Source organism: Myotis yumanensis, unplaced genomic scaffold (genome assembly GCF_028538775.1).
Source record: "Myotis yumanensis isolate MYYU_CA2020_CCGP unplaced genomic scaffold, mMyoYum1.0.hap1 SCAF_2, whole genome shotgun sequence".
Classification (NCBI taxonomy): domain Eukaryota; kingdom Metazoa; phylum Chordata; class Mammalia; order Chiroptera; family Vespertilionidae; genus Myotis; species Myotis yumanensis.
In genome coordinates, this window is record NW_027223753.1 from 75,845,048 (window position 1) to 76,876,018 (window position 1,030,971).

The 1,030,971-nt window shown below is 40.0% G+C and overlaps 3 protein-coding genes, 1 long non-coding RNA gene, 1 other non-coding gene and 4 pseudogenes across 9 annotated transcripts; 5 read left to right on the forward strand and 4 right to left on the reverse strand.

The window, feature by feature from the left end:
- Nucleotides 1-62,352: 62,352 nt before the first annotated feature.
- CDKAL1 (CDK5 regulatory subunit associated protein 1 like 1) lies at nucleotides 62,353-705,606 on the reverse strand. Of its 4 annotated transcripts, none has more exons than XM_070405653.1 (16): nucleotides 705,533-705,606; nucleotides 704,695-704,738; nucleotides 684,737-684,906; nucleotides 683,528-683,640; nucleotides 610,682-610,766; nucleotides 532,858-532,954; nucleotides 515,344-515,392; nucleotides 489,418-489,538; nucleotides 424,236-424,339; nucleotides 328,587-328,753; nucleotides 283,470-283,615; nucleotides 225,797-225,977; nucleotides 187,067-187,129; nucleotides 95,834-95,917; nucleotides 92,882-93,046; nucleotides 62,353-62,912 (listed from the first exon to the last, which is right to left on the reverse strand). In XM_070405653.1, the coding sequence occupies exons 3-16, from the start codon at nucleotides 684,904-684,906 to the stop codon at nucleotides 62,739-62,741; spliced, it is 1,719 nt and encodes a 572-aa protein (XP_070261754.1). In that variant the 5' UTR covers nucleotides 704,695-704,738; nucleotides 705,533-705,606; the 3' UTR covers nucleotides 62,353-62,738. The 4 variants fall into 4 exon arrangements, with proteins under 4 accessions (XP_070261754.1, XP_070261752.1, XP_070261753.1 ...); XM_070405651.1 differs by having other exon boundaries at nucleotides 684,737-684,909; XM_070405652.1 differs by lacking the exon at nucleotides 705,533-705,606 and adding an exon at nucleotides 705,510-705,527 and having other exon boundaries at nucleotides 684,737-684,909.
- LOC139004399 (small ribosomal subunit protein eS1-like) lies at nucleotides 346,390-348,303 on the forward strand (annotated as a pseudogene).
- Nucleotides 566,544-566,649, forward strand: LOC139004567 (U6 spliceosomal RNA). The gene has a single exon (XR_011470441.1). It is a non-coding gene; the product is annotated as a U6 spliceosomal RNA (small nuclear RNA).
- On the forward strand, nucleotides 586,632-587,316 carry LOC139001909 (large ribosomal subunit protein eL15-like; annotated as a pseudogene).
- Nucleotides 679,624-680,812, forward strand: LOC139001910 (voltage-dependent anion-selective channel protein 2 pseudogene; annotated as a pseudogene).
- Nucleotides 705,607-705,739: 133 nt separating the features above from the next.
- Nucleotides 705,740-775,523, forward strand: LOC139003593 (uncharacterized). Its single transcript, XR_011470271.1, has 3 exons — nucleotides 705,740-705,821; nucleotides 714,111-714,259; nucleotides 775,355-775,523. It is a non-coding gene; the product is annotated as an uncharacterized lncRNA (long non-coding RNA).
- On the reverse strand, nucleotides 766,470-850,375 carry E2F3 (E2F transcription factor 3). Of its 2 annotated transcripts, none has more exons than XM_070405654.1 (7): nucleotides 849,786-850,375; nucleotides 779,543-779,654; nucleotides 778,119-778,338; nucleotides 776,938-777,096; nucleotides 773,422-773,536; nucleotides 772,018-772,153; nucleotides 766,470-770,031 (listed from the first exon to the last, which is right to left on the reverse strand). In XM_070405654.1, the coding sequence occupies exons 1-7, from the start codon at nucleotides 850,179-850,181 to the stop codon at nucleotides 769,769-769,771; spliced, it is 1,401 nt and encodes a 466-aa protein (XP_070261755.1). In that variant the 5' UTR covers nucleotides 850,182-850,375; the 3' UTR covers nucleotides 766,470-769,768. The 2 variants fall into 2 exon arrangements, with proteins under 2 accessions (XP_070261755.1, XP_070261756.1); XM_070405655.1 differs by lacking the exon at nucleotides 849,786-850,375 and adding an exon at nucleotides 848,589-848,607 and having other exon boundaries at nucleotides 778,119-778,320.
- Nucleotides 850,376-889,930: 39,555 nt separating this feature from the next.
- LOC139004714 (U2 spliceosomal RNA) lies at nucleotides 889,931-890,098 on the reverse strand (annotated as a pseudogene).
- Nucleotides 890,099-970,079: 79,981 nt separating this feature from the next.
- Nucleotides 970,080-971,398, reverse strand: LOC139001911 (EF-hand calcium-binding domain-containing protein 3-like). The gene is given in 3 exon segments (XM_070403418.1): nucleotides 970,080-970,148; nucleotides 970,150-971,376; nucleotides 971,378-971,398. Coding segments are annotated over 3 exon segments (1,317 nt in total).
- Nucleotides 971,399-1,030,971: the final 59,573 nt, after the last annotated feature.

The window sequence follows — 1,030,971 nt, forward strand, 5'->3', positions numbered from 1 at the left end:
TAAATGTTCCAATTCATAAACATGGTTATCTCCCTATTTATTTAGACCTTCTTAGTTATCAATGTTTTTCAATTTTCAGTGTTATCAATGTTTTGCCCTTCTTTTGTTAATTTTTTTATAAGTATTTTATGTGCGTTTTTCATGAGTTTTAGGTGAATACCAAAATTTATTTCTGTTGTTGATTTCTACATTGATTCTGTTATGGTTTAAGGGTTTCAATCCTTTTAAATGCATTAAGATTTGTCTTATGGCATAACATATAGTCTGTCCTGGAAACTATTCCTTTTGTACTTAAAAAGAATATATATTATGCTACTGTTAGGTATAGTGTTCTATAAATGTCATTTTATTCAATTTAAGAAAAGTTTTACAATGTCATTCATGTCTTCTTATCTTTACTGATTCTATATTTAGTTATTCTCTCAATTATTGAAAGGGAAGTTTTGAAATCCCCATCTCATATTGTTGAATTTGACATTTCTCCTTTCCTTCTGTCAGATTTTGGTTCATATATTTTGGAAGCACTGGTATGCTTGTATCTTCATGTATTGATTCTTTCATCATTGTAAAATGTCCCTCTCTGTGTCTAATAATACTTTTTGACTAAAGTCTATTTATTCTGATCTATATTATAAAAGGCCGGTGGCCGTAATGACATAACGACCAAACGACAGGTCACCAGGAGGTGCATTGATGGGTCTCACAGCGGAGCAGGTCTGGGGCCTCCCTCGATTTCGCTCGCTGGGCCTCTAGTATTAATATAACCACTCAAGCTCTATTATGGTTACTATTTGCATGGTATAGTTTTTCTATCTTTTCACATTCAGTTTATTTGTCCTTAGACCCTAAAGTGTATTTGTTGCAGACAGCATTTTACTAGATCTTGCTTCTTATCCATTCCAGCAATCTCTGCCTATTTTTTCCATTCTTTTTTGCCCACCCGCCCCTCCCCGTTTCTCTTTTACTACTTTATTTTGTGTTAAATATATATTTTGTAGTGTGCTAATTTAATTTCTCTTTATTTCTTATCTCTCTTTTTAAGTCTGTTTTCTTAATGACTACTCTAGGGGTTACAATATGAATCTTAAAAATAACAATCTACTTAAGTTTGAATCTGACTTATTTCTGATAAAATACAAACATTTTGCTTCAATAGCTCCATTTCTTCCTCCTCCTTCATATTACTGTTGCCACACATATCACATGTACAGTAAGTCCTCACCTAATGTCATTGATGACTTTAAGCAAAATGATGTATAATAAAACCAATTTTACCATAGGCTAACTGATACCCTACAGTATCTTATCAATGTCATAACACAATGACATTGAATGAAACAATGTTATTAGAGGACCTGCTGTATGCATATCATAAACCCAGTAATTCAGTGAATAATTATTGCTTTATACAATGGTAAATGTGCTTTGAAGAACTAAAGTTAAATTTATATAATCTTTTATATTTAACCATATATTTGTCATTTCTAACCTTTAGTTTTATTTTCTTTCCCTATATTTCTTATCTCAACCTTCTCATATATTTTTCTCAAAGTAGTTCAGCCACAGGAAAACATGGTGATACCACAGAAAATATCCTACTGTTTCACATTCTTCTGTTTTGAGAGTAACTTACTACAACGCATGAACCTCACCCTTGAATAGTTGCTGGTTTATTCCTTCCCAGACATATTCTTGGCAATCCTATTTGCTGTACAGTTCTAAAATCTAGATGCCTCCTTTTACCTCTCCATGAGCTGGTTCATTTGCTAGATGTAATTACTTGGAATATTATTCCTAGATACAGTATTTTTGAATTGAAGGGGTTAGCTAAAGGATACCTTTCTAGCCTGCAGCAATTGACTCCAGACTTAAATCAACCTTCACACCATCCTGGAAAAACAATTCCTTCTTCATTCAAACTGTTTCAACGAAGATAATTAATTGAACTCTTTGACTTCTAAGTTCACATTCCAAAAAGAACAGTAAAATAATTATTCTTGGACCTGTTAAAACATGACTAAATATTTTATTAAGATATAATTATAGGACATCACTAAGAAAATATTTCAATATGTCATGTTTGTTTAATTATATGTATAAACTGATGTATGCAATTACTTCCTAAACATAAACACATATTCTCTTTTTATGTTTGTTTTGTTCTTGCTGTTTCTGCTGGTAGTTTGGAGGCTCTTAAAATACTTCCCATATAGCTTCTCACTATTTAAAAACAGGGATATAATGTTATAGGTATGAGATCTGTGACAGTAGGATTTGCTTAAGTCACAGTGGAAGAAAGGAAGGAAGGAAGGAAGGAAGGAAGGAAGGAAGGAAGGAAGGAAGGAAGGAAGGAAGGAAGGAAGGGAGGGAGGGAGGGAGGGAGGGAGGGAGGGAGGGAGGGAGGGAAGGAGGGAAGGAAGGAGAAAGGAAAGAAGAAAGGAGAGAGAGATAAAGGTTGGGAAAGAGAGAGATGGAGGAAGAAGAAGGAAAGAAAGAAAACAGAAAATATAAGGTAAGAAATGCTAGTGAGAGTTATCTATATTATAAAAAAAATAAACTGTGTCTGAGTCCCTTGATTGATCTAATCATTACCTGAGAGAGCAAAACCTGGGAACCTTGAAGAGAAGAAAGTATGGAGAATGGAATTCAGAGGAAAGTTTAAAGAAATTGTATATTAGTCGGCAAGGTGCTTTAATTAAAAAAGGTAAAAAAGACATTCTTCTCCCTCTGAACAAAAGGTCCATTGAAATGGACACTAATGATGTCTTCAGGAAAATAGAAAGGGTTTGACGCGGAAAATAACTAACATCCTACAGAGTAATATTTTGTTATTGGCGAACAGAAAGCAATAGTTCAGGATTTATCAAGCTTATCAGTTCCACCTAATTAAGAATATAGCCAGAGGATATAGTAAACAAAACTCTCATAACTCACTTCGGAGCTCCTGGCCCCAGCGAAATCTAATATCCTTCTTGAATTGTTCTTGGTGGTCTCTGCTCATCTTGACCTTCTTCCGAAAGGCAGCCACATGGAAACACTCTGCTCTGTTAAGGCCAAGGATGGAATTATTTAGAGATCACATTCATGTCAATGACAGATTCTGTGTCCAACCACCACATTGCTAGAGGATGCATGAAATTTGTATGTGAGTCTTTAAAGGGATAGGTCTATAGAATCTGGAGGAGGATAATTAAAGAATTTCTATTTCAATTGCTGCCACCAACTCCACTCCATTTGATTCCAAATGAAGCCCCGCATTTCCCCAGAAACCCTCTCCTCTCAACTTAGAAGATGTTCTAGTGTGAAAATTACACGTTCATCAGGGTGCTTGGGTGAAGGTCAAGAAATGTTCTCTAAAGCTAAAATTAAAAACAGTGGAAACAGTTGACAAATGAAAATTCAAAGATTCTCAGGCTCCTTACTTCTCTTCATCTTCTACCCTTGCCCCAAATTCTCTATCTTTCCCTTTGACAGTCACTTCTTATCCCTTTTGTCTATGGTCAGAGATGAGAGTGTTGTGTCCCTCCCAAATCCACATGTTGAAGCCCTTAACGCCCAATGTGATGGCGTTTGGAGATGGAGCCTTTGAGAGAGAATTAGGACTAGATGAGGTCATGAGGGTGGGGCCCCCATGATGAGAATGGTATTCTTATAAGAAAAGGGGAAACCAGATTACCCCCTCCCTCTCCACCATGACACACAGTGAAAAGGTGGCCATCTGCAAGCCAGAAGGAGAGCTTTCACCAGAACCCGACCATGCTGGCACCCTGATCTGACTTCCCGCTTCCAGAACTGAGAGAAATAAATGTCAGTTAAGTCCTCCAGTCTGTGAATTCTGTTATGGAAGTCCAAGCAGACGAAGAAAGAGAGATGCCCTTAAGGAGAAATGGTCATCCTCAGACCATATCATCCTCGGGCCATAGCTATATGTCATATTGAGATAAAGGTGACCAGAGGAGCCAGCAGCCAAAGGAGCCAGGCAAGATGAGTCATGCAGGCAAGACATCTCTGCCAAGAGTGGATATGACTGGAAGGGCCAGGTGGATAAGTGAATTGGAGGCAGGAAATCTACTTCTCCACACTTGATCTTAGCCAAAAGGCCGAGAAGCGATGAAATCTACTTCTCAAAGGAAGCATGCCGAAACCGGTTTGGCTCAGTGGATAGAGCGTCGGCCTGCGGACTGAAAGGTCCCAGGTTCGATTCCGGTCAAGGGCATGTACCTGGGTTGCGGGCACATCCCCACTGGGAGATGTGCAGGAGGCAGCTGATCGATGTTTCTCTCTCATCGATGTTTCTAACTCTCTATCTCTCTCCCTTCTTCTCTGTAAAAAATCAATAAAATATATTTAAAAAAAAAAAAAAGGAAGCAAATGCAGGGAGGTCAGGGATGGGAAAACTGGTGAAGGGACCAAGAAGTACAAATTGCCAGTTAATAAAATAGTCATGAGGATGTAAAGTACAGCATAAGGAATATAGTCAGTAATATTGTAATAACCATGTATGCCGTCAGACGGGGACTAGACTTATTAGGGTGATTACTTCATAAGGTATATCAATGTCTAATCACTGTGTTGGAATCTAAATTAATATAATAATGTATGTCAACTATAGTTTAAAAACACATGTTAAGGGAACCCACACAAAAAGAAGAAGTGAATGCGGCAGGGAGTAAGCAAATGCTGGGATGTCAGTGGTTACACTTTGACCAAGAACTCAAAGAACCAGAGAAAGGGACCCAGAAGAGGGGAGAATTAGAGATAGACACTGACTTGCCATAGAAGTTGTTCATACTCAAAACATCCTGGACCTGCCTCTGGACAAGGTTGTCAGGGCCCTGTACCCTACAGTGTGGAATCCTCTACAATGTCTTCGCATCGTAAGTAGTCTAATAAACGATTCCTGGGGGTGGGTCTTGCCCTATGAGGTGGTGATAACCTGGAATCATAAAGTCTAGAAACTCAAAGGGAAGAGAAATGAGAGAGATCACTGAACCATCCTTAGTCATGCAGATGAGGAAATTGATGCCCCAAAAGAATAAATGATATCCCCCCACCCCGAATTACACAATTAAGAGTTACAAAACTGGTTAAATGACAGAACTTAATGCCCACTTCAGCATTTCACATACTACCTCATGATATCTTCCCGTACATAGTGTCTGGGGACTATTACACATCACTTTGGCTTAGAATTCAGCCTGCTCGCCAGGCACTATCTTGCATCATAGAATAATTCCTTAATGGAGAAGCACCTTGGGGCTAGATTATGAAAGATCTAGATGAAAGTTTATGGAATTGAAATTTGTCCTGTAGATCAAGTTCTTTTGTAAAGATTTTTTTTAAATTAATTTCAGAGAGGAAAGGAGAGATAGAAACATCAATGCTGAGGGAGAATCATTAATTGGCTGCTTCCTGCATGCCCCTACTGGGAATCCAGCCAATAATCCAGGCATGTGCCCTGATTGGGAATCAAACCGTGACCTCCTGGTTCATGGGTCAACACCCAACCACTGAGCTACTCCAGCTGGGCAGATCAAGTTCTTTATATGAAAATGTTAAAGGCCCCTAAAAGTTATAAGTAAAGAGTGTACACGTGTGTGTGCATGCATACACATTTGCCAGGGAAAAACTTTTAAAAAAAAAATCAGTCTCATATATGTAAAGAACTACCATTGTAGGAAAAGGGGAGTTCTTTTTTTTATTTTTTTTAAGGGGAGTTCTTAAAGAAAAACTTGAAGCTGGAGAATGTCATGACCTAGAATCTTTTTTCCTGGATTACAAAGAAGTTGGGATTCTGCTTCTCAAGTAATACTTTTTAACAGCCATCCTTACTTACTTTTCAAGAATCTGAGAACTTTTTGTCCCTTTCACCCTCTCAAAACAATAAATATTACCTAACTAAGTGTTAGAAACTCTGTGTGAGCAGATACTTCTAGGAATTCTTCCTGACTGGAGCCATACTGTCAAGATGAGGAGTCCCATTCTCAGGCCCCAGTGTGCCGAGGAACTTGCTCTGGGCAGGCAGAGGGGACAGCAGAGTTCAGATTTCACCTGATGTTCTGAGAAACCACACTCCAGGGACTGGTTGCTTGCTACCTGTCATCTGAATTTTCACCATGTGTGACAGGAAAGTTTCCTGTTCCTAGTTCATCTGCAAAGCTTGCCCTCAGCACAATTTACAAGTAGGAGAAGTTTGCCTTCCTTAGTCTCTGTGGCCTTTCTGGCTGCAGGCTTTTAAAAATTGAGTCTGACAGCTAAGTAGTTTGTGGTCTTCGAATCATACTGCTTTTCTCACTATAAAATCCTCCTTTTAACCAAGCCCTTTCCTCCTGCTTTATTGACATCTCCTGCTCCTCCTCTCTGTCATTTACATGCAGAGAAGTAGATTCCCCATCAGGTCTGGGATATTTGTGCCTTTGGAAATTTACATCAATGTGTTTCCTTTCCCAAGGGGGCCGAGGCTAAATTTATCTCTAGATGTAGAATAAAAATCTTTATCAGGAGGTAATATTGTCAATGAACTATTTGGAGAGGTGGGACATTTTCTGAGTGCTTAAAATCATACCGGAGGGTCTGCCTCTAGGAAAAAGCTGTCTTGCCCAGATGCACCTGTTCACTGAACTACCGGGAATTTTCCTGTAACAAAAAACAATGTTTGGAAGGAAAGCGGGGAACCATAACTCTAAAAGAGTTACACAGCAATCACCACAGAATCTCCTCAAGTACATATTTTAAATCTGTTGACAATCCTTCTCTAAGTACTAGTGTGTATAGATGATGAATCAGTCTACTTAGCACTATTAAAAGGCTGAAGAAGAAAATTTCAGTTCTATAAGAAAATGTTTATTAAAAAATGCAGATGTTGCTTGGCTCACAGTTCCAACCAGGCATGTAGAAGATCATTTTACACCAGGACTCCCACAAGGAACCCTCAAGAGCCAGGACTCGCAGGGCCATTTTTCATACAAGCAGAGAATTGTTTTAAATCCCTTCCACACAATTTGCAGAAGTCCTGCTAATGTGAACCATACTCGTTTGAGTTCAGTAAATAGCAAACATAAAACAACTAAGCCTCTTCAAAAACATTATTCCTTCACTAACCTTGAATACCATTTCAAACCCTGGAGAAGCCCAAAGCCAAGCCCCAGATAATTCTCCTTGATCACTGGGGAATGCTAGACTTCACCTTGATTGTTTTTTTTAAAAGTGGCAGTCTTCTGCCACCCCCAATTTAAATCTGACATGGTTATTCCCATGTTACTTTCTCCTGGCCAGAGAGTATGGCCAAGTTTTCTGTTTTTCTGAAGGCTGAACTAGTATGGCTTACAAAAATTCAGTTCGATGAAGGACTTCAAATCACTTTGTATGTCTTACTGTAGATTTCTGACATTGTAATAAAAACATAATGTTTCTGTGAAATCTAATTTTGACAAACTAGTTACAAGCAGCAGGCATTATCAAACAGGGAATTCCCTCATTCAAATAGACCATTTGCCCATTTTTGGCACTTTGGAAAAATCCTCAATGGAATTGAGTTTTTCCAGTTTTCCTCTACATCCATTGATCTGCTGTGTGACGTGCAAAGGCCCTCTCCATTAAAAGCTTTAAACTCCATTATCTTGACAAAGGCCTCAGAAGGCTGCCCTTCCCTCGGGGAAGTAGAAAGACATTCTAAAATGGTCTTGTGTGTTGTTGGATTCAAGATGGCAGAGTAGACATGATTGTGGGCCCTTCTCTTGAAAATAATCTCTAAAACCACCCCAAACAAGAAAGATGTGGAAAGACACGTCTGCTTACTGAGACTGGAGGACATCTGTTGCAGAAACAACCGTGCAAAAAGACAGAAGGAAACAGAGGAATGGGGAGTACTTCACAGTGGAGGGTGAATTCAAACTTAATGTTGATAGGGATGATCATGCTAAGCAATAAGCCATTTTGCAGGTGAGAAACCCAGGAAAGTTCAGGTTTTGAAGACATCAGTTTCAGCATGAAGGAGGTACACGTGAGACAGGAGATAAATGCAGGAAACTTTCTGGAGTTCTGTGTGGAAAACAAGCTGACCCTGATCTTCTCAATCTCTATTGAGGAAAAACTCCTAAATGGAGAAAACTGCAAACAAGTACTCTTCCCCCCACAAAGAAACCTCAGAGGAAATAAAAACAATGCAGAAAGCAGACGAAAACTTCAAGATGAAACAAGAAAAATATTCTGTTTAATAATTATCATAATTGGCATTTAAGAGCTCCTGGAAGTTAAAAATATGAGAGTCAAATGTAAATTCAATAAAGTAATTGGAAAGATAAAGCCGACTTTAAAAAAATGTTAAAGATGAACAATAGGAAGAAAAGGCAAGATAATAAAGGGTTAGACAAAAATGTCCAAAACCTCCCTGACTGGTTTGGCTCAGTGGATAGAGTGTCGGCCTGCGGACTGAAGGGTCCCAAGTTCCATTCCGGTCAAGGGCATGTACCTTGGTTGCAGGCTCATACCCAGTGGGAGGTGTGCAGGAGGCAGCTGATCGATGCTTCTCTCTCATCGATGTTTCTAACTCTCTATCCCTCTCCCTTCCTCTCTGTGAAAAATCAATAAAATATATTTTTAAAAATGTCCAAAACCCAAATAATAAGAGTTCCAGAAAAAGAAAACATTGGGAGAACATTATATTAACACAAGAAAAATAATCTAGACCTGAGGTAAATAAAGCTGAATCTTCAAGTTCAAAATGTCCGTCGAGTGAACATTTTTAAAAATGACCTATATCAAGATACATTATCATATTTCAGAACACTAGAAACAAAGAACAGACCTAAACCCTCAGAGAGGGAACCTAGGATACCTGTAAAAGACTCAGAGCAGCATTGGGCACAGTGTTAGTCTGCTCAGGCTGCCACAAAAAATCCACTGACTGAGTGACTTAAATAATAGAAACTTATTTTCTCACAGTTCTGGAGGCTAAAAGTCCAAGATCAGCATGCTAGCATGGCCAGGTTCCTGTGAGAGCTCTCTTCCTGGCTTACAGACAGCCACCTTTTTGCTGTGCCCCCACTCCTTCTGGGCATGTGGAGAAAAAGAGTTCTCTCTCTCTCTCTCTCTCCCTCCCCACCCACCCTCAGGACTTGTCTAACTAAGAGCCATGTCTCCAAGTACAGGCATGTTTGAGTGTAGTGCTTCCACATATGAATTCTGGACAATTTAGTCTATAGCAGGCATCTCAACAGCAACATTAAAAGCTAGAAGATAATGGAGAAATGCAAAGGGAACATTAGGCAGATAATTCCTCACAATTGTGTTCAATGGAGACTGCAGTTTACAAAATATGGCAGATGTCCACCACCCACAAATTTACATAAAATAGTAACAAAGCCTTCCTACAAGGCTTTAATTTTGTTAAAAAGTGATGTGATTAAAGTGAGAGGGGAGAGAAGAGAAGAGGAGGAGAGGTATAAGAGCTAAAATACTATGTATCAAGAAAGGAGCTCAGTAATTTCTAAAATTGATTGATCAGGTATAACTTTATAGGTTGTGGCAGATATACTCTAAGCAGCAGTTCTCAACCTGTGGGTCTCGACCCCTTATCTGACATCCTGCATATCAGATATTTACATTACGATTCATAACAGTAGCAAAATTACAGTTATGAAGTAGCAACGAAAATAATTTTATGGTTGGGGGTCACCACAACATGAGGAACTGTATTAAAGGGTCGAGGCATTAGGAAGGTCGAGAACCACTTAGAGTCTAAGGTGACCTCAGTACTCATGTCCTTGTATACTCTCCTCCCCTTAAGGGTGGGTGAAAACTGACTTGCAGATGTAGTGAAGGTCACAGATTAGTTTATTTCAAGGTAAACAAAAGGGAGATTATCCTTGTGATATAGAATAAACAGGTGAAAGTCTTTAAAGAGAGATATTCTGGTGAAAGAAGTGAGAGGACCAGGTGGCAAAGAACACTGAGTAACCTTCAGGAGCTGAGAACAGGCCACGGCTGACAGCCAGCAAAAAAAAAAAAAACCAACAACAACCAAAAAACACCAAGGTACCTCAGTCCTACAACATTAAGGAACTGAAATTAACCAATAAGCACATGAGCTTGGAAGAGAATCCTGAGATCAAGAATGCAATTCAACTTAGCTGACATTTTGGTTGCCCTGAACCAAGGACACAGTGAAGCTGGACTCCTGACCTGCAGAAGTAATGAGCTAAGAAATGCATGCTAGGTTAATCCATTAAGTTTGCAGCAACTTATTATGCAGTGGTAGAGTTGGTCCTGGAATGAGTTAAGACTTTGGGGCTGTTGGGAAGAAATGAATGTATTTTGCATGTGATAAGGATATGGATTTAGGGCAGACAGGGTCAGAATGCTATGAACTGAATGTTTCACCCTCCTCATTCCTATACTGAAGCTCTAACTCCCAGTATGGCTGTATTTGGAGATGGGAGTCTCTAAGGAAGTAATTAAGGTTAAATGAGGTCATAAGGGTGGGGCCCTGATCCATCAGGATTAGTGTCCTTATAAGAAGAGATACCAAAGAGCTCACTTTCTCTCCAGGAGTGTGCAGGAACCAAGGAAAGGGCATGTGAAAACACAGCGAGAAGGCAGCTGTCTGAAAGCCCTGGAGAAAGTCCTCACCAGAATCTGAATTGACCAGAACTTTGACCTTAAACTTCTAGCCTCCAGGACTGTGAGAAAATACTAAATATCTCTGGTTTAAGTCACCAGTCTATGGTATTTTGTTATGGCAGCCCAAGACGATTAACACATAGTCCCATGCTCAAGTGTGTTTTGTAGTTGAATATAATAATTTTAAGTTCATTCTAGTTAGTTAAATTTAAGAAATGCTTTTAAAAGAGGAAATACACTTGGCTTCATGGAAGCGAGCAAAGAAAACAAGATCTCCCCTAATATAATACAGGAGTACCACTTAAAATTGCTATTGCTAAGTGAATACACATGTATCGAGAAAAGAGCTAAAATAGGGACAAGAGCTCAACAAAGCAATTATCTGATAAGGATGTGCACTAACAGTTTCACACAAGGATGCTGATTGTGGCATTACTTATCATGGCAAAAAACTGGAGACAAGCTAAATGTCCAATAATTAGATTAGTTAGACAAAATATGTCACAGCCATACAATGAAATACTATGCAGTCATTTAAAAATCAGTTTTAGAAGAATAAATAACACCTTAAGAAAACATTAACAATATTGTTAAGGGGGAAATGTCCCAAAACAGTATGAGCAATACAATTCCAATTGGGAGTGTGTATATTTCTGAATAATATATGTCAAAATGCCAATGGTTATCTCTAAGTGTTAGAATTAGAAGTAGTTTTAGTCTCTTTTAGGGCTTTTCTGCAAGTTCTAAATAGTCTACCATAAACATTTCTGCTTTTGTACTGCATATGTATATATGTTTTTATGTGGAGCCCACATTATGATAATTTGCTATCATAAGTTGTCAGATAATTTGACAAGTCAGTTCCTATATTTTAATACGGCAGATAAATCCTGATTTCACGGTTCTATCCAGCACAGTCCTTTCTTCTGGTAGATGAGAAGTGCCAGTGGGCACTAAATCTTGCTAATCACAAAAGCAAAGGGAGTGGTGGTCACAAGCGATGCAATGGAAAGAGCAGGAATCCATGCTGGGGCTGCACTAAACTGCCCACCAAGTCCATCCTACTGTGAATTGCTTCTAAGGCTGGAAAGTATGTTAACACACAGAAAATTGTTCCAGTGTGAACCCCCTTGTTCTTTCAGGGAAACCTAAGGGTTTGGGCAATGCTTTCTTCCCATGATTTAAATGAAATTCCCAAAGAAGAGAAAAGTATACCCCGGCTTTCCCAGCCTTCCTGATCCCTCATCCCATTTCTTCTTGTTCCTTCTCCTTACAGCCAAGGGCTGACTTCACTGAAAGAAGAATAGCAAGTGGCTAAAGAGCTGTCTATAAGGAAGGTAGTTCCCAGGAGTTGGTAAAACTGTGAAACTGTAACAATAATAACCCATTTGTTTTTAAATTTTATCTCACCAGTGTTAGCTGAAACTATTCCAATAACCACAGATTTGACTCATTAATTCACAGTTATTTAAAAAATTTGATACTACTTTAATACCTATTGAAAACCATCTAGCCCCATGGTCGGCAAACCACGGCTCGCGAGCCACATGCGGCTCTTTGGCCCCTTGAGTGTGGCTCTTCCACAAAATACCACGTGTGGGCGTGCATGTACAGTGCGATTGAAACTTCGTGGCCTATGGGCCGAAGTCGGTATTTTGTGGAAGAGCCACACTCAAGGGGCCAAAGAGCCGCATGTGGCTTGCGAGCATCAGTTTGCCGACCACTGAGTCCTGTTAAGAAGGGTAGGTAAGTAGTATAGACAGTAACCAATAAGCCTGCAGTCAACTGGAAGTGGTGTGTTTATCTCACAAACAAGGAAGGTGAGGGTGCTGTACTAGTGATACCGGAAAGCTTCTGTGTGAACCATCAAATAAATGATGTCTGTCTCTAGACCTTCTCACTTCCCAGTGTCCCCCTGCCACCCGCATTGGGACTATTTCTTTCCAATCCATCTGGAGACCAAGAATCCTACCACAGGACTGCCTGGCAAATAATCCAGGAGATGGGGATATGGGAGTGCTCAGTGTCTCTCAACTCAGGTAGCTCCAGGAATAATCCTGATGAGGAAGGCAATCTTCCCTGCTCCTCACCCCCACCTCCAGCTCAACTGCCCCTCTCGCTTTCTCACCCCCAGTCACCTCTTACAAAGCAGCAACCTTAACTAACCTTGCAGAGCACCTGTCCTCAGATGTAGGATAGACTGTTACGTTGAGGTGCAGAAGAGGGTCATGAGCAGCCCTTCAACAAGCTCTGTGCTCACAGCCCTCTCAACCACAGCAGCATATATCCCCGCAGCAAACCTCAAGGGAGAGAGGAGGAGCATGCCCGCCCACCCCCCTCAGAAGAAGGCTTCAGAATACAGAGACCAGACATGTGTAGCTGGCAAGCATGTTGCATTGATCTAACGTCTATTGACAGAAACTCCAAAAGCAAAGCTCAATAAAATTGGTTTAGCTGGTGGGGATACACAGAGGATAAAGTAAAAAAGTATTATATGGGTTTGAAAAGGTTGACAAATACAGCAGCATTGCAACTCAAATTGAACAAAAGAAAATCTAATAACTCATAGGGAATAAAATCATAACACACACTGAGCAATCATTTAATAGCAATGTTGTATCTTTCTGTAAACCTTCAGTGATACCACTGGGTATAAGAACTCCAGGTAACATCTTCACAGCTCCCCAGTTCTGAATGCTTCTCTCTGGGGACTCAGTGGGGCTGAGCCCCTTTATTTGTTTATTTTTGAACATGGAAAAACATTGAATGGTGTGATGGGTTGAATTGTTTCCTTCCAGAGATATGCTGAAGTCCTAACACCCAGTACCTCAGATTGTAATCATCTTTAGCAGTAGGGCCACTGCAGATGTCATAAGGTTAGAATGAGGTCCCATTGGGGTATCATGGGACTTTAATCCAAAATGACAGGTGTCTCTGTAAGACAAGAAGAGACATGGACTCACAAACACACAGAGGAGAAGCCATGTGACTCCAGAGGCAGGGACGGAAGTGCTGCATCTGTAAGCCAAGGAACAGCAAGGTCTATCAGAAGCTGAGGAAGACGCCTTCCCCAGAGCCTGCAGAGAGCATGGCATTGCCAACTCCCGGCCTCTGATGTCCAGCCTTAGAACTGTGAGACAATGCATTTCTGCTGTTTTAAGCCACCCAGTTTGTGGTTTTAGGAAACTAATAACAAATGGTAAAAAAAAACTTATAAGCAACTTTTCTCCAACAATTTATAATTAATGCAATCCATCCATCATGCAATTACTCTGAGAATTATGAGGAATAACGGCAGCTGGTGAGCTTCCTGTGCAAAAAGTATAAATGAGGCAAGTGTTCCATTTTCAGAAATAAGAGTAGTGAGATCCTCTGGTGATGATGTTCAAACAGATGGATGCCCACTCAGCAGAGATGCTGGAAACGATTTAAGATTTTTCTATGAAGAGCTGGACTCTAGAAACTCCCTGAAATGTCTCACCAACTTCTATGTCTCTGTCCAGGAACTCCCCCCACAAGAGGTGTGCAGAACCCAGGTGGAATCAGCCCAAACCTTTCTGGTCATGTCTCAAAGAAAAATACAAATGTTTGGCAGGTCGTGCCAAAAAGCCTGGCATATGCCTTAGTCATTTATATCATTTCCACCTGGAAAATATTCTAGGCCTCCGACATAGATCTTTTCCAAATGAACAGTCGTGGATTGTGCACTTGCCATGTTCCAGATTCCGTGTTAGTTTCCTTTCACACTAATAGTCATGTTTAATATATGCATTTACTCCAGGATGTGCTGTGTTATCATGAGCAAGGTACTATGATAATAACCTTCCTCGAAAGACAATGCAGCTTCCCTCGAAAGCCATCCTGCATAGGTAGATAAATTATGCTCAGGTTCGTGAATCGCTTCGACTTTGACCCACATGGATGTTCACTTGCAGACACGAGCCAACCTGGGATCTTATCCTAATGACTGCAGAGGGAGGCCAGGGAGAAGTTCCAATACCAGAAATTGGAGTGGTGCTGGCAGACCACATCTGGGACCTGCAGTGGTGGAGGATGCAGGACATTATTATTCAATCTCCCTCATGTAGACTTTCCAGCAAGTACCATGCAAACAGATGCTGTGCGGAATACACAGTGATTTAATTAAGGGCATGGGCTGTTTTTCTAAAAGGAAAAGCTATTATTATCCATTTTAATTGTAACTGCTTGGCTTGTGTAGGACATTTTAAGAATTTCTTACAAAATCAGAAGATACACAGGATTTTTTATAAAACTATAGACAGTATAAAGAATCATGCAATTACTAACACCTGTGTTCCCACTTCCCCAGTTTAACAAGCAGCTGGCATTTTCTCCTCCTCTGATGTAACTGCCAGGGTTTTAGCAGGATCCTGAAAAGAGACTCTACTGTAAGTCTCCAAATATACTAGTACAAGGCTGAGTTGACTAAAACTGGCCAAAGCCTGTGGAAACTATAGAACAAAATGTGTCTCCATTCTTCTCGTCTGTGATACCTACCTACCCTCAGAAGTTCCCAAATCACAAGGTTTAAACACAAGGCTTCTGATGACTTAGCAGAACAGCCTTCGTCCTCATGTGACTACGGGTTAGAGACCCCTCTGTCCACCCACCCAACCTCTCTGAGATCCATGGCCAGGTGCTCTGCCTGTGGGTTCTCCCATCCTGCATTCCATCCCCTTCTCCAAGCTCAGCAGTACCAAGTGTAGAAGTAATCCTGGGAGTAAAGGTGAAACACTGGAGTAACAGAAGCCTCAAACCCAGGGCATGTCTCCTGGGTGCTGATCATTTACATGCCTGAAGTAGAATCATTCATGAATACTGACAACATTCTAGCCAGAATGGCACGGGAACAGAGCTCCACATACACCCTAAGAGAGCTCCTGGACTGGGACCTCCCAAAAGGCTCTATAATCATGCTACTGGGACCAACTTTCCCCCATTGGAGCTGCAGCCTGCCAATGCTAGGACCAGTAAAAATATTCTATAGCATTCAGTAGTTACATTTTCTCAGGATAATCACCTCTTTCAAATACCTTTCTGTCTGTTGAACATTCTAGAAGATAAAGATAAATCATGAATCTTTGCTTTCAGAAAAAGGAGTCTATTCCTGTGATCTGATGACTAAGAAAGTACTCTGTTTTATGTTTAATTTGAAATGATCAATATTACTAATATGGTCATCTATTAATTGGTCATAGATACTTAAAATACTTTTCGTTAATGTTGCTGATGTTACAACATTTAACCTGTGTCCATTAACTGATGATGGATAAATAAAATGTGGTATATCCATATAATGGAATATTATTCAGTCATTAAAAGGGAATGAAATACTGATAGGAGCAGAGACAAAAGGCCATATGTTATATGATTCCATTTATATGATATGTACTAAATAGACAAACCCCTAAAGAGAGAAAGCAGATTAGTGGTTTCCAGGTGCTGACAGAAGGAATGGGGAGTGCCTGCTTAATGGGTTAGGGGTTTCCTCTTGGAGTGATGAAAAGTTCTGATTTAGATGGTGGTAATGGTCACACACACATTATGACTGTACCGAATGCTACAAAATTGCATACTTTAAGATGGCTTAAATAGTCAATTTTACATTACAATAAAAAAAGATTTAACCTCTGGGTTTCCATTTCCTCAACCATATTTTTAGATCTATGTTCTTTGGTATGTTACAGGAAATATATAATAAACTTTTAAATGAGAATATTTGCAAATGGAAATGTGCATGTAAGTGGAATATAAGAACCACCACACTGAGCACACACTCACGGCTGAAACTGTCCCTGACACCCAGCTACTGGGACGAGACAGTAAAGGTGACAGCTGCACTCCCCTCGCCTGACAATCCCCTCCACTTCTCTCGTTCTCTCCACCTCCACACCCAGCGAAAAACAGGTCCGAAGTTAAATTGCTAGTCACAGCTTGCATCAAACACTATTTAGAAGCACAAATAGCGCTTGTTCCTAATGTATTCTAGGGACTTGATATGCTGAGAGCACAGGATGATTTTTTCACACAATTCAATTCTTTAGGGTCTGTCTTCGAGACTATTTTGTTGGCTTAAAATACACCATTGCTCAAGCATTGTGAAGTCTGCTGGAGTGCCTGGTGGAGAAAGAAGGGCAATTTAGTTCACTGTGCTGAGATTTGTCTTTTCTTTAAATCACTTAAATTTCAAACTACATCTTTTACTTCTTTCAACAACAGCAAGCCTTAGCATCTCACTTGCTTCTCTGTTCCTAGGAATGAAGACTAGAAACCTTAATACAAAACATTAACTCAACTGAGCTGGCCGGGGAGAGGAATAGATCTTCGAAACTGCAGTGGCAAGATCTTGTCTGAGTTTCCTCAAGTCACAATACAGCACAGCAATTATTATATTGAACAAGTCATAAATATATCTACGCAGAAAGCAATGGTGGCAGCTCCTCAAATAGATGACTTAAGGAACCACTCACTCAGCTGATGGGCCCTGGTGCTAAAGGTCAAAATAATAGGTTAAATTAGAAAGAAGGGCCCAGATGCAGAGCAATCACTGACACCTCAGAATTGCTTATTAGAGCTGCAACGGCTCTTATTTCACATGCAAAGAAAAATACATTAGCAACCAGATGGTGGATTTTTTCCTGCTGGACTTCCTAGGGTTTCCAAAGACTCTCGCCTAAATTAGTTCACTTTCTCTGGCCAGCCTAATAAGGTTTCAGCTAGCTGACAAGTCTGAGTACTAGGAAAAATGGACCCCAACAGATAAGCACAACTATTTATTGGTTTTAATAGGACCAGAGGAGAAAGAAAAAGAAAGAACAGCTTAGACTTTAATATAGTTGATACCTTTGAATCTCATTTTCTTAACCCCTGAAAACATAAAATCCTAGGTCTGGGAGGGATATCAGAGGTCAGCTGTTCAACATGCTGGATTTGTTATCTGCTGCTATGCAACAAATTATTCCATAACGTAGTGGCTTGAAATGGAAGACTTTATTATCTCACAGCTTCTGTAGGTCAGGAATCCAGGTGCAGTTTACCTGGCTCCTCTGCCTCTCACAGGCTGTAATCCCAGTATTGGCCAGGGCTGCAGTCATCTGAAGGCTGGAGTGGGGAAGGATCTGCTTCCACATCCACTCCAGACATTGTTGGCAGGAGTCCGTTCCCCCTGGGCTGCTGGGCTATTGGACCGAGGGTCTCAATTCCTCCTGAGCTGTTGGCCATAGGTCTTACTCCATTCCTCACCACATGAGCCTCTCTATCTACAAGTTCACAATATGGCAGTGGACCTCACCAAGCAAGCAAAGGAGAGGGCAAGGGAGGAAGTGTGAACCAAACAGAAGTCACATTCTTTTGCAAACTAATATCAGAAGCAACATCCCATTTTTTCTATTTATTAGAAGTCACCAGGTCCATCTCACACTTAAGAGGAGCAAATTGCACAGGACATGCATCCTAAGAGGTGGAGTCGGTAGTGCTGTCTCAGAGGCTGCCTGCCACCTGTGAGCACCAGATAGTTCTATCTTCTCCGCAGAATCCTTGCCGGCCTATGCTTTAACTGCTGCCACAAGGAGCTAACACACTGTCTCTTGGGGTGCTCACCTCATTTTCTATTTCAAAATCTGAACTACTTAAACAGTTCTAATAGTTAACTGGCTTGCCACTGCTTGGACCCCGAGATTCCATTAAATCCCCAGACACTGTTAAGAGACACTTGAGTTCAGATATTTGTAGAGGAGAGGTTTAGAAATGGTCATTTGGATGATGAGATCAGATCTGGGAAGAGAAGCCATTCAGTTATAAGGGGAAGTGCTCACACAACCATTATCGGCAATCTCTAGCCCCTCGAGTATTAGGGGCAGCTGGGTAAGGGGAGGGCAAGCACCACACAAGCCCCACAGCCAAGTCCCCCCTAACCAGCCGTGTGCTGGATTTTCCAGACCACTTTGCAGATGCATACAGGTCTGTCTCTTTTGTCTTAAAGCTCCTGGGGATGCTTAACTCTGGACTGTGCTGTCCTTACAGAGCTTCTCAGGAAGGGTGCCAAGAACAGTTGCCTGGTTCCGAAGCACCCCAGAGCAATCTGCAAAAGACAGGGAGACAGCTCTGGGGATGAGTGGGGTAAGGACTTCCAATCAATCAGAAAAGAAAAAAGCCAAAGGAGCACAACCTGAGGGCACAGTCACATGGTAAGCCTCAGAGGCCTTGATTTCCCAAGAGGATGGGTTGCTGTCCAGGATGGGTAGACAAGTGTACATGTGGAGTGGAGACAGGCAGCTGGAAGGGCAATAGGGGTTAAGGGGCCTGTGCTCCAAATGCATCCTATTCATCCCATTTCAAAGGTCCTATTAATATTTTTTTTTGTCACACAGACACATTTAAAATGAAGAATACACGTGGGAGATGGGTCAGGGTGGGTAGGAGAGGGAAGACTAAAGAGAATCTCATCATGAGCTTATTTCTTATTCCATCTCTTGGATGTTGTCAAAATTCTGTGAACTGCATCCTGAGGCCTAAATGAGTGGACAGTAACATGACTCATTAGTTAAGAGTGTGTGTGGCTAAAATCTAACAAACTTTTAAAAATTCATCTAATGAGTTAGTAAGAATTGATTCAGGTAGACAAGGGTTTGAGATGGAAAACTGTAGGACTTGTAACCGAGGAGCAGTTAAAATACCACCTGAGTCAAACCGCTGGAAAGATTATTTTCGATCAGAACAATGTAAGATGGTTGTTTGTGGATGTGCTAACTGGTTTCTGCCAGTTTTACTTTTTAGTGTCTCTCTCTGCCATTAACACTCTTCTCAGGAGTGAACCATGACCTGACCGCTCCACTCTGTGTAGTTGTCCTGAGCTGCTGGGGTGACGGTCAGCACCCCCCATGGGGGTTCAATTTTTGTGTTTGGCTGAATCATAAGGATAAGTAACAAGAACCACTCTGGTGGTTGTCCCCATACCCTGTAGCACATTCATGGTGCTCATTTGGTCTCAAATGCTGAGTCACCAGTAGACAATGATCACAAATCCCACCCAGTGTTAGAAATACCATCACAGGACTGCTGAGGGCGCACAAGGGTGTGTTTCTTCAAGATATTCGGTTGGGAACCTGTCAGCTTTTGCTCTTTAGAGACATAAATGGTAGTGTGTGCAGGGATATAACAAACGTGAACCCAAACTTGCACTCAGACTCCGGTGGTGCTTTTCAGCAAATCTAAAGTTGTTTGGGAGTACAGAATGATTTGCAAATAAACCTAAGTTAACACATGAGCTGTAGGCTGAGTTTTCTAGAACCCAAGGGGCCTCCAGGCCAGCCAACTGTCATCTCCAGTCAAAAGGGCCAATCTACATTCATACCATCCACCCTGCAGAGCAGGTCTGCAATAGAGGTCAAAAATTCAAAATCAGAAAATTGTGTTTCAAGTTTGAATTTAAAGGAAAATTAAGGTGCCTTCCACCAGTCCAATGTTCACTCGTCTACAACTTCAATATTTCTTTTATGGGCACTATACTCTGGTTCACAAGCAACTAATGAAAATAAAGCATTTTATACTTTGTGAAAAAAATATTTGCTTTTTAAATGAAAAACCTATCAGCAAACAAGGAGCAGGGGGTCACAGATTGGTTTCTTCATGTTTTTCCTACTAGAAGAAAGTGCATGGTGGGCTTCTCCAAATGGGGGCCAAATAAATCCTCCACGTGGTTCGTCAGCTGGTTTCTCGTGCAGTTCGAGATTATAATAAAATCAATCTATGCTTCTGTCCCTGCCTGACTTAGTCAGTTACTAATTGCAATTGACTAAACACCAGGCATCGACTCACACATGTCAAGACTCATTTTTATCACCATCTTGGATCTATTGTGTTCTACAGAGAAGCACGCCGGGAAATGTCCAATGAGTCACCAAAACATGGCAGACCTGAGGTCGATCTCATGATCCAGTATATGAAGCCAGATGGTCTGAGGGCCAAGGGACAGGAGCAGGGAGCTGAGGTCAAGCAGGCGCTGCAGGATGAATGAATGAGGTCACTGAGTCTGGTCACTGTGACTAAATGTTTTTAGTGATGAGTGAGCACAGCTCGTTTGAAGAGCCAGAATTGGGCCATTTATGGGGCGGGGAGGTGTTAAAACAGGTTTGATCTCACACATCGGCCAACCACACAAACCCTCTGAATATCTTCATTTCTGATGTTTCTGGTCTTTCTAATTCCCATCATTGCTGTTCATTGCTTTGGGGGATGAGGGAAGGAGGGGTAGGAGACAATCTAACCACATGACTATCAAACAGGATCTTCTTGAGAAACTGGCATGGAGAGAAGTTAAGTATCTTGGCAAAGAATCTTCCGTATTTAAAAGGCAGACAACAAATAGACCCCAGGACTTCTGATTCCTAATCCCATGCTTTTTCCAAGGATATCTAACTATCTTTGTATGCACATTTTTAAGATACGTTGTCCTAACGTGTTCTTTCCATTGCCTTTCAGTGACAAATGTGAGATTGTGTCATTTAGGAGCATCTACAAAACTAGGTCCAAGAAACACTGCTAAGTAGCGTTCTATGTACCAGGGACTATTTGAAGACCTAGAAAGACAAAGGCAACTAAGAGATTGTCCTTGTGATCAAGAAGCTTGCTCTGAGGGGCAAGACACCCCTTAACCAGCCCCTGCATGAAGATACATTTTCATATGTTCTCCACAGCATCCAGTTTCCCTTGGCTTCTCTTGAACTGCCATGTTGTTAACCCTTCCACTACAGGAAGTCTAGTTTTTTATGAGCTTAGTATCTTTTCCTCAACCCCTTCCCCTCCCCAGCTCACATAGAAGGGCACTGGGCCCAACCAACAACCTTTGTCTCAAATCTCTGCAAGAGGGAAGTGGCTGTTAGCAGAGCCTGTCCCTGTCCCCATGAATCCGCTAGGACAGATTTCTTCTCTCAACACTGTATTTATTACCGGGGCGTGAAACACAAATCTGCAGATGCCTTTTCCACTTGCCTGCTGTTGAGAGCCTGCTCAATAATTTAGCGCTCTCTCCCTTAAGGACATTTGGTTTCTGTTGGCTATTGCATAAGACCGTGCAGATGAGTTCTGAGGTCTCCTGGATCCCTCCCACCCTCACTGCCTCCCTTGCAGTTGTCTTTTGCAAGTGTTGGTTTGCAGCTGCAGGAGCAGCAAGCAGCTCCTTAACTCTTGGGCAGCAACAACCATTACTGCTCTTTCACAGACAGTCCTATTCTCTCTCCCCATTCGATTATCACAGCAAATTGATGGTTACTTAAAAACAACAACAACAAAAAAAAAACCTGTCACAATAGGAGGCCAAACACTGGCAACAGATAAAACAAAAGGAGGCACCAAGCTCTTTAATTAAGGTTCAGGAAGGCATGTGGATCTAGCTTTCAGTTACCCTGCTGTGCCTCTGCCTGATTAGCTGCAATGCATCTGCTCGGTTTCCTGGTATCCATCTGCACTGCTAGAGAGCAATGTATTCGGCCGCCCTGATTCTCAATAAGATGGCTCAAAGGCATCAGCTGTAGATAGAATAATGGTTATGCATGTCGACACAGTGTTTCTTGCTGTGTTGACATGCAAGATCACTCCACCTTACACGTACCTGGGAGTAACCCATATGCACACAGATGGCCCAAGTAGAATGCTTACTCCCAGGCAATCTAAAGTCTGAGGATGACTCATTTTGCTGCTATAGGGTTGAAAGCTGGAAATATGCCTCATCACACCCTTCTTCATAAGCCCCACCTATCTGTTCTTCAATGACTCAGGCCACAGAATCCCTCCTTTAATAGATTAAAAGGACCATGAAAATTTGGATCTTTCTGCACATGACAACATAAGGGACTTCTCATTTCAAGGTGTCATGAACGTGCGTCTGTGTGTACAAGGATTCTTTCTCACCAGGAAAAGAGCAGCCCAGACTGAAGCGGCCACGAGTCGGCGCCGTTTGGACAGAGCGTGCTGCGCAGTGAAAGTGACGTTGGCCCTGTGTGATTTTAGTTTCCCCAAAATGCTTATTTGCCTTGTCTGTAAAAATTCATTAGCACTATGTGGATCCTAAAATTCTTTACTAATGTGCCATTCTGTGATTCAATTACACTGATCCCATAAACTCGGGTCCATAGGATTTGAGTCAGCTAAGCTGACCCCTATACAGAAAAACTCAGACATCTGAAACTTGAAAATATTTTCCTAAAACTGGTAAAATCTAAATAAAGTCTAGAGTGTAGTTAATAGTATTGTATCAGTGTTGGCTTGTTAGGATTGACAGATGTCCGATAATAATATAAGATGTTACCATTAGAGGGAACTGGGTAAGGGGTGTATAGGAACTTTCTGTATTATCTTTGCAACTTTTCTATAATTGTTCCAAAATAAAAATTTATTTTAAAATTAAAAAATATATATTTTCTTCAGGTGAGTGTAAATACAAGCAACATTTAGTTTAAACTGGATGTTACAACGTAACATCTTGCGAGCCACCAGCTTTCAGAATAGATAAGGTAAGAGAGAGACATGGGTGAAAATTCTGCAGCAACCATGAATTAATGCCCATTCTCATTGGATCAATTCGTCACAGCCTGAACACGTTGCCTTTCCACTGTCTTAGGAAGGACCTCGGCCGCAGAAGAATTTCTCGTTCTTTGGAGAATTCCAGATTGCATGCCTTGAATTAGGAGGACAGTGATTAGTATAAAATGCCAGGGATAAGATAAACTGCAGGAGGAATTTCCCTTCTACAAAGCAACCAAACCAGGAAACCTAGATGCAAAGCTTTATAAAAATCTGAGAGCTTATTGGCAAGCATGGACCAAGAATTGCTTGTCACTGCATGCTAGATTTCCTACTACTTGTTCACACCAGCATATCAATTAGGGTTCAATTTGGTGCAATTATCACCAGCCAAGCCCCCCCGCTCCCACCCCCGCCTCACTTAACCACCTTATAGAACTCATAGTGGTAGCTCCAAAAGAGACTTAGAAATGGCCTGACCCATTCTCCTCCTGAGGCCCAGAGGTAGGTTTTCAATTAAAGGAGGACACACAGGCAGAAGTACTTTGAATACATTGCTGCATGATTATAAGGTATAATTACGAATAATATCATGACCAGCCACTTGTCCAAGATCACCCAGCTGCTTAGACCATAGAAGATTCTAAACTCCAAAGAGCCTGCCTGGGTCTGTGTAATTTAATTATGGACGGGACTGAAGCCCACATGAGGAAGTGTTTAATCAATAGGCAACCCATTGCAGTGCGGATGCTTTAATCCCAAGCCAGCGCAGGCTCACTTTCTTCTTTGGCAAGAGGGCAGCCCGAAGAGAGAGCATTTGTTTACCAGTTTGCAAAGGGAGCACAGAGAAGCCTGCATTTAGTCCTGGGGGATGATAATGTAAGTGTGATAAGCTACTGTGTCACATCAATTTAAAAGTAATTTTTCTGAATTAAGAGAAAATTGAGTGGGGAAAATGCTTCCTTTTGGAAATGTAATTCCCAGCTGAGTATTTATGCTGGTACTCTTCACAAGTATGCAAGCAATAAGCTGCTTCGTGGGCCAGCGACATCAACCAGGACAGGGAGAAGTCAATCTTAAGGCAGTCATCTTCCCCCTGGTCTTACCCTTCTCCTCACCCTGCCCCCACGCCTCCTGATCTCACCAAAACCCAAGCCATCTCCTTTAAAAACAGATAGGCATAAAATAATCAAGTTCCATGCTGAATATCAACAAAATCCATGGTGATGAATGGGAATAAGAAGAACATTTCATTTCATATTTAAAATGTTAAATTGGGTGCTTATAATTCCCCTGATTTAGCTTTTTTAATTAAAAAATTCAAGCTTTACTCAACATTTGCATATTCATGCCTCTATAATGTGCACTGATTGCATTAAAGGCGGAGAAAAAGCATGTAAGTGCAGCACAAATCTAGTTACTCATCAAGTGCACCATCTATGTATGCATAGATAAATATTTCCAAACAAATTAGCATACACCCGGCACAGGTGCTCTGGCCCCACAGCTCTGCCAGCTATTTCAGTCCTACTTTTCCGTCCATCAAGTTTCAAAAGCCAGAGCATCAGTTTAGAAATTTTATAATTTGTAGAATTAGTGGGTCCCTTTGCCAAAGTCACTGATCAGTGACTAACTTCTACCAGCAATAGCCAGGGGTGGGCGGTGGGGGGGGAACATTCAACAGCACACTTTATTAAAAAACAAGAGGGCAGCTTCCATCAGTCAACAAGACCTCCAACAGGTTGTGGTTGTTAGTCATAGAAGGGACAGCCCCCCTGACTGAGGAGTAAATATCACTGACCAGGCATGGGAGACACTTTTAATAGCCCACCAATAGCCAGTCCCCTCTGGCTTCTTGATGAAATAATTATGACTACGTTTGAAGGTACGGTGTGCCCAGCTCTTAGAAGTAGGCCATGTTTTGTCTAGCCAGAGGTAAAAAAAACAAAACAAAACAAAACAAAACAAAACAAAACTACCCCTGGGCCAAATCTAGCTCCACCACCGGATTTTATAAATAGAATTTTATTAGAACATAAACATGTCCACTCATTTACCTGTTGTCTATGGCTGCTTTCACAGTCCAAGAACAGATTTAAGTAGCTGCAACAGAGACTATATGGCCTGCAAAGCCTTAAATACTTAACTACCTGGCCCTTTACAAAAAGCATTTGCCAAACCTGGCCCAAGCCAACTGCAGCCAACTTCCCAGCCTCCCTTGCAGCTAGGAAGATGTTACCAAGGGCTACTCTGGGATACAGAATAAATAATATATATAGTCATTGAAATAAGAATCATGAAAAAGGATCAGATTTGGGGAGTGAAGTACAGGAGGGAAGATGTAAGTGCAGGACATTTGAATATATGATTTGAGGTACTTTTGGGGAAGCCAAGTAAACACTTCAGTATTCAAGTCTAGATGGAAGACCTCTAAGGTCAACTGCTTCTTTAACTTCAATTCAAACAGACTCTTCTTGCATCTTACTCCTTGTAAATTGATAACTTTAATAAATCCCCTTGACCACTACTTCCTTATAACTCCATCATAACTTTGTTTCTATGGCACTAGCATATCCTGGTTCTATTACCACCTCTCTCACTGATCCTCCTCTCTTTTGCCTTCCCACATTTGTCCTTCACTCCCTAAATTGGGAAATTCCTTCAGTATTTATCATCAAGTTTTTTTACTTCCCTCAATATTGTCTCACTGAACATTTTTTCATCAGTCTCATAACTTTCAAGTATACAGCTCCCAAGTTGGCATTTCTAGCCAAGGCTTTTCTCTAGCTCTTGGCCCATTGTTACCTATTGGGAATCCCCAAATAGGTGCCATGTTGGCAAATCAAGCTCTATGTACTTAAAATATTTATGTCTCTTTTCCCCAAACAGAGAAAAGGCATGGAGTGGGAATTACTTGTTTTGAGTCCTGATTTTGAGCCTTACTAGCTGTGTGACCTTTAGCAAATTTCTTCATTTCTCTGAACCACAGTTTCATCATTTCCATGTAATTCAAAAGAGGTACAAAGTCCCATTCATGGGTGTACACAAGAAGAAACTGCTGATTTGGAATAAATGGTGAGGGAAAGCTGGGAAGGCTTTGAGGAGATGATAGTATTTGAGCTTGGAAAGTATGGAAACTTCAGGGATGCATGTCCTTGTTTTACAGGGCCCATGTAATTTAAATATGAGAGTATGCATGGTGAGCACACTCTGGCTTGTGGCCTCCTGCTGGGGAGGAGAGAAGAACTGAAAACCATCTTTGCTTTTGTTCTATGCTCCCAGCTGCATTGCACACTGGCTCCGTTCCAGCCTCTGCACCAGTGTCCATGGCCTGTGGTAACTGGTGTGTATCAGACTCCCTTTATCCTCTGGCTGTTCCTAAAACCTGGGGTTCCCAGTTAGCTCAGATTTGATCTCAGGTTTGCATCTGTTTTTCTTAGGTTTTAACTTCTCTGATTTAAAAAAAAAAACAAACCACCAACAAGAACAACTGTAAATGAGCTTTACAGAGAGGCAGACATTTAGAGTGGGTTTGCATCCAGTAAATCCGAGAATACAGACAAAGCAATGGGAACAACTCTCAGAGGTGTGCACCTAGGCAGCGGCCAGGACGCTGTACCCTGGCCCTTCCCTGCGGTGGTGCAGCTCCTGCTGCTCACCCTGAGACACCACGCTGAAAAGGTAATGGAAATGAGCTTATCTGGCCTCGTTTCTGTTTTCTATACCACATTTCTACTTAGTATTTACTGAAGAGCTTTGTGCTTCCACATCTGACCTGAGATGAATCCTGTACTAAAGAAAGCCTTTTCTGACTTCACAGGCACTTCATGGCCAGATTCGGAATACTTTATTCATCCCCCTTTAAAAATCTTTTCAAGGGGGCTATCATTTCAGAGACCTGTGATGTGGTCTATCTATTCCTCCTCCTCATAAACATGATCGGAGAAAGAACAAGCTCAGAGAAAGAAAAAACAAACAATTGCCAAGCCAGTGGAGTTCTGAGAAGCAGAAAATAGAGATGGAATTCCTTGTCACTCTCGCTGGACTGATGCTTTAGGACTGGGAGCTGCCCAGGAAGATTTCGTTAATGCAGAAGCCAAACTCCTCCACCAGAGTCTTAGGGCAGAGTTCTTTCTTTGTAGCGATGAGTAGATAGCTCTGCCAGTTAGTGTGGGGCCGCAAGCCTGGCATTTGAACAGAAAGGGAGGCCAATCCTAAATGAAATCAAACTGTGAATAAAGGAGGATTAAAATAAAAATTGACAGCATCGCTCACAGAGCTAGTGCATGGCTCGGCTGCCTGAAAGTTGCTGCCATGATACGTCTTGGAGATGAGACAAGAAAAATTGCCTAGTTGGCGATTGGCGGAGGAGGTTGCGAGAAGCGTGTTTGTCTGCACTTTGTCGTGCCTATGACGCTGGGTAGGTAAGAGGGGCTGGTGAGAATGCTGACAGGCTGATAAGTTTCTTTGAAAACAGCCTGTAAAGGCTGCCAGGAATGCAGGAAGCTTAATGTTACAATCCAAAAGCTCTACTCCTCATGCTTTACGAACTCAGCAAGATGATTTTAAAATAACTATTTCAGAAAAGACATTGGATTAGAAATCTGGAACTCTGAGCTCCAACCCTGCCTCTAAATAATTTGTTGCATGACCTTGACTAAATGCTTCACTTCTCCAGACCCATGTGTTTAAAAGGGCATTTTCTGCTTGGAGGGGAGAGGACAGGAGGTGGTAGGAATTGAGGAAGGAAGCAAGTCTCATCTCTTCCTGAGATCCTGGGCCTAGGCTGGGAGGCCTGGGGCCCAGAGAACAGAGAAACGCAGAGCAGGACTCAGCCAACATGCTCCAAAGAGGTGTTAGCTTATTGCTCATCATCTCAGCTGAAAGAGTTCTACCTTCAGTGGGTTGAATAGTGGCTTTCCGAAAGATATGTCCAAGTTCTAAGCACTAGAACTTGTTAATGTGATCATCTTTAGAGGAAAGATCTTTGCAGATATAGACCAAGGATCTCAAGATCAGATTATCCTGGACTTGGCTTGGTTTTTATAAGAAAAAAGCAGACGGCAGTTTGAGACATTCACACACACAGGAGAGAAGGCCACGTGGAGACAGAGGGAGAGACTGGATTCTGTAACCCTGAGCCAAAGAACACCTGGAGCTCCAGGAGCTGGAACAGGTGTGGAAGGTGCACCCGTAGAGACTACAAAGAGAGTGCAGCCCTGCCAACACCACTTCAGACTTTTGGCCACCAGAACTAAGAGAGACTAAGTTTCTGCTATTTTAAGCCACATAATTTGCAGTGATTTGCCCCAGCAGACCCAGGAAACTAAAATTACATCCTTGTGTACAGGACAGCCTAGCATCCCTTTAAAAAGACTTCCTTCCCTTAAAGTCTTGAAGATGTTCCTTTAAACCACCTCTGAGCCCCAATTCAAACATGGGTATAGGGTTGGGATGTCTCTCTAACCCAATCCAATGCCATGTTATTCCAAAAAAGAAGAGAACTCACTGCTTTTGTTCAACTCTTAGATGAACACCAGATGGCAGAGGTGCTTGAAGCTGTTTGGCGATGGCGTTGGGAGAAGACAGCTTTCCCGCAGGTACTTCCTGGAAGAAGATGAGAGTTATGCCGACAGGACAGGAAAGGCCAGTAAGGAGTTGTTGGCAATGGGTCATTTTGGTGTGAGGGCCAGCACAGGCCCATGTTATATAATTAAAACTGCCACTTTATGACCAATTATGAGGGTGCTGTAGGACTCCCTATAGGTCAGTGTTACTACCCGTCCTTCACGTGGGTGTGAGATTCATCGAGTCTCATTCATGACTTTGATTCATTAATGCAACACATATTTTCTGAGCCCCTATGGTTGGCCCTGCCTAACTAATGCTGACCACCCCACAGGCTCACCCAGTTGCCCCCTGTTGCCCATGATATGATCTACAAAAGTACTTGACAAGTATGTGACAGTAGTAGGGGAAATGAGTGTAGCCCTAGCGTAACTTGAAGTTAACTGGTTGATCAGAGATGGGAGAGAGAGAGAGAGAGAGAGAGAGAGAGAAAGAGAGAGAAAGAGAGACTGCAGTGTGAAGTTGCAAATAAAGATGTTTCAATTTGTCAGAAAGCTGAGATGATTATTGATGTAAATTACCCACTAGGCTTTCATTACTGAACTTATTCTCTGTGTATCAGGACCAAGAGAACTTCTGCAGAGACCTTCATTCAGGTAGAACGATTTTTATAGAAAGTTCTCAGGAGAGAGTACTGAGAGGACTCACATGTGGGTCACAATTTCATTGAACTTAAATAGTTTGGGAAAAGGGAACTACAGAGATATTTTTAGAGGCATTTTCCTTCACCATAGAAACAAGTTATTGCAATGTTTTATGTCGATTATATATCAATAAAGCTGGAAAAGGAATAACATTAGTCTCATTCATGAGGGCTCTGTCCTTGTGGCCTAATTGCCTCCACAAAGCCCCACATCCAAATGCCATCAGCATATGAATCTTGGGGGCCACATTCAAACCCTAGCAGTGAGCAAGACTGAAAACAGAGGAATTACAAAGACCCTGAAATATGTCTGGCATAAGGACCCATCTTGTCTGGGTGTCAATAGTGCCAATCTGTGGTATGCCATCTGTAGATGGAAGGCTGTTTGCTAAGCCACACGGGGTTAAGGAAGAATGAAGCACCAGCCACAAAGCCCTTTCCTTGATATATCCTCCATACAATGCCTTGTCCCACATTAGCCTGACAATTGAGTTCTAGAAAAATAAACAAAGTGCTAAGTCCTCTGTTGCTAAGCCTCCTGTCTCAACAGTCTGGTCATTTATGTATGACCAGACTTCCTGCTATTCCTCCTGCTAGCCCCTCCCACTAATTCTCAATGGGTACCCTAAGCTGGGCCTTCCCTTATCTTTTATGTAAACAGACTTGAAGGGTAATAAAAGAAAGATGTTGGCTTTTATGGCTCATAAAGCTGCTCGCAGATAGCCAACTTAGCGCCATTAACTGTATAGTTTAACACGTCTTTCACACCTCGGCCAACTTAAATTTCAATAGCCAATGATGAACCTAAAAGAGGCTGTAATGTGAAGAGGCACGCTTGTAAGTCATAGGTTTGTGTCCCACACCCGAAACCTGACACCTTTTGAAAATGACAAGGGTCGCCTTTTGAGTGTCACCACAGAAGAGCCCTGGAGATTTGTGTCTTCCGAGGTGCAATGAAACTGTGAGGCTGACAGAAAATCCCTCTTGGCCTCTGTTTATTCATTTGTAAAATAATAGGGTTGGAATAGTTGGCCATCCAGTACTTTCTGACTCTTACACACTATGATTCTGCTAGTACTGGAGCTTCCATGGGGTTACCAATCCTTTCCAAATCCAGATGAAGGAGGGGAATTGGCCCAAATACTCCAGCCTACGTTTTGACTTGATGCAATGGGGCTTGACAGATAATTGACTCATTCCAGCCCCAATGGGTCCTGCCTCATCTTCCAGAGACTTCTCTTCTAACCATCTTTAAGCACGACTACCTCTCCAACACAGCCACATGACCTTTCCACAGGGCTGGTGCCCCAGAGCTACAGGCCTGAGAGTCAGCCCTGCTCTGCCCACACACCATCAGCTCCCACAGCCCATTCACTGCCCCTCTCTTCATCTTTCTGCACCAGCTGCACGGGCTTCTGACACCCGCTGGGCCCCCAAACACACCTTTTACTCAGCATGTCTGTACAAAGATTATTATTCCCACTCCACCTTCTGCCCACATTTGGACAGAGGAGAAAGGAATGAACCCCATTGGGGCGAACACTGGTGGCCCCTGTTTCTATACCCTGCTCATCCCTCCAGAAGAGAAGAGTCTCATAGCTGACTGGGAAGATGGTGGCCCTGGTGGGAGGTGTCATTATGGTTCCGGAGGAAGAAGGAGGCAGCCTTCCCCACCCCGCTCTCCCCCATGTCACCCCCCGACTGTGAGGATGGCAGAGAGCTGCTTCCCTTCTGGGTCCCTGAGCTCCTCACTCTGGTGCAGGGTAGAGGGTATGGCTTCTAGAAGCATCCGCAGGAGCCCACAGTTCTCTCCTCCACCCTCTGGCTCATCTGCTGATGGGCATTTAGGCTGTTTCTAGATCTTAGCTATGGTGAATTGTGCTGCTATGAACATAGGGTTGCATATATCCTTTCTGATTGGTGTTTCTAGTTTCTTGGGATATATTCCTAGAAGTGGGATCACTAGGTCAAATGGGAGTTCCATTTTTAGTTTTTTGAGGAAACTCCATACTGTTCTCCACAGTGGCTGCACCAATATGCATTCCCACCAGCAGTGCACGAGGGTTCCGTTTCTCCGAATCCTCGCCAGCACTTGTCGTTTGTTGATTTGTGATGATAGCCATTCTGACAGGTGTGAGATGGTACCTCGTTGTTGTTTTGATTTGCATCTCTCAGATGATTATAGACTTTGAGCATGTTTTCATATGTCTCACAAAACAACAAGAAAGCCCACTGCATGGGAGAACATTTGCCAATGTTATCTCCAATAAGGGTTTAATCTCCAACATTTACAGGGAACTCATACAACTTAACAAAAGGAAGATAAACAACACAATCAAAAAATGGGCGATGGACCTAAATAGATACTTTTCAAAAGAGGACATAAGGAAGGCCAAGACATATGAAAACATGATCACTTTTCCAAATCTTAGCGGACATTGATTATTCAAGCAATGAATATAAAGATGGTACCACAATGATACAAAGAGAAGTTATTTTTCTCAAAGAGAAAGCTCTGTGCTGGTAGCTGCTGCCCACAGATACTCAGCACTGTGAAAACTGCGCACAGACAGGTGGCTACCGTGCTCCCCGGGATGGAGCACACCTGCCTCGGTCCCACTCGCTCTCCCTAGCAGCTGAGGATAAGCCACGTTCGTGCATTCAGTTCCTACTTAGCCAGGGCCTGGCCTGACTCCCTGTATTTCATGGCTGATGAAATGACTAGCTCATCTCTAGGAGTAAATGTGGAGGAAGAGTTATCAGATAGAAATACTTTGAAAAATTAGGAAGTGAGGTAACACTTCCTCAGATTTCTTTTCCCTCCTCCCTCTCCTTTCTTCAAACACTGCAAGTAAGGAAGCCCTTAAGGTGAGACGTAGTTTCAAATGCCAGCTCTGTTACTTACTCACTTGTGAGCTCAGTCAAGTTACTTTATTCCTCTAAACCTGTTGTTTCTCTTTAAAATGGGCTGTTCTACAAATTAGATAATGGGTAGAAAGGGCCTAGAATAGCATCTATACAAAATAAGTTCTTCAAACATAGTGCCTATTAATATAACAAACTTGCCATGCTACTCTAATCTCTAAAACCTTTGATGAATTCCAAGAAGGGCCAGTGTACATATACAGTGTGTCAGGGGACATTTTTGGGAATTATCCAGGAAACTCCCTCTTTAGATTTGGTTGCAACTTGACTCTGACAGCCAGATCTATGTTCTCAATGTAAAAATGTCCTTTCCTAGTAATTATCAGTGAGTCTCCAGCTTTATTATCTTATTCATCTTTGCTGGAAAACTGACTGTGTTTCCCCAAAGTGACCTTAGCTTAGCCTATCCCTAACACAAGTGTTTGGGCCAATGGTCAAGCTCTAGAAACGCTTTAAAAGTATTTAAAATCACTAACAAATCCTCTGAAATGACATATTCTGCCATAGATGAAATCATCCAGCTCAAATCTACATGAAGCAATAATTTTAATTTCTATTCATTATCAGTGAGTGGACAAAATAATCTCATATTTGTCCTGACCTCTTTTTAAATTCAAAGCCTGCAGGTTGCGAACACAACATGCTCTCTCACCCTTCCAGAAATGGCAGGATACCAGGACCACAGACAGGATTCATCGAAAACAAAATCCCTTGTTAGAGTTTGAACAACGCACAGACCATCCCTGGGAAGAAAACTCATTAAATCCAGAAGGGCCGCTCCCTCACCCTCCCCACAGCACCCTCATACCCCACTGCCCACAATTAAAATGTGCAAATCTCGCCCAGCTGCTGAGAGGGCCCTCACACAGAGAGGGGATGGAAGATGTAAAAATGCTGAAGGTTGGAAAATTCCTCACAAAGTCCTTCACAAATCTACGTCAATTACTGGTATTTTACAAGCCTGTAGGGATGAAATTATTCCTCTTTCTTAATCGTTGTCTTTGAACAGCTTCCTCTCTGTGGTTTGTCTACGGGGCCAAGTGATTTGAACTCCAAAATTCCAGCTGTTAAGAGCAAGCAGGGCTGCCACATTGCTCCCAGCCCAGCACCAAGGAGCTTTCTGCTAAGACGAAGGCTTGCCCTGATAGAGTGGTTCCAAGTCTTGGCTGCACGTGGAATCACCTTGCGGGTGTTAAAAACTACTGACGGCTAGGTCTTACTTGCAGAACAGTGGTTTCCAAACTTTGCTACATGTTAGACCAGTGATGGCGAACCTTTTGAGCTCGGCGCGTCAGCATTTTGAAAAACCCTAACTTAACTCTGGTGCTGTGTCACATATAGAAATTTTTTGATATTTGCAACCATAGTAAAACGAAGATTTATATTTTTGATATTTATTTTATATATTTAAATGTCATTTAACAAAGAAAAATCAACCAAAAAAATGAGTTCTCATGCCACCTCTGACACGCGTGTCATAGGTTCACCATCACTGTATTTAGACTAATCTGGGGAGCTTTTAAGAGTCCTAAGGCCAAGGTTTCACCCCAGACCAATGACGTTTTCCCCGGAGGTGTCACCGAGTATTCTTCACCTGCCCCCCTCCCCTAGCCCCCAAGATAGAAATCAAGAGAGGAGGCTAAACAGATGCAAAAGAAGGGGATTGCTGAAACAAAGTGGAGGGAAAGGAGACAAGGAGAGAGTTTGATGCATCACTAACAAAGAAAGAATATGGCTCCGAGTGCTGCCGGGGTCTGGCTTACCTAGGGCTCCGTTCTTCGAGCAGGTGCAGAGTAGATTTCTCTGCTTCCCAGGTTCCCTGTGAGCTGGTATCCACCATGCATGCACGAGTGGAGCTCTTTGGGGCATGCCTGAAGAGAAACTTTTAACTTATCCAGGAAAGGCTCAAAAAATAAAATAAAATAAAATAAATAAAAAGCATTCCCCTCCCCTTAAGAGAGGCCAACCTGTCTCAGTATCTGTATTTCTTAAATGTTTTTCTCCGGTGGTTCCCTGGTGCAGCCAGTTGAGAACCAGTGTGCTACAGATTCTGATGGGAATGTCAGGGTGTGAGCTGGCAGTGAGATTTTTAAAGTTCCCTAGGAGATTCCCATGGGCTGAGCCCTGCCCTTTTGAAGCCCTGAGCAGTGGGATCAAACAAGGATGAAGGAGATGCGTCCATCAAGGACACGCTCATACGAAGGGATTCTGTAAAAGGACTTAGATACAATCTTGGCATCCACTGCTAGTTGCCTGCATCATATACACGCTTCTCTTTATTGTTTACTAATAGAATACCAATTTTGTTCTGGTGACAATATGCCCAGTTTTAAAACACCACATTTCCCAGCTTTTTTCAGCTATGAGTCAACATGAAAAACTTCTGACCAATGAGTTGAATGGAGGTCCGAGAGCGAGGGTTCTGGAAAGACTCCCTAAAAGGAGCAAACTCAATTGGAGGTGCTTTGGCCTTTGGCCTTCGCCTTATTCCTGCCTGAAGCACAAATGGGAGGCTGGAGATTAGATAGCCATCTCACAACTTCCCAAGAGGGCACAACGAGCACACGCTAAGGATGTTGGAGCAGAAAGCTAGAAAGGATCTGGGGTTCTGCAGCCATAGAGAGCCACCACCCAGCCTATCTACAGACTTCTTGTATGTGAGACAATTACCCCCAAATTCGTTTAAGCTCTCCACCATTCATATTTCTGTACCGGATGATATACCGTCCAAAGAAGAAAGGAGCAAGATAGGAGAAGAAGGTAGCCACAGCAAAAGTAACAAGGGATTTGAGGTGAAAAGTGTGAATTAAAAACAAAGAGGGAAGAGACAGAGGTAGTCTGGCAGAGAACACGTGTCTTTGAAGGATAATGCCATTACTTGGAAATGTCATTACTTTCTTCATCTTGGTTTGTCACTTGTTAGTCCCATGACTCTTTGTAGTTTTCTTGAATTTGACTGCTTGTCAATTTTCATGGCTCTAGAATTAAGGACTGTGCCATTTATTATATGCATATGTATAATAATATATAGATGCAAAACAAGTAAAGCCATTGGTTTTCTAACATTTTTGAGCACAGAACATTTTCTTTAATCCCTATGCCTGAATAGTAGTTTGTAGAATTTTCCTTTTTTAAATTAATCCTCACCCACAGATATGTTTTATTGATTTGGGAGAGAGAGAGAGAGAGAGAGAGAGAGAGAGAAACATCCATCAGTTGCCTCCTGGGGGGCATTCCAACTGGGGGTTAAACCCACTACGTAGGTATGTGCCCTGACTGGGAATCGAACCCACCACCTTTTGGTGTAGGAGACAACACTCCAACCAATGACCAACTGACAAGGCTACAATATTATTGGCTATATTCCCTATGCTATACTTTACATTCCCATGACTATTTTGCAACAACCCATCTATACCGCTCAGTTCCTTCACCATTTTCTCCCATCCCCTCCCCTCTGGCAACCATCAGTCTGTTCTCTGTATCTATAAGTCTGTTTCTGTTTTGTTTGTTCATTTACATTGATCTTTAGTGGAGTCATCTTTTTTGTATAAACCACATCCATAACCCTATATTCAATTTCCTGCTTCTGTTTCTTTAATGAGGAGTGAGAATTAGATCAGTTGTGAAGAAATCTGGGTGCAAGGTCCTTCTACCCTTGAACAACTTTTTCCTCTATTATAAGAATCACCATCTTTGTTAGCAACTCACTTTTACCATGTCTTTACAAAGCATTCAACTTAGTTTCCACTGAAATCACAAGCACACCTTGCCTTCTTTCAAAATCACATTTCACTTCCCTAATTTGATTTAAGTGAATTACATAGTTATGATAAGTAAAATGTCATTTGGGGACAACTCACCCACGTATTAGGAGCAGAAGTCGCAGCCTCTCGCGCACATACAATGTCCGCTGTTCCATGGCGCTGGGGGAAGGAGAGCTGGCCAGCGGTGTCTGCTCAGTGGGGGCTTGCTATGGGAGCTGCTACCGAGCTTCCCAGTTTGGATATGTGTATTTTGATAAGTGGTGTTTATTGCGTTGGGACTTTGTGTTCCATGTGTTTCCTTCTCTTTTGATGTTTTAAATTTTTGCCTCAGTGTACAGATGATAGAATGATTTGTACTGTAATTGCTTAGAGTGTGCAGACTGGGAAACTGGGCAGGGCTGGGAGAGCTCTGCTGTCTGCTGAGCGGTCCAGTGTTTCCCAGCATTTACCTGCATGATCTGTTATGTGTCACAGCACCAGAGCCTTATGGGAATTGCTATCTAGACAGGCTAAAGGGAACACTATGGGCTTTTGTGAGTCTGGGTGATCTGTGAAATAGGACTATTCTCTCTCATTGGCTACTATGATTTTTGCTAATAGAATGTTTGCCATTTCCCATGCATACTCGATAATAAGTCTCAATAAGAAGTTTTCCTGGTGCTGAGAGTTCTCCTCCCTTTGTGTTGTTTGGGGTGTGAGAGGTGAGAGAAGGAGGGCTGTGTGTGGGTCACCTTCATATTGATTCACTTTGCAGAGCTCATGAATTCTGCTGTGCTCTATGAGACCAGAACAATTCTGAGTTGTTTCTCTGTTTTTAAGAAATCCATTAAAACAGCAACGAGATGCCATGATACAACTATTAGAATGGCTAAATTCCAAAATAAAACAAAACAAAAACCACCCTGATAATACCAATCACAGGGGATAATGAGGAGCAACAGGAACTTTCTTTCATTGCTGGTGGGAATGTAAATGGCACAGCCCCTTGGCAAATAGTTTGACAGTTTTCACAAAACTAAACATACTCATATACACAGGGTATAATAGTCGACACATACATTTCCTTGCTCTCTATGATCCAGAAATTGTGCTCCTTGGATCACCCAATGAGTTCAAAACTTAAATCCATGTGAAAACCTGTATGAAAGTATTTATAGCACCCTAACATGTAATTGCCAAAATCTGGAAGCAAACAAGATGTTCTTTAATAGGTAAATGTATAAACAAACTGTGGTATATCCATACAATGAAATATTATTCAGTGATTTAAAAAACAAAAAGACATGGGTAAACTTAAATGCTTATTGCAAAGCGAGAGAAGCCAGTCTGAGAGGCTACATATTATGTGATTTCAATTTTATAACATTCTAGAAGAAACATATAGAGATGACAAGCAGATCAGCGGTTGCCAGGGGTTCAGGAAGTAGAGGTCAGGGTTGAACAGATGAAGCATAGGGATTTTTAGGGCAGTGAAGCTATTTTGTATAATATTGTAACATTGAAGACATAAAACATTAAGCATTTTGACAAAGCTTGTAGAAAGATACAGCACAAATAGTAAACCTTAATGAATGCAAATTTAAGAAAATCATTCTGGAACTCAGAGAATGCAAAAGTAGGATGCAAGAGTGACAGAAAGGAATCTGAGTGCATCCCAAATGTATGAAGCAATCTCACTGAAGGTGTTGGTGGAGTAATTAGGGAGTTCCTACCTGATTAACTTTAGAAATGAGTGGATTCTTTAAGACTAAGTTTATGGGAACTCTACCAAAGAGCTGAACTCTGGTTGATAAAGTGGCTTCCCACAGGGGCACAGGCTAACAATTCTGCTACTGCTGTAAATGTATTCTGGAACTGGACAGTTAAGTTAATGGATAGCTCATAGATGGTGGGAGCCAGGTTTCTCACTGCTAGAGTGAGAATTTACATATAAGCAAGGAAAGGAGGCTGGGATAATGCATGTGGTAATAGTTTAGAGTTGAAGACAAGAGTATGAACTCATACTTTTTAGTTTAATTTAGACACAGATTATTGCATATGGAATATCTGTAGAAATTCATATATACAAGGTATAATAGTCTACACATGTATTTCCTTGCTCTGTCAGCTGAGAGAGTCTAAAAGCAATGATAGCTCAATAGCAAGGAACAGACTCAGCACCTAGATCTCGGTTTTAAATACCATTCTCCAAGGAAAGAAACTAGGGCTCCTTGGAGAAATGGCTGGTTCAAGGCTGGTTCGAGGCCTGGGGCAAGAAATATACACAATGAGCCTGGAGCACCTTGTAGTCCCACAAGGTGCCGCAATCTGAGCAAGAAAGTAAGTTAAATAGTATTGGGTTTTTGCCCCAAATATAAAGTAAGTATCCATGAGCCCATACTGAATAAATAAATAAATGGAGAGAAAGAATTCCAGAAGAAGAACCCCAAGTTATTCATGCAGATACTCTGCTCTCACGCAGTTGGGGTGTGACTGCCTCTATTTTACTGTGGGCTGTGCACAGTGGGGCTGTGCACAGTGACTTCCTTCCAAAGATGCCCTTCATCCCAGGGATGGAAGCCCCCTGGTTGGTTAACACATCATCGGAATGACCTCCAGCTGAGCTGGCCAACGTTGGCCAAATGTGGAGAGGGTGAAATCTGTTTTTGTCTTTTCCACTGGGCTTCTAGGACACCCTTCAGCAGAACAGAGGGGTTTCTCTCATCACGGAGCTGATAAAACTCCATCACATCAGGGAGGTGATTCTATCTTGTAGTAGGGGCCGCCAGCATTCAAACTGCCTGAGGAGCTTGCTAAATACGGTGAATGTTTCTGGGCTGCATCCCATACCTCCTCAGTTAGATGGATGGGGGTCGGAGAGAGTGGAGGGGAGTCAGGGGCACAGGGGCCAGGAATCTGCATTTTAAAAAAGTATCAGGTTATTTCTATCATTGGTATTAAAGCTTGAGAGGACAGCTATAGAAATTGGCTATATCGCTACCACATCAATAAAATGTTAAATTTAAGAGAGGATATATTGCCCTAACCGGTTTGGCTCGGTGGATAAAGCGTCGGTCTGCGGACTGAAGGGTCCCAGGTTCGATTCCGGTCAGGGGCATGTACCTTGGTTGCGGGCACATCCCCAGTGGGGGGTGTGCAGGAGGCAGCTGATCAATGTTTCTCTCTCATTGATGTTTCTAACTCTCTATCCCTCTCCCTTCTGCTCTGTAAAAAATCAATAAAATATATATTTTTTAAAAAAGAGAGGATATAAACAACATCACAGGGGAAAATATCAGTCTATTTCAGAATGGGGACATTCTACAACACACCTCACCTGATTTCTTTCACTAGACAATGACATAGATAAAAGGAAGAGAGATGAAAACTGACTTTAAGGACACTTCCAATATAAATGAATTCAACACCATGGATCTTGTTTGGATCCTGATGCACACAGATCAGAGGCAAGACATGATCTTAAGACTATTGTGGAAAAGTAAACATAGACTATTGGCTAACACCAAATAGTGTTAATTTTGTTAAGGGGGTTATGTAAGAAGATGCTGCTCCCTATTTTTAGTTGTACACTTAAGATTTTTGGGGGGAAATTGCATGATATCTGGTAATGGTTTTAAAATGCTCCAGCAAAAATTTAAAAGTGGAGCAGTCAGTGTGGGGAAATAGATGAAACAGGTGTGGTGGAAGGTTGATGGCTATTGAAATGGGTAGTAGGTACATGGGGTTTGTTGTATTCTAAGCTTCCAATTATGTTTGCAAACTTTTAAAGCAAATTGTTATGAGGATCTAAGGAAATGGAAATGCAACAGAATCAGTTGCCAAAGGTGGACTTCTAGGAAGGAAAGCAGCTTGACAGTGCTTCAAAAAGTTAAACAGGATCAGCATATGACCCAGCAATTTCACTCTTATGTACATACCCAAAATACTGACACCAGGGACTCAAACAAATACATGCACACTCATAACAGAACTAGTCACAATAGCCAAAAGAGATAAACAGCTCAAATATCCATCAACAGATAGATGAATAAACAAAGTGTGGCAGATACATACATTATTATTATTATACATTAATATTATTATTAATATTATTCAGCCATAAAAGTTATGAAGTTCTGGTACATGTTTCAACATGGATTGAAAACATTATGCTAGCCTGGCCGATGTGGTCAGTAGTTGAGTGTCAACCTATGAACTAGGAGGTCACAGTTCGATTCCCGGTCAAGGCACATGCCGGGGTTGCAGGCTTGATCCCCAGTAGGGAGCGTGCAGGAAGCAGACAATTGATGGTTCTTTCTCATTATTGATGTTTCTCTCTCTCTCTCTCCCTCTCTCTCTCTCTTCCTTTCCGAAATCAATACAAGTTTTTTTTTTTTTAAAGAAAACATTATGATAAGTGAAATAAACCAGACACAAAAGGACAAAGATTGTACAATTTCACTGATATGGGGCATGTAGAATGGGCAAATTTATAGAGACAGAAGGTAGGCTAGAAGTTACTAGCGGCTGGGGAAGAGAGAATGAAAATTCATCGCTCAATGGGTACAGAGTTTCTGTCTCTGTGATGAAAAGTTTTGGAAGGACAGGTGGTGGTTGTACAACAGTGATGTACTAAATGCCACTGAAATGTTTCATTTAATGGTTAATTTTATAAAATAGTTACTTTTACATTTATGTGTATTTCACCTCAACTAAAAGGTGAATACTAGCCAGCTCGAGGAGGAAAGATTTTGAGGGGCAATGTCAGGGTCCCTCCCACGACCTCTTGCAAGCATCCGGTGAACTGCAGCTCTAAATTTAGCTACTCTCTCCATGACCAATGGAAATGGTGTATGAACAAGGGAAAATGTAACAATGACTCCTTGCACTCATAGGACCCTGTGTTTTATAAGCCTGCACAACATTTTACCAACACGAGCTTCTTTGATTCCTTGGAGGGAAATTTTGCGTGTGATTAAATTAACTCAGGTCCAGAGTCCTTACTCAGGAAATACTCCTGTTGAGGATTAATTGAATTAAACCCAGAGAATCAGACTGAATTTTAATACATTGTAGAGTCTCATTGACACCATTATGCTGTTTAACAATTAGATCTGTCAGATAGTGGCATAGGGGTAGCAAGAACTGTCAGCATAAATGCCTTCCCCAATACAACTAAGGCCTCGTCAACGTCCGGAGAATGTCTTGACACTAAGTCGGCTAAAAAGACATTGAAAAATAAAAGGTGCTCTACCTCTGTGCTCACTGAAACCCCTGGCCCACATCTCTGCCTGGTGTTAAGGGATAATTCTACATAAAAGATGGATCCAAAGATTACATTCCATCGATAACTTAATTTCAGTCATTTCTTTGTCATTGTATGCAATTTTGCAGGACAACTTTATTATCTTTTCCCCCTTCTAAATCTAATTTTTATTCAATGTCCCAAATTATTTGCATAATTATTTCCCCCTGGATTCACTTTGCGGTCAGAGTGTGGATAATAGCAGTGAGAATGGTACTTTCTCAGGGGTTGGCTGTCGTTGGTAACCTGGGGTGTCTGAGCTGTTGGAGCGTGCCGACAGGTGACCACATGAGCTAGATGGAAAGGTTGTCTAAGAAATTTAACATTCTCATCATCTGAATCCTCCTTAGTCCCTGGAATACTGAGATAGTCATTCTAAAGCTAGCCTTGGATTTGGGGCAGTAGATGATCTTTTTATTAAATAGTTTGTTTGTTTTTCTAATGTAGCTGAAACAGATTCACTATTCCCAGCATGGACATGGGTTTAGTGAGGAAATTATAGAAAAACTCGTTCATAAAAAAAAAAAGGCTAAATGGGAAAATAAGATAATAAAATCACACAGTGTGATATGGTAACTATAGAGAAAAGACCTACTTTATAATTTTCCTCTGGAAAATTGGTCAGAGTGAAACCAGCCCGGTATAATCAATTGCACAATATGAAAATGAATGAGAAAAAAAGAAGAAGAAGAAAATGAGTGAGAAGCTTCAGCGTCCAGGCCTGTGCCGCAGAGCTGGGCACGTAGAGGGAGGGAATGAACCCGGATCCGGGGGAGAGTCTCCTGCCTGCCCCCTCAAGGCCCCGGACCAGTAAGAAATTCGGGAGTGGAACGGGCGTTCCTGCTTACTACCAACTCTCACTCGTAGGTGCTGCACATTTCTTCATCAGGAAGAAAGAAAATGCGTTTGCTCAGGTGTTTTCATGTGTCAACTCACATCAGGGTCCAGGGAGTTCAGTTAAAGAAAAACTCCACGGGGCTGACACACGTCTCTGCTAGATGACATCTCTCCCTAATTTCAAATGCGAGAATGAGGCCACCGGAAACGGAACAGGCTGTCTGATGGACACTGACCAGGCCCTACATGCAGGCGGGTGGGCAGCTGGTGAGGAAGGTGGGCTGAGCCCGCAGCGGAGGGGAAGGCTCGCTCTGGGGCAAGTTGGCTTTGATGCCACCACCTTTTCTCTGACTCCTCTTTTTTTGGTTTTGGTTTTTAACTGACTCCTGTAAACCTCAAGTCCAGAGACTTCTTCAAGCAGTGCTAAGTGGAATTTGTTAACATTTTTTAAAATGGCAATCTTCTTTGTATGGAAAGTGATAGAGATTTTCCATTTGTGATATAAAGTGTTGTTTTAAAATAGATGAATTTAAGTTTCCAAAGTGGTTGGGTGAAAGCAAACTATTTTTTTTTTTTTTTTCGAGAGAGAGAGAGAGAGAGAGAGAGAGAGAGATTTGTTGTTCCATTTATTTATGCATTCATTGGTCGATTCTTGTATGTGCCCCGACCAGGGATTGAACATAAAACCTTGATGTATCAGGATGGCGTTCTAACCAACTGAGCTACCGGGCCAGGGCGAACTATTAAGTAAGCAATTCTGTGATGGTGCTTGGCTGTGAGACAAAGCCTGCTTGTCCATCACGGCTGATACCAAATCAGCAGCACTGAGCCATCACCGCCCTGCAAGGGGCGTGTTAGGAGCCCCAGTTGACAGAAAAGGAAGCTGACTCTTCGGGTTAAATTCTGTTGTGAAAGATCACTCAGCGAGAGAAGCCAGCATCGGGGTCAGATCTAGCGCCCGAAGCTCTGTGCTCTGCTGCATATAGCACATGGCGCCCGGGGCCTTCCCTGCAGAGCGGGGCTGCCCCGTCCGCGCTGAGGGCCGGGCACTGCCCTCTGTGTCCTCCAGGTTAGAGCTCGGGCGTTTCCCGCTTCCTTCTCTCCTCATTTGGTGCCTACAAGAGCTAGGACCCGTTCTCATGATCTCCATCCCCCGCCTGAACACCTCTTCCTCCCGGACCCGACGTCACCTCCATCATTAAGGAAACACCCGCCTCCCACAACCCAGTGCTGTAACAGGATTTGCTGGGGGGGGGAGGCGGTACCTGCTGATCTCAGAGCGAGTTAAAATATAGCAGAGGGTCCCAGTTTTAAAGTTGCCAGACCTCTGCAACCACGAGGAGGAACTCCATTTGCAGCCGGGCCCCAGCCAGAGATTAGCAGCTTGCAATCACGCTGACAGCGTCAGTAGTTCTATTGCATACCACGGGGACCTCTAATTTCAGCCTGTGAAATCGTAATTGCTTCTCAAGGAGGAGCGGGGAATCCTGGGTAATGGCCACCACCGGGCTCCGTGTCAGCGTTGCCAGTGGCTGCCACATCAGATTTTTCTTGCTGTTACTCAAAAATCACTCCCGCTTTCCATATGGGCAGTGGAACTGGGGAGAGAAAGTAAATTAACAGAAACTGTCAGCGGCTCGGAAGAGCCCAGACATCAGTGTGACAGAGGTGGGCGACCTCCCATCAAAAAAGGTAACTTTTCCTCTTTTTTTTTTTTTCTCGTTAAGATAAAGAGTTTCACAAACAAATTTCATTACTTAGGGTATGCAGCTAAATGATGTCATTATTAAGCAAAAAAAAAAAAAAATGATCTGGTTCATGGCACGATAAGATTAAAAGCTGCCAATTCCTATTCATTCTTTCCTGGAAAGAGTTGGGGGTGTGGGGGTGGGTGGTGGAAAGTGGCCCGAAAGAGTAATTAAAATAATGAAGATCGCAAGTCCATGCCAGGTTGATGTTCCCAGTGGATTAAAATTACCTGCTATCAAAGTTAAACTGTCTGAGAAATTGCTTCCTGCTATGTTTGGAATAAAGAGAATTTGGAGCTACCGCATCTGATCACAAAACATGTAGAGATGAGAAAAGTATCTGCAAAGGAAAGGACCCCCGCCACCTGCCACCTGCAGAGAGGGGACTTTCTGACAAGTACTAAGTGGTTCTGAAATTATTTTTTTTCTACTGAGGGTCCGAAAGGAAAGAGAAGGGGCTAAATATAATTGCTTAAGAAAATACAGTTGTTGTTGTTTTAAACAGAGACATTTCAGACTGGGGTTTTACATATCCTCAATTGACATTTTTGGGGCAAATTTCATGTATCAGAAATTTCACGTCATCTCTCCCCCAATCCTCTCCCCCCGTCTCCCCAGGACTCGGGCCCATCTCTCACCTGGCTGAACCCAGGCCTCTGTTGGCAACCTGGTTTATAGCCCTTGCTTGCCCCATAATCTCATGACACCTGCCCCTCTCAATGCACTTAGTATGCTTTGCCTCCATCTTCTCTGGACTCCCCTTCCCGTAGAACGCTTCCATGGACCTGTGCGGTCTGGTGAGATGCCCTTGCTACGCTCTGATAATTCCCTGCGTTCCCTGCCTTGAGTACCTGTGTTACCATTGCCTCCAATGTCCGTCTTGTCAATTTATTTTAAATCCCAATGCCAAGCACAGTGTTTGGCACATAGCAAGTGCTTACCAAACATGCACCGAGTGTCTCTCCTCTTCAAAAGTCTCGGCCAGAGTCCTCCAGGACTTGCTACGCCCAGTGCCCTCACACGACCTTGAGCACCTCCTAACTGCTGAGCTACCTATGTTCACTGACTCAGTGCATCTGCTGATGCCCTGGCCATGCCCTCGTCCGCCTGCTGACCCCGTGGTATGTGCATGGCACACCCCACAGACTCTAGCTGAGAGCAGTAAAGCAAACTGGTGAAGAGCACAGGGTTCTAGAACCACAGGCCTGGGTTATCATCTTGACCTTGGACAAGACACCTCTCTCTGCCTTCGTTTCCTCCTCTAGAATAATGGTTCTTTCTCCAGGGAGGCTATGAGGGTTAGAGAAGCTCACCTGTTTAAAGCGCTTGGGAAAGTCCCTGGCTCTCTGTAGATGGCAGCTGCTGTGAGGAGGGCGAGATGGTGGGTCACCAGGAGCGGAGGACGTAACTATTTGCTGTTGCTGTTACTACTACAGCATCAACAGTATGTTTGGCTGCTGCTTCAGTTGGCCTTGACTCTTGTGCCGACCCAATCAACCTTCACACATGGTTTCTAAAACCGACAATGGCGAATCACCGTGACTTCAGCTCGCTCGGAAGTGGTCATCCAGGACCCGCTCCGTGTTTCTGTTCTTTTCCGGGTCCTCCCATCATCTCCATTCCTGGGTTTTAGCATTGGCTCCCTGTTTCTGCTCTAACCACGGAATACACACACCAATACCACGGCCTAGACCTGCCTTCTCCTTGCCTCAGACAGTGCTTCCTGCTCCAGTCACAGCCCCAAATCTTAACCCAACTAGTAAGTGTTGAGAAAGTGTCCCCACTGATAGAGGATGAGCTAGGATGTCTTATCTTTCAATGCTGTATAGAATGAAAGGCACCATGGATGCTAGCAGAATTAGGGAGTGAGATGACCAGCCCTGAGACACTGGGCAGTCCCGGCCCTGGGGGCTGTTGGTGACAGCGGGGGGGGGGGGGGGGGGGGGAGGGGGGGGCGGGGAGAAGGGGGGGTTGGGTTCACAGCCTGCTGCACTGAGCGACCACAGCAGCTGCAGGGAGTCCTGCCCAGTCAGAGGTTCCAAACCCGGTGGAGAGTAAATGGGGCCATAGGGTCAGTCAAAGGGGGAGAAGAGGAAGGTGTGCACTGTCCTGGGCGTGGAGGAGGCAGGGATCCCAGATCTGGTGCCTAAAATCAAGAGCAATGATCACCACATTGCAAAACACAACACAGTTGTAAGAAGATCTATAAACTCAGGAGTGTAAGGAATGTGAATTTTTGTGAGAACCCCACTGAAGTTTCTGTATCTAGCTCAGCTTTTTCTAACCGCATGCCAGTAGGGAGGTAGTCAATCTGGGTCAATTCCATCCCGCACCAGCACTGCCTTCTCTTTGGGGTTTGGACTAAGAACTCAGGAGACGGAGGCAGCTGCAAGGACACCTCAGCCTAGCTGGCACCTGGCGGCACAGGCCTTGTCTTAATGTGAGGGGAGCCTCGGGAGCTGCACAGAGTTAGGATACAGTTCTGGACACAGGTCTCCACCCCAAAGCATCTCCACACCACGGAGAACAGTTGGGATCCTTGTTTAGAAATGCTGCAAACTAGAGCGATAGCTTTAGAACATCACTCAACTCTTCCTAACCTGTTTCTCCATCTACAACATCAGAGGGTTCACCCTCCCGGTCTCTTTGAGCCCCTCTTGCTCTTGTTCTAGGCTGACCCGTAGGGCTTGTCGCCCCTGCCTTTTCAGCTGAGCTCTGGTCCCAGGTGAAGAGGAGAGACACACATTGATTCCCCTCTGACCAGCACTGAGGAAGAGCAGTCTATCTATGCAACCTCCTCAGATCTCAACTCAAATAGCAAATGTCATTGTAGGAAAGTTTAGACTCCCTGACACATTCCCGAGAAACAGGCTGCTTAGGATTGATTACCAGAAGGCAGCCGGTGGTGACTTTCTGGGAATTTATATTTGTGACTTCAATGTTGGGCCACCACAGGTTTTGCTTTTAATATTAATTGGAGTTACTGCCATTCCTCAGATAGATTGCTTGACTTTGCCACATAGCAGGAGGGAAAGCTGCTGTTAAATCACTCCCCCCCACACACCACTTTCCTTTGTATGTCTGAAGGCATTAAAAATATTTTTCAAACTGAAATACAACAGTTTTAGCTGCTGAACTTATAGCTTGTGTAATTCTTACTGCCCAAGGCAAGCTGGTTTGATAAGATTAAATTTTTTAGATTGGCATCTAACCAACTTTTACTTTGTGTAAGATTGTTTTGGAACTTTGAACCTTTCTGATATCAAATATCTGGAGGATGTTGTGTTAGAGGGAAAAAGAGAAGAGGGTCTTAATTGGAAGCCCGAGAATCTTACCCTACATGGATGGGGTTAGGGATCTTAAACTTAGGAGGAATGTGTGAGAAGGGAAACTGTTAGAGAATCAGAGATAGAAAAGATATGGAACCATGAAAACTGAGAAGTGGCCAAGGGCAACAGCCACAGCCAACTTTCCTTTGAAAGTTTGCAGATCACTCTCTTCAGTGACACAAAACCCAACCCATCTTGAATGTTTCTCCTTTTAAAAGTATATTTCAGAGGGAAGGGGGTGGATAGGAAGAGATTAGCGACTGAACTTATATGCATGTATATGCATAGCCCATGGACAGACAATAGTGCCAGGGGAAGGGGAGGGAGTGAGGTGGAGGGGCTAAAGGGGTGGGCATCTGTAATACTTTCAACAATAAAGATAAAATTTTTAAAAAGTATATATTTTTTATTTATTTATTTATTTATTTATTTATTTATTTATTATCAGAAACACCTTTAAGTTTGAAAAGCTGTCAAGCTCACCATGGCAGATACAACTTTTTTTTTTTTTTTACATTTTTTCTTTTTTCTTATTCTTTTAAAAAAAATATTATAATAAGTATTACAAACGGTATTACATATGTGTCCTTCCCCCCCACACCCGCCCTTGACAATCCCCTGCCCTCCCTTACCCCGCAGTGTCTTATGTCCATTAGTTATGCTTATATGCATGCATTCAAGTCCTTCGGTTGAACTCTTACTCCCCTCCCTTCTGCCCTCCAACCCTCTCTGGCCTTCCCACTGCAGTTTGACAATCAGTTTGAGGCAGCTCTGCCTCTGTATCTATTATTGTTCAAAAGTTTGTAATGGTCTTTATTATCCATGAATGAGTGAGATCATGTGGTATTTTTCCTTCATTGACTGGCTTATTTCACTTAGCATAATGCTCTCCAGTTCCATCCATGCTTTTGCAAATGGTAAGAGTTCCTTCTTTTTTACAGCAGCATAGTATTCCATCGTGTAGATGTACCACAGTTTTCTAATCCATTCATCTACTGATGGGCACTTAGGCTGTTTCCAGATCTTAGCTATGGTGAATTGTGCTGCTATGAACATCTGGGTGCATATATCCTTTCTAATTGGTGTTTCTGGTTTCTTGGGATATATTCCTAGAAGTGGGATTACAGGGTCAAATGGGAGTTCCATTTCCAGCTTTTTGAGGAAACTCCATACTGTCTTCCATAGTGGTTGCACCAGTCTGCATTCCCACCAGCAGTGCACAAGTGTTCCTTTTTCTCCACTTCCTCTCCAGCACTTGTCGTTTGTTGATTTGTTGATGATGGCCATTCTGACAGGTGTGAGATGGTACCTCATTGTTGTTTTGATTTGCATCTCTCGGATGATTAGTGACTTTGAGCATGTTTTCATATGTCTCTTGGCTTTCTGGATGTCCTCTTTTGAAAGGTGTCTATTTAGATCCTTTGCCCATTTTTTGATTGGATTGTTTATCTTCTTTTTGTTAAGTTGTATGAGTTCCCTATAAATTTTGGAGATTAGGCCCTTATCAGATATGACGTTGGCAAATATGTTTTCCCACGAGGTGGGTTTTCTTGTTGTTTTGTTGATGGTTTCTTTTTCTGTGCAGAAGCTTTTTATTTTGATGTAGTCCCATTTGTTCATTTTCTCTTTAGTTTCAACTGCCCTAGGAGCTGTATCAGTGAAGAAATTGCTTTGGCATATGTCTGAGATTTTGTTGCCTTTGGATTCTTCTAGAATTTTTATGGTTTCCTGTCATACATTTAAGTCCTTTATCCATTTTGAGTTTATTCTTGTGTATGGTGTAAGTTGGTGGTCTAATTTCATTTTCTTGCATGTATCTGTCCAATTTTCCCAACACCATTTATTGAAGAGACTATCTTGGCTCCATTGTATGTTCTTGCCTCCTTTGTCAAATATTAATTGAGCATATTGGTTCGGGCTAATTTCTGGACTCTCTATTCTATTTCACTGATCTATATGTCTGTTCTTGTGCCAGTACCAGGCAGTTTTGAGAACAGTGGCTTTGTAATACAGCTTGATATCTGGCATTGAGATCCCACCTACTTTGTTCTTTCTCAGGATCGCTGCAGCTATTCGGGGTCTTTTTTTATTCCAGATGAATTTTTGGAGAGTTCGTTCTAGATCTTTGAAGTAGGCCATTGGTATTTTAATGGGAAGTGCGTTGAATTTATAGATTGCTTTGGGTAGTATGGACATTTTAATGATGTTGATTCTACCAATCCAAGAACATGGTATGTTCTTCCATCTGTTTATGTCTTCCTCTATCTCTTTTTTCAACGTCCTGTAGTTTTCTGAGTAGAGGTCTTTAACCTCTTTAGTTAAATTTATTCCTAGGTATCTTAATTTTTTTGGTGCGATGGTAAATGGGATTGTTTTTATAATCTCTCTTTCTGCAAGTTCACTATTGGTGTATAGAAATGCCTCAGATTTCTTGGGGTTAATTTTGTATCCTGCTACATTGCCAAATTCATGTATTAAGTCTAGTAGTTTTTTGATGGAGTCTCTAGGGTTTTGTATGTATAATATCATGTCGTCTGCAAATAAGGACAGTTTCACTTCCTCTTTTCCGATTTGGATGCCTTTTATTTCTTCTTCTTGTCTAATTGCAATGGCTAATACTTCCAGGACTATGTTGAACAGGAGTGGTGAGAGTGGGCATCCCTGTCTTGTTCCTGTTCTTAGGGGAAATGGTGTTAGTTTTTGTCCATTGAGTATGATGTTGGCTGTGAGCTAAAAAGTATATTTTAAAAGATCCTTTACTCTCTCTAGATGGGAGCAGACTCCATAAGCTCCATCTTTGGGTTATGTTTGACTCTGATTTTACCCTTGGATATGGGACCCAATGAGACAGGATATTGACTGTCCTCCATTGTTTCCCGGGTGAGAGACTAGGCTATGTCAGGTTTACTTACTGGGGCTCAAAACATAATGTTGAGACCAAATTAAAGTCTGGCTTTTCTGGTCTTGTAGGCATGACAAGTTTTAACACCTCAATGAGCCAATAGTCAGGACGTTAGAGTTGTCCTGTGAAGTTTGGAGTCGAGGATAGTGGATCATGAATCAGTTCTTGAGCAGCAGAAGCCCTCCCCTTTCATCTCAACCAGGGAAGGTGGCAGAAATCACACTGGCTAAAAAACACCAAAATAAATAAATAATCAAACAAACAAATCCACAAAATAAACCCACCAACGGACATTAAAAACAAAAAGCTGGTAGCATCTGCTCTCTAAGATCAGGCCTGGGATAATTATCCCTGGTGGCTTTTTGGTTAAGTTTCAAAACCATTCATCAAGAATAGAGCACACCAATTCTTTTTTTTTTTTTTTTTTTTGAGCATACCAATTCTTAACTGAACAGGTGTATTAATAGAATCTGAGATACAGGAGATCAAAGTCAGAAAGCTGAGCCACTCATTTGAATTGCAGCCGATAAGCAGGGAAGGTAGCAGGTGCAGGGGGATGGAGGGTTGCTAGGTCCCCAGAATCTACTCAGTGTGAACGTGACAAAGCAAAGATTAAGGATCAAAGATGCTGAACTATATAGATAGGAGCTTGACTCCTACTGAAGCACTTTCTTAATTAAAGTAATGATGGGGATCCACACATCGGGTCTTAGTTATGTTACAGCAACAACTGTAAAACAAACCCTCAGTATCGGCAATACTCGTGTCAGTAACAAAATGACAAAAACCACCACCAGCTGGCTACGCTGAGGCTTGCTAACAGCTCTCCCGGAAATGGACAGATTTACAAGCTTGGCAGCATTTAAAAACTCAGATGCAAGGGCAGAGATTTAACTCTCCCGGAAACTTGCTTCACGGTTCCCGAGAAAGTGATTACTACATTGTATGTTTCCAAAAGTGTCAGTTTAGGGGAAGGTGAGGGGAGCCCCTGGGTCTGGAGCATCAAAAGGAGAAGAGCCATCTCCACAGAGTCACTGCTTATCTTTCCAGGCAGGAACCTCTTCAGGGCCTGAGGAGTTAAGAAGCCTCTTTAGAACAATAAAGAAAGTCTCCATTCCTCAGAGTGGCATCAAAACCTTTCACAATATGGCCTGAGCTTATTTCTTAGTCTAATTTCCAGTTACTTCTCTTATAGATCCTTCACTCTAGCTACACTGTTCCTCAAATCCACCATGCAGCCCTGACCAGTTTGGCTCAGTGGCTAGAGTGTCGGCCTGTGGACTGAAGAGTCCCAGGTTCAATTCCGGTCAAGGGCATGTACCTTGGTTGCGGGCACATCCCCAGTAGGGGGTGTGCAGGAGGCAGCTGATCCATGTTTCTCTCTCATGGATGTTTCTAACTCTCTATCCCTCTCCCTTCCTCTCTGTAAAAAATCTATAAAATATATTTTTAAAAAATCCACCATGCAATTCTATACTATACTATAATGACTTTTTTATTTTGGTAAAATATGCATAACATAACATTTATCATCTTAACCATTTGGAAGTATAAAGTACAGTAGCATCAAATACATTTACAATGTTATGTAACCATCACCATTATCTATACATAAAACCTTTTTATCATATCTAACATAAACTGTACCCATTAAAAAAATAACTACCCCGTTCCTCCTCCTCAGCTCCAGGTAACCCCTATTCTACTTTCTCTCTCTGTAAACTTGTCTATTCTAGGTACCTCATACAGGAGGTATCATTCCATATTTGTCTTTCTATGTATGGCATATTTTATGAAGCATAGTGTTTTCAAAATTCATCCACATTGTAGCATGTACCAGAGCTTCACTCCTTTTTAAGGCTGAGTAATATTCTATTGTAAATATGTACTACACTTTATATATGCATTCTTCCATAAATTGACATTTAGGTTGTTTCCACCTTGTGGCTATTGTGAATAATGCTGCTGTGAATGTTGGTGTACAGATGTCCATTCAAGTCCCTTCCTGCTTGCTTGCTTGCTTCCTTCCTTCCTTCCTTCCTTCCTTCCTTCCTTCCTTCCTTTCTTCCTTTCTTTCTTTTGTGGTATATAACTAGGAGTAAAATTGCTGAGCCATATGGTAGGCTTAAATTTTGAAGAACTGCCAAACTATTTTCCACAGTGGCTGCACCGTTTTACATTTTCACCAACAATGTATAAGGGTTCCAACTTCACATCCTCGTCAACATCTATTTCTGTTACATTCTGATTTTTATTTATGGCAGACATCCTAATGGGTGTGAAGTAATATCTCACTGTGATTTGATTTGCATGTCCCAAATGAATAATAATGTTGAGCATCTTTTCATATGCTTTTTGGCCATGTGTGTATCTTTGAAGAAATGTCTAATAAAGTCCTTTAGACATTTTTAAATTGGCTCGTTTGTTTTTGGGTTGTGGAGTTATAAGAGTCCTTTATATGGGTGGGCTAAGTGGGCTTACAGTTGTGAGCATGCAAAACACAGAGTTAATTCTTGTATTATTTATTAACTATTGAATTGTTTTCCATACAAATAACTGCAAACCTTTTGCCCACTCCTGTATATTCTGATATTAATCTCTTGTTAGAGATACAAATTGCAAATATTTTCTTGCATTATGTATTTTTGCTTTCTTGAGGTTGTCCTTTCTACACAAAGTCCTTAATTTTAATGAAGTTCCATTTATTTATATTTTTCTTTTGCTGCCTGTACTTTTGGTGTCACATCTATGAAATTGTTGTCAAATCCAATGTTGTGAACACTTTCCACAATGTTTTCTTCTAAGAGGTTTATAATTTTAGATCTCAAGTTTACTTAGGTATTTTATCTATTTCAAGTTAATTTTTATGTGATGTAAGGTAAGGGTCCAACTTTATCTTTTTGTAAGTGGATATCCAGTTTTCCCAACACTATTAGTTAAAAAGACTGTCTTTTTGCTTTGAATAGTCTTGGTTTGGCATTGTTTGACCCAGTGGTCCCACTTCTAGGAATGTATCTTAAGACTACTGAAACACCAATCAGAAATAATATATGCACCCCTATGTTGGTAGCAGCATTATTTACAATAGCTAAAATCTAGAAACAGCCTGAGTTCCATCTGTAAATGAGTGAATAAAAAAAGATAAGGTACATTTACATGGTGGAATACTATGCAGCTGTAAAAAAGAAGGATCATTTACCTTTTGAGACAGCATGGAGAGGTCTGGAGAATATTATGCTAAGCAAAATAAGCAGTCAGAGAAAGACAAATACCACATGATCTCACTTATCTGTGAAATCCAATGAACAAAATAAATTGACTAACAAAATAGGTCTAGAGACATAGGTCTAGACTGATGAATCTCAGAGGAAAAGGGGAAGGGGGCGAGGGAAGAGATTAACCAAAGAACTTATATATATACTAGAGGCCCGGTGCACAAAAATTTGTGCACTCAGGGAGGGGGGGTCCCTCAGCCCGGCCTGTGCCCTCTCGCAGTCTGGGACCCCTCAGGAGATAACGACCTGCTGGCTTAGGCCTGCTCCCAGGTGGCAGAGGGCAGGCCGAATCCCTAGGTGCAGCCCCTGGTCAGGCTCAGAGCAGGGCCGATTGGGGAGTTGGGGCGCTGCCCCTTGTCATGCACAGAGCAGGGCAGATCGGGAGGTTGTGATGCCACCCTCAGTCACGCTCAGGGTAGGGCCAATTGGGGGGTTGGGGCGCCGCCCCTTGTCATGCACAGAGCAGGGCGGATTGGGAGGTTGCGATGCCACCCATAGTCACGATCAGGGTAGGGCCAATTGGAGGGTTGGGGCACCGCCCCCTGTCACACTCAAGACAGGGTTGATGGGGAGGTGGCGGCGCCACTCCCTGTCACTCACAGAGCAGGGCCGATCAGGGGTTTGGGGCTCCGCACCCTGTCACACACAGAGCAGGGTCGATCAGGGGGTTGAGGAGCTCCCCCCTGTCACTCACAGAGTAGGGCCGATAGGGGAGTTGGGGCACTGCCCCCTGTCACACACAGAGCAGGGTGGATCAGGAGGTTGGGGCACTGCCCTCTATCACCCACAGAGCAAGGCCGATCAGGGGGTTGGGGCTCCACACCCTGTCACACACAGAGCCGCAGGGCGATCAGGGGGTTGGGGAGCTCCCCCCTATCAGGCACAGAGCAGGGCTGATCAGAGGGTTGGGGTGCCTTCCCCTGTCACGAACAGAGCAGGGCGGATAAGGAGGTTGTGGCCCCGCCCCCTGTCACACACAGAGCCACAGGGCAATCAGGGGGTTTGGGCGCTGCCTCCTGTCACGCTGATCCCCGTGCCGGGAGGCCTCGCGGCTCCTCTGATCCCAGAGCTGGGAGGCCTTGTGGCTCCGCTGATCCCCGTGCCGGGAGGCATATTACCCTTTTACTATATAGGATAGAGGTCTGGTGCACAGGTGGGGGCTGGCTGGTTTGCCCTGAAGGGTGTCCTGGATCAGGGTGGGGGTCCCGCTTGGGTGCCTGGCCAGCCTGGGTGAGGGGCTGATGGCTGTTTGCAGCTGGTCACACACCCTTCAGGGTGGGGGTCCCCACTGAGGTGCCTGGCCAGTCTGGCTGAGGGCCATTTTCAGGCTGGTGGGTGACTGAAGCTCCCAACTGCTCCTTTTTTTCTTTTTTCTTTTTTTTTATTCTGGGCCAGCTTTAGCTCTGAGGCTTGGCTCCAGTTCTGAGGCCTCGGCTGCTGAAAACAGGTATCTGGTTTGTTTGGGTTCTATAATCAAAACACTGTTTCAACTCCAGCTCTGAGATCCCGGCTGGCTGAAAGCAGGTTTCTGGGGTTTTGTTTAGCTTCTATATTTGTAACAATGTTTCAAACTGCAAGCTCAGAGGCCAGCAGCGGCAGGCGGGGAACGTTGGCTTCCTCCATCACTGGAGCAAGCAAGCCTCCTCTTTGCTTCAGTGCCTGGCTGCCGGCCGCCATCTTGGCTGGCAGTTAATTTGCATATCGCCCTGATTAGCCAATGGGAAGGGTAGCGGAGGTATGGCTAATTACCAAGTTTCTCTTTTATTAGATAGGATATGCATAACCCATGGACACAGACAATAGTGCAGTGAAGGCCTAGGGTGGGGTGGGAGCTGGGTGAAAGGGGTAATGGGGAGGAAATGGGGGGCATTTGTAATACTCTCAACAATAAAGATAAATATTTTTTAAAATGAAAAAAATAAAATGATTATATGTGAATATTTATTTCTGGAATTTCTATTCTTTTCTGTTAGTCTTTATGTCTATTCTTATGCCGGTACCACATTGTTTTAATTATTGTAGTCTTGTACATTTTGACCTTGGGAAGTGTTTGGGAGCCTTTCCACTTTCTTCTATTTTGGGTCCCTTGCGATTCCATATAAATTTGAGGGTTGGCTTTTCCACTTTTGTGGAAAAGGCTGTTTCAATAGAGATTGTGTTGAATCAGTAGTTTGCGTTGGGTAGTATCGACATTTTAACAATGTTAAGTCTTCCTATCCATGAACATGAGACACCTTTTTATTTAAGTATTTTAAAATTTCTTTAACCAAGATTTTGTAATTTTGAGCATATGAGTCTTTCAGTCCTTTTGTTAGCCTTATTCCTCAATATTAATTATTTTAGATGGTATTGTAAATAAAATTGCTTTCTGAAATTTTTTTGATTGTTCATTTTTTTGATCAGTTCACACACCTGATTTTTGTGTGTTGATCTTATAATCAATTTTGCTGAATTTATTAGCTTTAGTAGCTTTCTTATGAGTTCTTTGTAACTGGGTCTCTCTCAGACCATGCCATCTGCAAGTATAATTTTACTTCATTTCCAATTTGGATGCCTTTTATTTCTTTTTCTTGGTTAAAAGTTCTCACTAGAATTTTCAATATAATGTCAAATAGTAGCAGTAAGAGCAAGCATCTTTGCCTTGTTCCTGATCTTAGGGAATAAACATCCAGCCTCTCACTTCTTGAATATGGTATTAGCTGTGGGTTTTTCATAAATACCCTTTATTGTGTTGAGGAATTTCCCCTCTGTTCCTATTTTATTTTTCATGAAAGGTTGTTTGATTTTGTCAAATGCCTTTGCTGTATCAATTGAGGTAATCACACTTTCCCCCCTTCATTCTATCAATGTGTTTGTATTATGTTGGTTTTATGTTGAACCAGCCTTGAATTCCTGTGATAAATCCCACTTGGTCATGGTTGATAATTATTTTAATATGCTTTTGAAATCAATTTGCTAATAATTTGTTATGTATTTTTCATTTACGCTCATATAGAATATTTGGTTTCTAATTTTTTCTTGTAGTACCAGTATATTTATCTGGCTCTGATATCAGGCCTAATAGAATGAGTTAGGAAGTGTCCCTCCCTCTTCAATTTTTTGAGAGTTTGAAAAGGACTGATGTTTATTATTCTTTAAATGTTTTGCAGAATTCACCTGGAAGCCATCTGTTCCAGGACTTTTCTTTGTTCATACTGTTTAGGGAAAAGTCTAGTGTTTAAGGGAAGAAGGTCTTGCTGCAAGGCATTTTCTTAAAAGGACCAAGCTCGACAAAAGAATTTTCCTGGGGATCCCTACCAATACACCTAGTTTAATGTTATGCTTCACTCACCAGATATGGTTAAATTACTTCTGGTAATTTCAAAACAAATTACACCTCTAAGAGTAGAGATTATCACACAAATTCCTCCTGTAAGGGCAAAGATTCACAGGATTGCAAGAGGAATTACTTTCAGGATTGTCACCACAGACATTCCAAAGTGACTCTTTGCGGGAGATAACACTCAACTTAAGATGGAGCTGCAGATTATAATTAGGCTCTTTACTTATGTGAATGGTATGTTTTAGTTCACAAAGGTGAAGTCCAAGTAAAATGAGTCATAAATGAACAACATGCTTTATAGCTACAGTATTTGAAAAGCTTTTGGTCTGTTTAAAAACCACATGCATTTTATTCCTCTTCATGGAAATTGGGGGTAAAAACAGAAGTTAAGAGCTTAAACCTTGGAATCAGACAGTCTGGGATAACATCTATAGTTGTTATGATTAATTAGACATATTAAAAGCAGATGAGATAAACCCAAAAGTAAAATTCCTAGCTCTTTAGGCCTCTAACTTGAACTTTTCCTTTACTTTGATCTAAGTTTTTTTCATATATATATATATATATATATATATATATATATATTCATATATTTATTTGTTCTGGGCACTTTCCTCATCAGTACACATAAATGCATTCAGATGCCCATAAACTAGGAAGACCATAGAGACCAAATGAAACCCTTTGATTTAACTACTACACAGTCCACAGTTGGGGTATTTTGGCTATAGAACTCTAGGAAATAGTACTGGTAGGAAGTAATTGACAGAAAACTAATGAAGAATAATAATGTCTGCATTTCCTTTTACCCCCAAGGCAGGATGGGGGAGGGCATGACTTCTAGGCCTGCCTATTAATCTATTTGCTCTTTTCATCTTTGGGCATGGAAAACCTCCTTCTTGATCTAAGATCGGCCACCCAAATCTGCTCTATGCCATTCATTAATTTGGTCTCCTCAAATACAGCTGCAATCTATTTTCTTTGAATTTTTCTTCCTTTGCTGCATTTGTTAGAATTAGACTCTAAGTCCTTGAAGCAGGAATCTTTTTATTTCATATATATAATTCTTTTTGGTAGTCATGTGCTAATATCAGAATTTAAAACACCTAACTTTATTTGTAGAATTGGTTTCCAGGCTTAAATGGCTAAAGTAAATATGAAAAGGGGAGAAATGATGTGTGCCAAAGACACAGGACTTGACATATGATAAGCTGATTTAGTCTTCCAACGATCCTGCAATGGAATCATGCCCTTATTTTACAGATGAGAAAGAGAAAGTGGCCTGGCTGCCATTGAAACCAAACCTTTGCTGATGTCAAAAATCTCATGCTTTTTCCCTATCTACCTCAAATTTGTATTGGAAACAACTGAAATATGAATCCAGTTGAATCAGGTCCTTAGCGCCTTCACAGTTCCTTAACCCAAATTTATGGTTTGAACACCATAAAAACCAAGCTCTGTGGTAAGGCAAGTACAAATTTATCAAAGTTTGGCATGAATTCTCTAAATTAGGTTGTATCATAAAGTAGAAGTTCTCAAGTTTTCTTGATTCATGGCACCCCAAGGCCAAAACAGCTACCCATTCTGTTCATTAAGTAGGCAGGCCCTAACAACTTAATTAATATGTATGTCCTCTTATCTCATAAAAAGTTTTAAAAAGTAATACATGTAATTTGAAAAAAATATTTTATTTCAGTCTAAAATTGTCATTACTTATTAATAGAAACTGTGCATCTGTTGGGCCCTGCACAACTCTCAAATCTTGGAATAAGATCACCTTCATGTCTTGTTCCACATCCATTTTCACTTGATACATCAAAGCAACTGCTGAAAATCCACTCACAAACACAGGGCATCAACAAAAAATGTTGTGAATTCTAATGTTGAAATTATGAACTATTTTGAGCTAGTAGTAGTTTGCATGAATCTAACAGATGTTGCTGTGCTGATCTTGAACATTTAAGATATCGATGGCATTCCTGTGAGTGCACTGCAGCACCCTCGGGTGCCTCGGGTGCCTCGGGTGCCAAGCAAGTCTTAAGAATATCTTTTTTCTTTTCCTTTTTCTTCTTTCCTGCCCTTCTCTTCTTTTCTCCATTTTTTTCTAGTTTAATAATTATAAAACCTCTTGAAGCTCCATTTATAACTCAAATTCTCTCTTCATGACATAATATATACTGAAATTTCAACCAGAAATGAAGTCAGTAGAAAAGCATATGTTTTGACTGAACAACATATGGAAATCTGATGTTTGTAGACACATTTTCCCAGCAAAAAAGTTTTTAGAAAAGAATTCTTTACATTCTCCTATTGACTATCTCACATTTGATAAAGAAGACAGAAAGAAAAAGGGAGGGAGAGGGAAAGTGAGAAGGGAAGGGAGGGAGGGAGGGAGGAAGGCAAAACTTGATTAATAAATCTTTATTAAGTGCATTCAGTACACACACATTCTTGGAGCAACACAACACTGAGAGAAGGACAGAGCTGCCCAGAATCCAGGCATCCACACAGTCCCTCCCAGATACAGCTCTGTTGGTTCAGTCAAGCTCAGGTGGAAGACAGGGTACAGGGGAGCAGAACGAGTGGACAGTGTAGAAACATGGGCTTTAGAGTCAGGCTGTGTTCAAGTTCTGTCTCTATAACTTAGTAGCTCTGAGTCCCTTGGAAGTTACTTAATCTTGTGAATTTTAGATTTTTTTTTTCAGTAAAATAGGAATAATAATACTTATCCCAAAGTTGTTTTTTATTTGGGACTGATTAACACTTGTAAAGTGCACTTCATAATATCTGGCACATTTAAGGGCTAGATAGTTTTCAATATTATTATTACTACTAGAGGCTGGTGCACAAAATTTGTGCATGGGGTAGGGGGGTCTCTCAGCCCATCCTGCACCCTCTCCAATCCTGGACCCCTCGGGGTATGTCTGACTGCTGCAGAGATCGGGCCTAAACCGGCAGCCGGACATCCCTCTCACAATCCAGGACCACTGGCTCCTAACCGCTCACCTGCCTGCCTGCCTGATCACCTTCAACTGCTCTCCCTGGCAGGCCTGATCACTACTCTCCCCAGCCGGCCTGATTGCCCCCAACTGCTCTTCCCCGCCGGCCTGTTGGCCCCTAACTGCTCTCCTCCACTGCTGGCCTGATTGCTCCTAACCACCTCTGCCTCGGCTCCCACCACCGTGGCTTTGTCCGGAAGTATGTATGGAAGACATCTGGTCTAATTAGCATGTTACCCTTTTATTAGTATAGATAGGGCCAACCCACAGGTAGGAGAAGGCAGAGGTAAGGTCTGCCAAAAAATGGCAAGGGTACAGAGAGAAGTAGTAGTGGGGAGAATGGTGGAGTTCATGTCAATAAATGGATTGCATCCAGAACTCTGCTGGTGGGAATGTAAATTGGTACAACCAACCAAGAAAACCACTTGACAGTATTTACTAAAGCTGAGCATATGCATATGACCCAACTAAGCAATCTGAGTTCTGGATATATGTTCAGCACACAAGTGATTACACATGTGCACCAAAACACAAGTTTAGAGCAGCACTATTCATGATAGCCGGAAAATTAGAAACAACCCACCTGTAGGATGGCTAAATACAATGTGGTATGTTCATACAGTAGAATTCTATTCAGCAACGCAAGTGATACTGCTACATACAACAACCTGGATGCAACTCACAAGTAATGTTGGGTAATGGCAGACAGGGAATAGTACATGCTTATGGTGCCATTTATATAAAGTTCATGAACAGGGACCCCCCTACCCCATACCATACAATCTATGGTATTATAAATATGGGTAATGGTTACCTTTTTGGGGCAGAATTAGTGTCTGGGAAGGTGCATGGGGAGTCTACTGGGGCTGGTTATGTGTATTTACTTTTTGAAAATCCATCAAGCTGTCCCCTATGATTTATGTACATTTTCATCTGTATGTTTTCCTCTAAGAGTTTACCGTTAGAAACAAAATGGGCCAAAGTACTGAAAAATATTTTGCTGTAGATTGAATGTTTGTGTTCCCCCACCCCCAATTCATATGTTGAAACCCAAGTCCCAATATGATGGTGGGAGGTGGGGCCTTCAGGTGGTGATTAGGTCATGTGGGTGGAACCCTCCTGAATGGGGTTAGTCCCTTTATAAGAAGAGACCCAGAGAGCTCCCCTGCCCCTTCCACCATGTGCAGATGCAGCCAGAAAACAGCATCCATGAATCACAATGCACCACATCTGCTGGCACCTTGATCCTGGATTTCCCAGCCTCCAGAACTGTGAGAAATATCTACTATTTATAAGCCACCCACTCTATGGCATTATTATAGCAGCCTGAGACAGACCTCTTTATAACTTTCCTTTTAGACAGAGAGGGCCACGAAGAAAGGAAGGAAGGAAGGAAGGAAGGAAGGAAGGAAGGAAGGAAGGAAGGAAGGGAGGGAGGGAGGGAGGGAGGGAGGGAGGGAGGGAGGGAGGGAGGGAGGGAGGGGTTACAAAAGGATTTTGACCCTAAGAGAAAACATGAAAAGACAATGTGAGGCACAACAGCAGCTATATTTACAAAGTGCAGGTCAACTGTCCTATGGTGACGGACTCTGTATGAATCAGGATAGGCTAGGTTATAACTCCCAAATCTCAGTGGCTTAACACAACTGAGCGCCTTCTTGTTCTACACACGCTGACAGGGACTCTGCTCCTCAGGCTTACTTGGGGACCCCACCTGAAGGGGACTTCATCTTGGCAGGCATATTAAATTAATTGGGGTGACATTGGTCAATAGGAGCATATAGGTTTCAGATGTGGATCTCTGTGTTACAAGATCTGTATACTGCACCGTGTGCCCACCACCCAAAGTCAAATCTTCTGTCACTGTCACCACATATTAGGCCCCCTACACTCCCCACCCCCCAAGACTTTGTTTTTTAAATGTGATTTCTTCTTAGACTCACATATCAGTTTCGGGAGAAATGTGCAAACTCACCAACTGATGACATAATTAAATCTTAATTCGGATTCCTTACAAGACACATAAAAGGCTGAAACATTTTGTGATAAAGGGAAGAGCTGAACAAGGGTGTGGGTTTAAAGAGGAAAAATGTCCTATGGTAACCACAGGGCACCTGATTTCCCTGTGCTGATACAATCCAAATAGGTTCTTCAAATTCTGATGATTTCTTATTACGCCAATTCCTTTCATTATGAAAGAAGCCACTTCCTTCAGTAAAGGCCAACGATGGCAGGTAGAAATAAACCTCTGATGCAATCAAGCAAAAATGCCCGAAAAGGGGCACAGTGTGAACCGGACTAATCCCGTTTTTGAAAGTGCATGGGCGCTAAGGAACTGGTACTTCCTCACTTCTCCCCCGCTGCTGAGAGTCCTTTCAGTGGCAGAGTCGTCCACCACCCCCCTCCCCCACACATTCCGAAAGGATTGAAGGTCCAAAAGTAGGCTTTGCTATAAACTTTTCAGGAACACATCTGCTGCGAGAAATAAGATGTCTGTAGCATCAGGACTCCGGACAAAGCATAAAGAAGGAGATGCATTTAAAAATGTTTATTCAAGGTTGAAAAGTCTTCCCACATGAGGAAGAGGTGACCAGGCCCACTCCTGTATGTCAGGTTCTGACCTGAAGATTGACGATTTAAAGACGATGCAGCCACTTGCATTTCTTGCTAAAAATAAACCAAAAGGAGCTTAATGTGAAAGACAGGCTACGGCAGCTGTTATGAAGTTTGAGCTCAAATAACCAGTGGGCCCCACTCCACGTGAGACAGGGTGAGCTTCATCAAAAAGTGTGGCTAAAAGGCGGCCAGGAGGCCAGTATAAATGACTGCCCTTTGAGAACTGATGTGGTTGCTTCCTGTTCACTGAAGACTTTAATTAGGAATTTATTCTTCTTCGCAGATGCTTCATTTAGTTGTGTTTTAATTATAGAGCTTGACAAAAAGAGCCAAAAGAAGAGCAAAGAGGGCGAGGCCCACAGACACCGTCAGTGCTCCGTCCTGACGGAGGCTTCGCAGCCACAGCTCCACTCTGGAACCCACAGAGTCGCGCTGGGACATGGAGCTCAGGGGACCCCCACGCCTGCTTCTGAATTCCTAGAAAGAGAGAGACACAGGAGAAAATAATTTTAAAATGCAAAGGAAGCCCCATTATGCTATCAATCAAGTAATGGGTCCCAAGAAGGAACTTTAAAAAAACAAAAACAAAAAAACACACATTGAGATATAACTGACATATAATCTTGTCTTAGTTTCAGGTGTACAGCCTAATGCTCGAAGTCTGTATACACCGTGAATGACCACCACTGTAAGACCACTTAACATCTATCACCATGCCGAGTCATACATTTATTTGTCTTGTGATGAGAAGTTTCAGTGCATATATCCTTTTGAGTTAGTGTTTTTGAATATTTGGAAATATTCCTATAAGTGGAATAGCTGGATCACATAGTAGTTCTATTTTGAATTTTGTAAGGAACTTCCATACCTCTTTCCACAGTGGCTGGACCAATTTACATTCCTACCAACAGTGCACAAGGGTTCCCTTATCCACATCCTTGCCAACACTTACGTCTTGTCTTTTTAAGAATAGTGATTCTGACAGGTGTAAGGTGATACCTTCCTGTTGTCTGATTTGCATTTCCCTGAGGATAGTGATGTTGAGCATCGTTTTATGTACCTGCTAGCCATCTATATGTCTTCTTTGGAAAAATGTCTATTCGGAGCCTCTGTTCATTTTTTTTTTTTTTTGCTATTGAATTGTATGAGTTCTTTATGTATTTTGGATATTAACCCCTTATTAGATATCAGATATATAATTTGCAAATATTTTCTCCCATTTAGTACGTTGCCTTTTCATTTTGTTGATGTGTTACAGTAGAACCAAGTATATAAACCAAAAAAAACTTTCATGTTCAGAAACTGTAGGGATCAGATTTCAATCAATTAAAGATAAATGAAGACAGTGGAGAAAGCTTAGTCTGGTTAGATGGTAACAAAAGTCCATCTCTAATTATTGCCCCTTCTCTAACAGTTACATACTTATTGTTGGGGAAGGGAAAGACAGGCTTTTTACCCTGAGCACATGTAACACCCACAGGCACAACTGGGACCAGTTCTAGGAATCCTAAGTGCCTGGGCTCTGGGCTTTAACTCGAACCCTAACCCTACCCCAACCCTAACCCTTATCCTCTCTTTGCTGCCATACAAAATCACCTGTAAAATGGAGATGCTGTTAGTATTTGCACATCAATGGGTTGTATGGGAATCAAATGAGAGAGTGTCTTAAACATTTAAAACTCAAATAAGGTATCTTGTGGTTCTCATGGAATATGTAAACTGCAGACATTCCTTTAACACAATTGCAAAGTCACTATTTTATTTGTTTTTCAAATGTGATTCATTGATTTAAGCTATATTTGTCCCTTAAACATACCATCAGGAGGCACACAGCATAATGAATGAGCAGACCAGAAACTGAGCCCAAGTTCAGACCTTCATCAGCCTTGTGACCTTGGGCAAGTGGTTTAAACTCTCTAACCCTAACCAGCTCCTCTGTGAAGTAAGGAGACCAATATGTACCTTAAGATGTTGTTGAAAGGCTCAGAAATGACATGCCCAGAGCCCAGGCAGAGAACCTGGAATATAGGTTTAAAATATACTTTTATTGATTTCAGAGAGGGAGAGAGAGATAAACATCAGTGATGAGAATCATTGATTGGCTGCCTCCTGCACACCCCACAATGGGGATTGTGCCCTGAACGGGAATCGAACCATGACCTCCTGGTTCATAGGTCAATGCTCAACCACTGAGCCATGCTGGCCAGCATATAGGTTTAAATTAAGGGCTGCTATTTTTTACATTCCAGTAGTGTGGCTTGGAAAACACTTGCACCACAGCACTCATCAATAGTCCCAACATGACAACGCCCTGTCCTGGGTACCACCCTCATAGCACTCGCCCACAGGGAGAAGCTATGCCCACTGGGAAGTCAGCACCTCTTATTCCCAGCCCCTCAGTGAGTGAACCTTCTGGAAAGGCGCTTTATGAAACCATCTGATGTGAGAAGGGGAGACTGGGTTCCACAAGCTATGAAGTGGGATTCAACTCTCAGATGTGCTAGGGTCCACTTTTATCTGCTTTTTCTTCAATATCTAATATTATGGTAATGCTGTTGTCAAGGAAACTACAAAGGAAAGAAAAATGTCACTGTAACCCCATAACTCTACCTAAAACACTTTGCCCCAGTTCTGTGCCCTACCTGAACCAGCCACCTCCCCTCTACTCACTATCTGCCCTCTGCCTTCTGTTCTTATGTTCTTGAAGGACACCCCAGCAGGAAAGCTGCCCTCCACTGGTGCACAGCAGGAAGGGTTAGGTGCACCCCTCTCGGGCTGAGCGTCCCGTTGGCTGGCTCCCATCACGGCACCTATCAACAGTAGTGCAAGGCCTGTCTCTTGCTGTCTCCTGCATGATCCCGAGTGTGCTCCTGAAAGGGGGGCTGGCTTGGCTCTCCCATGGATGCCCAGGGCCCGGCATGGGGGGAGGGGACAGGTGAATTGAAAGGATATTCCTTGGAGATATATATATATATATATATATATATATATATATATATATATACACACACACACATATATAAATAGTCTTTCCATATGAATTGCCATTTACCTATTCTTGTATTTCTTATTAGACTGTAAGGTAAATGGGACAAAGAATCAAATATCACCAGTGCTACATACACAGTATAAATATAAAACAGCATCATTGGAGGGAGACAACAATTTACTAGCAGAGAAGTAGCAAACTAACACGCTTTGTATTGCTACTCTAACACATTGCCACAAACCCCAGGTCTGCCATTTGGCTTCTAGGACAATCCCAACTTTAAGTACTCACCCAGTTTCCCCCACTTTCAAGGCCACTAGCACTGGCTTTTTGATAAGTACCCTGACGATTTCCATTGGACCCCATGTATAATCTCAAGATCTTTAACTTAAACACATCCTCAAAATCCCTTTTGCCAGGTAGGGTAACCTTCACAGGTTCCCAGGATTAGGACATGAACATCTCGGGGGTACATCACTGCCTGCTACTCATGGCACATGTGATCCCCAAATGATCTCGTTATCCCACCAGAAAGTGTGCTCAGTTCAGCAGAGCTGTACCAGCCGCACAAAAGAACGCTTTCCAACAGAAGCCTAACGCTCTACATGTTTACACGGCAGGGTGCACGGGGCCCCCCTACCCCTGGTGACTGTATGGCTAGTGACCCTGAAGCTTCCTGGTGGAGGAAGAGGGGGCCTCCAGCGCTGGGCTTCTGCTAAATCCTTTTCCTTTCTCTGAGCTCATGTAGGCCGTCCCAGGTAGCTGCTTGCTGAGCAAATGGTCCTCCAGGGCCACACGTATTTGTCCTACTCATAGCTCTTTCATCCAAAAGAAACAGGGACCTGAAGGAGAGGGCACCTAGGAGATGGTGGATCAATGTTCTCTGAAGGGATATTTGCATTTCTACTTTTTCCTTTGCGTTCCAGTTACAATCTCATACAGTTGCAAGTATCCTTCTCTGGGAGCTGGATGGGCTTGGCCTTCCAATGGAAGAAATTCGTGCTGTTCAGAAGAGGCTTCTCCCGCAGTTCCTCCTCCTTCTCATAAAAACTATTTGCATATTGTTGCCCTGGCCAATTTTTCTCAGTGGTTGGAGCGTTGGTCCTCAGACTGAAGGGTTACACGTTTGATTCCCAGTCAAGGGCATGTACTAGTACCTAGGTGCAGGCTTGATCCCTAGCCCCGGTCAGGGTGTGTACAAGAGGCAACCAATCAATGTGTCTCTCTCACATCGATGTTTTTCTCTGTCTCTCCCCCTCCCTTCCATTCTCTTTAAAAGTCAATGGGGGGAAATATCCTCAAGTGAGAATTAACAAAAATAAATAAATAAATAAAAATGTTTGCATATTATAATATGTACTAGAGGCCCGGTGCACGGATTCGTGCACCCGTGGGGTCCCTCAGCCTGGCCTGTGCCCTTGCGCAATCTGGGACCCCTTGGGGGATATCGGACTGCTGGTTTCGGCCCGATCCTGGGAATCAGGCCAAAACTGAAAGTCCGAATCCCCCGAGTGATGTAGTAGTGTGTGAAGCCGGGCGGCCCGGGGAGGAGCCTGAGCCTGGGATGGACAGATGCACCGTGCAGCTCCCACTCATCCCGGCCCTGCTGCGCCTGCCGCTGCCATCCTTCCTAGCAATGCTGCGGAGGCAGGAGAGGCTTGCATCGCTGCAGCTGCGCTTGGCAGCTGTGAGGCCGGTGTCTGGCACCCTCAAGTCAGCTGAGCAGTGTGCCTGCTGTGGGAGCACACTGACCACCAGGGGCAGCTCCTGCATTGAGCATCTGCCCCCTGGTGGTCAGTGTGCGTCAAAGCAACCAGTCGACTGGTCTTTTGGTCGCTTAGGCATATATATACATAAGGCATATATATATATATACTAGAGGCCCGGTGCACAAAAATTTGTGCACTCGGGGGGGGAAGGGGATTAATCAGCCCATCCTGTGCCCTCTCCCAGTCTGGGACCCCTCGGGAGATAATGACCTGCTGGCTTAGGCCTGCTCCCGGGTGGCAGAGGGCAGGCCCAATCCCTGGATGCAGCCCCTGGTCGGGCTCAGAGCAGGGCCGATTGGAGAGTTGGGGTGCCGCCCCCTGATACGCACAGAACAGGGCCCATCAGGGGGGTTGGGGCTCCATACCCTGTCACACACAGAGCAGGGCCCAACAGGGGGTTGAGGAGCTCCCCCCTCTCACTCACAGAGTAGGGCCAACAGGGGAGTTGGGGCACCGCCCCCTGTCACAGAGCAGGGCGGATCAGAGGGTTGGGGCACTGCCCCCTGTCATGCACAGAGCAGGGCCCATCAGGGGGGTTGAGGCTCCATACCCTATCACCCACAGAGCAGGGCCCATCAGGGGGTTGGGGAGCTCACCCCTGTCACACACAGAGCAGGGACCATCAGGGGGTTGAGGAGCTCCCCTCTGTCACTCACAGAGTAGGGCCAATAGGGAAGTTGGGGCACCGCCCCCTGTCACACACACAGCAGGGCGGATCAGGGGGTTGGGACGCCACCCTCTATCACCCACAGAGCAGGGCCGATCAGGGGGTTTGGGTGCTGCCCCCTGTCACGCCGATCCGGTGCCAGGAGGCCTCGCGGCTCCGCTGATCCCGGTGCTGGGAGGCATATTACCCTTTTACTATATAGGATAGAGGCCTGGGGGCCGGCTGGTTTGCCCTGAAGGGTGTCCTGGATCAGGGTGGGGGTCCCCACTGGGGTGCCTGGCCAGCCTGGATGAGGGGATGATGGCTGTTTGCAGCTGGTCACACACCCTTCAGGGTGGGGGTCCCCACTGGGGTGCCTGGCCAGTCTGGGTGAGGGGCTGAGGGCTTCTTTCAGGCTGGCGGTTGTTGACTGAAGCTCCCAACGGCTCCTTTTTTTTATTTTATTCTGGGCCAGCTTTAGCTCTGGCTCTAGCTCTGAGAGCAGGTATCTGGTTTGTTTCGGTTCTATAATCGAAACAATGTATAACTTCAGCTCTGAGATCCCAGCCTATATTTGTTAGAATGTTTCAAACTGCCAGCTCAGAGGCCGGCAAGTCAGGCGGGGAACGTTGCAGTCTGCAGTCACTGGAGCAAGCAAGCCTCATGTTCGCTTCCAGCTGCCTGGCTGCCGGCCGCCATCTTGGCTGACAGTTAATTTGCATAAGGATATGCTGATTAGCCAATGGGAAGGGTAGCGGTCGTACGCCAATTACCATGTTTCTCTTTTATTAGTGTAGATATATATATATACTAGAGGCCCGTTGCAGGAAGATTCCTGCAAGAATAGGGCTTCCTGCGGCTGGAGCAAAGCAGAGAAGGGAGCAAAACCCGCTGAGTCGGGCTTCGATCCCGCTCCCCGCCACGCGGCTGGTTTGTTTCCCCTCCCACTCCCCGGCGCCCGGTTGGGTTTCCCTCCTGCTCCGCCACCCAGCTGGGTTTCCCTCCTGCCTCCGACGCCTCTACTTTGCTCCCTTCTGTAGCGCTTTGCTCCCAGCCAGTATATGCAAATTAACCGCCATCTTGGTTGGGTTAATTTGCATATAGTCACTCTGATTGGCTGGTGGGCATGGCTTAAGGCATAGCGAAAGTACGGTCAATTTGCATGTTTGTCTTTTATTAGTGTGTGTATATATATATATATAGAGAGAGAGAGAGAGAAAGAGAGGGGGGGGGGAGGCCCAGTGCACAAAATTAGTGCACTGGGCAGGGGGATGTCCCTCAGCCCAGCCTGCACCCTCTCCAATCTGGGAACCCTTGGGGGATGTCCGACTGCCGGACATCCCTCTCACAATCCAGGACTGCTGGCTCCCAACCACTCGCCTGCCTACCTGCCTGATTGCCCCTAACCACTTCTGCCTGCCAGCCTGATCACCCCCTAAAAATTCCCCTGCCAGCCTCATCAATGCCTAACTGCTCCCCTGCCAGCCTGATTGGCCCCAACTGCCCTCCCCTGCAGGCCTGATCTCGCCCCCAATTGCCCTCCCCTGCCGGCCTGATCTCGCCCCCAACTGCCCTCCCCTGCCGCCCTGGTTACCCCCAACTGCCCTCTCCTGCCAGCCTGATCTTGCTCCCAACGGCCCTCCCCTGCCTTCCTGATCTCTCCCCTAACTGTCCTACCCTGCCGGCCTGATTGCCCCTAACTGCTTCATCACCCCTAACTGCCCTCCCCTGCCAGCCTGATCGCCCCTAACGGCCTCTGTCTCAGCCCCCACTACCATGGCTTTGTCCAGAAGGAAGCTTGATGTCCAGAAGATGGCCGGTTGACCTGGTCTAATTAGCATATTACCCTTTTATTAGTGTAGATAGATTATATAGGATAGGATTGCTTAAATAGGGGGGGCGGGGGAGGCCTTTTTCAGCAGGAGGAGATGCTCTTGGCAGACAAAAACACATAATCCCTATATCTGGACTGATAGCCAGCCATATGCACTATACTGCCAAAGTGGTCATTAAAAAATTGAACTGCTTTCTTATACCTTATACCAAACAGCTGTTGCCCTTAAAACCCCTCCTCAGCCCCCATGTTAGGTTCTGCCTTCGCAGTTCACCCAGATTAGGTTCTGATTGGTCGGTTTCTATGCCAGACAGCATCTCTGGGCCTATCTCTGGGCCTGATCAAAGAGGCAGGGCTGATTAGCAGACCCCAAGGAGGCCTAGAGAGAAACCGAGACATGGCTGCTGGGGAAGCCCGGAGAGAAAGAGAGAGGCAATAGCTGATCAACGGCTGCCACAGAGGCTGCAGATCAGACCCTGCCTCTCTCTCTGCAGTTCTGTCTCCAGGCCTGATCCGCAGCCCCCTCGGCAGTCAGTGCTGGATCACTGTGCCAGCACCAGATGCAGTCAGTCCTGGGTCACCACGGCAACCCAGCACTGACTTCGGGTGTTTGGTCGAGCCTTCGGTCGTTACGGACCCTGGCTCTTTATATATAAGATTAAGGCCACAGAACCAGAAGCATAAGGATCCAGTAAGAAAAGTGGAGGACAGGCTCTATGCAAAAATTCTAAGTAGCATATTTATGGACACACCATGTGCCCACAGTGCTCTAAATACTCTACATCCCTCTCTCCTTTATACCACCCAACCTCCTAGGGAGATAGTTCACATGAACAAATCCCAACTTTAAGTACTCACCCAGTTTAGAGATAGTAGGAATAAATGGTGAAGTGGATGAGAGGCTGGGCCTTAATCATGCTAAGGTTAGCCTTGGTAGTAACCTATCATTGATAATGCAATATAAAGAAATAAGAAAAATCATGGCAGTACCTAATTATTAAAATGACTATCAAGATCAAGACCAAACAGACATCCCCCTTTCTCTGCTACACAACCTCAGGAAGGCAATGGTGTTATTTTGTGTTTCTCTACAGAAGGACTGTCCAGGAGAGCCAGCCTCAGGTCGGGCGCACTCTGCACACCTGCCTTGCAGTTCTGAGCCTTGTTGAGAGTTTGCAAATGTGACCTGTAGATGGCACATTCCCGAGTATTCTCTGAACATACGCACACATACGTGATCTGCTCGCATTAGAACATGTTGCAAAATGTGTTTTAATGAGGAACAGTTGGTCTGGTTCTGCTCAAATAAAAGATATCTCTGTAAGAGAGTTGCCACCTGTCTTCCCATCTTGCAGTGCAGCTTCTAAATGAGCTCTTCTGTCCCCGACACCTGCAGGTGTCACAGGGCCCTGAAATCATAGGCCATGTGCCAGCTCCCTTCCTGAAATTGACAGGCAACCTCGGTCCTGTGCTCGGTGTCACTGCCAGAGAGCAAGCACCGAGGGGAGTGAGGGTGCCAAGCTACCTTTCTCCACTATTCTTTAAATATGCCTCAAATTGGGACCATCTTAATATCATATAACCAGGATTGCCTAATTATCTCCAAACCGAAGATGTTAGTATTTCCTAGCTTTTATAGTCTATGTAAATAATGTCCTATGCATTGTCCATGAGCATTACTGGTACGCTGGCATTTAATGGCCACAGCAATTAAACGTGGAATCAATTACATGTTTTCATTTGTTTTGAGAGGGCATTTACATTTTAAAACCTCTGTCACAGAGTTACATGATGACAGCACCGTATTGTCAAGCCCTTCTGTATCACTTTTGGGCATGAGCAATTATAAATCAGACATTATCCTTATGTAATTTTTCCTCCCCCTCTCACCTCAAATGCATAATTGCTGTCATTAGAAAGGCAAAGAAAATATTTTAAACTGGAACACACATACATACATACACACGCACATCACTATAACCTTGATTTTTTATCTTATTTTGGTGATAGCACAGTAAACACAAGGCTTTGCTAATAAGGCCAGACATGAATTATTAAACTATCTACCGTATGATCAAATGCATTTCAGATTACATTCTGAATAATTTTGCCTTGACGTTCACCAAAGGAAAAGATCTGACGTGCCCTCCATGAGCCTCTCTTTCAGAGTGCCCAACCCTCTGACTCCAACTGCACCAAATAGAAAAAAGAAATAATTATATCAAGCACCAAAGCTCGCATCAGCCTGTCACTTAATTATGGCTTTATATAAGACCTCGCTTCATCCGACTCACATATGAAAACAACTCAGCTCCCCATGTTTTTTACTGGATTCAAAATATTTCTCATGTATAAAATTTTCTCATGGCTCAGAGGCACTGTTAGAGCTTGAAGTAGAATCTAACAGCGATGAAGAGAAATAATTAGATGGCTCATAACTCAAGATAAATTAGAGTTTAGGATCTTTATTTTTAACAAAGCCTGGACATATGGCCTGTGCAGGAAATCTATCAAAACCAAATATGTGATCAATGAGAGGAAGTTTTCTTAAAATGTACATTATGCGGTGTAGCATACTATCAGAAAAGAACCTCAAAATCTCCTGATTTTGAAAGATTTACTTTAAATACAAAGTTACCTTCGTATCCAAAAGCTATCTTGATCACAATTGCATTTTACACTGCAAAATATAACACCTCCTAAGGTAAGCTTCCCTAATGCAAACTGCTGCGTGAGTCCCAGGTAACAAGGAGTGGACAAAGGTGGCCACTCAGCATTTGCGATGCCTTCCTAACCCTCTAGCTGTGGGAGTCTATCTGAATACCCTCAGTTTCTTTGAAGTTCTTAATCTTTAACTTAGCACCAATGTGCATTCAAATGAGCTTACATATTCCTAATTTTTGACTTGTTACATTGATGAAAATAAGGGGGATGTTGCAGGACAAAAGAATCAGATCTAGAATTAATAACATGGTATAGAAATCTTTGCCAACAGTACTGCAAGTACTGCATTGTCATTTGTTTATACATAACTTCTCTAGTTCTACAAAAAATGAGAGGTTGCAAGCTTTGCCAAAGGTATGCTATCAGAGATCTGGAATCTTAGCTGGAAATACATTTATTTTTATTTCTTTATTGTTACTAAATATTTTTTTCCCAAAAGAGGAGGTTTTCTTATTAGCCATACTTAAGAAAATTATTCTAGAACTTATGTAGGTCTCTCTTTTGCCAACTAAGTATCAGCCATAGATGTATAGATGCGTATAGACACACACACACACACACACACACACACACACACACACACACACAACCTTAAAATAAAGAAGGAACCAGGAGGCTCACATAGAACTATGCAGTTTCTAATTGCAATGTTCATACAGTGCCAGAAATCTGAACTCATCTATTCCAAATTATTGGCTGGAGCTAGGCATTAGTACAAACTAAAGCTGCTCCACAGGTGTGACAAAGCTGAAAGAAGAAAGAAAAAGTTAACCGGGTCAAGATGCTCTACTGATGATGAAGTCCTTTTAATAATCTCTTCAACCACAACTAAAACCATCCTCCTTCCATGGAGTGTACACAGGAAGCTGTGAACTAGGATGCTGAGGAACATAACAATTGCGTGTATTAAAGTTAATCTTTAAGTAATCAATTCAACTCAAAATAATTACTCCTAAGAATTTCTTTCAACTAGGTAACCATGAAAGTGTGTTGGCAGATGTTTGTGCTTTAAATGAAAAAGAAGCCATGCTGTTAACAGCTATTACAATGCAACCCTCTCATCCTGTTCCAAGTACCATTTTCAATGACACCGGAGATATGGTTTTAGCATCATTGAGCTCCATGAACTGCATAAAATGAATAAAGGAGATGGCAGGTACTTTGTTTTGTCTTAAAGAGTCTCATAAATGATGAGCTAACATGTAAAAATGTTTCCTATAATACACCATGATATTCAGTTTGGAAAATTGTCATAAACTAGTTAAGAACATGGCACATTCTAACTATAATTACACTGAACTCAGTCACCTGGAGAATGTTCACATCTCTACCTTTTTTCCTATCACTTCCAAAGTTCCATTATGTGTACTTCCAAAAATCCACTCCAAGGAATGCCTGTTTTCTCTTTCTATTTTTATTTTGAATACGGACAGTTTTTAAAAAGAAAGAACAACAATCCTATGAAAGTCACTTAAAATAACTGGAAGATTAATATTAAGAAACTTAATAATTTATATGACTAAAAAAGTGTGGTGGGCAGCCTCTAAAACAGCCCCCAATGATCCCTACCTCCTGATATTCACGTACTTGTGTAATACCTTTCCCTTGACTATGGGCTAAGCTTACTGACATGCTTCTAATTAACACTTGACATAAATGATGGGGTGTCACTCCTGAAATTAGGTTACAAAAAAACTGTGGCTTCTCTCTTCCTCACTCTGTTTGCTTGCTCTGTGGGAAGCCAGCTGCCAAGTGTGGGCTGCCCTAAGCGGAGCCCCCATGAGAAGTCACAGAGGGAGACCTCTGATCAACAGCCAACAAAGGACCAAGACCTTGATTTAATAACCCATGAGAGACAGAATGTTGGCATCAACTCACAGATGGACTCAGAAGCATGCCCTTCCCCAGCTGAGCTCTCAGCTGAGACAGCACCCCTGGCTGACACCCTGACTGCAACTTCATGACAGGCATCAATCCAGAGCACCCAGCTAAGCAGTATCCAGATTTCTGACTCACTGAAGCTCTCGGATAATAAATGTTTATTGTTTTAAGCTGCTAAATTTTGAGGTAATTTGTTATACAGCAAGACATAACTAACAAAAAATATGCCAGGTAGAGGGCTAGACACTGATTCACATGTAAGTTTAAACATTATTTATAACAGAGGCATTGCAGACCAGGGAAAGATAGGCTTTCAATAAAATTTTCTGGATCAATTCATTATACACTCATAAAACAATGAATTTAGCCCCTACCTACCATGCTTAAAAATCTATTACAGATAGATTGATTTCTTACCTAGCAAAGGCAAAACTGGAAAAATTTAGAAGATAATATGGGCTGAAAATCTGTCTAATCCACAAGGATAGGAAAATAGTTCTTAAATCACAAAAATACACACAGTCCTATGGCCACCAAAAAGAAGTTAAAATACAAGCCAGAAACTGGGAGAAGACATTTGTTTCACATATAGCTGATTTTATATAAAGAAATCCTAATAATCAATAAGATGGTGTCAATTCAATAGAAGGAAAATGAGCAAAAGATTTACACAGACTCTTTATTGAAGAGGAAATCTGAATAAATATATAAAGAAACCAATCAATATATTAAAATGTGTCCAACCTCATTCATAATTAAGAGAAAAACAAGTTAAAAACACAGTGAGATAACAATTCTCCACCAGGTTGGCAAAAAGTAAGAAGTCTACCAATGTAAGTGTGGATGAGAATGCAGAGGCAACCAGACCACGCCAACACCGCTGCGGGTGGGGATCTAAATAAACTAACATAACCATCTTGGGAAACAGTGGGGCAGTATCTGGTAAAGTGGGAGTGGTGCACACCTGACAATCCCACAATCCCACTTTTGGGTGTGTCACCAAGACTACACGGAAGCCATTGCAAGTACGGGTCAATCTCAAGTCCCCATCATGGCTGATGGGATTTGAGTTAGAAGCTCTACCATGGTTTAGAGTAGAGAGGGAGGTGGGGGAGGGTCTGGTCAAAGGTAGAATGAAGTAGCCCTGGGATGTGAGGCTCAAGCTGTGGGGCCGGGGCTTCCTGAGAACATTAGCTTTCCAAGCTGTTGCCCTAATAACCGGTTTCTTTTTTAATATGGGTCCCAGTAACTAACCTACCTCTTCTCCTTTAACACTTCTCCTTTTCTTTCAATTCCTAAGGTGTTCCTCACCACCTTTAAAAAGATTACTGGCCAACGTGGAAAATAGATGGGACATAAAGGGCCACTCAGTTGCCAATAACACATCTCATTTTTCACTTGGGTTATATGGGATAAGATCAGTTCCTGTATTCATTTCCTAAGGTTGCTGTAACAAATTACCACAAACCCAGTGGCTTAAAACAACACAAACTTACCATGTTACAATTGTGGAGCTCAGCAGCCTGAAAGGGGTCTCACTGGACTACCATGAAATGAGGTGCCGTCCTCCTTCTGGAGGCTCTAGGGGAGATCCACTTCCTTGCCTTTTCCAGCTTGCATTCCTTGCTCCTGACCCTCGCGCCCCCCTCCCCACCCTTTCCATGGCCATAAGTCAGAAATCTCTTCACTCTGACCTCTGATTCTCCTGCTGCCCTCTACTTTTAAGGACTATCTTGATTACACTGGGCCCACGTGGATAATCTCCTTAATCTAAGGTCAACTGATTAGCAAATTTAATTCCATGTACAACATAACCCCTGGGTCACCATGGAACCTAGCACATTCACAGGTTCTGGGAACTAGACGTGGACATCTTGGGGGCTGTTTTCCTGCTTACCACAGGCCCCAAGGGTGATAATGTTGAGTTGAGCCATGGGGTACACACATCTCAGAGAACAACACCATACTCTAGCGTACTTAATGTTTCCCAATAGAGGACCATGAGAAAACCCCTTAACTTCTACTAACTTTCACATTTTGGATTCCTTATGTGAAAATGAGGTTTTTGTTTTTTTTCTAAAAACTAGATCCAACCCTTCTAGTTCTACGACTCAATATCTAAAAATAAGACATTGAGTTGTAGAGCTGGAGTGACTGGATCTAAGGCTCAAGCAGATGTGAATACTTGTGGGGCTACAGAAAGAGGGTGGAGAGATGTGCAGCCCACAAGCAAAAAAGCCAGGATTTCACAGCGTGTGGCAGAATGAATATATTCATGGTCCCAGTTCTTCAGACTGCCTGTGTCTGTGCCTTCTATCACATAGCTATGTAATGCTCTCCCTGGTCTTGACCATGTGACTTACTTTGGCCAGTGGGATGCAATAAAAAATAATGCATGCTGTGAAACTGAGCATTTCTGTGTGTTGTTCTTCTTCCTCTAACTTCACCATGAGAACATGCCCAATAGCCTGTTATAGGATGAGATCCATGGTGCAGGACAGACTCATCCAAGTCATCCTCGCTGAGGCCAGCTAGATCTGTCAGCGGAAGTACTGGGCATGTCAGCCAGCCCACCAAGATGAGAAGAGCTGCTCAGATACCCTACAGCTGACTGCAGACACATGAGTGAGCCTCGTCGAGATTAGCTGAACTCTACTAAGGTTTTGTGGTTGTCTGTCACGAGGCATTTATAGTATAGCTAACTGATAACATAGAATGACAAGATATTCGGCCTTCCACTCCTTTTTAGTAAGAGATGTACATATGTCTCCAGCACAAATACATTCACTCAATGGACATTTACTAAATATCTGCTCCATGCCAGGCACTGTTCTAGACATTAAGGGCAAAGAAGTTAATGAAGCACAACATACCAGCCCTCATGGATGGGCTTCCATTTTAATAACTGGAGACAAGGAAACACATACATATTTGATGTGTCTGATGATGAGCTGTATCATGGAGAAAAATAGCGTATGAATAGGGGTACTAGGCTGTGACAGATGATGGGGGTGGCATTTTACAGAGGGTTACTCAGGAAGGTCTCACTGATAAGGCAGTCTTTCAGCAGAGACCTGCATGAAGGAGACAGCAGACATGTCACACAGGCATCTGAGAGAAGCACCTTCTAAGTAGAGGGACTAGCAAGGGGAAAGTTCCTCTTGAGGGAGGGTACCTGGTGTGTTTAATTCAAGGAGCAGCATGAAGGCCAGTGTGGCTAGTCCAGCGTATTTCAGGGGGAGATGGTCAATGAAGCAATGAGGGGTCAGGACACTAGGTCTCATGGGCCATTTCAGGACACTGGCTTCCACTCTGAGCATGAGTGGAAAACCCCACAGGTTTTTCTTTTTAATTTTTTATTGTGTTCAGATATATGTAACATAAAATATATTGTTTTTGTAATTTTTAAGTGCACAATTCAGTGGCAGTAATTACAGTCCTCATGTTGTAGAGCCATCATCACTGTCGATTCTTAACATTTTTTTAACACTTCAAACAGAAACACTGTAACCAGTAAGAAATAACTCCTCATCTCCAAACTTAGCCCCTGACAAGCTCTAATCTACTTCCTGTTTCTATGAATTTGCCTATTCCAGATCTTCCATATAAGTGAAATCATAAATATTTGTCCTTTTTTTGTGTCTGGCTTATTTAACTTAGCATAATGTTTTCAAGGTTCATCCATGTGGTTGAATTATGTATCAGAATTTCATTCCTTTTTATGGATGAATGAAATTCTACTGTATGTATATATCATATATTATGTACTCATTGGTTGATAGACACTTGGGTTGTTTCTACCTTTTGATTATTATGAATAATGCTGCTATGGACATTAGTATACTAGTACAAGTACCCATTTGAATGCCTGTTTCAATTTTTTGGGTACATGTGCTGGGTCATATGGAATCCTTGATGGGTGTGAGCTGAAGAGAGACATGATCTGATCTACATGGGCAGGAACAGGGAGACTGATTAGGTAGGTTGTGTTTATTTTCAGATAATATAGAAAAGAAAAAATCACCTCCTCAAGAATATTTAAAAGAAAAAGATCTGTAGCAAATAATGCTACCGTGCTCCATAGATGCCCTGTGGTTGTTTAGAGGAACTAGCCTCTTCTGAGGGATAACAGAAAAGACAAAGCAACTCAGTCAATCAAAAAGGGGAACTTAATCACAATCACAAAGTATTCATTTTAGGCAACTAGACTTCACAAATGCTGTTGCTGGTTATAAATGTGCCTGAAAAGACCAGTGACCAGTCCTCTTCTCGCGGTGTATATGTGATGTGGGTAGAACCCATGCCCATAGACGTGATATTACCAGTACCTTGATTCACTAGGCCTAGATAAAACTTCACAGGCTATCACCATGCCACCAATTTCACACCACATATTCACTGATCCCTTCCTATATGCCAGGTACTGCTCTGAATGTTTTCCATGCTTTATCTCACTTCACTGTCAAGATCACTCTATCAAATAGATTCGATTCGATTGCCCCTAATTTATAAAGATAGTGACCAGCCAATGACCCCAGTTAGTAAGGGATAGAAGCAAAATTCCAAATCCACACAGCATGACCCCCAAGCTCCTGTGCTCAAGGGGAAACTTGATTCTTTTGAAATGGATGTTTGCAAGAAAGAAGTCCTTGGAGCCAGGGCCTCTAGGAGAAAAGGCCGATGATGATAAAATATACTTGCAATAGTCTTTGCTTTTCTGGCCCCTGAATTTCTTGCAAGTGGTGGCAAATGTGAAAGGCACTGCATCCTGTTTTTATAGATTGACTTCCTACCAGGTAACTGTCAACTTGACATATGGCTTGAATATTTACGTTTCTCAGTAATTTTGTAGAATTGTACTGAGGAGACAGAGGGACAGGAGAAAATTTGTTTCTCCAAGGCCCTTTAAATTTAAAACACTGAAACTATGTTAGAAAACAAAGATATTCATGGTTCTATTATTTTAGGCACAACTCAAAGTCAATACCCTGAATATGACAGGAGAAACATGCTATCACTTTCATCACGAGAAAGTAAAAGGAAAGAAAACTAAAATTTATGGTTAGAAGCATGCCCGGCTGTAAAGTACACATCCTTACAGTTCCCATGAAAAGAATTTAAATTTGCAAGATTACTATCAGTTTAAAACGGGGCTTTTGCAATCTGCTTATCGAGATGTCAAATGACTTCAAAGAGCAGGTTGGGTGGCTTGCCTACAACGATTTTAGCTCTTGAAAAATATTTTAATTTCCTAGGTTGAAGTAACAGAAGATTTTAACCTATTTTTGTATTCTCAACTTTCTAGCCTCTGGTTGAGAAACCATCTCATACACTCTGCATACCATTGAAAGCCAAGTTCATTCAACAAATATGTACTGAGCACCACATCTGAGCCTGGAGCTGGTGATGAAACAAACAGGTAGCCCTACTCTTATGAGCTTTTCTTCACTGTTACACTCGGGCTCAAAAACTTTCCAACATGCACGGTAGAAACTTCTAGTATTCATTCTTATGTTCTTATTCATACAGGAGTATGTATTTCCCAAGTTCTTGAAATTAGGTGGGTCCATGTGAATAGTTCTGGCCAATGGATGTGAAAAGAAATACCACATGCCATTCCAGTACCGAGGTGATGAAAAGCCTGGTTCTTTAGCAATTCCCTTCTTGCAGTCAACCTGGGGCCCGGAGCGACTGTATGGAACAGACAGTCTCCGATTCCAAACTGCCCACTAAATGCTACAGATGTGCTGTAGTATGAGCAGGAAATAAACCTTTGTTATGTCAAGCCTGAGATTTCAGAGCTATTTGGTTATTGCACGACATTTTAAAAGCTGGGCCCTAACTTATCACGGACTAATACATGTGTTTTATTGTCTAATGCAGTGGTCGGCAAACTTCGGCCCCTTGAGTGTGGCTCTTCCACAAAATACCATGTGCAGGCGCGCACGTACAGTGTGATTGAAACTTCGTGGCCACACTCAAGGGGCCAAAGAGCCGAATGTGGCTCATGAGCTGCAGTTTGCCGACCACTGGTCTAAAGTATTAGCTATACGTTTTCTATTTGACTTCAACATCCAAAGGCTCCGCTCTTTAGAGAACATGATTTTCCACTGCCTTCCCATTTGCTGAGGGATGCCCAAATAAAGTCAGATTTATTCCTATGCATTGTGTCACTTTGTGAACAATTACTTTCTCATTGAGAAAAATGTCCTTCTTATTTGCCTGATTACCCTCAAAGTCCAGTTCTAATCTCGCCACGTCCATGAAACTTTCTGTAGTAGAAATTGTTTGCTCTCTCCACACAGACAGTTCTCCACAGAATGAACATAGATTCCGAGGAACATTTCCCATCCTCCTTTGTCCCTGAGGGTGCAAACTTGAGACCCAGGTTCCATATTCAGATGCAACACATGTGAGACACTGATTATGAAGCAAGATCCATGAGGAAGCAGACAGGGCTTGGGACCTCTGCTTGCTAGGCAGGGGGCAGAGGTAACATCTCCTACCAGCAGCCTCTATGTGGTTATGGGTATTATTTTCTGAAAAACTCAGAGAGTCTACTTCACAGCCCTTCTAACAATTCTGTGAACTATCTAGTACCTCTTTTTAAACCCCTTCTGTTTAAACTCACTGAACTGTTCTCTGTTGTCTGTAAAGAATGTGGACACATACATTTCCTGAGACCACAAGCATTCAGAGGTCGCCTATCTTCCAATCGCTTATGATCTGATGTCATCTAATTTGGCACTTGATATATTATAGATTTTGTTTCATACACACCTATCTTTTCTCCCCAGCCAGACTGGCATATCCTTGAGGGCAAGAATCACATCCCAGGCCACCTGTATCCCAGGCCACCTGTATCCCAGGCCGCCTGTATCCTAGGCCGCCTGTGCTTAGCACAGCACTGGCCCTACTTTAGGAAATTGATGGGATGACCATATAATTCATCATCCAAACTAGGACACTTTGGGGAGTGGAAAAAAGGGCACTGTTATTAATTAGATCAGGACAAAGGGTATAAACCAGTCCTGTCCTGGACAAACCAAGACACACTGCCATACCTGGCATTATAATTTTTGACTGAGTGAAAATGAAAGACATTTGAAGGAAAAGTAATATAGTAAAAATCAGGCATGAAAGACACCTGGCACCTGGTTACATCATCACAGGGATAACATTCTCCTGGAGTATCCCTAGACCCAGCCACCAGGACACCGGCTCAGATGACCGTTCAGGTCTGGAGGTTTTGAAATATGGCGTTGCTTTTCATAAGGAAGCTTTTTCCATTTGGCGCTTTTATGATGAAGAATAACTTTTGTTTCCAATAAATTCGTTTAGATTTGGTAAAAATCACCCATAAAACTAACTACAAGAGCAATTATGCTGCACAGGGTGGCTACTGAACCTACATAAGACCCTCTCTCTAAACCCAATCCCTCTTAAAAGTGTCACAATTACCAGAAGAACATCCAGACTAAAATCTCCTCAACAGTCAAGAATCGCTTTCATTATTTCTATCTCCAATATTTAGTCTAGTGCCTAGAAAATATTAGGTTGAATAAATGCTGACACTAATTGTAGGAAGCCAGGCATTACCTGCATGCTGTATGTGTCAGCAATTCAGGCTCAGGTGGCCTGATTCTCTTCTCTTGCCCTCAGCCCTTCCTTACTCTGGGCATCTGATCATGCCTTTGTGCGGCTTGCTATTCCTTCTATCCCCACCACCCCCCAATGTGGGCAGAGCACAGAGAGGCGGGAAGATGCCTCTTTGTGAGTGTGCACAGCAATGTAATGAATACTTCATGTGTTCTAGGTGCCTTCCCCCAGGCTAGAATAAAAAGTTGAGACAATACAGGTAGAAAGCCTTAAAACTAAGCACATAGTAGAGGCTCACTAAATGTAGCTATTATCATCCCCTCTAAGATGCCTCTTTGTGAGTGTGCACAGCAATGTAATGAATACTTCATGTGTTCTAGGTGCCTTCCCCCAGGCTAGAATAAAAAGTTGAGACAATACAGGTAGAAAGCCTTAAAACTAAGCACATAGTAGAGGCTCACTAAATGTAGCTATTATTATCAAGTCAGAATTAGTTCCTAGGTGCAGGCAATTCCCCTCACCAAGCCTCAGCTACGAGTCTCAGGAGGAGGGAAATTATCATCAGTGATTGTACAATTAGTGAGGGAAGTGAAATGAAAGCTAATTGTTTAGCATCAGCTAGCTCTGCTGATACTTTGGATGGCACTCAAATTGCTACATGAAAGGTACTGCAAACATAGCAAACACGTTTTGAACTGACATAATCATACTAGTTCGGCTGTAATGCCCAATTAAAACATAGCTCAGCAGCACAGAACAAAAGCTATGCATCTAGACTGTGAAACCCAAATATTTCCTAATGGGCCTACAAAAGAGACTAATTAGATACAATATGAAATAAATGCACTAAATGTACTGTGGTATTAATTGTTGGTGACACTACTTTAACATATGGGCAGTGAAGAAGAAAAAGACACTAGGAAAACTGCTTGGGATTGGAGCCAGTATTTTTGGGGTGGGAGGAAAATAGGAAGGAACACACCCTCATTTTCGCTAACACGGTTAGCTGATCTGTTTGAAATTAGATCCACTTTCAACTGTTTTAACTTAATTATTAAGCCATTTCTTAACCTCATGGATGCAGTTTTCATGTGCTTTCAAATCTGGCCCTGAACTAATAGACCCTTTCACTTCAATGGTTTTGGAAATGAACGTGAGATGGAGAGGAAAGCATTTTAACGGTGTTTTTCTAAGGGTCAAAGCTCTGAAAATATAGTATAGCCTGTACATAAAACTCAGCACACCTGCATATCCTGCTGGCCTTTGTCTGGTAATGAGGCGAACCATGCCACCCTGGCAGACTTGTGCTTCCTTTCCGAGCGCAGTGGGCTGTGCTGGTGCTGAGCTATCTAACTGCTCAAGTGAATCCATCATTAGGATCAAAGTCCCATAGATGAGGAACAGGAGGCAGCCAGGCACCCCAGGGCGCCTTCCTTTCTTTGTGAGGAACAGAAAGATAGGCCCAGCTCTCATTCTACAATAACTCTCTTAAAAAGGGGCATAAAGCATAAGAGGAAGAAATGTCTGTCAGAAGAACAGCCAAGGCTGTAAGGTTGTTCTTGAGTCTCTGTTACTGTGTCACTCTCATTATGTGGAGGAACCTCCTAAGATGGCCTGTTTCACCTGACATTCTGTAGGAAATCATGGCTGACAATTGTAGCATTTGAATAAGGGGTTGTACAGTTTTTACCTTCATTGCTTACAGTAAAACAACACCTTAACATATATCAAAAATTAATAATGATAATATTAGTAGTAGCCAACAATTATTCACTGCTAAGCCATTTCCATGTAAATCCTACAAAGTAGGTAGTATCATCCCTATTTACAGAAGAGAGAACAGGGTGAGAGAGATTGAGTAACTTGCCCAAGGTCATATTTCTTGTAAGTGTTGAAACAAGTATTCAAACCCAGAAAATCAGAACCTAGAATCCATGTTCTTTTTTCATAAATATTTTTATTGATTTCAGAGAGAAAGAGAGATAGAAACATCAATGATGAGAGACAATCACTGACCAGCTGCCTCCTGCATGCCCCCTATCCGGGGGTTGAGGTGGGGAGGGAATCACGCACAGCCCAACCACTGAGCCACACCATCCAGGTTAGAATCCATGTTCTTAAGTGCTATATTACTCTACAGAGTGAAAACCAATGAAAGCAAAGTATTTTTTAAAGTAAAGAAAAAAATCAAAATAAAAGCCAGGAAATCACTGGTTTTTAAAGCTATACTTATTGAACCCCTTCATCAAGTATTAATACAACAACTTTGCACCAGGCACTTTGTCCACATTATCTAATTTAATCCTCTGTGAAAAGTTATGTCCATTTCACAAATGAAGAATCTGTGATTCAATAAGTCATCTGTGCAACATCACAGGAATTGTTATTGCAATTTGAACCCAAAGCTGACAGACTCCAAATCTTGAGCTCTTTGCACAAAGCCATCCTACTTCTTCTTTCTTAAAAGCAATTCTTTATTACTAGAAATAAATTCAAAAAGAGAAAAACTTTGGAGTAAAACTGACTACTTATAAGTTTAGAATTGGGTGAGAATTTTCTTTTCTTTTTTTTTGTCTCTTTCTACCAGGCACAAAATAGCTCTGACCTTTTAAGTACTGATTTTAGAAATTGTAGTACTCAAGTGATTTGTTAGAACATGGGCCATACAAGGAGAAAGAACACCAGGAGTGAAATGAGTCAGGCTTTATGAATGGTCAGTGTTCCTGTTCTCTCGTTTTCCTCAGGCAGACATGCAGCTCGAGTAGCACTTGTAACAGAACACAGAGAAGGTTCCTCCACATAATGAGAGTGACAAAGTAACAGACTCAAGAACAACCTTGCAGCATTGGCTGTAAGATGATTAATACTGTCCATTCTCTCGTCATTTTAATTTTCTTCTCTCTCTCTTTTTTTGTGTGTGTATACCTGGTATAAGCTTATTTTGGTATATAAAAGAAAACTACCATCCAGGTCTGATCAAATAAGACTCTTGCAATTCAAAAGGCAAGGGGTATAGGCCTGGACTTAAAAACCCAGGCTAACCTCACACTCATCAGGATGGCTACTACCAAAACCAACAAATAAAACCCACCAGAAAATAACAAGTGTTGGCAAGAATGTGGAGGAATTGGAACCCTTGTGTACTGTTTGTGGGAATATGAAAATTGTACAGCCACTGTGGGAAATAGTATGGTGGTTCCTAAAATAAAATAAAAATTGTAACTACCAAATGATCTAGTAGTTTCACTTCTGGTTATGTACCCAAAAGAATTGAAAGCAGGATCTCAAAGAGATATTTGTAGAACCACATTCATACGAGCATTATTACTAAGAGCCAAAAGGTGAAGGAACCCCAGTGTTCACTGACAGATAAATGGATAAACACAATGTGGCATATACAGACAATGGAGTATTACTCAGCCTTTGTAAGGAAGGAAATTCTGAAAAGTGCTACAACACAGATGAACTTTAAGAAAGTTAAGCTAAGTGAAAAAGCCAGTCAGAAAAAGACAAATACTGTATGATTCCTCTCATATGAGGTATCCAGAATAGGGGCTGGGAGAGGGGTGAATGGGGAGCTATTTAATGGGTACAAAGTTTCAGTTTTGCAGGATGAAAAAGTTATGGAGAGGGTTGCACACCAGTGTGAATGTTCTTAACATTCCTAAACTGTACACTTAAAAATGCAATGTTGCCCTAACCGGTTTGGCTCAGTGGATAGAGCGTTGGCCTGCGGACTCAAGGGTCCCGGGTTCAATTCCAGCCAAGGGCATGTACCTTGGTTGTGGGCACATACCCAGTAGGGAGTGTGCAGGAGGCAGGTAATCGATGTTTCTCTCTCATCGATGTTTCTAACTCTCTATCCCTCTCCCTTCCTCTCTGTGAAAAATCAATAAAATATATTTTTAAAAACTGTGATGTTATGTATATTTTATCACAATTCAAAAATAAAAACACAAGCTTGAAAGTTGCTAAGACCTGGATATAAATCCTGGCTTGCCTTTCCTACCTTCTAATTTTGTGACTCTGGATAAGTTATTTATTGAGTTACTAATGCTCAGATTCCTCATTTGTGAAATAGAGATAATAGTACCATCCTCATAGGGTTATGAGGGTGACATGAGAGCATGCATGCAGATATTTAGCGTAGTACTTAGCCCGTAATAAGAACCACATAAGTGGCGTTGAGTCATAGCAGTAGGCTTGGGGTATGTAGCCAATGGCAGAGTGGTACTGAGGGAGGAAAAAATCCCTTGCTATCTCTCAAGAGGTCACATGAGGAGGGAAATCCCCCTTGGGTTTGGCTCTCAGCCTTGAAAGCTCAGAAACTAAAATGCACCCACAGAAGAGGCCACATTGATAGGACATAGAAAACCAACTTATTAACAACACACTTAGGGCTGAACGACCGTTCTCTTCCTGCAAGCAGATTTGCGTAGGAAAGCAAATTATGATTAGAAGGTTGCCTGGTAAGCATGAACTCAACAAAGGGAAGTAAATGCAAGAAAGCTCTAATGGCACCAGGCTAAGGTAAATGAATGCCATCATTTCCAAACTGAAATGGTCTTCAGACTTTTTGAAGTCAATTGGCAAAGGTGTCCTCTCTTCTGGGCTGCAGGTGATCGCTGCCAATGTGAGCTTCTGGACCTTCTTTGTTTTGCTTACATGACTGACCACTCCTACTTTCAAATGTCCTAAATGTTGCAGTCAATTCTTGCAGGCCCAGGGGCTAATTAATTCTGTCTTTTCTTTGATCAAAAAGATGTTGGATCTCATACAGGGCAATATTATTCATCTCAAATACTAGAGCAATATAGACTTTCATGTATTTTGTTTAATAGCCTAATAAAAATCATTAAAAATATTCACTGAGTTTCTATATACTGCCAGGCAGTAACCATCAAAATATATTGTTCAGTGAAATAGCAAAAGTATGTACAATTTATCTCAGAAGGAGGTGAAAAACATATGTACATGTATTTATTTATATTGTTAAAACAAACCATTGAGAGAATAAACTGAAAACTAAAACCAAAAAATGCTTAAATAGATAAGGGAGGTAACCAGGTGGAGAGGGAACAGTAGAAGTAGAAGGTAGACTCCTCAGAACATACCTTTGTAGATTTAAATTTGTAAAAGATTTTACATAATTATGAAACAAATTTAATTTTAAAAATTCTAAAAATCGGAAACAAAGCAAAACAAATGATCCTAACTGTGTATTGCTTTGTTGGTATAACCATAGGGAGAGGAACAATCTCAGATGACTTTAAAACCATTATTTGCCTATACATCCTTGGAGGGATAAACCCTAAGAACAAAAACAACTTTGAAACCACTATGACAGTTTGAAGTATTTTTAGCAATCACATATTGGTGGTCATATTGGTATGGTTATTATGAGACAGTTATATGAGTATTACAAGATAAAGCAAGTGAGTGATTAAGTTACATTATTGGGAACTGGGATTTTCAATGTGAAAGAAGAAATTACAGATGTAAGACAGAAACTTCCTGAAGATGACTTGGATGACAGCATGAATTGGGGGGAAAAAGAGGATATTATCAACTATCAGAGACTTCAGGACCTACATCAAAAGTATTGAGGAACCAATCTGATGCGCCTCCACTGTCTAAAAATGCAACCATTTGAGCACCAATTACCAATATAATAACAGAAATGGATAAAAACACATAAAATATACAGAAACCTATACGTTCATAGTGACACTCAAAAAACCTTCACTGGTTAGTGTTGGAAGATGCTAGACAATCAACTCAACTTTTGAAAACTGGTAAATAGAGAGAAAGAATCAAGCTCTTTCCTCACCATTCCTTTAGGAACTGTACATCACGGTGAACAAAAATTGTAAGAGAAAGTTAGTCTTCATAGCAGTACGTTTAGCTAATACATGAGGAAGGAATGACAGAATCGGGATGCCACTAGTTGCAACCCCTCGTGCCTTAATGAATCTCGGCCAACCACTAACACCATAAAGGGAGACAACCAGACATTGTCATATGCCACATAATGGAAATGCACAGCATCATATGGAATAATCTTGTAAAAAACTCCAATCTGAATCTGATTAAGCCTCAAATATAACAACTTATTTGTAAAACAAACAGGCAACGCAGAACCCCGTTAAACTGTATGGGAGGATGCAATTAGCAAATTCCACACTGTGAGAAATGCCACAGTACAAACAACCTGGTTTCCTCCACAAATAAACTGCAATTCAAGAAGGGAAACAAGAGAGCAGACAGATTAAAAATGACTTCGAAGACACACCAAGTAATTGCAATGAATGGGGCTTATTTGCATCCTGATTCAAATAAACTGTTTTAAAAAACTGCAAAACTTGAATATTGCTGGATAAAGAATTAATGTTAATTATTTTTAGATGTAATAATACATTGTGGCTATGTTTTTATTAAGGGAAACCTCATTTCTTAGAGATATTTTCTGATATATTTAGATGAAATGAAGTGATAAATGAGATTTCCTGGAAAATAGCCGGGAGGATGGGCTGAATAAGAGCACAGGTGACATAAGATCAGCTATGAGTCGACAATTATTAAAAGTGGATGACGGCTGAGATCCTTGTATTATTCTCTCTACTTTTGTATACGCTTGAAAATTTTAAGAATAGAACATTTCCATAATAGAGATAAAAAAAATTCACTGATCCCAATCTTTGATAATGGTCATGGATTTGGTACAATTGATGTTAGGCCCTGATTACACATAGGTTTTCTTTAGATGAAATGAATGACTGGATAGAATAACAATTTTCTAAGGGAACTTCGGTTATATATAAAGATCATCATGTTGAACAGGCTATTTTATCACAAATTTAGGTTCTACGAGAAAGCATGGTAAAGATATCAATGCTCTTAACATCTTCAAACTGTGTTTTTCTCAAGGTTCCTATTCCTCTGACACCTTTCACTAATAAATTCCTGCCCCACTCCCCCGACACCCACCAACACCCACCCACATCCACATACAGCTTTTGCCTATCTCCACCACCATTTTTATAATAACCTTCTTAAGAATTACTGCTTCCCATTCCCTTCTTCCTCCTAAGTCTCCTGACAGTTTCCAGACAAAAGTTTTTGACCTATCCTTTCTTTGATTTTTATGCATATTTAAAATATTTTATTGATTTTTAGAGAAAGAGGAAAGGAGAAAGAGAGAGAAACACTGATCATCTGCCTCCTGCATACCCCTACCCGGGATTGAACCAGCAACCCGGGCATGTGCCCTGACCTGGAATCAAACCGGCAACCTTTCGGTGCACAGCACAACACCCAACCAACTGAGCCACACCCACCAGGGCTCTCTGATTTATATGTAGCCCTTTGAACTCTATGAGCCGTCCATTGGATAACTTTTATATAACCTTTTTCTAAAATGAATTATCCTTAAAAGATACTTATTCAGAAATGTTCCCTATCAGGTTGGAGGTGGCATTTTCGCTCCCATCTTCCCTACTGTTATTCAGACTAATTTCATCTATTTTTCCTATTCTCTCCTTCTTCTATTCCTCCATTCCTCTACCCAAACTGAAAAGAAGAACAGTAATAATCATAAAAAGATGTCACTATGTATTGTTTCCACTAGAATATCATTTCTTAGAGGGCAGCAACCTTTTGACTTTATTATGGCTTTCTTTTTCCATCATGTTCTGGGCAACTATTATTATTTGGAAATACAAGGTCTGTTTTCTATTAATATTTATAGAATCTAAAGTCCTGCCACAGGGTAGGCATTCAATCCATTTTTATCAAATGCAATATTTCAATCACAGAATCTCAGAGACAACTGAGGTTCAGGGAACCTGTGAGATGTGCGAAAGGTCACAAAAAACCGTTACAGCAAATGCGAGGATTCTATAGTCCGGAGCTCGTGACCCGCCCGGGCTGGGCTTCTCCCCCATCTGCTAGTCTCACCATCTGATGAAAAACATCACAGGGCCTAAAGTCAGACTAAAGAAGCCCAACGTAGCAGGGACTAAATACTTAAAGATTAATCATAACATTCCCAATTAAGAAAATGCATTTACTAAGGAAAATAATTTGTAACACAATATTTTGCTTTAGGTGCTTTGGCCTCTCCAGAATTCTTTACGACGTGTGTAGGGAAGGTTATCATACCAGAAAACTCAGGCAAGCCTAGAAAATTCAGAAAGACAGAAATTCAGCTGGGATTGGTTTTCAAGCGCTGAGTAGATGATCCTCACAGAGAAATTCACTCCCTCTCCTGCCTCTGCATACCATGTTCAGGGTAAAATAATGAACAAAACCGATTATGTCAGAACCAGGTCATCTGCAGAGTCTGTTCTTTCCAGATAGGACTAGGTGTGAGGGAAAGGGACAATGACCACTTAGTAACTCCTGACCACGTTCCAGGAATAGGATTTGGTGGCTTATACACACAACTGAATGTATTCCTTTCAACAACCCCATGAGAGAGACATCATCATCCCACTTAACAGACTAACGCTCAGGAGCCACGTGCCTCGGGTCCACTGGCAAGTCTAGATGCAAACCCAGGTCCAGCTGAGCCTAAGGCCATGCTCCATCCACACGGTTAAGCTGGTTCTTTTCATCCAAGAGTGCCAGCACCTTTATCAAGTTCAAAGAGCCCCAAAATGTCTGAGACATGATTATAACCTCTACTACCTACTTCTCAAGCCTACAAAAACAGAATCTGTTCTCTTCTTGCTTAATTTACTTTAATTCCTATCATCAGCCAAAACATTTTAACATCAGGACAAATTCACTGAAGAAGGCTTTTAGACCCTGAGTTTGGCATATTTTTAAAGTCTTTAAAGTTGACAAATAATGAAGCATAAAGCTATGTTCCTTAATTTATATGAAGTCACACATGGTGATAACGGACTTGCCTGGTATTTCCCTTAATGTTAGCACCCAATTCAATATTCCTGACCCTGGGGCCTCATGCACACTGTAAGGCCATTCCCAGGCCTCTTCTGGACCATCTCAGCTCAGAGGAGGGCCAGTGGCAGCAGTGCTGACAGCACCATTGCACAGGCGGGAGGTGGAAGAGTAGAATAGAAAAGGCTGCCCCATGGAATTTAAGTAGGGCTACTCTTCTAGAGAGGAACACAATAGTAAAAAAAAAACGAATAAAATGGTACTGCTTTTCCTGATTTCTGTATTATTAATGATGATGTCTTAAAACTCCATCCTTTTTAATAGGCATACATGAAAGAGTTAAATCAGGCAGGGCCCTTGGAATAATAATTTGCCGTCTATTACCATTTGTTGTGATCTTTTTTTTATTGTAGCAATTTAAAATCAAGCTTGTAAAACACACTGTGTAGAACAACAAAAGATAAGCCAATTTTCTTTAAGCATTTCTGATGTAAAAGCCACATTTCTAGCAATATCATTTAAATGCTGGGTTTCACTGTTCCCTCTTGGCCATCCACCCCAACTCCAAGTATGATTTCTTTTCAAAATAACAGCAAACATTAGTGGTTATGCTTATCGAGTTTTCCAGTTCACTCCTGGCCGAGCAGGATGACACACTTGGCAGGGTCCGGACAAAGGCGAGTCTGCGTCATTCTGTTATCAGTCACATGCGATGCACACAGTTCTCACATGTACTTGTCAAGCTCCTGAGGGGTCACTCAGATTGGGACACCAGAGTGTGTCACATTCTAAGTGAGAGTATAGATAATGGTACCCTCTTTGTCCCTACTCTCAAAGTCTAATTAACATACCTGGCAGTATATTTTGAGGGAAAAGATAATACATATATTAAAACAATTTTGGAATTATATGGCCAGATAAATACCACTTATCTTTTTTCCGTACATGAAGTCATTGCTATATACTTTTCTTGGAGTGTTTAACAATTGTGCTAGAGAAAGGACATCAAATGATGCTTAGAAATGTGATACACATTTTCATTTCACACTCCATCAGCTTTTACAACTGTAGCTCAATGAAATGTAAGAGAGAGCTTGGCAAACAGCCATATTTACCAAGGTATAAAATAGTGGTCAGGTTACTGTTTTATAGAAATAAAAAAAAGTTTCGTTTTCAGTCCACATGACTAAAGCAGATATTCAGCTAACACCCTAGAGCAGTGATTTTCAACCCGCGTGCCATCTCAGGTACTGTAGAATTTTTAAAACATGCAATACCTGACTATTTAGTCAGGGCACTGACCTCTTTTCCCTTAGATTGTCAAATAAAAAATTGACAACAGTCTGCCCGGCCAGCATGTCTCGGTGGTTGAGCAATGATCTATGAACCAGGAGGTCATAGTTCGATTCCTGGGCAGGGCACATGCCCGGGTTCCAGGCAGCCAATCAACGATTCTCTCTCTCATTATTGATGTTTCTTTCTCTCTCTCCCTCTCCCTTCCTTTCTGAAATCAATACAAATATATTTAAAAAATTATACCTATTTTTTGCGAGGTTGACATAAAATATGTTTTTTGTGCCCCACAGGATTTTAGTAATTAGTTTATGTGTGCCATGAGATGAAAAAGGTTGAAAATTGCTGCCTGAGAGAAAGGCACCATAAGCACATATACTGACATGGTTTAGTGCCTGTTTAACTAAAGGTTTTACTATATTATAACGAGTTTCATAAAGAAAGAAACTATGTCTTCCCTCAGCCGGTTCCACTCAGGATTTACTGACACAGACACACCGGATCTGACCATCTTTGGTGTTATATCTTTCACTTGAAAATAAATGGCATTTGCCTTCTGCATCTAGACCAGAAGCAGAAACAGCTTATTCCCTTAACAGGCAGAGAAGGAAAAAAAAAAAAAAAGCTAAAGGCATCAGCAGAACTGCATCTTTCCATTTCAGATTTCAATCTGCGGGAAAGGACTGCAGCCTCCTGCAGGCACAGAGAGGGGGCTGTGAATTACAGAGCCACGGAGCCACGGTCTGCACCCTGCGCCTCCCCAGCTGCTTCTTACTGGCAGGGTGGAGGGGAGCACCTTTTACTCACCGCGGTCAAGCCTGAGACTTCTCCTTTGGCTAATGGTTTGCTGATGGATGGTGTGTAGACTTTGGCGTCTGCTACTGGCTGCCCTTTCATAAAATGCTTTCCGGATTCATAAATGTCCACTTCGACCATTTTCCCCATGAATGTGGGGTTCTTTGGCACTAAAACCTTAAAAAAAGGTTCAGAAGGCTCAATTTTAAAATAAACTTTTAATTTTAGAGCAGTTTTAAATTTATAGAATTGCTGCAAAGGGAGCACAGAGTTCCTGTATAGCCCATACTCAGTTTCCCCAGGAAAACACTGCACACCAGTCTGCCAGACTTGTCACAGTGAATGAGCCATTATTAGTGTCTGACTATTAAGTAAAGTCCCACTTTATTCAGAATTCCTCAGCTGTCAACTAATGTCCTTTTCTATTCTGAGATCCACCCCAAGTGGGCTCTATCTTCCAGCTGCTCCAGGACCTGGGTGGGGACCTGGGGGGAAGGGCTGGCACTCTGGGAGGAGCTGCTGCAGACAGCCTCCTGCATTGCAGGACGCCTGCTGTCCTCAGGCATGTGGGAGGCAGACCTGGGAAATCCCAGCAGGCAGCCAGTCACTTTTGGACAGGCCTTTGATATTCTGCTCTTGGCTGTCCCATGCAATGAGGGAAACCAAGACAACGCTGATGAAAGCCCCCTACTTTTAATACCTTCCAAGTTAGCTATCAAAGTTCTGGTTTGAGCAGACACTTCAAATAAAGGCCTGCATGTTTGTGTGCATGTATATGTGTGCGTGCGTGCACGAGCGTGTGTTTTGGGGAACGAGAAAGAACACTTAAAAGCAACCTTTTCAATATTCTAAACATGGGTAACACGGAGGTAAATAGCTCCTCTAACTGGATACCATTCAGTTCTATTGCTCTGTAATAAAACGCGTGTATTTGCGAGCTCTAACTCCACATAGAACCAGCTACTTTGGAAGGGTACTCTGGCTGGTTCACAGGAAACTGTCCTATGGTCTCTTTCTACTAGATTTCGGGTAAAAGCACTTGTTTATCTCGAGCAAATCTCTCCCCTGCTTTGGGACTTAGAGGTAGTCTGTATGCATTATGTCTCCCTCTATTTTAAGACTAGCTACTGGCCAATCTTTTAAAGTTGGGATCCAGAATAAAGAGACTAATTCTAACCCAGCAAGACTTTGATATCTTGATGCAATCTTTCCTTCTGGAACTCATCTCAGTAGGAAAATAATTCCTGTGAAATCTCTGGAACTTAGTTGTAGAGACAAAAAGGTCAGAGGAGGCAGAGGCTGCACAGCCGGTTTCTCAGAGGCCGCGGTGGATCTCGGTCCTTCTGAGTCTGATTTTCATGACCACGGAGTCCACCGCTTCATCAAAGTGTAGCAAGGTCACCTGGGTGGCGAGTTACTCACGGTAAGCAGACGGACTAAGAGGGCTTTAGTATCAGAATATGAAAGCCCTTTTAAATCAACTTTTATAAGACGAGAAAATCTCCAGAGTAAACTATCCTGGGGAGATCTGGTGTGATTCTGGGGGAAAATAACTCCCCTTGATCTGCTGCCTTGATCTGAATGAAGGGCTCAGTGTTTTTCCCCCTCCGGTTTTAATAATTGGAAAAAGCCCGGCTGCTTTAAATTGGAGGAAACAGCTAATGAGGCATGCCATTGCCTTTAAAATGAAGGGGGAAAAAGTTCCCCGCTGAGGCAGAAACCCAGATGGCAAGAGAAAGGAGAGGGAAGAGGCAATGAAAACACAATCAAGCTCCTCCCCAGGCTGAGCAGAGAGAGGGCCTGGGTAGGAAAGCCGCCCTCTGGAGTCAATTAATGAGATGGAAAGTGGGGAGAGACTCAGCTCAAACACGAGTGGTGGAAATCCTTCCTCCACAGGTACCGGACAGGGCTTGTTTAGTCTGGGTCTGGAAAAGCTCCCCACCTTTCCTGAGGACCCAGGCCTGTCTGAGATGGCTCCTGGTGGCACATCGGTGCCCGAGGCCTCTTAGCTACTGCCTCCCCGCTCACAGGCGCAGTGGGCTGCCTTTGACTGTCCCCTGCATGACTTGCCCACAGTGGTCTTAAGAGCCTTCCCAAGCTCTCTAATTCTGGCCATGACCCATAGAAAAAAAAGATCCACTTCTCTTTGATCTTGAAAGTTAGTACAATCCAGGATGACCCATGAAATCCCTGTCCCCATGCAAGTCCCCCTCCTGAGAGGGCATATCCCATCTCCATATCCGGATGCCCCTCAAGGAGGCATGCTGTTTCCTTCCGTCACTTTCCAATGGCTTTACCTCCTGGGCAAGTGGAGTCCCAAATGCTGAGGCAGAATCTGGCTACTGGGGAGGCAAGGGAGGCTTGCTGGGAAAGAGCCCTTGGGGTTGGGTTTGGAGAAAATTCTCAAAGTCAAGTCATTTTGACCCTTACACTGCTCTCCTCACACAATCGGAGTTGAATCCAAGGAACAGACTCTTGTTCCTTTGCTCCCAGCATTTTTATCAAGGTGGGAGTTATAAAAACAAATTCTAAAACTAAACAGAACTAAAAAACCAACCAACCATGAAACCTGCATGAGTGCCTTGACAGTGAGAGGAAATCCCTGCCCTTCCCCGCTGATGTCGCCGGTGCAGACATCCTTCCTGCCTCTGGACAGGACTCTGCCAGGCTGTGGGGATGCTGGCAGGGACAGCTGCCTGTTCCAAACTCCCCAAAGCCTAAGGCTGGCCCCCGCAAAGACTAGTGAGGACTGAAATACATGTATTCCTTTATAAAGAATGTTCTGCAGACTAAGCCACGAAGATAAGGCCCATGCCAGTCCGCCTAGCTGGATGCTATAAAATGCCTTGCTGCACAAGATTCTACAACCCTCCCCACTTTTAAGTTCCTTTTGCTTAAGCAGACTTACTTTCGGAACTCTTTTTCATTTTGGAGAAAATTTAAGAACACAGAAATATCTCTTACCTGCTCATAGAATCGATTGTGTGCAACATAAAACTTGGAATCAAAGGATTCTTCTGTTACTAGCACTTGTTGTCTTTCACCAATCTGGGAAGAGGAGAAAAAAGGAATGATATGGGCAAACACCTAAGAATTCAAAACAAATGCCAGCCCAGTAAGTAGCATCCTCTTGAATTTAAAGTAGGCTCTAAATTGCTAGTTACTTAACAGGTAATAAAAGAATCACCCATTCAAATTTCCTGAAAGACTTTATTAACTATTTGGTAATAAAAATGAGCCCAGTATGAAATCTTATATTCTTAACTATGAAACAAAACTTGATTTTATTTCCTCCTTCAGCATAAGATAATTAAGGCTTCTAAGACTTACAAATATCTTCTAAATATCACTTTGTTTCTTGAAACAAGGCTGCAAAACAAGCCAGAACAAGCTGCTTCTAATCCAAATTCATGAAAATATTTTGGCAATATGAAAGAGTAGTAATAAACATTAATTTGAGTTATGGGGAATATAACACTAAAGAAAATGCTTCCAAAAACTAGTCATTAAGAGCTTGCATCTAAACATTTCACATACTATTCTGAAATTACTAATTAATTCACACAGCTATTTATTTGTCATATACATTTTCTCTGTCACAAGCAACCGTCTCCTCTATGTTGCAGCCATGACCCCATATTCATATTTTTTAAGAGAAATACAGCAAAAATAGGGGACTGTTAATTCTCTACAGGATCAACCTATATGTATCTATATTTATTATCTAAGCATGCATTTTCAGTAACCAAGAAGTTAAATCAGACAAAATATGGGATAAAGAAATGTGACTTCTAAAATATTCTACCATTTCTAAGTTTATCCCACTGTGAAATGTAACATTTAAAGTATCAATTACTGATTTTTACAAGGTTGTCAAAATGTCTGATGTAGCAAATATTGGATGACTGTATTGAATGACTGTGCCCGGAACTACATTTGCCTTTGTTACTTGGTAAATATGACCCTCCATATTAAAGCACGCTGGCATGAAGATTTAAAAAAGCAATCCCCAGTTTCATAGGTAGGGACTTGCCAACACATTCAGGCAATTCCCATTTAGGAAACATAAACACAGCTGCACTAAATAGACCACCAATACAATTTAAAAACACACCCTCTTCTATGTACAATGCCAATACCTAAATGCACCGTAATTTACTATTTTTTTTTACTATCTCATTCAAAAGGTAACCTCCTAAGTCAAAGATTGTAAGGTTTCTAGCATGATACTTATCAAAGACTTAGTTCACTTTCTGAAAATTAGTAATAGTTCCTGCAACACTAATTTCTTTTAAAAATCAGATGGCAACAAAAGTAAGTTCCTGCAACTTCTACTTTGAGCTTTATTAAAAAAAAAAACACAACCTGATGAATACTGGGTTTCACTGAAGTATATTTTTCTGTAAAAAAAACCTTAGAATGTTTGCATACATTTCACAGTGTGAGTTGCTTATAAGTTAGGATAAGTGTCTCTCGATGGTTCTTAAGGAAATTTGCAATTACACTCCATGTAACATTAAGTTTTCAGGAAATTAGTCTAACAATAATATGGGATAGTAGAGACACTGAAACTGTATGGTGGTTCTTTCCTCTTGTTAGAGTGAATGTGGTCATCGTTTTGGGGCTGTCCTATTTTATCTGGACATAATGATGATAATATACATATACACAGAGTTAGAAGACTTGCCATGTTTATACAGTAGAGTGCAGGGCTTTCGATCAACCATCAGAGAACTATTTGTAGGTGAGTATTTAACTATTATTTGCCAAAGGGATTCAGGAAAACTGCTACGTGCAGTCATTTATAGTGGCAAACAACTCTCCAGTCACCCTTTTTGTCCGCTCAGCTATGGATATTTCATCTCACTGGTGAGGCTCTTAAAATTCCTCAGAGAATACTGGGCAAAAATGAGCATAAGAAAGCTAAGGCCTTGATCAAAAGCTGCTACAATCTATCCCCACCCCCTAAAATACCAACAAAAACTAATACACGTCCTCAATATTTTTGTAAGGATAAAGTTTCAATGAAATGAATATAAAATACAACCTTTAAGATAATCAGCTATTTCAAATAACCTTAAAACAACAATGATGTTAAGGAAGGGAACTCTGGAAGATGTAACTTTGCCTTAGTGACAGTGAGGAATCTTAGGGCTAAGAACATGTATAATAAACCTCACTTTTTTTTTTTAATGAGCTATCTCCCCTTATACTTTCCAACTGTTTTCTCCTTTAACCTCGTGTGGTTAAAGAACTGCATTTAACAAGAGTGAGGATGGTCATCCAGCTTTGCCTACCAATGTCTCTGTTATCTAGCAAGAAATCCCAGTCTAAGAGGAAAAAGGCAGGGTATCCGAAGAAAAAAAGGCCACATATATCCTAAGACAACAGGACAACAAGCACCCATCCATGTATTATGCTAATGACTGAGATAATCCCCTAGAAGTGATCAGAACAGTCTGTTTTACAGATAATGATGGAGATGAGCTGTGTCTCACATGACCTTCTGATATTTCCCTGGGAAGGAGCTTCTATGGCTACCTCACTACCATTGATAGAACCTTCTCTACCAACTGGATCCACTGACAGAAATGCAAGTTTACACCACGGGCTTAAAACAAACCTTTTTCAGAACAAGATAACAAAAAGAATGCTGTGTAATTTTTAAAATGAACCAACTCCTACAAATGTATAAAGTTGAAAATGATGTTTTTATGAACTTTGTGACTAATAGCAAAATATGACTGTTCAGCAGAGATGATTAAGATAAAAGTGGAATTGTAAACCTAAAAAATGGTCTAGAAGGTGGCTTTAAGGTAACCAGAATAGTCAAGGCCAGGGAGAAAGGGGAAGAAGGAACATACCTCAATGTAATGAAGGTTATATGTGACAAACCCACAGCTGTATCATACTCAATAGGCAAAAACTACAAGCATTTCTCTTAAGATCAGGAACAAGACAGTACTGGAAGTACTAGCCACAGCAATCAGACAAGAAGAGGAAATACAAGGCATCCAAATTGGAAAGGAAGAAGTAAAACTGTCAAATTTGCAGATGACACGATATTGTATATAGAGAATCCTAAAGATTCCACCCCCCCCCCCAAAAAAATACTAGAACTGATAAGTGAATTCAGTAAAGTAGCAGGATACAAAATTAATATCCAGAAATCATTTGCATTTTTTACACTAATAATGAACTATCAGAAAGGAAAACTAAGAAAACAATTCCATTCACAACTGATTAAAACCAATACCTAGGAATAAATTTAGCCAAGGGGGTAAAAGGCTTGTACTTGCAAAATTATAACACACTGAAGAAAGAAATTAAAGAAGATACAAATAAGTGGAAGAATTCACATCATTAAAATGTGCAAACTACCCAAAGCAATCTACAAATTCAACGTAATTCCTATCAAGACATCAATGGCATATTTCACAGAACTAGAACAATATTACAAAAATTTATATAGAACCACAAAAAAGCTAACTAGCCATGGCAATCTTGAGAAAGAAGAATAAAATTGGAGGAATCATGCTATCTGGTATCAAACTATACTATACGACCATTGTAATCAAAACAGCATGGTACTGGCATAAAAACAGATATATAGATCAATGGAATACAATAGGGGTGCTTGAAATAAACCCACAACTTTATGGTCAATTAATATTTGACAAAGGAGGCAAAAACATACAATGGGGTAAAGATAGTCTATTCAATAAATGGTGTTGAGAAAATCTGACAGATACATGCAAAAAATTGAAACTAGACGACCTTCTTACAGCATACACAAGAATACACTTAAAATGGATTAATGACTTAAATGTTAAACCATAAAAATCCTAGAAGAAAAAAAACATAGGCAGCAAAATCTCAGACATTACTGGTAGCATTATTTTTTCTGATATATCATCTTGGGCAAGAGAAACAAAAGAAAAAGTAAACAAATGGAACTACATCAAACTAAAAAATTTTTGCGCAGCAAAGGAAACCATGAACAAAATTAAAAGACAAGCCAATGAATGGGAGAACATATTTGCCAATGATAAATCTGATAAAGGGTTAATATCCAAAGAACTTATAAAACTCAATACCAAAAAACCAAACAATCCAATTAAAATATGAGCAAAAGACCTAAGTAGACAATTCTTCAAAGAGGACATACAGATGGCCAAGAGACATATGAAAAGAGCTCAGTGTCACCAATCATCAGAGAAATGCAAATTAAAATGACAGTGAGATATGTCCTCATTGGGAGGAGGGTTCTGGGCTGGGTGAAAAAGGTGAAGGGATTAAGTAATGAAAAAACAACTCATAGACAAAGACAATAGTATGATGAGTACCAGAGGGAAAGCGGGGTAAGGGAGGTTGAAAAGAGTATAGGGAGGATAAATGGTGCTGGAAGGAGACTTGACTTGGGGTGCTAAACACACAATACAATACCCCCACCCCCCTCCCCCAAAGAAAGGAAGAAAGGGGAAAGTGATGAGGCAGGAGAAGGAATGGCCAGAAGCAGAAATGCATAGTTCTAGCGGAAACTGAGGGAGAAGAAGTGTTATTCAAAACACCCTATTCCACATATTTGAATTGGACAGAAGAGTGGGAAGACTCAGGGTTTGGGGAGATTATTTTTAAGATAAAAAAGATTTGACTACATTTTGGGCCTTCACATTCCTCATCCAAAAAGTGAGTTTGGTAGAAGTGACATGCCGGTGGAGAGAGGAGAGTAGGACTGAACCGGAAGTGGGTTATAATATTTAAAGGACCTCTCAGTTCCAAAACTGTAAGTCATCGTTGATGGCAGATCTGTAGGTTAGGGGCTGGTGTTCTCGCAAGGTTTCAGATAAGGAAATACTTTAAATCCAGACTCCTTTTTCTGACAGTAAATGTATGCTTAAAGCCCTCCGTAAATTGCAGCTAATTTCTTGCTGCCCTTAAAGTAACAACATAATCCTTAATACCCATCAAGAAACCTGAACCTAAAGAAGCCTGTCAAAATCTTTCCAATGAGAGAGAGAGACACTGATTTTGTTACTCCACTTATTTATGGATTTATTGGTTGCTTCTTGTATGTGCCCTGAGTGGGGATCGAACCCTCAACATTGGCCTTTCAGAACAATGCTCTAACCAACTGAGCTACTCGGCCAGGGCACCCTTTTCCTTTTGATTTGCTTTAGAGATATATAATTTATAGTTGACAGCTTAAAATGCCTATTTAATTTCTACAACATTAAAGAGCTTGGGGTGGGAATACAACCCTCCTGCTATAGTATTTCTAATGGTACACTCAGTTTCCACTGGCAAAATTTGACCTTCAGGACATCAGTCAGGACTTGTGAAAAGTGGCTGTCTGTCCTCGTGCCTGCTTTCACAAGCTAGGCATACTCTCCTACACTCATCAAATGTCAGTGGAGAAAGCAATGTTTCCTAGGATGTGCAGAACTTCAGTTAGTCCATCTAAAACTGACTTTAAAAGACATTTCATGAAAATGAATTATAAAAATAGTCTTTTAAAACCACCCATCCATTTCACAGAATGGGTCACTGAAGTGAGGGAAGGTGCAGGACCCCGCCACCCCTGGTCCCACATTACTGGTGACTTGGAGTTCCTGGGAACTGGGGCCTGGCTATGAAAAAAGGAGGTGGTACAACTTTCTACGACTTGCTGAAAAAGTATGAGGAAAGCTCTTAAGCGTTTCTTTAAGCCACAAAGGCAGAAAATAAAGACACTAGTTCCCTAACTTGACAAAGAAGGTAAAAACCTGAAGGGGGCTTTGCACTGTCTGATTTCACGGGGGGGAAACTGAGGTCCCACAAAATGTGGAGATTCGCACAGAGGCAGAGAGAAGAAAAGGAAGTCTGGGGCGATTCCCTCTACTTGAGCCTTCTATTTAACTGCTAGCTGTAGAGAACATACAACATCATGGATCTAATTCTGCAGCACATGACTTTTCTTTGAGTAGAGAAACATCTGTGACAAACAAAAAGCAATGTTTTTTTAAATTCAATTTTTGGGTAGATTTTTCAGTACTATTACATAATCAGCTAAGCTGTGTTATTTGTGTCACATCTCTGCTTAAATTTTCCCGAGTGTCTGAAGTTGTGAGAAACATCACTAACCATATGGCAGATAACACACACAAAACACATTAGCGTTAAAAAGCAGTGGTTTCCAACAGAATTTGGTCCCTGAATGAATGCTCATTCAAGTACACTCTACTTCTCCATTTGTCCTAAAACAAACAGTATTCAGCATGGCTATATAAGGATTTCAAGAGAGAAACTAAAAAGAATTGCTTCAAGACAAGCAAACAATACCAAAATTAAACAAAAACATTACAGTATCTGGGCCTTCACTTCTAACCCAGTAAGAAATGTTACTGGTATAAATACTCCTTGGACAGGAAGAAACAAAAAGTTTATTTTAAAGTTACATATGACTTAATATATAAACTTTACTTCAAATTTACTTTTCTCTACTATTCCCCCCTTTTCACTTTTGTTTTCCTTTAAACAGAAAAGCTGAGACGTGGTTTTGGAAAATAATTTCAATTCAATTTCTACTCTGAATGGTTAGATGAGGTTAGAGTTCAATATTTCAGTATAACTGCCCAGGGTATCTGAAAAACATTCACAAAGGACAGATATATATTTGAGAACTAGTGTAAGAGAAATATTTATTTCTTCAAAACACTTATAAGAAGGTAAAGAAATTATTTGCTTCCCATGAAAAGTTTCTAGCAATTAATTTTTCTGTCCAATTGCCTGAGGGAAAAATGGAGATTAAAACACACATATCAAAAAGCTCTCATAATTATTTACATCAAGTTCCTAATAAACTTGAATTCTATCTCTGTTTATCCTACAATACAAGATATTCTGACATGCTACTTCTGTATAATCCTAAGAAAGATATCCCTTTTCCTTTTCAAAAATTGTTTATTGATTGATTTGAGAGAGAGAGAGAAAGAGAGGGAGAGAGAGAGAGAGAGAGAGAGAGAGATGTGTGCTTTTTTTATTGCAGGTAATAAAAAACAATTTTTCTACCTGACTGGTTTCTGAATACATGACTTTGGGAAATAACAAATGTCCTTTAGTTCCAGTCAAATTAGTTTTTTATTTTTATTTCCCTCCCAAAGCTGCATGGAACATGTTAAACACAAGGCTGTGACCTTAAACTCTGAAATAATATTTCTAGTGTCTGTGCAAGAGCCTGCCCTCACATACACCTTTAGACTAATTACTGCAGTGTAATGTTGCCAGTGAACTACCGTAATTACACTCGGAAAAAAGTATGGTCTTGTTCTTTCCTGGCTAATGAAAATGATAACCTTTCCATTTTGATCCATCATTCACAGCAGGCAGAGCACGTGATGCAGGGTCTCCAGGGTATACAGTCATTTTCCTGACTGTTTATGTACACTTCTGTTTTCTGGCCCTGCAAAGCTAGAATTAAAGAACCAGCACACTTATGCTAAAAACAGTCAACAGTAATAATAGCAATAACATTAAAATTTAATATCCTTACTCCACAATGCGATTCAATAATGAAACAGGGCCATGACACAGGAATGTGTGTCAAAAATGATGATAGCTCAGAAAACAAGTAATGAGACTCGTAGGCCATCGTACTCAAAATGCTTGCCATTAGTTTACTGCTCTAGTTAAGGATTTTTGAGAGATGTTGGACAGTTTATTGTCAAAGTGGCTGGCCTTGTATGTGACTTTTAAACTATGTCAGAAAATACATTCTATTAGATTTTTAAATAGATTTTAAACAGTATCTTCTGTGTTAAACCACCTTCTTCAGCTTTACTTATTAATACAATTAAATACATTCCAAATGGAAAGAATGTTCCTTTAAGTATTTAGCCTATATGTATTTATTAATTGCCAGGAGCATCTTAGTGGCCCTATTATTACTTCCTCATATTTCAGAAATAACGTAAACATGAAGGACAACTGAAAAATAATTTGGCTTTTTAAAGTCCTTCCACCCAAAGCAATGACATGAGATATAAAGACCAGAGCCAAGGTGGTTCAGTTGGATCGAGTCAGACTATGACATTTCTTCTGACAACAGCCAGGTGTGCTGTTTTCTTCAAACACCGGCTAATATTTTTTCTAGCCATGTGCTCAACCCAGTCAGAGAAAGACAACCCAAGGGAGTCTCTTCCCAGTTGGAGGCAAAATCCCATCCTTAATGATAAAACTATTCCATCTGCTGGCTGAGAGCTGACGGTAAAGCACAGGAACAGTGCTTTGTTGGTCTGGCTGCAATAATTCTTAACAGCAAGTTATATGACAAAGGCCAACCTGATCCCTTTTCAGCATCAGAGACCTATAGCTGAGTGCTGACTGAATGTCCAGTTCAAAAAACAGAAACTCTGAGCCACCTGCTTGGACATTTTTGGTATTCCAGAACATTCTAAGGGCTACCTACATGGCTTTGGTGGAATTTTAAAAAATCCTGGTAAGAATACATTACATGAGGTCTACTCTCTCTTAACAAACCCAAGCAAGTTGCCCTTCCTTATCACAGGCCTGGTGCAAGTATGTTAGAGCTATTTTTTCCACACCAGGGAAAATCTAGGCAGTATAGGCAAGTGCTCAACCTTATAACTATCCAAAGTGCTATGGGCAGTAGTATCATCTATGAGAGCCTAATTATGGAATGGCTAAGTGGGGCCAATGTGGGACTACATGTGGAACCCTTTTTTACTAAAAGCTCAATTTTGAGATTGAACAACTGTCTCCATCACTCCCACCTTCCTGGTCTTTTTCTCATTGGTCTCCATCAGTCATTCCTCAGAAGCATGTGCCAATCTCCTTTCATGAGCTTCTCAACAAGGCACAAAGGTGACCACGTACAGCTCAGAACGACTGACAGACTGCCTTCCTGGAAAGCGTGTTTAGAATTTTTGTTTCACTGATGACACAATAAATGAGCTAGATTACAAAGAGACAGACAACTGACTTTTAGAGATTTAGTGTTCATGTAATCTGGTAACATAAAGAATTAGTTGCCAATTCTCCTCAACCTTTGCTCAAAGCTCTCATTCCAACAGCACTGGGAGATGATTGCTGAGAGCCAGGTACCTGCAGTCTCCTACACACCAAACACTTCATCAAAACAGTAGAAGAACCCAAAGAAAGATTCAGACATTCGGAAGAAAGAAGGTGTGGGTGTGGTGAGGACACTCCAGTTTTCTTTGTGGGGAAAGAAGGCTCCTTTTCAAACATTAAATTATAGAAGAGGATGGATCAGTTGCAGCTCACCCAGCCTCTAAATGTGAATTTTTTGGAACCATGAATTCAGAGCTGGCAAGGGTGGAGGAATTAATAAGTCATTAAGTTGGAAAGCTTCATTTTACAGATGAGGAGACCAAGGCCCGTTAGAGATTAAGTGATGTGGTCAAAGTCACACAACTCATGGATTTTATCCTGACATTGGTTTTTGAGCAAGTGCATTACTGATTGACTCTAAGTTTGCACCATCTAGTGCAGTGGCCATTAGCAACACGTGGCTGTTGAGCACTTAAAATGTGGCAAATCCCAGTGGAGATGAGCTGCAAAATACTCTCCAGTGTGAAACACACACCAGATTTCAAAAAGTTAACATGAATAAAAGAATGAGAACTATTTATTAATTTTATTTTGATACACATTGAAATATTTTTGATACATTGGGTTAAATACAGTATATTATTAAAATTAATGTCACTTCTTTCTTTTCACCTTTTTAGTGTAGCTACCAGAAAACTTTAAAAAAAAAAAGCTGTGGTTCACACTATATTTCTATTGGACAGGCTGCTCTAAAACATTACTATCTAGATTTAACAGAAACTTTCCATTTCATTATTTAGAAGGAATCATATTTATCATTTAAAAATACTTTTAACTTATCACCATCTACTCTTAATTGCAATGATCATGTAAATGAAACACTTTAATTTTAGGAAAGAATGCATAAATGTCTATAAATTGTAAAGGCAGGAATTTTGAATTGCTAAATTTTTCTTTTTGACCTTTAAATTATTGCTTCCATCTTTCTGGTTGACCACAGCCTCCCCAAAAGCTAAGCCATGACAAAATGCTTGTTATTTTTAGGAAAATCTAGGCACCCAATGAGAGGATATCTAAATTTTCCAATCTGTCATTTCCCATTCTGTATAGCTACAAAAGCAACCATATAAAAAGCAATGTTATTTGGACTAAACACGCAGAAATCGATCATTCTCAAATTCATTTTTTTCAAAAGCCCCAAAAGGATGTCCAAAACACGTACCGCCATTGGTAAGATAAATCTTTCATTATCAACCCTGTTACCAAAGAACTCAGCATAGATGCGAGCAATAAATAACACATGCAGTACACACCATCTTTCAACCATTTGCCAGTCGGGATTGAGGCTGAGGAAGAAGAAAGGATTAAGCCGAAATCAAAGACAGCCCAGCTCTAAGGGCGTCTAATTAGCATAACAAAAGACACTGCCACAGTCTTTGGGCAGTGGGCAATACATCTCATTAAGAAGACTGAATAACAATTATTCTCTCGGCTCCCTCTCCCCACCCCCACACTTCTTGGCTCAGCTCTGGGAGACCCTGAGAGCTCAGCTTGAGAGCTTCTGCTTTATTGGCCTGGCATTCAGGCTGCAGGCTGAAGAGCCCACTTGTGTTCCTGTGCACCTGCATCTCAAAGCTTGATCCCGATTTCCTCTCCTGCTGAGAAAATGTAGCTTCTTCAAGCACACACAAGTCCTGCTATGCAGTTTATAGGTATATAATATTGAGAAATGGCAATGATGACCTACATAAAGGAATATGAGTTCCCCCTAAAATGTCTTTATTTAAAGAAAATTGATCTATTTGCTTCTCTTTATCTATTCTGTTTTTCCCTTTTAACATTACTTCAGTCTCAGAGTTAATGAAGCTAAATTAAAATTCTATGAAATTTTATTGTACCCAGTAATTAGCTGTGAGCACATGCATGCACAAACGCATGCACACACACACAGAGACACACACATACATACACACATGATGCAATTTACTGGTAATGGGAGTAAGTGTGATTCAGTCTTATCCTCTCTCCCTATTTCCTCTTGATGCGAGACAATTGAAAAAACATGGAACTCAACAAAAGAAAATTGAGGTTGCAGGTAAACATGTGGGCAGTTTTCATATAAATTTTAACCAAGAATAAAAGAACATTCTTCTAGAGTGATTACTAAGGAAGATGAAAGCTTCCAGTAATCCTCTGCACTTTTCCATATCAATCCACTTTGGGGGAAGGACTGACTGAGAGGGCAGGGGAGAGAAACGGATGAAGTTATTTAATCCAAACAATTTCCAATTCTGCACGATATTCTTTGGTCAGTAACAAAAGGAATCTAGTTATGAGGGCTGCTTTGATATTTTTTAAAACCCTCTTCTGCCAAACACAATATCACATAGCCTCCTTAAACCTGAAGACTGCCAGGTCTGCAAGCTGCTCTAGGAAAGTTTGTTTATTACAGATGTAGACGGGAACCTCTGCAATGGTTACTGAGACTAAATGCAAAAAACGAGCCAACTCACTTGAGTAGCTGGGGAAACCTACTGAACCTGTTTAGGAAGCCTGGATTTTCCAAACTGCTGTAAAGTTACAGCACTGCAGGAACGTAGAGACCTTGAGAATATTCGAGTCTTTAACATTATAGACTGGAGGCCTAGTGTGAGACATTGTAATGCTGTACACACTCTGCATGTAGCATTATACAATTAAAATAAAACTCGGGACATCACCCAAATCCTAAAAGCCTTTCTCTATGTGGCGACCTACTCAGAATTTAAAAGCCAGCCGGTTTCTGCCTTCCATCCTACAAGTAGAGGGATTTCCTTTTCATCCTCTCTCCTAGTGAATTTCTCCTGTTTAACAGATAAATCACACTGTAATTTTTAAAAAAATTCTTGCCTATTTCCACCCTAAAGTTTTACCAACAGTAGTATCCAGATGTAACACATTAATAGAAACTCTATTCTGCATACACTGCATTATATTTTAAAACACACTAATTTTGATAAGAATGCCCAGTCAGTGACAGACCTTTCAGGCTATGGCCTTCTATTTTACATAAGGGCTTCTGGGTCCTTTGGTGCAGGCTCCTTCCCTTTAAGACAGAACCTCAGCCCATAGAAGAGCTTGAAGAGCATTAATTAGGGGGTCAAGATGCCTTCAGTTCATCTCTGCCACTAACTAGCTCTTTGACTCCGAGCAAATCATTTCACTTTGGGGCCCCAGTTTCCTCATTTGAAATCAATAACGTATAAGGCCACTTGAGACTCACACGTCCTGTGTTTCTACATTAAGTGTTCCATCCGGAGGCAGGGCCAGCAGGGTGTCCTGCAGCGCGCACTGGCCCCATGGGGAAGGGAGGGTCTGCTGCCAGCGGCTGTGGTGTCCCAAGGACAGGCCAGGCCTGTCACTGTCTCATCACCACTGGTCCTGCCTTTCATTCCGGACCTGCCACGGTCTGGGATTAATGATGGCTGCTGAGTGCAAGGATGAATGAAAGAAGGAATAGAGCAACATTTCAGGGATTCAGTTTACCTGTCTGAAAGAAATAATTAAAATAATCGCCAGGCTTGAATCTGGAGTTGTCTTCAGATTATAACCCCGCATTCCGGAGTCAGTGTAGGTACTGGGAAAGCTTGACTACTGTTGGTAAAGACAGCTGAGAGCACTCCTACTATCAGGGGTAAACTTCAAAATTTCACGCATCTTCCATTTACTCAGAAGCTAGCGCTGTGAGCTGAAGCACATTCCTACTGGATATCTTGATTCAAGTAGTCAGGGGAAAATTTTAATTTCAAGTAGAAAACTGTCTTGGGGCTCTATCTAATTACTGCTTCAGAACTGTTAGAAAGCAACACTGGATGGATATGAGTACAGACCAGGCCGTTGCTAACCAGCTAACAAAGTGGAGGCTGTGGGAGGAATGTGGCCGGGCGTGGGGAGCATGCTCAGCAGTCCTGCTGGGCTGCGCTGTCCCTGGAGGAATCTTGCCTGAAAAGCAGAGATAACTCTTGTATTCCCTTTTCAAAGCCATGACTCAAAAGGGTTTCAGAGAAGTAAGACAAAGCATATTTAATGGGGAGAAAGGAGGAAAATGGCCAATATTGATAAACCTACAATTCATTTTTCAGTAGCTATTGGAAAGATGAATCATGCTGGAAAAAAAAGCCTGAGCCGCTTCTTGTCATTCCTAAAATATGATCCTGCGCCTGCCTGAAAGAGTTAAGGGTGTATAAATATTTATCATTCTTCTTTCAGAAAGATAAGAAAAATTCCTTTTGCATACATGAATTTCAGATTCCTGAGCAAGCATTAGGATATGGTCAGGGGCCCATCATCTTAATGAGGATATGATAATATGTGTGTGTGTGTGTGTGTGTGTGTGTGTGTGTGTTTAAACTTGCTTATATGTGATTAAAAAAAAATCAAACCCTACAGATTTTGATTTTATACTTAGGCACACACAGACCCAAGAACAGTTACTGCTTTTGGAAGCATACTGATGGGATGGATGACAGGAACCAGTGGGACCAGGGTGAAAGGTTCATTGAGAGTGATAAATAGGATATGCTTTTCCTTAATGTTTTGCAATTGCATATTCAATACTGCAGGCCAGTGAATATGCATTTTAACTGCATTTTTAAGAGAGCTTCCAGATTTTAATTACAGATTAAACAGTTATTTGTAAATCAGTACCGCTTCATTAGCATATCAGAATCACAATAAACAATGATTCTCTGTCACCAACCGTACATAGGACAGTGTGAATTTAAGAACAGTCCATGGCCTGGCACTACAGCAGGGCAAAACATCATACCCTAAATATTTTTAAGGGAAATATTTTACCCTAAAATATCATACCCTAAAATATTTTAAGGGAAACATTCTAGATGAAAGCTCACAATATTCTAAATTCTATGAGACTAGAGATTTTATTTCTTTTATTTGTAGCTATATCCCTAGTGCTGAACACCATGCCTGACTCACAGATTTTTCAATAAAGATTTGTTGAATAGCCGAAACCAGTTTGGCTCAGTGGATGGAGCGTCGGCCTGCGGACTGAAGGGTCCCGGGTTCGATTCCGGTCAAGGGCATGTACCTGGGTTGCGGGCACATCCCCAGTAGGAGATGTGCAGGAGGCAGCTGATCGATGTTTCTCTCTCATCGATGTTTCTAACTCTCTATCTCTCTCCCTTCCTCTCTGTAAAAAAATCAATAAAATATATTAAAAAAAAAAAGATTTGTTGAATAAATGAATGAAACAACCAGCCTTTTTACAAGCATATAGTTATATTTTTGTACTTATATGATCATGCATTGATATTTTTTGACAAATTGCCAAATTGGAATAAAATCATCAGTGAGGATATTTTCAAAGGATTTAATTTTGTAATTTCTTCTAAGGGACCTAGAAGAAATGCATTTTTTTTTGTTACCACCTTCATAACAAACAGTAGCTGTAATAACCTTATTTCACATAGTAATTCGTTTATTTGTTTTTACCAAAGACTAAGTTTTAGAGCAGTTTTAAGTTCACAACAAACGGGAGAGGAGGGTGCAGAGATTTCCCATATTCCTCTTGCCCCTGCGCATGCCCAGCCTCCCCCACTGCGTCTCAACGTAGGTTCATTAACGGTAACAAATGTACCACTCTGGTGAGGGATGTTGATAATAGTCGCTTGTTTTTCATCTCCACAGATACTTTTGTTATTCTCACCTTATAGATGAAGAACACAGAGAATTTAGGTAACTTGCTCCCGGCTACTTTGTGAGTTTGACATGGCTCCCGGGAGCCCAGCTCCTAGCCGTGTTTTCTGCAGCATGCAGGGCTGCGCTACCTCTTTCCTACTTATTTTGTGTCTGGTATAAAGCACAAAACAAGCTCCTAAGAGAAAAAAAGGAGCAGTATGATAACCACACAACACAGTTAAGCAGGAAAATATAGGAAATGGAAAAGGAATTTTCATTATCATCATTCACTAATCAATAGAGGAAGAAGGAAAAGAATTAAAATCTTTTCCCAAAATAGCCACCTAGAGTTCTCTGCTTTGTGTTAGATTACAACATATCAAATATAGAACTGCTAATGTCAAACTGCAGATTAAGAAAACTGTCTTAAAAAATCAGCTTATGTTTTTTTGTGAGCTGATTTCTAAACTGACTTCATAATATGAAGATGCACTGGACTTTCACAGAAACTAGGAGATTTGGGGGAAAAGAAAGTCAGGTGTGTGGTACATGCTTGTTTACCAAATCACAGAAGACAAAACCATGGGAGGTTTTTAAAAGATGCACTTGTTCCCTTTATGGGAACACACAAGCTGAATAAAAATTCATAAAGCAAAATTGAGAGCCCCACGGACCATTCACAACCAGGCAAAAATTACTTGGGAAGAAGTTTTAAATCCAAAATGAAAATCCAGTTTCCTTAACAGTTATTTCAGGATGGTTGAGGGTTTCTAGAAATCAGTGCAAGATTAGATAATTGCAACTGGGACCAGACAGCTAACTTCTGCTTGCTTCTAACAACTTTTGGAGTGGTAAAGACCTAGCTTGACCAAGCTATTGGTGTATTCCAGTTGATATATTCTTTGGTATCACAAGGACTAGCAAGTGTTATAAAACTTAAAGGCTGCAAATTTACTGTTTCAAATAATGGTAGTGGTGGGAAGGATTCATAAGAAAGGCCAAGCAAAAAATTCAAGCAACAGATGGAGAAAATTTGATTCTACTATTTATTTCTATTAACCATAGTGGCTATGAGCACAGGCATCCCTACCACTACTTTGTTTCTGTGATAAAATGGTTTACTTATTCTTCACCAAATACTGTATGGGGTAGGTACTGACTTATCTTCACTCCATAGATAAGAAAACTAAAACCCACTGAGTACTCTTAGCTAACGTTACATAGTTTATAACAATGAGGTTGAGTGATTTCATTTAAAATAAATTCTAAAGTTCAGAGTGACAGACATCTGTTACTTGAAGTATACATAGACAGACTTGTATAGCAAATTAAAAATGCTGTTTTATGAACCTGGCTGGTTTTGCTCAATGGTTAGATTGTCAGCCTGCATACCAAAGGGACTAGGGTTCGATTCCAAGTCTACGATATGCACCTGGGATGTAGGTTTGATCTCTGGCTTCAGCTGGGGCATGTGTGGGAGGCAACCAGTTGATGCGTCTCTATCGCATCCATGTTTCTCTCTCTCTCCCTCTCCCTCCCTCCCTTCCACTCTCTCTAAAAAAGTCAGTGCAAAAAATATCCTCGAGTGAGCATTAACAACAACAACAACAACTTGTTGTTTTTTGAAGTTGATTGTTAATAGCTTAAATATTCAGTCACAAAATTTTGTTTGTTTTAAATAAATACAAAGATATATTATTATGAATAAGTGATTATTTCCAAATTCTTGAGCTTGCCAGAAAGACAGTTGGTAAAAAAAAAAAGCATGAAATGAATTTAATGCTAAGCATATTAAAATACATCCCTCAACCCCAGCATTTCCTAGAAAACACAAGGGAAATGTCCCTGAGGAATACTTGCCCCCAACTAAGCATCTTTGTTGAGCATTATTCTTGAGGTTAAATAAGGCCCCACACTGATACACTGACTATTAACAAGCAAACTCATGATAATGAATTGTTGAGTCAGGGCAACTGGAAAGCCTATTGCAAGTGATGTTTCCATTATGGCCCTATTTGTCCCCACGCCTCACTTCATAGTAGCAGCACATTCAGGTTTGCTCCACTTTTAGTGGAGCTCCAACATAAAGGGTGAAGGATTTACAAAGAAACAATAGGCACTGGCTTTGTGCAAGAATTTTATCTTATAAAAGATCCTTAAATGTATATACCCTGTCATATTGTTTAGAATGATGATAAGAAATGTAGTTTCATGACTATTTCCTTTTCTCTCATCTTACTCTTTCCCAGCACACCACCCTGGCCTTGGGTGCTGCTATATGACTGTCACTTGAATCTCCATTTCTCATCCTCTCTACTGCCCTATGCTTGCGACACTGGCCTATACTATCCTTTAAATCGCATTTTCTTATTTAGTTGACAGAGCAAAATACTGAAGGCTGATAAAACAGGTTGAGTGCAAGTGAGATTCTGACTTTTATTTACACAAACTATTCACTTTTTCCATCTATGAAACAGGAAAAGCATATATCTAATTACCTTAGAATTAGAGAAACATATATAAAATATCAACTAAAGTACTATAGAATACATTTAAAAATTTTACTTCTCACATTGGTTAATTCACCATTTCTGGTTAGGTTGCTAGGCTTTGATACTTTTTAAATATAAAAAATAAACTATTACTCTAGCCCTGGCCAGGAGCCTCAGTTGGTTGGAGCATCGACCCATATACCAAAAGGTCAAGGGTTCCATTCCAGGTCAGGCACGTGCCCAAGTCAGGGAACCTATAGGAGGCAGCATATCAATGTTCTCTCACATCTCTCTCCCTTTCTCCCCTCCCTCTCTCTCTCCCTCTCACCTTCCTTCCCTCACCTGGGTGAGGATTAAAAAATAAAAATAAACTATTACTCTATGTATTTTCATTATCTTTTTGGAAAATCATCAAATATATCTGTAAATGATGATTCTTCAATTTCCTTATACAAAAATGATGGAGTAGATCCGACAGTCATTTTTGAGACAATGTATCTTCTTGCTAAAAAAAAAAAATCAGTTGAAAACCTTAAGTACTACCTAGACAGGTTGATGAGCATATGATACTCTTTAAATCAAGCTCTCATTTTGTAAATCAAGTGCCCTGGTTTTGTTCAAAACACCTGCTGTCCTCATGTATTCATTTTAATTGTTAATAGAAAGAGGGAGAAAAATCATATAAATTGAAGTTTTCAAACAGAATTAGGCTGTTAAATCAAATCTATGAAAAATTCATAATCATTACAAACTAGAACCAGTTCTTTTATATACTTGGTAACAGACATATTCTCTACAAAATGAAGTGTTTGTGTATGTGTGTATGGGTGATGTTCAATTTATCAAAAAATAATTATCATGATATATAAAAGTATCATAAAAATGGAAATAAGCCAGTATATTAAAGTAGAAGGGAAGAGACCTAACTTTAAAAACAAATGCAGTATTTTATAGATCTTCATTTTATTCAAGTCTACCTAAATTAACTGAGAATACCAAAATATCTAAAAAGGCATATTTCAGTATGATTCTAATTTAAGGAGAACCGGTGCTTATGTAAATAACTTAAATGAAGAGTTGTGGATTTTAAATCATAATTCTCTAATAGTCAGGGGACTGAGCCTTGCTTTCCAGGAATGAACCCCACCCTGTGAAGACTTTTCAGACTTAGGGGCAGAAGACCCTTCACCGCAGCTGTCTGTGCCTAAGACTTCACATCTAGTGCACGCGCCATCCTTCAAGTACAGGCAGCTACCTACACATATGAATTCAAAGCAATGTTTTCACTCCTTTCTTTAGACTATAATTTACCAAAACAAAACAGCCCAAGCCTATTAAAAATTTCACCACTGGGGACATGAGTTGTGTATTTAGCATGTTTGCCATATCTGCACGTTGTGTTAAATGCCAGCCTTTCGCTGCTCTGTTTCACTCTTTGGCCTTGCAACAGAAACCCCAACTTCATTACCACAGACGCAATACACAATCTTCAATTTTAAATCAATTAATATATAGAAAAACGGTCCTCTCTTTTAGAAGTATTTTACATGCATGAAAAACCCAAATCAAAGCTTTACACTTTTAATGCTCCTCTTATCACGGAGTCTGAAGTGAAATACACATCCATTCCATCTAAAGATGCATGCTATTCATTTCTTTTTTTCTTTTTTTTACTTAAATATCTATAGCAAGCGCTCTGCAAATATTGCTAGCTCAATGCTCAAAACAACCGCATGCAAGCAAGGACTTCTTCATAGGAGTCTGAGGCCCAGCGATGCCAACCCCTTGGCCACGGTCCCACAGCTGGGAGGTGACAGGCATAGTCGGAGTTCAAACCCCGCAGTCTGGCTCCAGAATCTGAGCTACTATGCTACATACCTCTTCAACCTTAAAGTCAAGTTACAGTTTTAAAGTGATGTTACAAGTGCTTAATTAATCTAAGCAAGTTGTTAACTACCATGCAATCTGCTATGGAGTTAAAGTGGTCCCTTTTTCATTAAAAGAACTTTGCTAAACCAATATGAAATCTTCACAACTTTAAGAGAAAAGTCAAATGATACCTTTAAAGTCACCAAGGGATCTTACAGCATGGATGGACCTGGAGAGCATTACGCTAAGTGAAATAAGCCAGTCAGAGAAAGACGAGTACAATATGATTTCACTCATATGTGGAATCAAATGAACAAAATGAACTGACAAGTAAAATAGAGGCAGATTCACAGATAGAGATCAGGCAGACAGCTGTCCAGGGAGTGGAGGGATTGAGCAAAAAAGAAAATAAAACAGAAAAAACTCAAGGACATAGTCAACAGTGTGGTGATTGTGGGGTGTGGGGTGTGGGTGGAGGAGGGTATAGGGGGTATAGATGATGATGGAAGGAGACTTGACTTGGGATGGTGAACACACAGTACAGTGTACAGGTGAAGTGTTGTGGAATTGTGCACCTGAAACCAGTGTCATCCCAGTAAAGTCCATAAAAAAAAAAGTCACCAAGAGACCAAAGAGACTATGTGGCTAAATGATAACTTTACTATTCCTTTATTTATTAGTAATTCTAAACCTGTCAAGTTTTTAAAATGGATAATCAGTGCCCAATAAAAGATACATATAACCATGCAGCTTTTGAGAATGAAAAAAATAAAATAGATTAAGTCTATGGAGGAAAATGTAGAGGCTAATTACAGTAGTGCCCCATCCTTCATTTGTGGTTTTGCTTTCTGTGGTTTTAGTTATCTGTGGTCAACCATGGCCTGAAAATATTAAATGAAAGTTTTCAGAAACAAACAATAAGTTTTAAAGCAAGCACCATTCTGAGTAGCATGATGAGATCCTGAGCCTTTCCGCTTCATCCCCACTGGAATGTGAATTACCCCTTTGCCAATGTCTCCACAAAGTATACTCTCCCTGACCCTTAGTTACTTAGGGGCAGTCTTAGTTATGAGAGAGCGAGACAACATTCACATAAATGTTATTATAGTACATTGTTATAACTGTTCTATTTTATACTCAGTTATTGTTAATTTTTTACTGTGTCTAATTTATAAATTAAATTTTATCGTAAGTATGTATGTATAGGAAAAAAACATAATGTATATATGATTCAGTACTATCCGCAATTTCAGGCGTTCACTGGGAGTCTTGGAACCATGTCCTGTGGATAAGGGGGGACTACTGTATACCCTAAACCGAAGCTATATGGTCACTGCAGTTGGACACTGAATTTGTCTCTGAGCTTTCTGAAAGTCAAGCAAAAAAACTAGCATGGTTGCCTACTAGTAGATGAGCTCCATTGCTTCAAAAATGGGAGGTGTAAGGCCTCATCTGTAAGGAAAACTTAATAAAACAAATAGATTTATCATTTTAGTAAATTTATACTTTTAGTAAAGATTAGTAAATAGATCTTACAGTCAGGAAATCCATCTTATCACCTGTGCCTAGGAAAGTGCTTTGTATCAAGGAGCTGCCCAACAAATGTCCTCTAAAATACAATGCAAAAATATATTGCCACATGAGAGTAATTTTTGGTTGTGTAACAACAGTTTCAGGGCCACCATCAATGCTCGACTGGATTAACAGCCAATTGTAATGGAATTCTTGCCTCTATTTTATGTCTCTCTAGTCCATTTCCCATAATACATCTAGAGAGAGATTTTAAAAACTCAAGTCTGGTCATGTCATGTCTCCACTTAAAACACCACAATAATTCCCCATGGCTCTCAGGGGAAAGTTGCCACATAAAGCCCTACTTTATTATTATTTTTAAGTTAGCATACAGGAGGCTATATAATGAATATGTCAAAATTTACTTAACTTCTTTCCCATTAATAGACATTTGGCTTGTTTCCAATTTTTGGCTATTAACAATAACAATCTCTTTGGACACATGGGTAAGCATGTGTCTAAATAGAATTACTTAGGTCGAAGGAAGGATATTTATTTATGATTTTCATATATACAACTAAATTGCCCTCCAAAATGGCTTTATCAATTTATATGTTCCCACTTAGCACGTGAGGGTTTTCTTTCCTACTCTCATCAACACTGTATATTATCAGTGGGAAAAAAACTTTGCCAACAGACAAGATGAATAAATATTTTTGTAATTTTAATTTTCCTAATTGCCAGTGAGATGGAACACCTTTCATGTTTATTGAGTGCCTTTGCCATTTTTCTCTTTAGTTACAATTACTGAATTACAATTATTGCAAATATTTTTTCCTGGTATGTTGGTTATCTTTGAACTTTGTTTATCATGACATTCATTATATTGAAGTGTTTACTGTTTGGCAGTAAAATTTATCAAAAGCCCTATAGGGCTTTTGATTAAGATGATATTGACCACAGAATAATATAGGGAGAATTGACATTATCATTATATTAAGTGTCCTATCTGAGAATGTGTTATGGTTTGTAATTTCAATATATCTTTTATATTCTTCAAAAAATAATCAGTTTCATTAAGATCTTAAACATTTCTTGTTAAATTTATTTGTAGGTATATATTTGCTTTGTTTCTACTGTGAATGATATTTTTCTATTATATTTATCTATCATTTACCTTAAAACTTATTTACTTTAGTTATCTCTCAGTCAGGAAAACAAATAAATATATTCTGTATATTTAAAAAACCAGAGAGGGATAGTAGGAAACAATTTAGAAATGTGTTTAATCTTTTTATAACTAAAGTGTAATAGTATTGAAGAAAGAAGGGAGGCTAGAGTTAAAAGAGGCTAATTTATAATTTTGATTTTAAAAAATTCCAGAGAATGACACTGTCTAGTTTTTAAAGAAAACAGCCTAAGGGTGTTCCAGGTCTAGCTTCTTACTTGTCATCTTTATATTTTCTAAAATCTTAAAAAAGCAAAGTGGTTATACAACTTTCTTTAATTGCTAGTTTAGCTTTAAACAGTCTTCGCTGTCAAAATAATTCTTTATCAGGTCTCATCAGGGATCCCCAAACGAAGCTATATTCAGCTTGTTTGGTTTAGCTTCTCCCCAAGAATAGCTCAGACATTCCTGCAGCTAAACCAAGTTCTATATGCTATCAGATAAACTGTGCAAGTGGTTTTTTTTCAGTGTGTTTTTTGTTGTTGTTGTTTGCTTGTATGTTTTTTAAGAACAGTATAATGAACCTAATTTGATAGTACTTAGTTTCAACAATTAACTCATGGCTAATATTGCTTCATGTATTAGCACCTCTTACCTCCCCAGATTTTTTTCTTTTTACCTTTCGATGCCCTTCACTCATCTGTCCCACCGCGCCCACCCCTGCTTCTGGCACCCACCATTGCACTTGGCTGCAATGAACATGCGTGTATCTTTTCAAATTACTGTTTTCATTTTCATCAGATAAATAACCAGAAGTGGGATTGCTGGATCATATAGTAGTTCTATTTTTTACTTTTTGAGGAACCTCCATATTGCTTACCATAGTGATTGCACCAATTTACATCTCTACCAACAGTGCACAAGCTTCTCTTTACTCTCTACATCATCACCAACACGTATTTTTCGATGATAGCCATTCTGACAGGTGTAAGGTGACACCTTACTGTGGTTTTGATTTGCATTTCCCTGGTGATTGAGCATCTTTTCATGTATCTGGTTAGCCATCTCTATGTCTTCTTTGGAAAAATGTCTAGATCTTCTGTCCATTTAAAAAATTAGATTGTTTGTCTTTTGCTGTTGAGATGTATGAGTTCTTTCGATTATTTTGTATTAGCCCCTTATCAGATATATGATTTGCAAATATTTTCTCCCATTCAGTAGTTGCCATGGTATTTTGCTGATGGTTCCTGTGCTGTGCAGGAGCATTTTAGTTTGCTATGGTCCCACTTTTTTTATTTTTGCTTTATCTTTTGGTGTCAGATAAAAAATATCATTGCCAAGACCTCTGCCAAGGAGTTTCCCACCTATATTTTCTTCTAGGAGTTTCATGATATCAGGTCTTCTAGTCTTTAATCCATTTTGAGTTAATCTTTATGTATGGTGTAGGAGAGTTATCCAGTTTTCCCAATACAATTTATTGAAGAGACCGTCCTTTCCCCATTGCATACTATTGGCTCCTGTGATATAAATTAACTGGTGGGTTTATTTCTGGGCTGTCTATTCTGATCCATTGATCTATGTGTCTATTTTTATGTTAGTATTGCTTTAATTACTACAGCTTTGTAATATGGTTTAAAACCAGGGAGCATGATGCCTCCAGCTTTATTCTTCTTTCTCAAGATAGCTTTGGCTATTCAGGATCTTTAATGGTTCCATATAAATTTTAGGATTATTTGTTCTATTACTGTGAAAAGTACCTTTGGAATTTTGATAGAGACTGCACTGAATATGTAGATTACTATGGATAGTATGGGTATTTTAACAAGATTGATTTTTCCAATCCATAAGCATAGAATATCTCTCCTTTTATTTCTTATTTAATTTCTTTCATTAATGTCTTATAGTTTTTAATATAGATGATCCCTGACTTATAATAGTTTGACTTAGAATTTTCAACTTTACAGTGGTGTGAAAGTGATATGAATTCAGTAGAAACCGTACTTTGATTCTGAATTGTGATCTTTTATGGGGCTAGCAGAATGTGGTACAATAGTCTCTCGTGATGCTGGGCAGGGGCAGTGAGCTGCAGATCCCAGTCAGCTACTTTATAGCCGAAGGTTAAAACGGTGTATCCATTGTGTTAGATGATTTTGCCCAACTGTACACTAATTTAAGTGATTGAGCACATATAAGGTAGGCTAGGCTAAGCTATTATGTACCGTAGTTTGACTTGCCATACTTTCACCTTATGATGCGTTTATTGGGACACAACCACATCGTAAATTGAGAAGCACCTTTCACTTTCTCAGTTAAATTTATTCCTACAATATAGTATTCTTTTTGATGCAACTGTAGATGGGATTATTGTCTTAATTATTTTTTCTGAGAGTTCATTATTAGTGTATAGAAACACAACAGATATTCATGCATGGATTGCATCCTGTGACCACTATATTTGATTATTAGTTTTTACAGTTTTTGATGGAATATTTAGGAATATATATTATATATATATATGTATGCATGTGTACATATATTTACTAGTAGCCCTGCGTACAAATCCGTGTGTGAATAGCTCACTGCTGCTTGCCTCAGCTGGCAACCCTGCCCACCACCGCTGGTAGCTCTCCGCTACTCATAGCTCACTGCCCCACCCTCCTGTAGCTCTCCGCCTGCTACCCTGCCTTCCTGTAGTTCTCCCCACTCTCAGCTCACTGCCCTGCTCTCCTATAGCTCTCTGCTGCTTATAGATCGGTCGTGATGTTATGGCATCCTGATTAATTTGCATATTCTCCTATTATTATATTAGATCAGTTGTTCTCAACCTTCTGGCCCTTTAAATACAGTTCCTCATGTTGTGACCCAACCATAAAATTATTTTCGTTGCTACTTCATAACTGTAATGTTGCTACTGTTATGAATCATAATGTAAATATCTGATATGCAGGATGGTCTTAGGCGACCCCTGTGAAAGGGTCATTCGACCGCCAAAGGGGTCGCGACCCTCAGGTTGAGAACTGCTGTATTAGATAATCATGTAATCAGTGAATAGTGACAATTTTACTCCTTCCTTTTTCATTTGAATGCCTTTTATTTATATTTCTTGCCTGACTTCTCAGGCAAAGTCTTCCAGTACTATGCTGAGTAATAGCGGCAAGAGAGGCACTTCCTTGATTTGTTCCTGATCTTAGACAAAAAGCTTTCAGCATTTCATTATTGAGTATGATGTTAGCTGTGGGCTTGTTATATATGGTCTTTATTATATTGTGGTATCTTCTCTCTACTCCCACTTTGTTGAGAGTTTTTATCATAAATGATTGTTGAATACTGTCAAATGCTTATCCTGCATCTATTGAAAGTTCATATAATTTTTATCCTCCATTTCGTTAATGTGGTATATATCTCATTGACTTATTTGTGAATGTTGAACCATCCTTATATCCCTGGAATAAATTCTACTTGAAAATAGTATATGATCCTTTTAAATGTATTATTGAGTTTGATTTACTAATATTTTGTTGAGGATTTTTATGTCTATGTTCATTAGGAATACTGGCCTATAATTGTCTTTTCTTATGGCATCCTTTTCTAGTTTTGGTATCAGAATAATGATGGCCTCATGAATGGATTTGAAAGAGTGATCTCCTCTTCTATTTTATGGAAGAGCTTGCGAAGGATTGGTATTAATTCTTTGAATGTGTAGTAGAATCCACCAGTGAAGCCATCTGGTCCTGTACTTTGGTCTTTTTGGAGTTTTTTGATTACTGATTCAATCTCCTACTAGCAATCTGTCTGTTCAGATTTTCTATTTTATCATTTAAAGTGTCATTTTCTGTTTAGTTTTGATGGGATCTTGGAGCTGGATTGTAATCAGTTGCCTTGTTAGTTTTTTAGTTACTTCTCTTATATTTCCAATACTTGTTTGTATACTTGTCTGTATTATTGACTAGACTAAAATTTTCATGACAAAGGAGACTAGTTCTACCTTTTCACTGTCATAGTCCCACTACCTGGCACAGCTCTTGGAACACAGTGGGAAACCAATAAATATTTGTTGAACTGAATGGAATTAAAATGTAAATCCAGGTTTCACTTTTCATATATGGGTATCAATGCATGTTCATTTCTTTCTACAATGGTCAAACTTCTTAAAGGAATTAACTTAGGATTCTACAATCCCAAAACTTAATGATTACCCTAAGAAAACACACATACACAAATTAAAAACCCTTTCCTCAATAATTAGTGGATCAAAGATAAAAGAAAAACTCCAAATAAGTTAACTTAAAAATAAAAAATATCAGAACACTACACATTTGACATAGAATAACCAATATTCACGTTATCAATTGGAAAATTAAGAACAACAATGCCAACACAGCCACACTCTAAGAGATGCAGAAGAAAAAATACAATTGAAAACAGAAATAGAGCCTGGCTGGTGTGGCTCAGTGGCTGAGTGTCGACCTATGAACCAGAAGGAGATAGTTTGATTCTGGTCAGGGCACCTGACTGGGTTGTGGGCCTGATCCCCAGTGTGGGGTGTGCAGGAGGCAGCCCATCAATAATTCTCTCGCATCATTGATGTTTCTATCTCTTCCTCCCTCTCCATCCCTCTCTGAAATCAATAAAAATATATTAAAAAAAACAGAAATAGAAAGTACAAAAAGAGGAACAATTAAAGAGCATATTTGTGGGGTTCACAAAAACGAAACACAACAAATCAATACTGACAAAACTTGAGTAAAACCAATCAAGAAAAAAGAAAAATAACAGACAAAATGAGGAATGGAAGTGGTATGCTAATAACAAAGGAAATATTATATACAACTCTATGCTAAAAATGAGAAAAAGAAAATCAATGAAATGGGTAGTTATTGTAGAGATGTATTATAAACAATAAAATAAAAACCAAAATGCATACAAGGAATTGAAAAGGTTATAAAACAAATAAAAATAAAAACCAAAATGCATACAAGGAATTGAAAAGGTTATAAAACAATTTCCTCTTAAAAGGTTCTAGGCAAGAAGCTTCTTAGCAGTGAACTCATTTAAACTTTAAAGAAATAGAAAACCTCATGCGACAGAAACCGATCCAGAGCATAGAAAAAATAGTGCAAATTCTCCCATTAGGTTTTAGGAAGCCAGCATTACTATGACTGGAAAAATATGAATAATAAAGACAAAGGTTTCTTAATCTCAAAGTGGTGTAATTTCATGGGTAAGAGAGAACAGGTTGTGGAGTGCGAATCTCTGCTTTCTTAATCACTAGCTATACCACTTTCCTCGGGGAAGCTCTGGATGGTGAGGATTAAATGACATAATTCATGTAAAGCATTTAGCATCATCTGAGCAACAATATTTGAAGAGGAGGACTGTCCACAGTTTCCTTAAAATATGTAACAGTTGCACTGTGCCAGTATGCTCACTTTTCAGAGGGGAAGGGTCATGGCTTCCCTGAGATTCTTAAGTAAATCACGGCCCCCAAGGTTAAGACCCCACTGCCATACACTGACCTTACCTCCGAGTGCAGATGCAGAACCAAAGGCTAATGGAACATAAGGAAAATAACTACAACAGCAACAACATGGAAAGGATCATTCATCAATACAAAAAAACTAATCTTTGAGACTGAAGGCTACTCTGGGTGAGTGTACACTGGGCAGCTTTTCTAGAAAGCAATTTGTTGAATCTATCAGGAACCCGTAATCTAATAATATCTGTACTCTTTAACCTAATAATTGTGCTTCCAGGAATACATCTTAAGGGAATGGCCACTGAGACAAAAAATGTGTATAGATGCTCATTATGGGGCAATTTATAATAACAAAACAGAAACAATCTGAATGTCCAACGACAGAGAGATAGTTAACAAAATGATGCATCCATTCAATGGTGTAGTATGTAGCCATTAAATGCAGGTTTTTTGACAACTTCAATGACACAAAACAATGCTCACAATGTTTTTTTAAAGTAAGTTAACCAGTACATGCAGTATAATGCCAGCATTGTAGAATAAAATACATGAACATAGCAACATAGTGTAAAGGAAGGAAATACATGAAAAAGTGCATAATGGTTAACTCTGGGTGGTGACCTTATGAGTGATACATAATCCTATATAATAAAAGGCTAATATGCAAATCGACCAAACGGTGGAATGACCGGTTACTATGACGTGCACTGACCACCAGGGGGGCAGACCCTCAATGCAGGAGCTGTCCCCTAGTGGTCAGTGCACTCCTACAGGGGGAGCACCGCTTAGCCAGAAGCCGGGCTCACGGCTAGCGAGTGCAGTGGTGGTGGTGGGAGTCTTTCTTGCCTCCGCAGCAGCAGTAAGGATAACCAACTGACAGCTTAGGGCTCCCAGACTGCGAGAGGGTGCAGGTTGGGTTGAGGGACCCCACTCCCCCAAGTGCACAAATTTCGTGCACCATGCCTCTAGTATAATATAACATAATACAATATAATATAATACATTATAATTATGTATCTTTTATGTATTTTATAAAGTAATATATCTTTTTTCTCAGATATCCTAAAATGAGCATTTTAAAAACAATCATGTAGAAGATATTTTAAAAATCTTACTAATAAAGGTGGGTAATTGAAAGGCTCCTCAGAACCACTGCTCTCCACATTGTAATTTCTGCTTATAACACTGTTTCACCTTTCTGTTTAGTATTAAGGTAACTTACAAGTACTGACGATCAATGACAGAGCTGTAAACAGACTAGCACTTTACAAGCACTCTACAACTAAGTGGTGCCGTCCAGCAATGTAATGTTTTGGGAGGTTAGGCTACTATCTTTCTCAGCCTCTGGAAATGGCATGAAGTTTTCCCTACCTTCCATATGAAAAGAGCAGTGAGAAACGTTCATTGCACCAATAACATTTTTAGAAACAGTGTCAGATTTTTTATTCCAAATTTTATAAAGGGAGAATACCTTAAAAAAATCATTAGGTAGATCATACATATGAAATAAAAAGACTAATTTCCCCTTAAACTCCATTATTGCATGATGTTACATGACTTTCCCAGTCAACCACTCCATCTTCTGATACAGTAAAATATGGTCCAGGTGATCATGTTGGGTGGCATGCTTTAGGCATCTTATCAGACTGAGCTGAAGACAGCACACACTAAACTTCACTACATATGCCACGGATCATTACTGTCTTCACTATTACTTCGCTTGTCTCACTGGTAGGCATGAATTCATCTACATTCATCAAAAATTTGATGGCTTTTCTATCATTTCTCGTCATCCTGTCAGAAAACTGACAAATCCACCGAGGGTTACACTGGTCAGTAAATATCATTTTTAAATTACACAGGTTTTCAGTGGGGACACAGGTGCACAGCATTTGTAATATCTGCTTAGCTCTGTTACTGTTGTGAGGTGGACTTTCTAAAATATGCTGTGTTTTTTAATGTCCAACTGGTAGACCATCTTATTTTGCTTCTTCCATATTCCTTTCATCTGAATAAGATTTTCCTGCTACTTTCTCTAAAAAAATAACTTCTTCCTTCCCTGCGCATGAATGCTCACGTCTTCACTGCCCGCGAACTTTGTCTTGTAACACAAGAGGCCTATCAACATTAAATCAGCTCCTGGCGTGGGCAGAAAATAATACACTTGCATATTTATGTTTTGGTGCAGGAGGATATTTATAAAGATCGAGGAGAAAGAGGTGTATGAAAAAGAGAGAGGGAATAATAAGCAAGATAGAGAATTACAGAAAAATATTGAAGTGCCATTGGTTTGGAGATAAACATATTACCTAAAATAAAACTGTTAAAAGCCTGTTATTAACCTGGGCTATGGGTACATTAAAAATTGTTTTTATAGCTTTTTGAATTGATTTTCAGAATATTTCCTTTCGCTCTTGAAAATAGATTGAATGCTTTTTATTTTGCAATCACCCCTATCAATTCCTCCCAATTGTGGAATATTACTTTCTGATTTGTAAAACAACAGCTCTGAGTCCAAGGATATATCCAATTACAGATGAAAATTTTTCCTCATGTGTAGCTATGTCAGTTAAGTATCAAATGTTCTTCCCAGTAGTGAATCAAAATGAATCTCTGTAGCTTCCATGTTACCTGCAGAGCACCTGCTCAAATGAGTTGTTTTTCCAGGCTGGTTGATGTTTTAGGACCCTGATGAAGATCCCTTGTTGCTTTAATCCAGTGGTTCTCAACCTTGGCTGCACATTAGAATCACCTAGGAATCTTTTTAAAATCCTGATTTCTGGGCCTCATCCTCCGGAAATTCTGTTTCTTTGTTACTAATGTTATGGCCTCACCCCATAAGAAAGAAACAGAATTTCCAGAGGATGAGGCCCAGAAATCAGGATTTTAAAAAGATTCCCAGGTGATTCTAATGTGCAGCCAAGGTTGAGAACCACTGCTTTAATCTCTAATGCTCTGTCCACACTGATGGAGCAGCTGGAGCGCCCAGATGTGACCTGCCTGGAATCTGGTTCTCGCCAGGAGTAGAAAGCTGAGTTCATCGGTGATGGAAGTTGTCTATCGCCTTTCCAAGGGATACACTGATTCGCGGACTTCACTTTCTGCTTCTGTACTCAAGTCACTAGTCAGTATGCCCCTTGGAGTCAACTGCAATCTTTGGCCACATACAGGATCCCCAAACACACCCTGGAACAGAACCTCATCATCTCTCAGGCTTGCTGTCAAACAAGGATGCTCTGCCAACTCTGCAGCCATTTGAAATCTAGTCTACTTTCTTGGGTATGCGTGTCTTGAGTCTATTTATCGGCAGGCAACAGTTTCAAGGGTTTCTAAAGACATCTGTAGAATTAAATGAATGAAGGCCTCAGAGGCTTAGACATATATTCTGACATCAGCGTGCAGGCCCTTGTGTCTCCTTGAGAAATGCTTATGAAGCCTCATGGTAAACACATTTTATTCAATTACATAAAATGGGATCTATGACAATCCTAATTCACTTCAATGGCAATGAAGAATATGTTAGACAAGGTGCTGTCAAGTTGCCATCATGTGTAATGTACTTAGAATTTTGGTCACTTAATTAATTTACAAGCTTTGCAGTAGTCACCTGAGAGTGGGTATTCTCATTGTGTCAAAGGAAGGTCACAGAATTTATTTTTATTTTCACCCTTCCCTTGGCAACTATTAGCTAGTTCTCTATGTCTATGGGTCTGTTTCTATTTTGTTTTACATATATTTTAGATTCCACATATAGGTGAAATCATACGGTATTCGTCTTTCTCTTATTTCACTCAGCATTATACCTTCTAGGTCATCCATGTTGTTGCAAATGGCAGAATGTCATTCCTTTCTATTGCTGAATAATAATCCATTGTATATATGTGCCACATCTTCTTTATCCATTTATCTATTGATGGACATTTAGGTTGCTTCCATATCTTAGTTATTACTAGTAGTGCTGTGATGAACATAGGAGTGCATATATGTTTTAGAACTAGTGTTCTTTTCCTCCCAATAAATACCCAGAGGTGGAATTAATTGCTGGATCACACAGAAGTTCTATTTTTAAATTTTTGAGGAAATCTCCATTCTGTTTTCCATAATGGCTGAACTAATTTACAACCCCACCAACAGTGTGCTTGGGTTCCCTTTTCTCTACATCCTTGCCAACACTTGTAATTTGTTGATTTATTAATGATAGCCATTCTGACAGGTGTGAAGTGATATCTCATTGTGCTTTTGATTTGCATTTCCTTGATGATTAGTCATGATGAGCATCTTTTCATATGTCTTTTGGCCATCTTTTTTTGTGTGTCCTCTTTGGAGAAAAGTCTCTTTAGGTCCTCTGCTCATTTTTTATTGGATTATATTTCTTTTGGTGTTAAGTTTCATGAGTTCCTTATGTATTATGGGTATTAATCCCTTATCAGATGTATCATTTATAAATACCTTTTCCCATTCACTTGTTGTCTTTTGTTTTGTTGATAGTTCAGAGTGTATATTGTTGACCACAATGAGGCCAAAAGTTCTTAAATAATCCTGGTGACACAGACAAAATGATAAAGTTGAGTAGCTATTGCTAGAAAAGGTCCTCATGTCTATTGTCAGCTAGTTGTTGTCTTTGTTTCTAAGGTAACTAAATATTTTCTGGTTTTTATTATCTAGCCCTTCCATGGTTCATATGAATCAGTCACGGTTACTTTTGGAGGAACTGTCATTAAAAGTCATTAAGTCAATCAACTATCCACTTTGACAGTGCATTTGGCAGAAACATTTTAGAAAAGCAAGCCGAAAATTAAAATTTAACAGCAAGGCTACTCAAACTCCTTCTTACCTGGCTTAAAAACACCACAAAATGAAGTCCAAATTCAAAAGCATTAGAGGGTAAACAAAAAGCTTAACATAGCCCATGTTAGACACGCAGCTTGTGCAGCCATGGCGCCTACGCTGCTCTTCTGATTTCACGTCACTCTCACCTATATTCGCATGTGTTCCTCACGACAACTATCGGAAGTATTATCTCCGGAGTACAGACAAGAAACCGAGGCTCCCGGAGCTGAAGCAACTGCAAGTCTCCCAGCAGTTTGGGCTTCCCGTTTCCCACTTTCACACCCACCCTCCTACTGCACAAGCACTGACGGAGATATAACCCGATGTTCAGGAGCAGTGCCCAAGGCAAAGTGGGGTACAATGTATTTAGTAGCTCCTCCCAGTTGAAAAAATCCAAGTTCCAAATACCTTGCAGTAGGTCTAAAATTTTCCCTTTCAAGAAAAATTTCCAATTCTGCTCTCTTTGATTAATCTAATAAGAGCGAAGCCTTTGTCCATAAAGGCTTTCAATACAGGCATACCTCATTTTATTGCCGTTTGCTTTACTGCACCCCGCAAGTGCTGCGTTTTTTACAAACGGAAAGCAAGCACCTCCACCAGCAAAAAGATTACAACTCACTTTATCACAGCGCCTGAAACCAAACCTGCAATATCTCTGAGGTGCACCTGCATCTAAATCTGAGAGGAGCATGACATGCCTGTGTTAATGTTTGATTGGGTTGACGACTAGTGCCCCAAAGGACCTGGCCTATCAAAAAGGTTTTAAAGCAATCAGCCTTAACAAGTCTGCAGGTAGTATCCCCTCCCCCCCACTCCCGAAGGCCCACTTCATTTCTTGCCTGGCATGCTCTAGTGCAGGGGTGGGCAAACTTTTTGACTCGAGGGCCACAATGGGTTCTTAAACTGGACCGGAGGGCCGGAACAAAAGCATGGATGGAGTGCTTGTGTGAACTAATATAAATTCAAAGTAAACATCATTACATAAAAGGGTACGGTCTTTTTTTTTTTTTAGTTTTATTCATTTCAAAAGGGCCAAATCCGGCCCGCGGGCCGTAGTTTGCCCACGGCTGCTCTAGTGTCTATGTTGTCCTCATTCTCTCCCTATCTTTCCCTTTTTCAGCCTGGACACTGGTAGGAGGCTATTCTTTACAAATCTACTTGCCTGACACCTTTTAATGGGTCCTCTGCCACCCACGGGATAAAGTCCGAATCCCATCTGCTTGCACATATCTCACCTCTTTTTACTCTGCTATGTGATACCTCCTTGGGGCAACACTGAAGAAGTACACGAAGTTCTCTGAACACACATCTCTCTCATACATCTGTGCGCCCACATCTGGACTCCTTTTTCCTAATTCAATTATAGGGCCAACTCCCAATAACAGTGTCAGGTAGATCTGCACTAGGCACTGGACAATGCGGGCCTCCTCATGGAACAAAGTGGAAGGAAGGGAAAATGAGGTTATCCTTGCTGCGGCCAAAGCTGCGGTCAGCTACTTTGTAACGAGATTTTAGTCAGGAAGGTGGTCTGTTCCTCTGAAGAGATGCTTGGGGAGGAGGAGAAAGTCATAGCTTCCACCCTGATTAACCCCAGGGGAGCTGTCCACGCCTTTCCTTTCAGTTCCATCTTCAGTGTGTGCTAAGGTCCTGAGGATGAATAAGCCAGATGCCTTACCTGGTAGCACTTTCTAGGGTCAGCAATGCAACAGACCGAGGAGAGAGATTCTCTCCAACACAATGTGCTTATGATGCTGATGAGAGCAGCAAGCCCGGAGACAGGGCAGAGACGGGCACACTGACGGGGGGCTGGGGGATGCGCACACATTTCAGGGATGAGCACAAGTTAATCAGGTTTATAAGGTGGGGGGCTGGTTCAAGCAGAAAAAAGCCTGAAAGAGGACAGGGCACTGTGATTTCATCTTAGATGCTGAGGATTTTTTGTCTCCATATTTATGAATATAAACTTCTGGGTTTACACGATACCATCGTGGCTTTTACCTGGCTAGTACTTTTAGAAATGAATGCCATCAAGCCAGTTTAGCTCCAGGATAGGGGATGGTAGGAGATGATGATGGAAAGTAGACAGGGGCCAGCTCCTGGCCTTTGTGTGTTACAGTGAAGGCTCTGGAGCTGTGTTAGTAGCTAATGGTGGGTGCTGCCGAGGGTAAGATGTGGTTACAGCTGTGTTCTGGTGAGATCATGGTTCCTAGACTTTTGGATTCTGAACACTAGTAAAATGGGGGTGGTGGTGGAGGCAAGGTAAAGCTGTTTTTTTCTTTTAAAATACCCAGTTTGTGTATAAGATTAACACTTTTTATTTTACAAGTAGGGGCATACTGCTTTGAAATTTTAGTATCTATGATCACAGTCACTTTATAATAGGGAAGGATATTAAAAAAGAATCTTTTATATAGCAAATTTAAACTTACTGTATTGTATTGCCCTTATTTTTAGGCCAGATTGCTGAAAACGTCATCCTGGTCCAGCTGGCATGTAATAGTCCAATTGTTGGGCCCACTGGGATAGATCATTCTGGGATATAATTTACACAGAGCTTCAGGGGCAAGACTGGGGGCAGGGAGCCCAATTAATAATTAAAATGACAGCATTAGCCCTAGCTAGTTTGGCTCAGTGGATAAAGCGTCGGCCTATGGACTGAAGGGTCCCAGGTTTGATTCCGGTCAAGGGTACATGTCTGGATTGTGGGTTCAATCCCCAGTAGATGGTGTTCAGGAAGCAGCCAATCAATGATTCTCTCTCACCATTGATGTTTCTATCTCTCTCTCCCTTTCCCTTCCTCTCTGAAATTATATATATAAAAGATTTTTTAAAATGATAGCATTATTTTAAGACTACAAAGTTTAGATAAGATTTGCTTAGAACTCAATTCCATAAACCCTTTTCTGATTTTCCTCCAAATGTCTGTGGTTTAGGAGCCTCCACACGTGGAGAGTGGCCACAGTGTTTGGACAGGTTCAAGCCTCGGACTAATGAGAGGGCACAGTCCTCTCATGGCCACGTGCAAGTCCCAGCTTGGAGGGCAGAACCCTCCCAGCCCAATTATAGCCAAAAGCCATAGTTGTAAGCTTGAACCTATGGTCCCAACACGTGGTCCCACGTGCCTGAGTGATGTGGGCTTGACAGAGTTCAGGTGCATGTAATTGAGTAGGCTCGAAACCCACGAGAATGTTGTAAACAGCTTGACCACACCCTTACTTTGCCTCGTGGAATCTGTCTATAAAATAAAGACACGGCTTGTAGTCCGTGGCGCTCTCTCTCCATCCAGGAGCAGCATCCCACCCAGACCCAGCTTTCTTCTCTTGTCTGTCTTTTCTCCATCCTTCACCGCCCCCTCTCAGGGTCACTGAACCTGGCTGAGCTGGCGTGGCACATAAGGCGCCCTGGGGCTGAGTATGCCATGGCCATGCCAGCTCACCACATCCACGGAATAAGGATTTTGGCTAACTGGTTAGAGAGCCCTTGAAAGAGAATGGAAATGACAAGGGCATAAAAGAGACACACAAACAAAAGGGGAGAAGCAGCAATTGAACTGAAGATAGTAAAGCTACTCCATCCCCCAACTATGGAGATTCTCTCTGTGGCCCCAGATTGATGTCTGTTTTGAATTATTGTGAAGCCTAAGAGGCTAGGACCCAGCTTATGAGACCAGTAATGAACACCAGGCCTCTGCATCACTGAGAGGTATCAAGTAGAGCAGGGTATTAACCAACCCCCAGGAAGGGGCTGACACACCTAGAGCCCCGAAACCACCACTCATTTCATCCATCTCAGGAGAAGCAACCTTCTCCCACGGCAGCCCTGAGCAGAGTCTGGGAGGTGAAAAGACCATTTGGTACTTCATACAGCAGGCATGACTTTAAAGCCAAATTCTGAGTGCTGTGAGGTGACATCCTGGCAGCGTTCTGTGTGTGAGGTAAATGCGCCCGGGCGGATTAGAACACATGGGTTCAGGTGTGATGCTAGTAAATGAGATATCAACTCAGCCTTAGTCCAGGTCCTTAAGAGCAAACAAGAGGCAGAGAAACTACAAATTTGATGCTAAGCCTGCCTGCGCCAGGTGGTTTTTGTTTTTATTTTCAACATTGGGACAAAATCTCCATTCACTGGAATCCATCCAACTCAAACCTGCGCCTCAGCAAATTGTGGAATGAGCCTCACAGTGTTGGGCCCCATGAACCCTTTTTCCATCAAAGGCACAGCTTTCAGTACTAGGGTCTCTTAAACTTAAAAACATTGCTTCTGTTGGGGAAATGCTCATTTTTATGACCCCAACGAGATGAAGCTTTATGGAGAAATAGGAGTCAATGTGGAGAGAAGATGGAGGTGTAGCCTATCTGTTGTCCTGACAACCACACCACCAGGAAATACTACTGGATATTCCTAGACTTTGGGAGAAAGCAGTAAATTAAAGCCCATAATCAGGGATATTTTTAAAGGCAAAATGTCAAGGAATTTTGTGTTGTCAGTAAAGTTCAATACCTTATAGTATCCATAAACAGAAGTACCAAACAAATTAATATTCACACAAAAAAGATTCTAAAGAATCAAAGATACTGTACTCACTAATACATTTCAGGCAGAATTTTAAAAACAAAGCTTAAAATGGAAAGGACGCCCTGTTTGACCAGAAGACAGCTGTCCAATGTTACAAACCATCCAGAACCCACCACTGAGGCCTGGAACTGTCGTAATATGTTTCCTGAGTCAATAATCAAATTGAAAACCTTTCTAAGATTTAATTTGATCTGGCAAATTGGTCACTTACGTTTTCGGAGTTTGAAACCAATCTCTCCCTTCTTACCCAGGCATATCTCAACCTCAAACTTCTACTTCCTGCAATTAACACTGTTTCAAGAAAATATTAGTACAAATAAACTCATAGAAGCAGTGTCTGCATTACTCATTAAAAGCCTCGTGACAGGCACGATAGATCCTAGCATGCAAGCGCTGAATTAATGAAAATGGCACTTCGTACTCTTCATCCAAACATGCCTTTCCTTAGCACCGTAGTTTAACTTCTTTCCAAATGTAGCTTTTAGTAGAAAATGTCAACAGTTATGAGCCCTTTGAGATTTAAAATCTGAAACTCAAATTATCAAGCCTTAATAGAAGCCTAATAAATTCCTCTATGTGTTATATTATGTCTGCTTAATTACTCCAAGCCCATAAAGGAAGCAATGCAGAGGCAGAGCCTACATGGTAGCTTTACAGAAGAGTGATTTTTGAGACTCTTTCCTCTAAAATTCATTTTTATGTGTGCACTTAAAAACATAGATTCAGAAACATTATAAATCTGAAACATAGATCACGCCTATAAATGTATTCAATGGATAAATTCTTTCGGGAGGCTAAAAGTGATTAAAACCACCAAAAAAGTTCTTTATCGCAAACATTATATTATCAGTTCAGTGGGCATCTCTTTATTATTGCTAACAGTTTATCTCTTACACTGATCGGAAAGAGACACAACTTACTTGTTGAAATTACCATTCCAATACTGTTTCTACGGAACATAAATAATCTTTTAATGAAGCATGGAGTCACTGTTACTTAGAAAATGGTCTTTGCTTATCTGCTGCTGTTTAGAAAAAAAAATAGCAAGTAACATTATTTTTATTCTGATAATGTTAATCTTAAATAGTATCTTTGGAGGGGAAGCAAAAAATGTTCCCTTGTCAAGCACACAAGGAGGAGGGGCCCATCTATATATATAAAAAGCTAAGTGACCGACCCTATGTACATCCGACTGTCTGACTGACTGACCGGCCAGTACATATGACTTGCACTGGCAATTTAAAAATAAATGTTGACTCGCACATGCACGATACATGTAAAGCTCTTGCTGGCACCTATCGCACGCATGTTTCAATCTGTCATTGTTGATCGTGAATTTGGTTGTTCTTTTTTTAAAAGAATATATTTCTTTATTGATTTCAGATAGGAAGGAAGAGGGAGAGAGAGAAATAGAAACATCAATGATGAGAGAGAATCATTGATTGGCTGCCTCCTGCACGCCTCCTACTGGGGACCAAGCCCACAACCCCGGCATGTACCCTTGGCCAGAATTGAACCTGGGACCCTTCAGTCTGCAGGCTGACGCTCTATCTACTGAGCCCAACTAGTTAGGGCTGAATTTGGTTGTTTTCGTTGACATTCTGAAGCTGAAAGAAAGCAGAGTCCTTGACAGGATATGTCTCAAGACCAACTATTGGCACAATGTACCTCTGAAGCTCTGCGATGACTATTAATAAATCACAAGGACAAACTTTAGACAGAGTAGGAATATTTCTACCTGAACCTGTTTTCACAGATGGTCAGTTATATGTTGCTTTCTCTCGAGTTTGAAGAGCGTGTGACATTGAAATGGAAGTTGTAAATACTTCATCACAAGGGAAATTAGTCAAGCACTCTGAAAGTGTTTTTACTATTAATGTGGTATACAGAGAGGTAGTAGAATAAGTTTAATCAATTTATCAGTCATTGTTTTTATCAATGTTGTTTTTTATATCATGTTTTTGTTGTTTTTATATCATGTCTTTGTTGTTATTTTTATTTATCAATCAATTTATATATTATTTTCATATACATTTTGCCATTTTTCATTCATCTCTGATACTTCTATTATAGAGAAAGGGCAAATAGCAATATTAAAATATTTCTTCTAATTAACTTCCTTTCAATGTGCATGAATCTGTGCAATGGGCCACTAGTACAATATAAGGCTGCCATAATGTCTGTACCTCAGAGGAGCAGGGTACTTACTCTGGACTGACATGGAAGGTCAGCCTGGCATCACCAGGAGATCATTTTCCCGTACACTTTGACCCTACCTTCACCGCACCTCCAGCAAACAAAAAGGGCTTCCTGTGTTATGATCAACTCTTATTTTTCTTAATATGCATTTTATAATTTTTCAGTAGCTAGTTTCTTGACTGAGTTGGCCACTTATAAAGTAAAAATGTGTTCTAAAATTATAGTAAATAAAAATCACTTTTTCCATCAAAAGACAAAAGATAGAATGAAAACAAAAAGGTAGGAAACTCAGATGCCATTTCTTTTCTTTAAAATTGAATTTATTGGAGTGACAATTACTCCATCCAGGTTTCAAGTGTACAACTCAACAAAACACCATCTGCACACTGCACTGTGTGCCCATAGCCCAAAGCAAAGTCTCTTTGTGTCCCCATGTATCCCCCCGTTGCCCACCTCCACCCATCCCCTTTCCCTCTGGCTATCACCACACTGTTGTCTGTGTCAAACGCAATTTCAAAGCCAAAAAATTCCTATTGATCTTTCTCTGAAACTTTCATACTGGGTAGATGTGGTTTAAAGTGGACTGCACAAGTATTGACAGACCATGAATATGCTACACACACTGCCCAAATCAGCAAGGTGCTTCCTTAGAGAACTATCACAAGTGGACAAAAGCAAAAGGTGATCCCAAATCACAAATCCTAAATACATCTGGTGCCTCGTTTTGTGGGTTTTTTGTTTTTGTTTTTGTGTGTGTGTTTTTTTTTACATCTTTTGTTATGGAAATATGTGTTATTTAAAATAATCAGGCTTATTGCAAAGATCTTTTTCAAGGGTAGCCAGGGAGTCAATAATCTTCCCCTTTAGTCTCTTAAGTATCCTCACACCCAACCACAGCTGGTGGAACCAGAGGGAAGGTTTTGAATCCCAAACCCTGCCTGTAGCAGGTGTCTACACTGAAGACCACAAAACAAATGCACAAAGGTAAGATCTTCACAGAGCGTAATAAAGAGAACTAGGTGTCACTGCTAAGAGTGAATATCTGTGAGGACTGTATAAACCGCTGAGGACATGCTTTCATAAAATGGAATATATTACAGATATGCACTAGGCTGGGCTCTGCTGATGTCATGGTGAGTAGAACCAGATATGGTCCCTGTCCTGATGAAACTAGTCTAATGAGGGAGATGAACCATGATCCAGTGATCACACAAATGTAAACTGGTAATTTCAATGTGTGTTAAATGAATGTCACTTGCTGCTATGGGAGTGCACATGTGCTGATTTGGCCTAGTCAGAGAAGCCCGGAAAAGGTTCTCTGAAAAGCTCTGGGGGTGAGATATGCAAAGTGACCAGGAGCTAACGGGGTAGAGAGGGTGTGAGGGAACAGAATAAGGCCAGGTGTACCTGGAGCAGAAAGAGCAAGAGGGAGTGTGGGAGTCAGCCTCACACAAGGAAGGGTTTTGCCTTTTCCCCAAAAGAATGGAAAGCCATTGAAGAGTTTTAAGAAGAGAAATGATATAATTATAGTTGTTGGCATAAAGACCATTCTAGCTGCCCTTTGGCAAACATATCTCAGAGGGAAACAACAATGAATGCTTAGGAGCCAGTGAGAAGGTGATGGCTATACAGTAGGCAAGAGCAGAGGGGCCAGAGTTGATTCGAAATAGAAACATACAAGGATTTCCTAGTCTGTAATCAGTGGGGTGTTTCACTATTAGCAGATACTCTCTTATACACTGAAAAAGAGAAGCGGCATTCTATCCTAGAAATGAAACCATCTTTTGCCCTGTTGACCTTTTCCCTGGAAAGACAAATCATATGTAATTATATATACATGACGATAATTATCTAAAACTAAAATACATAATTAGATACACAGATGTAAAGGTTAAAAGTTGAAGATTTAAGAAATTAAATGGGAAATTCATGTGCATGTTTAGTTATTCTGGACTGAGTTTTAAAGGATACAATATTTCTACTTATCTAAATTAAATCACTCAGATTATAGGCCACATACTTGTAGTTAGTGATGAAATTCACACTAAGTTCCCAGATCTAACCTGTCAACACTTCTAGGAATGCTAACATACATGATTTGCATGTAGTTATTCATGTCTCAAAAGAAGAGAAATGGAAACATGTAAGCAACTAACATACGACAGTGCACACGGCAGTGGTCCAGGAAGGGAAACGGTGGGGCACAAACCCAGCCCAGACTTTAGGGGAGAAGTTCTCTGGTGCCTGCAGTTATCTGGCTCATAGCCTTCATCGCCATCCTCTGAGCTGAGCCCCCGAGGAAAGCAGGAACAGCATATCAGATCCCTGCAGATGCTGAAAGCTGAAGGCGGCGGAGAGGAAAGCTTTGACGTCTGTCACTGGAATGACAGGACAAAATGGACTGCAATAAACAACAGTGTGAGCAGGATAATTTGATACAGTGGGACCTTAAGCTTCTCCAGATGCTGAGCTCAGCTTGGGACGTGAGATAAGAAGACAGCATTTACCCTCTTGAATAAAGTAAGGGTGGGTAAGAGCAGGAAAAAAGAAACCTCCTCGTGTAAATAGAAACCAGTTCACTCACATGCATGCCCTCAGATACACACATCAACTCACATATGGGATAACAGAATACATACAGTACTCACATATGTTACAAACACATGTAAAACATCATACTTATACATATGTATAAAATATAACTTTTCTGCTGGTCTAATGTTAAATGAGGAAGGCCAGAAAGAAAAACAAGTGCTTGTGAGGAATCTTACTGTAGAAACAGCACTAGACCAATATTGAGCTCACTTAATATCATATTGCTCTACAACTATTACAAATAGAATGCCTCTGAATAACATTTCTTTCCCAAATAAACAAGCACATGCAGACACAGATTTTGACTGTGAAGATTTAATTCACAACAGAAGGATGTTGCTTATGGAGTGAGAAGTGAAATCACAGTCCCCCTGGGCACATCCAGGTGCCTGCCAGTTTTCTGTAACGAGGCTGAGTGATGTGCTCACATTCCTCAAAGACTGTTTTGTCCCAATAAAGCGAGCATAGGTGACTGGTGGATGTCACAATGAAACAGAAGCGCCACCACAATACTGAACTCACAAAGCAGCTTGCTTTCCTGGTGAAGATTCTGACCTAGCTTTTCTTTACTTAAGTCAAAAATTTACGATAAACAAAACAAGACACCAACACACGCATATGATTTTGTAATTATAAGATATATTGTGCTTGCATAATCAAGAACAATGAGAACAGACCATCTTAAGAACAAGCGCTAACATTTATTAGCTATTATGTTACTGTAAAAGGCATTAAGCTGGAGACGCTACATTTATCTTAAGACCCTGCAAGGTGATTGTTATTAGCCTCATTTAACAAGACTAGCTCAGAGCACGGAAGCAGAATTTGTCCAAGGTCACAGAGCTTGCAAGTGATAGAGCAGGGATCAAGCTCATATCTGTTGAATTCTGCTCAGCTCAAAAGCCCATCTCTTCCCACCCCACCCACTGTCTTTCAAAATATTACTGCAGAAACAAAGAACCATGTTCAGAAAAAAAAATCCATAAACACATACCAAGAGCCAATGGGATACATGACTAAAATGCATTGAGTCCCATGCTGAAAAACCCACCCAGGCAGACAGGAGACCTTCCCCTTGGCAGAGCTTATAAGGCCTCCAGGATTCTGTTTTCTAGAACCTTCTTCATTGGGCTTGATACTTTTAGAAGATTCCATGCCAAGGCAACCACAAAGGCATGCCTACCAATCTTGCTGCCCAGGATCCTGGGATCTCTCTGAACCTTTCCAGCTATTTGAACTCTATTAATCCCAGCATACAAATTCCTTTGTGGCTGCTACTCTTAACTGATGAGCCATCTCTTTACAAAGACATTAAATGCTTTACAAATTTTCAAAAACTGAGAAAGGCACAAAAAAAGAATATAAAATCACCAGGGAATCACTTAGAGATCATTACTGTGGTATATATTTTTTCTAAGCAAATGTATAATTTTAAAAAATACAATTGAATATCATATATACATCTTATCTTATAAAACTTTTGAAATTTTTTAAATATCAATGAACATTTCCTATCATTAAATATTCTTCTATGCCATGCTTTTCAGGGGCTGATTGGCATTATATCCATAGGAATGTAGCATATTTATCTAAATCATCACCTGTTATTGGATATTTAGTTTGTTTTGAACATTTTTGTATTGGACATCCTGCAATAAACATCCTCATAGATTTGTTTTTACCCAGATTCATGGCTGTTTCTTTATAATATACTAGAGGCCCAGTGCATGAAATTCATGCACTTGGGGAGTATCTCAGTCTGGCCTGTGCCCTCTCGTAGTCTGGGACCCCTGGGGGATGTCCACCTGCCAGCTTAGGCTCAATCCCCCCAGGTGGCGGACATCCCTCTCGCAGTCCGGGACCCCTTACTCCTTACCTTCTGCCTGCAGTGGAGGTGGGAGAGGCTCCTGCCACTGCTGCTGCACTTGCCAGTCGTGAGCCCGGCTTCTGGCTGAGTGGCACTCGCCCTGTGGGAGCGCACTGACCACCAGGGTGCAGCTCCTGCATTGAGCGTCTGCTCCCTGGTGGTCAGTGCACGCCATAGCAACCGGTTGTTCTGCCATTCAGTCGATTTGCATATTAGGGTTTTATTATATACTAGAAGCTCAGTGCATGAAATTCATGCATGGGTAGCGGCTGCCAGCTGGGGCCTCCCTTCCCCAGCTGCTGGCCAGGCCTTCCTTCATTCCGCACCACCCCCTGGTGGTCAACACACGTCATAGCGAGCAATCGAACTCCTGGTTGGTCGAACTCCTGAGGGGACACTTTGCATATTAGGCTTTTATATATAGAGAGAGGATTCCTCCACACATTTGCAAGTCCTTGATACATGCTGCCAGGCTGCCTTTTCACAGATTTTATGAAATTTCATTCCTAGCAAGAGTAATAAGTACTAATGCATGTGAAATGTGTCTCTTGAATACAATAATCACCAACTTGCAAAGTAACTTATAAGTGAATTAACCCAATCAACAAATACTTATTAACCTTATAAATGTGCCAGATTCTGGGGGGATAGCAAGCAGGTACAGTCCTTGCTCTTACAGAGCTTTCTTTGTATTAAGACAGAAAATGAAGGGAGTAATAATAATAAATTGTTCAAAATGCAAACATGGGGCATCATGTCATCATGGGACATCATGAGAATGACTAGGCTGGAACAGTATCCAGAGGTGGAACTGCAAATCTTGGGACTGATGAGGGTCTTTGGGACTGATGAGTGTCTTGGGCAAGGTCATGCTTTTCCGTGAGCTCCTCAATCTAAGTGCTGCCACCACAACATTCCGCTTACCTCCTACATTTGTTTCTAGCTTGAGTGGAAGTAAAACGGAATAGAGCTGACCCTTGAACAACAGCATTGAACTGGGTCCACTTATGTTCGGATTTTTTTCAACAAATACAGTAAACGTATTTTCTCATGTTTATGATTTTCTTAATAACACCTTCTGTTCTCTAATTTATTTTATTCAAAGAATACGCTATGTAATACCTATAACATACAAAATATATGTTAATTTTCTGTTTATACTATCAGTAAGGGTTCTAGTCAACAGTAGGGTATTAGAAGTTAAGTGTTTGGGTAGTCAAAAGTTATACGTGAATTTTTGACTATGCAGGGGTCAGTGCTCCTTACCACAATGTTCAAGGGTCAAGTGTATTTTATTTAAAAAGGCCCCTCCCAACTATAAAAGAAATTACTACTAAATATAAGTTCTTCAAGTTAACTCCCACCCTTCATACACACATATACACAATGATTAAAACCAGAACAATTCTGTAAAATAAAGCAATTACTTAGGAAAAATATTTTTCTAGATGATTATGCAGATTTGAATTATAGTGTTTTTCATAACTAAATTTCTAGATATTATAATCAATATGGTACATAATTCTTAGGAACATAAATGGCTACCAAAAGTGCTCAGCAGTAAGTGGCCTAAAGAATTTAAAAGGAAGCAATCAAAACGCAAAGTAATTGCATTATCAACATAACATCATCCCTGCATTTTGGTATTTTACACAGTATAGAATTTAGTAACCACTGAAGCTCATCTCTACATAGTAAGCCACTTTTCCATTTCATGTAGACAAGACCCAAAAACTTTAACAATTATATCTAATGAGTATATAGTTACACCGTTGTCTTAGAAACAGCACTACGTTTTTCTTTCTCAAATGTATGAGGATATGAAAATATATCAGGACTTGATAAAATTCTGGTCCTTATTAGGTGTTATAAAGAAGGAATACTTAAATCAATTTTTATTTCTTAGAATGAGTTTTACATGTATAATTTCTTTGTAATTAAGTTGTAAGCATATATATAAAAAAGCAAACCCAAATCTATCCTATATGTTTGCATGAGTATAGGTAATGTATGGCATTTATCCAGTGCTCACTACATGATTTTTTAATATCTTCACATGTGTTAATTCATTTCATTATTAAGACAAACCATTGAAAAATATATTTCCATTTAATGGATGAGAAAACTTAAGCACAAAGCAATAACGTATCAACCCTTTTCCAAGGGTACACAGCTAGTAAAAGGCAGAGCTGAGAATCAAAGCCAGGAATGAATACATATGAAATTCAGGTGTCATCTGGGGTCTCCCTGCCCTGTTAGCTCTAAGCTCCAACCTTCCACATCTTATCCAATGAAAAAGTTCAGTGCGCTTCTTGCCCTGGTAGGTGTGGCTCAGTTGGTTGGGTGTCATCCCGTGCACCGAAGAGTTGCTGGTTAGATTCCCATTGCAGGCTTGATCCTGGGGTGGGGGAGGGTGCAGGAGGCGGCCAATCAATGCTTCTCTCTCACATCAATGTGTCTCTCTCTCCCTCTCCCTTCCTCTCTCTAAAAATCAATAAAATATTCTTTAAAAGGAAAAAAAAGTTCAGTGCCCTTCTCCAAATGACTTTAAATATCTAGGGTACTTGCATTCTCAATGTCATATCTAGCTCCTAACTTACCGTCTTCTGACTTTCTTTTTAAATTAAGTGCGGGTGGAAAACATGCAAACTGAGTATCAATTCCCTCCATTTCTCCCCTCTTTTATCACCCTTTCTCTCTTTTATACTAAAAGAATTTCCTTTATTATTCTACTAGAGACCCAGTGCATGAAAATTCATGCACTGGAGGGGGTGGTCCCTCAGCCCGGCCTGCCCTCTCTCACAATCCAGAAGCCCTCAGGGGTGGGAGGCGACCCAGTGATCAGGGGAAGATGATGCCCTCATCACACCTCTGCTGCTGCCACTGCTGGCAGCGCAAGCCTCGGCCGGCCCTGGTTACCTGAGCCTCGGGCGGCCCTGGGCAGCTGGGCAGCCGCCATCCAAGGCTTGCCAGCGCCATGGGCTGGCCCTGGGCGGCTGGGGGGCTGAGGGGACTGGGGGGCTGAGAGGACTGGGCACCACCATCTTGTGGCTGTGGGCGCCACCATCTTTGAGGGTGGGGCAGTCATTTAGCATATTCCCTCCTTATTGGCTGTGGGTGCCGCCATCTTTGAGGGCATGGTAGTCAATTAGCATATTCCCTCCTTATTAGCTGTGGGCTCCACCATCTCTGAGGGCAGGGCAGCAATTAGTATATTCCCTCCTTATTGGCTCTGGGCGCTGCCATCTCTGAGGGCGGGACAGTCATTTAGCATATTCCCTCCTTATTGGCTGTGGGCACCACCATCTTTGCGACAGCGTGAGGGTCATTTAGCATATTCCCTATTTATTAGATAGGAGGATTGCAGAGCAGTAGGTTCTATCTTTCATGGCATTCTAAGTCATGGCCTCAGGTTCTACTTCCTTTTTTAAGAGGATTTCTGTTGCTAGCTAAGAGAATATCTTTCTCCCCATACTGCACACAAATATGGATGTGAGATGACCTATATTAACATTGATATAAAATATTGCTACAGATGATCATGCAGCTGCCATAATAGAACAAATCTGACATATACTCACTGAATGATCAGAATAGAGACATAGGCAATCCAAGTTCAAATGACATTAGGTTAATTCATTAAAGGTTTAAATAAATCCATACAGGAGTAATTATTTTTCTTTGTATTTGAGAATCCGTGGTTAGAAATGAGACTGTTTAATGATGAAACGAAATCACATACCTTCACCCTGCCAATGAGGCTGTCAATGTATGTATATAACAAGTGCTAGAAAGTCATGTCAAAACACTATTAGAAAAAGCAGGTAGGGATATAATTGGAGGCATATATAAATTACTAAATCATGTGTATCTAATACATATAAAAATGCATTTTCAAAACATCACCTACTCTGGCACAGCAAATATAAATTATTCACATGCCTTTCTACACTAGGGGGGAATTAAAAGGAGTTGGAGAAAGAAATAATTCAGAAATAAATTTTAGAAAATGAAACAATGTTTCATAAATTACTGATGTCCTAAGAGTCAAACAAAAATGTTTCTTGAGCAATGTTCTGCAAGGCCAACTAGATGGCAGTGTGTCCGGACCCCTGGAGCTGGGCAGTGCCCAGCCCGAGTGGCCGTGTGAGCTGGTCTCTGTTGAGGGTACTCTGTCAGATGACCATGAAAGATAAAACGTTTTTGCAAACCAGCCTTTTCCTTCAAAATGTCTTCACAGTAACTGAAGAACAACTGCATTAAGCATTATGAAATATATATATATATACACACATATATATATGTATATATAAAACTTACTTCATAATTTGGGGCAGGAAATAATTAAAAGTTCAAAATGAGCAGTCTAGCTGGTGTGGGCTCTAAGAAGGGCATACACGGTTGCACCTTGAGAGCAAGGACTGTCATTAGTAGTCATCATGCCCCTGATTTTGACTTACTAAATGTTTGCTGAATGAACATTTGTGGAGGTGATAGGCCAGGTTACCTGTTGAATAAGTCTGGCAGGTGCCAGCTTATTAAGAGAAGGAAATCCATCTTATTCAAGAGTATACCCTTATTACTTGGCTCGATGCTTGGTACCTATTGAGTGCTCAGTTCATGGTTAGCAATTTTATAGAAATGAGAGAAGACAGCAGATCAAAGTGGAAACTATTACTACGCCCATCTGAAAGCAAGAAGAAGGGAGTCCCAGAAAAGGGGAGACATCACAACTACTGGGGACAACTGAAAGCCTTGAGGCCTGACTGAGAGTTGAGGGGAAGGAAGAGCTTCCTGAAGGTAGAGAGCAGCCTCTTCTGGGACAGGAAGGAAGGAAAAGATCATGAACGAAGCACAGAATTATTTGTTAGGGGAAAGAAAAGAACATCAAATAAGTCACAGATGAAAATGATAATGAAAATCATCTCACTTAATGAAAATGAAAATACCCATTTACAAAGCACAGGGGCAACTGTCAGCAAAGACTACCCCTATTCCTCAACAGGAGCGAGGATGAAGTGAGTAGGACCTGGACTTTGGGAATGGCAAGGGCTGCAAATAATCAGGGTGTGTGTTTGGGGTGTGAGCGGCATGCTAGGGAGAGCTGGGAAGTTAAAAAATATTATTAGATAGGAACCATATTTCTCAAACCAATGCTTTGATTGTTCAATAATTTTATCAAGAACTGTGCTAGGCACTGTGGAGGATTTAGAGAAATTTAAGATAAAGCCGTTGTCCCTGAAAAGTTAAATTACAACCCAGAGACACTTCATGGTAGAATGTGAATATATGAGAAAAAAAAAAGTGGAAGAGATAAAGGCAAAACATTCCATAACGAGAACTATATTCTTTCATTGTTATTTCTCTTATATTAAATTATAATAATTATTTGCTCTACTTTTTCTTATTGTTTATTTTGTTGTTTACAGTTCACAGAGTCATTTTCTGGCTTTCATAAAGGAAGTTATTTTGGTATTTCAGTTCTTTGTTTTGTGAAAAAACGGCTTCTCCTCAAGGTTTACTGAACAAAACAGATCACAAAGCTCTGGCGAAGCCCAGGGTGGCTTCGTAGGTAGACAGACTAGACTCTCTTTAGAAACATTCTTTGTGCAAATGCAGGACTGCTCCCCGGAGTCACCCAACCAACACAAACTGTTATTACCACCCATCCACACCGAGCTGGCCCTGAGAGGGTTAAACTAAAAATCAAGTTATTGTTGCTTCTCTTTTGGTTTAGTACAGCCTTTCCGTAATTCTCTAGAGCTAGGCAGCTGACAGCATGGATTTTTATTGAAGAAATGCTGTGACATTTGTTCTAAATGTCACATTTCTCCCCCACAAACTAAAAATAGCACGTCACCATACCCCTACCCCTAATAAAATTGTTGGCTTGGAAATGACATTGATAAGCAAAATGAAGCATATAACCTTTTCTACCCTTCTCTATAAATGTTTTATTTATTCCTGAGTAACATTTGGTATCTTTTGTAGGCTGAGATCAAAGGGACAAATCAGTTAATTTCACCACTGAAGTTGTCTTTACAGTATGGAATTGTCACTTTTAAAGCATGTTCCAGGCAGGCACTGCTGTCATTTGAGCAGTGATCTAGTGACTGACAGAAAGTGTGTGTAGAAATAATGTGTGCTCTCATAGTAATGTGACATTTTATGAGCAGTTTGACTGTTTTCATTACTCTGATTTCAGGCTGGTGAAGAGCAAGCTAGAAAGCCAGCGATGGAATATGGAAGGCCTGTCAGGATGAAGTTGATAGGACAACCTTGAAATCAGGCTGCTGTATTTAATAAGACGGTGGCAATTATCTGAAAGCACTTTAAATATTAAGTTGACTTGAATGCTTAATCTGATCAATCCCAAGGTCACTGGTTTTATTGACAAGAGTGGCTACCTGACACGAAGAGCCGTTTCAAGCAAACTTTATGGATGCTTTGGGTACACTTGCCGTCATTATCCAACTAGGTTTTGCTTTAAGGGTGAAGATTTAGTTACCAGGTAACTTTCACCGCAACAAACTTTATCTCTGAACTGTTCTGTTCAGTCATGGGATGCTGTTAGAAAGAATGCATTGCTGGCAAACACAGCAACGTTCTCTGAGGAATCGCCAGGAATTTTGCTTTCTAGTATGGCAAATAAGGAATACCTGTGTACCTTGCTTCTGAATACCCAACACTCACTCAATGCACGCTGTTTGGTAAATGTGCAGTTAATGTGGGGATTCTACAGATCCTCACTACTCATTTGAACTGGGATGTTCAGGACATGTATCTATTTGGTGACACACAATTTGGAATCCCCAAATTACTTCAAGATTGGTAGATAGAATGGACTCACTTAAAGAGTGAATTTAGCCAAGTTCCCAGTATTTTAATCTTTACACAGCTTCCTTACTGAAGTGTACACAGTCACTTTCAGGAAGGCCTGAAGGTGTCATTCTAAATTTTCAATTACATTTATTGGCCTAAATTAGGGCTGCAGCTATAAACTATAAGGTTTCTTGGGAACTTGAGAGTTCACAAAGTAAGGTTTAGAATGTATAGTCAACAAAATTGCAAATGTCAAAGACTGCTATCTAAAAATTATTGCATCCAGGTAAGTTGAGTGCTATTTCCACTGTATAATACCAAAATAATGTTACTAGTATATAAATACCACTTGAAAATATTTTTTTGTAAGCAAATTACTACATTTCTGTAACTCCTAATTCCCTGAATGCTTAATTACACTGTAAGCTCCTCAAGGGAAGCTTCTGGCCTAAATGTTTGTATCCCTAAGCACCCAGCATGTAGCAGGCACACAATATATGCTGCTATTTCCTTCACAATACTAAAGCTAATGTCTCTTATAATTACAGATGTAAGTAAAACTTCATCCTAGTAATCTAGTACTTAATTAAAATTTTAGTCTTCATTTCACATAGTTTATTATTTTTTATTCATGGATGGTAATCTTTTCCATCTGAAAAGTAGATGTACTTACTTTTGGTCAATAGTCTGCAGCTTGCATCGTGTCCTGCCACCCCACCCTACCCCATCCCCTCAATAATATTTTCTATTTCTGTATTTTTATCAGTATAGCACCACACTTTGAAATGACAATCAAATGCTTCAAAAATTGCAGTTGCATCAAAAAGAATAAAATTTCCAGGAATAAATTTAACTAAAGAGATGAAAGACCTGTACTCTGGAAACTATAAAACAATGATGAAAGAAATTAAAGAAGACACAAATAAATTGAAGGATAGATCATGCTCATTTACTGGAAGAATTAACATTGTTAAAATGTCCATACTACCCAAAGCAATCTACAGATTCACTGCAATCCCTATCAAAATACCAAAGCCATTTTTCACAGAACTAAAGTAAATAATCTTAAAATTTATAGGGAACCACAAAAGACCCTGAAGAGCTAAAGCGATCTTGAGAAAGATGAACAAAGTTTGAGGTATCATGCTCTCAGATTTCAAACTATATTACAAAGCAATAGTAATCAAAATAGACACATAAATCAATGAAATATAATAGAGAGCCCAGGAATAAACTCATGTTTATATAGTCAATTAATCTACAACAAAGGAGACAATAATATACAATAAATGGTGTTGGGAAACTGAACAGGAATGTGCAAAGAAAAAAAGAAAAAGAAAAAGACTGGACCACTTCCTTATACCATATAAAAAATAAACTCAAATGAATTAAAGATTTAAATTTAAGACCACAAACCATAAAACTCCTAAAAGAAAACATGGAAGTAAACTCTTTGACATTAGTCTTAGCAATAGTTTTTGGCTATCCCCTCAGGAAAGGGCAATAAAAGCACAAATAAATAAATGGAACTACATCAAACTGAAAAGCTTTTGCATAGTGAAGAAAACTATCAACAGAATGAAAAGACAACCTACTGAATAGGAAAAGATAATTGCAAATAAAAAACTCATATAATTCAATGTCAAAAATATAAACAATCTGATTAAAAAATGGGCAGTAAACTTAGATAGACATTTCTCTAAATAAGATAAACAGATGGCCATGAAAAGATGCTCAAAATCACTAATCATCAGGGAAATGCAAATCAAAACCACAATGAGATAGCACATAGCACCTGTCAGAGTGGCTCTGATAAGACAAGGAGTGAATATAAGAGAACCCTCATACACTACTATTGGGATTGCAAACTGGTACAGCCACTGGAAAACAGTATGGAGGTTCTTAAAAAAATTAAAAATGGAACTACCATACAACTCAGCAATTTCCACTTCTGGTTATCTGAAGAAAACAAAAACACTAATTCAAAAAGACACATGCCCATGTTAAACACAGTATTATTTACAATAGCCAAGATATGAAAGCAACCCAGGCGTTGCCTTTACCTGAGGGGACATCAATAGACAAATGTATAAAGAACATGTGGTACATATAATCAGTGGAATATTACCTAGCCATAAAAAAATGAATTCTTGCCATTTCAACCTCATAGATGGACCTAGACGGGAACTATACTAAATGAAATAAGTCAGATAAACAAAGATATATGCCCTCATTTATATGTGGAATCTAAAAACAACAAGGACAAATGAACAAATAAAAGGAAACAGAATCAGATACAAGAACAAACTGATGGTTGCCGGAGGGGAGGTGGGTAAGGGGATGGATGAGAAACGTGAAGGGGATTAAGAGGTACAAATTTCTGGTTATAAAGTAAATAAGTGATGTGGATGTAACATATAGCACAGGGAATATAAGCAATAATATTATAATAACTATGTGTGGTGACAGATGGTTGGTTACTGGACTTATCATGGTGATCACTTTGTAAGGTATATAAATGTCAAATCATGCGGTACACCTGAAACTAATATAATATTGCATGTCAACTACACTTTAATTTAAAAAATATATGAATTAAATCGCTCAAAAATCAGAAACTCAAGCCAATAAACTCCTAAGTCAAAAGGAATGCCCTGAAAACAAGCAAACACACTGACCATTCTCTCCAGTTTTGAAAACATAATCAGTGTACTTTTAAAAAGCCCGAAGTAGTTTTAAAAAAACAAACAAAACCCTGTAATTATTTTAAAGGTACAAATAATTTGTTTAAAACTTCAGTGTTTTGTATGTCCTGTGCATTGTTCAGGACATACAAAACACTGAAAAACAGGTGCTTCTGAATCTCACAAAATAATTACATACCCTATATATATTTTGTATATATGAATGAGATTATTGAGGTATGAAACTAGCTGGTGGTTGTATATTCTATTAATTCAGATTATCTTAAAAAAAGAGACAGAGAATGAATGAAGACTATGTTCCCATGTAAATGTAGCTACAACGTAGGGCACAAAAGGGCAACACCACGTCCGCAGTGGTGAAGTCTGGAATTGCTCATGGCCCCTCAGTTAAGGTACAGTCTTTTCCTTGGGTTCATTCATAAACACTCTGATCTTCTTGTCTGCCTTCCCATCCCCCTCCAAAGCAAAACATTTATTAACTGAAGCTTCCAACTGTGACAGAAATTACAGTCATGTTAATGGTACAGATGGTGTAAGAAATGCAATCTGAAAACATGATTAGAAAACTCAGGAGCTAGGTAACCCAAGTTCATCTCGGATATGGCTGACCAGACCTCTATGAGGAAGGAAATAGACATTTTTGGATAATTAGTTTGCTTTTATCCATCCCTGTAATTAGAACATGCTTTTTCCCCTTCTTAATCCTAAAACAGTCATTAGATTTAATAAACCTTTCTAGATTGCCACAAATGAGAAAATGAATTAGTTAAAAAGCAAGCATTAAGCTGGTATTAGCAATATGATTGTAACATTATGTGAATAAAAATGTTTTGTTTAATTATTCAAGATTAAATATATTGTTTTATTACTTGTTACAAAAGAATATACAGATTTTTTCCTTCTTCCTTATGTTGGTTCATAAGGTAGTAAAATATTAATGCTGTCTCCACAGATTACATCCCACCAAATGGAAGTGATTATTAATCATTCTTTCAAAAGAAAAAAATCAACCCTAATTAGCTTCTTCTCAAGTCAAAATAGAGTCAGAATCCCACAAGACTGAAGGAGAAAGGGTGGTTGCAGGGTACTAACTGGGAAGCTTGGCTATATAACTTTCAAGGCTCCTGTGAATTGGCTCTGGAAACAGACCTGCAGGTGAGCCTTTGTTATTCTTATTATTCTAACTTCTAAGCCTTTGCGTGATGGTATGATTTCTCAGGGAATCCAGTATGGACTCCTAACTCCACAGGCCTCATTAATCCCGTCACACTCTACTGCCAATATGGTTAGAAAACCAGTTACTCACAAGATGCTACTGCTCAGATGATTAAAAGTGAAAAACATTTTTTAAAAATATTCTCATTGGTTTCATGGAAGAAGGGAGAGGGGAAGAGAGATAGAAACATCAATGATGAAAGAGAATCATTGATCGGCTGTCTCCTGCACACCCCCCACTGGGGATGAAGCCCACAACCCGGGCATGTGCCCTGACCAGGAATAGAACCGTGATCTCCAGGTTCATAGGTTGATGCTCTACTATTGAGCCATGCTGGCCAGGCTAAAATCATTTTTTAAAAGTGAAACCAATCTATATATATAAAAGGCTAATTCGCAAAGTGTCCCCTCAGGAGTTCGACCGGGAGCTCGATCGCTCGCTATGATGTGTGCTGACCACCAGGGGGGCGACACGGAATGAAGGCAGCCGGAAGGCCCTGATCAGCCCTGATCTCCGGCCAGGCCTAGGGACCCTATCCGTGCATGAATTTCATGCACTGGGCCTCCAGTATAATATAAAGCTGAGGATCCAAGCTTTCCAGTCTTTCATCATGTTGAACATTCTCTGTGCTAAATAAAGTTACTCTTTGTTGTATGCCAAGAAGCATTTCAATAAAATGACTTCATGAATTAAAAAAAATAACCCAAGTTGGACCTCATTTGGATCTTGTGATACACTTACAGCAAAACACTATCATTGGACTATCATTGGATGGTAGGTTCTAGGGCATCTGTGTTTCCTCCCACCACCCGCAGCCCGTGCTGCTACAGCAGCAATGGGTCATGGCCTCCAGGGCCCCTGCTGCTGCCTGGCTTCCAAAAGAGCAGATTCTGGCATGAATCAGATAGGAAAGTGCAAAGGAGAGGTTTACTTTGATCATCCTGCAGAGGGAGGCCCAGGCCACCGGCCATCAGGGTGATCGATCAATCTGGGGGCTCCATGATTGCCCCAAAGAGGGAGGCCCAGGTCACTGTCTGGTGGGCTGCAGCAGGTGGGCTGGGCTTCCCTCTGCGGGGGCATGGGGTGATCCATTGCGGATCCCCAGCTGGTGGGCAGGGCCTACCTCTTTGGGGCAATCAATAGCGGAGCCCCGTGATCGATCGCCCTAAAGAGGAAGGCCCAGGCTACCCAGCAGCAGCGCTATGGTGGGTGGGTGGGGCCTACCACTTTGGTGCGATTGATTGCAGGGCTCCTGGACTGTGAGAGGGCACAGGCTGGGCTGAGGGACCCCCCAACCCCAAGAGCACGAATTTCGTGCACCAGGCATCTAGTAAAGAATAACAAACAAATAAACAAACAAACAAAATAATGTCTTAGAGAAATCAGTCTATCTCAGGAATACACTAGAGGCTCTAGAAATGAATGTACATATTTCACTCCTCACTCCAACATTGATAAGGTTAAGAGGGAAGGAAACCGAGTCCAGTTGGGTCATCCCACATTTGTTTTGAGCTGGACCTACCTTGGAATCTGTGGAATACACTAGAAAGGTTAGGAACAGACATCGAAAACATTTTTCCCTCCGGACTATGGGACATAAAATAAATTTTTGGTAATATTTATGGAAGAATGATGCTCTGTGGAGCTATTAGTTGGTCAAGTCAGCCATGTTATTATTTTAAGTTCAGAGTAGGGAAAAAGCCCAAGACCCAGCAAGTCCATGCTGGAGCTCAGGCAAAGGCCTGGTCCCTGAGCCCCAAAGCCCTATCTGAGGATACATTTTCTTTTATGAGGCAACAGTACTGCATACCGTTCAGACCCCTTAGGATTGCAAAAGGACACAACAGGATACCAGCAGTTTAGAAGTGACCATCTCTAAGCCAATTTCCATGTGCATTTATTTGAATAAAATGTTGCATAGCCTTTAGGAAATATCACTCTTGATGTTGTCTAGTGCCAAACACTGCACCATAGGATCAGCCACAGATCAGCCATGGTTTTAGGTAGACACTCAGCTTCCGGGGCTGTGGCTGCCACATTGCAAAATGAAGTGGTTAGATAAGATGACCTCTATGAGTCTGTAAATGACTTGATTTCACTCTATTTCCTAATATCACACATCACAAATCTGATTTACTGTTCTTGGTTGAGATTAACTTCGAATGCTCCCTAAAAAGAAGCTGGGAATTAAGTTAAGAATAAACTGCTTCTTTATAAATGAGGTGGAATAAAAAAGGCGTGTGTCAAGATGGATGCTTGACCTGAAGGTTAATAGAGAATTCCAGTTTTCTGGGATGTTGCTAACACAGCTTCACAGGAGACAAAAAAAAACAAACAAAAAAAAAACCCAAAACAAAATAAACAAACAAAAAAAACAACACACACACGCAAAAAAGAAACAAAAACACAACCTCTTCCTCACAATAACATTACAAAAATTTTGGAATTTTTTTTTAAAGGAGTTACTACAAAGGAGTCACATTTATTTATTCTAAATGTGAAAAGATCAGCTTAGTAAATAAAACATTTACATTATTACTTTAAAATTTTTATAGGCTTTCTGCTCTTCATCATTAAGAACAAACATGAACATCTGCACACTTTCAGCACTTAGGATGCTGTTCTGAGAGCACATGTGACTGTCCGGAAGGAAGGAGAGGCCGGGAAGCCTGGGCATGCCGACGAGCTGCCTCCCTGCCGGGCAGACCTGCCAGAAGCTCGGGGAGACATCAAAATCCTGCAGCTCCAGGTACCCTGACCTGACCACCTAGCAAAACGGGAGAACTCACTTTGGACATTTGATGAAGTTGAAGCCACCTTGTGTAAATCTCAGATGTAGAACAAATAAGAATGGTTCAAAGAGGACATCTTGGAAAACATGTGCAGTTATGGCATTCTCCTGTCTGCCTCCTCACCCCAGTCCCAGCTTGCCTGGTCTCATTTCCTTCATTTTCAAGAACGAACAGGTGATTCAGTATGAACGGCCCCATTGCAGAATCCATTCCCAGTGCGTGATATGAGGCTTCCTGCTACAGTACTGTACACACCACACGGTAGTCGCTTTCAAGACTGTTGTTGATAAATGTGTGTGCCTTTCCTCTAGTGAAGGGAAAATCTAACATTTGCTTGCTTCAGTCCATGTCATTTGACCTTCCCAATTCTATAGGCTTAGTAGGACAAAAATTATAATTGTATGCTCATTATCCCAGATCAGAACACTGAGGATCAAGGAAATTAAACATGCTCAAGAGAACATAGCTTGGCAGTAAGAAGATTCAGATGGAAAGTGCTTTGCATTAAGTACTGTACCAATGGAAGTCATTAATATGTTGATTTTGGCATATCTCTATAAATCGAGACAAAATTTAAAACTTCACTATAAAATGGTACTTTAGACTTTTCTGAATACAATATGCCCATTTTGGTGTTTTTCACCTTCAAACTCCCTTCTCTTAACCACAAAGGAGGACATGCTGCTCCTTTATCCCTGAACAGCAGGGGTTCGCAGGGTGAAGTGCACTGTTCTGTGACCTGAGCTGTTCCAGACAGGCTGTCACTGGGCGCTCAGCACAGAGCAGCAAGATATACAATCACTCTGCTGCCCGGGTCCCCAGAGACACGGGGCTAGAGAATTATGGCGCTGAGAAACGGTGTTTGGTACAATCAATAGTCTTTCAGGTTGACTTAATGTGGAAGGAAAACAGTATGAAACAATTATGCCGCACATGAGCACTGTGTGTAAGAGTGCATAGTTGATCATTTTTATGGTCTAATAAAAATGGATTTGCTTTTGTTTATACATCAGGAAACTGAAACACCTAACACAGACTGGCAGTTGGTTAGCAAGACCCAGCTAAAAAATAAAACCCGAACAAATTTTAAAAATAAAATATCAATTTCTAATTTAAATAACATCGAGCCAATTTTGTTTAAAAATAAACAAACACGAAGTTTTTGTTTGAGGCTGTTAGTTACCTTCATTTTCTTTCAGTGGAAAAATTAGTGGAAGAGCTTTTGTCGTGAAAAGCTAATATTAAAGGTTATATGGTCCTGCTTTTCATAGATGAGATTTATTATTAGTATTACAGATACATTTGCTTTGATGAGTCAACACTCAAATAGAAAAGAAAAAAACCCCTACAAAACAGAGAAATGTGGACAGAAAAACAAACTTTTTGAAATTTACTATGGTGTATTTTTAACTTTCCTAATTCAGGGTATACTGACCTATACTTGGTTGCTTTTATTTTTGACCTAGCAACATCATGTTTTCAGCTTCTAAGAAATAAAATATGATTAAATGAAATATAAACTTACAGATATGTTTCACCATCTGAGAATAAGGATTAAGCTGAGTCAGCAAATTAATTATGTTCCCTACATTTTGAACCTGATGGAGTGATTAGTTGGCTACATGCTGCATAGATCATGCATTCTTCTCTGTAACAAGGCAAATTAGAAATTTATGCTTCTATTCCAAACAAAACAGACAGGCTGTCTGGCAGGAGTTTTTTTCTACATTAGTTATAACTCCTGCAAGTAAAGCTTAGGAGTTTCATCACGTGGCACAAACAATCTTTAGGAGAGTCAAATTGTTTCTTATTTAACAGTCAATAAATGCACTATTCTCATTATCACCTCTAACTTCTTGTAATAATTTTGTAAAAATAATGTTTCCATGCTTGAATTAGCACAAACTCGTTCACATTCATTCTTTTAAGTTGCCCTGCTACAATCTGTATTTGCCTTTTCTCCTAAAGCATTCTTTTTGTATTCTTCCCTCTCTTTTGGTTCAAACTATCAACCCAATGGCTCATCTCTAAATCTTCATCATGCCTGGCACAATGTTCCTTATATCCGAGGTGTGTTGGCTACTGCCTCCCATAGCTGGCTCAGCGGCTGCCAATGAGGGTCCCCCTACTAAGAACCCAGTGGCTTCATTTAGGTGGATAGTACATTGGTGGCCACCAGCTCACCATGAGGTTGGTGCTAGAACTGGTTGTGCTACCACAAACCCTGCTGCTGAAAGTGGAAACTGGGCACCCCAGTATCTGTGGAGTCCCAACTCTCCGAAAACTCCTGACAGGCTGGCTTCATCCACACAAGTAGATATTTTTGGGTTATTTTTGCTTGGCACTGTAGCTCAGGGCAGGTGAGAACTGCAGTTCTGTCTTACTTAGAACTCTAGGTACTCAGAAAGGACCTTCATTCTAACTACCTTCTCTTTCTCAAGTTAGCCATTCCCTTGCGAGGAGCGGAGAACAGGAAGGGGAGGAGCAGCAGTACATTCTCGCTTCCTCAGCACCCAGCCTGGAGTCTGGTGGGAAAGGAACTCATCACCATACAAAGATTGCCCACACCAGGGATGCTCAGACTACCTGTGGTAAAGACCAGCTTTATAAACAATGTATCCTCCTTCTGCTCTCCCTTCCCTTCCCTTCCCTTCCCTTCCCTTCCCTTCCCTTCCCTTCCCTTCCCTTCCCTTCCCTTCTCTTCCCTTCCCTTTCCTTCCTTTACTTCCTTTCCTTTCCAAAAAGTGATTCAGATGCACCAGTAACCAATCCTATATAATAAAAGCGTAGTATGCAAATTGTCCCCTTGACTGGGGACAATTGTCCGAGAGTTTGACCAGGGGGCAGGGCTGGCCAGGAGAAGAGAGGAAGGCCCTGGCAGTGGCAGATGGCTGGCAGCCAGCAGCCGGCAGCTGCTAGGAACCCTACCAGTGCATGAATTTCATGCACCGGACCTCTAGTTTACTTATAAAATACAATAAAAATTAGTCACTAGAAAAATGAAATGAAAAAGACAAAGTATAAGCCCCAATAAGGTTCAAGAGACATAAAATTATTCTGTCAAATTCCTAAATGCTCACTCCAGCTCCTGTAGTCACTTTATTGGAGATCAATACGTTTGTGGACTGACTGTGTCTGAGGACCATGCTTAGAACAGCTCTGGCAGGGCCCCTCCTGCTGACATGTCCCAGGGAGTGAACCAGCCCGAGCTAGCCCACTCTGAGGGGAATTATCTACCCTTGCACAGGGTTCCTCCCCATCCACAGTGCCAGGCTTGCTGACATCCTAGCATGCCTCATGCCAAGGCTCTTCCTGGTTATGAAAAGAACACAATAAATATTTGCTGAAAGAACTAATTCCTGTCTGAAAATGTCACTGGTTCATCCAACCAAAAAATAATTTATTCAGTGCTCAGTATGTGTCAGGCACTGGGAGAGTTCCTGGGACACCCACCTTGTTCTTAGGTAGCTCCTAGTTTAGTGAAAGAGACAGAAAGCACACAATTAACCAAAAGCACATAAAGGTGCCACTTATCCCCGTCTGAGTTTGTAAGGAGCTAAGGCTCCTTGGAGGCGACGGGGCCTGAGCTGAGTCCTGAAGGATGAGGAGACGTTCACTAGGAGGAAAGAGCAGGACAAGAGTAGAGGAAACATAACCTACAAAGAGAAAGACATAGACAGAGTGTAGCATGATCAAGAATCAAGAAGCTCTGTAAAGCTTAAATACAAAGGGAAGACAGGGAGTGGTGAATATGAGGTTTGAGTTGTAGGAAAGGCAAAGGTTTCAAGAAACGTATTGTTTCTTAGCAAGGTTACCAGTAGTACCGTGAACACAACCATCTTTTTGTGAAGGACTGTGCAACATTTAGGATGTTTAGCATCTCTGGTCCCAGGCACACTGTGACGGTAACAGTAACCCTGGTTGAGAACCTTGAGTAGATGGATGATTTTGTAAAAAAATGGACAAGTCTCTTAGAAAGAAACTGTGGTATCAATTTGCCTAAATTAAAGTGCTATCCCGTGCAGAGAAAACCACATCAGCCATGTCCAAGGAATTTCCAAAGAAAATCACATCAGACTCCTAGTGTTTACATCTGGCTTCTACATAAGTAATTTGTAAGTGACTTTACCATAAATTCAATTCCACTCAGCAAGTATTTACTTAGAACCTATTAAAAATGTCAACTTCTAGCCTCGTTTCCTTTAAGGCCACTTGAAAATATAAGACATAGTCTCTACCCATGAGAAATTTATAACCTAGTTGCTAAAACATAATTAAGCAAACACACAAGGCTGTATATAACACAGGGTGACAGTGTATTACTCACATGCTTCATGGAAACATTTAGTAATTATGCGGATTCCTCTTTTTTCCTTTTCCTTGATTTGTCATATCTGACCCACATCCACTATCAGAAGAGTTCAACGAAGAAACATAGTCAGAAGAAAGCTGAGATGACCAACAATCACCTATGAGTCTTCCTAGTCTCTCTTTTATTAGGGATTCTGTAGAAAATACTATTTTAATGTACTTGAGAGAAACAAAGATATTCCTACTTGAAATATATACTCTAATAAATAATAAGATTTTCACTTACTTTCATATGTTTTCTATAAGTGAAGATGTTAAGGAAAGTCACAATAATACAGACTGTTGAATCTCAGAGGGAAGGTGGGGGTGGGTGGGTGGGTGGGAAGAGATTAACCAACGAACTTGTATGCGTATATGCATAACCCATGGACACAGACAATAGTGTGTTGAAGGCCTGGGGAGGGGGACAGAAGGCAAGGGCCCACTAGAAGAGGTTAATGGGGAAAAAAAGGAGACATATATAATACTTTTAATAATAAATATTTTAAAAAATAATAATGATTTTGCACTGAAGGTGCCAGTTGTTTTTCTCCAGCTACATTAGTCTTTCTTAAGCTATGTCGATGACCAGCTGTTACCACATCTGGTAACTGGGTTGTAGGTGCCATCCTCTGCTCTGCCCCCATCCCCTTCCTTGGTGACACGGTGCATTTTATAGGACCATGTGGGCAAAAGTGTAAAGGACTTCTGCTTAAGCAAGAACAGTTCCCAGTGACCTGTGTAACATACACATATGCTCAGATAAGGATCTCTTTGCTGGGGTCACAAGTCATCAAAAGTTGCATCTCAAAGGGGAAAAAAGCCAATTCTCAGTCATAATTTTCAGGGATGCTATACATCGACAAGTTCCAGAAAGTCTGTTAGAAAATGGGAAGTTTCACTAAGATATGGGATCAATAATTAGCAGTGAATACTTTGGCTGAAATCCTGGTCTCTTCTGTTAGAATGAAAAGAGCCTGGGAGATACTCATCTTGACCTTTTTCAATAATTTATACCTTGTAATGGATGTGTTTATCACATTCTTTTCTGAAAGCTGGCTTGACTGTGGATGACTGGAGACAGCAAGGGGCTGTGGGGTTCATAAGCAACGAAAAGGTCATGAAAAGGGAAAGGGAGGAGCTGGCTGCTAGCAGAGGCAAACTTCACAATTTTCCCAAGGGTTGGGCCTGACTTGCAATTTATGTATAAAAATGGGCCTGGCCGACTGAGCTAATCTATGATGTGTGTTTCCATTATAATGTATTTTTCTCAACTGCCTGGAAAGAGGTGAGAAATAATACACAAACATACAGGGTGGGACAAAAGTAGGTTTACAGTTGTTCGTATGGAAAATAATACAATGATTAATAAATCATAAATAAATAGTAAGCCCTGTGTTCCAAGTGATCACAACTGTAAAATGACTTTTGCCCCACCCTGTATTTAATAATTTAATATTTCCAAGTATCTAGACTACTGAGCATATTAAATTGTAATTGTTTAGAAGGAAGGAAAAAGAAATGGGTAAGATATTTTATGAGTACTTACAATGAATCAGTTTTCAGAGGTTTATTTCTCACAAAAAAAAGACATACAATTTTCCCTATTTGAGGTGACAAATATGAGGGTCAAATAGATTAGGAAATGTGCCCAAGTTTCACAGCTGGTGAATGAGAGAGTGCACACTGCAAGCCAGGCTCACTTGCACTGCAAAGCATTTGCTCACTTGCAAAGCAAAGTATATACACCACGCTGCCTACATGTTGTAGCAAATCTGGATTACAGAAATGTTAGAAATTAAGTTTTGTTTGTTAAAGGATGTGCATTTAGAAAGCTTTAGGCTGTGACTGTCTGTGGTTGAAATGATAAAGTCATGGTTTCCCCCAAAACTCTCTCTCTCTCTCACACACACACACACACACACACACACACACACACGCCCTGATAATGTTGGTTATTATGGCATATGGCTGAGCCACTGAATTTATTTGGAGAAATCATTTTCTTGTGCACAACAAAATATAGATGGCAAAATCTATTTATCCAGATCTGTTGGTGTTGAAGGCCACAAGCATCATTTGAAACACAAATATGACCCTACTAATATGTGGGAATGAATTGTTTTTTTCTAATTTTAAATATATAAAACAGCAATAAAAAACTGAAATGAGAGAGAAAGGAGGAAGGAGGAAACTCTGAGTATGAGGCATATGTGTATGTTACAGAGAGCTTCTCTAGAAATGTTTATAAATAATAGAGGTAGAATGCAAGTTGAATAGTTGTGATATTAAGACTTTCCACTCTTGGGAAAAATATGGACACCATGGTCTGTAAATTATTTGATTCCGACAAGCATCCTCCTACCTCTTCTAACATTTAGGTATATTGACCATGCAAGAGGCTTGAATGTTATCATTCCGTGTTTCTGCCATATGAAGTTAACAAGCTTAAACAAGCATTCACACTGTCATTTTACCCTGTGTATAGATTCATTTAATGAAGAATTGTAATGAAATAACTGTTTTAGAAAAGAAATCCAATTCATATTTGTACATGTGTTTTATAAAAAAAACACCTAAATCATAAAAATACTCTTCCAAAAGATAAGGATCTCATATATTTAGAAGAAGATTTTAGCCTTTTTATCATTTCAAGGCTTCTTCATGCTTTAATCACCTTTTGGAAACTGTAACAGGCTGTGGGAAAGGAAGTGAAGGAAGAGGAGTTCCTTTCTTCAAACCATGAATCTGCCTTTGGCTAAAAGGCTAAGTAGAGACCGTACATAATAAAATTAACTTATAACTAGTAACACACAGGTTGACCAACCTCATGAAACATAAATCGCTTTTTTAGCAAGAACAGTATCTTCAACCTGAAAATAATTGCAGCATACAAGGTTAACCATGGAAGGAGGAATTCTGAGAAGCACACTTTTGCTCCCCATTATAAATGTGATGAGTCTTGGTGACCCTTTGTTCACATTAATGCTGACAAAGTCTACATAATGCATGACTGTCCCATCCTCCAGCCCCTCCTGATAGGGTTTCCTGCTTTTATTCCCACCAGCATATCCTACAGCTCTGGATGTGGGGCAGGCCACATTAGTACGGGGGTGGTGGTGGTGGTGAATGGCAAAGGCAGACATCAGTCTGGACTATCCATAACCTTGGATGCCTTTGGGAAGAGCAGAGGGCAAATAATTTATTGCAGTAGAGGAGAGAGAGCTAGGAAGTAATTTCTCAGTAGTATCTTTATGATCTGAGATAGAGTCAAAAGCAATCAGACATGAGAGTGCAGTCCTATTAAGGAAAAAGCACTGGACATTATTTGGACAGGTATGTGCTCTGTTTCCTGGTTGTAATTTAAGCCAGATGTGAAACCCAACACGGTGCGTTGGGACCATTATGCTCTTGGTGAACTGGCACAAGGGTCACAGCAATGTAGACAAACCTCTAAACACGGGTTTAGGGAGGGAAATGTGGGCATTTTTAGGTCTCAGGGGAATGAGAAATACCATTTTCTGAGACAAGTAATAAGTGAGTCTTGGTTCCTACAACTGATTCCAGGCACGAGGCTAGCACCGAATTCCTTCTGCTTTCAAAGTTCCAAATGGCCTTCAGTTAAACTTTTATAATGTGATTCCTTTAAAATATATTTATGCTTTGCTACTAATACCATTCCCAATAACACAGTAGTTAATAATAATGGTGTTAGTGGCATTACGCGATACTGTTAAAATTAAAATTAGCTGCTCACCTCCATCCTCCCCAGCACACTGCGGGGGCACTGAAGCACAGGACCCAACAATATGTTATTCTTTGTCTTCCTGGTGCCTTGCACACAGTGACTGAATAAACAAATGCGAGTTTTATAAAATTTCATGCAATCACTACTGAGTCTCATTTGTAATGCTGGTATGAGGGGAGACCTACTGCTTACAGACCAAAACCTGCTCTATGATACCAGCTACCGTGTACGGAGGACATCTGATCCCACCTAAAGTCAGAGTGAACACAAAACACAGCCTAGGGTGCAAGTTACTTTACGGATGTGGAGAACCATACGTATGTCTGGTTGTCCTTCAGATAAGCTGGCAACATTAAAAAGTGCTTAAAATTCAGTCATGATGTAAACGTTCATATATTCATGATAATGCAAAAACATAATAGCGTAGATTCAGTAAAATGTTACACATTTTGAAATCTCTTGTGTTTTCATATTTCCATATTTGAAAGAGGTCTCTTTGGCATTGGGGGAGCTGACTGCATTTTGCATCCAAGTCTAACCAGGACCGTGGAGGAAGGGAAAGCTGTCTAGTTTGCTAACTTGCCCATCTGTTCGTGCCCTCCCTTCTGCATGGCACAGTTCTCCAATCAAAGTGAAGCACTGGCCTTTGAAAGCTGTCTTTCTGGCAGGCCTCCCTGCACTAATACATGTTTTGGTTTAAAATTCCTCCCCCTTTCAGTCCTGTCCGAGCTTCAGGATGAATGTCCTTAATTTTCAAGAAGCTCAGTCCAATAGTTTATATGTTGCTCGAAGACAGAAATTAAATTATGTTGTATTTCACTGGCATATGGTCCTTTACAGGGGAAAAAAATAGTTTTCAGCCACTGCTGTAAACTCCAGAGGGAACTTATGCAAGAAGAGGAGCTTAGGCACCAGGAAACGCATGTGTTCATCATTTCCCTGGTTCTTCAATTTACGGCGGCACAGGAAGAGAATGTATCACTGTGCAAACTCTTATGAGTATAACAGATGAATTTCAGGAAAGTTTAATCAACGAAAATGACAGTACGTATATTTTTATAGCATCTCAAAGTTTATAACACATGCACGTTATCTCATTTGACCCTCCCAACTAAATGCAGTTGGAGCAGGGATAATCTCCATTTTCAAGATAAGAAGCCAGATTTGAGATATTTCTTTTTCAGATAGGAGTCTCGCTAATACCATATATCTTAGAAAGAGGGTTAATCTGGAAAGAGGCCAGCCAGTTTGAACCCATTTTCAATAGCATCCAGCTGGTTGAGTGGCAGAGCCAAGACGTGAACCCTGCCTTACCATACACAGCAAAATCAGTGCAGCTCACAGAGCCCTAGAATTACACCCACAGTCTCCTTGGCCACACGCCTGTGTAGTGTAGAGTTCCTAGTCTCTAGTTTGTCAATGCAGTGTTCTTGCAGGAAGTGTATTTTTAAAAAATCAATTAATAGAGTGAACTAAGCCATAATGGGATCTAGTTTATTAGAGGAAACAGCTAAAAATAGCTTTAAAATAAAAATAATGGATGGGCTGAATACTTAATTTTACTGATTTTACTCCTAAGATGACTTTTCCATTTTTATTTCTTAAACTCTTGAGATGTCAGATTGTACACATATAGTTGCTATTGGTATTGTTCATAGTGCTTATGTGACTAAACCTCAGTGACATCACATTTCAGATAGAAGCTGTAGCTTACTGATTTCTCAACAAAAGCTATGATCACCTGCCCCATTTCCCAGGCATTATTTCACGATGGATCACTGCTGCAGTGTGGATTACACTGTGCGCTCTGCAGCACACAAGCACTAATCTCCATTTATTCTGCAACAGTAAAATTCATTAAAATGCATGCTTTGAAATTGGGACCCATACAAGAAGATGTAACCACTGAGGAATATGTGCTGTTACGACAAAACATAATTAATAAAGCGTAAAACGTGTGTTATGAAGTTATGGTTTTAATGTGCTACCTGAAGAAATACACTCTAGCAATTTTGTACAAGGTAACCTCCCTTGTACAATTTAAACCCGTACCCCTCCCTCCTCTAAGTACTGAAGGGTTATGATTAATGCACACTAAATCTCGTTCAACTGGAAAAGGTCCTAGCAAATTTCCAAAAGCAGATTGAAGCTACTGATACATATGATGGTCCTATACCTGGAGCAAACTTGGTTTGACTTGTGAATTCCTATCCTGCCTCTCCTGGCCTCTCTCTTTTCCTTTCTGGACCTTATTACACAGCAGGGGAGAGAGTGTGTCAAAGTGGGCCCAGCCGAGGAGCACAAAAGAGCAGGGCCACATACACCCCAGAGACCCCAGCAAACGGATGACCTACATTTGAGGCAAGTGGTTCACATGAGAAAAAGTGAGTCTGTGCTGCAGCTTGCATTTAACCTGTATTTTAAACGGCAATTAGAGAATAAAGCAAATACGGGTAAGTATTACGGACATACATCACTCTAAATTCATGAGACATCAGCCAAACTATATATGTTCATGTAAATGTGCACATGGTCTTCTTTCTCTTAATTCCTCAATCTTCGTAAACAAATGTACTAGGGGGAGGTTAGCACAAGTGAAAACAGCATTAATGGGCCGCATATTAATATTTATGTTTTACTATATAAAGACCTTGCATACATTATGACTCTGTTCTGCAGGCTGAATGAATAACTAATGCTACATTATGTATGGGCACATATTAAACAGACATGTCTACACTTTCTTAGTTCAGGATATGATTAATGCAGCCTATCAGAAGCCAGATGGTGCAGAACCAGAACCATCAATCAAAGTGAAAAGACCACTGCATGCTATCCACAATGAGGTTCTCACAAATGGAGATTCTGTTCACAGACCCTCACTGGTAATAGGCAGAAAACGCCAAGAACATAGCTGCACTGTCCCCCTGGGATGGAAAGTCGTGGCTCGGGCGTGGCTAGATAGAAAACCTGGCGCAGGAACACTCATGGCTGGAGCCCCAAGCTGCAGAGCTGGGGAAGCATGGACAAACCAAACAGCCTGTTCTTAAGATTAAAAAAAAGAAGAATTAGAAGCTTTTTAATTATTTTAAAATAATGTTTGCACTGATGGCAGGATCTGTCAAACAGAACCCATTTCCCATTTGATTTAGGATGGGACAGTGCCACGTAGTAACCAAGCAGCTGCCACTGTCTGCCCGACACGTGAGCTGGCGTCTCGCTTCTCTCGCACAGGCTTTATTATAAATAACCCCAAATGCTTCGGTGTTACTTTGCAGCCTTTCTCCACAGATCCGTGGGAAACAAGTTTAGTCTCTGTTATGTTTAATACTAATGACTAATTTCGGGGCGGTTGTAGGGAGAAAGGTGGTCAAAAGTGTTTCCTGCTCCTTTAATAGCTTTACATAAAAATAACTACAGAAACACAAGGTGCTTTGTCTTTGTAAATGGATCATGTGTGTTTAGAAAATGTTAAATAATCCACATAAGCTGTAGGACCTCAAAACATTAAAACAAATGTATAAGTTCAAAATCGCAACAGCCACTGAAATACCATTTCAAAATTCTAATTTTGTGGTGTTTTGGGAGGTAGACAGCTGTGCGGGTATGGAGAAAATTCCAGGAAATACAAACTTCTTCCTGAAGAGTTATAGTACAGCAAAATGAAATACTTAAATAATACATTAAAAACCACAAATATAAAAGGCTAATGAAAATGAAAACATTTGGAAAACCTAAATGTGTTATCAAAAGATATTCCTGCTTTAAGGTAAAAATTATATTATGAACCTCAAAACTTGGCATATGAGATAATTTGGAATGAGAACAGCCTACATTTAAAAAAAAATTTTTGTAGTGCTAATGAAAAAAGAAGTGACTATGCATATTGCTATAGATAACACTGTAAGTAGAATGGTTGAGTTTAAGAAAAAATTTTAAATTTTGGTATTTCTTTCTACATTATTATATTATTTTAAAATAGGAATGACATCCTAACATATTTTAAAATTTTATTACCATCTCTTCTTTAATAATGTGACCATTTTCCACATTGTATAATTTCTACCAAATATATATTTATCACTTGGGTATTATTCCACTGCATTATTATGGTTTACTTATATAAGTAATTTCATTATTGGTGGACATTTAAATTTTTTCCTCTCCTATTATTAATAATAATACAGTGAAATTTTGGTGAAAAGTGTTATTTCTGTCTTTAAGGTTATTTCCGTCCAATAGATTTCCAGAAGCTCAATTGCTGAGCTTAATGATATTAACTTTAAGACTCTCAAATTTATATTCTCACCACTTATATCCTCACCTAACACTTAACTAAAATTAGTCTCAATGAAAAAATATTTAGAAATTTTATAGATGAAAGTAACACTTTATTGCAATTTAAATTTGTATTATTTTAATTACCAGCTAGGTTAAGAATTTTTCTGTGGTTAAACAGCTACCTTTCCTTTTTATAGTCTTATTGATATCTAATATATGTCATCTTACCTATTCATAAAAAGAATCACAAAGTACTCCTCCTTGAAAAACTACATTTCTCTAATTATTTGAAAATAATAAACTATATTTCTTAAAATTATTTAAAAATAAATATTTTCCCTAATTCAGATCTTGCATACATTATGACTGCTCTGTAGTCTGAATGAATAACTAATGCTACATTATGTATGGGCACATATTAAGCAGACATGGCTACACTCTCTTAGATCAGGATATGATTAATGCAGTTTCAGGTCTCCCTTGAAACTACTCAAATCAGTGAAAATTTAACATAAATAACTAAATGCTCTAAGCTAAGCAGTGCTAGAATAGCCACCTAGTTTTTATGCCCACCCACCCCCCAAGCTCCAAGTGTTAGGAATGTTAAATGACAGCTTTCTCAGTACTCCCTCCCATGAAATGTATCCCTGTCTTACTTTCTCCAAAACTTTGATATTGGGTGGTTAGCATGAAGTTCCTTTTGACTTGTTTATGCTGACTTTTCTGACAGATATGTAACAATATGGACCACACCACAGTAATGAAGAGGCCTTGTAGGAAAGAAAAGTTGTGATCAAAACACAAGACCACACGATCAAAATGGCCGAACAAGAAAGTGGAAATTAACTGACACAGAAACTATATATCTTTCTAGAACTAGATGTAATTCAGACAAATATCCAATAAGGCAGCACCTGTCATGAAGAACTGGTATATCCAAAAATTTTAAGCAAGCAATACAGTAAAATAATTAATAAAAATTATTGTTGTTATAATTATCAGAGCCAACCAGATTTTGAAAAATCCAGAGTCATCCAAATTTACTCTGGCCCAGCCATAGCCTTTTAAAAAGAAAGTAATATTTACTTCTTTTATTCCTTTCTATGGAAACTGTATTAAATAAAAGGTAGATAACTCAGAAGCACAAATACATAACATTGGCTGACTACAGTGCTTTGTGACTGCCCTTTAAACTCTGGCATATCATAAGCACTATTCTGAGTCATTACTTAGTCTTTTAGTCCCACTGGGGCAGTCCATGCAGAGGGAAACCAGGGCTGAGGACTACAGCACTGCTGTCAAAAGAGAAGCCAGTTCACTCCCCCTGGCAAGTCCCTTCTGTCTAGGCCAGGGGTGGGCAAACTTTTTGACTCGAGGGCCACAATGGGTTCTTAAACTGGACCGGAGGGCCGGAACAAAAGCATGGATGGAGTGTTTGTGTGAACTAATATAAATTCAAAGTAAACATCATTACATAAAAGGGTACGGTCTTTTTATTTTATTTTAGTTTTATTCATTTCAAACGGGCCGGATCCGGCCCGCGGGCCGTAGTTTGCCCACGGCTGGTCTAGGCACTGCTGGTCTCTGTCATACCTTCCTCTCACCACGATGTTTCTCCAACCCCAGCTACTTTTCCTTTGGTTGCTGACTATGGAGAGGTCTGCCAGGCAGCAAAGGAGCCCAGCCTGGCCAATTCTGTGGCTTTCGGTCAATAGACCCAGCAGGTGTATATAACCACAAGCAGTGCTGTACTATGCTGTCCACTGTAACTGCTCCCGTGGTCTGCATGTGTGGACTCTGATAAGAGCCAACCAAGTCACCCGGAAATTCATGTTTAGGTGAGCGGGTCAAGTTCCAATCAATCTCAGAGGTTTAAAACGTTAAATTCAGCCTGGCCAGTGTGGCTCAGTTGTAGAGCGTTGACCCATGAACTGAGAGGTCACTGGTTCAATTCCCAGTCAGGGCACATGCCCGGCTTGCAGGCTCCATCCCCAGTGAGAGCATGCAGGAGGAAGCCGATCAATGATGGATATATCTCTCTCATGGATGTATCTATTTCTCTATAGCTTCCTCTCTCTCTAAAAATCAATGAAAACATTTTAAAATGTCAAGTTCAGGGTGCTAAAAGGTGGAGTGTACTGGAGTTTTCATTCCCAGAATAATCTACACTAATAAAAGACAAAGATGCTAATTGACTGTACCTTTGCTATGCCGAAGCCACACCCACCAGCCAATCAGAGCGACTATATGCAAATTAACCCAACCAAGATGGCGGCCAGCAGCCACGGAGCTGGAGCAAGCAGGAGACTTGGTTGCCCCAGCGATGGAGAAAGCCAAGCTTCCTGCCTGCCCTGGCTGGCTGTGGCCTCCACAAAAGGCAACAAAGTTTCAATCATAGAAGCTAAATAAATCCCAGATACCTGCTTCTAGCCAGCCTCCACTGGGAGCTTGGGTGGCTGTGGGCTGTGGCCAGCCTGCAAACAGCCATCAGCCCCTCACTCAGGCTGGCCAGGCACCCAAGTGGGGACCCCTACCCTGAAGGGGCTGTGGCCAGCCTGCAAACAGCCATCAGCCCCTCACCCAGACTGGCCAGGGACCCCAGCAGGACCCTCCACCATGAAGGGGGTGTGGCCAGCCTGAAAATGGCCCTCAGCCCCTCACCCAGGTTGGCCAGGCACCACAGTAGGGACCCCTACCCTGAAGGGGCTGTGGCCAGTCTGAAAACGGCCCTCAGCCCCTCACCCAGGCTGGCCAGGCACCCCAGCGGGACCCCCACCCTGATCTGGGACACCTTTCAGGGCAAACCAGCCAGTCCCCACCCATGCACCAGGCCTCTATCCTATATAATAAAAGGGTAATATGCAAATTGACCCTAACAGCAGAGCGACTGGGAATGACTGGTCACTATGACACACACTGACCACCAAGAGGCAGACACTCAATGCAGGAGCTGCCCCCTGGTGGTTAGTGTGCTCCCACAGGGGGAGCTCTGCTCAGCCACAAGCCAGGCTGAGGGCTGCCAGTACAGCGGTGGTGGTGGGAGCCTCTCCCGCCTCCTCAGCAGCGCTAAGGATGTCTGACTGCAGCTTAGGCCTGCTCCGGCTGGCAAGTGAACTTCCCCTGAGGATTCCCGGGCTGCCAGAGAGATGTCTGACTGCCAACTTAGGCCCAATCCCCCAGGGAGTGGGCCTAAGCCAGCAGGTGGTCATTCCCCAAGGGGTCCCAGACTGCAAGAGGGCACAGGCCAGGCTGAGGGACCCTCCCGAGTGTACAAATTTTTGTGCACTGGGCCTCTAGTTGTAAATAAAATTAGAGTACAAATACAGTGGAATCTCAGTTCTCAAACTTAATTTGTTCCAGAAGTTGTTCAAGAAGTGATTTGTTTGAAAACTGAGTAATTTTTCCCCATTAGAAAGTTAAGTGAATTAATCCATTCTAGAGCCCCAAATGATTCCCTGTTTTAACCTTTCTCAATTGCCTATCGTTGTTTAGTGATCATTTTCTTTTTCTAAAAAATATATCTTATTGATTTTTTTACAGAGAGGAAGGGAGAAGGATAGAGAGTTAGAAACATTGATGAGAGAGAAACATTGATCAGCTGCCTCCTGCACACCCCCTACTGGGGATGTGCCCGCAACCAAGGTACATACCCTTGATGGGAATCGAACCTGGGACCTTTCAGTCTGCAGACCAACGCTCTATCCACTGAGCCAAACTGGTTAGGGCATAGTGATCACTTTAACACCCTTACCAACATCAGCACTCTTGATGGCCTCTTTATGTTTTAAAATTGTGCTGCCCTAGCCGGTTTAGCTCAGTGGATAGAATGTCAGCCTGTGGACTAAAGGGTCTCTCCTGGGTCTGATTCTGGTCAAGGGCATGTACCTTGTTTGTAGGCTCCTTCTGGGACCAGGCCCTGGTTAGGGGCTCGTGTAGGAGGCAACCAATAGATGTGTTTCTCTCACATAGATGTTTCTCTCTGTCTTTCCCTCTCTCTTCCACTCTCCCTAAAAATCAATGGAAAAATATCCTTGGGTGAGGATTAACAAAACAAAACAAAACAAAACAAAATATTGTACTAATCATCAATTTAGTCATGTCATACTTGGTAACCAGATCAGACATGTGAACACCTCTATGATACTGTACAATTATTTCTTTTTAAAGTTCTATTTTTCTCACTACTTTCCTATTTTTCTCACTGTTATCATTAACCTTTGAGGACCCATGGTGACTTACTGTATATATTTAATATAATAATAAGAGCAACAAAAGCAAAAAACATGAAAATATTCACAGCACAATTTCCTGAGATTTTTAACAACACGAGGTTTAGTGGTAAACTGACTCATACTCATGCATTCTCTCCTTTGTTTGTTGCCTGAGAGTCTCGTGACTGATCATACAAGCATCAGCACAAAAGAATTGTTGGGTGAAGAACCGAAATTTGGTTGGACAACTGAGACCAGCAATGCCCTCCCCCTCGCCCCGCCCACCGTTAACAATTTAATGGAGAACTGAATTGTTCCAGATGGAAGATGTTCGAGAACCAGGTTTGACTGTATTCAAAATCAACAATAGTTACAAAAAATTAAATAAATAAACAATGACACCCCCCCTCCGCAAAACAAAACAAAACAAAAAACAACACAGAAAAAAATATCTTGTGGTGAAGGTTAGGAATCAGAAAATCTGACTTTGAGGTTCAGTTGTATTATTAATTTAGACAACTGCCTGTGGAACTTAACTTCTGTGAGCTCAGGTTTCCACATCTAAATTGAAAAAAAGAAACTGTCATAAGCTGACCTTACATTCCCCTCAGTGCTAACTTTTAATTATTCTAAATATCTATCCTATTACTTTGATTATTTAAGGGACAAATGTAAAAACCTATCTTCTCCAACTTACTAGTATGTAAAATATCCTAGGTAATCTTATTTTGGGTTATGGCAGTGATGGCGAACCTTTTGAGCTCGGTGTGTTAGCATTTTGAAAAACCCTAACTTAATTCTGGTGCCGTGTCACATATAGAAATTTTTTGATATTTGCAACTATAGTAAAACAAAGATTTATATTTTTGATATTTATTTTATATATTTAAATGCCATTTAACAAAGAAAAATCAACCAAAAAAATGAGTTCGCGTGTCACCTCTGACAAGCATGTCATAGGTTCGCCATCACTGGTTTAGAGTCATCAGTATAATTATTCTACTTTTTCTGCAGAGTTAGAATTTAAAGACAGTTTCCTGCAGGACAATACTGTTTATGTAAGGAAATGACTACACCCCATCAACACCCCATAGTCTACGATATGCTAATGAGTCCACACACATCTAAGTAGAATTGGAAGGTGCAGGTGCTGTCAGTGAAAGTGTGAATAAGGTTTGCTCTGGCTTCACACATTAGTTACCTTTATGACCCTCCCTGGCACATGTTTTTCACCGTCATGATAACTTGGAGTGCCTTGGTGCCATTCTAAAGTGACACTTTTAAAAAAATAAATAACAGAAAAATGTAATCAGCTCAGAGAAAAGCAGGGCAATATTTTCATTTTTCTCCTTTAGATTTCCATCAGGTTAGATTTTTATCAAGTTGAGGGACCTTGATGATACTTTCTATTATCTAATCACATGCGTGCTTTAGTCACAAAATGACCTCCCTGCTGATATTCTTTTACAGAAACACAATTATAGTAGTAAATGTTTATTGATGGAATTTTTAATAATAACTGTTATAACAACTAACATTTATTAAGCACTTACTAAATGCAGAACACTGTACCAATCTCTTCAACATACATTCTCTCTCTTATTCCTTATAATAACCACATGGGGAGGGAACTACTTTCTATCTCCATTTTAGAGATGAGAAAGCTGAGCTCAGAGAAGTTTAAGCAAATCACCTACAATACACAGCTAATAAACGACACATTAAAACCCAAGCTAGAGTGCTTCTCTATTGAAAACTATCCAAAATCGTTGCAAAGCTTATTGGGTTTTGTAAGTTTTATGGTACGATGGGCCATTATGCTGTTCAATGCCCCTTAACAGAGAGATTGATGAGACATAGTCTATTTTGAGATTTGCCTTAAGAAAAGGCAAGTCCTTTTGAATGATACACTTTCCCTTATTACAGAATGAAAGCTGTGCATTTAGCTGCTTATCTATTTGCCTCTGCTTCCCAGGAGCCGGGGCTGTTATTCTCAGCTGGAGTAGTGACTCATCTTGCGAGCAAACAACAGAGCTCTTCTTATTTTGCCCTAAAACATCTTACTGTGGACTTTTTATATAAGCCACTCTGAGGCTTCAGACAAAAACAAAACTAAAAACAAAGCTTCTTTTAAATCATGAAGGCAATGTGTTAGTAAAACAGAATTACATTTTAACTGTAATATTTTCTTTGGTCTGGAAAACTCAACCGGATGAGGTAATGGAAAAAAATAACAAGTGTGTCTTTTATTATAGGTTTTAACATATATAATCTCATGTGATACAGTGACTCCATGAGATACATAAGACAGGCATTATTTATATCTGCATCTAGCAGATAATAAAATAAGTGATCAGAGAAAATAACTTTATCTAAAGTTAAGTGACAAAACAATAATCTGAAGACAGTTCTTCAGACTCTATTATACCATACTTCTAATGCTTAGTGGTTACATTTCATTATTTGTGAAAAAAATAAACATAAATTCAATGACAGTGATTTCTTAGATTGCTTATAAAAATAGAACATATTATGATTACTTTTTTGCATTCACTTCACTAGAGATTCAAATGTTCCAATATGACACAGCCATTTTAATATATATATATATACATATATATATATTATACACACACAGACATGTATGGCACTTCAAATTAAATATATATTGCTCAAATGTTGATGAAATTCTACAAACGGTAACAGTATGATAGCATGCATCCTTGTAAACATTTGTCTGTCCTTTCTGCATTCCTTCTTCACTCCTGGGGACTCACCAGCCCAGCAGCCCTCACACTCTAGCCAGTGTGGTCTGAGTGGGTTACTGCACACCCAGCATATGGGATGAGAGCCCTGACTGGCTTAAATCAATAACATATTAAGTCCCAACCCGGGGAAGTGCACACAACCTGAGCCAGTCAGGTTGGACCTTCCAGGACAGTGGACTTCTCTCTTCTGTATCCTGGCTAGTATGGTGCGTGAAGAGGGGACACTGCAGCAGTCTTTGCTAACACCAAGGAGGGGAGCCTGAGAAGAGCTGACACAGCAAAGCTTGCCAAGTGACATGGCAGAGAGCGCTGCTGATGACTCCACCGGAGTCCTGACTGCAGCCGTGCTTAATGCAAAATCTACCTTGACAGTTCAATTAAGGAGGCCAATAAATTACAAATATAAATGATCTTTTTAAGCCAGCATGAGTTGGGTTATTCACAACAGAGCCCTAAATAAAATATCTAATGAGTCCATTAGAATCCTTAGGGATATGTCACATTACCAGATTAAGTATAATATGGGTAAAACTAGAATTCAAAATGGTATACTCAAGTCTGCCACTGGAGCAATATAAGCAGAAGACCAATTCATGAGGGGGCTGTGTGTGTGTGTGTACATGCATGAAGTACAGGTAAGGGTGAGGAAAGAAGAGGACTGAGGAAATTGAGAAAGGTTTAGAAAAACTGCCAGGAGAAAAGGGACAAGGAGCTGACTACAGATGCAAAAAAAGGATTAGGGATGAGGGCTCAGCTGAGATGGAAGTGCACAAATTTAAAATGAAGCCCATTTGCTCATTTAAAATATTTGGAAGCAATGCAACACACACACACACACACACACACACGCACACACACATTGTGCAGACATGTGGGACCCATGCAGGATATTTTAAACCACCCCCAGCAATTCCAAAGTTTGTGTGAACCTCTGGTAGAGAAGCGGCCGCTCCATTAGGAGGAGCCTGCACACTCTTCAGATAGCTGCAAATCATTCTCCTTAATTTTATGTAAATGTAATGTAACTGGCAATGGAAAAGATGCATTCAATCAGAAATACAGAAATCCTGTGGAACCACTGCTTGTCCACACGAGCCTTTTAATTTCCCATGTGTGCATGGGGTATAGAAAATGTTTCAGAGATACGTATCCAAGAGCACCTGTATAAAGGGCCAGACCTTAAACAATATCACGTTCACTCCTTAAATTAACTTTTATTGAACATCTCTGCGTCAGCCCCTGGACTAGTCCTCAGAGCTATAGACCTGCCCCTGTCCTTACCTACACAATCCCTGTCCTTCAAACATCCAGTCATCCAGGGGGGCAGAAAGGCAAGGAGGCCGGGGAGCACAGGAAAGGGACACCTAACCCTGGAGCGGGTGGGGAGTACAGGAAGACAGGGATGGCTTCCCCAAGGGAGTGGCTGCCTCTCAGGTCTGAAGAGGAAAGATGAAACAGGTGAATGAAATAACAGAGGCTTCCAGAAACAGGAAACAGCCTGTACGCAGACACGGAGCACAAAGAGCGTGCAGCATGTGGGAAAGGCATCTCCTTCGGTAAGCTGGAGTACAAGGTAAAAGAAAGGAGCTCCTACCATACAGGGCCTTATCTGCCGTGCTGGGGCTTTCTTCGGTGGGTACCTGAGGGTGGTGGAAGTATTTTACGCAGGGGATTCACACACTCTGAATTGCATTTTATAATTATCCCCCTCAGAGCATGAGAGAATGACTTGGGGGTTGGGAGGACAGTGAAAATGGAAATAGGAAAACCAGCTGGTGACAGAGGAAGAAATCCAGGAGAGAACTGCCAAAGGCCTGCATAAGGCAAGTGAGATGGAGACAACAAGTCACCTCCAGAGAAGTCAGGAGCAGACTGAGAAATACTTGACCATCAAAAGCAGTGGGAAAAGGGAGGGAGGAGTCCAGGATGACGTTCTGATTTGCAGCTGGAAGGGTCCTCAATGTCCTCAGTGCAGAGCCTATGTGTTGGGGAGGGGGTGGAGCAGACAGGGAGGACGAGTTTCATACCGCACACAGGGGACTGAGGTGCCGCCCAAAAGTTAATGCCTGGGAGCGTGTTGCATGTATGTGCTGGATGCACAGGAGCACCTGTGGGCCCTGAGGAACCGAACACTATTGTGAATGGGGAACAGCAACATCAAAGAGACCCAATGAGGAGAATCCTGGAGGGAGAGACCAGCGAGGGGGCCAGAAAGCTTGGTAGTGAGTAATATATTAACATGCATGCATTACTATTAACCTATTACCCATTATTATAAAATTATATACTTGAGTATCTTACAAACCTTGAGGAGAGTTTTAAATACATGTCTGTTACATATTCAAAGTTTATTATGAATACTTAATTTGAAAAAGATTTTTCATCCATGAGTTAAGACCATTTGTCTTTATTTAGAAATGAGTACATTTGCAAATTATAACTGAAGTGAAGACTGGTGAATGTTTAAACCTATCAAAGTACAAGAGGGATCACTAATCAGACCTGAAGTGGTAGCAGCTGCCGATCCTCTGGGGCACGGGTGTAGTGATAGCCTGGCAGCATTCTAACCTGTTGTTCTCTAGCCTCACTGCAGACTGCGAGAGTACTTCCGTAGGCCATATTAGGTTTGTCACTATTTTCGTAGCAAACTTTCAGTGCTGACCTTAAGTTCTTCGTATCAGTAAGGGGTGAGTGACTGTAAAGTCAGATAAACTCATGGACAAAGGGTAGCTACATGAACTCAAAGACCAAATTATTTGATTTTTGTGGTCATTTCTAACAACTGAATGGCTACACTCAAACAAGAAACATAAATTAAAACTATAAGAAGATCCCTTTCCCCTACCAGGAAAGGATTTGAAAGGCAGGGAGGTGTGGGGAACAGCACTGTTTTACACGCTGATGGGAGGGGGCATCAGAGCATCCGGCCTAGTGGGCATCTGGCACTTCTGATCATGACTTAAAATGCACGCACCGTAATCCAGCCATTCTACTTTGAGAAATGTATCCTATGGTTAATATTTATGCAGGCACAACATGGCATGTCTGTGAGATTATACACTGCAGCTCTGCCTGTAAGATCAAAGGTCAGAAGCCACCCAAAGACCCAACAGGAAGAGTCTAGTTAAATAAAGATGGCAAACATCTGCTATGGAACATACACATCTGTTTAAAACAAACAGAACAAGGTGGTTCTTTAGGTCCAGATTCATAGTATCTCTAAAATACACCATAAAGTGAAAAAGAAACAGAAGAGTTTGTAGTATGTGAACATTTGAATTAAAAAGCATAAATCTATATAAAAACACACATGTAGGTATGTGTGAGTGTGTATGAAAAAAATAACTCTTGAGGTATATACAAACCAGAACCAGGGCTTGCCTCTCAAAAGAGGAGCAGGGTCTGTAAGGGAGGGTTAGGATGGAGTCTGTCTTAGAATACGGCATTAAGTGCAGGCATTACCCATTTTATAATTAAAACCCCAAAACAAACTTAGTACACCTCCCATAGCTGTGGTCATTACACTGGAACATTGCAACTATGAAATGACATGGACAGAGCCCAAACTGGGAATTGAAGTACTGGATTTCAACCCTGCATTTGCTGTGGGATAATGGGCAAGTTCTTTATATAGTTAGGGTATGCAGATCAAAAGAAAAGTAAAACACACTTCATATATACAACACATTAAATCCTAGGCCATAATTGAGGGTTTTTTTCCCTAGAGGGGGAGAAACACACAAATAAGATAGGATTCCCTCCTAAAGACATTCACAGTGTCACAGGATGGAGTGAATATGTCAATAATAAATATATAACAGCAAAATAATTGCAGTATTTGTTGCCATCTTGCCCTACTGCCTCCTGGATTATATGGTGTCTTATCCCAGTTATTGTGCCTCTCCCCTAGGAAAAAATACACGTTTCCTGAATGGACCTGAATTCTGAGAGCAAAAGTCAAGTCATAGACATACGCTTGCCATTTGGTAGCAGAGAACAATTCTCTGTGTGCATCAGAAGGTGAAATTAAACTGGGTCTTAGAGGATGACAATTGGGATGGGGAGAGCGGTAAGTTACGTGAGCTCTGAGGGCCTTCCCAGCTCTATGGTTTAAGACTGGGAGAGGGAATGGACGAACCCAGTGTGAGCTTTATATCACTGTCTCCAAAGGAGGGGAAGCAGAAACAAAAGGTACCAGGTAGAAGACCCTAAGAATTAAACCCACAGGCAGAAACATAATAGAGTGTATAAAGCAAGAACATCTAAGAAATTGTGCAGAGAAATGCAAAAGGAAGTGGAATAGTAATAAATATGACTACAAAGAATGGAAGATCATCCATCTGGTGGGAAGATAATCAGCTGGTGTTGAGACAAACCGAAAAAGCAATAGAAAGTAAGTGCCCCTGTAGGAGGCAGGGCCAAGCCAAACAACCTCCACTACATCAACTTAAATGTTGCTTTAAGTTAAATTAGAAAACGAGTGTTGATAAGAAGTAAAAAGTGAGAAAAGACAAACAAGCAGCTTTAAAACGATCCCCGCCCAAAAAAGTCTACACTGAATTAGAGGGATTTCTGGTTTATGCATAGCAGCTGTATTATTATACTTTACAGTAATTAAAAGTGAAAGTCTCCCTTCTTACCCATGTGTTCCATATAATAATTGTATTAAATTAAAAAAAAACAAAACTTGAGTTTTTAAAACTCCTTTATTTTCATTTGACACATGTGGATTTAAAATACCTCTGGAATTCTGAAAGGCACCCAAAGGTAGAGTGTTAAATAATGGAAAATATTAACAACCATAAAAAGAAGCTGGTAACTTATTTTCTTCCCAGATGCTAAAACTCTCTCCCTTTCCAATTTCAAGGGAAGAGTGTTAATGCGCACATTTAAAAAGCACAATAGATGCTAACTGGAATCACGTCTTCTTAATCTTGCACAAAAACCCTAGAGAGAATGAATTATTGGCCCATGGAAATACTTTCATTTCACTATTCTTTGTCAGGAGAATTGTGGAAATTGTGCAAGTCAGAGTCTGTATGGAAGGCTGGTAATCATGTGAGATGACAGGGAGACTGGAGCTTTTCAGCTGCCTTCATAATGTGCTGAGGAAGACACAGGCCAGGCCTGGGAGCCCGTCCTCAGTCTGCATCAGCCCACACTCCACCAATCACAGGACTCCCGACAGCCTTAAACTGGAGCCCAGAGCTGGAGAAGAGAAACGGCAGTAATAGCTTCCTCATTCCTAATGGATGCCTCCATTATGTGCTTTAAGCACCACCAGCACGACTGTTCTCAGCGCATCTCAATAAAAATAACTTCAGCTACACACAAGTCATGAATTATATTTTATGATAATGTGCTGCCGAGAAACAAAGTGTATTTTTCAGGGGGAACATAAAAATTCTTCTTGCTTGAAGATAAGGTATGGGCACTTTTTAATTTAACTGCTTGGTGCCTTCCAAGCAACTCTCCTGACAGACTCCCTAGGTGAAAATGCTATCATCAGATTTTAGAGAACCAAAGTCAAATGAGTAAATTGTTTCATCTTTTCAAGTGAAATAGGAAATGTCTGAAGAACTACATCTGACAGGTGTCAGCCTTGGACGGGAGGCCAGGCACACTATATCAGGATGGAGGGAGGCCTAGGAACCAACTGTCTCAGGTCCTTCACATTAAACACAGCAGAAGATTTAAGATAATTTTTTATTTCTCTCCATTTTGGCTGTTTTCCTTTTCATCTTTCTGTCTCAATGCACCCAAGTGAAATATGTAGTAGACATATAACTAGGGTTGCCAGATGATAACAAGACATCGGTTACACATGGATTTCAGATAAATGAATAAATTTTTAGTATAAATATGTCACACATGTTGTAGTGATCATATATTAAAACAAAATATTATTTACCTGAAATTCAAACTGAACTGGGTGTCTTGTATTTTTCTTTGCTCACTAACATATCAAGTGGATTGTATTCCAGGCAAATCTGTTGTCCCAATGGGGATGGGAAGGGTTGGTCCGTGGTAGTGTACATAAGTGGGGAGACACAGGAAATGGGCATGAGTATGGTGATACATTTCAACTGGGTGCAAAGATTTATAACAGAGGATGAGCAGGGGGAGGCATTCGCCTAGGGGAGGTGGTGCCTACATGTTCTCTGGTCTTGGTTCCATGCAGGTCCTCTGCTCTCTCTGCTGGGCTCTTCCTCATCCCAGGGAGTTTCGTAGCGGCAGTGTATCACCACTAACAGTAGGAACTGAGACATTTTTAGATTTGATTAATACTTTGAAAATACAGTAACTGCCATGTCTATGTAGATCTTCTTTGACTATTTTTAAATCAGTGCTTTTATACTAAACTAGAGGCCCGGTACATGAAATTCATGCGGGGGTGGGGGGGTGGGGAGATATGGGTCTCCGGATATCTCATTCAGCCCGGCCTGCAATGACACCAGTGTCCCTCGCACTGGGCTCCCATTGCTGGGGCGCTGCCACCAGTGTCCCGCATCGGCCACTATGGTGCCGCAATCTTTATGGTGGAGTGACAGTTAATTTACATTACTCTTTTATTAGATAGGGTGTTTGCAAAGGATTTGATCATGAGCTTTGCTTTCCCCTATTCCTAATATTCCTGGGAGTGCCTGGGTGGGGAGGAGGAGGGGAGAGAAAATGCTACTAGATAGGACATTCTTAAATAATCACCTGGCAAACGTTCTGTCTTCTGTCATGACCCCACCTGCCCGTAAAGAGAAGTTCCAGATGCTCCCTGGTGTCCTGTTGAATGGAACACGGCAGGTTTCTCCCTGTTTCTAGCCTGCCTGATGCTACTTTCTCATTTCTAGGTATCGTGACTTCGGCTGGTTCTCTCCTCAACAATTCTCTGTGCTTTAGGTTTTAGGTTCAGAGTCACCCTATTCCTCTGGCATGAGCACACCCTGTTGTGTTGGTAAAAGGAGTCCAATCCTTTGGCTGGAACCATGGTGCCACCAACATACCCCACACCCACCCCACTGAGGGGCTGGGGAGGAAAGCCAGTTAGACCGGGCTCTGTTCGAAGCCCAGTGCCCAGCCGTGCCTGATCTTCATTCATTAGTCTCTGATGATATTAGCCTTGATGTCCAGCTTAAATCAATCGAGTTTCCTCTGCCCCAGGCTGGTGGTGAATGAAGCAAGTGGGAGAAGAGTGGAGGTGAGGGGGGACATTTTTAGGATAAGCTTAGCTGCTTAATTATCTGCTTTACAGGCAGGTCATTCAGTGAATCCTCAGTGCTCTTCCCCTATTGCTGTCCTCTGTCTCTCCTTATTCCTTTTCACATACTGTTTCTATTTCTACCAAATGTTCGCCTACTTAGAATGAGAGTTGAGGTTAGACAAGAGAGGCAGGGTAAGAAGGCCACTTCAGCCCTGAGCCTGAGGCGTGTTGGTTAGTCCTCCTTTGGTTAGAGCATCTTATGCTGCGGGTATTTAGTTCCATGTGGCACAGAAGTGGTGGGCATAGGCTCTGGAGTTACACATCTCTATAACTTGTCAGGTGTGTGACCTTGAGCAGTTACTTAATCTCTCCATGTCTCAGTTTCTTTATCTGTAAAATGGGAGATAATAAGAGTACTCGTCTTATAGGTTGGTATAAAGCTTAATCAGTCACGTGTGCATGTAAAGCTTTGGGGATGGTGCCAGTTACACGGTGTGCTTTAAACATGTGAAGAGTAACAACAACAATAACAATAATAATAATCCAGTTGGATTCAATTCTCCTTGTCAATCCTCAGGGTAACTGGCAGAGCCAAATTCTGGCATCTATGGGTCTCCGGATATCTCATTTTAACAACACTAAAATCTCTGCCATTTACACATCCATCTAATACCACCCATCCCTGCAGTTATAGTAACAAAATAAATTAAACTAACATGTAAAAATGTTTAATTTTTAGAACAATGTCACGGTGGAAGGAAAAGAGAAAAAGATAAATATAATATCAAAGTTAGGCTCACAAAACATGATCTGCTACTGAACTTGAATCACAAGCGGAGGAGTGTTAAAAACTGAGGACAAAGCTTTGGGTCAGGTTGGCAGAGGCCGGGAAGCACAAGGTGGTTACAGATCTTGACTGGGGAGCTGAGTCTGCACCTTCTGTGACAACTGCAAGGTCACCCTGAGAAACAAGGTGCTCTAACAAATGAAAGCAAAGTTTTTGCACCCAGAGCTCCTTTATTTAGTTCGTCCTTTATTTTGAGGCTGAGTTATCCATTTGGCTTTAGAGCGGAGTTGATGGCGACAATAAATGGGTTTAGTATTCACTAAAGTGCTCACTTCCCGAGCATGGTTTTAGTATGACATGTAAAAATGTAACAGGAAGGGAACTCAATCAATTAGACATTTATCCAATCGTTCCCGATATTTAGCAACATCCCTAAAATTACTTTTTAAACATTTTTTCGTCTTTGCCAAAGATGGGGAATAGAGTTAAGTGCACAAATGGCTTTGGACAATCTGCTGCCGAGGACTGTTTTAAGCATGGCGTAAACATGCCAAATCAATAACTGGTTTCTTTATCTGCATGTGCCATGAAAATCTGGCTATCATAGAGTGCCGGATCCATTAAAAACTGAATTTGCTATTTCCAGACAGCAGATAGCTCAAAGCTCAACAGGGCCAGCAGGCAACAATCCAAATTCCCATCTCCTCTCTAGAACAACTCAAAGCACTCTGTTGCTACATTATGTTATTCAAAGCCCAGGAGATAATGAAGGCTTGACAATGCTGCGGCTGCCTCAGGATTGAGTCAAATGGCCATTATTCTTCAAACATAAAGAGCTGGGTAAAGTGACTTTTATCTTAAATCGCCAGACAAATCTGATTAATGGAGAAATGTAAATCAATACATGGTTTCCAAAATAAAACTGTTCTTTTCCCTTTAGGTATGATATATGTATTTATGAAACAATGTCACAGAGACTATTAGGCTCTTAGAAAAGAAAGGACAGTGGTAGAAACCAAGACTTCCCCACCCCCTAGACTTTTGAAATAGATTTTTGCTATGTATGCTTCTGTCCAAACAAAGCTGCAGAGAAGGTTCTGTTTTTTTTTTGTTTTTGTTTTGTTTTTGTTTTTTTTTACTGTATATCACTGTATACTAGTGGATATGAATTCCCAGACATGTTTGTATTAATAACAGTTCTTAAGGTAGTCTTAAATGTGTAGATTATGGAAATACATATGAATTTTTTTGTATTTTAATGTTGCAATCGAAATGCATATACTGTTACCTTAACTTACTATTATTCCATTCCAGTTATGCCTAGAATAATCTATTTTTTAAAAAATATGTTTTTATTGATTTTAGCAAGAGAGAAAAGGAGAAGGAAAAAGAGAGAGAAATATCTATGTGAGAGAGAAACATTGATTGGCTGCCTCCCACATACAACCATACTGGGGATCGAGCTAACAACCTGGGAATGTGTCTAGACCGAGAGTCGAACTGGCCACCTTTCAGTGCACAGGATGATGCTCAACCAACAGAGCCACACCAGCCAGGGAAATGCTTGGAGTAATCTTAAAGATAAAAATACTTTATAGTAATTCTCAAAAACATCAATATCTTTACAGTATCTAATTATATAATGAACTAGAGGCCCAGTGCACAAAAAATTCATGCACTCGGGAGGAGTCCCTCAGCCCAGCCTGTGCCCACTTGCAGTCCAGGACCCCTCAGGGGATGTCTGCCTGTGGCAGTCGGACATCCCTCTCGCAGTTCGGGAGCCCTCACTCCTTACTGCCCGCCTGCTCGCTGCTCCTTAGCGCTGCCCTGGAGGCGGGAGAGGCTCCTGCTACTGCCATTGCACTCACCAGACATGAGCCTGGCTTCCGGCTGAGCAGCGCTCCCTCTATGGGAGCGCACTGACCACCAGGAGGCAGCCCCTGCATTGAGCATCTGCCCCTGGTGGTCAGTGTGCGTCATAGCGACTGGTCATTCTGCCGTTTGGTCAATTTGCATATTAGACTTTTATTATATAGGATAATATGGTAGAATATTGATTTTACTCTCCTCATCTTTTATGCTCAGACACACTTTTTGTCCTTTACCCAACTACCAACACATGTTCAACCACTCTTTCACTATTTCTCGCTTATTAAACCACTCTCCATAGTAATACTTCATTTATCCAGCTGTTCCTAAGAGAATTTTCAAGATAAACTTTATTCTTAAAATATTGATGTTTGTAAAAGTAGGTTATACACATCTCTACTATTTTAAAATAAAACATCTGTTTCTTGATGCAATTTAGGCCAATTATTTTACCCTGGAACTACTAAAATGTATAGGGATATTTGGGTATCTGGGTCCAAATTAAGTGGTTGTGGGCAGCTGCACTTCTAGAGTTCCTCTGTTAATGACTTACAGTTTTTATGGCCTTGGCCTTGCCTTCATTTAGCATGCTGCCACTTCTTAATGGAGCTCTGACTTCTTGAAGCAATAACCACTCTCTTTTTAACTGCTGCTAGGGTTGACTGTGGTTTGGGAAACCAGGCATCTTTGTTTGTTAGGACTGTTTTTGTAAAAAAGTGGGCTGTTTGTAGATGGGGGACTAAAGAAGTAATGAAGTGGGGAAGGAGAATTAAACAATAATTTTGCCAGGCTGGGTCCAGGCTAGCTTATCTGAAGGTTCTGAGCTGAGATTACTGCATAAAAGACCCCAGTTGAGTAAAGTACTCATGTTCCTTTTCTATCTTACTCATCGGCTAACTAATCAAGTGTCTTCATACATAGCTGTTTGTTTTTTTGACACATATGAATTTGTTTACAGTTCAACTGATATATGTCTATGCATGTAGAAAGTTTATTAAAATGAGACTAGTCATCAAAAGAAAAAGAAAAGCTTACTTCACCAATACATGAGCTGTATAATAATGTTGCTTCTCATGTGTGTCCACTGATATATATCTTTAAGAGTGGAAAATTATTAAAATAACAATAGTCACTAAAAGAAAATAAGAAGCCCTCTTCACACAATACAGAAACTATAACAGTGACAACCTGTTAAGGACTCACTCACCTTTAATAGTCTAGGACCGTGGTTGGCAAACTGCGGTTCCCGAGCCACATGCGGCTTTTTGGCCCCTTGAGTGTGGCTCTTCCTAAGCCTTGGGAGTACCCTAATTAAGTTAATAACAATGTACCTACCTATATAGTTTAAGTTAAAAAAATTTGGCTCTCAAAAGAAATTTCAATCGTTGTACTGTTGATATTGGGCTCTGTTGACTAATGAGTTTGCCGACCACTGGTCTAGGATATGTGCATTCATACAGGTTAACTGTGTTTAGGATCTTAGTCAACTGTGCACATGTTAAGAACCACTGTAAACCCAAACAGAATTTTGGAACTTTTTCTTTCCAAGCATTTTCATATTTTATAATAGCTTTCTACATGAGCAGATTATTAACACCTGTGTTTGGCTAATAAATCTAGATTTCCCCCTAAACACATAATTCTGATAAAATCTAACAAGAAAGAAAAGAAAGGAAGGAAATAAGAAAGAAACATCTTTTATATGCATAGCAATATTTTCTTTAAGCCAAAGACAGAAAGCACTCGCTAATTCGCATAGCTTCCATAAAATTGTTCTAATTATACCCTACTCTACTTACCTCTGACTTATCCAAAGAAAAACTCAACTCCAAGCTGGCTTTCTGTGACCTCGAAGGCCTGTGACCCTGAACCTTTCCTGGTAGTCAGTATGATGTGTTTCCAGAAATTACAAGCTATGTTTATTATGATTCTTAAAATAACAGAAGAAATACATGAACAAAATACCATCAGATTACCTCCTTTTTTGAATTCCCTTTACCAATGTTACCATTTATTAGGACAGATAAATAGGAATTAGCTTTGGTGAAAGCCTTTCTGCATTGGTCTATATTATAAGAACTCCTGAAAAATATATATATTTTTAAATAGACACAGAATCAGAGATTATAGTCCGGAATGAAATTCTTCCAGTCTACAGGAAAATTTGTCTTGGAGTATAAAAAAAATGAATCAGGTATTTCCCTTGAGGCTCATTCTGAGTGCACATTTTGTTCTAAGCTTTGTTTGCTTTTTGCAACAGTATTTAAGAGAAAACCAACTGACCATTTACAACCCAAACAATGGCTTTAGAGCAGCACCATTAAGGACCGCACCTGGCCAGACTCAAACAACACGTCTGTTTAACCTGGTGACTTTCCTGTGTCTGGGGTCAGGCAGGAGCAATCTTGGTTGGGGGGAAGGAAAGAAGAGCAAATATAACTGACTGACTGAGAACAAAACAGTTGCACCAACTATACTTTGTAATTACAACTGTTTCAACAGTTGTTAGTAGGCAAGGCTGTCATTTAAGTGACCCACTATAATTTGGGACAAAGCCCCCGGAAATTATGGCACTTCAGAACAGGAGTGCATTTCTGAGTTTACTGAGCATAACACGCCCACTGAAATGCGGCGTAGTCCTTCTTTGGTACACATTTACATCAAGGGAAACATTAGTAATAAAAGGAATTTAGCTAGAGAGGAAAAGAATATCATAACATTCACGTTTGGGAGCAGACCATAGTTTATTTTACTTTTGCATCTTTTTCATTATGTACTATTTCAATCATATAGAAAATATACAGGAAATAGAACCATTAGCCCACAAACCCATCATTCAGTTTCAATAATCAACATTTGGCCAATCTTATTTTACTCTATCCTACCCACTCCCCTCCTTGAATTCCTTTTGAAAACAAATCCAACACAGCCTATATTTTATTTTATAAAAGCTTTAATTTACGATTTATGTACATATTTAACCTAAAGATCACTCCACAAATTATATTAAGCATGGCAAGTTTTAACCAACTTTAACTATCCCTTTAAGTATTTTACACTAAAACCTATCTGCCTAGAAAACGAATTTGTTTGAATATAATTGGTTAATTAAAATGATAAAGTAACTTGAATCATAACCCTCTATTATTTTATTTATGGGGGGTTGGGGGGGGGAGAAAGAAACATTCTGAGGTTGAGAAATAGTGCATGTCATGCAGTCCCTGTGATTTTCATCTTTGTGGACACTGATCAACAAGAGACAAGGTTAAAAGTAATACAGCTGGACTTGTCTGGATGGAGCTTAGAAAAATGGGAGGAGGCTACTGAGGGGCAGGAGAGCTGCCTAGCAGGAAACTTTTCCCTTTTCCTTCACCACACAGACAGAATTAATCAGAATGCCAATAGGCCAAACCTTGGAAGCTTCAAAAATCACTCATAGGCAGTCCAGTTACTTATAATAATTTATTACAGATCTTAAAGCAAAGATCAAAAGGAACTCCATCTAGCATTTATATTCAATTCCTCGTTGCCTGATGACTAATTTGTAGAGGAATGAAGTCTTCACAAGGGAAGCCAAAATAATCTGAGGTGACTTTGATACAATGCCACAAAGGATATGAAGAGGAAGCCGGTAGAAGCTGCAAATGGCCAAGTTCCATTAAGAGTTCTAATAAAAGAATAATGGAATTTCCCTTAACTATGAATTAAAAAATGTTAGAAGTGGGCAAAATTTAGACAAGTCAGGCAAAACATTTGTCACAGCCTTTTGTTGTTAAATGTTAACTTTAGCCACTGTTGCATTTATGTTCATTACATGGCTTCATCTAAAAAAATGCAACTTTCCCATCAGAAATCTGGCCAATCACATTCCTTTTGCTTTTGTATATTACTTATCAGCCTGCACCTTCCACCTGCATTGTCAGATACTATGTGCTCTCTCAACCTCTTTCAAACAAATGGCCATATTCTGTGAACTGATTGATTTAACTTCAAAAAAGCAACTTGAAATGATATAATTTTTAGTCACGTATATAGCTATGGTCACGTGGAGGAGCATAAACATCTCTTTTAAAAATTTTTGGTGCTTAAGTCAAATTGGTCATGATAGAAACACTAGAAGCTATTGAAATCCTTTCAACTTCTATGAACAACTGGCATGATTTTCCCCTCCTGAATCCAGACATCTTCATATTCTGAGCTGAGGAAAGTAGTTTTCACACTACTTATTTTGGCTAGTTAAAAAATCCCCAACACATGTCTCCCTGTAAATTCATAGATAAAGATTTAAGTTTATATTAGCAATTCGACTGTGCAAATTTTTTGTTTGCTTCTGAAGTCACCTCAAATTGACAGATTTACTGGAATCTTACGTGATAAAGAAGTTTTACACAACTCTCAGAAATCTCACAATGTATTTCCCTATGAAGATGTGATATTGAGCATTTTCTTTAAAAACAGTCATACGTGTGTTTTTTAAAAAAGAGTCTGTATCTTTTACAAATATAGTGAAATACTTATAAGTAAAAAGATGGCTGGGAATTCTTCAAATACAGGCAGTGGAGAGCTGGGGTTTTAAAGAATCAGAGCTGGCCATGGGCACATAAAGCTGTGGGACGGATGCGTAGGGGTCCCTACACAATTTGGTCTTCTGTGTAGCAAAACTATTGGCAGTGGATATTTCACATATAATGCTATGCACTGTTTTTCGTTAGGGTTTTTATTCGGAAAATAGCTTTCCATCAGGAGCAATGGAGAACCAAGAATTGGCAGTTAATATTTCAACTATCTGTACCAATCAAAAAGCCAAGTCCATCACGACATTATTTGGTAAGAAAAGAAAAAAAACAACCAAACAAAGAAACACCCCAAAACCTATCTTTGCAGTCTTTGAGATTTCAGTGACAATATGTAACTAGATTTTAATGTGAATAAAATACAATTATTTTAGCTCAAAATACACATTTTCTGGTTTCTTTTAAAGGCATAGAGTTGGAAATTAAGATAGAAATAGAAATGGAACTGGTAAGTATACTTTAAAATCACTACATACCAGGGGACATTGTGCCATACATTCAGAAAGACTTCTCTACCACCCAATACGCTAATCACATGCATCTCTTACCTTATGATCATACGGACTGTAAGAGTGAAATACCCGAGAAAGATCTTTTGTTCTTTGCTTTTTCTGTGGAAGAAAACACAGACATCTGAGTTGATAGGTGGCAAAACATACATGTGCATATGTACCTATATGTATATCTACCTCTCTGCATTTATTTCTCTGTCTCTCTATCTGCATTAAGATAATGTGTATTGAGATATTCTCCCTTGTGCAAGGTGAGGGGCTCCAGTGTCAACATGGGACATGTGGATGAAATTAGAAACCAAAGCCACTTGATGGTTATGTGGGTCATTGTCACAGGCCAGCCAGGCCACTTCTTAGAAGGTTGCATAATTACAACATTAAGCATCAAAAACTCTATTTATAGACACATAACTTAGAGACTAAAATGAAAAAAAAAAAAAAGGAAAGAAACCTCTGAATTTCATTGTAATATAAATTGCTGTTACTCTAAATCGGGCACTTCATTGTCTATTTAAACAATATACCTCCTTCAGGCCCCAGGTCACAGCTTGGGTCTGTCACTGTTATCTAGTTCAGGTGCCTTGCATGGTTTTCTCATTAATTTAACAAATATTTATTGAGTGCCTGAAATTGGAACTTTTTTCTTGCAATTCATTTCAATTTTTAAATATAATGATGAGCTTTGCACAAATATCTGCCAGACTGAGAATGAAAGTTTTTGTTTTTTCTTAATCCTCACCCAAGGCTATATAATTTTCCTACTGATTTTTAAAAAGACTGGAAAAGATGGAGGGGGGGGGGGAGAGAGAGAGAGAGAGAGAGAGAGAGAGAGATGAAAGAGACACATGGATGAGTTGCCCACTGCACATGCCCCGACCCAGGCTGGGATTGGGCCTGCAACCCAGGTACATACCCTTCCCCAGGAATCCTTGGGCCAACGCTCTAACCACTGAACAACTGGCCAGGGCATGAGAGTGGAAGGTTGTTTTTTTAAAAAATATATTTCATTGTTTTTTTACAGAGAGGAAGGGAAAGGTATAGAGAGAAACATCAATCAGCTGCCTCCTGCACACCCCCTATTGTGGATGTGCCCGCAACCAAGGTTCATGCCCTTGAATGGAATCGAACCTAGGACCCTTCAGTCCGCAGGCCGACGCTCTACCCACTGAGCAAAACCGGTTAGGGTGAGTGGAAGATATTTAAAGGATAAATTATGAAAATCCAGTTGCAGAATCAAACAGTATGCATGTTTATTACATTAATAGATACAGCCATACTGCTCCCTTCCCCAAAACACCGTAATTTGCCTTCTCACCCAGAGTGAGTGGAAATTACAGCTTAAGTTGGAACTTCTTAATTTCTTTTTTCCATTTAAAGGTTGTAACATTTCTAAATTTATAGAACAGATAAAACATTTTTAAAACAGATATTGAACATCTCCACAGGTGCCTATTATAGAATTTATTTCTTGTACATCATAGAGTTAGAAACTACCACATACTAACATTCCGTCATGAGATTGACCAGTTTGCCCTTAATTCTATCCCTGTGTTGCTTCTGGTTCTACTTTGTTGATTTTAATCCCACTACCAGGTAAATGAGTTCTATCTTCACTTGCCTGGAACCCATTTCCTAGGAAAGTATTTCCTTCCTTTAAATTCCAGTGTCTACCTGAGCGTGTCTGTGATCCCTCCCCAATGCCAGGGAACTAAGGAGATCTCCTAGGTTCCACAGGATCTGCTGCAACCCTTGGCTAAGTATTCAAGTCTGCTATTAATTAAGACCTTGTATCAGAGTCATTTGTACACACTCACAGTTTTCCCATAGATTAGTTTCCCTATTTCAGAACTGTCTTTGGAGCCACAACTCCCCTTGGCAGTCTGTCAAATCACTTGGCCTTGTTTCCACATTCTGAGACCCACTGAGAGTTATCCTCCCTGCCGCTCAGCCAGAATTCCCACCTCCTCTGGTCTATCTCTCAGCTGTGCTTATGACCATCAAACTCTAAAGTAATTTAACAGTCCTTTTCCCCAGACAGCAGAGATGGATCTCTAACTGATCGGAAACAGTCCTTTGGCTCTAGGAGCTCTGGAATCTGTTCTGAACAGGTCACTTGCCACCAAAGTTTTCATTAGTTTATAATTTTCCCTTTCATTCCCATATATCCACTTAGTTGGTATAACAGTTCTTGGCTTATATTTTAATCAGGAGAAAAATGATGGATACTAACACTTCCTTTGGTAAGAAACTTAATTAAAACATGGGAATTTTTTTTTTTTTTTTCAGAAAGGAAATTATGCTAGAGAAGATAAACTAGGGAGCAAAGCAGTCTTAAACTTAGGCCGTGTCCCCAGGTCTGTTCAGTCCCAGAGATGGTTGAGCTACCAGCTTGAGTTGGCAATGGGTATGGAACATTCGGAGTTTGTTTTGTGTGCCTTTGTTTGTGGGTTTTGAACCTATTTAGATAGCTAAAGATGCATTTTATTATAAGCTACCTCAAATTATTTTTGGAAGGAAATGGGGTATAAATGATAAATAAACGCACTATTCAGGTTAGCCCCCAAAGAAGCCAGAGAGGAAAGAATGTTCTTCTTTCTGACAACAATATATTATATACAAATACAGTGAAGTCTTGGCTCTGACTATTGAAGGCTGTATGTATTAGTCCAGCTTACTGAAAATTAGTGCTCTTTTTCCTGTGATGTTAGAGTCATATAGCCCAGTGGCATATCTTCTGGGATCCAGAAGAGGAGTTGACAAATGATGGACCATGGGCCAATCCAGCTCACCACCTGTTTCTGTAAACATAGTTTTATTGATACATAGCCACAGACATTCAGTTATGTATTATCTATGAACTAGAGGCCTGGTGCATGAATTCATGCACCAGCGGGGTCCCTCGGCCTGGCCTGCGGGATCGGGCCAAAACCGCCTCTCCGACATCCTCCGGGGGTTCCCGGATTGCAAGAGGGCGCAGGCCAGGCTGAGGGACCCACCAGTGCACGATCGGGGCCAGGGAAGGATGCAGAAGGTTGGCCAGTGGGAAGAGACCATGGGAGGGCTCCAGGGTGTGTCCGGCCTGTCTCGCTCAGTCCTGATTGGCTGGACCCCAGCAGCAAGCTAACCTACTGGTTGGAGCATCTGCCCCCTGGTGGTCAGTGCACGTCAAGCAACTGGTCAACAGGTCGACTGTCTGCCCCCTGGTGGTCAGTGCATGTCATAGTGAGCAGTTGAACGGCCTTAGCATATTATTAGCATATTACTCTTTGATTGGTTGAATGGACGAACAGACGACCGGACACTTAGCATATTAGGCTTTTATTATATAGGATGCTTTCATTCTACCACAGCAGAATTGAGTGGTTACAACAGAGATTGTATGACTCATAAATGCTAAAGTATTTACTATCTAGCCCCTTACAGGAAAAGTTAGCCATCCCTGATCTTGAATGTCTATCTTTGATCATGTCTATGTCTGCTGGTAAGCTCCCCAAACCAAATGAACAACCAATTATCCAGTAAAATTCCTTGTTCTTTTTAATTGCTTAATGAAGACAGTTCAAGAAAGAATCAAAACCTATATCCTGACACATCAAGATAAACAACCAGCAAAATAACCATTAGCTGTCTTGTTTTCAGGATTTTACCTTCTGAGCATTCTATGTTCAGACAGAAAACATAAGTTGGCTGGTGTCTACAGCATGCTGAAATAGACAGGGAACTTTAAGAGCCCTCTGTATTCACATTTCAACTGCTGATGACAGATACTCTGAAAGGAGACCCTTTACTAAGTTCTAGCACTAAAGCCATGTAGAGGGTTTCATGTACAAATAACTATAGAGTGTGACCATTATTGCCAGTGAGTCAGTTTCTCATATGAAGACAATGTTAAGTTTACTATGCTACAAAATAGGCTTGTTGAGCCTTGCTAGTTTTAACTGAAACCAAAAGCTGAGCCAAAAACAGAATAATTAGGTATTTTCCTATTGCATCATAGAGTGTGTCTAAATTACCTCCCACTTTTTAGCCTGTTAAAACAAACAGCTCAGTCATGCAACCACCTGTTAATTCTCCAAGTGTTTAAAAAGTAAACATGTTAAACAAGTTGTGTGATGAACCTGTAACGAGGGTGGCCAAAGTACAGTGAGTACATCAGACATCCCTCCCAGAGCTGTCTGAGGCACCTTCAAGTCACCTTGATCATCAATCCCCAGGCCACAGAGATGAGAACTTTTATTAAAAAAGTAACTACATGCCAAGTCCTGAAGTTACGTGGGTTGCAGTTTGGTTTAACAGATGAGGCAGTATGCAAATTTGGTGAAACTTCTAGATTTCTGACAAGCTAACCCTCTGCAGATCTCCATCCTACAAGTACTTCCTCAATTGCTTTTGTACTTCACTCTTCAAGGACAGAGCACACGGCTGACCCCTTCTATACCCATGCTTATACTCCTTTTCAGACAAACCTAAACAAAACTAAAGGCCCCAATCAATGGAGCAGTTCTAATAGTTCAGGGTTCCAGACAATGTAATCATTTTACTTTTAATCAAAGGTATGCATATCTCAGATCTGAAAAAGGCTCTGCATGTGATGAGAATAGACACTTTGAAGATGAGGTTATACCATCAATTAAATTGTAACAATATCCTCCAATTTAACTTCTCCTGGTTCCCCAAACTAATTCAATGCTTTCTGTGCTCATTCTCTACTTGTAGATTAAAACTTTCTCAAATAAAATAGTATTGTAAGGCAAAACAATAACACTATGGACTTCATTTCTACATATGGATTTTCAAAAAGTGATAAAACCTACATATGAGCTTTCAGAGAGTTTGATATGCTTACACTATATTATTATAATAAAATATAAAGGTTTCAGCAAGCCTTCATCATACTTGGTGGTAAGCAGCCAAAATAGCAGGATTGAGTTTCATTGTACTAACTTCCAGTTTTCTGCTGCACATGTCAGAGGCATGGAAGTCACCATTCTGTCCCAACAACAAGTGACAAACTGAACAGCCTGAAAAGCAACAGCTCTTCCTGGATCCAGGAGTGAGGGGCAGGCACAGGGAAAACTGCAGGCCCAGCCCTGGAGACTAACAGGTGAATGCAGGGAATGTAGCTGCCTGGAGCAGAGATGCAGGATGAAGCTGCCGCCGGAACCAGTGTTCAGGTGGGAAAACCTGAACTGCAGTTAAGGGAATGCTGGAGCTCAGTGCAGACAGCTCAGGAAGTGAAGAACTCCAGGAGAACCCAGTTGTTGGGGAGGCGAGGGAAAAAGGGGCACAATATTGTGAAATTTATCTGCAGGAGCTCAACCAGGTTCCCATAGTAAATATTAAAGAAAAATTCCTGGGCTTCCTTCTGGCAGAGGGAGGGGGAAAAGGAAGCATTCTGAAATATACCAGAGTCCTCTGTTCTTCTTAACAAGGCCTGCCCTCAGGTGTATAATAATCAGAACAGAACTGACCTGGGGAAGGGAAATCCTGAACTGCAGCCCAACCAACCCCCCTGTCCCAGCTAAGGCTGGGGGAGGGAAAACCTGAGGAGCGCTTGCTAAGATCACAATCCAGAGGCACAGGCTCTTTAAAGGACTGAGATCTAGTCACAGGAATAGAGAGAAGGCTTCCTCTACCCTCCACTCACCACCACATTGCTCACCTCACCACCACATTGCTCAAAACTAATTTATAGCAGTTCCTTTCAACCAGAATATCATGTCTAGCTATCAAGAAAAAGTACAAGGTGTAACAAAAGGCAAAAAACACAATTTGAAGAGACAGGGCAAGTATCAGAACCAGACATGGCAGAGATGTTGGAATTATCTGACTGGAAATTTAAAACAATTATGATTAATATGCTAAGGGCTCTAATGGATAAAGCAGACAACAGGCAGGAACAGATGGGCAGTGTAAGCACAGAGATGGAAATCCTAAGAAAGACCCTCCCTGCCCCTCTCCCTGAAAGCTATAGCTAAAAAAAACCTAACAGACACGATAAATGCCTTTACGGGCTTATTCGTAAAAGCCAGAAAACCTTAAGAGGTAACTGAAGTAACTACCAAGGACGTGAGCTGATACTCAGGTAGGTCTGAGTTTGCTTGTGGCGTCTTCTATTATACTTCCTGCAGGGGCAGGCTCCAGGTGTCAGGGGACAGGCATTGCTTGCCCCGTTAAGTTCTGTTTAGAGGGAACATACTATACCGTAGCTTACTGAAGAGTTCAGTTTTTGACAAAAGCCAAAATAAAAGAATTGAGTATGTAGACAGATTATGCATCTATATAAACTGTAAGAAAGTAGCGTGAGTACAGGCACACAGAGACAGGGAGGAAAGGTGGGAGCTTTGTTGAATCAAAGAAATGATTAAATGAGTAGTGCACATGATGCAAAATATATGACAGTTTCATCAAAATGATCAAATTTGTGTTTCAGAAAGAGCTTCCTACTGGTATTAGAGACGAAGCGTGGAAACAAGGCTAGAGGCCGAAGATGGTGTGAGAGGATGCTGCAGTGGTTCAGAAAAAATAAAAACACACCACATTAAGCTCGGGGCAAGGAAGGCAGGTGGGATGGGTGAGAGAAGCAGCTGGGAGGTAGGATGGACAGCACTTGGTGACCAACTGGACAGGCACACAGGGAGGGAAGAGCAGAGGAAGGCACCACGATTTCTGGCTGAGATTTCACAGGGGAGAAAAGTACCCTGTGCTGATGGAAGGAACCTAAAGAAATCAGATTTGAGGACTGGTCTGAGGAGGGGAATTCAGTTTTGAATATAATGAGTGTGAGGTGGCTGCTGTGAAACATTTGGAGAGAGAATGAGAAGGAAGGTAGAGAGAAGGGGAGGGATGGTGCTAGAAGAGAGACGTGGATCTATTTGTATAATTAAAAGCAGGAGCGGGGATATGATCACCCAGGAGGCAGATACAGTGAATGAGATAAGAAGAGAAGACAGAGGTTAAATCCAAGCAAATAGCAGCTCTCTGACCTTGGGCCAGGTGTCTGCTCCGGTATCTTCATAGGTAAAATGAGGCCGTTGGATTAGGCCAGTAGTGCTCAGCTCTGGTTGCAGGTTAGAATCAGTAGGGCATCTTTAAAATATACCAGTCCTAGTCCCCGGTGGCACTGATTTAACGGGCAAGTCCATTATTTAAATGCTCTTGTGTTTTCCATGAGGCTGAGTGGCCAAGAGGATTCCTAAGTTCTCTTCCCATGTCAACCTTTATTGTTCTGGATGGGAACCCACGCCTTTTAGCTCCTGCCATCCTAGATTCTGAATTCTATCAGGCATTTTCCTTCTCAATCTCTGCTTTATGTGTGAAGCTTTGCCTTATTTCCTAACCTCTTCCTCTGCTCAAAAATGGACTCTGAGCAGGAATTCCTCTGGGGCACCCGGGGGCGTTGGCTGAAGAGAACGGCTGCTGTTATCTATGTAGCTCCCTACTTGGTGAGTGCTTCTGAAAAATAAATGGAAAGCTAATTTAATAAGCCTGCACCTTTATTTTGTTATCAATGTCTAAAACATCAGAAGCTTAATTAAAAGCACTTGACATTATCGGCACTCAATCACAACCCTGCTCGTATAGTGTGAATATTTGGGTTGTGTCCCTGCGGTGATAATGATTCAACATCACCGAGAGAAGGAAGAACAGGTCCCTGGAATTAAAACAAACTTCAAGATTTAGAAATCAATTTAAAAAGTCAATGATGTGAAATATGTTTGGTGATCAAATAACCAAAAATATTTGGGAAAGCAGACAAACCCTTCAAAATTTCATCTGCTTTTGCGTTATAAGGCACATGCACCATGTACTTTCACGTTCTCTGGGAAAGAACTGAGGATGGTAGACAAAACTTTGGAAAGTCTGCTCTAACTCTACACATGTTTACACCTCTTCCTTTCTAGTAAGATCTGCGAGATAACGGAAACGACCATACTTGCTGCTGACTCGGATTGTGGTCTTGAATCTCCTTTCCCCTCCAGTTACAGCAAACTCAAGGAGAGTTAGCAGGCTCTTTATTTTCTCAAATCTGCACTGGAGGGGAGTGAGGTGGGGGGTAGTGAGTGTGGTATGAAAGCATTTCTTAGAGGACATTAAAACAGCAGAATTCTAAGAGTGGAAGTTAGAAAACAGATAAAGTGAATCTGTTCTCCCAACTATAATGGTTTTCACATAAAATAAAGAAGGCAAAGTGGAAATGTACCACTTGTTCTCAAACACGGCGGACATCAGTGGGAGACACTTCTTTGCAGCCTTCTGGTTTCTAAAATCACCGTAGTGGCGTTGAAGGTGTACAATCAGCCTCTCATTTTCACAGTGGGGGTGGCAGGTCCCTAACCAGGCAACACAAGCTGCAAGGAAATGCAAAAAGGAAATTCTGCCTGCATTCATTCAGGGACAGCCCATAAGGGCAACGTAGGCAGCCTATCTTCCTATATCAAACTCCCCTTGTTGTCTTAAAGAGAGCATTTGTTTGCAAGGAAAGGTCATTTTTTGGCGACAAAGGCAAGGCTGCCACAAGAAAGGAAGGAGACTTAACTACTTGGTAGCAACAGATGTTGCTAAAATGAATAGCCTTCACAAAAAGTTAGAAAAGAAGCAGCCTTTCAATATAAAACAGAACCCTGCAAAGTGAAAAGACAAAGTCCACGGTACCGAGTACTAGATGTGCACAATGGTTCATCCCAAGTTCCTTTGTGTGACAACTTTGGGGTGCTCGGAAGTCGCACACAAGAACAAGAGTTGCTATAAATATCAAGTCAGTATCACTTATTTCTCACTCTGCCCTTATAACGGGCCACAAAAGAGAGTTAGCACTACTTCTCATCTGGATTATGGTAGTAATATTTTTTTTCCCCTGAACTACCTGGGTTCAATTTTTACCCTCTACAGTAAGAGCTGGCAAAATTGACCTGTGGGCCAATTACAGCTGGCCACCTCTTTTTTTATATATTCTGTTATTTGTTTTTTACATTTTTAAATGGCTGGGGGCGGGGGGGAACCAAACCAAAAGAACAAGATTTACTGGTGACATGTGAAAATGATATGAATTTCAACTTCTGTAAAGTTTACTGGAATATAGCCATGCTCACTGCTTCATGCATTGTCTGCGGCTGCTTTTGTGCCACTGTGGCCGAGCTGAATGACTGCAACAGGAACAGCATGGCCTGTGAAGCCAGAGGTATGGACTATCTGGCCCTTTACACCACGAGTTTTCCAGCCCCTGCTCTAAACCTTTGGTGTGCAACTCTGGCTGCACATTGAAATCGCCTTGTGATTTAAATAATAATCATGTCTGGGTTCCACTCACATCGATTCTAATTTAATTGATCTGTGCTGCAGCCTCGGATTTGAAATTCTTAAAAATCTTTGCAGGTGATGCTAAAGGGAAGCGAGGGTTTAGAAGCATTGTTTAACCGAGGCTCTGTGCTGAGGCCAGAGTTTCTAGTGCGTGGTCATCCAATGTCATGCTCCTCTTTTAAAGCCTTCAAGGGTTCCCTAATACTCAGAGGATCAAATTTTAGGTACTGCATTAGGGCTTGGCCACATTTCCCCACTAACACCAAAGGCAACATCTTGTTCCTAGCAGATCCTGTGTTTTCTTGAGGCCACATCTTGCCAATGCTATCTCCTTTGCCTGGCATGCCTTCCCAACCATCTTCAAGTATTAAATTCATTCTGAAGAGCCCGGTCAGAGATCACCTCTTTCATGATGGATCCCCCAAACAGAAAGAACTTTTTGACTGTGTATTTATACAGAACTCTACTGTTTTCACAGTGTGCCAACCCTCTTTTGAGGGCAGAAACCACATCCTGGTCATCTGGGTGGCACCTCCTCCCTCCACAACACTGTATTACAGTGCCTTGCAAATGGGAGCTGTTCGAGAAATGCTGACATCCCCTTGATCCCTCAACATTTTGGATTTACCTTCATCAAACCTTCTGATCCTTCAAACTATCCACCAAGTCACCTTTCCCTCCAAACTCTCAGTTTATGACACACTTCAGCTCTAGTAACCTCCATTTCCCTATTTTTGTCCTTCCTTCTCCCTACAGGCTCTTGCTACCCACCCTATGTTAATCCAGTCCTGTGCCCTGAGGCATTTGGACACCTTCTGTGCACTGAGGCCACCTCAGCATTCCTTGGTCACTCCTCCCTTATTAGTCAGCTGGTGTTCTGATTCCTCCTATGTTTTTCTGTCCCTGTCCTCAGCCTCTATATCTAAAATCTATTCTCCAAGCTCTAAAACTTAGTTATTAATTGAATGACACATTCATTCATTTGACGAAATTACTGCCCATCATGCTGCAGGGACCATGCTCTGCCCTGGTGAGATGGAAAGCAGGTCACTGGACTCAACAGACCTTACAGTCAATCTGGTGGCAAGAATAAATTACTGTACGGGTGGGCAAAATTAGGTTTACAGTTGTGAGTATGGGACACGGAGTTTATTCTTGTATTATTATTAATTACTAGAGGCCGGATGCACAAAATTTGTGCACGGGTAGGGTCCCTAGGCCTGGCAGGCGATCAGGGCCGATCTGTGGGGTGACCGGCAGGGCAATTGGGGGCCCTCCACTGGCACCTGCCTTGGCTGGCTTGGGGCCTGTGAGCTGGGGGAAGCTCCTGTGTTGAGCATCTGCCCCCTGGTGATCAGTGCGTGTCATGGCAACTGGTCGTTCCACCAGTTATTCCACTGTTTGGTCAATTTGCATATTAGGCTTTTATTATATAGGACTGTATCATTTTCCATACAAACTACTGTAAACCTATTTTTGCCCCATCCTGTACTTAACCAGGTACCAGCACACACTAAGTACTCAAATGTTTATTGAATAAATTCTTAAAACTCTGGGTATTAACCTATGGTATTAATGCTGCTCACTAAGTGGTTGTGTCAATGAGTGACCTGTTTATGATTCTTACACAGATAACTAAATCAAATACAACTTTATGCTAAAATTATTTTTATAACTAGAATTGGTATTTTAAGATGATAATTGTAATAACTCCAGAAATTGAAACTTGTTTCCCATAGGGTTCTGCTTTTGCATCAATTTCTATTTTATGCATAATTTTTTTTTACATATCTGCTCCCTCATAAAGCTTTCTGAGAAGTTATGTACAGGATAGGGGCATGACAACATTCAGTATCTTTTGGGGGATGGAAGAATACCAGGAAAGAACAAAATCAATAGCTATAGATCATGGGTTATCCTTAGCTTTAAAATCAATGAGTAAAGATAATAATAACCAGTAGCAGTTTAGAATGTAGTCAGATTCCTGATTTGCTGTCCAAATACTAGACACTAGGTTTTATGACATATAAACCCCCAACAGCATAAGAATAAACATGTTCTCCTCCCTTTAGTTACTTTGAAGCTAAGAAGTTTGACAAAGCAAAACAAACAGGTTTTAATCTAATTCCTGTTATATTGTCTTTCTCATAATTGTAGTACATCTAGACCAACTCATAGACACAAGTATTACCCATGCATGAAGAGGTTTCACTTTTATTTCTCAAATTTAAAACATTTCTTTAACATATGACAACATAACTGTTTTCACAGTGATATTTTCAAAAGATTAGCAGTTACTGTGTTAAAACTCAAATTTTCTTCTCTCTAGGTGCTGCAGTTTTTATTTTTGTCTTCAAAGTCTTACTGTGCTATAAATTATTTGAAACTAGGGAGAGGCTTGAAACAAGTGGTTTTCTTTACCTTTTCCTACTTGCTTAATAGTCATGTCTGATACCTGTAAATTATTTTAGTAAGTTTAATTTTTACAATTAAACAAAAATCAAAAGTAGGAAGTCATATTAGAGACATAACTATGAGAGTAATATTTTGCAAGTGGATAAAATAAATGCAGTGTGGGGTTTTCTAATTAGTACCCTGGACTTATATGTGTTTCTGCATTGTTATTAATACTTCTCTTTCTCTTACATATAGAGAGAGATGGGAATATGCCTTTACTGAATCTAACATTCAGTGAGAATGAGTTTGGCACTCAACATTGCGAAAGACAGGGTTGTGCAGGCTGGATCTGCACGAACTCTGTTAGCACTCGGAGCCTCATACCAGCTTCCAGAGGCTAATCTACAGAGCCCTCAAGGGGAAAGAACGAAGAAAGAATGGAGAAAACGAAATTTCTCTGACCCACAGATAAGCTGCTATAGAGTTCTAAAAACTGATCAAAACCAATGCATCTCCTTCATGGCTGCGAATAACCCCTGGTGTCACCCCATTTGAAGAGAAGCTCGAAAATTGTTCTGTGCCAGTTATTGCTGCATCTCTAGATAAGCCCACAACTCGTTTTTATTATGATTCCACGACTGGGACCTGGAAGGTCAGACGTGACAATGTAGGCTTGATAACTCTCCTACTTTCTACATCTAATTTAGCACCTACTGTAAAAAATCATTTCTATCAGCAATGCAACCATCACTGATATCTCTCTCCGTCCCATCACACCAATAATAAGAGTCTAAAATTCATTTCAGGGGTGGCTGGGCTTTTTGACCTATCTTCTCCTCAAGCACTATGTCAAAAACAGACTTATTTTCGTTCCATATATTAAACATACACATTTCCTTTTTCATCTTTGGCCTTTATGATAAAGGAGTCTTTATTTGATAACCAGAAGACAATTTAATATACAGCTCAATCTTCTCCACTCGCCCTTCCTCATGTCACTGCAGACATCGCTCGATTCTTTTTTATGTTGTAGGGCAAGTTTACTACACAGAGGATGAAAATTTCTGAGTTTGGCTCAAAGCCAGCAATCTGTGCAGCAACTGGCAGGAAGGGGACAGGAACGCACGTGTGGGATGTGGGGGGAGGGATGGTGGTTGAGGGCCTAGGAAATTAGAAAAAGGGCAGGCAGGAGGAACACGGATAGCTGAGGTTTCCCCTGTGCCCATTCCAACACCTCAGACAACTCTACTTATTTATAATTCATGTTACAGAAGAGCTTTCAGAGAAATTAACCCATGTTCACGAAGTAGAGAAAAAAATGCACCAAGTATAGATATCATATGACAGGCCTGGACACTCTAACGAATGAGAAAATAGGTAGGCCTTCTTGGGGGCTAAAGTACTGCTACCCCACCATCCAGGCTCTCCATTCTATGGAGGTCTATGCCCATCTAATTCCTGAGAGGGCTGTCCATCAGCCCTGGGATCCTGCCCTCACAGCCCCGTCAATCTTCCTCTCCCCTCCCATCCCCTTCCCTCCCATCCCCTCCCCTCCCTTCCCTTCCCCTCCCCTCCCCTCCCATCTCCTCCCCTCCCTTCCCTTCCCTTCCCGCTTTAGCAGTGAAGAGCTAAGCATCTTATTGTGTATGTTGTATGCTTTCTGCTTTAAATTGGGAGAAGAGCCTAAGGTATTTAAAAAAGACCTGTAGGTTTAACATACATGCAAAATGATAAGTGTCTTAGAAAAAGCTGAATACACCACCTGACCGTGATCATATTAAAGGAATTATGCTAAAAGTAACTTGAATCAATGTCAACATCCAAACATTTTTTGACATTTATATAGTGCTTCACATTTTCAAAGTGTTCATAACTATAGTTTAATGATAAGCATTCATCCATTCACTCAAAGATTTACTGAATGTCTGCGCTATACATTTTATTAGCAATTACAGTTGACCCTCGAACAATGTGGATTTGAACGTGCTTTAACACAAGTTATTTTTTAAAAAAGCCCTACTTTTTATTTTCTTAAACGGAAACATCAAATAATGGGTTCTGAACCTTTCGTGGGATTAAAATCCCATAAAAACCAATGAGTCCCTCCCCCAGGAAACACATTTGTATAGAGTCCAGCCGTGGGCAAACTACGGCCCACGGGCTGCAGCCCGTTTGAAATGAATAAAACTAAAAAAAAAAAAAAGACCGTACCCTTTTATGTAATGATGTTTACTTTGAATTTATATTAGTTCACACAAACATTCCATCCATGCTTTTGTTCCGGCCCTCCGGTCCAGTTTAAGAACCCATTGTGGCCCTCGAGTCAAAAAGTTTGCCCAGCCCTGGATAGACTCTTCCACTGTCCGCACAACCCCAGCTGGTTGCCAGAGCCTTGGAAACCTATGGATGGGCTGAACCAGGTGCAGAAACTCCTGGGTAGCTTTACATTCCTTCAAGACTCTCCTCAAGCCTGCGGATTTGGGAACATTCATCTTAGCACTTAATGAATTTACAAAGAATGCTGGTTACTCTTTTTTGTTTTTATCCTTTTAAAAGTATTAAAAAAAAAACCAACAACCCTAAATGCTACAATTTTAATTCCCAGCAGCGCCATATGTAGTCAGGATGCATAAAGCATATCATTTGACACTCTGTAATCATATTGTTGAGACTGAGTAACATATTCCAATCCTAGCCAAAAACAGTGTTGTAGAGCCACGCATTAATGAAAGAAATTAGTAAGCAGTAACACAGTCCCTAACCTTTAAACAAGTTATACTCTATATCTTGCTCTTAGGTTGGTTGTTTGGAATCAGGCTGCACTTCTTTCACTATAAATAATGACTATATTCTGATAGAACTTACATTCTCCCAAAACCCCAACCAATAAAAAAAAATGCAACCAATTATTTAATCTAGATCATGTGTGTTCCTTCAACTGTACTTAAGTACCATTTATGAACTGCTTTCATGAATCCTTTTCCAGTTTCATGTCACATGGCGTTAATCTGTAGCATTCTCTTTTGTTCTGCCCCAGATTTCTATGAGCACAGGTTCTGGAAGTACTATCTTGGTTCTTGACCTGTTTTTCTCTCTCAGGTTTATATGAAGCATATACACTAATCAGATATTCAAGTTCTCATGAATAAGCCAACTTCTCAAAGTTAGTGTGTTTTCCAGCTTCTTCTGCAATTAAGTGGTCAGCCTATAGTTAATCTTTTATTCCCTTCCACAAGCACTCATTGTTGGAATCTGCTGTCTACAAGGAAATGTCCTAAAATGGCTGTCCTACTGTGGACAGGAAGTAGGCCAGTCAGGTGACACTAATCACTGTGCACATGGATCCTACGAAGGGCCAGGGATGGCTTTAGGATATCTATGTACGCAAAAAACATATTACCATTTGGGGGAAAATTAGGTTTTAGCTTGAGAGTGCGTGTGTGTGTGTGATAAATATTATATACATACAAAAATCAGATTCTTATAAAAAGGTTAAGAAGCACTGGCCTAGATTAGGGATAAATGAAGGTCTCTTATAAACTACTCATTTTGTGTCCATGGAAGCTAACATTCTTTAAGTATTTGGTGTGTTGGGAGGACCGGCTTAGCACTCTGTGGGAGGGAGCAGACAGTAACAAGTAGTGGTTTCCTAGCCTGCTCACTCCACCACGCAAACCAAAAGACCTGAGGAGACCTGGGCGCCCCTCTCCAAAACGCAGTGCATCAAGCATATCCTTCGGGGCTCTGAAGCCCCATTTCAGGTAGCTTCTCACAGAGCTAGTTACAAGCCGCATACAGTCCCGCTCCCTTGAAGCGTTCTAATAAAAAGTGGTCCCCATCTCAATTAATGAGCAAGAGAGTCAGAAGGCCAGAGGTTCAGAATACCATCCCAATCAATGCCTGACGCATACATCTTTCCTGAAAAGGATTTTTGAGGACAATGACTTCCAGGTCTAGCAAGATAGTTAAGAATTAAAGATGAGTGACTATGATATTCTTAAACATTTGTAAATTTCCTCAAAGTTTTCGTTCTTTTCTACTCCTGTTTCCAATAGAGATTAGCCAAAAAATCAAAGTGAAAAAGGACTTTGGGCACAGCAAGGAAGAGCTAAAACCCTACACCTTATTTGTAGCCAGTCTTGAAATGAAAAAACAAAACAAAACATGGGGACTGTTGGGAAAGCAAAGTGGAATGCTTGGGAGCAGGCTAGACCCTAAACACTTACAGACACCCCTTCAAACAGCTGGAACAGGACTGGTGTTTGCCAATGGTGCCCTGTGTGTTCACCCCTTTTGGCCCAACCATGGATGAAACACTGGGGAAATCATTTTACCTCACCAAACCTCAGTGAGCACAGATTTCTACATCTTTAAAGTTGCCATGCTGGTTAAAGCATTTTGCCTTTAAATGAATAAAATTTTGGCTCTAAAATTCTACACATTTAAAATAGGAATTGAGGATTCTGTATTTTAATGAAGGCTCTTACAGCTTTATTTTAGGCACTGCTTTCCTTTCTCCTTTGCCACCATAGTTTATTATAGACAGAGTAGCTAGGAGTCAGAGTATAGACACAGAATGCTCGATTTTAGCTCGGAACTCCACCACTGGCTGTGTGATGGAGCAGTTATTTACACTCTTTGTGTTTTAGTTTCCTCTAGTGTAAAATGGGCATAAGAATAATTATTATCCAGGGCTGTTATTAAGATTAAATGAATCAATATATCTGAAGCACCAAGAGAATGCCGGGCACCTGGTGAGTACTACATATGGTGGAAACTACAGCTCCATCGAGTCGACACGTCACAGGAGTCTTCCCTCCAAGTCCCTCACTCATTCTTTCCCGCAGTCTCTCATATCTGCCATCAGTGCGTAGACCTCTTGACCTCATGGACACACTATTTTTACCCTCTCAGTTCCTGCCTGCACCTTCTTCTACTTTGATGCATCCTTCACACTGTTCCAATTTCATCTTCCTAAAATACTACTGAAATTGTGTCACTCTAGAAGAGACAGCTCAACAGTGGATGCTGCCTACGGAGTACAGTAATATGCTTCCGGTGGCTCAGCGTGTGGTCATTATCTAGGAACAGGCCCAAGGGCTAATGAGGTTGTGAGTCCTGATGTGATTACAGAGTCCATATTCCCCTGACTGGCCCCAAACCACCTGATAAAGGTCTTTCCCATTATTCACTGCGAACCCTGCATCTCAGAAGAGTGAAACTTCTTCACATTTTCTAGAAACCATCCTATTTTTCATACAGTGAAAAGCTAAGCTTTTTAAAAGTTCCTTTTTTGGACAGTGGCCTTGACCGTCTCACTCATGAGCCTCTAAGTTTTACAGCCCTTTGTGTCACTCTTACAGCATTGGAAACACACTGCCATTTATATCATCTTTTTCTTCCTTCCTGGAGTACCTGCTGAGAGTAAGGAACACTTAGGAGTCATCCTGACACATCGTGGTGTAGCAGCCAGTCCCGGCCCTTGCATAGAGGGGCTGATCTGATACTAGGTAAATTAATTAATGTTATCCTAACTGTAGTTTTAACTATGATTTTTAACATTGCAGTAGTTCTGATTTCCAAAATGATCAAGAGACTTAAATTGCTCCCCAAAACCATGTTTTTGGTCCTTATGGGCACCAGGATTTCTGTGGTTATAAACGCAGGTGAGACGTGCTAGCTGAGTCTTCTTCCAACTTCCAATCTACCCCGTATTGCCTCTAACAGAAGATAAAATAAAATTAAACTACTTCACGGTGGTCTTTAATTTCCTTGATGGGATAGCAAATTATCTATTTGGAAAAACTTTTAAACCTTGAGGGAACACACTGATTTTCATTTTAATAACATTTCACTGATCTCCATTAACTTGGTAGGAAGAATGAGGAGGGCAGCTCCTTGCGGCCTCTGGCTCCTGGGGATCTCTGACACTTAACATCAGCTACTGGGAGGAGATCATCAATTACTGCTTTGCATTAACTTTGTAATGGCCTAGTGATACCAATAATGTTTTTGTGTTAGATTCCAAAACCAACTGCAATTTACACGTGGACTTCCTCCTCCATAATTTTTATATTTGTTTGTCCTAAAGTAACAAGTTCAAAGCTCCCAGAAAGTAGTTTGAGAGGCTACTTTGTGGTGTTCCCAGATAATAAAGGTTAAGAGGAAAGGCAGTATAAGAATATAGACTGCATGGAAAATATTTTTTACTCCAATAGTGTGCCTTGATACTGAGTAATATCCAGATAGAGTTGGTGAGGATCATAGTGTTTTAGAATAAATATTAAGTTCATGATCTATGAATTACTCCTAAAATTAGATATTTCATCCATGAGTTTTCCTAGCTGCTCTTGACACAACACAAGTTTTTGATCTGCATACTTTTTGAAGATGAAACTTCTACATGTACTACCTGCTGTGTAAATATTACAGGGACTTCAGTGAAATAAATTTCTGCCTTTCCAATTTCAGTTTCCCATGTCACTGCACTCAATTTAAAGTATCTTATTTAAAAATATATAGTCTAAGAATGAAAAACTGTTAAGATAATTCAAAGATTTAGAATAGATTAAAACAAAGATATAAAAAATCATTTAGGCTATGTAGTTGTGTCAGTTTAAGCCATCATAAAATTGAAAATGTCAACTAAATCACTAAGATTTTTGAGTTTTCAAGGCCTATGTTTTCTTTCTTCTATGATCCAATTAAATACTTGGGATTAAAAGTTATGCTAAAAATGGATAACTATACAGTGGAGAAACCAGATAATGCCTTAACCAAATGATAAAAATTAACATCACCAATAAGGGGCAAAAGTGCATGTGCCTCCAGATGTGGTATCATTTATTTAGTTTCCCAGGGAAAAGCATATAATATAAATCAAATCATAAAAACTAAAGCCCAAATTAAGGGTCATTTCATAAAATAACTGGCCAGTATTCTCAAAAAATGTCAATATATCATGAAAGATAAAGCTCAGGTGAAGATTCTGTACTTCTCAGACCATCTTGGGAGAGCGAGGAATTGTTGCTGTGGGTTTGACAGCCAGATTTTGGAAGCAAGGCAAGTGTAAGAAATTGAACTTGTACAGGTTGTCAAAAAAAATAAAAGGGCTCGCTCCCCCATCCAAGGAGCAGCAACCACGCGAGCAGCCCGAACTGTCCGAGGAGCAGCAGCTGCACGAGCAGTCTGCCCACGTCTGAGGAGCGGCAGCCCCGTGCAGCCCACTCCCATCCAAGGAGCAGCAGCTGTGCACAGCCCGCACCCTGCATCAGTCCGAGGAGCAGCAGCTGCGCAAGCAACTTGCACTTGTACAAGCAGCAGCAGCCGCACGAGCAGCCTGCCCAATCTGAGAAGCAGCAGCTGTGTGAGCAGCCCGCCCCCATCTGAGGAGCAGCAGTTCTGCAAGCAGCCCGTCCCCACTCGAGGAGCAGCAGCAGCCCAACCCAGTCTGAAGAGCAGCAGCCACATGAGCAGACCGCCCATGTCCGAGGAGCGGCAGCCCTGCGCAGCCCACACCGGTCCGAGGAGCAGACCCACACACAGCCTGCACCTGGCCGACGAGCAGCAGTCGGGTGAGTGGCCCACCCCCGACTGAGGAGCAGCAGCCTTGCAATCAACCTGCCCCTGTCCAAGGAGCAGTAGCCTCACAAGTAGCCCGCCCCATGAGAGGAACAAGAGCAGCGTGCAGCCAGCCCCCATCCAAGGAACAGCAGCCACATGAGCAGTCTGCCCTAGTTCAAGGAGTAGCAACTGCGTGCAGCCTGCCCCCATCCAAGGAACAGCAGCCTCGCGATCAGCACACCCTCTGTCTGAGGAACAGCAGCTGTGTGAGAAGCCTCTCCCCACCAGCCAGAGGAGCCACCACGGCTGTGAACAGCACCCACCAGAGGAGCTGCTGCCAACTGAGGAGCAGCTGCTATCGCAACCGCCCAAGGAGCCACTGCACCCCAAGGGGCAGCCCCTGAACAATTCAACGTCTAGATCTGTCAGTGAGATCAAACATGGGTAGACAAAGAAACCTCCAAAGGAAAGCAAAGGAGGCATTTCCAGAAAAGCAGCTGAGTAAAACAGAGGCATGCAATATGTCAGAAAAAGAATTCAGAATAAGGGTCCTAGAGTGCATAAACTGATTGGAGGAAAAAATCAACTATTTATGTAAGAATCAAGAAGAAATGGGTGAAAAAAATCAATAACTTATGTAAGAATCAAGAAGAAATAAAGAGTGATATAGCTGCAATAAAAAACACCATGGAAAGTTTCAACAGTAGACTAGGAGAAGCGGAGGACTGAATTAGTGAATTAGAAGACAGGGAAACAAAACACACCCAAACTGAACTGCAACTGGAGAAACAAATAAATGACAGGAGGAGAGCCTAAGGGAGCTTTGGGACAACATGAAACGAAGCAACATACGAATAATAGGGGTGCCAGAACAACAGGAAGAGGAAAAAGGCTTAGAAAACCTATTTAAAGAAATACTGTCCGAAAACTTCCCTGAGGTGGGGAAGAAAAAAGTCACACAAGCACAGAGAGTCCCAAACAAGATGAACCTGAAAAGACCCACACCAAGACACATCATAATTACGATGGCAAATGTTCAGGACAAAGAGATAATCTTAAAGGCTGCAAGAGAGAGACAGAAAGTTACATTCAAGCAATTTCCCATTAGATTATCAAATGATTTTTCAAGAGAAACACATCAGGCTAGAAAAGAATGGATGGAAATTTACAAATTGATGCAAAGCAAGGGACTGAATCCAAGAATACTCTATTCAGCAAGGCTATCATTCAGAATTGAAGGGGAAATAAGGAGCTTCACAGAAAAAAAAAAAAAAAAGGCTAAGGGAGTTTATCACCACCAAACCAACAATGCAAGAAATGCTAAAGGGACTGGTGTAAAAAGAAGAAATAAAAAGGTAAGAAAGAACTTAGGCACAAAAAATAAAAATGGCTACAAACAAGTACTTTTCAATAATAACTTTACATATAAATGGACTAAATGCTCCAATCAAAAGACATCAAGTGGCTGAATGGATAAAAAAACATGACCCATATATATGCTGTCTACAAGAAAACCACATCAGAACAAGGGACTCACACAGACTGAAAGTGAAGGGATGGAAAAATATCTTTCAGGCAAATGGAAATGAAAAAAAAGCTGGGGTAGCAATACTTATATTGGACAAAATAGACCTCAAAGTGAAGGCCATAACAAGAGATAAGGAAGGCCACTTCACAATAGTAAAGGGATCGATACAACAAGAGGATATAACCTTGATAAACATATATGCACCCAATGCAGGAGCACACAAATACATAAAAAAACTCCTGGAAGATATCAAGGGAGAGATCAACAACTATACAATCATAGTAGGGGACTTTAATACACCACTGACATCACTGGATAAATCCTCTCGACAAAAAATCAGCAAAGAAACAGCAATCCTAAAAGACTCACTAGATCAGATGGACTTAATTGACATCTTCAGAATATTTCACCCCAAAGCCGCAGAATATACATTCTTCTCAAGTGCACATGGGACATTTTCAAAAATAGACCACATATTGGGTCACAAACAAAGTCTCCCCAAATTTAAGATGATTGAAATCATACCAAGCATCTTCTCAGACCACAATGGCATAATATTAGAAATAAACTACAATAAAAACAATCCAAAACACTCAAACATTGGAAGCTGAACAGCATGTTATTAAATATTGATTGGGTTACCAATGAGATCAAAGAAGAAATTAAAAACATCCTGGAAACTAATGATAATGAAAACACAACAATCCAAAACCTATGGGACATGATGAAAGCAGTCCTGAGAGGGAAGTTTATAGCTCTACAGGCCTACCTCAGAAAACAAGAAAAAATGGTAGTAAATCATCTAACTCTACAACTCAAAGAATTAGAAAGAGAGCAACAAGAAAACCCCAGAGTGAGCAGAAGGAAGGAGGTAATAAAGATCAGAGTAGAAATAAATTACATAGAGACAAAAAAAAAACAACAAAAAAAACAATACAAGAGATCAATGAAACCAAGAGCTGGTTCTTTGAATAAATAAACAAGACTGATGAACCTCTAGCCAGGCTCACCAAGAAGCAAAGAGAGAGGACCCAAATAAACAAAATCAGAAATGATAGAGGCGAAATAACAACAGACCCCACAGAAATACAAAGGATTGTTAAAAAAAATACTATGAACAACTCTATTCCAACAAACTAGACAACCTAGAGGAAATTGACATATTCCTAGAAAAATACAACATTCCAAAACTCAATAAAGAAGAATCTAAAAATCTCAATAGGCCAATAACTATGGAAGAAATTGAAGCAGTAATCAAAAAGCTTCCAGCAAAAAAAAAAGACCGGGGCCAGATGGCTTCACAGGGGAGTTTTACCAAACACTCAAGGATGAACTAAAACCCATCCTCCTCAGACTATTCCAAAAAATTCAAGACGAAGGAACACTTCCAAGCTCATTCTATGAAGCCAGTATCACCCTAATACCAAAACCAGATAAAGACAACACAAGGAAAGAGAATTATAGGCCAATATCTCTCATGAATATAGATGCCAAAATCCTCAACAAATTCCTAGCAAATCAGATCCAGCAGTGCATCAGAAAGATCATACACCATAACCAAGTAAGATTTATCACAGGGATGCAAGGATGGTACAATATCCACAAATCAATAAACATGATACATCACATTAACAAATTGCAAGAAATAAACCACAGTCATATCAATTGATGTAGAAAAAGCATTTGACAAAATCCAACACCCATTTCTGATAAAAACTCTCAGCAAGGTGGGAATAGAAGGATCATACCTCAACATAATAAAAGCCATATGTTACAAATCCACAGCCAACATCATACTCAATGGACAAAAAACTAAAACCATTTTCCCTAAGAGCAGGAACAAGACAGGGATGCCCACTTTCACCACTCCTGTTTGACATAGTTCTGGAAGTGCTAGCCATAGCAATTAGACAAGAAGAAGAAATAAAAGGCATCCAAATTGGAAAAAAAAAGAAGTAAAACTGTCCTTACTCGCAGATGGCATGATATTGTACATAAAAAACCCTAAAGACTCCATCAAAAAACTATTAGACTTAATAAATGAATTCGGCAATGTAGCAGGATACAAAATTAACGCCAAGAAATCTATGGCATTTCTATACACCAATAGTGAACTTACAGAAAGACAGACTAAAAAAGCAATCCCATTTACCATCACACCAAAAAATTAAGATACCTAGGAATAAACTTAACTAAAGAGGTAAAAGACCTCTACTCAGAAAATTACAGGACAATGAAAAAGAGATAGAGCAAGACATAAAGAGATGGGAGAACATACCATGTTCATGGATTGGTAGCATAAACATCATTAAAATGTCCATACTACCCAAAGCAATCTATAAATTCAACACACTTCCCATTAAAATACCAACGGCATATTTCACAGACCTAGAACGAACTCTCCAAAAATTCATCTGGAATAAAAAAAGACCCCGAATAGCTGCAGCGATCCTGAGAAAGAAGAACAAAGTAGGTGGGATCTCAATACCAGATATCAAGCTGTATTACAAAGCCACTCATCTCAAAACTGCCTGGTACTGGCACAAGAACAGTCATATAGGTCAATGGAATAGAATAGAAAACCCAGAAATGGACCCGAACCAATATGCTCAATTAATATTTGACAAAGGAGGCAAGAGCATACAATGGAGTCAAGACAATCTCTTCAATAAATAGTGTTGGGAAAATTGGAAAGATACATGCAAAAAAATGAAACTAGACCACCGATTTACACCATACACAAAAATAAAGTCAAAATGGATAAAGGACTTAAATGTAAGATGGGAAACCATAAAAATACTAGAAGAATCCAAAGGCAACAAAATCTCAGACATATGCCAAAGCAATTTCTTCACCGATACAGCTCCTAGGGCATTGGAAACTAAAGAGAAAATAAACAAATGGGACTACATCAAAATAAAAAGCTTCTGCACAGCAAAAGAAACCATCAACAAAACAACAAGAAAGCCTACTGCATGGGAGAACATACTGCCAACGTTATCACCGATAAGGGTTTAATCTCCAACATTTATAGTGAACTCATACAACTTAACAAAAGGAAGATAAACAATCCAATCAAAAAATGGGTAAAGGACCTAAATAGACACTTTTCAAAAGAGGACATTCAGAAAGCCAAGAGACATATGAAAGCATGCTCAAAGTCACTAATCATCTGAGAGATGCAAATCAAAACAACAATGAGGTACCATCTCACACCTGTCAGAATGGCTATCATCAACAAATCCACAAAAGACAAGTGCTGGAGAGGAAGTGGAGAAAAAGGAACACTCGTGCACTGCTGGTGGGAATGCAGACTGGTGCAGCCAGTACGAAAGACAGTATGGAGCTTCCTCAAAAAGTTAAAAATGGAACTCCCATTTGACCCTGTGATCCAACTTCTAGGAATATATCCCAAGAAACCAGGAACACCAATCAGAAAGGATACATGCACCCCTATATTCATAGCAGCACAATTTACAATTGCTAAGATCTGGAAACAGCCTAAGTGCCCATCAGCAGATGAATGGATTAGAAAACTGTGGTACATCTACACAATGGAATACTATGCTGCTGTAAAAAAGAAGGAATTCTTACCATTTGCAACAACATGGATGGAACTGGAGAGCATTATGCTAAGTGAAATAAGCTAGTCAATGAAAGAAAAATACCACATGATCTCACTCATTTATGGATAATTAAGACCATTATAAACTGATGAACAAAAATAGATACAGAGGCAGAGCAACATCGAACAGACTGTCAAACTACAGCGGGAAGGCTGGGGCGGGTTGGGGGGGCGGGGCTGGTAAGAGATCAACCGAAGGACTTGTATGCATGCATAGAAGCATAACCAATGGACACAAGACACTGGGGGATAGGGGAGATCAGGGGAAGGTCAAGGGGAGGAAAAAAAGGAGACATATGTAATACTCTTTGTAATACTTTAAGCAATAAAACAAAATTTAAAAAAATAAATAAATAAAAGGGCTCAGAAAAGCAAAAAAAAAAAAAAAAAAAAAAAAAGAAAAAGAAAAGATAAAACTCAGGAATGTCCAGATAGAGAGAGAGATATAACAATTAAATATAAGACCTGATCCTGAGCTGAGTCCAATATAAAAACACACACACACACAAAAACAATAGCTATAAAGGACACTGTCGGAACTCTTGACAAAATTGGAAAGAACTGTTGATTGGGTAAAGCACTGTATCAATGATAAATCTTCTGAATTTGACAACAATATTGTGGTTACATAAGATACTCATTCTTAGGAAAGTGCACACTAAATGTTAAATCTCTGTAATCTGTATTTCTGTAATCTACACTGAAATTGTGCAGGGGAAAAATATCTATGTATAAGTCTGTCTGTCTATCTTTTGAGAAAGAGCAAATTAAGCAAAACATTAAAAACTGATAAATTTTAGTAAAGGCTTTACTGGAGATATACTATTTTTACAACTTTCCTATAAGTTTAAAATCATTTTTGGGGTTGAGGTAGGCGTAGGCTAGAAGAGGGTCAATGGGGGAAAAGGGGGACATATGTATTACTTTCAATAATAAAGTTTTTTTTTTAAAAAATGGTTAAGATGGTAATAAATAAATGGATAAATAAATAAATATCTGGGAGGGGGAGGAAGAAGTTCAAAAAAATTTCTAGGGCCTATAAAACATCACTGCTATAATAGAAAAACAACTTTGGAAACCAACAGTTTTTTGATCATAAAGTTCTAGAATTATTTTGAATTTCTGGGATAAATGTCTGTTCTACTGTTTATATGAGTGTGGAGCAGAGGAAGAATGGAGTCTAAGTCTCAGGCATCTAACTTAGTCATGTAACCTTGGGCAAATGTACTTCTTTGAGGCTCAGTGAAAATATTAGCAGATACCTGGAAGAATAACATGAGACAAAGCACATGAAAAAGAACAGACTATGCTTGCTTCTGGCACATGTTAACTTTCAAACAATGGAAGCTTCATTTTCCTGCCCTTATAAACTTCTAATCTTATGTACCACTTCTATAAAGGTACTTTTATTATGAGTAGCAAAAATAAAGCATCAAGATATTCATCTTAGATATAAGATTTCAGATAGAACATAATTAATAGAGTACATTTTATTATTATCCATTTAAATGCTTATCTGATTATATTTGACTTGTTAGTCCTTAATTATAAAATAAATAAGAGGCAAGAGTTTAGAAAAGTGTCATGTTAAATATTACTAAATATATTATGTTGGCCTAAATACACATTTAACAGTAGCTCTAATACTTGGAACTATAAGTCCCTTGGAAGGTAATAAACATGGAGTAATTAATGAATCATATTTATAGAAAAAATAGCAGAAGATCAAAAAATAAGATACAGCATTATAAGGTTCTTTATCTTTAGAAGTAGCTCCAAGAGTCTTCTCATGTCTCAAGTTGTTATTAAAGTAATAAAAAGTGAGTTCAAATTGAATATTTTGAATTGAATACAATTTTAATAAACCAAGTTCATAAGAAAGATATATAAGAATTAAGTAAATCCTTGCAATTTTTCTTAAACTTATATAAAACAAGGCATGTAATCACTACTGAAAAAAATTAGATTGAAATATAATAAAGATGACTTGCCAAGGAATGGAATTTATATTCTCTTTATTTAATATAAATTCACTCAGTCCTTCTCAACCCTAGTACCCATCACCATTCACCATCAGAGAGAATAACTTATAACCACACCTATTCCTACTGTTTTGATAATTATACATTTATAAAAGAAACAGGATAAAAAATTGACAAAAGGAAAGCAAAAAAATTAAATAATCATAAGAAACAAGCTGAGTGTAGTTTTTCTACATGATTTTTAAAAAGATTTTCTATGGGCTGACTATGAAGTACAAATTAAGACTGCAACCATTGAACTGAAAGCTCTCATCATATCTGACTCTTTGCTGTCCTAAAGTTGGTTTATTTTAGAACACTTGAAATACTAAGATTCCCAAGACAAACCATGATCCCAAAATATAGTCAACCCTGATTTTTTTCTTTCAGTAACTTATAATTAACAGAATAATCACATGAAAGGGCTCTAGATATCAACAAAAATCTGTGTTTTCCTTTTCTTATCTTTACCATCCTGAACAGAAACCAATCCCACAAAACCAAGGCTCCATCCTGCAGTTACAGCCTACACATGTCTAGTACACGTCTTGTCCTGTGGGTCTGACTACATGAAGCTGATTTATGTGATAATGGAATTCAGTTCATCAACGTCACTTCAGGACTTAATAAAAAGTTAGGCAGTGCTCAATGGCAGCAGACAAGAGGTCAGATTCAGAAGGCGGGGAACTAGGGGGTCAGTAAGGGTTGGGGTTTTCTGAAGGAGTGATTCAGGCTGAAAAGATTCAGGAGGGTGCTCTTAAAAAAAAAAGTCACTCTGGCAATGAAAATGGAAGAGGTCTCTCAGGCAACACCTCTCTCCTGTGCTGTCCACTAGGCCCTGTGCACAGGTCGCAGGGTGGTGAGGTCCTGCATCAGCCATATCATGCATACTGTTTATGCCCCCAGGAGCACTTCCTTCTTAGAAAGAGCACTTATTTTCTTTCATGAGATTCTGATAAGATACTCTGCTTCTGGTTACTCCAAATAAATTACAATTTTTAAATTCTCTAACATTCCAGGTTCAAGTTGGTAGACAATCAAAGGGCTTGACAGTACTGGCAAGGCCAACACATTATCGACATTGAACTTCCCTCTGCACAGCTGAGACTTAACAATTCTTGTCATTTTCATTCTTCAAAGCTCCAAATGATAACACCCCCCCCCACCCCTTTCCTTCAGTCTTTTAGAGTGAGAGCAGGACAAAAGGGAATTTCCCTACTCAAAAAGATAAAAGAAAAAAGAATGATCCAGCTTCTTCCAATGTTCCCAAATCCAGACTTTTCTACAGGTGTGTGCGCGCGGGAGCACACACACACACACACACACACAGTTGATAAGCTTATCTTATGGTGCTTAGAAAAACAGAAACACAAAGAAAGATAAAGAGGCTACAAGGAAAAAGCTAATTCTGTAACTGCCTGTAGACACCGTTTGGGCAGAGATAAAGGAGAGCAGACAAGGGCAGGGGTCTGGAGGGGCTGGCATTTCTCCCTTGAAGTACAAGTGACCCCAGGCTGGTCCAGGAGCAATCTCATGGCCATCAGGAAACAGAACATCAACAGCACCAGGAGGAGCAAAGGCAGAGACAAGCTGTAATGCCCTGAATGTCAGGCATGGTTAAGGTCCTTATAAAATGTCCACCAAAACTTGACCTGTGAGCCCAGAGTCCATCACAAGCCAATTAAGTGACCTTCTGTCAAGTAAATACTCTCCACTGAACACAGAAGCACTTTGCTGACATGGACAAGGCCTGGGACTTAGAGTAATTAAGTCCAAAAGAAGAGTATTTATTGAAGGTCTCACAAATAAGTCACCTGTTAGTCTCCACACCTGTCTTGCACCATCTCCTTTTGGGGCTTTCTGACTTTTTATTCCCACTCCACCCCACCCAGAATGAGTTTTCAAAACAAACACATGATCACTGCTATTCAGTAGCTTCCTCCATCCCACAGGACAGTATAAAGCTATTTAACTTAGAAGGGCATCTTATTCTAGGCTTTGCCTACAGCTCCTGACAATAACCTACACCTGCAGGTTGCCCCCCACCCCAGTAAAATCAAGCAAAAACTGCAACATATCTTACTGCCCCAAATATCATGCATTTTATGTTCCATGTTCTCTTTATTCTCAGGTTTCTTCCCACGCTGATCCCTCTAGGAAACTGGAGGTAGAGAAGATAAACACAAAGGCACGTGGGGAACCATATGCAGCCAGGTGTTGTGGGTGCATCGAATGTGTTAGAAGGAGTGGCAGGATCTAAGAGTGGAGAAGGAGGCAGGAACGTTTCTCTGTGATCTTAAGCAAGGTATTCATTACTCTTAGCCTCTGCTTCCTCATGGGCAAAACGACTATAATAGTGGTGCTTACTTCACAAAGTTGTGAGAATGAAATTAGGTAATAGATATGAAGTGCTCAGAAAATGTCTAACATACACTGATTGCTAAATAAATGTTAATTGTTATTGTTATTTTTGTTGTGTCATTATTAGGATTAGGGCTACAGATTATTGGGCCTGCGGTGGCATCAAGCATAAGCTTTCACAGACCCAGGAATGACCATGTGTCATCGAGTGGCACAGCAAACTCTGAGTGGCATACAGGGCTGAAAGCTCAATTACCTTAGCTGTATCAAAAAGCCAGACAATGCTCTCAGATCAAATACTCCACAGTTAGTGTACTAGTTTCCTATTGTTGCAATAAAGATTATCACTAACTTAGTGGCTTAAAACAACACAAACTTGTTTTCTTACAGTTTTAAAGGTCAGACATCTGAAATGCATTTTATGGTCAAAAATCAAGGTATGGCAGGGCTGCACTCCCTTCTTAGGCTCCCAGGGAGAACCTGTTCCTTGCCCTTTCCAGTTTCTAGAGGCCTACCTGCATTCTTTTTAGTCTTCCCCCCAGGATATAGTTTCCCCCTCTAGGTATGTGCCCTGACTGGGAAGTGAACACACAACCTTTTGGTGTATGAACAGCACTCCAACCACTGAGCAATCTGGCCGGGCAGCTGCCTGCAGTCTTTACTCACATTCCTATCCTTGATCTCTGTTTCCGTCCTGACAAGTCCTCCCTCTAATTTAAAACCTCCTGCGTCCCTCTTCTGAGAACTTTCGTGATTACCTTGAGGCCAACCAGATAATTCATTATAATCCCCCCATTTCAAATGGCTTTAACTTAATCATATCTGCACAGTCCTTTTTACTATGTAAGGTAGCACATTCACAGGCTTTGAGATTAGGACATAGAAATCTTTGGGGGCCCATATTCTCTCCACCACTGAGGGTCTCATTGCTGCCATTTTCAGTCCCCATCAACAACAAATTTAACTAGGTTACAGAATTCCTAGTTCATATTCCAGAAAAAAAAGTGAGTAAAGTGATTAAACAAAAGTCAGCAGATTTATAATAGAGTAAAAGGTGAAAAAATTGGAAAGTTTAGATAACATATTTAGGCCAATGATATAGAAAAACAAAAAACAAATTAAATTCAATTCTCCATTTGTCAAATGAACACCACCTATATTAAAACTCATCAACCAAAAAAATGAGTTCGCGTGTCATCTCTGACATGCGTGTCATAGGTTCACCATCACTGCTCTAGATTATACTCTAGTTCTTACTTCCCTGCTGTTACTACAGTCATCTGAAAGACTGTTATATGATCTGCTGAAATCTACATACAAAACTATGGTCAGAAAAAACAAACAAACAACAACAACAAAAAACTCCATCAAAAATAAAAATAAGAAGAGAAATGATATGTCCTGAAATGAGGAATTAAAAAGACTAACTGGAGGGACTATATACAATTAATTGCATAAGATTCACAAAATATTCATTCTAAAAGAGAAGTCAAAATAAAAAAAAGATATTGAGAAAAGGGGGCTTCCCAAAAGGTGTGTTTGGGAATCAATCTAGAATAAAATGTCCTGACAATCTAGCAGGGGTCCTCAAACTTTTTAAACAGGGGGCCAGTTCACTGTCCCTTAGACCGTTGGAGGGCCGGACTATAGTTTAAAAAAAAACTATGAACAAATTCCTATGCACACTGCACATATCTTATTTTGAAGTAAAAAAACAAAATGGGAACAAATACAATATTTGTATTTGCATGTGGCCTGCGGGCCGTAGTTTGAGGACCCCTGATAGAGTATAAAACTCTTGAAAATATTTTTTTCCTCTCCCCCAAAGACAAAAAGTTTAGTTTGAAAATCAGGGACTGTGTAAATAATATAATTATGTTATCTAGTAAAGTGTCAGGATTTCTTCCTTTAAGGCAAATTATACACTAAAATACTGAGTTGTTAAACTTTAGAATCGTGCTCAGAAACAACAAAAAGGTTCAAAAACATTTAGAGAGAGCAGCAAAGTTCTTTTTATATAGTATGTTTCTCTATTTTACTTTTTAAAATAAAGTGTGTCCTGGACTCACAGGTAGCTAGATTTGGGAGAGCCATTATATAAATAAGCTTCTGATTGCCATTTAAGAACATTCCTGATTCAACATCTATTCCAAGTGGTCACCTTGCCTTCATTTGAATACCTCTAACAAAAATTCATTTCTTCACAGGGAAGACTACTGTGGACAGTTTCAGCGAAAATGCCTGTATCTATCTGCCCCAAGGATGGCCCTCCAGCCCTCTCAGGAACACAACCCCCCTTTCCTCAGGGTTGAGGCAGGAAGTACTATTGTGGCCTCATTATCTTTAGGATAAATAGCCTAGAAATTGCAAGTAAGCGTGTCATGATTTTTTCATGCTGACATCTGTTTAAAGTTATTATTTTTACACTCTGTTTCCAAGACTTAAGATGAGCAAGCAGGTGGAGTTAATATCACAATTTTACATTTTAGACCGATATGAACATTCCAACAGCCACTCTCCTTGTCTAAAGACATTTTCTTCAAGTCATGGATCTCTTACAATAAAGATTTCATCATGCTATTATTTTTCATCAACATTTTCTTAAAAACAAAGTCAGAAGAGATAAGGATCAAAAAACTTTTTAAACTTAAGGACATTTTCTAGGCAGATTAAGAATCTTAACCACAATTTAAAAATACTATTGGAATTATTTATGATTAATGAAGACTAATGAAGGAAGACTCAATGGAATAGAAAATATAAACATGCAAATTTGACCCGTCAATTAAGTCAAAGGCCACTCTCATCTGGTTTAGGTGATTCACTATTAAATCGCTTATGTAAATAATCTTGCAAAAGCTAAGAAAAAATAAATTTTAGTTTATCCTGTTCATGAAAATATATTGCCTAATTTATTTTCATTATAAATTTAAGAAAGCTATAACTCTTTTTTAGCAGGATTAGCAAAAAATCTACTCCGCCCATCTATGTTAGTGTCAAACTCAACTGAATGATGCTTTATCCATTTGGTGATTTAAATGATTATGAAAAACACATACGTTAGTTCATTTACCAGAGCTCTACTATAAAACATTAAATATAATGAAATTATGTATATTAATACTAGTATTTATGTAAAAGTAGTTATAAAGAAAGGAAAAAGTATATTGCAATTATTTCATGTAATTCATATGGGACACATTTTTTTGGGGCGGGGGGCTTGATTTTAGTAGAAATAAAATATATCTAAGGAAACAATATATTTCCACTAAGAGGCATTCTAAAGCCAGAATAAAAAGCTGTTGTTTGAAAGAAAATGGTATTGGGCTCTTCTTCTAATAATGGGTTAGATGCTACTTTCATTGTTGATTTTGTTGGGCAAGGAACTGGGAAATATATTAGATAAGAAAGAATTGCTACCCATTTGGTTCCAATGCTTTATTTTGGTGAAGTCTAGTTGCTAAGCAGCTTCATAATCTACCTGAGACAGTTAGCCAGTATTAATATTTTATAAATTTAGGAGAACAAAGAAGACCAAATGCATATTACATATCCTCTTTCATGGCAGCTCTATAGTTTATTATTAATGCTTGTTTCTTTATTTAAGGTTCAAAATATTACAAAGATAAAATTCTTCCAGGCTTCAGTTTTTACCTTGAGCCTAATTACAGAAATGAGAGAGTACTATGGATTGAATTGTATCTCCCCAAAAAGAAATATATTAAAGTCTTACCTCCATATCTCAAAATGTGACCTTATTTGGAAACAAGGTCACTGCAGATGTAACAAGTTAAGATGAGGAGTAGGGTGGGTCCCTAATGTAATATGACTGGGGTTCTTACAAGAACACAGCCATGTGAAGACAGAGAAACATAGGGACACCCTGTGACAATGAAGGCAGAGATTGGAATTATGCAGCTGCAAGCGAAAGACAAAGATTACCAGCAAACCACACAGGTTGGAAGAGGCAAGGAAGGACTCCTGTTCATGGTGCAGAGGAAGCAGGGGCCTGCCTTTGGAATTCCAGTCTCAAAAACTATGAGACAATACATTTGTGTTGTTTTAAAATGAAATGAGCTATCAAGCCATGTAAAGACATAGGAATATTACTCAAATGCCTATTACTAAGTGAAATAAGCCAGTATGAAAAGAATACATACTGTATGATTCCAACTATATGATACTCTGGAAAAGGCAAGACTATAGAGACAGTAAAAATATCAGTGGTTTCCAGGTGTTATGGAAGAGGGAGGGATGAACAGGTGAAACACAGAGGGCTCTTAGAGCAGTGAAGGTATTCTATATGGTACTATAAATAGTGGGTACATGTCATTACACATTTGTCCAAACCTATAGAATGTGCAACACCAAAAGTGAAATGTAATGTAAATTATGGGCTTTGGGTGATAATGATGTGTCAGTGTAGGTTCATTAATGTAACAAATGGACCACTCTGAGGTGGGATGATACTGGGAAGGCTGAACGTGTGTGTGAGTCGGGAATATATGGAAACTCTATGTACTTCCTGCTCAGTTTTGTTGTCAACTTAACACAGCTCTAAAATATAAAATCCAAAAAAAGAAATAAAGAAGGTTCCACTATGCCAGGACTGGGTGTCTAAAGTCTAAACATGTAAGGAAGATGCTAAGGGCTATGTTTACAAGATAAAAGACTAGAACAACAACAAAGCATCTGCAGCTGATTCAAGGAGATGAGCTCTGCTCTGCTTCTGGCCAAGGCAAACTAGCTTGTGTCAGACCAAAATCTTGCCAAAAACAATAAGAAAAGGTGAATCGAATTTATAATATGTACTGTTTGAACATCAAAAATCACGAAGGCAGTGATGACCTGAGGGACCAAGATCCATTACCTCAACACTTGGAGCCACTCTTCCCTTCCAGGAACTCATTAATTTGTAAGTAGTTGCTGGGAGGCTGAGTAGCCATGCAAAAGCTAAGAGGCTGGAAAACTATGCAGAGGCTTCCGCATTCTTATGAGCCCAGGGAGACAAAAATTAGTATTGAAGACCCACCATAAAGAAAGGCCCTGGTTCCCACTACAGAAGAGCTCTACTCAGTGGTATGTAGGATCCAGCTTATACCACCTGACTGTGTGCATCTCTTCCCAGTTCCATGTCTAGGGATGGCAGACGGGTAGTTTGAAACTGATACAGTGGAAGTGTTTATACCACGGAAATTGGCAAATGCTACAACTCGGAACACTTCCTACTGAGAGTCAGTTTTAAACACCAGCATACCACAGGCTGCATTAAAAAGGTAAGGCAAACCAGAAATAAACCAATCCTATGTACTACTATTTGTAATACCTTAAACAATAAAATAAATTTTAAGAAAAAAGAAATAAACCAATCCTGAGACAGACTGAGAAACAGTTCCAAAGGTCAATCTCAGACAAATTAAAGTAACCAGTCTTTACCTTAGAGCCTGGTAGAAGCAAAATTAAATCCTCCTAGAAGATTATAGTCTAGGAAACCAAGATGGCGGTATAGGTAAACACCGGAGTTTGCTGCCTTGAACAACCACTTCAAAAATACAACTAAAAGATGGAACGGACATCATCCAGAACCACAGGAAAGCTGGCTGAGTGGAAGTTCTACAACTAGGAGGAAAGAGAAAAGCATACTGAGGCTCAGAGGAGGCGCAGTGCTAAAGTAAAATACTAAGGTTCGGAGTGCATGCAGAGCGGGCTGGCGGCTGAGGGCTCGGTTGTCGTTTTCAATCGGGAGGGAGTCTCAGGCTCTGAGCTCCAGTTCTGGGCAAGTCTCTAGGGACCCAGACTCATACGGGAGAAGCGGGACTGTCTGGCATCGCTCAGAACCCTAGGGCAGCTTTCTCTCCGTGGGTCTTGCAGCGACTACTGGGACACTGAGAAGCAGAGCCTCTGAGGGCAAGACTGAGAGCAGCCATAATTGCTAACCCCATCCTGTTGATCCCGTGGGACCCACCCCGCCCAAGCCCTGCAGGGAGGCTTTTGCTGGATAGCCTCAGGCAAAGGCTAGATTAGCACCTCCCTAGAGATCCAGGAGCCAGGAAGCCCAGAGGTCAGAGTGGGACCATCCAGCTTGCAGCTCCATGGAACCATAAAAGACACACTCAGGGGGCAGACTCAGTGAGCACCAAAGCCCCATCGAAGCAAGTCTAGCCCCAGAGGGGTATCTCCAGCACAGAAGTTCTCCCACCGCAGACACAGCTGATTCTCACAGCCAACTGGCCTGAAGGTCAATTCCTCACAGTGATAACTATAACAATCAAAGCTTAACCACAACAAGACTGTGCACAAAGCCCACAAGGAGGTGCACCAAGAGTGTCTACCTCAGGTAATTGGGACACTTAGCACAGAAAGGCACTCTATCGACACAGTGAAGCATAAAAAATGCCGAGACAAAGAAACAGGACACAAAGACAGAATTGGAGGAAAGCAAACTGTTGGATACAGAGTTCAAAACCACACTTTTAAGGTCTTTAAAGAACTGTTTAGAAGTTGCCGATAAATTGAGTAAGGCCCTCGAAAAGACTGGTGAGACCGCCGATAAATGTAGTGAGATCCTCAAGAAATCTAATGAGACCCTCGATGTAGTGATAAAGGACTAACTAGAAATTAAGCATACACCGACTGAAATAAAGAATATTCTACAGACTCCCAACAGCAGACCAGAGGGTCGCAAGGATCAAGTCAAAGATTTGAAATACGAAGAAGCAAAAAACACCCAACCGGAAAAGCAAAATGAAAAAAGAATCCGAAAATATGAAGATAGTGTAAGGAGCCTCTGGGACAGCTTCAAGCGTACCAACATCCGAATTATAGGGGTGCCAGAAGATGAGAGAGAGCAAGATATTGAAAACCTATTTGAAGAAATAATGACAGAAAACTTCCCCTACCTGGTGAAAGGAATAGACTTCCAAGTCCAGGAAGCGCAGAGAACCCCAAACAAAAGGAATTCAAAGAGGACCACACTAAGACACATCATAATTAAAATGCCAAGAGCAAAAGACAAAGAGAGAATCCTAAAAGCAGCAAGAGAAAGAAAATCAGTTACCTACAAGGGAGTACCCATACGACTGTCAGCTGATTTCTCAACAGAAACTTTGCAGGCCAGAAGGGAATGGCAAGAAATATTCAAAGTGATGAATACCAAGAACCTACAACCAAGACTACTTTATCCAGCAAAGCTATCATTCAGAAGTGAAGGCCAGATAAAGAGCTTCACAGATAAGAAAAAGCTAAAGGAGTTCATCACCACCAAACCAGTATTATATGAAATGCTGAAAGGTATCCTGTAAGAAGAGGAAGAAGAAGAAAAAGGTAAAGATACAAATTATGAACAACAAATACACATCTATCAACAAGTGAATCTAAAAATCAAGTGAATAAATAATCTGATGAACTGGTGATTGTAATAGAATCAGGGACATAGAAAGGGAATGGACTGACTATTCTTGGGGGGGGAGGGAGAATGGGGTGTGGGGGTGAGTGAAGAGATTAGACAACAATCGTGCACCTATGGATGAGGACAGTGGGTGGGGAGTGAGGTCAGAGGGTGGGGTTGGAACTGGGTGGAGGGGAGTTATGGTGGAAAAAAAAAGAGTAACTAATGTAATAATCTGAACAATAAAGATTTAATAAAAAAAAAGAAGTTTTTTTTTTTTAAAAAAAAAGAAGATTATAGTCTAGATCAGCGGTTCTCAACCTGTGGGTCGTGACCCCTTTGGGGGTCGAACGACCCTTTCACAAGGGTCGCCTAAGACCATCAGAAAACATATTTATAATTACATATTGTTTTGTGATTAATCACTATGCTTTAATTATGTTCAATTTGTAACAACGAAATTGGGGTCACCACAACATGAGGAACTGTATTAAAGGGTTGTGGCATTAGGAAGGTTTAGAACCACTGGTCTAGATGCTATAGTTTTTTAAATTTATTTTATTTATTTATTATTAATCCTCACCTGAGGATATATTTTTATTGATTTTTTATAAAGAGAGAAAGAGAGAGAGAAACATCAATTGGTTGCCTACAGAACTCGCCCTCTGACCTGGATCAGGAATCAAACCCAAACCTGGATATCCAGACCAGGAAAGAAACCCACAACCCTTTGGTATATAGGGTGACCTTCCAATCAACTGAGCCACACTGACCAGGGCCCTATAATTTTTTTTTAAATGAAAAATGCTCATCACTTACTAAAAATAATCAGATGCATAGAAAGGGAAGACAACTGGTCAAAGTCAAGGAAAAAAAAAAAGAGAAACCAAGACAAGGCCTACATACTGGAGAATTCAGAATGAACTTTAAGATAACTAAGTAATATATTAAAAAATACAAAAGAAAATATGAGGATTTCATTAGAAATCTCAAACCAATGAACAAGAATCAAGTTATAATTATAGAAGTTAAAAATAGACTAAAGTTTGAGATTTTATAGATAGTTTGACAGCAGGTTAAAAACAGATAAACAGGCAATTAGTGAACTACAACAGTACTTCACAAACTTCGATGTATACATAAGTCACTGGAGATTCAGATTATGATCAGCAATAGGATGAATAAATTGGGATTTACATGCAATGGAATACTATATAGCCATGAAAATGGAAAGACAGCTACTTGTAAAAATACAAGGTATCCATAAAAATGTATACACACTTTAACAGCTGATAACTCAAAGTTTCATTGCTTTTCAGATTTAACTTATTTAAAATAATGGGTGAGACCAGACTAAGCTTTGAACAAAGAAAATTTATTCACTAGACTTTTTTATAGGAATACATAAAAGATAAGAGTTTATGGTACAAAACCAGCAACAGTTGACAATTGAGGGCACACAAATACTGAATGAAATGATTCTTGATGTTTGCAATTCCATTGCTTTGCATTATCAGCAGTGACTGGACCAGGACAGTCATCAGTTTGAAAACAGGTGTTGAGAAAAATAAATTATTCATTTCTGTAGATTCTTTTAAATTTTGAAAATGAAGTGCATGTTAATAAACACTGACTTTATAATGATTCAAAGTATGTATACAATTTTTGGGAAACCCTGTATTTTTTATCCTTGTATACAAGGAAACTTGTAAAATAAAAATGAAGAAAAGTTTGAGAAAACAAAGAATGATACTGACTTCTGTTTTACTGGGAAAAAAGACACACACACACACATATACATATATACATATGCATATAAACAATAAGCTTTGGGTTATACTTTTTAGTATTTATTCATGAAAGAATTTGAAGAAAATTAATGGCAGGGCACAATATTTTTTAGTTATTAGAAACAAAGTAGAAAATTTTCAGTTAAAAAATTCTACTTCCTCTTAAGGCTCTACGTTTTTCCATGTTTAGCTACAGAACGTAGAAACTAAATATTTGTTTGAGACTATTACTTTCTCGGGCATTCTGGGAAACAGTTTGCCTTTACTGGATCTCAAACTTTTTTACATTTATTTTAAGTCATCTTACTGTACTATATCTATGATCATGTAAGAATAAAATTATATTGTTTTATTGCAAAAGCAACACATACCTGAGATAGATAGATAGGTAGATAGTAAACATCAAATCTATACCATGGAAAACATAGGAAAACCGTAAGCATATTATGAAAGGGTCTCTTAAAAAGTAGTGAAAATATGATGTCTTCTTTGCTCACAGATATTTAAATGTTGCCTGATTTTGAAACAACCAAGACTTTATTTTATAAACACAGGCAAATACTACTAGTTAAAATGTTCCTTCCCAGTGTCACCAGAACCTTATTCTTCAAAAGAAAAAGAGGTGACACTTTAGTTGCCTAAGGTCATTTAACTTACCTAAGGTCCCCACCCTGACTCCAACTTGGAAAATTCTCCATCTTTTATAACGTAAGCCAAGTGTGCTAAGATAGGCAACACAGATGCATTTTTATAGCTATTGGCTAAATACAATACCTTACAGAAAACGATCTTACCACTTGTGCTGGAACTTGTTCCATTTTTGCAGCAGGAGTTCCTGGTCTTGGGTAAAACTGGTTAATAAAGAGGCTTGGAAATTTGTACTCTTCAACAAGTTTCACTGTTTCTTGAAAATCTTGATCTGTTTCTCCAGGAAAACCACAGATAATATCTGTAGCAATAGTTATTCCAGGAACTCTAAAAAATAATGAGACAAAAATGTAAAAACTCTATTGCAATCTATAATTATTGTACTTCCCTAATATTTTAAATACCATTGTTCCTTTTAGAATTAAATTTTACTTTCAGGAAAGAGATATTTGCAAATACTTTTAAAAGAGTCCTAAATACTAAGAATTTATGAAAAACAGTGGACCCCTGTCATCTGCAAGAGATACCCATTTTTAATTTTTTAAGATGTTTCTTTGTTTTCTATTTTAAGATACTTATTCTACTATTTCTAGATTTACTTATTTTAATGTAATATTTACTGACTTCTCTATTAAGATAAATGATGATTTAGCTCTTTAAACTACTCTATCCTTCCCTTCACTATACAATCATGCACAATTTTTGGTGAAATTAATAGTATTTTCATTGGTATAACTGCAAAGATATTGTTCATTGCAGAGCCAACTGGTATACTATCATGAAGTTTCTTTTGTCACAATATTGAATTTTTCATAAAGTTAATAGTTGTCTCTTTTTAAAATTTTTCCCCAATATTCTAAATATTCTATGTATCTATGCTAATGTTTCCAGAAGCTCCATCAAGTCTATCAAAAACCAATACTATTTTCTAAACATTCAATATCTATAATAATAAAAGCATAATATGCAAATTGACCGAACAGCTGAACCACCGTCCAGATGACCTTCCAGATGAAGCCAGGGCTGCGAGGGCCGAGACGGTCGCTGGGGCTGCTGCCTCGGCCCAAGGCAGCCAGGGCTGCAAAGGCCTACTCTTGCACTAACTTCGTGCATCAGGCCTCTAGTATTATATAATTGACCAGTTCAATTCCACCCCCCTGTCCCCTCTAGAAATGCCACTCTTACTTTCTTCAAGTGTGTGTTGCATTCATAATAAAGCAGCTGTAATACTTGAATGTTACTCCTTGGTCTCCTTTTTTCAATCTAGTTTTTTTCCTGGATCCCATGTCCTCTTAATTCTTTATTATTCTATTCTCCATAATTTTGCAGAAGCATTCTTTCAGAAGTGTCATTAAAAAAGAGAGCTAACAAAATTTTGTTACTGTCCTAGGATGCCTGAACTCTCAATTCATGACTGATCATGGCTATACATAGCACTCCAAAATGAAAAGTATTAGCCACCTGAATTTCATAATCTTCTCCCCTCCCTTTTTTTTTAAGCTGGCAAGGTTGATAAGGTGTCCAGATTTACTCTGAGGCACACTTCTTCATTTGTGCCCCACTCTCTTTTTGAAAGCTTTTAGGATATTAAAGTCATTCTTATTGATTTTAAATTTTATAATAGACCTTGCGTTAGGTATTTAAGTTTTTGTAAAGGATAAAATCTAGAGAGTCATGTTCTTTAGGTCTATGTTTTTTTTTAAATCATTTCTTCTTTCTTTTTTTAAAAAAATATATTTTTGTTGATTTCAGAGAGGAAGGGAGAGGGAAAGAGAGACAGAAACATCAATGATGAGAGAGAATAATTCATTGGCTGCCTCCTTCATGATCCCTAGTGGGGATAGAGCCTGCAACCTGGGCATGTGGCCTGACAGGGCATTGACCTCCTGGTTCATAGGCTGACACTCAACCACTGAGCAACACTGGCTGGGTTAAAGTCATTTTTTTCTGTCTCTGGGATGCCTCTCCTTCAAATGTTGAAACTGGTGAATTGAGTCTCTAAGCTTTTCCACTGCCATTTTCAATCTTTGTCCTTTTATTCCACTTTCTGGAAGATTTAGTTGATTTTATCTTCCAACTCTCCTATTGAAAAAATTTTTATTGAATATCTTATTTTAATTTCTCTCCTTCTCCAAGTTTCCTTTTCAAAGCATAGTGATTTCATTTTAGAGTTGCAACATATTTTCTTTTTTCTGAGGATACCCAAATTATTTTTTACAGTTTTCCCTCAGCTCAATGCAATTATGTCTATTTCCTCCAGGTTTATTTTTTTATTTATTTTTTGTCCCTCTCAAAAAAAAAGATATTGTTCATTGCAGAGCCAACTGAAGGCTTTCCATCAATAAACAATTTTTGTTATCCTTTTTTATTTAAAAGTAAATCACTAAACACTTTCCATTATAGAGTGGTTAGGTAAACAAGCTGCCTTTGCTTTTGATAGGTCTAATATTAGCATCCTAAAAATCATTCTTCTGTGGCTATTGAGTTTCTCAAGTATGCTACAATAGTTTATTGTATACTGACAGTATAAGAACAACAAAATAACATTAACAGCATTCAAAACAGAATCAATAAAACAATAGGAAAAATTTCAAATCACAGAATACCTAGCTATAAAGATTGTTCTACCACCTAAATGCAGTTCTATAAGAATGAATAGGACAGCTTATCTCATCAAGATATATTAAATATTTGGGGGCATAAGTGAGAACAAAAGAATGTAACAAGGGAAAAAAAATCAAATTACTGGATGCCTAATACAAGTAGCTTCATTATTCCATACCTAGTTTGTATAATCCTTTAAAGCCTGTGTGGAAGAAGAATGATAAATTTATTTTAAAAAATATTTTCTTGATTCCTTAGTCTCATTTAGCTATTTGGCTGAACTTTAATCAATAAGATAAGTTACAAAGACAGGAACTTTTCTCTGTGATGATAAATAGAAAAAGATACAATAGGCATAGAGAAAAATAAAATGGTATATTAAAAAACAATTTTTATTTTATTGTAATATAAAAACATATTTTCTTCATTAAGGGTGATTATTAAAATTATGTTGGAAAGTCATAAAAACATGCTTTTACAGTAAGCTACAGATAGTAAGACCATTTCCTATACTTATTAAAGCATGTGGAATAGAAAAATTATGTCCATTGCTTCAATTAGCTAATTTTTACACTTATAACTACTCCTAAACAAAGGTAAAAGTAATGGATCACATTAGAAATGACAGAGAAGAGTCTATCTCTCCTAGGAAATTAAAAAAAAATCTTAGAAACTGTCTGTGAAATACTGCAGACACAAATACAATTCCTTATTGTCCTAGGCTGTGAATTAGAATGAACTTGGCACTAGATTATGGGGTATTCCCACAGGAAAGTACCTTACTGATTTTTCCCCACCCCCCAATCCTTCTTGATCCAGGATAGTTGAGCTCAGTATTATGCAACACCTGCTTACTTTGGCTTCAAGGCCCACAGTGAAAAAGGAAAGACAAACCTTTGCACTAGTCATCATAAATGTTAAGGAAGGAAATGTCCAATGCGTGGATATATTTGATAATCTACACAACAAGTTGACTGATAACAGGGGAGGGAGCAGACCACCATGAATTAGTGAAAGACCTATGTTAGTCAGAACTTAAAACTAAAAGTAGTTTAATTGGTTTAAAGTTTATAAGAATATAAACTGATTGCCTATAAAATGTTTTCAAAGTAGAAACTGCATTTTAATATTTGATGAGGCTCATTTATACATTAATTTTATATCTGCAAATGACGCTATATATGCTCTTAAAAATAATTCAGTTCCTTAACTGAACCAACAACAAAAAGCACCTCATAATTACAGTGTTAATTTGCTCAGTAAATAATTCTCTACAGTATATGAGAAAATCAAATTTTGTAGTGAACCAAGTTCTAAATTACATATGATTTAAGTGCTAAGAGGAAATCATATGAGGTGTAAAAAACAATATTAATCCAAATATTTATTATGCTAATTATGACTAAATGCTGTTTTTGAGAAGCCTTGAATTTTCAAAATATTAAAAATATTAAAATGCATTTCCATGAATTTATTAAAACTGTGAGTCTAATGAATATAATTACTAGGTATTATGTGTTTTTAAAATTTAAAAGACCTTCTATATCTATATTTTCATAGTAGCATTAGAGAATAATTCTGAAAGAAGAATATAGAAATGTTTAATTATATTAAAGATAGACATTTTGACCCATTATTGTTTCTGACTTACACAAGCTATTTACTGGCAAAATGGGTTCATTAAATTACTTGGAAATGGAATTAATGAAAAAGATTCAAATTATGCATCTGCCTTGGCAGAAGCAGTGCTATGTATGATCAGTTACGAAATCTATCAGGACATGTGAGGAGAGTACTACCTATTTGCTGGTCTGACACTAGGATTTTTAAAAGCCCCAATATTTTTAGACTTATTTACCTTGATTAAAACTACATATATCCTATATTATATTTGAAATACTATTAAATGTAGTACTTTAATTCGTCTCAAGATTTTCACTTGCAATTTGGTGTTACACTGGCAAAAATAGGAAAAAGGTTGATTCGAGTTCATTCTTTAGATAAAAAAATCATTAGCTTCAAATTCCACATGTGAAAAAACTAAAAATAACATATATTCTATTACCTCAGAAAAAGAATCAGACCTATTAAAATTATTAGGCATAAGCTAAACACATGGTTGAAAAATATATTTTAGTTCTATGGATATTAATTCCAGGACAATTACTCAATACTTCCAGGAAAAGCAAACTAGACCGAAGCAGGGGAAAAAATATCTTGAACTGAATGGAAATCAATATATCTAAATATATGGGATTCAGCTGAAGCAGTGTTTAGAGAGAAATTTATAGATTTAAATGTCTGTGTTAAATAATCTAAGCTTCCACCTCAAGAAGCTAAAAAAAAAAAAAAAAAAAAAAAAAGAGCAAAGTAGGACAAAGAAAGGAAATAAGGTATAAGAAGTCAATAAAATAGAAAATAGAGAACAAGATGCCTCTTTATAAAACAACAACAAAATTACTAAACTACTAGCTAGACTGAGAAGAAAAAGAAGACACAAATTACCAACTTCAGGTATAAAGGAGACAGCACTACAGTCAGGATCAACACTAAAAGTATACTAAAATTAACTAACCATATATATGGGTGTTTACTATTATTTTGGGGCTCTCTATTCTATTCCATTGATCTATGTGTCTATTTTCTTTCCAGTACCATATTGTTTTGAATACTATAGCTTTCTAGTATAGTTTGAAATCAGGGAGCATGATGCTCCACTTTTGCTCTTTCTCAAGACTGCTTTGATCAGACAGAGAAAATTTAGGATTATGTTCTAGTTCTATGAAACAATTCATAGATATTTTGATGGGGACTGCATTGAATCTGTGGGTTGCATTGGGGATTATGGACATTTTAACAATATTACTTCTTTCAATTTATGAAAATGATCTATCTATCCATTTATTCATATCGTCTTTAATTTGCAGCCACTGTGGAAAACAGTATGGAGGTTCCTTAAAAAATAAAAAACAGAACTACCACAAAATCCTCCAATTCTACTTCTGGGTATTTATCCAAAGAAAACAAAAACACTAATTTGAAGAGATATATGCACCCCAATATTCAGTGCAGTATTATTTACAATAGTAAATATATGGAAGCAACCTAAGTGCCCATGAATAGATGAGTGGATAAAGATGATGTGGCATATATTGCACATCTATAGTCACCCATAGATATGCCTTGTGGAACGCAGATTATTTTAAGCTAAAGGCAACTGAGACCCTGTGGGCTCAAGAGAAACTTCTGCCCCTCTATAATTACTCAGAAGAATTTAAATTAGAGGTCTCGTCCATAATAAGAGATTATCAGAGAGAACCTTTTTTGACTTATCTATAGGGCAGGGCAAACTACTAATTATTGAATATTTGCTCTTCTAATCATCCTGAAAAGATCTTCTTCCTCTCTCATCCCCCAAGGTGCCTTACCTCATCCTTAGCTCAGAATGCCATACATACCTCATTTTAACTTACTGTACCTGAACCTCTTATATGTGGCATCTCTGACTCTCTCTTTTATGTGAGGTTCCCATACATATATATGAAATGAAATTTGGTTATTCTCTCTTGTTAATCTGTCTCATGTAGATTTAATTATTAGATGAGCTGATAAAACCTTCAAGGGTAGAAAAATGTTTTCTTTTCTCACACAATACGTTCAATGGAATATTATTCAGCCGTTAAAAAGAAGAAAATCCTGCCATTTGCAACAACATGGATACATCTAGAGCAGGGGTGGGCAAACTTTTTGACTCGAGGGCCACAATGGGTTCTTAAACTGGACCGGAGGGCCGGAACAAAAGCATGGATGGAGTGTTTGTGTGAACTAATATAAATTCAAAGTAAACATCATTACATAAAAGGGTACGGTCTTTTTTTTTTTTTTTTTTTTTTTAGTTTTATTCATTTCAAACGGGCTGGATCCGGCCCACGGGCCGTAGTTTGCCCATGGCTGAAGAGGGTATTATGCTAAGTGAATTAAGTTAGAGAAAGACACATGTGGTATGATTTCACTTATAAGTAGAATCAAAAAGTAAATAAACATACAAAACAAAACAGAAACCTATTCATAGATACAGGAAACAAACTGGTGGTTATCAGAGTGGGGAGAGGTTAGAGGGTGGGTAAAATGGGTGAAGGGGATTAAGAGATATAAACATCCGGTTACAAAATAAGTCATAGAGATATAATGTACAACATAAGGAATATAATTAATAATATTGTAGTAACTTTGTAAGGTGACAGATTGTAATTAAATTTATTGTGGGGATCATTTCATAATGTATATAAATATTGAATCACTATGATGAACACCTGAAACTAATAGGATTTTATACTTCAACTAGAGGCCTGGTGCACGAATTCGTGCATGGGTAGGATCCCTCGGCCTGGCTGGTGATCAGACTGATTGGGGCCGATTGGGACCGGCCAGCTGGGGGGAGGGACCGTGGGAGGTTGGCCGGCCATGAGAGGTTGGATGTGGGAGTGCACTGACAACCTGCTGGCCTGGGGAGGGACCACGGGAGCTTGGCTGTGGGAGTGTACTGACCACCAGGGGGCAGCTCCTACATTGAGCATCTGCCCCCTGGTGGTTAGTGCGTTGTCCTAGTGACCAGTAGACCGGTCATTTGGTCAACTGGTCGTAACAGTCGCTTAGGCTTTTATATATATAGATTATATGTCCAAAGAGATACTAAGGGTAATGGGCTAATTATTTGAAAGACATAAATTATAACAAGTGACTCAAGAAGAAATAGAAAATTTGATTAGTTATTTATCTATTACAAAAATTGAATTTGTAATTAAAAAATCTTGCCAACAAAAGAAAACACAGAACAACCCAGGCCCACCCAGATGGCTTCCCTGGTGAATTCTATGAAACATTTAACAAAGAATAAAACTAGTTCTACAGAAACCATTTCAAAGATAGATGAGAAAGGGACTAATTTTATGAGTCCAGCAGTAGCCTATAGGAAAACAAGAGAAAGAAATTAAAAATAAATTCTAGACTAATATCCATTATGAACACAGAGACAAAATTTCTTAACAAAATATTAGCAAACTGAACCCAGAAACATATAAAGATGACTGCATATCTCAACCAAGTTTTTAATCACAGGAACACAAGGTTGGTTTGATATACAAATATCGATTAATGCAATAAATCATATTAAAAGAATGGACTATTCTTAATAGATACAGAAAGCTAGGTTAACAATTCCAATGCCCATTTATGATAAAAATTCTCATGATAAAAAACAAGGAATAGGAGGAAATTACCTCAACCTGATAAAGGGTCTACAGCTATTATCACACTTATTGGTGAAAGACTGAATGTGTCCCCACTAAGATTTCTGTATCTTTTCAATTTGTCATATCACTGGAGGTTTTTCTCAGAGTAGGTGAGTGAGAAAAAAAATATAAATTTAAGGAGAAAGAACAGGACATTTTTGAATACATTTAAGACAATTTTCAGCAGTTTTAAATTTATTTTCATAATTTTATGAAAAATTCTCTTAAGGATATTAGGCTGAAAACAGAAAAAGCACTAAAACATTTAGGTAAGGTTGAAAAACCCTCCCTCCCTCCACCCATCCATTTATGTCTCTAACTGTGGTATTCACTGTCTACCTAGAATTACTGAAAACTCCCCTCTGGAAATCATGAGAGGGTGGTATATATTTATACTATACATTTAAGGTAGCCATGCTTAAGATGAATACAGATTAAAGAAACAAACAAAAAAATGCCAATGCCAAGAATGCCCTTTCTTTATGTCAATCTAGGGTTTCTTTTCTTAGAGTCCGTGGACTCCCTAAAATTGCATCTAAAATTGTATGTATATATTTCAGAAAGAAGTGACCATTGTTTCATTCTGATTTGTAAAGCCTTCGGTGACCCAAATAAGAGTAGGAAACATTTCTGTGACTGCTTTTGAATCAGCTATATATATATATTAGGAAAAAATGGAAAATAGGCAATATTTGACACAGTCTGTGTATTAGAGAAAGTTCATCTAACCAATGTGAGTGAAATTATCATCATGAGCCCAGCCGGCATGGCTCAGTGGTTGAGTGTCAACCTATGAACCAGGAGCTCATGGTTCAATTCCCAGTCAGGGCACATGCCCAGGTTGCCGGCTTGATCCCCAGTGTGGGCCGCACAGAAGGCAGCCGGTCAATGATTCTCTCTCATCATTGATGTTTCTATGTCTCTCTCTCCCCCTCTCCTTTCCTCTCTGAAATCAATAAAAATATATTTTTAAAAAATTATTATCATGGCAAGGGTAGATTTAATAGAATCTGAAAGTTGAGTCATATGATATTCTTGTTTTATTTGTTGGTTTTGGGGGTTGTTTTGGTGTGTGTTTTTTTTCAAATAAAAAATGGTCAGGTATCATCAATTTCATAAATTTTAACCTAATACAAAATCAGTAATATAAAATGAGTCCCACTCTGTCCATTACTTGAGAGAGAGAAAAACTGGTGTTATTCTTGCTGTCTCTTAGTCTCACACGCATATATGTACAGCAGGTAATATGGGGCTAGAAGTCTCAAAAGTCCATTTGGTTCCTTTGGCAGTGGCTTCCCATTAGGTCCCATTAGGAGATCAAAAGGTGAGAGCAGAAAGAAGCTGATGGGGTCTGGAAGTGGTTACCTTCTGTTTCTGAGGCAGCAATACCACAATCCTTGCTCCTAGATTCCAGTAACACAACCTCTTGTTTTTGTCCCCTTAGCCCGAGTGGCAGTGACTGCTTTCAGCAGTTATTATTCTCTGGTTACCTCAACTCTCAATCTTTACTTTTAAAAATAGTCTATATAGTAAATTTCCTATATTAAATAACATCTGGTAGAAATACCACACATAGCTTTTCTTCCTAACAGGACACTAATCAAAACAATCAACTTCACCAGTGCACACATTTACTACCTTAAAGAGATCACATTTACACAGACCAAATTCTTTTAGAATAAAGTAATAAAATTGGAAATAAATGGTAAAAAGATAGCTTAAAAAAAAACCCCAACACTATTTGTTTGGAAGCTAAATACAATAAGAATACAAATGTATTCCTACAAATGAATAGCCATGATCTTTTTCAAAGTAGAACTCAAATTTCTGACCTTTTGAGAGAAATTTAAAAGGAATTATTTTCAAATAGTAACCAAAATCTACTTCCTAACATAAAATTCACTTATTAACTTTAAGTGATATTTATAATCAAAGATAGCTTTTCAAGGCCTCTTCATGAAAAAAATTTAGTAGCAATTAGTTTTTAAAACTATTCCCTCTCTTTAAAAGTAATAAAATGGTTTTTATTAAGCTAAAAAAATCCAGATGACCTATTTAGTTTAAATTTGGTACAATTTTACATTTTTGAAGTAAAAAATTAGTATGTATGGGACAGGGAGAGAAGAATATGGATAAAATGTAAAAAGATTTGCTAAAGCTTTGGAAATTTCTGGATATCCTGAGAAACCAGAATTTAAAATGGCAAAAAAATAAATAATTGTTACATACATGTAGTAAAAACTGGTCAAGTATATGGGAAACATGTTTCTAAAATGCAAAAAGAAAAGTGGTTGTCAAATAAGCCAAAAATAAGAGAGGGGACCAACCAGAAGCAGATACTACCAGAGAATGTGGTGGTGTCATCCATTACATTCCTAAACCTGCTATAAACCCAAAATATACAGTTTGACTTTAAGAAAAAATCAAAAGAATTATCACTATTAAAAATTAAATAAATACTATGTAGAGTGTTTTTTAACCTATAACACTATGCTTGTATTCCACAGCGAATATTTGGAAATAAGCACAAAGCCTTACATAAGACCAAATATATTGCTTTAAAGATTAAATATAAGCATACTGAATAATATTGTTATAACATTTAAAAAGAAACCATATTAAAAGTCACAGAATTTTTGCACATCTGTTATTAAGATCATTTTATGATATTGCTGGTTAAAGTGAAGGTATTTACTATCTATGGTACTGTTAACATAATTCTTATATGAGTTTTTCTGTTTCTATGGTAACATGAATTATAAGGTTCAATGAAGCCAGATTCAGTAATGTGTAGTTTTCTGTTATTCAAGGTGAAAAGGAAATGAAACATTTCTAACATTCATAAACTGCAGCAAATGCCTGAATTCCATTTAGCGATAAGACGATAATTACTAAAGTAATTAGAATTCTTCCTGGATGGAATTATTTTGCACACAGTGGAAATTTAGACTTGGGAATGAAAGCAGGGGCCAGAGTATATTCAGCATCAGTAATTAATTACAACCAAAACGAATATGCTATTCTGATACCTTGGAACAGACTATACCTTCTGTCTATTTTTGCTACAATATGAAAGAAACTGGTCCCCCACCCCCATCCCTTAAGTCAAAAATATAGAGTGGGTGAAATCATTTTATTCAAAAGAAAATCCAATTACAGAAATAATCAACTTTTCCCTCTTGCTTTATTTTTTTTTTCATATTTGAAAGGGCATTCACATTAGCAGAACCAATTAAATGAATATCAGGACAGGGCAAAAACTACAAACTTGGACAAGTTTCCTAATCTTTTAAAATTAAACTCTGGGGAAAAAAAAAACACTTATGGAAATTTTAGAGACTCAAAACCAGATCATAGCATTCTTTAAAGGGACAGCATAATTGGAAGGTAACTAAACATCAGGTCTCAGGAAGAATAATTATAAAGTTGTTCAATCATAATGCCTCTAATATCCAGTCCACTACAAGTAAGAAATTAGGCAATTTTTACTTTTAATGGGAGTGTTGTCATCATCAAGATATGGTAGTCAGAGGCATTACATTTCGTATCTTACGCTATCCTAAGATGTAATGTGTATAGTCACTGTAGACATAATGTTGAAAAAAAATACACATGCAGAAAGAGCATGCGAGTATGGGAGTGCCTGCCCCAGAAACCGTCAAATCAAAACGCAGAATTATTCACAATTACTTTCTTTATTCCTTATTAGTTGAACGCATGTGTTATTTAAATTCAGTTTAGGCTAAAAACTAGATCAAGGGTTGGCAAACTATGGCTTTTGGGCCAAATTCAGCCATTGCCTCTTTTAGTAAATAAAGTTTTATTGGAACACAGCCACACCCATTCATTTATATAGTGGCTATGCTGCTTTGGCTGTAAGAGCAGAGTTAAATAATTATGAGAGTTGCAACAGAGATTGTTTACACAAAGCCAAAAACATTTATTATCTTCAGAGAATCTAACAAAGTGGGCCCATTACTGAGTTTTGTTAAGTACTCCCAAGGACACCGAACTGAGTTTGAGGGGACAGTGGCATATGATGCTCTCCAAAACGTAGCCCTAAATCAACCTTCCCATTGTCACAGAATTCTCATTCATATGATTCAAATCAGAATACTTCCTCCCTGAGCAAACCATGGTCCACAATCTATTAGCGCCTATCCACACTATTCATCCCCCGTGGCCACCTTTCTGATGAAAATTTTCCTGATTTTCTCTCCGTATCTCAACTCATTCAAGTTCTTCCTTTACACCTCTGATGATGGCCCTATGTCCTGCTGGCACCTTTCACATTTGTCTGTCTTAAGCCTCCTAGTAAATCACAAATGCCTGATGGATTAGGGTGGGGCCATATTCATATGCTTACACTGCAGCAATGAGGTGACAGCCTCACAGCTAGTGGAGGCTCAGCAAAGGTGCTTATTGAATTGAAGGTGACGAGCAAGGGAGAACCGGGAAACCGATAGGGGCAGTGAATAAATGAACAATAAGGCAATAGACCTGATTCACACCTTCTAATGATTAATCCCTGTGTTGACTAATACAAGTATCAGCATTCTACTTTCAAGTCCAAGAAGTGCGCTTGTGGCCCTAATCTGTCTGGCAGGGGAAGAGCAGGGTGACCCGAGGCTCTGTGACAGGCTTCTCTCTGGGCTAAAGGCCGCTGGGCTGGCTTGTCGTGCTTACAATGAGGGTATCACTTCTCAAATGAGTACTTAAAAATAAAATTGTATTAGTTAAGTTTTTTTTTCATCTTAAGTTCATTTATTTAGAAAAATTAAAACACTGACACAGGGAGAATAATTATTTTAAATAACCTGAGGTCCTTTGCAGCTTTCAATTTAATTGGGGGAAAGGGGTTTAAACTGGAATCCTTGAAATTGAAGCAAGAGTTATGAGACTCAAAGAGGAGTTTTCATTCCAATTTTTCATTACAGTTGCTCTCTTCTACTTTTGAAGATAGGTCCCATCATTCAAAAACTGCTTATTAACTGGATGGTATGTTCTTGGCAACCTTCTAGCTAGTCAACATCTATGAGGGCAGCTATGGCAGACAGGCAGCAAGTGGCCCGGAGTCCTTTCCATACGAAACCTCATGCAACATGTGTGTTCATTAGACACGGCAGCCTTTATGTGAAGGGCCTGTCACTTTTTATGACACTGCCTGTTGGATCCCCTTTTGGCCCAAATCTCTACCTCTGAGAGGGGGATTCTGTTGTGTCTCACCCACGCCTGGCTGGCCTGTCAGCTGGGACAACAGCCACACAGCACTGCCTGAGACCTGCAAACACTCCCAGGCTCTTCCTGAATGTGAGGAGCCCAATTAGTTCTTGCCACACAGCAGTCCCTGGAGGCCGCCTGCTTCTGACACAGCTGGCTCGGCAACACTGGGACGCTGGGCATTGCTTTCATGCTGGTGGTGGCTGATCCTAAACCAAGAACAAAGCCACCACATCAGGAATCATCAGGACGCTACAGCAACCCCCAAAGTCATCGTTTATGGAAGGAAACAAGTGAAACAGTCACACGTGAACTAGCTCAGTATCGGGTTGATACTGTGGTATTTTCTGCCACCAGCCTCTGTGAACCTCCCTGAGAGCTCACCCTGTGCTAGACACACTTTCAAGTGCTCTTCATATACTGACACATGTACCCCCGAGGCAGCTAATGAGACAAGTACTATTTTCTCCATTTTATAGATGCGGCAGGGAAAGCACAGAGAGAGTACGTACCTATCCTAAGGTCACACAGCAATAAACAGTAGAGTCTGGATCTGAATCCTAATTGTCTGGTTTCAGAGTCTGTGATCTTACATGCCTCCCACTGACGAGGACAGTGTGTATCAAGTATATACACACTTGCTCCCAAAAGGCCTCTGTTTTTAGACATAAGAATATCAGGCGTCATCGTGAAGCCACTAGTTTGAGACACTCATTTAGAAGCATGAGTGTCATCTCATGATTCCACAACTACTAAATAACAGAAAGACCCACGTCACACGATCTTTTCAGCCATTCCTCAGTTGTTTGATGATTCCTCTTTGTTAAAGGACAAGGACACTGGGATTAGGTCATTTGTCCACGGTTACAGAGATGGTGAACAGGAGAGGAAGCAGGGGTTGTGTGTTCTGACTCCTCATGCTTTACTCATGTGCTTCTCCTTTTATCCAAGGAAAAGAAATGCAGGAAAAAATCCTCACCAGATACCACAGGAGAGCTCAGATCTTATCACACACATTCTCACTGGTGCCAAAATTACAGAAAGAGAGATAGGATCCCCTGAGACTAGAAACATTAATAGACATAACTAGCCCTTGGCTCAGAGAGGCAGTGAGAAAACAAAAAATCTTGTTAATTTTTAACACTTCACTTCATGTCCCCCACCATGCAAGGTCTAGGAAGTAGTCCTGATTACATCATTGTCAGCAAACAAATCGCAGGAATTTAGATAACTATGTGCTGCTTGACACCGAATCCTGGGCAGTTCACAGCCTGGCACAAAAACCAAAGTATCTCTGTCTTTCACATAATTCAGATCCAATTAATGGCTATAGAGACCCACAAAGACACACATGCTGATATTCTTTTTTCTATGCTATTTCACAGACATCAAAACAGCCCTGCGAGGAGGGGGTGAAATGTCTACTGTGCAGAGGTTCAGAAAGGTGAAGTATTTGCACAGAGGAAACAGAATTTGAACACTCGCCACTGCCTCTCAAACTTGCTAAACTGAGTTAATTCCTAAGCACAACAGCCCATTCAAGAGGGCTATGATTTAGAGAGAAACACAGGACAAATATCTGTCTGTGACCACCAATGTATAGCAAGTGTGTACATGTGTGATGCTGTCTACTAGATAGGCATCAAGGTACTAAGTTCTACGAGATGAAAGCCTGAATTAAAAACAATTTGAATCAACTCAACCAATGATAACTGAATACCTACAAGTAAGGGTACAAGAAACAGAATCAGAGTATACCGTGGTTTGCACAGAATTTACAGCCACCAGTGGAGGTAAACAATGACAGGCTCAATAGCATACAAAGGTGAAGGTGGCCCTAGCCATTTTGACGCATTAGATAGAGCATCGGATCCTGGACTGAAGGATCCCAGGTCCAATTCCAATCAAGGTTAGGTACCTCAGTTGCAGGCTCGATCCATGGCCAAGGCCCATGTGGGAGACAACCAATCAATGTGTCTCTCTCTCTCATATAGATGTTTATCTCTCTGTCTCTCCCCCTCCCTTCCATTCTTGCTAAAAATCAATGGAAAAATATCCTCTGGTGAGGATTAACAAAACAGCAACAACAAAAAGGTAAAAGGTGGGATAAGAGGGGGTGGTGGAAGAAATGGGACTATGAGCCTTAGAGAAGATGAAACTAGGAAAAACACCTTACGGGGAGTGGGAGGTGAGGAGAGAAAAGACACACACAAAAAAGCTGCAAAGGTTTGTGGACATGACAAGATACAGAGCTGCAGGTTGCCACCTCCTCATGGAGAATCTGCTGAAATTAACTGCAACAAAGTGTAACATCACTAGAATTTATATTCCACTTCAGTCTAAGTGTGTAGCTCCAATCACAGCAACTGCTTCCTTTAGCAAACAGCTTTAACAAAATCAATTTCTGATCAAAAAAGAAAATGAAGAAACCCCAGGTGGTAAAATACAAGTAACGACTATTTCATCAGAGCTGAAGTCCAAGACACAGGGCTACGTTGTCCATGACAACAGGCTTCCTGCACAAAGCCACCTCCTGATGACAAAGGCACATGGTCCAGGCAGCCCTGAATAAGAGTTGTTCTTAATTGCGTGATGATCCTTTTATAAAATGTGTATATAAATAAGGAAAATCACAAGAAAAAATGACACCAAGAGAGCCAAATGCAGAGGCAGGTACTACCACTAAAGCAAGGATGATGAATGGAATAGTTTTCAGATGTATGAAAGGGCAAAGCAAATCGAGAAATTGTGGACATGACAGACTCTTAAGAGATCTTAACATGCTCTATGAAAGGGGGGAGGGCAGTCTGCATGTGGCTCTAGGAGTCCTGCCCAGGAAGCATCCACAGGACAGTAAAAACAGGATGAATAAAGAACCACTAGCATACACATCTGGGGGCTGAAAGAATCTTATTTTTTTAAAAATATATTTTTATTGATTTCAGAGAAGAAGGGAGAGGAAGAGAGAGATAGAAACATTAATGAATGAAAGAGAATCATTGATTGGCTGTCTCCTGCACACCCCACGCTGGGGATTGAGCCCGCACCCGGGCATGTGCCCTGACCGGGAATCGAACCGTGACCTCTTGGTTCATAGGTTGACACTCAACCACTGAGCCATTCTGGCCGGGCTGCAGGAATCTTAATGTTCACATAGCTCACCCCTATATTGAAATAATTTTTGGAAAATGTGGAGAGAGAAGTCACTTTGGGCTTTGATGTCTTCCCAAGGAAAATTCAATTCAATCAACATTATTAATGAACTTGATAAGCAATATAATCAATATGTTATTTAGTAAATATCATAGAAGGTAGGCCTCTATGCCCTAGTACTACGCTATATGAAGAGTTAGATGCTACACCTGCCCTCAAAGTCCGCAGAGATAAATCAGGTATTCACCACTAGTGGCAGAATATTAGCAGTTACAGAAAACACTTACATAGCATATTGCACCAGGCAAGACTCTAAGTGCTTTCCATATATTAACTCATTTAATTCTCAAATATTCCTGTCAGACACTCCTATCATCTCCATTTTACAGATGAGGACACTGAAGCTGAGAAAGGTTAAATACCTTCCACCAGGTCACAGTTAGCTAGGAGTCCCCCTTATCTGTGGTTTCACATTCCGTGGTTTCAGTTACCCACAAATTGTGTGCCATTATGAGCAGCATGATCAAGTCTCACATCACCCCGTTCCATCCCACCCAGGACCTGAACCATCTTCAGTTCAGCATCTCCACACTGTAGGTGCTCCCCGCCTGTTAGTCACTTAGTAGCCTCCTTGGTTATCAGATCATCTGACGTGGAATCCCAGTGCTTGTGTTCAGGTAACCTACGCTGTGAGAGTAGTGCTGCTGGATATGCCAAAGAGAAACTGCAAAGTGCTTCCTTTCAGTGAAAAGTGAGTACAGTACAATATGGTATTGTGAGAGAGACCACCTTCACATAACTGTGATTACAGTATATTGTTATATTTGTCTTATATTATTACTAGAGGCCTGATGCATGAAATTTGTGCAAGAGTAGGCTTTCCTCCCCCCAGCTGCCGGCACCGGTTTCCCTCTGGCACCTGGGACCCGGGTTTCCCTCCGACTGTTGGCAGGCACCCAGGACCCAGGCTTCCTTCACAGCCCTGGCTTTGTCCGGAAGGTCGTCCAGAAGAATGTCTGGTCTAACTAGCATATTACATCTTTATTATTATAGATTGTTGTTAATCTCTTATTGTGCCTCATATACAAATTAAATTTTGTTATGAATATGTATTTAGGAAAAACGACAGATGTAGAGGGTTCGGTACTATCTGCTGTTTCGGGTATTCGCGGGGTATCTTGGAGCATTCCCCCATGATAAAAGGGGTACTCTTGTGTCAGAACTATTATGTGAACCCAGATTTGTTGGTCCCAAATCCTGAGCTCTTCACTCAGCGTTCCTATCTCTTGATAAATAACTATAATGAAGGCCCGATGAATAAGTGCTCCATGAGCATTGTGAATGAATCCCATGGTAATGCAGTGCAGAGGGGAAAGATACACAGGAAGCCTTCAGGAAAGGGCATATGAACTCACACAACAGAGGCAAACAGTGTAGGGCAGTGTTATCCAATAAGAACACAATGTGAGCGACATGTCGTTTTAAGGTTTTTAGTCGTTACATTAAAAAAAGAAACAAATGAAATGAACAATATTTTCTTTAACCAGATGTACACAAATGGTATCGTTTCAGCAGGTAATCAATATAAAAATTAATGATATGTATTTTATTTTATTTTATTTATTGTCTAAAGTTTTACATATGTCTCCTTTTTCCCCAATTGACACCCCCCCCCCCACTCAGCCATTCCCACCCCAGGGAAGCCCCCACTGCCCCAGTATCTGTGTCCATTGGTTAAGCTAATATGTATGCATACAAGTCCTTTGGTTGCTCTGTAACCACCCCCGTCCTCCCCTGCCATTTGTCTCTGGATCTATTCTTGTTCATCAAATTATGTTAATCATTATATCCCACATATGAGTGAGATCATGTGATATTTATCTTTCTCCAACTGGCTTATTTTGCTTAATATAATGCTCTCCAGTTTCGTCCATGTTGTTGCAAGTGATAAAAGTTTCTTCTTTTTTTATGGCAGCATAGTATTCCATTGTGTAGACATACCAGTATTTTTGTGTTTTTTTTTTGTTCAAAGTGTTACAAATAGTATTACATATGTCTTTTTTTTTCTCTCCAATTGACCTTCCCCCAGCCTCTCCTACCCCCCGGCACATGTCCTCACCCCCCTCACAGTGTCTTGCGTCCACTGGTTATGCTTATATGCATGCATACAGGTCCGTCGGTTGATCTCTTACCCCCCACCCCTCAACTCTCCCCAGCCTTCACACTGTAGTTTGGCAGTCTGTTCAATGGCTCTGTATCTATTTTTGTTCATCAGTTTATAATGTTTTTTTTATTATCCATAAATGAGTGAGATCATGTGGTATTTTTCTTTCACCGACTGTCTTCACTTAGCATAATGCTCTCCAGTTCCATCCATGCTGTTGCAAATGGTAAGAATTCCTTCGTTTTTATAGCAGCGTAGTATTCCATTGTGTAGATGTACCACAGTTTTCTAATCTACTCATCTGCTGATGGGCACTTAGGTTGTTTCCAAATCTTAGCTATTGTAAATTGAGCTGCTATGAACACAGGGGTGCATATATCCTTTATGACTGGTGTTTCTGTTTTCTTGGGATATATTCCTAGAAGTGGTATTACTGGGTCAAATGGCAGTTCCATTTTTAATTTTTTGAGGAAAACGCCATACTATTTTCCACAATGGCTGCACCAGTCTGCATTCCCACCAGCAGTGAAGGAGGGTTCCTTTTTCTTTGCATCCTCTCCAGCATTTGTCATTTGTTGATTCGTTGATGATAGCCATTCTGACAGGTGTGAGGTGGTACCTCATTGTTGTTTTGATTTGCATCTCTTGGATGATTAGTGACTTTGAGCATGATTTCATATGTCTCTTGGCTTTCTGAATGTCTTCTTTTGAAAAGTGTCTATTTAGGTCCTTTGTCCACATTTTTTTAATCCACTATCTGCTGATGGGCACTTAGGTTATTTCCAAATCTTAGTATTGTAAATTGTGTTGCTATGAACATAGGGATGCATACATCCTTTCTGATTGGTGTTTCTGGTTTCTTGGGATATATTCCTAGAAGTGGGATTACTGGGTCAAATGGGAGTTCCATTTTTAACTTTTCGATGAAACTCCATACTGTCTTCCACAGTGGCTGCACCAGTCTGCCTTCCTATCAGCAGTGCATGAGGGTTCCTTTTTCTCCACATCCTCGCCAGCACTTGTCCTTTGTTGATTTGTTGATGTTTGCCATTTTGACAGGTGTGAGGTGGTACCTTAGTGTTGTTTTGATTTGCATCTCTCGGATGATTAGTGACTTTGAGCATGTTTTCTTGGCTTTCTGAATGTCCTCTTCCAAAAAGTGTCTATTTAGGTCCTTTGCCCATTTTATGGATTAGATCGTTTATCTTTCTTTTGTTAAGTTGTATGAATTCTCTGTAAATTTTGGAGATTAAACCCTTATCTGAAATATCATTGGCAAATATGTTCTCCCATGCAGTGGGCTTTCTTGTTGTTTTGTTGATGGTTTCTTTAGCTGTGCAGAAGCTTTTTTTGGCACATCTCAATGTGAAGTTGCTACAGAAGACAGATGTGGCTCCTGTATTGGACAGCACAGACATGGACAGAATGCGAATAAACACTCTCAACAGAAGGAAAAACAAGAGCAAAGGCATTCAGGCAGAAAAGAAACAAGCAGCAAACACCACAGGTTGGGGTATGCATGAAAGGGTAGGTTGGAACTTCCAGTTCAAAAGGAGGTTAGGGCCAGCATGGGGAGTGTGGCAAGGAGGACTACCAAAGGTTCTTGTGGGGAGCGACATCTTTAAAACTGTGCACCAGTAAGAGGACCCTGGCAACATTTAGTTGAGAGAGAAATGACACAGAGGTGACAGAGCACAGGTAAGGATAGCCCAGGACCCTGAATATACTATGTTTTTTCCTATACACACATACCTACAATTATGATCAACTAGAACAGCAAGAGGGGATAGAATGGGCAGTGGTGTAAGAGATGGTAGAATCAGTGGAACTGTGAGAGATGAGGTGACTGACCTGAGTGGCAGGTGGGGGTGGAAGGGAGTGGAGACAGTGAAGAAAGGGAATCAATACGAATCTGGGGTGTTCAGCCTGGAAGGGGAGTGAGGCCATTCATCCAGACATTTCACAGAGGATCAGTGTCACTGTACAAGTGCTCGCTGCATAACTGGTGAACTCTAAGTACAATGAGGGCAGGACCATGTTACATCTAGTTTTTCTCTCCTGAGTGCACAGTGAGGTTCTAAGAAAGCATTTGCTAAGTGAAATAAGCCAGTCAGAAAAAGACAAATGTCATATGATCTCACTTATATGTGGCATCTAATGAACAGGGGGCTGGATGAAAAAAAAATAGTGAAGGGATTAAGCAAAACACACACACACACACGCACACACACACACACAGAAAACAGACACAGACAACAGTATAGTGATAGCCAGAGGGATGCGGGTATGGCGGTAAATGGAGGTGGGCAAAGTGCAGATAAAAGGGGATGAAAGAGACTTTACTTTGAGCGATGGGTTCACGATGCAGTGTGCAGATGGTGTTTAATTGAATTGTACAGTTGAAACCTGCATGGTTTTATAAACCAATGGCACCCCAATAAATTCAATTTAAAAAAAAGAAAAGTATTTGTTAGCAGAGGAGCAGGGATAGGGGTGAATGGTGGTATTGGTAGTGGAGGAGGATGGGTGGGAAATGAGTTTACAGTTAAAAGACAAGCAAAAGTACCAAGTGATAAGAAAAGTTGGGGAGGAAGCTGCAGCTGATTCAAGTGGATTAGGAATTGCACTTTGACTCTACATTGTCCCTGATAGTTAAATATATTAAATGGATAAAAATAGTGCAGAACAGGAATAAAAGGAAAACACTTTCACTAGAAAGCAAATTGCACTCTAGATGAGTTTATTTAAAACTAAAATCATGTTATGTATATAGTTTATTGTATTAAAATCAGTTTTACTGATGAACATGAAACAAAAAAGAAACATGTCTTTGCACACTTTCTATATTAATGTGATATTTACAAGTCTGTATATTACTAACCATAAAAATTATAACCGAGAAATACATAAAACATCAACTCCCTATTCATCAAAAAATAAAAATGCTACAAAAACCTTTATCAAATTACTCCATGGACAAATAAAATATAATAGGCAATTATTGGATGTTAAAGTATTTTTTTTTAAATCAGAAATACCAAGAAAAATACGATTTTCAAAGTAATAGTGAAAAATCTAAGATAGGAAGATAACAATACAAAAACTGTACTTTATTAAATTTGAAATTCAGTTTAAAGAAGTTACATGATTTTAAGCTTGAGTTTTTTATTCAAACCTTCTGTTTCAATTACTTCTTACAAATTTCAATCTGCTGCTGGTGTGCGCATTTCCAATAACTACAACAGCATGAGATGCCACACTAGCAGGACACCTGCTAACATCTTTTATTCATGTACGTGTTCCCAGTGCAAAGCAATTATATTATTTCAAATATTTTAAAATGTTTTCTATTACTGCCTAACATAACTGCAGGTTACCTCACAAATCATCACTTTCCCTTTGCACTCCCTCTGTCTAAATCTTCTGAAAAAAAGGCTTAATTTGTGGTGTTGTTTGTAGAAGTCAATAATAGCTCACAAGTAATCTGTCTGGTTTACACGAATCTGATTGTAGACATGAGAATATAGCTGCCTATCAAATGCAAGAAAAAGGCGTGCATATATAGATTGTGTTTCTGATCCTTGATTTAGCTCGTTGGAACTGGTTCCCAGTGCTATAAATTCTGGAGAAGAAAATAAGTGTAAAAACTAGTTATTACAGCTCTGAAACCCTGCAACAGTCACTGGTCACCCATCTAGGGCTCATCACACAGGCAACTTCAGTCTTGTCAGCTTCTCTGCTACAGGTGTGGCTAAAGGTGCACAGGGGGCGGGCTGCTTGAAAAAGAGAGGGGTGTGAACCACTAGGGAAAGAGCAATGCATGTTTGTGCCATATTTCTCTATATTCGCTGAAAGGACAATCATATTTTAAAAATATATATTTTATTGATTTTTTACAGAGAGGAAGGGAGAGGGATAGAGAGTTAGAAACATCGATGAGAGAGAAACATCGATCAGCTGCCTCTTGCACACCCCCTACTGGGGATGTGCCACAACCAAGGTACATGCCCTTGACCGGAATTGAACCTGGGACTCTTGAGTCTGCAGGCTGACACTCTATCCACTGAGCCAAACCAGTTAGGGCAAGGACAATCATTAAGGTGCAGCTCACAACTGAAAATGGCAAATCTGAGGCAATGAGTTTCTGCATATTAATTTTAGGTCACTGTAGTATGATTCTATTATGTCATTTATTCTCAGTACAAGTACTTGGGGGGAAAAGGGTTGCATTGGAGATTAATAAAGAGATCTTACTTTAGGCATTGAAATAATGACCCCAAAGATTAAGAATATTTTTAATACATATAAAACTATTCATTGACATATGCCTTTTAGTGAAGCCATTCAAGGTATTTAAAACTATTATTTACATGACTTCTAAAGTATTAATTGTAGCTAATATCTAATTGTTAGTTGCCTATTATGTACTCTATCCCTTTCTCCTTTAACTTTCTCAGTAATGGTGACTACTCAACATAAAAATAGTTTTAACCTCCACTTGACTGAGAGACATTCATGTAAAAGAGAACAATCTCACATGAAGCGTTATCATAGGGGACAGGTCATCAGACCATTATTGTGCTATGACTAAGAAATGAGTGACTTAAGACAAAAAGCTCGATATCCTTAAACTTCATTTCTATTCATTCTCTAATAAATACCATCTGGTGTGTACTTTAGGGATATAATAATACCCATCAAAAACTCCATCGCATTATGAGAACCGGCACCAAGTTGATCTGAAATGCATATTTGAACAGATGTGTTTAAATTACATCTCCATCTATCCACATGCATAAATTCAGAGCAAGTGTGTGTTGATTTAAAATGCATAAAAAAGGGATTTGGAGATGCATCAAAAGTGAACAGCATCTCAATGGATCAAGGCTCACATTACAAAAGGTCATTACTAAAAATAAAGTTTGCATTTATTAAGGTTTGCACCAGGAGGCTGTTCATGAGAACTGACTTAATGTTTGCAGCACAAAATCAGCCACTGAAACTACACTAATTTTTTACAAGTCCTCCATGTAAAACATTAAAACTGTCATGCATGAACAGGAAAAAATGGAATAGCAGACATCACAACAGAGAAAATTATATGGTGTGTCTACTGAGTGACATTGGTTGATATGACTCAGTCCCCCATTTCAACCATATTTTGCATTTCTCTAGGAAAAAATATCTGAGTGATTTCTGTTGTCACAATACTGTTCTGACTCCATTTTTTGCAGATATGCTTTAAGAAGTTAAAATTAAGTAAATACTTTTGGAATTACGAAGTTCATCAGTGTTTAGCAAGAAATTAAATATACAAAAATCCAAGTACAAAGGTACAGACCTTAAATGTTCTCTATATTCCACAAGTTGCTAATTTCTATGCAGATTTTTCACTATTATTATAAACCTTATTGGTGAGCTGCTGAGAGTAGAGCCTGTTGTCCATTAGGTTAACAGTATAAAAAGAAGAAAACTAATTGCTGAGCAAAATTCTTGGTTATTAATATCATCAACAAATATTTAATTAATTCATACTATCTTATATGATACACATGTATAAGCAGCTTCTGTAGACTTGGCTCTCGATGAAGAAGTTGAAGAATAAATGTATAACACTCATTCATGAATATTCATTCTTAGGTAGTTCTATTACCGAAACCAGTTAATATTTCCTTTATTCATAGGGGAGGGAAATGAGGATTTAAGGTAAAACAGATAGAGGACAAGCTGTGTATACCAACCATCTTTCAAGTTAACGTTTAAGGCTTTATGATATGCTGGGGTGGTTTACTAAAAAAAGGAATGACCATTTCCAAAGGAACTTCAGATTTGTACAAAAAAGAGATCTCTGAAGCGCAAGAGGAACGCCAGCTTTTTCTGAGTATATCTAGTTACTTAAAGGTATAGATTTATAGTTGTTCTTACTGATAGATCCAGAAAATTCACTGAAGCTTAAATCAATTAACGAGGGGTAGCAGTGAGAGTAGCCATTCATGTCCTCTTGGCCCTGCATTCTATGGAAAGCTAACCTCTACAGATGCTCCACATCTCACACGACAGTCCAGCCCAACTGCACCTCCATTCTCTTCTTTGAAGCCCCATGCTTTCTAGCCTGACTTTTTAAGCAAAACAACTTCAGATTTAATTATTACAGATGGGGTTTTTCCTTACAATTTTTTAATATTTTTCCAATAAAAGACAGTGAGGCCAAGCAAACAAATAAAAAAAATGAAAAGAATAAAACAAACAAACCAAAAACATACACACCAAAAAAAAAAAAAAATGCACACAATGTTCCAGAAGATACATTGTCAGCATTTATGAGTGACAAGCAAGTAAGGCCCATCATAATCTAACTCTAGTTCCTCTCCTCCCACTACCTTCTTCTCAATGTTCTACCAACAGTGAGTTGAGGACAGTGGGACCAACATCAACAGTCAATTAGAAAACACTTCAATAATACTGTAATAACTACGCATGATGCCAGTTGAGTACTGGAAATATAAGGGAAACACTTTGTAAAGGAAATGATCATATTTTAAAATCCATTAAACTGTGTGGTTGAGGAGCTTCCACTAACCTTCAATTAGAAGTGATCAAAGACAAATACTGAGAGAAGAATCTAATAGAATTCTATAAATGCCTTCCAAGTGATAAATATGTTCAATTAGAACCAATACACTGGTATGAATTGATATCTATATTTGGTATTATGTATCTGGATGAAAAGACATTTTCCAAAAAGAAATACATGAAATCTCATTACATATCAGCAATGACAAATGAACATTAGTAATTGACTCTGATGATAGGGAATATTAAACTTTGAACCCAGTAAGTGAAATGTTGTCCAAATAAAGTAATTCCATTATTCTTATTAGTAGAACTATATTTTAAATATTATACTACATTATTATTATATTTTGAATTTCATCCGTGAGAAATTTGTTTTCCAGATAGATAGATAGTAGATAGATAATTCTTGATTTTGTTTCTTGGCCTACAAAGTCTAAAATACTATTTGGCTCTTGACCAAAAAAGCTTGCTGATCCCTAGACTATATGCTTCTCTAATGACCCCAAATAGTTTAAAATATATAAAACAAGGAAAGTTTTCCTCTCAAATATGAATTATGCTCAAATCAAAATCTATGGCTACTATATAATTTTTTTAAATAGTAGAGTTCAGAGTACAGGAACTAGGCAAGATGTGCCTAAGGGGTTGCCTGTGCTTTATCCTGAATAATTCTATAAAGAGAATTTCAGTGGATTTTAAACAAGCCCAGTCTCCAATCATGGGTCTGAGAATCTTGCCATTGAGAACTCAACTCTTGAGGCCATAAATAATGTTAATTAAATATATGCTCCTGTTATTGCCTAAGATAGCTGTTGATAAATATGCTGAAATAAAATGCATACTGAATCACAACCACAAACATCAACATGCACAAACATTTCAAGAATGAATATTTTAATATGAAAAGTTCTTAATATGCTATTTAAATTTTGTTCTATTTCACTAAAATGCAGTAAAAGACATTGTCTTTATACATGACATGTAGGCACTTCACCACATTGTAAAACTTATAGACTAAAAGATTTTAAAAGTAATTGAGTTTACAATTCACAAATAAAATTCCTAAAATAAATTTTTGTACCCTGTGGTACCTTTGTTTAGGTAGGAAAAATGTCATACATGAATTGCTCATATTTGATTTCATTATATTTATCAAGTCAACCCAAAATTGGTTATTTTAAAAATAACAACAAAAATAATTTGCTGAGATTAGATTACCCATTTTTTGCTTGGATGAACAAACAGCTGTACTAAACTAACCCTATGTTCACATGTACATGTCTTTCATGTGTTGAACTTGAAGGCAGTTTGTGTTGGCCTGATAACAAAACAGATGTTTTCCTTAGTGATTTGGCTAGCTTTATTAGGTCTTGGGATCAGCTACGTGTATGCTTTAAAAAACTGTATTCAATCTGTAAAATAAAACCCATCAGACTAGCTCATCCACGAGCTGATGTAATTGGCCACTATTTGCAATTAAACAGGTGTAATTCCACACACTGATTTTTATTTTAAATTTTTTAAAATTAAAAATACTTAGAGGATGTCATGATCTCCAGAGATATGACAGTGATGGCTTAAAGGTACAGCTGGGGACTCACAAGAGTCAGAGCTGCAAAGCCAACAAGTGGTGACAGAAGATAACACTGGCTCCTTAACTAAGAAGACAGAGACCATCTGGCAACACTAGAATTTTGTCTGCATCCACACATTTCAATATAGTTTGATTTAATTTTCAGTATCTCCCTCCGAGATTCTGAGGAACACATCTGCTGCTTTCTCCATAACTTGCTCTAGATTCCATTTTTCTAGAACCCTTTATGGACTTTCTTGTCCGTAATGCTTCTTTTTCTAGGACACTGCCGTATCTTCCCTTGCAAGTCAGGCTTACCTATATACTAAGGGGCAAGACAACCTTGCCTGTCTTGCCTAAGTCCTCCATCCCCTTCCAAATATTTTTTCCTCTTCCCTTCCCTTCCAGACTTTTAGAAGAACAGTCTCTTTCTGCTGCTTATGCTTCCTTGTTATTAACTTCCTGGTAAGCCCTCTATAACCTGGCTCTTGCCCCACACAGTGATGAAATTCTGATCTCATCACTGGCAAATCCACACATTTTCTTTTCTGTCCTAATTCCACTTGACTTACATACTGTACTTGACACTATTAATCATCCTTTCCATACTTTTCATTTGACAAATGATGTGATGGGGTGAGTTTAAAGTCCATGGGTTAAATAAAACTAGGAGTAGAAAGAGGACCTAAGGAAGATGGGACTTACAGGGGTCTAATAGCACGGGCAGTGTGTGAATTGTTTATCCCCCAAACACAGACACTGTTGCGTGAAAGTGGGTGCTATAAGTAAATATGCTAGGACAACAGGTTAAATCAGGATGATCCTGGGCAAACAAAACCAAAAAAAAAAAAGGTCACCCTAGATCAGTGATGGCGAACCTATGACACGCGTGTCAGAGGTGACACGCGAACTCATTTTTTTTGGTTGATTTTTCTTTGTTAAGTGGCATTTAAGTATATAAAATAAATATCAAAAATATAAGTCTTTGTTTTACTATGGTTGCAAATATCAAAAAATTTCTATATGTAATACAGCACCAGAGTTAAGTTAGGGTTTTTCAAAATGCTGACATGCTGAGCTCAAAAGGTTTGCCATCACTGTCCTAGATAAAGGAGGAATAAAAGGCTAGATGACTCCATACTTTGGGAAACCTTGGGACATTAAAGCATTTTCCAAATAGTGTTCAAAAGCCACGCAAATAATACACTGGAAGAGATTGGGCCTTGGTGTGGATATAAAAGCACAGTATTTAAAGGAGTTGTTCAACCTCTAAAGCATGAGGCTGACTTACATATGTACCACTTACAGTTATGGGAATAATCAACTTCATTGGGTTCCACCACCCTCACCCCCAATTCTGACTTCTATCCAAGATGGTGTTTTCCACCCTATATTCTAATGTAACCTAAGACAAAGCACAAAGCAGAGCGTGGTAGGCAGAATTCTAACATGGTCCCCAAATTCCCAGCCCCTGGTGGGCAGATACCTTCTTTAGGTACTCAACCAAACATTACTAGGTGTTTCTGTGAAGAGATCTTGCAGCTATAATTAAGATGCCAAATCAACTGACCTTATGATGTGATTATCCTGAGGGGCCTGACCTAATTAGGAAAGTGCTCTGGCTGGCCTGGAAGAAAGCAAACGTGCGTGCTGTAAACTGGGTAGCTCAAGGAGCTGAAAATGGTGCCAAGACAAGTTAGCAGGATATGAGGACCTCTCATACAATGGCCGGGAAATGAATTTTATCAGTAACCAGTAAGGTTCGAAGCAGATCCCAGGCCCCTAATGAGAACACAGCCTTCTGCCAATATCTGGATTTCAGCCTAGTGACAGCCCACAATGAGGACCCAGCCACACTGCGCCAGACTGTGAGGTGATACATTTGTGCTATTTTAATCCATTAAGTTTGTGGTAATTTGTTACACAGTAATAGAAAATGAATACACAAAGAATGAGAAGAGGGAAGTACTGGACATCCACCACTACTCCTGCTAGCATTAATGAAAAGAGAATGGGCCATAAGAGTAATTAAATCAACTCTTCTCCCAATTAAGAACACCCCAGAGAAGGAGGAACTGAGTGGCTGTAATGAAAGACCTACTTTTCAATGTGCCCCTGTATGATTTTTGAACTTTTTCCCTATGTGCATGCATTCCCTATTATAAAATCTACACTAATGAAAGATAAACATGCAAATTGACCGTGCCTTCACTACGTCTTAAGCCACGCCCACCAGCCAATCAGAGTGACTATATGCAAATTAACCCAACCAAGATGGTGGCTGGCAGCCACAGAGCTGAAGTGAGCAGGAGGCTTGGTTGCTCCAGTGATGGAGGAAGCCAAGCTTCCCAGCCGGCTCTGAGCTCCACTGAAGACAACAAAGTTTCAATTATAGAAGTTAAATAAACCCCAGATACCTGCTTTCAGCTGGCCGTGGCCATAGAGCTAGAGCGAGCAGGAGCCGGCTCTGAGCTCCACTGAAGGCAACAAAGTTTCAATTATAGAAGGTAAATAAATCCCAGAATAAAAAAAAAGAAAAAAAGGAGAGGCTGGGAGCTTCCATTGCCAGGGGGCTTGGCCAGCCTGAAAATGGCCCTCAACCCCTCACCCAGACTGGCCAGGCACCCCAGTGGGGACCCCCACCCTGAAGGGGGTGTGACCAGCTGCAAACACCCATCAGCCCCTCACCCAGGCTGGCCAGACACCCCAGCAGGACCCCCACCCTGATCCGGGACACCCTTCAGAGCAAACCAGCCGGCCCCCACCCGTGCACCAGGCCTCTATCCTATATAATAAAAAGGTAATATGCAAACTGACCCTAACAGCAGAACCACTGGGAATGACTGGTCACTATGACACACACTGACCACCAAGAGGCAGACACTCAATGCAGGAGCTGCCCCCTGGTTGTCAGTGCGCTCCCACAGGGGGAGCTCTGCTCAGTCACAAACCAGGCTGATGGATACCAGTACAGCGGTGGTGGTGGGAGCCTCTCCTGCCTCCTCAGCAGCGCTAAGGATGTCTGACTGCAGCTTAGGCCTGCTCCCGCTGGCAAGTGGACTTGCCCTGAGGGCTCCCGGGCTGCCAGAGTGATGTTTGACTGCCAGCTTAGGCCCAATTCCCCAGGGAGCAGGCCTAAACCAGCAGGTGGTCATCCCCCAAGGGGTCCCAGACTGTAAGAAGGCACAGGCCAGGCTGAGGGAACCCCCACCCCCGAGTGCACAAATTTTTGTGCACCGGGCCTCTAGTAAATGAAAATAAAATTCATCATGATATGTCAGCACAAAATTTCAGGGGAGCATCAGAAGAAGGGGTTTATTGGAAAACTGATGGTTATACTGTCACACAACCTTGAATTAGGACAACCAAGCTGTTAGACTTCCCGGAGCAAGGACGATGGGCCAGGTGCAGAAACTCACCAGGGCAGAAAGCTCTGGATGCCTAGCAAGGGGGAAAACTGGGAAAACAAGAACCTCACCACCAGGTACCTATCTTCTCCTAGCATATCACTGAACATGAGGTTTGGACCATGGATCTTTCATATTGCTTGTCAGGCGGTTTATACCCCCTGACCTTTCCCTCCATAAAGATAACATCTAGGCCACAGTTGTATTTCAGCTCCAGGCCCAGAAAAGCAGCAAAACCAGACAAGTGGTACCATGGCTGTCTCAGGACCAGCTACATTGATTAATGACACCCTGCCCTGGCACCGACCAAACAGCGGAGACCACGACCCTAAAAGAGCACACCTGGAATACTGATGAACATCTTGTGAGATTCCCCTCCCACCCTCGCCCGAGACCTCCTCCTAAGATTTCCACCTGCAAGAAAGAGATATATACACACAGGTCAAAGGACCCAGTGTGCTCTCCCTCCAAGGAGCACACCCTTGCTATTCTCCCACAGAAACATATCCCCCAACCTCTAAGGGACCCTTTGAGACTTGCAACCAGGGGAGCAATGGGCAGTGGCAGCTCATCACTGGCTTCCTCCTGAACCTGTCTCTAAGGCCCCCTTTTCTCCATGTAGCCCTTCCTTTTGGTAATCCACTCCCATCCCCCTTTCCTTAAATGAATTCAATTTTTCTTATATAGTCATCTGAGATGGCTATTCAGCCTGCTGGTGGCACACCACCATGGTAACCTTTCACATCCTACATGCCATACCCTAAGGGGCAAACCCTAATAGCAGTTTTGAAGAAAATCTCCAAGGAAACAGTGCTTCCCCATGACCATCTCCATCACCTTGACTCCTAACACTTTCTCCTACTTTTACTTTTATCTTATCTCCCTTTTCTCTCTTATTCATTCAGAGAGTGAGCAACATTATTTAAAAAAAAGAGTTAGTGACAACAAGTTAGATGTTGGATACAGGAAACAAGAAGAATAGCATTAAGCTCAGTATGTACAAATTTTAACTTGTGGCAACTTTAAAAACATAAGTACAGTGAAGAGAAATAATAGAGCCTTACAGTAGTGAGGTTGGCTTGAGGAAGGGAACATAAATTCTGTCATAGCTGAATTTGAAGCATCAATGGGATATCCAGAACAAAAAGTATAGTAGGCACTTGGTAACTAGCTATATGATCTGGAGCCTCTATAAGCCTCAGTCTAAAACTGAGGACAATACCTAACTAGCTGAATGCTGGCAGATGAAATGAGATTAACATCTATTCAGTTTTAAGATACAGCCCAGCACAGAGCCAACCTTTAAATAGGAACTATTATTACTATTGGAAATGTGGCAGGTGAGTCAGAGTCAGACAAAAGACCTATAGGAGTTTCTTTCCATAGTGCAGACGAGATATTTTATTGACACACTCCTGGGTTTACCATCATCACAGTGACTCCATCCTGCCCAGATCCACTGGTTCACACCAGCTTCCTTCAGAGTCCCTACTCTGCGACCTGTCCCCAATTCCTGTGTTTAGTCCACTTGTATTTCTTCCTCTCTTGGCCCTTATTCAGCACCCAACGCCTAGTTGTCTCCATCTCAGAATGATGGGCCCCATTGATTTCAAAACATTGCCAACACTGGCCACTCCAGAACCTGGCACGGCCCCTCCCCTCACTTCCCTGCCCATCAGGTATGAAGGAAGAGTGACAATTCTTAGGCAGGAAGGATACAGAAACTGCCAGAATATAACTGCATTCAGAGCTTGATGAAAAAGAAAACACTGATGAACAGCAAAGCGGTTTAATGAGATTACATAATATGCCTCATTTAGTAAGGTTAAGGCAGGCTCCCACAGACACACTGAGCAATCTGGAGGGGAAAGTGGGTGCTGGTGGTAGGGCCATACCTGGGTGTGGGTGGAGTAGAGGTAAAAGAATGCCAAAGCTGTTATGAGCGAACATCACTAACAGAAAAACATGGAGTCCAAGCCAAGTGGAAGCCAGAAGATTCGAGAATTAGGAGAGCTCACTAAAGAGTTACAGACAAAATAATGTATAAATTCATGTCCAGTAACAGATCAAGAGGTCTCTTGAAATGAAACCATTTTCTCTGATAACATTTTAGGACAACAGGTCTATCTGGTTTCACACATGGGCCGTCTTCACTTTTCTCCACAATCAATTCCTGGAAAATGCATGTCAGCCTTTTCTCAAAGGAATAATAGTCATTGGTTGCTGCCCTTTTGGTTGTCACTCAGCATTAAGTAAATTACAGATAATACGAAGAATATATCATAAAAGCAAAGATATGATAATAAACATGCACAACAATTTAAAACAGCAAAACTGTTCCAAGTTATTAAAATTCTAGAATTTTAGAGCAAAAGTGAACATTAGATTTTGTTTAGTCTAATCCTCTCAGTCAAAACAAGAGACTCAAATTGAAACTACAAAGATTAAACCCGTTTTCCCAATTCAACACAAACATATTTCTTGACTCCCAGTCAAATAAATGCCTTCACAGCTTATTTCAAAATCCCATAAAATGAGCAAAATTATACAACATATTTTTAACATATAGGAATATACAATTTACTTGCAGTAAATCTACAAAACAAAAAATACAACTATACTGTATCATAGTTTTATATTACATGTGTGAATAATTAATTTTAACTTGCTTCTATGTTCTCCACTTCAAAAAAGTAAAGTTAGAGAGAGAAAACAATCCAAATGTTGAAGAATGAGGAATAACTAAACAAAGACTGAAATATAAATTTAATAAAATATTATATAATGTCTAAAAATGATAAGTATATGAACAACCTTGGATCACAGCAATGTTTTTTTATTCAAAATAATGAGACAGAAATGAATACAAATTAATAGGTGTTAAGTTGTAAATTCGGAGAATATAAGTAGTTGGATTTACCTTCATTGTATTCTTTTATTCTATAAAGTCATGTGCAATGTCCACATAAACCAACAAAAAGCAAACAGATGAATAAGTGGTCAGGGAAGTTTGGAATGAAGCTTTCTTTCTCTTGATAGATTTCTTTGCAACTAGAAATAGGAACAGGGGTTTATAAAATCACCTGACCATTTATTTCAAAGGGAATTTTTAGAGCATTCAAATATTCAAAGAATTTCTAAAAACTTTAACTTCCAGGCCTAGCAAAAATAGTTTTTTTTGTTCATCTTCATTTCATTGCTCACACCTTCCTACCCTCAATAAACAAACAAATCAAAATCTATGTCTCCAAAAAGAGAAACAAGTCAGAAGGGGTGGCCTGAAACTTCTAGAGGAAGAACAAAAATAGGAATATTCATTCATCTTTGCATTTCTTTAAAACTTGCTTAAATTTATAATAAAAATAAAGCTAGACCGAATCAAAACATAAAACTAGAGCAGACATGTACACCTTTAAGAGAAATTGAACTGAGAACACTAAAAAACATAGAGTGTGCTTAATCAGAAAAAAAGTATGCCTATTAATTACACTGAAAAAAGATACTATCCTACCCCATTTTTATAATCTAAAAAGCAAAAAGAATTTTGGAGAGGGGAATGGAAGGGTGGCTGATTGCAGAGGCGACAATGAACTGAATTTTAAAATGATTTCTTACACATAACTTTATAAGGATTAAAGTCATATCAGACAATTGGATTTTTTAAAGCCTGTGGATCTATCTTTCATTGGCAACAAAATACAACCCTATTCTATGTATTGTTCAGATAATACAATATCAAACTTTCTGCTATCCAATATTTATCGAAAACCTAGTCAAATAGCAGAGCACTGGTTGAAGGATGTACAGGCCACCCATTCCGCTATGGCCTAAGCTTATGGTTGTATTAAGCCGCACAGGGAGAAGACTACTTCTGAACTGTGGTTTGGTGTTCTCTCACTTATACTGAGGAGGAAAGGAAAACAACTCCCGTATGGTCACTAATGAGGACATGGTATGTTACAAGAAGGGTCTCATGCAGAGTTTTTGCTTTAGTCTCAATACTAAGCATAAATAGCTGTGTCTCTGAGGACAGACATTTTGAATTCCACAGACTTTGTATAAATCATGGACCTGACAATATTTCCCCCTTTGCATTAGCATCTAGAAAGCCTGTGGTCAACCAAGCAGCCCAAGTGTAATAAGCATTTGAGACTGGAGGGCATGGCTCTTTGACGGTAACCTTACCATTAGCATCATCTGGGTTTTCCTACATGATTTTTCTCCTTTCTCTGGATTTCTTCAACTACATTTTAAACATTTCGGCATGAGCATGTTTCTCTGTAAACTACTAAATTCCTGAGTGCAGGTATAAAGAAATAAGTTATTTTAATGCTTAAAAAACACACTTATGTTACCTATCAAACTGTCTATACTTTGTCCCAGGAAAGAAAATTGCTTCCCAATGTTTACACTTTTATTGTTTCATCTCTGAAGTTAATCCCCACAGTCAAGTATAACCTAGCAGACATAAACATAAGAAAATATGTACATCTTATTATTTTCTTGGCTAAAATATAACTGCCAAGTCTTGTTATTTTACTATATTTATTACATATTTATTTTAAAAATCACATATAAGGAAATGCCACAAATGAAAATTCATGAAACATTCTTCAAATGAGGACAATTTCCCCTCATGTGAAGACACGATGTAAACCAAAGAAAACAATCACACCTCTCCGCCTCGCTGTCACAGCCCGTGAGAAACTGGCGTGCCCGTGAGAGAGGGACACAGGCGAAAAGGAGGAGGAGCCCTGGTGGATTTGCTCCCATTCCGCCATGGAGGAGCTAAATGGAGATGATCTCTGGTGAATAAAAACACATCGTGCCAGTCTGTTTATTGTTGCTATCCTCATGAAAATGTGCACTCTGTTCTAATACAGATAAACACTAAACTGGAAACTAAAATATAAACCAGTGAAATTTTAGCAGACATTCTCTAGGAGACAAAATTCTCCTCATTAGGAAAATGGAACCATCTAGAACTGAGAAGCAAATCATTCCATTGATTTGGAGACTTTCAACATTATCAGAGGAAGGAGAATAAGGAATGAAGTTCGATAAGGGTAAGGAAGAAGAAAATCTCTTGACGTATGTACTTAAAGGATTGGGCTTTCTGGCTTTATATACCAAAAACGAATGTGCTGAAAGAACACAAAGGCAACTCTTATCAACACACTGCCCTCAAAGTTTCCTGAGACTCAGAGCCAGGTACAAACAGGAGGGTGTGAGGTAACAGTCACCTTGGAACGCCCTCCGAGGTTCAGTTTCCTCCTAGGACCTCACCATTCAATTTAGGTGTCCTCTCATGGACCCACTGAAACAAGCATACGATGCATGGGCTTTCAATCACCTCAGAGTAAATACACTTAAACTGGTATCCAGGGGTGACAAGTTTCCATTTGTGTGTGTGTCTAAATTTTAAATTGCTACTGCTTATTTTCAAAGGCTAATGGTAGAAAAAAAATGAGTTATGAATTGAGAAATATTTACCTTCAATCTTACAAAAAAACTTCACATTAAACAAACTGCTGTTTTGCTGTATTTATCATTATGCTTTCAACCTTAGATCACTCTTCCAAGCAGTATTTAAGCTGAATGATCTCATCAAAAGGTAACAAGAATGATTAATGCTGATGCAATGTAATTCCTGCCCTGTCCTAGCCTAAAATATATGAACTCCCAATGAAAACCATGAAGTGCTATATAGATGTGGGGTATGATAAAGTGAATACTAATGCATTTCTAATTAAGTATCACGAACAAAACTTGAAATGAACAGAAATTACATACAGCACACAGCATATTGGCAGCTCCCTCCGGCATGTGGCTAGAAAACCAGTGATGAGCAGGCCTGGTATAAAGAACTGAAGCCTGAGCTTAGTCAGAAAGGGGTCCCAGCCAGGCTGTGAGGCTGCAGTGAGCTGGAGGAGGTGGGAAATGACCAGAGGGGCCGTCCTGTGCCCTCCTCACACAAAAGAAACACAGTGTACTGGTAATGGTTTAGAGGTAAGCCAGCTGACCCAAACTGGTATCAAGTCTGAGTATGAGTCAAGCTCTCTTGACAACTTAAATCAACAGTTTGGGTGCGGTCAACCCGCCACTTACCTGAGTTCCCGCCACTCTATTGTTTAGAATTAACTGAACCTGATTAATCTCCCAGGACTCTGGGCAGCAGCCAGGCCATGCCAGTATTGAAGATAACTGAACCCCTGTAAATAATGCTCAAAAATACATCTGACCTGAAACTGTGGAATAACTACAGCCAATATTTTTATGTATTTATTCTTAAACAAAAAAGTGAAACAAGACAATGTTTTATACTATCCAAAGGCCAGAGAACTGATTCTGATTTTAAATGCAACTAAATTCTATCCTGGGAACCTACTAAAAAGGAGGCACTGCTGGGAGTGAGTGCCATTCCATAGACTGGTAGCTTCTCCAAAGTGCCCTGGTGGGTCCATTATAAAAACATACAACTTCTGCTCAGGGGCAACCGGTGCTGAAATTTCTCCCTGAACAAAAATAGTTTGCATATTGGCCCTTTAGAGTTCCTAACAGATTCTCTGTTATTTCTTCTTTTTCTTTAAGACATTAAAGACCCCAGCCAAATGCAAATTTTTTAGAAAAGAAGTTTTCTGGCATTATCAACCAACAATACTTCAAGAGGAATGAGTTCATACAAAATTAACCACCAGTGACAATGGCTGTGAGGTCTTCCAGGAAAGCAAAGGTTTACAAGGAGGAGGGTAGACTGAACTGTTTAGAGGACTGGCTCTACTGGGGGTTGAATTAGGGTGCGGAGTGAATACAGGAAAATGTCTAGAAATGGTGATGTGAACTCTGGTCCTGAAAAAATGTCTATTTATGACCCAGTTGATAGCACCATTCTTAGAAACATTAGTGGACCTTGATCAACATGTAACTGATGCATAATCACTCTGTTTGCTCAATCTTTTAGATGAGTCCTGCCAACTACTAGTAAACTATAATTTTAACCTAAGAGGACATTTTATAAAATTTTATGGAAAGAAAATAAAACAGAAAAATATTTTCAATGTGTTTTTCTTCACCTAAACTGATTTTTTTTTTTGGTGTATTTTATATTAAACTAGAGGCCTGGTGCACGAAATTTGTGCACGGGTTGGGGGTGTCCCTCATCCCAGCCTGCATCCTCTCCAATCTGGGACCCCCTCGGGGTTTAAAACAGCAGTTGGATATCCCTCTCACAATTCAGGACTGCTGGCTCCCAACCGCTCCCTGCCTGCCTGCCTGCCTGATTGCCCCTAACTGCTTCTGCCTGCCAGCCTGATCACCCCTTAACTACTCCCCTGCCAGCCTGATCGACACCTAACTGCTCCCCTGCTGGCCCAATTGCCACCAACTGCCCTCCCCTGCCAGCCTGGTCACTCCCAAATGCCCTCCCCTGCCAGCTTGGTTGTCATTAACTGCCCTCCCCTGCCGGCCTGGTCCCCTCCCCCGACTACCCTCCCCTGCAGGCCTGATCACCCACAATTGCCCTCCCCTGCCGGCCATCTGGTGACCACATGGCAGCAGCCATCTTGTGCGAGGGTGTGATAGTCAATTTGCATATCACCTCTTTATTATATAGGATTGCCTGTGCATTGGTTTCTACCTATCATGCACCAAGTTTTTTATTTTTTATTTGTTAGGTTTCACTGACTGTGTTCTGCATTGAAAGTAGCAGCAATCATCTAATGAGTGCTTACCAAGCAATTTTCTAAGCCTATCATAATTTCTACCATCTAATTTAATTCTCACAACAACCTTTAAATAAGGGTATTATTATCTTCACTTTACAGAAAAGAAAAACCAAGGTCAAAGAGGGTAAGTAATTTGGTCAATATTACAAAAATACTAATAGATGGGATTTAAATTGGTTTATTTGACCCTACACCTGTGCTCTCAATTACTGGGCTAAATTAAAATTCTGTCATCAATATTCTGAGTCTGATTACTCCTACACAAAAGTTCTTGCTTGGCAGAAAATTATGACAGCACCTCATCTGAATATCTTACCCAAAGTGGCTGGATTCTTAAGAAACTCATCTTCAGCATTCTTTCGCATTGGCTTTAAATTTTTTAAAATTATTTATTGCATTTATTGGGGTTACATTGGTTAATAAAACTGTATAGGTTCAAGGTGTACGATTCTGTATAGTATTGTGTTCATCACCCCCAAGTCATGTCTCTTTTCATCACCATTTATTCTCCCTTTACCCTCTCCTGCCCCCCACCTCCATTTCAACCATACTGTTGTATGTCTATGAGGGTTGATTTTTTCCCCCCTGAATCTCTTCACCTTTTTTCTAACATCATAATGTCTGTGAATCTGCTAAAGTTCTTTTCTGTCAAAACAGCAAAAACTAGTTAAAGCTATGAGGCTATTTCTTCTTCTTTCTTAATATGTTCTTACTGATTTCAGAGAGAGGAAGGGCAAGGGAAAGATAGAAACATCAAAACATCTATCGGAGCTTCCTGTACCACCCCCTGCTGGGGATGAAGCCTCCAATGGGGCATGTGCCCTGACCCAGAATCGAACTGGCAACCTCTTGGTACATGGGGTGACACTCAACTTGCTGAGCCACACTGGCCAGGCAAGGCTATTTCTAATATAACCAACTTATATAATTATCTCTGACATTTTGAGAGAAGCAACTTACATATTTCTAACATTTTGAAACAATGAGCCTTGTATGGTAGCCGAGGAGTATCAAGGAAAACTAGACTGACCTGGCCATTAAGTGTATGTGAAATAAATTTTTAAAAAATTAACTTCTCTGGGCTTTGGTTGAAAATGAGGAAAGGCAGACTATGATTTTGAAACTGCCTTCTAACTTCATATCTTCATGATAACATTAATTAAACTGGCAAAAAACACACATTTAATCCCTTAATTTTTCTTTCTTTTCTTTTGGAGGAAAGATGGGGGAGAAAAGAAAAGAGAAAGATTAGCACACAGCTTCTAAAACTTGGGATATTGGTGTTAGAGAAGCATTTTTACTTTGGAGATAAAATATTTATTGGGTAAAGAAGAAAAGAAAATGAGCTAATGGCCACTGTAAAAATACAATACTTTGAAAAAAGGTAAAAATTAAGCTAAAAGCAACTTTTAAGATTCTTTCCTCAATGCTAGTTGAAACAAGAAAATTACATGGCCATACTGTTATTTAGCATCTCCTAGTGGCCTGCTGGCATATGAAACATTTTGCAGGATGGACTTAAATAGGTTATGTTTTGCCTACTGCTGTATGGATGATGATTCCTATGTATATTAAATTAATTGCGTAAGGAAAATAAAAAACAAAAGAACTCCCTGTAATACCCAGTGCTCAAGACACAACAGCAGAACCACAAGCTGCTGCTATAACTGAGTGACTTCTAAGGCTTCAAGAAAAAAGGTAATATTTAAATTTCATATATCTTATCATAGCCCAAACCACTAATATTTATGTTATATGGCCTCCAGTCTACTTTAAATGCAAAACAAAACTCCTTTAGGAACTCTAATTCTACACTCAGCACCTGACACAGCAATAGAAAGAATACCACCTGGGATCCTCATTAGGGAAAACTTTCATAGTGTTGCAACAAATGGCCGCCCGTAAAAATAGTTTCTTTTAAAAATAGGAAAGAAAAGAAAAAACTCAATGATGAGGCAACAGAAACCAATTTGTTAAAAACAACAACAACAACAACAACAAAAACACCCAACATGATGTATGTGACAGATGACAAAGCAAAGAGATGAAATAAAGTGAGCTTGGTAAACCTGCCGTTTGCCACTAAGAAGAACCCAGTTTATACGTGGATATAACTTCATTTCAATGCTGTGAGGAACTGCAGAATGGAAAGAGTTCACTTCCTACCTTCACAAAGAAAAACCTCACCACAGTAAGTAACAAAAAGTATAATGACTGGAAACAAAGAAATAATGTAGGCACTTACATTATTTAATTTTAGGCCCTTAAAGATTTGCTTGACCTAAGAGTTAATCTGTATGAAAAGCACCCAATATCATAATATTCCCAAAAGAGTACACAATTCTTACATTTTATATCTAAATGTAACTTTTATTACTTATAAAGAAGCTTATTCCAATACTTAGCATATGGTAATTTCATTTTTATAAGAATACATTTTATTAAGGCAAGATGAAATAAACACCAGTAAAAATTGTAATATATACATATATATTTTTTAAAGATCATTTTTGGTTTTTAATACTTTGTTTTAGGTAATTAGCACCAAATTACTTTGTGTGGAATCAACTTTATTTTTCTCAGCAGCTCTTATAGCAAAACACAGAAATATAAAACCCTGTCTTGAAACATACAGTGTGGAGCCTGTCTGCATATCCCTTGGCTTGATATTATTTCTAGAAAAATAATCTTGGGCTCTATGTCTAGCTGTCCCTGAAGAGGCAAATATCCCAGCAATTTGCTGAAGGAGGAAACCACTCTGCCCTTGCTGCTGGTGCACTGAAGACTGCCTGGCTTACCCAAGGGAGGCGTTCAGAGAAAGCAGACTCCTGTTTGACCCCTGCTGGCAATCAATTTATGGCCTCAAGCACAGAGCTTGATAGCCCTTGCAATTCTATATTAGCTTTTGTAACTCTTGATATTATTCTTATTCATATAAATGTCAAATTCCTCTTGGTAACCCCGACCTAAAAGTGTTCATAACCTTAGTTTACACCTTTAAAACATCTCAGAAATAGAGGGATTAAATTAAATTTTATATTTTTTAAATTAAACACCCAAGAAAGGGAATTAAAAAGAACAGATTTTGCTGCTAAATATAGGATAGCATGCTGTGTGAAGGTCGATCATTTAGGAAAGAGAGAATAGCTTGGAAGAACAGCTATCTTACAACAGTAACAATGAAATCCCTGTCTTTCAGTGAGGATGGTCAGAGGTGAAGAATTAGACAAACTAGAGCTAGAAAGGAAGCTGACTTTCCAAGGCTATTTTTACACAATACAATCACTGTGCTAAAACATGGTGCATGTAGGTGTGAGGCTGGCTGTATGCACTGAACCAAGCCACAGGGATAGTCATTGTTGCCGCTTCCCCAGTCCTGCTGCTGTCGGGTGCTAATACAGCCTAAGGACTGGAAAGAGGGGGTGGTGCTGGGTAACAGGGCCCTGGCTCCCTTGACCTAGGACTAATCTCTGCCCAAGTCAGCAGTCTTTGGGTCTTTCCCATGAGCTTTTCTACCAGAGGATCCTGAAATCTGCATGTCCTATGACAACAACAGAAATCCTTCATTCAACAAAGATGGAATGGGTTTATGTTTTAGGCGCTGTAATAGGTGAAGATACACACATGAAAAGACTCATGAAGTTACATGGGGGAGGGTGAATCTCTGGAGGGAGACATATACAGAAACACAGAGCAGTGTGGTAAGTACCACCATGGAGATAGACTGTAAGGAAGTTAGGTAAGGTACTTTACACAGCTCCTGCCAGCTGGTACAAATCAGGGAGGTAGATGGTGTAACTGCTGTTGTTATTTTTTCATGTACTGAAGGTACTGGGGAGCTAGGGAGGAATCTGATCAAAGAAATACAAGGTTTGTATTTTAAAAAGAACATTTCTGGCACTGAAGGGTGGATTGAAGGGAATGAGCCTACAGTTAGGGAAGGGATTTAGGTAGAATTCAAGAGAACCTTCTCAACGAGGCAGAGACAGTGGGGATGAGGAGGCAGACCTGATCCATTGGTAGATCAAATTCATGGAACCTGGTGGCAGATTGGATTGGGTGGGTGAAGGTTAGAAATCAGTCCAAAAAACTGCTTCTGATTTGGTTAGATGGGTAATGGGGTCTTTTACTAAGATAAAAAGGAGGGCAGGAAGAATAAGTGGGAAAGGTGAGGACTGGGCTTGAAGAACGCACAGATGGAGACTTCTCATTCAACAGCCAGATAGATCAGATATCTGTATGTGAGGGGAGAGGGTGGGAAAGGAGGGAAGGAAGGAGGGAGGAAGGGAAAGACTGAAACTGATTCAAGGAGGTGGGGGTTGGCTAATGTAAGAAAAAAAAAAAAAAAAAAAGGAAGACTGCCTGGAGTCCACCATTAGGAATTTAACAGTAGTCATGATGAAGGAGAGTGAGCAGAAACTAGATTACAGCTGACCAAGAAAGGATGGAAAGTGGAGAAGGTGGGACAGGCAGCAGGGGTCATACTTTAGAGAAAATGGGCCACAAGGAGGAATGAAGTGCAGTTGTAACAGAGCAAGGTAAGGATTTCTGGAGGACAGAGATAACTGGAAAATAGAAAAGGAAAGGCTAAGCAAAGGAAAATACCAGCATTTTTTAGTTAGACTGGAATTAAAATAGTTTAGCTCACTTTTTATTTTACAGATGAGGACACTGAGGGACTGCTAAATCACAGTCTGCCATTACAATTAGAAGCTGCAGCAAAAACATCTGAATTTCCCATTCTAAGAAATACTTGCTAATAGGTGGAACTACGGTAGCCAATAAACATATAAAGTTAAAAACCATCTCTAAGAAGTCATAAAAATAATGTCTTAACAAAGAAGTAATAAATGACTATGTTGTATCTTTCCTTTTAGGTTTAATGAGATAATTTTTTATTAAAAAAATTTACTTATTCAATCTAACTTCTCATTTATAAAGGTAACTGGCAAAAAGAAAAAATGTCTTAAAAGGTTTTAACAAATTTAAATAGGTAAATAGATGTTCCAATATGAATGTTACCAGGGACAGAAATATGTTTCTATGTGTTACAGAATAAAAAGCAGGCTTTGAATTCCAAATCCACCACATATATACCTTCTCTGATCTTTAGTTTCTCAACCTAAAACACAGGACTAGCAACACACCCTCTGGAGGGTTTCTGTGAGAACTGAATAAAATTATGAATTTAAAAGCACCTAACAGCAAAAAAAGGCACTCTATTTAGAGCAGTGCTTCTTGAGTAACCAGTTTTCCCTCCAATTCATTATGGACTGACATTTCTGAAACAGGACTGAAGTGAATTTCTAAAAAACACACCATAAATTGATGTTTTGGAAATGTCAAATAATTTTGTTGTACACTGACAGCAAAGAGTGTACAGGCATGTGGTCTCTGAGCCAGTGTTGGGGTAGCACTCATTAGAGCAGAGTGTGCGTGATATGACAGCCTGCAGAACGCACTGGAGTATGCACCAGGCAGCCTACTACCTATGCACCTTCAGGTCTCTGTGTCTTAGTTGTCTCTCATGTAAAGTATCAATGAAACCTGTCTTCTAGAGTCACTGTAAGGATTCAATGAGTTTAGTAGTATATATATAAACCTATCTGAAGAGTGACTGGGGCATTGTAAGTGTGCAATAAATATTAGTAATCAATATAGTTATTATTTGAGGGCAGTGAGTATTAATATACAGTAAGTCCTCATTTAACACCATGGATAGGTTCTTGGAAACCACACCTTAAGTGAAACAATATATAACAAAACCAATTCTACCCTAGGCTAATTGATAGAAACAAGAGTTAGGTTCATGGGCATAATTCTGGTCACAAAAACATCGCCAATCTTTTAGTAGAGACCTAAAACACTTCTAATATTAAACACTGAACTAAATGTGAGCTTTAAGACATTTGAGAAGGGTTAATAAAAACAAGTCAGACAAAGATTTTCCAACCTGCTTATTCAGTTCAGGGTCTTGCTGGGCAGAGCCTCTCCCAGCAGCTCAGAGTGTAAGATGCCCACCCCACCCCCACCCCCATTTCTCACTGCAGGGCCACTCCCACCCACACCCATACCCACACCCACACCCACACCCACACTCACACCCACACCCACAGAACCATGTGAACATGCCAATTCACCGAACTGTGCATGTTTGGGATGTGGGAGGAAACTGGAGCACCTGAGAAAACCCACATAGACATGGGAAGAATATTCACACTCCACAGGGACAGTGGCCTCTGCTGGGAATCGTTATTTTTTTCTTCATCAATGTTATAAACGTAACTAGTGGCCCAGTATACGAATCCGTGCACACAGAAAGCAAATTAATTAGAATAAATATTTTAATATCGCTATTTGCCCTTTCTCTATACTAGAAGTGTCAACCAAATTCATGATCGACAATGACAGATCGAAACACACACGTGCGATTGGTGCCAGCAAGAGCTTTATATGTATCGTGCATGCGTGAGTCAACTTGGCCTTTTATATCTTATATAATAAAGAGGTAACATACAGATTGACCGTCATGCCCACACAAGATGGCGGCACCCACGGGGGTGGGGGGCAGGCCTGGCGCCTGCCACTGGAGTCCCTTCAGCCCTGCCGGAGGCCTCGGGTCCTCTTGCACCCCTACTGACTGACAGCTCTCCAAGACTCCTCCAACAAGCTGCCCATCCCTCTCTTCCTCCCTCCCCTGAAGCTGAAGCCCAACTGTGGTGTCCAACAAATTGGAAGTTATAACTCATGTCGTTGAGAGTATGCTCCATTCGTCAGCTGGGGCCGACCGCGCCACGTGCATGCTGCTGGAGTCCCCTCAGCCCCACTGGGGGCCTCGGGTCCTCCTGCACCCCCCCATTGACTGAGGCTCAGGCAAGCAGGGCCGGCCGAGGCCCAGGTAACCAGGGCCGGTCGAGGCTTGAGTTGCTGGTAGTAGCAGCAGCAGAGGTGTGATGGGGGCATTGCCTTCCCCTGATTGCCGGGTCACCTCCTGCTCCTGAGGGCTCCCGGACTGTGAAAGGGGACAGGCCGGGCTGAGGGACGCCCCCTCCAGTGCATGAATTTTCAGTCCCAGGCCTCTAGTATATACGTGTGTGTGTGTGTGTGTGTGTGTGTGTGTGTGTGTGTGTGTGTATATATATATATATATAGAGAGAGAGAGAGAGAGAGAGAGAGAATAAACTTGCTTAATTAGACTTGCTTTCTGATGTAAACTTTTTCCAGCCCAGTAAAGCACCTCAAATTCTCTTTCAGGTAATTATAAGCAACATAGCAGTAAATATCAACATGAAGCAGATTATTATTGTAGATCACGCAGGGAGAACAAAGGGTAAAATATTTAACTGCAACAGTGTTTGACTATATTCTGCACAGCGAGAAAACCTGGAGTCATTTTCAAGGTCCACCATTTCTTCTTTTCAGTCGGGTCAAGTTTCTAAACTTTCTAAATCTCCATTTTCTGGCTAATGAAAAGAAAATAGGATTCTACCAAGTCTCCTATCTACCTAATCCAGGACTTCTGTGAGAATCAAATGAGATGAGGCATGGGAAAACACTTCACAGACATTTAGTTACAGTGTGAAATATTTCCACCTGGCTATAAAGCAAGTAGTGTTCCTGGGCTGAAGAAACTCCTGGGCTCGTCACTAGGGAGAGGAAGCTGGGCATTGCTACGTGATGCCATTACCCAGGCGAACATTTAGCATATTAGCCTTTTATATATAGATGACATTATTCAAGGACCTGCTGTACACACAAAAAGTCATAATTCTAAGGCTATTTTATGCTAATGCTGTTTTTTTATTAGTATATTTTGGGATTTCAAATTTATTTTAGCCTATAGAAAGAGAAAACATACTTATATTATTCATGTACAAGAAATACTATTTTTGCCGAAACCGGTTTGGCTCAGTGGATAGAGCGTTGGCCTGCAGACTGAAGGGTCCCAGGTTCGATTCCAGTCAAGGGCATGTACCTGGGTTGTGGGCACATCCCCAGTGGGAGATGTGCAGGAGGCAGCTGATCGATGTTTCTCTCTCATCGATGTTTCTAACTCTCTATCTCTCTCCCTTCCTCTCTGTAAAAAATCAATAAAATATATTTAAAAAAAAGAAATACTATTTTAAAATTCATTACAATTTAAGCAACAGTTTTTCTTAAACTCCCTATGTACCAGGATTATGCCTTTTTTACAAGTATAAAAACACTCTTAAATTTTTAAAATTTTTAATTGCATCATGATTCTTAAAAGTACAAATTATTTAAAAGAGAGAAATAAAAAAATGAAATCAAATTAGAACAGTGGATAAGAATTAGAACAAATTGGACAATGAGAAAAAATTTTCTGGAAAAAACCCTCAAAAGAATAATATATTTTTCAAGATGCAATTAAAAGATTCAATCACAACAAATAAGCGAAAAGTATATAAAAAAAGATTCATTATTGAACAGTGGAGTGAAAATGGCATTTTCCAAGGAGTTTGATGCTTGGTCTTATTTACACGATTAGACCAAAAACAATTAGTCTAATAAATAAGGGAAGAGAAGTCTGTTCACTTTAAAGGCTTTTTTAACAAGAAACTACTGATTCCACTCAGAAAAATAAATTAGTTTATAAGGAGAAAATTCTTTTAAGAATTTAAGACACAAATTAAAGGAGAAGCGTATCATGCAAGTAACCCCATGCCAATCAGAGGAAATACTGGGTTGGAAATAAGCCTGCACAGACAAAAGATAAACATGAGCTATTTCTGTTCCTACGTGAAAACAGTAATTCTGGCAGCAAGCCAACTGCAATGTACTGGGCATCTTGAGTTGGAAATGGTGGCAGAAGAAATATATGTAAGAACTTGTCTCTATTTTTTAATGTAGTGTGATGGAATCAGGGGGGATGGGAGGATCAGCTGTAAGAAAGGACTTACCCTGAGGCTGAGGCAACTGCTACATACACACCACAGAAAGAAAATCAAGAACAAAACAAAAAAATTGAGGTAACACTGATTCTTGTTTGATATTAGAAAAAAATAAAATCTAGGAGTTAAATTTCTTTGTCTTTCATAAAATGGTATTTTCTGATAACTGTTCAAAATAGACAACCAATAATATGCCAAAATACTGTTTTAGTTTGTGAGATTGTTTTAGTAGAAATAATTCGTTTTACAAAATGAAAACATCACCAGCAAAAAAAAAAAAAAAAAAAATAAGAAAAAGAGTATAAATTGGCTTGTGTGCAAAACCAGGTATGACACCTAAGAGAAAACAACTAGGTACTTAGGAGCAGATGCTTAGAGGGGATTATAAATTCAATTCTTTATAGGAGTAGCTATCAAATGGTAACATCAAAACTTTTAAAAAGCTTTTGTATATTTATGTACATAAAAGTTATAGTTTGGTTTGTCTTCAAGTGACAGAAATAAAAAGAATGGCATAAAGAAAGTAGAAGTTTATTTTTCAGTAGTGTAAGTGAAGTCCAGATCAGGAAGGAGAGCTGCTTTAGGCATATCAGGGATGCAAGGCGCAGCTTTCATCGTGTGCAAGGTGGCCTATGTGAGCGCCAGCCATCAAGTTTGCATTCCAGTCTGTAGGAAGGTGAAGGGCAATGAAGGGTATGTATTCCTCCCCTTTAAATACTTTCTGCAAATCACACCTGTCACTTTGATTACATCCAATTGGTCAGAACCTAGCCACATGTCAAAGTTAGCTGAAAGAAAGGCTAAGCAAGGTAGTCTTTAGTTTGAGTGGCCTGTGCCCATCTGAAAACAAACGGTGCTGCTGAAAATGAAGGGAGGTGGGTTGGAGGGGGACAACTCGTAGTCTCTGCCACAGTCTCTGTTGTGTGGTGATGCCGACCGCTACATGCAGGATTTACCATTTGCCTAAGAGGGATAACCCAAGCCTATCCTCTTAACCTGTCCTGTTGTCCATCCATGACCTCAACTGAATGCACTGGCCTTTTCAGGTCTAAACGTGGCTTTAAGAGGACTGATGGCTATAAACTGAAGGGCAGTCCCAAGTTCCCAATTTAAAACAGAGTATATATGAGATAGTTAGAATTTTTGAAACTTCCATTTGAGAAACGGGAGAATGGGAAACCCACATAAGCGACTACTGGATAGGAATTTCAAGACCTGCTTTGTAGGAGGCATGAAGACTTTCTGCCCTGGCACGGAGGAGTTCTTACCATACTGATGAGCCCTGACTTTCCTGAGTGGGTGAAACTCTCCAGTGCACTGTTTTCCATTGCCCCTGTCCTCTATGGCCCCTCATGGCCAGGCATTAAGGGACATGCTCTTCTAAGAGGGTTCCATGACTGCTTCCTTCTGGTGCTGATCTGAGGCCTGGAACTTGCTTTAAGAGTTGTAGCCACAGGTTATGCAGACAATCCTGGTGAATTTTAGGCAACCCAATTCCCTTAAAATCTTAGTATGCTCCCACTCTATTTCTTATCAGTTTCATGTAGAATGTAGTAAAAATTCATGTCTGGACATAGTTTTGAACTTGAGGACTCTATCTTTTATCACTGTCCTCTGTCCTCTGTTCTATCCACCACCCATACTGCCTCTGAATTTACTCTTGACCTCCTTGAGGCCATATAAAACACTCTTAATCCCATCACTGCCAGAAAACTGCAACCGTGTATGAGGGGGAACAGATTCTACCTTCTCCAGTGGCTGTGGCATTGTAGCCAATGCTTGTAATTGTTTTACTTGGCTTTTGCAAGCCTGCAAACCTCAAAATTACAGGGGTCTCAATCAAATTAGGTTGTAATTAGATTGTAATTCACAAACAGAGATTGATTTTCTTAGCAAAGTTTGTTTTTTTAAATCTCAGTGTGCAATTGGCTAGCCCTTGTCTGAGTTCCTTGTTGCTAAGATCACTAAGGAACCAGCTGATATTTAACATTCTGAATTTTTGGTGACACTTCTGCTACAGACTTAGTTAACACTTGGTCTATCTTCCAAGATTCAGCAGGTGACAATTTGATCAAATAAATTACTAACGTATAATATTAATTAGCTTCATAACCTGCAATGAGTCCTTCCTACCTGCTGCCCAACTAAACTAGTTCTGTACTTTTAGGTCCTATCACATGTAGTACTCCACATAGGATCAAACCAGTATTTCTTTCTTATCCATGGAAAGCCTATAATAAACATTTATGCTCCTCCCACCCCAATAAGTATGTCAATCACTAAAAGACAGTTACCAAGTTTTACTAATCTCTTAATATTCTATACCTAACAATGCCTATATAGTCTATAAGCAACAAATATTGAGTAAATGTAAGACTTTGGCTCCTTTGAAATTCATATTAATTCACAGTGATTTTGAGGGGTCTTATTTCCAGAATTCAAGTTGGTCAGATCTTAATAGTCTGAGATTCAATCTTTAAAGACAATGATGGGGAAGGAAGGGAAATGAGGGAGAAATACTTTCAACAATAAAGATAAATTAAAAATAAAAAAACAATTATGGGTACATTACCCAATTTTCCTCACTGTTTGATGCTGACTTAGTTATAATACCTTTCAGATATTACTGCAAAGTCTAGTAGAACATTCAAATCACATGCACTACACCTGCTCCCTTGAGTTCTTCCTGGTTCAGGAACATAAGGTCCTAGATGTAATAATGCAGATTCAGTAAATGTCCCTCAGAGAATAATGTTGAGTACAGGAGGCAAGAGTGACCAATAACTGACTCACTCCTTGTGCCAGCAGCAAGTGATAAAATGAATCAGTGCTAGGGGTTGAGGCTTTTAGAAGCAGGAGGTTGGGCTGAGGAATTAATATATTTGGCTCTAGGAAAGAAAGATAAACAGGAGGCAGAAATGAGGACTTACAAAGGTTTAGAAACACAGCCGATTATGTAGGATAATAGCTTTGCAACATATAATAGCCAGAAATACAACACTTTTATTTTAAAACGTGTACTTGTACACACACTTCTCACAGAAACTGCAGTTCACAGTTAAAGACGTTGGTACAGATAAACTACTCATTACTTCTATTTGTAGTTTTTCACCATGTGGTCATGTTCAAAAACAGCTTTCTATCACCCCCTTACCCAGTGCCTCTCCACCTGCATGGAAAGTGAGAGAAGAAAACAAGTGACACTGACTATAGGAAGATACATTAAAATTTAAGAGAAAGTACGTATAATTTAAAATTTCCTATAGAACTATTTTTAATTGGAAAAGTATGATCATCCCTAATATTTCCAAATATCACTCTATCTGGAAGGCTAAATGCCTTAATAGCAATTAATAAAGTTCGGTGGTTACCAGGCTGGTGCTTGAATCTGAACTGTTCCAGTTAATAGGCAGTGATTGCACAAGTCACTAAGCTCTACGTGCCTTCACTTTCTCGCCTATAAAATGGGGTAATAATATCTCCTTTTTAGTATGTGCTATTGTGAAAATTAGCACATCCATGTAAAGTACTGACCATATTACATTCAACATATTATATACTCAATACATGTTACCTAATAAATACTGTTAGCTATTAACCAGCAGGGATTCACAGAACACAGACTCTAAGAAGACAGAGTATTATGTTTCATTAAAGGTAATATATCAGCTTCTCTGCAAAGAGCAAGGGATTTTCTTGATTACGAAAAGAGGACTTTAATTAAAACAGACTGAGAAATACTGTTCTAAGCCTTAATTTTATTGGCTCCAGAGTAAGTGGCATTCGTTGAACAAGTACATACTATCCTGCCTCTTGCTCTTGTGTCCCTCGATACTGTGGATACAGGATGGTGATGGGTACAAAAGGGGATCTATCCCTCGATGCTGTGTATCCAGGAATTGAGGAGCACAAACCCAGCACTGTGCTAAAAACTGGGGATGCAGCAGTCAACAGAGATCCATGGAGACTTGCTCTGATCTGAGACATCACTACATCTCAACAGCCTTTGACCACTTACAGTACTTGGGAAAGTAATCCAACAATACTTTTCATAAAACCCAGAGCACCTAGCCCCATGTCTACTTACAGGAGGCAACTCTAGTTGACATTTGACCCTTACCATTTTCATTTTCCTAAAACTGCCAATGTCATTTGGCTTTTGTAGTGTCATTTCTTCTTGGATATCCTCCTATGTTGGCCTGACCATGCCTCTTTAACCTCTGCCACAGGATCCTTTCTCCTTTTCCATCACTCCAATGTTGGTGATTCCTAGACTTCTGTTCCTAGCCTTCCACTTTATTTCTTCTGGATGATCGCATCAACACAGCTTTATCTACTACAGAAATGCTGGCTACTCCCAAGCATTTATCCCTCAATCTTCAGCTCCCTCCTGGGCTCTTGACCCAGTTTTTCTACAGCTTAGGGGCCCTCTCCTCAATTTTCTACACAAGCATTTCAAATTCAATACATCCATAAGTAAACTCATTACCACTTCCACCCAAATTCCTCCTTGTTCTCATTCTCCTATCTGGGTTAAGTACATCATCTTCTACTATGGCTTGAGCTAAGACACCAGGGAGCCATCTTTGACACTCATGTCTATGTTCCTCATCCTTCCTTCCAAGATCATAGTGAAAATTCTATCTCCTCAACATTGTTGAGTCCATATTATTGTTTCCATCGCTAGAGCAACATGCCTTAGATTAGCATAACAGTACAGCACATTGGTTCAGTATTGACTGGCTCAGGAATCATATGGCCTGAGTTTTCATCAAGGTTCTATCACTAACTGCACGGCCACGGGGAAATTGCTGACATCCTTGAGCTTTAAGGTGTAAATAAACTAATATATGCAATGCTGTCACAGCAGTGCTTGGCAGGAAAGTAAAACTAAAAATATTAGCCATTGATTTTATTACTATTACCATATTATTATTGGTATTTTACTGTCCCACTTATTACAGTGCTGGGCACAAAACTGATAAATGAAAAAAAAGAAAAAAGAAAAAAAGAATCACTGCCCGGCTGGGGTGGCTCAGTGGGTGAGCATCGACCTATGAATGAGGAGGTCAGGGTTCAATTCCCAGTTGGGGCACATGCCCAGGTTGTGGGTTCAATCCCAGTGTGGGGTGTGCTGGAGCAGCTGATTGATGATTCTCTCTCATAACTGATGATTCTATCTCTCCATCTCCCTTCCTCTCTGAAATCAATAAAAATATTTATAATAACAAAAGGGTAAAATGCTAATTAGACCAGACATCCTTCCTTCCGGATGAAGCCACAGCAGGTGGGGGCCACCGCAGAGGCAGCAGAGGCTCCCAGCCTCAGTGGTGGCAGGTGGGGGGCTGGGGCCAAGGCCCTTGCACGAATTTCGTGCATTAGGCCTCTAGTATATATTTAAAGAGAATCATTAATATGTATTACAAGAATTGGTAGGAAAATTGTTATAGAGCAGAAACCGAGCATCTAGTCCCATTACACATTAAAACAGTCTGGGCTTTTTACCCAGTCTTTTTCAGCATTGTGAATCCTGACATTTTTTTATAGGAGCAAATTAAAAAAACTCACATTACATATTTGGCTAGGTTTTTGTGACAATATCATGACAATACGTTAGTCCCCCAGAGTAGGAAAAGCACTCTGAACGGAAAAATGCTTACCATTAGTACATGACTTCATAGATAGAAGGTTTGACCCTTATGTTTACAACCAATGTTGAGGTAGAGAAAGATGTACAAATGGTTAAAGGAACATAGCGTCTCAGTTTCTGAAAGAAATAACACAATCATACTATACAGGAAGGATATAAAATAGAAGGAGATTAGGAATGATGAGATTTCTCTCTTGACCAGACTAGAAGAAAAACAGAGAAATCAATAGAAAATTTACTTGTCTTCACACTACTGAATCAAATTTGGGGTAATCCCAAAATCATAAGGAATTTAGCAGATAATGTCAAAATCTTCCAAATATAAATGTAACATGTTGCAAAAGAAAAAACGCCATTTTTTTCTGTTGTATAAGTGTTCCAATGATATGTATTAATTCTCCTGAAAAAACTGAAAAGTAGCAAGGGACAGAAGGGAAAATAAAAGAACTTCACTACCTCAGAAAGAAATATAAGAAAAGATAAAACAGTGAACAAGATCTTAGGGACACCCAAAATAACAACATAGAGATATTAGAAGTGATGAAATAAAGCCAGAAAATATCTTTGAGGGAAGTATTTTCCCTAATTATTTTGGAGGTGGTTATTTGGTGAACAAAAACCCATCTGGGAATGCATCTGAAAGAAACCTTAATTATCTAATCCTTGCTCAATCATTCTTTTTAAATTTCAATTTCTTTTTCTTCTTTCTTCACAAATATTGCTACTCGTGTCTCCAAGACACAGGACTAAAACAAGATAGAAGAAAAAAACAGAATAAAATACAACTTGAACATAACTTGTCTTTTATCAGATTGTGTTCCAGGACACATGGGTGATGGGGACTAATGAAAGGAAGAAAAATAACTCAGGATGTTAATGATTTCGCGTCCTTTTCTGCAGATAGACTGGGAAAGTATGTCATAAGATAGGCTGGACAACATGAGCTAAGTCAGTGACTCACTTACAGAAGTCATCCTGCCAAGTGACCTAGCCCCTTGGCCTTGGGCCTCTTCACCGTCTGAGTACACAGTGGACAGGTCAGAGAACAAACCTTTCTCCGCAGGGCTGCTACTTCCCTCTAGTTCTCCCCACGAAAAGATCCCCCTCTCCCTCAGTGCTCGTTTGTTATTGGTTGTTGCACTTCACTAGGAAATCTCTGGGTACAATAAACTCAAGGGTATGCGAATAGACGCCGTGATGCTAAAAGGGTTAATATTCTATCCACTGTAGATTGTACATTAACAATGACATTGGCAAATCCTGAGCTGGATAATGTCATGGAATTAGAAGCCAACACACAGATGCTACAGTAAGGTGTAACTTTCCCTCTATGCTACTTGCAGGTAAAAACATAGTGCCCATGAATTCACAGTGTAGTTACTGAGTGAGGGAGATGGATCTGGTCTCTCAAGTTTAAGGTCTAGTTAACACAGACCAAAGGCCACACTGGACTTCCAACAAAACGATGTGTGTAAACAGTTAGGTCCGAATAGATAAACTGTTCCATTTCTTGTCATTCTTACATACTGCTTTCCCACAGTCCTGTGTGGATCTGTAGACTTGGAGATCTTTTACTTAGCATTAGAACATATAGTGAGAGAACTCTGCATGTTGTCATTTTTTAACATATGTGAATATATGGTTTATTTTGGAGAGTAATTGTGTAAAGACAATACTGCTCCACCGAGGTGGACAAATATGGTCTATGTCCAAGGCCCCAAGGTCCTGGGAACCCAAATTACATCATCCTGACCATATCAAAGTGAAAATTCCTCTCACTGGGAAATAACTCTTTCAAAATTACACAAGAAAATAAAAATAATTCAAGCTTTTTACTCTTTTTATTCCAGTTATATGCTTAAAAGATCAAAGAAGAGGCAGTTAAGTGGCAGGTAATTAAAAAAATAAATTTCTGAGGTATTTATTAAAAATTATAAAAACATATAAATCTAAAACTAGAATTGCACCTCTTGCTTTGTTTTAGGTAGGTTTTTTTTTTCATATCCCTACAAATCCCCTTATATATTTCCAGAAATCATCTTATCCACTTAAATAAAAACAGCAAATTTCTTAGTTAATTTTCTGACTGGATTAATGAATCTGAATAGCATAATTTAAGTCATATGATTGTCTGCTCTGGACTGCTGTCTTAAATTAGTGTATTAAGTAATTTAGACACTTTTCTTTGCAAAGGTTGCACGATTTAATAAACTCCCATAGGCCTCAACATGTGCCAGCTCTGCTAGGTTATCTCCAATCCAGCTGCTGTTATGATAACAGTTGCCAACTTTCAAACAAATGAAGGGAATAATGAATCAGCTTCAAGTTGGCTCGTATGTAAACTTATATTGCTCCCAGTAATAACTCGGGCCAATTTCAACTATAAAGAAAATTAATTAAAAAGATTTCACCTCCACTGTTTGAGAAACATGGCACCAGGCATGCTGCTGAATTAGCGTTTATGAGCCCGCGGCTTCAGGGAAACTCCCATAGTTTGGATTTTAGTCTTAAGTGCTACAAGTTTTTTTTAAGACTGGATTTTTTGAGGAAACAGATTAGAAAATACCTGGTCCTTAATTCATAACATGAATATTTAAGAAGCCTCACACTGCTGAGAAAAATAAGGGCTTATCACAAAAAAAGGCTTGAAAGACTTCTGAGGAGGAAAGAGGTTGAGCTCCATTTATACAGGAGGGAGAGCACCCCTCACCTGGCTGTAGGCCAGGCCCGCTGCAGGGCACAGTGTTAAGCATAAAACAGGGCGACATGTGAGTGCTGGACCCTTTTTCTAAGAAGGACAATACTGTATTGAATTTCAATAAACTGGACAAAACAATTTTTGTGCTGGAGCTGTTATCCCAACTAGTGGTTCTATAGAACCACTGAAACTCTGGTGTTTCCAATTAGCACTAATCTGTTTGGCATAAAGCTGTATTCTTACAGAAAGAAATAAGTGGAATATCAGACCAGAGGTCTGTTTAAAATATGCAATTTATTTCTAAATGTCCATTCTAGTTGAAAATTATTCCCTGGGTGGGTTCACTTCCTCGAGAGGACAGGGAAGCTCTTTCACTAGCAAGCAAAGCTGGATGATAGTGTCCTCACAGGAGTGAGGGTGTGTTACAAGCAACAACGGGGTGGACTGAACTAAATATACAGTTTTATGGCTGATGAACTGTATAAAACTAGTCAAGGATTAGCATATTGGTAGTGATAATATGATTTCTTATTTTTTTCCCCCAAAGGGTCCCAGTAATTATTCTGTCATCAGCTCTCTATATCAGATATATTTTATTGGCTGCATGCTACAGTCTTTCAATACATCTTATAGATTATAAAATTACAACTAAGTGTGAAATTGTATACCATGATTGCTTCTGCCCTCACTGCACATACATAATACAGAGTTGAAAGAAAAAAAAAAAGCCCCCTTGGGGATGTTAAGTGGTTAGACCATACTCTACAATTCCAGTGATTCACAGCACTTGAAACTGAAACCGTGGATCAATGGGTGTAGGATGGGTGTCTTCTCTAGGCATCTCCAATATCCTCTCCTGGGATCGTTAGAGCTGGAAACACTGGAGATGCCTAAGTGGAGTACTTGGTTCTAAGATCTTCCAGCCAGTTGAAATGGTTCAAGAAAAGCTCCATGTATGCCTCAGGGTAACTTGGAATCCAAAGAAAGGACTACAAGCTTAGCCCATGAATAAAACTATTTTCTAATACTTTGACGTGATCATCATTGACCTCTATATAGCTCATGGATGCTATTGAAACTGTTCAAGATGCAACAAATTTAACAGGTCCATCTTTGGAGCAACATAAAAGGCTAGAACTTGTTGTGAAATTGTTGCCCAGTGAAGTAGCCACAGTAGTTCCCCAAACAACTGAGTCAGCACTCGCCCAAATGGAGGTAAAAGAGAGGTGCTGATTCCTTAACCTCACTGAATCATATGAATACAACAAACCATTTGGAAAGTGTTCTAGTCTATTCTGCACAACAGGATGCATGTCTGCACTTGGCAAAACCTTGTGCAACAGGTATGAATTGTGCACATTATTTACTACTGCTCTGGTAAGCAAGAGGCAAGAAATGTCACAGGTGCAAGGATTTTTTTTTTCAATTTCAAAAACATTCTATTCACTGGTGCTGTTGTGCCCAAAAGGACTCTTACACGAAACAAGTTTACCTATAATAAGCAGGAATAAATGTAAAAATGAGATACAGGCCAACAACAGACAGATCTAATATAAAAATCCTATTCTTTAGCCTTGACCTCAGTTCTGTTCAAGATCAGAAAGTATGAGAGGCGCTAGAGATCAGTCATTCTTCCATATTCTAACTTTGGAGGTTGTATATACTTAGTGATCATTATTCTGGAATCCTAGAATATATATACCTTCTACTCACTGGATTGAATATTCAAACAATTAGCTGTATTTGTCTGAATGCACACTAAGTGTCTTTATTTCAGGTGGTTAGAATAATCAAGAAATGATTTGAGGCTAAAAATATTAGACAGACACATGAAGGAAGGAAGGAAGGAGAAAGAAAACAGAAGCAAAAGATTTTAAAAGATGTGTTTGTAGTCAGGATAAGTGACTAATGGACGATGGAAAAAATAATTGCTTGCAATTTATATAAAACCATCGTAACCATAAAATACATGGTACAAAGGTACATAATTATAAACAAGAAGATGGAAATAAAAGTTGTCTTAATTAAGAAAAACAACAGAAGAAAAAAATATGAAGAAAATTATGGAAAGTAGGAAGATGCATGCCACAAATATGCCAGATAAATGACATATCCCCAGAGGGAGAACAATGCCCTCCACTTGAGAAAGTTCTATGACCTTGGCTGGCACTGCTGTCTCCTTGTACAATCACAGAAGGCATTCAATGTTGGTGATGATGAGGAGGAGTTTTGAAGAATATAATCATGGACTGCAAGTGGTTTTGTGGAAACAAAATGATCATTCATGCCTGAGATTGTGTAAAATGCCTTAATTTTGGTCAACAACAATTTGAACTTTAAAAAAATAGAATCCCCAAACCTCCTTATAAATTCACAATTCTTCAAGTAAAGCACAGGGCTAGCATGTAAAAGCAAAGGCGTTCCAGAGACTCTTCAAGAAATGCTACTTAGTAGAAAATTATTGATTGTGTAGTGACATGATGTGGCCTACCTCCATGTCAAAACCAGCCTGCAAATTCAAAAAGCCACATGAAAGGAGATTTTAAGTAGAGCAAAGCATAAAGCAGTTTTCCTCTAGTGGGTCAGGTATAAAAATGATCACAATACACATTACCTAGGAAGCACTAGCAATCCTACACAAATTAACACTATTTGATGTACAGATGGAAGGTGGAGAGAAAGCAAAAAACCACATCAAGGTGCCTAAGGATGCAAAGGCTCTGAAAGCTTCAAAAGTCTCACCTTTTCTCTGGTGCCTTTAATTGTGGCTACAATAAGTGCATTTTGCCACATGCTTTTAAAAGAAAAAAAAGAAATGGTCATTTTCTTAAGTGCTAAGAGACTTACTTCTCTTTCAGAAAATCCACCACTCTCCTGAAGTCAGCCACGCAGTATTCTCTCTTCATTGCCATGAGCACGGCGTCCGAGGCGGACTGCACCGGTATGTGCAGGAAAGCATACACACGGGGGTGATTAAGGACTTTCGCCATCTCCTTTAAAAATAGGGAAGGAGAAAACATTAATCACCTTAACATATCAGGGAATGGTTTCCCTCAGATCAGCACTCACAAGTGGAAGCAAATAAACACAGCTGAACACAGACGAGTCATGTAGGCTCTCAAAGTGAATGTCACCTGCGGTGTGCTCTGATGACATTTAGGAATTTAATATTCCTTTTGGATGGTTCCACTTCAGAGTTATTTCCTCACATGCACCATTTCTCTTAGGTGACAAAACAGAGATAAACTCATGTAATGCCTAAAGTGTAAAAATAATTTTGATATTTCAAAATAAACACTTCTCCTTTGCCTCATAGCAGCTTTATATTCTGCCTGTTGTATTAGCAGGAGAAACAGCAATACAGGGGTGGTTTAATAGCAAAAGTAGGTTTACAGTTGTGAGTATGTGAAACAAGTTTATTTTATTCCTGTATTATTATTAACTAGAGGCCCAGTGCACAAAATTTGTGCATGGGGGGCGGTCCCTCAGCCCGGCCTGCAACCTCTCCAATCTGGGACCCCTCAGGGGATGTCCGGCATTTGGACAACCCTCTTGCAATCCAGGACCACTGGCTCCTAACCATTCACCTGCCTGCCTGTCTGATCACCCCTAACTGCCTCTGCCTGCTGGCCTGATCGTCCCTAATCGCCTCTTGCCTCAGCCCCCACCACCATCGTGGCTTTGTCCAGAAGGACGTCTGGAAGATGCCAGGTCTAATTAGCATATTACCCTTTTATTAGTATAGATTACTGTATCATTTTCCAGATGAACAACTGTAAACCTGCTTTTGCCCCATACTGTATTTAAGACAAACAGTTGGTGCCATATAATCCTGTGTACTTGAATAAAGTTTCCAAATTCAGGACACATCAACACTTTATTTTTTTAAACAATGAAGGAGAAAAATTAATCTATAACTCACCTGTTTCTTTTCTAGCTAGTTAATGAACACATTTTGTGAGAATTTACTATGCAAAAGGCAGAGAACCAGACAATTACCCTTGCCCTAGTCACTACTGACATCTGCCTTTTAAAATGCCACCAAGTTTCAGCGAAGAGAAATAAGGGGAGAACAGGATGAAGAATTTATCTTGCAAAGTTAAGGAGAGCAAATTCGAGTGAAACAAATTAGAAAACCCAGAGATTGTTTTAAAATTTCTCCAAGGATACAAAGGGAGGAGGAAAAGGAGTAATGAAAGGAAAGTTGTAATATAACCGTCTCTGCAAACAATGAGAAATATGGCTGATTTAGCCCAACTCCACTGTTCCAAGCAGTGTCCTCATCAATGGGAGGACAGGAAAGGAGGTGGAGGTGAAGGGGAAAAGGAGGGATGGAGGGAGGGAGAGGACAAAAAGAATGCAAAGAATCCAATAGAGATACAAATGTTAAGAAAGGACCTTCTTTTTAATAACTTGCATGTGTCCAATGGTTTTCAGTTCTCAAAGTCCTGTACTTTGATATGTTATTTCATTTTACCCTTAGAACAATATTTTGAGGGACTTTATGGAGCCAAAGAGTCAGCTAATTCCATATGGTCATCTCCTAGTTATTCAGGGGTAAGTCATGCATATATATCAAGCATGCCCTCTGTTTCTCCATTTTCTTTCCATTGACTATGAAAATTGGCATTTTTACCAAAGTGGAAGAGCTATTAAATCAGTCACCTTCTTGGTAGCAGCTTAGTTGTTTTAAAAAATCTGTTTGGCTAAGAAATTCAAATAACCAGACAATATTACTCATGGATATCCTTTATCTACCTTCACTACCAGACTTTATATATATGTATAAATGCCTCACTATATTTGGTTACTATTTGTTTAATTTATTGGAACTGGAGTTGAAGAATTTATTTAGCAGAAAAATAACTGATCAACATATTATCAGAAACTTCCCTTCGCAGAACTGTTACAATCCTTGGCTGGATATTTAGTCAGCAGGCCTTAGGGTAACACCGATCATGATGTACCCTATAGTAACTATGTTGGCCTTCTGCTATGGTTCTCTGCCTTTCACGTACTTCACACCTGAATATCAACATTCCCAAATAGTGGGGGGAAAACAAAACAAAAAACTTGAGAAATAAAATTTCACTCTCAATATCTATGCCTTGGTTTTCTCATCTGTAAAATGGAAAATAGTGGTAATCTCTACCTCAGAGGGCTACTGGACTACTGTGAAAATAAAATAATCCAGTATATGCTTATATGTAACACTTAATATATAAATGATCTAATCTTGCCCTAGATGGTTTGGCTCAGTGGATAGAGCATCACTTGGGGACTGTGGGGACTGAAGGGTCCTGGGTTCAATTCCGGTCAAGGCACAAACCTTGGTTGCAGGCTCCTCCCTAGCCTGGGCCCTGGTCAGGGTGTGCGTAGGAAGAAACCAATCGATGTATTTCTCTCACATCAATGTTTCTCTCTGTTTTTCCCTCTCTCTTCCACTCTCTCTAAAAGTCAATGGAGAAATATCCTTGGGTGAGGAGTAAAACAAACTAAAAATGATCTAATCTTCTTATTTCTTGGAGCGTATGTAAAATTCATGGGAACACATTTTCATACAGATTAATGGAAACCCATCAATAAGTAGAACAGCTTTTCAATAAGCTAGTTCCCTTAAATAGTAAGTGAAGGAGAGGTCATTTGTATTGATCTACATAAAATAAATTTGAAGGGTGTACCCAGCAAACATGACCACAACCAGAAAGGGTAGTATAGTTTCTCTAGAAAGACACAGGGTGGCCTACGGCTATGAACAGGAACTCATTGGAGGAAGCCTGCCCTCTCACAGTATGACCATTTACAAACTACACCGTTAATAGGAAACAAGGAGGGTGAATGTGGTGGGTTTCCCCTTTGGATCTCAAAATAAGACTTCCCACTCATAACTTTATAATGGTAGGCACCAGAACAGAAAATAAAAATAAACTTTCCCTTCATTAAAGCCTATATTTTACCTACTAAAAGAATCATGACTGAACATAATGTACCTGAAAGAAACAATATTTTTGTTTTGTTTTTTCTTCTATCCTGATCTCATTCAGCACTGTTGGTTCCAGATAACCTTTAATCTCTTCACCTGTCCAAATTCTTTTGTTTGTAGGTTCAGCTTATAGCTAAGGTTCTTTCACACAAGGGATGACTTTTCCTCTGTGATTCCTCTCATATAAGAGGATGACTTTTCCTTTGGGATTCCTCTCATGCAAGGGATGCCTTCTCCTCTGTGATTCCTCCTGTGTAACCTGTTCCTAGAGCAGCCATGGGCAAACTACGGCCCACGGGCCGGATCTGGCCCGTTTGAAATGAATAAAACTAAAAAAAAAAAAAAAAAAAAAAAAAAGACCGTACCCTTTTATGTAATGATGTTTACTTTGAATTTATATTAGTTCACACAAACACTCCATCCATGCTTTTGTTCCGGCCCTCCGGTCCAGTTTAAGAACCCATTGTGGCCCTCGAGTCAAAAAGTTTGCCCACCCCTGTCCTAGAGTTACTAAGAGCTCCCTTGCTTCTGCTCTGCAGTATGATTGATTTCTAAGATGGAGCAGGGGTTATGCTTTCGTCCTCTCTCTGGATCTCTATAATGGGTGGGACTGTGTCAAGTGCAACCCCAAACTTATAAGATATATAGGTTAGAACCACATAAGTATACATAGAGAGAGGTCTAAAATATAATTGCTATTTGATAGGACGACAAATTTTCAATTAGTAATTGGCTAAAGCAGGTAAACAAGCACATATCCAAGCCAGTAAATAAGCATGCAATCAGCCTGTCTTGATTTTTGGAATAAGTTAAAAATCATATGTAAATATACAAGTCAATGTATACATAAGTAAAACTCAGACACTTTATTGGTTCTATTTCTAAAAGGAGCTTCAGATTGGATTCACAGTGTACTATCGTATGAAAATGATATATGGGGTCCAGGTTCATCAGAAAGAAAGGGGCACTTAGTTCAAGTGTGGCTAACAGAAGAATGGCAGCCCTGAGCAACCTGAGCTCTGACCTGGGCGAGAGAGTCTGAGTACACAGATAAGTGTGCATGCAAACAGCATCTATTTTAATATAAAGACATTTATAATTTAAGGGTTGATGTATCAAGGCTGCTTAGAATACAGATGGTGACCATTTTCTATGTAGGGACCAGAGAATGGCTAACCAGATTACCAAAATAGTAGTGTTTCTACCTGGTGCTTTTACATGGAGCTCTCCTATTACAAACTAGTAACGATCTCAAGATTTGCCACATTTTTATAAACTTAAAAAGCAAAGAAAAAATAACGAATTAAATGAAAACAGGCTTAATTTTAAAAAGCAACCCTGTGTATGGGGACATTTTTCTTTAAATGTTAAGTTTCATTTTTATTGCCCTCATCAAATTAATCATATTTGACCTAGCTTCGAATACGAACACTACCAGCTTAACAAAGTCCCTCAGTGTGTGAGAGTTATAAAATATATTAATACTTGCATTCAGATGTCTCTGCATTCACATTGATAATTACCAATCAGAAAGCCCTCTCAGATGATAGCTTTGTTAGGAAGTATATGCATATTTAAAATGCTGAACTTTAAATATAAAATGCTCTCATGTTGTTTTCAAGAAACCTAAGGTACATGACTAAGAAAGAAAGTACTTCAAAAAACAGAAACATCATTACCTTTAAGCATTTTAAAAATAGCTTGAGATAAAATTTGCATATCATAAAATTCACCCATAAAAAGTATTCAATTAAATTAAACTACATTTACAGGATGACACAACCCTTACCACAATCTAATTTTAGAATATTTTCATTCCCCCAAAACAAACCCTGTAGCCCCTCGCAGTCTCTTATAGATGTCCCTCAGTCTACAATTCCTTTCTCCCAGCCCTAAACAACCAACCACTAGTTTACTTTCTAGCTCTATAAAGTGCTATTCTGGACATTTCATATAAATAGAATCATACAATATGTCTTTTGTATCTGGCTTCTTTTACTTATAATGTTTTCAAGGGTCACCCATGTTAAACTATGTAATTTATTTTTTTTCAATTAAATAGAACAGGATTTTAGAATTTATTAAATATGGCATTTCATGCAAAACTATTAGCTTGATTAGAAGAATGGGGGTAAGGCTATAAATGAAAAAGTCTCATGGTTCCCATTGTTTTTTGTTTTATTGTGGTAAAATATATGTAACATAAAATTCACCATTTTGATTGTTTTGGGGTATATAATTCAGTGACATTAAGTACATACAGAAGTTGTGCAATCACCACTACCATTCATATCCAGAACTTTTTCATCATCCCAAATTGAAACTCTCTATCCATTAAACAATAACTCCCAACGCCTGCTTCTTCTTAGCTCTTTACTTTCTGTCTCTCTGAATGTCGCTATTCTAGGTACCTCCTATAAATGAAGTCATACAATATTTATCCTTTTGTGTCTGGCTTATTTCACTTAGCGTGTTTTCAAAGTTCATCCCTGCTGTAGCAATATTATTATTTTAAATATCACTTTTCCAGGCAGTTGGTAGGCAGTTCTATTCTCAATGCCAGAGCACTTACACTTCTATTAGCACTTATTTCCCCATCCTGCAATTTCACTGTACATGCTCATATCCCAAGGGTATACTTGTCTGTCTGTCTCTCCCCATTTCATTGATCAATGCCTTGTCCTTAAAATACTTAAATTATATAGTTGAATGAATGAATGACTGCAAGACCCAATCACTTACTCAACATAGAGGAAGTTCTACAAAGACTTCTAGCTAAAGGTCTAAGTAGCACAAAATGCTTGTGCTCCAGGACATCCTATTGCTGGAGACACTTTCAACACTCCCAGAGTCATACAAGTCAAGATAAAGTAAGTCATATTTCAACCATTATTTCATTAATGACACTGCAACCGCCACTAAGTGAATTGCCAACACCTACATTTACTCTGAGCAATCTAAAAATATATGATTAGTGGCATCAGGAAGTGAATTAGGAGCATGAGAAGAGAGTATTTCCAATCCTATGTTCCAAATGAAAAGGGTTAGATATTGTGAACAGAAGCCAATTTAAAGGTCTATAACTTTATTATAACAGAAAATTCACTTCCAAACTGCAAAGAGTTAACATTTTCAGTTATCTGCATTAAAGTAAGTTGAGACAAATGTTATATTAGCTTTCACAGAAATGCTAAAAGGATTTCGATGTTTCTTTACCATCATCACTTCACCTCAGTGTCAGAGTCAATAAGCAGACACTATATTATGAAGATAAAAGTACACATTAATACTAATGTCCAAATCCTAAGAGTTGTAATTATACACACATTTATTTTCATCTGATATTATTCGTTTTAGTTTTAAATTCTGAGTCTGCTCAGCTAAGGCCAGGAAATCAGGAGAGTTTCTGTACCTGCTTATTATGGTCATAGTTACATGAATCTATACATGCAAAAACTCATGAAACTGAACACACATAAAAGAGTCAACTTTACTGTCTTAATTTTAAAATGAAAGGGAAAACAGTAACATTGGTGGTGACTCAAACATTATATAATATGAGCACGTACATGTATAGTAAACATATAGTTGCCTTTTTTCTCATTAAAAAAAAAAAAAAGAATGAATCTACCAAACACTAAAAGAACAAATTAAAAAAAAAAAAAAACCCATACACTTCCAATTACCTGGTCAATTTAATGGGGAAAGTACAACCCAGTTAGACTAAGCATTCAGCTCAGATAATTCTGTTGGCTTCTCTTAAACATTGTATAATTAAGGAATCTAATGGAAAGGCAGATAATTAAGATTTATTTTAAAATACTTAAAAATAAAATACTTAACTCATTTATCTATTGTATGATTATCCACAATGAGGTTAGTTTTTGATAACTTTTTTTTCATGTGTTAGGCAGTACACAGTAGAAAAATGTTCTAGTACTGTAACTGCCCTAATTAGGGTTGTTTGGTATGTAAAATTATGCAGCTAAGCAAATATTTATTAAACATTAAACTATGTTTCTGGGATTGGGAATACAAAGAGATCAACTTCCTCTGCATTTTATAAACATGCAAACATTCTGTGGGGCAATTTCTATATATCTCTCCTGACCCCTCACTTGATGATCTAGGATATTTTTATTCTTTCAGTGGTAGCCTGTATCAATGTTTGCCAACTATTCTGGTTTATCTTCTTGTGGGAGTGTTAGAATCACTGCCACCTTATACTCAGGAGTAGCTGTGTGACATGCAACAGCCAATGAAATGTGGGCAGAAGTGACAGTCTCTATTTCTGGGCAGAAGGTTTAAAGCCTGTGGTTCTCCATGTCTCTTTTCCTCCCTCTTCCACAGTCTAGGTTCTGAAGTGGAGACAACTTAAACAGAGCTTCAACCAACCCATGACAGATATGTGGCATGAGCAAGACATACATTATTGTTGTCATAGCCACTGAGAATTTTAAGATCACTTGCTATCCAGCATAACCTAAGGCATTCTACAAATTCATTGTCCGTTTATGGAAGATGAAACTAACTTTCACAGGCGTTGAAAACACTATGTGCAATGAAGGGCAATAAGTGGAGTAACTGGATTAGAACCTATGTCTATCAGACTGCAGCGTCCTTTTTCTTAACCAACTTTCAATAAATACTGGAAGGAAATGCATGTTGATTACAAAGAACAGGGAGGAAGAAATTTACTCTTATATGGACAACAGGAGGTTCCACCCCAAATGGTATTAAATTCTAAATGATAAAAAATTTCCAGGCAAACTACAACAGGCTACACATAACATACCCTAGTATGTGAGATACAAGACTGTATATTTTGTAAAATAAACCAGTGACCTGTCATATCAGTTCTGACCTTTTTTTGCCTAATAATATCAATTATATATAGAATGAGAAAAACTAATCATAATTAAGACAGTCACTATCAAAAGAAAAATTCATTGCTCTCACTGTCGCCTTGGAACAATTACATTATAAAATTATATCTGATACTATCTAGTGGGTTTAGAAAAAGTGAGATGATTTTCAAAGAACAAAATATTAAGCTAATAATATTTCCTGACAATACATCTTTCAATGCAAGCTCAATTTCTTGAAAAATAAAAGAAAACCTTTCTTCTAAGCAGGTCCCAAATTTCCCAGGCACTTACTCTCAAGGGGCTCATAATGCTGCCATATTAACATAACAGGAGAAAAAAATCTGAATATGAAAACAACAAACAAAGGAGAACCAGAGATAAAAATCATCAAAACATCTGAGAATCACTCCTGAAGAAGTTATTACTATTAGAGCAATGTTGTCCCTGGAGCTAAAATGAGAGTGGGAAAAACAGACATGAAAGAAATGTCTTTGTTCAAAAAGAACATAAAATGAGAATAAAATTAAAAGGGGCGGAAAAAGGATGGGCTATTCTTTCCCCACTCCCAAATTCATTGTTATGAAGGAATTCTTAAAAGCCCTTTAAGAATTTGGTCTTAAAAGCATGGACCATAAGCAGTCATTTAATTAGAAAGATTATTTCAGGAACCACCAAAGCTCCCAGCGCTTTCCAAATCACATTAGTGGTGCAATAGTAATAGTAATCCTATATAATAAAAGCGTAATATTCTAAGTGTCCGGTTGTCCAGTCATCCATTCAATCAATCAAAGTGTAATATGCTAAGATATGCTAAGACTGCTCAACCGCTCTCTATGATGTGCACTGACCACTAGGGGGTAGATGCTCTGACTGGTATGTTAGCTTGCTGCTGGGGTCTGGCCGATTGGGACTGAGCGAGATGGGGCCGGACACACCCTGGGGCCCTCTCACGGTCCCTCCCCGGCTGGCCAACCTCCCACATCCCTCCCTAGTCCTGATCATGCACCGGTGGGATCCCTCGGCCCAGCCTGCACCCTCCCACTATCCAGGACCCCTCGAGAGATGTCGGAGAGCCGGTTTCAGCCCTGCAAGACCCCACTCGTGCACAAATTCATGCACCGGGCCTCTAGTAATAACTAATAATAATGAGAGGTTAGCATCCTTATGTGTTAGACACTGCTGCGTCGTACTCATTATTTCACTTAAATTCCTAAACAAAGCTAGGAAGTAGTTTTGTTATTGTCATAAAAAGCTAGTTAATATTAATATAGGAAGAGAACAAAGGGGAGGCCAGGCATTATAAGCATGGTCATCTGGGCAGCTTTGCCAGGAAGCTACAGCCAACCACTGGTCCATTCCCTGCAGATCACTGAGGGGAGGTGTCCAACAAAGGGGACATGGGCACATATGCGGTGAAGTCAGGGTGAAGTAGGGAAGGTACTAGTATGTCAGTCTGGCCTGGGGAACAATGAATTGGCTAGGGGGTGGACCCCATCAGAAGCTTGCAAAGGAAGTTCCAGGTTGAAATCACCAAAGAATACCCTCTCTCTTGTTGTTCACTCTTGTATTCTCTTGCTCTGTGACCTGCACATACCTGTTCTCTCCATAGGTATATGGCATTAAGCAGCCACATGGTACATGACTGTGCAGACCTCACACACAATGGACTGTAGCTGGTAACATGAACTAAAGTTACCCAGATGCTGGACTGGACTTTAATATGAAGCAGAAACTGGGCAGTGGCCTTAATTCTGGCCCTGCTGCAGACAAGATTGGACTTCTTCCATGGTCAGACAGACAGAGATGGGACCTTGGAGGGAAACCACCTTAATTTTACATTACTAAAACTTTCTTTTTTTTTTTTTTTTTTTTAAATATATTTTATTGATTTTTTACAGAGAGGAAGGGAGAGAGATAGAGAGTTAGAAACATCGATGAGAGAGAAACATCGACCAGCTGCCTCCTGCACATCTCCCACTGGGGATGTGCCCGCAACCCAGGTACATGCCCTTGACGGGAATCGAACCTGGGACCTTTTGGTCCGCAGGCCGACGCTCTATCCACTGAGCTAAACCGGTTTCGGCAATTTTACATTACTAAAACTTTCCACAAAAGCCCATCCTCCCGTGGGGGCCTCAGGAAATTCTTTTCCTTGCGGCACCCCAAGAATTCCACTTCCACTGATAACAGTTTTACTCTCAGACTCCGAGAAGGTAACTACCTTACCCAAGGCACAATGGTAGAACTGAAATGTAAACATAGTCACCTTGACTCTGGAAAGGTACCAGAATATGCCACCCTAAAATATGCCTCACTGGCTTATGAATCATTTTGAGCTAAAGGCCATTGGGAACCAACAGGCCCAGAAAAAGCTTTAAAAACAGGGCTTGTTTTCCTTCTGTAAAAAATAATAATAATAGTATTTAAAAATGGAATTTTTGGGTAAAGATGAATATATGAAAATTCCAAATTAGAAATGGGGGAGGGGGGTACTTTTTACAACTCTTACCAATGATGAAGTCAAGACTAAGTCTGCATGACAAACCTTAATAAACATTCTTGTTTACCATGTTCTTCCTGGTCACCTTCCTGTAACTTGTCTCCCTGACCTTAAAGCCTCAAGTGCCTTTTTTTTTGTTTTAGAATAAAATGGTATATGAACCCAAGTTCAAAACACCACTTTATGTTACTGATATCTGGGTGCAATCGCTGTGTGATGCACATGTCAAAAATCTCCAGCTTTTCTCTTATTAATCTGTTTTGATCAGTCTAATTTACAGAATCCCACCTGGAGAACGTAAGAAAGGTAGAAGAAATTTTTTTTCTTCCTGACACTGCTCCATCAACGTGTCAAACAACAGCATCCTCCTCCTGAAACCTAAAGTCATTCCTGAGGAACTGCACAAACTAGTTCACGTGAGATTTACAACCGATCATTCTGGGAGCAGGGTTGGAAAGAAGCAGCAGAGAATAGTTTCCCCAAAAGAAGACATAAACAAACAAACAAATAAGTATCAAGCACAATTTAAAATTTTGCTAGTTTTCAAAATTCCCCTTATGGTGGATTTATTATAAATGTGTGGATTTTTTCAAATGTCTCAAAATGCATGAATTGTAAGGCTTTTTTTTACTTTACTTGAAATTAGAAAATAAATTAATAGGATCTCTGCAGTCTTTTGCCACTGAAAACTATGGATTTTCAATTTTTATATGGCAACAAAGAGGGACATATTGACTCCTTCTACTTTAATTGTTTCCACTTGGTAAAGTTGGCTTCACATGTCAGTTCTTTAATTGGAACTGAAATTAAAACATTACTGCACGGTAGGCTAGTTTGCCTAAGAACACCTTGTCAGAATATTTCTGAGATTCTAACCTGCTGCTTTTTAAACACTATGACTTCAAGGTTATAGGATTAGGTACTCAGCTAGCATGTAAAGCGAGATCAGGAAAAATTTCCAGTTGATGAGCCAAATTTACATTTTAGGACTTGAGCTACTTTTAAAACGTTCTGCTATTTTTTAATCAAATGAAAGTTAGAATTACATGCAAAATATGTGGCCTCTACAAATACAAAAATCTGTTGCAATTTTTGTGTGCACAATTCTGTCTAATATAACAGAATCAATCATTTATACATAAGTGTTTTCAGATCTTAAATTTTTCCATTTTATAAGACTGAAAGATTTTTTTTAAAAGATAGCAGAGTAGGCTTTGAACTTCATCTTTCCAATTATCAGATGTGTTATACATTATTAATGCTTGATGCTAACCTCACATCAGAACTGGATAAAGACAGGTCTAAATAATAATGATTAAGAAAATATGTACCATATTAGATGCTAAGAATTTCCTTCTGTCTTAGGTATGAAAAATGACTTCAAAATCAAACATTGTCTTTTAAGTATTTCCAAATTAGCTACAGATTGAGAATAGTAAAAATAGGTAGGAAAAGAAAGAATGTGTCAAAGCTGAGTTGAACAAAATGTGCAATATGCTGAAGTGAACCAGGACGGAGGGTGTGGGTAATCATGAATAGCTCTCTATATAATGTGTGGCTTGTTTCTTTTGTCCCATCCTCACAGGACACTAATTAAGCTCTCCAAAGAATTAAACAAATGGGCACAGTTTATAGAGAGTATCTAAAAAAAAATTGGGTACTATTCTGAAACGGTGTCCCTGAAGAAATGGTATCAAGGAGTGGGAGAAGATAGTCCGGATGAGGAAATGTATTCCAAGTACAGAGGCTGCTCTGAGTAAAATTAATACTCTGAAATGTCTTCAGCTGAGTGAAATGATGAAAGAAAAATCCAATCCTTTAAAGGTATAAAAATTATATATTAAAACTACTCATTAAAGTGTAAAACAGCCCTAGCTGGTTTGGCTCAGTGGATAGAGCTTTGGCCTGCAAACTGAAGGGTCCTTGGTTTGATTCCGGTCAAAGAGCACATGCCCGGGTTGTGGGCTCGATCCCCAGTAGGACGCGTGCAGGAGGAAGTCAACCAATGATTCTCTCTCATTATTGATGTTTCTATCTCTCCCTCTCCCTTTCTCTCTAAAATCAATATATTTTTTAAAAGTGTAAAATAAATGAGATACTCCCATTTGGATGTTTAACTTTTTTTCCCTTACTAAACTATAGAATGACTGTCTATAATCAATGAATACACACACACACATATAAACAAACTCAGTATGGTTGAATGAAAAAAGCAAATGTGGTAATACAATGGAATATTATTCAGCCATAAAAAAGAATAAATTCCTGCCATTTGCAAGAACCTGGATAGAGCTTCAGGATATAATGCTAAGTGAAATAAGTCAATTATAGAAAGACAAATATTGTATGATCTTACTTAAATGTGGACCTAAAACAAAACAAGAAAAAATCAAACTCACAGGTACAGAGAACAGATTGGTGGTTGCCAGATGAAGTGGTATGGGAAGTGGGCAAATGGGTGAAGATGGTCAAAGATAAAAACTTCCAGTTATGAAATAAGTAAGTCCTGGGATTGTAATGTATAGCATACAGACTAGAGTTAAGAACACTATTGTGCATATTTGAAAGAGGCTAAAAGAATAGATCTTAAAGTCCTCATCGCAAGAAAAATAAATTTATAAATATGTGTGGTGAGGTATGTTAACTAGACATTGTGGTAATCATACTATATAATAAAAAGCCAATATGGAAATCAACCAAACAGCAGAACAAATGGTCGCGATGACGCGCACTGACTACCAGGGGCAGACGCTAAACTCAGGAGCTGCCCCCGGGTGGTCAGTGTGCTCTCACAGGGGGAACACCACTCAGCCAGAAATCCTGAGCCAGGCTCACGGGTGGTGAGCGCAGCGGTGGTGGCGGAAGCTTCTCCTGCCTCCGTGGCAGCACTAAGGATGTCCGACTGATGGCCCTAAGCCATCAGTCGGACATCCCCCAAGGGCTCCCAGACTGCAAGAAGACACAGGCTGGGCTGAGGGACCCACCCTGAGTGCACGAATTTCATGCCCTGGGTCTCTAATCTCTCTATATAAAAGCCTAAGTGACCGTTCGACCGATAGCTATGACGCGCACTGACCACAGGGGGCAGATGCTCAACGCACAGTCATGGAAACATGGAAAAGACTGATGAATCTGAGGGAAAGGGGAGGAAGGAGAGTGGGAAGAGATTAACCAAAGATCTTATATGCATACTAGAGGCCTAGTACACTGATTCGTGCACTGGTGGGGTCCCTCGGCCTGGCCTGCGGGGATCAGGCCAAAACCAGCCTGCTGCATGGATTTGTGCACCGGTGGGGGGTCCCTTGTCCTGGCTGTGGGGATCGGGCCAAAACCAGCCTGGTGGTGCACCGGTTGGGTCCCTTGGCCTGGTCTGCGGGGATTGGGCCGAAACTGGCAGTCTGACATCCCCCAAGGGGTCCCAGATTGTGAGAGGGTGCAGACCAGGCCGAGGGACCCCACCAGTGCACGAATCCATGCACCAAGCCTCAAGTTTAAAAATATATACAAATACAAAATTATTATGTTATACACCTGAAACTAATATAATGTGATATCAATTAAAAAATATAAACTCAGTATTTCTTTGCCAAAGTACTGTAATCATTTTCTGATTAGTTACAGAGTTTTAAAAATCTCTCACTTACTCATGATTTAGTAGCTACGTGCTTCTTATTTTAGTTAACCCTCAGAAGCCTCTGATATTTTGCCAAAACTACCTCCTGAATGTAACTTTGCACTGCCCAGGTCACATGCTTCTTTTTTACAAACCACAGGGTAGATGTGGGTCTTTGAGGGGGAGTAGAATATTCCTGGAAGTATATAGACTAGCAGGCAAGGGTCATTTAAAAAAGAATTCATTTCCAGATCTTCAATTTCCATTTGTACTCTTTCCTAAAATTGATGTATCTGTGGTAAAAGGCTTCATGGTGAGTATTCTTTCACACTCCCTCTCACCTTCACCAAACAAATAATTACTGAAGCTGCCCTTTACAAAGCAACTTTATATTCCCATGCCTGTCACCCTCACCTTCCATTCCATTAAAGATTCCATGTAAAATAAATGTTTATATGTATGCTTAATAAACATTCTTACTATTTTGATAATATCTACACTAATAAAAGAGAAACATGGTAATTAGCGTACGACCGCTACCCTTCCCATTGGCTAATCAGCATATCCTTATGCAAATTAACTGTCAGCCAAGATGGCGGCCGGCAGCCAGGCAGCTGGAAGCGAACATGAGGCTTGCTTGCTCCAGTGACTGCAGACTCCAACGTTCCCTGCCTGACTTGCCGGCCTCTGAGCTGCAACTCTAAGAAACTTTGTAACAAATATAGAAGCTAAACAAAACCCCAGAAACCAGCTTTCAGCCGGCCAGGATCTCAGAGCTGGAGTTATACATTGTTTCGATTATAGAACGCAATCAGCAGCGGAAGCCTCAGAGCTAGAGCCAGAGCTAAAGCTGGCCCAGAATAAAAAAAGAAAAAAAAAGAAAAAAAGGAGCGGTTGGGAGCATCAGTCAACAACCACCAGCCTGAAAGCAGCCCTCAGCCTCTCATCCAGACTGGCCAGGCACCCCAGTGGGGACCCCCACCCTGATCCAGGACACCCTTCAGGGCAAACCAGCTGGCCCCCAGGCCTCTATCCTATATAGTAAAAGGGTAATATGCCTCCCAGCACCGGGATCAGTGGAGCCACGAGGCCTCCTGGCACCGGATCAGCGTGACAGGGGGCAGCGCCCAAACCTCCTGATTGCCCTGCAGCTGTGTGTGTGACAGGGTGCGGCGCCCCCCCCCCCTCCCCCCCCGACAGGCCCTGCTCTGTGTGTGACAGGGTAGAGCCATAACCTCCCCATTGGCCCTGCCCTGAGTGTGACAGTGGCGGCGCCCCAACCCCAGATCAGCCCTGCTCTGTGGGTGATAGAGGGCGGCGCCCCAACCCCCTGATCCCTGCCCTGCTCTGTGTGTGACAGGGGGCGGTGCCCTAACTCCCCTATCAGCCCTACTCTGTGCCTGACAGGGGGCAGTGCCCAACCCCCTGATGGGCCCTGCTCTGTGCGTGAAAGGGTAGAGCCATAACCTCCCCATCGGCCCTGCCCTGAGTGTGACAGTGGCAGCACTCCAACCCCCTGATCGGCCCTGCTCTGTGGGTGATAGAGGGCAGCGCCCCAACCCCCTGATCCGCCCTGCTCTGTGTGTGACAGGGGGCGGTGTCCTAACTCCCCAATCGGCCCTACTCTGTGCGTGACAGGGGGGAGCTCCTCAACCCCCTGATCGGCCCTGCTCTGTGCGTGACAGGGAGCAGTGCCCCAACCCCGATTGGCCCTGCTCTGTGCATGACAGGGGGTGGCGCCGCAACCTTCCCATCGACCCTGCCTTGAGTGTGACAGGGGGTGGTGCCCCAACCCCCCAATCGGCCCTACCCTGAGCATGACTGAGGGTGGCATCGCAACCTCCCGATCCGCCCTGCTCTGTGCATGACAGGGGGCGGTGCCCCAACTCCCCAATCAGCCCTGCTCTGAGCCCGACCAGGGGCTGCACCTAGAGATTGTGCCTGCCCTCTGCCACCCAGGAGCAGGCCTAAGCCAGCAGGTTGTTATCTCCCGAGGGGTCCCAGACTGCAAGAGGGCACAGGCCGGGCTGAGGGACCCCCCCTCCCCCCCACCGAGTGCACACATTTTTGTGCACCGGGCCTCTAGTCTATATATATATAAAAACCTAAGTGACCGTTCAACCGGTTGCTATGACACGCACTGACCACCAGGGCGAAGATGCTCAACACAGGAGATGTCCCCTGGTGGTCAGTGTGCTCCCACAGCGGGAGCGCTGCTCAGCTGAGCGATGGGCACCAGACGCTGGGCTCATGGCTGGCAAAGCACCACTACAGCGGCATGAACTTCTCCCGCAGACACTCCCTCTGCGCACCCCTCCCTCACCTGGACCGGGACCAGGATCAGTACCGGCATCAGGACTGACTGAGTACGAGTCCATGGCTTCTTCTTGGTCATGGGCGCACCGGTATTGCCCTAGGACAGGCACGCAGAGACCTCAGCGGAGTGGCAGTGAGCCTATCAAGTGGCTGGGGCTGGGATGAGCAGGAGTGGCACGGTGCCCAGCCTGGGCTCAGGCTCCTCCCTGGCTGCCTGCCACTTCTTGCCCTACTACATCCCTTGGGGGATGTTGGACTGCTGGTTTCGGCCCAATCCCTGCAGGCTACACTGAAGGACCCCACTGGTGCACGATTCCGTGCACTCGGCCTCTAGTAAATAATAATTCAATAAAAAGCACTTTTAAAAATAGTTACCAGCCAGTGTTGCTCAGTGGTTGTGTGTCAACCCATGAACCAGGAGGTGGAGGTTTGATTCCCAGGTCAGGGCACATGCTTGGGTTGCAAGCTCAATATCCATTAGGGAGCATGCAAGAGGCTGCTGATTGATGATTCTCTCTCATCACTGATGTTTCTATCTCTCTCCCCATGTCCCTTCCTCACTCTGAAATCAATAAAAACATATAAAATATTTTTTTAAAAGTGGTCATAATATTGTTTTTCAATGTCAATAAAAATGTATAAAGTGGCACATGTCTTCAAATATTATTTTGGGGTAACACCAAGCAAAAGTTTAATACTACTCACTGGTCTACCACACAAAGTTCCAACACCTCAGCCTGGCACTGTTGCTCCTAGAATTCAGGCTTTCCAATCTTGTTTCCCATTAATGGCTTTCCTCCCTCTTATCATTTACCAATTCCAAGGAAATATATTTCCACTTAAAAGAGACCTATTGTTTGCCCAGCCAGGCTTAGACTTTCACCCTAATGCCATCCTCAGCCTAGAATGCAGCTCCCCACTCTAAGCTACCACTGCCTACTACACCCATCCGCACCGCAATCATTAATTCTACCTGTGTTCTCCAATGTACACAAAGAACTAATCATTTCTTTCTGATTCCATTTACAGTGCCTTGTACCTCTACTAGGCAATTATAACATTCTACATCTTAATTAATACCACCCCCCATTCCCTCACTACATTGTACATAAAAAATATCTGGTATCTTTTTGTTGAATTGAATTGAAAAAAGCTCATTTCACTGAGAGCCAATGTATTTAAATGAGACAAAGAGTCAGCATTCACAATTCTCATTTTGGGATTTTTAATGACCTGGTATGTGCGTCCAGGTAAACCTCAACTTTAGATAGTTTATACCTAAATTTCTGCAATTTAAGCTTGAAAACCATACCCCTATTTTTTCAAGTGTAGAGCTGATAATTTTTGGTAAATTTGTATAGTAGTACAACTATCAACAAAATTCAAATTTCAAAGTTATTTCTTAAAAATTGAGATATAACTGACATATAACAATATATTAATTTATTTTTTTTTTTATTTTTTATTTTTTTTTTTATTTTTCGCTTAAAGTATTACAAAGGGTATTACATAAGTGTCCTTTCCCCCCCCCCCCCCGCCCTTGACAAACCCCTACCTTCCCTTACCCCCCAGTGTCTTATGTCCATTAGTTATGCTTATATGCATGCATACAAGTCCTTCGGTTGATCTCTTACTCCCCTCCCTCCTGCCCCCCAACTCTCTCTGGCCTTCCCACTGCAGTTTGACAATCAGTTTGAGGCAGCTCTGCCTCTGTATCTATTATTGTTCAAAAGTTTGTAATGGTCTTTATTATCCATGAATGAGTGAGATCATGTGGTATTTTTCCTTCATTGACTGGCTTGTTTCACTTAGCATTATGCTCTCCAGTTCCATCCATGATGTTGCAAATGGTAGGAGTTCCTTCTTTTTAACAGCAGCATAGTATTCCATCGTGTAGATGTACCACAGTTTTCTAATCCATTCATCTACTGATGGGCACTTAGGCTGTTTCCAGATCTTAGCTATGGTGAATTGTGCTGCTATGAACATCTGGTTACATATATCCTTTCTGATAGGTGTTTCTGGTTTCTTGGGATATATTCCTAGTAGTGGGATCACAGGGTCAAATGGGAGTTCCATTTCCAATTTTTTGAGGAACCTCCATACTGCCTTCCATAGTGGCTGCACCAGTCTGCATTCCCACCAGCAGTGCACAAGTGTTCCTTTTTCTCCACATCCTCTCCAGCACTTGTCGTTTGTTGATTTGTTGATGATGGCCATTCTGACAGGTGTGAGATGGTACCTCATTGTTGTTTTGATTTGCATCTCTCGGATGATTAGTGACTTTGAGCATGTTTTCATATGCCTCTTGGCTTTCTGAATGTCCTCTTTTGAAAGGTGTCTATTTAGATCCTTTGCCCATTTTTTGATTGGATTGTTTATCTTCTTTTTGTTAAGTTGTATGAGTTCCCTATAAATTTTGGAGATTAAGCCCTTATCAGATATGACGTTGGCAAATATGTTTTCCCAAGAGGTGGGTTTTCTTGTTGTTTTGTTGATGGTTTCTTTTGCTGTGCAGAAGCTTTTTATTTTGATGTAGTCCCATTTGTTCAGTTTCTCTTTAGTTTCAACTGCCCTAGGAGCTGTATCAGTGAAGAAATTGTTTTGGCATAAGTCTGAGATTTTGTTGCCTTTGTATTCTTCTAGAATTTTTATGGTTTCCTGTCATACATTTAAGTCCTTTATCCATTTTGAGTTTATTCTTGTGTATGGTGTAAGTTGGTGGTCTAGTTTCATTTTCTTGCATATATCTATCCAATTTTCCCAACACCATTTATTGAAGAGACTATCTTGGCTCCATTGTATGTTCATGCCTCCTTTGTCAAAAATTAATTGAGCATATTGGTTCGGGCTAATTTCTGGACTCTCTATTCTATTCCACTGGTCTATATGTCTGTTCTTGTGCCAGTACCAGGCAGTTTTGAGAACAGTGGCTTTGTAATACAGTTTGATATCTGGCATTGAGATCCCACCTACTTTGTTCTTTCTCAGGATCGCTGCAGCTATTCGGGGTCTTTTTTTATTCCAGATGAATTTTTGGAGAGTTCGTTCTAGATCTTTGAAGAAGGCCATTGGTATTTTAATGGGAAGTGCGTTGAATGTATAGATTGCTTTGGGTAGTATGGACATTTTAATGATGTTGATTCTACCAATCCAAGAACATGGTATGTTCTTCCATCTGTTTATGTCTTCCTCTATCTCTTTTTTCAACGTCCTGTAGTTTTCTGAGTAGAGGTCTTTAACCTCTTTAGTTAAGTTTATTCCTAGGTATCTTAATTTTTTTGGTGCGATGGTAAATGGGATTGTTTTTCTAATCTCTCTTTCTGAAAGTTCACTATTGGTGTATAGAAATGCCTCAGATTTCTTGGGGTTAATTTTGTATCCTGCTACATTGCCAAATTCATGTATTAAGTCTAGTAGCTTTTTCATGGAGTCTCTAGGGTTTTGTATGTATAATATCATGTCATCTGCAAATAAGGACAGTTTTACTTCCTCTTTTCCAATTTGGATGCCTTTTATTTCTTCTTCTTGTCTAATTGCAATGGCTAATACTTCCAGTACTATGTTGAACAGGAGTGGTGAGAGTGGGCATCCCTGTCTTGTTCCTGTTCTTAGGGGAAATGGTGTTAGTTTTTGTCCATTGAGTATGATGTTGGCTGTGGGCCTGTCATATATGGCTTTTATTATGTTGAGGTATGATCCTTCTATTCCCACCTTTCTGAGAGTTTTTATCAAAAATGGGTGTTGGATTTTGTCGAATGCTTTTTCTGCATCAATTGATATGACCATGTGGTTTTTTTCTTTCAATTTGTTTATGTGATGTATCACATTTATTGATTTACGGATGTTGTACCATCCTTGCATCTCTGGGATAAATCCTACTTGGTCATGGTGTATGATCCTTCTGATGTACTGCTGGATCCGATTTGCTAAGATTTTGTTGAGGATTTTGGCATCTATGTTCATGAGGGATATTGGCCTGTAATGCTCTTTCATTGTGATGTCTTTACCTGGTTTTGGTATTAGGGTGATGCTGGCTTCATAGAATGAGCTTGGAAGTGTTCCTTCCTCTTGAATTTTTTGTAGTAGTCTGAGGAGGGTAGGTTTTAGTTCTTCCTTGAATGTTTGGTAGAACTCCCCTGTGAAGCCGTCTGGCCCTGGGCTTTTGTTTGCTGGAAGCTTTCTGATGACTGCTTCAATTTCTTCCATAGTTATTGGCCTATTGAGGTTTTTAGATTCTTCCTGATTGAGTTTTGGAATGTTGTATTTTTCTAGAATTTGTCCATTTCCTCCAGGTTGTCTAGTTTGTTGGAGTAGAGTTGCCCGTAGTATTGTTTAACAATCATTTGTATTTCTGTGGGGTCTGTTGTTATTTCGCCTCTATCATTTCTGATTTGGTTTATTTGGGACCTTTCTCTTTGCTTCTTGGTGAGCCTGGCGAGGGGTTTGTCAATCTTGTTTATCCTTTCAAAGAACCAGCTCTTGGTTTCATTGATTTTCTGTATTGTTTTTTTGGTCTCTATGTCATTGATTTCTGCTCTAATCTTTATTATCTCCTTCCTTCTGCTCACTCTGGGGTTTTCTTGTTGCTCTCTTTCTAATTCTTTGAGTTGTAGAGTTAGATGATTAACTACCATTTTTTCTTGTTTTTTGAGATAGGCCTGTAGAGCTATAAACTTCCCTCTCAGGACTGCTTTCATTGTGTCCCAGAGGTTTTGGATTGTTGTGTTTTCATTGTCATTAGTGTCCAGGATGTTTTTAATTTCTTCTTTGATGTCATCGGTAACCCAATCAATATTTAATAACATGCTATTCAGCTTCCAAGTGTTTGAGTATTTTGGGTTGTTTTTATTGTAGTTTATTTCTAACATTATGCCATCGTGGTCTGAGAAGATGCTTTTTATGATCTCAATCTTCTTGAATTTGTGGAGACTTTGCTTGTGACCCAATATGTGGTCTATTTTTGAATATGTCCCATGAGCACCTGAGAGGAATGTATATTCCGCAGCTGTGGGGTGTAGAGTTCTGAAGATGTCAATTAAGTCCATCTGATCTAGTGAGTCATTTAGGATTGCTGTTTCTTTGCTGATTGTTTGTCTAGCGGATTTATCCAGTGATGTCAGTGGTGTATTAAAGTCCCCTACTATGATTGTGTTATTGTCGATATCTCCCCTGATATCTTCCAGAAGTTTTCTTATGTATGTGGGTGCTCCTGCATTGGGTGCATATATGTTTACCAGGGTTATATCTTCTTGTTGTATTGATCCCTTTAGTATTATGAAGTGGCCTTCCTTATCTCTGGTTATGGCCTTCACTTTGAGATGTATTTTGTCAGATATAAGTATTGCTACCCCAGCTTTCTTTTCCTTTCCATTTGCGTGAAAGATATTTTTCCATCCCTTCACTTTGAGTCTGTGTGAGTCCTTTCCAATGAGGTGGGTCTCTTGTAGACAGCAGATGTATGGGTCATGTTTTTTTATCCATTCAGCCACTCGATGTCTTTTATTTGGAGCATTTAGTCCATTTACATTTAAAGTTATTATTGAAAGGTACTTGTTTGTAGCCATTTCTTTTTTTGTGTGTGTGTGTGGCTGATTTCTTTCTGAGCTTGATATTTCTTCTTTTACACCAGTCCCTTTAGCATTTCTTGCATGGCTGGCTTGGTGGTGATAAACTCCCTTAGCCCTTTTTTGTCTGTGAAGCTTCTTATTTCCCCTTCAATTTTGAATGATAGCCTTGCTGGATAGAGTATTCTTGGATTCAGTCCTTTGCTTTGCATCACTTTGTAGATTTCCGTCCATTCTTTTCTGGCCTGATGTGTTTCTGTTGAGAAATCATTTGATAATCGAATGGGAGATCCCTTGTATGTTACTTTCCGCCTCTCTCTTGCAGCCTGTAAGATTCTCTCTTTATCCTGAACATTTGCCATGGTAATTATGATGTGTCTTGGTGTGGGTCTTTTCGGGTTCACCTTGTTTGGGACTCTCTGGGCTTGTGTGACTTTTTTCTTCCCCACCTCAGGGAAGTTTTCTGATATTATTTCTTCGAATAGGTTTTCTAATCCATGTTCATCTTTCTGTTGTTCTGGCACCCCTATTATTCGTATGTTGCTTCGTTTCATGTTGTCCCAAAGTTCCCTTAGGCTCTCCTCCTGTCTTTTAATTTTTTTCTCCATTTGCAGTACAGTTTGAGTGGTTTTGCTTCCTTGTCTTCTAATTCACTGATTCGGTCCTCCGCTTCTCCCAGTCTACTGTTGATACTTTCAATGGTGTTTTTTATTGCAGCTATGTCGCTCTTCATTTCTTCTTGGGACTTACTTAAGTTGTTGATTTTTTCATCTGTTTCTTCTAGCTTCTTGCATACGTAGTTGAGTTTTTCATCTGTTTCTTCTTGCTTCTTGAACATCCGGTGCATGTACTCTAGGAACCTTATTCTGAATTCTTTTTCCGTCATGTTGCATATCTCTGTCTCACTTAGCTGCTTTTCTGGCGAGTCCTCCTTTTCTTTCCTTTGGGGGTTTCTTTGTCTACCCATGTTTGATCTCACTGACATTGCTTGTTGTTGAATCGTTCAGTGGCTGGACCCTGGGTGGCAGTGGCTGCTCCCTGGGTGGCAGTGGCTCCTCGGTCTGTGGTTGCTCCTTGGGCGGTTGTGGTAGCAGCGGCTCCTCTGTTGATAGCAGAGCCTCTGATGGGTGCTGTTCACAGTTGTGGTGGCTCTTCTGGCTGGTGGAGGGTGGCTTCAGACTCAGCAACTGTTCCCCAGGCAGAGCGTGTGGTGATCAGGAGGCCGCTGTTGCTTGAATATTTCCGTGGAGGGGTGCAGGTCTCCCCTTGGCTCTTGCAGTCGCGCTGTTTGCGAATCGTTGCCTCCGGGTCAGTAGCCGATCTCTGGATGCCGGTGAACGCTGCCTGAGATGGCGCGGTCTCGCCGCTGCGCTGGCGCCCAGGGGGAGGTTTCAGCCTCAATCTCTAACCATCCGCATTTTTTAGGAGTTTTCTGTCTTTCCTGGCTGCAGACTGTCTCTCAGCTGAACCTCCCCAGCTTGATCGGGCCGATTGTTACCCGTTTCAGCTGCTCGCCCCTATCTGGTCCGGGACAAAGCACCAACACGTCTGTCTAAGCCTCCGCCATTTTTCACAATATATTAATTTAATATAATAAGACTAAAGGCCCGGTGCACGAATTCGTGCACAGGTGGGGTCCAGCTGTCCTGTCCCAATCAGGGCCAATCGGGGGTGGGGCTGGCAGGGGGGAGGGGCTGCAGTTGATTGGCCAGCTGGCCCTGCCCCCTGGTTGAACTTCCAGTTGAGGGGGCAATTTGCATATTAGCTTTTTATTATATAGGCTAATAATTTGATATTTGAATATATTGCAAAATGATTGCCATAGTCCAATGAACATCCCTCACCACAAATAGTGAGAAATTTTAAGATCTACTCTCTTAGCAGCTTTCTAATATACAATATGGTGTTGTTAACTATAGTCTCCATGCTGTACATTATATCCTCAGAACTTATTCATTTTATAACAGGAAGTTTGTAACTTTGACCACCTTTACCTATTTTGCTCGCCCCCAAAAGCCCACCTGTGGTAACCAAATCTGTTCTCTCTATAAGCTCTTTCCCTCCCCCGCCCCCCAGTAATCCCACATATAAATGAGATCATATAGTATTTGTCCTTTTCTGCCTGATTTATTGTATGCAGCATAATACCCTCTACACCCATCCAGGTTGTCAAAAATGGCAAGATTCCTTCTTTTATATGGCTAACTAGTATTTCATTAGATATATATACCACATCCCCTTTACCCATTTATCCACCGATGGACATCTTAACATTTTATACAAAAAAATTTTAATGAAAGGTTAACCAAAATAATTTATCATAATTTGTAAATATGAAAGACTAATTATGAGTACTCCTAAATTATTGTAGCCTAAAATCAAAACCCTTAAGATAAATAAGATACTAACTAGGAAATTATATAACAAAGCAAATTAGTTGAGGAGTGAAGGATATTGCTCAAACACTATGGAAGTCTAGTCCTTGAACTTATCTTAGCTTCCTGCCAAATAAGATTTTCTAAACAAATAAAATATATAAATATTTAAAATATTTACTACTTTTGTCTCTACAACCTACAACAACCAATAATAAAATGATTACATTCACTTTAATTTTTTAATGAACACTAAAATATGTAACATGACAGAGAAACACCCATTGCCTACTTCAAAAAGAATCTGTACTTATAATAGAGTAATATGCAAATTGGTCAGGATACCATCATGTAATTACTGATCAGCAGGAGAGCCGGGCAGCAAACTACATGCGGTGGACAGCTGTAAGCAGCGGTGGGTGGGGCAGCCAGCTGAGGCAAGCAGCAGCGAGCTACTCACGCATGGATTTGTGCGCAGGGCCACTAGTCCTATATAATAAAAGCCTAATATGCCAAGTGTCCAGTCCACCAGTCAGCTGTTCAACCAATCAAAGTGTAGTATGCTAATTATATGCTAAGGCCACTCAACCGCTCGCTATGATGTGCACTGACCACCAGGGGACAGAAGTTGACCAGTCGCTATGATGTACACTGACCACCAGGGGACAGACGATCCAACCGGTAGGTTAGCTTGCTGCTGGAGTCGCCCAATCTGGACTGAGCTAGACGGGCTGGACACGCCCTGGAGCCCTCCTGCGGCCCTTTCCCGACTGGCCAACCTCCCACGTTCCTCCTTGGTCCCAATCATGCACTGGTGGGGTCCTTGGGCCTGGCCTGTGCCCTCTTGCAATCTGGGACCCCTCAGGGGATGTCAGAGGGCCTGATCCCGCAGGCCAGGGTGAGGGACACCACTGGTGCATGAATTTGTGCACTGGGCCTCTAGTATACTATATTTCATCATTCAGTAATAAAACTATTAACTAACATCTATTTCCTTTTTATATTTTCACAAAGCATTTTGCATTACCAGAAAATTATATATTCTGCAATAAGAAGACATACAATATAGGGCCTCCTGTAGTCCCATCTGGATGTAATAAAGGAATCAAATTTTGAAATGGCAAGACTGTGAAAGGAAACTTCTACCTTTAATCATAACAGAAACAGCTGATTGCCCTTTTTCCTACACTGTGGCACCTACTAATAAATGTAAGAAAAACACCAGCCACATGTGAAACTCTGAATCAGTGCAGGATCTGAAGAGCCACAAACTGGCTGAATTTGTTTCAAGCTGACTACAAAAACCATTCCAAAGTTGAACCTTTGCAACATTATATGTGGAATGTCCTTTAGGATTTTGATTACGTAGTGGCAGAGTAACCACATCTGTGATACATTACAAAATCAAAGTAGTTGCCAGTGAAGTTTCAGTATTTTACTTTTTAAGAACATAATATTTTTGGTTTAGTAAATCCTATATTGTATCCATAGTATAAAATTTAGACTCACTTCATGTCTTTGAATCTGTAACTACTTATTTTTCTTTGGAATAAATTAATTTATTAATTAGACATGTAAGGAAGTAAGACATATTAATTAAATTTAAATGCCTTCTTTAAAAAATCGCAGAAGAAAAACTTGGAAAGAAGCTAAAAGAAATACAGATTAAACTCCCCTCCCACCAATGCTCGGTTCAGACAAAGATTTAGAAGGACCACATGACTCACCCCAGGTCACAGTTATACAGCACTAGAATTAGGGTTAGAACCCAGGTCTTCAGAGTAACAGAACAGTGCCCTCTTAAACCCAACACATAAGAATTTATAATAAAATCTTTTCCTTATAGAATTAACTAAATTATACCAGAATGCATTGTAACAGAATATGTGGTTCAATTATTCAATCTGCCATCATAAAAACACATCTAACATAAATAAAACCTCTATATTCTGAACTCTTTCATTCTCTTGAATAGCCATTACATCAACTACCCATTGGAAAAACTGACTCACAATCAATCCCAAACACTTCCCTTTCTCAGGAGAATATTATAACTGGGTCATCTGTTGAAGGGTATTTACTACTTCACATTCAAAAGTCTATTTAAGAGAATCTCTCACACAAGACTGGCAATTTTATTAAAGCCAGACATATGCCTACCCTATGGCCCAGCAATTCCACTCCTAAAAATATACCCCAGAGAAATGACTATACATGTCCACAAAAGGACACACATGATAATGTTCACGTAAGCTTTCCTCATAATAATTGAAATTTGGAAATCATCCTAATGTTTACCAGGAGAATGGCTGAACAAACAAAAGAACAGAAGCGAATTCCCAATAAACAGAACAAAGTGGATGACTCTCACAGACATTCTGTTGGGCAAAAGACAAGACAGCAGCACTACACCAGAGTCCCAGGTGAACACTGGCTACCTCCAGCTCTACCCACAGTCTTTGGTTGCCTGTGTGCCCCTCTCCTACCATAGCTTTGGAAAGTCTCACTTGTACCATGAGATCCACTTCACGGCCTCACTAGATAGCTTCCTCCTTCCCTGTGAGGAGTCGGGACTTCAGTTTGCTCTATTAATCATGAGATTTCTGATGAGAAAATATTTAAAAGTTGGAAAGCTCTAACCAAAAGACACCTTCGCATAGAAAATAACAAACAGATTCTGTACTTTCTGATGTGATGCAGTTTATATAAAATTCCAAAATCCTTATATAATAACAATAATAATAGCTAGTAACCACTGAGCACCACCTATGTGCCAGGTACTATTCTAAGCATTCTACATATATTACTTCATTATCCTACCAATGTTACTCTATTCCAGGCTAAAACAAAATCTTAAATTAGTATTATAGAGCATTGGCCCATGGACTAAAGGGTCATGGGTTTGATTCTAGTCAAGGGCTCATACCTCAGTTGCAGGCTTGATCCTCGCCCCGGTCAGGGCTCGTGCGGGAGGCAACCAATCAATGTGTCTCTCTCACATTGATATTATTCTCTCTCTGTATCTTCCCATTTCTTTCACACTCTAAAAATCAATTGAAAAATAACTTCGGGTGAGGATTAACAACAACAAAATAGGCCCTGGCTGGGCCAGGGTGGTTCAGTGGTTGAGCATCAACCCATGAACCAGGAAGTCACAGTTCGATTCCCAGTCAAAGCACATGCCCAGGTTGCCGGCTCAATCCCTGTAGGGGATGTGCAGGAGGCAGCCGATCAATGATTCTCTCTCTCCCTCTCCCCTCCTCTTTTAAATCCACAACAAAATTTTTTTTTAAATGGCCATGACAATCAGAAATGCCCAGTTGTGTTTTCATGATTCTTTTTAAAGTTCTAAAATCAAGAATGCTTTCTTAAGACAAAAGAGGCCCAATAAGATATGTCACACTGAGATCCATGTATTAACTCACTGATAAAATGTACCTGAAAGTGAGGAAATAAACGGAAGTGAAGGTAGGCTAGGTTTATGGTAAGAGCAAGAGGAACAGAAGTTATTGTTTATCCTGCTTTCTTTTGAAAACTTCTTTCTAGATATAGTAAGGACTCTGAGAGAGAGAGAGACACAAGAAACTGATTGGCTTCCACTGATAAAACAGTATACAAAGAAAGAGTAGCTGGTGCCTAGGAGACTTACAAAGGCAAAGAGAGTGCACCAAGCCCAGAATGATGGAGGGTGATGCTACAGGGATGTGTTTGAGGCCTCCTGGAGTCAGCCACCAACATGATCTCCAATTGCTCTCCAGAGCCATAGGTGGGAAACAAGAAGAGTCTATATGCAGAACAATCTTTCCTTGAACAACGGAGAGATCTTTGCAAAAGGGTTTTCTGTAAATTTCACTTTTATACTGCACCATTTACAATATGAAAAGCATTCGCAAGTGTGGAGGGCCATGATTTCCAAAAGAAATGTGATTCTCTCAAGTGTTGGGTAGAAGATACAAGTCAAGCAAGTGATTCCCTGTGCTCCCAATAGAAATAGAAAGGCTTTCTGTTCCAGGGCTCTCTGACACAGGGTTATATAATGTGATACAACAACTGTCAATCTAAGATTTCACACCAAATACCAGATCATGAAATAGCACAACAATTTTTTGAAAAGTATTTTTTTATTTTTATTTTAAGTTCTAAGTCACATCAAGTAAAATGAGTTTGGAAAGATTTTAAAAGGCTCAGAATTAGAGTTCAAATGGAAAATTTAAAAACTCTCTCATTCAGCTCAATCTCTTCAAAATGGTGTTCCCTTTTCAGAAAAACTCAGATGTGGAGGGAATGATCATGAGTCAACAAATTTGCCAGATTAATGACAAAACTGATTCAGACTTAGGTCTTTTATTTCTATGAACACTTCATGACTCATTCAGTTAGAAGGATAACAAATAAAAACACCATAAAGATATTTTTAACAAAAATGTTGGTAATAAAACTGAAGCACTTTAAAATCTGTATTTCTTTCATGATAGTAAAACAAATTTACTGCAGAATTTGAAATGACTCTTTAATTCCAGGAATTAAATATTCTTGCAATAACAATATTTTTGAGTAGTTTAATGCAAATTTTAGAGTTTATAACTGTTAATTGCAAGTTTGGTAACTTTTTAATTTAGTAAAACAGCATCAACAGCAAACACCTACTTCCTGAATAACAAATGCCTAATCTACTGATGTACAAAGACTATACAGATAATAGAACACAGCACAGTAAAGGGGATATCATCTATCAAGAAAACAAGAATTTTTATGATCTCAGACCAATAGCAGCATCAACAACATAAAAGATAGTAATCAGGGAAGTTGAATTATCCATCAGAATAGAAATGACAAAATAATATTTAATATGGTTTTGAATTTTTCAAAATCAGTTAAAAGACACAGGAAGGCAACTATTATCTTCTATGTGGTGCCCAGAGCTTTGAGTATCTAATGAGGCAGACATTTTAGTTCATAAATACCTGTGCTTTCTGTGAGGGTGATGTTTGTGATAGGTCACTGAGAGACTCAATTAATAGTGATCTTTTGATCTTTTGCTGTCCATCTCTGCTAATGACATGAGCTCTTCCTCAAAAGCTTTATGAGGGCAGATGGCTCATAAGTGACTGATGGCACCTTTGACATGGAACACAAAAATTCAGCAAGAAAACTGACTCAACCCCACACTAATGACCTGACATATAGAGGCAGCTCATTTCAAGGCACAGATAACCTTTACTGTCCTGGCTGGCGTGACTCAGTTGGTTGGGCATCACCCCATGTACCAAAAGGTTGCTGGTTTGATTCCTGTTCAGGACACGTGCCTGGATTGCAGGCTTGATCCCATGTATGAGGTGTGCAGGAGGCAGCCAATAGATGGTCTGCTCTCACATCAATGTTTCTCTTTCTCTCTCTTTTTCTCTCCCCCCGCTTCCTCTCCTTCTAAAAAATTCAATTTTAAAAAATCCTTAAAACATAATATTTACTAGCTTCAGCAGGAATGGCAGAATAATGATCTAAGAAAATCTCCTCCTCCATAAGAGCAATGAGGTCAGTGACAAAAATGGTTAGAATCAATTTTTTCAGAACTCTGAATATTAACTAAAGGCTTGCAGCAATCTGGAGAGCATTTTTTAAAATGGAGGATCTAAGGACAGTGGGCTCTGTGTCATTTCAAACCTGCCCTTTTCTCACCTCTCACTCACCAGTTCTCTGGTAGCCTTAAAAACCAACAGCCTCCAATTATGGTGAAAATCAACAACCTGGCAGCCACTGGAGAGGGCAGAAGGGGGTTGGAGCTCCCTCTGGGCCCCAGTCTTAGAAAACTGGCATTATTTGACCTGGTTCCATGCAAGACTTCACACATGGGGCTTGCTTGTTTAACTTGACCTGGCACCCAATGAGAACAGCTTTTTCCCCAGGAGTAATTGTCAAAAATAATCAGCTGTAATTGTTTAACATCATGGCCGCCTGAGGCTATGAATAACAGGGCAAATAATAAGCAAACAAAAAGCTTACAGAGAAAAGCTAAGGAATGTGATGTCCAGAGGGGGCTTTGAAAAACACAGCCATATCCCTGGAAATCTAGATGGCCTTGTGTATACTTAGGGCTGTGTGTATATCCAGGTTGTACACATGCTGTGTAAAGACCTGAGCCCTTGGCTTTCACCTCTGGCTAAACCTAAGGTTTTGCACAAGCAAGAAGTGAAGGTAAGGATAGAGTGTAAGCAACCTGGCTGAGCATTGAAGGCACGCTCCAATATGTGCCTAGGGCAAAGACTGAGAAACCTATTGGTTCCAGCCATTGAAGGAAATCTCTGTCCCATCATTAGCTGACCACTAAGCTATTTGTATAAGACTTCACTGGCCACATATAACAAAGACTACAGATTTTACTGAACTAAGAAAAGTCACTGATTAAACAACAAACAAAACCCTGAAGAGGGAGAAGTATCTGATTTCCAGAGCTGCCATGTTATATTCAAAGGTATATTCAATGGTCTAGTTTTCAACAAAAAATTATAAAACGCAGTCAATAGAAACTGTCATGGCAAAAGCTCAGATATTGGACTGATCAGACAACATCTTTATGTCGTCATTTTAAATATGTCTAAAGAAATAAAGAAAACCATGCTTAAAGAATGAAAGGAAAGCATAAAAGTGATGTCTCATCCAATAAAGACTATCAATGAGATAGAAATTAGAAAATAACCAGATAATAATTCTAGTATAAAAAGTACAAGAATTAAAATTTAAAAATTCACTAGATGGGCTGAGCAAAAGATGTAGGCAGGAAGAACAGAGTCAATAACCTTGAAGGCAGGTCAATTGAGGTTACTTGGTCTGAGGAACAGAAACAAAAAAGAATGAATAAAAATGAACAGTATATCAGAAAGCTGTGGGACACCATAAAGTATAACAACATACATATAATGTGTACTCCAGAAGGAGAGGAAAGAAAAAGGCAGAAAAAATATTTGAAGAATAGCCAAAACTCACAAATATAAAGAAAAACATTAATCTACATACATCCCAGAAGCTCTATGGACTCTACGTAGGATAAACTGAAAGAGATCTACATCTAGACATTTCACAATCAAACTGTTGAAAGACAAAGAAAAAATCCTGATAGCAACAAGAGAGAAGCAGTGTATCATGTGTCCTCAATAACATCAACAGTTTGTTTTTCATCAGAAATCAGAGAGGCCAGAAGGCAGTAGGATAACATACAGAGATGCCTCATTTTATTGGTCTTTGCTTTTTTAGACCTCAGAAGTTGACTTCTTTTAAAAAATAAATTAAAGGCAAAATCCATCACCAGCAAAAAGAGTATGTCTCACCTTAATGTGATACTTGCTTTATTGGGATAGTCTACAACCAAACATGCAAAATCTTTGATATTTCCAAAAAAAAACGTATTATTTTAAATAGGGTCTTTGTAGGTGTAATAAAGTTTAAATGAGGTCATGCTGAATTAGGTTGGGCCCTAATCCAATCCAATTATTCATATCCTTATAAGAAGAGAAAGTCTGAACCCAGAGACAGAAAAACAAACAAAAAAAACACCAAAAAAATAGCAACAACATATGAAAACTAAAACAGAGATTGCAGTCATGTGTCCATCAGCAAAGAATGCCAAAGATGGCCAGCAACCATCAGAAGCTAGGAGAGAAAAATTGAACAGGTTCTTCTTAGAGCCTCAAGAAAGGAACTACCCTAGCCAACAATGTGATTTTGGACCTCTGGCCTCCAAAACTGTGAAAGAACAAATTTCTGTTTGTTACTTTAAGCCCCTTGGTTTGTGGTACTTTGTTAGAGCCACCTGAGAAAACAAGTATAGAGGCAGTGATAGAGGAATAAAGAAACAAAAGTAACTAGGATCCGTAGAAGTAGAAAAAAATGAAGGCTGAAAATATAGTAGCAGATCAATTAAGAGATTAATGTCTGAAATTTCAATTGATCAAAATGTAGGCTGATATTCCATATGACACTATAATAACAACTTATATAAAAGTTACTTTTATCTATTTTAACATGTAACTCTAAAAGTTAATTATTTGTTGCCATATATTAGAGACAGACTTATCCACAATATTTTCTCTAATCAAACAATGCTTTCTATATAGCAAAATTTTTACAGTGTTTTTAAAAACATACAAATACATGTTATAAAAAGAGAGAGAATAGAATTTCCACCACCCTCCAAATAATGAGTAATTGGAGAACTTTCTATATTACTCTTAACAGCTCACTTTTCTCTGGCCCACATGTAGCACCTTCTGATGCTAACAATGATTTACAGGCCCTGGTGGGGTAGCTCATTTGGTTAGAACGTCATTCCAATATGACAAGGTTGCAAGTTAGATCCCTGGTCAGGGCACATACAAGAATCAACCAATGGATGCATAAATAAGTAGAAAAACAAATCGTTGTCTCTCTCTCTCTCTCTCTCTCTCTCTCTCTCTCTCTCTCTCTCTCTCCTTTTCTCTCTGTCTTTAAAATCAATCAAAATTTTTTTAAAAAGATTTAGTATACATGGTCCATTCATGCCCATTATATTCTATTCAATAATTCTTCTACAACTCATGCAAATAAAGGAGTTTTTAACAATATTTTAAAACATTTATGTTTCCCAGTTAGGATATAATCATTTCCTGTTAAATGACATTAAAGAATTCTGAACTTAAATTTTGAAACCTTAACATCTTCAGTGGATTATTTTTATGGCGGGCAAAGGAAGCTGTGGGGGAAAGGACAGATGCACATTGTGCCTGAAAACAGCAAACAATTTAGTAGGTTAGAAATGAATAGAAGCAAACTAAGAAACTGCACTTTACTTTCTGAAAAACATGCAGAATGTACCTCAACTATTCTATGAACCATTAACTTCATTACCAACCTTTCTGTTCTACACCATGAATCACCTGAAAATTCCATTACGGACCTGATATAAAATATGAGAATTTCATTTTACTAAGTGCTGAATTAGCAAGTGCCTCCGGTAACCCTTCATAGGCTATCAGAGCAAAGAAATCAATACAGAAACAATCCTAGAATCGGAAGAAAAGTGTAAAGGAAACTATGCTGATTGCCTCATGTGTTAGCCATCCTCTGTGCTTATGAAGGAAAGTCAAAGGCAGCTTTTCAATGCCTTGAGCAGAACTGACTTCCTAAATTAACGAGAAAGATAAAACCCACAGCTGGTGTACTGTGGAGTCTGAACTATACTAATTTTGACAGGTGACACCGAAACCTTCTCAGTCACTCCTGTAAAAAAATGAAGGATTCAGGGGAATGGCAAGGTGAAATGCCTTTTAAGATGAAAATTAAGCCACATACATATCTAATGCCCTCCTTTATAAACAGAAATGCACCCTAGAATTCAACAAGATGAAATAGGAATATTTGTATGCCACAGCTGGGATATGTAAATTTCCAGACTTCTCAAGTATTCTAGAATTACATTAGAATTACATACGTGTGTGTGTGTGTGTGTGTGTGTGTTCTGCTTTGTTAAAAAATATATATACACAGAGAGACATGGCTCCAGATATTTGACTATGACATCAGTTTCTTTAGATATTTTTTACTGATTTCAGAGAGGAAGGGAGAAGGAGAGAGAGATAGAAACATCAATGATGAGAGAGAATCATCGATCAGCTGCTTCCTGCACACACACACACTCGGGGATCAAAACCATACTTGGGCATGTGCCCTGACCAAGAACCAAATAGTGACCTCCTGTTTCATAGGTCGATGCTCAACACTGAGCCATACTGGCCGCACTGACATTGGTTTCTTTATAAAGCACTTGCAGAGTCTTTTTCACTCATCATCTTGACACACGTTTTATCTCTCTGTGTTTTTCCTCTCAGAAAAATGACCATCTCTTTTAGGAATGAATATCCATATGTCACTGGATTTCATGAACAATATTCAATAACTTAGGTCAATGGCAAGAGAAAAAAATTATATTAGTGATTAAGAAATTCAGACAGTTTTTTTTTTTACCACAAAGTGGACTAAAATACTCTACGATAACCAAAGGTGATTTAACCATTTATATTCTTGCACAGTTAGTAATTTAGAAATTGGAACTGAGAGTACAATGAAGCCCACAGGGTAGGTCCCTGTATAAATTATTGATGGTCATATAAAAAATATTCTTAAAAGGCATTTTCCATTGTGCTCCCCAGGAAGACAGAGGTACTCAATATGTTCAACGTGAGACCCATTAATCCACAAAATAATTCATTTACCCTGAAAACATATCTGGGATGATAAAAATAAAGTTCCTGATGAAGCGGAGACTGTGTCTGTGAGGGCAGCAACAACGAGTAATCTCTTGAGATTGAGTCTATCTCTTTATGATTTCTATTCTGGGTCCTATGGCCTGCATGTAATCAGGAGGCTTTGAGGCTCAGAAATAAGAAGTAATAAGTCAGAGAGAGACACATGACATGTGATCTCACTTATATGTGGAATCTAATGAACAAAATAAACTGACAAAGTAGAAACAGAGGTATGGATACATGGAACAGACCGATAGCTTTCAGAAGGTATGGGGGTTGGGTGGCTGGATGAAAGAAGGTGAAGGAATTAGCCAAAAAACATGTACAAATAACACAACATGTATACATAGACAACATGGTGGTGATAGCTAGAGGGAAAAGTGGTGGGGCCTGGGTGGAGGTGGGCAAAGGGAGAAAATGGGGACAGAAAGACTTTGCTTAGGGTGATGGGTGCACGATGCAGTGTACGGATGATGTTTCATTGAGTTGCACACTTGAAATTTGTAAGGTCACCCCAATAAATTCAATTAAAAAAAAGAAGCAATAAACTTTGTAAATTTTTCTGAGGGCTGCTGAGTTCAAGAACAGTTTAGGCTTTTTGAGCAAAGCTAGGGTTGGGGCTGAACAAATGAACAAGTAAGTAAGGATTAAAGGAGCGAACAGACTGCAGAGTTGGAATGGGGGCCGGAGCCTGCAAGCATGCTTATGAAGAGCAGCATGTTAATTTCATCTTTTATCACAAATAGTCAAGTCATTGGACAAACAGGGCTGGGCATTTCTTCCATCCTTATCTTAGCTTCCAGAGGAGCTGCTCCCGGATCTCAGAATTAGGCTCCCAGTTAAGCCTGAGAAACTTTTTATTATGGATATGGATATCCTTTTAATACTTGATGAAGGGTTTCTCCCCCGAATTTTCAGAAAGGTACAAACTTTGGTTTCCAGTTTCAGAGGTTCACTTGAAATCTATTCAGAAATGCCAGGTTAAGAATTAAGTAAAGTGCTAATGATTATAATCAGCAAGAAACCCGGTGCCAACAGTCTGATCAAAAGATACACTGACATATCCCAAAAGCTCTATGTGGACGGAAGAAATAAAGCATTTTTCCTTTCCGTTTCCTTGCTCAACATAAATCATCTAGCATTTCCTTCTATGCATCAAAGCGGGGAAATAGTTTGTATACAGCAACACAAAATCAGTTTGCATATTTTACTATTATTCTGGAAAGTATAAACCTTAAGGGGAAAAAATGAAAGACCCCATGCGAACCACTGACTTCAGTTTGGAAATGCTATATTGCTTTGATGAAACATAAGCACAGCAGGGACAGAGTTTGTTCTTATTTTAAAACTATGAGGCATTTTTTAGGTCTGCCAAGCCAAACATACTATTAATGATCATAAATAACCATGCAGCAAAAGTCCTTGACAGATATTATTGTCTTTTGCCCGATAAATTAATTTTGCTAAATATACACTTAGGTTACAGTATAAGGTCAATTAACTAGAAGTAAACATACAAAAATCAAGGCTAGTGAGAAACTGATTTGTTGTAGTTATTACAAGACTGCCCAACCAAAAACAGATGGAACATTTAAAATATCACTATTTATGGTTAACCTTATATAAAACACACACACACACACACACACACACACACACACATAGTATAAATATACTTAATATAAATCTTGTAGAAAACTACATATTTTAATTCACGCTAAATAAAATATAGTATAATACTACTGTGAATGTTTTTAATATGTTTTTTTTTTAACTTCAGAGAGAAGAAGGGAGAGGAAGAGAGCAACATCAAAGAAAGAAATATCAATCGGCTGCCTCCTGTACGCCCCCTACTGGGGATTGAGCCCACAACCGGGGCATGTATCCGGACCTGGCATCAAACCTGGATCACCAGGTGCATGGGACGATGCTCAACCAAATGAGCCACACCAGTTGGGGTCAATGCAAATATAAGTGTCAATATTTTTCAACCATATTTTACAGGGTAATGTAAATTTAAAAATAAACAATTTGCTTTATTCATAATTTGAAATAAAAGTCCTTAATAACAAGCATTTGCGCTCCAGATTAAGCAACTTGTTTCTGTGTACCTGGTTGTTCATTACACACTGAAGCTCTGACAAGATTTTAAGACATACAGGAATCTTAAAGGGAAATAACAGCTATTTTCAATTATTCAATCACAGGGAAAATCCGAATAGCTTAGAGAAATAAAATCCTCAGATACTTCCCATATGCCTTACTGGTCAACAGCTTCACTATCTTTTTCTTACTATCCAATACTAAAAGCAAGACAAGAAGCCTGGTTTTCACTTCTCCTCCTTGACCATTCACTGCTGACTTTTCTGATGGAGATTATAGAAAGCAGTGAACACTAAGAAGCAGAGCAATGAAGAAGCTACGGGCCTAGATAACCTACAACTTTGATAATCATACGATGAACTCAGCTGCTCTAGGTAGTCTGAAAGATAATCTCTACCACTGATACTTTAGCAGAGCAAATAAATAAAACGCATCCCTTAGTCACAGAAGTGTGACTCAAAATTGAGAAACACTTATGACAACCATCCACAAATTCCTCCCAAACTAGATCTTCAGCACAGATATGAGGATACTTCACTATAAAAGTATGCAGTCAAGAAATAGCTAAAGTTAGAGCTACCGTATCATTTAATATACATTTAGTAAGTGCACATTATCACAGGCACTGAAATGTGGAGATGACCAAGACAGTCTCTCCCCAAGATGACCACAGTTTTGTTGAATGTACATGTAAGTAAGTGATCATGGCTCCCCATGAGGAGTGCAGCAGTGATATCTGGGACAGAGTGAAAAAGCAGGAAAGGAATCTGGGAGCATCTGGGAAGGCTTCATGGAAGAAATGGTGTAATAGAAACATTTTAGAGACAGATGAGATTAGAAACAATTCAGCTGCTACCTATTTATGTAATTTGGCCAATTATCAAAGCTTTCTAAGACAAGGCTTCTTAATCAACAAAATGAGGATAATAATATCTCTGCAGCTAGTTTATTATATGAAGGGAAAGAGATATTGTGTGTAAAGCAATCAACATGGTTTCTTGATTATAATAAGCACTCAATATATTGTACTGATATTATTATTGTTGTTGTTGTTGTTGTTCAGTCTTGAAGAAAGTTGCCAGTGAAGTCTGGTGCCCAGTTAGCAATAGCCATTGTATCACTGTCACTGGCCTCATCACACCTTGTTGGGTTCATGTGTATTATAATCAGTCTCAATTAAACCTCAGCTATGTGCTACCTACAACTGGGAGGGGAATACTAAGCAATGTCATTTCAAGAGTAGTCAAATTCATAAGCCATCTACTTTCTAAAAGGTCAGAGATCATTGAAGAAAAGTATGCCAGGGTTTTTACCTTAGTTATATCATTAGGAAGGCAAACACAAAGGGAAAATATCTCTTATTTGCCACTAAATGACAATTATATTAGCCTATACACTTAATAGCAATTATTAGTATATCTGATTAACACATTATTACCAACTGTTAACATGTGGAATGAGAAAAAGTTGAAGTAAAACTTTCAGGAGTATAAAATGGCAAAAAAAAAAAAAAACCCACAAAAAAACCACCACCACCACACACACACACACACACACACACACACACACACACACACAAACACACATGGCATCATCAGGGTACTAAAGGGAGGAGAGCTGAGATGTGATAGAAGAAACATCCTAAGGACCTGGATTTCATGCTAAAGAGCTTACCTTTAGCCTGTGGGTAATAGAGAGGCTTTAAGATGAGACAAACTATTTTAATCTATTATTTTACCTACTAGAGGCCCCGTGCATGGATTCATGCATTGGTGGGGTCCCTGGGCCTAGCCTGTGGGTATGGGGTGAAACCAGCTCTCCTACATCCCCTGAGGGGTCCCTGATTGCAAGAGGGTGCAGGCCAGGCAGAGAGACCCCATAGGTGCATGGATCCAGGCCTCTAGTATGCATATAAGATCTTTGGTTAATCTCTTCCTGCCCTTCCCCCACCCCCTTTCTTCTGAGATTCATCAGTTTGTTCCATGTTTCCATGCCTGTGCCCTGGGCGTCTGCTCCCTGGTGGTCAGTGTGCGTCATAGCTACCGATGAAAAGGTCAAGCAGTCTAACAGTTGCTTAGGCTTTTAGATACATAGATTGCTTCTACTTTATACCCAAATTTAATAAGTGTTACATAAGCTCATTATTATGTCTCTTCAATTCCAGGGAGTTTTTCATATTTGCTTGATATATCTCTTTGTCAGCTATGTAGTCATTTAAAATGAATCCCATGTTGTTACACACAGTGATATGTTAACAATAGGTTTTGTAGATGTTCCTGACACTTGACTACTTGCCTGCCTGTTAGGGAGTAAGAATTCTCTCTCCCTTCCATTTATTCACTACACATTTATTTAAGACCTACTATATAATATGCCACATATAATATTAGACTCTTGATAAAACCTTAAAAGTGCATCCTATAATGCTGGGGTCCAATCCCAGCAGGTCCAGGGGTCCCCAAAGGTGTGGACGGAGTCGGCGAAGAAGGAATGGCACAGGGTCAGCGTTCAGTTGATCAGCATAGCGAGGTTCTCCCTCCAGGATCTCAAGCCAGGAACTCCAGCCGAGTTCTGGTCAGGATCTCCAGCGAAGTTCGGGTCTCCAGCGAAGTTCTGGTCTCCAGCGAAGTTCTGGTTAGGATCTCTAGCCAGGTTCTATAGCCATGTTCTCTTGCTAGGTTCTCCATCCAGCTTCTCCAGCCAGGTTCTCCAGCCAGGTTCTAGCCAGGTTCGGTTGCCATGTTCTGTCTAGGTTCTCCAGCCGAGATCTGTAGCCAGGTTCTGTCCAGGATCTTTTGCCATGTTCTCTCGCTAGGTTCTGTCTCTAGGTTCTGTCTAGGATCTCCAGCCAAGTCCTGTCTCTTGGTTCTCTCTCTAGGTTCTCTTTTAAAAACTTATGCTCTACATTCGGCATCGCACATACTACAGGAATACCTTACAATCCTCAAGGCCAAGCAATAGTAGAAAGGGCTCACCAAACTTTAAAAACACAAATTAAAAAATTACAAGAAAATGAGTTTAAATATTCCTCTCCTCATCATGTTCTACAACATACTCTATTTGTAATTAATATACTAAATGTAGATTCTGAGGGAAATTCCCCGATGTACAGGCATTGGAACCCTGATCTAACTAAACCTAAAGTCCTCGTCAAATGGAGAGACTTGCTTACAGGAGCCTGGAAGGGACCTGATGTACTTTTAACCCGGGGGAGAGGATATGCTTGTATATTTCCACAGGACACAGACTCACCTGTGTGGATTCCAGACCGTCTAGTCCGACCTTATGTCTCACCGCCCTCCATCTCCGCCTCAACCTAGCACACCTGACCAGTGCCCGTCTGCAGCAGATGTGCAGCCCTGAGCTGGAACAATCTGTCCATTAGGAGGATCACATGTGCCTCCATATGTCCCAGCTTGGCCCCACATCTTCTTTCCTTTTTCCTTTTTTTTTTTTTTAAATCTAACTACTTGTTTGCTGGTTTTTCAGCCTTTCTCCTTCCCTCCTGAACACAGCCTTTTCTAGAATCTCCCTACTCTACTGTTCCAGGAAGGACACCTCCCTTTTATGCCGTGACTAGCGGTGTCTGGTATATGTCCCATACATGGAGTTGTCTTGTGCCAAGAGCCTGACATCCTGGGCTGAGAAAGCCCTGTCCCAGGACTCTCCTTTTTCCTGTATTGGCCCCTCTGACCCTTGTGTCAAGAGGGACCCTCTTCTTACAATCCAATTGCCCACAGCTGTTGCCTGAGTTCTCTGTTAATGCTGAGGTCACGGTGACTGGTACCATGGATATGTCTCTCGCCCAATGGAGTGAGCTGGGCTCTCTCTGGAGAAGAAATCTGGGTTCCCCAAGATATGTGATCAATGCCGGGACCCCGCCAGCAGGCGAGGGGATCCAAAGGCAGTTGCTGGGCATGGAGGCCAGAGGGACATAGACTACCAAGGAGACAGAACTGAACCTCACATTACCCTGCTTGGCCCCGGAGCTTGGCTGGTTAGTCAAAGACGGGTAAGATTCCTCAGGGAGGAACAACCTAAGACAGGCACAGTCACAGAGGGGCCAGTAGGAGAGAACTTGGGGTTCAACAGAGGTGGGGCACAGATCCTCACCCCCCCAATGGTGCAGGGGCTTGAACACTCGCCCCTTCTGAGGAAGGTCTCCTTCCCCCATGGCTGCTTCTCGCTTCCCATGTCCAGCCCAGATAGGGACCCAGATAACGAATAGAGACTTGGCCCAGTTCAGATCGGGAACAGAAAGAGACTTGGTCCAGCTGAGATCAGTACCTAGATAAGAGACCTGGCTGACAGCAGCTTCCCTCTCACTGCAACAGGACTTGTCTCCCATTTCTACCTTGGACCACAGGGAAAGGGGCAGATGAAGGAAAGGGCTGTGTCAGGATGCTGCCTTCTTCCCTTTCTTCTCCTTCTTTTTTCTAAACACTTCCATGCCTTGTAGTTCTTTTGCTTTCTTTTCTTTTTCTCTCTACTACCCTCCATCCTCCATAACAGCTGACCCAGAGGACACAGCTTACTCCTCCTTGGACACCGACACCACCATCAAGCACGGCCCTGATGGACCCTTTGATGCAGCGCTTCCACTCGCTGACACGTCAGGAAGCCCGTCGCCAGTGATGCCGCCCGCTAGCCAGACCAACAAGGACAACCAAACCAACAACTTGAGGACAGCTGAAATCTCTTGACTGAAGAGGCCGGCAACCTCCTAAGGAACAGGGCTCCTTGTGCGCTCCATCCACTATGTTTATAGCTATGCTTGTTGTCATTGCTTGCCAGTCTTCTTCCAAGTCTTAAACAGCCCAATCTGAGAGGTGGCCGCTGATTTGCATGTGCTATCATTTAAAAAATAAAAAAGGGGGAATTTGCCGGAAGCCGGTCCATCCTTGCTGCTTGACACAGTCGCTGAAGGAAAGAAACATCTGCACAGCATATGTTTCAATGGACCTGGCATATATAGCATACTGTTCTTAATATGTTTGCTCCCTTTAGTGCCATGTGTTTTAACCAAGGTCACCTCTCGGAGAAAGGTTGTTTCCCCAGGTGGGGATCTTTCCCTGAGGTTAGGGAGGGGATAAAACCCCTTAATTAAGTGCCAGGCAGGTAGTTAAGCTACATAATCTTTACTCCCTGGAATGGAGATAAGAAACGCCCTAACCTTTGTAATAGAATTGACAGGATTAAAATCGGCTGGTATAAATACGAATGTAACAAGACAATAATCATCAGATCCTGATCAGTTCCTAACCAGAACTCCGACCAGAACTTTGGCTGGAGATCCTGGCTAGAGGTCCTGACTAGGCTGCTGATCAACTGAAGGCTGTCTTCGTGTCATTCCTTCTTCGCCGACTCCGTCCACACCTTTGGGGACCCCTGGACCCGCTGGGATTGGACCCCAGCACTATAATATGCATATAACTATAGTATGCATTTTCTGTTCCTATAAAGATGTAACAATGTGTATTATCAACAGATCTATTTTTTCTACACTACTCTTAAAACGGTGATAGAAACTGGTATTTTTCTTTAAATGATTACACCTTTAAACTGTTCAATAAAAAAAAGAAAGTAAGCTGGTAAAAGGGTTTTAAAAACATCTCAAGAGTCAGGTGAATGGGAAGGGAACAGAATGAAGCAGGAAAACAGCCCAGTGAAGTGCCCTATAATTAACGTCTGAGCATGAAGCATCTTCCAGAAACACCAATGTAATTCTCAAGGAAGCCTCCCTGTAAGGGCATTAAAGCACCAGTAGTTATTTCAAAAGTGGGTTTCTTCTTTCTTCCCTACAGGTCAACATAATCACCACCTGTCACTCACTGGTGTTATTTTATTTTTTTGTTTTGTTTTCATCTTGTCTCCTTTTTTTTTCTTTTCTTATTGGTGAACTCTCTTCAGCGCTTTTTAGATAAGCCGGGTAATTTCTTTAGAGTGGTCTAAGCTTAGCAAGAGGAAAACGAGGAAATATAATGTATTGGTGGTGCAAGCCCAGGTTCATCAGGCTGGGCTCCCTTCCCTAACGTCCTTGCTCGATGGGAAGCCGGTGAAGCCTCTGGTGACTGGTGACCTGCCCCATCAGGTAGAATGTGTCTGTGAACATGGAAAACTCTGGGCTCTTCCACTCTGAGGAGGAGAACACCAAGGTGGGAAGGTTTCCTCAAAGCTCTGACTTCCCATTGGTGGACACTGGGAAGTCAGCTTCGCTTGTTTCATTTTCATTTGTCTCCTTTGGATAGCTTTCTCCCTAGGTGTGGCACACGGAACTGCTTATAAAGTACACAAGAATGGGTGGCTTTTTTTGGACAAACTCTCACCCTTGGAGCTCATTTACTTTGTCATCTTCTGTTGCCTCTTCTGGCCAGAATGTTAAGGCCTCACAATTTATTTTATGAAGAAGGCTCTTCTTTTGTTCTTTCGTTTATTCACTCATTTATTGAACCATTCCTGGGCAGGGTAGAACCAGAGATTGATACGACAAGGCCCTTGACCCAGGCAAATGACAACATACGAGGAAAGGCCAACGTTATAAATATCTTACAGCAAGAATTTAAAAAAGGGTAACGTCACGGCAATCAGAGCTGATCATTCTAACCACAGTCCATGAATTAAACATCTGGTGTTTTTCCAGGTAAAATGTAAGGCTGTAGTTATCATCTTCTGTTGATTTTTAAGACACTCTCCTGAAGCATCTATCCAGAGGTCAACAACTAGCACTACTTTAGATGCTGAGCTATAAATATGCTATCGGTTTCTGCAATCTTGCAATTAATTAAAGTGCTGGATTTACTCCAAGAGGTATTTGGTTAGTCATCTCAGAGCCAATAAACAATGTTCCCCCTGTGTTTACTCCTTACCTGAACTTCTCTGATGAGGTACTATGGTTCCCTTGATCCTTGACAAAAACTGTTTATTGACTATGTAATGGCAGGGCTTAATTCCCTTCCTTTCCACCACAGATCTAGCTCATGTCTTGGTTTTCATGAAGCATGTTTCATATCTACTGCAAACACAGCAAGACTGCAGTAGTCTCAGCATATTTGATTCTTACAGATAATTACTTGCTTTTTCAAGTGTTGAATCAAAGAGTTAAGTTAAAATTGACATGCCTGTGACTTATTTGAAAATAGCAAATTATATTTGCCCTACATTGTCCAAAGTACCAAAGTTAACGTATAAATTGCACACCTTTACTTAAAAATCTGGCTAGGAACATGTAAACAGCAAAACTGAAATTGCTAAATTTCTTCATGACAATTTATAATTAACAATCAGGTTGCTAGCAACTGTTTTCAGAATATCTAAAATCCGCTGTTGATAATCAGAGAGGCTTTTCAGCAACAACCTTAACAAGTATGGGTCTCAAATCAAATCAACAGAAACAATCTTTGAATATTCATTTGCATTTATGCATTAAATTTCAGCACCTACACTAGCTTTTAAATTAGGGAAATGTTATTTTTCTGCATAAACTAACTGCAAAAATTAAAATATGATTAAAAATATGTGACTTGTGTTTATACTTTGCACATGACTTTCCAACAGCAATTATTAAATTTCTTATCCATAACTTTAGGCCTAATAGAATTATTTTATTCACTACATTAGTCATGGATCCTAGCATGTGCCTTTTCATTGAATGATTGCTTCCTGTCCATATTAATTGCTCATGTATCGTGGCATTTGTCATCAGGAACCACAGCTACTTGTGCACACGTCGTTTTCTAGTTTGACAGTAAGCAACTTGAAGGGAGGCATCCTGATCCATGAAGGTATAAAAATGAAACCAGGTCTCTCACTTTATCACAACTCCCTTTTTCACAGTGATTACAAGAGAAGCAAATGGAAGACCACCAACTCCATGTCTCTTTGACGCTACTCACCCCTAACTGTCTCCTGACAAAGGGATGAAATTCCTAACACCCTCAGACTTACAGTACAGTATCCGTACTGACAGGGCTAAGAGTTGTAACATAGGCAATGTGGGGTTCGCTGTTGGCTGCAAAATTAATGCAATGTATTAGCAGCCCTGAACTAGACAAGGGTTCTAAATGGAGGAATTGAGGCAAATTTAAAAAATGGAAAACTGAAGGGCTGCAAAAAAGAAACCAAGGCCTGTGACAAGTGCTGGAAAAGCCAGGCAACAGTAATTAACGGGGAGGAAGCAAAACAAGATGTGCAGAATGACAAAGAAGGGGACTTGACATTCTCAATTCATCCTTGGAAACGTGGGACCACACACACAAAAAATGAGAAAGTGGTTTTAAATGAAGCTCATGTGATAATGCCGAGGCTGCCACACTGTCTGGGTTGATTTTTGTCGGTGTCGGCATGGAAATGGGGTGCTTTTCCTTACCTCCAGATGCTCTAAAATATAGGGCGGATTTGTCATGCCCAGCCTCAGCATTGCTCCCTCAGGAATCACTTCAACCAGCTTCCACAGCAGTGTGGGGAGATCAGTGCCAATATCTCTGCCATAAGCCCCCGTGTCTTCACTGGTCAACCATATCTCGCAAACACCCTCTGTGAATCAAAGGAGATAATGAACAAATCTGTTGCAGAGCTGTTTCCTTCATCATACAGCTGCTCACTCTTTTTAATGCACTATTTCTCAGCATTATTATGCAGGCAGTCTGGGTATTCAGTTGCAGGGGAAAAAAGCAGCTTATCCCATGGTAGCACTGGCTTATTAAGTTCATTTTATGAACACCGGAGAGTTACAACAATGCTGTAAATTATCAGCGCGTCCTATGGAGTGATTAACATTCACAGCCAATCAGTTCAACCCTGTTTCCTCCAAAGCACTTTGATCAAGACTAAGGCTGCAGTCCCATCACAGAGAAAACCTACTTTATTGAACAACAGAAGCCCCAGAACTGAACAGTCGCTCTACAGAATAGGTACTATCAGCAGTTACCTCACTAATCAGCCTGTCACCAACCCAAGGAAAAATGTCAAGTGTGGTTAAGGTTTAGCTCACAAATTATTAATTATGAGGCATCCATTTCTCCTGTAGTAACTATTCTAATTTGACTTCTTTAGTCAATTAAGAACAGAATGCAGGGCTTTGTTCAAAGAAGTTGGTTGCTGTATAAGTATTTGTGTCGGAAAACCTGCTTACTGACAGGTTGCATCCTATTTCCCATCCATGGGACCTCAGGCAGGAAAATGTCTCCATGTTTTGTTGCTGTTGTTGTTGTAAACAATCCTGACTTCAAATAACACAACCTACATTAACTTTCTTCTAAAAATCGAAAGGAAATACTTTTGGATAACCTAGTATTAAATAAAATGAATAAAACAGAGTTAGCAAGAGTTCCCCAGGTTTGCATGGCACACAGAGTGCTTCTGAATGCACATTCAATTAAAGGATTAGCCTATTTGAAAAGGCTAAATGATTCACAAGTCTCAACAAACAATAAAATGGGCCTGTGAAATGTGTTCACGCTGAAGTGATTTGTTGCTTCTGAAGAACCTCAACACACGCACAAGGCACACAAAGAAAGACCACAGCCTCAACCAGAAGTATACGTTTCTGGTAAGAATCTTAAAATTATAATTTTAAATCGTTTTTAGTTGATGGAACAGAAGAGTTTCAAACATACATTAAATATTCCTAGCCAAGAGAGACAACAAATAAAACACATGGCTTTTATGTGAATGTAAACTGAAAACTAACAGAATATAGGAGCAAAAAGCAAAGAACTTCCCTTCCTTAATGTGTTCCACAGAGGGAGAAACATACATGAAGTTAAGATCTCCAATCACTAAGAGATGTAGTTATTAATCAAAAAACTAGCCAACCCACACAAAAACATGTTCCCTTTTCCCCACTTGTCTTTCTGAGACATGCACATCCTCACCCACACCTAAACAACACAGGAAATACAAGGATAGAAATAGGATTTTCGTTTCCTGAAATTAAAGAAACAACTATCACAGAAAACAGGATATAACAAAACATAAAAGCTCCATTTAAGAAGCTGTCGATGTTTGTAGTATTGGAAAAGCAGTGGTGTTATGAATATATGGGTTTTCTTAAATTAAATTAAATAATAGTTCCAGAAAGTAATACACCTTTGTTTCGTTTTACTCATATAATAAAGAAAATGTATCCTCAGAAGAAACAGTCTAACATGTGTATAGGTTCCCTGTGTAGTCTTATAATTTTATAAATATTCTTTGTCCATGGAGTAAATACTGTTCTATTTTTTTAAAAAAACGGATTGCAATTAATGGCAACATCTTTACTTGAATATTACATATGCCATCAGACACTGGACTCATACAACCTTTTTTCTTTTAAATCTTATCACAAAATCCACTCCAGGAAAAGAGATGGCTAAGTAACAACATAAACAGATTTTAAAACACTCTGAAAGAGGTTATAAAAACAGGACATTATCCATGATTTTCCAGTTACTGGCATTTGAGCAACACAATATGAATATTTTAAAATGAACAGAATAATTTTAATTTATAATTTTTCCATCCAAATGGTTCCACGTTACGCCTTATGTAGAGCGAGCAAGTTCCTGGAACAGTGCCTTGCTGTTGCTAGATGAATATAGAAGGGGAAAAATCACTATGAATAGGAATGGAAATAACATCCAAGCAGAAACAGCAGCCAGCTCTCAAGCTGCATAGGTGGGGACCAATAGCCCCCTGGTGGGCTGAAACTTCAAATTAAATCACATAAAGAGGAAGCAGCTGTAACACTAAATCAGCAACAACAGGAATAATGGTCTTGATGTCTCCAAGATCAAGGCTGCTAAAGTGCTCTATATAATAGCAACCTGGCTTAAAACACAATGAAATGGGAGAACGTGTGCAAAATGTGAAACCCGTGGACTTAGGGAGAACTGTGCCTGGCCAATTCAATCCAAAAATTTGTCAAAGATGATTTTGCTCTTAATCAATGTGAGAGAGTACAGATTTTGTAAGGTTATATTTCAAGCATGAATGCTAATGAGAGCTGATCCCTCAAATACTTAGGATAGAGAGAGTCATTTCACACTAAAGGTGAAGCTAAATATGGAACCCCATCTGACATCCTTTTCCCTGGGAAGTCTTGTGATTACTCACAGGGCAAGCAGTTCCTGTCAGGTCAGCTTGCATATGAATTCACCAGGGAAACCGAAGGCTGGAGTCTGTAATCACTAATGGATATGGGGACACATGCATGCTTCTATCTGCACACTTAATTGGCTATACTGTGGACAGAAGTGCTTGCCTAAACAGCTTCATTCCTTAAGGACTTCAGTTATGAGCTCTATTCCTTCGCACATTCATTTCTTTATTCATCCATCAGACATTTATTAGGCCGTTACCTACTATGTGCCCTGCAGCAATTCCAGCTCATGACAGATATGGATTCATCATTAAACTTCTGTGATCTAAGATTGGCTGTTATCCAGGAGCTGGCAAGGGGACAGTGACAGACAACCTGGGGACTTCACATACATCACTAATGGAGATGGTGGAGGGGGGTGGGTATTGAAGAACACAGTCTTAGAAACCAAAATGAAGGGCGAGCTGGAAGTGGATATGACATCAGCCCCAATGAGTTAGGCCCCGTCTGCAATATAATGTGGACTTTGATTAATACATGTCAGAAAAACAAACACATGGAAATGAAAAAGAGAAGCAAGCAGGAAGAACTGAGATAAGAGAAGTGAATGCCCAGTAAAACCTCCCATGCCTGTAAAAATAAATATATGCCAAAAAAAGAGAGAAAGTAATGGCTGGAAAAAGTGGGAGACAAAAATTAGCTTTTAAAGCATCCAAGGGGAAATTTTTACTTTTTCCTAAAATTGTTCATCTGCCTGCATTTTGTTCATTTTCCTTAAATTGTTCAGTCTCTGACTTCTAAGGAACCTTAGGTTCATCTGATCCTTTATCCTTTTGTTGTGTTAATTTTGGTAAAAGAAAAGCAAATACTCTGAAGAAATGAAATGCATCTTGCAAGGTAAAAAAACAACAACACAAAAAGCCTTTAAAAAGTTTACTTATTAGGATCAGTTATCATTTTACCCATGAATTTACTGATCAGCCTAGAGTTGAAACACATAGCTATTTCCCCCTGAACAGAGAGCAACCTCAACAGCTGGATTCTGATCTTTGCTCCATAGTAATTTGAGATGACAGAGGATGGAAAAGTAGGAGACATAAAATACAATTTTCTCAACAAAATAGTCTCACAACAAAGAAAATCCTTTTTGAAAAATCAAGCTTTGCCAAAACTCAATTTCAAAAGATCATGATTCACTATAATTTCCCTGTGTATGAGCTTCATTGTAATAAATTAAAATACTGGTAAAGACTGATTTCATCTGGTCCAAGGAGTGATATTTTCCTAGTAGCTCTTGCTCTATCATGGGGGAAAATTTCTACCATAATAAGTTGCTTCAAATGTTTCATCATGAGTAGAGTCTAAAAATAAAGATTACAAAAATATGAAAACTATAAATTATGATTAATGGGATCAATCATTAAAGAACACTAGATGGCAAGAAAATTACATCAACTAAACATAATTAAAGAAAAACACCCCCAAATCTGTTAAACCTTTCTTCCTCAGAAGATGTGTTGCCCCCTTCTCCTGTCTTTTGCTCCGCCTGCCCCCTGCCCTCCCCTTTCTCCTCTCAATTCCACCTACTATTCCTTCTCCACCACCCCAGTACAGTCTTTATGCTCCATTTTCTTCAAAGGCCAATAAGGAACATAAATTAAACATACATTATGTTATATTTATGCATGTGCATTAAATTTTCAGCTCTTAATTCCTGATGCTTTTTTTAAAGGGTCACAGTGCATATTAACTAGATTTTTATAGGCTCATTCTTCTTAAAAATAATCTTAGAAAATTCAGAAATAAATATGACCCTCTGTTTAAACACTTCAAAGGTCATGAAAATTTATTCAATGGAGATGTTTCAAATAATAATATCTATTTATAGGCAGCTTCTAGTTATATAGCTTATTTATTTAATAGCAAATTAGACAATGGTCCCTTCTAATCCTATTACTAGATATCAAGAGTTTTATGTTTTCCTGTCAGATAAAAAAGGATTTAAATGACAATTTAATTAAAGATTGCCTCTTAAGAGGACCAACTAGGGCTATCTTATACATATATAACAATGACATATCACTGATAAAACCCAATTAATAGGCCACCATATGAGATAATTATTCATTACCTAATTCTTCAATTATATCATGTTTACACTATTTCTACAAATTTGAAAGAATTATTAGTGACCCGAAGTATTTTTCTCTCTAATGTTTTCTTTTGAACAATGTTGAATTTAGAGGAAAGTTTCAAGAGTCCAACATGAATAGCCATCCCTCCTTCACTCGGACTCATGTATAGCATTTTGTCACATTTGTGAGCACTCAATCTCTCCACACTCACAAGCACATGGTATTTTGTATGTTCTTCCCCCCTGAACGCTTTGAGAATTAGTTGTAGACATGATAGCACTTTAAATCTAAATAAATCAGTGCATATATCTTCTAAGATTAGGAACATTCTCACCCATAATCACAATATAATTACTGTTCTTGACTATCTTTGAACAACACTTTCACTGTAGTCAGACTGACTCAATTTTATTTCCTTGTGCAATTCACTTAGGCAATGAGGAAATAATCCTGTTAGGCAATGAGAAAATGAATTTTCTTTAGACAATATGGAAATGCAGCTTGAATTTTGCAAGGTGTGTCCCATGGTCTCCTTTAACTTCTGCACAAGATGAATGTAGAAGTTACCCTACAGGACTAGCTGGAGAGCACAGCAAATGAACACAAGTCTCTTTTTATTTAGAAGTAAGACTTCCCAATTACAGATAAATTCAGAAAGAGCAATCACTCATAAAATAATTAAACTTTAAAATTATCCTTTTTATTGCTTTAATAACAAGAGTTAACAAAGAGACAGAATTTCCAGAGCATCTGACATCTGTGATTATAGTGATACAAAGAAACAAACTTGTTGGCATAATTGATAATGTTGTAACTAAACAAAAACAACCTGTTTAAATTATTTCTTTTGAAAGGTCATAATTAGGAAGAATATTGTTTATTTCCATGCTTCTACAAGAATTTGGAAATAATGGAAAACAAAACAAACACCACAAAAGGAAGACACACTTTCTGGAAACAAGGCGTCTGATTCTTCAGCGTCCAAAATCTGCAACAAGCCTCGATGAGGCAGATTATCCTGAACACCACAGTGTGTTGGTTCCATACATGGGAGAAATACAGACAATGGCGTCTATGAATGGGCCCTCTGATGTTTCAGCAGGATGCGGGAAGAGATGATATTTTGTCTTTTAAAAAATCACAAGCTCAACTACCAACAGACCCAGCATTACAGATACAAAAGGACGTAGGAAGAAGAAAAAAGAAAATAGCTGGAAACTTGCAGCGCAGTGCCTTTTCCTCAGAAAAGATAAATATTGTTGATCATGGCAATTATAGTAATTTATCTAGATTCCAAGACTAACTTAGAGAGATATAGAATAGTTTAGAGGGTAAAGAAGCTAAGGGTTTTGCATTGTTTGAGCCACTGAACTCAACTACAGAATAAAGAACAAACAGAACTTAAATATTAAAAGAACACATTACTTTAATTAATGACTAACACTTTATGATCCTAAAGATCTTTCTCAAAAGTGAACTCCACAAAACCTACAGTCAAATATGACCTGAAAATCTTAGTTCTGATTAGGGAAATTTAACTTTGAACATAAAACTTGTAAATAATTATTGCAAGTATTTAAACAGCAAATACAGTTTTCAACTTTTACATTATATTCTCATGTTCAGTTGGAAGGTGCATCATAGATATAGTTTAGTTGTTCTAATACAAAGAAAACATCATTCATTCATTTGTTATTACTTTGTGCCAGTATTTGTTATTACTTTGTGCCAGATATGTTCTAGGTCTTGGAGACAAGGTGTCAGCTCTCGTGAAATTTATTCAAGTTAGAGAGACAATAAACTAAGATAAATAATATAGATCAAGTAAAAATAAGTGCTAATAAAATTTTTTAAAGCGGGATAAAAGGAATGAGTAATAAAGTGGTTGAGAAAGGACACTGCTATTTTTGACACATTATAATCGAGGAAGACTCACAACAGCATGACACCTGAATGAACCAAGGTAGTAAGCCACAAAGATCAGTATGAGAAGGAGGAGCGCTGGAAGCAGAGGGAATATAAGTACAAAGATGCAGCATGAGCCTGATTATAGTTCCCACGAAACCACAAAGAGGTCATTGTGGTTGGGATGAGGTGAGCAAGAGGTGAAAAAGAATTATAAGATGGGAGCCAGTGGTGACAAAAGTTGTTGCAAGAGGGCAGAGCTTTATGAGAACAAGAATTACATGTTGACAACCTAGTCACTGTCATATGTGATGCATATGCAATATGTATATTATATTTACTAGTGAAAGCTCTCAAAACTCCATGTTTTAAGATACTCTCATGCTTAAGCTCAAGAATATTTAATACAGTTTTAGAATCCTCAAAGCACTACATTTGGTATATAAGAAGGAACAGAAAAAGAAATAACAGAACATAAAATTGTCCAGTCTTTCTAAAATAAATTCATTTCTTTCACTCTTTTTTGAAGGGGAATATATTACAATTGACTAAAATGAGTGAAACAAGACTAACAAATTTAAGTAGAAACAAGTAAAAGAAATCCGAGACCATTAAACATTTATGCTTTCTAGTTGGTAGCACCAATAGGGAACTGAAGTGGTACCAGTCTTTTATACCTCCTCCTTTTACTTCTTCCTTCTTTACACCCAACAGAACTTAAGTACTATTCTTGGGCCCCAACTTCTCACTTAGCATCAATTAAGTTGACATCCAAAAAACTAACATTTGCAACAAACTCAAAGAGTCTTTGAAGAGGTTGAACCACTGCTATACCTTCTGAAGGAAGGACAAATAGGAATAAGTAAGATAGAAACCTCTTATGAGGCAGGAAGAGGAAATAAAAAGTCATTAAAGTTCATTGAAGAAAAAGGTATCTCACCCTCAAGGATCTACTATGCACGCATCAACTGACTATAATAATAGACAGAATAATTCAGAACAGTTTTACTCCTTTTAACTACTATAATTGGCAACTGACCCAAAAGTAGGTTAGTTAAAATAGTCTTGTAAGGATAACCTGTGCCCTTTAAAAGTTTGGAAGTCTTATGAAGATGGTAGTTGTGCCTTGACAAAAATTAGAATAATCAGAATAGAAAGTTCTGATACATACCTTAGATATCAATAATTTAATAATCAGCTCCTTCTTCAATTTAAAATTTCTGTGAACAAAGCACTACAAACACTTGTAGGTTGTATTAATAAAAGGTGATTTTAATATTGATTACAATAGAATAACATATACCAATAACCAACTCTGTAACTTGGTTACCCAGCTATGGTAATCAAAATTATATGTACCAACAGGTTTGTTTCTGAGGAGGAATGTGTAATATCCAGTAAAAATTATGGACTCTGGCCATGTTAATGACAACACAAAATTTTAATTAAAAGGAAATATTGTGAGGACTTCCATTTCTGCATACAAAGGATTAACTGTTACAGAAATTGCCTTAATGCTGTAAACAACTAGAAAATTTGACTAAATATATAGGAAGCCATGAGACAGGAATAACAGGCAGTGCAGGGCTGTGATTTTTTAGAGAAGCAAACAAGGTGAGTCCTATGATTGCCCATTTTACTACCTGGAGGCATTTTCTAAGGCCACAGTGCAGAAGAGAGGAACCAAACAGAGCCTGATGATCTTGCTAAGTTGAGGAGATAGAGATTGTAGTACAAAAAGCTATAATTTACAGGATTAAATATCTAAGAGGCAAAAGTTGCACAGAGATGAGCAGAGGGTTCCACCCATTTTTAGTTGAGTACTATCTGGGCATGCATAAGAGGAAACTAAATCCCATGGCTGATGAAAGAATCACAGGAAAGTAGTGGACCAAACAATTCCTAAAAGTCATACAGGACCACGAGTTTGTTTTTCTTCAAGACAAGAGAAAGACGTAGAATACATGAGTCATTAGACAGAGTCCTTAGGAGTGTATATGCCTTAGTGGTGGAGGGAAATTCATGTTAAACTAGAAGCTTCTCTGAACACATACTAACAGATCTTACAAGAAAGCCTCAAAAAAAAAAATCAAACTAATTTCAAATAACTCTATAACAGAACAAAGTCTAAAACTCTTTAAAGGAACAAAACAAAATCCAATGTTCAACAAGATAAAATTCAAAATGCCTGCCATCCAAACAACACTTCACAGGCATTCAGACAAGAAAGAAAATATTGACTATGGTTATGATCAGGAGAAAATTCAATCAGTCGGAACAGAGTCATAAGTGACAGAAATGATGAAATTAGCAGAAAAGGATATCAAAAGAGGTACTGTAAATGTGGTCCATGTGTTCATAAAATATGAATGTGATGAGAAAAGAAATAGATGTTTGAAAAAAGACACCATTCAGGAGATAAAATTAAAGACCCAGTAATAGAAATTATCCAAAATGAAGCAAAGAAAGAAAGAATACTGAGAATAAGAATGAACAGAGAAGAATAATATCAAGCCAACCAACACATGCTTTAGATTCCCTAAAATAATGGTTGAATTTTCCAAATTTGATAAAAACTATAAACCATAAATTCAAGGAAATCAAACTCAGTAGAATAAACAAAAATAAAACTACCTCCAAACACATTATACACAAATGGCTTTTTTTAAAAAAAGCAATAAAGAGAAAATTTTAAAAGCAATTGGGGTGGAGAAGACATTGTACACAGGCACAAAGATAAGAATAACAGAAACTTCTTGTGAGAAACTATGCAAACCAGAATGGAATGGAGAGACATCCTGAAAACACTGAAAAACTGTCCTAGAACTTTGTATTCCATGAAAATAGGAAAATAGCTATTCAATTTGAGGGGAAAATAAAAAAGTGAGACAAACAAAACAGAGATTTCTTACTGACAGATCACTACTGTAAATAATAAGGAAGAAAAGTCTTTAAATACAAGAAAACGTATTCTAGATGGGAGAAGGGGGGAAGCACTAGATGATACAAAAAGGGAAGAGCAAGACCAGAAATGTTAAATGTGTGGGTATATATAAAAGCTATTTTTTCTCACTTTTTATCTCTTTAAAATATATTAACTATTTTAGGCAAAAACCAACAACAATAACAATATACTTGGGGGTATACAATTTATTCAAAAAATTGACAATAGTATAAAGAATATGAGGAAGGAGGAAATGAAAGTATACAACTATAAGATTAAGTTACTGTTATTTGAAGGTGGGTTGTAATAAGTTAAGCATGTATATTTAAACCCCAGAGCAACTATGAATGCACGCATGAATGAATGAATGAATCAGTCAATAAAACAGAGAGGTATAGCTAACAAGGCAATAGTGAAGACAAAATGGAATCACAATACTCAATCTGGAAGAAGGGAGAAAAAGAGGAGAGAATAAGCAATGAAATGCTGGGAATTATAATGAATCACTAACTCTAGAGCAGACAGGAAGTGGAATAGAATCATAGAGGCTTCAACATTATCTTTAATTCTTTTTTTATTAAAAAAAAAGTCTGAATTAAATGTGATAAAATATTAGTTCTTAATACAGTTGGTAAATTTTTTAAATGATGCTGGTTTCTATAGATTTTTATATTTTGAAAACATACTTTAAAATTTGAATGACAATAATTCCTGTAATTAAATAAATATTGGTAAAGTCTCTCTTTTTTATTTTAGAAAGAAGCTAAATCAACCAATGAAGTCTGTGTGTTTTAAAATAAGTGGTTCTTGCCCTGCTGGTGTGGCTCAGTGGTTGAGCATCGACCTACAGACCAGGAGGTCACGATTTGATTCCCAGTCAGGGCACATGCCTGGGTGGTAGGCTTGATTCCCAGCAGCGGCCATGCAGGAGGTAGCCAATCAATAATTATTTCTCATCATTGATGTTTCTGTCTTTCTCTCCCTCTCCCTTCCTCTCTGAAATCAATAAAGAAATATATTTAAAATAAGTGGTTCTATAAGAGTAATTAAGTGCAATGACCTTTATTAAATTTTGTTATGTGAGGCTAATCTAGATAGCTGATATTAGGTATTTAAAAGTAGAATGCTAATTCTCCTCTGGCCTGAGGGAAAAACAATGACATTTAAAAATAACTGTGGTACATCTACACAATGGAATACTATGCTGTGGTAAAAAAGAAGGAATTCTTACCATTTGCAACAGCATGGATGGAACTGGAGAGCATTATGCTAAGCGAAATAAGCCAGAGAAAGATAAATATCACATGATCTCACTCATTTGTGGAATATAATGAACATAAACTGATGAACAAAAACAGATCCAGAGACAGAGAAGCATCGATCAGACCATCAAACCTCAGAGGATAGGTAGGGGAGGATTGGGGAGGGGGAGAGATCAAACCAAAGGACTTGTATGCATGCATATAAGCCTAACCAATGAACACAGATACCAGGGGGGCGAGGGCATGAATGGGGGGGGAGAGGGGGCAATGAGGGGATAAGGACACATATGTAATAACTTAATCAATAAAGAAAAAAAATTAAATAAATAAATAAAACACACACAAAAAAAACTCAAAGAGGGAAAATTATTATTTCTTACCATCAATAATTCAACTTTTCAAAGAAAGAGAAAATAGAGTTGGTTGTGACACTGAGGAAAACAATAAACCAATAGCTCTGTTGCCTTGCCTTTTCCATTGCCTCCATTATTCCAACTCAGGGCTCTCAATTAGGAACCAGATACAACGTAAGACTTTAATAATTCTCCACCTGAGAGTGAATTAAGGCTATTTTTCTCTCTCTTCATTGTCTATCAGCAGACCACTCACTACAGTTCACTAAAAATAGATTACACTAGATCTTTTTTGTTTTTGGTAGTACAACGAACACAATGCACTTTAGGGTAATTAATCAATGTAATACTTGAATAACAAATACAAGATAATTTTAAGAATCAAAACTTTCTAGCCAGAAAATGTCAAAATACTTTATTACTTCGTTTTACAAACATAGACTTGAAGATTAGAAAGGTTAAACAACTTGTCCAAAGTTATACAATAACTAATAGCAGAACAAGGATAAGATTTAATCTCTTCCAAAAAAGGAACTCCAACAAAACTCTTTGATGTCAATTTAATGGCCCAAAAAGAACACCTATAATACTGTGGCAGTCCTTATGGCAAAAAGAGAACTACCAACCAAAATTTCAAGATAGAATTCTTTCGTAGCATTAGAAAGAAAACCAAAACAATGCACAAATAACATGTGAGATGCATTAAGAATAAAAAACTTCATTATCCTATATAATAAAGAGGTAATATGAAAATTAACCCTCATGTCCTCACAAGATGGCTGCCTACAGCTAGGCCGGCAGGGGGGTTAGTGAGGGACGACCAAACAACTGAACGAGCAGGCTGCGTGGGGTGACCAGGCCGGCGGAGGGGCCATGAGGGGCGACCAGGCTGGCAGGGGTGGGCAGTTGAGGGTGACCAGGCTGGCAGGGGGAACAGTAAGAGGTAACCAGGCCGGCGGGGGGGGGGGGGGGGGGAGGGTAAGGGGCGACCAGGCCGGCAGGGGGGGAAGTTGGGGGTGATCAGGCTGGGAGGGGGCTGTGAGGGGCGACTAGGCCAGCAGGGAGGGGGCAGTTGGGGGTGACCAGACTGGTATGGGGGGAAGTTAGGGGCGACCAGACCGGCAGAGGGGGGAAGTTTGGGGCGACCAGGCCAGCAGGGGGTTCAGTAAGGGGTGACCAGCCAGGCAGGCAGGTGAGCGATTAGGAGCCAGAGGTCCAGGATTGTGAGAGGGATGTCTGACTGCTGGGGATCGGGCCTAAACCGGCAGTTGGACATCCCCTGAGGGGTCCTGGATTGGAGAGGGTGCAGGCTGGGCTGAGGGGACCCCCACCCCGTGCACAAACTTCATGCACCGGGCCTCTGGTCCAATATAATAGCCACAAGCACATGTGGCGACTGAGCACTTAAAATGTGATTAGTCCCAATTGAGATGTTCTATAAAGGACACAGATTTTAAAGACTGAGTATGAAAGAAGAAAATAAATATCAAGATTTTTATATTGAATATAAGTTGAAATGATTATATTTTAAAATCTTAGAAAATAAACTGAACCTGTATTTTTTTACTTAATGTGGCTACTAGAAAGTTTTAAATTACACACACGGCCCACGTATTTTATTTTTAAAAAAATATATTTTATTGATTTTTTCCAGAGAGGAAAGGAGAGGGATAGAGAGTTAGAAACATTGATGAGAGAGAAACATCGACCAGATGCCTCCTGCACACCCCCTACTGGGGATGTGCCTGCAACCAAGGTACATGCCCTTGACCGGAATTGAACCTTGGACCCTTCAGTCCACAGGCCGACGCTCTATCCACTGAGCCAAACAGGTTAGGGCTGGCCCACATATTTTTATTGGATAGCACTGTAATCCTATCTAATAAAGCATTAATATGCAAATTGACCATCACTCCAACACACAAGATGGCCGCCCCCATGTGGATACAAGATGGCCAGCAGGGGAGGGCAGTTGCGGGGGGACCAGGCCAGCAGGGAGGGCAGTTGGAGGCGACCAGCCCTGCAGGGGAGGGCAGTTGTGGGTGATCAGGCCTGCAGGGGAGGGCAGTTGGTGGGAACCAGCCCTGCAGGGGAGGGCAGTTGGGGGGGACGAGGCCCACAGAGGAGGGCAGTTGGGGGGACCAGCCCTTCAGGGGAGGGCAGTTGTGGGGGAATCAGGCCAGCAGGGGAGGGCAGTTAGGGGTGACCAGGCTGGCAGGGGAGGGCAGTTAGGGGCTATCAGGCCAGCAGGGGAGGGCAGTTGTGGGTGACCAGGCCCACCGGGATTAGGTCTAAATGGGCAGTCTGACATCCCTCGAGGGGTCGCAGATTGGAGAGAGTGCAGGCTGGGCTGAGGGACACCCCCCGCCCCCCCCCCCCCCCCCCCCGCATGAATTTCATCCACTGGGCCTCTAGTATAGACTATAGAACTGTCTGAGATGAAGAACTGAAAGAACTAGCATAAACTTTAAGTCAAATTGTACTTTCTTCTAAATAATTAATCAAGAGAAACTGAAAATTCTTTAAATAACATGATTGACAAATGTAAGATGCTTTATCTTATACACTTTATACTTTAACATCAGGCAAACCCAATTGAGAAAGGACCTATAAAACAACTGTCCGGTCCACTTCAAAAATATCCCAGTTACATACACAAAGGAAGACAGTGGTCCTGTCCCAGATTGGAGGTGAAGAGACTGAGGAGACAAGATAACTAACTGTAATATGGGATCCTGGACTGCCTCCTGGACCAGAGAAAGGATATTATGGAAGAATGGATGAAATCTGAATAGGGTCTGTAGGTTACATAATAGTATTATATCAATGCTAATTTTTCTGACATTGATCATTGTACTATGGTCGTATAATAGATTAACATTTGAAATAGTTGGATAAAGGGTAAATGTGAATTCTTTGTATTATTTTTGCGACATTTTTGTAAGTCTGGACTTATTTCAAAATATAAGTTAAAAAGAAAGACCAAGGCAGGGCACTGGTTACCAGGACAAGAGACAGCGCTGCATATGTGAAACCTTTGCTTCCTGTGAAGTTTAAGTAGGGCAGGCCCAGGCTTATGTCTAATGCAAATCAATAACCTATTTCCCTCAACACTGAGTAGAGCTTCCTGATTTAAAGTAGCGATTACCAGGGTGCTTCTAAACATTATCAACTTATTGTAAAAATCCACCAAATGAATGCATGCTTCTGAAAATAAACTTCAAACACTACATAAACACAAATATTATATGCATATTTGCAATTAGAAAGTGAAAGACTGCCTTTTGCAACATGTCACAGTGCTGCTGTTCTCATCACCAAGCAGTATTTGTTAAGTAGTCACCACCAACCCCTACATGAAGTTTCCCAAGGCACATATACACAAAACTGAACACAGAGCTATGAAAGAGAAATAAAGAAACTAAATGTACAGAAAAGATTTGAGGTAACTATTCACAAAATAGGCAAATATGACCCTAAGGAGTAGGCCAGGGAGATGTGAAAACGATTTCATCAGCAGGCTATGGGCAAGAATATGTTTTTGAGGCATTAAGCTTAAATATAATAAAGACACAGTACATTGCATCTGTACTTATTATGCATATATGCACTAATATAAAGCTGAAACAATAGGATGAGGTGTAGTGGTGTAAAGGAATCGACATAACATTTATATCTGAAAAAGAGAAGCCATTCACCGGCAGGGAACTCAGTCTTCTACAGAATAGGGCCGGGAAGCAGGTCTAGTGTGCGGCTAGAAAAGTCCAGTTCTGCACAACACACAGGGCAGCTTTAACTGCTGGAACAAAAACAGTGGGATGAATGAGGGGGAAATTATCTGGCTTCCCAATCAATATATTACAAATTAGCCTTAGAAAACCATGCCTTTTATCAGTTACCACTTAGAAGACCAAAGTTAAGATATATTCATGATCAATTGTATCTTTTTAAAAGTCATTACCAATAAGCAATGATGTTATATACTTAAACTTAATAAAAAGTATGTATGACACAGAATTAAAGGTGTTTCGTTTTTTTTAAATCCAATGGCTTTATAGTATGCCTTGATGGTCAGAAGACAGTCTCTCTATCCAACTAAGCATATGAGAAAGGAAAATTCACAAATGAAGATAATCTGCAGAATATGATCTCAATTAACTTTTAGTCATCATATTACTCATAGTAATTCTACAAATATTATCTAATTGAATCCATGTGTGTTATTCTGAGAAGAAGACATCCCAGAAACACACTGTCTAGTGTTGTGTAGCAGCAGAAGCAACTTGCATTTAAAAAAACAAAACAAGCAGCAGCGTAGTATTCCATTGTGTAGATGTACCAGTTTTTTAATCCACTCATCTGCTGATGGGCACTTAGGCTGTTTCCAAATCTTAGCTATTGTAAATTGTGCTGCTATGAACATAGGGATGCATATGTCCTTTCTGACTGGTGTTTCTGATTTCTTGGGATATATTCCTAGAAGTGGGATCACTGGGTCAAAAGGGAGTTCCGTTTTTAGTTTTTTGAGGAAACTCCATACTGTTCTCCACAATGGCTGCACCAGTCTGCATTCCCACCAGCAGTGCACATACCATTTGCAACAGCATGGATGGAACTGGACAGCATTGTGCTAAGTGAAATAAACCAGTCAGAGAAAGATAAATATCACATGATCTCACTCATTTGTGGATTATAAGGAACAACATAAACTGATGAACAAAAATAGATCCAGAGACGGAGAAGCATCGATCAGACCGTCAAACCTCAGAGGCAAGGTAGGGGAGGGTGGGGGTAAAGGGGAGAGATCAAACCAAAGGACTTGTATGCATGCATATAAGCCTAACCAATGGACACAGATACCAGGGGGGTGAGGGCATGAGTGGGGGTGAGGGGGTGGAGAGGGAAATGGGGGGATAAGGACACATATGTAATACCTTAATGAATAAAAAAAAAGAATTCCATTTTTTAAAAAAAGCAAACAAAGAACATGTTTTGAATGGGTGTCTACATCAAAATTCTACTCTCACCACGAGATGAAACATCTCTAGCCCTAACTCTAGAAATGCCGGTGAGACCTGCTACTGTGTGTCAAGTAGTCACAGCCATGCCTAGAACCACAATGCTGTCCCATACTGAGACTCCGAAACTCTGAAAGCTATGTATTTATTTTACCCGTGTCACTGGGAATAGCCAGTTTTTAATCCACTTACTGATTGTTGGTTTTTTTTCAGACTACTGTGACCAGTACCACAGTCCATATAATGTTTTGAACACTACTAGCATTCAGTAAATAACAACCAGCTTTACTATTAAAAGTAAATTTAAAAACAAGCAATAAATCTAGACTATGGAAATCTCCATTGACCATAGAACTGCTGTCAGTGACACTAAAAGCTATTTACATAAAAGGCCCTCAAATTACAAAATATGCAAATTATCTTTATGCAAGAAATGTATCAAATATTCTAAGATTCAGAGTGCTTAAAAATATTCACCCAACTGGGATGATTTCAGATTAAAGAAAATAAGGACTGTGTAATTATATACACTTACCTTGACAAATAGAAAGCAATCTGTGATTAGAACATAGCAATTAGTTACAAAATGCTTCACATGGATTTAATTACCCATCAGTCTACATGTAGCTTAATTACTTTTATCTCATTGCATCAGTAAAAGATTTCTGCCTGAGGCAACTGCCAGTCATATATTTATAAGGCTTCTAGACTTTACAGTGAATACATTATAACATGCAGGCAAATGTGCTAAAGTTACAGTTGCAGAGGCATTCTTCATTTTGAGTCTCTGGTTTTATCCATAAATATCTCATTGCTTTCCTAGAGTCCACTATCATCTAGCTTTCACAGTGACGGTGTCACCTATATGGCTAAATAACATTGTTGACATAAACATCACCTCTGTTTATCCTAATCTTGTAAGAGCTAGAAGGAAAGACCTTTAAAACCAAAACAATTATTTTATTGCCCTGGAGCAAAGGGTACTATATTCTCATGGGTAAGGTAAACACTGAAATTCAGAAAGGAGATGAGCCCTTTTCAGACAGCTGTAAGTTCAGAAAGACGGTAGGTTAACCGGATGGATGTTCAGTGATTCAGAGTGGGAATTTTTCTCTCCTTAGGAAGACAACTCCATAGTCTTAAAATTCAGCCACCCAAGGTTTGATTCCTAGCTCCTTTGGGAAGTTATTTAATTGACCTGAGAATAAATAATGACCATCTTAATTTAACATAATTGCTAAATTCAATAACACAAAAAATACAGCTAATGGAGGATGGCTCATAGCAAATCCTACATAATAAAAGGTGAATATGCAAATCGACCAAATGGCAGAACTACCGGTTGCTATGACACCCACTCACCACCAGGGGGCAGATGCTCAATGCAGGAACTGTTCCCTGGTGGTCAGGGTGCTCCCATGGGGGAGCACCGCTCAGCTAGAAGCCGGGCTCAGGGCTGGCGAGTGCAGCGATGGTGGCAGGTGCCTCTCCTGCCTCTGAGGCAGCGCTAAGGATGTCCGACTAACGGCTTAGGCCTGTTCCCTTAGTCAGACATTCCCCGAGGGCTCCTGGACTTCCAAAGGGATATCTGACTGCCAGCGTAGGCCCAATCCCCCAGGGAGCAGGCCTAAGCTGTCAATCGGACATCCCCTGAGGCATCCTGGACTGCGAGAGGGCGCAGGCTGGGTTGAGGGATCCACCCGAGTGCACGAATTTGTGTGCATTGGGCCTCTAGTATAAAATAAAAATTAAAAGAGTTTGCTGGGTTCCTCCAGAAGGGGCCTGTGAGGATTACTTGATTTCATCAGAAAAAGGGGTTCTTTGGATGGAGCTCAGTAGAAAATACTCTCCCTCCATTTTTCTTTAGAGAAACACTTTTGGTGTTGATTGGGAAATTAGATTCTCTAAGAAGTGAGAGTTTTGGCATTAGGGGAATCTGACTTCATCCTACTTAAACCATTTTTAAAAACCCTTCTGTAAAATAGGCAGGTCTCTGAGCCAGGTGGCGTTGTGTCAACTGAGCTTACAGAGATCTATGGAGCGTTCCTTTAGGGCTCATAAGTCATCAGGAGTCTCTCTGGAATTTTTTTACCCAAACCAGAGTTGCTTTTGTTTCTGTTCAATATAAACAGAATTGATAAGAAAAAGAGTCTCAAGTAGTACTGTGCTTAAGAATCACCTAGAAAGCATTTAAAAAGTCAGGTGAGAGGCAGGGTGGGCAAGATTCTAATAAAGCATTCTGCAGTGATATCCAAGACTGTGTAACCTGGTCATACTGATAACGACACTAAGAGAAACGCTAGGTGAGGGCTCACGAAAATGTATGGCAACAAGTTAAACATATTTAACTATTAAAATCCTAAAACAAAAACAAAAAAAACCAGAAAATATTTTTACACCTTAAAAATTTGTCAAATTCCTCCTTGAATTTAGTTAACACTCACATTATGATTTTGAGCTCCCCAATTACTGATCCCCCAAAGGAGTACAGGTTCCACATTCTTATAAAGAGCTTGCAAATGACTCAAGTATCACAGGAACACGAGGAACCGAAGTCACACCTGATGGTCTCAAGGGTCCAGCTTTTGAGGTGAGCCTAGCTAATCTGCAGAATGATGAATTTGCACTTAGAAAACTCAAGCTAATTACTGAGGATGTTTAGGGCAAAAATTGCCTGACTAATTCCCACGGCATGGATCTTACGGTGACAAGATGTGCTCCATGGTCAAAATATGGCAGACCATGCCCTGACCAGTGTAGCTCAGTTGGCTAGAGCATCATCCTGTGCACCGAAGGGTCATGGGTTTGATTCCTGGCGAGGGTACATACCCAGGTTGTGGGTTCAATCACCAGTCAGGGCACATATGGTAGGCAACAGATGGAGGTTTCTCACATTGACGTTTCTCTCTCTCTCCCTTCCTCTCTCTTCCAAATTAATGAAAACATATAATCAGGTAAAGATTTTTTAAAAAGGCACACCATGATTGAAGCTCATGTTGAAGTCAAGACTACCAATGGTTTATTTGCTTTGTCTATTCTGTGTTGATTTTACTAAAAAATACAACAATATGATTCGGAAGACATCTTAGGCTCAGCGTTAACAGGTCCGCCAAATGCATAAGATGATGGGAATCATGACTGAGAGGTGCAAACAAAATGATTCCAGTTAGCAGTGGGAAGATATAGGAAGGCTGGCCGATCTATTTATCTAATCCATGTTTTTGTTAAAAAGGTCAAAATGCTGAAGAAGTCCAAGTCTGAACTGGGAAAACTCATGGAACTTCAAGGTGAAGGTAGCAGTTCTGGAAAAGCTAATGGGGATGAAGCAGGTGCCAATGCTGAGTGAACTGATGGATATGAGCCCCCAGCCCAAGAATCTGTTTAAAATTCAGATACAATGATGACAAATAAAAAACCTACTTGCAATTATGTTTTATTCATGTAGATGCCTCCAGCTCTTCACACAAAGACTATATAGCACATAATAAATACTCAATTAATATTTGCTAAAGGAAGGAAAGGGATGGGGCAGGAAGGAGGGAAATGCTTCAAATGTTTAACCTAGGCAAAGCCAAATTATTTTCAAAAAATATTTTTCTACTGTTCTTGTAGGTAGGAAATCATTTTTCAGAAAGTTTTCTAAATATAATCAAATGCCACAGACAGATACCACCACACATTTTCAGAAAGAACGTACTTGCTCTTTCATCCCTTTCTGTAGCTTGTCCCAGTAGTTCACACCCAGCTACAGAACAGCTTTGTCTGCAGAGGGCCAGCTGCCAGACCAGGGTTGGCCTCTCACTGGCCAGCGACAATGAGCACAGTAATGGCTCTTGGGCCTTGTCTGTAAAATGGCCATAGTGACACTGGATGGTTCCAATTCAATGACAGGAAATTTTCCACTGAAAAAACAACAACATAGGACCTGATACCTGGCACAAGGGCAATTACCACACACACTTACTTCTCTAACTTGAAGTCGCTCCAAAGATTAACTACAACTAGAACGATATTAAATATACATCAATAAATGTATGAACAGAATGGTGGCTCATGTAAGAGAAAGCTTTCGAGTCAGCTTGGTTAGAATTCTCGCTCCACCATCCATTAGCTAGGTCGCCGTGGGGGAGTTACCTACATCTCTGAGCTTAGGTTTTCTCAGCCGTAAGATGAAGACAATCATTCCATACCTCAGAGGGCTGATGAAATAAGAGAACCCATACAAAGCAGTTCCCACTCTGCCTGGCACACAGTAAACAACAAACACTAGCAACTGTTACTATTTTGCCAGACACCAAAGTAACAATGAGGAGATATGGATCCATCCCAGGTCTCAACATGGATTTTTTTGTTTGTTTTTTTGCTGGAGCAGGCACCGTTGCTTTTGGAAATTGGAAATAACAGTATGTGTAGTAAGACATTAGAGTTACTCTGGAATTTCCATTTGGAGAAGAAAACTACTTCTGTGATAGTAAAGTTACAATAAAAAGGATAATTGTGGCATAGCCTGTTCAGACCTATATGCAGAAATTGCCCCGTTTGCAAATGGGAACTACCCAAGCACAGAAATAGAGCTTGATGCAGGGCTTTAAAAACAATAAAGTTAATTAAAAGAAAAAAAAAATACTTTTTATAGAGTTCAAAAACAAGTTAATTTTTTTCTCAAATTCACGTTTATAGTGTTAACAGTCAAGGAGTTAAAAAGTAATGAAATAAATGCTTAAAACCACTTCAACCAATTTCTATTATAAGAAGCTTTCTGAGTCTGCTTTTTAACTCATTAAGTGTTTTTCAAGTTAGGTTTGTTGTCTCAATGCAGCTTTTCGTGGTGATTTTTGTCAAGAAAGAAGTCCAAAAGTCACTTACACTTTTGATTTGGAAAATCTAAATCATCTTGATGAATTTTTTTTCTTATAAGCCAACATTATGAAGATGAGTTAAAATTAAAGAAAAATAAAAAATATAGTTTAAGTATTAAAACAAGTACTAAAATCATAAACCAGGAGCTAACACCCTTTAAAAGAACCACTGTGCCAAATCCCTGAGCCTTTTTCCTTTAAATTTTTTGGGGTCGAAGGCGGAGACGTTGACGTGAATTGGCTTTCGGATGGTGTGCAGAACGGGGCCATCAGCAGCCCATCTGCCAGTGGCGAGAACACACCTGCCACTGACCTCGGATGTGGACAGGGGCAGATCTTCAGGGTTGGTGCCAGCCAACAAAAATTAAACATAAAAAAACTCAGCCCAGGTACCGCTTCCTACACACACACACACACACACACACACACACACACACATACACACACTTTTGACAATTATGAATGGGAAAGAAAAAGCCACACATAAAGCAAAAATCACTGCTACGAACATCAAAATACAGAAAGATTATTAAAGATTAAACAGGAAATATCCCAGTTGGCATTCCTTTCGGAGTGCCTTCCCTTTACAAGCATCTCCATCTCACTGCCTTCTTGCCTCCATTTCTTTCCCTACTACTGCTCTTGTTTGGGGAGCCATTTCTGCTCTTCTGGGTTCTCCTTTCCATTTTCTCCTCCACTGTGCTGCACTAGAGACTGCTTTCATTGCCACAGAGGCTAGTCTTTATTACCAGGAAAGTGGGATAGTACCTTTATATGCCCCCTCCCCGGAGAAGACCTGAAGTACCCCCAAAGAAAACCCAGCAAATGAGTGGCTGCATACATTAAAGCCATCTGTTGTCACCATCTGCCCAGGAAAGTTATCCCACTAAGCCTGGCCCTTGAAGTGATGATCCTCTCTATGTCTACTGGGAACCCTCCATATTGTCTGGAACTGTCAGGGTTTATTCTAACAAATGTTAGGAGAAGGAGAGGCTGCATTTCCACTGTATAGTGTTAAAACTGGGCAGGGGGAGGAGGCATTGCTTTCACTTACAAGATGGAATGAATATCGACTGGCTTCTATAAATAATTTCTTCAAGTGAAGATGGAACTCAAAACAATATTCCTGAGATATTATGAATCCAGGACTCTAGTTATATGTATTTTGGGTTGAATATATTTTTGCATGGAAAAGATTCATAATTTTTTCAACTCCAGATTCTGAACTTCCAACTTCTAAAAAATATTGGAAACCTCAGGGACAGTCTATAGTAGATGAAAAGATTTTAACTGTAGCACTTCCAATGTTGTCTCACTTTAAATAAGTCACTTGATTTTGCTGAATCGCAGTTTCTTTATCTGGAAAACGGGAGATGAGACCAGATTATTTCACTCAACTTTTGGGGTTAGAGATCTCCTTTGACACTGATGGAAGTCATGGATCCCTTTCCAAAGATAAGGCACATGCAACATTTTACTTGATGTATCAGGGGATTCATAGATTCTTAGATATGCATCGGTGGAGAAATTCCTGGACTTTACGCTAAAATATGATGCTCACTCAATGCACACAACAAACCATTTTCTTAAATGAAGACACATAATTTTTACTACTAGAAAATCAATTTATTCACACCCCCACTTAATAGCTATTGGATAATTCCTTGAAAAATATAAGTTTAATGAGATTCTGAAATTACACACCTGCCCATGGAACCCACACATACCCATTCATTTGGTATAATTGTAAAATAATCACTCTATCAGCCAAGTATGGCCACTTTTGATTGGCAAGTGACGTAAGTACAACAAGAGTCATAATTTCTCTGGCTTGAGACTTTCAAAGTTTTCACTAAACATTAATGAAATTGTTATTCTAAGCAACCATCTCTGAAAAGAGATTTTCAAAAATAATAATTTCCCTTTTACATCAAACATAGGCTGTTCACTTAGAAAAACAGAATAAAACTGGTTAAGAAAGAAGCATCTCAACTGTCAACAGTCAAGTGATAGTTTATATATAATCTTGCAAGATTTTAATAAAATTAATGTATTTAATTTTTATATTAAAAAAAACTCTTATTAAAAACAGTAGCTTTTATGAGGACTATCAAAGAAGGTAATATAATTAAAGATGTATAGTTCTTTGAAGTTTTACTAAAAGACCCCATTCTGAGGGGGTTAGACATAATCATCATTCCTGGATTCAGGCTTATTAGTTACCAAGACAAGTAGAAAAAAGTAAAGCCAAAAGCACATCCCTCATTTAGGAACTCTAGGACATGATTCCCAAAGTACCTTCCACGTTCTAGAATTCTAGCGTCTAGGACATATCTTCCTGTCAACATAAGTCAAAAATTTTAGTTTCTACTTATCTTTGCTACTATGGGTAAAAATCGATGAAAAAGCAATAGTAATGCAAAAGAGGTATACTCCTATTGAATTATTAATAGGCAATACAACTGTAAATGTTTTTGTTCACCATTCTTCACTGCCCTCGCAAACAATTTCAAAATGGGAGCTGCTGAAGCATGAAGATTGTTTGCAGCCATTGCTTTCTGAAATCACAGCGCTGGGAATTGGTAGAATTCTTACCTCCTTGGTTATTATCGGGCATTGTGAACTTTCTGTGAAAGCAGACTATAAATTCACAAGGGGGGTCCTTTTCCTTCAATCAAGGAAATGTTTAAAATGACCCCCATCTGCCATTTTAATATATTCTTCTCAGAGACTGTCATAAATATTTAATATAAAAAGGCACCGTTTAAGCACAATGAATAGCTTATGAAATTAAAGTTGGCTGATGAATTACATTGTGTAAATATAATACACTGTAAATAATGACAAAAAATATGAGCAGCATTACTAATTTCACTTGCTTCTCTTGACATTTCTTAAGAAATATTAAAAAAAATACTTAGATATGAAGGTCAACTTAATTGGCATGAAAGAGTGACTAACTCTATAGAAGCATTAAACTCTTGACTCTATATCTAACATCTAGGTACAGTACACCCACTGAAACAATAGCATATTGATTTTCCATTTCTCAAGAAGTCTCACTTAACCTGCTAACTACTTTCACAAAAAGTCACAGAACTAGGAGGATACCTTGTATCTAGTCCCTGGCTTAGTCTTTTGTATTCAAACAGGAATCAACACCTAACAGTGGACTTTTCTATGGAAGACATTCAGTACGGATTTATTAAATGAGTGCACACAGTTATTAGCAGATGCATATACTGCATTCAAAATTGCTAAGAAAATATGCTTTTTCTTTCTGGTACTATTATAACAACAAACCTGCATATTTTCCACTCTCATTAATAGCCAGAAAAAAATCCTTTATTCTTGGTTTTTTGAAAAAAAAAAAAAAATGAATAGCTGTTACCTCTTCCCCTCATAACTCCTAATCTCTCAATTCTTCCATTTAAATCAAACAATTTCAATTTCTTTTAATTTTTCTCAGAGGTCTCTTTTTCTAACACATTTTTAATGAATTTCTCCAGAGTGTAATAGAAGTATTATTTCTCAATACTTACAAAGTTTAGCCCAAAGTAATGTTAACTCTTACAAGAACAACATATCCTTGACATAATAAGTGTGCTGCCCAGATTCCCTGGTGGGGTTAGGCCCAAGCCTCAAATCTTTACATAAACAACTTCATAGGTTCAACATACTATATACCTATGGATGTTTTTGACCAAACCGTACACAGTTAAACCAATTTCTCTCATATTGATGTCATGCATCAATACCCTTTGTATGTTTTTACTAAGTAAAATGCAATATTGTTCCACACTAAGTGTATCATCTGTATAAAACCATCCGCAGGTTATAAACAGAGCTCTGTAGATTATTCTTCAATATGAATGCATTTTCCTAAAATTCTTATGGGAAAAGTACACTGGAAATTACCAACATTTTCATTTATGTAATGATAGTCAATTTAATGGTTTCCCTGTTTTTATATGAACAGTTCTATCATAAAAGAGAGAAACAAAATTGATTGGAAGTATTCTTCCAAATGTCATAGTACTCACTAATTAATATAATTTGCTTGGTATTTTGACAACTGGTTGAGGTTCTACTATCTCCTCAATCCTTATCATTAGTGTGATTTATAGATGTGTCTATTTAAAAGATGATTACTGTTTATAATGGAATCTAAGACATCTAAATACCTTTTAAAATCACTTTTTTAATAACTTTTAGTTTGCCTTAATAAGATATTTACTCAAACACCATCCCACCCAATAAGCATTCTTATGCCTAACACTTAAGATATATAACAAACATAAATTATGCTATTCATTCATTTTAATAGATATCTCAAATGGTATATAGCTACAGCTTAAATTACAAACCATCTGATAAATGATGGAAGTTTCTGTGCATTATTTAGACTCACTAAACCAAACTTTGTGATGAACAAAAGCTTTCTAAGTGAGAGCTCTTGCCTGAATAAAGTCAAAATAGAAACCTCAACCCCTATTTTTCTATTCTCACCTCAATCTTAAGTCAGACTTTATAAAACACAGACTATTGTTCTGAAAAAGCATGGAGTTGTTTAAATCAAACAATTAAAGTCTTATGTTGAATGAGATGAATGTAATGCACAAGGAAAATAAGCAATCCTCAGTTTACCCTCGCCATTCTTTCACTATAGCAGCTTGCCTGTTCTTTTTCACAATCTCTCTCTCTCTCTCTCTCTCTCTCTCTCTCTCTCTCTCTCTCACACACACACACACACACACACACACACACACACACACACGCGCGCGCGCTACTAGATATACAAAGACTCAAAATCTTCCATTTAGATACGGTCCCCTCCTTGAGGCTCCTGTATTTCTCGGGTGAGATAATTGTTTTGTTAAGTTCTTCCCTCATCCCCACATGACCTTCCCAGCAATCAGGATTACTGTAAGAGAGTAAAGAAAGAAAAATTTCAAAATGGGAATTTCTTTATAGCCTAAAATATTTAAAAGACTTTACATCTGCATGTTGAATATGTGACTCACTACAGCAAGTACAAAGGGCATTTTGAATGTTGGTGAGGCAATGACTTATTCAGGATGGGCCACAGGGCCACTCTACTTAGACTCTGAAATCAGGATTAGGATAAGCAATTAAAGATTCCTAAGAAAGATACCTTAGTCTCCTTTAGTTTTATTTAAAATTAGTCTGAAACATCAACTTGAAACAGACCTAAAAAGCCATGAGCAAGTCTCCTAACTCAGCCTTATGCCCTTTCTAAGACAGGGATAACAACTTGTCTCCCTGGGTGTTGTAAGGCTTAAGATCATTCATGTAAAACATCTAACACAATGACAGGAAATAGTCATCATTACATAAATGAAAACTATTTTACTATCACCATTTTATTTAATAGAACATTTTGAGAAGGAACCTTTCCATTACAGATGGATGAGGGGGCTTTGACTAAGACAACCTTCTGAATCTCGAGAAACAGCACATACAGTTTACTCCTTATTATTAAAACAACACTGTCTCCTGATTGCCATATTCCCTAACTACTGGGTAAGTAAAACTCTCAATATTCCTATAAATCTACCAAGCCAAGAGTGTCTGGAAAAAAATGTCATAGGTCCACAGTTTCTGGAGGTATATTTTCATACTAAGTGCTTTCTGAGGCATAAAACTCACTAGTAATTGGAAAGTTAGCATCATTATTTTAATACTAACTAAATGGAAGTGTGGATGGCAGTATATAATCCTAAAAACAATAAAAAATATTTTTATTTGGTCAATTTTATACATAATAGACAAAACCTGATTCTTTGAAAGTTTTTAAGATAATCTGGAAATATGACAAAGGGAAGTCAGAAACAGAAAATAGTACTGAATACTCTCAACAATAAAGATAAATGAAAAATTTCTAAAACAACAAAAAAATTACATATATTTCAGCTTGTCAATCAAGCATGAATCTAACCTATTCTGACTTCACTACCTTTGATCACTATCCTCACCTTGTCTTGGAGTTAGCTTTTCCTAGAGTGGCTCAAACCTTCATCTTGAACTCAGTCTTCACTTCACATTTATAGACCTACATTTCTAGCTCTAGTCCTAAAACCGCTATCAGTCATTCAATTTTGAGCCCAGACCCTGCCCTCTGCTCTTACATGTCACTAAAAAAATACAGTCAGGCCAAATTTAGTCTGGACATCCTAATAGCATATTCCACAGTGCTGAGAATTGATACCATTTGAGCTTGCAGCTTTAAGGAATGGCAGCAGATTCTGAGTAATCACACAGAAAAGTAATTTATTAAAGAAATACTGAGAATGAGCTTAATACTAAGCTTTCAGATACAAAGAAGTACAAAACAGGCCTGAAGAGAAAACAGTGCTTCTGCTGCAAATGCAGCTCCTCAACAGTTGGCTGCAGCTGCTGCAACTCAGGCTAGCAAACATGGATTCTGGGTGGAGCCTCCTTCCTCAGCTTGCTCACTTCTGAACTGGTTTATTGATGGGATCTAGGTCACATGCCTGTGCCCTATGACAAAGGAGCTAGTTTTCTGAGTTCCATCTTGGAGAGGTGATTATCATGATGGTAGAAGTGCCCTGGATTACAGGGAAAGTGTTCAAAGGTGCTGGGCAGCCAAAAAAAAACACAACAAAGGCCAACTGTAGAAAGTTCTAAATTGCTAAAACCCAATTAACACCCAAGTAGAGAAGAAAATTACTAATCTCCATCCTTTGATCCTGGAAAAGAGATGTGCTTTTAAAATAATTAAATCATGAGTATAGTAACCAAATATGGTTTGGCTACAGCAATGTCTCCAATTAAGATTTAAGTCTACAAATAGTAAAGATGAAAACTCTGTAATGTTCCTAACTGCCTCATGCCAACTTCTGCAATCTCTACTCTCTATGCTTTACCTTTTCAAATTGTGTAGGCACAGCTGATGCTTTAGGCCCCCATACTGACTTATGACACACCTTGATTAATTCTGCCCCCTATTACCTCCCTTTTCTTTCCTCCTTTTCCTTCTAGCTTCAGTAGCGCAATGGCTACTGACATGTTAGTTATTCCTGAGTTCTCATAGAAAACCACTTTCATCATTAACCATGTGTATTTAAGTAGAACCACCTTTGTCATATAAACGTTGTTCTGACTCAAAAAAGGAAGAATTCCAGGATATGTTATACACAACATTGCTATTGGACAATACTGAAGGGCAGGGATATCCATGAAATATAAGTATTGGAAGTCTTGCTTAGATAAACAACTTGTATGGATAAACACAATGAAGAAGATGGGCGGATCACTGTTTCTTAATGTCTCATTTAGCATCATTTTATGTAGCTGCCCATGTGCAAACTATATTTAGGATAGAAAGAGGCATAAAGAGACTGAAAAGTGAAGTAAAAGAAATATCACTTCCAAGCTAAAGTCCCAAAACAAATAATATGCAATTATATGCCTTAAAAATTATTAGAAGGATAAACAAAAACTTCACAGTATTTATAGAGAATGAGCATGTTTTATACTTCTCCAATTAAGAAGAAAATAAGCAGACTTGCTTATTGAAGAATAGTCTCCCAAATATAACTAAACCCATAATCATGTCCCAACAAAATTCAATTCAAAATTATTATGATTCTAATTTTATAATACCATATTTCAAGTACCTTTTACTGAAATAAGGTTTAAATAAGATAAAGCTTGTGGTATTTGAATGGCATATTAAATCTCTTTTAAAAATATGTGTGGTCAGGTATAGGCAACCTCTTTCCCCACTGCTTTTCAACCCTGTATTGGAAGTACTAGCTAATGCAATAAGTCAAGAAAAGGAAATAATCACAGCATTAATTATTAAGACTAAGAAATTGACATTGTTATTTTTCTATTAACACAACTATAGCTCTTATCTGGACTCCACCAGTTTTTCCATGAACTCACTTTTTTTCGGGATAAGGGGTAGGAGTAAGAGGAAAATTCTATAAATTTCACTACATAGATCCAGTAACCACCACCACAATCAACATGCAGATTTGCTCCATCACACCCAAAATAACCCTCTGATGTTATCCCTTTAGTCATTATTCCTCCCACCCCTAACTCCTGGCAATCATTAATCTATTCTCCATCTCTATAATTTTGTCATTTCAGGAATGTTCTGTATAGACTCACATGGCATGTAATCATTTGAGACTGGCTTAAAAAAAAAAAACCTCAACATAATGTTCTTGAGATTCAATCAAGTTGCTGCATATATCAATACTGTGCTCTTTTTTTTATTGCTCAGCAGCATTCCACTGTATGGATATACCGCAATCTGTTCATTTATTCACTTGTTGAAAGACATTTGGGTTGTTTCCAGCTTGGGGATATACAGCCACCATGAACATTCATGTACAGTTTTTTGTGTAAATTTAAATTTTCATAAATACCCAGAAGAGGGGCTACTGAGTCATACGTTATTTATAATGATTAGTTCCTATGTGTCAACTTAGCTAGTCTATGGTACACAGTTGTTTCACAGTCTAGATGTTGCTGTGAAAATATATTTTTTAGATGTGATTAACATTTAAAGCAGTAGCTTTTACTAGTAAGTAAAGCAGATCACCCTCCATAATATGGATGGGTCTCTACCAATCAGTTAATGGCCTTAAGACAAAAATCTGAAGTTTCCAGAAAACTAAGCGATTCTACTGACAGACTGTCTTTAGATTCAAGACTGCAACAGTGATTCCTGCGGGAATTTCTAGCCTGCTCTACAGAGTTCAGGCTTGTCAGTCCCCACAATCATGTGAGCCAATTCCTTAAAATAAACAATCAGTGTGTATGTGTGTGTGTGTAATTTGCTCTATTTCTCTGGAGACCTCTGACTAATACAATACCCTATGATTGGGAAGTAGGCAGGGATATCTGTTCTTAGCATTGCTTTTTAATTTTTCCCATTACTCAATAATCTGATTTTCAAAATATGAATCAATTTATAATATATTCAATTCTTTATGTATAAATACATAAATATATAAATATATTTATAATAAATATAGATACAGGCATATTGGCTAGCCAAGGATTAATAATTTAATAGATTTAGTAAGTATGATATGAAAACATCTTATAAAGTCCATTAGTATTTCAGCAGGTAAATTCTGTAAGAAGTAAAACAGACCACCCTTTCTCCAATTTTATACCCACCATGGTAAATTAAGTAGAAATATGTCCAGGCACATTGTGTGAGTTTGGAAGTGAGCAATACCTTAGATATACAAATGATATGCAAATTGTGTCAATGTGGGTCCATAGTCATGAGAAAATCTACACTTTAAAAAGGTGGGAAAATTGACTATTACTTCAAATAACTATTAAAGACCTTTTTAGGGAACACTAGAAAACTAGAGAATATTGTTAGGTTCTAAGCAGTAATAGCAGACAAATTTTAAAACCACTTTAAATAGTAGTGTTTTAGAAAATAATGCAGGAATAGACAGGTAGCCTTAATATCTCTGTCATGAAGACAGCCATTAAAAAATTCAACAAGTTTCTACTGAGCATCCATTAAGTTTTAGGCTCTTAGGAAACACCAATAAAGAAAACATATAGTCTAAACTTTCATGGAATATACAATGGGTTGGTGTGGGGTGGAAGGAGAGAAGTAAAAAAATATGTAATAAGTCAAATCATAATAAATCCTATGAAGAAGTAGATCTGGGAAAGCAATTACAAGATGGAGGTGTGGGTGGAGGTAGGTGCTATTTTAGAGAGGATGGACAGAGAAGATATCTCCGATAAGGTGACATTTGGGTGAAACATGGGCTATTTAAAACTGGGGTGACCTGGGAAGATGAAAAGAGAGATCCTCAGATTTCATTCTTGATTACCTGCCTCATTCAGCTATTCCTGGATCAAGACTGTATCTAGAATCCTTCATGCCCTTTCCTTGGTTAGCAACTGAAGTCCTGACCAACACAACACGTTCCTCATAAAACTACTCATCTGCAGAAATGAGACGACCAGCCTCACCTCAAGAGGAGCTGGACTCTACCCCAAGCACAGTCCAGGAAAGCAAGCTCTTCCCCACCCAGGCAGTGAAAAGCAATAGGGTTACCAACAGATGAAGTAAGAAGAAACAAATAGCAGCTACATAGAAGGTGGACGTTAAAGAGAGAACACTGAAAATTTTTATAAATTTGAAAGAAATAATAATAATAATAAAGTTTTCAAATAGTGTCCTGGTAAAACATCAACAACAGAAACGGGGCTTCTTCATGCGCTTTCATTCAAAAGAAAATGGGAGTGGATCATGGGTATATCAATCACCGTGAGGTAGAAAATACAACTATCAAACTATTGGGTGGTCCTCTCAGAGGAAAGTTGTCAAATGCATCTGACTTTGATCTCTCATTCACAGAAATAGCCTGGAGAAACTTCTCCACCCCATAAAAATAATAAATCTCAAAAGCCACATACTGTGGAGGCCAGAAACCACCTCTGGTGAGAAATCCTGGTTTTCAACGTACTAAGCAAACATTAACTGTTAAAATGCTGAACCAGAAACATTACAGTGAAACCCAAAGGAATAAAAGTCTGTAACAAAAAATCTCTGGGGTTGAGAAAGATACAGAAGACAAAGAGGGTGGTAGAATCTATATAATTTCCTACATCAGAAACATTTAGGGAAGCTATTAAGCATTAATAAGAATGTAATATTCAGAAATTAAATTTGACTATGTCTACTCTAAGTTAAGGTCAAAATAAAAAAGAGCCTCGCCCTAGCCGGTTTGGCTCAGTGAATAGAGCGTCGGCCTGCGGACTCAAGGGTCCCAGGTTCGATTCCGGTCAAGGGCATGTACCTTGGTTGCGGGCACATCCCCAGGAGGGGGTGTGCAGGAGGCAGCTGGTTGATGTTACTCTCTCGTCGATGTTTCAAACTCTCTATCCCTCTCCCTTCTTCTCTGTAAAAAATCAATAAGATATATTAAAAAATAATAAAAAATTTAAAAAAGCCTAAATAAAAATGTCTATACTAATATAAAAATCTTACTTATATGAATTCTTTTAATTTTTGGTAAAACCCATGAACAATGACAATTTGGGTGATTTGCCCACATAAAAGATTACTGATTCATGTACACATATACAAAATTAGTATGTGAACCAATAGATAATTTTAGAGCAACAATAATTCCAACAAAATAGCCTCTTTTCACTCATTGAGTTCTCTGTGAAGTTATACAACTGGCTAGCATCTCTCTTGTCAAGAAATAGTATAGAGCAGTGCTAGGAACCAGAGGACTTGGACTTGATTTTTGGTTCCACCACTTGGTAGCTACTATTTGACAATGCCAAGACTCTCTTACTGAGCTTTGGATTTCATCCATAAAGTACCTACATGAATAGTACCTAACTCACTGGTTATCCTAAAGGTTAACTTAGATATACATAAAGTGTCAAAGGTTGTTATTATAAATATGATAAGGATTACATATATTTCATTTTTATATATCAATTTTATATGTGTATGTTCCATATAGTCCATACGTATATATAATAAATATTGTTAAATGTCAGCTCCTTCATCAATGACTCACTGTGTCAGCTAGGTAAGTCATTTAATCACTCTTGAGCTTTAATTTTTACATTTGTGAAGTGGAGATCATGCTACCTGTCCAGCCTAAGAGATTATCCACCCAAATCAGCGAGGGAACTCATCAGCCCAATTTCTGTACTGCCACCTTTATCAGTTTGGGAGGGTTGCCTTTCAAGTACTATAAACTGGTGGTTTAAACAACAGCAGTTCCTGTTCCGGAAGCTAGAGATTCAAGACCAGGTGTTGGCAGCATTGGTTCCTTCAACAGCTGTCAGGAAAATCTGATGCCTTGCTCCTAGCTTCTGGTGGGTTGCTGGCAATCTCTGGGGTCCTTGTGGAAGCATCGCCCTGGTGGCTGCCTTTACCTTTGTATGGCATTCTCCATATTTGAGTGTTGTCAACAACATTGTACTAGTATAAGGACAGCAGTCATATTGGATGACAGTCCATTCTAATAACTTCACTTTAACTCCATTACCTCTGTAAAGACACCATCACCAAATAAGGTCACGCATATTCTGAGAAATTGGGAGTTAGGACTTCAACATAAGAAATTTAGGGGGGCACAATTTAACCCATATCACTATGCTTCATTTAAAAGGCTGCAAATCAGGGCACACACAGGGGGTGTGACGTACCTACATTGGAAGTCCAAGAGAACTCTAACTCTTGGCTAGAATTCATTGGACCCCCAGGCTACAAAGTTCAAATACATGTAGCTATACCTGCAACACAAATCTATTTTCTGCCACATAGAACACCCAGCTAAATTTGAATTTCAGATAAACAATGAACAAATTTTCAGTTATGTCCCATGAGCCTCCTATATCTTTATTTGGTAAAAGGGGCACTCTACCCACTGGTGGATTGCTGGTACATGCAGCACTGAGCTAGCTACTCAAGCTGGCTACTTAAAGTTCCCCCATAAGAACTGCCTGAGTTATCTGTTAAGCGCAGAAATTCCCAGGTTCCATCCCAGACCCACAAAATCAGACCCTCCACGGAAGGAGTCTGGAAAGCTATAGGTTTAACCAGGAGCCAGGATGATTCTTATAAAAGACACTTGGTAAACAATGGGTTAGATGAGGACAAAAAAACTGTTGAAGAACTATTAGTACAAAGAAGAATAAAGTAAAAACGGAATCGAGAAATAAACAGCTGGGAATAACAAACATCTTTCTAATTTAGTATATGTAAGTGTAGGAAATAGGACTAGATAACCACAAATATTTAATGCTTACCTTCTGGGGAGGTGGAGTTTGTGTGGTAATTGCATTAGTCAGACTGTTTTCCCCTGTGCTTACTCCACCAGGTAGGGCCCTGCTAAACCTCCAGTGCCCTGCAACCATGGCCACCTCTCGGTGGAAATGAGCACCTGCTCTTCCGCCCTCCTGGCACTGTCTTCTGGCTCTACCTGAGGCCTGCCCAGGAGCAAACTTCCACTGCCTCGGGATTCTCAGCCTCCCTAAGACAGGGAAGTCATCTTTCTCACTACAAGTGAGAATGTGAGCGCAAAACCCTGCCTGGTTTATGGGTGGTCTGGCTACAGCTCAAAGTTTTGAAATATGTTTCAAATGCTGGGTGGGGGGGTGTGGGGAGGAATAACAAGCAAAAGCAAAGCAAGTACCACATTAAAATAAAATCTCTGTTTTAAGTTTATTTTAAATAAAGCACCTAAAGCATTTAAATCAACCTCATTGACTGCATTTGCATTAATAGTTTAGACATGTCTAACGGCCATTTAAAGCAAAGTATATTGGTTTACAAAACTAAATTATAGTAAGTAAATAAACACGTTGGATTAATTCTAAAAGGGGCTGAACTGTGATATATTCTTCGGACAATCCAACCTGTTTTGAGTCCTTTCATCAATTCTGATTACCTAATCCCAAGCTACTTCTTGTAGTAGATAGTTGAAAAGATTTCTGAGCTCTGTGTAATTTAAACTCTGTCCTGTGGAGGCTTAAGTTCAACAAAAGCATTATACATATCATATCATAGACACAAATCACACAGTAACACACACATTTTTATAATATTACAGGTTATTTTAGCTTTTGGATTTTAATGTACAGAGTTTGACTTTTTACTTAATATAGTTTGGTTTATTAGGAAAGGATGTAGCAACAACAAAGGAGAAACAACCAGGAAACTTGAGAATTCATGAAAACAGATCCAATGTCTAGTATTCTTTCAGATACATTATAGTGAGATACCCAAGGATATAATGACAAAAATGAATAATATTCTTATTACTGAGGCTAAACCAGCATTTTAACTGAAAATACAACTGATGATTCCTCTTAGGAAAATAACCAAGAAAAAAGAGTATTTACATTTTAATAAAAATATTCTGTCACATTATAATTGCATTGAGACAGACGTCAATGAAATCAGACTTAATATGTGATGCAGGGAGTCTATTTCATTACAAGGTTACTTAGGATAAAAGTGTTTATTATATAAGTTAACTTCTCGTCAATTGAAGGAAACTTTTTTCCCTCAAGCAGCAATTTTCAACTGGTGAGCTACAAACATTTTTAAAACATGAAATACCTGACTATTTACCCAGGAGCACTGACTTCTTTTCCCTTAGATTGTCAAACAGAAAATGACAACAGCCAATACAACAAGAGCCGTCCAGGGTGAATGAATCAAAGTTATACCTTTTCTTTTTGGGGGCAGATTAGCAAAAAAAATGATATATTTTGGTGTGTACAGAATTTTAGTAACTATTTTAAGTGTGCCATAGATGAAAAAGTTTGAAAACCGCTGTCCTAAAGACCTGGTAATATCTGAAGGTTGAATAATGCTTCATAGTTTCTACATGTATTATTTCCTTTAATTTTCATCAGTAAAGAATGAGAAAAATTAAATATTGACGTAAATATTTCTGACAAAGCAGTGTTAAAATCCAGACTGAGTAGTGACGTCTGTGCTGCGTGCCTTGTCATTGGTCCACCAATGAAGATTCAGGAAAGAATTCACTATAATTGTTTGATTAAATTTGTATTTATAATTCCTATCTTAAGTAAAATATGATATTTTTAATCAATACTAAATATTTTCAAGTAATTATACTTAGACCCATCCAAATCTGATAAATATAGACAGGACTCAATCCTGATTAAATTGATCTTACATATTCCAGACTGTCATATGTCTTCTAATGAAAAAAGACATTAACATTTCTTTTGTCTCCATTCAATAATTCTGGTATTTGAAGCAGTAGGGAAAAATATCAACTTTCAGGAGCCCTGGTTGTTCAGATTCCATATTCTGATAGCTGTTCTGTGTCAAAGGGCTCAGCTAGAATCCCCAGAGTGTCCTTCCTGCATGGTTCTGAGTTAAAGCTGGCAGAGCAGGGATTCACATGAGATTTGCAAGCAGGAGTGAAGCTGCAGCCACTGCTCTCTGAATGAAGATCATCAAGATTAGAGGTGGTGACAGAAGATGTGGGCGGCTTCCAGCTTATCCTCACTATCTTCACTGTGCTTCCAGCAATTCTGTCCCTGTTATCAAGGCCCAAGGCTCAAGGCCCACCACCAAAAGCCTGGCAGCAAACCCACAGAGGCAGCTGCTACACAGAAGCACAGCTGCTCACAGCCCTCCATAAGCTTCCCTTTCACCGTCCACCTGGGTGGCTGGCCATCCTTAGCTTCTGACTCTCTCTGCTCCTCCAACTCCCACCTGGACCGCACCTGCCCCCACACTGGAGTTCTAATTCCTACAGTAAATCCCTTATCCCACAGCGCACAATGGTTCCACTTCCCTTGATCGACCATTGACTAATACACACCCCTTCTATACCACAACTGTGAGAGAATTAGCCAGTTTTCTTTTTTTCTAATTATGATTTTTTTCTTCATAATCACTTTTAAGACTAAAACTCTAATCCTAAAAGGATGTATGTTTATCATGACAAATAAAGCAAGCCCAATTCTGCCCAGTGATATAACTGAATAGGGGTTTCAAAGTTTATATGTTCCTAAAGGGTGGTTGTAAGCTCTTTCAAAATTTTTTTCTATCTAGAAGCAGCACCTCTGTTACCAGAATTATCTCTTCTTCTCAGTTACTATGCGCAAGTATATGGAATATACAGTCATGATTGAGCAATCAAACTAAAGCATATAGGAGCAAAAAAACACACACCATCTTATCGTTTCCAATAATTATGCAAGGGCACTGTAAAAGCAGTGAAGTTAAAAAAAGAAACATCAAGATCGATCTCTGAAGACTTCTAAAATGATGCATATTACTAATGCTCAATTATAAAGTCTCAAAGGAACTCAGGCTGAGTAAAGTAATGAACATGCATTTACCAATTCGAGCAGCACTTTATTCAAGAACACATTTCCAAATAATGTTGCTTGGCAGATTAAAGGAGATAGTGTTTCAAAGACTAATATTCACAGAAAAGCTTTGAAATCAAAATTAAGATATTTAGCATTAAAGGTGTCTCTACATGTGTGTATAACAGGGGGGAGAGAGGAGGGGCAGCATTTGGTTATTCAAATATAGAATATAGGCATAGTCTTTGGTGAACCGAACTAACAGATATGTTAAAAATAATTTGCTTTTTCCATCTACACATTCAAATTTGATCACTTTTCCTCAAAAAAAAAATAGTGACTTGCTATTAGAACTACAGGCCATTTAGCCTATAGAATATAGTGACAACCACAGCACAAGATAGAGAAATGGCTTGTGGGCAGAAAGCCCTGGTTCACTGAACAAATCACTACTTTCCTGCACCCCTGGGAGGGTTTCACCTCAGCACATCCTTCATCCATCCTCTGCTCAGACTGCCTAAATGGCCTGCTGTCATCCATTGCCAGTGCCATTCTTCTGTTATTGCCATTTGGATTGCTTCTTCTTTTCGGTACCTCCCAATTTCGTATCCCACACCTTTTAAAATATTATCATTTCTTTTCACTCGATACTCCATTTCTTAGAGATTTCATCAATATCCATGGTTTTAATGTAATCTAAATGTCAACAATTCTCAAAATTAGATGTCTTGCTCCAGTTCTTTTTCAAACTTCAGGTACGGCTATATATTTAACTGGCTCCTTAATAATTCCCTTTGATGTTTTACTGAGATTTCAAAATAACATATCTGAACTTGAATCACAGAACTTCTTAGCCAGATGTGTGCTTCTTCCAGTCTTCCACATTCAGTACAGTATACCTTATCCATAAACCTGGGAACAATTAATGCCTCCCCTTCTTTGTCCTCACTCCTTATATCTAAATTCTGTTTGATTTCATCAACATGCAGATCAGTGCATTTATCTGTATCTTATGAATGTTTGTATGTGTGCATGTATGTATATCTGGAATCTGTCCACTTCTCTCCCTCTCCACTGCTATCGCACCAGGTCAAATCATCACATGATTTCATCAAATAGCTTCTTTTGCAAAAAAGATTCTGACCCCCCCCCCCACACACACACACACACACACTGAGGGAAGGGATTTGATCATGGCATTTTGTTTATTTACTAGAGGCCCGGTGCACAAATTTGTGCACAGGTGGGGGCCGGACCGGCGGGGCAGAGGGAGGGAACTCGGGATGTTGGCTGGTCAGGGGAAGGGACCATGGGCGGTTGGCGGGGGCGGGGGGCGGGGGGGCGGGCTCGATTGGGGCCCCGATTGGGCCGGTTGGCCGCCACAGTGTGCATCATAGCAACCAGTCATTCCGTCGTTCCAGTTGCTTGGCTTTTATATATATATATTTATTTATCTATTTATAATTTTTTCAATCACAGTTTACATTCACTATTATTCTGTATTAATTTCAGGTGTACTGCACTTGGGTTGCTGCTTTAGCTTGGCTATTATAAATAACACTGAAATGAACATAGGAGTGCATATGTTCTTTCAAATTAGTGTTTTGGGTTTTTTTCATATATACCCAGATGTAGAATCTCTGGGTCATAAGGCAGTTTCATTTTTAATTTTTTAAGGAACCTCCATACTGTTTTCCCCAACGGCTGTACCAAGCTGCACTCCCACCAGTACTACATCTTCACCAATAGTTGCTGTTCGTTGATTTATTGATGAAAGCCATTCTGATAGGTGTGCCAGATAGCTTCTTATCTTGTCCCTTCACTCACACTCTGGACCCCAACAATATGTTCTCTACACTGCAGCTACCAATCTTTCAGAAATGCAAATCAGATGACATCACCTCACTGACTCAAACCTTTTGTTGTCACTCTTAATCATCACGCAAGGATATTTTTTCCATTGATTTTTTTTTTTTTTTTTTTTTTTTAGAGAGTGGTAGGGAGAGAGGGAGAGGGAAAAAGAGAGAAAAATCCATGTGAGAGAGATACAGCGATTGTTTGACTGGGGCTGGGGATAGAACCTGCAACCCAGGTATGTGCCCTTGACTGGAAATCAAACCCATGACCCTTCAGTGGGTAGGCTGACACTCTAACACTGACCAGTGCTCATACCTTTTGATATAACTTCCCATTGTTCTTAGGATGAAGTTCAAAATCCTTAACCTGGCCATTCATAATGGAAAACCTAATCCATTTAGAAGTCTGGATAGTGCTTCCTCTAGGTCTGGGGTGGAGAATGTTGGGTCCGGGAAATCATTTGGTCTGGCCCTGCCAAGGCATTAGGGGTGAGTTAATTAAATATTTGACCAAATATAGCAGGCTAATTTTTAAGTTGATAATTTTGTATGACCTGAGAATGATGTTATAAATATCCAAATGGCCCCTGGCAGAATAAAGGCTCCCCACCCCTGGGCTGTAGGTGAATGACCAGGGGATAGACCAGCCGTAGGCAAACTACGGCCCGCGGGCCGGATCCGGCCCGTTTGAAATGAATAAAACTAAAAAATAAAAAGACCGTACCCTTTTATGTAATGATGTTTACTTTGAATTTATATTAGTTCACACAAACACTCCATCCATGCTTTTGTTCCAGCCCTCCGGTCCAGTTTAAGAACCCATTGTGGCCCTCGAGTCAAAAAGTTTGCCCACCCCTGGATAGACACTGGTTTCTGAGTTGTTGGAATGGCCGGTTTCTTAATCTTGGTGCTGTTACATGCTTCCTAATTTTTATTTCAGTTTATAAAAAAATTATCAAACTACACACTTAAGATCTGTGCATTTTTTTGTATATGTTACACTTGAATAAAAATATTAAACAAAAATTCAAGAAAAAAAACAGACTCTGCAAATAAGGTAACAATCACAAATAAAAGCTCCACTTTCAATCTGTGCATCACTGAAAGGGCTACTGGACATGCATTCTCATAGAGGCAGTCCAGTCACACACTAGTCTGTCTGCCTTCCCTCCCGCTCTTCCTCCCACACAAAGCAACCGCTAGTGAGGCTGTCCCCTCTGATTTCAAAGCCCACCTCGGTGCTCAGATTTTAATATGTGAGTTCCAATGGACATTACCTCCTCATGAATATTATTAAAGAGGGCACATCCCATTGAAACTACTATAAATTACACAAACCCTTTAGGATAATAAGTTTTCATTTAATATTTAACTTCTAGGAAAAAGATAAGATCTACACAAATGATGAAATACTCTATCATGCCCTGGCTGGTGTTTCCAAGTGGGTAGAGCATCAGCCCAAGGACTGAAGTGTCTTGGGTTTGATTCCCAATCAAGCACACATACAGGGTTGCAGGTTTGATCCCAGGCCTTCGTCAGTGAGGTGTGTGCAGAGGCAACCAATCGATGTGTCTCTCTTACATCAATGTTTCTCTCTTTCTCTCTTTGGCCCTTTCCTTCCTCCCTTCCACTCTCTGTAAAAAAAATAAAGCAATGAAAAAAATAGCCTCGGGTAAGGATTAACCAAATGGGAAGAAGTTAGCTTTCTAAGGAAAAAACAACAAAAACAAAACAAAAAAATATACATTCTATCACATGTTCATAAAAGATTTCCTTAAGTAATGTTGCCCATTTTCTTACATTTTATAGCACATTATTTAGCCAGAAATACTATAGTAAGATTCTGAAAGGGAGAGTTTGTGTTTTTCTTCTTTACCAAGAAATCCATGAGCAAAAACAAGGTGATTCAACGAAGAGAAAGTTGGAAATGACTCTAACCTACAGGTGTTGGTTAGAAGTGACATTTCTGAGAGGGGAGCAGATGTTTAGGGGAAGCTCTTTGAATAAGCACACAGTTAATGACACTCAGCCTCATCATTAAATTTAACAGCAGCCTTTTGCACTCAAGTAGCCTATTTGTGATGTGCCCCGAGCAATATCTACTATGGTGCTGGTGCTTTAATTTGCATATTGCATTAGAGCATGCAATATTTAAAGTGAAAACATGGGAGGCCTCGTGACATTGCTGATTAGGATACAGGCTTTGAACCTCTCACAATTTACTAAAGAAGCAAAATTATTAGTACTGAAGTATATTACTACAACAGTTTGGAGACCATCTTTTAAACAGTAAAAGATATCAAAAAATTGTTCTCATAATATCACTTTACCTGCAGTGTCTTGAAATCTGGCTTTAGTGTGATTTTAGGCATATGTTTATTACCATTTTGCCTGAGGGCTGGGCCAAACACTCAATATCTGAGCTAGAATGCCAAACTCTATAGAGGTAAAAATTAAAAAGGGAAGAGCTATTTAATCTCAAAGTTCCTCTACATAAAAGTTACTGCAGGTAAAATTTAAGGACTAGAATACTGCCAGAGCCAAGCATAATCTTAAACTGTGTCCTAGGGTATTCAGAGCAGCATCTCTAGTCAGTTATCAGTGCTTAAAGAGAACACAGCTTGGTCCTAAAGAGTCAATACATTACACTGGTCAAATCTCCGAGGAACTCTTTGCCTCCGTTTCCTTGTCAATAAAATGTGAATATCAATAACAACTCCACAGGGTTATTGTGAGGATATAACTGAAATTAACAATATGTAAACTGCTTAGCACAGTACCTGGCAAATATTATAGCTCTGATAAAGGGTTTGAAAAAGCAGCATCATTCTATTGACAAGACTACTGCGGCAGGAACAAGACACACTCTGCTCTGAAAATAGCACCCCTTTGATGGGGTGAAGAATGATGTGGGAGTTAAAGAATCAGAAGAGGAAGGAGTCCAGGGTCAGTGTCTGGGTTGTGCTGAGTTACCAGACTAGTTGTATAACACAGGCCAGTCATTAGCCCCTCCTGCTCCCTATTTCTATACAAATAAAATGTGAAATTTCATAAGATGATGTCCAAAATACTCCTTGGCACTAATATTTTCATAAGGAAAACTCTGGGAGCCATTGAATCTTAGTTTAAGCTACTTTGAGCAAACATAAATTAGGTGGAAATTGTTTTTAAAAGTTTCATCACAAGACTATTATACAGAACTTTGTTGTTTATGATATGACAAAATATTTACATGATTCATTTTATAAAACATTATTTTATGTAATAATTCTCATATTACTTAACGAAAATGTTTAGTTTATCAGTACTCTCATTTACTATTCCTAATCCTACTGCATACATAGTACTTAGAAAGAGGAATTGGGTATCTAGCTCTTAGATTTCAAATGCCAAGGAACATAGTCATTAGACAAGAGGAAGCCACTTTAAACAATTACAGTGTTTCTATTAAAAAGAAGAACCTGAGAAGAACCTAAGGAAGCTGAAATTCCAGGCCACTCTCAGAATGAGAGTCATTTAGTGAATCTGCTCCAGTCATTCCTGTCTAGTCTGCCTAAAAATCTCATTCAGAATATCCCACTAGAGAGGGCTACAAAGAGGAACAAGAGGCAGAGGGAAATTGAGAAGGTGAGGCAGAGGCAGAGGCAGAAGGAGAGAGAGAGGGAGAGGAGAGGAGAAAACAGATTCAGAAATTTAATTTCATCAGTTCTTCAGACCTTCATTCATATAATCCAATTGCAAATGGATTGATTTATCAGTTCTGAAGCTATTTGACAGAAAAATGAATAAACACACAACAAAAACATCACAGCTACCAACATACCCTCCTACTATCTGTGTAGTACAGATAGTACCACTAAGTGCTTTAACCATATATTTTTAATTATTTTACATTTGGGGGGAGTTAATTCATGTCGATTTAGGAAGGAAAGATTATGTACATTCACTGTAAAAATTCCATATAATATAAAATAAGAACAACTAAATCCCTCTACTGAGAGATAACCACTTATATATTTTATTTCAATCAAGTCTTTTTTTCTATACACATATAGATACATCATTTTCCCCCTAAAGAATTGGGATAAGATTGTGGTCCCTTAATGTAAAAGTAGACTTATCTAACTAGAAAACTGAAGATTTGGTAAAAAAGAGACACAAAATTAGAGTTATTTCTATGAAGAGTTTCCTAACAAATATTTGCTTTTTCTATGTTGTAGATGTATGTTAGTTGAGGCAGCTGACTGCTTCTAGACGCCAAAGGTCAAAGAGGCCATAACCTGTGGCCTCACTCAATCTGGTTGGAGCAAGGTTGACAGCCTCCTTTTAAGGGGCATGGCATGCTGATGAATTCCTCATGTGAGCAAGCATCTCGCCATCCCACTGTGGGTTCTTCATTTCGAAGAGGTTAGGAAATACAGCTGCTGTTCTGGTGGTGCTCCACCTGACTTTAACTCGTTTCTGAATAACCCTCCACAGTTGAATCATCTGTAATGGAAGAGTATAGACTGTGGTCTTCTTAGAAACCAAGGCTCCAACCAGTGATATACAATCAACTACCTAATGTGTCTCCCCTCCTCTCTTAAGGCTGATGGCATTAGGAGATTAGAAATATATGATCAATCTTCATCCTCATATGCCCTTTATTTCTCCGTTTGGGGCTAAGGTCATCTTTTCCATAAAGAGAACCATGTCACCAGTGGAGGGCTGGTTGGTTGTTTAACACTTCAAGTTAATTGTCTGGGACCATTTTGAATCAATATCACCAGTGTAGGAATCCTGGGAACAATAAACTTAATAATTAGTTTCCAAATTATTAGATACATTTAGTCAAGACAGCCACACTTCTCAAAACTCTACCTGGCAGATCACAAGCTTTTATACTTAAGTCTCAAACAGAAACTTAAAAATTAACTTTTACCCACAGAAATTCTACGTCTGAAGTCTTTTCTATTTTCCCTTGGACAGCAGGACTGAGGAAACAGTAATTTCTAAGACTATCCTCTGAACTCAAGAATATTTTGTCCTGATGAGATGCACACAGTAGAGTCCAAAGCCACGGCTCTCTTTGAAGGAGAGGTTTATTTTGAGAAAGATGTGGAGACAGAGGAGGAGAGAATTTTCATCCTAGAGATCCCTCCCACACACCAAACTCATCTCAGTAACATCTAGGAGCCTCGGTCTCCAACAATGGGATGCGGGAAGCTAAACAAAACGGAAATGTTAACTGTAAAAATGAAAGAACATTAATTTGATGATTCACATAACAAACCCAATTATACCTATTTTATTTTTAAACCACAAAACTCAATACATGGCTTTCCTTATTGATTTAAAATAATCTTTACTTTTTAACAGTAAAAACCACTCATGTAAGCAACTGTGAAAACATGCATTTTACAACAAATGGACATAATATAAATAAATGTTTTACTTACTGATATGTTTGTATCAAGACTTTATTATCTACTAGAGGCCCAGTGCATGAAATTCATGCACTGGGGGGTGGGGTTCCCTCAGCCCAGCCTGCCTCTCTCAGTCTGGGAGCCCTCAGTGGATGTCCTACTGACGGCCACAGTCTGACAGCAGAGGCTCGGAGCAGGCGTCCTGTGTGTGTGTGTGTGTGTGTGTGTGTGTGTATGTCCACTGGGGGCCTGCCCCCAGCGGCATTGGAGGCTCAGAGCAGGCGCTGTGTGTGTGTGTGTGTGTGTGTGTGTGTGAGTGTGTGTGTCTGCTGGGGGCCTGCCCCGAGCCACACCGTGGAGGCTTGGAGCAGGCGCCCCTCTGTGTTGATCTCTCAGGCTCCTGGCCTCCACTGTGTGTTTTTCTCTCCCTTGAGCTGTGGTCAGGGTGGGGTGCTGCCTGCAGGCTGCGCTTTCCTGCTCATGGATCACCAGATCACTGCAGAGACCGGGGACAGGCCCTGCTTGGTGCTGCCTGTGGGGAACTTTCCTGCTCTGGGATTGCCATGGGGTCCCAGCTGGCAGCAGGGCTTAGGTGGCACACAGGGGTCGCAGCTGGGGGTGGGACTTAGGCGCATGGGGTTTAGGCGGCACATGGGGGTCCCGGCTGGGGGCGGGGCTTAGGCGCACTGGGCTTAGGTGGCACATGGGGGTCCCGGCTGGGGGTGGGGTTTAGGCGGCACATGGGGGTCCGGCTGGGGCGGGGCTTAGGTGACGCTATCATGCTGCCTGGCCCGGATGGCTCTGGCGCTGGCCAGCCCTGCCTGCAGTATGCAAATTAGCCAATGGGAAGCGTAACAAAGGTACTGTCAATTACCCTTTTTGTCTTTTATTAGATAGGATTCCTCTATAACCCACTTTCCCACTTTTAAATTGCGTAAAGTGATTTCAAAAGAAAAAGAGCCACTTCCAAACCCTGAGCTCTTAAATGTCATTTGTCGGTGTCCCTTTCCCGCCACTGCCCAGAGCCCAGTTCTCTCTGACAGCTCCAGGGATGTGGGAACCATGCTATAAGGGGCAGCATGCCAGAAGCTGCCGTGGAGCAAAGGAAATCAGACTTTCTGCTTCCTTCAAAAGGCCACTGGATTTAGAAAGTTGAGGAACACAATTTTAAGGAGTGGCTATCAATGAAAACATGCACATTTCCCAGGGTAATCATGTACCCGAGTGTGTGCTTGGACACAGTGCTACTTGCATTAGGGTGGATTATTAAGGGAAGCCATTCTCTTTCTTTCCAGGAATAATCATAAACAGTAGCAGTTAAACAAAGCTAAGGAGACAGAGACTTGACAGACCTCTCAGAACTGCCAATGTGAGATGTTACTTGGAAATCCTGAAATCTATTAATAGAAATTTTCAACACAATGACGATAAACACCCATTGAACAAATGCATCTCTAGCTGTCTAGCTGTCTCTGTATCTTATCATCTTACACAAACAAAGACAAAAGAATACAAGGTCTCTGTGTTCATTCTTCTGATAGACATTTTAGATTCTGATTTCCAAAGATAAGTAACTAAGAATATGGGGAAATGAAAATACTTAACATTTGTGGAAGGAGTGCATGAGAGCATTTAGGTAATATCCAACAAAGTTTAAAAATAAGCATATTTATTAACCCAAAATTTCACATAAAGGCAATATACCTTGAAGTAACTCTCACATGTGTATCCAAGAAATAAACTCAAAGATCTTCACTGCAATTAGATTGTTTGTAATTGGAAACAACTCAAATACCCATCACCAGATGAATAAGTTATAAATTCATATAATGTAATACTACAGAGATATTCAAATGAGTGAAACAGATAAGATACATGGACCAACATGGATAGCTCTATAAAATGAATATTGAGCCCTAGATGTGTGGCTCAGTTGGTTGGAGCATCCTCCTATGCACTAATAGATTGCACGTTCAATTCCCGGTCCGGGCACATAACTTGGGTTGGGGATTCAATCTCTAGTCTGGATGACTATGGGAGGATCAATCAATGTTTTTCTCTCTCCTCTCTCTCTCTCTCTCTCTCTCTCTCTCTCTCTCTCCTTCTTCTCTCTCAGGAAACATATCCTCGAGTGAGAATAAAAAAAATGTTGAGTGAAAATACAAAAGTTGAAAAATATTTACAGTATGAAACAATTTTTAATATTATAAACCTACAAAACATGTGCCCCCAACACACACACACACACACACACACACACACACACACGACAAACACCAAATTCATGATGGTAGTTACTTCTGGTAAAGAAGCAAGAACATTAAACCTGGTAGATGACAGAAAATTCTGACTTTATCTATAAAGTATTTATTTTTGGAAAAATAAATTCTAAAGAGCATGTGACAATACTAACTGTTCATTTTCGGTGGAAAATTCACCAGTTTTTGCTATATTATGCATTTTATCTGTTTTTGTCAAAACAAAAGTTAAAAATATGTAACAGTGTAAAACTAAAAATCGTGGTTATTTCTATAATTCAAGGGTTTATCTCTATACAGTGAGGTCAGTTATTACACATGTAACACTTAAACATGAAATAAAATCCTCCTCAAACTTTCCCAAATGGAAAAGTCTCATTCAGAAGAAGAGTCTTTACAGATTGATACTCAAAATTCTTCTTAAAAAGCTGCTTAAATTTAAGTCTTTAAAAATTTAAGGCGTTAATAAGTGCTTTTTTCCCTGATGCCACTTGATGAATTACTTACTATATGTTTAAAGTACAACAAAAAAAAGAGTGCATAATGCAAGATCAGAGGTTAAGTCTCCAAAGTTCTCATGATGACAAATTTACTACTGTCAAGTTAGAAAGACTATTTAAATATAAGAAAAAAAAATTTGACTATATATACTAATTTACAAAATAATACTTGACTAAAAATAGTTAAGCTGACTTTTTAAAGAATTAAATAGTTGAGGTCAATAATACACTGAATGGGAAATTACTGCATGAGGCTTATGGCAAAATAACATTTTAGTTACTCTGTATGTAACCAATAAGCAGATAAACTACCAATATTCTTAATAATTCCAAACTCCCCTTGATAAAAATGCATACATATGCCATTTTAAATGTCAAAACTACATGTCAAAATGATTGACACATGTTTCTTTCCTATATATTTATATTTCATTTATAACTATACTACTTGAATGCTTTGATAAAGACTATTGCTATCATTAAATGTTAATTTCTGTTCTAGTAAGAAATGTTCAAAGTTATATACCCGAACTTTTTGCTCACATACTATACTATTACTAATATTAACCACTGACTCATTTGAGCATTTATCACATGCCCAGCCTTTGCTAAAATCCCTTTGCATACGTTTGTTCATTTGATTCCCACCACAACTCTATGAAATGAGTTCTGTCATGATCCTCCCTTTACAGATAGGCAACCAGGAATAGAGATGTTGAATAACTTATCAAAGTCATGTCGAATTATCAAGTAGAACAGTGATGCAGCTGACTGCACAAATCAAGAACTTACTTATCTATTATATTCTACATGCTATCAGAAAGAAAACCTTAGAAACAATATAGGTAAGTGTAGTTATGTGCTCAATAAAAAACTATGCAATAAGGCTAATCACACTTAAAGATTTACATTAACTCCCCAGCCCCTCCCACTCAAATAGTCCAGCCTTAACATATCCGGTACACATCCTATAACACATATTTCTATCATAAATATTGACAAACAGTTCCTACAGGCATGAGATCCAAACTGAATGTGCCAGGAACCATTTAGCTACATGGCGGGGAGGCAGGTGCACTGAACCCTACTGTTCTCTTGCTCTGAGGCCAGCAAAAGGCCAGCAAACACTGCAGGCAGCAGGCTGCAAACTGCATCCAGTACAGCGACTTCAATGAATCATGATCATCCACTGACTGCAGTCAAGTCCCAAAGAATTTAGTACCTTATTAAGATGTCCTAATTCACTTCTTTGGTGATGCCAAGTTCAAAACAACAGCTATTAAAAATGAGGCTGCACAAAGAGCTGCATATTTGGGATCATTCCAGACCCACTACAGGGTAATGTTATTCTGCTTCCAACAGCTGTTTCTCCTTACCTGAGGTGAGGCAGGTGCAGGACAAAAGAAGCAAATGACTCTGCACCTGCTCCTCAAATTCGACTCAGGTCCATCAGCAAAGCTGACCTCGCTGAGCCTGTCACCAGGAGCAGATGTTTCGTGGAGGACCAGGAGGTGCTCATCCACTTGACTTGGCCCCAGGTGAATACATTCAATTTCACCAATCTGATCAGACTCTATTGACACATGCTTAATGCAACTGCTTCCTGAAAGTATGGTTTAACCAGAAAACCTGTCAGAAAATACTGGAACAAAATCTTAGCAGGACAACATAAAAGTGGATAGTTAGTATGAGGTAAAACTCCTCAGAAGGAATCAATTTTTTAAATGTTTTTATTTATCTCAGAGAGAAATGGAGAGGGAGAGAGAGATAGAAACATCAATGATGAGAATCATTGATCGGCTACCTCCTGGGGTTCGAGTCTGCAACCTGGGCATGTGCCCTTGACCGGAATCGAACCTGGGACCCTCCAGTCCGCAGGCCAGCGCTCTAGCCACTGAGCCAAAACAGCTAGGGCAAAAATAATAAATTTTAAAGTAAGAACTGCTTTATTCATGCTGGAGGTTTGTAAAGATGAAGTGTGATACAACACATATTTTTGTTTTAACTTTTCATTATAGGAAATTTCAAGCATAGACACATGTAGACAGTACAGTATAATGAATCCTCATGAACCAGCTTCAACAAAGACATATAGCTCATGACCATCTATCTGCATGCCCTCCACCCTCCCCCACCCCTGCCAGAGATTTTTGAAGCAAATCATAGATATGTCATTTCAGCTATAAACATTTCATTATTACCACAATCTAAAAAGTTTTAAAATAATTTTTAAATATCATCAGTATTCTTCAGCTTTCCATTTTTTTAAGTTTGTTTGAATCAGGATCCATATACAGTCCACACACAGGAATTTTCTTTTAAAATCTTTTCATCTGTAAGGTTCCCTTCTGTCTGTCCCCCTACCATTCCCTTCTTCCACCACCTCTCCTTTGTGGAAGAAACTCTATCTTGGATTCTGTAAAGTTTCCCATAGCCTGAATTTTGCTACCTGCCTCCCTAAAGTGGAGTTTAGCATGTCCCCATGTCCTCTGTGTTATCTTAATCAAATTTGAGTACAACTTTTTCGTAAGGTTTCCTCATAGGTGGTGGTTATAACAGAGATACACAACCAACAAAGTTGCAAAAGTGCTAAAGAAGAGGAAAGACACAAGCCAACAGCAACTCCAAGGATGCTACAGTAGCTGAAAGTGGAGGGAAAAATATCTCTGGAGATAAGACTAAATTTAATACCAGAAAAATAAACAGCCACTAAAAGCAAAGGAGCCCCCAAAGCACATGAGAAACAAGCAGGATGTGTGGCAAGGGGTAAGGTGGGACAGGAGCACAAATGACAAACACCCCATGGGGAGTGTCATTAACTCGCAAGAATGACAGGCTCGGTTTGTCCAGTGCTTGTGTCACAGCTGAAGCCAAAGCCTTCCAACACTACACAACTGAAGATCTAGTGCTAGAGTTGGCCGGGAGATGAGAGGGGAAGGCTGTGATACTGGACCGCCATTGCACCTCATTACTCTACTGCAGAAAAATCCCTTCCGACCCTCAAATAGCAGCCATTCTTCCTGTAACCCATATGGCAGCCAAGCAAATGACTGGGTCGAGCACGGGCTTTGTAACCAGACCTCTAGTTTAAAGAAAGACTGGCCTTGTCACCTTCTATCTTTGTAAGTGAGGGCAAGTTATTTGTCCTCCCCTGGCCTGTTTTGTCATCTGTCATATGAGATAATAATACCACCACCTTCTTTTGTGAGGATTCAACAAAGTAACACAAACAAAGCATTCAGAAGAGTGACTAGACTACAGTAACTGTATTAAATATTTAATATTAGCTCATTGTTTTTATTATCATTATGTTGAATTATTAAGCTACTAGAGGCCCGGTGCACGACATTCATGCACTGGGGATGGCGGGGGGGGGGGGGGGGGGGGGGGGAGGGGCGCGTCCCCTCAGCCCAGCCTGCGACCTCTCACAGTCTGGGAACCCTCAGGGGATGTCTGACTGCCAGCCTGCCAGCTTAGGGAGCAGGTCTAAGCTGGCAGTCGGACATCCCCTGAGGGGTCCTTAGCACTGCCACAGAGGCAGGAGAGGCTCCTGCCACTGCTACTGCACTCGCCAGCCATAGCCCGGCTTCTGATATCTATATTTCTTTTCCATCTGATGGCCTGAAATTACAATGGACATTAATGGAAAAAACATGCTTTTATCCCCCTGTGGGGGCGCACTGACCACCAGAGGGCAGCTTCTGTGTTGAGCGTCTGCCCCCTGGTGGTCAGTGTGCGTCACAGTGGCCGGTAGTTCCACCATTTGGTCAATTTGCATATTAGCCTTTTATTATATAGGATTAGCGGTCACCACGAAGAATTACAAGAGTACTTCTTTTCTGAAGCCTTTACCTACAATCTGAAAGCAATGTTTCCAAAAAATTTGGATACAAACTACCTGATTTACTTGTTAGAAAGACACATTTCATGATCTCCATCCCAGACCCATGCAGGCAGACTCTCCAAGACAGGAGTGAAATATATTTTGAACCACACTCCAGATAACCTTTTTTTTAACAAGGTTGAAGAAACACTGGAGAGCGCAGAAGAAAAAAAAAATTAGATATAACCAGAAGGTTCTGATATCTATATTTCTTTTCCATCTGATGGCTTGAAATTACAATGGACATTAATGGAAAAAACATGCTTTTATCAATACTCTTTCATTCCTGAATAAATATATATATATATATATATATATATATATATATATATATATATATTGATCTACTGCACAGGATTTCTTCCACATACATCACTGAGCACGTTTTTCTTCACAGCTGCTTACAGTGTTCAAATCTAGACACCACAGATTTCACCACTGGAGGGAAGTTCTTGAGAAAGGAAAGCTTCTGGGAACAACACAGTGCAGCTTGCTTAGAGTCTACAAGTTGATAACTAAGCAATAAGAAACACCAAGAGTAGCTTAAAGCACTACTTATTCATATACATAGTGAGCACATTGCAAAATATCAGGCTGTAACTGCTCAAGGCCAGTGGTAACAGTCCCATGAAACAGTTGTTTTATGCCATCGTGTGATATCTTTGAAACCTAGAATTATTTTTTTTCTTTTATATCATTAACTATAGTTTTTTATTTGATGCAAATTTTACATGAAATGAAATCCACAGATTTTAGGTGAGTTTTGACAAATACAACCAAAACTTCTCTCAAGATATAGCGCATTAGCACCCGTATGAAAAGTGACCCCATGCACTTATCAATCTCCACCATCCCTGTTAGCCCCCGCTCCTGTCACATCCCTGCAGCAAGAAATATATTGAGCATATTTCCACCACAGATTAGTTTTACTTGTTCTAGAGACTCATATAAGTGGAATCATATCCTGTGTATTTTTATATAATGCTTCTTTCACTCAGCATGTTTTTGAGATAGATCTGTTATTGCTTACATCAGTAATGCATTCCTCTTAATTGCTAAAATTATACTCCATTTTGTTTATCCATGCTTCTATTGAGGACAAATGTGCTATTTCCAATTTCTATGGCTATTATGAAACAAACTAGTGACCCAGTGCATGGATTTGTGCACACTGAAAGGAAATAAATTAGAAGGTGGCTGGTGGGGCGGGACTGGGCGAGATGGGCTGGACACGCCCTGGAGCCAAACTCCTGAGGTCCCTCCTGGTATCTGCAGAGTGAGCAGGAGGCGGGGGGGAGGGGGGGGGTTTCCCTCAGGCAGATGGGGTCCCTCAGCCTGGCCTGCGGGGATTGGTCTGAAACTGGCTCTCCAACATCCCCCGAGGGGTCCTGGAGTGCGAGAGGGCACTCTGCAAAGTTGCTGTCCTACAGGGTGTGGAACGCAAACACAAGTGTGCAGTATACCAGATTCAGGGCTGACAATGCCCCAACAACAACATAACCCATGGCCAAAGGTAGAATTGTGCAGTCCAGCGAGGAATCGAGCTCCCTCCTCTCTGGTTTCATGGTATGTCACCCAAGAACCACTGCTGCCAAGTCACTGCAGCTAGGCATTGAGTGTCTGCCCCCTGGTGGTCAGTGTGCGTCATAGTGACCAGTCAGATGGTTGGACACTTAGCATATTAGCCCTTTATATATATACTAGGGGCCCAGTGCACGAATTCGTGCACCTTGAAAGGAACTGTGGGCTGTGAGGCTGTGATGGATACAGGGGCGGATCTAGGCCCATCCTTCGCGCCCCTACCCTGCCCCTCCTGCCATGGCTCCTGGTTCCCTGTCTGCTAGCAGCCCTGCTCCTGCCACTGCCACTCCCATGTGCTGACGACACCGGCCCCGCTTGTACCTGCTGACAGCGCGGAGCAATTGGGGCCAGCGCCATCAGTGGGTGTGAGTGGAGGCTGCTGCCCCAATTGCCCTTCAGGAACAGGGGGAGGTGGAGAAGCCCTGAGGGGTGATCAGAGCTGGCAGCCGCCACTTGCACCTGCTGATGGTGCTGAGTGATTGGGGCCAGCTCTGGGCACCGGCAGTGAGTGTGAGCAGTGGCTCTGGCGCCGGAAGTGGGTGCAAGTGAGGCTGGCGCTGGCAGCAGGAGCAAAGAATTTTCAGTAACCACCAGAGGCTTGCCCCAATGACAGCAACCAGTGCCCCGCCTTGGTCTGATGCCCCCACTCAACTGCTCCACCATCCTGCTGTGGCTGACGCCCACCATGTTCTGTGTTCTGCCACCTGCTGCAGACACCCACCATGTTCCACGCACGCCCCCTGGTGGTCAGTGCACATCATAGTGACCAGTTATTCGGTTGTTCTGCTGTTCGGTCTATTTGCATATTAGCCTTTTATTATATAGGATAGATAAGTATAAAGAGCTCCTTACAAGTGTTTTGTGACCATTTCTTTTTCATTTCTCTTCAGTAAACAAGTAGAATTACTGGGACATAAGACAAGTGTATGTTTACTTTTATAAGAAACTGTAGGGCCTTTTCCTAAGTGCTGGGAAACCCTAATACCCTGCAACAATGTATGAACATTCCAGTTTCTCCCCAACCTTGCTAACAGTTAGTGCTGTCAATCTTTTAGATTTTGGCAATTGTACTGAATATATAACAGTAACTTATTGTAACTTGAGTTTGCATTTCCCTGGTGACTAATGATATTGAACACTTTGTAGTGGACTGATCGGTCCTATGTATGTCTTCTTTTGTGAAGTATCTGTCCAAATACTTTGTCCATTTTAGAATTCAGTTGTCTTTGTATTATCGATATTTAAGAATTCTTATATGTTGGATATCAAACCTTTGCCAAATAAATGTATTGTAAATATTTTATCCCAGTCTATGGATTGATTATTCATTTTAATAGTGTTTTAAATTTTTTTTTTTACATTTCAGTGATATTTATTATATTCACAACATTGTGCAACTATTCCCACTGTCTATTTTCAAAAGTTTTCATTACCCCAAACAGAAACTGCATCCATTAAGCAATAACTCCCTATTCCTCCATCCCCTCAGCCCCTGGTAACCTGTAACCTACGCATTGTCACTATGAATTTGTCTATTCTAGATATTTCATATAAGTGGCATCATATAATAGTTGTCCTTTGGGGTCTATCTTATTTCACTTAGCTTAATGTTCTCAAGGTTCATCATGCTGTAGCATGTATCAGAACTTCATTCCTTTTTATGGCTGAAAAATATTGAATTGTATACATGTCACATTTTGTTTATCCATTCATCTATTGATGAACATTTAAGTTGTTTCCACCTTTTAACTATTGTGAAAAATGCTGCAATTAACCTTGGTATACAAGTAGCTATTTGAGTTCCTGTTTTCAATTCTTTTGGATACATACCTAGGAACAAAATTGCTGGGTCATGTGGTAATTCTGTTTAACTTACTGAGGAAGAGCCACAGTACCTGCACCATTTTACATTCCCACCCAACAATGTATGAATGTTACCTTATCCCCATGTCCTTACCAACACTTATTATTTTCCATTTTACATATTACAGACCTAATAGCTGGTGTGAAATAACTCACTGTGGTTTTAATTTGCATTTTGCTAATGACTAATGTTTTAAGCATCTTTTCATGGGCTTATCTTCTTTAATGAAATGTCTATTCAAGTCCTTTGCCCATTTTCTGCTCAGCTTGTCTGTATATTGTTCAGTTGTAGGAGTTCTTTATATATTCTAGATATTAAACTCTTATCAATTTTATGATTTGAATATATTTTCTCCCATTCTATTAATTGTCTTTTCAGTTTCTCAAGAATGCCCTTTAATGCATGAAAGTTTTAAATTTTGATGAAATCTAACTTACTTTTTTTTTCTTTTGCTGCTTATGCTTTTGGTGACATATCTAAGAATCCATTGCTAAATCCAAGGTCATGAAGATTTATCTTTATGTTTTCTTCTAAGAGTCTTACTGTTTTAGCTCTTTTTACATATGGCATGAGGTCTAACTTTATTCTTTCGTGTGAGGAAATCTAGTTTTCCCAGGACCATTTGGTGAAGAGACTATTCTTTCCCTATTGAATGGACTTGGTACCCTTGTCAAAAATCAGTTGGCCATAGAAGTATGGGTTGATTTCTGGGCTATCAATTCTATTCCATTGACCAATATCTATCTGTATTCAGGTATCACACTGTTCTGATCACTGTAGCTCTATAGTAAGTTTTGAAGTTGAAAAGTGTGAGCTTTCCAAATTGTTCTTTTTAAGATTTTTTTAGCTATGTTGGGCCCCTTACAATTCCACAAGAATTTGAGGACCAGCTTTTCCATTTCTACAAAAAAGGCTCTTGGACTATTGATACACATTGTGTTGTATCTGTACATTGCTTTGGCTAATACCATCTTTATAATGTTAAGTCATTCTATACATGAACACTAATATCTTCCCATTTAGGTCTTCTTTAATTTCTTAATATTTTATAGTTTTCAGTGCATAATTCTTTCACTTCCTTAGTTAAATTTATTCCTAGGTTATTTAATCTTTTTAGATTGAAACTGTAAATGGAGTTGCTTTCTTTTTATTCTTTGTTAATCCTCAACTGAGGATATTTTTTCCATTGATTTTTAGAGAGGAAAGAAGGGAGAGAGGGAGGGAGGGAGGGAGGGAAGGTGAAAGAGAGAGAGCACGTGCAACATTGATGTGAGAAAGATACATCGATTGGTTGCCTACCACATGCACCCTGACTAGGGCCAGGATCGAACCTGCAACCAGCTACATGCCCTTGACCAGGAATAGAACCCGTAACTCTCTGGTGAGAGGGCCAATGTCCCAACCACTGATCCATACCAGCCAGGGCTGAAGTTACTTTCTTAATTTACCTTTTGGATTCCTCATGGCTAGTGCAAAGAAAAAAAACACAAACTCTTTATTTGTGTGTTCTTGTAACCTACACCTTCCCTGAGTTCCTTTCTTAGCTTTCTTATAGATTCTTTGGGATAGTCTGTATATAGAAACATGTTATCTGTGAACATGTTTTATTTCTTCCTTTCCAATTCTAATGCATTTTGCTTCCTTATCCTGTCTAATTGCTCTGACTAGAGCCTCCAGTACAATGTCAAGGAGCAGTGGTGGAAGTGGGAATCCTTGTCTTATTCCTGTTCTTATGGGGAAAAGCTTTCAGTCTTTCATCATTGAATATGATGTTAGTTGAGGGTTTTTCGTAAATACCTTTTATCATGTCGAGGAAGTTCTCTTTTATTTTTATGGTTTTTTTTAAGTGTTTTTAACCATAAAGAGGTGTTCTATTTTGTCAAATACCTTTTCTGAAACAATTGAGATGATCATGTGTGTGTTTTTTCCTTCATTATTTACTGTTATGTATTACATTGATCGATTTTCTATGTTTAACCACCATTGCATTCCTGGGATAAATCTCACTTGGTGGTGGTGCATAATCCTTTTAATATGCTATGAGATTTAACCAGCTACTATTTTTGCTGAGGATTTTTGCATCCATATTCTTAAGAGATACTCATCTATATTTCTAATATCTTTTTCTGGCTTTGGTATTGGAGTAATTCTGGCCTCAGAGAATGAGTTAGAGTCCAAGATCTCTCCACTTCTATTTTCTGAAAGAGTGTGAGAAGGGTTGTATTAATTTTTCTTTAGATGTTTGGTAGAATTCACAGTGAAGCCCTTTCATCTCAGCCTTACTTTACTGTGTATAATTAATTTTCCAATAAAGCCCTTTGAAAGATTTCCTCCTATTATATTATAAAACTTTTCAAATATACAGAAAAAAATGATATAACTTTCAAATGAACCCCATATAACCACCACCTAGATTCTATGATAAACATTTTACTACAATTGCTTTAACACATAACTTTATCTTATTTTTTATGCATTTCAAAGAGGCACACATTAGTACACTTCACTCCAAATACTTCAGTAAGTACACTATTAACTCAAGCTGCCACTGGCTACATGTGGCTATTTATTTTAAATTAATTAAAATTAAATAAGTTATTAAAACATTCCATTTCCAGTTGCATTAGCCACATTTCAATATTCAACAGGCACATGTGGCTGGTGGCTACAAAAATCAGTGGAGGAACAGATTCTGTCCGCACTCAAGGAGAGGGAAGCACATGAGGTATGCACTGCAGAGAATGAGAATCCTGCGGACGGACCACATTTCAATTCTGCCTGCCAGATATGGGGAGGGGGAGCTGCTGGACTTAGTCACACTCATTTTGACTAAAATGTAACAACTGGGCAAAAAACACTTGCAATAAAACGAGAAGAGGTTCATGTCTGTCGCTCAAACCCAATTCCTCACAGCTCCATTTGCCATCCCGCCACCAACTGTGAGCTGGGTTTTATCATTTCCTTCAGTAGGGATTTGGGAAGGTCCTTTTGGAAGAGTTACAGGTGAGGCCCCATATCAATCTCTGTCAGAACTCAAGGTGATTTTGTCTAAACCTCTCAAATGACTGTAGACTTCTCTCTTACCAAGGGTGAGCAAAGAAAACAAGAGCATATAAAAATTTCAGCAGCAAAAGAGAAAAGAAATCAAAATATCACACATGCACTAATTCTTATCAATGTAAAATGTAATCTTGGTCAACACACAAAAGGACAGACTTGAGAAATCAGAGGAAGCTACTGTGAGATGAAAATGCATCAAGATAATTAAAGACCACATGAAAATAAAAAAAACTGGGGTGGAAAATCAGAAACTACCTTGGAAGTGTTCTCCCAGAAATCTGAATGTGAATGTATACAGTGGCTTTATTCACAACTGCCAAAATCTGTAAACAATCTAGAGGTCATTCAACTGCTGAACAGATAATCTAATCTTGGTACATTCACACAGTGAACACTACTCAGCAATAAAAAGTAATGGACATGCAACCATATGGATGAATCTCAAACACATAATGATAAGTGAAAGATGCCAAGTTCACATGGCTACAGACTATATCATTGCGCTTATATGACATTCTGGTAAAGGCAGAACTACAGGAACATAACGAAAATCCCTGGCACCCTGGCTGGTTTGGCTCAGTGGATAGAGCATCGGACTGAAGGGTCCCAGGTTCAATTCTGGTCAAGGGCACATGCCTGGGTTGCAGGCTCGATCCCCAGTTGGGTGCGTGCAGGAGGCAGCTAATCAATGATTCTTTCTCACCATTCATGTTTCTATCTCTCTCTCTCCCTCTCCCTTCCTCTCTGAAATCAATAAAAATATATTTAAAATAATTCCTGGCTATTAGCACTTGCAGTGAGAAGAGGGTTTGATTACAAAGGGACAAGGACGTCTTTGTGGGTGGTACAACCATTTGGTATCTTGACTGTAGTGGCAGTTACAACTTTCAAAAAGAATGAATCTTAAAGTATGTAAATAAAAGAATGTTTATGTACCTTGGAGGCAGAAATGGGATATTTGAGATTGTATAAAAATGAGTTAAAGGGGGCAGAGTTAAGAAATAAAGCCACAATAAAAAGAGAAAAAACATCAACATGCTAGCAATAGGAAAAACATTTCACAGAGAGTCGTCTTAAGAATAAGCAGAGTTCACAGAGAAAAACAGGAATAATATGGTTGTTTACCTAGAAACCCAAAAGGAGCAACTAAAAAGCTACCGGATTAATAATTAATAAGAAAGTTCAATAAAATGTCTGGATAAACATAGCAAAGTCAATAGCTTGCCCATCGACACGTGATAAAATTAGAAAATAAAACCAATAGAATAGATTCATAAGAAGAAGCTAAAAATAAATTCTTTTTTTAAAGGATTGTAGAAAAGTTTATAATGACAAAAATATGTTGATGATATAGTTAAAGTGGGAGAAAAGCAGGTTATAAAATATGTATAGTATAATCTAATATTTATTATTAAATTATGCAAAAAAAGAGCTGGAAGGATATTTAGCAAAATGTTTGCAAGAGTTACTTCTGGGTGGTAAAATTACAAATATTTTCCTCTTTTTTTGTATTTTTTTATTGCTTAAAATATTACGAAGAGTAGTACATTTGTCTCCTTTTTTTTCCCCTTGACCTTCCCCCAGCCTCCCCTACCCCCCAGTGTCTGTGTCCATTGGTTATGCTTATATGCATGCATACAAGTCCTTTCGTTGATCTCTTAACCCCCCCAACCCTCCCCAACCTTCCTGCTGTAGTTTGACAGTCTGTTTAATGCTGCTCTGCCTCTGTATCTATTTTTGTTCATCAGTTTATAATGCTCTTTATTATCCATAAATGAGTGAGATCATGTGGTATTTTTCTTTCATTGACTGGCTTATTTCACTTAGCATAATGCTCTCTAGTTCCATCCATGCTGTTGCAAATGGTAAGAATTCCTTCTTTTATACAGCAGCACAGTATTCCATTGTGTATATGTACCACAGTTTTCTAATCCATTCATCCGTTGATGGGCACTTAGGCTGTTTCCAAAACTTAGCTATGGTAAATTGTGCTGCTATGAACATAGGGATGCATTGTGCACTGCTGGTGGGAATGCAGACTGGTGCAGCCACTATGGAAGACAGTATGGAGTTTCCTCAAAAAGTTAAAAATGGAACTCCCATTTGACCCATTGATCTCACTGCTAGGAATATATCCCAAGAAACCAGAAACACCAATCAGAAAGAATATATGCATCCCTATGTTCATAAAAATAAATTCTTGATAAGAAATTTGCAGGCTATAGAATATATAATTAAAGCTTATATATTTATGTATCGTATACATAGAATATATGCTTATAAATATATACAGTAGAGAAGGGATTATACACCAACAGAGAAAGGAGGTCTTGTTTCAGGGTTTCTGAAAGTATAGTACTGGGCCAGCAGCATCATTACCATTTTAGAAATTATGAAATCATGAAAAGAAATGCAAATACTCCAGCTCTACTCCAGACCCACTGACTCTCAGATTCTGGGAATGGGGCCCAGGAGTCTGTTTTTCACAAGCCCTCCAGGTGATGGTGATGTTCCTGAAAGTTTGAGAACCAAGATGCTGATGTTGTTGGTTTGAGGCCACCAGTCTATTTAATGAACAGTGATGGGACAAAGGCTTAGCTATCTGGAAGGATACCATATTCAATTTATCCAGAGGGATAAAGCATAGTTACGATGTCTGAATAGTGTCCCCAATCCTGCTGGCGATCCCTTGTCAAGGAAGTTCCCAATCTACTCAGCTAAGTCATCTGTGAATGCTCTCCCCCACTCAGTTGTTCAGGTGTGCATGCATCAATAATAACACATTTTACATTTTTTTAAGCCTGTGGGGAACTTATTTAGGAATCCTCCCCCATTATAAGATATAACTCAATTATTCAACTTTTAGATATTCAACTTTCAAGTACATCTTCAGAACCACATTATATGAATTTTGGGGTTTTGTGTATACTATATAAGCTATAAGTCACAGAGAAATGTGTAAATAACAAACAAGACAATATCCTATATAATAAAAGGCTAACATGCAAATTGTCCCCTTGACCGGGAGGAGTTCTACTGGGAGTTCAACCAGGAGTTTGACCAGGGGGCGGGGCCGGCCAGCCAACCGCCCATGGCCCCTCCCTCTGGCCAGCCCGGCCCGATTGGCCCTGGCCACCCAGAGCCCACCTGTGCATGAATTCGTGCACCAGGCCTCTAGTTATAATATATTGGTTTTATACTGAAATATTGCAAAAACTGAAAGAATTTAGTTTCTTTGATGGGATTAAAGAAACTCACAAGATGAAATATGTAGAACTATTACCTCATATTCCTAGGCTAAGTATCTGAGGTCCTTGGCAAATTTCTTCAGATTGATGCATTAAGGGAATTATTTATAGACATTTCAATATAAAAAACCATGCCCCTGAGTCCTTCTCTGTGTGTGATGTGGAAGCATAGAATGTGTTTATAAAAAATATAAAATAATAACAATGATTAAAGTCACAACCTCTGAGAAAATGAAAACTACTATCTTGGCAAACAAAACACTGTTTTCTGACAGGAAACCAATGGCAAAAACAGGGCAGACAGCCCTGCTCAGAACACCCAGGGAGACTGAAAGTGAGCAAGGCAAGAGGTGCACATTTCAAATGCAGTGAGACAGAAAAGGAGGGAAGGCTGAAAATAGAACACAGATCATCAGTATCAAAGTGTCATACTGTCATTCCAAAATGGACAGTCAGGGTAAACCTTTGATTGACTGTAGGAAAAGGCTCCGTTTAAACTTTGGTCCCCTTCTTGGTTTTGGTAGGCTGGTTTCTCTCGCTGAATATTACTCCAGATACGGGCAAATAGCAGGGATCACTGCTCAGAACAGCAGCCAGTAGTCCAGGGATTCAGAGGTGACTTTCAGAACCGGAGAGGTAAGAAAAGTCAGAAGAGGTCAGGAGCGAGATGTCTAGGAATCCAGCAAAGATAGGAAGAAATTTGCTGATATCAGTGTTAAAGAAGAATGAAGTTTACATTTCAAAATACGAGGCAGAGGCAACAGGAGGCCTAACCCCAAAATGTACACTTTTGCTTCCTGCACAAATCTCTGAGTTTCAGGTTCTTCAACTATAAAAGCTGGAAAAAATGATTACCCCAAAAGGTTGTTTTGAATATTAAGTAGCATAAAAATGGCTAAAATGCCTTGTACTTAACAGGCAAAGTATATTATTTATGGAGTTTTTTAAAGCATATTTGAGCAATTTTAAACCCAAGAGGAGTAGTCTGCTCCTCCTAACCAGGGAGGACCAATACTGTAAACCCATCGGAGATTCTTTCTGCACATTCCTCCCAGCATCACCGGGTTTTCTGCCCTTTTAGAGGCAGGTTCTGCCTAAGGGACCAGGGGCTTTCTGGTCACTGCACGGGAAGACGGCCCACATGAAAACCAGTCTTAAGACTCTGAAGAAACCTCTCTATCCTCTTGGTACTGCAGCAATCACTGAGGAAAGAGGTTTATTTAAGAACTGACAGCGTTGCTATGGTTGGCTTTAACGGTGATTGATTGATTTAACACCTGAAGGCGTCCAGGACAATAGTGTGAAGCTGATGTGTGTGGGAATAAGGGCAGGTAGGTTCTAAGGAGGGTTAACATAGAAAGGGCAGCTGCAGATCAAAGTCGGAGGAGAAGAGGGAGCAGCTTATTAAGTAAGAACAATAAGGATGTTCAATCTTGCTGTTCTCAGCTCCTGTCTAAGTCTGGGTCTCCTCTCTCTTTTCCACTATCAAAATTTTACTTAGAACCTATATAGCTGATATACTACATGGGATATGGACAAAAATATCTTCTGATCTAGCAGGGGTAACAAAACATAATATAAATAACTACAGTGCAAAATGGAAAATGTGGAATATAATTAAATTCATGATAGCATCGAGTAGGGAGAAATCATTTCGGGAAAGAGAAATCACTGCAAGTTCCAAAACCAACATGCAATTTGAGCATGGCCTGGAGGAAGGACAGATCAGCAAAGAGCCATCATCTTGGTAGGAAAGCCTGAGACACAGGGAAAATGTAGGTAGGTGAGTTTGACAGGAGCAGCAGGAAGTGGGGTGGTTAGGGCTAAGGCTGGAAATAGAGACCACAAATGGCCTAAATTTCCAGGCTCAGGATCTGGGATTATAGCCACACAGAGCCAAACACAGACACTTCAAACATTCAAGGCTGAGTCAAAACAGGATAAGTAGAGATTCTGCTCCTAAGAGAAGGAAGGCTCAATTAACAGTAACCCCAATGTGCACATTTAAAATGAGAAACGAGGCATGAGTCACGGGTGGATGAGTAACAGTAAGAAATGCCCACAGAACCCATCCAGGGTCACAAGCAGGTCCTCTGAGTTCATACTGCAGTGCAGATGAGGAAGCAGAATCGAGCCAGCCAGGGCCATCCACAGTGAGTCACTAGCAAATCAATGACACAGGTCTTAGTCCTGGGCAGTGAGCTCAGGCTGGCTGCACACTGGCTGGACAGGTACATGGTAGGCTGGGCCGGCCTGTCAGGAGACCTGAAAGTTCTATGACGGTGGAACCAGTACAGCAATTTTAAGCAAAGAAAAATCTGAAAATTTCCAAATACTTTCACTATATTTGACTAAAAATTCCTTAACTCTGGTCAGGTCATAGATTGCAAAGGCTTGAACATGACATGCACAAATATGCCAGGGTCAGAATTGCTATGCTCAATTCACAGTTGAGGCATTTGCATATCCCTGAGTCATAACTATTGTTACAAATACATTTTTGGTGATGTGTTTTGTATTCTGCACCACTGCCTGCAGGAAAGCTTCCCTAACCACACAGGTCTTCTCTATCGCACACAGATCAGACCACAATGCAAATGCCATTTATTGTCCTGTATTCACCGAGGTCCACCCCATCCTCCTCCATCCCCATTAGAATGTCAGTTCTGCAAGGCCAGAAATATAACTGTCTCCACTATGTCTTCCAATGCCTAGCACCTACTACATGCTAAATAGATGGATTAATTGATTAAGTGTACTGACTCTGCTAGTATGTAAACTTATATCTAAAACTCTAATTCACTCATATGTGGGATATAAAACTAAAACTTGTGAATGCAAACAACAGTGTGGTGGTTGCCAGAGGGAAGGGAGTGGGGGAAGAAAGGGGTTCTAATACATGGAGAAGATCTGACTTTGGGTGATCGGTACACGGTGTAAAATACACATCTTGTAACATGGAAACCCGTTACCTAAAATCTATATGATCATGTTGACCAATGTCACCCCAATAAATGTAATTTAAAAATAAAATAAAAACAAAACTCTAATTTGCATGGCACAGGCAATGTAAAATTTAAGACACCAAAATGTTTCAATTCTGAAGCAAATAACAAATTTTTATTAAAACTTGTTGTTTTTTTGTTAAGTCTATACCTATAGAAAAAGTGATAAAACTATACTAACCACAAAAGTAATTTCATATCTGTGAAATGAATCTACTACCATTTGGACACATTATTACACAGCAAATGCTAAACCTTCATATCTGTCTGTTGGTCACTATTCGCAGTATCACAGATCTCAACATGGTGAAATAACAGACTCCTGGATAGACTCATTCCCTCAGAGAGGCAGTGACCAAAACCGGGCCATTGGTTTTCGCCATTTATTTTCCTATTATTATCAGGCCTATAGAAACTGTATCACACTCAGGCGGCTTTCCAATAAGTATGCATTGCCTTATCAATTCTACCAGGTACACAGTATCCCTACTTTGCAGATGAAGGAACTAAGGCTCAGAAAATTTAAGTAATTTGTTTGGCAAGATTACTCACCTAAGAAGTGACAGTCTGGATTCACATATAGGTATGTGTGACTTCAAAGTTCAAATTCTTTCCAAGAATTTATCTCCTCTATGCTCACAATAAAAAGCTTTGAAAACTAAATGCAAGAGGAAAACATACTAATGAATTTAACCTATAAAGTTTCTCAACAATGTACAAATATTGCCGTTTTGCCTGAAATATGTCTGCTAGAGAAGATTACTAGTTTTGTTTTGTTTTCTTTCTCAAGGATGACTCCCCACTCAACAGTTGTGACATCCTGAATGTTCTGACACCTCAGCAGCAAGTAGTAGCGCCCAAGCTCCTCTTGTATTGGCAACATCTGTATATAGAGTACCTCGTTACTTCCTGCCCCAAGTGAAAGAATCTCTGCTGCTTAAAATTGCAGTGACTTTTCTAATCACCAGTTCAGCCCTGTCAGTTTAAACTACAGGTTCTTCTATTTATCAGCAGCAACTCGCCAGTGTGCTCAGATCCTGAGTCAGCTTCAAAAACCCCAGCAGCAGCTGGTAAAAATGGAACGCTAATTCATTACAGATGGCAAAACACTGCCTACATTTTAATTTATTTACATTTTCAGAAATTTTGAATCTACAGTTAGATTGCCAAATTATTTCAACATCTAAGTTTAGGCTTTTTCAATTCAGTCTGTGCTCAATAAAAATTAATGTTTATATGTTAAAAATTCTTTCAACAAGCCCAATTATTCCTATATTTTCAAAGTTTTATTTTAAAAGCTTTTTAAACTAGTGAGCTTTCTTTAAATTTCTTATTTCACAGGTCACATGTAGAGATGGAACAATATTAGGCCTAAATCATAGCAAAAATTTTCTAACAGGACTCTGATATATAAAAATAATTTTCAGTATCTTTGTTATTATCCGCAATTACTGTCTAGTAATGTGAAACTAATAAGTTATAAGATTATTAAACAGCTTTATAGACCCTATTTTTCATTAGTTAAGATAAAAAGGACAGAAAACACATTATTACTTAATTTTTAAAAGTTATGTGATCAGAGAAATACCCAAATTAAATGCTTACAGTGTTGCTGCCCCCTCCTGGAATCAACCATCTAACCCCTACCCCTTCTCACCCCTAACCTCCCCACACATACTTCTCAAACAATAGTGAAGATGAAATATTTTAAATTTAAATACTGAAACATCTTCTAAGAGCTTCTATTCTTCGTTTTTTTTCTCTCTCTCTAAAAAAGACATAATTATCAGGTGATATACCATCATTCTCCTCAAATCCCCGGTGCTTCCTGGGAGCAAATGACCTTGCAACCTACTTATTAAAAGAGCTAGAGAACACTCATTTTGAAAGTCTTTAACCCTCTTCCCATCACTTCAAAACTTCTCACTTTTTTGGACACTAACTCTCCTTTTCCCTTTTTGCATCAGAGTAGGAAGTATCCCAACCTTACTATCCTCTCCTGTCCCCTTTGAAAGGGTTCCCCATCATACAGGATCCATCTTTTTTTCTACTTTGGTTTTCCTGGTTGTGTGGAAATCTGCAAGCCCCTAATGTAAAAATATTGCACCCTCCATACAATTTCATCATCCACCACACTATTTTCCTTCTTCTTCCCATAGTTGGGGGCACTAGATCTACTTTATGGGTCTTAAGCAATCTTCCCCTGACCTGACTCACAACCCCAATTATATCCTCTGCCCAATGCTCTTCAAAGCAATACAAACACACAAAACTTTAAGTGGAATCAGTGCTTGCTTTTAAACTACAGCTCTTTCATCTGGGGCTGCCACCCTCAAGACCCTTCTACATGGAGTTCGGGATCTACTACTCCTCTTGAATCTGCACACCCCAGCTACTTTGATTCCCCAGCCTCCCCTTTTCCTGCTCATTCATTTACAATCCAACTTCCTCTTCAGTCACTGACCAGGGACCTCTTCAAAGTTAAGAGAAGCCTGGTCACTTACATTTTTTAAGGTTTAAAGAATGTTAGAAATTAAGCAAGGTCAAAGCAGTGTTACAAGAATTGTAACATCAAACAAACCCACAGAAATAAATGTAATGACTAAGGACCTTGGTATATGGGGGCTGAGTCAACAGTCCTCCCACACCTACCTTTGATGGGCCCTGCTCGAAGCTACTGGTTGCAGTTCCCAACTGGGAGTAACACACAGTGGTCAAGATCATGGGCTGCCGTCTCCATTTCCTGACTAAGTAAATTGGGCAAGTTATTTACCAATTCTGTGATTCAGTCTTCTCATTTGTAAAAGGTTCTTATGAGATCTTAATTATAAATATAATCAACTTAAAACAGTGTCTGGCATATAATAAGTTATGGATGTATAACATTATATATTAGTTACCATTATTTATACATCTAACAAGTTATATACATCAGTTGCTATTATCATCATCATCCTGGAAGCCCATAATAAAAAACTCCCAAATCTAATTTTTTACTACCTTCCTAGGGCACTCTATGCACACTGACGTCTGGGAATGACTACTCTCATGAAATTCTCTTAGGATATTCAGTGAATTCCTAACTGTCACAGCAATGATTTTTTCTTAAACCTTATGTTGTCCAACCTCTGCAAGACAGCTGACACCTCTTCAGCTTTTAGCTCCTATGTTTGACTCCCAAATCTCCATTTAAACTTGAACCTAAATGAGCTTTAGATGAAAATTTGGAAATGATGGCTATATTTCTCTACAAAGAAAGATTTCCAACACTGAGCCCAAGCCTAACACAACCCTTCCCTCTAGCAAGCTGCTCCCTAAAAACTCCACTTCCATTACTGACCAACCTTTTCCAATCAGTTGGACTACAAATCTATCATTTGCAACTGTGGGGTGTGTGTGTGTGTGTGTGTGCTCATTCTCCAATTTTCCAAAATCTGTGTTCTAAAATACCCTTTAGTTCTAAATCACACTTTCCAGAGTTTCCAATGCCAGAGTTTACGTCTCTCACCTGGGACATTTGAACAGCATTTAATGGTCTCTAGTGTCTCTAACATTTCAAACCCTTTTCTAATCGTCTGTCATATTACAACCTAAATTATTTCCCTAAAATACAGATTTGTTCCTGTGTTCTCCTTAATTAAAAAAGAAAAGGGAAGTTTATCTATTTCAAAAGAAATCATGGCTAAGCTTCTTAGCTGTGGACCCATCGTACACTGCTGTGCCCAACTATTTAGACTGCACAGTGTTCCCGAATAAGCATGCATGTTCATCTCTCAGTATGTGGTCGTATTGTTTCTCCAGCCTAGAATGCAAATGTCCTGTCTCACATTAACATCTACCAAATCCTACATGTCTTTTGAAACCCAGCTTAAAGGCATCTCCTTTATGATTCTGAACCATCTTCAAAGCCAAAATTAACCTTCCTCTGCACTCTGATGACTCTTGCTAAATTAAGTTGTAATTCCTACAAAGCTTAATTTAATTGTTAGAAGAAAAATTTTGATAATCAAAACTATAATAATGAATTAGAATTTTAAAGAGATAATCAGAAAAGTGCATAGTAGGAAAAGTAAGCTTTTCAGAGTATTAAAAAAAGCACTGTTGTTTTTAAAATACACATTTTAAATTAAAATATTTTCAATAATACAAGTTGCCAAATATGTTTTTAAAACATGATGTTTTTGTGACTACTCCCTTCTATAATTAAAGATATATAAAACTTTGCAACTGTAATCTCTAAGGAATATGCTTGAGTCTTTCCTGTTGCTCCAACTTTAGACAAAATAAATTCTAGATTTTAATTTAGGCACCTACTCAAGCTCAGGGCACATCATTTGAGAACTCCACTACTATTATGTTCTTAAGCATTCTCTGCTCACAGGTAAAGGGATATTTTATTTGTAAACTAAGTGAATCTTATAGATCTGTGACACATATATATTAGTATTCAACAGAAAATTATATTAATATAATGGAAAATTTGTACTCTAATTCAAATAAAACAGTAAGTGGATTTGGAAGCATCATCAAGTAACAAGGAACTGTTTGGTATAAAATTCAAAGTCAAAGCTAATCTTAAAGGAGAGGATAAACATAGGATTAACATTGATGAGTCCACCAGCCAGGGATCTTGGTTAAGGGCCAATACAACACAAATTTGCTTGTCGGAATAACTTTTGGATTATTTTGTTGATGTTGATAAATGTGTTTATTAGCTTCTGTCGTTATTATGTTGTTCTTCTGATGATTATTAGACATATAGCTGCATCTTGTTATTTAATACAGTGATAAAGAAACACATATATTACTATATCACAAAAATGTCCTTTCCATACACTGAAAATGACATTTTAATATAATTTGTTTTCTTTTAATCACATATATTTTATTTTATACATTTTTAAAACATATTTTATTGATTTTTTTTTTTTTTTACAGAGAGGAAGAGAGGGATAGAGAGTTAGAAACATCGATGAGAGAGAAACATTGATCAGCTGCCTCCTGCACACCTCCTACTGGGAATGTGCCCGCAACTAAGGTACATGCCCTTGACCGGAATCGAACCTGGGACCCTTGAGTCCGCAGGCCGACACTCTATCCACTGAGCCAAACCAGTTAGGGCTTATTTTATACATTTAAAAATATCATCCTGAGAAAGGATTTATAGGTATTTCTGTCCATTAAATATTTTAAGAACATGTGGGCCCAGCTGGCATGGCTCAGTGGTTGAGCATCGACCTATGTACCAGGAAGTCATGGTTGGATTCCCAGTTAGGGTACATGCTCAAGTTGCGCATTAGATCCCGTGTGGGGCATGTAGGTGGCAGCTGAGCAATGATTCTCTCTCATCATTGATGATTCTCTCTCTCCCTTCCTTTAAGAAATCAATAAAAAATATATATTAAAAAGTTTTAAAAGAACATGTTGTACTAGTAAATATAGGATAATTACTTATTCTCATGTTTTCCTGTGTAACGGTTTCTGTGAAGAGAATCTAAATAATAGAGTATAGGTCCTTCATCATATTTGTTGGTAAAAATAACTAACATCAGCAACCATCTACTGAGCGTCTGTGCACAGGCCCTGTGCTAGGAATGCATTATCATGAATTCTCTCAACTTATGCAAGGTTATTACTTTTAGGTTATTGATAAGAAAACTAAGGCTTGGAAAGGTTAAGTTACTTGTTCAGAGTCACATAGATAGCTCGTGGCCAAGCCAGGATTCAAATGTTTGACCTCACTACCCAGGCTTTTGCTAGCTCACAGCCTGGTAAATAGGTAAGCTAGCGAATGTCTATTGAATATATGAAAAAAAAAAATCCTGATATTTAAAGGCTCTGAACACAAATGAGTAAACTTTAGGAGAGAAATAAAGTACTGCTGACATATTTTCTGTCCACCACTACACTATATATTAAAAATATAATAACACTATCTCTCAAGAGATAACTTAGAAGGAATTTCAACCTCTTCTCATTTATTGCCCAAAATGAATTTATATAAACAGAAAGGAGAGGAAAATAAGATACATTTTATCAAATTTTTAGGAGCCTTATTCAGGTAAATGTGGAAAAAATTATTTGGACACTTTAAAATAGTAAATTGCTTATAAACTCTCTCCTTTTGTGGAACCAGAGGTATCTGGACACCAGGCTGGAAATCACAGAAGGGACGACAGGATGGCAGCGCTGGCATGGACAGAAAAGCTCTCCAAGGCGCTATGCTACCACCCGGACAAATGCTGATGTGGGGACAGCACTGTTCCTGTCGTTTTTGGAAGAAGCTAACATGTTTTCCTCTCATTTTCCATTGAAGGAAAATCCATGGAAATTAAATGACAAAAGGCATGGGGATTCTCTTGGTGGAAAATTTTAATAAAGGTATTTCTACTTAGACTGTACAAATATTGTATTTGCATTTACTAAAGAGATTGTGAAATCACAAAACTAACATCAGTTGAATGCAACGAGACTGCAGAAGAATGCCCAAATCATTCTGATGCACTGCACTGTTACAAAGCATATAGTATAAAAAGTCAGCTCTCAGATGAGCCACTTTGTTACCATTTGTGTTCTATAAATATATACTATAGACGCCATTAAAAATTCATATTAATAAAGAAAGCAGCCATATGTAAACTACCTACAGACCTTATGCTAGGTGCCTTAAATATATGATTCTTAATATTACGTGAAAATATTCATAAAAAGTAAGCAAGTTTAAAGCATTTTACTTTCTTATAAAATATACAATCTCAAATACCATTTTCTTATTCCTTTTTCAAAAACCATGTTAACCATTCTCGAGCGTGCATTAAGTATATTTATACTGTTGTGTAACATAACCATCATTATCATTTCCTTATTCTTAAGCTTGACTGAAAAAATCAGTTTTTGTTATATTTGAGGCAAAAACTACATCAGCCTATAGAAATAAAACATACAATTTTTTAACTGACCAAAAAAATATACTTCTTAACTATTTACTCTTTTAGATTTACATTATATTTTATTTATAATTATTTTGGAGGTTAATGCACATTTGGCCAATTTGAACGGTTTCTTCTCTTTTTTATTAAAACATAACTGCAAAAGTGGTGAATCATTTAGAATCAGATGGTCATGTAGACACTTAGCTTTTCTTTCCCTCCCCACCCCAAGAAAAAAAACAAAAAAAACGCTCAATGATTTAATACAGTTCACATAGCTGATTGTGATTACATTACATCAGTACTACTGTTGAAAGCAACTCCCAACTAAAATGAGATGAGATACTGAACAGATGAAGTGCTGTTCAAAGTCAATGTAGCCCAGACTTAGGGGACAGAATTAATGAGAAAATGAGAATCTACCAGATGGTGCTGCAGGATTCCTCGCTGCACATCCGCCACCTCAAGCAGCTTCTATACATGCAAAGCCCCAGGGCCCCACCTGGTAGCAGCATAATTACCCTAAATGTGCACTTATGTTTCATTACACCTTGGCCATTACTATGTGCACTGATTACAAGTATCAATCCCTTTCATTTTCATACACCTCTGCAGTTCCATAGCATTCAACTGTGAAAACTCAGCACTCTAGCTGCTTCTAACATGCGGCCCATGCTGATAAAACCGCAGAGGGTAAATTATTTGTCACTCTACAGGGTGCCAATTCAGTCTGATAAGAATGACATCATCCCCATTTTACCAATAACAATGGCACTAACAAGAACTTGTAATCAACAAACCTCAGTCCTCTGCTAGCCCTGGCAGGTGCAACTCTTTTTATGCTAAAAATAAGCCAACATTAGCTTCCAGCTCAAAACTATTTCTTTTATCACAATGCTAAGCAGAAGTTGGCTTCCACAGGCAGTGCAGCTGCTGCCGCCGCCGCTTCTGCAGATGCCTGCATTAATTGTATCAAGGACATACTGAAATAAGTGCTTATTCAGCACAATGGCTATTGGGGAGCAGCTGGAGGCGCAAGACAAACTGTCTTGAAGAGAATGCACTAACCCAGTGTGTAAATTACAATGATGAAGCACAAAGAGAGTCTAAGTTTAAGGATCTAATATAGCTGCAGAACAGCATGAAACTTTAGTGTTATCAATGAAGTCCGAACCAAAGTGTGTTCTAAATAAGGACAGACCGGTTCAGAGTGCACTGAAACCACTTTTAGAATGGGGGAGGGGGCCGGGCAATATTTGCTACCCATTCCACACAGCAGAAATAGGAAAGTCATCATTAAAAATGTCAACAGAGTTAACAGTGCTCTTCTTTGTGTAAATTATAATGTAATTCCCCATGTGTGTGCGTGTGTGTGTATTTCAAACAATTAGCAACATAGGAATAACATTGTTTATTATACAGAAGCAACATGTGGCTCAACAGAGAAGACTGATTTGGCTAGCTTTCTTCCACATCTCCTCACTACTCATTCATGCCACTCTATACACCAGTGTTAGGTTCTTTAGTTGTCCCTTCCATTTTCTAACCTTGGCATTAGTGAGCTGAAATGAATTAATGGTGATTAAAGGCTATTCCAGGTGATAGGTAATTTTAGAGCATTCAATCATGCCACTTTGGGTGGGGGCAGGTGAAATGGATCAATAAAGACACTGCTGAAACAAAGTGTACTCCTGGAGAGGAGTGTAATGTGAGGTGGGAAAAAGAGGCTAGGGCTGGATCAAGAAGTCCCAGACTCTGTCAGCCTGCACCGTAGCCTCCCCAGGGATCCTCTCTAGGAGTATCCTCTCTAGAGGGGCTGAGAAGGCCAGGCTCCTGCACTGGCTCTGAAACCCGCCTGAAAACGGATAGTGGGCCCAGTAATACGTCAATATACCTAACCTACGTGGCTTCTCGTTGTGAGCATGACCAAACTTCTTTATATTTGCACCACAGACATCACTCCCTACAAAGGGAACACTTCAACCATGCACGTATTTTTTGAACTTTCACAAAATGACCCATACTCCTGGTAAAGAATCACAGTTTTACAAATTTAAAATGACCTCAAATCAAAACTACTAAGTACTTTTCAAATTTTTCAAATATTCAATTAATACAGTAGATCCTCATCATTTACAAATCTCCAAACTCACAAAGGTTATACCACTAATAACTCTTGCTCTCCTTCAGATGACATCTTGGACACAGAAACAAAGATTTAGTAATTTATAACTAAAAAATTGCAAGAGACTTACTCTATATGACACTAAGATATAAATGCTGAGCTCATGACTAAACTGGCTCATCAGATAAATGACTTGAGCCTCAGAATACCCTGTTCTACCACAAATTCAAGCCTCAGAAAATCAAATTGCTTCTTTCCACACATTTGTGGTATCAAGAAATAATTAAAAATACAAATGGCAAGTTTTGAAGATCAAAGGTCTACGATATGTCATTAATACATGGCAAGTACAGTTTGCTTTCATTTTAGCTAAGTGCAAAAATAGGGTATTTTATTTACATGGAGAAATCAGGATGGATTTGTAGAAACAGTGTCAAGCACTTGTAGGCAATAATAACTGTACTTGTAACCAGTGCCAGGAACCAACACATCACTGCTTCAGTAATAACTTCCTTTTTTATGCAGCATTTCCTAACACAATTGCCATGATACTAAAATGTTATTACTGTCATAGTCAAACCATTATATCATCTGCAAGCCAATAAAATAACAATTAACAGCGTGTCTTCATTCAAATGTATGTAGGTGAACTTTAAAAGTATCTAACCAATTTAATCACAATAGGCACACCTCAGCAAAACACATTCACTTACCCATGCCTTTGCAATCTATAAAACAATATCCGTATGAATATTAGAAGAGTTAGAAAATATAAACTTTTAAAAGAATAAGAACAAAATTCTGGTGAAAACCACAAAGCAAGATAGCCATGCCCCAAAGAGTTTTTTCTGAAACTGTTTTTTCCTTGAGTGTATTTGGTATTTGACAGATATATTAGCTCTCGAGCATCATTTATCATGTTTATTTTAATAGGTTTCCCTTAGAACAGCTGCCTAAGATGCTAATCTTTTCTTTTTTCTTGGCCTTTTGTAAATATTTGAAATAGCTATTCATTAACAGTTGAACATTTATTCAGCCCTGTTGTACGGCTGGTGAACTGGAATTAGCTTTTCTTTTACTTTTTCTATCTGTTGGCCAGTCTAGAGAAACCCTGCTGTTTGGGTTCAATCTGTCAAGGTTCAAATTGTCCTCCAACCAAGAGCTAATCAAGGGTGTCTGACCTGGTTAGCAAATAAACTAGGAACAAAAGTGGGTTTATTTTTTCTTTCTTGGGAGCACTGGTTCTCAGAAAGTAAAGCAAAACAAGTGCGTGACACAAATGCAAGGGCCTGATATTAAAAACAGGCGCAACTGGCAACTACAGATGAACTGGATTAGCTTGGCATCTCCAGTGTTCAAGCTATAAGTGCATTTTTTATAGGAACTGGTTTTCAAATGCATTTCAGATTTAAATTCAGTCCTTTGAATACAAGTCTGTGGCATGAGAACACAGGTTTTAGGTGATTAAGCTACTCTGGTTGGCACGCTAGTAGAAATCTGACATTTCTTCATGGATCCCAAGCCTCTGGTTGATAGATACACATCACAGAAGTCACCTTTCTGCGTCACTGACATCATTACTATCTCCATTTCATGTACATTTCTAAAATATGAAATACAATTTTATTTTAAACACTTTATATTTCCACACTTGAAGAGAATAGGTATTTTTATATATTATCAGTTAGTTTTAAATGTGTCTTTAGGAACTATTTAATGAATATACTTAAATGTATTCTAGTTTAATAATACACATATTAAAACACGTTCTCTTAGTACAATAAGGTTCCTAGACCCTAAACTTATTGCTTGGATCTGATTTTTAGCATTCTGTTGCTTTTAATAAATATCTAGTCTTTTGAACAACGACCAATGAAACTGAAAACCTGTGAAATGTGTGGTGCCACCATTCAAGAGCATTACGCTTGCAATTCTACTCAGGGCTTCTCTCAAAATGTCCCAACTGATGAAATAAATTGCTACCATTATAAACTAAATTGCACTATAGCAGCCAATGCATTTGCAATATCAGGTATTTGAGCACAGCACTCGCCCTGAGGGGCAGCATGCTACAGTGCAAAGTGCACCGGCCCATCAGCCAGGAAATCTCTATTCCAACACTCCTCCTCAGATCTGCAGTGCAACCTCTCTGTGCTTCAGTACAACAGGAACAAACACCAGCAGCTATAATTCATTCAGTGACTGTGAAGATGAAATGAGAAGCTAGAGGTGAAAGCACATTCTCACTTCTTAGATAATGTTATTAATATTTAAGGGCTCATAAAATAGCATATTGTCTCAATCATATTTATAATCACCCCTGTATTCATTTAAAAAATCACTCACAAATAAGAATAAAAATAAAATAAGGGATATGATCAGTAGCATGTAAAGGTTCTATTTTATGTTTTTTTGGTGGCAGAATATAATAAATACTCTGCAGCATATAAAACACATTTTTATTTACTCAGGGATAGCAATTCTGCTTCTTGGAGTCCATGTTTAAGAATAATCGGCAATATGGTGACTGATTATATAATTATGTGATTAGATGTCAAGAATTAGCTGATTCCCAATTTGAGAAATATCTTACCTAATATACATTGATTCAAGTCTCCATTTACTTTTCCTTTTATTTAAATTATTCTAAACATGCCAGCTATCTTTAAGCAGCACCTTATGTTTTAGTAAATACTATATTATAGTGAAGAAAAATATATATTTGTTTCATAACTTGCTCTGAAGTAAGAATTATAAATTACAAATTGTTTCTTTTAATGTTCCAGCAGTCACTACAGAAAATATAAAATGTAAACAGCATTTCATTCTCACAAATCCTCCACTTTATAGGTACTTGAAAGATGTTTGTTAAATAAACAAATAATAGTAATAATAATAAGATTAAATTACATACTAACCTTGGCTAATGTACTAGGGAAAAATTCAACCATTCTCCTCTATTTACTCAAAGTAAACTATTTTAAAAGTCATCATTTTAAGAAATATACAATAAAAATGCAAAATGTTAATCAATCTGGGCAAAAACATTAAAGATTTTCAAAATTCACAGGGAGATGTATATTTTTATATGATTGCAATATTTACAAACTTATATAAAGCACTTACTGCTTGGGAATCTAGCTGCAAAGATAATATTGCTGAGAACATTCAAATGCTGGGGCTAATGCAGTTAGAGAAATTATTTTTTCAATCTTTATTCCATTTATTCTCTACTTAACATAGTGCCAAGTTTCTCCTATCCCCCTTTCGTTACTAAAACTAATTACATAGTGAATTACATCTTCAAGTGGGTACTACTTTAAATGAAGGTCAGATCATCTACACTAATAAAAGAGAAACATGGTAATTAGCATACGACCGCTACCCTTTTCATTGGCTAATCAGTGAGTATATGCAAATTAACTGTCAGCCAAGATGGCGGCCGGCAGCCAGGCAGCTGGAAGCGAACATGAGGCTTGCTTGCTGCGGACTCCAACGTTCCCCGCCTCACTTTCCGGCCTCTCAGTTGCAACTCTAAGCAACTATGTACTATGTTGCAAATAAGAAGCTAAACAAAAGCCCAGAAACCGGCTTTCATTCAGCCGGGCTTTAGCAACATTGTATCGATGTTTTCAGCGGCGAGGCCTCAGAGCTAAAGCTGGCCCAGAATAAAAGAAAAAAAAAAAGAAAAAAGAAAACAAGGAGCGGTTGGAAGCTTCAGTCACTCGCTTCCGGAAAACAGCCCTCAGCCCCTCACCCAGACTGGCCAGGCACCCCAGTGGGGACTCCCACCCTGATCCAGGACACCCTTCAGGGCAAACCAGCCAGCCCTTACCCATGCACTAGGCCTCTATTCTATATAGTAAAAGGGTAATATGTCTCCCGGCACAGGGATCAGCGTGACAGGGGGCAGCGCCCAAAACCCCTGATCGCCCTGTGGCTCTGTGTGTTACAGGGGGCGGGGCCAAACCCTCCCTATCTGTCCTGCTCTGTTCATGACAGGGGAAGGTGCCCCAACCCCCTGATCAGCCCTGCTCTGTGCCTGAGAGGGGGGAGCTCCCCAATCCCCTGAATGCCCTGCAGCTCTGTGTTTGACAGGGTGCAGCGCACCAACCCCCTGATCCGCCCTGCTCTGTGTGTGACAGGGTGCGGCGCCCGAACCCCCCCCACCCCCCACGGACCCTGCTCTGTGTGTGACAGGGTAGAGCCATAACCTCTCCATCGGCCCTGCCCCGAGCGTGACAGTGGCGGCGCCCCAACCACCTGATTGACCCTGCTCTGTGGGTGATAGAGGGTGGCGCCCAACCCCCCTCCACAGGCCTTGCTCTGTGTGTGACAGGGGACAGCACCCCAACCCCCTGATGGGCCCTGCTCTGTGCGTGACAGGGTATGGAGCCCCAACACCCCTGATGGGCCCTGCTCTGTGAGTGACAAGGGGGAGCTCCCCAACCCCCTGATCGGCCCTGCTCTGTGCGTGGCAGGGGGTGGCGCCGCAACCTCCCCATCGACCCTACCTTGAGTGTGACAGGGGGCGGTGCCCCAACCCCCCAATAGGCCCTACCCTGAGCGTGACTGAGGGTGGCATTGCAACCTCCCGATCCGCCCTGCTCTGTGCATGATGGGGCGGTGCCCCAACTCCCCAATCGGCCCTGCTCTGAGCCTGACCAGGGGCTGCACCTAGGGATTGGGCCTGCCCTCTGCCACCCAGGAGCAGGCCTAAGCCAGCAGGTCGTTATCTCCCGAGGGGTCCCAGACTTCGAGAGGGCACAGGCCGGGTTGGGGGACCCCCCCCCCCAGCCCCAAGTGCACAAATTTTTGTGCACTGGGCCTCTAGTTGTATATAAAATTATTTCAAGTCAAAAAATAAAGCATGCATGTAGCCAGAATGAACAAGTACAGATGCAAAAACAGAAATAAATTCACATACATTTTCTTCAACATTTCCTAAGTAAAGCATTTATTTTGTTTCAAATATTATCTAGTTTGTCATTGTGTGTGTGTATATGTGTGTGTGTGTGTGTGTGAGTGTGTGTATATATATAATGGTGTACATCAATATTCACAAAAAAATAGTTTTTTGCTGTGCCCAATCCACATTATCCTCGCCTAAATTACTTCACACCTGTGAACAATCTGTTTTCTCTCATTACCAATCAAGGGTACTGGCTGACTATTCCTTCGAACTCCAGGATCCACAGCCAGAAATTTAGAAGGTTCATTCTGAGAACATTCACTACTTGCAGTTGGTAAAGAGAAAGTTTCCGATTTTTGGTTTTGAGGATAATAAGGGCATGCATGCATGTAAAGCACACTTACTTGAACATTAATTGTGATATCACAATAAGTAAGACCCAAGCAGTCCTTATTAGAGGAGGTAAAGTCAAGGATATGAACATTTAAACAAATCACCTTAAACCTGGCAAGCACTATCACAGTTGTAAGAAGAAAAAATGCTGTCACTGGAGAACAAATGTGGCGCAGAATGGTGAGAGATGAGGGCTGAAAAAGAGATTTAAGCCAAAATATGAAGGGTCATGAGTATCATGCCACCTCCAGGCCCTTTCCACTCAGTATCAGCATGACCTGCGGCTCAGAATACAGATTCACAGGCCCCACCCAAGACCTAGGAAACAAAATGTTAACAAATCCCCAGGTTATCCACATGCACTTTAAGTGTGAGAAGCACATTTATAGTCCAGTGTTTCTTTGCAGCAGCCCAGGCACAGGCATGTGAAAGCATGTGGATGTGCACACAAATGCATAGAAGCGTTGGAAAGAAAAATAAGTTAATTAAAATGGCAACAGCATTTTCTTAGGTAGTAACTTATTTTCTCCTGTTCCTCCTCCTCCTTCTTGCCCTCTTATTATTATTCTTAATATCAACAATAAGCAACCATTTATTAAGTATTCTCAAAGTATCACAGACTTAGCATTAAGTTATTTTGTTTAATATTCATGCTATTTATCTGATAAGTATGCTTTATCCCCATTTTCCAGATGGGAAAGTTGAGGCTGAGAGAGAATAAACAGCTTTCGTAAAGCCACAGAGCTAATGAACTATGGAAGCAGAATTGGACCCATTCTGCTCTTAACCAAAATGCCATAGCATTTTAGATTTTATCTGAATGACTGCTCTTAACACCCAGTGATATAATTGCTTACTGACTGGATTATAGACAATAAAGTACCCTTAATAGTTCCTGGTGAAATGCCAGCAATTGTTTAAACCATAATCCTATTACTTCCACCAGATTTAGTTTAATGAAAAACAATCCTGACTATATTTGGTTAATCTTTATTATAATCTGTAAATATAATAAAGGCATTGTGACATTTTAATATTAAAATACATTTTTTAAAATATCTAATATTCTTGTTGCTGCACAATACACAAAAATTAAAGGCTTAAAACAATGATTGAGTATTGTTCACAATTATTCAATCGAGATAGTTCTGATCAATGTAGCAGCTGGAAAATTCACTATGACTTCTTCACATCTCAGCTGGGCAGCTGGAATATCTGTGGGCTGTCTATGCACCTCTCTTTGTCCATATGATACTGCCAGACCTCCTTACATGGTGGCTCAGGACTCCAACTAACACCCCATGTGAATAAGCCCCACTGTGCAAGGGCTTATCAAACCTCTGCTTACATCATGTTTTATAATGTCCCACTGGTCAAAGCAAGACAAGTGGTCAACCTGACAGTCAATGTGGCAGGGGTATGCACAGAGCATGAATACTGGGAGACATGATTCAATAGAGGCCACCACGTAATAGACCACAAGGATTTTTCAATAGTTTATCCACATGCTATTTTTTTTAAATATATTTTATTGATTTTTTACAGAGAGAAAGGGAGAGAGATAGAGAGTTAGAAACATCGATGAGAGAGAAACATCGATCAGCTGCCTCCTGCACATCTCCTACTGGGGATGTGCCCACAACCCAGGTACATGCCCTTGACCGGAATCGAACCTGGGACCTTTCAGTCCGCAGGCCGACGCTCTATCCACTGAGCCAAACGGTCTCGGCAATCCACATGCTATTATAAGAGAAGAAAACTGGAAATGTTGATTCTCCAAATCTGTTAAATCTTAGATTATTTTTAAATGTTTATAAAATTTATAAGCAGTCAACTAAGCTTAAATAGTTCAAATATATTTAATGCCAAAAGTAGACTTGTCCATTGCACAAATAGACTTTAAACCCTGAGTCAAGTCCAACACTTTTCAAGTGATAAGCAACATGGCCCCATTCTAACTAACTAGCTGGGATTTTCTCCCATTTATTCTCCATGTGGTTAGGGTTATTTTCTCCCCATTTTTCTGGTTTAATGCTCTAGCTTTGAATTCTGCCTCAGATCTCTGTTTTGATGACTCTCTGGGCTTTTCTTCTGGGTTTGGATTTTAGGTTCACCATATTTCTTGGGCCCTGAGAATCCTACTTATCAGGTAACACAGGTATGCACATGTGTGCATGCTTGAGCACGTGCGCGTGCATACACACACACACACACACACACACACGCAGTATCAAGCATGGCTCCTGAAACATTGCTACTATCCCTATTCCCAGTACTGAAGTCTGTCACTTCACACCCACTGGAGAAGGTGTTTAAGAAAAGCAAATATGTTTTTCCTAATAAGATGAAAATGTAGAAAGGCATTTCTGTAGCTTATGTTGTTTATGCTTTGCTCTAAAACAGCAGACCTCATTATGAAGAATGTTTTTAAACAAATCTAAATTTCATAGAATTCTATCCTATCTAATAAAAGACAAAAAGGGTAATTAACCGTACCTCCGCTACGCTTCCCATTGGCTAATCAGGGCGATATGCAAATTAACTGCCAAGAAAGAGGATCAGCAACCGGAGATCCCACAGCAGGAAAGGGCGGCCTCTAGCCAGCCCCCATGTGCGCCTGTCCGTGGGATTGCCGCAGCGATCACGGAGCAGGAAAGGGCAGCCTCTATGTGCGCCTGCCCGTGGGATCGCCACGGCAATCCCAGAGCAGGAAAGGGTGGCCTGCAGCCAGCCCCCGTGTGCGCCTGCCCCTGGGTCACCGCAGCGATCCCAGAGCAGGAAAGGGCGGTCTCTAGCCAGCCCCCATGTGAGCCTGCCCGTGGGATCGCCGCGGCAATCATGGAGCAGGAAAGGGCCGCCTGCAGCCAGCCCCCATGTGCGCCTGCCAGTGGGTCACCGCTGCGATACCAGAGCAGGAAAGAGCGGCTTGCAGCCAGCCCCCGTGTGCTCCTGCTGGTGGGATCACCGCTGCAATCCCAGAGCAGGAAAGGGTGGCCTGCAGCCAGCCCCCCTGTGCGCCTGTCCCTGGGTCGCCCCAGTGACCCCACAGCAGGAAAGGGTGCCCCACCCTGGCCACAGCTCAAGGGAGAGTACAACATGCAGTGGAGGCCAGGAGCCTGAGAGATCAACAGAGAGGGGCGCCTGCTCCAAGCCTCCAGGGTGTGGCTGGGGGCAGGCCCCCAGCAGACACACACACACACACACACACACACACACACACACACAGCGCCTACTCTGGGCCTCCAATGTGGCTGGGAGCAGACCACCAGTGGGGACAAACACAAGGCAACTGCTCGGAGCCTATGTGGCGCGGCTGGGGGCAGGCCCCAGCAGACACATACACACACACACATACACACACACACACACACACACACACACACACACACACACGAGACGCCTGCTCCAAGCCTCTGCTGCCAGACTGTGGCCATCAGTAGGACATCCACTGAGGGCTCCCAGACTGAGGGGCAGGCTTGGCTGAGGGAACCCCATCCTCAGGTGCATGAATTTCATGCACCGGGCCTCTAGTTAATTTATAAGCTCTAATTTTTATTCATGTATTTTTTTCAACAAATATTTATTATGGGCCCACTATATGCCCTGTGCTGTGCCAAACTCTAAACTCCAGTGATGAATTAAACAGGCATTCTCACTAACTTCTCAGAATAAAGAGGAATAAAGACAAAGGTGAAGGGATTGAGAAGTACAGATTGGTAGTTACAAAATAGTCATGGGGATGTCAAGTACAGCAACAGCATAGGGAATATAGCCAGTAATATTGTAATAACTGTGTATGATGCCAGTTGGGTACTGCAAAGATCACAGAGAACACTTAGTAAAGTATATGATTGTCTAACCACTATGCTGTACACCTTAACCTAATACAAAATAATATTGAATGTAAACTAATTGAAATTTTTTTTAAAATTTTTAAAGAAATGAAGAAACAAGTAGCTCTAAAGTAAAGATTACTATAAGTGCTTTGGAGGAAATAAACAGTGTGATATGGTAGAGAATAAAAGGGAAGAGACTCCCTTAAAAGTTTGGTCAGAGAAGGGCCCCTGTGAGGTGATATTTAAGCTGGTACTTTAATATGAAAGAGACAGGTGAAAACTTTCAGAAAAAAAGGGGAAGAGCAGGTGCTGCGTTCAAAGCACTACGGAAGAATAGCTTGGTGATAAGAGGTTGGGGACAGAGTGAGCAGGTGAGAGTGGCATGGAGAGTGCAGCAGTCCCGTGGGGCCTCATGGACTTGGATCCAAAGTGGAATTGTATTTTCCTACAAATGCAAACCACCCTTCCTGGACTGAAGCCTCTCCTCTTCTGAGAGGCCACCACTTAGTCTTCCAGCCCACAACTTTTCTTTCTACTCACATGTCCTCCCCCCGCCCCTCCCCGCAATATGCCCTGAGCTGTCTTTCCCAGCAGTGGTAAGAGATTTTTGGGTGGTGGACAGGAGCTTAGTGGTGTCACTTATCCTCTTTAGGTTTCATGATCCTCATCTGGAAATGAAGGGCTAAAGATAATAGCAAAAGTGTCCTCCTAGGATGCAATTCTTTGATTTACTCATAAAGTTGTAACTGAAACTACAGGGCTAGGAAGGAAACAAAAGAGGGAAAACCAGGTGGCTTCCAGATTTCTCATGAAGAAGTCTTCATGGTATAATTTATTATGTTAAAAGTAAATTCTCAGAATATCAGGCTATTGTATGATCAAACAAAATTGATCAATTCAAACTTAGGAACAAATCAGTTTTAGTTTATCAAATGTTTCAAGTAGTGATGTATCTTTTTCCCATATCTTAGTTAAGTAACAGTGTGACACTCTTTCTTCATTGAAAGGCCCAACTCAAACTGCACAAAATAAAAGTGATACTGAAAAGGGAGAAAATCTATATAAATGTACAGATCAAAAAGAACTAGACTGCTGCCCTGGCTGGTATGCTCAGTGGTTAGAGTGTCGGCCCACACATGCACACAGAAGGGTTTTGGGATTTATTCCCGGTCAAGGGTCAAGGGCATATACCTGGGTTGCAGGTTTCATCCCCTACCCTGTCGGGGTGCATGCAGGAGGCAAGCAATCGACATGTCTTTCTCTCATAGATGTTTCTATCTCTCTATCTCTCTATCTCCTCCCTCCTTTCCACTCTCTAAAAATCAATGGAAAAAAATCCTTGGGTAAAAAACAAAGAAAGAAAGAACAAGGTTGCTTTAAAAAAATACACAACATTGCCAGTTTTCAGCCTACCTCACAGAATCAGAATACCTTGAGGTGGAGCCTAGGAAACTGTACCTGAAGCACCCCAACGTAACCTAATGAAAGGCCTCACGTCATCTATTACGTGAAAAAACAAGCCCAAGTTTTTACTTTATTTCCTCACATAAATAGTACATTTCTTCTCCACTTCCACTGACTATTTTGATCAAATGACTTAGTGTATTTAATCCAAGAAAGTTGTCTAGACAAAAGTTTCTAGAATGGTCCTCACATACCTGCATCTGAGTTGTTATTTGCAGTGATTCATTTGAACATACAAATTCCTGGGCCTATGGCAGAACTACTGAATTGGGAATTTGGCCAGATGTCTGTATTTTGAACATACACCCCAGAGGTCTAGAGATTATTCATAGAAAAAGTAAAATTTAAGACTCACATCCAATAAATGATTACCACCTCACCATTGTTCACCTTCCTTAACTAAAATTCAACAAACCAAACAAATCTATGTGGAGTGGATGGTCATCTAATTATTCATTCCTTCCCTTATTCATTCAATTCATTACTTCATCAGATCTTTCTCATTATTCTCCAATTACATTTTCACTGGTTAATCCCTCACCCCCAGGTTCTCACCCTTCTATTGTTGACAGTACCAGAAATGATTAACTAAAGGGCATATTTTTTAAAGTCAGCAATCTAAATCAAAATTTTCTTTCTTATATTACAAATAACAAGAAACGTGCTGGAACTCACCAAGAGAAATATAAATATATATATATATATATATATATATATATATATATATATATATACTGAGAGCACCAAATAAAAAGAAATAAAAAAATTTATAACCTCTGCAGAACAGCCAAGGTCTCACTAACAAACATTTTTTTTCATGCAGAAAATTGTGCTCACCGTACCTGACATTGTGCAAGTGTTTACTGCAATTTAATATCCACACAACCAAGAGAAGAAATTTAATAATTTTTCAGCTGGAATGAATTGACAGCCAGTGTTAGAAAACTGCAGACTCTGCAGAATCAATAAAAGCTGCTGGCATCATAAAGTAGTACTTTTGCCCAGAAAACATCTCACAAAGGTCAGGTTTACAAACCACCAGGTAGCGGTATCACTTTTACATCTTTCCAGGACTATTAAAATTCCATTACACAACCTTCCAAAACTAACATGCAGCCTTTAAACTTCACCAAAATAATCCCAGAGACAGACCAGCCTCAGTTCAAACTCTGAAAGCAAACCCTTGGTTAACTTTTGTCCCCTTGTCACAAAAAAACCATTTGTAGAATTCTGTTTTGTAAAAAAATATCAAAGCAAATACATATATATTTACTTATAACTATAAACATAGCTCTAAGTGGATATACCCATTTAGTGAATTGAAAGGTACCTGTTAACATCAGGAAATAATTTCCAAAAGTAATAATTTTTCTGTTGCAAATCTTGGAAAACCACCACCACTAAATATCTGATGTCATAAAATCAAGGCTGTGTTATAAGACCCAGTACTCAATTGTGCCTAAAGAGCAGCTGACATGAAGCAAGATCTCCTGCCCACTTTAGACATATAGCTTTTCAGGCTGTGTTTTCATTAGAGGTTCCCAGTTGCACATGGAATTTCATCAGGCATAATCAATTCAGGATTAGCTACTCATTCCACATTTATTGAGCACCTACTAAACCCATCTACACACTGTCACAGATGCCTGATCCAGTGCCCTCTGGCTCAGTCCTCCAGTGACCTAAACCCAGATGGAAGGGAAGGGGAACATGTGCTGGGAGGGTAATCTCTCCGCCTCTGAGCAGAGATGCATGGCAAGCCTCCCTCAGTACTTCAGTTTTCCTCCAAAGGGCATAAACTTCATTATCTGCTTATTTGATCTCAAACGCAGATGGATTTGCACTCAATCAAAACAGAATACAGGCACCTTGGGACCTTGACAGAGAGCAAAGACCTCTGCTGCCCTACTCAGTCCATGCCTGGCTGAAAGAACTAGGTTCACAGTGGAAAACAGGCAGGCTATTTGCTCTCTAAGTCAGTGATCTCCATGTTTTGAAAAGTCACTTTCCTGAATCTGTAAAAAATATTAAGAATAAGTATATTTTCTCAAACTCTGTTTACTTAAAAATGTATGGAATGACGTAATTAATAAGCAATAAAAGCTTCATCACATGTAATAAAAATAATTTAATAATACATCTGAACACATAGTTATACTCTATACTAGTGTACTAATAGATTATGTACAATACAAAATATATAAAAAAGAAAGACAATTTTAAAGGAAGAGAAATACATACAAAGACAAATTCTAGTATCTTTGTCCTGTACCCCGAAGTGTTACTTCACTGAATGACCTAGTGTATGTGAGCAAACGCCTTGGCTATTATCAGCCTGTGTAACAGGACTCCTTTCTGGTGCCCGATGGCTAAAGAAGTGAGGCCGGATCACTAGAGAGCCACAAATACTTAGAATGTACTCCCAAGAAATCCTTTCAGAGTATTATGCTTTTCCGGGCACGGGTACAAGTTTTAACAAGGAATGCCAAAATATACAACTCTGAGAAACACAGTACGCGAATTTGAGTGCTAAAAGGATGCTGCTGAGACCTACTTACTAAATCTCTCAGTATTCACTATATGAGTCCATGTGAAAATTTTCTTTCAAATCTAATGCCAAGCTGTTTTGTTTGTTTGTTTTTCCTTATAGAGAATAAACTTTCAAAAAGTTCAGAGTCAAAACTGCCTATGTGACTATAGCCTAATTTTCTGTTTTCCCAGGTCTCATTATTTTATTATAATAACTAAATATATATTAAACTTATTTGCATATTTGGAAGTTGTTTTGTAGAACAAATAGAGGGAAAGAATAGCAATCTCCAGTAACAGTGGGGTGTTAATTACTCTAGTTTTCCTAAGGATGCATACAAGAAGGTATTCCCGGAAGCCCCAAATTTGCTGTACTTTAGATTACATGTACTCTAAACTATGAAAACTCAGAGAATTTTGAGCAAATGTCATTCTGTAAAACAGCCTTAGGACTTAATCTTTGTTTCCCACAGCAAAGACAAGCTGTTTACTCAATTATCAGCAAACATTACCCACTGGCCTATCTTATTTAGAAGAAGTAATCAAAGGTTGATTATAATAATGTACCCTTATCCTTACTTTTTTTTTAAATTTGTTTTTATTGATTTCAGAGAGGAAAGGAGAGGGAGAAACATTAGTTGGCTGCCTCCTGCACACCCCCTATTGGGGATTGAGCCCAGAACCCAGGCATGTGCCCTGACCGGGAATCGAACCATGACCTCCTGGTTCATGGGTCAACATTCAACCACTGAGCCACACCAGCTGGACCTTATCCCTACTTTTCTAAAGAATGTGCCTATTAGCAGAAATATGAACTGTTTTTAAATAAAGACTTAATAAGTATTTGTTGAATGAATGGAAAAATAACAACTATATAATCCAATAGTTACTTCAGTTAAAGAGTCATTATTTGATTTCTTTCTTTCATAGACCTCCAGAAACATACCAACCTCAAGATTCAGAATGGCAAAAAGATTTCATCAGGAATATTCATTGTAACCACATGGCAGTAGCTAACAAGAACTATGTATTGAGAGGGAATCCGAGGAAGAGCTCTGGTTGACTAGAAAAAGAAACTAGGAGCTAGGGAAGGTGGAGAGGCAACATAGTGTTGTCGGTTTGCCGACACCACCCTAGACAGATAGGGGGTGTTTTCAAAATCCAAAGGTGCTTGTTTATGTTAAAAGGCTCAGTGATTTTTATCTGAAGACTTGCTTCCTGCTTCTGTGTACTTAATAATCATCAGTGTGATTTACTTACTCTCTCCTTCTAAACCAGGAGGAATTCCTTGAAGACAAGGACCATGTGATTTTCATTTTTTCATTCCCACACAGCACACTAAATACTCCTAAATGGCAGTTGACCCTTTTGTGATAACTTGGGGATAACAAAATCATTGAGCCTTTTAACTTAATCAAGTACCTTTGGATTTCAAACCCATCCATTAACTACCAGGTAGGTCAGCAACTGACAACACTGTTGCCCCTCCAACCTCCCTAGCCTGGCTCATTTTTTACTAGTCAGCCAGGGCTTCTTCCTGACAATCCCTTCAATAAAGGTTGAAAGGACCAGTTCATTTTATAGCTTCAACCAAAAATTTGTCTGAACTAGTAGTTCTCAATTCTAGTTTTCCAACCTGGATATACATTAGAATCTCCTACAGAGTATTTTAGAAAATGAAGCCCCCCACCCTGACCACTCCATCCACAGAAATTGTTTGGTTTTGGTTTTATAAAATTGCCAAGTGACTACAATGAATAACCCAACTGTTCTTTTCTAGATCAACATTAGTTCCTAAAGACTACATCCTTCTCTTATGGATTTATGATCTACATTAGCATATTAGAGACAACAGAAAGTTCTGCCATAAAGAGTCTTATTTAAGTCAGCCTTTCTCAAAACTGACCATTGAACCATTTCATCATAATTCCTATCCTATATAATAAAAACCTAGGTGGTGTCACGCGCGACATCACCACAAGATGGCCGGCAGGGGAGGGTAGTTGTGGGTGATCAGGCCTGCAGGGGAGGGCAGTTGGGGGCAACTGGGCCAGCAGGGGAGGGCAGTTGGGGGCAATCGAGCCAGCAGGGGAGCAGTTAGGAGGCAATCAGGCCAGCAGGGGAGGGCAGTTGTGGGCGATCGGGCTGGCAGGGGAGCAGATGGGGGCAATCAGGCTGGCAGGCAGAAGTGGTTAGGAGCCAGCAGTCCCGGATTGTGAGAGGGATTGGGCCTAAACTGGCAGTCAGACATCCCCTGAGGGGTCCCAGATTGGAGAGGGTGCAGGCTGGGCTGAGAGACGCCACCCCCCATGCACAAATTTCGTGCACCAGGCCTCTAATATATATATATATATATATATCTACACTAATAAAAGAGAAACATGGTAATTGGTGTATGACCGCTACCCTTTTCATTGGCTAATCAGTGAGTATATGCAAATTAACTGTCAGCCAAGATGGCGGCCGGCAGCCAGGCAGCTGGAAGCGAACATGAGGCTTGCTTGCTGCAGTGAAGGAAGACTCCAACATTCCCCGCCTGCGCTGCTGGCCTCTGAGCCTTTGTAACAAAAACCCGGGATCTCAGAGCTGGAGTTATACTTTGTTTCGATTATAGAACGCAAACAAACCAGCAGAAGCCTCAAAGCTAGAGCCAGAGTTAAAGCTGGCCCAGAATAAAATTTAAAAAAAGAGAAAAAAAAGGAGGGGTTGGGAGCTTCAGTCAACAATCGCCAGCCTGAAAGCAGTCCTCAGCCCCTCACCCAGACTGGCCAGGCACCCCAGTGGGGACCCCCACCCTGAAGGGTGTGTGACCAGCTGCAAACAGCCATCATCCCCTCATCCAGGCTGGCCAGGCACCCCAGTGGGGACCCCCACCCTGATACAGGTCACCCTTCAGGGCAAACCAGCCGGCCCCCAGGCCTCTATCCTATATAGTAAAAGGGTAATATGCCTCCCAGCACCGGGATCAGCAGAGCCTTGAGGCCTCCTGGCACCGGATCAGCGTGACAGGGGGCAACGCCCAAACCCCCTGATCGCCCTGCGGCTCTGTGTGTGACAGGGTGCGGCGTCCCAACCTCCCCCCCCCCCCCCCCACAGGCCCTGCTCTGTGTGTGACAAGGTAGAGCCATAACCTCCCCATCAGCCCTGCCCTGAGTGTGACAGTGGCAGCGCCCCAACCCCCTGATCGGCCCTGCTCTGTGGGTGATAGAGGGCAGTGCCCCAACCCCCCCCCCCCCCACCCCACGGGCCTTGCTCTGTGTGTGATGGGGTAGAGCCATAACCTCCCCATTGGCCCTGCCCTGAGTGTGACAGTGGTGGCGCCCCAACCCCCTGATAGGCCCTGCTCTGTGTGTGACAGGGGGCGGTGCCCTAATTCCCCTATTGGCCCTACTCTGTGAGTGACGGGGGGAGCTCCTCAACCCCCTGATTGGCCCTGCTCTGTGAGTGACAGGGGGGAGCTCCCAAACCCCCTGGTGGGACCTGCTCTGTGCATGACAGGGGGAGTTCCCCAACCCCCTGATGGGCCCTGCTCTGTGCATGACAGGGGGCAGTGCCCAACCCTCTGATTGTCCCTGCTCTGTGAGTGACAGGGGGCAATGCTCCAACCCCTTGATCGACCCTGCTCTGTGCGTGACAGAGGGTGGCGCCGCAACCTCCCCATCAACCTTGCCTTGAGTGTGACATGGGGCGGTGCCCCAACCCCCCAATCGGCCCCACCCTGAGTGTGACTGAGGGTGGCATCGCAACCTCTCAATCCGCCCTGCTCTGTGCATGACAGGGGGCGGTGCCCCAACTCCCCAATCAGCCCTGCTCAGAGCCCGACCAGGGGCTGCACCTAGGGATTGGGCCTGCCCTCTGCCACGCAGGAGCAGGCCTAAGCTAGCAGGTCATTATCTCCTGAGGGGTCCCAGACTGCGAGAGGGCACAGGCCGGGCTGAGGGACCCCACTCTTCCCCCCCGAGTGCACAAATTTTTGTGCACCGGGCCTCTAGTATATATATAAAAGCCTAAGCAACCATTCAACGGTTCGACTGGTAGCTATCATGCACACTGACCACCGGGGGCAGACACTCAACGCACAGGCATGGAAACATGGAACAGACTAATGAATCTCAGAGGGAAGGGGTGAGAGGGGAGGGCAGGAAGAGATTAACCAAAGATCTTAATGCATACTAGAGGCCTGATGCATGGATTCATGCACCGGTGGGGTGCCTAGGCCTGGCCTGCCAGGATCAGGCCAAATCCATGCACCGGGCCTCCAACATCCCCTGAGGGGTCCTGGATTGTGAGAGGGCGCAGGCCAGGCCAAGGGACCTCACCAGTGAGTGCATGGGCCTCTAGTTATAAATAAATCTTTATTGGAACACAGCCACAACTATTATGTATTGTCTATTGCTATTTGCATGCTACAAGGGCAGAAATGAACAGTTGCAACAAAGACCCTATGCTCCACATAGCCTAAAATATTTACTATCAGACCTTTAAGAAAATGTTAAGGAATACACCACAGAAATACTAATCTAAACTGGCCAATTCAGATGGAATCCTAAAGGTTCCAAGGAAAGGCCTCAGAGGGTAAAAAATAAAATAAAAGGGGGGGAGCTCATTAAATAGGGCTCCATATCTACTCTAACCATGGCTGTACTGCTTTGACTTTTCAAATTTCATTTGAAGAGAGGTTTGAACACCAATGACTTAGAAACTAAGAGATTGAATAAATAAAAGGCAGTAAATTATACTCTGTTTTGCCAGGGAAAGCTTTAACCAACTTTGTCCAAAATCAAATTGATGAATCCCAGCTTATTTAAACTGAGTATCTGAGAAACAGCTATTTAGGCACTATGTCCCCTATCAAGTTATATACATTCATGCATTTATTTAGCTTGCCCATTAAAATTCTTTTATAATTTATATTTTAATATTATATTTTTGGATTTTGTAAGTCAAAACAGAAGAAGAGGCCATATAGAGACTATATCGCGAATTTCTATATATTAGCAGCTAAAGGCATTTCTAATTCATTATTCAATGTCTCTTAGAAAAGGATGTGTAACAAGAATTCTTAGTGTTAATGGCCTAGAAACATGTACATTTCTCATTATAAACTACATACTTCCTTTTACACATGCATTTCAAATTCTATAAATCATACTATTTCATTATTCCTCTGAAGAGGCAGAATTTATCAGTTGGTAAAATCATCTTCCCTCATTCCAAACACAATACAGCATTTCATACAGCTTTTATTTTCATGATGAACTATTACATACAATCACTTAATGTAAGCTGCCTGAAATCCTTTTTTTGGAAGTTGACAATATACAAAAAAAACATGTAAATTAACATTAGTAATCCTTTAGAAGAAATAAGATTTTTCAATTTTATTTGAACATAGCACAAATGAAAAGTTAAAGGAATAAAAGATATTTAAATAACTGCCTTATAAATTAATAGGATGCAATTATGGATCTCTTTTTTATTTTAGATCAAAATCAATGTATACTAACCCTTGCTAATGATGATCAGTCAAATTTGGCATGATGCAAACCATACAACTCAACAATCTGAAGTTTGCACAACAGAAAACCAAATATTGCTCATATTTCTTCAGATTTAAAAGAGCAGGAAGCAATGTTTTCCAGTTGCATTTCATAATTAATCTTATACACAATTGATGGTATCTTTGTAAGCCTTGAAATAAAACAGAATTCATTTTTTTAAATTTCAGCATTAATACTAAAATTACTACGCATCAAGAAATTTTCTCTCTGCTTTGAATATTTCACCTTAATTTCTTTACCTTCCTATAACCTGCTTACGCCACTAATCCTGCAGGGCTTTTTCAGATTTGTGAGGGACAAAAAAGTAGCAACACACAAATAAGATCTAGAAAAGCACAGGAGAGCTATGAAAACAGCTCATCCATCATCTCTACATTTTGATTCCAGAGACAGCAATGAAAGGTGTTGTTTCCACACCACTCACCCAGCACACTTAAAAAGGTTTGTTCCATCACTTAGACCACTGAAACTGATTGATTAGCTGCTAGAGAAAAATCAATACAAATATGCTAGAAAACACTAGCTTGTAAATTCATTCTGGCCTCAACAAAGTCCTGGTCACTGCTTGACATGTTTTTCTAGATATCGAAAATGCAACCATGTCAAACCTCAGCCCCCAGACACTGCCATGCCCAGGAATTTTTAAAGCCTAAATCTCGGCAGAGGTGGGGAAGTAGGGGGGAAAGTTTCCCAGCAGTCGGTTAAAACAGTGATATGATACCCAGAAGTCACCTGGTAAATCTTATAACTCATATGCAGAACTGTCCACAAAAATGATAAACACACCAAGAAGGTAAAAACAGTCAAAGAAAATGTCAAGGGGACTAGGTTCAGTGAGAGAAAAAGCAAAAAAGCCGGAAAATCAAACACACACACAAACACATATGTAAATGGTAAACAAAAATTTCTATTTCAAAATATAAATGATTGTGACTTCAATGCTATCCATTCAAAAGTTAATAAGTTGCCTTTCTCACTTTTCGGCACCTGAATGTATACTATTTTTAATGCTCTGGGAAATCACTTTACATTCAGAATGATTTCACAAATCTCTTCTCAACACTCTCTTTGCCTTTGGGTTAGCTCTCAGTCTCTTCACATTCGTTAGACTACTAAGAAATACATTTTATGAATATAAAATATTTCATAAATATGCTATTCATAAAGAAATTGTGATCTCACTGCATCATGGCAGGCAATCTGGGTTCTAATCCCCATTCCACAATTGGTTTAGAGCTTTTAAAAAACACTTTATATTTCTACACAGTCATTAAAAATTTTAAGTTACAGAAAGAAAGCAAATGTAATTTTCAGGACGGGAAATTTAATTTCCACTGACTTTAAACATAGTGCTAAAATTTAGTGGCAGCATACTTAACCTTTACATTTAGCATAATCTTTCAAAGAGTAATATTTATTCTTCTTTATTCATTATAGGTCAGATGATTTCATAATGACATAATGAAGAATTTATGGGGTTGTGGTTCAAAAACAATTCCTAACACCTGAGTTATGAAAGGAACTAAATATGCAAACACTATAAAACTATGAAAATGGGTTATTTCTTCTGTTTACCTTCACAATTATTCTTCACAATTTTAAAGCTCCAACATAGAAATTCAGTAAGACCATTAAAATCCCACTGTCCTTTGCAGAAAACAAAAGATAATAAACTAACTCAATGTCTTTAAAATGTGAGGTACAGACTGCTATTTACTATAGTAGAAAGGGGTTATTAGGCCATTCTTTGCATGAATTTATTTTTCTAAAATTAAGAAAATGAAAGGTAGTTGTCAAACTAAATAATTTCTATCTATAGATACATTTTTCAGAGAATATATTTTTGAAAATCTGTCATTTGATTCTAGTCATTAATGTTTGCTGTGGATGTTCCAATATTCTCACTCAAAATGAAGACTTCTCTTTCTGAATTAATTTTAAATTCCTTCAGTTTAAGTAATGTCTAAGGACACAGGCAATTACTTCGCATAAATTATCTCAAACGACACTAAACAGCATAGTAATAAGAAGAACATGGCGCGGAGAGGTCATGTACCTTGTCAGATCATGTGGCTAGTAAGTAGCACACCACCATTTCAAATTCTAACTCTATTAAGCAAAGAGCATCAAATACTTGATAACTTAAAATTTTCCTAAATACAATAGCTTATCTAGAAAGTTATGACCTCAATATTTTAGAAACAGTACCACATATCAAGCAAATGAGCTCACCAGTTCAAAAACTAGCATTCAGTTTCAACTTTAATTTACAGATAACAAGACAACAGAAAAACCTTACATTGCAAACATTCTATGATTGCAAATAAAAAGGCACATACATACCTACTGATGATGATTATGAAAGTAATACTAAATAAATATTTTCTAACACTTTCTCTAAAAATAGCCACTAAGTCACTCCCAACTTCTGATATATAGTCTTTGAACCACTCACCTTAATTAGCCAAGATCACTTGGATGTGTCAATGCTAACTGCCAATCAAGTCTGACAGAACTAACACACTGTGTCTCTACTGCTCAGAGGGCATTTCTAAAGATAACCAGAGAGCTAAGTTTGTTGGATATGTTCAGAGTAATTCTATAAGCATTTTATAAATATTATGTTCACCCCTTCCTTTTTTTCCCCTCAAGTCAGATATAATACATAAATGTGTCCATACTAAGTCATGAGGCAATCATATCAAAGCATTAGTATAGGTTATAGGTGAGGATAGATATGAGGGAGCCCAGAGAATACTTTCACTTCCTACATGGTGATTTAACTGTTTTATATTTTTCAAACAAATTTTCAAAGTAAAATGAGAAAATTTTTCAGTTATATGTAGTTGTACTTAGAAATGTATAATGTTGAAAAAGTGCCGCAAAGAAACTAATTTGTATGCCTTCCAATTTGTAGTGTTTGATGGATATATAATATAGTTTTAATATCTCCATTAACCAACAGATACATAAAAAAAACACCATGTAAGAATGCCAGAAAAGGCATCATTTTTCAAATATATTAGGTTTCTTTGCAAATTTTTGCCATTTTTGAAAAATCCTTAGGGTAGTTGTGTTACGGAAGACAATTGCCCAGACATTTTCTTAGATTAGGTATCTAGTCTCACCCTAAAACAGAACACTGGCAAGAGTCAGTGAGTTGCCTTTCATTTCTTGTTGAATGGAAATAGAAGAGTGGACTAAGCTAAGAATATAAAAATAGAAAAAAATTATTGGGAGGTGTTAACAAACCAACCAAGGTTATATTTTTCTCTATTTTTAAGAGCATTCCAAATTCATGTTGATAAAAGCTTTACATAGACTAAATAAAGAAATGTGTTTGGAACTCATACTTGCTAGAATTCAGGGTGTGAAGTACTGAAAATAGCACTCAAAGTTACTCCCTCAAAGAAAAGTACATTGCCAATAACTATTAACCCACAAGATTATGAGGCCATGCATTATCTCATGTTGGGTGTAAAAGCACTGATGTTATATTACACATATCATAAACAGAGACAAAAGGGAAGTTTATAGTTTAAGCAGTTATGTGTCAAACAACACAACTGTGACTCATGTAAAAGATAAGTCTTATTTTGTACAGAGAGATACCTAGACAATCACATTTTTCAGCAAGTGTTGAGTCAGAAGTAGCTGGCCACTCACACAGCAAATCGTTCTCTGCAGGGCTCCCTACCAGTACCCCTCCTTACTGACCCAATAGACCTATGAATAAGAAAGGCTATCTTTACTGGATGATAGTAAAATCTACCTTCTCCTTTCAAGACTCTGGGAAACCTTTATTAGTTCAATTTTCTAATGGTCCAGAAATGACCAAAGAAATGCGTAGAAATCTTAAAAAGTGTATTACTCAGTTCACAAAACTCTTAACACACATCAAAAGGTCATGGATTTCATTTTCATTTTTATTTTTTGTCTTTTCCATGGAATCTACAATAGGTGATAAAATTCAAATCATGTCACTTACCTTAGAGTCATAAAAAAATGAAAGAGTGGCTAGTAATGTGAATATTATAACCTGATTGAATCTATCAGATAAGCTGAAATATTTGTAAACTCTTCAGAAAGCTAAAGAAGCATGTATGGAAAGTAAAACAAATTAGAAGACTACTATAATTTATTAAGAAGACTAAACTTGTACACAATTATAGACACTCTTACCTTGAAAAGACTGTTTGGCTCTGTCTACTAGTTCATCAATTGGATAACTGGCCAAGTTTCCTCTGGCGTGTTTAGTTTTGCAGTAGGTACAAGCATTGAGACACCTGTTCAAATGACAGCAATAAGTAAAGCTGGAATTTTAAAGACAGTGCACACTTAACACAAAGAAAACACACCAAAGTGCTATTTTAGTAACATTTGCAGTTTATAGAGGAGATATAAGAAGCAAATATCTACCATACTTCATATTTATGTTATTTCTACCAGGCATTGAAATTTCCAATTATGTTCCAACCATTCAAAAATGATTGTACAGCCAAGCTGGCATAGCTCAGTGGTTGAGCACTGACCTATGAACAAGAGGTCACGGTTCAATTCCTGGGTTGTGCGCTCGACCTCCAGTGTGGGGTGTGCAGGAGGCAGCTGATTAATGATTCTCTCTCATCACTGATGTTTCTATTTATCTCTCCCTCTCCCTGTCTAAAATCAATAAAAAAAAAAAATTTTAAGAATAATTATACAAATCACATAATATTACCTTCAAATGCAAATATCCATGTGGAACAAAGTTTACAAAGATTACTCAAAAGAAATTCAAGATCCACACTGTTTGTAAACCACTGACATTTCTTTGGCTATTGTAACACTTTAAAATTTTAGTATCTCCTAAATATGCCATATTAATTGGAAATGAAAAAGCATATGCATTTATCTTTTAACTGACATAATAATAAAGTGAACATGGCATTTTCATAAAAAAATACATTCTTGGAAATTTTCACATATGTTTCACTATTTGAAATCAGAAAGAAATATTTAAACATATCCAATGTTTAGTTTTTCTCGCTTTGAAATTTTAAAGCATTTTAAAATGATCTTTTAAAATTTTGTTATTCATTATAGCAATTATTTGTCATGTCTAAAGACTATTGAAAAATATTTCTATTTATTAATTTTTCCAAACTAATGTTGTAATTCTACTTTTATTTAATTTTTAATTAAATTTATCATCCTAGAGCAACTGAATCACCGAAGAGATTTGTGTTGCTTTTTGTTAAATGTTGAGCCTTATTTTGTTTTTTTAAATTCTCATCAAAGGATATGTTTTTATTTAATTAAGAGAGAGAGGAAGAGAGAGAAAGAGACAGAGAAACATCAGTATGAGAGAGAAACTTCAATCAATTGCCTCCCATACTGCCCTGACCTGGGATCAAACCTAAAACCTTTTCGTATATGGGATGATGCTCCAACCAACTAAGTCACTTGATTAGGGCTTGAGCCTTATCTTTTTTACATAGGTCTATCTTCTATCCTATATAATAAAAGCCTAATATGCTAAGTGTCCAGTCGTCCATTCAGCCAATCAAAGTGTAATATGCTAATGATATGCTAAGGCCACCCAACTGCTCACTATGACATGCACTGACCACCAGGGGGAAGAGAGTCGACCTGTCGACCAGTCACTATGACGTGCACTGACCACCAGGGGGCAGATGCTCTGAACAGTAGGTTACCTTGCTCCTGGGGTCCAGCTGATCAGGACTGAGCGAAGATGGGCCGGACATACCCTGGGGCCCTCCCACGGTCCCTCCCCAGCTAGCCAACCTCCCGCATCCCTCCCTGGCCCCAATCGTGCATCGGTAGGGTGCCTCAGCCTGGCCTGAGCCCTCTCACAATTTGGGACCCCTTGGGGTATGTTGGAGAACTGGTTTCGGCCTGATCCCACAGGCCAGGCCAAGGGACCCTACCGATGCATGAATTCGTACACTGGGACTCTAGTATGTATATATTAAAGACTAATATGCACAGTGTCCCCTCAGGAGCTCAACTGGGAGAATGGGAGTTCGATCACTCACTATGACCTGCACCGACAACCAGGGGGCAGCGTGGAACATGGCAGGCGACCAGCAGTGGCAATGAAGCGCTGAGGGAGCGAGGGAAGGAGGAGGGGGGGAGGTGGGGAACCTGATAAGCCCTGATCGCCACCAGGCCTAGGGACCCTACCCATGCACAAATTTCATGCACCGTGCCTCTAGTTTTATTATAAGTGTTTCTTTTATCTTATAATAAGAAAACTTATTTAAATGATATTTTTAAATTACAAGAGTAAAACCAACCTTTTAGTTTTTAAAATACTAACTCAAGGGGAGTTTAACCCCCTCCCTACCTGGGAGTCCATTCTGTGGGACTCTTCCCTCTCCCCACCTGTACTTATTCTTCAATAAATCTCCACCTTTGCTATACGAAAAATAAAAATTAAATAAATAAAATTAAATTAAATTAAATACTAACTCAAAAGAATATATGTTGGAGAAACCAAGATGGCGGCATAGGTAAACATCTGAAATTGCTACCTCGCACAACCACTTCAAAACTACAACTAAAAGACAAAACGGACATCATCCAGAACCACAGGGAGGCTGGATGAGTGGAAATTCTACAACTAGAAGGAAAGAGAAAAGCACACTGAGACTCAGAGGAGGTGCAGAAGTAAAGTTCAGAGGCACGGAGGAGCACGCGGAAAGGGCTGGCAACTGAGGACACAGTTGTCTTTTTCAATCGTGAGGGAGACACAAGCTCCTGACTGCTCTGAACTCCAGTTCCCGGCAAGTCTCTGGAGACCCAGACTCATACAGGGAGAAACTGGACTGTCTGGCATCGGGCGGAACTTGAGGGTGGCTTTCTTTCAGAGGTGCTTACAGCGATTGCTGGGGGACACTGAGACCCAGGCCCTCATAGGGCAGGGCTGAGGATCAGCCATAGCTGTTTGCTCCGCCCTGTTGATTCCCTGAGACTCCACCCCACCCAAGCTGTGCACAAAGGCTTTTCCATATGAATGGCCCGGCCCTTTGCAATCTAAAATTACCTAACAAACTGCAGCTGGGTCAGAGAGACCCAGAACATCCAAAAGAGGGCACAAGGCCCCACAGAAGCTTGCACTGCTTCACAGCTGGGCCTCATCTGGGCACCTCCAAACCCCAAACAAAGAAGAGGAATCTGCAGATCTCTCTGTAGCTCCTGCTGGGTAGCCTCAGGCAGAGGCTAAATTAGCACCTCCTTCGAGATCCAAGAGCCAGTGTACCCAGTGATCAGAGTGGGACCATCCAGATTATAACTCCTCAGATCCATAAGGGACACACTCAGGAGGCAGACTCAGTGAGCACCAAAGCCCCACTGAAGCAACTCTTGCCCCATAAGGGTGTCTCCAGCACAGAAGGTCTCCCATTGCAGACACAGCTGATTCTCACAGCCAATTGGCCAGGAGGTCAATTCCTCCCAGTAATACCAACAACAATCAAGGCTTAACTACAACAAGACTGTGCACAAAGCCCACAAAGGGGTGCACCAAGAGTGTCCACCTCAGGTAATTGGGGAGGCTGAGCTACTGGGCCCTATAGGACACCTAGCACACAAAGCCACTCTATCAACACAGGGAAGCAGCCAAAATGCGGAGACAAAGAAACAGGTCACAAATGACAGAAATGGAGGAAAGCAAACTACTGGATATAGAGTTCAAAACCACACTTATAAGGTTTTTCAAGAATTTCCTAGAAACTGCCGATAAATTTGGTGAGACCCTCGATAAATCTAGTGAGACCCTCGAGGATATGAAAAAGGACCAACTAGAAATTAAGCATACACTGACTGAAATAAAGAATAATATACAGAGATCCAACAGCAGACTAGAGTATCACAAGAATCAAGTCAAAGATTTGAAATACGAAGAAGCAAAAAAACACCCAACTGGAAAAGCAAAAAAAAAAAAAAAGAATCTAAAAATATGAAAATAGTATAAGGAGCCTCTGGGACAACTTCAAGTGTACCAACATCTGAATTATGGGGGTGCCAGAAGAAGAGAGAGAGCAAGATATTGAAAACCTATTTGAAGAAATAATGACAGAAAACTTCCCCTACCTGGTGAAAGAAATAGACTTACAAGTCCAGGAAGCGCAGAGAACCCCAAACAAAAGGAATCCAAAGAGGACCACACCAAGAAACATCATAATTAAAATGCCAAGAGCAAAAGACAGAGAGAGAATCTTAAAAGCAGCAAGAGAAAAACAGTTAGTTACCGACAAGGGAATACCCATACGATTGTCAGCTGATTTCTCAACAGAAATTATGCAGGACATAAGGGAGTGGCAAAAAATATTCAAAGTGATGAATAGCAAGAACCTACAACCAAGATTACTTTACCCAGCAAAGCTATCGTTCAGAATTGAAGGTCGGATAAAGAGCTTTACAGATAAGAAAAAGCTAAAGGAGTTCATCACCACCAAACCAGTATTATATGAAATGCTGAAAGGTAACCTTTAAGAAGAGAAAGAAAAATAAAGGTAAAGATAAAAATTATGAACAACAAATACATATCTATCAACAAGTGAATCTAAAAATCAAGTGAATAAAAAAATCTGATGAACAGAATAAACTGGTGAATATAATAGAATCAGGGGCATAGAAAGGGAGTGGACTGACAATTTTTGGGGGGAAAGGGGTGTGGGGGGTGTGGGAAGAGCCTGGACAAAAATCATACACCTATGGATGAGGACAGTGGGGGGGTGGGTAAGGGCAGATGGTGGGGTGGGAACCGGGTAGAGGGGAGCTATGGGGAGAAAAAAGAGGAACAACTGTAATAATCTGAACAATAAAGATTTAATAATAAAAAATAAAAAATAATATATGTTCACTGTAGCATTATTTACAATAGCCAAGATATGGAAATAACTTAAGTGTCCATATATGGATGCATGGATAAAAAAAATATGTGGTTTATTTATATATACAATGGAATATTATTGAGCCATAAAAAAAGAAGGAAATCCCGCCATTTGTGACAACATGGAAGGACCTCAAGAGCAATATGCTTAGTGAAGTAAGTCAGATAGACAAAGATAAATACTATATAATCTTTCTTACATGTGGAATTTTAAAAACCTCATAGAAATAGAGAATATATTAGTGGTAGCCAGAGGGTGGAATTGGGGGGGGGGGGGGCAAATGGGTGAAGTTGGTCTAAAGGTACAAATTTCCACTTACAAGATAAATAAGTTCTGGGGATGTAACGTATAGTATGGTAACTATCGTTATCAATACCATATTATATTTGAAAGGTGCTAAGAGATCTTAAAAATTCTTATCACAAGGGGAAAAATTGTAAGTATGTAGAGTGATAGATGTTAACTAAACTTATTATGGTAAACATTGCACAACATATACATATCTCAAATCATAATGTTGTACACCTTAAACTTATGCAATGTCATATGTCAACTATATCTCTGTAGAACTAGGGGTGGAGGTGAAAGTAGCTTACTCAAGGCCTGTAACTCAAATCTCAAGAGCTGAAATTCAAACCTGAGCCTATCAAATTTCAAATTCCATTCTGTTTTCATACTAAGCTGCCTCCCCAGAATTAATGTGTATCAAACATCCTATCTACATAAAAATGGAGATAAGATAAGCAATCATCTGACATGAGACATAAAGTAACACAGCATATTTATTCAAAGATATGGCCAATACTTATCATCCTATGTATGAAGCTCTTTGTTTAAAACATGTATTTCTCTCTTTTATTCTTTGGAAATCTAAGACTAGGCTTCTTGTCTATTGGCTGACCCAAACCAGTTATTCCAACCTTGCTGTTTACAAGTTCTGGTTTTCATCCTCCTGCTGGCTCTTTGGTAAATTGTATCACCTTGTTTGGCTTGCCATGTTTCTGAAATTCTATCGCTCAGGTTCTCAAAGCTGACTGCTCTCTCTGCCCTTCTCCTCAGCTCAAGTAGCACTGTGTTCTGCTGGATGCAGCAGACCCCACCATTCATTCACCTGTGATTCCCCATTGTGATTGGCATTCACTCAAGTTACCTCAGCACCCATCCAGGGAATCTCTTGATACTACTTAGCTACGTCGCCTAATTCCTAATGGAGAGCTCCATAAGTTAGGTGGACAATAGAAACTACTCCCATTTCTGACTTGGGCTATTTTTTAAACGTAACTGTCTTAAGAGACATCAGCCTGGAGAGGGGAAAAGAAATAGGAAGAGAAGGGAACAAAATGTAACATAAATTAATTAACACATGCAAAGCACTTAGAATATAGTCTGCACCTAGTAAGTGATCAGTAGATGCTCTCTAATACTTGTTTAATGTGACTTTCTAAACAATTCTGTAAAGAAATAATTATACAGTATCATGTTCCAGGTGTACTTAACTTTACAAAACAGATGTGTTACTGATAGTTTGGCTGAAATCAACTGTGGAAAAGAAATCATATTTTCCTACTGGCTCGCTTAATAAAAGTGGAAATATATCCCCCATGGAAAATCACTCATGAAAGTGTACTAAAAAGTTTAAATAAAACAAAGTGATACCCGGAAACATTTATAATAACGAAAATAAGCCACCAAGTATAACTATTACATTAAGAATTCAAAGTATTCTTCACTAAACTGTTCCCTTGACGTTAATTAGGGTTTGTTGATGTGATATGTTTTTGAAGTTCTAAACTCTTTATTGTATAAAATGAGTTCACCCTTACTTGCAGTTATCAAAATATTTTATATTATTTCAATAAAGTAAAATTTTCTCAAAAATAAGTTTCTTTAAGCATGTTAAAACAGTACTAACCATGCATTAAATCAGCTATGTCTTACGTTTAAAAAGGAAAGAGATTTGTTGTAATACAAAATTATATGCAGTACAAAATCAGAAAAGAATAAGGTTTTTGATGCTATTTGGTTTAAAAATGTTTTCTCAATCATTAAAAATTATGATGACCAATCATTTCAACATGACAAGCCTTCACTAAAATAAAGAGATTCACCACAGAAACCACCTCCGAGAGTTTCAGTTATCTGTAAACAATTAAATAATTGTCTACGAGTAACACTGAGCCAGTTTCTTCAACCGTCAGAAAACAAAAGATCTTTGAAGGTAGACTGTTGAAAGCCAAAACCAAAAAAGAGAATGGCTGTTGAGCTGTAAGGAAGATGCAAAATCCTGAACTGCCTTAGAGTGCTCTGATGGAAGAATAAAGCTAGTGCACCACTCTAATCTTTGCACCGGTGATTATATGGCCACAGGCCAAGAAATAACTGAAAACCTCAAAAGCAGAGGCAGATTAGGCATTCAATTTAGAAATTTAACTCTGGAACCTTAAAAAGCATCTGTGGTGGAATATTTTTAAATTACAGAACCTAAACAAATAAAATAACAATGAATTTTCACAAATTAAAATATTTCAAAGGGTTCAAATGCGTAATACATATAAACTTAACTGAACTACAGAAAAAAATGAAAACAACGTTTTAATAAATTCAGTTTTGTGTTTTTTTCTTTTAAAGAGCATCTTCAGATATCAGTTTTGGAATAATTTAAAAATCACAATTAAACTTTTAAAAATTCACCCATACTGATTTTTTTTCCAGGAGAAAAAACCCCGATTACTGTACCAGTGAATTGTACTGAGCATATAGAGAAAAACAAATGCTAAACATTCTCACACTTTTACAAAAGTTGAAGAGGAAGAAACACTTTGTAACTCATTCTATAAAGGCAGAATTACCTTAACACCAAAGCCAGATAAAGACACTGCAAGTACAGACCAATATCTCTTATGAACACTGATTTGAAAATCCTCAACAAAATACTAACAAAAAGAATGTGGAAGCACATTAAAACAATCAGACACCAAGACCAAGTGAGAGTACTCTTGGAATGCAAGAATGGTTCAAAGTACAAAAATTGTTCAATGTAATATGCCACATTAACAATATTAATGCAGAAAAAGAATTTGACAAAATTCAACAGCCTTTCAATATAAAAATAATCAAACTAGAAATACTAAGAAACATCCTCAACTTAATAAAAGCAATATATAAAAAACCCACAGTGAACATCATACTCAATGACAAATGACTGAAGGCTTTTCCTCTAAGATCAGAAACAAAGCAAAGATGCCAACTTTCACCACTTCTACTCAACATAGTATCGGAAATTCTAGCCTGAGTAATTAGAAATAAAAAGAAACAAAATGCATTTAAATTAAAAAGACTTAAACTTATCTCTTTGCAAATGATATGCTCCTATATGTAGAAAAATCCATAATTATTTTTAAAAACCTGTTAGAATAAATGAATATACAGAGTAAATACACACACACACACACACACACACACAAATTTGTATTTCTATTCACGATCAATGAAATACATATAAAAAGAAAGTCACAAAAGCAATTTCATTTAAAATAGTATTAAAGAGAAAATAGTGCTTAGAAGTTAACAAAGAGGTGAAAATCTTCTACAATAAAAACTACAAAGCACTGCTGAAAGAAATTGACATTGTGAAGACATAAATACATGGAAACACATCCCATATCCAATGACTGAGAGACAATACTGTTAAAATGTCAGTATTTCCCAAAGCAATCTATAAATTCTTGAGATACCTATCAAAATTCTAATGATGTTTCTTGAAGAAATAGAAAAGTGCATCCTAAAATTAATATAAAATCTGAAGAGACCCAAATAGCCAAAACAATATTGGAAAACAAAACAAAACTGGAGGATTTGCATTTCCTGACTTCAATGCTTTCTATAAAGCTACATTAATCAAAACAGTGTGATAATGGCCTAAACAGACATATAAGTCAATGAAATAAAATGGAGAGGCCTAAAATAAACCCTCAAGTACATGGTCAAATGACTTTTGACAAGGGTGCCAAGATCATTTAATGAGATAAGGAGAGTCTTTTTAATAAATGATGCTAGAAAAACTGTATATTCACATGTAAAAGAGTAAAATTTGACCCTTATCTAATACCATATATAAAAATTAACTCAAAATGGATCAAGAATCTATATGTAAGATCTAAAAATAACAAAATTCTTATAAAACATATAGGATAAAATTTCTATGACACTGGACTTGGCACAGGAAACAAAAGGAAAAACAGATATACTGGACTTCAGGAAAATTTTTAAGTTTTTTACACCAAAAGACACTATAAAATACAGTAAAAACACAACCCACAGAATCAGAGCTAATGTTCGTAAATCATATTATCTGATAAGGAATAATATCGAGAATACACAGAGAACTTCAAAACTCACCAACAAAGATACAAATAATCAGACTCAAAAATGGGCCAAAGACTTGAATAGACATTTCTCTAAAGAAGATATATGAATAGTCATATGCACATGAAAACTTATACAACAGCACTAATAATTAAGGAAATACAAATCAAAACTACAATCAGATACCACCTCATACTTATTAGGATGGCAAGTATCAAAATATAAACTAAGCCCTGGCTGGTGTGGCTATATGGTTAGAGCACTGGCCCAAGCACCAAGGGTGTGGGTTCAATTCCAGGTCAAGGGCACATACCCGGGTTGCAGGTTTGATCCTTGCCCCAGTTGGGGCATGTGCAGGAGGCAACCAATGGATCTCTCTCTCCCTTCCCTTCCTTTCTACTCTCTATAAAAATCAATGGAAACATTTTCCTTGGGTGAGGATTAACACACACACACAACAGAAGAATTGGCGAATGTGTGGAAAAACTGGAACCCCTGTGCAGTGCTGGTGGGAATATAAAATGGTAAAGCAGCTGTGGAAAATAGTATGGTGCTTCCTCAAGAAATTAAAAGTAAAATTACCATATGATCCAGCTATTCAAATTCTTGGTATATAACCTAAAGAACTGAAAGCAGAGTCTTTAAGAGATATTTGTATAGTCATATTCATAGCAACAGTAGCATTAGCTAAAAGGTAGAATCAATCCAAGTGTCTACTGATGAATGAATGGATAAGCAAAACCAATGGAGTATCATTACGCCATTAAAATGAAGGAAATTATGCAATATACTACTTTGGAACTTTGAGGATATTGTGCTAAGTGAAATACACCAATCATGAAAAGACAAAGACTTTGTGATTCCACTTCTGTGAGGTATCTGGAGTCATCCAATTCAGAGACAGAAAATAGAATGGTGGCTGCCAGGGTCTTGAGGGAGGGACAAATGGGAAGTCATTGTTGAATGGGTATAAAGTTTCAGTTTTACAAGATGAAAAGACTCATGGAATGGATGTTGGTGATGGTTGCACAACAATGTAAATGTACTGTATTTACTCATTCATTCATTTGTTTATTTATTTTTAATATATTTTTATTGATTTCACAGAGGAAGGGAAAGGGAGAGAGAAAAACATCAATGATGAGAGAGAAATCATTGATTGGCTGCCTCCTGCACACCCCGCAATGGGGATCGAGCCTGCAACCCAGGCATGTGCCCTTGACTGGAATCAAACCTGGGACCCTTTAGTCTGCAGGTCGATGCTTTACCCACTAAGCCAAACCAGCTAGGGCTAAATGTACTGTATTTAATACCCCTGAACTGTACACTTACAAATGGTTAAGATGGCAACTTTTGCTATGTGTGTTTTACCAAAATTTTTTAAAGTGGGAAAAAAATCTATAATAATAAAAGGGTAATATGTTAATTAGACCTGATGTCTTCTGGACATCATTCCAGATGTCCTTCCTGATGAAGCCGGGGCCAGAGGGAAGCCAGTCTGGGTCCCAGGTGCCTGTGGGTGGCCCTGGGGAAGCCAGCCCGGGCCCTGGGTGCCTACCGGCGGTCGGAGGAGGGAAGCCGGGGTCCTGGGTGCCGGAGGGAAGCTGGTGCTGGCAGACAGAGAAAGGAAGGCCTACTCTTGCACAAATTTTCATGCATTGGGCCTCTATGTATAACTATGTATGTGCTTAATATTCTTAGTAGATTACAATTTACTTAAAGAACAGGCATACATATTACTATCTGCTATAGCGTCTAACACAGTGCCTTATATACTAATAAAATATCAATAAATACTCAAAGTTATTAGTGATTTCAGAGCAGACCAGACAAGACATCAAGAAAATACTTGGTTAGAGATCCAGGAGCCGTTATAATTGTATCTTCTTGTGGGGAAAATCCAGTAAGATACAATGAGATAGGGAAAGGGAAGTCAGGAAGGAAGAAGGCGCAGGGCAATAATATGGATCTGCCAGGCAAAAGGATCGGCACTCTTGCCTTCCAGGCAGCTGGAAATAGGAAACTAAAGCTAAAAAACTAAAACTATAAAGCCAGGGACCTTACACAGAATATACACACAATACAGTGTGTACACCATGTCAAATGGACTACCCAACAAGAGAAATCAAAGGGCCATAGTATCCATCAAGAACATCCATTTTTATTATAACTGTCTGTACTTTTTCCATCAGTAGTTCCCAGACTCTAAGATGTCACAGAGCAATAAATTTAAAATGCACATACTTAAAACTGATCACCAAATAGGGTGCCAACTTTTTATTTTGGAGAAGTTAAATTACCCTGTAGTGCAATTATTTTAACAAACAGCTTATTTTAACACCAAAATGGCAGAAGAATCTTGATGAAGGACCACACATGTAGCTTCAGAAAAACTCACTTATTTTCCTTATATTTGTCACTTCACCAGAAGCCAGCAAAAATTCCATCAAATTCTACAAAAATTACTATAGCAGATGATTCTATAATATCTACCCAAGTTTCCTCATATTTCTATAACCTTTATAGAAAAATGGAAATAAAATAGCTTTGACTGAATATTAGCCTAAATCACTTAACATACCAATTGATACAGACACAGAAGAAACATAATTAATAAGTAACAATAATAATTCCAGTTGAATTTTCAAAGCGTTCTATTTGTAGCTAGTGGTTTACTCCATGGGAGACAAAGTCCCACACCCATAATAGCAACAACTGTTTCTGAATATGTTTACCAAAATAGCATGGTGAAAGATGATGAAATTCTGTCAGCCATAAAGCACACACTTTTCTAAAAATGTTCTATTCCACCTACATTCTTATTTTTAGTATTATAAAATAATGACAGTGGTACAAAAAATTAATGCTAACCTACTGTTTATACCTTGCAAAGACAGCAGTAGAGATAGCTGCATGCAATCACCAAATAATAGTTGCTAGTGAAACAAAAATACTTGATTGGCCATTAGAGCTTGAGACCCCATACAAAATGACTTTGTGCTACAGATTTGAATTAACTTATAAATATCCAAGCTGAAAAAGAAACAGGGACTCTGAAGGCAACTACATATCTCCAACTGTGGTATAAATCATATATACACAAAAATACATGATTTATCCCTAAAAATATAATTCTGCCATGTAAGGCATATTCCCAATATACTATAAAGTTTAAAACACAGTAACAAATACCCTTTCAAAAGTAAAATAGCCACCAGGCCAGTGGTTGAACCAAAAGGTCACGGTTTGGTTCCCTGTCAGGGCACATGCCTGTGTTTCAGGTTCAACCCCCAGTAGGGGGTTTGCAGGAGGCAGCAGATAAATGATTCTCTCTCGTCATTGACGTTTCTATATTTCTCTCCCTCTCAAATCAATAAAAACATTTTTAAAGTGGTACTTTTATTATATGCCTTGTAATAAAGCCAAATTTATGTAATGGTGATATTAAAAATAACATTTACTTACTTCCTATGCCTTACAGTTAATACTTATCTGCTATTAAATTAAAGACTTACCTAAGAGTTAATTTCCTGAAGGTTTGATTAACCACATGCTAAATATACCAACCAAAAAACTCTAACTATAGTTTAAAAGTAAAGGAGTCTTAGTGAGGAGAACTATTGTTCTTGCTTCCTCGGTGGTTTTGGAAGCTGACTTCTGCTGGGTAAAATCTCACAGGAAACACTGGCCAAAGCTAATTCTATAACATAGAACAGGTACCACATTTTGGCGCCTGGGATAAAGGGTATTGTTTTAACATTGGTCAAAACATCCTGAGAAAAGTAAAAAAAAAAAAAAAATCTCACATTTCAATTATGTTGAAACTAGAAAGCAAATTTCAGATAATTTTCTAACCTGTGTGGGGAAAATAAATTGTTTGGGTCGAATAATGGTGTAATTACATAATGAAAAGAGAGGGGGTGTTTTAAACTGAAATGGAAAAGTAGTGCCTAAGCATTTATGCAATTACCCACCATTTTAATTTCAACAAATTCTCCAATTTTGAGAGCTATAATTCTAATTAACATTATAATAATCTAAATAAAATTCAACCCTGTCTTTACCTTTAGAAAATTACTACCAAAAGCAAGGCCAAGAGAAAATACCACTTATCAGAGCTAAAATGAGGGAGCTAGCAGGTCCTTAACGCATAGCCAGTGGCAATCAAGCTGACTACCTAAACCTCCATAGAGGAAAGCTTTTACTCAGGCCTCAGGTGCACAGTGGTTTAGTGTATCTTCTCCTTCATACACCTTACACTTTATTACTTGACTGATTGTAAGAATACCTATTGATTCCATAATAGCTCTTTATTGGGATGGGGGGGGGTGAGATAAAGCCACTATACCCCATTAAATATAGAATTCAGTCCTTTATAAAGAACCATGATGTTTTCAGAAACATTAGGAAGGAAAAGATAAACACTGATCACAAATGGAGACAATATGTCAATGTAAGAACTCAAACAGGAACACGAATGTTTCAGAGATGAGCAATACACCCAGTCGAGAAGAACTTCCTTCCCAAAAGGTGGTGATGTTTACTGGGTATAACCCTGAAGGAAATCCCCTTTCATGGAGGCAAAAGTGAATTGGAAGAAACCTCTGGCTCCCCAGTAGGGCTAGACATGCCAGCATACATCAAGGAATGAAAAGTTTCTTTCATTTAAAAGAATCAGCCAGTGTAATACACTAAGAAAGTTTATCAAGCTTTCAAATAAGATCAGGCCAGTACCTAAGTGCCCACAGTTCCCAAACAATACAAAACAAATGATAGGAAATACTACTTATTAGCATTTCCAGGGTAGATTATTTTCCTACACTTAAATGTTATTTTATTGTTTTTCAACAGATCCTATTGAAAAATTCTTCCTCATAATTCCAAATATCTCCTGTCCTATTTGACTTTTGTTCTAGATTACAGAAAATAATTTCATTTAAGATTTATCAAGATAAAATCATTCTAGCCTTAGCTGGTTTTGCTCAGTGGGTAGAGCATCAGCCTGTGGACTGAAGGGTCCCGGATTCGATTCAGGTCAAGGGCACATGCCAGGGTTGTGGGCTCGACCCCCAGTAGGTGGCATGCAGGAAGCAGTCAATCAGTGATTCTCTCTCATCACTGATGTTTCTATCTCTTTCTCCCTCTCCCTCCCTTAAATCAATAAAAAATATATATATTTTAAAATCTTTTAAAAAGCCTTAGCCGGTTTGGCTCACTGGATAGAGCGTCGGCCTGGGGACTGAAGGGTCCCAGGTTCAATTCCGGTCAAGGGCATGTACCTTGGTTGCGGGCACATCCCCAGTGGGGGGTGTGCAGGAGGCAGCTGATCGATGCTTCTCTCTCATCGATGTTTCTAACTCTCTATCCCTCTCCCTTCCTCTCTGTAAAAAATCAATAAAATATATATTTTTAAAAAATAATAAAATAAAATCTTTTAAAAAAGATAAAATCATTCCAATTTGGCCTAATAATTCAATTTCTAGGGATTCTCATAGATTGCTGATGACAGTTATAACTTTATCAAAGACAAACCTGCTAATATGTGTTAAAAGCCTCACAATGTTTTCTCCAATAACTCTATTTCCAATATAATAAATAAACATTTATTTTAAAAATAATCAATTTTTATACAATGTATGAAGAAATAATTTTTCCAAGTCCAGAGTCTTAAAAACAAAACACTCTTGCTGGCATAATAACAAATGGTAAGCTAATAGTTACACAATGCTTACTGTGTTCAAGGCACTATTTTAAGCACTTTTCATGTATTAAATCACTTTTAATTCTTCCAGCAACCTCATAAATTGTTTTTATTGTCCTTCTTTTACAGATAAAGAAACTGAAACAGAATGAAACTGAGTAACTTATTTAGGGCTAGAAATGATTACTGGGGTTAGGATTTGAAACTAAAAAGCCCTATATCATACTATTTCAATATACAAAAATAAAATAAAATTCTATATTAATACATAATTTCATTTTTGTCCTGAGATCCATGACCAAGTAGAAGATCCTAAGGCATCTAAATTTCACTATTATAAATGTGTGTGTGTGTGTGTATATATATATATATACATAAACATATTAAATAAAACATACATAACACATGGTAAATTCTCAAAGAAACTATATTTTTAGATCCTTTTATTGCTGAGAAAATAACTTTTCCCTTCACTTGTTAGCTACAAAAAAAGAAAGTTAACTTGAAACAGCTGTAGATGCATCTTCCCCCCCGCCCCCTCCATGGTAACTATTCATGAGATGCACAATCCAATTCTATTTCTTATCAACTGGAATGCCAGTCAACTTGCCAAAGAACATCTGCAGTTTAAGCTGTGTTTCTAGATAAGATTACCTTAGTAGTGCTGCCTTATAAAGAGGAAATATTTTTATTTATAATATGTAAATTTATTACATTTGTAGAATATAATGACTTAAATTCAGCATAACAAACAGTCTTTGTAACTCATTAATCTGATTTACTTCAAGGCTTTTCTTTTCCCACTGCCATTTCTTAAGAGCACCTCCAAATTCATGACACAGTTGTTCAACTGATTCACTACCAAAATATGCAAGTGTGGCCTATCCATAAGAGACACACTCTCACTTTTTCTTTCAATCTGCTATTGGTGGTGTTCTTGGGGTGCCACGAGGAAAAGAATTTCCTGAAACCACCCAAATGAGGATGGGGTTTCATGCAAAGCTTTATTGTAAAATTAAGGGGTTCCCCTCCAAGTTCCCATGCCCATCCATTCCACAATGGAAGAAGTTCAATCTTGTCTTCACAGAGCCAGAATTAAGGCCACTATCCAGTATTTATGCTCCATATTAAAGTTCAGCATCCTGCTAGCTTAGCTTGTGTCCAACAGCTGCAGTCCATTGTGTGTGGGGTCTGCATGGCCATTGGCCAGAAGGATGCTTAAGGCCACATGGCTCTGGAGAGAGAATAGGGGAGTGCATGGGTGAGTGCGAGTGATGCAGCAAGAGCAAGATATAGGAGACTCCAAGGGGATTTTTAGATTTACAAGATTTTGCATGCTTCTGATGGGGTCCACCTCCTAGCCATCCCATTGCTCCCAGGCTAGGCTAACAAGCAAGCACCTGCCCTACATCACCCAACTTCACTGGCAGGTGCTCATTTCTCCCTTTGTTCTATCCCTTCCCCCAGTGAACTGCAGGGAATAGACTGATCTAATACATAGAAACAATCACAAAGGAACGGCAAAAATGGGGAGGCAAAGATATAACCCCCATTCGAAAGAAAAGGAAGAATCACCAGAAAAGGAAATAAACAAAATGGAGGCAAGCAATTTGTCAGAGAAAGAATTCAGAGCAATGGTTATAAGGACGCTGAAAAGGATGGAAGACAAATTCAACATGTGTAAGAATCTAGAGGAAATGAAGAATGACATAGCTGCAATAAAGAACACAATGCAAAGTTTCAACAATAGACTAGAAGAAGCTGAGGCCGGCATCAGTGAGTTGCAAGACAAGGTAGTAAAAACCACCCAAGCACAGCAGCAACTGGAAAGAAACTAAAAAGCAGAAGGAGAGCATAAGGGAGCTTTGGGACAACACAAACAAAACAACATCCGCATAATAGGGATGCCAGAAGGAGAGAAAGTGGAGTAAGGAATATAAAACCTGTTTGAAGAAATAATGACAGAAAACTTCCCTGATGTTGGAAGAAAAAAGCCACATAAGTCCAAGAAGCACACAGAGTCCCAAACAAGATGAACCCAAAAAGTCCAACACCAAGACACATCATAATTAAATTGGCAAACATCAGTGAAAAAGTAAGAATCTTAAAAGCTGCCAGAGAGAGACAGAAAGTTACCTATAAGGGATCTCCCATTAGACTATTAATTGATTTCTCAACAGAAACACATCAGGCCAGAAGAGAATAGAATGCAATATATAAAGTAATGCAAAGCAAGGGACTGAATCCAAGAATACTATACCCAGCAAGGCTATCATTCAAAATTGAAGGTGAAATCAGGAGCTTCACATACAAAAAAGGGCTAAGAAAGTTTATTACCACCAAGCCAGCAATAGAAGAAATGCTAAAGAGACTGTTGTAAAAAGAAGAAATAGAAAGAGAATAAGGAACACAGGCATAAATAATAATAATGGTGACAAACCATTATTAAAGTACCTATCTATATATATAAAAGTGTAAGCGACCATTATGACTGGTCAACCAAATGACCGGAGGACCAGTCGCTATGATGCACACTGACCACCAGAGGGCAGACACTCAATGCAGGAGCTGCCCCCTGGTAGTCAGTGTGTTCCCACAGCCAACCTCACTCATTCCATCCCCGCAGCCGGCCAGCCCCGATAGGCCACAATCAGGACTGGGCGAGACAGCCCCAATCAGCCCCAATCACCGGCCTGGCCGAGAGACCCCACCAGTGCACAAATTTGTGCACTGGCCTCTAGTCAATAATAACCTTAAACGCAAATGGATTAAATGCTACCAATCAAAAGACATAGGGTAGCTGAATGGATAAGAAAACATGACCCATATATTTTCTGTCTACAAGAAACCCACCTCAGAACAAAGGACTCATACAGACTAATAGTGAAGGGATGGGAAAAAACTTTTTAGGCAAATGGAAATGAGAAAAAAGCTGAGGTAGCAATATTTATATCTGACAAAATAGAACCCAAAGTGAAGGCCATAACAAGAGATAAGGAGTACCATTTCATGATATTAAAGGGAGCAATTCAGCAAAAGGATATGCAGTAGCAATATCTTTACAAATACAGCTCCTAGGACAATGAAAACTAAGGAGAAAATAAACAAATGGGACTATCTATATATATAAAAGCGTAAGAGACCTTTACAACTGAACAACTGAATGACCGGTCGCTATGATGCACACTGACCACCAGGGGGCAGACGCTCAACACAGGCAGCTGCCCACTGGTGGTCAGTGCACACCCACAGCCAACCTCCTGCAGCCAGCCAACCTCCTGCGGTCCCTCCCCCTGGCTGGCTGGCCCCTAGATCAGCCCGATGGGGGGTGGGTGGCCAACTTCCCACAGTCCCTCCCCCCCAGCTAGCCAGCCCCAATCAGCCCAGATCACTGGCCAGGCCAAGGGACCCCACCCATGCACGAATTCATGCACTGGGCCTCTAGTATCAAAATAAAAAGCTTCTGCACAGCAAAAGAAATCATCAACAAAACAATAAGAGAGCCCACTGCATGGGAGAACATATTTATCAATGGTATCTCTGATAAGAGTTTAATCTCCAAAATTTATAGGGAACTTATACAACTTAACAAAAGGAAGATAAACAATCCAATAAAAAAAAAAAATGGGCTAAGGACCTAAATAGACACTTTTCAAAAGAGGACATACAGAAGGCCAAGAGACATATAAAAACATGCTCAAGGTCACTAATCATCCGAGAGATGCACTCAACGCAATAACCTTGCGTTGCAAAGGTGAGTTGCAAGACAAGGTAGTAAAAACCACTCAAGAACAGCAGCAACTGGAAAGAAACTAAAAAGCAGAAGGAGAGCATAAGGGAGCTTCGTGTCCACAGCTGCAGTCCATTGTGTGTGGGGTCTGCATGGCCATTGGCCAGAAGGATGCTTAAGGCCACATGGCTCTGGAGATATATAGCCCTTCATGCAAAGGGCTCAGCTCCCGCCGCCAAACAAACAACAATGAGGTACCATTTCATACCTGTCAGAATGGCTATCATCAACAAAACAACAAACGACAAGTGCTGGCAAGGATGTGGAGAAAAAGGAACCCTTGTGCACTGCTGGTGGGAATGCAGACTGGTGCAGCCACTGTGGAGAATAATATGGAGTTTCCTCAAAAAACTAAAAATGGAACTTCCATTGACCCAGTGATCTCACTTCTAGGAATATATCCCAAGAAAACAGAAACACCAATCAGAAAGGATATATGCAACCCTATGTTCATAGCAGCACAATTTACCATAGCTAAGATTTGGAATCAGCCTAAGTGCCCATCAGCAGATGAGTGGATTAAAAATGATGATACATCGACACAAAGGAATGCTATGCTGCTGTAAAGAAGAAGGAACTCTTACCATTTGTAACAGCATGATGGACCCGGAGAGCATTATGCTAAGTGAAATAAGCCAGTCGGAGAAAGATAAATATCACATAATCTCACTCATTTGTGGAATATAAATAACATAATAAACTGATGAACAAAAATAGAGCCAGAGACATAGAAGCATCAAACTGACCGTCCAACCTAAGAGGGAAGGCAGGGAAGAGGGGGAAGGGGTAAGAGATCAACCAAAGGACTTGTATGCATGCATATGTGCATAAGCAATGGACACAGACTGTAGGGGGGTGAGGGCATGTGCTGGGAGGTGGGAGCAGCTTGGAAGAGGTCAATGGGGGAAAAGGGAAACATGTAATACTTTAAACAACAAAGAATTTAAATTTTTTAAAAAGTGGATTACTTTGAGGTTTTAATGAAATGTAATACCTGATTCTCAAGAAAAAGGTACACAACACAAAATTCTACAGACATAATTCTGGGACTATAAAATGGTTTAGCCACTGAGAAAAACAGTATACCAGTTCCTCAAAAACATAGAATTATAATATGATGTAGCAATTACACTTCTGGGTATATACACAAAAGAACTGAAAGCAGAGGCTGAAACAGATATTTGTATATCAATGTTCATAGCAGTATTCTGTATAGTATTCAAAATAGCCTAAAAGTAAAAATAACCCAAATGTCCCTCAATAGGGAATACATATACAAAATGTAGTAGATATGTATAATAGAATGTTACTCAGACTTAAAAAATTAATCTCTGATACATGCTTCATGGTTGAACTGGAGAAACAAATATTATAATATCCCACTTATATGAGATACCTAGAGTAGTCAAGTTCATAAAGACAGAAAATAGAATGGCGTTTGCCAGGGGCTGGAGGGGGTGAGACGGGAATGGGGAGAGATACTGTTTAATGGATACAGAGAGGTTGAGATGATAAAGAAGTTCTAGAGATGGACGGTGGTGATGATTGCACAAAAATATGAATGTACTTAATGCCCCTAAACTGTATACTTGAAATTGTTAAAATGATAAATTTTATGTTATACTAGAGGCCCGATACACGAAATTCATACAAAGGGCTCAGCTCCCGCCGCCAATGCAGCTGCCTCTGCCTTGGCCCTTGCCAACTCGGCTTCGTCTGGAAGGTCATCAGGGAGGACATCTGGTCTAATTAGCATATCATGCTTTTATTATTATAGATGTATTTTATTACAATTAAAAGTAAAAGATTAGTTAATTATAATAATGTATCATAAAAGCTTCAATATGAAAGTAAAGTTCTAGACAATTGCAAGAGTTCAAAGATCACCTAAAGGTCAACAATGAATCCCAATTTATAAATTCCTGCCAAATCTCAACACAAATATAATGAAATAGGAACCACAGTAATTTTATAGAAATTAGCTTTCTGTGATCCCTAAAATGATTGCCAACAAAATCCCATGCTTAAATATAATAAAAGTTTATTTAAAAAGCAGAAATTTTCTCCCACTCTGAAGTTGTCTTTCCCACACTAAAATAGACCAACAGCAATTCCACATTTGTTGTTTGTATTTCATCACTGTTTTCAGACAGAACAAGAGATCTGCTGCCTACACACCATTTCTCAGCATCAACACCCATTTTCTTATGCAATTTTAAGTTCTGTTGGCAGGTTAAGGACATTTTTTCCAACCACAAACAAAAACTTCTTTTGATACTCTAGTGAATGTTCAAGAAAATGTTCCCAATAAAAAAAATAAGACTATTTAAAACAATAATGTGGAAGTGTATCAACAGTCAAAAAAACTTAATAAAAAATTAAGTTCTCTATATAAGACATATAACACTTGGTAGCTACTTTGTTGATAATCAGCTGTCCTTATGTCTTCAACTAGGAATTTATTATTAGCAAATGCTAAAAGAATACAGAATGAGAAAAAGTTAGAAACCACATTATTTAGGCTTCCATAACTCCATGGACAACTTTCTTATTTTCTAATGATTAAAATACTATTTTGCAATATAATGAAAAGTGCTTAGCTTCAATTGTCCATTTCTTTAAAATTATATATAAAAAGTGATTTGTACTGGAAATTTTTAGCTTTAAAAAATGTAAATTCTAGTATTTACTTTTAATATGTACTAGGATTATCTGTAATAATAAAAGCATAATATGCTAATTAGACTGGACAGCTGATGACCTTCCAGACATCCTTCCGGATGAAGCCAGGCTGCGATGGCCAAGCCCCTTGCACGAATTTTGTGCATCAGGCCTCTAGTCATTAATAAAATTTTGTGATTATTAACAAACCATTTGTCAATCAGACAATCACAAGGATGACCAGTGATAACTAAGTCTTGTCAGGTGCTATTGTATGGACTCTTCATATATTAAGTTAATCCTGAAAACGAACTTATGCAGTAGGTACTCCTATTATTCCCTATATTACAGAGAGGAAAATGAGGCACACAGAAATAATGTAACTTCACAAACATCACACACTCAGTTAAGCGGCGGAGCTAATATATAAGCCCAGACAGTCCGGCTCCCACATCTATTCCCCTAGCCATTACACATACTACTGGTCATAATACATTGGGGAAATGAAGATTATTTTGATAATGCTGAGCAAGCTCTTCAGTAACAGAAAACATTTCAGTTGTCTTTTTGATCATACAATTGTTTTTAAATTTTAAAAAAAATGAGACACTGCACTCAAGAGTGTAATTCACAGGATTAAGCACATTAATGTACTATCCATGATCAAGGAGGAAGTAAGTCACAGAGACTGAGGGCTACAGTTTATCTTTTTCTAAATCTGCAACCAATGTACAAGTATAAAAACAAAATTATTAATCCTATAGGACTGGTGGTTTACCCAACTAAAATATAATTATATGAGCCTGTAAAGGAATGAAAAGTACAGATGACTAATCAACCTTTATAAACAGACACACAGTTGAGATTTTTAACACATTAGCTTGCAGATGCGGAGGTATAGGTAAGTTGTCCAAAACAATTAGAGGTTTGGAGGGAGGACATAGTTCATGATAGCATGACTCATATGTGTCTCACAGCAAAATAAAAACCACCAGACGTTTATCTCTTAAAAACAAAAGACACTGAGTCTGGCACCAGCCTGCCAAGCAAGAAATACCACGTGCGAGTCAGACACTCATGTGCTGGTTAAAAATAAAAAAGAGAGATAGGCACATGATGAGTGATGGCTTCTAAACCTGACCTTCTCTAAAATAAACAATTCCATTTATAACTCCTACACACACACCAAAAAATCAAAACACCTGGGGAAAAAAAGTTTCTCAAAAGATTCAAGAAAGATAAACAAAAAGGAAACTTTATAAGTAAGAGCATAAAATATCTTTCAGAAACTACTGTATTTAGGAAGGGAAAAAGTAATAGCTTTTGTCACCCTGCCTGGATTCGTTCAGCAGGTTTCCCTCTTCTCTGTATTAACATGAGCCCAATGAGGCCAACCACTCTCTCCTCAAAGCTGACTGGCCACATCCACTGGTATGGCCAACGGGCTTTGCATGCATGTCAAACTCGAGGCCGGCAGCCCACATGCTGCTAGTTTGACATGCTTCAATAGAGTCTTACTCCAAACTCCAGCTCCTATTGGAAAGGAGAAAGACTGCCCGATAGAAGGAAGGTTGCTACATCTATTTAAATGTGAATTCTATTTGAAGAGGAGGACATTAAATAATTACATGTAGCAAGAACAACTCTTCTGGTCCTATCTGTGAATAAAGATAAATTAATCCCCCACAAATTTAATACAATGAAATGTAGTAATCTCCCCAAAATAATCAAAAAAAAAAAAAAAATAGAACGAAGAGACGCTATAAACCCAACAAAGAAATGCCATACATTAGACTGCAGAGGGCCTGAGGGTGTCTGCCTATGCAGCTGCCCATATTTACCATTTGGCAATACTTTCATTAAGTCACAACTAATAGTCAACTTGAGTTAGTATCAGTAAACTGGGACCATTTAAAAATTCATTAATTACACTTGTATTGTAAGCAACAGTTTTTAAAGTATTTACCGTAAATACAGCCTGTCACTAAGGAATATGCTTTCATGTCACGAATACTGCCAAGAAGAATCAAGCCACACTTTAAAAGTTTGTGAGAACTGTCATAAAAGCACTGGGTGTGACACACGTAATATTACTTACAACTAAAGTACCCAAACCAAAAACAAAACAAAACAACCAACCCGACAAAAGTTTCTAAGTACTTACTCTATGTCTGTGTATCTTGTTTTAGACCAAATCCTTAACAAGGCAGCTCTGGTCACATTTGAGCAGCAGATTTACAGTTCTACCTCTATCTACTCACTTATAACCCCAAGAACCCTGCAGTCTCATCAGAACCCAGTTTGAAAACCTCCGGCTTACTGAATCATGTTCAGAATTACTATCCTGTCATTTAAATCATACACACTTGCTGAGCATATAAAAGGTATACGAAGAATAAAAGTAATTTAACTACAATAATAAAAAAGAAAATGATCCAGGAGAGGAGGAATGGCAAGGATCAAATTAAAGGAAGAGGAGACCAAGAAGAGGACCAATCTGGAAGCTAAGGAAAAGGTGATAAAAAATGGAAGAAACAATCAACAACTTCAGATTCTATCAAGAGGTCAAGATTTGATTCATCCTCTCTCTACCCTATTCATTAGAAGAAATGGTAGGAAACAGCAGAAATATAACATGAAATTCAGCTAGAACTACTAATTTATTACAATCTATCTGCTAGAAGAGCTTAATTCATCTTGCTCCTTTTAACAATTATCAAATAACAGACCATTTTAATAGCCAAGAGTTTTTAAACCAGTTCTCTTCTTGATAGATGTCTCCAATAAATGCATTATACTTGTACATATGGGCCTCTTGATAACAGATTGTAATGTGGGCCCATAATCTGTCTCCTGGTACTCATGGTCTTGTATCATCTCTTCCCCTTAAGTGTGGTGGGATTGATAACTTACTTCTAATCAATTAAATATGGCAAAAGTAATAAGTGATATCTTATACTTATTACATTAATAACATTATACAGGAGTGGGCAAAATTAGGTCTATAGTTGTTCATATGGAAAATAATACAATAAATAATAATAACACAAGCATAAACTGTGTTTCGTGTACTCACTACGGTAAATCTACTTTTACCCACCACTGTATGACACCTATCTTGCTGGCTTTGAAAAAGCTGCCACATTGTAAGTTCCCTATGAAGAGGGACACATGGCCAGGAACTGAGAGTGGCCTTTCACTAGCAGCCAGCAATCCAGGGCCTTCAAGGAACTCAATGCTCCCAACAATTATGTGAGCTTAGAAGACAATCCTTCCCCAGTCAAACTTTCAGATGGAAACTCAGCCCTCACAGACACCTTGATCACAGCCTTTCCGAGGATATTAAACTGTGCCCAGACTCCTGACTCCTGACTTTCAAACATGGTGAAATGATAAATGTGTGCTATTTTAAGTGGCTATGTTTGCGGTTGATAGGTCATACAGTCACCCATGGTGTCTGTAGGGGACTGGTTCCAGGATACTGCACAGACACCAAAATCCACGAATGCTCAAGCCCCTTATACAAAATGGCATTATATTTGCATATAACTTATGCACATCCTCCTACATACTTTAAATCACCTCTCGATTAACTTATAATACCTTAAAAATGTGTTATGTAAATAGTTGTTACATTGTATTGTTTAGAGATAATAACCAAAAAAAGTCTCTGGTATAGAGGCAACCATCACAGGCCTAAATACATAGTACATGTCAGCAACAATGTAACTCCTACTCTCCCCCACCCCCCGAATATTTTCAATCTGAGGTTGGTCAACTTCACAGTTGCAGAACACAGGGCCAACTGTTCAGCAATAGAGAACTAATATAGGGCCTTTAGAATTTTCAAACCATCTATTTACATATTCACTTGGTAAAAGAACATGGCCTTTCCGCTTCACATACTTTTAGCTACACCACAGACCACAGAACCTAAAACATTAGCAAGAGCAGCAGCAGCAGTGGATGCATCCCTTTTGGTCAATCTATCCCATGCTTGGCTCCACTTGAGGGTAGACTCAGAGGCAATCTCAAAATTTACATAATAATCATCTATCTCAGACAACCACAAAAGTACCTTAAAGCACAGTTTTCTAAATTGTGGGTTGAATTAGCACTTTATTTTGTAATTATCAAAGTAGGATAGAAAATGCTAAAGTGCATCACATGTAAACATTTGTTAGATCAAATGAATTTAATTGTATAATTATTGAGGACCTATTTTGCATAAAATATTATGTCATCAGTTAGAAGAGTCTAATAGGAAAGAATAAGACAAGTGCACAAGTAATCTATATATATAAAACCCTAATATGCAAATAGACCAAATGGTGGAACAACCAAACAACCAGTCGCTATGACATGCACTGACCACCAGAGGGCAGGTGTGGAACATGGTGGGCGTCGGCCGCAGTGGGATGGTGGAGCAGGTGAGCAGGGGTGCCAGACCAAGGAGGGGTGCTGGTCGCTGTCATCAGGGCGAGCCTCTGGTGGTTACTGAAAATTCTTTGTTCTCATGTGTCGCGGTCCCGCCCGGCGCTCACACCTGCTGCTGGCACTGGCCCTGCTCGAACCCACTGCCAGTGTCGGCGCCATCGCTTGCACCTGCTGCCGGCGCCCTGTGCCAGCCCTGATCGCTTGGTGCCATCAACCGGTTATGAGCGGCAGTTGCTGGCCCGGATCGCCCCTCAGGGCTTCTCTACCTCACCCTGCTCCTGAGGGGCAATCAGAGCTGGCAGCCTTTTGCACCCACTGCTGGCACTGGCCCCACTCACACCGATGGCCGGCACTGGAGCTGCCGCTCACACCCGCTGCCGGCACCCAGCGCTGGTCTCGAACACCCCTGAGGGCTTCTTCACCGCCCCCTGCTCCTGAGGGGCGATCAGGGCAGCAGCTGCCATTCGCACTGTCTGCTGGTGCCGGCCCCAATCTCTCTGTGCCGTCAGTGGGTGCAAGCAGGGCCAGGGCTGTCAGCACATGGGAGCGGAGGTGGCGGGAGCAGGGCTGCCAGCAGAAAAGGGACTGGAGGCCATGGCAGGAGGGGCCGGGCGGGGGCGCAGAGAATGGGCTGAGGCCCGCCCGTGTGCCTAACGCAGCCTTGCAGCCCACAATTCCTTTCAAGGTGCACAAATTCGTGCACTGGGCCCCTAGTCTATAAAGATATGAAGGCTAATATGCTAAGTGTCTCTCCGCCCATCCAACCAGTCGCTATGACATACACTGACCACCAGGGGAGAGATGCTAAATGCAGGAGCTGCCGTGACATGCACTGACCATTTACAGAGAAACGGCACCGTGGACCTGGTGCCCACAAAGCAACACTCGGCTTCCCTCAAGTGGGACACAGGCTCTGCCACCACTCCGGAGCAACAGCCCACCAAATCGCAGCAAATGCTGCCAAGACCCCATGGCACAAAATGCGGGCCACAGCCCAGACCAGCCCAGAAATGGTGGCTATGGGTGCCAGGTAATGATGTCACGTAGCAACACCCAGCTTCCTCTCCCTAGCGATTGGCCTCCTTGGAGTTTCTTCAGCCCAGGAACACTACTTGCTTTATAGCCAGGTGCAAACATTTTACACTTTAACCAAATGTCTGTGAAGTGTTTTCCCATGCCTCATCTAATTCGATCCTCACAGAAGTCCAGAAGTAGGTAGATAGGAGACTCGGTGGAATCCTATTTTCTTTTCATTAGCAGAAAAACGGAGATTTAGAAAGTTTAGAAACTTGACCCAACTGAAAAGAAGTGAGAAATGGTGAACCTTGAAAATGACTTCAGGTTTTCTCACTGCACAGAATACAGTCAAACACTGCTGCAGTTAAATATTTTACCCTTTGTTCTCCCTGAATGATCTACAATAATAATCTACTTCATGTTAATATTTACTGCTGTGTGGCTGACAACTACCTGAAAGAGAAGTTGGGGTGCTTCACTGGGCTGGAAAAAGTTTAGCTATATCAGTTCTAATTAAGCAAGTTTATTTTATATCTATAAAAGGCTAAGTTGATTCGCACATGCACGATACATATAAAGCTCTCACTGGCGCCAATCACACGCGTGTGTTCCGATCTGTCATTGTCGATTGTGAATTTGGTTGACAATTCTATTATAGAGAAAGGGTGAATAGCGACATTAAAATATTTCTTCTAATTAATTTCCTTTCAATATGCATGAATTCGTGCACCAGGCCACTAGTGTATATAAGGAACAAGATGAGAAGAAACATGGGAATGGCCAAATCAAAGGAGGGAAGACCATAACTGGAAAGGGGAACCAGGAAAGCTCTCATGGACTTTCCCGTCCAGCATTTTAGAACAGGCTATTCGTATGGAGGCAGGATTTTACAAGTGTGTACTGGGGGCAGAGAGAAGAATGACACTTTCTCTAGAGCAGTGGTTCTCAACCTGTGGGTCGCGACCCTTTGGCGGTCGAACGACCCTTTCACAGGGGTCGCCTAAGACCATCCTGCATATCAGATATTTACATTACGATTCATAACAGTAGCAACATTACAGTTATGAAGTAGCAACGAAAACAATTTTATGGTTGGGTCACAACATGAGGAACTGTATTTAAAGGGCCAGAAGGTTGAGAACCACTGCTCTAGAGGGAAAGAACAGCAAACTGCCCAGGGAGACTAGGGGAGGGGAGAGGGGGAGAATCATAGTGTGAGTGTGCTGTGCGGAAAAGCAGGGATGGTTAAGATAGAGTCAGGCTGAGAGAAGACGGAGCACCCTGTTGAGAAGTTTGCATTTTATTTTATTAGAGATACATAGTAAAATTTTAAATACTGGGTCAGAAAAAATGATGCTCTTTGACTTTCGGCCCTGTTATGTGATTCTGTAATGCTACCTGAGAAGCAGTCTAGGGCTAGGATGTTATGGATGGAGAGAGGGACTGAATGGGGGCCTAAAATACTGGGTGATACTTCAATTCCATGAATCGCTTGTAGAACTTGCTTCTCAATTCTGCCAGTTTATATTCTATAAATAAATTAATTCTGTCAAGATAAGTCAATACTGATTCATGACTAAACACGTTCTTATTGTTCAACATTATTTCATTGTAACAACTTTTGAAATGGTATTATGAGCTATAATGTAAAACACATAACACCATAAACTGGGTTTAGTGCTCTACATCAAACTGGCAAACTTTTCCTGAAGACTCATAGTGTACGTATTTTAGGCTTTAAGGGCCACACAGTTCTCAACCACTCAGTTCTGCTGCTCCTCAGGAATTAGCCACAGACATTCCACAGAGAATTGCGGCTGTGCCGCAATTAAATTCTATTCACAAAATGGGTCAACAGGCTGGGGTTGGCCTATAGGCCACTGATTGCTGACCTGGATCTGTATTTTCTTTCATTAATTTATTTTCACATAAAAAAGTAAAATGTGCCCTGGCCAGTTTGGCGCAGTGGATAGAGCGTCGGCCTGCGGACTGAAAGGTCCCGGGTTCGATTCTGGCCAAGGGCACATGCCCGAGCTGCGGGCTTGGTCCCCAGTGGGGGCCATGCAGAAGGCAGCCAATCAATGACTCTCTCATCATTGATGTTTCTATCTCTTCCTCCTTCTCCCTTCCTCTCTTAAATCAATAAAGAAATATATTTTTTTAAAAAAAGAGTAAAATGTAACTCTTTCCCGAATATTGGAGTTATAATGGTATAATTTTATCAATGCTTACTGAAGTTATATCATGTTAGGTACCAAGCTAAGTTTATTACCTCCAACCTATCAGAATAATTTCCATAAATGCATGTGATTACCCAGAAGAAAATCCCATCAGTTTCATCTTCAAAATGCTCCCAAATCCAACTTCTTTTCACCTTTCCCATCACCACTTGAGCCAACCATTCAGTTATTACCCACCAAGCTCACACACTGAGCCGGGCTCTGTCCAAGGCACCTGGGAAATATTACAGAGAAAAACCGAGATAAATCCTTGCCCTTGGGAAGCTCACATTCTTGCAAGTGATGAATGTCAATAAATAATAAACCTAATAAGCAAGTAAAGGATACCGTATGTTAGAAAGTGAGACATGCTACAGAGAAAAGAAATACACACACACACACACACACACACACACACACACACGAGGCACAGGGATGCCAGGGCAGGGTAACAGCAGCAATTTTAAATAGTGTGGCCAGTTGAGGCCTAGGATATCTGTTCCAGATCGGAATCCTCCAGGAGGGGCTCACACCAGGAATGTGCAGCCATCACCTCTCACCTGGACAATTACAGCAGCTTCCTATTCTCTCTTCTTCCATCCTGGCTCCACTTCAAGAGATTCCCCACACCACAGCCAAGCAATTCTTCTCAAATGTCCCTCAGGTCACTCAATACCCTGCTCATGCCAGTGCACACAGTGAGTCCAATCCAAAGCCTGACTTGGTTCATGATTACCCAACCTCATGCCTGCCCTCTCCACTCCACCCAAACCGGCTTCCTTTCGGTTCCAGGTCACACTCCTGCCATCCCAAGGCCTCCTGCCTCTGCCTGAGATGCTCTTGTCCAATATCTGCATGGCTCTCTCTCCCTCCATCGGCTCTGCGTCTCCTCAACCTGTTTGATTTCCCTCGTTATACTTATCACTAATGATTTTACACAGAATAGCCTTTTGTTTCCCTGTTTCTCTCACTAGGAACTAAACTTCATGAAGACAGGGATTTCGTCCCCAACATGACTTCCCTAACGCCTCAAACAGTGTCTGGCACATAAACATTCGGAATGAACACCTGAACACGGTACAATTTTATAAAAGAGGAATCAGAGCTTTCCCAAGGACACAGTAAAAGGGTGACTAACCAGGACTTGAGCCTAAGACTGTTGGAAACCAGAGGCAGCACTTCTCACATACAGCCTCTTAGGTCACGTCCTGGTGGAACATGAAACAGAGCAGTCAATAATAAAGCCACACATACAGACAGCGCTAACTCACGTTAGAGCAAGTTATCCTTGAGGTTAGAAACACCAGCCTGGTGTTTCACTAGCTTTGTGCCCTTAAGCAAATGAATTACTTAATCATTCTTTGCCTCATCTATAAATTCAGAATGAGTCCCTACCTCACAACACTGGTGGGAGGAATAAACAAGTTAACATCTGTAACTTACTTAGAAAAGGCCTGCAATAGTACAATACTCATTAAGTGCTTGTTTGTCTTTTATTTTTTTAAACATTTTAATAAATATACTCCTTCACCCATCTCTCCCACCTCCACCCCCTGCTCTGGCAAACACCAATTTGTTCTCTGTATCTATGAGTTTGTTTTTTTAGATTCCACATATAGGCGAAATCATACAGTATTTATCTTTCCCTGCCTGACTTATTTCATTTAACATAATGTCCTCAAGGTTTCATTCTTTTTACGGCTGAATAATATTCCATTCTATATATATACACCACATTTTCTTTTTCATTCATCTACTGATAGACACTTAAATTGTTTCCATAACTTCACTATTATGAATAATGTTGCAATAACATAACGGTGCAAATGTATTTTCAAGTTAGTGTTTCATTTTCTTCAGATAAATACCCAGAAGTGGGATTGCTGGATCACATGGTAGTTATACTTTTAATTTTTTTGAGGAACCTCCATACTGTTTTCCATAGTGGCTGCATCATTTTACATTCCCACCAATATTATACATGGGTATCATCATCATCATCATCATCATCATCATCCTGGAACAAATGGCTTCCAGGCACAAACACTTGATTCCAACTAGATTGAATACACTGATGCAATCATGGCAGCAAAAAGAAGTGTGATTAGTCAGAAGCCTACACCCTCTTGTGAAGAGATGAGAAGGTGATAATGCTGTCAATACATTTTTAGGCCTATGACCTTGTGCTTATTTTGGGAATTCTGGGGAGCACCAAGAAGAAGCATGTACAGCTCTTGGAGGGAATCCACTGTCCCCCTATGTCAGGCTGCCCCCTGGACTTTGGCCCTGTGAAGTGGCATTCCCCAGGCAGAGGAAGCCTCTTCTGGATGGGGAGGCTGGAGGTACAAAGCAGCCACCATATCTGATGAGGAATCACCGATAGGGTCAGGTATGGCCGGTACTTGTGCAGATGGCCCAGAGGTATCTTGTTAAATATTAAACAAAAATAGTGACTTAATTTTTTTGACATGATATTTACTCTTCCCTTCCTATTTCTATAATTAAATAATCCATTTTGAAGCAGAATATAAATATAATATTCATATACATTTTAAAAAGTCTTCAAATTTTATTTTCAAGTACAGAAAAGAATCTCATTTGTTTAAAAGTATCTCAAAGCTTTCAATATAGCATAAGATGAATGTGTGTCATGATTTTTAGATCACTTCATGCTTGAATACCTTAAGATATCTACTTAGGTGATGTTTTCTGTCACTAAAGGCGTGAAGCAAAGCTCAGGTATCAGTGTGAACATCAGGAATACAGGAGACAGAAGCCTAAATGTATAAAAACAAATATACGGTGGCCAAAAATTAATTTAACACCACTTCTTTTTAAAAATTGAAAATCATGGTATTCATAGAGGCTTAGGTCAGAAAAAACCTACAAGGCACACCTATCAGATGCTCAAAAATTACACTCTAATTCTTTTATCTATCAAGTTAAAAGAGATGTATACTTATAAGCCACCTGAAACTGTTTAGAATAGACCAACAGACTGTCATCTTGACCAAACTATCCATTACTACAGGCAAAAAGTATGGACTATAGATAAACATTTAAGCATAAAAATGTGGTAAAATAAAAAGGAAAACATATAAATCAAAGTTCTGTAACAATGTGTGCTACCTACATGGATGGAGCAAAAATTGAAAACACCATTTAAAAAGGATACCATCAGAAATTGGTCTAAACAACCAGATCCACTGAATAACTTGTAAACATAAATAACTCTAGTTCAACCAAATGATTGGGGTTTTTTAAAAATATATTTTTATTGATTTCAGATAGGAAGAGAGAGATAGAAACATCAATGATGAGATAGAATCTGATCATTGGCTGCCTCCTGCACTCCCCCATCTGGGGATCCAGCCTGCAACCCAGGCATGTGCCCTGACCAGGAATCAAACCATGACCTCCTGGTTCAAAGGTTGAGCCACACCAATAGGGCCCAAATGATTGTTTTAATATAGAGTATAAACCTACCATGCACTTGCATCATACATAAACTGAAGAAACACATACTCCTAAATCAGTCAATAATATTCAGAGAATGAAGAGATTTTAAAAACATTCTGTAAAACCTAAGTTATACAAATATGCAATAATCTAAATGTATTACAAGAGGGTGGACAAAGAGCCTCCCTCACTGCTCTTAGGGTACCACACGATCTCCAATTGACTGCATAGCAACAGCGGCTCTTTAAAAAATATATGCCATACTGGTGTAGCATAACATATTTATGAGAATTTTACTATGAACTGTGAAATGTTTATGCAAGTTGAATGCCTCTGCTCTAACAAAGCCTACTCTTTCATTCTCAATGAAGCCTTATAGAGCTGATGCCCTCGGTGGGCAATTACATGATTGTTCTTCACTTTCAGTCGTCATAATACAGAGCTACAATTTTTTAAAGTTATTAATTTCACAAATAGGAGACGGAGAGGTAACATTAGCTTAAATTAAATAATAAGAACTTTATCACTCATCTTAAAGACAAAACACTCAGACAAAAAAGATAAGTGGTTGATCCTGGGATGCTGGGAATCTGATGTTATAATACTTTGAGTTTATTGCTCCACAGTCTGAGAGTAATGACTGAGGCACAAATGTGAGACACATGACATTACTACTAGAGAAGTTTATAGGATTCAATCCAGAAACATGTCCTCAGGTGAAAAATAACAATCACAATAACAAGCTAACCCTGATTGTGACATCGTGACAGTGTAACATTTGGTCCCACAAAACCAAACAAGAGATTGGAAAGCTCTGAAATAAGCCATCAACACAGAATGATGCACTAGTCTGAGGAAGGCACCTGTGGGGAAAGCTGACACCATGACACGCACAATGATGTAAATGACCACTTCATAAAGAGGACAGATGGGACGGGGCGTAGGGAGGCAGGGCCCGGAGCAGAGCTGCTGTGGGAGCCAGGCACCTCAGGTTGTGCGCATGTCCATCCTATCTGCCATTCTTTTCACACAGTGTTCTACACTTCAAGTGATCTTTCTTCACAAAAAGCCTATGATAGAGTCCTGTTGATGTAAACCATAAAAATCCTTACTATAACAGTTCTTCCCTGGATCACACAGCTGATGAGAGAAATGGTGCGCTTGTGTGCTAGCGGGAGATGGAGGGCAACTTTGCCTTCAGACAACAATAGCTAGTCAATTCTTTTTAGATAGGTTTTAAAACCCCTAAAAGTCCCCATATTATCTAATCCAATAACATAAAACACATCAGTAGCAGTTTGAGAATAAGCATGACATCTACTTTCTCTGATCTTCTGACAAATAGAACTGTTTAAAACCTGAAATTGCTATGAAAAAAATGGTGTATAGCTGACAATTTAAATAATTAAAAGAAAAATAAACTATTAGGAAAAATTCTATTTTGCCTTCTCAGCCTGGGTTGTCTCACAGGAGACTTTATAGAAGGTGTTTATACTGTCTCTACACTGAAGCCCACATGTACATGTATCAATAAAAAGATCTAGTGTTCTAAGAAAAACCCTGGAAAGTAGGGCCTAAATTCTAGTTCCAATTACGGCAAAAACTAGTGATATGATTTTGTTTTTATTTTTCCAATATTTAAAATGGGTGTAATACTTACCTTCCAGAGTTTTACGGAATTAAGCAAAAATAACATAAGTAATGTAACAACATGAATTATACATAATATCCTCAATGAATGTTGCATTGTGGCCCATATCCTGCCTTCCATAACCTTTTATCTAGATTAGTGATTTTCAACCAGTGTGGTACAATAATTTTTCAACGTTTCTTATCTGAATATCTTAAGGTATGATTTTCCCTTAGATTATCAAATCAAATAATGCCAACAGTCAACACAACAATAGCCGTCAGGTATGCATGAATCAAAATTGTACCTAATTTTTGTCAGATCAGCAAAAATATATTTTTTGTTGTGCTGCAGAATTTTAGTAATTAGTTTATGTGTGCCATGAGATAAGAATGGTTGAAAATTGCTGACCTAGACTAATGAAATGTAAAGTGTTGAACAGTAAATACTCATTAATTGATCATAGTAAGGAATCACCATTGATTCTTGATATATAAAAAATAGCACTGGAGATGATAAATCAACATTTCTTAAAGAATTACAGAGATGACTAGAGAATGTTATAGGATATGTGAGGGCCAGAATGGATATCATGAAGAAGGTCTAGGAATAGCTTGTTAATCAAACAACAAGGACCCACTCAAGCCACCAGTATATTTTTTTAGCTTTCTGATGACATGATTTGATTAACTCTATTTGCTTTCCTATAATTCTTAATTTAGGTTTGAAAAACACCACTTTCATGAAATTCACTTATATCTAATACAGTTAAATGATTTTCAAAAGTGGTATAAGAAAGATCATTCTCATCTTCTAAAATTATCTGAGGTCTGCTCTAGCTGGTTTGACTCAGAGGATAGAGCATCAGTCTACGGAATGAAGGGGTCCTGGGTTTGATTCCGGTCAAGAGCACGTGCCTGGGTTGTAGGCTTGATCCCCAGGAGGGGGCGTGCAGGAGGCAGCCGATTGATGATTCTCATCATTGAAGTTTCTCTCTCTCTCTATCCCTTCCTCTCTGAAATCAATAAAAATATATTTTAAAAAAATTGATTGAGGTCTAAGCTTTAAAAAAAATTTAATGAGCTCTGCTTCTCTTTTCTACAATGATGCTTCAGTAGGTAATGATGGAAATTTGTGTTTATGGGTAAACTGTAAGTATAGCTAGCTGCTAGCACATCACAATGCTGACATACTCTAGTAGGGATTCTGCCCAGCAGCAGATCCTAACATTAAAAGAAATAAAAATACAAAAAAAGGCCGTGAAATAAATAGAAGGGGGAATAACAATAGAATACTGAAGTGGGTTAAATAGTGTATTCCCAAAATTCATGCCCACCAGAAACCTGTGAGGGTGACCTTATTTGAAAACAGAATCTTTGCAGATATAATCAAGTTAAAATAAAGTCAAACTGGGTTAGGATGGGTCCTCGTAAGAACAGAAACGTGTAGACATAAACACAAAGGAAAAAAGGCCCTGTGAAGGTGAATGCAGGGATTCGAGTTATGTTCAGAGGGATATGGCCCTGCCTACACTTTGATTTTAGATTTCTTGCCTCTGGAACTGCGAGAGAGAAATTTCTGTTATTTTAAGCCACCAGTTTGTGGTACTTTGTTATGACAGCCCTAGGAAACTAATACAAGTATGAACCCAGAATTTGATCTCGACTGTGTTAAATTCAATGCAATTATATGCATACCAACACTGAAATGTTACCAGACTGTTAACAATAGCTATCTCAGGGTGGTACCCTCGCTGATTTTTATCCTATTATTTGTGCTTCTTCCAAATTTCTAAGCCCTTCTCAAATAAACATGTTTGCTTTTAAAATCAGAAAAAAAGAAGCCAATAAAGACGACTTTATAAAAACTGTACAAACACTAAGCTAATCAGGAAGCAAGGCATAAAGTAAAAACATGCAAAATTTGAAAGGGCAAGGAGGAAATAACCACCAAAACAGAAAAGTTTTAAAAATTCGAAACTACTCTCCACCAAGTTATGTAAATGATTTTGGAAATCTAGATGCAATGGATACTTTTCCAGAAAAATACACTTTACCAAACTGACCCCTGAAAAGACAGGAAGACAAAAATATTCAATTACTAGATCAAAATTGGGAATCTAAAGTACTCCTTCCTCTACTGAAGCTTTAAGATCAGATGGTACTATACAAACTACTCCAAAAACAGAATAACAAGAAAATTAGCCAATGCTTTTCTTAGTAAACAAACATAACAGTAATTCTGTAATCTAAGAAAGAATCCTACAACCATTCTCAGGAATACCAATGAAAAAATACTACATAAAACACTAGAAAGACTTTTGCTTCCAGCCAAATGGACTGGTAGGAAATCATATGTATTATGTGGTTTACATTATATAAAACACTAAAATGTAGAACAATTGAGTCAAGAAGGAAAGGGGGATTTAATAATAGAATACTGCTATAAGGTTCTGAAACTGTAAATAAAGTGGTATAATATTACTTGAAGGTAAAATGAAGTAACTTAAATATAAATACTATAAGCTGTAGAGCAGCTACTAAGAAAATAAACCAAAATAATGAAAGAGAATAATAAAAATTCACATTTCAGGAAAAAGAAAAGGAAAAAGGAAACCAAAAGCACATGGGATGAATAGAAAAGAGCAAATGCAAGAATTAAATCTAATACACCAATAACCACTTTAAATGTAAATGGTCTAAACACACCAATAAAAAGATGAGGTCAGCATTTCCCTGATATAAAAGCTACTCTTCAAGAAAACTATGGACCAACATTTCCCATGAACATATATTTAAAAATTATTTGCAAAATTTTAGCAAATTAAATTTAAAAAATGGATAAAATAGTACATCAAAATCAAGTGGAATTTATAACAGCAACTCAAAGTTGAATTAACATTTAAAAATCTATCAATGAAATTTGCCATATTACCACACTAAAAAAAGAAGATGCATATGATCAGCTCAATAAATAAAGAAAAGGCATTTAACAAAACTAATTTATGGTTAAAATTCTTAGCAAATTAGTAACAAAATCAAACTTCCTCAATCACATAAGACCCACAATTAACATCATACTAAATGGAGAAAAACCAATATTTACTACCTGATATCAGAATGCTAGATAGCATTCCTATCTTTCTATTCCACTCTAGTCTGGAGGTCCTAGCCAGCCCAATAAGGCAAGAAAAATAATCTAAACCCATAGAGATCATAAATAAAGTAAAACATTCTTTATGTGCAGACAACATATCTATGTAAGAAAGTGTAAGAAATATATAAATAAACACTAAACCTAATAATTTTAGCAAAGTGGTAAGATACATACAGAGATAAACTAAGTATCTATATAACAGTAAAGAACATATGGAAATTGACATTTTTTAAAATACCATTTATAATAACATCATCAAAAAAATAAATACTTAAGGACAATGTAACAAAAGATGTGTTAAGACCTGTTGACAAAAACTATAAAACACCATCGACATTTACAAAGATCTAATTCAATGGAGAAATATACCATGATTGTGGATAAGAAAACTCATATTGTAAAGACATCAATTCTCCCCCAAATGATCTATAAATGCAATATAATCTTATTGACAATCATAAAAAGGCCTTTTTCAGTAAAAACAGAAAAGGTGATTCTAAAACTTATAGATATGAAATTAATTTATGAGCATATAACTGATTTTTGAAAACAAGAATAAAGTTAGAAGACAAATTATGTGATTTCAAGCAATACTAATGAACACAATGTGGCACTGGTGCAAAGAAAGACTATATAAATTTTTAGGAGAAGAAAATAAATAAATTATATATATATGGCTAAGCGACCATTCGACCGTTTGACCAGTAGCTATGACTTGTACTGACCACCAGGGGGCAGATGCTTAACGCACAGGCATAGAAACAGACTGATGAATCTCAGAGGGAAGGGGGAAGGGTGGGAAGAGATTAATCAAAGATCTTATATGCATACTAGTGCCCCGGTGCACCGATTCATGCACTGGTGGGGTCCCTCAGCCTGGCCTGTGGGGATCGGGCCGAAACATCCCCCAAGGGGTCCCAGATTGTCAGAGGGTGCAGGCCAGGCCGAGGGACCCCACCGGTGCACGAATCCATTCACCGGGCCTCTGGTATGAATAATAAAATGGCAATAAATATATATCTATCAAAAATTGAATCTAAAAATCAAAATAAACGAACAAGGAATCTAATGAACAAAATAAACTGATGAGTAAAATAGAACCAGAGGCATGGAAACATGGAACAGACTGATAAATCTTGGAGGGAAGAGATTAACCAGAGGAATTATATGCATATATGCATAACCCATAGACATAGACAATAGGGTGGTAAAGGCCTGGGAGGTGAGGGGTGCAGGAACCAGGTGGAAGGGGAGCATTTGTAATACTCTCAACAATAAAGATTTTTTTGAAGGACTATATAATTTTATTTATAAGAATCTCAAGTAAATACAAACTATAGTGACAGAAAGCAGACTGGCTATCTGCAGATGGGCATGGATTATAAAGAAGCATGAGGACACTTCTGGAGTAAAATGCTTGTTATTGTGATTGTTATTGTTATTGTTACTGTGATTGATATGTCAAACTCTGTACCTGGTACACAAGAAAGACTGAGACCATGACAAAAGATCCAGGAGCCAACTTGAAGGAGACCCCACTAGCCAATATACATGGTTTGAAACACATCAGAAGTATGTGCTTTTTAAGAAATACAGTAAGTGTGTGATGATTCTTGGTGAAAAATTAAAAAGAAAGCAAAACAGTAATTAATTTTGGAGAACACAAGGGAACCAACTGATTTTTTTCAATAACAGTGACTAAAAGGGGCAGAATCAGGCATTCATCCTGCTTTTTCATAGGAACTGCACATCATTGTACTAAATAATTGGGAAAAATATTATTTTCTGAGGAATCACAATTAAAAGATAAAATAGTAGGTGGCTAGACCATGAGGGTGGAGCCCTGGTGAATGGAGTTAGTGCTCTTACACTTTTGAGGCTCCGGAGAGATCCCTTGGACCTTCGACCATGTGAGGACACAACAAGGAGATGGCCCTAAACAGAGGAAGTTCTCACCAGAGGTGACCATGCCTTAATCTTGAACTTCTAGCCTCATGAGCAGTGAGCAATAAATTTATGTTGTTTAAAAGTTTTCCAGTCTGTGATGTTTTATTATAGCAGCCCAAACACACTAAGACAGCACATGTTAACAAAAGTAACATGAGCCTGGACATGAGCTTTCTGATATGATGCAATAAGTAGTAAGCCTGCTATGAAGTATTCCTACCAAAACTCTGAACTCTGATCAAGTCTCTAGATCTAATTTCCATTTTAGAGCAGAAACTGGGAATAAAGGAACACATTAAATAACACTGTAAAGATACAATCAGCAAAATCGGAATGTGAGAAACTTTAGGACAAATAAAATGGTTTCCTAAAATAAACTGTAAAAATAAATAAATAAATACCTAGAAAAAACAAACAACAGATGGGAAAATACTTAAGAGACCATATTGGCCTGGGCTGATGCAGACTTCCCTGGGAATGACCTCAGTATCCTTCTCCTCACATTTGTTTCCTTGGAAATACCAGAACTGCCCTGAATTGAGTACATTGTAAAATGGTATGCAGGCCTTTGGCCCACAAAACAGAATGCTATAATTTAAAAAGTAGTGAAAAATAGAGGTTAATGTTGCATCCACTCTCCTTGGCTCTGGACCACAGCTGTTAAAATGCCTAATACAGGTGAGGGTAAAAAGAAGCTATATATTAGGGTAGGTAGGGTAGGCTTCCTGATAAGATGAAGATGTTGTGCCTGCTATGTCCCTTGCCCCTAATCCTTCTCTGAATCAAAATAAAAGCAGTATTAGACTAAAGTTAGTTGAGTCTTTTGAGTCTAACTAGGACACATGACCAGTGCTGTGGTGGTGCATACATCAACCAAAAGCAACGTGTAGCACTCGTTTGGGTCCTGAATCAAAAGAACCAATTGTAAAGATGGTGGTAGAAGGAGGAGAGGGAGAAAATGAATGAGCAAGAGCATTAACCATGAAAGTTTGGAACCTGGGTGTTTATTGACAGTAAGGAAATCTATTAAATTTTAGGTATGGCAATGGTATTGGGTCTTCCCTCCCCTTCCCCTCCTACCCCTCCTCCTCTTCCCCCCCCCTCCTTCTTCTCTCCTCCTCCTCCTCCTCCTCCTCTTCTTATCCTTCTCCTCCTCCTCCTCTTCCTCCTCCTACTCCTTCCTCCTCTCCTCCTCCACTTTCTTCTTTCTCTTCCTCTTTCTCTCTCCCTTCTCTCTCTCTCTCTCTCTCTCTCTCTCTCTCTCTCTCTCTCTCTCCATAAAGGAAAAATAACAGCCAAGATTTTTTTCTGCAGGTATACATAACTGATGTATTCACCAATTAAATAATACAATGTCTCAAATTTGCTTTGAAATAATCCAGCTGTGCTATGGCAAGAAAGGCATAGTGGATGGTGGAAGACAGATGAAATAATATGGATTGCTCATCAGTTGGTAATTATGGCAGTCTGGTGAGTACTGGAGGGTTCATGACACTATCCTCTCTTTTCTATATATTTAAAGGCTTCCATAATTAAAAAATGTAGAAGATTAAAATATATAAAAATAGGATACAAAATAAAGGATAACTATCAGTCTGTCAGGATGTCCACTGTAAGTTTACATCCATCTTTAAAGTGACTTGCAGCTTCCCTTCCTATCTTATATTTATTAAACTTTTTATATTATAAAATTGGAATACTAAACATACTAAATATTCCTGAGTGATTTCTATTCCTGAGACCTCAAAAATAAAAGCATCTTTCTTCAGGGAGTTACATGTATCTTAACAGAAAAAAAATCAGCTAAGAATAAAATAAAAAGTATGAATGAGCCAAACAAATCCCCACTTTTTTGTCGCTTTTATAATCTTCAAAAAGTAGAACGACTCACTTGTGTCTTCTACCTCCCTTTATAAATTCATTTATTCTCCAACTGATAACTCTCTATTTTGCTGATTTTATTGAGACCAACTGAAAAAATATTTACTGAGTATTCACTAGAATGAAGTATTCTTGTGAGAACAACCAAACACAGAAAGCAGAGAAGTATGTTGCCTCTTCAGGCCAATGCTTCATCCCTATGTACTCCAGACACAAAAAGTATTCCTGATATACTAAAACATCACACATAAATTCTCTGCTGAGTTAGCTAACAAAGAGACATACCTATTCAGCATATTGGTTTTCTAAACTTGGTTTCACAAAAAGTCAAAACTCATTAGTAATATGAAGTTAGACATCTTTATCATATTATTTTAAACTAAAAAAAAATAAATAAATGGCCCCTGCATGCTGACTAATAACTTGAAATACACACTGTACTAAGGAAGGGGTGTGTGTGTGTGTGTGTGTGTGTGTGTGTAAAGAAGGAATGGCCCTGAGTGGTGGTTGGGACTGGAAGCTCCAGCTGAATAATCTTAATTAGGAAATACTGACCTTAGATGTCTGTTACAGTAAGTTGTTTTGGAAAGAGTCCTCAGGCAAAAAGATCACAGATTTTGTTATGCTTTCCACTGTAAACAAGTTTTTGCTTTCCCCCTGATAAAAACACTGTGGTTTCTACAAGCAACACTGATGGAGCCAAAGTGCATGGATGCTTTTTGCCCTCAAAACAAATCTTCTGAATTCTACTTCAAGTTGTGTAGTTGAGAATTAAAGTTATACACAGTGAGAGGGAATTATATCATGCAGTCAAGAAGAGAATGTGAAATAACCCCCTTAGTATAAAATCAAAGAACAGAAGTTAGTTACTTAGTGACTAGAGTCTGTATTTCAGGAACTCTGTGAAAAACAGCTTTGCTTCACAACAGAAAACATAGAAAAAAACACACACACATTTATTTTCTAAAGGAATACAGAATGCACTAAAAACCACACCCATGGTTTCTATTCCTATCTCATGCTAATGACAGCACTCTAGCCATAGTTTCTCTTCTAAAGGCCAGACTCAAATTTTCAACTGACTGCTGAAACTTTCCCATAGGCATCTCAAACACAAGTCCAGAATCCAACTACTCACCCTTGCCTCGCCATCAGTCTCTTCTAACTCCCCGTCTATAAGAAGAGTGCCACAATATCCCAGCCCAAACTGGGCATAATTCCTCCCAGTTTCCTTCACATTTCTGCATTTGATCAATTTCAAAGGCGTGGCAAACTTTTTCTATGAAGGGCTAGATAGTAAATATTTTTCCAGGTCGGGCTTTCCAACAAAGTTATTATGTATTTATATAATGAGAGAAAACAAATTTCCATAACCTTTTTCTTGACAAAATTCAAAATATAATAATAACAAAAGTACTATTGTTTCTGTAATATAAGTTTATTAATGAGAATAATATTTTACTTAACTTGGGTTCAAAGTTAATGTTCCCTATCATCAATATTAGTTACAAATGTTCCTCTGTTAATACTGAAATGTAATGAGATTTTACTTATTTCATCTTTGAAATGTCTTTTCATACAGATGGGTAATGGCAAATACTGATGGCAGCACGTGAGTGTGTGATCTTAACTGAGCGGGCATCACTGGGAAAGGTCTACAGAACTCTTTCCTGGTATTTGCCTTTTAGCAGCCCATCACAGTGCAGATAACCACTGCCTAGGATGGTTAGGTAGAAGTTCGTCACTGTACACGTGGACTCTGAAGTAGGAAAATTTCCTTTGCTCTGGCATTGAGGTTTAAAAGGTGCTGCTAGAACTGGTTTGAGCTCAAAAAAATGTATCTGCTTCAAATCTGGTGAGGATGAAGAGCTTGCTTCTTGGTGTAAGCTTTGACAGCACAAGAAGTGCAGAGAGTAAGCTGACATTACTTGTGATGCAAACATTAGTTACTATCGAAATGACTTTACGGCAACATGCGTTTTACATATAAATTCCATTTCATCGTTTCATTTTAGGTTAACTTTATTAAGAAATATTACCAAATCTTTAGCAAAACCTAACTTCCAAAGCCATTTAGTGTCCAGTTACAGTAACTGAAAGTGGTTCTTCTCATTCAGGAAGATTTTAATTCTAAACCCTGACTCAAAAAAAAAAAAAAATCACAGTAAAATTCTGATACTGCTAAATCACCAGCTGCTGTGTAATAAGGAAAGTCAAGAAACTTAGCTTCAGTTTCTGACAAAAATTCATGAAACTGACAATGGCTAAGTCTGTGAGGAAAAAAATTAAGTTCACCAATGACACCACTGGTTCAATAAAATATTACAAATTTAAATTTTTTCCTCAAAGTATCAGCTGATGAATAATACAATGAATAACTATACAATTTAAACATCCTACATTTTCCCAATTTTAAATTTGTCTAAGACTTTTTCCAGTTTTACACATATTTTTATCATCATCAGTTGTAACACATCTTAGCAGATTCCACTTCAGCTTGTATTGAATGCCACACAGGCTATTCAGAGAGGCTAATTCTTCTGTCACTTCCTACTCATCATTAATTACTTTAATAAACAACAATTGAGTAGTATTGGAAACATCTGTTGACTAATAAAAAAACAAAGAAAACCACTTGAAATAATTGTTGTTTTATTTTTTTAAATAGCTACTAATGTTGCTTTCCATGTCCCCAACCCTTTGAGCAACTGATCTTACCTAATGTCTAATAAAGAAGTTTCCTTTGACTGGACACAACTTTTTTAGCAGGTACAATCAAACCATGATTTAATTAAAACACTACTGATAAGTGGCTTTTCTTGCTTGGCTAACAGAATTGCCAATCAGAAACTCAATTTAGTTGCAGCCTTATTTTCATTTTTCACTTTTGTAAAGACATTCTTCTTTGAACAAATATTCCATTTAAACTGTCTAATTTTCCTGTGAATTGGGAATACTGTGATGAATTCTTAGTCTAAAATGTCAAGGCATTTTGTATTATTTCAACACAGTTAGGCATGTCATTGCATAGTAAACAGAATGCTTTGCCATATAATTTGATAACAAAATAATCCACACTCCACTCTGCCTTAAAAATGACATGTTCAAAATATACTTTGTCTTCTTTTGTTTTGTAATGATGGGTAATAAAAAGTAAAGTAAAATAAGAACAGCAATACACATCCACTCAAAACACTGTTGAGTTAGTTATCACTACAATTTTAATGTGTTGAACAGCAATGCGATCATTGCAATCGCCTGTTCCAGGGCCCCAAGATCACCCACATATTTGCTGACTCACTAGGATTTGCAGTAGTCAGGAGACCGCTGTGCTCCTGGCTACAGTTCATACACAGTCTGCAAGAAACAAGGACGTAACCAGTAACCAGGGGAAGACCTGAGGAACCATTCACAGGTTTCCTAGGTTCTTCCCTCCCCGCAGGGGCCATACAAACCACAATCCTTTCTCCAGCAGTGAAGTGCAGTAACACACAGGTAGTGTGTTGGACTAGGACAGTCTGCTTGAGACTCAGACTGCAGAGCTGTTATTCTGGGCTGGTCACAGAGGCACAAGGACTAGTCACAACTATCAAAACTGCAGACTTCCAGAAGGAAAAAATACAAGTGTTAATGACCCCTGGCAGACAAAACATTCTTATGAACACAAGTAAAATTCTAAAGCCAGGTTTACAGATGCCAGAAGAGGGTCAACCCACTCTCATTACCCCAACCCCAACCAGGCCCTTCTAAAGAGGGCAGCCCGGACTCCTATGTTAACTCATTCTTGCTCGATGCCACATATACTCTCTGTCACAACTGTTCAACTCCACCCCTGTAGCATGAAATGCAGTCACAGACAATATAAAAAATTGAGTATGGCTCTTTCCCAGTGAAACTTTATTTATGGCATTGATATCTGAATTTCATATAATTTTTATGTGTCACAAAATATTACTCTCCTTTGGTTATTTTCCCCAGCTGTTTAAAAATGCAGAAACCATTCTTGGATCACAGCTATACCAATAAAGTAGTGGCCAGATTGGCCTGCAGGCTGCAGTTTCCTAATTCCCAAACTAACCAACCACCTCGTTCTTAATCCCAATTACTCTTGCCTCGCTTCTTTCAGTGTCTCTCCCTGAGTTTGTACTACCATATTTCTTCTCTAAATTATTACAATTTACTCCCAAATGCTTCTTTTTGCATCACTGTACCCTTAGGATACCTAGCATATCGTAGCTGGCACACAGTATGCAGTCCAGACATTTTTTACTGAATGACTTTATGCAATTCCCAAACCTTACGGTAATTCAGCCCAACTGGTTTATCAATGAGGAGTTACTAGCATTAAAGGTATTTTCCAAATAAGTGGTCACTATATAATGGTATGGTGTAGTTCTATACAAAGCTTTAACAGGATACAAGACACATAAATAGAGTGGAAAATATAATCCTGGAAAATTTTTCCACAAATGGTCTAAATATGACATTTCATTTTTTCCAAAACAAGACTAAAAAACTGAAGTTCATTCACCTTCTTCTAGCACTCAATTGCCTTTGAGGTAGAGGAGATACATTTTTTCTTCTAAGTGCTTCCACTCTATGTTCTTGAGCCCATATGCACCAGAAATTTATTCTACCAAATAGCCTTGCTTCTCCTTAAGTTTCTCTTTTTCCAGTAGCTGTTTCTCCAGAATATAAAATTATCTCCTATCTCCCTTATAAGAATATTTTAGGAAGTAATTTTTTCATTTCCTGTTTGTTTATTGTATAGGCTGTATAAGATGTCATGTATAGATTATAAATATGCTTTATCAGTATTTTAGAAGGTGAATAGAATGACCTGTTAAAGAAAAATAACTCATTCATACTTTTTAAGAGTTAACAGCAAGTACTGCAGTGGAAAAGAAACATATCTCTAAAGAAAATATTATTTTACTAAGTATATTGTGTAAGAGCACACTTAAAATCCATAACACATTTAAGAATAAAACCACAAAATTGGCTAAAGTAATCTATCATTTTCATCACTCCATGGAGAGAGAAAAAGAGGAGAGGGAGGAGGAGAGAGCGAGAGAGAAGTTTACAGCTTTTTTCTTAATACAGCAAATAAAAATATTTACCTACCAACACTTCCTTATAAATCAAGGGGGTTACTATACTTGCTTTAAGAATATTTATGTATTCTCTAGGCCAAAGTTTTTTAATAGAAATTCACAGGTAAGAAATCACTGACTAAAATGTATTCAGAGATGAAGGTATATTACATAATAAGATATTTATGAGGACAATGCGAGTAACTCCTTATTAATAAACCAGTTGGGCTGAATAACCCGTAATGTTAATTTTCTACATTGTATCTTCCACTGTCTTCCTTGTACCCCACGACAAGCATTTCAGAGCACTACATGGATTATAAATGATATCTGTGCAGAGTCAGTTAATGTGTGAAACTAGGTGATTCAGAATAAAGAATGATAGATATGTTAGCCATAAGTGTGTATCACATCCCAATAACTGCCATAGGAGGCCTGGATTAAAAAAAAAAAAAAAGAGGAGGAGGAGGAGAAGGAGGAGAGGAGGAGGAGAAGGAGGAGAGGAGGAGGAGAAGGAGGAGAGAGGAGGGGAGAGGAGGGGAGAGGAAAGCAAATAAGATGTTCTCTGGAAGCCTGTTAGCAAAATGGCTAACAGTTTATTCTTGTATTATTACTTAGTAATTATTGTATTTTCCATATGAACAACTGTAAACCTATTTTTGCCTACCCTGTGTGTGTTATGGGGTGTTTGCCAAGCAGCTATTGCTGCCATTAAAAAAAAAATCAAATGATCAAAGAAGCTTTCTTAGTAATAACCAAAAACTGGAATCAGCACTGTTTGTCACCAGACAAAAGGACAAACAAATCATGACACAGGCATGCAGTAGAATACTACTCAGCAAAATAAAGGAATTAGCTTTTGGTACATGCAAAAGCACAGATGAAAATAAAAATAAAAATGCAAATCCAAGGAACCCCAACAAAACCATTACAAACTGCATTATATCATCAATGTAAAATGACAGAAAATGCACACAAATCTATAGGGAAAGAAAGCAGATCAGTGGTTACCTGAGGCAAGAGGGTCTGAGAGTGGGAAAGGGAGGAATTTCACAGGTATACAAAGAAAGTTTGAGGGTGACATACATGTTCATCATATTCAGTGCAGTGATGTTTTCACATATATGATGAAACACTTCTCAAATGCTCCTGCCTGGCTTCTTTCATTCTTTTAGTGCTTAATAGGAAATTAACCATGTTTTAAGCATGTCATTCTTTTTTCTTCCCTTTTCCCCTAAAAATTTTTCTATTTTCATCCACCATCCTTGCATCTTCCTTAGAATATAAAGGAAAGAAAAGTCAGACGGGAGAAGAAAGACAAGAAAGGTAGGAGAGAGTATAAAATATATATATATTGGGCCAACAGCTCCAGCAGGGCTGAATGCTCCTAGATACTGTAGGAATCCATGCTGTTGATTTCCCACCACTACATATGTTCATAGTCAGCCCCTGTGAAAGAGAGATTTGCAATTCTTCCAAATATACAGTTAAGATTATTAAATATTGAAAATGAGGACCTGATTACAACTGGCAGTATATGTATGGAAAATTAAATTTAAACAAATCATTATGACAGTCAAAGTAGCTATACATAGTTAGACTTCTGCAGTTTTTATAGGCACAAGTTCCAAAGCGATAATTATTTCTTTATGCAAAAAGTAGCAAGAAAAATGAGTGAGCTTGGTGTGCATGTGTGCATAAAGGTAAGGAGAGCACACAGGCATCAGCTTAATTATAAGCCAAAGCCTCTTCTGTGACTGTGGCACTTTTGTTCTAACCAGATGCCACCCTTGCCCATTCCCACATCCAGCACAACAGCATACGTCAGAAGTTGTCTTCTGATCAGCAAGTGGCAACTGGCAGCAATAGTGCAAAAGTCTTTAATAGGAAGTGACACCAGGTAATTAAAAGTTTTATTTAATAAATCACACCACGACATAATCCTGCCATTTAACTATCTTATCATTTATCTCATATTACCTGGAGGTGACAATATTCCATTCACCACTGAGGATAATTTCAGTAATGCTTCATTTGCCCTCAGCAACTGTTCTAATGCTCAGTTCTCCAATTTATTGACCCAAACCCATTTCCCTCTACATATGTCCAGACAACTTTGCTTCCTACTTAAATGAGGTGTAAACCTTTTCTTCTAAACTTCAATCTCCTACCTTAGTTCTCCACCTTAAAATTTCTTAACTTTTAAAGTAATTGGCACATCGTGAAACCGATATTTTGGGGAGTGTACAGTGCTATGAATTCAGCACATGTATAGATATAGGGAACAATCAGACCATAAGAATATAGAAGGATTCCATCACTCCGACAGTTTTGCTTGTCATTCCTTTACAGGCACACTCTCCTCATCTCACCACTGGAAACCACTGAGCGCTTCTCCATCACTACATTCAAGTTTTCCCCTTTCTTGAATGTTATATAAATAAATCATACAGTATATAACCTTTTATTTCCGGCTTCTTTCAGTCAGCACATGCTTTTGAGACTCATCTAAGATGACAAGAATATCAATTATTCATTCATTTTTATTGCTCAGTACTATCCCATAGATTTAATATAACAGTTTGTTTATCCATTCACACCCCTAAAGGGCATATGAACTGTTTTCATATTTGAACAATTAGGAAGGGAGCTATTATAAACATTTGTATACAGGTTTTTCTATGAACTTAAGTCTTCATTTCTCATACCCAGAAGTGGGATTATTGGTCACGTGATAAGTTTATGGTTAACTTTTTAAGGAAACTACAAAACTGTTTTTACAACATGGTTGTATCATCTAGCATCCCCATCAACAACGTATAAGAGTTCTAGTTGCTCCATAACCCCGCCAATACCTGGTACTATCATTGTTTCTTAATTTCCGCTACTGTTGGGCTGCAGTATCCCTAGTGGTGACAGCACAGAAAACTTTATTGTACTTACCTGCCATTTGGAGCAGTGTCTGTTCAAGTCTTTTGTCCATTTTTAATTGGGTTGTTTTAATGATGAGTTTGGAGAGTTCCCTATATATTCTAAATATAAATCCTACGCTTAGGTATGTACATATTTTCTCCCAGTCTGTAGCTTGGATTTTGTTCTCTTAATAGTATCATTCACAGAGCAAAAGTTGTTCATTTTGATGAAATCCATCATTTGTCCTTTTATGGACTGTGCTTTGGGTAGCATGTCTGAGAACTCTGCCTAACCACAGGTCACAAAAACTTCTATTTTCTTCTATAAATTTTATACTTTAAAATTCTGCATCTGGATCTTTGATCCTCTAGGGTTAATTTTCATGATTATGTGAGGTTTAGGTAAATGATTTTTCCCTTTTAATATGGATATCCCATTGTTCCGGCACAATTTGATGAAAACACTCCTTATTTCTTGAATAGATTTGGTGCTTTTGTTAAAAATTAATTGGCCAATTTGTGCAGGTCTATTTCTGAACATGCTATTCTGTTTCCAATGACTTATGTGCCTATTTCTTTCTTCACCACTACCACACTGTCTTGATTACTGCTACTTTACAATAAGTTTTAAAATAGGGTGGTGTGATCCTCTAATTTAATTCTTTTTCAAAACTATTTTTATAACTTTAGTTCCTCTGTCCTTCATATAAAATTTAGAATCAGGTCGTCCATATCCACACAAAAAAATAACTGGAAATCATACTGAAATTAGTTTAAATCTATAGATGAGTTAGGGAAGAACTGATACTTTATTATGTTAAGTCTTCCAATTCATAAACATCATATATCGCTCTATTTTTTTAGGTCTACTTTGATTTCTTATGTTTGCAGTTTACAACATACAGATACTATACAGGATTTGTTAGAGTTAAACCTAAGAATTTATGCATAAGTAAATTTTCTTAGAGTTACTATGTAAAGTTTTTTTAAATTTCAATTTCCAATCACACATTGCTAGTACATATAAATATGATTAACTTTGTGGTTTACATTGTATCCTTGATAATCATGTCATCTATGAAAAGGTATAGTGTTATTTCCATGTAACTGAGCCCTGACACAGCCAATATGGACTTCTTTAGAAATAAGAATTCAGAAGGTTACAGTCTTAGATGCCATGCCTGAAAACAGGGCTGACTCTCAAGGGTCAGCTATACTGGCAGAGTCAGTGATAACTGGACTCAATCTACTAGTTTCAGTCTCCTTCCTTTGCCCTTGGATCTCATGCTGTCATGGTCCTAGTATGTCTCACATATAAACCCACCCAAGTAATGACAGTTTGACAATCAAGTAGTAGACGCTTTACATGAGAAAAATACAGGAATATGGAAGTTCTATTACATACTTATTGCTTATTTTTCTTTTTAGAAAATAAGCCACATTTACTGTAACTTTGTCACCATAATTGAAACTTAGCAACAACCCTTAGTAAAAACAAAGTCTATGCAAAATAAGGAATGTGGGGTAAAAAAACAACTGACATCAAAATGAAGTCAATCAATCAATGAGGATGTTCCTTAGAAAAGTAAGCTTTAGGGAGGTCTGATGAAGTAAATAAATCAGCCTTTCTCAACCAGTGTTCCAAAATAATTAAGTACTACAGAAAATCGTCTAAGTCAGTGGTTCTCAACCTTCTGGCCCTTTAAATACAGTTCCTCATGTTGTGACCCAATCATAAAATTGTTTTTGTTGCTACTTCATAACTGTAATGTTGCTACTGTTATGAATCATGATGTAAATATCTGATATGCAGGATGATCTTAGGCGACCCCTGTGAAAGGGTCCTTCGACCGCCAAAGGGTTCATGGCCCACAGGTTGAGAACCGCTTAGGCTCTAAGTGATTATTTTCTCAAGTCTCCCAAAAATGATACACAGCTATTTACCAACCTAAATACTGAGGAGAGAGTTATAGGGAGATAAACACTGATGGAAGACTTGACTTGGGGTGGTGAATACATGATACAATATACAGATGATGTGTTATATAATTGTACACCTGAAACCTATATAATTTTATCAACTAATGTCACCCCAATAAATTCAATAAAAATTTTAAATAAATACATACATACATATCTAGGAGAGAAGTTAATTCATTATATATAATGAACTGCCTTAAAACATTCAGGTGTAATTCAGAGAACACAAACTGAGAAAGGCTGAAAATATAAGGTCAACACTCAGGAAACAGTAAGAGAGACTTTAGAATGAAAACATACAACTAGCATTTACAAATTGAGTCATAAAAACTTTTTTTATTTATTGAGATACTAGAGGCCCAGTGCACAAAAACTTGTGCACTCGGGGGGTGGGGGAGGGGGGTCCCTCACCCCGGCCTGTGCCCTCTCGCAGTCTGGGATCTCTCGGGGGATGACCACCTGTAGGCTTAGGCCTGCTCCCCGGGGGATTGGGCCTAAGCTGGCAATCAGACATGCCTCTGGCAGCCCGGCAGCCCTTGGGGGATGTCCACTTGCCAGCAGGGAGCAGACCTAAGCTCCAGTCGGACATCCTTAGCGCTGCTGAGGAGGCAGGAGAGGCTCCCACCACCACTGCTGTACTGGCAGCCGTCTGCCTGGCCTGTGGCTGAGCAGAGCTCCCCCATGTGGGAGTGCACTGACCACTAGAGGGCAGCTCCTGCATTGAGCCTCTGCCCCCTGGTGGTCAGTGTGTGTCATAGTGACCAGTCATTCCCAGTCTTTCTGCTGTTAGGGTCAGTTTGTATATTACCCTTTTATTATATAGGATAGAGGCCTGGTGCACGGGTGGGGGTTAGCTGGTTTGCCCTGAAGGGTGTCCCGGATCAGGGTGGGGGTCCTGCTTGGGTGCCTGGCCAGCCTGGGTGAGGGGCTGATGGCTGTTTGCAGCTGGTCACACCCCCTTCAGGTTGGGGGTCCCCACTGGGGTGCCTGGCCAGCCTGGATGAGGGGCTGAGGGCTGTTTTCAGGCTGGCCTGCGACTGAAGCTCCCAGCCTGTCCTTTTTTTCTTTTTTGTTTTTAATTCTGGGATTTATTTACCTTCTATAATTGAAACTTTGTTGCTGTCCTGCTCACTCCAGCTCTAAGGCTGCGGCTGGCTGAAAGCAGGTAACTGGGATTTGTTTAGCTTCTATAATTGAAACTTTGCTGCCTTTGGAGCTGTTGCTTTCGGAGCTCAGAGCCAGGCCACGGCAGGCGGGGAACCTTGGCTTCCTCCATCACTGGAGCAAGCGAGCCTCATGTTCGCTTCAGCTGCATGGCTGCCAGCCGCCATCTTTGTTGGCAGTTAATTTGCATATCTCGCTGATTAGCCAATGGGATGCGTAGCGGAGGTACGGTTAATTACCCCTTTTGTCTTTTATTAGATAGGATTCCATACGCTAGTCACTTTTAGGTGCTAAGGATATTAAAAACATAAACTTACAGGAATAAAAGAAAGTATAGCATAGAACCAGAAATATGGATGGGAAAGGCAAATAATTAGGGAACAGAAGAATACAGAGAGATATAAACCTGGAGTTCTTGTGAAGATTCTCACAGGTCCAAAGAGAAGTCTTATGTCTCAAGGGCCTCTTTATCCGATGTAATCCAATTCACTTAACAGAAAGACCATTTCACTGTTTTCCACTGTTTACTCACCAAACATTGGCCAAAGTAATACCATTTACTATTTCCTAGTGTTCTGACCTATATATACTTCAATACAAGCTAACACAAAATATTATTCTTATGATGCCTTGCAGACCATAAAAGCTTAATCCTTCCACCAACCTCTAAAACCCTAAAGGTCAAGGTGTACCACCTGTCAGAACAGCCTCTTTCTGTCATGAACCACATTCTCCTAGAAGTGAGCACACAACTTTGGGTGATTAGGCCCAGTGGGCCTCAGCCTCATCACCTATGAAAAGATCTTAAATCTCTAAAATCCTTTCCAGCTCCAACTATTTCTGTACATATAAATCTTTCAAAAGGGTTTTTAATTATCCAAAAATAGATCTGTGCTAAGAAGGTGTCTGGACAATTGATATTTGGCTATAGAGCTACGAATAATATAGGTACATATAAAATAGTTTGCTAAGTGTATCCTAATTAAGAGGGCTTTTTTTTCCTATCCCTTAGAAAAAAAGGCCCCAGTCCATTCTCATTAGTTGACAAAAGATCTTAGGCATTATAAGCCATTAATAAAAAGCTCAAATCAAACTGCTGCCCATTCTACAAACTACCATTCTGCTCTACTATCCACCCAAACATTTGTCAAGAAATTATTACAAGTGGCAATTCCATATATTTACAATAGATATACTTAAATTCAACTAGTTCTTTCTTACCTACCACACAAAAGAATGAGGCTTTTAATAAAACATTATATATATATATATATATTTATATATAAATATATATATTAATATATATATATTAATATATAAATAGTCATATATATATATATATATATATATGACTAATATGTAAAGTGTCCCCTCAGGAATTCGACCGGGAGACCAAGAATTCGATCGCTCTCTATGACATGTGCTGACCACCAGGGGTCGGCAGGGAATAAAGAAATGCCCCAGCTGTCAGCCAGAAGGTCCCGATCAGCCCTGATCACCAGCCAGGCCTAGGGACCATACCCATGCAAGAATTTTGTGCACCAGGCCTCTAATAATTGCATAAGAGTGAAACATGTGGGTTCCAGGTTTTCTCCTTTCTTTTCTTTCTTTCTTCCTCTTTCATTCATTCACTCACACAAGCATTTAAATGGTTCAATAATTTGATTACCCAAAATGTCTATGTTGTTTAAGAAAGAAAAAACATTCTATGTGGATAAAAAAATAAAGAGAACATAGTCTAATTAATAATGATGATAATGACAGCAATCATGTATATACAGGGGTGGAAAAAGTAGGTTTACAGTTGTAAGTTCAAAAAACAGTTAATAAAGCTATTGTAATAATCATAACCCACATGTCTTTTTCCATATGAACCACTGTAAACCTACTCTTGGCCACTCCTGTAGTAACTATTATTTGTCATGTTATTCGAAGCTATACATCGATATACTTTATCCTTATAACAACCCAATGAAACAGATGTTATTATAATTACCACTTTAGAGATGAGAAAACTTATACACAAAGAAACTTTCCCAAAGTTACACAGTAAGCACTGCAGCCAGGATTGAGATCCAAGCAGGTTAGCTCCAAAATTACGTTGTTAGCACTAGGCCAAAAGGCCTCCCATATTCAAAATTTAGCAAATTTTAGCTAAATTTACTAAGATGGTAGCTACATTTCTACTAAGATGGGAGCTTATCAATCTAAGTTTCCATAAAATGGGAATAATAATGAAGACTTTATAGGGGAACAAAACATGTATCCTCCTAACTGTTAGCGTTATAAGGCAATGTTTGGGAAAGCATTTTGAGTTCACAGTCTAAGACACATAAAAAGATTCTTGACATAATAATTCAATTTCTGTGAATTCATCCTATTGAAATATATTCGAAAGTCTATGCTTTATAATATGTAGTACATGTTAGACATGACAAGGTTAACTGCAGTTAAAACCATCAGAACAGAAAGAAAATAAAAAGACAAAGGTAAATTTATAAAGTAGTGTATTCTAAAAAGAATGAATAATCTAGTCCAGATCATAAAAGTTGCTTTTTGGCTGTTGTCAATATATCTCAATTCAGAAACAAAGCTCTTCCACGTTCAACTCTTCGAAAGAAAAGAAAACCCTTTATCATTCTCTATCAGACAAAGGAGAACACAGCACACTGGGGGTACTGAAGACCAACGTTTTCTAGCAAAGTATTCTGATGATAATGGCACCTCATGAAAAGACAGGAGGCATAGAAGATGAAGGAATGGGCAGGAAACAAAACAATAATTTAAAGAAGATAAAAAGACTGTAAGATAGGATAAATAAGAAAATACAGAATATTCTTTTTTTAAAAAAACAATTCCTTCTTTTATAATTTTTACTGAAATTTTTGAGTGATATTGGTTAATAAAATTATATAAATTTCAAGTATACAATTTTATAATACATCATCTGTATATTGTATTATGTGTTCACCACCCTTAAGTCTCTTTCCATAACCATTTATCCTCCCCTTTACCCTCTTCTACCTCCCCCATGCCCCTTTCACTCTGGCAATCACCATACTGTTGTCTGTGTCTATGAGTTTGTTTTTGTTTTTGCCTAATCCTTTCACCCAGCTTTCGAACCCCTTCCCTTCTGACAGCTGTCAGTCTATTCTCTGTATCCATTAGTCAGTCTCTACTTTGTTAGTCTATATCGGTCATTAGATTCCACATAAAAGTGAAATAATATGGTACTTGGCTTTCTCTGACTGGCTTATTTCACTTAGTATAATACTCTCAGGGTCTATCCATGCTGTCATCAAGGTTAAGGTTTTTTTCTTTTATAAAGCCAAATAGTATTCCTTTGTGTATATAGATGAACCACAGCTTTTTTTCCAAATAAAGTATTTGGACAATAAAGCCACAATAAAATTAAGAAAATTAACCATTTGATATATAACTATAAAAGCAAAATATGTAAGTGCAAGTCAACTCAGTTACACAGAAAACTCACATTATGCCAACTACCATGTAGCCACTCTTGGACATCATTATACACATCACAAAATTTGCTTTCAGCAGCAGCAGACCTTAATCCCCACTCTCTCTTCATAGGCATCTGACATCCCTTTTTTGAAAATGTGTTCAATGTGTCAACATCAGTGCTGCGATGGTCACCCTGTCTTCATTGCTTTGCTTCTTGTTTTGAATGTAATTGAGAATTGAGGTAGGAAAACAGAGAAAAGACAAAAAAGCCAATAGTAGAGATAAGAATGAAGCTAGAGCCCTGCCTGGCTGGTGTGGCTCAGTTGGTTGGGCAATGTCGCATGCACTGAAAGGTTGCTGGTTCAATTCCCAGTCAGGGAACATGCCCGGGTTGCAGGCTCAATCCCTGGTAGGGGGTGTGCAGGAGGCAGCCAATTGATGTTTCTCTGTCACACCGATGTTTCTCTCTCCCTCTACCCTCCTCTCTCTGTAAAAATCAATTTAAAAATCTTAAAAAAAAAAAAAAAAAAAGAATGAAGCTAGAATGGCAAAAAAGGGGTCTTAACAATTTCATTCTTTGGAAATGAAATCAGAGGTGTTTCATTTAATAGAGTAAGTGTGGAATCAACATTCAGAGGAGTCATGGGTTGCCTGAATTCCAGAATATTAACAATATGTGACAATGATGAATGAATTTTCAACAGTAATCAGTTACCAAGAGGATCACACTACCTAACATGCTATATATGTTGTACATACCCATGTGCAGCCATTATATTTTATACAAGCCCTATTTTATTCATTCTTTATATTTGGGGTCATTTCTAAGTACAAAACTTTCAGTCTCACACATATAAAAAGAACTGACATTAATTATATCCGATGAAGACTAAAACTGAATTATTTACTGGTTAACTAAACTACACTAGACTGTGAGACTCTCAAAGGCAATGATAAAATAGGTAAGCCCTGTTTCTTATATTGCACTTAGCAGGGTACCTGATACATAGAGTCATTCTGCAAATGTTCGTTGAATCAATTAGTGAATGAGTACAAAGAATAAACAAATGACTGTGTGAACAAACCACTGAATAAAGTAGACCACCTATCTTGATTGGGTATATATCTTCCAGTCACAAGTGGCTAAATAAACAAATCTATCCTAACATAGCTTGTTCCCATAAATTTGTAGAGATGTGGGGGAGGGGTGGCTGATGTGGGGGAGAGAAAACAGAGATGAGGGAGGTAGGGAGAACAGACTAGAAATCCCACTTCAGAAATCTCAAGAGCAGTACTCAATCCATAAAAGGTACTTTACAAGATAGATTTTCCTAAACCCATAATGTCTCTCACAATTAACACTTATTTTAAGGATAACCTAAAAATAACCACGGAAATATACATTGCAAATCACAAAGTTACATACATTGTTTAAAAACACATACAAGAATTTTAAATAATGACCTTGACTTAAACCCAGTTTCCTTAGTGGATTTACAGAAAAATAGACATTCTTCAGAGACTACATCATCAGAGTAAAGTAAATGAGGTCTTAACTACATGCACTATTGCCTTTATAAAAGCCAAACAAAACACTCTGCTTTGTCAGGGTTAGAAAAAATAAAACAAATGTTGCTACCATGCTGAGATGTAGTAAAATCAGGGCAAAGTGGTTTCAGAAATAAATATGAGATATATATTATTTTTGTATTGAAAAAACTGAGCAGCCTTTATCCACAATCACATGTGTATCCAATTATACTTCATTAAAGTTGGGCTACACAATTTTGGGATTTTTTTCCCCCCCTTCCAGATGGGGCTGGAAAATAAGTTTTCCTGAAGCAACAGGAAAATTGACAGATGGTAACTCTTTGGACACATACAGCCTCCCTTCCATCCTCTCTCTGTGTCCTCCAAGTGCAACTCATCTTTATGCACCTTAACTCAACTCCTGGATTAAAAAAAAGAAAAAAGAAAAAAACAGAAGGGTACAATGGTCATCTATCTCTAAATCTAAATGATTTAGGAGTCCCATCCTTCAAACATCATAATAGGAAAATTCAAATGCCATTCAACTGGATAAAGTTAATGCATCTCAAGAGGCATCTAATATAGTACAAGTATACAGCAGAAATTTTATATTCTCTTAGTAAAATTTGGGGCCCACAACATCTTTCTCAGGTTTAGTAGTCTGTCTTCTACACTAGTCTCAAACTTCATCTCTAACTGGCTTTCTTTTCAACTAACTAAATAACTACAATTCCAATTCAAGGATAGCAAACTGGGCTAAAAGCCACTTGTGTTTTATAGAAGGAAGAACTGGTCAGAAACTGTGATTCAATTCATGACTCTGCCACTCACTGCTCCCTGGTCTTAAGCAAACTGCAATCTAATTAAGCCTAAGGTTTGTCTTTTGCATAACTGTAATAGTAATAAACTTAATAGTAATAATATTGCCCTGGCTGGTGTGGCTCAGTTGATTGGGTGTCGTCCTATGCATCGAAAGGTTACCAGTTCTATTCCTGGTCAGGGCACATGCCCAGGTTGCAGGCTGATTCCAGGTAAGGGGAGTGCAGGAGGCAGCTGATCAATGTTTTGCCACCACATTGATGTTTCTCTCTCAAAAAAATCAATTTTTAAAAAATAGTGATTATATTAAACAGGTAGTCTGAGCCAGGCTTTATCTTGATTACTTTTAACAGATGACCTCTTTTAATTCTCACAACACTAATCTAATATTATCCCCATTTATAGGTGAGAACATTGAGACCTATAGAGAGGTTGAATAACTTATACAATGTCTCACAGCAAATGATGAAATGATGAGGCTCAGTTTGAACTCAAGCAATCTCAAGCTACTTCATTCTAAGCTTCCTCTTACCATACCATTTCATTATTCACAACATGACTCACACTGACCCACACTCATCCTTCTGTGTAAGAGAAGGCCTTTCACAATTCAATACCACTATTCATGGAAGGGTGGAGTTCCCCCACGCTTAAATTGCCTTTGAACCGACCTATGAGATAAACTTTTAGACATGGCCTAAATATCTACTTTCTATGAGAGTCCATCCTAACTCATTCAAACAATCCACCGTGGTCCTAAGATAACTTTGTTTATTCCTGTACTATTGTGTTTACAATGTTATAATTCAATTGCTTTGTGCTTCTTTCCCTCTCTACCCTGTGGGATTCTCAATGGCAGACACCAAATGAATGCATCTTTCTATCCTCCAAACTTAACAAATGTTCAACCACATTTGTTGAATAAATCAATGTCCGGACATGGATTAGTTTTTGCTTAGTTTTTGTAAAGGGCAAACCTAAAAGTCTTGTACACATTAAATAAAACAATAAATTTTATAAACTGTAAGAGCACCTATTACTATTTATAATTAATGTATATCCTTATCATATAATCTATGAACTGACTTGAGGAAAATGTTAACCATCCTATTCAATTAACTTTAATCTAAGGTTTCTCTAATTGTGTGCTTAAATATGAGTATTGAAATTTTTGCTTTTTAATCCAAATTCAAAGTTATTCTCCCTTCCCTAAACTAAACAATTTTGTTTATCAGAAAAGTGGTAAGACACACTTTTTTTTGGTAGCACAATGATATATCCTATAGCTTCCCAGAATTTGAAATGATTTTTTTAAACCAGCCATTTCTTTATATATAATTACTAGGAAAGTTATTTATTCATTTCAAAGTTTATATAAAATAATGATTACATAAAGAAGAATTTACAAGATTTAAGATTAAATCCCCTCCTAATACTACCTAAAATTTTTAACTGGGCCACATACTTAAAGGCACTTAGTAAACCAGCATTGGAAAGTTCTGCAACTTAACAATAATTACTTCACAGGTATGAGCCAATAGTGCCATCCACTGTTCTTATGAATGATCTTTCCCGAATAGTTTTATAGTGCATTAAAAGTAAGATTACTTTAAAATTTCATTTGTACAATACTTAAGTAAAAATAAGGTATTTGGGGATTTCATTGAATACATCAAAAAAGCTGAAAATTTCAAAATAACTAGTTTTTGGATAAAAGTAAAAATGTAACAAGTTCAAAATTGCCACAAATACTTCATTTTCACACATTTAATTGTTTGAGATAAGTCTGACTTCAGTCATAGTCCACATTAACATATTCTTTTTTCTATAAAATAATCATCTATAGCAAAAGAGAAGTAATTAGAATTATATTCCTGCTCAGCCAGAAATTTTTTTCTGCATTTAAATAACACTGCTGTCACTGAAATACTAAAATATTTATGGAGTAAATACTGTGAGCAAGGCACTGTACCAAAAGTTATGGGATAGACTAAGATTAATTTTAAGTTTGTTTTTCATTCACTTAAAATGTAGAAGATTGACAAGCTGATGATAAATGTAAAGTCTAGTACCAGCAACTTTCTTGACTAAACAGTACAAAGGATGAAAAGAAAGGAAAGGGTCTTGGAGAACTTGGTAGACTATAGAGTACAACAACATCAAAATTCTAAGCAAAACACTTATGAAAGTGCCCATAATGTGTTAGCCTCCACACACTGTAGGCAGTATGTGTCCATGTTAGAAAAAAGGTCATAAGAGATGATCCAATACATCCTGTCACACAGCTAGAAAATAACAGTGTCTGTGACTCCAAACCCAAGCACAGAGTTCTCTTCCATGTACCAGGGACTCCAGTACCTTCTGCAGAATAGGCTGGGGCCACACTCCAGGCCCATGACTAAGAGACAAGGTTCCTGGCCTCCACAAGCTTATAGAACAAGAATAATAACAATAGGATTCTACTCAACTTAGTGATGCGTCAAAGGAACAGTTATAACCTCTAGATTAAAGTGTCACATTCGCCATGTTAGGATGTCTATAATTGACTTTTGAAAAGAATTTAAGATAGAAACCGTGATATAGAATGCGTGAGGTGTTTGTTTTTTCAACCCTCACCTGAGGACATGCTTAGAGAGAGGAAGGGCAGGGGTGGTGGAGGGCGAGGGGCGGGGGGAGAGAGAGAGAGAGAGAGAGAGAAACATTGATATGAGAGAGAAACACTGATGGGTTGCCTCCTGTATGCGCCCCGACTAGGGATCCAAACTGCAACCTAGGTATGGGCCCTGACAGGGACTCGAACTCACAACCTTTTGGCATACGGGACAAAGCTCCAACCAACTGAGCCATCCAGCCAGGGAACATATGTTATTTTAAGCTGTAACCCTAAGAACAGTCTCTCTTTGCTAGTTTTTAATCAGAAATTCTACCTTACAAAAATCACTGGTTAAGTTTTAGCTATCTTTCTTTTATCTTTAGTCATAAGCAGAGGCTTTGCAAATTAACATAATAAATGACAAAAATAAGTTTTCATTTGTGAAAGTAGTACTTAACTACTAACCACAAGTGATTAAATAATAACATAAAAGACAGTAGAAATGGAATCTCATTAGTGAAATCAGTGTCAGTAAAAGTAAGCAAATTGGCTAAAATATTTTCCAAAATAAGGTAAAGAACCTTGCAACAGTACACTGGCCAAGACCAGTGCTTCTCAAACTATCTATAGTGATGGAAGGATTTTTATTTGCAACCAAAAATTTTTGGGGGTAAAATATAATGAAATAACTTACAAGACACTGCAGTAATGTTAAACTGCCTTAAGAGTTTCTAAAATATTTGCTCTCAATTTTTATACTTGTCACAGACCAGCCATCAGAACTTAATACCTGCACTAGTCCACAGACCACAGGTTGGGTCACACTGGCTTGAACCATGGATACAGAGGCAGAGAAGCATAGAACAGACTCAAATTACACCGGAAAGGCTGGGGAGTGTTGAGGGGGAGGAGAGGTAAGAGATCAAGGAAGGAGTTGTATGCATGCATATAAGCATAACGAATGGACACAAGACACTGGGGAGGTGGGGTGAGGGCATGTGCCGGGCGGGCAGTGGAGGCCTGGGGAAGGTCGATGGGGAAAAAAAGGAGACATATGTACTACTATTTTTAATACTTTAAACAATAAAATTAAATTAAAAAATAATAATATTATTGTGGCTTAGTCCCTCCCCTCCCCTCACTCTAAGCCTTGTGTAGAGGATTTTGGTTGCCTAAAGCTGACAGTTTTGTATCATCTGGTTAAAGTGAACCTTTCATGCAAGGTTTGATTTAACCACCTACACAAGAGAGAATTAGGACTTCACTAAGCTTACAAGCACAGCTGGACGGTGCCACCTTGTTTAATAAATTCTTATTGCAGATTTTGGACTGGGACTTGCTTTCATTATAATTTGACAGCTGGGCTATAGGGAAGCAACTAATTCTCATTGGTAGCTATTATTCTCTATTAAAAAAAAAAAAAAAACACCTAAGAGCTATGCATGGCAAAATTGGCTTAGGTTAATTTGCAAAGTATTATTAAGCTATAATTTTAAAATAAGTGAATGACTATAAAGTGTGTTGAATTACTTTTGGAAGATGTTTTATCTGGAGATAGTGCCTGTTAGCAAGAGGTGTCATGATGTCTAACAGCTGTCGGTGGGGATGGCACTGGGGCTGGAGAAGCTATTCTCAGGAGGAGCAGATTCAGCACAGGACCATGGCTTATATAATCATGATGTGTGAACAACAGTATAGCATGAGCTGAAAAAATATGAATATCTTTTTCTTGACACCATGCAAAGATATTAAGGACTCAAGAGTCATTACTGAATATAGTAATATAGAGCCATGCCAAAGAGATTATTATATAAAACATCCCACATTTTATCTACTCAAAGTGTTAAAAAAATTCACTTTAGTATAAGGATGATCCCACATATATTCAAACCTCAAGCAGGATCTCTTTGGATCCTTATTTCAAGCTTTTTAAGAGCACTTTTAGTTAAATATCTTTAAAGTTGTTTTTATAGAACATACTTTTCTGAAAAGCTGTAATTTAAGAGTAACATAAAAGATAGCATTTGAGGCTTCTACTTCCCACTGTGTGCTGGTAATGGCAGAAGAGCTTTCCACTGTGGTGCTGCCACTGTAGCTTCTAGAGGCGCTGTGAGGGACATCTGTGCCTCAAAGCTCTGAAATTCAGAGGGCAGAGGAGTCACCGCCTGGAAAGGGTGCCACGCTCAGACCCAACTGCACTGGATATGGAATAAGTGAGCTCCGAATCTCCTCACACAGGAGCTGCAACTGACCCTGAGTTCATAGTCGCCTGTTTTGGATTATTCCAGTCGATGTTAGTTACTTATTGATTCGGGAAATGTTTATCTTTGTATATATCATAATATCTAACACAATGTCTGGTAATATGGTAAGCACATAATAATTATATTTTCACATGCATTATGATTATATGTAGTTAATAACTACTTCATATTTAATCATTAGAACCAGAAAGATAACAAAAAGCTATTAGTAATAACTATATTCCTCTAAAAACACTGATGTAAAATAAATTTGCATTCCTCTTTGTTCATTTGTTCATTTATTGATTCATTCACTCATTCATTCATTCATTCAAATATTTAGCACCTATCTATCTAGCACTAGAATAGGGACTGATAAATTCTGGACATTACAGAAAGAAAGTGAAAACAAATAAGTTAGTTTGTTTTCCAAGAGCTAATAAGATATTATTAGGGGGCCAGGGTAAATGTAAAAATGATAATAAGCTTTAGGTACATAATCTCAAAGAAAATTAGATTCCCCTTAAAGGTCCCCAAAAACCATTATTTTATGTCTGACAGATAGAAAATAACAAGACAAGATAAATTTTAAAAGAAAAAGTATTGATAAAGTATTACAGTGTTAAACACTATTTTCTAAAATGTGTTTAGCCCAGGGGAGGATTACCCTTCAAACTGGACATAATAGGATAGTAGCATCTAAAAAATGACATAACTTATATCAGAACTGCTAAGCAGCACTCAACTCTTGGTTTGGAAGAACAAAAAACTGTCAAGGTATTGTCAAAAATGATGACTTTAGTAATGACAGAGAAGGCATAATAAAGCACAGATTTTCTTTATGGCCCAATATCTGATTTTTTTACTGTGTGTCCCCTACATTACCTTCTGTCTCCACACTCCAGTCTCAGTACCAGAAAAAATTAGCAATTACATACATGGGACACCCTGACAAAAGTGAGCTTTTTTCAGCCTCAGCTCACCTCTTTTGTGTATGTGTTGCCTCCCTGCTGTCCTGACCACAGCACTTGGTTGGTACTTCTCTATGTAAATAACCACACGTACTCGCTGAGAGAGAAACATCGATCTGGTGGCTACTGTCCATGCCCCAACCGGAGACTGGGGATCAAACCCGCAACCTTTTGGTGTACAGGAGGATGCTCCAACCAACTGAGCCACCTGGTTAGGGCACAAAGCCCCATGTTCTAAATCATTCCGAAAACTTGATGCTATTCTTGCTTTCCATTCCCACAACCACCACTCAGGCTCTCACTCCCTCCTGGCTGGGGCACTAAGGGCCTAAGTGCGCTCTATGTATCCAGCAATCTCCCAGCCCCAATCTCCATTACAACCTTGCGCCAGAATACCCTCCCTAATGCCTCACTATGATTATTCTCACCTCTGCACCAGACTTCAGGGGCTCTCCTTTCCCTTTATCACTCAATTAAGTGTAATTAGATTCTTCACACAAAAGGTAATTTATCACTCTTTTCCTTACACACACTGAAAACTCCAGACAAACTGAACAAAATTATCTACTTCATAAACAATTACATGGTCCACTCCTATGCCTCTGTTGATTCTTTTCCCAACCTACAATTTTCTTTTATACTACCCTAACCCTTGGAGCCTCACAGGCTAAACGAGATTAAGGTTGCAAATATTAAGGTTGCAAATCAACTGACATTAAAATAGGGAGAGTATCCTGTATCATTCAGGGGTCCCCAATGAATCACAATATAATCACTTAAAAGTGGGAGAATCAGAATCAGAGGGAATGTGACTATGGAATATACAAAGAAATACAATGCGCTGGCTTTGAAGATGGAAGGAGGAGACCATAAGCAAAAAATGTGCATAGCCTATAGACGCTGAACAAAGCAAGTAAACGGATTTCTCCCCGAGAACCTTGGCTTTAGCAGAGTAAGACGTGTGTTAGACTTCTGACCTCCAGAACTCTAAGAGTAACATATTTCAAATATGTATTTCAGATAGTTAATAATCAAAGAATGCTTAGTACCTTGGGTAATATTTACTATAACCCTACAGACAAAACAATCCACAATGATGAGCATGTTAACCATTCTCCACAATAAAATGATCTCTTTAAAAAGATTTTAACCAAGGGCATAGCTGTAAAATGAAATCCGTGTTTATTACCAAAAATGAGAAGTTAGAATAATATTAATCAAAGATATAAAAGCTTGCTGCAAATGTAAGTATAATTTGCATACAGGGAGCATTTTAGAGGGCACTATAATCACGTGCTTCACAGCTTTTTCATTTTCCTTTCTCATGAAAATGTACAACTACTTTTCTATATCGCATGTCCAAGAAAAAAATCACACCTGAATTCATGAAATGTATTGAATATTTTATGAGGAAGTTGGAGAGCAGCTTACCCAGTATTGATGGAAATGATTTCTATCAGTGGATTCTTTCTAATCTTCGGCAAATCCAACGGTGCTCCCCCCAACCGTTTCCCATTATCCTTCTTCTGACCCAGCAGTCTCACAGAGTGACCTTCAAATAAAGCACACAGACCTGCATTAGCATGAGTCACACAATTTCACTTTAATTTACTGCTCTCAACAAATGTGTTAATATTTTCATTTAACTTTTTTTTTTGTGAGAAAAAAAAAAGAAAGAAAACCTAGAGATGTGATCGTTGAACCTAAGAAATATTGCCAAAGGGAAAAACAGCTGTGCTCATGTCCTACAGTGGAAAGTGCTTTGCTTATAATAGTGGCACATTTTACTGCACAGATGAGGGAAACAAAAATATCTTCAGAATGTCTTTCTACAGGTATGAATGCTCATTAGCATAGACCTAATACTTATATGAAGCAGGAAGGGTTCACTTGAACACTAGGCCTGCTGGCCAAGTTTGCACTGTGTCGGGGTAGGAAGTGGGGAGAGAAAGCAAATGCAGATTATCTGGTCAAAGCAATTAGCAAATCAAAGAAGTAAAGAATGAACAAACTGATTTTTTTAAAAAACCCACTTTAGAACTGAGTTTTTTAAAACAAATGTTTTTTAACATTTTTTTAAAAAATACGAAAGAAAATTAGACCATTTCTAAAACCATTAAAATTTCAATAATTTTGAACTTTGAATTAATTATAAGTTGTAGAAAAGAGGAAACAGTACAAAGAATTCCGTCCCCTCAGATTCCCTAATTATTTTGGGTTTACATTGTCATTTGCTCATTATATACATACATATTATTTTTATAAGATACATCCTATAAAATTTAACCACTGTAAATAAACAATTCAGTTATCTATAATAATAAAAGCATAATATGCTAATTAGACCGGACAGCCTAATGACCTTCCAGACGTCCTTCCGGACGAAACCGCGGCAGTAGGGGCAAAGGCAGAGGCAGTTAGGGGCGATCAGGCAGGCAAGCAGTTAGGGGTGATCAGGCAGGCAGGTGAGTGGTTAGGGACGATCAAGCAGGCAGGCAAGTGGTTAAGGGTGATCACACAGGCAGGCAGAGGGGTTAGGGGCGATCAGGAAGGCAGGCAGAGAGGTAGGGGCGATGAGGCAGGCAGGCGAGTGGTTAGGGTGATGAGGCAGGCAGGCAGAGGGGTCAGGAGTGATGAGGCAGGCAGGCAGAGTGGTTAGGGGTGATCAGGCAGGCAGGGAGAGGGGTTAGGGGCAATGAGGCAGGCAGGTAGAGTGGTTAGGGGCGATCAGGCAGGCAAGCGGTTAGGAGCCAGTGGTCCTGGATTGCGAGAGGGTGCAGGCCAGGCTGAGGAAACCCCCCCTCCCCGTTCATGAATTTCATGCACCGAGCCTCTAGTCCTATCTAATAAGAGACAAAGATTGAAATTAACTGTACCTCTGCTATGCTTCCCACTGGCTAATCAGCAGGATATGCAAATTAACCGCCAACAAAGATGGCGGCCAGCAGCCACGCAGCTGAAGCGAGCAGGAGGCTTGCTTGCTCCAGTGATGGAGGAAGCCAAGCTTCCTCCCTGCTGCAGCCGGGCTCTGAGCTCCACTCTAAGCAACAAAGTTGCAATTATAGAAGCAAAACAAACCCCAGATACCTGCTTTCAGCAGGCCGTGGCCTCGGAGCTGGAGCGGCAACAAAGTTTCAATTATAGAAGGTAAATAAATCCCAGAATAAGAAAAAAAAAAGGAGAGGCTGGGAGCTTCAGTCGCCAGCGGGCTTGGCCAGCCTGAAAACCCTCAGCCCCTCATCCAAACTGGCCAGGCACCCCAGTGGGGACCCCCACCCTAAAGGGGGTGCAGGCAGCCTGAAAACAGCCATCAGCCCCTCATCCAGGCTGGCCAGGCACCCCAGTGGGGATCCCCACCCTGAAGGGGGTGTGACCAGCTACAAACAGCCATCAGCCCCTCACCCAGGCTGGCCAAGCACCCAAGCGGGACCTCCACCCTGACCCGGGACACCCTTCAGGGCAAACCAGCTGGCCCCCACCCGTGCACCAGGCCTCTATATAATAAAAGGGTAATATGCAAACTGACCCTAACAGCAGAAGGACTGGGAATGACTGGTCACTATGACACACACTGACCACCAGGGGGCAGACGCTCAATGCAGGAGCTGCCCTCTAGTGGTCAGTGTGCTCCCACAGGGGGAGCTCTGCTCAGCCACAAGCCAGGCTGACGGCTGCCAGTACAGCAGTGGTGGTGGGAGCCTCTCCTGCCTCCTCAGCAGCGCTAAGGATGTCCGACTGCAGCTTAGGTCTGCTCCCCGCTGGCAAGTGGACATCCCCCGAGGGCTGCCGGGCTGCCAGAGGCATGTCTGATTGCCAGCTTAGGCCCAATCCCCTGGGGAGCAGGCCTAAGCCAGCAGGTGGTCATCCCCCGAGGGATCCCAGACTGCAAGAGGGCACAGGCCGGGCTGAGGGACCTCCCCCCCCCCCCCCCCCCACCGAGTGCACAAATTTTTGTGCACCGGGCCTCTAGTCTATATATAAAAGCCTAAGTGACCGTTAGAACTGAAAGACTGGTTGACATGTCACTATGATGAGCACTGACCACCTAGGGGCAGATGCTCAATGCAGGAGCTGCCCCCTGGTGGTCAGGGAGCTTGTTCAGCCACAAGCCGGTCTGGCCTGAGGGGATTGGGCCGAAACCAGCAATCCAACATACCCCCGAGGGGTCCCAGATTGCGAGAGGGGGGAGGCCAGGCTGAGGGTCCCCACCTGTGCACGAATCTGTGCACCAGGCCCCTAGTTATAAATAAACATAGACAGTGGGGCCTTGACTTACGAGTGTCCCGACTAACGAGTTTTTTGAGATACAAGCCGTCTCTCGGCCGATTTTTTGCTTTGAGTTGCGAGCTAAAATTCGGATTACGAGCCAGCTTCAGATACCCCACCGCTAGTTGGCGCAGCGAACGTCACAGTGAACGCCACAACATCAGCCCAGCATCACGTGTCTCACTCGTTCACAATTGATTTGACATACGAGTAATTTGAGTTACGATCTCTGTCACTGAACGAATTAAACTCGGAAGTCAAGGCCCCACTGTACAGTCATACAATCACCACAAGAACAGTTTTAGAACATGTCTATTGCCCCCAAATTCCCTCAAGCTTATTTACGGTCTATCCCTGTGCCCATACCAAATATACCACACTTTATTAATCTGCTGACCAGCTGATGACACTTGATTGTTTCCAATTAATACCTATTATAATAATGTTTCTATGAACATTTGCATTCAAGGCTTCATGAGGATGTATGTATTCATTTCTTTTGGATAGATTCCTACAAGTGGAATCGCTGGGTCATGTGGTAAATTTATGTTTAACTTTATAAGAAAAAACCTGTTTTATAAAGTGGTGATACCACTTTATATCCCACCAGCAATGTAGGCAGGTTTCTCATAATGTAATTTTTTTTTGGCAACAACCATTCTTGCGGTCATGTAGTGGTATATTATTGTGGTTTGAATTACTATGTATTTCTATAATTAATTATGATGTTGAGTACCTTTTCATGTGATTATTAGCCAACTGTATGTCCTTTTGGTAAAATGTTGTACTAGTTAATTTATGTGTCAACTTGAAAGGGCCACAGGATGCCCAGACATTTAGCCAAATATTACTTGAAGTGCATCTGTGATGTTGTTTCTGGATGAGATTGACATTTGAATCAGCAGACTAAGTAAAGCAAATTGCTCTCCCCAACACTGATGAGCCTTACCCCACCAATAGAAGACCCAGATAGAACAAAAGTGCTGAATAGGAGGGAACTCCTCCTCCTCTTGCCTATAGAGCTGGGTCATGGGTCTCTGCCAACCTTCATACTCAGACTGAAATATCAACTCCTCTTAGTTCTCATAGCTGCCCAGTTGCAGACCCCATCAGCTCTCCTGATTCTCGGTCCTTTCAATTTGGACTAAAACCATATACCAGCTCTCCTGGGTTTTCAGCTTGCTCACTTCAGATCTTGGGAAATTCTCAGCGTCCATAATTGTGAGCCAATTCCTTATAATACATCTCTTTATAAATACACACACACACACACACACACACACACACACACTATTGGTTCTGTTCCTCACTAATAAAAATGTCTACTCCAGTATTTTGCCAAAATTTTAACCGGAGGATTAGTCTTATTACTGAGTTCTAAGAATTACTTATATATTTGGCTTATTATAACTTAGACATATGATTTTATTTTTCTCTCAGTTTACAGCTTATAGTTTCACATTCATGATTATACCTTCTGAAAAAGTATAAATGTTTTTCAATTGAATGAAGTTCACTTTATAAATTTTATCTTTTATAGCTCATGCTTTTGTCTTATACCTAAGAATTCTTTGCCTAGCCAGAGGGCACAAAAATTTCTCCTACATTTTCTAATAGAAGTTTCACTGTTTTCACTCTTATGTTAGGTCTAGGATCATCTTTGTTACTTTTTGTTTATAGTAAAGGTCTAAGTTCATTTTTTCTATATGGATGTTCAATTGTCCAAGGGCCATTTCTTTTCCCTCCTCTTCCTTTGTGTTCTATGTTGTCACACATATAAATACATAGTTGTGTAAATCCAAAAATATACTGCTAAAAACTATATCTGTATGTTTTTAAACAGAAAAATATCTATTTATAAAATACTTTACTTACATTTACTCACATAATTACCATTTCTAGCACTCTTCATTTCCTCCTGAGAATTCTAGTTATCACTTGGTACCACTTCCTTTCTGCCTGGAGAACTTTTACTATTTCTTGTAAAGGAAATTTTATAGTTACAAATTATTTATTTGGAAATATTTTCATTCCCCTTCATTTGTGAAGGATACCTTTGCTGGATGTAGAATTATTAGTTGACAGGTTTTTTTTTCCTATGAGCACAAAAAATTCCACTGCCTTTGACCTCTCTTAGGTCTGATGAGAAGCCAATCATTAATTTTACTGTTGTTCGCCTGTATATAAAGTGTCACTTTTTTCTTATGCTTCCAAAATGTTCTCCATCTTTCAATAGTATGAGTATGATGTGTCTAGGTGTGGATCTCTGTGATTCTCCTACATGCAATTCACGAAGCTTTTTGGATCCATGATGTTTTTCATAAAGTTTGGCAAGTTTTCATCCAGTAGTCTTTATTTTTTTTCCTGTGTCCTCTCCTTCTGTGACTTCCATAATACACTTGTTGTTGTGCTACAAGTTGTCCCACAGGTTGTCCTGTTCATGTTCTTCTGTTTTTCAGATGGTTAATTTTGTCCTGGTCTATCCTCAAATTTATTGCTTTCTTGTGCCACAACAAATCTGCAATTGAGCCCCTTTAATGACTATTTCATTTCAGTTATGTACTTTTTAACTCTAGATTTCTTTTTATAATTTCTACCTTTTTGTCAATCTGTATTCAAGTCACTTTCCTTAAATGACTTAGCATGGCTACACTTAGTGCTAAATCCAATAATTTTGGTCAAAGACAATTGGTACTGACTGAATTTTTTTCTCTCAAAATGGTTATACTTTGTTTCTTTGGATGTATCATCACACTTTGTTGAATAGTGGACATTTCAGTTAATATATTGTAGCAACTCAATTCAGATTTCCCCACCTACTCCAAAAGGTTGTTTTTGTTTAGTACTTAACTGGACTAGATCTATGAAGCCTATCTCTCCACAATATGAATGATCGTTAATGTCCTTTCTTAATTTTATTAGGTTTGGTTTTTCCCCCAAACATGACTTCCCAGTGGTCAACTCTGTATCTGCATAGCTGTTTGCTGAGTAAGACTGGTCACACATTTGTTCCAACACCATGAACCAGTGAGATTTCTCCTATCTACTGATGGATCTCTGTATGAGCTGGCAAGGGCATTTAGAGCTAGGATCATTTTCAAGTCTGACCCAACTTCTACCTTCTATTGGGCTTTCCTGGGTCCTCTTCCATCTCCTCTGATGTGCACGCAGGCTACAGAGGCAGGTAAGTGTGGGTGGGGTGGGCACACTCCAATCTCTGCTGTGCATGTGCACAACCTCCAGTCAACTTACAGTCTATAAAGATTTCTATCAAGCTTTCCATCACTGTCTCACCTCCCACAAGTCCCTGTTAAATCCCTGGCTAGTCCACCTGTCCACTCTGTGCCAAACAGGCCCACAATATCAGTGGGGTAGAAACACGACCCTCAGTCACTTGCCATCAAAATCTCCACTTTGACCGTTCTCCAGATGTCTTGAGAGCAGCAGTAAAGCTGTTGGTTTTCATAGCCTGCTCTGCCCTGTTGAACATTCTTGCCCACAGGACTGAGTAAAGGAAGGAAGGAAAATGCGAGAAGCCCAAGGAATAAACACCACAAGCTCACACTGTTCTTACTCAAAGTTCAGGGGTTTTCACGAATAAACACTTCTCAGTTTGCTGAATTCTTTCGGTTGATTTCCAAAGTGCTGAAATGGTTTGTTTTTTGTTTTGGTTTGGTTTTTGTTAATCTTCACCCAAGGATATTTTTCCATTGATTTTTAGAGAAAGTGGAAGGGAGGGGGAGAGACAGAGAGAGAGAGAAACGTCGATGTGAGACACATTGATTAGTTGCCTCTGGCATCCGCCCAGACCACACACACCTGGACCAGGGCCAAGGATCAAGCCTGCAACCAAGGCACATTCCCTTGACCGGAATCGAACCTGGGACCCTTCAGTACTCGGGCCGACACTCTATCCACTGAGCCAAACTACCTAGGGCTGAAGTGGTTCGTCTTAACCATTTATCCAGCTTGATCACTACTTGTGAAGAGATGTGTTGACCTCCACACAATCATGCCACAGCAAATCAAAGCCACCTTTTTAAAAGCAATTATTTAAAATAACTTCAAATACATAATTACTACAGATATAAGATACTAAGCAATTATATGCATCTTTCTTCGCCCCTTATTTCAGAAAGATACAGTGCTTAAACATCTCTTATATACACAGCTTTTCATGACCAGAAGTAATAAAACCATCAGTCATAGCCCTTTTGCACTACTCACTTTAATAAGAAACATTACAGCCTTCATTCAATCTGAAAATTCTTGCTCTGATGTAGAAACATAGCTACAGTCAAGCAAGCATTTGGCATACCAGATTTCACAGATTTTCAAGATAAGTTGAACTCTTCAATCAGAAGTCCAGTTAATGAAGAGGTGAGCAAGATTGGCACTGATAACATAATAGTTCTCTGAGAAATGCCAAAAGTTCAATAATGACTATGCAAAGGCATGCTATTTTCATAGGAGCGTGAGACAAGTTTCATTATATCCTGCTGTGACCAGTATTACGCATCCTGCACTAATAACATTTGATAAATTATTCATCTTCACTATCTACATGCAAATAAAGGAACATATCTCTGTCTGATGATATAATGAATTATTTTCCAATCCAATGATTCATTAAAGAGTGGCAGGCCTAACAAGACTGCGTGTTTTTTAAAAATTTGAAAATATAGTACAAAGTAGGAAACAACAGAAAAGTCCCTCATTATATCTGGCCAACAATGAAAGGAAAGAAACTGAAGCAACCACAGACACAGAACAATTATCTTTTCTTTAAATAGACTAGCAAAATAAAACTTTTATTGTTATATCTAAAAAAATTATTTATATTATTAACCAATGTTACCCCAATAAGTTTAATAAATAAATATACACATAAAAATTCTTTTTCAAACAGAATTCCTGTTTCAAATTAACTCGATAACTCTATAGACCACAGAAAAACACATATATACTGAAAATCATTACCTATTCTATGTGCAGTTAGAAATATTGTTACTATCTAGAACAAACTTGAATTTGACAAAATAAAGAATAAACTGAAAAAGACGTCTCCACGATGACATATCTTTGGGAAGCCAAGGAGAGGAACTAAGGACTGCGGAGGGGAAACGAGCTGAAGTGGACACGCTGTGTTTATGGAGGGACTGTGAGGCAGGGGCCACAGTTGCACTTGCAGACTGTCTCTTTGTTTGGTCCCTTCTGGTTAGCACCGATGCCTGGCGCTGTGATGAAAAAGAATGGCTCCTCAATGAATACTGATTTATTTTGTGGCTACTATGAATTTCATCACCTTTTGCGGCTGGATTGAAGAGAAAGGAAGGAAAAAAAGAAACCACAACAACAGAGTTTGAAAGAAAAAGAGAGTGAAAACATTAGTTTTTACATCATTTCACTCCACATAACAAGAAATTAAAGGAGGAAGCATTAATAGAACAGATGGGAAGAAAGATGCTCAGTGTGACCAGATCAACTGATAATAACATTACACCACCGAAGAGACAGTGATAAAGATGCAGTGATTAAGACAGAGATATGCAATTTTAATACTAGAATGAAAAAGAAGATTGCCTATTGTATAGAATGAGGCATACTCAAACGTTCTATTTCTGATATCTTTTATCTTTTCCTTTTTAAATGTAAATTCACATTTCATTTCCTCTAAATAATAGTCAAATATGTCTCAGTGGGTTTATTAACCATCTTTAATAAACATCTAAGTTGTTACTTACAAGTGCCACAAAAAATTCAGCCCTGTTAAAACAAATTCGATTTTAAGCCTGAGGCTTTCAGCACTTATTTATAAATCAGCTACAAAAAAAAACTGCTTCCGAGCTGGGTTTTACATTTGATCTAATCCACTGAAGAATGTTAGTAAATGATTTCATTAGTTAAAACAATCATATATTACGAAGTTTGAACCAAAAGCTAGTTTTTTATATGATTCACTATTAAATGCATATAGTGAATTCATAATAATGAATAGCCTATGTGAAAAAAACAGTCATGTTTTGTACAGTAATTGCTATACTAGTTGAATCAATATTCAATGTGTTTTGAATGTTCAACAGCAAAAAATCTTTTCCAAGCCCCACAGTGCTAACTGTATTGCATATCATTAGAGCTGAGGGCAAAACATCCCATCCACATAGAGAGCCCAGTCAGTCAGCAAGTCAAGAAGCCAATGAAAATGGTCATTCACAAACAGAAAAGAACCAACCCTGAAACACAAGCACATATGTTAACTGACAGAAATAAACCCACCTACAAAATATGTATTTATTAATTACGTTTCTACACACACACCAATCTGTTCTCCTTCGGCTCCTAAAACTAAAGTGGACTGTACAAATCAGCCTTAGAATATCACACAGGCAGCAGTGGGCCGGCAACTCGGGACACCTATTGTTTATCCCCGCCCCCCCCTTAATTGCTTTTTGTTCTAAAGGCGCCATAAACAGCAAGATTTTCCCTCAACACTCATTCCTCACACCTGATTTTAATGGCCGTTCATTGTTTCTTTAACATGTGACCAACCACCTCTGTCACCACCAGAGGAAGCATCATGCCAAGGTTTCTTGGTCCCTTACTAACTGCTTTCACTTCACAAAGTCTCAATCCTATAAGGACACATTCAGAAGACCTGTCTGAACCCTAAACTTTGAGTCTGCCTCCGGGAAAACTTCCTAGTAGATCAATCTAACATGACGTTGGGGACTAGGGGCAGAGGGCAGAAGACTGGCAGAAATTCAAGCAAGAAGAAAAAAAGAGCAAATGCTCTGCAGATAACCTCACTTGAGAAATGTAGTCACATCAATTGTAGTATCATTTAAGAATATCAGAAAGGAATGGTCAATAAATCTGTTTTTCAACAAAAATGCTTGGAGCTATTACTTGACATATCCTCCATAGGTATTTTAATGACTTAATTACAAAGAAAAACAAAAATGTAGTCAGAAGTTTGTCTCTACGACATTCAATATCATTCCTCATGTGTGGGTACCTGTCAAGAAAGCAAGGATTCTCTAAAATTCACACTAAAATGTGGGCCTGCCTTGAAATATTTTCATTTTAAAAGAAGAAAGCAAAGTAAAATAAAGAAATTGGGTTCAATGTTAGAAGCAGCTTTGTCACAAGTCTAGGTTGGAAAATGTTAGGGGAAATACTAGAATTGACTCAAAAACACAAAATCATTACAATTCAAGTGCCAATTTTAGCTACTAAGATTTCATCAAGTAGTAAGAATTTAAAAGTTACCTCCAACAATGATACCTAGAAAAGATATTAAAATACAGAAAGAGCCCTGACCGGTTTGGCTCAGTGGATAGAGCGTCGGCCTGCGGACTCAAGGGTCCCAGGTTTGATTCCGGTCAAGGGCATGTACCTTGCTTGCGGGCACATCCCCAGTGCGGGGTGTGCAGGAGGCAGCTGATCGATGTTTCTCTCTCATTGATGTTTCTAACTCTCTATCCCTCTCCCTTCCTCTCTGTAAAAAATCAATAAAATATAAAAAAAATACAGAAAGAATGTTAAGAATCACTGTCCAAAAAGATAGAATTCAGTCCTGGCTGGTGTGCTCAATGGTTAGAGTTTCAACCTGTGCACTGAGGGTTGCAGGTTCAATCCCCAGCCCCAGCTGGGCTGTGTGCAGGAGGCAACCAATCAATGTAACAAATCAATGTTTCTCTCTCACTCTCCCCTCATCTTCCACCCTCTTTAAAAATAAATGGAAAAAATATCCTCCAATGAGGATTAATAAGAACAAAAAGACAGATTCAAAGCATGAATCAAATCGTTAACAGAGGCTACAAAGGTACTGACGCCATCAGCATGCATGTCCAGAGTTTAACAAAGCATGAAGAACCCAACACCTTACCTGATAGTCAGGTGGGTTGGACAGGAAGCTAAAATAGGGTCATAATACAAAGTTTAAGTCCCTAGATGTGTAAGGATAATTTAATAGCAAAACTCTTACTGCACAAAAACAGGTTCTACATTATAATTATGATGATGTAAAACTTATGTGTGATCCAGAATTCTGGAAGACAGAAAGTTGAAAGCATTTGCTGAAATACACTTTTGAAAACATTTGTTGGAATAAACATTCTTGGGCAACTTTTTCTTCCATTTGCACAGCATTTCTGGTACAACAAATAATGGCAATTATTTTAAGGTCATCATATTAAACAAAGGCTACATATAACAAATAATCCACATCATATTAAACAAAGGCTACATATAACAAATAATCCACATGTCTTCTTACCCTAATAGAGAAATCTTCTGGAGGCAAATTACCATAAGCATTTAATTTTATGTTTTAACTGAATCTTTTGTAGGCAGATATACTTTTTATGACAGTGAGAGACTTGTTTGGTGTCAATTTATTTTTCACAATGTATACCAAGTGTACATCAAAACACTCAAAGGTCAAGGCAGTCTCACATCAATGACTCCACATTAGCACAGACCCTTAAGAGAACTCCTCAGGTCACTGGCTGTCTTGCTAGGACAGGCATTCCTGAACTCTAAATTTGTTAAGCAGCTCCAAGGCTTTAGTGTTTACACATACAGCTATGCCTGCTTCGGGTTTCAGTATGTAAAGCAACCATGGCAGCAATGAAGAACTTAATCGTTGCTCAGGCTCAAACCACTCTTCCCAAGATTACTGCACCAGGGAATGGAAGCAGAGACAACATACCTGGCAATAGATTCAAGTTGCTATAAAATAACATTAAAATACATGACATAAGGACCTTGTAAGCCACATTTAACTTTTAAAAACTGAAGCTCAAATACCACTTTAAATCAGGAATGAAAATTTCAAGTGTCCTCCTGCCATTATTCACATGGGAGGCAGAGAAAGTTAAAGAGTTGTCCCATCTGTGGACTTTAAAATATGTCTACCGGTCCTTATTGTGTTTCATCTCGTCACAATGGTGAGCTGAACACATCTGCACTGCAGGCAGCACAAACCGAAATGGAGGCTGTTCTGGAAGGGGGCATCTGGAGCTTCCTTATTGGCTTTAAATTCACACTCTCTTACATAGGCGCTACCATTGCCCTTCTGTACAAATGGCAACAATAAATTCCGTGTAAAAATCCTATATAGCCGAAACCGGTTTGGCTCAGTGGATAGAGCGTCAGCCTGCGGACTGAAAGGTCCCGGGTTCGATTCCGGTCAAGGGCATGTACCTGGGTTGCGGGCACATACCCAGTGGGAGATGTGCAGGAGGCAGCTGATCGATGTTTCTAACTCTCTATCTCTCTCCCTTCCTCTCTGTAAAAAACCAATAAAATATATTTTAAAAAAAAATCCTATATAATAAAAGCCTAATATGCAAATTGTCCCCTCGACCGGGAGTTCAACCAGGAGTTCGACTGCTCACTATGACGTGCGCTGACCACCAGGAGGCAGTGCATAACATAGCGGGCAGCAGTGGAGGCACTGCCAGCCCAGGTGGGCCCTGAAGAGAGCAAGACCACAGTGGGATAGTGGATCAGGTGGGCAGGCGATGCCAGGCCAAGGCAGGTGCAAGCAGGGCCAGATAGCCCTGCAGATGGCGACCAGTGGTGGCAGTTGCGGGGTGGGAGGCGGGGGCCGCTGCCTAGCTCCCAGTCACTGAGGGAGCCGGGCGGGGGCCCGATAACTCAGGCGGAGAAGGGTGTGCGAGGGCCCGGGAGCCCAGGTGCTGCCCAGGACCCAGAGGTCAGCTGGGACCTGCCCTTCCACGCCAGACGCTTGCGCTTCGGTCGCTGGCCAGGCCTAGGGACTGCACTTGTGCATGAATTTCATGAACCAGGCCTCTAGTGTTTAATAAAAACAAGGAAAACGACACTTGATAAGCACAACCCAATACATTAATGTCAGTGCCTATGCCTAACTCAAACAAGAGCTTCACATGGCTCTAGATGAGTTTAAATGGTATATGAAATACAATTTTATCAATATTTATTATCACATAAAGATTTCCAAAATAATTCCCTGGGGGAAAAAAAGATTTTGTCCTGAGCCACCATATCACTGTTGCCCTAAAAAGGAACTTAAGGTCTCAAGGAAAACAGACTTGTAAAGAAATACCTGGGCACAAGTGTCCCAGGTGGTATGGTCAATGTTTCTAGGAACAGTGGGAAACCATAGAGGGTGGTCAGCTTTCCTGGAAAGATCAGGAAAGGCTTCATGGAGGGGTGACACTAGTATGGGGAGGCTGAGAAAGCAGGATACACTTTATATACATGAATATATATATATATAATCTCAATACATTCGACACAATACTATTAACACAACAAGCACAGTTCTTAGCTAAATTTCCTGCTTGTTGTTCATTTTCCACTTCTTCGAACCAGCCTATCACTAAAACTAAATTTCACTGAAAAGACTTATTAAGACCTGGCATAAAGGTGACCCACTTGAAAAACTATACCTTCAAAAATGATTCTAAATATATAGTAAGAGGTAAAAATTATGTGGGCTTGAGATGCATTCTTACTTTTAATCCAAAGACTGGTCAAACATTATTTTTAGAACTTAGTTTTAGGAAATTACAATTAATGTTGGTTAAGAAATGTTAAAATCTGAAAGTTACCTACATCAGAATCCTTCTAGTTACCACTTCAATATTTATCTGGTCTACATACAAAACTAGGATTTAGAACATGGGCCATATCCTTAAAAATGTGGAAGAATTCTCTTAACCTAACCATTGTAAAAACTGTATGAATTGTGTTTCACATTAAAACCTTCAAAAATTACCCTTTGAAAAATACCCAAAACAATTTTCCTATAATATTATCTTCCTCAGCTTTTTACTGGTTAGACCAGCTTTTTATTGGTTGTTTACAGTTAAGGAATACTTTTCTTTACTCCTTTCCTAAATTAAGCACTTTTATAACAAGGTAAGCCTACCCATGATTTTTTAAAAATATAAAAATTTGTATTAACTCCTTCCAATAAAAGTTCTTATGTTGACACAAAATAAAATGGCAAGTAAAACTGAGAGAAGGAGGGGGCGGGGGGAAGAGGTAAAAAAGGAAAAAAGAAATGTGAAGGACCAAAACCTATAAGCAAGAATATGAATGAGAACTAGAGAATGGGTGAGCAGTGACCAGAAACAATAGACATGAGGAAAGGAAATAATAATAAATGAGTCTCACTTTCTCACTTCCCTCCATTCAAGGTAAGCAGCTTAACCAAATGTAAAGAACATGGGATTAGAAGACTTGCTTTGAGATTACAGGACACTGCAGCCTGACTGTGCAATCAGTGATGTCAGGGTTCCTGTGGATTTCAAGGAATTAATGTACAGAAAAAGGTAAGTTACAAAGAGCTAGGGAGAAGTTAATTACAAATGTTACTATAATTAATGCAACTATAATCCTATTAAGAACTATAGTCCTAATGACGTTTCTCCAAACTAAGAAGGCCAGGTTTTCAAAAATTTCAAACACTGTAAGTTAAAGTTAGATCCCATTAATTTTTAAAGCTCTGGAGGACTGGGACATAGGTCACAAATAATTGCACTAATATGATAAATTTGCAAATGATTTTTAAATGTATGAGCTAAAGTAGATTCAAGGGCATCCCTATTGCATCACTCACTTGCATTCTTATACAATCCTTGAATGTGAGGAAGAGGAAGAAAGCAGTAGTGTTCCAGGAACTGCATATGATCCTGCGTAAATCGGACCATAAGTGCCTAGGGAGCCAAGGTGGAGAACTATGGCTGTTTCCCATCCCAGGACACCTGAGTGACATGCCTCTAACCCAGCTGTCACAGGGGCTCACAATGGCAACGAATCTAGGTGAAGGGCCACAAGGCAAAACTGCCACCCCCCTGCTTTCCCAGGCTGTGACAGACCACCCTGCCATCTCCCTTTCAGCTACCATTCCTCTCCCAGGGAACACCCTTGAGAATCATTACTCCAAGCGATGTTTTTATTTTACATTAAATCCTCTCCATGTTTTTTCTCCAGCAACCCCAAGTCGAAAACTGCCTGTCTCAAAGTCCTGAAAGTAAACATGCCCCAGGGTAGAAATAAATGTTGCCTCAGAGAAGCACAGCACTCTTAGCACTGGGAAGTAGTGTCTATCACAGTGATGGCGAACCTATGACACTCATTTTTTTGGTTGATTTTTCTTAAAAAATAAATATTAAAAATATAAGTCTTTGTTTTACTATGGTTGCAAATATCAAAAAATTTCTATATGAACAGGGCACCAGGAGTTAAGTTAAGGTTCTTCAAAATGCTGACACGCCGAGCTCAAAAGGTTCGCCATCACTGGTCTATCATCATGTAGGGTGGCATAAGAACTGAGTGAATAAAGGCGAAGGAGTCAGAGACCCTCCTCCCTGGAGAACAGAGAGATAAAGAAAAGTGCATGGTATGTCTGACACGAACATCTTCAACTTCATTTTGTAGGCAAGGGGAAAGAAAAATAAAATGTGGCATGTGGAGATTAGAATGCGAGGAAAAGCTAGTCCCATTCAAATAACTTTTGTCAGAGATCACTGTCCAAAATGTCAGTACCTCATTCGAATGACAGACTCTGAAGCTCAGTTTTATATTGCAGACTCAAATATTCCTGGAATTTCTGAGTTGAAGGGACCTTCCATGTCAGAACAATTTACCACACAGGAAACAGAACCACTGAGATGGTGTGGGTTGTCAAACATGACCTGTTAGCAGGAAAACAAGCCTTTCAGCTCAGCTCTGCATATTCTCAGTCTAGGACTCTTACCCATCTCAGCAGGCTTCAGTGCAGCTTAAAGTTATATGCACTTGAATTTTCAGTTACAATGAAGATTTAATGTGTTAGAAACCATGTTTTATAAGGACATTTCAATTACTGTTTCTTTATTACTCAAGAAAATATATGCTTTGTTAGAAAACAGCAGTACTGATAAACTTCTTAAAAATCTATCCATAGTTGATATCCTAACTGGAGATTCTGCAAATGAGTTTTCCTCCCTCAGACTAATGAGGAAATGAAATTGGTATTTACTAGGTGTACCGGATAATAATGGCGGATTTTGTAATCAAAGAAAACACAATAATTTCAAGAGAAACATCAAAAGTGCTTTATTCAAAGTAATGCCCACCACTAGCTACACATTTCCCCATCTTTCAGGTAATTTGTGGATACTGTCCCAATAGAACTTTTCTTGTTTGGAAGCAAACTATTCAGAGACCCAATTTTCCACTACTTCTTATGTTTTGAAGTGCTGCTCAGAAAGTGTGTGTGCCATTGATCGGAACAAGTGGTAATCTGACGGAGCAAGGTTTGGTGAATATGGTGGGTGGGTTAATACTTCCCAGGCAAGATCTTTTAATGTGTCTTTAACTGGTTTTGAAGTGTGTGATGGTTCCTCATCATGAAGCAAAATTACTTTGCTGTATCTTCTGGCACATTCTGGTCGTTTCACGATCAAAGTGTGGTTCAAATTGATTATTTGTTTTCAGTAGTGATCAGTATTAATGGTTTCACCTGGTTTTAGAAGCTCATAATACACCACACCTTCCTGATCCCACCAAATGCAGAACATTGTCTTTCCAAAGCGATTTGGCCTTGCAGTCGATGTTGATGATTGACCTGGATCAATCCACGATTTTGTGCATTTGAGATTCTCAAAATAAATCCACTTTTCATTGCCAGTCACAATTCAATGCAAAAAAGACTTTCTTTCGTGCAGTTGAAGCAACATTTTACTGATGACTTTTTCGACTTTCTGTCTTTTGTTCAGTTGATGTGGCACCCATTTTCCTTCCCTTAAAATCTTTCCCATTGCTTGTAAACAATCAGAAATTGTTTGTTGAGCAACATTTAATCTTTCTGCAAGTTGTTTTTGAGTTTGACACGCATATTCATACAATAATGCTTGTAATTGTTGGTCTTCAAACTTTTTCAGTTGACCTGGATGTTCTTTGTCTTTCATATCGAAATCATCACTTTTAAAGCATTTAAGCTGGCGTTCACAGGTATCTTGAGATGGAGTATGATCACCATAAGTTTCCTGAAGTTTACGATAACTTTTTCTTCAAAATAAAGAATTAAAACTTACCGCAAATGCTCTTTTTTTGGCACAAAATTCAACATTTTTAAGCGTAAAAATATCTATGATGCTAACACCTTCATCAAATTTGACATATGAATTTTTGAAGCTTGTCAATACAACATAATAGCATACATATCAAATCGCATATATATCAACATATGCGTAACTCCATCTATTGAAAAAAATCCACATTAACTAGTACACCTAGTATTCTCTCAGTCTCAGAAGTAATCCCATATAATAAAAGCCTAGGTGGCATCATGGCCATGCACACAGCAGAGGCAGTTCCCGGTGGCAGCTCCGCGTGGTGAGGCCTGGGGGTCCCGTGGCTCTGCACGGCATGGAGGAGGCCAGTCCCAGTGTCTCCACCACCTCATGCGGAGGAGGCGGGTCCCGGCGGAAGAAGCAGGTCACAGCAGGGGAGGGCAGTTGTGGGCGATCAGGCCAGTAGGGGAGCAGTTAGTTGTCAATCAGGCTGGCAGGGGAGCGATTATGGAGCCATCAGGCTGGCAGGCAGAAGTGGTTAGGGGCAATCAGGCAGGCGAGCGGTTAAGAGCCAGCAGTCCCAGATTGTGAGAAGGATGTCTGGACATCCCCCGAGGGGTCCCAGATTGAAGAGGGTGCAAGCCGAATTGAGGGACACCCCTCTCCCCCGCATGAATTTCGTGCATCGGCCCCCTAGTTACTAAATATGCGCTGTATGCTCTGTAGACTGTTACAGAATAAACTTTTTTTTTAAATGTACATCTCCAAATATTAGGTACAAATCAATCCAGCATTCTTTCTCTACACCAAGTACTGACAATGTTAGGTTTTCTGAGGAAAGGTCGCATCACCTAGTAAACGACATCCTACTGATAAAGTAAATTTTTCAAATTGTCAAACAAATTTTTCAAGAAAATCAGATTTAAATTTTTTGTGTAGTCACATCTGAGCCATCAAGTTGCTCTTTGTTATCAATTTTCTCACTTGGCTGTGGTATATAATTTTGCTGACAACAAAATATTTGTCTTTAAATCAATTTTTCAAGGATGATGATAACTTTTCTGTTTTGGGGGGTTTTGCTGTTGAATTTTGGATACTGTCTCTGTAAGATGACCTTGTTTCCACTTTATATTTCTATTTTTAGGGAATCCAACTATAAAGTACTAAAGGAGAATTACCAATATACACACCTTACTATGTGTTAGGAACAGTCAAGCCAAAACAGAAAGTACCACAATTAACCTACAACCTAATCTTCTATTAGAAACATGCAATGAAGCTTCTAATATTATTTTCTCTAAGTTTATAGCTCCAATTCTTCTCACTGAATTTTACTAAACAAACACAGTAGCTTCTTTCAACGAAGACTAAAGCTTTTCCAGACAGACACGAAAGCACATAATATGCACACAGAGCATAAAAGTAGTATGCCACATGCCAATTCTCTTAAAGTTAGTCATAATAAAGAAAGAACATCATAGGGAAAAAAATTCTATTTGTAAATATATTAAAATTTTCTTTATTTATATTAATTTTCATGTTTTCTATGTGAGACTCACAAAACAGGGTTAATTGATCTATTTGGCTTTTTTTTACTAAATAACTCCTATTAGTGTAAATAGAAATTAGAACCTTGAGACTCAGAATTGTTATATCTGAGAATACCAAACACCTGGTGAAAATGATTAATATATAAACTTTAAAATCAGGATGTTCAAACTTTATAAACCACTTTACATTAATGGTTTGCACAAAGGCCTAGACTACAGTAATATGTTTTTAGAGAATTCAGCAATACGTGTAGTCTCACCTTCAGGCAGTCTGCCAAGGCACTATCAAGATTTGCAAGAGTTAACATGGAAGCCAAATTTCACAGGAGGCAAGTCCTTGTTAATATTTAAACAAGGAAGGATGGGGCTACTTTACCAGATAGATCAGTGGACCACTAACAGCAGGGCTGGGTCATGGGAAGACTGAGAGGTTCAAACTTAAAGTAATTTCCTTTCCTGTTTTGAACAATCAAATCCAATGAACCATTATAACTGTGTGTTATGTGAAAACAATAAGATCATCAACCTTAGAAACTATTCAACAGTATGCATCCTCCCCACCCCAGAATAAAGAAATCAAAAGTTAATGAAATACCCAAGTCTTCATATAAATAAACCCCACTAATAATAAAAGGTGGTTTCAAACCATAAGAAAAGGTATATTTAAATAGAAAAGGAAATATAAGTGATGAACATGTTAAAGCAGTGCATTTAAATATAAGACAAACCAAAATATAAAACATTCTGAAGCCACCATAAAGCAGCAGAATCCACTGAGGGGTATACTTAAGCATTCATTTGATTTTTTAAAACTTTAATGGCTGAAAAATATTACACAAACTTAAAGTTACTTAAATACTTTTTAAAAACCACAGTAAACATGGTAACATTGACCACAATTAAAAATACTCAATACTGTTGCTGCTCAGTATGCGTGTGGCTGGAAACAGGACTGTCAATTTGGCTAATAAAGTTATGTGTCATAAAAATGCAGACAAGAGATGACATGCTGGTTTCGCTAACAGACAGTCCTTTCCAGCCGTCATTCCAAACCAAGATACAGAATAAAGCGATGTGAAAATCAAGTTTAAAGTCCTATGGTAGAACTTTACTGTTTGGGTATAAAGAAATTTATCCATTCTCATTTCTGAAAATATTATGTTTATTGAAAACATACTGACAAAGCCAGTGTGCTGCTGTAGTACAGTACTGTGGCAGATGTGAAATGCTCCACAACCAAGCTCCATTCCCTTATCCATTACACTGGGCAAACTTCCCCACATCAGTCTCCACTGGACTCCGTAGGGCAGTTCCTCATGATTAACACTGACAAAACCACGCTTTATATGCTTCTGCCCTCCAGTCTCAATTTACAGACTTTATGCTCTGAATTAACATCAAATGCAAAACACAAAATCTGACAGAGTGAAGATTAATGTGTTAAATAAAATTTAAAAAAAGAGCTATTTGGTGAAGTACCCTGGGAATTTAGATAAGTCTAATCCAAGACTGCATCAATTACCGAGAAGTTGGAGAAAACAGAAAATCAATTAAACTTGCAGATTGTACCATATTGGGAAAGTCTTGAATTACCAACACTGGAGGCATTTGGAATTAGACTGACTAAAATACTAGCAAACGTATTAATAACAATAGAGGCCTGTTTTATTAGAGATTGACTAGAGAAGAAATATGACTTACTAGTAAAAACATTTTTCTAATTTCAATAGGCAATATTTACTTGCATTCATTTGTCTTAAGTTATATAGTTAGACTACCTTTTACAAAGGATTAAAATCTTTTCTTGTTTTGAGGATGTCATGTACACATATCAGAAGAAGTGCAGATTTATATTCCCATCAGAGCTTTCATGCAGAAAGTATTAATGACCTCATAAACGGAGACTAAGGTCCATATGAGTATTTTTAAAACAAATGAATTTAAATCCTTTAAACATTGTATTTATTCCTTTAGATTTAGTTACACATCTTCTTGCATTTTCAAGATGTTAACAGAGAAAATACTGAATCCATATAATCTGGCCTCTCCCAAAGCACATGCTAGAAAATGAAATTTTCAGGCCACTATTAAAATAATGAGGTTTCATTTAATGTAACTTGAAATTTTCCATTTTGTTCCAACTAAGACAGATGCAAATGAAATATGCTTTGCACAGTTTTATGTTAATTATAAGATTTAAATGCTTTCAGCATCAGTGTATCTTATTAATACATTTTTAAAAACATTACTTGGTATAGCATAAGGATAGCGATAAAAAGAGTGCAAACAGGCTGTGGCAGAGGCTGTCTGTCCAAACCCCCTTCAAGGAAGAAATATGAAAAGAGCCCAACAGGAATCAAATGTGGAAACAAGAGAATTATGGCAAAATCCTCTTGTCAGGCTGTATTCCATCTGGCCCTTCTGGGCAGAATCTTGCTTCTCCATGGAGCATTTATCAATCAGGGTCCCAGCAAAGCAGATGGCACACTGCATAATTGAAGAGATTTTAATAAAGGGACTATTGACTAAAGTTTGGCAAAGTTAGCAAAACCAACAAGAGACAATGCGATACTCTAAGGTGAGCAACAATGGGGAGTTGTTTCTACTCCTGGGCCTGCAAAATCAAAGGAAGGAAATAGTTACAGGAACCTGGTAAATAGATGAATAGAGGGAGCCACCTGACAGAGGCTATGGCCTTCAAGTGAGAGAAGCAACCAATAGAGGATGAGCAGGAGGGAGGGGTGAGCAGATAAGACATACTCCTATCTCCTGTGCTAGTCACACCTCCAACCTCTAATGGACTAAATCCATCTAGATGCCAGACAGCAAGGATCTACTGATGCAGTCACACAGGTCAGCCTCCAGGGACATGCAACAGGTGGAGAAGGGTGGGGAATTAATCTAGAGGGGCAAATAGACCCTATCCAGGACCCTAACATGAATGTGAAGCAAACTACAAATAACAGAGAAAGAACAACAAATAAATAGTTGATCAGAGCAAAAGGTATTTGTATAAAATTAATGGGTGGGAGGGACGGTGAAGATGGCAGAATGGGGTAGAAGATCATTAAAATCACACTAAGAAGTCCCCCATTAATTTAGTGGGTAACAGGCAACCACTAAAGACACAGATGAAGGAGAGTAAATAATTTGAGGATAATAGTATATACAGTCCGATTGAAAACAGAGTCATTGGTAGCAGAGGTCAGTCAAGTTATACCAGCAGTCTAGGTATTAAGGAGAAAGTAAGAAATAAACATTAATATGAGTTGTGTTCTGGGTAACTCAAAAGTATTACCCATTAAATCCTCTCCATTTTAAACAGAAAATTGAGCCTCAGAAAAGTAACATGCTGACAGACACAAACAACTCGTTAAATGCTAAAGACAACATTATATCACTAACTTATGCTGTCTACATGAAGTATTGGCAACAGAAATAGAAAGTAAAGAACAGAAGTTCACAGAGAGACCTCATTTTCTATTAACCAGTAGATCTCAGATGTGTCATCTAATCTCTGCCTACCTCAGCTTCCTCATCTGAAAACTAAGGACACCTACAAAATTATTTCTTCCATATCTAAAATTGTTTCGTTGCATTACTAAGACTTAATTCGCCAGCCTTCCTACCCTAAACCTAACCTGCCAATGAACATCCCCATCAATTTCATCTTCAACTCAACTCTTGCTGTTAATTCTTACAATTGAATCAAATGCAATCTCTCCAATAAGTCCACTCAAGCCCAAACTCCTCAGTGAGAAGCCATCCCTAATTAACCCAACCATGGAGATCAGAAGCCTTCTGTGATATTGTGATAGAATAATATATGTATGGTCTTCACCCATGATAGAGTTCCTAAAACTCATAATTTCCTGAGTGACAGGAGCGACTAGAGCATTTTTTGTTATTCATAATAAGCCCCTTTCTGAATTTATGCTAATTAGTTTATGCTAAACATATGAGTTTATGCTAATGAGGACATTCTTGAAGGGTGGGTGTGGTGACCATAGGAGCCAATCATGTTTAGGAGCTTGGAACTTTCAGCCACACAGACCCTACCTCCAGAGAGGGGAGAGGGGCTGGACATTAAACTCAATCACCAAAGGGCAATGATTTAGTCAATCATGTCTATGTAATATAGCTTCCAGAAAAAAAAAATGATGGGGTTTGGAGAGCTTCCAAGTTGGTAAAAGCATTGGGGTGCTGGGAGAGTGGTGCACCCAGAGAGCATAGAAGCTCTGTATTCCTTCCACACACCCTGCCCTATGCAATTCTTCATTTGGATGTTCGTGACTTGTCTCTTTTATAATAAACCAGTAATAGTAAGTAAAGGGCTTTCCTAAGTTCTCTGAGCTATTCTAGCAAATTATCAAATCTAAGGAGGGGGTCATAGAAACCCGATTTATAATTGGTCTGTCAGAAGTATAGGTGACAATCTGGACTTGCGATTGCCCACTGAAGGTGTGGGCAGTCTTGTAAGACGGAGGCCTTAGCCTATGACAACTGCCCTAACTCTGGGTAGCTAGTGTAAGAACTGCTTAGTGTAGAAAATGTATACATTTGGTGTCAGAATTATTGTATTAAAAAACATAGTTAACCTTTACCTTCTATGATTTCCTATAGCAATTATATCTCTGCAAGCCATTTGGCAGCCTCCTGAGCACAATGTTATTTACTATTCATTGTTTTTTAACAGACTATTTTCTATAGCAGCTTTAGGTTTACAACGAAAATGAGCAGAAAATAAGAGTTCCCATACACCCCTTTCCCTCCAGCACACACACACAGCCCACCCATTATCAACATCGCTCACCAGAGTGGTATATTTGTTATAATCTGAATAAAACTGCTGTAAACATCTGTGTGCAGGTTTTTGTGTGGACATAAGTTTTCAACTTCTTTGGATAAATACCAAGGAGTATAACGGCTGGATCACATGGAAAGAGTATGTTTAGTTTTGTAAGAAACTGCCAAATGTTTTGTATTCCTAACAGCAATGAATGAGAGTCCCTGTTGCTCCACATTCTCGTCAGCACTTGGTGTTGTCAGTGTTTCAGAATTTGGCCATTCTAATATGTGGGCAGTGGTAGCTCATTGTTGTTTCAATTTACAACTGACTAATGGCATATATTTATCATCTTTTCATATGCTTATTCGCCATTTGTATATGTACTTTTGTGAAGTTTCTATTCAGGTTGTTAGCCCATTTTAAAAATCAGGTTGCTTATTTTGTTATTGAACATTAAAAGTTCTTGAATATTTTGGGTAAGAATACTTTATCAGATATGTCTTTTCAAAATATATTTCTCACAGTCTGTGACTTGTCTTCTCATTCTCTTAACAGTGTCTTTTGCACAGAAGTTTTTAATTTTAATGAAGTCTAGCTTATCAATTATTTCTTTCATGGATCATGCCTTGAGTGTTGGATCTAAAAAGTCACTGTGTAGATTTTCTCCTGTGTTACCTTCATTACCATTAACTACTTTAACAAATTACTGAGTGGATAGTATGTGCCTCCTACTCAAACGGAGGATAAATAAGGCAACAACATGCTCAGATACCCCGAAGCCCTCCTTTAACAAGCTGATCAAGCATAAAGCAGTGACTCTCAGTTGGAAGAGAGCAGAGACATCACAGCACCATAGAGCCAGGAATGATTCAAATCCTAACTCTGCCACTTACCAGCCATGTGGCCTGTGTCTCACATTTTTTATCTGAAAAATGAGAATGATATTTATATCACCTCACTTCACAGGACTTCTGTGAAGATAAAATGATTTAATGCATGTGAAGTGCTTAGCACAGTGCCTGTGACACTCTAAGTGCTCAATACATGATAGTACTTCTGAATTCTCCAAGAAAGAGTTGAGGTACAGTTTAAAGAAAACATTCAAATTACCACTGCTAAAAATCTGTGATCATGATATTTCATTTTATTTTGGAATTTCAAGAAAAGATTAAGTTATGGCCTCATTATCATATTCTGTGGTTATCAATCTCTTAATAAATCAAAGATTCAAAATTAATAAGCATTATTCACAGCATGTGGAAGGTAGCAGATAAATGCCAGCAGAAAAAAAAAATGTGGTTTTAAAAAATTTCAATTTGAGGAAAGTAATATATTTGGTTGTTGTTGTTTTTAAGTAAATTTCTCATTACAAGAAGATAGTTAAATTTAAGTGAGACCTTTAATTCATTTAACTTAATATTTCAATATCATATTATTAGTTTAATTTGTGCTAATCTAACCACGGAAAAAGAAGTTACAAATATTTATGAATTAAACTACAGAACTAAGAATGGCTTATTTCTCAGTGACACAAATAAAAATCTGTTTCAAAGAACATTGGCTGATGAAATAAGCAAAGAATAATTCTATTTTCTAGTGAAACTACAAAAATTACACTCTAGGAAACCAAAACACTAATTTGAAGGAATATATGCTCCCCTATGTTGTAGTGTTATTTACAATGGCCAAGATTTGGAAGTAGCCCAAGTGTCCATAAGTAGATGACTGAATAAAAGAGCTCTTGCACATAGAATACTACTCTGTATAAAAAAGAAGAAAATCTTACCCTTTGCAAAAGAATGGATGGACCTGGAGATTATTATACTAAGTGAAATAATCCAGCCAGAGAAAAGGCAACTATACATGATGTCACTTAAAAAGTAACAAACAAAAGAGAAACAGACCCATAGGCAGAGAACAGGCTGACAGCTACCAGAGAGGAGTGGGGAGGGGTGCTGGGTGAAAGGGGTGAAGGGATTAAGCAAAAGCAAAAAAAAGTTAAAAAATAACAACACATAGATACAGATAACAGTATGGTGATTACCAGAGGAAAAGGGGGTTGGAGGGATAGAAAAGGATAAAGGGGAGTTAAACAGAGATGTAAGGAGACTTGGCTTGGGGTGGTGAACATACGATATACAGATGATGTGTTATAGAATTATACACTTGAAACCTATAAAATTTTATTAACCAATGTCACCCCAATAAATTCAATTAAAAATAAAAATACAGAAAATAAAAGAACTATGAACTAACTCCCTGATAAGCTAATCAAATATATGCCTCTTTTATGGGATCAGTCAATGCATGAAGCAGTCGGGGACAAAATTTTATCTAAAACAAAAATTTTCACAAAGATGCTCAATAAATATTAACTAAGTAGTATTTTTATAAATATATACCTTGGATGCTGTAAAGCCTCAAAAATCATTGCAACACCTGCGATGAAGCAAGAGGAGACTGCTATGGTGGATGACTCTTTTTTATAATATGTCTAAGAAGAGAATAGTAAACTATAAAGAAATAGCTAAGAAGATGGAAACCATGGAAGATGGTGACTGGCCCTCCTTCTTGGAACAAGCTGAGAGGAACGGGGCGCATTGTCCATCCCCTGTCTCTGCACCCCGTCCAAGTTAACCTCTGTCAGGCAGTTTTATATACAAAATATACCTCTGCTTATCTTTCTTTCAAGAATTACCTTTAATTGTTTCCTCCACAACTTCTACTACACGATCTATCTGTTGAACCTAGAAAGAAAACAAACTGTTAGACAAGGACCTTACCCAAAGAAGAAATATTAATTTGTTTATCCTTCCACTTGAGTCAATGTTACACATTTTCTAAGCCCAGGAATGCAGGTTTTATTTAATTAATGCATTTGACAGTATTATAAAAAATATTCTATATTGAGATTTTGTTATAATAAAATATGAAATTATCACTCTCCTGTCCTCTAATGACAATTAAAGAAATCATACTACATTTAAATAAACTTCCTGGAGTTGTTAGAAGAGCTTATCAACATAAACTCAAAAAGTCCTGAGATATAAACTAAAGTTTAATTAAAACATGTCTCTTCACACAGAGCTTCAAAAACAATGACAACCTACACAAAAGGGCATGCTGATATTAAGAGGATCGACCCCAAATTCTCTGTTTTATTAGTTTAACACTGAAACCCCTTTTAATGAATTTCTATCCTGTGCTGGATACTGTGCTCAAGCCCATAGACTACAAAGTCAAATAATAACAGCTCCTGCCCTAGACATGAGTGACTAAGAAAGATTTCCCAGGGCATCAGGAGATCACAGAGGAAAGGTAATAAAATCTGATTGAGTGACCCAGGAATGCTTCTTGAGGATAAGCAGGATTAGATTAGAAGAGGCCCACTAGGGAAACTGAGTTAGAGTGGCTGGAGTTTAGACAGAAAATGGAAAAAGCAAAGATTGTAGTCCAAGAAGCTAAAGGAATAGAGAAAGTTAACTTAGATCATAAGTGATATCCAGTTAATTGTTTTATTGCAAAAGAAATTTGTTCACTGAATAAATTCAAACAAAACAGAAATATAAAGCAGAAATAAAGTAACCTATAACATCCTCCATGCTCCATTTCCACTCCTCAGATGAATCACTCATAATTATCTGATGAGTAGATACCAAGACATTTCCAAATGCTAAACATTTATATACAGGGCAGATAAGAGTTAATTATTGTATTATTATTTATTAATTATTATATTACTTTCCATATGAATAGACCTGTCCTTGATTTGTCTTACATCTGCCTCACCCTTTATACAGTAGCCCCCTTTATCCATGAGATATATGTTCCAAGACCACCCCCAATGGGTACCTGAAATCAAAGATAGTAACAAATTCCATATATATTGTCTTCTCCTATACACATATACCTATAATAACGTTTAAATTATAAATTAGAGACAGTAAGAGATTAACAACAATAACCAATAATAAGTGGCTAGAGGGTGGGTGGCATATACAGCATGAATACTAGGGACAAAGGGATGATTCACATCCCAGGAGGGCACAGAGTAGAACAGCGCAGGATGGCATGAGATTTATTCAAGAACCACACAATTTACAACTTAAGAGTTGCTTATTTCTGGAAATTTCTATTTAATGTTCAGTGTTTAACCATAGGTAACTGAAACTGCAGAAAGCAAAACCATGCATAAAGGGGTCTAATCTATAATAATAAAAGCATAATATGCTAATTAGACCGGATGTCCTTCTGGACACCTTCCGGACGAAGCCGTAGCTGCAAGGGAAGCCTGGGTACCAGGTGCCTGCTGGTGGCCAGACGGAAGCCTGGGTCCTGGGTGCTGGAGGAAAGACAGTGCCGGCAGCCAGGGTAAGGAAGGCCTACTCTTTTTTTTCTTTTTTAAATATATTTTTATTGATTTTTTACAGAGAGGAAGGGAGAGAGATAGAGAGTTAGAAACATCAATGAGAGAGAAACATTGATCAGCTGCCTCCTGCACATCTCCTACTGGGGATGTGCCTGCAACCCAGGCACATGCCCTTGACCGGAATCGAACCTGGGACCTTTCAGTCCACAGGCCGACGCTCTATCCACTGAGCCAAACCAGTTTCAGCAGGAAGGCCTACTCTTGCAAGAATTTCATGCATCGGGCCTCTAGTATAATTATCCTATATAATAAAAGCCTAATATGCTAAGTGTCCGACCGTTCGCTATGACGCACACTGACCACCAAGGGGTGGATGCTCAACACAGGAGCTGCCCCCTGGTGGTCAGTGCGCTCCCACAGGGGGAGCGCAGCTCAGCCAGAAGCCACAGTTCATGGCTGGTGAGCGCAGCAGCGGTGGTGGGAGCCTCTCCCACCTCCATGGTAGCCCTAAGGATGTCCAACTGACGGACATTCCCCGAGTTCTCCCGGACTGCAATAGGGTGCAGGCCAGGTTTAGGGACCCCACATCCCGCTCCCCCTGAGTGCATGAATTTCGTGATCCAGGCCTCTAGTATTCTATAGTTTTTTCTTCTTTTTTTTTAGTTATGAGACATAGATATATGACATATAAAGTAGACCTGTCCTTGATTTGTTTTCTATACATCATCAGTATATAGGCCTACTTCATTCATTTTACTAGCTCCCAGAGTCTCCTGTATAGATATACCATAACAAACATTAATCTCATTGCATTAATGGGCCTTTATGTTATTTCTAATTTTCCCTATACAATAATGCTGCAATGACCTCAACTGAGACCCAAAAAATAACCTTTAAAAAAAAAACTTTACTAAAAATGCAATGGCAAATCTCTTTAAAATATTCCTTTGCCTTAGTGCAGCGGTTCTCAACCTATGGGTCACGACCCCTTTGGCGGTCGAACGACCTTTTCACAGGGGTCGCTAAGACCATCCCTGCATATCAGATATTTACATTACGATTCATAACAGTATCAGCAGATCCTCAAATGGTTAAACGTAAAGTTATCATATGATCCAGTAATTCCAATCCTAGATACACATCCAAGAGAAATGAAAACATATTTCCACACAAAAACTTGTAGACAAATGTTCATAGCAGTATTATTCCTAACAGCAACAACCAAAAGTCCCATCAACTGACAGATACAAGTGGTATATAAATACAATGAAATATCATTAAACCATAAAAGAGAAAGAAGTATTAATATATGCTAAAATATTATGGTAAATAAAAGAAGCCAGACTAAAAAAGTCAAATATTAAGTTATTCTATGTATATGAAATGGCCAGAATAGAAAAATCTTCAGAAACAAAGATTAGTAATTGCCTATGGATAGGTGGTGAAAGAAATGGGAGAAACTGCTAAGGAGTACAGAGTTTCCTTTGGAGTGATGGAATATATTCTAGAATTGATGGTGGTGACTGTGACTGTACTAACAAACACTGAATTAAGCATTTTAAATGGTAAAATTGTATGGTGTGTGAATTATATTACCAAAAAGCCAAAAAGCTGTTATTTACCAAAAAAGTGTTGAGGGTAGTCTAATGTTGTAATGTAAAGGTCATGAAACTCAATGGAAAACTAAGGAAATGTTCCAAATCAAAGAAGTCTAAAGAGACCTGACAGCTGAATGCAGCTTTGGATCTGGATTCTTTTCCTATTAAGGATATTATTGGGACAACTGCAAGATATGAATATAGTCCCTCCCTCCTTTTCTCTAAGCATGTACTTCTCAGGTGAGGATACAAAAGAAAAAGAATCAGAAAAATGTGTATATATAAAAAGAGAATTACCAAATTTGTTAAAATTAACATTTGGGGAATCTGAATAATGAGTAGTATATGGTAATTATTTTTGCAGCTTTTCTGTGAATATAAAATTACGTCAAAATAAAAAAAGTTTTTAAGTGAAATACATGTGCATGTCTAACAGAGATTGTCTTTCACTCGGATGGTCTCATAGAATTTGCATGAATGTATACAGCTCAAAATATAACCTCTGATTTATACCAGTAAAAGTAATTGATTACATTTGCCTTTGTGGCAGAAAAATAAATACTGGCCACACATGATTATTTAATCACTGGGTGATATGAGGAAACTCTAAAACAGTGGTTCTCAACCTTCCTAATGCCACGACCCTTTAATATAGTTCCTCATGTCGTGGTGAGCCCCTACCATAAAATTATTTTCGTTGCTACTTCATAACTGTAATTTTGCTACTGTGATGAATCGTAATGTAAATATCTGATATGCAGGATGTATTTTCATTGTTACAAATTGAACATAATTAAAGCATAGTGATTAATCACAAAAACAATAAGTAATTATATATGTGTTTTCCAATGGTCTTAGGCGACCCCTGTGAAAGAGTCGTTCGACCCCCAAAGGGGTCGCGACCCACAGATTGAGAACTGCTGCTCTAAAACTTTAAAAATAAGGGTCTACCAAATTTGAAGCAAAATATTTTAAAGTATTTGATTACAAACAAGCATTCTCTGAAAATATTGTGTTATTTCCATTTTTGTAAGGATGAAATTGGAGGAATGGATGATAGGGAGGAAAAAAAGAAGGGGAGACAGAAAAGACAGAGAAGAGTGGGAGTTAAATGGAAAAGGGAGAAGTTAGGAACCAAAATAAAAAGCATGGGATAAGAGACAAGTAGAGAAGATAAAACAATCATGAGAGAAAGAATAAACTCCAGATTCACATATAGTAAAGAAGAATACATTGAATACTTTCTGGGAATAAAAGAAAAGCTGTTCTTAATTAATACTATAAATTGTAGTCCTCAATGCACAAGAGCTTAGTCTCTGGCATATAATTCAAATAAAATAAATAAAACAGTATCTTGTGTCCTCCAGGCACTTAGTTATAAATATACAGAAAAAAAAGACACACAGTATGTTCTATTACTGACTCCATATGTTCTCCACAATGAAAAAAGGAGTTGGTGAATAAACAATTCATGAATAATATTAATGAGTCATTCTGCTGTAGAACTTTTAAAAGAAATCCATAAAAATATTTTATTCAGCTATTATGAACCATTCCACATTTATAACTAAACATATATTGAAGAAACAAACCTATAGAAAGTCATCTAAAGCAAATAAAGGTGCTATTCAGAAATTCCCTATTGTTTAGAGCAGTGCTATCAAAAAGAATTTTCTACGGTGATGGAAATGATTATATGCTGTGTGTTGTCCAACATGGTAGCCACACTGACTGGGTATTTGAAATGTGGCTACTGTGACTAAGGCACTAAATTTTAACTTTAATTAATTTAAATAGTCATGTGTGGCTGACAACCACACTGGAAAGTGGAGCTCTGGAGTATGGCTAAATTGACCCCCAGTTTGTGGTAATTTGTTATGGCAGCCCTAGGAAGTAATACATATCCTAAGAACAATTTTGCCATGTTGGCTAAAAAAAAGGTCAGTCAGGAAGCAAACTGATACTATTCTGCAGAGGTTCTTAGTATACTAGTATAATTGAAGTATCTTTTTGTCTGAACAACCAGTAGCTAGATAAGTTGATGACTGGTAATAACACAGTGATAGCTAACATTTCTTAAGCAATTACTATGTCCTAGGCTCTGTGATAACACAACACATGCACTTTCTCATTAACCCTCAGAACATTCCTAGGCTAACCATTACCATACTCCTGAGGCTTAGGGAACTGAAGTGCAGGAATATCCAACACAATTCTTGCCTAGTAGATCTCATCCAGGAATGGCACATACGTGACACATTTCATGAATCTCCCTTTTCCTATATACATGAAGGCCATTACTAAACAAGCACGGAATGCTAGCCAGTGAACCTGGACTTTCAAGAGACCCAGGCAACAACTATTCCCCCAAACTCTCCCCGACACATCACTACTGGCATGCATGCATTCCCTTGACAAATATCTATTAACCACCAACTGTTCTAGGAATTGGGGATAGAATGATGAAAAATACCACATCCATGCTTCAAAGAACTTATATTTTAATCATGGAGACAAACATGTAAATAACTGAAAATGTTCATATCCTATCATGACAGAGGCTATGAAGAAAAAAAATAAATTTTAAAAAAGGAAAAAAAAAAGTCTGGGAGTGGCAGGAGGTGGAGAGAGCAATTTTGCAATAGTGGTCCAGGTAAACCTCGGAGTAGGTAGCATTAATCCTGGGACCGGGACCCTAAGACAGAAGCATCAACATGTACCTCCAGGGGGAAGAACACATAAAAGAGAAATGATGGGAAGTGAGGTGCAGAATGTAAGGAGATGGAGTCAAACAATTAAGGGAAGATATCAGGGGTGGGCAAAAGTAGGTTTTAGTTGTATGTAAAACACAGACTTTATTCTTGTATAATTGATTCTTGTATTATATTGTTTTTCATATGAACAACTGCAGACCTACTTTTGCCCACCCCCTGTATATGAGACCTTGTAGTTCATGCTATGCATTTTAGATTTTATTCTACTAACAAAAGGAAGTCACCAGAGGGTTAAAGAACAATCTTAACAGCATTGCTGTGGCTAATCCTATGGAAAATGTGCAGAGACTACTCTTTATCCACATTTCTCTGTTCCCTGATGTGAGTCTTTTTATACTTACCTGAATCGGGTTGGGGTTTTACTATCCCTTGATTGTATCCCAAGACATCTCAAATCCTTCCACAAGTAAGAGTATATCTACATTAAATATACACATAAACCTAGATGCAAAGGAACTTTCTCATTAGCTCTCTTAATTTTGATTGTATATAAATAACTTAGGGCAACCTGACATCATTCAAATTAGGAAGTATCAGATCAAAACTTTAAAACTACTAACCTTTAACAAAAAAGTTTATTTTTCTATAAGAACAATACACATAAAGAGCCTTTTCTATCATGTGTTTTTCAAATTTTTCACTTTTACAATAATGAAAGATTGATCCAATAATCAGCATCTAACAGGTTAAAGTTCAGTACTGGCATCTCCATAAAAATATTTTTCTCTCTAAAAATTTCTCTCCAAAAACTTTTCTCCAAGCTGTTAAGAAAAATCCTTACCTCTAAAAATGATATTTACTAGTATTGGAAGAGAGCTCAATTTCCACATCTCTTCAATTTGGGGAAATCCATAGCAGTCACCAAACTAACAATATCTTTAACTCTACTAGATGAAAAGATTTCCTGAATTCACAAGTCTGTGAACAATTTGCTAATGAGCTAAACAAAAGAGCACTTGATACTATGCTACATGGGGTTTAACTCTTTGAACATAACTTTCTCATCTCCTTTCATCTTCTTTCATCTCTTCTCTGAGAAAAATTCTTCCCCAATAGTAGAAACAGCCCTTTCATCAAAAATTACATGACAGTACATTCCACACATGGCTAAAAGCATATTTTCTATCTGAATGGTACCAGTGAGTGACTAACACTTAGTAAGAGATAAAAATTACTAATTGAAAGATGAGGCCAGGCTAGATGATGCCAGCAAAATGAGTATCAGTACCAGAAATTTCTTTCTCATAAATCCAATTAAAATACTTATAAAACTTTCTATAGTGCGAAAAAAATATTTAAACATTTATAAGAAAATTCAACATGCTAAACTCAATTATATAGAGAAACAATATTTGGAACATCAGAATATTATCATATTACATAATAGAGCATGTTATAAAGTAAAAAGTTATTTTTGAAGTGATACTAAAGTTAAAAACAGTAATATTAGAACTAAAACAGAAATATACATGAGAGATATAAAACATCCTATATAATAAAGGCTAATATGCAAATCGACCAAACAGCAGAACACCAGTCTCTATGATGCGCACTGACCACCAGGGGGCAGACACTCAATGCAGGAGCTGCCCCTGGTGGTCAGTGCATTCCCACAGGAGGAGCACAGTTCAGCCAGAAGTTGGGCTCACGGCTAGCAAGTGCAGCGGCAGTGGTGGGAGCCTCGGACATCCTCCAAGGGCTCCTGGACTGCGAGAGGGCACAGGCCAGGCAGAGGGACCCCCCCACCACCACCACCACCAGTGCACGAATTTCATGCACCGGGCCTCTAGTCAACTAATAAGCACGCTATATGTAGCAGGCAGAATAATGTTCAGACATCCTAACCTCAGAAATAGTGAATATGTTACCTGACATGGCAAATGGATTTTTCAGGTGTAACTAAGAACCTGGAGACGATGAGATCAGCCTAGATTATCCAATGGGCCACATCTATTCCCAGGAGTCCTTAAAGGCTGAGGGATGGCATTGTTCCCTTAGGTTGGGAGGAGGCCACAAGTCAAAGAATGTGAGTGGCCTCTAAAAGCTGGAAAAGGGAAGAACAAGGACTCTCCCCTAGAGCATCCAGGAAAGAATGCATCACTGTCTTGACTTTAGTCCAGTAAAACCCATGTCCAACTTGTGATCTCCAAAATATGTGTTGTTCTAAACAACTGTGCCTATGGTAATTTGTTATGGGGCTTACAAAAATAATATACCAATTAACAAACAAACTCATGGTAGTTAGCATCATAAAAGAGGGAAAGGAAAAATTTAAAAACAAATGCTGCTGGAATACCTAGGAACAATATGGAAAAATTAAGTATAATGTATGCATACATTATATTTAACAAACATTTACTCAACAATTATTGAGTCAGACACTGTACTGAGTATGGAAAGTAATGTAAAAATGTAAAATAACAGCAAAAAAAATCTCTGGGTTTATAGAGCCTGTAAGTGTCCTTCATAGTAAACTGCAAGTAGATTGAAGAGTTGAATAAATCATTTCTATTCTTTAAAAAACAGTTTTTAAAAACAGATTTAGAGGAATAGGATACTTTATCAGACCGCTCCTAGATCCTGGGAATATAACTTTTAAGTTTTGAAACCACAAAAAAAAATTACCCACTTATGCCCCAACAAAATATTCAGGCTTTCTACTATACCAAAAATTTGAAAGACAATGAAAAACGTTGATAAAAAGACAGACAAATCTTTCTTCAAGTTGAAAAAGACTGATTTTTCTACTGTTGAGTTGTAGGAGTCCCTTATATATTCTGTATACAAACCCTTTTAGGAGCTCTGTGTTTTGCAAATATTTTCTCTCAGTCCATGGCTTGTCTTTTGTTTTTCTTAATAGCATCTTCTGAGAGGCAAAAGTATGTCATTTTGATGAAGTCCAATTTATTAATTTCTTTTATTTCATGTCCTAAGAAATAGTTTCATATCTGTGTGTGTGTCCTACCTAAGAAAGTTTCCTAACTCAAGTTCCAAAATAGAGGGTGTGTGTGTGTGGGGGGGGGGGGGGGGGGGGGCAGGAGTAGTAAAAGACTTGAACACTTTACCAAAGACATGGATGGCAGATAATCACACAAAATATGCTCAACAGCACTAGTCAACAGAGAAAAGCAAATTCAGACCACTACATACTCAGTACAATTGCTAACATTGAAAAACTGGCAATACCAAATTTTGGTGAGAATGTGAAGAAAGTGGAATTGCTGGTGGAAATACTTCAGCAGTTCCTTAAAAGGTTAAGCAGATGTCCCTAGCTGGTTTTTCTCAGTGGTTAGAGCGTCAGCCCTGGACTGAAAGGTCTCGGGTTCAATTCCGTCAAGGGCACAAACCTCGGTTGCAGGCTTGATCCCTGGCCCCAGTAGGGGTGCGTGCAGGAGGCAACCAATTGATGTGTCTCTCTCACACGAATGCTTCTCTCTTTTCTACCCTTCCCTTCCACTCTCTATAAAATTCAATGGAAAAAAATATCCTCGGGTGAGGCTTAACAAAACAAACAAACAAAAAAAGGTTGAGCAGATGCTTACTATGTGACCATACAATGCCACTCCTAGGATTTACCCAAGGTAATGCAAACATACCCACACAAAGACCTATCTATGAATGTTTATAGGAGCTTTATTTTTAATAGCCAAAACCCAGAAACAACACAAATTTCCACCAACTGGTGAACAGATGAACAAACTGTGGTTCATCACACAGTGAAATAATTCTCGGCAAAAAAAAGTGGTGATTAACAATTACAACAACATGGATGAATACTGACTGCACTATGCTAAGTGAAAAAAAAGCAAGAAACAGGTAATATACGATTCCATTTATATGACATTCTGAAAGAGGCAAAACTACAGGGACAGAAATCAGAACAGTCACTGCTGAGGACTGTGGGTATGTGCGTTTGGTCGGGGGATGGGACTGAGTACAAAAGACACAATGGAACTTTCCAGGACAAGGGAAATGTTCTAGGTCTTAATTTGGGTGGTACTTACACAACAGTATGCATTTGTTAAAATTCATTGCAGGCAAATTCACTGTATGCTAATCATAGCTCAATAAATCTGACTTAAAATAAGAAAATAGATTACTATCAATGACTTATAAGAAAATAATTAACAGTTAATAAATGGCATACAGAAATAACTGCTAGATTACACCATTTCTAACCCCATCCAGTCCTTCACCCTCTCCTGTTGAGTCTGAGTTAAGCATTACACTGAATGTAAACTCCACCTCTTCACCTTGCACTACTCTATCACTCACCTGCACAACTCCAAACTAGGCCTCTTACAACTACTGCCTCCAAGTTACACTCCTTCTCTCTTCCAGGCATTCCTAAACACCCAAGCTTTTCCTTAGACATGCTGATATTGCTGCTCAAAAGCCCTTTCTCCATTCATCAAACCACCACTCAGATATGTTTTATTCAGCTCTATTTCTCTAGAAAATAGTTTCATTCTAGGCACATAGTGGATTCCACATAGCTTCATCCCCATGCTCAATTCTACTTGTACATGAATCAATGTTTTTTAAAAAGCTAATACTGAACCACTTAACTATGCATGCTAACCACATTACAGATATTACCTCATTTAATCCTTACAAAATTCAGGTTCTATTATTATCTCCATTCTACAAATGAGGAAACTAAGGCACAGAGAGGATAAGTAACTTATACAAGGATAAACAGCTAGTAAGTGGTGCGGCAGGGATATGAACCTATGTAATCTAGCTCCTGAATTCAACTTAACTACTCTTTTTATAATTCAATAGGTGAAAAATGTGTACACATATAGGTAGATGCATTAGAAGAGGCCTTTAAAAAGATAACAGATCTAGAAAGGTATAAACATGAATGGGCTTTTAAATGTATATGTCATTCTGTTATGATATTGCATTTTTTATAACAAGTTAAAAACAAACACAATATCAAAAGAAGAAATATTAGGAGACATGAAGTCGTGAAAGACAGGAACGGCCCTGTTTCTCAAGCTTCGCACTCGATATCAATGCCACTATTATTGTGACACTGTTTCACTTTTACAATATGGTATATAACAGAAAATTCCTCAAATATAGCCTCTTTCAAATGCTGCTTTAATTATACTTATAATTATACATAAAATTTCAAAATAAAGTGTTTACATTTGAAATGGTCATCATGCTGCTTGATTTTTCAGTATCAGAGCAGCATTCCTGAAAAGATGCTTAAACCACTGCAAATCAACCAAATTAGAGGCCCTGAGATAAACGGACACCTGCGTTAAGCCACATTTTTCTTCAGCTCTCCAAAGAAAATGCACCTGCTTGCAGGGCTCACAGATGGCACATCAGGAAGTTTTGACAGTTACAAATTTTCAACATCGTATATTCTGCTGTGAACTGCATGTTTTAGAATATTACAGCATGTGCATTAATTTGCAATTTATTTAGGATTTCTAGAGAAATTATACAATTACTACAAAGATAAGCCTAATGAATCAATACCAAGATCAAGTTCAAATGCAGTCCTTGCTTATTAGCACAGAGAAATTTATACAAAATGTACAGGTTCTGTAAACATGCTTTCCTGTAATAGTAAAAACCCCACCTTCCTAATAAATGTCATGCCTATTAATACAGGCTACTGTAATAATTGAGAAATAGCTTAAGAAAAACTCAAGAGAATAAATACTATTTCACCCATATGCCCTGAACACAACTCCTAACCAATGAACACAAACTGTATTTCCATCAGAGCCTTACTGAGAGTCTCCCAACTAATCAACCTCCCTGAGGTCTAGGACCCATCCCACCACATTCTCCAGGAGGCTGGGAATAATCTAGGCTCAAACCACATGTCTCTCCCAAAACTGGAATGTGAGCTCTCTGAAGACAGGGATCTCTGATTTTACCGACTGCTGCACTCCTACCGCCGGAAAGGTACCTTGACCATAGTAAGCACTCAGTACATACTTCTGAATGGAAATAAGAAGATGCAGCAGCCCTAGGATCTGAAGCCAAACTTTCTGAGTCCTGAAATCTACTATTTTTTTTCTACCAGACTTTATCAGAGAACAATTGCTTTCTGGTTGTTTTAAAAGAAACTTTCCTGCCAACAAATGAGCTGAAGAGAAAGAGAGGAATATTCAATAGGTACAGTCACAAGATCATGACATTACTACCTAGTTAGACACCAGTAGCCAATTTAAACATAATCTTTATATATATAAAAACCCTAATAGGCAAACAGACCAAACAGTGGAACAACCAAACAAACCGCTAGGATGTGCACTGACCACTAAGGGGCCCGTGCGGAACATGGTGGGCATCAGCAGCAGCCAGCAGAGTGCAGAAAATTGCGGGCGTCGGCTGCGGCGGGATGGTGGAGCAGGTGAGTAGGGGCATCAGACAGAGGCGGGGCACTGGTCACTGTCACCAGGACGAGCCTCTGGTGGTTACTGAAAATGCTTTGCTCCTGCGTGCCACAGTCCCGCCTGACCCTCGCACCTGTTGCTGGCACCGGCCCTGCTCGCACCCGCTACTGGCACCCAGCGCCATTCCCAATCTCCGCTCAGGGCTTCTCCATCTCCCCCTGCTCCTGAGGGGCGATCTGGACAGCAGCCATGGCTCGCACACACTGACAGTGCTGGCCCTGCTCACACCCGCTACTGGCTTCGGCCCCAATCGTTCTGCACTATCAGCGGGTGCGAGCAGGGCTGGCAGTCAGCGTGTGGGAGCAGCGGCAGCGGGAGCGGGGCTGCCAGCAGACAGAGGACCAGGGGCCATGGCAGGAGGGACCAGGCAGGGGCACAGAGGATGGGCCAAGACCCGCCCCTGTGCCCACTGCAGCCTCATGGCCCACAGTTCCTTTTAAGGTGCACGAATTCATGCACTGGGTCCCTAGTAGAAAATAATAAGAAAAAGATGACACTGCATGAAAACTCATTCCAAGGTGGATAGCTAACCATAACTATCTGACAAAAGGGAAATAAAATTTTTCACTGTAAGGTAAAATGTTCCAATAGTGAAAAAATTTAAAAGATCTTGACTGGTTACCTACAAATACATACATTTTAGACAGAAAAATAAAAAATTCATTTAATCATTCTAGGAAAACTGCTTCAGTTTTTCTCTTTTCTTTTTCCTCTCCCAATGTGAAAAAAAAATTAGACAGCTCTGTGCTCTAGGTTACTGCCACCAAAGCCAGGTCTGGGCCTAGAAGTTGACAGGTTTTACTTCCATTTCCTTTCCGGGCACCACCACACAAATAATATTAATCACAACTAGATAGTTTCAGGAGGCAACAAGACAGATAATGAAAAAGACCCAGGGGTCAAATCACCAATTATTATGTGCCCTCACCACATTGCTATCTCTGATTATGAAAACAAATTAAATGCCCCATTTCTAAAGGTTGATATTGATGGAAATTAACATGTTACAATGGTGTCTTTCTTACTTATCAAATCTCTTCTCAAATGCTATGAGCATTTGCAAACATGGGATAGTATGTCTTTTTAACGCAGGTGTGCAATAAGTAGCTTGCTCACTCACTGATGCCCACCTAAAGGCAGCTTTTTATTTCAATCACTTGGTCAGCAGAACTGACACATCCTCCCTGAATTGTGGGGTGACAGAGACAAATCCCAGCAGGAGGGGAAAGCACAGAACGCAGTTACAGCTGTTCTTCCTTCCTCCTCTATTAACACTCTCTATCAGAGAAATTCTGTGAGGGAAATTCTGTGAATAACAGTTTTCATCCAGTCTGTAAATCAAATGTGCAATACAATTCCAAACACTCTCCAAGAAATAGTTTCCGAAATCACTGAATTTAAACATCTTCATATTTTTTCACACTTCAGAATTGTTTTTCCTTTGTATAAACCAATATAACTCATTTTTTTTATTTCAATGTAGCTCATTTTATTTCAGAAGGTTTCTGATTTTATAACAATTCTAACATTCTATTCAGAAACAGTCTCTATAAATACCAATTTTAGATTATTTTGGTTTCCTATTCCAGATTTTATCCCCTGAAATTTTTGGTTCTGTGGACATAATTTTTATATAGAGTCAGTTATGATAGATGTGTCATATCACTATTATATGCTCTATAAAATGATGTTGACAAAGAATAATCTTATAGTTAAATAATAAATACTAAAAATAAAATTAAACTGTGAACCATTTCTATTGATAGTGTGATTCAGCTTTTGGAGACTTTTCACAATACACTGATTTTAATCTAAAATAAAAACCCCTTTGTGAGTATTAATGTGTGATGTATATTTCCTAAAAACCAGAAAATACTGATATCCAAAAATTAAGAATAATTAAGTATATTATGATATATCCTTCAATAGAATAGTAATGAAGAATTTAAAATAGTTTAAAAACCTCCTGGAATAAAAGCTTGCGGAAAATAAGCAAAATAGTTTGGAGATTATAATTAACTAAAATATGCAAATATTAGAAGTCTGAAGAGGATAAGCAAGGTTATAATTATTGTGTTAGGGTGATGGAGTTATGGATTTTCTTTCTATTCACTTTTTAAAACATGTGTTCTTAAGTTATTTTTCCAATTATAAAGGAGCCAAATAAAATAAATCTAAAGAAGTTTAAAGGTAATGCAATAAGACCAGGTGACAGAACAAAGAGGGTGCTAGATTAAATAGAAAAACAAAGTTTAGCTGTTACAGCCATGGGTTTACATTATCCCTGAAAATCGTCTTCCACATTAACAGCAATATCTTGAGAATCTCCCCTGCCTCTTAACAGACACTAAGCTCTTTACTGCACACAATGGAGTTCAGGAAAACGTTACCATATGTACATAGAGAAGAGGCTTTTGCCATACGAAAGAAATTCTACTATTCTGGTAACTTAATTCCTTGAGATGAAATCTAAGATGAATCCCAAGCTTTTACCACATTCCATCTCTAAAACAAAATTCTAACTAGTTTCCTATTTCCCTAACACAGCAGGATTATGTTTACGAAGAAAGTTAGACTGACATGAAAAGATAACTCCGGAGTCCATATTCATTTCAATCCTTAAACCAAGAGAAATCAAAATGTAAACAGAAAAATGATGAAAACAAACTAAGTTCCCAAACATTCAGGTTCTGTTTGTTTAACATGAGAATGTTTGCTCAAAGATTATTAAATCTGCTAGTGGGGCAAGGACCTCACAGCAGAAAACAAGTTTATTACACTAAGAATATGGTATAAGAACCTGTCATTGGTACATCAAATCAGGAAAAAAACAATAAATCTCAATCCAGGTGACAATTATTCATATAAATTTTTTCTACAAACATACAATATTTTTATGTTTTTTGAAACCTAAAGACTGTAAAAGATCATTGATGAGCACACTGAATGATGGGAAGATGAACCACCACCACATGATCAACAAATAGTGACTGAATGGGCATCCTGTGAATGACAATAGCCACAAGAATAAGAGATAGTAGGTAGCAATCTTCTGGTTTCCCAAACTGACTGCCGGACAGCGGGAAAAGTATGCCAACAACACAGGTACAAGGGAAGATTCCTTCATTCAGTCGGTCAGTCACCCAACGTTTACAGAGGGCCCACTGCATGTCAGGCATCATGGGAAAGCTGAAGAAACACGTGATGGTTTTAAAACAAAAATTGAACAGCTGTCATCATGAAGCTAATAATTTAAACAGAGAGGTATGCTTTAATCAAAAAATCATGTACGTTAACCCCAAAATCACAACTCTGCAAAAGGCTGAGAGAGCAAATGGCAAGTAACTGCACAGTAAGCAAAGGGAGCCCCAACACAGGCTAATCGAGGACTGCACAGAATTGTCAGCAAAGGCTTGACAGAATGGTAATGTTGAAGCCAAGACTTCCAGAGGGTGACTGTAGGGAAGTGGGGCATTCCAAAAAAGGCATGTAGGTGTACCCAGATATACTGGGAGATGACAAGTAGTTTAGTGGGGTTAGAAAATTATAATGATACTAGAGGCCCAGTGCACAAAAATTTGTGCACTCGGCGAGGGGGGGGGGGGGTCCGGGGGGGTCCCCCTCAGCCAGGCCTGTGCCTTCTCGCAGTCTGGGACCCCTCAGGGGATGACCACCCGCTGGCTTAGGCCCGCTCCCTGGGGGGATTGGGCCTAAGATGGCAATCAGACATCCCTCTGGCAGCCCAGAAGCCCTCGGGGGATGTCCACTTGCCAGCGGGGAGCAGGCCCTAACTGCAGTCGGACATCCTTAGCGCTGCTGAGGAGGCAGGAGAGGCTCCCACCACCACCACTGTACTGGCAGCCATCAGCCTGGCTTGTGGCTGAGCAGAGCTCCCCATGTGAGAGCGCCCTGACCACCAGAGGGCAGCTCCTGCATTGAGCGTCTGCCCCCTGGTGGTCAGTGTGTGTCATAGTGACCAGTCATTCCCAGTCCTTCTGCTGTTAGGGTCAGTTTGCATATTACCCTTTTACTATATAGGATAGATGCCTGGTGCACGGGTTTGGGCCAGCTGGTTTGCCCTAAAGGGTGTCCCGGATCAGGGTGGGGGTCCCACTTGGGTGCCTGGCCAGCCTGGATGAGGGGATGATGGCTGTTTGCAGCTGGTCATACCCCCTTCAGGGTAGGAGTCCCCACTGGGGTGCCTGGCCAGTCTGGGTGAGGGGCTGAGGGCCATTTTCAGGCTGGCGGGTGACTGAAGCTCCCAACCTCTCCTTTTTTTCTTTTTTTTTTATTCTGGGATTTATTTACCTTCTATGGCTGTCACTGGAACTGAGAGCCGGCTTTAGGTCTGAGGCTTGGCTCCAGCTCTGAGACCTCGGCTGCTGAAAGCAGGTATCTGGGTTTGGCTTCTATAATTGAAACACTGTTGCAGCTCTAGCTCTGAGGCCCGGCTGGCTGAAAGCAGGTTTCTGGGGTTTGTTTAGCTTCTATAATTGCAACATTGTTTCTTAGAGTGCAGCTCAGAGGCCAGCAGCGGCAGGCGGGGAACCTTGGCTTCCTCTATCACTGGAGCAAGCAAGCCTCCTGTTCACTTCAGCTGCCTGGCTGCCGGCCGCCATCTTGGTTGGCAGTTAATTTGCATATCGCCCTGATTAGCCAATGGGAAGTGTGTCGGAGGTACGGTTAATTACCATGTTTGTCTATTATTAGATAGGATGGCAATATCGAACAGGCATGCAAAGACCAGGTTATTATTAAGGGACTTAAATTCCATGCTATGACTTATTTATTTTGTTAGTTGTATGTGTGTGTATGTGTGTTTTTGTTTTTGTTTCATGAGATAATCTAGAACATGTTTTTGGTGCTACAATGAAAAAGTTACACAGATATGACAAAATTTCACGCAATCGGGAAAGTATATAGAGGACACTCATAACTATAACACAGCATGTAAGTAAAGTAGAAACAGAAAATGGAATATGGAGTTATTTCATGTTTTAACAACATAAGACTTTCCTTTTTCCCCATCAGGTATAAGCTTACCCCTATGACACTCAGTCCTTGCAGGTAGTCCTGGCGCGGCTGGGCTTGAGGAACACATCCAGCCAGCACTATCTTCTTGTTCTCCTCTTGAGCTCTTCTAAAGATTGAAGAGAAGACAGTGTGAACTCCTTTTCTGATAGGTATATCTGTGCAAACTGATGGTAATGCATATGGGATTCACTAAATAATAACAAGCCAGTCTAGCATGAAACTGGATTTTCTTACAACTGTTTAAAAAAAAACATAGTAAGACTTCTGTATGTGTCTATCATACCATAGAAGAGATAGTATAGGAAGTATTCAGAGAACGATTAAATGAATAAATGAATAGGCAGAACATAAAATATTATTTTAACAGCACCTATAAGTGTTTCATTTCAATAACTTAGAGTACTTCGGTACAATTTTTCCACTTGGAATCCTGAAAAAACTTGTTAACAAAATCAAAAAGATCTGACTTTTGTAGATTGCTTAACATATATCCAAGAAAATAATTGCCTCCTTCAACCACCTGGTTTTACCTTTTTATCAGTACCAAGCACATCATTGCACACAAATAGTTTTCTTGTAATAAATGTGAAATACCTTATCAAACAAAAAAATCTTTCCATTTACTTTAACAATCTGTAAAAGGAGTAACATCTGGTTTCCACAAGAACTGCAGCTGTAACATGGAAGATCATTGCCAAACATCCAAGAAAGCCTGTGAGGTCACCAATAATTAAATGCAAATAAAAAGCCTGCTTCCTATAAAGTGAATAAGTTACTTAATTATTATGTACATCTAAGACATGAGGTATTTAAGGAAATAGAGTAAAAAGGAACATGTGCCTTGTATTCAACAAGCCTATAGTTTATAATAGATGAGTTATAAAAGGACATAAGCAACACAGCATCAAATAAAATGCCCTTAGTGACAAAAGATGTACACACAACATATCATGGAGAGAAAAGAATGTGCACCTCGAAAAAGACAGCAAAAAAGCTTCTCAAAACAACTGGGTGAAGTTTAAGGGGAAACAGAAGTTGGGGGGGGTGGGAATGGAGGCAGAGAAAACTTCGCGAGTTGTTATATCATGGACAAAGACAAGGAGGAAGAAAGAAAGGAGAAAATATCTCATTATAGAAAGAATTTCTGTATAAGGGAGACTAATGGGATGTATATTGCAGAAGGAGCCTTAAGAAAGAGAATGGGTAGTATTTAATTTAGTGGACAATGGAGAAATCTCTTAAGGAGGTGGGGAAATTAATTGAATACCCTTGGCAAAGGGATGTGAAGACCTGAATGCATGTGGAATAGGAGAGAGAGAGAGAGAGAGAGAGAGAGAGAGAGAGAGAGAGAGAGAAGAAAGAGAGAGAGGAAGACGGGGAGAGGAAGAGGTAGGGGGGGCAATGAGGGAGGGGAGAGAGAGGGAGGAGGAGATGATTAAAGAAAAGGAGATTAGTTCTTTTGCTAAAATTTACTTGCGAAACCCCAAGAAAGAATCAAAGGATAAGGTTTTGAGTTTAAGGTAGGAGTTAGCAAACATCTATATATACAAAAGGCTAAGCAACCATCCAACCGGTAGCTATGATGCGCAATATGAGCGTCTGACCACCAGGGGGCAGACTCTCAAGCAGGAGCTGCCAAGCTGCAGTGACTTGGCAGAGCGATTCTCAGGTGATGCACCTCAGAACCAGAGAGGAGGGAGCCTGATTCTGGAGGGCATCACCTAAGAACCTCCCTCTCGCAATCCAGGACCCCTTGGGGGATATCAGAGAGCCAGTTTCGACCCATCCCCACAGGCCAGGCCAAGGGACCCCACCTGCTGGAGGGACCCCCACTCACTCGGCAGACACCAAGGAGGGACGGCGCGAGGTTGGCTCCAGGGCATGTCCGGCCCGTCTCACCCAGTCCCACCCTGCCAGCCACCTTCTAATTAATTTCCTTTCAATGTGCACGAATCTGTGCACCAGGGCACTAGTTTTCTATAAAAGGCAGAGAGTAAATACTTTTTAGGCTTTGCTGGTCATAAGTCTCTATTGCAACTCAATTCTGCCCCATTAGAGCAAAAGCAGCCATACACAATACTTAAATAAATGGGTATGTCTGTGTTCCAATAAAACTTCATTTCAAAAACAAGCAGAAGGTCACATTTGGCCCAAAAGCCAGAGTTTGCTGAAGCCTAGCCTAAGAAATAAAAATGCAGCCATTGGCTGTCAGGAGAAGCTGGATGAGAATTGGAATAGAAGGTAAGAAACTCACATGGGACACACTAAATCTGAGGATCCACTAATGCCTATCAAGTCTCTGGAAATGCAAGTCACCTGGCTGGGAGTGAAACTTGGGGTAGATTTTAGATTCCAATGTCGGAATCCATTTGAGTACCGAGCTTTAAGGTTGTTTAGAGAGGTGGAAGCATTTCTATAAGATAAAAATATTGGTGTGGAAGACAAAAAAGAGGTAACATCACCACCAACAATAATATGGTACCAACAATAATCATGGTTAGCATTTATATGGCACTTTGTCAAGGTAACCATTATGTAGTTAGGTATGTACCACATATGAAAACAGTATAGCCAATATATAACACCCTAGGAAAATGTTCTGGTGACAGTATAAACATCAGACCAGGCATAAAACAGTCCAAGGACGATTTTAAGGAGGTATGCAGAACAGCAGAAATAAAGAGGAAAAGTTCAAAACAGAGATGCTTGACTAAGAAATTTATTTAAAATATTATTCATGCTTTTACTAAATTTGGCTTTAAAATGAGAAAGTAGACCAGACTAAGCCAAAATTCACACCCTAGTTACAAAATCTTAATGCCACACTTTACGTGACCCAATAAAATAGCAAAAGCTTTAAGGCTATTTCTCAGAGTATTTTTGCTCTAAACATTCCTTTCTTATATCCTATTCTTTTTGCTTAGTGAGTTCTGTTCATAAAAGCCTAAAAAAAAATCTTTAGAAATGTATCCAGCACAGGCATATTTATAAAAGCTTTATCTTTCAAAATATGAATGTTGATAAAAATAATATCTTGAGAAATTTTTAAATAGTATGAATTTCCTTGTCTTCATTTTAGATAGCCTTGACATGCTAATTAAAATGAAAATTGAATGTAAAGTTAATTCAAAATAATCATGAATATTTTCTTGAAACATATTTCTAAATTAAAAGACATAGTCTTGTCTAGAGCATTAACTTGAGCAACATAGAAAACATAAAGAAATCTCCCCCTTTTTTCTGCCAAGCACCAAATGCAAATAATAATTTGTACAGAATCTTAAAATTCACAGTATCATAGAAAACACATAAAGATGACAGTATCATTCCTTATTTAACAAATGAGAAATTAAGATGCGAAAAGATGCAATGATCAAGACCCAAAGTTCCACACTTTGTGGAATTAGTGCTGGAGCTAGGATGAGTCCCCAGTATCTACTGGGCCCTTGAGTATTACATTTTTATTATATTTCAGAACATATATCAAATGAGTTTGATTGTGTAATAAACACTGGAACAAACATTTCTTGATTAAAACAGCATAGACATTTATAAATATTATAATATATTAAAGGTCTTCAAAGTAGAAACAAAATTTAATATTTGATAGTCTTGTTTTCCTATGTCTTGTGAACAAAATAATAATCTACTAGAAAAAGAAGAAATTCGTACATATATATAGAAAAACCTAGTGCTCTACACTATGCATGTAGCAGGGAGGGAGAAAATGTTGCTTCTCTGTGTTCATTTCTCTTATTCTTTATTTCTTTCCTGCAAATTGATATTTAATTTACATAAAATATTATTATGTGTCTTCAACCAAAATTTGCATTCATGAAGGTGTTTTAAAATATATATCTGCTTTTTAATTTCTAAATGTATATTAATAAAAACTTCCTCACAACACCACCACAAAGGGTCAAATCAGTCTGCTGCCATACAAAGCAAGCAGAATATTAACTACTCTGCATGTGATTACTGTTTACATTCAAATATTCAAGTGAGAGGATACCTATTTATAGTGTTTATTTGTGTGTAGGCATGTAGCCATGTGAAATGCATAAAAACAACTTTGCAAATAATGCAAGAGAAAACAACTAAGGATCTGGGGCGGTGATATACTTCAAAAACTATGATGCCCTTCCTAAACTCTGGAGCAACCAGCCAAGGAGGACATAGCTTGTCGTGGCAACACAACTCTGTCCTGCTACGACTACTGTCAGGGCTAATGACTTAGGCAGGCAGCTGCCAAACATTGAAAATAAAGTCACTCTAAGGCTTGATGGGATTTATTAATCTGAAAAAATAATCCAAGCAGATATATTCAGATGTGTAACTGGGGATGTCTAGGGACATTCAAATCCAAAGCACTAGAGCACAATATAATCTCAGACTCACAAGACTGAATATTCTTTTAACCAACAAAACTAAAACATATTGCACATTTTATGTCCCATGAGGAGAAAGAATGTAGTCATCATTGCACCTAGAAAAGAGGAGTCCAAAGTACAGATAAGAACCACTTAAGAAATTCCCATTTGATTCCAAGGTTCAATAGGTTTCCATTATTGTGCTTACTGCCAATACAAGTTCTTGGCTACACCTATAAAAATCACTGTCTATTAGAAAGTCAATAATTCAGCATTTTGTTTTTTCATTGTCATTCATTCACTCACCACATGTCAGACACACACACACACACACACACACATACACACACACAATAAAGAGTCACTGATCTCAAGGAGTTCACAGTCCAGTGAGAAATGAAAGATATGGGCCTTAGAACCAAGGTTTTTACATAAAGGGGAAGAATAGAGATCTGGAGGTAATAAAGGATGCTGAGAACAGCCCTGTGGGAGAACCAGCATGCACTACTATAAAGAGACCCAAGGGTACCAGATTATGAAGGAGAGATGGCTTTCTCTGATAGCAGGGCTGTGTAACCCTGATGCCAGAAGCGGTGCCTAAGGAACCAGATCAGGGTCACAGGGGAGGATGAGCAAGGGAGACCAGAATAGTCATCATTATCCTGCTCCGCTCCCCTATTGCATCCTGTCCCTGTGCTTTCATCTGCTTTATGGACCAAGAGTCTATGAATGGTTTTGTTTGAAGAAAGGATTCTGTGACTTTAAGAAGAAAAAACAACAACTGAGAATAGGACATACAGACCTTTTTCTCCCAGTTTCATTGTGGTATAAACGACAAGGGTGTAGACTTCCGTGAAGAGGTTAAGGATTTAAGGAAAGTTGGTTCACTTTGGAAAGGGAATTTCAATGAGAAGTATAAAAAAGTTTTTAAAAGAAGCTACAGGGAATATAAGTGATGACGGAAAGGGGTGAGACCAAAGACAGGAGGTATGGCAGTACCTCCTACAGAAATCTCAAAATGGGGGACTGCTGCCTGCATGCTCGTTAGAAAGTAAGGAACAGCAAAAAGCACCAGGTAGGCCTAACTAGCCTCATGGCTTTAAAGGGAACCAAGTGCAGAGAATTTTGATTCTTCTCTTTCTTTTGTGTCAGCTATTCTCAATATGTTATTTAACATTTTAACTCAATCTACTGCCACCATTTCTAACTGTTATGCAATAAATCTATAAAAATTTCTGGAATAAATGATGACAATCACCAACTTCACAAATTTATTTACAAAATATTCTGTGCCTATTATGTGTACAATATATACTTAGAGGCCTATCAAATATAAAGAGGACTTTGTGTTTCAAGGAATACACATGAAGCTGAAAAAGCTAAGAAAATAAATATGCAATTTGAAGAGAAGCATAAATATACACTGTAAGTAAATGGTTAGTTCCTTAATAAGTAAAAGTAATTTTACAGACTAGTGGATACCAAACTCTTTATCAAGTCACCCACCAGTAAAAAAAAGAGGGTAATGTACCCAAATACAAAAACATATACAATTATATGTAACTCATACTCATATATTGTATACATTATAAAGCATACCTTAATATTAATGTTTTTAAATAAAATACTGCAAAAGAAAATAAGTGCTCTGAGTTCGAATAGGGAGGAAACCACTACAGACTCTAATGAATGATTAGTAGAATCTTCTGTTCTCACTGAAAGGCACCAGAATATGACACCCTAAAATACACCACTTTGCCATAAAGATTATTTTGAGCTGAAAGCATTTTAGAAACAGCAGACTCAACTCAGGGGGAAAAAGCTCTCTCCCCTCTGCCATCTAGCTAAAAGCAGGACACAAATTTCCATTTGGAAAGTTACCTCTCTCTCCAGTACCAGAAAGACAACTACTCCAGAGACAACTCTGACCTGTGTAGCAAACCCTACTACACAACCCTTATTTACCATGTACGTCCTAATCACCTTCCCATAACTCACCCCTGCCCAAGAATCCCAAACTTTCCTTTGTCTAAAGCAGCGGTTCTCAACCTGTGGGTCGCGACCCCTTTGGCAGTCAAACAACCCTTTCACAGAGGTCGCCTAAGACCATCCTGCATATCAGATATTTATATTATGATTCATAACAGTAGCAACATTACAGTTATGAAGTAGCAACGAAAATAATTTTATGGTTGGGTCACAACATGAGGAACTGTATTTAAAGGGCCAGAAGGTTGAGAACCACTAGTCTAAAGTCTTCTCTACTCTTTATCCCCTTTATTAAAATGGTGTATGATTTCCAAATTCTAATTGCCTACTGGAGTCACATTTCTTTGTGAACTCCCATGCTTACTTCAATCTGTGTGTTGTTTTTTCTGTTTTCCTATCATCCATGTTTTATCAGTTTGATTCCCAGGCCCCAATTGTTGAACCTAAGAGGTTGTTTTTTTCCTCTCCCTTATATCATGAAGTATAAGGTTCACTGGTATTTTTATGTCACTTCCAGATCCAAGGCAAAGTAAGATGAGTAAAAATTAGTGAAAAGCAGACCCTGTACATTTGATAACTCACTACATTTAAAACTGCATTGAAGACTCGCACAGCACAGAGCATTTGAATCAATCATTTCCTTCTTGTTAAAGTAAAACACCCCTTCCTTAAAAGGATTAACATAAAAATTAACCTAAAGTTATGAGATATACATCACTATTATAAAGAATATCCCTATAAAATATAAAGCAAAAATCTGTAATTAGTTCACCTCCCCTAAGATCACTATCCTGACACTCTACGTTAGGAGATAATAACCTCAACAGAGCAAAGAACAAAGAGTGGAAGGAAAAAGAAATGAAGGGGGGGGAGGGGATTCAAGAGTATATCAGTATATCAGACCTTAATAAAGTGACATTAAGAAGAGACAACCTGATCAGCTGTTACATTTATGCAATTCACCATCCAATTTGCACATCTCATTATACTTTACTCTAATTATCACATGCACCAAGAAACACTAAAATTAAATTACAACATGAATCTATGTTATGATTTGAGGAACAAATGAGGAAAATTTACTGTTCGGTTTTGAACTAAAAAATGAATTAAAGAGAAAAACATTCTGAAGGAAAATGCATACTTGGGCTCTATCCTGAATAAAATTTGAGCTGGAGTACTGTTAGAACCCAACCTGATTTCTGGTGGGAGACCCAGACAAATTTAGAATTCAGAATTAGCTAAATAGTCTGAATATTTTAAATAAACACTTAACTTATAACAGGTTTCTAAACAAAATTTTTTAGTGTTTTACATCTTTTTCAAAGTCACTTTCCCAAAGAGACATTAATTAATATAAAAACTGATCTCTTGGAGCGGGTAACAGAAAAGCACTTTGTTATTTAAAAAAAAAAATACAGTAAGAAGTGGCCAAGCAAAAGACATTCAGAACTGGGAAAGGTAAGAGTCTGCAAGGGTAATCTCCTTGGCTAATTTACATGATCATGCAATTGTCAGCTAGAGGACAAAGAGGCAACAAGAACAGATTCATTTCCTTCAAAGCTGCCATAACGGGGTTTCAGCAAGCACTAACTCCTATGTGATCAAGAGGTTTCATAGGAGGAGCAAGGACAGAGAATATCTGTATTTTAGGGCAGTATAAAACACTCATGTTTAACATACTCTTGTTGAATCACTGTCCCTAATTACCTCTACTGTTCTTATGCCACTGGCTGTTAATACTGCAGTTCTTTCAATAGACATCTCTTCCCTACCAGAAGATAAGCTTCTTGAGGACAATGCCTAGATATGATTCACTTTATAAACCAAAATTAATTTCAGATTATAACAAAGAATAAGAAATCATTTATTTGAGCAAAAGAAGTGCAGCCCAGGAGACACAGATTCAGGTAGCAAACTAAATTGTGCTCTGCTGAGACAAAGGGGAGGTCACTTTTAATAGCGAAAGTTCCCACTTAAGTTCCCAATATTGTCTGTTTTACGTAAATGAGGTATCCAAAATCATCACTTCTGATTGACCCAAATCACACATTCCTGATTGGCCAGCATTATGGTCCTGATTGGTAGTTATGGAGTAGTTCTGATTCGATGGAGCAAGTACCATTGGCTGAAAAACTAAAGTTGGAACTCCCTTATAATAGTACTCAGAAGGCTTAAAAGAGCAGGGCATAGCATGGGAAGCAGACAGTTCAGTCTAAGGTTCTTACCAATAAACAAAAGTACATGAGAAGCCCCTGTCAGCAAATGGTTGTTAGGTTCTTATTATTTATAAAATGTGGGCCCTTCTTGACCATGGGGAATCCACCTCAGCAGATAAATTCCTTCTCAAAGTGCTCAACAAATCAATCTTTCTTCTCAGGGTCCACATATCTCAGGGCACATTAAAAAATATATATATATAGAAATTTAATAAATGAAACAAAAGCCAATACCAGAACATAACATCGATCATTACAGTGGTGATTAAAAGCCATGCTTTTGTCTGTTAAAATGTAATAAGGAATCATTAAACAGGAATCTATCTCGTCCATCAACAGAATTCTAGATAACCAATCAGAGGAGCTATATTTGATTGGTGTCAACACCATTTATCTATATTTAAATTTTATGGTAAGTCATCACAAGATTTTCACTCTCACAAATCATATAGACAATTTTTAAGGCCCTGGCCAGTTTGTCTCAGTGGATAGAGTGCTGGCCTACAGACTGAAGGGTCCCAGTCAAGGTTTGATTCCAGTCAAGGGCACATGCCCAGGTTGTAGGCTCCACTGGGGATCATGCAGGAGACAGCCGATCAATGATTCTTTTCATCACTGACGTTCTCTCTCTCCCTCTCCCTTCCTCTCTGAAATCAATAAAAATATATATTTTTTAAAAAGAATTACTATCGTAGTCTTTATTATTTTCTTAGTGTTTAAAAAAACATAATTTTCCTCTCACCTCTCTCCTTCACCCCTCTAGCACTTCTTCCTAAAAACAAAGTCTATGTCCATTTCTTCAAAAACGTAATAGAGCTCTTGGTTATAATTAATCTGACCTCTGATCAAAAAGGTATTTATCATAAATGCAACATTAAACTTCCCAAGGGCAAAAAAATTTTTTTGCAACAGCAATAAACAACTGATCACAGACAAATCTTGGAACTACTATTCACTCCTAGTCCAAAAAGAAAAGCAATTTCAGTGAAACACATTGCCCTCTATTATTCTATGAAAATGCCCTAATGCCAACATAAATGGACAAAATAGAAACCATTTGGGGGAAGGACTGTTTCTATTGTTTGCAATGGCAGCCAAAAAATAAACTTCATTACGTTAACATCAACTGCATTAGCATCTATTCAAGTTATCAACTGAAACAACCAAACAAATGACACAATTTAGTAACAAAACTTAAACAAACCATAATATATCATAATATACAACAAAAAAAGAGGTTTTCTACCTTATTACCATTGTCTATTATGAAGAAATTAAAGTTAAACAGACTCACATGAAAAGGAACTATGAGCTCCCATATTAAAGAAAAACCTGCTTAAAATGCCTCATCTATGTTCACTGTTGTCATCATAAGGTACAGCAACAACAAAGACTGTAGATATACATGAAAAACAATACGTAGGACTGCCACAATTAAGAAATTTTTATATAATAAACTAATAATTATTTAACAGTCACTATGAAGCAATATGAAATACCTGGGGTCAAAAATTATATATACTTAGGCTGAAAAGAAAAAATTTGGTTGGCTTTAACTACATAATCCCATATAATTATCCATTTCACTTCATCTGTACAAAGCATGTTATTCTCTGGATTTTTTTTTAATTATTAAGATTACCCCATATCTGGGGTTAATTTAAAAGCTCCATTTCCTTCTAAAGATTTTTGTCTGAATTCTACTAAAATTAATCTATCAATTAGTCCTTTAAGTAATGATATATGTTATTAATGCTCACAAGTGCACAAACACACACACACACACACACACAGAAAATCAACTTTATTAGGTTGATGTTACCATTTTAACCTCAGAACTAATTAACAAAGTACTACATATCTATATATTTGTAAATATATTTTTATTGATTTCAGAGTGAAAGGGAGCGGAGGAAAGAGATAGAAACATCAATGATGAGAGAGAATCATTGATTAGCTGCCTCTTGCACACTCCACACTAGGGATCAAGCCCACAACCCAGGCATATGCACTGACCAGGAATCAAACCATGACTTCTGAGCCATATTGGCTGGGCTTTCGCTATATTTTTATATAGTAAAAAATGGAAACTGTATGTTCACAGAAATAACATAAAATTCCTAATTTGAAGCTAGAAAAAAAAAAGAAATGGGACCTGAAAGAAATAAGAGAATTAAATTCAGAATTGCTGCAGAAAAATTGCTATGGAGGAACAAGTTATAAGTGGAGCCATGGCAGCTGCTGTTATCAGTGCTTTAATTAAAATTTTAAAATAAGATGTGTGAATGTACTACCTTCTCAGTCCTTCTAAAACATAAAGTCAAATTATGTAGTTTGATCCCAGTAGAGGGGTGTGAAGACTAAGTGAACAGAAACACATATTTCTGTTTCTTCCCCAAAATCCACAGAGAACACAAATATACATGTAAATGAGAGTAAATCCAGATGATTGATGGAAAACTAGAAGGACCATGAGCAACCCAAATCATGGAGAAATTTGCATAAAAAGGAAAAGTGACTTTTCTATAGAAAACCCAATCAATCACAGATGAAAGGAGCTGAGAAAAGCTGACCTACATAATCAAAGATGGACAATGATTTGACTCTCCTTGCCCTCAGAGCAGTTGGCTTCCTGAGTTATCTATAAGTTAAAGCCACAGTACAGTTCAAATATAAAAGTAGGAGGTCTTGTAAATGGGCCTGTAAGCAAACAGTCAAGCAGAGCAGTGCCACCAAATGACAAAGCACCACAGGGTCCCAAAATCCGCACACTTCAAAGACCAGCAACTCCCCTATTCCCAAAAGAAATCTATTTCTCAGCCAATTGTAATCTTGTGGTCCTTTTTATCACTCCTTAAGCAAACAACTGGTAAAGCTCCTAAAACAGAACCACATTTAGACGTAACAAACTGAAAAAGAAAAGCTAAATGATCATCTCAATCATATCAATAGAAACAGAAAAGGCATTTGACAAAATTCAACATCTATTCATGAAAAAACTCTCAGCAAACTAAAATTAGAGAACTTCTTCAAACCCACAAAGAAATGTGTAATAAAACTACAGCTAATATAATGTTTTTCTCCCTAAAATGAGGAACAAGGGAAGGATGTCCACCCTCATCACTTTTATTCATAATTGTCCTAGAGGCCTTAGCTAGTGCAATAAGGAAAGAAAAGGTATATAGTTGGAACAAAAAGAAATTAAAAGGGTTTCTTCACAAATAAAATGATTGAGCATATATAAAATCCTAAAGGAATTTAATAAAAAGCTATTACTGATAAGTTAATTTAGCAAGACAACAGGATGCAAGAGAAAATGACAAATATTGAAGATAGGCAAAGACTCCCTCTATAAGAGGAGTACCTGAGGAAGAAGAAAGTACCCTAAAGCAGTGATTTCAAACCTTTTTCATCTCATGGCACACATAAACTAATTACTAAAATTCTGCAGCACACCAAAAAATATATTTTTGTCGTATAATTTTGACTTATTCACACCAGGTGGCTATCATGGTGTTGGCTAAAGTCATTTTTTTATTTGGCAATGTAAGGCAAAAGAGGTCAGTGCCCCTGACCATATAAATAGTCTGGTATTGCCTGTTCTAAAAATTCTTGTGACACACCTGTTGAAAAATCACTGTTCTAAATCAATGGAACAGGACAAACCATTAAAAATTATAATTCAAGCAAACTGATAAATCTTTTTAAATATCTGACTATATATTAAAAGATTACCAGGGGTCCTCAAACTTTTTAAACAGGGGGCCAGTTCACTGTCCCTCAGACTGTTAGAGGGCCAGACTATAGTTTAAAAAAAAAAAAACTATGAACAAATTCCTATGCACACTGCACATATCTTATTTTGAAGTAAAAAAACAAAACGGGAACAAATACAATATTTGTATTTGCATGTGTCCCACGGGCCGTAGTTTGAGGACCCCTGGATTATACTATGTATGATTATTGCCCCAGAACAATCAACACCAAGATACATTATAATAAAATTGCTGAACTCTAAGGAAAAATAAAAAATTCCTTTGGTCAGCTAGACAAAATGAACACATGACTTATAAGGGGAGAAAACTATCCTGTCACCAGAATTAAAGAAAATGTGACCCAAGGATTTTATATCCATAAAAACTGACTTTCAAGTATAAAGGGCACTAACTGTGAAGATGACACAACTACGGGGCTGTTGTTCCCAGGAGCCCTGCCTAAGGAACCTAGTAAGAATGGCTTCAACATCAAAAGTAAATAGAAGGCTATTTACATAATATATGTAAACCAGTAAATATGTAGTTATTTGTGAGATTGAATACCATTATAAAGGAGAAACTGAGTATGTACTGGCTCTTTGATTTGACAACGTAAAATACAGAACTCCCATTAAAAATATTTGGGAGGAGGACAGGGATAGTATTTGTAAAAAAAATGTTTACTTCTTTGGTAATCATGATTGGTGGTGAATGTACATGTCTTATTATAATTCTGAAAATACTGTACATGTAAAGTGGAATAAAGCTAATAAGGACTATGGGATATTCTAATTCTATCTTCCCCTAGGTTCTTGAGAACTAGGATTCTTGGTGAAGTACCCAGATGTGAACATGAAATGCCATTTCCCTTTTTTAAAAATCTTTACTGTTGGAAGTATTACATATGTCCTCCTTTTTCCCCCAATGATTCCTTATAGCCCACCCCCAACCCCCACATACACACTCCCCAAGCCTTTACCACACTATCGTCTGTGTCCCTGGGTTATGCATATTGCATAGAAGTTCTTTGGTTGATCTCTTCCTGCCCACCCTTCCACCCCTACCTTCCCTCTGAAACAAAACTTCTTAGGAAATGGCTAATACCAAGTCTGGGGCAGGAAATGCAGAGGATGAACTTAGAACACCTTATGCCACCTGAGAGTAACAAAGCTATCAAAGAGTAACAGAGTCATGTCAAAAAGAATTCAGAAGCCAGCCTGAAGGAGTCCACAATAACCAGATACAGGCGATTTGAACTTGGATAAGAACTTGCAATTGACTGAAGTCCAAGTATGTTTAAATTAATGAGCTTCTAATCATATTTTTTAAAATATTTTTAATCCTCACACAAGGATACATTTTTATTGATTTCAGAGAGAGAGGAAGGGAGAGAGATAGGAAAAAAAACATCTATGTAAGACAGAAACATCAATTGGTTGCCTCCAGTACACACCTGGACCAGGAATGAAGCCGGAACCTAGGTATGTACCCTGACTGGGAATTGAACCAACAACCTTTCAGTGCATGGGATGATGCTCCAACCAACTAAGCCACACTGGCCAGGCCTAGTCATGTGTGTGTGGTTTGTTGTTGTTGTTGTTGTTGTTTTAAAAAAAGAGGTTTTCAGAAACCTTCTGAAAATGACAGGAAAATAACTGCTTATTTTAGGAACCGGGTAAATAAAAGAATTTAAAATTTATTCTGCCTTTCTCTATGAACTCTACCAATGAGTTGCTAGCAGATGAAGGGAAACATCTCCTTATAAAATTATTACAGCTAATTTATGACAATAAGATGATAAAACTGAATATCACCATTGTCCAAAATCCACAGAATTAGTAAATCTGGGCATTAAGCATCAATGGCTGGTAGCATCATAAAACAAGAAACAACCACTCATTATGAGCCTTTTGATAAAGGATGCAATACAACACAACACGACACAAAATTCTGACAAGGCTTTTTGGTCAATCTGCAGGGAAAACAGAGGACAAAGGAACACACTGAACTGCAGCAAAATCTAGACTATGGAGAGCCCACAGGTTAAAAGGCCCAGGTTCTTCAACATGTAAATCACAAGGAAAAGAAAGAGATGGAGGGGGAAGAGCTACAGGGTAAGAGAGATTTAAAATACAAATCGGGTTTTTTTTTAAATGGGCAAGATTTGGCTTTATTTCTCTAAGAACAAACCTAGGGTAATAAAGCCATAAGGGAACATAAAAAAGTGATTCTTATAAAACTCAAGACAATGGTGGAAGTGAAGAGAGAGTTGTGATGGTGATGGGGACCATAAAGGGGTCTCCAAAGTGGCTAAGAAACATTTTATTTCTTGAACTGGGTGGCAGTTACAAAGGTGCTTGACTTAAAATAGCTCACTCACATACATTTTTCTATTATTTTTAATTTTTTACTGTATTTTACAAAAAAAGGAGTTAAAAGTAAATATCTTCATAAAAAATACCCTACAACTAAATAACCAGAGATTTCCCAGTAAACAAAAAGGGGAAGAGAAGTAAAACTGTGGTAGCCATCACTTTAAGTCTTTTGACACCTCCGTATATATCTCAGAACCCACATGAAAGTGGTTTTAGCCCATGGTATATAAATAGGATGTCACAGTTAGCTGGAAGAACCCCAATGAATGATTGTAGAATCAAAACTGTATTCTGTCCTCTGACCATCCTTGTCTGAAGGAACTAGAATGACAATGAAAAGAATAATTCAGAATTATTATTGAAGAGATTTCAAAAGGAGCACCACAAAAGAGCTCATTTGTTTGCTATATTTTATGGCAATTAATTAAACTTAACACCTATACCATTAAAAGGGCGGAATGGAAAATGAAAAGCATGAAGAGTGCCTGGAACACGCCCCTGCCTGCTCCCCTTCTGTGTGTGTAGGGGCAACTTCCCTCGTTCTTTCTGAGAACACAAGTGTATTAAAAGGCAGGCTGGTCCAAGAAGGAAAACCCTACACTGACTGCCCAGAGACCTAGTCAGGTCTTGGCTGTGCCATGGGTTGGCAGTTAGGTAATCCTTCCTCTCTGAGCCTGAATTTTCTCACATATACATGAATGTGGTTAAACAAGATGAATTCTGAGGCTTATTGTAACACTTAAAATCTATGTGATAGCTATTATTTGTCCCCAAAAGTAGCACTTGCCACCAAAATCCACCCAAGGTTAAGAAGAAATTTATAGCAGCAAATGACATCATTAGAAATTATTTTCTTTTCCAAATAATAACTTTATTTTACATTTTTAATTAGAAAAAAATGTAAAATTTCTTTGAAAACTGCCCCTAAAAGCTGCAATCTATAATTAATTTTAAACACTCAGCCAATACGAGAAGAAACTATCTTTAGTGGATTTCAAAATTAGCAAGTGGAAATATAATAAAGTTCATTTTCAATATTTAAATTCTAGTTCATTCTTTCATATATCCATTTGTAAAACTGTGAAGAGAAAGTTTGTGGTTTTAAACAGTCAGAATAATACATTAACAGATGGTTTTTAAAAGTTAAAATAATACATTAATAGAAAACAAGCAATACATCAGCTTCTTTTCTTCTTTTTTTTAATCCTCGTCTGAGGATATTTTTGCATTGATTTTTAGATAGAGTGGAAGAGAGAGGGAAAGACAGAGAGAAATGTCAATGTGAGAGAAACATTGACATTTGGTTGCCTCCTGCACGCGCCCAACAGGGCCAGGGCTGGGGAGGAGCCTGCAACTGAGGTACGTACCCTTGACTGGAATCGAACCCAGGACCCTTAGGTCTGCAGGCCGACGCTCTATCCACTGAGCCAAACCAGCTAGGGCTCAGCTTCCTTTCTGTCACCTCCAGTTTGTAGTGTTCAAAAATTACAACTGCACACATCAAAATCCTGAATAATGACCAAGTCACTTACATTAAAGCCTCTAATAGAAAAAAATCAAAAATAAGTCAAGAACTAAAAGACTCTGTAAGATGAAAGAAGTTTAAGGGGTGGTTCTGAGCAACTGCCCATGTCTTCTAAAGAATAACAAAACTCATGATCATGACAGTAGGACTTTGCTTTTTACACTATTTAGGCCTTTCCAGAGCAACTTTCACACGTATCATAGGCTGCCCTGTGATCCGCAGGAAGAACCTATGAGTTAAAGGTGGGATTCTTACTTTAAAAATAAGGAGGAGGTTCAGAGAAGCAAACTGGAAAATAGGATACAAGAATGAGATTGGTCTCTACCACTTAGCAAAAAGGTATACCCTAGAGTACTCCCTTAAAAAACAGAATACATGTAGGAGATCTGTGCCTGCTGACGAAGAATGAGACCTCACTTTAAAATCTGAACCCTAAAAAAGTCTCAACTCGGTTCGCCTTCATTAGAGTGGTAGGCCTAGTGTCGCACACAAGCTGAACTATTTCACACTAGAAGGAATAAGTGTACAACTTCTCTCCAGTACTGGAAGCCACTGGATGCTGAAGACAGGTGATGAGGACACTGGAATAAGTAGAACCATCCTCTCTCTCTACTATGTCAGTTAAAAAATAAGAGAACTAAACAAGTCCAAGGTGTAAGATTTCTAAATTTCAAATCATTATACTCAAAGGAGGGGTGGGTGATGTATTCTGATTTATGCCATACAAGGCTCAGTGAAATCAACTCTCCCTATTTACATAAAATATATTTGAGCATAGATTGCTAGACACCATAACAAAAATAATAGCTAAGGAAAAAATATATTTCTTAAGTATTATTTAGAAAATAAACAGTTTATATTTCTCCAACATGGCTTCTCCCCATTAAGATTCTCAGCAGATGATCTTGTTTCTTATTCCACTGAAAAAGAGAAGAAATCAGGACAGAGCAGCTGTTTCTTTCCACCACCATATCTATCAAACTACCTGCTCTGTATCAACATACAGTCATGCCCTGCATAACGATCAACTGCATTCATGACGGTGGTCCTGTAAAATTACAATGGGACTAAAATATTCCATCACCTGGTGATGGCGTAGCTCAACCACTGCTCACGTGTCTGTGGTGATGCTGGTGTAAACACACCTATGGCTGCCAGCTGTATAAAAGTACTTCACATACCATTATGGAAATACTACTTGATGATAATGAATGACTGCAATGGTTTATGTATTTACTCTTCTATATTTTTTAATTTTTCCACTGTCTCATTAACTTTTTCAGTTTATTTATTCAAATCTGAATACAAATAGGTTCATAAACTGCAACTAGTCAATATGCTCTTAAGTCTTTTTAATCACTAGGTTCCCATTCTATCTATCTATCTATCTATCTATCTATCTTCTTAAAAAAAAAAAATTTACTTACTGAAGAAACTGAGTTGGTTTGTTCTATAAAGTTTCCTAGAATCTGGAATTTTCAAATTACATTCCTATGGTACCATTTACCCTATTTCACCCCTCACCTTATGCTATACTATAGTTGTATTATTATTTTAGAATGCACTCTTTCTACTATTAAAAAATATAGTTTGCTGTAAAACCGTGTGCCATGTTAGGCCAGCAGCAGCCTCACACCTGTCGTGTTTACTGCATCTCTTGACTGCATCATTTTCTTTTGTGCTTGATTTAATCTCATGTTGTTTTGTACATCAGATGCTGTACAGGTGTGTAGCCTGGGAGCAACAGGCTATACCATGCAGCTAGGTGTGTAGTAGCCTATGACATCTAGGTTTGTATACTAGTAAGTGCACTCAATAATGTTCACACAATGATAAAATTAACTAATGATACATTTCTCAGAACATAGCCACATTGTTAAAATGTGAATAACTGTGCTTGTCTACCCCCCTGTGAAAACAGATCAACTGCCCTTACTCTCATGTAAATCTATTACTTCTGCCTGTGTGCTAGCATCCCAGTCCCTCTTGAGTACCCTCCTCCTGTAATAACCCTTTGTAATTACCCTTTCCTTCTACTAAGCAATTTTCCCTCTATAGTGGATCATATCCAATAGCATACAAATATGCAGTGACATCCCATCTTAAAAATACAAAACAAGAACTCTTATTTGATTCTATACCCTCCCCCACTCTGCTCTAGCTCCATTTCTGCTCCCCTTTATAACAAACCTCCTATAAAATGCAATTTGTACTGTCTCACTTCCTTGCCTCTCATTTTGTTTTAAATCCACTCAAATAAGTTTTATATCCCCTTCTCTTCACTGAAACTGCTCATCAAGAACAACCACGAGTTCCCTCAACAAATGCAATGGATCAATTCTCAGTCTTCATCTGGCTCAGTCTCTGAGCAGCATTTACACAGCTGATTACTCCCTCTTCTTGAAACACATCCTTCCCTTGGCTTCTGAGACAAAACAATCCTGGTTGCTTCTACCTCGACTGAGCCTCCTCCGCTGGCTCCTATTCCTTGGTTTTGTACTTCTCTGTATTCCCTAATTCTGTAGGTGATCCTCATTAGTCCCATAGCTTTATATACCAGGAGGATGACTCACAGCTTCATATCTCAAGCCCTAACTGCATATATACCACATATCAAGTCAGGTATCCTGCAAACATCTCAAGTTAAGCATGATTCAAACAGAATTTCTGATTTCTTACTCCCATACCCATCCTACACAAAACAAACGGAAGAAAAACTCCTCTATTCTTTCTCATCTCAGATAAATGATACCAATATATGCCTGATTATCAACCCCTCTTCTAACCAAGCCCTACAAAACAAAAACTAGGAGTACCCTTGATCACTCTTTTTTTCCTCACATTCCATGTTCAATCTACCAAAATAAAGGGTACTGATTCGGCTTTTAAAACACAATTTAATGCCAAAACCGGTTTGGCTCAGTGGATAGAGCGTCGGCCTGCGGACTGAAAGGTCCCGGGTTTGATTCCGGTCAAGGGCATGTACCTGGGTTGTGGGCACATCCCCAGTGGGAGATGTGCAGGAGGCAGCTGATCAATGTTTCTCTCACATCGATGTTTCTATCTATCTATCTCTCTCCCTTCCTCTCTGTAAAAAAATCAATAAAATATATTTTTAAAAAATAATAAAAAAATAAATAAAACACAATTTAAACCCTTGCTTGTACTTCTGTCCACAGCATAATAATTTTAAGGCTCATCTGCCAGCAGTTCACAAAGTTTTGCACCGGCACAAATGTTACCTTTTCCAAAAGGCTTTCCTTACCATCCTACTCTACTCTTCCTATTATCTTACTAAAATCGTGCACTTGGGGGGGGGGGGGGGGGGGTGGAGAGGGAGGAGGGCTTCAGCCCAGCCTGTGCCCTCTCACAAGAGGGCCTAAGCTGGCAGACAGACATCCCCCGAGGGGTCCTTAGTGCTGCCACAGAGGCGGGAGAGGCTCCCACCATTGCCGCTGCACTTGCCAGCCATGAGCCCAGCTTCTGACTGAGCGGGGCTCCCGCTGGTGGGAGCGCACTGACCACCAGGAGGCAGCTCCTGCGTTGAGCATCTGCCCCCTGGGGTCAGTGCACATCATAGCAACTGGTCGTTCTGCCATTCAGTCAATTTGCATATTAGGGTTTTATTATATAGGATGCCTGCCATATTTTCTCATCATCAAATCTATTAAAACCTGAAATACAGTCTTCTATTTTCTAATTTTTATTTATTTACTTCCTACTCCCCCTCTACAAAGCTGAGAAACTCTCTTAATCAACAAGGGCTGACCACTGCAAATTTAGATCTTAGGTTTTCCTCTTATTGTCCCTATAGTAGCCAATATGTTTCCCCATCGTAGACTGTATTATATTTATCACTGTTCTCAATTTCTCTTGGTTTATGTGCAGCTCCTCCTACTAGATTCTAAGCAACATGGTGTTTTCACTATTGCTGGCCAACTCAGATCCCTCCTCTCTACCCACCTCTTATATTCTTGCTAGCAGAAACCTGATTTTGATTGTCATTCATCCTATAAGGCATTATGCTCCGGAAAGAGCCTCTTCACCCCAAAGTCCCAGAGTAGGTAACAAATAGTCTGAGTCAGTTATGATATCCTCATTCTCCTTGCTAGTGAATAACTTTTAGATCTCAGTTTGGGACCCAATTCTAGTCAATGGTATGTAGCAGACCTTTTGGGAACGGTTCTCCTCCCTACTAAAAAGAGAATTATGAGAATTAGTCCTCTCACTACCAGCTGTCATCATGCCTGCATATCATATCAGAAACTATTGCTACAGCAAGAATGTTGCCAGGAACAAACAGAATTGCAGCATGAAACGGTGGAAGGCCCCTGTGTCATAGAAGACATGCTAAATCATGAAATTAATTAACCTAAACTGTCCTTGTCCATCTCCAGACCTCTTGTTATGTGAGAGACTAGAGGCCCGGTGCATGGGACTCATGCACTGGTGATGGGGCATGGCCTGCAGGAATCGGCCCGCTGTGGGAGCGCTGCTCATCCCGGTCAGCCGAGTGGCTGTGGACCTTCCCTCTGAGTGGCTGCTCCCGCTGTGGGAGCACAACTCATCCTGGTCAGCAGAGTGGCGCTCCCATTGTGGGAGCACACTGACCACCAGGGAGCAGCTCCTACGTTGAGCACCTGCCCCCTGGTGGTCAGTGCGTGTCATAGCAACTGGTCGACCAGTCGTACTGCCGTTCAGTCGCTGGGCTTTTATTATATAGGATGATAAAACCCTTATGGTTCAACTAACTTTTGGCTGAGTCTTCTACTACTTATAGCCAAAGGTATCCAAACAGAAATAGCTCCATTCATCAAAACATCCTATATAATAAAAGGCTAATAAGCAAATTGTCCCCTCAACGAGGAGTTCGACCAGGAGTTCAACTGGGAGTTCGATCAGGGGGCAGGGCCGACCAGCCAACCACCCACAGCCCCTCCCCCTGGCCGGCCCCACCCCTGATTGGCCCCAATTGGCCACCCCACCCCGATCGGGGGCGGGGCTGGCCTTCCAACTCCCCCCGGCCCCTCCCCCCAGCCAGCCCTGCCCCCGATCAGTCCCCCACCCCAATCGGGGGCAGAGTCAGCCAGCCAACCACCCATAGCCCCTCCGCAGGCCGAACCCCGTATTGGCCCCCCCCACCCTGATTGTGGGCAGGGCCGATCAGCCCACTGTCCACGGCCCCTCCCCCTGGCCCAATCGGCCCCAATCAGGTGGGCCAGCAGGACCCCACCCATGCACGAATTCATGTATCGAGCCTCTGGTATTAGTATAAATGGTAAAGCCAAACATATTTCCTGCTTCTATTTGACTCCAGTGTCCATATTATCATTACACTATACTACCAGAATTTCAACCCACTCTTTTAATGAATTACAGGTGGCCTAGGGAATCTATGCTTATGCATTTTATCTACAAACTTATTAGTCTGACACCATTCCAAATGCCCAATGCCAAAGACACTCATCTTTGGCTAATGGGGTACTAGAAGTATTGGGGAAATGTTATATGCTTATATCTGCAAAATATCTGCCTCTCTTATGATTAACATGCATAATTCAAAACAGAAATAGTCTTTTCTACAGTCGCTACATGTACTGAGAACAGAATATTCATTTGTGTCTCACAATTTAACAATTCTTTTTAGCTCCCCTCCTTGCTCAAGTAATTTATATCACATATAATCTTAATTCTACTAAAAAGCCAGACCTCAAAAAGAGGTATGACACTAAATTCCCAGGAAAGGAGTAGTTACAACCTAAAGAACAAAAGACATTTTCAGAAACCTAAAGGGGAACTCTTTTACAAATAAAGAAGTAAGGGCCACAGAGGTTGAATATTCTATTAGAAATCACACAGTAAGGGCCAGAACAAGAACCAATTCCTAATTCTCTGCTTTCTCTGCAATTTCATAATGCTTCCAGGGTGCTTATCAAACATTTACTGAGAATTCTTAGCCAAACAAAAATAATCCATTACTGTATGTTCAAGTAAATCAAAAACCTTTTAGTAAGTTAAGGTGACAGATGCACATTACCTTATATATTGACTTTTTATTTTTTAAGTAAGCTTCACTATGTCCTAGCTATCATTTCTACTTTTCCAGTCAACAAGATTTCATTTTATTTAAATAATTTAAGTATACCGGTTGTTATCAGTACAAACACACTTAAGGGGGAGTGATAGTTCTTATTTTTACATATCTACATTCTACTTTATAAGAACAATGTAGCATATCATATTTATTAAAAACTTGGGCAAAAAAGTTGTCACTTTTTTTATTTCAATGTTGTATTTTCTCTAATGAAGCAATTATCATGATAATGTTGACTTCATCCAGCATCCTCTTGGTTATGAACCTAATTATTCTAGGAAGTCTTAGCTTGGAGCTCAGGAAATCAACAATCTTTAATAAATTTATTTATAAAGGTTAATCACGTGGGATTTAGCAAGTGTTGGTTTAATGTCAACATCTATTTCACTTGAGATGATTAGTCCAAACCAATTGCTATAATTCCACCTCCTATGCCAATATTAAGGAAAGAGTAATCCAAAGCCAATTTGGATCAATGATACACAAAGAAAGTCTTGCTCGGGTCTTCAAAGAAAGAAAAGGCAGTCTCTTTCCAACTGTATGTAAACAATGAAAATATGGACTCAATTGTTGTTCCTGTGCTCATAACCACAGAAAAGAACCAGCTTTAAAGATGAAGCCAAGAGAGGAAAAGAATGAACAAAAAACTGGGTCTCTTATGGCAACACTGAATTCAATCAACCCACTCTAAAGCCTTTTTGGACTTGTGAGAATAATCCACTTCCTTATTGTATAAGTGAGCTTCAATTGAGATTTTTGTTACTTGCAGCAAAAAGAATCTTCACTGATAAAGTAGTAAAATCAAGTCTAAGGGACAACAAGAACCATAAAGGGGAGAGATTATAAACCTTCAGTATTATAAGAAGAAACACTCCAAAACACTTTCTCTCTCATTAAATGGTTCAATTACCACCCAAGATTCAGGGATTGTCTACAGAGCAAAAGAACCACAAGACTCTCCCTAACTAAGATCTGATTTTGTAAACTACCAGGAGACTAAAGCATTTCTATTTATTTCTTAAAAACAATTATTAAGCCCAATCAATTTAATAATATAAAAACTTTTTTAAAAAATCAGTTACTAGGCACCCAACACACTTCCAGACTCTGTGGACATGACTAAACAAAGCAGAATGCCTGTCCTTGAAGCTACATTGCAATATGGAGAGAAAAATAATTAACAAGTAAGTACATATCTTCCTCCTAGATTTAGTTCTACAGTATAAAAATCATGAAATACCCAAGCAAGTTATATCATGACCAGTATCTGAACATTATGAACATCTAGGGTAGAAACAAACAAGACTTCATGAAATGCTTTCACTCAAGTGAAAACAAAGTTTGAGGCAAGACCTGAGAACATGAAGAAAAACTAAATGTATGCATATATGCATAACCCATGGACACAGACAATTGGGTGGTAAAGGCCTGGAGTGGGGGTTGGGCTAGAAGAGATCAATGGGGGAAGAGAGGGGGTCGGAATGGGACATATGTAATGCTCTCAACAATAAAGATTATAAAAATTTTACAAAAGAAGGAGGAGGAGGAGGAGGAGGAGGAGGAGGCGGCGGCGAAGGAGATGATGATGATCAAAAGAAAGAAACTGGACCAAAATTGTAGAAGAGAAAAAAGAAAGGGTACAGAAAAAAAAAAAAACAAGATTATGAAATCATCAGGACACATACACTCAGAATGAAAAATAGGAATTTAAACAGCATCTTTTTCAACTCTTTCTCATTAGAAACAAGACAGAACAAATGGGATGATAAGCCAATTAACAAGGTCTAGACCCCAAAATCTTTTAACACCTCTTTTTTTAAAAACATATCTCAGACTAGAAAAAAACACCAAAGTTCCCAGCCCACATCATATACCAGTAGTCCCTCTAAACCACAGATGACGTTCCAAAACCCACCACACTGTAACCCCTGATCCAGGTTTGAGCTAAATTCAAGACTCATGAGATGGCCACAAGGGCAAGAAATACTTTTTATGACCTCATATACAAAAGGAGATAAATTCCTGTTGCCTTTTCTGTCTCTTATATGTAATTAATTAGGACTTGTAAAGAGAGGGAAAATTTTTTAAAAGAAAGAAAATATTAAAGTGATAAACACAAAATTTGTATTTAGCATTACAAGTTATCCAAAACTTCAATATTTCCTTAGTAGGAAAGTCTCTGACTAGGTACTATCAGACAACTGAACTGAATGCCATGGCTTATTTTCCCAGAAGAAATATAAAGAATTGCTAAGTAGCTATTGAAGTATTTAACAGTTTCAAGTAACAAAGAAAAGTAAGTAAGTTACTGGGATAAGTCATAAGCACTTGACTAAATGGCTCACTCTTTTATAGTATGTAATTTAAATTATTTTAGACACAATCAACAATTACAATTTTCAAGTGTTTTCCCTACCCTTATAGTACATTATATATTAAAATGGTTTCAGAATGCACATCACTTCAGGAAAGCCAGAAACTTCGCCTATAGAGAATTTTTAACCCCAAAATGCTTTAAAATGAACATATTAAAAGATCTTTGGTAGGAAGCTTTAAGGTTTTTTTTTAATACAAATAGTAATTCAATTTTTAAATATTGAGTTTTTATTTTGTATGAGGCACCATACTGGCCACAGTTAATGCGATTTAAATACAGGAATCATCCTTAAATATATATGAAATTCTTGGCTATCCTTGATCATAGAGGAGAGTAAAAATGGTCATGCCTTATAAACAGAGTGACCATATGTCTTTGTCTACGCCTCTTATGCCAGCATAATTATTACGGGCTCTCTGTCACACTCAAAAGTGTCCCTGGTTAGTCACTGAATTACAGTTACCCCACCAGAGTGAGTAAGCAGACAGGTGCTATGTGGTAGCTAGTTACCATAATGCCAAATACTACTAGATTTCTTTTTTATGTTGTAGATAAGAATAGGCTCCTGCCAGATAAAATGTAAAGACTCAGATGTTATATCAACACGATAAAAGCATTCTGTGATTGCTGAATAATAACTTTAAAAGGGATTTGTTTTCTTAATTCAAACACCCAGTAGTCAAATACTCCATCATTCTGTGCTCCCAGATTAATGGTCGCAACTAACCCAAGCAGATCTCAACAGCCACATGACCAACGAAAGAACCAAAACACGGGGGCCACTTGCCAGACTGTCACAAGAACAAAGGCCTAGCAGGTGGCCATCCACTGCTCCAAATTAAATCATGCTGCACAGAACATTATCTTCATCATTGTATAATGTTGTTTTTGTGTAATGTTACTCCTCATATCCAATTTTCAAAATTAAGACAAAATTGTTTTCAACGACAGGCCAACCACAATAGGAAATAGCACAATGATCCAAATAACATTGTTCAAGACTGAGTGAAAAGGGCCCTTCCCAGGTCACAGAAGTAATCACCGAACCCTACCCACCCGTCACCCCAATATTTGTTCAATGAAGCACTGCAGTATCTGGAACAAATCCTGAGGCCTAGTTAAACACCAGGTGGTATACTAGGGTAATTTTTTTAAGTAACAGATGGCTCAAACTTTTCATCTTTATGACATGCAGTGCAGGACTTATGCAAGTAAAACTGTCTTCCAAGTACTTTATACAAGCAATACAATTACTCATGTGACTCATCGCTTCACATCATAGAGAGCAGCAGGGGAGACAGATGCTGTGCTCCTGGGTTATTTATTACTTTGTACAACAGATAGATAAATGACACATATAAACACAGATATACATATATATTTAAATATAGCTATAGATTTGATGGTATTGTTTCCTCTGTTGTAAAATTAGGGGGCTAAGTTAACTAAGTCAAACACTTTGGTTTGAGTAAATAAAAGTAAAATGTTGCAAATCTGAAATAAAGTCAGAGTAAGGGAGAAGGTGTGCCCAGTTTCATTAAAATTTGAAGTGTAGAATATTTAGAAATTTAAAAGTAGAAAATAGACAGAAGCTGGTTGGGTCAGCCTATCAGCATCTGATCACTACCTCAAATTCTCACACACACACACACACACACACACACACTAATGTAAAGCAAAGGAAGTTAGAATAAGTGATTTTTCCCCCCTTTCCTTCCTATTTTCCCTCATCACACAACCCTCCAGCCAATGTCCAGCAACAAAGAGCCCCACATTAGGTACAGCTAGTGAGAGAGTGGGTATCACTAGATACAGCACCACAATTAAGGCAAAGGAAGCCTCACAGGAAGCAGCATGTGGTTTTAGGTAGAGAAAGTCCACCTGTCCCAAATGGTATTTCCTGGCCTTCACCACCTCCTACTGCCCTGTAAAGTGAGGAGCAAATGGGTGGTCAGGGACATGACTTTCCCCACTACATCAGCTTTCCTGTGGCTGATAATTATGGACATGAGTACCCTCAGGTAAGACTTGCTGCCCTGGAAGAGCTGGTGACAAGATTAAATGTTTGGCAACACCAATAACTGTCTCACCTGTAGATCCAAATTATAAAACAACTCTATGATCACAGACTGTCTTACCCACCACAGGGGACAAAGGGACACAGGTAGCAAATAGAAAAGTAATTCTAAGCTGACTCAAGAAGGGTGTGCTGCTGAAACAAGTGTACCAAGGAAAATAAACAGGATAGATAGATTTTTACTGGAAATTAGATCTGCTCAAAACTTCCACCAGAGTCCTCTGAGATCCATGAAATATATAGAGACTCCTAATACATTTTAATTTTGCCTGAAAATCAAATTACCGTGTATATTATTGCTCCTGAGTAAAAATGAGTCCTGAATTTTAGCAAATTCTGCAGAAGAACTTTTTAAACCCAACCTATTTACGTGAGGGGTCCTTCCTGGTGAAATACTTGTCTGAATGCTACACATTTAATTTGTCTTGTCTTTCTATGGCATATCAATAATCATTACTAACTGCTGCATCTCAAAAAACCTGTACTATTTCAAATACAGTAGCTTTAATAGTTGTGATTGATGGTGTTCTTTATATAATGTGTATTTTCGTGTAATATTATTAAGCCAGAAACAAATTTTCACTTATTGATACCTACCTGTGTTAAAAGTAAATCACCATAAAAATATGCTCAGTGATAAAATAAAGTACCATATAAATATTGTCATTTATAAAATAAAAAATAAGTCAATTATTTTTAAATATGTACTTTTGTTAAAGCATATTATATAAGCCCTTAGTTAATTAGTTCATACTTGATGTCAGCTACCTAACATTCCTCACAATTATAAATACCATGATCAGTGTTCCTACAATTTCAGGAACTTGATCGTTTTGTACAACACTTCCAGGAAAAATTAACAGTTAGAATACAGCTGACTTTTAAATTTACAAGTATTAATTATCATTCTGCTTCTATCCTCCCCTTAACCCTAGTACAATGAAAAAATATTGAAGGCCATTCACATTTTAATTGAATGTGAATTGTTATTTTCATTTTAGTCAAGCTTCTGACCCATTTATTTTAAACCTGATATTCGCTGCAAATTAACCAAATGGCCACCCTGTAATGGGTAGGGGCACACCATAAATTCAATGACTTATACAGGTCTCAGGGCACTAGACTATACTATGTAGAATTCCATTTTGAAAGAGAAAATCGTAAGGTGATTCACAGAAGTGATATTTAATTTGAGGAACAATGAACAAATTAACTCTATTATATCCTGAGTTCTGGTTTAGAGAAATCTTCCATAGATTCTTATATTCTGGTCTACACTGCTGCCACTTCATATAGAATTTACCTGGTCCTATGTGGCTTTACCTCTATTATACATTCAGAGCCATCCATTAGGCAAAAAGCAAACTTATCTCCTACCATTCTCCCTCTGGCTCCTACACCAACCACACAGCCTCTCTTTGCTATTCCCTGGACAACCAAGCACACTACTACCCCTGTGCTTTTTCAATGCTATTTCCTCTGCTGGGGATATTCTTTCCTCAAATATGCCCACTGCTCATTACTGTACTCATTCAGGGCTCTGCTCAAATTTGATTTTATCAGAGAAATTTTTCTTGAACATGCTTTCCAAAATAGCATCCCCCATCTCTCCAAAGACCTTGCTTTCATTTTCTTCATAGCATTTGTTAACCAACTTACATGTTATCTCTCTTTTCCAACTAATGTTGGATAAGCTATGTGTAAAGCTACATTTAAATGTAAGCTCCATAAAAGACGAAAATTTGCTTTATTCACTGCTTTATCCCCATGACTTAAAAGAGCACTTGGTACAGCTCACTAAATAATTAAGCCCATGAATGTTTGTTTATTGTTTTTCCCCTTGCCATGTCAGCTCACTAAGTATTCTGTTTTATTCAGTGCTGAACTCCCAGTGCTGAGAACAGTGTTAACTCTTGAAGACACTCACCATGCTGAATGAACCTCACAATACACACCTGCTTTTTTCAAATGTTATCAAAATTAAAAGCAATAAAGACATAAGTTTATTCATGTTTAAGTTGATCATTAAATGAAAGTTCACTATTTCCCCAATAACTAAAACTTTTAGCAGTCTTCAAAATTTAAATTAATAATGAAATGGACCATATGTACACATTTGTTCATTAAATATATTCCCAAAAATATTGTGTAAAATTAATTAAATAACATTATACTCTTCCCTCCAAAAAGCTGTAGCCCAAAACATAACAAAATTTTTATTTTACTAATTTTTACTATTACATCATGTTTTACCAACTATATTACTTCATACTATAACTTGAATAAAATTTAAGTACTCAACCAACTATATTACTTCATATTTTCCTGTTAACTTATTATAATCCGCACCAGAAATAGCTATAGTCAATGGCATAATAAAATTGTAGACCAACTGTAATCTTTATAAACATTATAAACTTTCATTCCATTCAAATGAAACAATAACTCTATAAATACTTGCAAAATAACCAAAATATATATATATTTTTTTTGAAAACCAATCATATGTCTAATTCCCTTTGTTTTAAATAAAAATAACTTAGAGTACATAGAGGGCTGTTTTTTCTCTTTTGGATAAAATCACCTATACCAAGAGTCAGCATATTTTTTTCTATAAAGTATCAGATAATAAATATTTCAAGTTTTGAGGGCCATATGATCTCTGTCACAACTATTCAACTCTGCCCTTACACTGTGAAAGCAGCCATGGAAAGTATATGTAAACTAATGGGTGCAACTATGTTCCAATAAAACTTCATTTACAAAAACAAGCAGCATGCTAGATTTGTCCTGCAGGCCATAGTTTGCAAACCCCTGGTCTACTCCACTCCTTTTCTAATAACTTTATTTAACAAAGCTCAGAACCACCCAACTTATAAGTAAGCTATGTGCCAAAAGTCAACTTACAATGGAGGTGGGTGTTTTTTATTAATTTTTCATATATTTTACTAGTGAGATTCTTAGACAAATTCAATTCAACTCTACTCCAGTTCTTCTCTCTCCTCCTATCTAGAAACAAAGAAAGAGCATACTTATTCCATAGATTCTGGGTCATAAGAATTGAAACACCAGAGTACAAAGGCATGTGAGAGAAGGAGGAAGAAGAGAACCATTCCTTTTGTCCTATCTAGGAAAATTTTAATTTCTGGGATCCTCCTACTTCCTTTGTCCATTTTGTCAAGGGTCTCATTGCCATCAGTCCCTCTTAAGTCACCTACTATGACACTATATCATGATTTGCCCTCTTTTTTCTTTGTTCTCCCTGTCAGGAAATAAAACCTTAAATATTTTAAAGCCCAACAGTAAGTCCTGTAGCTCTTTCTCTTCATATGCCCAGAGCTTTAAAAATGTCTATATTCCTTTTGTTTGTTTGTTTGTTTGTTTTATTAATCCTTACCCAATATTTTTCCATTGATTTTTAGAAAGAGTGGAAGGGAGGAGGAGAGACAGAGAGAAACATTGCTTGGTTTCCTCCCACATGTGCAGGATCAAACCTGCAACCAGGTATGTGTTCCTGACCAGAATCCCCATGCCCTTGACCAGAAACCCAGACCCTTCCGTCCGCAGGCCGATGCTCTATCCACTGAGCCAAACGGGCTAGGTCTCTATATTTCTTTTTTAATCAAACTCTCATCTTTCAATAAAGCTGATTTCTACAAAAAAAAAAAAAAATGATGAGAAAAACTGATTAAACTAAAACATATTAATATGTAAGTTAAAGGACTAGTAATCATTCAGAAAATTCCTAAACTATTCCAGGTCCTGGGATATTTACTTTACTAAGGGTGGTTGAGGGACCATAACTCTAAGTTCTAGTGGATATAGTTCTCATAATAGTGAAGAGAAAACACAGGCACTAGGAGAAATAAGAGGTAGAGAGCATGGAGGGAACATAGCACAAGGCAAATCAATGGTAACTGGATCAAGGCTCCACAAATCTCTCCTAAAAACTGTCCTTTTCTCCAGGTTTGTCCACTCTTAAACCCACACATCTTCTAGTCCAAGGGTCATTAACTCAAATGTCTACAGGCAAGTAAGGGAAGTGAATAAACAACAGAGAATAATAAGGACTGGAGAAAGCCTAGTAGAAAGGGGCAGCTGCTACTCAGTTCCAGCCAATTGCAGGAATACAGGCCCAGGGTTGCCTTATCATCAGATTTTCCAAAAAAGTCAGAAATACATTTTTAAATTTAAAATTGTCAAAATTTTAAAATACTATGCAAGCCAAAGAAACCCCATCTATAGGTTAGATTGGGCCCACAAGTCATCAGCCTTTTAATTCTGCCCTAGCAGAACCCTGTCCTTTGTAAACTTTCCAGGGTAACAATATGGTATGTGGAGGGGCTATGGCAGCAGGCAGCCTTCTTTATAGAGCAGCAACAAATCAGGTCATTTTGAGTTAGGGAACTGCCTAATGGAATCTGAAGGTGATAAAATGTCATTAGAAATTGCATTACTCTCCATAAAGACCTAGAAAAGTACAATTCAGGTATTCCCAAGATATAAATAATTAAATTGCTTTCCTCTTCACAAAAGTCAGATATGCTCATAAGATTAAAAGTTAAAATGTTTTACAAGTAGATGTCATATGTAACAAAAACAAAAAAAAACCAGACCACCCTCCTTAGGTATTATTGCTGTATACCATTTGGTGTTGAGTGATTTATTTCAGTCAACATGTGAGTCCATTTTAAAACTCATCAACACAAGTTCCATCTGGCCCTGAAGCTGTACAAAAGGTGACTCAATGGGCAGTTTTCTTTCTCAATATTCTGTATACGTTTCTCCCTTTGCAGCTGATATCTAGTCTCAATCAGTAGAATCTTTCTGTAATAGAGGTGAATTTCATACTATAAAACAAATCTGAGCTTGCCAGAAAAGTAAGGCTACTTAACCCAGGTCTGACCTGCCACAGGCCAGGCCTGCCAGCTGCTGTGCAACTCCTGTTCTAGTTTCTGCCCAGGCCTGTAATTATTTACAGTTTTGCACCTGTCAAAATCTTGAAACAATGGCTTTCCTTGTTTCTCAGGGTTTATAGACAGTTAAATCTACTCAGCTTAAAAACTGAACGCGTAAAGCACACATGTTAAAGGGGTCATTATCCGTGAGTTTTTACAATTTTTAACGTAAGTAAAATAGAAATGAAGGGGGAAACATAAATTAGGTTTTGATGGTTAATAAATAAAACATTAAAGTAGCTATTCTCAATCTTCATGAATATAGGAATTATCTATGTGTTGTTAAAAAAAATGCTTAATACAAAAGCCAGGCCTCCAATATCAGAACTTAGAAATTGAGTGACGACTTCATCTTTAACATTTGATTTGGAAAATATGTTTTCAAAAATATCAAGTAAAAATAACACAATAATATAATGAACCATCACCATCATATTAAAAGACTGATCAGTATTACTACAATTCAATCTATATTTGGGGGGAGGGGCTATTAAATAATTTAGTAGACAGGTAAGATTAAACTACTAAGTAAGTCAAAAGAAGGAAAGATAAATGATGCTGAAAGTAGTTCTCTGGGCTACCCTACCACTCACTAAGAGACATGAGTCTTCTCACTACAGCTGATTCTGCAACTGAGAGAGACTGAGAGCTGTGGCTGGCTGAGCTTTTATTTCTTCTCCTAAGTTATGCAACTCTATCCAGAAGGTGTATATTTCTTTAAGAAATCAGCAGCTCTGAGTAAACAGGGTACATCTGGTGAACACATGTCCACGTACAGGTAAACACATGATTTCAGTAATTACTTCCAACACCATCTGTCAAGCAGGTAGTTCAAAACCTACTCAACAGGAAAGGCAGTTTAAAGTAATTTTTAAGCAAGTACTCTTCTCATCTGCTTAATAAAAGTAAAGATCAAAATATAACCTAAAAGCCTGTCTGCTCTATCCCGAACTTACCCAGGGCAGAGGCAGGCAGGTTCATTCTTGTTACTAAAAAAGATGATAATCCTACATTGGCTAAGAAATACATGAATCTGATTAATTATCCTCCAAAGAAAGTTTCCTATGATTAAAAATGGCAGTAATTTATTCATTACTAATCAATAACTAACAAGACTAGTCTCTGTAACACATTAAAGTGTGCCACCTGTCTGCAAAACACATCACCATTAATTAAGGAATAAACTATTCTAGTGACAAATGCTTTCAAGTGTTTCTCAGTATCATTAACTCAGCTTGAAAAACATAAACCTTAATGCAAAAGAGCACAGGGAAAGAAAAAATATAGCAGCAGAGGAAAAGAAAAAAATATCCAATTAAAAATTTTTCTGACTTCTAAAGATTGGTTGAGAGACTTTGAAAAGATTATTGCAATTTGACCTTGATGAATATCTATATACCATTGGCCTGTTCATTTCTCTGATTTATATCAGTCAAATGTTAAAATAAAGTAAATACAACCAACTCTCAAACATCCAAAGTGATGTATGACAGGAAAACCAAAGGCTGAATTCCCCCAAATAAATTTAAATTTTTCTTTTAGATTCAGTTCCCTCGCCTAATCTTTACCACAATTTTTACCATGGCAGAAGTGACTGACTTAAATTCCACCTTCTTGTTCTCCCCATTTCTCCCTTCTGAGATCAAAATATTAAAAGCAAAATTATTTGTATCTACTCCTGATGTGATATAGTAAGAATGGTACTTCTCCTCTGAAATCTTCCTCCTAAAAACCCATAACCCTACTCTAAATATGAGAAAAACATCAGAGAAACGCAAACTAAAGGACATTCCACTAAACAGCTGATATTCTACAAAACAGTATTCCTTAAAAGTGTCAAAAACAAGGATCATCTGACAAACTGTCACAGACTAGATGGGACAAAGAAGACAGGACAATTAAGTGCACTGCAGTACCCTGGATGAGATCTTGGAACAGAAAAAGGACATTAGGGACGTGCTTGCTTCGGCAGCACATATACTAAAATTGGAAAGATACTGAGAAGATTAGCATGGCTGTGCAGAAGGATGACATGCAAATTCGTGAAGCGTTCCATAATTGAAAAAAAGAATAAGGACATTAGGGGAAAACTAGTGAAATCTGAATGAAGTGCGGTATTTACCAGTAGTTAACAGTAATGTACCAATGTTAATTTCTTAGATGGTACAAATGTAATATCCTATACAATAAAAGCCTAATATTCTAAGTGTCTGATCAACCGGTTGGCCGTTCAACCAATCAAAGCGTAATATGCTAATGATATGCTAAGGCCGCTCAACCACTCGCTTTAACATGCACTGACCACCAGGGGCAGACAGTTGATCAGTCAAACAGTCGTTATGACGTGCACTGACCACCAGGGGCAGAGGCTCCGACTAGTACTGGCCAATTGGGACTGAGCGAGAAGGGTCGGACATGCCCTGGAGCCCTCCCAGGGTCCCTCCCTGGCTGGCCAACCTTCCGTGTCCCTCCCTGGCCCCGATCATTCACCAGTGGGGTCCCTCAGCCTGGCCTGTGCCCTCTCACAATCCAGGACCCCTCAGGGGATATCAGAGAGCCAGTTTCAGCCTGATCCTGCAGGCCAGGAAAAGGGACCCCAATGGTGCACGAGTTTGTGCACCAGGCTTCTAGCCTATATAATAAAGGCCTAAGCGACTGTTACGGCAGAACAACCAGAACGACCAGTTGCTATGATGCGCGCTGACCACCAGGGGGCAGACACTCAAATGCAGGAGCTGCCCCCTGGTGTTCAGTGCGCTTCCACAGGGGGAGCATCGCTCAGCCAGAAGCCATGCTCACAGCTGGTGAGCACAGGTGCCACGGCGGGAGCCTCTCCCGACTCTGCAGCAGCAGACACAGTGGGCCAGATTAAGCATGAGCAGCGCCCGGCCCTGTTTCGGACTCTTCCCTGGCCGCCTGCTGCTTGGCACACTGCTACATCCCCCAAGGGGCCCAGACTATGAGAGGGCTCAGGCCAGGCTGAGGGACAACCCCCCGCCCAGTGCACAAATTTCGTGCACCAGGCCTCTAGTAGTAATATAAGATGTTAACAGTAGAGGAAAGTAGGTAAAGGGTATAAAGAAACTCTTACATTATCTTTGTGACTTTTCTGTAAATTTAAATTATTCTAAAATAAAATGTTTGTCTAAGATTTTGTTCAATAGGGATTCTGAATGTTCATTTGTTCAACCAAAATTCGTTTACCAGACACTATATTACAGCCATGCACAATGTAATACACTGGGGACCCCACCATGAGATAGTCAATGGTGAATACACTCTAGGACAGCAATTCTCAACCTGTGGGTCTCGACCCCTTTGGGGGTCGAACTACCCTTTCACAGGGGTCGCCTAAGACCATTGGAAAACACATATATAATTACATATTGTTTTTGTGATTAATCACTATGCTTTAATTATGTTCAATTTGTAACAATGAAATTGGAGGTCACCAGAACATGAGGAACTGTATTAAAGGGTCGCAGCATTAGGAAGGTTGAGAACCACTGCTCTAGGACAGTGGTCGGCAAACTGCAGCTAGGCAAACAGCAGCTCGAGAGCCACATGCGGCTCTTTGGCCCCTTCAGTGTGGCTCTTCCACAAAATACCGGCTCTTCCACAAAATACCGACTTCTGTGCATGGACCACGAAGTTTCAATCGCACTATACGTGCGCGCCCACACGTGGTATTTTGTGGAATAGCCACACTCAAGGGGCCAAAGAGCTGCATGTGGCTCGCGAACCGCTGTTTGCCGACCATGGCTCTAGGACATCACAAAATTGGGACTAAAATCCACCACTGATAGGAAGATGAATGAAAAGCAGGTGAGTATGAAACAAGGTAACTCACTGATATAAAGCATACAAATAATTACTCCAAGAGTCACAAGTTTGATCCCTGGCCCTACAAATAATTACTCCAAGAGTCACAAGTTTGATCCCTGGCCCTATTCAAGGCAGCCAGTCGATGGCTCTCTCTCTCCTCTCTCTCTCTCCTCTCTCTATCTCTCTCTCTGTTTCTCCTCTCTCTATCTCTCTCCCTCCCTCCCTCCCTCCTTCCCTGCCTCCTTCCTTCCATTCCACCCTCCCACGCTCTCTAAAAAGCAATGGAAAAACTATCCCCCAGTGAAGATTAACAAAAAAATAATAAATAAATCCTTGACCATAAAGAATGAGATATGGCCCTAAACAGTTTGTCTCAGTGAATAGAGCATCAGCCTGCGGACTGAAGGGTCCCAGGTTCGATTCCGGTCAAGGGCATGTACCTTGGTTGTGGGCACATCCCCAGTAGGGAATGTGCAGGAGGCAGCTGATCGATGTTTCTCTCTCATCGATGTTTCTAACTCTCTACCCTTCTCCCTTCCTCTCTGTAAAAAATCAATAAAATATATATTTTTTAAAAAGAATGAAACATGTTTATGTAGTTCAAATTTCAATTCTAAGAGTATCCAGCAGCCCTACTCAAGAATGCAAAGACCAAGGCACTCTAACAAGAATCCCAATTCCATAGACAGTACCTATAAATACTTCTATGATAAATATCTCAAGTAACAACTTAAGGTTTGTTAATTAGCATATTAAACTTCAGAAATTAGTTTTATTGGTAAAAACCATGGCTTGTTCACTGGCAGGATTCTTGCTAGAAACGGTTTTTCACCTATTGAAAGTACAGTATTCAAGAAATGTAGACTGACTACAAAATTTAAAGACGCTACAAGACACTTGTGAATGAACAGAATCAATGAGGCCTGCAGCCTTTACCCTCAGAGATAGCTCTCAAAACTTAATCTCCACAAGGTCCCCGGTCCAGTCATGGGTTTAGAAGGATTCTTTGCTACCTTATGTTGAATGTAAAGGTAACTGAATCCTATTTCTAAAATGTCACTGTGTCTGCCTGGATGAAACTTTCATACAAAGTGACGGTCAAGGCACCTGAGAGGATGGAGAGCTGAACCTTCATCGAGCATATGTAACACACTGCAGTAACCATTTTGAGCCTGCTTCACTAATGAGAGATAATATACACCTGTGTGTGGCAGAATGTGATTTGAGTCTTGTAGGGAAGTAGCTCCTCTACCTTAGACCTGTTTGGCAAAAGCTGTGTTGTGAATGACAAATGTGACATGTGAATTCATTATAGCCCTTGGAAGAAAAGTTATGGCCTTATAGAAATCCAACTGAAATTTCAGAAAAGCGTTTCTCATGTTTGTGAATGTGCTTCTCTTTGGTAGGGGAGAGTGTCTTTAGCTTTTGTTAAAGTATTAAAATGGCTTCTATGACTCAGAAATCATTAAGAACCAAAGCCCTGAGTAACCAACAGTCAACCAACAGTTACTGTTTTTTCCCGTTAAAATCAGTTTTTCCTTAAATTGCACAATTTATATTTCCCCCCCCCCAAAAAAGTGGCCTTCTTGTTTGACCTATCATATGCCTTCAGAAACAGATAAAATTTTAACAATTAGGAAATACAATTAAATTAATTCACTTGACATTACAGATATCACACCCAAAGCAGAAACCAAAATTTAAAGCCATTATTTTCAAACAATGAGGCACAATGCCCACTTTTGGATTTCAAACAATTTTACTTAAAGATGGAAATGATCTGCATATGTCAGTGAAGTTTGGTTTTGTTTTTAAAATGAAATCCGTTTATTTCAGCCATGTTTTACAGGATCTTTCCACTAGTTTTTGTACTACATCTTGTAGCTCCCAATCCATCAAACCCTGGAGCACAGTGGCCAACTGAAATTTTCTTCCCTTTGCATCCCTCTAATGATTTTTTTTTTTTTCCATCTTGAATGAAATGGCACAAGAAAATAACATTCTATATAGCCATGAGAAATACTGCTACAGGTCAGATTATCATCTCAGTAGTCAAGTTTCTGGTGAAGCAATATACAGAAATATTTTTAATCCTCATGAGGAAACATGGAAAATGCTGAATTTATTACAAATGAACATTATGAAAAATAACTGCTGAGTATCCACTTCATGCAAAATATTCAATACATACTGCTTGAATCAAGTCCTACGTGGGGAAAACTGGAAAGAAAGTGAGCAGCAGACAGGGTAGGGTCATGGACTACTTATTTAAAAATTAATGAGTCCTCGCTGGTGTTGCTTGGTGTTTAGGGTGCAGGCCTGCACACCGGACGGATTCCTGACCCCAGACAGGGTGGAATGAGGAAAGCAACTAATAGATGTGTTTCTCTCACATTGATGTTTCTCTCCTCTCTCCTCTCTCCTCTTCTCTCTCTCTCTTCCTCTCTCTCTTTCTCTTCCTCTCTCCCTCCCCCCTTCCCTTTCACTCTCTGAAAATCAATAGAGAAAATATATGAGGATTAACAAGAAAAAAAAAGTCAATGAAAGGGTTATCTCCCATTGACACAAATGCTATCATCTTTCAGTTTAACATCCATTATATTTTTTAGAAATTTAAGAGATATTTTGTCATTAATTTTGTTAAAACATGTATTTTTAAACTATTAAATATAAAAACTCTAACACTGTTCTCTAATCCAAGCATGAAATAATGAATAGATTAAAAAAAGTTCAAAGTAAAAATGTCTGTATACTAGCTTCAGAGAGACAACCAAAGCAAAGTGTCTTTCTAATTGTTAGGCTACCTTCTAATTTTTGTTTGCTAAAGGACTGATCTTATTTCCTATACTAATTTCACATAGCTTTAGCTATCTGATTTCTTAAAGAATTCATAGTCTAACCTTAAAATCTCTAGAGCCTTGGAACTCTAGATAATCTCTCAAAATCAGTCTGTATGAAAAGGAGGAGGGCCCATCATTTTGGGGGTCTCCCAAAGTTTTGCTCCCTTGCTCCTAGCTGGCCAGTAAATTCGAATGCCTTTGGGGCCACAGCTGAAAAGAAGAAATGCAAACTTAGCTGCACTCAAGAAATGTGGCAGTGGCCTTTTCAGGTCTATTTTTAAAATATCAATAAATCCAAATCCACTTATATGAGGAACCTGGAAGTTAAATTCAGAAAGACAGAAAGTAAAATAGTGACTATCAGGGACTAGGGGGAGGGGAAGTTATTGCTTCATGGGTACAGAGTTTTAGTTCTGAATGATGAAAAAGTTCTGGAGATGGACAGTAGTGATGGCTGCACAGCAATGTGAATGTACCTAATGACACTGAACTGTATACTTAAAAATGGTTAAAATAGCAAATTTTATATTATGTACATTTTACCACAAGAGAAAAAAATACTTCCTCTGTCCCATAATAATAGCAGCAAGTGAATATTTAAGCGGGAATTATTGGCGAATGCAGCTGTAAGTTATGTTGTAGCGCAAAATTGCGAAGCCTTCAATCAAAATCAATGTTTCATGACATCTGTCATTTGTTTTGACACATCTTTCAATTTTTAGGTTAATCTAATTATTACAAATTATAACTATTTTTTCTAATTTCATCCACTGATCAAAATCAATTGTTTTATTTCAGTTGAATTATCAACCCACTGTAAAAGTAAAATAAAATAAAAAGAGAGTTTTCAAGCAAAGATCGGGTTGCAATTGTCCAGTTCTTGATGCATCAAAAGAAAAAGGAAAAGTTGCAGAAAGGTGCAATTACGTTAGCTGCAAAACAATTTAAGTGCAATAGAATGACCATATCAAGAATTTGGAAATGTGCTTCCGAAAATAATTGTCAAGGAGAATCTTATGCTAATGTTGATTCTTTGAAAAAACAAAGCTGTGGACATAAATGCAAAGATTATGGAGAACAACTTGAAAAACTTAGACATATTCCTCTTAGCAGAAGAGGCACCATATTAGCCTTTGATAATATTTCTCCCGAAATACTGGATAATACGTTTCTGTCACTTCAACAAGTTATGCTGGAAGCAATGAAGAATGATGGCTCCAATATTTTTAAGCTCATGCATATAGGGAAAGCAAAGCTTCGCAGCCAAGGGATCCTACCTACAAGTTTAAAATGCAGTAATGAAATTATTGAAAAATCCAGAAACTATCTGAACACTCAAAAATTAGGAGTACTATTTTTAACTTATTGTTTAATTTAATATAGTTTTTTTATAATAAATGTTGCGTTCTACATTTAATTTCTTTTGCTACTATTATTATGGGACAAATTACATTCATCAACTGCTACTATTATTATGGGACAGAAGGAGTATATATATATATATCAATGAAAACCAAGATGGCTGCCCACAGCACCTTGCAGATGGGTGGCATCCCACAGTATATCGGCATGGCCAGAGAAAAGGAAAAGAACCAAAGAATGATGGAAGTAGCAGGAACAGATATCAAGAAACTGGTACAGCTGATTTAGCAAACATGGAGAAACCAATGTAGTGATGTAGAAAATCACTTCCTCTGATCATAAACGGACATCTGAGCTCAGCCCTAAAGGAGAAAACAGTGTGTCTTTATGAACATCTGGATGGACCTATAACCTCCGCAGTCCTACAGGATGATTTTGATAGGAAGTCCTGCACCCATGTGGGGAAAAAGGGGGAATTTACAAAGAAGAAATCCATCAGATGGCCCACTTTCCTAGATGCCTTTTAAGAAACAATTCTGGGTATTACTATCAGTATCCAATTTTGAGGCGCTGGACAACTTGGCTCTTTCCCCCGAAAGACACAGTCCTAGAAAATATACACTACAAATATATCTTTCAAAATTACTGGCTGGAAAAGGAGCAGCCCTGCATTCCAGCCATTGTGTACTTTTCACTAGAGGTGAAAGCAGTGAAACAGCCATTATTCTGATTTTTCTGTATTTCAGAACATTGGGATCATGACATACCTCATTACCTTCATGGGCTGTTTAGAGATTGGGAGAAGGGACTGTCATCAATGTAGCTATGGTTCCTGTAACCTCTGCAGAGTTGATGCTTCCTAGCAAAATTAATATAAACAAGACAATATGCAAAAGATGTTGGAACAGAACCTTCTCTGCACAACTCAGAGAATGGCACCTGGATGCACAGGTAGAGATGTCCATTCTTCTCCTTCTGTGAAATAGAACTGAAGGAGGTCTTCCTGGACCCAGAATGAAAACTTTGACTCTCATAAAAGTAGCCAGCAGGTGCTCAGAAAGACTTGTGTCAAACATAACAAGTCACAAGTTATTTAAACTAAGAATCTTTCTGAATCAAGCAACCCCAAGTTCAACTATAACTAGGTCTCATAAGAAGCTTTTATTATTAGACTTTATTCATCCTTATTAAATGGCAAAACATGACAAGTGAAGGCAGAATATTCTTATGGTCCTGACCTTCCAGAAAGCCATAGGCAAGAAAGTAAGGCTGCTGTTGTGGACAGTGCTGGGTATATGAAATATATTAACTAAGAAGAACATCTGTTAATGAAGAACGCATCTATCTGAAAAGAGAGTTTGGTCATTTGTCCTGTTCTTCACTCTGTTTCTGGGAAAGATGAAAATGACTGTTCGTCCTCTTGATAAAACACACAAAAAAGTTCATATAGTTGAAGCTCTGAAAGTTGAGTCTCAAAGGGATTTCAGTGACCTAGAATTGAATAACAAGAATTACTTTGTCCTAGCTGGTTTGGCTCCGTAGATAGAGTGTCAGCCTGAAGGGTCCCAGGTTTGATTCTGGTCAAGGGCACATGCCTGGGTTGCGGGCTCAATCCCCAGTGTGGGGTGTGCAGGAGGCAGCCGATCAGTGATTGTCTCTCATCATAGATGTTTCTATCTCTCTCCCTCTCCCTTCCTCTCTGAAATTAATAAAAAATATATTTTTTTAAAAAAGAATTACCTTAACTGGGTAAATTATCAGAAATGATAAGTATTTCTGACTAACAAGAAAATACAATAAATAAATGCACAATCTATACATATAAAAAGCCAGCCACCGCCATAATGACTGGAACAACTGGTTGCTATGACGCACGGCCCTGCCCCTGATCACCCCCTCTACCCCAATAGAGTGCAAGGCCGGCCGACCAACCTCCTGCAGCCCCTCCCCAAGGCCGGCCTCACCCCCGATGGGCCCCCACCACCCTAATCAGCCCCCAGCCCCTCCCCCCAGACAGCCCCGCCCCTGATTGTCCCCGCATGCCAATTAGGGGTGGGGCCCACCAGCCCAACTCCCCGTAGCCAGCCTAGCCCTGGTCAGGCCCTGATCAGGCGGGCTGGCTGGACCCACCCATGCATGAATTCGTGCACTGGGCCTCTAGTTAAAATATAATTGTCAAGTAAATGAAAAGGGAGGAAGAAAAGTGTGAGGCTGTCTTTAGAATCTGAAGGCCACCCCCTCTGGCAGCAGCTGAGACATGACCTCTTGCTCCAGAGAAAGTTCTGGCTCTCTCTCAACTTCTCAACACTACTGAGAGCTCCCATCCTCACTTAATTTTGGCCCCTCAAAACACTGGTTTTCCACATTTATCCAAAAGGTTTGGTTATTCTTTCATATGTTCTACAATGCTAACAAACTAAAAATAAAGCCTCAAAAAATGTACCCTAAGGGGAAAATGCAAAAATGATGACTATAAATTCTCATAGTTGAAATTCCCATCAGTAAGCTTTCTACAGTGGTTTCACGATTTTTGAACCACAAGAATAATAAAATTTCAGAGTTCCAAAAAAATAATCCCTCTGTGACCCAGGCAGAAATTCTGTGGAATACCAAATTAGAAGCCCAAAATGGTCTTAATCATTATAAAAAACTTTTAAAAGAAGTAAAGATGAAGCAAACCAAGGACAAGTTATAATCATTACACTCATTTATTAGTTATAAGCAGAATTCACAAGATCTCATGATGTTTGGGGTTCCAAGCAGAAAGCTGCCCAAAATAGTTATAAAACCCCAAGTGAACTCTGAGGTTAAATAACAACTGAAAATACTTCTGTGCTAGTCATCTCTAAAATCCTTAGTCATTTGATAGTTTCAAATTCAGAATAAAATCCCGGCTAAAAAAACAAGTGAGAATTGTCCTTGACTTCATGTTCTTCATATGTACTCCAGTAAGTCTATTAAGCATTCTTGTTACTCAGAGGAAAAAAGACACAAAAACTCTTAATAGATAAACAGTAACCTATGTTAATGTCCTAGTTTCCTACTAGTAAGAATAAGTAAAAGCTGCCATACCTCTACAACAAAGCTCATAAGACAAAGTCCTAGAAAATGTAAAACCACACACATGCTGAGAAAACACAGTTAAAAATCAAAAACTTTCGAATATACCTCCCCAAAATACACTTATAAATTATATACTTGCATTACTATTACAAATTAATTATAAACATGAAAGATACATACAAATGGAAATTTTAAAAGAATGTGATAAAAATGAAGGTTTTAGTGTTTCCTTCCAACCCAAATCCCAATGCATTGTTTTATCTACCGTAGGGGTATGTACACCCCATTTTGGAAACAACCACTAGAAAAGACAAATGCCAGACTTTGATACATAACAAGGTCCCTTCACTGCACACTGCCTGGAGTCCACCCTAAGCTATGTAAGCATTAACAACTGAACACCATATCCAACTCAGGATGGCTGCTTGCAGCCCTTTTTGTGTCTATCATCACCACCTCCCTAAAAAGATACAGAACAAGAGAGGAGGCAAGGAGAGAAAACTGCAAGCACCAAGGCCACTGGTTAAGAGCACTAATAAGGAAGTTTAACAAAACTACAAATGAAATTAAGTGCGTGTGTTTATCCTGCCAGCTCTGACTTTCATTCAGCCTGGTACTCTTGCTCCCCTTGCCTCAGACCATTATGTGGAGTAAACTGTATTATCAATCACCTTCTGCAGCACCACCAAGCAGAAGGCAGGCTGGCCCCACCACGCCATCTGCACGTGCACCTGCTCTCGGCAGCAGTGGCTGCTTAGGGTCTGCTGGCCCGGAGATGCCCTGGCCCAGAGGGCACCACTGTGAACTCACAATTTTGTAGGAACCAGTCCAAGGACTCAGGAAGGAAAACTGGAGAGAGCCAAAGAGAAAGAAACAGGACAATGAATGGCAGCTTATCAATGTGAGCCACAAAACCTCTTCGGAAAAAGGTCACAAAGCACCTTACCCAACCCATAGTACCTAAAGAATTTCAGTCATTATTGCCTTTTTCCCCACTTTAAGAAAATCTTTTAAAATAGCTTTTGTTGCATGAAATATATACTTCAGTTTATTTTTTAAATATATTCATCATTATTAGCAAAATAATTAACATAGCATATCATAATCTCAATTTCCTTTTTTTAATACTCAAAGTACTCAAGCAGACAATGGTGGGTACATAGGAATATCATTAAATCAATTCACAGTAGACCTGCAAAACCTGTCAAGATTTAAATGTTTAATTATTCCCTGATTATTGCTTTTATGAGCCTGGTAAAGCAGTTCTGACTTTAAAAGTTTTCCTAGAGCTAATTCTCAATATACAAGAAGCTCAAGTGAGTATACTGGAAAGACATAAAATCTATAATAAAGGCAATGCAAATGGTAACTAACCCAAATAAATGTAGAAATACTCAATTTTATTTATAATCAAAGAAATACATATTAAAACAATGAGCTATCATCCCAATTACTATTAAATTGAACAAGGAAAATGCTAGCTCTAAAAGCACATGAGGGAAAGTGTGTCTCTGTCACTCATACACTAATTGATATATTATTTTAGAGAACAACGTGGCCAAAAAAATGCAGAATCTTTAAAATGCTCATTCTTTTACCCAAATTCTATCTTCATGAACCTGCTCTACATTTTAAAATAATCACAGAAATCAACACAAAGACTTATTCCCAAAGATGTTCATTTATTTGATATTTATAGTAATCAATATATTTATAGTAGTGAATAATAAATTGAATAAAATTTAAGTACTCAACCAAAGAATGTATATGTTATCGTATAGCCACAAAATGAACTATCACACAGCCATTTAAAATTAATATCTATAATAATAAAAGGGTAATATGCTAATTAGACCGGACATCCAACGTCCTCCTGGACATCCTTCTTCCCAGGCAAAGCCACAGCAGGCGGGGGCCGAGGCAGAGGCAGCAGAAGCCCCCCAGCCACAGCCACAGCGAGCAAGGGCCAGGGACAAGGCTTTTGCACAAATTTCATGCATTGGGCCTCTAGTATCATATAATAAACCTAAATGTTTTTAAGTAGGATACAAAAATAGCACAAACATTTCATCCATGAAAAAGAGACCAATACAGAAAAATATTGGAAAGATATATGCCAACATGTTAACCATGGTAACCACTACATAAGGGCGGTACAGGTGACTTTTAATTATATTTCCAAATGCTCTACAATCTGCAAGCTATTTTTTTATTACAATTGGAAAGAATAATAGTTTTTAAAGTCTACAGATCAACAATCAATGATATTTCTGAAAATCAGCTATTTTTTAACACTAAGACCAGCCTTATGAAACATAAGCCTAATACAATAAAAATAGAATTCCTTATCATTTAATTCTGAATAATTCTTAAAGTGTCTATGACTATGATAATCAATGTCACAACATAAACCTTTACCAAACAACAATCAATAGCAAAGAAAACATCATTTATCCCCAGGTGGAATTATACAATAGGTTTTAAATAGACATTATGGTGTATCCCCCTGGTGATTTTCTTCCCCTAAAAATCACTGTGTGAAAGATGAAAGAATAATTTTATTAATCCCAATTTTGAAGAATACAAAACACTATAAAAGCAATTTTTTCTAATAGATAAATATCTAAGTATAAATAAAACTAGGAATTTTTAACCAAATATTGGTTTACAATGGTAATCTAATGAATCTATGCTAACTACAATGAAAATAAATAAACAATAAAAACATACCAAAAAAAGAGAAACATAAAAAACATGTTTATGTCCAGGCATCCATCCATCGGCGGTCTTAGAACACATCCCCCATGGACAATGGATGACTACTGCATATTGTAATAGGATAATATAGCTATGGTAAATAAATACAATATGCTTTAAGGGAGTACAAGTTAGGAAATGTAACTTGGGCTGGGAGTTTAGGGAAGGATTCTAGAAAGAAGTGCTGTTATATCTGGATAATGAAAGATAAATGTTATCCAGTCAGAGAAGGAATGGAAGACCAGAGAGCAAATTGTGTGGTACACTGGAACCAGTGTTTCTTGAGGGAAATGGCCTACGGTGTCACTGGATAGGAGGCAGGACCTATACTGTCACATGAGCTTCACCAGGTGCTCCACACACCCACACCTGGCTCCTGCGGAGACTGAAGAAGGAAGGAGCACTGGAATCAGGAAGAGAAGTGCTTTCCTGCCGCTATCACGTTGCACTTTCCCTCCAGCACCCTTCACTGACAAAGCTAACGTTGCAGCTGCTAACAAAGGAGAACTATTACAGGGCCAGTTCCAGTCTCATGAAGTAAAGCAAGAAATGCTGGATTTGAGGCTGAGAAACAATAAATTAATAACTGGCACACTGTCTTTCCTATCAAATAAGACAGGAATCTGTGTGTTTTTATCCTTGGCCCCTAACACACTGCCCGGCATAAAGTAGGAATTCAATAAATTTGTAAACCATGGTAAAATGGAAGGAACACAGAATTTAGACCCAGGCAGATACTGGTTCAATCCAGCCCAATCATGAGGACCAGGGATGGGGTGACACACGATTAACAGCAAGAAAGGACTGGGTTTCCCAAAGGTCAGCTCACATAGGATTGTGGCTGCCTGGGAGCATTTTAGACTCCAGGTCCCATTTCGGAGCTTTATGACAACTTCCTATGGGGCTCTTTATAGGGATTCATCTTCAGAGAGAGGCCATCTTTTAAAAGAACTTCAGCCTGGAAGCTGTGGTTCAGTGGATTGAGTGTCATCCCATGCACCGAGAGGTCACCTGTTCAATTCCTGGTCATGGCACACGCCCAGGTTTTTGGCTTGATCTCCCCAGTAGGGAGCCGATTGATGTTTCTCTCTCATCATCAATGTTTCTATCTCTCTCTATCTCTTCCTTCCTCTTTCTAAAATTAATACAAACATATTTTAAAAATAAAGAAATAAAAGAACTTCATGCATTTATGACAACAATGAAACAACTGAGTTGAAGCAGGCCAATAGGAAATGTCCCCAACTAATGTGAGGCAACAACAAATCTGACACCATGTATTCTTCCTAACCTGTTTTTTCATTTCTCACAAAATACTGATTGTTCATTGAAGGCATTACATTCTATATTATCATTAGTATCAAAACCTCTTATTTTTCTGTTCTTAAAATCATATTCTGATGTCGCAAAACTTTGATGATAAAACAAGATACCTCTTTGCAGGATAGCACACAAGAAACACGGGTTTAAATGTGCCCTGTTATAAACAGCCTTGCCTTGCTGAAAAAAAACAACATTGTTAAATTACATTTTGAAATGTTTTTTTAAGGCTCAAGATTTGATCCAAAAGTGCCCTGTTGTGCCAGATTTCTATATAAAGCTATACACAGAAAGTAAAGATTTTCTTTCAATCAGAATAAAAAGAATCGCAGCTGTAGACAATGACAGACAACATTCAGTCTTAGTAAAGTCTTGCTAATTGAGAAAACAATTCCAGACAAGTGACAACCTGTCCTAGTTTTAACCATCTTTGAAAAAAAAAGGAGATTAAACACTACTAACAGTGCTTTCACTGTCACGAAATTCATCCTGTTTTCCTTAATCTGGCACATATTTATAAAAAAAACTAACTTCAAATATAAAGTCACATCTTGAAAAACCACCACTTGGGAATCCATCCTATATAATAAAGAGATAATATGCAAATTGACCCTCATGCCCTCGTGTCACAAGATGGCCACCCAATGTCATCACAAGATGGCCAGCAGGGGGGGCAGTTAGGGCAACCAGGCAGGCAGGCAAGTGAGCAATTAGGAGCCAGCGGTCCAGGATAGTGAGAGGGATGTCCAACTGCAGGTTTAGGCCCGATCCCCGGGACATCCCCTGAGGGGTCCCAGATTGGAGAGGGTGCAGGCTGGGCTGAGGGGACCCCCCCACCCACTCAAATTTCGTGCACCAGGCCTCTAGTTTAATATGAAATTGGTGGGGGGGGTAGGGGCAGGCAAAAGATAAAATAATGAACAAAGGCAAACAAACTTAACTAGCATTCCAGTTATCTAAAACAAAATACAACTCAAGGCAACAATGCAGCTACATTTTTAAGAAATTCAATGAAAGTATAAATAATGAATTTTATATCAAACCGAGCTGTCCTTTTAAGTATCAATGCTACACAAAAACATTTTAAACTTACAAAAATCTAAGAAGCCATTTTAAAGAATATGCTGCAGGATGAGCTAATATAATCAAAAAAAAATTTTTTTTTAATTTAGCAAAAAAAGTGATAAGCCCATTCATACATATAATTGTAAATATAAGACTAAAAATAAAGGTGAGGACATTAATCTTTGAAATTGGAATATTAATGTGCAAATGCTGTATGTTGTGACAAAACAGAAATAATGCAAAAAATGTGAAGAAATGAGAATAAAATAAGTTCATTGGTTGGCAAAAGGCAAAAATTCAAGGAAACCATTTAAACTCTAACAAAATGATGATAAACGATTAAATAGATAACAATACAGGCATTTAAAATGTATAAAGACAAAGGTAACCAGTAGAATAAAAATACAAACATTCCTAAACAACATTTCATTAACTTAAAGAAAAATATATGTCATATGAAATATAAAGCAACTTAGATAATTATAAAATACTAGAGGCCCGGTGCACAAAATTACTACATTGGAGGGCAGGGGGTTCCTTAGCCCAGCCTGTGCCCTCTTGCAATCCAGGACCCCTCACTCCTTACTGCCCGCCTGCTCGCTGCTCCTTAGCGCTGCTGCAGAGGCGGGAGAGGTTCCCGCCGCCACCATTCCGCTTCCTAGGCATGAGCCCAGATTCCGGCTGAGTGGTGCTCCCCCTGTGGGAGCGCACTGACCACCAGGGGACAGCTCCTGCATTGAGCATCTGCCCTTGGTGATCAATGTGCACCATTGCGACCAGTCATTCTGGTTGTTCCACCATAAAGGTCGCTTAGGCTTTTATTATATAGATGATCATGTGCCACTTGACAGGGATACATTCTGAAAAATGTGTTGGTGGACAAGTTCGTCTATGTGGAAACATCATAAAGTACACTTACACAAAATAAGATGGTGTAACCTACTTTTAGCCTATGACTTAGCCATGACTCAAAATCCAAGAGAAATAGGAAAAAAAAATGCATAAATGTAATAACAAATTATTTTATATGTCCAAAAAACACCATAAGCAAAGTCAAAAAGTAATTGAAAAATTGAAAGAGCATGTTTTTTACATATATCCATAATACATAAGAAAACTCATATTATTAAAAGACAACTGATAAAAAATAACAAAAAGATATGAACGATTTACAAAAAGGTATAAAATCGCCAAACACATAAAAAAGATGTTCTAACTCATTCACAATTAGAGAAATGAAAATTAAAACCCTGAGATATCATTTAACTTTACTAATGGTGAAATATAATGGATAACTACAACATTCTGTTTGAAAGCTTTAGAGGAAACATGCAATTTTTATACATTCCCAGTAAGAAGCAAATTATTACTTCTTTTGGAGAATGCTTTGGTAATATTTATGTATGAAAATTTATCCTGAAGATACACTTCCAACAATACAAAAATACACATGCAAATTTTACTCATTACAGCACTATTAGGAACAGCAAAATGCTGGAAACAACCTAAATGCCCACAGATAGGAAAGTAGTTGAATAAACCATGATACGGCCACTCAATGGAATACTATACAGCCACAACAAAAATAGGATATTCACTACCAACTGAAGCAGATTCTGGACCATATTATAAAAAAATAAAAGGATATCCTATCTAATAATAGACATACATGGTAATTACCAATACCTCCGACATGCTTCCCATTGGCTAATCAGGGCTATATGCAAATTAACTGCCAACCAAGATGGCGGCCGGCAGCCAGGCAGCTGAAGCAAACAGGAGGCTTGCTTACTCCAGTGATGGAGGAAGCTAAGGTTCCCTGTCTGCCGCTGCTGGGATCTGAGCTGCACTCTAAGAAACAATGTTGCAATTATAGAAGCTAAACAAACCCCAGAAACCTGCTTTCAGCCAGCGGGGCCTCAGAGCTGGAGCTGCAACAGTGTTTCAATTATAGAAGCCAAACAAACCCAGATACCTGCTTTCAGCAGCCGAGGTCTCAGAGCTGGAGCTGAGCCTCAGAGCTAAAGCCGGCTCTCAGTTCCAGTGACAGCCATAGAAGGTAAATAAATGCCAGAATTAAAAAAAAAAAAAGAAAAAAAGGAGAGGTTGGGAGCTTCAGTCACCCACCAGCCTGAAAACGGCCCTCAGCCCCTCACCCAGACTGGCCAGGCACCCCAGTGGGGACCCCCACCCTGAAGGGGGTGTGACCAGCTGCAAACAGCAATCATCCCCTCATCCAGGCTGGCCAGGCACCCAAGGGGGACCCCCACCCTGATCCGGGACACCCTTCAGGGCAAACCAGCCGGCCCCCACCCGTGAACCAGGCCTCTATCCTATATAGTAAAAGGGTAATATGCAAACTGACCCTAACAGCAGAAGGACTGGGAATGACTGGTCACTATGACACACACTGACCACCAGGGGGCAGACGCTCAATGCAGGAGCTGCCCTCTGGTGGTCATGGGAGGAGCTCTGCTCAGCCACAAACCAGGCTGATGGCTGCCAGTACAGCGGTGGTGGTGGGAGCCTCTCCTGCCTCCTCAGCAGCGCTAAGGATGTCCGACTGCAGTTAGGGCCTGCTCCCCGCTGGCAAGTGGACATGCCCGAGGGCTGCTGGGCTGCCAGAGGGATGTCTGATTGCCATCTTAGGCCCAATCCCCCAGGGAGTGGGCCTAAGCCAGCAGGTGGTTATTCCCTGAGGGGTCCCAGACTGCGAGAGGGCACAGGCCAGGCTGAGGGACCCTCCCTCTCCCCCCCCCCCCCCCGTGCACAAATTTTTGTGCACCGGGCCTCTAGTGTATAATATGCTATCATTTAGGGAAACTTTAATAATATACATGAATTCTGCATACACACTCTTTATATTTATTCTGTGGGCTTCAACCCACAGAATATATAACCTTGAGTCTATATTGATATAAATAAATGAATAAAAATTGAGGAAAAAATAGTTCTTCCTCATAGTAAAATTCCAATTAATAAATGTAAAAGGCAGGATAGAAATAGAAAAATCAAGACTGGATTTGTGCTCATACATATAGAAAAGAAAGAACAAACTGGAAGCTAATGGGAGACAGGTAGGATGAAGATGAAAAGGATACAGTAATGAGGACGCTAAAAAGAATGAATGGTCAGTGATACTTCTCTGAGAAAACTATTTAGTATAGTTTTGACTTTGCGAATTGTGCTAATGTTTCACATACTCAAAACAAAATTGACATCATAGAGGAAGTGAGCAGAATCCATAATGGAATACAAGTGGTAACAAGTTAACCTAATTGAATTACAAATTAATAGCATAACCAGATTGAATGAGGTGGCAAAGTTACATAATCTATGTAACTTTGTTCCCTTAAGATTGAGAACAACACAGGATGTCTGTTTTCAACACTCTTATTCAACACAGTACTGGAAGACCTAGCCACAGTAATCAGACAAGAAGAAATAAAAAACATCCAAATTGGAAAGGAAGAAGTAAAGCTGTCGTTATTTAGAGATGACATGATACTGTATACAGAGAACCCTAAAGATTCCACCAAAAAACTCCTAGAACTGATAAATGAATTTGATACTGTTGTAATTAACTTGTTATTAATAACAGGAAAGGAGCAAAGGGAAGGAAAATACTATAAGCATGTCATTTAGGCAGCTTCACCAGGAAGCTCAAGCTTTACACTCGCCAGGGAGCCACCTGTCTATTTCCCACAAATTGCTGGGGAAAGGGGTTGGACAGGGGGAAGAATAGACACATGCCCAGTAAACTTAAGTCATACTGGGAAGGTATTTTCTTGTCAGTTACACCTGGGAACAGGTCATTAGCCAGAATGGGCGTGGCCACTACAAGGACCTAAAATTTGTTATATTTAATTCCCTAAATAAAGCAGTCCACTCTCTTGGCAGGTTGCCCTTGACTCCTGGCTTGTGTGGCTCTCTCACCCCTGCTTCCTATCATTCTCCCATGTGGCCCACAGCCATGTAGACCCCCACACATAATGGACTAATGAAATACAACTAGCCTGATGCTGAACTTGACCCGGCTGCAACATGTAACGGAAACTTTGGATACTGGCTTTGCTTTTAGCTTTACTGAAACATCAGCTACACTTCTATGACTGGAATGGGACTTTGGAACCCAGGGATGTAATTTCACGCAAATAAAAATCACTCATTTTAACATGGGAGTCTCAGAAATTTCTTTTTCTCAAGATATCATAAGGACCCCAGCCCCAACACCAAGTGGGGAAAATGACACATAAATTTCCTCAATAACAAATTCAGTAAAGTGGCAAGACACAAAATAAATAACCAGAAATCAGTTGTATTTTTATTCACCAATAATGAACTATCAGAAAGAGAAACTAAGAAAACAATCCCATTTACAAATGCTTCAGAAAAAAACAAAAATACATAGGAATAAATTTAAACAAAGATGTAAAAGATCTGTACTCAGATAATGATAAAGCAATGCAGAAATAAATTAAAGATACAATTATGTGGAAACATATACTGTGTTCATGAAGAAGAATTAACATCATTAAAATGTCCATATTATCCAAAGCAATCTATAGATTCAACGCAACTCCTATAGCAAGACACCATAGAAAAACAAATATTCCAAAACTTTATATGGAACCACAAAAGACCCCAAATAGCCACAACAATCTTGGGGGAAAAAAGAACAAAATTGAAAGAATCATGCTACCTACTACCAAACTATACTATAAGGCCATAGTAATCAAAACAGCATGGTACTGACATAAAAAAAAGACATATAGATCAATGGAACAGAATAGAGAGCCCAGAAATAAGGTCACTCTGTATAGTTCAATGAATCCATTTTGAGTTTATTCTTATGTACGGTATAAGAAGGTGGTCTAGTTTCCTTTTTTTTTGCACATATAGGTCCAATTTTTCCAACACCATTTATTGAATAGACTGTCTTTACCCCATTGTATGTTTTTTGCCTTTTTGGAATACTACTAGACAGAGTATGGATACAGAGAACAGACTGACAACTGTCAGAGGGGAGGGGAGTGGGGGCTGGGTAGAAGGGTGAAGGGATTAAGCAAAGAAAAAAAGAAAGACTGAGGGCTGGGTGGAGGGAGGCAAAGAGGGGAGAAATGGGGGACATCTGTAATACTGTCAGCAATAAATTTTTAAAAAGAAACTCATGGACACAGATAACAGTATGGTGACTGCCGGAGGGAAGGGAGGTTTGGGGGAGTAAAAGAAGGTAAAGGGAGAATGAATGATGATGGAAGGACACTTGACTTGGGTGGTAAATATTTAATACAATATATAGATGATGTATTGTAGAATTATATACCTAAAACTGGTATAATTTTATTAACCAATGTCACCCCAATAAATTCAATTTAAAAATAAATAAACAAAATTAACACCAGACAGGAAGTGGGCAGAATCCATAATGGAATACAAGTAGTAACAAGTTAACCTAATTGAATTACAAATTAATAACATAACAACATTAAATGGGGTGGCAAAGTAAATAACTAACCTATGTAACTTTGGAAAGCAACATTTTGACTACATTCTATAAAATGAAAGACAAAAAAAAAACTTAAACATTATCTTCTATTTAGAAAATGTCTTTTCACGGGGTGATCGGTAATTTTGAAACTAAACTATTTGTTTACTTGAATTGAACAAATAACATTAATACACTGTAGAAAATGAGAGCTGTGTTTCTCGCTGTTACAGAATGGAGTTAGGTATATGAAAAGGAGGAAAGCCTGAAATGAATCCTTTGCAGTATACATATAGAAATAGATACAGCTTTCCGTCTGGCCGCAGCCATCAGGTAAACCAAGATGGGCGCTTACAAGTACACCCAGGAGCTATGGAGGAAGAAGCAGTGGGATGTAATGCGCTTCCTTCTCCAGGTGCGCTGCTTGCAGTACCGCCACCTCTCTGCGCTCCACAGGGCCCTCGCCCCACGGGGCCTGACAAAGCGCGCAGGCTGAGCTACAAGGCCAAGCAAGATTATGTGATATATCGGATTCGTGTGCGCCGTGGTGGCGCAAGCGCCCTGTTCCTAAGGGTGCGACCTAAGGCAAGCCTGTCCATCATGGTGTTAACCAGCTGAAGTTTGCTCGAAGTCTTCAGTCTGTTGCCGAGGAGCGAGCTGGACGCCACTGTGGGGCTCTGAGAGTCCTGAATTCTTACTGGGTTGGTGAAGATTCCACGTACAAATTCTTTGAGGTTATCCTCATTCCATAAAGCTATCAGAAGAAATCCTGACACCCAGTGGATCACCGAACCAGTCCACAAGCACAGGGAGATGCTGGGGCTGACATCTGTGGGCGCCAAGAGCCGTGGCCTTGGGAAGGGCCACAAGTTCCACCACACTATTGGTGGTTCTCGCCGTGCAGCTTGGAGAAGGCGCAATACTCTCCAGCTCCACCGTTACCACTAATATAAGTAATGTTTGTAAAATCCTTACCTAATACACAATTTAGGACAGTCAAAAAAAAAAAAAAGAAAGAAATAGATACAGATGTTTGTGTACATATACACATTTCCTAGCTCTATCTACTAACAGTGCCTAAAAGCAACGACTTCCCAGTAGCAAGGAACATACCTGGTACTCAGATTAGGTTTCTTTATACCACTCTCAATGAAAAGACTAAGGCAAGGAAAGTATCAGATGAGCCTAAACTACCAGAAAGTAAGAAGTCAATTTAGAGTTTCCATTGACCTAATCCAGAATAATTTAAGCAATAAAATAGTAGTAGTGATTACATCACACAGAATAAAATAAAAATACCTGGGCTCCATCATGAAATAAATGAATGAATAAATAAATAAACAAACTAATAAAGGAGACGAGTCTGCTCTTCCTTACAGTAAGATTTTAATCATTATTGTCAATGGCTTGATAAAAGTAGAAAAATCACCACCTGATAAATAACACAGTTTTAACTGTTTCAAGCAGGAATGATCAGTGGATGCTAAATTTAATGGTAAAAGCATGATGAGAAACAGAATATTTTCAATAATAAATGTATCACAAAAAAATTATTAATTCCAAAGGGGGAGATAGTAATTTTACTATGGAGAAAGCTGAAAGCCACCACCTTAATTAAGTAAATTTAACACCTTGTTACTACATGTTAAAGTTGATTAAAAAGATATGTAACACCCTGACTCTCCTTGGTATGACACACTGAGAAGGACACATATCTATCACTCCCACACACATTCTTAATAAAATGCAGAACCTCTGAATCTAATCTAGAGGAAATATCTGAGGAAAACCACAAATAAGGCAATATTCTACAACAGAGCCAATACTCTTCAAAAGTGTCAATGTCATACCAGTAAAAGTCAAAGACAGACTGAGGAACCATCCCAGATTGGAAGCAATTGTGACATGACAACCACATAAAATGTAAGATCTTAAACTGGATCCTAGACCAGAAAAAAGACAAAATTTGAATAAGGTCTGTATAATACTTAATAGTGCTGTATCATTCTTAATTTCCTGTTTTTATTATTGCACTAGAGGCCCGGTGCACAAAATTCGTGCACTCAGGTGGGAGGGTCCCTCAGCCTAGCCTGCGTCCTCTCGCAGTCCAAGAGCCCTCAGGGGATGTCCGACTCACCAGCTGCTCCACACACCATACGTGAGCCCAGCTTCTGGCTGAGTGGCGCTCCCCCTGTGGGGGCGCACTGACCACCAGGGGGCAGCTCCTGCATTGACTGTCTGCCCCTGGAGGTCAGTGCGCAAAACAGCAATAAGTTGTTCTGCTGTTCGGTCGATTTGCATATCAGCCTTTTAATATATAGGAATATGGTCATGTAAGGCATCTGACCATTAAAGGAAGCTAGGCAAAAGGTCTATGGAGATTAACTGCATTATTTTTGCAACTTTCCAATAGTACATTATTTCAAGATGCAAGTTAAAAATGTTTAACTCTATGAAGTTCCAGTGAAAACATATTTATAAGTAATATTTATAATGGCCATTAGGGAAAAAACTAAATGTTCGTCAATAGGTGAGTAGTTAAATAAAATGTCATGTAGATAAAATTGAATGCTATCCTATCTAATAAAGAGCAAATATGCTAATTAGACTGGACGGCGGAATGAGCTTCCGGAATGACCAGTGGGTGGGGGGGGGCAGGGCCGCAGGGCCACGAGGCAGCCAGGGCTTCGAAGGCCTACCCTTGCATGCATTTCGTGCATCGGGCCTCTAGTAAATCCATAAAGAAATAAGACAACAAAGAAGTATTCTATGAATCCACACATAAAAAAGAATGAGGAAGCCTTAGATATGCCTTTATGAAATTATTCCAGAATATGTGGTTTGGGGGGGGGGGGGGGGGGGAGGGGAGGGAGAAGAGAGAGAGTCAAGAGAGATAAGAGGAGGGAGAGAGAAAGGGAGGGAGGGAGAGAAGAGTAAGATTTGTTGTAATCCCTTCTGCTGTTATAAACAATAGCACAATAAGTGACTTTATATTACCCTTCCAGAGAAGTGTTTCTAATCTGTAGGAAAGGGTCATAAAACACAGACTTGCTAAATAAAGAGATATATATTTTTCTAATGTTTACAGCTATCAAAAAATTACTTTCCTAGAAAAAATTAATAATTAAAACTCCCACCAGCAATGTATCTGAGTAAACATTTCCTAGCATCTTAGAAACACTGGATTTACTAAAAAAAAAAAAAAAAAAAAAAAAAAAATTCAATCTACTTGGGAAAAAATAGTATCTCATTTTAATTTGTATTTCTCTGACCACTGGTAAGAATGAAAATTTTTTCATATTATTTTGCCACTTGCATTTCTTCTTCTATAAATTGCTTGTTCATACCCTTTGGAAGTTTTCAATAAGACAATCTTATTTAAGGCACTTTTTCACATTATTCATTCATATATAAATGATACACTACGTGTGTGTGTGTGTGTGTGTGTGTGTGTGTGTGTGTGTGAGACTATAGTTTTTTGGGTTTTTTTTAGATTTTTTAATCTTGTTTTGGGTGCTTCAGGCCATAAGCAATTTAAAACATTAACAGGTTAAATCTGTCAAATCTTTCTGGTTTTTAGTGGCCATTTATGGGACAAAAGCCAGAGGTGCTAGATGTCCTCTTTGCATAAATCTGTCTATACAAAGACTTTCACATGTCCCACATGATTTCTGATCATCCCATTAACATTCATGCATGTAAAGAATATATTTACAATACCTGTTCCTAGAATCTGACTCTATTTTACATATAAACACAATGTACCTCTTAATTTCAGGAATTGAACTTTTGTGCAATTGGAGGGAAAAGCATACTTTGTTTGATTAAGAATTTTACCAAGAGTTGTCATCCATTCTGGAAAGGCACGTGTCATTCTTGGTATTTAAGCTGTTAAGGCTACACAAATATCAGAATGCATTCATTACTCCACATTCAATGTGATTCTATACATATATAGGCAATTCCATCAAGTCTTCCAGTATATTTGTCTGAGCATTTATATTTTGAAATATATATTACATTATTGTTTGTTTTCCCTTATTTTAATTATATTACTTGCATTATTTGTCATTGTGTGTAGTAGATTGTATTATTCATGAATTCCACTTCAGAATAAAAGATACACTGCAAAACATTTGTTATACAAAAGAACCATTGGGGTTGATAAGGTTCAGAAATAGTGCCCTAGGTCTACTGGAGAAGACTCCCTGGATTCTAGGTCTTTGATATCCTCTCATCCCCACCAGAACTACAGATAAGCCCCCTTCTCTAATCCGAACGACACAGGGACTTATTCCCAAGACCCAGGGACTCAGCTGCATCTGTGTTCTCCCCTAACACTCAGTTCTGAGGCTCTAACAGTTGCCCAAAGTTAATTAGGCAGTGGGACAATGAAGGGATCAGAAACATATACACAAGGTACCATGTGCCCAGGATTTGCACAATGTAATACCCATCAGTTCTATTTTCATGGTTTTTTAATTACCCTTTTAAATTCAAATGACACCAAAACCTTTGTTATTAAAATAATATCAAAACAGTAAATTAATCAGTGTTTCAGCTGTGGATGTCCAAAAGCCTATTTTTAAAAAGGTGACTCAAAGCATTTCTCAATTAAAGCAAAACAAGTCTTTCCCTTCCCTTCAGTAACCATCATAAAATATTCACAGACTCTTAAGGAAAGCATCAAATTAAACGTTTAAGTTTTGTCATAAACTTGCTTATCTGATCCTGCTTATAATAGAAAATAAATTTATGATCTAGAAAGCATATCACCGGCTGGCACAAAGGATAAGCTGTTGATTTCTAAAATATATTGTAAAAGAGGTCCTGACATATACCTTAATTTGTATTTGTCACAAAACAGTTTCTATCATATGATTCTGTCACTTTGGGGTTTTTGGGGTTTTTTTTGGTGTGTTTTTTTGGTTTTTGGTTTTGGCAAGTCTTCATTTTATTCAGTCTTTATTAGGTGGGAATTGGCCTGCATTAACATTCATATATAAGATACAATGTCCCTTTATTGTACATTGAGAAAGTCTCTCTCTCTCTCTCCTCTCTCTCTCCCTCTCTCTCTCTCTCTCTTTCTCTCACCATAAGAAAAAACAACACTAAACAATGAGCCATTAGTTTATTTTTTCCTTACTTTCCATTGCCCTAGGAGCTGTAAAGATATTGCTACAACAAATGTCTGCTATTTTGCTGCCTATGGCTTCTAAGATTTTTATGGGTTTTCCATCTTACGTTCAAGTCCTTTATCCATTTTGAGTTTATTTTTGTGTATGGTGTAAGTTGGTGGTCTAGTTTCATTTTTTTGCATGTATCTGTCCAATTTTCCCAACCATTTGTTGAAGAGACTGTCTTGACTCCATTGTATGCTCTTGCCTCCTTTGTCAAATATTAATTGAGCATAGTGGCTTGGGTCAATTTCTGGGTTCTCTGTTCTGTTTCATTGGTCTATACATCTGTTCTTGTGCCAGTATCAGGCAGTTTTGAGAACAGTGGCTTTGTAATATAGCTTGATATCTGGTATTGTGATCCCTCCAACTTTGTTCTTCTTTCTCAAGATTTCTGCAGCTATTTGGGGTCACTACATCAAAATAAAAAGCTTCTGCACAGCAAAAGAAACCATCAACAAAGAAACAAGAAATCCCACTGCATGGGAGAACATATTTGTCAATGTTATCTCCGATAAGGATTTAATCTCCAACATTTACAGGGAACTCATACAACTTAACAAAAGGAAGATAAACAATCCAATCAAAAAATGGGCTAAGGACCTAAATACAGGTCCTTATTTTGAAAGAGGACATACAGAAGGCCAAGAGACATATAAAAACATGCTCAAAGTCACTAATCATCCAAGAGATGAAAATCAAAATGACAATGTGGTACCATCTCACACCTATCAGAATGGCTATCATCAATAAATCAACAAACGACAAGTGCTGGAGAGGATGCGGAGAAAAAGGAACCCTCTTGCACTGCTGGTGGGAATGCAGACTGGTCAAACCAATGTGGAAAACAGTATGGCGTTTCCTCAAAAAATTAAAAATGGAACTCCCATTTGACCCAATAAACCCACTTCCAGGAATATATCCCAAGAAAACAGAAACACCAATCAGAAAGGATATATGCACCACTATGTTCATAGCAGCACAATTTACAATAGCTAATATTTGGAAACAGCCTAAGTGCCCATCAGCAGATGAGAAGATTAGAAAACCATGGTACATCTACACAAAGGAATACTACACTGCTATAAAAAAGAAGGAATTCTTACCATTTGCAACAGCATGGATGGAACTGGAGAGCATTATGCTAAGTGAAATAAGCCAGTCAGAGAAAAATAAATATAACATGATCTCACTCATTTGTGGAATATGACGAACATTATAAACTGATGAACAAAAATAGATAGAGATAAAGAAGCACTGAACAGACAAACTTCAGCAGGAAGGCAGGGGAGGAACGAGGGTGCCGGGGGGTAAGAAATCAACCAAAGGACTGGTATGCATGCATATAAACATAATCAATGGACACAGACACCAGGGAGGTGAGGGCATGTGCAGGGGGGTGGGGAAGGCCAGGGGAAGGTCAATGGGGAAAACGGAGACACATGTACACCTATTTGTAAAAAAAAAAAGGTAAAAAATAGTACTTTTAAAACCTAAAAATAAAAGAATTAACTCAGGAACCAAAAAAAATTGCATTGTAACAGAAAAAAAAAAAAAAAGAATGAGGCAAACAAGACAAAAACATGCTTGGGTAGTCCTGACAATGGTTCAGCAGGGTATCTCTTCAGGAACACAAAAACACCTATTGTAGAATGTTCAGGCTAGATTCTAGAATGGGAATTAGATATTCTAACCTTTCTTCTAATAATATCCAATGTCACCAACCTACAGAAAATCTACAGCAATTTTTGTAGGACTGCTTCCCATTGCTTAGATTTTCACTGGTTACATCTAACTTTTCATTTTTTTCAAGGTAAATGTAAAACACTGCATTTCCATCTTTGTGAAAAGAAGCATTGTTCTCCAGCTGAAACAAATTTTTTAGAGTTATATAAAATACTATTTTCTCACAATGAATTATAGTATAAATTTAACTCTCAACCTGTGTTTCAGTTTGTTAAGACCTTTTCTAATCTACAATTTTAAATTCTGCTTTTTTAAAATAAAATATTTTACAATTTCTAGCCCAGCCAGCATGGCTCAGTGTTGAGCATCAACCTATGAACCAGGAGGTCACAGTTCGATTCCCAGTCAGGGTACAGATGCCCAGTTTGCGGGCTCAATCCCCAGTATGGGGCGTGCAAGAGGCAGCCAATCAATGATTCTCTTTCATCACTGATGTTTCTCTCTCTCTCTCCCTCTCCCTTCCTCTCTGAAATAAATAAAAATATATTTCATATGTATTTTTTTGTCTTTTACAATTTCTAGTTTCTAAACCAGGTTTACAATATGTTACAAAACTGAATCTTAGAACCAATGAAATATTTTCCTTATAGATTCCATTTCAAATATGTTCATTGCAGATCTTAAGACTAGAAAGTAAGTATGTGAAAATCCTAATTACACTAAGTCCTCACTTAACATTGTGGGTAGTTTATTGGAAGCCAAAACTTTAAGCCAAATGATGACAACAAAACCAATTTTACCCTAGGCTAATGGATAGAAACAAGAGTTAAGTTCCTACCGCATATTACTGGTCACAAAAAACATTATCAAACTTGTAAATAAGACCCAAAACACTTCCAATATTAAACAGTGAAGTAAATGAGAGCTCTACATACATGTAAGAAAGACGAATAAAAACAAGATAACGATTTTCCACCCCACTGATTCCATTCCTGGTCTTGGGTGACCAGAGTCTCTCCTAGCAGGTCAGGATGCAAGGTGGGACCCACCTTGGCCAGGATGCCCTTCCATCATCACAGGGCCACTCACACCCACACTCACTTAGACTCACTTCGTCAGGCCAATTCACCTCACATGCACAGCTTTGGGAGATGGGAGGAAACCAGAGCCCACAGAGTCCAGACATGGGGAAAACTTGACACAGAAAAGTGGCCTTGTCCAGGAAGCAATTTTTTTTCTTCTCATCTACTATATGTATAAAACCCTAATATGCAAATAAACCAAACAGCGGAACAACTGAAAAACCAAAGAATTGGTCACTATGACGTGCACTGACCACCAGGGGGCGAGCACAAAACATGGCAGACGTTGGCCGTGGCAGGGTGGTGGAGCAGGTGAGCCTGGGTGCCAGACCAAGGCGGGGCGTCGTCACTGTCATCAGAGCAAGCCTCTGGTGGTTACTGAAAATCCTTTGCTCCTGTGTGCCACAGTCCTGGTGGGTGCTCACACCTGCTGCCGAGTCTCGCACCTGCTGCCGGCTCCAGCCCCACTCACATCCACTGCCACTACCATAGTGCTGGCACCGATCGCTTGGCACTGTCAGCAGGTGCGAGCAGCAGCTGCCAGCCCCGATCGTCCCTCAGGGTTTCTCTACCTCCCCCTGCTTCTGAGGAGCAACCAGAGCTGGCAGCTGCCTCTCACACCCACTGCTGGCGCCTGACGCTGGTCCTGATCACTCGGCACCATCAGCTGGTGTGAGCAGTAGCTGCTGGCCCCAATCACCCCTGAGGACTTCTCCACCTCCCCCTGCTCCTGAGGGGCAATCGGGGCAGCAGCCGCCACTCGCACCCACTGACGGTGCCAGCCCCACTCACACCTGCTGCTGGCACTGGCCCCAATCACTCTGCGCCATCCGTGGGTGCGAGCGGGGCCAGCACTGTCAGCGCATGGGAGCGGCGGCAGCAGGGGCTGCTGGCAGACAGGTGACCAGAAACCACAGGGGGAGGGCTCGGGTGGGGGCGCAGAGGATGGGCCAAGATCCACCCTTGTGCCCACCGCAGCCTCGCTGCCCATAGTTCCTTTCAAGGTGCACAAATTTGTGCACTGGACCCCTAGTTGTTATAGATCAAAATGATGTTTTTCAAGTACCTACTGTATTCTTTTTTTCTTTATTATTATTTGGGTGTGCAACATCTAAGCCATGAGCCTCTCCTGTGTATTTTGTTATTACTTCATCAGAGACAGCTCAGAGTAACCAAAAAAAGAAAAGTTCTCAACTGTCAACTATGTGGTTTCTTAACATTCTGAATAAACAGGAGAAAGAAGGGTTGTTTGTCTCACCCACTGACAAGTGAGAAAAATAAATGAAATAGTATTTTGCTCTAAAATGACAACCTGCAGCAAAGACATGGTTAGCCCCCAGCTCCTTTTCCTCCTTAGTAACAGAACTCCAGTTCTGCTGGGAATAACAATGTGACCAGTCTTAACCAAATGATAATATACTACATTTCCCAGCCTCCCTTACCAATAGAGTTAGTCATGTGATATGGTTCCAGGCAATGAGATGTAAACACAGGTTTTGAATGAGACTTCCTATAAGCTCCTCTAAAGGAGGGACAAAATCAACTGGCACTGTCCCCTTTGGTACTTCCTCTACTTTGGAAAATACATGTGATGGCTGGAGATTAACCACCATTTTACACCATCATGCAAAGACCATAAAACTGCAGACTTAGCTTTCACCTTCTATGAATTGGTGAATCAAAGCCAGCAACTTTCTAACTATGTACTTTGCATTATATAAAGAAAAATAAAACCCCTATCTTATTTAAGCCTCCACTTTTTGGGTTTTCTATGACATGCAGCTGAATTTAATTCAAAGTAATACAATGTAATAGGAAAGAGAGATACCGAAAATGTTCTATAAAAAGCCACAAAAGAAGACTCTAATTCTGACAAAGGCTGTATGGGAGTCCAAAGGATAAATATATAGAGAATGCAAACATGAGTTGGTTCATTCCTTTGTTCAACTATCATTGTCAACCACTGTACTAGGTGCTGGGATAAAAACATAGTGGCTGCCCCTTAGGAACTTTGAAATGGGGTACAGACAAATAGAAATGATTAAATACAGGGTTATTCACATGGGGCAGCCACACACAGCCATTCTGGGTCTTACAAGGAATGGCATCTTTTTCTAACACCCATAAAGGAGCCATCCAATCATCAAAGACTGTACTCAAAGGCCTCAGCCCTTCAACTATAAAAACAGTAACACAAGTAAACACAGGGTACTTTGAGCAGGATTTGTACCCACAGGTAAGGCTATTAGCTAAAAGCACAGTTGCATATTACCCGTGGATTTGATTTCTCCTTCACTGCCACCTCATCCCAATTTTTCATGATCATAGACAACCATGCTTTAGTGTAGTCTAATATCAAAGTAATTTCTTTAAAATGGCCGAGAGGACAACTAAACCTAAGGGAAACCATAGTAAGAAACAGAAACAGTTTTAGTATCATGTCCTATGGTTGAAAGGTAATGCATTTTTTATTTCATTTGTTATCAGTTAATTCAACAACACTACTGAGTGACTAAAAATTAAGCAAGATTGTGTTTTCCACACTTAGAGCATAGAGTAAAGGGAGAATTAAACAGAAGAGTCTTTTTTTTCCTCTGCTGTTGTATAAACACACACACACCAAGAATAAGTAGAATATCTTTCAAAACAAAACAATAGGAAATCACTCTTGGCTGAAAGCACAGGCTTAGATCATGTTGATCTCTTCTTTAATCCTGCTGAAGCAAGTTTCTGCATGCTTTCTGGAGCCTCCACCTACAGAGCTGTTAGGACAACAGCCAACACATATATTTAATTATGTAAGTATTCAATGCTATCAGCCAGCTGTTGCTAGTACATAATACACTGACCTCTTTCACTCACTCTCTTGCTTAAAATGGCAAAAACAAAGCAACTGTTGATGTAACAGTAATCATAAAATATGCAAAATACTGTTCTCCAAAAAGATTTTAGATAACTACAAAACTAAGTTTTGCATTTTAAAATGACTTACTACATCTGAACTGCTTTTTCTGTTTCTGATTTGCAAATTAAGAAATCTTTCAACTGTAAATGTAACTGTTCCTTCATTTGTGGATTTTTTTTAATTCAACCAGCATTTCAACCCTCAAATATACTTTTTCCTTTATTTCCCATCAAATTTCTCACTGGGATATGTCACATAATAATCTCCTTGCATTCCCATTCATCTCCATGTGTTTCCATGGTTAGGGGATAAGCAACTGAAGCCTGTAACAGGAAATTGGTCAAAATCTGCTCTGAATTATATAACTCGTCCCCCTCACTTTAGGAATCAACAGAGAGCTCTTCATTTATGTTTCCAGAAAGCATGTTACTCCAATACCATTATTAACCCCAGACTAGCCAATGGGGGGCGGGGGGGGGGGGGGGGGAGAGAATAATACCAAAGTCCTAGCAACAACAGAAAGTAGACTAAACAAAACCATGACTTAAGTCTTGAATAATATTAATTCACATGTGGTACAAAAGAAGAAGACCTAACACATAAACAGCAACTTTTGCAGAGCAGTTTGGTCTTCATCAAAGCAGCTTTCCATTCACTGAATAACTCAGGGCCAACTGTTTACCAGGCACTGTTCTAGAGACAAGGAGTCCTTCAGTAAACAGCAAGACCATGTCATTGTCTGCATACATCTTACTGTTTGACTCATTCCACAGAGATCCTACACTTAACCTTTCTAACACTTCTACTTCTTCCCCCACGACAGCCATGTTGATTTTTCCCCCACTTTGGTCATATATCTGCTATTCTTTGCTCATTCATCAAAACTGAATTTAATACTCAAAGGTAAGGTAAGTGCTGTGATAATAATATAACTGTATAGTTTATAATATACTTAACATAAAATATATATACTTAACATAACATATATTAACAATGACCTGCTGATGCATGTGCAGCAGAGTGATGCTAAACTCTCTTCCAAAAAGAAAAGAATAGGTTCAATCTAACTATACAAACATGTATCGAGTGATTACAGCTATTTGACAAATTCAAGGCCAAACATGACAAGGTTTTTATCTACAACTTTCTTACCCTCAGGATGAGATGCCTCAATTAATCTAATGGCCAAGATCCTGAAGCTGGCTAAGCTCACTTAGGCTGGCAGGAAAAACAGGGTCCTGCCATTCACAGCTGAGCTTCAGCCAGCATGACCAAGTGACTACTCCAAGAAAGGAGAAAAATTCTTACCCCTTTTATTACTTCCCTCTGGAAAGAAACTGTAGACCAACATTGATAAATAGAAGTTTCTAACCTCATTTAGAACAACAAGGGACAGGTTTCTTCCCAGTCCATAAGCAAAACATAAAAAGCAAAACAGCATATTTCTAAAGAGGGTCCTTTAAATACAATATTTGAGCTGGCCAGCATGGCTCAGTGGTTGAGTGTTGACCTGTGAACCAGAAGGTCACAGTTCAATTCCTGGTCAGGGCACATGCCCGGGTTGTTGGTTCAATCCCCAGGGTGTGGCATGCAGGAGACAGCCAATCAATGATTCTCTTTCATCATTGGTGTTTCTCCCTCTCACTGCCTCTCCCTTACTCTCTCAAATCAATAAAAATATGTTTTTAAAAAATTAAAAATACAATATTTGAAAATTAGAATGTTCTTTCCCCTTTTGTAAATATACAGCCTGTTACTAACTAGGGATTCAAACTGGCTTTGGGGCACCATTCTTAGAATAATTGACAAGCAGTCTTTACTAATAGTATCTGTTTCCCAAGAAAAGAAAAATCATTACATGGTAGAGTCTCCATAAAAAAGGATTTTCCTGAGGTCAATAACCTGACCTCAAGACTCAATCTAGTAAAGAGGCAAATATGTAAACAAATAATAAAATGTAATATGCAACAATAGATGTTTGTATGGGATAAAGAGGAGCACAGAACAGAGGGTGATTACCTCTGTGGATCTTGGTGGTAAGGGGTTGGAGTTAGAAGGGAGATAACCTTTGATTTGAGTTCCAAAAGATTAACTGGTTGCCAGGCAGAATTCCATGAGGTATGTGAGTGTGTGTGTGTGCGCATGCGCGCGCATGCACACATGCATTTGGGGGAAAGGGAGAGCATGTTCCAGGGGAAAGAATATATGCAAACACATTATGTGTTTGAAAAATCACATAATATAAGGGAGAAGTAAAATTCTATAGATTAGCGAGAAATGAGGTTAGAAAAGTAGACAAGGAACAGATTTTTTTAAATACCTTGTTACAAAAAATATATATATACCTTTCTACACTAATATGTTTATCTATATGTATCCTGTGGATGAGAAGGAATTGTTACAGGAGAGGAAAGCATGGAGGAGAGGAAAACATGAAGTAGAAAAAAAAAAGAAGCTGAGAAAAGCTAAAAGTCTACTGTAATATTAAGAGCAAGAGATAATGAGGACCATAACTAAGACATTAACAATAGATATGGAAAGAAAGGATTAAATTCAAAAGATATGGTCTAGTTCAGTGGTCAGCAAACTCATTAGTCAACAGAGCCAAATATCAACAGCACAACGATTGAAATTTCTTTTGAGAGCCAAATTTTTTAAACTTAAACTATATAGGTAGGTACATTGTTATTAACTTAATTAGGGTACTCCTAAACTGGCCTTTGCTAAAAACGCCCTCAATCTGACTGAGGAACGTTCGTTCGCTGAGGTCGACCCCTTCCAACTCTCCCATCCACACTCGTCTTGTATACTTGTTTCATCTATCTCCTTTCGTTCATCTTCTCTATATGTCCAAACCATCTCAACATACCTTTCTCAATCCTCGACACTACATCTTCTTTCACTCCACAACGTCTCCCGTCGCCCGCCCGACCGACACCCCCCACTTCTTCTAACGCCACTTCTTCAAAATAGACTCGCCCAGGCCGAAAACTGACTTTTGCGCATGGGCCACAAAGTTTCAATCACACTGTACGTGCGTGCCCGCACATGGAATTTTGTGGAAGAGCCACACTCAAGGGGCCAAAGAGCCACATGTGGCTCGCAAGCCGCAGTTTGCCGACCACTGGTCTAGTTTATGGCAATTTGATGAAACATGAGAACACAGTGGTTCACTGCAAGTGCCAAGAGGAACATTTTATTACCACACTAGAGGCCCAGTGCACAAAATTCGTAAATGGATAGGGTCCCTAGGCCTGGCCAGCGATCAGGGCTGATCAGGGCCTTCCGGCTACCAGCCGGGGCCTTCATTCATTCCGCCCCGCCCCCTGGTGGTCAGCACATGTCATAGCGAGCAATCGAACTCCTGGTCCCCTGATAGAACTCCCGAGGGGACACTTTGCATATTATCCATTTAAATATCTACACTAATAAAAGAGAAACATGGTAATTGGCGTACGACCGCTACCCTTCCCATTGGCTAATCAGCGTATCCTATGCAAATTAACTGTCAGCCAATATGGCGGCCGGCAGCCAGGCAGCTGGAAGCGAACATGAGGCTTGCTTGCTGCAGGGACTGCAGACTCCAACTCTCAGCCGACAGTTTGAAACTTTGTAACAAATATAGCCAGCCGGGATCTCAGAGCTGAAGTTATACATTGTTTCGATTATAGAACAGCAAACAAACCAGCAGCAGAGGCCTCAGAGCTAGAGCCAGAGCTAAAGCCGGCCCAGAATAAAAAAAAAGAAAAAAAGGAGCGGTTGGGAGATTCGGTCAATCGCCAGCCTGAAGGCAGCCCTCAGCCCCTCACCCAGACTGGCCAGGCACCCCAGTGGGGACCCCCACCCTGATCCAGGACACCCTTCAGGGCAAACCAGCCGGCCCCCAGGCCTCTATCCTATATAGTAAAAGGGTAATATGCCTCCCAGCACTGGGATCAGCGGAGCCGGGAGGCCTCCTGGCACCGGATCAGCGTGACAGGGGGCAGTACCCAAACCCCCTGATCGCCCTGCGGCTCTGTGTGTGACAGGGGGCGGCGTCCCAACCCCCTGATCCGCCCTGTTCTGTGTGTGACAGTGGCGGCGCCCCAACCCCCTGATCCGCCCTGCTCTGTGTGTGACAGGGGGCAGTGCCCTAACTCCCCTATCGGCCCTACTCTGTGCGTGACAGGGGGGAGCTCCCCAACCTCCTAATGGGCCCTGCTCTGTGCATGACAGGGGGGAGCTCCCCAACCCCCTGATGGGCCCTGCTCTGTGCGTGACAGGGTACGGAGCCCCAACCCCCCTGATGGGCCCTGCTCTGTGCGTGACAGGGGGCAGCGCCCCAACCCCCTGATTTGCCCTGCTCTGTGCGTGACAGTGGGTGGCACTGCAACCTCCCCATCAACCCTGCCTTGAGTGTGACAGGGGGCGGTGCCCCAACTCCCAATCAGCCCTACCCTGAGCGTGACCAGGGGCTGCACCTAGGGATTGGGCCTGCCCTCTGCCACCCGGGGGCAGGCCTAAGCCAGCAGGTCGTTATCTCCCGAGGGGTCCCAGACTGCGAGAGGGCACAGGACGGGCTGAGGGACCCCCCCTTCCTCCCCGAGTGCACAAATTTTTGTGCACCAGGCCTCTAGTATAAGATAAGCAATAAAACATTGGGCAAAAGGAAAGAGAAGAGAGAAGTCAAGAGGAGGAAGGAAAAGATATGTTAGAAGTAGAGTCAGTCCTTCAGTCCACAGAGAAAAACAGGGGAAAGAAACAGGGAACCAAGAAAAATTCCCCATCTATATGATGGATGACTATGCAACCAAAGAAGATAAGCAATAGGAATGGAAACACTAGCTAGGGAAAGGGAGAGGTAATGAAGAGATTCTGATGATTTGAAGTGCCAATGAGTCATCTAAATAAAGAAGTATAGGTAACAGTGGGATACACAAGTCTGGATATTAGAAGGAGAGACTAAGGTCTGAAACAGAAATTTGGGAATAATCAGCATATAGACAGGATCTACACAATGGAAGTATATAGATGAGAAATGGTCAGGGGTAGTGTAAACTCATATTAAAGACAGCACTATTTGGGGGGGTGGATCACATTGGACAGTACCTGATCAATAATACATATTAAGTCAAACAGTAAAATATTTTGAACTTTGCAAATAGAGGGAAACTTGAGGGTGGGCAAGGATAGCTGAAACAATGAGACTGTGACTGGAAAAGCATACAATGATCCACTGTATGTGCTATTGACATTTTAAAAAATAACATAAAACTGATATTGAATTAAAGCTATTTCATACAACTAGAAAAGCTAAAATTAAAATATCTAAGTTTAAAGAAAATTCCACAACCTAAAGTATTAAAAAATAAGTTTAACAAAACAACTTGTGTTACCTAACTTGTTTCTTGCAAAAGGCCAAACTAATCCCAATGTTTTATCTTCCAATGCCAAATTTTTTAATTAAAAAAGAAAAAGACAACCTGATCACCAACAAATCTAGTTAAAATAGAACCAGTCAAGTTCTGGCCAGTGTGGCTCAGCTGGTTGAGCATCCTCCCTTGCACCAAAAGGTTGCAGGTTCGATTCCTGGTCAGGGCACATGCACAGCTGTGGGCTTGATCCCTTGTAGGAAGTGTGCAGCCATTCAACGCTTCACTATTCTTTTAAAAAAAATAGAACCAGTCAAACCTTTTATTTTATTTTTAACTGATAATGACTAATGAAAGGGAAAGTTTTTCTCTATTCTTAAGTCAGCTTTTTTGAAGGCAATTTATTTTATAAATTCAAGTTGAAATAATATTCTGGTACCTCCCCCAACTTCAATTTATGATGAAGAACTCTTCAAGTTAAATCTACATGAAGCAAAAAAAATATTTTCATAATAGGAATAGCTATCCAATAATGAGGATGATCAACAGAATTCTATATAAGGAGCTTTCCCATAGAATAGACAGAAGATATACAAAGCAGGCTTCCTCTGTCTCAAAACACACTTCTTTGTCCATTTCTCTTTATATTTCCAATTGTTCTTTCCAGTAACTTCACTCAGATTCCATCTATATTACCATGCATTTCTACAAGCAAAGGTGGTTCAAAGAACTGGTGACTCTTGTCTATCTACTATCAGTATGGCTAAGCCACAATGCCCATTTGGGTTAATAATGCACAAGGTCAAACAGAGGTTGACAGTCCATGATCAAAGCAAGCTGGCTATTCTTTCTGTCATTTATATAGAACACACAAGATGTGTTTATTTTCACCAGCCTCTGCATGACCTCCTTTAGGTGGCATGGAAAAGATCCCACATTTCTATAAAGCATTAACTAAAGCAGTTTTCTTATTTGATACTCTCATTAAGAGCAAATTTTATTTTTTGAAACTTTTGATCTCTTTCAAAAACATCTTTGTCTGCTCAAGAACCCCTCAAGTTAAAGGCCATATGTCTAAATCAAATTGGCATAATGGATAAAACAAGGACAAGGCAACCACAAATGCCTCAGAGGAAAAGAGATGCATGCAATAGGCTGCCATCACCAATCATGGGCTGAGCAAGTTTTCCAAAATTAGTAAAGGCAATAGCACTTAAGATCTGAAAGTCATGAGGCAGCAAAAAAAAAAATATTTTAACTGCATTTTTGCTATTTAGAACTCCTACTCTTTTATCAATCTGAACATCAATTATACAAACACTGTAAACCTTTAGTAATTAGATCACTAGTAGAAAGCCAGTAGAAATACTGAGCAGTACACCCTACAGATTAATACAGATATGCTTTTTCATACCAGATATTTTAATCATATTAAGGAATTATTTAAAGATAGAGTGATCTGTTATCAGCACTAGTTTATAAAATGAAGATTTCCCATTAATTTTAAGCCATTATTCTCTCTGACCAAGATTAAATAATATTCTTCCCAATATTGTTTATACTGTGCAGTTGCAAAACTAATATTTTGACCACCACCAGGAGAAATAGCCCACACTCCCCCTCCTCCACCCCGCACAAAGAAATCTGTCCATGGCCATCTTGTCAGAAATTCACAATCAATTCATGGGTCTTCATCAATGAAAATGGATTAATCATATGGAAGACAGTAAATCCCTCAGAGTCATTTTTCTTTACTCCTGTTAAAATAAGATGGTCTAGCCCTGGCTAGTGTAGTGCAGTTGCTTGGAGCACTGTCCCGTACATCAGGGTGGGGGGTTTGATTCCTGATCAGGGAACATACCGAGGTTGCGGGTTCAATCCCTGGCCTGCCTGTCTATCTATCTATCTATCTATCTATCTATCTATCTATCTATCTCCCCCCTTCCCGCCTCCATCCCTTCCACTCTTTCTAAAAATCAATGGAAAAAAGATCTTCAGGTGAGGATTAAATTAACAAAACAAAACAAAAAACAGATGACAAACACTGGGGATGAGTGGCAAAGTGAAGCAATCATTATTTATAGGTGGTCCCAGTAAGAAAAAAATAGGTCCTAGCTCTTCCTTGTAATCTTTGCATTTGAGCATATGGGACTGAGTGCAACAAAACAAGGAGAAAGGAAATCCTTATCAGACTCTCCTTGAATTTGTATCTTGCCTTACTAACCTGGGGTGGAATGCATGCAATAGAGGAGGGTGAAGGGAAAGGATAGAGCTGGAAACTGAGAGAAGGTTCAATTCCAGTCAAGGGCATGTACCTTGATTGCGGGCACATCCCCAGTGGGGGGTGTGCAGGAGGCAGCTGATCGATGTTTCTCTCTCATCGATGTTTCTAACTCCCTATCCCTCTCCCTTCCTCTCTGTAAAAAATAAAAAAAGATAAATAGGTAGCATGATAAGGTATAATGAGTTTAAGAACTATTCATCTTTGTTTTTCTTTGTTAGGAGATGATGACAAGGGGGAAAGCAGCTAAATAAAGCAAAATGCTTGACAAGAGTAGGTAATCTATTACTGAAAGTTTTTAAATGTATAAATGTCACTTGAATTTGATGTTTTCTCAATGTCAATTTATTACTGTGCTTTTTTTACAGCATTGTATTTATTTTGGAAACAAACCAAATGTTAGCTTAGGTGTTAACAAGAACTAGTTGCAATTATCAAATGTCTTCAAAGCCATAATTTTTAAAAATACTTAATCAACTCTAATATTGTTTTTAAATTATCTTCCAATCAAGCAGAATAGTGCACTAAAGGAATCTGTGCTTGCCTGCACTGGCTCTGTAGTGTTTAAATGACAACCTTTCTCATATGGTTACCTCACTTAATCATTCAAACACCAATCATTACTCTGAGCCACATTCACAACACAGTTTACGTGCATAACAAAATCCATTAACACAAGTTATATTTGAGTTTTTAAACTAATAAAAACAATCTAGAAGTATATCCATTAACCCTATATAATAAAAGCCTAATATTATGCTAAGTGTCCAGCAGACAGGTCGGCTGTTCAACCAATCAAAGCATAATATGCTAATGATATGCTAAGGCTGCTCAACCGCTAGCTATGACATGCACTGACCACCAGAGGGCAGACAGTCAACCAGTGGACCAGTCACTATAACATGCACTTACCACCAGGGGGCAGATGCTCCAACCGGTAGGTTGGCTTGCTGCTGGGGTCCAGCCAATCGGGACTGAGCGAAGATGGACCAGACACACCCTGGAGCCCTCCCGCAGTCCCTCCCTTGTTGGCCAATCTCCCGTGTCCCTCCCCGGCCCCGATTGTGCACCTGTGGGGTCCCTCAGCCTGGCCTGTGCCCTTTCACAATCCAGGACCCCTTGGGGGATGTCAGAGAGCCAGTTTCGGCCCAATCCCGCAAGCCAGGACAAGGGACCCTACTGGTGCACGAATTTGTGCACCGGGCCTCTAGTTAAGATTATAAAAGTACCAATTACAGAAACTAAATCTCTGGGGTCTTAGGGATATCAGTAGCACTAAAATACCTTTATATCTTATTTACTTTCCTAAAGGAGGAAAAATGGATAATCTGAGAACATAAAATCAAAAGCATTCTTTGAAAATGAGCAGCATCTGATAAACATAACCCTTTGCTCCTGGCTTAATTCCTCCTTCTCCTGCTCCTAAACATGACCCACATTACACTGTTCCATCCCACATCACGACCACCTCCTCTGCATCCCACCACAGTTCTGGAAAGAACTCTTCTCTGCTCCTTCTGTAATTTCTGACTTGAGGATGCCATTACATTCAACTATGACAATTTCTATGCAAACAATATAAAATCCATATCACTACAGTGATATCTACCTCAATTCTACAACTGCTTACCTGACATCTTTATCTGGAAAGCAGAGTAATAAAATGACTAAACATACAGACTCCTAGTCAGACTGCCTACATTAAAATCCCACCTAAACCCATTTATGAACCGAACAGTCTTAGAAACTTCATATATGAAAGAGAGGCTCTTCATCTGTCAAATAGAAATAAAATTGAAATCTACAATGTGACAGCCTGCAAAAATTAAGCTAGATAATATCCAATTGATGTGAAGCACTTTGAGTAGTCTGCCACAAGGAATACAATCAATAAAGATAAAAGACGGTCCATTATTTTAATATAATATTTAGCTGTGACTTCAAATACAACATGATTAAAACCAAAACATGTCTTCCCTCTAACTGAACCCCCTTTCTGGAATTCCATATATCATTCTAGTCAAAAATCTAGATGTCATATTCAATAATGCTAAAAGTGTAAAGAATTCTTCTTTCTCAAGTCGACTCCTTCCTTTCAACTCTGAATGCGGCCACCAGAAAGGAGGCATCAGTACCTGGACTACTGCAACTCTGTCCTAGGGACTCCTGATCTAGACTCATTTATACCCAACCATCCTTCACACTGCTGCATGATATAACTCCCTGAGACCAAGAGAGTAGGCACATTTAGAAAATTATTTTTTTTAATTTACCTTTTACAATAGCATAAAGATAAAAAAAAGTACTGCACAGGTAAAAGGAGAAAGAATAGAATACTTTTTAAATTAGTGATACTGGAACAATTCAGTACCTATATACACTTTTAGGGAAAAAATTCTAAAAGATTCACAGGAATGCCCTGGCTGGCTCAACTCAGTGATGAGAGTGTCAGCCTGTGGACCAAAAGGCCTCTGGTTCAGCTGCAGATGGATCCCTGGCAAGATCGGGGTGCATGCAGGAACCATCCAATGGATGTGTCTCTCATATCAGTTTCTCTCTCTCTTTGCCTCCCTCCCTCCATCCCTCCTCTCTTTCAATTTGTCTCCCTCTCCTCCTTCCCTTCCACTCTATCTAAAAAAAATCAATGGAAAAATATTGTCAGGTGAGGATTAACAAAACAAAAAAAAAGAAGACAACTCAATGTAGTCAAAATCAAAATCACTTGAAATTATAGGGAAGGGCAAAGAAAAGCCAAGACACCCTTAAAGAAAAACAAAAACACATAAACATTCTCAAATATCCAGACTTAATATAAATCTATACTAATTATGACTGTGTACAATAAGTATCATAATAAAGAAATAGAATAATAAAAAATAAATAAAACCCAGAGATAGACCCAAGCATCTATGGACACTCAATATGACAGAGTGGGTAATCTATATATATAAAAAGCCAGTGACTGGAACGCCATAACAACCAGAATGACCGGTCACTATGATGCCCATTGCGGCCAGTGAACCAGCCAGATCCGGGGGTGGAGCCGGCAGCCAACCCCCCCTCGGCCCCTCCACCCAGCCAGCCCTGCCCCTGATCGACCTCTCCCACCCCAATCAAGGGCAGGGTGGCTGGCCAAGGCCCCCAAAGCCCTTCCCCCCAGCCGGCCCCACACCAGATTGGTCCACCCCATCCCAATAGCCCACAGCTCCTCTCCCCAGCTGGCCCTGCCCCTGATCACCGCCCAACCCCAAAAGCGGGCAGGACCGGCCAGCCAACCTCCTGCAGCCCTTCCCCCCGGCTGGCCCCACCCCCAATGTGTCCCCACCACCCTGATCAGCCCAAAGCCCCTCCCCCTGCTAGGCCCGTCCCTGATTGCCCCCCTACCCCAACAGGGGGTGGGGCCAACCAGCCAACTGCCTGTGGCCCCTCCCCCTGGCTGGCCCAACCCCCGATCTTCCCCCCCCCCCACTCCAATAAGGGGCCGGGCCGGCGACCAACCACCCATGACCCCTCCCGAAGGCCACTGGCCCCTGATCGGCCCCCCCCACCCCAATCAGGGGCAGGGCCCGCCAGCCACTTGCCCTTGGCCCACCCCCCGAGCCGGCCCAGCCCTGATCGGGCCCCAATCGGGGCAGGCCAGCCAGCCGGCCAACCTCCCGTCATCTCCTCCTCCCAACAGGCCCAGCCCCAATCTGCCCCAATTGGGGCTGGGCCAGCCGGACCCCACCCGTGCATGAATTCGTGCACTGGGCCACTAGTTCATAGCTAAGGGGAGAAAGGATAAATCTTTTAAAAACAAAAACAAAATAATAAATGATACTAGAAAAAGTTGGATCCTACATGAAAAATAATAAAACTTTTTTGAAATTTAAAATAAACTGGACCCCTTTCTAGCACCATATAAGCAAACAAAAAAGTCAACTCCAGACAGATTATAAATCTGTGCAAGGAGTAAAAACCGTAAGACTTTTAGAAGAAAATACTGGAGAATACCTTAACTTCAGGGTAAGGAAAGAGTTCTTAAACAATAATAGCATACACTCAAAGGAAAGACATAAATGTTAAGCCAAAATTTATCTCCAGCACTAAAGAAAGTGAAAAGATAAGCCACAATTGATATCTGCAACATGTGTAACATGTAATGATTAGTATCTAGTCTACATGTAACATATTCCCACAAATAAATAAAAGACAATTCAACAGGAAAAAAATTTTAAAGCCATTTCACAAAAAAGGAAAATCCAAATGGCCAATAAACATAAAAGATGCTCAACATCATTAGTAACCATGGGAATGCAAATTAAAACCACACTGAGATACCATCTCCACCACTAGATTGTCAAAAGTTAGACCTCTGGCCATATCAAGTAACAGCAAGAATTGAAAACAACTACCCGCATCCATTACTGGTGGGAGTGAATGACACATGCATTTGGGAAGAGTTTGGCATTATCTATTAAAGTTTGACTATGTACATATCCATGACCCAATAATTCAACTCCCAGTTACACATCCTAAAATAAGTCTTGCACATGTGCACCAGAAACCATGTTCAAAATATTCATAGTAGCAGTCTTCATTCATACAAGGAAAGTCCTGGAAAACCTCAACTCTATAAATAATAAAATGGATAAATTGTGGCAAACTCATGCAACAAGGGACCAGAAAAATTTTAAATCCATCAACATGGATAAATCATGGATTTGCTTAGGAAAAGAAGCAAATCTCAGAACATCAAAAGTTTAAGTCCAATAAATAAGGTCTAAAACAGGGCAAAACTAAACAACCAATTGTTTAGAGATATACTTAACAGATGATAAATTTACTAATAAAGCAATGGAATGACACACAGAAACCAGGATAAAATTTTCTTTTTAGGGTGTGACTGAAAGAGGGACACACGAGAATTTCTAAGGTCTTGACAACATCATATTGCTTATGCTGGGTGGTGGACATATTAATGGCAATATTATTATTATTTAAACTATAGGTTTCATAAATCTTATATATGTATATTTCATAATAAAACCAATTTGGAAAGAGAGGGGAATGAGTTTTAGATTGAAGTTAGGAGGTGAAGAATCTCAAGTCTGGCTAGGAAGGCAAGAAGAAAAATCCGACAATAGCTAACATGGATACATGGGGTGATTAGACCTGAGCATATTTAAATGTCAATGGCAAGGCACCAATGAGACTGCAGAGGTAGAAAACATAGGAGAATGAGGAAATAGTTTATGAAATGAGATTTCTAAGAAGGTGGGTAGGCTAAAATTCAGAGCACATGTGAACAGAAGATATTCTTTCACTTTAAACTTGAGGAAACAAAGCAAGAACCAAGGGCTTACATGCTCATCTCCCCCAACAATCTGCATTTCCCTAGCGTTACTAGCACCTAGAACAGTGCTAATGGGCATGGGAGAAAAAAGAGGCTAAGGACTGCTCTGGGTAGGTTCAGAAAGTACAGAATGGATTACCTGAGAAAAGTACATTTTTAATACTTAACAAATATTCCAATCACCTATTAGCTAACTTCGCAAATATACAAATCACCTATTACAGTGGTCGGCAAACTGCGGCCCTTTGAGTGTGGCTCTTCCACAAAATACCACGTGCAGGCGCACAGGTACAGTGCAATTGAAACTTCGTGGCCACACTCAAGGGGCCAAAGAGCCGCATGTGGCTCGCGAGCCGCAGTTTGCTGACCACTGACCTATTAGAAAAGTCTACATTAACATTTCCTTCTTTAGCAGATAAATGCAAAAACAATATATTAAAATCCAATTTATACTTTTTTGATGCATACCGAATGTTGATATTATTAGCAATCTTTTAAAAGCTAATTTCCTTAAATCAAGTCTTACCTCACTTGTAAAAAAATTAACTTCTACTTACTTAATTGAATTTCTAAAGTGGTCTTCCGCTGGGTTTTTTACAGTGCAACTATTCAGGAGCCATAAATCTGCATCTGATGCATTTTCTGTTAAAAAAAAAAAAAAGAAAGAAAGAAAAGTGTCACATTTAATCGGTCAGAAATATCCAAGTGCTTATTTAAATAGCACTGGAACTGGTGGTGGAGAGCAGAGAGAGGTAGAGAAGAAAGGCAAGTAAACAGGCAATTACAATACAGTAGGTAACTGCTGTAATTTGGAAATATTCATGAGAAATAGATATTTTAAATGTATAACCTCTGCTATTATCTTTTCATTTAAAATATCAAGAGGATCAACATTTGCTTCCTGTATTTTCAATACTTGAGAGTATTTAATAACTTCCAAAAACTAAAGTAAAACTGTCTTAAACTTGCCTCTGAATAGAAAATTGCCCCTTTGGGACTGCACGGTAATATTTTTCAAGCACATGTATTATCATACACTGAATATTCTTCAGTTTGAGAAGTTATTAAAAATATAATTTGTCCTCCTTGTAAACATTAAAGACTAACCTTAAACTGAGGCTTTTATTCCTCTCAACAATTTGATTAGATATTGTTACATACTATAATAAACTCACCAGCAGTGCAACAAATCACCCAAACCCATTGTGTTTATAGACATGAATTTACAAATGCCTCAAGAGCTTGACGCTATTCCAACTATCTTGCTGCCTAAAAGGACTTACACTTTAAAATAGGATTACCACAATGAAAGGAAAAGCAAAATTGAAAACTGCAGTACCTTCAATGGTATTTTAGTAAGAAACAAAGCTGAGGTCAGAAAACATGAAGAACTAAGAGGACTAAGGGATGCCTGTATGTACAACCTCCATGCTAGAAGGGGGCTTCACGTGCAAACATTACATGAGAGGGTGGGGGAGCACATCAAAGCTTTAGTAACTTGGCAAAAACTTTTCGCCCAAAATTTTATTATAAAAAATGATAAAATGTTTCTATAAGGATCCAAAAATTCTTGAAATGCTAAAAAGGCAAGGGAAGCTCCTTATTACTATACTCATCTCACTCCTCCTATTCATCCCCGCCCCGCATCACCACCAGAGTGTATGTCCCACTCAACAGTAGAGTGGCCTTTCATAAAACATAAATTTGATTATGTCACTTTCCTGCTTAAACTTGGAAATGATGGGCATTCACCTACCTCCTCTAGTTCCCTCCAAATGATTCCCCACAATGCCATCTGAAAGATACTCCTCTAATATCGATCTGACTGTAGCACTCTTGAAATCTTCCAATGATTTCACGGTGATACTCAAGGCCTATCCAGATCTTCAACTTCAATATTCATTTCTCCCTAAATTCATCCGTCTCTCCAGCCACACCAAACCACCTGAAATTCCTAAACCTTGTGCTATGCCATCTGCCTAGAATACCTTTATTTTCTTCAGACTGGCAACTCAGATAGCCCTTCACCTGCCCATCCACCTTCAGTTTCTTAGATGCCTCTTCTCTGCATTCCCACAGTAGACTGCATAAAGCATTCTGGCACTTCATAATTGCGTATTAAAATAACTCATTTTTCCAGCCTGTACTTATTACTAGTTAAGAAATACTGAAGACAACATTTTTATCTGAATGTCCAGGACCTAACACAGTAATGGCACAGAACAGACATTCGAGTAACCATGGAACACTAAACAGTATACAAGTAGGTTCAAGAAGAAAGATGACAGAGGCATAATGTGTGAGATTACATACCAACCTCCTTAAGCTCTGAGGTCATGCTAATTTTTTGAAATGAGCTTCAAGTAAGTCACCAATTTATTTAACAACAATTTAGAGCTGACACTTTAACATACTCATAGCTATATCCCCAGCACTTATGACAGTGCCTGGTACATAGTGGGTACTCATTAATTTACTAAATGAATGTGGAGTTTTGAAAGACAAAGCAAAACTATGAGCAATGTATTATATCTGTTATCTCATGGCAAAAATATAAAGACTGTGGATTTATTTAAAACAAATAGCCCAGCCAGCATGGCTCAGGGTTGAGCATTGATCTATGAACCAGGAGGTAATGGTTCAATTCCTGGTCAGGGCACATGCCCGGGTTGCAGACTTGATCCCCAGTGTGGGGCATGCAGAAGGAAGCCGATCAATGATTATCTCTCTTCATCGATGTTTCTATCTCTCTCTCCCTCTCTCTTCCTCTCTGAAATCAATAAAAACATTTTATTATAAAAAATGATAAAATGTTTCTATAAGGATCCAAAAATTCTTGAAATGCTAAAAAGGCAAGGGAAGCTCCTTATTACTATACCCATCTCACTCCTCCTATTCATCCCCGCCCCGCATCACCACCAGAGTGTATGTCCCACTCAACAGTAGAGTGGCCTTTCATAAAACATAAATTTGATTATGTCACTTTCCTGCTTAAACTTGGAAATGATGGGCATTCACCTACCTCCTCTAGTTCCCTCCAAATGATTCCCCACAATGCCATCTGAAAGATACTCCACTGTGTGTCAGGATCTGAGAGATACCTGAATCTATAGGAATGGATGAGCTCACCTAAGAAGACAGATAGGGGTAGAGGGGAAGGGAAGAAAGGAGAGAAAAAAGTAGAAGACTGGGTCTTTCAGAGGTCTGGTAGAAAAGTTGAGATGAGAAAAGGACACTGAAAAAGAGCAGCCAATACCAGGTAAGATAAGAGGATAAAAACTAGGCACATTGAAACATGAGTAATCAATTATGTTAAATGCTGAGAGTTCAAATCCCATAAAACAAACAAACAAAAACCTAAAGGCAGAACTACTTGTGCCAGATGTCATGTTGGTATCCTGGTACATTCTTCGATTCAGTCACCGTAAAGCCACCAGATAACTCAACAAAAGCTGCTCAAGGAGAACTTCAGCAATATATAAGGCAAATCATTCCTCTTGGTCTGGAATTCTGTCAATGTTGGGATGTGCTGACTTTCAAAATAAAGTGAATACTATGCTGGTGACCCAGTAGTTACAATCAACAGAAAACCTGTGAATATACCAAAATGCCCACAAAATTACCAACTGAATAGTAACTATCCCACAAAAGAGAAGTCTCTCCTCCAATAAACACAGTTTCTTATCCAATTACTTCTTAACTCAGTTTTGTGTTAATGTATCTTACTTATTATTGTCAAAAGATTGCTCTACTTACAAGCATAAAACAGTCAGTCAACAACCACAACACAATGAAGATCCACTGTGTGTCAGGGCTATGTTCTAGGTTATGGGGATAGAGCTGTGGCAAGAGTTTCTACCCTCAAGGAGTTTACAGTCTTAAGGAGGAAGTGTGATAAAAAAAACAAAAATAGGGAAACAAGCTAATTTCAGTCAATGATATTAGCACAATAAAAGAGGGTAATGGACAAAGAATAACTGGGGGTGGGGAGTGTTGCTAGTCAAAATAAGTCTCCCTCAGAAGTTCAAATCTGAACTGGGACTTACATAATGGGAAAGAATCTGCAAAGATCAGAAGATCTTTCTGAGAGATACCACAAAAGCAAAGCCTTAGAAAGAGGACCAAGCTTGCCATGTTCTAGTGACAGAGAGACAAACAGAGTGACTGGACATAGGGAGAACAGGAGGAGAAAGGTCAGGGAGCAGGAACCAGATTATGCTGGCAATTGTTTCAAACATGAGCTAATTTCTACTTCAGAAAGCCCCTTCTGGAAGCACTGTGAAGACTGTAGATACGGCAAATGGAAAAGCAATGGCAAAAAAATGCAGGCAAGATAACCAGATGGAAGCTGACACATTGGTCTAAGAGTAATTGAAAGATTATGGTAACCTGGACCTGGGTTATGGCATGGCAAGAGTGAGAAGCAAATGGAGGCATATTTTGAAGGTAGAAACAAGATAACTCACTGAGAGAATAGATATAAGTCATACAAGAGTAATCAAGTAGGATTCCTACGTACATGGGAAGTATTTTGGCCTGAGCATCAGTTGTTTGTGGTGCCATTTATTGAGACAGGAAAGCTTTACAAAGAAAAACAGATTTGGGAAATGAGAGAATCAATAGGGGGTCTTCTGAACATGCTTATTTGAGATCCCTATTATTCAACTAGAAATAATGATCAGCCATTTGTATAGAAGATACACAAATGGGAGAATCAAAACCATATAGAAGATACCTGAATCTATAGGAATGGATGAGCTCACCTAAGAAGACAGATAGGGGTAGAGGGGAAGGGAAAAAAGGAGAGAAAAAAGTAGAAGACTGGGTCTTTCAGAGGTCTGGTAGAAAAGTTGAGATGAGAAAAGGACACTGAAAAAGAGCAGCCAATACCAGGTAAGATAAGAGGATAAAAACTAGGCACATGATGTCATTGAAATCCAGAGAAGAGAGTATTTGAAACATGAGTAATCAATTATGTTAAATGCTGAGAGTTCAAGAAAGGTATCTCTATAAATATCAGATGCAATCTAGACCTCAAGATATGATTAGTATTTCATTATCAAACCATAGTGCTGCCATGAAATCACTGTGCATATATCAATCTATATTCTTCCCAGGTTATCTTTGGACCAAATCCAAAAAAGCAGGATTGACAGGTTACCTAAATTCATAGGTAACTGCATTATATACTGTCACATTCTCCTCCCTAAGGCATGTCTCACTTTGCACTCCCATGAGCAACGCAAGACACTGCCTGTTATCCATAGCATCACCCACAGAGTGTGCTATCAAACCTGTGAACTTTTGCCAATCAGGAGAGAAACAGAAAGCCAACTGAGGTTTAACGTGCATTTCTCTTATTATGAGTAAGTTGAGTAGCTTCTCATATGTTTACGGACCATTTGCAGGATTCGGGTTTGTTTTTTTCCCGTTTTCAGTCTGTTCGTATCTTTTGCTAACTTTTCTATCAGATAGTCATCTTCATTTCAATTTTTAATTTAGTTACACACATAAACATCCTATATAATAAAAGCCTAGGTGGTGTTGCGTGACATCATCACAAGATGGCCACCATGATGTCATCACAAGATGGCCACCCCACGTCACCACAAGATGGCTGCCACAAGACAGCTGCCACAAGACAGCTGCCACAAGATGGTCACCTTAAGATGGCCAGCAGGGGAGGGCAATTGTGGGAGATTGGGCCAGCAGGGGAGGGCAGTTGAGGGCAGTCAGGCCTGCAGGGGAGGGCAGTTGGAAGCAATCAGGTGGCAGGGGAGGGCAGTTGGGGGTGATCTGGCCAGGAGGGGAGGGCAGTTGGGAGCAATCAGGCAGGCAGGGGAGGGCAGTTGACGGCAATCGGGCCAGCAGGGAAAGGCAGTTGGGGGCGATTAGACCGACAGGGGAGCAGTTAGGCATCAATCAGCCCAACAAGGGAGTGGTTAGGGGGCCATCAGACAGGCAGGCAGGCGAGCGGTTAGGAGCCAGCAGTCCCGGATTGTGACAGGGATGTTCCCCAAGGGGTCCCAGAGGGTGCAGGCCGGACTTAGGGACATCCCCCAGGCATGAATTTCGTGCACTGGGCCTCTAGTACTATATATGAGAAAATATTTCTTGTCTATATTAGTTATAATATTTTTCCCCAGTTTGTCACTTTACTTTTTTATAGTTTCTTCATACTTTTTTATTTCTAGGATATCAAATTTATCTACTTCTCCTCTTATTGCTTCTGGATTTTAAGTCATTATTAGAAAGTTTTCTGTACTCCTAAGTTACCAAGGAATTTACCCATATTTTCTCCTAATACACATATGAATTAATATTTAGATCTTTGATCTATTAGGAATTTATCCTGATACATCAATCTTACTGAATTTTTAAAGCAGAAGATGAAATAAGATACTACATTCTCATATCAAATTGGAAAATAATAAAAAATATGATACTACCTAATGCTAGCAAAGGAATGGGGAACTGGCAACCTCGTCCTCTGCTGATGGCAGGAGACATAGGAAACTCTTTGGAATGCAATGTAGGGATAGCTATCAAAAATTCAGATGCTGCCCTGGCCAGGTGGCTCAGTTGTTTGAAGTATTGTCTCATGCATCAAAAGGTGGCAGGTTCGATTCCCAATCAGAGCATATACCCAGGCTATGGTTCCATCCCAGGTTGAGGTTGGAGCATGTGCAGGAGGCAACCAATCAATGTTTCTCTCACATTGATGTTTCTTTCTGTCTCTTTCTCTCTCTCTCCCTCTCCCTCTCTCTTTCTCTCTCTCTCTTTCTCTCTCCTCCCCTCCCTCTCTCTAAAATCAATTTTTAAAAATGTAAACGTGCATCAGAATTTCTCCTACACATTTGTAGCATATTTGCACCACACACATGCATATTTATATGCATACACACATACATGCACACAAATATATAGATATATAAAAATATATATAATTATACACATAAATTATTAAATTCTCACTGAAGATTACTGATAAAGCAAAAGACCTAGAAAGCCTATAAGTTGACTATAGGAGACTGACTAAATAAATTATGAGACTGCAGCTAAAATACCATTTAGTTGTTTAAAAAAGGCAAGATAAATCTGTAAGTGCTAATTTATAATAATCTTTGATACAACATCAGATAAAACAAAGCAAGGTGCAAAAGAGTAGGTCTTGTATTTCACTTGTGTTTAAAAAGGAAAAGAGAAAAGGGGAAATTCTGTTGTAAGCAAAGAAGATTTCTAAAAATATACATATGAAATTGCTGGAGGTGTCCATCCTTGGAAGTAAGATGAAAGTTCAGCTGTCCTCCAATATAGTGTTCATGTGTGCATCTAACATTCTTTCTCTTTTCTTTTTATAATTTTATAAAATTTAATCCTGAGAAGGAACACATCACTATTTAATTTATATTCATCTGTATTGTTTTAATTATTAAAAGCAGGTATTGATTTTGTTCACTTAAGAAAACTAATCAAGCTTTTTACTTCTTTTTAATGTTTCCTTTTCCACAGAGCCTGGCATCAGTACTAAGGTGAGAACATAAACTATTTTCCTGTTGTGATCCATCATAAAAACTGACTTGATACACATTTTCTAAGGGACTTTTCTCCCCACTGCTAGAGCCTTTGTACTCACTGGACCAAGAAAATGAAGGCCATTGGCACACCACCCACTTTGAGTGGGGGAATAGAAAAATAAACTATTATTTGTTCTAATCGAATCACATTCACTTTTCAAACTATTTCTTTATATACACAAAATAAATTACTTTTAAGCCTAAAGTAATAAAAATCTGATTAGCAATAATGATAATAGCTAACATTACTGGGTACATATTATGTGTCCAGCAATGAGTCATGCTCATCATATCCTTCTTTTTTTCCATTTAATCCTCCAAATTTGTGGTGGGTTCATTTTTACTCAAATTTTATAGAGGGGGGAATCTGTGGCTTAGAAAGGAAAAGTAACTTGCCTAAAATCACAGAGAGAGAGAGTGGCCAGGATTAGAGATCCAGACAAACTGACTCCAGGGACTGACAGTCTAAAAAAATTAGAATGCCTCATTAGTAGCTCTTTGCTCTTGATCAAAAATAATGCAGACAGTATCTAAAAACAAAATACAGAAATGTCACGTGGCCTTGAGGTTGCCTCATGATATTTCTAAAGAGGCTAATGAGCAGGAACTGTTTGGCTATTTCCAACATTTCCAAGATCCTGAACATGTCAGCTCATGCATGGCCTTCTGTTATCAGTGAGAGACATGCAAGTAAAGGGAGCATTAATAATGATGCAGCATCCTCACTCTGAAGCACAAGCTGACTCTCACAGCAACCAATCTCCACTTCACCCTGCAGGCTTCTGCATAATCATGGCATTATGGAAGAGAGCGGCATGGTTCATAGCAACACTACTCAGAACAAAACATTTATCTTACACAAGTGTTCCATTTGGAAGTCAACTCAAGGAACAACATAAAACAGTAAGAGGAGTCTATCCATAGATTTAGGTAAGGCGGTTGAACATGTGGATATAAATAAAAATTCACTAAGAGCACAACGAAGATGGGGAAATGTTTGTTTGGACCCGACAGCATTTGGTAGGAAAGGGGGGTCTTTACCACAGAACAAACGTCCAATATGCTTATTCATACCCGTGTGTGTATTTATATTAATACAAATCACTGAGTGCCTACTAAAAACTTAGGGAATAGAGTAAGCTTTTTTTAAAGTTTATTATTTATTGTTAACAGTATTACGGATGTCCCCTATTTTCCCTCCACTTGCCCCTAGAATAAGCTTTAATAGAAGTACTTAAAAGCACCTTTAAGGTGCATCTTAAAAAATAATTTCTTAAAATCAATAAAGGCTAAGTTGAAATTTAAAATTCTGGTCAATGTATTTTTTGTCTACCTTTCATTTGTTCTATATAGGGGCTGTGCAAAGCACAACATTGAGTAACCAGGTTTTCAAAATCTTTTTTTTTTATTGACTTTGAGAGAGAGATAGAGAGAGAAAGAGAGAGAGAGAGAGAGAGAGGGAGAGAGAGAGAGAGAGAAACATCGATTTGTTGTCCCACTTATGCATTCACTGATTGCTCCCTGTATGTATCCTGACTGGAGATTGAACCCACAGTCTTGGCATATTAGGACAATGCTCTAACCAACTGAGCTACCCAACCAGAGTCAAAAAAATCTTTTTACAAAAAAAATTGAAGTGAACCATGAGAAAGCATTCTCCTTTTAGTAAGCTAGGGTTGGAAGACTGGGAGGATGAGGAGAAGGGGACCGAAACAGAGGAAAGAGAAGGAGAGGAGAGAAAGGGAAAGGAGAAATAGAGTCTGACAGACAAAGAACATCTGCAGTTCCCAGTCTGAAATACTGGGAACAGGAGCTGACCACCCACTGCTGAGAGCTGGGGAGTACTGGTGTGCTTTTGAATGAAGTAGAACACAGCAGCTCCTAGGGGGAAGCGCTTACTCTTGGAGATTACTCACATGATTTTGTTCTTTAAAAATACAGGCATCCCCTGCTTGTTGAAAGTTCTGGTTACACCACTTTACTTTTTCGAAAGACCCACATTAAAACCTGTTCAAAGAGGATTTTCACTTTTACAAAAGAAGTGAAAACAGTGTCCAGCATTTGTGATACAGTGAGTCAGTGCACCCTGAACATCGAGAGCACACTGTTGCTTCTACTAAATGCTGTATTATTTTAACCTTTGTATGTTAACTGATACGAATTAGTAGGTTACTTTTTGGATCTCGGAAAACTAAAAAACTTTTCCATATAAATCAATGGTAACTGCTTCTTCGTTTTCTGCCATGTCGGCTTAGGAAAAGTTTTATAGGAATGTTCTGCTTCTGGATAGTGGAGAAACCTGTAGTCCTGCTGAACGCTTTGCAAAGATAAAATGAAACCATGAGTCAGCTTGAACTCTGTTCACTGTACAGAGGGAAAAAAACATTTTTTCTTTTAAGTGATAAATAAAAGCTGGGAGAACTCTACCAGCAACTACTGAAAATTAATTACATAGCTACGTAGGCCTGGCAACAATCTAAATCAGAGTGCAAGACAAACCTTTACTTACTGTGTAGAACAGAACATTGCTAATATTCCCCTGTCCTCTTTACAAATTAAATTGCTCTGTTGGTCCTGACACATAATTAGTTCAGAAGTTACTGTGTCTAAAGAATCCATAATAGGACATTTACTTCTATGATATAAATAGGTTTATAAACTAAGAGCTAATATACACACCAAATGGACCTTATAGGGCACTTCATGAGCTGGTCACCGCACCTCTACACTAAGCCACTGCTCACCATGCCGATCTTGTCTGTTATGTTCCTGCCACACTGAGCCTTCAGGCCCTCAGGCATAATAAAACTCCAAAATTGAGAAAAACGAAAATCTAACCCTCCCCCCGCCAAAAAAAAAAGTGGGTAAAGAATATGAACTGAGAGTGCACACAAAAAGGAAACACATGGCTCTTGAACATAAAAGATATTCAACCCCATTATTAATAAATAAAAATTAAAACTGCCCTAAGGGAGAAAAACCATACAATTTTTCATTTCATATATTGTCAAAAAAACATAAGTTTAAAAACATTGTGCTGATGTCACTGTGAAGAAGCAGGCACTTTCCTGCATTGCTGGTGGGAATGCAAACTAGAAAACCACCTGTGAAGGCCATTTAGCAATACCTACCAAAAAGGAAAATGCACATTCTCTGACCAAGAAGTTCTGAGAATTTAGCCTACTATAAACATACTAGAGGCCCGGTGCACAAAAATCGTGCATGGGTAGGGTCCCTAGGCTTGGCCGGCGATCAGGGCCAATCTGTGGGATGACCAGAGGGGTAACCAGGGGGCCCCCGCTGGCACCTGCCTTGGCAGGCCTGGAGCCACCTGCTCGCCCGCCCCGCCCCCCGCCACTGCCAGTCGCCTCCCTCTGCGGGGCAACCGGTGGAGCGATCAGGGGGCCCCCACTGGCACCCGCCTTGGCTGGCCTGGGGCCTGCAGGCTGGAGGCAGCTCCTGCATTGAGCGTCTTCCCCCTTGTGGTCAGTGCGCATCATAACTACCAGTCGTTCTGCCATTCGGTAGATTTGCACATTAGGCTTTTATTATATTGGACTTACACATGTACAAGGTAATTCATTGTAGCACTGTTTGTTAGAATAAAAGGTGACTGGTTAAAGGCATCCTATATAATAAAAGGCTAATATGCAAATTGTCCCCAGAAGTGGGAGTTCGACTGACAGGTAACTCTTGACACACACTGACCACAAGGGGGCAGACACTCCAATGCAGGAGCTGCTGAGTGACAGCAACTTTGCAGAGTGCCCTCTCACATTCTGGGACCCCTCGAGGGATGTTAGACTGCCGGTATCAGCCCGATCCCTGAAGGCCAGGCTGAGGGACCCCACCTGCTGGAGGGAACCTGCTCACTCCAAAGATGCCCTTCGAGCCCCAGCACCGCCCGAGGTGCAGCCAGCTGGGAAGGGACTGCGAGAGGTTGACTCCAGGGCGTGTCTGGCCCGTCTCTCCCAGTCCCGCCCTGCCGGCCACCTTCCAATTAATTTACCTTCAATGTGCACGAATCCATGCACTGGGCCTCTAGTTTTAGTATATTCAGATTTGAGACTCCTATAAAGCTGCTCAAAAAAAAAAAAAAAAAAAAAGAATGAATAACCTCAAGTCCTAATGTAGAAAGAGCTCTAGTCATATTTTTCAGAGGAAAAAAAAAATTAAGACAGTAAAAAACATATACACTATGCTACTAGAATAAATTTTCACCTTTGCTTCTATTTCTACAAAAAATTGTGTGTGTATACCAAAAACAAATAAAATGGCTAGGATTGGAGAGAGGAATAACTACAGAATTGATGGGAGACAAGGTAAGAGGAAGATTTTCCTTTGTACAACTAATTTTTATTTTTAAACCTATTCAAAAATTAAGTCTTTCCAAAGTAAAAAAGCAATTGCAAAAAATGTAGCTTGTCTTAATCTCCCTACTATCTCCCCAATCTGTACTTCCTTCCATAGTCAAACATCTTGAAAGAACTATCCCTGTACCAGATCTATACATATTCTGTCACCTCCCATTTTCTCTTCCAGCACTTCAACCACTCACTATTTTCATAAAAACACTTCCATTGCGGGAACCGATCCCAAATGCCATAGACAGCTAAACACTCCTTTCTTTATGGTGTCAACAGAATCACTCTCCTATCTTCCTCTTACCTCCCTAGCCTCTCTGCTTTATTCATCCATGAATTACACTGCTGATGGGAATGTAAAATAGTATAACTGATTGGGAAAAGAGTCTGGCAATCCCTCTAATTGGGAAACAATGAGTTAATATATGATCCAGCAATTCCTCTCCTGGGTATACACCCTAAAAAACTGAAAATGTATGTTCACACAAAAATTAATACATCGCCCAGCCAGTGTGTCTCAGTGGTTGAGCGTCAGTCTATGAACCAGGAAGTCATGGTTCAATTCCTGGTCAGGGCACATACCCAGGTTGCAGGGTCGATCCCCAGTGGGGGACGTGAAGGAGGCAGGCAATTGATGATTCTCTCTCATCATTGATGTTTCTATCTCTCTCCCTCTCCCTTCCTCTCTGAAATCAATAAAAATATTTAAAAAACAAAACAAAACACTTGTATATCAATGCTCATAGCTGCATATCTTAGCCAAAAAGTGGGGGAGGGGGCAGGCGGGGGGCCCATCATCTCATAATTGAATAAAATGTAGTATATCCATACAAAGGAATATTATTAGGCAATAATAAGAAATGAAATATTGATAACATGCTTGATGGACTTGAAAACAAGGTGAAAGAGGTCAGTCACAAAGTAAGATGTGTTGTATGATTCCACTTAAATTAGGAGTCCAAGAGACAGAAAGACTGGTGACTGCCTAGGGCTGGGAAGGCTAGGAAGACTGAGGGGTACCAGTTAAAGGATGTAGAGACTCTAGTTGAGGTAATGAAAATGGTTTAAATTGACTGTAGTGATGGATGCACAACTCTGTGAATATACTAAAAGCTACTGCATTGTACACTTAAACAGTGTATGGTATGAGAGTGATTATCTCAAAAAATCTGTGTAATAAACAAACAACAACAAGAAACAAGCTTGAGCCACACCATCACCACTGTTTTCATTCTTTACCCTCTGCCTAAATGTCTCTTCCACCCATCCACCCTAGAAAACTCCTACTCCCCATTTTCAGCTCAGTTACATATCACCCCCTCTAGGAAGCCTTCTCTACTGTAGTTCTTCAGAAAGAGTAAGGCACTACTTCTCCTTGCTTACAGATGAGCTTGTGGCATATCCTGGCAAAGATTCATAAGTATGTCCCACCCTTAAAATGAGTCCCTCAATGTCTTTCAATCCCCAGAGATGAGCTCAGGACTTAGAAAAGGATATGCTCTGATTGTCAATGGGTGGGTGGATAGGTGGAAGGGTAGATGGGTGAATGGGTGGATGCATGGACTGATGGATAGAAGAACAGAAGGAGAGAAGAGAAAGAAACAAAGAGCAAGCATGAATAAACAAAAGAAGCAAATATCAAGGTGGCAGAACGGCATGTTAATGAATAAGCATGGAGACCAAATGAGGAAGCAAACAGATTAGTCCTTGTCAGCAATCAAAAGTTAACACTAGAGAAATGCTTTCAGCAGAGGCTGGGGTCAAACTCTGATGGAGAATCTGGTATTTCTTCCAGAGGATTTTCTTGTTCTAACAAGAACAAAGAAAGCAGCAAGTTTTCATTCTATGGAACACTGAGCACTTATAAAAAGAATGTACTTACAAAAATATCCTGGGAAAATGTCTTTTCCATCTAACAGAGATTATGCAATTTATACATATAGCTATAATTACTAGTATAGAGAAGTAAAAGAAAAAAAAAACCCTATGCATTAAAAATAGGTTATAAGGAAATGCACCAAAATGTTAGCAGTAGCTATATTTAGGTACTGGCACTCATGCTCTAGAGAGCAGGTCTTCCTGGTTTCCAGAGGCTTCCCGACATGAGTCTGGGCCTGACAAGGCATTTCTTCCCTAAGCTGATCCCTACCATCTGGAGGTTCTTACAGGCCTCCAGAGACATGTTCTGTCTCATCTGACTGGCTCATCTGGACAGGCTGGCTCCTTGGAGTTGGCTTAGGCCCCAAGGGTCTTCTTCATCCAATTATTCAACAGAGGCCCAGGCTTGGACCTGGCAAGCATGGTCCACGGTTCTAACATTGGCCTTGAAGAAGGCTATTTCGACAGTTCAGAGATTAGCTAACATGGGGCAAAGGTAGGCTGTTAATTATGAGGAAACGAAGCCTCAAGTGGCAAAGAGGTTTTTGTAAAAACAAAAGAACTTAGTAATTGACTACATATGGAAAATGACAGCAGGAAGAATAAAGGTTTCTAACCTAGAAGCTAATCCAAAGAGTGGCACCACTAGGGAGAAGCAGGTCGAAGGAGAAGAGTGTAAATTTAGCATTAGACATGTTCACTTTCAGTTACCTATTCAGTGATGTATGCAAGCAGAATTGTGCACAAGCAACTGTAAGTAGTGCATGAAAGAACTCACAGAAGATCAAGGTTGCCCATGTCACCAAAGATGACAGGCAACAGGCAATGGGGTGAGGAGGACTATTGAGTACAGGGGTTAAAAATCATCAAGAAGATGGAAGTATGTCACAAAGCTATGATGGGTGGGCAGGACTTCAAACAGGAGTGTTTGCCTGACTGAGTAATGGTGACAGACAATAGACTTAATTTATAGTGGTTGGGAAAAGTAAAAACAACACTGACCTCTTCTCTGCCTTATGAATCAGAAGGAATTTGCCTAAAAGTCAGAAGTACAATTAAAATGCTGGAATTGATTTCCTATAAATTTCAGTTTGACTATGCAATAGATTAGAACTAAATAACAACATTTGCATAGCATTTTACACTTACAAAGCATTTTCAAATACATTCTCTCATTTAAGAGCCCCAGGAGGTAAGTATTTACACTCCTCATCTCATGGATGAGGAAACAAGGAAACATATTGTGACAAGCAAAGAATCATCATAAACCGAACCCCAGGAAGCAGGGCCAGCGTGGTCTTGGCTCTGCAGGCTGAGTGGAGGCACTTCGAATCTGCTCTATCCATCTTCCCTTTGAGGTTAAGTGCTGTGATGTGGGCTGTCCTTACTACCATGAACAGGGATGAGTTCTTTCTTGATGCCCCAAACAACAAAGTTTGTGCATTTATTCACAGACTAGAGGCCTGGTGCATGGATTCATGCACATTGAAAGTTAATTAATTAGAAGGTGGCCAGCGGGGCGGGACTGGGCAAGACGGGCCAGACAAGCCCTGGAGCCAACCTCCCGCAGTCCCTCCCCAGTCAACCACACCTGGGCCTACTAGAACTGAGGACCTGAGGATACTAAAGAGACTGTAGATCTATAGGATCTCATGCTGGTGAGCAGAAAGGGGACTGGATAGTAGAACCAGGAAGGAAGATCAGTCCTGCCCACCTGAATGCAAGGGAGGTGCCCTCTTTCCCACCAGCAAAACTGTTGCTTCTGACCCCACCTGCAGTGACCTGAGGTAAGGGGGGACAGCCCAGGGCTGGAAATCTGTGTCCCTGCATATAGCAGCAAGGAGGAGCCAGAAAGCCAGGAAGAGCTGAGGCACTGGAAGGAGAGAAAGTGCCCAGGCCCCCTTCCTACTAGATACTGGCACCACTCCTAACACTATTCTGATCAAACCATCCTAGCCAGGAGCAGGATACCCCTACAGAGACCAGCTCCATGGGGGAAGGGAGAACAGCTCAGAACAGGAAAACTCAAGGCATGAGACTCAAAGCAGATCCAGCCACTGGGCTAAGGGGCTTCAATCCATCAGGCCTCAGTCAGGTTGCCCAGGGACAGAGAAGCTCCCGAGAGGCGCAGGATAGACACACCAAGGGACCACATTCAACAACAACAGAGCAAAATCCAATAAGCTCCACAAATAGCAGACCCAAATTTTTCTGAGTGTGTGCTTTTTTTTTTCTTTTCTTTTTTCTTTTTTCTTTTTTTTTGGGGGGGGGGGGGGGGGGGTGGGGGAGTGGCTCTTGTTTTTGTTTTCATTTTTTGTTGTCTGTTTTTACCCTTTTGTTCTTTTTTCTCTTTTTTCTTGCATATCTCTAATTTCTCTCTTTCCTTGTATTCTCTTTTGTCTTTTTTTTTACTGTTACTATTAATTTTTCTGTGATTTGGAAGACAAGATAGAAATAAATGGTCAATTAGAGCACCAAATAGAAAAAAGGATTAAAAAGCAGGAGGATAGCTTAAGGGAGCTCTGGGACAACATGAAATGTAACAATACCCACATCATAGAAATACCAGAAGGGGAAGAATGTGAGCAAAAAAACAGAGAACCTGCTTGAAGAAATAATGACAGAAAATTTACCCAAACTGGTGAAGGAAAAAGTCATACAAGTTCAGGAGGCATAGAGTCCCAATCAAGATGAACCTAAGGAGACCTATATCTAGACACATCATAATTAAAATGGCAAACGTGCCCTGATTGGTTTGGCTCAGTGGATAGAGCGTCGGCCTGGGGACTGAAGGGTCCCGGGTTCGATTCCGGTCAAGGGCATGTACCTTGGTTGCGGGCACATCTCCAGTAGGGGGTGTGTAGGAGGCAGCTAATCTGTGTTTCTCTCTCATCGATGTTTCTGACTCTCTGTCCCTCTCCCTTCCTCTCTGCAAAAAATCAATAAAATATGTTTTAAAAAATAAATAAATAAAATAAAATAAAATGGCAAACGTTAAAGACAAAAAAAGAATGTTACAGGCAGCAAAAGAGAGACAGAAAATTACCTACAAAGGAGTTCCCATGAGAATGTCAGCTGACTTCTCAACAGAAACACTTCAGGACAGAAGAGAGTGGCATGAAGTTTTCAAAGTAATGAAAAGCAAAGGCCTGAATCCAATACTACTGTATCCAGCAAAGCTATCATTTAAAAGCTTTCCAGATAAATACTGTTTTGAGATCTGATGATTTTATTTGGGAAAGTGGTTCTCTAACTCTTTCTTTTATAATACCAACATTATAACCCCCATTGTCACCTGATATAAAAAAAATTATGACAGTCTCTGCCTCACTTAATAAGAATGCATAATTAACTAGTTAAATATACATTGAAAAATATGTAACAATTGTATTAAGAAACATGTATGGCCATTTCAACAAAATAAGTGTGGCGTTTCAACAAAAATTGTTAGAATAATAGGGATAACACAAAACCTAGGTTGGACAGGCTACTCAGTCTATACTTCCTTTTTTCTGTTACTTTGGTGACTAGAAGAAACTGATAACCTAAGAACTACTTTCAGTTCTTCGGTTTTTGCTCTTTACCCAAGGAAAGAAATCTTTGACTATTACTTTTAGAAAAAGCAACTATAAAAACACAGTGTGTGTGATGAGATATAAAGAATACTTGTTTACGAGTCTAAGTCCCAGGTACAATCTCTGCTAACTTGCTAGCAGTAATGTTAAGTAAACTTACCTAAACCCTAACAGTCTCAAAATCTTCCTTTATTTTAAATTCTTATTTATGGATTTGAAAGAGAGGGACATAGAAACATTGATTTGTTGTTCCACCTATCTATGCATTCACTGGTTGCTTCCTATGTGTGTCCTGACAGGGGATGGAACCCGCCTGCAATCTTGGTGCCCTGGGACAACACTCCAACCAACTGAGCTATCTGGCCAGAGCCTCAAAATCTTCATCTTTTAAATGAGACAGACATCATATATCTCACAGGATTTGTCAAGAGGACAAGATGAGATAACATATGTAAAGCACCTAGCACGGGATATGGAAAAAAAAAAAAAAGCCAAATAAATAAAACCTCAGGTCATAAGGCACATGCAGCCAGAACACCCTTCAAACAGTGGGAGACACACAATTTTGCAACTTTCACCCTGAATTGAAATAGATTCTATGGAAAGTATCATGAAAGTTAGCTTTCTTTCCCATTTCATATTCAACTTTTCTGTAGCATTTTAGGTGCAGCCTGATAAATTTCCTAACATAGACTATATGTTAGACTATAACATAGACTATAACATAGACTATATAAGCAGATCTCATATCAATAAATAACAAACACAGGAATTTATCCATAAGACAAGACTTTAGGAATATTGTGCTTCAAGAGGTCCTCTTTTCAATCTTCGCTTTTCTAATTCCGCATTTATTTACAAGTGATTCCTTGGTGTTCAGATAAACTCTACTCCCAGACTTCTCTATTACCTTCTTGAAATTCGACACATTTAGTTTCTCTGTGTACACAAGCCTGCAGAGGCAATCGGTTCGATCTTATCTGCCTTCTCTCTGTGTTCTACAATTTATAAAGAAAAAATACGGAGGCACAAATCTTAAAAAACAAAATATCTTGCCATGACTAAGAAGTAGCTATAAATGATTAAAAACATGCTATCATGCCCTAGCTGGTTTGCTCAGTGGATAGAGCATCAACCTGCAGACTGAAAGGACCTGGGTTCGGTTCCAGGGCACATGCCCAGATTGTGGGCTTGATCCCCAGTAGGGGGTGTGCAGGAGGCAGCTGATCAATGATTCTCATCATTGATATTTCCATCTCTCTCTCTTTCCCTTCCTCTCTAAAATCAATAAAAATATTTTTAAAAATCCATGCTACCATTGTACAAAAAACCATGCTACCATTTTCTTTTAACTTTCTAAATAATCAATGTGTTTTCTGTTTAATCTTAGTCTATTAAATGCTACATGAATATGTAGTCAAGCACTATTCTAAAACCTCCCATCTGAAACAACCAAAAAAGTGCAAAAGATATAAAACAACCATTTCAAGGCACCGAACATCACACAATGAAGGACAATACCCCTGAGAGGGGGTACAAATGAGGTGGCCGTACAACTGCCCCAGCTTACTGCTTTGACAGAGTTTCCAGTCTGTATTGTAGTTGACCAGGACAGTACAGAGGAGTCGACACTGAGAAGATGAGTATTAATAGTTTGGAGAAACCAAGGTTTACTACAGTTTGCAGGAGAGAGTACCAGAGAGGAGAGAGCTACAGAGGAAGAGAATGCCAGAGATCTGCAGAGGTTCTCTTCAAATCTTCAACTGAGCATTGACCAGTGCATACATGTGAGGAGACTACTAGAAGTTAGGAAACAATGACCTCAAAGAATGGAGGGAAAGTGTCCAGAGCTCACTCAGGAATGGGAATACCTGCTCTCTCCAGTCAGATGAGAAAACTTCATGATTCATGAACGTGGGGTAGCATACACAGAAGGGTCTTGCCTCAGTAGCGGCCCTTGATTAAGCATGGCTCTGTCATGTTCAAAAGGATCAAACTGCTTCCAAGTGATTTAACTGCATTCCAGAACAAAGCTCAAGAATATTTTTAGCAATACAAAAATACCCAGCATCTGACAAGGTAAAATTTATGTCTAGCATCCAATCAAAAATTACCAGGCATGCAAAAACTAAGAAAAATAAAATACCTCATGAGGGGAAAAAAAATCAGTAAATCAAAACTGGCATAATATTAGAATTATCAGACAAATACATTAAAAGGTTATTATTATAACTGTATTGAATATGTTAAAAAAAAATTAAGCACAGATCTGAAAGTGTTTTTTTAAAGACTCAAACTGAAGCTCTAAAAATTAAACTACCTAAGCTCCTCTAACCTTTATTCTTAAAAGATCTGAGTGTAATCATCCTGCCTTTCTTTGGCTAATGTAGTTTTTCATTAACCCTTACTATTGGAAATGGAAGTATTCGGGTTATGTAGGACTCGACGTACACCGTTTCGTGGTTACGTAGCCAACTCCCATTTATTTATAAAAAAAAATAAGTTCCATCATTTCGATGTATGTACATATGTACTTTATGTTTTTTATTATTTATTTACCACAAGTAAAGGTCAGGAATTGTTATCTTTTAAATTTTTTTTTTTACTGTTTCACTTCATTACTGCTGTGTATGTGCTCCACGTGAGTGACGTAGGTGCTTATGTAGGTGGGTTCTGACTTCCGGCGAAAATCGTGTTACGTTGCACCGTAGGAACAGATCTCCAACATAACCCGAGGACCTACTGCACTAAGAAGTACCCCCAGAAAATCCCATAGTTCCAATTTTGTCTCTGTGACTCCATTACATAACAGTAACCCAATTTCCCCTTGGTAATCAGGACTGCTCTCTCCAGCAAGTAAATTTGCCTCTTTTTTTGGTCTGGTGGTTCAGTGGCATGAGGTCCCCAAAAATAGTCAAGTGGTAGCCTCATCTTTCAATTCAACAGAGCCATTTTCTGATGATCCCTAGAAGAAACTTTCTTCCATTGGGGACTAAGATCTCCAAACCAGCAGAACTCCAGTATTCCCAGGGCAGGTAGCAAAAGTTCTGCAAGTGAGTTATTAGGTATAATAGTAAGAAAAGCTACTCTCACTTCTTAGTGGATTATTAGACATCATAGTGAGAAAAGCCACTTCCAATAACTGACTCCCAGAACCATGAATTCTGACTATGGAAAAGACAGCATCTAATGCAAAGCATATTCTGCATCCTGTAAAACAAAACCTCACCCTTTCATGATATTCTCTCTCAACTATTGCTTTTAACAGAGTGTGCAGTAAGCCATTCCACATTCCAGATAGGCCAGCCCACTTTCAGGTTGTTGGGGAGCACACAAGACTTGATTGGAAAGTTTGTAAGGAGGACATTCTGAGAAAAGGGAAGTGTGTGGAAGGCCGCCTGCCCTGTTTATTGGAATTCCGACTTAGGGGAGTGCAGAAGGCGGTGCCCCTAATTATTCCTTGACCTTTCCAAACAAGTCTGTGCACGTGCAGATCCCCGGATGTTTACTGGAATCCTTATGCTTAATCTTTGGGTGTCCTTGCTTAAAAGACACTACAAACACGTGTGTGCTCCCAAGATTACTTACCTTGCTGATTATATCTAAAAGATAAACTTTATCTCAAACTGCTGCTATAATAAAAGCCTAATGAGGCAGGCAATCAAGGCTGCCTGGTTCCTTTAGCCAAGCAGTCCCTTAACCCTCTCTTTCACAGCAAATGTTGTGTCAGAGTAATCCATTCATCCATCGCTCAGGGTCTGCTGCTCAGCCCTGGCATCAGGTAATGGAGTATGTGGCAAAACCAGTTAATTCCAATGAGCCAATTCTACACCTTCTTTGTTGTGGAATGAATTCCCTGATCAAGAGCAATACATAACAGAATGCCATGGCAGTGGACAAAGTATTCTATGAATCCACAAATGGTGGTACTGACAGAAGCATTATAGACAGAGAAAGAAAATACAGATGCAGACTCTTCGGCTATTCCAGTAAGGAGAAATATTTGCCCTCTCCATGATGGAAGAGGCCCAGTGTAATCAACACTAGCAGGAGGCTGACAGGCTCCCTTGGAGAATTGTGCTATGTCAGGAACTCAATGTTAGACACTGCTATTGGCAGATTAGGCACTCAGTAATTAGCCACGACCAGATCATTAAGAGAAAGTCCATATTGTTGAACCATGAACTCTCTAGCCTTGCCAACATGGCCACTTGTTCATGGGTCTATTGAGCAAGCTCAAGGTAGCTGGGAAAATAGGCCAACTGACATCCAGAGAGCACATTATTTTGTCCACCTCATTAAGAGTCTTCTTTGCAGTACATGCCCTTTGGTAGGCATTCACAAGGGACACAATCTTTTTCAGTCTGTGGATATTAAGAGTGGTCTATAACTTCTTTTCTAGACTTCCTTGTCTTCAGATTCTGTTTCTTCTAACCCTGACCATCCAAACAAAACATTAGCAACTACCCATTAATCAATGCAGATCTTTATCTCTGGTCTCTCCCACTCCAAATATAGTAGGCAACAAAATGTACTTCTCAAAGTTCTGTCCACGGGAATGATTTCCTTCACCCCTGGCATTCATGGTCAGTCTTGAGTGGGGCTTTAGTGCTGCAGTGTCTGCTTTTGAGTGGTACCAGCATATCATGCAGATTCATTTGTAAACCAGGCTCAAGTTTTTTCTTCGTTGCTCAACTAGTCATAAGGGACTGCCAGCAAGCCATAAGCATGGATTAAAAGAAAGGAAGCAATGAAACAGAAGCTGGCATCAAAGGTGTATGAGCCACCTGCTCATATGACCTACTTATACCTTCCAGACTGCCCAAATTTGGTCTCTTATAATACATATATTATTCCCATTTGATAACAAATTGCTGCTGTTCATTCCCAATTTATAGCTAAATGGGTCAGACAATACCCAATTCATGATTGGAAGCTCAGCCCATGTGGTCACCTGGTATCCCATGATTAGGTATTCAGTCTTTAGCAAGGCCAAATACAAGACAGGAGCTGTTTCTCAAAAGAAGGCTCATTATCAAAATCTTTGAGGTCTGCCTTGTGCTTCTCTTAATGGTGCTTGCCAGGGGCAAATAACAGAGAGAAAAGGGAAATGAATAGTAGGGAGAAAAATATCATAGAACACACCTTTGCTCATAATGTCCTTGTTTCTAACCACAGTGGGAACAAGTGGATGCCACTCCCTAAATCTACACCCCTCGGGGATTTAATCAATATGCTAGGACGATAGCCCCAATCACTAAATGAGACCCAGAGAAAAGATTACCAGTGACTTTTTCCTTCTTGCCTTGAGAAGCTGAATGTTCAGATTAGAAAATAATACAATAAATAAGGTTAAAAGGAATTAGAGGCCAAGATGAATAAGAAGAATAAAGTGCCTCACTGCTCTAAATCCAGCCAGATCCTTGATATCCCAGGTAATGAGAGAATAAGCAGGTGAGGCTGCTGAATCTATCAGTAATCTCTGAGGATGCACGGAGAAAAGAAATAAGAAAAGACAAGAGGTAGACAAGTATTCCAATTTTCCAAGCTAAGGTAAACTGGTTAACTTGTTCATTTACCATCAATCCTCAAATGACTGTAATTGTAAGATTTTAAAAATGGTTTAAAACCACTTCAAAAAGAAATCACTCACCAGTGGGGTAAAGTCTGAAATCCTGAGGACCAAATACTGGCAAGCTAACCTTATTCCTCCCTTTCTAAGGATTGGTAGAACTTCCTGAATAAACTCTACCACATGAAGGAGTCTATCTTCTTGGAAGCTGAAGTGAAATCCAAATCCAATTAACTAACTTCCATATAATTTAAAAGAAAGAAAATTTTCAAAGAAAAAAATAGTTAAAATCCAGTGTCTCTGGATTTGTTTAGTTATATGCTGACTGACATACAATGGAAAGCAGAATGGGCTATCATAGTTCAAATCTGTGCTCCCACCCTCACTAGGTAGGTATCTTTAGCAAATTACTTCATCTGTTTAAGACTTAGTTTTTGCATTCACGAAATAGTATAATAATGCTACCTATCTCATAAATCTCTTTTGAGGATTACATGTAAGTACATGAAAAGCTCTTTGTACAGTACCTCTTACATAGCCAGCCCTCAATGTTACATTAGCTACTATTATTAACTATCAGCAGTCCTGTCTTGAGCAGAACTGTGGAATAAACTTCCATATTATGTCTTCCCACCTCCTTTCTCAATCATATCTAACCATCTGGCAACCCAATAATAATTCTGTATAACCAATAAATGTGGAAGGAGAATAGTGAAGGAAAAGATGCTAGACTGAATAAATAAAATCTGCAGTCCAGACTACCACTAGCTGGTTCAGTAACTGGGCACAAGTCCCTCATTCTCTATGGGCCTCCGTTTTCTTAGCTATAAGACACATTTGATTTAAATGCTGTCACGTGTTCTTTCCTTCATTGTGATTCTACAATGCAATAACCTCATACTAATTTTTTTTTAAGTTTTGTATTAGTATACCAATACTAGATCCTCCCAGATTTTTGCTTATATCATCTTCATCTTTTCCTTTATTCTGTCAACTACCAGCTCACTAGCAGAGGAGAAACTTTGAAAGTGCTGATCTCTTCTCCAAGGAAAAATTTAAATCAATTATCTGTTTATTTTTCCTTCCATTCATTAAACTCAAAACTTTAATCACCACTTAACATTCTCCCCCAAAAAATCATTAGTTAAAACTTAATAAAAACTTATTAACCTTAAATATTAACTTATCTAAAAGGAAAAAAAAGAATCATTATAATCTTCATTAGATGGACCCCAGGTAGTGCTATCCCCAAGTGATCAATGACATTGGATTAACCTACATTAACTCAAAATTAAACAAGTTGCCACCATTTGCATTTAATTATGTGTTTCTGTTCTTTCTCAGAGATCCCGAGTCTTTTATAATCATGTACAAAGCATTCATCAATAACACTGATTTTCTCAGTAATCTGACCTAAGTATGGGCCACAGGGAGAGCAAGGCAGGAAAAAGACTAAAATTTACCAACGCATCCAAAGAAAATTGCCAGTTCCCTCAGGGGATCCGGGATCAATCTAAGACCATGACTGTTTATCATTCGGCACACCACAGAATTGGGGAACAAAAAACATGCCAAGTTTCAAAGAGGCGTGACTCACTTTTACAGAATAACATTCATCCTGATCTAACAGTGTATGTAAAGTGAATTTTACAAATCTAATACTTTAAATACACTAAGAGTGCTTGCTAGCTAGAAATCATTTATAAATGCTGTTACAAAAATTTATAAGTAGTATTATATGTTATACACACACACATTCAGGATTTTTTCGTACTTCATTAGATTTGCTCCAAGCAATCAAAACTTTATAAATAAAAGTAAATATTTTTAGTATTATTTAATTATCATCTTATTAGGAACTTATTTTCAAAGAAAAATAATTAATAGAAATTGTATAATTTAAGCACTGATGTTTGTTTAATCACCACCTCCACAGTGGTATCATGTTGAGGTCTAAAAAGAATGACTTCAATGAAAATGCCAGAATCAAACTGTTCAAATACAAAGGCCTACTCAATGGCCTAGCACACTTACGAACATATTTATAGTAGGTTTAAACACAGATGGAAAAAAGTGAAATGAGAAGTGTGATTTTCCTCTGCCTTTGCAAATCTGAGGCAATCTCTGTTCTAAGAAGTAATCAACCTTTATAAGTAGCCAGGAACTTAATCTGAGAAGGTGATTTATATCAGCTCACTGCCCCCAGTAAACCATTACACATGCACACACCCACACAATATTTAATAAAAAGAATCACCTTCTCCAAACAACATATAAAAAATACCATGATTGGGAAGTTGTCAGTTAATGCCAGATATAAAGCAAGAGCCAACATAAAAGGAATAAAATTAGTGTAAATTCTTTCATAATTATAAAACAGATCAGAAGCCACAGTCCCGCTCCTAAATGCTCTCCCTTCCAAGAATGAGATTCATAAGAAGAGGATTTGACACAGTGCAGCTGCTAGGATTTGAAGCATGCTATCCAGCATTTCCAGGATGTCAGACATGTCCTGCCATTCTGACATGATACCAGCTAATTTCTAGAAAAGATGAGCAGTATACCAAATGTGCTTGGATTCGTTTTTCATCACGACAGTCAGTCAGAGTTGCACATGCTACAGAAGGAGTTAACATTTTGCTCACTATACATACCTCGAGCTATCAAGAAGACCAATTTTATGCAAATGTACATCAATGGTAAATGAGTTGGGTTAATAATCACAGCTCTAGATTCAATATGTAAATTAGACTTAGATGCCTAAGCCAGAGTTATCCTGAGAACACTGCCTGTCACAGCACCTTTTTATTTGGTACACACTATAATCTTCCATATCCACAGCATTTGAACTCTGAACAAAGCCAAATGAGCCATGTCATTATGCAAATTTTACAAAAACTCCTTTCAGAAACACAAATAAAAAATACAGGTGGTAATATTTGTATAAAGCACCCAGTGTTTGCATGAGTGAGTAAGTTTGCATAGGATGGGTCAAAGAAAAACAGTTCCAGAAAGGGTAGGTCTCCTCCAGGAACTTTCTATTCTGAAGATGAAGCAAACATGTACAGTCAACCTGAACTAATAGGGGAGAGGAGGGGCACATCATTGAATGAAGTGACTTCCAACTATAGAAATACTGTGACTTTGTTCTTTATAAGTTGTTATCTAACATCTAACATTTATTACCTATATTACCATATGTCTCTGGATTTCAACTTTTTTAAATGTGATAAGAGGAAGAAAAATAAACACTTGTATTTGTTTGCATTTTTATAAACTATGGAAGGATGCACAAGAAACTAATTTTTTTTTTAATCTGGAGAGGCTATAAGAACTGAGCAAATAAGAAAATCAGATAGGAACAAACTTTTGCCTGCGAATCTTTTTATATTTTAGGTATTTAAAACCATGTAAAGATAACAGCCATTCTAAAGATTAAATAAATAAAAATGTAAATAAAATAACGTGACAATACACCACAGTAGCAGAAAATATTTTTATTAACTGCAGAAGTTAAAATGGAACTTTAACATTCCAAGAGACTGCAATTAAATTTAAGTAGACTAAAAAGCATTAAAGATATTTTATAATTATAGTGTTATAATTAAAAAATTTAATAATGTCTTTTGTTGTATACAAAACTCCCAGAGAATAAAAGGAGCCATGCCAACGTTTAAATATACGAAAAATAAGTCCCCTTTCATCTTCCTGAGGCAGAAATTTTATAGCATGTGGTAAATATATTTTAATTACCTTTATTCTCAGTGCTAAAAACTAATTAATTATTAAGAGTTGATAGAACTAGCTATTTGAAATGTTTAATTTGATTCTAGTTCATATGTATATTTTAATGAACACAATAGATATTTCTCAGTAGGCCACCACTTATGAATTTAAAACATGTGTCTGTACTCATAACGGAAGGTCATGTCATTAGCTTTAGTGAGATGTAGCAGTGATGTAGCACAAGCCATACTAAATGTAAAAGTTCAGATGTATTCTCGCTTCAAAAATGGCTGTAACCTATTTTCCAGTCATCACTATGCAGCCCTCAAAATCAATATTAAGCTCAGTAAGCTGAGGTTTCAGTTTAGAAACAATTTTCCCTTCTGGGGAAAAGAAAATCAGCGTGTGACATTAGCAAAAGCAAATTTTGACACAAAACTAGCCCTCCCTAGATTCCGAAGCATTCTAATGCTTTTTATAACCATTACCATTACACACAGAAGAAGTGAAGAAAATGCAACTTCATCTTTCTAACAGTGCCTCTGAAACTCTTCTATTCCTTTATGCCTTTGCAGCTTTTTGTGGCCCCCATGCCATCACTCTCAAAGAAAAGGACAGTGCTACTGTGTCTGCACCATAACTCCAGCCACCCTAACAACTGACAACAGATATTTCTCAGAGAGGAGAGAACAATAGATAGGCGATAAAAGAGGGAGGAAATGTTGGCTCAGCACTCACATCCATTTTTAACACTCAGTGGTAGAACCTTAATGATCTCCACCATGTTTCTCTCACAGCCTGCAATTAAGAGACATTTATTTCAATTTGTGTCTAAAGCCCTGAATTCCAAAAGAGTTTCTCCTTTTAGAAACGCTCTAAATATCCATTTAGCAGTATACAGTTAAATACTACAATAGATTTTTAAAAATATGGGTGTTTCAGGGTATTCAAGAAGAAAAAATATAAAAACTACAACTACTATGAAAAAAATTATGGTGCTCTACTCGGCCCATAGCAGGTCATTTATTTACATTTCCCATTTCCAATCCTCACAACTTCACTAGGTACAACATAATATAATCTTTATTTTAAAGATGAAGGCTCAGACTCAAAGTAAAATAAACTGGGAGATTTCCATAACTATTAAGTGACAAAGCAAGAATTCAAACATACACCTATCCCTTGATACTACAATTGTCCTGAGTGTTTCTTCTCAAAACACTTTAAGCACTTCTAAATGCCTTAAATATTTTAAATTCATTTATTATTCATAACAAACATATGGAATAGTACTATTATCCTATTTTACAGATGGGAAAACTGGGTACAGAAAAGTTAAACAACTTACTCCAGGTCACACAGCAAGTAAGTGAGGAAGTGGCTCTCAAACTTACGCAGCCTAGTACCAACACACATTCTTATCTGCTTTCTTTCCAACACCACCTCTCTAAAGCCTAAAATAAAGCAATGCAATTTGATAGTCACTGGACTGCATTCTTAATATTTCACCTAATAAAATAATTAAGAAAGTATTTTTCGTGGTATATTCTTTTTTTCTGAAATTCAATCTCACTAATGTGAATTAGGAGGCCTTCTCCTTTTCTAAAAAACTGAGAGGCAAGTGGTGAATAATTTTCTAATCAAACAACAAGCACTATAAGATCCTGGAATGTTCTGTGAGAATACCCACCAAAGGAAACTTGAGAAACAATCATTATTAATTACAGAATTAAAGAAACAAAAACTATACTTACAAAATTAATCCTTTCAATTTCATTGGCTTTCAGTAAGAGTATCGATTACATCTAAAATCAAATAGGAAGCAATCTGAAACTACAACTTAGATTGTGTATGTGTGATATTAAGAATAAAGGAGAAAACAGAAGCAAACCTTCATCACTGAATTAAAAGCTCAACATAAACATGCAAGATATTATAATACATATATTTTAATGGCTGTTTAATGCTATCTAGCATGAATATTCATAATATACTAGAAGCCAGGTGCATGGATTCGTGCACCGGTGGGGTCCCTCGGTTTGGTCTGTGGGGATCGGGCTGAAACCAGCTCTCCAACATCCCCCAAGGGGTCCTGGATTGTGAGAGGGCAGTTCTCAGGTAACGCACCCTGGAATCGGGCTCCCTCCTCTCTGGTTCCAGGTGTGTCACCCAAGAACCGCAGCTGCCAAGTCACTGCAGCTCGGCAGCTCCTGTGTTGAGTGTCTGCTCCCTGGTGGAGTGCATGTCATAGCTACTTGTCAGACGGTCAAATGGTCAGACAGTCTCTTAGGCTTTTATATATATAGATATAGATGAGTCTGATCACAAAACGCAAATTTCTCAGTATAACAGAGACAAAAGAGCACCAGTAATTTCACACAGGGCTACCTGAATGAAAAATAACAATATGCCTTCTTTTTGTAGTGATGATAACATTGTAATTAGTTATTAATTATTAGTTATTAATAATAGGAAAGGAGCAAAGGGAATGCCAAATATTTTAGGCATGTCATTTGGGCAGCTTCACCAGGAAACTGCTATTTCACACTCCCCAGGGAGCCATGGGCCCATTCCCTGCAGATTACTGGGGGAAGGGACTGGATGAAGGGGAAGATGGGAACATGCATAGTAAGTCAGAGTGACATAGGGAAGGTACTTGCCTGTCACTCAAATCTGGAAACAGAGATCATTGGTCAGAAGGGTCAGGGCCACTGCAAACCAGCAAAAATTTGGGGATACATAATCCCATAACAAAGGTGTTCGCTCTCTCTCTTGGCTCTTGGCTCTCTGGTTCCTTTGTCTTTGCTCCTGCACATGTTCCCTCCATAGCTGCATGCGGACACCAAGGCAATGGACTGATGGACTGCAGCTGGGAACACAAACCAAGCTGCTAGCCTGATGCTGGATTAGACAATGCTCTAACATGGAGCAAAAACTCTGGACACTGGCTTTGATCTTGGCCCAGCTGAAAGCAAAATGGAACTTCTTCCTTAGCGGGCCAAAGAAACTCAGGGGTTTGATTCCACAGAAATAAAAATCACTCATTCTCCTGTGCAAGTCTCAGAAAATTCTTTTTCTCAGGATATCACAGGAAGCCCACTCCCACTAGCAACCAGTAGGTACAAGGAGCTCTTCCCACCAATAACAGTGAGATCTTTTTATCATTATTGCTTGGACCAAGACTTTGATTCATGTAAAACCACAAATGACAATCCCACATTATAAGATTTCATATTTGTTATTTCATAAAGGAAAACAAATATATAATCCTACAAAACAAAAATGGATAATAGCTAACTTAGACTCAAGACATCTTGATTAACTTGAGCTTTCCAGCCTAGGCAAGGAAAATAACCGCTCATTCTTAGAACCATGATATCTGTAACAGAAGCAGAAATAAAATGTAAAATAGATGAAAATACATATTTTAAAAGGAGATCTCTTCCCAGCCCAAGCAACTACCTTAGTAGAGAATCAGAGTTTGAATATAATAAACAAAGTTCAAAGTATAATTTTACTAATTCTGCCTCCAAACTTTTGAAAAACTGCCAAGGAATCTTAAGCAAAAAGGGGAAAATATTTTTTAAATAAAAAACCCACCTCAGAGCCACTGAAAGTAAGAGTGCTAGAGTGAAAAACTGAAATGGAAAGAAAACTTCAAAGAGATTCTGTAATCGAAGATGCCTTATTCTTGACTGCCTCATCTCAGAGATTAAAGAAGATTTTTAAAGCTGTCCCATGGACATAGAAATCAAACATTTACAAATGTTTATAATTTTACAAGTCCTAAATTCAAAAGTGGGCTCAAAAAAAAACAAGAGTAACACAGGCAGCTAAAAGGAAAGATGAATTTTCTTGGGTAGGGGGAGATATAGAAGGTAGCTTTGAAGAATATACTCTGGGGCGTGTAGAGAAGAAAGAAGATTTTTGAAAAGCCCATTCATCACCCAAAATACCCAAATGAACCACAAAATGCTTTAAAAAGGGAACTAAGGCACAACCTCAACATATTTCTACTAGATTTTAACAAGTATGAAATTCATCAAGTATTCACATAATGTCTATTCTATAGCAGTCCAAGATTATCATATAAACCTAGTTAATGTTTCTTTTTTGAAAAGAAAATCTCCATACACCAGATTTGTAATTTTTTGAAAGTTTGTAGACAATTGATGAATGTTATTGTCTCAGCTTCCCCAGACTCCCATCCCATAATGAGAAAAAGAAGCAGGATGTGGAAAAAACTGATCCCACTCAACAGCTATGAGCACACCAACTGGTAGGAGGTATGATCACATCAGTGCTCTTGGAATCAAATAGACAACATTTCCCTTAGTATATGTTTTACATAGCAATCTCTTAATCTATATATATAAAAGCCCAGCGACCAGAACTGCAGAATGACCAGAATGACTGGAACAACCAGTAGCTATGATGCGCACTGTGGCAGCCAACCAGCCTGCTCCAGGCCCTGATTGGCCCCCCTGCCCAGCCGGCCCAGCCTCCAATCGGCCCCCAACACCCCGATCAGGGGCGAGGCTGGCCGGCCAACAGCCCATGCACAAATCCATGTACTGGGCCTCTAGTTATTAAATAATTAAATATATCATTTAAAAAGCTAACAAAAATAAAGCTGAACTGGAACTTTTCACTACTTTCAATCTGTGGGTACTACAATATTATCATATATACTGAGTTCTCTACCAGAAGTGAGAGCATCCTATAAGCCCCATTCATCTTTTTATCACTACAGCCCAGCATAATGCTCACCACACAACAGAACTCACATACTCATTTGTATCATTTAAATGTCACAATTGCTTAAAACAAGGCAAAACTAAAATATAAATTAGATCAGAATTTTAATCTCTCTGCTAAAATTAAACAAATTTCTATTTATTCTTTAAGGCCTAATTCAAACTTCATCATCTCTATGAAGCTTTCCAATGTCCTGAGGCTGAAGTCATTACTACTGTCCTCTGTAACTGTAAGAAACTTTCATTCATATGCCAATAGGGCATTTCACCTTGACTCCAGTCACTATTCATTGACTAAATATTTACTGAGTGCCTACTATAGGCTGGCTACTGTTCCAGGCTCTGAGTGACACAACAGTATCACTGCATGAGGCTCCTGCTCTCAGAGAACTTACAGTTCATGAACAAATAAATACATCAGATGGTAATCATTACTCAAAGGAAATAAAGAAGGTTAGAGACCCAGTGAGGGAAGGATGCTAGTATTTTACAGCATGGTCAGGGAAGGACTCTCTAGCAAGGTAACATTTTAGCAAAGGCAGGAAATGAAGGAACACAAGTAGGAAGAACATTCCAGGCAGTGAAAACAGCAAAGGTGAATACATGCTTGGTTTGTTCAGGAACAGCAAGAAAGTTAGGGTAACAATGGTTGCTGTAGATGTAAGTCAGAGAACTAAGAATGGTTCAGCTCATCTAACCCTCACAAATCAGGATAAAAAGGCTGGCTTTCGTTCATGTGGCTATTTACATATAAATTAAAAATAAATAAAATTCTGTTCCTCAGTTGCATTAATCAGATTTCAAGTGTTTAATAGCCACATGTGGCCAATGGCTATCGTATTACACAGTGCAAAACAAAACATTTCCATCACTGCAGAAAGTTCTATTGGACAGCACTGTGAAATCTGAGCACAAGAGTGAAATAATCTAGTTTAATAATTCAAAGAACCTCTGAATGCTGTGTGGAAAACAATTGGGGGCGAGGGGAGAAGGGAGAAGCAGAGAAATAAATCAGGCACCTATTATAATCTGGGCCTGGACCAAGGGTGGCCTAAGTAGAAGTGATAAAGTGGCAGGACTCTGGATATGCTTTAAAGGGAAAGCCAGCAGGATTTGCTGATAGATTCAATGTGGGATGCGAAAACAAGAGTGGTTATCCTTGCCCTAACCGGTTTGGCTCAGTGAATGGAGCTTCGGCCTGCGGACTAAAGGGTCCCAGGTTCGATTCCAGCCAGGGGCATGTGCCTTGGTTGCGGGCACATCCCCGTGGGAGGTGTGCAGGAGGCAGCTGATCGATGTTTCTCTCTCATTGATGTTTCTAACTCTCTATCCCTCTCCCTTCCTCTCTGTAAAAAAATCAATAAAATATATATTTTTTTTAAAAAAAGAGTGGTTATCCTTGATTCTATAATTTTTGGCCTAAGCAACTAAAAAAAACACAGATTCCTTTAACTGAGATAGGAAGATAATAGAGCTTTGTGGGGAAGACTAAGTGTTTTAAGACATGTTAAATAGACATACCTATTAAATATCCAAATTCAGACTGTATATAGGCAGAGAGTCCAGGTTATGTATAGGTAAAGGAGAGATAAGATTTAGAAACATATATTTGGAAAGTGTCAACATACAGAGAGTACTTAAAGACTGTAATGCTCTATAAAACTCCAAATGAGTGGTGGAGAAGTAAAACATAGAAGTAAAGTACATTGGGAGCATTCTAATATTTAGATTATAATAATGAAGAGGAACCAGCAAAGATAACTGAAGGAACAGTCAGTGAATGGAAAGAGAATATAACCAAGAGGGAGTGGTGTCTGGGAAGGGTAGTGGTGGAAGTATTTCAAGAAGGAAAGAGTGAACAGCTATGTCAAATAGTAACAGATAATGGCAATAAGGACTCAGAAGTGACAGTTACATTTGGCCGTACAAATGTCACTGGTGAATTTGACAGGAGCATTTTATGTAAAGGTGCTTAATAGGAGTAAACTGGAGACAGAATGGGAAGCAGCAGGTGTAAACAACTGCTTGCAAGTAGTTTTGCTACAAAAGAAGAAAGAAATGGAATACTTGGAGAAGAATATGATGTCAAGGAAGGAGCTTATTTTACAATATAATATATCACAGAATGTCTGATGACCCAGTCAAGAGGAAAAATAATCCAACAGAGAAAGTAAAAAACTATAGGACCAATGTCCTTGAGCAGGTGAGAGGGAATAAGTACACAAGTGAAAGAGTTGACCTCAAATGTGAGCATGGATCATTCATTGCAACAGAGGGATCACAGAGCATGAACAGAGGCAAATTCATGCAGGCAGGTAGATTTCGTATTGGGGATGTGTGGATATTCTCTTCTGATGGTTCTGAATAGCTATCGCTTCACTAGATTGACAGCTTTTCAGAGGAATGCACTGGGTTTTAATCATCTTTGTATTCCTAGTACGAGCAAGCTGGCACATAAATTATTCAAGAGTTCTACTGAACAAATACATTCCTAGAATTACCTAACCACCCAGGGACCTCAGCTTCCACCTTAACTTGTGCAGGACTTACCACTCAGTTCTGTACTGTGAACACTCAACATTTCACAGGAGAAAAGTGTCACAGCTATCAACAACCTCAGGCCACACCACAGCCACTCCCCGACATGGCGCTGCTGCTCTCAAATGGGGGTGGGAGGGTTGTGTCCATTTTCAGCCTGCATGTGCAGAAAGTACTTTCTTCCTATTAGACTAATATCCCCAAATGGCAACTACCCACTTTTATTTTTACTAACCCCCTCCGATACTGGTCTCTTTATTCAGAACAGAACAACTGGTTCCACTCAGATTCTAACTGAGCCCCTTTGCCAGTAAAGCATACCAGAAAGTGCCTTCCCCCCTGTGAGCAACCCCCACTCCTGTGTGGTATTTTCCTTCTACCCTCCCAGACTTATAGACACTACTGACCCCTATTTACAAAAAGCCCTCCGAAATTATACAGATTCTTAAAGACTTAGATTAGAAGCTAAGTATATAAAATGTAATTCAATTTCCAGAGCCCCTTTCTAAGAATAAGGCTATTGAAAACAAATCAAATGTGAAATATGAACAGTAACATTAGAAAAAAATGACAACCAGCAGAATATTACTGATGTTTATTAAAGAGGCAAAGTCATATTCTCTAATCTGAAATACATCTGGACGGTTTCTTATACTTACTTTCCTAGTGTAAAGTTGTATTTTTAATAAAATAAATTTAGGCTTATTAAATCTGTTAAAACTTGACAAAGATAAAAAGAATATTCTTAGTGTCTCAAAAATTTTATGAACAGCTAAAATTGTTGAGAGGACTCATTCCCTGCAACAAACAAGCTTAAACTTAATGGGTGGGGAGGGGGGATTGGTGGTAGGGAGCTTTTACTAACAAAAGTGCCTGATCAGATAAGATAATGCAATACATCTATTATATTGTAACAATACCTTTCACACCACTATAGCTAAGACTCTTAGCATTTCCATTACAAAAACCTGTTTTTCAACTCTGCCACCTGCCATCCATTTAAAAAAAAAAAATTGTTCTCCCAGAGTATTCAAGTCAAGTGTTGATCCTAGAAACATTCTACCACCACTCCCACTAAATGTTTTGTTCTTTAGATTATCATGCAAATATTTTTAAGAGTGTATTTTGTCTCTCTACATTGCACAGGTCTGATTTCAAATATTAAAGGCTTAATCTGCAAGCAAAGAACACAGAGCACTCATTCCAGAAATACATCAATTGTATTGCTGGCCAATTTGGTAGAATCCTAACCATCAGAGCATTACTCTCCCACCCAAATTCCAGATATTTATGATACTGAACACATCAATCGTGATAAATGTTCATCTCACTAAAGGAGGTAATATGAAACAGAAATTTCATCTAACAAGGTAATATGAAACAGAGAAATGTGAAAATGAAGGAACAGATAAAAAATAAAAAAACTAGCCTAACCGGTTTGGCTCAGTGGATAGAGCGTCGGCCTGCGGACTGAAGGGTCCCAGGTTCGATTCCAGTCAAGGGCATGTACCTTGGTTGCGGGCACATCCCCACTAGGGGGTATGCTGGAGACAGCTGATCGATGTTTCTCTCTCATTGATGTTTCTAACTCTCTATCCCTCTCCATTCCTCTCTGTAAAAAAAATCAATAAAATATATTTTTAAAAAATAAAATAAAAAATAAAAAAGCTAAAGTCATGGCAAGGAAAAACAGTATGCAATGATGACAGTATAGCAAATAAAAACTGGGCTACAATACAACCTATATACTCTCTCAAAGAAGTGTTAGCTACCTACTAAGCAAATGCCCAAATGTAAAGCACAGTTTATCTTTCCCCAAAAAGTTATCCCTCAGAAAAGAGGGAGCAGATTTATATTTCTAATAAAGTCTTTCTTATGACCAGGAGCTCTTACTGTTTCCATTCCCTTATCTTGAATAGCAGATTATCACTTGGGAAAGACCCAAGTATCAGGATCTCTGGAAGCCTAGAAAAGTCACCTGAATCAGTCACCTAAATCAGCAAAGAGGGCTGCAATGAGATTTAACCCTCAGGTAATTCCCAGGGATATAACCTCACACTGTCAATACCGCATTTCATTGTAAACAAACCTTTCAAACATTAATTTTTAAAAGCATTATAGTAAGTGGTTACACTGTACAGATCAACATATATGCTTCCACGGGAGGAAAGACAAAACCAATTGATTTTTAATTACAAGAACAGGCATCTGGGAAAAAATTTCCAGGGACCACACCATGGATTCAAAATATGTTGGATTTCAAACAAGTCAAACAGTGTGCTAGGGGGAGGGACTGCGGCATGGAAAGATGAGGGACTGCGGCATGGAAAAGTTACGGAATATGCTAGGGGGAGGGACTAAGGCATGGAAAGGTTACCGACTGTATTAGGGACAGGGACGGTGGCAGAGAAAAATTGCTAAATTGTCTTAGAAAAACAACGTATTATGATTCAACCCAGCCAGGTGTGACACCGCACTGGCCGCTGGCTGTCGAGCTTGTGACACCCTTTAAAAAGGCTATTAGAGAAAGGCTCAGGGCTGCAGCAGGGTGGGGCTCCCTGTGTGGAGGACCTGTTGCAGTCGCTGGCCAGCTTTCAATAAATCCTCGCTTGCTGCTAAGACCTGATTGGAGTCGGTGGTCTCATTCTCGCGAACAGTGGTCCACAACAACAGAAGTGAAGTCTAGAAAACTGACAGTCAACACAAAAAGTGATTCTAGAGAGGGAAAAACCCTTGTGTTGAAGATGCCTTTGAAGAGTTTGAATAAAATTGCTTAATGAAAAGCCAAGGGAGAAAATAACATTTTTAAATTATTTCACGTAGTGTAATTTTAAATATGTATTTATAATTTAACTAAATATAAGACTATTTAATGATGTGATCTTCATCCCTAATGTTTATATATTCCAGTTCCTCAAAAATAGTTTAATCTTCTCACTGGGAAAACAGGGGCGTCACCTTATATTGGGATCATCCATATTTGTCACTGGCAGTAACTGAAACAATAAAGTGAAGAACCAAATCTTTTCATTTTTAAATTATTTCCCTCAGTACATAGTATTATATCTCCTAGATATGCTAAACAGTTAAACAACATATTAAAATTCATAAATATACGACCATGTCTATGAAAAATATCTTATGAAAAGAGTATTTTATGGGTTAGCTACATGAAGAAAATATTTCATCTGCAAAAAGCAATTATTAATTTGCTATTACATCTATTTTTCCAAATATGTTTATCTATATATCTGTATGCACATGTTTTAAAGGAGGGTGAGGGTGGGACAGTGGGCTTGCTAAACCCAGGGTCCACAAGTCAGCTTTGTTGCATTTTTCCAAAAAGATTTAGCATATATTTTTGAAAAACATGTTTAATCTTTAACATGAAGTTAATATATGTACAGTGCTCTGAAAAATGCCTAGCACATAGTAAAAGATAAGTACATTTTAGATTTTACCATAAATTGCTAGACCAAAAACTAGGGTGTTAAATGTTGTGACATTATTTACTCACTTGTATTTTATTGCAAAAGGCAAAACCTGCAACTTCAAGATATTTATTATAAATCATAGATAAGTAAAATAATCCCCAAACTGGAGGTTGTACTTTAACGATTACTACAGGCACTTGGATCGGCTGTAAGTCTCCCACTGCTCGATTCCGAAGGCTGCTGGAGTACCTGTAATTACTGGCTCTGTCACATTACTTGGATCTCTTAATACTCACATTTCAAGAGTAACAGCATTAAAAATGAAGGTTAATGAAAACTGTGATAAATTAAAAGTTTAAAACCGTATATAAAATTTTTCTTCAAATATTTGATTAAACCTGTGGGTTGCAACCCCTTTGGGGGTCAAACGACCCTTTCATAGGGGTCACCTAAGACCGTCAGAAAACACATATATAATTACATATTGTTTTTGTGATTAATCACTATGCTTTAATTATGTTCAATTTGTAACAATGAAATTGGGGGTCGCCACAACATGAGGAACTGTATTAAAGGGTCGAGGCATTAGGAAGGTTGAGAACCACTGGCTTAAACTCTAACAAAAGAAATTCTTTTTTGCTAAGTGAAATAAGCCGGTCAGAGAAAGATAAATACCACATGATCTCACTCATTTGTGGAATATAGAGAACAACATAGACTGATGAACAGGGTCAGATCCAAAGACAGAGAAACAGCGATCAGACTATTAATCCCCAGAGGGAAAGTAGGGGAGGGTGGGGGTAAGGGGAAGAGATCAACCAAAGGACTTGTATGCATATACATATATAAGCCAAACCAATGGACATGGACAACAGGGGGATGAGAGCATGGGTGGGGCGGGGGGATGGGGATTAATGGGGGGGATGATGACACATTTGTAATTCCTTAACTAATAAAGAATTTAAAGATAAAAATAAATAAATACATACATAAATAAAAAAATAAATAAGAAACATCTCTTAAAAAAAAAAATTCTTTTTTGTTTGTCCAAAACATTAGCTTCACACCTTTCAAGTCTTTAAGGATGAGTACTTTATAAGAATGAAGTACTCATCCTTGAAGCATCTCTGTGTCCCCATAGCATGTAACTCAGTATCTTTTTTCTTTTCTTTTTCCTCTTTTAAATATATTTTTATTGATTTCAGAGAGGAAGGGAGAGGGAGAGAGAGAGATAGAAACATCAATTATAAGAGAAAATCGTTGATCAGCTGCCTCCTGCACACCCCTTACTAGGGATCGAGCCAGCATCCTGGGCACATGCCCTTGACCAGAATCGAACCTGGAACCCTTCAGTCCACAGGCTGGCACTCTATCCACTGAGCCAAACCAGCTAGGGCTCAATATCTTTTTTTTTCCTAATATATTTTATTGATTTTTTACAGAGAGGAAGGGAGAGAGATAGAGAGTTAGAAACATGGATGAGAGAGAAACATCGATCAGCTGCCTCCTGCACATCTCCTACTGGGGATGTGCCCGCAATCAAGGTACATGCCCTTGACCGGAATCGAACCTGGGGCCTTTCAGTCCGCAGGCCGACGCTCCATCCACTGAGCTAAATCGGTTACAGCAGCTCAAGATCTTTTACATAGTAAGTGTACACTGAGATCTTATAAAAATGTTTCCTATGAAATTCAAAGAATTATAAGGCTTCTTAATAAAATAAAATTTAAAAGGCTTCTTACTAAACCAAATACAGTCAACATAGCTATGAGTTAGTATATGAAAAAATACTCCTTTACAAAAAAAGAATTATGTATTTAAAGAAACTTTCACTAAAGAGAGGGTGTATTTCATCTTTGTTAATATAAATGTGTATAATTCTTTTTAAATTACAGTACAATAAAATAGAAGTCTGACTTTAAAAGTGTGTACTGTTACAACCCTATTCAAAGTTTTCACAGTATCCAATGTTCCAAGTTAGCAGGAAGCAAGATGATCTATTGCATCAAGAGGTGAATGGGGCCCTGAGTGGTTTGGCTCAGTGGATAGAGCGTCGGCCTGCGGACTCAAGGGTCCCAGGTTCGATTCCGGTCAAGGGCATGTACCTCGGTTGTGAGCACATCCCCAGTAGGGGGTGTGTAGGAGGAGGCTGATTGATGTTTCTCATCAATGTTTCTAGCTCTCTATCCCTCTCCCTTCCTCTCTATAAAAAATCAATAAAATATATTTTTTTTAAAAAAGAGGTGAATGGGGCTCTGGAAATTGAGCTGCAACAACATCTGGGTTTCTCTTATAAATTAATAATAATAATGTATTTTAAGAAAAAAGTACAGGTAGAAAAAGTGTCAATGAAACTGACCTAAGCATGAGTTGAGAGGAGAGACACAAGGTCTAATGGCTTAGTAATAAAAAGATAAAATACTTTCACGGAATGCTTTAACCCATAGCTAAGAAAGGTTACAGCCATAAACAGCCTATGTTATAAGAGAGACAGTGGAGTTAGGTGATAAAAAAAACAAAAGAACTTCATCTTTAAAGATAGTAAAAAGTAACTACTCCATAAAGGACGAAGGGGCAGAAGTGGCACTGAAGGCCGGGTCCAGGGAATAAACTTGCAGGCCCAGTGGACGACAGGTGGAAACAACAGTGCCCCCTTGACATGGCAAATGGATGCATTCTGAGCCCCTCCCAAATTCATGAGTATCTAAAATAAAATAGACATGTGGGAAGTTCTGCTAAGTTAATACACTAAGCAAATGCCTAGAATTTATATTCCGGCGATAGTTAATTCCTACATAGGTTATTTTTAATTTTCATAACCCCACAACTCCATGAAACTAATATTATTCTCACAGCAAACTACTAATTGTCATGGACTTTCAGGGTGTTTGAAAATATGAAATCCAAACGCTAAATTCCCAAAGTCAAAGACATAGTGCAGGTGTATCCAATCTTTCTGAGTACAAGGATCCTGCATGATGATATAATAGTTTCAATTGCCAATGACTAAGAAAACATATACATACATTCAGAGACTTTCCCTGCAATAAATCTAGTGACTCTCTCAACCCTAGGATCTACAGACAACTAGCTGAGAAGCATCAATCACTACACATACAGGCTTGAATAAGCACAACGTAGATAGGGGCATTAGCTTTGTTGAGGATCAAAGTACTCACTCTATTATTATCACAGATTATCACAGATTTCAAAATATAAATAGTTCCTTCCTAAATACACTCCCCCACACCAAAAACAAACCCTGCAACTTCAACACCTACTTTGTGAATAACGCAAGTCATAAAAGCAAGCCTGCATCATTACATCTATTTGGATGTTGTCAATCCTAACCCTGGTCATACTCACCCAGCATCACCACCAGGATTTAGGAAAAGTAAAGAGTGTGTTTAGGAATAGGGGGTTGTGGCAAACAGTGTAGTGGTTAAAAGCACAGGATCTGAAACCAGCCTGCCTGGGTAAGAAGCCCAGCTCCACCCTCACCTTGACTACCTATCGTCCAGTCCTTCCACCTCTCAGTGCCTCAGCATCCTCATATGCAAAACAACGAATAAAAAGAAAATATTCACACTTTGAAGGTTTGTGAGAATTAATATATATAAAGCAGCCAGGACAGTGCCTGGCACATCGTAGATATTATTTAAGTGCAACAACAAAAAAATCTACACATAAAAATTCAAGCTGGACTGATATAATTCTGAACAAAAAGATGGGCACTGCATTATTATAAGCATCTTTGAAAGGCTTAACACAACTCTTCATATACACAAGGGCTATTTCTTCGCAGTGAGAAGGGAATCTAAAGTTAGCTACTGCACCGCTTTCTCTCATACCCAACGCCTTGCTACTTCTCTGGGTTCATATGTGAGCTTATCAAACCCACCATCAACAGTGCTTAGTCCTGAGGAAAACAATTAGAATTTCAGAACACAAGACAGTTTCTTCTGGCAAACATCAGATGTCAAGACTTTCACCAAATACGTCTGTCTACCACAGAGAACAACATAAACAGATAATCACAGAACACAGAGAGATAATGCATGGAAAGCACTTAGCATAGGGGCTAGCACTCCGTTAAGAATGAGTTGTCGTCATGAATTCTATTGCAATACTCCTAAAAAGCATTACTCAATCTCTCAGCTTTAAGGTAAAAATAAGCTTGTATTTGCTAGTTACACATTTTTGTTAGAAGAAAATGAAATTTATAATGCAACAACCTGAATGGATCACAAAAACATTATTTTGAATGAAAGAAGCCAGACACAAAAGAACATAGACTATATGATTCTATGTATGACTCCATGAATAAAACAGAGGCAGGGAGTTGCTGCTACAAAGGACAGGGGGAAGGGAGGATTTATTGAAAAAGGTACAATAAAATTTTCCGGGGAAATGAAAATATTCTCTATCTTCTTTAGATAGAGTACATGGGTGTATAAAATGGAAAAAAATTCATTGAACTGAACACTTAAGACCTGTACATTTTGTTGGGTATAAATCATACTTGAGTTTTCCAATTTTTTAAAAAGCAAATGCATCTGTATATACACTCTGAAATTTAGTGTAGGAATGTTATACATAGGTAACTTAAGAGAGGGAAGATTAGAATTACCTGAGAAATAAGGGCTCAAAACTTACAAATTATGGTCCAGGGAAGACAAATAAATGTATTTATTCTTTTTATTAAAATGACACCTAAGAATAAAATCTTTTCCCTCTGCTTCCTATTTACATCCATCTCATCCATCTTCTATTGTCTCTCTTAGTTCTGATCACTGGCTGATTCACTCATTTCAGAGAATTTGCAGTCTGGGCTTATACCACAATACTAACAGAGTTAACAAAAAGAAAGACTGAATACTCAATCAAAACAGCAATGTTTTTATTAAATAGACCAGCAGCTGTGTGAGCAGAGACTTATAAGTGCATCTGTTCTACAGGATTTTATATTTCATTCAATTTGTTTAAATCAGAGCAGCAAAGCCCTAGAATGAAGTACTAGATAATAAAATAGTTTTGCTAAACAGACCCTACATTGATATGGTGTTTGGTAGAAAAGAACTGTACCTATTCACTCATTCATGCAACAGGCACTTACTGAGCACCTATTCCATCCCAGCCACTGTGTATGGTGCTGGAAACAAAGATGAAGCAGAGCCTTGATGAGGTGACAGACATTTGAACAGATGGTTATAACACAGTGGCAGGTTCAGTACACACACAGGCCTGGGGCAGGACTCTGAAAGCACAGTGGAGGGAAGATTTCCTTTGAAGGTTGAAGCTTTACTGGAGTAAACAGGCAGGAAAGGAGAATGAAAAGTGCACTCTCACCCAATCCCCCCTCCATATACAAGGGAGCTTCATTCAGCTCTATTAGTAACGTTTTATTTCTAAATCAAAACAGGGGTATTAGCTGTTCCTTATCTTATTCTTTTATTAGTCCTTTTCTTGGTCAAATATTTCATAATAAAAAATTTTAATGCATTCCACCAACTAGTGGTTATAGGCTTTGAAAACCGTCACAACCAGCAGCTCCTTCTCCCAAAACACATAGCTTGGAGTTGCCAGGGCTAGCTCATCAGTAATGGGGAAAAGAGACAGATGTAAGGTTCTCTGGTGATAGCTGCAATATGGGGCCTAGACAGGTACAAGGGGGTGGGCCCAACACATCAGATATACTATAAAATTAAAAAGGTACAAAATAGGTACATAAAACATTCCCACTTCATTTTATACACACACAGAAAAAAAAATTGTCATTGAAAAAGAAATTTATCCTAAACAACTAAGTCTATTCATTCCTATGGCTATTCCCTCAACATATATTAAACACTTGCTCCATGTCACCGACATACAGAGAGGAGAAAGCACCTGCCTCAAAAGTGCCTGCCATCAAATGGGAGGACTCAGGCAGGGGAGCTGACTTCTGGAGGACAATGGAGAGATTCTACAATAAGAACTGGCCGGGAGACATCTGTAATACTGTCAATAAAATTAAGTTAAAAAAAAAAAAAGAACTGGCAAAGATGCACCTCGAGATATGTGACAGGGAACATGGGGAGATGTTTAACCATCTTCACAGGTCACACCAATAAACCCTGGGAATTTTTCAAAATACATATGGAAAAGAAATCAAATATGTTTTTAAAATATTTTTAATTATTACAAATTAATTTTAGCTTGACCAATGTAGCTCAGCTGGCTGGGCATCATCCCGTGCACCAAACAGTTGCTGTTTGATTCACAGTCAGGGCACATGCCCAGGTTTCGGGCTCAGTCCCTGGTAGGAGGTGTGCAGGAGGCAGACGATCAATGTTTTAAACTTGTACTTCTCTCTCTCTCCTCTCCTCTTTTCTCTCTCTCTCTCTCTCTCTCTCTCTCTCTCTCCCTCCCTCCCTTCATCTCTCCCTATCCCTCTCCCTTCCTCTCTCTCTAAAAATCAATTTAAAATATTTTTTAAATTAATTTTAATGTACTCTATAATTCCTGACATCAACAGATATGAAATTTTCTGTAAGAAAAAAAAAAAGACAAAATTCTGGAACTCATTTAAAAATTCAAGGTGCCACTCATGTTGAAATACTACTGCCTTAAACCAAAGTAACTGATGGGAATGTGCTAGAGCCTTTAAGGAAAAGCAGCCTTCTTGTAACTGGTAGTACGTTTACTTGTATAATATTACTCAGTTATTTATTTTTCTTTTACTGTCCTCATGCATACTAAATGATTAGTCTTCGAATCTTTTTTTTGGGAATTTTCATATTTCCAATCCTAGAAAAATTATTTAATTCAATATGAAATAAATCAGACATATATACACACATACATAAACACATTTATATCTACATGTGTATATATGTAGCTAAGTGAATTTAAGGCACTTCTGAGATTAATTAATTGACTTTCCTCTCCCTCCTCCAATCCTACTTGTAATCCAATATGCTATAAGAACAATGCTTATACACCTCCTTCATCTTGCACTTGGAAGTTTAAAGGGGTGAAACACATTTGTGATGTCCTGATAGAGTGTGTTGCCATGGGAAGTACTGGCTTGTTCCTTATGACGCACCATGACCTCATTGCAAATGAGAAAGGGAAAGGATGATTTCTGAGGATTCAACTCATAGAGAGATCCAAAAACCCAACAGACAATCTGCAAAGTAATGCAATGTCAAGCGCTATGCTGAAATATGCTCAAAGAACTTTTAAAAGCTTGACCTCCCAAATAGGAACCATATAATCAAAAAGGAAGATATAATATTAATGTAAAGATAAACCATTCAAATAATAAGGACCTATCGCTTAAAATCCCATGACTTTCTGTGGTTACATCATAAAATTAAATCCACATCATACTTTTCCCTTCCTAAAAGCAGCCTGCTTATTTCTCTCTCTTTTTCTCTCTCTCTCTCTCTCTCTCTCTCTCTCTCTCTCTCTCTCTCTATGTGTGTGTGGTGTGTGTGTGCCCCTGTTTATACAGCTTATCCCTTATCACACTGACAAGACTGGGAACCACAGCAGATGGTCCCCCCAGACATAATTCTAACAGGTTTTTTGTGCAAACAAAAGATAAAGAAAGCTACAGCAATGATTTACTGATATCTAAAGTTGAAAACTGAAAAACACAAACTGCTTTTTTCTTACTGTTTGAACTGTCTATCCCTTCAACTACTAAGATAGATATGGCCAAAATTAAATATAATTTCAAAACTACAAACCAAATACCCAATTTTAACTACCACTAAGTTTTGTTTTTGAGTTACCAAAATGTCCTAAATCACATTTTTAAAGAACATTACCTACCATTCCTTTTGTACGAGAAAAAAGCAGAAATATTTGTAAATGTCTATCTTATAAATCCTACTTGGTTGCTATGTTGTGAAATAAACTATTCATCTGGATTTTTCTTAAGCAAGAAAAATGCATTGGAACCAAAAACTTTAAATATTTTCCCCAAGAAACTAAAAATTAATTCCCTGAACCAAATCTGGAATCTTGGTTGTAGAGCTAATGTCTATGCTATTTAAAAATAATCTACCAGTTGAATACAACACGAAACCAAGATTACTCATCCTTCAAGATTAAAGAGTATTTTCACAGCATAAAAAAGAACTTCCCTCATGACCATCTAATTTCAAACAGCACTGTTTTTATGGTTTACCTGAAAATCCAGCAAGAGCCTCAGACACAAATATATAGTGAAACTGACAAGCATCTGAGATAAACTATCCAGACATCAAGCAAAAAATACACCAGACAGACCCACAGGGCTCTTTTAATGTAGGTCATGATTGTCAGACCATAGCAAAAACATGGTGACCCTTAATAAATATTAACCTTGATTATATGTAATCATGCACATACTTTACTCTCAGTAACCAGCCCTCTGAAGTAAGTCCATAAAGCTGCAAGAAGTGGATATCAGTCTACTGTGAACTACTTTGCACCAAAGAAAATATCAGCCCGTCGTCTTTGTATTCATGGAGGTATAGGAGTAGCTTCTATCAAAACTGCCCAGAACCTCTATGGACTCCATCGTACTGCTTAGTTTCTGAGAGGTCTTACTCCTTCAACAAATGCACTTACTCTAGAGCAGCGGTTCTCAACCTGTGTGTTGCCAACCTTTGGGTCGCGACCCCTTTGGGGGTCGAATGACCCTTTCACAGGGGTCGCCTGAGACCATCGGAAAACACATATATAATTACATATTGTTTTGTGATTAATCACTATGCTTTAATTATGTTCAATTTGTAACAATGAAAATACATCCTGCATATCAGATATTTACATTACGATTCATAACAGTAGCAAAATTACAGTTATGAAGTAGCAACAAAAATAATTTTATGGTTGGGGGTCACCACAACATGAGGAACTGTATTAAAGGGTCGTGGCATTAGGAAGGTTGAGAACCACTGCTCTAGAGTGTCTGTACAGATTCCTAAGACACCATAAAAACCTACACATGTACACATTCCATCTAAACTCCTTACATAATCTTTTCTAGAGGTATATAACATGGCTGCTTTCTCATGGAAAAACTATAAAATCAGGTCAGGAATAATAGGGCTAATCATATAACCTATTCTCTTTTTGTAGAAATCACAAAGTGTCTGACTAGGGGGAGAGGTGGTGTTAAAATGCTGATTTTTTCCAATTAATCCAAGCTAATATATCCTTTCATGAAATCCCCATGCAGAACAAATGTGAGTATGTTCATATGATATAGCCTATTTATCTACAAATAGTTAATTCAGGTAGTGACAGTATAATCTAATCAAGCTAGTGTTGTAAATTTGAATCAGTATGAGCCAGCTAGTTACACTGCACCCAACAGCCACAAAACAGATGTTTAATTTGGCCAGCCAGCCATCACACATGAGAACTGAAAACAGGACCAAGTGAGAGACATGCTCAAATCAGTGCAAATCCATTCTACTAGAAGAGTAGTGGGTCAAAAAGTTCACCTCTAAAGGGCAAACATCATTCAATAGAAACAACAGGTGTTCTCTGTACAATGTTTCCAAATCTAATCTAAATCCTGTGTACCATGGGTAAAGCATATATTTTTTAATGTTAGGGATATCCAAAATTCAGGTAACTATAAATGTATTAAGTATAATCTAACAGTTGTTGATGGTCTATAGTTTAAAGCAAATATCATTTATTTCTGAACAGAAAATAAATTCTGTCATAGAAAAAATCTAATTTTGATTTTTACAACAAAATATAGCATTTATCATAACTCTAAGACAAAATATAAAGCATCATGCTGATGACAGAGATATAATTTAAAATAAATGCAGCATATTTTCTTTAAACACATATTAGGTTCACTTCCATCTGCCATCTTTTTGGAGAATGAAAAACTCCCTAGAGCTGAAATATGTTTGCTAATAAATGTAACTTGAGATTTTTCTTTGAAATTAAACTGTAAAAGTGTTATGAAAACTGTCTTGTTTACATATGGCACCAATAGCATACTATTCTCATTATGGTCCCTATACACATATTCTTAATACATAAAAAGCAAACACTGATAAGCAAGGTAAAAAAAATTCGCAATGGAAATCTTCAATCTGCAAAAGCAGATATAACATACTTTTTTAAAAAGGGAAACAGGAAATATGTAACAATGAGTTGCACAACATGGTCCTTAAAATTCTGAACTAAATGTCATCATATTAGTAGGAGACTCTGGCTACAAGCTAATTTAATACTTAAATGTTAATATAATTTCCCCATTACTACATCTGCAATGAATGTCTTTTTAGCCAATAAAAGCAAGTTTAGAAAATGGTATGTAAGAAAAAAGAGAAAAATGCTTCAGCAATATTGTTTCATAGACAATCACAAATATTTCCAAGCCAAGTTTACTAAAAATTATTACTATATTTTCAAAAACTTGTAAATCTTTGAGCAGAAGTGAAGGAATTAGCTTAATACAATAAATCTAAAAGTAATATAACTGAAAATAGACTACTATCTTGCCATGCATGAATATATAAAACAGTGTAATTTTATTTAAAACATACAAAGACTAAATCCCAAAATAATTAATTTCTTTAGCCACTCTAAGACAAGTGAATCACAAAAATAGCACTGGATAAATCTTGTTACAAATACTACTATGTGGACCCATACATATAATAAATGAGGTATAAGAAAGCACTCAGCATTTCTATGTAAACTGCTTCTGAAGGATTATTATGGAATGCACACACTGGCTGAACCTAAAGTGTTCGGGTTTTAAACATTAATTTACTTTGACTATGTGCATGTCAAAATGAAAGATTGCTGTCTGGATCCAGACATGCCATATTAATATTGAACACAGGCATTCACTTCAGGTCAGTAGTCACTCCAAGTCTACTTCAGCAGGTGGTAAAAGTAATGTACTCATTAAAATGTATGTGTTACAAGGTTATCTCCCCAAAACAGCTCTCAAATAGAGGTAGCCTTGAAACTTAAGCATTAGATATGCTAGAACCAACCTCTAATTGTCACAGGTCTGGAGAAAATTGAACTTTCTCTCACTACCTGATAACCAATAAATTTAGTTGCTTTCATCAGTATCTTTGGAAAAAGTCAGTTTTAAATTCCATGGAGCTAACCTGGCTGCCTCCAACAGTTAAATGCTCTTGAACCAACCTACACGGACTAGAATGTCATTTTAGATCTAGAAGGCAAAGATGGGATTTTTCTTCATTTTAGATGCCTGACTGTATTACTTAAGAAAACTTTTCCTCCTTTCATTTTTGTTAATTCTATTTACATTATTTTTCCCTTTTGTGAGATGATAAACTTTAATTCTCCAGACTAAAGGCATAAAGCTCAAGATATTAAAGCTGACTCATACCAAAGAGGTCATCTGACCTGCAGCATATACAAAAGTATGACTAACAACCCCACAAAAGCTCAAATATTTTAAAAATTACTTTTCAATGTCAAAGATAAATCTTTTCCATTTATACCTAGCACGCCTAAACTTAAACAAGATCATTCTCTAGCTCAGTCTTTCACTTCTCTCACTGCCATGTTACCCAAAACTGTCCACTAACAGATAATTCACTTCATTTTCATTACATTTTTAACTATATAATGTGTTTTTCCCCAAAATATGCTGATTCACTTTGTAAATAAAAGCAGACAGGTCCCAAAATTTGTAATCAATCATTTCACTTTGCTTCATTTGCTCATTATTCGCCCAACTACTACATAAGGGAAGGAACAAAAAAAGGGCAGGTCAACATAGATAGGAAAATAGGTGTCTTCTTATAAGGATGAGACTGCATCTGTCTTGTTAACTGCTGAGTAAACAGCACCACTGGCACATGATGAGTATCTAATGAATAAATGAATTTACAAAGAACCAGAGAACACTGGAATTCAAGTATATATATGAAAGCCTAAGTGACCTGCCGACCGGCAGGTAGCTGACGTGCACTGACCACCAGGGGCAGACGCTCAACACAGGAGCTGCCCCCTGGTGATCAGTGCGCTTAGCTGACCAACAGACGCCAGACACCAGGCTCACGGCTGGCCAGCACAGCTGCAGCAGCGCAAGCCTCTCCCCAGGACACTCCCCCTGCGCTCCCCTCTCCCATCCAGACCGGGATCAGGACCTCACCCGGGACCGACTAGGCCAGGGGTGGGCAAACTTTTTGACTCGAGGGCCACAATGGGTTCTTAAACTGGACCGGAGGGCCGGAACAAAAGCATGGATGGAGTGTTTGTGTGAACTAATATAAATTCAAAGTAAACATCATTACATAAAAGGGTACAGTCTTTTTTTTTTTTTTTTAGTTTTATTCATTTCAAATGGGCCGGATCCGGCCTGCAGGCCGTAGTTTGCCCATGGCTGGACTAGGCGCAAGCCCAAGGCCGCTTCTCCAGCACCCCACAAAGAATGAGGCTGCGATGACGAGTGGCGGCTGTTATCGCCCTAGGACGGGCGCATGGAGACCACAGCGGAGGGGCAGTGAGCCAGCAGCAGCAGGCCCAGTGGGGCCAGAATTAGCGGGGGCACAGCACCTGGCCCAGGCTCGGGCTCCTCCCAGGCCGCCTGCCACTTCAAGCACTACTTCGTGCTGTCGGGATCAACATGGACAGTGGGCTGGAGCCCAACAAGCTGGCAGGTAAGGCTGGGCTGCAGCAGCACACAGGTCCACTGATCCCCACAGGCCAGGCTGAGGGACCCCACTGGTGCACAAATCCATGCACTGGGCCTCTAGTTTTATATATAAGTAATCTGAGGCTCAAAAAGACTAAATGGCTTGGCTAAGCTCACAGGGCAAGTTGGTCAACCTTGCACAGAATCTAAATCAACAGATGCTGCTTTAATATAAAGCTTTTTTAATTCTTTCTCTCACCTACAGCACATATTTTTTTAAGCTCAAAACAACACTCTCTAGAGATTTACATAAGTTTCTCCCTTGTAGAAATATATCTGAAAAGTAGTCTCTCCCCAATCAAGGGGCTATCATTTCTGTAAATTCCCATAGCAGAAGATTATATCTGGGAGAAATTTTAAGATATAATGGGGAGATAAGAGATCAAAAGTAGAAAAAGAACAAGAGGCACTTACCAATGCATTTTAAACTTACAACAGACTGTAGTGCTAAAAGAAAGGACTATAAGCAACATTTTATTCTTTCAGTTCATAATGACAGATACTGAGCTTTTAAGGTTCTCTAACCACCTCACTTTCTAGAAAATTCAGAATTTCCCTTCTACAATTTCATTCAAATGTGAGCAAATTTCTTTTTATTTGCAACACATAAAATGCTTTCTAGGAAGCTTTCATTGTACTCAAATATGTATAAGTCCAATAGACTCCTTACAATAACAGATTCCCATTTTCTGGGGTCCCACAAGGGTCCAGGAATATCCCCAACACAGATCTCAGCTTCCTCCCAGCTTTCACATTCAAGATGAGTACCAGGGCCCAGAAGGATCTTTTCTAGGCTGAAAGGTTAAGACTCTACATATATGTATCAACCATTTTTCTTCCTTTTTACTTCCCAATACTCCATTTTTTCTTACCTAAATTATCACAAAAAGGGCTAAGGAAAAAATTATAATGATCTTGAAAGACCATATAAAAGTAAGGTTAATACAACCTATTGAACCTCGCACAAAGAGAAATCGTACTGGGAACAGGGAAAGAATTTTCAAATTGGGTAACTGGTTTCTTATTCAGATAAGGATTTTTCCATTCTCCATAACATCTTTAAGTTTAAAACAGCAGAGCACAAGAATTAAGCGTTCTAGTGGCTGGCAGTCAATGTTAATTAGTATGACATACTTAGACTTAACAGGTGGTCCATGACCTACACCAATAATGAAATCTAACTCCAAATGTTTTGACCAAAGTAAAAGCATTTCTCTGGCAGGTGGCAAAAAGAATGATGAGTCAGGAAGAAATACTCAACACTGGCCAGATGCCTTAAGGTATCACCAGTAAGAACAGGAAAATTAAAAGAACCAATTGACGAAACTAACAAAGAACAATGTGCCTATTTTATTTCAGTCACTTTAAGCATGAAATCTATACTTAGAGTGCCCATGAATCACAGCATCTGTTAAGCACCAATAAGGCCATTTACTATGGTTAGGCTCATAAAAGGGTCCCAAAATTTATAAAAGACTACTTGAACTAGAAAAATGCTAAATTTAATTCTTTCAAGAGGTAATAAAAGCACCAGTGTTTTACACCTAATAGTTAAAAGGGCAACACAAATGAGAAACCAATTCTGTAGTCTATATAATTTAGTAAATTTTACTTATTTCTCATGAATGACATAAATAGTCATTAAATTCATTCAACAAACACTGACAGCTTATTACAGGAGAAATGTGATATTAGGAACTATGACCACAAGAAAAATGGGCTATCTCTGTACACAAATTCAGTCTAAGAAGAGAGACATGTAAACAAATCATTCTAATAGTCTAATAAGTACAACAAGTAGAGATCATCTCAGTCACAGCAGTGTGTTAAGAAACAACCTGACTTTAGGGAGTGTTGGGGAAAACGGTAAGGAGGAGCAGAGTTAGATATGTTCAAGGATTTCATACCTGACATTTTCTAATGTAGTGCTTTACCTCTTTCAAAGTGAGACAATGTGTGTGAAAAAACATGACCACCCCTCACACTTCTGAAACATTCAAAATGGGTTATTTCATAGATGAGATTTAAAAAGCTGAAAAAAAAGGTAAGTTCACTAATAATATCATCTTTGAAGCAAGACTTCAAATCTTCCAACTCCTAATCTCTTATCCCGTCTATGAAATCACTCTTCTGCCTCACTGGTTCCCCAAAGAAGTCATCACATAGATTATGTATTGCGTGTTACTTCAATATACTATTTTGCTTCATTTCCTATATAACACTCACCATCAGAAAAGGATGTGCAAGAAACACATCAAACTAAAAGACATTTAAATAGATTAAAATGGATTAAACACATGTTTAAACAAAATTCCATTAAGTTACCAGTTCATTTCAGACTCAAATTTAAAAATACTTACATATAATGACAAATTTTCTTTATTAATACTTAATATAATAACAGCTAACATTTATTAACCATTTATTAATTTTCACAACTCTATAACCCATCTCAGAGACAAAGAGCCACAGGTTCAGAGAGGTTTGAGAAATACTGATTCAATCATAGTGAGTATCCTGATTTAAAAGTTACTCCAAGCTTTTCAGACATTTGAGTTGATCAGTCTTTCAGATCCAGCCGAGATCCAACAACGGGAGACAGCCACCTCAAGGCAAAGCCTTTTAAAGAAGTATTATACTTTCAGATGAAGGACTAAATATAAAAAGAGGTAAAAAAAAAAAAAAAAATACCTCCTAGTACAAATACTTTCTGTAGAAAGATAAAAAAAAATTTATAAGAAGTTTCTGTGGATGAAGAACAATAGTAAATGAATTAATTATATTTAAGTAACAAATTATTTTCCTTCCAGGACATTTTTACTTTAACAAAATTTTAAAAGTATTTTAGTTATCCCATGTTTTATTCCTCGGTTATCCTTCTCCTGTGTTATCATAAGGTCTTGAAATTCTCAACCACATATACTATTCTCCCATGAGGATTTTCAGATACATAACCATCAAAATTTAGGAATTAGAAAAATGGGTATAATAAAATGGTTGACTTCTTCAAAACTGCCTATTATATCTACTCCTCATGCTAGTGATATTTTCTCATTGACATTTTAAAAAATAAAAAAATTAAAAGATGTTAATAAGCCCTTGCTTAATAAAACCAATGACCCAACTCTCTTTCTTAATTAAAAGGCAACAGAACTTGAAGGACTTACTATTTGCAATGAATGATCAGATGTCATAGTCTTTTTAAAATTATGTCTATTTTATAATTTCTTCTATTACTAATGCATTCTTTAAGAGAGTGATTCTGATATACATTTTTTCTTGTTCTTTTCCAGTCCTTGACACAGACTGGTGAATGGTACTATGGAGTAACAAGCATATTCAACCAACACAGATGACTAAAATTAAAAAGCTCTAACAGATTAACATATCTAGGCCACACAGAAGGGTCATGAGGTAAGATCATCAGCATAAATTAGCACATTATTATAAGGCATTTAAAGGAACCTTAAATAAAGCCTGCATAGATCTTTTTTTCATAACAAATATCTAATGCCGTTTGATTGGATTCTTTTAATCACAAGTATTATTTGGAGAAAAAAATGCTGCTTGTATAATACCACATTTGACTACTTCAGCTCCTACCCTGAGAGGCAAATTTGAAATTATGAAGAGCCTGGTTTGGGGGAGAAAGCAAAAGAGGAAGCCTGATGAAAGATTTTTAGGGTACTTTATCTTTCTCCATATAATATCCAGAACATATTTTTTAAATCATTTTGAGTACATTTTTGCTTATCATATCCTTATAAAAAAAACTAAAAACACAGTCATTTAGGAAAATAGATCACTGTTATTTATCAAATCCATAGAAATTTACACCTACAAAAAGAATGGGCAAAATAGCAGGTCAGTTTCTTGCTAAATAATTAAAAATACTGTTTCTTAATCTCTACAATAAGACTATTCTAACAGTGACAAGTGTCACAATACATTCCTTCTATTTTTCATACTATTTATAGCTCACAGAACAATTGTCAAATACTGAAAGAAAATGTCTAAATGATAGTCTTTAGCTACTGAAACAGTTGCTGAATAATCAAATCCTCCTTTAATTATGCATTTTTAAACAATTAAGACAAATCCCATATGTATCATATTACCAACATCAACAAAGGCAGCAATAAGAGTGAACATTTAAATATAGATTTTGCTAAATTTTCAAAGATACTTTTAACATAAAATAACACTCCAGATTAGAAAAACCTATGTGGTATGACCTAAAAGCACATAATACACTGACCTGATCATAAGACAAACTACTAACTGCCAACGTTCTCCCCAACTTCCCCCCAAACTACATACATTTAGTAAAAGACAGTCACTTCGGAGTTATGAAGATGAGTTTTGTAATGGAAAAAGATGTAAACTCTTTATTTCTAGGGATTAGTACCTTAAAGTGATATTTAAGGAAAAATAACAAAAACTGAACCATACAAGTTATATTGAGTTGAAACAGTGAAAACACACTTGAAATTATCTTAGATAGCCCCAAAACAAGAGTCAAGCATTTTATATTAGTACCAGAAGCATTTTGTACTTTTCTACTTCCAGTAAAAATCATTGGCAGATTCTACTTGTATTAAAAAACAACTACAGATAGGTTTAATTGACATAAAAATAAGCTACTTGTATTATCTTGCTTGGGTCATAAAGCTTGTTGGTTGTAATATACTCTATGAATGAACAATCAGGAGATTTTCACCCAACTGTATAGTAAGTGTATTCACCACACAGTGCTATATAAATAATCCTTACTTCAAGTCCTATTATCTAACCTTTAAATTTCTCAACTAAAGAAGCTATTCATAAAACTTGGATTTTCTTTTATCACACCACTGCCAGTAGTAAATTCAAACAATAAAAGGTTTTTCTAAATTTTCAAAGGTATTTTTAACATAAAATAACACTCCAGAATAGATAAACCTATGTGGTGTGACCAAAAAGCCACACAAATCATTTATTTATGGCTGTTATGTTTTAATCACTGGATTGTTTTTAGAGGCCTAAAAAAATTAATGGTTTTTGCTATACAAAAGCAACTATGTTTTCCATGAAACATTAGCTGTCACATTAATACAAGGTTTTATCATTAATTATACTGGATTATACAGGAGTTTATGTCTAAAAAATGATTGTTAAATATCTAAAATTCCAAACCATTTTGAAATAAAAATGAAACCTGGTCCTAGTAAACATTACATGAATTAAAGAACCACTTAGAAAACAGAAAATTAAATGTAAAAAAATATAACCTCAATTTAATACATTTGCAGATAAAACATCTAACATTTTTTCATCAAAAAGCAAATTAAAATATTAAACATAGGTAAACAGTGCCACCTTTTGGTATATTTAGGAATTGAGCTCCTAAATTGTACAAATATAAATTTAATGTAACAAATGAAAGTAAACAAAGGAATTCAGAAGGCATCAATTTATAATTTAATAGTGTTAAAGCTTTAATAAGTAATGATTTATTTTTAAACTTATAAATATTTTCAAGAACTAAAATATTATTTCATGTTTATATGCTTTCATTTCAATTTCATGAAGTTGGGAGGGCATAATTTCATTTCAAAGTAAACAGAGGCTTAGAAAATGCTAATGACTGATCCAAACATCCCTCAATTAAGAACAGTTGAGCCATTACTGGCTCAAAATTGCTAGTTTTTAAATTCCAACATTAATTCCTTAAATATTATATAATGAGTCAAATCCCATAATTATCCTGTTACAAACAATGCACACACTTCTGTGTTGCTTAAGATTGTATTTTTTTACAATGTATTTTGTATACACTTGCAAGAAAAAGATATTTGTTTAAAGTACTACATGAACAATACACAAAACACTGACTATATTCACATAGCTGTTTACACTACACAAACGCAAAAACTCTTAATTTAATACAGTATTCTTCCTATCTCTATGCTAATGGGAAAAAAATGCATTTAAAACTGCAAAGGCTTCTTTCTTTTTCTTTTCCAGGAAAAATAACCCTTGTTTACAGCTTGCATTGATTTGCAACTTACCTCAATCACAAGATAAAAAACCTGCTACAAATGAGATGGAAATGATAAGCTTCAAATGCTCTCCCTAAAACTTATTTGCCTAAATTTGATCTTACATTTAGATGTCTGTATACCATTGTCAGTGTCTTCCACGCTTACATCTGTCAGTGATTTCCTGAATGGTTTTATTAGACTGTAACATATTTATGCTATAACATCCTCACAGTTCCTTATTTTTATTAGCTAGCTAACAATTCAGCACCCACATGGAAAAAAGAAAACATTTATCTTTATCTTTGGTTCACTTTTTGCTATAAATTTTACTCAAATTGCAATCATCAAGTTCTTTATAGAGCAGATTTCAAAGTCACAGTTAATAAATAATGATTCCATCTTAAATTATGTAGCAACTCAAAAAGAATCAAGAAAGAAGACAATAGCTAATACGGTGGTAGCTAAAATGGTACTGAACACTAGAAGAAGGGCAAAGAGTGAGCCAGAGAGATGGGCCAATGTACTACACCTTCTATGGAACAGAACTCCATGGTCAAATACAATAATGAGACGTTAACTCAGAAATGTATTTAGGGCATTAGTCTCACCTCTTGTTCATAAGATATTCAAGAAAAAACACAGTATAATACAAGAAAAATGGTAAACAGCTATTTCTAAAAATGATTTGGAGGGAAATATTAAATATAATAGTAAAAATATATTTTTAAAGTATTTTGTTTCACCTACAGCTCCTTTTTCATCATTAGGACTTGATGCTCACCCTCAAGAATAAACCACATCCCAGATCTTCTCTAGAGACTGTGATTTTCCTTCCCCTATTTCTGAATGGATGAAAAAAATCCCATTTTGAAGGCCTTAGTTTTATTTATTTCTGCCTTATTCCCTGAGTAGAAAGGGAAAAAAGAATGAGAAAGGGCCATTCTCATTGCCACCCTTACACTATGCTCCGTTAGCCATTGTTGCAAATAACTCAACATTTGGACAAAAGTCATACTCCAAGAACACTTCTCTCTGCAAGTACACAGGCATATACACAAATACATGGAAAAATATGTAACCAATTTTATTAAGCTTGAAGGAACATCAAAATTTCTAATATTGAATCAATCCCATTAAATTGAAAGCAATTACTTCTTCCAATTTAATAAGAGTAGATTAAATTAGATTTCTGATTCAATATAATTTGTAGTGCCCATGTCAGGAAAAGTGATAGTATAAGGATCTTATCCAAGACATGTCAAGTTTGAGACTGTACTTGACAGCCACCTAAATGGGATTCTACTGAAAAACTAAAGGGATTCACACACGCACAGACACACAAACCACATTTACTTAACCTTTAGAATATACTTTTTTAATTCTGCTATAAAGATAAGAATAAAGTTACTTTGAAACATTATAATCAAAAAATTGTTTTTACTTCACTAACACACACAAAAATACCCTGAATTCCTATTTTGTGCCAGGCACTATGCTTAATGATAACAAGCACAAATTGAACACTTTACACGTACTAACATTTAATCTTTAGAAAGGACTACGACTGTCATCTTCATGAAATATATGAGGATATTAAAGCACAGAAATACTGTTATTTGCTCAAAGTCATATACCTAATACAACAGCTGGTTTTACTGTTTGGCTTAATATTAATAGCTGACTACAGTCTGCTCTTCATCACTAATCAACAATCTCTCTGACATGTCAAAAGTAAAGATGACTAAGAGAGAAGGAACTCACATGCCTTGGGAGAGATAATATAAAACAGATAAATTACTCTAAGATAGGAACTAGCTAGGGTACCACTCTCTCTGTGTCTCTAAGACAGGGAAATGAGCTGAATGGCAGTAGTGTAAGCAGAGCTACAGTGTATAGAAGGAGTAAGGATCTAAAATAATCAGATTAGGTGATCTAATGTATAGTCACAATTACTGCAAAAAAAAAAGGCCTTTAAATCACATATATATAATATACATTGATCTATATACATAATACTAAATTCATAGAAATTCTTAAATTTGAGAATCATCAAGCTACACTGAAGGAAGGACCAAAAGGAAAGTGTCTCAAAATGGCTGATATTCAAATCAGCTCCCCTTCAATTAACCATCAGCACATGCTGGTAATGTAGAAATGGGTGGGACATTTGTAAGGGCTGTAGTTTACTCCATCCTCTTTTAATATTAAGCCTCTTTAACCGAAATACATGTAAACAGATTTGGGGATTAATAAGCAATTCAAGTTGCATTTTATGTGAAGGTTAGATTTTAGTCAAGCATGAAAGCAATGTAATGGTAAAGTAACAAATGTTTGTCCTTAGAATCAAAAACTCTCACCTCAGTTGCCTCCTATGGGCAAGAGGACAAGGACCACATTCTAGGACAGTGATGGCGAACCTTTTGAGCTCGGCGTCTCAGCATTTTGAAAAACCCTAACTTAACTCTGGTGCCGTGTCACATATAGAAATTTTTTGATATTTGCAACCATAGTAAAACAAAGACTTATATTTTTGATATTTATTTTATATATTTAAATACCATTTAACAAAGAAAAATCAACCAGAAAAATGAGTTCGCGTGTCACCTCTGACACGCATGTCATAGGTTCGTCATCACTGTTCTAGGACAAGCATAGTCAGGGCAACAGAGCAACGAAGATATCAAGAAGCAAGTCAATGACTGAATTGTCTCACATCTGGTCTCCAACATACATACTACAGACTGATACCTGCACAGGAGCATGCTGCCTCTGCAAAGGTCTAGTTGTTCAATTCTTATAAAAATATATAAATACTAGTAAACAGTTTTAAAAGCAATAAATAAATAAAAATAAAGTGTTAACTAATTTAATGACATCAAATAATTTTATCAAAAGACTATTTGTACCATGAAATTCACTTTTCATGTATGTTATAGCTGCAGTGATCATGTAATAAAATACTGCCATCTATTGTCCAAGAGCTAAAACTGCATCACTTCTTTCATCCAAAGCCACTAAAATTTTTAATTAAGACCAAAAAGAAACAACACTATTTACACAAAGTGTTAACATCTCAAAAAATGTTTATTCCCAAGACCAAATATGACAACAAAATAGATTTTTAAGTGAAGCTTTCATGATAATTTATCACCTGGCCATGTTCTTTTTTATTTTTTTTTATTTTTTTATTAAATTTATTGAGGTGACATTGGTTAATAGGATTATATAGGTTTCAAGTGTAGATTTCCATGATACATGGTCTGCATATCACATTGTGTGTGTAACACCCAAAGTCAAATCATCTTCCGTCACCTTGTATTTCGATACTTTACACTTTACTACCCTCCACCCCACTTCCCTCTGGTCACCAATGTTTCTTTAGAGTCAAAAACTCCCACCTCAGTCACCTCCTATGGACAAGAGGAGCATGTCTGTGTCCATTAGATTTTTTTAATATCCCACATATGAATGAAATCAATGGTTCTTAGCTTTTTCTGACTTATTTCGCTTAGCATAATATTCTCAAGGTCCATCCATGTTGTCATAAATGGCAGTATTTTGTATTTCATATTTTCATATGGCTGAGTAGCATTCTCATGTACAAAAATTAATGCAAAATGGATCAAAGACCTAAATATAAGATCTAAAACAAATTATTACATAGAAGAAAACACAGGTACTAAACTTATAAACCTTGGTCTTAGAGATTTTATGAATCTGACCCCAAAGGCAAAAATAAACAAATGGGACTATATCAAACTAAAATGCTTTGCACAGAAAAGAAACTACCAACAAAATAAAAAGGCAACCAATTGAATGGGAGAAAATATTTACAAACAACAGCTCTGACAAGGGATTAATATCCAAAATACATAAAAGAACTCATACAACTCAACACCAAGCCAACAATCCAATTAAAAAATGTAGAGGACCTGAATAGACACTTTTCCCAAGAAGACATACTAGTACAAATGCCCATTTTCTTTAAATTTTTTTATTTATTTTAAACACTATTCATATTAAATTATCCAAAGAAATGTTTCATTCTACTAAAAGATTGCAAAATATAAAGAAAATTTTAGCATATTTAATTTACATTTTAGGAACCTGTAAAGAGTTTTTTTCAGTTTTTTATTATAAGGCATATAATTCCTTATGTAATGAAAAGCAATTTCCCCCCATTTCTCAGTCATCTAGAACTCATTTTAAAGTAAAGAAAACCTCCTTTTTAAGACTGTATAGGTAAAATGGGTTTTATGATTAAATATAATGGAAATTATACTTCAATAAAGTTGTTTACAATTTTTAAAAATAGCCCTAGCTGGTTTGGCTTGGTGGATAGAGCGTTGGTGGGTGGACGGAAGGGTCCCAGGTTCGACTCCAGTCAAGGATACATGCCTGGGTTGCAGGCTCGATCCACAGTAGGAGGAGTGCAGGAGGCAGCCGATCAATGATCTCTCTCATCATTTATGTTTCTATCTCTCTCTCCCTCTCCCTTCCTCTCTGAAATCAATACAAATATATAAAAATAAATAAGTAAATAAAAAATAGGGAAAAAGGAAAGAGAAATGAAAATAAGGAAATACTTTCTTGAAAAATAAAAATTTTTTAAATATAGAAAAAACACTTATCACAATATGCCAATGAAGCTATGCAATATCTTTATTTACCACAATGCTTTCCTTAATAAAGTACATGTTCAGCTCCACTTTCAGGTGACAAACACAACGTTAATATACTTCTACGAGATTTATTTATCCCTGAAGTCACAAAAATAACAGTGATAGTTTTCGAGAAAGTTATGCATAACATAATGGCAATCAAATATATATGTCAATGGCCTTCCAAATTGAAGCATTTTCAAGACCCAATTACATATACTGTAAATAGTTTTCCAGTTTGGAAGGATTTGTCCACATCCTTCCAAATGATGGATTCTTTCATACACACACACACACACACACACACACACATGCACACACGCACGCACGCACACATGCACGCACGCACACATGCACGCACACACACATGCACCACACTAATTAATTCTCTTATATTGACTTTCATTTCAGCCTTTGGTTTTATTTAAAAAACCAAGTCTGTCCTCTGCAATTTCCACTTTGAAAAACATATCTTAACCCCCTTAAATTGCTGCTCACCTTCCACAACTTTGGCCAATGGATCTTTTACTTTATCACCACTGCCAATCTACTTTCCTCAAGAAAAAGGAAATGTGGTGTGAAGAGCAAATTTTACTCAATTCCTTCTGAGATCACAAAAGAATTTTTCCAAGCTCAGGCTAGCCATTCCATAACTCCTACTACAGGATTCCAAAACTACATCTACCTATAACACAAGGTCTGGTTAAAAAAAAAAAAAAAAAAGGCTGTCTGGGTCATACACTTACTGTGTCCACTCAGTTACTGATCATACATACATACTGCAGTGCAATATGCCTAGAGGTCTCATGTACATTTAAATATCTCCAAGTTCTAACATTGTCAGCTGTTCTGCTTTGGTTGTCTGAGGAGATAAAAGGTAAGGAAGCTACCAAACCTCTTGAAGACTCCTGTCCTTGAAAATTGAGTTTTTTGGAAAGACTTGATAGAAGGAATACAGCTCAGTGATCCAGTAACCATTGTCCTCCCTGCACATTCGCTACACCACTCTTTTGTTGGAAGCCACACCCTGGAAAATGTCTATTTCTACTACAGCTCTGCTGTCAGATGCTCACACAAAGTCAGATTTTAATAAAATTCTTAACTTTCTATATAAAATAACAGTGGCAAAAATAACTAGAAAAAAATTAAGACTTGTGAAGAATATTTTTAGTAGTTCATGCAAAAAAACTTATTTCCACAATAACTAGGAAGGGAAGGTGAAGTGAATTACTAGCAAGTTAAGCAGTACTTTTAATTAATCTTAAGACTATAGTTTTTCAGCACAAAGGATATATACAGATAGTAAAAGCTTATAAAATTAGCCTGAAATGCCCACATAAGGAGGTCATTCTACAGATCAGCAGATATTGCTGCCATTTTAATGTACATGAAAGGCTTTGTTTCTCTTTTATATAACCTTTCTCTGTTTAACTTCTGAGCTTTAGAAATGCTAAGGTTCAACTTTATAAGCTGATGGTCACCACTTGCATTGCAGACACTGCAAATGATCAGAACAGTATTTACTTTTCACTATAATTCAGATGGACTTCAGAACCTTCAGATAAAAGGCATCACTTTTGGCTAAAGAATAAAGAATTTCTGCAAGGAAACTCTGGGTTACATTAAGAAAAATGTTCTATTCAGCACATAACTAAACATCTCACAAATACTTATTGCTAATAGATATAATTTAAGTCAGAAGTCTAAATATCAGAATATATTTAATCAGTTTTTAAAAGCCTAGGTTAACAAAGTCCTTTCCTGTCTGTTTCTTCAGGTACAAGCTATATGAAATTAGCAATAAATATGAACATGTTTTATAAACTGTTAAGATACTATACATATGTAATAGTCATAGTGATGGTAAAAAAATAAAAATAAAAAACAAGACTGTATTAAGGAGGTACATGTGAAAGAAAAGTTAAGAGCCCTGTACTAAGACAGTGGATGATTCTTTCATTGAATTCACTAGAGATTCAAGAAAAACACAAAAATCAAGATGATGACATATTTATGTTCTACTGGGAGATCACTTTACATCTGGAATTAAGAAGGTGAGAATGGACTAGGTAGCTCTTAGCTGACACTGCTCTCTATAACAAAAGGAAGCGCTTACTTCCAACTCCTAATTCAGTGCTGAAATTAATAAACTGAGTGTGCTCCTGTGGTATGGAGTCCACTGGTACATACTGTCTTCTCTCTTCTGTCCAAAAAAAAAAAAAAAATGGGGGGAGGAAAGAGGCTAGAGGGGAGTGCCCGGCCAGTGTGGCTCAGTGGTTGAGCATCGACCTATGAACCAGGAAGTCTCAGTTCAATTCCCAGTCAGGGCACATGGCAGGCTCAATCCCAGGTGGGGGCATGCAAGAGGCAGCCAATTGATGATTCTCTGTTATCACTGATGTTTCTATCTCTCACTCTCCCTTCCTCTCTGAAATCAATAAAAATACTTTTTTTGAAAAGAGGGGAGTTCTAATAAGGGTCATATGTCAATGACTTCTAAAAGAGAAGAAATTTTAAAACAATGGGCAGCCAAAAAAAAACTAATAAAAGCCATTAATATTACATTTCTATTTGAAATGGCTTTAAATTATCAACTTTGAGAGACTACACAGCATAGTGCAAAGATGCAGAGGCTATGGTGACAGATAACAGATATGTCTGGAGGTCAGTTCAGGCACATATTAGCTGGGTGGCACTGTATATAGGTCATGTGTCTTCCTTTCCCAGTTTCAATCACCTCGTCTTGAAATATGCAGAAACGCAGGCCAAAGTTATTTCATTTTATACTTGCAATAACTTACATGAAATTTCTAATACAGAGTAGCATTTAACCAATTCAGCTCCCTTACCTGAAAATACGTACAAAAATCCTGTTTATGTAGAACTAGCTTGCATAAAACATTATGTCACCTAAGAGAAGCATAATATGTTTTTTATTTAGTTGCATTTTGAAAAAGTTGAAATCTACTGCCTTTTCAGCTTCCCACAGAATTAATCTACTCCTTATTTTAACTATTTTATTATAAAGATAAACTCAAGATATTAATGTGTAAAGTTACAGTCACCAGTTCTTAAAACTGAAATAAGAAAGCATTTTTTTTTAAGAAATTTTACATGCACTTATACTTTAATTACGTAATTTCCAAACAACCAAGTCCAAACGACAAGTGCAACTTTGATGTCCTTAAAATTCTACTGATCACAAGTGTTGTCCTTGAATGTACTCATTACGCAAGCACTTCCATATTAGCAATCTAATATGTCCCACTGACCTCAGTCTTAAAATTTAAAGCAACCTCAAATTAAATAGCCAGGTCCAGAAAGTATGCTTACACCACAGGCATTCAATTATAATACTAGCTCCTATACCAAATAAACTAGTGTTTATTTGTTCCTACAAAGACATAAGAAATTTTCTTGATTGAAACATAAGATGTTATAGTCTGACTTGACATTATCATGAAGCATTTCTAAAATATAAATTGGAAATGCTCTTTTAATGAAGCAGGCCCTACTTCCCTGTATTATAAAAGATAAAAGAACATTCAAGCTTGACCATTTACTAAAATAACCGCTAAGATATAACATACAATATGCAGGCTTTTTCTTGCAGAAAACAATAAACTTCTTGTCCGCTAGACACCATGTCTAGTTCATTTTCACGTCTTCACATCTCCCAGCACTATACCCTGTAACACATACCATGTGCAGAAAACATTTGCTGAATGAATATACTATACACAAATATACAAAGAAACTATCAAGAACTGTAACAGCCCAGCAATTTTAAAATGATTTCTCTGAAACTGTGAGCACCCAAGCTAAACACACTATTCTGACTGAGGTAAGCTTATCACGAATATTTCATATGTATATAACACACATTATTCTCGTGTGTTTATGAACTAAAATGTAAGTTACTGGCCTTTTGAAGGATTTTTTTCCACTAACCAAAAAGCACATGTTATCTTCATTCACAAGCGTATGTGACTACAAACTAAACATACCTCTCTCCAACATCTCTCTCTCTCTCTCTCTCTCTCTCTCTCTCTCTCTCTCTTTCACAAACACACACACACACACACATACACACACACACAGACATCTAGCAAATCTATATCTAAATGAAGGCTGTTCCTAAAGCAGTCACTTGGGGAGAGCCCATAACTTATTTATTGAGGTAGGCCATGGTTATGAGTTCTTTGCTGAAACCGTAAAAGAGTTGTGAGGTTCTGAAGAGATCCAAAAAGTGTTAATAGGTACAAGATTCATGTGCCCAATGCTCCAAAGGAAAAGCCAATATTCAATAGATCAGAGTACTAAAGAAAAGGTTTCTTGAATCAAAAAGCCTAGCACAAGAAGATCAGAGAACTCATTCTCAAATCCATCTTAAGAAAGTCATTATTTTGTACCTATTTCCCACTTCTGGGGAGGCCCTCTGCCAAGGGGCTGCTCTAGCAAAAATTCTAGGGACAAGCAGAATTCCTCTAGCTAATTATCATATTTGCAGCAGGAGCTATTAGCCTAAGGCCAACAGAGAGGGGAAGCTTTTCACTGTTACAAAAGTAGAAGACTCACTGCTAAAAACAATCTTTGAAACTCTTTTAGAACAATTTTCAGAATCAGTTAAGATAAATAAAAATGCCTCATGTTTAACTAAAACAACATTCATTGTTCATTATCATATCACATACTTTACTCATCAGATTTGGCCTCAAATTACCTATGACCATTCTAATACTCTCAAGCTATGAATATCTGCCCCAATGAGGACACTAAAAATGACTTCCCAGCATCTCCAAAAGAAATAATCAAAACCAAAAATCAAAGTCAGCATTATTGGGGAAATAAGTTTAACCTACAAAAACTGCTTACATGAACAAACTCGTGGAATGTATACATTTAAAACATATTTCTTTAGGCCTGGGCGGAGAGGCTAAGTTGATTGGAACATTGTCTGTACACTGAAAGGTGGATTTAATGTCCAGCTAGGGCACATACCCAGGTTGCAGGTTCGATCCCCAGTTGGAGCGTGTACGCTAGGTAACTGATCTCGATCTCTCTCTCTCTCTCTCTCTCTCTCTCTCTCTTTCTCTCTATCTATCTATCTCTCTCTCTCCCCCTCTGTCTTTCCTTCTCTCTAAAATCAATGAAAAAAAAAGAAAAAAATACAGATATCCTCACGTGAGGATTAAAAAATGGTAATAAATAAATAAAACATATTTTTTTAAAAAGCCACTTATGGAAGAAAAGAGGCCACTTACTGAACCTGACCTGGGAAGGGAAGGCCTGCATGGCAGCCTTACAAACTCAGAGACCTAAAATAACCACAAAGGATGGTCTGAAATTAAAACTTTTTAACTAAAAGCAGTTTATGGTAGGTAGTCTTCATTCACAAGAAGATGTGACTACAAACTAAACATACCTCTCTCCAACACCTCTTTCTCTCTCTCTTCCCTGACAAAGATCTTCCCCAACAAAGGTCAATTTTCATCTTAATTGAGCCTGTCTGTTGTCCTTTGCATCTGTGATAACATACATTTGGAATAGCAAAGTAATTTCCTTTTCCAGACCCCTCAAAGCATAGATACCACACAGGAACAGAGATCACAAGTCCCCTCATTATTATTGAGTTGTTGACTGTTAACTATCCTGTACCCACCTATGTAAAAGAAGTATGTGTCTATCATTTTGCTTTTATCCAATCCCAGAAGTTTCCCTGCTTTGCTTTGTCCCACCTCCCTCGTCTATCACCAATGGATTTCATGTAACCAACTTAACAGCTTCTCTTTTGCTTGTAATCTATATATATAAAAGCCTAAGCAACCATTATGACCAAACGATGGATCGACCAGTCGCTCTGACATGTACTGACCACCAGGGGGCAGACGCTCAATGCAGGAGCTGCCCCCTGGTGGTCAGTGTGCTCCCACAGCCAACCTCGTATGGCCAGCCAACCTCCCGCAGTCCCTTCCCCCATCCAGCAGGCCCCACCCAGCAGCCCCCATACAACAGCCGGCAGGCGCCCAGGCCCGGCCCCAATCGGGACTGGGCAAGACAGCCCTGATAGGCCCTGATCGCCAGCCAGGCCTAGGGACCCCACCCGTACATGAATTTCATACACCAGGCCTCTAGTGTATAAAATAAGAAGCAAAACTGCCATTCTCTGGAGCATTTTCTCAAGCCATTGAGATTTTGCTTCCCAGCAACCATCGTCAGTCTGACTCAAATAAACATATTCAAATTCTACACAGGTCTGAATGTTTCTTACATTGACACACTGTACCTACAGGATCAGTTTAATTGCTTTCCATGATACTAATTTATTGTATCAACAAACATGTATCCATGATACAATTAATTGTTCTGAGTTTAAGGAAAAGACATCATTTCTCAGTAGCGTAATTGCAGAAACTTCATTTCTTTAATATGACCTTTTCTCCTTTCTTTCCTTTTGATTCAAACTGACCTCATGCAGCACACCTGCCTCTTTCTCCCTAGAATATCCCCTCCCTTAATTATTAACCCCCTCAGGACCATGGGTTTCTGGTCAGTATCAAGCTGTCTTAAGAACAAATCCTCAGGTCTGTTGACCACAGAAACAGAATCTTAGTCAAGCTAAAGATAACATTTGCATCAGATGTGTTTCACCCCTGACCAATGAAAGCAAAAGGGCCCTACAGGCCACACCCTCATGAAACCAGACAGAACAATGCCATGGCTGGACCTCAGGACCTGATACAGTGATCAACTACTCCCTGCCCTGGCCTCAACCAATCAGGAAAGCCCAAGATCCCAACTCCTTTAGCCACCTGATTAGTGACTTTTCCCTTATGATAATCCATCCCCTGGAAGCCATCGAGGAGCCAGGTCTTTTAGCACTGGCTTACCTGTGACTCTGGGCTTGGTGCCATTTCCTCAACTAATAAACCTCTACTGTCTTTGCTGTACACTCCTGTTCATGTTTGATTGGGCTTTGATGCGCACAGATGAACGGACCCTTTAGTCCGGTAACAGTAGGTTTCATTCTTTGAAATGAGAAGCAAGAAGACACTATTTTATAAGTTATGAACCAACCTTCAAAATAAAAAGGGTTTGGAAGAGATAATTAACAAACCTTAACAAGCCCTCACTAAGCAGGTTTCTTTGAGGTTTTACTACAGGATAATTATATTCCTGGTGTCACAGTTAAAAACAGCAATTTCAAGTATCTACCCATGTGATTTTTCTTCTCCAAATAATGAAAATATCTACTATTGGTAATTGAGAGCTAATCTTTAATTTTTCTGTATACTATTTTCAAGAATCTCTGTGTACATTATAAATAACCTATATTTTACACCTATTATAATCACAGTTAAATGAAAATATTTTAGTTTTACAATTGTTTTATAAAACAATATAAGTTATTAAGCAATAAAATGTTCATTAATTCCCATTATTCCACACTAATGAAAGAGACCACTGGCATAGGTAATCCAGAAATCCTATTCTCAATCTAAATATAAAATCAGTAGAGATTTCCTTCTTAAATGTTTTACAGAGCTAATATTGTTCATATTTCCTGGGCCTACAGCACCTAGACAAGTTAGAAAAGTGGTCCTATGTTCTACTGCATGCAATCCAGACTAGAATTAAAAATTGACTATGCATTTCTAAAGTGGGGACAATTGCCCAACTGGCATGGCTCAGTGGTTGAGTGTCGACCGGTGAACCAGGAGGTCCTGGTTCGATTCCTGGTCAGGGCACATGCCCAGGTTGTGAGCTCAATCCCCAGTGTGGGGCATGCAGGAGGCAGCCAATCAACGATTCTCTCTCATCGTTGATGTTTCTATCTCTCTCTCTCTCCCTTCCTCTCTGAAATAAATGAAAATATTAAAAATAAATTTTAAAAAAGTGGGGACAATCAACAGCATACAAAACTAATACACATATATAGAAGTAATACAAGTATATAAAAGTAATATACTACATTAATAAGAAAAAATAATTTTATAGTCAAGTGAGTGCTTCCTTAATTCTCCCTTTCTACTATTCCTAAATAGGAAGCCAAAATTAGGTGTACATAACAAAGCTTAATATTCTTGTGCAAACACATTTGGACTGTATCCCATATAATAAAAGCCTAATATGCTAAGTGTCCAGTTGTCGATTGTCAGTTCAACCAATCAAAGTGTAATATGCTAATAATATGCTAAGGCTGCTCAACCGCTTGCTATAACGTGCACTGACCACCAGGGGGCAGAGGCTCCCACTGGTAGGTTAGCTTGCTGCTGGGGTCCAGCCAATCAGGACTGAGCATGATGGGCTGGACATGCCTTGCAGCCCTCCCGTGGTCCCTTCCCGGCTGTCCAACCTCCCCACGTACCTCCCCAGCCCTGATTGTGCACCAGTGGGGTCCCTTAACCTGGCCTGTGCCCTCTCACAATCTGAGACCCCTCGGGGGATGTCGGAGAGCCGGTTTCAGCCCGATCCCGCAGGCCAAGCCAAGGGTCCCCACTGGTGCACAAATTCATGCACCAGGCCTCTAATTTCATATAAAAGAGTAGAGTTAGGGTTGCAAAGGGCAGAACGGTGTCTCCTTCACTTCACCCTCCACCACAGCAGCCACAGCTTAACGCCAAGCGAGTCGAGCAGCTGCAAACAGAGCGGCGGGACGGCCCCCCAGGAGATCAATAGACCACCTCTTCCTGCAGCCTCACCATGGCGACCTACAGACAGAGCTGCGCACAGCCAATGTGTATTCCTCCATCATATGCTAACCTCAGCAAAGCTGCCAAAGATATTTTCAACAAAGGATCTGGTTTTGGGTTGGTGAAACTGGTCGTGAAAACAAAGTCATGCAGTGGTGTGGAATTCTCAACATCTGGTTCATCTAATACAGACACTGGTAAAGTTACTGGGACCTTAGAGACCAAATATAAATGGTGTGAGTATGGTCTGACTTTCACAGAGAAATGGAACACTGATAATACTCTGGGAACAGAAATCGCAATTGAAGACCAGATCTGTCAAGGTTTGAAACTGACACTTGATAACACCTTTTCACCAAACACAGGAAAGAAAAGTGGTAAAATCAAGTCTTCTTACAAGAGGGAACGGACAAACCTTGGATGTGATATTGACTTTGATTTTGCTGGACCTGCAATCCATGGTTCAGCTGTCTTTGGTTACGAGGGCTGGCTTCCTGGATACCAGATGACCTTAGACAGTGCCAAATAAAGCTGACACGGAATAACTTTGCAGTGGGCTATAGGACTGGGAACTTCCAGCTACACACTAATGTCAATGATGGGACAGAATTTGGAGGCTCAGTTTATCAGAAAGGATGTGAAGATCTTGACACCAGTAAACCTTGCTTGGACTTCAGGTACCAACAGCACTTGCTTTGGTATTGTAGCTAAATATCAGTTGGATCCCACTGCTTCCATTTCTGCAAAAGCCAACAACTCTAGTGTAATTGGAGTGGGCTACACTCAGACTCTGAGGCCTGGTGTGAAGCTTATACTGTCTGCTCTGGTATATGGGAAGAGCATTAATTCTGGTGGCCACAAACTGGGGCTTTCCCTGGAGTTGGAGGCTTAATCCAGCTGAAAGCAACCTCTGGGAATGGATATCAAAAGATTTGGCCTAAATATATTTCCAGTGTGACCAGCAGGCTTTTTTCCCTCCAAGAAGGTGATCAAAACAGGATGAGCTAAACAAGAGCTATGTTTTAAATATGTATGTAGACAGTAACTTATTAGCTGGTTTCTAGTTGAATTGTTTATCTAGTTACCAATGCAGCAGTCCTGCAGTCACCTGTACATTATTTAATGTATTTAACTGTTAAATGCGCTACCCATCAATAATGAAATAGACCTGTATGAAAACTGTAAAAAAAAAAAAAAAAGAGTAGAGTTATAAGACCACACAAAAACTGCTAATGCATTAAAATTTAAAGTAAAGTGTTGGATAATTAATATTATCTAGGAAAAGTCAAACTCTGATTTTTTTTAATGTTTAGGGAATTATTTCAAAGGTTATTTTCTTAATACTCCAACTAGCATCCTTAAGAATGTGTTAAGGCAAGCCCAGCCTAAATTGTACTAAAAATTATTAATGAATACAGAGAAGTGATTCTAAAACCATATTTTGAGTATTTTATCTTAAAAAAACAAAATTATTAAGACCAATTTTGTGCCGAAACCGGTTTGGCTCAGTGGATAGAGCGTCGGCCTGCGGACTGAAGGGTCCCGGGTTTGATTCCGGTCAAGGGCATGTACCTGGGTTGCGGGCACATCCCCAGTGGGAGATGTGCAGGAGGCAGCTGATCGATGTTTCTCTCTCATCGATGTTTCTGACTCTCTATCTCTCTCCCTTCCTCTCTGTAAGGAATCAATAAAATATATTAAAAAAAAAAAAAAAAAAAAAAAAAAGACCAATTTTGTGCCCTGGCCAGGTAGCTCTGTTGGTTAGAGCATCGTCCAATATGCCAAGGTTGTAGATTCAATCCCCGGTCAGGGCACATACATGAATCAACCAACGCATGCATAAATAAGTGGAACAACTAATCAATGTTTCTCTCTCTCTCTCTCTCTCTCTCAAATCAATAATTCTTTTTTTAATTTTTAAAGACCAATTTTGCTGTCTAAAGAATAAGCTATCAGCCCATCTGGCATAGCTCAGTGGTTGAGTGTCGATCTATGAACCAGAAGGTCATGGTTCGATTCCCAGTCAGGGCACATGCCCGGGGTTGAGAGTTTGATCCCCAGTAGGGGGCATGCAGTAGGCAGCCGATCGATGATTATCTCATCATTGATGTTTCTCTCTCTCTCTCCTTCTTCCTTCCTCTCTGAAATCAATCTTTTAAAAGAAAATAAAGAATAAGCTATCAAAAACATAAAGTTAATAACATATGGTCATTTAGTTAGTGAAAAAAAAACAATACTGTGAAAGAAGCAAGTTTCCAGTCCTCCCCAATTCTCACATGCTATCTCGAAGCTAGGACTTGTCCATTATATATGCAAAGGCAGCTTCGAGGTGTAGAATAATGGTTAAGAGCAGTGTCTTAGAGTGACAGAGAATTCATTTCCTGTATGATTTAAGATAAGACACAACCTCTCCATTCTCACTTGTAAAGTAGGGATGCCAATATGTCCTCATATCATGAGAACTAAGCAAGCACTGGGTCACTGCCTGTCACATTCAAATTATGGTGCCATTTAATACAGTAACAGATATAGATGTGTGTATGTGCTGTGTGTGTGTATGTATGTGTATGTATATATATATATATATATATATATATATATATATATATATATATATATTTTTTTTTTTTTTTTTTTTTTTTTCCGCTAGCTCAGTCCACAGGAAAGGACCTAAAAGCACAGTGGCAATGAGCACACCTAGCGTCCAGATCTTCAATCTACTTCTAAACACCATTCTTCTAATGAAAGCGTTCAGGGCTTTTCGGGAAAGTGGTTGTTTCCAAGGCTGGGGAAGGAAAAATATGAAACTAGAACATCTTCAAGTGTCAGAAAATAAGAAAATGCTCAATAAAGAATGGGGGGCATGTTGAGAAGACCCAGGAGTCAGCCTGAATGAGGTCCTACGGTCAAAGTTGGAACAATGAGCAGCAAAATAAATAATGGTGATACCAAACTACATCTCACAGAATAAAAACTATCCATGAGGACATACTGATATAAGTAAATGAGAAAGGATAGCTCTTCCTTACACAAGAATTCCAATTAATAAATGTGGATAAAAGAAAAAAACAGAAAATCACCATTAAGTAAATAATGCACTAATAACTGTTATAGATAAGATCCACAGAGAAATAATAGAATTAGAAAAGGTTGAGGAGATACAGGATATTTATTCATTACAACGAGAAAAATACTAACTTTACTGTGGAGAAATTTGGCAGACAAGGGTTAGTTACCTAGTAATAAGATATACTGACATTATGAACCCCCTGATATGATGCACTGAGAAGGATATACTATCACTTCTGTACTCTTCTGGCCAAAAAATGCATTCATAACCTTATTCTAACCATGAGAAAACATCAGACAAACCTAAGTTGAGAGGTATTCTACAAAACAACTAATCAGTTTTCTTCAGCAGTTCAAGATCATAAAAGACAAGAAGAAACTGAGGAACTGTCACAGATTAGAGGAGACTAAAAAGACATAACAAATAAATAGAAGATGAGACCCTAGATTGGATCCTGGAAGAGAAAAAAGACATAAATGGAAAAAGCGGTAAAATTCAAAACAGATCCGTAGTTTAGATAACAGTATTGTACTAATGTTAATTTATTAATTATACTATAATTATATAAAATGTTAATATTAGGGGAAGATGGGTGAAGGGCTATGCAAACTCTATACTTTTACTACTTCTCTGTAAGTCTAAACTTATTTCAAAATAGTTCCTAAAGTTCTTTTTTAATATGAAACCTATAGTTATGTAGGCAATGGGTTATCTTTTTATTTTGCCTTAAAATCATTAAGTTATGCTAACATATCCCTCAACTGCTAAAGCTAGAATACATAATTCTAAAAAACTTAGCTCTGAAAAACGTAATCAATGAAACACATTACACAGATCTCATTACCTGTAATTTTATATCCATAAGCAGCTAGTTGTCCAGCCATATATTCTCCATCTGAATTATTATGAGAACAACCCCATGTTCGTATCCAAATTTTCTGTATGCCTGGAATAGTGCTATTAAACAATCAATAAAAGAAAAAGTAAGTCTCATTAAAGGATTTTTAAAATAAAAAGCACTAGAGGATTTCTGGGCATATTATGAAGAAAAAAAAATACACTCACTGAAACCCATTCACAAGCTATTCATTAAAAGTGCTTCTTATATAAAAATAGAGTTCAAAATGAAATAGCTTTAGGGGGGAAAGGGGACTTTCAACTTGGATTACCCAGTAATTTATAATTAAACAGAAATTATCTTAAGGACATATTCAGGACAAATATGATAAACTTCAGTCATTTTTATAATAGCAGAAAATTTTAACTCCATAGATTTTAAAAGTGTAATGTTCCAAACAAAATAATCAAGTATATTGAAACTTCCAACAATTTACTAAATAAATAAATATAGGGATATTAAAACTATACAACTGCATAATCATTTCTGGCTAGACTGTATTAGAATTTCACTAGAGACTTAATAAAGTAAACAGCACAATAATTCATTTGTGCCTAATGCCTTTACCTGAACTATTAATATTTGTAAATTTGCTAAGAAAAATCAAATGCACAAACACCACTGTCTCATAAGAACCACAAATTCCAGTAAAAATTTTAATTTGGAAGTAACACAAAAGTGCATACCAGATACAGTAACATCAAAGAGATGGGGAGAAGATCCTACCTATACGCCAAACACTTTCCTAGGCCCTGCCTTCAAGGAACATGCAATTTGACACCTTTTTTTGAAACCAATTACTTTGCTATATTAAAAAACATTCTGCCCTGGCCGGACGGAAGGGTCTCAGGTTTGATTCGGTCATGTGCATATGCCCGGGGTTGCGGTCTTGATCCCCAGCAGGGGCGTGCAGGAGGCAGCCGGTCAATGATTCGCTCTCATCATTGATGTTTCTATCTCTCTTTCCCTCTCCCTTCCTCTCTGAAAGCAATAAAAATATTTTTTTAATTCAAATAAAAATAAATAAATCTACATATTTCCTCTAAAAAGTTCAAGCACATTTTTAAAAGAGACATTATGCATATCACATAAACCAGTACTATCCTAGAATGATATTGATTTTTTTTTAAAAAAAAAAAAAAAAAAAAAGCTTACCTATCACTTGGTGGACTATCTTCCTCTTGCAAACATTTTTGGGTATTTCGCCTTCGGGCCTTTGGAACAATGTGCTTTCTTGAAAAATGCCTATCTTGTGGCTTTGAGTCTTGTTGTGACACAATATCTTCTATGTCATCCAGTAGTGTATCACAGGATGCAGAAGGCATCTTCTTCATCATGTAAAAAAGTTATAAATGATACAAACTTATGAGTCCCTCAGAAAATCTGCTTAACATAACATCACCTATAAAATATCCTTGCTGAATTTGAATCCAATAAAGCCTTTAAATTTAACTTCATGTTTACAGAAAATGAAAAGATAAAGAAACACAAGGAAACAATCAGACCAATCCTACTGATAGTGGGACATTCCAAAATTCAAATGGAACTATGTCTTCAACAAATCAGTATCATGGAGAAAAAAAGCAGGAGAGGAACTGTTAAAGATCAAAGGAGACTTAAAAGCGCAACAACTAAATCCAATTCATGTTCTTGTTTAGATATTACTTTGTCCAGCCAGCTGCAAGACATTTGGGGAACAACTAGGGAAATCAGAGTATGAACTAGGCATCAGATATTAGGATAGTGCTATAAATCAGTGATTTTCAACCTTTTTAATCTCATGGCACATATAAACTAATTACAAAATTCTTGACCTGACAAAAAATAGGTATAACTTTGATTGATTTACAAAAAAAATCCTATATAATAAAAGGGTATTATGCAAATAGAACGAACAGCAGAACAACCTAACAACCAAAGTGTAATATGCTAATGATATGCTAAGGCTGCTCAACCGCTCGCTATGACATGCACCGACCACCAGGGGGCAGACAGTCAACTGGTCGGCCAGTCACTAGGACGTGCACTGACCACCAGGGGGCAGATGCTCCAACCGGTAGGTTAGCTTGCTGCTGTGGACACGCCCTGGAGCCCTCCTGCGGTCCCTCCCCAGCCTGATCATGTACCTGTGGGGTCCCTCAGCTTGGCCCTGTGCCCTCTCACAATCCGGGACCCCTCGGAGAGCCAGTTTCAGCCTGATCCCATAGGCCACTCCCTTTGGGAGGGCACCAGACGCAGGGCTCATGGCTGGAGAGCGCTGCTGCGGCAGTGCAAGCCTCTCCCAATCCGGACTGATTGGGTGCGGCAGGCACAGTGGGGCCGGGATGAGCGGTAGCGGCAGGTAGGAGCTGCAGGTGGCATCGGACTGCAGCTTTCGGCCCAATCCCTGCAGGCCACCCAGAGGGACCCCACCCATGCATGAATTCATGCACCAGGCCTCTAGTCCTATATAATAAAAATCTAATATGCAAATCAACCGAACAGCAGAAAGACCGGTCGCTATGACACACACTGACCACCAGGGGGCAGATGCTCAATGCAGGAGCTGCCCCCTGGTGGTCAGTGTGCTCCCACAGGGGGAGCAGAGCTCAGCCAGAAGCTGAGCTCACAGCTGGTGAGCGCAGCAGCAGTGGCAGGAGCCTCTCCCGCCTCCGAGGAAGCGCTAAGGATGTCCAACGGAGGGCTCCCGGACTGTTAGAGGGTGCAGGCCGGGCTGAGGGACCCACCCCCCCGGAGTGCACAATTTTCGTGCGCAGGGCCTTTAGTAATAATATAATAGTAATTACCTATCCTTTTTGTTCCAAAGTGACTTTTTAAAAAACCAGATGCCTATACTTGTATATAAGGATTACTGGTATCAAGAATTAACCAATCAGCCAAGGCCGGTTTGGCACAGTGGATAGAGCGTCGGCCTGTGGACTGAAGGGTCCCAGGTTCGATTCCGGTCGGGGGCATGTACCTGGGTTGTGGGCACATCCCCGGTGGGAGATGTGCAGGAGGCAGCTGATCGATGTTTCTCTCTCATCGATGTTTCTGGCTCTCTGTCTCTCTCCCTTCCTCTCTGTGAAAGATCAATGAAATGTATTTAAAAAAAAAAAAAAAAAGAATTAACCAATCAGACATAAACTTATTATGAGACATGACCAATAAGATGCAACTCTATTATATGACCTACATATTTATGGTTCAAGACAGGGAATTCATAACAAATGGCTATCATTGCGTTGGCTGTCTCATGGGATGATACCCAACCAACTGAGCCATACCAGCCAGGGTTGGTTTTGCATGCTTTAAAAATTCTTGCAGCACACCAGTTCAAATCACTGCTATAAATCATTAAATAAAAGTACTGTCCTTATGTTTAAAAATCTTTATTTTTTATACTGAATTTATATTTATTATTTGTATATTATTATATATATTATTCAAAATCTATTTTTGGAGATGCATATTGAATGTTTGGAGGTAAAATGCATTATGTCTATAATTTACTAAAACAAAAAAATTAGATAAAGACATATGGGAAACATTTACAACTCTTAAATCTAGAAACTAGATATGTTGGTGTTCATTTCCTATTCTACTTTCCTGAATGTTCAAAATTTTTGTTATCAAGAAAAGAAAATGTGGACACAGCTTCCAGGAAAATAAGAGTAGACATTCCTTTCCCTATTTCTCCTGCTAAGTACAATTAAAACTCTGGACATTATATATAAAATAAACTTAAGAAGACTTTGAAAGGTGGAGGGAAAAAGGAAGACAAGTTAGGAACCTTGGAATCCAAATGGTGAATTCCTTAGGGGCGTGGGGCGGGGGCGGAAGCTTGCCTCCTATTCCCAGACATGGAGTTAAAGAAGCCAGCAACCCAGAAGTGCCAGCAAATATAGAAAATAAAAAAAAATTTTAAAAAAAAGTCTGTTTTCTTGTCAAACAACCAGAAAAGGGGCAGCCCAGCAAGGCAGAAAACTTTTAGACAATAACCATTCTGCCAAAAAAAAAAAAAAGAGAAGAAGAAACCCACAAAACTATGGTCCCACCTCCAGACAAGCCACAAAGGCAAAGTGGGGAGCCCTGACGTCTTCCTTATGAGGATATAATGAGGAACCCCAATATATCTCATCAGAATAGAAGCAGAAGGCCAAGTAGGGAACCTGGACTTCCACTCCAACCAACAAACCAGTAATGAAGCACCACTCCACTCCCACTGTCAGTGAAGACCAAACTGACATTTAAGTTTAAAATTAAATCCCTATCAAAATCCCAGCAAAATTTTTTGTAGACACAGATGAGTTCCAAAATCTATATGGAAAGGTAAAGAAATGAACATGTCTAAAACAACTGGTAAAAAATAGAATAAAGTGGGAGGAATTAGCCTGACCAATTTTAAGACTTATTAAGTAATTAAGACTGTGTAATATTAGTAGAATATAAACATGGATCAACAAAACATAACAGAGAGCCTGGAAATAGACCCACACAAATACAGACAGTCCTCGAGTTACATCGGATTCGACATACATCGTTTCGTGGTTACGTCGCCATCTCCTATTTATTTATAAAAAAAAAAAAGTTCTGTCATTTTGACGTATGTACACATGTGCTTTATGTTTTTTATTATTTATTTACTACAAGTAAAGGTCAGGAATTGCTATCTTTCTTTTAAATTTTTTTTACTGTTTCACTTCATTACTGCTCTGTATGTGCTCCATGTGAGTGACGTAGGTGCTCATGTAGGTGGGTTCCCACTTACGGTGAAAATCGCGTTATGTCGAGCCATAGGAACGGATCTCTGACGTAACCCGAGGACCTACTGTATGCTCAAATGATTTTTCACAAAAGTGCAAAAGCCATTCTATGAAGGAAAGCTAGCCTTTTCAAAAATTAGTGCTTGAGCAATTAGACATCTATAGACAAAAATAAACTGCAACCCAAAGGCTCACAACTTACACAAAAATTAATTCAAAAATGTATCATGGACGTAAATGTAAAATGTGAGACTATAACCTTTGAAAAAATCATAAAAGAAAATCTTCTAGACCTAAAGCTAGGTGAAGAGTTCTCAGACTTGACACAAAAAGCACAATCCATAAAAAGAGAAATTAAATGCAGACATCATCAAAATTAAAAACTTTTGATATGCAAAAGACTCTTTTGAGAGAATGAAAAGTCAAACTACAGAGTGGGAGCAATATTTGCTAACCTGAAAAAGAACTAATATCTATAATTCAAACACAATACTGAAAAAAAAAATCCAGTTAGAAAATGAACAAAAGGAAGACATTTCATCTAAGAAAATATGCAGGGGAGATGTACAAAAGGGTAAAGAGGAGATAAATGGTGATGGAAGGAGACTTGGGCTTGGGATGGTGAACACAATACAATATATAGATGATGTATTATAAAATTATACACATGAAACCTACATAATTTTATTAACCAATGTCAACCCAATAATTCAATTTTTAAAATGCAATAGCTACATATGCAAAAAAAGAAAGAAGATATAAAGATGGCGGATAAGCACATGAAAAGAAACTCAACATTAATAATCCACAGCTATCAAAATGGCTAAAATAAAACATAGTAGTGAGAACACTAAATGCTGACAAGTGTACAAAGTAACTGAATCCCTCATACAGTCCTGATGGGAATATAAAATGGTACAGCTGTTTGGAGAAAAAATATTAATCATGTAACTACACTGCAACCTGGCAATTGTATTACTGAGGGCTTAATCAAAAAGTTGTAAAGACTTAAAATCATGCAAAAACCTGAACGCAAGTGTTTAAAGTGGCTGTCTTTGTAATAGCCAAAACTTGGAAACAGCCCAGATGCCCTTCAATGGGTTGAATAGTTAAACAAACTGGGATACATCCATGCCATAGAATACTACACAGCAATAAAAAAAGAATGTATTGTTGCTATATGAAACAACTTGGATGAATCTCCAAAGAATTATGCTGAGTGAATACAGTCAAATTTCAAAATGTCACATACTGTATATTTACATTTATGTAACATACAGTAATGGAGATTGAAATAAAATTATATAAATGGAGAAAAAAATAGTGGTTGTCAGGGATTAAGGAGAGGATGGATGGCAGGAAAGTGAATCTGACTATAAAAGGGCAACATGAGCGATCCTTGCAGTGATGGAAATATTCTATATCCTGACTATGTGAATGTTAAGATCCTGGTTGTGACACTGTATTATAGTTTTGCAAGACACTACCACTGGGAGAAACTGGATAAAGTGTACAGCATCTCCACATAATTTTTATAACTGTAAGTGAATTTACAATTATGTTAAAATGATTAAAGGAAAAAAAACTATCTTGAATAGAAAAAAGAAAAATAAAGTGTACATGAGTACACTTACTGATAGTACTACTACCAATACTATGCCCAGGCATGAAGCAAGTGCTCAGAGTCATCCATTAACCATTCCCAACAGCTCTAGAGGTAGACAGTGTTATTATCCTCACTTAAAGATAAATCTGAAACACAGAGAAGCTAACTCACGCAAGGAAGCTCAGCAAGAACTGCATGCTAGATGAGCCTGAGCCCATACGCTGTGCGACACTCTGCTGCCTACTTACCGTATGTACACTGAGTGACCACTGTTCTCATCTGGGCCGCCTACCCACTGTTAAAAATCCTATACTCTCGCCGAAACCGGTTTGGCTCAGTGGATAGAGCGTCGGCCTGCGGACTGAAAGGTCCCGGGTTCGATTCCGGTCAAGGCCATGTACCTGGGTTGCGGGCACATCCCCAGTGGGAGATGTGCAGGAGGCAGCTGATCGATGTTTCTCTCTCATCGATGTTTCTAATTCTCTATCTCTCTCCCTTCCTCTCTGTAAAAAATCAATAAAATATATTTAAAAAAAAAAAAAAATCCTATACTCTCTAAGCTAAGCGAAATAAGCCAGTCTGAGAAAGACAAGTGTCACATGACCTCACTCATATGTGGAATCTAATAAACAAAATAAAGTGATGAACAAAATAGATCGAGAAACATAGACGCATAGAACAGACAGCAGAATCTCAGAGGGAAGGCAGGGGAGGGTGGGTGGGAAGAGATCAACCAAAGAACTTGTATGCATATACACATAACCCATGGACACAGACAATGTGTGGTGAAGGTCTAGGGCGGGAGTCAAGGGCAGGCTCGAAGGGAGTTAATGGGAGAAATAAGGGAATATATGTAATACTTCAACAATAAATATTTTTTTAAAAAAGAACCCTACACTCTCCTCTGATCTCAGCCTTTCTGATAAATTTTCCTTCTCTTCATTTGCCAAATTTTCATATTTCCATTAACATCTTTCAACTAAGAATAGCTTCCAGCCAGGCTCATTGTGTGTCCTTTACTGTATGTAATGGACTCTTTACAACTATGACAAATTATGCCCTATAAACAAGACAAACTTCAGTTCAAATCTCAGCTAGCTTTGCATAGATTACAAATAACCCAAGTGGCAATCAATCAAGGACTTGCTCCATTATAGTTAACATGCATACAACATGGTCATAGAGGGACTGTCAATTACAGGCCGCCTCCTTCCCTAGACACAGGAATGGGGCACATAACCCTAGCCTGCCAGTGTAACCCATCCTCCTGGCCACAGTGATTGGTTCAGAGTTGGATATGACAAGCCCTGCCAATCAGAATCATGATGAGCACTTCTGTGCCAGAGTTAACAGTAGAGATGGCTTCTCTTTTCACTGAAGTGGCTAAGTTGGAAGGATGTCATCTTGATGATACTGGAGATCAACTGCCAGTCACAGGGCAGAAGGCTACCTAAGGAATGAAAACTAATAAAAAATGGAGCAATAAAGAGCCATACTGACATTATTTGAGCATTTGGATCCAACCAATGCCTGAAGCCTGATGCTGCCCCACTCTGCCCAGTCATGTGAGCCAATAAATTTCTGTGGCTTAAATTAGTTTGAGCTGGGTTTTCTGCTCTTGCAAACAAGATCCCTGGCCAAATCGGCAAACTAGATAAGATGAAATGAATTAAGTTAGTCTTTCTCAAATTGGTTCTTTTTGAGATATTAACTATCCATGAAAAAATAGTTCTGTGGTCAAATTAATTAGGAAATTCTGCCTGCTTATAGATTGCCAGCATACATTAGTAAAGCAAAGACTGCATGCAATAAAGAAACAAACTCATTTATCTTAGAAATTTTCTGAAAATTTTCTCACAGATCTCCTCTTAGTATGGCTAAAGATGGTACTGAAAACAGAAAGCTTGAACGAAGCCGACCTCAGATGCCCTACATTCTGCACAGATGGATGACTTCCTTTGTTTACCCAGAAGTGGTTCTTTGCCCATGTACTCAGCCTACCAATCTATTACTATGAATAACTGTCCACCTCCCTAAGAACAATCCTTGTGCTCTGACCTACTCAAGCAAAGAATTCCAGCAATGCTCCCTCTTCACTAATGGTCTCCCTACTGAATCATTACTATCTGGATATAAACATGCTATTTTTTCCCATTTAGAAAACAAATCTTTATCATGATCCCACTTCCTCCATTTACTGTCTCCATTACATTTCTCTCCTTTAAAGAAAAACTTCTTGCAAAAGCTATCTATACAGCTCTAGCTGGTTTGGCTCAGTGGATAGAGCATCAGCCTGTGGACCCAGGTTTGATTCCAGTCCAGGGCACATGCCTGTGTTGCAGGCTCAATCCTCAGTGTGGGGTGTGCAGGAGGCAGCCAATCAATGATTCTCTATCATCATTGATGTTTCTATTTCTCTGTCCCTCTCTCTTCTCCTCTGAAATCAATAAAGATATTTTTCTTAAAAAAAAAAAAAAAGCTATCTATATTTACAATCCCCAATTTCCCCCTCCCATTCTCTCATGAACCAGGCTTTCACCCCGACCACTCCACCAAAATTGCCTGTCATGATATCAATGACTTCCAGCAATATAAACAATGATAAATTCTCAGTCATCTCAAATGACCTCATCTGTAGGGCACTACACTCTCTGAGTTCTCCTCCTACCTCATTAGCCACTCCACAAGTCTTGTGGGAGGGAACCTTTTCTTTGCCAAGGGCCATTTGGATATTTATTTTTTTATTTTATTTTTATTTTTATTTTAAATAAATCTTTATTGTTCAGATTATTACAGTTGTTCCCCTTTTTTTCCCCCCACAGCGCGCCTCCACCCAGTTCCCACCCCAACCACTGCCCATTACCCCCCCACTGTCCTCATCCATAGGTGTACGCTTTTTGTCGCCGGGTCAAAGGTCATACACATGGAAAATGTAGCTATTTCCATCTGCAACATGTCCCTGTGTTCAGAAAGGTCTCTCACGACTTGTTCACGCTCTACTCAGAAAGGGTACGGAGGCACGTAACGGCTTTTTAAAATAATGTGTCCTCTTATGTTTAAAATGAGGATTTCGCTACCAAAAGTGAGGAGGAAGCAACACTACAGCTGCTCTCGCTCCTCTCGCCTTTCGGGAGATAGTTGTGCGTGGGGCTGCAAGCTGGTTCTCGGGCCGTCTACGAAGCCGTCTGGGCGGCTCCCGCAGTTCTGCCGGCTTCCCAGGGGCCATCGCAGCCTCGCAGGGGCCGTCGCAGCCTCACACAGCCTCACAGGGGGTGCCGCATCCCACGTTGGGGGTGAAGGTGCAAGACAGAAGCTCCTCTTGCTGTCTCTCCTGCTGCTCCCTTGCATATCACCGATGCTGTAAGTTTCTGAGAGCAGTGTGCAGGTGCTGGACGTCATACTTTAACTGGTCAACACGAAGTTTGGCATTCTGACTTTTGTTGGGAGGCTCCTTGCTGGACAAAATCTCCAGGCGTTCTTGGTGGCTAAATATCTGGTATGCTTGCTTGGATTTCGTTTTCTACTAAGTGCACAGACTGCTTGTTTGCCGTCTCCCAGCATCCCATGTGAGACTGGATCTGGTGGACCTGCTTGTGCGTTTGCTGGTATAGCGGTTCCATGTCGCCAGCCCAGCCGAATCTGACTCTGCTTCTTGAGTGTGTCCCTTATGAATGCGATGAGTTGAAATCTGCAGTTTGTTGGGTTAGGCTGCAAAAGCGCAGGTGGTTCCTTTTGTGCCACTGGCACAGCTTGGGTGGGGCTGTAAATTGAGTAGGGTGGGGTCTCAGGGAATCACCAGGGCGGAGCAAACAGCAATGGCATCTCCACGATTCCTCACCTCTCTGCAACTCCGCGTCTCCACGTCCCCGAGTGTCAGCAAGCAGCTCCAGGAGAAAGCCACTCTCGCTCTCCAACCCGCTGCAAGGCAGTCCCGCCTCTCCCCGTAGGGATCTGGGACCTCAGAATCCCGCCCCAAACAAGCTCAGTGGATTTGAGAGCTTGTATCCCCTTCCAATTGAAAAAAACCACGCATCCAGTTGCAGCCCGCCTGGCACGAGACTCCGTACCTCTGTTCTTGGTGCCTCTGCATCTCCTACTCAGTCTCAATGCGCTTCTTTCTTTCCTTCCAGTTGTAGAACTTCCACTGGGCCAACTTTCCCATGGTTCTGAATGATAGCTGTTTTGTCTTATAGTTGGTAGTTTCAATGTTGTTGTGGGAGGCAGCACGCACAGTTCTATACCTTATGCCGCCATCTTGGTTCTCTCTGGATATTTATAACATCATTTTCAGGCCATACAAAATTATCAACCTAAAAATTAACTTGCTCTACTTGGTCAAACAATTAATTAACTCACCCTTAATGCTTTGGCAGGGCCACACCAAATGATTTCACTGTGCATCCTTATATGGCCCTCACGCCAGACGTTCCTCACCCGAGTTACAGGCATACCCTGTTATCCAATCCGTGGCCTTGAAATACCAACTATCCTATCTAATAAAGAGGAAATATGCTAATTGACCCTCACACTGTTGCAAAAATGGGGGTGCCCACAGCCAATAAGGAGGGAATATGCTAATTGACTGCCCCACCCTCAAAGATGGTGGCGCCCACAGCCAATAAGGAGAGAACATGCTAATTGACTGCCACACCCTCAAAGGTGGCGGCGCCGAATCCCCTCAGCCCCACTAGGGCAGCGGGAGCTCAGCAAGGCCAGGCCCAGGGGCAGGTCCGGCCACTCCGCATCCCTGCCTCCGGAGACCCCCAGTCCCTTCAGCCCCCCAGCCACCGAGGGCCGGCCTGAGGTGCACACAAGCCTTGGATGGTGGCTGCCCAGCCACCCAGGGCCACCCAAGGCTTGTGCTGCGCTGCCGGCAGTGGCAGCAGCAGAGGTGTAATGGAGCGTCGCCTTCCCCAGATCACCGGGTTGCCTCCCAACCCTGGGAACTCCCGGACTGTGAGAGAGGGCAAGCTGGGCTGAGAGACCCCCCTCCAGTGCATGAATTTTCATGTACCAGGCCTCTAGTATGCTTATATAGCCGGCCCCAGTCCTCCCCTAAACTTCAGACTCACATGTCCAACTGCATATTCAACACACCTATATAATGGTTATTTCAAACCTAAAAAATCAAAAAGGAAACCCTTGATCTTCTCCCTACCTTACCCTACCAGATCCTTCCACAACTTTCCCCATCTCATTTAAAGGCAATCCTAGTCTTCTACCAGCTCAGGCCAAAAATCCTGGAATCCTGCAATCCAGTGGTCAGCAAACTGCAGCTTGCAAGCCACATGCGGCTCTTTGGCCCCTTGAGTGTGGCCATGAAGTTTCAATCACACTGTACGTGCATGCCCACATGTGGTATTTTGTGGAAGAGCCACACTCAAGGGGCCACAGTTTGCCGACCACTGCCCTAATCCAATGCACCAACAAAGCCCCATTGGCTCTATCTTCAAAACATACTTAGAATCTGCCTATTTCTCACTCTGCCCACTGTTACATTCTTGGTCCAAACCAACATCAACTCTTGGACAGTTAGTCGCCCTACTTCTACCCTAATTCCCAAAGAATATTTCAGCATAGAAGCCAAGGATCCCTTTAAAATCTAAGTTTGTCTCATGCTTCTGATCAAAATATTCCAATGTCTTCTACTTCAGAATAAAAAGCCAAAATCACTACACAAATCTGCAAGGACATATGTAATCAGCTTCCTGTTACCCCTCTGACCATAAAGCCTGCCACTCTCCCCATCACTATACTCAGCCATGTGGGCTTCCTCCCAGTTTGTATCTACAAGGAACACTCATCTCAGGATTTTATTCTTGTATAGAACATCTTCAAGCCCTTCAGGAATCTGTTCAAATGTCACCAGCGAGGCCCTTCTGAGCAACTCCCACACCTCACCATATGTACATATACTTTCTCTTCACTTCCAATCCCCACTCCCTACCTTGTTTTCTTACCAAAGTGTGGGAAGCCACCTATTGTCTTCTCTAGCAGAGAAGTGTGGACACAGAACCAGAAGGCTGGTGACCCTTGAAGCCCTGGCAAAGATCAGAGCTATGTACCTACTGTTTAGTTGAGACAATGGTAGCTGAAGCAACTTCCCCACCAGATAGTCATGTAAATCCTTACTGACAATCTGTTACTGGAATGTGCCTGCCTAAGGGCTATGGGTGTATCCCAAACTTAATAAAAGGGTGGCAAGGCCTGAGCACAAGCGGAGTCTGTCCTCTTGGGATGGGCTCTCGCCTGGCCCCCCAATTTCCAAATTATTGTTTCTTGTCTCGTCTCTTTCATTTGTGTGCGGCCCCTCTACCAGATCCTGAACCCTGAACCACGCAGGACAGGGGGAAACAAACACACCATAGCATTTCATTGCCTGCTCAGATGTTTTCATTATTTTGTTAATGTCTATCTCTTTCTACTAGAATATACTCTGTGAGGGTAAAGGTTTTTGTGGGCTTTGTTCACTGATTTGTCCCAGGTGGTGCCTAGAACTATGTCTAGCATAATGCACATTCTCAATAAATATTTTTTACTGCAGACTACCCAGGCTAACTAAGTATGGCCCGTAGCTATTCCCTCTATCACCTCCCACTCTGTACCAACTGTGCTAACCTTCTGATATTCACTGAGTATGCCAAACTAGTTTCTGACTCAGGGACCTTCACAATTACTATTCCTCAGTCTGGAAAATCATCCCCAGATATCTGTATGGCTTGCTGCCACTTACATACTCAAATGACACCTCCTTGGAGAGGCCTTTCTAAAATAACCACCCACTGATCAAGCATTACACTAACCTCTAACCATGCTTTATGTTTCATTTTCCTTCATAAAACTAACCTACCTGATACCATACATACAACTGCATCTGTCTTTCTCATTAAAGTGTAAGCTCTACAAGGACAAAGACATCATCTCTTTTTCACCACTGTATCCACACCTATAACAATGCCTAGCACATAGCAGGCACACAATATTTATTGATGGACGACTGAATAAGTAAAAAAATGCTTGTTTAAGCAAAATTTAGCTAATCTTTCTGTAACAAAGGAAAAAATCCTTACTCTGGATGAAAAGATAAAGAAAATACCTAATCCCTAGGGCTTCTTCTATCACTATTATCTTCTATATATATAAAAGCCTAAGCGACCATTCAACCATTCGACCAGTAGCTATGACACACACTGACCACCAGGGGGAAGACGCTCAATGCACAGGCATGGAAACATGGAACAGACTGATGAATCTCAGAGGGAAGGGGGAAGGGAGGGGAAAGAGATTAACCAAAGATCTTATATGCATACTAAAGGCCCGGTGCACAGATTCGTGCACCGGTGTAGTCCCTCAGTCTGGCCTGTGGGGATCGGGCCAAAACTGGCAGTCCAACATCCCCCAGGGGGTCCTGGATTGCAAGAGAGCACAGGCCAGGCCAAGGGACCCCACTGGTGCATGAATCCATGTACCAGGCCTCTAGTATGAAATAAAAATAAGTGTGGAAGTCTAAGGCCAAGTAGTGCCTTTGAATGTTACTAAAGAGCTACTGAAGGACTATGAATTGAATGACATATTAAAAGCCATCTTTTTCACATTACACAATTTTAACATTCCATAGAAAAAAGAAGGGAAAAAAAATGGAAGAAGAGAGATGAGAAGGGTTTGTTGCAGTTGACATACAATATCACAGAGTTAGAGAAGTAGGCAACAAACTTAAACCTCTTATTTTACATAACTGAAGTCCAAAAAAACTAAAAGATTTGTACACTGATAGAGCTAGAATTAGAACCTAGGCCTTCTCTCAACACTAAACTCTGCCTCATTGGCAAAGCACAAGCAATGCAAGAGTCTAATTTGACCAAAAGATATAAACACATTCCAAAAAATATATGGGCAAAGGAAAAACATAAACAGAGGAAAGAATGCTCAAACACACTAATAACAAGTGTTTAAATATGAATTATTTTTCACCCTACTGATTAAAAACAAAACAAAACTGACAACCCTACTGCTAGCTGAAAGCCCAATAGAACTGGCATATCCTTTCTGGAGGACAATCTGGAAGTACATATCAAACTTTAAAACCCCTTATATATATCCCTCAACCTAACAATTCCATTTCTAGAAATTCACTCTAGGGAGACAACAGTCAAAGATAATATAATGCAGAGGTTCCAAAACCTAGCAGCATATCACGCACCTGAACAATCTCACTCACCTATAGTAATAAATTTCTTACTTCCAACAAACAGGTAGAAGGAAGTGTTAGCCTCCAGAAATTTTTAAATAAGTGAGCAATAAGAAAATGAAAATTTGAGAACAAAAGGAAAGCAAAATAATAGTTAAATGGAACAAGAGGACAATATAAAGGTGTTTTTCAAAGAAAGAAGAAATCAGATTTGATGAAGGGAATGTTATCTAATAAAGCGGGAATATGCAAATTGACCATCACACCATAATGGTCAAGATGGCTGTGCCCATAGCGGAGGCCGAGTTCCCCTAACGAGCCTTAACAAGCAATCAGCAGGGACCTGAGGCTGCATGGCACTGGGCCAGGGCAGGGAACCTGAGGCTGTGCCCCACGCCCCGGCGGGGCTTGACAAGGGACCTCAGGCTGTGGCCCCCACCAAGCGGGACTTGACAGGGGAAGCTCAGGGTGCACCCCCCGCCCGGCGGGGCTTGAGGGGGGAACCCAGGCCACACCCCCTGCCCCAGCACTGGGCTGGAAGACCTGAGGCCGTGGCCCCCACCCCGACGCCAGGCCAGGGGACCTCAGGCTACACCCCCGCCCAGCAGGGCTTGATGGGGGACCTGAGGCCGCACCCCCCACCCAGCGGGACTTGATCGGGGTGGGGTTGGCCAGGTCTGGATCTAGCCCAATGAGGGTGGGGCGGATCGGGTCTGGGTCTCATACGATTTTGAGATGCACGTGGGTGGGTGGGGACTTGACTCTGGTTCCCGTGGCACGCCCCAGAATCTGACAGGAGGAAGATTTTCATATACATTTTACTAATTTTCTTTCATACCTGGCACTTCTATTATAGAGAAAGGGCAAATAGCAATATTAAAATATTTCCTCTAATTAATTCCCTTTAATGTGCACAAATTTTGTGCACCAAGTCACTAGTAAAAACAGAATCAGAGAAAAGAGAGACATTGAAAATGATAAAAAGAAGGCCTAGCAGGGTGGCTCAGTTGGTTGGAGTATTGTCCCATATACCAAAAAGGTTTCAGGTTTGATTCCAGTTAGGGCACATACCTAGATTTTGGGTTCATTCCCTGGTGAGGGTGAGTATGGGAGGTAACTGATCGATGTTTCTCTCTCACATCAATGTTTCTCTCTCCCCCTTTCCCTCCCTCTCTTGCTACACCCTTCTCTAAAACATATACTTGAGTGAGGATTAATATCCCTAAGTTCCACTCTTGGAGATTCTAGTTCAGAATGGGATCTGGGTATCTATATACAGTACATAAAAGGCTAATATGCAAAGAACAGAGAATACAGCGTCCTAGAGTACTGTAACCTACATAGGTGATTTATTAGAGGAGGTTTTATAATAAAACTAGAGGCCCAGTGCACAAAATTTGGCCTGCACCCTCTCGCAATCCAGGACCCCTTGGGGGCATGTAGCAGTGCACCAAGCAGCAGGCGGCCAGGAAAGAGCCAAAACAGGGGCAGGTGCCGTGCCGCTCGTGCTCATCCCAGCCCGCTGCACCTGCTCCCGCTGCTCAGTAATGCTGCTGCGGAGTTGGGAGAGGCTCCCACTGCCACAGCTGCGCTCACCAGCCATAAGCCTGGCTTCTGGCTAAGCAGCACTCCCCGTGGGAGCGCACTGACCACCATGGGGCAGCTCCTGCGTTGAGCGTCTGCCCCCTGGTGGCCAGTGTGCATCATAGCAATTGGTTAACTGGTAGTTCCGTTGTAATGGTCACTTAGGCTTTTATATATATACTAGAGGCCCGGTGCACAAAAATTTGTGCACTCAGAGCAGGGTAGGGGGGTCCCCCAGCCCAGCCTGTGCCCTCTCGCAGTCTGGGACCCCTTGGGAGATAACGACCTGCTGGCTTAGGCCTGCTCCTGGGTGGCAGAGGGCAGGCCCAATCCCTAGGTGCAGGCCCTGGTCAGGCTAAGAGCAGGGCCGATTGGGGAGTTGGGGCGCCGCCCCCTGTCATGCACAGAGCAGGGCGGATCGGGAGGTTGCGATGCCACCCTCAGTCACGCTCAGGGTAGGGCCGATTGGGGGGTTGGGGCACCGCCCCCTGTCACACTCAAGGCAGGGTCGATGGGGAGGTTGCGGCACAACCCCGTCACACACAGCACAGGGCCAATCAGGGGGTTGGGCGCTGCCCCCTGTCACTCACAGAGCAGGGCCCATCAGGGGGTTGGAGAGCTCCCCCCTGTCACTCACAGAGTAGGGCCGATAGGGGAGTTGGGGCACTGACCCCTGTCACACACAGAGCAGGGTGGATCAGGGAGTTGGGGCACTGCACACTGTCACACTCAGGGCAGGGCCAATGGGGAGGTTATGGCTCTACCCTGTCACACACAGAGCAAGGCCCGTGGAGGGGGGTTGGGGCGCCACCCTCTATCACCCACAGAGCAGGGCCGATCAGGGGGTTGGGGTGCCACCACTGTCACACTCGGGGCAAGGCCTATGGAGAGGTTATGGCTCTACCCTGACCACACACAGAGCAGGGCCCGTGGGGGGGAGGGGGAGGTTGGGGCGCCGCACCCTGTCACACACAGAGCAGGGCCGATCAGGGGATTGGTGTGCTGCACCCTGTCAAACATAGAGCTGCAGGGCAATCCGGGGATTGGGGAACTCCCCCCTATCAGGCACAGAGCAGGGCCCGTGGGGGGGAGGGGTTTGGGCGCCGCACCCTGTCACACACAGAGCAGGGCCGATCAGGAGGTTGGTGTGCTGCACCCTGTCAAACATAGAGCTGCAGGGCAATCAGGGGATTGGGGAGCTCCCCCCTATCAGGCACAGAGCAGGGCTGATCAGGGGGTTGGGGTACCTTCCCCTGTCATGAACAGAGCAGGGCGGATAGGGAGGTTGTGCCCCCCCCCCCCCCCCCCGGTCACACACAGAGCCACAGGGCGATCAGGGGGTTTGGGCGCTGGCCCCTGTCACGCTGATCCCAGTGCCGGGAGCCTCGCTGCTCCTCTGATCCCGGTGCCAGGAGGCATATTACCCTTTTACTATATAGGATAGAGGCCTGGTGCATGGGTGGGGGCCAGCTGGTTTGCCCTGAAGGGTGTCCTGGATCAGGGTGGAGGTCCCCACTGGGGTGCCTGGCCAGTCTGGGTGAGGGGCTGAGGGCTGTTTTCCTGAAGCGAGTGACTGAAGCTCCCAACCTGTCCTTGTTTTCTTTTTTTTATTCTGGGCCAGCTTTATCTCTGAGGCCTGGTTGCTGAAAACATGGATACAATGTTTCGGTCCGGCTGGCTTTCAGTCCAGCCGGTTTCTGGTGTTTTGTTTACCTTCTTATTTGCAACATAGTACATAGTTGCTTAGAGTTGCAGTTGAGAGGCCAGCAAGTGAGGCGGAGAACGTTGGAGTCTGCAGCAAGCAAGCCTCATGCTCGCTTCAGTGCCTGGCTGCCGGCCGCCATCTTGGCTGACAGTTAATTTGCATATACTCACTGATTAGCCAATGAAGAGGGTAGCGGTCGTACGCTAATTACCATGTTTCTCTTTTATTAGTGTAGATAGACTAGTGACCTGGTGCACAGATTTGTGCACATTGAAAGAAAATTAGAAGGTGGCCAGCGGGGCGGGACTGGGCAAGACGGGCTGAACATGCCTTGGAGACAACCTCTCTCGGTCCCTCCCAGGCCATCCTCACCTGGGGTAGCACCATGGCTCGAAGGGCATCTGCAGAGTGAACGGGGTCCCTCCGGCAGGTGAGGTTCCTCAGCCTGGCCTGTGGGGATCGAGCTGAAACTGGCTCTCCAACATCCCCCGAGGGATCCCAGAGTGTGAGAGGACACTCTGCAAAGTTGCTGTCATACAAGGTGTGGAACACAACACAAGCGTGCAGTAAACCAAATTCAGGGCCAACAGTGCCCCAGCAACAACATAACCCACAGCCGAAGGTGGAATCGTGCAGCCCCATGAGGAATCGGTCTCCCTCCTCTCTAGTTTTGGGGTGCATCACCCAAGAACCGCCTCTGCCAAGTCACTGCAGCTTGGCAGCTCCTATGTTGTGTCTGCCCCTTAGTGGTCAGTTCACATCATAGCTACCAGACGGACGGACACTTAGCATATTAGCCATATATACATATATACATATATATATATAGAGAGAGAGAGAGAGAGAGAGAGAGACTAGAGGCCCAGTGCATGAAATTCATGCATGGGTAGGGTCCCTAGGCCTGGCTGGCAATCAGGCCGATTGGGGCTTTCCAGCTGCCAGCCAGGAACTCCCTTCAGGCTGCCGGCCGGGGCCTTCCTTCAGTCCACGCCTGGTGGTCAGCGCACATCATAGCAAGTGATGGAACTCCCAGTCTCCCAGTCGAACTCCCAAGAGGGCACTTTGCATATTAGCCTATTATGTACCGTATATAGATACCCAGATCCCATTCTGAACTAGAATCTCCAAGAGTGGAACTTAGGGATATTAATGTAAAACCTGCCCAGGTGATTCCACTTCCCACCTGATCGAGAACCACTATTCTCCTACTGCAGTGGTTCTCAACTTTGGCTGCACATTAGAATCACCTGGGAATCTTTTTAAAATCCTAGAAATCAGGATTTTAAAAAGATTCCCAGGTGATTCTAATGTGCAGCCAAGGTTGAGAACCACTGTCCTACCGCATAAGTTCTCAGTCTTGAGTACTCATTGTATTCACCTGAGGGGCTTTTGAAAATTACAAACAACTGAGCCCCACATCAGTTAAATCAATCTCTGTAAACCAAGCCTGGGCATCAGTATTTTTTTAAACTTTCCAGTAATTCTCATGTGTGTAGCCACAGCTGTGAAACCAGTTTTCATACTAGGTGTACTGGTTAATAATACGGATTTTTTTCAATAGATGGAGTTACACATATGTTGATATAGATGCGATTTGATATGTATGCTATTTTGTTGTATTGACAAGCTTCAAAACTTCATATGTCAAATTTGCTAAAGGTGTTAACATCATAGATGTTTTTACACTTAAAAATGTCGACTTTCGTGCCAAAAAAAGAGCATTTGTGGGAAGTTATAATTCATTACTTTATTTTGAAGAAAAATGCTGCTGAATACTTCAGGAAGCTTATGTGAACATGCTCCATCTCAAGATACTTGTGAATGCTGGTTTAAATGCTTTAAAAGTGATGATTTTGATGTGAAAGACAAAGAATGTCCAGGTGAACTGAAAAAGTTTGAAGACCAACAATTACAAGCATTATTGGATGAAGATGCATGTCAAACTCAAAAACAACTTGCAGAAAGATTAAACTTTGCTCAGCAAACAATTTCCTATCATTTACAAGCAATGGGAAAGATTTTAAAGGAAGGAAAATGGGTGCCACATCAACTGAACAAAAGACAAATGGAAAACCGAAAAGTCATCAGTAAAATGTTGCTTCAATGGCAAGAAAGAAAGTCGTTTTTGTCGGAATTGTGACGGGCTATAAAAAGTGGATTTATTTTGAAAATCCCAAATGCACAAAATCATGGGTTGATCCAAGTCAACCATCAACATCGACTGCAAGGTCAAATCTCTTTGGAAACACAATGCTTTGCGTTTGGTGGGATCAGGAAGGTGTGCTGTATTATGAGCTTCTAAAACCAGGTGAAACTGTTAATACTGATTGCTACCGACAACAAATAATCAATTTGAAACATGCTTTGATTGTGAAACGACCAGAATGTGCCAGAAGACATAGCGAAGTAATTTTGCTTCATGATGATGCACCATCACACACTTCAAAACCAGGTAAAGGCACATTAAAAGATCTTGCCTAGGAAGTATTAGCCCCACCCACTGTATTCACCAGACCTTGCTCCTTCAGGTTACCACTCGTTCTGATCGATGGCACACGCACTTTCTGAGCAGCACTTCAAAACATACAAAGAAGTGGAAAATTGGGTCTCTGAATGGTTTGCCTCAAAACAAGAAAAGTTCTATTGGGACAGCTCTTGCTGTCTCTAAAAAGAACACATTAAAAAAAACAACAACTAAATAATTGAAAGACAAATAGCCCAGTGTAAAATATGGGCAAAGGATTTGAATAGACATTTATCCAACGTAGATATACAAATGGCCAATAGCACGTGAAAAGGTGTCAATGTCATTAGCTATCAGGGAATGCCAATCAGAACCATGAGGTATCACTTCACACCCACTTGGATGACTAGAATCAAAAGGCAGAGAATAACATTGTGGATCAGAACACGCAGAGAGAGAGAACAGAGACGAGAAAGGGGTACAGGACCATATCTTGAGAAACTCCAAATTTAACTGCCAAAAGAAGAGAACCAGCTTTTAATGAAAACTAAGATGCGACTGCCAGAAAAGGAGCAAATCAGTTGGTCGTAGAAGGCAAAGGCAGAGAACACGTCAAAGCAGTGGACACAGTCCGTGCAACTTAATACAGATAAAAGGTTACGTAAAATGAATGAAAGCGTTTCTTGGATTTAGTGACATGGAGATCATAGCATTTCCCTACAATGATGGTGACAAAATTACTAAGACCTTACGCTATCTTTTTGCACATTATAATTCGTAACATGTCCTTCAAACATTAAAGGTTTAAAATAAATGAGTACCTTGATTATCTGCAATTAGTCTCAAATCCTCTTGAAAGATGAGTCTGGAAAATAAAAAATGATTAAAGTAAGCAAGCTGACAAGTTCACAAAACCACAGTATGGACCCTTTAAAATTACCTACAAGAGATCAGCCTCCATAAAAGACTGTCTTACAAAGCAAGGTTAATACGACTTCCAACTGCTTACTGATCCGGACAGGTGTGCTGACATCTGCCACATTTGCCATGACTGAGACCCAGCGCCTGGCCACGGTGATAAACACCACCCTGAATTAGAACACGTCTGCGTGATTCAGGCAAGACCAACAACTACAAAACAGCAACAAATAAGGCAATGAAGCAGGCATCCAGACCACCTTCCATCCGAGACACGTGTCGGCCCCAGATTCGGACTGGTTTCATAAGTAAACGAGAAGGAAACGGGAAGACACAAGTCACCTACTCTGATGACCAACTTCGGTTTAAATCCTCAATGAGACACAGCTCTGTGGAAGCTACTGCGACAGCCTCCTGCCATCCCACCAATTCACTGATGCAGACAGTGGGAGAACGAATGCAGCTCATCTTGACGGTAGGGCCGAGGTCCCTTAAAAACTCCCTACAGCCCTGCGGCCCCCGAGGCCAGCGACCCTGTCCTCACATCGGGCAGGACTTCAATCTCTCTGTTCCCTCCTCCCACCTGGCAAGTCCCCCTTTTAACTGCGAAACAAACCATCAAACAGGCAGGGAAAGACCGCAATTGGGGAAATAAGGCTCCGACATGAAAGGAGTTCGTGCCAACCTCTGTCCCACACGGACCCATCCACCCCCTTACCCAAGAGTCGCGAAATAACAAACCAGTCCTAAATGAGGCAAGCCGCTCTCGGACCGCGCAGACTTCAGATGGAGCTCGCCATGACACTGACGTCCCGCCACGTCCACTGCGCATGCCCGGCGACGGTGGCCCGCAAGGACCAAATTGCCTCACTCCTGGAGCGCGACTTCCTGTTGGATTCCCTTTAGCAAGGATTACGTTTACGTTTCTTCCGGTTGCAGAGGTGAAAGTACAACCTCAGGGCATCGGGTTCTTAGGACCGCAAAAGAGCTAACTTCTGAGCTCTTGCTATGTGTCAGTCACTGTGTTAAGGTAAGGGCTTTACAGACACATCTTCTTCCGATTCATTTATTATTACATCTTTATTTTACAAAAGAGAAAAACGGAAGTTTAAGTGCTTGCCCAAAGTTACTGCCAAGGTAATGGCTGACCTCTGTGATGAATCCAGCTTTCCTGGCTCCCAAAGAATCTGCTCTTTTCATTGTATTTTCTAGCTTCCTCAACCTTTTGTGAAAAGAGGTTAATAATCAGCGGTTCTCAACCCGTGGGTCGCGACCCCTTTGGCGGTGGAACGACCCTTTCACAGGGGTCGCCTAAGACCATCCTGCATATCAGATATTTACATGACGATTCATAACAGTAGCAACATTACAGTTATGAAGTAGAAACGAAAATAATTTTATGGTTGGGGGTCACCACAACATGAGGAACTGTATTTAAAGGGCCACTGGATAGAGAAAGAACGATGGTAGATTAAATTTTAATATAGGTCATTTAACACCAAGCAAGCTTTTTTTTGTTTTTTGTTTTTTAATGTTTAGGAGGCAGTTTAGCAGCCAAACTGTAAGGCAGTTTAGCACAAAAAGAGAACGTTCATGGAGTATACTGATTCTGACCTGGTGGTCTTACATGCCTTACATCACTTTATATTCTTTCCCCAAGACACTGTATTTGACCTTCTGTTCCCCAGAAGAGCGTCTCTACTTCAAAATGTGGAGCCCATGAGCCATAAACAGAAAGTCAGGCCCTGGCTGGTTTGGCTCAGTAGATAGAGTGTCAGCCTGCAGACTGAAGGGTCCCAGGTTCAATTCTGGTCAAGGGCACATGCCTGGGATGCGGGTTCATCCCCAATAAGGAGCATGCAGGAGGCAGCCTAACAATGATTCTATCTCATCATTGATGTTTCTATCTCTCCCTCTCCCTTCCTCTCTGAAATCAATAAAAATATATTTTAAAAAAAAGAAAGTCAGAAATCTTGAGTTTTATGTCTGACTCTGGGTTTCACAGTGATTTGGAGTAATTGCCTTATTTTATAAATGTCTTTTCCTAGTGCAATTTCCTCGAATTAAAGTGTCACCCTTTGCTCATGAAAGAATCTGAACTGTGACCTGGGAGCCACTGCAATCCACCCAGTGAATTATCAATAATAATAAAAGGGTAATACGCTAATTAGACTGGACGTCCTTCAGGACGAAGCCAGGGCTGCGAGGGAAGCTGGATCCCGGGTGCCAGAAAGAAGCCAGTGCTGGCAGCCGGGGGAAGGAAGGCCTACTTTTGCACGAATTTCATGCACTGGGCCTCTAGTAATTGTATGTTTACATTGCCCCATCTCTTTTACTAGGCCAAAAGTAGTCCTTGGGTTATCTTCTTGGTTATAATCCCACTGCCTAGAACATAATCTTGCACCTAATAGCCACTCAATAAACATAGGAATGAACGAATAACTCTACCCCTTTTCCCCAAGATCTAGTTAAATTCAACTAAAGAAATTTTATTGAGTGCATACCACATGACTTCAAACACTGCTGGATGCTAGAGCTAGAAAGGAAAAAGACCACTCCCACCATTATTTCAGCCTACTTTAAAAAAATAGTTTGAGTAGAGAATAGCAATCATCATGGAAGATGAATGCAGATCTGCAGATCACAAAAAGGAGGTTCCTCCTCTTGCATAAAGAGATCAAGACTTCCCACATTGATAAAGTAAGGGAAATAGATGAAGGTATTCCAGGCTGGGAAGACAATGAGAGAAAATGCATAGAGGCCAGAAACTGTAAACTATTGTACATCATAAAAGCAAGCAGGGTAAAGTTGGTAGAGAAGGCTAGAGAGGGAAAGTACAAGGACCAAATTAAGGTGAGCCTTGTTGGCTACAATGGAGACATTAGACCTAATTCTGGATGTACTAGGTAGCATAAAAGTGACTGAGCAAATTCTTCTCTCAGGAGAGTGTGTTGAGGACCAAACATCAAACATGAAGAAATATTAAAAGCCTATATGAGGACTCTATTACTAAGCAGATCCTATTGTGAGGGTAATGACATGTTGCATGGGAAGTAGTGGTTTTACCTGAAATGGAGAGAGAAAGAAAATTGCCATGACTGATGTACCATATGAGGATCAAATGCAAAATCACTAACTTGCTGAGTGTCCAACTGAGTGAAATTGGGTTGCTTATTTTCCTAAGAATCCAAGTTTTGTATATATGTGTGTTTTTGTGGGACTGCTTCGTAAACTGAACAATTTTCTTTGGGAAGAGGGTTGTTATAGTTACCATTAGAGTCACATTCTGTGGGGTTTTGGTGGCTCACTAATCTGAATTAGAATTGTCCACTCACCAGCCCAATGTAAGACCACCCAGGTGACCTTCCGTGGTTTGCACTAAATTTTAGCAATAGGCTATTGAAGATAGCTAATGGGAGATTGTATGTCACCAATCCAAATGTTTCACAATGTGGCTTGGGATCCAAAAGAAATGAACTTGAGGCCTCATTATTTTCAGAGATTTTATAAGAATCAACAAGAGAATTGAATATTTTTTTATGTACTTTATGTTCATTTTTAACCTTTCCAAGCAAATTAAAGTATATGAACACACACACACACACACACACACACACACACACACACACCTATATGAGGAATGGGAAATGGGAAGGGATGACAGAAGAGATACTGAGGAGATAAAATTATCAAGACTTAGTGAGTGATAGGTGCCAAAGAAAATGATACAAAGATGTTTCCAAGTTTTTGGATAAAGTAACTAACTCCAATACCTCTGGTGAAATCTGCCTAGTTAAGGACTTATAATCTGAATCATTTGAAAAGCCTGTGACCCTCCCTCAAAGAATTTGTATAGCAGATATGCTCACAATTAACAAAATGACGTTTGTGCTAGATTATTCTTTGAAACTGCCGGAAATAGCAAGACTGGGAACCCTCTCTAGCTTCTCACTAAGGGTATATAGTACATACTATAAAGATATTTATGGTATGTACTAGATAGCTCTTTAAAAAGAACATTTAATGTGCTGTCAAAGAAAGTTGCAACATTATGTATACAGTGTATGAATATAGTTATTGAAGATAGATAGGTAGATGATAGATAGATAGATAGATAGATAGATAGATAGATAGTTTATCTGGTAGAATATATAAGTAACTGGTAATGGGGTTGTCTTTAGGAAAAGGAGCTGAGTGGCTAAAATAAGATTTATTTTTTTCTATATATCATTTTGTATTTTTTATTTTCGTACAATACAAATGTATTATTTATTCAAAAAGTAAATGGGTACATTTTATAAATCAAGTTAAAATGGCATTTGATAATTTATAAATTACTGGTTTACCTGGCACATTGTAGTGATGAAATTTAATTTTCCCTATATGAATATTTAAGTTTTAAAGCTTTTTTACTGTGGTAAGATATACATAACATGACATTTACCACTGTAATCATTTCTAAGTATACAGTTTAATAGCATCGAGCACATTCACAGTTTTTTGGTGCCCCCATCACCACCATTCATCTCCTGAACTTTGTCACCTCCAAAACTGAAACTCTGTACTCATTAAACAACCGCTCCTCCCCTCTCCACCCAACCTCTGGCAACCACCATTCTGCTTTCTGTCTGTATGAATTTGACCGTTCTAGGTACCTCTTACAATATTTGTCCTTTTTAGCTTTTTTTTTTTCATAATGCCTTCAAGGTTCATTCATGTTGTAGCATGTCAGAATTTCCTTCCTTTTGAAGCTGAATAATATTCTATTGTATGTTTATGCCACATTTTGTTTATAAATTTTAAGTCTTTATGCTTTGTCTCTCAAATTATATTGTAAACTTCACAAGAATAGACATTCCATATTGTTAAGGCTTTTTAGCCCATAATATAATATTAAATGTTTTATAAATGTTTGGTGCTAGACAAACAAATTGGTATATACTATTAAAAATGCAAGTGAATCTAGAAAATAATAGTAACAGTTAACTTTTTTGAGAACTTATAAATGTGTCAGTAGCTATATTAAGCCCTCTATGTGAATTCTCAAATGTATTCATCATAATTATTCTCTTATCTGATAAGTTAGGAGTACTATTGTTATTCTGTCGTTATCCTTTTTTTTTTTTTTTTTTACTGAGTCATAGGCAGTCTGAGTTCATTTAAATCATTTTTAAATCATTTTTTATTTGTCAATTACAGTTGACATACAATATTATATTAGTTTCAGATGTACACCTCAGTGATTAGACAGTATATAACTTATTAAGTGATCATCCTGATAACTCTTGTAGCCATCGGACACTATACTTAGTTATTAGAATATTACTGACTATATTCCCTATGCTGTACTTTACATCCCCGTGACTGTTTGGTAATAACCTATTTGTACTTCTTAATCGCTTCACCTTACTCACCCATCCCCCACCCCCCTCCCATCTGGCAGCCTTCAAAATGTTCTTTGTATCTATAAGTCCGTTTCTGTTCTGCTTGTTCATAATTTTCATGTTTTCTTTTTCTTTTTAAACCCTTTAACATTTCATGTAATGCTGGTTTGGTGGTGATGAACTCCTTTCGCTTTTCCTTGTCTGTGAAGCTCTTCATCTGACCAATTCTAAATGAGAACTTTGCTGGATAGAGTAATCTTGGTTGTAGGTTCTTTCCATCACTTTGAATATTTATTGTCAATCCTTTCTGGCCTGAAAAGTTTCTGTTGAGAAATCAGCTGATTGTCTTATGGGAGCTCTCTTGTAGGTAACTGCTTTTCTCTTGCTGCTTTTTAGATTTTGTCTTTATCTTTAATGTTTTGCATTTTAATTATGATATGTCTTGGTGTGGGCCTCTTTGGCTTCATCTTGTGTGGGACTCTCTGTGCTTCCTAGACTTGTATGTCTACTTCCTTCATCAGTTTAGGGAAGTTTTCTGTCATTATTTTTTCAAATACTAGTAGGTTTTCAATTTCTTGCTTTCTCTCTTCCCTTCTGGCACATCCGTGATGTGAATGTTGGTATGCTTGAAGTTGTCCCAGAGGCTCCTTACACTATCTTCATTTTTTGGATTCTTTTTTTCTTCTTGCTGTTCTGATTGGGTGACTTTTTCTTCCTTATATTCCAAATTGCTGATTCGATTCTCAGCTTTATCTACTCTACTGTTTATTCCCTGTAAATTATTCTTCGTTTCAGTTAGTGTACCCTTCGTTACTGACTGGTTCTTTTTTTATGGTTTCCATGTCCTTTTTTATACTATTGATGTTTTCACTAAGTTCACTGAGCATCCTATAACCAGTGTTCTGAACTCTGCATCTAGTAGATTGATTGTCTCCATTTGTTTAGTTCTTTTTCTAGAGTTTTCTTCTGTTCTTTCATTTGAGTCATGTTTTTTGTCTTGTCATTTTGACAGCCTGCCTCTGTTTGTTTCTATGTATTAGGCAAAGCTGCTATGTCTCCCAGACTTGGTAGAGTGGCCTAATGTAGTAGGTGTTCTGTAAGGTCCAGTGGCATAGCCTTCCCAATCACCCAAGCTGGGCATTTCAGGTGCGCCCTACCTGTGTGGGCTGTGTATACCCTCCTATTGTAGTTAAGCCATGATTGCTTTTGGCACATCAATGGGAGGGATTTATCACCAGCCGATCTGCTACAGACACTGGCAAAGACCACCAACCACCATGGAGAATCAGCTGGTCAGGGACCCATCCTGTGCAGCAGGACTTACTTCAGTGGGGTTCTGGTACCCACTGAGTCTGCCACTTGTGTGTGTAACTTGTGGAGGTGGTTGGGTGGGGCATCGATGTTGTCTGAAGCTGTACACCAGATACACTGGCTCTAGGACCTCCTGGGAGGTGCAGACCAAGGTCAGCTGCCACCTGTGTTCTGCCCAGGGCCAACTGGCATTAGCTACAAAGTGATCTGCAGATGGCTGCTACTGGTGCTGGGCTTGGAGCTACCCAAGCTGCGAACCAAGGCCGCTGCTAGTGCCAGGCCTGGGGCCATTTAGCAAGAGGTGCAGGACTTGATGAGACCAGATGCTGCTTGTTTGAGAGATTTTAGGAAAATCTGAAGCATAAGCCAAGACAGGCCATTCATATGGAAAAGCCACTAGAAACAGCTTGGGTTGGCCTGCAAGTTGGGTGGGTGAATTCTCAGGGAATCATCTGGGAAGAGTGAACAGTGTGTACCACATTGATGGAAACTCAGATATGGTGCCCACCTGCAGACTCTGGGGGAAAGGCTCAGAAAAGGAGTAATGGCCTCTGCCAGCACTTTTGTCTAGCAGAAAGTTGCCCTCACCCCCCCACACACAGCTCTTGCCCTGATACTAGACAATTCAGTTTCTCCCTGTATGTCCTTGGATCCTTTTATTTTTTTAAAATATATTTTATTGATTTTTTACAGAGAGGAAGGGAGAGGGATAGAGAGTTAGAAACATTGATGAGAGAGAAACATCGATCAGCTGCCTCCTGCACACCCTTTACTGGGAATGTGCCTGCAACCATGGTACATGCCCTTGACCGAAATCAAACCTGGGACCCTTCAGTCCACAGGCCAACGCTCTATCCACTGAGCCAAACCAGTCAGGGCTCCTTGGATCCTTTTAAACTGCTGCCCCAGCACTGGAGCTCAGATAGAGTGAGTTTGAGTAAGTCCGTTAGTAGGCCTTTTAAGAGGAACTGCCTGGGACTCCAGAAGCCCTCTGTATTCCTCAGCCATAATTCCCACTGGTTTTTATAGCCAGAAGTTATGGGGACTTTTATTCCTGGCAATGGAACCCTGAACTGGGGGGCCTGGTGTGGAGCTGAGACCTTCCTTGCTCCTAATGGAGGACCTCCACAGCTGAGCCAACCAACCCAATCTTTATCCACTACATGTGGATGTGGGACCAGCCCATTCGGCATCTCCACTTGTTCTACCAGTATTGATGTGGCTTCTTCTTTAGTTCCCTAGGACGTCTATTCAGCTAGATTTCAGCTGGTTCTGAATGATGAGGGCTCTGTAGTTTAGTTGTAATTTTGATGTGGTTGTGGGAGGATATGAGTACATTTATCTATATTGCCATCTTGACCAGAAGTAGTTCAGGGTTGTTTTTTGTTTGTTTGTTTTTATCTTTGTTTTAATAATTCTATAGGAATACTTCAGAAGAAAGAAACTGCATGCTTTCATCAAAAGTATGAAAGGGAATTGAAGATAAAGAAAATGTGGAATAAAATCTATAAGCTTTCAGAGTAATTGACTCATTGTTTTATGTTAAACTTTACAATGAAAATTGAAGAGAAATTGTAGACAATAATGAAGTTAGAGAATTCTTATTATCTCAGCCACTGACCAAAAACAAAAGAATAAAATATGAAAAGTATAAACATTTAGGAACATATATTTTAGATTTAGCATATTATGACCTGAGCAATTAGCAAAGTGCTTATAAATTTGTACCAATTGGTATCTTTTTATGAGAAATAAACTAGGCAATTCACTTAAAAAATGATAAGAAGTATACATGGAATTTTCTGTATAGAATATTAGGGAAGTTTAGTGGGATCAAATTTAAAATGGATTAATCTATTTCTTATATAAGAAATAAAAGTGTAAATAATAAGTGTTCTCAATTTTTAAAGTTCAACAAGTCACCATGTATTATTCAGATATAACATTATTTATGTTAGCTTACCATTGCATGTGACAGAAAGTTAATTGTATTTTCTCAAGCAAAAGGATGAGGGGGCATATGATAGTTAATGCTAGACCACAGGACTTTGTTTGGGAATGATGAATTTAGTGTCAGAGTAAATCCCAAGCTGGACACCATACAACTAAAGCAGTTTTTTAGAAATATTTTTCAGGTATTGATTTTCATAAAGTATTGAAGCTAAGGAAATAACTTAGGATATTATCACAGTACTCTAAATCTAAAGCCAAGAAAGAAGATGGGTGACCAAAGAGATAGGGGAAAAGGAAGGGATACAAGAACTATGTCAAAAGAAAATCTGCCCCAAATAGGTGAACACTTCAAAACAGAGGATAGAAAGGAAGGATACTGATGTTCTTAATAAATTGGAGAAAAATCTTATAAAAACATGAAGTGCAATAAGTTAACCGTCTGTTGCCTTGGAACTAATGCTACATTTTCTTTATGGAATCTGACCACTAGGGGTCAGAGTGCTATACTTCTAATATCAGCTATACAATTCTACAAATTTACACTAATTGGTTTGGCTCAATTCTATAATTAATTTCATGTTTTACTCCTCCCACTCTCAGTATAAGTGGTTTGGGGATTGTGCCTGTGGTCCAAGCTATAGTAATGAGAGTCCCTCATTCCTTTGCCACAGTGCAACCTCCATCAGGCCAGAGTGAATTCTGGGCTTACTCAACCTAAAGAATCTGTGCTGGAGCTTCTGGGTCTACCATGTGGAGAACACCTGCCTGAGACCCAAGCCATTTCAAGGAAGGTCGAGTTGAGCAAAAATGAAAGAAATCAGTAAGTTCTTAAGACAGCTGTAAGTCCCCTACATGCCTGGAGTTAGGTTTACTTCTGAGCTGTTCAGTTTTGTAACAAGTAAATTCCCTCCCCACCCCTCCTCTTTTAATCCTTAAGCTAATTTGAGTGGTTTTGTTTCACTTGTCACCAAAATAGTCCTGGCTAAACTTCTTATTTTTACACATTTTCTTGACTTTTAAACAAAAAATTTGTATCTGTTATCTAACTACCTGGTTGCTCATAAGTATCTGTGGGAAAGAGACATATGATGTTTTCTCTGTCCTTCAGTAATATATCAATCAAATAAACTTTTGAGTCATATCATAACATATTTTTAAGTGTATACAGTGTGCCAAGGACTGTATTAATGCTCAGAAAAAAGACTAATATCTCTGCCCTCTTAAGAGTTTATGTGCTAGCAATAAGCAGGTATATAATATTGTTTATAGAGATCAACAATATACAATACATATGATACAAGTAAAAATTCTATTTTGCATTCAAAGATGATAAAAAAAAATGGCCAAAAATTGCAGCAGATTAAGAAGAACCAAGATAAGGGCTTGTAATTTGTAAAGATAGTGGTCACTCACTGGGAGAAAGACCCTTAAGCAAAAGCTTGAAAAAGAAAGGGAGGTTAGCTAAGTAACGTGTGGGGCAAGAAAGGAAATTCAGGAAAAAGGGAACAGCCAGTAGAAAGGCTCTAAGGGAGGAGCAGCTTGGCATGGTCAAGAGAAAGCAGGAAGATCAAAGTGGTTGGAATGGAATGAGTAATAAGAAAGGAGGTCAGATATTAACAAAACCAGATTGTATATGGCTCCTGGGCCATAGTCAGAACTTTCGCCTTTACTCTGAAAGAAATGGGAGCCAATGGAGTGTTACTAGAAGAGGAATGGATCAAGAAGTTCAGTTAAAAAGCTTTTGTAATAATCCAGGCAAGCACTTATGGTATCCTGGACTAGTGAGGTTACAGTAGAGGTGATAAGAAATGGTTAGATTTTGGATGTATTTAAAGACACTCATAAAATTTCCTGTAGAATGTATTTAAGATATGAGGAGGGGGCAAAAAAGAGAAATGAAGGGTAATTTCAAAGATTTTGGCCTGGATACAAGAAGAATGAAATTGCCATCAGTGGAGATGGAGTAGATTGATAAAAGAGAGATAAAGAATTTGGGTATTTTTTTTTACTTTTTATTCTTTTTAAAATAATGTTAGATTTTTTTAAGTTTAAAAAATGTTCCAGTTAACTCGTGTGTAACTTTCACCGAGCTCCTTCAGATGATAACATTTTACAAAGCCAAAGTATAATTATAAACCAGGAAATTAACATTGATATGATGCTACTAACTGTCCCAATCTAGGACAGTTTCTCCTCCTTTCTTTGTCTTTCATTTGACATTTTTTAAGAATACGGATCAGTTATTTTATAAAATTTCCCTCAATTGAGTTGGCCATGGTTATAAATTTTTGGCTATACTTCTACAGAAGTGATGCCATTATATTAAGGAGGCACGTGATGTTGATATGTCTCATTACCATTGATGTACTTGGAACACTGTCTCTCCAAGGTAAAGTTATGATTTTTCTGTTTGTTATTAGTGAGAGTCTTGTGGGACGATACTTTGAGATTATATAAGTTTCTTGTTTCTCAGCATGTATTTACCCACTAATTTTGGCACCTATTAATGACGCTTGTAGGCAACAATAATTACTGTGCTGTTTGCCAAACAGTAATTTTCTCATTTCTATTATTTCTTCTACCTTATTATTAGACTAGAGGCCCATTGCAGGAAGATTCCTGCAAGAATAGGGCTTCCTGCGGCTGGAGCAAAGCAGAGAAGGGAGTGAAACCCGCTGAGATGGGTTTCCCCTCCCGCTCCCAGCCACTCCGGCTGGGTTTCCCCTCCCGCCTCCCGCCTCCCGCCTCCACAGCCTTGGCTCCGTTCCTGTCTCCACCACCTCTACTTAGCTCCCTTCTGTAGCGCGTCACTTCCATGTTGTCTTCAGACTTCGCTCCCAGCTGGTATATGCAAATTAACCGCCATCTTTGTTGGCGGTTAATTTGCATATCATGCTGATTAGCCAATGGGAGGCATAGCGAAGGTATGGTCAATTACCATGTTTGTCTATTATTAGGTAGGATGAGCTGTCCCTTCTCATCATTTATTTATCTGTCCAGTAATTTATGTTATTATGGATATTTATTTCATTCTGTGGCTTATATTTCACTAGTACATGATTTTGATGTTCACATTATTCCAGATTTGGTCATTGACCTTCAGGTTTGCTTCTGTGTTCTTTTGACGTGTCTCTCCCCCCCACCCCCTTCCTTTTATTTATTTATTTATTTATTTGTATTTAGCACTTTCTTATTTTCTGGAACCACAAGATGCTCCTGGCTCATCTTATATTTTCTCTATTCCATGCCTGGAATCAGCCAGTTCTCCAAGGAGTTATGGTTCCTTTTAGTGGGAAATGGTATTTAGAAAACAAGATATGAGCACTAGATGTGCTCATTGCTACTGGGTGTCATTGCTTCAGGAACTCAGTTTTAAACCTGTTAAACTTGAGATGTCTAGTTAAACTTGATAATGTTGCACATTATCCCAAATTAACATACGATGGGATTGTTAATTTGGCAGCTAGATTTTATGAATCTAAAGTTTAGCTGGAGAGTTGGGAATGAAGATTTAAATTTGTGAGTCATTGGCATAAAGGTGATATTTAAAGCCAAAACACTAGATGAAATTAGTTCTGGAATGAATATATATAGTGAAGAGAACCAAAGACTGAGGCCTACGGTACTCCAATATCAAGATGAAGGAGAGAGGAAGAGCTGGCAAATAAAACTGAGAAGAAGCAACCAGTAAGGTAGGAAAAAGAGTAAGAATGTGGTATCCCAAATGCCAAATGCTAAAAGTATATCACAGAGGAGAGAGTGATCAATTGTGTCAAATTATGCTTACACGTCAAGTAAAATGAAGTCTGAGAATTAATCATTGGATTGAGCAACTTGAAAGAGTTCTTTTGGAGGAATGGTGTGAGTAAAAGTTGAATGAAGTTGGTTAGGGTGAAGAAGGGACAAGAACTGGAGATAGCACATACATACAGATAACTCTTTGAAGATTTACTGCAAAGAGTAGCAGAGATATGGGACTATAACAATGGAGAATGTGGTTCAAAAATATGGAATATTTTTAAAGATAGAAACAAGAGCATGTTTATATTATAAATAAGAACACAATCCCTTGGAGATGGGGAAATTGTCGATAAAGTACAGAGGAAACTATTAAAGTGATATTCCTGAGAAAGGACAGTGACTATTTTCTAAGCATTATATCACAGTGTCTGAGATGTAAATATTTGGAGAATAAATCAAGGTTGTCCACCTAGTTTAAAAACTCAAGTACATTGGGCTGATATTTTAAAAATCAAATGTAAAGAAATGTTAGTTTTTTTAAACTAGAGCTTTCTAATAAGACATTAGCAGTGACTATCAAGAGTCAACTAAAATATTATACTGGAAATATATTTCACTGGCAAGTATCAGAATATGATCACTGACAGGGAGGTGTGCAAAAATCCTTTTTATCTTTTGTCTTTTTTAACCATAGAACACTAGTGGCTTTTGATTTTTAAAAAAAAAAAAAAGAAGAAGAAGAAAGAAAGCATTTATTAAATGCTCTCTATTAGCCTCATCTCTCATTGGCTTCTTTCCAAACATTTTCTTACAAGTGATAAATCTGTGGGAGAAATTTAGACATTTGCAATTCCACTGAGAGCAAATTTCTTTGAGAGTGAGTAGTGGAAATAACAAAGGCCTGAGAGGGCTTTAGTCAGAAACTCTGTCAGAGAAAAGAACAATCCTTGCAGGCTGATTTCATGAGAACATACTTTCTGAAGCTACAGAGAAACCAGGTTACACTACAACAGGTAGGAGGGGAGGAAGGTATTCAGTTTTGGCTTATTTGATTCATTTGGTTATTCCAGATTTCCCAAAGACCATCTTTGGGGTTGCTGCCCATTCAATAGGAGAGTAAGAGCAGAGCCCAAAGGAAAAAGCAACTAGGACAAAATAAAGAAAACAAAACTTTTTATCCTTATTCTTTGTTGTGTTGTTATATTTACCTTCTATAATTTCTCAGTAAATGGTTTATAAGAGGCAGAAAAAAATGTATAGTATAAAGGCACTCAGTGAATAATTATAGCATTTTCTAAGCATATATTTAACTATGTTACATATCAATATGGGTAGAATTCATATCCTAAATGAATTTGCCCAAAGCAAAACTGTACTCCCTGACGTTCATTTGTTTTTACATAATTATGATATATTACTAAACAAATGACACACATAAGTTTATTTAATTGACTGTTGATTACCTTGGCTAATGGAAGAAAACAATGGTGTGGTTAATCCAAAAAAGTCTAAAGTCATTTATATTTGACTTTGGAAAAATATTGTTTGGTATTTAACAAGGAATGAGGATATTTTTAACATTCTAAGGTGTTTTTTATAAACTTCAAATAAAGCAATGAAAACATATTGAGTGAAAACTTATTCATTCTGGCCTTGCAATAGATGATAATTAACCACCAGAAAATTTCTCAGCTTCCTTATCTATCATTTAGCAACTATTTCAGGTAGTCATTGTTTTTCATTACCTAGAAGAATCTACTCTAATTTTATGTGGTTCAGGTTGCCATGGACTACTTCAGCCTCTACATGTGAGCATCTAACTAAGACCAGTTCAATCAGAACCTAGTATTCCTCTGACCACAGTACTGGATTTCATGAGTTACATATAACTTGGGGAAGCCCCATTGTCATATCCTATCCTACTGGCAACAACTCTGGGTCCTCAGCTGCCATTTCTGTGAAATATGACCATGCCCTTACCAGTGGTCGGCAAACCGCGGCTCGCGAGCCACATGTGGCTCTTTGGCCCCTTGAGTGTGGCTCTTCCACAAAATACCATGTGCGGATGTGCACGTACAGTGCAATTGAAACTTTGTGGCCCATGTGCAGAAGTTGGTATTTTGTGGAAGAGCCACACTCAGGGGCCAAAGAGCCGCATGTGGCTCGCGAGCCGCAGTTTGCCGACCACTGCCTTAGGCCCAAGTTGATTGATCTAGAATTGAGCCCTAACTAAAATTGGGCCAATCAGAGCTCTTTCCCCATGATTTCAAAATTTGGACTAAGGAAGTCCAATATCAGTTTTGACATTTCTCTAACAGAGGAGTTATATATTATTGACCTTCTTGTGACTGTAGGAGAAAAGAAAGCTGTTCTAGATAAAGAGAATGAGAGAAAAAAGAAGCAGTCAGACAGAGAGGAGCAGAAAGAAAAATGAGGAGGGAAGTCCCATTCTGGTCCCGTAGAGGCCAAGCTACATTCTTAACCTTGGTTTTCTGAGGGTACAAATTTGGATCATCATGCTAATTTCTTTCGTTGAAGCTAGCTCCAGCTGGTTCTCATTATCAATCAAGAAACTTTACCAATTCTGCAGCCCCTAAAGGTAGTAGCAGAGAAGAGAGATGAATATAATGATCCAGGGTTGGGAATTTGTGGGACAGATAAAGTAGAAAGACAAGAGGGGAAGGAAATTAAAGGTACCAGTGAGAACAAAGTTGAAGTAGCTGAAATGAGGGTCAAATTAAAGAAAGAGAAACCAAAATGGGATAAGCCCAACTAGAACTAGGGAAAGAGCTGAGGGGCTGGAGGGCAGGATTAGATGAGTTTGCTACTCTGTGGGAGTCAGGAATTGAGAGGAAGGATGTGGCCTGAGAGAGAGATATCAAAGATAGAAGAGTCCAAAGTTGTAACAAGCTCTAGGATGTGGCCAGGAGAGAGGGCTGTTGAAAGGAAGTAAGAGTTAGAGTGGAGATTAAGGAACTCTGACACTAAGAAATGGAATGGATAATTTACCTAGGAAAGTGGCAGAAGTTAGGTAGAAAAGAACCAAGTGACACGTGAACCCAGTATCAAAACCCCAGTGTATATGTGTTTGTTAGAAATACAGGAATTGCAAGAATCAAAGTTATATTGGAGGTTTTTGTTCTCCAGTGTCAATATGAGAAACTGAGGGGATGAAATATTGTATTAAAGGTCCTAACATCTTCAAATATAGAATTAATTGATATTTATAATAAATTAAATGAGGTAGAGGATCTCTATAGTAAAATGTTCTCGAGGCCATCAGTTATGCTAAAAACAGAAATAAATAACAAAAATATGAAACATAAAAACCTAATTACATGAAAACAATTTTAATTCTTCTAAATAATAGACTTATCAAGGAGACTTATCAAGGATAAAATTAAGAACATAATAAAAGTCTATTAAAATAATAAAGTACTTCTCAGAAACCTTGAAATGCAGGAAAACTCATCTTAGAAGAAAATATATGCTCATAAATCATTTTACTACTAATTGACAATTAATTAAATAAACATTCAATTTCAGATCATAGAAAAGAGAAATTTTAAATCCTGAGTGAAAATACACTAAAAGCATAATAAAGCTAATTAGAAATTTAAAATACACTTGAAAATTACATCAAAAGCTGCTTTCTAAAGAGACTAATATAATGAACAAATGCCACATATAACACAGTAAAAAAAAAACAGTAAATAGAAAAAAGAATGCAGATACAGTAAGCAAATCAAAATGAATATAAAATTATAGAGAAAATATTATAAAAGAATTTTTAATAGAAATCAGGCAATGTTTATAAAAATTATTTTTAAAGATACTTGAAAACAATCCTCCAAAATCTTTCAGCTAGTATATAGTTACACTTTGGTACATGCACACAATGAAATATTATTCAGCAAGAAAAACAAACAAACTCTTTAACACATGTGAAAATGCGCTGCATGAAAAATATCAGACTTAAATGCCTTTGTACGACATTGTGGAAAAGGTAAAACTATGGGGGCAGCCCTAACCAGTTTGGCTTAGTGGCTGGAGCGTAGGCCTGCGGACTAAAGGGTCCCAGGTTCGATTCCAGTCAAGGGCATGTACCTTGGTTGTGGGCACATCCCCAGTAGGGGGTGTGCAGGAGGCAGCTGATCGATGTTTCTCTCTCAATGATGTTTCTAACTCTCTATCCCTCTCCCTTCCTCTGAGTAAAAAATCAATAAAATATATTTTTTTAAAAAACTATGGGGCAGAAAACAGACTATTAATTGACAGGAACAGGGTGGGGAAGGCTGTCTATAGTGGGACATGAGGGAACATTTTTGGTGTTAAAATGTTCTGTATTTTGATTGTGGTGGCTGTTACACGATTCTGTGTATTTATCAAAACTCAGAATTGTGCATTAGAGGTAAATTTTATTCTATGTATATTGTACCTCAATAAACCTGGCTTTTAAAAAGTAATAATTGCCCTACCCAGTGTGTCTCAGTGATTAGAGCATCAGGCCAAGCACCAAAGGGTCACCGGTTCGATTCCCAGTCAAGGGCACGTACCTGGGTTGCAGCCCTAGTCAGGGCACATGCAGGAAGCAACCAAACGATGTGTCTCCTTCACATCAATCTTCCTTTCTCTTTCTCTCTCCTCCTCCCTCCCCTCCCTCCTCTCCCTCCCCTCCCTCCCTTTCCTCTCTTTTGCTCTCTCTAAGTATCAATGGAAAAAATATCCTCATGTGAGGATTATAAAAAAAGACTTAAGTTGTGAAACCATAAAAATTATAGAAGAAAACATAGGCAGTAAAATCTCACATAGCAGAATTTTCACCAATATATCTCCTAGGGCAAAAGAAACAAAGGAAAAAATAAATGGGACTACATCAAAAAAAAAAAAAAAAAAAGCTTCTGCACAGCAAAACAAACCACCATCAAAATGAAAAGGGAACCCACTGTATGGGAGAATATACTTGCCAATGATACATCTGATAAGGGATTAATCTCCAAAATACATAAAATTCTCATAGAACTCAACAAAAGGAAAACAAACAATCTAATTTAAAAAATGGGAAAGGACCTTAAAAGACACTTCTCCAAAGAGGACATACAGACATACGAAAAAATGCTCAACATCACTAATCATGAGAGAAATGCAAATTAAAAACACAATGAGATATCACCTCACACCTGTCAGAATGGTTATCATCAATAAATCAACAAAATGCAAGTGCTGTTGAGGATGGGGAGAAAAGAGAACACTAGTTCACTGCTGGTGGGAATGCAGACTGGTGCAGCCACTATGAAAAACAGTATGGAGTTTCCTCAAAAAATGGAACTGCTGTGTGATCCCACTTCTGGAAATATATCCTAAAAACCCCAAAATACAAATCTGAAGGAATAAATCATGCCTATGTTTATAGCAGCATTATTTACAATAGCTAAAATTTGGAAACAGCCCAAGTGCCCATCAATAGATGAATGGATAAAAAAGCTGTGGTACATTTACCTAATGGAATACAATGCAGCTAAAAAAAAAGGATCTCTTACCCTTTGAGACAGCATCGATGGACCTGAAGACTATTATGCTAAGTGAAATAAGCCAATCAGAGAAAGAAAAATATCACATGGTCTCATTTATTTGTGGAATCTAATGAACAACATGAATTGACCAACAAAATAAGACCCAAGGCATGGAAAAGACTGACATATCTCAGGCAACAGAGGGGAGGAGAAGAGATAAACCAAAGAACTTATATACTTACTAGAGGCCCGATGCATGAAATTCATGCAAGAGTAGGCCTTCCTCCCCCCAGCTGCCAGCACTGGTTTCCTCTAGCACCCAGGACCCGGGCTTCCCTCCGGCTGCCAGCAGGCACCTGGGACCTGGGCTTCCCTCACAGCCCTGGCTTCATCCAGAAGGTCATCCAGAAGGACATCTGGAAGGATGTCTGGTCTAATTAGCATATTATGCTTTTATTGTTATAGTCTAGAGGCCTGGTGCACAAAAATTTGTGCACTCAGAGGGTAGGGGGTGTCCCTCAGCCCGGCCTGTGTCCTCTCGCAGTCTGGGGCCCCTCAGGGGATGACCACCTGCTGGCTTAGGCCCGCTCCCCGGGTGATTGGGCCTAAGATGGCAATCAGACATCCCTCTGGTAGCCCAGGAGCCCTTGGGGGATATCCACTTGCCAGCGGGGAGCAGGCCTAAACTGCAGTCGGACATCCTTAGCGCTGCTGAGGAGGTAGGAGAGGCTCCCACCACCACCGCTGTACTGGCAGCCATCAGCCTGGCTGTGGCTGAGCAGAGCTCCTCCCATGTGAGAGCGCCCTGACCACCAGAGGGCAGCTCCTGCATTGAGTGTCTGCCCCCTGGTGGTCAGTGTGTGTCATAGTGACCAGTCATTCCCAGTCCTTCTGCTGTTAGGGTCAGTTTGCATATTACCCTTTTACTATATAGGATAGAGGCCTGGTGCACGGGTGGGAGCCGGCTGGTTTGCCCTGAAGGGTGTTCCGGATCAGGGTGGGGGTCCCCCTTGGGTGCCTGGCCAGCCTGGGTGAGGGGCTGATGGCTGTTTGCAGCTGGCCACACCCTTTTCAGGGTGGGGGTCCCCACTGGGGTGCCTGGCCAGCCTGGATGAGGGGATGATGGCTGTTTGCAGCTGGTCGCACCCCCTTCAGGGTGGGGGTCCCCACTGGGGTGCCTGGCCAGTCTGGGTGAGGGGCTGAGGGCCGTTTTCAGGCTGGTGGGTGACTGAAGCTCCCAACCTCTCCTTTTTTTCTTTTTTTTTATTCTGGGATTTATTTACCTTCTATGGCTGTCAATGGAACTGAGAGCTGGCTTTAGCTCTGAGGCTTGGCTCCAGCTCTGAGACCTCGGCTGCTGAAAGCAGGTATCTGGGTTTGTTTGGCTTCTATAATTGAAACACTGTTGCAACTCCAGCTCTGAGGCCCAGCTGGCTGAAAGCAGGTTTCTGGGGTTTGTTTAGCTTCTATAATTGCAACATTGTTTCTTAGAGTGCAGCTCAGAGGCCTGCAGCGGCAGGTGGGGAACCTTGGCTTCCTCCATCACTGGAGCAAGCAAGCCTCCTGTTTGCTTCAGCTGCCTGGCTGCCGGCCGCCATCTTGGTTGGCAGTTAATTTGCATATCGCCCTGATTAGCCAATGGGAAGCATGTCGGAGGTATGGTTAATTACCATGTTTGTCTATTATTAGATAGGACTAGAGCAGTGATGGCAAACCTATGACATGCGTGTCAGAGGTGACACACGAACTTATTTTTTTGGTTGATTTTTCTTTGTTAAATGGCATTTAAATATATAAAATAAATATCAAAAATATAAGTCTTTGTTTTACTATGGTTGCAAATATCAAAAAATTTTTATATGTGACACAGCACCAGAGTTAAGTTAGGGTTTTTCAAAATGCTGACACACCGAGCTCAAAAGGTTCGCCATCACTGGACTAGAGGCCGAGTGCACAAATTCATGCATGGGTGGGTTCTGGCCGGCCCAGCCCCAATCAGGGCGGATCGGGGCTGGGCCTGTTGGGAAGAGGAGATGGCAGGAGGTTGGGCTCAATCAGGGCTGTGCCGGCTGTGGGGAGGGGCCGAGGGCAGTTAGCCAGTGGGCCCCACCCCCAATTGGGGTGGGGGGGGTGGTGATTGGGGGCAGAACCAGCCATGGGGAAGGCTATTAGTGGTGGGCTGGCTGGCCCCACCCCCAAATGGGGTTGGGGGGCTGATCGGGCATCAGCGGCCAGGTTGGCTGGCAGCCCCACCCCCGATTGGTGTGTGGGGGCGTCCATCAGGGGTGGGCTGGCTGGGGGGAGGGGCTTCAGGAGGTTGGCCAGCCAGCCCCACCCCCTATTAGGGTGGGGTGGGCAATCAGGGGCGGGCAGCTGGGGGGAGGGTCTGTGGGCTGATTGGGGTGGTGGGGGCTATTGAGGTTGGGGCCAGCTGGGGGGAGGGGCTGCAGGAGGTTGGCCAGCCAGCCCTGCCCCCTATTGGGTGGGGGGCAATCAGGGGCAGGGCCGGCCAGGGGGAGGGGCTGTGGGCCAATCGGGGTGGGGCGGGCCAATCGAGGGAAGGGCAGGGGCGGGGGGTTGGCCAGCTGCCCTGCCCTCTATCAGGGTGGGAGAGTCTGATCAGGGGTGAGGCTGGCTGGGGGGAGGGGCCACGGGAGGTTGTCCTGCTGGCCCCACCCCCTGATTGGGCCAGTTTGCTGGCCACAGTGGGTGTCATAACAACCAGTTGTTCCGGTCATTATGGTGTTCTGGTCACTGACTTTTTATATATATAAATATGCGTAGCCATGGACACAGACAATAGTGTGGTGAAGACCTAGCGGGGTAGGGGCAGGGTGGAATAGGGACATCTGTAATACTATCAACAATAAAAAATATATTTTTAAAAATTAATAATGGACAAAATATTAATAATACTAAAAATAACAGGTAAAAAGAGATTTTATAGGAAACTATTACATAATAATACAAATTAAACGGTACAATAGTATGAAAACAAATATAGATGAAAAGGAAAATAGAGAAACCAATGTATTAAAAATACGGTTAATAGTCCATAACTGATTCTTTCTTTTCTTCTTTTCCTTCCCTTCCCTTAACTTGTCTATCCTTCCCCTCCATCCCCCTGCCATTCCTGAACAATTCAGTGAAAAACCACAGACTAAAATGTGAGAACATACAGGGATAAAGCTATTCTGGAAATGGGCCTGGCAATTTCTTAAAAACTAAACATGCCCTTGTCATATGACACATCAGTTATATTCCTGGACATTTATCCTAGAGAACTGACAGTCTGTGTCAGCCGTGGGCAAACTATGGCCCGCGGGCTGGATCCGGCCCATTTGAAATGAATAAAACTAAAAAAAAAAAAAAAAAAAGGACAGTACCCTTTTATGTAATGATGTTTACTTTGAATTTATATTAGTTCACACAAACACTCCATCCATGCTTTTGTTCCGGCCCTCCGGTCCAGTTTAAGAACCCATTGTGGCCCTCGAGTCAAAAAGTTTGCCCACCCCTGGTCTATGTTCACACAAAAACATGTACACAGCTGTTCTCAGCACCTTTATTTGTAAGGTACCACACTGGAAAAAACCAACATGTCCTTCACTAGGTGAGTGGTTAAACTGTGGTACATCCATATGATGGATACTGCTCAGCAGTGGTGCCCAAGCTTAGGATGTCAGAGCCTGAGTTGAGTGAAGAGGATATCAGTATAGGATAGCACCGGTACCAGCTTGGTGCAAAGTATCCGAGCCCAGACAGAGTAAGGCTAGTGTCTGACAAAGAGGAGAGGTTGTAACCGGTATGATGTAGGGTGTCAGATTCCAAGTGGGGTGAGGAGGGTATCTATGACAGGAGGAGTCGTGGAGGATACAATGGGAAATTAGCTACAGATAGGATGATTAAGCAAATATGTTAATATATTGAGGATAACAGGAGCCAAGTTTCTCTCTCTCAAATAAGAGAATTATAAATTGGAAAAGAAAGGAAATAAGAATGAAGCCTGTGGTACTGAATTTGAATTGGAGATATCAGTGTGAACTCACTTTTATTATATAGAAGGAAATATAAATGAAATAGCATATGTATGTGTGTACTTCAATGTGTGGGGAGGGATTATGAGTGTGTATCTGAAGTAAAAAGGGATGTTCAAATCTTAGAATGGATCTCGCTTCAGGCAAAAGAGGATTTAGAGCCTCAAATAATTTCGCCCAGGACCCATCTCTCTCCATCTCTTGACTCCGTCATTCATCTTGATTTCATTTTCATTCTCAGACTCTTCAAGGTATCAAGATGGTTGTCATTAGCTTCCAAGCCAATTTCCAAATTCAAATCCAGGAGAAAAAAGCACTACTTTCTACTCAATCATTTTTTTAAAAAAGCCTCATTGCATGTCATGGGCTCTGACTGGGTCTTGTGCTTACCTTGTAGAATCACTATGGAACAGGGAATGCAGTGCATTGATTTGCTAAGGCAGAGCCACGCCCACTTCTGGAGACCTGGGAGGAATGAGCTCTTTCTAAAGCACCTGGATTGGTTGTGTGGGACAGGATGGTTCCATAGAGGAAAATTGGGCTACTTTTGCTAAAAGAATGATGAATGGGTCCTGGGGAGCAAAATGGATTTTTACTACTCGGTTCTTTCCTTTTGGAAGCTAAACACTCCCACACACCCATTTTCCCATACATATGACTTAAAACATGTTCACTTCCATATTGAAATGCCATAGGCAACCAAAACACAACCACTTATTCTCAAAATAAGATAATTCAGTCTTATCTAGTTGCAACATTGAAATACATGTCTTAATTTATCTGGGTAATTCCACATAATCTAGCAAAACCCAACTTAAATGATCTCTCTCTCTCTCTCTCTCTCTCTCTCTCTCTCTCTCCATGCCAACATAGCCAGTATATAATGGGAGTGGGAATGAGAGAATCAAATTTCCTGGATAGTCAAATCAACTGGTCATCACATGTAGCAGCCAGGAAAGTGCAACCATCAGGTCTGCTCTCAAGAAAGAACATGCCACTCAGCTGTGAAGAGTGCAATTAGCCGACAGCCTCCATGAGCAGCCCCTTCAGGACCTACCCCAGCTTGTCAGCTGAGGTCATGCTCTTCCTGGGCATCCCTGCCAGGCAATCATTAAGCATGACTGGCTTATTCACAACTAGCCATTTCTGTTCAATGCAGGCTACTGTAACTGCACTGTTTGCTAAGGAGCTGTCCATTACACTGACCCAGGCTTTGTAGGGTCTGCATTATCAGCCCAAGGCTTTCCCTACCCAAACCAACTTGCTCCCCCACTTTATCTTTTACAAACATTACTCCCAGTAAGTCTTTTTGTCGGGGAGGGGGACTAGTGTAATGTTGTTGTTTTCCTGTGGCTTCTTCTGCCACTCATACTAAACCTTTTGCACTCCTAACTGCATCAGCATCTGCGTCCCGGTAGCCTGGAACTGGCACAACATGCTATTCCCAGTATCAAAGTACCTGCGGAACAGACTCAGGAACAAAACTGCCATTGTGATCAGCCTGCTTTTGTTACCCAGCCTCCAACAACTCTTCTTTAGGAAAGAGAGGAGTAGGAAAAACATCCAGTAGTCTCCAATCTATAGTATACATCATACACTGCTTGGCAGGACTGGCAAGGTCTCCAACATTGGAAATGGAACAAATTTCTTAATCAGTCAAAATGGTATCTTTTCCTCCATGGCCACATTTAAGGTGGCTATTGCAGAGGATTTCTTCTTCCTGAGGTTACACGTCTTTAGCTACTAATAGCGTGGCAAGAGCTTTCAAGATGAAATAACCATTAGTCTTTGTGTGCCAGACTTAGAGTTTAGTTAGTTCCTGCTGCCATGAAATTCTCTGGGCTAATAACCAAAGCCAGATGACTAGTTGAGCCTAGAACTGAACCTATGGGCTTCTATTTCTTAGCAACAGACTCTGGTGCTCTGTTGTTCTTCAATAACCTTTAGCTTATTGGCCTTCATCTCCACATCTGTCTTGAGTGATTCAAAATTATGTATGGTGCAGGTAGGTGAGGCTAATCGGCTCCAGGCTTGTAGTTCAGCCACATTTTTGTAAATGGTAATTGCCCACTTTGTCAGGCAGCAGTACATTAAGGGGGGTGGTTGGATGGGTCCTATGGGATCAAGAGTGTCTTTAAAATATTGATGCCAGCTCTTAGATTTCAGATTTCAGCCACTTTCAACTTAAGCTCGCCTTTTTGGAGCACCTTATTATGGGCCATAAGAAATAGCCAACACACTCTGAAATTCTGATATTGTTGGACTGTGTTCTCTAACATTCCATTGTTTTGTCAATAAACTGTCTGAGTCCCGAGATGAAATACAGATAGTCATTTGGCCAGCTGTTTTGCACTTCATATTAAGGGTTAAGAGTTACCAGTTTAACAGCCTGGGAAGGTGGGGGGGGGGGGGGGAGTTTTCGGTCTTATTGAAACTACTCTGTTTAAAAAATATATTTTTATTGATTTTTAGAGAGAAAGGAAGGGAGAGGAATAGAGAGATAGAAACATTGATGAAAGATTCATCAGCTCCTCTGGCACGACCTCCATTGGGGATCAAGCCTGCAACCCGGGCATATGCCCTGACCGGAAATTGAACCGGTGACCTCTTGGTTCATGGGTCAACACTCAACCACTGAGCAACACCGGCTGGGCTTATTGAAAGTACTCTTGACTTGGATGATTCTACAATTTAGTGTCTTTTATACTCCAATTCTGGTATGAATTTCTTTTTGTATCATTTAGAACTCCTTTTTAGTTGCAAACAATAGAAACCATAATCCAAATTAGTTTAAATAAAGATGTTATTGGTTTATGTTACTAAAAAGTCTTGTTCAGATGTAGCTTCCATCGAGGCTGGATTAGGGGGAAGGTTAAACAAAAATGTCATCAGAATACCATTTCAATTTCTTGTCTTGAAAAGGTTGGTCTTATTCTCTGGCCCTATAGGGTAACATCATGGCTGTTTATAAAATCATATTCCCATATTCTATTTAATTTTTAAAAAATTTAAGTGTGCCTTTCAGCAATCCTAGCAAAAGTCTTATTTCTTTTTATTAGCTTGCTTAGATTACATAACTGACCCTGAACATATTCACTGTAGCCAGGAAAATGTGATACAGGGTGGGGCAAAAGTAGGTTTACAATTGTGCATTCACAAAAGTTTATTCTTGTGTTATTACTTATTAATTATTGTATTATTTTTCCATATGAACAACTGTAAACCTACTTTTGCTCCTCCCTGTATTATAATTAGCCAAGCTGAGCCACATGAATCCTATTATTTAAGTAACAACTTTATTGAAAAAGTTTATATACCATAAAATTCATCCCACATGAACTCTTTGGAGGTAGGATATGGTATGAACACCATCTGAAGTATCTAGACTGAAAGTTGGGAAGGTGAGGTTTCTCAGAGCAAAATGGGCACTATTATTAAAAGAAGGGTAAATTGCCTGGCCCATGTGACTCAGTTGGTTGAGAGTCATCCCATGCCCCAAGAGGTCACTGATTTGATTCCCCATCAGGGCACATGCCTGGGTTGCAGACTTTATCCCCAGTTGAGGGCATGCAGGAGGCAGCCAATTGATGATTCTCAGCATTTATGTTTCCATCTCTCTCTCTCCCTCACCTTTCCCCCCTCTCTAAAATCAATAAAAACATATATTTTTTTAAAAGGGTAAATAGTGAAGGCTACCAAAAACTGAGTTTAGCTAGTATGAACTAATTTTCTAAGGATCCCACCTGACATACTGAAGCTTTGTACGGTTAACAGGTATTCCTTAGATTATCTCCAAGATGCAGCACTTTATGGGATTTGCCTTAAAATAATTTATTCATTCCTTTTCTACAAATGTTGAAAATGCCTTAAGACCCAGGTTTTTATCCACAACTCTACCTGGCTCTGTGTTTTGTGCATAATTACACAAAAGAAGAATTTCATGGATTTTCTTATTTAAAACTTACTCTGTATATTGGAGTTATTGTGTTAATTCTATAATTCTCCAGCTACATCCTGGGACAGCTCTGTAGCTGATTGGGAAATGGTTGTATCAGTATTTCTCAATCAGAACTCAATGACGCACTGTGGGTTCACAGGTGCACCTGATGTAGGTAAGGATTCAGAGCCCAAAATATGGAATCTCATAGCCCTAGCTCAGTGATGGCGAACCTTTTGAACTCGGCGTGTCAGCATTTTGAAAAACCCTAACTTAACTCTGGTGCCGTGTCACATATAGAAATTTTTTGATATTTGCAGCCATAGTAAAACAAAGACTTACATTTTTGATATTTATTTTATATATTTAAATGCCATTTAACAAAGAAAAATCAACCAAAAAAATGAGTTTGCGTGTCACCTCTGACACGCGTGTCATAGATCGCCATCACTGCCCTAGCTTCAAATTCTAGTTATACCACTTTCTAATTCAGTGAATTTGGGCAAGTCACTTAAACTCCCTAAACTTCAATTTCCTAATTAGAAAATTGAGGTAATATCCCAAATGACTGTTACGGGGATTATAAATGAGATGACATACATATAAGGAGATAGAGGAAATTACATTCTCTTGAATTACTCTTGTGATCTAGAGCATGAGTTTAGAATAAGTGCTTTGATGTCTTTCTTGGGACGAAGACCCTAAGCGACAAGTTCTGTTATCAAAATATACTGCCCTCTAGGAAGGGTGAATCCTGTTAACTGAAGGCCTTTTGTTTTTCTGAATGTTGAGTAGGGTTTGGATATGCAGAGTTTGATGGGTAGGAGCTGAGAGATGGGGTAGTTGTGAGGAAGAAGAAGCAGTGAGGTTGGTGTTGAGGGGTATCAGGGTGTGCTGGAGCTGGCTCCTGTTGGCTTCCAAGAGCTGATGGTTGGCATCTCTTCCCAGCTCCCATGTTCAGTGACATCACACTGGTAGTGCAAAATCAAACATGTGAGAATATTTACTCCACAGTAGTGGGCCCTTCCACCCCTCAAACAGCTGATTGCTAAACATTTACAACCTAACACTGGATAAAATATTCCTACATCAGAGCAGTGAAGAAAGTTGCTTTGGAACGGGGATATCTGAGGGACTTTTTTTCCCCCCAGACTTTTCTTTTTATTCTTCACTTGACATCTTTAGTAAAGTCCCTTTTAGTCACTATTGTTTTTAATTCAAGTGAATTCTGGAAGGAGATGGGGACAAGGATAAACTGCTATCTAAGTACTGACAAATGGTAGCAGTAATTGTCTTTATTATTATTCATAACAATGACAAATGGTGCCTTTTCCTCCTCATGAGGGTGCTAATGGAGCTTCTTTCCGGAGCAGAACATATTTCTTTTCATCTGGTTTGTGGCAGGACATAGCTCAGGGCCCTCAGTTCTGAGAGGCCATGGCTCTGCTGGAGTCCCACCCATGCAGAGAAGTTTTTCTGAGTAGCAGCATGGAAGCTGAAGCCTAGAGGTGGCTATGGCCAAGGGAGAAAGAGAAGGGGAGGAAGCAGGGAAAGCATTCCAGAGCATTCAAAGGCTCCACGGTAGAAAAAAGGGCCGGTGAACCTGGAGTGTATTAACTGGAGAGAGATGAGGGTTAGAAATAGGTGGAGATCAGCTGTGCTAGGCCTTCAATTGTTATGCCCAGATTTCAAGATTCCCAAGAAACCACATCAGGGAGCCAGCCAATCCGATGCAAAAGCATAAGAATCTGTATTTCAAGCTAGCTTGAGCTCTCCATCCACCAGACCCACCGACACATCGGCTAGCCAAGTGACCAAGAGAGCGAACCCCGCCCAAAGACCGGTCATATAGGGGGGGTCGGAGTAAGGGGAGGAGAAAGGACCGCGCTCCGCCGATTGGCCAGGCGCAAGCCGGGTCCTGTTACACAGGATGTGGTCATATCTATGGCGCGCACTTCCCTTGATTGTCATTGGTTAGTTTAAAATCCCGGGCGTGGCCAGCAGAGGCCTGGGCTTCCGGGAAGAAGGCCGCACGTGGCCCCAACATGGAGGATACAGGCAAGATGGAGGGCATAGCCCTCGCCCTTTCACAATATAGTTAAACATCAAGAGCAGTTGACTGGTCTCAAGGAAATTGTCAGCGATTACAATGTCAAACTTCCTGATGCTCAACATTGACTAAAGCTTGGCTGACAGATACAATATTAATATAGGATTGCCTAAAGGATATGGAATGCATGGTTGTCTCTAAAAATCTATCTGTGCATTAAGACAGATGAGCTGAGAGCTAGACTGCACTGGGGAAAGATCCTGCGACTTAATGCCACAAGGCAAAATTAAAGGACATGTGGCAGCCAGTGTCCAAGAATACCCCAGTGACACTCACCTTTATATATGCCCCTCCCACACTGAATCCGGCTGACCTGTATATACAGTAGGATATGGCAGTGTGTGATGTCTGAGGCTAGGATCTAAAAGACATTGTAGCTTTGTCTTTTTCGTTCTTGGATCATTCTCTCTGGGGAAGTCAGCAGCCATATCACGAGGAAACTCAAGCAGCCCTATGAAGATGTCCACATGGGAAGGAACTCAGGCCTCTGCCAACAGCCAGCACCAGTGTGCCAGCCATGAGAGTGAGCCACCTTGAGGTGAACCCTCCAGTCCCACTCAAGCCTTTGATGACTACCGGCCAGGCTGATGTCTTATCACAAACTCAGGAGTCACCTCAAGCCAGAATCTCCTACATAAGCTACCCCTGCATTCCTGACCACAGAAACTATATGATATAATAAATATTTATTGTTGTTTCCAGCCAGTAAGTTTTGTTTTTGTTTTATGCAGCAATAGATTAAAGCAGGCATTATAAGAAACAACAATAACATTATAGCTACAACAACAGCACTGTTTATTGAGTATTGTTTGTGAGTTATGGCAAGTTACTTAGCCTTGCTACACCTGAATATCCTCATCTGTTAAAAAGGACTAATTAATAGTATCCATTTTTTCAGAATGTTTATAGCATTAACTGGATTAATAGATGTAGATATTTTTAAAGAAAAAATGGAATCATAGCACATAGTAGAAACTCAATTAATATACTCCATCATTATTATTATTTGCTGTGATTGTTATCACTATTCTTTTTCATTTCAATTTTAACCAAATCTGCTTCTCCCATTTTTCAAAATTAATTAGTAATAAAATGATCCAGACAGTCAAACCATCAGAAACCTGGACATTATCCTTGACTGATTGTATTCTCATTCTTTACATCAACTCAATCATTATGTTCTAATGATTATATCTACTAAATACTTTTATAATAGTTTCTTTAAAAGATTTTTTAAAAATTACTTATTGATTTTAGAGAGAGGAGAAAAGGGAGAGGGAGAAACATCGATTTGTTGTTCCACTGATGTATATATTTATTGGTTGCTTCTTTTATGTGCCCTGACTGGGGATTAAACCTGCAACCTTGGCATATTGGGACAATACTCTAACCAACAGAGCTACCCGGCCAGGACCTAATACTATTTTCTTTATTCCTACTCCCACTGCCTTAGTTCAAGCTTCTATCAATTCCCATCTGGACTATTAAACAAATTCCTAAATTGTTTCTGCCTCTAATCTTATTCCACTTGAAGCTGTTTTTCGCACTGCAGTGACTTGTCTACAACACAAATATGATAAAGTCATTCCCTGGTGAAAACCTTCCACTGGCCCTCTGACAGCTTTATAAAGTACAGTCTCCTTAGAAGGACCAATAAGGCCTGTCAGGATCTGGCCATTGCTTGCCTCTCCTCTTATTAACACTGTGTATCAAGTCTTAATTCTCTTATTTGTTGTATCTGGTGCCTCTCTTTCATAGTATTGATTTTCTTTAGGTGTTTGATGGTCCTTGCTTAGTTTCATTTTTCCTTTTTCTTTCTTGTTAATATTTGTTGTGTGGGTCTAGATTAAACAGCTTATTTCCAGGTTCAAAGTAAGACTGATCACCTATCAGTGGGTTCCAGTTTTGATCACAAAAAAGTATTTCTGATGATCGCAGGTGAGAGCTGTATCTAGGTGAAGAGTAGGGCCATTCATACTTTGAGACCTGAAGATAAAAAACTCTGCACAAAAATAAATTATTAAAGAACACATAGGTGCCTCTTCCATTCAGAACAGGCGCTCAGTCCTGGTACAGCAAGATCTGCATCCCTGACCATCTTCTCTCGTGCTAACACTCTTCAAGGCCCAGAGAAACACTTTCTTCATCTCATGTCCATGACTTAGAAACAAACAAAAAAAGGCAATCCTGTCCACATGGCATGAAGGTTTGTAAATTGTGCCCTGTCAATTTCAGAAATAGGTATTTTTTCAGCAGAGAGGATTTGAGAGGCAGACACATTAAAGAAAGAGAAAATATAAATTAATTATTGTGCCAAATTCTTCCTCTCAATGAATGCAGTAGTTTCTTGCATAATGAAGCATTCTTTTCTAAGAGGGCTGAGCATTTATTTCTTGCTTGCCTTTGTGGATCTAGAGACTCTCTTGAATTAGCTCACTGAAACAGTTGTACATGACAGCTGAATAAAAGTTTGCAATATTAAGTAAGGCATGTTAGTCTTAAATTTAGACATAACATATATATGTAGCATGATGCTGATGCTATGGGCAACTGGATGGACAATTAAAACTGAATTTGTGACTAGCTTTTAGTGTATTTTTTAAAATATATTTTATTGATTTTTTTACAGAGAGGAAGGAAGAGGGATAGAGAGTTAGAAACATCGATGAGAGAGAAACATCGATCAGCTGCCTCCTGCACACCCCCTACTGGGGATGTGCCTGCAACCAAGGTACATGCCCTTGACTGGAATCGAACCTGGGACTCTTCAGTCCCCAGGCTGACGCTCTATCCAGTGAGCCAAACCAGCTAGGGCCTTTTAGTGTATTTTAAAATTAATAACATTTAAATAAAATTTTAAAAAATTAAATTTACATTTTCTCTTTAAAAATTCAATAGTTATTAACTTTAATTTATAGTTTTTTATTTACGTTTAATAATTTTAAATATTTTGGAAGAAAACACTTTTGAAAACTTATATGAAAAATAATTTTCACATTTAATTTGCCCATTTTCACTAAAACAATTTAAATTTTGTATGTTTTAAACATAATTATATTTTAAAAAATAAATATAATTAGATTACATTTTTTATTTTTTTCTTTATTGATTAAGGTATTACATACATGTCCTTATCCCCCAATAGTCCCCCCCCACCCCTCCCACTCATGCCCTCACCCCCCTGGTGTCTGTGTCCATTGGTTAGGCTTATATGCATGCATACAAGTCCTTTAGTTGATCTCTCCCCTGTACCACCCCCGCTCCCCTACATTCCCTCTGAGGTTTGACGGTGTGATCAATGCTTCTCTGTCTCTGGATCTGTTTTTGTTCGTTAGTTTATGTTGTTCATTATATTCCACAAATGAGTGCAATCATGTGATATTTATCTTTCTCTGACTGGCTTATTTCACTTAGCATAATGCTCTCCAGTTCCATCCATGCTGTTGCAAATGGTAAGAATTTCTTCTTTTTTACAGCAGCATAGTATTCCATCGTGTAGATGTACCACTGTTTTTTAATCCTCTCATCTGCTGATGGGCACTTAGGCTGTTTCCAAATCTTAGCTATGGTGAATTGTACCACTATGAACATAGGGGTGCATGTATCCTTTCTGATTGGTGTTTCTAGTTTCTTGGGATATATTCCTAGAAGTGGGATCACTGGGTCAAATGGGAGTTCCATTTTTAGTTTTTTTAGGAAACTCCATACTGTTCTCCACAGTGGCTGCACCAGTCTGCATTCCCACCAGCAGTGAAGGAGGGTTCCTTTTTCTCCACATCCTCGCCAGCACTTGTCGTTTTTTGATGATAGCCATTCTGACAGGTATGAGATGGCACTGCATTGTCGTTTTGATTTGCATCTCTTGGATGATAAGTGACTTTGAGCAAGTTTTCATATGTCTCTTGGCCTTCCTTATGTCCTCTTTCGAAAAGTATCTATATAGGTCCGTTGCCCATTTTTTGATTGGGTTGTTTACCTTTCTTTTGTTAAGTTGTATGAGTTCCCTGTAAATGTTGGAGATTAAACCCTTATCGGTGATAACATTGGCAACTCTGGTCTCTCATCCAGTGAGCTTTCTTGTTGTTTTGTTGATGGTTTATTTTGCTGTACAGAAGCTTTTTATTTTAATCTCTAATAATTACTGTCAATAGAACATAGCTTATATTAAAAATTTGATTATAACAATATAGTTAGTGATTTTGCTGAATTGTCAAGAAAAATAAATGTTATAGAATAAATATATAATCATTTATGAATTATAGAATTTTTTTACTCATTTAAACATTATTGAATAGAATATCCAGACAGGTTATTAGGAGAGTGAGAGAGAGATTGAAATTGAGTGTGCCTTGTAGTTATAGTAGCACCTGACTCTTACATGGGGCCCTGTATGTATCTTCTGAAACACGGTTCTCGCCTTCTCTTTCAAGAGGAGTACTTATAACTTTAGTTTGGAAATTTTTACTCTCCATAGTCTTGGCCAAAGTCTAGAGTTACCTCTGACTCTTCTTTTCTTTGCTCTCTGATTCAAATATCCATGATAATTCTAACTTTAACTCTACGGCCTTCCTTGCCATGCTTAAAAAATAACATACTCATACCTTTATTCTGTGAGCAAAGTGTGGGCTAGCACATGAGGGGGGTGTGGAGGGGAGATCCAACAGATGCCGCTCATCCAAGTCAGATCATTATGATAATTGTCATAATAATGTGCCCGGCTCTTCTCTGTTTTCTTCTTGGGCTTTTTTAAAGGAAAATCTGTTCTTACCCATGAAATATCACTAAAGTGACTGTTTTGTGTTTTGGCTACAGTTTCTCCATCTTGTTCCTTTGCTAATCTGATCCTATAAATGTTCGATTTTCCAGGAATTACTCAACTCTTTTATCTACTATCCACAGCCCTTCTAAATTTATGGTGTCATTATGAATTACTGCTTTCAAAATATCTTTCCTGATAGTCTACTAGGTGTATGCGCAGGAAGGGAAATCATTATTTGTGTTTAGCATGTCATCTTAATCCCAATACATCTACTGACATTTTTAATCTCATTGCCTGGCACTTGTGAGCTTTAGAGATACCAGAATGCTTGAGCTCTCTACACACTGCCTTGTGTTTTCTCTTTCTCATGCAAATAAATATTCTTCCCACCTTCGTTCACCTGGAAAACTCATATTTATCCTTCAAAACTTAACCCAAGCATTCTTTTCTCCAAGAAAGAACTAACCAAATAAATAAATAACGTTCTGAGACATCTCAGTTTGGGTTAAGTCCCCCTTCTCTAACATGTGTTTCCAGTCTATCTTTGGGATTTTTCAGATAAAGTATTTGGATAACATACTAAAAAATTATTCATTGTTATCTGAAATTCAAATTTAACCAGGCATCCTGTTTTTGTTTTCTAAATCTGCCCACACTAAATAGCTCCTTACTGGCTATACTGTATCAATTATATCTTCTTATGTGGGCACCCCTCCCTTGGGTAATGGAAGTTGAAGGAAGGGACCATGTCTTTTTTGAGGGGGGAGTTGGGTTAATAGAATGGGAAACATCTTTTTTTAATCTCTGTATCCCTAACAGCTAACAAATTGTCTGACATGCTAGGTTATATTAGTTAGGATCTTTTGGTTGCAAGGAATACAAACAAAACTCAAGCCCAATTAAACAATGGAGAATTTATTATAAGGAGAATTCCAAGGCGAGAATGCAGCTAGCTTCAGAAGCATGTGGAACTCATTGCTTTCTTTGTCTCTCATCTCTGCTTCTCTCAACCCCTGGGTTTCCTTTTTCTCTCATTGCCATAGCTTTCTTGGCTCCTCAGTTCATATGAAAAATGACTGCACAATACTCCTAAATGATTCATCTTCTCCATTCAAGATAAAGACATGAGTTTCTCCTAAGCCCAATTCAAATTCATGGAAGAGACTGTGTTCAATCAGCCGAGTTTAGGAAATGAGGGTCATGTAATAGCAGAGGGTCCACCTGTGACCCTATGGTTTGGTAGTGGAAATGAAGGAGAGGTAGACACTGAAAAGGTTACTATGTAGATGCTGCATCAGTCAGAGTTCTTCAGAAAACAGTCTATAGTGTGGTGTGTGTGTGTGTGTGTGTGTGTGTGTGTGTGTGTATGAAGCCCATTCACATTAAGGAGAGCAATGTGCTGTACTGGAAGTCCACAGATTTAAATGTTAAATTCATCCAAAAACATACTCACAGAAACATCTAGAACAATGTTTGAGCACATATTTGGGCACCATAGCCCAGCTAAGTTGACACATAAAATTAACTATCACAGATACTCAATAACATTTGCTGAATTGAAGTATTTTTGGTTGTGTACTACATTTGAAAATTATTCTTTCACTCTTAACCTATTTCATCTATCCCCACTCCCCACTTCTGACAACCACTGATCTGCTTTCTATATCTATGAGTTTTTGTGTTTGTTTTTTAATTCTATATATGAGATCATACAGTATTTGTCTTTCTCTGTCTGACTTATTTCACTTCATATAGTCCTCTGAAAGCCCATCTATGTTTTTGGTAAATGGCAGGACTTCCTTATTTTTATGGCTCAATAATATTCTATTTTATATATGTAACATTTTATTTATCCTTCCTCTGTTGATAGACACTTCAGTTGTTTCCATGTATTAGCTATTGTGAATAATGCTACAGTGAACATGGGAGTGCAGATATCTTTTTGAGATGGTGAATTTTTTTTTCCAGATAAGTACCCAGTAGAGGAATTGCTGGACCATATGGTAGTTCTATTTTTAATTTTTTTGAAGAACCTCCATACTGGTTTCCACAGTTTCTGTATCAATTTGCATTCCCACCAGCAGTGCACAAGGGGTCCCCATACTAATTTGTTTTTATTTTATTTAACAGCTCTGTATGGAAGAGTATGAATTAGTAAAGAAAGAAAGCAAACACTTGTCAAAATTCTCGATCTACATTTCATAGAGCAAAGACCAGCTTCCTTCATTTTTAATGATTTTGAATGAGCAGTTTATATATATTTTAAAAGTCATCATAGGATCTGATTCCCACATCCCTCCCATTTGGCATTCCTGTTCAAGTTAAAAAAAAAAAAAAAACTCAGCCCATATCATCAATCTCTTACCATTCAAAGCAAAATGAAAGCCAAGTGCTCAGTGCTGCAATATGTTGTCAAAACACCTCTGGGGATTTTTTTTTTTTTAACCAGCTTAAACTGCTCTTATTCTACCATCCTAAACACATGCTGTTTTCCTCAGATCTTCAAAAATGTTGACTTCTAGAAGAGGCCCTTTGTCTAGTGGAGGTAGAGTGGAAAAGTGAGGGAAAATAAAGAGTTGTTGAGAGCCAAAACAGAACCGAGAGAAGCGTCCTTGTAATTATATCTGCTATGTACCTAAGTTTGGAAGGTTGCATTTAAGCCACTATATTGTTGATAATTGAAGCAACAGGAAGTTTATTATCATACTTAACTCTGGGTTGAGGCTGTTCATGTAATATTCATCTGGTATCCTGCAAGCAGCCCTGAGTGTGGCAACTTTAAATGGTAGATACCAAAATAGGAAGAAGCCAGAGAAGCCTTTTCTATTATCATGTCACCTCCTTGCCCTGGTAAGAAAATTACTCATCTTAAAACAAGAGAAGTTTTTCTTAAATGATACAGAATTTCATTACAAGGTTAGTACTATCTATTTCAGTTATGCTAAATAATCACCAAAAGAAACATAAGAGGGGGAGAAATGGTAATTTCACCATGAAGAGAATACCTTTGTAATTTTAATTTAAGAAACTAAATAATTAAGGGATGAGTAGGTCCTAAAGATTTTAAGAGTTGAGTAGCTACTTCCAGAAAATATTTAATAGAATATTGTTTTACTGTCTCTGCTCTTTCATTAATTGCATGCTGTGATAGCCAGAACTGGAATAGAAGTCCCAAGATGCCAAATACTAACCCTGGGTGGTAGGAGGGACTTGGGCTAGTGCAGTTGAGGTGTCAGTACTGGGCAGGTGCATCCAAGTCAAGTTCAACCTGGCTGTGCTTGCCTGACAAACAGTGGAGCCCAGAGAAGAAAGAAATAAGAGAAAGCAAAGAAGATGTGAAGTAAGCTGTGTAATTTGCAGGTGTGACAGAGAGAGGCAAGAAGGACTAAATCAACACGAGTGGCTCAGAAAGGTCTTTCTTACTCCAATTTTATTTTCCTAGTATTTTCATGAAATGACTATGAAAAGGACAGGACACACAGCACAGAATCAGTGGAAGTTTCTACTCCTCAGCTCTTTCTGCTCTTATAGGCCTGAACTCTGTTGATACACACAAACAAGTCATCTCTGAGGCCTTTGAGAAGAAGGTAAGTGAACACAACTGGACAAGAAGCCTAGAGGAAAAGCATTTTTTTTCGTTTGTTAATCCTCACCCAAGGATATTTTTTTCCATTGACTTTTAGACAGAGTGAAAGGGAGGGGGAGAGACAGAGAGAGAAACATCAATGTGAAAGAAACACATAGATTGGTTGCCTCCCGCATGCTCCCTGACAGTCAGATTGAGCTTGCAACCGAGTTACCAAGGTATGTTGTGCCCTTAACCCTTCAGTCTGCAGGTTGACACTCCAACCACTGAGCCAAACCAGCTGGGGTGAGGAAACGCATTTTTTACCCAATGGCAGTTCCTGGCACTCATTCTGCACATGTCTGCACTGTATAATACGTAAAGTACTCGGTAGTACAGTAAAACTCTAAGATTTTGGTCTTGCTTTTTTAAAATTTTTTTTCCTGTTTACTTTCTTCCCCCCTTTATTTGGCTATCATCAACAAATCAACAAATGACAAGTGCTGGAGAGGATGTGGAGAAAAAGGAACCCTCGTGCACGGCTGGTGGGAATGCAGACTGGTGCAGCCACTGTGGAGAACAGTATGGAGCTTCCTCAAAAAACTAAAAATGGAACTTCCATTGACCCAGTGATCCCACTTCTAGGAATATTCCCAAGAAACTAGAAACACCAATCAGAAAGGTCTCCTTGCTTTTCTTCTAAGTGTTGCTTCTAATTTAATTCTTGGATTCTTTTAAAAGAATAATGAATTGCAAAGCTTTGCCTTTCTCTTAACTCTACCCAATTCTCTACTTTTTTATCTCGCTATCAGAAGCCTTTACTGCAATGCACAGCAAGAAAAAAGGTAAACTCAATCTATGGTATGTTAGTCTTCTATTAGCAGTTAGCAACACGCTGGGCAATAAAATATCACATTTGAAAAACTTTAAAGGGCATTTGGTTGTCAAAGAACCTGTCAATCCCTTACCTATATCTTTGTGGCATTTTGGGACCCAACCTTAAGAAAAAATATTTTAATTGTGTAATAATTTTACATACAAAAAGATATGTAGCATGAATGTAAATTTTTATGCTTAATAATAAATTGAGTACCTGTGAACTCACGACCTAACTTAAGAATGAGGCAATAATATTTTTGTGTCAAACAATGTTCAACTTATCAATATTTTTTCACAGATCATGCTTTTGTTGTATCTCAAAAGTCATCACTCAATTCAGGTTGACCTAGTTGTTCTTTTATGTTACCTTCTAGAACAAGCTTGTCAAACTCAAAGGCTAACATGGGCCAAATAAACAAAGTTTAAGTTTATGTGGGCCACAAAAAACAAAAGCTTCAATTTTCATAGAAACATAGGTTTATTTTGATAGAGACATACTGATACAAAGGGCTGAAATAAATGACTAATCATTAACATAAAATAATAGAACATTTTAATAAAAATTAATATTTTTCTTGAACATTAACATACCAGACACTGAATAACTGCACAAATTAATAAGTGTAACACAAATAAACCTATTTTTCTTGTTCTCCGAAAGCGGATTTCCTGATGCGCACACCAAAAAAGTCAGTCCAAGAGTAATGACATGGCAATCGGCTGCTAAAATATTCGCTGTTAGTATTAGTGGAGAGAAATGGTGCGCCTGCACTTAAGGCGCGTAAGGGAAATGAATGCAACATGATTATAGTGATCAGTGTTTAGCGAACGTTGTAGTTCATTATTAATAATTATATATAACAGGACATTGTAAAAATTAAGTTATGAAATTTTTATTAAAACGTTTCTTATATACCGTTACATTGGTTGGGCTGCAAAAATATTCGTTGTGGGCCATATTGCAGCCCACGAGTTTGATATGCCTGTTCTAGAAGTTTTATGGGTTTGTGTTTTACAGTTAGGCCTATGATTCCTTTTCAATTAGTGTTCGTGAAAAATGGAAAGGCTGTGTCTAGATTTATTTGTATTTTGCATGTGGGTATCCAATTCTAGCACCATGAAGAGAATAACTTTGTAATTTTAATTTAAGAAGCTAAATAATTAAAGGATGGAAAGGTCCTAAAGAAGATTTTAAGAGTTGAGTGGTTACTTCCAGAAAATATTTAATAGAATATTGCTTTACTGTCTCTGCTCTTTCATTAATTGCTGAAAAGACTATTTTAGCACCATTTGTTAAAAAGACTATTCTTCATTGAATTGCCTTTGCTCCTTTCTCAAAGATCATGTGACTATTTTTGTTGATCTATTCCTGGACTCTCTATTGTGTTTCACAGAATATTTGTCTATTCTTTCACCAATGCCATACTGACTTGGTCACTATAGCTTTATAGGAAGTCTTCCTGTCGGGTAGTGTCAGTCTTTCAATTTTATTCTTCAGTATTGTGTTGGCTTCCATGGGGATTTTCCCTTTCCATATACACTTTAGAATTAGTTTGTTGATATCCACAAAATAGCTTGCTTAGATTTTAACTGGGATTGAGTTGAATTTATAGATCAAATTGGGAAGAACTGACATCTTAACAATATTAATTTCTTTTTATCTATGAATGTGAAATAACTTTCTTTTTTATACAAACGTTTGATTTATTTCATCAGGGCTTGCTTTGTAGTTTTTCTCATGTAGTCATATATATATATATATATATTTTAGAGGCCTGGTGCATGAAAATTCATGCACGGGAGGGGTGGTCCCCCAGCCTGGCCTGCCCCCTCTCACAGTCCAGGAACCCTCAGGGGATGTTCTACTGACAGCTTAGGCAGTCTGGCCTCCCTCTGTGGGAGGCAACCGGGAAGGTACTGCCCCCATCACCCGGCTGCTGCTGCCACTACCAGCCCTCTCAGCTATTGCGGCCGCTGGCCTTCCTCGGCCCTCACAGCCGCTGTGGCTTTGTCTGGAAGGACGTCTGGAAGATGTCTGGTCTATCTGGTCTAATTAGCATATTACCCTTTCATTAGTATAGATTGTTTGGTGTGTTTTTTTAAATATATTTTATTGATTTTTTACAGAGAGGGAGAGGGATGGAGAGTTAGAAACATTGATGAGAGAGAAACATCAATTCAGCTGCCTCCTACACACTCCCTACTGGCGATGTGCCCACAACCAAGGTACATGCCCTTGACTGGAATCAAACCTGGGACCCTTCAGTCCACAGGCCAACGCTCTATCCACTGAGCCAAACCGGTTATAGCAATTGGTTTATACCTCAGTATTTTCTTTTCTTGGTGCTAATGTAAATGCTGATGTGTTTTTCATTTAAAATTTTTTATTTCTAGTATAAAGGAGTATAATTAATGCTTGTATATGGACTATGTATCTTGTAATACCGCTATAATCACTTACTCATGCTAAGGGGCTTTTTGTAGATTCTTTGGAATTTTTACATAAACAATCATGTCATCATCAAAGAAGGAGAGTTTTATTTCTTCCTTGACAATCAGTACACCTTTTATTTACTTTTCTTGTCTTCTTGTGTTACCCAGTATGTTGGTAAATGGGAGTGGTGAGAGGGATATCCTTGTCTTGTATTAGTGTTTTAGTGGGGAAGCATCTAGTTTCTCACCATTAAGTATTTTGTTAGCTGTAGGGTTTTTGTAGGAAGTTCTTTATCAAGTTGAGGAAGTATTGCTCCATTTCTTTTGTTGTTGTTTTGTTAATCCTCATTCAAGGATATTTTTTCCATTGATTTTTAGAGAGAATGGAAGGGAGGAATGGGAGGGAAGGAGGAGGAGGAAAGGAGAGAGAGATAGACAGGTAGGTAGAAAAAGAGAGAGAAAGAAAGAAAAAAAGATCAATATGAGAGAGACACATTGATCGGTTGCCTCCCACATTTGCCCAGTCAAGGGGCCGGGCATGGAATCTGCAACCCAGGTACATGCCCTTGACCGGGAATTGAACCCTCGACCCCTTGATCCATGGGCAGACATTCTAACCACTTAGCAACACTGGCCAGGGCAGTTTTGCTCCATTTTTTGTTTTTATCATGAAGAGGTGTTAGATTTTGTTAAATGTTCTTTCAGCATTTACTGATATGATTTTTCTTTTTTTCATGCTATAATTTTGTTTTGTTTTTATTGTTTACAGTATTACATATGTCTTCCCCCCCACCCCCCCGCATTGATTCCCGCCCCCATCCACTCCCACCCCTGAGGACAATCCCCCACTGCCCCAGTGTCTGTGTCCATTGGTTATGCTAATATGCATGCATACAAGTCCTTTAGTTGATCTCTACCCCCTTTCCCCTCCCCTGCCCCTTGTCTCTGGATCTATTTTTGTTCATCCCACATATGAGTGAGATCATGTGATATTTATCTTTCTCTGACTGGCTTATTTCACTTAGCATATGCTCTCCAGTTCCATCCATGCTATTGCAAATGGTAAAAGTTCCTTTTTTTATATAGCAGCGTAGTATTCCATTGTGTAGATGTACCACTGTTCTCTAATCCACTCATCTGCTGATGGGCACTTAGGTTGTTTCCAGATCTTCGCTATGGTGAATTGTGCTGCTATGAACATCGGGGTGCATATATCCTTTCTGATTGGTGTTTCTGGTTTCTTGGGATATATTCCTAGAAGTGGGATCACTGGGTCAAATGGGAGTTCCATTTTTAGTTTTTTGAGGAAGCTCCATACTGTTCTCCACAGTGGCTGCACCAGTCTGCATTCCCACCAGCAGTGCACAAGGGTTCCTTTTTCTCCACATCCTCTCCAGCACTTGTCATTTGTTGATTTGTTGATGATAGCCATTCTGACAGGTGTGAGATGGTACCTCATGTTGTTTTGATTTGCATCTTTCAGATGATTAGTGACTTTGAGCATGTTTTCATATGTCTCTCGGCCTTCTGCATGTCCTCTTTCAAAAAGTGTCTGGTTAGGTCCTTTGCCCATTTTTTGATTGGATTGTTTATCTTCCTTTTGTTAAGTTGTATGAGTTCTCTCTAAATTTTGGAGATTAAGCCCTTATCTGAAATAGCATTGGCAAATATGTCTCCCATGCAGTGGGCTTTCTTGTTGTTTTGTTGATGGTTTCTTTTGCTGTGCAGAAACTTTTTATTTTGATGTAATTCCATTTGTTTATTTTCTCCTTAGTTTCCATTGCCCTAGAAGCTATATCGGTAAAGATATAAGCTACGACATATGTCTGATATTTTGCTGCCTATGGAGTCTTCTAAGGTTTTTATGGTTTCCCATCTTACATTCAAGTCCTGTAGCCATTTTGAGTTTGTTTTTGTGTATGGTGTAAGTTGGTGATATACTTTCATTTTTTTGCATGTATCTGACCAAATTTCCCAGCACCATTTATTGAAGAGACTGCCATGACTCCATTTTATGCTCTTACCTCCTTTGTCAAATATTAATTGAGCAAAATGGCTTGGGTCTATTTCTGGGTTCTCTATTCCGTTCCATTGGTCTATATGTCTGTTCTTGTGCCAGTACCAGGCAGTTTTGCAAACTGTGGCGTTGTAATACAGCTTGATATCTGGTATTTTGATCCCTCCAACTTTGGTCTTCTTTCTTAAGATTGCTCTGGCTATTCGGGGTCTTTTTTAATTCCAGGTGAATTTTTGGAGAGTTTGTTCTAGGTCTGTGAAATCTGCCATTGGTATTTTAATGAGGATTGCCTTGGATCTATAAATTGCTTTGGGTAGTATGGACATTTTGATGATGTTTATTCCACCAATCCATGAACACGGTATGTTTTTCCATTTGTTTATGTCTTCCTCTATCTCTTTTTTCAATGTCCTGTGGTTTGCAGAGTACAGGTCTTTTACCTCCTTAGTTCAGTTTATTCCTAGATATCTTAATTTTTTTGGTTGCAATGGTAAACGGGATTGTTTTTTTAGTTTCTCTTTCTGTGAGTTCATTATTGGTGTGTAAAAAGCCATAGATTTCTGGGTGTTAATTTTGTATCCTGCTACATTGCCGAATTCATTTATTAAGTCCAGCAGTTTTTTTATGGAGTCTTTGGGGTTTTCTCTGTATGGTATCATGTCATCTGTGAATAATGACGGTTTTATTTCTTCTTTTCCAATGTGGATGCCTTTTATTGCTGCTTCTTGTCTGATCGCTATGGCTAGCACTTCCAGTACTATATCTAACAGGAGTGGTGAAAGTGGGCATCCCTGTCTTGTTCCTATTCTTAGGGAAAATGAATTTAGTTTTTGTCCACCGAGTATGATGTTAGCTGTAGGTTTGTCATATAAGGCTTTTATTATGTTGAGGTATAATCCCTCTATTCCCACTTTGCTGAGAGTTTTTATCAAGAAAGGGTGTTGTATTTTGTCAAATGCTTTTTCTGCATCAATTGGTATGATTATGTGATTTTTGTCTCTCAGTTTATGTGATGTATCACGTGTATTAATTTGCGGATATTGTACCATCCTTGCATCCCCGGAATAAATCCCACTTGGTCATGGTGTATGATCTTTCTAATGTAATGCTGGATCCTATTTGCTAGAATTTTATTGAGGATTTTAGCATATATGATCATCATGATTAATGGCCTGTAGTTCTCTTTCTTTGTGGTGTATTTATCTGGTTTTGGGATTAGGGTAATGCTGGCTTCATAGAAAGAGCTTGGAAGTGTGCCTTCCTCTTGAATTTTTTGGAATAGTCTGAGGAGGAGAGGTTTTAGTTCTTCTTTGACTGCTTGGTAGAACTCCCTCGTAAAGCCGTCCGAACCAGGGATTTTGTTTGCTGGAAGATTTTTGATTACTGCTTCATTTTCTTCAGTAGTTAACGGCCTATTCAGGTTTTTTTATTCTTCCTGATTGAGTTTTGGGAGCTTGTATTTTTCTAAGGATATGTCCATTTCGTCTAGGTTGTCCAGTCCAGTTTGTTGGAATAGAGTTGTTCATAGTATTTTTTCATAATCCTTTGTATTTCTGTGGGGTCAGTTGTTACTTCACCTCTTTCATTTCTGATTTTGTTTATTTGGGTCCTCTCTCTTTGCTTCTTGGTGAGCCTGGCTAGAGGTTCATCAATCTTATTTGTCCTTTCAAAGAACCAGCTATTGGTTTTATTGATCTTTTGTGTTGTGTGTTTTTTGTGTGTGTGTCTGTGTTGTTTATTTCCTCTCTGATCCTTATTATTTCCTTCCTTCTGCTTATGCTGGGCTTTTCTTGTTGCTCTCTTTCTAATTCTTTGTGTTGGAGGGTTAGACAATTTATTACCATTTTTTTCTTGTTTTTTGAGGTAGACCTGTAGAACTATGAACTTCCCTCTCAAGACTGCTTTCACTGTGTCCCAAAGGTTTTGGATTGTTGTGTTTTCATTGTCATTTGTTACCAGTTTGCTTTTTATTTCTTCTTTGATCTCTTTGGTAACCCAATCATTGTTTAATAGCATGCTCTTTAGCCTCCAAGCGTTTGATTTTTTAAATTGTTTTTACTGTAATTGATTTCTAATTTTATGCCATTGTGGTTGAGAAGATGCTTGATATGATTTCTATCATCTTGAATTTGAAGAGACTTTGCTTGTGTCTCAATATGTGGTCTATCTTTGAAAATGACCCATGTGCACTTGAGAGGAATGTATATTCTGTAGCTTTGGGGTGAAATGTTCTGAAGATGTCAATTAAGTCCATCTAATCTAGTGAGTCATTTAGGATTGATGTTTCTTTGCTGGTTTTTTGTTTAGGATTTTTCCAGTGGTGTCAATGGTGTATTAAAGTCCCCTACTATGACTGTGTTGTTGTCGATCTCTCCCTTGGTATCTTCCAGAAGTTTTTTTTATGTATTTGGGTGCTCCTATATTGGGTGCATATATGTTTTCCAGAGTTATATCCTCTTGTTGAATTGCTCCCTTTAGTATTATGAAGTGGCCTTCCTTATCTCTTGTTATGCCCTTCACTTTGAGGTCTAATTTGTCAGATATAATTATTGCTACCCCAACTTTTTTAAAATTTCCATTCACCAGAAAAAAATTTTTCTATCCCTTCACTGTCAGTCTGTGTGAGTCCTTTGTTCTGAGGTGGGTCTTTTGTATACAGCAGATAAATGGGTCATGTTTTCTCATCCATTCAGCTACCCTATGTCTTTTTATTGGAGCATTTAATTCATTTACATTTAAGGTTATTATTGATAGGTACCTGTTTGTCGTCATTTTTATTCTTTATGCCTGTGTTCCTTCTTCCCTTCCTATTTCTTCTTTTTACAGCAGTCCCTTTAGCATTTCTTGCATTGCTGGTTTGGTAGTAATAAACTCCCTTGCCCTAACCAGTTTGGCTCAGTGGATAGAGCGTCGGCCTGTGGACTAAAGGGTCCCCAGTTCGATTCCGGTCAAGGGCATGTACCTTGGTTGAGGGCACATCCCCAGTAGGGGGTGTGCATGAGGCAGCTGATCGATGTTTCTCTCTCATCGATATTTCTAACTCACTATCCCTCTCCCTTCCTCTCTGTAAAAAATCAATAAAATATATTTTTTTAAAAATAAAAGTAAATAAACTCCCTTAGCCGTTTTTTGTCTGTGAAGCTCCTGATTTCACCTTCAATTTTGAATGATAGCCTTGCTGGGTATAGTATTCTTGGATTCAGACCCTTGCTTTGCATCACTTTGTATATTTCATTCCATTCCCTTCTGGCCTGATGTATTTCTGTTGAGAAATCAGTTGATAGTCTAATGGGAAATCCCTTGTAGGTAACTCTCTGTCTCTCTCTCGCAGACTTTAAGATTCTTACTTTGTCGTTGGTGTTTGCCAATTTAATTATGATGTGTCTTCATGATCTCACTCATTTATGGATAATAAAGACTATTATAAACTGATGAACAAAAATAGATACAAAGGCAGAGCAGCATCGAACAGACTGTCAAACTTCAGCGGGAAGGCTGGGGAGGGTTGGGGGGGCGGGAGGGAGGGTAAGAGATCAACCAAAGGACTTGTATGCATGCATATAAGCATAACCAATGGACATGAGATACTGGGGGGTAGGGGAGGCTGGGGGAATGTCAAGGGGAGAGAAGGAGACATATGTAATACTCTTTGTAATACTTTAAGCAATAAAACAAAATTTTAAAAAAATTATGATGTGTCTTTGTGTTGGTTGATATGATTTTTCTCCTTTAACTTGTTGATGTTATGGATAACATTAATTGATTGTCAATGTTGAACTAGGCTTGAGTACTAGAATAAATCCCACTTGGTTGTGGTGTAGAATTCTTTTTATACTTTAGTGGATTTGATTTTCTAATATTGTGTTGAGGGTTTTTGCATCTATGTTCATGAGGGATATTGGACTCTAGTTTTCCAGTTATATAAATCTTTGTCTGGTTTTGGTATTAGAGTAATGCTGGCCTCATAGCATGAGTTGGGAAGCATTCCCTCTGCTTCCATTTTCTGGCAAAGATTGTAGACAATTAGTGTAATTTATTTATTAAATGTTTGATATAATTCACTAGTGAAACCATCTGTGCCTGTTGCTTTCTGTTTTGGAAGGTTACCAATTATTGACTCAATATCTGTAATACATATAGGCCTATTCAGATAATCTATTTTTCCTCGTGTGAGTTTTTGGTGTCTTTTAAGGAATTGGTGCATTTCATCTAGGTTATCAAATTTATAGGCATTTAATTTTCACAATATTCCTTTAGTATCCCTTTTTCTTATTTAACTTGGCTAGAAGTTTGTCAATTTTATTGTTCTTTTAAAGGATCCAGCTTTTGTTTTTGTTCATTCCTCTGAGTTCCTTTTCCAATTTCTTGATTTCTGCTCTAATTGTTATTTCTTTTCTTCTGCTTACTTTGCATTTAACTTGCTCTTCTTTTTGTAGTTTTGTAAGATGGAAACTTAGATTACTTATTATAGATCTTTCTTCCTTTCTGATATATGCATACAGTGCTATAAGTTTCCCTCTAAGTTCTGATTTTGCTGCATCCACACATTTTGGTAAGTTGTATTTTCATTTTAATTAATTAATGAATTAATTAATTTTTATCCTCACCTGAGTATATGGTTTTCTCTTACTGATTTTTTAGAGCGGGAGGGAGAAAGAGAGGGAGGGAGGGAAGGAGGGAGAGGGAGAGAGAGAGAGAGAGAGAGAGAGAGAGAGAGAGAGAGAGAGAGAGAAACAGAGAAACATTGACTTGAGATAATTGATCGTTGCCTCCCATATGGGCCCCAACTGAGGATGGAACCTGCAACCTAGATATGTATGCTGACCAGGAATGGAACCTGAAAATTTTTTGTATATAGGACGACACTGTAACCAACTGAACCACCCGACCAGGGAAGTCATTTTAATTTATTTTAAAATATTTTTAAATTTATCTTGAGATTTATTTTGACTCATATGTTTAGAAGTGTGTTGTTTACTCTCCACCTATTTTGAGGTTTTCCAGCTCTCTTTCTCTTATGATTTGTAGCTTAATTCCATTGTGATCTGAGAGCATACTTCCTATAATTTTTATTTTCTCAAATTAAGGTACATTTTGTGGCCCAGAAAGTGGTCTATCTTGGTGAATGTTCCATGTGAGCCTGCTGTTGTTAGATGAAATTTTCTATATATGTCAGTTAGATTTAACTTATTGGTGGCACTGCTGAGTTCAGCTATATCCTTGCTGATTTTTTTTTTATGGCAAATCTATTACTGTTAAAGTATTGAAGTCTCCAACTATAATAGTGGGTTTGTCTATATCTCCTTGCAGTTCTATCAGTTATGGCCTGATGTATTTTGACATTCTGCTATTGGGCACATACACTGCAAGTATGGATTGTTCTACTTCTTGGAGTGTTGACCTCTTTATCATTTGTAATGCTCCTCTTTATCCCTGATAACGTTCCTGGCTCTGAAGTCTGCTGTATCTGAAATCCACGTAGTTACTCTCACTTTGTGTTGATTAGTGTTGGCATGGTATATCTTTCTCCATCCCTTTACTTTTAATCTATTTGTCTTTATATTTAAAGTGGGTTTCTTAAGTGACTATTGACACTTAAAGTGGTTATTGGTAATAGTTGGATCAATATCTGCCATATTTGTTACTGTTGTCTATTTGTTGCCCTTGCTCTTATTTTTTCTCTCTCTCTTCTGGCTTTAACTGAGCATTTTGCTCCATTATTTTCTCCTCTCATACTTTTTTAAAAAAGTTTAAAAATGTAAAATACAGTTTAGATTTGATATTACTTTGAATTAGTTTCAAGTGTACAACATTGTTAAACAATCATATACTTTATAAAGTATTCCCCCGATACTTCCACTACCCGCCTAGCATCAGACAGAGTTATTACAATATTATTGACTATATTTCCTATGCTGTACTTTACATCCCCATGACTATTGTGTAGATGGGTAATTACCCATCTGTACCTCTCAATCCCTTCACTTTTTAAAAAATTTTTATTATTTTATTGTTTAAAGTATTACAGATAGTAGTACATATGTCTTCTTTTTTCCCCCCATTGACATTCCCCCAGCCTCCCCTCCCCCCCCGGCACATGCAAAGCTCCCCTTCCCCCCTCCCCATGTCTTGTGTCCATTGGTTATGCTTATATGCATGCGTACAAGTCCTTCGGTTGATCTCTTACATCCCCCCCGCAACACTCCCCAGCCTTCCCACTGTAATTTGACAATCTGTTCAATGCTTCTCTGCCTCTGTATGTATCTTTTTGTTCATCAGGTTATAATGTTATTTATTATCCATAAATGAGTGAGATCATGTGGTGTTTTTCTTTCACTTCCTGGCTTATTTCACTTAGCATAATGCTCTCCAGTTCCATCTAAGAATGGTAAGAATTCCTTCTTTTTTATAGCAGCATAGTATTCCATTGTGTAGATGTACCATAGTTTCCTAGTCCACTCATCTGTTGATGGGCATTTAGGCTGTTTCCAAATCTTGACTATTGTAAATTGTGCTGCTATGAACATAGAGGTGCATATATCCTTTCTGATTGGTGTTTCTGTTTTCTTGGGATATATTCCTAGAAGTGGTATTACTGGGTCAAATGGGAGTTCCATTTTTAAATTTTTGAGGAAATGCCATACTGTTTTCCACAGTGGCTGCACCAGTCTGCATTCCCACCAGCAGAGAAGGAGGGTTCCTTTTTCTCCCATCCTCTCCAACACTTGTCGTTTGTTGATCTGTTGATGATAGCCATTCTGACAGGTGTGAGATGGTACCTCATGTTGTTTTGATTTGCATCTCTCAGATGATTAGTGACTTTGAGCATGTTTTCATGTGTCTCTTGGCTTTCTTAGTGTCTTCTTTCGAAAAGAGTCTATTTAGGTCCTTTGCCCATTTTTTGATTGGATTGTTTATTTTCCTTTTGTTGAGTTGTATGAGTTCCCTGTAAATGTTGGAGATTAAACCCTTAACAGAGATAACACTGGCAAATATGTTTTCCCATGCAGTGGGTTTTCTTGTTGTTTTGTTGATGGTTTCTTTTGCTGTGCAGAAGCTTTTTATTTTGATGTAGTCCAATTTGTTTATTTTCTCCTTGGTCTCTCTTGCCCTAGAATCTGTGTCTGTAAAAATAGTGCTACGACATATGTCTGCAATTTTGCTGCCTATGGAGTCTTGTAAGAATTTTATGGTTTCATGTCTTACATTCAAGTCCTTTAGCCATTTTGAGTTTGTTTTTATGCATGGTGTAAGTTGGTGATCTAGTTTCATTTTTTTTTTTTGCATGTATCTGACCGAATTCCCAACACCATTTATTAAAGAGGCTGTTTTGACTCCATTGCATGCTCTTGCCTCCTTTGTCGAATATTAATTGAGTATAATGGCCTGGCTCAATTTCTGGGTCCTCTATTCTGTTCCATTGGTCTATATGTCTGTTCTTGTGCCAGTACCAGGCAGTTTTGAGAACCGAGGCTTGGTAATACAGCTTGATGACTGGTATTGTGATCCCTCCAACTTTGTTCTTCTTTCTCAGGATAGCTGTGGCTAGTCTGGGTCTTTTTTTATTCCAGATGAATTTTTGGAGAGCTTGTTCTAGATCTTTGAAATATGCCATTGGTATTTTAATAGGTATTGAATTGAATCTATAGATTGCTTTAGGTAGTATGGACATTTTAATGATGTTGATTCTACCAATCCAAGAACATGACATGTTCTTCCATTTGTTTATGTCTTCCTCTATGTCTTTTTTCAATGTCCTGAAATTTTCTGAGTACAGGTCTTTTACCTCTTTGGTTAAGTTTATTCCTAGGTATCTTAATTTTTTTGGTGCAATGATAAATGGGATTGTTTTTTTCATTTATCTTTCTGTGAGTTCATTATTGGTGTATAAAAAGGCTATAGATTTCTGGGTGTTAATTTTGTATCCTACTACATTGCCAAATTCATTTATTAGGTCTAGTAGTTTTTATATGGAGTCTTTGGGGTTTTCTATGTATAATATCATGTCGTCTGCAAATAAGGACAGTTTTACTTCTTCTTTCCCAATTTGGATGCCTTTTATTTTTCATCTTGTCTGATCGCTATGGCTAGTACTTCCAGTACTATATCTAACAGGAATGGTGAAAGTAGGCATCCTTATCTTGTTCCTGTTCTTAGGGGAAATGGATTTAGTTTTTGCCCTATGATGTTGAGTATGGTGTTGGCTGTAGGTTTGTCATATTGGGCTTTTATTATGTTGAGGTATGATCCTTCTATTCCCACTTTGCTGAGTGTTTTTATCAAGAAGAGTGTTGGATTTTCCCTTCACCTTTTTCACCCATTGTCCCCAACCCCTTTCCTCTTGCAACTATCTCTATATCTGTGAGTCTATTTCTTATTCTGCTTTATTAAAAAATTTGGTGGTTGCCATAGAGTTTACAGTATACATTACAACTAATCTAAGTCCATTTTTAAATAACACTATTTTGCTTCACATGTAATACAGGTATTTTATAATACATTATCCCAATTCCTCCCTCCATCCTTTATAACATTGCTGTCATTCATTTCACTTATCCATAAGCTATAATCATTTAATATACTGTTGCCATTATTATTTTGTACAAACTGTTATGTTAGCTCAATTATGAATAAGAAAAATAATATATTTTATTTTACCTTCATTTATTCCTTCTTCAATGTTCTTCTTTTTTCATGTAGATCTGAGTTTCTGACCTATATCATTTTTCTTCTCTCTGAAGAACTTTTTTTTTTGTTTGTTTGTTTAAAATATATTTTATTGATTTTTTACAGAGAGGAAGGGAGAGAGATAGAGAGTTAGAAACATCGATGAGAGAGAAACATCGATCAGCTGCCTCCTGCACATCTCCCACTGGGGATGTGCCTGCAACCCAGGTACATGCCCTTAACCGGGATCGAACCTGGGACCTTTCAGTCCGCAGGCCGACGCTCTATCCACTGAGCCAAACCGGTTTCGGCCTCTCTGAAGAACTTTTTAAAATATTTCTTGCAAGGCAGATCTGCTGGCAACAAGACCCTCAATGTTTATTTGCCTGAGAAAATTGTTATTTCACTATCACTTTTGAAGGGTAATTTCTCTGCATATAGAAATCTAATTTGGTGGGGGTTTTTTCTTTTAACACTAAATATTTCATAGCACTCTTGTCTTGCTTGCATGATTTCAGAGGAGAAATTCAATATAATACTTACCTTTGCTCCTCTAAAGTGTCTCACCTCCCAGCTTCTTTTAAAGTTTCTTCTTTGTCTTTGATTTTCTGCAATTTGAATATATATATATATATATATATATATATATATATATATATAGCCAGCCAGTGGCCGTAACGCAGTAACATCGTAACAACCAATGACCGGACAGGGAACCATGGGGAACCGGGTGGGTGGTGGCGGTGGCCAGAGCGAAGCAGCCCGGGTCCTGAGTGGGTGCCTGGCGGCAGCTGGAGCAAAACAACCTGGGTCCCAGGTGCCTGGCAGAGTTCAGAGAGAAGCAGCCCGGGTCCCAGGTGCCTGGTGGCAGCAGCCAGAGCAAAGCAGCCCCAGTTCCGGGTGCCTGGCAGCGGTGGCCAGAGTGAAGCAGCCGGGTTTGGGGTGTCTGGTGGTGGCTGGAGAGAAGCAGCTTGGGTCCCGGGTGTCCGGTGGTGGCTGGAGAGAAGCAGCTTGGGTCCCGGGTTCCTGGAGGCGACCGGAGAGAAGGAGCCCGGGTCCCGGGTGCCTGACAGTGGCTGGAACAAAACAGCCCCAGTCCGGGTGCCAGAAGGAAGCCGGTGCCAGCAGCCGGATGAAGGAAGTTCTACTCTTGCACGAATCTTCGTGCATCAGGCCTCTAGTGATATGATAATATGCCTAGTTGTAGATATATTTTTTTAATCCTCACCCAAGGATATGCTTATTGATTTTAGAGAAGGGGGAAAAGAGGCAAGGAAGAAGAGAGAGAGAGAGAGAGAGAGAGAGAGAGAGAGAGAGAAAGAGAGAGAAAGAAGAGAGAAGAGAGAAGAGAGAAACATCGATTGGTTGCCTCCAGGATGAACATCAAATGGGGATTGAACCCACAACCTAGGTATGTGCCCTGACCAGGAATCAATCCCACAACCTTTCTGTGTATTGGGCTGACACTCTAACCAACTGAACCACACCGGCCAGGTCCCTAGGTGTAGCTGTTTTTATATTTATCCTTTTTGGTGTCCTGTGAGCTTCCTGGACCCGTTTGCCATTACTTTAGGAAAATTCTCAACCATCATTACTTAAAAATATATGTTTTTGGTTTCATGCTTTCTTTTCCTTCTGGTATTCACATTAAGCTCATGTTAAACCTTTTGTAATTTCCCTACTGTTCTAGGATACTCTGTTCCTTTTCTCTCTCTCTCTCTCTCTCTCTCTCTCTCTCTCTCTCTCTCTTTTCTGATTATTTTTCAGTTTGGGAAGTTTCTATTTATATATCTTCAAGCTCACTGATTCTTCCCTCATCCATGTCAGATCTACTGGTGCATCCATTAAAGGCATCCTTCAATTCTGTTTCTATGTTTTTAATTTCTAGCATTTCCTTTCAATCCTTTCTGAGAGTTTCATCTTTCTGCTTACATTGCCCATCTGTTTTTGCATGAAGTCCCCTTTATCCATAAGAGCCCTTAGCAGCTAATCACAGCTGAGATTCCCAGTCTCATCATTCTCAAACCCCTAAATTTGGTTCTGATGCTTGCTTTGTCTCTTCAAACTTTGCTTTTGTATTTTATCATGCTTGCAATTTGTTTTTTAGAAGTCAGACATTATGCATAAGGTAAAAAAGAAATGAGGCAGACAGGCATTTAGTGTGAAGTTTTAGGTTTATCTGGCTAGGAGTTCATCTGTGTGTACTGACTCCTAGCAGTGTAGCTGTGGTATCCTTGGCTAAAATTTCTTATCGTGTGGCCCTGGCTGGTGTGCCTCAGTTGGTTGAGTGTCATCCCATACACCAGAAAGTGGTGGGTATGACACCCATGTTTCAGGCTTGATCCCTAGCAAATGTTTCTCTCTCACACATCGATCTTTTTCTCTCTCCCTATCCCTTCCTCTCTCTCCAAAAAAATCAATAAAACATATTTTTTAAATTTTCCTATAGTGTGTTGCCTTTGGGTTTTCCTACCGACTCCCTTTTAAAGAAAGTCTGAGGCTTGCAGGTTTTCCCACTGTAGCCCCCTATTATTATGCACAGCCTATTGATGTGGTGCTAAGATATGGGAGAAGGAAAGCATGTATAATCCTATGATTAGCACTCAGCCCTTTAGTGTTGCTGGCCTGTGAACTTCACACGCTTCTCGGTTTGGTTTTGTTGTCTTTTGTCCCTTAGGCAGGACAGGAAGGCTAGAAAGGGCTGGAATTGGGTATTTCCTTTTCCCTACAGCATTTAGGCTCTGCCAAAATCCACTGTTGATTAGGCTCTGGTAAAACAGTTTTCCTTGAGGGCAGACATTTGTTAAAGAGAACAGAATGCTCTGGGTATATTTCAAAACAGTTATTTCTCCCATCCCCCTGCCCAAAGCATGAGGGAAATTTTCCCAGATCTTCACTCTGAGCACCTGGTGGGAATCCCAGAGGAAAAACTAGCGACAGTGTGAAGGCCTCTCCTGAGACTGGGGCCTTGGGAGATTTTCTCTCTCAAGCTCGTCCAGGTACAGACCCCAACAGTTAGTCAACTACCCTTGAGGTCTCATACATGGTGCTGCTGCCACTTGCCGTTTCTGCTCTGGGTAAACTCTGATTCCCTGTATTTGCCTTTCTCTCCAGTTTTCAGGGCAGTGTTTTGTCCTGGCCCTCAGTTCTCTGACGGATCTAAGGAGAGTTGTTGATTTCCACATTATTCAGGGTTTTTCTTGCGTGAGGACAGGAGTGACAACTTCCACAGTCCTTACACGTTGGATCTAAAACCACCCACCACCTTTTCTTGTACAACTCTGAACTAAAAGCAATTTTTGCATTTTTAAAATAGTTGGGAAAAAAATCAAAAGAAGAATATTATTTTATGGCTAGTAAAAGTTACATGAATAACAAATCTTAAAATTCATATTTAAGTTTTATTGGAATACAGCCATGCTCATTTATTTACATACTATTTATGGCGTTTATGGCTACTTTTGTGCTACAGAGGCAAGTTGAGAGAGTTTGACAGATAATTTAAGGCCCACAATGCCTAAAATATTTACTATCTGGCCCTTTGCACAAAGCATTTCCAATTCCTACTGCTTTTCTCTTAATTTTTCTTTATATTTCCTATTGCTTTTTCTCTCTGTGTTGAATTTTGAGTAATTTTGTCAGATTTACGTTCCAGTTTCTTGTGATTCTTTTTTAGCTGTATCTAATCTGCTGATTTTCTGTCATTATTTTTTCTTCAGCAACTATGCTTTTAATTTTCAAAATTTTATTTTTTTTAAATCTATGTGGCAGGTTTTGATCATCCCCGATTGCTCATTTTTTGTGATACCACTTTTATTTTTTAAAGCATTTCATACATATTTGTTATATACTATATCTGATAATTCCATTATTTGAATCCTTTGCGGTCTACATCTGATGTTTGCTGCTTCTGCTATTAATGCTGGTTTGTTTCCTTATGTATCTTATGATCGCCGGTTGTGAGCAGACCCAGTCTGTGGTCCTATACCAAGGATGCCTTGTTCAGAGAGGACTTTGCTCTTCTGGAAGCCAGGGAGATGACGACCACCTGGAGCACTAGAGCCTTCTTCCAATTTCTCTGACTTCATCTGGGACTTCAATCTTTCTCTATTGGCCCAAGACTATATTTTTTTCTCAGTTGCAGCTACAACTCTGGAAGTGAAATTGGTAGCTGTTCTTTGGTAGCCTGTCTTTTCCCATGTGCATGCTCTTCAGCTCTGGTTTCAGCTCAGTTTTCTTTTTTACTCTTCTGGCCCTTTGGAATTTTCTAAAATGTTAGCAACACAGTAACATTATTTCTTTCTGATCAGTCTAGATGTTTTGTAAGGAGGGTCTCCTGGCTATCTAATCTGCCATATTGACAGAGCAGGAGTCCGAGCCAATCTTTCTTCTGCACTTGCAACTAATTTTGGCTGCTCCATTTGCTGTTTTAACTCCTTCCTGGGACCAGGTATGGGAATTATTTCTATACTTTCTACCTTCTCCTTTCCTTCATTACACTCCTTTTCCTGTTCTTGTCTGTAGCACCCACTTCATTCCCTTAATTACAGCAGTTCTCAACCTGTGGGTCGCAACCCCTTTGGGGGTCAAATGACCCTTTCACAGAGGTCGCCTAAGACCATCAGAAAACACATATATAATTACATATTGTTTTTGTGATTAATCACTATGCTTTAATTTTGTTCAATTTGTAACAATGAAATTGGGGGTCACCACAACATGAGGAACTGTATTAAAGGGTCGAGGCATTAGGAAGGTTGAGAACCACTGTCTTAATAGATACCCAAACTCTGAGTCAATGGTGATGGCACCTTCTCTTTGGCGAAAGGAACACCCATTCTTTGGACTCATCAATGATAGAATTTAGCTTGTGGCTCTTTTGGAGTATCTTGGGTCTCCTTCTGTCTCCTCCCATTTCTAAGTATACACAACCTTTCTTCTTACGTCTAACCCATTTAAACAGGCTCTTTTTGTTGACATGATTTAATTTTTATTTACTGATTATATTATTTCAGGTCTCTTCTGTGGAATTGCTCCTTGGGTCTCCAGAGTATGGTTTAACACTAACTGCTTTTCTTCCTCTGTTTACATCACTGCCCACATGCTGTTCTGTCATTTTTAGATTGATTAGTTACTTCTGCAGCTGTTGCATCAGTTACAAATGGCTTTAAATGGAGAAACAAGGGATATGAAAATACTTTGTCAACTGTAAAGCCTATACAATGCCAAGGACTAGTCCAGGATGAGATACACAGGATCTGAAAAGGCTTCTGAGGCTGAAGAGTGGTCTATACAGGAAGAGAAGTCTGAGTCTTTTATAGGGGGAAATGGAACTTCCTATTTGGAAGCTGTTGCCAATTTGATTCTTCCCCTATTTAAAATAGAGCAAATCTACTTTTAGCCAAGACTGAGAACAAAAGAATCACTGAGTTCTCCAGACTTGCATTTCCAACAGCTTCCATCTCTCCCAATTTGTTGTGTACAACACAGGCACAGAGGATGAGAGCATGCACCCATGAAACGTGGTATGGAAGAGTGGAAGGAATTACAGTGCTAGGGGACAATATGATCTTTCGGAAGATATGCCAATTCAAAATGATGAATTACCATAGCCAGGTTATGGTTCTTGGGCCATGACTGAGAAGAGGCAGGTTTCTGGTGTGCATATCTGAGCAGGGAACTAAGAGACCTTACGGATACAGCAGAAAGAGTGTTGGGCTAGGATTCTGGAGGCTGTTTTCTTGAAAAAAAAAAATGATAACTGAATTGTCACCTGATGAAACCAGCTCCTTGTTGAATATGAGGTTGCCTTCCAACTCAAATTTAGTGACCCTGTGATCAGTACCAGGAAATGGCTTAGGCTGAGTTGAAAAAGTAGGCCTTGATTAATGTTTTGGTTTGTCTACTAGTATTTTAATTCCGGGGTTTTAATCCTATATTTCTGTGTTCCTGACTTGTGTGTACTTAGCCACTGAAGTTGATATAGGTGAGAGAAGATACATACATCCTCCCTTTTCCTAGGAACTCGCTATCTATTGTGTTCTAGGGTATACACCCAAGTTCTAAAACATCCAAACAGAAGCACTGCCGGCGTTTTGTGTTGTTTTTGAGGCACATCCCTGATAACACAGGACTTTGTCCCTCCAGTTTCCCAGCACTTCCCAGACACTGCAGCACAAGGAACTCTGCAACTTTTTCATAATATTCTTCACACACAGGAAAAGCATGATAGTAATTTCTAGTCTTATAAGCATTTCAGAATATTTTAATAAATTGTTCTGTTTGTCTTTCAGTCTTCAAGTCCCAGATTTAAGGGCACGACGAGAAGTTTGCTTTTGCATTCCACTTCCTGCTATGAATGTTACTTCTTTTAACTTCTGATTGATTCCTGGCTGATTAATTCTAAGTAGCCAGTGCAGGAATTCTCATTAACACCCCAATGGATGATCAGGGTGGTAGGCTAGACCTAGAGTGAGGCTCCCAGCTCCCTAGGTCCTAGAACATGCATTGTTGATTTACGCTGGAGTTGTGCCTACTCAGCAGGCTTCTGCAAGCACGCGTGCATCCAGCTGCACCCCACCCCAGTCTCTCCTGCCTTGCAAAGGCTTCATCCTCCCTTCACTTCCATCTCTGCCTCTAACTGTCCTTCCAAGTCCTCCACCCATGGCTTCAGGAAGAAAAGTCACTTATTCAATATCCGGCCCTCAGTATTTACTTCTCCTAGCTAAACTTGTTTCTCCCCACTAGACTGTAAGCTTCCTCTTGCTGACAGGAACTATGACTCTATTTAGACTGCAGCACTTACAACAGTCCCTAGTATATCGTAATCACTTCATGCTTGTTCAAAGAGTAACTGAATAAATAAGTAAACATGTTTCTCTCTCTCTCTCTCTCTCTCTCTCTCCTTTTACTTTTATTCATTTTTATTTCATGCTGAAGTTACTCTCAGGCCATAAGTTTTTGTTTCTTTAGTTTCTGCTGGGATATCCTTTTTTTCTGTGCAGCTTCCTCTTCTGGTTTAGGAACCACCTGCTCTTTCTCAGGAAGGATCCTCAGTGTGGTAGGGGAAGCTCCTGTAAGGGGTAACCCGCCCATGAGCTCTGTAAGTTCTGCGCTGCATCTTGGGAGCTTTGTTCACCTGGATGTGCTCAAGGACCAGAGAGTCTACATCTAAACCCTTAAGTTCAGCATTGCTCTCTGCATTTTTAAGCACGTGCAGCAAAAATTCAGCATGCTTTTGGGCCACCATCTTGTGTCCAGCCCCACTGTTAGGCCTGGGCAAACCTACCGACTTCACCATTGTAATGACGGAATGGCACGCACTGCTGCTTTAAAGTGACATCTTTCAGGTGGTGGTGACTTTTCGAATCTGCATCCCCTTGATGGCCAGGGCAGTTTCACGAGTGTTCTTAAAGTGAACACGAAGAGTTGAACCTCTTGATTTGCATGATTATGTGGGGTTTTCTGGGTCAAGTGAATAGCAAACCATTTTCAGAGGTCACCTCTGGCTGCTTTGGGGAAGAGCTCTCTCCTTTTTAAGGAGTTAAAGGGAACATTTATGGAGTGCTTACAATGTACCATATTTTCTTTTTTTGTTAAATTTATTATGGTAACATTGATTAATTGGATCATATAAGTTTCAGGTATAGATTTCTATGATGTAAGATCTGTATATTGCATTGTGGGCCCACCACCCAAAGTTAATTCTTATTCTGTCACCATATATTAGGTCCCCTCCACCCTTCGCCCCCTTCCTCTGGCAAGCACCACACTGCTGTTTGTGTCCATGAGTTTCATTTTTTTATTTCACATGAGTGAAATCATATGGCTCTTAGCTTTTTCTGACTGACTTATTTCACTTAGCATAATATTCTCAGGGTCCATCCATGTTGGTGCAAATGGCAGTATTTTGTCCTTTCCCATGGCTGAGCAGTATCCATTGTGTATATGTACCAGATCTTCTTTATCCAGTACTCTATCGTAGGACACCTTGGTTGTCTCCATGTCTTGGCCACCGTGAATAATGCTGCAATGAACATAGGGGTGCATATGTTTATGCAAATTCATTGGGTTTTTCAGGTAGATATCCAGGAGAGGAATTGCTGGGTTATATGGTAACTTTATTCTTAATTTTTTCTTGATTTATGCTGGAGTTGTGACTACTCAGCAGGCTTCTGCAAGCATGTGTGCATCCAGCTGCACAGGTCCCCAGCTGCACCCAACCCCAGGCTGTTTCGCCATGGTTTCCACTGTTTTCCATGGTGGCTGTACCAGTCTACATTCCCACCAGCAGTGAATGAGGTGAACATGTTTCCCTTAATGGACATTGTATGAGTGAATACAATTAAATTTTCTATAATGGTTTTCTTTTCTGTCTCAATATTATTCCCAGAATAGAATTCTTCCCAGAATAGAATGAGCCCATTTCTGAAATAATACTCAAGTAAGGTTCTGAATTATAAAATATTTACACAGCTTAGTCATATATTCACCTCTTTAAAGGATGCAGCCCTACATGATTCACGTTTAGCTTGCCTGCATTTTTCAACTGCTTTTGTATATGGGCGATTCTTGTTTTATTTACTAGCTCCCACCATCCACTGCCTTTGGTAGTCTTAACTGGAAGAAGGAATATATCTTTGTATCATTTCGTTCAGATTTTATCACTGGCTTAACTATTGACTACCTTCTGACCAAAGGTACAGATCCCTGTGTAGATAGTAGTTATGTTTGACGACAGAATTCAGGTCCCCCAATTCTGGGAAAATGGGACTCCTAGGCAGAACTAAGGATGAAAGCAAAATGCAAAATAATAGTAATAAAAATTTCAGTACAAGGTACAAAATGAGGAAGGTGACAGTAAAGGTGAAAAAGCTTTGAGCTCATTATAGCACTGTTGCCTTTGGGCTTTAAAAAAAGATTTTAAATCTCAGCCTCTTCATCTGCAAAATAGGAATAATTCATTCAAATATGTATTAGGTATTAGGAGTATTCTAAGAACTGGGGATACAGTAGTGAACAATACAAAGGACCTCTCCTCACTGAGCTTACATTCTGGGAGAGGCGATAACATGTAGCTAGTGATGTATGCTTTGAAAAGTCGGAGCGCTCAACAAAGCACTTACACTAGTACCTGGCATTTCAATAGCCAAAAGGTGGAAACAACCCAACTGTCCATCCACTGATAAATGGATAAAAATGTAGTAGTACCATGCAATGGCTATTATCTATATATGTAAAAGGCTAATATGCAAAGTGTCCCCGAGGGAATTTGACTGGGAGACTGGGAGTTCTATCGCTCTCTATGATGAGTGCTGACCGGCAGGGGGTGGGGTGGAACGAAGATAGGCCCCGGCCCGGCCGGCAGCTGGAAGGCTCTGATTGGCCCTGATTGCCAGTCAGGCCTAGGGACCCTACCCATGCATGAATTTCATGCACCGGGCCCCTAGTTCAGGTATAAGAAGGAATGAAGTACAGACACATGCTATAACTTGGATAAACCTTGAGGACATTATGCTAAGTAAAACAGACACAAAAGTTCACATCTTGTCTGATTCTTTATAGTGAATATCCAGAACAGGCAAATCCATAGGGACAGAAAGCAGATTAGTGGTTGCCAGGGGCTGGGAATAGGAGATAGGGTGATGGCTCAATGGGTATGGGGTTTTCTTTTGGGAAGAAAATGTCCTAAAATAGTGGTGATCTTACACAATACTGTGAATGTATTAAATGTCATTAATGGTTCATTTTATTATATATAATTTACCTGACATAATATAAATAGTACCTGGTACTCAATGCTATATTATTTCATAGCAAAACAAAATCACTCAAGCCCTGGCCAGTGTGGCTCAGTTGGGTGAGCATCGTCCTATACACCTAAAGATCACTGGTTAGGGACACAGACACTGGGGTGATGAAGGCCTGGGGTGGGTAATGGGGGTGAAAGGGGGACATATGTAATACTTTTAACAATAAAGAATTATAAAAAAAATAAAAACATTAAAAAAAAAGATCATGGGTTTGATTCCCAGTCAGGGCATGTACCCCCTAGGTTGCAGGTTAGATCCCCAGTTGTTAAGCATGTGGGAGGCAATTGATCAATGTGTCACTCTTAAGTAGATGTTTCTCTCTCTCTCCCCCCTATCCCTTCCTCTCTCTACAAATCAATAAAAGCATGTCCTACAGTGAAGATTTTTTTTTTAAAAATTGCCCAAATAGGAAATTACCTAGGTTAATAAATTATTAAATATATTTTTAATTATTGGAATGCTATGCAGCCTTTGAAGAGAATGAACATGATCTAGAAGAACAAATATGGAAAGATGTCCAAGATGTAGTTGGTAAAAAAAATTAAATAAGTAAAAGCTAAAAGGTCAGCATATACTTGGTATTTGTTAAAATACACATGCACAGCTCCACTGGTAGTGGTTGACTGGCGACCTATGAACCAGGAGGTCATGGTTCGATTCCTGGTCAGGGCAGATGCCCGGGTTGCAGGCTCAATCCCGTGTGGGGCGTGCAGGAGGCAGCCAATCAGTGATTCTCTCTCATCATTGATGTTTCTGTATCTCTTCCTCATCCTTCCTCTGAGATCAATAAAAATATATTTTAAAAAATACACAAGCACACACACATTTATATATGCCTAGGAAACAACGGGATGTGAATATGAAAACAGTGGTTACTTCTGAGGTAAATAGACCGGTCGTGGGTGGGAATTTTTTGGTAAACATTTTGAAGTTTTTAGGTGAGCTTAGAGTTGAGTGTGACATAGCAGTCAAAAAAGCATTAATATGGCATTATAAGAAATACAGAATCTTGATCGAGGGAGGTCATTACCAAAATTGAGAAAGAAAATGTATTGGCTTCATACCTTATAGAACTCCAGTTGTCACATTCTCAGTGTAAAAATCCTTTAATACCCAAGAGCAGTCTCTGCAGGTGGTCAGAGACACGGCAAGTTCTTGTGCTTCCCAAAGTGGGGAGTCTACCACAAGTGCTCCACAGATATTTGCTCAGTGTTCCTGAGGTCCCAAATAGCCCAGCTGGTGTGGCTCAGTGGTTGAGTGTCGACCCATGAACCAGGAGGTCATGATTCAATTCCCGGTCAGGGCACATGCCTGGGTTATAGGCTCGATCCCCAGTGTGGAATATGCAGGAGGCGGCCGATCAATGATTCTCTCATCATTAATGTTTCTATTTCTCCCTCACCCAAACCAATAAAAAAATTTTTTTTTAAAGGATAAGGCATATAGTATCTTAAGCTTTTGTGCAAACTTTCCCCTTAACTTGTTAAAGCATGTCTTTAAGAATGAGATTAATATAGAAGCTTCAGAGCACTGTAAGAAAATCCAGCCACAAATCTCAACTCTTAAAAAAAAATCATTTTATTGATCCGATACCATACAAAATTTATTCAAATTACACCCAGTTGAAGTGGTAAGATCACAGCTAGAGAACAGGTTACCCTGTAACAAATCTATTTACAAAATCCATCATAAAAGCTTTTTTTTTTACACTATATTACACATTTTCTTTTTTAAACTAGCATACAACACAAAGCTAAACTGATTAGTAGTTTGCCTTCTCCCAGTTTTGGGAGAAATATTTCCCTTTGACAAAATCGTGTACCCCAATAGGAAAAGAAACTCCCACAATCTGACAAGTGCCGCCTGACTGACTCGACAAGGCCTCTTCCTTCAAACCTCTCACGCGCCCGAGTTGCCGTGCACATGCTGAGTTCTTACTTCTTTTTCCTGAAAGCTAAAGCTTTAAATACTGCAATTCTATTTACAGATCTACACTTGAAACAAAAATGAAAACAAGACCACAACAAAAAACAAAAACAAAATATAACACTCTTAAAAAATTACAAACCAGCTAGAAAATATTCTGGCAGTGTTTACAAATTAATTGCTATCTTTGTACAAAATTGCTAGATAATGAAAATGTGAGTAGACTACATATCAACTTAAATAAAACAATTGCTATGCACAAGTCTGTACGTATAAACACACACCTTAACGCTGTTTGACAGCTCATGTGTTGCCCTTTATACAGTTTATTTTCTAAGGCTCACGCAGTCATAATTCGCACGCTTGTAACTTTTAGCCATTTCATGTGTGAGCTTTAATAGCAGCAACTCAATGGTACCAGGAAACCGGCATACTTTGAACTTAAAGTAACACAAATACTGGAGAACTAACCCACTGTGTGTGCCGGATACTATGTTAAAAAAAAAAAAAAAAAAGACGAATGCAAACAACAAAGTATGGACATTTCATTAATGGACCCCAGTTAAGCCCATTAACTGGAGAAATCTTATGCATGAAGGAACTTTTAAGACTTATTAGTATTCCTTTCATTTTAAAACAATAAATACGGCATTATTACATTACGAAAGGTTTAAGGAGAAATTCAACAAAACACACAACAACCTAGCCAGGTGAGCTCAGTCGTTAGACTTTGGAAAAAAAATTAGCTTTGTGCAGCTGGCAGAGAATTACACAAAGCTGGAAGCAGAGGCAGCTTAACCAGATGAGATAAATACGGGAAATGGGGAAAAGCTTGGCATAAATGGTTTCCTATCCAGGAAAACACCCCACAGTGCATTTCCAGTAGGCACTTGACACAAAGCTCTCCTCCCCTCCCCCACCCCAAAGCTTCATCTCGGACCACATATTTGTACCAAGTCCAGTGTGTGAGGGGAGGAGGCTGGGGATGGAGGCTGAAGAAAAAGGAGGGTAATCTGCACCTTTGTTTTTCTTCCCAAACACACATCCACGCATACCTACACAAATCGTTTAAAGTGCTGGTGTCATGGTTTTGACCCCCACCACCACTTTGCATATTGTGGAACTCTACCTAGAGTAAACTGGCTGGGGTGTTCGTGGTTGACCGTTTTGTAATTTTCCTAAGGGATATTTTCAATTCAATTACACACGTGAATAGAGTGCCTACTATGTGCCTACCAGTGGGCCAGGCACATAGCATTTCAGTTTCTCTGTTCCTGTTGAGGTTGTTTTTTTTGTTTTGTTTTATTTTTAAATAAGACTCCCTCATCCCCGTGGTCTTTAGCATCCAAGGAATGGATTTGAGGTACTAAGTCACATTCCCGGTGGGAAATGGCCACCTCCCCTGGCCAATGGGAAAGCCACTCTTGGACATAACTGGTAGGATTTGCAACTGACACGAAGCCTCCCACCCGGGACACCATTCCTGAAGAGGAAAGTGGGAAAACACCCCGGGCATTCTATCGCTTCATTTTCTACGCCCGCACTTCCCTGGGTCCAGCTTACTCCTTCATAGGGGAAGGGGGACAGGTTGTGGCCAGGGGCATTGCAGCCCTCCACAAAGTGGGAGCTCCCTGGGCTCACCAGCCTGAGTAAATGCCACTGGTAGAATGCCACTCACACAATGGGATGCCTTTCTCCCTGGAGGCCTCTCCATCTGACCGCATCCTGAGAAGTGGTCTCCCTGAGTGCAGTGTAAGAGAGCCCTTTCCCCGGTCACGGGGCCCCGGGAAGCCCAAGGACGGAGGGACCCACACCCGCTGTTCCTTGGGACGGCTGTATCACCTGACCTGGCCCTCCCTTCAAAGGGGCCACCAATGTCAGCGAGGACAGACTCGCTCCCAGCTCCCCTCCTGGGAAAGGAAGCCAAATGGGGCAATGCTTCTGCAGGGGCTGTTAAACCCTAGGTCACACTCGTTCAGATGCTCGGATCAGAGAGATTCTCTATCTCTGCTTAAATAATTTGAATGAGCAAAAACCGCTTCAAAGTAAACAGTTAAACTGTAATGGTGATGGGTGCCACAGGAATGCTTAAATGGCAGCTAAAAAAAAAATAAAAAAAAATAAAAAGTCTAAAACAATCCACAAAGAACTCCTCAGTAGGCATTTGCTACAAATCAACTTTAAACTCACAAACATGTTGGGGGCAGGGCAGTGGGAGTGGTTTATGGAGACAGGAAAATCCACAACAGCTTAAGAGTGGCAGATCTCAACTATTCTTCTGTATCTGCAACAAGTATTCGAAAACAGGTTCTTCATCCGAAAGGCTGTTGGAGGTTCTCTTGACCCTCAAGTTGGACCCATGGCCCATAGCTTACACTGAATCATGACAGTAATTTAAATATTCCTAAGAAGAGCTGAAGACATCCGTTTCATACTTTTGCATGACTTCAAGTTTACAGTTCCTGCAGTTCCATTCCATATTAGCAGACCCCAAAGACATGCATTCTGCAGAGAAGGCACGGCTTGAAATGCTATCAAGGAAGATTGCTGTATTCCAGTGGCCCAGGTGGCCAGATCCCATTTCTACAGCCCATCCGTCAGGCACAGCAAGCCAATCCGGGAGGGAGGGAGGGAGAGAGGAAAGTATGGGTGAGAGACACCTGATTGCACATTTTCTCACTTGCTGACTCATCCAGGAGATTTTGGAGCCTGGGGCAAAGCAGGGTTTTCCCAAGGGAGCCTGCAACTGTGCGTTTAGACAATTTATATATATATAAAAAAATTCGTTAAAATGTCAGCTTTGTTCTGAAGTCTGTAGTTTACTTCATGATACTATCTTGGAGGAAGAAGGTAGGAAGGGACAACACTGCATGACAGATGTTCTGGTTCCATAATAAAAAAATATTGGTTTATAAGGAGTTCACAAAGCATAATCAACTACACATGAAGTCTTCCACCAGCGGGAGCTTCTCCAAATCATAAGCGTCAAAGAGATCGCTGATGCCTTCTTCCTCCCCGAGGCTTAGGAGATAGTCTTCTTGGAGCAGGGGAGGCAGTAAGTTCACAAACGGTCCTTCTAGGTTGGAAGGAATTTGGTCCTCAGTCTGCTGTAAAAGGTTGGCTGGGGAGGCCAAAGGAGAAAGGCTTGCCATAGAAACTGAGCAATCACTATGTCCTGAGTTGGTTGAAGCCAAGTCTGAAAGGAAAAAAATTGGTGGAAACACAAAAGTAAGTTAGAATATACAAGTTGCTGCTCTGAAAGCTCTCACCCCCTGCTAATGACAATTAGACAGCATTATGATACAGATCACCTGTCGGCAGTCTCTAGTCACTCACTCATCTTTTAAAGGACCTACTATTAGCAAAAAGAATTTAATTAGCTCCAAAGATTAGAGGTTAACAAGTTAAAATAAAACTTCTCTGATATCAACTGGTCATTATTTAAGGAAAAACAAAACAAAATATAAGGTAAAGACTATAAAGTTGGCTCCCTAGTAGAAATTCACTGATTTTTAACTTAGTCCAGCGGTTCTCAACCTGTGGGTCGCGACCCCTTTGGGGGTCGAACGACCCTTTCACTGGGGTTGCCTAAGACCATCGGAAAACACATATATAATTACATATTATTTTTGTGATTAATCACTATGCTTTAATTATGTTCAATTTGTAACAATGAAATTGGGGGTGACCACAACATGAGGAACTGTATTAAAGGGTCGCGGCATTAGGAAGGTTGAGAACCACCGCAGTAGTTCCACCTTATCTGTGGTTTTGCTTCCCCCGGCTTCAGAATTACCCAGAGACAACTGCGGTCTGAAAATTTCAGAAAGAAACAATTCCTAAGTTTTAAATTGCCAGTTCTGGTAGGGTGCTGTCCTGCTCCATGCTGCCTGGGATGTGAATCATCCCTTTGTCCAGCATCTCCTCACCTTAGACACTCCCTGCCTGTTAGCCACCTAGGAACCTTATCAGTTACCAGATGGACTATTGTGGTGCCGCAGTGTGCCTGATGCTAACCTCCCGATGCCTATGTCATTCTCACTTCATCTCATCATGCAGGCGTTGTATCATTTCACATCATCACAAGAAAGCTGAGCACAGTATTCAGTAAACGATAGTTTGAGAGAGACCACATTCACATAACTTGCATTACAGTATATTGTTATACTTGTTCTATTTTATTAGTTATTGTGGTGAATATCATACTGAGCCTAATTTATTAATTAAGCTTTTCCATAGATACCTATATATAGGAAAATACAATCTATGCAGTTGAGCCTTGAACAACATGGGTCCACTCATACTCAGATTTTTAAAAAATAAATACTCGTACTTCCTTCAATCCACAGCTGGGAGTCCATGAGGTCCTGCAACCAATCCTCCGCATACTGAGGGACAATTTAAGATTTGGGGGCATCAAAAGTTATAGGTGGATTTTTGACTGAGTGAGGGGGTCAGAGCCCCTGGTCCTATCATTGTTCAAGGATTAACTGTATAGGGTTCAGTACTATCCCAGTTTCAGACATCTATATTTTTTGGCTCAGTATTAAGTCAGACCTGTTCACTTAAATCACTGCTATTCTTGCTGCTATATTGGGAGGTGGGGGAAAAATGAAACACACATACTGAAAGAAAAAAAAAAAAAACCCACAAAGAGCTTCCTTTGCTCCAGGGACAGTGCAGGAAGAAGTCAGATTTGTTTGTTTGGGGGTTTCCTTCCATATCCTCACCCCAATACACTGGGGGTGGGGGGGAAGAAGGGGAAATTAAGACAAAACTTCTTTGATAGAAGGCTTTTCTCTCCAAACACTTCTCTCTCTAAGGATCTCTGTAGCATCATGGAAAGGTGTGTGGCCAAGGATCGCTGATGATTCACTCAGCTTCACTCCCCACTTCAGCTGGGTTTCCAAACACTGTAAGGATTTGCCAATAGCCAAATCCTGAGGGACTCCATTCGTGGGCGAAGGAGTCATTAACCCAAGGTCATTATTTGATTCTGCAAACTAGTGAGAATGCCTTTAAAAGAAAGTTCCCTTCATAACAATAATAACAGAAGATTTTGTGTCTTGCCTAGACTTGTAATTCTGATACAGAATTCTTCTAGCCTGGCCGGCATAGCTCAGTGATATGGTCACCTTCATTTTTAACATAGTTTTCAAATGACAAATACAAGAATTGTTACCTTTGGAAGTGGGTTTAGAGATATTCCCATTGTGGTCTTGGTTGTTTGTTTTCATTGGACTGTGTGTTTCAGTCTCTTCTGGACACAAGTAAACCTCAATGGGCCCTTGGGTACTTGCCAAGTGTATTTGCAGGCTCTATGAACAGAAAAGAGTGAGGAAGGTTCAAAATGAAAGTTCTTTTGGAAATGAAAGCAATAGTAATTTTCATCCAAAAATGTGAAATAAGGGTAGTTTTCTTAGTTCATTTTGCTTTGTCACAGCTAGTCTACCTGTACCAATGACTGCCATGCCCTAGAGGACAGGTCAGCAAACTATAGCCCAAGGCCCAATCCAGTCCACAACTGATTTTGTGAAGAGTTTTATTGGCACAGAGTCACGCTTACTCCCATTATTGATGCATGGCCTCTGGCTAGGTGTTTTGTTTTTTCTCACGCAGAGTTGGGCAGTGAGCAGTCCCAACAGAGACTGTATGGCTCACAAAGCCAAAAATATTTACTGTCTGGCCCTTTAAAGAAAAATTTGCTGACCCCTGCCCCGGAGAAGGTGAATTATGCTCTCTAAATATATTTAAAAAACAAAAAAGCAACACACAAACTATTACAGGGTGCTTTTAGTGTTCCAAATACAATATTTCCATGTTGTTATTCCTTTATGGTAGGGCTTTTTTAGTGTTGAACTTTAATAACCACTGGAACGGAGTTTAATAAGAGAATGCAGCACACTAATATTTAAAATTCCTCTTCATCTAGGTCATAGAGCTATTATTATCACTTAAGGTGAGAACTCTACCCTAGATGAGAGCTTGCAAATTTCATTCTCTTTTTACTTTCTATGCATATTCTTTTTACTACATTTCTTTAACTTAGAGTTATAGTCTGGGCCTCTTATTAAACTACATCTGAAACCAATCACAAAAATACGCACCCTACTTTCTTACAATATGCTAGCCTATGAAACAAACCAAAGAAAGTCCCATTTCATCTCTTAAAAGTAAACATGATATAAATGATAAATTCTGAAATGTGCTAAATTAGGGAGATACTTTACAGCATTTCTATCTCTTGTAGTGGGAATTATATTTAGAGTAATCAACATAAAATTCTCCCAAATTTCAAATTGATTGGAACCAACAAATTATGAAAAAAAGAAAGTACAAGAGGGACAGGCCATTGCATACCACCTTGAGCTGAGTGCCCTGCTTTGTTAAAATTAGATCTTTTGGACACACAATATATATTGATCGGTTGAAATGTTTTTAAAGTTAGCATTAAGTAAAATAGAAAAAGAACTAAAAAGAAATTTCTAGTTTACAGGAGGATATGAACTTTAACCATGAATCAATGATTCTTTAACTTCAGGCATTCCAGAAAGATCTCTGCAGATAAACAAAGACATCTCCTTACCTCTATTGGGTCAGGCACTTCAAGTCTTGTTTCTGGAGGGGCTTTCACAACTATAACAGTTTGGTCTTTAAGGCCACTAATTTTTCGAATATCTTGATATGTAGCATAAGCTAACGTAACGAGTGTTAAGGAAATCTCCCAACTAATTGCCTCAGATAACCATTATGAGATTAACAAAATAGACGCATGGAAAAATTTTGAAGTATTTTATGATTTATAAGATTATATCTGTTTTGCCTTCTAGATCTTTAAATATATGGGATCTTCCACGAATCTTGTTTTCTGGGTGATATTTTAAACAACAAAAGAAATGCATACCTTTTTCCTGCCCGTTTTTAAAAAGTCCATAGCTTAAAATATTAAAATAAACACAGAAACAGCAAAGTTAATTTAACAAAAGAAAACCAAGGCCCGGCTGCGGTGGCTCAGTGGTTGAGCATCAGCCTATGAAGCCAGGAGGTCATGGTTCGATTCCCACTCAGAGCACATGCCCAGGCTACAGGCTCAATCTCCAGTAGGAGGTGTGGAGGAGGCAGCTAATCAATGATTCTCTCTCATCATTGATGTTTCTATCTCTCTCTCCCTCTTCCTTCCTCACCGAAATCAATAAAAACATTTAAAAAAATAAAAATATTTTTAAAAAAATAAAAGAAAGAAAACCAAGACCCATTTGGTCCAGGATTTTCAAACCAGGTTCCTCTGGAATGCAGATATTCCCTGAGTTCCCATGAAGTATGCTATCACTCAAATCGAATGATGGCAGAACCCAATTTACAGGAAAATAATTTTAAGCTCTATTAAACATAGTTTTTTGTAACTTCCAAAAACTTCTATCTTCTACTTGACTACTAGCAAGTGTCAGCAGTCACCCAAATGCATGAATGAATGAATTAGTAGCAAATAGATATATTAGTGGAAGAACTCAGAATACTGTGGAGGCAGGCAATATATTTTCTTAAGTGTACATGGGCTGGTTGTGATTATATATTAAGAGTGTCAGTCCTTCTTGGTTAGAAAAATTATCCTTTATATGATATTATTAACTCTATCAATATTTCAGTGTTCACGAGGAAGAAAGTGGCTTCCAGATGGTCTGCAACCTGAATGAATATGAGAAACATTGATTTAGGAAAAGAGAGTAAAATAATATTCAGTACTCCTGGTTGTTACTTCTGAGCACTGAACAGTTCCTTTAAGGGCCTGGACAGCCAAACCTACAAGGATGCCATGAAAGAATATGGTACTTATTATATGATAAAAGTATCCATGCAAGCTTGCCTAGATAGACAAGCTTTTTACTTGGCACTAAGAGAGAACATGTCGCATGGCTTTCTTATAAGGGACATGGAGTAACATAATGTACAATGTCTTTACCCAGCAGTTAAAAAATGGTAATCCACCAAAAAAATGCACATAACAAAACAGCACATCACAATTCAATGAAGGCATTGCTATGGGTAATATAATGTAGCTAACAGAGTCTATGATCTAACATGTTTAACACAGAAACAGGACTTAGTGAACCTAGAGAAAATAATATCCCTCAGAATAGTAGCTTTTTACTAGAAGTCGAAGGAAGCTATGAACCCATTCATTGGGGGGGGGGGGGGGGGGAAGCACATCCACCCCAACCTGCACATACATTTATCACGACGACCTTCTTTAAATCTCAATAATTGAGACAACAGCCAATTAAGTGGACAGCTCAAGCAGGATTCCAGGTTTTAGGTCACCATTTATCTCATCAAGAAAGACCACTGATACCGTTATAAAAGTGTTGACATGCCCTGGCTGGCTGGCTCAGTTGATTGGAGCATTGTCCAGTATACCAAAAGGTTGCGGGTTTGATTCCTGGTCAGGGCGTGAGGGAGGCAACCGGTCCATGTTTCTCACATCAATGTCTCTTTCTCTCTTTCTCTCTCTCTCTCAACAGAAACATATCCTCAGGAGAGGATTAAGAAAAAAGAAAAAGTCTTAGGACAGCTTTGAATTTTTACTGAGAACACTGGGAAAACTGATAACCAGGTACTTACACCATAGCCCACTGTCAAAAAACTATGTGACAAGAACTCAGTAAAATAAAAACTCATCTACAATTACTCAACATGCTGCAGGAAAGAAAATTTCAACACATTTGTGAACAAGCTGTACCAAATTTGGAACTGAATGGGAAATGGAAATAAATGGTGCAAACATATTCTCTAATCTTATAAACTTAGAAGTGCTTCCACAGTGGCTCCCTCCTGAATTTGCTTCTTGGGTTAGCAGCCCCCTGCAAGGTAGCTTTCATTCCCTGCAACAAAGGCTGCAGAGAAAGCTAATGTAGGTGACAATGCCATAAGCTACAAGCTGCCAGTCATTTGTAACTGCCACATCTCCTCGCTGGGGCTCCCAGCTAAACAATGAGTGAAAGAGCTCGACAGCCATTCTTGTTTCTTCCCCTGTAAGCCCACTCTGGCCACCATTAGGGGTTCATATCAGCACAACTCTTTCTCCATCTCACTAATCATCAGCTGACAAGGTTAATCTTTTGGTCAAAAAGAAATAAACAATTGCTGATTCAAAAAAATTACCTGAATTGGAAAGTAAATGTCCCCGCACCCTCTAAGGGAAAGCCTATTGGAGAGGAGACACGAGAAGAACGTGGGCAGGACACATTTTATTTCCTGTCTCACAAAGGTAAATGTGGAATAATCGAAGTCTGGAACTAAAATTAGAGATGGGGTAATTTAAAATATTGCATTTGTCTTCTACTAATAAGTGAGAACACTGAAAAATCTTCTTGCCGAAACAACGAAGCAATCTCCCTAATCTTTTGTCTGACGTGAGATGATGAACAGTAAGCTGTACTGAGATGGTCACCAGACTATTAGCCTACAGAGAACAGGAATTGGCTTTCTGTATTTTTATTTCCAAGAACTACTGTTTGCAGATGAACAAATATATTAAGATTTCTTGGGCCTTGTGGTTCTTCTGAAATCAATTTCTGGTGTTGTGAATCAGCCTAGTGCTCTCTAAAACTTATAGAATAATTTTTTATACTCAATTTCTTCAGCTATATAGCTCAATCAGACAGATTCAACAAATTCAATTGCTCCAATAGCTGATGAAAAGAAAGTAGAATGTGAGAACCCCAACAGTGACAGCTAACACCCACCCAAAATCTGGGAAGCCAAAGATGAATCTGTGGAATGTTGTCATTAATATTAATACTGACACCATTCTTATCCTATAATAGTGTTGCCTTACGCAATGAGTGTACCATATGTATCAACCACACATGAATTTAAAAAGTTCCCTCCTTGCTGTAAAATAGACATAATAGATGATTATCTTTCCATAACTACTGACTTCTAATACAAAGTGGGTTCACACACACACACACATACACAGACACCCCACGCATGTGCATAAAACCAAAGTAAAAGTCTACCTTGTGCATAAAAGTCAGACTGTCGACTCTGGAAATAGTCTAGAAAGCACTAACCCCCAATGACCAGGTGGCACAAAGGATATCTTTGATTCTCTGAATCCTCGGTTAACAGTTTGAGGTCCAGGGTGCAGCTTTGGATCAGTTCATCTAATTTCTTCTCTTCCTGACTGAGCTCGGTCACTTCCTTTGACAGGCCTTGACACTGGGCCAGCATGCCCCCATCCTCAGACAGACTGCAGCCCCTAGAAACCCAAACACAGACTCTTCATGGCTACTGGAGAGGCAAGCGGGAGGAGGGGAAATGAACAAGCAAGGGCGGGCAGGGAGAAATGATCCTTTGGGGGAGTGTCCCTTTCTTGACATAGGAGGTCCCAGTGCTTGTTTGCCAAGTGTTAAAATTAGAACATTTATACATATATATTTTTTATACGTATAGTCCTTCACTTTTCATACCATAGAAATTAAGTGAAAAAACACTACTATTTTAGCTTTCTTTCCTACAGAGGAGGCCTGTGTCTGCAGAAGGCTCAAATTCATAGGGCAGAGAGGCAGCTCCTTCCTGCCACATGCCTCCCAGGGGTGGGGGTGGGGTGGGAGGTGGAAAGCAGGTAGGAAAACACAGAAAGATAGAACAATTTGCAAGAAAAGATAGAATGATTCAAAATTCAACAAAACATCATCCAACAAGCACGAGGGCCTTGGTAATTTCTGCGGGTCTTAGGCCAACATATGAAAAGGAAAAGCAGGTTAAGGAAACAGATACAGGAACTGAGACATTTGACACTTGCCTTAATTTATTCAGAAAGTGAGTTAATCTGCTGTGAGAACCATGGATAAAGATAGTTGGTGACTGTGTGTATACCGAGATATGTTAATACACAGCCATAATTTCCAAATTCCTGTTGGAGTTAGGACATGTGTAAGTATTTATGAGATTACACACATGGACTTCACCGTATCAAATGAACAGCATTCTACTTTACACCTACAGGACCCAATTAATTCCAGGACCCCCCTGCTTGTAGCTAATGAAATAGAAACTCTTTTTTATCTCGGACAGTATCTAAATAGGTCTCTTCCTAAAGAGACTTTGAACTTGTGGCTAAGGAGTTGAGGAAGGAGAGAGAGGTGAGAGAAGAGGGTAGGAGAAGAAAAAAAATGAAGTGTGGGCATGAATGTGAAAGTTAGGATGGAGAGGAAGTCAATGTTTGAATGGACCCCCATCAGAGCCAGGGAATGGGGTGGGGGTGCGACTCATACTCACATCCATTGCACGTTGTTTTTAGACTTCTTCTTAATGAGGTGGATGCCTTCCAGTACATTGGTGATATCATAAATCCTTCTCTTTTGCACTTTCAGCACCTCTGCTGCCTTGTTCAAATCCAAGACCCCATCAGGTGACTGGCTCAGGAGCTGAATGAACTTCTTGGTGAGCAGACCAAGTGATGTATCATACCGTGTTTTTTCTGAGGGAGATTTTGGAGCTTAAAGAAAAACAAAAACCGAGCGGGTGGGGGGTAGGGGGAAAGGTAAAGAAATGAGGGGTTTCTTTGCAGTTGAGCAAGCCCCATCTCCCACTGCAGCCCAAGTATTAGTATCAGAAGCAAAGCCATTTCTGTCAAGTTACGTAGAAAGCTATGAAACTGCTTTATTAGAAAAGGAAGGGACAGTTAAAATTCCTGTTTGTGAATTTCTCAGTGGTTTCTGCTTCGGTTCATCCTATTCCCTGGAGCTAGTAAAGTATCCCACACACAGTAGGTGCTCAAAAATGTCTGATGAACGAATGAGAAAGTGCTGTAGCCCCATGGGATCAGCACACGTGGAGTCTAACCCCATGGGGACAGGTGAGGAATCTCCCCAGCGTTTCGTGCCGGGCTCAGACAGACCCACTTCCGCTGGCCTTTCAGGCTCCCGGGTTGTGTGTGTCTGTAACTTGTTCACCAATGTATCCCGATGATGCTTCATTTGGATGAAGACTTTCTGGACCCTGGAAGTGTCTTTCAATCGTCTCCCTATCCCACTTGAATAAAATTTCTTATTTAATATTGTGCCTATTCTCTTACAGGTCACAGGTCAAGGATTTAATGTAGCAGTACGCACAATCTGTGGATTTTCTAATACGAAAACTACAGGAAAGGTGAGAACAAAGTCTAACGAGGCCAGAGACATAAAGGACTGGCTAGCCATCTCCGACCTACTTTCCTCTCTCCCAGAAGAAACAATGATCATATCAACGGAAAGGAAAACTAGCAGCAATTCATTGGGCTCAACCAATTCTTATGCTGCTTTATGTTGAGCTAGAGATTTAGACCGACACAGACATTTGCAACTCTGGCACAGTTCGTCTACACCCACTTAGCCTCAGTCTCTGAAATAATGTCCGTTAAAGAAGGTTAAAATTAAATTTGATTATAGAACGGAACAAGGAGCTTATATTCCAAGTTGAAAAATGAAACTGCACACATTTCAAGAGGCCTCCCCTTAGGTCAGTATTTAGGCACTGGAGTGACTGTGTAAACCGTTCGCTGGGTGTCTGCAGACACTGTATTTACTTTTTGGATAGGCACAGAAAGAAGTGACAAAGAACAAAACATGCCAAAGTTTCTCACACCTTGGCACCCTTCCAGCCGCAAGCTTTGAAAGTTGGGAGCCCACACCACAGAGAATCAGAGATGAAAGAATCCTTACTTTTGGGGCTGTCTGGACTTCGCAGTGCAGCTCTCCCTTTGCCCTTTGGGGTTTTTAAACCATCTGAGAGGTACTGATGACCGCTTTCTCCTAGCTCCAGCCTTCGCTTGGCCTGGAATAAGAAAGTATAATCATTCGTCCCGGTCACATGGACAATCACAAGTGAGGCTGTGTGGGATCTGGCCCCTGCCCAGTGCTGCAGCCTCGTGCCTGCTCGCACACCTTGGCTCCGCTCGCTCAGGGTCTCGCCACTCCCCAAGCTCTCTCTTCATCTGCAAGGATCATCCGTACACACTCAGATGGACAAATCCAGCAGTCCTTTAGGATTAGATCCAGGCGCCACGCTGTTCATTTATTCACTGATCCAACACCTGTGCCAGGCACGGGGCTAGATACTGAGAATCCAGCAGGCACCATGGAACTGAAATAACTTTCCCCCAGTGAGCCTGTACTGCCTCTCTCCATCTCTGACCTGGGTTGGACCCCTTTGTTGTGCTTCCTCAAACACCCTGTGTTTATGTGCATCATAACACTTATTAGATATAAGAGTTATTTTACTAATCTGTTTCTCATTTCCTTTCAGGCAGGGACTGTTTCCCATTTATCTTTGTATATACCTAGTGCTCAGCACAGAGCCTGGGTTTCTATAGGTCTTCAATCTCTAAGTGATTGTGGTAACACAACTGGTCACAGACTACAGATGGTCATTCATCACAATAACAAATATTGCAAATACTCAATCTTGGGCTTCAAGTGGTATTATTTCCGCCATTTAGTCACTAAACCTGGCATTTAAATGAGAAGTCCTCATAAAAGTTTTAAATTTATATTCATTTCACTTTAAAATTATCCACTTAGTGTCTTCTATGTACTGGGCACTGGACTTAGAGAACAGAGGTAAGGAAGATACTCTACCTAAGGCATAGCGTCCACAAGAGCAGAGAATTAAAGAAATCATTGTTGAGTATTAACTGTATGGGTGTGATGGGTGTTTCAGACAGAATTGGCCCCAACAAGACACTACACACAGCAATGTGTATTTAGGTTTATTTTAGGACAGGTTCTTCTAATGAGGGATTCATAATTTTAAAATAACTTCCCATGACACAGAAACGGAAGTAATAATTTATCGGCTGATGATAAATATTCAGCTTCTCTATGAATGTTGTCAGCCGTTTGTATTGTTCACTACTACAGTAAGCAACTAGCCACACATGGCTCACTTGGTTGAGCATTGTCCCATGCACCAAAAGGTCACTGGTTCAATTCCCAGTCAGGGTGCATGCCTGGATTGCAGGTTTGATCCCCAGTAGGGGTGTGCAGGAAGTAGCTGACCAGTGTTTCTCCCTCTCCCTCTAAAAAAATCAATAAAAACATATCTTTAAAAAAAGATATGACTTTGGAGAAATAAAATGCACATTGGATTTTGAAGACAATACAAAAAAGGGTAAAATATTTTAATTTTAAAATTGATGACTTTAAATTGATAGTATTTTGGTTTTATAAAATAAGATAGAATTAAAGTTATTATTTCACCTCTTTCCTCTCTATTTTTTTACTACGTGGCTTAGTTTAGTGGCACAGATTACCTTTCTATTGGCTAAACATTACTCTAAAGTCCTAAGAATGACAATTCACAAATTTGTTTTTTCAAACTGATTTCCCCCTCCCAAATACTGTCTAATCCTTGTGTGGGCCTGTTGTTATGTTTGGCCCAGGAAAATTCCCTCTTCACCAGGCAAATGCCCCCTGATTGTTCTTTGGGGAGTACCCCCTACCCAGCCTAAGTGCACACAGGTCTGGTCAGTCACTGTGGTCCGTTCTCCCTTCCCTCTTCCCTTTACCCGCAGTGGCTGGTTAGGGTGGCACATGACCAAAGCTGGGTGAGCCAAGGCCAACTCTAGGCCTTTTTCTGGAGCTGCTGGCAAGAAGGGGGGTATCTTCCCGGTAAAGCTGATAAGCTGGAAGCCAGAAGCTACCCGAGAATGGAGGCCCCGCAGGGGAGAGCAGAGTGGAGAGATGGAGGGAAAGGGGCCCCAGACTCTTCAGTTACTTTAGTCAATAAAATTTCCTTTTTGCTTAAAGCACTTTGAGTTGAGAACCTGAAAGGGTGGTGTAAGCAACAGCCTGTGGGATTAGCTGAGTCTGGTGGGGCTGGCAAAACTGCTGGAGTGGCAGTTGTATCGGTCACTTCACTCGAGGCTGGCTTACCTAAAAGTAGAGAAGAGCGTTGCCATGGAGGCCATTTTTCTCTGTAGAAACTAATCCAAGATAGAGAGCTATGTTCTCTGCCCATGCTAAAGTCCACAGAAGGAAGGCAAGTGGGAAAAGCATTTGGGGCCTGGAGCTCATGTGCCCCTAAGGCTGTATTCTCCCGAATCCACCACTGGCCAGCAGCCTGGGGAATATTACTTTTGCCAAAGGCCTATGGAAGCAGTAAACTGTAGGCTAGAAACTGAGATGGAACTTTATGAACCAGGACTACTCGTGATGTGTCCTGGTCACCAAGCACCGAATGTCAGAGTTCACCAAATCTAAATACTAGACAGAAAAATCTCCATTTTAAAGGCACTTGTATGGCCAGAGAATCTCTACATCTAGAAAGCAAAGGCCTATGAGGTCTCAGCCTCCAAGACAATCAACCACTGAAGCTATAAATCTACACCAACAAGACCCGAGCTTTGTTTGAGAGGGTAGAAATCGAGGTGACCGTATTGACCCCACAAACAAGCCACGTCTCCACCAAGTCTCCAAGTGCCAGCATTCCTGCTGAGGACATGATGTGCTACAGGAGGCAACCACTGCGTATTCCTTTCCTTTTCCAAATGGATGTTTCTGTTGGGCTTCCCTGCTACCCCTCCCCCACTGTTCAGTGAGCGGGAGTTGAACTGGACTTGCGAGGACACAGTACTTGCAGGTCCTAGATCAGAGGATGGGCGTAATAACTGGACTCTTTGGGGAAAGGCTAATAATTTTTACACATGCTGGAGTGGCATTGCTTTAACTTATCAAACTCAAGCACACATGCTTGGTAAGACAAACAAAAAACAAACCAAAAGCTAGACAGGAGGATTTAAACAGTGCAGGTAGTCTCTGCCTATACCCCCTGGCTCTGGGCTGAGCACCAGGGCAGATTAAAATCTATTCTCTTGGTCATCTTATTAAAAAAAAAAAAAAAAAAAGCTTATTGATTTTAGAGAGAGGGGGAGGGAGAGAGAAACATTGATGTGAGAGAATCATAGATTGGTTGCCTCCCCCAGACCAGGGGTCAAACCAACAACCTAGGTATGTGCCCTGACCGGGAATTGAATCAGCAACCTTTTGGTGCATGGGATGACACTCCAACCAACTGAGCTACACCAGCCAGGGCTCATCTCAAGTTTTGGTTGCTCTTAGTGTGAACATCTTGCTGAACTGAGAGTTACCCTGTTTATAAACAGATTTTCATATTACATGCCCCCTACTAGTGAAGCAACTAATCTTTCTGGTGCTCAACAGAAGGCCCAGCCATTTGGTCTTAAGCAGGAGTCAAAGTTGGACATGAGAGATGCTGTGCAGACCACCCACATGGCACCTGCCTGGGATCTCAGCTCCAACTAAGATCACATTCCTCAGTAACGAACAGTGGCACCGTTAAGCCTTTCTGAAAACACATATATGAAAATAACAGGACGAATGGTCAGGCAGCCAAGCAGTGGGCTGTGGGGAACATCCAGTTTCCATCTGCCCCGCATTTATTGCCCCTATTGTTGTTGTTGCTGGGGAAGGTTTCTATGTCTCCAAGCCTGAAAACAAAAGGTCTACTATTGCTCAACATCTTAAACTGACCTTTGCCATGCAGGTTATAAAGGTGAGGACTGCAATCTGGGCCTGCCAATCAGTGCATTCCAGTCCCTTAACTAAGGTGACTAGTTTGGGGATGGGCCCATGAACAAAGAGGATGAATCAGTCAATCCTGGGATTTTTGTTGAAAAGTACGGGGTTCTTTTCACTGGGAGTTATTAGGCAGTAGGGTGTAAGCCTGGAATTACTTGGCAACTGAGCCAACAGAGAAGAAAGCAGAGTTAAGACCTGGAAAGAGGCTGAGTCCCAACACCTTTGAGGGAGGCGCTAGATACAACCATGCTGAAAAGCAGTCCTACTGTAGGCTTTCACTTCGGTGAGCCAACAAACTCCCTTTTTTGTTAGAGGACAACTGAGTCAGATCACTACCGCTGGCAACCAAGAGTCCACATAGACATGGCTCTTTAGTATTAACTATAACACAATGAACATTTGAGTGCTTATAGTATTTATGCACCATGTTAATTGCTTTCCAAATGACTGTGTTATCTCATTTTCATACAACCTCATAAGGTAGTTTCTATTACCTCTTATTTTACAGGAGAAAACTAAGGTTTAGAGTGTTTAAATAACTTTTCTAAGATCCCACAGCCAGTAGGTATGCCTACACCAAAGTCCATGCTTATAGCCACTTTATAAAAATGATTGTAAAAAATATTTGAGTCCAGCCTGTGTGGCTCAGTGGTTGAGATTCAACCCATGAGCCAGGTCTCAGTTCAATTCCCAGTCAGGGCACATGCCCAGGGTTGTGTGCTTGATCCCCAGTAGGAGGTGTACATGAGGCAGCCAATCAATGATTCTCTCATCATTGAAGTTTCTAGTTCTCTCCCTCCCTTTAAAATCAATAAAAACATATTAAAAATATTTGAAGAATTTATTATATTGATACCATCTTACTTTATGATTGATTGTATTTTAAAAAACTTTTCATTATTTAAAAAAACCCTCTCCTTTATTAATAAATGCACATTGTAACTCAAACAACACAACTGGGTATACACAGAAAGCATATTTAAAAAAATATATATTTTATTGATTTTTTACAGAGAGGAAGGGAGAGGAATAGAGAGTTAGAAACATCGATGAGAGAGAAACATCGATCAGCTGCCTCCTGCACACCCCCTACTGGGGATGTGCCCGCAACCAAGGTACATGCCCTTGACTGGAATCGAACCTGGGACCCTTGAGTCCCCAGGCTGATGCTCTATCCACTGAGCCAAACTGGTTAAGGCAGAAAGCATATTTTTCTCCTAATCTTAATCCCGAATTCCCTTCCTTAAAGACAAGCACTATTAAGTTACTTTGGCATTTGTTTAAGATAGTCTATGTAAATACACATACCACGCCTTAACAATTTTTTTTAAATATACACAACCACACCTTTAGAAAATTTTTACACAAATGGTAGCAAACCACATACTATTCTTACAACACATCTTAGGGTTTGATTCCTATCAGTATACTTAAAATGACCTTATTTTTCATAGCTGCATAATATTGTATTACTATACAATGACTTGTTTACTTAATGAGAATCCTACTAATGGATGTTCAACACTCTTCTATAATTTTCCCAATTAATATTCATGTTGGCACAGTGGGGTAGTTACTACTAGTATATACCCATCTTGCACTGAGGCAGTTAAGTTAAAGATTACCTATAGCCTCCGTTAATAAGTCACACATACCAAGATTTGAATCCAGGTCTGTTCAAATAATTTGTTAGTGAGCACTTCCCTAGTCTGATTGAGATGCCCCTCCTCTGCTGTCATAGCAACTTCTGGGCTGCCAATCATAACACATGCTCCAATTTTTCTCCCTGGACCAAAAGCTCAGGACTTTAGCAGCTAAATTTCCCCAGAGCCTTGCATATGGCATGCACTCATTCAAATTAACTTATTTATTTTGAATGAACCAAGAAATAAATTCCCAAAGTCTCTTGGCAGGTAAATCACAAAACTCCAACATTACCAACATGTAAATGGAATACTAAAAAAAAAAAAAAAAAAAAAAAAAAAAATTATACACACACACACTAAAGGCCTGGTGCCTGGCCTGCGCCCTCTTGCAATCCGGGACCCCTCAGGGGATGTCAGAAACCCCGTGCACAGATTTGGCCCGATCCCTGCAGGCCAGGCCAGGCTGAGGGATCCCACCAGTGCACAAATCAGTACACCAGGCCTCTAGTATGCATATAAGATCTTTGGTTAATCTCTTCCCACCCTCCCTCTGAGATTCATTAGTCTGTTCCATGTTTCCATGCCTGTGCGTTGAGTGTCTGCCCCCTGGTGGTCACTGCGTGTCATAGCTACCAGTCGAATGGTTGGACACAGCATATTAGCCTTTCATATATATAAGTGTGTGTGTGTGTGTGTGTGTGTGTATGTATATATGGGTAGGTATATGTATTTATATATCCTGGAGATTAATTTCTATAGAGAGTGGGGTACAAGTAGGTTTACAATTGTATGTGAAACACAGTTTATTCTTGTATTATTATTTATTAATTATTGTATTATTTTCCATATGAACAACTGTAAACCTACTTTTGCCCCACCTTGTATTTGGAAATATTCTCAAAAAATATAAAGGGGAAAAGTTAAAATTGTATAAAGATATGTATAATATGATCTCACAGGGGTAAACAATTTTAAAACTATAGCTCTCCTGCCCTGGCTGGTTTGGCTCAGTGGATAGAGCGTCAGTCTGTGGATTGAAAGGTCCTGGGTTCGATTCTGGTAGGGGGCACATGCCCGGGTTGCGGGCTCAATCCCCAGTGGGGGGTGTTCAGGAGGCAGCCGATCAATGATTCTCTCTCATCATTGATGTTTCTATCTCTCTCTCCCTCTCCCTTCCTCTCTGAAATCAATAAAAAGTATTTTTAAAAAATTAAAAACAATTCCTCTTCTTGAAGTATATTCTGGGAACATTAATGTTGTTGCTAGAGTTTATCTATCAAAAAAACAACACAGCCAGTGTTTTGAATATTTACATTTTTCCACATGTGTCCAAAAATCTCAGAATAACAATTCAGTAAGTAATTGTACATTTATACAATAGAGTGTTATGCAATGAATACTGATGTAAAGCTATATGTAAGTTTTTTAAAAAGCAGGTATGAGTAGTAAAACTATATTTTTGTAGGGAAATTATATACATAGAAATAGGTATTAAGAATACATACCAAATAGTTTGAGTATTAATCTTTGGGTAGGATTATGGTTTTATTTTCTTCTTAGCTTTTTATATTTCTAAATTATTTTAAGGTGCACATGGGTTATTTGGCTTACGAAACAAAACAAAACAAAAAAACACAAAATCATTTCCATTTGAGGTTAAACAAAACAAGTCTGGTGATTTACTTTTAGACTTGAAAATCTTATGTACCATTTAATGTGTTCAACAGAAATGGGCTGTGCTCCAGAAAGAGCATCCCAGCCTCACAGAGGGAAGGCAAGTGGTGTTCTTACCTACCATTCAACGGAGCCACCAGAAAATTAAGTCAAGAAAAAGGCCCGGCCTGCTGTAGGTTAACAAACTGTGAACACTAAAATAAACTCCCTTCACCTCAGTTAATAGGAGATCTGGGCAAGGGAAAGAGCTAGATATATGATACCTTTCTGTCCCAAAGCCAAACATGAGACAGGCATTTTGAACACAGGAAAAAGGGAAATAGAAGAAAATGAAAATTAAATAAAAGGAATGAAGACCAGGTTAAGCACATTAGTGAAATAACCCAAAGAAATTTCCAGCGGGAGCCCAGGCCACAGCTGGATCTCTCTTGGATTCTGGCCATTGGCTCAGCAGGTTAGGGCACAAGCAGTTTTTTAAGAAAAGAATATCTGGCTTCCAGTTGTGACTATATACTACGAGAGGCACAGTGCATAGATTTGTGCACCGGTGGGGTCCTTCAGCCTGGCCTGCACCCTCTCACAATCTGGGACCCGTCGGGGGATGTCAGACTGTGGGTTTCCACCTGATACCCACAGGCTAGGCCGAGGGACCCCACCGGTGCATGAATCCGTGCACTGGGCCTCTAGTCTATCTATATATATAAAAGCCTAAGTGATCCTTATGACCGGCTAACTGGTTGCTATGACACGCACTGAACACTAGGGGGCAGACACTCAATGCAGGAGCTGCCCCCTTATAGTCAGTGCACTCCCACAGCGGGAGCGCCGCTCAGCCAGAAGCCAGGCTTACAGCTGGCAAGCACAGCTGCAGCAGCGGGAGCCTCTCCCGCCTCCATGGCAGTGCTACTGAGCGGCGAGCGGCGAGCGGCGGCGGCGAAGGCAGGCACAGTGGGGGCCGGGATGAGCAGGAGTGGCACAGCAACCGGCCCCAGCCCCTCCCCCGCCACCTGCTGCTTTACACACTGCTGCATCCCCCGAGAGGTCTCAGATTGTAAGAGGGCGCAGGCCAGGCTGAGGGACCCCACCCCAGTGCACGAATCTGTGCACCAGGCCTCTAGTATATATATAAAAGTCTAAGCAACCGCCTGCCCCCTGGTGGTCAGTGCGCGTCATAGCTACTGGTCAAACAGTCACTTAGGCCTTTTATCTATATCTATATCTATATCTATATCTATATCTATATCTATATCTATATCTATACCTTTATAACCGTATATCTATATCTAGATAGATAGATAGATAGATAGATATAGATATATTAACTCAATGTGGCTAACCATTTTTTTAAAATATATTTTTATTGATTTCAGAGAGGAAGGGAGAGGGAGATGGAAATATCAATGAAGTGAGAGAATCATTGATGGGCTGCCTCCTGCACACTCCGAGCCCACAACCTGGGCATGTGCCCTTGACGGGAATTGAACCTGGGACCCTTCCATCTGTAGGGCAATGCTCTATCCATTGAGCCAAACCGACTAGGGCACTAACCATTTTTAATCCATCCAATTATTTATTAAGTGTCTGCTGTGTACCAGGCCCTGCAAAGGCGACGACTGCAAAGGCGATACGGTAGTCCCCGCTATATAAGAGGCAAACAAATAACAGGAAATGCATGACCAATACTGAACGAGCCCACGGTTGGGTTACAGGAGGGCAGGAAGACAGGCTGGGCAGAGAAGTGGGTGGGGATCTGGAGAGAGCAGTTAGAGGTGGCGGTGCTTGCACCAAGTCCTGGAAGGTCAATGGGCTCTGTCCTGAGGAGACGTGAGTGGAGTTGGGGGACTTGAGAGGCTGGCCAAGCACAAGCTGAGGCACTGAGACTTGGAGGAGCCCTGGTTCAGAAGTCTTGGCGGTAGAAGGGGCCTGCTGCACAGGATAAAGAATGGCCAGACCATGGTTCCTTACTCACCATACTAATAACCACACCCCAACGTCAATCTTTCTCCAAGATGGGTTACCTAAGATGAAGAAGAGCTCTAAGGTCATATCCGGCTCTTTAGGCGAGAGGTCAATTCATAATCTAACATGAACGGTGTCTCTATGAGCTAGTAGGTGAGAAGCCTAATCAGAAACCCAATTTCAGAGAACTGGTGAAGTGAACAGACAAGCAGAAAGCTCCGACAGAGGCATGTGGTGACAGGAATAGCAAACATGCATTTTATCTTGGTAGAGACTTCCCTTAAATCTCACACCACACCCGCTGGTGAGCAGTCTCTCTCTTCTCTCTCCGATGTGTCCCTGCGCATGACCGTCTCACTGCCCCAGCTAAATTGCCCCATCGTTTCTCACTGGATTACTAGAATGGCCCCCAAACTTGGCCATCTTTCTTCTTTTGATTTTTAAATTACAGTTCTAGGGTATTTTAACTTCAGTATAACTTGTATTTATTTTTAGAAATCTAATCACATACATATGAATGTTTCTAAAGGAAAAGGAATATCAAACTGCTTCACAACTTTGGAATAGAGGCCATTTACTGATGAACTGGTGACTGCCTTCCTTTCTATGTACATTTGTTGTTTTCTAAAATAATTTCAGACAATTTAAAAATAAATATATGCACATGATTTTTTAAAACCCACTAGCGTTGGGAGCTTATAATGATTACCTCCCCAGGGTCACACCTCAGTATCTCTTAAGTAATGAGCATACACAGCTATTTCTTGGTTTAGCCATTTTCGTTATTTATGCAGACTTCCTTCTTGATACTTTTACCCAATAGTTGCATACCAGTGCTGTGCATTTTGACTATACAAATAGCATTCACTGCAGCATCAAATAGTACACTGAGATTATATTTTCTTTCTTGTAAAGCTCGTTTGTTAGGAGTTTCTGATTGTCTTTCCTGCTTTTTGGCACCATTTGCCTTCATATCAACTTTCCAATTCTCCTTCCTATTGGATATTCAATTTTTCCTCTGCCTGAAGCTCCTGGACCTCCTGCAGTCTGGACACTAGACTGACTGTTCTATAAGCCTCCTGCACGGTGGTCATTCTGCAGTTTTCTCTCAAGGCATGCAGTATTGAAGTCTGAGGTAGATACCTGACATTTTATTTGACTACCCAGCCTCTAAACCTACCCCCATCACTAGAAGTTTACCAGTTTGTCTGTACTGGTGGGAGGCACAGCCACCTTTCTACCACAGAAGCTGAAGACCCAGTGCCCTTTCTCAGCTTCCCTGAACCTTAGGCCAGAGCTGTTATCTAGGCTGGCATAGGCAGGCACACCACCCTGGACTTGGAGTCTAGAGTCACTCCTGCAAGGAAGCAGACCAGTGGTGACGGCTGGGGAGCCTGGGAGGAGAGACTAGTGATGCTGGACTGGTTTCTGTGGTTTGGTGTTTTGGCTATGGTTCTGGTTATTGATCCTTCCTTGTTCCTGCCTATTCTCCAAGTTTGGTTCTCTAATCGTCTTGACATTTTAGTTAGTTATCCAATATCCTCTCAATAAATTCCTTTTTCTGCTCAAGTCAGCCAGAGTTGATTGCATTATCATCAATTGTTTTCCTGGAACACATCTGAACAGTAGTATGGAAGAGAAAACTCGCATCCTTATACATCTGCAATGTGTATTGCACCCTCACACTGGATAGTTTGGCTAGGTAAAGAATTGAAGGCTGAACACCACTTGTCTCAGAACTGAAGGCACTGCTCCAGTGATGACAAACCTGCAGCTACTGCTTCTCAAGCCTGAGAAGCTATTCAATATTTAACTTCTCTGAAACCTTCCAGGCCTGCCTTACCTTACAGTAAAATCTCTTATATATTCAGGTGTGCATCTTTTCTCACTCACAGTGTGAGAAACTCGTGGACTCCTAAACACTACATTTGGACTTCAGCTATAAGAAATACTTATGTTGTAAATCATTCCTTCACTGTCTGTCTAATCTTTCTAAAATTCCCATTCTTTTTGGATACTCTAAAAGTTCTTAGCTTCTATTTTTTTGTTTGTTTGTTTTTTGGTTTTATTTACTTGTGTCCTTACATCAAATTTAGCTTCCACTTCACTATTTTTTTTTTTTTTTAATTTGGGCAACTCTATTTTAGTTTCCAAGAACATTTGTTTTAACTTCTGCTGCATCTATTTTATTGCATCTTGCTCTTATTTTATGAATAGGACAGCCTCTCTGATACCCCTGATTATTTCCTTTTAAGTTTTCTTCTGTTTCCTGTTCAATCTGTTTTCTTTATAGTCATCTTTTCCTAACCATTAAACCAAAAAAAAAAAAATTCTTGATCCCACTGTAGAACGTTGTAGTCTTTTCTCAAACATCTAGTCAAGCTTTGTGTCTGTTCATATTTTAGAATAAAGCAAGAGATGACAAGTGGGAGCTGCATGATTCTAGTTGAGGTGATACAATGCCAGAATGGTGCTAATTCAGCTATTCTGAGACTTCTCAAAAATTATTTGTCTCCCGGATTTTGGACATTTATCCTGTACAAAGACCTTCACATGAATCCCTCTTGTACTCTTGGTTTTGCCACACGAGCTTCTGTGGTTTTCCAGAACAGACTAACACTCTCTTTGGCCACAGCTTCTTCTGTTCTGCTAGACTGCTTGTCACTCCCCCATTCATTCTCTGTATCCCAGAAATCTATTAAATTACCTTGTCCACTAAAGTCCCCACTCTCATTTTTAATGACTGAAACAAAACAAAACTGTTTACTGTTATTTTCATAGGGTTTCAAGGGGAAGGAGATAAATAAGCAGGACAATCTGCCTTTCTGAACCAGAATTGGCCCCCTATGTATTTAATTCTCATTTTTCAGCAAGTGGTACTGACTACTAACTATGTGTAAGGCACTGTGCTAGGCACTTTACATTAGTAAATAAAGTAGGCAATGATTTCTTTTGCAAGTAGAGGCTGAAGCCCTAATATTTTTCCTTCCGAAATCTCTACCCCAATAATGGAATGTTGATCTTAAAAAGCAAAAACCTCTGAAAACCTTTTAATATATATATTTTTGACTTCAGAGAGGAAGGGAGAAAGAAACATCAGTGATTAGAGAGAATCATTGATTGGCTGCCTCCTGCACGCCCCCCACTGGGGAACGAACCAGGGACCCTTCAGTACACAGGCTGATGCTCCATCCACTGAGCCAAACCAGCTAGGGCCCTCTGAAAACCTTTTATAAGTTAATTTTCTATCTATCTATCTATCTATCTATCTATCTATCATCTAATCTTTACATATAATCTATACCAAATTAAGAGTGAAGAAGCATATGAGAAAGGCCTGATTAATAAATTAAATAGACCTATTGTTACTCAGGTCAAGTAAGAGAAAATGAGTGATATTTTTAATAAGAGAAATGCTATGATGACTCTTTATATCTGTGAGTCAGAGTGGTCTCTAAATCTAAGTGGGCAAAAGTTTTTATCACCCATACAATGTTTAAGCTTTATTATTCCCTTTGAACTTTAAATTTAATATTCTTTTACAGAAAAATAAAGAGCAGGGAAAACTGCAATTAAACCACTATTTAAAAGAGGGTTTTTAATTTATTTATATTACCAAATTCATAATGTTTCTTTCATTTCAATTATTGCTAACCTTAAATATGTAGTTATTGACCATAAAATGGAATTTAAGAATTATTCCCTTGAGACATCTGAATTTCCAATTTGGAGGTTGACAAAAGTATTTCAAATATATTTAGTGATGGGCGGTTATGAAGCTTAGGCTCTAATTCTGCTGCTCAGATGCCTCCCACAATAGTATACTTGAATCTCCCAACAGATTACTGTTTAGTTTATCTCTACTTCCCTTTCCATTTCCTAGTTGTTGGTCTTAATATTGTCTTTTAAATCTGCATGTAAGGACATGCTTAGAGAGAGGAAGACAGTGGGGAGAGGAGAGATGGGGGTGGGGGGAGAGAGAGAGAGAGAAAGACACACAAAGGGACATCTAAAAGTTGCCTTTTGTATGCCCCCAACCAGGGAAACCCGCATCCGCGACTCAGGCATGTGCCCTGATCAGGAATCAACCAGCAACCTTTTGGTGCACAGGATGATGTTCAACCAACTGAGCCACTATGGCCAGGTTTGGTCTTAGGCTTTTACCTCACTTCAAAACCAATGGAATACACAAGAAGTTGACAAACATTTTCTATAAAAGGCCACAGAGTAAAATATTTTAGACCTTGTGGGACACACTTCTGTTGTAGTTACTCAACTCGTGCTATTGTAGCAAGAATACATCAGTGAATGGACTTTGCTGTATTCCAATAAAACTTTATTTACAAAATAGGCAGTGGACCAGATTTGACCAGCAGGTCATTTGTGGACTTATAGGATAAATCATTACCCTCCTGCAATTACTACTGTTTTAATTTAGGATATCTATATTGCTCATACCAAACACTAAAAATTGTATGAAGAAAGCCAGTCATCTTTTTGGATAATGGAATTACATCTCTGACATACTTTGTGTTAAATGTAAGGACTAGAAACAAGCACTAAAAAAAAGCCACTTTTAAACTATCTATTTGAATAGGTGGACCTCATCCCAGACATAGAAAACAATGATAATTAAACACATGGAGATACTACTTTCTATGTCAATGATTCACAGCTAAAAAATAATTCATAGATGCAATGAAGAGCTATAAAGAAATTCTTACTATAGGTTCATCAATTTAGAGAGGAGTAATTAAATTGCTTCATTACTAGTACACTCCCCTCCCCCCCAAAAAAAATCTGTCAGTAAACGTTCTCCCATTGAGGTATTAGTGCGTTTACTTTAGAACCCAGTTGCTAAAATGGCTTGCAGCACAGTGCTAGCACCTTAGGTCTCAGAAAAAGCATGTATGTAATTATTACTCTGGTTCCAAGGGACAGGGCACTTGGTCCTGGTGGACATAGTTTCATAAACTATCTGCTGGAGCAGGAGCATGATAAATGAAGTAAGAATACTCTTGAAAGACATATGAACATAAGAACTAATATGTGAGGTTTCCCCTTCCCTTACATTTAAATCTCTTTAAAAGATAATTGACTACCTAAACCAAAACAGTAAATTGTATTGTGGAGTTTATAACAAGAGTATAAAATACAAGACAGTAATAACATAATGTCCAGAGGTGAGAAATAAAAGCATATTATTGTTAGGTAAGTGGTATAATTTAAGCATGAATAGGTTAAGTGCAAAGAGCCAAGAATAACCAAGACAATTTTGAAGAAAAAAAAAATGACATGTTAGAGAGACTTGCCCTACCAGATAGCCAGACGTTTACTGTAAAACTGTATTAATTAGTGAAATGTGCACTGGCCAGGATTAGGCAAGTAGACCAAAAGACTAGAATAGAAAACCCAGAAACAAATCCACACATACATGTTTAATGTCAGATATTACAAATGGGACACTGCAGATCACTAGAAAGGGTGAACTAGCTAATACTAGTAAATGGTGCTAGGACAATTGTTTATCTGAGGATAAAATATATAGTTGTACCCCTACCTCAACCCACACAAAATTCAACTCCAGACCTATATAAAGTTTTGCTCCAAACTTTAAAACTAAAGTTATGAAACAAAGAAGAAAATATTCCACTTCATGGAAGAGGTTTTCTTAAAACAGAAATGCACAAATCATACATGCAGAAAACTCTTAAAATTAATTATGGTCATCAAAAGACCATAATAAAATAATGAAGTCAAGCCACATATTTGGAGAAAATATATACAATGCACATAACTTCCTTGGACTTATTATCCAAAATAGATAAGGAATTAGTAGAAATCAACAAGAAAAGGGCATAGAACCCAAAAAGTAGGCAAAAGATGGGAATTAGGCAATTCCCAGAAGATGGTACTGAAGAGGCAGAATATTAAGATATGTATTCTGGGAAATGTAAATTAAAATGAAATAACTTTTTCATACTCATCAGAATGGCAAAAATTGCAAAGTCTAAAAAGAACAAGTGTTGAAAACATGCAAAATTGCTACATCCTGCTAATGGGGTGGTGGTGGAGCCCCTTTGGAGAAACATTTCATCACCATTTAGTGAAACCATGTAGCAAAAGAACACATGCACAATACATATACAGAAAAAAGGGACCATACAATTGGGCAAGGAAACAGTCTTCAACTGTACTGTTAATGTCATTGCATGGTGCTATTCTATGGAAATACATGATGATGGGATAGCCTCCATTTTTCTAATTACCAAAGAAGCAATCTGTTTCTGGGAAACAGATTTAAAAATGCACTACACACAAACACACACAAAAGATTAACCCCGTTGTAATGAAGATTTTACCAAGAGGCCTACCTATTTTTGAGAAATCTTCTAGGGTTTAAAGGATAGAATGGAATCCTTAAAAAATGAGTCAAGTAATACTGATAAGACATGCACTGGTTCTCAGATGAGAAGTGAACACACAAATACCACATAGACACCACCCCCGGCCCCCCCCCCCCCCCCCACACACACATTTTGAATTGGCTTTAGAGAGAGAGAGCAAGGGAGAAGTAGAAACATCCATGTGAGAGAGAGAAACATTGATCAGTTGCCTTCTGTACAGGCCCTGACCTGGCACCGAACCTGCAACCCAGGTATGTGCTCTGGCCAGGAAATGAACCGGCAATCTTTTGTCATGCACAGTGTGACGGTCAACCAACGGAGCCACTCTGGTGGGCAGAACACTAGTGAGCTTCCTAAGTCTGAGGAAATGGATAAGTGGTCTAGAGAGCGGCCACACGGGGTGAGCAGGTGGCACTGACAGCCGGTTGTGTAGCTGCAGTGATTCCACTAGTAGGTTCTGCTTGACACAGGATTTAAAGACTCCTCAATCTGAACAGCATGAAGTATGCATCCTCTCAATTTAGGTCTTCAGGGCAAAACAATACAGCCATCGACATAGAAAAGGCACAACTCCTTGAAAGGAACCAAATTCCTCCACTCTCATTCTGCAGTTTTATGACTCCCCAGGTTCTGGCGCACAAATTGGACTTGAACTCCCTGTTATACTCACGTGGGCCATTTTGATAGAGATCATGATTCAGAAGCCTCTCACCCACTAAAGATTCACAACAAGGTCTTAGCTTTTTTCTACTATGTAATGAGCTACTGCCTCTGAGGCACGCACATGCGCACGCATGTGTACACACACACACACACACACACACACACAATAAAACAGAAAGGCCTATGGCAGTGATTGCTAATGAATATGAAACTGTTTCATTTTCAAGTGCACATAAAAAGAACTTGGAAACATACTAGGAATAAATGCTATGAAGATGTGGCGTGGAATAGTGATGATACAATCACTCTGAAAATATACAAACTTGATGATACTGAACTCAATGAACAAAGAAAAATGTTCTTTACCTAAATGAGTTCTGAAAAAAAAAGCTAATATGTTGTATAGGAAAGGGATGATGATAATGCTAACTTTTATTAAAGATAAAAATCAATAACAAGCAATAAAGTTTATCAAGGACCTAGCTTGATTCAGCAGCTCAATAATTAGAGGAAGAGCAACAGTTGATTTGAACAGGACTTTCACTCATGTGCAGCGAATGAGGCTCTCTTAAGGGGCAATGGTGAGTGGTAGTTACTGCTAAGGCGCTACACTGACAGTTTCCTTTTCTTACCACTGGGTTGTTTTTTTCTAACCATTTATCTCTTCACTACCTCTAGCCTATATACCAGGGGTGGGCAAACTTTTTGACTCGAGGGCCACAATGGGTTCCGACCGGAGGGCCGGAACAAAAGCATGGATGGAGTGTTTGTGTGAACTAATATAAATTCAAAGTAAACATCATTACATAAAAGGGTACGGTCTTTTTTTTTTTAGTTTTATTCATTTCAAACGGGCCGGATGTGGCCCGAGGGCCGTAGTTTGCCCACGGCTGCTATATACCTTAAAACACTTCTAGGCACCAGCTGTTACCTCAATAGATATTTGTTAATTGGGAGACTAAATCACTCTAGTTCGGTGGTTCTCAACCTTGGATGCACATTAGAATCACCTGGGAATCTTTATAAAATCCTGATTTCTGGGCCTCATCCTCCAGAAATTCTGTTTCTTTGTTATGGGGTGAGGCTACAACATTAGTAACAAAGAAGCAGAATTTCCAGAGGATGAGGCCCACAAATCAGGATTTTAAAAAGATTCCCAGGTGATTCTAATGTGCAGCCAAGGTTGAGAACCACTGACCTAGAGGATCCCATTACCAGAGTTAAGGTTTTTGCAATTAATCATTACAAATGCAAAATAAGTACCTGGTAATTAAAAATAAAAAACAAATATTTATCTGTGTGATAAACAAAACATCATGATCTCTACAATTAGTTAAAATTTACAGATATGATAATGTAGTGCTTTATAAAATAATTAACCAATCCAAAATCCCTTTTGTTTTATTAAACAAATGATTAATGATTTTGGGAATTACTTTGGTACTTTTTTCAACTAATAGACTGACATTATCTTTTTACAAAATCTATTTCTATTTGTATTCATACACTGCATTGCTCACTAAAATGTGTGTTTGCAGCTAATCCTATCTAATAAAGAGGGAATTTGCAAAGTGACCATCACACTGTCACAAATATGGCAGTGCCCACAGTGAAGACGGGTTTCTATAACACAAGATGGCTGCACCCACAGCGGAGGCCGAGTTCCCGTAATGAGCCTTAACGAGCAATCAGCAGGGACCTAAGGCTGCATGGCGCTGGGCCAGGGCAGGGTACCTGAGGCCACGCCCCCCAGCCCGGCTGGGCTTGACAGGGGACCTCAAGGTGTGCCCCCCCGCCCCCCCGCCTGGGTGCCAGGCCAGGGGACCTCAGGCTGCGCTGCTCATACTGGCGACAGGCCAAAGGACCTGCGGGTACGCTGGGGGACCGGAGGCTGCGCCCCCAACCCGGCGGGCCTTGACAGGAGACCTGAGGTAGCACCCCCTGGCCCGGCGGGGCTTGACAAGGGTGGGGCCGGCTGGTCTGGATCTTGCCCAATGGGGGTGGGGCTGGCTGGGTCTGGGTCTCACGCGATTTTCAGGTGGGTGGGACTTGACTCTGGGTCCTGCGGCGCCCCCCAGACTCTGACAGGAGGAAGATTTTCATATACATTTTACTAATTTCTTTCATCTCTGACACTTCTATTATAGAGAAAGGGCAAATAGCAATATTAAAATATTTCCTCTAATTAATCCCCTTTTAATGTGCACAAATTTCGTGCACTGGGCCACTAGTTACTTCATAAAAAGCAAGGAGGAAAACAGACAGGGACCATTTGAACCACAATTTAGGAGAATTGTCTTTAAGATGTTCTCAGAGTGGTAATTCTTTTTCTCACTTCACAAAATATATCTAAAAAATATATATATTTTTAAACTGTGAGATTGTGGGGAATGGCAAGAAAAGTTGGCCAAGTTACAGAGCCTTCCTGGGTCTCGGTTTCCTCACTTGTACAAAGTGAACAGAACTAGGAAAATCCCCAGAATACTTTCTAGGACTCAAACGCCTATGGGGGTCTCTGAAGCCTCACCTGCTAACCAAGTTTCCCACTTTTGTCCACTCACACAACCGTCTCTGAGCAACATTCCCTGCCTGACCAACACCTGAAAAACACTGAATTCTCCAGAAAATTTTATCAGATTATAGCTAATAACACAGGTAAGGTAAATACACTTCAGAAACCATTATAGAACCTTAAGCAAAAGTTTAATACCAAAAGACTCTCGGCTTATGATTTCGCCAAACACATAAGCTCTGTCCCCAGCCCCTTTAATTGTTAAACTGGTTCTAGGGTTGCCTGGAGTTATAAAAGGGATAACAGAAATTCTTTCTGTCCCCACCCTATTACCACACTGTTTATGACCAACTGGCACCCCTGTCAAAGCATTTGGGACACCCTGCCCCAGGGCCAATGCAAAAGAATGTTCCCTTTATGATGAGCAGGGCCCTGTCTCCTTCAGAAAGGTTTGAACTCAATCCTCATCTCCCCTTTCAGCCAGCTGTGACTTGCTACAGGGAAAATTGTACAGCAGGGTCAACTAATAAAATGATGGACTTCGAAGGGGGGTTTGTCAACTACTGCTGTGGACAAAGCAATTATCTGATGGACCAGAAGGCGGGAAAGGGTCTTACACATGCTACAACATGGGTTCCCCACACGATGACAAAGTCATGCAAAAAGGAGGCAATCTAAGTTTCAAGCAAGCTGCTAGTTAAACAATAAGTTTATTGTTCTGATTGTATTGGACATCTTCAGAACCACAATCTTGCATGTTGTAGTCCTCTTCTATAGTGCTTTTTGTTAGAACTAACATCACACTCAAACAAAAATGCACACGTCCTGGTTCTCAAATGTAGATACACACGGCAATGGAGTGGGAAATTTAGAAATTTCTGATGTCTGGGCCTCAGCCATGAGATATTTACTTAGTATAAGAGTGTCTGATGCCTGGGCCCTAGCCATGAAATATTTACTTAGTATAAGAGTGTGGTCTGGGTGGCAGGATTTAAAGAAGCTACTTGGCTGATTCAAAGATCCAGCAAAGTTTCAGAAGCACTACTCTAAGCTGGTTTGCAAATAGACTCAGAAGATACTACTATTTATGGGAAGTCTGCCGTATCCTGTCAAGCACACACGCAATTATGGTGTGGCTAACAATCATCAGAGGTAAATATGATTCTGTTCTGATATCAAATTATTTTCAAAGGCAGAGGGGCAAGTGACAAAAAGGAACAATGACACTTTTGTAGGGTAAGAGAAGTTTTCAATGCTAAAAAACTTCCTAGCTTATCATAGAAACCAGTTTTGCTGGTTTTTTATTATATGATAAAGGGAAGCACTGACCCAATCGGCAGGATTTTGGAGGTATGATGTACTAGTCCAAAGCACCAGTGAGATATCTTTGTGACTCCTGGAAAAATCCAAAGGAGTTTTCTACTCTAAGAATACTGCCGCCAAAGAACAGACATTGTCATTTCCTGAGAGTCGTTACATGTTTCCATATCAAGAAGATAAGGACCAAACCTATCCAGCTAGAGGGCAGCACTCTAAAATTGTAATTTTCCATTAAGAGATTAAATATAACTTGCAAGGTCATGACCTCAAGCTTCAGCATGCTCAGAACCACCTGCAGGGCCCGTTAAATGCAGGTGGTTGGACTCCACCACACATGGCCTGGTTCTGTAGGTCAAGGATGGGAGTTTCTGCCACGTCCCCAGGTGATGCTGCTGCTGGTGTGGGGACCACCCTGAGAACTTCTAAGGCCTCACAAACGGCATTCCCTGAGTTACTAGAATGGTTTCTATCCTGCTTTAGGGTTTGTGATAAAGAGACAAATTACTTTGAGTGAAATGAGACATTGTCTTAAGATAAATCTTGAGTTTTATGTCACGAGGGAAAATTTTATCATTACTCTAGAGAGGAGCAGAAGGGTTCAGTTAACTTCATTTATTCACTCATGAGTAAACATTACCCCTGGAGGAGAAAGTGCAAGAGCTGTCTAAGTTAAAAAAGAAGGACCTAAACACCCTCCTCCCCCAAACCTTGACCTATGATTTCTTGTTTCCCAAGGAAACAGTGGGTATTTTTCATTTATAAAACGTTTAAATGGGGGTAAAGTTGGACTGTATAGCTAAGTAGTTAGGTCAACTGAATAACATCTGGAAAAAAATAAAGTTGAACCTGTACTTTACAGAAGAAGAGTATATGCCTCAAATGGAGCAAAATTTAAATGTAAAATAATACAGAAATCCTACCCCAAAAAAGGGTTGTTTGTGTCAATTTCTGCATGTAAGGGGGATAGTGGAGGATGCTTTCTATGATTCAAAATCTAAAAGCCATAAAGAGAGAATGGAAAAAACATGCTCTGTAAAAATAAACTTCTGTATGGGGCAAACAAAAAAAGAACTTCAAAGGTTGAAAAGAATGCTAACCTGCCCGGCTAGCATGGCTCAATGACTGAGTGCTGACCTATGAACCAAGAGGTTATGGTGTGATTCCGGTCAGGGAACATGCCCGAGTTGTGGGCTCACTTCCCAGTGGGTGTGTGTGTGCAGGAGGCAACCGATCAATGATTCTCTCGTATCATTGATATTTCTATCTCTCCTTCTCCCTTCCTCTCTGAAATCAAATATATTTGGGGGGCAGGGGGGAGAAAGAATGCTAACCTGAGAAAAGTATTTGGAGATCATACCATAGACTTAGTTAATCACACTATAAATAAAGAGCCCTACAAATCAGTAAGAAAAAGACCAACAAACCAATAGAAAAGCAAGTTAAGTACATAGTTTGAAGAAAAGAAAGAAATACAAATGGCCTTTAAAAGTATGAAATGTCTGACCTAACAATTTTTTTAAAAAAGGCATGCAAATTTAAAACATATCGAGATATTATATTTTGTATATCAGATTGGCAAAAATCCAAAAAGTGTGATACCCACTCTGTTGAAGTTCTTATAACTTGTTGGTAGGAGTATAAAATGAAACAAGCCCCAATAAGACAATAGATAATATCACAAGTGCATATGGTCAAATTCGAATCCTCCCTGTAGGAAGCTACCCTGCAGATACACCTAGACATGTAATGAAGTAATACATGTACAATTTTGTTTGTAATAGCAGAAGACTGAAAGAATCTAAGGGCCTATTCATAAAAAATTGGCTTAATAAACACTGACCCACCCATATGATGGAATATTATACAGCTTGGAGATATACAAGACAGTACTGTATGTTCTGACATACAAAGCTTATTAAAGTATATCATTAAATGTAAGAACAAGGTAAAGAATAGCACACATCTGTCATCTTTTCTAGGGAAAAGAAAAAGATTTAATTTTTGAATTTGCATAAAGTGAAAAAACTCAAAAGAAATTAATGGAAATAATGACATATAAAAAGCATAGGAGGGTGGGGTGGATGGGAACTGGCCTGAGAGCAAGATTGTCAAGTATACCTTCTTATAAAACTTCCTTGGTAATTATTATTGAGATCAAATTGCAAAACTATATAAAAATATGAAGACAGTGGCATAGGTAAACCTGGGGCTCACCGCCTCCCACAACCACATCAAATTACAACTAACGTACAGAACTATCATTCAGAACCACCTGAAATCTAGCTGAATGAAAGTCCTACACCTAGGGAATTAAAGAAAAAGCACATCGAGACTCATAAGAGGGGCAGAGATGCAGAACAGAATCGCTGAATCTGCTTGTCCCATACCCATGTGTGGCGGTTTAAAAGCAAGAGGGATATCTTGGCTGTGGAGGTTTCCCTGAGGAATGAGGAGTCCCAGCCCCACCGCAGATCCCAAGGCCCAGGGTTCCAGTACTAGGAAGAGAAGTCTCCACAACTTCTGGCTGTAAAAGCCAGTCGGGATTGTGGCTGAGTGACACAAAGGCTGCTGGACCCAGGCAGTTCCTCTTAAAGGGCCCACATGGGCTTACTCGGACTCATTCTCTGTGAGCTCCAGTGCTGGGGCAGCAGCTTGAAAGGAACCATTCAGCTAGATTTCAGGTGGTTCTGAATGATAGTTGTTCTGTACGGGGAGGCACTAACTTGCCTGGAATCAGGGCAAGGGCTGGAGGGGCAACTTTCTCCCAGACAGAAATGCTGGCAGAGGCCACTGTTCCTTTGCTGAGCCCTCCCTGCCACAGAGCCGGCAGGTGGAGCACCATGTCTCCATCAACTTGGCTCACACTTTTCGCCCTGCCCTGGTGATTCCCTGAGACCCGGCTTCTCCCTATTTGCAGGCTCATCCAAGCCATTTCCAATGGCTTTTCCATACTACTAGCCTCTCTTGCCTCATACTTCGGACTTTCCTAAAATCTCTCAAACAGGCAGCAGCTGGCCTGAGCATGTCCTTTCAATAAGTGGCCGAGGTCTGGCACTACCAGCAGGCTGCCTTGGTTCATAGCTTGGCCTCTCCTGGCAACCTCCAAGCCCAACACAAGTAGAGGCCATTTGCAGATTGCTTTGTAGCTCATGCTGGGTGGCCCCGGGCAGGGCACAGGCAGTGTGGTTAACTTTGTACCTCCAGGAAGGCTCCAGAGCCAGTGTACCGGTGGTCAGTTTCAACCACACTGGATTACAACCCTATCACCACCACCATGAGTGACACACTCAATGGGCAGACTCAGTGAGCACCAAAGCCCCACTGAAGCAAGCCCTACTCCATAGGATCTGTTCCGTTGTAGTTGCAGCTGACCCTCATAACTGATTGGCCCGGGGGGTCAATCCTTCTCTGTGACACCAACATCAACCAAGGCTCAACTACAATAGGACAGTGTACAGAGCTCACACAGGGGTGCATCTGAAGTGCCCAATTCAGGTGACTAGGGAGGCTGTGCCACTGGGCACTACAGAACACCTACTATACAAGGCCACTCTACCAAACCTGTGAGATATAGCAGACCTACCTAATATATAGAAACAACACAGGAAAGCAGCCAAACTGTGGAGACAAAGAAACATGTCACAAATGAAAAAACAAGATAAATATCCAGAAAAAGAACTAAATGAAATGGAAGCAAGAAAAGTGCCAGATACAGAGTTCAAAACAACGGTTATAAGGATGCTTAAGGAACTTGTTGAGAACTTCATGAAAATTAGTGAGATCTTCAAGGAACTTACATCAACAACATAAAAAAGGACCAGTCAGAAATTAAGCATACACTAACTGAAATAAAGGATAATTTATAGGACTCAACAGTAGAGGACACCAAGAATCAAGTCAAGAATTTGGAATATGAAGAAGCAAAAAACATCCAACAGAACAACAAAAAGAAAAAAGAATCCAAAAATATGAAGATAGTGTAAGGAGCCTCTGGGACAACTTCAAGCGTACCAACATTCGCATCATGGGGAAGCTAGAAGAAGAGAGACAGCAAGAAATTGAAAACCTATTTGAAGAAATAATGACAGAAAACTTCCCCAACCTGGTAAAAGACATAGACATATAAGTCCAGGAAGTACAGAGAGTCCCAAACAAGGGGAACCCAAAAAGGCATATAATAATTAAAATGCCAAAGGTTAAAGACAAAGAGAATCTTAAAAGCAGCAAGAGAAAAGCATTTAGTTACCTATGAGGGAGCCCCCATACAACTGTCAGGTGATTTCTCAACAGAAACTTTGCAGGCCAAAGCGAGTGGCAAGAAATACTCAATGTGATGAAAAAAAAAGACCTACAACCAATATTAACCTACCCAACAAAGCTATCATTTAGAATTGAAGATCAGATAATGAGCTTCACAGACAAGAAAAAGCTAAAGGAATTAATTACCACCAAAGCAGTACTACATGAAATGTTAAAGGGAAGAAGAAAGAAGGAGAAGGAGAAGAAGAAGGAGAAGCAGGAGAAGTAGAACAAGAAGAATAGGAACAATAAAATGGCAATAAATACGTATCTATCAATACTTGAATCTAAAAATCCAAATTAACAAACAAGCAAAACAGAAACGGACTCATAGATACAGAGAACATGTTGATGTTGCCAGATGGGAGGGGATTGTGGAGATGGGTGAAAAAAGGTGATTTAGAAGTACAAATTAGTCATAGCCCATAGACCAGTGGTTCTCAACCTTCCTAATGCCGCGACCCTTTAATACAGTTCCTCATGTTGTGGTGACCCCCAATTTCATTGTTACAAATTGAACATAATTAAAGCACAGTGATTAATCACAAAAACAATATGTAATTATATATGTGTTTTCCGATGGTCTTAGGCAACCAGTTGAGAACTGCTGCCATAGACAAAGACAACAGACAGGTGAAGGCCTAGGATGGGGTGGGAGATGAGTAGAGGAGGGTAAAGGGGCAAATGGGGGACATCTGTAATACTCTCAAAAGGAAAGTAAAATTTAAAAAAATAAGAAAAATGTGGTATGTATGAACATTTTTCCTTTGATTTTTTTTTTTTTAAGCACAATTCAAAACCAAATTTTAAAAAAAGTACTTAGTAAACACGAGTCAAGTAGAGTGAGGCTAAAGGTATTGACCTCCAGGGGGCCAGACATCAGATGGCAAAGTCCACTTTGGAGGCCAGGGCTTTTCAGAACATTTACTACAGCCGGTCTCTGAAGATGAAAGAAGCCAGGCTTTAGTTTCACTGGATCATTCAATTTCTATAAATACCCTCTTCCAATTAAAGCCAATGAATTTACATTTCTTTGCAGCCCATGCTTTTAAGAGAAGCTTGCATGTTTGCCATAGAACAGTGATGGCGAACCTTTTGAGCTCGGCCTGTCAGCATTTTGAAAAACCCTAACTTAACTCTGGTGCCGTGTCACATATAGAATTTTTTGATATTTGCAACCATAGTAAAACAAAGACTTATATTTTTGATATTTATTTTATATATTTAAATGCCATTTAACAAAGAAAAATCAACCAAAAAAATGAGTTCGCATGTCACCTCTGACATGCGTGTCATAGGTTCGCCATCACTGCCATAGAATGTGTTTCACTCTGTAGCAATCTCTCCCACCTTTGTTTTTAATAAATAAACTATAAACATAAGCACCTAAATATAGACTTCAGGAATATAAAATTTCCTGGACACAAGACATACAATCTGTCTTTCCCCTCACCTCTCAAATTTGGATTTTATCTAACTCAAAATGAGGAAACAACTTTAGGTGCTGCACAAAGTAGACCCATGGAGTATACAAAATAAGTCATAGTACCCATCGGGTTTTAGTACCTCTAAGTCTACCTGCAGAGATGCCAGTCTTTACATGTTTCCTGAAATATCATACTTTAAAATCACCGCTGTGGTCAGACTGTTATATAAAATTTATGAAAACTTAATATAAACTTTATATAAATGTTATATACTTAAAAAAATAAAGAGGAGTGCATTTAACTTCCTCTGGGTACATGCCAAGGCCCCAGAGTTACATTTCTCTGATTGTCTATCAATTGTCAATGAAAGAAAACCAGTCTGCTGACCTCTCCTGTACCGACTCTCGTTGCCAGGAACTTAGAGAAGGCTATTTACCAGCAAGCACAGGGACATACCGGTCGGACTCGCGCTCCTTGGAGAGCTGATTATCATTTCTCTGGAGATGTTTCTAAGCTATGCATGGAGAGCACTCATGACAACCAAACCAAAAAAAGCCCAGTGCACAAATGAGATTTTCAGCATCCCTGGCTCAGTTTCTGAAGTACCACCTGTAATCTACTTTGGAAAAAAGAATGGCTTGGGCAATTGAAACACCTTTCATATCAACCCTCAGGAATGAAACTTGAGTAAAAGCCCATCCATGGGTCACCAAGAAGTGGAGTTGAAAGACCCAGGGGCAAGGGTATCAAGAATCACTGGTTTTCTAGTCCTCATTATGCCCCTAACTCACTGTGTAGCCCTGGGCAAGTCACTTCCCTGCTCTGGGCCTCCATTTGCTCATCTCCAAAATGTGGTGGTGGCACCTGAGGTCTCACAAAGATCTTTCCAAGCACTCATGAACGGAGCCTGGAACTTTAGGCTACTTAATTCCAGTAGCTTATTCTGTCTCTTGAAAACCCAATTTACTTGCAAAAATAAATTATGGCAATGACTGTGGGGTTCTTCTGTTGGTGAGTGCTTATAATGAATGAATGTGTTGTAACCCAACTCATGGACAAAATGACTTCACGGCCTAATGCTTTAGATTTTCTGACTCTTGATTATATAGCAGTCTCTGTACAAGATGACATGACTTAAAAACAAATTATCTTATTTCATTTGCTCCCCTGTTCTTAGAGGCTGGATCGGTGCAATCACTGACATTCAGAAAAAGAGAATTGCCAAAGACAGCCATGGGTCTCAGTCTGCTGCACTGGTGAAGTGACTCCAAGTTCTGCTCTAGGTTAGGGGCCCAAGCAGAGAAAGCAGGGTGTGGGTTTATGATAATGTTCCTGTGCTGAGGGCTGGCTATCGGACAGAAAGTAAAATAGCAAAACGTGTGTGTGTGTGTGTACCTGTTCCTCTCTGTCTTGCGCGCGCGCGCACACACACACACACACACATGACTAATGATGCAGTACAGTATTGCGTAGCTCATTTGTCCTTTGGGTGAGAAACCTCAGGAGAGGCATGCTCTTCCCCTGTCTGTCAAAAGCTGCAGAAAACCAGGCCCTGGCGGGTCCTAGCCCTTTCAAAATGTCATAAATAGGATAACCAAGTTCCTCGCTCCTCTGTGCTCTGAGGACCTATCTATTTTCCTGACAAGAAGACAAGCTAATACGTTAATCTAACTTATTATACTGCAGCCTGATATTACCCAAGAAATATGATTTAAAAAACTATCATCTTCTGGGTCCAAGGTAGCTGTATTTCTTTATAAAGATGCAGGATAACAGCGACATTTTATGAAACTGCTTTTGTTACTGAGATTTATTTTTTACTTTTCACTTCCTAGGTTCCCTCTAAATGTATGAGTTGTCTATCCTGTCAAAAGTAATACAGAGGGTGGATTACAAATCTCACTTTTCATATCCTAGTCCAGGAACAGATATTTTACATCAGGGGTCAGCAATGCTTCCCGCCAGGAGTGCCGCTGTGGCCGTTACACAGCACCTATATATGAAGTAGGGCCTCCTAATGCCTCCAAGCATAAAGTGCCTAACCTTGTGGTGAAATAATTATACTTAATAGGTATTAAGTCTCTGCTGAAAGTCAAATTGCTGTGCTAAGCAATATCATTTCATCTTCCCTCAACTTCTGTGTCACAGATGAGGAAATTTGATGTCAGCTAGAAAGTGGCAAAGTGGAGACTTGAAAATAATCTTTCTAATACCAATTTACCTCCAGGAGTGATGAGAAAAATTCCTTGGCTCTAACAAGGTACTGATTACAAGATGTAACAACAATGATGTGCCACCATTTTATAAACAAACTAGAGGTCTGGTGCATGAAATTCGTGCACTCTGGGGGAGGGGGGCTCTCAGCCTGGATTGCGAGAGGACACAGGCCAGGCCGAGGGACCCCCACCAGTGCAGGATCGGGGCCAAGGAGGGACGTGGGAGGTTGGCCAGCCAGGGAGGGACCACAGGAAGGCTCCAGGGCATGTCCAGCCCATCTCGCTCAGTCCTAATCGCTCAGTCCCAATCGGCTGAACCCCAGCAGCAAGCTAACCTACTAGTCAGAGTGTCTGGCCCCTGGTGGTCTGTGCATGTCATAGCGAGCGGTTGAGTGGCCTTAGCATATCATTAGCATATTACACTTTCATTGGCTGAATGGCCAATTGGACACTTAACATATTAGGCTTTTATTATATAGGATGTAGAGGCAGATCAATGGTAAGATGCATATGAATGTATGAAAAAAAGCATGTCTTAGAATATGGAGAAATACAGTCATTCTTACACAAAAGGAACAATTCATCATGACCTGCTCCCTGCTTCCCACCCTGACTGAGGAGGAACTTGAGGCCAAGTTGTAGAGGGGCCAAGGCAGTTCAGTTCAAAAGATGGCACTGAGCACCTGCCAGGTGACAGGAACGGTGCTGGGTCTGGGTCCTCAGAATAACCCCCACCCTAGGGAAACTCAGCATCAGAGCAGAAGCCCAGAGACCCTAATGCTAGAGGCCTACGCCTCATCCTCCCACCCTGTCCATGACTCAGGGGGGACTTCCTAAGACCTTTGGGCTGACTTGCAACATGTCTCAATGCTTAGTAATGAAGCCTTGAATTGAATGGCTGAGAAAATGTGTTTTCTCTGTTCTTTTTATTGTTTTTTGATTTTGAAATAACATTTCATTTCCAAGGACAATGCTTTTGGATGAGAATGTGAACACTTGTGCAGAACGGCAAGGACAGCATTCACCCTGCTTCCCTGCTTTTTCTCCCAGGTATACTAGGTGTACCAGGTTAATAATGGCGGATTTTATAATCAAAGGAAACAAAACACGATAATTTCAAGAGAAACATCAAAAGTGCTTTATTCAAAGTAATGTGATCGCTAGCTACACATATCCCCCATCTTTCGAGTAATTTGTGGATACCGTCCCAATAGAACTTTTCTTATTTTGAGGCAAACCATTCAGAGACTCAATTTTTCACTTCTTTGTATGTTTTGAAGTGCTGCTCAGAAAGTGCGTGTGCCATCGATTGGAACAAGTGGTAACCTGAAGGAGCAAGGTCTGGTGAATACAGTGGGTGGGTTAATACTTCCCAGGCAAGATCTTTCAACATGTATTTAACTGGTTTTGAAGTGTGTGATGGTGCGTCATCATGAGGCAAAATTACTTTGCTGGGTCTTCTGGCACATACTGGTTGTTTCACAATCAAAGCGTGGTTCAAATTGATTATTTGTTGTTGGTAGCAATCAGTATTAACGGTTTCACCTGGTTTTAGAAGCTCATAATATAACACACCTTCCTGATCCCACCAAATGCAGAGCATTGTCTTCTTTCTGAAGTGATTTGGCCTTGCAGTCGATGTTGATGGTTGACCTGGATCAACCCATGATTTTGTGCATTTGGGATTTTCAAAATAAATCCACTTTTCATGACCAGTCACAATTCGATACAAAAAAGACTTTCTTTCGTGCCGTTGAAGCAACATTTTACTGATGACTTTTTCAGTTTTCCATTTGTCTTTCGTTCAGTTGATGTGGCACCCATTTTCCTTCCTTTAAAATCTTTCCCATTGCTTATAAACGATCGAAAATTGTTTGCTGAGCAACGTTTAATCTTTCTGCAAGTTGTTTTTGAGTTTGACACGCATCTCCATCCAATAATGCTTGTAATTGTTGGTCTTCAACTTTTTCGGTTGACCTAGACGTTCTTTGTCTTTCACATCGAAATCATCACTTTTAAAGCATTTAAACCAGTGTTCACAAGTATCTTGAGATGGAGCATGTTCACCATAAGCTTCCCGAAGTATTCAGCAGCACTTTTCTTCAAAATAAAGTAATGAATTAAAACTTCCCTCAAATGCTCTTTTTTTTGGCACGAAATTCGACATTTTTAAGTGTAAAAATATCTATGATGTTAACACCTTCAACAAATTTGCATTATGAAGTTTTGAAGCTTACTGTCAATACAACAAAATAGCATACATATCAAATCGCATATATATCAACATATGTGTAACTCCATCTATTGAAAAAAATCCGCATTTACTGGTACACCTAGTAGCTATGATAGGGAACTCACAGACCCACAACTTGACTTGAGGTGGAAACTATTATTTTTTGAGAGTCTGCTAGGGATCGTACTAGATATTAGATGCTATGAGAAGGAACAAACTCAGAAACAGACAAACTTTTAATTTGTAAAAAGTGCTGACTAAATTGCTCTACTGAAAAATGGACATCTCCAGGATTTAAATAAAGTTTATTTCACGAATACTGAATTTGTTATGACTCACAAGTAGCTAGTAAAAAACCTCCTTAACTAAAAGCAATGTATCCAAATATATGGTGTGTATACCTACAGGGACACGAATACGTAACTTATTTCTCTGAAAATCTTACAATCTAGCTGTGAAGAGCATTCTATGACTTTAAAAGCTGACCAATAATAAAATACCTGATAGAAACTTAAAGTAAAATAAATAAAAATAGAACAATTAATTTCAATTTGATGGAAGATATGCAGTATAAGTAAACACAATTAACTGTCAAATAATTTCCATAGGCAATAAAGCTACTGGAATCCACACAGGCCACAACAGAATATGAAGCACGGCAGTTTTCAAAAAATGTTATTTATAACTCCACATGTTATAACCCCACATGGGATATTGGATTAAGAAAGTGTGTATTTTTTAAAAAAATGATGGTATGGGGAAATTATGAGTTGGTATGCTGGATAGGTATATACACACCCAACACAATAACTTCATTAAGAGAAAAAGAATGAGGATCTGTGAAAGCACATTTATTGGGAGAATCACAGAAATGAAATCAGACATCTCTTCCCTAACCCATGTCCCCCTATCAGACAGCAGTGCACCCCCACACTGGCCACTGAGCCACTGTACCCAAAGGGGACTTTGTGGGCAGGCCCAGCTTTCCTTGTTGACACAGACATATTCATTTCCTTACTTGACAAAAGAAGATAATGGTACTCATGAACCACCTACTTCACACAACTGTTAAAAGGTTTAAAAAAATGGATTTGAGCTTTTTATAAAAATGATTATTCAAGAAATCTAAATGTTCACTAAAGGTTTTGTCTACATTGGTCAATGAAAAGAATCATGTCCAGATATAAACACACACACACACACACACACACACACACACACAATTAAAGGTGTGAGAGCAATTCAAATACTAAACTTTGCTTAACTTTCTGTTACTATCTATATATATAAAAGGCTAATATGCTAAGTGTCCGTCCGACCGGTTGCTATGACACGCACTAACCACCAGGGGGGCAGACCCTCAATGCAGGAGCTGCTGTGATGCACACTGGCCATGTACAGAGAATGGCAACGTGGACCTGGCACCCACAAATCAACACTCAGCTTTCCCCAAGTGGGACATAGGCCCCACCACCATCCTGGAGCGAAAGCCCAACAAATCACAGCCAACTCTGCCGAGACCCCATGGTGCAAAATGTAGCCCACAGCCCAGGCCAGCCCAGAAACGGTCGCTGTGGGCGCCGGGTAATGATGTCATGTAGCAACACCTGGCTCCCTCTCCCTAGTGACGACTAGCCTCCTTGCAGTTTCTTCAGCCCAGGAATACAACTTGCTTTAAAGCCAGGTGCAAACATTTCACACTTTAACCAACTGTCTATGAAGCATTTTCCCAAGCCTTATCTCATTTGATCCTCACAGAAGTCCTGGAGTAAGTAGATAGGAGACTCAGTGGAACTCTATTTTCTTTTCATTAGCCGGAAAACAAAGATTTAGAAAGTTTAGAAAGTTGACCCTACTGAAAAGAAGAAATGGTGGACCTTGAAAATGACTTCAGGTTTTCTCACTGCGCAGAATATAGTCAAACACTGCTGTAGTTAAATATTTTACCCTTTATTCTCCCTGTATGATCTACAATAATAATCTGCTTCGTGTTGATATTTACTTCTGTGTTGCTGACAATTACCTGAAAGAGAAGTTGGGGTGTTTCACTGGGATGGAAAAAGTTTAGCTACATCAGAAAGAGGGTCTAATTAAGCAAGTTTATTCTATATCTATAAAAGGCTAAGTTGACTAGCCCATGCATGATACATATAAAGCTCTCACTGGCACCAATCGCACGCGTGTATTTCGATCTGTCATTGTCGATCGTGAATTTGGTTGACACTTCTATTATAGAGAAAGGGTGAATATTAAAATATTTCTTCTAATTAATTTCCTTTCAGCCCTAACCGGTTTGGCTCAGTGGATAGAGCTGGAGGAGGCAGGGTGAGCACACTTCCCCATGTTGGCTCCCTTTACAGCGTGTAACACAAAGTGGCCCAGCGCTGGACACCACGGCCAAAGGAAGCCTTCCTGTACCTCATAAAGAGGCTGGCACAGCCAACCAGTAACAACTAAAGAAAAAGGCTCCTTCCCCAACCAAAGTGAACTCACCAAGCAGCAAAAACAGTCACTCATGGAAGACCCAGTGATGAATGACGCCATGGTGAGCAAATTAAGAGTTAGGTGACATTTGGAGGGGTCAAAACCAGGGTTTCTGCCTTATGCATAGCTGGTTCGGGAATGTAAAATGGTGCAGCTGCTGTGGAAATGTTTGGCACTTCCTCAAAAAGTTAAACACACATTAAAAAAAAGTTAAACATGGAATTACCCTATGATCCAGTAATCCACTTCTGGGTATATACCCAAAGGAATTGAAAGCAGGAACTCAAACAATACCTCTACACCAATGTTCAGAACAGCATTATTCACAATTGTCCAAAGGTGGAAACAACCCCAGAGTCCATCAACAGATAAATGAATAAATAACCTGGGGTATAAATACAAAGGAATGAAGTTTTGATATATGCAACAACATTGATGGACCACACAGATATGCTAAGTGAAAAAGGGACAGATTCTCCTTATACGAATCGACAAATTCATGGAGACAGTAAGTAAAATAGTGGTTACTAGGAACTGGGGGAACAGAGGCATAGAGTTTCTGATACGGATGGATGGTGACAAAATAAAGAGTGGTGATGGTTGCACAACATTATAAATGTACTTAATGTTGCTGATTACCTACCTAAAAATGCTAAATTTTGTTACATACATTTTATCACAATAAAACAAACAAAACAAGGATTCCCAAAGGATGCCCTCACACTGGACTGCGGGGTCTTCCTATTTCTACCTCTGACCCCTTTCCCTCTCCTTGACCGTCTGTATATTTCCCCCCTTAAGATGTCCACTGAAATTACTCCTGGCTGAAGTAGATTCAAGTAAATATGGGAACCAGAGTTAAAGCAAGGTTTATGAACCTTACTCTTGATGTTCTACTGTTAGCTCCCCATCCAAAGGAAAAATCATTCTTAATGAGTTTTCACAGAGACAGTAACTACCAACATTTAAGAACATTATGAAAAGAAATCTTCAGTTTCTCCAGTGGGTTCCAGAGAGCAAACCAAATCTCAAGGAAAATGGGCTTTTCCTACTGACTTCCTACCAAGAAACCCAAGCGAGAGAAAAGAGACAGCACATAATCACATCAATAGATGCAGAAAAAACATGTGACAAAATCCAACACCCATTTCTGATAAAAACTCTCAGCAAAATGGGAACAGAGAGATCATACCTTAACATAATAAAGGCACATATGACAAACTTATAGCCAACATCATACTCAATGACAAAAACTTAAATCATTTCCCCTAAGAACAAGAACGCGATAGGGATACCCACTGTCACCACTCTTAGTCAACACTAGGGGCCCAGTGTGCGAATTTGTGCACCTTGAAAGGAATTGCGGGCCGCGAGGCTGTGTTGGGCACATGGGTAGGTCTTGGCCCATCCTCTGTGCCCCCACCCCCCATCTGCCGTGGGCCCTGCTCCTGCGGCCGCCTCTCCCATGCGCTGACGGCACCAGCCCCACTCGCACCAGCTGACAGCGTGGAGTGATTGGGAATGGTGCCAGCAGAGGGTGCGAGCGGGGCTGGCGTCATCAGGGGGTGCGAGTGCCAGGCAGGACCGTGGCCTCGATCACCCCTCAGGAACAGGGTGAGGTGGAGAAGTCCTGAGGGGTGATTGGGTCTGGCAGCTGCCGCTCGCACCCGCTGATGGCACTGAGCAATAAATAGGGGCCAGCACCGGCAGCAGTGCGAGTGCGGGGCAGGACCACGGCACGCGGAAGCAAAGAATTTTTAGTAATCACCAGAGGCTCGCCCCGATGACAGCAACTAGTGCCCCCATGACAGCAACCAGCGCCCCACCTTGGTCTGGCGCACCTGCTCACCTGCTCCACCATCCCACCGTGGCCGATGCCTGCCATGCTCCGCGCACGCACCCCCTGATGGTCAGCGCATATCATAGCGACCGGCTGTTCTGCTGTTCGGTCTATTTGCATATTAGGGCTTTATATATATATAGATAGTACTGGAAGTCTAGCCACAGTGGTAAGAAAAGAATATCCAAATTGGAAAGAAGGAAGTAAAATTCTCATTATTCGCAAATGTAAGCAAAGAACCCTAAAGATTTTATAAAAAAAACTACTACATTTAATAAATGAATTCGGCAATGTAGCAGGATACAAATTTACACCCAGGAATCTATGGCATTTTTACACACCAATAATGAATTCTCAGAAAGAGAAACTAAACAAACAAACCCATTTACCATTGCAACAAAAAAAATTAAGATACTTAGGAATAAACTTAACCAAGGAGGTAAAAGACTTGTACTTGGAAAACTACAGGACATTGAAAAAAGAGATAGAGGAAGATATAAACAAGTGGAAGAATATACCGTGTTCATGGAATGGTAGAATCAGCATCATTAAAATGTCCAAACTACCCAAAGCAATCTATTGATTCAGTGCAATCCCTATTAAATTACCAATGGCATATTTCACAGATCTAGAACAACTACTCCAAAAATTTATATGGAACCAAAAAAGACCCCATATAGCCACAGCATTCTTGAGAAAGAAGAATAAAGTTGGAGGGATCTCAATACCAGATAACAAGTTATACTACAAAGCCACTGTAATTAAAATAGCCTGGTACTGGCATAAGAATAGACATATAGATAAATGGAACAGAGAATCCATAAATCGACCCAAGCCATTAAGCTCAATTAATATTTGACAAAGGAGGCAAGAACATACAATGGATTCAAGACAGTCTCTTCAATAAATGGTGTTGGGAAAATTGGACAGACACATGCAAAAAAATGAAACTAATCTAAAAAATTACACCACACAAAAGAGTAAGCTCAAAATGGGAAAATACTTACATGTAAGGCGTGAAACCATAAAAATTCTAGAAGAAACTATAGGCAGCAAAATCTCAGCCATATCTCGTAACAATATGTTTATGGATATATTTCCTAGGACAAAGGATACTAAAGAGAAAATAAACAAATGGGACTATCTATGATAATAAAAGCATAATATGCTAATTAGACCTGACGTCCTTCCAGACGACCTTCTGGACGAAGCTGGGGCTGTGAGGGAAGCCCAGGTCCCGGGTGCCAGAGGAGGGAAGGCCCACTTTTGCACAAATTTCATGCATCGGACCTCTAATATCAAAATAAAAAGCTTCTGTACAGCAAAAGAAACAATCAGCAAAAGGAAAAGGGAGCCACTGTGTGGGAGAACATATGTGGCAATGATACATCTGATAAAGGGTTAACATCCGAAATATATAAGGAACTCATACAACTTAACAAAAGGAAGACAAGCAAATCCAATTAAAAAATGGGCAAAGGACCTAAATAGACCTTCTCCAAAGTAGACATACAGATGGCTAAGAGACATATGAAAAAAATGCTCAAAGTCACTGATCATCAGAGATATGCAAATTAAAACGACAATGAGATATCACCTCACGCATGTCAGAACAGCTACCATCAACAAATCAACAAATGACAAGTGCTGGCGAGGATGTGGAAAAAAGGGAACCCTAGTACAGCGCTGGCGGGAATACAGACTGATGCAGCCATTAGGGAAAGAGTATGAAGTTTCCTCAAAAAACAGAATGTGCAACTGCCATTTGAGCCAATGATCCCACTTCTAGGAATATACCCTCCCGAAGCACCAATCAGAAAGAATGTATGGACAGACTCCTATGTTCATAGCAGCACAATTTACAATAGCTAGATCTGGAAATAGCCCAAGTGCCCATCAGTAGATTGGGGGCAGGGGGGGGGGGAGGAGGTGGTGGTGGCGGTGAGCAGTGGTACATATGCACCAAGAAATACGATGCAGCAGTAAAAAAGAAGGTTTTGAGACAGCGTGGAGGGGCCTGGGGAGTATTATGCTAAGTGAAATAAGCCAGTCAGAGAAAGACATGTATCACATGTTCTCACTCATATGTGGAATCTAGTGAACAAAATAAAGTGATGAACAAAACAGATCCAGAGACAGAGAAGCATGGAACAGACTGTCCAATCTGAGAGGGAAGAAGGTGGTGGGTGGGAAGAGAACTTGTATGCATATATGCATAATCCATGGACACAGACAAATAGGGTGGTGAAGGCCTGCGGTGGGGGGCAAGGGAGAGCTAGACGGAGTCAATGGGGGGAAAGGGGGGACTTATATAATACTTTTAACAATAAAGATAATGAATGAATGAAAAGAGACAAAAAATAAGGGCCAAGGCTCCATGTGCACATGGGTGAATCATTTGCGGTCAAATTTTCCTTTCTGTTCTTTGGGCTGATGGATACAATTCTCCAATTATAATTGCCTGGATAAGAAGCAGGCTGGGGCTCAGGTAAAAATCCACAGTAGCTTGCCCGGCAGGTGTTGCTCTGTGGTTGAGCGCCAGCCTATGAACCTGGAAGTCACTGTTTGATTCTGGTCAGGGCACATGCCAGTAGGGGGCATGCAAGAAGCATCTGATCAATGATTCTATCATTGACATTTCTCTCTCTCCTTCCTTTCTCTTTGAAATCAATAAAAATGTATTTTAAAAAAATCCACAGCAGCTATTTGTTTCCAATGAGTAATTTTGGAAAATGTTCAATGTAAGATACTGTGAACACTATTAATCTAAGTTATAATTTTCCTGGATTACCAAGTTAAATTACTATGATTTCTTTGGTAGTAATGTGCCTGTCCCAAAATATGCATTAGCTAGGTATTCAGTGGCATGAGGAACGCAATAAAATCAACTCCCTCAAGCAAATGATGAGTTCAAAATATGTGATGAAGCTCATAGTTCAATAGCACGAGTAAATCCTGATACATAGTAATGGGAGTTCGAGAAACTGTGACGGGCCAGATAGCATGTAACGTGTTGATAAGGAGAATTCATGACTGGCAATGAAGAAGCACTGGCTGGGCTGATGTGCTACTGCTTTCTCCATTACAGTTGATCAACAGAACACAAACATATAGAGAGAAAAGTATCAGTATTGGTCACAAATTTAAATATTTTATTTATATTATATATGCTTAAGTAGGATGACATTTGTGAGGTAGTGAAATGTGAATTCACCTTTCTTTTTCTTCCTTCCTTTCTTTTTTTTTTTTTTTAAGAAAAAACAGAAGGAGCCCTGGCCGGAGTGGCTCAGTTGGTTGAACGTTGTTGCCCTATGCACCAAACGTCACCCACTGGTTTGATCCCACCAGGGCTCGATCCCCAGTAGGGAGCATGCTGGAGGCAGTCTATAGATGTTTCTCCTACATCAATGTTTTTCCTCTCTCTAAAAAAAAATCAATAGAAACATATTTTTAAAAAATGAAAAAATAGGGCGGAAAAATTAGATGGTTGCAGAGGGACATGTCACTGCAGTTGAAAGTACATGGAAAAACTACAATATTAAAATTGGAGAAATGGGCAAATAAATTAAGTAGAATAAAGTCACAAACAAAAAGAAACATCCGAGTATGCTTCCTCCTCCTCCCCAAAGGGCAGCTTGCTTCATCAACCAGGCTAAAGGGTGGTCTCTACGTTCTAGCACTCGGTTTAGAATTTGAGCAATTCTGCATTCTGCTTCATACTGACAAAGTAGTTCTTTGCTGCTACTTATTTATAATTTAATTCCCCTGATAGTTCTAAAAACAAGGGATGAAATATTTTCAAACAAAATCATTATTTATACAGCTGGCGTTTCCATTTAGTTAGGAAAATTAGTAGAGAAATGTTTGGTCAGAATTTAAGATAAGTTTTAAATGTTTCACAAAACCTCATACTATCCACTCCCAAATTTCTTTTACTATGTTTAAGTCTTTCCCAAAGCCAACAAGGGAAGCCCCCAAATCAACTAAATTAGTGGGTTCTGAACTAGGCAACTCCTTTGGCAAGAGGTGGAGGACCTTTGAATCAGCAGCAAAAATAGTTCAATTAAAATATCCTTCTAATATGTAGTTCGTTTTTGTTGAAAATGGAAACCAGCAACTGGCTTGCATGAGTAAACAGAAGACAGTTATTTAGGCTGGGGTCTACAGAGCAAGAGCAAAGGAGACAGATGGCAATTATCTGGCTAACTTAACCCGATAATTCATGCCTAAGTATCCACTCTGGTGCCCAAATTGGCTATATTCATAGAAGAACTAAAGAGTGTAATTACCAAATCTCCTTCCAATCTGTGCTGCCAAGGCCGTGTGCCTAGGTGGGCTGTTTTGAGGTGATGATCGTATCACAAACTGTCCTCGATCCTCTACTGGCCCAGTGAAGAGTATACTAGGATTTTCACAACATAAATTTGGATATTTGCTTAAGTGTCCTATGGCCCTAAAGGATGCAATGATCATATACTGAATAAAGTATCAAAAATTTCATGCTATCATTCCTAGCACAAAGAAATTCTAAAGGGAAAAAATAGCGTAAAAACAGAAAATTTTAAAGAATATGCAAATTGGAGAAACCAAAATTTAAATGTCTTTTTAGCCTATCATCAAAGATGTGAGATTAACACCCTGATGTTTATTCAGCACTTTATACTTTTACAAAATCCTTCACAATTTAGCCTCACAATTGTGTAAGATAAATTGAGTGAGATTATTATTCCCATGTTATGGATTAACAAAATAGGGCCCTCAGATTTGCTGAAGCCAAGCTAACGTCAAAGCTGCAACTTGAACCCAAGCCTTCTGGATCCAAGTCGAGTGCCCTTTCCATCGCACCAGGCTAAAAGCTAAGGTTAACTAAAACCTAATAGAAAAGATCACGTTACACAGTCAAATTTTGTGGTATTCACCATCACAAACAGTCTTAGTGCCAACACATGACATTAAATAAATCTGATAACCCAGCTTGGCCTGAGAATAGACTGCACGGAAAGGTGGTGCTGATGAAAAGGCTGCTTTCCCCTGGCTCTGTGTGAGCTTGGGCAAGGATTTCTCGTAGACTTGATTTCCTAATCAGTAAAGTGAAAGGACTAACTAGAGAACCTCTAAAGTCCCTTCAACACCAAGCTGATTAGGAAACTAAGTGGCTTCAGTTTTTTCTGTTCACGCTTACTCAGAATTCAAAGGGTCAACTTTCTTCCCCCTCCGATAGCAGATGCTTCCTCAAGTGTCTCCACTCTCCCCAACTGAACGAAGACAGGGTTCCAATATGCATTTTACCAATGTCTGCCCAGCTTAAGTAAAATATGTAAACACTTTAGAACAAACATGTTTAGAATTATTTACTGTTTTCTGTAGGTTACAACACTGCTTAGTTCCATTTCCAAATGTGGTTTACATCAGCCAATCTTTCTACTCTCTAGATAGATCAAGGGTATTAATAGGCAGAAAAAGAAATTCTCTTGCCCTAGAGACAAAAACGACTCCGCTGAAACTGATGATAAATTCATTTCAAGTTCCGATTAATTCTATTCAGAATTTTCAATCACCTATAGTTGGCAATTACCGATATTTTACTTTCCATATAAGCTAGGTCCAACCAAGAGACTTCTATTTCTCACTTGGAAATAGTGATTTTTGATGTGTTAGAAGGTATGAAAGACTTCCCCACTCCCTAACTGGCCTTAATTGTTACACTTTCATAGAAGTCCATATGAGAAGTTTACGGTAATTCAAGGCCTTAAATTATAGGCAAAGAGTTAGGTGTTCTCCTAACTCTTGTCAGTACTCCTATGTAAGGGAGGAGGGAAAAGGGGCTACTAATGAAGGAGAGCATCTGAAGTATGAAAATCGAGAATCTCCATTCTATCGTAATTGGAGAAAATGAAAACATTCCTTTTTCATGAAGACAATTCTGTAGTTTGGTGAAGGTCTATTTTTCCTCCAGGGTAGATTGAGAAGGAGACAAGAAATCAAGGAAAGAAAGAGCTGTAATAATACTAATTACTATTATTATTGTTCTATAACAATAAAAGAAGCCCATTCTTCTAACCTATATCCCTTTAATTATGGCATTCAGCAATTCAATGAATTTTAGTAATGCTCATTATTACCTCTTTTTTTTTTTTTAAGTTAATAAATTGGCTTGGTAAAGTTCTAAAACTTTTATTATGCTAAAGGGGTCTGATCTCATTATCCAATCCAAAGACCAAGCAATACTCATCTCCTAATATTTGGAGTTGGCGATTAATTTCTTACACAACTTTGGGCAAGTTATGGCCAATCTAGGTCTCCAGTTCTTCCTCTGTAAGTGGACACACCACTAAACTACTTCAAAGAGCTATTGCTGGGAAGAACAAATAAAAAACACCCTGAAATATTCTGAAATAATCCAGCAGGACCTCACTCATTCGAAGCCACACCCATTTACACATGGGTGCTGTGCAGAGCACCTGGGGCAAGTGCCAACTATTCTGGTTCTGTCACCATATTGCTATGCCCTCCTCTTCAAGCCTATGCCTGGAACTGGTCACTCCAGATTCCCACCCACTCTCCATCTGTCAAGCTGATTATATATGCATGTGCCTGTGCTAATTTTTTTTTTTTAAGAATAGTTTATTGATTTTTAGAAAGAAAGGGAGAGAAACATCGATGTGAGATATAGTGCAGGCCCCCTACCCGGGATCAAGCCCACAACCCTGGCATGTGCCCTGGTTGCACATTGGCAACCCTTTGGGGTAACCACTGAGCCTCATCGGCCAGGTCTGCCTTTGCTAATTTTGAAAAGCAGAAGTCATTGGTCCTGCTCAGTGAGTGTTGCCCAAGGTGCAGTCCCCCACTCATAAGAAGGGTGACCACAAGCATTATAAAGCTTGCAGCAGTGGATGAGCTGTCTGGGCAAGGAAGGCATGTTCAGCTACCTGGTCCCCCTCTGGTCCTAAATGAAATAAAGACATGAACCTCCAAGGTGCAACAAACATAGCAAAGGCATTGGAAGAAACCTGTGTTCCTCTATCCCAGCGGTTCTCAACCTTCCTAATGCCGCGACCCTTTAATACAGTTCCTCATGTTGTGGTGACCCCCAACCATAAAATTATTTTCGTTGCTACTTCATAACTGTAATTTTGCTAGTTATGAATCGTAATGTAAATATCTGATATGCAGGAGGTATTTTCATTGTTACAAATTGAACATAATTAAAGCATAGTGATTAATCACAAAAACAATATGTAATTATACATATGTTTTCCGATGGTCTTAGGCGACCCCTGTGAAAGGGTCGTTCGACCCTCAAAGGGGTCACGACCCACAGGTTGAGAACCACTGCACTAGAGTGTTCCTTTCTTTATATCACAACAGGGATTTGCTCATGATTTTTTAATAAATTCTTGCCACAAGTGAATTTAGGCTGTTTTTAATTAAGGTCTTAACCAGGAGATCACTTGGAAAGCTCTGGCTCTCCCACAAAGCAGGACAAGCTTGTTTTGACCAGCTGTCCTAAGATTTTTCTGCTCAATCATCAGAGCTTGCAATATCTTCTTACAGTCCTGACAAGGTGAGTACCTCCTCCAACCAAACTGAAAAAAACAATCTCTAGAAAAAGGTACATCCTGAAATTGACAAAAGATCCAGGGGCGCAGATTCAACAGAATCAATGAGGCCAGAGCAGGGGGGTGGGACCATTTTTTATAGGAATCTTTACTCATACAATTTAAGCTAAGGTGATAGGACCTCTCTTTTTACATAATTCTACCAGAGGTCCTAACCTTTTTTGTGCCACAACTCGGGGCCCCTGGTGAAGCCTATAGACCCCCTTCTCAGACTAATGTTCTTATATACCCGATGTTTGCATATACTAACGCTTTTATTTCTTTTGTAATGAAGAAAAGAAAGGAAACACTTTATTAAAATTTAGCTATTCAAAATGTTAAAAAAGAAATCTATGAAACAGTAAGCACTCTATGTGTTTTAAATAAAAAGATCCAATGAAGAAAACAGATTCAGAGACATAGAACAGACTGCAGAACCTCAGAGGGAAGGCGGGGGAGAGTGGGTTGGTGGGAAGAGATCAAAGAACTTGTATGCATGACCCATGGACACAGACAATAGGGTGGTGGAAGCCTGGAATAAGGGGTGGGGACAGGCTGAAGAGGGCCAATGGGGAAAAATGGGACATATGAAATACTTTCAACAATAAAGATTTAATTTGAACAAAAAGATCTAGTAGTGGGTTAAAAAATTACTATAATTTCAAAGTCGTGATGAACATACACAATATTTCAACATATCTGCAATGTGTAACATGATATGAAAATATCTAGAATTTCTGTGGGTGACAAAGTTATAGGTACTGCAAATACTACTGTGGTTTATTGCCTATCCTCATAATGGGAGGAAGTTCTAAATTTCAGTTAGAGGGTGGTAAAAATAAAAAAGTAATATCTAGAACTCTAATCAGGGACCCAGGTTCAGAACCATATACTGATCTCCTTAAGGCCTTTAGTCATCTTCGATTCTCTGAGATCTAATCAGTATCAAAGCAAGGCACAAAATAAGCACTCAATCAAGTGAATTGACTCAATCAATAGAGATCTTGACTTAAAAAGCCATCAGGAAGGAGCTGAAGAAGCCTACTGTGACATCCCAAGCTCCCAAATCTCTCAGCCAGTCCACTAGTATCAGCCTACTTGGAGCTCTTCATTCATTTAGCAAATATTCACAGAGTACCTACTAAGTGTCAGGTAACATTCTGGGTACTGGGTGAACACAGATCCTAACTTCAGATAGTAATAATGTTAAGAAAATAAAACATGAAAATAGGATAAAGAGTGACTGGTGGAGGATGGGGCATTTTAGACTGGATGGTGGTAAAGAACTTTCTGAAGTTTCAGCTGAGTCAGTGATGATAAGGAGCCAAGGGAAGCATGGGAAGCCCTGTGACTGGGCCATTCTAGACAGAAGGAACCACATGTGCAAAGGCTCAGAGGCAAGAAGAAGCTGGGCACAGGTCTCTCTTACCTCCTAACTTATCGTACTCTCAAGAGCTGCTGTCCTCCCTGGCCCTGTCTTCCCTCCAGCACAACACTGTCCAATAGATCTTCCTTAAACACTTTTCTATTGTGGGGCCGTTGCTGAGACATATAAAATGTTCCCTATTTCTCAGTACACCTGACCCTACCACACCTTGTTCAACATTTCCTCCCAGTCCTTCACATAAGCCCTCTGTGAAGACTCTGGAAGTGCCAGGCCTATGTGGTTCAGTGGTTGAGCATCAACCCATGAATCAAGTGGTCACTGGTTCAATTCCTGGTCAGGGCACATGCCTGGGTTGTAGGCTCAATCCCCAGTAGAGTACGTGTAGGAGCCGGCCAATCAATGTTTCTCTCTCATCAGTGCTTCTATTTCACTATCACTCTCCCTTCCTCTCTCTCTCTAAAAATAATAATAATAATCATAAATGAATAAAAACATGACTTAAAAAAAAAAGACCCTGAAAGAGGTTCTATTCATTTCTCCTATACCATTCCCTTCTTTCCTCCATCTATCACATTTTCAAATACTCCAGACCACACTGATCTCTCAGTAAACTTCAGGGCAGAGATTCCATAAATTATCTAGTTTTTCCACACCCATAATAATCTGACCATTCTTTCAGTGATAAGCAACTCAACCCCACTGAAGCAATATGTCTCCTCTAAACTTACGGTTTGTGCCATATAGCTTATCTCAAACAAACCTAAACTGTTCTCTGCTCATAAATGTCTAATGGTCTCGGCTTATTTAGACTTTAAGCTCCTTTGAGCTAGCAGTAACCTTGCCTTGTGTTATCTTCAGAACGTACAGAGCAGAAGTGGACAGATAGAGGCTGCTCCATAAATTTATCCCCCTTTAAATTCACAGACCCATCTCCCCAAGGCCCTATAGTAGACAAGATGGAAATGTTTTGTAAAAACAGTTACAAACTTAAGACTAAATAATGATGTTGGGGTAGTTTGTATTCTAGATGAAGTTTTTCTTCTTCACAGGTATTGTCAGCTGAATTGTGTCCACCTCAACATTCCTATGTTGGAGCTCTAACCTCTACTTCCTCAGAATGTGACTGTATTTGGAGATGGGGGCCTTGAAAGAGTGATTAAGTTAAAATGAGGCTCTTAGGGCAGGTCCTAATCCAATTTGACTGGTGTCCTTACAAAAACAGGAGATTGGAACACACGGAGGCAGACACATGCACAGATACCATGTGAAGAGAGACAGCAAGAGGGTGGCCATCTGCAAGCCAAGGAGAGAGACCTCGGAGGAAACCAACCCTGTTGGCCTTGATAGGACCCAACCTTAATCTGGGACTGCCCAGCCTTCAGAGCTGTGGAAAACACATTTCTGTTGCTTAAGGGCTCCTGTCAGTAGTATTTTGTTATGGCTGCCCCAGAAAACTAATACCACACGTGTTTAAATGTCAATATTTCCAAAAAAGGAGATGAAGATAAGGACTTGGGTGCAGGTAGTTTATTTGAAAGTGTCCCGAGCAAGCAAAGTGAGGGAGCAGGAAGACCGAGGCAGGTGAGTTATTTAAGGGCACGTGAACCAGGTCATGGCTATAGATAACGGGCGCTTAATTCTGCTGGGGCCTCCCTGGAAGCACCGAGAATGTCCCTTAAGTTATTCTAAGAGACAGGGATATTTATCCCCTCACTGGCTTCTTCTATTCCCAAAGGGTGGTGGGATGCCCCCAGGCAATAACTTCCTAGACAGGGCGGCTGCAGTGTGGGGGCAGTGGCACTAGAAGAGCTCCTGGGAGAAAGCAGGAAGGCAGTACCGCCTGCACCTGGGGCAAGGTAATGCCAGCATGCGGCAAGTGGGGGCAGTCTGAGCTCCAAGGATACTGACTAACACTGCCAGGGAGGTGGGCCGCAAGGATTTGGTGTGGGACAGTGGGATGTGTGGTTAGCTGACCACAGTTGACACAGCTGGTTCTTTCTCTGGAGGCAAAACATTGTTAAGGCAGCCAAAGGCAGCAAGATTCTCTGATAGACCATTTGATGCCACAAAGATATATAGATGCTGGCGTCCTATGACATGCTTTCCTCCCAAAGGTAAATACGGGCGTCATGAGATAATGAAGAGGAATGTTGAAGAACACTCACTCAGGCATGCTCACTTTCAGCGGACTCTTGCAAATACTGTATTTCAAATAAGACTTTTGGTTGAGCTTTTCTGCTATTTCCCCCAGGTAATTGAATTCTTTCACAATCAACCTGTTCCAGTTGTAACTGGCCCTTCAGCTGTAAAATGAATTCTACTGCTTATGAACAGCAGAAAGAGTTTAGATACTGTATAATCACCTAATTTAAGTTGTAGGTAATTCCTGAAAGCCCAACCATTGAAAACGCTCGCCCCCCCTGCCCGCCCCCCCCCCCCCCCCCCCCGCCCCATGCAAGTTTTAACTCTAGAATTGAGTTTTTAGGTTGAATATATGGTACTTCTGAACATCAGGTAAGAGATTTCTAATTCCAGTTGATTCAAGCTATTCAAAGATCAATGAATGTGATTAGAGAACAAATTTTCTAAATTACCTTCAGAAAAACGATTTCCTTCTTTTAGGCAAACAAATGTTTGAGATTTATTATTTAACACTTTTTGTGAAACACAACATCCGAGATGAAGTTATGCAGGAAGATGTCAGGCTGAGTGGTATTTCCTGGTATTTTCCAATTACCCAAGTCCTATCTTTAGGGTTGCCAGATGTAGCAAATTAAAACACAGAATACTCAGTGGAATTATAATTTCAAACAAACAAATAATTTTTACTGTAAGTATATCCCAGATATTGTATGGGATATGCTTAACTAAATATCAATGTGTTATCTGAAATTCAAATTGAATTTGGCATCCCATTATCTTAATATTCCAGAATGGAAAATTAGCAAAATTAGAATTTAAAAGCATAATTTCTATTTAAAGTAGAAACTTCCTGTTTTTACTACAATAAACCACAGCAGAATGCTCAAAGCATGCTTAGTTAGAACAAGCTGCTATTCTGACAGGATTCATTTTAGAACTGATGGTTCATTCTAACAATTAGGATAGCTAAATTTGAAAGAAACAAGAGAGTTTAAAAACAAATATTAAATTTCCCCTAGAAATCAATGCATAAAAATAAAAGCCAAGTATTATTTGTATAAAAAGAGCAATTACCATGTAGTAAAAATACATTTTGTTTGCAAAGCTTGCTACTGTTTACTCAGTGCTTATAAAAACTAAAACAGCAATGTGGATTATGTGATACTGGGGGGGCGGGGGGGAACCCACACACAAAAAAAAGCTGTTATGAAAATTTCTGATTGGATCTGAAAGCTTTATATACCTCAAGCTATATGGAAAGAAATAGTCCTAGACTTTCAGCATTTTAAAGGTTTTTCCTATGGAAACCCAATATACCTTAGAAAATGAATACACCTTGTTTGAAAAGACTTAACTGACTTTGCAATCATGGGAGAAAGCCTGCTAGCAATAGGAACAGAATTACCCGACAGCACAGCTTCTAAACCTCAGTACTGTTGACATTTTGGGCCCCAAAATTCTTTGTTGTGAGGGGGACTCGGCCCAGTAGATGTCAGTAGCATTCCCCCGTCCCTGCTCCCCCTTCCACCCCTCCCCCCAGTTATGACAACCAAAAATGTCCGGGGGGGGGGGGGGGGGGCGGGTAGGGGTGGGTAGAACTGTGCCCAGTTGAGAACCACTGGCTTAGGAAAACTTTAGTGTCTTGGCCCTCCCTGGCAATTACACTCTGGAGTTCCCAGCAATTTTTTTTTTTTTTTAATATTTGTATTGATTTCAGAGAGGACGGGAGAGGAAGTGGGAGATAGAAACATCGATGGTGAAAGAGAATCGTCAATCGGCTGCTCCTGCACGCCCCCTATTGGGGATTGAGCCCACAACCTGGGCATGGGCCCTTGACTGGAACGGAACCTGGAACCCTTCAGTCTGCAGGCCGACGCTCCATCCACTGAGCCAAACCAGCTAGGGCCCCAGCAATTTTTAAAAATATTATTACAGGGCAGCTTAGAATAACAAAAGAGGGGGGAAAAAGCTATAGCAAAGTCTCCATCAAATCTATGTTGATTGAAATTGTTCTAAATATATTTGAATACAATGAAAATAAATAGATCTATTTATCTAAAGATGTTTCTAAATCTCTTTATGGACAGGAAGTTGTGTGCTAATACAGGAATTACAGCAGAGAACTGGTTTTAGTCCCAGCTCTCCACTTGCTCAATATACATATATATAGAGTGGGCAAAAGTATGTTAAAAGTAAGTTTAACATAGTACCCAGAACAGAGTTAATACAGTTATTGTAATTAACATAACCTGTATGTCTTTTACCATAAAAACAACCCTAAACCTCTTTTGCCCACCCTTGTAGACGATAACCTTTCTGAATACTTTCCCTGCATTCTCATTCAGTGTGTCCCTCCATCAACCCTGAGAGGTAGGTCATTAATTGTCCCATGTCATGGATGAGGAAACTCAGGTCTAACAAAGTGAAATAACTTGCCCGAGATCCCACCGGGTGAGGCTGTAAACCCAAGTAATTTCAAAGTCTAACCCTTTAACCAGCTCTCTCATCATGGGGGCGGGAGGAAGGAGGGGACAGGAGGTGGGGAGGAGAGGAGAAAGCCACTCAATGTCTCTGACTTCATTGTTTCCTCACCTGTAACTGGAAATAACGTTTCTCAGTATTTCTCAGATTCACTGCAAGAACTAAGGCAATAAAGTGAGTTGTTGGAGGGTAAGAACCAAAGTCCTGGCAACCTGCAGGCAGTGATATTCAGATTCTTGAAGGGCTGCAACATCCTCCAACAGCAGGAGAACCACTCCCAGATTCTGAGGTCTACTTAGACCTGAAAATGAACTGGTGCCAACTCCCTTTGAAAGAGCACTATCAGGAAGGCAAATGTAAACAGTAAACATCATAATTAACCCTTAGGACTTTGAAAAGAGAAGAGAGAGACATCAAGTCTGGATGGGAAGGGTATAAGCAAGTAGCAGGAGGCCACTCCCAGCGACACTCCCTTCCTTGTACAAGTTCTGAGTCACCCCCAAAGACACTCCCTTTCCTGGTGCATGGCATGGCATGGCGGCAGAATGAGCAGCGTCTAGAGCTGCAAAACCTTCCCTGGGGCTTGGAGGGAGTCATGGAAGGCCTGAGTGGAAGGGGGTCATAAAGATGACTCACATTTGACAGATAAGAAACTGGAGCTGAGAGGTGAAAGAATTGATCCACCTCATCCAGGCTGTGACCCGTGCCAGGTTCCATGTCCCCGAGTCTGACTTACAAAGCAAACCCCACTGCTACCCAGGCCCCGCCAAGCCCTCTCCTAAGCAGCCTCCAGTTCCAGGTAAGTAATCCCCATATAGCCTGGCCTGCCTCCAGCACCAAGAGAGTCACCTTTGCCATGTATCTATTTTGCAGGAGTAGTTTCAGGCCCAAATTATTGTTTTTTCTATGAGCAAAAGGACCAAATACAAAGTGTGTGTGTAGCTCAGTCCAAGAAACATAAATGAAATGGTTAATCTTTGGGTTACAAAGTCTCATCGTTAAAGTAAGAAGTAGCTGTAGGAGTGAGCACAGGGAGGGTTCCTGATTCCTGTTACATGATAAGAAATGCAATTAGGTTGAAGTCTATTCAATCTGCTTGGGGAAGGCAGGCAGCAATGGTGGTGAACATCTCTGCTTGATTATAGAGGCAAAGAAACAGCCAACACCACCCCTCATACAGAACTTTTTCATCCTAAGTCACTTTCAGACACATATTACACACATCACCCATTTCCCCTCCCAACAGCACGTGAAGAAAAAAGGTACAGATAGGTGATCGGGGATGCCAGCACGGCACGGACTATTTGAAGAGAAAAATGTCTCACCCATCGTTTCATGAAGCCACATTTAGATTCTAGGTCTAATTTCAACAGATATCAGCATAGCGGAGCTACAGTTACAGTGGACAGATCATTTGTCAAGAATGGAAAAAGCCAGAATGCCAGGGCAGTTGCATGGGGGGGGGGGGGGGGGGGGGTGAGAAGAGGGGGAAGGAAGAAGCGAAAGTCTGTTTTAAAGGAAATATGGAGAAAACTGCTAACAGAGCGGGCAGATGAAAGCTGAAGCCTGGGAGTGAGAGAAAGCCCAGGTCAGCCGAGGCAAAGCCATGGACAGCAGGGTTACCAGCACCCGCAGTCACCACCAGCACAGCCCGGCAGGCCCACCTGTGATCGTAATCCCTGAGCGACACTAGGTGGTGATCAGAGAGATACCAGGAACGGGAAGGCTGGGAATGAAGTAGATGTACCAGCCATAACTACAGACGTAAAAATCAAGGTCAGGCATCATGGGCTAAATAAATTAACAAAATAATTATACATTTACCTTTCAACCTGGAAGGAAACCTTGTCAGCTTTCACAAAACGAAGAGTGCAGTCATGCAGTAGAAAGGAGAATTCTTTGATGAGGTGCCTTCTATTTTATAATAATAGATGGGGCAATGTGGGCTGATTAAACAAATAAGTGAACAAAGCACAACTATATATTATAAAGGCCTATAAGATTTAATAGCCATTCCTCCATGCTTACACCAGTGATTCTTAAAGAAAAGGTAAATTAAAGGATTTAGGATATGAAAACAAATTTGACCTACTTATTGCCAATTTAATTACATGCATTCGAGAAATTCACTAAGCATCTAATCATTTATATTCTGGGGTTGTATTTCTGCACAGCTATTCTGTTAGATATTTTAAATTATAATTTCAAATACACTCATTGTCACAGGCCTCTGAGTCCATTTTCACACACAAAATCAATATACTACTACTAATAAATAGGATTACTTTTCCAAGGCTCCCAGCGGGAACTCAGCTGGACTTCTGTTTGAGAGGCAGTTTCAAAGTTCTCCAAAGAAAATGACTTTCACCCTTAAGAATCAACAGAAAGCACCTGAGAGAAACCGACTCTAAAGGCAATCCATCACCTGCGGGATGGGAAGGTTTAGGCTGGTAGGTGCATTGACGGAGACACAGAGGAAAGATGCTCCAAACCCACTGCAGAGCTGGGTTCCTCCACTGGGGAGCTAACACGCGTTGCCTTTTCTTTGAAAAGGCACAAACTCCTGGGTTGGGTATGGCTTTTGCCACCAGAATGCCTGGCCCTTTAATGTCCAGGGCTGTGTCTTCCTCACCTTTGTGTTCCGAACCACGGCCAGACCCAGGCTGTCCGAGCTGAGGGAGGGGCTAAACAAGTGTGGGGCCTAAGAAGAAGCATCTGCTAAATGACTTCCCTCCCCTCTCACTTATGCGTATTTTATACTGTGGTCCCACCCGGACCCACGTCCTAAGTTAGAACAAATTCCCTCGGCAAAGTTGACTCTTTCAACTCTTGCTGCCCCAATATGTGAGTCCTCAGGAGAAATCATGTTAGGTCTTCCATCTCACACAATGAACACTGCAATGTTCACTGGCTGCCCACAGAACACAAAGACACCTAATCACCATCCTAGACAAAGGCCTATAAACAACTGGTGAGGAGTCGCCAAGTGTCCGGGTAGCATCAGAGTTAAAAGAGAGGTTTGAAATCGCTTGGTCTGGCTCTCTCGTTGTCAAGAACAGAAGCTTGGAATACAGGGCTTACCTGCTGAGCCTCACTTTCCTCATCTACAGATGAGAAAGGGTTGCGGTATTAGATGAAATAATATATGCAAAAAACTCATTTACCATTCCCAGTGCACACATCGCCAATGAGGTAGGCCATTATCCTCTTTCTTATTACTCTAAGTTCACAGTGGGTGGGAGAATCTGTAAATCTTCAATAAAGTATAAGAAAATAAAAGCATAATGATAAACACTATAATCCTAATGAAAAAAAAAAAAGTATAAGATGGCCGTAACCGGTTTGGCTCAGTGGATGGAGCGTCGGCCTGCGGACTCAAGGGTCCCAGGTTCGATTCCGGTCAAGGGCATGTACCTTGGTTGTGAGCACATCCCCAGTAGTGGGTGTGCAGGAGGCAGCTGATCGATGCTTCTCTCTCATTGATGTTTCTAACTCTCTATCCCTCTTCCTCTCTGTAAAAAATCAATAAAATATATTTTTAAAAAAAGTATAAGATGAAAGGGGGCAGGATTTTCCCTATTTATATAGCAAAACACACCACAAAGCTACTGTATTTAAAGCAGTGTGCTGTTTCCTTAGAAAGAGGCAAAGATATCAAAGGAGTGGAGTAGAAGGTCCAGACACAGACCAACACAGATCCCTGCACACACATGCATCCAAGTGCTTGCTTCAATATGATACAAGTGGCATTTCTGATTCATGGGGAAAGGCTGATCCATTCAATAAACGGTACTAGTATAACTGGCTATCCATTTGGGAAAATATAAAATCAAATCTTTAAAACACAAACACCCTTCTGCCTGACGACTGTAGCTCAGTGGTTGAGCATTGACCTATGAACTAGGAATCAAACCAGGAAGCCACAGTTTGATTCCTAGTCAGGGCACATGCCCAGGTTGCAGGCTCGATCCCTAGTAGGGTCCATGCAGCAGGCAGCTGATCAATGATTCTCTCCCTCTTTCTCTGAAATCAATAAAAATATACAAAATAAAATTTAAAACACAAACACCCTTCCAAAGACATTAATGTTCAAAATATTAAAATTATGAAGTCAAAAGAAAACATGGAATATTGTTATAATTTGGGGACTAGCAAAGGCTTTCCCAAAACAAGTCACCAAACTCAAAGTTTATAGTTTTATATTTTTTAAAAATGAGTAAAACTTCTATAGAGAGATATACATTTCACAGATAAAATGAAAAGAAAAATGACAAACAGGGGAAATACTTACTATACCACACATACACACATACACGCGAGGAAGTCCAATGTCTGTAACTCATTAAAAGTTCCAATAATTCAATAAGAAAATTCTAAACAGCCTTGTAAAACCAATACAGGAATAAATGTACTAATCCATTTCTCATTCTGCAAAATGAGCACAATAATCATACCAAATTCACAGGGATGTTGAAGTTTAAATTTCACACAACGCGCTTAAAACAATCCTGGCACATAAAAACTGTCAATAAATATTAGCCAGCAGCAGTAATAGTAGTACCAGGGATGGTGGTAATAGTAGTAATTGTGAAAGCAGCACAAAATAAAAATAAGGAGGTACCATGCCATCATTAGCAAAAGTGCAGAGACTAATGTTATCCAGTACTGGAAAGAGGACGAGAAAGCAGACCTGTCTCCACTGGTGATAGGAAGAATTGGTTCAGCCTTTTTGGAGGACAAGTTGGCCTATCTATCAGCATTTTACTATATGTGCCCCATGGCAGAAATTCAATATGTAGAAATCCAGCCTACAGAAATACACACGTGCTCAAAAATATATGTACAAGGATATGCAATGTGGCACTCTGTGTGATATCGAGAGTTAAAGAGAAATAACAGTCAGATGGGAAGAGCTAACTACACTTGGGCACATCCATATCACGGGTGGGAGTGCAGCTATTACCAAGAAGAATGACATCCTATGAAAATATGTGTAACTCCTTGCTAAATACAAACTGCAAGCCACGATTTTTATATAAAATAGTATATCTGCGAATGGATATAAAAGGGGAAGGCCAAGCTGTTATTGTGGTTACCTCTAGGAAGGAAAGCAGGGGTATTTTAAATGTTACTCCATTGACATATATTCTTTGATTTCTTTAAATAGCAAGCATGCAAAAAACACACACAAAAAACGTATTTTCTTTGAAAGAAAAAAAAGGGCAACAAAATCAGGGTTTCATAAGTCAGCGCTGGACCTCTGACTAAATGCCAGCGTCCACTCCGTACCGAAAGCGGCCAGCAGAACCCCGCCTCCGCAGGTGGGATCCAGAGCAGCTGTCGCAGCTGGAGGACACTAACAGTCACTCAGCTCCTTTATTCTGACTCAGCTAATAATCTCCTGATCGGGAACACAAAGCAATACCAATTTCTGCAACTGTCCACTTGCCGGGTATTATTGCTCCAGGTGAATTAATAAGTTTGAGTTCTAGTTCATTGGTCTTCAGAACTCTGATGAACACAAAGGAGTTCCCCCTGAGCAATACAGCGGAGCTCCTAATCATGCAAAGTTGGGGCCTATATCTATTCCTATTGAGATCTCTCCTCTAAGGTGCAAAAATAGCAGGAGACCTACCTTATCTAAAAGGAGTAGCCAACGAGCAGGCCATTTGAACAACATTATTCTTACTTGTTGTTAGAGGAAAAGCAAGACTCAGAAGAGTCTCAACACTTGGCAAGTTGTTACCATCAAATGTGACAATCCATGTCTAGAGCCATCTTAACAAATATTTACATAACTCAACTGTGTGGACAGCATGGCTCCATTCCAATTTCTTTGACTCCACAGGGCAGAGGGGAGGCTCACACTCTGGTCCACAAACCTTATTTTGAAAAGGATGGCGGTAGCTGAGTCACGCTGGAAGTTCAGAGGTGACGCATATTTAAGGGCCACACCTTGGCCACCTTGCTATATAGAGCAGCAAACTTTGAAACTCAAGGGCTGAGAAGTGCTGATCCTCATCCTTTCAGGGAAGGCAGGAAGCAAGAAATGAGTACGCTGGCCTTACTTTCCCAACCTCTATATTATAAACAGCCACAGAGAGCAGACCTAAAACTGTCCCTGTGACCAGAAGTTGTTTTGGCTGAAAGTGGATGGAAAGGGAAATGAAATGCCCACCACTGGACAGAGGGACATTTTTAGAAGAGAACCACCAAGACAAACCTAGGTCATAAGCCTTATAATCCTTCACACGCATTTTCAAGAAACAGCTTTTTATCAAGGAACTAGCCATTCATCCCACACACCCCTTCGAACACGAAAATGAACACGGCAGAAATTAATTAGCATTTGTAAACTGAAGATGGCCATTACATCAACAAGTTACCTATCAGCAGACCCAGGTTTGGGCTGATGCAGAAGTAAAGAATCTCTGCCAATCTGATTAAAGTGTTTCCCTCCATCCATCTTTATGAAAACAAACCAGGTGACATCTATTGAGTGTTTTAAGTTTATGTAATTACATATAAATTTAGTAAAAGTTTTAAATAATCACAACTTCTGATTCCATGATTTTGGTTATAATTTATACGATGGTTATTCACACCCATTCAAACGGTGGGTAGTCAAGAACAGTAGTGTTTATTCTGTCCTTATTGGTTTTATTTTTAAAAAATATATTTTATTGATTTTTTTACAGAGAGGAAGGGAGAGGGATAGAGAGTCAGAAACATCGATGAGAGAGAAACATCGATCAGCTGCCTCCTGCACACCCCCTACTGGGTATGTGCCCACAACCAAGGTACATGCCCTTGACTGGAATCGCACCTGGGACCCTTGAGTCCGCAGGCCGACGCTCTATCCACTGAGCCAAACCAGTTAGGGCTGCTCTTCTTGGTTTTAATGAATTGGGGGTAGGGGCAGGAATTGCACCATGTCTGTCGAGTGGCCAGCCACTCCGTACGCAGCTCTAGGCTGGATGCTTTCCATGGTCTCTCATTTCATTTACTCCTTACCAGATCTTCAAATGCCCAAGTTACCTAAAGAGATCGACCATTTCATTTGTACATCTGGTTGGCGATTTGATTATAGGTATAAAGATTTTTTATGGTGCTAGATAAGAGGATGACTAAGAGAGAAGAAATTAAAAGAAGGAAAATAATTGTCAAAGAAACATGTCAACGTCTCTAGAGAAAAGGGGGGAAGGAAGCTCCCTGTCCATTGGATGATGAAAGCCCAAGGGTGGCCAAGCCTTTCTGTTATGAGTTCTGTGCTGTGGCACGCAGGCCCTTCCACCTCATGGGAGGGGGTGAGGGGGTAGGGGACGAGGACTGCAGCCCCAGGGAGAGATCCCAGGGCACGGTTTAAAACTATCTTCACATACCGAAGACTAGCTTTCCTAAGCTCCGCTGTTACTAGAATTGCACTATGTGGGCAACACCGTTTCTGATGGCACCATGTATAACACTAGCCCACTGAAGGCCATGGGCTTCCTCAGTCCTTGTTGAAAAGTATCTTTCCCCAGATAGTGGCCCTCAAACTTGGTGCATCAGAATGGCCTGGGGCGCCTGTTAAACCCTACACTGCTGGCTCCACCTCAGAGTTCCTGACTGAGTAGGTCTGGGGAATAACCTGAAATTTTGCATTTCTAACAAGCTCCCAAGTGCTGCGGGTCCGAGCCCACCATGTAATAACCACTGTTCTAAAAACACAGACCAGAATAACTTATATGCATATATGCATAACCCATGGACACAGACAAGTTTGGTAGGCGGGGGGAGGAGGGTACGGGGTGGAAAAGCTCAATGGGCGGGGGGGGGGGGGGGGGCGGGGGAGGGGGGACATCTGTAATACTTTCAACAATAAAGACAAATTAATCTATCATAATAAAAGCATAATATGCTAATTAGACCGGACGTCCTTCCGGATGACCTTCCGGACACAAGCCGGGGCTTCGAGGGAAGCCCGGATCCTGGATGCCGGGTGCCAGAGGGAAGCCGGTGCCGGCAGCCGGAGGAAGGAAGGCCTACTCTAACACGAATTTCGTGCATCAGGCCTCTAGTAAGTAAATAACACAGCCAGAATCCAAAGACAGGAACAGGGTACTTACTATGTGGCAAAATCTTCATCAATTATGACACAAGCCACCACACAAAGGCAGGGGATTTTATCTGTGCCGACCCTGTTTCCCCAGCACCTACAACTGGGGCTGGCACACACTAGGTGCCTCACACACACACACGCTAAATCAGCAAGCGTCAAGTGAGTCAGGATGCCCCGTGGCAGTGGCAGAGACTGGCCAGCATGGGGCGGGATGAGCAAGGGAAAAAGTGGTGGCAGGGGCATCAGCAACAAAGGAAATGGCTGCTAACAGTTGCAACAACAACAGCAATAATACAACGACAACAAGCATTTGGATGTGTCTAGCACTGACCAGCCCTGGAGCCAACATGTCACAGGCACTGTGGCGTTCCATTTAACCCTAATTACCCTCATTTAACAGGTCAGAAAACAGGTTAGAGGGGCAGTGATGTGCCCACATCATCAACTAGCCATGGTGAAGCTGGGATCAACAGCCATGCCGAGATGTTAGTCCTGAGCAGAACGTCTCCCTTATTTACCCAGTTGAGTAAATGATAAATGCGAAACTTCCTTGGCCTGTCCTGAACTGCAGACTTTGATCCTTGCTTCCCCAACTTACAGAAAAGCTCCCAGTGGCCTATTCGTAGAACGCATGACCATGAAACAGACATGGAGGGCTCCGGCTGGCTACCCAGAGCAGCCGTACCAGCTAGGGAGAGTGGGATCAGTGAGGGACAGCTGTGGGGTTCCATGGTTAGGCATGCCAGAGGAAAAGGTCTGGGTCAGTCGGTCTGAGAACCAATGGGAGGAGGGTTGATTTTGCCTCCAGGGGACACTTGACAATGCCCACAGACAATTCTGATTGTCATACGTGGGGTGCTACTGGCATCTAATGAGTGGAGGCCAGGAATGCTGCTCAACATCCCACAAGGCACAGGACAGCCTCCACCACAAAGAAGTATCTGGCCAAAATGTCAACGGTGTCAAAACCCTTCACTAGCTTTCTCTGTCTCCCTCCCAGGCCCCCATCCCGCCCCCCCCCCCTCCCCCCACCCATCCCCGGCTTGGATGCCTAAGACTTCATCAATATTTTCTTATGACCATCATTGTCTTTCATCTCTCTTATCTGCTGATAAACTCCTTGCGGGCCAGAGCATCTTAGTCCCCTTGGTAACCCCTGGAATTCTGGGAGCTGCATTCTGCACAAAGCAGGTGTTCATAAGCGTCTGTCCAAATTTGTTTCCCCTGAAGCGGGTAAAAATGTTGAGAATTTAGATTCAACCAACACTTCAGAGTTCTTACCATGGTAGGTGGCACATGCTAGTTAGGAACACAGTACATTTCCTATAAACACTATCTCACTTAATCCTTGCAACCATTGAAGGAAACAGGGACACTATTTTAGGTAACTACAGCTCATAGCTATATAATTTGTAAAACGTCACAGGCTGGGCTGGTTAAGTGACAGCATGTTTCTGGAGCCAGGTCTTCCAGTCCTAAGCTCCTTCCATACCCACCACCACATCCCAGGGCTGAAAACCTCCTCCTCAAGTCTAGTCCCAGAGTGAAGGTGTCTGAGATGCAAACAAGGAAAACAGCAACAGGAAAGGTTGGAAACTTCACCACCTTAGGGTGATCGTCACAAGTGTTGCTAGCAACAAAAATTAGTCAATTGTAGGTGTGCTGTAAGTAGGGTTAGACACAAGTTACATGTCCAAAAATCAATTACAAAGATACTTAGAATTTACATAGCTCTTTCCTCAGGGACAGTACTCAAAGACTCTCATTTTTAAACTTTAATATGCTAACCATTCAAGATTTTCTTTAATCAGCAAAGTCTGAGAGCATAGGACAGTGGTCGGCAAACCGCGGCTCGCAAGCCACATGCGGCTCTTTGGCCCCTTGAGTGTGGCTCTTCCACAAAACACCACGTGCAGGCACGCATGTACAGTGCAATTGAAATTTCGTGGCCCATGCGCAGAAGTCGGTTTTCGGAAAGCAGATAGACGAAACAAGTATGCAAGACGAGTGTGGATGGGAGTTGGAAGGGGTCAACCTCAGCGAACATACCTCAATCAGATTGAGGACCTTTTTAGCGAAGGCCAGCTTAGGAGTACCCTAATTAAGTTAATAACAATGTACCTACCTATATAGTTTAAGTTTAAAAAATTTGGCTCTCAAAAGAAATTTCAATCGTTGTACTGTTGATATTTGGCTCTGTTGACTAATGAGTTTGCCGACCACTGGCATAGGACATAATGGTTGAAAAAGCCATCTTCGTTCAAGACAACTGTGACCTTTCTTTACACACAGAACTCTGCAGCTGGCTCTCTACTTTGAGAGGCTGCAAACTGTGGGCTTTCTCAGAGCACACAGGAGCCAGCCCAGACCTGCTAACGCACCTAATCAATAACATCCGATGGCTCATCTCTGGGAGTCCTGACAATATTGATCCCCCAAAATCAACCTGATGAATCTGTCTCGTTTTCATATCATAGAGGGAGAAGTGAAGATGATGAGAGGTTTTTGTGGCACCTCAATTTTTTTTCTTAGGCTAGGGAGACCAGTTCTTGGCTTGTGATTGCTCATTCAGACTTCCACTGAAACCTGTATGCCAAAGCCCCATTTCCAGCGCTCAGCCCTAGCCTCTGAGAAAGCCCGATGGCCTCTGATGTCACTCACAACCAACTCAGACCGAACTAACCATTCCCTCCACAAAGTGTACACCCTGGCATCAGAAACGCTCAACCTCATCCATTCTTTCGGCCCCAGGAATTAAAAGGCGTCAAAGGTTTTCTTTCTTTTCTCCCTCAGCCTGTCCCTCACTTCCATCCTGCCTTTTCCCACGGTCACTATAGCTGTCCTGCTTTCAGACCTGTCCAATCCATACCTCCCATACTCTAATGGGATGCCCTGGTTCTCTTCCCAGGGAAATTCCTGGCCTTCTGATCACTTGGTAACCTGTTTCAGGCAGGCCCAGACCTGACAGAATGAAAAGCCTTCCTACAATAGGGTCAGGTACACCCTTTGAAAGCAGGTGTCCAGAATTTTTTGCCCAGGTTCGCAGCTGGTGTTGGTACCTGTTACGTAGCAATAGTGCTCACTCGAACCTCCTAAGCTAAGACTCTCAAGCCTTGGGGAACCCCTTCTTGTTTTACCTCCTTTGGGTTTGGGGTGACCCATCTTTGGATGGCTTGCTCAGCAAGGACCTGGAAATCCAGACACTGGTACCACAAGGGTGGGTGTAGAATACCCAGGCACCCATCCAGGTCCCTGGGATCTGCAGGGCTGTTCTCTCCACTGAGGAAGCAGTTGAGATGAACAAACTGTGCACTGATTCTGGCAGGCGGCTCCAGCATCACCTGGTCATTCCAGCTTCAAGAAACCTTTGCTTGAGCTCAACTACCGACAGCGGTGTTTCCCAAGCGCTCGCTGAAGATGACCTTGGTGCTGCTCTGATGGAGGGTAGAGGTGGGTGGAGCCTGGAAATGGGCTACAGGCAATTGATATTATCAGGTAGGCTTGGAAAAGCATTGGATTATTTTCTGGGGACAGGCATCTTGGGTCCCTACTATGTAATTAATACAATATCAGAGAACAGAGGATAACAACCAGGAATAAGCTGCAACTTTGGAGCCAGCCCCTCAGCCCCCCAGGGCCTGTTTCCTCCTGTGCAGAACAAGCGTGGTCATAATGCCCACTTCACAGGTTGTTACGTGGCTAATGTGCTAATGTGTGTAAAGTGCTCAGTTCAGTGCCCTCCATACACACAGGCACTTGATAAACATTAGCTATTATTATCCGAGAGACCAGGGACTGCTGAGTGGCAGCCCTGAAGCCAAATCTGGCCTACAGACCTATTTTGTTTGGCTTTCCCTTTTTCCTTTTCAATGGAGCCAACATTTTTAAATTTCTGGCACTTTAAGGTTGAAGATCTGGCAACAAATGAGGTCTGCTTTTCCCTCTGGCCGCGATGGCCTGGGGCAGGGGTCCCATGGCCCCTTTCTGATAGGGCATTTCTTCTTTGTTGCTCAACCCCCACACTACTTACCCACCCCCCAATTCCCTGCCCGGCCCTTGCAGGAAGGCAGTCTATATTCTAGACCAGCACAGCCAACGTTAGGGCCTGAGATTTCCCCCAAATCGACTCCAGTCCAACTGGTCTCTGCTTGTGCGAACCTACTTTCTGCCTCCCTACCTTTGCCTGATGATGTTCTCCCAGCCATGAACAACCTCCCCAGCTTTCACTCTCCGTCTCTAGGCTCAGTGATTCCAATTGAGTGAATGCATTAAAATGACCCGGGACACTAAAAAAATACCCATGTCCAGACCCCGCCCCCAGCGGTTCTAATTAGTTTGGATGGGGCTGAGTATTGGTAATTTTTTAAATAAGCCAGGTGATTCACATGTGTACTCTAATGCACAGGGAGCCATGGCCTCCCCATTCTTAAGGCCCAGCTGGCACCTCCTGCTGAAGCTGTCCAGCTGAGGACTAGATGAGTCTTGCTTTCCCCCTGACTCCTGTTTAGTCTTGCTTTCGAATCAACTCTGTTTAAAGCCTGTCTCCCCAAACAGCCTGCAAACTTACTCCAGCTACTTTTATTCTCTTTCTCCCCTCCCATTCCAAGAGTGGGCGGATCACACCTCCTACTTCTTTGCATCCTCAACAGGACAACTGGGGCCCCAAGCACACGGTAGGCATCTAATGAAAACGCCTCTACTGCAATTTTTGAGAGTCTACAACGCAGAAGGCGCTGCAAGGACTAAATGATGAGAAAACCCGGCTGATTTCTTGCAGCTTGCAGATACGAAGAAGTCAAGAACGCCGATGGTGAGGCTATGAGGCAGACTGAGATGTGCTACAGGGAAGCAGTTAATGTGAGGGAATCAGGGAAGGCTCTGTGCAGGTGTCCTTGATGGGCCAGTGGGAAGGATGGCAGCCAGAGCCAGGTAGAGAGCGAGGAGAAAACCCATGAGCAAATGAATGCACCAGAAGGAAACCTTGGCCAGCTAACCCGCTGAGCCATGCCAGCATCCGAGTTGGGAAGAACGGGAAGCAACGTGGGGAAGACAAGATTTCACCTTGCGCCGAACACCAGGGAAAAGGCTGTAATTAATTTGGTAAGTCACGGAAGCAGCCAGTGAAGGCTGAAATTCTGGCATCCTTCTAAAAGCCAGGCAGAGGGACGGGTGAGGGGTAAGGGGAAGAACAGTCATAACACAAAAAGTGAGGGATGAGAGAGGTGACAATGGGGAGGAAGGCCCAAGGGCAGGTTCCCTGACCCAGGAGAGCAAGACTACCACGTCCCCCACCCCCCGCCCACAATGGAACCTCCAAGGGCCCAGAGATGACAAACACCCTGATTTCTGCCATTCAGTCTTAAGCCAGGTTACTGTGCAGAAGTGAAATCATGTTAACAGTGCAATTAATGTTAACAGTGCAACTGTATTAACATATTTAATCACAGAAATAAAGACTTTAGTCACAACACTGTTACCATTGAAAGTGCTGTTATAAAAAGTTTAATGGACAGCAGCTTATAAAGACATACAAAGATCCTAAAGAATAAGTTAGGAGAAAGCCACCCCGTGGCGTACACTCCTCCCCATCACCGTCATTTTTAGCAAGGTGTTTTGGGTTTCAATGAACACTAGGGCTAGTTCAGAAAATAAACCTCAATCCCCCGACCAGTGTGGCTCAGTTCACTGGGCATCATCGTCCTGTGCACCCAAAGGTTACTGATTCAATTCCCGGTCAGGACACATGCCCAGATCCCCGGTAGCAGGGCGTGCAGGAGGCAGCAGATCGATGCTCTGCTCTCACATTAATGTTTGTCTTTCTCCCTCACCCTTCCTCTCACACTAATAATAAAAATTTTTAAGAAAAGACAAAGAAAATAAAGCACAAGAGGACGGCCCGATAGAAGGCTGTGGAAGGGAAGGGCAGTGCACCAATAATCTACTGAACACTCGCTCATCCTCCCACGTGGCAGCACCTGACAAATGTGAACTCAAATCCTAAGCCCAGGGAGGTAGCTGCAATGATTCCCCCACTTTACAGGTGAGGGAATTCAGATGCAGAGGGTGATTTGCCTAAAGACACAAAGCTAAGTAGTAAGCAGAGCTGGTATAAGAACCAGGCACTCAGGCTCCAGGTGCCATTGTCTTGCTCTTACACTCAGCTGCCCTTCACATCACCTGCTTGGTGGAGGGTGTGGGTCATGAGCCTGCTCTTCTTCGAAGGCAGTGATTCTCAACCTTGGCTGCACATTAGAATCACCTGGGAATCTTTTTAAAATCCTGATTTCTGGGCCTCATCCTTTGTTATGGGGTGGGGCCACAACATCAGTAACAAAGAAACAGAATTTCCGGAGGATGCGGCCCAGAAATCAGGATTTTAAAAAGATTCCCAGGTGATTCTAATGTGCAGCCAAGGTTGAGAACCACTGTTAAGGGCTGCCAGACCCAGAAAGACTAGAAGTATGGGGCCACAGGACTGCTGCTCTGGTTTAATACTTCTAAAGCCTTACGACATCAGAAACAGAAAAGGGCAGAGCAGGGGTGAAACTATAGGGGGTCACTTTCCATGACCCCCCAGTGTACAGAGCCACAACCTTCAGGATCCTGAAAACGAGCGAGGAGAAGCCCTTCTCAGTAGTCAGAGGAGCCAAAAGGATCTCCGGGGTAGCCAGGCATGAGCTGGCTGGGAGGACCAAGGGCATTCAGTTCCTCCACTCCCTGAAAGATGGACTCTGTCCACTAAAAAGCCTTCCAGGGGAAACCAGCTTCACTGGTAAATACAGCTCTCATCATTAATTGCTACTTCCCGCTCACTGGCTGTGAGGCCGTATCTACACGTGGCTCCTTTCTGATTCGTGGATCAGAGACAAGCCATATATCCATCCCTGCCCCTAATGAGTCGGTGAACTACAGCCACCTTGGATTATGTTTCACTTTTAGGCTTCAGGACTTGAAGTGATTCTATTTTTAAGCTTTCTCGGTTCTACAAGTAAAAGAAGACATTTTAAGAAAATTAGTTCTGGCTTTTAGTGGATGGTGGCTTCCTCTGAAAGAGTCAACGGACCAGCCACTTGTTTAAATCAGAAACCTCCTGGGGGAAGGGACCCAGTACCATGTTGGTGGGCAAAGGCCCAGGGTCCTCTGAAAACCACAACACTCAGGACATGGATGGCCCGGACAAACCCGCTAATTCCAGAGCTACACCGCGCCTCTCTCCTGAAAAACTGTCAAAGGCCTTTTAGGTTCTATTCTGTGAAGTACGTTTCACCTTTGAGCACCAGAAATGTGGTTTCCACAGAAAACAATCATATTTGCATACAACGAAGCTTTAAAAAAATACAACTATATATTTATAAGAGTCAGTCATTCCTTCCATTTGAAAAAAAAATTACCTTGCATTTAACAACTAAAATAGCTTCGCTTATTTTGTCTTTGAGAATGAGTTGTTACTCGAAAACTGTTGGAAGGACACTTCTGTGTGTGTGCATTTTTAGAAAATTTAACCACTCCTGAAGACAATCTAAAATGTACTCTACACATCCCAATTTTCACATATAGGACACATATGAGATGTAGTTAACCTTCTCTTGAAGAATGAAGCTGCTTCCAACAATTCGCGTCTCCAGTTTCAGTTCTGACTTGGGCACTAGCTAGCCTGTGACCTTGGGCAAGTAACTTAACAGCATTGGGCCTTAATTTTCCTCTCCTACAAAATGAAAGGGATTGGGTCAAAGGAGATGACTCTTGCTTCACAGCTCTCAAATGTTATGATTTGAAGACCATTGGGAACATCAATTATTGCCTACGCTAACCTCAAGTATTGTTCTTAGGGACTGTCAAGTTATCAGAACATTGCCTGGACACTACAAATGGCCCCAGACGGTGGGGATACAGGTAATTGAAAGGAAGCTAAAATTCATTACTTTTATTCTTTTTATTCCCTCCCATTCCATTAGCTTAGCTGTCAATTCTCACTGCTATCCACCTCCCAAAGACATGAGCCTCTGCTTTAGTTTTCAAAGCTAAGCAGTGGCCTGCTTCACTCAGGTTCTCTCATAAAGCAAAGTGGTGGGGTTTGTGATACAATCTGGCAACCAGTGGGCGTTATCTCTTATCATTCAAAGTTAAATTGCCCACTGTTGTGGCCACAAGACTAACCCCCAGTTAAGGTTGGGAGGAGAATGAGAACGCATTCCTGTAACCTGCATATTCTTTGAGTTCTGAAAGCACACTGCTTTGGGGGGAAGAGTGTTTGAAGCAAAAGTGAGAGCAGAAAATGAACCAAATTCCTTCTTACTAAAGCAAAAGCTATAGGCCTTATCCCTCTACATCAACCCCTCCACCTACTCCCTCCAAGTTTCCTGTCCCCATCTCAATTGTTGCTTTTTTGTACCTTCTGCTGTGTAACTTTTCCTTGTGTAAGATACATTTTCAAAGTCACTCTTTGAAGCCAAAGAGAGGATCAGAGTAGGAGGAAGGAGATACCATTAGTGGTTTCCTATGTTTACCACTTTCCCAGTTATCTTACCTTCTTAGTTCCATGAAAAATGATTAGGAGAACACAAAGAATGCTTCTTAGCAATTGTAAATATAGTCCCTGAAACACTATTTTTAAGCTGCTACCAAGCACGAAAATATGTATTAAACCACATGCTTAGTACTTCAAAGAATTCAAGGAAGTTCTTTTCTTTAAAAACTAAAATGAAAAAGATAATCTGTTAAGAAGTGAAATCTACCTTCTTTGCCTGGCACTATCTCGGGTTGTTTCATGGGAATCTATGAGGGACTTGATTTGATGAGCATAGGCAACTAATTTTCACATATCCTAATTTAAGATGTTAATAGTGGTTGAAAAGCAAAGGGAGCCTGGCCAGTTAAAGGTGTGGATGGCCCTAGCCGGTTTGGCTCAGTGAATAGAGTGTCGGCCTACGGACTGAAGGGTTCCAGGTTCGATCCCTGCCAAGGGCACATGCATGGGTTAGAGGCTCCATCCCCAGAATGGGGCATGCAGGAGGCAGCCAGTCAATGATTCTTTCTCATCATTCATGTTTCTATCTTTCTCTCTCCCTTTTCCTTCCTCTCTGAAATCAATAAAAATATTTAGGAAAGAAAAAACAACACAGGAAAAGAACAATAAAGATTAAAAGAAAAATAAAGGTGTGGATGGTTTGTCTATGGAGATGGCAATAAAGACTGAGCGTTGACCTATGCCCCAGGAGGTCACAGTTGATTCCTGGTCAGGGCATATGCCCGGGTTGCAGGCTCAATCCCGTGTGGGGCGTGCAAGAGGCAGCCGATGAATGATTCTCTCTGATCACTGATATTTCTATCTTTCCCTCTCTCTTTTCCTCTCTGAAATCAGTCAAAATATATGTATTTTTTAAAGGAATGGGAATTGGTCTGCCTGGAAAGTAGATGTAAACTGGGCAAATGAAATATATATAAATCCATTAGAAAACCAGCCAGAAAATTAACTGAATATTTGAAGCTTTGCCTTCGAAGGGAGTTAAAGGTGTGGATGGTATGTCTATGGGGATGGCAATAAAGACTGAAGAGTTGAAAGAAAAGTACTGCATTGTATCTCTGAGAAATGAGAAAAAAAGCAACTTTTCCTCAGTCTTTCAATCTCCAGGTGCTGTTAGCCATGCCTAAGCTGAGTATTATTTTCTGTTTTCAAGTTAGCTTTACACAGCACAACTTAATCTCAGCATCTACTCTTCCAAGTATTACACAAGGTGAGGATTTATAGAAAAACAAAAAAAACCCTTTCCTGTTCACAAGCTTGGGTTCCTTAGCTCCTGGTGCCACATTTAAGTAAGGGTGCTTTGTTTCAGAGGGTGATTAGAGTGGCGCCCTTGGTACTGATTATGGCACTGAGCTATTTGTACTGCCCAAGTCTGAGCACTGTTTTATACTAAAACTTCGATTATGGGGTAGGTAGTGACTAAAAATTATCTCCTATCTTAAACTAAGCATCAATCATATATCTCAGCAGAAGCAAGACTACTGAGTGCTGAACCACAGGAACCTGGCATTTTTTCTTCTTTTATACTTGCACAGGAAAAAAGAGACTCAGCTAAAGCACCCATGGTTCCTCCATGCTTACATGGAAATTTCAAGCACTGTGGGCTCTTTACCAAGTATAATCAGTGGGTTGCTATGACTGCACTACATTAAATCAGATGTAACCGGCCATTGTCTCTTGCATTAATAGAGCCTAAGTTTTCTAGGAGTAGAATGAAATCATTTCAGTTTCTTTTTAGGAGGCAGAAAATGAAGAAGCCCTTTCTGTTCCAGAAAATAGCACCTCTGACTGTTTCTCTAGAGCTTTTCCATTTCCAACGGTTCACCATCTAAAATTGAGTGTTCAGTTATCTAAAAGCCACTAAGCAGAGATGTTCTCAAAAGTTGGCATGTTCCATGAGTTATGGGTGGAATGGAACTCAGCAGAAAAGTGAGAATGAGTTGCCTAAATTTGTCACAAACAAGGTACAAGCTCATGCTTGGGCAGTTGAACACCACCACCTCTATATAGGCCTGTCATACTGACATGTCCCTGTTTTACCCAGTGCTAGGATAGCTATATTTTATAGGTTTAAAAAAAACAGATTAACTAGGTAGAAAAATTTAATTACGTTTAATTACTTTAGAAAACTTTTAACCATTTTCCTCATATATGTAAACAAAGGAGCAGTTGTACACATGGTCTTACACTATTTCTCTAAGTTATAAAAAATACTAGAGGCCTGATGCACAAAATTCATGCAAGGGGGCTCAGCCGCCCACCCCCCCCCCCCCCCACCACCACCACTGAGGCTTTGTCCCAAAGCGTCCAGTCTAATTAGCACATTACACTTTTATTATTATAGATTATTCCTGCACACTCATTTTATTGGGTGTCTACTATTTGTCAGGCACTGTTCTAAGTATTTTACATGCATTATTATATTTAAACCTAAAAAAAAAAAAAAAACCCTTCAGGTTTGTATTGTTACTGTCCCTATTTAAGTTTTTTGCCTAGGATCATACAACTTATAAATGAAAGGCAATCAGCTAATAAGAGCGTACTCATATATAATTTTTCTCATTTAAAAAAGATGAAGAATTTGCTCCTGGTTAAGTTCTCAGATGTTCCTGAGACAGAACATGGATGGAATAAGATCCAGGTAGGTCTGCAATTCTGGTCATCTGAGCACAAGTTCCCAACCACTTCTTGGACACAAAGTGTTTAAATGGTCTCTTTGCTCTGCCAATCACTTAGCTATCCCCATGTTGTTGTTCCTGCTTAGAGAATAAATATCAGTAAACTTCAAGAATTAAATAGAAGTCTAATGCAGTTTTGATAAGAAAAAAGCAAATCAAACTTTGTACTCAGGGCTCATGACTTTAGAATTACATATGTTCTCATGGCAAAGAAGACAAAGTTTTGAAATAACTTGGAAGGTGGTGAGGGTAATTTTTTATACTTTAAACACTTAAATACAATGAACTACATATAAGTTTGGCTAGACAGTTTTGCAGACCTGGCCCAACAAGCAGGCTAAGGGGGGGGTGGGGTGGGGAGCAATCTGGTGGTCTCAAATTCCTATTATCAAAACTACCCTCTCATAAATCTGAATCCAATCCAAGAAGTATGTCAATAGCTGGTTGTTTAAGATTAGGTTTGCGATGTAGTAACAGAACTGTGTAGGGGGCAAATATGCTTAAAATATGTCCAAGCAAGTTTAGGTCAAGTCAATAATAGTACTTAATGCTAATAAAAGCATGGAATATTCCTGTAACTGAGAATCCAGCAGAGGGATCTGTATGTGTAAGCAGGTACTTGTACTGTTTCCCCTCTGCTGGCAGACCCTAGTCACTAAAAAAAAAAAAAAAAAAAAAGCACCTTCTTTGACTAAGACTGTATCACACATCCCCAGCAAGTATCTCTGGGGCTGTAAAACAGTTAAGATCCTACAAGGGGAGAAACTGGGAAGCGTAAGGAAATAAAAATTTTCATTATTCCAAAAACCCATCTCATTTCCCAAAATACTGCTTATGTGCTGACTTTCTTACAGACCCCTGCAAAATCTTGATCCTCCAAAAAATAAACCCATTTGGAGCTGAGACAAGATGAGGTCAACGATTGGTTCTATCAACCATCCATTTGTTTAACTGAGTCTGGTTCGTCTCTAGCCTCGTGGGGGCCAAGCCTGACCACGAGGGTGAAGACAGGAGGCATGGAGGAAGGGAATGAAGAAAAGGAGAAGGGTGGGGGTGGGGGTGGACGGACCTCCGGGCCACACTTCTTTCTAGTACCGACAAAAAGAGGAGCCGAATCCTGACCTAAATCATCTCTCAAAGGCGCTTTATAAATTACAGGGACAAAGGGTGGGGGTGGCGGGTGGCCTGGGAAACCTACGGACACCCAACCCTCTGACCCGCCCCCTCCCCCTCCAGCACAAGGGAAGGAAGACGGAAAGCAGAGCTCAACTCGGCCATTGGCGTGGAGCCCCCTCCGGTTCTCAATCGCCCATCCACAGGCCCCCCTAGAAAAAAAAACACACGTAAACACCAAACCAACCCCCCGGGGCGGACACTCGCGCCCAGAGGTCCCTAGAACCGGAGGCCGGGGCATTCACTTAGTTAGATTTTTCTTGCTTACTCATTTCCCTCCAGCACCCAACCCCCCGTTCCCACTCCAAAACCCCGCTCAACCGCCTACCCTCTCGGCTCCAGGCCCCCCAACAGAACCCGGTGCCCCAGTGGCGGCGGCAGCCCCCGCGCGGTCCCGGTCACTAACCTGCTGCTGTAAGGGCATTTCCGAAACCAGCCTGGCTCCGGGAGAGGTGGGGGGCCGGCTGGAGAGGGGCCCGGAGGGCCGAGCAGACCGGCGGCGCCGGGCGAGGGCGGGCGCCCGTGGGGGGGTAGGGAGAGGAGAGGGAGGGTGGCCGTGCCGGGGGCGGGTGCGAGGGCGCCGGGACCGTCCCGAGCCAGGGAGCCGGCGAGCAGGAGGAAGTGGGTGCCCCCTCTCCCCTCCAGCGCCCCCTCCCGCCGCCGCCTCCTCCCCAGTCACAGGCGCGTCCTCCGCGCACGTGTGCGAAACGTCACCGGCGGGTCCCGGCGAGAGGGACAGAACCGGGCGGCGGGACGGGAACACGGCTGCACCCGCCCTCCGTCGCCGGGGGGCGGGGAGGGGGACAGGGCGGGGAAGGAAGGGGTAAGGGGAGAGGCGGGTCAAGGGCAGGCCCGGGGCCCGGCGGGGAAGGCCCGGGCGCTCGGGCCACGCGGGCGCTGCCGCTGCCACCGCCAGGATGCGCCCAGGCCGGGGCGCCCCCTGGCTAGCCCCTCACCCCCAGACAGCTCACGCCCCGGCCCGCACCCGACTGCCAGCTCCACCGCCTCCCCTGCCAGATCCCCCCCGACTGCCCCCAGCCCCTTTGTTGCCGGGAGTTACAGATCCCAAAATGTGACAAGCGCAGCCCAGCATAACCTCTGCGCTCCAAGCACGCCTGAGGGATCCCCCGGCCGCCCACGGGCCTCGGAGGCCGGCGAGGGGCGATCAGCCCAATGGTCCCCCGGTTTCCACTCCCCCAGAGTCCCCCACTCCCCAGTTCATTACTCCCTCCCCCACCCCCTTCTCCATCCGGGGCGTGACCCCATCCTACGCCCGAGAAAGAGGAAGCTTCGAGTTGGAGGGGAGGGGAGAATGGGGGTAGGGAAAAGTGCAGGAAAAGAAGGGGGGGGCCACGAAAAGTTTCAGAGTGTCTGATGTTCTTCGCGCCGAGGCGATCCCCACGGCCCCGCGCGTCCCCCAGCCCCACCGGCGCGGAGGGGAGCGCACAAGTCTAACAATAAACCCTCGCTGGAGGGGCAGCCCAGAGGCCCACGGGGCTCGGCCTGCATTCTCCCGGGGCAGCCCGCAGCGCGCCCACCAACCCGCGCGGTGCGAACCCACCCCCCGCCTGGGCTGGGGACAGTGGGGACGGGAGGGCATTACCGGAGGGCCGCCGCCGCCGCTGCTGGCGCGTCCCAGCGCTGGTGGCTGCTGCAGCAGCCCGGCTCTGCCGGAGGGTCCGTGCGGCGTGGTGTAGAGGAGGCTGCCGGCGGTCAGCTCCGCGCCGGGGGCACAGGGGAGGATAGGGCCGGCGGCGACGGCGCCGCTTTGGAGGGAGGAGGAACAGGAGGTGGTGGAAGTGTTCGTGGTGAGGATCTGGATGTACGCGCCCGGGGCGGCGGCGGCAGCGGCGGCGGCGGCGGCGGGGAAGCCGGGGCTGGCTAGCAGTGCCCTTTTGTCCATGGAGGCTGCAGCGGCGGCGGCGACGACAGTCGCCCCCTCCCCACCCCCGGCGGTCACCAGGTACTGCTCCAGGGCGGGCTGGATCCCCTTTTTCATCTCTCGCTCCTGCTCTTTTTATTGCTATGGTATATTAATGTATTTTTTCAATTTCTTTATTATTTGCAGTCGGAGTTTCCAAGTCTCTCCTCCTTCTCTCCTCCCCGCCCGGCGCTTCCGAGCCCCTTCTCTCTCTTTTCTTTTTATTTTTCGGCACCGCACGGGCCCCGGGGGCCAAAAATAATCGGGGCTCTGGAGAGAGGAGGGTCCCGGCCGCACGGATATCGGGCCCCGAGGGAGGATGGAGGCGTCGGGGGCGGCCGATGCAACGGATTGCGAGGCGGCGGCGGCAGCCCGGGCGCTGCGGCCGGCAGCTGAAAAATGGCTCCAGGAAGCTGCTGCTGACAATGAATGAAGGGATACGGTTTACGCGCCAAGGTCCTCCCGCGAAACTCAGATTTCCCGCCGGCTTTTCAAACCATATTTGCATATCCCCGCCCCTCAACCCGCCGAGGACCGTTCCCACAGCTCATTGGGCCTCTATCTCCTTACTTCAGTCCCAATCGTAGAGCCGGAACACGAGTTGATGGTTTCCATTGGCTACCGTGCATCATGGTTACCCGGGCGACAAGGGTTTATTTGCATAGGCCGCCTTGATTGGCTGGGAGAGAGCAGGTTTTTTTTTTTTTTCAGAAGGTGGGGCAAAGCTTCGCCTTCTCTCCCACGGAAGACCACGCCTGGTGTAGGCTCCGCCCCATCCCCGCCCACCAGCCGGATGGGCGCTGCTGACCTGGGCAGGGACTCCGCGCCCCGCAGACTCAGTGGAGCTAATCGAGAGCGCAAGTTTCGCTTTTGAAAATTGTCAAGGTGACTAAGGGGACACCTTCGGAAACTCACTTTCCTTTTACCAGTCATTGTAATAGATGTAGGACCACCGAAGATTTCCCCAAATATGTGCCAAAGGCAAGTTGGACCATGCGGACGATGCAGGTGGAAAGTGAGCCCTTTAAATCATGGGTTTCACTCTTCCTGAATCCAACCAATGCCTGGACGAGAGCTGATCCGGAGGCCGAGGCTGATAGACAGAAGCATGTGGGCAGACAAAATCATGGGGGCAGACTAACCTGAGAGCGGGCAACATTTAGTTAACATTCTTAATCATTCTTGGTAGCTTCATTATTAGCCTAGATTGGATTTAAGTAAAAATTAACTCAATGTTCTGTCGAATGAAATATCACCACCAGTATTGGTCTGAATCTAGCAAACACCTCACACTGGCCCAGAAGCACCCAGGGCAGTTAATCAGGGCTAACTTCGGACTGACTGATCTGCGGGTTTCTAATCCGCCAAGCAGTAATCCGAAGAAGTACACGTTTCCCACGATGACGTCTTGCTCCCAATCAACCCTGCTGCACGTCCGGGCACCAGCACTTTACAATCTTGGTTTCCTAGCAAGTGCTCTGACTAAAAGCAAACTAGTCGACCCAAATCTATTTCAAAATATTAAAGCAAAAATTTTTTTTAGTAAACTAGAAATTGTCACCAAAAAATAATTAAATTATTGTCAAGTGACATCTGTATTGTTGCAAGTACTCATTGGACCTAAAATTGAAGAACGCTCTGTGAGACTGAGCAGGAAAAGGAAACCCTGCAGGAATGTGGGGAATGGTGTATGCCATAAGTCATATACACTGAGAACTGGACAAAGTAGTTGGTGAGCTGGTGTTCACTGGTGATGAGGATTCAATACCTCAAGCCCTTTCCCAAGACTTTATTATTATTATTATTATTAATTTCAAAAAACTCATATACTCAGTCTTAATGAAAGGCCTGAAAAGATGTGTCAGTTCAGGCTCAAACTCCTTAATATTCCAGTCTTATTACCTTGTCTGAAACAGAATAAGCTAAATGTACTGTTAAATTTTGCACCAGATGTAATATTTTGGTCTTGCATTCAAGCTAGTTGAGGATCCATGGCCTAGTACCCAAACATTTATTGACCCAAATATTTATAAATAAAACTGACATTATCTTTAGGACAGATTAAGTGGTATATCAATTCCTGGTTGAGGTAGAGGCCAATGTGTTATCAACTTCCTTGATATTCATCAATGTTGCTTTCCACTGTAGGTCACTATGGAGAAAACTAGTAAAGTAATTACTTAGGTATGACCACCTGCAAAACATCACTAGTAGCATGCAGTCGGTGATGGTGAGGGTTATAGGTGGAGGGTGCTACAACGTACAAACCTAGGAATTGGGACTGTATATAAGATCCCTGCTAGAGCTTCCACAAGGGACACAACCACAGGGGAGCAAGTGTTCACAATCCAAATCCACACCTGTGATTCTGGTTTAGAAAGCTTTGAAATAATTACCGTTCTACCTTACCCAAGCTATATTCTTTAATGTAGAGTATTTGGCAGAGAAACACATGTTTTGACCTTTTATGTCCAATGAACCCTAGGATGAGAAGGTGGAGGGAAGAGTTCAAAGAGAGAAGAGGAGGTGTTGGAAGACAGGATGCTAAAATTTGATGTAGGCTATTAATTTGTGGAGAGGTAGCATGCTTTATTAGAAAGATAATGGGCTTTGGAGCCAGAATAATCTGGGTTTAAATTCTGGCTCTGACACTTACTAGCTGTATCACTTTAATCTTTAAAATCCTGTTTTCTCATGTGAAATGGGAACCCATTTTGCAGTACCCATAGGAAAGGTTATGATGAAAAGAAGCAAAAATAAATGCAAAGTGCCAGGCATTTAACACATGCTCATTAGGTAGCAGCTAGTTATGATTCTACTTATTTGTGTGGTTGTGCTTTGCATCTCTTTGTAGTCCAATCTGACCTTGGATATCCACTTGCTGTGACAGCTTGGCTTTGTCCAAGAGTAGGAGCACAGCCGTGTCCTGGTTAGTAGGGATTATAGAATCCCGACTCAGAAGTTTAGGGTAATAAAATAAAGTCAGCTCTGCTGCTCTCCCTCTCTAACCTGCTCCTCTGTTAGTGGCCAGCTTCTGGATGGCTTGTAAGTCTGAACCCTCTTGACCTTCCCTTAAAGGTTAGACTGTTCCAGCACTAGAGCCAGACTGCTCTTGCCAATCACTACTCCCCTTTCCCTTGCTCTGACAGTGGCCCAAGGCAGTTGTCCCAGAATTGGCCTGTGTAGTTGATTGAATGGTGCCCCGCCCCTTCCAAATACATTTAAGTCTTAATCTCCAGAACCTATGATTATGACCTTATTTGGAAAAAGCATCTTTGCAGATATAACTAAGTTAAGAATCTCTAGATAAAAATCATTTCAGATTATCTATATCCAACGAAAAGGTAAGATATACTGGATGGAAAAGAAAGGTGTTTCGAAGGTTTGCATTTCCTTGCCTTTTTTTGAAACAGATCTTTATGGTAAAATAAATTAAAGATCCAGAAAACCAAACAAAACAAATGTTTGGATGAATGAATTATTATAAAGTGAACACTCTTGTAACCACCCTGGTCAAGAAATGGAACTTGATCTGCACCCATTTCATATGCCCCATACTCATTACACCCCTTCTGAAGTTTCATCACCGAAATATACATCTCCAAGCTTGCCCATTTGAAACATGTTGATACCTTTTTAATTCTCTTAACCTATGGTTCCTCATCCATCCTTTTTACTTACCTTAGAACTTATCTTGAAGAATGTAGTGAGTTGAATGGCATCCCTCCCAAAAGGTATGTCCACTGGAAACGGAATGTGACCTTATTTAGAAAAAGGGTCTTTGCAGAATAATTAATGTAAGAATCTCAAAATGAGATTATTCTGGACTAGAGTGGGCCCTAAGTTCTATGTCATTTTTTTTTATATATATAAGAGAAGAGCAGAGAAGAAACACGGAGGAGATCACGTGAAACATTTAAAAAAAATTTATTTCAGAGAGAGAGGGAGAGAGAGAAACATCAATTTGTTTTTCCACTTACTTATGCGTTTATTGATTGATTCTTGTACATGCCCTGACCTGGGATTGATCGATCAAACCCACAACCTTAGAGTATTGGGATGATGCTCTAACCAACTGAGGGACCCGGCTAGGGCCCCGGCTAACATCTTGATTTTGGCCTTTCGGCCTCCAGAACTGTGAGAATAAATTTCTGTTGTTTTAAGCCACCAAGTTTGCAGTCATTTGTTATAGTAGCTCCAGGGAACTCAATTAAAGGAATTTGGCAGATTGCACACTCGTGGTACAGTTGATCATTTTCTTCTGTCCTCTATTTCCTGAAGATTTGCAGCTGGATCCATAGTCTGGATCAGACTCTGGTTTTATTCCTCTGGTAAATCTGAGGCACATAATGTTTGCTTGTTACTTCTCTGTGATCTTAGCAGTCATTCATACTCCTTACTTTCTTATAATAGTTTTATGTGATATTTGTCCTCAATCCTCTTCTGTTGCTCATTTGCATGTGAAATTAGAATTCCTGGACTCTTGGAGTAAGAGGGTTCAGATGAATTTGTCTACCTTAACAGAGGCCCATGTTCTAATGAATATGGAAGCTCTTGAATATGGAAGCTCACTCTCTGATATTTCCTTATTGTGCCCTCTGCACTCCCTACTTCAGTCTAGTCTAGACCTTTCCTTTCCTTCATCTCTCTTGTCCCTGTCCTGATCAATTTGGGTTCCTTTGCCAACCGTTCCTTGATGGTGCCTTCCTGTCTTAAAAGGGAGCTCTGAGGGTCAGTTTTGAGAGGGACATGTGGAGACTGCTGCAGTTCCTTCAGACTTCCTTTCTCATCCCTTGCTCTTGCCTGCTCTAGAAGGCCAAATGCCTCTCAGTTCCAGCTCCCCTTCCCACATCAGTCCACTCACACTACAGTGAAGATCTGCTGGCTCTTTTTAAAAAAAAAAAAAACACATTTTATTATTTTTTTCAGAGAGGAAGGGAGAGGGATAGAGAGTTAGAAATATTGATGAGAGAGATACATTGATCAGCTGCCTCCTGCACACCCTCTACTGGGGATGTTCCTGCAACCAAGGTATATGCTCTTGACCAGAATCTAACCTGGGACCCTTCAGTCCACAGGTTGATGCTCTATCCACTGAGCCAAACCGGTTAGGGCTCTGCTGGCTCTTTTATATAGATATATAATTTAATAATTTTATTCTTCTTTTGTTTTCACTAATTCTTTATTATTGAAAGTACTAGTGACCCGGTGCATGAAATTTGTGCACATAAAAAGGTAATTAATTAGAGAAAATATTTTAATATTGCTATTTGCCCTTTCTCTATAATAGAAGTGTCAGAGATGAAAGAAAATTAGTAAAATGTATATGAAAATCTTCCTCCTGTCAGAGTCTAGGGCGCTCCACGGGAACCAGAGCCAAGTCCCTGCCCACCCATGTGCACCTCGAAATCGCGCGATACCCAGACCCAGCCGGCCCCACCCCCATTGGGCTAGATCCAGACCCGGCTGGCCCCACCCCTGTCAAGCCTTGCCGGGCGGGGGGCATGGACTGAGGTCCCCCGTTAAGCCCCGCCAGGTGGGAGGTGCAGCCTCAGGTCCCCTGCCCCAGCCCAGCACCATGCAGCCTCAGGTTCCTGCTGATTGCTCGTTAAGGCTCTTTACGGGAACTCGGCCTCTGCTGTGGGTGCAGCCATCTTGACCGTTACAGCATGATGGTCAATTTGCATATTCCCTCTTTATTAGATAAGATTACATATTCCCCCTTCTCCCCCATTGACCCTCTCCAGCCCGCCGCCCCCCCTTCCCCAGCCCTGCTCCAGCCCCAGGCCCTCATTGCCCCATTGTCTATGTCCATGGGCCATGCTTATACACATACAAGGTCCTTGGTTGGTTACCTCCCACCCATCTACCCTCCTCCACCTTCCCTCTGAGATTCCTCACTCTGTTCCATGTTTCCATGTCTTTGGATCCACTCCGTTCATCAGATTATTTTGTTACTTAGATTCCACATATGAGTGAGATCATGTGATACTTGTCTTTCTCTGACTGACTTATTTCACTTAGCATGATACTCTCTAGGTCCCTTCATACTTTTTTACTGCTGCATAGTATTCCATGGTATAAATGCTTTTTATCCACTCATCTACCGATGGGCACTTGGGCTGTTTCCAGATCTTAGCTGGTATAAATTGTGCTGCTATGAACATAGGGGTGCATACATTCTTTCTGATTGGTGTTTCAGGTGTCTTAGGCTATATTCCTAGAAGTGGGATCACTGGGTCAAATGGCAGTTCCATATTTAATTTTTTGTGGAAACTCCATACTGTTTTCCATAGTGGCTGCACCAGTCTGCATTCCCACCATCATCTGGCTCTTTGGATTTCTTAAGTCCAACAGGCACCACTCAGTTCTTTCTTCCTTCCTCATACCACACAATTGGTGGTTTGCCCCAATTAATATTTTGGGATTTATGAGGCTACTCTGTTACCAATCTGTATAGCAAATCTTGTCCGGGAATTTTGGGTTTTGTAGATGCCCTTGTTGTTTCCACATGAGGGTAAGGAGAGATGGAAGAATGATGCTGCCTCACCACTGGCTTCAGATTTACTTCCCCTTTCCTTTTCATTAGTTTTGAACCTACATTGGATTGGCATTGAAACAATGCCATATAGGAAAACATTTCCACAGCGAAAGGAAAGTTATGAGCTACATTCTTTCGTTTCTCAGAAAAAAAACCAAACTTGAAAATGCGAGCTGAAGAAGAGAAGTGGAGTCAAGATACTCAGTTCACATAGACAATGATTGGAATGAGATCTGGAATAGGAGGACACAGTGGAACACAAGCTGCCTTTGCATAGTTGGTAATCTGGTTATACCTCGTTCTTGTGGGTTTTAAATAGGGAACATTGTTGGCAACTTACTATAAATGGGCCTGTGGGTAGAAAATTACTTTTTCTTCTCCACCTTGGTTTCCTTGACAGCACTACCTCTTGTTTACCATTCTTCCCCCGACTTTCTGGATCTCCTTGATGGCTTCATTTTCTTCTTTATTCTCTTAAAAATCTCTTCTTGATCTTTTTTTATTATTATTAAAGCAAAATACACATAACACAATATTTATCATTTTAACCACTTGTAAGTAAATATTCACAATGTTGTGTAACCGCCACCACTATCCCCAAACCTTTTTTATTATCCCCTCTCCAACAGAAACCCTGTACCCACTGAACAATAACCGCCCCCGACCCCCGACTAGTCCTTGGTAATCACTCTTCTACTTTTTGTCTCTATGAATTTCACTACTCTAGGTATCTCATATAATGGAATTATACAATATTTGTTCTTCTATGTCTGGTTTATTTCACTTAGCATAATGTTTGCAAAGTCCATGTATGTTGTGAGATATATCAAAATTTCATTTATTTTCATGACTGGAATAGTCCATTGTATGTATATACCACATTTTGTTTATTCATCTGTTGATGGACTCCTGGGTTACTTTCACCTTTTGGCTTTTGTCAATAATATTGTCATGACCTTAGTATACAAATATTTGTTCAAGTCCCTGCTTTCAACCCTTTTGGATATATACCTAGCAGTGGAATATCTGGGTCATACGGTAGCGCTATGTTTAACTTTTTGAGTAACTCCCTGGACAATCTTGACCTTAGCTAAACTTCAGCTACTGTCAATGCAGTGTTTTCTAATAGAACTTTCTACAACAATGAAAATGTTCTATAATTCTGCACTATCAAATACAGTATGGCCTCATGTGGTTGATGATCACATGAACTGTAGGTAGTGTGACCAATGAATTGAACTTTTTGTTCTATTTACTTATTTTTTGCAATACAGAATTGTTAACTATAGTCACCATGCTGTACATTACATCTCCACAACTTACTCATTTCAAAACTGGAAATTTGTAGTTTTGATCCCCTTTACCCATTTAATTAATTTAAATTGAAATTTAAATAGCCATATGTGATAGCCATATGTGACTAGTGAATCAGACAACATATTATCTATAGGGTGTGACTTCTTCTAATTCTGTATTTCCAACCTGGGCACTTTTCCTGAGTTTCAAATATACACTTCCACTATGTTTTCACTAACATTTTCTTTTCTTTTTTTAAAAATCTTACCCCAAGTACAGGTTGTTGTTTTTTTAATCCTCACCCAAGGATATTTTTTACATTGATTTTTAGAGTGGAAGGGAGAGGGGGAGACACAGAAAAACACTGATGTGAAACACATCAATTGGTTGCCTCCTGCACGCCTCCGACCAGGGCTGGGAGCCTGCAACCGAGGTATGTGCCCTTGACCAGAATTGAACCCAGGACCTTTCAGTCCGCAGGCTGGTGCTCTATCCACTGAGCCAAACTGGCTCGGGCCCGAGCATATGTTTTCATTAATTTTAGAGAAAGAGACATCAATTTGTTGCTCCTCATAGGCACAGGGATGGAACTCACAACCTAGGTATGTGCCCTGAACAGGAATAAAACCCACAACCTTTGGTGTATGAGATGATGCTCCAACCTACTGAGCCACTGGGCCAGGGCTCACTAACATTTTCTTAATTCGCATGGTCTTTATTTTTTATATGAACTGTTGCTGCAGACTCCAAATTTATTTCCTAATGTGAAATTGGCATCAAATTCCAGTCAACTCTACTGCCAAAAATGATCTAGTGTATTTTATTCCAGAAACTTTAATTTAATTCTAGACTATCTACATGGGCAATGAGATCTCTGTGAGCTTTCTAAAATGTAAACTCAACAATTGTTGTCTTTCTAAAATTTCCCATTACCTGAAGAGTTAAAGCTGAATTCCTTATCTTAGCCTGTAAGTTCTCAGTTATCTCTGTAGTCTCATTTCACATCAAGCTTGAAGATATAAGCTAGCAAATAGGGAATTACAATAACGGTATAACTTGCTTGGCCAACATGGCTCAGTTGTTGAGCATCAACCTATGAACCAGGAGGTCACAGTTCTGTTCCCAGTCAGTGCACATGCCTGGGTTGCGGGCTCAATCCCCAGTGTGGGGTATGTAGGAGGCAGCCGATCAATGATTCTTTCTCATCATCGATGTTTCATCTCCCTCTCCCTCTCCCTTCCTCTCTGAAATCAATATAAAATATGAAAAATAATAGCATAACTATGTGTTAATAATTATAGTATGGTAAGTGCTGCAATGTGAAGCAGTACACAGTGCTATCAAAACACTGGAAGGACACCTAACCTAGGCTTGGGGCAGAGTTTAGGGAAGGTTTCCTGAAGGAGAGAATTGGGAGAGGAAATTATTTAGGCAACATCAAATGGGAGCAGGGAACATGCATGCATGGCTCATTGAAGGAAATGAAAATGATTCAGCAGGGGATTGTGAAGAATCTTTTTTTAATAAAGTATGTTTTTATTGATTTTAGAGAGAGGAAGGAGAGGAATAGAGAGATAGAAACATTGATGAGAGAGAAACATCGACGCCCCTTACTGGGGACCGAACCCACAACCTGGGCATGTGCCCTGACCAAAATTGAACTGGGGACCTCTTGGTTCATGGATCAACACTCAACCACTGAGCCACACTGGCCAGGCAAGAATCTTATAAATAGTCAATAAGACATTTAGAATTTAACCTGAAGGCAATGAAAAGCCATTGCGACAGAGTTGTAACATGATAAGATTTGGTCTTAGCAGGACTCCTGGCTGAGGTATGGGGAATGTATTGGAGGGGCCAGGAATGTGACAATAATCTAGGTGAGGGATGGGCAAACTGGACCCTGGGCCAAATCTGATCCACAGTCTGTTTTTGTACAGCCTGCCATCAAAAAATGATTTTTACACATTTGACATTTTGGAATGGTTGAAAAAAAAGAAGAATATATCCCATGACACATGAAAAATTAAATGAAAATTCAAAGTTTGGTTTCCATTAATAACATTCTATTAGATCACTAGAGGCCCGGTGCATGAAATTTGTGCACTGGTAGGGTCCCTAGGCCTGGCCAGTGATCAGGGCCAATCTCCAGGGCAACCAGGTGGGCCCTCGCCGGCACCCGCCTTGGCTGGCCTGGTGCCGCCCACTTACCAGGCCCACCCCCTCCAGCCGCCGCCGCCGCCACTGCTGCCAGTTGGGGCCTGCAGGCTGGGGGCAGCTCCTGCATTGAGCGTCTGCCCCCTGGTGGTCAGTGCGCATCATAGCGACCGGTCATTCTGCCGTTTGGTCGATTTGCATATTAGGCTTTTATTATATAGGATAGCCAAGTATGTTTGTTTTCATATTTCTATGGTTGTTTTCAGGCTAGTAGGGCAGAGTTGAATAGTGGTGACAAAGACAGTTAACTTGTAAAGCTGAAAATACTATCTGGCCCTTTGCAGAAATAGTGTACCCACCTCTGCTCTATCTGAGTGAGACATCCTAGTGAATTAGACCAGGCAGCCCAGATAGACTTAGATGTCTCCTTCTCTCCTTTTCCAAAATATGTGAAGTAAAATGAAACTCTACTAATTTCTTATTGTTTTCTATTTCTTATTGTTTTCTATTTCTTATTGTTTTGTATTTTTCTCTCTTCCATGAAAATGTGAACATCTTGAGAGTAGATTTTTTTTTTTTCGGTCAACTTTGGTTTTTTGGTGCTTAGCACATAGTACATGCTTAGTAAGTGTTTGTTGGGTAAATAGATGTATGTGGGTGTGATAATCATATGCAGATATACATATAATAAAGCATTCACTGCTCTTGCTTGCTGGTCCCTCTTCTCCACAGCCATGAACTATGTGATTTAGTTAAAGCTGACCCCTTTTATCCCTACTCTAAGGTTAGGACTGTGATCCAGGTCTGGCTAGTAAGTCTGTAAGTTTTAAACACTTGGAAGCTCACGGGGCCATCTTCCCCTGTAGTTTCATTTAGCCTAGAGTTGACTTTACTATCATCCTGCGCAAAGCTGGAGAGATATTCATAAGGAGAAGTGAGAGTATATATCCCTTTAGGTGCTCAGTGGTCCATGTGCACACGTGGGAGCGTGGGCGTGCATACACACACACACACACACACACACACACACATACACAAGATAAAACCTTTAGTCAAGGATAGGCATGTAAATTAGAGCATCCTGTGTGTTTTCAGGAATGCCTTTGAGTGGAGAAGAAGGCCTAAGAGAAAAAAAACCATAAAAACAAATGTAAAAAGTGAACAATTGCCTCCAATGCTTTATTCGCACAAGTGAAATATAAGGTGGTTGGTAGGCACTTTAGAAAGAATAGTAGTATTTTTAAGTCATTGGCTATGCTTTATTAAATATAATGGCATCATAAAAAATAAATATAATGGCATCTTAATTTGCGAGTACTTTGCAGATTATAAAGCCTTATGCTTTATACATTAAAATATTTTAATTTTACAATATATATTCTTCTTTTTAAAAATTCTAAAAATCATTTACAGTGAACAACTGGGCTAGGAGCTTTTACCCTCCGTAATATATAGATGTTTCTAATGTTCTGAAAAACTTGACACAGTGAGTTATAGATAAGCTCAAAGTGTCACACCTGCTAGGTGGCTGAGCTGAATTTCTAACTCAAATGTTCATACTCTGGATTCAAGTATCCTTCTACAGTGCATGCTACTCTAAATGGGAGCCCAGTGGCCTATGGATCACTGGTTTCAACTGAGTAGCCAACTTCTCCAGACAGCAAGATCTAGTTTCCAAGTCATTCTCAAATAAAATTGTAGATCCCAAATGTTATGGGTTGAATTGTGTCCCTCTCACCCCCCAAAAAAGATATCTCAATGTCCTAACCACTAGTACCTCAGAATGTGACCTTTTTGGAAATAGGATCATTGCTGATATAGTTAATTAAGTTAAATTATATCATACTGAAATAGAGTAGGCCCTTAATACCATATGACTGGTAGCCTCATAAGAAGATGGTCATGCAAAGACACAGAGACACAAGGAGAATGTCAAGGCAGAGATCGGAACATGTAGCTACAAGCCTAGGAATGCTAAAGATTGACAACTAACAGAAGCTAGAAGAGGCAAGAGAGAATTTCCCTAAAGGTTTAAGAGGGAGCATGGTTCTGACAACAAGTTGATTTCAACTTCTAGCCTCCAGAACTCTGAGAAAATAAATTCCTCTTATTTTAAGCCACCAAGTTACAGCAGCTCTAGAATACTAATATACCAGGTAAATTCTACATAAGAAAAGTAACCACCTTTGCTAACAAGTTATTCATAAACTAGAGGCCCAGTGCACAAAATTCATGCACGGGTAGGGTCCCTAGCTGCTGCCAGCTGCTGGCCAGGGCCTTCTTTCCCCATTTGCCCGCTGGGGCCTTCCTTCATTCAACGCCGCCCCCTGGTTGTCAGCGCACATCATAGCAAGTGATCAAACTCCTGGTGGGTCGAACTCCTGAGGGGACACTTTGCATATTAGGCTTTTATATATATAGACTAGAGGCCCGGTGCACAAAAATTTGTGCACTCGGGGGGGAAGGGGGGGTCCCTCAGCCCGGCCTGTGCCCTCTCGAAGTCTGGGACCCCTCGGGAGATAACGACCTGCTGGCTTAGGCCTGCTCTTGGGTGGCAGAGGGCAGGCCCAATCCCTAGGTGCAGCCCCTGGTCGGGCTCAGAGCAGGGCTGATTGGGGAGTTGGGGCGCCGCCCCGTCATGCACAGAGCAGGGCGGATTGGGAGGTTGTGATGCCACCCTCAGTCACGCTCAGGGTAGGGCTGATTGGGGGGTTGGGGCACCGCCCCCTCTCACACTTAAGGCAGGGTCAATGGGGAGGTTGTGGTGCCACCCCCTGTCACGCACAGAGCAGGGCCAATCAGGAGGTTGGGGCGCTGCCCCCTGTCACTCACAGAGCAGGGCCAATCAGGGGGTTGGGGCACTGCCCCCCCCTCGCCCCCCCGTCACGCACAGAGCAGGGCCCATCAGGGGGTTGGGGAGCTCCTCCCTGTCACGCACAGAGTAGGGCCAATAGGGGAGTTGGGGCACCGCCCCCTGTCACGCACAGAGCAGGGCGGATCAGGGGGTTGGGGCACTGCCCTCTATCACACACAGAGCAGGGTGGATCAGGGGGTTTGGGCGCCACCACTGTCACACTCAGGGCAGGGCCGATGGGGAGGTTATGGCTCTACCCTGTCACACACAGAGCAGGGCCCGTGGAGGGGGGAGGGGGGAGTTTGGGTGCCGCACCCTGTCACACACAGAGCAGGGCCGATCAGGGGGTTGGGGCTCCACCCCCTGTCACACACAGAGCCGTAGGGCGATCAGGGGGTTTGGGCGCTGCCCCCGTCACGCTGATCCAGTGCCAGGAGGCCTCGAGGCTCCACTGATCCCGGTGCTGGGAAGCATATTACCCTTTTACTATATAGGATAGAGGCCTGGGGGCCGGCTGGTTTGCCCTGAAGGGTGTCCTGGATCAGGGTGGGGGTCCCCACTGGGGTGCCTGGCCAGTCTGGGTGAGGGGCTGAGGGCTGTTTGCATCTGGTCACACACCCTTCAGGGTGGGGGTCCCCACTGGGGTGCCTGGCCAGTCTGGGTGAGGGGCTGAGGGCTGCTTTCAGGCTGGCGGTTTTGACTGCTTTCAGGCTGGCGGGAAGCTCCCAACCACTCCTTTTTTTCTTTTTCTTTTTTCTTCTGGGCCAGCTTTAGCTCTGGCTCTAGCTCTGAGGCTTCCACTGCTGGTTTGTTTGCCGTTCTATAATCGAAACAATGTATAACTTCAGCTCTGAGATCCCAGCCGGCTATATTTGTTAGAATGTTTCAAACTGCCAGCTGAGAGGCCTGCAAGTCAGGCGGGGAACGTTGCAGTCTGCAGTCACTGGAGCAAGGAAGCCTCAGTGCTCGCTTCAGTGCATGGCTGCCGGCCGCCATCTTGGCTGACACTTAATTTGCATAAGGATACGCTGATTAGCCAATCAGAAGGGTAGCGGTCGTACACCAATTACCATGTTTCTCTTTTATTAGTGTAGATAATGACCACATTCTTTTGGTCAGGGCAAAATTTTCTGTTTATATCTTAAGTTGCTCAAAACAAAACTAAAGCTCTTATGAAAAGCCAGAAATACTATGATTTTTATCTTTCAATTACTCAATGATCTTTTAAGGGTTCAAAGAAAAATAGTATGCCCTTGGTTTAAGGGCAAATAATTGATATTTAATCCCTAATGTTATTTTCCCCAACATTTTATTAGAAAAAAATTTTAAACTCCAAGTTTATTTTATTGGAAACGTATAGAGAAATATTTACACATCATAGTAGTGTGAAAACCTTTTCAACTTAAACTATTGTAGAAAGTTTATAAAGCATGGATACTACTTGGAGTATATATTAATTTTTTTCTTTTCTGCAGAAGAAGGTTTGGAAGAAGGTCACTAAATTTTTTTATTGAACTAGTTTGGGGTTGGGGATGGCCTATAGTGGGGAGTTTGGTCACAGTGGGCTGTTGTGCTCTGAAAGAACTTGGTTTGGAATTTGTGAGGTGATCTCAGAGGGAGGTTCCAAGAAGCAGATCAGTATTTAAGTTACCTACCCTACAGCTAACCTCGTACTCATGAGTTTTAGGAGCTGCTCTTTGCCTGCATCTATATTCTATATTTGCTATTTTGACAAAACATTATTATGATTATTTGACCTTCTTTCTTTTTACTTCACCCTCAACTATGAACGAGTAATATTAACATTCCTTTGTATTCTGGCTAAAAATTCCTTCTCTTAAGAGTCATCTCTTTGACCAGCTACATTCTGGAGCAGCTGGATCCACCCTGTTAATGAATGGAAGTTGTAGGTGAGTATGAATGTTGAATCCTCTTACTCTAGTACAAGCATGTCAAACTCAAAGGCTAACATGGTCCAAATAAACAAAGTTTAAGTTTATGTGGGCTGCAAAAAAACAAAAGCTTCAATTTTCATAGAAACATAGGTTTATTTTGATAGAGACATGCTGAATACAAAGGGCTGAAATAAATGAGTAATTGTTAACATAAAATAATGAAAACTTTTAATAAAAATTAATATTTTTCTTGAACATTAACTTACCAGACACTGAATAACTGCACAAATTAATAAACGTAATGCAAATAAACCTATTTTTCTTGTTCTCCAAAAGCGAAATATTTCTTTCTTTTTAAAAAATTTTTAAAAATATATTTTATTGATTTTTTACAGAGAGGAAGGGAGAGGGACAGAGAGTTAGAAACATCAATGAGAGAGAAGCATCGATCAGCCGCCTCCCACACTCTCCCCACCGGGATGTGCCCGCAACCAAGGTACATGCCCTTGACCAGAATCGAACCCGGGACCCTTCAGTCCTCAGGCCAATGCTCCATCCACTGAGCCAAACCAGTCAGGGCGCGAAATATATCTTGTTGCTCACACCAAACAAGTCAGCCCAAGACTAATGATGTGGCAATCAGCTGCTAAAATATTCGCTGTTAGTATTAGTGGAGAGAAATGGTGCGCCTGCGTGTAAGGCACGTAAGGGAAAGGAATGCAACACGATTATAGTAATCAGTCATTAGCGAATGTTGTAGTTTGTTATTAATAATTATGTATAACAGGATATTGTAAAAATTAAGTTATGAAATTTTAATTAAAACATTTCTTACATACAGTTATATTGGCTGGGCCTCAAAAATATTTGCTGTGGGCCGCACGCGGCCCGTGGGCCGAGGGTTTGACATGCTTGCCCTATTAAGAAGGCAGGACACACAGCCAGGTCTTGGGGAACAGTTTTCTAGGAACGGAAGAAAGATGGGTGTTGGGGCTGATGAGGCCCCGAGAAAGCCCACCTGAGGGGGAGCAGGAGAAACAGAGGACAAAGAGACCTCAGAGGGCCACCTTCCCTTTGGGTGGTGTTATCTAGAGTTAACCTTATTTTCATCCTGCCCAAAGCTGGTGCAACATCCACCAGGAAGAGTGAAAAGTTTATCCCTCTAAGTGTCCACTAGTCGTGTTCTTGCCATCACACACGGAACCTAATGTGAAATTGTTCAAGCTGAGGCAGTCCTTTCGGCTTTGGAGTCCGAGAAGAAATAATTTGCCTGTAACCTTTAAACTCTTCCTTCTCCTCTTCTTAAATGACTGAACAGAGAGAGTAGGTCACGGGCACCTTTACTGAGTTGTCCCTCACAAGAGACTTGATATGTTTCCTGAGAATGAAGACATTGTTTTCTCTGTTCAGGACTGTCTCCATATGTATTTGTTGATTGATTGCTTATGTCTATGTTGCCCATCAAATCATATCTACCCAAGGTACGGACATGTAAACATCCTGCTCTAAAACGTATTTCCCACATGTCATATTGAATATAAAACAGAAGAAAATGAAACAAGGGAACAAGCACATGTTACACAGACATACTTGTTTGACTGCACCGCCTGGTTCAAAACCAATGGCAGAAATATGAAGGGACTAATATACTTCAGATGAGCAAATGTTAAAATCTGTGTTTGTGACTAAGTAGAAATGACTTTCTGAAAGGATGAGAGGGTGGCAGGAGGGGGTGGGGTAATAAGGAATGTGTGGAATTATGGGAAGAACATCTGGTTCAGTTAAAGAGTAAAACCTAAAAAAACACCAAAAGCTGGAGGCCTGGATAGCCAGTGTATGTTAGTGATAGCTTCATAAGAGCTGGGACTTCGCTGTTTTCACTGCTGAGACCTAGGGCCACAATAGGCATACAATAAATACGTGTTGAATGAATAGGTGAATAAATTAATAAGAGAAAGTCTAGAAATAATTTCCTGACTATGATGAAGCCATGATTTTTCAAAGTCAAAGGTTTATTTCATTTTAGATGTTCAATTCTCTGTTCAAAAAAAAAAATCTTGCTGAACATAAATCAGGGCACATTGACACTGATACAAGTTCAGTGGGAAGTCCAGTGACATCATCAGATCACCTCTACCAGTCTATCCTCTTCATTCCATATGCTCCAGTTCACTGGGTCTGGGAGAGACACCCTGAGATTGTGTTCTTTTTAAAAAATATATATTTTATTGATTTTTTACAGAGAGGAAGCGAGAGGGATAGAGTTAGAAACATCGATAAGAGAGGAACATCATCAATTAGCTGCCTCCTGCACACTCCCTACTGGGGATGTGCCCGCAACCAAGGTACATGCCCTTGACGGGAGTCAAACCTGGGACCTTTCAGTCCGCAGGCTGAAGCTCTATCCACTGGGCCAAACCAGTTAGGGCCTGAGATTGTGTTCTTAGGGGGCTTCCTAGACGATTCTGATGCTGAGCCAGGCTTGGACACTGCAGCGCCAGGGCTCTCCGGGACATTAGACGGGATGCTCCATTAGAGCAGGGCTCTACAGTGCATCCATCATGACTAGATGGCCACATTCACCCTGGACCCCAGCACTATTTTCCCTACTTCTATTGCATTTGCATTTTGTGGTCTATAAACTACCCTCAGAGCTGATCTGGGAGTTATAACAGACACACGGTGCATATCTGTTGATTTTGTCTAGCTTTCTCAGACAGTTTGGGGATAGGAGAGAGATTTTTTTTTTCCTTCTCGTCATCTGAGACAGGGCTTTCCCCCTTTGAAATGTCATTCTCTGACATTTTTCTTCATGGCATTTCAGTGGGTGGGGAAAGACAGGCATTTTTATTCTTATTTTGTAGATGGGGAAATCGAGGTCTAGGAGTATTTATTTATTTTCTCCTTGCCAAAAAGACAATTCAAAGCAGAGCTAGAACTAGCTTCCATGAACACATTAACAGTGATTGGCTCTTCTGAAGCAACAAAAAGGAAGATTTTTTCGCAAGAGAGGAAATTAGAACAAGCCCTTAGATAAATGTCTTCTGCTTAGCAGAAAACTGGCAATGTATGGTTACAATACAGTCCCGTGATTTTGTTGAGCAACAAACACAATCTTATATTTTATTTCAAAGATTATGAACTTCACAATTTTTATACACTTTGGGTCCTTCAGCTCCTTTCAAAGAACTACTTAGAATCTTCCTCATTAGCAGTATTTCTGCGCTGCATTTCCCATTTATTTTCATCAAGCCCATTCTCTCCAAGATTCTAATAAGCTTCTTTTGCAACTGAATTCCTTCCCAGTACCTATTACAGAACAGACCTTCTCTGAAAGGCACAACATTTAATGTATTAGCTTACACTTTGATTCTCAGACTTTGCGAGATAACCTTGAAAGAGTATCATCAGCTCTAGGGCATTCCCTAATGAATATCATGGGAACATGCACGTTTTGACCCAAACCATGAAAAGCGTTCCTTTGGAAGTTATCCCAGATTTGGGTCCGCAGATCATAAGAATGAGTTTATTTATGGACAATGATTATGTGAAATCTTCTGTAAAAATACAGAAAATTCTAATCATTGCCTTACTCTTGAGCATCTCTCTTCAATCTGAGCATAATTTCTTTCAGTTTTGATCAGGACGTGTGATGCATAACTAATGGGCATCCCACTGCCATCTGGCAGACTGTGAGTTCACAGCTCACATCATGGCAGAGGCAAGATCACAAGCCAAATTTAAAGTAAAAGTGGGCTACAGGACAGTTGGACACATACGAATGAATTTTTGTTTAGCTCTATAAATTTTTTTTGGTGGTTTGATTTTGTAAATTTCTGTAGGCTTTCTTACAGGGCCCTTTACCTGCTCTGACAAAGGTTAATCTGAGTTTCCAAATGTTTTGTTACCAAAGAAAAGTTTGCTTATTTATAGTTTCCAAGTTTTCTTTTTTCATAGTTTTTTTTTAGTTTGAATCATTCTCTCATCACTGATTGTTAGAATATAATTTAATTATATTAGAAGGATGGATTCTGAGAACTGGCTAATTCTTGAAAATTTGCTCATGTATATTAATCAGTATTCAAAATTATGTTTGAAAATTATAGGAAAATATCTTAATTCACTTGCTTGAAACTGTTGTTACTGTCATCAATTCTTCACCTCAAAATGGGTCACTAGAGTGCTTCCAAGTAATACTGGAGCAAATGGGGACACTGACAATTACTTCAAGTAATTTATGCTCTTTATAATCCTTGCATGAAATAATTTCTCCCTGAAGAAATAGTTACTGCTATGTCTTTTTCACAATATTCTATTCCCAGGCCAGAAGTTATCTTTGCATCATATTCACATATATAAGTCTATACTATATTAGTTATTCTTGTGATTGTAAGTCAAGCAAGCCAACTTGAATTTGCTTAGACGCCAAGGAGGAGTTGAATAACAACTCTATTTCATTAATTCTAAAAATTTGCATTACAATTTTATGGCGAGGATGTGAAGAAACAGGAATCTTCATACACTGTTTGTGGGATTATAAATTAGTGCTACAGAAAACAGTATGGAGATTCTTTTAAAAATAGAATTGTCATGTAATTCAGCAATTCCACTTCTAGGTATTTATCTGAAGAAAACAAAAACACTAATTCAAAAAGATATATACACCCCTATGTACATTGAAGCATTACATGTAATAGCCAAAATATGGAAGCAACCTAAATGTCCATTAATACATGAATAGATAAATAAGATGTGGTATATATTCTTTTTTTTTTCTTTTTTTTTCCTCCCCTCGCGCTGGCCGGGCCCGCAGACCCGGACCCGGACCCGGACCCAGATGCCCCTCGCAACGGCGCGTGCCCAGACCCCCGAGCCCCCGGAGCCGACGCCGCACACACACGCCAGCCGCTATGTGGTATATATTCAATGGACTACTATGTGGGGGGGGGGGGGCCTAGCCAGCATCCTGCAGCCCCCCCCCTGCTGGCCCCGCCCTGATCTGCCCCCATCAATGAGGGCCAGCTGGACCCTACTGGTGCATGATTTCATGCACCGGGCCTCTAATCTCTGAAATAAAATGAGTAACCATTCATAGCACATTATACTTTAATTGCAAGTGATTTATATAAAATACATATATAACATAATCCTATCTAATAATAGAGAAACATGGTAATTAGCCGTACCTCCGCTACCCTTCCCATTGGCTAATCAGTGAGATATGCAAATTAACTGCCAACCAAGATGGCGGCCGGCAGCCAGGCAGCTTGAAGCGAACATGAGGTTTGCTTGCTTCAGTGACGGAGGAAGCCAACGTTCCCCGCCTGTGGCTGCCGGGCTCTGAGCTTGCAGTTTGAAACATTGTTACAAATACAGAAGCTAAACAAAACCCCAGAAACCTGCTTTCAGCCAGCCGGGATCTCAGAGCTGGAGTTGAAACAGTGTTTCAATTATAGAACCCAAACAAACCAGATACTTGCTTTCAGCAGCCAAGGTCTCAGAGCTGGAGCCAAGCCTCAGAGCTAAAGCTGGCCCAGAATAAAAAAAAGAAAAAGAAAAAAAGGAGCGGTTGGGAGCTTCAGTCACCCACCAGCCTGAAAACGGCCCTCAGCCCCTCAGCCAGACTGGCCAGGCACCCCAGTGGGGACCCCCACCCTGATCCAGGACACCCTTCAGGGCAAACCAGCCTGCCCCCACCCATGCACCAGGTCTCTATCCTATATAGTAAAAGGGTAATATGCCTCCCAGCACCAGGATCAGCGGAGCCGTGAGGCCTCCCGGCACCGGGATCAGCGTGACAGGGGGCAGCGACCAAACCCCCTGATTGGCCTGTGGCTCTGTGTGAAACGGGGGCGGAGCCACAACCTCCCTATCCGCCCTGCTCTGTGAGTGACACGGGGCAGCACCCCAACCCCCTGATCGGCCTTGCTCTGTGCGTGACAGGGGGTGGCACCACAACCTCCTCGTCGACCCTGCCTTGAGTGTGATAGAGGGCGGTGCCCCAACCCCCCAATCGGCTCTACCCTGAGCGTGACTAGGGGTGGCATCGCAACCTCCCGATCCGCCCTGTTCTGTGCATGACAGCGGGCGGCGCCCCAATTCCCCAATTGGCCCTGCTCTGAGCCTGACCAGGGGCTGCACCTAGGGATTGGGCCTGCCCTCTGCCACCCGGGAGCAGGCCTAAGCCAGCAGGTCGTTTGCTCCCGAGGGGTCCCAGGCTGCGAGAGGGCACAGGCCGGGCTGAGGGACCCCCCCTCCCCCGAGTGCACAAATTTTTGTGCACTGGGCCTCTAGTGGTACATATAAAAAAATTTTCTTTTTAGTTTTAGAAGAGAGTAAAGGAGATAAAGAGAAAAACACTGGTTTGTTATTCCACTTATTTATGCATTCATGGGTCGATTCTTGTATGTTCCCTGACTGGGAATGGAACCCACAACCTTGGTGTATAGGGACAATGCTCTAACCAACTGAGCTACCCAGTCAGGACCCATAGTGGTACATCTTTTAACTGATGGTGTCTTAAACTTGATCAAATATGGGAGGTCACAAGAGGTTGTCACGCAACTGAGACTCAGAGACTCTTGAACCAGAAGCTTGAACACTACTAGAACTTTCTCTCCTTGCATGCTTCCCTCAGTTGGGTTGGCTTAATTTCTTTCACTGCAGACTGGCTTCCTCGACATGCAAGAGATGAGGATACCAATAACTCTTTAGTTTCACATCTTATGGGTTCCACCAGTGAGTCACAAATTCAAAACTACTAGTAAAGGCACTCATTGTCTTAGCTTGGGCCAGGTGCCTTCCCCCAGGTTGGTCACATTTGGCTGGGGAGCTGTAGTGGTGCAAAAACTATAAAGAGCATGAATAAATAAGGAAGGTCCCATAGTAGCCATCCATAGATGGGAGTGAAGGCAGGAGTGTACTTCTCAGGACCAGAGAAGTCCATGCTGGGGGGACAATGCCACTGATGCCCACCACTGTTACATCTGTATTAACGGGTGGTCAGTTATCTTGGAAATGTTCAATCTTTACCGGTTTCCAGTTCCACGCTTTGTTCTCACAGCTGGAGCCACTGGTTCTCACTCATAGCTTTGCCCTCATTTGTACGACAAATTGCAAGAAGGCCAATTCAGCAAAAATAAAGGCGTATTAGACCACATGGTTTTTATCATTCAGAGGACAAAACTTTATTGAATCCTTAGGGAGAAAAAGTCTGTTTACCGGTATATTAAGTCCTCCCTTATTTACACTTTTGCTTTCTGTGGTTTCGGTTACCAATGGTCAACCATGATCCAAAAATATAAAATGGAAACTTCCAGAAATAATCAATTCCTTAGTTTTGAATTGTGTGCCATCACAATTGTGTGATGATATCTCTCGAGATCCCCCGGGGACTCGAGTCATCCCTTTGTCCAGTGTCTCCATGCTGTGTCCACTCTCCTTAGTCACTCCGGAGCTGGCTAGGTTATCGGGACTGCCCCAGTATCGCAGTGCTGGTGTTCAAGTCACCCCTTATTTTATTTAATAATGGTCCCAAAGCACAAGAATAGTGATGTTGGTAAATACAGTAGTGATGCTGTAAAGTGCTTCCTCTGAGTGAAAAGGTGAAAGTTCTCAATAAGGAAAGGGAAAGACCATATGCTGAGGTCGCTAAATTCTATGGTAAGAGCAAATACAAATCTTTGTGAAATTATGAAGGACAAAGAAATTTGTGCTAGTTTGGTTGTCATACCTCAAACTGCAAAACTTATGGCTACAGTGATAAGTGCTCAGCTAAGATGGAAAAGGGATTAACTTTGTGGGTGAAAGGCATGAACACAAAATGTGTTCTGAGCGACAGGCAATATGTTGCTCCAGAAAACATTGAGGCTATACAAAGACTTCAGGAAGGGATTCCCTGAAATGAGTGACCACATCCACATAACTTTAATCACAGTATATTGTTATAATTGATCTATTTTATTAGTTATTTTCATTAATATTTTACTATGCCTATTTTATAAATTTAACTTTATCATAGGTATGTATGTATGTATAGAAAAAAACATAGTATATACAGGATTCAGTACTATCCATAATTTCAGGCATCCTCTAAGGGGGATAAGGTGGGACTAGTGTACTTGTAGCAGAATCTGTCAGTTGTAGAGAAGCTACTCTGAACCCTTCTCAATTGTACCTCAGAGGCTAGAAAGTAAAAAATCTATTTCTCAGACTCCATTGCAAGTAGCATCCATGAGAAACTTTGAAGGTGAACAGAACAATATGAGCTGGCAGCCCATGGGGAGATAGGATCCTGTGATGGAGACTGATCCTTCCAGGGCAACTGGATGGTGGCACAACTGTCCCATGGCCAGTGGTATCTGCAGCAGCGGAGAGGGTTCCTGGTGTTGGACAGGCTCCTGGTGTGGTTGGGTGTTTTTCTTGGCAGCATTGTTTCTGGCTGTGTGGACACCAAACTTGGTTCTGGCCCTCTTGGAAATTCCGTAAACTCAGATAGCAATGATAAATCCATTTCTATTGAAACTAGTTATAGCGGATTCTACTGTCTGCAATTCAGATCCCCAACTGATACTCTCACATGGTCAGCAAGAATGTTAGAACTTTTTGTTTAGTCACAAAAATATTAAAATCTGCATCTACTAGAGAAGTAGCCACATGCAGTCAACTTTCTAATCTTTAATCCTTTACATCCACTTGGAGCTACCAGCTCATATATTATGTTCACCCACATTATTGACAAAATGTATAAATCCCTAATATTACTGAAGGTGTGGGGAAATAGATACCCTTCCTTGAAGAGGCACATGGTTAAGGACATATGTTCTGGTATCCAATTTACTAACCCATGATTTTGGTCAAGTTATTTGACTTGACTATGCTTCAGTTTCTAAATACTATGTAAAATGAAGATAAAAATACCCATATTAAAGGACTTTTAAAAAAAATATATTTTATTGAGTTTTCACAGAGAGGAAGGGAGAGAGACAGAGAGTTAGAAACATCGATGAGAGAGAAACATCGATCAGCTGCCTATCCCCGCAACCCAGGTACATGCCCTTGACCGGAATCGAACCTGGGACCTTTCAGTCCGCAGGCTGACGTTCTATCCACTGAGCCATACCGGTTTCGGCGACTTTTTTTTTTTTTAAAGGAATAAGCTAATCAATCCATGCTGAATATTTGGGAAGTTGCCTTGGGTACAATAAACTCCCAATCAACATTGGCTATTATATCATTTACCTTTGGTAGGAATATAAATTGGTATATCTTATTTGGAGGACAATTTGGCTATATCTATCAAACTGTCTCTATACTTTGGCTCAGCAATTGCATCTAATCTACAGAAATACACTTGCTGAAATGTTTATTATTAGGGAAATAATTAAATAGATTATACCATACTATGTAGCCAATTAAAAGAACAAAGGAAATCTGTATGTTCTGTGTGGAAAGATTACCCATATGTTGTTCACTTATTAAACAAATATTTGTTTAGGACTTACTTTGTCCTTCCTGCTCCAGGTGCTGAAAGTTACAACTATTAAATTATGGTTTAGTCTATGTAGTATGATCAATGAGTGCTAAACAATATTCTGCATCTGTGTACAAATGTATATTGGGCTGTGGTCCCCTCTGTCCAGGCAGTAGAGAGGTCTCAAGCTGATTCTCCTTCGAGTACCTCCTATGGATGCTGGAGTTTGCTTTACCATATCAACTCTTCTTATGTAGCCTGGCTCCACTCTTCATCTTAGAAGCCTACAAATACCCTGGGCCTTGAAAAGGGCAAAGCTGTGGGGCATGAACAGATATCATATCTGCTGGACAGCTGGTGGCTGTCCAGGGCTGCTGTTTTTAGGGCAACCAGAAGAACAGCGAAAGTGTTTCTTGGTTCTGCTTCTTCAAATGGTTGCTGCACCCTCTGCAGACACTGCCTGGCCTCTTGCTGGCTCTCTGCTGCTCACAGAAAGGAAGGTGGAGTCTCCTCTTCTATAGGTGTGGTTGCTTCCTCCTGTCTGTCACCCTAAGCCACATAGATACCCCCGCCCCCACCTCCTCTTCCTTCTATCACTTGACTTCCTATCTACTCTCTGATGGCAGGAAGTTGGACTCTTCATTCTGTTTCTGAACTGCTGGTCATGCCATGAGCTTTAAGCACCAAATATTTCAGGGCTTTGATTTTTATCCATAACATCAAAAATTTTGGAACTGAAAATACCTTTCTTTCAGATCTTTGGAATCAAAAACTTTGGTCATGAGTAGCCTTAATCCTTAGGGTCCTTTAGTCTATGTAGGACAAAAAGAGTCAACAGATAAATAAGAATTACCCCCCAAATTATCAATGGTTTGTCTTTGACATGTATTGAAGACAAACCATTCTGATTAATATACCACAATATTATTCCACCACACATAGAAGACAATCTGGGAAACCTACTTAGCTGTTAGCAGGCTTTATCTCTGAGGAATGGAGGGGGATTGATAATGAAGTGAAAACAGGTTTTCTATTTTTATTCCAAAAACTTCTTTTGGTTTCTTTGAATTATTTACAGCCATGTTTTAATGGTATCCGTAGTAATTAAAACTAATGATAAAAACAAGTGTTTTCTAAGTAGGTCACAGTGTTTAGAACTTGGGCCAGGGGTTGGGTGAAGGGGTCCTATGCTTTTATCACCTTTGACCTTATTTCTTTTCACTGTACTTCAACTCTAGGCTGCCCTTCTTCAACTGACTGCCTCTTAGGATATCTCAGAGAGCTTACCTCCTCAGGAAGTCTTTCTGGACTTCTTTCCCATTCTCTTCCCAAGGCTGGGTTAGAAAACACTTCCTGTTGGCATTCCCCCTCAGACCATAATACTTACCAGGTAGCTCTGAAATGCTCTGTTTATGTGTTGGTCTTCCTCTAACCAATGTGAACTTTTGAAGGATAGAAATTGTGTCCATTCATCCCTGTGTCTCCAGATCCTACCACATGCCTGGCATGTGGAAGCATTCAATACAATGTTTATTTTAATTTTCTTCCTGCATCCAAGTGAGAGAATTGCTGCTCTGACATATTATAAAAATATGCAAATGTAAAAAAATACTAACATCAACTCAGCTTTTTCTACTGACAGTTTTTTTTCTATATCTTCCATCTTTCACATTAATTGTTCCAACCTTCTTACACATTCCAAAGGTGAACTTATAAAACTAACAGGAAGATCTAGACCATCCCCTCTTTTTCTAATCCTAATCAATTCTGAGTACCCCTGTGGAGACTAATCCCCTACCTCTGCATCTCCTTCTATCTCCTCTTGAACCTAAATTTAATTAGTTCATTAATTACTACCACTTTCTGTTATCTCAGACATGGCTAACTTCAGCAGGATGATACCTTTTTTTTTTTCATTACTTATTCAACTATTATTGAGTAACTACTATATGCCAAGCACTATGCTAGATGTGAGGCTCCAGAGATGAGTAGGAAACCATCTTTGTCCTTGTATCAGTTAAGATCCCAGCAGGAAACAGATGGCACCTCAAATTGGGTCATTTGAGGATAATATAGACAGAGTTAGGGAAATCACATGGGATAGTGTAAGGCTAGGAATAGTGGAGATTACCATCCTTAGGCCTGAAATGGGGGTTGGTGAGGAGTGGTGTGGGAGGGGGAGGCATAGCTCCTGGAACATGGGAAGTAAAGGAGGAGTACCAGCAAGCTATGTAGAGATGCTTTCTGAAAGAGAGTGGCTTTTAGTCAAAAGCACAGTTAACAGATGGCAACCTAGCAAGGAGGGATCTCGAGAATAAATACCTGGACCTCATTCTTGTTACCCCTTCCAAATCAATTGCAAGTCAGTGGGGGAGGAAGCCATTTGATGCAATCTATACATCAGCTTCCTGGAGCAGAAGTGAAGGAGAGGGATAGAGTGGATCTGGTATCCTGCAAGTCCTCAGGATATCAGGATCTAATAGAAAGATAAACAGGCTCTTATAATACACTAGAGGTCCAGTGCATGAAAATTCATGCACTGGAGTGGGGGGTCCCTCAGCCCAGTCTGCCCCCTCTCACAGTCTGGGAGCTCTCAGGGGTGGGAGACGACCTGGCGATCAGGGGAAGGCGACACCCCATCACACCTCTGCTGCTGCCACTGCTGGCAGTGAAAGCCTCGGCCGGCCCTGGTTACCTGAGCCTCAGGCGGCCCTTGGTGGCTGGGCAGCTGACATCTGAGGCTTGCCTGCACCTCGGGCCGGCCCTGGGCACCTGGGAGGCTGAGGGGACTGGGGGACTCTGGAGGCAGGGACTCTGGGGGCGGGCACAGCCTTGCCGCATGCCTGCCACCCAGGCAGGGCTGAGGGGACTGGGCGTTGCCATCTTCTGGCTGTGGGCGCCACCATCTTTGAGGGTGTGGCAATCAATTAGCATATTCCTTCCTTATTGGCTGTGGGCGCTGCCATCTTTGAGGGCGAGGCAGTCAATTAGCATATTCCCTTCTTATTGGCTGTGGGTGCCACCATCTTTGTGATGGCGTGAGGGTCAATTAGCATATTCCCTCTTTATTCAATAGGATTATGGAATATAATGAAGTAGCTGTATAAAGGACACTGAAGTAATTATTCTGAGTATTTCATCTGCATAACCTAAAAAAATTCTACAATGTATAAGGTATTGGGGAGAAAACTAGCCTGGAAGGATCAGATAAGCTTTTTTTAAAAATATATATTTTATTGATTTTTTTACAGAGAGGAAAGGAGAGGGATAGAGAGTTAGAAACATCGATTAGAGAGAAACATCGATCAGTTGCCTCCTGCACACCCCCTACTGGGGATGTGCCCCCAACCAAGGTACATGCCCTTGACCGGAATCGAACCTGGGACCCTTTAGTCTGCAGGCTGACGCTCTATCCACTGACCCAAACCGGTCAGGGCCAGATAAGCTTTTTGAACACTACGGTGTCGGGTGAATTTCCCGCCAAAATATAAGATGGCGCGGGCAATTATTTAGGTTTCCCGCGCAAAATCAGGGATTTTTATGATACCTATTACCCCAATGGGTATGAAACGGTTCGCATACGCAGGTAGGTATCTTTGTGAACGGCAAACAAACAAATATTTGGTAATACGCAGTTACAATCGGCCCGAGTTTACACGTTTCCCGCACTCCACCGCAAATCTATATGAACCGAGTTAAGACGGCTCCCGCGGAGTACGTGCAATTCACGCGAGCCGACTTAACTCGTTTCCCGCACTCCAAGTGTGAAGAAAGTAAAATGGAGATGAGTCTTAGGGTATGAGAGTGAGCTGTCAGGCTAAGCTGGGTTTAGGGAGGGGGCATGAGCAGAGATAATAGAGGAGTAAAAAACATCATCTGTTACTGGAAACTCATGAAGTTCATAGTCATTGGAGTTTAGGGAAGGAGCACTGAGAGGAGATTGAAGAGGGAGGCAGGGGCTGGATGATGAAGAGCCCATTGAGATTTTATCAAATGGTTGCTGGGCAGCAAATGGATTTTTTTTTTTTAAAGAAAAGAGATATAATTGATATATAATATTAGGTGTTTTAAGTGTACAACATAATGATTTGATATTTATATGTACTGTGAAATAATCACCATAGTAAGTATAGTTAACATCTGTACCATACATAGTTACAAATCTTTTTTTCTTGTGATGAGAACTTTTAAGATCTACTTTCCTAACAACTTTCAGATATACAATATAGTCACCATGCTGTACATTATGTCCCCATGACTTATTTTATATCTGGAAGTTTGTACCTTTGACCACTGACACTCATTTTGCCTGCAGCGCCCGCCAACCCCCAATGCCCTGCCTCTGGCAATCATCAATCTGTTCTCTGTATCAATGAGCTTGTTTTTTTTTTTTTATTCCACATATAAGTGAGATCATATGACAGATATTTGTCTTTCTCTGTCTGACTTATTTAACTTTGCATAATGCCCTCAAGATCCATCCATGTTGACCCAAATGGCAAGATTTCTTTCCTTTTTTATGGCTGGCTAATATTCCAATGTGTATACATACATTTTCTTTATGCATTCTTCCATTAATGGAGACTTAGGTTGTTTCCACAGTGTCCATGGATGATAGGCAGCAAATGACAGTTTTAAACAGGAGAATGAAATGGTGTGGTCTACAATCAGATGATTGATAATGTAGATAGGATAGATTTGAGGGAGGTAGGACCAAAGACGAGGAGACCAGTAATAGAAGACCACAGTGGTGTTAGAGAAGAGAAATAATGTAGCTAAAACTCAGGCTGGGAAAGGGGTGATGAATTTGAAAAATGTTTAGGAGCCAAAAGTGGCAAGTTCCAGGATTAGAAATGAGGGTTGAAAGAGAAATTATCAAAGATAACCCACAGGTTTCCAGCTTGGGTAACTGTTGCAAGCATGTCAAACTCTCGGCCCATGGGCTGCATTTGACCCACAACCAATATTTTTGCGGCCCAGCCAATGTAACGGTATGTAAGAAACATTTTAATAAAAATTTCATAACTTAATTTTTACAATATCCTGTTATACATAATTATTAAAACAAACTACAACGTTCGCTAATGACTGATTACTATAATTGTGTTGCATTCGTTTCCCTTATGCGCCTTATGTGTAAGTGCACCATTTCTCTCCACTAATACTAGCAGCGAGTATTCTAGCAGCCGATTGCCACGTCATGAGTCTTGGACTAACTTATTTGGTGTGAGCAACAGGAAATATTTTGCTTTTGGAGAACAAGAAAAATAGGTTTATTTGTGTTATGCTTATTAATTTGTGCAGTTACTCAGTGTTAATGTTCAAGAAAAAATATTAATTTTTATTAAAATGTTCTATTATTTTATGTTAATGATTACTCATTTATTTCAGCCCTTTGTATTCAGCATGTCTCTATCGAAATAAACTTACACTTCTATGAAATTTAAAGCTTTTGTTTTGTTTTAGTTTTTGCGGCCCACATAAACTTAAACCTTGTTTATTTGGCCCATGCTAGCCTTTGAGTTTGACATGCTTGTGTTAGAGAATGGTGAATCCAGCTGAGAGTTGCAGACTAAAGAGAAGAATGAAGGATTCAGTTGGGTCTGTGGGACATCCAAGTGAAGATGCTTAGCAACAATAAAAATTTTTTTAAAAAGAAAAGAAAATGCTTAGCAAGTATGGGCTTACCCTGTTTTATTGCGCTTCACTTTATTGTGCTCTATGGATGTTGCATTTTTTACAAATTGAAGGCAAGACCCTTCACAGCAAAATGGTTGTGACTTGCTTTATTGGGAGCCTCCCTTTATTGTGGTGGTCTAGAAATGAACCTGAAATATTTCTAATGTATATGCTTGTAGTTGGAAAAAATGAGCCTAAACTGTAGTGGGAGGGACAGGCAGAAGGAATAGACTTGGGACTGAAACAATGAAAGTAGACTGGATTATTCAGTAATGGGTTGGAGCGTGAGAAGGTCTGAGGATTTCTTTTTGTTGTTGTTGTTAATCCTCACCCGAGGATATTTCCCCATTAATTTTTAGAGAGAGTGGAAGGGAGCGAGAGGGAGAGCAAGACATTGATGTAAGAGAGACACATTAGTTGCCTCCTGCACACAGGGCTGGGAATTGAGCCTGCACCCAGAGGTACATGCCCTTGACAGGTATGTGCCCTTCATAGAAATTGAACCTGCAACACTTCAGTCCACTGAGCCAAAGCCGCTGGGCTGAGAATTTCTTTTAAGGAAGAGTGTGTGGTTGGAATGTAGTTGGGGAGAGATTCTGAAGAGACTATGAAGAATCCAGAAAAATACTATTTTTAAGGAGTGAAAATTTTCAAGAAGCCTAATATTTGGGCACCTTTACCTCTCTCCTTCCTTTTTGAAACTCTCTACTCTCTTGGCTTCTGTGAAATTGTTTTTTTCCTGGTCTTTCTCCTTCTGCCTTTCCTATTCTCACAAGTTTTCCACCCATACATACATCAAAAACTTTAGAGAAGGACCAAGGAACAATTAAGAGAGAGAGGAACTAAATAGGGAGGCAAGTATGACCTTTGGGCCAAATGCTTTTGCTGCCCTGTTGTAGGCATTTCATGTTCCCTCAAGCTCCTGAGCTGAGGCTCCTGACTTTCTCACTCTTCCCTATTCTTGATCTGAGGAGTTTGAAACAATTTAGGCACTTTCTTGAGGTTATCAAAATTTATCATCATTCACATGTGGGAGTTACTTAAGGCGAATAACTCTAGAACACAAGATATTGAGTCCACAGGGAAAGCGTCTAGAGTCACTGGTTTGCAGGCCAAATGCCTCTCTGGAATTAACATTTGGACTTACTAGTATCATTGAGCTTATTGTTAACTGGTGGAATGTTACACTCCCTACAGTGAACTAGCACGTATAAGACAGATCCCTCACTTCAGGAATTCATTACAATAAATGGCCAATTCTGCCTTTGGTTAATTTAATCTCCAATCCATGATGTGTTATGTTAGCACTGCTCTAGTGAAAATGGATGTCATCCATGCTTATGTAACTCCTGCTTGAGCGCTTTATGCTCCAGCCATGCTTATTTGTGAGTCATAATTATGTCTGTGTTAAAACACTGCTGCAAGCTGTGTGTACCTGTGTGGGTGTTTTATGTAGGGGTGTAGTCTACAGCCTGGGAAGCCAAACCTGTTGGTGAAGGGATTTTCATTTACCTAAGAGAAAGATCTGAACACTTAATAAAGATCAGATTAATTTCAACCGGTTCTTTACATGTAAAATAGGTCTTGTTAGCAAAAGAAAGTGCCTTCCTCCTTCCCAGCTACTCTCTGAGGATAGGAGTCGGGAGGAGAATCAAAGAACTCCTAATTTCTCCCAGGCTAGGTAGTCCAGTTAGCCCTCTTATCTGTCTACCTGGTACCCCACAGGTGCCTCCAGCTCTGGAGGGAGGTTGAACCTGTTTTGAGTAAAGGGGAGCTGAGGGGATATTATCATGGATAAGAGGATAGATTCTGGATCCAGACCACCTTCCTAGCTGTGTGGCCTAGGGCTAATGTTTCCTTATCTGTAAAATCGGGTGATAATAGTATCTATCTCTCCCGTTGCTGTAAGGCAGTGGTTCTCAACCTTCCTAATGCCGCAACCCTTTAATACAGTTCCTCAGGTTGTGGTGACCCCCAACCATAAAATTATTTTCGTTGCTACTTCATAACTGTAATTTTCCTACTGTTATGAATCGTAATGTAAATATCTGATATGCAGGATGTATTTAGGCGACCCTTGTGAAAGGGTCGTTCGACCCCCAAAGGGGTCTCGACCCACAGATTGAGAACCACTGCTGTAAGGGTTAAATGAGCTAATACATGGGGATGGGTGGAGGTGGAAGAGGCCATAGAGGGGAAAAAAAGAAGAGTTAAAAAGAAGAGTTTGGTACCTACCACCCCATGGTACTCAAATAGCTGTCATCTTTCTAAAGGGTTCAGTGAGGGTCCTAAAGCTGGAGCTGGTTCGCTCTGTGGATGTAAGAAAAGTCCAAACTTGTAGATAATTTTTATAGGCATGTAATTGAGACAATACTTATGACAATTGCCAGGAAGCAATATTTCAAGAGCTGCTTTTATGCATTTGGAATTAAGGAGGGAACGTAGGGAAGATTACAATGAAGGTGGGAGAAAGCAAGGCAGGGATTGGATAGATAACAAGATTATGTGTTGTCTTCAGGGTGGTTTCACTTATTTCAAAGGTGGTTAACCGAGCTGCACAAAAACAATGGACAGGGCTTGCTTAAGGCGAAGAGAAACCTTTTCGTGGAAAAGCCCTATGCCTGGGGACTGGCTATCCCCAAAGACCTGCCCAGTTACACAGTTTTGGTCAGACAACCCTGTGAGGCTACTTTTCGTTCACAATTCCTGAGTCAAGCAAAGGAATCCAGTACTCCCGGGCTGGGCCTTCAGAGGGTGTCACACACGTGGGAATTCTCTTGCTGGCCTGCTTCTTCCTTTAACCCTTCCTCTTTATGGTAGTCTCCTGAAGGTCCTGATCACCTGGTGCTTCTGCCTCATCCTTGAAACTCTGGTAAGGACAGTTTTTTCCCTAGAGTGAAATTTCATGCAGGCTGTGGTGTGTTTATCTTTTGTAGACTCTGTTCCGCCCACCCCCACTCCACCTCCAGCCCCGCAGGCACTGGTGCCTCCTTGCCAGGGCTGATTCTTTTCATCTTGCTCAAGTTCTCTGTTTGCTCTGGTGGTGTGGGTGACTTTGTGACTGCCTTCCCTTCTTATCTGAGGCCAGTTTGTTTTCCCCAAAGTGGTATAATTGGCAGGCTTGATGTTTTCTGTTTTTTTGCACCCTGTTTGGTGGAGGGGCTAGCTGAGGTTGTGTGCACTCATCACTAAAAACTCTAAGCCAGCGGTTCTCAACCTGTGGGTCGAGACCCCTTTGGCAGTCGAACGACGCTTTCACAGGGGTCGCCTAAGACCATCCTGCATATCAGGTATTTACATTATGATTAATGACAGTAGCAAAATTACAGTTATGAAGTAGCAAGGAAAATAATTTTATGGTTGGGTCACAACATGAGGAACTGTATTTAAAGGGCCAGAAGGTTGACAACCACTGCAAGCTCTGTGCTTATTTCTGAGAATTTATTTCATCTGGTACACTCCATTCCCACAGGCTTGGATCCCTCTCCTGTTAAGAGGGTAGCCCGCAGCTCTCCCAGCCCTGTGTCTCCAGTTGTCTTGTTTCACCCAGTTTTGCAGCCATTTGCATTCACAGCAATCAGAAAGCAGAAAAGATAAGGATAACCTCATAGATTGGCTCTTTGGAGATTTCACTATTGATGGGAATGCTTAGGATTTTATGACTTAAGACAGGACGAGTTGGGACTGGCAGTCCTACCAAGATGCTCTGTGCTTGGCTCCCGATATCTTGTGTCCTTCCTGGACTACCTTTTTGAGGTTTATGTTGTAGAGTGCATACTTTTTGCATCTGATTGCTGCTGGTGAATTTTGAAAGGACTTGCTTTTTTATTTCATTATTTCCTTAGGAATTAGCTATGAGGCAGCTCCATTCCACATATTAATCCAAGTTGGATTTTTTTTTTCTTTTTAATATGAGTAAGTCCCTACTCTATATATAGTAGGGTCTTATTAGCCTGACCTTAGTAGGCTATAACACATTTTCCTCTTTTCTGGCCTGGCTTTCATTCATATATATAATTGATTTCAGAGAGGAAGGGAGAAGGAGAGAGAGAATCACTGATGGGCTGCTTCCTGCACACCCCCTACTGGGGGTCGAGTCTGCAACCTGGGTATGTGCCTTGATCAGAATCAAACTGTGACCTTTTGGTGGACAGATGACACCCAACCAACTGTGCCACACTGGCCAAGGCATGATAGAGTTTTTTAATATGACGGCAAATGTTCATATTTTAATTTTAAAAAGGTAAATGTAGAATTCTTATAGTATATAACATATAATCTAAAATACTTTTAAAAATCTAATTTATTAAAAATTGCATAGCCTTCTCTGGTGTGGCTCAGTTGGTGGAGCATCACATACTCTGAAAGGCGGCAGATTCAATTCCTGGTCAGGGCACATACCTGGGTTTGGGGTTTGATCCCCAGTCAGGGTGCATATGTGAGGTAACTGATTGATGCTTTTCTCTCTCTCTAAAATCAATTTAAAAATTGCATATACAAAGGCAAGAAGGAAATATATCAAATATTAACAGTAGCCATCTCTAGGTAATTAGATTATCAGCACTAAAACTTTTTTCTTTACATGCTGCTATTACAAAAATTCCTACAATTTGCATGTACTACTTATGTAATTAGAAAAATAAAAAAAATAGTGCAATATATTTGAGGTATTGGAAAATAAGAATGGCTCTTAACCATTTTGCTTGTTATATTGAACTGAGTAAATAGTTGCTGACTTGATTAAAACTTGTATTTATATCACCAAACCCTCTGGACTCCAAAAGGAGGGTAGACTAACTGAGCGGTAGCAGATTTGACTGCATTTTTCTGAATCCAGTTGGCCTCGTTCATGCCACTTTCCTCAGCCTGTCCCTCTATTTTTAGGGTTGGGAGATCTCCTCTCCCCTCAGAGTAGTTGAGGTCTGTGCTTGATACGGGACATTTTCACCCTTCCTATCTGGTCAGTGAATAGAAGACGGGACCAGGAAGCTAAACCCCAGCCTCTTATGCCCAGCTAAGAGTTTTCCTCTGCAGTGAACTTTCATCTTCAGTATACATCCTTCTCTGCTACCGCATGCACAGAAGTCCTTCCCTGCCCAGATCCCAGGATGCCTTTCCCTGGGCCTCAGAACTTCCTCTACTGCGCCCTCCACTGGCTCCTCCTTCCGAGAGCTGCAAACCTGTTACTGGAGTCCCATCAATTTGTCCCTTTTCTCTCTTCCCATGCCAGATGCACATTTACCAGTGAGTTGGTGAGGTTGGAAATAAATAAGCATATGTGTTTAGGCTCATCAGAGGGCATCTCTGGAGACTGTCTGCCTGAAATCTGTAGCTTCCAATAGGACTTAGTGGGCTCCCTTTGCTTCTCTCTCAGCTTTCACCTAGGACATGTGGTTGTATAATTTGGTTCCAGTGGTACTCAACTTGTTCTTGACTCAGGTGCCCTTTGATGATGACCTATTCCATCTTTCTCTTCCCCAAGGTCTCTCGGGACCTGTCAATAAATTAACAGATTGATGTACCTTAGACATACCCTATAGTGGCTACAGATGTAGTTTTCTTATAGTCTGTAAAAGATATTACTTTTTAAAAAAGACCTCTAACATTTAATCAGTATATATATTCAGTAGGCAACACTTGAAATAAACTGGTTCCAATGCTACTAGTACATGCTATTATTGGTATTATTTTCATAATAGTTTCCTGGTCAGACTCACTGATGATCATGCTCTAATATTAACATTCAGTTCCTTGGGGTAATTTTTAAAACAGTTTAAATAATCAAAACCATTCATATTTGGTTTTAGATCATGTAGAATGAATAACACCGGGCTTTTAGGTTAGCACAAAATTGTCTTCTGTGTGAGTTGCCAGCACCAGTTTACTTCCTGGTTTGTGTGATATATGAACAGAGGATTAGGGGGAGGAACAAAATATTGTTTGAGATAGAAATGGCAATGGTTTATAATGCAAACTCTGACTAATATGGTAAATCATTTGATCCTCTTAAAGGAGTTGCAAATTGAGAAAGATTTTATTCTCCATCCCAGTCCAATTTCTACTACTAAATTGTTTGTAAACTCAAACAAACAAAGTGTCATCTTTGCCACTTGCCATTCACAGATATTGTAATTCTTCTGTGGACACGGTAGGGTCACATGGCAGGATTGCTGCTTTGGAGTCAGCTTGGCCATGGGACTTGTTTTGGCCTACGAACTGTGCGTGGAAGTAAGAAGGGGAATCACTTCTGGGCCAAAGCTTTGAGAACCAGAGTGTGCTTTGTCATGTTCTGTGCTCCTGCTGGGTTGAAATGAAGCTTTGATTTCCCTTGTTCCAAGCTCCTAAATGAGAATAGTCTCCCCAAACTACACTGGATATGCAGTTATTCAGCCATGGAAATTTCAGGGTTGTTTGTTACTAGAGCATAAATTAGCCCATCATGACTGGTAATGTAGGTAGCTAGGAGGAGGATGGGTAGGTGTGCATGTAGGTAGACAGATATGCAAGAAAGATAGAAATTCAGATGTACCATAGTAGTTGTTCATGGATAGAACTATAGGTCTAGGAATCACGACTCCAAAATTCTTACTCTAATATTGATTAGTCTACTGGTCACTATCTTTGATTATAATTCATTTGCGTTTCCTTATCCCAAATTAAGTATTATATTTCAATCCTGTTGCTATTTATAAAGTTTTCAAAAGGCACTTTAAGTAAAAAGGAGCAAATTACAATGTGAAATATACAATATGATTCAATTTTTACAAGGAAAATTTGAGAAATGTTTGGAAGGCTATATACCAAAATATGAACTGTGGTGGGAATATAGGGGATTTTATTTATTTTTCTGTATAATTATTTTCTACTTCAAAAAATTACAAGTATACATCATAAACATCTATTTCTCTTGTTCTAATCAGTGTCCATTCCTTTGGGCAACTGCCCTGCCTTCAATCCTATAATTCTGTTATGTCCTGCATGTCTCTTCTCTCATCTGCCTTCCCCCAACATAAAAGTGGATACATATCATCTGAACTTGGTCAATCAGATACTCTTTGAACCTGATCTTGATATAGACACATAGAAATGCATAGTTTTTTCTGTTGGCATTGTCAAAAGAAATCCCTGGGACTTCCCTTGATTTCTGTCTTTCTTGAGGTTTTAGGAGTTATTTTGATTTTTAGGGTTATTTAGTTTCTTCTATTTGTTTTGTCTTTGTTTTCAGTGGTTCTCAACCTTTTGGCCCTTTAAATACAGTTCCTCATTTGTGACCCCCAACCATAAAATTATTTTCGTTACTACTTCATAACTGTAATTTTGCTACTGTTATGAATCGTAATGTAAATATCTCATATGCAGGATGGTCTTAGGTGACCCCTGTGAAAGGGTCATTCGATCCCCAAAGGGGTTGCGACCAAAAGGTTGCGAACCGCTGGTTTAAGTTAACCTAAATTGATATGAAGATTTGCAACAACAACATCTTTACTGACACAACACATGTTTAAGATTAACACAAAGAATGGATTTATTTTGTCCTCTTGCCTATGAAGAGTTAAATGAAAAATTTTCAGTATTTTTACTCTTGCTTTTTTCAAGTTGGTGGTGATTATTACCAAGCTTCTTTAGAGAATGCAAAAGACATTTGTAACCTGCCTGTGCTGAATGAATGTGTGCGTGTTTATGAGTACACACACATATTGTTCATTGGAACTTAAGCTGGTACATATGTGAACTCAGACACACTGGGATGTGTGTGAGTCAAAGTTGTATGGGTTTGAGTGTATGATAATGAGACTAGTAGGACAATATCCTTTCTAGCCAGCCACCCAGCATTTCACTCACACCTTCTAGTCATAGTACATGGTCTTGTTATTTCTGGCTTCTTTCATGTGGTGACTTGGAGTGCCCAAGCAGGTAGGCACCTTTCTTAGCATTTTGGTCCTATGTTCTCCAGCCTGTAGTACTTTTTATATAATAGCCAGTCCAGGGATGGTATTCCATGTTCATTCCCCACTTAATAAATATTTGCAGAGCAATTGCCATGTGCCAAGAGCTATGCCAGGTACTAGGGATCCAATGTAAGTAAGAGAGGATTTTGTCTTTAAGGAGCCTGTAGGCTCATAAGGACTGTGGAAAACACGCATAGCCCCTTTAGGAAACTAACCAAGATGACTCTGAAGACTGTTGAAATCTGAAGTCCACTCCCCACCCTCCACTTTCATAGTAGTCATTAGTGCTATTCTCCAATATTTCTGGTTCTCTTCCTTCAGGGCACATGGTGAAATTGCACTTTCCTCCTCTGAAGTTAAGTGGAGCCATAGGACTTGTTTTAGCCAATGGGATGTGAGTGGAAGTAGCATATGCCACTTCTGAGTGAAAGCCTTTATGAGTGAGTGCATGATTTGCCTTGGTAGTGACTGACCATGTTTTGGAGGGTGAGATTCTATTAGCCTGGGACCCATAATAAGGGTCAGTTGGAGAAGAGCCACCTATACTGAGCCTAGATAGACGATGTAGGCATGAGAAAGAATTGTTGTTTTAAGTCACTGAAATTTGGGAGTGTTTGTTGCCTCAGCATAACTTAGCCTATCCTGAGAGATGGACATCTCCCAGACTTGGCAAGAGGTTTTGTGGCCCTGGATCACGTTCTAACTGTTGGTCCTGGATGACCTATAACACTAAATGAAGTAAGATAACATTAAGAAAAGTCACAGAGCTCACATACCCACACTTCACACCACATTCACACTCAGCCTCCAACCATGCACCTCACACACCCCACACTCACCTCCCTAACCACAGACACACATCAAATTAAATTAAACACACACACCACCCAGACATAGAGACACACCCTGTATAGATAATGTGCCCCCCCCGCCCCCGCTAAAAAAAAAAACCCAACAAAGATAACATTGAACTTTGTCTAGCTGGAATTCCCAGAAGAAACAGTCCTTCACATATGAGCAATTTTCTCTTAGCCTCAAAGTGGCTGCTCACCATGCCATAAAAGTCTTTGAAATAGTAAAACCCAAGGGAAGACCTACTTTGACAATAGTAGGTTCATACTTGGTGAAAGAAAAGGGACCACCCCTGAGAACCAGGACTATAATTGTCTTAAAAAAAGTTTATAAGAGTTTATTTGAGCCAAACTGATGACATATGCCAAGGAGCAAGATCTCAAATGCTCCTCTAGAATTGTCTTTAACAAAATAGCCCTGAAAGATGGTGGGCAAGCTGGCATGCCTATGGAGAGGCTATAATCTTGAAATCTGGCCTTCCCACTTAACTCTGCACTTATAATCAATTGCTGAAGCCACTTGTGAGATTTATTTCAACAGAAAAAAAATAGAGCAAGCATTACCAGAGATTAAGACAATGCAAAATAAAATAGCACGACTATCTTTTTCTTCAGTTATTAATTTGGCAAGATATTTTAAATGTCTTGTGTTGGCAGGGTGATGGAAGTATAAATTCCTACAACCTTTCTGCAGACCAATAAGGGGGTATATATGAATAACCTTAAAAATATGTATGCATGTTAACACCTTCTTCCATGATATTAGAATTTTTAGCACAGCTGCTCAGAATAAAGATTATATTCCCAGCTTTCCCTGTAGCTAGGAATGGTCACACGAATAAGTGCTGGCCAATAAGATGAGAGCAGAAGTAAGGTATATAACCTCAGGGTTGAGCCCTGAAGGGGCAGAGGTGTGGTCTTTTGTTTCCCCCTTTCCTTATCCTGCTGTCTGGGATAGAGATGTGCTTTTGTTTTTTTATTCTTATTTTTTTTAGTTTTTATTTTTTTAATCTTTATTGTTGAGATTATTACAGATGTCCCCTTCCTCCACCCTCCATTGCCCGCCTCCACCTGGTTCCCACCCTGTCTCAGACCTTTGCCACCCTATTGTCTGTGTCCATAGGTAATGCATATATGCATATAAAATCTTTTTTTTTAAAGTTCACAGAGCAAGCTCCTATTCCATCTCCCTGCTCCAAAAATCCATTTAATATATTGTCCTCTGATAGAGGATGTATCAGATATTAAACTGTTAAGAACAGATACTACACTTGATCTTAGCCAAAAGGCAGGGAAACAATTTTTGTTTAATCTCTTCCGGTCCCCCCCACCGCCCTTCCCTCTGAGAATCATCAGTCTATTCTGATGATTCACCAGTTTATTCTGTTCATTAGATTTCTTATTTATGTATTTTGATTCAGTTGTTGATAGGTATGTATTTGTTGCCATTTTGTTGTTCATAGTTTTTATCTTTTTTTTTTTCTTCTTCTTCCTCTTCTTAAAGAATACCCTTCAACATTTCATATAATACTGGTTTGGTGGTGTTGAGTTCCTTTAGCTTTTTCTTGTCTGTGAAGCTCTTTATCTGACCTTCAATTCTACAGTAAATGATAGCTTTCCTGGGTAGTGTAATCTTGGTTGTAGGTCCTTGCTTTTTATCACTTTGAATATTTCTTGTCACTCCCTTCTGGCCTGCATAGTTTCTGTTGAGAAATCAGCTGATAGTCGTATGAGCATTCCCTTGTGGGTAACTAACTTCTTTTCTCTTGCTGCTTTTAAGATTCTCTCTTTGTCTTTAGCCCTTGGCATTTTAATTATGATGTGTCTTGGTGTGGTCCTCTTTGAGTTCCTCTTGTTTGGAACTTTCTGTGCTTCCTGCACTTGCAAGTCTATTTCTTTCACCAGGTAGGGGAAGTTTTCTGTCATTATTTCTTCAAATAGGTTTTCAATATTTTGCTCTGTCTCTTCTTCTGGCACCCCCATAATGTGAATGTTGGTACGCTTGAAGTTGTCCCAGAGGCTCCTTACACTGTCTTCATATTTTTGGATTCTTTTTTCTTTTTGCTCTTCTGGTTGGTTTGTTTTTTGCTTCCTCATATTTCAAATTGTTGATTTGATTCTCAGAATCCTCTACTCTACTATTGAATCCCTGTATATTATTCTTTTTTTTTTTTTTGTTTTGTTTTTTTTTTTTTTTTGTTTTGTTTTCTTAAAACTTTTATTTTCAAAATATGTTTTTTTTTTTAATCTTTATTGTTCAGGTTATTACATTTGTTCCTCTTTTTTCCCCCCATAACTCCCCTCCTTCCAGCTCCCACCCCACCCTCCACCCTCACTCCCCACCCACTGTGTTCATCCATAGGTGCATGATTTTTGTCCAGTCACTTCCCGCATCTCCCACACCCCTTTTCCCCCCAAGAATAGTTAGTCCATTCCCTTTCTATGTCCCTGATTCTATTATAATCACCAGTTCATTCTGTACATCAGGTTATTTATTCACTTGATTCTTAGATTCATTTGTTGATAGATGCATACTTGTTGTTCATAATTTGTATCTTTACCTTTTTCTTCTTCTTCCTCTTCTTAAAGGATACCTTTCAGCATTTCATATAATACTGGTTTGGCGGTGGTGAACTCCTTTAGCTTTTCCTTATCTGTGAAGCTCTTTATCTGACCTTCAATTCTGAATGATAGCTTTGCTGGATAAAGTAATCTTGGTTGTAGGTTCTTGGTATTCAGCACTTTGAATATTTCTTGCCATTCCCTTCTGGCCTGCAAAGTTTCTGTTGAGAAATCAGCTGACAGTCGTATGGGTATTCCCTTGTAGGTAATTGAGCCTCTTTCTCTCGCTGCTTTTAAGATTTTCTCTTTGTCTTTTGCTCTTGGCATTTTAATGATGATGTGTCTTGGTGTGGTCCTCTTTGGATTCCTTTTGTTTGGGGTTCTCTGCGCTTCTTGAACCTGTAAGTCCATTTCTTTCTCCAGGTGGGGGAAGTTTTCTGCCATTATTTCTTGAAATAGGTTTTCAATATCTTGCTGTCTCTCATCTTCTGGCACTCCAATAATTCTGATATTAGACCGCTTAAAGCTGTCCCAGAGGCTCCTTACACTATCTTCACACTTTCGGATTCTTTTTTCATTTTGCTTTTCCAATTGGTTGTTTTTTGTCGAATCTTTGGTTTGATTCTTGAGCTCCTCTGGTCTGCTATTGGGTATAATATTCTTTATTTCAGTCCGTGTATGCTTACTTTCTAATTTCTTTATCGTAGCATCGAGGGTCTCATTAGTTTTCGTGAGGCTCTGCACAAATTTATGGCAAGCCCTCAAAATTGCGATTCTTAGCTCCATATCCTCCATTTCTGTCATGTTTTTTTGTCTCCGCATCTTTTATGCTTTCTTGGTGCACCCCCTTGTGGTCTCTGTGCGCAGTCTTGTTCTAGCCAAGCCTTAATTGTTGTAGTTAACACTAGAGGGATTTGACCACCAGGCCGACTCCCCTGTATATTATTCTTTATTTCAGTCAGTGTATGCTTAATTTCTGACTGGTCCTTTTCCACTTTTTTGGAGGTTTCTAGAAGATTCTTGAGTAGCCTTATAAATGTGGTTTTGAACTCTATATCCAGTAGTTTGGTTTCTTCCATTTCTTTCATTTGTGACATGTTTCTTTGTCTCCACATTTTGGCTGCTTCCTTGTGTTTGTTTCTATGTATTGGGTAGAGCTGCTATGTCTCCTTGAGTTGGTAGAGTGGCTTGTGTGGTAGGTGTTCTATAGGGTCCAGTGGCTCAGCCTCCCCAGTCACTTGAGCTGGGAGCTCTAAGTGTACCCCTTTGTGGGCTGTGAGCACAGTCTTGTTGTAGTTGAGACTTGATTGCTGTTGGTGTCACTGGGAGGAACTGACCTCCAGGCCAATTGGCTGTGAGGACCAGCTGTGACTACAACAGGAGAGCTCTGTGCCGGAGACACCCTTATGGAGCAGGACTTGTTTCAGTGGGGCTTTGGTGCTCACTGAGTCTGCCTCTTGAGTGTGTCACTTATGGATATGTACAGTTGTAATCTGGTATGGTCTGACATTGACCACTGGGTCCACTGGGTCTTGGGTCTCCAGGGAGGTGCAAAGTCAGCCACTGGCTGGGGCCATCCAGCAGCAGCTACAGAGAGATCTGCAGATTCCTCCTCTTTGTATCAGGTTTGGAAGTGCCCAGATGAGGCCTAGCTATGAAGCAAGGCAGGCTGGTACTAGTGCCAGGTCTTGGGTTTTTTATTGATAGGTTTGGGGCTCCTTGACCCAGCTGCAGCTTGTTTGAGAGATTTTAGCCTGAGCAAGGACTGGCCATTCATATGCAAAAGCTGCAGCATACAGCTTGGGTTGTAAATTGGACGAGATGGGGTCTTAGGGAATCTCCAGGACAGAACAAACAGAAATAGCTGCCAGTCAGTCCTGTGACCTGAGAGGCCCCAGCATAAGAACAATGATCCCTGTGAGCACCTCTGTCTGGGAGAAATCTGCCGCTGAGTTCCTACCCCAATTTCAGACAATCCAGTTCCTCCTCATATGTGTCTGTGTTCCCGAGAGCATCACCCTGGTGCTGGAGCTCAGAGGAAGCAGGACCTTGTAAGTTCAGTTCATGGTTCCGGCTTTTTAAGAGTAACAGCTGGGTTTTCAGCAGCCTCTGTGTCACTGAGCCCTAATCTGCACTGGTTTTTACAGCCCATAGTCCTTACTGCTCATAGGGACTTCTTTTCCCAGCTCTGGGACCCTGGTCTAGGGTCTGGTGTGGGGTGTGACCCCTTGCTTCCAGGCGGCCTCCACAGATATGATCTCCTTCCCAATTAAAAAAGTCAGACCAGCCCAATCTGCACCTCCACACCTCCTACCAGTCTCAATGTGCTTTCTTTTTTACTTCTCTAGTTGTAGGACGTCCATTCAGCCAGCTTTTCAGTGGTTCTGGATGATGGTTGTTCTGTATTTTAATTGTGATTTTGATGTGGTCATGGGAGGCAGCAAGTACAGGTATTTACCTATGCTGCCATCTTCAAATCTCAGCTGAAATTTGCTTTTAGATTGCATGAACAAGAACATTATCTAGGGATGGCAGTCACATGATAGAAAGAACCTGAGTCTTTGACATCATGGAATAGAATCAACATACCAGCTCTGACTCATTCCATATATATGTGTGTGTGTGTGTGTGTGTGTGTGTGTATATATATATATATATATATATATATATATATATACTAATAAAAGAGAAACTTGCAAATTGGTGTCACTCCGTTACGCCCAGTCAGCCAATCGGATGAGTATACAAATTAACCTAACAAAGATGGCGGTTAATTTGCATACATAGGCACCCAGCAGCCTGAAAACATCATCGGCACCCAGGTCACTCTGAGGTAGGCCCCGTTTGGGCCCTGAGCAGCCTAGGAAGAGCCTGAGCCAGGGGGCTCCTGGGCAGGGCTGAGCCTGCCATCGGAGCCATGGGCAGGGGCAGAGCCGGCGATGGGAGGGAGCTGGGGGTCCCCTGCCCAGGGCCCGAGGCTTTATGCCTGGTTGGGCGGGGGTGGAGCTGGTGATCAGAGGGAATTGGAGGGCCCCTGCCCAGGCCTAAAACCTCGGCCAGAGGCTTTAGGCCTGGGCAGGAGCAGAGCCAGCAATCAGAGGGAGATGGGGGGCCCCTGCCCAGGCCCCAAGGCTTTAGGCCTGGGCAGGGGCTGAGCCGGTGATCGGTGTGAACTACAGAGGAAACACATTTTCTGACCGCTCATTGGCTAAGCTACCTGTTTGCCACTGGTAATATTCTTAGTAACTTGGGTAATAAGAATCCAAAAAGGTGATCTAGGGTTTTTCACCTCACTCCTTGGAGAAAAAAATGAAGGTCCGCTGCTGGAGGGCTAAGAAATGTCATATCCTGCCCTAGCTGGTTTTGCTCAGTGGATAATGCCTCGGCCTGCCAATCTCAGGGTCTGGGTTCAATTCTGACCAAGGGCATGTACCTAGGTTGCAGGGTCTTCCCTGGCCGGGGCCCAGGTCAGGGCTCATGCAGGAGGCAACCAGTCAAAGTATTACTCTCACTTTGATGTTTCTCTCTGTCTTCCCCTTTCTCTTCCACATTCTCTAAAAATCAATGGAAACATATCCTCAGGTGAGGATAGAAAAAAAAAAAGTCATATCCTATGAAAGACACTTCTTGAAAATGCCTAAAGAAAGTTGTCATTTTTTCATGGTGAAGGGACTGGAGTCCGTGTTGATGAAAACACCTTGGTGGCTGTGGTGACTGGCAGTGGCTGCAGCAGTGGGGTGATGGGGCTGGTGCCTTCCCCTGATCAGCCCGGTCGACTCCCACAAAGGGAGGCCAGACTATGGCTTAGGCCCGCTCCCCAAGGGGAGCAGGGAGTGGGCCTAAGCCATCAGTAGGACATCCCCTGAGGGCTCCCAGTATGTGAGGGTTCCCCCCCCCCCCCACCCCAGTGCACGAATTTCGTGCACCGGGCCCCTAGTATGTATGTATGTATGTATGTGTGTGTGTGTATATATATATATATATATATATATATATATATATATATATTATATAGAGTATTATTTAAGCCACTGCATGTCACACGTGGCCAAAAATATCCTAACTAATGCACCAGAATCCTTACTTTGGGGGATTTATCCTAAGTCAATAATTGAGGACATGTGCAAAAACTTAGGTAAAAATGAACATTACTTTTATGTGAAAGTTAAAAATAAACTAAATAATGGTTTGGTTAAAGAAATTATAATTCATCTATACAAGTAAATAATATGAAGCCATTCAAAAATATTACATAGAAGAATATTTATTGATGTAGAAAAGCATTCATTTAAAAAAAAAAGAATGTATAAGACAAGAAAATGGCCCCACTGATTGAGCGTCAACCTAGGAACAAGGAGGTTATGGTTCAATTCCCAGTCAGGGCACATACTCAGGTTATGGGCTTGATCCCCAGTGTGAGGTGTGCAGGAGGCAGCCGAGCAATGATTCTCTCTCATCATTAATGTTTCTATCTTGTTCTTTCTCTCTTTTTCCTCTCTCTCTGAAATCAATATAAGTATATATTTTTTAAAAAGACAAGAAAATGATTGCTAGTATATGCTATCTCAGCTTTCCCTTCTTTCCTCCTGAAAAGGAGAATTTGAACTCTACCCAGTAGGTTTCTTTCTTTTTCTCATTCTCTGTGGAAGGACCTGCCTTGTCATATGAAATCCTTTGAGCTGTTCTGATGAGAATTGAAAAGAAAGAAAAAGGGGGAGAAGTAGGGGAGGCACATTGTCTAGAGCTAGGAGCATATTTTCTGAAGGGTTTGAGAAGTGAGAGGTGAGCTGTTGTGTGTAGGACAGTGGGTAGGAGATGAAAAGGTTTTTTTTGTTTGTTTGTTTGTTTTTTAGTATGCCTGTGGACCATATGCCTCTTCAAGATATCTGGGCTGAAATTATTTCAGGCTGCTACTATATGCAGGCATTGAACCATATGGTCTTCCTATCTTGGACATAGAAATGGTTTCTTATGATACATATCAAATACCCAGGATTCTTATTGGCTTTTTCTCTGGCTGGATAGAATTCCATTATTTGCTTTTTGGTTTTCACTAGTCTCTCTCCATTTGTAATTAAAAGAAACACTAAAATTTATTTTATCAATGGTTCCTGAGCCCAGTTCATTAAAGTGGAGGCATAAATTCATGCTAGCCTTGACACACATAGAGGGAAGACCATGTGAAGACACAGTGACAAGGTGATCATCTACAAGCCAGCAGAAAGTCCTCAGAAGGAACCGACCCTGCTGATACTTTGATCTTGACTTTCAGCCTCCAGGACTGTGAGAAAACAAATTTCTGCTGTTTAAGCCACTCAGATCGAGAATTGCAGCTAAAAAGAGATGGCACACCCAAAAGGAGTTAGTGAAGAGTGTAGGCAAGGATAAAACAAACCTACAAGAGACGGTGAAGCAGCCTGGGCTAAGAAAGAGCAAGATGTTTCTACTCCTAATAAGACAAAAAAGTTACTCACAATGATATGATCAACACACATGAAGGAGTAAATCTAACAAAGACATGATACAGGAAGTAAGAAATCAAGGAATCCCAGGAAGATGGTGAAAGGGAATTCTAGGATGACAGCTATGTACCAGCAACAGAAGGCAAGCAGTCCAAACAGGACAAAACAGTTAACAATTTCTTCAAGGAGATGGATGAAAATGATGAACAATTGATTCATCTGAACATATGAAGAAAGTATTCATACATTTAGTAGAGTTTGGGGTTGAATGAACAATACATACACGAAAACCTATGCAAACAAAGTCAATTATTAACTCAAAGAAATAAAAATGCAGTATAAGGGGGCTGGGTGAGAAAGGTGAAAGAATCAAGTAAAACAACCAACCAACCAACCTCGTAGACACAGTCAACAGTATGGTGATTACCAGAGGGAAAGGGGGGTGAGATGGGGGGAGGTAGGAGTGGGTAAAGGGGGGATAAATAGTGATGGAAGGAGACTTCACTTTGGTTGGTGAATATGCAATATGATATACAGATGATGTATTATAGAATTGTACACCTGAAACCTATATAATTTTATTAACCAGTCACACCAATAGTTTCAATAAAAATTAAAAAAAAAATTAATGCTAGCCTTTTTCCTTAGCACTGGGAGAGGTGAAGAAAGAGGAGGTAAGTTCATGCCTTCACTGTTCTTAACTCACAGCAACACACCCCTGTCTGCAAGAAATAACCATCTGCCTCTCCCAGGCCCTAAGCCAGTTAGAGTCTGGTCAGGTGGTGCATGTCAGCAGCTCCTCGCTGACTGGGGGAGAGGATGAGGGAGCTTGGTAACAGTCTGCTGCTTTATTTCTGGGGAGACAGGGCCATAGACATCCTATGGACATCTATTGCATCTGTCTCTATCTAAAGGAACCCTCATTGTAGGTGGCCCATGCACCAAACAGATCTATTGTTCCCATTCCTAGTGTTTATTCTTGATAGGACTGAAAACCAGCCCAGCTGGTTGGATACCTGATCATCGCCATGCCTATATCTAGAAAGGGAATGAACTCTGGCTCAGGAATTACTGATCTATGTTATGGCGCCTTCCTGATGGTTTGAGCATTCTGTTGACCCTTTGCCCCACCCCAAGGAGAATCTATGGGCAACAATGGGTGAAGTCCCAGGTTCTGGTAATCTCGACACAGAAACGAAAAAGAGAATGGTGGTTTGTCCACATCAGTGAGAGTTGATGAGATCACTCACTTGATCATTTTTAGCTATCCATGTCTTCAGAGAGGCATCCTGAGGTTTTTCTGGACAGCTGTTTTCTGACATATAAAGAGTATGGCAACTAAAGTCATTTAATCTATAGAGGATCCCCTTTAATTTGCTGCAGTTTTAAAGAGACTTCATACCAAGCCTTTGCCCCATTAAGTGTGTCCCAGAGACTGAGTTGGAGTTTTTGCTATAGGCACAATTGTAGTTCTGGGGTAAATGAGATAGATGAATGAGAGAATTCATAATTACTATGGAAGGAATATTTCAGCTGGTCATATGGAAAGTATTAGTCAGCTGTGGGCCACTGAACTTCCCCATTATCTGGGTGATATGTAGTATAATTCTTGAGGAATTGATTCACAGGAATCTAGTCCATTTAATCATAGCATTGTAGGTGCTGGGCAAACAATGCATGGGCTTGAGTGGTAGGTTTTAATAAGATGCTCCCAGGGGTCTAACTAGATTTATGATCATCTGGCCCAGGACCCTATGGGGCTAGAATATTTCCCAGCTGAAAAAAGACCACTGTCCTGATGGCCAATCGAGAGCATGTCTACTGGTATATGATAATATATGCCATTTTTAAAAAATCAGGAATATAGTGTCCTTAAGACAAAAATCTGTTGGTAATAAAAGTCTCTCATGTTCTTCCCAAAATTCTCAGAAGACTAGGCTAAAATGCCATTTCTAATTTTATTCTGATTAGTCTTGGACATTAAAATCAAATTTTATTTCTACCAAATCTTACCAGTAGGGTTAATTGTATGAGTAAAGAATGCTTCTAACTGTAAATAACAGATAATTTGGTATACAGTGGCATAAACAAACAAGAGCTTATTTATTTTTTTCACATCCCAAGAGGCCTGGAGATGGAAAATTGTGGATGTTGGCTCAGCAAGTCAAGAATGTCAAGGTCAACATCATGCTTTCACCACATGGTCTTAAGATTTCCCTCTACTTCTACTCTGCTCAGTTCCTAGAAACAAGGCTGGAAGAAGAGAGAAAGGGTAACGCCAGTCATATCCACATCCGGGATGCAAAATAAATCTTTCCAAAGCTAAACAGCATGAAAACAACCATTTTATTATGCTCACAGATTTTGTGGCATGGGGATTTGTATAGAGTGCAGTGGGGAAAAGGTTGTCTCTGCTCCACAATGTCTGGGGTCTCAGATAGGAAGACCTGATGGCTGGGCATGATTCAGTGTTGGGAGCTGCAATATGTCCTTACTCAGATGTCTTGTGGTTGATGCTGACTTTGACTGGGACCTCCACTGTGCTATCCTGACCAAGATTAAACCTGAAACCTTGGTGCATTGGGACAACGCTCTAATCAACTGAGTTACCCTGCCAGAGCCATGTGGTCTCTTGACATAGGCTAATTTGGGCTTCCTCACAGCATGGGTGCAGGCTTCCAGAAGTAAGTATTTCAAAAAACAAAGTTGAAATGCATGGCAATTTTATGATCTAGCCTCAGATATCATGGTATCACTTCCACTCTACTCTGTTGGCTAAGACAACCACAAAACTCACTCTAGGATCAAGGGAGAGAGGATATTGACCCTTTCTCTTAATGGGAGGAGATTTAAGATCACATTGTAGGAAGAGCACATGGGGCAGGAGATATTGTTGTGGCCATCTTTGAAAAACACAATCTGTCATGACCCCTAGAAACCACCCAGCAAATTCACACATATCTTCTTTTTTTTTTTTTTTTTTTTTTTTTGAGAGAGAGAGAGAGAGAGAGAGGGAGAAAGGGAGAGAAGAAGAGAAACATCAATTTGTTGTTTCACTTATGTGTGCATTCATTGGTTGATTCTTGTATGTGCTCTGACTGGGGATCAAACCTACAACTTGGCATATTGGGATGTCACTCTAACCAACTGAGCTACCGGCCACGCTACAATATCTCGTTGAACACATTTATGTCATATGGATGCTTAGTTGCTAGGGAGGGTGAGAAAGGGAGTTTTTGACTTTCAAATCTACTTAGTGGGAGGTGATTTGGGGGAAGGGGAAAGGATGATTGTTAGGCAGGCAATCAGCAAAGTTTGTCACACTCCTCGCCCACACTAGTCTCAACCACTCCCTCTTCTGTGCTGTTTCTTCTCCATATATGCTTCTCTATGGCACCTATAACATTTTATCGCATGTATTTATTTGTTTCTTTTGGCTATATTCCAAGCCTTTTATAGGCAGGGACTCTGAATCATTTGTCTTAGCATCTCCAAGCTCTCCAAGATGCCTGGCATAGAGGAACATTTAATAAAACACTTGGTGAATAGAGGACTAGACTTTTCTGAGTAGAATAACTTCGGTTTTACATGTTTTGCATCCAAGATTATAAGTAATTTTAATGAAAAGACAAAAAAGACCACCACCTTCAATACCCACAATAGCTAGATTGCCTGATGCTCTATAGATAGCAAAGCACCCAAAGGTCTCAAAGACACTTTTGAATAGAGTCATGCCCACATGAAGACATTTCGGTTAGTGACCACATATATGATGGCAGTCCCCTAAGATTATAATGGAGCAGAAAATTATCATCATCTAGTGACATTGTAGCCAGTGTAACATCATAGTGCAACACATTTCTCACGTGTTTGTCGTGATGCCGGTGCAAACAAACCTGCGCTACCAGTTGTATATGAGTATTGCACATTCAGTTATGCACATTACATACTACTTGATAATGATAATAAAAAACTATTACTGGTTTATGTATTTACTATACTATACTTCCATCATTATTTTAGAGTGTACTCTTTATATTGATAAAAAGTAGTTTGCTGTAAAACAGTTTGCTATGTTACACCAACAGCAGCCTCAAACATCTAGTGTTTACTATGTCTCTTGATCTCAATATTTTCTCTTGTACTTGATTTAATCTCTATTTTATAGTAACATGCTGTATACTATTTGTACAGTAACACACTGTGCAGGCTTGTAGCCTAGGAGCAATAGACTATACCTATCGCCTAAGTATGTAGTGGGCTGTAATGTCTGGGTTTGTGTAAGTATACTCTATGATGTTCCCCCAATGACAAAATCACCTAATGACACCTTTCTCAGAATGTATCCTGTTGTATTCCCTTTGTTAAGTGGTGCATGATGTAATAATAATCACAGCTCCCTTGTTTTATGTAAGGTGGTTTTATCAATATAATCCTACTTGTTCCTCATAATCACTTTGAAAGTTCAGAAGGGCAGTTTTTATCACTCCCATTTTGTAAAAGTAACTAAGATTTAGGTTAAGTGACTTGCTTAAGCTAATATGTGGAGGAAAAGCATGGTAATCTCTTTCTAAATTAACCACACACACAGTTTGAATGTGGAAGTCTGTGTGACACAATCACAGCACTTACTGCCTCATTGCAGTCTGCTCCAATTGTGGTGCAGTCTCTGAAAATAACCATGAAGTTAGAAGTTACAAGTTTCCACACACACCATATATATGCATCAGGACACACACACACATACACACACACACACACACCCTTGAATAACGCTATTTTGTTCAATGTTGTTTCATTATAACAATGTAGGAACCTAACTTGTTTATATCAATTAGCCTGTGGTAAAATTGGTTTAGTTATGTCATTTCACTTAAAGTCACAGAACCTATTGACAATGTCAAGTGAGGACTTACACTGTGTGCATTAGGAAACACACATACAATCAAGAACCACTTACCTTGAAGTTATATGACAGGACTATGTAAGATGATATCTTAGAGAAATAGCTAGGATTTCCTTGAACATAATTTTCTCTCAAAAGTTGGGGGGTGGAGTGTTATCTATTTGGAATTTGGTTTCATCCAGTTCTTGGATGCCTGGCTTAGAGTTTGGCAGCGGTGGAGACATGTAAGAATACTAGTCTCTCTCAAGAGGAAAGAGTGGGAAAGACTGGGAAGGATGTTAGCTAAGCACCACAAGGTCTTTGTTAAGATCCCAGGGATAGTCCTCTGGAGAGGAGAGTCACGCATGTGAATGCTGAAACTTAACAGTTGAAAGCTTGTGATTAATGCGATGCTGAACTACATGAAATCAAGTCATAAGAACGTGAAAAAGGAATTCTGCAACTAAAGAAACAAAAGCTACCCAAGGTCATCCTAAAAACATGCCTGTGTTTCCTTAGGAGATATACCACAGTCTTTTTGCGTAAGTTCAAACATGGGCCCCAGAAGTGGAGGAACAAGAATGATGGTGACCAGAAGAATGTGTTTGGGTTCATTATGAAGGAAGTGACCGACGGTACAGAATACCCAGTGAGTCAGTATTCCTCCTCCTCTGTTTAAAGAACAAGTGCTTGCCATTTTGTAGATAGAGTCATTACTATTTCAAACAAGTAATTTAGATCTTTATCATTTCAACCTAATAATTAATGGCAAACTTTGTGATCAATTTGGTAGCTCTTTACATTTCTTTTATAGTATTTACCTTGGGTTTCTTGTGTAAGAGTATATGTACATAAACCCTACCTTCCAAGACTGTGGCTTGCTGGATGACAGGGACTATGTCTTCTCTTTGTGTCTAGCAAAGGCCCAGCACGGGGCTTTGTACTTATTAGTAGCTTAGTAAACGTTGTTTGAATTGAATAGCTCTGTATAGAGGCTGCTAAGGCAGATAACAGAGAGCAAATCCCTGACTTAATTAGGTTCAATCAATATATCATAAAATTCCCAGGGAAATTCAATTATAGGTCCAGGCTAGGAAGGTAAGAACAGTGTCTAAAACAGCTAGGATTATTATCTATCTCTTTTGGCATTCAGAACAAGTTGACCTCCATATCCTGATGACTTCAGGGGGATAAAAAGGATCTGGCTGGGATGGGAATATAAGGGAGAACATTTTGCAGTACAGCCTGAAATGCATTTTCAAGAATGCTCCATTCCTTAGGCAGCTTTGTAGGCACAGCAATATCCAACAAAAAATATAATTCTTATAGAGCTTTTAACCTGACCAGATCTTTGAGATGGCATGAAATAGAATTACCAGTACCCAGAAGTTAGATGCGTCACATGCAGAATACCTTCATGCCTCTGACTGGCGCTTATTATAATGTTGTGTGACAACAGGGATAAGAGTGCATGAACTTTGAACTGCTGGCAAATGAAAAATTGCTTTCAGTTTCCTGAAATCTCTGGACAGATGACAATGTCTCAGACTCCTGTCTTCTTCCTTATTTGATTATTATGATCCTTGACACCTGAATATTAGGTCAAAGTTCAAAAACCTAGTTAACTAGCACTACTGCCTCATATTGTGGAACCAGCTGATGACAGATCAAGCTGCCATCTTTTCAGTAGTCCTGTTTGTCATGGCTTCAGCTGCCACCTATGCAAGTGGGCTATGAACTCCATCTCCAGTATGAACCTTTTGGGTGAGATCAATCTCAATTATTAACTCATTTCGAATTTATTTATTAGGAATCTAGTTAGTATAATTGGTGCTGGAGACATAATAAGACACAATGTCTTTCCTTAAAAAGTTCACAGACTGTTAGCGAGACAGAAAGCCAGTAATCATGATATAGGGTTATCAGGGCTTGGATAATGGCATAACCAGAGCATTCTGGGAGCACCAGAGTTGGGGAAGGGACTTTCTATAGGAGTGATCTTTCAAATGGTTATTTCCACTTACCTAAGACTCAACATCCTATATAATAACTAGAGGCCCGGTGCACAAAAATTTGTGCACTCGGGGAGGGGGGGGAAGGGGGGAGGGGGGGTCCCTCAGCCCGGCCTGTGCCCTCTCGCAGTCTGGGACCCCTCAGGAGATAACGACCTGCTGGCTTAGGCCTGCTCCTGGGTGGCAGAGGGCAGGCCCAATCCCTAGGTGCAGCCCCTGGTCGGGCTCAGAGCAGGGCTGATTGGGGAGTTGGGGCGCTGCCCCCTATCATGCACAGAGCAGGGCGGATTGGGAGGTTGCAATGCCACCCTCAGTCACCCTCAGGGTGGGGCCGATTGGGGAGTTGGGGCACCGCCCCCTGTCACACTCAAGGCAGGGTCGATGGGGAGGTTGCAGCGCCACCCCCTGTCACGCACAGAGCAGGAACCATCAGGGGGGTTGGGGCTCCGTACCCTGTCACGCACAGAGCAGGGCCAATCAGGGGGTTGGGTGCTGCCCCCTGTCATGCACAGAGCAGGACCCATCAGGGGGTTGGGGAGCTCCCCCCTGTCATGCACAGAGCAGGGCCGATCAGGGGGTTGGGGAGCTCCCCCCTGTCACACACAGAGTAGGGCCGATAGGGGAGTTAGGGCACCGCCCCCTGTCACACACAGAGCAGAGCAGATCAGGGGGTTGGGGCGCTGCCCTCTATCACTCACAGAGCAGGGCCGATCAGGGGGTTGGGGCGCTGCCACTGTCACACTCAGGGCAGGGCCGATGGGGAGGTTATGGCTCTACCCTGTCACAGAGCAGGGCCTGTGGGGGCAGGGGAGGGGTTGGGGCGCCCCACCCTGTCACACACAGAACCGCAGGGCGATCAGGGGATTGGGGAGCTCCCCCCTATCAGGCACAGAGCAGGGCTGATCAGGGGGTTGGGGCGCCTTCCCCTGTCACGAACAGAGCAGGGCGGATAGGGAGGTTGTGGCCCCACGCCCTGTCACACACAGAGCCGCAGGGTGATCAGGGGGTTTGGGCGCTGCCCCCTGTCACGCTGATCCGGTGCCAGGAGGCCTCGTGGCTCCGCTGATCCCGGTGCTGGGAGGCATATTACCCTTTTACTATATAGGATAGAGGCCTGGGGGCTGGCTGGTTTGCCCTGAAGGGTGTCCTGGATCAGGGTGGGGGTCCCCACTGGGGTGCCTGACCAGACTGGATGAGGGGATGATGGCTGTTTGCAGCTGGTCACACACCCGTCAGGGTGGGGGTCCCCACTGGGGTGCCTGGCCAGTCTGGGTGAGGGGCTGAGGGCTGCTTTCAGGCTGGCAGTTGTTGACTGAAACTCCCAACTGCTCCTTTTTTTTTCTCTTTTTTAAATTTTATTCTGGGCCAGCTTTAGCTCTGGCTCTAGCTCTGAGGCTTCCGCTGCTGAAAGCATGTATCTGGTTTGTTTGCATTCTATAATCGAAACAATGTATAACTCCAGCTCTGAGATTCCGGCCGGCTGAAAGCTGGTTTCTGGGGTTTTGTTTAGCTTCTATATTTGTTAGAATGTTTCAAACTGCCAGCTCAGAGGCCTGCAAGTCAGGCAGGGCATGTTGGAGTCTGCAGTCACTGGAGCAAGCAAGCCTCATGTTCTCTTCCAGCTGCCTGGCTGCTGGCCGCCATCTTGGCTGACAGTTAATTTGCATAAGGATATGCTGATTAGCCAATGGGAAGGGTAGCGGTCGTACGCTAATTACCATGTTTCTCTTTTATTAGTGAAGATATGCAAATCGACCGAACTGTGGAATGACCGGTCGCTATGAGGCCCGCTGACCACCTAGGGGCAGATGCTCAATGCAGGAACTGCCTTCTGGTGGTCAGTGTGCTCCCACAGAGGGAGCACCACTCAGCCAGAAGCCAGGCTCACAGCTGGCTAGTGCAGCTGCGGTGGCAAGAGACTCTCCTGCCTCTGCAGCAGCGCTAAGGATGTCCGACTGCCAACTAAGCTGTCAGTGGGACATCCACTGAAGGCTCCTGGACTGTGAGAGGGTGCAGGCTGGGCTGAGTGACTCCCCCCCCCCCCCCCGCCCCCCCCCGCCCGCCAGTGCACAAACCTCATGCACCCCTCCTCTAGTTTCAAATAACAAATTAATAATTTCCTCTCCCAAACTCTCATTGCTTCCTAATGTGTCCATTTCTGTAAATAGAATTACTATTTATTTTCCCCAGTGATTCAGATTTAAAACTTGGTGCTTCTATTTTCTTCATTCCCTAGAACTAATCAGCCATTAAGTTTTGTCAGTTTTCCCTTATATTTCAGGTCCCCAAATCCCTGGGTACAATAACGCCCAGAGCCTTTGTTTTCTGCCTCCAGTCATCAGTTCCTAGTATTGTGATGACTGGAGGCAGAAAACAAAGGCACCTAGTATTGTCAAAGTTAAAAAGGCAAAACAACTCCTTTAACTCAAACCACCTGCTAGTCACCTCACTTATGGAGTACTGAACTAGCCTCCTAGCTAGCCAGGCCTGCTGAGCACCATCACTCCTGCCTACTGCTACCGAGAAGATATTTGCCTAGAGTCTCGCTGACTTGAGCATGTGGCTTTAAGATGAAGAGAGCAAGAGGAAGAAAATGCTCACACAAACCTGTGAAACTGGTATACAATAAATCTGAGTGGGTATAACATCAAGAAGGGTAAGAGAACAGGAAATATCTAGCAAGTCACTAAGAAAGCCAACAGGGAAGCAACGATGACCTGAAGGGACGAGATGTCAAGGTCAAGAGCAAGGTAATTGCATTCGTTTCCTGTGGCTGTTATAACAAATTGCCAGAAATGTGGAGGGTTAAAGCAACAGAAATGTATTCTCATACTGTTCTGGAGACCCAGACATCCTAAATCAGTACCACTGGGCCCAAATCGAGGTGTCACCAGGGTCACACTCTGCAGAGGCTTTAGTGGAGAATCTGTTTTTTGCCTCCTCCAGTTTTGGGTGGCTGCTGGTGTTCCTTGGCCTGCAGCTGCATCACTCTAATCTCTGCCTTTCCCTTCCCTGCTCTTCTCCGATCTTCCCTGCGCTTCTGCGTTTCTCTCTTACAAAGACACATGTGATTACATTTAGGATCCATCCAAATAATCCAGGATAACTTCCCCATATCAAGATCCTTAACTTAGTCATATCTACAAAGTCCCTTTTTTGCATAAAGTAGCACCCCCAGATTCTAGAGAAAAGGATGTGGGTATCTTATGCGGGGAGGGGTGTGTGTGGGTTATTCAGCCTGCGACAGTAATAAACAAAGTACATTTGAAATTACGATCCAGGCCTATAAATATGGTCTCATGGTCAACTTATAACTAGAGCTGGGTTTTAGGTGTGGATGAGGCACAGGGCATGTCTTTCCAAGGAAACAGCATGAGCAAAGGCCAAAGGGCAACTGTGAGAACACAAGGTAGAGAACAGGGACTACCAGGGGTGGGCAAACTTTTTGACTCGAGGGCCACAATGAGTTCTTAAACTGGACCAGAGGGCCGGAACAAAAGCATGGATGGAGTGTTTGTGTGAACTAATATAAATTCAAAGTAAACATTATTACATAAAAGGGTACGGTCTTTTTTTTTTTTTTTTTTTTTTTTTTAGTTTTATTCATTTCAAACGGGCCGAATCCGGCCCGCGGGCCGTAGTTTGCCCACGGCTGGGCTAGCCCAATTGGACTGAAATGTCATATGTGATATTTTGTTGTAGTGTGAGATCATCCTGGCTACAGAATTAAAGAGGGGCCAAATGACAGAGGAGCTAGAACAAATGGGCTGCTCCTGAGAGAGGGAGAATTCCTGTATAGCTGGGGTGGGGAACATCCGGCCCTCGGGCTGTATAAGGCCCAGAAATCATTTGGTCTGGCCCTGCCCAGGCATTAGGGGTGAGTTAATTAAATGTTTGAGCAAGTATAGCAGGCTAATTTTTAAGTTGATAATTTTGCATGGCCTGGGAATGATGTTATAAATATCCTAATGGCCCGAGGACAAAAGGGGCCTCATGCTAACCTGACAAGCTCAGGAAAGGCCTGCATGGCAGTCTTGCAGACTCAGAGACCTAAAGTAACCACAAAGGATGGTCTGAAATTAAACTTTAACTAAAAGCACTTATGGTGGGTAGTTACGTCCAAGGCTGGTATCTTCACTGACAAGGTCAACCTTTACCTTAACTGAGCCTATCAGTCTTTTTGTATCTGTAATAACATACCCTTGAAATGTCTGAGTAACTTGTAACTTCCCTTTTTCTGGACCCCTTGGGGCACAGCATAATGTACCTGGGAGCCAGGATAGATACCACAAATTCCTTCATTGTTATCATGTTATGTGTCTATCATTTTACTTTTTATCCAATCCCAGGGGGTTCCCCCCACTTTGCTTTCCCCCACCTCTCTAGTCTGTCACCAATGGATTTCATGTAACCCACCTATGTCCCTTCCTTTGATTGCAATGTATAAATATAGATGTAACCCGCCATTCTCCGGAGCATTATCTCAACTCGTTGAGGTTCTGCTTCCTGGCAATTGTCGACAGGTTGGCTGAAATAAACTCACAAAAATTATTTACAGGTTTGAATGTTTTTATGTTAACAGGCCCTTGGCAGAAAAAAGTTCCCCACCCCTACTGTAAAGGAAACAGCATCCTGGAGGCAACTGCCATAGGAAGATCAATCTACTCTCTCCTTGAACAGCCACTCTGTTCCTAACTAAGAAGCTTTATGCAGAAGTTTAAGTTAATGGTCTAGAAATCCAAATTCCATCTCTGGACACTTGCTCAGATATTCCTCTCAATCTGCTACTAATATGTCTAGCCTCAGACAAAATTGTGAATACTAGCTAAATTCCACCATTCTCTACCGGTCCTTTATGACTTGTTCTCTGGATACCTCTTGAACATCATCTCTTGTCATTTTTCTCATTACCTCTGGTCCCCCTTTAACTCTTTGAAGATGTCAAACTCATTCCTGCTTCAGAATCTTTGAATATGTTATAATTTTTTTCCTCCAAGAATAGTCTTTTCCCACCATTTGCAGGACTGGTCCCATCTCTTTCTTTGAATTCCAAACTAAATGTCATTTCTTTCAGAAGATCCCTTTTGACCACCCTATTTAAAGTAGGTTCTCTCTGCCCTTGCCAGTTGCTCAGTGGTTAGGGTGTCAGCCTGCACATATCTGGCCCCTGTTGGGGTGCATTCAGGAGGCAACCGATTAATGTGTCTCTCTCACATCTCTCTCTCTCTCTCTCTCTCTCTCTCTCTCCCCCTTCCCTTCTTACCTTCCACTCTCTCTGAAAATACAATGGAAAAAATATACTCAGGTGAGGGTTAAAAAACAAACAAATAAATAAAGTAGGTTTCCCCCCACTGCACCTGTTAGCTTCCTCACAGCACTCATTACATTTGTAATTATAAGTATTTATTCTTTTGTTTGTTTTTTGTCTGCCTCTTATAATGATAATCTTCATGAAGGAAAACCATTTCTTTGCCTTCATATATTCAACAAATATTTTTTGAGCACTTACAATGTGCTAAGGGCAGCACCAGGTACCGGGGGACAGCAATGAACAAAAGGATGCACTCCCTGTTGTCAGAGAACTCACATTCTAATGTGAGGCAGGCAATCAGCAGGCAAGTGAATGAATATGCAATCTATCACGTGATGATGAATGTCAGGAAGCAAAATTAAGCAGCATAAGAGGATAGAAAGGCCTGGTGCAAAGTGCTACTTTGTAAGAAGTGGTTAGGGAAGGCCTCCTGGAGAAGAGGACATCTGAGCATAGACCTGAAGGAAGTAAGAAAGAAAGACATGCAGATATAGGGGAGAAGAATTTTCTAGGCAGAGGCAACAGTAAATTAATCCCACACCTCTGAAATGGGAGCTGGTTTGTTTGAGGAGAGCAAGGAGACCAGAGCAACTGAATTGGAGATAGCAAGGGAGAGTATGGGAGGCCTGGTAGATGCAGTAAGTACTGGGGATTTCACTTAGAGAGAGAGATGGAAGTTGTTGGAGGGCTCTGAGCAGGGGAATGACATACTAGAACTTACATTTTTTTTAGGATCACCCTGGCTTTTGACTTAAGAATGGCCTACAAAGGAAGGAAAGGATAAGAGGAAGACCAATTAGGAACAATTGCAAATACTCAACAACAGTGGCTTACCAGTGGTTGGCAAACTGTGGCTCGCGAGCCATACTCGGCTCTTTGGCCCCTTGAGTGTGGCTCTTCCACAAAATACCACATGCAGGCACACACGTACAGTGCGATTGAAACTTCATGGCCCATGTGCAGAAGTCGGTATTTTGTGGAAGAGCCACACTCAAGGGGCCAAAGAGCCGCAAGTGGCTCGAGAGCCGCAGTTTGCCGACCACTGGCTTAACCCAAGGGAGCAAAGTTTGAGATGGAGAGAATGGTCAGGATGTGGATAGATTTTGAGTAGAGCTGATAGGATTTGATGACAGATTAGAAGTGGGATGTGAGAGAAAGAGGAGTTAAGGATGGTCCCAATATTTTTTTTTCAAAATTAGTAAAATTTAAATTTAAAAAAATAAAACAGAGAAAAGCAGCTTTAGCTCTGTTCTTGAAGATGTAACGACCCAAGAGCAGGAACTACCCCTGAGAAGTTAAAATACTCTTTACCCACAATCAAGCCACAGGCAAGGAGGGATCCTGAATTTGGGGACAGACCTGGGTGAATGGGGTAGGAAGGAGAACTCCATAGTTAGGTGGGTGGGTTCTGAGACACCACAAGTGGAGAACAACACAAAAGTACACAGGAAATAGGACCAAAACTTCAATGGGTAACCAAGATATTCTTTTTACCTAAACAAACAGAAGAATGAATTCTCAATATACAGTATTGGAGCAGATTTTAGAGGAGAAACCAGCATTTAGCTTTGGTTAACTTTGAGAGTCCTAGTAGACATGCAAGTGGGAATGTTGAAGAGGGAGCTGTATATATGAGTCTGGGGTCCAACAGTCTTGGGACCAGGTATTTGGTCATGGAGAAGATGAGGCGATGTCAGTGTACAGAGTATATTTATAGCCACTGGAACAGAGTGACAACGTGGGGAGTTTGTGACGATAAAAAAGATGAGGCATAAAGATGGAGGGAATCCCAATATTCAAAGATCTGGAACTAGTTAAGGAGATGGAGGAGTGGACAGTGAAATAGTAAGATAAAGGGATGTCTAGGGACTGCGGAAGCAAGTTTTTCAAGAGGACTGAGTGATGGACTCGTTAGATGCTGCTGGTAGAGTCAGATGTCTGCTTTGCTATCTCTTTTTTTCAATGCTGAGCAGGTAGTAAATGTGACATAATTATGTGTTGAATGAATAAAGAAATGATGTGAAATTTGTGTCCTTATTAACCTAACAAATGTTCTGGTTTCAGGGGTGGAGCTAGAGCAGTTTTTTGGATCTAGATAAGAGAGTACAAGCTGGCCAAGAGGAGAGTTCAGAGTTTCTGTTTATCAACACAGGTAGGAACCGTATTATGGTGATGGTAAAGGGCTACGAGAGATTCTCAACTGCCTGATTGCCCTTTGGGTCTGAAAAGAGCCAGGACAGCTCTTCCCTAACAGATCCCAATAGTAGGAACTAAGGGCATGTTCAGTTATCTGTGGCTTTGGCTGTCTGGAGTCACCACCCTCCCTCTCACTAAAGGAGTTAACCCCTCCATGACTGGGCAGAGGTCAGGTCCCTACCAGATTGATAAATTACAATGGGGATGCCCAGACCTTCAGGGGCTGGGTGGGGCTCCTTGGACAAAACTAACTCATCAATTTGTTTAAAACAGTGCTGTCCAATAGGAATAGTATAATGCAAGTCACATATAGAGTTAAAATTTTTAGTAATCACTTTAAAAAGTAGAATTGATTTCAATGATATATTTTAGTTAACCCAACACATCCCAAGAATTATCATTTTGACATGTAATCAATGTACAACATTATTATTTTTTTTATGGCATGTAGTTTTATTTTATTTTATTTTTTTTTATTAAATTTTTATTTTCAGATTACATTTGTTCCTCTTCCCCCCCCCCCCCATAACTCCCCTCCTTCCAGTTCCCGCCCCACCCTCCGCCCTCACTCCCCACCCACTGTCCTCATCCATAGGTGCACGATTTTTGTCCAGTCTCTTCCCGAATCTCCCATTCCCCTTACCCCCCCCCCCCAAGAATAGTCAGTCCATTCCCTTTCTATGTCCCTGATTCATTATAATCACCAGTTCATTCTGTGTGTACAACATTATTGAAGAGACATTTTACATCCTTTTTTCTCTTTGTGAGGTGTCTTTGAAATCCAGTGTGTATTTATACCTATATCTCATTTCAATTTGTACCAGCCACATTTTATGGGCTGAAACACATGTGGCTTGGGCCACTGTGTATTACACAGCATAAGTCAAAAAACTTAACCTTTGTAAGACAATCACATCACACACATACATTTCCAATGTAGCTTTGGTGCCTAAATTCAAAGCTGCCTCAGCCAGTTTAATGTCCATGGCTTATAGATATGAGCTTCTCCAGGGAAGTCTGGAGACCAAAGGAAGAAGGTCCCATTAAGGGGTTTGGGCCCCAGGGCAAGGAAACTGTGCACCTTTCTAGTCCATCTTCCCTAGGACCAGATGCCTGTAGTCCTCATGATGCTTAGGACCCTCTGTCCCACAAAGAGAACTGAATGTGTAAACTACATCCCATGAAATCCTATTGTGAGCAGGAAGCAGAGAACACTGTGAGCATCCATCTTTATGGAACTTTCCCCCAAGTCTTCATAGATCTGAAGATGCTTCCTCTCCTCTGGTGCTGGCTGCCCCACGTCTGGGGAGGGTCAATGACCACATGACTCCTCTGGGGGAGTTGCAGGCATCTCAGCAGATCAACGACTGGATACATGAACCATGAGTGACTCAATGTGTTCCACAACCTGTACTGCTTACATCTGGGACAATTATGCATGGGGAGAAGAAGAGTTAGTGCAAATGAATGAACATATAAGGAATTTTAGGTACCATCAGTCCTGAATTAAGGAGTGTGGGCACGGGGGAAGGACAGGGTACACTGGCTCTCAGTGTAATGATCTGGTTGGTTGTCTAATTCCATGTCCCTTCCCTCTTTCTGCAGAGGTTGTTAGGACCCTTGTGCTGGAAACAGAAGCCAGTAAGTCAGTACCTCCCAGCTGGTCTTTCTCTGAATCTGAACTCCAGTTCTTAGAAAACAGGCCCTTGCTCTTTCCATAGGACTGAGCTCACACCTTCTCCCTGCCTATTCAGCACCATGGAACTTCAAATCATCCATTTCCTTTTGTGATCTGGACCAGCCTGGCAGTGTAGTAAAAGCTCCATCTGCCTCCCTTTCAGTAGGTGTGGTTTGGATTTAGACTTAATGATAGTAATAGCTCTGTTTGTGGAGCTTCTATAATGGTGTGAGGCACCAAGCTTGGTGCGTCATCTACATTACATCACTTACTGTTCACAGTAACTGTGCCAAGTACATGTTGTTATCCCCATCTTAAAGATGAGGCAACAAACTCAGAGATGTTAATTAACTAGCTCACAGACTCACAGCCAGCAAATGGTAGAACCATTAAAACCCCAATTAGTCTGAGTCCAGAGCATAGACCAAACTCCACCACCCCTCAGTTTTGCTGCCCCTGGTCAATATCTGGTAGGCCTGGGGCAGATCTAACATGATCCTGCTTCCCATCTCGCCTCATGGGTGTGTGCCTTGTCTGTGTGACTGTGCTTCTGTCCTGGATCCTGACATCTACTCCTGGACTGGAGCCCCACCCTGACCCCCAGTGTACTTTGCCGAGGCCCTCACACACTGCCTTGGGTCTTGACTATCTCCTGTCCTGGAGAGCTGCACTGTTCCCTCCAGCTGCTAGATGGAGTCTTGTCTCAATTGTCTAGACCAGTGGTTCTCAACCTTTCTAATGCCACGACCCTTTAATACATTTCCTCATGTTGTGGTGACCCCCAATTTCATTGTTACAAATTGAACATAATTAAAGCATAGTGATTAATCACAAAAACAATATGTAATTATATATGTGTTTTCCGATGGTCTTAGGCAACCCTCGTGAAAGGGTTGTTCGACCCCCAAAGGGGTCGCGACCCTCAGATTGAGAACCGCTGGTCTAGACTCTCTCAGAATCATGAACCTCTCTCCTGCTTGACAACATGCATGATCTCTACCTGGAGATGGTTGTTGCCATGTGCCATCAGCTTTGCTCCCATGGCTCAAGCACACCTATGCCAGCCCATGTTGGGACTGCTATATATAAAGCCACATAGGGGTTTATACTTTGTCATGAAGTTGTTCTGGGAGATGTCCTGTGTGCCTTGACTTTCTACTCTACCTTTATTTCTTTCTAGTTTCATGATCTCTTATTGGGCTCTTTAACTCAAAAGCTATTCTTAGTCAAAATCTTGTTTTATGACCCAGTTTTGGATTGGCTGTCTAAGATCTAATAGGATTCTCAGTCTCTATCTTCATCCTCACCTTCTGTAACTATCGCCCTGGGGAGGACGTGCCATGCCCAGTGACCTATCTTAACTCGTGGGATTTGCCCTAGTGGTTTTGCCTGGCTTCTGCCTAACAAGAGAGGCAGGGATTGGGCTCCTGCTTGCAGATTTGAACACTGGCACCAACCCATGCCAGATCCTAGTTTGTGGTTTGGACAGCTGGCTTCTCTCCCTGGGGCCATGCCCAAGACCACATTAATCTCTCTTGCCTGGTCACTGCCAATTTTCAGTTCATTCTTTGAGTGCTCACCATTAGTATCCCAGCATGCCCTGTGACCAAGGCAGCCCAAATTATTGCATCCAGTTTTCCCCAACTTTCAGAAGGTAGGTGCCTAAACCACTGTGCCCTGTTCTTGTCTCAGGACCCCCTTTCTCCAGGGTTGGAGGCTGCATGGGTTGCCAGGACCCAAGGCCTCCTGGCTTCCCCCCACCATGCTGTCCCCACTGCTATTGGTCTATCCACATATGGACCTCGCTGACACCAACTGCCCACCTGGATCGCTGCCACTGCCTCATTCTGTGGAGCACTGTCAGTGGCTAGACATCTAACCAGGCCCACACTCTGCCTCCCCGACAGTCACCACCTTGTAACCCCTGTTGCTCCAATCACATGTTCCATGTGGTGGTCTGTCAAGTGTCTGGTCCTGGCCTTTCCTCATCTGGCCTCTGTCCCTGGCTCTTGTGTTCAGAATCAAATGTGCTGTGATGGGAATGCAGCCTGCAGTACAGAGAACATGGGTTCTCTCTGTGTCCCTTCTTGTTTGTCTCATAATTTACTCCCCTTCACCACACACTGGTCTGTATTGATTTCTAGAAGCTTCATTTATGTAAGTCATCTCCTCAATTAGATTTTGAGCCTCTTTAGGTTAATAAACATACCTTATTCTGAGTTAAGTTAATATACGTTGAGTCCTTAATATGTCCTTGGTCTTATGCTGGATCCTAGGGTGGGGTTGAGAAGGTAGGGTGAAGCACAATTATAGCATCGTGTAGCAAAAAGCAGCCTTATATCTAGGGAGGTCATATGATTGGTCATCCAACTTGGGAGATTTTTGAGAGTGACAGGGCCTTCAAATAATTAAGTTAATGATTCACAGCCCAGGGTGCCAGGACTATTATGGGAGCCTGGGAAGCATGGTCAAATTTCTTATATACTGTCCAGTTCAGCCTTTGCAGGCCCAGTGTACTGAGTGGGCTCATACACAAGTTCTGGCTGGTGGCAGTGGCAGGCCTGGAGCCTGCATCTCCTGGCTCCTAGACCTTGCTGTATCTGTTGTCTTTCATTTGAATCTTTGTCCTTGAGGAATTTGTAATCTAGTTAGCAAATCCACAAGAATCAGGAAAAAACATAAGACAATGATGCCGATGAACTGCCAAGTAAATGATATAGGCAAGCATTTTTCAAATGGTGTTCTCTGGGAGCCCAGGGTTCCTCGGGTTCTCAATGGGAGGTGCCTAGGGTACCCCACCTCCACTTCTGCAGAGCCCCTCTGCTTACATCTGGTTTCCACTCGGCTTCTGCCAAAGCTTTGCCCTCAAGAAAGAGTTTCATGGCTTTACAATGTATGAAACCTTTTGGTAGACAATAAATAGAATGGAAGGCCAGGGGAGGGAGAGATTCCTCATGTTCTGGTAGGTTCTAGAAGCCATGGTACTTGAGTTAGGCCTTACAACATGGGTGGAATTTAGATACTTCTAATGTACTTCCAACTTTGTGATCAAAGTTGTTGCTTAATAGATACTAGTTGACTTTTTTGGCTCTTATATATACACAAATACATTTTGTGGTTTTAAGAAGGGCATAATAACAGCTAACCAACATTACCTCATGCTTATTTCTCTGCTTCCTGCTTCCTGACTCATTCCACATCCTCACTCTTCCCACCTTATCCCTAATGCTCACTTAGCACGGCTGTTCTCAGTAATGATGGTGTGAGGATCTTCCCCCAACATGGAGGAGTCCTATTATTGATTTGCTTCCTAGTGGTGGTTGCTTCCCTGTGATGAGGTGCAATGCTGCTGCTTGTCCACGGGCAGCCCAGCTGGTGGGGGTCCATGGTTTACAGGTAGTTATTGGTCTGACTGGAGCTAACGGATTCCCATCAATAGAGCACCATGGCCTTGTCCACATTCACACAGGAAATGGAAGCTCCACCTATGCTGTGAGCACCAGCTATCTGATCAGCAGGGAATCCACAGGGCTCTACACACCTGTAACAGCCCGAGGGAAAGAATTGGAGGCTCCCAATAAAGCCCTGCTCCTGGCAGCTCCTGGTCATCCCAGCAGCCTTGTCGGCTGTCAAAAAGTGCGATGGTCACAGGGTTTCCCTGCACGTTTGTAAAATGCAGCAGACAGAAAAGGAGGTGGAAGAGAAACTCACTTTGGGTTACATCCAAGTCCTGGTGGCTCAGCTGCCTTTCAGCCACAGTGGTGTCAAGGGACACATAACAGGCTCCAGTTCTAGTTCAGTTTTTGCCTTAACCTTGGAGCTTCAAATTAGAGCATTTGCAAAAACTGTTCAATTCTATCACATCTACAAAGATTCTCTATTTTAAACAAAGGTGACCAGCGCAGTTCTCCGATCTTCCAGGATATACCTCTCTGTGACCCTGGAGGAAGTGGAAGGAACTCTGTCTCTCTCCTCTTTGAACAGACAGGAAATCAATTCTCATTTCTTATGGAAGCATAAAGCTCTACCGCAAGCAGGTCAGAGAACCAACTGTCTGTACTCATTCAAATTATAAACGGACACTTAGTGACTCGCCACCTTGCCTGATATATACCAATGCATGTACAATGGACAGAAGAGGGTGCAGGGTTCGAGTTATCACTGATCATCAGGGACAAATCACCGATCATCGCTGTGAACACTCTCATACACACAAGGGCAGTTAAAAGCCTTATTTATTTGTAAACATAATTTCAAATAATTGCTATTCATTGAATATAATAAGCACTTTACACACATCATCTCATTTCAGCTTCACCTGGATGCTAGGAAGTGGGTATCACTAGGTTTTACAGGTGAGGAGACAGGAAATCAAGAGACTTTCTGAGACAGCAGAGCTCAGCTCTGAGTCCAGTCTCTCTGAAGTCCATGCTGTTAATCAATACGCTCTACCCTCCTACCAAAGGCCTAATCAAATATCGATTCTTTATTCTCTGGACTTAATTTTCAACAATACGTTTTCGATTAGGGAGACGAGGCCTAGAAAACCCTGCACTCTAGAAGGCAATTAATGCTAAATAAACACTTCCTTCCCAGAAGCAGCAATCTGTGTGAGAGCAAGTGGCATGATCAAGAAAGGGTTCAGTACTTAGTACAAACCATAGGAAGCATCCGGAGCATTTTACCTGTGGCCTGTCAGAAGCATATTCAAAAGCCAAAGACTCAAGTTTTCTGTCACCTAACCGTGATAGGCATTGCAAAGACATTTCACTATAACCCCTAAGAGAAGTTATCCTCCTGGGAAGTTAGTCGTTATTCAAAACTGGTTGGAAAAAAAAATTAATCACATTTAGACTTACATCAGGGAAGGGCAGACATATGCCTCCTGGAAATCAATGCTGAATAACAAGCATCAAGCCTGCACACTGGGCGCCCTCCAACCTTGGTATTTTCACTTTGCCACATTTCGTGCTCCACTTAACAGCTTGACTGCCTTTCAATGTATGTCACAAGGACTTTGGCTCATGTCTTTCAGCTGGTAAAACAAATGCACTCATGAGCTTTAGGAACACAAACAGGAACTCCATTTATACTGAGAGAAAATAAGGATTAGAAAATAATGTTCTGGTATCAGGAAGAGAATTGGCATCTGAGAAGAAATTAAGCTCAGGATTTCAGAAAGACAGAAAGAACAACAGTGTTAGGCTAAAGCTTAATAGCCAACCTGGGTGAGTCTTAGCATCTAAAAATAGGAGTAGGTGAAATTCTGGACTGACTGATAATTAAGAGTAGATTTGATTCCCAGTGTTATCTCTGATGTATGTGACTTTGATTCTGTGCCTCAATTTCTTTATCTGTAAAATGGAGACATTGACTGCCTGCTCAAATCCCCTGTGGTTATCAAGATTACCAAGATAAGGATTAAAAATGCTATGAAGCAATACACTGCACAGATGTGGACTACAGCTCTCATTATAAGCTTTGCTATATTTTACTTTCAGTTTCTTCAGACTGAAGTGCACTCAAGTAATATTCCAAGATAAATCCTCAGGCACTCATCAACGCTCCCTATCCTGGATGACTAATTCCTCCTTCTCGTTCACAAGTTCTTATTTGGAACACATAAAAAAATCAAACATTTATTAGTTTGATATATGGTGCCTGAACTGGAATGCATAGCTACATTTTGTGTCTTAAATTTCAGGTTTATTTAAAAGATATGGGTGGTGAAAATAAGAAATTAAATTTTTATCTTTGGAGCATAATTTTATGATTAGTTTAATCATTATTATATACAATATAAATTTTTAAATGAGTATGTAGGTTAGAAAGAAAGATAGGAAAAGGTAATTATCGTAGGGAAACAAAGAGGATTGCTAGCATCCCGTTATGCTGACTGCACATATCAATTTTATAATATAAGAAGATTGAGTGAAGTCTTTGGGAGTAATAGAAGACTGCTTCCAAAATCACAGCAACCCAGCCTGGCTTTTGTGAGTCAGTGGTTGAATGTCTACCCATGACCAAAAAAAAAGGTTGCCGGTTCGATTCCTGGTCAGGGCACATGTCCAGGTTTCAGGCTTAATCCCTGGTGGAGATGTGCAGGAGGCAGCCAATCTATGTTTCCCCTGCCATCAATCTCTCTCTCCCTCTCCCTTCCTCTCTCTGTAAAAATCAATTTTAAAAAATCTTTAAAAAATAAAGAAAAAATCACAGCAACTTGGAAATCACACATCCTGGAAATGATTGTGTCTTTTCATAGATGCTATATAGGGTTTAGCGACTGACTTGCTGTTTTAAGGACATACTATTTCCTGGCCAATTAGTAAAAACTCTAAGATGGAACTTTACCAATGCAGCCGGAACTATCTAGACCAGGGGTGGACAACCCCTGGCATGCGTGCCAAACATGGCATGCCAGTAACTTGCTGGTACACGAAACCCTCTCTTATAATATTCCATTTACAATTTTTTTCTTAATATCAACTTTTTTCATTTTTCAGATAAATTCAGTGTAGGTGCATCTTAGATAAATAAATAATTTTACATAACAAGTTACCTTAAAGGCCATAGACATGGATTGATGAGAGAGGGGAAGAGCAATTTCTATGCCTCTGCCTTAACTCTCCCTGCCTTCCTAGATCTGACCAGTGTTTTGGTTTCATCCACATACGCTTGTGAATCTTTGTTTCAGTGATGAATTTTGTTAAGTCTCGTAATGGGAGTAGCCTGATGGATGAAAGTAGTAGCTCGTGCATATCTCTGAAGGTCACGAAATATAAACCTGATGTAAAATCTCTGTCATCAGTGATGCAGCAGGAAAAGTCCCACTGATAATATAAAACGAAGTCATAAAGTTTTCTGTCGGACTATCAGTGTACATGTATACATTAAAAAATAAATGTATTTTTCATCATCATATACTGTGTTTTTGTTGCTTGAATGAATTTTATTATTTCTTCAAGGTTCTTCACATACGTACACCTTAAGAGATATCAAGTAGGCATAACATGTTCTCAAAAAATTAGGGTTGGCACGCAGAAGAATTTTGAGTCAGAGATTTTGCTGGTTTTGGCATGCACTCACAAAAAGGTTGCCCACCCCTGGTCTAGACACTAACTGTTGCCATTTTGAAAGGCCAGTGGATTTACTCTCAGGATATCACTCAGATAAACTGCGGGGAGGGGCGGGAGGAAGGTCACAGATTGCTTGGAAAGAGGATGGGATAAAGGGTCTAGAGTAGCGGTTCTCAACCTGTGGGTCACGACCCCGTTGGGGGTCGAATGACCCTTTCACAGGGGTCGCCTAAGACCATCGGAAAACACATATATAATTACATATTGTTTTTGTGATTAATCACTATGCTTTAATTATGTTCAATTTGTAACAATGAAAATACATCCTGCATATCAGATATTGACATTACGATTCATAACAGTAGCAAAATTACAGTTATGAAGTAGCAACGAAAATAATTTTATGGTTGGGGGTCACCACAACATGAGGAACTGTATTAAAGGGTCGCGGCATTAGGAAGGTTGAGAACCACTGGTCTAGAGAATAGAATTTCAGGTCTGGCATTCCTTTACTTCCATCCTTCCTCCTGGTATAGCCATGTGCCCGGCCCAGTGAGTGTCTCACTGGATAGCTAGGGTCCCGTTGAGTTCTGCAGACCAGGAAGAGAGGAAAGTTGGGCCTCCCCTTCTGAGGAGCTCTACCTTGATGGAAAGGCTGGAGTCAGAACTCTGAGGAGGGGAGCCAAGGGAAAAGAGAGCCAAGATAGGCATCACTTACCAATACCACAGGGTGCCTGAGGCAGGGCGCCACTCTGAGCCTAGCTCGGCACCAGGCAGCAGCTCCTCCTTCAACGATAAATGGAATAGTCTCTGAGCCCTTACAATGTCCCAAGCACTGCTAGTCAGTGAGGATACTGCAGGAACATGTGTGTTTGGGGTCATTTACTATCCACTTCACCGTTTCTTCTGGAAAGACCTCTACGATTTTCTTTCAGGGAACCCCAGCTACCCATCCTCACGAAGTCCACGTTAGAGGGTCTCGCCCCAGCAGGGTTGGAGCCTGTGCCTCAGGGCTGGCCAATCACCCACAGAATCCTCCTAGTTAGTGATTGGTTCAGAGGGGGCTGAGTCACTCACCTTCCTCCAATCAGAATGAACCCAGGATTTAAGAGGGAAGCATCAGGAAGATATCTTTCTCCTGGGATTGCTAACAGGAAGAATGAAGTGAGCCTGGCATTGCCAGGAGCGGCTACTAACCCACACACTGTGGGAGGCAGAGCGAAGATGGAGAAACATGGAATCCTGAAGATATTATTAGAACCTCTGGATCCAAGCTAAATCAGTCTGGCACTGGCCCTGAGCATTCCAATTTTATGAGCCAACTAATTTCCTTTTTATAAAACCGCCCTTGGCTTAAACTAGTTGAATTTGCTTTTATGTCCTTTGCCACCAACACTGAAAGTTTTGAAAGAGACATTGATGAAAAGACATCATTCCTAATACCGAGGCGGCAGATGTACGGTAAGGGAAAATTTAGAGAGATGTTCTCAGTGTGCTGGGGTAGAGCAGAGAGGGAGCCACTGATTCTGTCTGGAGGAGTAAGTTTCCTGAGCCTGGGGAGGGTAACAGTTGGTGGTAAGCCTACACTCCTACTGACCGTAAGACATGCAATCTCTCTTCCTACGTGCCCCAAGCTAATTAGTTCTAGGAGGATGTAGTGGTCTGGAAAAAATTTCTGGCAACTCCTTTCTTTCTCCAATTTTCCTTTGTCTCTGGATCTCCATTAAGTGGTGGATATTGCTGAGGACCCTACAGTTTTTTTAAAAATATGTTTTTATTGATTTTAGAGAGAGAGGAGGGAGAGGGAGAAGGAGAGGGAGAAGGAGAGAGAGAGAGAGAGAAAGAGAGAGAGAGAGAGAGAGAGAGAGAGAGAGAGAGAGAGAAACATTGATAGAAACATACACGATTGGCTTCCTCCTGCACTGGGATCAAACCTGCACCCCAGGCATGTGCCCTGACCGGAACTGAATCAGTGACCTCTTGGTGCATGGGATAATGCCCAACCAACTGAGCCACACCAACCAGGGAATATATATATAATCCCACAGTCTTAGTTAAAGACTGAACAGGTGAAAATGTCAAGAGAAATATTTTTTCTCTCTTTAGGGAATCAGCAATTGGCATTAAACCCCCTTCATAACAAGAATAGTTCATATAAATTACAAAATTATTTCTTATGGCTGGATATACTCTGGAGGAAAATACTGAAAACATTAAAATCCTACATCCTAGGACATCCTGTGCTCTCTTTCAAGCTAGACAGTCTCCTTCAGCCATCGCAACAGTTCTTGTGGGATGACTGCTGTGGCTATGTTTTGAATTTGCAAGGTTTGCTTAATAAAGATTGATACTATTCTCTAGGTATACTATTTTGAGTTGCAGGCTGGCATGGAAGAGGCAGAACAGTGAAGGGAAAGAATGTAACCTTAGAGTCAGATAGATCTACTTTGATTTCTTACTGCACCCCATCAAGATAATTAACTTCTCTGAACATTGATCTTTTTATAAGATGACAATAATAGTACCCCACTTCCAGCATTTCTGTGAAAAGTAAGATCAAGTGCCTTGCACATTGCTGTTCACATTCTATCCTGTCTAATAAGGAGGGAATATGCTAATTGACTGCCACACCCTCAAAGATGGCCGTGCCCACAGCCACAAGATGGCGGTGCCCAACCCCCTTGGCTTGGCCACGTGTCTGCTTCTGGAGTCCCCCAGTCCCCTCAGTCCCCCACCCACCCAGGGCCGGCCTGAGGCACAGGCAAGCCTCGAGTGGCAGCTGCCCAGCCGCCCAGGGCTGCCAGAGGCACAGGTAAGGAGGGCCGGCCGAGGCTTGCGCTGCTGGCAGTGGCAGCAGCAGAGGTGTGATGGGGGCGTCACCTTCCCCTGAGGGCTCCCAGACTGTGAGAGGGGGCAGGCCGGGCTGAGGGACCCCCCTCCAGTGCATGAATTTTCATGCACCGAGCCTCTAGTGTTCATTATAAAAAGAATGGTTATAATCAGTGTATATTTTAATTGACTCTGTCTCAAAAAAACCAAGGTTTTCAAATATTTAGCCAGTTCTCTACTTCCCCTTTTCTAAACTCAGTGTACCCCAACTTACTCTCTTCCATTCCCAGAGCAGGAGGGCTGGAGTTCCTATCCCTAACTTGCAAACTATCAGGGAAACTGGTGAGCCATGTGTCCAGCTGGGATCACAGTGGGGAGGGCAGATTAGAGAATGACAGCTGGCCTGAGAGGAGCCCACCTAAAAGCATCAGGGGCTCTATTCCAGGCCGCAGAGCCTTCATGGCTGAGGGCAGGTGGCAGATTTCTTCTCCCTTTTTCACCTGCACAGTCACCTCCAGGAGGCTGATTCTGTAACACAGCCCAGCTTCTTTGCAGAGACCCCACTGGAGTGCATGCTCCTGGAGGGCAGGGACCTGGCCTTCCATGCAGTGCTGGGCCTCAGTGCCAGTCAGTGCGTGGCCTGCAGTCTGGCTCTTTAGGAAGCACTGTCTGAGCAATGAGTCCAGAGCGCTGACCGCCATCCTTTCCTCAGTCTCTCCTGAGGGCTCTGCCTGCGTTTGTGAAAACGTGGAAGGGCTGATTCGAATCCCCTGATGGACACTAGGGCTAGTCTTTACCATCTGAGCCCTGACTACCCTGACAAGCATCCGGAGCCCTTGCACTGACTCTGAAGGTGGAGGGAGAGACTTCTGATGGTTCAAAGGAGATTAGACTGGGCAGGCAAAATGGCCAAGTTGGCCCCTTTCCCAAGGGCTAAAAAAACATAAAAAAGTTAATTTCCAGCTGGATATTGTATTACATTATATTATATCATTAAGGAACTGAAATCCCAAAATATCAGTAGCTTAAGCAAGACAATTTTGTTTTTGTCTCACATAAGAGGGCTGGAGGCAGGTAGTCAGGGCTGCTGAGATGGCCCCACAGGGGCATCCATATCCAGCCTCCCTTGCTCTCTCCTGTGCCATGCTTAGCACATGGCTTCCACCTTCACCAGCAGCCACTGCTACTGAAACATCACATCCAAGTGGGAAGAGGAGGTCAGCTGAGCAGACCCCTTAGCAAGCTTTCCTGGAAGCCCTGTCCAAAGTCTTCCATTTCACCTCCGCAAGGGAATATGGAAACAGAGCATATGCTTTTAGAGCCTGACATATTTACACCTCCCAAATATAGAAGTTAGTGAGGAAAAAACTGGGCAGGCAATTAGCAGGTTCCGACCAATTATCGCATCACCCTAGATGAGTAAATGAAGATAACAGAATCCATCCTGTAAACTTATGGAGACTTTGTTGGGAGGATGGAAGAGCAGATTTGATGAGGCTGTGCTGAGGGAGCAACCCCCAGACCCACACAGTAGGACCCGCCCGCTTCCAGGCCCTAGAACCACCTGCCTCTGCACCAACCAGGGTGCTGCTGGTCTCAGAATAACCCAGTGTCTCCACCACTGGGCTAGCAGGAGAGCCCCTCTCCCTCTGCACGCTCCCCCTCACGTGGCTTCATTCCTCCCAAGTTCAGCAAGGACTACCCTCCCACGTGGAAACCTAGCTGCATGGGCGTCCAGGAAATGGAGTTTTTAGGCTTCGAGCCCGTACAATCTAGCAAGCAGGTTAGAATGAATGTTGGGTAAATCAATCGTCAATCTTTGCCCCAATATTTTTAACCTAATCATATAATACACAAATTTACCATTTTCAGTAAGTATGTTCTCTCCTTTATAAACTCATTCATTTATTCATTTACTTAATAAACATTTATCAAGTGCATGCTTTGTGTGAGGTATGCTAGGTGCTATGCATAAAAGATAACGTTGTCCGCCTGGTATGCCTCAGGGGTTGAGCGTCGATCTATGAATCTAGAGGTCACAGTTCAATTCCCAGTCAGGGCACATGCCCAGGTTGTGGGCTCAATCCCCAGTGGAGGGTGTGCATGAGGCAGCCAAACAATGATTCTCTCTCATCATTGATGTTTCTATGTCTCTCTCCCTCTCCTTTCCTCTCTGAAATCAATAAAAATATATTTTTTAAAAGATAACGTTAAGGTCTGCCCTGGGGGTGAGAAGATGAGGGCCAATAGTGAAGTGATTTGTGGAGAACTAGAGGGTACTGACAGCCCCTTCTCATTGCCACGCATTGTCTCTGTACAGTCTCAACGTTTTCAGATCTCCCCAGGGGTCAAGGGAAGCCAGAACACAAACTTTCAAGTGACCTCCTCACATTCTTAAAATCAGTGATTTTAGACACTAGCTACACATTAGAATAACCGAGGGATCTTTAAAAAGTACTGATGCCTCCCCAGTGTAATAAGGAGAAAAACATCAAACAAATCCCAGGTGGGGGACATGCTACAAACACCTGACCAGTTCTCCTCGGGACTATTGGTCACCACAACCAAGGCAAGTGTGAGAAACTGACTAAGAGGAGCCTACGGAGACATGACAACTAAATGTAAAGTAACCTGGGTGAGACCCTGGAACAGAAAAGAACATTAGAGGAAAACCACAAAAGCCTGAGTAAAGTATGACATTAGTTAATAATAATGAATCAAGCCCTGGCTGGTGTGGCTCAGTTGGTTGGGCGTCATCCCGTGCACCAAAAGGTTGCTGGTCGGTTCCCGTCTGGACACAGGCCCGGGTTGGGTTCAGTTTCCAGTAGGGGACATGCAGGAGGCAGTCGGTCCATGTTCCACTCTCACATCGCTATTTCTCTTTCTCTAAAAATCAATAAAGAAAAAAATAATGTATCACATATGGTTCATTAAGTTACAAATGTACCATAGTAATGTAAGATGTCAAGAGGGAAACTGTGGGAATAGGAAAATATTCAGTACTATCGTCATAATGTAAATATCAAACTGTTCTAGAATTAAAAAGTTTATTAAAAACAAACAGTGATGATCAAAAGTACTCAACATGTGTTAGCCACTTTATTCGTGACTGCACAACTTTATATGAATATTTTGTGGGAAAGATAAGAGAATAAACTGATGATAGAAAACAGACAGAGTGGATTAAGGGCCCAAGGTTTTTTTGTTTTTTGGGGTGTGTGTGTGTTTTTGCTGTTATTTTGTTGCTGTTTTTAGCTTTATAGACTGACTAAATAGTAACTCCATTAATTTAGGTAGAACTTGAAGTATAGATTTACTTGTGAGAAATAATAAAATTCATGCTTAAAATACTGAAAACAAAATAAAGACAAATAGTCGTGTCCAGGACCCTTCACAGACAAATTGAAACAGAATCACTAAGAGGGTCGGGCACTGACATTTTGGGAAAGTTTTCCAGGTGATTTTAATGTGCATTTGGGACTGAGAACCAGTGCTTTGCATTTGGCAACCAATTCATATATTTTAAAAACACTGTGATGGTAACACAAAACATCTGTGGGGCCATATGCAGCCTGTCGCCACCAGTTTGGGGATTCTGTTCTACACTTGCAGGGCAATTACAGTATAGTTAGGGAGAAACATATATAATCAAATACAGGAGCAGTGACTGAAATTTGTCCAGCGCATGAGGAGTTTCAAAGGAGCAGTGGGGTTCCAGTGGGAGAAGGAAAGGTGGTGGCCTTCAGGGTGATTAGTATTTATGGAATACCTCCTGACCTCTTTTCCCAACGCTCACCTCTTTTCTTTCCCTGCACCTTGTCTGCTATTATTGTCCCAGGGAAGTGGAGTGGGGGAAGCAAATAAAATTCAGTGAGAGAGACTGGATCAGCCTTATTTCTCAAAGGGAGTCATTGATTGGCGGCACCCGGAAGCTTGTCAGAAATGCAGACTCTCAGGCCCCATTCCACGATGATTGAATTAAAGTCTGCATTTGAATAGCACCCCCAGGTGATTCATATCCACATCAACTTTGAGAAGCACCAATGTGAATTAGAAACCCCTTCCAGCACTAGGAGAAGGTGCTGAGGAGAGAGGAGGAGGAAGGCAAGAGTTTAGTCACGAGTATTGGACTCTCTTCAGGGTTAGAAAGGGTGTGGAAACAGCCAGGTAGTTTTGTAGCCACCAAGAATGTTGGGGCAGTGCCTTGCTTCTTCGGGTGTTATTCAGGATCAGTTCACCGCACTGTCACATCCAGCATGGCACCGGAACAGTAGACGAGCACTGGCTGAGGACGGGTCTAAATTGGTGAGTCTGAGACACCGTTCCAGGGGCCTGCAGCCTCACACAGCACAGGACCCCCAGAAGCTCCATGTGCCTCAGAGCAGGGTGTTGAAGGGCTGAAAAACGAGGGGACTGGAGAGATCCCTGGGCTCAGCATGAGGAGGCTTCCTCTTTGGGGATGATGCCAGAGGTCACACATGTTTGCAGCTGGTATCATCACAATGTGCAAAAACCGACTTGGACAAGCCATGTCTCAGCAGCCACCAGTTTAGTGCCTTCAGAAACCTCATTAGGCAAGTGATATCTCAGCAAGTCCAGGGAGGAGACTGAGGTGTGTCACCTCACCCCAGTTGAAGATGTGTATTTCCGTGCATCCAGCTGCTCTCCTGGGAGATGGGGGCGGGGCGGGGCTGTGCATGAGTTCCTTTGCAAGGGAAGAAGTTGTCTCCTGAAGAGTTGGAATCTTCCCTATCTTCCTGAAAGCGGCAGTTTTACATCTAAAGCGACTGAATTGCCTTTAATTGCCAAGTAGGGGTGCTCCTATTCCACAGCTCCTATCATTAGGAAGAATAATATACTATAGAGAAAATAAATATAGTAACACATTGTTTGCGGGTAGTTTTTTTATCGCGCGCTAACAGGTGGCTCTACTACTTACAGTCAACGTAAAACGTATAAATACGTTTCCCGCATACAATGTGGTAATATATTTTTGCATAGCTGAGATGAAGTGCATGCATTTTGACCCTGCTCTATCAGGAAGGATTTATTCGGAAGTGAAGCTTGAGTTAGGTTACAAGATGAGGAGTGTTATAAGAGAGCAGGGGAGGACATTTTAGGCAAAGACATAGGGTTGTCAACACAATGATGGACTTGAGTGAGAGGAAAATTGTCCAGATGGTTAGAGAATAGCATGTGTGAGGGGCTGGGTAGGAGTGTGGAAATAAGCTGGTGAGTAGGGTCAGGTCTTGGAGGACAGGCTGTTTGGATTTTATGTTTCTGGGCAATTGTGCAGAGACAGGTGGGCCTGATAGGATTTTAAGTCGATTCCAGTTTCAGAATTCGCACCCTGGCACCACTACAGAAAATGAGTAGTTCAGTTGGTTAAGAGCACCATCCCCATACACCAACGCTGCAGATTCCATCCCTGGTCAGGGCACATACAAGAATCAAAGGATGAATGCATAAATAAGTGGAACAATAAATCGATGTTTCTCTCTCTCAATCTCTCTCTTAAATCAATAAATTTAAAAAAATGAGTTGGAGAACTATGACATTGGAGGCTAAGACCATTTAAAAAGCTAATAGGTGGGGGAAGGGCCGGAAGGAGGTATGGAAGGAAATCTTAGGTTTCTCTGTTGGGTTACCGCGTGGTGGTGCTGTCATTCACTCACAGAGAGGGCGTGAAAGGGAAAGAAGGTGCTTCACAGGACATTCGCCATCATCTGCTTAAGCCACTGCTTACTCTAGTCTAGAGTGTTTGGGCTGCGTGTAATATCTTGCTATTAAAGTGCTGCTGTTGAACATTCATATATGAATTGACATTTTTAAAATTTGGAGTTTTGCCCTAGCCAGTTTGGCTCAAGGGATAGAGTGGCAGCCAGTGGACCAAAGGGTCCTGGGTTCGATTCCGGTCAAGGTTATGTACCTGAGTTGCAGGCTCCTCCCCGGCTGGGGCCCTGATCAGGGCTCATGCAGGAGGCAACCAATCGATGTGTTTTTCTCACATCAATGTTTCTCTCTGTCTTTCCCTCTCTCCTCCACTCTCCCTAAAAACCAATAGAAAAATATCCTCGGGTGAAGATTAACAAAATAAGTAAATAAATAAAATTTGGAGTTTTGAGGGGAATGAGACTATATCTACCAGTTAAGGCTATTTTGTCAACATGCAAACCAATTTAATAATACTTTAAAATATTGTCAGATTGCTTTCTGGAAAGACATACCATTTCATAGCTTAACAATTATCGTTAGTGTGCCAATCTATACACAGTCCCAATGTATTGGATTTCTATTATATAAATCAATTTTACCTCACTTAAAAGGTGGACTGTAGAGTTATTTACATTTTGGTTTCCATAATGAATGGTTAGCCTGTGAATTTTGTATATGTTGTTTTGTTGTATTTTTTCATGCTTCTTTGATATCTTACCTTTGATTGACAGTAGTGACCACCAACCAACCGTCCTTGGCTGTAATACTCCCAAAGCTTCACAGCTGTAAAACAGGCTTTGTATTTCATTGTATAAAAAAGGTAATAATTCACATAATTCTTGATATTGATATCTTGTTATCCCAATAATATTCATTAAACAGTGACCCTTTCACTCATTTGTATTCTTTTGGGTTATTATTTTCTTGTTTCTAGAACAAAGATCTACTACATCTGCTTCATTGGTTGTTGTTAAGATATGTCATTAATTTATGGCAATTCAGCTAAAATGTATGGATCTTCCTTATAACCTACTTCTTTGTGAAATTCATTAATATTTTATAAAAAGTCACATTATTTCCTTTTTCTATAATTGCTTCTCTTTGATTTTATTTTAAATGACAATGGACAACCTCTCTAGTATGATGCTAAGTAGAATTAAAGACAAAGGGAAACTTGACATATGCCTATTTTTAAGTTGAATGTTTCTAATGTTCTTGCTAAGTGTGATAGTATCAGTTTTAAAATGCACACTTTATCAAATTAAGAAAGAAAAATTCCTAGAGTTTTAACCAAGAAAATATTTTATATTCCATTAAATTATGTTTTGTATCTATTCATATAATTATATGATCTTTACTCTTTCTTGTTAATATGACAAATCATCTTGATAATGTTTTGTGTGTTATAATAACCTTGCATTCCTGGAATAAGCCTCACTTGTGATCATTTGTATTTAGATGTTTGGAGTAATTTAATTTTTTCTTTCTTTCTGCCTTTGCTTCCTTACTTCCCACCTTTCCCCTCCCTCTCTTTTCTTTCCCTTTTTCTCCCTTTGCATTTATGCTGATAATTATAATGTACTGTTTTGATATTGGCCTTAGGATTGGGGGGGGGGAATCCATATTTAACTTATAAAATCAGTTCAGGAAACATATTGTCTTTTCCAGTTTTTTGAAACAACATGTAACAGAATTATTTATTTGAAAGATCTGCCAACTCAGCAGGGCCAGGTGTCTTTTTTCCTCCTCCTCCGCCTCCTCCTTTCGTTTGATTATGTTGAAACAGCTTTCCTGTTTAGTTATGTTGGCTTTTCCCCCCTCTATTATAATAAACCTATTAAAATAAACCAGCTCCAGTAGTTAATTTTTTACTCGAGGGTAGAATAACAGAGGTAATTGGTGCCTGTAGATGACTTTTTAAAAAGTTCTCAGAAAACCTCCTAAGATGTTCTTCAGGAGGCTACACAGGGAATGAGGTCTTGTATATCTGGTAGCTTTTATAGTTACATTTTTGAAAACTCATCCATTTCATTTGAGTTATCAAGTGTTTTAATATATAATTGAAGTGTGTATGTGATGTGACGCAGATAATAGGAGATGATTTTCTATACTGTTCAGATGAGAAGTAGATTTTGGTTTCAGTATTTTCATTTTTAAAACGTTTTTGCAAAAGAGTTCTGCTAATTAATACTTACTTGCTCTAGTTTATTAGTCCAATAGTGTTTGCCTGTGAATGTCTATGGATGACAGTTATTGTAGCACTTTGGCAGTGCACTAAATACTTTCCACTTTAAAATGTTTCTGTAGTGTGTGTGTTGGGTATATACACATATTTTTACAGTGGTTGTATTCATTTATTGAAGAAGAAAAATTAGTCATACTTTTGTAAGTAAAAAATATATATAATTGAAAATATTATTTCTCCATTTCAGTGAAATAAAAATTTTTTTATTTAAATTGTAGTAGTGTTATTTTGTCAATGAATAAAATATTTGGGTTTTCCTCTTATTTCAATGATTAATGTTTTAAAAAACGTTTCTTAGTTGTATCTTCTAAACAGTTCTCCAATCCACTCACTTTCTCCATCCCTTGTGCTACCAATCCTGTCTACACCACCATGACGTCATGCTTGGCTATGCGATAAATCCCTGACTTACATCTCCAATGCATTCTCCTCACTAGCCACAGTGTCTTCTGGACCACAAATCTGAACATGCTGTTCTCCTGCTTCAGCCCTTTCGAAGGCCTCCATTTGCCTCAGGATGAAGCCTAAAATCCCGATCATGGCTCACATAACCCCACTTCATTTGGCCTCTGCTAATCAACAATGTTTTTTCACCATTTTTAATTCTGCCTTTCCACTCATAAAGGCACTCTTGCCTTGGTCGCGGCATGTTCCTTTCATTTCTCCTAGCTGTCCCATACACGGTCCCCTCTTCCTGTCATGCTCTTCCTCCCACCCCTCTCCCTTTCCCCAGCTAAGTCCACTCAGCATTCAGGTTGCAGCCTCTCCTGACCGCCGACCCCCACCCCACACTGATAGGCGCTCTTGTCTAGTTAATACCAGGTGATTCCTCTTGCTTGGCATCTTTGGGGAACACAGGCATATCTCATTTTAGTGCCTCCATCGATGTAGTATTTTGTACAAATTGAAGGCAAGACTTTGCACCAGCAAAAAGATTAGGACTCGCTTTATTGTACTTGTCTGGAACTGAACCTGGACCCCCAGGTCCGCCTCTTTTGCCAATTCCACCCCTGTGCACAACCTGTCTTCTGTGATTTTTGCTCTCCCCTTCTGTTTGTAATTCTTTTCAATGAATTCCTGTAATTAAGACATTTAGATTTAAAAACTTGACTTTGTTTTATCTTTGTTGTTAGTGTATTTTTCTTTTTCCCCTCAGAAATGACAAATGTGTGTGTTTCAATAAAGGACTTTTTCAGAAGGAAGTGACCTGCAGTACTGTTCACAGAATTCCTATGGATATCTAGCATGAAGAAATTATGTAAAAATGTATAAATGTCTAGGGAAAGATTGGAATCTTTAATTTTTTCTCTTTATTGTATGTATTATATAAATTACCTTAATTAAAAAGTTACTAGAGTTTTATTATTTATTGATCATATACTAAAGTAGAAATTGTTAAATGATGGTCTATGGGAAAATTGGCCTATCACCTGTTTTAGTGAGTAAAATTTTGTGGGAACCCAGCCCTGCCCATTAATTTAAACATTATCTATGGCTGCTTTTGTGTGACGGGGACAGAGCGGAGTAGTTGTGACAAAGACCATATAGTTCACAAAGCCTAAAATATTTACTATCTGACTTTATTTATTTTTATTTTTTTCTACTATCTGACTCTTTAAAAATGAGTTTGCTGGCCCCTTTACGAGTCTCATTAAAAAATCTACAGCAGGAAACCAAGATGGCGGCATAGGTTAACGCCGGAGTTTGCTGCCTCTAACAACCACTTCAAAAATACAACTAAAAGACAGAATGGACATCATCCAGAACCACAGGAAGGCTGGCTGAATGGAAGTTCTACAACTAGGAGGAACCGAGAATCAGAGGAGGTGCAGTGCTGAAGCAAAATACTAAGGTGCGGAGTGCACGAGCAGCTCGGGCTGGTGGCTGAGGGCATGCTTGTCTGTTTCAATCCGGAGGGAGCCTCAGACTCAGAGCTCCAGATCCGGGCAAGTCTCTAGAGACCCAGACTCAAACGGGAGAAGCAGGACTGTCTGGCTACGGTCCCTCCGAGGTTTGCAGCTGTTGCTGGGACAGAGAGGCAGAGCCCCTGGGGATGGACTGAGAGCAGCCATAACTGCTCCCTCCTCCGCCCTGTTGATCCCATGGGACCCGCCCCGCCCAAGCCCTGCACAGAGCCATTTGCCGGATAGCCTCAGGCAAAGGCTAGATTAGCACAGCCAGTCGGCCTGGAGGTCAAATCCCTCTAGTATTAACTATAACAATCAAGGCTTAACTACAACAAGACTGCGCACAAAGACCACTAGGGGGTGTACCAAGAAAGCGTAAAAAATGCGGAGACAAAGAAACAGGACAAAACTATCAAGGGAGGATATTGAGTTCAGAACCACACTTTTGAGGTCTCTCAAGAGGCTTCTAGAGTCTGTCGATAAACTTGATGAGCTGTACAGGAAATCTAATGAGACCCTCGATGGTGTGATAAAGGACCATCTAGAAAGTAAGCATACACTGACTGAAATAAAGAATATTATACAGACTCCCAACAGCAGACCAGAGGAGCACAAGAATCAAGTCAAAGATTTGAAATGCCAAGAAGCGAGAAACACCCAACTGGAAAAGCAAAATGAAAAAAGAACCCCAAAATACGAAGATATTGTAAGGAGCCTCTGGGACAGCTTCAAACGTACCAACATCAGAATTATAGGGGTACCAAAAGATGGGAGAGAGCAAGATATTGAAAACCTATTTGAAGAAATAATGACAGAAAACTTCCCCCACCTGGTGAAAGAAATAGACTTCCAAGTCCAGGAAGCGCAGAGAACCCCAAACAAAAGGAATCCAAAGAGGACCACACCAAGACACATCATAATTAAAATGCCAAGAGCAAAAGACAAAGAGAGAATCTTAAAAGCAGCAAGAGAAAGAAACTCAGTTACCTACAAGGGAATACCCATACGACTGTCAGCTGATTTCTCAACAGAAACTTTGCAGGCCAGAAGGGAGTGGCAAGAAATATTCAAAGTGATGAATAGCAAGAACCTACAACCAAGATTACTTTATCCAGCAAAGCTATCATTCAGAATTGAAGGTCAGATAAAGAGCTTCACAGATAAGGAAAAGCTAAAGGAGTTCATCACCACTAAACCAGTATTATATGAAATGCTGAAAGGTATCCTTTAAGAAGAGGAAGAAGAAGAAAAAGGTAAAGATACAAAATATGAACAACAAATATGCATCTATCAACAAATGAATCTAAGAATCAAGTGAATAAATAACCTGATGTACAGAATGAACTGATGATTATAATAGAATCAGGGACATAGAAAGGGAATGGAATGACTATTCTTGGGGGGAAAAGGGGTGTGGGAGATGTGGGAAGAGACTGGACAAAAATCGTGCACCTATGGATGAGGACAGTGGGTGGGGAGTGAGGGCGGAGGGTGGGGTGGGAGCTGGAAGGAGGGGAGTTATGGGGGGAAAAAAGAGGAACAAATGTAATAATCTGAACAATAAAGATTTAATAAAAAAAAAAATCTACAGCAGCCTTATAAGACATGTGATAGCACCGCTTAGGTTTGGAGAGGCCACATAATTTGCTCCAAGTGACATAACTAGTAAGCAACAGTGTGAGGATCTGATCCCAAGTCAGGGACTCCACTACTCATACATATATATAAAACCTTTTAAACCTCTGAGAAGTCCTCTCATTCCTCTTTTTCAGACACAGAAACCAAGACTTAGTGATCTGTTCAAGTTCCTGCAGCTGGTGAGTAATGGAGCCGTGGTTTGAACCTACACCGGTCCAAAGCCTGATTGCTCAGCTCTTTTTACCAGGCAGCACTGCCTCTAAATATTATATTGCTCAATGTGTTACTTCTCAAAGATTGGTTGAGAAGCAACGATTTGATCCTAGCTTTATAAAAGTTGTCATAAAATTAAGCCTGAGTCCAATCCCCTTCAGAAGGAAAAGTCAGAAAAACTGGGTTGACATCCACAGGCCCGCTTTTGTCCCTCTGGCACTAGGCTTTTCTAATCCTTAAAGCACTGGAGGGTGTCATTACCTAACAAAGTCGTTGCAGGAACATGGGAAGCCTGAGCTAATTCATTGCATATGGCACTATCATTGCCCCCACTCTCCACCCGCCCCTCAGAATAGCAGGCAATAGATGCAACATTACTTCTTAATAAACTCACTATGTAATTCCATTAGATTGACTGGAAGCGTAAAAAAAACCTGGTCAAGATTCTTCTTCCTGTATTTCTTTTTTTGAACTTTGGACAGGCAACACTAAAAAGTAATCATCATTTTATGGTGGTCAAAGATTCTCACTTTATCAAAGTGCAGATGGATGTATAGGACAGGTAGGTGACCCGCATTCAGTCTGTGTGGTGTCGGGTTGTAATTCCATCTGGCTTTGAGGGAAGGAACTGGCAGCCAGATGGAAGTTAGTAGAACTAGAGAGATGCAGTGGCAGCGGGAATAGGAAAAGAGGCTGCCCTGAGGACAGAGAGAGACAGAAATTCCTCTTGTAGATTTCCATGTGGGTCTTGCAGATGCAGGCGAGTAAAGTGACGCAGACACAGACAGGGCCACGGCTGCGAGGTCAGGCCTTGCTGGCTACCTAATGCGTGAGGTTATCGTGTGCTTGTTTCCCACCTGGAAGAGCAGAGGCCTCCTGTGAAGTCTCACCCGGGGAAGGAAAGGGGGAGAAGGGCTCGCAGCAGGTCTGGTCACAGGACTGGCTGTGTTGGAGCACCTGCCGTCACGTGGCAGGGCGGCCTCTGAGATGAAATCTTCCATCCGTGATTCCATGTGCCTGGCACTGCATTTTGTTTACACATTGGTTTGTTTTTCTCTCATAAAAATGATTAGCGTGGGCTTGTTTTGCATCACAGACAAGAATACATTTGCTTGTTAGGCTTCTTCTAAGAGGCAGCATGTTTAGGCCGAGAGCCCATTCTACAGAGAGCAATAGAAATAGAAAAAGAAATAGAAAAATACTCATGGGACAAGGGGTCACCTTCTAATTATATTTCTGCAAGTCTCCTGTTGTCCTGAATCAAGACCGGGGGTACTAACAAGAGGCAGGTGATTCACACCAGGCAGTCTGTGGGGCTGGGAAGTGACACCAATAATTCCCAGTGGGTGATTTTTGCAAAAGTGTAAAGGTGATTTTCTTAAAATACTTTGAACCCAGTTCCTGTGATTTTAGAGGCTCTTTTAACAGGACCCAAAAGATCTGGCAGAAGATAGGAGAGGAGATGGTGATTGTAAGGATTTCTGAAATTCGTTATGACATCAGCCTTAGGTAACTTCAACGTGGCTATTGTAGTTGTACTTTTTCCTTTATGCCTCTGCTGCAGGACACACGCTCAGCAGATTGCTTGCTCTGCCAGCTTCCACATACCACTGAAAAATAATTTGCAGAATTAGTGGGGGAGCCTAATGATGCATTTAATTAGAGAACAATCAGGTGATGTTTTATTTGTATTAAACAGAATAAACAAAGAAACTCATTCATGAAACACAAATATAGACTAGGTCACAGTAGAGCACATTCATGCTCTGAGAGACCAGCCCGATGACCCTAGTGACCCCGGAGAGAGCTGCTGATCTAAAGGAAAGCGACCCAATGGGGCTGCGTTTTGGCTGTTTGGACAGACAGCTCTGCCTGTGTGTGGTCCCAGTGGTGTGGGACAGGTCGACTGGTTGGGTGAGCTTCTAGAATTTCCAGGGCAGTGAGCACTGACACGGTTGGCTAACTTATATGATCAACAGAGAGGATGACTTGATTTAAGAAATTGCTGATACTAAGAAGAAGACAAAAACGTGCATGGATTGTATTTAATTTTATTTTATTTTTAGGTGCTAGAGTAATCAGATGTCTCACAGGAGTGAGAATGCAGAGGCTCCCTAACAAAGGCAGGCTGGGTCCCAGCAGCCTGTCACTGGTGCCCAAAATAGTATTATCAGGTTGATTCCTTTGGATAAAGGACCAGTGCTCAGATGATGTAAAAACTTAAGTCTAGGCTAACTTGTTTGTGAGCTGCCACTTTCCCTAATGTGGCAGATGAGTGGCTTGGGCACAAGTGTATAGACTTTTCAGGGGGTGGTTCTGGGCAGGCAGAGAGTCACCAGGTGGCCTCTGGGAGAAGAGCAAACAATGAGGGTGCTCAGGGTGTTCTAGCAGAGTCAGGGAAGGCCAACTTCACCTGCTGTACAGTGTTTCCTGGGCTGGTGGAAAATTTAAGAAGGAAACAAAATATTGTTCAGGCATCTGCCCAACTATTTCCTGTGAAGTTGGGGAACCAATAAAATGCTTCTGGATTTCAAAGGCCTACTATCAATATTATTTTTAAGACTGGAAGGAAAACCACAAAGGATCTAAAACAGCCATGTTGGCAAGATCTTGACTTTTGAACTGACTAACATTTGTCAGTCAGGGAGCTTTGGCCTCAGCATAGTAGAACAGATTGAACCGTGATCTCTGCAGAATGATGGATGTGGGGAAAGCTAGCAGAAGCTCACAGTGATGTGGCCCAGGCACCAGTAACAACAGAGCCCAGGGCTCGGAAGGGCTTAGCCAACTGAGGTCCTGCATACAGCACAGACAGGGGAGTGGGCTGTGGCAGGGTCATGTGAGGACACGAGTGGAGTCTGGGGGGCAAAATAAGAGGAGCCTAAATCCTGGCTGGACAAAGCAGATTTCCCCTAATCGCCTCAGCATGTGGTCACAAATTCTCTACGAGTGTCTCTAATGGTTTGCATAATTTCGTGCTCCTAGGATAGCTTCTGAAATCCTTTGGTGATAACCAGAGCTTACCAAATTAGAAAAGTTTTCGTGTGTACAGAAGTTGTTTTCAGATACCAACTTTCTAGGTCCTTTCTTTTTTTCATAATTGATTGTGGCTGTGAAAAATAGGTAAAACTGGGCTGATTAAGAAAACCTTATAAAAGTAGTTCCCCACTGGGAGGGGAGGTATTGGGGGAAGTGTGTGTGCGTGTGTGTGTGTGTGTGTGTGTGTGTGTGTGTGTGTGTGTTTCTGGGCCCTACCCACAAATATGCTGATGGGCTTCATCCCATTCCCCAACCCTTTCAAGTTGAGTTATTTCATTTAGTGTTTTGGTTATAATTTTATTTAGATTGGGAAACAGAAAACATTCACAGTGGCTTAAACAAAAAGCGTAGGTTTCTCACCCAACAAGAAATCTGAAGTTGGTGGGGTTTGGTTCAGCAGTCAAACCATGGCAGGGCCTACACTGTGGGATTCCCTTGGCCTTTTTCTTCATAAATGCAAGGGAGCTGCTGTAGCTCAAGCCATCCTGTTTGTAAGGAGGGAAGGGAACTGGGGCAGAGGGTCATGCCAGCAGGGTCAGGCCTGGGAGGACATTAGCTTCTGCCTCTGGCTCTACATTGGGTCAGCTGACCACTTGCAGGTGCTGCGAGGAAGGATCTATAGTAGAAGGGGGCAAGAAAAGAGTTGGGAAGAATTTGGGGTAGCCATTCAAAGTATCTGCCACAATGAGTTTCTACAATGGACAGGAAAATTACTAGCTCTGGCTGGTTGACCATCACACTTGAAATGGATTTTATTCTGCCTCTAAGGTAAGATTTTCACTGCTGGGAGTGGTCACTAAATTTTGGTCCTTAGGGACACCATCTTCATGCTTTCCCATGATTTAATAAACTCATTCAAGGAAACCGTTGAGAGGTATCAAAGTTTAGCCTTTGAGTCTAAAAGGCAGAAATGGCTGTAGTTTTGTAATATGAAATCCAAGCATGCCTTGGAGGTCCTATCTTTATTCTCAAGCAGTTTCACTACATATCCAGTGAGTTAAACTTTGCTGAAAAGTGATAGAGTGAAAACTCAGTGTCTGATAGCAGCTTCCCTGGGAGGAACAGATGTGTGACTGCAGGATGTCCGGGTGGCTGTGGTCTTGGTGAACTGCAATGCAGTTGTGATGTGCAATTTTGGAGTTCTTCTAAGGAGAGACCGAAACAGAAATCAAACAATGTGCCCACGATTATGAACTACTTACAGAGTGAGATCTAGATTCTACTCCAACTTAGGCAGGTCAGTAATGTCTGAGAGGTTGTATTTCCACATCTGTAAAAGAATGAAGTTGGATTAAGAGAGCTCTCTTAAATATAAAGGACAATGAAGTTTCCATAAAGGCTAAACATTAATCTGTATATTTAATTAGATAGATTTCTGAATATATGGCTCGAGGATTAGGTACCCTTATTAAAATTGGCCCAGTTGCAGTGAAAAAAAAATAGTGTTACTCTACTTCAAATGAAAAGCAACAACAACACACATACAAAACACAGAAGTTTTTATTTTCTACATTCCATACTGTTTTAAAGATATGACCAGCTTGGCTGACTGTGAAAGCACATGAGTCTGAAATTAATTGGCAGCATTGGATATGTACATTCAAAAAGTATAACCTTCAACTAACTGCTGCTCAATGGTTATCAAAATTTCCAGTAAGATTATATTTGTGAACTGCTGAATCTATGTTTCCAGCCCAGATCTCTCCACTGAGCATCTCTAACTGCTCACTCAACATCTCTGTGGGGACAGTCCATTCAATGAGCTTAAAACCAAGCTCATCTTCCCCACAGATCTGTTCCTCTTCCTGAGTTTTCTGGCTCAGGGAATGAACTCTCCATCCAGCCTTTTGATTCTCTCTTCTAAATATCCATCTATCCCTAATCCTCTCTACCCCTGCTGCCCCTGCCCTGGCCACCTCAGCAGCTGGTGTGATGTCCGCAGCGGCCACCCAGCTGGTTCCTCCTAGTCTAGTCTTCCACTGCAGTCCATTTTCACAATCCTTCTAAAACACAAATGCAGTCATTCTCTCATTCAGCAAATATTTCCATGCTGAATTAGAGTAGTAGTAGACACTGTTGAAGGCACTGGGGATTCAGTAGTGTACTAGTACAAAACAAAGTCCTTGCTTTCATGGAACTTACATTACCTGAGAGGCAGACAATCACATTAATAAGCAGATACACAGCAGCTCTTTGACTTATGATCAGTTTACATCGTAAGTTCAAAATATCGTAAGTCAAAGATGCAACTAATACGCCTAACCTACCGAACATCATAGTCTAGTCTAGCTAGAACACAATAACCAAAAAACTATGGCAACACTGTAGAGTTTGGGTTGTTGACCCTCAGTGATCACGTAGCTGACTGGGAGCTGTGACTCGCTGTCACTGCCCAGCATCAGGAGAGAGTATTGTACTACATATCGCTAGCCCAGGAAAAGATCACAATTCTGAAGTCAAGGTATGGTTTCTACTGAATGTGCATCGCTTTTGCCATGTTGTTAAAAAAAAAAAAAGTAAAAAATAATTGTAAGTCGAACCATCTTAAGTTGGTTGTATTTATGTAAAAACTAAAATAATAGATGGGATAAACACTATTTTTGTATAAATATACAAATTAATATTTAGCCTTTATGGAAACTTCATTCTCCTTTATATTTAAACTAGAGGCCTGATGCATGAAATTCGTGCAAGGGGCTCGGCCCTCGCAGCTGTGGCAGCTTGCCTTGGCCCTCACAGCGTGAAGGCTGCCTCAGCCCTCGCAGCCCCGCCTTTGTCCAGAAGGTCGTCCAGAAGGACATCCAGAAGGTCATTTGGCTGTCCAGTCTAATTAGCATATTATGCTTTTATTATTATAGAAGAGCTCTCCTAATCCAGCTTCATTCTTTTACAGATGTGGAAATAAAATCCCTCAAACAGCCATAGCCAATTTGGCTCAGTGGATAAAGTGTTGGCCTGTGGACTGAAGGGTCCCGGGCTTGATTTTGGTCAAGGGCTCATGCCTGGGTTTCAGGCTGGATCTCCAGTAGGGGGCATACAGGAGGCAGCTGATCAATGATTCTCTCTCATCATTGATGGTTCTGTCTCTCTCTCCCTCCCCCCCCTCTCTCTCCCTTCCTCTCTGAAATAAATAACAAATATATTTAAAACAATAAAATAAAATCCCTCAAACATTACTGACCTACCTAAGTTGGACAGTCAGGACTATAAGGAAAAATAAGAAAAAAACTTTTTTGGGTTGGGTGGTAAAGAAAGGTGTCGGTGGGTGATAATGGGGCAGCATAAAGCGAGGAAGCAAACTAGGGGAAATCAGAGGAGCAAATGTTCAGGGTGAGAAAGCCCTCAAGTGGGAGCTTGTTCACAGAGTCAGGGTGTTCATAGAGCAGCAAAGAGGCCAGTGGGACTGGGTGGGGGGGGTGGGGGGTGAGCCAGACAGGGAGTGAGGAGATGAAGCCAGAGATGTGAGGAGGGGCCAGATTACTCCTGGCTCACCTGCCATTGAAAGCTTTTTAGCAAGGCAGTGATATGACCTCACTCATATTTCAAAACCATCACCTCTCCCTGCTGTGTAGAAAAAGAATGCGAGGGATTAGAATGGTTACAGTGAGACCAGTTGGGAGGCTTATGCATCGTTTTATCGAGAGATGATGGAGAATTTATTTTATTCTCTTATTGTGGTACAATAAATAACATAAAATTTACCATTTTGGCTGCCTTTAAGTGTAAAGTTCAATGGCATTAAATACATTGGTGTGCAACCCTCATCACCATCCATCTCCAGGACGTTTGCATCTTCTCAAACTGAAACTCTGTCTCCGTTAAACAGTAACTCCGCACTCCCCCTTACCCCAGAACCTGGCCACCACCATTCTACTTTCTTTTTCTGTGAATTTAATGGTCTAGGGCACCTCATATAAGTGGGACCATATATTTGTCTTTTGTTTCTGACTTTCTCTTAGTGCAGTGGTTCTCAACCTTCCTAATGCCGCGACCCTTTAATACAGTTCCTCATGTTGTGGTGACCCCCAACTATAAAATTATTTTCGTTGCTACTTCATAACTGTAATTTTGCTACTGTTATGAATTGTAATATAAATATCTGATGTGCAGGATGTATTTTCATTGTTACAAATTGAACATAATTAAAACATAGTGATTAATCACAAAAACAATATGTAATTATATATGTGTTTTCCAATGGTCTTAGGCAACTCCTGTGAAAGGGTCATTCGACCCCCAAAGGGGTCGCGACCCACAGGTTGAGAACCACTGTCTTAGTGTAATGGTCTCAGGGTTTAACCATGTCGTAGCCTGAGCCAGTATTTCCTTCCTTTTTAAGGCTGAATAATATTCCATTGTATGTATATCCCACACCTTGTTTATACACTCATGCATGGTGGACACTTGGGTTGTATCTATCTTTAGGCTGTTGTGAATAATGCTGCTGGAGGCATGGGTGTGCAAGCATGTATCCCAGTACCTGCTTTCAGTTCTTTTGCGTATATACCCACAAGTGAAATTGCTGAGTCATATGCTAATTCTGCTGGGTTTATCTTGAATGTAGACAAGAGAAGAATTTACTCCTCTGCTAAAAATTTCTCAGTGGTTTTCTGTTGCCCTCAGGACAAAGTGCAAAGTCAGTTTCACACAGTTCAAACATCCTGCATGATCTGGCTCTTGCCAATCTTTAACAGTCACCCGCCCCCACACTCTAAATTCTAGTGAATTTCTTTGAATCTCAGAACAAGCCATTCTGTTTCCTCTTCTGAGAGCTGCCCCCACCCCAGCTGATTTGTACTTACTCTTAGTTCTCTCTGAAAGGCCCTTCCCTGTCCCGCCGAGTTCAGATGGAGTTTCTAACCCCCTCCTGTGCGCTCCCTGCAGACCCTGCTCACCCCACGTGTGGCTCATTCCACAGTGCTGGCCTAGATTGGGCTGTGCGGCCTGTGAGATGGTAAATGGTGTGTCTGACACAGACCTGATAGCTCTCAGGTAGAATGAATATTAATTGAGTAAAGGAATAAAGGAAGATATACAATAATATTGTAATCTGTCCAGTCCTTGAGAACATGAGTTCAAAAATACCTCCAGGAGCCAGATGACTTAAAAGTGTGACACAGAGAGTGGGGTGATTAATGAAGAAGAGAATCGTGGGGCCCATGCCCTCTAGAGCTGTACTATACAATAGTGTCACTACTAGCCACACGTGACTGCTTAAACCAGCGGTTCTCAACCTGTGGGTTGCGACCCCTTTGAGGGTCGAACGACCCTTTCACAGGGGTCGCCTAAGACCATCGGAAAACACATATATAATTACATATAGTTTTTGTGATTAATCACTATGCTTTAATTATGTTCAATTTGTAACAATGAAAATACATCCTGCATATCAGATATTGACATTACGATTCATAACAGTAGCAAAATTACAGTTATGAAGTAGCAACGAAAATAATTTTATGGTTGGGGATCACACAACATGAGGAACTGTATTAAAGGATTGCGGCATTAGGAAGGTTGAGAACCACTGGCTTAAACTAAAGTTAGTTAAAATGAAATAAAATTTAAATTCAGTTCCTCTATCACACTAGCCACACATACTCAGTAGGCAGCCACATGGGACCCTGGGAGTGCAGGTAGAGAACAATTCACTCACTGAGAGTGTTCTATTAGATAGGGCCAGTCTAAGAAGTGTATGTCCCACATACAGCATTCAAATGAAAAAAAAAATTTTTTTTTATTAATCTTCATCTGAGGATATTTTTTCCATTAACTTCTAGAGAGAGTGGAAGGGAGAGAACAAGGGAGAGGGGAAGAGAAAGGGGGCAAGACAGAGAGAGAAACATCAATATAAGAGAGACCATCCATTGGTTACCTCCTGCACTCACCCCAACTGGGCCTGGGATCAAACCTGCAGCCGAGGTACGTGCCCTTGACTGGGAATCAAACCCAAGACCCTTTGGGGACCAGGCGAAGCTCTAACCACTGAGAAACACCATGCTGGCCAAGCAAAATATGTTGTCATCCTAGTTTCTTATCCCTGCTGTCAACAACGAATCTTCTGATAAAGCCAGACACGTGGAGATTGCAGTTCAGGGATGAATCTTTGCGGAAGTGAGTCAGTCCTGTGGATGAGAGAATGGCATTCAGGACGTTGCTTATTATCCACTTTATGAGAATCCTAGAGGAGCGTTCTCTCTGATGTGAGTGTCAGGGACAGTTGTATGTCTTTTACCTCACAGTTTAGTTCTGTAATCGATCAGATTTCCCCCTTTGCACTGCCTGCTATAAGTCTAGAGCTAGCAGGTGAGCCAAACATGATTCTGTACATTTTAAAACCCTTAGCTCAATCTTATTTTCCCTAGTCTGCCTTCCTTTAAGAAACCCTGTGGCATATGTTTTGTGAATACATTTTCCCCTAGTGACTCTATTTATGTATTTTGGTGCTCTACAGTATGTTGTTGTATATGTGCACTGTAGTTTAATCCTCCACCCCTGTACTGCTTTATCCCTTTAGGTATTTGTTTCCATTTTCCCTGTTACACACAATATGAATGGATGTCCGTGTGCAGACATCTTTGCCCTGTGTGTGAGTGCTGAGAGTGGGACACGCTTTTGTTACCTGTGAGATGTTGCCAGATTGCCCTCCAGAGCTGTTGTTCCAATTTACATCCCACCAGCTCTGCACGAGAGCCTCGCCCTCACGTCCTGCTGCCATTTGGAATGTTAAAATTTTTGCCAATATAATGGTTTTGGGATATCTCATTGTTGCGTTGTTTTGCATTTTCCCCAACCACCCTTGATACTGTGTCTGTTTTCATACTTATATGCCTAATTGCGGTTCTTCTATGTGAGTTTCCAACACATATCCTTTGCCCATTTTCTATTGGATTGTTTATCATCTTATTGTCTGATGGGAACTATGTAAACCCATTAAAAAGCAGCTTTATTGGGATATAATGTACATCATCATAAAATTTACCCTTTTATTAAAGTGCACACTTCAGTGGTTTATAGTATATTCACAGAGTTGTGCAACTAACCACCTAATTTTAAAACATTTTCATTTCCCCCCAAAGAAACTCTGTACCCATTAGCAGCCTTTCCCCAACCCTCCCCATCCCCACCTTCCAGCCCAAGGCAACCACCAATCTACTTTCTATCTCTACACGTTTGCTTATTCTGGGCATTTCATGTAAATGGAATGATATAATAAGAGCCATTGTGAAATAAGATGGAGGTATAAATAAATAGTTGGATGAATTATAGGATTCATTTGCACTTTTGAATTATGTAAGTGGCCCTCCACGCTTAGAAGCTTTTTATTTGCATCTAACTCTTATGTTTTTCTCTAACATACATTATGAATGACAAATATATAGATCTTAAAACCCTGCCTTCCTGATCCCTCCATCTTTCACCTTCAAGGATTCCCAGAGATCGAAATCTTCCCTTTGAAAAGCACTGGCCTGGAGCAAATCATAGTCTAAACACAGCTCTTGTAAGAGCAGAGCTAAAATTCAATTTTGTTTACATTCGGCTGAACTAAAAGGGGTCATTTCAAGAAAGAGTCAAGGACTAGAAGAGGAAATGGCCTGGAATGAGTCTAAAAGATTTAATGTTTAAAAATTGGGGAACTCTAAGGGAAGTAGGATTCAGCTATTATCAACTGCATGATTGAAAAGGAATCAGGCATTAGGGTGACCAGCCAAACCCCAGTTTTTTAAGGCCAAACATCACAGTCTATATTTGTGTCACATGTAATACAGTGTACAGTGTGGAAATGGGAACACAGACCACGAAGTTCCTTGAAGAAATACGTTCTTTGAAAGTTGAAGAAGGAGGAGGCAAAAAGAAAGGGTGGTCCAGAATGAATGAAAACCTTAAAATCAGAATTTTCAGACCCCGTGACAGAGAAGATTGGGTTAAATGGAAATGAGCGTTAAATCTAATCAGCACATCAAGTATAATGTTCGAATATTTTGTTTTTCTAATCTTTCCAAAGCAAACAATAGCGGTGGTTAATTGATTTTCTTTGCACATTCTGATAGGCAAAATGGTGTTTTTAATTTTATGGATTTAGAGTTCAATATTGTGTTATTTTCTGTGGGAGTATTCTTCCAATTTCTTAATGAGTTTTAGAACTACAAGTTACTTGAACATGTCTTTCAATGTTAATGTAGTGTTATTCTTTCCCCCCCTAAGATGTAAACTCTTAAACTGGCATAGAGGCTTTGCAACACATCTAGCATTTCACACATGCCCACAAGGGCCTAATGAATGGCGTTTGCTGCCAGACACAGGCAATGGCCGGGGATGCGGTTGCGCAGGCTGGCATCTCCTGGGGAGTGTATGCATAGCAGGATCTTTGGGCATGAGCTAGATGTAAGCGTCAGCGTGATTATAAAATAAAAGCAAGCTGTTTGTTTGACTTGAAACGTCCACTTATTTCTCACTGGCTAGCCTCTTCTATTTATCCTGCTTTTAAGGAGAACATTGCCAAATCCTCCCGTGGTTTTCTGAAGTAAGAAGAAGGCGATCCACGAAACGTGGGCTGTAACACTTCAGTAACCTCAGCTAACCATGGGAGCACAAAATAAACCCGAGGATACTCTTAAAGAACTGCGGTTTACGGCTTTCAGGCACACACAGAAACTGAAGCTGTGGGCCAGGTGTTCCAGGCCCAGGCCTCCTGGTCTGTGTTTATGTCTCGCTGGTGATGGACAGTGCAGACACCGACACGCAGGGCGCTCACACACTTCACGTAGGTTGTTTGGGTAAACAGACGTGAAAATACAATCAACCTCTTATTTTCTTTATTCATTTGCATATCAAGATATTTTTAAAACATAAGCAATAGTACAGCCTCTTTGATAGGCTTGCACACTTCAAAGTGTTTAAATTATCAAGGTTCAGTTGATAATACCAAAGGTTTGCACCCCAGGCAAGCTCAGCCCTTAAGTGGCTGCCAAAAGCACAGCGGAAGCAATTAATATCAAGAGAAGCCTTTTAAAGGACATGTTAATTATTCATTTTCCTAAATCGCTCCATTTTTGTTTCTACATTATTACATGACCTAAAAGCAACCATACTTTTCTATGGATGTGTTTTTTCCAACTTTGATGTATCCGATTCCAGGGCCCTGTCCCCCCAAATTTTGATTTAGTTGGTCTGGAGTAGGTCTTAGGAATTTGCATGTGTATTAAGTAGCCCCATGTGATTTTGCCCAAGATGATACCACTGACCCTGTTTGAGAAACTGGAGGTGAATATGTCAAATTTTCCCACATGTGATGTTCTGATAGATTAAGCTGAAGGTAGATACAATGCAATTTCCTATGAAGGGATTTTTCACATTCCTTGCAAAATTTATTTTCATGATGTTATTCAATATTTCTCTTATATAAGAGAAATGATGTGACAAATTTACTTGAGAATTTAGTGACAGGAAAGTTTTCCTTTTCTCAAAAAACCATTTTCCTCCAATTAACAACCAAAAGAATAAAACTTCTCTTTTTCCTTGGAATAAATATAGGAAGCTCAGAGAACAAATACGCATCTCATTTCATGTTCCAGCGCAATTTTTTTCTTGCTTTGTCCTCAATATGACTTCTGGGTTTTCTTTCTGATTTAGGTTTTAGCTGTTCTGTACAACTAGCTTTTAATTATTATAACACCTTTTGTGAAGTAGGGAGGAGAAGCGATAAAAATGTAGGTAGAAAATTGAATGTGGTTGTTGCTTCATAATGTTACCGAATGCTCCCTTGCATTGCCTGCATTCACCTGCGAGCAGGGGCCCAGGGTGGCCCTGGGCTGCCTCTCTGGGTTACAACGCCCCCTCAGTTGGTGCCTCTCACTCCCTGGGGTGTGTGATCCTCACTGAAGTGAACTTTCTCTCCAGGCTCCTGACAGCCCTTCTGTACTGACTTTCTCAGCAGTGTTGCTTGAATCTGTTGTTTTCAACAGTGTTTAATATTTTATGTTTATTCGTTGGGAGAATTGCATTTATTGTCCAAAAATCTTCATTGCCAATGCTGGAAACAACTTAAATGTCCTTCCGTGGGCAACTTGATGAACACATGGTGGTCTCTGCACAGCAGACCTCTGCTCAGCCTTGTGCCGTGTGAAAGAAGCCAGTCTCAAAAGATCAAGACTAGGCCTAACCGGTTTGGCTCAGTAGATAGAGCATCGGCCTGCAGACTGAAGGGTCCCAAGTTCGATTCCGGTCAAGGGCATGTACCTTGGTTGCGGGCACATCCCCAGTGGGGGGTGTGCAGGAGGCGGCTGATCGATGTTTCTCTCTCATCAATGTTTCTGACTCTCTGTCCCTCTCCCATCCTCTCTGTAAAAAAATCAATAAAATATATATATAAAAAAAGATTAAGACTATAGGATTTCATTTATTGGAGACACTGGAAAAGGCAAAACTATAGGAACAGAGAAATGGTTGCCAGAGGATGGGGTGAGAGGGGGCTCTGACCAAAGGAGGGACATGAGGGAATTCTTTAGGGCGCTAGGCCATCTGCATACTAGTATTGGTTGTGGTGGTGGTCACAAGAATCTATGCAGGTCTTAAAACTTATAGATTGTACACCAATGTGAATTCTATTGAATGTAAAATTTTTTAAAAAGACAATTTACAGACTAGGAGAAAATATTTGCAAAACATATATTTGTTAAAATACTTGTATCCAGACTTATAAAGAATTATCAAAACTCAATAGTCAGAAAACAAAGCAATTACAAATGACAAAAGATTTGAATGGATATTTCACCAAGGAACACATACAGATACAGCAAGCGCATGGAAAAATGCTCAACACGAACATAAGGAAAATGCAAATTAGAACCACAAAGAAATATACCTATTAGAGTTGGTAAAGTAATAAGAAAAGAAAAAACTGACAATACCAAGTGCTGGTGAGAATCTGGAACAACTGGCCCTGCATTGCTGGTGGGAAAGTAAAATGGTTAGACACACTTTGGGAAATAGTTGGGCATTTCCTTAAAAAGATAAGCATACCATGTGCTCCACCAGGTACGCTTTTATGTATTTATCCAAGAAAAATGAAAACATACATTCACACAAAAACCTGTACATGAATGATTATAGCAGCTTTATTCATAATTGCTCCTAATTGGAAGCAATCTGAATGTTCTTCAGCTGCTAACTTGATAAACAAACTGTGGTCCATCCATATAATGGAAAAAGCAGCAAACTATTGCTATATGCAACAAAATGAGTGAATTTCAAATTCATTACGTTAAGTGAAAGAAGCCAGCCTCAAAAGGTCATATAAGAAAAGGAAAAACACTCACGATAGGAACAGAAAACAGATCGGTGATTGCCAGGGTTGGAGGTGGGATGGAGGGGGTTGACTGCAAAGGGACATAGGGAATGTTTTGGACTGCAGGGCTCTAACTCTTCTACATCTTGGTGATGATCATGGTTACATAATTTATCAAAGCTCAGAGATTTGTGCACAATAAAGAGTAAATCTTACTGTGTATGAATTTTACCTCAACAAACCCGACCCCCCAAACCCCGACCACTGTAGCCCTCAGAGCTGGAAGAACTTGGTGCTCTGTAAGTTTCACTCGTTCTTTTCTTTCAATTTTCTTTTCAAATAAATTCAACAACTATTGGGTGTTTACATGTATCATTCACCACGCTAAGCATTTTTTGGACGATAACACATGTTTACAACAAGGTTTTTGACCTCAAGTTATTCATAATTAGAGGGCAGACATTGCAATTTTGACTTTTCTGGTAAGTGACAAATAAATGGCCGTTGCAAGTCTTTAAGCAGAGAGATGACTAATGAAGGCAACACCTGAGGAAGGTCAGTCAGAAGCCTTGTGATGTATAGACTAGAGCTGGGAAGTACTTAAGCAGGAGACTAGTTAAGAAAAAATTAAACTAACTTGGAAGTGGGGTGGGTAATAAGATGGCAGCTTTGGATAACTGAGAGGCAGGTTAAGCACATGCTCAGGGGCAAAGCATGGTCATCAATAATATGAGACATCCTTACCTTTCATAGTTTTAGAAACCTTTGCAACTTAAGGAGGGCACCATACTTTTTTTTTTTTTTTTAATCTTAAGGCCAAGTCTTAATCTGTCTCTGTGACAGCAGAAATGGAAAGAAAAGAATAAATCCAAAGACACTTAAAAAAAGAAGAACATAGAAATGACATAGAAAAGGAATATAAGTGACTTCAAAGTTATGATCCTGGAAGACTTTAATATTGATAAAGAGGGAATACATGGCAGAAGGTTTGAAGGGGGGAGATGCCATGCTTTGTTGTAGACCTCTTGTAGTTGGACGTGAGGATGGGCCATCTGATTTGGAACTGTTCTCTCTAATCCAGACGCCCTGGGCTACGTTGCTGCTCTGGAACAAGCCAGACACGTTTCTGCGGCAGAATCTTTGAGCTGGCTGTTCCCTTTGCCTATGTGCCCCTCTCCCCCCAACCCAAATATCTCCCCCATCTTCCCCAATACTTTCCTTAAGTTCCACCCTTAAATGAGGCCTCCCTGACCACCCTATCTGAACTGTGACTGGCCTTCTCAAGTCTCTGTCTTCTGCACTACTTCTTTTCTTCTTCATATCACTTATTACCTCTGGCCTTCTAGCATACTTTATTTACTTAGACAGTCTACCTTTTTTTTTGGGGGGGGGGTCTCCAATATTTATTTTATTTTTAAAAATTCTTTATTGTTTAAAGTATTACATATAGTATTACATATCTCTCCTTTTCCCCCAATTGACCTCTCCCTGGCCAATCCCCCAATCCCCAGAAAGTCTAATGTTAACTGTCTGCTTGCCCATGCTAGAATGCAAGCTCACAATGGCTGGGATCATTGGCAGTTCTGTTCATGGATGTATCACATGCATTTAGAATAAATAGTACTGGGCACACCAGAGGTGCTCACTAAATATCTGTGAAGAAATCAATTACAAGAATTAATATTTATTGAGCATATTCTTTTTAAAAAATTTTTGGTTAATCCTTGCCTGAGGATATTTTCCCATTGATTTTCTGAGAGAGCGGGAGGGAGGGGAGAGACAGAGAAGAAACATCGATGTGAGAGAGACACCTTGAACCTGGGACCTTTCAGTCAGCCGGCCGATGCTCTACCCACTGAGCCGACCTGGCTGGGACTACTGAGCATGTTATTGGACTAAGCCCTTACTTACTCCGCATTGTTTATCTCTATAACGATAGCTCTCTGGGTGAGGTACTGTCCTTATTCCCACCTTGTAGATAAGGAAGCAGAGGCGCCAGCAGATTAAAAGAGAACTCAAGGTTCTATATAGCTAATAAGAAGTGGAGGCAGAGACAGAGAACCATCGATCAGACTGTCAAACCTCAGAGGGAAGGCAGGGGAGGGTGGGATGAGGGGGAGAGATCAACCAAAGGACTTGTATGCATGCACATCAGCATAACCAATGGACACAGATACCAGAGGGATAAGGGCATGAGAGGGGGGAGTAGGGGGTAATGTGGGGATAAGGACACATGTAATAACTTAATCAATAAAGAAATAATAATAATAAAAAAGTGGAGGCAGGTTTAAGCCCAGAAATGCCTGACCCTCAAGGAGGAGCACACACCCCATCTCCTGGCTGGTGGATACCTGGAAGCCCAGGAGGTCCTCGGCTGACGGAGGAGCTCCGAAGGACCGGAGTGACCTGCGAGAGACCTTGCACCGGTGACATGGACAGAAGAGAAGGCTGCGGGACAGGTTTGGAGAGAGGCACCTGCGGGACATCCTGGGCCGATGATGTGGAGTGACAGTGAGGCCGAGGCAGCCGCCGTGCACACCTGTGAAAGATCATAAAACTGTAATTTGGACTCAAGTTTTTCACGCCAGTAGTTTGTAAGGGACACAGAGTTTAAATGCACGTCTTCCTCTCTAAAAGGGACATGCGGGCCGAAACCCTTCCACCCTCCCATTTCTGGTGAAGTCCCCCTAAAACAAAGTCCATTTCATGCTGATGCTGCTAGAATGGTTTTATGTGAGCGATCCACTTGGTTTCTGTTTCTACCAGGCAGGCAGGGAAGTTTGTTCTTCCTTATATAGTATCGCTAAGAATTCATTGTAGAAATAGAACTGACCCCACAAAAAAGGGGATTGGAGGAAAACCTGGATTTGTTCGGTTGTTTTACCAATTCTAGCCGCAGCCCCTGATGATAAAAATACCCTCCACCGCTTCAGGCTGGGGGTTTACTCTTCCGGTGCATCTGCAGGGCGGGATGACCTTTCTCTCCCGTTGGATGGGCGCCCTCTTGTGGTGAGTCGTGCGCGCGCACGACTCCACCTGGCTCCGCGGTCCTTTGTGCGGCAGCAGCGGGCTCAGGCCTGAGCCTTCTCCGATGTCCCCGGTGAAGGGAAATACATCCCGTGCTTTCCTTCTTGAGTAGCCGCTGGTGTTCTTTACACAAAAGGGAAAATATGCTGTTTTACTTCTGGACTTTCTTTTTCGCTGCATATTTATATGCCAACTGCTGTTCCCGTGACCCACTTCAGTTAGAATTATTTCCCTTGTTTCATGGAGGATAGTTGGTGAATAGCCAAACATTTTAAATAGGTTAGAAAAGGCTTTACATTTTAAATTCATTCCTGACCCAAACAACTCCGCATTTTTGTGTTAAAACCATAACCTGAGTTTAAGGCTAAGAAATCAAGAGAATGTCTTGGGATCGTGAGCTCATCTCACTTCACAGCTGGCTTACGGTCAGGGAGAAAATGTCAAGACCTGGGGAGATGTCGGAGGATGAGGACTGTCTGCCCTTAGAGGGCCTCCCGTGCATGGACACTTGCTAAAAAGGCCTCCTGGAAAAATGGTAATCGTATGTATAGATCCCCAGTCCTGCTTTTAATTCCATAAATTGACTGCCATTTTAATTTCCCCAAATCAACAGGCGATGCCATGCTTATTTCAAGATATTACCTTGAAAAGAGCTTGGATCTTTGGAGTCAAACAGAATTTAATTTGAATCCAAACTCTTTATATGTACAGCGTGACTTTGGGTGAATTACTTCATCTTCCTTGTTGCAATAAGGGGAAACCGTTTCCTACTTTGTAGACTCAGGTAGCTCACAGGAGGTCATGGGTGTAAAGTTTCGCCCTCGCCTTTCGCACGGAGGGCATTCTTCTGTGAGAACAGCCACTCACACTGATTGTAGTCTAGTTGGGGCGACAAGACACACACTGAAATACTGAACAAACAGGAGATCGTAGATGGAACATTGTTTCGTGTGTACACCAAATTTCCCCTATTGTACTATCAATTTTTCTTTATGTTTGGAGGCTATCTCAATAAAAGTATATACATTTAGAATTGTGTCTTCCTCATTTGGTAACACGTAATAATGTTGTGTGCCTTCAAACTATTTTGTTTGATATTACTACAGGAATACCAGTTCTTTTGGCTAATATTTGTCTGGTTCAGGCCTATAATTCTATATCTGCAATTCTGAAAACCAAATAGTTCTGAAAACAAAGTTTTGTGTGTTTTTTAAAAACGCATTCAGCAGCAAAACCTGATCTATGCTGATATGGAACTATTTATAGTCTTGGTTTATTCTATTTAGTGTAAATATTTATATGTTCCTTTAGAAATATTACTGTGCTTGGTTATGAGGTGTTGCTTCAAATTCCACTGGGGGTATTAACTAATACATAACCTATACCCTGTATTAATTTCTTAAATTAAAATTAATCTGAAAAAAATTAACCTGAGTTTGGAAATACATTTGATTGCAGGGTTTGGGTTAAGAATATATGTGTATGTGTAAGAGTGTGTATGTGTAATTCCCAGCCCCCCCCCCCCCCGGCCCCCACCCCCGTGTTCTTATGTTTTAAATGTATATTTTAAAGTAGCATTTACTGGATTTGTTTTTACTCTTATATAATAATCTGTCTTTCAGGTGGGGATATAGTGGGAGAGATAGGGGGTAACTGGGGGACATCTGTAATACTGTCAACAACAAAAATTAAAATTAAAAAATAATCTGTCTTTTAAATGGAAGATTTTCTTTTACATCTATTCCTGATATATTTAAATTTTTTCCCTGCCCTCTCATTTTTTTTTTCTAATTGTCCCACATTATGTATACTTTCCTCTTATTCAGCATTCTACTGGGTTAATTGAGCTTCCTTTACTCTTTTTTCCAAGATTTTGCTCAATTAGCTAGGAAGTTATGCCCTCTTTATTTTCTTAATTGTTCCTTTTGAAGTATTTTCAAGCATATTTAATCTATAAAGTTCAAAGCTAATCAATATGTTTAGCCTATGCCTCAAAAATTCTAAGACAATGTTATTGCTCTAACGCTGAACATGTTCTCCCAGCTTACTGCTGTTCACATTTTTTGTTTTATCTTGTTTGTTTGTTATTAGCCACAAATATTAGATATTATTTAATGAAAATATTTATTTAGATTTATGCCTCTATTTACCAATTTGTTTGCTCATCAAACAAATTTATCCAACACATTTCTTGAGTACCCGCTCTAGGTCTGGGGACTCAAGCAGTGAACAAGATGAAGCCCCTGACCTTCAAGGACTTAACTTGCAGCTCATATAAACCATTCCTTCCTACAGCTCAGATCTTCCTTTTGGGATCATGTTCCTTCTTCCTGCACATCTTTTATAAGTTTCTTTATTGGAGTTTGTTGAATCATTTAAAAAATTTTAGATAGCTTTTTTGAGATATAATTCACATGCCATATAATTCTCTAATTTAAAGGACACAATTAGTCCAGCCGGCATGGCTCAGTGATTTGAGTGTCGACCCATGAACCAGGAGGTCATGGTTTGATTCCCAGCCAGGGCACATGCCCAGGTTGCTGGCTCAGTCCCCAGTGTGGGGCATGCAGGAGGCAGACTATTAATGATTCTCTCTCATCATTGATGTTTCTATCTCTCTCTCTCTCTCACCCTTTCTCTCTGCAATCAATAAAAAAATATTTTTTTAAAAAGAGTAAATTACACAATTAAAAGTTTTCTAGAATATTCACAGAAATGTGTAGCCCTCACGACAGTCAATTTTAAGTATATTAGAAAAAACAAACCTTGTACCTGTTAGCAGTCACTTCTTATAGTGGGTTGAGTAATGTCCCCTTAACATTCATGCCTACCTGAACTTCAGCACGTGGCCATATCTGGAAATAAGATATTTGCACATGCAATTAGTTTAGATGAGGTTGTACTGAATTAGCCTGGGTCCGAAATCCAAGGTGAAACTATACTTTGAAAACTACAGGATTGTACTTCTTTTGTAAACTTATTCCTAAGTGTTTTACTTTTTGATGCTATTGTATGTTTTCTTTTTCTTTTTTCTTTTTTTAATCTTTACCCGAGGATATTTTTCCATTGATTTATAGAGAGAGTGGAAGAGAGAGGGAAAGACAAAGAGAAATATCAATGTGAGAGAAACACATTGATTGGTTGCCTTTTGCATGAGCCCTGACCAGGGCCTGGGCGAGGGAGGAGCCTGCAACCAAGGTACATGCCCTTGACTAGACTCGAACCCTTCAGTTTGCAGGCCGATGCTCTATCCACTGAGCCAAACTTGCTAGGGTGATAGAATTGTTTTCTTAATAACATTTTCAGATTGTTCATTGTGAAAGCATAGAAATATAATTGATTTTTGTACATAATCATTAGTTTAATAATTGCTGAACTCATTTATTAGTTTAATAATTTTTTGGTGGGATCATTAGCATTTTGTATATACAAGATCATGTCACCTACTTCTTCCTTTCAAATCTGAATATCTTTTTATTTTTCTTGCCTAATTGCCCTTAGTTGAACATCTAGTACAGTGTTGAATACAAGTGGTGAAAACAGACATGCTTGCCCTGGCCGGCGTGGCTCAGTGGTTGGAGTGTCGGCCTGTGTACTGGAGGGTTGCAGGTTTGATTCCCAGTCAAGGGTACATACCTGGGTTGCAGGTTCGATCCCCACCCCAAGTCCAATCAATGTGTCTCTCTCACATTGATGTTTTTTTCTCTCTCTCCCCCTCCACTCTCTCTAAAAATCAATGGGAAAAAATGTCCTCACTCCTTGTGTGAGGATTAAAACAAACAGACAGACATGCTTGTCCTGTTTCTGATCTTAGGAGAGGAAAGCCTAGTTTTTTGTCATTAATTATAATTTTGGCTCTAAGTTGTGTGTGTGTGTGTGTGTGTTTTTAATATAGATGCCCTGTATCAGGTTGAGAAAGTTCTCTTATATTTCTAGTTTATTGGTTTTAAAAAAAAATATGAAAGGATGGTTGGATTTTGTCAAATGCTTTTTCAGCATCTAGTGAGATGACCTTGCGGTTCTTTTTATTCAATTATATGATATATTACATTAATTGACCTTCAGATGTTAAACCAATCATAATTTCTAGTATAAATCCTATTTGGTCATGGTATATTATTCTTTTTATAGATTGCTGAACTTGATTTGCTTGTATTTTGTTGATGATTTTGACATCCATATTCATGACATAATGGCTGTTAGTTTTCTTCCCTTTTTAAAAATTTTTTTTTTATTGATTAAGATATTACATATGTGTCCTTATTCCCCCATTGCCTCCCCACTCATACCCTCCCCCCTCCCCCCCCATGTCTGTGTCCATTGGTTAGGCTTATATACATGCATACAAGTCCTCCCCCTTACCCCCGCCCTCCCCTACCTTCCCTCTGGGGTTTGACGGTCTGATCAATGCTTCTCTGTCTCTGGATCTATTTTTGTTCATCAGTTTATGTTATTATATTCCACAAATGAGTGAGATCATGTGATATTTATCTTTCTCTGACTGGCTTATTTCGCTTAGCATAATGCTCTCCAGGTCCATCCATGCAAATGGTAAGAATGCCTTCTTTTTTTTACCGCAGCATAGGATTCCATTGTGTATATGTACTACAGTTTTTTAATCCACTCATCTTCCCTTTAAAAAATTTTTTTTAATTCATTTCAGAGAGGAAGGGAGAGGGAGAGAGAGATAGAAACATCAATGAGGAGAGAATCATTGATCAGCTGCCTCCTGTATACCCCTTACTGGGGATCGAGCCCACAACCCAGGCATGTGCCCCTGACCGGAATCAAAACCAGGACCCTTCAGCCCACAGGCCAATGCTCTATCCACTGAGCCAAACCAGCTAGGGCAGTTTTCTTGCCTTCTGATGTCCCTGTCTGGTTTTGTATCAGGTTAATAATGGACTCATAGAATGAGCTGGGAAGTATTCCCTCCTCTTCTAAGTTTTTTGTGGCGTTTGTGAAGAATTGATATTAATTCTTTAAATGTTTGCTTGATTTAATTGGTGAAGCTATCTGGGCCTAAGCTTTGTGTGTGGTGGGGTGGGGTAGTGCTTTGACTACAAATTCACTCTCTTCGTTTGTTATGTTTATTTTGATTGTCTATTGTTTCTTCAGTTCTAGTAGTTTGAATTTTCCTAGGCATTTGTCCATTTTATTGAAGTTATCTAATTTATTGGCTAACAATTGGTCATAGTATTCCTTTATAATTCTTATTATTTTGTAAACTTGGTAGTAATTTCACTCTTTTATGTCTGATTCTACTAATAGATTATTTTCTCTCTCCCTCCCCACCCCCCGATCAATGTAGCTTAAGGTTTGCCAATTTTGTTGACCTTTAGAAAAAAACCCAGCTTTTGATTTTATTAATTTTTTCCTATTGTTTCTGTATTAACTATTTCTTTTCTGGTCTTTATTATTTTCTTTCTTCTACTTATTTTAGGTTTACTTTGTTATTCTTATTCCAGTGTCTTAAAGTGGAAGGTTAGATTATTGATTTAAGATCTTACTTCTTTTTTAATATATACATTTACAACAATAAATTCCCCCCTAAGCACTGCTTTAGCTGCATCCCTTAAGTTGTGATGTGCTCTGTCTTCATTTTTATTTATCTCTAAGTAATTTCTTTTTTTCTTCGATCTAACTTATTAATCTTTTTTAATAGGTGATACTTTTGGTGTTGGATCTAAAAAGTCTACCTTATACCTGAGGTTCTCTAGATGTTCTCCTATGTTATCTTCCAGGAGTTTATAGTTGCATTTTATATTGAGGTCTATGATCCATTTGGGGTAAATTTTTGTAAAAGATGGATGTCCAGTTGTTTCAGCACCATTTGTTGAAAAGACTATCCTTTCTCCACGGAATTGCCTCTGCTTTTCTCCATTTAATTGTCTTTTGTTACTATTTTCTGTTTTTCTTTAGTGGTTCCTATTGAACTTATTATATATAAGTGTGAACTTTTCAAAATGAGCTCCAGATTTACATGAACTTAATTCCAGTGAGATATAGAAACTTCACTCCTTTTTAGCTCTATTCTTTTTCCTCCTATTTTTGTGGTATGATTGTTAAACATATCACATCTATAAATGTTATAAACCCAACAGTTTATTGCTATAATTATTACTTTATATAATTTTATGTCTTTTAAGGAAGTTGAAAGAAAGAAAAGAGGGCACGTATATATCTATAGCTTTTGTTATATTGTAGTAAGCTTATTTAGCATTTGCGGTAGTCTCAGAAACATACTAATATTTCTGATTTTCTTCATTTGTGCTTGTGAAGTTACCATCTGGAATAATTTCCTTAGCACAGTACAGCTTTGCTCCTATATAGCTAGCTCTTTTGTGTTCTTATTGGTAAATATATCCCGAAAAAATGTATACAGACTTTAACAGCTGATAGCTCAATTTTGAAAATGAAATGTATTTTAGTAAACACTGCCTTTATAATTACTCAAAGTTTGTGTAAACATTTTCTTGGACACCCTATATTATATTTATACATGTTATAGATCTGGCAATTCATTGTACTAATATACATATTATTTTAGACACTTGCTTTAAAAATAAGTTACAGCCCTGGACAGTGATTGGAACATCATCCCATACACTGAAAGGTCATGGGTTTCATTCCCAGTTGGAGCACATGCAGAAGGCAACTGATCGATGTTTCACTCTCACATGGATATTTCTCCCTCACTTTCTCCCTCTCTCTTCCTCTCTCTCTTTCACAAATCAATGAAAGCATGTCCTTGGGTGAGGATTAAAAAGAAAGTTATCAAAGGAGAAAGAAAATGCATTTATACAGGCATACCTCAGAGATATTGTTGGTTTGGTTCCAGACCACTGCAATCAAGTGAATATTGCAATAAAGTGTGCCACACAATTTTTTTTGTTTCCCTGTGCATATAAAAGTTATGCTTACACTATACTATAGTGCATTAAATGTGCAATAGCATTATGTCTTAAAAAAATCAATGTACATACCTTAATTAACAAATACTTTATTGCTAAAATTGCTAAGCATCATATGAGCCTTCAGCGAGTCATAATTTTTTTGTTGGTGTAGGGTCTTACCTTGAATTTGTGAAAAATACAATATTTGTGCAGTGCAATAAAGTGATGCATAATAAAACAAGGTATGCCTGCACTGTATTTTGTAATTACATAATTAGCTTTCCCAGTGCTCTTAATTTTCTGTGTAAATTCAAATTATCCTATGAAGTCACTTCCTTTCAGCCTGAAGAAATCCCTTTATTATATCTTGTAAAGCAGGTCTGCTGTTAACAAAATACTCTGAGTTTCCCCTCACCCCTACCCCCCTCTCAGTTTTTGTTTATCTGCGAGTGTCTTTATTTAGCCTTCATTTTTGAGAGGTAGCTTTGCTGAGTATAGGATTCTTGATTGGAGATTTTTTTTTCTTTGACACTTTGAATATGTTATGCCACTGTCTTCTGGCCTCCATTTTCCCACTCAGAAGTTAGTTGCTGATCATATTGGATTTTCCTTGTAATTGATAAGCAATTTTTCTCTTGCTCCTTTTCTTTGGCTTTCAGCAATTTTACTATGATGTGTCTATTTGTAGATTTCTTTGCATAAATTGCTCCCTGGACTAAACAAATCAAATTCAGTTTCCTTTGAAAAGATAGTTCCCTAGGCCAGCTTTTGAGATTTGTGTCAAACCTAGGAAGGCTTCTCCCAGCTGTCTCTTTCTCCAGTTCTCTCAGGTAAACCAGTCAACCTTCAGTTTAGCCTACATGTCCAATGTATCTACCACTCTCCTTCAACACAACCACCATTGCTTTTGAGAGTGCCTGTAGGTTTGAACATCTTCACACTCTGTCACAAATAAAGTCAGTACCTTTGGGAAGAGATGAGGAGCCATCTATTTTATGGTCTGCTTCTTGGCCAATGTCTGAGCCTAGCTCTGGAGAAAGCTGTTGGGGGCAATGGCATGCTTCTCTCTGAGTGACACTTCAAGTTTAAGAGCTAATTCCTGGAGGGTGAGGAGGGACAGTAGCCTAAGTCTTCTTAGCTTGTCCTGGAACCATTGCCTTACACGCTGGGTCAAGAGCAATCAGGGTCCCAGTATTCTCAGCAGTGCCACACTCAAGGTAGAGCCTCCATGCCACAAAGGTGGTCTGGGTAGAAAAAGGGGCTCAGACCTGTGGGCCACATCTTTCTGGAACTTTGCCTCAGTAGTAGGTAGCTGGGGGCAACTGAAATGCTGCTTCACCTGAGGAGGTAGCTCTCTGACTGCAAGCTGGGGAAGAGTGAGCCCTACGTTCTTGGCGTTTCCATCTTGCTCAGTTGGGATGGGGCAGGGAAGCTGTATTCAAATGCCACACTCTCACTGTTCTTATAAAAGGTAGTAACATTTTTAAGCAAATGTTTTTCTGTGTCTCTTTGAATTAATTTTCAGAAATATTAAATGATTGGATTTTTTAAAAAGTCATAATTTTCACCAATTTTGGTGGGGAATGGATCCATAGAACTCCTCCTATGTCCCTCTCAATGCCCATAGAAGGTTAATTCTTTCTATTTCTCTTTTAATCTAAAAATTATTTCACCCTCAGTTGTGAAAGATATTTGTGGGGTGTTTTGTGTGTGTGTGTGTGTGTGTGTGTGGGGGGGGTGATATATATTTCTAGGTTGATAGTTACTTTCTTTCAACATTTATTATTCCACTGTCTTTTGGATTTTGCTGTTGTTGAGAAGTCTGTTGTCAGTATAATTTTAATTCCTTTACTGTGATCTGTCCTTTACCTATGGATACTTTCCTTATCTTCTTAAACATTAAAAAAAATTCTGATTTAAAAAGGTATCATTTACATATAATAAAATTCGCCTTTTTTAGGTATAAAGTTCTATGAATTTTGGCAAACATGTATATAACTTAATGGCCAACACCACAATCAAGATAAAGAATATTTTCATCACCCTAAAAAGTTCTCTAATGTTCATTTGTAGTCAATTTTCTTCTCCCTATTCATAGTCTTAGCAAATAATGATCTGACCCTATAGTTTTGCTCTTTCCTAGATATTATTCAATGGAATCATACTATATGTAGTCCTTAAGCCTGGCTTCTTTAATTTAGCATAAAGTTTTAAGATGCATCCATGTTGTTGTGTATATTTTTAACTTGTTCATTTTTATTGCTAAACTAGGGGCCCAGTGCATGAATTCGTGCACCTTGAAAGGAGCTGTGGGCCGCTAGGCTGCAGTGGGCACAGGGGCGGGTCTCAGGCCCTCCTCTGTGCACCCGCCCGGCCTCTCCCGCCATGGCCCCTGGTCCCCTATCCGCCGGCAGCCCCGCTCCCGCCACTGCCGCTCTCACATGCAGATGGTGCCGGCCCCACTTGCACCCGCTGATGGCACGGAGCAATTGGGGCCAGCACCAGCAGCAGGTGCAAGCGGGGTCAGCGCCATCAGTGGATGCAAGCAATGGCTGCTGCCCTGATCACCCCTCAGGAGCAGGGGGAGGTGGAGAAGTCCTCAGGGGAGATCGGGGCCAGTGCTGGGTGCCAGCAGCAGGTGTGAGCGGCAGCTCTGGCGCCAACAGTGGGTGTGAGTGGGGCCATCACAGGCAGCAGGTGAGAGAGGCAGCTGCTGGCCCTGATCACCCCTCAGGGGCAGGGGGAGGTGGAGAAGCCCTGAGGGGCGATCAGGGCCGCAGCTGCTGCTCGCACACACTGTCGGCGCCAAGCGATTGGGGCCGGCGCTGGGTGCTGGCAGTGGGTGTGAGTGGCAGCACTGGTGTGGGCAGCAGGTGCGAGCAGGGCCGGCGCTGGCAGCCGGTGCGAGTGCCCGGCAGGACTGTGGCTTGCAGGAGCATAGAATTTTCAGTAACCACCAGAGGATCACCCCAATGACAGCAGTCGATGCCCCGTCTTGATCTGGTGCCCCGCTCACCTGCTCCACCATCCCGCCGCATCTGATGCCCACCATGTTCCACACTCTGCCACCTGCTGCTGACACCCACCATGTTCTGAGTGCGCTCCCTGGTGGTCAGCGCATGTCATAGCGGCCAGTTGTTTGATTGTTCAGTTGTTCTGCCATTCGGTCTATTTGCACATTAGGGTTTTATATATACATCTAATTATATGGGTGTGCCACACGTTTATCTATTCACTTGTTGAAAGACATCCACACTGTTTCCAGTTATGGGTGATTTGTAAACAAAGCTGCTATAAACATTTACATATAGGGTTTTTGCGGATATTGTCAAAATTTGGGACAGAGACCTTAACCGAGACAGGAATCAGGGCCGGTGAAGGAACTTTCATACCTTGTCAGCTGTGAAAGCCCTATGAGAAAAACTCCCTGGTTACAACCAAGTTCTATGGTTACAGCAGCCCCTCCTCTTAACTTCCTCTTCATCTCTGTAAAAGAACTTCCTTCTTCTTTAAAAAAATCCTCATCTGAGGAGATGTTTTTATTAACTTTTTTAGAGAGAGAGGAAGGGAGAGAGGGAGAAGGAGAGAGAAAGAAAAAGAGAGATGTGAGAGAGACACATAGATTGGTTGCCTCCTGCATGCACCCTGACCGGGGCCTGGGGTTGAACCTGCAACCCAGGTACGTGTCCTTGACTGGGAATTGAACCCAAGACACTTAAGTGCAGGGGCCGATGCTCTGACCACTGAAAAACACCAGCCAGAGCAGGAACTTTGATTGTTCAGGGCTACATCACCATTGCCTGGAACAGTGCCTACTGCATAGTGGGTACCCAAGGTATATATATTGAATGAATAAACATATGCATGTAGGAAAGATTGAACAGCATGTCTAGGATGGATGGACAGCATAAAAACACTGCTTAGAAAAATAATAGGTACAGAGGGGGGAAGAGAACATAGGGAAGGGAAGAGGGCAAATACATTTTTCCCGTTTTGCAATTTTACTTTGAGTCTTTGGGGCAGCTGACCCCTTGGCACCTGGGGTATCTTTGGCTTTAGTTTCCTTCCTGAAGTCCTGAAGGTGGCTCTCACTGAAACCTCTTCTTTTTTTTTTTTTAAATTAAATCTTTATTGTTCAGATTATTACATTGGTTCCTCTTTTTCCCCCATAACTCCCCTCCTTCCAGCTCCCACCCTCCCTCCGCCCTCACTCCCCACCCACTGTCCTCATCCATAGGTGCACGATTATTGTCCAGTCTCTTCCCGCATCCCCCACACCCCTTTTCCCCCCAAGAATAGTCAGTCCATTCCCTTTCTATGTCCCTGATTCTATCACAATCACCAGTTCATTCTGTTCATCAGATTATTTATTCACTTGATTTTTAGATTCACTTGTTGATAGATGTGTATTTGTTGTTCATAATTTATATCTTTACCTTTTTCTTCTTCCTCTTCTTAAAGGATACCTTTCAGCATTTCATATAATACTGGTTTGGTGGTGATGGACTCCTTTAGCTTTTTCTTATCTGTGAAGCTCTTTATCCTACCTTCACTTCTGAATGATAGTTTTGCTGGATAAAGTAATCTTGGTTGTAGGTTCTTGGTATTCAGCACTTTGAATATTTCTTGCCACTCCCTTCTGGCCTGCAAAGTTTCTGTTGAGAAATCAGCTGACATTCGTATGGGTACTCCCTTGTAGGTAACTGATTTTCTTTCTCTTGCTGCTTTTAGGATTCTCTCTTTGTCTTTTGCTCTTGGCATTTTAATTATGATGTGTCTTGGTGTGGTCCTCTTTGGATTCCTTTTGTTTGGGGTTCTCTGCGCTTCCTGGACTTGGAAGTCTATTTCTTTCACCAGGTGGGGGAAGTTTTCTGTCATTATTTCTTCAAATAGGTTTTCAATATCTTGCTCTCTCTCTTTTTCTGGCACCCCTATAATTCGGATGTTGGTACGCTTGAAGCTGTCCCAGAGGCTCCTTACACTATCTTCTTATTTTTGGATTCTTTTTTCATTTTGCTTTTCCGGTTGGGTGTTTTTTGCTTCTTCATACTTCAAATCTTTGACTTGATTCTTGCGATCCTTTGGTCTGCTGTTGGGAGTCTGTATAATATTCTTTATTTCAGTCAGTGTATGCTTAATTTCTAGTTGGTTCTTTATCACAACATCGAGGGTCTCACTAGATTTCTTGAAGATCTCACTACATTTGTCGGCGATCTCACCAGTCTTTTCGAGGGCCTTACTAAATTTATCGGCAGCTTCTAGACAGTTCTTTAAACACCTTAAAAGTGTGGTTTTGAACTTTATATCCAGCAGTTCGCTTTCCTCCATTTCTGTCATTTGTGTCCTGTTTTTTTGTCTCGGCATTTTTTATGCTTCGCTGTGTCGATAGAGTGCCTTTCTGTGCTAAGTGTCCCAATTACCTGAGGTAGACACTCTTGGTGCACCCCCTTGTGGGCTTTGTGCACAGTCTTGTTGTAATTAAGCCTTGATTGTTGTAGTTATCACTGGGAGGAATTGACCTCCAGGCCAATTGGCTGTGAGAATCAGCTGTGTCTGCAGTGGGAGAACTTCTGTGCTGGAGACACCCCTCTGGGGCAAGACTTGCTTCAATGGGGCTTTGGTGCTCACTGAGTCTGCCCCCTGAGTGTGTCTTTTGTGGTTCCACGGAGCTGCAAACTGGATGGTCCCACTCTGACCTCTGGGCTTCCTGGCTCCTGGATCTAGGGAGGTGCTAATCTAGCCTTTGCCTGAGGCTACCCAGCAAAAGCCTCCCTGCAGGGCTTGGGCGGGGCAGGTCCCACGGGATCAACAGGGCGGAGCTAGCAGTTATGGCTGCTCTCAGTCTTGCCCTCAGAGACTCTGCTTCTCAGTGTCCTGGTAATCGCTGCAAGCCCCTCGGAGAGAAAGCTGCCCTCGGGTTCTGACCGATGCCAGATAGTCCCTCTTCTCCCATATGAGTCTGGGTCCCTAGAGACTCACCCAGAACTGGAGCTCAGAGCCTGAGACTCCCTCCCGATTGAAAACAACAACCACGCCCTCAGCTGCCAGCCCGCTCCGCATGCACTTCGCATCTTAGTATTTTACTTCCTCACTGTGCCTCCTCTGAGTCTCGGTATGCTTTTCTCTTTCCTTCTAGTTGTAGAATTTCCACTCAGCCAGCCTTCCTGTGGTTCTGGATGATGTCCTTTCCGTCTTTTAGTTGTATTTTTGAAGTGGTTGTTCGAGACAGCAAACTCCGGTGTTTACCTATGCCGCCATCTTGGTTCTCTCTCAGTGAAACTTCTTGACCGACAGCTTAATTAGGTTATCATGAGTTGTTGTTTCCTTCCCTGTATTACCCAGAACATGGAATCACTTTCCAGACTGCTTAGGTGGGCAGGCTTGTCCTCAGAGCCACCAGGACAGGGCAGCACCAGGAGCTTCCTGTGCTTCTGTGGAGAACCTGAAAGTGGATCTAACGGAGGGGTGACCTGCTGGGAGAAGGCTTCTGTTGGTTTATTATATGCGAGGCAATGTGAGGAAGTCAGAACCGGAGAAGATGGAATCCAGGGCTTAACTCTTGATTCAAAACTATTGGAAGAAATAATGCAAGTAAATTAAATCTCTTCTTGGTTGTCATCTTTGGTTCACTAATTTATGCTTTCAAATACTTCCATTTTTGTGTATATATTTAGACAGTGTTGTCTACGAGAATGTAAACTGGGGGAGAAAAGGCTTGCTTTTCTGTTAGTCAGCAGTAGTGTAAGCAAAATATTTAGTTACACTGTGGCTTACAAGTGGTGAGAATAGCTAAAAATCTCCAAAGAGGAAGGAAGTAGCCAATTTTTAACCCCAGCTGTCACAACCAGAGATTATCAAAGGGACAGACTTCTAAGAAAAAGTTTTCCAGCCTATACTTTACCTGTAAGTTATTCATTTTCTCCTTATAAACAAGGATTAAATGTTCTCATAATAGGAAAGAAAAAGTACCCACATTTTGTGGTACTTCCCATATTTTTGCATTTCCTTCAATTTGTACAATAGTAATTAAAAGCAAGGCTATCTAGCCCTAGCTGGTTTGGCTGCAGCGTCGCCTACAGACTGAAGGTTCCAGATTCAATTCCGGTCAAGGGTACATACCTCATTTGCAGGCTCCTCCCAGCCCGGGCCCTGCAGGAGGCAACCAATCAATGTGTTTCTCTCACATGGGCGGTTCTCTCTGTCTTTCCTTCTCTCTAAAAAATCAATTGAAAATATCCTTGAGGGAGGATTAAACAAAACAAACAAAACAAAACAAAACGATCCACCCAGGTTATCTAGGGAGATGGCAATATGAATACAAGCACATATGCCTGCAAAGCTAAAAGTTGAGAATAGTAGGTGTAAATGACTGACGTCTCTGCCGTAGGTGGATCAGCATGCGCCTGTCTGGTGTGGACAGGTGCGAGCCAACACAGGATGTGGACTGGCGTGGGCTGTGGTCTCTGTGGGGCTCAGAAGCACCTCCCAGCTGACCAAGAACCAGGACAGGGACTGATGGAGTTGCATAATGACAGAGTATCAGACAGGACACTTTGAGCAGTTAGTGACAGAAAAGCAACCCCAAAGAGTGATTTATCTGAAGAGCAGAGGACCATCCCCAGGACCCAGAGCCTGGGGTCCTATGGACTGGAGCCAGGAACCCAAACATTGCTACTGCTCTTTCAAGCTCTCTCTCTCTCTCTCTCTCTCTCTCTCTCTCTCTCTCTCATACACACACACACATGCTAAATATATATGTTTTTCTGTTTATAAAATAAAAATAATAATAGTACCAACTCCATGGGTTATTAATAGAATGAAATGACATATGTAAAGCCCTTAGAACAAGCCTGGAATATGAAAGCCTGCTGGTCACTAACATATATGTCACTGGAATAAAACCATAAAGACAACCCACTAAAGAAGGACACTGCTCATGCTATCTCTAGGCCCTCTACAGACGCGGTGATCTGTGAAGGTACTTTCTATTTATCGTCTCTGCTCACGACAAGCCTTCCAGCTTCTCCCTGCAGATACTCACGGGCTCTGAGGCTGCTCGATGTCTTCCCGGGCCCTCACCCCAAAGGGAGTTTCTTTCTTGTTTTATGATCTAAAAGAATTTCTTCCTCAAATAAGTAAACTTTTATTATAGGGTCACTATAAGGCCTCAGAGAGAGTTTCACTTAAAAGCTTACAGTGGGCAAAGCAGTATAACCTTTGCTTAACTTGCGAGACCTGGTCAGCCCCGTTTCTGAGCAGCCTCCCTCCGCTCTGCAATAGTCTGTCTCCTGCCCTCCGCTTCATGTCAATCAATTTGCCATCAGACAGTAACCCATCAGAGCCTTTATGTGTCTAATAGTGCATTTCTAAAGCCTGGGTTTGCTTTCCCTCAGTTTTTTTATTTTTTTATTTTAGATAAATCTTCTCTTTGCTTCATTACACAAACCTTTCTGTCCCTATCTTGGTCCAACTAAGTTCAGCAAATACCATTTGTGGTTCTATTAGATACCAGTTACTGTGCTTGGTAGCACTTGTTTTATTTCCTCTTTCTTTTCTTTGCCTTTAATTCTCTCTAAGTCTCCTTGAGAGAGGGAATCACAACTTTTAATACACAACTTTTTAATACTTAAAATTCTCTTAGTTGTTGCAAATATATTTTAAAAAATCTCCATATATCAGAACCTTATGTGAGAGCAAATTCCAATGGGGAAGGAGTTGTATATTCTTGACTATATGTCTGTAGTTAGTAAATTGTATATGGCCCATTCTGTGGTCTGGGTTCATTATTCTCAAGTAATCTTTTTTGTTGAATTTATCAAGTCCAGAGTTTTGAAGTAATTCTTAAGATAATTTTTTTGAGAGATACCTGAATCAGATAGACCTGTCAACATTTATGGTCTTTATGTGGTTGCTGAAGGTGGTTAAATCGGTCAAAAACAGACTAATACCTAAAGAGCGTTTCTCATTTAGGTGTACCTCCTTACCCTTTCATACCTCTTAAAGTGAGAGTAATAATGTCTCATGTGCAGAAAGTAACAGGTTAATTAGTTGTCAGTAAACCTCTTTGAATGTGTTGCTATGTAACTAAAGATAGGCATGTTTAAAGTAATTTATCATATAATTATAATCCATGGAAAGGCAAGGATCCACAGATAGGTACTATGTTTGCAGACATTTACCTAATTTTATTGCCTTGCATTCTTTTCAGAGAGAGGGTATTAGAATTCTGAGTCAACTTCTATAAAATGATATTTATTTATTAAATGGTTATTTTTTCGGATGACATGTTAGGTCTTCTGCAGAATCAGAAGAGAGATGATTGAGGGAAAAGGTGAGGGGTCCATAACCTGAATCATCTATTCAAAAATCACATTCACTATTCATTCATTAATTCATCAATCATTTCTTTTTTAAAAAATATACTTTATTGATTTTTTACAGAGAGGAAGGGAGAGGGATAGAGAGTTAGAAACATCGATGAGAGAGAACCATCGATCAGCTGCCTCCTGCACACCTCCCACTGGGGATGTGCCCGCAACCAAGGTACATGCCCTTGACTGGAATCGAACCTGGGACACTCCAGTCTGCAGGCCGATGCTCTATCCACTGAGCCAAACCAGTTAGGGCTCATCAATCATTTCTTGACTCTCTGTTGTGTGTCAAATACGTACTATGAGCTGAGAACTCAAAGATTAAAAAGATAAAGCTGTGCTCTTAAAAATTTGACTGTCTATTGGGGGAGGCAGGCCTATCAATAAATAATACCATTAGGTGAGTTCTGATACAAAAATGTACAAATCTTGTGAGAGGAGGATGGAATGAATGACTGCTGTGCTTAGTGGGGAGTCAGGAACATCTTTATCCAGGAGTCCTAAGGGATTCGTGGTTCAATGAGAAGATGGGGGCTAGAGAAGGTCATTTGTAGAAAAGAAAACTACAGTAGTTTGAAGAGTGTGGAATGTTCAGAAGGAGCTCAGCGAGACACACAGGTAGGATTGTGAGAGGGGAAACCTGGGATAAAGCTGAAAAGGTAAACAACAGAGTGGGAAAAGCCCTATATTTCATGCCACGGATTTTGAACTTTCTCTTGGAAAGAATAATTTAATTATATTAACTGGGGAAATGACCTGATTAGACTCTAACAGGAAATCATGGATATACTTAGTGAATAAAACACTAAACCTCCAGAAATAATTGAACAATTGCCCTTCCAAGTAGCTTTTTAGGATGTTCATTGAAGAAAGGAACTTTTATTCAAACACGTTTGAAGAAAACTACAAACTCAATTTTCTCAGAGGGACACATTATATACCAGAATTTATTAGTGGCTCTGTGAGGACCAGCATAAAGGATAGTTGTTGAACTCAGTATTTCCCAAACCTATACGGCCATAAAATATGGTTGTCAGATGAGATATTGGACATCCAATTTAAAGTTGAATTTCAGATAAACAGCAAATAATGTTTTAATATAACTAAGGGATATTGCATGGAACATAGTATGTGGGATTAGAATTCTGAGGAACACTTGCACAACACGTTACACCTCAGAGATATTTTATGATGTGTCTCTGATGAGACAAGAAATGCACTCCAGCCCTAACCGGTTTGGCTCAGTGGATGGAGCGTCGGCCTGTGGACTGAAGGGTCCCAGGTTCGATTCCAGTCAAGGGCATGTACCTTGGTTGCGGGCACATCCCCAGTAGGGGGTGTGCAGAAGGCAGCTGATCTGTGTTTCTCTCTCATCGATGTTTCTAACTCTCTATCCTTCTCCCTTCCTCTCTGTAAAAAATCATTAAAATATATTTTTTTTTAAAAAGAAAGAGAAATGCACTTCACTCCCAGGACTCCATACATTTTTAAGAGATCTGTTTGATGGAGTTTAAACCTCTTTATATTAATTGTGGTAGGTTCTAAATATTTGTTATCATTTTTTTTTGTAATGAGACTTTAAAATCTACTCTATTAGCAACTTTTAAATATATGATACAGTATTATTAACTATAGTCACTGTGCTCTACATTACATCTTCGTGCCTTATTATTTTAAAACTGGAAATTTGTACCTTTTGACCACCTTTACCAATTTCACCTCCACCCCAAGCTGTGCCTCTGGCAATCACCAATCTGTTCTCTGTATCTATGAGTTTCTCTTTTTTATGACTTAAATTTTTTTACTGGTTAGAATTTAAAAGATGTCAACATTTCCAGCCGCTAAGAATGTACTAGACAAAAATCAAGGAACCATAATTTTGATATCTATGAAAAAGTAAATTGAAATGAGCTGCTTAGAAAATGTAGAAATTTCATTGTTGAAACCCTTTGAAACCTTTCTGTTTTCTTTTTCTTCCTGTTTCTATGTCACATTCACTGGTTATCCGAAGAGGAAGAGACTGAAGAATTGTGGAAGGAATTTCTACTCATGCAAGCATCATATAACCTTAAGTCCTTTGGGGAAAGTAATTCTTGGCAAACATTCCAGGACCATGTATAAGTAGAAAAGGTTTCATAAAACGACTCATTTTTAGTGTCTACTCCAACCAAATCCCCTCGGATCTTATGCCAGAAATTTAGCATTTCTTTCCAGTGCTCAAGAGCAATTCCTAAGTTATAGGTTTCTGTAGCTCTCTTCACATGCGGTTTAAGAGCAGCTGCCTCAGTCACTGTCCATTTCTGCTTTTTCTTCAACATTTGGTCAATGGTGAGGATCTCAGTTGGGTAGCCGGAGGGAGAGTCGACAGGCTTTATATTTGCTGCCTGTGTTTTCCAATCTCTTTTATGGAAAAAGTAGTTATCAAAGAAACTCAGAGGCTCCTTTCTCCTAAGCATTTCTAATTTATGCATGTCTTTGAATGGCTTTCCCATTACCAGCCCATCCACATTAGGAAACAACGGAAAGATGGGTATTTTTGAATATGGGTTGTCTGAAGGAGGATTGCATCTCCTGAGCTCCTCAAGATATCTGAATAAATCCTTTTCTTTCATTATTGCAATCCGAGTAGCATTAGCAAAGGCAGTTGTGCTTGAGGTCAGAGGTGTGCACATGTCTGGCTTAAATCTCCTTTTTCCATAATCTGTATGGGAGGGATTCCACAATATTCCTGCAGTGGTTTCTTGGAATTTTCTTTGGAAATAGCTTACTAATTCTATTATAGCCTTTCTGGGTAAGGCTGAAATCTCTACAAGCTTTGATAGAATTTCAAACAACAGGATCCCTGGGTTGCCAGAAAAATCTAAACACTTGTCTTTTTCTGGAACCACAGCTCTAAGGAAGCGGTCCTTATCTGTTAGCACCTTTATAAAGTCTGAGAAATTCACTTTCCCATCTCGGTCAATATCAGCATATTTTAATTCATTATAGACATCACACTTGGTTAGATGCATTCCCACCTTAGCTAAAGTGCACATCATTCCATGAAAATCAATACAGTCGGTTTTATCCTTGGTAAAGAAGTTGTAGGCATCTTGGAAGGCTTGAATTTGTGAAGCACTCAATTTCCTTTCTTTGTGCCGTAATTGGCATGGGAGAGATCGTGGTAAATCTTTATCCCTCTTGCCATGGGAGCTGGGTACTTTTGTTAGAGGATCCAGCTTAAATTTTTTGCTTAATGTCAGAAACTGCCATGTGGCCAGTAACTCTGTCTCCAGTCCCACAGCACCTTGCTCCGCTGCCTTCATGTGCTTCCGCTCTGTCGAGTTTTGTTTTTCTTTAGGTTGTTGGATTTTTTAAGATTATATGTATACTAGAGACCCAATGCACAAAATTTGTGTGTGTGTGTGTTGGGGGGTCCCTCAGCCCGGCCTGCACCCTCTCACAATCCGGAACCCCTCGCTCCTAAACACCCACCTGCTGGCTCCTTACCGCTTGGCTTGCTGCTCCCTAGCACTGCTCCTTAGCACCACCACTGCACTCGCCAGCTGTGAATCTGACTTCTGGCTGAGCGATGCTCCAGCTGTGGGAGCACACTGACCACCAGGGGTAGCTCCCACGTTGAGTGTCTGTCCCCTGGTGGTCAGTGCGCATCACAGCGACCGATTGACCAGTCATTCGGTCACTTAGGCTTCTATATATATAGATTTCCAGTACACGGGATGATGCTCCAATCAACTGAGCCACACAGGCTAGGGCTCTATATATAGATTTCACTTAGCATAATGCCCTCAAGGTCTATCCATGTTATTGCAAATGACAATATTTCCTTCTTTTTGGGCTAAATTATATTTTATTGTATATATGTAGTATAGCATATAATCTTTAAAGTATCTTTTGCGTTTTCTTCATTTCTCAGTAACTATGCTAGTGTAAATGAAAGTTGTCCTTGTCATTGATAAAAATGTAGGTATTCCCCTCCCAGTGATAGAGCTTAATTAACTAATTAATTAATTAATCAATCTAACATCCAACACACATCTGTTGAGAGCCTACCACGTGCCAGGAAATGAGGATGCAGAAATGTACACGGAAGAGACTCCTCTGCCCTGTGTATGTTTATAGGACAGTGGGCAGCCCAAGCCCCACTGTGCTCCTTTGAATGGAGCTGAGCACTCTAGCTTCTCCACCATCTGGCTCCAGACAATTTGTGTAGCCCCATCTCCCACCATCCCACAACTGCCCCTTTCCCTAGCCTATGTGCAGGCCCAGGGCATGCCAAGATTTTGTACTTCCATGCTCTTTCACGGACTATGGCCTCTCCCTAGAATGCCCCTCCTCTCTCCTCCCTTCTTCATCTTCTTCACATCATTCTTGGCCTTTAAGATTCTTGGAAGCATTTCCTGACACCACCTCCCCGTGTCTGACTGGAAGCCATTTTATTTTTGTACTCCAAATATTCTTCCATATTCAAGTATAACTCTATCATAACACTTACCAAATAAACTTGCTGTAATTGCTGGTTTATTTAAGTCTTCTTCCCCATATTAGCCAATTAGCTACTTGAGACATTTCATGTCATTTTATTCTTACCACATAACACCACTCCAGCTAGATATTTTGTGTTTGTTGAATGATAAAATACCTTTCTGTCTTATAGCAATGGAATCTCATCCATTCTCTTCTGCTGTCATCACTATACTAAATTATTCTGAAATGAATTGTCAGTAAGAAGATGTCATTAATTATTTTCAATCTATAGTACACCAAGTTGAAAGACAAAAGAAAAACTTTAAACACCCTCTGAAAATAATTGTAAGTAGTGCTCCTTAACTGGTTGCTGAAAACTATAACCAAGGCCACGCCTGAGGTAGTTAGGAGGACGCTGCTTGACCCGCAAAAGCTCTTTGTCAAAGAGACCACTTTATAAATAATCACGATGGTTCTACAAATGGCAACTGTGGCCCCAACCAAGGAACAATATTTACATCTTCTCAAAGTGGAAACATGGCTGGGCTTGCCTTGGTGGGTATAGTCACAGCCCACGCTCAAGTAAGAATTCTCTTGCATGGATAGCATCACCTGCAAATGCCAAATGCCAGAAGGAAAGTTAGAATTATCCTGTTAGAAGATAATGGAGTAATAGTTTGTTTAATTATGACTTTATTGAAATAAGAGTTAAGAATGAACATGTAAGCATACCTTTTCTATGCCTTTTTTTTTTCTATTCCATTTCTATAGTACTCATCTATCCTGATCCCATTTTACTACCCAACCAAAATGGGTGAATTGACACAGTGGGGCCCTAGTTGGAAGGCTAAAGCCCTTAGAATGGAAAGAATGGCTTCCATGGCAGGGAGCTTATGCTGTGTCCCTTGCGGATCCAAACAGAAATGTGTTTCCCCCACTTCTCTTAGTCACATCCCTAATTTTGAGTAGTTGTTTTAAAATCTCAGCTACTAAGACTAAAATGCAACCCAGCCATCCAAACAACTTGGGAGGTTTGACCTGGAGACCTAGGTGATAATGGGGTTTCTCACTGGTCATAATTTGGGATTGTCAGGCTGGGAAGGTGAGTGAGGGCTGGAGAAGAGCATCAGTGGCACACACTGCAGTGTTGAAAATGCCCGTAGAGTTTCTGCACTAAGCTTTCGAAGTTCAGTTCAGTTTAGGGAGCATTTATAGGGCATTCCTGGTGTGGCAAAACCAGGTGCTAGAGATATAATAATTTGCAAGGTAGATACAGTCCCTGACCTCCTAGTGCTTGTGAGGAAGTAAATACAGGAGATACAGACATGTGATAAGGGACTTATGAGATCCTTAAAGACCATCCTAGAAAAGAGGATATAACAGCCTGCTATCAGAGAAAACAAGTGGAACTGGCCAATCTTTTGTATAGAAGGGTAGATCGCTGCCTGACTTATCTTGCTCTGGTGAAAGATCAATGTCAAGGATCTAGGAAGAGCAATGTCAAGGATCCAGAAAGAGCAATGCCAAGGATCCGGGAAGGGCAACGTCAAGGATCTACATTGGACAACAGGAAATCTATAGCTCAGATGAACTTTCTTTTCTCAGCTTCACTAGGCACGAAGAATGAGAGAGCAAACAGAGCCCATGGTGGTGGGACCAGTGATGGCAGGGGTCAGGGTGAGCAATGGCAGGGAGTGTCCGTGGTGCTAGTGTGACAGCCAGACTGTGTCCCAGCAGTTAGGACATAGAGGGCAACTTGACGTTGTACTGGAAAGTCAAGGCAATTAGCAGCCAAGAGAGGCTGCAGAGAGAGTGGGAGCAACATGGCACTTTAGGACAAGGTAGAGCAACCTGAACAATGGCTAGGGTTTGTGAAAGGATTTACCTGTGGCACCTGCACTCCATTGGAATGGAAGAAATGCAGGAAGATATGTTCCCCCTATCTGAAGACTTTGGGTGGGGCTGTGGCTGTTTGTCACTGGAAAAGAATTATCCTTAGAGGGTTGGGTCTCATTTGGTGAGAGTGAACTTACTCTCTTCAAGATGTTCTTTTACCACTAAGAGTGCCCAAACAAATAAGGCGATGGGATTTAATGTCTATTTTAAAACATTCATTGAAGCAAAAAGCCCAAGTAATATGGTGGTGAAGCTAAGAAAAGTAAAATATATCCTACCCACTTTTGGAGAAGACTTTCAAAACATCTGTACTCCTAGTAAACTGGCATTTTACAACGGTGTTGTTCCCCAAGATTGCTGTTAGGATCAAGCACAAACAAGATCCTGTGATAATAAGATTCTCTGGCAATGAGGCCCCTTAAATAGTGTTAGAGTTACTATAAAACAGAATTCTGTACTGTGCCAGGATGCATTTAATCAGACGTTGGTGTCTATTTGTATTTTTATAACTGGTAAAGCAGCAAGGCCAGTGAGTATGGGAGCCCAAGATAGTTACAATAGTGCTAGCCAGTGCAAATTTTGGGATTTACTAAACACTTTTTTTTTTTAGAATTAAAGATGCTTAAATATTTTGATAGTGCTCTCTCTAAAATAAATAGACATATAGAAAATTCATTCATTTGATAAATGCTCAGACCCCACAATGTCCTTTCATGAAGACACTTAGATAAAAGTGTCTGGAAATTTAAATAAAATGAGCAGCTGTCACTAGAGTTACTTCTAGAAATCACAATCTAGCCTGACACCTTTATTTTCCTTTACACTAAAAATTATAGACACTCTTCTGGTATTGTTATGAATTATTGGCATTAGGTTGAAAATTTCTCTAGAATATAGTGCATAAAAACCTCTTTGACGACTGAAAAATTGTTATGTGTCAAAGAAAGAACCCTTGACCAAATTCAGGTCACTTCTCATCATAAAAACAATAAATAACTAATCAATGGATTGAAATACATGGTCTATTCAGCCCACTTCCAACTTTTGCAGGGCCAGACAAGAGTACAAATGGAGGCCCACATGTCATAGGTCTAAAATTTACAAACCAAGCTATCAACCTGCTAAACAAAATATGTTCTCCTTCTATATTGATGAAAGTACGTTCACGATGGGAAGTTCATTCAAGGCCAAATTTAAAATTCTTGGACCACATGGAGTTGTACTCCTGCAATCCCCCAGGCCACCCCTCTTCTCTTCTCACTACAAGCTTCATCCTGGAGTGTGGGGCCTTGCACCACATGTGGACACCCTAGCCTTGCAAATACAAGCTCTATTCCCCTTCCACCATATCTCCCAGCAGCTGTTCATGGCCACCCACAGGCTAGGAGTGGGTATTCTGTCTGTTCTGTCTGCCCTTGGGCCAGACCCAGAGAAGAAGCCAGTTGAGGCCCTGGAAGAGGGCTCAGGGGCATTTGGGAAGGAAATTACAGGGTCTTGGGTACCTGGAGTGTGATCTAGAAGAGAGGTCATGATCTCCAGGTTGGTGTACCCCTTTGGTCATGAAGGGAGGATATGGCTGGAGAAGAGCAAGAGTGAGCTCTCTAACATATGGGTCCAGGGCAGTAACCTTCTTGCCCAAATCATAGGATGGGTACTAGGTAACTTCCTTGCACTTGAATAAGGGCTGAAACCACACCACTGCTATTTAACAGTGTTCTCCTCTCTCAGAGTGACTTGCTTACTTCCCTAGGATAGACACCGGGACATGCCATTATCCATGAGAAAACAGCCCAGGAGAAGGCAGGGTGGCTTCCAGATATCACTGGAAGTTTGGGCTGCAGAGAGGATATTGAAAGATGGGAACTGGCTCTAGCCGGTTTGGCTCAGTGGATAGCACACCAGCCTGTGGACGGAAGGGTCTCGGGTTTGATTCAGGTCAAGGGCACATACCTCGGTTTCAGGCTCCTCCCCAGCCCAGGTCCTAGTCAGGGCTCCTGCAGGAGGCAACCAATACATGTGTTTCTCTCACATTGATATATCTGTGTCTTTCCCTCTCTCTTCTACTCTCTCTAAAAATCACTGAAAAAATATCCTTGGGTGATGATTAACAATAACAACAAAGCAAAACAAAATAAAACTGGGAACTGAAACCACCTGTTTACTTTTTGGATCCTTCTTCAAACATGGCGGACTTTCTGTAGACCCCTTCCCAACACTGCCTGTGCATCTTGCTTCTTTGTCATCTCTCCCCCTTTAAAGGATTCAAGCAGGGCTGGTTGTGCTAGGTCATCTCCCCCTCTCTCTGATAGGCATCTCTTAGCTCTTGCCTTCAGTATCTCCCTGTCTGACATCACAGTTTCTTTGTGGTCAAAGCCTAAGCTGAATATTCTGAAATCCAGTATGTGCCTTTCGCCCACATAATGTCAATTCATCTTCCTCTCTTACCTGCTGCTGAGTGACTCATCTGGGGGTGGAGTGGAGAGCCAGACACACCTGAAAAAATGTGCCTTTTGGATCCTGGAGATTTAATTGCTTTGTACTTTGCATTTGATTTTACTATCCCACCAATGTAATCAGAGATGAGAATAAAGCTACTTGTTAACATTTCCTCATTTGGGAATTAGAAAATGGAAAGAAGAACTGTCTTTTTTTTTTTTTTTTTTCCTGGTAGGGGCATCTCCCTTTCACTTGTACTGTGCTCTTTAGAGCATTTCCTGCCAGGGCAATTTCAAGTTCAACTTGTTTTTTAAAGTTATGAATCATATCGGTGATTCAAAGCCAATTTTAAGAGAGGAAAAAAAGCTAAGCTGTCTATAAAGAATCAAACCGAGTAGCAACCATGCATTGTTATTCTTGGAACTTTTGGCAAACACCCACTAGTACATTACCCATTCATTCATTCAGCAAAAATATGTTGAAGCAAAAATATACTCACTGGATGATGTCATATATAAATTCTCTTTTCTGAAAAGCATAGGTTTTTGTGTTGGATTTTCATTTTCACACAGGAAAAACAAAATTAGAAGTAGTAGTTGCTATAAATTTGTCAACTGTGTTGCTATTTCAAAGAGAGAGAGAGAGAGAGAGAGAGAAGACATGAAGTTCCTCAACCCAGACATACTTTGATAATGAACTGATACATTAACCCTGTATTTTCTAAACCACAGGCCTGGGAGGAACCTCAAAGGTCAGACATACAACTTTTCCATTTCACTAATGAGAAAGGGAGTTCCCGAGGGTGGGTGAACCACTGCTGGAGGCTGCACAGCTGGTGGGCCTGTGGCAGAGCCAGGCCTGGAGTCCTGATCGCCCATCTTTCTATGAGCAAGTGCCTTCTCCAGGAGCAGTCAGGTTAGCTTTTACATACTTACTATGATGGCAAGGCCCTTTCTCTGGTGCTGTATTACTTCCTGTTCATACATCTTTGTAAGATAGGTATTAGTATCTACTTTAGAGAAAGGGAAAGCGAGGCTAAGAGAAACTGTCACTTGACCAGCGATTCCTGACTGGCCAGTGGCAGAGGGGGGATGAGAAAAGGCAAGAATCTGACGCTCCGGGCCACACTGTTTCCACACCACAGCACACTTCGCCCTGTGGCATACTGCCAGGGAGCGTCTTCCTGTGGTTGTCATCTTTCTCTGTATAACCAAGACCAAATGGGGATGCATGAGCATCTACTTCCAAATCGATATGTTTGTCCATTGGGTCACTTGTTCTTTCATTCATTCTTCTTTGTGCGAAGCACCGAGTCAGGTACTATGGGAGGTAGAAAGAATGGGTAAGATATAAACCTGCTCCTGAAGAAATCCAGTGTCTACAAGGAGATGCAGAATTTGTTCACAAATAACTGTAGTACAAGACAGCATATAGCAACAAATTAAAAGAGTAGAAAGTGTAACAGAAATTCCTGTGTTGGAGGAAAGTAAGATAATGTTGTACTGTCCAGGAGATTTAAGAATTCTGCAAAGAAAATATCTTGGAGAGATTGAAAATATCTTGGGTACCTGGAGTGTGATCTAGAAGAGAGGTCATGATCTCCAGGTTGGTGTACCCCTGGAGTATTCTTTGACCTGTAGGTGGGGAAAGAGAGCATTTGCTTAAGGAGATTTCCTTTGAAAATGGGCTTACAATGCTTTATCCAAGAATTGAATAATGAATTGATGAACTTAAGGGGAAGATGAAGAAGTGTGTATTTTCCAAATGGGTCTTTAGAAAATAACAAAAAAACTTCTAAACTTCTGGGCAGTGCAGTCCTCTAAGTTGTAAAAATTAAATGCTAACTAAAATTTTGCTAATAACTAAAAAATGCATAGTTATTCCCTTTGCTGGGCTCTCACCCTGAGACCTGTAAATTTGGATGAATTGGTTCATAAGTAAACATTTAGATTTTTATGGAAATGAATAACAAGTCAGTCGAATAGGAAGAGATTCAGTTGGGCAAGAGCCACACTCAGTTATTTTTGCTGGGGTTTTTGCAACACTAAATGGCTACTCTGTGGGGAAATAACATATAAAATAAAATATCTCAATTTGTGAAAATGCACAACATCTTCATGATATCTTAGGGAATTTTAAACTTTAATAACTTAGATTGAAGGTAGGTGGGAATTTCAAAGTAAATTTAGATCTGTTTGGGTTTTGTTTGTTTTGTTGGGTTTTTTTTTTGGTCACAATCCAATAGCAAAATGAATTCTAATTCTGCTTTTGAGATTTCTTTGAAAAATGAAAAAAAGCACTAAAACAGGAAGGAAAACATGCCCTAAGATGAGCTAAATTAAAGCCCATTGCAACACGAGAAGAAAAATTTCACTTTGTCTTTGAATGCTGTTTCCAGATTTATTACTACCATGCTCACAACCTAGTAGTCAAGGTTCAAGTTCAAAGAATAACAACATCTGGAGGAAGAGGTAGAGATAACTACATCTACATCTACAACTACATCTGTGATATTTCATTTCCTTATAAACATCTGAGGCAAACATGGGGACATGAGAACAATCTGGATGGTGGTGACCAGGGCCTGTAATTTTGTTCTCCCTCCTTTATCATCTGTTTGATATGCCTCATAATAAAACAACCTGCACACAGGATTTATGAAGACTGATCCTTTTTAGAAGTCATCAAATCGTTCTGCACACACACCGTCATATCAGCATTTTAATTTATCACAGGGGAAAATACACCACAAAAATGACAGTATAAAGTGACTAGAACTTATATCCAATTAGTGGAGGTATGGAGGGTGACTGGTAGAGAAGTGGGGACTTTGCAGGGGCAAGACCCTGTCTGTTCTTCAGAGTCCCTGGAGCTTGCTGATGGTGCTGTGGGGAGGCACATGGCGGGGGCAGGGCAGGGAGGGATACTGGTCGTCTTCCCTCAGAGCAGGATCCTTCACTGCTAGGCATTGGCTTGGCTTATTCTGCGTGGATTTGGCTACCAGAGAACCAAGGAATGCCTTTTTCTAGGAAAGGTGTCCCACCCGCAGAACTGGGGTACCTCTCACATACTTTGTGAAAAGTCACATTGGTTTAGATCTTCAGAGGTACAGGGAGGAAAGGCCATATGTCTGATACCAAACTAGGATACCTGACTATCTTCTACTAAAACTTGTCCTCTTTCTGTCTCATAGTGTGATTTTGATACAAGGGCAGGAGATTTAGCTGTAGGAAGCCTTACCTAAAAGGATGGTGGCTAAGGGAAAGTACTTTAGAAAAAGTCCAAATCTCTCATGATGTTCACATTCTGAGATTTGACAGTTCTGCTGAGGACAATTTATTAAATGGTAGGCTTGGGGTTTCTTGTAGGTATCAGGGGTAGTTTCAGGCAAATTTGTAAAATAGGTGATGAGTGTTCTGAGGTGAGACAGCCAGTGCCCCCCTCCCTTTATAATCACCCTTGGAGACTTGAATCTTGCCTTGTGTACTTTTTGAGAGAGATGGAGATGGATAGAGATTTGGAAATGGAGTAGAAGGGCTAAGTGACCGCTTTAGGACGGGAGTAAAATGTCCCTCTTCTTCTCCATGTCTCGTCTCTCTGCATCCTATGTCCTCAGATGTCTTTTGGGACATTGTCATTGTGTGGTACCCACTCTCCATCTCCGTCAGCAGCATTCCCTCCGTGTACAGGGTGTGCAGGTCTCTCTTATCTGCTGAGAAGCTCCCTTCAGTCCCAGCGTCCCTTTAACTACCATCCAATATGAGCACTACTAGGCACGTGTGCCTGGTGAGCACTTAAAATATGGCGAATGTTAGCAAGAAACTGTATTTTACATTTTATTTAATTCTCATTTTAACTTAAAAAACTGAAGCAATGTAAACTATTTCTCATTTAACACAACACTACAATCCTGGTAGAACTCTATTTCATTTTAACCATTACATCACGTAAGATACAATTATATAGGCCATGTGTCATGAGTGTGGGATCTAGTATTACACATAAACATAAATACATCACCTATCTAATTGATTAATGGATTGACTGTGTGAATTACATTACATGTACCAATATTTGAATACTAGAGGCCCGGTGCACAAAATTTGTGCACTCAGGGGGTTCCTCAGCCCGGCCTGCACCCTCTTGCAGTTCAGGAGCCCTCGGGGGATGTTTGGCTGACAGCTTAGGCCCACTCCCCTCGGGGAAAAGGCATAAGCTGGCAGTTGGACATCCTTAGCGCTGCTATGGAGGAGGGAGGGCTTCCACCACTGCCGCTGCTCTTGCCAGCTGTGAGCCCAGCTTTTGGCTGAGTGTCACTCCCCCTGTGGGAGCACACTGATTATCAGGAGGCAGCTCCTGCATTGAGCGTCTGCCTCCTGGTGATCGGTGCGTATCATAGCGACTGGTTGTTCCACTGTTTGGTCAATTTGCATATTAGCCTTTTATTATATAAGATTTTATGCAGAGAGTACAAGTTACAGTGATACCTATGTGAATCATAATTGGTAAATACATTTACATTTTTTAAATTATAATATCTTTAAACCTTTTTTTTAGTAGTCTGTCTCATAGTTATTGGTGAATAAGTCTTATGTCCTCTATTAAGCACTGATAATCTTAAGGGACAAATCTATAAGTATGGAAAAAATTTAAATTTAAAATGCTACTAATACAGAAGAGAGATGTGGAACCTAATACTATAACTAGAACAGTGATTAAAAAAACCCCAAAAAGATCTGTCATAAATTTCACAATCAGTGGTAGTTGCAATTTGCTGCAATAGTGCAAAATGAAAAAGCTGTCATGTGAGAAACACACACACATGTTGTTCTGATTATATGACTGTTGAATAGTATTTCCTAAGGTGAGTTCCACAAAACATTAATCAGGAGAGATGTTCATAAAAGAAAAAAAAAGAATTTGTATTCAAATAAGTTTTGGAAGGGGTGAATATTTTATTCCTCTATTAGAGATCCACAATGTAACTTAGCATATTAAAAACATTGCAATATCTGGTAAAAAGAAAAAATTTTAAGCTTGATTTAACTCAGTTTTCCTACATTAGCATTAAATCTTACTTTTAAAAAAGTTTTTATTTATTTTTAGAGAGAGAGATAGGGAAAGGGAGAGACAAAGAAACATGATGATGAGAGAGAAACATCAATCAGCTACCCCTTATGGGGATGGAGCCCACAACCTGCGCATGTGCCCTGACTGGGAATCCAACTGGAGGCCTCAACCAACTGAGCCACCCTGGCTAGGGCTAAATCTCACATTTTATTTTATCTGTTCACATTACCTATTGGAGAACGACACTACCAATGCAAGAAAGTTTCATGACTCTTGTTCTCACAGAGTAGATAAAGCTCTGGTCAGGGAGGCCTTGGCTAGTGCCCTGGCGGAAAGTGGGCTTGCCCCCTTCTAAATGATGCAGGCAGAATTCTCTGACCTTTGGTGGAGTACCCAGAAGAATAAATACAATTCAGATTAAATAAATAAAGCTTCAGGAAGCTGAGAATATGGCAGTTGCTATTGGTAGTGTCACTTTGAGGTGACAGTCAGTCTGGAGGGAAACCAGTCAAGAGGTAGCATGAATCACAGCGAGGATCACATATTTTGACCCAGTGGGAATCTGTCTAAGGAAATAGCCCCAAAGAGTTTTTTAAGCCTACATGTTCAAATACAATTATAGCAGGGATATGGAAAGCACGGGAAAGTCTTAGGTAACCCAAATGTTCAAGAGGAGGGAAAAGCTTAAGCAAATGGATATAATTTCTCCACGAACTACTCTGTAGTCTTCAAAAATGATCAACTTGAATTCATGTTGTTATGTGGAAAAGTATACACACCAGGATGTTCATTTCTCCCTTAATTTCATGGGCTCCCAATTTCAGACTTATGACATCCGTGCTCAAAACATGGTATCTCTACATTTCCTCAACCTCATTCTATTACTTCCAAAGCAGTACTGAGCAACATAGAATTTCCTGGCAGTCTTGGAGAAATAAAAACTGAAAGCTCCCTTCTCTAATTCTTATTCTACACATAGAGAACCCCCCTGACACAACAGATTACCTTGTAGCCTTCCACATCTTTTCCTTGCATATACAAACGTATTTATTTTCCTTTCGACATAAATTGGCTTATATTACACACAGCATTCTGCAATTTTCTTTTTCCATGTAATCATATATCATAGAGACCTTTGTATACATGGTGAGGCAAAAGCAGGTTTACAGTTGTACATATAGAAAATAACACAATAATTAATAAATAATAATACAAGAATAAACTTTGTTTCTCACACTCAAAACTGTAAACCTATTGTTTGCTCCACCCTGCACTTATAGACCTGTTTCCTTTCAATGGTTGCATGTTCATTCATGTGGTTTATTCAGTCCTGGATATTGATGGACATTTAATTGTTTCCAATTTTGTAATATTTCAAACAGTGCTATACACATTGATCCATGGTATCAGTGACCTTATGCTGATCAGGATGAATAAGAGGTGCTGAGAAAACTGGAAGCCTTGGTGACACACATGTGCTCTAGAGGATGAAAATAAACCCTAGAGATTCAGGGACCTGCCATTTAGGAAGGTTTTGAGGGGCCTAGTGGACAAAGGTGTGTTGGTAGGTAACCCCCAAAGTAAAGGCTAATTGCTACACCTTGCGCTCCTTAACACAAAGAAGGGAGCACAGTGCCTGGTGGGCCTTTCTGAGTTCTAGAGGCGGTGTAGTCTACACTTGGGAATATGGCTACAAATCACCACCAGGAGGCATTGGAAGGCTGCCAGTTTTGAAGAGGTCCTGGTACAGGAAAGGCCTCAAATAGCCCTTGCCACCTCACAGATCCTGTGGTGTTGGCAGTATCAGCGATGGAAAAAGTAGCAGTGTGGATTTTAAACCTTTGTTAGTAGTCTCTCTTATAGTTATTGGGAAATAAGTCTTATGTCAAGCCCTAGGCAGGAGAATCACAAATTTCAGGCCTCTAGGGTTCTGAAACAAGGCAATGCCATGGCCACAAAAAATTATATGCCTTTTGAAAAACAGCTCCTGGCATATTATTGGGTCCAGGTAAAGATGGAGCACCAGGTAACTTTGTGACTACAACTGCCAGTTAGGATGAGTTTATAGGAACATAAAACTGTGAAGTCAGACAGGCCCAGGTGCAGCCCATCATAATATTGAAATAGTGCATCTGAGATTGAACCTGAGCAAGACCAGCGGGCATGAGTAAGCTCAGAAGTAAGTGGCCTCAACCTCTGTCACCTGCCACAATTTCACTAGCGCTCTCCCTAGCTCCACCTATAGGATAGGCCCTATATAGCCAGTGAAAGAAGAGGGGGAAAGCCCAAAATTGGTTTGTGAGTGATTGGCTCATGATGTTGGTACCCATGAGACTGGATAGCAGCTACATTATAGCCACACTCAGTTTGGCCTTGAAAGATAGTAGGTGTAAATCTTCTCAAATGGGCAAAGCTTGTTACCTACTTTGTGTGAAAGAAGTGGCTCTACATGACTATTCACAAATTCCTTGGCCATGGTCACTGGCCTCGCCAGAGGGTCAGGAGCTTGGAAGAAAAAGAACTGGAAGATCAGAGACAAGGAGGTCTGGATTTAAAAGCATGTAGATGGACAGAAAATGTGAAGATTTTGTATCACATATTAATACCCATCAGAAAGTATCAACCATGGGAGACACATTAACAACCAAGTAGGCAAAATGATTCCGGCCTGTTGACATTAGTAGGGCCCTGTTATTGGCCATTATAGGACTGGACACATGAGTGGTGTGGCCATGACCTTGGGCTTTTGTTCATCAAGGTCAAATGAGATACTGATTCCTCTGAATGTCCAACTTTGTTATTTTAGATTCTTTGAGCTTCCATATCAGTTTTTTTAAGCATATAAATTTAAACAAAAAGAGCCCAAATATACCAGTAGAAGGGAATTTTATTAAATCTGTAGGACAATTTGGGAAGAATTGCCATGTTAAAATATTTGTGAGTCTTTCAATCCATGAATGAGGTATAATCTCTCCATTTAGATATTCTTTAATTTTTCTCTGTTTCTATATGTTTTGTAGTTTTCAGTGTAAATATCTTGGACAATTTGGATAAACTTTTATATAGCCCTTCTTTTTATTTTCCCTTTTTAGATAACCAGAAAAAATAATTCTCAGAAAATAATTGGCCATATCTGTAGCCTGCAAAGTATAGCTCCCACAAGTAAGATGCTGTGGGTAGAGCAGAGACAGAAAGAATTTAAGTAGCAAATAAGAATATCCAATTTTTAATGTGTATGTTTATGACTATAATTGTGTAAAATGTTTACAAAAAGAAATAATGGAAAGAATGAAAGTGGGGAAGATGGCAGCAGCGGGAAAGTATATGAAGCCCTCTAAATCCCCACATAAAAAGAGAGAGAACACAGGAGCCAACCTCAAAGAGCTCCCGAAGGCAGGACTGCAACAATTTGAGTAACATAACAAATAAAAAATATTGGATGATAGCCCAAAGTATAAAATAAATATATGAATCCAAAGTGATACAAATAAATGATTGAATAAATAAATGGGAAGAAAGAGACAAATCTTCCTTACAAAAGAATTCCAAATCTCATGCATAGTTACTCCCCTCCCACGTCCATCCCCCAGAAATGGAACTTAATTCCTGCCATTCTTCCCTTTAGAATGGGCTGGAATTAATGACAATAGAGAATGCAAAAGGGAAAAATAAAAACTTGACAGTGGAGAAACCTGACCCATCTTAACCAAGTGATTAAGGTTAGCATCACAGTGATGTCATGTGGGTACCAAGTGCCTCCTCATGTGATGTGATGAGAGGAGCTCTTCATTGCAGGGAGTGCTATTGGGTCAAGCCTCAGACTGACCTGTGGCAGGGCCACAAACAAGTCTCAGCTTGGAGGGCAGAGCCCTCAGAGCATAATTAAGCTTGATCTTATAGTCCTCCCTTCTTCCTTCCTAGATAGCTAATGGGCTGTGGGTGGTGCAGCAAGTGCTGCCAAAACAAGGTAAAACTCACAAGAACATTGTAAACATGTTGACCATTTCCCTTGTTTTGCATTGTGTGCTCTGACTATAAAATAAAGCTTTGGCTTGCAGGCTGGGTCACTGTGTCCTCATCCAGGCACAGTGATCTGACCTAGCCCCAGCTGTATTCTCTTGTCTGTCTTCTTTAATCCTTCGCTTCCCCTCCTTAGGCTCACCGAACCTGGCCCTGCTTGCGTGGCACACTTCATCTCTGTGGCATTCTTTCCAAAATCTTTAAACCAGAGATAAAAAATGGTGGTGGAATAAGTGGATGCTCCCAGGTCCAAACTGGAATTACAACTAAAATACAGAAAAACTTCCCAATAATCAAGAGAAGACTTGATGGAGAAAACCCTGATACCCGAGGATGGAAAGTGGAGACCGCATAGAGACTGGTAGGAGGGGTGGAGGCATGAAAGAGCTGACCTGGTGCCCACAGACAGCAACTGAAGTTCTGCAGTGATATCTCATCTGTGGGGGGTTGCCACTGAGAACTCTGGGGTTTAATCCCCAAGCTGGGCCCCCCATCAGAGAGCACCAGAACTGAGAAGAGTACCCACATAACATCTGGCTGTGAAAAGCAGCAGAGTTGCTGTCGGCCAGGGAGAAATGGCTGGAAATTCAGGAACCCTCTTAAAGGGCAATGCAAAAAATTCCCCGTGGAGCCACCCACCTTGTGCTCCAGCAGAGGGAGGGCAGAGTGGACTGGAGCTGTGTGAGCAGAAGCCAGGATTGGAGGCTCTGAGGTTAGAGCTTAGAAAGCAGACACCCCAGTTTTCTGTGCTGAGTCATTCCCTCATGCAGTGGAGGACATCTTTCCCACACAGACATTTGGCATACAGTCAGCCTTGCGTGGGGAGAAGACAGTAGACTCACCCTTTTGGAAAACACCTTGCCCCATGGTGTGGAGTTCCTGAGGCCACTTAAGAGACTAAAAAAATTCCTTTGAGCATCTAGCCAAAAAGATAATATTACTTATTAGCCTCCAAGCAGAAGCAACTGCCCACCCAGTTGACAAAAGCTCTCACTACACCTGAGGATGATTGCATGAGGGCAATTCAAGTGAGAATCCCATCTGTGCAGGCAAAGGTGGTCTCTGGAGGCTTTGAGTCTTTGCCTGATCTAATTAGTCAGAAACAGCATTTGATGTTGTCCTGCCCTAGAGATTGAGAGACATTGCAGATCTACCTAATACATAGTCACAAACCCAAACAGGCAGCCAAAATGAGAAGACAAAGAACAATTCCCAAATGAAAGGACAAGAGAATTCTCCAGAAGAGATAAATGAATGGAAATAAGAAATTTATCTAATACAGAGTTCAAAATAATGATGGTAAAGATGCTCAACAGCATGAGAAAAGATATAGTAACATGAAAAAAGAACAGTCTGAGGTAAAGAATGACATAGCACAAATAAAGAACACATTGGAAGGAATACATAGCAGATTAGGGGAAGCTGAGGATTGAATCAGTGAATTAGAAAATCACTCAATCAGAGAACCAAAAAGAAAAAAAAAATTAAAAAACAGAAGGATAGCTTAAGGGAGCTGTGGGACAAGTGAAAGGTGACAATATTATAATAGCAGGCATGCCAGAAGAGGCAGAAAGGGAGGAAGGGATAGAGAATGTGTTTGAAGAGATAATGGCAGAAAACTTACCTAACCAAACCCATAAACCCAGTATAATAATGTGAAAAATCTCAGACAAACTTAGATTGGGGGGCATTTTAAAGATATCTGGCCAGTTTTCCTCAAGATTCTCAAGGTCATGACCATCAAAGAAAGATTTAAAACCATCATATACTTGAGAAGACTGGGAAGACATGGCAATTAAGCATGTTTGGCTCCTGGATCAGAAAGATGACATTAATAGAAAAATGATGGAATCCAAATAAAATCTGGAGTTTAGTTAATAGTAATGTACTATGATCAGTTTCTTATTTTTGACAAAGGTAACATGGTAAAGTAAGATATTAACAAGGGGGAAACTAGGTGATTGGTATACCAGAATTTTCTGTAACTTTGCAACTTTCCTGTAGTTATTATAAGATAAAAAAGTTTATTTAAAAAACAACAACAGAAAAACAAGATAGTGAAAACTAAAAACCTATGGACAGCATTTACATTAAAACAAAATGACAATATATCTTTACAAATTCCAAAATATAAGTGAGTGAAGTCAAAACATCAACACCAATACCAAAATACAAGGTCTGAATGGTATCAACATCTGTGTAAGGAAAGCAGTAGGAAGTGCTAGGTTATCTGTTAGACCTGCGAGCAGAGAATGTCAAAATAGACAGCACTGAAGCCAGGAGAGATTTTACACAATTCAATAGCGAATGAATGCAAGGGGCCTGCAGTGAGGTCTGAAGGGGCTGGAGACCTGTGATCTCTCAAAATTAGTGCTCCAGGACTCCCTTTCAAGAGAGCATTCCACATAGAAGAAAACGTGCTGGTAGTGGACAAAGATATAAGAGAGAGGATGTAAAGAGAAAATTCAGATAAATGTCAGGGAGGACATACCCAAGAAATCTCAGAAAGCCATTTTATTTTTGAACACTACATTCATTACATTCTATTGCTTACAAAGAACAGAGGTAGGAGTCCTATGAAGTTAGGAAAGCTACTCTAAACCATGCCTCCTTCTGAAGGTAAGGAAATTTGTTTCACATAAAATGACCAGGAGAATTTTATAGCTATCAAATTCTATACAAAGTTATTATAAGAAAAGATAATAAAGAGAAAAATAATATCTCTAGAGACAATGAAAGCACAGTAGAAATACATGTCCACAGAGCACATCAAAATTGTGATCTTCTACTTCAAAATGAACTAAACGATGGTAAAAAGATGACATAAGAGGTGAAAAAACCCCAAAATAAATCAAAATCAGAAAAACTCATAATGTATTGGCAGAACTAAGTGAAGGATCAGAAATTTAAAAAATATAATAATTTCTTAAATGAAAACTAAACTAGAAGAAACACAAGAGCAAATACCTTTAAAAAAAAAATAGGTGAAGAGCTCAGCCAGTGTCATGCAGTGGCTGAGCAGTGACCTATGAACCAGGAGATCACAGTTCGATTCCTGGTCAGGGCACATGGTCAGGGCACATGCTCGGGTTGCGGGCTCGGTCCCCAGTAGAGGGCATGCAGGAGGCAGCCTATCAATGATTCTCTCTCATCATTGATGTTTCTATCTCTCTCTCCCTCTCCCTTCTTCTCTGAAATCAATAAAAATATAAGAAAAAAATAGGTGAAGAAATAAAGAAGATAGAAAGAAGGAAAAATTTTAAAGTAAAAAAGAATGAAGGAATATATAAAAAGGATTTGAGAAAAACTGCCATATATTGAATAGAGGCAAAGAAGTTATAAAATACAGATAATAGGAGTCCTTCAAGAAAAATATGAACCAGGAACAAAACAAATATTACAATGTCCAGTTCCAGAAAACTTTCTGAAATAAAAAAATATTTAAAATTCTACATTGAAAAGAGCACATTATATACCTGAAAATATTGATCCAGAATAGCCAATACCAAGACTTTTGAGAAAAAATTCCTTTGAGCATCTAGCCAAAAAGATAATATTACTTATAAAGGGAAGAAATGTAGATTATTATCAGATTTTTCAACAATACTTTATACCAGAAGAAAATGGAGTAATGTTTTAAATACCCAAGGTAAGAACATGAGAGACAGGGTGTTCTATCCAGGAAACTGAATTTCAGTTGAAGGGCACAATCTGTTTTCAACCTGTAAGAATTCATAAAATATTATTTTCACGAGCCCTTCCAAAGGAATCTACTGGAAAACAATCTCCAAAGAACCAAAGTGACTAGGGAGACATTGACCTTAGAACTGATAAGGAACAATAAACAAGTAGTTACTTGTAGATTAACAAATGAGGGCTGAGATGGAGAGTACGGAATGTAATGACACTCTCAGACAGTGTGGGTATAGTACAACTACAAAAAAGAGAATACCATTGTTATTCTGAGATCATCATGTATGTAATTTGGGATAAATAAATGGGTGACTTTGGAATATTCTAATCTTATCCCGGTGACCTTAAGAACCAAAATTCTCAGTGTGGAAGAGAGAAGACACAGATATTGAAAATGTTGAGTAAACAACGTATAGCCCTGAATTTGAATAGAAAGTATCAGTATGAAGCCCTGAGATGTTTTACCTTAAAAGAGTAAAACAAAACCAACTGTCCTAGTTTTGACCACTGAAGATGCCTAGAAACCATGATCAACTCAGTGTCAGTGAGCATCCTTAGTGCCCAGATTGTAATCTTGAGATGCCATTTCCCTGTAAAAGAAACCCAGAGACCTGCTGATTTAGGAACAATTGATAAATTTTGCTTGGATAAATCGATGGCAAAAAATTATTTTTCAAAGAAGCTATGAGAGGAACTAGGCACCACAACATACAGAGCACATAATATGTGAGGGATTCTGTTGGGGGATGGCTAAAGAAAGGATGAGACAAAGATTTGGTTTTGTATAGCAGTTTCATGTTGATTTGTCACTAACAGCTTAGAAACATGCTCTCAGATGCCTTGAGCCGGATGATTTTATTTTTAGAGGTGTGCAAACCTTTCTGGTTTGGATGGTCCTGGGTATGAAACAATAAAGTTTCTATGTTTGGCTCTGATAAGGAGAAAGGGACGAGCATGCATTGGGCTGAAAAGTTATCTTCTTAAACTGAGAAATTGCTTAGATACAGCTTACGAACTATAGAAATATCTGAAATGTTTTACAAACAATAAAGGGAATTGCAAAATGTGTACAACACATGTTTTTAAAGACACTTTTCTGCTGCCCACATTTCCTTAGATGTTGTTCCCAAAGGTGTGTGGCCCAGACCCTAGCAGGGCTCTCTAGCAAGAATGGCATGGACAGTGTGCGAGGAGGCAGAGGAAGGAGAAGAAAGCAGCCTTCCAGGTAAAGGTCAGCGCTCAGCTTAAAGATCAGTTTTAGGCAGGGAGGCTCATGGGAAATCTGCAGGGAGCAGCTGAGTGTGGGAATTAGGTTCTCCACACCCCGGTCAGGTCTGACAAGGTGTGGTCCCGCATTCTCTATGTTTAGAGATGACTCTCTTTGGTGCATTTCAATTCAGCATCCAAATGACCAATTGTCTTTTCCAGTGTGGCTGTCTGTCTCTTAACAAGCTCAGTCCCAGTCTCTGCCGACTTGGATTTAATAATAAGACTCTTTCTTCCTCATGTTTGCCTTCCTTTGAGAGGACTGTTCCTCACCTTGTTCGGACACTTCAGGTTCTGGCCCATCAGTCTGGTCTGCTTATCCATCTCTCAGCAAGAGCACTTGGTCATCCCACGTTCGTTACAACCACTGCCATCATACCGTCCCCTCCCCTACTTCTGAGCTACCTCAACTAGTAATGGGCTTAGCTTCTGTGAGTTACATTTCCCGGAGCTCCACTGTCTGCTCTTCATCATCAAGCCCCAGTTTGTGATCCCTTCAAACCTCCCTGTCTCCTCTGAAGCTTCCTGAGCCTCATCTAGTTTTTAGGGGGGTGGCCAAGCATTCCTGAGCTTTCAAGACAGGATTTTAAAATAACATGATATGTACTAAACAATCAGTATTTTTATCTTGTAACGCTTTACCTTGAGAATCTGCAGCAATATTCCAGGGATGTTGCCACTGTTCAAATTGTTTTTGACTCTCCTTTTGAGTCTGGAATATTCTTTGGAAATCTTTCAATGGTAGCTGACTATTGTTGGTGGACAGGCATAATTCTTAGAGCAAAAGTTACTTTGAACCCAGTATGGTAAATAAAGTTGGTAATCAAATGGGTCAGGTGCACAACAATAACATAAAAACAATAAAATGAGGCATATTATGGAATGTGCCATACTGCCCTTAGTTCTCAGGAAGAGGAACCTCAGTACTGGTTTCATGATTTAGAGGGCCCTGCATATTAAAAAATAAAAAATGCATGGAACGTCTGTCATTCAGGGTCTAGGTCCACCACTGGTACAGTACAACTTGTATCCTTAAAACATCTGCCTTCGTGATTAACACTATTCAGTCCCCAAGAAACTACTTCTCAGCAGTAGTTTCCTTTAACTCCTTAAAACAGAAGGTAAATGCCTGAGCGCTGTGAGGTTGTACCTCTGCCGACACTGCCAGGCCATTTTGAGCTGTAGATGTGCTTAGATAAAATATAAATTAATAAAGGAGTCAGATACATTTTCTCAGAGTGCTGAATGCAATAGACACTCACTTAAGGAAGCAACATTTGCCAGTGGGTGTCCAACTTCTATTTTCAGCCTTCATGTTACAGTTTGTGGCTGCAGAGCAGTTCACAAGAATTGCACAGGGTGGCTGAAAAGATTTTGCAACATTAAGCAATTCCTATTATTGTAAAATAGATTTGTGGGTCTAGACATAACATGTAGGAAGTCTGATTCTAATTCTTTATATTAGCTACTAGATGGACACTGAAGACTAGAATTGTGAGTAGATATATTTGTATAAATATTACATAATGTGTAATAAAATCTCAAAAAAAAGACAAAACATTTAACTTTAATTTGATTTAAGTTTTAATTTTATTAATTATAATTTGTGATCTGCCACTGTTTTAATGGATGATTTTAAAAGTTTGGAAGAAAAATGACTTTTGGGGAAAGCATATATGTAAGTAATTTTAATTTTTGATTTTTAACTGTTGTTTCACATTTTTATGAAAATGCACTTGAATTATATATACTTTGATTACAAATACATTTCATTTTTAATCTTTTAAATCATTATCAATAGAATACAAATTATGTGTAAGTCTTAGTACAACATAAGCAGTGATTTTTACTGATAGGAAATAAAAAAATGTTCTGAAATAAATTATTTATATAATATATATCTTTTTTTTTTTTTTTACTTAACCCAGTTTGCCAACCCATCAGCAAAATATCCAAACTTATGCAATAATAATTCAACTCGGTTGCCTTTGCTATGTTGCCGCATTTCCATCATATAAAAACCATTGCTTTACACGTAGGCTTCCCCTCTCCTCTTTTATTATGAAGGCATATTTGTCAAGTGAAAAGGATGGAACTTCTTTTATTTAACTCCTAGTTTGATTTATAGCTTTTAATTATGTAGACATATGATATGTGTGTCTCAGTTAGCACTCTTGTTCCAGGCTCTTTGAATGCTAGGGATGGGTCTGGGGCTTTTCAACCAGGAAGATCTAATACTGTTTTGAGTACTCCCATTACACTCGTAACATTTACAAGGTGACCACTGAGGACAGCACTCATCTGCAGAGATACATCCACAGGGTGTCCCAATTTAACAGCTGATAACTCAATTTTGAAGATGAAATGTATTTTAATAAATACTGCCTTTATAATTGTTCAAAGTGTGTGTATGCATTTTTTGGGGGGGAGTACCCTATATTTAGAAACTACTCATTTTCCTTTATAGAAAAATCTTCATATCACTGTCATGTGCTTAAGCATGAACAATGATATGCGTTCCTGAAAGGTAATGTGTACCTCAGATTTCTTGAGTGATTTAGAGGGCTCACTAAGAGTCCTAGTGAACAATTTGTATTCTAGAGCAAAGATTCTTTTTATAAAGCAGGTTATCATCTTCTTAATTGACATATTTTTGGAAATACATGCTTACTTAAAACAGTGGTTGAACCCTAAATGCACATTAGAATCATCTGGAGAGGGTTTTAAAAATATTGACGTCCTAACAAAACAAAGAGAAAAGAAAAGAAAAAATATTGATGTCCTGTCTACCCCAGGAGATTCCATCTAACTGGTCTGGAAGAGGGCCCAGGCAGCAGTATTTTATTAGTGTACTTTGTTGTTATTGTTGTTGTTTTTGCTTCAAAGTTTTATTTTGAAATAATTATAAATTCACAGGAAATACAGGGAGGCCCTGTGACTCTACACCAGGGGTGGGCAAACTTTTTGACTCGAGGGCCACAATGGGTTCTTAAACTGGACCGGAGGGCCAGAACAAAAGCATGGATGGAGTGTTTGTGTGAACTAATATAAATTCAAAGTAAACATCATTACATAAAAGGGTACGGTCTCTTTTTTTTTAGTTTTATTCATTTCAAATGGGCTGGATCTGGCCCGCGGGCCGTAGTTTGCCCACGGCTGCTCTACACTCAGTTCCTCCCAATGATAATATTACACAAATATAGTACAATATCAATTCCAGGAAAATGACATTGGTATAGTCAAGGAGCTTATTCAGAATTTACCAGTTTTACATATCTATATATATAAAAGCCTAAGTGACCAAACGACTGTTCGATCATTCGACCGGTAGCTATGATGTGCACTGACCACCAGGGGGCAGATGCTCACCGCACAGGCATGGAAACATGGAACAGACTGATGAATCTCAGAGGGAAGGGGGGAGGAGGAGGGCAGGAGAGATTAACCAAAGATCTTATATGCATACTAGAGGCCCTGTGCATGTATTCGTGCACCAGTGGGGTCCCTAGGCCTGGTCTGTGCCCTCTCACAATCCAGGACCCCGTGCGAGATGTTGGACTGCCAGTTTTGGCCCGATCCCCGCAGGCCAGGCCGAGGGACCCCACTGGTGCACGAATCCATGCACTGGGCCTCTAGTGCTCTTATATTTGTGGGCATGTGTTTCTATGCAATTTAACCACATGTGTAGATTCGTGTAACACCATCACAATCAACATACAGAACTGTACCATAAACAAAAGGCTCCCTATGCTATCTCCCATCTCTGACCCCTGGCAACCACTAATCTGTTCTCCATCCCTCTAATTTGCTTTTTAAAGAATGTTATGTAAATAAGATTATACAATATGTACATTTTGAGATTGAATTTTTTCACTTAACATGATTCCCTTGAAATTCATTTAAATTGTTGCATATATCAACTTGTGTAGTATTCCACGGTATGGATGTATTATGGTTTGTTTAATCATTCACTCATTGAAGGATATTTGGGTAGTTTCCAATTTGGGGCTGTTATGAATAAAACTGCTATAAATGTTCATGTACAGATATTTGTTTGAACCTCAATTTTCATTTCTCTGGGATAAATGACCAAGTGAGGAGTTGTTGGGCCATATGGTGAGTGTACACTTAGTATTATAAGAAGCTGACAAACCATTTTCCAAGTGGCTGTTCCATCTTACATACCCACCAGTGTCGCCCCACTATTGCCAGCTTTGGATGGTTTCATTATTTTTTTGTTGTTAGCCATTTCGATGGATGTATAGTGATATTTCATGGTTTAACTTTGCAGTTCCCTCATCAGTAATGTGCTTATTCATGTGCTTATTCATAACCTGTATGTCCTCCTGGGGGAGATAATGTTTGCTCATTTTTAAAATGGATTGTTTGCTTTTTACCATGAATTTTGAGAGCTTTTTATATTTTCTAGAAACATCTCAACTCTGTTGTTGGATATATGATTTGTAAATATCTTTATCTAACTCTGTAGTTTGCATTTTTATTCACTTATAAGCATCTTCCACAGAGTAAAGGATTTTCATTTCAACGAGATCCAATTTTTCCTTTTATGGATCATGCTTTTGGCATCAAGTCTAAGAACACTTTATATAACTCTAGGTCCTGAAATTTTTCTACTATTTTTTTCCTCAAAGAGATATTTTTATATTTGACTGTGATCCATTTTGTGTTAATTTTTGAATAAGGTATGAAGTTTAATTTGAGATTCATTTTTACCTATGCACATTTTTTTAAAAATACATTTTATTGATTTTCCACAGAGAGGAAGGGAGAGAGACAGAGAGCTAGAAACATCGATGAGAGAGAAGCATCAATCAGCTGCCTCCCGCACACCCCCCACTGGGGATGTGCCCGCAACCAAGGCACACGCCCCCGACCGGAATCAAACCTGGGACCCTTCAGTCCGCAGGCTGATGCTCCATCCACTGAGCCAAACCGGCTTCGGCTACCTATGCACATTTAATTGTTCTAGTATGATTGCTTGAAAAGAATATTTTTTTCTCATTTAAATTACTCTTTCATCTTTGCCAAACATTAGTTGAAGATATTTATGAGAACCTATTTCTAGGTTCTCTTTTCTGTTCCATTGATCTATGTTTCTATCTCTCCATCAATACCACACTGTCTTTATTCCTGTAGCTCTATCGTCTTAATATCAGGTGAAGTGACTTCTTCCACTTTCTTATTTTTTTATTTAAAAAATATTGATGAGGGAGAGAGAGAGAGAGAGAGAGAGAGAAATCGATTTGTTGCTCCACCCATTCATGCATTCATTGATTGATTCCTGTATGTGTCCTGATCGGGGATCAAAGCTGCAACCTTAGCTTTTAGGGATGAAACTCCAACCAACTGAGCTAGGAGGCCGGGCCCACTTCTTAATTTTTAAAAAAAATTGTAAACTTTGGTTTAAAGCTAGACACACCTAAACAAAAATTGCCCTTGAAGAATACATGACTCAAGCATTGGCCTGAAAGTTTGAAGAATAGGTGGGATCTTCTAAAAAACAAACAAACAAACAAAAAAACCATGAAAAGAAATTTTAAAAAGTGAAAGGAGTAGAGAGAAATAGCAATTCCTTAATGACCCCATACTCTCCAACTTTCAAGTTGGTTTTGTTATATAGACAGATATAAAGTGAAGTATTTGTTAGGAGAAAATACTTAAGCATTTTTTGGTTAGGAGAAAATATGTAAGGACTGATTTTATATACTTTTAATACCCATTTCAATGTAAGTGTTCAATGATGAGGAAGTAAGTATATGAAATATAGCTTAAATAATTGTGGTGTGTAGAATTAAATAAATACCTGTTTAAAAAGACTTTTTTGTGTATAAATAAAACTTGAGCTCCTAATTAAAACAAAAATAATAATGGTAGGTACAGGAATACAGATGTTGTTTCTTTTCTTTTAAACTAAAAACCCTTTCTGTTGTATCAGTAAGTATCAATGTTATTACTTTCCTTATAATTCACCTATAATTTATAGCAGCCATTGGTGAATAGGTGAATATATGCTTGAAGGAAGATCTCCCTTTAAATGTTGTCGATCGTCTTCTTTCCACTGCAATTAATACATGTTCTTTCTGTAGCTGTAGGAAAGACTGAATGGCCCTGGCCTCTGTGTGACTCAGTTGGTTGGGTGTTGTCCTATGTACAGAAAGGTTGCCGGTTTGATTCCCAGTCAGGGCACATGCCTGGGTTGCTGGCTCGATCCCCAGTAGGGGGCGGGTGGGAGGCAACTGATGGATGTTAGACTCTCACATCCATTTTCTCTCTCTTCTCCCTTCCTTTCTCTCTAAAAATCAATTAACTACTCTTTAAAAAAAAAGAAAAGAAAATAGAGAATGATCAAAATAATACCAGTGCAGAACAAAATACAGTCCTTTTCTGATGTTCCACACCTTACCACGTAGCTGGCACCACAAAAGGCTGGGTCTGAGCACAGTTTAGGGAGGTTGAATGTTTGTTAGCAAACACATTTATATTTCTCAGAGCTGCTTTCTACAGTGGCCATGGTACCAGGAAACAAGTCTTTTTCTTCACATTTTCTTCCTCTTGCCTCAGTTCATTGACCTTTACCTGAGGGAATTAATTTGTCATGGGTGAAGAAAAGGTTTTCTATGGAAAGTAACCTCACAGGGTCATAAATTCTTAACTCAGCAGGTCACGGTGGGTAGTCTGTGCCAGGCATATGATTTCTTCAGTGAAAGGTTTTAAATCAGCCCTGCCCATTGTTCTTGGGCATCTAGGCTGACACACCTTTGAAATGCCAGAGGTAAGGCCCCTCAAAGTGGGTATTAACCTGAAGAGAGCACCTAATCTTGTCAACTATCCGGTAATCCAACTCCAGCCTAGCTTTTTCCAATCTTCCTTTATGTTTCCTCCTGAAATTAAGGAGGGAACACATGTATAAAAGAAGCTGTAGAAGTGTTATTCTCAGGAGTACAGTATTTGAGATCTTGCTACCTGGCATATGTATGTCATCAGTTTGGCTTAAATAAACTCATAAAAATGCTTTACAGGTTTGGATGTTTCTTATGTCAGCACTATTCACTGATCTCTCTCGTCAGTGGCTCTCAACTTTATGTCCTTGGAGGATCTAGCCCAGTGGTTCTCAACCTTGGCTGCACATTAGAATCACCTGGGAATCTTTTTAAAATCCTGATTTCTGGGTCTCATCCTCCGGAAATTCTGTTTCTTTGTTATGGGGTGGGGCCACAACATTAATAATAAAGAAACAGAATTTCTGGAGGATGAGGCCCAGAAATCAGGATTTTAAAAAGATACTCAGGTGATTCTAATGTGCAGCCAAGGTTGAACTACTGATCTAGCCGCTCTAACTTGGAGTCTGACTTGAAGACCCACAGCTGCAGTGTGGACAGTACCGCAGGTGATTGTGATGGGGTTGGGGTCTGAGCCTGCTCTCAGGCTCCCAGCAGCAAAGTGCTGGTTATGATAAAGATGCTCTTAAAACACACCTGGCTGGGGTGCCACATGGCAACCATTGGAGGAGCCTTCAGGTAGGGGCTCTCCTAGCTGTCCATTCTCTTCAGACCCTTTCCCTCCAGGGCTTCTCCCCTGGCATGCTCTCTCTTCTCCTCTCTGCAGACACCATGATCCTCCCCTTTCAGTTCTCACAACTTCAATGAGAATTTGACTGACAACTTGTTCTACATGGATACTGCCCCCCTCCCATTTCTAGACCTGCTATTGAGAGGCGCCAATATAATCAGGAAAGGTCAGAAGGGGCAGACAGAACAAACAACTTTTATGGGAGACAGCTGCAGCCAGGGAGGTTACGGGAGATGGCTGCAGCCCGGGAGGGAACTGAAGGACAAACGCCTGATAAAAAAACCAGACAGGCATTAACTCACTTAGAAAGCCAGATCATTAGTGAAAAATTCCAAACTACATTCCCTCCCCGCCGAAAGCAGATAGGTATGTTGACACGGCGCCAAATCTCCAGTAGAATGACCCCAGGTTACTTCCCCCGTTTGCTGAAAAGTATATAACCTGTGCTTAAACTCTTGGTCGGGGCTTGCAGCCGCTTCTCTGTGTTCAGAGTAAGCTGTGAGCCCCAGCATGTTGGAAGCAATAAACCCTTTGCTATTTGCATGAGAAGCGTCTCTTGGTTCTTTGTGACAGCGGCTTGCGTCCAGGGCGTTACATTTGGAGGTCCCACCGAGATTAACCGCAGCCGCCTTCGGGTATCAACGTTCCAACAGACGCTTCTTGGGGTAAGTGACGGCGCCTTTTTGAATAAGAATAGATCGCTTAAATATTGAGAGCTCGAATTTTGTCAGAGCCGGCAAATCTGTTCGGTCAGTGCTAGCAAATCTGTTCGGTCTGGTGGCTGTCGGGGAGGGGCGTGAGCCTCCCCCGACTGCGGCAGACAGACGTGTCGGGAGGTCGCAGGCCACATCCCCGGGGGACGCCCTGGTGGAGTCTGGAGAGGACCAGGGACGCCTGGATTCCTCTCGTCTGTTTCTGATTCTGATTCTGTAATTCTGTTGCCAGCTGGGTCAATTGGCTTTGAAAAACCTTCTTTTTTGGATCCTTCGATTTTTGTCTCAACGCGTTGTGTCTGTTCTGGTTATTTGTTCTTTGTTGTCTGTTATTAGTCTGTGTTTTCTGTTTGTCATGGGCCAGAGTGCTTCTACTCCTTTGTCTCTGACCCTGGACCGCTGGTCAGAAGTCAAGGGACGAGCTCAAAATCTATCCCTTATCATCAGAAAGAGTAAATGGCAGACTTTCTGCTCGTCCGAGTGGCCCACCTTTAATGTCGGATGGCCCCCGGAGGGGTCTTTCCATCTGCCTCTCATCAGGGAAGTGAGGAATCTGGTTTTTCAGCCTGGCCGACACGGACATCCGGACCAGGAGCCTTACATTTTAGTCTGGCAAGACTTATGTGAGAACCCCCCGGCATGGGTCAAGCCCTTCTTACCCCCTGGTTCTCTCCCTAGGTCCTCGGTCTCTGCTTCTGAGCCGGGAATCCTCCCTGTAAAGCCGGCTCTCCCCTCTCCTCCACCCTCTGCTCCCTCCCCTCCACCCTCTGCTCCTCCTGGACGGACGTTATGGAATAGACTCAGACTGCTCCTTTGGGTATTGTGATTGATCAGTTCAAGGAGATTGCGGGAGGCTTTAGAGCTCCCTCAGAAATTGGGAAGTTGTTAGCCTGGCGGCGGCGGCGGCAGCGGCAGCGGCCGGCAGTGGCCCGCGTTGGCCCTGGGTTTGTGTCGAGCGAGTGAAGCTGGGCGGAGCACAGGGGAGCAAGGCCGGCGAGTCGCTTGCGGGAGGCCGGAGCAGCGAGGCCCCCGGCGGCGTCGGGTCCGGGGGAAGGTCTGGGAAAGGTCCCGCGCGGAGCCCACGGGCCGGACACCTGGGGGCGGCGCGGCTACTCTGGACGGGAGCAGGGCTCTTCCCATGGAGATCGCGCCAGCTAGATGACAAAAAGTCCTTCTTGTAATTGAAAAGTTTTAAAATGTGTCTGGTATTTCTGTTCACGTGTAAAGAGAAAAGCTGGTTTAAAACTAATGCGCGCAATTGTCCTGTTTTTGGACATTTAGATAGAGTTTTGAAGTAGAGTCTCTTCACACATGTATAGAATAAAACCCAAGACTGATTATTTCCTAAGGAAAATGGCTAATTTTACCCAGGGAAGCAATGCAGGCTTGTTCTAGCAACAAGCCTCCAAAAGAAAATTCAGTAAAATTGCCTCTGTTACAAAATTTGCCAAAGTAAATGCCTTAATAATAATAATTGGATTTGAATCTCAAGAAATTATGTAGCTACAAATTTGCTTCTTGACTTTCCCCAGAGAAAAATGGTGGTTTTAAAGTCAAGGGCTGGGCCAGGCCTGTTTGCCAGCCTCAGGTGTGGTTTTCCATAGCTGCTGGGAACTTGAGACCTTAAAGTTTACTGAGTCAAACAATAAAAAAAAAAAAACGTTCATCTAGGTATTTTGAAGAGACATAATATACAATATTAATCTGAATGTGCCTCGTACGAAATCTAGAGGGTAGAATTGAATCTGTTGGTTAATTGTGTCTTGTATTTTTGAAGTTTACGAGAAGTCGCTGACCACAGAGAGACAGACAGCTATCCCAAGATGACGTCAACAAGGCCTGTATACTCACAAACTGATAATTGCTAGCTGTGGTGATTCAAAGTTTTAATGGAGAATGTTATCTGTCTTTATTGTTTAAGTATATGTCTTTGTTGTTTAAAATTGTTTAGCTAGTGAAATTTTTGTTTATATCTCTAAAAAAAAAATGATGAATGTATTGCTAATCTAAGGAATGTTAATTACTTACATGTCACCTTAAAAATTAATTAAGGCTTAGAGTTCTAACTAACTGGAATGTACAGCTTTGGTGTGATGGAGGAAGGTAAAGAAATACTTAATAGAAGGTCTGAGGCATGGTTATGCATTTTTGAAGGACATAGAAAGAAGGTTTGAAGGCTAACCTGAAAAAATGAAATTTGTGAAGGTTGTGTATGTGATGAGAAGGAAAAGATAAATATTAAAAGAAAATTGAATGCATGATAGACCAGTAAGCTGGGACAAGTAGAATAGGGAAACTAAACAAAAATCCTGTCTTCCCTAAACCAAAGACATTTGGAGTAAATGCTTTGCATTTGCCTCCCTAAACAAAGGTTAAATCGTTTATGTCAATCTGATTAGTGTCATTTGTTGTCCACGCCCAGGGACAAATGAAGTTAGAAAATAAGCCTTATTTTAATTAGTTCTTTCATTCAGGAGGAGCTAACCCGGTCCCTCCCTGCAACATGAATGATAAAATGTATGTTAAGGAATTTTAAAATTGCTCAAAACTCGCTGCCTTGGGTCCAGTTCTGCATGTATAAGAAGGGACAGAGTAAGGTTTAGTAGCAGGAGTGGAGAGGCAGGCAGGGCAGGAGCAGGCCAAAAGAAGCTGGCAAGGCCATCCAAACCACCCAGCCGCTATTGGCCAGAGCCGCCTGAGGCAGACCTCCTCGGACTGGCAACAGCTGACCCTGACTAGGACAGGCTGGGCTCTTTCCAACTGGGCCCCCATGAACCGATGGTCGAAATGAAAATCGGGGGCCAGACTGTGAACTTTATGGTTGATACAGCGGCAGAGCACTCGGTAGTTACTCAGAAGGTAGCTCCCCTCTTAGGACAGGAAGTCACCATTATTGGAGCTACCGGGACCACAGCTGCAGACTATTCTGCCGCCCCCGCCGATGTCAGTTAGGCGGCCATCAGGTGGTTCATGAATTCCTGTATTTGCCAAATTGCCTGGTCCCTCTAATGGGCAGAGACCTTTTAGCCAAAATGAAAGCAGAAACCACTTTTGCCCCAGATGGCTCAGCACAGCCCTGCCTAGGTGAAGACACCTCTTCAATGATCCTGCCCTTAGCAGTGCCGAGGGAGGAAGAATGGAGACTTTATACCCCCCCCAGCCAAAGGCCCCCACATCTGTTCCTGTCAGGCCCCCATCAGGGGACTTGGATGATGTTCCTGTTATCTGCTCAAGAGCCCAAGACTGTAAAAATACTTGTTCACTAAAAAGGTGTAAATATGTTTGAGGGCTCCTCTGTCTATTTGTTTACTGGGAACTTTGATTTTCTATGTGATATTCTGTGCTAGGTTGGGATTTTGGAATTCTAGTCTGATTGGGACATTTAAGGATGGGGCTCACAGTTCCTCAAGGCAAAGACTTAATGGGCCTTTCCCCCTGCCTGTGAAGGAAGATAATGGGCCTTGAAATCTGTAAAAATAGACAAGAATGAAGCTGGTCAGGCCCCACCCCCTATCATTCCTGACTTTCTTGCTGCAAGAATTGTCTCTTTTCTTGAGAGGGCTCCAGAGGGCGCACGAGGACATTTGGCTGCACCTTGGCGCCACCCAGGCAAAAGGCACCTCCTGGAACCTCGATGGAAAGGTCCCTACACCCAACTCCGTGGTGCTGACGACCCCCACCGCTCTCAAGATAGACGGCGTCATGACCTGAGTCCATCACACCCACGTCCGGTCAGCGGACCCATCCATGATCCGGAAAGACTTCGTCAAGCTACGGCGTGCTCGACCTGCCTGATGCTGGTAACATTGAATAGACTTAGATAATGCCTGCATCTTCATGGACATGGCTCCAAAGAGACAAAGACAATTTATAGAATCACATGTTTAATAGCAGAAGATGTGGCTGCCTAAAGCAGCCATGATGCCTATATTATGTTTCATTGTGTTGATATGTCACATTAACCTTTAATTCTCTTGCAGGTTTGAATGTATATTGGCTGTCCTAGAAGGATACTATGTGGGGTGAACCCCAAAAAGTAAAGGGTACCTAGCTGCCAAGAGGGCAGGTGCCCACCTGGGCAGGGAACAGTGCCCATCAGGTTTTGGTCTCTGTTGAGAGACAGCTAACAATTGGCAGCCTGTGTACTGCTTGCAGGCCTTTATGACCATGCCCATGTCAGGGGTAGTCTGAAAAAAAAAAAAAAAAAAAAAAGGCCTATTTAGAATGAAAAGTCTGAAGCATAGTTATACATAAAAAGAAAGTTTAATGCCAACAATTAAAAGAAATTGGCAAGAAAAGTCAGAAAATCTTAGAGTAGATCAGTATGTCTTTCTTCTTATGTAATTCCTCCGAAATTTGGCGATGCTAACATAGCAATACGTTTCTTTGCATAGATTCAATAAGACCGGTTCCTAATAGTGGTTTTATTAACGGAAAACTTTGACTGGAGTATCATGTTTTAAAGAGCCCTGTCTAAGCTCTAAAGACTTGAAGCCAGTAAAAATGCCACGAAGAAAGCCTGGTATTCTGCTTGGAAGCCCTGAAGATGGCTGGCGCTGGAGTGTCAGGCCGATGCCCTACCATCACTGGCGGTTGGTAAGAATAAAAGGGGAGCAGTAGGGATGCCTCTACGTTCCTGCGGAACCCCCATACGCTCTGGGCCGCAACAAGTAGGAGGGCTACTGAGATGGGCTTAAAGCCTGGAGCGTGGGCTCAGGTGGAATTGCTACAGGTGAAGAATTCACCTAACTCAGCAGATACTGCAGGCGGGCCTGATGGCAGCTGGGTGGCATGGCTTCCTGGCCCTACGGGGCACATTAAGATTCAACCATGAGATTCCAGCAAAGGTAGTCAGTTACCATTCTTGTTGTGTTTATGCAAACATCAGGACAGTAGATAAATTAATCTTCATTTGGCTTTTTAATAGCCATGAAGGAATTTTAAGAAGAATGCTATTTTTATGCCGATCATACAGGGGTAGTAGAGGAGTCCATGACCAAACTTCGGCAGCGGCTGGCCGAGCAACAGAAGGAAAGGGAGGCGCAGAAAAGTTGGTTTGAATCTTAGTTTACACAGTCGCCATGGTTAACGACCCTCTTATCAGCAGTTGCTGAACCGCTTATAATCCTGTTGTTAATTCTCTCTATAAAACCCTGCATTATAAATAAAATTATAGAATTCATACAACAGAGGGTAGGGGACATTAAACTCCTTATTATCAGGCAACAATACTCAGCCTTAGCTAAGCCTGAAGGTCTCTAAGATTAGAAACCATCCACAGAAAAAGGGGGGAATGAGAGGCGCCAATATAATCAGGAAAGGTCAGAAGGGGCAGACAGAACAAACAACTTTTATGGGAGACAGCTGCAGTCAGGGAGGTTACGGGAGATGGCTGCAGCCCGGGAGGGAACTGAAGGACAAACGCCTGATAAAAAAACCAGACAGGCATTAACTCACTTAGAAAGCCAGATCATTAGTGAAAAATTCCAAACTACATTCCCTCCCCGCCGAAAGCAGATAGGTATGTTGACACGGCGCCAAATCTCCAGTAGAATGACCCCAGGTTACTTCCCCCGTTTGCTGAAAAGTATATAACCTGTGCTTAAACTCTTGGTCGGGGCTTGCAGCCGCTTCTCTGTGTTCAGAGTAAGCTGTGAGCCCCAGCATGTTGGAAGCAATAAACCCTTTGCTATTTGCATGAGAAGCGTCTCTTGGTTCTTTGTGACAGCGGCTTGCGTCCAGGGCGTTACACTATGTCACAGCGAATGAGACAGCAGCATTCCGAGGGCATGCTTCTTGTTCAAAACTTCATGGGGAGGGTTTCAGGCTCTGGTCTGTCCATGAGGCATCTGTACTAAGAAATGATTCTTCCCCTTGAGATGTCTCATGTTGCCGCCTCTTCTGTCCCCTCCACAGTCCCTCTCCTGTGGTCCCCCTGCCTGGGCCTTCACTGCCTCAGTGACCTCAGCCTCCCACTTCCACCTCAGCACAAGTTCCCAGCTGTGGGACATCACTTTCTCTGTGCTGCCCAACCTCCAAATCAGTTCCATGCCCTCCCCATTTGCATTCAAGGAATTAAAAAGTTGTTTTGATGAGCACAGCAGTGATAGAACTAAAAATGAGTGCTAGGTTTCCACAGCCAGAGGTTTTGTAAACTGAGGTCTAGCTGTGTGTCTATTGTCGGCTTTGTCACTAGCAGACCCAAGTGGGTGCTGCACCCTAACTTCAGTGGAAGTTCCTTAAGAGTAGAGACCATGTCTACTAGTTCCCCCCACATTTTTTTATAAGCTTCATTGAGAACCAAAAAGGATTTTAGAGGAGTAGTGAGGAGAGTTATATAAAGAAAAGAGCAAAGGTTTTGGAGTCTGGGTGGCTAGAATAAGGGCCCCACAAAGATGTGCACATCCTAATCCCTGGTACCTGTGAATATGTTAGGTTACTTAGCCAAGGGGAACTAAGGTTGCAGATGGAATGAAGATAATCAGATGACCTGAAAGTAGGGATATTACCTAGTATAATCATGAGAATTCTTAAAGATGAAAGAGGGAGGCAGAGAGTATCAAAGTCATGTGGTATGAGAAAGACTTGACCAGCCATTGATGGCTTTAGGGATAGAGGGGCTCATGGGCCAAAGAGTGTGGGCAGCCTCTAGAAGATGGAAAAGACAAGAAAATAGATTTTCCTCTAGAGCAGTGGTTCTCAACCTGTGGGTCAAGACCCCGTTGGGGGTCAAACGACCCTTTCACAGAGGTCACCTAAGACCATCGGAAAACACATATATAATTACATATTATTCTTGTGATTAATCACTATGCTTTAATTATGTTCAATTTGTAACAATGAAAATACATCCTGCATATCAGATATTTACATTACGATTCATAACAGTAGCAAAATTACAGTTATGAAATAGCAACGAAAATAATTTTATGGTTGGGGGTCACCACAACATGAGGAACTGTATTAAAGGGTCACAGCATTAGGAAGGTTGAGAACCATTGCTCTAGGCAGTGATGGCGAACCTATGACACCCGTGTCAGAGGTGACAAGAGAACTCATTTTTTTGGTTGATTTTTCTTTGTTAAATGGCATTTAAATATATAAAGTAAATATCAAAAATATAAGTCTTTGTTTTACTATGGTTGCAAATATCAAAACATTTCTATATGTGACACGGCACCAGAGTTAAGTTAGGGTTTTTCAAAATGCTGACACGCCGAGCTCACTGCTCTAGAGTCTCCAGAAAGGAATGTGGCCCTGCTGACACCTTGATTTTAGGCAAGTGAGACCTATTTTGAACTTCTGATCTACAGAACTGTAAACATTTCGGTTTTCTGAAGCCACAAGGTCTGTGGTAATTGGTTACAGCGCAATGGCAAGTGAATACAGAGTATGATCATCTCTTTACTGCCACTTATTAGCTTTACATGAATTTTGAAAAGTACTTGAGCACCTCATTTTTCAAACAGGGATAATGACACAAACTGTGAAGGACTCCCATTAGGATTCAATGAAATAACAGTATGTGAACTTCTAGCCTGTACTCAGCACAACAGTGGTGCTTAAACATTAACTCTCTTTTCTAGAGAGATGATCAATCCTAACTTTTACTTGATCTAAGGTTTTAAATATATATTTATTTTTATTTCAGAGAAAAAGGGAAAGGGAGAGAAACATCAATGATGAGAGAGGCCCCCTACTGGGGATCGAGCCTGCAACCTGGGCATGTGCCCTGACCAGGAATTGAACCATGACTGCCTGGTTCATAGGTTGACACTCAACCACTGAGCCAGGCCGGCCAAGCAGATCTAGGGATTTTTAATGTAATATCCTTTACGAGTCAATTTTTCTTGAATACCGCAAAGAACAGGCAGCTCACTCTATTCATTTTGTTTTCAAAGTTATTGTTAAAAAAATTGTTCCTCATAGTTTTTATGTACTAGCTTTATCCTGTCATTTGGAGTTCTTTGGAATACTCGCCACAGAGACACTGCTAGCCTACAAAGTGCTTTGGTAAAAATTAGAAAAAAGAGCTCCCCCCTTCAAGGCACTTTCCTTTTTTTCTGTTGGGAATTTGTTATAATGAACCATTTTGTAGCACAAGGTGTTTGTTGCCACCAATCAGAAACTTGCTGCACTGGACATAGGGATCTATGATGTCTGGGAGTGAATGGTGTCATAGATGGACACTTAACCACTGAGTCACGCCGGCTGAACAAGAAGGGAAATCTTGAGTGACTGCTGGATGCTCGCACTTATTTATTTGATATAATCCTATTCTCCTGGGCAAAATCATTATACCTATTTTAAAGATCAGGAAATAGACTCAGTTGGTAAGTTGCTCAAATTCCCAAAGCCAACAAATAGTAAGTGTAAAGACAGCCTTTACACCCAATTCTTTCTGAATTGGAGGTCCCTGTTTTCCTTTCTACTCCCTGCCACATCTCACAAGGCAAGCCACAAATAATTCTGGATTTTGGACTTCCTGTTATTTCTTATAGGCCAATGTCATGTATTGCTTGTACTTGGTTGTTTCCTTCCTTCCACATTTCTTGAATATGTTTTTAAAAATATGTGTTAAATAGGGCCTGCAAGTGAAACTATGTCTTTAAATCCCCACCTCTCTCTTCTACTTTGGTGATCATTTGCCATTTTGAAATTAGAATTCCTCTCCTGAATACTTCCCAAGAGCCTTTTTCCATTTAGAGGCATATTTGCTGATTAATTGAGAGTAGGCACTCAATGAATATTTTTAGAATTTAATTTAGGGATTCCTAGGGAGCTAGCATACTTGATAAACCTTATAGTCACAGGAATTTAATTTTATCATTGCTTTCATTTGAGAATATATTTTATTTTTGGCTGAAATTGCTTTATTATTTATTTATTTATTTTTAATCCTCACCTGAGGATATGTTTATTGATTTTAGAGAGGGGAGGATTTTAGAAAGGGTATAAAGGTAAAGCTTCCTTCATATCCACTCACTCAGGATTGATTTTAGAGAGGGGGAGAGAGAGAGAAATGTCACTGTGAGAGAGGAACATCAGTTGGTTGCTTACCATATGCACCCTGATCAGGGATTGAACCCACAAACTTTTGGTGTACAGGACAGCACTGCAACCCACTAAGCCACACAGGCCAGGGATGAAATAGCTTTATTATTTATTATTTTTTGAAGGATGCTGGCTTTTTAAAAAATAAGTTTTTATTGATTCTTAGAGAGAGAGGAAGGGAGAGAGAGATAGAATCATCAATGATGAAAGAGAAACATTGATCAACTGCCTCCTGCATGCTCCCCACTGGGATCAAAACCTGCAACCTGGGCATGTGCCCTGACAGGGAATTGAAACAATGACCTCTTGGTGCATGGGTGGACACTCAACCATTGAGCCACACTGGCTGGTATAATACAAAGATTTAAGATTTGTATGTTTATTTGTGCTTTCTTATAGCAAGACTTTTAAATCACAAAAGACTTCCAATTCATGATGGCTGTCAGAATAAACACATGCTAAATGTTCAATATCCCTAATAATTACAGAATAAATACCTGCAAACAGACATCACCATCCATGCATATACTGTAGAGAACACTTCAGAAATGCATGGACTTAGAAAGTCGGCCATCTGCATTTTGAATGAGTTACAAAAAAGTGCACTTTAGCAAAGCAAAACTGACACTCAGAATATAGAAAGACAGTTGTTTCAAAAAATCCTAGTGGAAAAATGGACAAAAGTCATGAACAGGTAGCCCTGTTCCTCAAGATGAAATACAATTGACTAATAAATAAAAGAAAAGAGTCTCAACTTCACCAAAAACAAGGGAATGCAAGTTGAAACTCTGGGTAATATAAGACATTTGAGCCGGGGGACCAATCTGAATCTGTGCCAGTAACCTGCCTTCTAACGCATACTCTTGCTAGCAGATAATTATTCACTGATGCCTGTCCTGTCTTGTAGAAATTGTTTCCCAGAATACTCCCATTTTACAGAGGCCATAAACCATGAACGATACAGAACCCCCGGAGGGGGTTATTAGCGTTGGCGCCAGGCCAGGCCTTTGAGTGTGGTCTCATGGCCCCCATCCTAACACACAAGGCTTTTTGCAAAGCCTGCTAAAGGTCCAGAAGCCTGATCCATATTTGGGGGACAAAGAAACCAAAGGGTATAAAGGGAAAGCTTCCTTCATATTCACTCACTCAGGATTTGGGAACAGGCTCCCCTGAGTCACTGTACTAGTACATCTGAAAATAAATGTTTTTTTCCTGAATCTCTGAGTACTCCCTGTGTATTTTTCAGTTGCCTGGTAAATTCTGCAACAAAACAAATATAATTTTTAACTCATCAGGGAAACAAACTCATCGTATCAAGTATTGATGGTGACACGAAGACATGGGTATACTCAATGCTTTTGAGAGTATAAATTTTTCCAGCTATTTCACAGCACAGTTTTGCAATATTTGTTGGAAGAAAAACATATACAATCTATTACTCAGTAACTCTGCGACTATATCTAACTTAGAGATATGCTTGTGTGTGGCTGTTATGAGAGCAGAGGTATACTCAATGCAGCAGAGCTAATAGCAAGCAAAGCTGAAAATATCAGAATTGAGTAAAGACCCCTCAGTACATCCAGACTAGGAAGCATATAGCAGAAAATGGGGCAGAACTATGTGTACCGATGTGGAAAGGTCTTCAAAAGATGTTGTTAGGAGACAGAAATACAATTTGCAAAACAAGAAGTAAAGTGTAATAAGGTTTAGATGTAAAATCAACCATTCCTACATATAAAACATAGAGAAACAGACACAGACACACACATACTCACAGATTCAAACTCGAAGTAAAGATAGGTTTGGATACATACCAAATTGGTGAGTAATTTCCTCTAGAAAGAGGACTCAGATTTTGAGTGGTGCCAAAGGAAACTTTATCTTGTACATTTGATATATTTGTAAAAATGTAAATATATTCATGTTTTACTTTTGAATTAAAAAGTAAATATTTGTAAAAGTATGATCCAGCCTCAGGATAGAAAACTGGAAAACACAAAAGAAAATAATCGCTAGTCCTACCGATAATATATTTTAAAGACCTATTTTACTCCACTCAATTAACATATGTATAATGAAATTAGGTAATTAAGAGTGGAAATAGCTTTAGTTCACCTCCTTTTCTCCTTCATTTTACAGAGTAAACTCAAAGGAGTCATGTGATTAAACCAAAACTATGCTGGTAGGTAGGGAAGACATCAACATTAGAATTAGAACTATGGGTTCAGTTTAACAGGGGTAAATGCATCTGAAATCTAGAGCTGAAGTAGACATTTGTTTTTATTGAAAACCTGACACCCATTTCCCTTTCTTGAGAACTGAACCCCTTTTTTTCTTGTAAAATTACTACCCCTCTCCCCCATTCAGTCCAACACGATTGGGTGGAGAGAATTCCATCCCTAGCTCCAAGAGGGGCACATGGTACAGGCCTGGCCAATTACAGTGGTGTAGAGATGGGCACATGACCTGTCCAGAACCAATGAGATAGAATCATGAGATTTCTGTTGGGAGGACAGAAATGGCAAGGATGAGATATTAGCTGGGATTTCAGGCAGCTAGCTATCCTGCCATCTTAGGGGAGCATTGCATGAGAATGGAGCCATCACAGAGGAACGCAAAGCCTAGATATGGCAAAAGACCAATCTTGAAAAACATTGAGGCCCTGGGTCTAGATGCATCTGAAGTGAAAATAATACTCTTGAACTTTTCAGGTATCTGACTAATTAGTTATGCAAACCAATAAATCTCTGCCTTTAAAAAATTGCTTAAGTATATTTCCAATGGAATTTCTATTATTTGCAACTGAAATAGTAAAAACATGATAAAGAAAGCTAGTTGGCAAGTATAAGATTGAGGAGACATGGCCTAATAGCTATTCCTGTGGAAAAGGCTCTTAGTAGAAATTCTTACTCATGATAAGTTGAAATCTGATTTTCTGAGAAACATAACAATAGGTCTTGGTTCTATACCAAAGAACTAAATGAAAAAATAATGTAAATTTACTTTTATATGGCAAGGATATTTTTAACTTCTAGAAACAACCAATGTGCACTGCATTGATCATGTCTCAACTAAAAGATTATTTTCATTTTTGTGTAATGATTTTTGAGAGAGATAGGGACAAACAATATGATCTCAGGAGGAGGGTGGCTAGGATGATATGGGATCTTAATATATCACACCTATTGAAGGAATAGAAGTTTAGCCAAGAAAAGTGAAGGCTTAGAAGAGGGAGAGAAAGTGATTTCATAGAAGCTAACTACTGTCAATTGGAAGAAAATAAATGTTATTTCATCAGTTTCTTTTCTTTGGCAGAATTAGGAATAGTGGTTAAGTTTTAGGAAGGCAGATTTTACCTCAATATGAGCAAAAAAAAAAAATTATTTTTACATTCCTACTTTTAAAAAAATTCTTTATTGTTTAAAGCAGTGGTTCCCAAACTTATTTGGCCTACCGCCCCCTTTCCAAAAAAAATATTACTCAGCCCCTGGAAATTAATTTTTTTAAAATTTTAATAGCAGTTACTCATCGCCCCCAAATGCACCTGTGGCCATCACCGCCCTCCCCTCCCCCCCCCCCCCCCCATCGCTGCAGCGCCCACCGGGGGGCGGTAGCGCCCACTTTGGGAATCACTGGTTTAAAGTATTACATATGTCTCCTTTATCCCCATTGATCTCTCCCCGGCCACTGCCACCCCCCAGGACATGCCCTCACCCCCCTAGTGTCTGCGTCCATATGAGCAAAATTTTAAACCATTATACTCTTTCCACAGTGTCTGTCATGGATTACATATGAGCCCCACATTCTGATTATTGACTTGGGAGAACCAGTTGACATAAAAATGTTTCACTGTTTAAACAGAGCCTCTCCCCTCCCCCAGTTAATAACTGAGAGAGGACTATGTTTGTCTGTACATCATTATATCTGTTTGGTCTGGGACAATGTCTGATAAAGCCACTGTCTTTAATATGCACATCGTGTTCAATAGGGCCGACATTCAATAAGGGCATAGTTCAATAAATATATGAATAAAATTATTGATGTTTTTAAAACCTATCTTCTCATTTCAAAAACAATGTTCTATCTATCTTATGACTTGGTGAATGCTTATATAATTTACTTCAGTTAGCAAAATATTAATTTATACTTTTAAGTTACAATGATAAACATATGGCAGGACCTGACCTCTATCTTCTAAGGAGGAATTAAATGTGGCCTTAGTTTTCATACACTTGATATAAGCTATTCCTATGTCCTGTCACACTGTATCATATTGATGTGTTTAGTTTCCCCAATAAAGCACTTCAAGGAGAAGACTATGTCTTATTAAACTCCATATGAAAGTACTAGAGGTTCTAGCCAGCTCAATATGGTAAGAAAAAGAAATAGAAATGTAAGGATTAGAAAGGAGGAAATAAACTGTAACCTTTTTAAGAAGGTGGTATGACTTTCTACTTAGAAATGTCAAAAGAATATATATACAAATAAATAAAATTAATAATACAAATGTAAAAGATTGCTACATATAAGATAGATCACTTTCAAAAGTAAAGTGCAATATACAGAACATGTAATGTAAAAAAACACACACAGAAAATGTGAAGTAGGTGGAATAAATCTAATAAAATTACCATGACATTTATATAGAAAATGATAAAACTTTATTAAAAAGCATAGGAAGATCTGAATATGTGGAAAGACATGTACTCATGGAGCAAAAGACTCTATATAAGGATTTCAGTCCTGTACAAATTGAGAATTTCTCCACAAATGAAGAAATAGATTGAGTATAATTCTAACCAAGTCTCAATGGAATTTTTCATGGAACCAAGAAACCAGTTCTAAAATATATATATGGAAGAAGAAGGTTCTGATTAGCCAAGATTTTCCTGAAGAACTGAGTGGTGAAATGTGCCCTCCCAGGTACCAAGTCTTGTGACACGTGTATTGTAATGGTGACACTGTGTTATTGGCTCAGGATAGACAGGCAGAACATGAAATAAAATAGTGGACTTAGAAATAGATCAATGCCAAAATAAAAACTTGATATATGACAGCTGGATCAGTCGGGAAAAAAGGGACACGTTAATAAAACATCTGATAATCCATATGGGGGAAAATAAAACCTCAATTCTATGTCACATCATACCCAGGAATTAATTCCAGATGAGATAAGTACTTTAGTAAAAAAAAACAAACTGTAAAATATTTTAGGCAACCAAGATGTCCTTCAGTAGGTGAGTGTATACACAACTGTAGTGCATCCATACAGTGGGATATTATTCGGGGATGAAATGAGTCGTCAAGCCATGAAAAAAACATGAAGGAGCCTTAAAAACGTCACTAAATGAAAAGAGCTCATCTGAAAAACACCACATACTGTATGATTTCAACTACATGGCATTCTGGAGTAGTCAAAACTACTACAGGACAGATGGGAGGCACTGGGAGAGAGGGATGAAGAAGTGGAGCACAGAATACATTTGAAACTATACTGTTTGGCACAGTGGTGATAGATGCATATCATTATATGTTTGTCAAAACCCACAGAATGTACAAAACAAAGAGTGAATTCTAATGTATATTATGAACTTTAGTTAACAATAACATAGCAACAAAAATGAAAATAAAACAAAAAAGAGAAAACAATAGCATAGCAATATTGACTTATCATTTGAGCCAATATTGCACCACACTAATAAATGTGGCACATAAGGTGTAAATAATAGAGGAAACTGTGGGTGTGGGGAGTAAGTGGTAAATCTTTGTACTTTCCAGTCAATTTTTCTGTAAACCTAAAAAACAGATCTATTAATTAAAAAAACAAATCTATTAATTTTTAAAAATTAGGAGATAATAGAGAATAAGGTTATCTGTGAATTCCAGGTAAGATGAATTTCTTAAGTAAGCTGCAACAATAAAGAAAAAAGATTTTCTGTTTTAAAAAAAGGTGCCCGGCTGGTGTGGCTCAGTGGTTGAACATTGGCCCATGAACTAGGAAGTCACATTCAATTCCCAGTCAAGGCACATGCCTGGGTTTAGGGCTCAATCCCTAGTAGGGGGTGCAGGAAGCAGCCAATCAATGTTTCTCTGTCATTGATGTTTCTATCTCTCTATCCATCTCCCTTCCTCTCTGAAATCAATAAAAATATATGAAAAAAAGATAAGTGTAACTAAATTTAAATTAAGATGATTTACTTTAAAATACTATAAAGAGAGTGAAACAAGCTACAGGCCAGGAGAAGATATTTGCTACAATAATGACCGACAAATGTTCAGTACTAGTATCCAGAACATAAAGAATACTCCTAAAAATAAAAAGAAATAGATAAAACAAAAATTATCAAGAGGTAGGCAAAAGGAATAGATATTTCAGAGAAGAGGACACCTGAGTGGTCCCCAGACAAATGAAAAATACTCAATTTCATTACTAATCAGACAAAATAGTAAACGTACCTCACCCTCGTCAGTTTGACAAAAATTGAAAAGGCTGCCAACAAAGTGTGATAGTACAATTACTTTGGGAAACCCCTTGGCTTTATCTTGGAATATTAAATGTGCATTTGCTTATGAGCCAGCAATATTCACACTAAGTCTACATGACAGAGAAATTCTTATACATGTTTACCAGGGGTCAAGAAGATTAATAACAGCATTTTATGGTAGTGTTTTTAAAAGCAAAAGTCTGGAATAAATAGTTTTTAGATGTCAAATGGACCAGAATATTGTTAAATAAATTGTGGTACACTTTATACAAAAGAATACTATATAGCAGTGAAAACGAAAAAGCTGTTTTAACACATCTCTAAATGGGTGAATCTCAAAAATATATTATTAACTGAAAAAAAATCCAAAAAAACCCCAAAACCACACCACAAGAATGAGGGGATTCCTATTTCACCACAAGAATGAGGGGATTCCTATACAGAGGGTAAACCCAGCTAAATCTAATCCTATATGCTTAGAGATATATGCATATGTGGTAAAGCTGCAAAAAGAAGAAAGTACATACTTAACATAACACTCAAATAATTGTTACCTTTGAGAGATGGTGATGCTTTAAGAAGGGTCACATAGGGCTTCTTAAGGCAAATATATTCATCACTTATTTCCTTAAAGAATTTTGAAAAACCATGTATTTGCTTCCACATTTTAAAATTAACATCTAAAATGTTTATTATAGCCCTGGCCAGTGTGGCTTGGTTGAGCATTGACCCCATGCACATGCCCAGGTTCAGTTCCTGGTCAGGGGACACATGCCCAGGTTTTGGGTTCCATCCCCAGTCGGGGCGCAGGTGGTAGAGGCAATCGATTGATGTTTCTCTTTTACACGGATGTTTCTCTCTCCTTCTCCCTTCCTCTCTCTTCAAAACCAATAAAACATATAGAAAAATAAATAAATAAATAAAATGTTTATTATAAGTTGAAATAATTGTAAAGAATGGAGTGGCTCAGTTGGTTGAGCATCATCCTGTATATGGAAAGTTGCCAGTTTGGTTCCCAGTCAGGGCACATAAGGATGGCAACCGATCGATGTTTCTCTCTCTGTCTGTCTCTCTCCCTCTCTCTAAGCATGTCCTCGGGTGAGAATTAAAAAACAAACAAAAATTATACTGTCATAGAGGGGTAATTGATGATAGAAAAAAAAAGATACTATCATATCTTGTTTTTAAAAGTATTTAAAAGAATCTATTATAAATTTGGATACTGTCACAAGCAAACACTTAAAACATACACAAAAAAGCTTTTTAATATTAAAATATGTAAATCTTGAATCATATTTCTATTCTACTTCCTCTACAAATTTTTGTCCTAATATATTTATATGCTTGAAAGTGATCTATTTGTTACCCTATCATACTTATCCAAAGCAAAATATGCATATAAAAGTAATTCTTAACATTTACTTTATTTTCTGAAGTCATAGGCTCTAAGATTTAAAAATAATTCTTTTAGATTGAATTACCCTTTTTTATTTTTAATATGTTTTACTTGAATTTATTGGTGTTACATTAGTTAATAAAATTATATAGGTTTCAAGTATACAACTCTACAATACATCCTCTGTGTATATATATATTTCTATGTTTTTATTGATTTCAGAGAGAGGAAGGGAGAGGGGGAAAGACATAGAAACATCAATGGTGAGAGAGAATCACTGGGGATTGAGCATGCAACCCTGGCATGTGCTGTGATGGGGAATCCAACTGGTGACCTGTTGGTGCATGAGTGGACACTTAAATACTCAGCCACACTGGTTGGGCCATCATCTGTACATTGTATTGTGTGTTTGCCATCCAAAGTCTAGTCTCCTTTCCTTACCATTTGCAGTGGTTCTCAACCTTCCTAATACCGTGACCATTTAATACAGTTCCTCATGTTGTGGTGACCCCAACCATAAAATTATTTTCGTTGCTACTTCATAACTGTAATTTTGCTACTGTTATGAGTCCTAATGTAAATATCTGATATGCAGGATGTATTTTCACTGTTGGAGACCCACAGGTTGAGAACCACTGCAAGCCTTTTCTACCTGTCCCCACCAATCTTTCCCATTGGTAATCACCATATCGTTATCTGTGTCTATGAGTTTTGTGTGTGTGTGGTGTTTTGTTTGTTTGTTTGTTTGTTTTTTTGCTTAATCCCTTCATCTATTTTACCCAGCCCCCCAATGTTCCTCTTCTTTGACAGCTGTCAATTCTCTGTATCGATGAGTCTGTTTCTATTTTGTATGTTTGTTTACTTAGTTCATGAGATTCCACATATAAGTGAGATAATCTATAATAATAAAAGTGTAATATGCTAATTAGACCAGACAGCCAAACGACCTTCTGGATGTCCTTCTGGACATCCTTCTGGACGAACTTCCAGAGGAAGCCGGGGCTTCGAGGGCCAAGGCAAGCTGCAGCAGATTCGAGGGCCGAGCCCCTTGCATGAATTTCATGTATCGGGCCTCTAGTAAGGTATATATTTATCCTTCTTTGACTTGCTTATTTAACTTAGCATAATACCCTCTAGGTTCATCCATGCTGCCACAAAAGGTAAAATTTCCTTCTTTTTATGGCCAAGTAGTATTCCATTGTGTAAATGTACCACAATCTTGGCTATTGTAAATAGCACTGCAATGAACATTGGGGTGCATAGATTCTTTTGAATCAGTGTTTCAATTTCTTTGGCTATATCCCCGGAAGTGAAATCACTATCTCGTACATCAGTTCCATTTTTAACTTTTTTAACACCATATTGTTTTCCACAGTGACTGCTCCAGTCTGCATACCCACCAACAATGCATGAGGGTTCCCTTTTCTCCACATTCTCACCAACACTTGTTGTTTGTTAATTTATTGATAGCCATTCTGGCAGATGTGAAGTGGTATCTCATTGTGGTTTTAATTTGTGTTTCTCTGATAATTAGTCCTTTGAATTCTTTGTAAACTTTGGATATTATCCCCTTATCAGATGTATCATTGGTGAATATGTTGTCCCATTCAATAATTTGATGTTTTTATCTCTCCCTCTTCCTTCCTCTCTCTGAAATAAATAAAAACATATTTTAAAAATAAAAGATAACAAAGTTGGAGGAATCACACTACTTGTTATTGCTGGGCAGAGAATTCTTTGTGCATACCCAGAGGGGAGATAATGGAATGTGGCCACAGCAAGTGAAATGTGGTCTCAGCAAAGGGAATGTCTATAGTAAAATGGCCTGAAAAGCCAGTTCCTGGGGAGGGGTATTGATTCAATTGCTCCATCAAACCTAACGGTCTCCATTTTGTTTAGTTCTTTTTCTGGAGTTTTGTTCTGTTCTTTCACTTGGGACATGTTTCTTTATCTCCTCATTTTGGCAGCAACCCTGTGTTTGTTTCTGTGTATTAAGTAGAGCTCCTATGTCTCCTGGGCTTGGTAGAGTGGCCTTGTATAGAACATGTCCTATAGGGTCCAGGGGCACAGCCTTTCCAATCACCCAAACTTGGCACTCATGGTGTAACCCCCCCTTCCCCGCTCCTGCCCAACTCCCCCCCCCCCCCCCCCCCCCCCCCCGCTGCGCTCCAGCACAAGCAGCAGCCAGCTGTGGTGCTATTTAGCAAGAGGTACAGGGTTCACTGAGGCCAGATGATGCTTGTTTAAGAGAGTTGAGGAAAGTCTGAAGTATGAGCTAAGACAGGCTATTCCTATGAAAAGGCACTGAAAACAGTGTGGGTGGGCCAGCAAGTTTGGTGGGCAGGGTCTCAAGTACTCACCAGGGTGGGGCAAACAATGATTTCCAGGTTGATGAAGACTCAGCTATGGCACCCACCTGCTATATCTGGGGAGGGGGGAGGCTCATCAAAGGAACAATAGCCTCTGCCAGCACTTCTCTCTGGGAGAAAGCTGCTCCTCCAACTTTTGCCCCGATACTATACATTTCAGTTTCTCCTCATATGTCCCTGGTGCCTTTCGGGCCATTATTCTAGCAATGGACTCAGAGAGAATGAGTCCAAATAAGTCCGTGTGTGGGCCCTTTAAGAGGAGCTGCCTGGGACAGTCCTCTGTCTCACTGAACCTCAATTCCCACTGGTTTTTACAGTCAGAAGTTATGAGGAATTCTCTTCCCAGCATTGGAACTCTGGGCTTGGGGGCCTGGTGTGGGTCTGGGACTCCTCACTTCTCAGGGGTCACCTCTGCAGCTGAGATATCCCTCCCAATTTTTATCCACCACACATGGGTGTGGGACCAGCCCATTCTGAGTCTTGGCCCCTCCTACCAGCATCAATGTGGCTTTTTCTTTAAGTCTTTAGTTGTATGAATTCTACTCAGCTAGATTTCAGGTGGTTCTGAATGAAGTAGCTTAGTTAAAAATTCTGATGTGTTGTGGAATGTTGTGAGTACTGCATTTACCTATATTACCATCTTGACCGGAAGACTGGAAATACATTCTTTATAAGGAGGATCATGATCTCCTATGCTTTTGATGAAGAGAAAAGTTTATACTGGTAAGAACAGTGGGACTAGCAGTTCATTTAGAAATTTTTTATTAATAGGAGAAAATGGTAAGCATTTTTTGGATGAAATAAAATGAGGAATCAGTATGATTACAAAGAAAATTCATAATATAATTGAGAAAATGGGTGTTTGTTTTTTTAAAATCCTCACCCAAGGAGTGAGAATATTTTTTTCCATTGATTTTGAGAGAGAGAGAGAGAGAGAGAGAGAGAGATTGCTTCTCACACCCACCCCAATTGGGAGTGGGGATGGAACCTGCAACCCAAGAATGTGCCTGGAACCTACGACCCTCTGTTGTGCAGACTGATGCTCTAACCACTGAACCATTGGCCAGCGTGATAAATGTTTTAATTTCTACAATGAGTACGACATGAACAAAGTAACACAAATTTTATCTTTAGGCTTTACACAAAATTACCCTGAAAAATTTGGCAGTCCCAGAAAACATTCCAGTTTTATTGAAAATAATTAGAAGAATTCAGCTTCTTCATCTCATCAAGATGTTTTTATTTCCAGCAAATGACACACCCTATGAAAGAGTCTTGAGAATAGCTTGAAATGCTTCTTTTTAAATATATGGAAAAAGCCCAGCCTTTTAGTCTGGAATATTTCTTGCCCATGTTCTTGGTTTGCTCTCTGAGAACTCTTCCTCATTTTTTGAAAATAAGCTGGGGAAGAAAGAGGTGAAACTTACCATTGCCACCCCCATGCTTATCATCACTGTAGATCTGACTTCAGAACATCTTAACAGGAGCCAAGATACTTGATTTTAAAATTCATGCTTTACTCTTAACAGAAATATGTATGAAATGGGAAGCAAAGAAAGCCTTGTGGGTTTATGATGCTTTGCTTAATCCTTTGGGAGATGGCCCATCTGGAGCTGAGAGGGTTCACTTTCCAGAAATCTAGTCCACTGTGATGTTTGCAATGGGTGCTTTGGTTAAGTGGATGGAGGACTATTGTGAGCTCAAGTGTTCTCAGGCAAATTGGGTTTAGGAAGAGTATATATGAAATTTGGGTATCTAGAAACAGATTTCCTTATACTGTAGATATGTATGTACCCCCAGATAGTTTTTATGTACCTGATTAGGGCTGAACAATGGTGAGGAGGCTGAAAACCTCACTTTGAAGAATACTGTTGATGGTATTTCTGATGTTCTCTTTCTTCAAATGAGTTGTGGGAACATGCATATCTGTTTTACTTGACTGGTTTTATGTAAACTATATGTATTGCTACATTTTACACATATGATGTATCTCTCAATAAATATAGTTTTGAAAATCTAGTTTGTGGATTAAAAATGGTGGTGGAGTAAGGGGATGCTGCATGGATATGCTCCCAGTTCCAAATTGGAATTACAACTAAAATACAGGAAAACTTACTGAATAATCAATGGAAGACTCATTGGAGAGAACCCTGATAACGGAGGACCAAAAGTGGAGACCACATAGAGGCTGGTAGGAGGGCGGAGGTGCAAAAGGACTGGCTGGGCTCCCACAGAGAGCAGCTGAAGTCCCAAAGTTCTGGAAAGATATCTCAGCTTGTGGGAGGTTGCCATTGAGAACTCTGGGGTCTAATTCCCCAGGTGGGCCCCCCAGCAGAGAGCACCAGAACTGAGAAGGGTATGCACATAATATCTGGCTGTGAAAAGCAGTGGGGTTGCTGTCTGCCAGCTAGAGATGGCTGGAAATTCAGGCATCCTCTTAAAGGGCCAATGCATAAAATCCCCTGTGGAGCCACCTATCTTGTGCTCTGAAAGAGGAACAGCAGAGTGGATTGGAGCTGGGTGAGCAGAAGCCAGGATTGAGGGCTCTGGGGTAAGAATTCAGAAGGCAGACACTCTGGTTTCCTATGCTTAGCCATTTCCTGCAGACAATTGCTATATAGGCAGCATTGACTGGGTGAAGACAGCTGACCCACCCTATAGAAAACTCCTTGCCCCTTATGAGACTGAGAATGATAATTAGCCACCAGGCAGAACAATTAACCCACCCTGTTGAAAAAAAAACTCTTGCCACACCTTCAGATGATTGCCTGAGGGCAGATCAAGAGGAATCCTATCAGTCTGCAGCCAGAGGATCTCTGGAGGCTTTGAGTCTTTGCCTGATCTAATGGTCAGAAACAGCATTTGACACTGTCCTGCACTGGAGATTGAGAGCTGGAGAAGATCTACCTAATACTCAGTCACAAACCCAAACAGGAAGCCAATATGAGGAAACAAAGGAACTACCCACAAATGAAAGAACAAGAGAATTCTCCAGAAGAAGAGATAAATGAAAAGGAGATAAGAAATTTATCTGAAACAGACTTCAGAATAATGATGGTAAAGATGCTCAACAGCATGAGAAAAGACATAGTAACTATGAAAAAAGAACAGTCAGAAATAAAGAAGGACATAACACAAATAAAGAACACATTGGAAGAATTACACAACAGATTAGGGGAAGCTCAGGACCGAATCAGTAAATTAGAAGACAGGGTTGAAAAAAATCACTCATTCAGAGAACCAAAAAGAAAATGCAATTAAGAAACAGGAGGACAGCTTAAGGCAGCTGTGGGATAACATGAAACATAACAATATTAGAATAGCAGGTGTGCCAAAAGAGGCAGAAAAGGAGAAAGGGATAAATAATGGTAGAAAACTTCCCTAACCTAATAAAGGAAAAAGTCACACAAGTTCAGGAGAATCACACACAGAGAATCCCAAGTAAGAAGAACCCAAATAGGCCCACGACCAGACATGTCATAATTAAAATGGCAAAAATTAAAGACAAAGAGAGAATCTTAAAGGCAGCAAGAGAAAAGCAAACTGTTGCCTACAAAGAAATTCCCATTCTCATCAGAAACTCTACAGGCCAGAAGGGAATGACATGAAGTACTCAAGGTTACGGAAAGCAAAGATCTGAAACCAAAATTACTATATCCATCAAAGCTATCATTCAAAATAGGTAGTCAAATAAAGAACTTCCTGGTCAAAAAAAGGCTAAAGGAGTACATCACCACCAAGCCAGCATTACAAGAAATGCTGATGGGACTGCTGTAATGAGAAGAAGAAATAGAGAGAAAAACCTAGACATACAGAATGAAAATGGCAATAAACAAATACCTATCAATAATAACCTTAAAGGTAAATGGATTAAATGCTCCAATCAAAATACATCCAAATTGGAAAGGAGGAAGTAAAACTCTCATTATTCCCAGATGACATGATATTGTACAAACAGAACCCTAAAAACTTCACCAAAAAACTACTAGATTTAATAAACGATTTTGGCAATGTAGCAAGATACAAAATCAACACCCCAAAATCAATGGCTTTTTTATATACCAATAATGAGTTCTCAGAAAGAGAAACTAAATAAACAATCCCATTTACCATTGCAACATAAAAGTTAAGATACCTAGGAATAAACTTAACCAAGGAGGCAAAAAAACCTGTTCTTGGAAAACTATAGTAGGTTGAAAAAAGAGATAGAAGAATATATAAAGAAGTAGAAGAATATATTGTGTTCATGGATTGGTAGAATCAACATCATTAAATGTACATACTACCCAAGGAAATCTACAGATTCAAGGCAATCCTTATTAAAACACATACTTCACAGAGCTAGAACAAATACTCCAAAAATTTATATGGAATAAAAACAAAACAAAACAAAAAGACCCCGAATAGCTGCAGCAAACTTGAGAAAGAAAAATAAAGTTGGAGGAATCATAATACCAGATTTCAAGTTATACTACACAACCACTGTAATCAAAACAGCCTGGTACTGGCACAGGAACAGGCTTACAGACCAATGGAACAGAACAAAGACCCCAGAAATTGACCCAAGCCATCATGCTCAGTTAATATTTGACAAAGAAGGCAAGAGCATACACTGGAGTCAAGACAGTCTCTTCAATAAATGGTGCTGGGAAAATTAGACAGATACATGCAAAAAAATGAAACTAGACCACCAACTTATACCATACACATGAATAAACGCAAAATGGATAAAAGACTTAAATGTAAGTTGTGAAACCATAAAAATCCTAGAAGAAGCCATAGGCAGCAAAATCTCATACATCTCTCACAGCAATATGTTTACAGATACATCTCCTAGGGCAAAGGAAACTATGGAGAAAATAAACAATGGGACTACATCAAAATAAAAAGCTTCTGCACAGCAAAAGGAACCATCAGCAAACGAAAAGGGAGCCCACTGTATGGGAGAACATATTTGGCAATGATACATCTGATAAAGGGTTAATATCCAAAATATATAAGGATACAACTTAACAAAAGGAAGACAAACAATCCAATTTAAAAAAATGGGCAAAGGACCTAAATAGACACGTCTCTAAAGAGGACATACAGATGGCCAAGAGACATATGAAAAAATGCTCAAAGTCACTGATCATCAGAGAGACGCAAATTAAAATGACAATGAGGTATTACTTCACACCTGTCAGAATGGCTACCATCAACAAATCAACAAATGAAAAGTGCTGGTAAGGATGTGGAGAGAAGGGGACCCTAGTTCGCTGCTGGTGGGAATGCAGACTGGTGCAACCATTATGAAAAACAATATGGAGTTTCCTAAAAAAATTAAATATGGAACTGCCATTTAACCCAGCAATCCCCTTCTAGGAATATATCCTAAGAATCCCAGAACACCAATCAGAAAGAATGTATGCATCCCTATGTTCATAGCAGCAGAATTTACAATAGCTAAGATCTGGAAACAGCCCAAGTGCCCATCAGTAGATGAGTGGATAAAAAAGCTGTGGTACATTTATACCATGGAATACTATGCAGCAGTATAAAAGAAGAATCTTTTACCCTTTGAGACAGCATGGAGATTCTTGGAAAGTATCATGCCAAATGAAATAAGTCAATCAGAAAAGATAAGTATCACATGATCTCACTCATATGTGGAATCTGAGTAACAAAATAAACAGATTAACGTAGTAGATCCAGAGACATGGAAGCATGGAACAGAATGTGGAACCTCAGAGGGAAGGCGGGGGAAGGTGAGTTGGTGGGAGGTAATCAGTCAAAGACCTTGTATGCATATATGCATAACCCATGGACACAGACACTAGGGAGCTGAAGACCTGGGGTGGGGGGTGGGGATGGGCTAGGGGGTTAATTGGGGGAAAAGGGAGACATATGTAATACTTTTAACAATAAAGATTTATTTAAAAATGCAAATTTAGGAATGAAATAAAATAATTTAGTAACTTGTCATGTGATAAAAAAATCTACAGTTTGCAACACAGTTTTACTTCTCTCTCTCTCTCTCTCTCTCTCTCACACACACACACACACACACACACACACACAGAAACTGCAGCCCAGGAAAACTGGATTCACAGATGTGACAGTTGGGGGGTTGGAATGTAAAATTGTCAAATCTGGCAGGATTCCTCTCAGGGAGAAAGCTGTCTTATGTAGGAAAATTGTAAGCCCTTTAAAGAGCTTATTAAGCAAAAAGATAGTTCAATAGTGTAACATTAAAAATGAAAGAATTGGATCAACCCTTACATATATGGTCAATGATCTTTGACAAGGGTATCAAGATCACTCAATGGGGAAAAGATAGTCTCTTCAACAAATGGTATTGGAAAAACCGGATACCCACATGCAAAAGAATGCAGTTGGATCCTCATCTTACACCTGATCTAAAAATTAACTCAAAAGGGATTAAAGACCTAAACATAAAACCTAAAACTAGAAAACTCCTCAAAGAAAACATAGGGGAAAAATTTCATGACATTGAACTTGGCAATGATTTCTTGGCTATGAGACCAAAAGCACAAACAACAAAAGTGAAGCGAGAGAAGTGGGACTACATTAAAAAAAAACAAAAACAGAAACTTTTGTGCATCAAAGGACACAATCAACAAAATGAAAAGGCAACCTATGGAATGGCAAAAAATATTTGCACATCATATGTCTGCTAAGGGGTTAATATCCAGAATATAAGATAACTCCTACAACTCAACAATAAAAAAATCAAATAACCTGACTAAAAAATGGTCGAGGCACTTGAATAGACACTCCTCTAAAGATGATATACAAATGGCCAACAAACATGTGAAAAGATACTTAACATCCCTAATTATCAAAGAAATGCAAATCAAAACCACAATGAGATATTACCACATACCCATTAGGATGGCTACTATTACAAGCGAACAAACAAAGTGTTGGCCAGGACATAGAAAAACTGGAATCCTTGGTCTCTGTTGTTGGGGTTATAAAAACTGTTATGGAAAACAGTATGATAGTTTCTCAAAAAATTAGAAATAGAACTATCGTATGATCCAGCAATCCCACTTCTTGGTATGTATTGAAAAGAACTGAAGGCAGGGTCTCAAAGAGATATTTGCACACCCATTTTCACAGTAGCACTGCTCATAATAGCAAAGAGGTGAAAGCAACCCAAGTGTACATTAACAGATAAATGAATAAATAACATGTGGTAGGTACATAAATGGAATCTTGTACAGCCTTAAAAAGGAAGGAAATTCTGACAAATACTACAACATGGATGAATCTTGTGGACATTATGCTACGTAAATTAGCCAGTAACTAAAAGACAGAAATGCTGTATGATTCCACTTAGATGAGGTATTTGAAATAGTCAAATTCATAGAAACAGAAAGCAGAATGGTGGTTACTAGAGCCTGAGAGGAGAGAAAAAGCAGAGTGGTGTCTAAAGAATATAGACACTCCTCTACTCGAATCCCTGCATTGACTCTTCATTGCAGTCAGAAGAGCAGCCAATGTTGTTATAATGGCCTCCAAGGTCCCCATAGGCTGTCCCCCACACCTCACTGGCCCATCTCCTCATTCTCTCCCCTTATTCACTCTGCTCCAACCTTCCTGGCCAGCCTCGTGCTTCTCCACCCTGCCAGGACTGCTCCTGTCTTAGGGCCTTTGCTTTAGATCAGTGGTTCTCAACCTTCCTAATGCCGCAATCCTTTAATACAGTTCCTCATGTTGTGGTGACCCCCAACCATAAAATTATTTTCGTTGCTACTTCATAACTGTAATTTTGCTACTGTTATGAATCGTAATGTAAATATCTGATATGCAGGATGTATTTTCATTGTTACAAATTGAACATAATTAAAGCATAGTGATTAATCACAAAAACAATATGTAATTATATATGTGTTTTCCAATAGTCTTAGGTGACCCCTGTGAAAGCGTCGTTCCACCCCCAAAGGGGTCACGACCCACAGGTTGAGAACCACTGCTCTAGATAGTTCCTCTCTCTGGAATGTACTTTGCCCAGAAATCTGCTCCGTTCATTCCTTGTCTTTCTTCAGCTCTTTGTTCAAATGTGACCTTCTCAATGAGGCCTCCCCTGACAACCCGGTTAAAGGCTGCAACATACATATCCTGCCCCATGCACCCTTTTACCCTGCTGCACCTTCCTTCTCTGTGCACTGATCATATTATTAATAAGAATTTTTTCTTATGCCTTCCCCTGCTAGAGTGTAAGCTCCAGGAGGGGCTGGATTTTTGTCTGTTTAGAGTTGCTGTGTCTCCCAAGCACCTAGAGGAGCGCCTTATAAATAATAGCTCCTCCATAAATATTTGCTGAATGTTAAATCAACCTTCACAAGCAAAAAAACACTGTTTCCCCAGCTGAATCTGGAGAATGCTAATTCTAAAATATGCTCACTACTTACACAACAAAATGCCTGTGGTCACATGGTGATGGAAGGAGACTTGACTTGGGGTGGTAAACACACAATACAATATACAGATGAGGGATTATAGAATTGTACACCTGAAATCTATATAATTTTATTAACCAATGTCACCCCAATAAATTAAATTAAAAAGTAAAAGAAAATCCCTTGTGGTCAACTAAGCTTGATGCCCTTTTCTTGGAGATTGAAAAGTAGTACTTGCTAGTGTATTATTTTGTGAAGCTCTAAGCTCGTTTTACAGGGTACTCTGAGAGAATTGATCAATAATGCTAAAAAATATTTACAAATAAATAAAAGTTGCAGAAATGGCACATTAGGAGTAGAGGAAAAGAACCAAGGCAACGGGGGCAAATACCTACCCGGGTCCTATAAATAACAGACTGTACACTCAGCATTTAGGGCTGCCCGGCCTAATGTGCTGACCGAAGGCCACACAGGCTCTGAACAATGAGCTGGGTCACGAGGACTTAAGTGAGAAAGGGGGAGACAGTCATGAGTTCTGTTGGCTGCATTGATTGCCAGGGAACCATCCATCCATTCATTCTGAAATATTGTTATGCTTAGCACTATCATTGGGCCAGGCTGCAGAAGAGAGTGAAGAGTAAGGAAAAAATACAAGGGTGAGGGAGATTCCATGTGGCCTCCAGGATGAATATAAGGTCTGGGGTAAAGGGTTACTGCTGAAGCCTAAGATGACAGCGGCCTCAGCCACAATACCCATGGTTGGGGTGGAGGGTGGAGAGGGTAGGGCCAAGCATCTCAGGATACCAAAGGCTCCAGGGGTATCAGGGTATCAGGGCAGGCCCTACTGTCTCCTCCTCCTCCTCCTCCTCCTCCTCCTTCTCCTTCTCATCCTCCTCCTCCTCCTCATCCTCCTCCTCCTCCTCCTTCCTCTTCTTCTTCTTTACTGCAGCCAACCAGAAAATACTGGAAGCATAAGCAGATAGGTTTTTGCCTATCTCTGTATTCACAAATATTATTTTCGATCACACTTTATTACATAGGATACTTCTTTGGCAAGAGTAACTATTTGGAACACAGCCAAAGAAGCAGGAATTAAGAAAAAAAAAACAACACCTATGAATATCCAAGATAGCATAGAGTTTTACTTAAAATTGAAGTATTTCACTTCTTTAAGAATTTCTTAGGCATTCAGCTCTCAAAGCCGAGTGATTCTAAGGCTATCTATAGAGTTCCCCAGATCCTAGGAGAACCAAAATAGCAGGCAAGGCAGTGACAACTGGAAGATGAGAGCAGAAGAGGAGACTGAAAACTAGAAAGTGGACACAGTGATTGAGAAAGCTTACCTCTTCGGGCGTAGTTTAGTACAAGGACAAACTCTGGCATCACTCATCACTATTGCAGGATGGTTCCTGTTTACAATAGTGTCCAATCCATCACTAAAAATTCAGTCATGATCACTAACTCCATTTAAGTATGCAGGGATGCATTTTAGGAAGATCTATTTCCCAAAAGACCAAAGTTAAAAATAAAATGTTAGTTTAGTACATAAAGGGTACATTTTAGCTAGGCAGTTTATATATATAGTTAATCCTCACCAGAGGATTTTTTTTTCCCATTGATTTTTTTTTTTTTTTTTTAGAGAGAGGGAGAGTGGAAAGGAGGGGTGGGAAGAGACAGAGAGAGAAACATTGTGTGAGAGAGACACATCAGTTGGTTACCTCCCACACACGTCCCCAACTTGGGTGGGGAACCTGCAGCCCAGCTATGTGCCCTTGACTAGAATCAAACCTGAGACCCTTCAGTCTATGTTGAAGCTCTAACCACTAAGCCCAATAAGCTAGGGTGGCCGTTAATATTTTTTGAACAATTACTTGTGATAAGTTATTTCACATATAATCTTTCCTTCAGTCCTTATAGCAGCCACAAGAGATCATAATCCTTATTCCCACTTTAAAGAGGAGAAAATTGAGGCTTGAGGAAGTTGATTGACTTGCTCAGTCACAAAACCAGTAAAAGGCAGTATTGCTGTCAGTTGCAGTTTTGTCTTGCTCTGAAGGCTGGGTTCTTTAGATTTTCATGATCTGTTCCTCTTCTAGGTTTTAGGCTCCGGTCCTGACCACCCAGAAGTTGTACAAAATCATATTTGTAAATATTGTTCTGAGCATTTTTAGTTAATGGAGTTTTGTTAGCAAGCTTTATTTCTGCATTCAGTTATCAGTGACTAATTCCTGCTTGCATTTCTCCAAACTGATTTCTTGGATTCTTTTGTCTTTAGACATCTCAGCATCTCTCTGGTATGTGTACATAGGTTGGGAAGCTGAGCTAATTTGTGTTGATTTACCTTGAATGACTAACTGATATAATACCCTTAGGCAAACATGTGATTACTCAGCAGTAATAGCTAAAGCTGGTTGGTGTTCAGTTATATTTCTTCATTTTCTGCACATGTACAAATGCAAAAACAATGTTTAACTGTGATCTCAGCCTTAAAAAATGTTAGGCAGGTAGGCAGCCATATATGTTCCAAGCAAACACAGACCAGTTGAGCTAGAACAGTAAAAAGCTGAGTGCTCATTGTGAAGTCTATATTCCCTAAGGTTTTGTGGATAATGCTTAAAGAAACTGCTTGCAAAGCAAGGGTGATACCCATTGTGGGTCAATTCAGACCACTCTGCAGATCAGTTCTCAAATGTTAAGCATGGAGTTTAATGTCCTGTGCAGGCAACAATTTCTGCTGCTTTCCTGAAGGTGGACTCCTAGCATAATAAAAAGAAAAATGGACTAGCCAAATTTGAAACCTACTTTTGCTGTTTACTAGCTATATAAGCTAGCTGCAAATTTCCAGAAATTGGGATTCTTATGCATAAAAATGGAAAGGATGATGGCATAATCATAAAAATGATAACACCTGCCCTTCCAACCCCATAGAGTTGTTGGCAGGATCCAAGGGATGATATAAACGAATATGCTCTGTGAACATACAGTATCATCACATAAATATGCAGTATTATTAAATGGTAATTCTATTTTTACATCTGCTATGTGATCATTTTTGGTTGAATCTAGACTGATTGTATCATTAGAATTTTATCTTCTTGAGGGGTTGTACCTTTGAACACTTTGAGGACTGTTTTAATTCAGTTTTGCTGTTTGAGTATCTATTTGGCTGGGCCTGGACTGGCACGTGACTGGTATTGAGTTCCTATCAGTCCATAGTATCACCCTGCCTTCCTGAATGCGCCAGAAGACTTTCCAGGTCTCTTTGTCTGGCCTTTAATTTTAGACCAGTTGTCGGCACTGGGTCTTCTGGATGACTTCACATTCTGAGCACGGTTTACTCTCCCAGGAGGGAGATGAAAAACCCCGTTTTGATATCAAACCTCATTCTACTGCAGACAGAAAACAGGCAAGACAGAGTGCTTGTAGCATCAGGCTGCCACTTCGCTTGGAGCAGTAAATGCAATGCCCGTCCCCCGCAATGACAGGCCTGTGGCAGGCCTGTGGGTGGGCCGCTCCATGAAGAGAGCAATGCTTTGCTTTAGGGGGGCAAAGCGCCAGGGTGACTCAGGCCCAGGCTCTGGAATCGGGCAGTTGTGTTTTACTGACCCTCCTTAAATAAAACCGAGTCCTTAAACTCCAAAAGCTCCAGTTTTCTCATCTGTAAATAGAGATTATAATAACGAACGCATGGTGATTGTCCGTGGTCAATGAAGAAATTTTACTAAGTTATATCTAACAGTGTAACTGATCTAGTCTCTTGACACTGTGCAATCTAATAGTCCTCTTAATATTAACTGTACTACAGTATCAGTAGAACTTTTCTTATGTGGCAATTTATACCTAAGTGTTGATTTTTTAAAAACACCGTGTTTTGAAACACCTCACTTCAGCTGCTATTTTGCTCAAGATAAGAGGAACATTGCTACAATTTTGGTCAATTTCTAGACCTGTGTGATATCTAA

What these genes read in the sequence shown, in the direction of transcription:
- CDKAL1 (XM_070405650.1), bottom strand. Translation starts at nt 684,915, where the DNA reads ATGAAGAAGATGCCTTCTGCATCCTGTGATACACTACTGGATGACATA. An exon ending in TTATGGATATAAAATTACAG is followed by an intron (nt 610,767 to 683,527) that starts GTAATGAGATCT and finishes TTTTTTTAACAG; the next exon opens with AAAATGCATCAGATGCAGAT. An exon ending in GTGGATTTTCTGAAAGAGAA is followed by an intron (nt 225,978 to 283,469) that starts GTAAGTCTCTTA and finishes ATTATTTTTTAG; the next exon opens with AGTTCCTGGAATAACTATTG.
- E2F3 (XM_070405654.1), bottom strand. Translation starts at nt 850,181, where the DNA reads ATGAAAAAGGGGATCCAGCCCGCCCTGGAGCAGTACCTGGTGACCGCC. An exon ending in GCGGCGGCGGCGGCCCTCCG is followed by an intron (nt 779,655 to 849,785) that starts GTAATGCCCTCC and finishes TTCTTATTCCAG; the next exon opens with GCCAAGCGAAGGCTGGAGCT. An exon ending in GAGGATTCAGAGAATCAAAG is followed by an intron (nt 773,537 to 776,937) that starts ATATCCTTTGTG and finishes AACACTCGTTAC; the next exon opens with GTTAGCTTATGCTACATATC.